The sequence below is a fragment of the Schistocerca piceifrons genome, chromosome 4 (assembly GCF_021461385.2).
Source record: "Schistocerca piceifrons isolate TAMUIC-IGC-003096 chromosome 4, iqSchPice1.1, whole genome shotgun sequence".
In the NCBI taxonomy this organism is placed as follows: Eukaryota; Metazoa; Arthropoda; class Insecta; order Orthoptera; family Acrididae; genus Schistocerca; species Schistocerca piceifrons.
The window spans coordinates 278349834-279503266 of NC_060141.1; the positions used below are offsets into that span (position 1 = coordinate 278349834).

The window sequence follows — 1153433 nt, forward strand, 5'->3', positions numbered from 1 at the left end:
ATGCGACCCGCCACCCCGCCACGAATTCTCCTCCTGTGCTCTCCTTTTCATCTAAGAGTAGCACTTTCAACCTACTTCCTCAATTATTTGCTGGATGTACTCCGATCTATGTCTTCCTATGTAGTTTTTACCCTCTACAGCTCCCTCTAGTAATGTAGAAGCTATTTCTTGTTGTCTTAACAGATGTCGTATCATACTGTCCCTACTTCTCAGTATTTTCCTCGCAGATTCTTCGGAGAACCTCCTCATTTCTTACCTCATCAGTCACCTTATTTTCAACATTCTTCTGCATCACCACATCTCAAATGCTTAGAGTCTCTTCCGTTCCGGTTGCCCGACAGTCCATGTTTCGCTAACACAAAATGCTGTGCTTCAAATGTACACTCTAAGCCATTTCGGTTCTCAAATTAAGGCCAATGATTGATAATAGTAGACTTATCTTAGCCAGAGATGCTCTTCTTGCTAGCGCTAGTTCGCTTTTTATGTCCTTGTTCCAGCCGTCACGGGTTTTGTTGCCCAGATGGCAGAATTTCTTAACTTCATCTAGTTTCCGATCATCATATTTGATATGAAGTTTCTCGGTTTTCTTATTTCCACTAGTTCCCATTACCATAACATTTATTCGATTTTCTCTCAATCCATATTCTGTACTCATTACACTGTTCATTCAAGAGATCGTGTAATTCTTCATCACATACACTGAGGATACATATCCATTCACTCGGAATTTTAATCTCACTCTTGATATTTTCTTTTACTTCCGTCATCGCTTGTTTGATGTATAGACTGAACAGTACGGCGGAAAGGCTATATCCTTGCCTTACACCACTTGTACATACTGTGTATCACCCATGTTTCGCTATAGCTTACGCTAAGTTTGCTAAATCGTCTCGCATCCTTTAACATTGTCTAAAGCTTTTTCCAGGTCGAACACTTTGCTCTGAAAGTCTCGCCGACTGAATGATCTGAGGAGAGCTTCGATGTTGTTAGGGGTTTAAAGAAGATTAATATGAAATTCAGAAACACAGGTGAGCTTATTGTATCACCAGGAAGAGGAAGGCATCCTATTCCTGCGAAAGTAATTGGCTCTGAGCACTAAGCGACTTAACTTCTGAGGTCATCAGTCGCCTAGAACTTGGAACTAATTAAACCTAACTAACCTAAGGACGTCACACACATCCATGCCCGAGGCAGGATTCGAACCTGCGACCGTAGCGGTCGCTCGGTTCCAGACTGTAGCGCCTAGAACCGCACAGCCACACCGGCCGGCGAAAGTAATTGATGAGGTTGGTGTTGCTGATGGCTGACTACACAGTACGTGCCGCAGGTAGTGCTAGTGGTCGTGCAGTGTCACGATAATTGTATATCCCACAATCAACAGTAAGGTAAGTGTTGAGATCTGTTTTACACTGGGACTCCTACAAGATCCAGACGTGCAGCAGCTGGAGCCTCATTATCCGCAGCATCTTTCTGAATATGCATTTCGGTTTCTGGCATGGATCGAAGTTGACCCGTGGCCGGCCAACATTCTATGGAGTAACGAGTCACGCTGAATACACTCGAATTGCCGAATTTGCGGTACCGTTAAACCACTTGTTGTGCACCCAGAGACACTGCACTCGCCGTGTAGGACAGTGTGCTGTTAATTCACAGGCACCTTTACTCTCAGTCCGTTCTTCTTTGAAGAGAATACACCCAGAAGATCCGTGAAGTGTACCGTGACGTCTGCACCTTTAATTATAACCACCCGCTATAAGAATGTTAATGAAATCTAGACGAAAACGTTTTGTACACATTAAACGGAATAATATGAAGGAGAAACGGAGTTTTGTAATGTACGTACATGTACAATCATACAGCTCCTTCTCAATACTTCTAAATGTTCTTGCTGCAGCAACGGTTTTCAGTGCTACCGTAGCTGCGCGTGACTTCGTGTGTGAATCTGCGTGCGTACATCAGGGAGACGAACCCGGCTTAGGTAGAATGAGGTGCGCCAGTGAGACAGCACGGCTCAATAATGCAAGATTTCATAAGTCTACGTTGCTGATTCAATGTACGATCGCTTTCAATAGACACATGGTGTCCTTAACCCCGATTAAAAATTTCAGAACATACTTGTTCAACCAGTATTCTGAACCAACCGCCAAATCAAGATCTCTAGTGTGCAGCGGACAAAATCATATCGATAGGACAGTATCATAAATTGAGGAATTTGACATTACTGAAACGATTTCAGTTACTTTATGACTCGCTGTCTCTCTTTCAAAATCGAAAGGTTTGTGATTCAATCCTCACTCAGTTCCTGGGTATAGTCTGTCCCTTATTCATTCTTTCATCTCTGGCAATTATTTCACTCTATGAAATATGGAGAAGTAGCAACACGGTCCTCATTCTTTGTTGAATAATATTTCCACTATTTAACAGGCTAGTTAAATTTAAGTAGAAGAGTGGAGAAAGGCTATTACATACCACGTCCAAAACATCAGTGGATACTATATCACAGTAGTGATAAAAGCAGCGTCTAGATTTTGATAGTAAGAAAGGTTGAGCGGAAACGACAACAAATTGTTTTCTATAAAATATAGAATCTAAAAGCAAGGATAGTAAAATTAAGAATGCAATAAGAATTCAACTGTTAAATACAGAGGTGAGAGCAGATAGGAAGAAAATGTACACTGAAAGCCACTACGAAGGGGAAGATTTGTCTAATGTTGTGAACAAGGTAGAACAGGAATCGATATAGAAGCGGAAGGGGATCCAGTACCAGATTCAAAATTAAAAAGAGATTTGGAAAACTTAAGATCGAATAATGCGGAAGGAAATGATAACATTTCAGCAGAATTTATAAATTCAGTAGGGAAGTGGCAGCAAAACACTACGAGTCTGGCGATACACCATTTGACTTCCGGAAAACGTCGTCAACACAATATCAAAGATTGCAGGAGCCACAAGTGCGAGAATTATCGCACATTAGCTTAACTACTTATTCATCCAGTTTGCTGACAAGAGTAATATACAGAAGAATGGAAAAGAAAAATGAAGATATGTTAGATAATAACCACTCTAGCCACAGTGAAGGCACCAGAGCGGCAGTTATGACTTTCTTGTTGATAATGGAAGCAAGACTAAAGAAAAATCAAGAGACGTTCATGGGATTTGTCGACCTGGAAAAAGTTTTCGTCAGCGTAAAATTTTACAGTCTGCCTTAAATTGCCCATAAGGTTTAACTCCACGTTGTTCTGAATCTCACACTAGATCTGTTAGCGGTTTAGAACTAACTGATGAGACTATTCTGTTACGAGTGTTGAAGTATGCCAGTTCTTTTCTTAAGTTCGTAAAGAATCTTCTGAGTTTGTGACAGTTGTGAGGGAGACCCTTGTGCAGAGATGGAATGTGTTGACATTTCTTCGGAGTCCGAAACACTTCAGATTGTGGACCTCAGAACAGGCTGTTCCAGGGGTAGGACACACGGATCTGTTCGCTACCTGCGACGCACTACTGGAAAAAGGCCACTTCGGGCAGACAGTTTCGACAGTTGTTTATACATCAAGCCGATCTTCGAAGTTCCTCGGAGGAAACAAACACTATTCCTGCTGTCTACACTTTGCTATGGAACAAAAAACGAGAGACATATGATAGTTTCGTAAAGCATTAAAACCAACGTTCGTGGATGGATACCCGTGTCTTTCACGGTGAACTTCGAAATTGCTATCGTTCATAAGCTAGATTTTTGTTTTCTGAGAGAGAGATTTTGGGTTATAATTATTTTAGTGGATCTTTTAGGAAACAAGTAGGTTTTTGCACTCCTGTTTCTTCCAATAAGGAAAATGAAGAAATACGCTGTCACATAAGATTGTGCACTACCATATTATCCCCTGGAAGTGTTTTATGATAGCTGACTGTGTATTCAGGAGAGCATGCTGTGGCTCGATAACGAGCTTGTGCCAAAACATACGTGGAATTGCAGTGGAAGGCGCTATCGTGACAACGCCGTCTCTGAAGGATAGAACCCAAGGATAATATAATATCAGAAGTTCATCCAAATGTCGGGTCATTAGTAAAAAAAAAAACCTTAGAGAAGACGTAAAGTGTTACGGCGACCAGTTTTACCGATTGTCTTTAAATTTCGATGAGAAAAGAAAAAAGAGCCAGTAATTAAGGCTGAGGAGACTATTGAAAAGGCTTGAAAAAGACTCCAAACTGACGACAGCTTAAAATAATTTCTAAATTATGCGGCCTACGCATAGAAATTACAACGTTTGGAGATTATGTACATACTGAAAAGAAGTTTAAATGCAAACTCATTGTCAAATATTGTAAATACGTTAAATGGTGACAAATAGAGACTACTTCCTCGTCGCCTTTCTTGGAAACGACATGAAATCGGCTATTTTTTTTCATTATTTGTAAAATATTCACTAACGAAGACCGTCAGGGTTACCTCAATACATGCCTTTTCTAGACAGTCATTATAGTATTCCCCTAGATATTCTTAGGATTAAAGTATGTCTGGGGGTGGGGACATAGAACATAAAATCGTTTCAATCGGAACGCAAGCAGTGACATGCAACTAAGCCTGCATCAGTTAGTGCTCCCTCTCATAGAGACATCTAGTCTTAACATATGAAAAACGCACATTAAACATTACTGTATCTATGTTGGATGTTTGACCTCCATGTCTGCCAATGTAATGACTGACTGAAAAATCTACCCGTAACTTCTCTATCTGTTCTTCAGTTGTTGTTGTTGTTGTTGTGGTCTTCAGTCCTGAGACTGGTTTTATGCAGCTCTCCATGCTACTCTATCCTGTGGAAGCTTCTTCATCTCCCAGTACCTACTGCAACCTACTTCCTTCTGAATCTGCTTAGTGTATTCATCTCTTGGTCTCCCTCTACGATTTTTACCCTCCATGCTGCCCTCCAACGCCAAATTTGTGATCCCTTGATGCCTCAAAACATGTCCTACCAACCGATCCCGTCTTCTAGTCAAGTTGTGCCACAAACTCCTCTCCTCCCCAATCCTGTTCAATACCTCCTCATTAGTTATGTGATCTACCCATCTAATCTTCAGCATTCTTCTGTAGCACCACATTTCGAAAGCTTCTATTCACTTCTTGTCCAAACTATTTATCGTCCATGTTTCACTTCCATACATAACTACACTCCATACAAATACTTTCAGAAACGACTTCCTGACAAATCTATACTCGATGTTAACAAATTTCTCTTCTTCAGAAACGCTTTCCTTGCTATTGCAAGTCTACATTTTACATCCTCTCTACTTCGACCATCATCAGTTATATTACTCCCTAAATAGCAAAACTCCTTTACTACTTTAAGTGTCTCATTTTCTAATCTAATTCCCTCAGCATCACCGGACTTAATTCGACTACATTCCATTATCCTCGTTTTGATTTTGATGACGTTCATCTTACATCCTCCTTTCAAGACACTGTCCGTTCCGTTCAACTGCTATTCCAAGTCCTTTGCTGTCTCTGACAGAATTACAGCCGGCCGAAGTGGCCGTGCGGTTAAAGGCGCTGCAGTCTGGAACCGCAAGACCGCTACGGTCGCAGGTTCGAATCCTGCCTCGGGCATGGATGTTTGTGATGTCCTTAGGTTAGTTAGGTTTAACTAGTTCTAAGTTCTAGGGGACTAATGACCTCAGCAGTTGAGTCCCATAGTGCTCAGAGCCATTTGAACCATTTTGAACAGAATTACAATGTCATCGGCGAACCTCAAAGTTTTTATTTCTTCTCCATGTATTTTAATACCTACTCTGAATTTTTCTTTTGTTTCCTTTGCTGCCTGCTCAATATACAGATTGAATAACATCGGGGAGAGGCTACAACCCTGCCTCACTCCCTTCCAAACCACTGCTTCCCTTTCATGCCCCTCGACTCTTATAAATTCCATCTGGTTTCTGTACAAATTGTAAATAGCCTTTCGCTCCCTGTATTTTACTCCTGCCACCTTCAGAATTTGAAAGAGACTATTCCAGTTAACATTGTAAAAGCTTTCTCTAAGTCTACAAATTCTTCTAAGATAAGTCGTAAGGTTAGTATTGCCACACGTGTTCCAACATTTCTACGGAATCCAAACTGATCTTCCCCGAGGTCCGCTTCTACCAGTTTTTCCATTCGTCTGTAAAGAATTCGTGTTATTATTTTGCAGCTGTGACTAATTAAACTGATAGTTCGGTAATTTTCTCATCTGTCAACACCTGCTTTCTTTGGGATTGGAATTATTATATTCTTCTTGAAGTCTGAGGGTATTTCGCCTGTGGCATACATCTTGCTCACCAGATGGTAGAGTTTTGTCAGGACCAACTCTCCCAAGGCCGTTAGTAGTTCTAATGGAATGTTGTCTACTCCCGGGGCCTTGTTTCGACTCAGGTCTTTCAGTGCTCTGTCAAACTCTTCACGCAGTATGATTTCGTCTTCATCTACATCCTCTTCCATTTCCATAATATTATCCTCAAGTACATCGCCCTTGTATAAACCCTCTTTATACTCCTTCCACCTTTCTGCCTTCCTTTCTTTGCTTAGAACTGGGTTTCCATCCGAGCTCTTGATGTTCATACAAGTAGTTCTCTTCTCTCCAAAGGTCTCTTTAGTTTCCTGTAGGCAGTATCTATGTTACCCCTAGTAAGATAAGCCTCTACATCCTTACATTTGTCCTCTAGCCATCCCTGCTTAGCCATTTTGCGCTTCCTGTCGATCTCACTTTTGAGACGTTTGTATTTCTTTTTGCCTGCTTCATTTACTGCATTTTTATATTTTCTCCTTTCATCAATTAAATTCAATATTTCTTCTGCTACCCAAGGATTTCTATTAGCCCTCGTCTTTCTACCTACTTGATCGTCTGCTGCCTTCGCTACTTCATCCCTCAGAGCTACCCATTCTTCTTCTACTGTATTTCTTTCCCCCATTCCTGTCAATTGTTCCCTTGTTTTTCAGTTACCGTTATGAGTATCGTTGCTACATCCTGGGAACATCAATGTCCGCAAAAATGATGTCCTTAGAACTGCACATATGTAATCCCATCTAGAAGTGTGTAAACGAGCCTGAAACTGGTAAAGACATAATATCCTAATAAAGCGACTGATCGAAGCTTTTTCAAAGTTTCAACATACATTAAACTAATTGCAAGTAAATCAGGTCGTAGATTACAATATGCTGTGATGCACTGCTAAAGAAGACACAAATTCTTAGTGTGTCTGTCTGCTAGTTGTGAAAAGTCGTTTATCCCACCATTGCCTCTGCCTCTACACAGAAGTGTCATTCCTCACAAGTGTTCCAACCACGAGTGTTTCCATCATTGAAGCTGATGAATCTAGAGGTAAACGTCAGACTTCACGAGACCAACTCTCAGAACACTTGAAGTTGATTCCTCGTGATCACTTCCTACAAGTCATTGACTTCTAAATAAATAATCCGCTTCATTTTATAACATTAACACAGTTGCAATTAGGAGCAGCGTACATAATCTTCGAGCTATCCTCACGTACGTTTGCTCTCGGATGCTCACTTTTTGAACTTTCTGATCTGGTTACTGCTATGCAAATTCCATTACAGTCCGAAATTCTGTCATCTGGGAGGAAACTTCATTACTAGAGTATTCCATTATCACGTAAGATACAGTCTGAAGTTTGTTATTTCATTATTCAGTTCATTTCAAGATCTCGTTATTTAATCTCGTTCTTCGTTCACCTGATTGAATCAACTGCGTGTTTACAAATTCAGGAAGCTGAAGACATCAAGGAAGACTCTGCTCAAATTATGAGCGAAAAGTTCAATACTGTCTATGTTCTGTAGTATTAGTTTGTTATGTTAACCGGTTCTTGGTTTATGTGGCCATCTTCAGACTGCTCTAAGTGAACGGTAATCGAATTTTTTTTGTGAGATTTAATTGTCTTATCCCGCGTTGTCTCGTGTGTATTCATCTATTCTTATTTCTGTAACTGATGTAACACTCCATGTTAAATTACGTAATGTTTAACCTAAAGATAGAGCCAAAGAGCTGCTCAAACCATAACAGCATCTGTAGTTTCAAACCACACGTCATTCAGTATATCTAAAGCGCGTGTATCGACAGTAGCTGAATGGAACACCGCCTCAGGCTTTCTCTCATCCCCCTACCCTCCTCAAAACACGGGAGACTGCAAGCCTGAGTCTCGGTCGTGAGTCATTGCAGCTGCTTTGGCACAGCAGCGTCAACCGACTGGCGTTTCCGGCGACCCTTCGGCACTTCTGCTTCCTGCAGCCTGTTGTTACGTCAGCTACCTGTTTGGAACACTTCAGCGCACAGGGCGTGCAAAGCTGTTGAGCGACGTGATTGCCAAACACTGCGTCCGGGAAGTTGACTTTCACATCCTCTCAGGCACCAAATGCTACAAGCAACAGTACTTATCCGCCAGTACACTTGTTTCACGTTGGATGCTGAAGAAGTTCTAGGTTTATTTCGCAAGACCGTAAACAGACATAAAACGTTGTGCACATTGTTCCTATCTATCATCAGGACTAGCGGGCGGGTTAGATGTACGTTCATTTGAATGTGATACCTTGCGAATTTCTTATTAATAAGACACTGCCACCAACGACAAATCTCTCTGCTATAGAATCTGAGAGCTGTTTAATGCAGAGAGTAACACATACGTGTTTGATTAAAAATTTATGGTAAGAAGGTTCTCGAGGTGAAAACACTCCCGATTAGCTATTTTATTTTGGTCTACTTAAAGCCCTTACACGCAAATCGTGATTCAAATAGCTCTGAGCACTATGGGACTTAACATCTGAAGTCCTCAGTCCCCTAGAACTTAGAACTACTTAAACCTAACTAACCTAAGGACATCACACACATCCATGCCCGAGGCAGGATTCGAACCTGCGACCGTAGCGGTCGCGCGGTTCTAGAGTGAAGCGCCTAGAACCGCTCGGCCACACCGGATGGCCGCAAATCATGGGGACGAGATGACTATTAGTGAGCGTAGCAATTCTATTACTAATTAATTGTTCCATAAATGTGTGACATTCAGTTCACCTTCATTGCGACATTACCGTGGTTTGGCAGAAATTTCTTGTATTCAGGCACCGGTCGCAGGTTCGAATCCTGCCTCGGGCATGGATGTGTGTGATGTCCTTAGGTTAGTTACGTTTAAGTAGTTCTAAGTTCTAGGGGACTGATGACCACGGATGTTGAGTCCCATCGTGCTCAGAGCCTTTTGAACCATTTTATTCAGGCACCAACGCCTCAAAACGACAATGAGCCGTTTGTTCGGACAACCACGCCGACTGCTCATGTTTTTTCCATCCTAATTCACCCTCGTAATGGAAGGGAGAGATAGAATTTAATCTTCTCGTAGGCAGTAGTACCTCACTTCTATAAGAACGATGCAGAGTAAAGAAAGTAACAGTATTAGCTGGATTCGATTTAGGGACTACCCAATTCAGCCATGTTTCACGAACATCGAGATTCTCCTTTATGAGATACCCTGGTGCAATTACCTGCTGATTTTCATAGGGGTATATATCTGTGAGTGGATGCAACGTATACTTCAAGGTCTCTGTTTTGTGTACTCTCCAAAATAAGCGTAAGTATATTGAAAGTAGTAGTTTATGTAATTCGTGATGACTGACTGGTCTTTGTGGGGGACCACTTAATTAATCAGCAACATCACATGTGATGCGTAGTGGTCCAGCTGGTATGCTCTGAAGTGCTTCTTTAGACCACGTCACATATAATGTAGTTATGTTAGTGTATATGACTCATGGTGACGAAATACTTCGAAACAGGCAATAGAATGCAAGTGAAATGCTGTAATTTATTTAAATCAAAATTAATTAATACTGCCACATGAAAACTTTAATTATTCCATCAACATTCACCGCAGAAATACCTTGGCATCAGACACATTCATTACACACGTAAATCAAGTTAATGAATTTGGGAGGAATATAGGTGCTTCTAATTATGAATGTTACCTATATAGTATTAATATTTCACCGCCAAATCAATAAAGTAATTACAATTCGTGCCTGCATACCAAAAGAACAGACATTTTGCGATTTACACAATTTACAGTTGTATTTATTAATGTCTGAGTACCACCTTCAGCCGACAAGAAAATTACCGAAGATGTTTAAACTCGTGCGTTCAAACTTAGTGGTATTTTGAAGTAGAATCTCTGTTAACAGATGGTTTTGGGGTTTATACTTGAAGATGCTCACAGTCACGGTCTTTAATACTACCCTGATCGTATTGAGCTTGTGGCCTCTCTCCCGTAACGCACAGCTGGAATCACACATTCTCAGGAACTGGTGTCGAATTTCTTCCATTAAATGTGGATTTTAGTATTTATTAATGATGAAAATGTCATATCCTTTATTGCAGTGTCTTTTGTCACTGGACGTTTTAATTTAATAAAATTGCACAGCTTGAGGAAGTAGGTTATGACTGTTGATTCTGTTTACACTACCTGATCAAAAGTATCCAGACAGCCCTGTGTAGTGTGAAACTGACGACTGTTTGTAACGAGAAACGGGCCCGCCATTATACGAAAACGCGGGGAGCGTTGTGTTGACAGCAGAGAAGCAGTTAACAGCAGAATGGGTCCGTCAGAAGACTACTGTGACGACGAACGTGGACTATTCATTAGATGTCAACTGAGTAACAGATCCGTCAGACATTTCAACGCCTGTAAGGCTGCCCAAGTGAACAGTTGGTGAAGTGATTATGAAATGGGAAAATGAAGTTCCAATCACAGCTAAATCAAGGACAAACCTCATGTACTGACAGACAGGGACTGCCAAGAATTACAGGGGGTAAATGTATAAAATTGCATGAAATCGGTATCGGAATGTGCTACCAGCGACCCAGCTAATGCAATGACTGTGCGTAGGGAGCTAAAATTGGGTATTGTTGTCGAGCAACTCATCACAAGCCTCACACATCTGCAGCCAATGCCAAGCGGTGCTTGAGAAGGTGTAAGGGGAAACACCACTAGACGTAGGATGACTGGAAACAAGCTATATGGATTGAAGAACGACGCTCTATCCTTTGGCAGTCTGACAGAAGAGCTTGGATGTGGCAAATCCTTACCTGCCATCATGTTTAGTGCCAACAGTAAAGTACGGTAGAGAGTGTGTTGCGGCATGGCAGTCGTTTTCGTGGTTATAGTGCGGTTCCCTCATTGCGCTTCAGAAAACATCATGTTGGGAAGGATATGAACACACTTATAGAGTTGTGTAATATGCACAGTAGAGGAACAGTTCGGAGTCGATGACTGTACCAGCATAACAATGCACCCTGTCACAAAGAAAGATGTGTGAGACAATGATTTGTGGACGACAACATTCCCGAAACATACTGGACTGCCAGAGCCCCGACCTGATGTCAGTGGAACACTTTTGGGACGAGTTAAAGTATCGATTTCGCTACTGTTCCCAGCATCATATATTACTATCTTATATAGTTTTAGCTTTTCAAGAAGGGCTGACTGCCGTTCTTCGACAGATATTCAGACACATTGATTGCGTCCCCGGCAGAATTTAAAAAAATGGTTAAAATGGCTCTGAGCACTATGGGACATAAATTCTGAGGTCATCAGTCCCCTAGAACGTATAACTACTTAACCCTAACTAATCTAAGGACATCACACACATCCATGCCTGAGGCAGGATTCGAACCTATGATCGTAGGGGTCGCGCGGCTCCAGATTGTAGCGCCTAGAACCGCTCGGCCACCCCTGCCGGCAGCAGAATTTAAACTGTCATGAAGGCAAAATGTGGACACGTCCCATATCAGTGAGCAGTAATCCTTGCCTAGATATTTTTGATCAAGCAGGTGTAATTTATATATCTTAGATAAACATAAGATACGGCTGTATTATACAAATAGACTTACTTGCAAGCTTATTATATCACAAGCTTAACGATTCGGGAAACAAACAATGCACTATTCAACAACATCTACATCTACATCTACATGATTACTCTGCAATTCACATTTAAGTGCTTGGCAGAGGGTTCATCGAACCACAATCATACTATCTCTCTACCATTCAACTCCCGAACAGTGCGCGGGGAAAAACGAACACCTAAACCTTTGTGTTCGAGCTCTTATTTCTCTTATTTTATTTTGATGATCATTCATACCTATGTAGGTTGGGCTCAACTAAATATTTTCGCATTCGGAAGAGAAAGTTGGTGACTGAAATTTGGTAAATAGATCTCACCGCGACGAAAAACGTCTTTGCTTTAATGACTTCCATCCCAACTCGTGTATCATATCTGCCACATTCTCTCCCCAATTACGTAATAATACAAAATGAGCTGCCCTTTTTTCCACCCTTTCGATGTCCTCCTTCAATCCCACCTGGTAAGGATCCCACACCGCGCAGCAATATTCTAACAGAGGACGAACGAGTATAGTGTAAGCTGTCTCTTTAGTGGACTTGTTGCATCTTCTAAGTATACTGCCAATGAAACGCAACCTTTGGCTCGCCTTCCCCACAATATTATCTATTGCTCTTTACAACTAAAGTTGGTCGTAATTTTAACACCCAGGTACTTAGTTGAATTGACAGCCTTGAGAATTGTACTATTTATCGAGTAATCAAATTCCAACGGATTTCTTTTGGAACTCACATGGGTCACCTCACACTTTTCGTTATTTAGCGTCAACTGCCACCTGCCACACCACACAGCAATCTTTTCTAAATCACTTTGCAACTGATACTGGTCTTCGGATGACCTTACTAGACGGTGAATTGCAACATCATCTGCGAACAACCTAAGAGAACTGCTCAGATTGTCACCCATGTCATTTATATAGATCAGGAACAGCAGAGGTCCCGGGACGCTTCCATGGGAAACACCTGATATCACTTCACTTTTACTCGATGATTTGCCATCTATTATTACGATCTGCGACCTTCCTGACAGGATATCACGAATCCAGTCGTACAAATGAGACGATACCCCATAGGCCCACAGCTTGATTAGAAGTCGCTTGTGAGGAACGGTGTCAAAATCTAGAAATACGGAATCAACTTGAGATCCCCTATCGATAGCGGCCATTACTTCGTGTGAATAAAGAGCTAGCTGCGTTGCACAAGAAAATACGTCTTCCTGTTGTTCTGGTCTTCAGTCCTGAGACTGGTTTGATGCAGCTCTCCACGATACTCTATCCTTGCAAGCTTCTTCATCTCCCAGTACCTGCTGCAACCTACATCCTCCTGAATCTGTTTAGTGTATTTATCTCTGGGGTCTCACTCTACGATTTTTACCCTCCACGCTGCCCTCCAGTACCAAATTGGTGATCGCTTGATCCCTGAGAATATGCCCTACCAACCAATCCCTTCTTCTAGTCAAGTTGTGCCACAAATTTCTCTTCTCTACAGTTCTATTCAATACCTCCTCATTAGTTATGTGAACTACCCATCTAATCTTCAGCACTCTTCTGTAGCACCACATTTCGAAAGCTTCTATTCTCTTCTTGTCCAAACTATTTATCATCCACGTTTCACTTCCATACATTCCTACAACTCCATACAAATACTTTCAGCAATGATTTCTTGGCACTTAAATCTATGCTCGATGTTAACGTATAAAACAGGGTACTAGCACAAACAGGCAGCCAGGGTGGCTGACTAGAGGGATAAGAATACCTTGTAGAACAAAGTGGCAATTATATCAAAACGTTAGAAACAGTCAAAATCTAAATGCAGCAGCCCATTACAAACAGTATTGTAAGGTGCTTAAAAATGTTATTAGGAAGGCAAAAAGTATGTGGTATGCAGATAGAATAGCTAAGTCTTAGGATAAAATTAAAACCATATGGTCAGTCGTAAAGGAAGTTGCTGGTCTGCAGAGACAGGTCGAGGATATAGAATCAGTGCGTAGTGGGAGTGTCCGTGTTACTGATAAGTCGCATATATGTACAGTACTTAATAATCACTTTCTGAATATAGCAGGTGAACTAAATAGAAACCTAGTCCCAACAGGGAATCATATAGTGCTCTTAGAAAAAAGTGTTCCGAGACTGTTACCTGAAATGCTCCTCCACGATACTGACAAGTGGGAGATTGAGTTAATAATTAAATCACTAAAGACCAAGAACTGTCATGGATATGACGGGGTATCTAGCAGAAGACTGAAGTATTGTTCTATGTATGTTAGCCCAGTTCTCAGCCATATCTGTAACTTTTCCTTTAGGAGTGGTCGGTTTCCTGACCGATTAAAGTACTCGGTAGTGAAGCCACTTTATAAAAAGGGAGACATTGATAATGTTGACAATTTTAGACCTATTTCTATGCCATCAGTGTTTGCTAAAGTTATCGAGAAGGTTGTATATACAAGGTTACTGGAGCATTTAAATTCACATAATTTGCTGTCAAATGTTCAGTTTGGTTTTAGAAATGGTTTAACAACTGAAAATGCTATATTCTCTTTTCTCTGTGAGGTTTTGGACGGATTAAATGAAACGTTGCGAACGCTAGGTGTTTTCTTTGATTTAACGAAGGCTTTTGACTGTGTTGACCACAAAATATTACTGCAGAAGTTGGACCATTATGGAGTAAGGGGAGTAGCTTACAATTGGTTCGCCTCTTACTTTAAGAACAGAAAGCAGAGGGTAATTCTCCGCAATATCGAGAGTGGCAGTAATGTTCAGTCCCAATGGGACACTGTTAAGTGGGGCGTTCCCCTAAGGGTCGGTGCTGGGGCCACTGCTGTTTCTTATTTATATAAATGATATGCCTTCTAGTATTACAGTTGATTCAAAAATATTTCTGTTTGCTGATGACACCAGCCTGATAGTGAAGGATCTTGTGTGTAATATTGAAACAGTAACAAATAATGTAGTTCATGAAATAAGTTCGTGGCTTGTGGGAAATAATTTGATGCTAAATCAGAGTAAGACTCAGTTTTTACGGTTTCTTACTCACAGTTCAACAAGAACCGATATTTTGATCAGACAGAATAGGCATATTGTAAGCGAGACGGAACAGTTCCAGTTCCTAGGCGTTCGGATAGATAGTAAGCTGTTGTGGAAAGCCCATGTCCAGGATCTTGTTCAGAAGCTAAATGCTGCTTTATTTACCATTAGAACAGTATCTGAAATAAGTGACACTTCAACACGAAAAGTAGTCCACTTCGCATATTTTCATACGCTTATGTCGTATGGTATTATTTTTTGGGGTAATTCTTCTGATTAAAAAAGGGTATTTTTGGCTCAAAAACGGGCTGTTCGACCTATATGTGGTGTAAGTTCGAGAACCTCTTGTCGACCCCTATTCAAAAATCTGGGAATTCCGACATTGCCCTCACAGTATATATTTTCTTTAATGTCGTTTGTTGTTAGCAATATTAGCCTATTCCCAAGAGTTAGCAGCTTTCACTCAGTTAATACTAGGCAGAAATCAAATCTGCATGTAGAATGCACTTCCTTGACTCTTGTGCAGAAAGGAGTGCAGTATTCTGCTGCATCCATTTTCAATAAGCTACCACAAGAACTCAAAAATCTTGGTTGTAGCCCAAACACTTTTAAGTCTAAACTGAAGAGTTTCCTCATGGCTCACTCCTTCTATTCTGTCAAGGAGCTCCTGAAAGAGCTAAAAAATTAAGCAAATTCCAGTGGTACATTGTTGATTTTCTTCATTTAAACTTACGACTTGTCACCTGAATACGTTTTTTTATATTTCATTTTATCTGTTTCTAATATCGTGTTATAATTTCATGTATTGACTCGTTCCATGACCATGGAGACTTATCCTTAATTTGGTCCCACGGAACAATAAATAAATAAATAAATAAAAAATAAAAATAAAACAAATATCTCTTCTTAAGAATCGTTTTCCTTGCCATTGCAAGTCTACATTTTATATCCCCTCTATTTCGACCATCCTCACTTATTTTGCTCCCCAAATAGCAAAACTCATTTACTACTTTAAGCCTCTCATTTCTTAATCTGTTTCTCGCAGCATCACCCGATTTAATTCGACTACATTCCATAATCCTCGTTTTGCTTCTATTGATGTTCATCTTATGTCCTCCTTTCAAGACACTGTCCATTCCGTTCAGCTGCTCTTCCAGATCCTTCGTTGTCTCTGACAGAATTACAATGTCATCGGTAAACCACAAAATTTTTAATTCTTCTCCATGGATTTTAATTCCTACTCGGAATTTTTGTTTTGTTTCCTTTACTGCTTGCTCAATATACAGATTGAATAACATCGGTGATAGGCTACAACCCTGTTGTGGGGCGGCAGATGGAAAATTCTTGTTTGTCACTTTTATGTTGTTTATATAAATGTTTGGTTTGTAGAAGGTGAAACCAGTTCTTATTATTTAGAATGTTATTTATGCTGTCTTTCGCCGTTCTCAACACTGGCTCTATAACTACAATATTGGCAACCAGAAAGTGATTAGCAAAACGTGAAGCCTGTAATTAGAATTCCTAGTGCCCACTTCATCTGAGAATACACTTATAGTTACAGCTTATAGCTCTGAGGAATTAGGAGATTGTCTGGGATTTTTAATTAAAAACGGTCGTGAAAAAAAAAAAAACGTTCTGTATTCTGAAAGTCACAGATGAAAACAAAAGAATCCACACAATCTAACAAACAGAGCAGTTCAGAGTCTAATGCGCTGATGCTACTAAAACTGTCCAAATTAAATATGTAAATGAATGCTCGCCATAATTTGATGCATATGCTCATCAAACGCCACGCTAAATAATGGTAGAATGTTTGTCCCGCGGCGGCACGTGAAAATACGACAATACGCAAACTGAAGATCGATAATTAAAGTCATCCCAGAATTAACACTTCACTCGAAAATGATTTCATGGTTACGCGTATCCCGAGTAACTTAATACGACATCCGATGCTGTTAGTAGCAATGATAGCGACGCGACGCGACTACCGACACAAATGGCGTGCTATTCAGCGTCTGGAGAGAACTGGGGCCTTTCTTCCTTGGCAGCGTTCTCATATATAATGCCGCGGTGCGGACGGCTGCTGCTCTCATCTGTTGCTTTCCCCTCTTTGGGGAAGTGCTGAGGGGGAGTCTGTAGCCTTTCGGCTTTTATTCCGCTGTGAACGTGTGTGTGTGTGATCTTTCTATAGTTTTTGGTGTCTGTGATTTGTGATGATTGTTGTGAGTGTGTCTGGTACTTGCCTGAGGTAGGCGAGAAGTTTGGTGTTATATGGGAAGGAACAGGATGATGGATTGGGTGTTGGGATTTTCTCTTCGACTTAGTCGTCGAAGATCGTCATAGGGCGCTTGTGCTTATCGCGGGACATGTCATACCGACCTAGGGAGTGGATGAGCGCGTTTCCGGATCTGGAAGAACCCTCATAGAAGGCCCCTGCCAGATCCTGGAAACGCTCTCTCAGGAGTGGGATTTCGGCTGCGGCGTGCAAGTCGTCTGTAGGGAATCCAAGAGGTAAGTGCAGTGCCCTTCTGAGGGCGCGGTTCTGCAGCCTCTGGAGTTTGTCCAGGTGCTGCTTTGCCGCGTATCCCCAGACAGAGCACGCATACTCCATTACTGGCCGGATCAGGGCCTGGTACACATTTACTGCTACTGGGCAGGGTAGGGAGCTGGTTGTGTTCAGGATGGGATATAGGATGGACATTCTGGCGCAGGCCTTCCTGTGGACCTCGTCTATGTGGGGTTTCCACGTAAGACGAGAGTCCAAGGTTACGCCAAGGTACTTGGCGGTTCTGCGCCAGGGGAGTTGGGTTCCATTTAGGTGAAGGTGGTGGGGGGGACGTTGAGGAGGATCGCGCCTTCCGAGCCTGCGGGTAATCAGCATTGCCTGCGTCTTTTCAGAGTTGATGATGACGCGCCAGCGACGGGCCCAAGTTTCTGTGTCATCTAAAACCTTTTGTAGCCTACGGATGACCAGGTCCTTGTTCGCGTTTCTCGTGTAGAAGGCTGTATTGTCAGCGTACTGTGCGGTGTGCACCAGGGGGGCCGTTGGAGTGTCCGCAGTGTACAAACTGTACAATACAGGCCCCAGGACCGATCCCTGTGGCACCCCAGCACGAATACGCTTCTTGGTGGAGGTAGCAGTTTCTACTTTGACGGAGAAAGTCCTATTCATGAGATAGCTCTTGATCAGCTGAACTATGCTCCCGGGAAACCCTTGTGTGTACAACTTGTAGAGTAGCCCTCTATGCCATACTGAATCAAAGGCTTTGGCTACGTCTAGTAGCACTATCCCGCAGTAGCCTCTGTGGTTGAAGCTCTCTGTGGCTGCTTCAACCATTCTCATGACATGTTGTGGGGCAGAGTGGTTCTGTCGGAAGCCAAATTGGAAATCCGGCAGAATTTGCTCTCTGGTAATATGTTCTTGTATGGGTCTTAGCAGGAGGCGCTCATAGATCTTGCTGAGAGTTGGCAAGAGGCTAATCGGCCTGTAGTGCTGCGGGAATAGAGGGTTTGTGTATCGCGACCACTTCCGCATGTTTCCAGCAAGCTGGGAAAACACGGGATCGAGTAATCTCGTTGAGGACGTTCGCGAGGTGTGTGATCGCTGTGGGTGGGAGTTTTTTGACTAACTGGTTTGTGACAATGTCGTGCCCTGGCGCCTTTTTTGTAGGGAGGGACCTGATTACTCTTGCCACGTCCTCGGGGGCAAAAAGTATGGGTTCGTCCTCTGGGTCCTCCTCGGCGTTGAGGAAGACGGCCAGTTGACGACTGACTACCTCTTCATGCTCTTCATCCTGGAGTTCTGCCGCTTGGAACTGCTTCTCGAAGGAGTCGGCGCGGGCGTTGGCCTTTCCAGCATGGCTGTAGACCAGTCCCCGCTCGCCATGCAGTGGCGGCATCCTAGCGCGTCGTTTTGTAAACTGTTTTATCGCTTGCCATAGTGTATGATCGTCTACTTTGAGAGCTGTGAGGCGGTTTTGCCATTGCTGGTTTCTGTGCTCATTGAGCGCTACCTTCAGTTCTCTCTGTAGACGATTGAGCAGCCTCCTGGTGGCCTGATTTCTGGTGATCTTCCACTCTTTTGCTACTCTGTTCTTATGTCGAATTTGAGCTAGCAAGTGTTCCGGGAGCTGTATTTGCGGCGGTGGGCCATCCCTTTGTGGAGGGGTGGCTTCTTCCGCTGCCTGCAAGATGGTGCCTGTTAGGTCTTGTAGCGCTTGTTCTACTGTGTCGGCAGTAGGTGGCGGAGCGCGAGCGATATCAGAGGCGACAGTTTCTTGGTATCGCTCCCAGTCTGTACGTTTGTACGACGTCTGGTACCGTGGGAGTGCTACCCATTCTCCCACATCGACCTCCAGAATCACTGGGTTGTGGTCGGAGGACATTCTGTTAATTGTCCTTGCGTTCACAAACCCTGCGATCCTCCTAGTGAGAGCTATATCTATCACGTCGGGCCTGCCACCATTTTTTGGAAAATGTGTGGGCTCGACTGGACCCCATGTTTCGAAGTGGTGGGCGCGCGCTAGTTGTTGCAGTTTGGCGCCTGTTCTGGAGGTTACTCTAGAATTGCAATCAGGATGTTTGGCATTGAAGTCTCCCCCTATTATGAGTTTGCCTTCAATTTGCTCTAGAGCAGCTATGTCTCCCTCATCTATCTGGCCATGTGGGGGTCGGTAGACTGCAACAATTGTTAGGGGTCCAGTGGCAGTGGTTACTTCCACCGCCACTGCTTCGATTTTGTTGGTAGCTGGTAAGAATATCTGGTGGTGGGGGATCCCTCTTTTTACATATATGGCCACTCCTCCGCCTTGGGTTGGCCTGTCTTTACGGTAGCTAACGTAGTTGGGAACTGTCGCTTTTACTCCCGGTTTTAGGTGGGTTTCCCCCATCATGCATATGTCGATGGAGAACTCCTTCATGAGTTCTCGGAACTCGATCTCTTGATTAACAATGCCGTCTGCGTTAAAGACGCACATTGTCAGGCCTGGAATATTCGGTCGTCTATTCATGATGGTGTTTTGATACTACGGAGGAAGTCGCAGAGGGGAGCAACTGCTGGACTGTTGCCTGAAGGGCGACGAGGATCTGTGTGTTCTGCTTCTGGGCTTCCCTGAATTCCTTCATCATTTCCATGATTAGGTTCATGGTCTGCACCATTACGCCTAGCAGCTGATCCATGGGGGGTGTGTGTGTGTGGGATTCCCTAGAGCTTCCTCCGTCATGGAGGACCTGGTCATTGTTGCTGTGTATTTCCCGGTGTTGTTCTCATGATAGAGTCTGGTGTTGTGATGATTGGGCCACGCTTTCATGGTTCCTCGGAGGAGAAACCACTTCCGCATAAGTCGCCCTTGGTGTGTCCGGCCTTGGTTTTACCCAGGCCTTGTCTGTGTGTGTTGTTGTATTTTGTTTTCTTGTGTGGCTCGTTGGGTTTGTCGTGTTTTGTTTACGTGTGTGGGGGGCGGCCCTTGCGCCCTTTGCCTGCTGTGAGTGTCTTCTGTGGACCTCACACCCTTCGTAACCCGCTGTGTGGTTTTTGCCACACAGCGCGCACCTTATTTTTGGGTCCGTGTGCTTGAGTGTGCATGTCCTGGTGTTGTGGGCCTCGGCGCATTTCCTGCATCTCACTGGCATGTTGCAGTGCGCAGCGATGTGGTTCAGGCCCTGACACCTGAAGCACTGCACCATCTTGTTTTTACGGCGCAGCGGCTCCGTGGTGACAGGCACTGCCAGGACCATCTTAATCTCCCTCTTGTTTTGGGGTATGTCAGGGAGTGTTACCTGGTACAGCGGCCACTTACTGTCTATGCTGCCCATTTGCTGTACTACCTTGACGACGTACCCCCAGGCAGTCAAGTCTGTTTTGATTGCCTGGGGGGACACTCGTCTTGGTAGGTCTCTTATAACTATGTTCCTGTTTCTTGTCTACTTGTGGGGAACGTGTAGTGAGGTATGTTTTTGGTGTTGAATAGTGTTTTGACTGTGTTGTAGTGTTCGAGTGTGTGTACTGTCACTTTTATTTTGTCTCCACCAGCGGGTTTTGCCTGGAAACTGCCTCCCCCGATTTCTGTCTTGAGCAACTCGAAGAGCTCCTCATAGTTTTGAGGAAACTCTGCGACAATCGGGGGGAGGTGGTGGGCGACTTGGTTCTGTGTTTGTGTTGTGTTTTCAGTCTCAGGCTCGTCAGCAACCGCCTGAAATCTGTTCGGGGTGGGTTCCACTCCCCTGGCTGGCGGAAGCTTCGGCTGGCGAAAAGATTTCTTCGCCAGCACGAAACCATCCGAGTCCTGCCCGGTTATGTGGTTCCCGTCCAGTGTCGGTGTTTCCTGGTCCCCTCCCAGTGCGACGACAGGTGCTGTCGGGGGCGCTGGCTCCTCAGAGGGTGTGGAAGTGGTTGGGGTGGGAGTGGTGGAGTGCTTTTTCCCCTTGGAGAGCTTCTCCTTTTCGTCTTTCCTTATACGCCGTTGCTTTGATGTGGTGGACTTGAGTGCGGGGGGGGGGGGGGGAGGGATTTAAGGTGTTTGGAGCGGGTGGAAGACTGAGACGAGGAGGTGGGTTTGGGGAGGATTTTGGTTGGCAGACGGGGCATCTGCTTGCCATTCTTCATGGACGTAAGATATTCGGGAAGTGTGCTGGTGGCGTGGGCAAGCAGGAGCGGAGATAGGACGAGGTTAGGAGGGGCAGGATTGCAAGTACTGACTATATATTTCAATGTCGGTGTGTTGTATATGACTGCATTGTTTGCTGTGTTTCTCGCCATGTCCGGAGCGGGAAGTGGGGCTGCTGCCAAGGGGGTGCCAGTTACAGCCATCGTTGACACCGTTAGGTGGGCCGGCTGCGTTGCTGGCCCTACTTTCCTAGTGGACGCGGAGGTCTGATCGGCGGCGGCGGAAACCTTCTCTGCGGTTCCGCGGCCGGCTGCCAGGTCCTGGCCCACGTTTTCCCTAACCTTGGGGGGGGGGGGGGGAGGAGGGCAGAGCATGGCTCTGCGGCAGCTGGGGCGCTCGACGGCCGGAGACGCGGCCCGCGGCAACAACAAGACGCGCCTTTTGTCGACAGCGGAAGACCGCTTTGACCCCAAGGCATTACCAGCACAAGACATTTCCGCAGCGGCGAAAATCACGACAAAGCTGCTCTAATTACTTCCTGAGGTTGCTTTGCCCTCAGATGATGCTGAGCGCCAAACTGTGTTTTAACAAAAACTCTGTTGGCCACTCCTGCGTCCTTGGTATGCGTAAGTTTCAAAGCTTTACGCACCCTCGAGACGTAACCCACAAGCAGGTCCCTATGGCTCGGTGTAGTATCGTATGCGCTCCTGCAGCTCCGCACGCGATCACTGCACAGTACGACTGTCACCGAGCGACTGGTGCGGATGGCTAAGGGAACGCCTGATCAAATCGGCTCTCCCGACTAGCCTCTGGGCTAGTAATGCAACACATTAATTTATTGAATAAATCATAGCTTCTATTACTGATGGCCGATGAAGCTCTCAGTTTAAATGTGCATTCAGCACCCAGGTAAGTAATCATAATAAAAGTTTGACGTGGCTAAGTAAAATGTTTTGGGCGAGAGAATTAATTTGATTACACTATACGCAGTAGACGAGCTCTGAACCTGCCCTTTGGAGATACGCTATCGCTATAGTTTTATAGTCATTTAAATGAAACTTCTCACATCTTTATGGTTATAGCGGATCTCCATTCTACTTAAATATAAACATCCTAGCCTTATTTATTAGCCTACTTAATCTATCTTGCTTCCTTAATTTTTAAGACAAAAACCAGAAAATCATGAATTTCAACTAAAATCTTAATTTGTGAGATCCAGAAGACTGTTTCTATTAAATATTTATGAAAAAGGAATCTAATTATAAATTTTGAAGTCTCTAGCTCTTTTCTGTTGCGCCAATGATTTTCACAGAAAAACGTCCAAATTTCGAAAATGGCTAAAGTTATCGAACTGTTATTCAACACATATTAATTTAGTATTACTCCTGACATGCTAGAAACATTTTAGGTTATTTACTTGATTTTTAAAGTATTGCGCAACATTTATGACGTCAGAGCTAGTTACAGCGGACTTGCTGGCACACAATGGAAAGACTGATGTGCATTTATTACGGCGTGAGTAGGCTGCTTCCCTACACTGTCTCACTCCCTACCCAAACACATTTGGTTAATTTTAGCACGAAATGTTGCAATAACCAGTCCGAGTTAAGTATGAGTATGGTCGCCTGGAATAACCATAATAATAATTGCGAAACAATGTATCACGACAAAATACCATCAACTTTTCGTTCCTGCACGAACACTGAAGAAGAAATTTTCTACAAGATAACGTAGTAGTTTTTGAAGAAAAGACAGTACAACATTTTGTACTGACTAAAAATAAGATAAATTTTTTCTACCAGTTATTTTTCTGGCAATTTTCGCGATAGTTGAATTTTCTGGCTGATTTTGGCAAGCGAGTTTTCAGTTTAATCGGAAGACTGCATTTTTTATTCAGTGATCCAAATCACATAAAACTAATTTTACATTCTACATTTAATTAAATTTATTTTAAAGCGCTGGATCTCGACAGCGCATATAGATTATTGGATAAAAAACTTCTTTTTTTACTTCAACTGTTTAACTGCCTTCGTGCAAAGTTTTAACTGATCCGTACAAGTTCAACGTATATAAGTGGCACGTTTCAGAAACGTTCCAGAAAGGCGTGTTTCTTTGCACGTAAAATCCAAACGAAGCAAGATTTTTTTCAATCGCTTAAAACTTTTCTTTGACCAAGTTCCATTACACCGGTTGGACCAAATTTAAACCATTAGCTCGCTCCATTCCGGGGCTATTTAAGGCTAACTGCTTTTTTTCACATAAAATCTGATCGTTGGACATACAAATGATGCCATTATCTGAGCATTAATTTCGACCTAATTAGAATCTTTTGCAAAAGGAATTGATCGACTCGCAAAATCTGTCTGGACGCCAGCTCCGGTTCGTCGTTCAAACCTTGCTTAATATAATGTTACACAGGCACAGTAAGACAAATGTTCGAATGGCGATAGAAATGTCCTCTGGACCGGGTAAAACCAAAACGTGCTATCCCTTATTCCCAATGCAAGCAGGCGCAGAGCACCAAGACTGTCCAAATCGCTATTCCACGCGCAGCCTGTTCACACTTTTTTGCTGCAGTGCTTTCACTCTGTAACGATTTATATGCGTATTTAAGGCTAGTTAACTGAACAACACAACAAATCCATGTAATTTGGCATTTTACTACGTTGTACGTATTCGCCATTAATGAATACAGGTACCTCCGGGATTTGTTCCTTTACATGTTAGAATTGTGCATATGTAATGAAAAGAATTAAAACCTTATTCCAGTCGCACGATTAGCCAGCGGCAGTCAAAAACACTTTTCAGAAAAATAAATACTAGAACAAATGCATTTAACGCTGATGAGAGGGAGTTTTCACACAATACGCAAAATGGCCTTGAACATTTTCCTTAAGTAGGTCATAAAACAATACGTTTATTTGACAGTTTGAACAGATTATGGAAACTAAAGGCTTCTTAGTGAATCAGTTTAGGTACTAAAGTCTCTCGTCTTTGGGAATCCGTTAAAATGTCACAATGAAAGGCGTACATACCGAAGGTGACTCTGATGGATGCCTACGCCACTCCGAACAGGATTAGTAATCCCAGGTCTCATTCGATGTTTTGCAAAAACATGTATCTCAGTCACGCGAGTTAAAAAACTCTCTGTCAGTTTTCACTCTCGTTAGCTTCCGTTAATGAGTCAGTTTTTCAGATTTAAATGTAGAACGCGCCTTCCCAGACTTTGATAATGTTAACAAAGTGCTGTCTAATCAACACTTCCTCCGATATCGCTTTTCAGAGAAAGTAATAGATTTTCTGTCAGTATAATCGATTTCACCAGCCGTTACAGTTGTTGACACTTGACCATGACTATTTCCTTTCCATCTTGAAAACGCTTTAACCAATAATCATTACCTTTATCCACGGAAGGTTTTTATTCATGATACTTCCATCAACAACACATACATATCGTCAGATGTTTTTCATGACTTGTAAAAGGACCTGCTCCAAAGTTCTTTGTCACGAATTTTCAAGCCCACTTTGTTTGACGAACTGCGGGAGACGGATCTGGTTAAATTCTAGGCGGTGCTAGCTAACGTGTCTGTTTGTCCAGGCATGTTTTTACCATATACACTGATGAGTTAAAACATTATGACCACAGTCCACAGCGACGTTGGATGCCGCCTGGTGACGCTGCGGGCATGCAACGAGCTATGAAAAATATGTAAGCGTAGCAGAGACGGATGGGAGGGGGGGTTGGGGGGGGGGGGGGGACCGTAGCAGAGATATGATCTGCAAATGGGAAAATTCAATGAGATAAGCGACTCTGTCAAAGGACATATTTTTATTATGTAGAGACTGTGAAGGAGGATCTCGAAAACGGCGAATCCGGTCGAATGTTTACTTACTACCGTCGTGAGCATCTGCAGAACGAGGTAGAAGGACATTGAAACTACTACAAGGGGCTAAATCACTGGACGTCCACGAGTCCTCACAGAACGTGGGGTTCGGAAGCTTGTCTACTCTGTAAAGTAGGATACATGTTGATCTGCGGCGCCTGTGTCGGAAGAGCACAATGCTGGAGCACGCACAAGTGTTCCGGCGCACACGATTCATTGTACACCGTTGAACCCTGAGCGCCGCAGAGGACCGCAAATATGTGTTCACATGCTGATACAACGACGCCATCAGTTGCGACTGCAGTGGGCATGGGACCATCGGGATTCGACGATCCATCAACGGAAACATATCGGCTCTTCAGGGGAATCACGTTTTTGCTACACTAGGTCAATGGTCGTCTCCACAAACGCCATCATCGAGGTGAACGGCGGCTCGAAATGTAATGCGCGCCACGGACGCAGGTTGGTGGGAGCAGTATTATGCTATTGGAGACATTCACCTGCGTTTTCTTTGGCCCTGTGGCAGTAATCGAAGACACAATGAAGGCTGCGAACCCTTTGCCTCCCTTCATGCTTGGTATGTTCCCCGTCGCCGATGTCATTTTTCAGCGGTATATTTGTCCGTGTCTCGGGGCCAGGACTGTTCTACAATGGTTTCAGGGGCGTTACAGTGAACTTGGTCGCCAAGATACCAACATAATTCGTCTGATTTAGATGTAATGGAACCCATCTGCGTCTCTATCGGGGGCCATCCCGGCGTTAGCAGGTCAGAGGCCCGTTACTTATACTTCAATGACCTACGCGTAGGCATCTAATGCCACATACCGCTACAAACCTAGCAACAAACTGTCGGATCCGTGGTACGCAGAATGAGTGGTGTATTTCGTTCCAAGGACGGAAAAACGAGCTATAGCAAGTGGTGATAATGTTTTGCACGTCACTGTACACACGTACAAGCACAGAATATTTATACGTACAATCTGCGTAGCAAGGGGTAACAATCTGGTTCAACGCTACGTGGCGCGGAACTGACATATCTGCATAAAACCTGAGTACTTGCGCAACCATGCAGGCACTTTACACATTCGGTTAATCCACAAAATTTTTACACATAGATTCTATGTATGACCAGGTCGAATGTAGAGAGGGTGCCAAACGTGTGAACCCAACCTGCAGTGGTATTTTTCTTAAGAGAAACGTACATCAAAAACACTCACTATTTAAAAGATGCAACAAAACCACAATTTAGAAAATACGTGAATGAAATTTTGCACCATGGTTTAAACGAAATTATCACATTCACTGTTAAGTTGTTTGGATCATATGTATTTAACTCTTTTTTCGGATTAAAAAAATTTAAATGATCTTTAATTGAAACCCTCAGATGCCGACAGGTGTTGTTAATATACAGCTGAAAATGTGAGCCCCGACAGGTGTTGTTAATATACAGCTGAAAATGTGAGCCCCGACCGGGACACGAACCCGGGATCTCCTGCTTACATAGCAGACGCTCTATCCGTCTTTTTTTCCCGATATAATTCGATGTATTTGGTTTGGGCGGACGTCACAGTACATCCGCTCAAGTTGATCGTTGATTCCTTAACCCAGTTTTTTTTATTACACAGAGCACGCAGCCCTCTGACCGAACACGCTGAGCTACTGTGCCGGCAGTTAATCTGCGCCACCGAGGACACAGATGAATAGCGCGACTGCAGGAACTTATCCCTTGCACGCTTCCCGTGTGACCCACTTTCCCAACTGTCCACAATCTACATACCTAATGTACCTAATAGATATTTGCCCATCCACTCATTACTCGCGCACACTAAGGTGACCATTCCCGTAAGAGTTCCGGCAACCTGTGCACATTCGCACAGACGAAGGTAAATGGCTGGGTAGCCTTTAACTATATGTGAAGATAGTAACTGTTCTCGAAAGAACAGATACCACTCATGACCGTGCAGCTTCTCTGGAATTAATGGTAATTAATTGAAACCCTCAGCTGCCGACAGGTGTTGTTGATATACCTCGATGGAGACAGCTGAAAATGTGGGTGGGCAAATATCTATTAGGTACATTACGTATGTAGACAGTTTGGAATGTGGGTCTCACGGGAAGCGTGCAAGGGATAAGTCCCTTCAGTCGCGCTATTCATCTGTGTCCTCGGTGCCTCAGGTGGATAGAGCGTCTGCCATGTAAGCAGGAAATCCCGGGTTCGAGTAACCGTCAGGGCACACATTTTCAGTTGTCCCCATCGAGATATATCAACAACACCAGCCGGCAGCTGAGGGTTTCAATTAATTATCATTTATTCTAGAGAAGCTGCACGGTCATCAATGGTATCTGTTCTTTCGAGAACAGTTAATATCTTCATATATATTTAAAAAAAATTAATTTTATAAAATAATATATGTACCTTTTTCTCAGAAACTATTCATGAGACTTCTACAAAATTTTCTCTTTTTAATAGCTTTCCATACAGTCAGCTTCTCCCACGAGGATTCGTGAATATCTCGAGTAAGAGATTTTTAACAATTTTTAAATTATAATACTGTAAGCATAATATAAAATTCATGCAAAATTCCAACAACTTTACCCCATATGTCAGCTTACACTCAGAATTTCAGAGTTTACTCTTGAGAAAACATTTATTGCGTTTATAGAAATTTTTTAATCATAATACTGTAAGCATAATATAAAATTCATGCAAAATTCCAACAACTTTACCCCATATGTCAGCTTACACTCAGATTTTCAGAATTTACTCTTGAGAAAACATTTACTGTATTTATAGAAATTAGTGTACAAAATTTCATAGTTCTAGTCTTCATAGACTCTGAGGAAAAGGAACATAAACTTTAAAAACATTATTTTCAGGAGATGTAATTTAAACTTCAACATTTTTCGTATGTCATCTCTTCAGAAAGGCCGATATTCCTACTCAGGGTCAACATTCCCTGCAAGACTCCTATTCTGGTTTCTTGTTTTCTGCCTCGTTTCCCTTTAACTGAATTTTCAACTACAGAGAGGCGCTGTAAATTTAGTCATCTGGACTCAGAAGTTTGCCATGAACACACTACTTTAGAAGTTCAGAGTCGCCCAGAAACATTTAAGAGGGCTTGTCAATACGCAGGCTGCAATGTGGAAGCCTCTCTTCGTGAATGCAGGGGTTGTTACGCTCTGAGCCTGCAGACACTAACACGAGTTAATGTGGCACAGATGATGAACGCAGATTTTTTGTTGTTTCTTATGTCTTACATTCACAAACCTCTGCAATCGCAATTAATCCTGTTTTTTGTACACTCATTGTGACCGTGCCATTATTGACGGACGAGAGAATCGAACCCTTGCGTAAATTTCCGCCAGTAGCTCAAAGCAAAACAGGACCTGCTTCTTCATAAACAAAGCAGCTGATTTGTTATTGTTTCTAAGTCGCAGATGACGTGCAAAACTAAAGAGTATGTATCACCGCCTTCTGGATTTATCCCGCGCAAATTTACTGAAAGTAATCCACGGAATCGCTGCTCACCGAGCTAGTATTGAGGTGTTGCGTCAAAAAGTGGCCGTGCAGAAAGGCCGCGTCACACATTTAATTGTTTTTGAGGCATTTCGGATGTGATTTGACCGTTGAAACTTTGCGAACTTATTCTCTCCATGAATTCTGCTGAAAAATAAAAAATAAACAGCAAATTGACATTTTCTGTCAATTTCATGAATGTGAACCCTTAATGACAACAATCACTGAAAGCATAAGAATTGATCAGAACTTAAATACCGATTTGATAGAAGATGAAAACACGATATGCAAATCACTGTGCCACATGTTCAGCCATTGATCCCTGTGTTTGACATGAAACTATTCTGGACTGGCAGTGAGAGGAATCACGCTAGAGAGAGTGCCATCTTCCGCAGCAAGAGCGAGTTGTGGCGATTGATGTTGTAGCAGAGCGCCACGCACTAATTGACCGTTATCTGCGGGCGACGGTTCGGAATGAATGCGCACGCCCTCCCCCATAAACGATATCTCCGCGGAACTGCCGTGGCAAGCAGCGTCTGCCGCCGGATGAAACGTAATCCCAGGAGCGAAGCCTGACAAGCAGGCGGCGGTTTGTGGGGGTTGCGGGGTCGGCTCGAGTTCTGGTGTTGGCAGCAACGTTTACACAGGAAGCCGGGCCCGACTTCTGTCTGAGAAACGGACGCCGCGAGGTAGGGCAGCCATCCGCGCGCCTGCTACGCCCACGCCACGCTGCAGCAGGATGGGCCGTCTCGCTTCAGCAGTGGGCGGGCGCTCTGTTTCTTGCTCCCATCAGTAAGCGATGATACCTTCATCCAGCTTCCTTCCAAAGCTATTCTAATCTAACCGCTTTTCCCAAATACTGTACAACAAAACTTGGCACTGTCCAAATATATTTGTTTTACAAATTTTCTGTTAGAAATGAAAAACAAGAATGAACTCAGTTTGTAGTGAATTATCGAAAAAATTTAATTTCCATATATTTGTGAAAACACCTTCAAAATTACGGAACAACCGTGCAAAGGTACGAGGGTGAGTCAAATGAAAACCTATAATTTTTTTTGATATTATTTATTGTCCAGAAGTGGTACAGAACTGTATCACTTTTCAACATAATCTCCCCAACGCTCAATGCAAGTCCTAAATGGGTTAAAAAGTGCATAGATTCCTTTAGAAAAAAATTCTGTTGGTAGTCCGCGCAACCACTCATCCACCGCGTGGCGTACCTCTTCATCAGAACGGTACATCTTTCATTCCATTGCGTCTTTGAGTGATCCAAATATATGGAAATCACTTGGGCCAAGGTCTGGTGAGTATGGTGGATGAGGAAGACACTCAAAATGCTGGTCTGTGATTGTTGCAACTGTTGTACGGGCAGTGCGGTGCCTTGCATTGTCATATTCCAAAAGGACACCTGCTGGCAGCAATCCTCGTCGCTTTGATTTGATTGCAGGTCGCAGATGGTTCAAATGGCTCTGAGCACTATGGGACTTAACATCTGAGGTCATCAGTCCCCTAGAACTTAGAACTACGTTAACCTAACTAACCTAAGGACATCACACACATCCATGCCCGAGGCAGGATTCGAACCTGCGACCGTAGCAGTTGCGCGGTTGCAGACTGTAGCGCATAGAACCGCTCGGCCACCACGGCCGGCAGGCCGCAGATGATTTTTTAGGAGATCTGTGTATGATGCACTAGTGACAGTGGTCCCTCTAGGCATGAATGCTCCAAAATGACGCCATTTCTTCCCAAAAGAGAGTCAGCATAACCTTCCCTGCTAAGGTTCTGTTCGAAACTTCTTTGGTTTTGGTGATGAGGAATAGCGCCATTCCTTGCTCGCTCTCTTCGTTTCCGGTTGGTGGAAGTGAACCCAGGCTTCGTCCCCAGTAACGATTCTTGCAAGGAAGCCATCACCTTCACGTTCAAAGCGCCGTAGCAGTCCTTCACAAGCATCAACACGTCGTTCTCTCATTTCAGGAGTCACCTGCCGTGGCACCCCTTCTTGCAGACACTTTTTGAAACTGCATCATGCACAATGTGCTGTGCTGACCCATGACTAAATTGTAAACACGCTGCAATGTCATTCACTGTCACTCGGCGGTTTTTCTTCACTATGGCTTCAACTGTTGCAATGTTCTGTGGAGTCGCAACTCGTTGTGCCTGACCTGGACGAGGAGCGTCTTCCACTGAAGTCACACCATTTGCGAACTTCCTACTCCATTCGTAGACTTTCAGCCGTACTGAAGCTTCATTCGTCGATGAATTTCAATAGGTTTCACACCTTAGCTAAGCAAAAACCGAATAACAGAACGCTGCTCTTCCCTGGTGCAAGTCGCTAGTGGGGCGACCATCTTTATACTGATCTGCGACGGTGTGTGTACATCTGATCTACGCTGCAACCTAGAGGCCATTCTGCACGCTGTTTGAAGCACGCTTACCAACTTACAGGATAACAGCGCGAAATTCCGATTTATTATTACAAGGCTATTAAGGTTTCCATTTGACTCACTCTCGTATATGCATAATGAACAAATTAGCAATAAACAAATGTGTAAGTCCAGTATCCAAATTAAGAAACATGACCCCGAAAGTTTCGGTAAGTTGGGTGCAGCTGCTTCGCGTGATTTCGTGAACGACTCTATGGTAATGCCTCTTCATTGCTTTATAGATGGCTATCGTTTTCGCCTAAAGCAGTTTTCATTTCGCAGTTGAAAGCTGTCAAAAGTGCTGTCAGATATTAGGAATTTTCTTCACTCAACTGTAATAGTGACTTACTAAAATTAAAACTTCACGCATGATGCTGCAGTTTATCACATATCTCGTTGTTTTTGATGTCGTGTCTCCCGGCCTACGTGTCGCATAAACGTATATATGTGTACGTACATTTAGCAGCATATGTGGATACCGTCAACGAAGTATGCTGTGATAGCGTTAGGAGCAAATAAGTAATAAATTTAAACATCATGCACGACCCGGCAGTTTTTCACGCATCTCAGAGTTTATCACATCATATCTATGTGTGGTGCCTTGAATACTTTTTGTAGGTGCATTTATCGGCATACATAGATTAACTCCTCCTGAATTGGCCATGAAGGCCCAACGGTACTGACCGGCCGCCGTGTCATCCTCAACCCATAGGCGTCACTGGACGCGAATATGAAGGGGCATGTGATCAGCACACCGCTCTCCCGGCCGTATATCAGTTTCCGAGACCGCAGCCGATACTTCTCATCAAGTAGCTCCTCAGTTTACCTCACAAGGGCTGAGTGCATCCCGCTTGCCGACTTCGCTCGGCAGACCTGATGGTCACCCATCCAAATGCTAGCCCAGCCAGACAGCGCTTAACCTCAGTGATATGATGGGAACCGGTGTTACCACTGCGGCAAGGCCGTTGGCGGCATATATAGACGCTCCGTGCGAAATATGTTGCTAAAGCAATGTGTGGTACTCATGTAACATATTTGCAAGTCATGTAAGATGCGGTAGTTTTTCTCGATTCCCATTTTTATGACGTCATATCTCCTGAACTATGGTAGATAGGTTGTTATTATACCCACAGCGATTGTAAGAGACATGTGCACCAAGTTTGGTTTAAATCGGTACAGTGATTTTGGAGGAGATGTGGAATACACATACATGCATTTTTATAATGTGAGTGGATTTTTTTTTTCGTTATCAATCTTTTCACTGTATCATAAGGCAGAAAAAAAGAAAAGATGAATCACATATAATTAGGATATCGTGGAAACAATGGCATGGCAGATACATCACTCAAACAGAGCCGTTGGTACAAAGGCCTCCTCTGCGTTACCATTCTGTTGGGTACAAAAGACGGAGTCTAAACACATAAGTGCACAACTCTTTAGGAGTAAGGAACGTCAGTGTAATCAGACAGTAAGTGTAAGCCAATATTTGCTTTTTTGTGGTGCATACTTCGTGGGAAAGACATTCAGCTAATTACAATACGAGACCTTACACGATTGCTGCCCGTCCAAGAAGTCTGTATCCGACGGGAACGTAACCAAAATGAATAGAAGGATCGCCTGGAGAAGTGCTTGCACGTACCCAATTTTGCGACAAATTTATGAAAATAACACTCCATTATTTTGTAAATGGATATATGTTTATTCTTCTGTAAAGGAACAATATTGTTACTATTGTGTGAGTATCTCATAGCGGACAAATCGCTAATATGTGTATTTGGATAGCTGTATGAACATGAAATCAAAATCCCATAATAATATTAATTAGTCATAAATACCTGCTTCCTCTGACGTCCCTGATAAAGAGCGTATAACAAAATCGGCACCAGTGGTCTGACTGGCCGGCGTAACCGAGCGGTTCTAGGGGCTACAGTCTGGAACCGCGCGACCGCTACGGTCGCAGGTTCGAATACTGCCTCGGGTATGGATGTGTGTGATGTCCTTAGATTAGTTAGGCTTAAGTAGTTTTAAGTTCTAGGGGACTGATGACCTTAGATGTTAAGTCCCACAGTGCTCAGAGCCATTTGAACCATTTTAGTGGTCTGCCCCCTCGCCTGAGCGTTAAGAGAGTCAAATTGCCACGCAGAAGACACGGGCTTCACTCCATGTGTTACCTATAAGTGAAGGCCACTTACTCTGACGTTTGAATAGCTACTTGAATCAGTTGCAGTAGCTCAAACATTGACATTACATTATTACGTCACGAAAAGTATTTCATAAACTATATGTTCCTCTTATGCCGCTCGATAATGATGCCTTGCACACATATTGAAATAAGGTTTGCTCAACATTCATACAATTTTTCCATAGCGAAGCTAAGCACGCATGCATCATTTATCAGATGACCTACTATACTGTCCCTTCCTCTATCCACTTTTAACGTCCTTCATAAGAACCACTTTTCAAATAGTCTACTTTCTTTCCTCTTCTTTTCCCTCGCCCACCATTTAACTTGCAAGAAATACTGTGACATATGCAAACTGTTTCACTAACATATTTGTATTTCTACAATTCGTGATAGTAGTGGCCAATTCTTAAGAAAAAATTTTTCACTCTGTCATACCTTGTTCAAATGTTAATTATATCAATAGCAATGATTAAGACTCTTTTCAATGTGATAAAATAGCAAAACTTTTTATTTTCTCTCCAGAACAGCTTCCAAGGAGAAAGATCCGGAAAAAGTGTGGATGTAAAGTATCACAGATTCATTCGTTACTAGCTTCACTGAATTGTTTCAAGTGGCAACGATTATAAAGGTGGTAATGCAGTTCAGCTCCCACTGGATTAAGAAGCCGCATTTGGCATTCTATATTTTTTCGGTCATCAATCTTCTGACTAGTTTGATGTGGCCCAACACGAATTCCTCTCCTATGCCAACCATTTCATCTCAGAGTAACAATGAGTAGCAATCGCACCCTAAATCTTTAGTTATCTGCTGGATACATTAAAATTGCTGTTTTCCTCTACAATTTTTACCCTTTATAGCTCCCTCCAGTATCACGAGGGATATCCCCTAGCTTTAGCAGATGTTCTCATTATGTTCATTTCCTCGACGATTTTGCGGAGAACGGCCTCATTTCTTGCCTTATCAGTCCATCTAACTTTCAACATTCTTCTGTAGCACCATATCTCAGAGGTTTCGCTTCCCTTCTGTTCTGGTTTCAACCACTAACCGTATCTCACTCCCATACAATGCTGTGCACCAAATGCATTCTCAGAAGATTCTTCCTCGGTTAAGAGCTATGTCTGATACTAGCAGAGTGCATACAATGTGTGAGTAGGCTGTTTAGGTTTTTTATTGGTAACGCCACGTAACGCTCTGCATGAAAATCACTGGCTGTGCTGTGTGCAGTCTGTGGCTGGTTTGCATTGTTGTTGCGCAGTTGGAGGTGAGCCGCCAGCAGTGGTGGATGTGGGGAGAAAAATGGCGGAGTTTTGAGAGCGGATGATCTGGACGTGTGTCCATCAGAGACATTAGTAAGACTGGATATCATGAACTGCTATATATATTATGACTTTTGAACACTATTAAGGTAAATACATTGTTTGTTCTCTATCAAAATCTTTCATTTGCTAACTATGCCTATCAGTAGTTAGTGCCTTCAGTAGTTTGAATCTTTTATTTAGCTGGCAGTAGTGGCGCTCGCTGTATTGCAGTAGTTCGAGTAACGAAGATTTTTGTGAGGTAAGTGATTTGTGAAAGGTATAGGTTAGTGTTAGTCAGTGCCATTCTTTTGTAGGGATTATTGAAAGTCAGATCGCGTTGCGCTAAAAAGTATTGTGTGTCAGTTTAGTGTTGATCAGAATAGGTAAAGAGCGAAATGTCTGAGTATGCTCAGTTCTGTTCAGCCGTTTGAAAATCAAGTAATGTAAGAGGTTTATCAGCACAGTAATTCATTAATTTTTCTAAGAGGACGTTTCAAATGTTGTGCTGGAAACGTACATTCTCAGAAATTTCGTCCGAAGTTAAGAGCTATGTCTGGTATTAGCAGACTTCCTTTGGCCAGGAACGCATTTTTTCGCTGGTGCTAGTCTGCTTTTTGTGTCCTTCTTGCTCCGTCCGTCATAGATTATTTTCCTGCCTAGGTATCAGAGTTCCTTAACTCGTCTACTTCGGGATCCCGAATTGTAATGTCAAGTTTCTCAGTGATATCATTTCTGCTACATCTCGTTACTTTGGTCTTTCTGCGAATTACTCCTAATCCAAATTCTGTACTGATTAGACATCTACATCTACATGGATACTCTGCAAATCACATTTAAGTGCCTGGCAGGGGGTTCATTGAACAACCTTCACAATAATTCCCTATTATTCCAATCTTGTATAGCGCGCGGTAAAAACGAACACTTATATCGTTCGGTGCGAGCTTTGATTTCCTTTATTTCATTATGATGATCGTTTCTCCCTATGTAGATTGGCTTCAACAAATATTTTCACATTCGAAGGAGATTATACATCCTGAAATTCTTCTTCACATTCACTGAGGATACCAATGTCTACAGTGAATCTTAACTATGATATCCTTTCACCCTGAATTTTAAGCCCGCTCTAGAACCCTTCTTTTATTTCCCTCATTGCTTCTTTGATGTATAGATTGAACAGAAGGGGCGAAAGACTACATCCCTGTTATACACTCTTTTCTTAAACAAGCATTTCGTACTTGGTCTTCCAGTCTTACTCTTCCCTCTTGCTTCTTGTACATATTGTAAGAGGGTCGCACATTAAGTAACGTCCAACTTTTTTTTTTCTCGGAACATATTTATTGTTAAGAGTCAGAATTCGGTGACAATATACGTCAACATGTCTTGTCAATGTCCTGCTTTTCTACGTAGTCTCCGTCACGTTCTATGGCCGTATGCCAACGTTGTGGAAAAGCATGTATCCCCTGCTGGTAAAAGCTCTTGCCCTGTAGGTGTAGCTATGTTTTCAATGCATGACTGACACTCTCGTCATCTTCAAAGTGTGTTCCCCGTAGAGGATCTTTAAGCGGTTCAAAGAGATGGAAGTCCGAGGGTGCCAGGTCTGGACCGTAGGGTGGATGGTGCAAATGATGTCCAACCCATTTTGTTGATGTGTTTCCGGGTTCTCAGATTTGTGTGTGGGCGTGCATTATCGTGTTCGAGCAAGATCTCTGCTGTTTTCTGACTTGATGGTTGACCCTCTTTGCATCACATCCACGAGAATGACACCATCACAATCCCAGAAGATTGACACCATGACTTTTCCGGCAGAGGTGGTTGTCTTCATTTTCTTCTTTTGTGGTGAATGAGGATGATGCCACTCCATGAACTGCCTGTTTGTTTCCGGCGCAAAGTGGTGCACCCGGCTTCCGCCCCCCTTAACGATCCTTGACAGAAAGGTCTCTCCGTCGGTCTCAAAAAGCTCCAAAATTCAGATGAAATTGCCTCTCTTTGAAACTAGTGGTCCGCTGCCAGCTTTGTGGAACCTATCGCGAGCATCTCTTTGAATATCCGAGAGTTTCAAACATTGCAGACGCACTTCCAATGCTGACCGACAACTGTAGAGCCAATTGTCGAGTTGTGATGCACGGTCGGCACGAATAATGGCATCTGCACGATTCAGCATGTCTGGAGCAGTGGCTGTGACAGGACGTCCCGAGCGTAATTGATCATAGAGCTCTGTTTCTACATTTCCTGAGACTGTAACTTTCTTTACCGATCGCCTAACTGTACTCCTATCAACTGCAGCATCGCCATACACTGCCCACAAACGTTTAAGAATGTTACCACGGTTTCTTTTCTGCACACAAGGATCCAATAATAGCCCGCTGCTCGTAACGTGAGTCGTATGTAGACGCCACTTTGTACTACGGCTCTGCCATCTGGCAGAACGGTTCGAAACTTCACTGGCGCACAAAACAAACATCAAATGTAAAGCACCAACAAGGACGTTTGTCTGTGTATATAAATGGCTTTTTTTTAAAAAAACGTGTGACATTGTTTATTGAACGACCCTCGTATTTTATCTGCCTTTCCCTATAGCTTACCCCTATTTTTCTCACAATTTCGAACATCTAGCACATTCTTACATTGTCGAATTCTAGGAACGTGTCTCGATTTTTCTTCCGTCTTGCTTCCATTGGTAACTGCAACGTCAGAACTACCTTTCCTCAAGCCAAACTGTTCATCATTTAATAGATCCTTAATTTTCTTTTTCATTCTTTTGCGTATTATTCTCGTCAGCTACTTACATGCATGAGCTGTTAAGTTGATTGCGCGGTAATTCTCACATTTGTCGACTCTTGCCGTCTTCGGAATTTTGTGATGTTTTTCCTAAAGTTTGGAGGTATATCACCAGTCTCATACATTCCACACACCAACATGAATAGTCGTTTTGTTGCCACTTCCATCAATGATTTGAAATTCTGATGGAATGTTATCTATGCCTTCCTTCTTATTTTATCTTAAGTCTCCCAAAACTCTTTTAAATTCTGATTCTAATACTGGATCTCCTATCTCTTCCCTGTACACTCCTGATTCTTCTTCTAATAGTTCATCACGCGAGTCTTCTCCTCATAGAGGCCTTCAGTGTACTCTATCTACCTATCTGCTCTCTCCAATGCATTTAACAGTGGAATTCCTGTTGCATCCTTGACATTGTAATACTTGCTTTTATTTGCACCAAAGGTTGTATCGCCTTTTCTATATGCTGAATTCATCCTTCCGACAATCATTTATTTTTAGATATCTTCACATTTTTCAAGCAGCCATTTCATCTTAGCTTCACTGAAACTAACAGGTATTTCATTTCTCAGCGACTTGTACTTTAGTATTACTGAATTTCCCGTAACATCTTTCTACTTCCTTCTTTTATCAATCACATGAAGTATTTCATCTGTCATCCATGGTATCTTCGCAGTTGCCTTTCTTGTACCTACAATTTTCTTCCCAAATTCTGTGACGATCCTTTTAAGAGAGGTTCATTCCTCTTCAAATGAACTGCCTAATTCATTATCACAGGGTCTCTAGCCTCGGAGAATTTCAAGCATATCTCGTCATTCCTTTTTGTATCCCACTTCCTTGCGCACTGACTTTTCCTGACTAGTCAAACTTCAGCTTACTCTTCATCATTCCTAAATTGTGAGCCGTATCTGCTCCACTGTATGCCCTCCAATCCAGTGGATGGTTTCGGAATCTCTGCCTGACCACGATGTAACCCGACTGAAATCTTCCCGTACCTCCCGGCCTTTTCCACATACTCCACCTCCTCCTCCTCCTGTAATTCTTGAACACAATGCACACTATTACTAGTTGCGATGTATTGCAGAACACAGTTAGTCTTTCCCCTCTCTCATACCTAGTACCAAGCCAACATTCTCCCGTAACACTTTCTTCTACTAACCTCTCTCCCCCCCCCCCCCCCCACCCCCCAAACAACCGTATTCAAATCCCCCAAAAGGATGGGGCCCCTCCACGCCCACACCAACGTGGTGACCAAACCAAAAGTTCTACTGTCACCTCCGTAAACATGTTAGTTTTAGAATCAGGCGTCACAGGATGCGGGCTGTGATGTTATCCATGCGTCTGGGTAAGACTACTCATTAACGTGGTCCATCCGGAGATAGAAGTGGTCGAAAACGATCGAAGGGCAGCGATTGTAAGGGCAGAGTAAAAAAAAGTGCCAAGGGAAAAAAACCTCTGCGACAGTAGGACGGGTAGTAAGGGCAGTAGCGGCTTGCTAGCTGCGTCAGAGCATGCAAGATGAGGTAAGGTTAGCGTGAGGTATCGTGCATCGTTACCTATGTGCTGCGTATTCGTTAGCTGGGTCCGTCCGGGTGCTGCGGCTGGGCTCGCTTGTAGTCTCCTGGGCCGGCCGCAGTGGCTCCCTCCCTGTAACATAAGGGTTCGGCGCGGCAACTCATGCGTTGCTGTTAGGCCCTCTGCTGCGCCTTGTCGTCGGTGACTTTGTGCAGCTTCATCAGGCTGGGGCAGAACGGCAGCGACCGGCTACCGTTCAGCGTCCTCCTCTACTGCACGCCGCAGCCTTTTCGTAATGTAGCTTCCATGAGCTCCGCTTGTTCGGAGAGCTGCGCCAGTTCAGCGTCGGAGGAAGTATTACCGTTCGCTCGTGCTTGTGCGATAAAGGCTGCCCTTTTAGCTTCTCGATCCCTTGCGGGGCCCGCTCCCGCAGCAGTTGGCGTTGCCACCGGTTCAGCTGGGGCGGCGGTTTTCTTCTTTGCACCTTTCACCTGCGGTGCTGCTGGGGCAACCGCTGGGACAGGCGCGCGAACGTCCTTCTGCGAGGTCGCAGGAGTGTTCGCAGGTGCTACTGCGCTGGGGCCTTGGGCGAAGACTGCTCGCAGTTGCCTCAAGGCCTCTTCCTTCTCTGCAGCTACGGCGGCTGCGAAGGCAGCCCTCTCTGCCGCAATGACGGCTTTGAGGGCTGCAGTGGCCTCCTTCACGGTGGTACCGAGTTCGAGGTCACATATCTTCTCGGGAGTGCGGGCTGCGTCCTGGCTGCCCGTTTCCGAGCGGTCGTCCCTGCCCCTGGCAGGTGGAGCTGCTGCTGCGCCGTCCCTCTGCTGCGCCGGGCTGTTCTGCGCCCTACGCCGTTTCCGACGTCGTCTTCGCTTCTGCCGCTGCGTCGGTGCGGCCGCGGCCGCCTCGCCGCCCCCGGCACGGCTGCGGCTTGAGAAAGCTTCACAACCGCGCCAACTGGCGACGTGCGAGCCGCCACACCGGACACAAGTCGGCAGAACGTTGCTGCCGCCGTCGAAGGCGCGGCTGTCTTGCTCCCCTGAGCACTTCGCAACATGGCCCTCGCCCTGGCACCTGAAGCACTGGGGCTGGGGGTCCATGGCGGTCGGGAGAGCCTCTGTCGTCACCGGGAAGCCCAGCAGCTTCCGCAAGTCGTCGCTCCCGCCGTCGACCGTTTGCACGGTCACGGCATAGAGCGACGCCCTCTTCCTGTTGGTCCGGTTGTGCAACCTTGCGGTTCCATTACCAAACCCGGCTCGCAGCAGCCCTTCCCGGACCGCTGCCTCATCACAGCACCAAGGTAGCCCCCTGAGGAGTGCCTTGGTCGTCTTCATCCTTCCTACGGAAGGTGCCTTCTCAAACGCCGGCGGCGCGACGACGATGTGGTCGGCCACTGCGACCTTGATCGCCCTGTGGTCGGCCACGTTTGTGGCTCGAACGCAGATCAGCGAGTCTGTGTCGACAGACTCGTAGACCACCTCGTTCCGAGCGCAATTCGTGATGGTGTCGAACAGCGCTGTCCACCCGCCTTTCCACTTGACGAACACAGGGGGGACAGGCCGCGACTCGTCTTCTCGGGAGTTCCTTGCATGGTCTGCAGACTCAGTGAGTTGCACAACCGAAGCACCCTTCGTAGCGGCAGGTTTCCTCTGCGCACCCTTCTTTCCCATGCTGCGAGGCGCGGAACACGACAATCTACACGCGTTTTGAGAACAACGCACGACAATTTGCTCTCCGCGGCGCCCACAGCACAGAAACCTCTTCACGAGCTCTCAACGGCCGAGTTAGCATAGCGCGCAACGGCAGCGATGCGCTCGCCTCGCCAGCTCAGGCCGCTCTTCAAATCCCCCATGATTATTAGATTTTTATCTCACTTTACTTACTGAATTACCCATTCAATATTCTCATATATTTTCTATATTTCTTCATCTTCAACTTGTGACGTCTATATGTATACCTGAACTATAATTATCGGTGTTGGTCTGCTGTCGATTCTGATGGGAACACCCTATCACCTGCCTTCCTATGTCGGCGTCATAACATTTTGTCTTTTCAGATTTTATAGCGTCCCTACTACGTTCAAACTTCTGGTATTCCACGCCATAGTCATAGAATGTTATCCTTTCATTGGTTATTCTATCTTTTTCTCATGTTCTCCTCTCTCTTTTTAGTCTCCTCCTGGAGATCAGAACGGGTGACTATTTCGCCGTCTTTTGCTAATGGAGAGATCATCATGACACTGTTTCAATTACAGGCCACCTATAGTGTGGATACAAATGCTGTGGTTTCTATTGCGTTCTGCACCCTCACGCCTTTGATCACTGCTCATTCTTCTGAATTTTTGTGAAGTTTTCCACCCCAAGGGCAAGTGAGCGCTTTGAACCCCTTCCTCTTTGGCAATGCAGTTTACTTGAATGTGGCTTCTTATGCCGAAAGGCTATGGTCGCCAATAGTGATCATTTTTATTCAAAATTTAGACGGTGGCGGGATTCGAACCCGGGACCGAGAACGCTTTGATTTCTAATTACAGTCGCTACCCCTCCCCTTTTATTGACGCTACCCCTACCCCATCCCAGTTTTTCCCCGGACTTCTTCCACTTCAGGCGTTGGCCCCTAACACCCCTATTACCCCCAAAAATCTATCTATTCTACAAACAGAAACAATAGTTAGTGCTACCGCCACTTTCACCCTAAAAGGCGGCAAAAAAATTCCCGCTGATCGGTTTGTCAAAAAATTAAAAAATAAAGAAAACAATAAAAGAAGAGGTACAATAACTTTATTACTTGTCATTTGTTTCATTTTTGGCTTTTGTTATTTTTTTATTTTAATCTTCTCCCGATGGTGTCCACAGCAGTCAGACGGTGTGGTTTCCAGACCGTCTTCTCGTTCAACGAGAGTTTAACATCCTATAACTACCGTTGATATCAGTCCACAATGTGCTATATCGTCAATCTCTTCGCACGCCCAGTACACCCCAACGATCTAGAGTGTGCGTAAACAACGAACCCTGGTGATTCTCGAAGAGCGAACCGTAAGACGCCTTGCGCCGTAAGACCGTGCACTTGCTCGTTAAATAGTGCCAAAAATCAAACAACTCTGCAACGCCCTAACTAAAGAAGTAAGACAAGGCCCTAACTTTAACCCAAACCGTGGCGTTGTGACGAGTAGCAGGGTCGGGATGGATCAGTTCGGTGGGCCTACGGACTGAGGCGTCCGTCGCAGCGACAGTGCCAACATGAGCTGTGTGAGGAGTCAGCAGTCGGCAGCCGCATCACAAACTAAAAGGTGTATGTCGATCGAGACAGCGTTGTCGGATGGGGAATTTTTCATTCGTTATCACATAACACAGAGCCCGCATCGCGGTGGGAAGGCAATGCAAGTGCATTTTACTCCAAACCCGCTTTCTAGTCAACCGCTGGTTGTCGACGTTTAGTCACTTTAGCAGGCAGCGTCCGTTGGAAGTAGCAGTTGAAGTCCTCAGATATGGGAGCCCGAGTGGCTGGTAAGGCATCCAACAGATAACTCATGCCGACCAGACAGGTGCGAATGTGACACAGTGTTGGCGCGTTATGTCCAACAGGAATCGGAGGCCGGGCGGATTGAGGCGCCACCTCCTCGATCAGTGTACCAGTGAGCACGTCCATGTCCGAAGTACATAGGCGATGCATCATCCGAAGAAAGAGAGAGCGAACACTAATTTGCATGTTTAACATTCCAATGCCGTTCGAATGCATGGATAACGTTAGTGTCTCGTACAGGGTCTTGGTCACCCTACCATTGCTGATGAAATGGCCAAAGGACGCCTGGAACTGGGCAGCCACCGTAGCGGGCATTGGGAGAACATGTGTATGTGTGTGTGTGTGTGTGTGTGTGTGTGTGTGTGTGTGTGTGTGTGAGTGTGTGTAATGATTAAGTTTTGGGACGAGGTAAACGTTCACAAAATGAACCTGCATGATCAAGTAAAGTTAGAAAGGTATGTAGACGATCCTGCATGCGGATCACATTAAGCAGTCTGTGATACGTAGCCGCTGCTGAACGCCGCACGTTCTAGTGGAAGATCACTCCCAAACATTTCATCACCGGGATCTTGGTAATGGGCACTAGCGTACTGATATTCAGTCCTCCGCCCACATCCATGTAGTGTGACTTTTGCAGGTTTATACAGCCGCAACGGCGAAGACACGCGATCTTCTTACAGGTATCTTCTGCCGATCTCGCCAAGAAAACTACATCGTCACCGTAAGCAAAACATTTAAAACGCACATTGTAGAGGATAATGCTCCCGAAAGCTGCCGAAATCGAAGGTGACGGCGAAGAGTAAGGCTAACACATGGGAGCTTTGTCGTGCTGAGCGCACAGTAGTAGCGATGGCGAGCGGTAGCCATTTACCAGGACAGTGGAAGGGGCTCCATGGATGAGACGGAGAACCACACTTGCCGATATTGGGAACCGATTCATCTTCTCTAAGACAATCTGCAGGAAATCTTTCTCAAATCGGTCAAGTGTGTGGTCTATGTTAACCGCCACGGGGGCGCCTTGTAAGCAACATGCCGACATGAGCTGTCTATATGTTACTGCAACCTTCCTGACGTGTTTGGTTGGCGCCATTGGCATCTTTGACGGTAGTGAGGAGGCGAACACGATGTACCCGTGCGAACAGCTTGTATTCCGAATTCACGAATGTCAACGGCCGAAAGTCTTACGCTGTGCACCCCGCCCCCTCCTCCCACCGTTTGGTTTTGGCACAGGGATTACCATGCCCTCCAAAAAATCGCGAGGCAGTTCATCGGCCGACAAACTTTCCCCATCAGATCAGAAAATATGCTGTAGAAAAGCAGAAGTCCATCAGGACCAAGGGATTTATTTCTCGCGCCCCATGACAGGGTCATGCGTGATTCTTCCAGCGTGATGGACTCCAAGAATATGGCGTCTCCCTGCGCCCTATGCGAGTGTGGCAGTTCGTGCAGGACGTCCTCTACCCCTCATTGTCAGGCAGTTGACCTAGCAGGTAGAGTGTGCGGTAATAATCTGTGAGGACACGGGAGGTGGCATTGTGTGTCTCTGCACGTTGCCCGTCCGCCACAATTACAGTCGTGATGAGTCGCCTCTTACGACGTCTCCGTTCACTGACGATGTGGTAAAGAGAAGCACGTTCTTCTGGGATGAAACCTCGCAGTTTCGTCGAACACGGGTGCCTCCAATCCTGCAGCCATGATCTGCAAAAGTCTTGCCTGTGTCTGGTGGACGGCTGTTTGGCGCTCTGGCGAAGGTTGTTGCGACACTAGTTCCCTCAAGAAAGTTTAGTGAAGCTCTGAGGTGGATGGTTGCCAAAGAGCCCTGTCTCGTCCATACGCCATAAACGTGCAGTGCGTAGCTGGTTCACAATCATAGCGTCCGCGAAAAAAAAAGCCTTTTTTATATGCAGAAAAAATTTCATTAAATACGAATAACTGTTAATGAAAATAATGATGAGTTTCAAAAATAAATCACTCTCAAAACGGTGTTTTACAGGCACTTATATCACTGGAACAATCAATGCCATCTGGGAAGATCAAATATTGCATCTGTTTACCGTTAGTTATATTCTCACGCAGTTGCTTAGACAGCCAGCTCGTGGAACGGCACAATAATAAAAATAAGAATAATCTTTGAACAATTAACCCATTCAGGTCATTAGATACAAGTAAGATATTTATATTAGTTCTTTTATCTTAGTGTTATAAAAACCCTTTCGCATAGTAATACATGAATCTCTACGTTCCTGAACGTTTTATACCCCTCCAATATGTTATGCATGCCACCAGTATTCAATATTAACAGTTGAAAATTGTGTTCTGCTTGTATCATTGCTGAGAGTGGAAAGAGTGAAGATGGAAGACTAAACACACGCACATCCGCAATACACAAATGATATACGAAATTCAATCAGCAACTTAAAATTAAAAGCTATAGCACCTTCTATGCTTCAAAAACTAATTAATTAATAAAGTAGAGTAAAATATTAAATTATTATTTGATACTACAATAGATACTGACAGTACACAAGGTAAGGACTGCTTCTTATCCGATTTTGAGCTTTACTTTAATGTCTCAAAGAACATATTGAGAATAAAAAGCGAAATATGGAGCTTATGCTGTGCTTGCACCGATCAAATTTAGTATAAAATCGGATACAAGCATAGGCAACAGAGGACAATTAAGCAAAGAAAAAAAATTGCCTTTGATGCAGATTTTATGTCTCACACATGTCCCATAAATACAAACAAAGCTTTATTTGATCCATTTTGTTTGAATAACACCGAAGCTGTTTTAAGAAATTACACTGTAGGAAATACTGCAACTAGCCAGAAGTTTTCTTGAAATGATTTTATTGTACCATTACTAGTTTCGGGCCTGAGCCCATCGTCAATTGACTTCTTTGCAAGTTTACATCTGTGTCTTGCTGAAAAGCTCTCCTTTACGTATTATAGAACAAATTTCTGTCTTTTCAGGAAGATACAAATTTAAATTTGCAAAGAAGTCAACGCTGCCGTCTGACAATGGGCTCAGACCCGAAACTAGTAATGGTGTAATAAAATTATTTCAAGAAAACTTGTGGCTGATTGCAGCATTTCGCACAGTTTAATTAACAATAAAAAATGTTTCTGTAGCGAAAATTCACGTCTAACCGATGAAAAAAGTTATACACTATCTAAAAATGTCCCACGAACATTAGAAAAAGTGTTTTGGTACCAAAAGGTTATGTCTATGCGAAACATTTTCTTTTGTAGATGTTCACCGGTAAATTAATTTCTCTGTCATGCAACTGTGGCTACAGCTCTCGTGAGAAGACGTTCACAAGGAACCACAGTTGCTGTACAATGTAGATGAAATCTTGCCTGTGTGTGCCATCCAGGAAAAAATGTTCTCCCACTCTTCTACAGAGCTCACTTAGTTCACCAACCTTTTGTGTCATCAAAAATCAAATGTCTGTACAGCAACTTCTTCCGCAGATCCTCCAGAAAAGCTGTCTCCAGACGACTTTTCGATGTGCTAAGTCCTGTGGCTGCGTGTGCGTGCTTGTGAAGAAGAGAATTTCCTGAAGCTGCTGCACATCGAAAGCGGATTCTCTGATCCCCAGTCGATAATTAACTCAGAACAGGTAAAAGCTTTTGACACAGGCGATTGCGACGAATTATTGGCTCTGAGCACCATGGGACTTAACTTCTAAGGTCATCAGTCCCCTAAAACTTAGAACTACTTAAACCTAACTAACCTAAGGACATCACACACATCCATGCCCGAGGCAGGATCCGAAACTGCGACCGTAGCGGTCACGTGGTTCCAGACTGAAGCGCCTAGAACCGCACGGCCACACCGACCGGCGACAAATTGTTAACGCTAACTTTTATCTTCATTTAATTCATGTGTATAACAATTCTCGAACCGCGTTCCCAATGTAATGAGTACATGCTTAATATTATTGGCAGAAGTGTGTTGCTGACATACATATAATCATTATAGACTGCCATTGGTATATACCTGTAACAACAGCACTTGCGTCTCTTTTGTGATAATTACATACATATTGTATACGTTTTAATTATGATTACACCAGTAGCGAAAAATTATTAATTTTTATCCTGACGTTTCCATCAATAGTAACACTCGGAATTTCTTAAGGTATTCGTAAGTATTCGAATACTAATACCATTGGTATAGAAGACCTAAGTAAGTTTCCTAATTGGCCGACTCGCTTACTAATAGGAAAGCCGCACATCTTCCGTATTCAAGATGCACGGCAGGATCGTGTGTGACAACTGGTGAAAATATGTCGCCCACCACCGCCGTAGTGGGACCGATGACCATCGCAGTATGGTTCCTTCAATCTCACAAACCAACCAACCAACCGCCGTAGTTGACACGATTCGCCGTCCCAGAGCGGTCGTCGCGTGCCGCCTGGCCAGCTGGTGCTGGGGTCGGATGACCGGCGCACTGTGCACCAGGTGTGCCAACCGTGCCTTCCAGTTTCGTACAATCTGTCGCCCGCAACCTCTGTGGCTTCCGTCACGCCCCGTGCCCAAGTCAACGATCCATATCGACTGCATACTCCTCCGTTTTCTGACGGAAGTGAATGATTTCGATGCTGAAGTGGGAACAAGGTAAACATTCTTGGTTTGCTGAGAATAGCCTAGTAACTAAGTTTTCAGTAAATGGCGTAATACGTGTGAGCTCTTTTATCGATTGTGTGTTGGTAATACGACATGACAATCAGCACTATCTGTTGTTCCTAAGGCGCTGCAGTCATGGACTGTGCCGCTGGTCCCGGCGGAGGTTCGAGTCCTCCCTCGGGCATGGGTGTGTGTGTTTATCCTTAGTATAATTTAGGTTAAGTAGTGTGTAAGCTTAGGGATTGATGACCTTAGCTGTTAAGTCCTATAAGATTTCACACACATTTGAACATTTGAACTATCTGTTGTTCGTGCTGTACCGACATGTATTCAAGTTATTCTTCCATTTTCCGCAATGTAAAGGATGACCTTTTGATGAGGTTACAAACTTTCTGGGATTATGGAGGAGGATAAATGTATAAGTTTGAGGCAAAGGATCCTGGTCTGGAAACGGTTGAGTCGAAAGCTGTCAGTGAAAATCGTTCTGATACCTCTAACAGTGGACCTCTTCCTCTGGTAGCTCTTTGCTAACCACATTTTTGGAGCAGGTTCTATGGACAAAACATGAGCTCTAAGGTGCATACATTTCTTTCTACTTTTGGTTCATACTATCTCCTCCCAAAGTATGGAAATCAAAGTGATTGCAATAGAAGACGTCCACTGTCAGAGGTATCAGAAAGATTTTCGCTTATAATTTTCGACTCGATCGTTTCTGGAGCAGAGCCTCTCACATCAAATTGACACATTTGCCCTCTCTATCATCCGTAAAAAATGTATGACAGAACACTGAATCACCCTTTATATCTGGTAGTGATAGTTGACTAAAACAGTAACAAGTAAAAACTCTATGTTAGCTAGATTGTAATTTTTCATTATTTTTTTTTTTTTTTTGAGAATAGAATTTCCAGTTTCACTTCTTTTTAGCCGGTACTTTACCGACTGTCTGTGTGGTCAAAATTCTTTCTCGCCAGATGGCAAGTATGTAGAGAAACGCTCTTTGGCGCAGCAGAAATAGCGTTTATTTGCATTTATTCGTAGAGAAAATATAGTATTCGGAAATTTCTAAATAATTCATGATTACGCTAGATAGGGAAACGAAATTTAATCTCAGTGGAAAGCCGGATGATGTACTGAAATCGATTCCTAGTCAGGCAGCGCATTTGGAGAGCCGCAGCGGAATTTTAAAACGATGTAGCGGAAGGTATTTCGAAATTTTTAACTCCATTCGTAGCTGATCAAAATGGACAGCTGGAAATTCACTATCTATGAATGCAGGAATCCTGATTAAACGGCGAGAGTGGTACGTCACCATATCTCGTCAGAAAGATACGCTGGTTTATAAAGATTTATTAGACTTTGAGACTGAATGTACATTGGGGGCTTGGTATTTAATAATCAAAGTTATGGGAGACCCTTGTGCACTGGTCAAATAATAAATATTTTGTAGCCATGCTGCTCAGCAGTCCGATTTACCCACAGATAACACAGTTGCAGCTTCTTTTTTCTTTTTTTTTAGGATTTAGTGGAAAGCTGTATATACGATGTTTTTATCAACGATCTGATGGATGTTATTATCAGCTGTAATAGAGACTGAAATGTTGAATGACTATACTGTAGTAATGTAGGTGAGTATCTGAAGGGTACGATCAGGTTTAGGTTCTCCCATCAGTTTCTTTTATTCTTTAGATAGCGTTTACTTTTCTTTACGAAACTTTTCTTGGTAGTCTGTTCTTCCAAACTATTTCACTGTTGTTGATCATTAAAATATATAAATTGGTTTACTGGAGCGGCGGTCAGTGCCAAGTAGTCACGAATGTGTAGTCGAGTTCATTCAATAGCCTGTTATTATGAAGTCATAATAACCTTTACTGCCTGAACTTTAACGTAGTTAGTTTCTGCAGTGGTATTCCCCTCAGTTGTGTTTATCACAGACCTCGCGGATGATACCGAGCGAGATGCCACAATGTTTAGCAATCTGGACTCAAAGACGACAGAACGGCGGCTTAGACCCCGGCCTGTCATCCAGGTTTGTGTTTTGCATGGTTTCTCTGACGTGGTTCCTTTCGCAAAGGGCACGGTGATATCCTTCTTCATCTTACTTCCACCCCAAACATCGGTTCCATTCAAAACTATCTCATCGTCGACAGGACGTTAAAACCCGCGCTTGTTGAAAACGTGGTTGACTGCTGATGGGACATTTTATTTGTTTCTCGAACCAAAAACGTACATCTTATAAATAGTTATGACTATATTACTGTTACCCAAAACTTAGTCACAATGCCTCTTCTGTTCCTTAATAAAGTTCATCTGCTGTGCAGGAGGCACTTAAGTATTTGATGAACAGTATGGTCATCTCCACTGTCACACTGAATGTCATCTTGATCAGTGTAGCCCTATCTTGCCAAAGAAACCTTTCATCTGCCAACTAGAGATCTCAGTCTATTCAGGGACTTCGACGTCGTCCATTCCTCATCATAGCCAAGAGGTAAAGTTTCATTAACTCTTTTCACGCCAGGGGGAAGGAAGGTCGTAGTCTCCCATAGTAGTAACCTAGCAGTGGCTCTGAATGCTACTGATATTCTAAGGAAACTCCTCGACGACTTTAGCCGTTGTGGGCGAAGTTCGTGTCCATACAGAGGATGGGCTCTCCCCTGCCCCACTGTCTTTCTTTCCTCATTAGCAGCTATTTCTCTTCGAACAGGGAGCGCAACTATTCCTGAGAGGTGGTAAAGCTATTCGACTGGAGTGGATCTCAAACAACCTGTTATGATTCTAATAATTTTTGTAGGTGACTTTTAACAGCCATCAAGCAATTCATGAAATGCGTATTTGACCATTTGCTGGTTTTATTGAAAACATTAAGCATCAATCGGTTTCGGTCCTAGACCATCATGAATGGATATCTACCCAAAAGTACAAGCGTAGACATATACACTCCTGGAAATGGAAAAAAGAACACATTGACACCGGTATGTCAGACCCACCATACTTGCTCCGGACACTGCGAGATGGCTGTACAAGCAATGATCACACGCACGGCGCAGCGGACACACCAGGAACCGCGGTGTTGGCCGTCGAATGGCGCTAGCTGCGCAGCATTTGTGCACCGCCGCCGTCAGTGTCAGCCAGTTTGCCGTGGCATACGGAGCTCCATCGCAGTCTTTAACACTGGTAGCATGCCGCGACAGCGTCGACGTGAACCGTATGTGCAGTTGACGGACTTTGAGCGAGGGCGTATAGTGGGCATGCGGGAGGCCGTGTGGACGTACCGCCGAATTGCTCAACACGTGGGGCGTGAGGTCTCCACAGTACATCGATGTTGTCGCCAGTGGTCGGCGGAAGGTGCACGTGCCCGTCGACCTGGCACCGGACCGCAGCGACGCACGGATGCACGCCAAGACCGTAGGATCCTACGCAGTGCCGTAGGGGACCGCACCGCCACTTCCCAGCAAATTAGGGACACTGTTGCTCCTGGGGTATCGGCGAGGACCATTCGCAACCGTCTCCATGAAGCTGGACTACGGTCCCGCACACCGTTAGGCCGTCTTCCGCTCACGCCCCAACATCGTGCAGCCCACCTCCAGTGGTGTCGCGACAGGCGTGAATGGAGGGACGAATGGAGACGTGTCGTCTTCAGCGATGAGAGTCGCTTCTGCCTTGGTGCCAATGATGGTCGTATGCGTGTTTGGCGCCGTGCAGGTGAGCGCCACAATCAGGACTGCATACGACCGAGGCACACAGGGCCAACACCCGGCATCATGGTGTGGGGAGCGATCTCCTACACTGGCCGTACACCACTGGTGATCGTCGAGGGGACACTGAATAGTGCACGGTACATCCAAACCGTCATCGAAGCCATCGTTCTACCATTCCTAGACCGGCAAGGGAACTTGCTGTTCCAACAGGACAATGCACGTCCGCATGTATCCCGTGCCACCCAACGTGCTCTAGAAGGTGTAAGTCAACTACCCTGGCCAGCAAGATCTCCGGATCTGCCCCCCATTGAGCATGTTTGGGACTGGATGAAGCGTCGTCTCACGCGGTCTGCACGTCCAGCACGAACGCTGGTCCAACTGAGGCGCCAGGTGGAAATGGCATGGCAAGCAGTTCCACAGGACTACATCCAGCATCTCTACGATCGTCTCCATGGGAGAATAGCAGCCTGCATTGCTGCGAAAGGTGGATATACACTGTACTAGTGCCGACATTGTGCATGCTCTGTTGCCTGCGTCTATGTGCCTGTGGTTCCGTCAGTGTGATCATGTGATGTATCTGACCCCAGGAATGTGTCAATAAAGTTTCCCCTTCCTGGGACAATGAATTCACGGTGTTCTTATTTCAATTTCCAGGAGTGTACAATGCACAGATATATTTTAACAAATTATAAAGCGGTACAAAAGGAAGTTGAATACTTACAAGGTTAAAAACAGTTAAAGTAAATGCATCTCTCGTGCCATTACTTGACAATGAATACATCTCATGTGCTATAATATGTAATATATTCCGGTATAGTAAGTTCTACACAGCACACTTAGCGTGCACTCTGCAGTGATATCAGGTAAAAGAATGATATGTACAATAATCAAAAGCAAGAGATGCAACTGCTGCCATGGTACAAATACTGAAGATTTGGTCAGAGATCTTCACTGATGCTTTTCATCATATGACAGAAAGTACATCGATTATTAGTTTACTGCTGATTGCAGGAGACTAGATTAACTTTGGTGAAGTTCTTTGGTAATTTCTTATGTAGAAAGATACTACCAAAGAAGTTCGCCAAAGATAATATGGTCTCTTAGAATGAGCAGTGAAAATACTTTCACTATATGATACAATGTATATGGATCGTGAGTTAACTGCTGGTTGCAGTTGCCCTGGTAACTGCATTCACTACTAAATGTACTGTATAAAAATTACTATAATAGAATTTATTACATATTATATAGCGCATGAGATACATCCACTGTCAAGTAACGACATGAGAGATGTATTTACTTGGACCGTTTTAAACCTTGTAAGTATTCAAGTTCCTTTCGTACCTCTTTGTAATTTCTTAACATATTTCTATGCACTGTATTTATCTACGTTTGTATCTTTGGATGAACTCCGTTGATGCTTAAGTTTTTCAAGAAAACAGTTGATGGTCAAATATGCGTATGATATGTTATGGATCTGCAGGTGTCACTGAGAGCTAATTCCACCTGCCTGGCGTGTTTTGAATAATACCTGACAGGACACGCGCAATCTACCGCAGAATGGCATAGTGGCATTGCAGAAGTTGGTGAAGCTTCAGGATGGTTACCACCCCCCACATACACCCCCCATCCCAAATACACACCCATACACACCAGCGTCCGTAGATTTTTCCTGGTGGAAACTTTTGCCTTGCAGTTCGTGGGGTGCTTCTTGAAAATAAGAGAACTATCAGATATCAGTCTTTGATATTTTGGCGTCTCACACTGCTCCAGCTTGACGCCTGACCATACTGTCTTTAATTTGCCACAATCTTCACTGTTTCTAACACTAAAAGCACAGATTTGTGTCTTAGGTTGACGAACAGCCTTTTTCCAGTGCGAAATTGGTGGGTGCATTAGTGGCTATCTCATGTAGATTTGTAATGGGCGTCAGAATTCTGTTAATGGGTAACCTCTAATAAATATAATTTTTTGCTTCCTATTTCTCCGTGATCTGTTTAAATCACATTCTTCTTGATGCTAGGAAGACATGACGTGCGTCAAGGATTGAAAAAAGTGGCAGCAGCAGTCATGAGAAGACTAATATCATAAATAAATAAGGTTCGATAATCGCGCTTTTTTCAGATACGGGATGTCGTCAGTTAATTAAACACCGTGTGCCCATTATTTACTACCACGACCCTCCACCTTCCCGTTGATAGTAAGTCTTGTTAGGAACCGGAAAGCACACCTGCTGGTTGTCGGCGGAGCCCCATCTGCTGCTTCAAGTGTCCGGCAAACTTGTTCATTGCCGTCAGCATGAGGTCCTCCAGTTCCGATGCTGTAAAGGGAAGAAAGAGGAGTGTGAAGGAGGGAAAGGGGAGGGGGAGGACGGCGAGCGGTCAACCGAACGTGTGAACAGAACAGGTCGGTCTCCGGCCATCCGATACGAGGCGGCCGGAGAAATTATGTCTGTACACGGGAGTGGCCCGGTACCCTCAAGGGACCGATGGGGAGCAAAACAAAGAAAAAGAGAGGCACGCCGAGGGCCGCTGAGGGTGATAAACATAAAAGGAGAAGGAGCGGCGACCGGCCGAAACACTCGAGTGCTTGCTCACTTCAGCATGTGTAATTAAATGCTATAGAGCGCAGCCGAGCGGCCGGCCACCGGCCAGGGAACGGGTTTGAGCCGGGCTACTGAGGGCCGCCGCCTCCTCCTCCGCCTCCACGGCTCGCCACTGCCCCTCCACTCTGCCCCCCCCCCCTCATCCCCTCCCCCCGCCACCAGCGCGGCGACACTCTCCGTGCTCTTTAGCAAACTCAATTAGCCTTTGGAAATTGGGAGTGCCGCTCTCTACAGCCAGCGCGCCTCCTTTTCGGGGGCAAAACGCGTTCGTTTGCACTTGTAATTAAGATCGCTGCCCCCGTCCACTTGTCAACAAGGTCGGATTAAAAAAAAAAAGGGGGGGCCTTGGAAAGTCGCGGTCACTACAGTGTTTTCAGGGCGTTAGCTGGGACTTAAAGTTGATCCCTACGGAAACAGGCCCTCACAGTCATCAGCTGATGCTGAATATTTTTCAGTTTTTTGGACACCACCGCGCACAAGAGTAAATAAAGCCAACGTATTCTCTTCTTCAGGAATGTTTGTGTTCATCACGAAGTCAATTCCTTTTGCAATTGAAATCTCTAAAAACAGGATGAGCTAGGAGAAAGAAAGCATCGAAGGGCGAACCCTGAATACCAGAGTTAATTTGTCGTTTGAATGGTTACATTTATTTAAGCACCACGTAATAACATGACTAAATAAACACAAGAATCACAAATAATTATGAACGACAGGGTAAGATTAATAAGTTGCTTGCAGCAAATATCGTCTTTAACAAATGATTTTACCTCACCAGTATACAAAACACAGAGCCAGTTGTTGTTGTGGTCTTCAGTCCTGAGACTGGCCTGATGCATTTCTCCATGCTATTCTATCCTGTGCAAGCTTCTTCATCTCCCAATACTTACTGCAACCTACATCCTTCTGAATCTGCTTAGTGTCCACGTTTCACTTCCATACATCGCTACACTACATACAAATACTTTCAGAGATGACTTCCTAACACTTAAATCTATACTCAATGTTAACAGATTTCTCTTCCTCAGAAACGCGTTCCTTGCCATTCCGGTCTACATTTTATATCTTCTCTACTTCTACTTATTTTGCTCCCCAAATAGCAAAAACTCCTTTACTACTTTAAGTGTCTCATTTCCTAATCTAATTCCCTCAGCATCACCAGGCTTAATTCGACTACATTCCATTATCCTCATTTTGCTTTTGTTGATGTTCATCTTATATCCTCCTTTCAAGACACTGTCCATTCCGTTCAACAGCTCTTCCAAGTCCTTTGCTGTCTCTGACATAATTACAATGTCATCGGCGAACCTCAAAGTTTTTGTATATTCTCGATGGATTTTGATACCTACTCCGAATTTTTCTTTTGTTTCCTTTACTGCTTGCTCAATATACAGATTGAATAACATCGGGGAGAGGCTACAACCCTGTCTCACTTCCTTCTCAACCACTGCTTCCCTTTCATGCCCCTCGACTATTATAACTGCCATCTGGTTTCTGTACAAATTGTAAATAACCTTTCGCTCCCTGTATTTTACCACTGCCACCTTTAGAATTTGAAAGATAGTATTCGAGTCAACATTGTCAAAAGTTTTCTCTAAGTCTACAAATGCTTGAAACGTAGGTTTGCCTTTCCTTAGTCTTTCTTCTAAGATAAGTCGTAGGGTCAGTATTGCCTCACGTGTTCCAACATTTCTACGGAATCCAAACTGATCTGCCCCGAGGTCGGCTTCTACCAGTTTTTCCATTCGTCTGTAAAGAGTCGCGTTAGTATTTTGCAGCCAGAATTAATATAAAACAGGTTTTTTTCTTCTTTTGTGACGTCAAGCTGTCCTGGCGAATATGTTGTATATAGTCTTCACGGATCTGCCGCCGGATGACGTCGTGCAAATTACACAATATTCCCTCAGAGCAACTGTTCGACATCTTTATGTGGTTGAACCTTGCTGGCGGCTAAGTACGACTGACGGTATCCGCACGTCGACCCCCCGCACGTAGAACACACGCGCGAAGAATGCGTAGGCGCGGAAATCACGCATGCACGATGATTTGCAGACAGATGGTGCCCTCTGCCGAAAATCGCAGAGCGACCATCCTGCGCGTGTGCTGGAGGCTAGGCATTACTCACTAAAAATCCGTACTAGACCAATGTTATGACGGGTCTGTTATCGAAAAATCTTGATTTTCTCGTCGTGATTTTTTTTTTTTAGAAAAAGTCTTCTTTTTCGTGTCAAACAGAAGCTGCTCAAAGGTCAACAGCGAAGATATTTTAAGGCAATTTAATGAAAAAACGTCGTTTAAGACCTTCAAACGATTTTTGAAACACTAATTAAGTATCTTCCTTTTTAAATTAAACAGTGCCTTAACACACAAGAGAGCAAATACTCTGCTAAATCAGCACAAAATCTACTGAAAATTTTATCAGGTACCAAAACGGCAAAATAGATAAATATTGTCCACGTTTAAGACAAGTACAATCCTAATTTAGGTTCAAACCGGTAATTATGATTAAATGATTTGGAAATATTCACGTACCTTGTGCTTAAGCAAGTTTAGAAGAAATTTAGCAATCCGAAATTCAAAACGCGAGCAATCCAAGCATATTCCAAAGGAGATGTATTTTTGAAACACTAATTAAGTATCTTTCTTTTTAAATTAAACAGTGCCTTAACACACAAGAGAGCAAATACTCTGCTAAATCAGCACAAAATCTACTGAAAATTTTATCAGGTACCAAAACGGCAAAATAGATAAATATTGTCCACGGGTAAGACAAGTACAATCCTAATTTAGGTTCAAACCGGTAATTATGATTAAATGATTTGGAAATATTCACGTACCTTGTGCTTAAGCAAGTTTAGAAGAAATTTAGCAATCCGAAATTCAAAACGCGAGCAATCCAAGCATATTCCAAAGGAGATGTACAACTTTAAGCAAAACTTTAAATAAGGTTTCATAGATCAGAAGATTACGTAATATAGCTACTACTCAACTCAAAATTTATTAGCAGGCAGCGCGAACCCGCGCACTAACGCAGTCGCGTACGTTCCTCAAAGGCAGTGCGTAACAGCAGCAAGCCCTCGTGGCCACCAGCCACTGAAAAACTGGCCGCAAAGCCCAAAAGACTACGTAGTGCTGTTAACAAACACCATAGGCCAAACGAACAGGTTAAGCAAAAACTAATGGCCAACTTCTCGAGAAATGGTCAGCCAAAGGCCTTTTAATATGCTACCAAGTCCCATAAATTTATCTTTAACCACATTTACAAAATATCAAGAATGCCTAGTAGTGGCGAGGGTAATGTCTCTTAAACCATTCAGCTGAATAAAATTTCATACAGGAAGACTTAATAAACGCCCAGAGAACAGCAATTTAGCCAAATCACAAGGCAAGAACCCTTGCGTGAACCAATCAGTTACGTAATGAAAATAACAAGCTTACCTTTGTGAGGCGAAAATTAATAATTAGATCTTACAAGCAGTAGTTCCTTCTATGGTATTTCGACACGGAAATCTACAACACAATTTTAACACATATACTATATAACATATATATAAGACATACATAACAAAATATAAAACAAAAAATTAAATGCAAATCCTTAAAAACACTTATGATCACAATGCAACCTGCAAAAACTTTTTGCCACAGCTTATTCACAAAACAGCTTCCCATAATACTACTGCACAAAAAGGCGTCGTCTATACCAATGGTAAAATCTAGCATTAAGGTTAACCACTGAATTTAGTCTTTCACACTGCGTGTAGACAACACAGACACACCACAGCGAAGCGCTCAGTGGTACAGAGAAATCCCGAACGAATATTTCAGTAAGCCATCAAGTACAGGCAGCAGAGTGTGAGAAATACTGACCATAAACGCATGATGTGGCAAATATTTGATAATCCTGGAAATATCCAGTGCGGCTTCCAATACCTAGTCCCACACAGCACGGAATATCAAAGCCGCACAAATCAACAGGCTCACACATAAAGAAGCTGTACTCGGCACGGTGTCATAACTCTGATTTCACCGGTTACACCAGGCCCTGACATAAACTGAGCTAACGGCTGACTCACCCTTTACGTTCGTAACTCAGTCCGTGATGCCCTCTAGTCTGCTGTCATTAGCTGTCCGCTCTTACTGCGCCACCAACGCTGCACAGGGCCTATTTTAGAACTGGCTCTGCCAGAGATAATCATCGGCAACCTACAACGATTCGCGCTGCCGATAGTACTGCCAGTGAGTAATACCGGAGATCGTTGTTGTTGTTGTGGTCTTCAGTCCTGAGACTGGTTTGATGCAGCTCTCCATGCTACTCTATCCTGTGCAAGCTTTTTCATCTCCTAGTACCTACTGCAACCTACATCCTTCTGAATCTGCTTAGTGTATTCATCTCTTGGTCTCCCTCTACGATTTTTACCCTCCACGCTGCCCTCCAATACTAAATTGGTGATCCCTTGATGCCTCAGAACATGTCCTACCAACCGATCCCTTCTTCTGGTCAAGTTGTGCCACAAACTTCTCTCCTCCCCAATCCTATTCAATACCTCCTCATTAGTTATGTGATCTACCCATCTAATCTTCAGCATTCTTCTGTAGCACCACATTTCGAAAGCTTCTATTCTCTTCTTGTCCAAACTATTTATCGTCCATGTTTCACTTCCATACATGGCTACACTCCATACGAATACTTTCAGAAATGACTTCCTGACACTTAAATCAATACTGGATGTTAACAAATTTCTCTTCTTCAGAAACGCTTTCCTGGCCATTGCCAGCCTACATTTTATATCCTCTCTACTTCGACCATCATCAGTTATTTTGCTCCCCAAATAGCAAAACTCCTTTACTACTTTAAGTGCCTCATTTCCTAATCTAATTCCCTCAGCATCACCGGACTTAATTAGACTACATTCCATACCGGAGATCAAGACATGCGAAATCGATTGCAAGCCCCCCGTGGCCGCGTATTAATTTACTAAATCATTTGTGGTGCAGACAGAATTCTCTGTCACAAATTCGTAAATTATTTTGAAATTTATCAACAACAAAAAACACAAATATTTATGTTCCACATTATTAATGTATTTCGTAAACCGGTTTTCGGCTTACAAGACCATCTCCACCTCTTAAATGACTACCGTCTTCAAATATGTTTCAATAATGGCCCACGAAATAAATGAAGGCTGCAGAATTTCCACAACTTGTACCTTTCATTGATAAAAAATACCCGTGATCTACTATGGTGAAACAGATTCACAACTGTTAAGCTGCTGGGGGTAATGGGTGTTTACACTGTAAGAAGGAAGCAACTCTAGATAAATCTTTGAAAACACACACACAGACACACACACACACACACACACACACACACACACACACACGCACACACACACAGAAAAAGAGAGAGAGAGAGAGAGAGATACAGACAGACAGAGAGACACTCTTCACACTCTCGCATGCATCACTGTTGCAGCCTTTTTCCTTTCATTATAAACCAAAGTTCGCATTGGTTTCAGGTTTGTGTAGGGTTCTCACAGTACATCAGAAGAATACCACCACCAAAACAACTGCTGACATCAAAAACTAAATGCTGATTAATATTTCACTTATGGAAAAGCAATGATTTACAGAGGTTGAATAAATTTTACGTCACACTGTGAAAAAGAAAATTTTACTGAAGCTACTGTGCCGTTGTGCAGAGAAGGAAAAGTCCATTGTTTCAGTAATAAATCAACGGATAAGTTTCCAATAGTATTATTTTAGATTACGTGAAACATAGTGACAACAAATAAAACCTTTTCCACACAAATAGCAGTCAAAATGTCTGAACATGGATGCAGTGATATAAAGTAGCAAAATAACGTATTTTTAATTAGAGTGTAATTTCATGATAGTGATGACAATTTTCAAAGAAGAAACTAAACTTCTTAATACACACTGGAAACTTCAGAACAAAAGCATACAGAAATATCAGGTCAACGAATTAATAGACGTTTCAGTGTTTATATTAGAGCAACATATTTCTAACGTTTCGAATATATTTACCAGTTTATGAAAGTAATGTAGATGCCTTAATTTGAGGCTCTGAATCCTCAGTTACGAAATACTATAAATAGTTTGGCAACTCCTGTAGTACGGTTGGAAATAGGTAAATTGGCAATGGAGTGTGGAAGGAAATTATTTTTCCACTTGAATACACAATCATTGTAACAGGAAATCTAGGAGTCTATAGGCAGAGAATTTTATCACTGTTGAACCTAAAATTGACGGCGAAGGTAAACTAAGTGGCTGCTGCCTCGTAGGGGGAGAGATAAGAGAGATACGTTCAATATCGCAATGCAAACGCCTCACTCTGTGATACCGGCGAGGAGAACACGACAAATGCCATAACCCAATTTCTCAGAAACTACGCTCAACGAAAGAAGACTAAAAATAAGTGAGCATGTGTCTTGGATTATCTGTAGATACTTGACCGTTTCTGAGAAAACGACAGTCAAAGTTTTCGACTAAATTTAGAAGCCTCTTGGCGTGTAATAATGTCAACTGAAATGGTGGCGCAGTAAGCTGCCTAGCGCCCCTCATATTTGTATCCCGTGTTCGAAACCCAGTATTTGTTTTTATTTATTTTATTTTAGGCTACTACACGAATGTTTCGAATCAAGTTAGGGGATACAAGGATATACCAGTTATAAAATTACGACTGGGTTTCACAATAAGTGACATACATTTATTATATATATTTTCGGCTTAGATTCTTTCGACATTTTCGGATTGTCAGTCCACAAGTGATCTTGGAATTTTCAACAGATGTGCCTGCAGACAAGCTTCAGGCTCTGTGTAACAAATTTAGTGAACTTTTTGTCGATGGTCTCGGCTGTGCGAACAATTTTATAGCTCATGTGTCACTCGAGGGCACTGCACAACCAAACATTTGTCGAGCAAGGCAAATGCTCATTCTCATTAGGGTACAGGTCGCTGAACAATTACGGCAATGGAAAGCTGATGGGGTCATCAAGCCAATCAGTGAATGTTAGTGGTCTTCCCCATTAGCCATCCACCTCAAACCTTCAGGAACTCACAGACAAAAAAAAAAAAAAAAAAGTTCAAATCGCTCTAAGCACAATGGGACAACATATGACGTCATCAGTCCCCTAGACTTAGAACTACTTAAACCTAAATAACCTAAGGACATGACATACATTCATGACCGAGGCAGGATTCGAACCTGTGACCGTAGCAGCAGCGCGGTTCCGGACTGTGGCCCCTAGAACCGCTCGGCCACAGCAGCCGAAACTCTCAGACAGCTATAGACATGTACCCCTTTCCCCGCCCGGAGGAACTGATGGAGAGGGTTATTTGAATTTCAAGTCCTGCCTTTTGGTAGTGCCTCAACACCGGCGATTTTTCAATGCTTTTTAGAAAAAGTGACTGTCAAGGTGACTTCTTGCTCAGATTTCCTGGATGACATTTTCGTGTCTGGATATTCTGTAGAACAACATTTAGACAATCCCTAGTGCCTTTTTCAAGTACTGTTATCGGCAGGCCTCAAGTGCCACAATATGCTCTTTTTTTTACAGATGGAAACAGAATATCTGGGACATGCCATTAATGGGCATGGTATTCACCATACTCAGACTCATTTGCGAGCCATCAAAGATTTGCTGGCTTCCAAAAATCTAAAGGAACTGCAAGCAACGTTAGGGGAACTGAACTACCACTTCAAATTTATTCCTCACGCCTCTCAGATTGCAGCTATGCTTCACAAGTTACAGCGTAAGGATGTTCCGTGTGCATGGACCAAGGAATGTTAGCTAGCTTTTGATCAACTGGAGCGGCCGCTACCTAGTAACACGTGTCTCATAGATTTTGATCCGGCTAAACCAGTGGTGTTAGCGGGCGATGCTTCTTCTGTTGGCCTAGGTGCTATTCTGTAGTATCGTCTTGGTGCAATGGATCGACTAATAGCATTTGTTCAAAACTTCTAAGACTCAGGACTGAAACAAAAGTATTCGCGGTCATTTATGGTGCAACCAAGTTTCATCATTACCTCTACAGAAGGAAATTCTACTTGGTTACGGACCATAAGCAACTCACTTCACTATTCCACCCAACCAGTTCTGTTCTGCCACACACGGCACAGAAATTGCAACGATGGGCTTCATTGGACTATCAAATCCTGTACTGCCCTACGGCTCAACATTCCGACGTCACTGTGGTGTCAAGGTTACCAGCGGACATGGATGAGCAGTTTGACTCCTCTGAAGCATCGTGTTGTCAGGCAGATGCACCGGACACTTCCACAGTTCACAATTTTCCCATGGGCTTTCGATACATAGCACAAGAAGGAACAGCGAATGCAAATTTAAGCATTGTGTTGAATTACATGCGCTCATGGTAGCCAAGGAGAGTGAAGATATTTTTCGGCAGGAAGTACGTCGATACCTTGTCCACCGTCTAGCCTCATCAGTACAGCGCGGTGTTTTACAGTTACACACTGAGAATGATCAGGCTTTGATCATCATCCCATGCGCCCTTCAACAGAAAGTTTTAAGGTTGTTGCCTCAGGGACACAGAGTCATTGTGAGGACAAAGCAGCTTGCTCGACGCCATTGTTCTTAGCCCATGCAAGACTATACTGGTCATGTACTTTGACATGAAAGATTACAGGCAACTGCGCGTTTACACCCTGACAGCAATCACTATAACTTGTAAGACTTCCTCTGTTCTACCTGGCAATGTGTCTGCGAAATCGATTCCGCCTTCTGAAAGTGGTTGTTGTTCCTAGCCTGCATTGTATGTTACCACTTTTATTAGAATCTTAAATAAAACTTGAATGCTGAAATGATTAATGATGTTGTGACCATGTCATTATTGTAGTCAATTACTGATGGGTGATTAATATATCAACATAGGATTAATCTTTTACAATAAATGGTAAAAGTTTATTGATAATAAAATAGGGCAAACAAATAAACCATGAACTGTTGATAACAGTTGGTGCATCTGGGAGCAAGTGGCGAGACTGTGATTCTGTTTGCCCTAACAAGCCGGAACAGCGATATTAGACACCTTCCTCGGTGCGTAGCACTGTGTCAGGTGACAGCCGTGGTGCAGCATCTGCAGAGTAGTGATGTGCAGCGCCTGCAATTCGTTATTGCGGGCACGAAATGTGCGAAGTCGTAGGTAGGCAGATTCAAGCATATCACACTCCCATTCGCCGGTCAGTCCATGGACCAATTTCACTCACTTATACAGCAGGGCGCTCAAAGAGATGAAACATCAAGCCAGCAGACATGACATGAATAAGATCGTTATTGGAATAGTAGGTCACTGCAGGCGACTGAGGTCTAAATTGTCGATACAGCTAAGACTTCGCCAAAGACTCCCCAGTCAAGACCAGTGCCAGTGCAAAGTCACACTCAGGACGAGTGTGCAACCCACTCAAGATTCAAGACCACAATATCCTCTCCAGACTAGAGTCTGAATCACAAGCCCCATCTTTCCGCTTGTCCCGTTACATCAAACGTCAGTAAAATGCCCCTGCTGGAGAAGCAGCCAGTCCCTAATTCGTAAATTTCCGCGAAGGGAGAAGATGTTATGCTACCGAATTGCTTTTCCCATGGCCACTTTAGGCGGCATGTTTTGAATTTTCGTTTGGGCCTAAAGTGAACTACACATTTATCACAGAGATCAGATCATTACCTTGACTCTCGAACGCTACAACATGTCCAACCAACATGTCAAAGGCCTGAGGGTTCTCAAAATACTTGACAGGCAACAGGACGATATCACCTGATGGCCCCACTGACAGCGTCCAGTCCGAGGTGGACACGGAAATCCGTGAATTTTTATGGACGCCAGCGCTTTACACAATTGGCTTTTACAACAGCGTCGAAACACTTTGGCTGGATGATCCACTTGTGTCCTGTGCCTGCTCTGGCCAGGAACGCCTAACAGGTAGATCCAGGTATGCAGTTCTTCGCCTCTTCAGCTGAAAGCAGTATCTATACACTGTTCCAAGAAATTCTTGGGACCAGCGTTCTGTCCCTGGTAAGTGCTTTTAGATGTTCCTCTCCCTAAGAGCTGCACATGGCTTCCATCCTCCAAATGTCCACTGCAAGACTCACTGTTAAATAACCAAACTGCCTGTTTATTCTCGCTCCAGACAATACTATTCAAAACAGAACTACCATAAAGTTTCGACACGCATTACCAACGTACATGCTCCTATCAACGACTACTCAAGTTGATAACTTCCTGTCATCTCACAAAAATGATGTTTCTGAATGGATTACTTCGTTATAATCAGAAAATTCTGAGTTCGACATCCCCGCAAGGTCAGATTCCTCAGATTCGGCTGAGACTTCTCAGTAACTTTCTCTTGATCAAAACTACCGGTCCGCCGCTGATCCATCTGTGACGAGACTTGTACATTCTCTCTACTCTGGAGCAAATGTGCCTTGCTTCTAATAAGCATGCACAAGACTTCCATTAGTCCACTTGACCATGTGTCTGCTTAATCTATTCTGCCATCTGACAGTGATTGTTGTTGCTAGCCGGTGTTGAATCAGAGCGTTAGTTAAAACTTGAATGCTGAAATGATTTAATGTAATTTTTGTAAGTCATTATTGTTCCTAATTGTTCATGGATGATTAATATGTCAACAAGGGATTATTTTTTTATAAAATTTGGCAAAAGTTTTTTAATCATAAAATAAGGCAATAACACAAGTTATGGGAAATGACAACTAAACCATAAACTGTTGACAACACAAATAGAAGCAACAGATAATTAGCACCCCACTTGGTGGTAATTATCTAACACTGAACAGACTTCGATGGATTTATTCTGCACACAAGTTATCAAACGATGATGCAGCTGGGAAGAAGTGGCGAGACTGGAATTCTGTTTGCCCTGACAAGCCAGAGCAGCGATGTTACACCCCTTACTCGATGCTTAGCACTGTCTCAGGTGACAGTCGTGGTGCATCCGTCTGCAGAGTAGCAATGTGTAGTGCCTGTAATTCACTATCGCGGCCACAAAATATGCAAAGTCGGGGGTTGGTGATCTGTTAGACGGATCGCAATTACTCTCTCATAGAGCACTGAAAATTCGGCAGATTAAAGCTTATGACTCTCGTGTTCGCCGGCCATTCCATGGACTAATTTTACTCACTTATACCGTAATGTTCAGAAGGAGATACGATAAGACTGTTATTTGCACAGTGAGTTGTTGAAGATGACTGAGGTCTAAATTGTTGGAAGAGCTGAGACTGCACCACAGGCTCCCCGGAAAGGACCAGGGCCAGTAGGATGTCACACTCAGGACAACCAGCCCGCATCTCGTGGTCGTGCGGTAGCGTTCTCGCTTCCCACGCCCGGGTTCCCGGGTTCGATTCCCGGCAGGGTCAGGGATTTTCTCTGCCTCGTGATGGCTGGGTGTTGTGTGCTGTCCTTAGGTTAGTTAGGTTTAAGTAGTTCTAAGTTCTAGGGGACTGATGACCATAGATGTTAAGTCCCATAGTGCTCAGAGCCAGGACAACCAGCTCTTAACAAGAGACCAGAATCTCATCTCCAGACTAGAGGCTGCTTCAAATGCAGCACCCACCAGTCAGTGAAAGGATTCTCATTTTCAGATCCAGGACGCAGTACTCTTCAGCATCTTCCGACCCAGACAGCGATGGCAACAGGGGAGCATTTCGTGTTTCCTTGGTCACAACGTGTCCTTGGTTTCTTCCCCTGCAGACTCGCTGCTCAAAAGCACAGAAACTAGCTTAGCCCTCTGACACTATGTGATTATATCGCCGCATTCCGTTTTACAGATTCAGCACGCAGCCAGGGGCCTGGGTCAATGCTGTCTACCGCAGTTTAGATCGCATCTCAACCTGAGCCGCTTCCCATGCTTCAAATGGACGCGCCTTCATCACAGTTGCCCATGCCCTGCATGCAGGCGAGTGCTGTCTCTGCAGTTTGCCAAGCATTCCCATGGGGGCTCCAGACGAATCCTAGAGCACGGACGGGAGCCTGTCGCCATCCCATGTGCTGTGCCTGCACCCAGACCTCCCACTCGCCGTTGTTTCGCACTGCAATCATACGTGACCACAGCCATGATATCAGGGGGAGGGGAGGGGGAGCGTGGGGGGGGGGGGCAGCGTGGTCTCGTAGGTATAGCAGGCACCACCAGGTAGCACCACAGGCGTCGACAGGTCGACATCCCACTCCATAGATGGCATATAGCCAGCAATTGCTGTGCCCAAAAGCCGCAGCGGTGGGCGTCACCACAGAAGTGGCTCGCGCGGGCGCAACAATAGAGCAGGCAGTTCCAAGTCAGCTCCACAATCCAGAAGACCGCCTTCTATTTCTGTACTTCGCTATCGAGTCCATTCAGTGAACATCCTAGAGGGAGAATAACTGTTTATTATCCAGTCTCAGCTTCTGAAATCGTTGTTGAACTTCAGAGTCGGCTGCCTGAAGCGAATTTTACATAGCTGAGTATACGTCAAAAAATGTGTGTGTTCTTGTCACTAATCATTATCAATGTTTCAGTTTCTTCTCGTTCTCCTCTCGTAGTGTTTCCATCAGGACGCTATAAATTTTTGAGGTTGGAGACAAGTAAATACCCTTCTGTGGTTGTATCAGAAGTATGACACAACGCCATCCGCTACTGGCAACGAAGTTACCCACAGATGGCAGTACCAAAGTTATCAAGAACTACCATGATTAAGAAAATGACATAAAAGGACTAAGTCCCTTTAACTAATATCATTTATACTTTTGATAACAGACATTTATTTTACAAACTAACAACAGGTCCCCATTAAGAAAAACAGATAGGAAATTTTCAAGATAATTTGCCATGATAAATTTACGCACCTGAAAAAATTCAAAATGCTGGATAATACAGTTACTGAATTACAATAATACCCTCTTAAGCGCCTTAAGCAGTATACAAGAACATAGGACGTAAACAATATTAGCCTTTAAAAAATTTAATTAAAAAAATTGAATGAACCAGTAAAATATTAACACTGAGCTGTAGATAAATTTCTGCAAGCGAACTCAAGACCAGGACATTAAGCAACCAAGCCGCCCCCTCCCCCCCCCCCCCCCCTCGCAAAAAAACAGACAAACATTATATACTTAACATGATATAACAGTTTGCTTTTACAGCTAACCGAAAGGGTTTACATGAAGTAATTTAAAATAAAATTTAGACCAAAACTGCAATATATATTAAACAGAACAATTACACTAAAGGGAAAATTTTCTGAATGACCGAATTAAAGGCTTCTTGACCGATAGCAAAATTTCATTTACTGTGCTAAGGCATTCAACTTCAGGGCAGACAGTCAGGACACATGACTGCAAAAAAAAAATAACAAGCCACGCTAGGAAATGCTCCAGAGCCATCACATGGTCGCAAGCAAGCCAGGCCCATGTGGCAAGAAGGCACAGACATGGAATGCTATCCCAGTAACTTAGTTCGTGCTGTCAACAAACAATGATATAAATGTCTCACAGAACTACACTACAACTGAAAGTTATTGTTTAACCACGGTTGCACTTACCAAACCTTTCCAATAAGGTCATACGCTCTAGGAATTAAGCCTCATTAAAAATGTTAAGGGTAAAAGAGAACTACTGAAAGAGAGTTGTAAATTCATCCAGGAAGGGATATAAATAACAACTTGGTAAGGTCTTGCCATTAGCTGGAGGTGGTAATACACAAAACTTAAGTGGCTGGGTAATAATAATATTACCAGAGAGCACACCAGCTTCCAAAACATACTGGAAACCGATAATAAAATTCAGAAAGAGTTTATTCTCTCGCATAAAATAACTTAAAAAGAAAACGCAAAACTTAAAAAAAAACAAATAATTCATAGGATACTGATATAATTTTTCATGAAAGCGGGGTACACTATATAATAACACAAACCGCCATAATAACCAAATATGATGCTAGGCACCAAATTTCGTACGCCACAAATGAACAGCCATGACATTGAGTAGGCGTGACCACCAAATACAGATCGGGGATAAACCCTACAGCCTAAGGCCGGACTGAATGTGGTAAATACACATTACATAAACATGTCATTGCTAGAACAATTAATCACAGAAAATTTTTAGAAAGACGCTGCCCAACGGATTGACACAAATCTCTTCAAAAAACACACATAAACAGGTTGTTTGTTGTTGTCTTCAGTCCTGAGACTGGTTTGATGCAGCTCTCCATGCTACTCTATCCTGTGCAAGCTTCTTCATCTCCCAGTACTTACTTCAACCTACATCCATCTGAATCTGCTGAGTGTATTCATCTCTTGGTCTCCCTCTACGATTTTTACTCTCCACGCTGCCCTCCAATGCTATATTTGTGATCCCTTGATGCCTCAGAACATGTTCTACCAACCGGTCCCTTCTTCTTGTCAAGTTGTCCCACAAACTCTTCTCCCCAGTTCTGTTCAATACCTCCTCATTAGTTATGTGATCTACCCATTTAATCTTCAGCATTCTTCTGTAGCACCACATTTCGAAAGCTTCAATTCGCTTCTTGTCCAAACTATTTATCGTCCATGTTTCACTTCCATACATGGCTACACTCCATATAAATACTTTCAGAAAGGACTTCCTGACATTTAAATCTATACTCGATGTTAACAAATTTCTCTTCTTCAGAAACGCTTTCCTTGCCATTGCCAGTCTATATTTTATATACTCTCTACTTGGACCTGCCAGCCGGAGTGGCCGTGCTGTTCTAGGCGCTACAGTTTGGAACCGCGTGACCGCTACGGTCGCAGGTTCGAATCCTGCCTTGGGCATGGATGTGTGTGATGTCCTTAGGTTAGTTAGGTTTAAGTAGTTCTAAGTTCTGGTAGATGTATCCATCCAGACAGATCCGTGTGAAAGGGAAGCAATCGCTCTCCCCTCCCCCCGGAACTCGAGACCGCCAGAAGATCGGGCACCCACAGTCAGGCGTCCTGCAATAGCGGGCCAAACTAAAAGTAACCTCACATCTGTAGGACCAGTCCAAGTCAATGCAATTAGTAGTACAGTAGTTACCCATACCTGTGACCAACCGTTAGTTAAACGTTTAGAGGTGGACCCCATCAGGATCTACCCAAATTTAGAACACGCTTTGCAACTTTCGCGTCTGGAGGAGCCGGCTGTCCTGACCACAGCATTAAGGCATATAGTGAGGGTGGGACACCTGTATGGACGTAAAGTCACCTTCTCGGCCATGGAGGCTGTTGATAGGATACAGTTAAAGACCATGAATCTCCCCACTGACTTCGGCGCCCTGCGTGACCTTGTTCAGAAGGTTTTCCAAAGGAGGAACGAAAAATTCGATTTAGATGAAATTTATAAGCAGGCTGTTCTAGCCAATGGAAGGATAGCTTTTGACTGGAGAAAGACCTTTCCAGAACAATACGTACACACGTACTTCCCATGATGATTAAATTACAAATAGGACAACTTAATGCACATAACAGCCGATTGGTCATGCAGGAGCTACGGAGGGTGGTGGAGGAGATGAGTCTTGACGTACTCTGTCTGCAGGAGCCATACTCTCTTGCGGGGAACATAGCTTTCGCCAGTGTCAGCTGGCAAATAGTATCTTTTGGAGATGATCCTAAAGCCACCACTATAGTTTTAAATAAAGCCATACGAGTCACAGTTTTGGCTCATTTCTCAAACGAACACTGTATTGTGACTGAACTCCAGACTCCAGTCGGGGTCATTCACTTAGTCAATATGTACTTCCAATATGGCGAGGACATCGAGGCCTATTTAGACCATCTATCAAGAGTAACAGCAGCGTTAAGAGGTAGAAAGATAGTGGTGGTGGCAGATGTCAATGCGAAATCCCCCCTGTGGTACAGTGGCACCCGGGACGGCAGAGGGGAGAAGATGGAGGAGACAATAATGTCACTACAATACTTGGTCGCTAATAGAGCCGGGAATCCCCCCACCTACACAGGCGGTGGAGGAGGAGGAACCAACATAGACATAACATTAGTATCACCTAACTTTGCTGGGCATTTGAATAATTGGAAAGTAAGAGACCAAATAACAACGAGTGACCATAATTTAATAACGTTTGAGCTTACAGATAGGGAATGCCACTGGGACATAGGGTGGGAGTTTCAGCTAAACTATAATAAAACTGATTGGGAGCGCCTTGCAAGAGAGTTTGTTCTACCGATATGGCCGGAGGGTGATGAAGACGTCGACAGGCATGCTGTGGAGCTGGTTAGTGCCATCACAAGAGCGGTAAAGGCTGCAGTACCAACTAGGAGGAGGGCTGTCGCGGCCTCCCCGGCACCATGGTCAGCTGAACTAGGGCAGTTGCGTCAGTCGGTTAGGAGGGCGAGGAGGTACTATCAGCGAAGTGTCGTCTGGGAAGAAAAACAGAGATGGCTGGGAGTCTATAGGAATGCCAAGGAGGAGTTCCAGAGGGAGCTCAAAAGGGTAAGGCTGGTAAGTTGGGAGAAGTACGTCCAAAGCCAATTGGCTATAGATCCCTGGGGTATTCCATATAAAATAGTCAGGGAAAAAATTAGGTCACCTATGGTACTATCTACCGTCCGGGATGGGAATCGGATGACTGGGACATGGCAGGAAACTGCTGAAGTCCTTCTCCGGTCCCTACTTCCGGATGACGTGGAAAATGAGGACACAGAAGAACAAGGCCTAATTAGGCAAGCCCAGGTAGAAGAGTACCAAAACAACACCTTGGTGTACCCTTTTTCGGAGAACGAGGTGGCGGAGCACATTAAAGCACTTAAGAGAGGAAAGGCCCCAGGACCAGACGGCATTATAGCGGAGGTGGTACAATACCTCGCTCCTCAACTGGTAGCACCTCTGGCAAGAATCTACAATGAGGCCCTAAGCCTCAAAAGGTTTCCTACCATCTGGAAACAAGCAAATGTAGTAATTATAAAAAAGGGACTGGATAAGGACCCAAAGGAGGTCAAGTCCTACAGACCCATTTGTCTGTTGGATCTGTTGGGAAAATTGCTAGAGAGGCTACTGGCTGACAGGCTGATGGCACACCGAGTGCTTTGTGGAATGAGCAGCAGGCAGTTCGGCTTTAGGCCGGGGCGTTCTGCGTCTGACGCAATCGCCATGGCGGCTGAGGTCTGCGGGTCATCCACACATAAGTATATAGTTGGCATCATGGTGGACATCAGTGGCGCCTTTGACAACCTGTGGTGGCCTTCGCTTTTCTCCCGCTTGCGAGAGAAGGAGTGCCCAGGGCCGCTATATGGCTGTCTTAGGAGCTATTGTGAGGACAGGGAGGTCTGGCTATCATCCCCTAGCGGTAGAGTGGGCAAAAAGATAACAAAGGGGTGTCCACAGGGCTCTGTCCTGGGGCCACTCTTTTGGGATGTCAATATGGAGCCTCTTCTTGAGACCCTGGAGAGCTGTGCAGATGTGCTAGAGGTGATAGCTTACGCGGATGACCTCCTCCTGTTGGTTGGCGGCCAGAGCCGAGAGGAACTAGAACCAAAGATAGAGAGAACCATGACACAACTCTCACAATGGTGCCACAAAACGAAGCAAAAAATAGCACCAAACAAATCGACTTATCTACTCTTAAAGGGCCAATTGGTCAGAAACCCTACAGTTAGGATGGATGGCACGCCAGTTATACGTCGTCGAGAAGCTAGATACTTAGGGCTAATATTAGATGAAAAATGGAGTTTCGGCAGGCATATCGAGGCAACTACACACAGGGCTTTAGAGGTGCTAAATAATCTCATCAACATTGGCCATAGACGTTTTCATCTTCCACCAAGTCTCATCAAATTGTATCATAACACCATCCTGGTTTCCATCGTGGGCTACGGGTCCGGGGTCTGGGCCCACAGGCTCACGAGGGTCGTTCCTGCCATGGCCGTGCGGAGGGTGCAGCGAAACATGATACTTCGTTCAGTGGGGGCATATAGAACATCTCCAGGGGGAGCATTACTAGTACTCATGGGCCTATGCCCCCTTGATGTAAAAATCAGGGAGCAGGCTGCATGGTATTGGGTAAAAAAGGGGAGAATAGAAAAAACAATGGATATAATGGGAGTCAGAGTGGGGGACAAAATTACAATTAGAAGAAGGGGAATGGAACTTTGGCAGGAAATTTGGGATGGGGAAGAGACCGGAAGAAGAACATACCAACTATTACCAAATGTACAGGAAAGACTACAGATGAAACACTTCCAGCCAAGTAAGGGACTGCTGCACTTCCTCACTGGGCATGGCCCGTACCCGGCATATCTTTGCCGGTTCGGGAAAAGAGCGACACCATCGTGTGACTGTGGTGCTGAGCTGGGCACACCGGACCATGTGGTCTATGAGTGTCCGCTTTTCGACGACGTAGCACGGGATTTACGAAATTCACTACCTAATACAGACACCTTCCATCTCATTAGGGACGCTACCACCTTCACTATAATTGATAAACTGGCTAGCGAGGTTTCCGCCAAGGTCCTAAGGGAATACAGAAGGGAAATTGAGTAGGTAGGATCACAAATTCTCTAGACACAACGCATCATCCCATTCCGCCGGGGTGCGTACTGGCCGATCGTTAACAACGATCGGGATCCGACGCATCCAGGATTAGGGGGAGGGTGTGACCATACCGACTAGACTATAGCACACTAACTACGACAAATAATAACAATATATACTATGGTTGTAGGAGTAGAGTGTAGGAAATTTTGTTTCTGTTTTTGACCTGCAGCGATTGTCGGAAGGCCAGCCCGGTGCCAGGGGCACGCCCACTGGGGTTAGCTCGGTGGGCACGGCCATAAAATAGTAGGTTTATATTATATACTGGCACACCTGTAACGCTGCAGGATGTAGATACCAGTAGCAAAGTAGCTTAGAGTTGATAGCCTAACAGTAATCCACATAGATACCTGTAGATAATGTAGTTACCTGTAGATTGAACTAACTTCCTGTAGCTAATAATAGTAATAGAATATAATAGATAAAGGTATATGCTGCTGAAATGTAATTCATAGCAAAATTCGACCCACTAATGTTTTTTAGGTGGTGGGTTTTTTAGGTGGTGGGTTAATTATGTATGATATTGGGATTTTAAATAAAGAATTTTTTTTTTTTTTTTTTTTTTTTAAAAAAAAAAAAAAAAAAAAAAAAAAAAAAAAAGTTCTAGGGGACTGATGACCACAGCAGTTAAGTCCCATAGTGCTCAGAACCATTTGAACCATCTACTTCGACCATCATCAGTTATTTTGTTCCCCAAATAGCAAAGCTCCTTTACTACTTTAAGTGTCTAATTTCCTAATGTAATTCCTTCAGCATCACCCGACTTAATTCGACTACATTCCATTATCCTCGTTTTGCTTTTGTTGATGTTCATCTTATATCCTCCTTTCAAGACACTGTCCATTCCGTTCAACAGCTCTTCCAAGTCCTTTGCTGTCTCTGACAGAATTACAATGTCATCGGCGAACCTCAAAGTTTTTGTATATTCTCCATGGGTTTTAATATCTACTCCGAATTTTTCTTTTGTTTCCTTTACTGCTTGCTCAATATACAGATTGAATAACATCGGGGACAGGCTACAACCCTGTCTCACTCCCTTCCCAACCACTGCTTCCCTTTCATGTTACTCATAAACAGGTAGCGCAACAATATTGTCCTAGAATCACACAGAGTCAAATAACACAGGCGTGCATGACGATTCAGTGAATATAAATTCGCAACATCAGCTCAAACAGCTTGCGGAGCTGTATGTTGGGGCACAGAGCTGAACTACCAGATACCGACAGCATAGGCGAACCAAACTTTTACCTTCTAGCCATTCCAGGCAAAAAGAGTGAACGACGAACCGGAAAAGACGTAGTGCGAATTCACATCACGTGACAGTTACTCCAAGCACTGCCACTAGCCCCAGTTCTACACTGCACGAAGACTACACGTAAACTGCCTGAAGTGCATTGTCGAAGGCCTCTTTCGACGCCGCTCTAGCGGCCGCCTTTGAAGCCTAACAGGGACAGCGATAACCGCACAAGGGAGTAATACTCGCTACCCGGGGAAACGCCAGAAAAAAAAAGGTTCAAATGGCTCTGAGCACTGTGGGACTTAACTTCTGAGGTCATCAGTCCCCTAGAACTTAGGACTACTTAAAGCTAACTAACCTAAGGACATCACACATATCCATGCCCAAGGCAGGATTCGAACTTGCGACCGTAGCGGTCGCGCGGTTCCCGACTGTAGCGCCTAGAACCGCTCGACCACTTCGGCGGCCGGCGACGCTAGCTAGGAACTATCGATAGTGGGAAGGTGGAATGAGCCGCCGCGGCTCATCTACGTGATGTGAGGCAGAAAGAATGCAGTAAAGGAATTATTTTACTAGACAGTCTCTCTATTCCCCTTAGCCAGTCGGTCTAATCTATAGTGCACTTCACGACTGGAGTCGTCGCATCTCTCGGAAATCCCTGAGTCCTGGCTTTCAATCGAAACATATTTTTATTCTGTACGCCGTACTCTCCTCGGAGATCTTGTTCGTTCTCACAACTGGCTAGCTGCCTCAAGTTGCAAAAGAACACTACAAAGAACAGTCACGGAAATCATGCTTCTTAGATTTGTTAGATTTGGGATAATTGGTATTACATTTTGCTGTGTGCATACTTTCAGGCAGCATTAATAATTTAAATGGGTTGGATATCCGCAACGGAATAATGATATGTTAATCATGTTACGGAGCAATTTTGGAAAATCTATGCCGTAATGTACACTAACGCACTGGTAGCTCACACCTGCCGTCAAAAATACAAGTCCACTCTTACTTTGTATACATGAATACACCAGTACAAACGATATAAATTGAGGTAACTGGGTCGCAAGATACACTAAAATACGCATACGTTATCGTATGGAAACATCTGTTAGACAAACACTAAAGACGTCAGTATTTGGTCAACTGCTCTCGAAAATATCCATATCACTTGCAAGGTCTACAATATCACATTTTTAGTTAATTCAGCTGCACGGTAGTATAATGAATTTCATAAAGGTCGGTAACGTCCAACACATTAGTGGCTCTGTCATAAAACATAGAGCATCGAATAATGTCGACCGACCTCTCCTTCATTCTCTACCTTAATATCAGTTGGATTCATCAAAGATATTCGTCGGCCAGCGTTAAATTCGGCCTTTGACATTCTATAACAAACACATTATCAGTTACCTCCTAAGTTCCCTTCATGAAGCGTAGTTGATGCCTTTGAATTTATCCCACCAAAATGATATTTGCGACTGAACCTTGGATGGAACACATTGTCTCTAGGCACCAGCTACATAGATGAATACATGAATACTTCATATTAGAAAATCTTAACTAACTTGCGACTTTTAGGCTGTACAAAGGAACAGCCTTGCTTCATGAAATATTTTATTTCATCGCTGGGATTTCGAACACTAATAAATTACATTGTTCACAGCTACGATACATTCGTCTAGCAAATGGAAACTGTTGCAAAATTACTGAACACTCTTCATACTTACGCATTTTGAGCTTTGTCGAGAAGGAAGATCTTTGAAAAAAATCAATACGCATTCCACAGACAGAGATCTTCTGACACTCATCCTGCTCTGTTCCTCCTTGAGACTGCATCCAAGCTGATGCCATTTCCCTTCACTTCCAGAAAGTTCAAAAAATTCAAATGGCTGTGAGAAGTATGGGGCTTAACATCTGAGGTCATCAGTCCCTAGAACATAGAACTACTTAAACCTAACCAACTTAAGGGCATCACACACAACCATGCCCGAGGAAGGATTCGAACCTGCGGCCATAGCGGTCGCGCGGTTCCAGACTGAAGCTCCTACAATCGCTCAGCCACAGCGGTCAGATCTTCCAGAAGGCATTCGGCATAGTCCCACATAATGATTTAGTGCATAAAATGCTAGCTTACCTTGTATCAGAACAGATTTGTTACCGGTTTCATGTCTTCCGGGCAGACAGAGCTCAAATAGTCATACTTAATGTAATGAAACTGAGAAAACTCACAAGCAAGTGGTTTGAGGCCATTACTGTCACAGTGTATAGAAAAGATAATGTGGACTGTCTCCGTGAGACTGTTCATGAACGATGCCATTCTGTATAGAATAGTTGCAACGGCACAACGCTACCCAAATGCAACCATAAGGAAATGTGAATTATCATGATGAAAAGCCGAAGAGATCTGATACTGTTCGATTACACTATTAGTGATGAATCACTGGAAACACTGACAGCTATTCAGCAGAAGCCTGCAGAAAAAATTAGTACACCTTTTAGATGTTTCCATGTCATTCAAGATTTATTGTTACAACAGGGCATATAGAATACTTGAAATGATTACTTTTACAAATAAATTCCACAAGCGGTTCTGAGGTACCAGTTATCGACTCAAGCTGAAACACTCATGTCAGCACGTGGTGTAGTCTCCACGGGCGGCAATGCCGGCGCTGACTCTATCATCCAGTCGATCGAACAGATGTCGAGCACTCTCCTGGGATACATTATCCCACGATTGCGTAACCTCTTAACGTAGTCCTATAACAGTTGTTTGACGAGTCGCACGACTCACTTCTCGCTCCATCATATGCCACACGTGCTCGATTGGAGACAAGTCCAGAGATCGTGCTGGCCGAGGAAGTTGCTGCACGTCTTGTAAAGCACTTTAAGTTTCACAGACAGTATTACTGTTGGAACAAGACTTCAGCTTCCTGTTGCAAGAACGGCAAAAGAACGATTCTGACAACTTTAAGCACGTCTGAGCGCTAGTTAGATTTCCCTCCAGAAACAAAAGGTGAACGAATGGTGTAGCTTATCGCACCCCAAACCATAATGGGATGAGACCAGTGTGATTTGGATGAATACAGGCAAAGAGACAGCGCTCATCGAATCTACATCGTACTCGCAAATGACAAAAATGTTCAAATGGGTCTGAACACTAAGGGACTTAACATCTGAGGTCACGAGTCCCCTAGAACTTAGAACTACTTAAACCTAACTAACCTAAGGACATCACACACATCCATGCCCGAGGCAGGATTCGAACCTGCGACAGTAGCGGCTGCGAGGTTCCAGACTGAAGCGCCTAGAACCGCTCGTCCACAACGGCCGGCCGCAAATGACACTCACTCTCTGGTAGGCAGAATGTGCTTTCATCGCTGAAGACCACTGCTCGCCATTCCGTCTTCCAAGCGATCCTCTGATGGCACCAATCGAGCAGTGCAGTAGATGCTGTGGCGTGCTTGGAACAAAGGGTAGAGGTGTGCGTGTCCATAGACCCACTGCTAATAGCCGGTTCGCGACAGTTCGTGTTGACACATCTGGGTTCACAAGCCAGAGTGGCACTGGCTAAAAGGGTATTCCTGTCCAAGAGAAGTCTACTAGTATCAAACATAGGCATTAATTTGAGGAATAAATTTCTGAGAATATGCATTTGAAGCACAGTATCGTATGGTAGTGAAACAGGGTCTCTGGGAAAACCGGAACAGAAGAGAGTCGAAGCATTTGGGATGTGGTGCTACAGACGAATGTTGAAGATTAGGTAGACTGATAAGGTAAGAAATGAGGAGGCTCTGCGCAGAATCGGAGAGGCAGCGAACACATGGAAAACACTCACAAGGAGAAGGGACAGGATGATAGGACATCTATTAAGATATCAGGAACTGACTTCCGTGGTACTAGAGGGAACCATAGAGGGCAAAAACTGTAGAGGAAGACAGAGGTTGGAATACATCCGGCATATAACTGAGGACATAGGATGCAAACTCTGAAATGAAGTCGTGGGCACAGGAGAGAAATTCGTGGCGGGCGGCATCAAACCGGTCAGAAGACCAATAACTCAAAAAAAAAAAAAAAAAAGTGCGATGTTCCATGGGCCTCGTTGATACTCTACATGATTGCATTACTGCCAAGTATTATGTGACGATTTCCGGTGATCAGGTCCATTCCATTATACGATATTCGTTGCCCAGTGGTGGCGCTGTGTTCTAAGGCGAGAGGGCCCCTGTTCACACCGTTCGCATCGTAAAGCACTGGTTTTGTGAGCACGAGGGTGAATTTTCACACCTTCCATGGCCACACACTCACCAAATCTCTCGCTATTACTAAGTCTTTGTGGCCTAATTTAGAGAGAAGTTTGCATGATTGATATGCATCTGCATCACTATTTTACACTATTTTGCAAGAATGGTGTCAGTGTAAGATTCTCTTGAAAACTTTCTCTGCCTCGTGATGACGTGTTGTGTAACGTCCTTAGGTTAGTTAGGTTTAAGTAGTTCTAAGTTCTAGGGGACTGATGACCATAGCTGTTAAGTCCCATAGTGCTCAGAGCCATTTTTTTCTCTTGAAAACTAACAGGACCTCTAGTTATCCCTTTCTGAGATGACTGGAAGCTGTTTTGAATACTAATGGTTTTCATACACTGAACTCGGTATGGTAATGTGTTTGTGTTGTTTCCATATTTTTGTTGAACTCCTGTAATTAAATATTAGACCGCAGGAAAAAATGCATTTTATTAATGAAACGAAATGAGCTGTTGTTTACTTTTTACGTTTTATTCCATTTACATTGTTGTTATCGCAAATTCTGGTTGTCCCCTGACGCTTACTTGAAGCAGATCCACTGGAATCGCAGATAAAAACTGCAGCCGCTTGCGCTATTGCGGAGGTCTAGGTCTAGCTAATTTTCTGCCATAACATTCAAGACACAAAATAATTTCCGCCACACAAACACATGTAAATACCTCTTACGTCTGGTAAGTTGTTCTTCCGCTTCCCTTCTAGTACGGAGACCACAACCAGCAGAGAGCATTCATTATCTCGCAGGAAATCTGTGTTGTTAACGGGTGCTCATTAAATGCAGAAGACGAAGGCAAACACAATACCCATGACACCACTAATGAGCGGCTACTTGTTGCTCACGAACGCCATTACGGTATGGAAATACGAAACGCCCCCTTAGAAAGATTATAAATTACTGTGCTGGTAAACTTCTACGTTATTTGATACAAAGACAGCTGAGTAAAACTGAACGTACTCAGACTTTTCTCTCTTTACTTATTCTGATCATCAATAAACTGACACACAATATTTTTAGCGCAACGCAATCTGAATTTCAATAATCCCTACAAAAGAATGGCCCTGACTAATAATAACCTATACCTTTCATGAATCACTCAGCTCACAAAAATCTTCTTTACCTGAACGACTGCAATACAGCGAGCGCCAATACTGCCTGCTAAATAAAAGATTACAACTACGGAAGGCACTAACTACTGGTAGGCGTAGTTAGCAAATGAAAGATTTTGATAGAGAACAATGTATTTACCTTAATAATGTGTGTGTGTGTGAAATCTTATGGGACTTAACTGCTAAGGTCATCAGTCGCTAAGCTTACACCCTTACACACTACTTAACCTAAATGGTCCTAAGGACAAACACATACACCTATGCCCGAGGGAGGACTCGAACCTCCGCCGGGACCAGCCGCATAGTCCATGACTGCAACGCCTCAGACCGCTCGGCTAATTCCTCGCGGCCCTTAATAATGTTCAAAAGTCACACCGGGTGGTCCTTTGATAGTGGCCGGGCCAAATATCTCACGCACTAAGCATCAAACGAAAAAACTACAAAGAACGAAACTTGTCAAGCTTGAAGGGGAAAACGAGATGGCGCTGTGGTTGGCCCGCTAGATAGCGCTGCCATAGGTCAAACGTATATCAACTGCGTTTTTTTAAATAGGAACCCCCATTTTTAATTACTTATTCGTGTTGTACGTAAAGAAATATGAATGTTTTAGTTGGACCACTTTTTTCGCTTTGTGATGGTTGGCGCTGTAATAGTCACAGACCTATAAGTACGTGGTATCACGTAACATTCCGCCAATGCGGGCGGTATTTGCTTCGTGATACATTACCCGTCTTAAAATGGACCGTTTACCAATCGCGTAAAAGGTCGATATCGTGTTGATGTATGGCTATTGTGATCAAAATGCCCAACGGGCGTGTGCTATGTATGCTGCTCGGTATCCTGGACGACATCATCCAAGTGTCCGGACCGTTCGCCGGATAGTTACGTTATTTAAGGAAACAGGAAGTGTTCAGCCACATGTGAAACGTCAACCACCAACTGCAACAAACGATGGTGCCCAAGTAGGTGTTTTAGCTGTCCACACATCAGTAGCAGACAAATTATGCGAGAATCGGGAATCTCAAAAACGTCGGTGTTGACAATGCTACATGAACACCTGTACCACATTTCTATGCACCAGGAATTGCATGGCGACGACTTTGAACGTCGTGTACAGTTCTGCCACTGGGTACAAGAGAAATTACGGGACGATGACAGATTTTTTGCACGCGTTCTATTTAGTGGTAACGGAAACCGGCATAATATGCACTATTGGACAACGGAAAATCCACGATGGCTGCGACAAGTGGAACATCAGCGACGTAGGCGGGTTAGTGTATGGTGCGGCATTATGGGAGGAAGGATAATTGGCCTCCATTTTATCGATGGCAATCTAAATGATGCAATGTATGCTGATTTCCTACGTAATGTTCTACCGATGTTGCTACAAGATGTTTCACTGCATGACAGAATGGCGATGTACTTCCAACATGATGGATGTCCGGCACATAGCTCGCGTGTGGTTGAAGCGGTATTGAATACCATATTTCATGACAGGTGGATTGGCCTTCGAAGCACCATACCGCGGCCCGCACGCTCACCGGACCTGACGTCCCCAGATTTCTTTCTGTGGGGAAAGTAGGAAGATATTTGCTATCGTGATCCACCGACAACGCCTGATAACATGCGTCAGCGCATTATCAATGCATGTGCGAACATTACGGAAGGCGAGCTACACGCTGTTGAGAGGAATGTCGTTACACGTAAAGCAAAATGCATTGAGGGTGACGGACATCATTTTGAGCATTTATTGCATTAATGTGGTATTTACACTGTAACAGCATGCGTTCTCAGAAATGATAAGTTCACCAAGGTACATGTATCACATCGGAATAATCGAAATAAAATGTTGAAACGTACCTACGTTCTTAGATTTTTCTTTTGACGCTTATTTTTTGAGATACTTGGCCTGGTCACGATCAATGGACCACCCTATATATATATATATATATATATATATATATATATATATATATATATATATATATATATATATATATATATATGAGGACTTTGATATCCAGTCTTACAAATTTCCTCTTTCTGGCGGACACAGGTCCAGATCGTCCGCTCTCAAAACTCTGGCATCTCTGTCCCCACATCCACCACTGCTGGCGGCTCACCTCCAACTGCGCAACGCTACGCGCTGTTCACATCCAACTGCCCAACACACTACACAAGCTAGTGTTCCAACTTTGAGTCCAACCAGCCACAGACTGCGCACAGCACAGTCAGTGATTTTACGTGGCGTTACCAAGATAAAAACCTAAACAGCCTACTTACAAATATATCTCTGCACAGATGTCTCCTTGAACGACTGGCTTCCAGTAAGAAGGTATTGAGGTAAAATGTGGAAAAAAGCGCTGTAACATCATTTTTGTTGTATTTCTGGTTCAGCATACCTGCATTTTATTTAACTCAGTTCATAGTTACGCTTTATATACTACTCAATCATTTTCATTTTAACCACGTTTTGATGAAAATATAATATGTTTCTCTAATATTTGAGTGTTTTTTTCCTTTGTATGCCTTGTTTTAGACTCTTATACACATACAAAAAGGTAATTTTTTACGGCAGGACACCACATATTACAGAAATTAATTCAGTAGCGGCATTGCGTCTGATAAAGATAACTCCTGAGAAAGAAGGCGTTATTTCCTGATTAAAGGTGTAGTTTTGAAACAAGAATTTGTCGACAGCATTTCCTTCAACACTCGAATTCCCTTATGGACTAAAAAGAAGTAGCAGCCCCTGTAAAAAAAATTTCATGTTTTGGAAAACCATGTAACACTTCATAATTGTTGGTAGTTTCTTGCCGTTTGTCGTCAAACTCCGTTTGAAGTACTAAGCCTTTTTAACGGGCAACTTTGACATTGATGTGAGTATTGCTGTAGTTACGAACAGAACTTTTGATTCTGTGCATTATAGTTACCAGGATATAATGTGATACATACTTCTTAAATGGCCGCAAGTGACCAGTTCATGTAATTCATACTGGAACTAAAACTGATTTTACACAGACAAAGCAGACAGTGAAGTCATTAGAAAACCATTGTGGCACACACTGATATTTCAAAATAATCGTATTTAAGTTCCCAAGAATGGATTAATTCAAGTATCATGTTTATGTCTCTGTGCAGTTTCCTGGCGATGAGAAGGATTACAAGGTTATTAAAACCACAGCACCGAGTTGTGAAATTGGTTCTCTTTCTAATGGATGTTTGTTCCTTTGCCAAAGATTGGATGTATATGATGATACTACTGAAGCAGAGCCACGAGTGACGCTGCGAAGTCATAGCATCGCTAAATGTGCGGTCAGCCTTCGTCGGTTGCGGTTTGCTACTGCATGTGGTAAGCGGCATTCGGAACGCGGGATGAATTGATTAGCCGCGACCGTACACCGTATGATTATTCCCGGCAATTTAATTGATGATATAGTTGATAAATGATAGCGACAATGGACGCAGAAAAGGAAGCATCAAGAGGATTTTTACATCGGTATGCCGCTTATCACCGGTGACAGGCCTTGATTGTAATGTAAAAGTGCCTCGTGTTCTGGCATTGTGAAGCAGAAGTGTACATTCAGTATTTCTAGGAATTGTATAACACTAACTGTGCCTCATATATAACTATTAACAAGGAAAACACGTCAGGTGCCATCCCCAATTTCCCAGGAAGTTCGCTAAGTGGAAAAGGGGTCAAAATGAGCGAATACGTATCCCGGCTTATCCTTAGGTATTCGCCCGTTTCTGAAAAAACGGGGATCAAAGTTATCAAGGTACCCTATGAGCTTTTTGGCGAGTAAGCAGTTCAACCGAAGATGATATGTGGTGGGTAGAATCGTGGATTCACACATTTGTGCACTCTGTTGAAAACCCGATTGATGTTTTTAATTTTGTTTCTTATTTATCTACCAACGTCCGTAGGATACTACAATACGAATGTTTTCCTACGTATACTGAAATAAAGTTGTCTCTGTTCGTCTAGTAGCTGTATTGCTGGTGAATGACTTTTAAAAATTAAAAGAAGATAAGAAATGATTTCTTGAAATCCTTTTCAGTGACATTACTGTAGTGTATCTTTATTCAAAATCAATTTCAAGAGTCAGTTTTCGGTAAAGTGATCCGTTATGCGTGGTTCAAAGTGAAATTATTTCCGTCGTGTGAAATCATCAGCAATGTTAACGACGTTTATTTCCCGAGTGAAATTTATAAAAAGAATGTCATGTTGCAAACCTGCCTTCACGCGATCTCGTGGTTTTCGGAACTTCGATGCATCCTAAATTTCTACGACCGGCTTCATCCAAGAGAATTCACGAACCCACCTGAAAAATGAACATAATAATAAAACATAGGAATTAATATAATAATTCCTTCTTCCTTGGCAAAAAGAAAAAGAAAAATAGAGGCTATGTAGTCATATCCGATAAGGCATGGCTGAAAACGGCACTTGCGGGATCGAAATTGAAAGAATTACTGCAGCACCACACTCCTGCTGACTTCGCTCTTCCCGGTTTATGGAAGTACAGGTTGTTGTAGTTGATTTCTTTACCCGCTAGGAGATCAATCACGCCAACGCCCTCGCTTGCGACTGCCACACTGTCAGACACAGCAATTTGGGAAGTCTCTGTTTCCACAATTAATGAACCGGCATCTTCTTCTGCATGTAGCACTGTGACACCTCCATCCTCAAATTTCCTCATGAGCATAAAAATCAAGTGGTTCTGATCGCTCTTATTTATGAGAAATTTATGTGCGACTGCATCCCTTGTATCTTCACGGAAAATGATATGTGATGAAGAACCCGGTGTCTTTCAACGACGAAATCTTTCAGAAGACGTCCCCCTATGCGAAGCATCAATTGGGTAGACAAAAATTCAGATCTTGAACGTCTTCTTTCCCGATCAGTGTTCTTGTCGGAGACCATAGCTGTGCATGGAGAGATTGCCATGATTCCTCCCATGGAATGGAAAGTATGCAGTCCGTCAGTCGTGCAGATGTTAAAATCTGCGGTATCAGAGATGAGGTGGGCGAATCTTTCACTGGTTGTGTTAGAACGCTGAGGTCGTACAGTCGAGGAGGTCTCAAGCAGGGAAGCTTCCATATATGGAGCTCCGAATTCAGTTGCACTACGAGCGTCGACAGTAAGTCTTGATCCGAATCTTCTGTCATGAATGTACTGAGTCCAGTCAATAGTGAAGAAAAAAAATCACTGCTTGTGACAAGGCAACACACCTTTTTCCATTTATCTAGAGTTCATTTTGACTTACAAAACAACTACAAAATAGAATTTCTTTGACCTTGAAGTGTATTAAAGCTTAATAGTGCCTGAAATTGAAAAACTAGATGCTTTTGTAAAATGAAATTTCACGCTCTGCAACTCTGATAACTAGGCATGTTTCATTTGGAGCAGCCGTTTTTGGGTAACAAACGTTGGAGACGACTTTTTAGCCAAGTTGATAAAAATGAACGATCTTTGATAACTGATTACAGTCAAACGGCTGCACCGATTTTGACATTTAAATAGGACATTCGACGAAAAATTTGAAGTTTTTTTCATTTGGAACGGGAAACATTTTCAGTAGGGTGCATAGATTTCGAGTAATAGGCGAGAGCCTGCAAGAAGTCCGAAAATTTCTTGGTTGTTTAGTAACGAAAAGTTGCCCTAAGGTTTCTGGAGGGCCAAAGTTCGGATTTAACATACTATATACACAAGGTAAAAAAATATAGCAGAGAGAGAGAGAGAGAGAGGGACAGAAACTGTAACATCACGTGAAATGTACTAACATTAAATTGTTTAATGCATTCTTAGATGATAAGATGCTGAACCATATTTAATCGGCTCAATTATGTATTTCGGCGTAAATGTGGGGATACGTCATTGAATGATCACATAGCTTCGATTGCAGGCAAAGCAGACACCAGAATTCGGTTTATTAGCAATATGCTTAGAAAACGTTATCAGGCTGCGAGGGTGTGTGCTTACAAAACACTTGTCCGTCCCGTCTTAGAATATAGTCCAAGGATAGTGAGACCCATAGCGAGCAGGACAAACAGAGGGAAAACTGAATACAGGGTGTCCACAATGCGACTCCAACATTTTAATATCCTATATCTTTCTCATTTCAGATGGTGGACCTGTGAATTCTGAAGGGGCAGACAGAGCAACTCAACAAGTTTGTGGTGTGCAAATTTGATACGCCAAGTGGCCGTAGTGGAGCTGCAATCGATTGTTTTAGCAAAATGGAGGATATGAAGGAGCGTGCACAAGTGGTCTGGTGGTATGCACAGACAAAATCGGCGACCCACGTGCAAAGAAACTTTCGTCGAGTTTACAACAAAGCGCCCCCGTCGTTCAAGACTATAAAGAAGTAGTGTGATCAGTTTCTGGCTACTGGGATTGTTGCGAAAGGGCATGGTGGTGGCAAGCCTGGGATCAGCGAACATCATGTGGAACAAGTGCGGCGGTCATTCGAACAAAGTCCACAGAAGTCAGTGCGACAGGCAGCACGAGAACTTCGTATGAAACGTTCAACAGCGCACAAAGCGCTTCATCAGCGATTACGTTTGTACGCACATAAAGTGCAGATTGTGCAAGAAATCAAGCCTGATGATCGACCAAAGCGAGAAGAATTTGCATGTGTCATGTTAGATCGCATTGCCGCGGACGAGACATTTTACCACGCGTGATGTTTACTGACGAGGCAACCTTTCACGTGTCCCGGGCTCTCAATCGTCACAATGTGCACATCTGGGGGTCCGAAAATCCATATGCACCTAGGGAACACATGCGCGACAGTCCGAAAGTTAATATGTGGTGTGGTTTGATGATAAATCGCATTGATGGGCCGTTTTTCTTTCAGGAGCCGACTGTGGATGGAGCCATCTACCTGGACATGTTGGAACAATTTTCCGTGCCACAGATAACAGACCTGCAGCCAAATGTGATGTTTCAATAGGACGTGCACCACCCCATTGGAGCCTTGATGTCAGAAAATTTTTAAATGACACATTCCCGCAACGATGGATTGGCCGTGGAGGTCCAATTCCTTGGCCGCCACGTTCGCCCGACATAAACCCCCTCGATTTTTTCTTGTGGGGTTATGTGAAAGACCGGGTATACGCTACACCAGTAAAGGACCTGCAAGACTTGAAACAGCGCATAAGAATTGTCACCAACTCTGTCACAGAAGAGATGCTTCGCAACACATGGCATGAAATCGATTATAGACTTGATATTCTCCGCGCTACCCGTGGCGCCCATGTTCAAGTGTACTGAACCGTTCACCTGTGTATGAAAACTTGATGAGCTGCTGTATGTTTTCCCTGTATTTTTTCGTCAATAAATTGTTTTTCCTCTCAGATTTTATGAGTTCAAATGTTGGAGTCTCATTGTGGACATCCTGTACTTTCAAATAAGGGTGTAACGAATGTTCGCGTGTTTGTCTGACTCACCGAAGAATGTCACGGAGAAACCGTAACTGACAGCTCATAAACATCAGTTATCCCGTGAAAGAATACTTATATAATTTCAAAAACAATATTATTTAAAATGTCGAGGAATATACTGCGGCCCCCTACGTATGACTATCGCAGTGGTCATAGAAGAAATATAATTACAGAGCGCACAGGAACATTCACGTCACTGGAAGGGGAAGAAATCCTAAAATGTGAAAGAATACCCTATGCAATGTACTTCACAATCATTTGCCGAGTACGTATGTGGGTGTAGATGGTAAGGAAGACCGTGATTAGAAGGATGGACTAATACGCATAAAATGTCTGTTCAGTAGAAATAAACCACTTGAAAAAAGGTAAAGTTCATGTCTGGTAGCATGTGGGCGCGCTACTGACCTGACTGCAAATAGAATGCATCTTTTTTCGCCCCATCAGTCGTGAGGGTAGGTGGGCAGTTCATAGCCCCACCAGCCATTTTCACCCATGGAAGATTTCCGGCACTCATTTGATAGCAGGATGAGTGAACCTGGGTCCGTCACTTACAACAGCTGAGCATGCAGACTGTCGAGGTCGTCTCCTCGTACGGTGAAGAGTCCTGTACCCTTTGTACAAAGGTTGAGATCAGTCGTGAACAGTGGACCATCGTTCTCAATCTCTTCTCGCACCTGGAACACCCCAGCTGGCCGGAGTGTCTATGGAGAAAGAAACCCAGATAATTGGCAAAGTAGGACTGGTAATTAGCAGGGCATTGCAATTCCGTGTGTTTGTCCAGCAAGAAGGACCAATAAGCTAATACTTCTTTGACACCATCGCGGAAGAAGTAGTGCAGCTCAGTTTCTTTAAACCAATTGACTTCATTTCTCTAAGCGGGTGGAAAGTAGGCGGTATTCAAGTGCAGTAGATAGCCAGAAACAATGGACGCGGTTGGCCATCGTAAGAATAGGGTTAACAACCGTTCTGTGAGTAGCCGAAATGAACCCGCCATACCACACGTCAACCGATGTACGCAGGTATATATCTGCGGTCATGGCACCAGTGAAATCCCCGTTCCACGCTACTAACACTATGCTGGACGAGCTTAAACAAAATGGCGCTTAGTCCATCTCCGCTGTATCTATGCGCCGCACCACCATTTCCGGCTCTTCTAGCGCAGTATTACGACAACGCGGCGGGAAATTTCATTGTGCGCCATGTCATTAGACACGTAACTACATACAAACAAAAAATTAATTACTTAACTTTATTTTTTCGAGGTTATAATGACAACCTAATTCATACCCGTAGTATAGTCCTTTTATTATATAAAGTTACGTAGGTCGCTGTTAGCCAAGATGTGTCAGTTTCACTTATATTCAATGCATCAGTTTAGTACGCTAGTTTCTGATGAATTTTTTCAATCAGAAAATTTCTGCGTGTCCTTTGACATGCTTCCTTTGATGAAGTTTGTACGGAATCATTGTCTGCTTCGGGAAATACAACCCGCCTGTGCGGTGCTGGGGGCAGCTGAGAGGAGCTTCATTACGCCGTCCCATGGCCATAATTCCTCCATAATTTCAATGAGAATTAAACGCTGAGCTTAATAGGCTAATCGAGCTTCTCGTGCACATCAGCCGAGATAATGTATCGCAATTACTGCATCGGCACAGCAATCTGTCAATAGACACGCTACATCCACTATTACCAATTATCATAACACACAGCAGTCATAAATTAATTGAAATTAATGTGTGATACGCAGTTTTGCGTAATATACTACGCTATTAAGACAAACAGTTCTCGCTTCCTCTTGCTACATTCGAGCTGCCCTAATACCATATTTATTGTAGGTTGCGTACCACCTTGGAAATATAACTTTCTCTCTACGTGTTCTGCTTAGCAATACTGAAGAAAATCGGTAGAATACTTCGCAAAATGGTAGAACGACAGCGAAACAGCAATTATTCTGTCTGCCATAAGAAATGTCATGACGTAAAATTGTCATGTGAGACGGTCGCTATTGTAGAGCTAAGATGTGTGTATTTTAGTTTGATTTGCAAGGTTGATTTATTTAATTTCCCAATAAAAAAAGGCAATGTTTTATCACATTATAGACGGTAAAATAATTAACGACATTTAAAGTAACCGTTAAAAGTGTACAGAAGAAATGCTGTCTATTTATGTAAAAAACAGCGTTTGTCATTAACTGTCTTGGTCCGGTAAAATGTTTACAATGATATTCGAAGGGCCTATAAAAAATTGAAAGAGAGTTTAACGTCCCATCGATGATGAGGTTGTTAAGGACTGAGCCCAAGATCTCACAGTGTAAGGAACCACTGTGGTATGGTCCTTCGGCGATTTATGCAAACCACGGAAAACCTAAATCTGGAATATCGCTCGAGGATCTGTACGCTGCTCCTCCCGAATGCGGACTCAGTGACCCGAAAATTGCGTGACTTCACATCAAGAATCAGAGTAATAGATGTTTTCTTACCAGTATTGATCATTCTAGTTCGCTAGAAAATACACGTCGTTGCATAAATCACGCACAGTTTTTTGGTTTCTGACTCACTATCTAAGGATTGATTGAACGAGACAGCTGCGTCTGACGAGATTACATCTCCCCTAGGGAAATAGGATTGTACTTAGTTAGTTTTTCGTGAAAACTTCAAGTGTAGGAAGTCTACAAGTGGCAGAAAAGTCACATATTTGGTACAGATCAATTAAAATGTCATTACGATCTTGATCTCGAGAAGCACCCACGAGCTACATTTCTGAAGATCAATGCATGGAATCAAAGACCTTCATGTAGTTTTTATAACAGGACACAGATCATTTGCTCTGATTTTTGGAGAATCGTGACGAAGTTTCCTTCTAGGACATGTTCGACTGGTCAATTGACGGCTAGGGAAGACACAGCGTGCGTCTTTCTGGCACGAATGCATGTGAGTTCATCGGCATATGGCTGGCATCGTTCTGTCGAAACAACACTTCTTGTCGGAAAAATACAGAATTATGCGTAAGTAATTATGTGAGGATTTTTCTTTGAAATATGGACTCCCCTCCCTCCCCTAATACAGGATTATGCGTAAGTAATTATGTGAGGATTTTTCTTTGAAATATGGACTCCCCTCCCTCCCCTGGTGGGCTTTGGTGAGACGTGATACTTTCCCTCCCTCCCGCGCCCCTCAACCCTTCATGTGAGGTTCAACCCGTAGTCGGGTGAATACATATGTAGAACGATGTTTTTAATTTGTTTTAAATATTGGTTATAACACGTTAATGAAATCATGTTTTGTTGACAAAGCGCGTTGAAAAGTGTTTTTGACACATGATTAAAAATACTTTATTTAAAAAAAAACAACTCTGAGTAGTATTCGGGTGGACAGACAGAGACAGACATACGGACAAAAAGACACCACGAGAATAGTATCAACCATCTTGACGCGTCCCTAAGACACTGACGTTTTATTGGTATGTAATATACATTAAAGGTCAATGAACCCTCAACTTGATTTGCAGATGAAAGACAACATTGTAATACCGCAGATTTTCCCGGCATGTTATATGATTATGTTCTTCACGGGTATGCTGCCGGATATAATCTTCTTCAATACACGATATTTCGGCAGTAAATCTGGCCGCCATCTTCAGGTGCGATCGCTGAGACACAATCACGCCGGAACTGTTGTGGAGCGATTGTGTCTCAGCGATCGCACCTGAAGATGGTGGCCAGATGGATCGCCGAAATATCGTGTATTGAAGAAGATTATATCCAGCAGCATACCCGTTTAGAAAGTAATCGAAAGACAACAATGTCTGTACATTCCTTTGAACCATATGATTACGTAGCGTTCCATTCTCTTGATTTATCTGACCACTAAGGAAATTCTGTAAGTGATCTTAGCTTAGCTTCCTTCCACAAACGATTAACTTCGTATCAGGTATAACTCAGTAGGGAAACAGTTGTGCACAGCGACTATACTCATGTCAAGCAGGAAAGGGCACAACAATCAGTCGCAGATGATGTTTATCGCGTATCTAGATTTGATCGCTGTATGATCATATTTAGTGTAGTAAATTTAAGTTAAAACACTTGTATATGCACGCAGTTCCAAACGGACTGTTCATGTCAGAGGTTGAGTTCGCACTGTATGAGCGAATGTAGGAGTGCCTTGGAAGAAGAAGATATGACTTGTAGTATACCGATTTCTCTGAAATTACGAGATTTTTAACTTTCAGACTTCTCTGTCACAAATTGCTTCAGACAAGAGTTGATACGCAGCATGGACGACTGGTTTGCAGAATTGAAGTACTCTTAATATATAGCTGCTACCTCGAAGATCTCCATATTCATTACACTTGCATCCCTCAGAGAATTTATGTTGCCCGGAGGCGGAGAGGTATAATCGACATGACGTCTGTGTTTTGGGTGCCACAGACTGACAGAACTCAGATGTTTGTTGATGACTTGCCTCCTGACTGCTATCGTTGACTTGTGCTCTTCCTTCATTAGACGGTTTTCTAAAGATTTTGCTGACTGGGACGGATACAATCATATTGTTAGTTTATCATGTCGCCTCAAACTGATGCTAAGCAACGATGTGGGTCGCTGCAGGAAGCCATCCATTGCTGACAACTGCGGCAAGTTGAGGTTCGTTCTTTGCTGTTACCGGACAAGAGTAAAACAATCACTGCATAATTAACTATCCGAGGGTAACAGCAGGAGCTGGCAGCCCCGAGACCCCTGAGGACAAAGCGAACGACGAAATAAAAGAAAATTTTAAATGGAATGGGAAAGTGGAAAATTAACAAGGTCGATCAGTAAAGTGAACTGTCTCATTTTGTTCAAATAATCAGAGGTGGTTCTGGAAATCCTTCATAGGTAAAGATAAGCGAATTATTTACGTCCTTCACCTATGAACAATCTATAGCAAGACTAGAACATCAGTTAATATAGAGAACGAAAGAGCCTAGATGTTGCGACCAAGACAATGGCGAGGCAATGGCAGCAAAAAGAAATGTGGTCACAACTTAAATTTAGTTTCTAAAACACTGTAGTTATTATTCAAGAAACAATTCTGTATTTTGGAATAGTTGACATCAACGTATGTTCTGGCTTCAAAGCGTCAATGTGGTAGACTTAAAAATTTGCTTCGAGAGTATTTGTAAGAAAAAGCTAGAGACACTACAAACTTATTTTCTGATTTTTTTGTTTCTTCTCGATAGAACAATTCCATATTGAAGGATGAATAACAATGACACCGTTTTTGTTCTGCTGATTTTTGTTCATTTCAGACTAGTTTTCGGCTTATTAAATCATCTTTAGAAAACGACCTGAAGATTTCCCAATAAGCCGAAAACCAGTGTGAAACAAACAAAAATCAGTAGAACAAAAACAATGTACTTGCTATTCAACCTTAGATTCTACACTCCTGGACATTGAAATAAGAACACCGTGAATTCATTGTCCCAGGAAGGGGAAACTTTATTGACACATTCCTGGGGTCAGATACATCACATGATCACACTGACAGAACCACAGGCACATAGACACAGGCAACAGAGCATGCACAATGTCGGCACTAGTACAGTGTATATCCACCTTTCGCAGCAATGCAGGCTGCTATTCTCCCATGGAGACGATCGTAGAGATGCTGGATGTAGTCCTGTGGAACGGCTTGCCATGCCATTTCCACCTGGCGCCTCAGTTGGACCAGCGTTCGTGCTGGACGTGCAGACCGCGTGAGACGACGCTTCATCCAGTCCCAAACATGCTCAATGGGGGACAGATCCGGAGATCTTGCTGGCCAGGGTAGTTGACTTACACCTTCTAGAGCACGTTGGGTGGCACGGGATACATGCGGACGTGCATTGTCCTGTTGGAACAGCAAGTTCCCTTGCCGGTCTAGGAATGGTAGAACGATGGGTTCGATGACGGTTTGGATGTACCGTGCACTATTCAGTGTCCCCTCGACGATCACCAGTGGTGTACGGCCAGTGTAGGAGATCGCTCCCCACACCATGATGCCGGGTGTTGGCCCTGTGTGCCTCGGTCGTATGCAGTCCTGATTGTGGCGCTCACCTGCACGGCGCCAAATACGCATACGACCATCATTGGCACCAAGGCAGAAGCGACTCTCATCGCTGAAGACGACACGTCTCCATTCGTCCCTCCATTCACGCCTGTCGCGACACCACTGGAGGCGGGCTGTACGATGTTGGGGCGTGAGCGGAAGACGGCCTAACGGTGTGCGGGACCGTAGCCCAGCTTCATGGAGACGGTTGCGAATGGTCCTCGCCGATACCCCAGGAGCAACAGTGTCCCTAATTTGCTGGGAAGTGGCGGTGCGGTCCCCTACGGCACTGCGTAGGATCCTACGGTCTTGGCGTGCATCCGTGCGTCGCTGCGGTCCGGTGCCAGGTCGACGGGCACGTGCACCTTCCGCCGACCACTGGCGACAACATCGATGTACTGTGGAGACCTCACGCCCCACGTGTTGAGCAATTCGGCGGTACGTCCACCCGGCCTCCCGCATGCCCACTGTACGCCCTCGCTCAAAGTCCGTCAACTGCACATACGGTTCACGTCCACGGTGTCGCGTCATGCTACCAGTGTTAAAGACTGCGATGGAGCTCCGTATGCCACGGCAAACTGGCTGACACTGACGGCGGCGGTGCACAAATGCTGCGCAGCTAGCGCCATTCGACGGCCAACACCGCGGTTCCTGGTGTGTCCGCTGTGCCGTGCGTGTGATCATTGCTTGTACAGCCCTCTCGCAGTGTCCGGAGCAAGTATGGTGGGTCTGACACACCGGTGTCAATGTGTTCTTTTTTCCATTTCCAGGAGTGTATAACTATTGCTTCGGTCTGGCATGTAGGCCTACTGGGGCAACTGAATACATATAGAGGTATTCATTTGCATAATGTTTTACGAGTGTCTTAAAACATAATTGAGTCCCACAGCTTTCTTTATACTGAACAGTACTAGAAAGAATCAACATTAATACTTACAGGGCATTGTCATCTGAGAGTGTGGAGGGTTGCCGCTGCATATGACTTATTCCGAACTGTCAGAATGGATTATTTGACAAACTGCTTTGTGAGACCTTCAGAATCCCTGAAAGCCGAAGCACTGAGAGTAGTTGCTCTACGAAATTAATTACAACAATAAATAAGGTTGACAAAACGCTTAGTTAAACTTTGAATGACGTTTTATTTACCCAATAAACGCAACTCAATACATGGGTTGAGTTATGATGTTAGCTACGGATGCATGCAGTGCAGCGATGATGATACGAACTTCATTCAAAGTGTTCTGTGTGCAAGAGCTGATATCGGGCTACACCGACGTATGCACGACCGTGATGATTTGTCTAACAGATCTTGTAACTGCTGCAAAACTGACCTTTTTTTCAAAGTAGAAAATTTTAAAAAGTACAGACGCTATACACTGAGTCAGAAATCGTTGTTTGGATTAACAGTGCTGCCGTTAGGAGAAGGGCAGTGTGTATAGTCACAAGAATATCTGACTGGTGAGAGAGTGCAGCAGAAATTTGAGAAACATTAACAGGCAGAATTCGTAGATATGCGCCGTACATGTCATAAGAAGGTACTTCTAAAATTCCGAAGCCCGTCTTTCGGCGCAGAAGCTATGAACATTCTCTAGCCACCTACGTATCAATCTCGCTGAGATCTTTCAGATAAAACTAGACACAAAATATCTCACACAGAGGCTACAACTAATCATTGAACCCACGCTCCTTTTTTCACGGAAAAGGGCAGGCTTTAATGAGGGATTCAATAAAAAGTATCCCCTGCTGTTCACTTTACAATGACTGGCAGAGTACAGATGAAAGTGTGGATATACACACAAAAAAATGTAAGAGCACGAAATATTTGTTTAAAAAGAAAAGGAAGGGTGGGCGTAGAGTCTATGTACAGTTCTCATTACTTACGTTAGAATAGCTATAGAACTTAGAAATTTGTGGTTTGTGACAAGTGAAAGAATTAATCGCCAAGCTTTTGTTATTATGTCAATAAGCCTTGCCCCTCCCTCTAGAAGTTCATCCTCTCTCGGGCAAGGGTGTGTGTGTTGTTCTTAGCGTAAGTTTCTTTAAGTAGTGTGTAAGTCTCGGAACAGATGACCTCAGCAGTTTGGCCCCGTAGGAATTTACGCACATTTGAACATTTGAACATCAGTAAGACTTGCTCGAAAAATGTCTAATCTGTGCAGTCCTAAAGCATCGAGTGCACACCGACCAGAGCAGCGTCATGAAACCGCATCAACAAGGCACTGACCCGTACGTCCATGGAAAGAGAAGGCAGCGCCACACCTGCCAGAAGACAGAGTTCGGTCGCAGACTTCGAGAGCATTAGTATTATTAGGAAGACGATACTTGGACTGTGTTCAGCGAGTAGTAACAACGACTAAATTACTTGCAGTTAGGAGGGGCAGGAAGCCACTTCATAAAGGGAGGTTACATTTCTTTTCTTTCTACAAATAAAGTGTTATTTAATCTACAAATGTTATGTACAGATAATTATGGATTCCTGCCACCGGCCATCGTAATTTCTCTCCTTCCTTTCTTGAGTTCGAGCTGACTTCCGCAGTAGCCGACACAGCATAATCTACACTCCTGGAAATGGAAAAAAGAACACATTGACACCGGTGTGTCAGACCCACCATACTTGCTCCGGACACTGCGAGAGGGCTGTACGAGCAATGGTCACACGCTCGGCACAGCGGACACACCAGGAACCGCGGTGTTGGCCGTCGAATGGCGCTAGCTGCGCAGCATTTGTGCACCGCCGCCGTCAGTGTCAGCCAGTTTGCCGTGGTATACGGAGCTCCATCGCAGTCTTTAACACTGGTAGCATGCCGCGACAGCGTCGACGTGAACCGTATGTGCAGTTGACGGACTTTGAGCGAGGGCGTATAGTGGGCATGCGGGAGGCCGGGTGGACGTACCGCCGAATTGCTCAACACGTGGGGCGTGAGGTCTCCACAGTACATCGATGTTGTCGCCAGTGGTCGGCGGAAGGTGCACGTGCCCGTCGACCTGGCACCGGACCGCAGCGACGCACGGATGCACTCCAAGACCGTAGGATCCTACGCAGTGCCGTAGGGGACCGCACCGCCACTTCCCAGCAAATTAGGGACACTGTTGCTCCTGGGGTATCGGCGAGGACCATTCGCAACCGTCTCCATGTAGCTGGGCTACGGTCCCGCACACCGTTAGGCCGTCTTCCGCTCACGCCCCAACATCGTGCAGCCCGCCTCCAGTGGTGTCGCGACAGGCGTGAATGGAGGGACGAATGGAGACGTGTCGTCTTCAGCGATGAGAGTCGCTTCTGCCTTGGTGCCAATGATGGTCGTATGCGTATTTGGCGCCGTGCAGGTGAGCGCCACAATCAGGACTGCATACGACCGAGGCACACAGGGCCAACACCCGGCATCATGGTGTGGGGAGCGATCTCCTACACTGGCCGTACACCACTGGTGATCGTCGAGGGGACACTGAATAGTGCACGGTACATCCAAACCGTCATCGAACCCATCGTTCTACCATTCCTAGACCGGCAAGGGAACTTGCTGTTCCAACAGGACAATGCACGTCCGCATGTATCCCGTGCCACCCAACGTGCTCTAGAAGGTGTAAGTCAACTACCCTGGCCAGCAAGATCTCCGAATCTGTCCCCCATTGAGCATGTTTGGGACTGGATGAAGCGTCGTCTCACGCGGTCTGGACGTCCAGCACGAACGCTGGTCCAACTGAGGCGCCAGGTGGAAATGGCATGGCAAGCCGTTCCACAGGACTACATCCAGCATCTCTACGATCGTCTCCATGGGAGAATAGCAGCCTGCATTGCTGCGAAAGGTGGATATACACTGTACTAGTGCCGACATTGTGCATGCTCTGTTGCCTGTGTCTATGTGCCTGTGGTTCTGTCAGTGTGATCATGTGATGTATCTGACCCCAGGAATGTGTCAATAAAGTTTCCCCTTCCTGGAACAATGAATTCACGGTGTTCTTATTTCAATTTCCAGGAGTGTATATTCGATTTCACGACATACGTTTGACAACATTCCGCGTGGAACACCAGCAACACCATCTTTTATTCTTCTTTTTAACGTACCCTGGTAGGTACTTGTGTAGCGAAAGCTTTGTCCTTTATTTAGCCCCACGAAACGAAATATTAAGGCGTTATGTCTGGTGACCCTGCAGACTGCGCAGTGGAATCATAGCACGCAGTACACCTGTGAGCAAATGTTTCATTAAGAAAATAACAAACACGCAATCCCCTGTGCGGTGGTGCACCATCTCGTTGGAAAATCACATAAAAATTTTTTAAAAAAAAGTGGTTCACATGTATCTGAGCGGTTCCAGCTGTAGCGCCTAGAACCGCTCGGTCACACCGGCCAGCGAAAATCACATCAGGCTGCAAGCCTCTCAGCTGCGGTTCTGTAGACTGTTCTAGCAATCCTGACAGATGTTAGCTGTGCATGATTTTTCGACGAAAGGGAAGGACCCACGATTCTGTTATGCGCTGAACTACACCACACATTCATTTTAGAGAAATCCTTAAACATGATCTACGGCAATATGTGGACATCCGTAACCCTATATCCTTACATTTTGGTTGTTAACTTTACCTGATATGTGGAAAGTATCCTCATTTGAAAAAGAAATTCATTGAATACAGTCTTTGCTAGCATCGATTCGATTCAATACCTCAGTCACAAAAGCTGGTGGACAAGGTTCCATTAACTGGTTCTAGCGAGTGTCTCATTTGGATCTTATACGCATGCGGTGCAATATGTTAGACAGAATTATTCGCACTGTGGTCCTAGCAATCCCTAATCCATAAGATGCGCGTCAAGTAGATTTCGAAGGGCTTCATAAGAACACGTGGTGCATAGCTGGAACACTTCGTTCACTGACCGAAGTCGCCCCGTTCGCGGAAGATCCTACACATAGCCGGTCTGTTTGAACTTCATGTATCAAGCAACAATACTCCTACTGCCGGATGCTTCTCTTCAGTATTGTCTTCGAAAATCACACTGCATAGTGGCTGAAGCTTGTGTCTCATGACACAACAGGAGATACTGCGGCTTTTCCTCGCGTGACGTCATTTTATAAAATGGTTCAAATGGCTCTGAGCACTATAGTACTTAACATCGGAGCTCATCAGTCCCCTAGACCTTAGAACTACTTAAACCTGGCTAACCTAAGGACATAACACAGATGCATGCCCAAGGCAAGATTTGAACCTGCGACCGTAGCAGTCGAGTGGTTCCGAACTGAAGCGCCTAGAACCGCTCGGCCACCTCAGCTGGCAAGAAAGTAACTCCCATTGAATTCTGCACTACATTTAGAAGTAACACAGATAAATGGTAGTATTTTACAATTTACTCACAAAATCTCTGTAAAGAACGGTCGAGACGTTCTGCCAGTTGTTCAGTTCCTCTACAATAGAAGTATGCTCATTGTTCACTGAACCATTCGAGGTCCGCTGTAAGACCATCCTCGTCGTTGGAAAATCCCTCTCCTCCCATACGTTCTATTAGGTTGCTGAAACGATGGAAATCGTATAGCGCACTGAACTCCTCGATTGACAGCAGTCACGGTGGCGTTGGTCGAAGTGTTGGCACCATTTCACTACCGTGAACTCGAGGTTGTATTTGGTCCATACATTGGCAGAATTTCACGGTAAATCTGTGTGTCTAAATTTAGACGTTTTGCCGACGAGAATCACAACGTTTCGCGTATTTTATCTTTCAAGTACGTTCCTAATTGCCTTGGCACACTGTATTGCACATGTTATCCCCACAGCAGTAGATTGCGTCTGCAGGAAACCCGGAACATGTACTATCTTTCGCCAACGCACCGCTGTTTTTGTACAGTGGTCTTAGCGCGATATGAAGTGTCTAAATTATTTTCTGATGTCCATACGTAGTATGTGAGTTGCGGTAAAAACGTAGCAGAAATAGTAGGATATTCTTGTCTATGAAGGACGTGTTTTATGGTAGATTCACGATTTAATTGTTGCTTAATTTCGACATAAAAATTTTCTGGTTGTGGTACCGCGTCATATTGTAAAAAACTACTGCTGGTGGAAAAAACCGTTTCGGCCATGGTTGCAGCGGTCTTGGTCTGGGTCTATTGATGACCCAGAAGAAGGCCGCTGCAACCGTGACCGAAACGTTGGGTTTTCTCCAGCAGCAATAGTTTTTTACATTAAGACGCGGCACCACAACCAGAGAACTTTTATGTCGACTGACTTTGGTTGCGGAAGCCTACGCAATTACAGTAGCTTAATTTCTTTGGCTGGATCTTTCTATGTTATAAACAACGTACTAAATTATTTATGACTGCCTTTTAAAACACTAAATTAGACTAAACATTTATTTTTATTAACTCCAAATGATTGCCGTTTCTGGGACTTTGTTCTACCATTTGCTTTTGAAGACGTGCGACCGGTTTGGTGCGGTCCTCCATCTGTTCCTATGTCGTGATAACCTTTATTACCACTTCGTCATTACAACACGCAACGTCATTCACACTAATCTGTTTACCATTTTTAGACTTTGGCAGGTCTTACTGTTTTTCCTGCTCCTCCCGCTGTTGAGTGCTGGATACCCTAACAGATTTCCGTCTGGTCTATCCCATCTTCTACAAATTAGTTCTACTAAAGGCTACGTGGCACTGAAAGGAAACCACTTTCTTGCAAACTGATTACACCATGTCCGCGGCGCGTGGTCTTGCGGCAGCGTTCTCGCTTCCCGCGCCCGGGGTCCCGGGTTCGATTCCCGGCGGGGGTAGGGACTTTCTCTGCCTCGACTGAGTGTTGTGTGTCTTTCATCATCGTTTCATCCTCATTCACTCGCAAGTCGCCGTAGTGGCGTTAGAGAATTTGTGGAGCGGCGGCCGAACCGCCCCGCGAGGGGTCTCCCGCCCACCAATGCCATACACTCATCATTATTATTATTCATTATTACTGCACCGTGCAAGACAGCGAGCATGAAGTTCGCATGTCGGAATGACTGTGGCTAACAAGTTCCTGGCCGCCTCGCTGGCTGTACGTCGTGCAGCTGACAGCCGCTTTAAGCGGGCCGCCCCGCCGTGTCACGTCCTTTATGTGGTAGCCAGGTGTCCGGAGTGAAGTGTCCCCGATAATAAAGACATCTGGGTCGTACTTTACGATTACTGTTGTTTCCAGTGTTTTAGGGCCCCATTCCTTACGGCTGAGTGGAGGCGCGAGGTTAGAGGGAGGAATGAAGGAGGAAATATCCGACTCACTTACAGGAGAAGGAGCGGAACGATTACGGGGTCGGCCGTATAATTGTAGCCCATACGTAAACGTCGACTGTATCCATCGTGCCGGCGCGTTTTTGTGCGACATGGCGGCGACTGGAATTTCTTGTTTTTGAAGCGGCGGCGCGGGAGACGATTAAAGGAAGGCGGCCCATTCATCGGGACAGCCGTGGTAAGGGGTGGGGGAGCGTGGTACTATAGAAACAGTGACAGCGAAACCAGGTGCTGAGTAAGGGATACAGGCTTCGATTTCTACGCCAGTAACATAATTCCTTTGGCCCCAGTAAAATACTTTTAATACAAAAGCGAATCACCAGATTAATATACACTGACGAAAAAAGAATCGCAGCACCAAGAAGGAGTTGTGCGACACTAGCGAAAATTGGTAGGCGTCTTTTAGCATCTGAACGATGAATTATGTTCAAATTTCGTACCAGTCGCAAACGAGTGGCGTAGTAGTAGAGAATGCAAATCAGGATTGCTTTATACACATGATGTAACGTTTGTGTGTTAGTTACGCCTGATACTGAACATGGTGAGTTGATGTTAGCCAAGATTCCCTTTAAGATGACAAAGAGGTCGTGTAAAGGGGCTAGTATAAGCTGGATGTGAGTTTTGCGACATTGCAGGAGGACTTGGCAGGAATGTAGCCACTTTACATGATTGATGGCAGCGGCGGTTACGAGAGTGTACGGCTGCAAGAATACCAGCGAAAAGAAGGACCATCGTTTTCGATGTAGGGCATCGTACTGCATCTGCAGCAGCAATTTGAGCAGTTACCATCACAGTGACGCAAAGAACTGTTACAAATCTTGAAGGACAGCTTCGAGTAAAACGCCAAGTAGCGTGCATTTCATTGACTCCAAAACCACATGCATTTGTCTTTAGTGATATCGAGCGAGAGGTCACTGCAAGGCAGAAATGAAGTCTATTGTGTTTTCCCGTGGAAGCTAGTCCAGCATCGGTGGCAGTGACGGCCGTTTGTTGGTTATAAGGAGGTCAGCTGAGGACCTGCACCCAATCTCTCTGACCTCTCTGTGTGCTAGACACACTAGAGCTAACGCTGGAGTTACCGCCTGGGTTGCGATTTCATTTGAAAGCAGAAGCAGTCTCGTTGTTATCCCAAAAACACTGACTGCAAAACTGTACATCTATGAGGTGATTCGATCTGTTTTGCTGCCGTTCATGACCAGTTTTCCTATAGGAAAACACCCCTTCGATGCACACATACCGCTGTTGTAACCCAATATGCTCCACAGAGTGGCAACATGTTCTCTTGGCCTGTTCGATCACCAGACCTGTCTCCAATCGAGCAAATATGGAACATCGTCGGATGTCAACTCCAACGTCTTCCACAAACATCGTTAACCGTCCCTCTACTGACCGACCAATGTAACAGGCATGGAACTCTATCCGACAAACTGACATCCGGCACCTGTACATGCAGGCTTTTATGCTTGCATTCAACATTCCGGCTACTACACCCGTTATTAATGTATGAGCATTTCATATGTGCAATGGCTAATCTCGCTCTTGCATTAGTATGTGAGCTTGCAATATCTCGCGCTTACATTAACTTGTGAGCTTGTGATGTTAATCGTTTAAATAAGTTACCTGGATGAATGTATTCCCAAAATGTCATTACTCTATGTTTATTATATTTTGGTGTTTCGTCTTTTTACATCTACATCTACATCTATACTCCGCGAGCCACCTTACGGTGTGTGGCGGAGGGTACTTATTGTACCACTATCTGATCCCCCCTTCCCTGTTCCATTCACGAATTGTGCGTGGGAAGAACGACTGCTTGTAAGTCTCCGTATTTGCTCTAATTTCTCGGATCTTTTCGTTGTGATCATTACGCGAGATATATGTGGGCGGTAGTAATATGTTGCCCATCTCTTCCCGGAATGTGCTCTCTCGTAATTTCGATAATAAACCTCTCCGTATTGCGTAACGCCTTTCTTGAAGTGTCCGCCACTGGAGCTTGTTCAGCATCTCCGTAACGCTCTCGCGCTGACTAAATGTCCCCATGACGAATCGCGCTGCTTTTCGCTGGATCATGTCTATCTCTTCTATTAATCCAACCTGGTAAGGGTCCCATACTGATGAGCAGTACTCAAGAATCGGACGAACAAGCGTTTTGTAAGCTACTTCTTTCGTCGATGAGTCACATTTTCTTAGAATTCTTCCTATGAATCTCAACCTGGCGCCTGCTTTTCCCACTATTTGTTTTATGTGATCATTCCACTTCAGATCGCTCCGGATAGTAACTCCTAAGTATTTTACGGTCGTTACCGCTTCCAATGATTTACCACCTATGGCATAATCGTACTTGTCGGCGGCAGATGTGGTCATTTCGACGTCTTCAATTGTTTTATATATAGTTTTATATATAGTCCATCATGAATCGGTTCTAAAGTCACAATGAACGTCAGTCGGAAATTATTCTTTAGTATTTCCATGCCTGTTGAAAGGCCTGAAAATGATCGGATCATTGGCATGAGGGGTATGGCAGCAGTACCATCAGATCACTCAAAAAGTTGGTTGCAGTGCAGCGACTGAAGAATGAGTGATGGCGCGACGTGGCAAGACGAGTAGAAAATGAAACATCATCAGTGGTCTTTAATGAAAGATATTTACAATTAGGATTGTCTCCTAGATTGAAATACAGTTCGTAAAAGAATTTTGCGTAGGGTATTTTATGGTCCGTTTTCGCGCACATTGGGAAACGCCGTCTGCTTGCGTGCGTTTGAAGTATTCTTTCGTTTGTACTGCTGTTTCTAGCTTAATCCCGTATTGATTTGGAGAACTACATATACGAGGGCAGTTCAATAAGTAATGCAACACATTTTTTTTCTCGGCCAATTTTGATTGAAAAAACCGGAAATTTCTTGTGGAATATTTTCAAACATTCCCGCTTCGTCTCGTATAGTTTCATTGACTTCCGACAGGTGGAAGCGCTGTACGGAGCTGTTAAAATGGTGATCTGATCTACGGTGATCTGGCAGTGTACAAAAGCACGGTGAGTCGTTGGGCAAAGCGTGTGTCATCATCGCCGCAAGGTCAAGCAAGACTGTCTGATCTCCCGCGTGCGGGCCGGCCGTGCACAGCTGTGACTCCTGCAATGGCGGAGCGTGCGAACACACTTGTTCGAGATGATCGACGGATCACCATCAAACAACTCAGTGCTCAACTTGACATCTCTGTTGGTAGTGCTGTCACCAGTTGGGATATTCAAAGGTTTGTTCCCGCTGGGTCCCTCGTTGTCTAACCGAACACCATAAAGAGCAAAGGAGAACCATCTGTGCGGAATTGCTTGCTCGTCATGTGGCTGAGGGTGACAATTGCTTGTCAAAGATTGTTACAGGCGATGAAACATGGGTTCATCACTTCGAACCTGAAACGAAACGGCAATCAATGGAGTGGCGCCACACCTACTCCCCTACCAAGAAAAAGTTTAAAGCCATACCCTCAGCCGGTAAAGTCATGGTTACAGTCTTCTGGGACGCTGAAGAGGTTATTCTGTTCGATGTCCTTTCCCATGGTCAAACGATCAACTCTGAAGTGTATTGTGCTACTCTTCAGAAATTGAAGAAACGACTTCAGCGTGTTCGTAAGCACAAAAATCTGAACGAACTTCTCCTTCTTCATGACAACGCAAGACCTCACGCAAGTCTTCGCACCCGAGAGGAGCTCACAAAACTTCAGTGGACTTTTTTTCCTCATGCATCCTACAGCCCCGATCTCGCACCGTCGGATTTCCATATGTTTGGCTCAATGAAGGACGCAATCCGTGGGAGGCACTACGCGGATGATGAAGAAGTTATTGATGCAGTACGACGTTGGCTCCGACATCGACCAGTGGAATGGTACCGTGCAGGCATACAGGCCCTCATTTCAAGGTGGCGTAAGGCCGTAGCATTGAATGGAGATTACGTTGAAAAATAGTGTTGTGTAGCTGAGAGATTGGGGAATAACATGGTGTATTTCAATGCTGAATAAAACAACCCCTGTTTCAGAAAAAAAATGTGTTGCATTACTTATTGAACTGCCCTCGTATCTTCAAGTGATAGACACTAGTACTATTTTTTATATATTTATGTGTAAATAACTCTTCTGTGTTTCCTATAATGATACTAACATTACCATTGGTTTTTCCATTGATCTAAAAATTTTATCTTTCTCATTTAACGTGTATTTTATGTATTTTAATTGTGTTACTATGTATTTATTTAAATTCCACGAGATATAAAGCTTTAGTGGAGGAACAGAGAAGCTAAATGACGAGTACGTGATGGTGGTTTAGAGGAGGGGGGGGGGGGCTGGGGGGAGAGCAAAAATGAGTAAACAGCAATGCAACGTAGAGGAATTAAGCGTGTGTTAGAGGTAAAAGGATGGGAAGCAAGAGGTGAATTGAAAGGTGCGGGAGGGTATAGAGGGAGAGAGTGAAGGACAGGACAGGAAAAGATTCTTTCTTTCATTACGTGTTTCTTCAGTTATTTAACATAGCGTCAGGATTTCAGTATTTTAATTGGTCACTGGGTAACTGTTGAATACGTGTTAATGCGTTGTGTATAAGGACATTTTCTTGAAAAGGGCGGAAGTGTCTGTCTCTACTGAGTTTTACGATGTTCATATCTTTTTCCATTGCGTTTGACCTGTGGTATTACTGTTTAAGGACGTCTGCAAATGCTGAGTGAATTCTACTGTTTTTCTGTGCCCAGATGTGCTCTTCATATCTTGTGTTAAATATCCTGGAGTGATAAGTAGATTGTTTCGCATTGCCTGCAATTTAACTAGGGCAAGATGCCAGACTATTGGCATTTGTGTAGTTTCGGTTTTAGTTCAGGGTTTTGTCTCTCTGTTCTACTCAGGCGTCGATCGCTATGTCTTCATCATTTCACATTCGACCTCCTGCACTGATATACATCTCTGTGCAGCTGGTCCAAACCTGGCAAAAGCCTCACCATTCAAGTGACTGCTCATAAATTAAATTTGCTGTTGGATGTTTCAGTAACTTGGTAGACTAGATTTAAACTAGGCTAACCAAGTTTTAATGTGGAACCTCCCATTCACAATAAACATTAAGAACTTTCTTGATGAAAGGTAATGCTTGTCGTCGAAACACTCTCTGTTCTGGTTGTTGATGCGGAAGCCACAAATTCCTCTCTCGTTATATTTTGTGGAAATAATACAACTGAACTGTAGATTAACTGGATTAATTATGATTTCTGTTCCTACTCTCTACTAGCACTAAGTGCAGTACCGTCACTTGCGTTCGCCTTACTTCTTTCGTTAATGCCGTCATGTCTCGTTTAAGTAAGACAGAAAGGGGCACTGCCTGAATCGTCTCAAACCGGACGCTTGTCTAAATTTTTCATTCCCTCCTCAAGGTCTAAGTGAGAATTCTGCGTTTTTGTGACTTTGCATGCAAGAGAAGTGTGACCATCCCCCTTCCTTTACTTTCATTTCGGCCTGGCAAAGACTATCCACTCCGCTCTGAACTGTTTTGCAAACATTACGGTGCTTTTATCTACAGCTTCGAATTTCTAATCTATCACTGCTATCTTGACTGAAAATTACTTCCTATCTTTCTTCATTTCTGCCCTGTCCTCGTTTACCTCCTTCCTCTCGATGTCTATTCTTTCAGACCTTATTTTCATGTCGGTTTCTCCTCTTCCAAACATTATCTTAACCCAAGGCGGCATATCTCCCATATCTCCCACTGTAGACTTATTGGACACCACGCTATTTTCACTTTCGTTTGTCTGTCCGTCACTAATACCTTCGCTACCCATAACGCCTTCCTGCGTTTCGAATACCGTTTCCTTTTCTTATTAATTCCTGTATTGAAGACTGAGACAACTAAGTTTTAAAATCTGCAGAATTTTCTACCTTCCAGGTTTTTTTCGCTCCGAGAGATCGGGTTCTATATGCGCCATCCATGGGTCATAGAACAGGTAACGAAACAAGAAAGACGGAAAACTGACCGATTACTTTTTAAATATTATAGAGCAAACACTGATTCAGAAACAAATTCCCTATTAAAAACTTAATAGATTTCATACTCTAAATATTTTTTCATCACACGTTAGGTGAAACTACCATTGTAAGAACACCCTCATAAAAACATACCTAAGACATTTATAATTAATAATGAAAAAGCTGCTGCTGCTGAAAAGTAATTAATTAAGTAAAGCGGTAGGCGATAGGTAGTCACCACAACTCGGATCTGCAAGCGAAAATGAGTGCCACTGTGCCATTCTGATTGAATTTCAAAAGACTAACCAAAGGGAAGTATTCTGGATCGAAGTCGACGTGATACATTGCGGCTATCGGTGCTGTTGTACGTGCGTGTGCGAGTCGATCGGGGTTCAGCAGTCATTAATGCAAGCTCCCTGCCACACTTGTTAGCTCAACACTTAAAAGACCATACAATTGATTCCATGCTCAAACACATTTCAACGCACTTGCACATCCTTTAAAGTGATAATAATTCAAACTGCATGTACTGATGCAGCTGAAATTTCATTATCAACGAAAAAATTAATTAAAGGCATATAATTAAAAATGACCCAGATAATTTTCAAGGTTAAAGAAAAACATATTTTCTCGTTAAGGCACCTCTATAACATTGGGAACACCGTTACAGTGAGACTACAGTTTAGTGAGTAAGAATCCACTGATGATATTTATTTTTTAAGCACTACCTCATCATTATCTCGTGGGAGAAAATGATGGAGTGAGAAAAGTTATTTTATAATACACTAATTTGCTTAGTCTCAATCACTATGATTTAAATTGAGGTTCTATTTGCTCACAGCTAACTTTAATGAAAATAGTAAGCAACAATGTGCTAAAAATTCATAGGTCTCTTTCGACCACCAAAATTATAATATTCAAATCAGTGAAAAAACTATCTGTGCAGAGCCTGAAGTCTAGTAACTCACAAAATGCACATATACTGGATAAAATCACTCTAGATCCAAATACAGTAAAGCAATAACGAGAAAATGCAATCACAAGTTATGGAACAGACCAAAAATGCAATCACAAGTTGTGAAACAGATCCGCAAATTGTGACTTATGCAAAGTAAGGAGAAATGCAAACGCTAAACACGACTCTTACTAGAAAACAACTAAAGCAGTTCTCCGAACAGCAATGAACTAGACTCGTGAAGCCACCGTGCACTCGCCCGGAAATCAACACCTCCACACTCCAAATGAAGCCGACTAGACTGTCCCTCTCAACTTACCAGAGTAGGGTAGGAAATTACAAGTTTTACCACAGCGGCAACAGAAAATCTTCCTCTCTCTTGTTGCGTACAGGAAAAGACTGCAGAATTTCCTTATGTATTATTTCTTGTCTTCTCTGTTAACTAGCTGATGTTGGCAGAATACCGCCTCTCACCTTATGATTGGGGGAATTATACCTGGGCACATAAATGAAGCTCGCTTCCAATACTTTTAACGTGAACATAGCAGTGGCCTTGCTTTCCTGCTTCGGTCTTCCGGACCACCTAAGGGGTTTGTTCAAATATGTCAGGACCTCTCGTAGCCAGCGTGGCTCTGAAAGGCACTTTTATACCGTTCTGGCGCACTCATACTGGCTTATTCGTGTGACTGCTGCCGGTAACATCTTCTATTGGGAAACCTCTCAGGATTACACCAGTGTCAAGCCACTGCCGAAAACTTGCAATTGCCAAGCTTTATCACATTCCACAAACTGAGGAAAACATGAGCTAATGTGCCAGACGTCATAGGTCCTACTTTCCCATTCAGAAAGTTCACGATAGTACAACATAAAATGATTAAATGTATTGTCAATTAGTGAGATGTGACAAACCAGTGTCATTACTGGAATTATACAGGTCGAACCAAATCTCACACACTCGAACACCATAAAGCGATTCTTTGCATACTAAAAGTACAAAAATGACTAAAAATATTGTCTATCACATATTTTCGGTAGAAAATATACATACAAAAAGATAACACCGTAATCACATCTACGACAGGTATCATTGTTCAGTATTACGAGCATGTAACTGTGGTGCTTGGTTAGTGCAGTGCGTGGAGTTTTGCTTTACAATACGGGAGTTCGAGACTTCTAGTCCGGGTCCTGATAAATTTTATGTTATAATTTTGGAGTGTGTTGTATAGTATATAGATTTTTAATCGTTATGTAGCAACTACAGTAGGTCTTATATGAAAAATATGCAGTTATTCAAGAGACATGATACTGGTAACCATGATAGTTGGTACTAATCGTCAGGAGCAAAAACAGGAGCTTATACTCGAAACTGAGTTAGAATGTAGTTGAACTAGTGCGAAACAGTTAAATTAGATGAGGTGGCTATGTTATTTGAACAACTGCAGTGTGATTTCCCAGGATAAAAGAGGCAGAGATAGACCAAGGAGGAGGAAGATGGAGATTTCTTTTGTTTCCCCCTCAGGCGAAGGGAAATATTTGTGGAAGAAGGAGGCAGTGCTGACAATGAACGCGATAGCAAGGAGCAGTGTAGAACATGGAAGTGTAAACAAAAGATGTGTCTTTTAACGATGATAGAAACGATCGTAGACTTCGTGATGATACTGAAGAATTGCAAATGTTGTGTATGATTCGCCAATGAAGAAGCCAAGTATTATATCACGCAGTCTAAAATCTAGAACCATTATCGAAGCCTCGAGCTCTAGCATTGCAATGCAAAACTCTACCCACAACACTAATTGGGCAAGACCATTTCATAGTACTGGATGGTTATGCTTATGGTATATGCCAAGAGTGTTTACCTCTTCAAAACAATTATCACTAGTTGCTGTATCATCCTGCCACGATTGGACCAAGATCTGCAGCAGTTAGTTTCTTTGTGGGGTCCAGATTTTATTCAACTATTGTACTAGGCAGTGACAAAAAATGTGGAAGTTGCTTTGATCCGTAGATTTTGGACACCAGTGCATACATAACAGGGATTATTAGACTATGTGGAACAGGGCGTAGTTCGCTACTTGCATCTGGCTTACAGCTGGTAGCAGTGGAAATCCGAGGCAAGTTGTAAAATTCCTCTGCGCTGTGGATCTGTCTATAATTCAGGTTCTCGGAAGTTTTGGACTTTTAGCTGTAGTCGGAATGAAGGGGCTGAAGAGGGAACACGGGGCTGAGCGCCGTATATCAAAACAAACGCCGACAGTAAGTTGCGCTCGAAGGAACAGGGGCACGGCCATTTTCATTAGAAACATCTGCGGCTACAAGGTCATTGATTTCTAGCGCTGCGCATTTTAGGCGGTAAAGAAAATTTATAATGCCATTTTATACCTTCTGTGGCTGCCCTCGCGAGCAGAGTTTCCCAACTGTTGCCAAGTGTAACAAATGGCGGGGGAGGTTTTGGAAATACCCTAGTCTCCTCCGCCGGCCGCCTCTGTAGGCACGCTACGACGCTTCGCGCTGCTGCGCCCACAAAAAAGCTCCTTTTGTGGTGGGCGGCGTGACTTGACAGCGCCGGAACCGCCTCCCATTGATTGCCGGGGATGGGTGGCCCTGCGGAACATCTCCGTCCGACCGTACGCCCGTCTGAGTTGCTGCTTTACCAAACAACGGCAGCGAATCGGTCCACGGCCGTGAAATAATTGGAAACTGTTTTCTGTGAAATTTTTCAGCCCTGCTTCCAGTTAGTCGAGCTGTGCTCGTTTGGTCATTTTCATTGTTTCGATGTGGATTCGAAATATTTTCCTTTACACATCAAATATAGATGTGAACGACATAATTCCGCTTCAGGCTATTAATAAAATGGCACGGCCTCCTCGTGAAATAAATATTGCTGCACTTCTCGTTAATTTGATAAAACATGACGTCACTAAATAAATGTGGGTATACTGGCCATGAAACAGAGCGCGGTGAAGTTTTTCTCGTGTGAACATTTATTTTTTCCTGTTTCTGTTCCACTAGTATATGCTCAGAAGCAAATAAACAGCATATCAGCTTTAGTATGTACGAAGGTGTTTGCTAGTTCATGAGCCACAATCCTGAACTGAATGTGTATTGAACCTAACAATATGTTCCTAGAACGCTTCATGACGTACAGTGGTTTCCTGATAGTATACAACGGCACATTCGTGCAATCCAAACAAAACCACTACGTGCTTGTTTTAGAATTTCCCTTGCGATACCCGCGTGTGTGAACTTAGAAATCGTTAATGGAGCCAGAAAACAGACTCCGAAACACTCCTTAAGATCCACTGTTGATATACTTAACACAATGGGACTACGCTACCTGAAGTTTGACCCTAACATGAGATCCAAAGCTGTTGTCACAAAATCTATTAATAACCATATTTTAAATACAATTGGTAATAAATATGAGATGAAGGGAACAGTACCTACTATAAATGAAATTCAAATTCAAATAAAGTTGCTTTGCTAAATCGTTTCACTTCGCACAAGAAAACTAACATGTTGACTATACGAATATAACATGATAAAAAATCTAACATGATAAACAATTATGAGAATAGGTACGATGTGCAAGGAAGGATAATGGATTCAATGATGTGAATAAACACCACGAATCTGAGTTTGGGTACGCAGTGGTTGATTTCCGAACTAAACTGAAAAGAACCTATCTTCTTAACTGATATCTAATGACACTGTGGCGCCGGTGTATTCTAACAAAAAAGATAAAGCCCAATCTAGCGAACCGGAGCTGTACAATATGCTCCCCGATCTCTTGTCTTCTCGATGGACGCGAGGACGCGGGTCAGCACGCGATCTGCGGTCGTGTCCCACTGACGTGTCCTGAGAGGGAGTGGAAGGACTGCGTTGGTGCGCGTCAGAGAACTTACTTGGCATGAGGTCTCGGTGGTGTGGGCGGCCAACTCCTCACTGCTCCGTTGTAGAGAAGGCTGCAAGGTGAGCTAGAGTACGGAACTCGGATAGGATCTTAGGGAAGCTTTCATGTATGAAAACTCGATGCATAGAACGATTATACTGGAAGTACCCCTGGCACTTTTGATTTAAATAAGTTTCTATATACAGTCTCCAATGATTGTCTATCTGGCTATGCAGTTGCCATCCCTAACTTCCCAAACCTAACTCCTACTACAACAGAGGCGAGCGCACCAGACTAAGTGTCAGCTGTGTCGATTCAGCCTAAGTCCCTACTTGTTGCTATGCTCAATACTCTCCTGCAACTCTTGCAGCATCCCGACGCAGACTAACGTGGACCGGCGTCCTAAGTACCTCATTCCATCACTGTCCTTCGATTTAGCGGCTATCCGCTTTTATAGGGGGTAGTGCACCCGGCACTACTTGTTCTAGAAGGTTCTAGCACCCCCGAACTTTGAGCCCTGAGTAGGCTAGTCACGCGGCAGCATGTGATGCCTACGTGATGAACTAGCCATTCTCCACTGTTTGCTGTGTCCAAGGGTTGCCACTAACTGTGCTTGAGCCTCGTGATACTTCATACTCCGCTCTTGTTAGTCGAGTACACATTACACATGAGATAGTCTGGTCACGTCCGCCTCGCTTTATCTGCAGCAATAATATTCCAGCCTACAGCCTACATGATTTTAATTCTATCTTCTACTATTCGCGACACTGCATCAGCCCGGAATCTGCAGATCGCGCTCAGTCGTCGGCACGACGTCCACGCGCAGAACACCAGAATGGTGGCTCCCTCAGTGATCAAGGACGTGAAGCCGCCTCTAAGACGACCGAACCCGGTGTACCCAGTTTGCACCAGTGCGACAGCAAACACCAATCACGCAAGTTGTTAGTTACGTCTGCCCAATAGCGTGAAACTGAAGTGTTAAATAATGTTCAATTAGAGGAACAATTAGGGCACACTCTCCTCTGAAAGTCTGTGGCGGTAATTCTCGTCTGAACTAAAGAGGCGATGGACGAATCAGAGAGTTGTTTACACAACTCAGAATTTTCTACATGCCATGCGAACGCAACGGGAACTCCACTAGTTCCTGTCCCCACAGCAGCAAGCCTGGCCTCTTCAAGAACACTGAGATTTCTCCATGTGATATCAGGTTGCGGCCCAGTCTTTTAGACCCACAAACCGCTAGCCGGCACCGGTCAGTACCGTACATCATAACACTGAGAATTCCATCCTTCTTTGAGTGACACGAGTGTCTCACAGGGTTAACTCGAGTAGCTCTACCACCTACTTAAGCCAGGAACTTAATCCTCTGAGTGGCGAGTGGTCTGCCCCGTTATTCCCAGTGTTGGGTACCTCGGCCGTTCCCCAGCTTCTGGGGAAATGAACTACAAGGTTCCCACAAAGTCCCTTGGCTGAAGCGACATAAGTTTCGACAGACAACCTCTGCAATTTTTTATCCAGTATGGTTCTTAGAATCAAGTACGCTAATCAAAGTGAAATAAAGTGATGGTAATTATGTGTCCTGCATATCTCCAGTCACGGTAGGGACCAAATAGAGTCCGCTTATTCATGGAAGGGTGCAGGCCAAAGGGCTTGTAAGCTCTCACCCTTCTTCAGTATTCTGCACAAATCCAGGACGTTAGGAGTTTCCACTATTGACTGGATGATAATTTAAAAAACACGTCTTGACATCTTACCAGAAGTACAGACATCTCAAATAGCACTGGACTAACGAATTTTCTGTGGAAACGATCCTCTAATGGCCACTATTACTGCATCACCAAGAAGGATAGAAAATAATGAAATTCCAATTAAGTTCAATGCCACGTGTAGTAGAACAATACATTATTCAATTTTTACGTGATTTGCGCTGTATGCAGCGTTCCAAACATAGTCCACGGCTCTAATCTGACGGCACATCATACCGAACTCAATTTAAATAAAAATTACGGGGCACTATTTCATCCTGCTTCAGATCTATGTCAGAGCTCATCAAACGAAACGAATGGTGAAAGGTGGGTTACCAGTCTGGCCATTGGGTGAGAGAGATTTGGACGTCGTGCTGGCCTGACCCGTAGTCGGACACCCTCTGTGTCGAAGTAGGTCAGGACAGCAGGCACAGCATTATGTATTTCGTGTTTTGTTGAAAGATGACGTCAAAGAGACCTCAAGGATAAAGACAGCCACCAACATTACCATACCAAAGTTACCGACTACGCCAACCAGAGATGATGAAGTACCACATGTCAGGTCGCGTGACAGCATAACGACGACGAAATCAATCTACCATTATTCTTTCTCCCAGGAGGCTCCACACTTTCATTATGATGCTGTAATCTAAACTGGGACTCCTCTGTGCCACTTCAGGGTCCAGTGCCGCCGGTAGATGCATCGCTGTCGGCCTCGTCGAGGGTGGCCGCAACAATGGTCTTCGTTCTGACATTCCGTGCTGCACCAAGCGCTCTCGTACGGTTCACTTGGGTAGTTCATTTGCTGCAGACAAGTGCAGCCCCGTATTCAAAGTACGTGACTTGGATGTACTATCTTGCACGGTCCAGTGGACTATATGTCAGTCCTCTCGGTCGCTAGGCACATGAGGCCGCTGAGACTTTGCATAGCGTTGAGTATGTTACTTCTGAACCTATCAGCACCATTTTCCCAGGAGAGTCGTGATCTCAGACCAACGCGAGCAGCAATGTTGCGGAACAGCAAATCATTGCCTCTTTAGACCATGTTAAATTGCGACGTGTTACAGAAATGTGACCTTCTTGCACGTGTCATGACACTATCTTCTTACAAACAAATCAACATCCAAACGATTTTTGTAAGAGAAACAGGCACCACAATCTTTCCTCATGTACAGAATGTAGATGGAGTAACTCTCACCTGCTATTATGGTTCTGCTGAAATGCTGAATGCATCGTATGTCACGTACTGGGTCTTCCAATATTAGTGACCAGCAATGTGTAACGTTGCCGACATTATTGACAGCATATCCCATTTTATTCATTTCGAATCATTAGTGGCAGATATTTGACCACCTTACATTAATGATTCAGCAACTCGACGTGAATTTGGATCTACGTTGATACTTGTTAAAAAAGAGACACAAGTCTTAGTTGTTTCATCCTGCGTGCTTAAGCTGTTCTTGACTTCCCAATATCTCTATCTAATACAAAAACGTGTCTTATAGCTTCTCCTGTCTGTGTTCAATTACTGAATTTATGCAAACAAAAATACTTCATTTATAGGTCCCTCACATTGACAGAGGCACATTCATGTTTCCCCATCAGTCTTCTGACTGGTTTGATGCGGCGTCCCAAGAATTCATCTCTTGTACCAACCTTTCCACCTCAGAGTAGCACTTCCACCCAAAGTCCTGGATGATACGTTGTGTACATTCTTCGTCTTAAGTTTAAACATCCACAGCTAACTTTAGTATCATGGATTTATTCCCTGATGTGTTTACTCATATACCGGTACCGTGTTATCACGTGTTCTTTCTTTTTGTTAGTATTTTCCGTGTGTTCCTTTCTTCATTCTTTCTGAGGAGAATTTCCTCATTCCTGGCATTCCTTTAAGCACTACATCTCAATCGTCTCGATTCTCGTTTTCTACGGTTCCCCACAATCCGTAACTCACTTCTATACTGTACTGTGATTAAGAATACATTCTGCGAAATTTCTTCCCCAAATTATACTGGTGGACTTCTTTTGACGGAGGAGAACTTGTTTAAAAGTGCTAGTCTGCTTTTGATATCCATGATTCGTGCATCAAGTCTTCATTTGCTTCCCAGACAGCAAAATTTCCTCATTTCGACTAGTCTGTGATCACCAATTTTGATGTCTAACTTACCTCTAATTTTATTTCTGCTGCTCCTCATTCCTTTCGTCCTTCATCAATATACTCCTAACCCATTGTGTGTACTGATTAGACTCTTCATTCCATTCAACAAGTCTTGCAATTCTTCTTCACTTTCACTGAGGGCAGCAACGTCTTCAGTGAATCTTATCATTGATATCCTTTCACCAAGTATTAGCACCCCTCCCCCTCTTGAACCGTTCTTTTATTTCCTTCAGTGTTTCATCGACGTGTAGAGTTAACACAGGGATGAAAGACTGCACCTCTTATTCCGTTCCCCTTTGGTTCTTGTGTACACTCCTGGAAATGGAAAAAAGAACACATTGACACCGGTGTGTCAGACCCACCATACTTGCTCCGGACACTGCGAGAGGGCTGTACAAGCAATGATCACACGCACGGCACAGCGGACACACCAGGAACCGCGGTGTTGGCCGTCGAATGGCGCTAGCTGCGCAGCATTTGTGCACCGCCGCCGTCAGTGTCAGCCAGTTTGCCGTGGCATACGGAGCTCCATCGCAGTCTTTAACACTGGTAGCATGCCGCGACAGCGTGGACGTGAACCGTATGTGCAGTTGACGGACTTTGAGCGAGGGCGTACAGTGGGCATGCGGGAGGCCGGGTGGACGTACCGCCGAATTGAGGTCTCCACAGTACATCGATGTTGTCGCCAGTGGTCGGCGGAAGGTGCACGTGCCCGTCGACCTGGGACCGGACCGCAGCGACGCACGGATGCACGCCAAGACCGTAGGATCCTACGCAGTGCCGTAGGGGACCGCACCGCCACTTCCCAGCAAATTAGGGACACTGTTGCTCCTGGGGTATCGGCGAGGACCATTCGCAACCGTCTCCATGAAGCTGGGCTACGGTCCCGCACACCGTTAGGCCGTCTTCCGCTCACGCCCCAACATCGTGCAGCCCGCCTCCAGTGGTGTCGCGACAGGCGTGAATGGAGGGACGAATGGAGACGTGTCGTCCTCAGCGATGAGAGTCGCTTCTGCCTTGGTGCCAATGATGGTCGTATGCGTGTTTGGCGCCGTGCAGGTTAGCGCCACAATCAGGACTGCATACGACCGAGGCACACAGGGCCAACACCCGGCATCATGGTGTGGGGAGCGATCTCCTACACTGGCCGTACACCACTGGTGATCGTCGAGGGGACACTGAATAGTGCACGGTACATCCAAACCGTCATCGAACCCATCGTTCTACCATTCCTAGACCGGCAAGGGAACTTGCTGTTCCAACAGGACAATGCACGTCCGCATGTATCCCGTGCCACCCAACGTGCTCTAGAAGGTGTAAGTCAACTACCCTGACCAGCAAGATCTCCGGATCTGTCCCCCATTGAGCATGTTTGGGACTGGATGAAGCGTCGTCTCACGCGGTCTGCACGTCCAGCACGAACGCTGGTCCAACTGAGGCGCCAGGTGGAAATGGCATGGCAAGCCGTTCCACAGGACTACATCCAGCATCTCTACGATCGTCTCCATGGGAGAATAGCAGCCTGCATTGCTGCGAAAGGTGGATATACACTGTACTAGTGCCGACATTGTGCATGCTCTGTTGCCTGTGTCTATGTGCCTGTGGTTCTGTCAGTGTGATCATGTGATGTATATGACTCCAGGAATGTGTCAATAAAATTTCCCCCTTCCTGGGACAATGAATTCACGGTGTTCTTATTTCAATTTCCAGGAGTGTATGTTGTCCTCTTTGTCTATATCTTACCCCTATTCCTCTCAGAATATCGAACAATTTCCGCAATTTTACACTGTCGATGTTTTTTACAGGTCGGCAAATTCTTTGAAAGTATTTTGATTTTTCTTAAGTCTTGCTTCCTGTATTAACCGCAACACTAGAACTGCCTCTCTACTTCTGCGCACTATTCTTGTCATGAACTTCGATGTATGAACTATTAAACTAATTGTTCTATAGTTCTCTTACTTACCTGCCCGTACTATCTCCGGGATTGTGTGGGAGACATTTTTCCGACAGTCTGATGGTATATTCCACCAATAATTTAAATAGTATTTTGGTTGCCACTTCCCTTAACGATTTTAGAAATTTCGAAGGAATGTTAACTGTCTCTTCTGCCGTATCTGAATGCAAGTCTTTCAAAGCGCTCTTAGAGCTGTGGCTCTAATACTGGATCCCTACGTCTTCCACATCTGCTCCCATTTATTCTTCTCTCACGTCATCAGACAAATCCTGCCTCTGGTAATCAAAGATTTCTTCCTCGCGTTAAGGCTTATGTTTGATATTCTAAGACTAGTTTTAGAGAGGAAACTCTTCTTAGCCCCTGTTAACGTACTCTTTATACCCTACTTGTTGTTTTGCTTCCAAGACAGCAGTATTCTTTCACCTAGTCTTGACCCTCACCTTCAGTATTAACTTCAGAACTAATCTCACTTATTCTACATCTTCCTGATTTCGACTCCCTTGCTTCATTGTCAGTCCATACACATTCAACAAATCTTGTTAATCTCCCTCGAGTTTGTCGATCGCCAATATAAAATCGGACAACATGTTCGAAATTCTGTAGGCTGTAGGCTGTAGGGTGAGACGGGTAATAGAGTGAGACGGGTACTATACAACACAAGGGGTGACAAAAGTCATGGGACACCTTCTAATACCGTGTGGGACCTCCTTTGCCCGGCGTATCGCAGTGGCTCGACGTGACACGAACTCCATAAGTCGTTAGAAGCCTCTTGTAGAAGTTTTGAGCCATACTGCCAAGCTGTCTCTATAGCAGTTCATACTTGCGAAAGTGTTGCTGGTGTAGGATTTTGTCCCCCAACTGACCTCTCGATTCTGCCTCTTAAATATTCGATGGGATTCATGTCGGGCGATCTATGTGGCCAAATCATTCGCTCGAATTGTCCAGAAAGTTCTTCAAACGAATCGAGAACAACTGTGGCCCGGTGACAAGGCGCATCGTCATCAGTAAAATTTCCATTGTTGTTTGGAAACATGAAGTCCGTGAATGGCTGCAAACGGTCTCCAAGTAGCCGAACATAAGCATTTCCAGTCAATGATCGGTTCAGTTGGACCAGAGGACCCAGTCCATTCCATGTAAACACAGCCCATACCATTTGGAACCACCACCAGCTTGTACAGTGCCATGAAGATAACTTGGGTCCAGGGGTTCGTGGGGTCTGCGCCACACTTGAACACCATCGTCAGTTCTTACCAACTGAAATCGGCACTCATCTGACCCAGGCCACGGTTTCCAGTCTTATAGGGTCCTGCCGAAATGGTCACGATCCCAGGAGAGGCGCTGCAGGTGATGTCGTGCCGTTATAAAAGGCACTGGCACCACTCCTCTGCTGCCAAAGCCCATTAACGTCACATTTTGCCGCAGTGTCCTAAAGGATTCCTTCGCCGTACGCCCCACATTGTTTTCAGAAGTTATTTCACTCAAACTCTAAGCAATTGCTGCTGCTCTCATTCGTTAAGTGAAGGCCGTCGGCCACTGCGTTGTCCATGGTGAGAGGCGATGCCTGAAACTGGGTATTCTCGGCACACTTTGACACTGTGGATCTCGGAATATTGAATTCCCTAATCATTTCCGAAATGGGACGTCCCATTCATCTAGGTTCAGTTACCATTCAGAATCTGTTAATTCCCGTCGTGCGGTCATAATCACATCGGACAACTTCCACATTATTTACCTAAGTACAAATTACAGCTCCTCTCTCGCAGACAGAGGGGCCCCTTGTTCGATGGAGTACAAGCGAGAGAGCTATGCCTCTCAGGTGGCGAGTGTTCGTACGTTGTCCTGACTTCATGATGATGTCCTTGCAATCGTCTGGGACGGTGTCTTCTTGACGCATTTGCGACTTATTGGTAGCGAAGCAGGTCGGGCCATCTGGTTGCGTTAAGTCGCTGCCCCCGGTGACCCAGTGCTCGGAGGAGCGGATTTCTGGACTGAGCGGACTTTTCATAGAAGAGCCGTGCAGCCTGGCGGAACCTATCACGTTCTGTTGGTATGTATGAGACACGGTTGAGGTCGGCTAACGGGAAGTCTCGAGGCAAGCGAAGTGCGGGCCGCAGGATCCGGTTCTGTAGCCGTTTTAGTCAAAATGGCTCTGAGCACTATGGGACTTAACTTCTGTGGTCATCAGTCCCTTAGAACTGAGAACTACTTAAACCTAACTAACCTAAGGACATCACACACATCCATGCCCGAGGCAGGATTCGAACCTGCGACCGTAGCGGTCGCGCGGTCCCAGACTGTAGCGCCTTTAACCGCGTGGCCACACCGGCCGGCCAGATATAATCTCTCCAAGACCTTGCTGACCGCTGGCAGCAAACTGATGGGTCTGTAGCTACTGGGCAGATGGAGGTCCAACCCAGGCTTCTGGATGGGGGCGACCTCGGCGTGTTTCCACTCCTGAGGATAGTGCCCTGTGCTGAGGATGGCATTGAAGAGCCGAGCGAGCTGTTCAGTGGCCGCCGGCGGCATCTGTCTAAGCATTTCGTTGGTAAGCTGGTCAGGGCATCCAGCCTTGCGTTTGTTTAGCCGTCGAAGTCGATGAGAGACTTCAGCAGCATCTACTTCTTCGATGTTTTCGTCACCCACAGGAGCATTTAAAAACACTGGGAGACGTTGGGCAACTAGACGGACTAGACGGATCTGGATCCATGGGGTCCACAATGGGCCGTAAATTTTGCTCGAAAACGTCAGAAATGGCATTGGCTCTGTCCACAGGGCTGCTGGCGATGGTGTGACCAACTTGTAGCGGAGGTATCCTCTGTCTTCGACAGAGAGCTGTGTGGCTTTCCAGGCAGTATCATCATCAGTCAGAAGAGTGGTCAGGTGGTTTGACCAATCCTGATGGTGGTGGTCGGCAGTGGCAACCTTTATCTCCCACCTCATCTGGTTGAGTGCCCTCTTCGTCGCTGCATTTCTCGTCAGCTGCCACTCACGAAATAAGCGGTTTTTGGGCGTTGTCGCCTCCAAGATATATGGTGGAAGTTGGCTGGATCGGTCAGGTGGTTCATACAACGGTCGCGGAGTGTCCCGGTGCACCGCCTGCAAAGCACTGTCGTGAAGGAATCGGGCGAAGCCATTAACGCCCACATCGTCTGCAGCTGGTCTTCTTCTTCTTCCGTATCCGGATGCACCAATTATATCTTACCTTCCAGTAATTAGCAACGTAGGTTGCTTTGTCATTGACTTTCAAAAGATCGTCTTTAGTGCATGTTATAAACATATCTGGGCAAATCAATAGGTGGTCCAAGTCCTGTATTGCTCCGCATTCACACCTATCGCTATCACTGTAGCCCCATTTGAATAGGTTTGATTTGCACCCAGTTACTCCAGTGCGCAACCGGTTTAATGACCTCCAAGTTGTAAAAGGTAGTTGAAATCCTGCAGATCCCTCCTCAAGTAGTTCCATAGTGGGGTGCGGCACCATTTCTTCCCAAGAGATAGCCACCTTGCGACGGGATTTCAGCCGGAAACGTTTTCGGTGCATATGCATCGGGTGTCGAGGATCATTCTTTTGTTTTGATCTTTCGATCTCGGCTGCTACTTGTCTGCGGATAGTGGGTGGTGCTATGCCTATGTTTTGGATAAATTTTGTCTTTGGGAGTTGGTTTTAGGCATCCTCTGGCAATACGTACAGTTTCGTTTACGGCGACGTCAACATGCTTAGTGTGAGCAGAGTTCCTCCAAACTGGCGCCGTGTATTACCTTGCTGAGATACTCAGCGCCTGACCCATGGTGCGCAAAACGTGTGGTTGAGCTCCCCATGATGAACCTGTTAGCTTCCGCAGTATGTTGTTCCTGGCACAGACCTTTTTTTTAGTGTCGTGACCTGCTTAAAAGTAAGTACTCTGTCCAATGTTACTCCCAGATATTTTGGGCTATTTGTATGCTTCAGCTCTTCCCCTTGCCACATGACTCGGAGTTTCCGTTTGGTTTGTTTGTTCCTAAGATGGAAGGCGGATACTTGAGATTTACTAGGGTTTGATTTGAGATTATTGCCTGCGTAATAGGTAGCAAGTTCTGTTAAGGCTCTTGTGAGATTCTCCTCCACTTGTTCAAAGGTTTTATCCTGTGTGGCCACTGCTGCACCATCGGCACAAATGAGCATTCGTGTCTGGTGGCCGATGGGAAGGTCATTCGCATAGATGTTAAACAATATTGGAGCCAAGACACTACCCTGTGCAAGTCCATCTTTCTGTGTCCTCCATCGGCTGTTTTTAGATTGTAAGGTTACATAGTAGCGTCTGTTCTGTAGCATGCATTGCTCGAACATAGAAAGGGTGTCGTCCTTAATGACATTATACTCGTTCTGGGTAAGCAACTTATGGTTAACTGTGTCATACGCGGCACTGAGATCCAGGAATGCGACCCCAGTTACTTCTCCTCTCTGATATCCGTCTTCAATGTACATTGTGCGATTAAGGATTTGGCCACAGCATGATTTTCCTGGTCGAAATCCAGCTTGTTCCTTATTGAGGGCTTTGTCCACATAATCAGCTATGCGTCTGAGGATCATTCGCTCCAGCACTTTAAATAGATGACAAAGCAGTGAGACAGACCGGAAATTTTTAGCTTCATCTGGGTCTTTCCCTGGATTTAGTAACGGGACAACCCGAGCTTTCCTCCACAGTTTAGGGATTTGCACTGTTATAATACAGTTATTCATTAGCTCTAGGACCCATGCTTGTACTCTCGGTCCAAAATGTTTAGCTTGCTTAGATCTCAGTTCGTCGAGGCCAGCGGCCTTATTGTTTTTCAAATCGTTGATGGCGTCTTGTAGCTCCTGAATGAAGAACGGGCGAGCTAGGAAGCTAATCTCTTCGTTCAATTTTCTTTTGATTTTGCCATTCCTGATCTTTCTTTTAGTTTTTCCGTTCATGAGCAGTTGGTGAGCTATCTGATCAGGTATAACTTCACTGTAATTTAGTTGTGGTTCTGTTGGGTCGTTGCTGAGACTTTTGAGCAGTTTCCATGCCTTCCTACTGCTGTGCTTCATGTCCATCTCTTGTAGGAGGTTGCACCACTTTTCCTTTCTCGCTTCGGAGATACCTCACCTGCCTGGATCGTTTTTTCCTCTGTGATGAGTGCCCAATGAGCTTTTTTTAAGCTGAAGCATCTCTTGAAGGGCGTTACATCTGATTTGATTACTGCCGTAATGCAGCAAGTTATTGCTCTGTGTTGCGATCTTGGAATTGGGTCCTCGATTTGCTTTACAGTTTGTAGGGATACCTTCCCGGAGACAAAGCTGGTGCATCACGGAGACTCTCTTCTAACAGCTCCTGATATCGGATCCAGTAGGTGTTCCTGGTGTGGATTCCTCTTTGCTTCACTGGCTGTGCATCGACGTCAGTGTCAAAGATAACTGGAACATGGTCCGAGGACAACACATTTCGCGTGCTGGCGGAGATAAGCACCCCTATAACCACCGCAATGTCAAGCAAATCTGGAGGCCCACCATTGTTGGGAAAGTGGGTGGGGTCATGAAGTCCGAGGATGAGGGCTTTCCACCTTTGGGCTGCCTGGAAGAGTTTTCTCCCATGGTTGTTGGTAACACGGGAATGCCAGAATGTTTGGCATGAAAGTCACCGCCAGCAAAAACCTTTCCAGGTAGAGCCAGTAGCACTTCAAAGTCCTGGAGGAGTAGCAGTCGGCGGGGCGGATGGTAGACCGGCACGAACGTGATACGCCCATCCGACGTGTCGACAGCTACATTAGTGGCCTCCAGCGCTTGTAGGGACGGGAGTGGAACTTGATGGTGCACCAGCGAAGATCTCCTTACCACCGCCAAGGATGGGTCTGTCAGTCCTGTAATCACACGTAATTCGCAGCTCGAACGTGAACACCAGGCTTGAGAAATGTCTCGGAAACCAGGCAAACAACGACGACTTCATCTCGTAGCAGCTGCCGAAATTCACCATCTTGGGTGCGGATGCCCTGGGCATTCCACACGCGTACTGTGACTCCTCATTGACCACGGGCCATGTCGGGTGGGCAGTGGTCCAGTGGAGATAGCCTGAACAGCTGCAGTGACAGCGGCGATGAATTGTCGCGGGATATCCTTAAGAAGTTCCAGAAGTTCTTGTAGGAGAAGCTTCATTTCGTCCATACTGGAATCGGCCGCCTGGGAGGGTGTAGTGGCAGCGCGTGGGCCTTGAGCCGTTGTATTCACGATGTCGTTCTGACGTCCCTGGTTGGTGCGGTCGTTTTTTCCTTGGTCTTCACCCTACTGCTGACCGGAGGCGCGCCGTGCTGGTAGTGGTCCCGCGGACGACGGTCTTTCTTGGTATTGGTTGCTGCGGTAGCGGCGACTGGGGCTGCCGCAGGTACGGGGACCTGCGGAGGGGAGCCACTGGCTGCACTGTCAGCAAAACTGACTCCAGGTCGGACTGGCGCAGGACGCTTGAGAGAACCAGGGCGTTGGCCACGGCTCTGAGCCGCAGCCCATTAGAAGCTGGAACAGCCGCGGTAAGAAAACACATGTTCCCCACCACAGCCAGCGCATTTGGGTGACCCATCTCTTCTCTTCCTGGTGCAGTCCCGACTGGTGTGCTCCTTTGCACACATGGCACAGCTTGGGGGTAATGTACAAAACCGTGCTACATGCCCCACAATTTGGCAGTTGTAGCATTGTGATTCACCTTTCTTCGAGCGGAGTTTTTCCGTGGTGACAGGTGTCGCCGCGATCTTCTGACATAGCCCACGGTTGTGTGGGATATGACAAGTAACCACTAACGCCAACGGTGTCTAACGGTGTCTTCGTTCTGGTTCGACGAGAAGGCAGACGGGGTATCGATCTAGGTCCAAACCCGTAGCCCATATCCTTAAGTTGCCGTCGTATGTGGTCCAGGCTGTAGTTGCGAGGAATCCCACGGAAATGTATCTTCTGTATCTTTTCCGTCGCAGACGGATAAGTGTAGGTTGACTGCCGTCGTTCGCCAAAAGCAGCTGTGACCTTTCTGTAGTCTTCTGCCGTTTTCAGAGTAACCTTATAGAGATTGGCGCCAGCGTGCTTGATAATGACCTTGTCTTGGCCGACAAGTCGAAGTAGCAACCTGTAGAGGCCGTCTCGGACTGAGCCAAACCAATGTCGTTCGGACATGGAGGAGATACAGAGATACAGGAACTGTCGATGACATGCCTCGCTCAGGCCGCCCAACGGCTACTACTGCAGTGGATGACCGCTACATATGGATTATGGTTCGGAGGAACGCTGACAGCAACGCCTTCATGTTCAATAATGATTTTCGTGGAACCACAGGACATCGTGTTACGACTCAAACTGTGCGAAGTAGGCTCCATGACGTGCAACGTCAATCCCAACGTCCATGGCGAGGTCCATTTTTGCAACTACGAAATCCATGCAGTGCGGTACAAATGGGTTCCGACGTCCAACACCTATGAGGAGCACGCTGAAGGAGTGGAGGTTTCTGCCCAGAAGCGGGAGCCGAAATCACCGCCAATTGTGGTACAACACACAGTATCAAACACTGGCCTTAATTTCAAGATGAAATTTCTGAGATTGGAGCCTGAGACCACAGCATTGTACGGGGATGATGAAGAGGAGAACTGAAGGGTTCCGATGCAGTGGTTTTTAAAGTTGTTGTAAATTAGATGGGCTGAAAAGGCAAGGAATCAGGAGGTTCTCCGCAATATAGACGGGGTGACGAAAATTTTCAAAACACTGACAAGAAGAGGGGACAGGATTTTGCGGAAACTGTTTGGCCTTCGCAGAATAACTTCTGTGGTAGTAGAGGGAGCTGTAAATGGTAGAAACTGTAGGGGAAAACAGAGAGTGTGATACACCCAGGTGAATAATTGAGAACGTTTGGTGCATGTGCTACCCTGAGAGGAAAAGGGTTTCGTGGCGATCCACATTAAACGAGTCAGAACACTGTGACCGCAAAAAAGAGACCTTTTTACCTAGATTTGTAATTTCCGAAAGTCCCTTACCTTCTTTTCGTAACCTAGCCATAATGACAGTGACTAAGCTACGGCCCAAGGATAATTACTTAATTATGATTGTTAGTACGAGTAGACAGGACAGGGCAAGTAGTCATTTTGGCAAGATCATACGATGCGGGGCTAATTTTATTGTCTGACTAATTGAGCTACAGAAAAGTGACAGAGAGATGGTAATTCAGCGTTCCATCGACAGCGTGGACCCAAGATACGGTGAGCAAGCTAAAATTACGAAGTGATGGGGAAGGAAATCGGCCGTGTCGTCATCTAAGAAACCATCCTGATATTGGCCTGGAGTGAGCTAGAGAAACCATAGAAAATCTAAATCTCGTAGAATAATCTATTTGAACCGTTACCCTCCCGAAAGTGCGTCATGCACGCTGACGTCTGAGCCAGCCCGTTCGGTATTTAACTACTGTACCACATCTTGGCTCCTTTTCTCGCTGGTACGCTGTGGAGAGCCACGAACACCTTTCTGTATTTGCTGCAGCGGTGATATGAGGTAACGAAAACCCCTGCAACTGCTGTATTACCATTCTATGATAGTTGTGGTATAATTACGCGTTTCCTTTCTTTCTGGTACAGAAAAATGTATAGAGTTGTTCCCTGCAGGCGTTATCTCATCTGCTAGTCACTTCTCTGCGAGCTAGGTGTCACCAGACAAGGCCCCCGAGTGTATACGTGTCCTGGCGGCAGCTAGAATGCATCGTCTCGAAGGAGCACGGACAGAGTGCAGAGAAGGAACGAGGCGAACACATCACGCCGGTTTCTTCGGGACCTCTCGGTAGCCCCGAAAGCCGCCTCGGGGCGGCACTCGTTCGGGCCAGATCGGCAGCACTCGTCAGCACTCGTGCAGTGGCGGCGCGTCCGAGCTACCGAATCCGGCGAGCCCCGCCAGTAACCGCATCGCCTCCGCACCGAGAGGTGCGCGCGTCGAGTGGATTCGTTGGTGCGACGCCGCTGTGCAATAGACAGAGAGGGAGCAACTGCAGTCCCGCAACGCACCCAGACATTCGTACAATATGTGTGAGCCCCAGGGCGGTAACTGTGGAACCGGCAGCAGTGCTCTGACCGATAATGACAAGTTGTCACGAAAATTAGGAACACTTTCCTCTCAAATACACATGGTGATTGACAACGTGATGTGCATCATTCCCAAAGAAAAACGTTCCCTACATTTCCATCCCAATCCTACGATCACTTACATAGATAACAGTATCTGAATACAGACAATAATATCACTTCGCACGTTTCGTTTGACATCAACAACTGATGGGTTTTGACCTAGTGTGCAATGCATGAAATGACACACTTTCATCCGTATCATGTTCGGGTAAATCTTTCCCATCGTACAATTATCAAAATAGCTGTGTTATTTCAAAATAAAAACAAATGATATGCTGTCTATGAGTGCCGTAAATTTGGACTGATTTTGCTGGTGATGAAAAAATACGCAATGAGGTTGTTAGCTACCGACCGTCACGCAAGAATGAGATGGCGGTGGGTCTTCAGCATCGGTTTGCTGTTTTGCTGCAGTGCTGCTGCGTCGAGGGTTACGGAAGAGGAGACCGGTGAGTGATTTATAGCGACCACGAGGTTGCTGCAGATTTTATCTTCGCAAACTCTGTTTCCGTGCCCACTGCTTGTTATGTTAACAGAAGGTTGCACTGTGCCACTAATATAAACAATTTTTCCTTCAGAGACATCATGTTTCATCGTGTACTTTGTGGTTGTACACCTTTCCAGACTGCAACACACAAAAATTCATAACTGCCAGTGACTGGAACAGCTTTCAACACGTAATACGAGCAGTTATGACAGACCTTTATTGTTGTTTATTGTGCTACGTCCTGATGTTATTTACCCAACAGATTCTGCAACAAGTAAACTAATACGGACTCAGATTCCTGAGTACATGTCCGTGCTGTATATTATTTCTGAAACCTTTGACATGTGACCTTATTATATTGTCATATTCAGACACGTTTGGTAACGACTTTAGCTAAATCGTATATAGCACTACAGTGTCCATTTGGATGCGGAAATAGTATTACTTATATCATTCACACGAAAGCGGAACTTGTTCTCCCCAGATTCTATTTTTCTAATATGCCTCAGTTTCGGTCGGATACCAGTATTTTGTTCAATGAAATTAAAGTACGAAATTCACTGGACGAGCCATCATGTAATAACACATACTGCCCGCTACCGTAAAACTGTTCACCACTTTATTACATTTCAGCTGCCTCAATGCGACTCCATAACGATGACAGCAATAATGATTGCTTTCATACTGGCGTCCTGGTTTCATTAGATTTTGCGAACCAGTAAATACTGAAACATGGCCATGTAATGAAATCCGAATTACTCTGTAAAGGTCATCTGCTGGTACGCGTAACCAGCAATTAATTATAAATGACGCTGGCAGACAGTATTCGCTTCTGAAATGTTATCCTTTGACCAAAACGATCCTCGGACTGAAAATATTGAACACATGTCACGTACTAGCTCGTCATCGAATACTCGTCATTTAGTTGCGTTTGCCGTTGATGACCTTCTTTTTTCGACATTAATTTTTTATTTTTCTGTATGAAACTGAAGACTTATTACTTTTTATATCATTCAGTTGAGCTACGGCAGTGACTTTTGGTATCTATAGAAAAATAAAACATCTATAGAAAAATAAAACATTATCACATATAAACAAAAGCCCCTATGAGAGTGTACTGACAACATTTTCGATCTATAATAGCTTTCGATCTAGAAAGAGAGAGAAAGAGGAAGAGAACGAGGGGGTGAGATGAGGGCAGAGGGGGGGGGGGTGAGGTGGAGGGGGATACAATAAATGTCATAGGTTGATGATGTTTTTCCAGATACCACAGACACCAAAACTGGCAAAAATATCGTAGTCTTGTTTTCCTTGAAAAATATTTACACGTTTGTGCGTAGCCATTAAGTGATTAAGTGCAGTTTTGTCTGCCATTAGGTACTAAAAGACCGATGCACTAATGATACGTAAACACAACCGATGTCCGTGACAGGATGTTGCGAGAAAGGAGAGGAGAGATGAAAAAGGGTTCCGGGCTCTTTGAGAGATGTCCTAATTAAAAGAGGACCCTCTCATTCTGTTTGATCCAAAAAGCTCATTTTCCTTTCGGGTCGAAATTTGTCACAGGCTGGACACCGTTAATTAGGGACTGGAGTTCAATCTAACAGCGGTGCCTGCGACATCTGAGGATTTGTAGCATGCTTGTGTGCGTGAGTGTGTGTGTGTGTGTGTGTGTGTGTGTGAGTGAGTGAGTGCGTACGCTGTCTGGCCGCTAGCGGACGGCGCCACCTGGGCCGGATAACCTACCTAAATATTTGCCTTCGTACCGCTGTGTCTGCACCTTTGTGGGAGTCTGGGTCTGCGACAAGTGCTTGTCCCTCCGGTGGTGAGGTCCCCTTTCAACTACCGAAAACAATTCCAGGTCCCATGGGGACGACTAATTCTGGATTTCTGGTCTTGATGTTCCTTCCTACCACTTTCAGGATTCGGTGTTATCCCCGCAACTTTAAATCAAATACCTTTAATTACAAAAAGAAAGCCTGTTTCGCAGTGGTGACTTACAACGACGATGTTTCAGATGAAACTGCGTGATACTTGCTATTTACTGAAAAGTCAAGGCATAATCTTCAATGTTATGTTCTAACCACGTAATTAAGTTTCAACTGAACAGAACTCGTAATCTCCAACTTTCATTTGGGAATGATAACAAGCAGGTGAGCCGCAATATCCAGTTTATCAAACGATAGCACGTACAGAATGCTCAGTTACCCGGAAGATTTCACTTTCGAGTGAGCATTCCATCCCTTCCCCTAGCCTCCATTCCCTCTCTCCCACCATCCTCGCCCTCCCCATTCCCCTCCTACTTCCCCCTCCTGTCACCGCGAGGCACCTGCAACACAAAACAGAAACATATTAGCTAGCAGCTGTTCAGTGATAGTTATTATATATAAGGCATGTTAGAAATAATTTTGCTACTCATCTACATAAATTTATTTAAGTAGATCCCTTAGATTCTTTCTTTCGTTGCATTTTTTTTTAATTTTGTAAAAGTTGCATTTGACGAAAAATGCTTCTTCTTATAGTATCATATGGAAATGAATCCGTCAGAGCGGCGTTGATTCCTCCGTAATGCAAATTCCTGTTTGAAAAAGAGTGGGCGTGGTAGGGGCAGGGGGAGGGGTGGAAAGTCATGTGAAAGTAATAGCTGATTCTCTTCCTTTGGAAGAGAATGCATCTGAAACTATTGTTCACTGAACATGAAGTTCATTTCTCCACGAATCAGGCCAGTGCAATTGAGTTCTTTGAGGTCCCATATCAGAATGCCTTATGGGCACTCCCAAGGTTCCATTCTGACACAGCTTCTCGCCTTCCTTTTCCGAATTCTGTCGATAATGCTTTAGGCGTGTATTACGCTGTAAAAGAGAACTGTCGAAAATACCTTTAATAAAAGATCTTTTATAAAATCTTTGACGGTGTATTGGGGGTACTTTTATTGTACTATAGCGTGGAGAAAGACTTGTCAGAGAACTCTGACAGTGCAACACGGGCATATGACGCCAATCTGATATGAGAACTGACCAAAAAGGCGGATAGGTTGAGACTCTGATCCGGCAGTCTGGTAACCTTTCGGAACCGGGAACATTCAATTAACTCCAAATGTTACGAGGCAATCTCCGGCTCCGAAGGAACATATACGTACAAGAGTTTAGTTGTCAAACGTGAATTCCGATTAAGAAGAAATGTGTTTCTAGCCTACAGTGTTGGTGTAATTTATGATCCAATAAATGAAATGAAAGAACTGCGATCAATGGAATCACTGAGGAATCCTGTGAGATAAAGGTCATGAGTAACTGTAATGAAATCATGTTCTATCTGAATAAGCTACAACGCAGGTACTGTTTTTGAACAACGTCACCATCAACTTTTTCTTCTTCTTCAGTTTTCCTTCAGTAAAAGCAATATTAAATACTGTTTTACATTTTTCTCTTCATTATAATGTCATTTATATAGCGTGCTTGTTAATACATAATTTATCATGATATGATGGTTTATTTATATGTCAACGACACACGCAAGTAGACCTCACAGTATCGTTGTTACCTACCCACGTACAAATGATGTCGCACTTATATAAACGTGTTGCAGCACTACAGATCTAAAAAAATTCTTGACGACGTATTCCATTGTATACCCGAAAGTCTTATATTACACTGCGTGCTTTGCCAATGCGATGATGTGATCATATTTTCAGAGGATGCCGCTGACCGACTTTGTTTGGAAACACGCACCCTCAGTGCTTTGAAAAATTCACGTGTTTAGAAACTGAATTAACGTTTAACAAGCGTGCTCAAAACCCAATATCGGTTCCGAACATGGATTATCCATAGTAATTAGTTTACGCAAAATTGAAGCTATTATTGATAATTAGACAAAGAGTTCATTATATTCTGTGACATTAACGAAAATCTAATTACCTCTGAAGGGCTTGCTGATGACACTGTCGAGCGTTTCCAGTCGCAAACAAAGCTAACGGGTAGGTTAAGCGACGTGAAGCGTTGCCCGTCGCCAGGTGTTATTATCACACTTGCTTTAAATGCAGTTTTTTTTGTGTTTCACCGTCTGCTTAGCACTAATGCGGCGAAACGTAAACTAAAACCAAGGAACCGAAAAACAGATATTTGCTGCAGTTATTGTAGTGCATTTACCAGCTGACTTCATCTGGAATGCCATGTAAATTTCGATCTTACTATCTCTGTCGTTGTCACTTTCGCGGCAATGTACATAGCTGCATTAGGACTGTCTGTTGTAAGCCGGTACATCTGTAGCAGCTCTACAAGGAACATTTTCAGCTGGTTGCACGCCTTGGTACGCGTTTCTATGTTAGTCGTGCATCCAACTATTTTCACATCATTATAATGATCACAGGATAAATGAAGAATAAAGGCAAAGTGAAAAGTTCATTTTTTCACTTCTGTGACTGAACCCTAGACAGTGAAGTGGGTACTCAGAGAACCGATTCGTGTCCATCCCTACAGACAGCCCCTTCATGAAAGTTATAACTTTATGGTAAACCGGATAAGTGTGAAAAATGTTACTGTCGTTAAAAGTTTAGATAAAGTTTTATTTCTGCCTTTAGATTTAATTATCTTTTGTTTATTTGTAGTAATTTGTTCAAATACTTGACTATAAATGTTTTATGATCAAATGTTGTAGATGGAAAGACAGTTTCCGTGTTTTTATGGCATTTATCTATTTACCACCGCAGAAAATCTATCTTTCATGCGTTGTTGTCGTTTCCTTCTCTCGGAAGACTAGTTTGGTGCGCCATTCTGGGCTGGTCTATCCTATGCTAGCATCATGATCTTTTCATAGCTACTGCAACCTACATCCAGTTAAACCTGTTAATTGCAGTCAGTTCCTGGTCTCCCTCTACAATTTCTACCTCCGCCCCTCCCTCCCTGCTCCTCCCCCCCCCCCCCCCACACACACACACTCACACTCATTACCACGTACAACTGAAATGCCTGTTGCTTGGTGCCTCAGGATGTGTCCACTCAGCGGGTCTCTTCTTTTAGTCGCATTGTGTCATATTTTTTCCCCAGTACGGTGTCGTTCCCCTTCATCACTTTCCGATCTACCCATCTAATATTCAGCACTAAACTATAGTACCACATTCCAAAAGTTTCTATACTTGTCTTTGTACTGTAATTTGTGCAAGTTTCTTTTCGTACAAGGCTAAGCATCAGATAAATACATTTGTAAAATACTTGCTAACACTTAATCTTACGTTAAATGTTAAAATATTGGTGTTCTAAGAGAAGTCGTATGGTCATTTTTTCTCACGTGTTTTTACTTATCTCTGGAAATCAAACTGATCTTACCCGAGGTCGGTTTATACCAGTCTTCCTACTCTTCTCTAAGTAATTCTTGTTTATGTTTTGACCCTTAATTTATTAAACTGCTGGGTCGGAAACATTCGCACCTGTTAGCACGTGCGTTCTTTGAAATTGTGTTTATTACATTATTCTCAAGGTTTAGGGCATTTTACGCGTCTCCTACATCTTACATACCAGGTGGAAAAGTGTTGTCATGATTCGCTCTCTGAAGGACCTCTATAATTCTGATGGAATATCATCTACTCATGAAACCATATTTCGGCTTAGATCTTTCAGTGTTCTATCAGACTCCTCTGGCAGTAGTGTATCTTCTGTCTCGTCTTCATCTGCCTCCTCTTCTGTTTCCATAATCGTGTCTTGACGTTTTTCGCCTTTATATTGACCCTCCACCTATTCCTTTCACTTTCTTTGTTCACTAAGTGCTTACCATCTGAGATCTTGATATTCACATAGCTGTTCCTTTTATTTCTATTAAACGTTTAAATTTTTCCTCAAAAAATAAACATCTGTTGGAGCACGCATGAATACTATGCCACTTCGTCATCAGTTCCTTTGCTACCTCTGAAAAAAATTGGCCGTGTCAAAGGAACAATCCCCGTATATGACTTAGGGATATCACGAAATACCTACAGCTGGATGGCATGACGGGAATATGAATCACCCTCCTCTCGAATATGAAGCAGTCCTATGTCTTACAACTGCTGTCCTTCGTTCGTTGCTTCTTTATTGTTTCGGCTTCGTCTTCATTATGTCGTTGTTATATGACAGCTGATATTACACTGGACCCCATGGGGATCGTTGTCAGGAAAATATTACCTGCTACCCACGTTTCATTATACCCTAATGATAAATTGTCAGTTTTTATATTACAAATTTCAGTGCTTACCACTTTCTGGTCGTGCAGGTTTGTGAAATTAGAGTTTAATTTTATTACGTTATGTTTAATATATCATTCTTACACACTTCGTGTCGTAGTAAAACCAAATTTTACACTTTATTAGAGATTAATGTGTTGACTCATACAGAGTGTGTTTGTGTGTGTGCCAATGCGCGGTGAGAGGAGGGTGGGTGATGGGGGAGTGGAGACTGTTCAAGATGACTTTAGACACAGATTGTAACTTAGTACATGTCCTTTTTGACCTAATTCTGTCCGAATGGGACTGACGGGGCGCAGTGGTTACCGTTTCGTACGTTGTGAATCAACACGGATACTGTATAGGTCGACACAAGGGCAATGTGTAGCGGCTTCCAGGGCGAGACACCTTTTTAAATCGGTTTGCAGTATTATTGAGTTACGTATGTACTGAAAAACTTGTCGAGTGTTAAAATCAACAGTAATGAGAGATAATTTGGCAACTACATTAAAATCCGGATCTTCCTTTCCAACGTTACTGAAAATAGAATCTTAACAAATCTTTTTCTTTCAATGTTCCATCAATATGTTTGTTAGAATTTAAATGAGAAGTGTTTCACCCGACTGTTACAATACGCACTTTGTTCGCCATATTGAAATTTTGTCTACTCTTGCAGCCAAAGTAACCGTTTTCAGTTCAAGCTAATAATCAATTTGCAGGAATTCTGAATACGTCGTCATCGTATGACTGCTTAGTAAGACGTAATTTTTACATGTCATTAATAAAGGCCAGATTGAAACAGAAGACATAATCAATCTCCCTAATTTGTAAATTACCTTCTCAAGGACTGAATTCTCCCACTTAAGAGTGCTACACGATTACTGAATACACGTTTACGTAATCCAATTTACTCCCTATAATATTACAAGTTCTTTAAATACCAAGTGTTTCTCGTGATTTAACAATCCATTGTTTTCCTATATCCTCATCGCTATGAAAGTTTCTTGTATTTTCAGTAAATCTCCAGCCCAATTCATGGTAAACTTTTGAAACCAACACGACGAATATCATTTTTGCAGAGTGAGGGAATACCAAACACTTCACTGTGAAAGCAATATTTGTATCCTCTCTTACAAAAATAAACGCACAGCTACGTGAGCATCGGATCGTAAGATGAACGAATGGTTTTCGAACGTCGTGATGAAACGAGTTTGGAGACTGCGAACTGGAACTGGATTCCGAATAAAATACGACGACTGCTGGAATTCTGTAATTGGCAAAGGATTGCAACTCGCGATACTGGGACCATAATTTATCGGACATCGAACGCACATTGGCAATCAGCTAGAAGGGACGAAAGGCACTTAAACCTCATCCAACGTTCAGCAGCTCTTTCGCCTACAGCTGCCCACAGTGACTAACCAAATGCCTCGTTCTGCGTCGACCACCTCGACAAACGAAAAATCAAAACTGCAAGACGCTTTACATTCAAAGTGTTTCATTTAAAAGAAATAGAGGATTACACGGCTTTCCTTTATAACAGACTATGTTACTCTTTTCTTTTCTTTTTTTCTAAACATTTCCTTTTGATATTACATATCACGACAAAAATAAGTTAATTTTTAACGTTCCCCTTTCTTTTTGTTCATCCGCTCAGCTTTAGTTATTCATTTCACATTTATACGCTGTCGATTTCAGAGCGAAGTGGCTCAGTATTCAGCTCGACTTACAAGGACAGATCACAAAGGACTGAGGCTGTGGTCCAAATTAAAACGTTAGAACTGCAGTCTTTCCAGGCTTGTGTTTACTTCTCTGGTGACATCTGCATTCTGGGATTTGGTTACACTGTTTAGCCTATTTGTACAAGTAAAACACTGAATACATTCGTCCATGTTGCAGTACATGTCTGAAAATTTGATGATTGAACGCGATGATGCTCCACACAACGGGAAATGAAACGTGACAGAAAAATACGCCTATGGCCAAAGACTAAGGCACAAAACTAGACGTCACGTAAGATATAGATACTAGATCATACATAATCTACGCAAAAATGACTACCAACTCCTATTTCATCTCTTTAATTACTGCAATTCTATCGTACATTTCCTGAACAAATACAACCATTCTATTAGGCGCCACATAAATTAAAATTTTTTGGGAATCTATTAATATTACTGTCGAAAAAGTTTATTGATTTACTTCTGTTATTGGACTTTTTCATAGGCACGATGCAAACTCATTGATAAACTCTAAACTTGGAAGCACCAAGAGAAGAAGCTGTGCAGAGCGAGCACATCAGTCACCGGCACTTTGCAATATCATACTTCTCCTACATATACTACTTCCTCAAATTCGTTGCAGGCCAACTACGGACCATGTCAGTATAAATGTTTATTTTTCTTATCATTCATCTTTCCCCAAAACTCTTTCATGTTCTCAGAATGTGCGCTTATCCTCTCATATGACCATCAGAGAATAGGTTTTTCTGTTTTAGTTACCTGAAAGCCTTTGAATGTCTTCAGTCCTAGTCTCAGTTTGTCTTTCCTGAGTGTGGTCTTCTGTTCGATCCGCATTTCTTCTAAGTCATTCTTTGTCTTGCCTCCCTACACACTTTCTTTGTCTGTTTTCTTGTTTTGGAAGAACGTGTCGATCTCCTTTGTTAATCTGTCTTCCATCTCTCCCTCTAGACATCCATAGATGATTGTAGCATGTCTTTACCTGATCGCTTCTATTATTTTAGTCTAGTATTCTGTTATAATTATACTGTTCTATTATTTTATGGTGGAATGAGCATATTTGAATATTTTGTCTCTAAACCAAATTTCCGTCTGTTTTTCTTGAGTGGTCCTACTATTTTTCACAGGAGTGTTCTCTCTATCATTTCCAAATATTCTAACGCCCTTTTGAGTCCGGATAAAAGCAGTACTTCCATTTCTTAACGGACGTCTGGTTTCACAACTGCATTATAAAGGGTTGAGAGCAACCTGGGTATTTAACAGAAAACAACCAGCGCGCGATATTGGGTTTTATGAGCTTTTTGAATTTTTTATTTTCGTATTGATGGTTGAATAGTTCAGTTTAAATCCCTATGATTGATTTATTCAGAACACTAACCCTTTGTTACAACTACGTTCTTAGTGCATCGTTTCTTGCCTTGCATACATTGATAGAATCTCCTCCACCCACTGGCCTGTTTGGCCAAAATGAAGAAATAATTCAGGAGAGAAAAGACCCTAGAAATTAGTCCAGATCTATATTAGTCCAGATCTATTCCTTTCTGCATGCTTTCAAAAAGTAATAAATTGTACTTTACAGTCATTGCGATTCTACTTCACGTTAATTTTTTCTTTTTGTGGAAGTGTTAAAGTTATTTTGCTGTATTTCTTACATTGCAAGAAACGGGAAAACACAAGATTAATTCTTGTGACAATAAATATTTTCCGTCGATAAATATAATGACTCTTTTTCATTTGTGTAAGGCTAACTATGTATACTTTGGATGTTAATCAAATTTTAGTAATTTAATTTAGTTGGGTTTTATTGGTTTTTGATGAGTTTTTAAATGGTTTCCTTTTAAACCCATGTGGGTGTTTTTTAGTAGATTTAAATTACAACAACCATTATTTAACACCTTTAGAGAAATATTTTTTTAGATTTCTCGTTTTCATATATAGGTCTACTCTTTTCATTCCTTCGTTCCTGGTTTTAATTGTTTCGTACTTTAATTTGCTTATTACGTCTATATTTTCACCCAGATTCTGAGGGTGGCTGGGGTAAAATACAGGGAGCGAAAGGCTATTTACAATTTGTAAAGAAACCAAATGGCAGTTATAAGAGTCAAGGGGCATGAAAGGGAAGCAGTGGTTGGGAAGGGACTGAGACAGGGTTGTAGCCTCTTCAATCTGTATATTGAGCAAGCAGTGAAGGAAACAAAAGAAAATTTCGGAGTAGGTATCAAAATCCAAGGAGAAGAAATAAAAACCTTGAGGTTTGCTGATGACGTTGTAATTTTGTCAGAGACAGCAAGGGACTTGGAAGAGCAGTTGAACGGAATGATGAACATCAACAAAAGCAAAACGAGGGTAATGGAATGTAGTCGAATTAAGTCGGGAGATGCTGAGGGTATTAGATAAGGAAATGAGACACTTAAAGTAGTAAAGGAGGTTTGCTATCTGGGGAGCAAAATAACTGATGATGGTCGAAGTAGAGAAGATATAAAATGTAGACTGGCAATGGCAAGGAAAGCGTTTCTGAAGAAGAGAAATTTGTTAACATCGAGTATAGATTTAAGTGTCAGGAAGTCGTTTCTGAAAGTGTTTGTATGGAGTGTAGCCATGTATGGAAGTGAAACATGGACGATAAATAGCTTAGACAAGAAGAGAATAGAAGCTTTCGAAATGTGGTGCTACAGAAGAATGCTGAAGATTAGATTGGTAGATCACATAACTAATGAGGAGGTATTGAATAGAATTGGGGAGAAGAGAAGTTTGTGGCACAACTTGACTAGAAGAAGGCATCGATTGGTAGGACATGTTCTGAGGCATCAAGGGATCACAAATTTAGCATTGGAGGGCAGCGTGGAGGGTAAAAATCGTAGAGGGAGACAAAGAGGTGAATACACCAAGCAGATTCAGAAGAATGTAGGTTGCAGTAGGTACTGGGAGATGAATAAGCTTGCACAGGATAGAGTAGCATGGAGATCTGCATCAAACCAGTCTCAGGACTGAAGACCACAACAACAACACTATAAGTTTCTATCTTGTTAATGCTGCTGTACTTGATTTTTTAAATTCTTAATGAGATACTTTCATAGATCACGTATCCTGTCGTTTCAAATGATATCTATAGACCCGGATTCTCAGCTGTTTCCTTCAGAGTTCAGAACTTTTTCTTTGCAGACTCTGATGTTCCTTCTATTGTTAAGAGATCGTCTGCAAAGGTCAAACAAATTACTGCTTCTTCCGATTTACACAGCTTTATGTAGTTATTAACTTTTTGTTTTCCCTCCTAAATAATAAAGGTGACAAAATCACCCCCTAATCTGACTCCTAATACAATTTGGAAGGGACTAGAAGTTGTTCCAAGAAATTTATGTTTAGATACTGTCTTCTTAGGCGTTTATTTAGCTAGTTCCAGAGTTTTCGTACGTATTGCAAATTCCATTTGGATTTTGCGAAGGAATTCTCTGCCTGTTGAATCATATGCCTTTTAAAACTCAACGAATATTAACGCTACCTTTTAATTTGATAGTTTAATATACTTCATTATTTGTTTACGGCTTACAATTTGTTCTGGACAGGATCTGTTATTCTTAATTCCAGCTTTAGTCACTCCAATTTGTTTATCTAATTGAAGAGATAATGTGCCTAGAAAAGATTTTGTGTTCTAATGATAGTAATGAAGTTCCTCTGTAATCATGGGTATATCTTTTGTGCCCTTTCTTCTGGAGTGTGTGAATGAGGGAGACCTGTCACATTCTGAAACTCAGTGTCCCAGTTATTATATAGCATTTCTTTTATTAGTGTGACACCTAGACCTCCACTAGGTTTTAGAATTTTTCCTATGAGCCCATCTTCATTGGGACTTCGCTGTGTTTTAATTGTTTATGTAAGTTTTAATCATGTCGATGCTTGGTGGTTTTGAATTTTCATTTGGAATATTATCATGGAATTTCAGTTGTGTGGCCGATGTTTCTCAGTTCAATAGCTTTTCGAAATAAGCCGCCAATAACTTAGTTTCCTTCATTGTTAAGTGCATGTTTTGCACTTTTTTTCTTGAAGCATAGCAATTGTATGTTTTGTAAAAATCTCTTATGTTTTATAAAGTGTCCTCTATACTTTTAAACTGCCCCTTTTCAAAGAACTTCTTTTGTGCCCTAATAATTATCTGCACGCTTCTTCTCAAACAGACACATTTTTAAATTACTGTTTGTTTTTCTGCTACACCAGCTGTTCCAAGCTTTCTTTTTTGTCTAAGTGCCTCTTCACATTTACTATTCCACAACCTGTGCGTACTTTACTACTTCAGATGCAATATGTTTATCTGTTTCTGTGAAGTTTTTGGCATCAGTATTCATCTCCTTCAGCATCTTATGAAAATCGTATTCCTCTTCTTTCAGGGTTTCGTTATACATTTTCTTAGTCGTACTGATTTTTCTATAACTTTATGTTTTGTAATAAATCCCACGTGGATGTCAGATGGGCTGTGACCGTAATCAACTCCCATTCCTCTCTTGATTCTTCCGTTCTTCTTCCTTTTGTTATAACTTTTAATAATAATATTTTAAGAAGATTAAGAAAAATAATTTCCAGGTTTTAGTTACGCATCCTTACATGATTCGTGACATATTTCCACATCTGTATCAATATCTATACTCTGACAGCTTACGATGTATAGCAGAAAGTACTTCCGATACCTCTCTCTTTATATCCCTATCCTCTTAACATTCGTGAAGGATACACGGGAAGAACGATAAAAGTTACATGAGCTCTAATTTCCGTAATTTTCTCGACGTGGTAATTTCTCGAGGCATATATGGGAGAAAGTAATATGATACCCGAATCTTCTCTCGAAGCGTCCACCACTGGAATTTGTTGAGCATTGTAACGCTCTCGCACCTACTGAATCATTCCACTACAAAACGCAATGCACTTCGTTGGATCTTATCTCTTCCCTTAATCCAAAGTGGTAAAGACTATATATGGATGACCAATACTCATGAACAGATCGAACATGAGTTTTGTAAGGCAGTGCTTTCACGGATGAGTTAGATTTATATAGGTGAATAATCAGTGTTTAGCTAACCGGTAATAGCAGAAACTCCTGAAGAAGATCCCAGCACAAGGCTCGAAACGACTGTGTAGAGGAAACTGAACAGGAAAATGACGCGGCTTAACAGTCCAGAATATTTGATCTTGTTGAGCTTTACCTGCTGGTACGATACTCAATTACCTCATATTCTATCCAATAACGACAGGATGTCGTAGAGGAATGGTAAGTCTTCAGGGATATGACAGGACCGCTCGTTTGAGGCAAAAAACTTCGTATGCACCACGGTTTCTTAGATAGAACACATTTAGTGCATTTGATGCTTGACTTTACACACGACTGGTTTGAATCATCCTTAACAAAGATAATGCAAAAAGTTGTGCCGAATAATTCAAATGACGTTGAGGAGGTAGGAAGTTTTAGTGACTGGGTAGAAACCACGAAGTGAATCCAACAGGGTTCAATTTTTGACGCACTCCTACTCGTATGGCAGAAAGGTATTCCGAGCAAAGCGGCTGAGAGCAACGAGGTAGATTGGGCTGGACTAAAACGTGAAACTGGTTGGGTCGGTAAGACAAACACGTGCGTGCCATCATTTGGAATAGAGCGTATGTCCATTCGAAGTTTTTTACTTCGAATGAGGGTGCCTGTCATATCACTGGATATTAATGATTCCTCCTGAAACACCCAGTGTGGAATGCAATACGATAATAAAGGAATAGAGTTTCTTCTAAGATGGCGCTTTGTCAGAGTGAACTGTGTTCCGATACAACGTCAGTTTTTGTAAATAAGAGTTTCGTTGTCGAACTCATTATAACGCGCACTATAAAGCAGGTTCCGCACTTTTACAATAAACTGACGATAGTTTTATAGGCGTGCAACTATGGGTATTCTTCCGACGATCTTTCTTGAAGACGCGACCGACGTTCGCTTCTTACCTTCGCTGCACCAGCGACCTACGATAATATGGTGATAGAAGTGGAGTAAGTTTTTCTGCATAATCACTATACAGTCGAAAAGGTATCTCATCCAGTCCGAATGCCTTTCCATTGCTGGGTGATAGTAATTGAATTTATATGTTACGACTACTAGGCTGTCTAGAAGCCACGACGGTTATGACAGCACATACATGTAAATAACAACCAAACATAGGAATTTAACCAAGGTACGAGCGGTGTTACGAGACAACCTTCAGTACAGAGCCTGTTTGCTGATAGCGATTTGCATCCGCGCCCAAGCAGCGTCGGCAGGCGACCTTGAGCGGGGCAGGGGAGCAGCGCCCTCTCCTGCCAAGGCCCCGGGCAATCTCCAGACGCTCCGAAATTGAGCAATATCTCTTGCGGTCCCGGTGGAAAAATCACTCGTTTCCGCTTATACATTCCGGACCAGTTACGGCCAGACACGTGGAGAGAGAAAGGAGGGCATGCGGCCTCCTGATGTATAATGCACGTGACTCTTACTTGAGGCCGCTCCGAGATGCTCTGCTGTCGATCTACACGAACAGCATCCATGTTGATGCGCATCGTACGAGTAAGGGAAATTCGTTTACTAAGAATGTGCCACCGTTGTCTAAGTAAAGGATAGCAATCCTTTATCTCCCTCTCTCTCTCTCTCTCTGTCTCTCACACACACACACACACACACACACACACACACACACACACACAAATCAATCACAGGCCCACACTATTATATCTTCCAGGAAAGATCAAAGAACTGGCAGTAAAATAAACACTTTCTTACCGCGAGCAATCTGAGGTGATTACATAAGCAGTGCCCAACGATTAAAAAGACCGGTAATGTTTTCAGTGTATTCAAATGTCCTATCAAATAGACTGTCAGCGATCTTCCTTATACACTATCTGATCAGATGTATCCGGACAAGGTGGAAATTTTAAATTTAGCATTTGAGAAATCTTTCACGCAGGAGAATCATACAAACATACCGCCGTTTGAGTCTCGTACAGATTCCCCTATGGAGGACTTAGACATCCCTGGAGTTGTGAAGCAGCTGAATGGGTTGTAAATAAATAAATCGCCAGGTCCTGAAGAGATTCCAATTCGGTTTTACAGAGAGTACTCTACTGCATTGGCTCCTTACTTAGCTTGCATTTATCGCGAATCCCTTGCCCAACGTAAAGTCCCAAGCGACTGGAAAAAAAAGCGCAGGTGACGCCTGTACATAAGAAGGGTAGAAGGACGGATCCTCAAAATTACAGACCAATATCCTTAACATCGGTTTGTTGCAGGATTCTCGAACATATTCTCTGTTCGAATATAATGAATTTCCTTGAGACAGAGAAGTTGCTGTCCATGCATCAGCACGGGTTTAGAAAGCATCGCTCCTGCGAAACGCAACTCGCGCTTTTTTCGCGTGATATCTTGCGAACCATGGATGAAGGATGTCACACGGGTGCCATATTCCTTGACTTCCGGAAAGCCTTTGACTCGATGCCCCACTGCAGACTCCTAACTAAGGTACGAGCATATGGGATTGGTTCCCAAGTATGTGAGTAGCTCGAAGACTTCTTAAGTAATAGAACCCAGTATGTTGTCCTCGATGGTGAGTGTTCAACGGAGGTGAGGGTATCATCTGGAGTGCCCCAGGGAAGTGTGATAGGTCCGCTGTTGTTTTCTATCTACATAAATGATCTTTTGGATAGGGTGGATAGCAACGTGCAGCTGTTTGCTGGTAATGCTGTGGTGTACGGGAAGGTGTCGTCGTTGAGTGACTGTAGGAAGATACAAGATGACTTGGACAGGATTTGTGATTGGTGTAAAGAATGGCAGCTAACTCTAAATATAGATAAATGTAAATTAATGCAGATGAATAGCAAAAAGAATCCTGTAATATTTGAATACTCCATTAGTAGTGTAGCGCTTGACACAGTCACGTCGATTAAATATTTGGGCGTAACATTGCAGAGCGATATGAAGTGGGAGAAGCATGTAATGGCAGTTGTGGGGAAGGTGGGTAATCGTCTTCGGTTCATTGGTAGAATTTTGAGAAGATGTGGTTCATCTGTAAAGGAGACCGCTTATAAATACTAATACGACCTATTCTTGAGTACTGCTCGAGCGTTTGGGATACGTTTCAGATCGGATTGAGGGAGGACATAGAAACAATTCAGAGGCTGGCTGCTAGATTTGATACTGGTGGGTTTGATCACCACGCGAGTGTTACGGAAATGCTTCAGGAACTCGGGTGGGAGTCTCTGGGGGAAAGGAGGCGTTCTTTTCGTGAATCGCTACTGAGGAAATTTAGAGAACCAGCATTTGAGGCTGACTGCAGTACAATTTTACTGACGCCAACTTATATTTCGCGGAAAGACCACAAAGATAAGACAAGAGAGATTAGGGCTCGTACAGAGGCATACAGGCAGTCATTTTTCCCTCGTTCTGTTTGGGAGTGGAACAGGGAGAGAAGATGCTGGTTGTGGTACGAGGTACCCTCAGCCACGCACCGTATGGTGGATTGCGAGTATGTATGTAGATGTAGATGTAGACATTTCAACCATTCCCAAACTGCCCAAGTCGACTGTTGGCATCTTAACTGTGAAGTGGAAACGGGAATTGACGACCGCAGCTAAACCATGACTAGGCAGATATAATGAACAGGGACCGTCGAACAGCGTGGCGGGTGGGTTAGGAGTGTGTCGTAAAAAAATCGTTTCAAATCAGTGGAAGGAATCACTCGTGAGTTCCAAAGTGCTACAAGTAGACCAGCTAGCTCAATAACCTTGTGTGGGGAGGGGGGAAAAAAGAATGGCCTATAATGGATGAACAGGTCCTCATAAGCCACTCGTGTGTGAAGCCATTGTTAACAGGAGTTAAAAATGGTAACAGTAGATGGCTGGAGATAACTGTTTTGTTTTCATGGATCAAGCTATAACCTGTACCAGACCGACGAAAGGATTCTAGGTTGGTAAACGCTGGAGAACGTTATCTGGTGTCACGTGAAATACAGAGGAGGTCCTGTTACGGTATGGATGTGATTTTCGTGCTTAGGGTGTGCTCCCCTTATTTCGTTTATGAAAACGCTAAACTCAGAAGCCTGTTAACACATTTACACATCATTGTGTAATGCGTACAGTGGAGGAACAGTCGGAGACAAGGACTGTATCAGCTTTGCATTGCACCACGTCAAAAAGTAGCTTGTAGACAATGTCGTTGTGGTCTTCATTCCAGACTGCTTTTAGGCAGCTGTCCATGTTACTCTATCCTGTGCAAGCCTCTTTATCTAATCATAACTACTGCAACCTACAGCCGTGTGAATCTGTATACTGCATTAATCTCTTGGTCTCCCTCTACCATTGCATCACCCCTCGCACCCCCAACCCCCACACACATATATACACAATCCCTCCAGTACTAAACTGGTGGTCCCTTGTCTCTCGATGTCTCAGAATGTGTCCTGCCAACCGACCCCTTCTTTTAGTCAAGTTGTGCCACAAATTTCTTGACTCCCCAATTCTATTCAGTACCTCCCACATTTAATTTTCAGCATTCTTCTGTAACACCATATTTCAAAAGCTTCTATTCTCTTCTTATCTAAACTCTTTAGTGTCCATATTTCGCTTTCATAGATGGCTGCGCTCCACAAAAATACCTTCAGAAAAGACTTTCTAACACTTAGTTCTATATTCGACGTTAACAAATTTCTGTTCTTCAGAAATGCTTTTCTTACTATTGCCGGTCTACATTATATATCATCTCTACTTCGGCCATCACCAGTTATTTTTTCGACAAAATAATGAAACGTATTTATTACTTTAAGTGTCTGGTTTCCCAACCTAATACCCTCAGCATCGCCTGAGTTAATTCGACTACATTCCATTATCCTTGCCTTGCTTCTGTTGACTTTCATCTTATATTCTCCTTTCAAGACAATTCCGTTCAGTTTTCTAAATATTTAGCTGTCTCTGACAGAATTGCAGTGTCATTGGCAAACCACATTGTTTTTAATCTTTCCCCTTAACTTTAATTCCGACTCCAAATTTTAATTTGTTTCCTTTAATGCTTTCTCAATGTATAGACTGAATAATAACGAGGATATGCTGCAAACCTGTCTCCAGCCCTTCTCAACCACTACTTCACTTTCATGCACATCGACTCTTATAATTGGCGTATGGTTTCTATACTAATTGTAAATAGCCTTCTCCTCTATTTTACCATTACTACCTTTAGAATTTCGAAGACAGTATTGCAGTCAACATCATCAAAAGCTTTCTCTAACAGTCGTTGTAAACATAGGTTTGCTTTTCCAATATTGCCTCGCGTGTTCCTACATTTCCTCTAAATTCAAACTGATCATCGCCGAAGTCGGCTTCTACCAGTTTTTTCAGGCCTTTGTACAGAATTAGTGTTCGCATTTAGCTACCATAACTTATTAAACTTATAGTTCGGTAATTTTCACACTTGTCAACAGCTATTTTCTTTGAAATTGGAATTATTACATTTTCTTTTTTGGACAATACCGTTTGTGAAATTGATTGTCCTGATCAGTGTCCCGTCCGGAATCCAATCGAACACGGTTGAGGTGGATGAGCTGGAACGTCTAGCAAGTTTCACACCCGGTTTTCGTCTCCCGTTCTGAATCTAATCGAAGATGGCTGAGGTGGATGAGATAGAGTGTCTACCTCGTTCCAGACCCGACTTTGGACTCCTAGGAAAGAACGGGTTGCTATTCCTCCACAGCGTTTCAGACACGTAATTGAAAGAGTCCCAAGAATGTTCAATCCGTCATAATGGCGATCGGTGGACGCACACTATAAAACTGTCCACTGATAGGTGTCCGGATACTTTTGATCGGATTGTGATATAGGATAACTGTAGCATACTGCTGGATGGCCCGAACGAAGTTTCAGCTGACACCTTATACCTGAAGTAGTAAACTTGAAGATCGCACTGTAAAATAGGATATTTAGTCAAATGTTTCAACACCAACTCACATCTGGATAAATGATAAACCTAAATTCGTTGTGAAAATCCATAGAATCATGCTGTATTTGCAAAAGAAAACGCATAAGACTCCTGTACAACCCACAAATTTGTTCTGCAGCAGTGTCTGGAATCCTCGTCAAGCCTGTTTGAAGGAAGAGGTTCAAAGTTTGCAAATAATGTTATGGTTGTAAAGCTAATTAAACCTATTTAAAAGCCACACGAAGATGATCAAGAATTTTAAATGAGGATCAAGGCAGAATACATGAAAATTATTAATCGCAATAAGGTAAAACGAGAGGTAACATTTCAAACCCCAGTACAACCTACTGTAGTAAATTCTCCCCTAATTCATTTCCCCCCCCCCCTCCCCATGGTGGGGAGGCTTGCGTGCCTCAGCGATACAGATGGCCGTACCGTAGGTGCAACCACAACGGAGGGGTATCTGTTGAGAGGCCAGACAAACGTATGGTTCCTGAAGAGGGGCAGCAGCCTTTTCAGTAGTTGCAGGGGCAACAGTCTGGATGATTGACTGATCTGGCCTTGTAACAATAACCAAAACGGCCTTGCTGTGCTGGTACTGCGAACGGCTGAAAGCAAGGGGAAACTACGGCCGTAATTTTTCCAGAGGGCATGCAGCTTTACTGTATGGTTAAATGATGATGGCGTCCTCTTGGGTAAAATATTCCGGAGGTAAATTAGTCCCCCATTCGGATCTCCTGGCGGGGGCTACTCAAGAGGACGTTGTTATCAGGAGAAAGAAAACTGGCGTTCTACGGATCGGAGCGTGGAATGTCAGATCCCTTAATCGAGCAGGTAGGTTAGAAAATTTAAAAAGGGAAATGGATAGGTTAAAGTTAGATATAGTGGGAATTAGTGAAGTTCGGTGGCAGGAGGAACAAGACTTTTGGTCTGGTGAATACAGGGTTACAAATACAAAACCAAATAGATGTATGCAGGAGTAGGTTTAATAATGAATAAAAAATAGGAGTGCGGGTAAGCTACTACAAACAGTATAGTGAACGCATTATTGTGGCCAGGATAGACACGAAGCCCACGCCTACTACAGTAGTACAAGTTTATATGCCAACTAGCTCTGCAGATGATGAAGAAATTGATGAAATGTATGATGAGATAAAAGAAATTATTCAGATAGTGAAGGGAGACGAAAATTTAATAGTCATGGGTGACTGGAATTCGAGTGTAGGAAAAGAGAGAGAAGGAAACATAGTAGGTGAATATGGACTGGGGCTAAGAAATGAAAGAGGAAGCCGTCTGGTAGAATTTTACACAGAGCATAACTTAATCATAGCTAACACTTGGTTCAAGAATTATAAAAGAAGGTTGTATACATGGAAGAATCCCTGAGATACTAAAAGGTATCAGATAGATTATATAATGGTAAGACAGAGATTTAGGAACCAGGTTTTAAATTGTAAGACATTTCCAGGGGCAGATGTGGACTCTGACCACAATCTATTGGTTATGAACTGCAGACTAAAATTGAAGAAACTGCAAAAAGGTGGGAATTTAAGGAGATGGAACCTGGATAAGCTGACCAAACCAGAGGTTGTACAGAGTTTCAGGGAGAGCATAAGGGAACAATTGACAGCAGTGGGGGAAAGAAGTACAGTAGAAGAAGAATGGGTAGCTCTGAGGGATGAAGTAGTGAAGGCAGCAGAGGATCAAGTAGGTAAAAAGACGAGGGCTAGTAGATATCCTTGGGTAACAGAAGAAATATTGAATTTAATTGATGAAAGGAGAAAGTATAAAAATGCAGTAAATGAAGCAGGCAAAAAGGAATACAAACGTCTCAAAAATGAGATCGACAGGAAGTGCAAGATGGCTAAGCAGGGATGGCTAAAGGACAAATGTAAGGATGTAGAGGCTTATCTCATTAGGGGTAAGATAGATAATGCCTACAGGAAAATTAAAGAGACCTTTGGAGAAAAGAGAACCACTTGTATGAATATCAAGAGCCCAGAGGGAAACCCAGTTCTAAGCAAAGAAGGGAAAGCAGAAAGGTGGAAGGAGTATATAGAGGGTCTATACATGAGCGATGTACTTGAGGACAATATTATAGAAATGGAAGAGAATGTAGATGAAGGTGAAATGATGCGATTTTGCGTGAAGAGTTTGACAGAGCACTGAAAGACCTGAGCCGAAACAAGGCCCCGGGAGTAGACAACATGCCAATAGAACTACTGACGGCCTTGGGAGAGCCAGTCCTGACGAAACTCTACCACCTGGTGAGCAAGATGTATGAGACAGGCGAAGTACCCTCAGACTTCAAGAAGAATATAGTAATTCCAATCCCAAAGATGTGAAAATTACCGAACTGTAAGTTTAATAAGTCACAGCTGCAAAATACTAACGCGAATTCTGTACAGACGAATGGAAAAACTGGTTGAAGCGGACCTCGGGGAAGATCAGTTTGGATTCCGTAGAAATGTTGGAATACGTGAGGCAATACTGACTTTACGACTTATCTTAGAAGAAAGATTAAGGAAAGGCAAACCTACGTTTCTAGCATTTGTAGACTTACAGAAAGCTTTTGACAATGTTGACTGGAGTACTCTCTTCCAAATTCTGAAGGTGGCAGGAGTAAAATACAGGGAGCGAAAGGCTATTTACAATTTGTACAGAAACCAGATTTCAGTTAAAAGAGTCGAGGGACACGGAAGGGAAGCAGTGGTTGGGAATGGAGTGAGACAGGGTTGTAGCCTCTCCCCGATGTTATTCAATCTGTATATTGAGCAAGCAGTAAAGGAAACAAACGAAAAATTCGGAGTAGGTATTAAAATCCTTGGAGAAGAAATAAAAACTTTGAGGTTCGCCGATGATATTGTAATTCCGTCAGAGACAGCAAAGGACTTGGAAGAGAAGTTGAACGGAATGGACATTGTATTGAAAGAAGGATGTAAGATGAACGTCAACAAAAGCAAAACGAGGATAATGGAATGTAGCCGAATTAAGTCGGGTGATGCTGAGGGAATTAGATTAGGAAACGAGACACTTAAAGTAGTAAAGGAGTTTTGCTATTCGGGGAGAAAAATAACTGATGATGGTCGAAGTAGAGAAGATATAAAATGTAGACTGGCAATGGCAAGGAAAGCGTTTCTGAAGAAGAGAAATTTGTTAACATCGAGTATAGATTTAAGTGTCAGGAAGTCGTTTCTGGAAGTATTTGTATGGAGTGTAGCCATGTATGGAAGTGAAGCATGGACGATAAATAGCTTAGACAAGAAGAGAATAGAAGCTTTCGAAATGTGGTGCTACAGAAAAATGCTGAAGATTAGATGGGAAGATCACATAACTAATGAGGAGGTATTGAATAAAATTGGGGAGAAGAGGAGTTTGTGGCACAACTTGACGAGAAGAAGGGATCGATTGATAGAACATGTTCTGAGGCATCAAGGGATCACAAATTTAGCATTGGAGGGCAGCGTGGAGGGTAAAAATCGTAGAGGGAGACCAAGAGATGAATACACTAAGCAGATTCAGAAGGATGTAGGTTGCAGTAGGTACTGGGAGATGAAGAAACTTGCACTGGTTAGGGTAGCATGGAGATCTGCATCAAACCAGTCTCAGGACTGAAGACCACAACAACAACAACAACAATTCCTCTACCGAATTCAGCATGTTATCCGGTACTGATTTGTGAATTGTGAACTAATCACCAGCATCCTGGATTTTAGAGAGTTAATAAGTGGCAAGTTAGAAGATATGACATGAAGTGTTTCTCAAACCTGTGTAATACGAGACTGATCAAGTGGCAATATCCATTTCATTACTATGAAATGCTGAATACGGGAACGATACAACATCATCTACCCTCTAAGTGCTGATAGCCTATCAATAATGGAAGCTCCTTCCCAGACCAGATACCCGTGGATAAAGCACCAATGTTCTATCATGCGATATTGATCTCGTCTGCAAATGTCAGAATTCCAGCACGTTATCTGGAGTTGATTTGTGAGCTATGAACCGACCAACAGCACGCGGTGTTTCAGAATGTTGATAAACGTCTAATCAGGGCCGATGACATTTATTCATCCATATTTTTCTGAAACTTGCGTAATAAGAGACTGATCAAGTAGCATTACCCATTACGTTACGGATCAAGTGGAATGATCGATTACGTCACTGATCAAATGGGATTATCCATAACGTTCCGGAAAAACACTAAAAGTAAGAGAGAAGACACCAACCAAAAAGAGATGTTAATGGTAAGTAGTAATATTACAACCACTGGGCAAGCACCAGCACGTGCAGATACACATATGGTTGGGAAGAGGATTAAATCTGACGTACCGTCGGCGATGACGCAATTAGAAGTAGAGCAGAAGCTCTGTCAGGATGATGTATGAGAAGGAAATCGGTTGTTTACTTTGCAAACCAACTAAATCATTTCTTTATAGCGTTACGTACGCGAAACAGGAAGTTTTCAATAATTTATTTTTTTCACAAAGCGTTAGTGTAATTGTGGTACATGTGTGCCATCTAGCACATGCTTGATGAGTTTTGTATAATAAGTTAATTTTGACTGCTTTCTCTGAAGTTAAACTTCGTGTTAGTGCACGCAACATTGGGAAGAAATGGGTTAATTTATGTTCGGAAATTACAAAAACCTTTACTCTGGATGGTCGGACAGGAATCTGTACTTCCAGAAGGTGACTCCAGTGCTTTCACTGGACTAAAGAGTATCATAAGGCAACCATCAACGTGAAGTTAACAGGAAGCACTAATTGTGTGACCGGCCGACTCGTTTCAATTGTTTGTGTACTCACTGCTGTCGTAACAGACGGAGCTGTTCGCCACGCATACAGGACGGGTCAGCGACTGTGAAGTGAAGCACATCTGCAACCGTATGGGATGAACAAAGTGCTCCGAAATATTTGCGGGTTTTCTAGCATCGTTCTCTGCTCTCGCTCTCGCCTTATACTGCAGCTTGTTATAATTTAGAGAGAACGAAATTTTTTTTTATGTAAGTAACAGACGCATTACTCTACCAACCTTTGCCTCACATTCATATACTTCCGATACATTCGAACAAGCGACCAGCGTCGACATCTCTGCAACACTTATTCTAAGCCGACAGGAAATAGTAAAATATCCGGAATCAAAATCGCTTTCACGAGTAGCTTCCCTTGCTTGCTGTGCACAGATTCCTCCAAGTGTTTCCTTTCGTCACAGCTGTTACATGCCTTGCGTACGCGTTACGTGACTTGAAAGAGTTGTTATGGTATGGTTGCGTCGGTTTCCTGCATTTACATTATTGTAGGTTATGAATGCTAACAGCACTTTTAATAGTAAAATGTTCAACATTTGATTGGTCCATAAGATAATGGTACGGATATTCCAGTGTCACTTTTCACTGTCTTTCCATTGCAGTTACCATCGGAAGCCACCGTTCATCTGAGGAGTGAAATACTATATTGTGAGTATTAATCTGCATTGGGAGAACAGTAATGCACTCTCACGTAGATAACTTACCCATAAAATCTGGAGTCACATGACTGAGGACGATATGTGAGATGTAAAACAAAGAGGTTCTCCATGAAAAAGAGTAAAACAAGGTAGAAAAACGCTCTAGTAAATTGTAGCTCGTTTACCAGCACCGCAATTTTATGGTGATAGAGAGAGGAGGTGGGAGTACAATAATTAAATTGGGTTTAATACGACCCACCATTATTCTTGGGTTGCAGGTTTTGTGTAATCGGCAACAAAAAAAATTACATCTATTGTGCGAGTAAGAAGCAGAGCCACTATAACGTTTCAACGAGAATAAAGTGTCTAATTAAGAACATAACGTAACGTTTGGCCGCAAATTGCAACAGGAGTCGTTTCTGAAAACAGTAGCTCAAGGGATGGCAGAACTAAAGAAACGTATAGGCACGTCTGGATATGAGCACATGAGGCACGTCCTCGATGATATGGGATGGAGCAGCTACGCTAAAATGAAGACCTGAATCAGACAATCATACGTCTACATATGGGGACGCGTCATTAGTTACCGGATACAAAATAAATGTAACGTATTATTCAACCTTAGGGAGCAATGGAAAATCTTTCGCACCGAACACAGAACATAAGGCAAAGTACAGACTGCGTGCAATATGTTTTCGTTTAACCCCTCCAATATAGCTAAGATCACTCAGATTATTTATCGTTTGTGTAGACTTTTATATTCATTACGATTTACCAAGGTTGTCTGAGATACTACCTTGGCCAACAATCTTCTCCAGTAGGCTTTCTAACAGGCCAGATTTAGGCACAGACCATGTAGGCCCATGCCTAGGGCACCGACAAGAAATGATACGCCGATACATCTCGATCAGCCTTTAGATTTTCGGTGCACTTCATCACAGAAGCAGAGAGAGAGAGAGAGAGAGAGAGAGAGAGAGAGAGAGACAGAGAGAGAGAGAGAGGGAAAGAGAGAGATAGAAGATGGAAAAGCAGTGCAGTATCACTGCATCTAATATATAGTTTGGTTTGTTACGGCGTTCAATTGGAGGGCAAGTGTTATTGTAGCAAAGGTAGTAAGACAGATATTATTAATTACCGACCAGCCTCCCTACATACCTCTTTTTGAAAGATACTGCTAAAAATGTCGTATGTAAGAAGCATAACACAGCTCACATAACACAGCTCTCTCAAAATAAGATACACATTCTCAATTTTGATTTCAAAAGGTTTTCAACATAATACGCTATTTTCCAACTTACAGTCACATTATACAAAATTTAAAGGACAAAATACGGCTTAATGTCAGAAGCATTTCATCGTGCAGTTCACAGGCTTCTCCTACGGAAGCTATAATATCATGCTATCAGTGGTCCCGATGATAACTTGTTTTCATCCAGTATAGCTGAAAGGATACAAATTGTTACGTTATGAAACCCAGGGAGTGTGTGCAACGAAACAGTAGCTTCATAAAAGAGAGTAATCACTGCAGGTGTATCACAGTGACCGATACTGCGTCCACACTTGTTATACATAAAAGATCTTTCATTACATATCTAAGAAGAAGCAATGCTTCTCTTTGCTGACGATGCAAATGTTATAACTGAACTCAATAAAATCAACAACTGAAAAGGCAAACAATATTCTCAGATTTTCTGATTCTCCGCAAGCAGCTGTTGTGACACTGTTAGATAGGTAAGCCCACCCACCATGACAGTATCCTAGTACATCAGACGCTAAAAATTGGTTTTAATTGTTCTTAGGCCAAAAAGCGCATTAAATGAAAAATGACAACGGTTTTTAAATGTCTGTGGCCAAAAACCGGATGAAAAGCAAGGTGACATCGGTTTTTTAATTGTGATGAGGCCAAAAACCGCAGAAAAAAGAACAAAATAAAATAGGTTTTTAATTGGCGTGAGACTGGCGCAAGACGTGTCAATATACCGTCCGCCCTTTTTGCCACAAGCTGAGATCGAGAAACAACATTTCCATAACAGATCGGCCGGCCGGTTTGGAACCGTGTGACCGCTACGGTCGCAGGTTCGAATCCTGCCTCGGGCATTGATGTGTGTGATGTCCTTAGGTTAGTTAGGTTTAAGTAGTTCTAAGTTCTAGGGGACTGATGACCTCAGAAGTTAAGTCCCATAGTGCTCAGAGCCGTTTGAACCATAACAGATCACAGCATCTCGAGACTCACGTTCAAAATGCTTTGCGCAATACATGCCTTCAGTTTAGCTACATTCGTAATTGCAGTACTGAACACCACATCTTATCACCCCACAGCCAGAAGCCAAATGAATTATATGAGGTAATGTGGACGACCAGGCTATAGGGAAACGACAGCTGATAATTCTAGCATTTCCGCAATGCCTCCGCATCAGCTTCTTCACTGACTGTACAACGGTGGGAGTAGCGCCATCTTCCACAAAATGATTCTACCGACACATCCAAGCTGTTTAAGTGTAGGAATGACGGCGCGCGAAAGACTCTCATAGCGTTTACCAGTGATGGTACGGATAATAGGACTCAAAGGACTCATCTCTTCGAAAAAATACTGCCCTACGATAAGCGACGTCGCCCATATCCTCAAATTCTGCGTATTGACATGTCCTTGAAGGTGGAAATGTCCATTTATCGTCTACTTCCATAAGAGCAAGATATTCCAGAGCGAATGTCTTTACGGCGGGTCAACAGGAAGCAACTCCCGAACGTGGGTGATTCTTCATCGATATCAATGCAGGATGTTTCGTAGCACTTTATACACCATGCACGCAGGCATTTCCAATGTTCGGGCATTCCCCGTGCACTGCATGCTTGCAGTCCCTCGTGCAATGCTGTGCCCACATCTTCAACAGACGTCGAATCATCTACTTTCCTCCCTTTGCCACACTGCACTTCAAAGAACTTGTTTTTTCGATTTTTGTAATCATTTTCTCCAGTTCAATAGCAGACGTCAGACGAATGCCGTTTTTCAAACCCTTGAGCCTATCGAACCTTAGCTGAGCTACTGGCGCACAATCATAGTTCTTATGAAAGAGCTTTGCCAACAGCGTGCGACTTTCCATGGTTAGGTAGGGCCTCTCGGACGCAAACTAAGATAAGGGCCGTGTACCACGCCTCCCTTGCTGTGCGTATTCTAACGCTTACAGAGCCACGTACTGGTCAAATTTTCGTTAAATTCGTGAACTGAAACGTTCGACATCATAGCGAGAGTTGCATTACACATCGATTCGTGTGCAGATTTATATTTTTGTTTGTCAGTTGTCATCATCGTCCTGATGTGGGATACAGTAGTTACGTTGAACTGAAGAGAGTAGCTGGGAAGCGACGAGAATGGATACCAGGTCAAACCATCCTTCGAGTTGACGATCAAAAAGTAGCGCATCTTCTTCCTCCTCAGTAACTCGCTAAAAATGGCGCGCCGAAGCTAAGTGACCAACAATAAATGTGCAGTTTAATACAGTGTATATGTAGCCAACTCTGTCTACCACTGTAATCAAGATATAGTTGCATAGCGCATTACATTAGTGGCCATTTCCAGACGTTTTGCTTTGTCGTAATTAAGAAACGGCCACCACCATACTCGTATTCGAATGAGATTTGTAACAGCTGCTTCGCGGAGCGGACGCAGCTGCTGTGAAGTTGAGTTTCCTCATTATGATTACCTGAACAAAGCGCTCTGGCCTTTTGTTCCGCCTCTACGATTGCGTATAGCAGACTTTAACGTGAGGACTTCCGGAAATTAAGTTGAGAGCGAGCCGATACGGAGAACAGTCTGCGAGATAATCTTGACGTGTGTACTCGCAGTTGTGCAGCGCGCCCGCCCGCCACTGTGCGTGCCGCTCGCAGCCTCCGGGGGCAGAGCGGAGACTGCGCTCAATGGCAGAAGCGTGAATGAGCCGGCCCGCGGCTCTTCCGCCCTCATCGCGCGTCCAGAATACCCTCCGCCACCCACCTCCCCCCTCCCCACTCGCGCTGCAGTAAGCACCGGACGCGCCTCGCAGCACTTTTGCGCGTTTCCTGCTGCCCCGCCAGTACTCTACCTGTCTGGCCCTCCGGAGCCTATTACGGCGAGCGCGGAAAGGAAAAGCCCTTCTTAGTGGGCCCTTCCGCAGAGACCCTCTCCTCTGCTCACAACGCGACCGCCGCCAGCTGCAAGAAATACCTCATTCGCGCGCACCTCGTTAAACTTCAGTGCCTGAATTATCCTCTGCAACCTTTCAAATTCGTTTGGTCGCTCGTGCTCTTCTGAACACTCGGCTGCACAGCTAATTTTACAGATTCTTCTCCATAAGGACGCAGCTTATTCCAGTGAATTACGACGAATCGGAGTCGCGCCTGCAAACACACTGTATGAAATCGGATTTTCCGATTTTAAGTTTTAGTGGTGTGTTGTGAAAGAAAGTAAACTAGAGTGAAGATATCAGTTCATAAAATAAGTACACATAAGGTGGTAAAAATTTTCGACAAATGCACTTGTGTACATTCCAAAGATGCCAAACTATAACTATTAGCAGTGCGCCTATTTGTTGCTGCTAGACCGTATCATTTAGATCTGATCCATCGTAACGAAAATTATGCCATTAATTATGAAACTTGGTAAGCAGCTGACGCAGCGCCTGACAATGAATCATATTGCCACTGACGTCTTCTGCGTGGTACAACAGAAGTGCTCTGCAGCTGTCAACCACACTAGACTTGTAGTTAGTTCAGTAAACTAATTTGGCGGTATCTGTCAGATGATTGCTTTGATCGACCAGACCGACGATTTACCGTCATACTTCCCTTGCGTTCCCAATTCAGTGAAAAATTCCCTAACAGGTGCATTTAATTCACGTAAAACTTCTCTGAGGAAACAACCAAACTGTTTCCTTTTTTTTAAATTAGATACACCCAACGTCCTCGTTTTCTTGCTGGATTCATTTTAATCATTGGTTTGATCTGCAAAGCACAAGTCCATTATCTTGTCACTTCTCAACAATCAAGCTTTTCCACATATTCCTTTCCCCGTTGATTCGGCAGACGACTCTTCCATTTCTTGTCAGTCCACATAATTTTCAGAACACCACATCTCAAACGCTTCGATTCTCTTCTCATCAGGTTTACCCCACAGTCCATAGTTCATTTCCATCAAGTGTACACTCCCAGAAATTTCTTCCTCAATTTAAAGCGTATCTTCGGTACCAGAAGCTAGTCCGCTTCTTAAATTCACCTTGGTTCATCTCTAATGTTTTAAGTTCTTCTTTGCTTTCATATAATTCCTTCATCCATATAATTCCTTCATCTAATACGTGACCCCATTTTCTTGTTAAGTTTATGGCTAATTTCATTCCAGCTGTTCCTGATTACTTTCGTCTGTCTTTCAGTATACTCTTAATCCATTGTGCGTGCTTCCTACGCTGTGCATTCAATTCAACAGGTCCTATACTTCTTCCTCACTTTTGATGAGGATAACAGCGTCATCTGCGAAATTCGTTATTAATATCCTTTCACTCTTAGCTTTAATCTTACTTATTGTTCCTTCTACTATTTTCATCATTATTCTTCATCGGACATGTTAAACGGGAGAGTCGAAATCCTCAATCTTTGTCTTTCTTAATGCGAACATTTCTCTCTTGATATTGCAGTGTTATTCTTCGCGCTTGTTTCTTGTTCATATTGTATACCGTTCGCTTTCCTTATAGCTTAGTTCTGAGAGAATTTAAAAGATCTTGTCCCATTTTACATTGTCAAAGGCTTTTCCAAACTCTACAAATTCTGAGATCAAGGTTTACTGTAATTAACCCTCCAGTTGCCACTTACGATGTAATCTTGTTTACTCGTCTGCTTTCGACTCTATTACAATTCATTCTAAAGTGTGTTAAGTGGTTACGCCGAGGACAGTACAGACACGTAATGAAATGCATAAAACTGGACGACATGTGTCGTTACCTGTTGGAAAAAAAATTTACTTAAGTATTAATTTAGTCCATACAGTTTACCCAAAATCTACCGCACCAGAATTGTAAACTGGGACGTCTGATTTCAGCAAGCATGAAGTCAATAACTGCAGATTAACTCCGGCATTCGAAGAGTGACAGCTCAACCACGCCGTCACGAGGGAGAGAACAGCATGGAACTTATAGGCCTGTACAATCACAAGCCATCTAAACCATTTCTGTCCTTTCACTTATTCTAATAGAAAATTTTTGTGAGAAAGGCATCTATGATACATACGATGGTGCACAGACAGCAGATTTAATTAAGTGACCGAAAAAAATTGTCAACGTATTAGTAGTGGTCATCAGAACTGAACGGCAACCTAAATTATTAATAGAGTTACAATAGCGAGAACTGTATTTATTATTGCTTGTTGTGATTATTCCTCTTAAACTGTGGTGTTAGTCCCAACGACACAATTTTCTCGTATCTTCTTCCGTACTTTCTATTCCCTATCTATATCTGACGGATATTATGAAGACGTTCTCAGGTGAACCTCTTTCAGACCAAAAGGCACTTGCAAGCCTTATCACGAATATGAAACACGTGAAAATTAATGTATGTTCTGTGCAACTCATGACACATCGTGCAATTCAGAGATTTTATATCTCTTCGAGAGTGTCTTCTCTCGAATTCCGTAGTGTCTGATTTTCTTAGAACCTTGTTCATTTATTTATATGTAGTAACAACATACTACTAGTGATGTGAAGAAAAGCAGATGAACTTCTGCATAATTATGCAAAAGGATTAGCAGGGAATGGCTAAATTAGCAGGGTACCGCCAATTATGCAGCATAGTCGATGATCAGGTGATTATATACGTAACACGAATTCAAAAGTTATATACTTCCTGCAGCACACTATCACAATTAGTGAGTATTATTTTATCAAAGAAACTGAGTTCTGCAGTCCATTTCATTTTATTCCAAATACCGGTATTTAAAATAACGATCTCCTCGTCCATGCCATGAAGGCCCAAGTGATGTCGACAGATCACCGTGTGATGCTCTGCCATGCAGCGTCATTTGGACGCAGTGTGGAGGGGTATGCGGTCACCACGCCACGCTTCCAGCCGTTTTGCTGGTTTTCCGATCTTGCAGCAGTTATTCTCAATCAAGTAGCTCCTCAGTTGGCCTCCAGAGGGTGAGTGCATCCCAAATCAGTCCTCCTCAGTGGTATTGGTAATTGAACTCGACTCCTCGCTCCGCCTGGCAGACGTCTATGCTAACCACCCAGCGGCGGAGGCAGTCCAAATATGCGGGGTGTTAGGGCTACAGGTGCAGCTATTGTGAGAGTTGGTAGCTTAATATGTACCCATTACAATGCGTTAGTAGTTTTTTCTCTGCATCTAACAGTCTTCCCACATACACATCACGCAACTTGCTATCTGATGTTATCTACATGGTCGTGACTTTAGCATGAAATGGGCTACACCAGTCAGTACGGACTATCCGTTTGTGTTCGTGTGTGTACACTCCAACACGTGACCTGCTGCCCAGGGAAAATAAACCTTAATGGCTTGCTTGTATTACGCGTAGGGGAAACCGGGGCTAGTTGGCATAGTTCATACTTTACGATTTTTCTATTTTCTCCTTATATGATCGATGCTGCAAATAGTGGTATCCCTTGGCTATTAATTAATGATGAAAATATCACTTAGAATTGCATGCTAAATTCTTAAAAAAAATGTTCACTAAGACGTTACATCTATGCCAATTTACCCCATACATGGGGCAAGTTGGCTGGACTAGGATGGCATGGTTAACAGATTCTGAAGAATAAACACAGGTTAGTGAATAAGACACTTTTACTTCAGAACAATATGAAGAACAAATGGTGTTGACATTTTCTGACTTTTAGATCTTTTAATTACCAGTACATTTTGTATAAGTGTCTGTCAAAAAGGCAACAATATTAAAATATTATTAAGTCAGTAAATGAACATGATAATAAAATAAAAAATGACAACGAAATTATAGAATCACAGCTTCAGGTCCACGAAGAAAGTAGCACGATTGCTCCTTGAACAGGTGGGTTTAGTTTTCGCACAGTCTGTTACTTCCAAGTGTTTCGATTCGCTTTTTCTTAATAACGTTGCTCTACTTTACGTATAGTTATGAATGATACTGAAGAGCAATGTCCTCGGCGTACCTCAAGTCTTCTTAGTCTATGCCGGTACCAAATGGACATCATTCGAAAAACTACGCATGTAATATGTAATATTTTAAAGTTTTTCAACAGATTTGCTCCTGATGAATATTCTAGACGAGACACAAAAAGCACAAAAACTACGGCAGAAACATATGTGTTCCCAGAAAAAAACAATTAAACATGTTAATGCCATCGTAACTGTTGAAAACCTGTAGTGTGATTTTCTGTTCGTCACGAAATGGATATAAACGTGAAAGGATATTTACCAAAATGAACGTTTTTAATAAAGAAGTGGTCAGCAGGACTTAGTTAAAATAATACAACGGTCGGTAAAGTACGTGCCTAACTGTGACACAAAACTGAATGTGACGGCTTGGAATCATCCGTTAATCGCCTTTCAGGAGCTGTTATGAATTTAGGAATTGTATCGGTGAACACACATATTTTATGGGACGAAGGGATACTGATAAGTCGAGAGCTTCAGTTTTGCGGGCTATGCGTTTACAGTATACGGAGGGAAATAGGCCCGTCGTTTATCTGGAGGAAACTGGCCTGAAAGAACCAAGAGGCACTTTTGTATAGCGAATAACGGTGTGTCCGTGATGGCTGCAATGATGAAGAGTCTGCAACAGCTGCAGGTATAATCTCTTGGAGAGGGAGGGACTATTCTCGGCCCTATTAAAGAGAGCCGTCGGAACAAGAATCCTGGTGGCTGCATGTAAGTCTTGCGCTGTCGAGCACGGAGCTCCTCGAAAATAAATCGCATTCGTAAGAGACACGATACAACAATAATGTCTCGTATATGTTACCAAAATTAATTTTATAGTTTTCTTGACAACCATATCGTTGTTAGTCCCTAAGAGGTCTAACAGAGAGTCGTTTATCAGCGACGATATATTTCGCTACAAGGCCGAAACAGTTTCGTATCTCTTATGGTATTTAATTTTTATTTCTGGTCTCGGAATAGTTCTACGTTGTAACTACAAAATTTGTGTCGCATACATCTGTAATGATTGATAATGTACATTAAGTTTTTCAGTTCTAATATGTTACTTCTTCTGGGCTTTTCTATACGTTGAAACAAAAAATAAATGTCTTGAAAATTTCTTGTAACGTTAGTCTTTACTTTTTTCCTAACGACTGCAACAATTCTCTATCTGAAAGCACCCATCGTATTTTATTTGGCTACAAATAATAATAATATTTTCATTCGGAATTTTTACTTACTTTTGAGATTACCACTCACTGCTAATGTTGTAAGTAAGACAGATACTCTCAACCCGCCTATTTTCGTGACGACGACTGTAGGAAATGCAACATTGTCCATCTAAATTATGGTAGTGACGTTTCGTCGGCGTCCCACTTTCCCGTTATCGTTATCAACAGAATCACCAACCCACTGCATTCCACGTAGTTATTGAAGTCATTTTCCATTTGAAAATTAATATTTATATTATTTGCACCAAAGATCGCTGCTGGGAAGGCTCCTTCGAAAAGTGTTACTCTGAAAAGGGCACGCCCGAGTTCCATCCCAATCCTTTAGTAATCCGAGCTTGTGCTTTGTTTAGAACGACTGCGCTGCCGATAGGACTATAAACTCTAATCTTCCTTCCAAGATCACAGTCTCCCAAATGGCAGCCAGTACATACCCTCATAGATAACACGATCCCCTCTCACATCTCATGCTGCTTAATTAAATTTCTGTTCATAAACCTGGAATTGTTTGGAAGTGTCGTTCCAACCTTGTACGCTTCCCTGTACCATGACGCTGTTTGTCAGTATGCTTAACTGTTTAAAGAGCCGTCTACAACTGATCAGTTGGTTCTAGAGTGTACATTACACATTATTTGTATTGCACGTTTCTGTAGTACAATCATTGACTTCAACAAACCCACGAAATCATTCGTATTGACGAATGAAAGTTAAGGAGAGAGAGTGAGAGAGTGACAGAGAGAGAAATGGAGACAGAAAGAGAGACGTTGTTGTTTCTTCGCATGTTTTCATTTCCAGAAAAGGTTGTCCTATTTCAGCTAACCGCAACGTCGACGACGGCAGAAGTCAATTTAAGCGCGGTCTTGATAGTGTCTTGAAACAGTGTCCGAGAGTCGTCGTTGCCTTCCGTGCAGAGTGTCTTGCGGCAGAATTTAGGTTTACACCGCAGGACGGCAGTAAACCTCAGAGGCGGTCGTATCTGAGGCGGTCCTCGAGCTGCGCTTGCGGGAGCACCTTGTTACGGTGGCCAATGGGAGGAGAGGGAGCGGGCGCGCCCCGCTGCCGGCATGCACTTGTTATCTGCGGCTCCCCTGCCAGGCAGTCGCGGTTTCACGGCGGCCGCCCCCTGCGCAAATATTAGCTCGCCAAATGGGCAACGCCTGTGTACATTAATGCAGGAAAATATACGCGGCTATTTCCACTTCGCCACGCGGACCATATTTCAAAAGAAGGGACGTGAAGCTTGTTAGGCGATAGAAGCAGTTTTCTCCAGCATGTTGGCGCCCCACTTCATTAACAGAGTGGCACAATCCTTCTTAAATGTACAGGGCAATCTGAAAATAATGAGAAAGGTAAAAGTGTAGTACTCCAAAAGGGTCGTAGTTCGCTCTACTTTGTCACAAATTCATAATAACTTTAGTGATTATTTTACTCTGAAGTGGACGTTAATACGGGGTGTGAGCACCTTTCGACTTTATGATGGCTTGAGCTCTGCTGCGAACACTTTCACTGAGATGTCTGAATCTCTGTGGAGAAATTACAGCTCATTATTCCTCATGAGCCAAACCAGAGAAATTTCATATCAAAACATCTTCAGCCGTCTGAATTTCCAGTTTTATTTTATTAGCGCTACCAGATTCAGCGTTACATTACGCCATCTTCAGGAACCGTGACCGACGTGTAGCACGAATCCTATTTCTTGTGCAATCGAAATGGGGACAGATTTCTTCATAACATAGCGAATCCCTTTGATCATAACCTGGAGTCTGCAAGTCTACGGATATCAGCTGCCCCTCATTCTATTGTCCATGAAGTGGGATTCGTCCTACACGTCGATCGGGGCCCTGAAGATGGCGTGATGTAACGCTGGATTTAGAACAAAATAAAATAAATCTGGTAGTTTCGGCTGCTGAGGATGTTTTGATTTGACATTTTATATTTAACAGCCGGAGGTCCCGCGACCATCTTGTATAAAGATGGACTTACAGAAACCAGGAGATAGTGTGGTTGAACGCTGGGGTCTGTACCGAAGTCGACATTCTAATTAATCACAAAAGTGTTCCATTGGGTTCAGGTCTGTCCATTTCAGGACTGTCACTGTGTCACACATGCTACTTAATGACAAAGGGCTCTGTCATGTTGATATAAACGATCGCATTCTCCGAAGTATTCCTCTGCTGTATATGGTACAAAACGCCGTAAAGTGCGTTCATATCCTTCTACATTTAGCGTTTTCTTAAACACGATAAGGGGACGAAACCCAATCCACGAAAAACGGTCCCAGACTGTAGCGTCATCTCCTTTGTACTCCGCACAATACATGGTGGCATCTAACGTTCAGCAGGCATTCCCTACACCCAAACCCTCACATGGGCTGGTACAGTATATAAAGAGATTCATCGCTATAAACACTTATTCCCAGCCACCCGCGGTCCAGTAACGTCAATGTTCACACCACCTTACTCAACTACTTCACCCCATTCTTTTTAACTACCTACGCACACTGTTCTGGTTGAACTCCGTCCGCTCATTTCATGCGATTTTTTACAAACACTTTTCGCAGTGTTCGATGCTCGACGTTCCCTGTCCGTCTGGACGTGATGTCTATCTGACCTTCGCTAGCAGTGGTTGTTGCTTCGCGTTTCCACATCACAAGCATAACACCAACAGACGAATTGGGCCTCTTTGGAAGGGTAGAAATTTCCTTGATTTATGAGGGTCTGCCTCATTACTTTTTATGTGAAAAATCTTAAGACTTTTTAAATAAAACAAACGTTAAGAACATTCTTCAGATCTACATATTTATTTCTCAATAATGTCACCCTAGCGACGAACTCTCTTCTCGCAAAGAGACACCAGTTTGTTGATACAGTCACTGCAGCATGTCTGACTTAGTTGACGAGCCGCAACCTCACCTCTAATAGCATCGCTTCATCACTATCAAAGTGACGTTCTCAAAGATTTTTTCTGAGTTTTGCAAATAAATGAAAATCGAATGGGACCAAGTCGGGTCTGTATGGAGGATAATCGAAGACAGTGAACCCAGGATGTCGTATAGGTGCAGATATAGCAGCACTTGGCATGCCGAAGGAGCGAGTGCCCCACGTGTGGACGGACTCTCCGAATTCGAAACTCGATTGCAGCACGCTCTTTCTCTCGCGCTGACATAATTACGTTACACACCTCTGTGTCACACGCTACAGCTGGCAGCCCTCTAGTGGCAGAGGACTGCAAATACGTACGTAGGCATTAGATGTAAAAATATAGAATGTTAATAACATTTTGTTTTACTTAAAGTGCTTTAAGAGTTTTCACATTAGTTTTAGGCACGCCATCGTATTTGGAACTCATTTGATATCCAATAACTGAGCCACTTTCGAAGTGACTACACTCTCTTGATCTACCGACCCAGTCCGATGATGATTTTCGTTTGCTGGGCGCTCGACAGCGTAGTTATCGGCGGGCCTAAAAATTCCCAATCTTTTCACTTTCCAGCCTTTCCAATTGCTGTGTGATGATGAAACGACAGAGTGTGGAGCCCAGATACTCGAGCAGTACTCAAGAATAGGTCGCACTGTTCACCTTCCCTGCCGCAATCCTCACAAGCTCGTTCAATTTCATGTCACTTTGTAGTGTCACGCAAAAACGCAGCCTCCGGGCGGAGAAAATCCCTGACCAGGCAGGGAATCGAAGCCGGGACCCTGTGATCCCGAGGAAGCAGAACTAACTACTAGCTGCAGACCAGGCCCAGTCTGCTGTAACTGCTTCCCTACTAACAATACAGTACTTCCCGCCCTCTTTTATGCTCTCAGACCCGTCACTCGTGAGATCTAGTTGTGTATTACGCATTACATAGGTGTGTCTGGACACTATTCATCAGGTAATGTATGTTACAACCTTTTATCGGAGGACTAACAACTGACGCAAACACTTACGGTTATTTCGGGCAGGACAATGCCAGATCACACACCGCCAATGTGTCTACTACAGTATTACCAGGACTTCTTGACTGTCGATTTTATTGTCTTTATTTCGAAGACCGGCTTGATACAGCTCTGCGCGCTAGTCAGTCTTGTGCAATACTCTCTGTGTAACTACCACAAACTATATCCATTTGAACCTACTTGCTGTAATCAAGTCTTTGTCTCTGTCTACAATCTTTACCCCTCAAACTTCCTTTCACTATCAAACTGACAGTTCATTAGTGCCTCAGGACCTGTCCTATCAACCGATCCCTTCTTCTGCTAAAGATAAGCCACAAAATTCCTTTTCCCCAATTCTGTTCAATACTCCCTCGGTACCTATTCGCTCTATCTAATTTATAACTTAGTTCTGTAGCATCACATTTCAAATGTTTCATTTCCCTTCATGTCTGAACTGCTCGTCGTCCACGCTTCACTTCCGTATAAGGTACACTCCTAACAAATAGCCTACCTTCAGAAAACACTTCCAAACCCTTAATTAATATTCTTTATTGATATATATTATCTGTTTGGAAAGGCATATCTTGCTATTGCCTGTCTGCATTTCAGATTCTCTTTGCCTACGCTATCTTCAATTATTTTGCGGCCAAAACAGTAAAAACTCACAGCTACTTTTCCAGTCTAATTCCCTCAGCATCACCGGATTTAATATGAATAAATTCCATAGCCCTTGTTATACTTTCCTTGGTATTCATCTTTCAGCTTTTTTTCTTTTTTCAGGATACAATCCGTTTCGTTCAGCAGCTCTGGCAAGTCATTTGCCATTGCCAGAAGAATTGTAATATCATTGGCAAATTTATTTCTTATCTCAGAACTTTAATTTCTTTCCTAAAGTTATCGTCGGTTTCCACTACTGCATTTTGAAAGTGTAGGGAGACGATAAAACCGTGTCTTACTTTTTTCTCAACTACCGCTTTAGTTCCATACCCTTCGACTCCTGTAATCTCAGTCTGGTTTCTGCACAAGCTGTAGATAACTTTTCGCTCCTAGGATTACGCGCTTGGTATTTTCAGAACTGCAAATATTACGTTCCAGACAACGTTTCTCTAAGTCTACAAAAGTTATAAAGACAGCTTTTCCTTTCTGTAACCCATATGCTAACATGCGCCGTAGAGCCAGTATGGCCTTGTGTTCGTACATCTCTCTATCTCTGATTTTTCGCGTATCGGTTTCCACCAATTTATCCAGTCTTCCATAAATAACTCGTGTCAATATTTTTTAACCATTGCTTGGTTCAGTAATATTCATAAGTTTCAGTACCTGCATTATTTGGAATAGGAATTATTACATTCTTATTGACACCTGAGGCTGTTTCACTTGATCTATCTTGCATACACTGTAGATTTGTTTTGTCGTGGCTGGCTACCGCAAGGGTCTCAATAATTTTGAAGGAACGTCGCCTACTGCAGGGGACTTGTTTCGAGGAAGGTCTTTGAGCTAAGTGAAATTTTTCTCAGAGTATTATATCTCCCAGCTCATCTCCATTTATTTTCTCTTTCAGATTTCGCTTCTGTGCTTAGTACTCGCATCTCGTTAGCGTGCTTTATATTCATGTAACTGATTCTCATTTCTCCAAAGGCCCAGTATCTCTATAGACGTAAATTGCCTTTCCCCTAGTTGTGCATGCTTCTATAGCTTTTCATTTCTCGTCTAGGCACTTCTGCTTTGCCATTTTGCACTCTCTGATAATATATATATGTTAGACGTCTGTATTACTTTTTGTGTGCTCCTGCGGTTTTATATTATCATCTTCCGCCAGTTAGATTCAGCCCCTCTTGCATTGTGTATGGATTTCTCCTGGACCTTGTCCTATTGCATTCAGTACTTCATTACTTAAGGCTACTCAATTTTCGATAGAGTTCCTTAGCCCTGATTCAGTCAACCGTTACCTAATGTTCCCTTTGGAAATCTCAATAGTCTCTCGTTCTTTCAAGTTTACCGGGTCTCGTCTCCTTAAACTACTACTTTTCTGCTAGATTTTTTTTTTCATTTACTCAAGGAACCTACAACTCAAATTGAATCAAAACCACAAAAGACATCAAAAACAAGCTTACTATACTGTGACTTGTGAAGAGCGTTTCCCTCTTCTTGGAATCTACTGGGATACTAAATTTACACTGGGCAGACAGTATGTGAAACCGCAGCTCTACTTCCGCTGCAGCACCGAAAGCAATCCCAGACAGCTTAGCAGTGGCTGTTGAGCGAGATAACGAGGTCAAACAGAACCTCTCTGCGACTCCCCAGTAGAATTGCCCGCAGTGCGCCTGAGAGGTATGCAAACCGCCACTCGTGGCTGTTGTGCACTGCAGCGTGAACATATTGGGTCTAGCAGGGTACACCAAGTAACAGGCTCTTCTAACAACGTAGCCTTGATACAGAAGAAAGAAAGTATCAATTTAGTCAGCTATCATATTTCCGAACGCTGTTAAATCTTTTATTAACATCATATGATAGCGGTAATATAACCCACTAGTAGAATTGTCTGAAAAGGGGTAACATCAAATTAAGAAATACATTACGTGGACTTTACTTTTATTTATATCTTTGAAGTTTTCGTAATAGTTAAATGAGAAAAATGTGTTGAATAATAGCGCAGTCATGTAAAATCAAACATTTCATTAAAATAATGATAAATAAGTAGAGCTGTAATCAAATGGAAAATTGGATTGAACACACTGGTTCACTAGGCATGGTCCTATTGGTGGTATGCTGCACGTTTCTCCGACCTTTAAAATTACTTCCGTAGTGAAGCATCAAGTAAATATTAAATCGGGAGCTGAAGCAATGAGAATCGGTGAGATCGATAACTTCCCAAGAGTTTTAAAGTCTCTGTCGACCGTCTGCCTTCTTGCGTCTTTAACGAACATTATAAAATTATCCATAATTTTTCGAGTATCACTCATTCTCACTGTGTCTCGCAATCGCGGTAGTACAAAAGTCGATGACTGTATTTGCAGGAGCATTACTGCCAGTTTTTCTTGCGTTTTAATTTGTTAAATAATGTGGTTGACTCCATTCTCATTTGACTTCAGAGTTATTAAGCACTGCCCCTAATACGAGCTTTGAAGTTTTTCTTTTGAGAAATTAAATTTCCATTATATGTTTTAGAGAATCAGCAACGTATAGGATGTGTTCAGATGAAAACCAACTACAGTTAAATGTAAGGAAATGTTTATACCAGGCCGGCAGGGGTGGCCGCGCGGTTCTAGGCGCTACAGTTTGGAACCGCGCGACCGCTACGGTCACAGGTTCGAATCCTGCCTCGGGCATGGATGTGTGTGATGTCCTTAGGTTAGTTAGGTTCAAGTAGTTCTAAGTTCTAGGGGACTGATGACCTCAGAAATTAAGTCCCATAGTGCTCAGAGCCAGTTTGTTTATTACGCCCGCATCTCGTGGTCGTGCGGTAGCGTTCTCGCTTCCCACGCTCGGGTTCCCGGGTTCGATTCCCGGCGGGGTCAGGGATTTTCTCTGCCTCGTGATGGCTGGGTGTTGTGTGTTGTCCGTAGGTTAGTTAGGTTTAAGTAGTTCTAAGTTCTAGGGGACTGATGACCATAGATGTTAAGTCCCATAGTGCTCAGAGCCATTTGAACCAGTTTGTTTATACCAGTGCAACAATTACAGTTCATGTGGAAGAGTGCACCTACATCTACACCTAAAAACATACCCCGCAACCCACCGTATGGTGCGGGGCGGAGGGTAGCCTGTACCACTACTAAGTATTTCCTTCTCTGTTCGAAAAGCAAACAGAACGAGGGAAAAACGTCTCTCTGAATGCCCCGTATGAGCCCTAATTCCTTGTATCTTCATGATCCTTACGCGGGAAGTATGTTGCTGACAGTAGAATCAAGCTGCAGTCAGCATCATATTCCGGTTCTCCAAATTTTCCCAATTAATGTTTCAAATGGCTCTGAGCACTAGGGGACTTAACATCTATGGTCATCAGTCCCCTAGAACTTAGAACTACTTAAACCTAACTAACATAAGGACATCACACAACACCCAGACATCACGAGGCAGAGAAAATCCCTGACCCCGCCGGGAATCGAACCCGGGAACCCGGGTGCGGGAAGCGAGAACGCTACCGCACGATCACGAGCTGCGGACTTTTCCCAATAGTGTTCTTCGAAAAGAAAGTCGCCTTCCCTGCAGGGATTCCCATTTGAATTCCCGAGGCATCTCCGTAATACCTGCGTGTTGCTCGAACTTACCAGTAACAAAACTAGCAGCCCGCCTCTGAACTGCTTCGATGTCTTCCTTTAAACCGACATAGTGTGGAGCCCAGATACTCGAGCAGTACTCAAGAATAGGTCGCACTGTTCACCTTCCCTGCCGCAATCCTCACAAGCTCGTTCAATTTCATGTCGCTTTGTAGCGTTACGCCCAGAGATTCAAAATACGTGACTGTGTCAAGCAGGACTCTACAAATGCTCTATCTGAATATTATGTTTTCTTCTCTACTCAACCGAATTAACTTACATTCTTTTATATTTAAGGCCAGCTGCTATTCAACATCAGTACCACTATATTGTTACTGCCACTGACATTGATATACCTATTCCAGCGCGTAGCAAGGCAGTGGATGGCTCTGTTGTAGAAACTCGTGGGTTGCTGATGGATCTAGCTTCCCGTGGTCCCCTTCACTTCCTTGTCACAAGTGTGCTGATGACTCTTCAGAGACTGTCTTAAGGGGCCGAAGAAATACGAACCAGCTGGAGAAATATCGGGGTTGTAAGGTGGGTGTTCCAAGACCTCCCCCCGGAATTTCTGAAGTGGCTCTAGGGTCTTTTTAACCACAAATACTGCCTCATAACGCTGACACTACTTGAATATTGTGCATCGTCTCCGTACGCCTCTTTCGTCTTGCGATAGTGAAGCTTGCTCCCTTTATGCGGGAAGAAATTGGATAATCGCTCTTTCTGCTAATCGGAAGGAATGTATCATACAACCAGCCGCAGTAACAATTTTCCAGAAATGAGAAAAATTGCTTCTAGGCCATTAACAAGGAAAACACACACAACGGTCTTATTTGTGGGAGCGAGAAACCACATACCTATAGTAGAGCACGAAAGTGACCTTTCAAAATTGAACGTTTTCTCTGAGGTGTAGTGCCAGTAAACGACAGCCCATTTTTCTTCGAAAGATTTTGCAATTGGACCGTGCTCCACCCAGTTTTCACTGGAATGTACGTGAGCTTCTTAATTGTCCCACATGCTGCGACATAGTCGTGAACTGAACGTGACAATTGAACGTGACCCGAATACAGGATAAATTTCCTTTACTTTACGTCTATGGTCACAAATTTTTTGTCATCAGACTACCGGTTTCGTTCTGTAACGACCGTCTTGAGATTCTCTTTTATAAAAACATGTCTCAATCGTGTTATTCGCCAACGCTGGATTAGTCGCGCTACAACACCAGACAACATCTTTCTCCCCTGGCCACCCCGTTCGCCGGATTTAACACCCCGCGATTATATCTGTGGAGGTTTCTGAAAGACTCAGTGCCAATGCCCGTGTTCCTTGAGGAAGTGTGTTATCGGATAAAGCATGCTCTGCAGACCGCATGGAGGACTTGCTACACAGAGTTAGGGGAAAAATTTAATTGCAGTGTAGATGTGTGTCGTGTGACCAAGGGAGCACATATTGAATGACTGTGATTAATGCATCGAAAACTTGGACAGTTGCCGCTGCTTCCCTGTAATGCTTGCCCATATAAAGTAATATCGATTTATTATTAATTTTAAGACCACACCACTCATTTCTAAAAAAAAAAAAAAAAATGTTCAAATGTGTGTGAAATCTTATGGGACTTAACTGCTAAGGTCATCAGTCCCTAAGCTTACACACTACTTAACCTAAATTATCCTAAGGACAAAGACACACACCCATGCCCGAGGGAGGACTCGAACCTCCACCGGGACCAGCCGCACAGTCCATGACTGCAGCGCGTCAGACCGCTCGGCTAATCCCGCGCGGCACTCATTTATAAACGGCCTGTATTATTATATTAAATTATTCAAGCCATTTACAGGAAGGACATACAGTCTGACGCGGTCCTCGAAACACGAATTGTTAAAATGACCCTGCTGTATTTTTTGCCCAGACTGCAGTAGCCTACAGAAACAAAATTTAAAAATATAAAATTACAAGTGCATAATTTGAGTAAAATCAGTTTGGGTATTGGGCCACTCATTATGAAACATTAAAACAACTAAAATACCGACGTTTCGCGTGACATTGCAGCGGTTCTCCTCAGAGTGACTCTTCAGTTACTTGATGTTTTCGTTCAGACTGACACTGGCCATGGTACCTAGGAAGTTACAAAGGTTGTAATCCAATAAAGTTGACATCGGAAGTTAGGATCTTCTGGATGAAGAGAGGATGCTACTGGACAGTACAATTATGAGCCAAAATAATATGATCATAGATTACCGGAAGAGTGAATGCCACCTGGTGACGTAGCGGGTACTTGACGCGGTGAGGAACGTATGTAAGTGGTCTCTCTCACTCTCTCGCTCTCTCTCTCTCTCTCTCAGTCGGCTTCTCATTTGTACGCACCACTCTAGGATGTGATCAGGCCGCCTCTAAATCTGTGCACAGCCGTAACGGTACAACGACCCCGCATTTGGATGCGCGCTTACGTGTGCGAACCCAGCGAAACGATGGAAGTAATATTGACGGAGTATCAGTTACGTATTTTGTGGTTCAAAAACACCAACAGGCTCATCTCTGTACACCGGCTCTCGGACGGTGACGAATCGGCGAACGAGAGGACGTGTTCGCCGCTTCGCGTGTCCCGCGCTGCCCCCGGCTGGTGCGGGCTGGCGGGCGCGTGCAGCGGGTCGAGTGCGCTTTTGTGTGTGGCGCGCTATTGCAAGCCTGCGCCACTGCACGCCGCGCCGCACCGCCGCCTTTGTGCCGAGTGCGCCGGCAAAGCGTCGGTGGCCCTTATTCTTTCCAGCGCGCACACCGCTGCTCCGCTGAAGAGCTGGCGAAGGCAACGCCGGAATATTGCTTTCGGTGCTCCTGTGTTTTCTGTGTTGCTCGTTTTACTACGGTTGACAAAACCCCTGCGCGAGAGCATCTCTTGTTATCGTAGAGCGGCAAAGCAGCGCCGCTGTCAAACCGCGCCGAGTGTCCCTCGGATCAGATCCTGCGTACCTCTTAGGCAGCGCTGGCGCATATTACCAGGACTTTTTTCTGTCGTGAACTCGAAACATATTACAATACATGCAATACAGACTAGACTTCAATATTCACCATTGCGTCTGATGCGCTATGTAGCAATGTTGGTTGAGTTAAGCCGGATTTCCACTTTCTAAATACGATAAGTCGAAACATCGCCATTCTGTTGTTGTTGATGTTGTGATCTTCAATCTGTTTTCCGTATAACTAGCCACCATTCTTTATGATTCTACAGTATCTATTCGAAAGCATCTGGGCACCTATTACTGGACATTAATATGAGGTTGTCCACCCTTCGTGATTTGCCTAAATGGCTCAGGTAAATGCCGGGATGGTTCCTTTGAAAGCGCGCAGCCGGTTTCCTTCCCCATCTTTCCCTAGTCTGAGCTTGTGCTCCGTCTCTAATGCCCTCGACTTGACGTTAAACACTAATCTCCTCCTGCTCTATGTCCACACTTCGCCTCTGTGACGACTTGAACTCCGCTGCGGATACTTTCAGTGAGCTGTCTATATGTTTGTAGAGGCCGGAAGAAGACAGGGCAGTAATGTTGGACGCTGAGGTCTGCAGCGAAGTCGACACTAAAGTTACGTGCGACTTGCTGCTGCTCTACAGTTTCTATTTCTAACGGTCGCTGTTCCCCTGCAGGCGATGCCTATGCTCCACAAACATCGGTTTTTCTGAAACTTCATGGCAGATTAAAACTGTGTGCCGGACCGAGACTAGAACTCGGGACCTGGCAGAAGTAATGCTCTGAGGACTGGCGGTGAGTCGTGCTTGAGTAGCTCAGTTGGTAGACCACTTGCCCGCGAAAGGCAAAGGTCCCGAGTTCGAGTCTCGGTCCGGCACACAGTTTTAATCTGCCAGGAAGTTTCATGTCAGCGCACACTCCGCTGCAGAGTGAAAATCTCATATCGGTTTTTCTTTCTGTAACCTACCTCCTAAGATACGTTGTATGCTAAGTATTTTCTCGCGTGATCCAATATTCCTTTGGAACCCATACTGATTTTCCCTAAGGTCGGCTTCTACCTGTCTTTCCATTCTTCTGTAAATAATTCGTGGCAGTATCTAGCAACCATGTCAGCACCTTCCTTCTTTGCAATGGGGATTATTGCATCTTCTTCAAGTCTGACGGTATTTCTCCTGCCTCATATTTCTTGCAGAACAGCTGGAATATTATTTTCTTGAGAATCTCAAAAATTTTGATGTAATGTCGACTACATCTTGGGTCTTGCATTCTCTCAAATCTCCTGCCGGCCGCGGTGGCTGAGCGGTTCTAGGCGCTTCAGTCCGGAACCGCGCGACTGCTGCGGTCGCAGGTTCGTGTCCTGCCTCGGGCATGGATGCGTGTGATGTTTTTAGGTTAGTTAGGTTTAAGTAGTTCTAAGATCTGGGGGACTGATGACCTCAGTTGTTAAGTCCCATTGTGCTCAGAGCTATTTGAACTCATTCTCTCAGATCCTTCAGTGTTCTAATTCTTTCCCATGTCACCTTCGTATGTTACCTCTTTTTCTATAACATTGCTTTCAGATTTGTTTCCCTTACGTAAAACTTCTGCATTTTCCTTCCATCTGTCAACATTCCTTTCCTTGATAACTATCGACCTGCCACCTAAGCTCTTAATATTCATACAGAAGCATAACTTTCCTCTTCAGTTTTCCTATAGGCGGTGTCAAATGCTTTGCATTTCTGTAACCATGCTTGTTTTCCCATTTTAGACTTCCCGTCAATCTAATTTTTAGACGTCTCTGTTTCCTTTTGCGTGCTCAATTTGATGCATTTATATATTTGCACCTTAAGTCAGTAAAATTCAGTACCTCATATGCTATGTAAGGACTTTTACGGGACCTTCCTTTTTGCTTTTGGGGTCCTCCTGTAACTACACTAAAGCTAAGCAATCGTCTTCTTTTGCATTTTTCCCCTGTTGGTTTGGCTAATGCTCCCTTTACACCTCCCGGCACTACCTGATATTTTCTCCTTAATTTCCCAGCCTTCTGTGCTTTTACGTACTGGGTGCTGGCTGTTGTCTCGGCATCTTCGGTCGACGTGTTTCATGACTTTTCTGGTTTTTCCCCAGCACTAGTTGCTTTCATTGTCCAAAATTCACTCTCCATTGCCGGCTGTGCACTGGAGTCGAAACTGACGCTGGACAGCATGCTTTTCTTTCGTGCCAACTTCTCAGTGTCGTTACCCTGTCACCTGCAACGTGTGTTTATCACAGAACAGAATTCAGAATCCGTTTATCTTGAAGGTTTCTTCCTTTTTGCTACAACTATTGCCGTGTTTGTGAATTTCTAGGGCTTCCCTGAACAAGCGAGCCTGGTAACTGTATTCACAGCGTGAAACTGCATACCGGCGAATTTTATTATGCGGCCGGTCTCACAGAGCATGTGCTCTGCCACGGTCGATGTCTTCATCCGACCCAACCTGCAATAGAGGAATTGGTACAAATACGGAATACCATTCATAAATTTCTCAGTTTCACATAAAGCAAACAAAATGTCTGTAGCACATACTCTAGGAAGTATTTTAAAGCTTCCGATACTTCGAATACATACTACACTCTAGGAACATATCTAAACTAGGTTTAACACAAAATTTGACATTTTTGGCGCTTCAAATTATGAGGTACATACGTGGAATAGTCCATTGGTTCCAAGGTTATTAAAGCTATAGCAAATAATGAAAAATCAAATAAATAATTCATTGTCAAAGAAAACAGTACACAACAGAATACCACACAAAACAGACCATTTTCAGTTACTACATTCATTACTCTAAGTAATTTCACTTGCGGAAGTCATACACATGTCGTACTTAATCGTAACCTGCACATTCAGTTTACGCCCACATTTCGCACCTTAGACACATTACTCTCTCTTCCACTTTCTCATCCTGCGAAAATTTACCTGAGCAAAAGAGACAATCGGTGTCTTCATTAGTGGGCACACTGTTGTCCGAAACGCTGCTCAGGGTGGACGTAACACCTCTCGAACTAGAAACATCAACCTCAGAATCAGATCATTCCTAGTTCCTAGGCTTCGATGGTCTCTAGTTCCTTGCTCCAGTTTATTTGTTGCTGTTGCCGATTCTTCAAGAGATCTGTCGTATGCTGGCATATTTTGGACTGGTGAAGAACCTACCTTTCTTTCGCTGGTGCCTGGCATCTTGTTTATTTGTGGAACGGATGAGATTTGCCGAGGTGTAATTTCGGATGTGACGAGAGATGTTCCTGCCTAGACTTCAACATTAGCCTTTACGTTTTCTGAAGCCACAGCTGCTGCAGATGGTTCATTGACTGCGTATCACTGTGTAAAACCTCAATTATTCCTTCATTGTTGGAAAATCTGTATCACGAGATATACGAAGGTTAACAGGTATATCCGTCTCATCCTTATCTTATTTACTGCTATCTCCTGTGTCTGTCATTTGAGATAGGCCTTCCCAAACAGTTCAATGACATCCGAGTTTGTTACTGGAGGTACATTTTCCCTCATGCATAAGCATATCATTCCGGCGTAACAGGCTTCCAAAGGACTCATGCAAGTTTCATTCAGTGGTTGCACGTAGGGGGAGGCATGAGGAGATAGACACAAGATGGTGACATGCGAGGTTTGTAACACCAAGATTTCAGGTGTGTCTGTAATCCCCATCCATATTCAGAAGCACCGGTGATTCTGTTGATGGCTTCATCTTTCTCTGGAAATATTAAAACCATTCAGTGAACAGCTAGCTCTGAATCCATCTAGAGGGATGGCATGCAAGAATGGTCCCATGTGGTGCACCTCTCACTGATGTGGTTCTTATGAAGGAATGTCATCATGGGCGCGACAAAATTTCGGGTAGCATTCTTACATGTGACAACGGTCACCAGTGATCCACGCTCTGCAGATGAGATGGATGCTGCTTGTTGCTTTCCCTTTCTTACAACAACAGGGGGAACTTTCTCTGCAGAATGCTTGGACCAGTCACCTCGACATTATATACTGTGTCCAGTGAAAAGCTTCTTTTCTACATCTCTTGTGAAAACAATGAAAATATTGCCATATTTTCTCTTGTGGGATCTAGACGTCTGTTAAAAGAGGTTGCTGTTGGTTCTCGAAATATCCTTTTTGTGCCCCTTCAAGAAAATGCGTAATCACCCTCTTCTAGCCCGTTCACTCAAAAATGTTTTCTGGATATTAAAGGTTTTGGCAAACTAAAAAGCCATCTGTTGTAGATCCTTTCAGGAAAATCCAAAAGATTTACTTTCCATTGCCGTGCGATAATTTATCAGCTGTTTGTTTGCAGTTAAATAAGCTGGTAAATCTGATTTTACTAGCCTAAATATAGTGGCCGTAGAAACATGGGAAGTTGCCACCTTCAGAAAGCTTATCTTCTCTTCTCTAACAATTTTAAATGCTGTTTGCAAGCAAAATCATCCCACTGGTTTCCAGCTCCTGAAGTCTTTCCTGAAGCAAACTTTACATAAAACAGGTGTGAAAGCACAGTACAAATATGGAAAACTGCTGTCAAATATGAAATACTGGTATTCCATGTTAGTGATACATCAATCTAGAACTCTAGAATCGAAAATTAAATTTAAATAGGCCACAAGCACGCCATTTTCAAGATCACTCTATTAGCTAAACGTCTGTTTACAAAATGTATCAATAATTTATGTACACCCTGGAAATTGATATAAGAACACCGTGAATTCATTGTCCCAGGAAGGGGAAACTTTATTGACACATTCCTGGGGTCAGATACATCACATGATCACACTGACAGAACCACAGGCACATAGACACAGGCAACAGAGCATGCACAATGTCGGCACTAGTACAGTGTATATCCACCTTTCGCAGCAATGCAGGCTGCTATTCTCCCATGGAGACGATCGTAGAGATGCTGGATGTAGTCCTGTGGAACGGCTTGCCATGCCATTTCCACCTGGCGCCTCAGTTGGACCAGCGTTCGTGCTGGACGTGCAGACCGCGTGAGACGACGCTTCATCCAGTCCCAAACATGCTCAATGGGGGACAGATCCGGAGATCTTGCTGGCCAGGGTAGTTGACTTACACCTTCTAGAGCACGTTGGGTGGCACGGGATACATGCGGATGTGCATTGTCCTGTTGGAACAGCAAGTTCCCTTGCCGGTCTAGGAATGGTAGAACGATGGGTTCGATGACGGTTTGGATGTACCGTGCACTATTCAGTGTCCCCTCGACGATCACCAGTGGTGTACGGCCAGTGTAGGAGATCGCTCCCCACACCATGATGCCGGGTGTTGGCCCTGTGTGCCTCGGTCGTATGCAGTCCTGATTGTGGCGCTCACCTGCACGGCGCCAAACACGCATACGACCATCATTGGCACCAAGGCAGAAGCGACTCTCATCGCTGAAGACGACACGTCTCCATTCGTCCCTCCATTCACGCCTGTCGCGACACCACTGGAGGCGGGCTGCACGATGTTGGGGCGTGAGCGGAAGACGGCCTAACGGTGTGCGGGACCGTAGCCCAGCTTCATGGAGACGGTTGCGAATGGTCCTCGCCGATACCCCAGGAGCAACAGTGTCCCTAATTTGCTGGGAAGTGGCGGTGCGGTCCCCTACGGCACTGCGTAGGATCCTACGGTCTTGGCGTGCATCCGTGCGTCGCTGCGGTCCGGTCCCAGGTCGACGGGCACGTGCACCTTCCGTCGACCACTGGCGACAACATTGATGTGCTGTGGAGACCTCACGCACCACGTGTTGAGCAATTCGGCGGTATGTCCACCCGGCCTCCCGCATGCCCACTATACGCCCTCGCTCAAAGTCCGTCAACTGCACATACGGTTCACGTCCACGCTGTCGTGGCATGCTACCAGTGTTAAAGACTGCGATGGAGCTCCGTATGCCACGGCAAACTGGCTGACACTGACGGCGGCGGTGCACAAATGCTGCGCAGCTAGCGCCATTCGACGGGCAACACCGCGGTTCCTGGTGTGTCCGCTGTGCCGTGCGTGTGATCATTGCTTGTACAGCCCTCTCGCAGTGTCCGGAGCAAGTATGGTGGGTCTGACACACCGGTGTCAATGTGTTCTTTTTTCCATTTCCAGGAGTGTATTACGACAAGACTGAAAATGGAAACCACCAACCTGCAACAATTATGCCTCCTAGTGAATTCGTTAAAACAACTTCACTCACTCGTAATGTCTGTCAGCTGCAATATGAATGCATCTCAAACCAGTCTACAGTTGCTGAACGTGGTTCTCAAGCAGCTCACCAGAGTACAGCACTTAGAAGGCAAGAACAATAATAAGAAATACTAGTTTCATGTTACTAACCGTATTCCACACTTGTACCTCTTCCTGTACTACACACATCAAAAATGTTTTGTATCACCTTGGTTCCGAGAGTTCCGGAACTTGTACAGATAATTGGAATAGAGATCAACATAAACATCATCTTCACCTTTTTTATTGCTCATAAAAACCACGTACTGCATGTTGTACTACCAAACAGCGAGACTTACAGAGGTGGTGGTCCACATTACTGTGCACACCGGTACCTCTAATACCCAGAAGCCCGTCCTCTTGCATTGATGCATGCCTGTATTCGTCGTGGCATCCACAAGTTCGTCAAGACACTTTTGGTCCACGATTGTCCCACTCTTCAATGACGATTCGGTGTAGATCACTCAGAGTGGTTGGTGGGTCACGTCGTCCATAAACAGCCCTTTTCAATCTATTCCAGGCATGTCGATAGGGTTCATGTTTGGAGAACATGCTGGCCACTCTAGACGAGCGATGTCGTTATCCTTAAGGCAGTCATTCACAAGATGCGCACGATGGGGGCGCGAATTGCCGTCCATGAACACGATTGCCTCGCCAATATGCTACCGATATGGTTGCACTATCGGCCGAAGAATGGCATTCACTTATCGTACAGCCGTTACGGCGCCTTCCATGACCACCAGCGACGAACGTCCGCCCCACACAAGGCCACCCCAAAACAGCAGGGAACCTCCATCCTGCTTCACTCGCTGGGCAGTGCGTCTAAAGCGTTCAGACTGACCACACACGTCTCCCACGATTGTCTGGTTGATGTCATATGCGACACTCATCGGTGAAGAGAACTTGTTGCCACTCCTGAGCGGTCCACTCAGCATGTTGTTGGGCCCATCTGTACCGTGATGCATGGTGTCGTAGTTGCAGAGATGGACCTCGCCATGGACGTCGGGAGTGACGTTGCGCATCATGCAGCCTACTGCGCACAGTTTGAGTCGTAACACCACGTGCTGTGCCTGCACTCCGAGACGCCTGGACGCTTCCCTTGCCGGCCGGAGTGGCCGTGCGGTTTAGGCGCTACAGTCTGGAACCGGGCGACCGCTACGGTCGCAGGTTCGAATCCCGCCTCGGGCATGGATGTGTGTGATGTCCTTAGGTTAGTTAGGTTTAATTAGTTCTAAGTTCTAGGCGACTCATGACCTCAGAAGTTAAGTCGCATAGTGCTAAGAGCCATTTGAACCATTTGACGCTTCCCTTGTTGAGGGCCCTTCCTGGCACAAAGTAAGAATGTGGACGCGAACGAACCGCGGTATTGACCGTCTAGGTATGGTTGAACTGCAGACAACACGACCCTTGTACCCTCTTCCTAGTGGAATGATTGGAACTGATCGGCTGTCCGACCCCTCCGTCTAATAGGCGCTGCTTATGCATGGTTGCTTAAATCTTTGGGCAAGTTTAGTGACATTTGTGGACAATCAAAAGGGAGTGCGTCTGTGATACAATATGCACAGTCAACGTCTGTCTTCAGGAGTTCTGGGATCTGGGGTGATGCAAAACTTTTTTGATTTGTGTATTCACATTCGGTATTGATGGATCATCCAGTCATTTCAGCACAGACGTCTCACACGAGCGCGGTATACATTATATTTCCGATATTGCGAAGGGATTCCTTTTGTCATTTGCCGATCTGAGACACTTTGATTTTTTCGGGTGTTCTTACAAATAGTCTTTACTCGATGTTTGTGCGATATATGGGAGGAGCACTTGTGCGTCACGTCCGCCATGATTAATGAAAAGTTGGCCGAAGATCCCGAGACGAAAGCCAACACATTAAGAAGTGCAATGAAAGCATCAACAACTTTTCTTCTGCAATTTATTCAGTTTTAATCAATGTTTGATAACCAATAAAAAATGGTTCAAATGGCTCTAAGCACTCTGGGACTTAATTTCTGAGGTCATCAGTCCCCTAGAACTTAGAGCTACTTAAACCTAACTAACCTAAGGACACTACACGCATCCATGCCCGAGGCAGGATTCGAACCTGCGACCGTAGCGGTCGCGTTTTTCCAGACTGAAGTGCCTAGAACCGCTCGGCTACTCTGGCCGGTATGACCAATAAATTATGATCAAAGTCCCCATGTTCCCCTGGAAATATTGTGCCGAGAATTATTTAGTATCGAAATCTCTGTTATGCCATTACATAAGCTGAAAGCTTCCGGCGTCTCCAAGTTCCTTCGCATATACAATGTGTGTGATGTGAGAGGAAATTTATGTAGATGCCCTTAAGGAGTGACAATGCGCAAGATTGTAGGAGACTAAGGGGTCCGGCGACGGCTTAAGAACGGTTTCGTGTCACACGGAAAGTCCACGTTTACCGGATATAATACTGGTGTGCCCCTTGTTGGGAAGACGATCCCTGCCCACGGTGTCAGAGGATGCCAACCCGAGGTGGCAGGGCAGCTATTACCGACACGACTGGCGTTGGCGCCAGCACGCAGTGGGCCGCGCGCGCCTGTGTTTTGCCCGGACCGCGTAATAATAACAGCCCTGGCCGCCCGGTACTCGCTACCCCTTGAGGCCGTGCCGAGACGGGGCGGTGCGTTTTTGTCGGCACTCGCCGCCGCCGCCTCCGCCACAGCATCAACAAGTCGCCAGCCCAGCCAGGCCGCTTCCAGTAAACAGGGCCACCGCTCGAGGCAGCGGCAGCCCGCCATTATATCGCCATCATCTAAACGCGGCGTGGCACACACCGCCTCCTACCCTTCCCACCGCCTCCTCACTCCCCACCCTCTATACTGTTCGATTTTTCCTTGCCCGGCACTGCTGTTGGTTTTGTGCGCTCTGATGACTAGCATCTCCGAAATTTCCAAGCAGAGTTGATTCGTGTTCCCTTGTTGACACAGCGAGGAAAACGCCGAAGCATGGAATGTGAATCAACATGTACGTGAAAAAGCGTTTTCTGCACACTGTTCAAAGTAAAAGTAACGGGATGGAGTTTCGAAATCCATTCAGTGATCAGTAATCTCAATGCACTGGTGCCCAAATAAATAAATAAAATAAAAAAAATTAACAAATTTCATCGCCGGCCGCGGTGGTCTAGCGGTTCTGGCGCTGCAGTCCGGAACCGCGGGACTGCTACGGTCGCAGGTTCGAATCCTGCCTCGGGCATGGGTGTGTGTGATGTCCTAAGGTTAGTTAGGTTTAAGTAGTTCTAAGTTCTATGGGACTTATGACCTAAGATGTTGAGTCCCATAGTGCTCAGAGCCATTTTTTGAACAAATTTCATCGAGAGAAAGCGTCCGAGGCATTGGTGTTGATCTTAAACCGAAATATAGTGATTACAAACACACTGACCAGTCCACGTTTTGCAGCACGGACGTCTGCGAGACATGCAGAATGAGAGTCAATGAGGTTCTACAAGGTACCGACAGGAATAAGCAGCCACGCCCACTCCAGTGCCGCGGTCAGATGCGCTAGGTTTTTCGGCTGAGTATCCATGGCGCGAACAGCCCGATCAAAGCGGTGCTACATATTCTCGATTTGGTTTAACTCCGGGGAGTTTGGTGGCCAGGGGGTACGGTAAACTCGTGCTAGTCCTCTTCGAACCAGGCACGTACAATGGGAGCTGTGTGACACGGTGCATTAGCCTGCTGGTAGATGACACCGTGCCGAGGAAAAACAAACTGTTTGTAGGGATGGACATGACTCTGTTGATCCATTTTACCTTCCAGAGAATGCCACGAAAACATTCCCTGCACCATAACGCTTCTACAACTACATCTACATCTACACTCGGCAAGCCACCTGACGGTGTGTGGTGGAGGATACCTTGAGTACCTCTATCGGTTCTCCCTTATATTCCAGTCTCGTATTGTTCGTGGAAAGAAGGTTTGTCGGTATGCCTCTGTGTGGGCTCTAACCTCTCTAATTTTATCCTCATGGTCTCTTCATCAGATATACGTAGGAGGGAGCGATATACTGCTTGACTCCTCGGTGAAGGTATGTTCTCGAAACTTCAACAAAAGCCCGTACCGAGCTACTGAGCGTCTCTCCTGCAGAGTCTTCCACTGGAGTTTATCTATCATCTCCGTAACGCTTTCGCGATTAATAAATGATCCTGTGACGAAGCGCGCTTCTCTCCGTTGGATCTTCTCTATCTCTTCTAACAACCCTATCTGGTAAGGATCCCACACTGCTGAGCAGTATTCAAGCAGTGGGCGAACAAGCATACTGTAACCTACTTCCTTTGTTTTCGGATTCCATTTCCATAGGATTCTTCCAATGAATCTCAGTCTGGCATCTGCTTTACCGACGATCAAATTTATATGATCATTCCATTTTAAATCACTCCTAATGCGTACTCCCAGATAATTTGTGGAATTAACTGCTTCCAGTTGCTGACCTGCTATATTGTAGCTAAAAGATAAGGGATCTTTCTTTCTATGTATTTGCAGCTCATTACACTTGTCTACATTGAGGTTCAATTGCCATTCCCTGCACCATGCGTCAATTTACTGCAGATCCCCCTGCATTTCAGTACAATTTTCCATTGTTATAACCTCTCGATATACCACAGCATCATCCGCAAAAAGCCTCAGTGCACTTCCGATGTCATCCACAAGGTCATTTATGTATATTGTGAATAGCAACAGTCCTACGACACTCCCCTGCGGCACACCTGAAATCACTCTTACTTCGGAAGACTTCTCTCCATTGAGAATGACATGCTTCCGTCTGGAACCGCACCACCGCTACGGTCGCAGGTTCGAATCTTACCTCGGGCTTGGATGTGTGTGATGTCCTTAGGTTAGTTAGGTTTAAGTAGTTCTAAGTTCTAGGGTACTGATGACCTCAGATGTTAAGTTCCATAGTGGAGCCATAACGCTTCCTTCTCCGACCAGGACGTTTCGACGATTGCTGGAAGGGCGTACACCCCAACAGCTATCTGTCCGATATAGAACGCGGTTCATATGAAAAGGCCACCTGTCCCACTGACTGGACGTCCAGTTGCAGTATTGGCGTGAAAGTAGCAGCACCGCTAGTCCATGAATAGCAGTTAGCGTGGATGCGCGAACCGGGCACTTGCTCGGAGGCTTTTAGGCACCAACGTCCGCTGAGCGATGGCTGAGGAGACATTGTTGGTAGACCCTTTCTTCATCTGGGTGCTCAGCTGCTCAACAGGTGCTTTTATATTCTCCCGTACACATCTCCCCAGCCGTCGTTCCCCCCTGTCATTTATGGTCCATGGTACGCCACAATTGCCTCGGCGCGGGTAAGCGAACAATTTAAAAACATAACCCTTCCTGAAATATTTCCACCCGCGGACCGTCAGATAAATTTTTGCGTTTCCCCATTACGGCAACGAACGCATGGTTTCCCGCGTCCCCCTGATCGTGCAACGAAACTTTGTAGGGCGTCTTCGTCTATTTACGTGAGAATCAGTTGGTATTATTTACACCAAACATAGATAAATTAACGTCCTCCTTAACTATTTTAGCCGGTCCGTGTGGCCGAGCGGTTCTAGGCGCTTCAGTCTGGAACGGCGCGACTGGTACGGTCGCAGGTTCGAATCCTGCCTCGGACATGGATGTGTGTGATGTCCTTAGGTTAGTTATGTTTAAGTAGTTCTAAGTCCTAGGGGACTGATGACCTCAGCTGTTAACTCCCATAGTGCTGAGAGCTATTTGAACCATTTTTAACTCTCTTAACAACGTGACCTCCTGTCAATTACTGAACTACTTGCCCAGAGCCTCAAATTGCTGAATGTTTACAGTCGTGTATAGTGAACAGTAAGATCCTACTATACTTCTTTGAGGAGATGCCCCAAAAATTGTTGATCACATTCACACATAGCAGTTTTGTGTTGTCCCAAATTTGTCCTATTCTCTAACAACTAAACCTGCTATGTTATCACGAATCAGATCAGATTTCACAAAGTAGTTCTTCGTAAGCTCTAGCAATGTGAGATATGTGTGTGTATGGACGTCTAATATAGTCCCCCAAAGGCCACGAATCTAGAAGATGTTTCTAGTTCATATTTTTGCCTAAAGAGGACCGCAGTGATATCAGTCGCGTCGTATAGGTCCCGATACGGTAGCTCAGTATGTTCGGTCAGAAGTTTAGCTGCCCACTGTAATAAAAAAAAAAAAAAACTGAGTTAATGGATGAACGATGAACCCCGACAAGCATCATGAAATGTCCGCCCCGAACAAATACAACGAGCACTAACGAATAAAAGGGGTAGCTTTTTTGAATAGTAATCAAAACTTCCTCGATGCCAGGTTCGAATCCCGCCACTGCTTAAATTTTGGTTAACAATCAGCATTGGCTGCCGAAGACATCCGGCATAAGAAGTCACCCTCGTACTGCCAACGGCCTTGTCAAAGAGGGCGGAGGAGCGGACAGAGGTTTAGGGCACTCTCTTGTCCTAGGGGTGGGAAACTGCCCCTAAAGGCGGAAGATTGAGCAGTGATCGACGGTATGAGGATGCAGAAGGTAGTGCATAAAAGACAAGTAACTTGTATCCACAGGACATGTGGCCTGTAATTCAAAAGTGTCATGATGATCTCTCCACTGGTAAAAGATTCCAGAATAGTCCCCCATTCGGATCTTCGGGAGAGGACTGCCTAGGGGGAGGGGACGGTGAACAAATGACTGAATTATCAACGAAAGGATAACTTTCTACTAATCGGGGCGTGGAATGTCAGAAGCTTGAACGTGGCAGGGAATCTAGAAAATCTTGAAAGGGAAGTGCAAAGGCTCAATCTAGATATAGTGGGGGGTCACTAAAATTTAAAGCAGACAAGGATTTCTGGTCAGATGAATGTAGGATAATATCAAAAGCAGCAGAAAATGGTATGACGAGGTATGATTCGTTATGGAGAGGAAGGTAATGAAGAGAGTGTGTTACTGTGAACAGTTCAGTGATAGGGTTGTTCTTATCAGAATCGACAGCAAACCAACACCGACAACGATAGTTCAGGTATATATGCCGACGTCGCCAGCTGAAGATGAAGAGATAGAGAAAGTATATGAGGATACTGAAAGGGTAATACAGTACGTAAAGGGAGATGAAAATCTAATAGTCATGGGAGACTGGAATGCAGTTATAGGGGAAGGAGTAGAAGAAAAGGTTACAGGAGAATATGCGCTTGGGACAAGGAATGAGAGAGAGGAGAATGACTAATTGTTTTCTGTAACATGTTTCAGCTAGTAATAGCGAATACTCCGTCCAAGAATCACAAGAGGAGGGCGTATACTTGGAAGAGGCCGGGTGATACGGAATGATTTCAGATAGATTACATCATGGTACAGGATTGTAAGGCGTACCCAGGAGCAGATATAGACGCAGATCACAATGTAGTAGTGATGAAGAGTAGGCTGAAGTTCAGGACATTAGTCAGAAATAATCAATACGCAAAGAAGTGGAAGTACTAAGGAAAGACGAGATACGTTTAAAGTTCTCAAAGGCAATAGATATAGCAGTAAGGAATAGCACAGTAGGCAGAACAGTTGAATAGGAATGGACACGTCTAAAAAGGGTCATCACAGATGTGGGAAAGAAAAACATAGGTACAATGAAGGTAACTGCCTAGAAACCATGGGTAACAGAAGAAATGCTTCCATTTGATCGTTGAATGGATGAAGTACAAAAATGTTCCAGGAAACTCGTGAATACAGAAATACAAGTCGCTGGGGAATGAAATAAATAGGAAGTGCAGGGAAGCTAAGACTAAATTGCTTCATGATAAATGTGAAGCAATCGAAAAACAAATGACTGTCGGAAGGACAGATTCAGCATACAAGAAAGTCAAAACAGCTTTCGGTTACGTTAAAAGCAAGAGTGGTAACATTAAGAGTGCAACGGGAATTCCACTGCTAAATAAAGAGGAGAGAGCAGATACGTGGAAAGAATACATGGAAAGCCTCTATGAGGGAAAAAAATTGTGTCATGTGACAGAAGAGGAAAAGGGAGTTGATTTAACGGAGATAGGGAGAATTGAAAAGAACTTCGGAGGACTTAAGACAAATAAGGCAGAAGGGATAGATAACATTCCATCAGAGTTTTTAAAGTCAAGGGGGGAGTGGCACCAAAACGATTATTTTCCTTGTTGTATAGAACGTATCAGTCTGGCGACATAGCATCTGACTTTCGGAAAATTATCATCCACACAATTCCGAAGACTGCAAGGGCTGACAAGTGGGAGAATTATCGCACAATCAGCTTTACAGCTCATGCATCCAAGTTGCTGACATGAATAATGTATAGAAGAATGGAAAAGAAAATTTAGGATGCGCTAGAAGACGATCAGTATGGCTTTAGAGAAGGTAAAGGAAGCAAGACTAAAGAAAAATCAAGACACGCTCATAGGATTGTCGACCTGTAAAAAGCCTTGGACAATGTAAAATGGTGCAAGATGTTCGAAATTCTGAGAAAAATAGGGGTAAGCTGCAGGGAGAGATGGGTAATATATAATATGTACAAGAGACCAAAGGGATTAATAAGAGTGGACGGCCAAGAACGAAGTGCTCTGGGCACTATGGGACTCAACATCTGAGGTTATCAGTCCCCTAGAACTTAGAACTACTTGAACCTAACTAACCTAAGGACATCACACACATCCATGCCCGAGGCACGATTCGAACCTGCGGCCGTAGCGGTCGCGCTGTTCCAGACTGAAGCGCCAAGAACCGCTCGGCCACATCGGCCCGCTGAACGGATTAAAAAGGGTTTAAGACAGGGATGTAGTCTTTCACCCCTACTGCTCAATCTGTACATCGAAGAATCAGTGATGGAAATAAAAGAAAGGTTCAGGAATGGAACTAAAATTAAAGGTGAAAGGATATCAATGATACGATTCGCTGATGATATTGGTATCCTGAGTGAAAGTGAAGAGGACTTACATGATCAGCTGAATGAAATGGACAAACTAATGAGTACAGATTATGGATTGAGAGCAAATCGAAGAAAGACGAAAGTAATGAGAAGTAGCAGAAATGAGGAGAGCGAGAAACTTAACATTAGGATTGAGGGTCACGAAGTAGATGAAGTTAAGAAATTCAGATACCTATGCAGTAAAATAACCAATGACGGACGGAGCAAGGAAGACATCAAAAGCACACTAGCAATGGCAAAAAGGGGTTTCCTGTTCAAGGGAAGTCTACTAATATCAAACGTAAGTCTTAATTTGAAGAATAAATTTCTGAGAACGTACGTCTGGAGTACAGCATTGTATGGTAGTGAAACATGGACTGTGGGGAAACCGGAACGGAAGAGAATAGAAGCAACTGAGATGTGGTGCTGCAGACAAAAAAAATGGTTCAAATGGCTCTGAGCACTATGGAACTTAACTTCTTAGGTCATCAGTCCCCTAGAACTTAGAACTACTTAATCCTAACTAACCTAAGGACATTACACACATCCATGCCCGAGGCAGGATTCGAACCTGCGACCGTAGCGGTCTCGCGGTTCCAGACTGTAGCGCCTATAACCGCTCGATCACCCCGGCCGGCGCTGCAGACAAATGTTGAAAATTAGGAAGACTAATAAGGTAAGGAATGAGGAGGTTCTGCGCAGAATCGGAGAGCAAAGGAATATGTGGAAAACACTGATAAGGAGAAGGGACAGGATTATAGGACATATTTTAAGACATGAGGGAATGACTTCCATGGTACTAGAGGAAACCGTAGAGGGCAAAACCTATAGTGGAAAACAGAGATTGGAATACATCCAGCAAATAATTGAGGACGTAGATTGTGAGTGTTACTCTGAGATGCAGAGGTTGGCACACAAGAGGAATGCGCGGTGGGCCGCATCAAGCCAGTCAGAAGACTGCCTGCCCCTCCCCCTCCCCCCCCCCCCCCCCCCGCTAACGTGTAACTTGTCAGACTACACGTACCCCTTTACTTCTGTCCTTAGAATACCGGTTGCCTAGTGCTTAGTTTATATCAAGCGCATCAGGAGTAAGTAATAAATGAAAAGAGAAGGAATTTCGCTCCGTACTTAGCACATAAATGACAGGAATTACAGTTTTCAATCGTAGCAGTTGTCTCTTTAAAACATGTATCCCGTAGACCTCAGGCTTTCGGATGTAAGGTGTTTGAAACAACTGTTTCGGTATCAAGTTAGCTGCATTTCTGTGCTGTTACATAAATTGAATTTCGGTTTATTATAAACGCACTAATAACCTATTGTGGTCCCTAGCAAGAAGGATCTGTGAAAAGCCCAGCATATAAACTTTTACTCCAGACCGCTGTCTTTTGTATTCACACAGGACCGGTCGATGAAGTGGTTTGTGAGAACCTTTGTAAGCAACTGATGTTTCCCAACTTTCCTTTCCTGAAGACTTTTTAGTTTCTTCTATGGAAATTCGGTACCTCCAACTTCTCCTTCCTTTTTCGCTTTTGTACTTCACCTGTTTCGTTTCTCGCCTAATTTCATTGTGTAACGCGAACTGTTTTAGAGTGCCTTTGTAATGTGTTATCTCATTATTCTATTTGTGACCTAATTCCTTATAACACCCTTCGTTATCACTTCAAGCATAATTTTAAGTTTTTTAAACTGTGAATTGTCACCAACTAGTCTTTCTTGTCAGCTCCCTCAGTTTTCGGAATCTTGAATAATGATTTGCAACATAGCGCAAATATTTCACAAGGATATGTGACACTGTCAGCGAAATTATTACAGGTACTTGCGGTTGTGTATGCTTGTATCATTGTTAGACAAATTCCAGGCGGTAATTATTATCTAAAACTAACCATCTGTTAATGCGCAGTAGGTCCTTTTCAAAATTCACAGGGTAAGACACTCGGTGAATGGTTTTGTAGCAGCAGATGTTATATAATAATCAGAATGTTACCAATTAAGCTTCATCACTGAGCAGTAGATCATAAAAATCAAAAGTGTTTTCCACATTTTGTGATAAAAGGTAACGTGAGCTTTCCAAACGTTTGCTACAGCATGGATATTTGAAGGGACTCGAGGGACAGCATTTGCGACAGGAACCCTTGCAGTTTTTGCTGTGGTATCTAGCGTGCTTGGCAAAGCTTCGGTCTCTGAGCTCTCTACACAATTGCTTTGCGTTTCTCGTTTGTAAAGTTTTCTTATTTCACTTTCAATTCATGTGGTGATAAGAATACCATTCAGCTTCTAAGGAAATATTTTCCCGTCCTACGAATATTTCTTTTTCATTATGTAGACATTTTCCCTGCACAAGACACACACATTGCAGGTGATGCAGCTTTGGAGTGTTTTTTTTTTTCTGAATGTCAGTAAATGACCAACTGATAGTCCTTTTCTTACAAATGTACGAAGAAACAAGCTCCTTCACTGTACCAATAGTACCTACTGTAGCTTTACAAACCAAGATGGCGTTTGGTGCTTATTTCTTTACAATTCTTATAGTTATTGATCTACTGTTCAACTTACAACAGGGTCCTCACAGCATATATCAATTTTTTTAAAGATGACAATCTGTCGCTGTGGCTTTCAGTGAATGGAGTGACCCATCCTTCTATTTTGTAATCACCACTAATGACCAGTTTCGATCTTCGCAGAGCCACTTTCAAATACTATTGTAGTAGAATCCATTAAATGCTCGTTCACGGACTGTGGTCAAAGTGTTCATACAATGGAAAAACCAGTATAACATGAGGAAACGCTGTTCAATCGAAGCCTTACAACAGTTCAGCCTCAGATGAGCAGTTACAACACAGTGAGTCCATTTGTTACAGTTTTACCCCCAAAGTAGAAAACCAATAAGTAGAAGTGCAAATGAGACCTGCGGAAATGTAGAAATATGAACAGATAAAAAAAATAAGGAAGTAAACATTGTGTATTGCAGAGGGCTTAGTTTCTCTAAAAGCTAAATATCTGAGAAGAGTCAGCGCCAATCTATATGTGATGTGAAAACTTTTGAGATCGTCTTGACCGCTTTGTTAGTAGGGCCATGTCTCACTGTTGTAGTCGTGAATATGTTACGTACTGTGCAGAATTTTCGTAGCTATATTAATTAATTGATGTTTAAATTAACAATTTTCCAGTAATGTATAACGCTCATTATTAAAGCGGGCACCATACACTGGTATGTTGAAAACCATTTGAAGTGAGTAGGCCTACATTCCGAGGATCGTGAAGTATGTATTTACGTCCCTGGTTACAGCATTAACTACGACATTTTGAAATGTGTTGGCCTAAAGACAGAGACAAGTAAATTTGTTGAACGTGGACATTGGATGTGAGAGATAAATGGCAGGTTTCTCACAGTGTTTACGACATAACGGGAGGTGAGGTGGTAGAGCAGGCGTAAGGGGATAGCTCCTTCTCCGAGACCGCAGCGATGCTATCTCGACAGCCGGGGGCTGCGGACCAAGTGGCCAGGCTGAGTGAGACGTTCAAGGGGCAGTCCGGGCCCGTCTGTGGCTGCGAGGAGAAGGGGGGGGGGGGGGGGCTCTGACTGGACCCGGTCGCTAACGAGAGGCGAGGCGTGCTGCGTGGGTCTGATAGCGGCGCCTGCTGTCGCCGCCTGTCGGCTCCACTTCACCGCTGCTCACACTGCTGCGCTCAACACGGTTATGCGTTGAGAAGAGGAATGGCCTTCTCAGCTTATAACATCTGCCACGCAATTCCGATTAATCTTCCTTATTCTGAGGACAGCTTTGTTAACACAACGAGCGCTGGCACGATGAGCAAGCGCCGGGGAGGCGGAGCTTACATTCCATCCTGCTTATCCTGATTTACTTTTCGTGTGTTTTCCTTGTTGTTCTTCTGCTATATCTATATCATTCTGTAATTACTGATGTGAATAGTTTTAAGGTGGTATCATGCAGGGCAATTCCCAAGCAACTATCTGATATTTGCTTATCTCCTTTTTTATTTACTGGAATTGAAACATTTTCTTCCTCTTGGTGTCCTACCTTCCCTCATAACACTGTTAAATAGGGTACCAATATGTTTATATTTACACTATTATCCTATTAATTCATTAAATATGCCATCTGCCCTTACAGATTTTCTGTCTTTAAGTCTTTTTATTACAGTGCATATTTCCTCCACTGAAAAGACAATTTGCTTCCCATTTTATGTGCTTTTGTGCCTTTTCAGTTTCCATTCGTTATGTCTTTATACTATACTTTAAAATAATTTTCCCATTCAGTTCTGTTTACATTTTGCTTCTTAGTGATTTTAAAGCATACAGAACACTTTCTTTTATGTTCCATAAAGATGTCATTCCCTATCTTTCTACATCGCTACCAACATTCCTCTTTTTATTTCTCGGGTATCCGAGTTCACCCTACTACGAATGATCTTATACCCCCCTGTAATCGTTTTCACTTTGCTTTGTTGTTATTTGACACTGTGAAATACGGAGACGAGCGATCTGTCATGTTAAAATGTATGGATTAAAAAAAGTACCTCAATATTGCAAAAATATCTTTATCGATAAAAATGGCTCTGAGCACTATGGGACTTAACTTCTGAGGTCATCAGTCCCCTAGAAATTGTTGTTGTTGTTCTTGTCTTCAGTTCTGAGACTGGTTTGATGCAGCTCTCCATGCTACTCTATCCTGTGCAAGCTTCTTCATCTCCCAGTACTTACTGCAACTTACATCCTTCTGAATCTGCTTAGTGTATTCATCTCTTGGTCTCCCTCTACGATTTTTACCCTCCACGCTGCCCTACAATGCAACAGTGGTGATCCCTTGATGCCTCAGAACATGTCCTACCAACCGGTCCCTTCTTCTTGTCAAGTTGTGCCACAAACTCCTCTTCTCCCCTATTCCATTCAGTACCTCCTCATTAGTTATGTGATCTACCCATCTAATCTTCAGCATTCTTCTGTAGCAACACATTTCGAAAGCTTCTATTCTCTTCTTGTCTAAACTGTTTATCGTCCATGTTTCACTTCCATACATGGCTACACTCCATACAAATACTTTCAGAAACGACTTCCTGACACTTAAATCAATACTTGATGTTAACAAATTTCTCTTCTTCAGAAACGCTTTCCTTGCCATTGCCAGTCTACATTTTATATCCTCTCTACTTCGACCATCATCAGTTATTTTGCTCCCCAAATAGCAAAACTCCTTGACTACTTTAAGTGTCTCATTTCCTAATCTAATTCCCTCAGCATCACCCGACTTAATTCGGCTACATTCCATTATCCTCGTTTTGCTTTTGTTGACGTTCATCTTATATCCTCCTTTCAAGACAATGCCCATTCCGTTCAGCTGCTCTTCCAAGTCCTTTTGCTGTCTCTGAGAGAATTACAATGTCATCGGCGAACCTCCAAGTTTTTATTTCTTCTCCATGGATTTTAATACCTACTCCGAATTTTTCTTTTGTTTCCTTTACTGCTTGTTGGATATACAGATTGAATAACATCGGGTAGAGGCTACAAACCCTGTCTCACTCCCTTCCCAACCGTTGATTCCCTTTCATGTCCCTCGACTCTTATAACTGCCATCTGGTTTCTGTACAAATTGTAAATAGCCTTCCGCTCCCTGTATTTTGCCCCTGCCACCTTTAGAATTTGAAAGAGAGTATTCCAGTCAACATTGTCAAAAGCTTTCTGTAAGTCTACCAATGCTAGAAATGTGGGTTTGCCTTTCCTTAATCTTTCTTCTAAGATAAGTCGTAAGGTCATTATTGCCTCACGTGTTCCAATATTTCTACGGAATCCAAACAGATCTTCCCCAAGGTCGGCGTCTACTAGTTTTTCCATTCGTCTGCAAAGAATTCGCGTTAGTATTTTGCTTATTAAAGTGATTGTTCGGTAATTTTCACATCTGTCAACACCTGCTTTCTTTGGGATTGGAATTATTATATTCTTCTTGAAGTCTGAGGGTACTTCGCCTGTCTCATACATCTTGCTCACCAGATGGTAGAGTTTTGTCAGGACTGGCTCTCCCAAGGCCGTCAGTAGTTCTAATGAAATGTTGTCTACTCCCGGGGCCTTGTTTCGACTCAGGTCTTTGAGTGCTCTGTCAAACTCTTCACGCAGTATCGTATCTCCGATTTCATCTTCATCTACATCCTCTTCCATTTCCATAATATTGTCCTCAAGTGCATTGCCCTTGTATAGACTCTCTATATACTCCTTCCATCTTTCTGCTTTCCCTTCTTTGCTTAGAACTGGGTTTCCATCTGAGCTCTTGATATTCATACAAGTGGTTCTCTTTTCTCCAAAGGTCTCTTTAATTTTCCTGTAGGCAGTATCTATCTTACCCCTAGTGACATAAGCCTCTACATCCTTACATTTGTCCTCTAGCCATCCCTGCTTAGCCATTTGGCACTTCCTGTCGATCTCATTTTTGAGACGTTTGTATTCCTTTTTGCCTGCTTCATTTACTGCATTTTTATATTTTCTCCTTTCATCAATTAAATTCAATATTTCTTCTGTTACCCAAGGATTTCTACAAGCCCTCGTCTTTTTACCTACTTGATCCTCTGCTGCCTTCACTACTTCATCCCTCAGAGCTACCCATTCTTCTTCTACTGTATTTCTTTCCCCCATTTGTGACAATTGTTCCCTTATGCTCTCCCTGAAACTCTGTACAACCTCTGGTTTAATCAGTTTGTCCAGGTAGCATCTCCTTAAATTCCCACCTTTTTGCAGTTTCTGGAACTTAGGACTACTTAAACCTAACTAACCTAGGGACCTCACACACATCCATGCTCGATGCAGGATTGGAGCCTGCGACCGTAGCGGTCGCGGGGTTCCAGACTGTAGTGCCTAGAACCGCTCGGCCACTCCGGCCGGCTATCTTTGACATAGAGTGGCTTTATATTTAATGAATACTTTCTGCTTCTGAACAGCTAACTCTTTAACATCTTTGTTGAACCATAGTGTAGTACTGCCTCGTAGTATATTTACACTTTCGTACCTAAAACAAGGACTTAGAAAAAAAGAATCATAATATATGCTGTTTTCGCACTAAGGCATACTATTGAGAAAACCATGCAGTTTAATAACCCAGCCTACCTGTGTTTTGTTGACTTGCCAAAAGCTTTTCATAAGATTAAGAAAAACCTTAATTCAAACCTTAATCGACGAGAATGTCAGTGGATATATTAAAACATCATAGACAGTATACATACAGTTAATAAAATAAAAATTAACATACACGAAGGATTGGGAGATGACATTACGAGATAGAAATTAGACAAGGAGAGTCATTCAGACATTTAATAATGAACCAATTCACTGATGCTACAAGAAAAATGCTACTTTGTAAAATTGGAAATAAAGTGGTGAATATTATACGCTATGCTGATGATGCTGTACTGACAGCAGATAATGAGGAAAATTTAGAAGGATTACGTCACAAATATAATAAAACAACTCAACCATATAACTTGAAAATCTCATCTAAAACATCAGAGAGTATGGAAATATCAAAAAGACCTGTTAGATGTAATTTAGAAGTAGATGGTGTATCAATTGAACAAATGATGAGCTTTAATTATTTAGAAACCTTTATCACAGCTATAATGGCTGAACCATGGAAGTGAAAAACCAAGTGATAAAAGCAGTAAGGTTTGCCACATGCCTGCAGAATATTTTATTCAGAACTGAGGGGAAAGTGAAAATATAGAAGACCTGGAGCAGAAACTAGGTTGAAACGAAAAAGACAAAACAAAAGCTAACTGCAATGGAAATGAAAGTACTAAGACGTATCCAGGAAATGACCATGTGGGACAAGAGAACAAATGATCCGCGTACAATACAAAAATGGTTTCCAGAAGACTAGTTAACAATTGTAAACATGGACAATCACAGGGAAAACGAGTGCCCAGACGACCACACAAAGAGAATGCGACAACAGTTGGTCCAGTGCAACCACTAAATGAGTCCGACAAACAGGGGAGACCCTAGTCTCCCCACAACTATTTCAAGTCATTGTCGATCCTTTCGCCAACAATCTTGCCGCAGTGGTAACACCAGTCCCCGTCAGATCTCCGAAGTTAAGCACTGTCGGGCTTGGGTAGCAGTTGAATGGGTCATCGTCCAGTCTGTCGAGTTCTGTTGGCAAGAATGGAGCACTCAGCCCTTGTGAAGCAAACTGAGGATCTGCTTGACTGAGAAGTAGAGGCTCCGATCACGAAAACTGACAATGGCCGGCAGAGCGATGTGCTGACACAAGCCGCTCCATATCCGTCTCCAGTGACGCCTGGGGGCTGAGGAAGACACGGCAGTTTGTAAGTACCGTTGGGTCTTCCGCGACCTGTTCGGACGGATTTAGAGGCGATCCTGTCAGACATCTACGGTCAACTGAGAAAATGATCCGTCTCCAACGAACCCGTTGACTACGAGACTTTATATTATTACTTGGAGCTCTGTCTCAGGCACGTTAAATTGACACGGTCCCCCCCCCCCCCCTGCAGACTGTTAACGAAGGCCGGAGTTTATGGGATAGGTTCTTATACATGCGAATGACACTAAGGCTTTTTAAGGAATAGACCCAGTACATTATTCTCGACTGGGAGTACTCACCGCAGACGTAGGTATCGTCAGGAGCGCCCCAGGAAAGAGCGATGTAACCACTCTTCTTCTCTAGACACATAAAACGTCAGTGACTGTTAGCTGCTGACGCTGTAATGTGCGAAACAGTTTTATCTTTGAGTGACTGTAGGAGGAAAAAGGAAGACGTTGACAAAATTTCTATTTGATGTGATGAACATGGAAAAATTTAAGTTAATGCGGTTGAGAAACAAAACTAATCTTGAGCCGCTAGTGTTCTGTAAGCGTGTTCAATGATGACTATATACTGTGTATCCATTACGATCTGAAGATGCTGCATAGCGAAACGTGTCAGGACTAAAAAATATTGTGGTGACTACGAAAAAAGAAAATTATTTAAGCCAAACTTGGTCACAGATCCATTGAAGGATTTCGTGTCCACAGTAATGAGAAACTATCTTAAAATGTTCGACTACGGTGTTAGTGGGGTACTACTGGCAGAGTCACGTCTATTAGTTATCTAGGAGAAACGATGCATACTGACATGAAATGGAAAAAGCACGTAAGGTCGGTTGTAGGGCAAGCAATTTGTCGATTGCGAATCATTGGGAGAATTTTAGAAAAGTGTAGCTCTTACCTAATGTGATTCTTGAGTTTCTCCCGGTGTATTTGATAATCAAAATATCCACGGGTGTACTGCCGGTCTACAGTGTCCAACCGGCACAGTATTTCGGCGACCATACATGTCGCCATCATCAGGTGAACTGACGGACTGAGCTCCTGTGAACGTGCCGGTACAGAGATGCTCAGGGGGAATTGGGTTCGGTCGCGGCGGCGGCCGATTTAAATACCCTCCGCCCGCGGCGCACTCCCTCCACCGTCCGCGCCCCGCGCCACGGTCACAGCGTCGAACAGATTGCGACGGCGTCTGAGATGACGTCTGTGTGATGGCTCTGTCCGCCGTGGTCGTGATAACTATACGTTTGCTCGATTTACTCTTGATTAGCCCAATCGCTGGTTCCCAAACCTTACTAAGATTATAGCCACAGTCACGGTTTATGAGGTCGTCATTGGTGCGAATTTCGATGTCCTCTCTAACAACGCTGTCCCAGTATCTCGACGTCCGTACCAGAATCCTCGTGCGTTCATACTCCATAGCGTGATTTTCCGACAAACAATGTTCAGCGACCGCCGACTTGCTCGGATACATCAGTCGAGTGTGCCTCTGGTGTTCACGGCATCAATCCTCGACGGTACGCATCGTCTGATCAATATACGACTTGCCACATTGACACGGAATCTGGTACACGCCGGCCTTCCTCAAACCGAGGTCATCTTTGGCGCTCCCCACCAGTGCACGAGTTTTATTCGGAGGACAAAACACAGTTCCGACCCGGTGTTTCTTCAAAACGCGGGCGATTTTCCCCGAGAGTGAGCCTGTAAATGGAATAAACGCAGTGCCTACCTCCTCCCTCATGTTTTCATCCATCTCCACAGGTTGTGCTGTAGTGGTTGGGCGGAGAACACGTTGAATCTGCCACTCTGAGTACCCGTTTTTTCGAAATACAGGTCTCAGATGTTCCAATTCCTGGGGTAGACTCTCTGCGTCAGAGATAGTGCGCGCCCTATGTACTAGACTTTTAAGTACCCCATTCCTCTGTGAAGGGTGGTGGCAGCTGTCTGTGTGCAAATACAGATCAGTGTGCGTTGTCTTCCGATACACCCCATGGCCTAGGGTGCCGTCAGCCCTTCTCTTGACCAAGACGTCGAGGAAAGGTAATTTACCGTCCGTTTCAGTCTCCATAGTGAATTTGATGTTGGGGTGTGTATCCAGTTCCCCCTGAGCAGCCATAGCGGACGGATCTCCGTACCGGCACGTTCACAGGAGCTCAGTCCGTCAGTTCACCTGATGATGGCGACATCTATGATCGCTGAAATATTGTGCCCGTTGGACACTGTAGGCCCGCAGCACACCCGTGAATATTTTGATCAATTACCTAATATTGAGCAACAGGCTTGTGAGTACTGCTTGGGTGTTTGGAGCCCACCCTATCGGACTAACCGAAGAAACCGAAGCATCTAAGAGGTACATGTTCTCTTAACACACAAGTACTACGGAAATGCTACGTGAAATCAAACGGAACTTACTGGAGGAAACATGACTTCTTTTCGCTAAGCACTATTCACAAGCTTAGAGAAGCGACCGACTGCAGAACGAAGCTGCTGCAGAACGATGCCGCTACCTCATAATACATCTCGCTTATTGACGACGAAGATAAGATAATAAGAGAAGAGAAATCAGAGGTCGTACGGAAGCATACAGATAGTCGTTCTCCCCTTTGTCCCATTTGCGAGTGGAACAGGAAACGGAACATCTAGCAGTGGTACAAGGAACCCTCTGCCATGCACAGTATGCAAGTTTGCGGAGTATGTACAGGGTGACTCAAAAGTCCGTTAACATTTGGAACTTCAACACTTCACGGAATAATGTAGATAGAGAGATAAAAATTGACATACTTGCTTGAAATGAAAGGCTGTTTCATTGAAACCAAAAGAAAAGTGCACAAAATGACCAACAGATGGGGCTTCATATTGTACAAAAGCAGTAATTGACATAAAAACTGGTTTCTAGTTAATACTTCTTTATAACAAAGGCTCAGCGTGGCGGCTGTCATTCATTAGGAATACCTGTAGTGAGGGACAATGTTGTGAACAGCACTGTGCACGTTATCGGTAGGTATGGTGAAGAACTGACGTCGGATATTGTCTTTTAGCAACCCTAATGAGGTAGGACGATCACGGTAGAGTTCTGGTATCTCCCTAGTCTATAATCACTCGGTCTGAGGCCTGGGGATCTGGGTGGCCAAGCACGACCGAAGTGGTGGCTCAGCACATGATACTCACCAAATTATGTGCCCAAGAGATCTTTTACAAGTATAGCAATATGGGATGCGCGCCATTCTGCGGAAAGGTAGAACCTTCCATCAAGCGCTTATCAGCCAGATCAGGGATGATGCGGTTCTGTCACATATCAGCATACCTCGTGCCCGTCACTCTGACAGTGTGGAAAGCAGCAACCCGCGTATCCTCGAAGGAAAAGTGTCCGTTCATGATTGATGTGGCACCTCCATATCACGCCAAGATTTCCTCGCCACGCTAAGTAGTTTCCATGAGAGTTCTCGGATTTTCGGTTTCCCAGATTCTGCAATTGTGGATGTTGACAGACCCATGGACTGTGAAATGGCCTTTGTTTTTTCACAACACGTTAGACAACCAACCATCGTCTTCCCGCAATTTTTGAAGCGCCCACACCGCAACAGCTCTCCCCATCACAAAATCGGTGTCTAAGAGTTCATAATGAGCAGGATTCTGTACGGATAACATTGGAGGGTGCGCCTTAGTGCTCTCCAAACAACAAAGAATGGAATGCCGATGCGACTGCGCGAGCGCTGTTTTCACCAAAGGGCTTCCAGTAGAAGAGACGTGTTTCAGAGTATCAAAAATGGACAAGTGCTCACAGTTCTTAAGGTATACTTTTTAGAGCCCACATTTAGCTGTCAATTTTTCCGTCCATACTACCACAACTTACGGCTGTAAAATAGTACCAGCATATGTGTTCCCGTATCAAAGGTACCAGAACGATTTTCGCTCGCAACTACGAGGTGCATTCAAGTTCTAAGGCCTCCGATTTTTTTTCTAATTAACTACTCACCCGAAATCGATGAAACTGGCGCTACTTCTCGACGTAATCGCCCTGCAGACGTACACATTTTTCACAACGCTGATGCCATCATTCCATGGCAGCGGCGAAGGCTTCTTTAGGAGTCTGTTTTGACCACTGGAAAATCGCTGAGGCAATAGCAGCACGGCTGGTGAATGTGCGGCCATGGAGAGTGTCTCTCATTGTTGGAAAAAGCCAAAAGTCACTAGCAGCCAGGTCAGGTAAGTTGGGAGCATGAGGAATCACTTCAGAGTTGTTATCACGAAGAAACTGTTGCGTAACGTTAGCTCGATGTGCGGGTGCGTTGTCTTGGTGAAACAGCACACGCGCAGCCCTTCCCGGACGTTTTTGTTGCTGTGCGGGAAAGAATTTGTTCTTCAAAACATTTTCGTAGGATGCACCTGTTACCGTAGTGCCCTTTGGAACGCAATAGGTAAGGATTACGCCCTTGCTGTCCCAGAACATGGACACCATAATTTTTTCAGCACTGGCGGTTACCCGAAATTGTTTTGGTGGCGGTGAATCTGTGTGCTTCCATTGAGCTGACTGGCGCTTTGTTTCTGAATTGAAAAATGGCATCCACGTCTCATCCATTGTCACAACCGACGAAAAGAAAGTCCCATTCATGCTGTCGTTGCGTGTCAACATTGCTTGGCAACATGCCACACGGGCAGCCATGTGGTCGTCCGTCAGCATTCGTGGCACCCACCTGGATGACACTTTTCGCATTTTCAGGTCGTCATGCAGGATTGTGTGCACAGAACCCACAGAAATGCCAACTCTGGAGGCGATCTGTTGAACAGTCATTCGGCGATCCCCCAAAACAATTCTCTCCACTTTCTCGATCATGTCGTCAGACCGGCTTGTGCGAGCCCGAGGTTGTTTCGGTTTGTTGTCACACGATGTTCTGCCTTCATTAAACTGTCGCACCCATGAACGCATTTTCGACATATCCATAACTCCATCACCACATGTCTCCTTCAACTGTCGATGAATTTCAATTGGTTTCACACCACGCAAATTCAGAAAACGAATGATTGCACGCTGTTCAAGTAAGGAAAACGTCGCCATTTTAAGTATTTAAAACAGTTCTCATTCTCGCCATTGCCGGTAAAATTCCATCTGCCGTACGGTGCTGCCATCTCTGGGACGTATTTACAATGAACGCGGCCTCATTTTAAAACAATGCGCATGTTTCTATCTCTTTCCAGTCCGGAGAAAAAAAATCGGAGGCCTTAGAACTTGAATGCACCTCGTATTGACTCGGTCGTTTCCGGACCAGATTACCTTACTTAAAACTCATACGTTTACTCTTCTCCATCACTCATGTAAGTTTGTAAGGTTATCAGGGGATCACCCTGTATATGCAGATGTAGACTTTTATGACCCTCGATCTCATAGACTATTAAAGAATGGACCTTATACCATATAACGTGGAGAGAAACAACCTGGTAGTAGGGTCAGAGCACTTCGGGGACGTCGAAATAAGCGACATTTTCCAAATAACGGTAGTTCGCAACTGTACCGTTGTGGAGCTACGGCTTTAAAATGGCAGGCAACCAGCGATGAGCGTGTGAAAGTATATCCGGTGAGCGGAAGTGTCTGGATGTGTCTCAACAGTGCAATTCTGTCCCACTACGCTGCTGCATTTACTATAAAAAAGAAATTTGAGGGAAATTTTGTGTTTAAAATGTAATATATGTTTCCTTTTTCATCGTTGTCTTAGTTCTCGGTTACTGATATACTGTACTTGTTAGCATAAAAGTTCATTCATTCTCTGCATTCATTAACAAAAACTGGAAAACTTAGGCTTCACATTTCATTATTAACAACATCGCGCCTAACAGTATCGGATGTCGACTACCTTACTGTACTGCTGTCGCTGTTATTGTCTAAAGAAATTAATGACGTTCCAATATTTTTATCGTAGTTCATTCCTGAGGCTGGCTTTCCCCAGGAAAAATCACAGAGAATGCGAGACTAAGATCACAAGCTATAGTCAGTAATTTAGAGCTTGCCTACCTTTGCCTGTTCCTCTGAGACTTTTATCTTCAGATGATTTAATTACTGACTGCGCTGTTTAGCAGAAGTATTAGTTGGCGCTCGCCGCTGACGGACTAGATATTATTTTCCCCCCCACAACGTGCGTTTCCGACCAACGGTCATCCGGATGCTCGATACGATACCTGCTATCCTGCTCTGACTTTATTATCAATGAGGCTGTTTAATGTACATCTACATTCACATCTTGTCGAGGCGTCCAAGTTAACCGGAAAAATCCGGGTTCGAGTCCCAGTCCGGCAAAAATTTTCAATTTTTCCCACTGATGAATATCAACGTCCACTGACAGTTAATGTCATTATTTCACTTGGACAGTAATTCCACTTCGTTTCGCCGACAGTGCATTCATCGCGGAGGTCCTGTTCCATGGACAGACTTCTTCTTCTGGGGACATGTGAAGAGACTAAGCTACGAGACAACGGTCGATACTGACATGGACTTTATGCTAACACTGTCTCAGACCTCGGAGTAGTACGCCAAACTTCTGCGATCCTCGGGGGTGTGAGATGGTGCTTCCGAGATCGTCGTGGTAGACAATTTGGTCAGTACCTGTAGGGGAACGTTTCTAGATTTGCACGTACTGTATTGTACAGTGACAAAACAGATCGAAAACTCTGTGATAAAGGAGTATGTGTTTGGCCCGATGCTTGTTTTCTATAGCGCGCCGCTGATGAGCATGTGACCCAACTATTTGTTTGGCATTATAAATGTTTTTTCGTATGAATCCTATGCAGCTGATAGCAACTTTTAGTCATAAAATTGAAAATCTTGAGATTCGTGAGAGCTGTAGACCGTTCTTTTTATAAAATATTTAGGAAGTTCATGTTTCATTTTTATAGCTGTAATGTTATTGTCCCGCACAATATTTCAGTCACACATGCGCAGTAATCAGTCAAAATAATATTGGATACGATTCGAGAATAATGGAAGCAAATCTAAAAACAATTTACCAAGGGGTTTTTAATTGGCTATTTGCAGAAATTTTACTAAAGATTGTTATGGCTAGTGACTGCAAAGCATGCTCCCACAGGGGAAACAAGTGTACTGAAGACCGAGGTGGACGAATTTTGTTGATTTATCCACCCTGATCTTTACCGTTGCCAGATTTATAACTTTTGACCTGACTGATAATTTAAAACTTGTGCTATAGTGATAAATAAAAACTATTACTATTTCTTTCGATTCAGAATGTTTGCTCAAAACGTCAGTAGCATCGTCCGAGTCGACACTGCGATCATTACTTCACGAGCGAAATGCAGTGACATCGCGAGGACGTAGTAATTTATACGCGGCGTGACAAGTTCGTTTATGAGTGTTGGGCACCCTGAATTAGCTAAATGCAGTCGGTCTTTCAGAAGCCGCTTACTGCGTTTTAATACGCCGGCATCATTAGCCCCATGCCTCGGCCGATTACTGAGGCTGGGATGCAGGCGTTTATACAGGGGTACAGTTCTCCACAAAGGAAACGACTCCTCCCCAAGTTTGTTTAATGAGGTTAATTGCATGTCATTTATGGAGTGGCAACAAGGGTTAATTTTTACTGCAGTTCATTATCTCGCTTCGGCGTTTATTGTTATTGCCCTACCCGTGAAATTCTCGGAAACATAGAGGGAGCGTGACAGACGTAAAACACCTGGCGTCCAGAGAATTGCCCTGGGCTTAATGTGAGGGGCTGTTGCTGTCTGAAGGTAGAGGGAGATCTCACCGTAACTGCCATTATCACGGCACGAACAGTTCGTGAGAAATTTCCGCTGAAAATAGCTGAGGTCGTATTAAGCATAATAGCAGAAATTTCGTTACGACAATATTGTCGAATGGCAACACCCAAAGTTTTTGGCTTCCTCTTTCAAAAATACTGAAACACAGTTTGTTCATAGCGTCTGAGATTCCCGTTACTTTGGGATGGAAATGAATTATTCTCTGATATTCAGCTGGACGTATTTACATATTCCTCCATAATTAATAATCTGAACTGTTTTTCTTTTTCAGGAATTCCACTTGCTCAAATGAAATATGTTTTCTATTCCTACAACTCAACGGCATCTGTCGTAGCTAACTGGAAAAAATAGCGAAGAAAATGTGTCGCCTCGACAGCAGATGGCGACGATTATCCCTCCCAGCTTATCATTCACATCATCATACAACCGTGGCGCCACCGTTTATAATCTACAAGTAACGGGTCAGTTAATATCCAGCCAATATCGACCGTAACATGAGTAACCGTTGTTTTCCCTGTCAGTGCGGAGGAATGAGAAACCGCATTTCAGCTACTGTTTTCCCTTGAAGACACTGCTGAAAGAGTGGCATCACCGACTACTCAACGCCTGAGATTTCATAAGGTTTCTGTGCCTGCTGATAGGCAAGTGAATCACAACTCGTCACAGTAAAGCGATTTTGCAGTGGGCGCGTTTAGAGTGAACTTCATATCAGTGTGAAATCTTTCACTTCAGAAGTGAATCTTAGTTCAGCTTGCAAATGAAAGGAACAGATTTTTCGATCAAACAAACACACAACAGGACATCTCATTTCAAGGCAATATACAGGGCGTTTGATAGATCCACACGGTTTTGCCAGACTAGACCATCCACACTAATGAGCCAAAATATTACAACCACCTCCTTAAAAGGGTGTTTGTGCACCTCTGGAACGCAATACAGCAGTGATTCAGCGTGCCATGGATTCGACAAGTACTTGATAGGTTTTCTGGGGTTTGTGGCACAGGTCACACAGTTTCCATAATTTACAAGCGGATGGTTTGTGGGAGCGGAGCTGGCGCCATATAGCGTCCCAGTTGTGTTTCATCGGTTTCAGATCAGCCGAAATGATGGCCAAGAGATAAGTGAGTTCGCTATCGTGCTTCTCAAACCATTGCAACACGATTCTGGCCTTATGACACGGATAGTTATTCGGCTGGAAGATATCATCGCATTGAGGAAGACATCAAGCATAAGGGGGTGACAGGTGGTCCCTAACAATTTTCACGTCGTTCACAGCTGCCTGGCGCCTTCGATTATTACCGCAGGTCCCATGGAAGCCTAGGCGAATGTTCCCCGTAACATAGTACGCTCCCACCGGCCTCCGTCAGTGGCGCGCTGCATGTTTCTAGCAGCCGTTCGCCTGGAGGACGGCGTATATGGACAAAACCATCGAAATGGTTTAACAGTAAACGGAATTCATCCGACCAGGCGACATGAATCCACTGATCCGCGATCCAATCTAGATGCCGCCATGCCCACTGTAATCATAACTGCCGATGTTGTTAAATCAACGTGGGAACACGTAGGGGTCTTCTGCTGAGAAACACGAAGTTCAATACTGTGAGGTGAACAGTGTCCGCCAAAACACTTCCGCCTGCGCCAGCAGTGTATTAAACAATCAGATCTGCCACAGATCGCCGCCTATCCTACTCTAGACAACGGGCAAGCCTCCGACCCCATGTTCTTCTTGTCTACACGTGGCTTGAGCATTCCTCAATCACTTTGCGCGGATACTCAAGACAGCCGTTTCCGAGATGCTCGCTCCCAGTAACTGGGCCACAACAATCTGGCTTTTGTCAAAGCCGCTTTAATTAGGTGGATTTGCGCCACTTATCGTAGTTGGAATGGTTCCCCATTCGTCTCTGTTCCGCTCACATACATCTCTTACAGCGTCACATTCCGTCAGCGCTACCAGGCAACATACAACCTCGAGACAGGCAGTGGTTATGATGTTTTGGTTCATAGGTGTACATGAATATGAAATCTTGGCGTGCTTACGCATCGAAACCAAAAGTTAACTTGAGCCGTTTCTCAGTATGTGGTTCATCTGGTGGCCAGCAGAGATTTCCCTGAAGCTTACTCCGACCATTATCCAACGAGCGTCAAGTCGAGATGGCGACTACAGAGCAACAAAAGTTTTTTGTTTACCGTTTCAGTAGGTGCAGCTCAGTTATCACTGTGCTGTCAGATTTTAGTGTAGGGTATGGCAATGTAACTCCTAAAAATCGCTACGACGGATCACCCGTGAGGATCATATGGATGTACATTGCATCACTGGCCTCCAAAGTCGCTACATCTCATGGTAATTGGTATTTCTTTGCGGAGATTTGTGACTGATTCCATCCTAAGACACTCTTCCCCTTCTAACAACTTTGGGTAAAATATGATACCCCATAACAGCTGTATATTTGAATGCTTGTCGTGCGTCCGGTAGAGGCATGTTGAATATTTGTGATTATGAAGAATGACCATGCTTCAGATCCAAATGGATTGCCCATAGAATTGTTCAAAAGCAGATCAGGTAAATTTCTCAGACTGATGGTTGTTTTTCCTCTACGTGAAACAGTCTAGCTATAAACACATCACATAATTTACTACCTGATCTTTGATGCACGGCTAAGTGGACTACGTCCGAAGAATAGAGTAGCCATTTTTCGTCCATGCGTCCACACTTCAAAATCTCATGTGCTGCCCAGGGTATAATTAGCATTTGTGGTTTGATCTCGCCAAATGTACTTGGAGGTGCTAATCAACCTAAAAATTAGCATTTTTGGCTTGATCTCGCCAAATGTACATTTGCAGACTAACAATTATATCTGAGTAGAGGTGCTAACCAACCCAGTAGTTCCTGCATGTAAACGGTGATAGAAAAAAAAATTCAAACTATAGAGGACTATGAGTAGAGAATTCGGTCCCTAGATTATATGGGAAAGTTACGAATACGAGAATCTAATAACAGATTGTGGACGAAGAAGAACAGAATGAGTTCGGTGCATGAAGACCATGGACATACGGTATCTTTTGCCTAGGACATATCGTGAAGAAAAGACTGCCCAGGAATTTCGAAATCCAAATGGTTTTCATTGATCTTGAGAAAGCATATGATAGCATTCCCCCTGTAAATTGTGGACTGCAATATTAGAGAACAGAGCGTGTCCTTTATGTGTTAAAGCAATTATAGTTTTACATAGTGCTACAACTTGTCTAATTAAAGTAAGTACAATAACATCTAGATAGATTCAGCGACCAAAGAGTTGCGACAAAGATGTGTGATAGGACCTATATTATTTAAAATATACTTGATTTCTGCTTTAACGTTATGGAAACGTTCCAGGCATAGCGTGGGAGTGTCATGATAAACTCTTTGCTTTGCATTTTGATGTGACCAGTATCAGAAATGAGGTTCCACCATCAGTTTAGAGAAAATGGAATGTTTGGCTACTAAAGGAGTGTGTCAAGACCTAAGTTACATTTTGATGCAGTAAGGTCTACGACCTCTTATAAATATTTGACAGTCATCATTAACAAAAATGGAAGCAGTAAAAGCTAAATTAATAACTGCATTGCCCAGCGTAGGCAAACAACCGAACAACTAAATGGCATTTCATTGAGCACACATATTATATCAGATTTGGATGTTTAAAACTATTGTAAAATGTATAGCAACGCATGGAACACAAACAGGGGAAATTCATAAAAGAATTGAGAGGAACTAATTGTCAGTGTAGATGGCATTTGGAGATGTTGCTGCAGGTTGACACTGTAATGGATACAATCGAAGAAAAACAATTCAATGGATTCCAACTTGTAGTAGAAGAAGAGGTCACACAGTAACAACTTCTGAAGAGGGGGTCAGAAGAACTGTGTCACAGAGATATTTGCTGGCGATGACTCGAAAGAGAGGAGGCTTTTGAAACTAGAGCGTGAGAAACGAGTGTAATGTTGTATAAAATCGCCATAAAGAATCCTAAGCGAGTGTTATGTGTATCCATGTAAAAGATATACATTTATTTTGAAAATAAAATCCTTTGCTGTCCAATCCACAACTTAAAATTCTCTCCAAGTCTCTACCTTGATTTGCGTAGAGGATATAGTTTTGTGAAATGGGATGAATCTTTTTAGCTCCCTCTGTTATATGGTGTTTCACATGATTATGTGGTTGACATACGTTCAGGCTTTTCAGCGTGGGACTGGGAGTGCGTGGGTTTACTGAGATGAAATCTCTTGACACATGTATATTTCCCATTACTGGTCGGACAAAAAACGATTTTTGCCTGCGCAACGTAAGCATGTTTAGAATGCTGTCGCGTGACGTACAGTAGTTTGCAGCTCACCTCTCCGAATCAATGCCGTGCAGATAGTAGCTTTGCGATAGGAGTGGCATTAAATTGCTTTGAGGTCTATATACTTAATGGTACCACGCACTGTTGTATTTGCTGTGTGTTGCTGATCAAGGCATTCACAATCTGCGTTGACCGAAATTGACATATCCATTTTCTACACGATTTTTTTCCCTTTCGGTTCGACTATGTACTTGATACTTATCAGTTTGCTTGGAGTGTACAGTATTTCCTTTCCATTTTTTTCGGTGTCACGAAGGACTGATCGCTGCCGCTATCCGTACGGTGAAGACGATGATCAACACGCACGATTTCACTAGACGATGCATTTACGCTGCCTACTGTGAGTTAACGAGTGTTATCGGGACATGGATCAACCACCTATACTCCACAATTTGCATTACTTTTTGCGTGAAGATCGTCAGTCACGATTTGACCCACACGTCGAGTAACATCAGACTCCGCTTCATTGTCACTGCTCGGTTGCAACGTGAAAGCATTTTTGCTTCCAGTTCGACCACTATACCCAAAATAATAGTCATGAAAGGGATGAGATCAGTATTAATGGTCTAGCTGATGACGAGACTATACAAGAGAAATCACGTTTGACAATAATTGGGATGGACATAGGCTGTGTCGATTTGAAGGTACAGTCCCACCATTTACTTTAAGCGGTTCAAGAAAAAAAAAATCACAGAAGAGCTAAATATCTCGGTGACGATTCCAGGCATTTTGCACGAGGTATAGGTGCCGTGAGCAGTTCTGTGAAAGTCCTTACATGAAAACATCACTATACAGTTTGGGCAGGTGCTGAGGGATGTTCATGCTTTTCTTCAGTCTGGTTTAGGTTTTCATATATTTCTTCTAAGCTCTTCTAAGAAAGAGAAACATTTATGTTTGCCAGACAAACGTGTGGTTCCTGAAGAGGGGCAGCAGCCTTTTCAGTATTTGCAGGGGCAACACTCTGGATAATTGACTGATCTGGCCTTGTAACACTAACCAAAACGGCCGTGCAGTGCTGGTACTGCGAACGGCTGAAAGCAAGGGGAAACTACAGCCGCAATTTTTCCCGAGGGCATGCAGCTTTACTGTATGGTTAGGATAGAGTAGCATGTGTACTGTAACAGACGACAAGTGGTCTTTTGCATGAGCCATCTATTTAAATCATCTAATTAAATCATAAAATTGAGTTGCGGTTTAGGATTTGTTATTTATGTGCATAAATACTGCCGAAGTATTTGGTTTTTATATGTGTAGATAATTCAAACACCGAGCCAGCAACCGCCGCGGACTTTCGTTGACGCGGCAAGTAGCGAGACGCCATGGAGCAAACACAGTGAGGCTGATGACGTCGCTCCATGGAGGTCCAGAGTCGCGGCGGCGAGATACTCCGAGGCGGTTGTTGGACTTTGGAGGAAAGAAAACGAAGAATGTATGAAGAGAAACTTTATGTATAACAACGAAAGTAGGAAGAAGCAATTTAACGGCCGGTAACGCAATAGGCGGTACCTCAAGAGCCGACTGTACATAGGTATCAGAAATAAATCGCTGTAACTATTGTAAAAAAGGAGTTCTGAATAAGAGTTATGACGAGAAGCAGTCAGACAGCGTCAGTTACTGGTGAATGATCGCCATAGGCGACATTTTCTTCATCAGCTGCGCCGTCCCCTCTTTCACTCGACGAATTCGGTCAACATTAAGACAGAGCCGAACTACGCAAATAATAAAAGTCATGAGTGGGGCGGGGACAGCGCACATGGACAGCTGCATCAAACCAGTCTCTGGACTGAAGACCACAACAACAACGTATTTCTTCTAAGCTCTTCCAAGAAAGAGAATCATTTATGTTTGCCTGAAACTGTCAGAATTTCCTATTAATATAGGATTGGAGCCCAACCCACCCAAAACACAAGTGCTTCTCGTTTTTCAATTTGAGGGCCAAACTGAAAAACGAGAAGTACTTTAGTCTTAGGTGGATTGGGCTCCAATCACATATTCGGTATCCTTTTTGCCCACAGGCCAAGATATAAATCCTCCTCGTGTTAAATCATTTTGCACTTCAACATCACTGGAGGTCATCTGAGTCGCGTTCGGCCCAATCGTCTAATAGATGGTGCCTAGGAAGCTGTTTTCTCGGATAGCTGGACAATAATTCAAGCAAATCTTATTAATGGAGTTTATTACAGGAAATTAAAAAGACAATAACTTGCGTATTTACAAAGATGGGTCGCAAGCAAATGGCGATATGCAAATAATCAATATCCGAGATATACAATATTCTCACGACTCGTCTTCTAGTACGGCCGCGGCTGGGCGGAGCGGTGCTTACATTCTCTTCGTAGAGGAGCCGCTCCTGTCGTGGTGTCGTTCTAGCCAGCGTACTGTTGGCTGTGACCTCACAGCCTTCTCTGCTGTGACGTTCCAGGTCGACGTGCCGGCGCTTGATCTTGCGCTGGAACAATCTGTATGCATGACGTATTCCTAGTGTGACACAGCCAATGATTCGTCATTGGCGTACAATGAGCAAATTATCGGACCTATTGACGACCACTGCGAGTCGTTTGCTAGCAGTTGCTTCTATGGCGCCCTTGCGGTCCCAGAAATGATATATTTTTAACGAGATCTCAGTTCGAGCGAAACAGTATTTCCTTTCCATTTTTTTCGGTGTCACGAAGTACTGATCGCTGCCGCTATCCGTACGGTCAAGAAAAAAGTTAGATTACTGATTCATATTAATTACAATATTTTGTTGTGAAAAGTTCATTTTACGCCTTGGGAAACCAACTGATGTCCAACTGAGCTTATAAATTCTATTTTCAACACCGAGATAGCATAAAGGGTCTTCCCAGCTTCATGTGTCTAAGGCAAAGACAGTCGTATGTGAAATGAAAGTACTGATACATACTGATGGATGGGTGTCCCACATTATACTGAACCTCTGCTGATTGTCTTAGATTAAAGAAAATTTCACTGATGCTGCGTTGCCTCTCAAAGTGTTATAACCAAGCATGCAAGCACACCGGAAAAAAAAACCAGACAAATACTCCCAAACCCTCCCCCTCGCTCCCCAGGATTTATCACGGTAATTTTGCGTAATACAGCCTCTACCCTTGATATTTACCTCAACAAAGATACGAAGACACTTCACACCATTCTTCAAGTACACCTCATCTAGCTGACGCCAGTAGAGCTACCAAACTGAAATGGTGTTGATTGCTCCCTTTGATCCACTGTATCCAAACAGTCCGTATTATTTTCTTTTGGAATTAAGGTCAGGTGATTTATTGTCTCAGCTGGGGTACGATAGGGCGCCTGAGTGTTCGTCAAACCAGGAACTGACCTGTGAGCATGGCTATCGTCATATTGCAAGAAGGGAAAGTTTCCGGCACACTCATCAAGAAGACGTAGGAGAAAGGATAACACTTGGTCAGCGAAAACGTTGAAATAAACACCCTGGTGTCATGGCGAAAAAAAAAACACCTACAACATCTCACATCACAGCCTCTTGTCTGAAATGCACTCTTCATGCACCCCGGCTTAAACGTGGGAATTGGGCCGAGGGTGCAGTCGGCGTTGTGCACTATTTGAAAAGAGGCAACTTCGCGATTTATCACACCACTTTTTCTCTTTCAGATGATGTGGTTTCATTTGAAGCCATGTAGGATTTTCTCATTTCGTGGCATATGTACAACAGCTACACCTATAGCCACTCTATACGTCTCCCGTAGATACTGCCCTGCAGCGGCTGCAACTTGAACAACTTCATATGCTTCGAGTTTCAGCAGCTACAGGAGCAAATGCAGGGGCCATTTTTTGTCTGCAGTACACGATTCTCTTTATTTGTAAATTGTGATTGAATTTATATCTATAAGGCATATTTTACCCATGGATTAGGTAGAGAAAACTGTCCTGTTCAAATTTATACTGTGTTTACTGCGATAGTAATTAAATTTATCCACTTATTTTCGTAATTATTGCGGTAGTTCCCTTTGATTGGCTGAAGACAGTGATCTCGATTTTCGAATGAAGGAATCGGTGTTGTCTTCTATTTTTTCACAGTGTGAGAGCTAAGAGCTATCAGTAAAAAAATCTGAAAATGTTGTTTCAGTTGAAAAACCTGCACCAGAGGCGAAGTATCTACCAATAAATGACACCTCAACGTACTTGGTACACTATAGCACAAAGATGGAACATCACAGAAGCAGAAGTGTGCTCTCTGTCAAGTAGCCCTATGACTAAGTGCAGAAGAAAGGAAGTGTATTTTACCCTATTATAAAAAATAACATTTCATGCACAGTGGCTCCGTATATGTTTAAGTAATGTATGCAACATTTTCACCTTATTCTGTCACTATGTATATCTAATAATTCAACAAAAGCAAGAAAATTAAAAAAAAACTAATTTTTAAGATGTCGAGTGTGAAAAGGTTACACGTCTCCAGTGAGCTAGTATCCGGTTTCTGTGCTGTTTGCTCCATTTAAAACAATGGCTTTTTTATATGTGTTGCGTGTAAGGCCTAATTCCCTCCGCAATTTTCGCTCGGAAACGACATGGGACGTATCTGCTTTCGTGGATAGCAGCGATACCTCTCGCGCTTGAGATCGCTTGTCCTTGAGATGGTACGTCCTTAGTCTTTGTTGCGTGTCAGGATATTTTACGACCATATCTCTTACAGTATTTCACATGGATACGAATGCGCTTTCCATTGTAGAGGCATTGGTCAGTCTGCGACTATGCGTCAACAAATCGGGCAACTTCAATCCCGGTGTAATCATTCGCAAGTCATTTCTGTGTTTCTGTCACGTCTACACGTTGACCCATCTTACTGTGATGACTCCATACAACTCTCATATTGTGATCAGGAGTACATGGACACTGCTCTGTAATGCGTAACTGACCACTTGATGTGAAGACAGGCGGACAGCCAGTATAAAAGAAAGTAGGGAACATTGTGGTGTCAGTAGCGAAACAGTAACAGAGGAACTGGTCGGTCAGGAGAGTTCAATGATTTCGAACGTGGGCTAATCACTGGATGTCACCTGAGTAACAAATCTATCGCGGACAATTCAACCCTTCTAAATTTTCCCAAGTCTACTGTTGGAGATATTGTGTAAAGTGTGAAAGATCGACCCCACCTAATTCAAGATCAAGGAGATCTCATGTACTGACAGGCTCCGTCGAGCGTTGGTATGCTGATTATAAGAAAATGCATGGATTCAGTAGAACAAATCACACGTGAATTCCATAGTACTGCAGCAATCCCCCTAGCACAATAAATATAATTAGAGAGTTAAAAAGAATAAGGTACAATTGTCGAGCAGCTCCTCATAAGTCACACATTTCTGCAGTCAAAGTTAAATGACACATGAGATGGTGTAAAGAGTGACGTCACTAGACGCTGCATAGAAACTAGCGTGACTTGGAGTGATGGATCATGCTGTATCACGTGACAGTTCGACGGAAGTGTTTGGATTTGTTTACTATCACAAACAGTCTTGATCAAAATTTATTTATTATGGTGACCGGTTTCGACCACTTCTGTGGTCATCTTCAGACTAATGAGTAAGGACCTCCTTCTGATTCTCCAGCAGAAGGAGGTCCTTACTCATTGGTCAGAAGATGACCACAGTAGTGGTCGAAACCGGTCATCGTAATAAATAAATTGTGATCAAGACTGTTTTTGATAGTAAATATTTGTAACACTTCGATCACTGTTCACTCCCTCAATGTATTCAAAAGTAATTTGTTTGTATTTGGCTATTGCCTGGGGAGTGCCAACAGAGAAATGTGGAGGATGTGATTCTACGGAATGAGTGTGTTTTTCGTTGTTAGGGTGTAGTTCAATTACCGCTGGTAAGAAAATGCTAAACGCTTAAGGACATGTGCACTTTTACATCATTGCGTACTACAGACAGATACGGCAATTATATCATCATGACAATGCACCCTGTCATAAACCATCATCTCTGAGGTACTAGTCTGCGAACAGCAATCATCCTGAAACGGACTGACTGCCCCGTGTCCCGAACATTTTGGGATGTAGAATAAAGAGCGCTCATACCCAGGGACAAGGAGGCCGTTCCCCTTTGGCTCTCAGGGAAAGGAAAATAATTCAGTGCAATTTGGCTGTTTTTCTTTAAAGGAAATAATTTAAAATTCGGTATTACGCAAATTTTTAAAAGGTCGGAACTAGAATTTTTTGACGGCTACTCAAAAGTCGCAACTCGTCTTCCAAAATATTGAAAATGCTCCCACAAATGGGTGCCCTCGGTTAGAATGTTGGATTTCCTGCAGACCCAAGCGTCCAACATCATCACCTTTTCTGGGTCTGGTTCTTGAGGAAGAATGGGCTGCCATTCTTCCATAGACGTTCAGATGTTCCAGTGAATGCGCCCCCAGCAGAATACAAGCCTCACGAGGGTATGGTTGGGCACGCCCCACATTAATGTGTGTCCGCATACTTTTGATCAGATATTGTACGCTCCATTTCACGGCTATGAATTTTGTCAGTGGTAGAGTGTCACATGACCTCCTAGTACCAATTCAACATCAACTACAGCACCTCAGAAGTGACTCATTTTCTTTTTTTTTTTTTTTTTCCTACCAATCTTATTTAATCTAGTTCTCACTTAAAATACGTTGCGAATACAACACTGTGATGCAATCCCATACACACGCGGTAGTGACATGCTACGACTGTAGCTGTCACAGCTGGACAAGTCAAGCGATTCTCGTGCAGAAGGAAGCTGGGCCTCCTCCCTACCGCCATGCCGACCGCGAGGTGGCCAGATGCGCGCCGCGCTCTCGGCCGGCGCCCCGAATGAAGTAATTGCCGACAACCGGGTAAGTGGCCTTCAACGGTTGTGCGCACGGGGCCGGACGGGCCCCGCCTCATCATCCTATTCACTCCCAATCACGCGTGCCCACCAGGACGTGCGTGCGTCGAATGAGGAGGGCGGCCGCCGGCGACCCTCAAAACTGCACGCACACGCACACGCCACGACTTCACACTGTGCATTGTTAGATACCCCATTCTTAGCTTTTCTTTTATGCGAAACACAAAATCGCTTCTACAGCATTATGAGTGTATACAGAAAGAGAAAAGGAGGCAAAGAGGGAGATAAACCTTCTCGGCTACCCAGGTATTTCAGTTTCGAAACTTGTTTAAGATAAGAATCGTTGCGCTAACGAACCATTGGCAACAAAATTTAGATACTGCAAAATCTGTCGCCCATCTGAAACACACACACAACAAAAATAAAATTTCACTCGTTGTCACATTATAATAGCCCTTTGGTGAGGTTCAAGAAGTAGGTGGTTACATAGGCGTTTTTCTTTTATACAATGAACAGCCAAAGAAAGCGGTACACATGTCTAATATCGTGTAGCACCCCCGCGAGCACGCAGAAGTGCCCGAACACAATGTGGCATGGACTCAACCAACATCTGAAGTAATGGTGGAGGGAATTAACACCAGGAATCCTGCAGGGCTGTCCATAAATCCGTAAGTGTACGAGGGGGTGGAGAACTCTCCTGAACAGGACGTTGCAAGACATCCCAGATATGATCATAATATTGATGTCTGTGGAGTTTGGTGGCCAGAGGAAGTGTTTAAACACAGGAGAGTGTTCTTGGAACCACTCTTTAGCAATTTTGGACGTGTGGGGTCTCGCATTGCGCAAGTCCGTAGGAATGCACATTGGACATGAATGGATGCAGGTGATCAGAGAGGATGATTACGTACGTGTGACCTATCAGAGTCGTATTTAGACGTATCAGGGCTCTCACTTCACTCCAACTGCACGCGCCCCACACAATTACAGAGACTCCACCAGCCTGAACAGTCATTCAGGGTCCATGTATTCATGACGTTATCTCCATACCAGTACGCACCCATCTGCTCTATACAATTTGAAACGAGATTCGGCAGACCAGGCAACATGTCTCCAGTCATCAAAAAATGGTTCAAATGGCTCTGAGCACTATGCGACTTAACAGCTGTGGTCATCAGTCCCCAAGAACTTAGAACAACCTAAACCTAACTAACCTAAGGACATCACACACATCCATGCCCGAGGCAGGATTCGAACCTGCGACCGTAGCAGTAGCGCGGTTCCGAACTGAGAACCGCTCAGCCATTGCGGCCGGCTCCAGTCATCAAGAGTCCAATGCCGGTGCTGATGGGCGCAGGCGAGGCGTAAAGCTTAGTGTCGTGCAGTCATCAAGGGCACACGAGTGAGACTTCGGCTCCGAAAGTCCATATCGATGACGTTTCGTTGAATGGTTGATACGTTGACACTTGTTGATGGCCCAGCATTGACGTCTGCAGCCATCTGAGAAAGGGTTGCAATTCGTCACGTTGAAAGAATCCGTTCTTGCAGGATTTTTTTTCTAGCCGCAGCGGTGTAGGAGGTTTCTATGTTTTACCGGATTCCTGTGATTCACGCAACACTCGTGAAATCCTCATATGGGAAAATCACCACCTCATCGCTGCCTCTCTGATGTTTTGTTACACCGCTCGTGCGCCAACTATAACACCACCTTCAGTCTCACTTAAATCTTGATAACCTGCCGTTGTACCAGCAGTAACCGATCCAACAACTTCGCCAGACACTTATTGTCTTATATAGGCTTTGCCGACTGCAGCGCCGTATTCTCCCTGTTTACATATCTCTGTATTTCAATACGCATGCTTATATCAGTTTCTTTGGTGCTTCAGTGTATACGCCAGTGAGTTTATTTTTCTGTTCCCGTTTGAATCGCATGCATTTGTGAACTTCAAAAAGCTTTCTGGGTCGCAGGTGTTTCGACACGGAGACAAATTACTGCGCGGAAATTTTCTAGGTCCGTCATCAACTCCGCACTGCGACTGACTGAGTTACCATTTGACTGTTCTGGAGCAATGCTATTGTGTTCGTGTTGACTCGACATCGTTACTATAGGTGTTCTACGCGGTGGCTTTCTATTTGTAAAGCTATTGATAATGTGTCACTGGCTACATCTTCTAAAGTTGGAGCACAGGTTATTTTGCAGAGACCGTCATTTTTTGTTGTTCGTGACTTGAACTTCAGTATGACTAAGGGTGGTGAAGAGCAACATGGTGATGATTGGATAACTGCTGCTGTAGTTCATTGTTCTGATCCCAAAAAGATTCTTGGTCTAGAGAGCTTCGACAGTCGTGATATGACTTCGTGTAGTACGTTTCACATTGGCGAGGTATTAACAAAGATATGGGTCGTTTCTAGTATGCCTTTGGTTTTGAGTACTAGGAATCGTCGTAAGATAAATGAGTCTGATGGAGTTTCCGATTGGTTTAAGGGTGATTTAAATTATAAAGTATTATTATTATTCACTGTAACGCAGTGACCACTAATGAAAAATAGGCATAGAAAAATGTAAATCTGGCGTAAATTCAATAATAGAAACACTGCCTTGAACCGAATTTCTCGTTTCCCCTCGTAACAATCACACACGACAGTGGAAAGCAAATTTAAGCTGATACATTAATAAACCCGGAAACCACATAATTACTTTCAGCATCCGATTACATGTTACACTTAATGCTTATTTGGTCGGAAAATACAAATAGTCTTCTCACAGAGACGATGCAAGGTCATTTATATCTTGAAAGGGGGTGTCGTATGATCATTTTTATTACTATGGTTTGCCATTAAACTTACTCACGCTCGCTGAACAAGTACACGGCCTGATATACGCAATGGGTAATGCTAACGCATTACAACAAGATTTCACTATAGTGAATCACCAGTGTTTGCTAATGTTCAGTGTTCTCAACCATGGGGAAAGGAAGTTTCAAATGAAAGAGACAACTCCTAACAAAAAAAGAAATCAGTTGAAGCATGTATTCTGTAGACACACTAAGACACAGTTACTAAAAGCAGAAGCAGTTGCATTGATGCTTGAAGGGGGAGGCGGGGGGGTTTCACATGAAGAACATACTACACTGTAAACAGTCCACGCAATGCGCCAAAGTGGCTCAACAAGTGTAAATGTCGCACATTAATTCTTACGTGAGAATGGAGAGAGAAACCGGCTTAAAGTCGGTCTGATCAGAGAAGACGAACAAAAGAACACGTGGGCGGAAAACTAACCCCACGAATGATGATAGTCGATAATTAATAACCGAATGAGAAGTGTAAAACAGCCACATAACCAACATTCAAGCGGAAGCTTTTGTTTACTGGACGAACCAAAGAACGCTCACAGGCACCGTAACGCAATCAGTATACCTCTTCCACAGACGGCGCTTTTCCAGAACCTCTGGTATGGTCGGGAAACAGCGGCAAAGTGCCTTTCAGCCAGTCTTTTGCAGCTAACGGAACTTTAAGGGTGCCAGTTATTTGATCGTTCTATCAAATCCCTAAACTGCTATTTCGCTGTTGCATAGCGAAAATATATCGCAGGCTAGGTGCACCAGGTCATGAAATATTCTGGCTAGCATTCCGCGCATGGATTCAGCTTCTCGATATCCATTCCACATAATTCCAATGCGTAAAACCCTGTAAGGTCTCCAAATGCAGTATGATCATCGAACTCAAAAAACTTCTAGAAGTGAACGCTGCTGGAGACTTAAATTCATTCTACTTTGTGGGTGTTATATGGAACGTCCCTAACAGACTTGTATCAACAGTTCTGCCACATTGATATGTTTGTATTTCGGAAAAGAATGTTCAGCAACTCGCTAATTTAGAGACGAATGTTCCGACTAAATCTCTGACCCAGAAGGAAATCAAATCTGAGTTACTATATTCCATAATACTTTTCCCAAAAGTAACTTCTTCTTGAAGTCAGCAGACTTGCGATCGGTCTGATGCACACCTCCACATTTTTCTGTGCTATATACATTTTTTGTGATAGCCAAGACCTTTATTCTAATTACTAGTTTCGACAGAATCGTGCTATCATCTTCTGATTGACATTACACTTTGCGTATATATTCGCATACATTTTGTAACCTCCCCACAAAAATACAAGATAATACTCAAATGCAAATGGAGCTAAACCTTAGTGTAACCTCCCCACAGTAAATTTGAACGTCAATATTAAAAAATGTTAACGGGAATACAACCTAATGTAACCTCCCAGCAAATAAATTTAAACACAATGCCAATTAAATGATAACTAGCTATCTGACCCAAATGTAAGCTACCACAAAAATGTAAGTCAATTCAATGATAATGTAATCTCAGTCACAATGAAAATGGAAATAGACCGAAATGTCGATCTTAGGCCCTGATTAAGCGCAAATTCTTACCTCAGTAAAACTGCATCTGCTCTTATTTTTCGCCATAGCTTAGAGCAAATTCATTGCAATAATTTTGAATTTAAGGGAAACTTTTCTCTAAGGAAATAGAAGGCAAATATTCTTTCAAAAAAGGATTCTTTGTTAAAAAATTGCTTTGAAAACAAAATTATTATTGGGGCGATTCTTGAACAAATTAGTTACAGTTAATTTACATTATTAGCTGAACGCAATGCTGCTTCATTACCTTATTTAAAAAATAATATACCTCGTCCTGAATCTTGACCAGAGTGCCATGTCGACGCCCGCCGACTCCTCACACACAACTGCGACTATCTCTCGCGCGCTACTACATGCTCTCGCGACTCGCTACGTACAACTGAACTCTCTCGCAACTCGACCGCAACTGCAACTGCCGACTCCCTACTTGCAACTGAACTCTCGCGCGGTCAAGCGCAGACTAGGAACGACAAATAGCTCTCTGGTCAGAGACTCTGCAATGCCTCGCCATCGCCGCCACACAGTACATACGTGTTTCAATTTGCAGTCAACATTTTGAGAACAAAATGTAAATACATTAAAAAACTCTACATGGTTTGTCGTTTATAAAACAGAGTGCTATCAGATGGGTTTTGTCACATGAATGATAGGTAAAAGCACAACATATATAGCAGCAACAGAGTTAAAACAACTCGTCATGTCGACTCCACGAGGGGTCGTCGACAAGAAAGGTATGCAAGACCTTTGTTCCGCAAAATTTGCATAAGACTGTTGAGTTAGGTAAGGCTTACGATACCCATTCCACATAATTCCAATGCATACAACCCTGTAAGATCTCCAAATGCAGTATGATTATCGAACTCAAACAGCTATTAAAAATCCTTGCCCAGCAAAAGAAAAATGGAAAAATGTTAATGTATTCAAAGGACGAAAGTCCGTGACCCATATACTCCATACTGTACTTCAGCTAAAACACCGGTCATGTTTATCAGCTGCAAAACAGAAAGACCCGTAGCCTTTGTTGTCATTTCTTCCTCAGTAGAAGAATGAGTTTTATTGTAAAATTGGTAACATCTGGTCCAAAGAATAGAACTGTGTAAGAAAAAGGAGTCAGTTTTGAGTTCATCTGTATGACTGGCACTAGGAACGAAAACATTCTTATTTGCACTTAGAATCTGTCAGTTTCCTGGTACGGCTCTTAGAACGTTCTTAAGAAATTATTTATTTTCTAATTAGTCTCGTTCTTTTTTTGTGTAATGATCAGGTGGGCAGCCTAAGTATCAGAATATCTTCTCAAACTTTTAAATATAAATAAGTTATTTACGAACAGAAACATTGTTTCATGATTTCCCTGAAAAATGCCAGAGTTGGTATTTAGAACGTTTTCCACTTTCGCTCTTATCTGTACATTCAGCAGATCTTCCTGTTTTCATATGAGAACTTTGTTTATATGCATTATAAACTACCACTGTTTTGATGAATAACTGCATGTCATATTAAAGCTGTTGTTCCATCAAGGAAATAATAATTTCGTCACCCCTTAAACACTTTTTAGAAACATTACTGGTGCAACTAATAACTTATCTGTTCCAATATATACGGTATCACGAATATTAGTGATGCAACTAATTACTTCCTTCTTTGTGTACTGTTACCTTTACGAAACTGACCTAGCGTGTTCGACCCTTTTTGACCATTTATAACTGTGGAGAGCGTCTGTCTTTTATTGTATTGTACTGTATGGAACTGGGGAACTAGAAACGACGGAGAGGATTCGTCCCCGCCGTAGGCCTCAGAGGTTCACTCACATCAGACGAGTGTAATTACAATATTTGCGTGGTAGAGTAATTATTGTGTACGCGTTCGTGGAGAAAGTGTTTGCGCAGCAATCGCCGACACAGTGTAACTGAAGCGGAATAAGGGGAACCAGCTCGCATTCGTCGAGGCAGATGGAAAACAACCTTAAAAACCATCCACAGACTAGCCGGCACACCGGACCTCGACATTAATCCACCGGGCGGATTCGTCCCGTTGACCGGCACGCCTTCCTGCCCTGAAAGCAGTGCGTTAGACTGCACGGCTAACGGGAGGCAATAACTATCTACTCAACATAATTCCGTCGATAGATCAGATTCAGTGATCGAATAGCCATCTCCGCCGTGATTCTGGCGCAGTAATTAATATACACTGTATGCGCACTAAGGACATGGGCCCAGTATTGTTCAGCAGATAATCTTGGGGAACGCTAGGATGTCTCCTTAAAACCTGATTCATTCTCCACTATTCTGCTGTTGGTTACTCTTATAATTATTCAGCAGCGAGAGAAGTGAGAAACGGTGTATATATCAGCATCCAGATTCAGTGTTTAAATAGTTTCCCGTCAAAGACTGGGGTGATTTCTTTCCCCTTCCTTGTTCTATTCCAGCTTGTGCTCGGTGTCTGCTGGCCTCGTCATCGGCGGAACGTAAAGCCTTCATCTTCAGCTCTTATTTTTAATACACGAGACGACGACAAGACGAAGGTAACAGCTCTTATTTGTAATACACGAGACGACGACAAGACGAAGGTATTTAAACAGAGAGGGAGGCTGTGGTATGACTGATTCTACTAATCTGGAAACGAAAGGATTTAGGGAAACATCGATCTTTTGACAGATACTTGGTTACTACTGAGTGTTGGACTATAAATTCATAGGATTCCATAGGGAGCATCAATTTGAATAAAATGATTTTGGGTGTTAGTCCACGTCACTATGTAAAACAACTAAACCGCCGACGTGTGCTTGCTCGGTAGCCGTGGATGCAGCAACGAAAAATAGGAGAGGCTATCGAAATAATTTAACGACCCAACAGCAAGGGACAAAGAACATGAATACAAGTTATCGATGGCCCGGCTGCTAGCGATCCCAGTCCCATGGGCAACGGGTGATCGCTGCCGACCAGCACCTCCTCATGACCAAATTTCAGTTGTATAAAGAAGGAGGCAGGAAACACTACCCCAGCGTACAAGCTGCCGATTTGCTGTTGTCTACCACTTACCCGCCAGAGTGGCGCGGGCAATAGCTTACTGTAAAGCCGAACATTACACAGGAAATATAACCTGACCATGGCAATGGCATTCCAGAAAGAGACCTGACAGGAGAAATATGACAGTATACATGGAACACCATCCCCAGAATCTAGAAAGTGATCACTCTGAACAGGGATGCCACAAAACCGGTCGAAACGTTGGTAGATTATTTGTTTTAGTGTTTTATAATGACGGGGCGTAATGATATTAATCAAAGAATATTGTATGCGTTAGTAAGCTTATGAAACCACGATTGTGACTATGAAAGAGGAGACAATTGCAAAGACTAAAAGGCGCCAATGTGTTTATTGTTAACTCTATTTTGAAAAAGTGCTCATATACAGGGAATCAAATAAAAACGTGAAAGCAGGTATACGACGGACAGTTCTCGTCCCCATTCACTCTTTTTTTCTCTTAAAGGAAAAATACTTCGTCTTCTGCATTGATCCACCAGGGAACTCACAAACAATGACAGCAGTTCGCACATTGCGGTCTTGTGATTTCATTATACTTCTGTAATAATCACGTGGGAAAAAAACTAATACAGAGCATTATGTCTCATCCCTACTCCATCTTCACGAACCCTGCATTAACTTTTGGTGGTAAATGTTACTATATTTACTACAGTATATTTCATTATACGTAAAGAAAATATTCTGTTTCCAAAGCTAAATCGCGGACAAACTCTTAGAAGCAGCAGATCAACTGTCAACTAATTTCGCGCTGCATTTCATCTGCATTACTTGATCTGTTTTTGAGATTACAATTATTTTATATATAGTTGGCACTATCTGAGTTGGCTTACATAAGGTAATAAAACGAACATTCTTATTTTGAGACAAGAATTACTGATGCTCCCAAACTGATACTGATCTGCATTATTTATTTATGAATTTGTTTTCGAGGTCAGGATTATTTTATTGATTGTTGGCTCTCTACGAGTTGGCTTACGTAAGGTAATGAAATGTAAATTTTTTTCTTTGAACAAGAATCGTTGGTGCTCCCAAACTGATATCGATCTGCATCATTAACCTAAGAAACTGACAACAAGATGGAATAAATCAGTTGTTTGGGGAAATCGAGAGCGGAAACTTGGTTGTCTGGAGTTACTCTGCGATTTAACATACCAATTATCACCGAAGCTACGTCTAAAATAGTGCTTTTACACACAGCTTCTCCAAAAATGGATTAAATTGCACCAGTTTCATTCAACGCTTTCATTTGCTGACACCTTGTACTCACAGTCTACGCACACAGTGCGTTGTTTGGCTTCAAAATCGCCATCCGGATGCACGCATTTCTCTATTCAATGGTGTGTTATTACTATACCTTCTGCAATATTCTGTAGAATGAAGGTATGTGTCTCTCTCTATCACAGAAGGACAGGAGTCTTGGGTCAGTAATGCAGCGTAAATTAGGAGCTCAAAAGGTGAAGACCTTTTCCGATAGAGAATTTCATGGCTACAGTGTCCCGTATAAGAATTTGTATGGGTGTGTGTTATGACTTTTTCACGAGTAGTTTGTAAGGTCAGTTTCTATTTTATACTCACTAGATTTTTTAAAAAAAATTACTTATTTTAATAGAATGTTGCAAAGCACGACCCATATTTTGTCAATATATTGTTATACGAAGATGCCATATTGTCCATATGCTGCCCTTTTAAATACTGATGTGTACATAATGTACATAAAATCTTACTACAGATTACATTTCTATAGAGCAGTGGCAAATATTAGTACGTTTGCACGCAGCACCCACATTACTCATAGTAGCAATAGAAACGTGAACTGTGGTTTATTATGTTTGTTATAATGCAGTTACTTATTAAAGTTTTATATTTCCTGTAACTGATCCGAATACGGCTGATGTCGAAGCCCGTACTCATAATAAGGTGCATAGGCGATCGATGACTGAAAATAATTACAGTAAAAGTGCCTCGACGAACATGGGTCCATGTTTGATACTATTAGACTTCATTTGGCCAGGAATACTGAATTTGCATCTTATACTGTGCTTCTTATATCTTCCTTTATTCATCCGTAACATTATTTTGCTTCCAAGGTTTCATGGTCTCCCATATATATATATATATATATATATATATATATATATATATATATATATATATATATATATATATATATTGCACACCAGGATTGTTGCCGGCCGAAGTGGCCGTGCGGTTAAAGGCGCTGCAGTCTGGAACCGCAAGACCGCTACGGTCGCCGGTTCGAATCCTGCCTCGGGCATGGATGTTTGTGATGTCCTTAGGTTAGTTAGGTTTAACTAGTTCTAAGTTCTAGGGGACCAATGACCTCAGCAGTTGAGTCCCATAGTGCTCAGAGCCATTTGAACCATTTGAACCAGGATTGTTTTGTCAGGAACAGACACATTAGCAGCTTTCAGAAGAACTGTTACCCTCGGAAAAATAAGATGCAAGCGTGTTCACCGAAAACTGCATTGTTAGGCTTTGAAATGGTTACAGTTACAGCCATGAAAACAGTGTTCCCCGAAATATCCACTTACGGTTGCAATATCACTTCAACCAACGTCTATGTAAGAAAATACAGGAGCTGGTATCAACGAAGGAACGAAGGCGTAGAGAATAATAATTAAAGATAAAACATTTAAACATGCGTAGGATTTATGTGCTTAGTTAGTCGTAAGCTTGGCTTATCGTTATTACAAAACGGTAGGCGGAACCTTCCACTGTTGCGGCTCCGTTTGATGGTCGGAAAACCTACTTCTAAAATACTTGTCGGAATACAACGGTGAGATCAGGGGTCGCAGAGCCCACGGCGGGGAAGCCCACGACACGACGGAGGCGATGCGACTGCGGCGACCTTGGCGGCTGCTCCGCATACTAGGAGCGTGGCCAACGCACGGGTCCCGGCGCTCCATTGTGTCGGCACCTTTTTGTGGGACAGGTAGGCGCTGCGCTTCACGGCACCCCCGGCTTAACCCTGTCGGGCGCGGCTGTTCTCCTTTGAGGCGTAATCTGGCGCAGCCTTACGGCGGGCACGCGCGCCCGTGTTCGCCAGCCTGCCGGCGTGCAGGCCCGGCCCGTGGCTAGTGGGTGAGCTAGAGCTTATACGTACCGTGTTAAGCCTCCGGGGCTTGTCGTCGCCTGCGCCTCCTCTGGTCTCCCTGACCTGCTGCGTTGCAACGGAGAGCAGCAGATAATACTTCTATATGACCTACACAATCTACATCTTCTTTCTGCTGTCATGCCTTAGACCTTGATCGGTCTGTTCCAGTGACATTTCATCTTTCCATCTTATTGCTGTTCTTCCAGTAGTGTTGGTAGTCTTGACTCCTCTGTCCGCGACATTTGGGGTATTTATTTTTAGCCCTTCTTCTTCAACCTTTCCATTTATACCAAATGTTTAAAATTCCTTCTTAATATCTATAATTATTTCACAATATACGTTCCCGAGGAATTTCATTCCATTGGCTTTTAATATTACTTTATCTCTCGTATTTTCATCATCCAAGATTCGCTCCTAATCTGGCGGTACGTCACATAGCGTGAAAAAAATAATATAGAAGAACAACAAAACTGACGTCGTAACAAAATAAATGTTATCGTAGAAAAATCACAAAGACTATGTAATCAACTAATACGATCTGCGAATGTTATTGTAATCTCTGTTCCTTTTGAAAAAGGATCGTACTTGCTTCCCTTTTGTTTCTTGGTAGTGTAAGAAGCTATTTTATGACGAGGCACAAAAACGTGTAAGTTTCATGTAATATTTAATCTAAATATAATCAAATGGTACTTAACAGTGGTGGTAACGTTTTACTGTAATAGAACTATATTCATGAAGTGAATGACTTAAATGACTTAACGTCAAACAAATGTTTAACATTAATGAACTGTGGTAATAATTGCAACTCAACATAACCTAAATAAGGCGCGACTATGGTGACTTAATATAAAAACAACGTGTCGGGCAAAGTAGCTGCGAGAAGTACCACAACTCAGTCACTGGCTTTAATAATTTTCCAGTTGTGAAGCAGGCAGAATAATACTAAGTCCAACCCGTCATAACATATAAAAACCAACACATAAAATAAAGAACCACCACACCATAGAACAGCTTGGTAAAATTAAAGGTAAGTTCCTATTCTTAATTTCTAATGGTACCGCTAACGTAACTGAACTTATCAATTCTGCCTCCTCTGTATGTTAGCATAGTCCATAAAAATTGATATCTGCTTGCTCTGCGTCCTTATTTTCTATTACTATTTCAGACACCTCTCTGCAGTCCATCTTCACTGTTCAAGATGAAAAGCTGATCATCTGCTTATACTCCCTAACACAATAAATAAATAAATAAAGTAAAAAAAAAAACAACCCCCCTCGAAAGAATTATCCGAATGCAAAGGAAATCAGTAGATGTCATGCACATCTATAGAAAAACAAATGATTACAATTTTAGAAAAATTGGATGATTCGTTTCACAAATTCAGCCAGTCAGTAACGCATTGGTCCTCCTGTGGCCCTTAAACAAGCAGTTCTTCCACATAGCATTGATAGATAGAGTTGTTGGGTTTCCTTCTGAGGGGTATCGTGCCAACTTATAACCAACTGGCACGTTAGATCGTCAAAATCCCAAGATGGCTGGAGAGCCGTGTCCATAACGCTCCAAACTTCTGAATGGGGTAAAGATACGGCAACCTTGCTGCCCAAGGTAGCATTTGGAAAGCGCATAGACAAGCAGGAGAAATTATCGCCGTGTGCGGGCGGACGTTATCTTGCTGAAATTTAAGCCCACGATGGCTAACACTGAAGGGCAACAAAACGTGGAGTAGAACATCATCGACGTCCTACTGTGAAGTAAGCGCGCCGCGGATGGCAACCAAAGGAGTCCTACTATGAAATGAAATGGTACCCTAGATCGTGACTACTGGTTGTCGGACCGTATGACGGGTCACAGACTGGTATCCCATCTCTGTCTGGGGCGTTTCCAGACATGCCTCCGCTGGTCATCGCGGCAAAATTCGATGCGGAACCCATCACTGAAAACAATTCTGCTTCAGTCATTGACATTCCAGGCCGAAGTCATATCTGGAGACGCTTCAGACAGCGGTGGGATGCCAACCTGACTGTCGCCTGTATACGGTTCCACTACCAGGACAGGTGATCTGGATGCCTTTTTCACAGCACCCCTTTGGTTGTCATCCGTGGTACCCTTACTGCACAGCGGTACGTCGACGATATTTTACGTCCCTTTTTGTCCCTGGGCTTACATTTCAGGAAGATAATGCCCGCCCGCACACGGCGAGAGTTTCTACGCATGTCTATGCGCTTGCCAAACCCTTCCTTGGCCGGCAAGAAGCCGGATCTCATCCCAATTGAAGCTTGGAGCATTATATGAAGGGTCCTCCAAGTAGCTCTGGTTTTTGATGACCTAACGCGCCAATTGGAAAGAATTGGGTACGATATCCTTCAGGAGGACATCCAACAGCTCTGTCAATCAATGCCAAGTCGAATAACTGCTTGTATAAGAGCCAGAGGTGGACCCCCATTTTATTGACTTGCTCAATTTGTGCAGCTGTTTCTTTTGAATAAATTATCTAGTTTTTCTGAAACTGTTGTCATTTGTTTGACCATACATGTACATCATATCTACCTACTTCCGTCCCATTCGGATAATTTCTTCACGCTGCAGTTTTTTTTAATAGAATGTAACTTGGTCATTATATAATCGTCTTGGTTAAACTCTATTATTCTTTAGTTCCTTACATGAAATTACAATCAGTGACCCAGACATGGAAAGCATAAGGATAAACAACAACAAAGCCGGCCTCGGTGGCCGAGCGGTTCTAGGCGCTTCAGTCCGGAACCGCGCGACTGCTACGGTCGCAAGTTCGAATCCTGCCTCGGGCATGGATGTGTGTGATGTCCTTAGGTTTACGTAGTTCTAAGTCTAGGGGACTGATGACCTCAGATGTTAAGTCCCATAGTGCTCAAAACCATGTCAACCAGTTGAACAACAACAAAAAACTCCTCCTTAGCTTACAGGAAAACTACCACATCCAAAAAACCATAACAGAAAGGAAACAACTCATAAATCATCAGATCAGCTTGGCAAACCATACACTCTTCAAACTGATTGTCCATTAAAAGTACAAATATAACCACAGGCTCTATTTACCACTACCATTTCCTCCCAGATGTTATAATCACTGTCCAGGCGATCCCTGTCGCCTGTCGTTCCTTCCCCCCCCCCCCCCCCCTTCCACTCCTTGAGGAAGGAAAAAAATCGTTTCATAGGTTGGCAACACTCACAACGCGAACAGAAACAAACAAACAGGCATCAACACTGTGGCAGTGATGAATGAAAAACAGTTAAGAAAGCCAATCATAAATAGTCCAGCGCTGGAAGTAGCGTAAAAAGCCAAAAACTGCAGATGTGAAATGAAGCCTGTCGACACCAACCACTGCTAGGAAGAGGGGAAGGTGCAGACTATGTAAAGAAACACCGTAAGTAGCTTGTAGACTAACTTCATAAAGAAAACGCTGTTTTTAACATAAAAGAATAAAAAATAAATATACAAAGGTGTGTATCCAGTTTACAGAATACCACAGAAGATGCTTTGAAAATTAAAAGCGAAACGCGGTATAGTGGCAGCACTCAGATAGGTGTAGCATGATGAATCCAAACGTCACGACAGTCCTTTTCTAACTCCTTAAGGTTCAAATGGTACAGAATGACACACTCGCGTACGAGGACTTTCCGGATGTAGGACCTATACTACTCATGAAAGTCTTCTCGTTTTGCAGTTTATTCGCAGGGAAACCACGACTAAATCCGTAAGGGGTAACTGTAACGTATTTCTTTTTGCGCCCTTGTGCTTCTCCCTCACAATTCATCATCATTCTTTCTCCTCCCATAATCAGCCCCCCCACCCCCACAGATAACCTATAATAACAGATGTTAACTGCTACTGCGGAAGACGGCCACAGAAAGAAACGTATTATTTCTGAACGGTATTTTCTTGATCGGATTGGTAGAGATAAATCTAACAAAATGTGAAAATGATTGATTATAACTCGCAAAATATCGAGAGAAATCAAGTGTGTTATAAACCATTTAATAGATCGATTTCTTAGTTAATCAATGGTATTTATAATGTCATGTCATCTATTAAAAGAGAGGCCGAGGACTGTTTGCACGTCGGGTGGACTCAGCTCTTGTGACGCTAATTGAGGAGCTATCTGATTGAGCAGTAGCGGCTTCGTCTACGAAAAACTGACAACGGCCGAGAGAACGGTGTGCTGGCCACATGCCCCTCGGAATCTTCATTCAGTGACGCCTTTCGGCTGATGATGACAAGGCGGTCGGTCGGCATCGTTCGGCCTCCCGAGGCCTTTTCGGACGGAGTTGTATATAAGTAAGCTATGAAAGGAACAAGCTTCTTTGTTGTATTCCTTGTGTTTCACCGTAATTTGTTCTTGCTTAAATTTCTTGTCTGTACAACTTCTTCCTTTTCTGAATCCGTTTTAGTTTTTCCTTTAAAAGAATGCTCTCGATTTGGGTTTCTGTGTTTTGGTTATTATTTTTGTATGCGTGTTATACGTTGAGTTCAACAAGGACATCCTTCTATAATTTTTGGGATTTGACCTTCACCCTTCTGGAATACTGGTCTTATAAGCGATATCTTCCGTTCTTTCGGTACTTCCTTCCTTCTCCAGTAAAGATCCGGATATCGAAGAACCTCGGTTTCAATACCACTGAAGAGGATTTTATCAGTTCCTATTTACACCGTCAGTTCCTACTGCCCTTCAATCTTTCCGTATCTGATGACATGCTCTACTTGTTGGTATTCAGTGTCATCTGGATTTCATTCCAAAGCTTCTTGATTTTGTATATTCATTTCATTAGTCCAGATTTAAGAGTAATAATGCAGCTAGTCTTTCTTCTTCATTATGAAACAGTGTGCCGAAGGTATTAAAAATAAGCGAGTAAAATTTTATGTGAGCGGTTAGTAATAGTATAACGCAGCTTTACATTAAGTTTTCGAAATTTTTCTTCGAGTTTAGAAAATAATATAGAAATACCAATTTTAATGCATATACAGTTTTTAATAATCCTTTTCCTCGTAAGCTATTAAACCTATCACTGCCATACTTAAACTGAATTATGTCTACATCCATATAATTGCAATTTTGAATATATTTGACAAAAAAGACTTTATAACGTTGTACATCTTTTGTATAGGAATCGGTATAGGAATTTCTGCTCCTTTGTCTATATATATCTCATCTTAAGCAAAACATTTGAAAATTTAACTGTGTTTTTTTAATGCGCTGTGAGAAGTATTTGGGCCAAATATCAAGGCATTATATCTCAGATATCCTGAGAAAATATACGTAAGTGACAGAAAATGCAGTTTCCGGGAAAATGAAGTTAAAAATTAAATTTATATTTTCTTGAATTATAGCTTCTCAGAATCTTCCAGAATTGTAATCAGGATTTTTTTGTCTTAAAAACTTGTCTTATAACTTCTTTTATCTCGACTTGTTTTTCTTTACTACGTTCTCCATAGGCGTTTCTTCGCTATATACTAGATGACTGTTAGATCCGTTAGAATGAAAGCCCCAGGCCTTATGCTCAAATACTGTTAACACTTCCACTCCCCTTGTCTTTCAACGATTAAAAACAATTACAGCATCGTATCTTCCAAGTTTTACAACAGTAGATGATGAAAATATTGTCCTGGGGCAACATTTCCAGAGAATCACGTTCAGAGACTAATTTTTAATATTCTGAATTTCGTCTGGACATACTTCCCTACTAGAAAAGGAATCTGAATGCGGACTTGATTTCATTCGTTACATGTTCAGGAACTCATTTCTTGGCGGTGCAGAAACTGTTATTCCGCGGGGTAAGGGAACGTGGACAGAAAATATCGAACAAATTTAATGGATGCCCGGACTCATACCTATATTTTAAGAAGCTTATTAATCACCTATTTTTCATAGTACTTATTAAATAGATAATTTGTATCCAGCGTTGCCACAGTTAATAACCATGACCACAGCGGTAGTCTGTTGTCTCTGTCCTTCGTACAAGCTAACTTTTATAAACGATTATACTTTCCGAAATGACAAACATATCTGTCTTTATCGGCTTGAATTGTGATTTACCTTTTGCTACTACGGCGTAACGTGCGTACTGTAACTGACAGTCCCTGATCTCTGCCCGTCATACAAGCCGGGATAACCAATCTGAATGCAAAACATATTTTTGGACACATGGAAATATATATACACAAGGATGTGTCATAAGTTATTACTTCACGTCGTTCAGTACGTTTTTGAAGATGTTTTATTTTCATTCCCACAACTACCCTTATCTCCACGACCACACGTATTCCGAATACTGTCATTATTTAAAACTATAGAAGTGCGAAAGTTTCACACGGGGCACCTTATAAATTTTTCTACTGAATGGAAAAACAAAATACAAAAATGAAAATTTTGGTCACATTCCGCATCAGCCGCTTCTGAAATTATGTCAGTGACATTCTTGAGATTGTGTGACCGATTCGTTATTTGATTAAGCTCCCGAGGTTTCAGCTGCTATCGCAGGAGCCCATCCGGGTGATTACATGTGTGTTAAAAATTGCTGATTTTATCAAATCATGATGCGGTCACACACACAAAAGAATTTCATCGAACGTCCGCGAAAGCCTAGGATCATATACACCGTGCACCCGAACTTTGAGTTTGTTGACAGATATAATCTAAGCATCGAAACGTGCCTTTTGTTCGTGACTGGGAGCTAGCGTAGCGTCGCGCGAGGTCACTTTCGGTGGCAGCAGAGATAGTCCACACATCTTTTACGAAATGTGGGGCACGAGAAAAAAGTACGTGACGTATTGCTCGACATATTTAAGCGGCAATGTCTCTGATCTGCTACACACGTAAAAGCGCTCTAAATAAAGGTCGGCTGCCTCACTTTGACTGTTAGACAGCATTTAACTTTTCATTGCTCTGAAGTCAATAACTAAGAGCCCTGTAGCTGTATAAATATTCTCAAGAAGATTCGGAGATCTGGTCACAGGACTGCAATTCTTACAAAGCTTACTGTGCGTACACCGCCTCCAGCTGACTAACGACTTCCTCTAATAACCTCGTCACAACACAACAAGAATATACACGGTTCCAGTCACGTTAACGTGACCACCGCCTATGTTCGACGTTAATGTGTAATAACCACTCAAAGACGGAGGATGGCAGCACTAGAGTGGAGGATAAGTAAAGCGCGTGGGGGGAGGGGTAGACACAGTCGTCGTGGTAACACGGAAACAGAGCGATTTTTCCGACGTCCAGAAAGGCATGATCAACAGTTTTCGAGCCAAATCTGGAAGCAATTCCGAAACTGCAAAGCTTTTAGTCTGTGCTGCATGGTTGAAGTATTCCGTGCACAGCAAAATAACGCTATCCAAAAACGGCGTCAAGGTAACTGTGGTGCACCATGGTTCAAAGATGACAATGGTGAACGACAACTCCAGATAAGTGTAACAGCGAGTAGACGTACAACTGTTGAGGAAATGAGCTCCTAGATGAAACAAGGGGCTACCAACACTGTCGCCTAAACGAGCGTTCAGCGAATGTTGCTGCGTATGGGCTTCCGCCAAATGTGTACAAATTCCCCTTGCAGCCTTTTTGCCCCAACCTTCACCGCAACCATTAAAGCAGCTCAACCTGGGCAACGGAAAGCCAAGTGGTTAAAGCACAGTGGTTGAAGCACAGGTTGTGTTTTCATTCCAAGGTGACTAGCCGGGTATATGTTTCCGTCGGTAGTTTCACTGAATCTCGTTTATTAAAACGATGGCAGCAGCAGAATGAATAAACCAAACTTAAAGGCGATGAGGAGAAATTAAAAATTTGGTAACACATACCAGTCAGGGAAAAGAGCTCAAGTCCAGCAGGGGAAGCGTTTTCATGAGTTTATGAGGCAGCTTCAAGTATATCGGTAGGTATGCCGCAATAAAAATTGTGTAAAAACATACTAAACACTCATTCGAGTATGTTACCGTATTGTTAAAATCATTCAAAAGTCAATATCGCACAAAATATTCTTCTTTTTTATTCAAAGCAACAGGTTTCAACAGTCTTAGCTGTCTTCTTCAGGTCTGCAACTGATTACAGGACGTTGCGCTGAGTCGACGTGGCACATTAAATAAAGAGAAGTAGACAACATAGGATTCCAATGAATGACACAGAACACTTTAGTACATGCGATACCTCCGAGTATTAGGCCGCTGTCATCGTGAAAATTATCCTGATACCAATTTAATTGGACAGTTTTTAAATAATGCAGTTGCATGCAGTGAACAGGAGCCAGCATGCTTGGGGAGGGCTCCCTCTGACTATCCTCTATGTGTCTAATGACCCGAAACGGTATGGGGCTGTGCTCGATGCGTCACTATTGTTTTGCTGGTAGTGGGAAGAATTACTGCTATAGCTTAATTGTCTCGAGCAGCCGGGCCAACTGGCAGCACTGCTGACACGAGGAGGTTATGTGGTGGTAGCACTGCAGAAAATGGTTCTGTACATGTGAAGTGGGATGGTTCCCGAAGGTTTTTATAGCAATATGGCGGGGATGAAAACTTTAGGAATGCCATCAACTCTCATGTAACTGCGACTTAGAACGAAGGAAGTTTAGGGTTTAACGTCCCGTAGGCAACGAGGTCATTAGAGTTGGAGCTCACGCTCCGAGTGTTTCAAGGATGCGGAAGGAAATGGGTCGTGTCTCTTCAAAAATCCATCTCGTCATTTGCCTGGAGCGATTTAGAGAAATCACTAGAAACAAAAATCTGGATGACCGAACCCGGATTTGATCCGTCGTCCGCCCCAACGCAAGTGCAGTGCACTTACCGTTGAGCCATCTCGCTCTCAATTTGTTGGAGACAGAAGTAAAGTTTAATTTGAGTAACAGCACTGCCTCTGTTCCTAAGACAGGTGGTGTGTTTGACCTGTCAGGTACGCATTTTGTGGATGATGACTCCACTGACACTAGAAAACAACGTGTTCTACAACCAAACATATTATGACAGATCATAAAACTGACTTCCAGGAACGGTGCCTCGCAAGAGTAAGTGTCGTCTGGCTCTCAGCCACAAAACTATTTTTTAATTGGAAGAGACAGTTAACTGAGTTCAACCCCATTGTTCAGTAAGTGACTAAGAGAACATACAGATGTAAGGAAACATTTCTTCCACATGAAAGATGCAGGAACGGGCGACTAAAAGTTCATGACAGGTCTTAATGTTTTCCAGCACGTTCTGTTTATATTCATTTACCTTTTAGCTTTTCTGTTTCCATCTATGATAAAACTGTATTATGAAAATTTACTTGAACTCCGTTTCTACATCAGACCATATATGCGTCACAATCTTTTTAAAGTTGTTCACCAGCTTTGTATCCTCTTCGATGACGATAGACGTTGTGTTAAACGGCCTTGTAATAGCAAAAATCTGTTCACTGAACAAATATTGCATAAGATTCACAGTTTTGTTTTCCATTTACATTTTTTCCTTTAATGAACAAGTAAAATACTCGTACATTCCTGGGCCGAGCGTGTATAACCATTAGCAACATTATTATTTCTGTTAATGAAACTGTCTGAACTACACTTCCCCTGTGAGACTGAGCTTAAAGGTAGTAGTTATGTTCTAGGGAGAAAACCTGATCACACTGAAATATCTGCTGGGAGACATAAAGCACACCACATAATATGTTGATTGATAAAAGCGAGAAACAAGATACATTAATCGAAGTAGCTGATACTGAACGCAGGCAGTGCCCCTGTTCAACAGCAATATACACTGATCAAAAATTTTAAGGTGTTAAAAGACGTTAGTCGTCCTTTACTGCAGTCGTGGATTGTGCGGCTGGTCCCGGCGGAGGTTCGAGTCCTCCCTCGGGCATGGGTGTGTGTGTTTGTCCTTAGGATAATTTAGGTTAAGTAGTGCGTAAGCTTAGGGACTGGTGACCTTAGCAGTTAAGTCCTATAAGATTTCACACACACACACTCGTCCTTTAAATAACGTGTGTCTTTAAAGGAGCAAAATTGGGGGGGGGGGGGATGGTGGTTAGGGAGAGCAGAAAGAATGTTGATGACTTGAGAGGGAGAAGCACAAGGGCGCAAAATGAAATACGTTACATTTACCACTTATGGAATTAGTAGTGGTTTCCCTGAGAATAAATTGCCGAACGGGATGACTTTCATGAGTAGTATAGGTCCTACAACCGTGAAGTCCTCGTACGCGAGTGTGTCTTTGTGTAGCATTTGGATCTTAAGGAGTTAGAAAAGGACTGTCGTGACGTTTGGACTCATCAGGCTACGCCTATCTGAGTGTTGCCGCTATACCGCGTAGCACGAATATTCCCATCTCTGGTGGAAACGTTGTTGCAGCGTCTTGACTCAGAAATATAAATCCTTGGTGGGCTTTCTTGTTGTAGTAATATTCCAGACTGTCGAATTCTGTTATTGGAAGAAGTCTGCGCGTTTCACGAAGCAAGACAAAAAGGGAGAACAGAGACTGAGATGGAGAAGTTGGCATCCGGTTGGCTTTTAGCGCCGTTACTTCGACTATCAAAAAATAAAAGCAAAGAGGCGACGAGCGTCGGAAGTGTATTTCTGGCTGCCTCCTACTTGGCGGCTGCTGAATATTCACTAAGAAAATTGCTCGAGAGAAGAGCACCGTTATAGCGCAAAGTGTTCTCGGATGATGTTGTCGAAGCCTCTTACACCTAGCGATGTGCATTAGCGCCTGTCTCTTCTCAGTTGTTTCCTCTAGGGAAAATGGATGCCACATGTGGACTGTTGTGAAGTCATTTCAGTCTTTCAGTTTAATTAAAGAAGTACGGTTCTGTCACTATATTCTATTTTATTAAATCGTACGCGTTATTTTCTCTAACCTAAGCGTATGAAATAAACAAATTACCTTCTAGCAGTACATATACATAACATATAGCTGCTTCTAGAACCATGATTAGCGTAATTCTCCCTGAGAATACGACGATATAAAAAGTTATTGTGATCACAAGTACCAAAAATTGCCTAAAGGACGAACTGTTCCACTGGCGAGTAAGTTAGACATTTCTGATCACAGTATAGGTTCGGTAGCAATAAATAACTATGATGGAGTGATACACACCGACCAAATAACGTATTAACTATCGATATTATCATGATTCACCTTCAGCACATTTTTTTTTCCCCCAAGCAATATTTAGGGAGTAAAATAACTGATGATGGTAGAAGTAGAGAGGATATAAAATGTAGACTGGCAATGGCAAGGAAATCGTTTCTGAAGAAGAGAAATTTGTTAACATCGAGTATAGATTTAAGTCTCAGGAAGTCGTTTCTGAAAGTATTTGTATGGAGTGTAGCCATGTATGGAAGTGAAACATGGACGATAACCAGTTTGGATAAGAAGAGAATAGAAGCTTTCGAAATGTGGTGCTACAGGAGAATGCTGAAGATAAGGTGGGTAGATCACGTAACTAATGAGGAGGTATTGAATAGGATTGGGGAGAAGAGAAGTTTGTGGCACAACTTGACTAGAAGAAGGGATTGGTTGGTAGGACATGTTTTGAGGCATCAAGGGATCACAAATTTAGCATTGGAAGGCAGCGTGGAGGGTAAAAATCGTAGAGGGAGACCAAGAGATCAATACACTAAGCAGATTCAGAAGGATGTAGGATGCAGTAGGTACTGGGAGATGAAGAAGCTTGCACAGGATAGAGTAGCATGGAGAGCTGCATCAAACCAGTCTCAGGACTGAAGACCACAACAACAACAAGTAATATTGAAATCCTCGAAGCGGAAGCACATATTTGTACGTCTGTTCCGAAATCATATACCATATGTCGTTAAGGTCAGAAAGAAGGCAATTGGTAGGAGTGCATTGTTGCGACGATGATCGCATGACTGTTGACATGTCTCAATAAATGGTACGGCACTTATATATCGAAATAAGAAAAATGAAAAGAAAAGCCTATGTCATTCGCTTTTAATTACTAATGACTACCAGTTCACCACAGAAAGAGATCTATTACAGAGAATACTTGAAAATGAAGTTAACAATGGTAGAAGTTTCTAAAAGCACACTAGGAGGTAACTCATTACTTGGGAATACAGTACAATCTTTTGCAATTACCGCAGGTATTTTCCATTGTTACTCACCAAAATTGTTTATTGAGGTACAAGTGAAAGCCTCTAAAGTCACTTGATTTGGTCAAACTTGTTTCCCTTCGTTCAGCCGAATGGATTAAATATTTCATAATATATGTTTTAAAGGAAATCCCTATACTGATCCCTCCGATTTCTTGAAAAATATAAATTTGTGAACCCATTAGGTATCTCTGCACGTGATATTTGCATCAGATTTTGAATTTCTTAAAGGAAATGGTTTATTAATTAGTATTTTATTTGTGTGTGAGTCGAAGTATATTCCACTAATTTAAAAAAGGTTTGATTATAGTTTTCTGATCGGAAATCGAAATCTGACCACTGCTCCTGCCTTTAAGCATCAAAGAATTACCTTTAAAGGCTACAAGAGTAATACTCACCAGTCTTTTGACTAGTATGATGCTGTTCGCCACCAGTTCTTCTCACAATCAGGGGAGCAGTTGCACCTAACGTCTTCAGTTATTTGTTGCATACGTTCCGGCGTCTGTCTCCCCCAACAGTTTTTACCGTACGGTACAATTGAAGATATTTCTTGATGTCGTTGCACATATCCTATCACTCGGTCAAGTTTTCCACGTGTTCCTCTCCTCACAGACTCTGCGAAAATTCCTTATTTCACTCAACATAATTTTCAATATCCTTCCACAGCATCACATCTCAAATGCCTCGATTATCTTCTTTTCTTGTTTCCCCACAATCCATGATTCACGTCCATACAATGCTACCGAACGAGTGTACGCAGTGATCAGCACACTTGACTCACATTCTGGAGGACGACAGTTCAAATATGCGTCCAACCATCAAGATTTAGGTTTTCCATGATTTCCGTAAATCGCAACAGACATATGCCGAGATGCTTCCTATGAAAGGACACCGCCAATTTTCTTCTCATCGTTGAATTATTCCGAGCTTGTGCTCCGTATGTAGTGACCTTGTTGTCTATGTGACCTTAAACCCCAATTTTCCTTCCTTTCTATTTACAATTACGTGTTCCACACGTAGATTCTCGGTAATTTCTTCCTGTATTTAAGTCCTTTCAGCGGGAATTCCCTCTTCGCATGTTTTGAGTATTTTAGTCTGCTTCTTGTATCGTCTTTGCTTCGTCGGGCATGTATTATTTGTCCTCCAACGCAGCAGAATTCCTTCACTTTATCTACTTTGTGGTCCTCAATTTAATTCTTATTGTATCGCTAGTTTCATCTCTGCTGCTCCCAATTACTTTCGTCTTCCTTCGGTTTACTCTCAATCCATATTTTGTGCTCGTTAGACAGTTTATTCCATTCGCTGAGGATCGCGATACCATCAACGAATGTAATCATTGATACCCTGTCATCCTTAAATTTGATACCCCTGCTACACCTTACTTTTATTTCTGTCATTACTTCTTCGGTGCATAGACACAACTACATTTTCATAAGTTAAACTTATGGTCACTTAACAAATCCTCAAATGTCTCTTCTTTTCTTCTGTGTATTATATTTCTCAGCGACTTGGACACGCTAGCTGATAAGGTGATTGTGCTATGATTCACACCCTTATCTGCCCTTGATGTCTCTGGAATTGTGTGGATGTTACTGCTCTGGAGGTCTGATGTTATGTCAACAAAGTCATAGATTCTGCAAACCAACAGTCGTTTGGTTGACACTTTTCACAGAGATTTTACTAATTATTCCGAAGGAAAGTAGTCTGTGCTTGCCGCTATATTTGATCACTAGTCTTTCAAATCTCTGTTGAGTTCTGACTCTGGTACTGAATTACCTGTATCTTCCATACAGACTTCTTTTTCTTATCTACACACATCAAAAAAAGTTATCCATCACCTCCGAAACCTGTACAGAAAATTGGAATAGAGATCGACATAAACATCATATCCGCCCTTTTTATTGTTCACGAAAACCACACACTGCGTGTTGTACTACCATACAGCGACAACGTCAGAGGTGGTTGTCCAGATTGCTGTACACACCGGTACCTGTAATACCCAGTAGCACGACCTCTTGCATTGATGCATGCCTGTATTCGTCGTGGTATACTATCCACAAGTTCATCAAGGCACTGTTGGTCCATATTGTCCCACTCCTCAACGGCGATTCGGCGTAGATCCCTCAGAGTGATTGGTGGGTCACTTCGTCCATGAACGGCCCTTTTTCAATCAATCCCCGGCGTGTTCGATAGGGATCATGTCTGGAGAACATGCTGGCACTCTAGTCGAGCGATGTCGTTATCCTGAAGGACGTCATTCACAAGATGTGCACAATGGGTGCGTGAATTCTCGTCCACGAAGGCGAATGCCTTGCCAATATGCTGCCGATACGTTTCCACTATCGGTCGGAGGATGACACTCACGTATCGTACAGCCATTACGGCGCCTTCGATGACCACCAGCGGCGCACGCCGGCCCCACATAGTCCCAACCCAAAACAGCAGGGAACATCCACCTTGCTGCACTCGCTGGACGGTGTGTCTAAGGCGTTCAGCCTGACCGGGTTGCCTCCAAACATGTCTCTGGCGATTGTCTGGTTGAAGGCATATGCGACATTCATCGGTGAAGAGAACGTGATGCCAATCCTGAGCAGTCCATTCGACATGTTGTTGGGCCCATCTGTACCGTGCTACATGGTGCCGTGGTTGCAAAGTTGGGCCTATCGCGCACAGTTTGAATCGTAATACGACGTCCTGTGGCTGCACGAAAAGGATTATTCAACATGGTGGCGTTGCAGTCAGGGTTCCTCTGAGCCGTAATCCTTAGGTAGCGGTCATCCACGGCAGTAGTAGCCCTTGGGCGGCCTGAGCGAGGCATGTCATCGACAGTTCCTGTCTCTCTGCATCTCTTCCACATCCGAACAATACCGCTTTGGTTCACTCCGCGACGCCTGGAACCTTTCCTTGTTGAGAATCCATCCTGGAACAAAGTACCAATGTGGACACGATCGAGCCGCGGTATTGCCCGTCTAGGCATGGTTGAACTACACACAACACGAGACGTGTATCTCCTCCCTGGTGGAATGACTGGAACTGATCGGCTGTCGGACCCCCTCCGTCTAACAGGCGCAGCTCATGAGTAGTTGTTTACATCTTTGGGAGGGTGTAGTGGCATCTCTGAACAGTGAACGTACTGTGTGTGTGATACAATATCCACAGTCAACGTCTATCTTCAAGAATTCTGGGAACCGGAGTGATGTAAGACTTTTTTGATATGTGTGTGACGTCAGTGGACAGTTTCTCACCTTTGCATGCCTTCACGATATACTTTCCAGCTAGCTGCTCTCTCTCCTCTGCTTTCAAATGTGGATTCATTTTGTCCTCTTAATGCTTTTGCTTTTAATTTCACCGAAGGTTATTTTGACTTTTCTATATGTGGAATCACTTCTTTCTCCGACCATTTGTTCTTTGGTATCTTCGCTTTTCTCCTGGAGCCATTTCGCCTTGGCTTACTTGCATTCCCTAGTTATTTCACTCCGGAATTACACATTGCCGCGTTCCTCCGTGGATCAATTGAAGAAAGTCATCGTTGCCGTACGTTTCTTCACTGATACCTTCTTTGTACCTATGTTTGCTGGTCCAATTTCTTTCCGTTATAGCCCTTTTTAGAGACATCTTCTACTCTTCAACTGAACTGCTTACTGTAGTACTCATATCGCAGTGATCTATGTCTACTTCTGGGTACGGCATACAATGATTTCGGGATTTCCTTCTGACCATGAGTAACCCATCTTTATCACGTGTACCTGTCGCTCTTGTGAATTTTGGATAGTAAATTTGCTTACTATCTGAGATTTATTGTGGAACACGGTTAGTCGTTCTCCACTCTCACTCTTTCTGCTGCATTCTATACCATTACTTCACCTGCTATAGGGTTTCAATCAGCCATGTCCCTATACAAACTTAATTACATTTTGATTATCCTCACATACTTTCTTTACGTTTTCTGTTTGTGACGTCGATAAGTGCCCCTGTTGTGTCCTTGTTGGCGTCGTTCTGCTCTCGATTCTGAGGAGATTAATCCTATCGCTGAAGAGTTCAGATTAATTCACTCCCTGCTCTGCCTTCCAATTCATTATGAATCCCGTTCAATCTTTTTCTACTTCTGTTAATATTACCTTATTGTCATGTGATCGGAAATTCTCATCTTCTTATCATTTCATTTCATTGCCTTCCATAGTATCTAGACTGAACTTTTACATTTCCCGTTTCAGATTATCTAGTTTCGCTGCCACTCTCCGACTTCTGACGTCCCACGCTCCAATCAGCAGAATGTTACCGTACCGTTGAATAGTCCGTATTTTTATCTGGTCACCTGCCAATTAGAGGCCCTCTCCAGGAGGGGAACTATCAAGAACATCTTGTCACTGTAGAGATTTCATGATAGTTTTTGAGCAACAGTTCACAGAAACAGTTCACATGCCCTGCACACACACGTTATGTCTTTAATGCATAGATTATATTGCCTTCTGCATTTTCGTGCAGTTGATTACTGCTGATTCTTCCGCCTTCTGAGGACAGTTTCACACCCAAGGGCAAGATGGTACCCCGAATGTATGTCTTTTCCTGCGCCCTCTTTATCTGGGTCGTCATATGCTATAAACACACAATTGTGATGTTTCATTTTATTTCTTACCCTCGCGGCGCAGAACTTTGCAATATTTACCTGTCACTTCCGTGGAATATCTACTTGTAGGTCGTTAGAACTAAAGGGAAATGAAATGAGTAAGGATTGAATGTTCTTTCTAAGTGTGTTACAGTCTCATGATTGCATTTTTCTAGTGATTAAAAAGATGCTCATGCCGTATTGAATCTGTAAGTAGTGGAACAAAGATTTTACCACCCCACGTTGCATTGTTGCCAAATTTATTCAATGTAGCGGATCCAAGATGGCGGGGGTAGAAGTAGCAATGTAGCAATGACTTCATGGTGGGAATTTCCAATTTTGACAGGCAAATAGGTCAATTAGCTACCTCCCCAACCCACTCCCCTCCCCCAGAAAATGGCAGGAAGTTCAAATTCCATCACGACAATGCAACACACCACGGCTACCTCCACTAACCTAAGAAAATGGCGGGAAAATAGGTCACTTGGGCTATCTCCTCTAACCTGAGTCATCCGACAGCCACCTCTTCCTTGGAACTGGCGGGAAAAGGACTGAGTCTGTGCTGGGTTGCTGGATAGGATGGGCGTAAGTCCCTATTTTGCAGGTAGTCTTTATTTAAACAATTAGAGACAAAGCTCCATCCAGTGTCTTGACCATGAGGTCCGGAGTCCAACTGACCTGGTACACAGTACTACCACCAGTGTGTGCTTTCATTCCATGGTGGTCTGTACGATAAATGGAGGGAAAATGACTCAGCCTATGCTGGGATGCTGGGTAGAGGAAGGAGTGTACTTTATTTATTTTGGAATAATTTATTTAGGGACAGATTTCAAGTAGTTTATTTATTACACTGATACAGGACACACACTCTGACGTGTTTGGGGTCACAATTCACAGCCTCTAGACCTGCAAACTACCCATAAATCACCGAAATAATGCAGTACACTGATGTACAGACATGCAAACTACTCGTCAAAATAATTCTTGTACAATGCTCTGCAAACACTCTTACTAATTGTAAACTATCAAAATAATGCATTGAACAGCATACAGAACTGCAAACTACTCGACAATCACCGAAATAATGCGGTTCACTGATGTGCAGACACGCTCTAGAAATAATGCATACAATTTATTTAGGGGCGGATTTCACCTACTTTGTTTATTACACTGATACAAAACACTCACACTGGAGTGCTTGAGGTCGCAGTAAATAGTCTACAGTAGTCTACAGACCACCAAAATAATGCAGTATATTGATGTGCAGAAACGCAAACAACTCGTAAATTAACAAAATAATGCATGTAAAGGACTTGCATACACGCTTGCTAATTGTCAACTGTCAAAATCATGCATGCCACAGCCTACAGACCTGTTCACAAAATAATGCGACCGACACGAAGACAACTCGTAAATCTCCGAAATAATGCATATATAACACTCTGCCATCAGGCTCACAACGATTAAACAGCCTGAGCCGTAACGGGACTGGCGCCAGTAGTATCTCTGACATGAGTACGATCGACTTGCAAGTGCAGAGGTTTGTCTTTGAGCTTGGGTCGGCTCGAGATATAAGGGTGTGCCTTGAGTTTGCAACATTTCAGAAATAATTTCAATAAGGGCGCATCTAAAGTGGATCAATAAATTAACTCTATAAAATCATGGCTAAACAAAACTAATTTCACTCGCAAGTCCTTCAAGTAAAAGTACTTGATAAACAAACACTAAGAGTGGGAAATGAACTGGCTCACTAGAACCGACACTGAATAGAACTTAAGCACACACATCTGCAAATACATCGATATTATGCGGAAGCAGAGCACACGCTTAGTAAGAGGCCTCAAGTGAAATCAAGCAAACATAACATCACACGTCTTGCAATGTCTTACTGTACCAAGAGCAATCAAAAGGACAGTTAACTAATCGTTCTTAGTGAATAGCGTACTTGGTGTCTTGATGCTGGAGGGATTTTGCGAAGATGTCAAACCATCGCTTAACAAGACCATAACAGCGTGTCCCTACAAGGAAGCTGGCACATCCACAGCTCACGAGGTTTCCGGAGAATGCACAGGGCCGGCCAACTCCCTCCGACTCTAGTACAACCACGTGACAACCACCGCCCGGCCTCAGGCACGCCGTCTTCGCTTCCGTCCGCCAGCCAATCACTGACTCGAGCACCGCGGTGTAACATTCTCAAAGCGTTGTGTCCTCTCCCCTACCCACGGTCGGCACACCCTTACATCTCGAGCCGGCCCAAACCCAAAGACAAACCTCTGCACTAGGAAATCGATCGTACTCATTTCAGAGATACCACTGGCGCCAATCCCGCCACGGCTCACAGCCGAAAATAATGCACTGCATAAACACTCAGTGCCCATAAAAAACGCTTTCGAACTGTAATCAACCGCGACACTCCCCTACAGAACTCCAAGGCGCGCACGCCGTTCCCATACGCGAGACCCCTCTGGACACGCATGTTTACCGTGATCCCTTCCTCTACCTGCAGTCCAGCAAAGATCTAATTGCCTAGCGACTCACCCTTGCAGACGCTGCAGAAATCCGTTCCATTGCTTCCTAGAATACCACAGGCTGCATTGTCCCTAGCGATCTTAATGGGACATGCGAGCTGCGTCTAGCCATGACCACGTTTACCAGCCAAGCATGGCTGACACGTTGCCATGAAATGCTCGCAAAGCTACACAGTATCGCAGGCGCTTCTCGAAGGTTCTCCGTATTATACTGATGTCACATGGCTATATAAAATAAGTGCCAAGTCGACCTCAAGGAAATTGTATAGTGTCTCATAAATAGTTAACGGTCGCTTTTGTAGGAGCTTTTATGATGTCTCAGCTTGTCTGCGTGGAAATTCTTGCCCTAACAGAACCTGTTTATGAAAATAACACCGAATGCCTTCCTCCTGATGGTCCTAACGTGGCACCCCATCCATCACATGTTACCCTTTCTGGAAATCGTTAAGTCCTGGTTTCAACAAACATCTGTGAGACGCAAACGTTCCCACAACTATGTAGAAGCTCCTACATCCTGGCACAAAGAAAGTCTTGTGAATGAATGGCGCATTATAATTAATTCTAATTGAATTTACCCATCGAATTACCGGTGCCGCCGGTGTGGAGGCACAGTCCACCTTTTCTTTTTTCTTTCTGCAGATGAGACTTCCAGCGGCAAAACACTGTTTGTACAGATCACCATACTGCAACGACAATTAATCCCTGCAAAGTGACCTACAAATCCTCAAATATGGCCGGCCGCTGTGGCTGAGCAGTTCTAGGCGCTTCAGTCTGGAACGCGAGACCGCTACGGTCGCAGGTTCGAATCCTGCCTCGTGCATGTATGTGTGTGATGTCCTTAGGTTCGTTATGTTTAAGTAGTTCAAAGTTCTAGGGGACTGATGACCTCAGATGTTAAGTCCCGTAGTGCTCAGAGCCATTTTTGAACCGCCAAATATGGAAAGACTCTTACTGAATTACACTACTCTGCCACTGAGGACAGGAGCTTGAATATTACTGTGTGAAACGGATCTCCAACCCGGAAATTTATCACTGTCTACCATGTCGATGTAGTAAACATCCAATTCGTATCCTGCAACATACAAAATCGCCCCTTTTACATCATTCGTATAGCTATCGACCGCCGGACACTTGCACATATACCGCGAAGCCAGATAACATAAACACATGCATCGTAGGTATACTTCTCGGTGCACTAGATATTTCCCGCGAGATCGGGCAGTCATCCACCCCCAACGTGTGATCAGAGCGCCCTCAGTGGACCGAAGTCACTCTCAGAACCGTTCTGCAAATTCGGGGTCGGCTCCCCTCGGCACAAACCCCTTTACTGTTTCTGGTTCCGACCTGCTAGCTTGCTTGCTTTTTATACACCCATCTCCGGTCTCTGAGATTACAAGGACATATGTAACTTTGCCTTGTTTGCCGGAATATCATACCTTTTTCGCGATACTTCTCAATATCAAGCACATAGCAATATCGCATGCACGCAGTGTCGCTCCCGCAACATAATTCCGAAGATACAGCCTGGAAATCATTTCTCTAGAAACCTGGAACCTTAGCGATGTGTAACAATGAGTAACTGCAAACTTATCCTGTCTGTGAATACCTTTACATGGAAACTCGAAGAAAAAAAAAATGAGGATCCTGATATTTCCACTCTCGAATACCGATGTTGGTGATGCAACAGAATCCAAATCATTCCTATAATTTTCAAAGTCAACTAAGATGTTTGTCATGTCTACTTCAGTCTGGAACCGCGTGACCGCTATGGTCGCCGGTTCGAATCCTACCTCGGGCATGGATGTGTGTGATGTCTTAGATTAGTTAGGTTTAAGTAGTTCTAAGTTCTAGGGGACTGATGACCACAGATGTTAAGTCCCATAGTGCTCAGAGCCATTTTCTCATGTCTAGAGAACCAGCAAGTGTCTTTCACCTGCTAGATGCACACACCACAATCGCTGTTCCCTCGACTAAATAAAGGTGCGAAATATGCATAAGCAGTCAACTGGACAATTTACATGGGAAGGGATAATGGTCCAGCGCCAACACATATCCATACTCAATCTTCTTCAATTTTTACGTGATCACGAAAGCTGTCCAACACATACTAAGTATAAGTTCGCTACAGCCGTCCAGAGAGCGACACAGTTAAGTCAGCTACATTCCTGCGCCCCCAACAGGCCTTTCCATTCGGACGCTCCTACCATTAACGGGATATGTGAATCATTCCCGACACAGGCCACTAGCACTTCACACCAACCACACATAGGCAGAATCATAATCCTAGGAAATCAGTCACATATATATTTGATTGCTATACTTGCAGTCACAGTTGAACAACATTCGACAATCACCGAAGTATCAGAAATACATCCTGCTGATTGCTGTGGCTCTGGAAATAGAAATATCTGTACCATTCTTGGCTCTGAGCACTATGGGACTGAACATCTATGGTCATCAGTCCCCTAGAACTTGGAACTACTTAAACCTAACTAACCTAAGGACATCACACAACACCCAGTCATCACGAGGCAGAGAAAATCCCTGACCCCGCCGGAAATCGAACCCGGGAACCCGGGCGCGGGAAGCGAGAATGCTACCGCACGACCACGAGCTGCGGACGTACAATTCTCATGACTTGACATACTTTACCCCTCGCTATCACAGTATTCCACGTCAAATCCATACCTTCCTTACGACTTGACATAGTCATTTTCTTTGCACATGTCGAACACAAACACACACTTATAGGCCTGATGCTCAAGGCGAACCAACACACATCCCCTATACTAAGTAGAATACCCTGCCAATAACTGATTGCTGGCGATACGAAATAATACTGAGAGAAAATCAGCGATGGGTGGACATGTCCCACAAGTTTTTCTTGAGAGTGCTACCACTGCGTCTTAGAAAGAGAGGCATAATTATCTCACAAACCGCTATATGTTAAACAAAAAACATGCCCATATTACTATCACAATCGATCTTGGTGCCACAGGTGCACAGACGTATTCATGTTAAAAGCTATACTAGCTTTATAATCGAGGTATGGCGTTACCTGCAGACAAATACCGAGTCACTGAATATAGATGGTGATCGCCGGAGTGTATAGTATCAGACCAACGCTGCGGTTACACATCGCAGGCGGTTCAACCTCGTAATAAAATTACCGAATTTTGAAAGTCATTCAGCTAAGGAACGTGGTATGAAACTGGTATTTGCAACTCCCTCACGCCGCCGTCGCTAGGTATGTCTCCAGTATTTGCAACACATTATGTCTCGATGAGGTTCGGTGATATATTGACTGGGTTATAGGCAATGGTAGATTGAGAAGGATCACAAACAGTAGTAGATGGTATGCTGACTGAGGTCGCAAGAAATGTACACTAGCTCTTCAGATCTCTAGTGTTATGCTATCCGCTAGGAATGCTGTCTGGGATTTGGAATCAAGTCTCTCCATTCAACCACATACCTGCATTATATCCAATGGAGAAGTCCTTTAATGTTTACAGCCACTAGTGAATCATATTTCTGGCACTCTCATATCTCGAAACGAATCACCTCTTTCGAACCTATCAGCCACAGTAATATTTTAGATAATCCCTATGCCTCCTGCAACTGCCGCCATTTCTGCAGCTTTGCGCATGTCTTAGTTCCAATTTAAGTAGGAACTGACCAGAAGTCAGAGAGAGCTGTTTCTACCACCTTCTAATCTGCGTAGAAACAGAGTGACCTGAGTTAGTGTGACAGGACCGTGTTTTGACCATTCGGTGGAAATAGCAATATGTTGTCGTAACTCTGCCAACATTGTACGATCAGCACCAAACGAAGCCTGCTCCTGCAACATGAGGTAGTACAAAAGACAATATGGGAACTGGGAGGGAGGACGAGGAGTTTCCTACTGTATTGTGGTCCGCCCTAAACGACATACAAGTGCTCAGGGCCCATTCACAAATGTCACCCCAAAATTCTACTATCGTTATTCTGTACCATCCACCAGAGAAAAATTACGGATTATAAAAGCTCCACTAACTTTATCCGACAGAGAACCCTATAAGATTAGATTAAAAACAGCCGACCAGTTGCAAAGGATAAAGTAATCTTTACCTTGGTTTCGATAGGTTTAAACCTATCTTCTTCAGAAGTCGGCAGTATTACATTAACATGGAGTGATACGTCATTGCCATTTTTACAAACATCTCCATAGCTCCATTAGTCAAAATAAAATATAGCCCTAAGAGTAGGGTTTGTCAGATAAATAAAATTAAGTACATGGAAGTTGGAGAGCGCATAAGCATTTTGACTAATGGAGCTATGGAGATGTTTGTAAAAATGGCAATGACGTATCACTCCATGTTAATGTAATACTGCCGACTTCTGAAGAAGATAGGTTTAAACCTATAAAACCTAGGTAAAGATTACTTTATCCTTTGCAACTGGTCGGCTGTTTTTAATCTATTACGTGGAACCGTTGCTGTTACGCAGCTATGTTTAAAATAACCCTATAAGACATTTACCGCATCTCTCCTCCCATATACCAAAAACAAATACCGTCTGTGTGCCGGCATTACCGGCCGGAGTGGTCGAGCGGTTCTAGGCGCTTCAATGGGGACCCGCGCGACTGCTGCGGTCGCAGGTTCGAATCCTGCCTCGCACATGGATGAGGGTGATGTCCTTTGGTTAGTTAGGTTTAAGTACTCTAAGTTCTAGTGGACTGATAACCTAAGACGTTAAGTCCCATAGTCCTCAGAGCCATTTGAACCTTTTTGTGCCGGTATCAAGCACATGTAACGATCCTATTAATATACAGCTATTGATCGATTGCACGGACCAGTGTAAAACTGCATCGCCTGTACTGTAGGAGGATGACAGCAGTTTGGAGACTCCCCACAACGCCGACAAACTATTCCAGTTTCCTTATGTTGTAACTGCCTTTTACTTAAAATCATCTTGTGTGTGTAGTGTGTTAGGGTAGCAGTGGTAACAACATGACTTACACCGTGGAACGTCTAGTTTTCTATGAGAGGCAATGGACCAGATCGTGTTAATTTCAGTTTAGAAAGTAACACAAACTTCGAAGTCGTAGCGGAAAAACAAAATTTATGGCAGTGTACAAAGCGTGTTACCCAATATATATATCAAACAACGACTCAGGGTCTCTTCGACTTATAGCATAGTTTGTGGGCTACAGTCATCCTCTTCAGCCCATGTAGGTTCCATTATGGTTGCAAATACCGGTATACTTTCTTGTGTTTTCTTTTTGAGAAAAGTAGAAATCAGTTTTGCATTTAGTGAAAACCTGTATTCAAGCTGTGTCTTTTGCTTCAGCTCGCAACCACAAACCAACTTGCAGACAAAGACATTTGAAGAGCTTGGTAACTTCCAGCCCTACACATTTCTTTGTAGTGTTCTACCAATACAAAAAAGTAACATTTACCAAGTCTTTACAATTTTGAACTTGGCTGTTACTCAGCAACCGTATACTAATTTCAACATAGGATTCAACAGCCAACCTGCTGCACGCAAACGGTAGGTACGTTGATCTCGGTTTCGACACATACTAGGGGTGTCTTCATCGGAATAAAATGTTGCTAAATCGTACAATTACATTGCAAAAAGGCAATAGTCAGCATTTGGAGCAGCTATGCTCAAGTCAAAAGCAAAATAAGACGTTCTAGACTTTGCCACATGCGCTCAGCTGGGAAAAACATCAGACTTAAAATAAACGATTTCCGAGGTTCTCTCTCGAGCAAATGATGATTTCATTTTTCTGCACGTTATTTCGACGAGTGCCCCAGTCGTCTCCGCTAGGTGCAGGCAATGGTAGTCTCATGAAGGAAGAAGTGCTAGCATATCACACTCGATCCAGACGCTTCAGAGATGCAGGTGGTTCCCAACATGATGTTCAGACATGGTCTCATACTTCGCTGCGTTATTCTCTTTGGTGGTTGCCACTAGCCTGGTTGACAACACACCTGCAAATGACAGTCGCTGCCACAAAGGTACAGTATCTAATTGGCTGCGCTCTAGTCCAGTTTCATCAGTCAGAACTTATGAAGCGGCCTCCTTGTGGTATGTAATGGCTATTTGTAAGATACGGCTGTCCATGCCCGAATCTGTTGCTTCCGTCCAGAAAAAAGATGGCGAGTATCTTTGTGCCTCTAGGCCACTGACGCTATAACTGATACACAGCTAACAATTTACGGGCAGCCTGTAGGAACATATTTTCAAAAGGACCTGAAACGCAAGACCGTAGCAAACCACCGCAGAAGTTTGGTTTATTGGATGGAGTGTGGTGGTCTATGTTGTTCTGACACGACTACAAGACTTCCTATCCCTCTACAATCCTCAACAGAAGAAGCAAATGATGTATTTAAACATATAAAGACCTTTATTAAGCGATCTCTGACTTTGTATTGTAAAGGTACGGATATCGATCCGGCATTCGACGGATCGAATCTGCCCGTTACGCTTCTTTGCTGCTGTACAGTGCGCCTCTCTGCAACGGTATCGCTAAGAGGGATGCCCCGTAGTTCTGGAAGATGTGAATCGGGGCTTTAGAGACGGTTGGCGGGAGACAGTGAGTCAGTCGGACTGGAACCATACCCAGAGCTTTCACGTGAGCAAGCCACGTATAATGTACGGTATGGGAGCGCGATCGCAGGTTTTGTGTTAAAAATATCAATTTCTCGACTATGAAGCGTTTAATACTGCAAAGGTGACCGTACACAAAAAGAGTGGCAGCGGCTAGTCATATTATATCGTGAATGATGAATATATCCAAGTGAAGTGGGAGTGCGATTAGAAGCCGTCTTAATGTGATTTGAAATCAAGGAAAGAATAAACTCGAGTGTTACAAGTGCGTTAGCTAATTTATAAACCAAATCATTTTGATAACTTTTAGATGGAATTGTTTGTGTTAGAGTTAACGGAGTAGAGAGGACGTGTCGTAGGCTACACGGTTCAGACTCTTAACTAACGACGGTAGTACAAGTTTTCCCCTCAAGAAACTGGCTAATCAAGATGTGTTTAAAAATATCGAAAGTCAGACTGTAGCTGCAGATGGAATAATTGCAGGTCAGCAACTTTTGTCAATCGGTGCAATAAAAAACCTGACGAAGTGGCAAATTTCAGTTTTTTGTATTTACTCGATGACTAGTTTCGGGTCGGGACCTATCATCAAATCATCGTCCCTGATAGTCAAAACGATGTTTCCAAAAGTACAAAAACGATGTCAAAAATATATACGAAGTGCAAATGAACTACTGGCCATTAAAATTGCTACACCACGAAGATGACGTGCTACAGACGCGAAATTTAACCGACAGGAAGAAGATGCTGTGATACGCAAATGATTAGCTTTTCAGAGCATTCACACAAGGATGGCGCCGGTGGCGACATCTACAACGTGCTGACATGAGGAAAGTTTCCAACCGATTTCTCATACACAAACAGCAGTTGACCGGCGTTGCCTGGTGAAACGTTGTTGTGATGCCTCGTGTAAGGAGAGAAAATGCGTACCATCACGTTTCCGACTTTGATAAAGGTCGGATGATAGCCTATCGCGATTACGGTTTATCGTATCGCGACATTGCTGCTCGCGTTGGTCGAGATCGAATGAGTGTTAGCAGAATATGGAATCGGTGGGTTCAGGAGGGTAATATGGAACGCCGTGCTGGATGCCAACGGTCTCGTATCACTAGGAGTCGAGATGACAGGCATCTTATCCGCATGGCTGTAACGGATCGTGCAGCCACGTCTAGATCCCTGAGTCAACAGATGGGGACGTTTGCAAGACAACAACCATCTGCACGTTCGACGATATTTGCAGCAGCATGGACTATCAGCTCGGAGACCATGGCTGCAGTTACCCTTGACGCTGCGTCACAGACAGGAGCTCCTGCGATGGTGTACTAACGACGAACCTGGGTGCACGAATGGAAAAACGTCATTTTTTCGGATGAATCCAGGTTCTGTTTACAGGATCATGATGATCACATCCGTGTTAGGCGACATCGCGGTGAACGCACATTGGGAGCGTGTATTCATCATCGCCATACTGGCATATTACCCGACGCGATGGTATGGTGTGCCGTTGGTTACACATCTCGGTCACGTCTTGTTCGCATTGACGGCACTTTGAACAGTGGACGTTACATTTCAGATGTGTTACGACCCGTGGCTCTATCCTTCATTCGATCCCTGCGAAACCCTACATTTCAGCAGGCTAATGCACGACTGCATGTTGCAGGTACTGTACGGGTCTTTCTGGATACAGAAAATTTTCGACTGCTGCCCAGACCAGCACATTCTCCAGATCTCTCACCAACTGAAAACGTCTGGTCAATAGTGACCGAGCAACTGGCTCGTCACAATACGCCAGTCACCACTCTTGATGAACTGTGGTATCGTGTTGAAGCTGCATGGGCAGCTGTACCTCTACACGCCATCTAAGCTCTGGATGACCCAATGCCCAGGCGTATCAAGGCCGTTATTACGGCCAGAGGTGGTTGTTCTGGGTACTGATTTCTCAGGATCTATGCACCCAAACTGCGTGAAAATGTAATCACATGTCAGTTCTACTATAATATATTTTTCCAATGAATACCCGTTTAACATCTACAATTTTTTTTTTTTTGGTGTAGCATTTTTAATGGCCAGTAGTGTATTTTGACTATCTGGGACTATGATTTGAATATGGGTCCTGAGCCAAAACGAATACCAGAGTAAGTCAAGGAAAGTGAAATTGGGAACTTGGGCTGGTTATTCGTTGTACTGAAACGTTTCCAGCAACTGATATATAAAAATGGAGATCGCTACACGATTCCAGTGAAGCTCACACCTCTGCCCTTGAATGCTCTAGAGGTAATGGAAAAGGTGTGGAGTGGGGGGAGGAGGGATGACGCTTGTGACCTCAGTGAAACCCTGCTACCCTTCCCGTGAACTAATGGGAGTTGGTAGAATAAAACTCTGGTGATAAAACTACATGTAAAGGTGACAAATTATGACCAACAGTAAGTAGATAAGTTTGCGACTTTGCCTAAAACTCCAACGTTGACTGAGCATGCTCGCGTTATTCATTGTCGAGTGAAATTAATCTTCTGCATGTAATCACTGCTACGTAGTACACACAGCTGCAAGAGATAACTGCGACGGGCGAAACGGCGCGGCTCACTTAGGCGTGCGTGTAAAAGCGTCACGGCGGCGTGGCGTTTCCCCCGCTAACGAGCCGTGTGCGTGCCGCGCGGCCTGCGGGCCGGCGGGCGGCACGCGAACCCGACGCGCCTGCCTGATGCTGATCGCCCCGCCAGGTAGCGATTACGGGCTCCGGGCCGCCGCGCCAGATCTGCAGCTATCGCCGCAGAGCGGGGCCGGGCGGCCTGAGCGACACGGCGACAATGCCGCGCAGTTTTACAGCCGGGCTACATTTGTAACACAGCTGTGACAAATATCCGCCTGACTCAGTGATACTTGTTACTGTTTATGATGGCGCGATACATCACCGCGATACTAAATTGAGTATTTCCGTGCAGGTAGCAAGGACAGATAAATGTATCTGAAAAATATATTTTTCGCCTTTGAAATTTACTGGGACTGTTTCCATTGCTGTAAAAACGTGCTCCATGCTTGTTTCGTCTGTAGATGATGCACTAAACACGTATGCGTTTGGTGATCAACCACACTGATGAATAGGAGACAGCAAAGTCAATACAAAGCAGTTGGATGGGCATAGGGCAGCACTTCTTCTTAGTCGTCTACAAGATTAATTTATGCATAAAAAAGAATTTAGTCAAAGAGAGCTCACAAACTAGCAACTCAATCGACTTTTCTCTTTTATTTTATACGCCAAGGGTTAACCAGAACACCACCGAAAAAATTTCAGAAACTGTTCAATGATTTGGGAGCACTGTAGTACAAGGGACACAAGACCTCTGTTGTTTTCTAAGGAATAATAATTGAAGTGTGATTTTTTCGATATTTTTACCACAATCACCCTTCTCCTGTAACGCTAGTGAAAATGCATTACTTCTCAAGTAATAGAACCCAGTACGTTGTACTCGATGATGAGTGTTCATCGGAGGTGAGGGTATCATCTGGAGTGCCCCATGGAAGTGTGGTAAGTCCACTGTTGTTTTCTATCTACATAAATGATCTTTTGGATAGGGTGTATAGCAACGTGCGGCTGTTTACTGATGATGCTGTGGTGTACGGGAAGATGTGACTGTAGGAGGATACAAGATGACTTGGACAGGATTTGTGATTGGTATAAAGAATGACAGCTAACTCTATATATAGATAAATGGAAATTAATGCAGATGAATAGGAAAAAGAATCCTGTAATATTTGAATACTCCATTAGTAGTGTAGCGCTTGACACAGACACGTCTATTAAATATTTGGGCATAACATTGCAGAGCAATATGAAGTGGGACTAGCATGTAATCGCAGTTGTGTGGAAGACGGATAGTCGTCTTCGGTTCATTGGTAGAATTTTGGGAAGATGTGGTTCATCTGTAAAGGAGACCGCTTAAAAACACTAATACGACCTATTCTTGAGTACTGTTCGAGCGTTTGGGATCCCTATCAGGTCGGATTGAGGCAGGACGTAGAAGCAATTCAGAGCCGGTCGCTACATTTGTTACTGGTAGATTTGATCATCATGCAAGTGTTACGGAATGCTTCAGGAACTCGGGTGGGAGTCTCTAGAGGAAAGGAGGCGTTCTTTTCGTTAATCGCTACTGAGGACATTTAGAGAACCAGCATTTGAGGCTGACTGCAGTACAATTTTACTGCCTCCAACTTATATTTCGCGGAAAGACCACAAAGATAAGAGAGATTAGGGCTCGTACAGAGGCATATAGGCAGTCATTTTTGCCTCGTTCTGTTTGGGAGTGGAACAGGGAGAGAAGATGCTAGTTGTGGTATGAGGTACCCTCCGCCACGTACCGTATGGTGGATTGCGGAGTATGTATTTAGATGTAGATGAATGTGCAATCAACAACACGTACCTCACAAAATGCTAAGTAATGCAATGAGCCTCGCGCGCAAAACTTATGTGATATTTTTGCTACCGCTGTAGGGTAATCCCTCGGGTGCCTTGTTTTGCCGCTCATCTGTTGTATTCAGTGAATCCACAGACGACTTGCATGTCGGCCAAATTTTCAGTATTAAACCTGCCTACACTGCTGCTTTTCACTGTTAACGTACAACTAAAATTACCAGAATAACATACCCGAGACAGGACCGAGCAGTATTGAATGCAAGCCTCAGGGTGAAGAGTAAATGTGGGAGTTACTTTTCGCGATATCAAGCAACGCGAGGGAGTGGAACAATTCTTTCTTTTTTAACCCCAAACGACATACAGCGTATAGTGTTGAAATTTGTAATGTTGCACAGAATTTTCACTTCAGAACGAATACAACATAAATATGAGTAAGAACTCAAACTAGAAACGATTACCCAGTAACTGGATCATGGTTACCTTATGACGAAATACCCTGAAAATGTCATTAATGGCTTCAAAACATTTTGTCGGTGGAGTTCGGTGTCGCCCTAAGAAACTGGTGAGTTACGATTTTTATTATAGTTGTGGCTATTTGAAAGCATATTACTTCACAAAATAATGACGGCACAATTAAAATGATTTGTGTAAAATAACACTAATTAACAAATTTAAACTTTTTTTCCGCATCTGGTTTGTAAATGGGTGGATTTACCTAATTTTGGGGTGCTGAATGCACTGGTATAATTAGTTTTTCTCTATGACGTCACACTTCCTAGATACACAGCAGTATAAAAAAATGTTAATAGCGAAAATTGACCCAATTAAGTCAAACAAAAATACTCATTAAGAACGTTTGAAATCAGTACTATTTTGTATGTATATATGGGCATGATGCTAAATAAAAAGTTCAAATTAGTTCAGAAAAGATATTTTCGCCTTTAATCGTCTTTGGTTTTTGAAAAATGGAACGACGGAGCTCTTGTTTTGTTCGCCGTGTCATCACTCTCCTTAACAAGACCCCAGTAGTAGTCACCCATCATCGAAGGGTTCCAATGGCCTTGGTAACGGTGTTACACGGTAAGAATGTCTTGGTGAAAGCTTTCACCATGCTCATAGCTTACGACTCTCAAATTTTCCGGGAAGAAATCAAGGTGAGAAAGTAAAAAGTGAATTTTAACCGACATTCTACACCCCATGTTCTTATAGTTGTCCAACAGACCATTCACAGTGGTTACATAGTTTTTGTCTTTTCCGTTACCCAAAAAGCCCTCAAAAAGCCCTTCGCAATTGCTTTAAAAGGAAACCAAGCAGCTAATTGGATATCTGTAAGTTTGGTATCAAAGGTTGGAACTTTCAGCAATTTTCTTATTTGTGGTCCAACAAATATACCCTCTTTCAGTTTTGCCTCACTTAAGGTGGGAAACTTTTCTTTTAAGTGAAATGAAAATCAAATGTCGTGTGGCTAGGGCCTCCCGTCGGGTAGACCGTTCGCCTGGTGCAGGTCTTTCGATTTGACACCACGTCGGCGACCTGCGCGTCGATGGGGATGAAATGATGATGATTAGGACAACACAACACCCAGTCCCTAAGCGGAGAAAATCTCCGACTGCCGGGAATCGAACCCGGGCCCTTAGGAATGACAGTCCGTCACGCTAACCACTCAGCTACCGGGGACGGACTTTTCTTCTAAGTGATTGAAGGCCTTACATTCTTCATTCAGAGCTTTTACAAAGTTAATGATAACGCCCAATTTTATATGAAGGGGAGGCAAAATGACTTTATCGTGGTCAATCAATGGGGTATTGCTCACATTTATGTTTCCAGGAACATATGACTTCCTTATACGCCATTCCTTGACTGTGTAGTGGTTCTTGGTGTCACGGCTATCCGAAAGGCACAAAAAGCAGCAATATTTCGTGAATCCAGTCTGTAAACATGTAAGGAGTACAAAAACTTTTAAATCCAGTGAAGCTGCCGTTCATGATACTTATATTTCATTGCCCCTAGCAGCAAAGCCATGGTTTCATAAATTTCTTTCATGTACACTGCGTAAGCCAGAAGGTACCGATGGAAATGCATTGCCGTTATGCAGTAGTACCGCTTTCAAGCTAGTTTTGCTGGAGTCAATAAATAGTCGCCACTCTTGTGAATTATGTTGTACACCTAGCTGCATCATCAGACCATTGACATCCCTACATACACACATTGAATTCTGCAAATCGAAATAATGAGCGAAGGAAGCACCTTTTGATCTGAAACAGGAAATTTTTGTCCCCGGAGCTAAAAGGTTCCGTTGTTGCAGTCTCGACCCCAAGAGTTCAGCTTGCTGTTACGAAAGTTTTAGATCGCGAACCAAATCGTTCAGTTTATTTTGATTAAAGAGCTGAGGCCAAGTTTCATGAGACTGAGGGCAGTACCCTTCCATATGTTCAATACTTTCTGATTCACTTGACATCGTGTCTTTCAAGTTACAAACAGGAACAGGCAACCCCTCATCATGGGGCACAGGCAAATGCAATGGAGATACATTTGGATACTTTATTTTATGTCTAGTTTTGCTTGAATGTCCCAAAATATTTGTAAGTAACAGTCTGAATAATGGTCATTAGGCTCACACCACACCACCAGAACAGCGAATGGCAAGGCTCGGCGTATTCCTTTCAAACACTCGATTATGATTGTAGTAAAGGTTATGCAGGCAATATGAGGTGCAAAATTTTTATCTTGATCGCCAACAGGACAGTCGAAATACAATTTAGTTGCCTTCTTAACCAAATCAGAGATTGGTTTTCTTTGGGCTTTTGGAGTTGATTTCCCACACATGTAACAATAGTTGTCGGGGTGGCTTGGACAGCAACGAGAATTACTAGTTGACATTTTTGTTAGTGCAAGTTTACACTATCTTTCACAGGAGACAGTCACTGAGGATATCTATCACACCACTGGATAACCACGCCAACCATTTACTGACGATTTGCAGATCTTCTAACTCTCCGCTGCAAATCAAAGACAAACAACTGAACATCAAAACAGAACAACAAAAATCGAAATATTGAATACATAAAATAAAAACCTTTAAAAACTAAAAAATGCTGCTTGCTAGAACATTTTGAAAGGCATATTCGAATTCTACACACCAAAATACAAAGTAGTTGATGTATCACATCCCAGACGGCTTTTGACTAGTGTAAGTGGTAAAACAACTGATGAAGTATAGAAACTTGATAGTTTTGGTAAAGTGGAATCCTACAGTAGCAGACAGGAGACATCAACGTCTTCAAATAGAGGTAATCCCCTGCTGGAAAACCAAAAAGTGTTTCAGTGACAGTGAAGATAAAGGGAAGGAAAAATGAAAAGGAGGTATGAATTACACCACATAACACATTAAGACGATTTAGCCACCAGATATTGGCCGGAAAAGGGTACTCGATGCGGGTAAATATTTCGAACGTTGCCTCGCTATTAAGAAGTCTAAGGAACGAAAAACAGACGGAGGTGAATGGGAAACTGCTGACGGGAAGCTCAATGCATTAAGGGCAGTTCAGACGAAGAGCTATGGAATATAATAAGGAACGAACTAATTAATTAGAGAGACCGTCTGAGGTACTGGGAAGAGAGGTCACCATCATAAATAGCACTTAACCTTCTCCATCAAAGTAAGAAATACTAGAACGCGATATACTTTGTCTGTCTCAAACATTTTTTGAAATCCACTTTGAAAACAAGTACAGTGTTTCTTTTCGAAGTTGTCCTCTTTAGAGTCTGTATATGGAGTGCAACGAATTTATTTCTCTACGATTGGCTTGTTCTCTGAGGTTTAGTCGGTGTTCCTTCAGTATCTTTCTCTCTGTCTTTCCTTATCTCATCTATCAGAGAACTGTTATTGTTCCTGGTTGAGCAGTAATTCAGTATGGCAACAATAATTAACAACAAAAGTACATAGTAACAAACAAACAATGGCCAACAAAAGAACCCATTCCGATGTATATGACGACTATTTGAATATTCATTACGATTACACAAAATATTAACGAAAATCGTAAACTATACACTGAGGTGGAAAAAGGGTGGCGGAATAGCGAAGTGCAGGTATACAGATCTTGTACACAAGGCACAAAAGGGCAGTGCTTTGGCGGAGCTATCATTTGTATTCAGGTGATTCGTGTGAAAAGTTTTCCGACGTGATTATAGCCGCCCGGTAGGAATTAACAAACTTTGAACGCGGAATGGTAATTGGAGCTAGGTGCACGGGACATACAACTGCGAAAATAGTTAGGGAATTCAATATTACGACATCTACAGAAAATACAACTTTCAGGCATTACCTTTCACCAACACAATGGCCGACGGTCTTCATTTAAGATCGAGAGCAGTTGCGTTTGTGTACAGCTGTTAGCACTAAAAGACAGGCAACACTGCGTGAAATAACTGCAGAATCAATGTAGGACGATCGACGAACGCATCCATTAGGACAGTGCGGCGAATTCGGCGTTAATTAGCTATTGCAGATGAGAACGACGCAAGTGCCTTTGTTAACAGCACAACACCGCCTGCAGCGCCTCTCTGGGATCGTGTCCATATCGGTTGGACCCTAGACGACTGGAAAACCATGACCTGGTCGGAGGAGCCCCAATGTCAGTTGTTAAGAGCTGATGGCAGGATTCGAGTATGGCGCAGACCTCACAAAGCCACTGACCCAAGTTGTCGACAAGGCATATGTAAATTGGTGGTGGCCCCCCAATTGTGTGGGCTGTGTTTAGATGGGATGGACTGGGTCTTCTGGTCCAACTGCACCGATCCTTAACTGGAAACAGTTATTTTCTACTACGTGAACACAACTTGCAGGAATTCATGAACTTCATATGCCTAAACAACGATGGATTTTTTTATGGATGACAATGCGGTATGTCACGAGGCCACCATTCTTCGCAGTTGGTTTGAAGAACAATTGGACAGTTCAAGCGAATTACTGAGCCATCCATGTGGCCCAACTTCATCGAACATTTATAGGATATAATCGAGAGGCCAGTTTGCCCCGGCAAATCTATCGCTAACTTAGCTGCTAACTGTTCAGTTTTCAGTCTGACGAGTCATTTATTTTGCTCCAAACGACACAAGTATTTCACAATTCATTGTATGGTTTATATATTGGAACGAGGTTTGTCTGCATGATTTCTGTTGAGATTACGTCTGCGTATTTTACAACAGGATACCATCGTCTTCAGGCTAGTTTGTTGACCCGAATGCTAGCTCGGGTCCTATTAAACTGTTATTTGCGTGTCTGCAGCGAAACAGTTGATTTGAAAGAAAAGTCTGTAAGACGATTCACAGTTTGTTATTTACATGTCGTATAGATCACATGTGGAATATAATCTACGATACAAAATGTGAAGTTTAGACGGTGGTTTAACTTCAGATGTTTGGCATTTACAGATATCTAACAGGCATATTATTTAAAACAGAAAATTCTTCTATCGTACACAAGGAAATTCACCCAGAAATAACTGTAACCTGCGCATACGAATCCCTTAGGTCTCTGTCAGCACTTTGTATTACTGTGGGTAGATTTTTAAGTAGCTTCATTCTTTTCTTTCTGGAACTAAGGTATGCAGATCGCGATTCCTTCAAATGTTCTATTTGCGAATGTCACTATTATTCTCACAACGGAATGGGTGTTGACAACATGTTTCTACAGTGACTAAATACTCTGTATTACTCCGTATTGATCAAATTGTTGCTTCCGCGTAATAGCTATCCTAAGAATGGTATCGCTGTTGGTTTTTTCCCCATAGGGCTATAAAACTGAGCTTCGACCATGTTGTGCCCTACATAGGCATGGCCTTAAGGGAGTTTCCTTGGCCCGAGGTATCGAGCATGTCGAAAACCACAATTCCAAACAACGGAAAAAAGCAACTAGGTCAGTGGTACATACAGCGTTAACTTTTCAAGCATGTTGCTGTGTGAAGCAACGTAACAAGTGTGGTTTGTAGCTTTCTTTAAAACCATACAAAGCAGGTTGACAGGTTGAAAGGGAGCTCTGTTTCAAATTTCGTAAAAGTTGAAGCTAATTCTGAACGACGCATGCGGGCAAGTGTCACACGAGAAGAATAAAACTGGAAGAGCAAGAACTAAAAGGGACAAATTCCTAGCTAGAATTAATTTCCACGTGAGTAGAACTTTATGAAAAGGGAAGCTGTCTTCGCAGCAGCAGATGTGCAACCCACAATAGCGCGCGGAAAACGCCCACGACCAAAGGCCGCGTGTAAATGAATACGAGCGCCATTGTCTCAGCGGCGGCCGTGACACCCGTATGGGCATATAACCTCATTCTGCTGTCATACGTCAGGCCGGAGCATATGCCGGAGGGGAGAAAGGGGGCTCACGGCGATGTTCTCGTGTACTGCGACCCTCGCTGGGCCAACTCCCATCCCTTCAGGAGCGTCTCACCCCTCTTCGCCACACCACACACACACACACACACACACACACACACACACACACACAAGCCCGCACACGCGCGCGCGTGTTTACATAAGTACATATAGACACACTGCCACTGCGTTGCGATAATCTGCTTCTATATAGATCTTAAGGGACATCAAGTATGTTGCTCAACATGTAACTTGATTTCGTGTAATGCAGAAGATATAAAGGGATCCTAACTGGCTCTCTCCGACAGATAATTTGAGACTATCAAATGGCTTAAAAACTTAGAAAGTCGGATAACCAAACAAATTACCTGCTGCAGTGAACCATTTTAAATACGTAATGGCATTTTTCTTTTGCCCGGACGTGGCAGGGATTCAACAACTCATTGGGCGTCCCCGGCAGAAATACTGAGCCATGCTGCCTGTGTAGTAGTCCATAATTCTGGAAGAGTTGCGGGGCAGAATTTTGTGCTTGAACTGATCCCTCGATTTTGTCGCATAAATGATCTCTGGTAATCTCGGTGGTGGAATCATTCGCTCAAATTTTCCAGAATATTTCTCAAACAAATCACGAACAACTGTGACCCGTTGGCGTGGCGTATTGTCATCCGTAACATGATCTCTAACATAACCATCTTGCGTTGGCCTGTCGTATATGCAAAGCGTAAACATTTTATTTCACATAATATTTATCAGGATAAGACATGACAAGAGCGGACCAGTCCCTTCTGAGAAAAATTACAGATTCTAAGTTGCTCCACTATGTAATGACACGGGTAGCAGGGGTTATGTGGCGTGGGCTGGGCGGTTTTATAGGTTAGATGGCCTTGGGCAAGTACAGAAAGGGCAACAGCCTCAACGGGTGCGGGGCAAAGTCAGGACATGCGGGGACCAAGCAGCAATCGGTATTGTAATTGTCAACTGTCGAAGCTGCATTGGTAAAGTACCAGAACTTCAAGCGCTGATAGAAAGCACCGAAGCTGAAATCGTTATAGGCACAGAAAGCTGGCTTAAGCCAGAGATAAATTCTGCCGAAATTTTTACAAAGGTACAGACGGTGTTTAGAAATGATAGATTGCATGCAACCGGTGGTGGAGTGTTCGTCGCTGTTAGTAGTAGTTTGTCCTGTAGTGAAGTAGAAGTGGATAGTTCCTGTGAATTATTATGGGTGGAGGTTACACTCAACAACCGAACCAGGTTAATAATTGGCTCCTTTTACCGACCTCCCGACTCAGCAGCATTAGTGCCAGAACAACTGAGAAAAAATTTGGAATACATTTCACATAAATTTTCTCAGCATGTTATAGTCTTAAGTGGAGATTTCAATTTACCAGATATAGACTGGGACACTCAGATGTTTAGGACGGGTGGTAGGGACAGAGCATCGAGTGACATTATACTGGGTGCACTATCCGAAAATTACCTCGAGCAATTAAACAGAGAACCGACTCGTGGAGATAACATCTTGGACCTACTGATAACAAACAGACCCGAACTTTTCGACTCTGTATGTACAGAACAGGGAATCAGTGATCATAAGGCCGTTGCAGCATCCCTGAATATGGAAGTTAATAGGAATATAAAAAAAGGGAGGAAGGTTTATCCGTTTAGCAAGAGTAATAGAAGGCAGATTTCAGACTACCTAACAGATCAAAACGAAAATTTCTGTTCCGACACTGACAATGTTGAGTGTTTATGGAAAAAGTTCAAGGCAATCGTAAAATGCGTTTTAGACAGGTACGTGCCGAGTAAAACTGTGAGGAACGGGAAAAACCCACCGTGGTACAACAACAAAGTTAGGAAACTACTGCGAAAGCAAAGAGAGCTCCACTCCAAGTTTAAACGCAGCCAAAACCTCTCAGACAAACAGAAGCTAAACGATGTCAAAGTTAGCGTAAGGAGGGCTATGCGTGAAGCGTTCAGTGAATTCGAAAGTAAAATTCTATGTACCGACTTGACAGAAAATCCTAGGAAGTTCTGGTCTTACGTTAAATCAGTAAGTGGCTCGAAACAGCATATCCAAACACTACGGGATGATGATGGCATTGAAACAGAAGATGACACGCGTAAAGCTGAAATACTAAACACCTTTTTCCAAAGCTGTTTCACAGAGGAAGACCGCACTGCAGTTCCTTCTCTAAATCCTCGCACAAACGAAAAAATGTCTGACATCGAAATAAGTGTCCAAGGAATAGAAAAGCAACTGGAATCACTCAATAGAGGAAAGTCCACTGGACCTGACGGGATACCAATTCGATTCTACACAGAGTACACAAAAGAACTTGCCCCCCTTCTAACAGCCGTGTACCGCAAGTCTCTAGAGGAACGGAGGGTTCCAAATGATTGGAAAAGAGCACAGATAGTCCCAGTCTTCAAGAAGGGTCGTCGAGCAGATGCGCAAAACTATAGACCTATATCTCTGACGTCGATCTGTTGTAGAATTTTAGAACATGTTTTTTGCTCGAGTATCATGTCGTTTTTGGAAACCCGGAATCTACTATGTAGGAATCAACATGGATTCCGGAAACAGCGATCGTGTGAGACCCAATTCGCTTTATTTGTTCATGAGACCCAGAAAATATTAGATACAGGCCCCCAGGTAGATGCTATTTTTCTTGACTTCCGGAAGGCGTTCGATACAGTTCCGCACTGTCGCCTGATAAACAAAGTAAGAGCCTACGGAATATCAGACCAGCTGTGTGGCTGGATTGAAGAGTTTTTAGCAAACAGAACACAGCATGTTGTTATCAATGGAGAGACGTCTACAGACGTTAAAGTAACCTCTGGCGTGCCACAGGGGAGTGTTATGGGACCATTGCTTTTCACAATATATATAAATGCCCTAGTAGATAGTGTCGGAAGTTCCATGCGGCTTTTCGCGGATGATGCTGTAGTATACAGAGAAGTTGCAGCATTAGAAAATTGTAGCGAAATGCAGGAAGATCTGCAGCGGACAGGCACTTGGTGCAGGGAGTGGCAACTGACCCTTAACATAGACAAATGTAATGTATTGCGAATACATAGAAAGAAGGATCCTTTATTGTATGATTATATGATAGTATGCGTGCGGAACGATTTGAAGTGGAATGATCATATAAAATTAATTGTTGGTAAGGCGGGTGAGTGCTTAGAAAATGTAGTCCATCAACAAAGGAGGTGGCTTACAAAACACTCGTTCGACCTATACTTGAGTATTGCTCATCAGTGCGGGATCCGTACCAGATCGGTCTGACGGAGGAGATAGAGAAGATACAAAGAAGAGCGGCGCGTTTCGTCACAGGGTTATTTGGTAACCGTGATAGTGTTACGGAGATGTTTAATAAACTCAAGTGGCAGACTCTGCAAGAGAGGCGCTCTGCATCGCGGTGTAGCTTGCTCGCCAGGTTTCGAGAGGGTGCGTTTCTGGATGAGGTATCGAATATATTGCTTCCCCCTACTTATACCTCCCGAGGAGATCACGAATGTAATATTAGAGAGATTAGAGCGCGCACGGTGGCTTTCAGACAGTCGTTCTTCCCGCGAACCATACGCGACTGGAACAGGAAAGGGAGGTAATGACAGTGGCACGTAAAGTGCCCTCCGCCACACACCGTTGGGTGGCTTGCGGAGTATAAATGTAGATGTAGACGTAGATGTAGATGTAGATACGATCTCTCGTTTATGCCATCGATTTCCTTGTTACACATACTTGGCCGTTGCGTTGTGGCTGCAGTCGTGGAGGAGGCAGTCTGTTTCCTACTAGCGCTGTTTTCGCAGCAGATATTAACCGCAACGAATCATTCAGTCAACGCTAACTGGCCCATATGGCTGAGGCAGACAAGGGCTCTATAATAGCAATCCATGCTGCGGGATGTTCAAATGGCTATGGGTCTTCAGTCGACCTTAGCCAGGTGGATTAGACGAAAGGAAGAGGGTGGTAACCTGAATCGAAGGCCTCATTGCCGTCGCTGCAAAACAACAGCAGATCAGGATCGGCAGATACGCCGTTTCAGTGAGAACCAACCATTTGTCAACGCACGACAAATTCAGCAGATTTTGGGTCTCATTGTTAGCAATAAGACCCTCACTCGTCGTCTAAGGGAAGGTGGACTGAGAGCAAGAAGCGCTGCTGTGAAAGAGACATGGACTGTTTCCCACAGAGAAGCCCGTCTTGCTTTTGCTGCTGAAAATGTCGGCAAACCTCTCCAGTATTGGAGGCGAGTGATTTTCAAGGACGAAAAAGTTTTCTGTACGCGATCAACTAGAAAAGTACTTGTTTACCCGCCAAAAGGTGGTAGGTATAATCCAAAATATATTTTCAGTTGCCGAAGGAGTGGCAGGGAGTCGGTAACGGTATGCGCATGGATATCGGCCGAAGGGTGTGGGCTCCTTTGGGAAGTGGAAGGAAGGCTCGATGCGCGCAGTTACATATAAATTCTGGAGAACGTGATGTTGCCTTCTGTGACAGCAAGAATTGTCGATGATCAGATCATGTTCGAACAAGATCGCTCTCCTATTCATATGGCACGTGTGGTTAAAAGGTCGTTCGACGACCATAGTAATAGTACTGTAATGGAATGGCCACCTAAAGGAGCTGACGTGAATCCCATTGAGAATATTTGGATAGAAATGGTGAGAGTAATACAGGAAAAGGGACAGTCACCGTCGACTCGCCGGTATCTCTTATATTTACGTGTTGTGTTTAACACACTAATCAGCATCAATATAGTCTTACACATTATCGAAAACAGTCCACAAATTTCTAATAGTTTTTCAGTTTCACGCCTGTGCATAGTATGTTGGTAGCACTTCGTCGCCTTGCCTGTTATGCTGTGTAGCAGACTTTAAAGCTGTGCGGACCAGCATAACGAAAAGGCGAGGGGTCTCGCTCGTTTTGTCCACGAATGTACACTGCCTTGTTGACAACTTGGGTGCATACCGTTGTGCGATCTGCGCCATATTCAAACCGTTCCAACTCTTAACAGTAATTCATCTGACCTGGCCGCTCTTCTTCCAGTCGTCTAGGGTCCAGCTGACATAACACGAATCCAGGACAGGCGATACCGTGCTGTTACCAAAGACGCTCACGTAAGTCATCGGCTACAACAGCCCATTAACGCCAAATTTCAGTGCAATGTCGTCGCACTTCCCACATTGACTTCTGCGGGTATTTCGTGCAGTCCTGCTTTTCTATTAGCACTAACAACTCTACGCAGACTCCGCTGCTCCCAGTCATTAAGTGAAAGCCGTCGGCCACTGCATTGTCCGTGGTGAGAGGTAATGCCTGAAATATAGTAATCTAGGCGCAGTCTTGGCACTGTGGACCTCGGAATATTGATTTTCCTAACGATTTACGATATGGAATGGCCCCATCGTCTAGCTCCTGTTGTGTGGCCATAATTGCGTCGGAAATCTTTTCACATAAATCAACTTAGTGGAAATGACAGTTTCGTCAATGCACTGCCCTTTTATACCTTGTGTGTGCGACACTATCGCCATCTGTATACGCGCATATCGCTATCCCATGACTTTTGTCACCCCAGTGTAAATGCCACCATACTTTACCCTGGTTTCCATAAATTTGTTTTAAAAAATGGCGCTAACTCAGGAATATGTGACGTAAAATGAAAGTAAGTTGTAAGGACAGAAGTGTTACACAGAACTAACGTTGTCAAGTATTTACGTGCATCTTATCTTCGTTCCGCGTGGACAGCCGTGCGTTTTAAAGCGACAGCTCCGGGACGGTGTAGTGCGCCGGCCGCGGATCGAATGCGCATGGCGGATTAATGATGAGGGTCGCTGTCTCGGACGGCCTGAGCGTGGTTTTTAGGCCGTTTCCTACACCCAACATGTGAATATGTACTGGCGACCAACTCCTGCCTCAGTTACACAATTCGCTAACATTTCGAAACTTTCGCATGAATAACACTGCACGCACACTGTTGCGGAACGTACTGCAGCTTCTGTGACTGAACTGCAAAGGGTGATGATAGTTCTCGACGTGGATCCATCTTGCTTAAGCTTGGAAAGTGAAACCGTGTGTGTGCTACATTTTCGCCTGATTTTAGTATGTTACTGTTGGTCAAATGCTTGTGAAAGGAATACCAACGATGATGACAGCGTCTATGTTATGGGTCATATACATCTTTAGGTGAATATGTAAACAGTGTCCATGGAAACACTGCAACAAATTCGGCAGCGTCATTGGTTGACGTGATGAAGGCGCCGTTTCGATCCCAACAACCGCTATTTATAGTAATTACCGTTCCTGGGAATTTCTCCAAATTCGTGATATGTATTCGCAATTACGAATATGGAATGCCATCAGCTGTATAATGGAATGACGACAACGACAACTTGTGCCGGACCTGGCGTCGAATCCGGATTTCCCACTTATCGCGAGCGGTCCCTCACGATGTGGCTACGCGAACACGACTCACGACCAGACCAAAAGTTCCATGAGTCACCAACCATGTGTCTACAACGTATACCCCCGTACATCCATTATGTGTATTTCCATACAGGGGAGACATTTTACTTGAAAGTCGCTTTCCCGATGTCGGCGGATAAAATGAAGTTGTGCTATTCCGAATTACGATGCAAAATTCCTTCAGACATGCATGCACTGGAGCGTTGGCTAATATTATGGATTAATCTGAAACTATGTGTGCAATGTCACATGTAATGAAACCATTGATGGTGGTAAATATGAGCTCGGCTATCAACTTGCATATCGACAATGCAACTTCTCGCTTTAATACAAAAAATGAGTTACCACCGATTCGAAGTTATTTGTTTATAACACCATTTTTAAAGTACTTGTAATCCATTCTCTTTAAGATTTGGCTAAAGCGATAATAAGTGCTCTCGATTTCTGTGGCGCAAATTATACTATTATACTAACCAACCTCTTTTATGCATTTACTAAGTTTCCACATCATTGCTGAGTCGTGGTTCAGCCAATGTAAAAGTCTCCTATAAAGATATTTACCCAGATATCCTCTACAGAACCCTCTGAGACCACTATTCGGACGGACACATAATACCCGTATTTCTATTCCACAATCTAAACTTCACTTGGCTCTTTTTGAGTAACAGAGCGAGGTAGAACAGGGGTTCTCGACACTGAATTCACATTCAAGAAAAACGGGACACAAAATCTTATCCGGCCACCTGTAATTAGATTCCTGGTACCTCGGATAAATGGTGACACATGAAGATCATCCAACGACAATACTTTCGTAATACTGCGGCCGTACACATATCGCCTCCCCGAAATTATTGCGACGTTTCTTGTCAGATGATTTATATCAGTATAGGTATATTTCTTAAGTACCTAGAGGCGTGTCGTGTGTCATTAAAGGTCGCGTGTTATTAAAAGATCACGAACGGAACATTGCAGTCGTAGTTCACTGTATACAGAACATCATCCCCCACTGCAGCGTTCAGCTAGGAAGAAATATGTGATCGAAGCCCGCAAGCTGGATTGTGGTATGATCACGGAAGTGTGAGAACTAAAGCTACGAATGATTATTGTTAAATACGAAGGAAGAGCGAAGCGAAGAAGAGGGATCATAGGAAAAATCCTAGTAATCTGACACCACTTATAGGTAACAGTCTCCTTAGATTATTGAACTTTCGAATTCCAATGGTAGCCAAGTGTTGGTAAACATATGATTGCCCATTATTAGTATTCTGAGTACCAAATAAGGTCAGTTTGTTTCAAGCTGGAAGTTCTATATCTCTGTGGTCATTATCACACAGATTGTAAAGAATCAGAAACAATATAATGTGAGATAAAACATCAATCGACAGTTGGCTGGAATTCACTCACAAATGTACGTAACGTGACTGTAAAACCACGTAATGGTAAAAAAACTACTGTTATTGCTTACGCTAATAGCCGGTATTTCCACCTTTGGCATGGATAACTGCGGCCTTGGTAGGTAGCTGGAGGGAACTGGCATCACATCTGCACACGCAACTCACCTAATACCCGTAAATTCCGGCGATGGGGGCGATGAACTCTGATGCCATGTTCAGTCACATCCCAAATGTGTTCTTCCCACGCCCGGGTTCCCGGGTTCGATTCCCGGCGGGATCAGGGATTTTCTCTACCTCTTGATGACTGGGTGTTGTGTGATGTCCTTAGGTTAGTTAGGTTTAAGTAGTTCTAAGTTCTAGGGGACTGATGACCATAGATGTTAAGTCCCATAGTGCTCAGAGCCATTTGAACCATTTGAACCAAATGTGTTCGATCGAGTTCAGATCTGGCGAGTTGAAAGGGCCATCACGTCAATTGCAACTCGCCACTGTGTTCCTCGAACCACTCCACAGCAATCCTGGCCTTATGACATGCCGCATAATCTCACTGAAAAGTGATCGTCATGAAGTGGTTTACGTGGCCTGAAAGTAGTGTACGATACCTCTTGGCGGTCACGGGGCTTTCCACAAGCTCGACTGGACCCATGGATGCTCACGTGAATGTTCTGGAGAGCTTAACGGAGCCGCCGCCAACTTGTCTTCCTCCCGCAGTGTAAATGTCAAGGAGCTGCTCCCCTCGAAGAAGACGGAATGGCGCCATCCCAACGGCATGATGAAGAACGTATTGGGATCAATGCTCGGTCACTGCGCTAAAGTCCGGTGACGATCGTCACGTGCCCATTTCGGTCGCAGTTGCCGATGTCTTTATGTTAACATTGGCATATGTATGGGTCGTCGGTTGTGGAGGTCTATCGTTAGGAGTGTTGGGTGCACCGTGTGTTCAGACACACTTGTACTCAGCCCAGCATTAAAGTCTGATGTTCGTTCCGCCACAGTTCGATGCCTTTCCTGTTTGACCAGTCTACAACGCCCGACATCTGTAATGAGGGATGGCAACCCGACCCCACGACGTCTGGATGCCGTTTCACCTTGGCATCGACTGGTGTTGAATACACTCAACATAGCGCACCTTTGGTTTCTCAGGAAGGGGTGCTGACCAGCCCTCGGTACATGCAGAATGTTATTAGACCTGTTCTTTCGCCGTCGTTACTACAGGAAGGTAGGGTGTTGCTCCAACAGGATAATGCTTGCCCATAGATGTCCGTGAAGCACAACGTGCTCCGCAAAACGCTGTAATGAAAGTGGTCTGACTACATCATGCCCTATGTACCATGTGTAATTTTCTATAAAAGGTGTTTTATCACTCACTCTGCGATGCCCTTTTTTCTCATAGCTTTCGTAAATATTTCATATTAAAAAAATGATGATGATGTTTAGTTGGTGGGGCGCTCAACTGCGCGATTATCAGCCACCATACAAATTCCCAATCTTTACTCACTTCAATCCCGCAACTTTCATGAATGATGATGAAATGATGAAGACAACACAAACAACCTATTTTGATGAATGTAATAAATGTCAGAGAGGTACGTAAGCATGGAGAAATTTAGAAATCTTTGACCAATGTTTTGTTATCTTTGTATCTGCAGGCTATCACTGGGTAAAGTAATTGAGTAGTTGTAATGTAGTTTGTAGAGAGAGCTTGTGTATGGCAGTATGCCGTCAAAGTGGGCGAGTGTTGTTGATTATATCTAAATAAAAATGCTAAAAAGTATCTTTTAAAATGGTGAAGTACAAAGGAAATGTGTTATTTAAAATTTGTGAAATGAATTTAAGAACATATCAACAAAGTGAAAACTGAAAAGTGTTCTTATTTCTCATTAGAGTTGATGCAACAAGATGAAACACGTGAACTCCTGCAAACCCAAATATTTCGCGAATATTCTACAGGAAAGCGAGAAAGGAGGCCCCTAGATGTGAACTACGAGTAACAGCGAAGAATAATTGTGCCAGCTAACTACCAATTATTTTGATCAATCAACATTTCTGAGCTTTCCATCCTGTTTACGATGTGTGCTGTTATAACTGACGAAGTATATGTCCTGAAATCAACAGAGACAGAATCTAAATCGTTAATGAATTATTATAGGGTAGGGGCCAGGACGTACAGCAACTTCCCTGGCCGGCACAATCGAGCACGTGTCTGACATGAGAGGACGAGAAGAGACTTGCGTGACTCGTCAACCAACAACTCTTACAAAACTACGTGAACAGATCGAGCAGGCGCGGAATAACGATCGACTGGATGCCAGATTCAGCACCTGCATTGCCCTCCGTGGTGCCTACATCACGTATGAATATTGTTGTTTCAGAATGAGTCGAAACGTCGTACATCAGAACCGCCTCTGCTACTGACCTGTAAATGTAATCATTGGATATACTCCATATGCACTGTTGCAACAATAAATCTTAAGTGAATTGGAAACAAGGGCGTACTAATTTCTTTCCGGCAGTGTGTGTTACCTATGGCTGTCCGAAATTTTATTAGGTTACCGTGTAAATGTCTGAAATAAATTGATTAAAAACTTCAGGAGATTTTAGCCAAAAAAGTTTCCCCTTTAACTAATATATGTGTATTTACACACCACACATATTACAAAACATGTTGCCTATGTCCGTCCGAACGTTTATTAGAGTATCGTGCAGTAATGTGAAGCAAACTGTTGAAGTACATGTCGAGGTTTATGGCAACAAATTTAAACAACGACGTCTTTATATGGTACCATATACACAGATAAATATTTCAACAGCATTCAAAATTTGTGACGTACGCATGTGTAATAAAGCCAATGGAAGTTCTGCATATACTATCAGGTTCATTCGTCAATATATTTACAAACTGGAAATAATTTCAAGTAATTCGTGTCTTGATAGTGCAGTTTCCGAAATCTGTGAATACGCCAGACGCCTGTTACTTTGGTTTAGGGGGAGATTTCAGATTTCATGTCAGTGGCGTGTTTACAGGAGGGTGGCAGATTAGAGGTACGATAGGTCTGGGACCTCATGTATCCGGATCCTAACGCGCACACTAATTGGTGGTTTGTGTAACGATGCGCTGAACGGCGCTTTAACTCAGTGAGCGGGCAGGACGCCAGCTGGCGTTGGCGGCGTTTGCCGTGTGTCAGTCCGCTTTTTATTTCGGGAGTTCGAGGGCGTAACTTCATCAGCGCGGTCTCACTGACCCTAACTCATTACTGAGCGGCAGGACGGCTCAGGCAAGAAGTGTGTCCTACACGGTACTGAGGTTTTGCCACGGCGTCAGGGAAGTCTGCGGAACTCTATGATAACCACCTCGTATCTGTCGCGAGTTGATTCAGAGTGTGGGTGGGGCGTAGAATTACGTTTTGATCAGTAGTATGAAAAGGGGGCATTTCAGAGTTTCGACCTCTACTCACGAAAGAAGAGATAGGGCGCTGGTAACTACAGCCCCTATGACTGATACCTGCATTTCAATTGCTGTCGGAACAGCAATGCACACTAAAGTTAGTTTCCTGTTTCTCTAAACACAATGTATTGGCTGCTTCACAGTAAAGTCGTGGTCCTCAATGATATAGCTGCTTACCAACTCTTTTTGTGCACAACGAAATTTGGAAGCGCTTTGCTGTACTGTAGCCAGTCCACACGACAACTGAGTCCGCAATAGCCGACAGTAACCTCTACCATTAACATGGGTTTCCCCTATCATCAGATTCTAGCCGCCACTGTTCTCCGCTTGTCGAGGCAATCTCAGTACATCCTTTATGCAGTGTACCGTGAAAAGCCTACTGACTACAAGACCTCAGAGGTGAGAGTATGCTACTCGTTGGCCATCGCATATCATAACACGGCCAACTGCTCTGATGTAGTGCGTCTTCACCCTGCATTGGACTGCTAAGCCGACGGCTGGTACATTTACCACGTCCCAGTCACGTGACATGCCAAATTATTCCACACTCTGTGGCGATAAGAGTTCAGACATCTTGAATTCATTTGCTCGTCGGTGTAATTTTGGTTACAAAATACAAGATGCTCTCTCGTTCTCTATAATGTAAATATTCACGTCGTGTTTGAGATTACAGCTGCTAACTGATCTCTCCTTCTTAAGGCTTTAATCACTAATAATTGGTATAATAGTAAGCATTTTTCATGTAATACTGAGAAAGTATAATTTTGTCTTTCTCAACATTTGCAAATAATAAATTCGTTATTACGCCTCGCACCTCAAGATTGTTTTAATGCACTGCTCGTCCGGTTTCCAAGTGAGATTTAGAGTATGTCTCGATTCCTCGAATATTTAAACTCGAAGAAACTAACGGTATCAATATCGATATACACAGTTTTCCATCAAAGTGTTTCATTAATAATTTCGTACACCAAAGCACGTTTTTGAAAAACGGTAGAATGCAAAAAGGCGAATTGGTTGCTGCATGGTTAATATTTCTGATGTTTACATTTAGCAAAAGCTGTGAGGGTGTGCTCTCTTAAAATGAAGTTCTACTTTTACTACCGACGTTTTGTATCTGATGGAGAGAATGGAACTGTTGTATAACTGATTTAATATTTGGGTAACAATTCACAAATGTAGCCTGGAAATTTATAAAAAATGAAAAATTTGATTGCTCCGCCCAAGTTTCATTTACGTTGTTAAGTAAACATACGATAACGCGAGTGAAAGTGCCTTGCAGCTCTGACTTTCGCATTGCATTTCTCACATTTCCCAGTTCTTTTAGCGAAATCGCTCACTGCTGATATCAACATGAGTTACATCACTACATTCTTTTTCAAAATTTTGAAACTTTTTTTGATAAACACGCAGATGTAAGTTGGAAGTGTTGCACCATGAAGCGCCACTCGGATATTGACCAAACGTTATGAAAATATTTATTACATGACGTACCAAATGATGACATCCCATCCCTCCCCCTCCACCCCCCCTCCCCCGCGACACAGGTATGACTGGCTCTGAGCACTATAGGACTTAACATCTGAGGTCATCAGTCCCCTAGAACTTAGAACTACTTAATCCTAACTAACCTAAGTACATCACACACGTCCATGCCCGAGGCGGGATTGAAACACGCGACCGTAGCGGTCGCGCGGTTCCAGACTGAAGCGCCTAGAACCGCTCGGCTACACCGGACGACTAGGCACAGGTATACTCTTGTATTAGCATGGGATCACATAGTCTCTGAATGTCACTGAAACGTTGCACGATCGACAGGTCGTGCCACGTTTCGTAAAACAAGATCATTGGCGTTAAGGGGGCGTGGCATGTTTGCCGCGACTGACTTGAGACCGTTTTCCGGGAGAGGCATTGAGTGAAGCAGCACGGAGAGCGCAGGTCTGTGGGGCAACGGGCTGGCTGTTTGTTCTACTGCCTATGTGACTGTCAAGTTTGTCTGGATGACTATCTTCCGGACGCGAGGGACGTGCACCTGAATAGGGACCTATTATTCCTTTGGCCGACCAGATTTGGAGGCGAGAGGCGGGTCGTCGTCATCCACGCATCTCCTGGCGATTCCAAGGTTTTCCGATGTTCGCCGCCGCACAGCGCCTTTGGATGCTCGGCGAGCTACTTTCAGTTCGATACTTTGGCGCCGAGACTACGCAGCATTCGTAATGATTGATCCTGCTCCCCGCTTTGAGGATGATAATTGTGACTGGCTCGCTTCTAGGCGTGTTTGTGCATTGCTGCTTCTATACCGAAGTCGGTTTAGCCTCCTATTGTTGTTGTTGCCTGTTCCTGTGTCTGGTCAGACGCTTCGAGGAGCGTGTTGCCGAATAAAAACGTAATAAGAGTTGTGATTTGATTCATTTTTTAAATTATTGAGGTTTTGTAATTTTTTTTATTATGGTCAGTGTGTCAGTGTTCGTAACGTTCAAAAGTTTGTTTCCTGGTACATTGTGTACTAAATTATCAAGTCGTTTTCTTTGGATATTTGGAGCCCACAAGCTCGTACGTATTACGGGGGCAAATCTTGCTGCAGGTATTTCGGTGGGTTATACTTACAAGCCAAGCTCGCGTTTAACGTAGGTGAGGATCATCAGCCAACCGTTGGGCTCTTCCTTCCACCAAAGCTTTCCGTCCCGCTCGGCGGTTAAGTATTTACTGTTTCCACCGTGATTTGAAGCTGAACCTCGTGTGGCCACTGAACTTCTTTACAATCAGGTTTAAGTCGAGGTATTGGCTTGGTCACTTACTTTACTGCCTATGCACGACTTATCACAATTATTTTCTCTGCGCTGTAAGGTTGTAGTATAATAACTTAAGTTTTTACCTATCTTACTTAGAAGTTACTTCTCTGTTCATGTTTGTCCCTTGGGGTGTGTACCCACTGGTTGCTTATAAAAAGGGAAGTGCAGTGAGTAGCATATGTAGAGGCCGTTCTTGCGGACCACATTTCCCGATGCTTGGTGGATCAATATAAAAAAGCTTTGATTTTCTTTATTTTAATGTACCTTTTAACTAAAAGTGAATTACAGGTTTTACTTTAGTCAAACATATTCTAGAGACGTTTACTCCCAGCCTGTTTTGGAGACTGTTTTCCTATTTGGAAATTTGTGGTAAGATGTTATGGAACCAAACTGCTAATGTCATCGGCCCCTAAGCATACACACTACTTAATCTAACATAAACTAACTTATGGACAACACACTCACCCACGCACGAGTGAGGACTCAATCTCCAAAAGGGGTTGGGGGGTGGGGATGGGGGGTGGTGAACTGTTGCAAGCCACCCTAGACCACGCGGATACCCCACGTGGCTGTTGGCTGTTCTTCTGTCATGTTATACTTACTTAAAACAGGATAATTTCGAGCATTCTGCTGCAAGTGCTAATCGCAGGGATCGTTTTGTCAAAAATAAGTCTATGGATACCAGTGACTGTATGCTGGCCCTTATTTCGATTGTACATGAGGTGGGATTCTTACAACACATCGGTCAGGGAACCTGAAGATCGCATAGTTAATGCTGAAACTGTTAGCAAAAATAAAGTAAAACTGAAGACAGACAGCAGAAAGTGTATTGATTTGATATTTTTTGCTGAAGAGTCGAGGTCCCGCAACCATCCTATATAAAGTCAGACTTACAGAGATTTGTGGTCATCTTTAGAGAACGTTTATCTGGTGCAGGCTCTAACTCAGCTCTGGGTACGTATTTTACTGAGGCGAGTCCCCCTATTACCAGTATTTCATCCAACCATTCAGCATTTCATAGGGAACGTAGGGGCAAAATTCTTGATGTTCTCGAAGAACTAGAAATTTACCGTGCCTTAAAGCATCCTCTTAGTCATTCTCTCAACACCCAACCTGGATTGAAACATAAATCGGTCTTAGCTAATATTTAATTAAACGTAAATCTGTTTGTCCTTATTCTGATTCTTTGTCTCTGCCTCTCTACCCCATTCTCCATTTTTGAGTCTTTTGACGGTTCGATACTTTGTGGGTCCCTCTCCATTTAGTTTTTTCAAAGAGTTTCAAGATTTCCTATCATTTTTCTCACTCTCAGTCCACCATAGCTCTTCGGCGCATGCGTCACCTTTCTTGTGGAGGCGCGCCAGGAGGTGCGCTGGCTCCGAGGCGAGCTCTCTTAGCGGGAGCGCGCACCGCCAGCGGGCAGCTGGTGACGTGTGTGACCCTCTTCTCTCGAAAGAAGAATCCACCACCGTCCAGGGCCGCTCTGCTGCCCGGGATCCGTGATCCGCTCTCGACTGCTGGCGAGCGTACCGCCCGAGTGCAATGAATAGGTTTGGCCGGGCCGTGCGCACGAGATCGGTCGGACGGAGTCAGCTGGCCGTCTCCAGTGCAGACAGTCTCTGCCCGATCTCTATCGCGGTCAGCACATCGGTATCCGGAAGACATCATTTCGGCTACTTTCCGTCTGTCCGGCAGTCGACAGGAGACCGTGTGAGCAGCGACTCACGGGAGAGAGAGCCGTCCGCCACGAGATGACTACCTCAACACCTAAGCTAGCCTACTAAAGTGCGCGCAAAATGCCATGGTAGCTAGATGTGTAGTCGGCTGGAGAAGAGTAGGGGGAGCGGGAGTGGTGGGAGGTCGCCCAGAGCGCTGTAGGGGAATGCCGAGCGCTGGAGGGGAAGTCTATGTTCGCATTCCTTGTAAATATTAAGTGGGGTCCCTCCATGCCCACTCTTGCATGGTGACCATTCAAAAAGATCCACTGTCACCTCCGCTTTCGTTAGTATCTAAAAAGTATTCCGCCGAAGATGAAGCGATTTATTTTCGCCTGGCTTGCTAACCACTTCCAACTTTCAGTGAGGTGTCATTAGCGGCGAATTTCAAGTAAAACCTATTCATTTTTCAGGTTGCCATGTCAAGTTTTTTTTTCCAGAAGACCGCCGAGCTTACACTGTCTCATCTTACTAACGTGGTGTACAGACACAGTTGCGTGATACTTTTGAAACAGTAGTTTATTAATTTTATCACTTGAGGAACTGAGGACTGAGGAAAAGAGAAGTCAGTAGCTTATGAAAAAGCACATCCTCGGTACAAAAAACGTGTAATGTCTTCACATACGTTGTTCGAAAACCCATAGCATTTCTCGTTTCATCAGCTATCACTGGCATTTACAAATTACATTCTTTCGCCGAAAAAGTCTGTACTTATTGGAATAACACTGTAGATAATGAAGCATTACATAATAACGATATGAAAGAAGAATCCACCACCGTCCAGGGCCGCTCTGCTGCCAGGGATCCGGGATTCGCTGTCGACTGCTGGCGAGCGTACCGCCCGAGAGCAAAGAATGGGTTTGGCCGGGCCGAGCGTACGAGACCGGTCGGACGGAGTTAGCTGTCCATCTCCAGTGCAGACAGTCTCTGCACTGTGCTATCATTAGCCAAGTGTGAGTGCTATCATTAGCCAAAATCTTCTTTTGATAACTGAAACCGTTTACGAAAAATGAGGAATGTAGTGGCTATTTCACTCTGTTTTTATCACTGGCGCGGCGCGATCGTAAATGAGTATGCTTATTATTGGTGACAGATAGATACCTCTAACCAAGTCTAAACAAAAATCTGTACCTTAGCTAAGTGTCATAATCAACAACATATTATGTAATATGCACCAAACGCAAAATCATAGCGACCTCTGTTTTTCATTACACAGTTTTCCGAATTTCGCGCAGTGTCTTACTTTCATGTAAATATTACTAAATGATGTGCACATCACCATGCATCTGACATGTAAAGCTATAAGTAAAGAAAAAATAAATTTTTTACCGAATAGTTTCTGTAAAATCGTTTGAGACAGATTGCAGTGTCCGCTCCTCGATTCTGTCATCGCTGGCCGCCCGAAAGGTGGAAAATACGTTTCAGCCTCCACTTCCAAACAAATGTATGTACTCGAGCAGCGCTTTGTACGAAAAGTGGTTACTGCGCATCGGCCACAGTATCCTGCACGAGCTGTAACTGCCGACAGAGCCCCGCCAAGGAACTAAACCGAGCGAACCTGTTTCAAATTGGTTAATTGTGAACATATTGTCACATTGTGGCACTCGCTTTGGAGTTATTATACTCCGATCCTAGTGGCGCGGACATGTGCATGAGTAACATTTGTTGATGTCCTCCTTCACGTACCGTTCCAGCGGTGTTTGGTTCAGTCGGAAATTTTGAAAGGTTCGACAGGGACAGATTTAACTCCCTGATACTGTTCAGTCCTTTGTTCTGGGTATGTACCAGTACATTTATTATTTTTCGTGAATTTAATAACCAGCGGATCCTTGCGAAACTTCCACACTTTTATAGTTTTAGATAATGACAGTATTTAGAATAAATGCAATCGTTGCTATAAAGTACTTGTGAGAATCAGCACAAAACATCGATGAAAATATACCGAACGACTTGAAATAATAATCATGAATTTCTGATACATCTTTACATATACATTTCCACATCCCCAAAAATGTGTTTTGCCTTCGGAAAGTTTGTCCCGCCTTGTACGACGAGCAGAGACAAGGGACTGTAAGTGGGCCATATAACCTGTAGGATTAACTCGACAAACATATTTAGTTACAGTAAGCACTTTACAGCGTAGTAGCAATAGGTAAACCACAATTGAAGGCGACAATGACAAATACGGTTGTAGTTTCGGAAACATATTCATTTAGAAAAGTCAACTTGTACGACGGGCAGAGATAATGGACCACCGCAGTGGTCACGGTTATTATTTATGACACTGTTGTGTAAAATTTATCTAGTTAATAAGTACATTAAACAAAAAAATGGTATTTGTAATAAGATAATATTGAAAGATAGTGTCTTATTTCTGATTAGTAAGTTAGCTTCGTAAAATATAGGTATGAAGCTGGGCATCCAAGATGCCCTTTTACGTTTCTAGTTAAAATTTTCCAAAAATAGAGTTTTAGTGCAGAATCAATTTTCAGTGTCAGAAGCCGATTGTAAACCTTTCTAGCGATATCTCATTCATCCCTATACGATTAGTATGTGTCGAGAAAACGAGATGTTGACTTGAGAAATAATATGTATTACGAGCTTTTTTGTATTATGAACTTTTGAGGGTCACGTAATTTGTGTCATCACTTGCGAATTTTCTGCCAGTCAAGATTGCCTTCAATGGGGTCTTTGTTTCTGGAAACACCTATGAAACGTCCCATTTTTAGAACAATTATACCAGACTGTGCTTAAACTGATACACAATATTTTTTAGCGCAACGCAATCTGACTTTCAAAAAAATCCCTACAAAAGAATGGCCCTGACTAACATTAACCTATACGTTTCACAAATCACTTACCTCACAAAAATCATCGTTACTCGAACTACTGCAGTACAGCGAGCGCCACTACTGCCAGCTAAATAAAAGATTCAAACTACGGAAGGCACTAACTACTGATAGGCATAGTTAGCAAATGAAAGATTTTAATAGAGAACAAACAATGTATTTACCTTAATAGTCATAATATATATAGCAGTTCATGACAAATTACAAAACTCCGCCATCTCTCTCCCCACATCCACCACTGCTGGCGGCTCACCTCCAACTGCGCAACGCTACGCGCTGTTCACAGCCAGCTGCCTAACACTACAATGGCGAGTATTACAACAATGCAAAGCAGCCACAGACTGCACACAGCACAGCCAGTGATTTTCATACAGAGGTGGCGGTACCAATAAAAAAACCTAAACAGCCTAATTACATAGCCCCCATGCTCCCCACAAAAAATTTTACAAATTGTTTTGGGCAGCGGCCAATAATGATTTGATAAAATTTTTCATAATTACAATAACAAAGATATCAAATGTACACACTTATTGATACAATGTTGGTCAAAAGCTAAAATTGTCTCACAGTCCACGAAGATAATCCTGATCATTCATCATAATAGTAATTACAGTTTTTTTTCACAAAGTCTCATTAGTAAAAGAAATTGAACACAGAAGTAGTGGATTTCCATGCAGTCTTGAAGAAGTAGTGTTGTCCTTCCAACGGAAAGACAGTGCTGACTCTTGACATGCTGACAGGTAATGGGCCACAACAGAGCAAACCCACAGCAGAGTCATTCGACGTTTTGAAGAATATTGGTAGGTAGGTCATCACAGAGCAGACCCACTATAGTCTTGGTAGAGAGTATGGTACAGGTGGGCCACCGGAGGAGCAGACCCACTGAAGTCCTTGTAGAAATAATGGTATTGGTGAGTCAGCAAAGACGCAGACCCACTGTAGTCCTTGTAGAGACGGCCAGCAGCCATCTGTTGCAAATGTGCAGGTGCACAATCACCATCGAAGAGTCTTGCGGACAATATAGCAAGTCCATAAACCACCACTTGTGCACTCACAAAGTTTCTGGAATTGTCCTTAGAACCAGCACTGCTGTTATCCAGTCCCTTGCTGAATCATTAACACACGTGCAAACACTATCAGTCCCTACTTCTCACATATTGTCCATATACGATGACCAACAGAAACGTGTGCAGTGAAATGGAACTTACAAGTTAATAATATGATGAACTGGTGTCAATTACAATTTTATAACTTAAGAATACAATTACAAAGGTACAAAATACATCATTAAAGAACATAACAATACAGATAACATTTGTAGTAAAACAGGCTTTACAAAAGAATAGAAATAAACATGTACATCAGTGTTACAGGAATTATGACATAAGTACATACATAAAGATCAGAATAACTTTTGAAACATCACCTTCACGTATGAGCAACAAAACAGAACAGATAAATAATGTCTAAGCATCTTTACAAGATAAATAACATAGTATTTGAAAAATTCTACAACATAAATCTTATTAGCTAAACACATAAAGACAGGAAAAAGACAAATACACAAGAGTACACAAACACATAGTGGGATAACACAAGGAAAGGACAGGGTTTGATTTACTGCAGTATTTTGCTAACAAAACTTTCTTTACTTCTCGGAGATCTCCCTTCGTTCTTCATTATTTCCAAAAAGTTCTATGTATACCTGCTTTCTGTACTTTTCTCGTATAACCTCTCAGTGCATTTCTTCAAATTCATCGCAGTTCATTCTCTTATAGGCTACCCCCTCTTAAGTTAACTTAAATCTACTGAGCTCAGATGCTAAACTAAGGGACGAGGCAATGTAACAGCACAAAACAATTAACACAAATAGCAATGAAAAAAATGGAAATTGTCAAAGCAAGCAGCAATATTACAACTAATATAAGGCAATGAGCAGCAAACAAGAAAAATAAATCAGTAGTAAAACTGGCTTAACAGAGCAATGTATAGTGAAATTAGTAGCACTATGCCTGGCAGACAATAGCAGAAAATGAAATAACTTATACCTAAACATGACAAAGCTTAAGCAGAAAAAATAGTACACTAAAGATAACAATGCAGATAAGGGAAATGTATAATCACATCTTAATGTCTAAGTAATTAAAATGGTGCACCACAACTATTTCTACAAAAGAAATTACCAAGTACTTGAAAAGAAAATTATATATGCAGTTACTGTTATTAGTGCTTTCTTATTGTTCTTTCCATTCCAAGAGCTCCTTTTTCGAAGAATGTGGGTCATAAAATAATTATTTAATAGATTTGTTGACAGAAAGTTTTCACATTAGCAAATGCATTTAAGTTTATTTTATAAAACCAATGCTGCAACACAGCTGGAAAACAGATAGCAAATGAAATAAGCAATTACGCAAACCAAAGCATAAAAACATCATTCAATAGCTATGTGGCATTTCGTAAGTCAGTAGCTCTCAACTCTCGTAGAAAGACACTTGTCATTATCAGGTTTGCAGATGTAAGAGTATTTCCCATCAATTCATAAGCATTTCAGTAAGTAGCACAAAGTACGATATGTTTCCAAGTAATGAGCGTGTCGTATTTGCGATGCTTTCTACAAAGGAATGTCAATATCGAGGATGATGGCCCTTTTTTTTCTCTCCACCTAATGGCTTTCTTTTGTCAGATGACTACCTCTCAGCTGGGCGCCCAAAAACGCATTACGTCAAGGTCACTTACCTTTCTTAACGAAATATTTATGACAGCAGTTTCCACTACAGTGAAAGTCTCATATAAAAATATCATAGGTCAATAATTTGCATTACAAATGTAGAAACAAAATCCTGTAAATATAACAGTGTCCAAAAAAATTTCGCCAGCATTGTGATACATTCACGCATTTACACACATTTCATAACTCTTAAAGTACGATTCTCGGGTTCCAACAACCTTTTTCACAAACCAGAGTCCCTAACCACTACTCATTATTCCTAACCTTATTCGTCGACACTTCTTCAATATTTCATGATAACAGATACATAGCATACTCAAATAACTCATATAGCATCAGCTTATTGATCATAAACATACCTCAACAGCATAATACACATCGTCGTCGTAAAAATAACATCATAATACCTCATTCAAATCTCAAAAACGTCGTAGCTTTCTCCAGTAGTTTCAAAACCTAAAAAAAATTCTCTGCTCATGTCAGTAGTGTCATTTACCTCAAACTTACTTTAAAAAACATGCTCCCTTACCAAATACATCATTCAAAGCTCTCATAGTATCACAATGGTTCTGGAAAAATATGAGCATTTCACAAAGTACAGACAGAATACAATTTCATAAGTGTGAAGTTATCCAACTGTGTAATTACGTAAACATCTGTCACTGATGTGGTAAAAAAAAAGTTTGTCTCTCAGTTAAATGATCAGATAGCTGTGTAATTTATGTGTTAGAGAAATATGGTACCGATGTGTAAAATTGTGTAAGCAAATACCATATTAGCTAGGGCTCCTTGTGCTTGCCATACACATGGTACACAAAGTAGGCGTGTACCCCCCTGAGGATTAATGTAATTATACACTCAGGTGTTACAGATTACAGCAACGGAATGAAATGTATCATGGAAAACCTTTGTATCATTGTCCTTCAAATATCTTTAAAAATAAATGTTTTAAGTACAAAATTAATCACTCAAATAGGTGTACTGTAGCGCTAAATGTGCGTCTTGCTGTAAGATAATCTCTGTGGAAGTGTCGTAGTTATCGTCCTCCGAAAGCTAATTTCCGCAAAAGTCAATGTACTTACTTCATGATAAACAAAAGCGAAATGCTTTGCGTATAGATATCTTAGTTATTACGCTTAATACCGTGATGAAGAAAGTACTGTGCTGTAACGTATTGTTGTGCTACAGAAAAGGCTGTCTCCTTGTAGCTATACCACAAAAGTTACTACTAAAACATGTTTTACTTTCCAGAAGAATTCAGAAAAATTGTGCAGATATAAAACAGATACACCGCAAAAGCAACATTGTAAATTGTCACTCATTAGTAGCGTCGTGATAAAATCGTGTAGCTGTCACAGAAACCAAATACTAAGTCATCTTTAATCTCACACAAACTACTTCAAATAAGGAATGTCTTTTCAAGTAAACCTAAATGTTGCATTAAAATCTCATTAGAAGTATATGTTCTAAGTATGTAAGCCTTATAGTCGTTACGTAATCGAGTAACTAACAAGCAAGAATGTACACACACAATAACACTGTGTCGTCTGTTCACAATAACAATGAATTCGTAATTTCTGTTTAAAAAAGTTCCCTAGGTTCTAGACTGGATAGTTATCTTCAGAACATTGTTGCATGTTAACAGTTTCTAAGTCTGACAAAGCATACTATTAACGTGAAGTGAAAAATTTTATGGCAAAGACTAAGTTATAAAGCAGATTATCTTTCAATAAACGGTTTTACACGTGAAATGTGGTGCAATCCTTTGATCTTCCTAGTATGCAGAGGTTCAACTTGAACGGAATTATCATGCGGTATACGTCGGTAAGGAATACTGGAATTTTTCTCAAGGTTAGCGTCTATGTCATTTTTCTCTGAGCCAGCCGGCGCAAGCGGCTGCCTGCGGTGCGAGTCATTGTCTGTCCCTTTGTTGGCGCGCGTTGTTATTGGGATTAGGAGACCTAACTTCTACAAATTCGCCTTGGCGAGAGGGCCCAGACCTGTTTGAAGCTCGCCAGTTCTGATGAAATTCAGGTCTGTCGTTATGATTATCTTGTCTTTCGTCATGTCGGTAGATTTCATAATTTCTTTCTTGTCGGTCATGTGGTGGAGAATTTCTTCCTGAATCGTAACTGTGCGCCGAACTGTTGCGTCTGAAGTTATTCTGCCTCCCTTGATAATAATTGTTTTGGTTCCCATATTGTCTGTTTCTCTGATTGTCTCTGTGATAGTCATTACTACGGAAATGCGATCTTTCTCTGTAACTATTATTACTCTGCCAGTGGTTGTCATATGGGTGGTGTCTGTTTTCGTCACGATTTGCGTTGTAAGAATAGACTTGTCGTGTTCAGTTATTGTTTCTGTCGTCACGGAATTGTGACGGATGTGACCTGTAGTGATTGTTTTCCGTTTTCGCATCCCGCGACTGTCTGTGTCAATTTATAATTCTTGTAACAGTCCCTGAAAAGCTTCAATGTCGTCTTTGCAACGTCCTGCCAAAATAATATGTCGTAAATGTTCAGGTAATTTGATTAAGCAAATGCGGATGAGTTCTGAGGGGCTGTATGGGTTTGTCAGGTACTGATTCTTGTGCAACATGTCTTCAAAATATTTCACAAGACTGGAAAATTCAGATTGTTCGAAATGTTTCATCATTATGATGCTATGTTTTACTCAGTCTTGTGTAGCTTGAGACCAATATGCTGAGAGGAAGGCATGGTAAAATTCTACTTCACTGTGACAATCGTGAAAGACCGATCGCATTCTTACAGCTGGTTCATTCTCTAAGTAGCCACACATAAATTCTAATCTGTGTTCTAACGACCAGTTGGGAGGAAAACAATGAGAGAATTGATGGAGCCATGCTTGAGGATGAATGTCGTTGCCCGAATTCTTAAATGTTTTGAATTTACGTGTAGTAATGAACAGCTTATAGTCAAAGTCATCATGTCGGCGAGTCGCATATCGGTCATTGTTACGTCGTGTCGGCGGTTCCATCTCAAAATTCGGTGCACCTTGCCAATTTCTTTCATAATTTCCGAAATGCCCTGTGTTATTATTTTGTGGCTTTTCCGTATTTCTAAGTTCCTCTTCCCGTCTTGGAGCGCGAGTGTCCTCTGAAATATGAAATTTTTGTATTACTTGTGCCGACTGATCTTGTACTTCCCGGATTTCTCTTTTATATTGCGTATTAATTTGATTCTGATTTTGTTTGAATTTCTTGATTTGTTCATACTCTTCTGTGTCAGTGATGGCTACAGGTCTTGTGTCATTCAGATTATCATCTACCTTCATAGATAAATTATTTAGCTGATCCGAAAGTTCAACTACTTTCTCTGATAATGTACTAATTTCCCCCATGTGTCTTTCTACTGTGTCCTTTAAGTTTTCCTGAGTTTTTGCAAGTTGCGTAACCGAATCGGTAGACGCAACTGAGTCAATTTTAGCTTGCAAGGTCTCATGATTTTCATGAACAACAGTTTGCAGTTCTTTTATGGCTGCTTCGTGATTCTGTAATGTATTTTCATGCCGCGAAAAAATAGGTTGAAAATGCTCACAAATTCGAGTTTTTACGTCATTACAGACTTTTTGACATTTCGATTCAATGTTATGTAACTCAGTAGTTAAATCTTCACGTGTTTGTTCAAGCGTGGTGTGAAGATTTTGTTCCATTGCGTCTAACTGTTGCTGTGTTTGTCTCTGGTGTTGTTCCATTGTGTTTAACTTTTGAAGATTTTGTTCCATTGTGTCTAACTGTTGCTGTGTTTGTCTCTGGTGTTGTTCCATTGTGTCTAGCTTTTGAAGATTTTGTTCCATTCTGTCTAACTTTTGTAGCTTTTGCTGTGTTTGTCTCTGATTTTGTTCCATTGTGTCTAACTTTTCAAGCTTTTGTCCCATTTGTTGCATTAATTGTAATAACAATGTACTGGTGTCTGAAACATGTTCCTCAGTGCTTTTCGGCAGTGAAGTTGCACCGGCAACATTCACATTTTGACAAGCGGCAAATGTGTCTTGACTCATTTGAGAAAACGGTGAGAACACAAAACCTGAGTCTACAGTATTTCCAATATTGTGTTCTGTCATTCCCGATTCCTGAGGCGAGCTGTTGCCGACGGATCGATCGATAACGCTTCCCTGTTCACTACCTGTTTCACTGTCTACATCATTATTTGACGCCCGCTCCATTTTCCTATGCACAGTTACCAAATTAGTACTTTGAATGTCTGTTAATTCATTACACAGCGGTGCTGATAAGCTACGCTCGTCGTCACTATTATTTCTCAGTTTACTTTGGAGCCTAGTGTTACGTTTTTCACACGCCATTATTGTCACAATATTTCACACGACAACACAGAAAAGCACAATTTGGAGAGCAAAAATAAGAGAACACATTAACATAGCACTGAAAATAATATGTAGTTAATTGCAAGCGCAGCTGCGAAATACTTGGTGCAAATCTACATGCATGCCACAAATGTTTTACTGTACAACAATGAAAAACTACAACTACAATGTAAATTCTCTCTATAATTACGCGCTGGCAATAAACAAAAGCTACACTAATTACACAAACTACAAGAAAAAATCAGAAGATTCCAGTGAGGTATCCTCGGCTAAGGGTCGACATATGAAACGTCCCCTTTTTAGAACAATTATACCAGACTGTGCTTAAACTGATACACAATATTTTTTAGCGCAACGCAATCTGACTTTCAAAAAATCCCTACAAAAGAATGGCCCTGACTAACATTAACCTATACGTTTCACAAATCACTTACCTCACAAAAATCTTCGTTACTCGAACTACTGCAGTACAGCGAGCGCCACTACTGCCAGCTAAATGAAAGATTCAAACTACGGAAGGCACTAACTACTGATAGGCATAGTTAGCAAATGAAAGATTTTAATAGAGAAAACAATGTATTTACCTTAATAGTCATAATATATATAGCAGTTCATGACAAATTACAAAACTCCGCCATCTCTCTCCCCACATCCACCACTGCTGGCGGCTCACCTCCAACTGCGCAACGCTACGCGCTATTCACAGCCAGCTGCCTAACACTACATTGGCGAGTATTACAACAATGCAAAGCAGCCACAGACTGCACACAGCACAGCCAGTGATTTTCATACAGAGGTGGCGTTACCAATAAAAAAACCTAAACAGCCTACTTACACACCTTGTGTATTTGCGTCACTGGACCAGTGTGTTTTCAAGCATGTCCTGACTACTGGGAGTAATCACAGTTTAAGTCCTGTCTGTCGAGCTACAGAGGATCCTCTTGATTGTTTGTAGCTCGATCATTTGCATTGCACCTTGCTGCTGTATTGTTAAAGTTGCTCTGATTTTACACCACACCGGGAGGTAAAGCAGATTCTGTTTTGTGAATGATGTTCAATTCACACTGCCGAGTCCTTCGACTTCCCAAGTAACTACTGATGGCCTGGCTGTGTATCACAAACAAAATGCAATTAGTCTTATTGAGCAATCAGACAACATTGTTCCCTCACATTAATAATACTAATATATTTGGAAAGCATCTCCGAACACCTCTAAAATTTTATATGTCTTGACATGGTCAATTATTTGGAACAGTTATCTTAATTCTTAGTGTCACCTTCATTTGTCTACATCGCGAGTTATAAATTAACATGAGAGCTTTCGATTGTGCTAGCAATCATCTTCATAAAATATTGTTCCAGTATAAACACGTCACCCGTGTGCAATCAAGTACTAAGTCATTAGAGCCTCAAGGAGGGGTTCTGGTTCACACCGTTTATGAAAAAATTGTAGTTATAAAACATTTACTAGAAAGCAAGAGGAACGATCAATTTGGATTTTGTGGCAACGCTTCATGTTACTGTGTACTCTATTACAAATATGGCGGACTCTCATATCACATAATTTTCATCTTTACTTACATTTGGTTAGGAGATCTCTCATCGTAATTATCTTCGAGAAACACCTTTTTACTTCACTGGCACGATGAGATCGGTAACTGACAATGATGTAGCACCTACAATGGCCTGCATTACTTCTGCTTCGATACGTACAGGGTCAGGCAGGCAAATGTTACGTTTTCGAGACCGCCATAACTTAAGTGGCGGGGAAAGCAGCCCATGCGCAATGTTTGAGACACATTCGTTATTCGTTGCCATTTCATTAACATGGAGTGTATTTGTCTATAACACGTATGTTTTAACCGGTCATTTGGTAGTACATTACGCAAAGAAGACTTCGCAATCAATGCAGTGTTGGTCGACACGGTGCTGTCCCAAGTCGCCCTACAGTAATAAAAGTCGTTCAGAAACTTCAGAACAGGAAGAGCAGAGAGACTTGAAACACTTCTGACAGTTATCACAGCAGAAAACGTCAAGGAAGTTCGACAAGCTGTGGAGGACAATTCTCGGCGTTAAGCAGAACGACATGGTCGCACTTTGCGCATTTCAGACAGATTATTTCGCCACTTTCTGCAGTTACACCTCCACTTTAATCCATTTGAAATCATGATGGTTCAACAAATGAAGCAGAATGACGGAGGAATATGTTTGCAGCAAGGATGCTTTAAATCTTGGAAAATGACGTTATTCTGACAATGTACCCCACGGACGATGGAACTCGCCGTCGGTGGGGTGGCTTGCGTGCCTCAGCGACATAGATAGCCGTACCGTGGGTGCAATCACAACAGAGGAGTACCTACTGAGAGGCCGGACAGACGTGTGGTTCCTGAAGAAGGGCAGCAGCCTTTCCAATACTTGCAGGGTCGACGGCCTCGATGATTGACTGATCTGGCCTTGTAACAGCAGCCAAAACGTGCTTGCTGTGCTGGTACTGCGAACGCCTGAAAGCAAGGGGAAATGCAGCACTACTGCACGGTTAAACGGTATGTTGTCTCCTAGGTTAAAATATGACGGAGATAAAATAGTCCTCCATTCGCATATCCGGGCGGTGTCTACTCAGGAGGATGCAATCATCAGGAGAAATAAAACTGGCGTTCTACGGATCAGAGCGTGGAATGTTAGATCCCTTAAATGGCATGTAGGTTAGGAAATTCAGAAAGGGAAATGGATAAGTTGCTGTTAGATAAGACTTCTGGTCAGATGAATACAGGGCTATAAAACAGCATAGTAAACGCATTATCGTAGCCAAGAAGCCACGAAGTCCGTGCCTACCACAGTAGTACACATTTATATGCCAACTATCCCCGCAGATCCTGAAGAGACTCTAGAAATGTATGATGATGTAAAAGAAATTATTCAGATACCTAAAAATTTTATTCTCACATGGGACTAGAGTTCGATAGTAGGAAAATGAGGAGAAGAATAATTTGTAGATGAATGTGGGCTCGGGGAAAGGAATGGAAGAACAATTGTAGAATTTTGCACAGAGCGTAATTTAATCATCCCCAACACTTGGCTGAAGAATCATAAATAAAAGGTTGTATACTTGAAAGATACCTGGAGACACTGGAAGGTTTGAGACTAGTTATATCGTGGTAACACAAAGGTTTCCGAACCAGACTTTAAACTGTAAGACATTTCCAGGGGCAGATGTGGACTGTGACGTCAGTTTACTGGTTATGAACTGTAGATGAAAACGAAAATTGGATAAAGTTCGAAATTAAGGAGATGGTATCTGGATAAGTTGAAAGAACCATAGGCTGCTGGAAGTTTCACAGGGAGCAATAGGCAACAGTTGACTAAAACAGGGGAAGGAATACAGTAGAAGACGAAGTGGTAGCTTTAAGAGACGGAATAGTGAAGGTAGCAGGGGATAGAATATGTAAAACGATAAGGCCTAGGAGAAATCCTTGGATAACGCAAGAGACACTGATTTTAACAAATGAAAGGAGAAAAAATAAAAATTTAGCTAATGAATCAGGCGAAAGGGAATACAAACGTTTAAGAAATGAAATTGACAGCAAGTGCAAAATGGCTATGCAGGAATGGCTGGAGGAAAAATGTAACTATTTAGAAGCATATTTCAGTACTGGAAAGATGTATACTGCCTACAGGAAAATGAAAGAAGCCTTTGGGAGAAAGAGAATCAGCTGTATGAATGTCAAGACTTCAGATGGAAAATTATTCCTAAACAAAGAAGGGAAACTGAAAGGTCGAAGGAAAATCGAGAGGACTATACAAGGGAGATGTACTTCAGGGCAACATTATAAAAGTGGAAGAGGACTGAGATGAAGATGACAAGGGAGATGTGATACTGCGTGGAGAATTTGACAGAGTACTGAATGATCTTAGTCGAAACAAACCCTCGAGATTACATGACATCCCGTCAGAACTGCTGATAGCCTTGGAAGAGCCAGCCGTGGCAAAACTTCTATCTGGTGTGCAAGATGTATGAGACAGGTGAAGTACCTTCACACTTCTAAAAAAAAAAAAGCAATAATTCCAAAGCTAAAGGAAGCAGGTGCTGACAGTGTGACCATTACCGAACTGTCAGTTTAATAAGTCGTGGTTGCAAAACACTAACACGAATCCTGTACAGAAGAACGGAAAAAATGGTAGAAACCGACCTCGAGGAAGATCAGTTTGGATTCCGAAGAAATGTAGGAACACGCAAGGCAATATTGACCCTACCACTTACACTCGAGATAGGTTAATGAAAGACAAATCTACGTTTATGGCATTTGTAGGGGTAGAGAAAGGCTTTGACCATGTTGACTGGAATATTTTCCTTAAAACTCTGAAGGTAGCAGGGATAAGATATACGGGGCGAAAGGTATTTACAACTTGTACGGAAATCAAATGGCAGTTATAAGAATATAGGGGCATGAATGGGAAGCAGTGGTTGAGAAGGGAGTCAGACAAGGCTGTAGCCTATCCACGATGTTATTCAATCTGAACGTTGAACAAGCAGTAGAGGAAACAAAAGAAAAATTAAGATCAGGAATTGAAGTTTATGGAAAAGAAATAAAAAAAACTTTGAGGTTTGCCAATGAAATTGCAGTTCTGTCAAAAAGAGCAAAGAGCTTGGAAGAGCAGCTGAACAGAATGGACATTGTCCTGAAAGGAAGCATATAAATTAACGTCAACAAAAGCAAAAAAGGAAAATGGGATACTGTCGAATCAAATAAGGTGATGCAAGTGATGTAGATTATGATAGGAGACACTTACAGCATTAGATGAATTTAGACATTTGGGCAGAAAAATAACTTATGATGACCAGAACAGAAAGGATAAAAAACATAGACTAGAAATGGCCAGAAAAGCATTTATGAGAAAGAGAATTTTGTTAACACCGAAAATACAATTAAGCGCTAGGAAGTTTTTCTGAAAGTAGTTGTCTGGAGTGTAGCCATGTATGGAAGTGACACTCGTACGATAAACTATTTAGACAAGAAGAGAACGGAAGCTTTTGAAATGTGGTGTTATAGGAGAATGTTTAAGATTAGTTGCGTATATCACGCAGCTAATGAGGAGGTACTCAACAGAACGGGAAGAGACAAGAAATTTGTGGCACTCTTTGACCAAAAGAAGGTATTGGTTTATATGACACATTCTGAGACATCAAAAGATCACCAATTTAGTACTGGAGGGAATGGTGGAGGAGTAAGAATCTTAAGAGGAAGACCAAGAGATGAATACTGTAAGCATATTCAGAAGGATGTAGGTTGCAGTGGATATTGGGAATGAAGGCCGCAACAACAAACAGCGCCGGCCGGAGTGGCCGAGCGGTTCTAGGCGCTACAGTCTGGAACCGCGCAACCGCTATGGTCGCAGGTTCGAATCCTGCCTCGGGCATGGATATGTGTGTGATGTCCTTAGGTTAATTAGGTTTAAGTAGTTCTAAGTTCTAGGGGACTGATGACCTCAGAAGCTGAATCCCATAGTGCTCAGAGCAATTTGAACCATTTTTGAACAAACAGCGCGTGATGAGGCTCATTTTCACTTATCGGATGCTGTGAACAAACGAAGTTACCGGTACTGGCAGGAAAATAATTCGCGCAAACTCCACGACAGGCCCAATTTTCCATCATTGGGCCCTACTTTTTCCGAGAAAATTGTCGCATTGTGACTGTGAACTCACAATGTTACCTTACGATGTTGCGATAATTTTTTATGTCAGAATTGAGAAGATATCACATTTACTTTGCTTATGTTTGCTTTCAGCAGGACGGGGCTACTTCCCATACCTCGAAACCACCCATGGCTTTTCTAAAGAAACATCTTCCAGATCGCTTTATTTCTTTGCATGGGCACATGGAATGGCCTCCTTGATCTCCGGATTTTTCTCCGCGCCATCATTTCTTATTGAGCTACCTGAAATCTCTGGTTTGCTTTGGAAAACTACCGACTCCTGAAGATCTTTAAGACGTCATTCGTCGAGAAATTCCCCTTGCTATATTCGAAAGGTGTAAGGACAATTTTTTCACTCGCCTTAACAATGTCTGTATAAGAACAGCTGCCACTTTAATTCTCGCTCCTGAATTGCAACGCATTCTTGTTTATGCTTTATGTTTATTGAACTGCGTTGTATTTGTAATCTTTGAGAAATATTGCAAGGTAACCTCCCAGTACTGGTGGTGGTAAAAGTCCACCTAGTAGGTAGATAACCGTCGCTTGACATGTCCTACCGCTCCTGCAAGCTACTGCCTGTAGTAAATGGTCTCTTACGTTCGTGTGGTCCACGAAATAACTGGCCCCTGCGAGTTATTTCTGGGTATTAATAATTTCTAGCGGAAGGTTTTAACGAACCGGTAGAAATTTGAACGCAACGGATAACGCATTTTTTTGGACAACTACAGAAGGCATCTATACAGGGCTTAATAGGCATTATATAGCTTTTATTTGCTTTCATGATCCAGAATTCGACTGTGGTACTGACTGCCACCTATTCTTTATGATGGAAGGAGTAAATAATCAGTAGAGCGTAGAGATTAATTGATATTTATTCAGTACCGATGGTATTTCAACAACTAGTCGTGTTTCTCTTGCAATGTACATCATCAAAACAGGTTTCTAGTTAACATGGTTTAGTTTCGCCACGTAATTATGGAATGGGACAGAGGAGCGCAGACCTGGCTTCAATGTAATTCTATACAACCGCACAATTATACCTAAACCCTCAGTTATTACATTCAGCTACTATAGATTACTCAGAACAAGTTCCGCAAAGACAATACAAGCAAAACTAGGTCAGGGTGGAAGAATATTACGCAAATCTTTATCAAATCAGTGGGCATTAAAACCCTATACTTTTCCTAGTGGCACGAGTATTTTACTTAACGCACAACATCGCCAACAAATCAACTCGTTATTGGTGTGCACAAGAAACATCACTTCAATGCTGTTCAGCCCACATGGCCAAGTTTCAGTTGTCAACAGAAACCCAGAAAAATATGGACACACGATTATTCCTTCCCTATTTTACACTCGCTCACTATTGTATGATTATTCATCGTGTACAATATATTTTCAGACCGAAACTACAATTTATCAATGCGGCGGTTGCTCCAATCGACCACGTGGCGCGAAAGCAAGTTCACAAAGAAAACATGTGGAAAATAAATAAAAAACCCCAAAATATTACTGTAAATGGAAGAGCAGATTAAAATACATTGAATGAGTGAATTTCCGTTAAGCACAGAGCAATAATGTCACCGTGAGCTTAAGGCACATGAAACTACAATTTATCAATGCGGCGGTTGCTCCAACCGACCACGTGAAGCGAAAGCAAGTTCACAAAGAAAACATATGGAAAATAAATAAAAACCCCCAAAATATTACTGTAAATGGAAGAGCAGATTAAAATACATTGAATGAGTGAATTTCAGCTAAGCACGGAGCAATAACGTGACCATGAGCTTAAGGCACATGGTGCGTTGCCTGAACAAGGCACTAACGCAAGGTCTACTGAAACTCGAGTAAATTAAGAAAATCAATCCCTTATGGGGTTCAGTGGTAATTTCGTGCCTGATTTAACATCTGGACTTCATGACAGAGCAGATTTCAGGCAATCTAATACCTATGTTAAAATTACCAAAACGAGAGCTGCGTCTCCATGTCTGTCCAGCACCATGACCCAGGAACAAGTGCCCTTCCAACCGAATTCGCCTAACCGTTCCGCTTACAAACGTGGTGAGGGTGGCGCGCCAACCTGACAGAGCCAATACGCGCGCTTCGTGTCATCTTTGCCCTGACCTGCAAACTTGGTCTCTGCTAAACTTGTTCACGCTTGGGGGTTGGTACTACCCTACCCCAGAACGACAATTCATGTAGTGTTACAATCTGTGCCTAAAGCTTTCTGCTATATCACACACTCACTCATTTATACCGTCGAGGCTGCACAATGGGAAGGAAAATGGGAAACGTGGTACACAACAGAAAAAAATTCAATAAATAACCCTGTTTAGTCCATTCTCTCCTTTTGGACACCAGCTGAGGTATTACCTGCAAGAGAAGAAACTCTTGCTAATAATCTCTGTATGCTAGCAATTTAATAAAACATTGGAACGGTACAACAAGTTCCGTTTCAATATAAAAACTAAAATTAATTTTAAAAAATAAATTTGTTAAAGTGTTATCCTGCAGCCGGATCCTGCACTTTGCTGTTGTCAGGAAACAGTGGATATGTTATGATGCAACTGAAAATGAGAATCCCACACACCACAATAATAAAGGAGGTAGTACGAGAAACAAATAATGCTCTCCTGCTAGTTTAGTAAACAAGAAGTAACGAAATCCCTGCTTCTTCTGCATCTGACGTGGGCTAGTGGATGAGGCTACCGTTAGGGGAGCCGCGCTTACCCCTTTTACGAGGAACACGATACCGTGCTACTAATTTGGGCAGCGCTCTAAGTCAGGCCGGGAGAAGTCCGTAGCTGGGGAATGCCGGCCGGCACGGAACGGAGCGTGCAACGCGATACCTTTCCACTCTGGACATGCCGGTCGTAGCGTCCGGGTTACAGCGGCTCTGCAGCGGATGTACCGGAATAGGGCCTTCTGTTTCCATTTGCCGCGGGCACCGCTGGAGAGAAGACGAGCCGCAGGGCTGGCGTGGGAAGGAGACGGCAAACGGGTCCGGGCTCTGCCGCTATGCTGGTGGTTTCGTTCCTGGAAGCCGCGGCTATTTCCGCAGAGGGCGGCTGCGGCGGCGGCGGCGGCGGCGGTGGCGGCGGCGGCGGCGGCGTTGGCGTTGGGCAAGCGGCTTGTTTGTGACATCATTGAGCCGAGCGGATACGCCAGTTAAAAAGTTCCCGTCCGCCAAGCCGTGGTCAGTTTGTGGTGGACCTCCGCGCGGCCGCGTGCTCGCAACGACCGCTCCAGCGCTTGCCTGTCCCAGCGCGATGACGTCATGGGGTGGTTCATGCCACCGTACAAACGGCTGCCCACCCCCTGGACAGAGGACGAAGGTTTGTGTGCAACACAGCTGATTTTCACCTCTCGGCTCAGCTTTTATTGCTTATGTTATTTGCTTGTGCCTCTAAGTACGAAACTGCTAATATCCACTCAATTTTCTAAAGAAAAAAAAGTCATATTTCCTGTTTTTTCTTATTAAACTGTCCGCTGCTCGTGGTCTTGCTGTAGCGTTCTCGCTTCCCAAGCACAAGGTCCCGGGTTCGATTCCCGGCGGGGTCAGGGATTTTCCCTGCCTCGTGATGACTGGGTGCTGTTTTGTCGTCTTCATCATCATTATCATCATTCATCCCCATTACGGTCGGAGGAAGGCAATGGCAAACCAACTCCACTAGGACCTTGCCTAGTACGGCGGTACGTTTCACCTGCATTGTTCCCCTACGCTCTGTCATGGAGTATGGGACTTTATCATCTTTTTAAACTGACATCCATGTTACAGTGTATTTACAATAGTTGGACGAAAATACGGAAACACCGTGAGAAACTCATGCCTATATAAATCCAGGTACTATCCAAGCCTGCAGGTAGTGCATTCTGTTTGGCCATGAACGGCGTGTGTGCATTCTTTTCAATACGTTGCAAGTGTCAGTCTTGGCAGAACAGTGATCTTTGTGGTTGTCAGTGCACTACCGCGGTCCTAAGTGAATTCTAACGTCGGCAAATTGTTGTTCCTCGCATGGTGGGTGCTTCCGTAATAGGTGGTGGTGGTTAGTGTTTAACGTCCCGTCGACAACGAGGTCATTAGAGACGGAGCGCAAGCTCGGGTTAGGGAAGGATTGGGAAGGAAATCGGTCGTGCCCTTTCAAAGGAACCATCTCGGCATTCGCCTGAAACGATTTAGGGAAATCACGGAAAACCTAAATCAGGATGGCCGGAGACGGGATTGAACCGTCGTCCTCCCGAATGCGAGTCCAGTGTGCTAACCACTGCGCCACCTCGCTCGGTGCTTCCGTAATAACGGGAACCGGAATGCTTGTTTTTGAAATAACACCCCGCCATTTGACTGATTTGCTGTTTATTTAAGTACATCCCAGGATACGGCCTTTATGCCATTTGTAAGTGTTTGGTTTTATGTCTTTAACAGGCATTGCAGGAAACGGGTTGTACTTAAATAAACAGTAAAACAGGCAAATGGCGGAGTGTTCCATTAAAAAATACTGCATGACTGTTGCTCAGCAACATCGAAAACTGATGTTTCCATCCGGCCGGAGTGGCCAAGCGGTTCTAGGCGCTACAGTCCGGAACCGCGCGACCGCTACGGTCGCAGGTTCGAATCCTGCCTCGGGCATGGATGTGTGTGATGTCCTTAGATTAGTTAGGTTTAAGTAGTTCTAAGTTCTAGGGGACTGATGACCACAGCAGTTAAGTCCCATAGTGCTCAGAGCCATTTGAACCATTTTTTTGATGTTTCCAGAGGCATTGTATCGAAGACTTACATCGGCTACAGGAACGGCGGGAAAATACCATCCGTTAAGTCACAAAGCGGACGAAAGTGATCATGACGGACGGCCATTTAAGGGGTGTGTGACGAAAATGAATATGACGACAACTGCGGAAGTCACTGCAGAAATGAATGTCACTATCGACAACCCGGTCAGCACAAAAACAACATGAAGGTAGCTCTATAAGCTGGAAATTATACAGCGAGCAGCAATTCCAAAACTACACATCAGTGATGCAAATTCGCGTTATGCGATAAAGCGGTACCGAAGCCATAAAACCTGAACTATAGACCGTCATTTATGGCCTACTTTACGTCTTAAGAGCGATATATGGCAGTGGTTTGGTGATGATTTGAACAGCCGTATCATGGTATCCATTGACCCTACGGCTGCTCTTCAAGGCCGCATTACTGCCAAGGATTATGTGACTATTTTGGCTGATCACACACATTCCAAAATACAGTGTTTGTTCCTGAAAGCTGAGGCTGTGTTCCAAGACGACAGGGCCCTGTTCACACGTCTCGCATCGTCCAGGACTGGTACTGTGAGCACGAGAATGAATGGTCGCATTTTCTGTGGCCACCACAATCACGCGATCTCAATATTACTGAGCCTTTACCGTCCACATGAGAAAGTAGCGTGGGTGATCGCTATCCATCTCCGTCATCGTTATCTGAAGCTGCCACTATTTTGCACCATATTAAGCGTGGTTCAAAAATGGTTCAAATGGCTCTGAGCACTATGGTACTTAACTTCTGAGGTCATCAGTCCCCTAGAACTTAGAACTACTTAAACCTAACTAACCGAAGGACATCACACACATCCATGCCCGAGGCAGAATTCGAACCTGCGACCGTAGCGGTCACGCGGTTCCAGACTGTAGCGCCTAGAACCGCTCGGCCACTCCGGCCGGTAAGCATGGTAATGTGTAGTGTTTATGGTGTTTCTCTCATATTGTCGTCCACTCCGAGTATGATGATTAAGATTACACGTCAGAATTTGTGGCAAAATTGTGTGCTGGACATGGACGCGAACCAGGATAATTGGCATTTGTACAGAGCGCAGTTCCTAATGTTCAATCCTACTCCATTTCTTGGACAGACTCAAAGCTTCGGCTTACTATTAAAAACTTTTCACCTCTTCGAAACTACCTAGCAACGGGTTTACACAGGGAGTTAAAAAAAGGTATTCCATTGGAGAGGTGGTAGGCATAATACGGACCAAAGCGAGAAAAACAGTCAAGTAAACACGGGTCTAAAACGCGTAGCTTAAGAGCTATAAGCACGTGTTGCTCTTTACTACTGTGAAACACGTTTCTTCCGCTGTAAATTCTTTGCTAATACGAACGACCTACTGATTGCAGTAAACCAATGGGGACGCATTACTCTGTTTTTGTCCATAAATATTATAAAATAAGGAAACATACAGCTGTAAACCGTGTTCACAGTTTTGGTTAAGTGCAGCGTATACCGTAGTTCCAATCGAGCCAGTTTTTGTCTCGATAAATTTGTAAAATGCTTTTATATTTTATTTTTATCTTTGCACTTACCAGCATAAAGTCAGACTATATTCCACATGGTAAACGGCAAAATGGCAAATTCGGTCTGACGAATGCAAGCATCCGTCGAGCTCGTGTCCTGTATGCTGAAAAAATCCAGAGTGCACGATACCATCTGCACAATTATTGCTCTTTTTTGTTAGTTCATTTGTTTACTGCATCCTGTAGATCTATCGTAATAGCAAAGAGGTTGCAGTAGAAGAGATCAGTTTCACAGTAAGATGGAAGTGCTCAAAGCTCTTAAGACATGTATTTTAGAGTTCAGTTTATTCGTCATTTTTTTCTTGTTGGTTCCATACTACCACCGTTCGAAATAAGGAATACTTCTTATTACATCTTGCATAAGAAGTTATTATGTCAACATCGCCTAAATCCTACAACCATCAGTTTTAGCAATTCATTGCTATCTTCAGATATCATAATTAATCCTCACACAGCTTCAGCCTCCTTAATCATATGACGACATAATTTGTAGCAATTCGTGATGTTTTGAATGTGTATAACTTGAGTTTTATATATCATGGCAAGCTGTTATTTGATTAATTATTACATCTGACGATGGCAATAAGATGCCGAAATCGGTAATGTGAATGTAGTAGTCATTAGGCAATTTTGACGTAGTAAATTACTGTAGGAACGTTTATAACGTCGCATGCTCCTGTTTGACAATATGTCAAATGTTCAAACAAATTTCGGGTTTGCAGCCGGTCATCGTTCAATACTTCGCACGATATATATTTTAAAATTCACAATATGTCAAATTCTTAGCAACAGTTTGAAGCTATGAGTCGGTCCATGAGAGCTATCGGATAGCTCAGTTGCCAGCGTATTGCCCGACAAGAGGCACATCAGATACCTATCCAGCCATCCAGAATTAGGTTTTGTTGTTTCCCTGTACCGCTTGACGCAAATGCCGGAACGGTTCCTCGCAAAAGTACACGGTCTATTTCCTTTCCCACTCGTACCTGTGCGAGATCGAAGTTCGCTTCCAATTACCTTCTCGTCCTCGGAGCTAAATCTCCAGCTTCCATCTTTACGAAAAGCAGACGACTTGTTTCGGGTCCCGGTTCGGCACACAAATTTTAACTGCAGCTTATATGCCATTAATGTGAATGTCACTTCTGCCATTCAACGTTATTAGAGGCAAAGTTACGAAGAACGAAACGCAGTATTTCGCACACGCAAGTGTGCTTCTTAGTCGAAGATTGTTGAGCTTAGTATTCAGAATGTGCAACCATTAAAATTCTAGTTACGTATTTCTTTCATACACATTTTAAAATAATATTTGATAAATCATGACGGCAGCACACTCTAAGGACAAAATAGATGGTTTCAGCGTCCATCCTGTTTCGGAACGACCAAGTTTGGTCCCAAGCAAAATAATCGAACACGTGGTTAATAAATTTCATAACAGCGTTTTGAAAACGTGGGTAGGCTATCACGGTAAAATGCGCTCCCGGTTACCAAATACCTTTTTGTCCTAAACTACAGAGTAACAAACAAGGTAAAGACAACTATGCAGAATGAAAGAACATTAGAGATTCACATGTATGAACTCAATGTGAGTGAAACATAAAACTGGGAAAAACTATAGAATCCTATAAACCAGCGTCAAAGATCATCTTCTACGGTAAAGCTAAAGGCTAAAAATGACAGTCATTCAGACGTTATTGCCGCCATGCCTTATTAACTTCGTAGAGCGCAGCATTATGATGATGTTTGGATTGTGGGGCGCTCAACCGCGCGGTTATCAGCGCCCGTATAAATTCCGAACCTTTGCTCAGCTCAATCTCGCCACTTTCATGATGATGATGAAATGATGAGGACAACACAAACATCCAATCATCTCGAGGGAGTTGAAAATCCATGACCCCGCCGGGAATCGAACCCGGGACCCCGTGTTCGGGAAGCGAGAACGTGACCGCGAGGAGCGCAGCATTAGTCTCTCTGTGTGTTCTGTAGGGCTGCGACTTGTGACACTGCGAGAGACCTCAAGTGTTTTGTTTACAGTGATGCCGAAAGCGCTTCCTGACAGGCTCGCCTATTTACTGCTGGTATTTCCCAGAACAAAGATGCACTCAGTGGCAAACACGTTCTGCAACACACGAGAAACACGTGATTCCTAAGCAAAGCTATCGGCTAATGTTCATGTAAGCCCATTGCGAACGACAGGGAATCCGTAAAACTGCTAAAATCAATATTCACACGTACTGACTGCAACAAACTCTGAAATGAACTCAGAACAGCTGAGTCGCTCACGCGGTATTTTCATCCATTTGACTCCACGAGAACTTTCCAGTGTTTTTGAGATAGCTTTGTTTACTGATGAGGCCAGATTTATTCTAGATGGTCAATAAAATTCATATTACTTCAGTGAAATAAACTGATGAAAGTAAATTATCATACAAATGTACATCGTTGTGCACCCTGTGATGGAAAACTCAACAGGAACTGTATATTTATTTATTTATTTACTTTTTGGGCCATTCAGTTTTCTGACTGATTTGTTGCGGCCCGACACGATTTCCTCTCCCGCTCTTCGTCTCAGTGTAGCACTTGTCCTCAATTATGTACTGTATGTACCTCAGTCTCTGTCTTCCCCTACAATATTCACTCTCTAAGGATCCCTCTAGTACCATGGAAGTTATACCTCAATTTCTTAACATATATCATATTATCCTGTCCCTTTCCACATATTCCTTTCCTCTCCGATCCTGCGCAGAACGTCCTTATTCCTTACTTTACCTGTCAACATAATTTTCAACATTCGCCTGTAGCATTACATCTCAAACTCTTCGATTCTCTTCTGTTCCGTTTTTCCCACAGTCCACGTTTCACTACCATACAATTCTGTGCTCCAAACGTACATTCTCAGAAATTTCTCCCTCAAATTAAGCCCCATCCTTGATACCAGTAGACTTCTCTTGCCCAGAAATTCCCTTCTTGCAGTGATAATCTGCTTCCAATTTATCTTCAGATGACCATCGAAGCTCGCATGAATATGACTGGCAGACGTCTAGTCGACATATCATGGTATGAAATAAACGACGAGCGTATGCCAGCCAGAAATTTGTTTCAACATTCAGTTTAATGGGAAAGTGTTAATGTTCATTTAACAATGAAATAAATATAAATATTTAAGAAGTGGAGGCCTACATGTATTTAAACTATCTGCGAAGATTCTTGTTGCGGTTTACGATTGGATAATGAAGTTGAACTAAAAAGAAAGATCACCAATATGGTACTAGAAAGTAATCTCAAAGACCAAAGCACTCTGCTTTTCAACGAACGGTAGAGTTATTGGAAGTTAAATTCCTAATTTGTGTGGCGATAGTGTAGGTGATTTACAGTTATTAATCTTATTAATGCATAGACGACTTTTAAATGCCTTTAATACTCAGAAATTATGAAAGTACATACTTTTCAAGTGTAAAAGTATCCATAGTGTTCCATATTTATGGTTTCTCATTCGGATATAGTTTCGCGCTGTAGTCTACAGGCACTTTGAAGAGTTGCGTGGAGAAGAGGCGGGTGTTTAAGTTTTCTGGTGGTGGCTAGTTATCTTTGCTCGTTTCTCTACGATTGTCTGGGATCGAATTTACATTCGTCTATATTACGTTCATACCCTTGCATGTCCATCACAATGTTATTACGACTGATCTAGCCCATTAATTAAAGTAACTTATTATTTTTATGCGTGATGATAACTAGGATGATACTTGTTTATAATCTACAGCCATCGGAGGGGAGGAGTGGGAGAGAAGGAGGCACCATGTATCGTATATCATTTTTAAGTTCGTTAAATTCCTCCCTGATCACGATTCCTTCTGGAGAAGTATCTTAGAATTTAAGATACACATATAGACCTCATGGGTATGAACACAGCACCGATTGGAAAGTGGGACTGTGCAACGGGCGGGTGCGTTAGAGTAAAAATATATTTATTAATCACAACGCAAATTAATTAAGCAATAATAAGGACTCGTGTCGATAAACAGTCAAAAGAACACTTCTCTACACATTGCCATACACTTATAAGGACAAGATGTGCACATAGTTAAACAAACACAAGAATCCTGTGACAAAGTATTCTTTAAGTGGTCCCTTAATACATATTTACATAAGGGAAATCAGAAATATACAATAAAACATGATCACACACGCAGCCCGATTCCAGGAGGTGAGAGGCCTAGGGCAAGGGGAACAGAGAACGCTCAATTCACTTGCATGTGGATGCATTGAGGAACCCAACAACTTTTGCGAGAGTACCAGTACAAGACACGCTGTATCTTTTGGCCCAACAGTTTATAGCTAGAATCGTCTAGTTTTTTCGTCATGTTCTAGCGACAACGTGATTCTTGTACCGCGATGAATGTTACAGCAATGGGCTCACCACTGTCTCGTGCAGTCGCGAATTTTTTCTTGGAGCACCATAAACAAATTGTTCAAATGGCTCTAAGCACTATGGGACTTAACATCCGAGGTCATAAGTCCCCTAGACTCAGAACTACTTAAACCTAACTAACCTAAGGACATTACTCACGTCCATGCCCCAGGCAGGATTCGAACGTGCGACCGTAGCAGCAGCAGCGCGGTTCAGGACTAAAGCGCCTAGAACCGCTGGGCCACAGCGGCCGGTGGAGCACCTTGAGGAGCAGGCTCTGAACTCTGCGGTGTTGCGTCCGACTTGTTTTCTAAGGTACGTCGATGACACCTTCCTGATATGGCGTCGCGGTGATAGTACACTTCAATAGTTCGTGGATCCCAACATGAAATTTACCATCGAGATGGAGAAGGATGACAAGCCGGCGGCTTTCCTGCCATACTGTTGGGCAAGTTAGGACGCGTACGGCAGAGACATGGATTGAGACCATATCAACAGAGACCACGTGTGCACACTGCAGTCGTGGGGGCGGGCTCTGGATGTCGCAAGGATGCAACGACGGATGCTTAACGCCTGTAGGGAAGCGGGAGCGACAGTTTCAAACGTGGCGCCCACTCGCGCCACATGACGCCAGCGGGCCTTAGCTGCTAAGAGCTGCCCAACTCAACTTCCGCGTACGCGTCGTCTCGGCCCTCTGTGATTGGTGCCGGAGGACGAAACCGTAGGTATGTAACCGAGAAATCGTGCCAATCACGGCAGTCAGTAGTTTTACTCCTGACGACGATGGCGGACAATTTTATTCTAATTGACGATTTTGAAGGTTTTATTCAGAATTGCAGTTGTTTGTGACACGTGGCAATGCGACCGAAGTTCATTAATGTTCTTCGTGATTATTGTTGTCCCCATACCGGGTAGGCTATATAAGGGGCGTGAACAGTGTCAGATGTTGAGTGTGAAGGACTCGGAGATACGGCATAGTCATGTGGAGAGCGTCAGAAGCAACTGAAGTAGTGACCTTTTGGTTCAAAATGGATCTGAGCACTATGGGACTTAACTCTGAGGTCATCAGTTCCCTAGAACTTAGAACTACTTAAACCTAACTAACCTAAGGACATCACACACATCCATCCCCGACGCAGGATTCGAACCTGCGACCATAGCGGTCGCGCAGTTCCAGGTTGAAGCGCCTAGAACCGCTCGGTCATCGCGGCCGGCGACCTTTTGGTCTGCAATATCTAAACCTGTGGGGCATTCGGAGTACCAGTGCATATCTAAACCTGCCCTGTTGTTGCAGCGCATGGAAATGTGAGGGCAGGCATATTCTTCATCAAGTTTTTGGTCTACCAAGTCTGGCCACCACGAGAGTGGGTCACAGTATTGTGTACCAACCACATTGAAACCTATTCACATCGGTGCCTGCCATCCTAGAACAAATAGTGGATTCACTACAACATTCTGACATACCGTACCGCTGGTTGGAGACTAGCTGCATCCGGGCCGGGGTTTTACCAGCCCAAGGATAGGCTTCCGTGACGGCTGACCGGAGAGCGTGGCTTACTATTGAATAGCATGGCGTTCAGTTTAATGAAGAATCGTTTTCTGCACCTCCCCGGATGAACACCGTCAGTGGGTGAGGCGGCGACCGGGTACTTCGTTTTTTTGGCCAGGCAGTATATTTACAGTCGCATAATATTCTCTAGTTGTGGACCTTAAAACTAGTATTGAGATTACATGCTACTTTCCATGGAATAACACCTTAGCTTCGAACAAAACTGGGGATGCTGCCTTAAACCCAGACAGATCCGTGTTCGCTCGTGACAGCCTAAACAGAAAGATATAGAGGGCTTGTCAGTGCATTTTCAAGCGCCCGAGAAAGAAAATGTGCCCACCAGAAACCAAACGTTGATCTGCGCACTGTCATCAATCAATAAGAAGCTGAACAGTCTACGAACAGCTTCTTTCCTGTCCTCCCCCTTTCGTCATTCTAGAGCCAAAAATGTTTCACGAGTGTGACTCGTTGACACCGATCGTGTGCAATAAGCAGAGGCTCCTTCCCTCCACCAAAACCAGTCTTGACCTGAGGAAGGTCGTTTTAATACGGTCGAAACATCGGTTCTACAGTCTTTAATCAAAGTATTTTATACAACAACGCGGTACAACTGTAATTATCAAGGCATCGACCTCGGAAGCCCGTGTAGTACAGTTTGTACAGGTTTTGTAAGTGTCTAACCAGCGCCGATCTAAGCGAGGTCGCTCCCTCGCTACCACTGGCGCACAGTGCTCCAGCGCCCCGCGGCCACGCACCATTTCCCTCGTGTCCCCTGCCAGTGGGCGCACGGCTGGCGTCGGCCACGCGCTGCGGCGACCCGCATTGTGCTCACAAAGGCGGCTCGCTGCAGCAGGAAGCGGCGCCAGATGGCCGCGGCGCAGCCCTTGTCTGCGCGCAGCCGCCGGGAGGCGCGCTAGTGCGCACTGTGCGCCTCCGCCGCCGCCGGCACCTTCTGGTAGAGACCAGAAATGTACTCCGTGTACTCGCTTTAACCATTTCAGTACCAACGTGACGTGTGTGTCTCACCATAAGTCATGATAGAGGCGTATAAAATTTGTTACATGTTACTGCTATGTATCAGTGTCCCACTGGTAAGGGAAGCCTGCTAATGGTTACCAGAATTCTTATAATTAGTTACTGCACCTGTAGGTTGTGCTGTCCTCTAGTTTCATCGTTAACTCTCATCTCTGTATTGTCACATCTAAATAGTACGTACCTGTAGATAGGCAACCCTGCCTTCGCGCCTTTCCGAGCACATCGTGTCACCGACTTCTATCCACGGTGACCCTTTGCCACTTCAAAAATGAAGCCCATATTGAGCAGCTGTAGTGTGCGCTACATATTTGGAGAAATACTCTGCCCACTGATGTGTGTCTGTTTTCAATCTGACTTTTAGTTTTTGCGGAGTCGTCTTCTGAATCCCTGGAAGTACTTACGAACAATCCTGTATGTGAAACTTCCTGGTAGATTAAAACTGTGTGCCGGACCGAGAATCGAACTCGGGACCTTTGCCTTTCGCGGGAAAGTGCTCTAACAACTGAGTTATCCAAGCACGATTCACGCCCCGTCCTCACAGCTTTACTTCATCCAGTACCTCGTTTCCTATCTTCCAAACTTTACAGAAGCTCTCCTGCGAACCTTACAGAACTAGCACTCCCGAAAGAAAGCAGACGGGGACTGAGTCGTGCTTGGGTAGCTCTGTTGGTAGAGCACTTGCCTGCGTAAGGCAAAGGTCCCGAGTTCGAGTCTCGGTCCGGCACACAGTTTTAATCTGCCAAGTAGTTTCATATTAGCGCACACTCCGCTGCAGAGTGAATATCTCATTCTGGAATCCCGTATGTCCTATCCCAAATCCCAACCCCCTTGGAAAAAGAAATTGCAAGAAGTATATTGCTTCTAACTAGGACTTTAATTTAAATAACCGTACATTAATGTTTTCGAAATTAAATTGGTAGCAAAGGGTTAAACTTGCCAGTGAGACCTGTGGCGTCATCTTCAAGCTCACCGTCCGTCTCCGCCGCAGTCCAATTCTCACCTGAGGCTGCTGTTGGGTACAAGTGGACTCGGTTCGCTCAGAAAGGAGTACCCGAGCTCGCAGGTATATTCCCCCTACGTACACCACCGGGTTGAAAGAAATTTCGGCCATTAAACGGTAAATTACTATTTCTTTTTTCCACACAATCACGATTTCTGCCGTTCTCAAGAGCAACGTCAACTCTCACAAAACGTCCGACCAGTCTACAGGACAGAAGCAACCATTGGGCATGACGTTTGTTATATAGGGTGAATCACCTATAACTTTCAACGGATATATTACGTAAATGGAAAGTGGCATTGATGTGCGGTTTTTACAGAACAGATTGATAGTCAAGGGGCTCAGACTGTAATAGCACTTAGAAATTCCATTTTTGTACGACAATACACCTTTTTAAAAGTAACAATGCCTGTTGAAATACGATGTCTCGTAAACGACTCGCACTTCAATACCACGAAAAAATCCACTGACATTCTAATTTACCCTACTTTTAATCTGCTAGTGTCAATAGGCATTGTACTGTTTACAAAAAGTGTGTGTTTGCACAAAAAGTACACTTTCTAAGTATTAGTACAATCTGTTGATTGGCTAACAATACGAGCCCCCTGACTGAGTCCTTTGTGTGAAACACGTACATCGATACCACTTCCGATTTCCGCAATATTAGCAGTGCAAGTTTTGGGTGATTCACCCTGTATACCAATATAACGACTGATCAGTTAGCAGTGAATATTGTTCTATTTATACGTGCATTTATATATATAAAACTGTTTCGAAGAGTCCCGTTAATACCTATTCAGAGAATTTCTGTTAACATATACAGACTTTCGAGGCGTTACCAGTCTGCGACGGCGGTACCAGAAAACATGAGATAGGGGTGTAATCTCAAAATGGTGATTAATTATTAAAATAAATCAAAGAAATGAGTGCTAAGCGACACAAGTTACTGTTAGCCCATAAACGCAAGCTGCCGGGACCAAATGAATACAGAAATAGTGAGCTTTCGTTGAGACAGTGACGTTGCAATGAGCCCAGATTCCGTTTGACGTAGAACATATGTTTTCTCGTGGTGGTGCTGGAATAAACAAGAATAAAACCTTTGCACCAATCACTTTGTAAGGGTGTACATAAAGCCAGGGAACACTTTCAATTATTTATTGCACAAAAACTAAACATTGTACAGATGTCATACGTATTGCATTTTGAAGAGAAACTCTGAAAGTTTTTTTACAAACATTCTATAAGCGGACCATGAGTCACCCGGCAGACGTCAATACGGTAATCGAATTCTTGCCATACCCGTCCCAGCATGGCATGGTCGACTGTGGCAGTCGCTTCCCGTATTCTCTCCCGGAGCTCTGCTACATCACATGGTAGAGGCGGCACATATACCAGATCTTTAATGTGTCCCCACAGAAAAAAGTCACACAAAGTGAGATCTGGTGATCGGGAAGGCCATTTCATGAAACAGATGTCCCCTTCTGTAGCACGGCAGATCCATCGATGCTGCAACTCCGTGTTCAAGTACCCATGAACTTCACGATGAAAATGGAATGGAGCCCCATCCTGCTGAACGATGAACGGAAAGTCCGATTGCATTTGAGGCATCAGACTTTTTTTTTCTTTATTGTAATTTTAATCACCTCATACAGGTGGGCTGTCAGCAGCATATTACGCTGCTCTTCAGCCTTAAGTGGTACAATAATATGACATATAGGTGACACAGACAATACAATAAAAACGCCGGGCAAAAAATTTAGATACAAAAAACAATAAACATGAAGCCATTCACGCTGGACGAGAGAAACACTAACACTTGTTGACACGGCACACATAACACGGATGACTACGACGGCACACGTGAACAGTGGAGGCGTGACGGCGAAAGGACAATAAACACAAAACGAAGGCACGCACACGAGACACTGATGGCGATGATCTCCGGCGCGCGAAAGTCCACTGAGCGTGTACGAGTCCGGGGACCTGCCAAGAGAGGAGGCGGGGGGGTGGTGGGAGAGGGAGAGGGGAGAGCAGAGATGCCATGGGCAGAGGAGATAGGGGGAAGAGAGGAAGGGGGAGGGGAAGCCTGGGGGTAGAGGGGTGGAGGAAGGGGGATGGGGGGAAAAGGAAAGAGAAGGGAGGGGAAGGGAGGGAGGGTGCCTAAAGGAAAGGACACAGGAAGTGGGGGGGAGGATCAAAGTTGATAGGAGGGGTAGATGGAGGGAAGGAGGACATCATCAGGGAGGGGGAGCTGGCGGAAGCCACCTTGGGAGAGGGTAAGGAGGGTGGAGAGATGGAGACCAGGTGGGACGTGAGAATACAAGTGTGGCAGCGGGTGCAGGCGGGAGAGGATGGGCGAGACAAGCGGGTGAGGAGGATCGAGTTTGCGGGAGGTGTACAGGATCCGTATCCCTTCAAGGAAAAGGAGGAAGTGGGGGAACAGAATGAGATCGTACAGGATCCGCGTGGGGGAGGGGAGACGGATGCGATAGGTGAGGCGGTGAGCATGGCATTCAAGGATTTGAAGGGATTTATAAAAGGTAGGGGGGGGGGCGGAGATTCAGGCCAGATGGGCGTAACAAAGGATAGGGCGGATGAGGGATTTATAGGTGTGGAGTATGCTGGAGAGGTCCAGAACCCACGTACGGCCGGAAAGGAGCTTGAGGAGACGGAGTCGGGAGCGTGCCATAGCTTGGATTGTCCGGAGATGGGGGGTCGAGGAGAGTCGACGGTCGAGGGTGACGCCAAGGTACTTAAGGGTGGGGGTGAGGGCGATAGCACGGCCATAGATGGTGAGATAGAAATCAAGGAGGCGGAAGGAGGAGGTGGTTTTGCCTACAATGATCACCTGGGTTTTGGAGGCATCAGACATTGCTGCAACATGCCTAAGTAGGAATGTCTCTCGTACGCGCTCCACATTCACGTCACTCACACTGGGACATCTACTTCTCTTCACCAGGCAAAAGCAACCCGTTGTAACGAATTTCTTGTGCCAGTAGTAAATGGTCTTCCTTGTTGGTGGCTTCTTGCCGTACTTAGTTGTAAATATCGGTTGAACAGCTGTAGCACACTTGTTTTTGTCGAACTGCAACACACAGAAATCTCGCTCCGCAACTAAACTCGCCTTGTCTGCGACTAGCGCTGACTATCGGCAAATTACGGAACTACGCTGTGGCGGTATACATGGGGAAAAAAAAAAAGAAAACTTTCAGGGATTCTCTTCAAAACGACATATATATGATATCTGTACAATGTTTGGTTCTTGTGCAATAAATAATTGAAAATGTTCCTGGTCAGTGCATTTGCACACCAGGCTCGAACTTTTCACGGCAACCGACGACATGCCGCTAGTAATGAGGGTAATGCTCAAGGGAGATTATATTAGTAGCGTGTGGATGTTGAGAATTATGGTCTGACACAAAATGCGCGGTTGTAATGACCACTGTAACCAGTGGTCAGCACATTTGCCAGCTACGCGGAAGACCCGCGGTCGAAATACGGTCCGGCACAAATTTTCAACTTTCCCTATTGACTCAAATCAATGTCCACTAACAGCCAATGTCTGTAATTCCTTTGTGTCTCAAGTAATTTGCGTTTAAGCCCTCCGCAGTCTCTTAAAACACAGCTTCGTTAACGGCCATCTGAACCTGTGAGTCGGTCATTTCGACTTGTCAGTACTCCTTTACAGCAGCAAGATCGTATGCTCGTCATCCGTACAAATAGTAGGCCACCGTTAGGCTTACACACCTGCTTGCTTAAGAAGAGAGAACAAGTATGAAGCGACCGCAGGGCCACAGTTGTGTGACACATATTCGTGGAACTATAGCAGGAACGAAGGAAGACCATCAGCGGCGCCTTGATTTGTGAAGTATGCAGGCCGAACATCAGACCCGCACTCGGTCCGTTTCGGATCTCTACTTCCTGGTCTGTCTGCCCCTCCATAGGTCCAAACAGGACCTAACTCTATCAGTTTGTCGACTCAGTAGGCTATGGCTTCGGTAACAGTGGCACGGATATCGGTAGCTTCCGCCAACAATCGGCGTCAGCCGAAGACCGCCGACCTTTTCAAACCAGTACGCCAGCACCTGCGGGGGGCACAGTGCAGCCTGTCTCATTGGCCGAACATACAGACTTCGGACGACAGCCAGCAAAATTAAAATTAGGTCTTTTTCCGGTCGAATCGGCCGACGTTCTCAAACACGAAATAAGGACTACGAGAAAATGGTGAGTTTAATCAAAGGAAGGAGGAGTTTGTGGCATCCTGAGGATAAAAGATGTCTTAATCTGGATGTAGATCGGGATCCATTGTTTTATTGGAAACCACAAGTAGGAAAAACATACGGCGTAAATTATAAGCCTAAAAGAAAATCTGTTCAAGTGAGAAGGCTGGCGTATCTTACGCTTACGCTTACAGTTACATGAATGATTCACTTTTGACTTGTGTTAGGTGAGTATTAGGTGCCTACAGATTATTATTACTGCTGATTACTGGTTTTTTTATGCCACTAGTGTGGCGATTCTGTTATACGAAATGGTTTCTAATTTGGTGTAGGTGTTATCCACTTTTCAGTGCCTTAGATCCTCAGAGTATTTTAATCTAAAATTAATGTTTGTCTTTCACACGTATGCTGAATGACACTCCCTGAAGGTTAATTGAAATATGTCGTTTTGTTGGATTTACTTGAAGATGTGCACAGTGTTTGTAATCTTGCATTGCAATGTCACCATGAATTATCTCTAATATGCAATAGAATGTTTCCCTCGTCCCCACATATATTTGTAAAACTTGTATGGCTATTCCAGTGACTGAGGAAAGGGTGCACAGTACTCACCACCTTCTTTGGGAGACAGATGTCGTTCATTCGCATGCATTTGGTGTATTTTTAATAGCAAAAACTGCAATGCAGCAGGTCCTCTCCAAACACAGAGGTGTCGAGGTGTCCATTTCGCCCAAGATGGTTACAGTAGTTCATTACCTCGTTCATAGAATATATCAACCTAACTTCTTTTATCCCGCCAAAAACTGACGGAGATCGGACCTATAGCAGCCAATTAGTCGCCCTAAGTTATCGACGGCCTTTGGCGATTGTGACTAAGTTTCATCTGACAAGGGAAGCATGTACATAACTGGGCATCGATTCCTCTCATCTTTCGCAGGGTTCTCCTTCTTATGTTCGCGGAAGGGGGGGGGGGGGAGGGGAGAGCTCTTTTACCTCCAGAATATGTTACCTAAGCGGTGGCCATTATCCTTTTACAGTAAAGAGACGTACCCTCGGCAAAATAACGGCTGTCAGTCGTTTAAGGAACCAATACAGCTAGTCAATACTGCTTATGTTGCAAGACCAGATCAGTCATTCAGACTGTTATCCTTGCAACCGTTGCAGAGACTGCTGGCCCTCTTCAAGAACCAAATATTAGTCCGGGCTCTTCAAAGATATCCTTGCAATCTAGAGGAAGTGGCAAAATAGTAACACCAAAAACACAACACATTACTTTGCCTCATATAATACAGAAAAATAGTTGGCATTCAAAACAGCTTACAGTCGTTTAGCAATGGATAAATACAGGTCCTGTGTGGTTTTCAAGTGAATCATACCACCCTGCACATGGAGAGAGACCACGCGCTCTTCTCCACAGAGTAGACCACGAAGGCTCGATAACGTTGAGTTAAATAATACTGGCGACCTGTGGAGATGCGACAATTCTTCCTCGTGTTCACAAATCCAGTCGTGGACGATGTGAGGTGTGTGAACAGGGTCCTTATCGATTTCTAATACCGCATCGCCATTGGAGAATAAACATTGGATGGACCTAATCAGCGAATGCAAGGTAAAATATAAGATAAAAAGTTAAAAGATGTGCGTTGTTGTTCATTTATAAGTCAGGGGCATTAATACCGGACTCATAATATGTTACGCACTCAAAGGTTATAGTTAAAATGTAGTAACTTCTTTCAAGGTTCAGCGTCCAGTCAAGACAATAAGTTCGGACGGAAGAAGGATGTCAAAGGAAATCAGTCGCGTCTTTTTCAAATGTCTGTCCGAGTATTTGTCTTAGGCAATTTAACGAAACCATTCAAAACCTAAATTTTTATGGCTGGACGGGGATCTGAACACATGCCCTTCCGAATGAGAATCCACTGTGTTAACTGTTTCGTCACCTCTGCTTCTACATGTGCTTTACTCAGCACTTTGCTTCCTAGCGATTACATTTTGTTCCCAAACTATGAAGGATAAGGGTTCATGCCAAACTTTGAGGTTAGAGTTGGAATAGGTGCCTATTTTTAAAATTTGTACGATTGTTACTTTTATGCCCTTCTTAAATAATTGGAAAGTCGTTGGAATGAAAGGTAGTGTGTTGAAGGAAAACAAGCCCTTGTCACGTCTCGTGTTTCGCAAAGGTCATTTTGGACGCTTCTCGTGGTTCAAAAGGCTATGGTACTAGTGGCATGGACTTCGAAACGCAGTAACTACACACTGACTCGACTAAGGATAGTTTGTCTTACGTCGTTTACTTTCGTTAAATCTTACCTGAAGGACAATGCAGCATGTTCACCCTAAAGCGGGTGTTATACAGCTGTGGCCACTACCACCACCACACATTCCAATTTTTAAGATCGAACTTTAGGGAGCTGAAGTCTGCAGACTAAACTGTTGCTATTCAATCCGCAACCTGCGAGGAGTTTAAAGGATCTGATGCAGTTCTGGAGCCACCCATTGATTCGCTTCAGTATGCACTGACAGTGAGACCCGTGTGCCGAGTCAGTAATTCCCACGTGCTGCCCTACCCGACAGGAAACGTCGCCACGCTGTAAGTTGTGACCCTGCATCGTCACGCAGTGAAGTGTGCTGCCGATTGAAACTATGTTAATACAGCGGGGAAGTAGTACTGTGACATGGGTGTGCAGCAGAAATCACCGGAAGGGCTTGTACGCATGGAAAGAATCGTGTGTTGTGTGTGGAACATGTACACGTATTTGAAATGTAAATCTCACCATGTGAGCGCATACAGTGAGTAAGCCAGGCGGAACTTGGGAATCTTCCCTGTGCTGATAATAGCTATGTCGAACTTTGCTTCTATGCCCTTCAAACTCCAGGTTTTTTTTTGTTCCCTTTTTTTTGGAACTGAAGGCCTATTGTTTATTTATTATAAGAATTATTTCGGTCTATATTGGAACAATCTTCGGATAACTATTAAACTGTGCATCCTTTACATCGTTTTAAATGTTCCGTTGCAGGCAAAAAATCTAATTCAGATGTTCAAATGCGTGTGAATTCCTAAGGGACCAAACTGCTGAGGTCGTCGGTCCTTAGACTTACACGCTACTTAAACTATCTTATGCTAAGAACAACACACACACACCCATGCCCGAGGGAGGACTCGAACTTCCGGCGGGGTGGGCCGCGCAATCCGTGACATGTTTCCTTAAACCGCGCGGCTAAAAATCTAATTATATGTACCAATCTTCTCAAATAAGTCTGCCAAGTGAGTGAAACTAAACCATGTGACCTGTCGATTATTTGTTAGTACTTGTTTTTCAGTATTTTGTGATTTGTGTTTGACTATCATCAGTCTTCTGTAGTACTTTACTTATCTCACATTAGTCAATCCCATTTTCCTAATTGCGTAATATAGATCTGACTCATTTCACTTTCATGGTAAGAGTCTGATTATTTTGTTAATGTTCATATTAATGCAAAACCGTTGTCACGGTGCTTGTGTACTTCCTGATTAATCATATTTCTTTGTCTGCTGTTGTGCTGCTTATTCGTGGCACGAGACTTCAAACACGCTAAGTACGTTGCGCCGGCGCGGTGGCCAAGCGGTTCTAGGCGCTTCAGTCCAGAACCACGCGACCGCTACGGTCGCGGGTTCGAATCCTGCCTCGGGCATGGATATGTGTCGTGTCCTTAGGTTAGTTAGGTTTAAGTAGTTCTGTTCTAGGGGACTGATGACCTCAGATGTTAAGTCCCATAGTGCTCACAGCCATTTGCACAATTTGAACTACGTTGCCGAAATTTTTTTCCATTACCCATTGTATATACACAGAGGCGACAGAAGTCATGGGATAGCGATATGCACATATACACATGGTGTATCGCATACAGAAGGTATTAAAAGGGCAGTGCATTGGCGGAGCCGTCAGTTGAACTCAGGTGATTCATGGGAAAAGGCTTCCGACGTGATGATGACCGCACGCAGGGAATTTAACGTGGAGTGGGAGTTGGAGCTAGACACTTGGGCAGTTCCATTTCGAATATTGTTAGGAAATTCAATATTCCGAGGTCCACAGTGCCAAGAGCGTGCCGAGAATACCAAATTTCAGGCATTATTTCTCACGACGGACACTTAATGACTAAGTGCAGCGGCCATTACGTTGAGCTGTCAGTGCGAACAGACAAGCAACACTGTGTGAAATAAGCACAGAAATCAATGTGGGGTGTACGACGACCATATCCACTAGGATAGTGCGGCGAAATTTGGCGTTAATAGGATATGGCAGAAGATCACCGACGCGAGTGCCTTTGTTAATAGCACAACATCGCCTGCTGTGTCTCTCCTGAGCTCGTGACCACATCGATTGCATCTTAGACGACTGGAAAACCGTTGCTTGGTTAGATGAATCCCCATTTCAGCTGGTAAGAACTGATAGCAAGGTTCGATTTAGGCTCACTCCTTGAAGCCATAGACCCAACGTGTCAACAAGGCATTCTGCAAGCTGATGGTGGTTTCTTAAAGGTGTTGAGTAAATACTCATGTCAAACAGAACTGATCATTGACTGGAAATCGTTACGTTCGGGTACTTGGAGACAATTTGCAGCCATTCATCGACTTCATGTTCCCAAACAACGATACAATTTTTGTGGCTGACAATGCGCCATGAAAACCGGCCACAAGTTTTCGCGGCTGCGTAGAAGAACATTCTGGACATTTCAAGCGAATTATTTACCCACTCAGATCGTCCGATATGAATCCCATCGAACATTTATGGCACATAATCGAGAGATCAGTTCGTGCAAAAAAACCTGCACTGTCGATTCTTTCGTAATCATGGACGGATGTAGAGGCAGCATGGCTCGGTACTTCTGCAAGGGACTTATAACGACTCGCTGAATTCATGCCATGTCGAACTGCTGCAGTACGCACGACAAAAGGAGATCCGGCACGCTATTGGTAGGTATCTCGTGACTTTTGGCACAACAGTGTATTAAACTATAAATTACCACTTTGCAAGTATTCGCTATCAAGATATAATACAGAACACCTAAGCACGATAATTCGATTGTCGATAAGTATGTTCTAACATTATGACTGCTCGTCTCTGGTTTGCGTGGCACAGGGCAGGTACCACTCCAGCACATGTCCGATACCGTTCCAGAGTAATAACTCCTAACATAACTTTTTAAGTACCATAAAGTTCTCGATTTATCAAAGTGTTTCAGTTGGTTATGTTTGCAGTAATGTCCTATTATTTGGGGTACTTCATCATTATACACTTCCTTGGTTAATTATTGTTGTACGTCCCATTATCTTAAGAATAACTGTGTGTACCTTGTACAGTGAAACACTTCCACAGTGGAGTCCACTTTTAAGAAAAGCACCAAATACGAGATCGTATGTGGATATACGCACCCGTGGTCTAGGGGTCGCCGGCACGGTAGCTCAGCGTGTTCGGTCAGCGCCGGCACGGTAGGTCAGCTTGTTCGGCCAGAGGGTTAGCTGCCCTCTGTAATAAAAAAACTGAGTTAATCAATCAACAACGAACTTAAATGGATGTCTTACGACGTCCGCCCCGAGCAGATGCAACGAACGAAACCGAACAAAATGAGATTAAAAAAAAAAAAAGAGGGTTTAGCTACCCTCTGTAACAAAAAAAACTGAGTGAACGAACCAACGATCAACCTGAACAGGCGTCGTCGGACGTCCGCCACGAACAAATTCAACGAACAATCCAGAACAAATTGAGATTTAAAAAAAAAAAAGGGTTAGCGTCTTTGATTCATAATCAAAACGTCTTCGGTCCCGGGTTCGATCCCCGCCACTGCCTAAATTTTAATAAATAATCAGCATTGGCGGCCGAAGACTTCCGGCATAAGAAGTCAGCCTCATTCTGCCAACGGCCTTGTCAAAGAGGGCGGAAGAGCGGATAGAGGTTCAGGGCACTTTCTTGTCCTAGGGGTGGGAAATTGCCCCTAAAGGCGGAAGAATCAGCAATGATCAACGACATGAGGATGCAGAAGGCAATGGAAACCACTGCATTAAAGACACGTAACGTGTATCCACAGGACATGTGGCCTGTAATTGAAGAAGTGTCATGATGATCTCTCCATTGGCAAAAGATTCCGGAATAGTCCCCCATTCGGATCTCCGGGAGGGGCTGCCAAGTGGGAGGTTACCATGAGAAAAAGATTGAATAATCTACGAAAGGATAACATTCTACGAGTCGGGGCGTGGAATGTCAGAAGCTTGAACGTGGTAGGGAAACTAGAAAATCTGAAAAGGGAAATGCAAAGGCTCAATCTAGATATAGTAGGGATCAGTGAAGTGGAAGGAAGCCAAGGATTTCTGGTCAGATGAGTATCGGGTAATATCAACAGCAGCAGAAAATGGTATAACAGGCGTAGGATTCGTTATGAATTGGAAGGTGGGGCAGAGGGTGTGTTACTGTGAACAGTTCAGTGACCGGGTTGTTCTAATCAGAATCGACAGCAGACCAACACCAACAACGACAGTTCAGGTATACATGCCGACGTCGCAAGCTGAAGATGAACAGATAGAGAACGTGTATGAGAATATTGAAAGGGTAATGCAGTATGTGAAGGGGGACGAAAATCTAATAGTCATGGGCTACTGGAATGCAGTTGTAGGGGAACGAGTAGAAGAAAAGGTTACAGGAGAATATGGGCTTGGAACAAGGAATGAAAGAGGAGAAAGACTAATTGAGTTCTGTAACAAGTTTCAGCTAGTAATAGCGAATACCCTGTTCAAGAACCACAAGAGGAGGAGGTATACTTGGAAAAGGCCGGGAGATACGGGAAGATTTCAATTAGATTACATCATGGTCAGACAGAGATTCCGAAATCAGATACTGGATTGTAAGGCGTACCCAGGAGCAGATATAGACTCAGATCACAATATAGTAGTGATGAAGAGTAGGTTGAAGTTCAAGAGATTAGTCAGGAAGAATCAATACGCAAAGAAGTGGGATACGGAAGTACTAAGGAATGACGAGATACGTTTGAAGTTCTCTAACGCTATAGATACAGCAATAAGGAATAGAGCAGTAGGCAGTACAGTTGAAGAGGAATGGACATCTCTAAAATGGGCTATCACAGAAGTTGGGAAGGAAAACATAGGTACAAAGAAGGTAGCTGCGAAGAAACCATGGGTAACAGAAGAAATACTTCAGTTGATTGATGAAAGGAGGAAGTACAAACATGTTCCGGGAAAATCAGGAATACAGAAATACAAGTCGCTGAGGAATGAAATAAATAGAAAGTGCAGGGAAGCTAAGACGAAATGGCTGCAGCAAAAATGTGGAGACATCGAAAAAGATAAGATTGTCGGAAGGACAGACTCAGCATACAGGAAAGTCAAAACAACCTTTGGTGTCATTAAAAGCAACGGTGGTAACATTAAGAGTGCAACGGGAATTCCACTGTTAAATGCAGAGGAGAGAGCAGATAGGTGTAAAGAATACATTGAAAGCCTCTATGAGGGTGAAGATTTGTCTGATGTGATAGAAAAAGAAACAGGAGTCGATTTAGAAGAGATAGGGGGTCCAGTATTAGAATCGGAATTTAAAAGAGCTTTGGAGGACTTACGGTCAAATAAGGCAGAAGGGATAGATAACATTCCATCAGAATTTCTAAAATCATTGGGCGAAGTAGCAACAAAACGACTATTCACGTTGGTGTGCAGAATATATGAGTCTGGCGATATACCATCCGGGTTTCGGAAAAGCGTCATCCACACAATTCCGAAGACGGCAAGAGCTGACAAGTGCGATAAATATCGCACAATCAGCTTATCAGCTCATGCATCGAAGCTGCTTACAAGAATAATATACAGAAGAATGGAAAAGAAAATTGAGAATGCGCTAGGTGACGATCAGTTTGGCTTTAGGAAAAGTAAAGGGACGACAGAGGCAATTCTGACGTTACGGTTAATAATGGAAGCAAGGCTGAAGAAAAATCAAGACACTTTCGTAGGATTTGTCGACCTGGAAAAAGCGTTCGACAATATAAAATGGTGCAGGCTGTTTGAGATTCTGAAAAAAGTAGGGGTAAGCTATAGGGAGAGACGGGTCATATACAATATGTACAACAACCAAGAGGGAATAATAAGAGTGGACGATCAAGAACGAAGTGCTCGTATTAAGAAGGGTGTAAGACAAGGCTGTAGCCTTTCGCCCCTACTCTTCAATCTGTACATCGAGGAAGCAATGATGGAAATAAAAGAAAGGTTCATTAGTGGAATTAAAATACAAGGTGAAAGGATAGCAATGATACGATTCGCTGATGACATTGCTATCCTGAGTCAAAGTAAAGAAGAATTAAATGATCTGCTGAACGGAATGAAGAGTCTAATGAGTACACAGTATGGTTTGAGAATAAATCGGAGAAAGACGAAGGTAATGAGAAGTAGTAGAAATGAGAACATCGAGAAACTTAACATCAGGATTGATGGTCAGGAAGTCCATGAAGTTAAGGAATTCGGCTACCTAGGCATTACCAATGACGGACGGTGCAAGGAGGACATCAAAAGCAGACTCGCTATGGCAAAAAAGGCATTTCTCGCCAAGAGAAGTCTACTAATATCAAATACCAGCCTTAATTTGAGGAAGAAATTTCTGAGGATGTACGTCTGGAGTACAGCATTGTATGGTAGTGAAACATGGACTGTGGGAAAACCGTAACAGAAGAGAATCGAAGCATTTGAGATGTGGTGCTATAGACGAATGTTGAAAATTAGGTGGAATGATAAGGTAAGGAATGAGGAGGTTCTATGCAGAATCGGAGAGGAAAGGAATACGTGGAAAACACTGATAAGGAGAAGGGACAGGATGATAGGACATCTGCTAAGACATGACTTCCATGGTACTAGGGGGAGCTGTAGAGGGCAAAAACGGTAGAGGAAGACAGAGATTGGAATACGTCAAGCAAATAATTGAGGACGTAGGTTGCAAGTGCTACTCTGAGATGAAGAGGTTAGCACAGGAAAGGAATTTGTGGCGGGCCGCATCAAACCAGTCAGTAGACTGATGACCAAAAAAAAAAAAAAAAAAAAAAAAAAAAAAGTGGATATAATTCAAAGGAAAATAAATTGGCCACTTTTATTCATAACTCCCTGTCATGTACACGAGCGCTCATGTGTTAGTTTATAACTTGGCGAAAGAGTTATGTTCCCATGAATGAAATAGGAGGTGAGTGAGGGAGGTAGTCGAGGTCGAGAGACAGCTAGAAAGTAAATTAGAAGAGATGGAGGAACTGTGACTGTGGCGAAAAGCTACTGCAAATAAAGTTCACAGAAATCTTTCCCTTCGTTTCGGAAACCTACAATGTTCACCGAACATTGTGGTTAATTTTCTTAATCTCCGTTATTTCAGTAAAATGTCAGTTTGAAAAAGGCGCACTAAGCATGTGCCATTCCTCAATAACTTTTCCCATACTAGTTCGATTGTTCTCTGAAGTGCACCTGTTGGAAAAACATTGGCTATGCAGTCTAACCGCTGAAATACAAGATTTTCTACTACAGCTGAAACTCAAAACAAAATATGATGACAGATAGCTTCTCTGGAACAAATCTCAGGAGACGTACTTTAAGGCACATAAACATTTAAATCTTTGCTGACTGCATTACTTGAGACAGTGAGTGCGGTGCGGGAACTTCCTTATTCGAAAGGCGCGCTACACAGCGGCTGTTACTCATTGTTGGATGGATTTTCTTTTAAAGTTAGTTCAATAGTGATCATACAGTAGACGAGAGAGGAGCTGTTGTTCGCCTAGGCGGCTTACTTTCCCAACGGCTTTCGGTCATCGCAGCCTAGCGTGCATTCAAGGAACAGTTTAATACTATGCATCCAGGTCACGTTCCTGATCGAAAATCGATTGTTATGTGGGTGGACAAGTTTCTAGATACTGGTAGTGTGCAGAAAAAGAAACCAAGGACCTTCAAGATCCACCAGGACAGGGCACGAACGCCTGAGAACTACACGATGAATCCCTGATACAGATCGTGTGAATGTTTGGTTTCCATTTTACAGAACTGGAGTTATTGTCCCACGGTTTCTCAAAGTGAATGGTACCGCGGTTACGATCACTACTAAGCATTATGTCCAGATGACCAAGAAGTTTCATCTTCCCGATCTGGAAGATATCGATGTAGGGTTATCTGGTTTCTAACAAGAAGGCGCCACAGCTCAAACGGCGCGAATGTCGCTGACTCTCTGGCGTGAACACTTCCCCGACCATCTTATCTCCTTCAGGGGCGATCTTCAGCGGCCAGGCGTTCGCCAGATTTAACCCGCCTGCGATTTTTTATATGGGTCTAACTTAAGTCCTTGGTGCATACCGCCAATTCACAGACACCGGGTGAGCTGCGGAACAATATTCGTACTGATCTTGCCAACATAGACGGGGACATGCTGGACGAAGTGGAACGTAACTTTCGATTTCGACTCTCCAAATGGATTGAGCGGAATGGAAGCCATCTTCGAGATGTCATCCTGAAAACCTAATGAAATAGAGCTTTAAACGTACCTCTATGTAAAGAAAAGATAATTAAACTGATATATCCAATACTCTCTGTTCTATGATTCTTTAAAATAAAGAAATTCCCACGCCGCTCCTTGTACGTATGACCTGCTATTATGAAATGAAACTAATCAGTTTAGAATAACTGATACGAACATTGAACCACCATCATACTGTTTAACAAGAGTGGACCCATCGTCAACGTGGACACATGTTTCAGCGCAACAGATCCATACCAACATTTTCCTTCCGAATCAAGCATAACCTTCTGCCTCCCTTAGATATTCACATGTTGACACTTCTTAGAACAGATTCACCTAAAAACAAAACCATTCACAGATCATTTGTTGGCCCTTGGATGTACTTCATGCAGAGTGTATAATGCATACTTCTGTTCTATAGCCTCTTCTCATTTTTTTGATAGAAACATTGAAATTACAAATACCCACTTTTTTAAATTTTTACCAAATATTTACGGCAACGTGAATAGCTTAACATCGGAATTTCGTTGCTGAAGACCTTATAGTTCGGATTGATATTCAGATCACTAATAGTATAGTGTGTCGTAGTAAAAGTGCCCTTACTTTCCAAAATTATTGGTGTTCATGTTTTTTGAATCTATTCATTATGCATGAACATCTTCAGTTTTCCATAGCTTTCTGTTTACATGTAATGGGAATTTATTTAATGTCATGTATCACTTATGTTTTTTGTCCTTTGCTCTTTGTCTATTGTACCAGCACTTTGTATTCATACTTTCCGGATACTTCGGATGCTGTGGCCTGCCACTGCACTTACTATAGGACCTATGTATGCTACTGAATACTTCTACACTATCAAGCAAGTAACCCTTAATCAAGTAAGCACGTGACATATTACGAAACCATTTAGTTTATGAGGCATAAACGACACGAGTAAGACTTGAGCTCTGAGCATCTAATTTTGGAAAATTGGTATTAGAAAAAACTGTGACTAGTCTTTGAAAGACCGATACTCCATAACTTCTCTGTACCGTTTTAGTGTGAGAAAGTTTGTGCGAGAAAGAGTTTTGAATCCGGAAAAATGTAAGTGTAAGTGTAATCGAAATTTCAGTCTCTGGAAACATTAAGATGAACAGGATTTATTTTGTTTTCTCTTATCATTTGTCTCACTGAGCATAAGAATACAAAAGTCTCTTGAAATTCACGGTTGTGGCCACAGATGTACGAAAAAACCTGCTGTTACATCATTTTCCGGTTAAAGGCGCTGCAGTCTGGAACCGCAAGACCGCTACAGTCGCAGGTTCGAATCCTGCCTCGGGCATGGATGTTTGTGATGTCCTTAGGTTAGTTAGGTTTAACTAGTTCTAAGTTCTAGGGGACTAATGACCTCAGCAGTTGAGTCCCATAGTGCTCAGAGCAATTTGAACCATTTGAACATCATTTTCATTCTGTCTGAAGCATCTGACTCAAAGCAGAAAAATTATAAAGAGTTGTTAAAGAAATTTTTTAAGGTAAACACTCTTAATGCCTAGAGCACAATTTTTCTATCACAATTAAAGTTCGCTTATTAGTTTCGGTTGCAGATAGCATCTTCAGATCTGTAAGACGTGTAGGAAACGTACTCTAAGAAAATTATGTACAATCAATTACAATACAAAAACATTGTACAATACCTGAGAAAAAGTTATAGGCATTACCATAGTTTATACTACACTGCTAAGTTGCTTTGTCAAATGTTTACTTTTACATCTAGAATTGTGTCCACATCATTTTTGCTCAGATGTTGTGAATGTTTTTTTTCTTTTTTTTTTTGTATTCTACTTGATCGTACATAATAATTGTGATAGAAAAGCTGCAGTCCAGGCATTAAAAGCATTTACTTTTTTAAAAAATTTTATTTAATAATCCACATTAAGACCGCCGCCGCTCCTCTCCCCGCCCCCCTACCCCCTCTTCCTACCGATCATGTCAGGCTTCACTGCCAAATTATAAGAATTATAAAGAGCCAGAAACAGAGGTCGTTTCGACCAACTATCCGCCTCTGATAACCTCGAAAGTTCCGTGATTTTAGATTGAGTTGTGGAGCAGAAGAACACGTTAACGGTATAGTTACTAGAAAAAATCTTCTTCTTATTTCAATGATGTTATTCATATCAACTGTTCCTATTTTTGCTATAGGACTATGGGAATAAAACAGCTTGTAAGTTTGGTTCCTTCCAACAAGCTAATCTAGCACTTAAAATAACTGATGAGTGCTTTACATAGAAACTACCATAACACATCCTCTAACGACAATGAAGCTAAAATTACAGAAAACCAGTTTGACACGAACGCTTACTGTTATCACAAGCGTTGCTAGGGAACATACATGAAAGGAGCACGTAACGTATTTGCTTATGGTACAAGGTCTTAGAAATAATGAGCCAGTTGTCTGTTCTGACGATTTTTATACCTACTGTTCCAAAGTGACGCCGTTGTCTACAAGAAGATAGCACCGCCAGAAGACTGTAGGGAATTGCAGGAAGACCTGCAGAGGATAGGTGAATGGTACGGACTGGCAGTTGACCCTGATTATGCATAAATGTAACGTTTTGCGCATACGTTCAAGAAGATGTCGGCTTCTGTTGATTTCACTACTAGCTTCAAATCACTGTAAACTTTAACTGCCGTATAACACGTATAACGGGTTCGGTGGAAGAGGACCAGTGGCGGTTTCAGGGGCCTTGGCGCGGCTGTTTACCGCCTTTACTGTCACATAACACGATTGTGTATGCTCTTATACAGGAATACTTTTAAAAAAATGAAAAAGCACTGTGCCAAAGACGGTACGATTTTGGTTTGGTAACAAGTTTGGTACCGCTCTCATTCATTGAGTCACTGGGTAGAGGTGGTGATTGCTTCCTCTGGCAGAGCCGATTTCGGACGGTGGAAGGGAGACTTCGCTGTGATCCGAATGGAGTGATGCGAGAGACAACTTGAGTCAACAGTGGGGGGAACCCCATGTCCTAACGCCCGAGGTACTGCACCAACTCGGCGTTTGGAATTCGTGGCTAGCTGGTGTTGTGTACGATTGATGCTATAATTTCTGACATATTCGATAAGCTATCTTACAGCGAGTATCGCAAGTAAATGCGGTTACCCTGTGTCTAGAGAGCAATGCTTCGATCAGATACTGTAAGTTTACTTTTCAATACCTTTCTATCGTTTCGCTGCACTGATTGCTCTTTCGGTTCTATGGGAACTTGTGTAACGTCTTGCTGCTGTACTGGCCAGGATATATACGGCACGCTGCCTTGTATATTCAGTGGATGTAATCCTTTAGAATCAGATACTAGTTAAATCTATTAAAACTGACGATGCAACGTGTTCTTGTGTCGTGTAGCTAATGAATTGTTCAGATGAACATTTTAGTGGTTCGTTACGAACTGAAGTACATATCCCAATGAAGACTGGTTGTTTACCACTCCACGCGGCAATGGAACCAGGCGGACGTCAATAGCAGCCAGGGTTTCAGCAACGCTGTCCATGAACCAAACCTGGAGAAAGACAAGTTCATTGTAAAGGAAAGGTTTTAAATGTTCGATTTTTAAAATTGTGAATTCCTGAAAAATACGGTTTTACTGACATTGAGTAATATTTAAAAAAATACTCTGTTAAGCATTCCATTGGCAGGTGCTACAGGAGATTTGTTGTGCATCGCTGAGAAGTGTACTACGGAAATTACGAGAGAGTACGTTCCGGTCGAGAACAACACATTTATTTCGCCTGAATACTTCTCGGGAAATGGGCACAATGGAAACATTACAGCAATTAGACCTGTTACGAAGGTTCGCCGACAGTCATTTGTCTCACGCGCCATTCCTTAATGAAAGAGGAAAAAAGGTTAGCAGGTACTGGCACCGTAAGTACCTTCCACCACACACGGTAAGCTAGACTGCCGTGTGTAGATGTAGATGTAGAAACAATGAAGATCAAAACTAAAAGTAAGTGAAGGAGTTCATATTTTGGAAAAGCACGCAGTTAACAAAGACAGAATATTATGTGCGATTCATAAAATGTTTGCAATAACGGGAAATGAAGGAAATTTGTTGCATGATTATGTAGTAATTCAATACAAATATTTCTTATTTCGAGACAGTGACATTCTTTTACATTAACTTGCTGCACCAAAGCCTGTGTGCTCTTTGTGAATATCGGAACTTCAGGAAACTATTTGACGTCAAACTTTCTGGGGCAAGACATTTTACCTGTAACTAACTTCAACTGACATAAGCAAATACACTACTGGCCATTAAAATTGCTACACCAAGAAGAAATGCAGATGATAAACGGATATTCATTGCACAAAAAATATTATACTAGAACTGACATGTGATTACATTTTCACGCAATTTGGGTGCATAGATCCTCAGAAATCAGTACCCAGAACGACCACCTCTGGCCGCAATAACGGCCTTGATACGCCTGGGCATTGAGTCAGAGCTTGGATCGCGTGTACAGGTACAGCTGCACATGCAGCTTCTACACGATACCACAGCTTATCGAGAGTACTGACTGGGGTATTGTGATGGGCCAGTTGCTCGGCCACCATTGACCAGACGTTTTTAATTGGTGAGTGATCTGGAGAATGTGCTGGTCAGGGCAGCAGTCGAACAATTTCTGTATCCAGAAAGACCCGTACAGTACCTGCAACATGCGGTCGTGCATTATCCTGCTGAAATGTAGGGTTTCGCAGGGATCGAATGAAGGGTAGAGCCACGGGTCGTAACACATCTGAAATGTAACGTCCACTGTTCAAAGTGAAGTCAATGCGAACAAGAGGTGACCGAGACGTGTAACCAATGGCACCCCATACCATCACGCCGCGTGATAGGCCTGTATGGCGATGACGAATACACGCTTCCAATGTGCGTGCACCGCGATGTCGCCAAACTCGGATGCGACCATCATGACGCTGTAAACAGAACCTGGATTCATCCGATAAAATGACGTTTTGCCATTTGTGCACCCAGGTTCGTCGTTGAGTGCACCATCGCAGGCGCTCCTGTCGGTTACGCAGCGTCAAGGGTAGCCGCAGCCATGGTCTCCGAGCTGTTAGTCCATGCTGCTGCAAACGTAGTCAAACTGTTTGTGCAGATGGTTGTTGTCTTGCAAACGTCCCCATCTGTTGACTCAGGGATCGAGACGTGGCTGCACGATCCGTTACAGCCATGCGGATAAGATGCCTGTCGTCTCGAGTGCTAGTGATACGAGGCCGTTGGGATCCAGCACGGCGTTCCGTTTTACACTCCTGAACCCACCGAATCGATTTTCTGCTAACAGTCATTGGATCTCGTCCAACGAGAGCAGAAATGTCGCGATACGATAAACCGCAATCGCAATAGGCTACAATCCGACCTTTATCAAAGTCGGAAACGTGATGGTTCGCATTTCTTCTCCCTAGACGGGGCATCACAACCACGTTTGACCAGGCAACGCCGGTCAACTGCTGACTGTGTATGAGAACTCGGTTGGAAACTTTCCTCATGTCAGCACGTTGTAGGTGTCGCCACCGGCGCCAACCTTGTGTGAATGCTCTAAAAAGCTAATCATTTGCATATCACAGCATCTTCTTCCTGTCGGTTAAATTTCGCGTCTGTAGCAAGTCATCTTCGTGGTGTAGCAATTTTAATGGCCAGTAGTGTATTATCACACTTTTAATTATCATATTGTAGAGGGCATCCATATATCCACGTACGTCCTACCGTTTCTACTGGCATTAACTTACTACGCGCACCTCGGGGCCCAAACTGGCGCTCCGCCGGCGCCGCTGGAGAGTGCAGGAAGCCGTTCCTCGGCGCCTTTGTTGACAGTGGTGGTGTTGTAAAAGCCCGCACTGTGCTCGCCAGAGCGCCTGCCTCGGGAGGTTAATGCGGAAAACTTCCTCTTGAGCTACTCTCATCTCTCTTCGTAGCTCGCGTTAAAATTTCATCGAATTTTCCCAGCAGCCTCACAAGTGGGAGAGCGGTGCGCGCCTGCAGGCAAGCTGCACCGGGCTGCGCCGCACCGCGTTCTTTCGCGGACACTTGGCGCCCGCCGTCGTCTTTTTCTCCCCTTTCTAGCTCCACGCGGCGGTTTCGGTTCACTCAGGAACCCTGCTTAGAGCGCACTTTATCGCCAGGCGCTATACACCTATAACTTGCTTCCAGGGCAGACTCGTCTAAATAGCACTCTCTGGACAACTCCTTGCCTTACAGCGAGTGGAGCCTAGATTGTCAATGACTGCCACAAACTAACACGAATTTTTATACTTGTATAATATCTGATTTTCTTCTGCGTTTTCTCTGTGATTGGGCAGAAGAAGCTAAAGTTCCTGTCATTCTTCTAAAATATTGGGACTACGGGAAGGAAGTTAAACTATTGCGCAAGAAGCACGTAAGACAAAAAATTGCCTCTCCTACCGCGCCAGCACCGACTCCAGCCTTCGAAATGGCCTCAGTTCGCCGACTAATAGAGTCATCAAGTTTCTTCAGTTATGCCCTATTCAGTAGAACCAACACATTCATGATTATTTCCGTTGGAGATACCGAACTACGAGATATTGATAACTACGATCCACCCTCTGTTCCTAATACTCCCAGGTACTTTTATGTACCGTTTTAGCGTGACAGGAGAAGTTCTATAAAATGAGTGTACGTCAAACGAGGAAAGTGTGAGTGTAGCCCTGTGTTCACAGCTTTTCTTGCCTTGCTACACATACGTGTTCACAGTGTATCCATTATGTAGGTACAGGAGAAAAGGTAACCCTCAGTCAACGACAACGTTGAAATGAAGGTCCTACTTCATGTTCATGGCAACCTGACAGGAAGAAACACCACAGTAACAGTTTTTGCTTAATGTGATGCAGTGGGTAGCACTCTGGACTCGTATGCGAGTGGAAGACGGTTCAAATCCCCGTGTGGCCTTTTATATTTTTCGTGATTTTCCTGACACGCTCCATTCAAATGCTGGGACGGTTCCTTTCCCGTCCATACGTGATCCGAGCTTGTGTTCCGAGTGTGATTACGGCGCTATCGAAGGGGCGTTAATCTTCGTTCTTTTTTTACCTCTTGTCTGAACCTAGAACCCTCTTGACACTGTATTTTAAATTCACTGTTGTGCCATGGGTGCACTCACTGCTGAGCGTCATTCTGAAACAAACAAAATCGCCACTCCTCCCACCAAGTAATGTCTAATTTCTCTGTAGTAAGGGCTATCGAAGACATGTAGCTTTATATAAGGCTTTGGAAAATTGCCTTTTGCGAAGTATAAGACTCCAAATGTCCTTTATAAGCTGTTCCTTTCGCTATGTCCTCTCCGAAATGGATCTGCATTCATTAACAGCAACAACTCCTGTTCGGTTTAGAGCCGATTGTCATTAATAAAGCGCGAAACTCGCACCGTCGGTCAATATCTTTTTACGGCCACTACATCCCGTGTTTCATGACAGGCATCTGGTACTCCGTTTCTTCTAAGCGTCTTGGACGTTCCGCGGTCATAAAAAGAAAAACAAAAAGTCTGGAACAACATTCACGACGTGTTCATGAGCACAGTAGGTCCCTTCTACCACTCTGTCTCTTTACCATATCTTCACCACCCTGATTTCATACAACCCATTGGCTCATACTGAGTGCAGGTATTCCTATTGGTGACTGACAACCGTATACTGGAAAACATGACATCAGTATTTACATCATTTGCAGACTAATAATTATAGGCATTAAAAGTCGTATGTTTCTAGGTCGGTAAGTCCTCGGGCGTCTGTTTGTAAACAGAGGCCGGCCGGTGTGTCTGAACGGTTCTAGGCGCTTCAGTCTGGAACCGCGCCACCGCTACGGTCACAGGTTCGAATCCTGCCTCGGCCATGGATGTGTGTGTTTTCCTTGGGTTAGTTAGGTTTAAGTAGTTCTAAGTTCTAGGGGACTGATGACCTTAGATGTTAAGTCCCATAGTGCTCAGAGCCAATTTTTTTTTTTTTTTGTGTGTAAACAGAGAGCGATAAGCGGATACGTCATAAGATAGGCCCAGACAGAGTGTATCCCAGAGTGCCCCAGAGAGCTACAACGCCAAGAAAAATCGCTTCTCGACTTTTGGCAAGATCAGTGTGTAGTTCTTTTTTTTAGGTAGCGATAAGTTATAAGGAAGACTTCATTTAAATTCTTTAATGATTGAGATTGCTTACAATTTTTATTTTTTTACAGTTGTCAACACCTTTGACCTATACTGACACCCATGTTGCAAGAGTAAGAGCTTATTCTCCCCTGGGCAGCAGGTCAGATGCTTAAGTGTGGAAGGCGTGGATGCAAAACTATACTGGCAGACTTAATCCACGTAGTGGTGTAGTGCGACTGTGCAGAAAATATCAGGTCATGAAGTTCATGATATGTTTGCGGGAAGACTATTCGAGGCAGGGAAGAAACGTTGATGTAGCTACATATTAAGGCACTACGTATACAAATATTTGCACTTATATCTGTTACCTCTTTGTAGACACACAACAATTTATTACTATGACTTAACTGAACGGTGCAAGGTACCATGACCTTCCGGTACCAGTTTCGCACCATCTGCAACACTACAATGTGACTACTGTACACCTTCACGGGAATGACGAACATTTAGGACGGTGAACTGAAGTAGATGTATGAGCATGCATCTGAAAATCCATTATGTTCTTCCTGATCCTTATTTTTTATTTCACAATTCAGTCATTCAGGCATTTTACCGTCACAGTCTTACGCCGTACATAAAATACGTTTCTTTCTTTGAAAGGGGGGTAGGCGAGAGGGTGTCATCGTGAATAAGGTGTATATTTACTTAATAGAATTTACTGACACGGAGGGTTCGATTTACGACAGTCACCCGGAATTAGTATGTCGTGAGACGGTCTGATACGGTGTGGATTCAGCCTCGTAAGGCTCGTAAGAAAAGATTTTCTCTGTCTCTCTCTCTCTCCCTCATGTCTTAAATGAAGAACTGCAGATTTTCGGCAGCCTCAAAATTATCTGCAGGCATCGTTAATCACTTTCGTTCAGGTGCGTCCATCAGTAATTCAGCACAAATTGTGTAGAAAATACAGTCTTAGCTCCTCGGCAGAAAAAAAATTCTTGGCTATCAAAGGATGATAGTAGTAGTAGGATTGTAGTCATTTATGAGATCCTTGCTCAAGTGGTATTTCATATGCCTCGCTTGTGAAGAGGACTTAAGCCTAGAAACTAACACGTCCTAGCACATATGAGTTAAAATCCATCGTAATTTGTAAAAGAAAGGAATACTTAGAAAGACATTAAACGAATTTCACGAGGCAATAAGTACCGGAAAAACTCTGCTAAATATGAATTAAGGACAGAACTATCAAAGACGAGATTCCCGAGAAATACTTCAGTGATCTTGTTGACAGCAAAACATTCAGCGAAAACTCAGGGTCTGCTACATAAATGATAACATTCCGCAGAACAGAGAATAGTGGAAACACCACATTCACAGAATACAGGCCCAGATGTAACCAAAGTAAGTAATACTGCTACTTAAGCCTGCCAGGAAGAGTCTTCAGGGATTCGCGGAGACATACTGTTACGATCAGTATCCGGAATATCACACGGAGCCGCAACAGGAGTTTTGTCTTAATTCTGTCAGCAACGGCTACTAGCGATCCCCTTCATAAAGAGCAGCAGCTTCGCGGTAGCGAAAATATCAACAACTGGAGTAATATTAATTTTCCCTGAGGTATGTCTATCAATAGTTCAAGTCTAAAACACCGGTACCAAAGGAAATTCCTGGGATGGGCGGCAGTGTGAACATAAGTGCTACCTGCTGCTTCACACGTCGCTGTGTGCCGTACGCAGCTTTCCGTATCGTTCCTTGGGGATGGCCGTGTTCTGCTTCGCTGCTGTTTCTGCTGACGTCATACTCGACATGTCCGACGCCGCCACTGACGCAGCGCTTTCAGGCGACAGACGATGTTTTACATATAGATAACTCGCGCGCCTTCAATACGCTCCGCGATAAATATTAATGTCAGGGTTTTGTTACCGAAAAAGGCAGCCCATATAAAGCTTCATGCGACGTCCTATGTTTCGGGATTAAGCGAGCGAGGTAGACTGGCGCACTGAGAAGAACCATCAAATTACACATCTTGAAACACAAGGCATCAGGCGGAAAGATTACCACTTCATCCACACTGTTGCTGAGTGAATTACAAGAGAGGGAGATAGAGAGATATCAGTAATCGGAAATGTGAACTCCACAGGCAATAATGGTGAAAAGACTTTTAACTTTTATTTTATACGCAAAGGGTAAACCAGAACGCCATCGACAAAATTTTGGAAGCTGTTCAAAGGTTAGAGAGCACTGTAGTATAAGGGACACCAGGCCTCTGTTGGCTTCTAAAGAATAGTATTTTAAGTGTGATTTATTCAGTTTTTTACCGCAGTGACCTCTGTTCCTGTAACAATAATCTTACCAATAGTGAAAAAGCATACAATACGCAATCACCAACACGTACCACACAAAATACAGAGTAAGGCAGCAAGCCTCGTGTACAAAACTACTGTGATATTTTTGCCGCCGCTGCAGGATAATCTTTGCATTGCCTCGTTATGCCGCTCTTCTGTTGTATTCAGTAAATCCATACGCGAGGTGCAGAACGACCACATTTTCAGCAATAAACCTGTTCGTACTGCTGCTTTTTACTGTTAACGTACTACTAAAATTACCAGAATAACATACCTGAGACAGGACCAATCAGTACTGAATGCACCCTGAAGGTGAAGAATTTTACCATTGTCAACAGCAAGTAGCGTGAGTGAATGGAATATTTCTTTTTTTTTTCTTTTCTTTTGGCCCAAAACGACGTACAACAAATATCGTTGACATTTTCACTGTTGCACAGATATTTTCACTTCAGTGCGAAAACAAAATAAAAAGGGATAACAACTCAAACAAAATGCGTGTACTCAATAACGAGCCACTGAGGTCAAGGTTACCTCATGACAAAACACACTGAAAATTTTGCTTAATAATCGCCAGACATTTTGTCCGTGAAGTTCGGTATCGTCCCAAGAAACTGTGATTCACAATATTTATTGTAGATGTGAAAGTTATTTGAAAGCATATTACTTCACCATATTACGACGGCGAAATTAAAGTGGCTTGTGAATAATAATTCGAAAACAAGTGAGAAACTATAAAAACTTGATAATGAAGTAGAATCCTACAGTAGCAGACAGAAGACAGAGAAGTCTTCAAGTAGAGGTAACAACAATGTAGGAAGAGATAGAGTGCTGCTTACCGCAAAGAAAATACATTAAGTTGCAGACAGGCACAACTGAAAGATATATAAAGCTTTCGGCCTCAGCCTTCATCAGCAAAAATAGAAACCATACCATTCATACACACAATCAAAGCACACGTGTTGCACACATGATCACCAACTCCATCATCTCGGATCGGAGAGCCCTATTTGTCTATTGCAATGTGCTTCTGGAGGTCCAAAAAGTGTTTTATTCACAGTAAAGATAAATGGAAGAAAAAATGGAAAGGAGGCATGAATTACACGATATAACACATAATGACTGTTCAGCCACAAAATATTGATCAGGAAAGGGTACCCGATGTGGGTAAGTATTCTGAAAGTTGCCTCGCAGTTCAAGGAACGGAAAGCAGACTGTGGGGAATGGAAAACTGCTAACGGGAAGCTCAGTGCATTAAAGGTAGTTCAGACGAAGAGTTTTAGAACATAATAAAGAAATAATTAATTAGAAAAACCATCAGAATACTGGGAAGGGAGATCGTAGTCACAAGCATGTACTTAAAAGCTTCTCCATCGTATGAAATGCTACAACTCGATATCTGTCTATAAGACATCAAGAATGAATGTAGAAAAATCCTTTTTGTGAAATCATCTTGGAAAACAAGTATTATTTTTCGAAGTTCTCCTCTTTAGAGTCCATCGATGCAACTCAAAGAATTTGTTTCTCTACGACGGACTCCATTCTGAGGTTTAGACAGTGTTCCTTCAGTATATTTCTCTCTGTCTTCCCCTTCCCTTGCATCAGCGAATTCTTACAGTTCCTGGTAGGACAGTGATTAAGTACGATAACAATCATTAAGATACCGTGCTATTCCTAAAGTAAGTAGTAACATAAAAACAAAGGTCAATATAAAGAACCGATTCTGATGGGTATGATTTAATTAGACGAGTATCTGAATGTGCAATATGTTGTTGTTGTTGTGGTCTTCAGTCCTGAGACTGGTTTGATGCAGCTCTCCATGCTACTCTATCCTGTGCAAGCTTCTTCATCTCCCAGTACCTGCTGCAGCCTACATCCTTCTGAATCTGCTTAGTGTATTCATCTCTTGGTCTCCCTCTACGATTTTTCCCCTTCACGCTGCCCTCCAGTACTAAATTGGTGATCCCCTGATGCCTCAGAAGATGTCCTACCAATCTATCCCTTCTTCTGGTCAAGTTGTGCCACAAACTCCTCTTCTCCCTAATTCTATTCAATACCTCCTCATTAGTTACGTGATCTACCCACCTTATCTTCAGCATTCTTCTGTAGCACCACATTTCGAAACCTTCTATTCTCTTCTTGTCCAAACTGGTTATCGTCCATGTTTCACTTCCATACATGGCTACACTCCATACAAATACTTTCAGAAACGACTTCCTGACACTTAAATCTATACTCGATGTTAACAAATTTCTCTTCTTCAGAAACGCTTTCCTTGCCATTGCCACTCTACATTTTATATCTTCTCTACTTCGACCATCATCAGTTATTTTGCTCCCCAAATAGCAAAACTCCTTTACTACTTTAAGTGTCTCGTTTCCTAATCTAATTCCCTCAGCATCACCCGACTTAATTCGACTACATTCCATTATCCTTGTTTTGCTTTTGTTGATGTTCATCTTATACCCTCCTTTCAAGACACTGTCCATTCCGTTCAACTGCTCTTCCAAGTCCTTTGCTGTCTCTGACAGAATTACAATGTCATCGGCGAACCTCAGAGTTTTTATTTCCTCTCCGAACTTTTCTTTTGTTTTCTTTACTGCTTGCTCAATATACAGATTGATCAGTATCGGGGAGAGGCTACAACACTGTCTCACTCCCTTCCCAACCACTGCTTCCCTTTCATGTCCCTCGACTGTTATAACTGCCATCTGGTTTCTGTACAAATTGTAAATAGCCTTTCGCTCCCTGTATTTTACCCCTGCCAGCTTCAGTAAGAATACACAAAATACTGACGAAAATAGTAAACTATACACTCAGGTAATAAAAGGCATGAGATAGCGATACGAACATATACAGATGGCGGTAGAATCGTGTACACAAGGTATAAAAGAGCAGTTCATTGGAGGAGCTGTCATTTGTACTGTGGTGATTTGTGTGAAGAGGTTTTCGACGTGTTTATGGCGCACGAAGTGAGTTAACAGACTTTGACCACCGAATAGTACTTGTAGCTAGGTGCACGGAACATTTCATTCCGGGAATCGTTATGGAATTCAGTATTCCGAGATCCACAGTGTCAAGGGTGTGCCGAGAACCAAATTTCATGCATTGCTTCTCATCACGGACAACGCAGTGGCTGACGGTCTTCACTTAACGATCGATAGCACCAGCACTTGCGTAGAGTAGTGAAATAACAGCAGAAATCAATGAGGGACATATGACGAACGTATCCATTAAGACAATAAGGTGAAATTAGGAGTTTTTTGTGCTGTGGCAGCAGACGACCGACGCGAGTGCCTTTGCTAACAGCCTGCAGCTCCGCTCCTGGGCTCGTGACCGTATCGGTTGGTCCCTACATGACTAGAAACCCATGGGCTGGTCAAATGAGTCCAAATTTCAGTTGGTAAGAGATCATGGGAGGGTCCGAGTGTGGCGTAGGCCCCACAGATCCATGTACCCAAGTTGTCAACAATGCACTGTACAAGCTAATGGTGGCTCTGTAATGATGTTGGTCTTTTGGTCTAAGGGAACAAAAATGGTTCAAATGGCTCTGAGCACTATGGGACTTAACAGCTGAGGTCATCAGTCCCCTACAACTTAGAACTACTTAAACCTAACTAACCTAAGGACTTCACACACATCCATGCCCGAGGCAGGATTCGAACCTGCGACCGTAGCTGTCGCGCAGTTCCAGACTGAAGCGCCTAGAACCGCATGGCTACACCGGCCGGCTCTAACGGAACAGATCTTTGACTAGAAATGGTTATGTTCGGCTATTTGGAGCCCATTTGGAGCCGTTCATGAACTGCGTATTCCCAGATTACGATGGAACATTTACAGATGAAAATGAGCCATGTCACTGGGCCACAATTGTTCTCCGTTAGTTTGAAGAACATATTGGACAAGTGTTGCCAAACATGAATCTGTCAAACATATATGGCTCATAATCGACAGGTCAGTTTGTGGACAAAATCCTGCACCGGCAACACTTTTGCTAATATGAACGGGTATAGAGGCAAGCTCAATATTTCTGCAGGCGACTTCGAACGACTTATTAAGTCTTTACCACATCGAGATGCTGCACTACGCCGGGCAAAACGAGGTCCATCACGGCACTAAGGGATATCTCATGACTTCTGTCACCTCAGCCTAGGGGCTTTCTGGTAAAATCAATGTTTCTCGGTTGATTCCTCACCCAATGTGAGCGGAAAATCGATGTAGGATCTATTAAAATGGGAAAAAATTCTTTGAGATATCGACCAAATATAGACTGGCAATGGAAAAGAAAGCGTTTCTGAAGAAGAGAAATTTGTTAACATTGAGTATAGATTTATGTGTCAGGAAGTCGTTTCTGAAAGTGTTTATATGGAGTGTAGCCACCTATAGAAGTGAAAGATGGACGATAAATAGTTTGGACAAGAAGAGAATAGAAACATTCGAAATGTGGTGCTACAGAAGAATGCTGAACATTAGATGGGTAGATTACATACCTAATCAGGAGGTACTGAACAGAATTGGGGAGAAGAAGAGTTTGTGGCACAACTTGACTAGAAGAAGGGATCGGTTGGTAGGACATGTTCTGAGGCGTCAAGGGATCACCGATTTAGTTCAAAATGGTTAAATAGCTCTGAGCACTCTTAGAACTACTTAAACCTAACTAACCTAAGGACATCACACACATCAATGGCCAAGGCAGGATTCGAACCTGCGACCGTAGCGGTCACGCGGTTCCAGACTGAAGCGCCTAGAACCGTACGGCCACGCCGGCAGGCACCAATTTAGTATTGGAGGGCAGTGTGGAGGGTAAAACTGGTAAGGGAGACCAAGAGATGAATACACTAAGCACATTCAAAAGGATGTAGGTTACAGTAGGTACTGGGAGATGAAGAAGCTTCACAGGATAGAGTAGCATGGAGAGCTGCATCAAACCAGTCTCAGGACTAAAGACCACAATAACAACAACATCGACCAACAGCTTCTGATGTTCACTGTATGTGTTAATCTGTTGACGTAGGAGGTCATTTAAATTATCGTCGAGTAGATTAAACCTGGTCACGATTTCGCTCTTCTGCGATAAGAGTTCCAAGACGCCAAACACGGAGTATGTAGGGCCCTGCACTTCCAGGACACGGAAAAAACGTATAAACAGCTCTGTCTCACTCTCTTAAACGACAGTGATTGCCGATGTGCGCATTTAACTCTCCAAATCAGAGGGTGACAGAAACCACTGTGTGGATGAATTCCAGGCTCACCTTTTATGGCCTCAATCTCATGTAACGTTACGTGTTCTCATGCGAGATGCTGTCAGGGAGCAAATGTACCGCCGGTCACTGGTCCCCTGTAACATAGGAGTCCCACATAAAGGCGTTTGCGGAGAGAATTCTCGGATACAGACCGGCCACATTGCCTGCACTCTGTTTCTTTGATGTGGCGCGCCTGTTGCTTCAAGCAGTCGTGCAACATGTGTCTCCCTCAACCACTGGCTGTTATCAAGCGCAGCTAGCTTTACTGTTGTCACAGTAGATCTGTCGCGTTGGATGGAATTCGTTGCAACCAGCCAAAGAACAAAATTTCATAGGCTCTCCGTTTGCTAATTATTTAATCGGAAAATAGAAACTTTCGTCATATTTCAGTTAGTTTTCATATACGAAAGGCCCGAAGAAGCAGTATGTTCCGTCACAATAAGTATACGTTTGTGTAACCTTCACTATCTTAACATGTCTGTTGGGGAAACTCTGTCAGAAAAATATCACATGACTACGCTACTCAATAATTTGTAGTAATAACATCTCTATTTTTCTTCCGAATAATCACAAGTTCAATCAAACCTTTTGTTTCCAAAGGCGTGAATCATTCATCGCACTAAATTAACATTGCAGATCTCGTTCTCGTACTGAACGTTAGTCGATCAGCTCGACTATTCTGACAGAAGTCTTGTAGCATATCATTTTCTGGCCTCCCGTATTACTGCAGTGGTGCCGGCTAATTTCCGCTTGCAAGGGGAAGATATCTTTATGCGGCCTCAAGTCGACGAGCCAGGCTTTTCCTAATCCTCCTAAGTGGGTGGTGCTCGAAGCTAACAAGGCTGACCTTAAGGACGAGTGAATTCTCCATGGCGGCCGGTGTTTTCGGAAGCGCTTGAAAGAAAAGTTTTAAAAATTCGTGCTGGGATGCAGCATCCCACAAAGGCTCTATTATCGTGAGCAGGAAATTATGAGTGAAAATGCCTACATCTTTATCCTGGATGAAATTTTCACTCTGTAGCGGAGTGTGCGCTGATGTGAAACTTCCTGGCAGATTAAAACTGTGTGTCGGACCGAGAGACGAATTTTGGGACATCTGCCTTACGCAAGAGAGCTTTTGTGGAGTTTGGACGGTAGACGATGAGGTACTGGCGTATGTAAAGTTATGAGGACTGGTTGCGATTTGGGTAGCTTAGTCAGTAAAGCACTTGCCCGTGGAAAGCAAGGTCCCGAATTCTAGTCTCGTTCCGGTACATAGTTTTAATCTACCAGGAAGTTTCATTTCGATCCCGACTCTGATTGAATGGAAGGCCAAAATTTTAAATAATTCCGTGGAGCTGTTAGGAGTTCGTGTAATGGAAATTCTGCCAGCAGCCCTCGTGGAGCCATCTGGGCGGAGTTTGTATTTTAAAGTCGTTACTGTTCCGAAATACTAGAATTACAGATCCTTAATGAACAACTAAGTTACTTTTCCGGTATGGGAATACTGGAAATCATTCGAAAGTACATTCCCGTGCACGGGTGCAGAATTCTGCACAGGTGCTTTCTTGTTTTTCTTGGCCACTGTTGTCGATCAGTGAGCGTATGCTTGCAAAAAAAAAAAAAAAAAAAAAAAAAGAGACCAAGAGCAGAGCGTAGTGCATATTAGCTCGCCGGATGTGCGGCTGGCTACAGGTGACGGTCTTGGCTATGGTCTATTTAGGTGAATAAATTTGATTTGTCTCTGTACAAAACTGAGAGTGGTGTTTTTGTGTGACTCTTTCCCTACCGACTTTCTGCTGTTTTACTCTTTCGAAGTTTAGAATATCGACGAAAGTTGCTAGATATTTGGGTTTGTGTATGAACTGTTAGTGAGTGGTAAACATAATCCACTCCATTAGTGACGTTTTGGACTGTTTCCTGAAAGTAGATAGCTTCAGGGCTTGTAGTTGATTCTGGAATTGCGAGAAGTTTAACCCTGTCTCGTGGGTTAAAGCGAGCGTGCCGACTTTTATTTAGAATGACTGGTAGTGTAGCAGAGCAGAGGATTAAGTCGTTTTCAATTTAACCTATCATGCACTACATCGCGTAATTTGTCCGTACATCGCTAAGAGCAACTGATTCTCGCCCCGGTGCGGTTGTAATTTTGCGCGACGCGACGGAATCTGCAAGGCACGGAATTCCGGGACGCTTCAGTGTCAGCTGACCTGAGTGTGGCATTTTTAACGCTTGTAGCACTACTGTTGATGAAATTTCCTGATTGTCTGAAAATGTACGTGAACCGGAGCCAGATTCTCGAGTAATGCTGCTACCAACCGAGTTACTCAAACACGACGCACAAACATCCCATAGCTTACATACCTGTCAGTTATTCTTAACTCCTAATTTATCATCTCAAATGCGTATCAAGTTCGCTCAGCGCTTATGCTGAGCAGGATATTACAGAGTGACTTGTTCATAGCTAATGGTTTGTTTCCATAATGATCATATCACTCCACGGAAGAGTGAATGCGGTTATTAAACTTTCTGACACTCGAATACAGAATGAACCGAACTCTTCATTGTGCAGAAGTCACTCCCCAGAATACTCTCTCTTCCACAAATGGGGTGGCGGGTACTAGTCCAGTGACGTAAGCAGAGCAGATTCTTAGGAGTTTATAAGTTAATGAGGAAATACCGACTAATGGAAAACGGATAATGGATCGTGGGTCGATTTATATGTCCATCGCCTAGGACACAGAATTTACACAGGTCTTGGATGAATCTTGAACACATGATCATCCAGTCGGGCTTGAATGAAGGATGTCACCAACTGAGAGAGGCAGCGATGCAAGGAAGCATATCCTACAAACCCTTAGCTAAAAGTGAAATCAGCTGCTGTTAAAACTAAACAAAACAACACCAACAAATGAAAACTCATTTACAAAGTTAATTAACCCTCGAGAAACGCCGAACTTTTCAATCTACTCAGAAAAACAAGGTGTCGTACATATTTATTTGCATAAAATATGTCCGTATACGCCGGGGAGGTCAGCTGAAAGTGGAGTTGTGAATAAACCCACACAAGAAACATAAAAAAACTGAAATTTTGAGTCTAGGAAAGAGATGTTACCCTCTAAACATTAAACGCTATACGATGATGGGAAGCTACAACATAAGCAAAACCGATTAAGACAGTTTTGTTAAGTGATGGTTAAAAGACTGGAATTATGTTTGTTCTTATCACGAGTAATTATTTAGTCCTTTTTTGACATTGTGTTCTTAACCCATAAAAAAGAACGTATCTCATTCTCAACTGCATTTTCCGTGAAAACCAAAGTTTTGTGTTCGGGTTCCGGCCCGATATACAGTTTCAATCCACCAGGAAATTCCACAACATTGTGAATTCAATCAGGTATATGATGTGTTCCTACACAGTAGCAGCGCGGGATTAGCCAAGCGGTCTGGGCGCTGCAATCATGGACTGTACGGCTGATCCCGGTGGAGGTTCGAGTCCTCCCTCGGGCATGGGTGTGTGCGTTTGACCTTAGGATAATTTAGATTAAGTAGTGTGTAAGCTTAGGAACTGATGACCTTAGCAGTTAAGTCCCGTAAGATATTACACACGTTTTAACATCCTACACAGTAGAAGGTATAAATGGTTTCAACTCGTTAATGTGGAAAATTCGGTGTATTCAGATTTTCGTTAGCCTTTTTAGTTCAACTAATACATCTGGTCCAGGGTGGTCGCGACTGGTAATGTAGAAAGGTGTAGCAAATGGCGAGTTTTCACCGTGAGTCCATATGAACTGGAGCACAATTTTGAAAATTCTGTCGTCCCTCTCAGTGGCGTTATTCTGTCTGCGCACTCGACCTTAGACAACTTCTACAAAATCAGCTATCGTGCAGCAAAGTAACTGAGTTCGATTATGTTAATATTTACTATGAAGGACCTACCATTGTTCTTTTTTCTTCCAAAACTGCTTATGTATTCTGAAAAAGAAAAAAAAGAAGCTGAAGTTTTACCTAAACCAAAAAATACTTGCTTTTCGCCGTAACTATGTAGTCGCATCTGACACTAAGTACCAGCATAAACCGAGTACAGCTGCCGAGAGATGGCGTGCACATTTGCCCAGTTGCTAATTCTTCTGCATGACTGGGAAAGTCAGTAATACATCAGTCTCAGAGGGTGAAAAGCTGTAAAACGTAGCCTAACATGAACGGTTAGCGCTTTCATTCTTCGTAGACGCTTAAGTGCACAATAACAGCTTGTGAAAATGTGACATGTTGTTACGACAGCAATAATGGCGTAGAGCTAGCGGATAGAGGACGCCTGTTACCTACGCAGAAATAAACATGTGTTGAATTGTCCATTGAGACTACTGCACGAGAACCCAACGTTGAAGCAGTGAAACTGGTGTGAACCTGTTCACGTCGACAGCTCCAGACCGTCCCCTCCGTGCTACACTGGTACTGCGCATGCCATTTCATCAGTTTTGGTTGTCTTTAAAAGTCAACCATTTTCGCCAATTTTCTAAGTGGTTCGGGACACCACAGAACACATCCCATTTCTACTCCTAAATACTGAAAGTGTTAGAACACTGTATCAGACAATATTTCCTGACAATTGATGAACCAACATCCCAACTTGACTAACATTTTGCCCGTACGCGCAATACCTAGAGCTACTAGTATGCGCGTACGGGATAACGGGCAAAATCGAAAAATCAAAATATCAATATAAGACAGTACCATTACAACTCTTGAGCACCCCGCAGTTGACATACCAAATATTATCATATTTGATCAACTATTGACCAACTTATTAAACACTGATCAAAAATTGCACTAAGTCCCATACGGAACTACATGTTGACGGACTTTAACTTTCGTCGCGTAATCGAAACGCAACTATTCTAAGTCCGAAAAGCGTCAAAAATCAAAATTTTCAAATTCATTAAATGATTGTACCATATGATGTACCCTTGTCCAGACATGATAAATGTCACGTACTAACATCATTGATCAATCCATTGATCTGTAGCGTAGTGGCCACCACTTGCGAAAAGGAGACTGCAAGTGTTCTTCGGGGAAAAACTGGTACAGCTGCTTTCTTCGCCTGGAAGATCCACCGACCTGTTGCTCATTGAACGTGAACCGGATATGTTCGGTCTGCAAGTTGCCTGTCACAAGTCATCCAAAAATTGTAATAGATACAGCAACCGATTGTTGCATGTGTTGACTCTGGTACAAGCATTATCTCTGTAGTTACTCTCAGTAGGAAGTTACCTGTTTTCTCTCCCCAGTTGAGAACTTTGGAGCATTAGTGGCAAGTGTCATCCAATCAGATCGAGATTTTGATGATCTAACGGTTTATTTGGAACTTAATTTGGCATGATATTCCTCCGGAGGACATCCAACAAATCAATCGATGCATGCCGAATAAATGCTTGCATAAGAGCCCCAGCTGGACCAACGCTATGAAGCTCTTTTTCTTGAACAAATCATCCAAATTTTCTGAAATTGTAATCATTTGTTTGTCTGCATATGCACATCAGGTCTACAGATGTCCGTCGCATTCGGATGATTCCTTCGTGGTGTGCAGTTTTTTTTTATGTTTAATAAACCAGTGACCTGGTCTCGTATGTTAGAAGTAATCATGGACTACGCAGGCATAAGCTTGTAGTGTATAGCCCTGCTAGACGTACTCCGTATACTGGGTGGTCAGAAACAGTCTGCAAAGTTTGTAAAGTTGTTGCAGAGTAGACTGTGCTGTATTATCACTGTTAAGTAATAATTCGATACGTTGCGCTGTTTCCAAGTTAATAAGCATTGAAGTGACCCCATCAGGATGTTGCGCGCGCAAATTCAAGCGGCCCGCCTCAGACACGATTAGTGTCAGTTGTCCTCATAACGTAGATGATAGCGGAGGAGACAGCATCTATCCTTACTACTGGGGCTCTATCCTTACTACTGTCTCAAATGCCATTTTTGTACCGCGCTCCCGTTCTGTTTCAGGAAACCAAATGAAGAAAACGTTTGGCGGCACCGTGTCTGGTGGGTCGATTAGATTTGCGAGCGCAACGGCTTGATTAAAGCACTCCGTCTTCAGGCCACAAGTGGCCCACCGGTATCATCCGACCGCCGTGTCATCCTCAGTTGAGGATGCGGATAGGGGAGGCGTGTGGTCAGCACACCGCTCTCCCGGTCGTTATGATGGTTTTCTTTGACCGGAGCCGCTACTATTCGGTCGAGTAGATCCTCAATTGGCATCACGAGGCTGAGTGCACCCCGAAAAATGGCAACAGCACAAGGCTACATTAAGTTTCATGGACTCATCTTAATTTTCTCGAGGTGATAATCGAAATTTTTGTTAATACCCATCGTAGATTAGTCCGTGTACAGCGAGATGCCCAGATAGTAGGTAGCCGACCCAGAACACCGGATGAGCCTCCGCGGCCCTAATCAGCCGCCCGAGCTCTCCTCATCTTGGGCCCTCCCGTTAATGTGTGGATCGTGCCTCTCCCTCCTCGTATCGGCAAGACCTTGACGGACAAGGTGGGAACGCCCTGGAGGGCTTCGTGCAGGGTGCGCGGGGATTTCCCGGCAGAGGTGATAATAACGGCGATGAAAGGGGGCGTGGCCGACGCATTCCACCCCAGAGCGCCAGGGGGCAAGCAGCAGCGTGAGCGCTGACGGCTGGCACGGCACGGAGGCGCGTAGGATCTGCTGGCAGCAGACCACCGCCACATCAAACGTCAGCCCCGGGCGCTCCCTTCCCGCCTGATTGCTGCGCCCTGTCTAACTCGCCTCACGACAGCTGCTGCATGCTAGAGCATCTGACTGACAACGTACTGGTTTGCTGGAATGAATTCGCGCAGTACATACACCCACCCAAGACGGAGAACATGTTTCCAGGAAACTTCCCCGACATTTTTCCACCGTAACCACGAGAGTAAGAAGGTCAGATTTACGAAGTGCTCAACTGTCTGCTCTCTTTATGTAAACTGAAGGTGAAGGGAGGCAAAAGGAAGGAAATCATAATGTCAACTGCATCGGTACTTGACGGGGAGTGAGCGGCGCCGAGTGAAACTGTGTGCCGGACCAGAATTTGAACCCGTCTCCTCCTGCTTACTAGCCAGCTGCGTTAACCACTGCGCCACCCGGACACGGTGTTTATCGCAATTGCGCGGACTGTCTCGGTACGCTCCTTGGTCGACCCATATTCCCACCTAGAGCCACCTATCCTCAATCTCTGTCCATGTCGTCGCTATTTTGAGATCCCCGCTGAAGGTCGAACGTGATTGTACATTCTCACTGAAGGTCTTGGGTTTATAGCTCATCGAGGAGACTCAGTTTTATGAATATGTGGTGTCTGTTCTTTCAGACATGTCCGAAAGAACAAACAACACGCTTTCATTTAATACCAGTACTCTTCTTCGTCACACTTCTCCACGCTATTCATGAGGGGTTGAGGTCTTTTTGCCTTCAGCAGCATGTGTGCGACAGTGGTCACATCTTTTACGTGGGGCATTCTGTAAGGACAGTCGACGATAGATACGAGGAATATCAGATGCACGCCCTACTAAAACAGAGAAATCAGCTGTCGCTGAGCACAGCCTCGAATATAATCATGAAATGAAATCCGATGAAATGAAAATAGTGGTGCAAACACCAATTTCCTAGGGCAGCGTAGCTGTAGGTGGAAATCAAACACAAAGGTTTCAGATAACCTAATAAACTAGAACTGCTAGAACTAGAACTGATACTGCACTTTAAACGAGGCTGGGCGTCCGGATTCAGTTTATTGAGGTGTCTGTGGACATCACATCCTTCAGAGCTGTGAAACGCTCAGAGAATGTGCATCACATGGAATTTCAGCGTGGGCTCCGAAAAAACTGAAGAGCATCAGAAGGCGTAGTGGGCGTCGAGAGTGAAACTCTGCTATAAATAAAGTCGCGAGACCAGCAAAAGTTCATAGTCAGTTTGGAGTCCAGCTGGCGAGTACACGTAAAAGACTGATGGGTCGGTTGTCGAAATATTGTGCATAAAATGAATGTTTCCGAAGAGCCGGAGGCACACCATTAATCATTCACGCCGAGAGAACCTGACGTTGCTTCACTGATGGTTACAATGTGCGTGTTTATAACTGGCTGTATCTTCACACTGCAATTTTCTTTAGACACCATACATGTCTGAAGAACATTGTAAAGTGAAAATACAGGCACTGTATAAAAACAGACATTGTAACCATCAGTCATATATCCATGCCTGAACGGGCAAGAATGAAGATAAAATATTTGTCTCTAGCTGTGCAAGAATCACGAAATGTGGGAGCGCAAGGGTTCGTGGGCGGGTCATGATACACGAAAATTTGGGTCGGTCCTGGATGCGTGATCGGATATCCGAAGTGGTTAAGGCGACCGCTCGCAATATGTGAGAAGTCCAGCTTCGAGTACCGGTCCGTCACAATTACCAAGTGTTACAAACAGATGACGTCAATATACATTCGCAAAATGCGAATCCATTTCGTAATATTTGCAATGCTGCCGGAAACGAGTCATCGCGCGGTGCTCCACTTTACAGCGGGCTGCGTCATTCTGTTTTTGATCATCTGTTTATTTGTTTAAGCTGATCTGATTAGGGCCATCAGGCCCTTTCTTACATCGGATCAGGGTTTCACAAAGACATTACCTTTCTTACATCATAGTTTCCTAAGATATAACAATTTTAAAATGAAAAATAGGATTAAAGTGAATTGAGTGTCTGTAGTGGCTATGTGAGTAAATAATACTATGAAGTAATAAAGTTACACAGGCAGTACTTGTACTGCTGCAGCTTCTGCCACTGACAGTACTTCTACTACTACTACTAATAATAGTAATAATAGTGGCAAATATAAAAAGTGTTTTCTGTACAACGAGTTCTGGAGAAAGCAGACTTAAGGAGACTGCACCAGCTAAGAATACTGGGAAATGAGGTAGATTTGGTCAGAAAGTAGGATGCACACGAGTAACGAGTGCGTACAGGGACAACGGTAATCCTTATTCTTGCTTTAGTAGCTATGTCATTAACTGTCTTCTGAAGCTGGAGATGTTATTCAGCTCCCTAATATAATGCAGAAGCTTTTCCAGAGCCGTGTCGCTACTTCAGAGAACTTCGAGAATGCGGCTGAACATTGTGGGACACAAAATTTTTTTTTTTTCTGACGGGAACGGGTGTTTCTGCCATGTCGTTTGGCTAAGAGCTTTAATCTCGAGGAGAGTTGTGAGAGACTATATACATTGATAAGACAGTAGAAAGACAGCGGGTATGGAAATCTCTGCATTTGTCTGCAGTCAGCCAGGATAGTTGTGCAAATGATGGTGAAATATGATCAAGAGTGGAACAGCACAGATGTAACCAACACAAGCATTTATAGACAGTTCCAGGCGCCGTGAGCGTTCCTGAGAAAGACCCTGCAGGATAATACCGCTGTAATCAGTAACTGGAAGTATAAATACTTGAACAGGTTCCTTTTTCAGGTCAACAGCGAACAGCTTTCTATATTTTTGTAGCGCATGGAGAGATGCTGATGCTTTTTGCATATGGCAGTTCATCAGTCCAGTTCATGTTTTCTTCTGTTGTTACTCACAGGCTATTTGCTGAAGGAGAGAAGTTCACGATCGTCCCATAAAGGGTTAAAGATGATAGAGATTCCCGATATTTCGAGCTAATGAGACTAGAATTACCAACCAGTATCGCTTGGGTATTGCATGGGTTGAGCTTTAACGATTTATGCTGCGCCCAGTTGGATAGTGGCCTGTTACTACCTATCTCCATTGCGATTTACGGTGCCGGATATGACACAGTGTTATGAGAGAAACCATTGCACTGCACTTAGCGAAAAATTTAGGCTACTAAGTTTGGTAGGTAAAATGTCGAAATCGACAGCTGAAATTTGAGAAGCACATTATAGTTGCCGTTTTTGCAGCCATGGTAATCTGCTACCTTTATTAAGGAAGATAAGGGCTACGATGTTTACGGATCCCTGATTGCTATTCGTCTGGTAGGTTGTTCGTAGTTTGGTAGTTTGTTAACTGGTCGTTGCCTATATATTCAAAGGCCCTGGACAGTTCAGGAAGAGTGCAAATAGGTCGGTAATCAGAGGGTGCTGCAGCAACGTCCTTTTAAGGTAGTGGCTTAATTAGTTCCTGTTTCTAGGCCTCAGGGAAAACGTTTAGGGTTAAGGAATGATTGAAGAGATCCGTTTTAGTGGGCAGTAGTGTGTCAGTAATAAGCTTCTATCATTCGGACTGTGATGCCATCATGTCCAGTACAACCTGATCTGATACACATGATAGCTTCTTGACGGTATTTGAAGTAACGTGTTTTAGATGGAATGTTTCGTGGTTACAGTCGTTTACCTCCATGAAGTTTCGTTTGTGGTTCAATTGTGGTTGTAGGTAATGTGAAGTAGTGGTTCGGTTCATTGGCTGGGCCTTGGCATCAGTTGGAGCCTTTACCTTGCCTATGCCACATGACAATTGGTCTGTTTCTGTTGTCGATCAATGTATAGACATGTCTGAGTTTTGCATCTGTCACACCTTCATTGATTCTGTTCCGCTTCTGCTTATAAGCAATACGATTTTCGGGCGTGGAGGCGTCTCTGCGATTCATAAACCGTTTTAGTTCCTCAGTTAGCCAAGGTGCAGATTTCCTTCTTACTTTTCCGGTCTTTAGGGGAGCGTATTTGTCATATACACTCCTGGAAATGGAAAAAAGGACACATTGACACCGGTGTGTCAGACCCACCATACTTGCTCCGGACACTGCGAGAGGGCTGTACAAGCAATGATCACACGCACGGCACAGCGGACACACCAGGAACCGCGGTGTTGGCCGTCGAATGGCGCTAGCTGCGCAGCATTTGTGCACCGCCGCCGTCAGTGTCAGCCAGTTTGCCGTGGCATACGGAGCTCCATCGCAGTCTTTAACACTGGTAGCATGCCGCGACAGCGTGGACGTGAACCGTATGTGCAGTTGACGGACTTTGAGCGAGGGCGTATAGTGGGCATGCGGGAGGCCGGGTGGACGTACCGCCGAATTGCTCAACACGTGGGGCGTGAGGTTTCCACAGTACATCGATGTTGTCGCCAGTGGTCGGCGGAAGGTGCACGTGCCCGTCGACCTGGGACCGGACCGCAGCGATGCACGGATGCACGCCAAGACCGTAGGATCCTACGCAGTGCCGTAGGGGACCGCACCGCCACTTCCCAGCAAATTAGGGACACTGTTGCTCCTGGGGTATCGGCGAGGACCATTCGCAACCGTCTCCATGAAGCTGGGCTACGGTCCCGCACACCGTTAGGCCGTCTTCCGCTCACGCCCCAACATCGTGCAGCCCGCCTCCAGTGGTGTCGCGACAGGCGTGAATGGAGGGACGAATGGAGACGTGTCGTCTTCATCGATGAGAGTCGCTTCTGCCTTGGTGCCAATGATGGTCGTATGCGTGTTTGGCGCCGTGCAGGTGAGCGCCACAATCAGGATTGCATACGACCGAGGCACACAGGGCCAACACCCGGCATCATGGTGTGGGGAGCGATCTCCTACACTGGCCGTACACCACTGGTGATCGTCGAGGGGACACTGAATAGTGCACGGTACATCCAAACCGTCATCGAACCCATCGTTCTACCATTCCTAGACCGGCAAGGGAACTTGCTGTTCCAACAGGACAATGCACGTCCGCATGTATCCCGTGCCACCCAACGTGCTCTAGAAGGTGTAAGTCAACTACCCTGGCCAGCAATATCTCCGGATCTGTCCCCCATTGAGCATGTTTGGGACTGGATGAAGCGTCGTCTCACGCAGTCTGCACGTCCAGCACGAACGCTGGTCCTACTGAGGCGCCAGGTGGAAATGGCATGGCAAGCCGTTCCACAGGACTACATCCAGCATCTCTACGATCGTCTCCATGGGAGAATAGCAGCCTGCATTGCTGCGAAAGGTGGATATACACTGTACTAGTGCCGACATTGTGCATGCTCTGTTGCCTGTGTCTATGTGCCTGTGGTTCTGTCAGTCTGATCATGTGATGTATCTGACCCCTGGAATGTGTCAATAAAGTTTCCCCTTCCTGGGACAATGAATTCACGGTGTTCTTATTTCAATTTCCAGGAGTGTAGTTGAATAAGTTTGTTAGTAAATCCATGAAGTTTCTCGCTTATGTCCGAGGAGGGAATAGAGGACGTCCCCAAAATTGCCCCTAGCTCCTAAGTTGAAAGTTCAAATAAACTAATACTTTCGAAGACAGGTATGTAGTCAGCTGCAGTTTCTTTCTGGGACATTCTAGCGAGCACGTCACGAAATTTCTGTCATGGGTAGACATTCCAAGTGCAGATATTTGAGAGCTACGAATTGTTCTGTTTGGGTATTTCGTTGCAAGTATGTCTATGAGAGTGTGACTATTGCTTATATGATGGGTAGCAGCAAGCTGAAGTGGCAACATGTATTGCGTGCTGGGTACTGCGAAGTGGTTACGTAGGGCCTACACCAGGACTGCACATCCGTATGGACTTGAAACGAAAAAGATAACTACACAGCTTTAACTTCCGAGGTAATGATTAAAACTTAATGATTGCCCTTGTATATGGTATCTATGCGGCAGTAATAAAAATGGGAAATTATAATAATTTTGTTATGTATGTGAGATAATTATTTAATTTCCCAAATAAAGACGCACTGAATGAAATGACTGAATCTGCGGACTGAAAATTAGTGAAAAAGCGACGTAGCTATAACAGTTCTGCCGGCCGGAGTGGCCGAGCGGTTCTAGGCGCTTCAGTCTGGAACCGCGCGACCGCTACGGTCACAGGTTCGAAACCTGCCTCGGGCATGGATGTGTGTGCTGTCCTTAGGTTACTTAGGTTTAAGTAGTTCTAAGTTCTAGGGGACTGATGACCTCAGCTGTTAAGTCCCATAGTGCTCAGAGCCGTTTGAACCATATAACACTTCAAATGTGGCAGGACTAGATGGAGACTTCAAAGAATTACAAATTGGACCGAACAGGTTATTTAGAACAGGATTCGGCGTGATAAAATAATAATAAACATGAAATTGATTAAGACTAGTACGAAGAAGAAGCGCCAGATATTAAATACTGCATTACTCAGCAATCATTATTACAATAACTTTCTAATTACGAAGCAAGTTCGTGTATGTTCAGAGCTCCACTATTTTCAAAGTACGACATGAGTTATAAGAAGATATGTATGATAAAACGACTGGGACAATGCATTTCACTGAAGCGAATGGATACGTGTAAAGACCGAAGAACTGAACTATGGGATGTCCTTGAGAAGAAAGATCGCTCGCCCGCGGCTCGTGGTCTAGTGGCAGTGCGGCTCTCGCAGCCGAGCGAAGCAGACGTGCGGTGTGTGCTCTCCGCTGTCAGAGAGGGCCCGCGCGCCTTGTTTACTTTCCTCGGCCGACACTAACGTGACGCCGTAGCGCTACTAGACCATGGCAAACCAATACAGAAGATCAACCTTGAAATTCACATTTCGGAACGACTTTACCCGACCAAAGGCGCTCGAAGTCGAACGCTTTTTAAAAGAGGAAGCCAAGATCCCGGCTGCCGACGTTGTCGGCATTCACTTTTCGATCGTCAGTAGCACGGTCTATGTAAAGCTCATAAACGAAACTACATGCAACAAGGTGCTTCGTGAGATGAAACAAGAACTCCGCTTCTGCCACGCAGATGGCAATGTTGGCAACGTCGAGGTCGGCCGTGCCGCAATGGGACTGCGGACTATACGCATATTCGAACTTCCATTTGAACTCCCGGCGGCAGAAGTTGTAGCGGCGCTCCGCCCCTACGGCATGGTACACGAACACGTGGCTGAAAAATGGACCCAGTTTAAGACGTATCCAGTACTCAATGGAGTACGCCAAGTGCGCATAGATCTCCAATGACACGTACCATCCTATCTACAGAAAGGAGGATGCCGGGCCATAGTTATTTATGACGGCCAGCCGAAGACGTGTTCCGGATGCGGCAAGGAAGGTCACCTTCGTTCCGAGTGCCTCCAGCGTCGGAACACACAACTCCCACCGAAGGACGCTGCACCACCAGCGACGAAGACTATTCTACCCGTGACTTACGCGGCGGCGCTCATGACGTTCTCCACACAACAGACACAGCCGACCGTTTCAGCGGTACAGGAATCACTTTCCACGGACAAAAACCTAGATGATCCGCCGACCTGGCCAGTGGCGGAACATAGTACTACGACTCTGGAGCTACCGAACGCGACAGACATTGACGACAGCAAGATGGCAATTGATTCCCTTATTGTACCGACCGAAGCGTTTGTTCCGGCGGTGCGTGAGTCAGTGCCGTCTTCGGACAATGAAGGCCATGTACGGAAACAGCGATCACCGAAACGCCGAAAGCGCCGTCGTCGGACCGTGTCGGAACACAGCGGTTCGCATTCAGCCGGGGAAGAACAACTGACCACTCAAGAAGCCAGCCGCGAAGCTGAGGCTGTTTCCACTGACTCCAACCTTGCAGAACAGACAGAACAACATGCAGCTTTCGACCATCTGCCCATTGACAGAAACAGTGAGCAGCGGGAAGGTACCAGTGCAGGCAGCGAAGTCGCCCGGTCCCTTACTATCAAACATTCCGAGGCTATGGAACATGAACAGACATCCGCGCCCGCTTCGTGGGCCGAGGACGTCGAGACACAAGATCCCGATCCACGGCCAGCTGAGGCGCCGCCGGATCATGCAGCATAAGCAGCACAAGGAGGACCGCGTTCGGCGGGGGGTGACATCACTTCCGATGTTCGCTTCTCTCCAACTTCAAAATGGATAACCTCGCCCAAACAACGCGTTGCCAGGCTTACCGCCTGGCGACAATGAATATCAACATGATCAGTTCTCCTGTCAAGATCCAACTTTTGAAAGAAACCATACGAGCCATGCGAGTTGACTTTGCTTTCCTACAAGAAGTGAAAACGACTGCACTCCCGCACTTTTACGGTTACGCCACACATGTGACGCCCGGTAGCTCTGCAGACACTGGAGTGGCAATATTAGTGCGTGAAGGTATTGAAGTTACCTACGTCACGTTTCTTCCCTCCGCGCGAGGAATTGCATTTACGGCACTCAACGCCCGATTCATTAATGTTTACGCGCCGTCGGGTACCACAAGACGTCACGACCGCGCCAGATTCTACTCCACAGATGTCGCTCCCCTTTTCCTTGGACGATACGACCACAGCGTCTTCGCCGGCGATTTTAATTGCGTACTTCACCCCAAGGACCAAATCCCACATTACATGCCTTGTCCGGAACTGGGTGCGGTGATCCAAGAACTTCACTTGTGCGACACGTGGGAAAAAGTCCACGGTAACCGCTCTGGCAACACTCATCTTACCATTCGGCCAGCCGACTTGACCGCATATATGTGTCACAAGATCTCACACAAAGTGTGGTGGACGCCGAACTATGGCCTCAAGCCTATTCCGATCTCAGTGCCTATATCTGCACTATACACCTACGCCCCCAACAAGTCTGGCGCAGCAATGGCTTTTGGAAGCTCAACATAACTCATCTCCAGGACCTGTATTGCCGTCGGCAAGTTGCAGCAACGTGGACTGACTGTGAACGCCGCCACCCACGATACACCTCGACCCTGGAGTGGTGGCTCCTCTGTGCCAAACCAGCAATTCGTAGGACACTTATGCAATATGGCAAGGACGTGACTGCGTGGCATCGACAGACCCTCGATTTTTACTACGCGTTACTCAGAGACCTCGACGCCTTACCCCCTTCCGCGGAGAGACAACATGACCAAAGCAGAATCAAGGCTCACATACTATCATTGACGAAGCGCCGACTAGAAGGTGCAGTAGTCCGCTCGCGACGGCACGACCGAACGGTTGCAGAGGAAACCACTATGCACCACGTTGTGGCGGATAAGTGCCGACAACGCCAACATTTAATCACACAACTCAGGACACACGACGGTCGCTTATGTACGACCCAAGCAGCCATAGTAAAGGCGGTGGAGGATCATTTTCGTCATATTTACAAGGAAAGAACCGTCGATGACGAGGCCACTACTGAAGTGTTACACCAGGTAACACGTACTATCGACGAGGCTACCGTGAATGCACTAACAGAGGAAATGTCACTCGAAGAAGTCGAAGACGCACTGGACAAAGGTGCGGCCAATAAGTCTCCAGGACCTGATGGATTGCCCATCGAATTCTACCGGACTTTCCGTGACATCATGATGCCTCGCTGGGTTATAATGTTCCGCGAACTTATGTCTCCAGAATGTGTTGTGCCGCCAGCGTTTGTAGAAGGTCTTCTCATACCGGTACACAAGCCAGGTGGAGGGCTATCGATTAACGACTATCGGCCGCTTACAATGCTGAACGCCGATTACAAGATTTTCAGCAGGATTATGGCGAGCCGTATTGACTTTGCCGATGATCCTCGCTCCAGAACAGACGTCGCAGGGGGGAGGAGCCAACATACACGTGGCCACCGGTTACTGCAGGGACTTAATAGCGATCGCTTCTGCGTGCCGTCTGAGAGCGGCGATCGTCTCCGTCGATTTCAACCGCGCCTTTGATAGAGTGCACCACAACTTCCTCCTACGAGTGATGGGCTGTATGGGATTCTCCCCGGGCCTCATCGACACCCTACGGCGTCTTTGGACGGCAGTCAGCTCACACGTTCAGGTCAATGGAAGGACGATAGGACCAGTACCCATTAAGAGGTCTCTACGACAGGGTTGTCCCCTACCTACCTTTATGCAATCGCACTCGAGCCACTCCTAGGGGGCCTTAACCACCGCCTATCTGGCATCACGCTGCGGGACGTCACCGTTCGCTATAGGACATACGCTGATGACCTGCTACTGCTGGTTCGTTCCAATGACGAAGTTCAAAGCGTACTAATCTGGATTGAGCGATACGGACAGGCCGCAGGCAGTCTTCTGAACATCAACAAGTCGGCGGCGTTGGATATTGGACGTGGTATCGGACCGGAAGCCCTCGCTCCCCTCCCACAAGTTTCTGATCTGCGATATTTGGGAATCACGTTCAAGAAAGATGTACGTAAAACAGCTGCAGCAAACTACCGACGGTTATTACAGATCATACGCGCAATGGTGCGACAGAACCTGCTCCGGGACTTGAATCAGTTACAACGTGTTGAATACCTGAACCTCTATGTGGCATCAAAACTCAACCACGTGGCACAGGTCCTCCCACTACCGCTGCAGATAGGTCGCTGGCTTCAGGCGGCCTTCAGTTACTACGTTTCCGCGGGTCATATCTTTAAAGTACGATACGACACTCTTACCCTCCCAGTGCACAAAGGAGGGCTGGGATTGGTCAACGTCAGGGCGAGAGCAGCTGCCCTTTACGTGAGTAACATGAGGAAACGATGGAAAAGTCAATATACCTCTCTCACGGGTCGTTTACTACAGGTTCTGATGCCAGTCTCTAACGTCCCGCCGGTGTCGGTAGCGCACGTCACACCACAGCTCTCCCATGTGTCGACCTCCATTCTTGATTACAGCTATGTCAGCTCGAACCTCTCCGCCACACGTCCACCAAAGGCGAAGGATTTTTATACCAACCTGCGGGCTGTTCCCCATAACGTGGTGGAAAACAAGTACCCTACGGTTCACTGGCCACGAGTGTGGAAAACGATACACCACAACTTTCTGTCATCCACGGTGCGTTCGAAGTGGTATCAGATCGCCAACAAAAAGTATGCCACACGACAGCGACTTCGCACTATTGGACTGGCAGACTCCCCTTATTGCCCAGATTGTCACCTTTTGGATACCGATGAACACCGTTTTACTTGCGCATCATCGTCCGGAGTTTGGCGACTAACACAGAAGATATTGGCTTGGTACCTCCGGGTCACACCTGATATGATTGACCGTCAGACCCTACTCTGTCCCGATGAAACTTACTTTCCGGCTGCAAAATATCATGCGCTTACATGGTTCAAACGACTTACCGTCGCCTACATCTTTAGCGACGGAGAGAAAGAGCAGCTTGATTACTGGTGGTTCCTACAAAATGCTCACAATGCCCTCGAACGCACACCGAAATACCGTACGCTCTTCGCAAATTATTTACGCAGCGTTTTCGTTAACCCCCCACTCAGCTGGGGAGTGCCAAGCTGCGGTTAATGTTCCGTGCCGCATCACACTCAAGGCTGAACGTTCTGCCTTGTCAGCGATGAAAGAAGGAAGAGACAAGCTGCTGCAAGGATGCTGTTTTGCTGGAGGCACTAGCGAAGCAGAATGCCTCCGTTGCAGATGCCCTTCAGAGGCGCTATTGGAAATATCAGAAACGATGGCGAGGCTCCAAGTGGAACCAGTTACATTATTGAAGAGCCTTTTAGTTGGAATTACATCAGTGATTTATATTTTTATTTTTTGTTTACTCTTTTATGCCACCTTTGTTGTTGTCACACTTACTTGTAATATTTAGTTACTAGAATTCTCATTCGTACACGTTCCCTAAATGTAATCATGTAAAAAAAAAAAAAAAAAAAGTGCCACAGGATAGCCCTAACCTTGATTTCCCATATTTCTCCTGGTATACAGGCAGCTCTCTGGGGTGGGTTTACTCAGGAGCCAACGCCTGAAGTGGATCATATTTTTTTGTTATAGGATGAAAAGTGGCGGTTGCACTTTGGTGTTTTTTTAGTTCAATTTTCCTAAGGGGCTTAAAAAAATAAATAAAAATAAAAAAATGAGAAAAAGAAAAAAACAAAAAAAGAAATAAAAAAACGAAAAAAAGAAAGAAAAAAAGTGGCTAGCGTTGCTACCTCTGGATCACAGGGTTCCGGGCTCGATTCCAGGCCCGGTTCGGGCTTTTTCCTGGTCGGATACTGTGTATTTGTGTTGTCCTCATCATTCCATCATCATCATCATCATTTATGACAGTGGACCGTGTAAAATATTGGACTGTGTGAAAATTGAGACGTCGTACGGGTGCTGATGACCGCGCAGTTGAGCGCCCCACAAACCAAACATCATCATCAAGAAAGATTGCTCTTATAAACCATCAATGAAGGCACATGATATAAGAGAACAGAAAAAAGGCTAAATAAATCATTTATCGGCGGAAGGACATCTGCTAACGCCAACAGAAATAGCGAGCTCGGCGTTAATCAGAGAAACATAGTGATTTCAGAATCAGCCAGAGTATATAGTATCTATGCGGCAGTAATAAAAATGGGAAATTATAATTATTTTGTTAAGTATATGAGATAATGATTTAATTTGCCAAATGAAGACGCACTGAATGAAATGACTGACTCTGCTATTTTTGTCTGATTAGCAGCTGAAACATGAAACCTACATGTCAACATATTTCAACGGTGTAATTGGCTGCAATCTTCTCACGAGACGCTGCTACTGAATCTTGTCGAACTAATTCGAAACCAGAGATGGCTCCCTACACTGGAAGCAAAAAGGGCTTGGCGCGTAAGCTAGAAGCAGAGTAGCGGCTGATACATGTATACACGGCGCGGATATTGATACGAAAACGGTATGCTGACCTAGAAAGAAGCACTGTAACTTAAATAAGGTTAAAAAGGGGTCCGCGACTTGCTTACAGGGGAGCTTTTTCATACTGTGCAGCGCATGTGCCTGATAGGCTACAACCGCAGTAAAAATTAGTTGTGTCACCGTTAAGTCGTTGTGCACACACATCCATCCCCCCCTCACCCATTCACATACACACCCACACCCACACCCACCCACACACACACACACACACACACACACACACACACACGCCCACACACACACACACACACACACACACACACACATAATCAGCGGACACAGTTGCTGTCGGATCCTGTGGACCTGTTTTTAAGGATAACAAAGAAAAGTTTATGTGGCGTTTATCCTTCTGGGTGCGATGCTACTTTAGAAATAATACTTTGCTTCATGCTGCTACATCTGTACTCTTAACAGATACATACAAATTTAAAGGTATCACGAAATTACAGACATTCTGGGGATAAAACTGAATCCTGCAAATGTTACTCCCTGCCCATTCCCTAAAATTATGTATATGGTTTAGTTTTTAAAACTAGGCAAGATTTAAAGTTGATTTTTAATCAGTCAGCATATGGTAGAATTCTCAATAGGGAAAGAAAGACATATCTGCCGTAATGGAGACCACTGTGTGATTTATACAATTACGTTTCAAAATTGTTTATTTACTGACAGAAGTTCACAGTACTTCTCCAATAATTACAGGCATTCGTACATATCAGCCATCTCCAGACCGTATATTAAAATTCACATCATTCATAAAACCACGTAAGAAATTTCGTTGTTAATTGACTATGTCATCTTTAGTGATTTCTTGAGTACGTGTGTGATCTGAGGATGGTCGATGCCGGCTTACACCATGTTGTCTATTGAAATGATATGTGATTTCACCATAGTGCACGACGACCAACTGTAGAACGAAGAGCAAAGTACGTATCCAATATGAGAGCGTGGACATGTTATTCTAATTTGCTTGAAGTTATGATGGCAAATCTTTTTTGCACATTATACACTGTGGTGATAAAACTCGTGGGATACCTCCTTATATCGTGTCGGACCTCACTTTGCCTGTCGTAGTTCAGCAATTCGACGTGGTATGGACTCAAAAAGTCGTTCGCAGTCCTCTTCATATATATTGAACCATACTGCGTCTACAGCCGTTCATCACTGCGAAAGTGTTGACAGTGCAGGATTTTGTGCACGATCTGACCGTCTCATAAATGTTAGATGGGATTTACGTCGTGTGATCTGGGTGGCCAGACCAGACGATCGAATTGTCCTTCATGTTATTCAAACCAATTGCGAATAGTTGTGCCCCGGTGACATGGCACACTATCATCCATAAAAGTTCCAACCTTGTTTGGGAACATGAAGTCCATGAATGGCTGCAAATCGTCTCCAGGTAGCCGAACATAATCATTTCCATTCAATGTTCGGTACAATGGGACCAGAGGAGTCAGTCAATTCCATATAAACACAGTCCACAACATTATGGAACCAATACCAGCTTGTAGAGTGCCTTATTTACAACTTGGGTACATGGCTTCGTGAGGTCTGCGCCACACTCGATCCCTACCACCAGCTCTTACCAAATGCAATCGGGGCACATCTGACCACGTCACGATTTTCTAGTCGTCTAGGATCCGATCAATATGCTCACGAGCCTAGGAGCGGCGCTGCAGGCGATGTGCCGTTAGCAAAGACACTCGCGCCAGTCGTCTGCTGTTAACGTCAAATTTCACCGCAGTGTCCTGACGGATACGCTTGTCGTACGTCCCGCATTGATTGTGGTTAATTCAAGGAGTGTTGTTTGTCTGTTAGCATTGACCAGCCACGCAAACGCCGGTGCTCTCGAGAGTTAAGGCCATCGGATATTGCATTGTCCATGGTGAGACATAATAAGCGGCTGCAACTCGGGATGACATTTAAGGCCAGAATCTATAGACTTGTTGGCGAAACGCTATTCACCACCGCTAAAGTATCGGTAAAGGTCAGTTCGTCACTTTATAATTGACGGCTCACTTCCAGTGTTTCGAAATGAACGTAACCGTAGACGTTAACAATGTTGTGACAACGCCTTGTCTGCGCTTGTACATACAGTACATCGTATCACGGAAACCATTGGTTATCAGACTTTTGATTATTTCCTTAGTCAATTGTCCTCCTGTTGCCCCTTTCGTTTGCACCCATAATAGTCAGACACTTTGTATAGTTTCGAAAGTCTGTTTCAGTATATTTAGTAAGTTACCATTTACGAATAAAATGTACTTTGATGAATTTCATTTATTCCTCGTCTCGCAAGATTTTATACAGAGTGGTCCGTTGATAGTGACCGGGCCAAATGTCTCACGAAATAAGCGTCAAACGAAAAAAACTACAAAGAACAAAACTCGTCTAGCTTGAAGGGGGAAACCAGATGGCGCTATGGTTGGTCCTCTAGATGGCGCTGCCATAGGTCAAACGGACATTTTCTAAATAGGAACCCCCATTTTTTATTACATAATCGTGTAGCACGTAAAGAAATATGAATGTTTTAGTTGGACCACTTTTCTCGCTTTGTGATAGATGGCGCTGTAATAGTTACAAACATATGGCTCACAATTTTAGACGAACAGTTGGTAACAGGTAGGATTTTTAAATTAAAATACAGAACGTAGGTACGTTTGGACATTTTTTTTCGGTTGTTCCAATGTGATACATGTATCTTTGCGAACTTATCATTTCTGACAACGCATGCTGTTACAGCGTGATTACCTGTAAATACCACATTAATGCAATAAATGCTCCAATTGATGTCCGTCAACCTCAATGCATTTGGCAATACGTGTAACGACTTTCCTCTCAACAGCGAGTAGTTCGCCTTCCGCAATGTTTGCACATGCATTGACAATGCGCTGACGCATGTTGTCAGGCGTTGTCGGTGGATCACGATAGCAAATATCCTTCAACTTTCCCCACAGAAAAAGGCCGCGGACGTCAGATCCGGTGAACGTGCGGACCATGGTATGGTGCTTCGACGACCAACCCACGTGTCATGAAATATGCTATTCAATACTGCTTCAACCCTACGCGAGCTATGAGCCGGACATCCATCATGTTGGAAGTATATGGCCATTCTGTCATGCAGTGAAACATCTTGTAGTAACATCGGTAGACATTACGTAGGAAATCAGCATACATTGCACCATTTAGATTGCCATCGATAAAAGGGGGGCCAATTATCCTTCCTCCCAAAATGCTGATGTTCCACTTGTCGTAGCCATCGTGGATTTTCAGTTGCCCAATAGTGAATGTTATGCTGGTTTACGTTTCCGCTGTTGGTGAATGATGCTTTGTCGCTAAATAGAATGCGTGCAAAAAATCTGTCATCGTCCCGTAATTTCTCTTGTGCCCAGTGGCAGTACTGTACACGACGTTCAGTCGTCGGCATGCAACTTCTGGTGCATATAAATTTGGTACGGGTGTAATCGATGTTGATGTAGCATTCTCAACACCGACATGATTGAGATTCCCGGTTCTCGAGCAATTTGTCTGCTAGTGATGTGCGGATTAGCCGCGACAGCAGCTAAAACACCTGCTTGGGCATCATCATTTGTTACAGGACGTGGTTGGCGTTTCACATGTGGCTGAACACTTCCTGTTTCCTTAAATAACGTAACTATCCGGCGAACGGTCTGGACACATGGAGCAGCCCGTTGGGCGTCTTGATCACAGTACCCATACATCAATACGATATCGACCTTTTCGGCGATTGGTAAACTGTCCGTTTTGACACCGGTAATGTATCACGAAGCAAACACCGTCCGCACTGGCGGAATGTTACGTGATACCACGTACTTATACGTTTGTGACTATTACACGGCCATCTATTACAAAGCATAAGAAATGGTTCAAATAAAACATTCATATTTCTTTATGTACTACACGAATATGTAATAAAAATTGGGGGTTCCTATTTTAAAAAACGCAGTTGATATCAGTTTGACCTATGGCAGCGCCATCTAGCGGGCCAACCATAGCGCTATCTGGTTTCCCCCTTCAAGCTAGAAAAGTTTCGTTCCTTGTAGTTTTTTCATTTGACGCTTATTTCGTGAGATATTTGGCTCGGTCACTATCAATGGACCACCCTGTATATATCCGGCTAGTTTCGCCAGAAAATGGTGGTGACGCGAGGAACAGCAGTGGTGTCCGCCAATCATATGAGTCAACTAAAGAGAAAAACACTATAAGTGAAAGAACTGCTCGACTATTTAGAAAGGAAAAGCTGTTTTCGATGGAGAGTATTGAAGAGTCCCTACTCTGTCCGTGTCAGCGACTGCGGCTGGGTTTAAGGGACAAAACTGGCCATAACCGGAGCGCTCTAACGGCACAGTACTCTCCCACTGCACCTTCTCCACCAACGCTTACTTTTTTTTTTCTTTTTTTAATTCCACTGACCGTGCATCCAGATCGGACAGTGACGGCTGAGCGCGCCCTCCTCTCGCCGCCAAACAACAGCCCTAGCGCCGGCGCCGTCCACTTACCGGCGCTGATCCCAAACTCTTGGCCTCTGTTTTTATTTCGCCACTCCGGGGTACTTTCCTATTTCCACGCGCCCGCTGGTGCGCGACAGCGGGCGCTCTGCGCCAGGCGAGGCGAGGCGAGGCGAGGTGCGCGTCACGTGGCCGGCTGCAGCGTGCGGGGGCGGAAATAACGGGGGCGGATTAACGCCCGGCCGCCTGCGCGTCCCGATAAATCTGACGCCGCCACTACGTGCCGGGCCGACACGTCGCGTCGCTCTGTGGCACTCGCCGGCATTACTGACTCTGTCCGAGGGATTCGCGCCCCAACTGCTGCCGCCAGACACGTGCAAATTTCATTTCTGGTGTCGTTCCGAAGGCACGTCTCCACTTCCGAAATCACGGACCGGTTGACAAACTGACTTTAAACTCTCAAGACACGTCATCCACGTCGTCCTTCTCAATTCAATGACCATAATCCCGTATTCGTGGCATCACGCTAAGCTGTTACGATAATAACTCACCACGTCGAAAAAGAGGTACCTTTTCCCAAACCGCTATACAAATGGACGCATCGAATTAATTGTTGCACTAAAGAGATACAAAATTGTGGTAGGACAAAAGATTTAAAAAAAAATATTGTGTTGACAATCGCAATCGCAGAAGGATTTGCCATGCGGTAATTCTTTTCAATTATCCAGTGGTCATCACGAATATGAAATCATATGGTGCCGACTGTGATATAAGGTTTCCTTCGCTTTCTTAATATTAGTATCAAGTACCGAAATGTCTTTTGATACTCATCAGAAACGTTACATCATCGCTATCAAAACGTGATTTCAGTTTCGTTACGACCACTTGCTGGTCTAAGGCAGGCCTTGTTTTGCGAAATTCGTTCCTGATTCTTTTCACAACGAAACGGGAGAAGATATCCGTGGCCTAGTAGTTCAATGTCACGAAGTGCTTTCTTCTTATAAAGTGTTTTTTTATTGTTGAATTTTTGACAAGTTCTCTTTTTTTATGGTGCAATCATAACGCATGAACAGCTTCTGAGGATGGCCTTTGGACAGCGAAACCGTTTATGACTGTATTATAAAATAGTGATTGTGTCAGAAATAAAAAATAGTACCCTATATTAAGTCAGTCACCATCTAAGCAAACGGACTGTCGTTTAGTCCATAGCTTTATCTTTACTGAAGATCAGGTAATGCTACATGAGGTGGCCTACAACGAACTACCAAAATGGCTCTGAGCACTATGAGACTTAACATCTGGGGTCATTAGTCCCCTATAACTGGGAGTTACTTAAACCTAACTAACCTAAGGACATCACACACACCCATGCCCGAGGCAGGATTCGAACCTGCGACCGTAGCAGTCGAGCGGTTCCGGAATTAAGCGCCTAGAACCGCTCGGCCACCGCGGCCGGCTACAACGAACTACCCATCAGCTACATTGGACATGTGACGTAACCCAAATATTTCAGTGGGAAGATGCGTAGAAATGCCTCTTGGCCATGCCTCACACGTAAAATACGAGGACTGAATGAAAAGAGCTCCGCCTTCGTTAATTAGGTTTGGGTGCGAATATTTTAATAAATCAAACGCAGAAATAATCCTTAGAATGTGATCTTTAATTACCAATATTGACTTATCCACATATTGTTCAAATGGCTCTGAGCGCTATGAGACTTAACATCTGAGGTCATCAGTCCCCTAGAACTTAGAACTACTTATACCTGACTAACCTAAGGACATCACACACATCCATGCCCGAGGCAGGATTCGAACCTGCGACCGTAGCAGTGGCGCAGGTCCGGACTGCAGCGCCTAGAACCGCTTGGCCACCACGGTTGGCCTTGTCCACATAATCACCCGCCAACTGGATACATTTCTGCCAACGATGAACAATTTTTCTGATGCCGTCGCGGAAGAAGTTGACACTCTGTTTCCTCAACCACAGTCTCACAGTTCTCTCAACGTCTTCATCAGAAGCATAATGATATCGCTGCTGATCGTCTTTCAGTATCGGCAACAGATGGAAGTCACACGGTGCTAAATTTTGACTGTATAGAGGATGCTCTATGGTGGTGAGATTCACTCTCTGTAGTTAAGCTGTGGTGGCACGTGAAGTGTGTCGTTTGGCGTTGTCATGCTGCAGGAAAACATTTCCTTTTTCCTTTCGGACCCTTGTTAGCCGTCGTTTCAGAGTTCATAGCGTTGCGATGTAACGCTCTGAATTCATTGTTGTCCTACGATCAATGAAATCAACATGGATAACACCATCTGCGTCCCAGAACACTGTATTCATGATTATTCCAGCTGAGGGCTGCGTCTCGAATTTCTTTTTCTGGGGCCAGTCTTTGTGTCGATATTCCACAGACTGATGTTTCGTCTCCGGGTCGTAATGGTGTACCCATGTTCCGTCTCCTCTCACAACTGAATGGAGAAGGGCGTCATCTTCATTCTCGTAACGCAAGAAGAGTTGCTGGCCAATTTTTAAGTCTGTGCGCTTTCATTTCAGGAGTCAGCAACCGGGGCTACTGTCGTGCACAGATCTTTCGATAGCCAAGCAAAGCAATAATGTGACCCACACGTTTTTGTGAAATGCCGACTCGCTTGCAGTTTCTCTCTGAATGATACGGCGATCGTCCTGAATCCATCTGTCAACATTTTGCTTGTGAAGCTCGGTGGTTGCTGTCACAAGCCGTCCAACTCTTTGTTTGTGACGCAGGTCAGATGTTCCCACCTCAACATCTTTAAACTTAGTCGGCCAACGACGCACAGTTCTCACATCAGCACAGTCACTATAAACAGCTTTCATTCTTTGATGAATCTCCTTTGGGGTGACACCTTCTGCCGTCAAGAATTCAATGACTGCACGTTGCTTAAATCGCATTGACCGATTGTTTGCGCAGGGTTACATACTTTCCACTGTAACAACACAACTGTTCAATGCTACAGCTTCCCGCCAACTGGAGCTGTAGAGAAGTGGCTACGGAACAAGCCTGTACCTGCCACATACCAATGTTTCCAACTCTTGAAGGGTTAGGAAGGTGGAGGCATTACCTCACCAATAACCCTCGTATTTCAATTCATAATGTTTTGGTTGTTGTTGTCTTCACTCCGAAGACGGCCTTGATGCAGTTCTCTATGCTATTGTGTCCTGTACAAGCCTCTTCATCTCTGTGTAACACCTGCAGCCCATATCCTTTCGAACCTTGTTACTGGACTCTACGACTTTTACCTCTCCCTGTCCTCTCCACCAATTTTTCACAGTTACCAAACTGACAATTCCTTGATGGCTCAGGAATGTGCATATCAACCGATTCCTTCTTTTAGTCAAGTTATGCCACAATTTTCTTTTTTCCTCAGTTCGATTTGGCACCGCTTCATCTGTAGCATCTTCTTCTTGTGTCTATTAACTTTCACTTTCACTGCAGGCTGCACTCCAAATACCTGCCAAATGCCTGAAAATAAGACTTGCTACCACTGAAACTTCTGTGTTCAGAAATGTATTTCTTACTATCAACAGACTACGTTTTATTACTTCCTTACTTTGACCATCGTCAGTGATTTTCCTGCCCAGAAAAACTCGTCTAATGCTTTTAGTGCCTCCTTTCCTAATCTAATTCCCGCAGCACGGCCCAGTTTAATACGCAAGCCATTCAACTGCTCTTCCTAGTCCTTAGCCCCATCTGATAGAATTGCAATGTCATCGGTAAACCAGGATATTTTTATTTTTTCTTCATGAACTTTCCGAATTTCTTCTTGGTTTCCTTCACAGTTTGCTCAACGTACAAACTGAATAACATCGGTGTTAGGCAACAATCCAGTCTCATTCCTTTCTGACCATGCCTTCCCTTTCATATGCTTCGACTCTTATAATTGCAGTCCTGTTCCTGTACAAGTTATACATAATTTTCGATCCCCGTATTTTATCCATGCTACCTTCAAAATTTCAAAGAATATAGCCCCGATCAAGGTGTTATCAGACCAATAAGAAAACGATTAACGGTAAAACATGTGAAGTAACTAAATCTGCCCCCTATCTGAGGGTTCGTTTGAGCTTCAAAATGTGTTTTATTTTATTGCTTATGATTAAACAATATATCAGCACCAATAGTCATTTCTGTATTATTTTCTCCTTCTTTGCATAAATAAATAGATATTAATTTCGTTCTGTCTTCAGTTTCCTTCTTACAAGAACAGTCAATGGCGCGTCTGCTGTAATTACTCCCTGTATCATTATATTTGACAAAACGTCTTGCAGCGGATCTGCGGCCATATTTGGCTGAATTCTTTAAACAAAAAAGGAATATAGCGACTAAGACAAAAGTATTTCTCCGTACGGCGCTTCGTGAAATAGTCGTCAAGGAGGTGGCATGCCCTTGCCTTCCTCCTACCTTTGAACTGAATTCCTCAGCCGTTTATAAGGGGCCCTGTTGGTTAACATGGATTGCAAGTCACCCATAAAAACCATTGACACAGATGGGAAAACTGATACATGATGGAAAAAGAATGCTCAGACCATCTGATGATGGAAACTTTGGTAGTTAACCTCTTAGCAATATTTTTACAGAAGATCTGACTGCTCCTTTCAGACATTGTCTTACTTCCAGGCAGTTCCAGTGGAATAATGAATTTTATGAGCAACTTAATGGCGTAGCAATGGGTAACCCATTGAGTCCTGCAGTAGCTAATTTCTACATGGAGAAATTCGAACAGTCAGCCTTGGAAAAAGCAGATAAGAAACTATCTCGCTGGTATCGGTATGTAGACGATACATTTGTGGTATGGCCACATGGTAGAGAAGCCTTCGACAAATTTTTTGATTACCTTAATAATATAAATCCAAGAATCCAGTTTACCATGGAGAGAGAAAATGATAACAAAATACCGTTTTTGGATGTTTTAGTTATGAGACAGACAGATGGAAGATTGAAACAACAGATTTTTAGAAAAATAACGCACACAGACAGAATCTTACATAAAAATTCTAACCACCATACACAACAAAAGAGAGGTGTGATTAAAAGTCTCGTTGACAGAGCCAGACGGATTTGCACGCCGGAGTATCTAGACGTCGAATTAAAACATCTGAAGCACGCTTTTGAGAAAAATGGCTACTCAAAGAAAGAAGTAAGCAGAATTCTGCATCCAAACAACAAAAAGCGTAAGGACAAGCCCGAAAAATGATGGAAGAATACAGTCTCTCTCCCTTTCATAAAGAAAGTAACGGATCAGATTGGAGAGATTTTAAGTAAACATGATATTAGACCTGTTTTTAGACCAACAAAGAAAATTTGTCATGTTCTCCGGTCTGTAAAAGATAAACGCGCTGCTCTATCAGCCAGTGGCGTATATAAAATTCCGTGTGCATGTGGAAAAGTTTATATTGGAACAACAAAAAGAAGCGTAAATACACGGTTAAAAGAACACAAAAGTCTTTGCCGATTAGGAAAAACAGATAAATTGGCTGTAGCAGAACACGCTTTTCAGTCAGGAAATCATCAAGTGAGGTTTTCCGAAACAAAATTTTTATCTACGACGACGAACTATTACCCACAGCTTTGTAGAGAAGCAATTGAAATATATAAACATAGGGATAATTTTAATCGGAAAGAAGAGACCATGAAACTTAGTGATATTTGGACAGTAGCACTACAGAATTGCTATACAGTTTTATCCGTGACGAGATTACGATCGATAGTTAAGTTTTATCTTCGACAAAAATTATCTCTGCATATCACGTGTAACTCTGGTCACGCCCACTTTCTACGATATATAAGTCGCTCTCAGACGTCCGACCCGTCAGTCGGCAAGACTCACCGGAGGAGAAACACCCCTCTGAAGATGTCCAGCGCAGCTCTGGACGAAACGTTAGGAGCTGAAGAGTTTCATGGACCACGACCTTACATGCCGGAAGGTTTACCAGAAAACTAGACATAATAATGTGCATGATCACCACGGGCAGCAATGCATGTTCTGCAGTGTGCTCCCACGCTGGCCACTATATCGGTTGACCAGGAGTTCTTCTGGTAGGTCATTGCATTCCGCCACCAGCCTGTTGACACCAACTAGCTGTCACTGGTGCACGTGTACCTTTTGCAATACGTCTGCCCAACGCATCCCACAGATACTCGATGGGATTTTAGTCTGGGAACCGGCAGACTAGTCCAGTTGCCTAACTTCCTCTCGTTCCAAGAGCTATACCGTCACGCATTGCCAGCCATAAAATTCTTGAGCAGACATCGTCGCTACTGTCGTGGAGGCCGAGTTGCCACTGTTGTTACAGTAGGCCGAATTTGTGAGTTCGTGAAACGGCTAGGGTGCAGTACGCCACAAAGACAATTTCTCTCTGCCACTAATACACAGCTATGCCCCAAGGTGAGGTAACAGGATAGGCGAGCAAAGGTTCTACAAGACTACAACAAATTAGTAACAAAGTCATATAAATGAGTTAAAAAGGTTTACTTATCTATGTGACTTGTAGAATAATCAAGTCTGCAACACTGCAAGTAATATAACACAAAAAAGTTCCACAATGGCTAAGTGCAAATAATCGTAGATAAACGTCACAGTACACAGCAAATCCAATTTGCAACAAATGTCTGTTCACTAAACGACTTTCCCCATCTAAGGCAGCCCTGGACGACGATTTATAACCAAGTAGGCGAGAGCTGCTCTTCCATCTTCTGAGTAGGCTTTTGTCCGTTGTTGTCCAGTCATTGACGAATTGTACTCGGCCCGCAATTGGCCGAGGCGAAGTCGTTATCTTCATCCTCAGCGCCGCCCGCGGCGCTGGTGGAACTTGCACAAGTGGCGAATCTCTATGGCACTGGCGCCAGCTCGCATGCTTGCGCCTGTGCTGCTCATGCCGTGGCCGTGTCTTGTTCGGGTAGGACACAGCGAAAATGAAGCGAGGCCCGAATGCACCATCGAAAAGATGCGCATGATTAAGTAGTTCAGCGACAGAGTGAGTGTACCGTATTCAGGGGTTTGGAGGTCAGTACGGCTATACCTCTACACTACATAACTCATGGACCACCATACCGATCATGTGCTGATATGACCAACAAGCTTTGTCGGATGCAGTCCAGCGTCTTAGCCGTGTGTCGTCTCATTCGGTTAAAAATTAATTGCAAAGACGTCCCAGAAATTTAGAGAACTTGTCTTCCTGTAATTGCATGAAAAATTGGAAATTTGTGCTAAGGAATTATGGGACCAAACTGCTGAAGTCATCGGTCCCTAAGCTTACACACTATTTAATCTACGAGGGTAATCTCAAAAGTAAGGTCTCCTATTTTTTATATGTACAGAACTCTGTGTGGCAGTTGGTCACACTGTTCTGAATAGTGTTTCACGCGCTGTGTGTAAACATGCGCACGCCGCGCTGAGGCGCTCAGTCTTGGCTTGGCAGCCGTTGAGAATGGAGCTCCCGTTGGATGTTACCGCCAAGTGCGAATTGCACGCAGTTATTCGGTTTATGAACGCAAAGGGCACTGAACCGATTGAAATCCATCGCCAGTTGACAGAAGTGTATGGTGAGTCGTGCATGGATGTCAAAATGTTCGTAAGTGGTGTAGGCAGTTTGCAACTGGTCGAACCGAAGTTCACGACGGACGAAGGAGCGGGAGACGGTTAATTTCTGAGGAGACGTGTTGTAGGTTGAGCAAACCATGCTTGAAGATCGGCGGATCACCCTGGATGATCTCTGCAGTTCCTGAGGTTTCTCGAAGCACCACTCACAGAATTTTAACGGAAACATTGTACTACCGGAAGGAGTCCGCAATGGGTGCCACGCATGCTGACTGAGTACCACATGCGGCAAAGAGTTGATGCTTCCCGCGCATTCCTTCAGCGCCTTGCAGCCGAACAGGATAACTTTATGGACTAAATTGTCACGGGTGACGAAACCTGGGTATACCACTTTACACCTGAGACCAAGCAACAATCACGCCAGCATGGTGGTGAGCTGGTATGACATGGGGATACAAAAACTGCCACAGCGTCTACAAAAATGCATCGACAGAAATGGTGATTATGTCGAAAGATAGCTAAATGTTCAAGCTGTAAACTAGTGTAAACCATTGTAGAAATAAACAGGTCCATGTACTTATAAAAAAATAGGAGAACTTAGTTTTGGGATTACCCTCGTGACTTAAACTAACTTACGCTAACGACGACACACGCACCCATGCCCGAGGGAGGACTCGAACCGCCGACGGGGGAGCCGCGCGGACCGTGACAAGACTGCCCACACCGCGCGGCTACCCCGCGCGGCAATTGCATGATTCATGTGTTAACTACCTGATGTAGCGTTCTGACGTACGGAGCATTATCCTTGCATAGTTTTGTAGATAGCAGTAGTGGGATGTGAAACGGCCAAATCTTGAAACGCTGCCTTCATCTTAAATCAGATTCCCTCCCGTGTTACAAGCAGTTATCGCCAAGGAAAGTCTTCTTTCCACAACAGTTTACGAACAACAATTTGCTCCATCCGCGTCATTTCGCACAAAACTTCCGACGGTAGAGGCAATTGTTAGTTTTCTTTATCGCCTTGCCGTTTCAGAGAACTTGTCGCTTGAAGCAATGTCATAAAAACAGAAGGCCGTTAATGTTGCTGTAAAATTTTCACTAGCGTATCAAAGAGTTTTATGACCACAGTTGTTTCCTCTTCAAAAAAGTTGCACAAACAGAGCAATCCTCCATGCAGCAATAAACTCCTGGATTATCTTAAATCAAGAAACATCTTCATACTGAAACAGCGTAATAGAGTCATACTTAAAATTGATAAATGTTGTAGAAAAGTTCTCAAATAATCCTAGGCATTTATCACACGAAGGCATTGATTCTTTTACAATGTTGTCGACTGCGTGTGAAAACTGTGTGATTCATTACTAGTTATACATTCTGCATATTGCTCGGTAGATAACTGCGATTTCTGAAACCACCTTTTCAAGTAAACTATTAAATAATACGATGAAAAACGTTAAGTATATAGCTTGATAAGAAGCATTCGATAATCGGCAAACAAATCGGCATTTGAAAGGCAACAAGGAAAAGTGACTACCATAGTTTTTTTAATAATGGACGTATCATAATATGTCAATAAACGTTTAAAACGTGTAAGGAGTGTGCACACATTATCTCAAATCTTCGGTTTTCTACAGTTGCTTTCTCCTGCTATAAAAAAGAAATTTTCTGTCGAAAGTATAGTTAAACTGTACTTTTTACCGCTCTAACCCACTCATTCTGGTATTATACCTTTCCATCATAATCATTTCGTTTAAAAGAAATCCAAGGCTGCCCGTTGAATGTTTGTAAGTTCTTAGATTTTATTGTTTGGGCAGTCAACCGACGTTTTTCTATTAATATACGGGCTTTCACCTCTTTGATGAATCTTCGATCGTCTCTAGAGCCTTAAATATTTCGTGTTCTATTACATACCGATCTTTTTAATTAAATAATTGTTCACTGTCGTGCATAATTTTTTCACTTCATCTTATTGATTTCTAATTTGTCAAATATCCTACAGCCTTAAATGCTCCTTTTCTATATCACATCTCCCAATTGTAAGGCTGAGACTTGTCTCTGTATCCATTCTTTGCTGTGTTTTGCGATTAGTAAATTATTTCCGAATATTTGATTGAGGCAGTCACATACCTATGTGCGATGTGTGATTATTTTTCTGTTTATTTCTTGACAACTCAAGAAGAAGACTTCTCGTAATCTTGTTAGGGAGGGGCGGGTCCAGATTTTCGTAATGTGACCTGACTTGACCGCAGACCAGTGACAGTGGCTTTAGAGAAGGGACCCCCAAGGGGCTGCAGTTTGCGAAACTCAGATGCGCTAAGCCTCTGCTTCACGCTTTGTAGGCAAATGCCAGCGATTTTCTCTTTGGAGGCAGAGTGCCGCGAAGGGACGCAGAACCCAATCTTCCCACAGTCAGACAAATTGGACCCTTGCCTCTCGGATCTTAAAATTATCGCCTGGGGCACAGAACCCAAGTCACCCGCGCTCATAGAAGGATCCCAGTCCTCTGGGTCAAAGAGGGTAGTTACATACGTATTTGTAGTCCAGGCCGTAAAACATTTTTTATGTGTAAGTAACAACCGAAAACGCCCTGATTATCTTCCTACTGCATAAATGTGAATTAGTGATTTTTGTACCGTTTCACTTAGCCTTAACCAGGGTGCACTGCTAGAAGGTGAACTGTCTCAGCTTTACTTTATGGGAAACTTATTTCAAACATTGCATTCCTGTAACTTGTCCATCTTTGAAATTGCCACCTGTTCCTTCATGAAATTTAAATCCAGACAAGAACTTTACTTCTTCCTGTTTCTTGAGGAATTTGTTGTACTTTTGATGTTGAGTTGAATTTGTTTCATTACCGCTCTATCTACCTGGGCTGCAGGAGCACTGTACTATTGTATTAGCTGTGGAAACTTTCGCAAGCGTCGGTAGATTCTGCCTGTTACAATTTAATTCTTGACACACGGACGGATGGAAGGGCGTGTTTTGTCTACATTAGCATCTGCTAAGTGGTCGCAGGACGTTTGTAGTTTTTTACACACAGGCATCACCGACATTAATTAAAATAGTCACCAGTCATATCAGGACCCAGCTCTGGCAAACCAAATATGTAAGACAGAAAATTCCCGATTTCATTTCTAGAACAGAAGTGAAGTGCAAGTCCCAAAGTTTGTATCTTTCGCCATCTGCTCTGTGCTAGATGAAATTTACAGCCTTGGATACTTACTCACTTCCACCTTTCATCACACTTCCTTCACACTCGGAGTACATTCTTGAAGAATTCACACTCGGAGTACATTCTTGAAGAAGACAATGTCAGACATAGATTATCACATTTATCAACGACTGTTGGAACGACGCACTAATAAGGGGAAGTTTTCTTATCGTTCAACAAAGAAAAAGCCATTGGAATATAATGTCCATCAGCAGTCCGTAAACAGCTGACAAAAACCTTTGGCAATATTTGAAAATTCCATCAACATACATTGTGTAATATTGACTAAGTATCTTATGGTTTTTAGCTTCACAAAATATTACGTTGTTCTTGTCAGCGTCAATATCCAACAACAAAGCAGCTCAACCTGTAGTTTATACACTTAATGTGTTCATAACAGCATGAACCTCCCGAATACTTGTAGGAACTTTCGCTAGAAATTTCCACTTTGCTTTGTAAATGGATTTACGAAAGATGTCGACATACTTAATGGGTATCTCTTCCGTGTGTTCTCCCCGGTTGTTTAAACACTGCCGTTTGTGCAAAGTGCAACACCGAGAAGGAATTACCCGAATAGCGGGTGTGCAAACAATACGTGATACTTTTTGTAGCGAAATGGGGCACACGTAGGCTGAGCAGAACCCTCTCGTGTCGGTCCGACAGGGTCGGTGTTGCGCCTAGTGTAGTCGGTGCAGAGCTGTCACACAAGGTGGAAACAATACAGTGAGTGCCAGTATGCATCGTCGACGTCAAAGGGCGGCATGTGAGCGAGTTAGAACTCGGCAGAATGATCGATCCCCGGGAAACGGGGTTGTCATACCGTGACATTTCGGCTCGCACAGGGCATGCAGCTACGATAATGATGCGTGTGGGAAACAATGGATGGAGGAAAGTCGTACGCAGCGACGAGCGGGAAATGGACTACGGAAGACGTCCACAGCACGGGATGACCGTCATCTTCTACGCATGGCCATTAAGGACCGTACAGCGTCGTCCACAGTGTTGGCTCGTCGCTGGAACATTGCAACAGGCGTGACCCTGTCTGCATCGACGGGTCATGGCCGTCTGCTGCAGGTTGGATTCGTTACACGCATGTCATTACGTCGACTTCCATTGTCCAGAAACCACAAGCTCCTCCGACTGTAATGGGCACGTGATCACCGTCACTTGGGTTCTGAGTGGCAACAAGTTATCTTCTCGGATGAATCCCGCTTCAACGCGTCCTACAGTGATGACCGCATACGCGTCCGGCGGTACCGTAGTGAGCGCAACCTGGAGGGCTGAATTGTGGAGAGACATAGATGACAAACACCAGGTGTGATGGTTTGGTAAGCCATTGGTTACAGCAACCGATCTAGCCTCGTACGTATTGCGAGCTTGCGGGCACTTTGAACAGCAACCGGTACCTAACGGAGATTGTGGAGCCTGAGGTACTCCTCCTGCTTCAGACATCTGCACAGGCCACATTTCAACAGGACAATACCCGGCCACATATTGCAGGAATGTACAGGTCTTGTTCGAAAAACAACGAGTACCATTGCTACAATGGCCTGCACGTTCGCCAGACATGTCGCCCATGGAACATGTTTGGGATATGGTTAGTCGGCACCTGGTGCGTAACGATCCTCCAGTAACTGGTGACACGGATTTGTTGGCTCGGATAAAAACTGCATGGAGGGAAATCCCTCAGGAACGTATTCAGAACCTTGTCGATTCAATGCCACGGTGTATAGCAGCTCTAATTGCAGCGCATGGTGGCCACACGACATACTGAAAAGAAGGGCTCAAAGGACATGTACAGATTTGAAAAGGTAATCATTTGTTACTTGTCATGTATATAACCTGTGGTATTAAATTAATTGAATTCATGTGTTTCCTTCTTGGTGCTGCAATTTCCACAAAAGATGGTGTATGTAGGTTCTAAAGGTGTCTCGCATTTACACTGATGATCCAAAACATTATTAGCACCTGCTTAATAACTTGTTTGACGGTCTTTGGAACAAAGTAAATCACTTATTCTGCGAATTAGGGATCGGACAGTTCGTTGGTAGGTTTGTGGTGGTATGTGGTAGTAGATGCCTACGCACAGGTCATGCAATTCGCGTAATTGACGTGCCACTGATTTCTGTACGCGGTGACGGCGCCCGATAGCGACCCAGATGGGTTCCATAGGAACTTGACGCCGAGACGTCAACGCGAGTTCACTAAAATGCTCCTCAAACCATCACAGCACGGTTCTGGCTCCGACACACAGTTATATTGCTAGAAGCTGACATCGCCGAGGAGAGAGACATAAAGCATGAAGGGATGCTGGTGGTTTGCAGCTGTCAGCGTATCTACGCTTGCTACCATATGTCCCACGCAAGCGCAGGAGAATAACATCCATAGAATAACACTGCTCCAATCAGCCTGCGTCCGTGGCGCGCTGCACGTTTCGAGCCGTAGTTCAACACGACGACGGCGTTTGTGGAGACGACCTCGACCTAGTGCACCAAAAATGTGATTCACCCGAGTAGATGACACGTTTCCATTGATCGACGGTCGAATTCCGATTGTGCCGCGCCCACTAGAATCGCAACGACGATGACGCTGGGTCATCATGTGAGCACGCAGAGGTAGTCTGCTGCAGAGCTCCGTGTTAAAATACGTACGATGAACGGTGAGCTCCAAAACACTTGAGCATGCACCAGCACTGTGCTTTTTCGGCAATTATGCCACAGATCACCAATTACTCTGTTATCATTTTACAGAGCAGACAATCCTCCGAATTCCAGATCTGTGAAGTGTTTTGGACATCCAACCATTTAGCGCCTAGTGGTAGTTTTACTGCCCTACTTTTTCCCGAAGATGCTCACGACAGCAGCACGTGATCGTTCTACCAGCCTCGCCGTTTTACAGACACTCGTTCACAGGCTCTGCGTAATAATAATTGCCCTTTGTCAAACTCACCTATTTCAACGGATTTCTTTCATTTGCAGCCCAGATCTTCACTAGGGTGACCCCCGTCCGTGTCTGCTACGCTTACATGCTTTTGTTAGCGCGTCACGTGCCCTCAACGTCACCAGGCGCCTCCAGTGCCGCGGTATGCTGTGGTCATAATTTTGTGGCGTATCAGTGTATATTATACATAGCCTCCATCTTCAAATCACGATTTTCTGCCTCTGATTTTTATCATCATCTGTTTCTGCGTGGTTGTGGCCGTCTTGACTCTCGAACACATCGGTCTCTTCAGCTGTGGCAGTTTTAGTAAGACTCGCAATTCTTAATGCTGCACGACCATCGCACTACACCACATTTTTTGGAATTTTTGGAACTGTAAAGAGTAACCTTTCTGAAGTAGCATTTTCTTTCTCGTTCTACTCACAGTAACTGCAACAGCGTTGGATCACATATTTACTATGAAGCGATCTGATGTAGACAGTAAACAGCTCACAAACTATCACCCTGAGAGGGCACGGTGGGCGCCTTGCGGGAGGCTCGCGTCCTGCGCCCCAGCGGTCACCTGCAAGATCCTAGTATATCACTGAGTGTGACGAATTCACCTCACTGCACGCGCATCTAAGAACGGACCGCAGCTGCTCTGCTCGACCGCCCTCAGAGATTCGCTGTCTCTCACTCCAGATTTCGTTATCCAGTGAAGTGGGTCTTGCCTACAACTGTTGATCAGCGAAAAAGGTCGGCCGATAAATGGAAAACCCCTCTTGCATGTTGAGATGCGCTCTGGATGGCGAGAATGGGAAATATCTGCAGGGTTTCCCTGTATTCACATAAATAAAGCGAAAGTCTCGCTGGTCACTTTCGAAATGCCAGGGAGCCTTCCCTCCACGTATTTTCGAAAGGCGTGGACTTGTATTTGATAAGGGAAAGTTGGAGAGAATTGTGGTGGTGATGCAATCTGGTGCACTCGTGGTCCTTAGATGGTCGGGGGCGGACGTTTTCTGCTGCCGTTTCGGCCGTTCTTATCCGGTGGTGATAAGTGTACACACGTCAGAGCCAATATCTGTTAAATTAAATAAATCAAATTACTATCAAATCCACCTTCATCAACAGTATATCACCATCAAATCCATTATAAACAAAAATCCGCGCTGATCGACGCATGCTTGCTGAGTTTTAAGAGTTGTAAGTGGCGCTCCTTCACATGGAGGCGTAATCAACTTTCTGAGCATCTTACACCTTCAAAGATTTTACTTATACCACTTGTGTTGCTTGATTAGTTGTATTTTTCTTTGAGTCTTGTAACGGTTGAAATTGCATTTGCAAGCTCCACAGTTTAGGAAAGCTTGTTGCATTTTCCCCTGCAGTCTTCCAAGTAACTTGGTATCTCCACACAGTGTTAAGGAGATTCTGTAATTCCAGTTGAGATTCTAGAGAGCCTTCCACTCCTACATTCCATATGTCTTGATACTCATTCACGTTGTAGAAAATTGTCTTTCATTAATTGCGATACCTCATTAAGTGTAGTATCTCATTTTTGAAATACAATGACATGCTGAATTTGGTTCGATCATGAGTGACTGTAGAGTATGTAAATTATTTTCCAGTGTTATTTGAATCAAAATAAATGCTTAGGTCACACAAGCAATTAATGTTGCATGAAACAAATGAAGATAAAACAATATTCACTAATTAGATAAAAAGAATTCATTTAGTTTCATACAGTAAAAAAATATAGCGACATCATTAAATTAACCATACTGAAAGAAGTCAATAAGCTTTAGGAAATGCTAGTCATAATCAAAATATGTAGCTTTTTATTTTTTAGTGACGTGTTCCTTTCCTTATGAGTTTTTATTTTTTTATGTTGTACTAGGTTAGCTGTTTGTATTGTAATTATTGCTGATTGATCTTCTAATTATTTACTAGGCACTTTACGTTACATAACAGGTTTTGGTGTTTTTATTTAGTCAAAAAGTATCATCGTACATATGTTGTGATTCACATATGTTTGCAATGTTAGTTTATAATCAGACTACTAGGAATAACAGCCACACTCTCTGGAAAATGTTTATTATACGAAGATGTATATCAACTCATTGTATATTTGCGTACGATATTTTTTCAACGGAGTAATTAGACTAGTTGTTAGATTAATATGCCTGTTGTGAAAATTACTTGTTTCATACCTCAATGCTAATCAACAACATCAACAAAAAATGTGTCACTACTATGCCATCAGCACAACTGAATTTCTTCGCGTTTCTCTGCTGCAGGAACAACACGTGCAGCTCCTATTTTCTTATTCTGCCTCAAACGTCTGCAGCGTAGACTGTAGCTCTGTTCCGGCAGACAAATACTGCGTTTGTTTGATGTGGCAGTTCTTTTCTCTGCTCGCTCTTGCGCGCTTACTTTGTACAGGCGTCCTTAGCGACGTATTTGCTGTGAAATGCTGTTGGAAAATGCGCTAACGTCACAGGCTCGACTTAACTTTTAAAGTGGCCTCCTTTGTGGAACGGCTTTACGATTCTCTTTGTAATCGCCCAAGTGATTTGGAACGTTTTTCTTTTGATAACATGACAAGCGCTTAGCCTTTCGTTGCGAAAGGCTTAAATTTTTACCTTTCGTCGGATTTGATGTGATTCTAAGGTTATGAGGCCTTTTTAGAAGGCTAACAGAAATCTTCTGAGGTTTACATGTTTACGTAATATCCTGCGTTTCTATGCGCTGCTTGCCAAGTACATACTATTTTTCATCTGCCATACCACTCCCACAAGTTTGATATTCACAGAACTGTTGCATCATATATCTTTTTTCACAATTTCTTATATTTTTAAGTGGAATTTGTGTATCGAAGAAACTGTATTTCGGTGTCGTATAACTGTATGGACTAAATTCCAGACTATATCTCCCAGGAAAAATCTACGTTCGTCACCAGCAATCGAACGAACTACGCCAGGAACAAAAAGGGCCAAATGGCTCTGAGCACTATGGGACTTAACATCTGAGATCATGAGTCCCCTAGAACTTAGAACTACTTAAACCTAACTAACCTAAGGACGTCACACACATCCATGCCCGAGGCAGAATTCGAACCTGCGACCGTTGCGGTCGCGCGGTTCCAGACTGAAGCGCCTAGAAGCCAGGAACATTAGCTTTTACACCATGGACTTTATCACATTCAAACTAGAACTAGTACCTGAGTCATAATTCATTCAGAAAATACCAACAGAGCTGGACAAGTGAAGGGCAGTCTGGAAGCTGTAACTCGTGGACAACGGATTTTTTTTTTCATATATGAAGTAGCAGGACCGTTTTTTTAACTTTCTGACCAGATATCTTTTATTTTCACCTGTACAGTTAAGCAGCCGACCCGTCACTGAGTGAGGTGATGCAGTGGTTTCAAATTGGACCAGTTCAGAAGCTGAGTTTAGCCATTGTGTCATCATATCTCCATAATTTGTTTATTGCATGTAAAGTGATATTACGGGCTCATAGTTCGTTTCAAGAGAAATTTCAGTTAAGTGAAATCATATTCAACTTTCTCTACTGTCATTATTAATTCAAACGTGTCCATAATATTTTTTTAATCACATTCCCATGTCTCTCTTGATATTTTGTGGAGGTACCTACAATATTTAAGGAATCAGAACCACGCATGTTACTCTGCTTTCAAACAACAAATATTTTTGGGGTTCGGCACACCCTGTACTCAACAATTTTAAATGTATTTCGGTTATATTGCGCTATAGATCAGCGTTTATGTCAGACGATCCAGAGTGTAAATAGACGCAATTTTTTCGACAAAGTGACACTCAACAACCTACACCCACCTCCTAAATCTCGGTTGAAAGTGGGCTGACAAAGACGATCATCCAACGCCTTCAGAGTGACATACGAGCATCTGTTCACTGTAACAAACACTCCGTTTCCTACGGAGCACCATCGACTAAGCCCGAAAGAAGAAACGAAAATGTGATGCTGCTGCTATCATTGTCTAAAAACTGTAGTAAGGTTACTATCTTCGTGTCCATTCAATAAGTTTTTTTGGGGCTCAAATAATTCTGTATAAAATGTAGCTAAAACACCTTGTTCCTCCAGGAATAAGTAAAATTAAATTACAACGTGCCACCCCTCAGATGACACTATATCACACCCATTCCCATACTTATCGTCAATCAATAAATTTCACAATTATCCAGGTAATTCACTACAATTTACTGAGACTCAGATAATTCTGTGGAAAATGTACTTACATCATAGTTAGTGAGCGTAAAACAGTAAATCGATGCCACCCGTCATATCGATATAACACTTTCATTCTTATATTTATTATGCATCACTAGATGGCCTCTACTTCACCTGTACATCTCTTTTCAACTGCTGATATAAGTAAATCACGTCATTACGTCCTCGTACTCTAGGACACTATTGAGAACGTTTTCCGATTGGCAAACTATGGGGCAACATCTCCCAATGGCCCCAACAAATTCATCAGAAGTGTTTCACTTCATTATACAACACACGGGAGCTAGGCACCAACCATGGATAAATTTCTTCATCTGTGATGTTCTCCGTTTTGTCCCTCCATCCGCACGTTCCCTGCGTTTGTAGCTTCGGCTTGTGTCATATATCCCCCTACGAGTTGGAAAGCGATTACCGTTTGACGCATAACAGCACAGAGCAGAACATCTGCGCAATGGTGTCATTGTCAATAGCGACAAGACACACGGAGGTGAAAAGACGCTTGTGTACGTCCTATTTTAAACCTCCAACTATCTACCGTATTAGTCTTATAAAAAATGGCAGCACTATGGGACTTAATATCTGAGGTCATCAGTCCCCTAGAACTTAGAACTATTTAAACCTAACTAACCTAAGGACATCACACACATCCATGCCCCAGGCAGGATTCGAACCTACGACCGTAGCAGTCGCGGGGTTCCGGACTGAAGCGCCTAGAACCGCACGGCCACCGCGGCCGGCTATGTCTTCAAATGACTAGACAGAGTGCCAATCAGGGTAGTTTTTAGGGCACGTTGTATAACGAACTCTCGACATCTCACTAATGGATGGAGCGTGCGATGGCTTCCATGCATCCATGCATTTGTGTAAACCGCAACTAGTCTTTATCTTTACTTTCTCACGGGGGTGACTACAGCATACTTACAAATTTCTTCAGAAAACGAGCGGAACTGTTTTCCAAGTCGGTATTCATGGGATATTGTGCGTGTTTTCTAGACTACTTCAAAGTGAGATGTTGAAGGATTTGCTTCACACTTGTGCGCCAGTCGAAAGTGCTATACCGTTGTCGTATTTAAACGTTGTAGCTACATCAAGAAGGATCAGGATCGCCATTTGAGCCTTTGATTCTAGAAACTGCAACAGCGGTCAATTCTATTGTTGTATAGACTGTAATTAGTATGGAACATTAATAGTTGACACAACAAACGTGCTTGCACGTGATAGAAAAGTTTCTGTTCAAATGCCATGCAAGATGGGTATTGATATTATTTTAGTTAGCTCGATCGGCTATAAAACATGCAATAATTTGTGTTAGCGAACGGCAATTCCGCAGTGTTACCACTGGTTCGCATCCGGTCGCCGAAGCAACGCAATGCCGCGCTTCGATAGCACTTCGATGAGTTACTGTCCGGGTCTGCTGAGCGCTGTTGGCAAGTGGGGTGCATTTAGACCTTCTGAGGTGAATCGAGGAGCTACTCGACTGAGAATCAGCGGCTCCAGTCATGAAAACTGGCAAACGGCCGGGAGACCGGTGTGCTGACCACATGCTCCTCCATATCTGCATCCACTGACTCTTGTCATCCGGCTATGACACCTTGGTCGTTTGGTACCGTTGGGCTCTTCGTGGCCTGTGGCCCTTCGTGGCCTGTTTAACGGGATTTAGCTCTAATGAGAGTTTCATAATATTTCATGGAATTTCTTCTACACTCATGCTCATAAATTAAGGATAATTGCAGAATGTGGTGCCACACAACGTGGTACTACACAAAACTGGCGCTATTAGCACAGGCACATAGGGAACACACACGACACAGATCTGTACGTCCACGGTATTGGTGATAAGTTGAGAAAACCGTCCCTAAACACATGTGCTACAAAACGCCACTGCTTCCGGCACATGTACGCCGACGTCAATATGGGATATCATCACCATGCACACATACACAGGCCGCACAACGGGTTGGCATACCCTGGATCAGATGGTCGAGCAGCTGCTGGGGTATAGCCTCCCATTCTTGCTCCTGAGGTGTCCTACGGGTTTGAAGACGTGCAGCGATACGTCGACCGAGAGCATCCCAGGCGTGCTCGATGGGGCTTAGGTCTGGAGAACAGCCAGGCCACTCCATTCGCCTGATATCTTCTGTTTCAAGGTACTCCTCCACGATGGCAGCTCGGTGGGGCCGTGAGTTATCATCCATCAGGAGGAAGGTGGGACCCACTTCACCCCCGAAAAGGCTGACATATTGGTGCAAAACGACGTCCCGATACATCTGATCTGTTACAGTTCCCCTGCCAAAGACATGCAGGTGTGTACGTGCACCAATATTAATCCCAACCCACTCCATAAAATCACGACCTCCATATAGGTCCCTTTCAAGGACATTAAGGGTTTGGTATCTGGTTCCTGGTTCACGCCAGATGAAAACCCGGAGAGAATCACTGTTCAGACTGTACCTGGACTCGTCAGTGATCATAACCTTGGACCAATGTTCCAATGACCATGTACTATGTTTTTGACACCAGGCTTTACGGGCTATCCTGTGACCAGGGGTCAGTGGAATGCACCTTGCAGATCTCCGGGGGAATAAACCACATCTTTTCAATCGTCTGTAGACTGTGTATGTGGAGACAGTTGTTCCAGTGGCTGCGGTAAGATCCTGAGCAAGGCTACCTGCAGTAATCCGTGGCCGCCAGTGAGCACTGATGGTGAGATACCGGTCTTCTTGTGGTGTTGTACACTGTGGACGTCCCATATCACACTTTGTGGCACACGGAGGGCCCGTGCTACGACCTGCTGTGTTTGACCAGCCTCCAGACGCCCTAGTATTCTACCCCTCATAACGTCATCAATACGTGTTCTTTGAGCAATTTTCAACACCCGGTCACCATTAGCACGTCTGAAAACGTCTGCACACTTAACTCGCTGCACCGTACGCTGACATGCACCAACACATCTCTACGTATGTGGACTGCTGCCAGTGTCACCGCGACGACCGCAGGTCAAATGCAGCGCATGGCCATACCCCGAGGTGATTTAAACCCGCAAACCGACCACCAGCGCGTTGTTTCACCATGTATCAGCATTATCCTTAATTTATGAGCATGAGTGTACTTATTGAACTGAATTTCTGCATGGTGCTTAATAATTACAGAAAAATACACGGAAACTCTTCGGGATACAACTGACTATGCACTTATCAGTCTATGCAAAAAAAGCGAGGAAGGGAAAAGTTATGTCAAATTCAATTTTCTGGGAAGAAAACAAAAGGATATTGTTTTTGTTATGTCCATGCATATGTGCTCTTGTAACATTACATGTGGTGCATCAAAATATCTGAAGCATTTATTAAATTATAAGAGGAGAACATGCCACTAAACAATAAAGGCATCTGTAACAAATGGCGTCACTAATCCGAACTCAGCGTATGATTTCCATAGATTCTCTTTTAGCTATACAGTCAAGGAGGTAAACGCACAGGAATACACGACCACGTAGCTCTTTATTCCCTGACCACACATTTCGAAAGTAACCTTCTGAAACCTGAAAGTGGCTTCATCAGTGGAAAGAGAAGTGTCAAACTAAATCTGCAGATTAGTATAGAATGCATCCTTTCACAGTTGTTACTCTGTGTAAAATAAAAACTTTTGCCTGCTATATTTCATCTGAGTTAATGTTTATATATTCGCGTTTGTAGCGTCTACGCAACTCTTTCAGAGAGACCAGACAACGCACATAGAGTTCACCGCATTCAGCGATTCATTAAGCCTGAAGGAACCGTATTTGTATGGCATTGTTTTATGTTACTACATTACTGTCGTCGCATTTAGCAGGGTTTCTCGGATAAGAGATTCAAATCGCGCACATTGAATCACTGGTACAAGAGCTGCAGAATTCAGCGAAACTTCAGTTCGGGGAACGAACAATCGCTCACTGGTGTGTTGTAATGAATCTGAGGGATGTTAGCGTCACGAAATTCCTCCGCATAATTTGAGGTAGCTTACTTTTTATGTTCTTCAGAAAAAAAAGGAGAAGGTCCTTGCTTTGAGCTGCGGCGTTTAACTCTTCCCTCTCCTTTTTTTCCCCCCAGGTCTTTCTCCTCTTCTCTGTCTGCCTTTCCATTTTTTTTAATATGAAATTTTTCCCATGTCCGCGTCCCAGAAATGGCGCTTTGTTACTCCGAGGCCAGGCGGAATGGTCTCCCGAACAGAGAGGACAGGGAGCAGTCGCGAGGAGGAGGAAGGGGGGAGGGAACGCGATGAAAAATGGCGGCGTGGACGTTCAGAGTTACAAGGAACATCCGCGTATTTTCATATTCGCTCCTGCAGGCACGTACAAAGCTCTGGCCGCCGGCTTCGCCCCAGGCCAGCCCTTCCGGGAGCCTTCCTGTGCCGTCCGCCGTTCCGTCCCGCGCTGTCCGCGGCCGCCCGCGCATGCGCGCAGCGGCGGTCCTTGTTTGTAACGTACGAGTGCCACAGAACAATATAGCACTCGCTGGAATAATTTTCGCCGCTGCGGACTCACAGACGTACGTACGTCCCTCCGCTGCGCTGAATTATGCGGCCGCTCCGCGTTTTCTGCTGCGACGATTTACGGTGGCTCCGCTTGCCGGCACAGCGGGCCGCGGGAATATAATTTTATTCTCCGAAATGTTCGACGCCACGTGCCGGCCGCTGCTGGCAGCGCGGAACCACCGCGCTGATGGAAGTCAGCGCCTGTGAACGCGCATCTGCGATTGACGGCGGACAACGGATGGTCCAGTTGAGGAAATACCGACAGCGGCGGACAGAGTTTGATGGAAAATTGGAATGTTGTCGATTTTTTCCCCATAACACGAGTTTCTGCAAACAGTTCAAGCAAGAGCTGTCCCATTCTTTCCGTTTTATTCAGAAGGAAAACAGTATGCATCACAAAGACCAGTAACCGCTCCAGTTGTTAAAATGTTCCTTTTTTTAGTCAACGACTGTATTTGCCTATTACATTCAGGCAATTTTTAGTGGTTCTCAAACTGATGTTGTATATGCATGATCTATTGATATTTAATTGAATTACAAAGCAGTACATGAAAAACTTTATGTTTACACATGCGCAGTACAAGTACAAAAAAATGAAGGAAGAGAAGAAAACAATTTGCATTGTGCTTTGTTGAGGCAACGTCATATGATTGCGATACTAAATGTCAGGTGGGTTTAAAAGTCATGCACCCAAAAATACTTTAGGAAACATGGACGCTTTATAATCATATAAATTATGTATTTTGATAAGTTAGAACACTGGTATGCTTTAGCATTAAAAGAGTTAATATTTTGACGCGGTTGAAACTTTAAATTGCATACTTTGCCAATGAATAGTAGTTATTTAGATTAAGTAAAATTTCAAAGTAAAGTACGTCACATGACGTTAACGCAACGTAAGTCTTAGGCTCAGTACCAAAATTTGCTGCTCTGACTGTAATGCGACCAACACTGGATAAATCACAAATCTTCACTACCCTTTTTATTGCACGATATTTACATTATGGTTATTTATAAATTCTGAACATAGTAAGGGAGTGGCAGCGCCATCCAAACGTGGAGAAGCTAACAACCTGTTGTGCTACTCAGCTACACACCACGACCCTTTCCGCAATATCTATCTTCCATTACCAGTTATTTGTTTTACTATATTTAGAAAGGAGTAAAATAAATGCATATTATCAGTCAGTCTTAATGCATGAGAAAGAAGTATTATTTTACGATGGAGTGTGTGTACCGAAGTCTGAAGTGATAAACAGGAGATATAAAAATTCCCGTCAAACTATCACAAAGTAAAATGTATAAGGTACTTAAAACGTTTGGTGACAGAAAATGGAAGCTCTGTAGAAGAAATAAGAAGAATATCTCTCTCAAAAAGAAGAAAAAGCCTTATATTTGTGTTTAGCATTGAATGGTGGCGATCAGCGATTCGAGGACACTCATTCCAAACCTATCCAGTTGTTTTTCCTCTTTGTTCCTGTGATTGTGGACAAAATTAAATTGGATCAAAGTGGAATTAATATTTAGCATCACAGTACTCCGTGTAGAGATGAAATTCGATCAATACGCGTCATACAACTATGTCCAGCGACATCATTTTGTGCAAGTAGAGGTATCGATCACAGCATAATTTTGAATGATGACACCAATACTAGAAAAGAGTATGATGTTTATCTCTTCCGATTCTAGTCAGTAGTCTAATGTTCGCTATGGCGCTATTTCGTTATAACGCGCTCAAAACTCATATAAAGTTCTTTTCAGTCTTTGATCCTTACTTGTATGTAAACTGAAGGTGGATGGGGGGAAAAGAAAAAGAAAAGGAAGGAACTATCGATGTCAGTTGCATCGGGAATTTACGCGGAATCAACGGCGACGAACGAAAATGCATCCACACCGGGACTCGAACCTGTGACTTCCTCCTTACTAGGCAGTTGCGCTAAACACTGCGCCACCGGGACACACTTTTTATGGCATTTGCGCCGACTATCCCGGCACGCCTCTCGGTCGACACACACTCCCGTGTGGCGCCATCTATCAACAGTCCCTGTCGATGTCCCCCGTGCTCACTACTTTCAGATTCCACAGGAGGTCCGACGTAATTGTGCCTCCACACTGAAGAAGGTGGATCCGTGGCCCATAGAGGCGAATTAATTACATGAACTCAATGTGTTTATTCTTTTGGACATGTCCGAAAAAACAGACACCAAGCATATTTACTTCTAATGACTTTTATTGACATCTTTTAGTAGACTGTTTAATCAAAAGTATCCGGACATCCCTATTTAATGCGGAAATATAATACGTGGTGTACTGTGTTGCCAGTGGGCACGAAGCTTAGTCCTGTCGTCAGGTAGGCTGAGGTGTTTGCGGTACTCGACTCTCATCCCAACATCGAAATCCTCTGGGCCCGTTGAATCTTTAATGATGCCGGGCGGACTTATCCGGATATTCACCGAATCCTCCTCCTCCATTGACTGCCTCCCTTATATACAGTCGCCATTGACTGCCTCCCTTGTATACAGTCGCCATCATAAAGTGGACTCTTCCCGTTCCCCAGTCCAATCCTACCGCTGCCAACGTTGCCTCAAGTACAATGACCACGTTACCTCCACCTGCAAGAGCCCCCCTACCTGTCCCCACTGCAAAGCTTCGCATTTCTTAAGGAACTGCCCCAACCCCACCTCTCCCCCCTCCTGCAACACCTGTAATGAGCCCCATCCTACCTTCTCCTCAAAGTGTAAAGCGAAACCTCCTCCTGTCACCCCTGAGCTCACTGTCCCTGTCCATCCCATTGATGACCCCATCCACCCCAACAACTCACTCCGCTCTCCCCATACTGCAGAGGACATCATCCGTTTCATCACCATTGTGCTCCAAAACATCCACCCCTTCCAACGCTCCCACACCCTTTCCCAAATCGCCCTCACTTTCCTTTCTATCTTTCATCTTACCAACTATACCACCTATTCCCACAACCAGGCCCACTTCACCTTCACCTCCCTCACCACCCTTGTCTAAATCTCCCCTCCCATGGTGCGACAACATTACAGTATCCTGTACCATAATATCCGCTCCCTGCTCACCCACAAACTCCTATTCCTCCACACCCTTCATCAGCACCACATGGACGCCTTCATCAATGAAACCTTCCTTCAACCCCATATCATCATCTCCACAGCTCCTTATACCCTTCACTACACCAATAACCCGTACACTCTGGTGCATGGCAGGGTTACTATCGGCCACCTCAAGCACCTCCCCGTTTGGCCCCAACCTCTCCTCAACAATCCTGCCGAGCATGTCACCCTCAGCCTCTTCTTCCACAACCTTACCATTACCTGTGCCACCATTTATGTCGGCCCTCATACCTCATCACATACGATTTCCTGGCCCACATTGACTACACCTTCTCCACATACATGATTGCCGCTGACCTCAGTATCCACAGCCGTGCTCCTGCCGAACGCCAGCAGTGGCACTGGTTTCTCACTGCCCTCCGGGGAGACCTGGATCCCCCTCCCCCAGCACCCCTGACCTGAATCCAACACTACTTCCGACCTGATCCTCTTCCAACCTCCGTGGGCGCATCACTGTGAATGTCCTTCACCTCACTGGCAGTGACCATGCCCCTGTTCTCCTACCTAGCTCTAATGGTCACCATTCCCGCCCTGCTCCTTACCCTAACATCCCTCCTAAACTTTTTCATGATTCCTCCTGTGTCAACTGGGATGCCTACTGGGACTCCATTCTCACGCAGGTCGAGCGCCACGACCTTACCCTGCAATCTCCTGATGACATATCTCACACCACTGCCTTCCTGCACCAGACCTTGTTTGACGCCATCACCATCCATGTCCCTACCAAAGGCATCCAACCTCAGCGCCCAGCCCTGCCCCCACAGGCCCTCCTTCTCCTTCAAGAATCCCGCTGCCTCTACCGCTCTTTTCTCCGAACTTGGGACCGGGACACTGTCACCCACCACCGGCAATGACAATGACACATCTGCACCATGTTTACTGTGAAGAAACGCCACTCTTGGTGACAGACATGTACAAAACAAAACACCATGCTCCCATAAACTCTTCCAAGTATTGGTCTGCTTTCCACTGCTTCCTGGGACCTGCCCTACCTCCCAGTACCCTCTCCTCCTTGGGAACCATCCATTTCCTGACAACCTAAATAAGGCCTACCACTTTGCCTCTCACCTATCTGATGTTTCTTCCATCCCAGATGATCCCCAATTTGATTATTCCCTCTTCCCTGACGTTCATACCCCATTTATAGAGGTATCAATCCTCTCCTTTTTAATGCCCAACAACTCTAAAAACTTCTCTTCCTATCAACATTAATTATAGGAACGATCCTGTCCATTTCATCAAATTCCTGATTTGGGGTTTGAATGGGACTTGAGATCAACTTACTTTCATTTATTCCACTTCAAACAAGAAATAAAAATATAATGATAAATGAATCATCAATTAAATATTTTATTGTCTGTTCCACTCCTTGCTCCTAGCTTCCAGTACTTGGGCCACACACCACCATCTGAAATTAACACTCACATCACTACACACATATCAGCCTCACACTACACACCAAACACAAAACTGCTCCCGGCCACGACCACATTGCCTACTGCCACCTCAAACACTGCCCTGCCTGCTTCCTTGCAGTCCTTGCCCCCCTCTACAATGAAATCCCTGCCACTGGCTTCTGACCCGACCTGTGGAAAACCTCCTGTATCCTGATGTTCTCCAAACCCAACAAGCCTCCATCTGATGCCTCTTTCTATCACCCTATATGTTTTATCTTGGTGTTCAGCAACCTCTGGAATCCATCCTTACCCAGTGCATTCATCACCACCTCCACCAACACCATCTCCTCCCCTACACCCAATCTGGCTTTCGACTTTCCATCTCTGCTGGTGATCAACTCATAAACCTCCCTCATCTCCTCTTCCTCCAGCTTAACTCCTATCGCTCCACTATCTTTGTCTCCCTCGACCTAAAAAATGCCTACAACCGTGTCTGGTATCCCAGTCTATTGTTTAAACTCCCGACCTATGCCCTTCCTATCAACTATGTCCGTATGATTGCCTCCTTCCTCTCCCACCGCCCCTCTTATGTTACCATCCATAACACTGATTCCCACACCTTCTATGCCTTCGCGGGCATGCCCCAGGGCTCTGTCCTCTCCCTTCTACCTCCTGTACACAGCAGATATGCCCCAATACCCTCCCCTCCAGTACACCTCCTGCAGTCCGCCGATGACACCGCCTTCCTTGCCCTCGCACCTACCCTTCAACGGTCCCAACGCCTTCTCCAGAATCTCCTTCACCTTTTTGCTGCATGGTACAAACAGTGGTTCCTGAAAATCAATCCTTCCAAGACCCAGGCAATCATCATAGTTTGTACCACTCGCTCCTTCCAGCTCCTTGATTTCTCCCTTACCATCTGCACCCATCCTGTCTGCCTCTCCCCCACTCTCACCTACCTTGACCTCACCATTGACTGTCACCTCACCTGGCTCCCTCATCTCCGCTCTATCCAATCAAAGCCCACAACTGCCTCTGACTCCTCAAACTCCTCTCTGGCTGGACATGGGGGTCCATCTACAAATCCTTAATCTGTCCCATCCTCTGTTATGCCAGTCCTGCCTGGATATCCACCCCACCCCCAAATTCTATAAGTCCCTCTAGATCCTTGAGTGCCATGCCCTCCGCCTCGCCTTCTGTATAAGACTCCCATCCCCCACGCAGATCCTCTACGATTTGATTCCTTTCCCCATCTGCTCTTCTTCCTTGACCATACCTGCAACCTCTACACCTCCAGCTGCCTTGACCCCTCTCATCCGCTCCTCTCCTCACCAACCCCTTCCCTCTGCTACACCTTCACCATTGTGCCCCCAGCCACCGCCCATCAACTCTACATCATCTCCTTTCCCAAAGTGGCATCATCGCCCCCCCCCCCCTCCGGGATGATGCCCTCTCTCTCTCTCTCTCTCTCTCTCTCTCTCTCTCTCTCTCTCTCTCTCCATTTATCCCTCCTATCAACTCTGATCCTCACCTCCTCCTCCTCCATTCCTCTGTCTTTCCCTGGGCTCCCTCTTCTACCCCCCTTCCATCCTGTTTTTCCCCACCTATCTTCTCTCTGATTCCCTTCTCTCCACCAAGTCCTCCTTGCTCTCCCATCACTGCTTTCCCCCTCTTTCTCGGGTTCGCCCACCCCCTTTTCCTATGTCCCCTCCCTCCAATGGCTCCCATTTTTTTCTTTTTCCACTCCTCCTCCCACTTTTCACTCTCATAGGGACGGCCACTGTGGCCGAGCTGTTCTAGGAGCTTCAATCTGGAACCGCGTGACTTCTCTGGTCGCAGGTTTGAATCCTGTCTCAGCATGGATGTGTGTGATGTCTTTTGGTTAGTTAGGTTTAGGTGGTTCTAAGTTCTAGGGGACTGATGACCCCCAATGTTAAGTCCCATATGCTCAGAGCCATTTGAGCCAACCCCCTCATAGGACTGGATCCCCCCTCCCCCCCATCTGCAGCCGAGTCATCTGTATGGTGTTGTTATAAGTCAGTGCGTTATAAGTGTTGTGCGTCCCCTGTCAGTGTTGTGAAGAGCCACCCTACTGCCGGCCAGAGTGGCGGAACAGTTCTAGGCGCTACAATCTGGAACCGAGCGACTGCTACGGTCGCAGGTTCGAATCCTGCCTCGGGCATGGATGTGTGTGATGTTCTTAGGTTAGTTAGGTTTAAGCAGTTCTAAGTTCTATCGGACTGATGACCTCAGAAGTTAAGTCCCATACTGCTCAGAGCCATTTGAACCACCATACTGTCGCTAGTTGTGCTTTTATCTCGTGCGAACAGAAACCAGACTGTCGCCGTGTTTTTTTAACTGTCCATGTCTCCTTCATGTGTGTCTTCATCCGCATCGTGAACGCCGTGTTTGTATTTTAAGTTCCGCAACTTTCCGCTATTTTACTGTTATTAACAAAGTCACCATTTTATCGCCTTTTTTATATTGTTTGTTCTCTCGTCAGTGTTTTGTTTAACTTTCTCTCGGCTGTAGAGTAGCTTATTAAGCTGCTATCAGCCCGCCCCTCCACAGGTGGGAGGAATCGAAAATGAATAAAGAAAAAAATGCCAGTGGAAAAGGAGTAACAACAGACTGGACCGGTCAGAAAAGCTCAGAGACAACGAATGTGGACAGCACATTAAATGTCATCTGGGTAACATATCCATCATGAAGTATTCAAACCACCTAAAGCTGCCCAAGCCGACTGTTGGTGATGCGACTGTGAAGTGTAAGCGTGAAGGAACAGCCACAGCCAAACCAAAACGGACAGGGACCGTTGAGGAGAGAAGGGGGAAGATATCGCTCGTGAGTTCCAAAATTCATCCTGTTCCCATTTGACGTAAGAGTGACAACGGGAGCACACATAGACAAAATTATAAAAAATATGGTTCAAATGGCTCTGAGCACTATGGGACTTAACAGCTGAGCTCATCAGTCCCATAGAACTTAGAACTACTTAAACCTAACTAACCTAAGGCAATCACACACATCCATGCCCGTGGCAGGATTCGAACCTGCGACCGTAGTGGTCGCGCGGTTCCGGACTGAAGCACCTAGAACCGCTTGGCCACTCCGGCCGGCACAAAATTATCGCTCGTTGATGCTTCTGTGATGAGCATAATTACTCATTATTCGAAAGGGGCTTCTTAGCAGCAACTTTTTTACCGTGAAATACGATGTTAAAGAACAGTTTCAATGATTCCTTCTGAGAATATTACTTTCAGTGATTGGTACTTCCTATTACACCATCTCTCTCTTTAATTTACCGAGCGAGGTGGCGCAGTGGTTAGCACACACAACTCGCATTCGGGAGGACGACGAATCAAATGCACGTCTGACCATCCAGATTTAAGTTTCTGCTAATATTCCGGGATGGGTCCTTTGAAAGGGTACTTTCCTTCCCTCGATACAATGCGATATTGCAACCGGTTTCTAACGATGTCGACGTCGATCGGACTTTAAATCATAATAATTCTTCCAACCTTCTCTTTTTATTTTTCCACCCACGAACATTGATTTACAGTCACAACAGAGAGCAGCCTTCTTTTGTACTAACTCTTTTTGTCTTACCTATATTTATTGAAGTAAATGTCTTTAACAGTGAAACACGACTGGATTTCAGTAAGTAATGCAACACATTTGGTTTTATTCAAGATTATAATATACCATATGATTCCCCACTCTTTTGGCAAGAAAACCCATTTTTCAATATAGTCTCCGATCAATGTGACGGCCTTATGCCACCTTACTGGCAGGGCGTGTATGCCCGTATTGTATCACGAGATGTTTGATTGTTGGTTTTGCGCCAAAAGAACCTTAATGAAAGCTCTCTGTTTGGAGCACACCTCTGTTACAGACGCCATTTTGAAGGCTACGTATAGCGTCACCACCTGTCAGAACTTCATGAAACTGTAGGAGCTGAAGCGGGTGTATTCTACGATGCCTCACAACAAATTCCGCATTTTTTAAATCGACACTGGCCGAGGAAAAAAATGAGTTGCACTGCTTACTGAACGCCCCTCGCATATTCATACTATTTGGCCTCCAGAAGCACTAATCACCGTATCCAGTAATATAAGGCAGTAAAAAAATTATGCTCTAAAAGATAGAGAGGGAACAGCTGGCAATACAGTTAACCGGAACTAAATCGAAACGGAGAAAAAAGACGACCGAAAATTCAGTTTTTAAAATTGTGAATCCCGGACACGCATGCTGCTTATGCACCCAGCACTGGGGCGACCATTGTTCGGGCAATCCATTGCAGGCGGGGTTCTCTTTATGGGCGCGTCATTTCCTATCGCAATAACACTTTTCCCTCGCCGCTTTTGGCGAGGGGCGGGAGCGGGGGCGGGGGTGGGGGCGGGGTTGGCAGAGCTGGCCGGGAGCCAGGGCGTGTGTCGCGCGCCCCGCCGCCAGCCACCGACCGGCCGGCCGGCGGGGAGTTGCCAGAACTGCAACAGGGGCGGGACTCTAATCTGGGACTCTGTGTCGCCGTCGCTATCTGTCTGCCCACGTCCCCATTTTTACGGCTCTTCCAGACCGGCGTCCATCCCCATCTCGGAAACTACGTACAGGGAGTTTCCGTGATGACTACATAATCTTTCATGCATAATGCAGCAGGGAAAAGTATTGATTTGAGGTAGGGTACTCTGCGCCAGGATCGGCCGAGTCGGAAGTTATAAATGAACAAGAGGAATTTGTAGATTGGCTATTGGTCTAATGAATGTAACACGAACCCTAGGCACACATATATTTGTAATAATTAAACTACACAACTTTAGCAGTGTGTTACATAAAGTAGGTGGGGGTAAAGCCCCGTGTGCGTTAAAAGCCCTTACCCGAGATTTTTAACTAACTGCCATCGCTTCAAAGGTGAGAAAGTAACGCAAATCTGTTTTCTACTACTTTTTTCTGAATCATCAGTCTTATGACTTGTTTGATGAGGCCCACCAAGAACTTCTCTTCTGTGCCAGTCTTTTCATCTCAGAGCAGCAGTTTCATCCTACGTCCTCAATTATTTGGTGGATGATGAAGTCGAAAGGAGCTGAACTGTTGATCATCAGCGAGGAGCAGCTAAAGCGATGGAATGAATATTTCAATGAGGTATTCAACATGACCCTGATCCATCAAGAAGAACAAGAGCAGGAGGAACTAGACCAACAGGGAGCGCCTGCACTGCAAATCAGTACTCACCCTCCCAGCAAGAGCGAAATTATCAAGCCACTTAAAAGCTGCACCTGGTGTAGACAGTGTAGTGGCCAAAATGCTTATGGTAGACTATCAAGTAACAGCAGATATGCTACTGCCCCTGTTCCAAGAAATCTGGAATACAGGAACCTTCCCAGTAGAGTGGAGAAAGGGGATCCATATCAAGTTGCCCTGAAAAGGAGATCAGACAAAATAGACCAACTGGTGTGGCATCACACTTTTGTCTGTACCCAGCAAAGTGTTGTCAAGGATTGTCTTAAAACGTCTCAGAGCGCCCATGGATAGTAAGATCAGGAAAGAACAGGCTGGTTTCAGAGAAGGCAGATCATGCACAGACTAAATCAACACCTGGAGGATCATTGTTGAGCAATCCGTAGAATACTGGTCTCTTTTGTATCGGGCTTTTGTTGACTTTGAAAAAGCCTTTGATAGAGTGCAGCTGAAGCCATGTGGAAAACAAAGCAGAATTACGGAGTACTTCCAAAGATCATCAATATCGTGAAGATGATGTACAGAGAATGTACTTGCAAGGTGGAACGTGACGGAAATCTCTCATGACCATTCACTTTAAATTCTGGAGTAAGACAGGGTTGTTTGCTTTCTCCACTACTGTTTTTGATGAGATTAGGTGGTGTCATGAAGTAGGTAACGTGAGAGAAAAAGAGAGGTATACAGTGGACTTTATATGATAGCTTGGGGTACCTGGACTTTGCGGATGACATCTTCCTTCTGTCCCACACATTCATGGATATGAGTGAGAAGCTTAAGGAATTGGAAACAGAAGCTCAGAGAGTTGGAATAAAAATAAACGCGCCTATGACTAAAGAGCTTAGGACGAATCGTAAGAACAAGAGTGCACTAGCCGTGAAAGAAGAGGAGATTGAGCAGGTGGAGAGCTTTTGTTATCTGAGAAGTATTGTTTCCAAAAATGGAGGGGCGACAGAAGACGTCGAAAGTAGTATCAAAAAGGCAAAAGGGGCCTTTGCCCAGCTGCGACCAGTTGGAACATCTCGTGAAATAATGTTGAAGGTAAAGATTAAAATCTTTTACTCAAAACTAAAATCTGTTCTCTTTTACGGGTATGAGACGTGGAAGGTGACAACACAAAATAAAACAAGAGCACAAACCTTCGTCAATAAATGTTTGAGGATTATACTAGGAGTACGATGGCCAAATGTTATCTCAAACCAAGAACTACGGCAACGAACCCAACAACGGAAAGCAAAGATAACCGTAAAAGAAAGGAAATGGAGATAGACTGGACACGCGCTGAGAAGAGGCCCGCAACATATTTCAAAGCAGGTTTTAGAATGGAACCCACAAGAAGCAAGGAGGAGAGGCAGACCGAGGTCGACCTGGCGCAGGACTGTTGAAGCTGAGGTAGCAGCTGTTGGCCACACCTGGAGTAACATCAAGACGATGGTAACGAACAGGGTCAGATGGAGAGCTCTAATATGTGCCCTATGCTCCACATCGGAGTAAAAGGAATTAAGTAAAGTAAGCCACAATAGCCAATAGGGAACAAAAAGTGTGGAAGGTCAAGAGCAGAGCGCTCAGATTAAAAGGGGTGTAAGACAGGGATGTGATCTTTCATTCCTTCCGTTCAATGTATACATAGAAGAAGCAATGACGGAAATAAAAGTAGAGCTCTAGAGTGGAATTAACGTTCGAGGCGAAAGGATATCAATGATATTCTCGCTGATAACATTGCTATCCTCAGAAGAAGTGAAGAAGAATTACAAGATGTGTTGAATGAAATAAACAGTCTAATAAGTACAGATTATGGATTGAGAATAAATCCAGGAAACACGAAAATAATGCGAAGTAGCGGAAATGAGAGCAGAGAGAAAATCAGGATTGCTGATCACGAAGCAGATGAAGTTAAGCAGTTCTACTTCTACTACCTAGTCAGCAAAAGACCCATGACAGACGGAGAAAGAAGGACATAAAAAGTAGACTAACACAGGGAGAGACGGCATTCGTGGCCAACAGAAGCCTACTGTCTTCAAAGATAGGCCTTAATTTGAGGAAGAAATTTTTGAGAATGTACGTTTGGAGCACAGCATTGTATTTCAGTGTCCGCAGCTCGTGGTCGTGCGGTAGCGTTCTCGCTTCCCACGCCCGGGTTCCCGGGTTCGATTCCCGGTGGGGTCAGGGATTTTCTCTGCTCGTGATGACTGGGTGTTGTGTGACGTCCTTAGGTTAGTTGGGTTTAAGTAGTTCTAAGTTCTAGGGGACTGATGACCATAGATGTTAAGTCCCATAGTGTTCAGAGCCATTTGAACCATTGTATGTCAGTGAAACATGGACTGTAGGAAAACCGGAAAAAAAACTCGTAGCATTCGAGATCTCGTGCCACAGAAGAAGGTCGAAAACTGATTGCACTGATGCTGTAAACAATGAGGAGGTTCCGAGGAATCGGGGAAGAATGGAGCATACGAAAAGCATCGACAAGAGGAAGGAGTGGGATGCAAGGACGTGCAGATTTTAAATGCAGTAGTGTCAATGAGGAATTCTTTCATTCATCTTTTCAAACACAACATTATACAATGTTCAAGTAAAACACCAGAAAAGTCACTTGTAAGTAGCAAGTAGCAGTGACAGGATAGGATGCTAGGATATGTTTTAAAACATTACAGAGTAGCTTCCGTGCACTGTAGAGGTAAAAACTGTAGAAGAGATTTAATACATCCAACAAATAATTGAGGACGTAGGTTACAAGTGCTACTCTGAGATGAAGAGGTTGGTACAGGAAAGAAATTCGTGGCATCAAAATAGTCAAAAGAATGATGACTCGAAGAATAAAAACAAGTGAAGAAAACTAAAACCACAGTACATGGACGCAATATCCTCAGACGGACACTCACTGGAAACTAAGAACGGAAAGGTAACAAAAGTAGAAAGTTTTAAATACCTGGGAGAGATTATACACGAAACAGGACTGAACATACAATGGGGAAAGGTTCATAAAACTACAGAAGGTGTACAGTCTTACATGGAACGACTATAACAAAAGAAATACCTCCATCAGTCCCAAATTAAGGTACTTAAAAAAGTCATTTTAGGGATAACGAAGAACAGGAATCGTGACGACAGCGAAAATGAGAGAGACAGAAAAACAAGAGAGGCAAATAGTGAGAAAGATCTACCGGCCAGTGGAGAACTCTACGACGAAAGAACTACACGAACAGACAGAGATGTTTGCAGACAAAATCTACAGACTCACGCACAGGAAGAACGAGGACAGACAGAACAAGAAGAATTTTTAACATAAGTGACGAACTAACCATCTCTGTAAAGGAAGCGATGGAAGACTTTAAGAAAATAAACATATTCACAGAATGCACGACAGACTGGAAAAATTACAAAGAAAAAAATCAGAGAACTGAAATTTGAGAAAACGCACAAAGAGAAAAAAACGCAAAAAAAGTGGATGGAACAGCGGAGGAAGAAACAGAGTGAATATACAAGAGGTTTTTGGGAAGAAACAAGAAAGAGACACAAAAAAATCAACGAAAATTGATTACGTTGTAGCGCTGTCTTTAAGAAGAAATTGTTGATAATATAAGAGGCGGTCAAAATGTTTCCATTCGAATGCCCGGAACTAACTGCTGCACAACACTGTCCGACAGCAATCGTTGATACATCAAGGCCTTTTTCAGGGACCTAAGGCATGATAATCGCATGGGGACAGATCAAGACAACAGGCCGGGTGCTCGAATATCTCCAAATTGAGATTGAGTAAATTCTGCATTACGACGTTTGTGAAACGGTGTCGTGAGTTATCATGAAGCAATAGTAGCCCATGTCGCGCAACCTTTCACAACGGTGGCCTTCGGCAGATTTGCTGCCCCATACACATTCTTCGTTCTCCGACGGGTTTCTATGGATGTTTGTCTTTCGGCAACTGAGAAAAGAATACCGGCACGTTGGTCCTGTTTGGACGTATTTGGTATTGACGTCCCCATAGGTCACGTATCCGCATTTACAGCACTCACGTCGGAAAGATACGAATGCCACACTGAACCGATGCTACAGTATTGTAAATCAGTATGAAGACATGGATAAGTTTGTTGGAATAGTTGCGAGCATTGTATATGCAATAGTATGATACCTAGTATGCTGACAAATGGAGTCAAATGCTGTCGGATTTGATGTCAGAGGTACAGTATATAATCAGACATTAACGATTCAGGTGACAAAGTATGGAATTCGCTATAAAGGCAGTCGCCCCTATGGGATGTTAGTACGGGCCTGTCCTGCAGACACCATTAGTGACAGTGCGTACTGTATACATTAACCATGAATGTGATAAGCTACGTGGAGAACAATTACCATGCGAGGAAGAAGCAAAAGTCATTGCGTTGAAGGAAATGGAGCTCCATAATCGGCAAATCGCCAAGAAGTTGAACCACTCTAGTACAGTGATTTATAACTTCGTCAGATTCGGTGCACGACATCGACAGACGGAAACGGGGGGAAATCAGAAAATTATCTGACACATGAAAACGGATACTTTTGAACAAAGCAAGGGTCACAAACTGTTGTTCCTCTGAACTTGATGCTGATTTATAGTTTCTAGAAAGTACCAGATATCTGCAATACATTTTGTCAAATTGAAACAACTTGCATTCCAGAAACGACTGCAGAAACCTGCTCTGATACCCAAACATAAAACGGGCTGGATTGGAGTTTGCTGTAACACATAGGTAATAAAATTGAGAGTGGCAAAGAAATGATCTTCAGTGATGAGAAAGTTTTTAATGTAGAGAGTCCGAATGGGTGTAAATACGCCTGGCACGGGCTGAGAACACAGCAACAGGTAAGAATGAGCACAAATTTTGGTTGACGAAGTGGTATGTTTTGGACATCGTCCTATTCTAATGGTGTATCACGCATTACTTGGATGAACACTAAAATGAACTATAAAATTTACGCTGAGATTCTAGAGATGGTATGGATTAGAATGTGCGAGGACCTAGGGGACGAAAGTTTAATGTTTCAACAGAATGATGCATCTGTGTAGGTTTCTGCACAACTAAAAAGTTGTTTTAAAACACAGATGTAGATGTCTTGCCCTAGCCTACAAGTAAAACGGATCTGAACCCCGAGGAAAACCTTTGTGAAGTACTTGCAAGGCGTGTTTCTCGCAATGGAAGGCAATTTGAGGCCGTACGTGAGCGAGCGGTACGAGAGGAGTCGGCAACAACTTCGTTGCAAGAACTACAACCATAACAAAGTCAATGCCGATGAAATTTTTGAGGTAATTCGGAAGAACGGAGAATGGATAAAGAACAATGTACACTATTGGCCATTAAAATTGCTACACCAAGAAGAGATACAGATGATAAACGAGTATTCATTGGGCAAATATATTATACTAGAACTGACATGTGATTACATTTTCACGCAGTTTGGATGCATAGATCCTGAGAAGTCAGTAACCAGAACAACCACCTCTGGTCGTAATAACGGCCTTGATACGCCTGGGCATTGAGTCAAACAGAGCTTGGATGGCGTGTACGGGTACAGCTGCCCATGCAGCTTCAACACGATACCACAGTTCATCAAGAGTAGTGACTGGGGTATTGCGACGAGCCAATTGCTCGGCCACCAATGACCTGCCGTTTCCAATTGGTGAGAGATCTGGAGAATGTGCTGGCCAGGGCAGCAGTCGAACATTCTCTGTATCCAGAAAGGCCCGTACAGGACCTGCAACATGCGGTCGTGCATTATCTTGCTGAAATGTAGCGTTTCGCAGGGATCGAATGAAGGGTAGAGCCATGGGTCGTAACACATCTGAAATGTAACGTCCACAGTTCAAAGTGCCGTCAATGCGAAGAAGAGGTAACCGAGACGTGTAACCAATGGCACCCGATACCATCACGCCGCGTGATAAGCCAGTAGGGCGATGACGAACACACGCTTCCAATGTGCGTTCACTCCGATGTCGCCAAACACGGATGCGACCATCATGATGCTGTAAACAGAACCTGGATTCATCCGAAAAAATGAGGTTTTGCCATTCGTAAACCCAAGGTCGTCGTTGAGTACACCATCGCAGGCGCTCCTGTCTGTGATGCAGCGTCAAGGGTAACCGCAGCCCTGGTCTCCGAGCTGATAGTCCATGCTGCTGCAAACGACATCGAACTGTTTGTGCAGATGTTGTCTTGCAAACGTCCCCATCTGTTGACTCAGGGATCGAGACGTGGCTGCACGATCCGTTACAGCCATGTGGATAAGATGCCTGTCGTCTCGACTGCTAGTGATACGAAGCCGTTGGGATCCAGCATGGCGTTTCGTATTAACCTTCTGAACCCTCTGATTCCATATTCTGCTAACAGTCATTGGATCTCGACCAACGCGAGCAGCTATGTCGCGATGGGCTACAATCCGACCTTTATCAAAGTCGGTAACGTGATGGTACGCATTTCTCCTCCTTACACGAGGCATCGCAACAACGTTTCAACAAGCAAACCCGGTCAACTGCTGTTTGTGTATGAGAAATCGGTTGGAAAGTTTCCTCATGTCAGCACGTTGTAAGTGTCGCCACCGGCGCCAACCTTGTGTGAATGCTCTGAAAAGCTAATGATTTGCGTACCACAGCATCTTCTTCCTGTCGGTTAAATTTCTCGTCTGTAGCACGTCTTCTTCGTGGTGTGGCAAATTTAATGGCCAGTAGTGTAATAACACAACATGACAAAAGCACCTTTTACCAATTTCCATCCAGGAGATGCAAAAGTCTTATTTCGTTAATCGTGTTATGAAAGAAACTATGTAAATCCGTCATTGCTGTTAATGTCTACTACTTTCATTGTAAATTCGACACATTTATGCTTCAGAGATTGTGTATTACTTTCATAGGGTTGTGGTTGTTTCGGGGGGAGGAGACCAAACTGCGAGGTCATCAATATCATCGGATAGGGGAGGATGTCGGCCGTACGCTTTCAAAGGAACCATCCCGGCATTTGCTGAGGTGATTTAGGGAAATCACAGAAAACTTAAACCAGGATGGCTGGACGCGGGATTGAGCCGTCGTCCTCGCGAATGGGAGTCCAGTGTGCTAACTACTGCGTCACCTCGCTCGGTTTACTTTCATAGGAACCCTGTCCTTATACTCCTTTCCAATACCGCATACCCACATCGGAGTCGCACTTCATTGCATACACGCTGCAGCAAAGCTGTCAAGCGGAAACTTTTTGATCGCCCCTTATATAATAATATAGTAGATGATTCACAGTGAGTTTTCATTATCACTAAATTCGAAAAAACATTTCGACGAATGTGGTATGCGAGTCAGATGCAACCGCAAAAGATCTAAATTTGAGTTCATACACAGCACTGGTAGCCATTTTCACTGGATTGACAGTTGCCTTTCCCGATATAACGATTCAACATCGGAAAAAAGACTCGCATTACGTCGGAGTGCACATGACGCGGAGTGGGTGCAGAGAGCAGTATTGGATCAAAGTCCGATAATTTGAGCCAGCAGGTCACGCACAGGCCTCTACTCTTTGCGGCGAGCCGCGAGCCGACGGCGCACGAGCGCACGGCCCAGCGGGCAGCGGCGGGCGCTGTGAGGCGAGCGCCCTTTGCCGCGTGCTGCTGCAGGGCTCCGGCGCGTGTGTTGTGGGGCACGCGCGCGTGCGGCCGTGACAGTCCGCCGGCAAGCAGAAAACACGTGCACCAGCAGCAGCCGCTGCTCCCTTCCCGAACTTACAGCGGTCGCCGCAATAAACGTCGCTGTAAATTTCTCTGGCTCCGTAGCAGCTTGAACGAGCAGAGAAAAGTGGCAAAAGTAAACAAAGACGGGAGAATAACGCCCCGGCGGGCAACGATCTGCGTCAGTTTTCCTTCCAGCTGCATATTTACTAATTTCCCGTATTTGATGGAACAATACAGTACAGCAAAACATTTTCTTTAGGTATATCAAATGCACTGCTGGGCTTTAAAATTCCAGCCCTCTGAGTCGACATACAATCGACGTCAAACTGGCACGCAGTGAAATGAATGCTGAAACGTCATTTACGAGAGTGTGCTGAAAAGAAATGCCGTGAAAATTTTTATGTTTTGAACTCTTAACTCCTTTTTAATAAAAGAATGTTATCATTCTACAATTTTATTCTTCATGTTTATATATCTGTAGCCCTCTGCATCTAGAATGTTCCGAATGGTTTGCATGTATTGCGTTGGTGCACAGCTTCGTGGCGTTTTTGCGTAAGTTAAATCAACACAATAGATGGATCAAACGGCTCTAAGCACAATGGGACTTAACATCTGAGGTCATCAGTCCCCTAGACTACTTAAACCTAACTAACTTAGCCGGCCGCGGTGGCCATGCGGTTCTAGGCGCTTCAGTCTGGAACCGCGTGACTGCTACCGTCGCAGGTTCGAATCCTGCCTCGGGCATAGATGTGTGTGATGTCTTTAGGTTAGTTAGGTTTAAGTAGTTCTAAGTTCTAGGGGACTGACGACCTCAGATGTTAAGTCCCATAGTGCTCAAAGCCATTTGAACTATTTTCTAACTAAGCTAAGGACATCACACACATCCATGCCCGAGGGAGGACTCCGAACCAGCGACCGTAGCGGCCGCGTGGTTCCGGACTGAAGCGTCTAGAACCACTCTTCCACAGCGGCCGCACAACACAATAGGCGTACATAACAGAGACTTCAGTCATCAATAACATATTCTCCTTCACTATTTACAACAGTCTACCAACGCTGGAGCAAATTTTCGATTACACGACTACAGAAATCACGTGGTTTTGAGGCCAAGAACTCGTCTAACCCTATTCAGAGCTCATTTTTATCAGGAAACAAAGGTCCTTGAAGATTGTTCGGTAGAGGTCGGAACGATAGTGCTCAGAGCCGTTTGAACCATTTGATAGAGATTGGAAAAGATGAAAATCTGTGGGCGCAACATCACGTGAATGAGGTGGGTGTGGAAAGACTTCCAAACTCAAATCCTGTGCAGCGTTTTCTGACTGTCTAGCAGATGCGAGCGGACGTTATCGTGTAGCAGCATGTCACAGACTGCCTTGTCCTTGTTCTTGGACTGCGCCTGCAAGACGTCTCAGTTGTTGACAGTAAATGTCAGGAGTGATGGTTACACCTCAGGCAAGCAGTTCATAACACACGACACCGTCGCTGTACCACCAGATGCATAAAAATGCCTTTTGTGGATGCGGGCAGATTTTTGTAAGGTGAGTTGCAACTTTGTTCGGCTCTGTCATTCTTTTCTTTTTGGTATGTTAGAACTAAGACATCATTTTTCGTCACCATTGACGCTGAAGGATGTGAATGGTTGGTGCTGTTGACAAGCCAATCGATGCGTTTAAACGATGTTCATCAAACTCCGAATGTCTTCCCAAACGTCACTAATGTCAAAACGATCCCCCCTTAAAATGAGAAAATCAGGCGTGTTCTGTCCAGCTTACATTTTCCTCATACGATGAGTACCAAAAGAAAAAAAAACAAAAATCGGAGTAACATTGCCATGGCCGCAGCTTGTGTAGTACGCATTTCTACCTCTAGGCGTGTATAGCGCAACTCATTTGCCAGTTCAGTTCCGCCTATGTTCTCGACCTGGCGTATTGTGTTCATCTGCCCGTGACTATTTTTGCTAGGGCTGTTTTGTTCTTGTTTAGTTTTTTATGATCACAAGTTCAAGTGAACAACGTGCAGCAGTGAAATTATGTTTTCTACTTGGTAAAAATGCTGCTGAAACTGTTTTAACGTTGAAAACAGTTTACCAAGATGACGCTATGGGAACGCCTCAAGTGTGCGAGTGGTTTGCTCCTTTCAATAATACAACGCAATAAAGTAGACTGTTCATGCTATCCTTACTTGGTTCAAATGGCTCTGAGCACTATGGGACTCAAATGGTTCAAATGGCTCTGAGCACTATGGGACTTAACTTCTGAGGTCATCAGTCCCCTAGAACTTAGAACTACTTAAACCTAACTAACCTAAGGACATCACACACATCCATGCCCGAGGCAGAATTCGAACCGGCGACCGTAGCAGTCATGCGGTTCCGGACTGAAGTGCCTAGAACCGCACGGCCACCGCGGCCGGCTATCCTTACTTATCTGGATAAGTAGGTTGTACGACTGTAGCTCTTGCCAGCACTCGATGAAAACACCTGATAGTCTGTTACCAAGAGACAGACACGACACCACTAGTGAGCCAGTATCACTGATGAATCGTTGTCACAGCTTGGAATGACATACATCTGTCTGTAATCTAAGCTCGTTTCGAATCGATGTCCAGTCTGGTTAGAGTTTCTGTTACTGTCACAGATGACAGGCCTGTGAACTAAATTGCGCACCGTATACACTCCCAAATCATCAAAATGCTTGATCATATTTTCTTCCTACTATGCTATACGAGAACAGTAAGTGAAATTTCGTAATTTCTATCTTTCGTGGTACTGTATTTTTTAATGGGCAGCAATGTACGAGGGGCGTTCAATAAGTAATGAAAAACCTTGTTTCTGAACGCACATTGGGTTTATTCGGGAAACCAATCCACCATTTTATTCCTCACTCCTTTTCGGATACAGAACTATATCTTTCAGCATAATTTCCGTTCAGACAGCCTCACTCTACCTTAGTGGGAGTATCTGTATGCTACCGTGGTACCATTCTACTGGTCGAAGTCGGAGACAAAATCTTTGTGCTTTAGTAATCTCCCTATAACCCACGTACTGCGCCAAATAGATGGAAGTTGGAAATTGCGACATCCGCACTGAAGATTTGCGTCATCCTGTCGAGTTCGCAGACTTGTGTGAGGCCTTTCGTTGTCATAGAGAACTAGAAGTTCGCTTGTGTTTTTGCGGCGACGAACCCGCTGAAGTCGTTTCTTCAGTTTCATGAGGATAGCACAGTACACTTCGGGGATGATCGTTGGATTATGAGGGAGGACATCGAACAGAATAACTCCTTCAGAGAGGCGGAAGACTGTCGCTGAGGATGCGGCTTGAAACTTTTCCTTCGGAGGAGATGAGTGGCGCTACTTCACGGATAGCCGTTTTGTATCGGGCTCGAAGTGATAAATCCGTGTTTCGTCGCCTGTGACGATTCTCAACAAAAAATGTCGTGATCGGCCTCGTATCGCGCAAGCAATTCCACACAGATGGTCCGTCGTCGCTCTTTACTGTCTTCTGTTACGCGGCGTGGAAGCCAGCGGGCGCACATCCTTTGAGTACAGCAACTGATGGGGGCAAGTGTGAAGTAAAGGCAACAGGGACATCCAGTTGTACTGAGAGGTGCGATCCGTCGATCGCCTCGAACTCTGCAAGCGCCTGTGAATGTCCGCGATGCACTGATTTTCCGCAAAAAAAAAAAAAAAAAAAAAAAAAAAACCTCAATAATAGCTTATTATATTTTGGCTAAAGTTCAGTCTTGATCACACCATTTGTAGCTTCTGGTCTGATGATGGTTATGTAAAAAAACCGAAACCGGTTACCTATGTCATTGAAACATAAATGGTGTGATCAAGACTGAACTTTAGTCAAAATATAATAATCTATTGATCACTGTATTCCTAAAATGTTTACCAAAATTGTCAATAACAGCTCTCCGCTTGGAACGCACCTCCGTAACAGATGCTATTGTGAAGGCTACGTATAGTATCACCACCTGTCGGAACTTCATGAAACAATAGGGACTCAAGCGGAACTATTTCATTATGTCCAACAACACATTCATCAGTTTTTCAAGCGAAATTGGCCTAGAAAAAGAGAAGCTACTGCATCACTTATTGAATGCCCCTTCTATCTGTGGGACATGTAAGTAACTCGAGATAATAAATACGCAAGGAAGTAAACCCACTAAAACAAATAACGGAGGCGGACTGGTACACAGAATGCTTGTCATACGTCTCCATACAACAAAACAAACGAAAAAGAACAATACAAGCATTCAGAACTACAGAAAACTAAACAGTGTGAAGAAATTTGGCGAATAGTATTTTACTCACAAATCTCTCAACAGTGCCGGCCGGTGTGGCCGAGCGGTTCTAGGCGCTACATTCTGGAACCGGGCAAACGCTATGGTGGCAGGTTCGAATCCTGCCTCGGGCATGGATGTGTGTGAAGTCCTTAGGTTAGTTAGGTTTAAGTAGTTCTAAGTTCTAGGGGACTGATGACCTCAGATATTAAGTCCCATAGTGCTCAGAGCCATTTTTAAAACCTATAAATTCAAGAAGCAGTGATGTATATAAAAGAAAGATTCAAGAGCGCGATTAAAATTCAAGGTGAAAGACTGTGAGAGTATTCACTGATGGTATTGCTATCCTCAATGAAAGCGAAGTAATATATAGTACGCGTTGAATGGAACGAATAGTTTAATGATTACGATATATGGATTGACTGTAAATCGAAGAAGTAAGGGAGTAATGAGAAGTGGCGGAAATGACAACAGCAAGAAACGTAGCATCATAATTGGTGATCAGCCGGCCGATGTGACCGAACAGTTCTAGGCGCTTCAGTCCGGAACCTTGCTGCTGCTACGGTCGCAGGTTCGAATCCTGCCTCGGGCACGGATGTGTGTGATGTCCTTAGGTTAGTTAGGTTTAAGTAGTTCTAAGGGACTGATGGCCTCAGATGTTAGGTCCCATAGTGCTTAGAGCCATATGAACCATTTAATTGGCGATCACGAAGAAGATGAACTCGAAGAATTCTGCTACCTTGGCAGCAAAATATCCCATGACGGACGGAGCAAGCAGACTAGCACTGGCAAAAAGGGCATTCGTGACCAAGCGAGATCTACCAGTATCAAACACAGGCCTTAATGTGAGAAACAAATTTCTGAGGATGCACGTTTGGAGCACAGCATTGTGTGGAAGTGACGCATAGACTGTTGGAAAACCGGGACGGAAGAGAATCGAAGCATTTGAGATGTGGTACTACAGAAGAATGTTGAAAATTAGGTGAACTGATAAGGTAAGGATTGAGAAGGTTCTAAGCAGAATCAATGAGGAAATTAATATTCGGAAAACACCGACAAGCAGAAGGACAGGATGGTAGGTCATTTGTTAAGAGATTAGAGTATAACTTCCATGGTACTAGAGGGAGCTGTAGATGGTGAAGACTGTAGAGAAAGACAGAGAATGGGTCACATCCACCAGTCAGAGGGCTGATGACAAAAAAAAAGTCTTGACTCGTTCGTTTCTGGACCAGACAACGTTTCACCTGACGTAAATCTTCGTCTCATATTCAATAACATTCTTCCGAGTACGTGGTTTGCATTGTCAATGTGTAAAATTCTCCGACGTTTCAGCTACTGTTGCAAATGGATTTCCTCAGCGTGTTTTTGCTAACTAAAATATGCGGCGGAGACCTATGCTCGTACTTCGTCGCATAGTTAAAAAGAATTGCGTCAGAATAATTTGACAAACTTGAGAAATTAGAGCTCATGCGTATGTTTTTCCAGAGCCACTCCTCTAGGAGCCATTCACGAATGGACCAGGGAGAGTGGGCAAATATCCTCCGCCACAGCCGGCCGCAGTGACCGAGCGGTTCTAGGCTCTTCAGTCCGGAACCACGCGGCTGCTACGGTCTCAGGTTCGAATCTTGCCTGTCGGCACGGTAGCTTAGCGTGTTCGGTCAGAGGGATTAGCTACCCTCTGTAATAAAACAAACTGTGTGAACGTATCAACGAACAACTTCAACGAGTGTCATAGGATGTCCGCCACGAAAAACTTCAACGAACAATATAGACCAAATTAGATCAACGAAAAAAAAATCCTGCCTCGGGCATGGATGTGTGTTATGTCCTTAGGTTAGTTAGGTTTAAGTAGTTCTAAGTTCTAGGGAAGTGATGACCTCAGAAGTTAAGTGCCATAGTGCTCAGAGCCATTTGAACCCTTTTTCTAAGTTTAGGGTACTGATGGTCTCAGATTTTAAAACCCACAGTGCTTAAAGCCATTTGAACGTTTTTCTTTTGTACCTCCACGGCACACTGTAAGGTGGCATGTCTTGCTCTCCCTGGGTCATCTTCAGGTCTATGTGTTACTCTGATATGAGGCTCGGACACAGGCACGATGGGTTGCTGACAAAACTTCATGCTCTGAAAACGATGCAGAGAGACCTAAACATTTAAATATGTTGCGGAATCACCAGTAGTACTAGTAGTATTACTAGTAGTAGCAGTAGTGGCAAACTGCTAAGCAACAGCCACCAGTCACAGGTTGCCGTGACTGCGCCTTTGTCAGCCACTCAAGCCAGGCCGCTTAAAATAATGCTGCCGTCAGCCGCTCGCGAGTGGAAGGGAAGGGAAGGGAAGGGTGGCGCAGTTGACAAGACGCGCCAGTTGACGGCGGGCGGACACGCGAGAATTAGCCTGATTGGGACTAACAACGTGGCGGCGGCTGCTCCGCGTGGCAGGTGTACTGCTGGACTGCCTGTCTCTGCCCACCACCGTGGGACACTAGCCGGCGCTCGGTCCAGCGGCCTATTCCCGCTCCACATGGCGGCAGTCTGGCTCGCCACACGTCAGCAGCCAATCACTTACAAAAACTAACGGCCGGGACGCCTGTCACGCCTCTTCCCTCGCTTCCCGCGAGGAGGAAGTGCATTTGTTTAGGGTAGAGTCGCCAGTTAAACGACTCGACGACAGACGAGAAGCAAAGTATCAAGCGCCACCTCGACTGCAGCTCCAGAAAAGATCTCACGCAGTCCGCGTCTCTCCACTTCACGACCGTCAATCAATCATACCGCATAAGTTGGCCTAGTTAACATCAGAAGCTAAGCTTGCGAATCTTACGTTATACCCTGCCTGATTTAACTGCCACACACGATCTAGATACGACATATCGGGTTGTTGCATAAGTTCATATCATTATTCTATACGTTTAGAGCACGCAACAGATCCACATAACAGACTTTAGTCATCAGTAATATATTCTCTTTCATTATGTACAACAATCTGCCGACGCTGGGGTAATTTTTCGGTTCCGCGAGTGTACAGGTCTCATGGTCTTGCGGGCAAAGGACTCGTTGCGCCATGTTAGGAGCGCATTTTCATCCAGAAAGTAAGTTCCTTGAAGCTTTCGATAGACAGCGGAAAAGGTGAAAATCTGATGACGCAAGATTACATGAATAAGGTGGGTGCGGAATGTGTACAATTTTTGTTAGTGTAGCAGAATGCGGGAGTGCGTTATCGTGCAGTAGCAGCACTTCTCGCAGTCTTCCTGGTCGTTGTTCTTCCACTGCGTCTGCTGGACGTCTCAGTTGTTCACTATAAATGTCAGCGGTGATGGTTACCCCTAGAGAAGCAGTCCATAGTACACCACGTCGTCGGTGTTCCACGAGATGCAGAACAATATCTTTTGTCGATGCGGGTAGGTATTTGTGCTTGGAGTTGCTGCTTTGTTAGAGCACGATTATTCCTTTCTTTTCCTTATGTTAGCGTAAAGACACCATTTCTCGTCGCTAGCAACGATACAGGGCAGGAATAGTCCGTGTCGTTATCAACCCAATTGATGACGAGCAAGCGGAGATGCATACACGGTCACGCGCCAGGCTTAGAGCGTGCGGTACGTAAGCACCCGATTTTTGAACCTTCGCCATTGCATGCAAATGTCGCATGATGGTGGAATGATCACAGTTCATCAGATCTACCGTTGTCGAATACAGTGTCGTGAATCATTGGGGATTAATGCGCTTAAACGATCTTCATCAAACTAGGACTGCTGATATTTTTAAAAATATCGATAATCTTGCATATTGATATTTAAAAGAGTCACTGCAACCGCTTCATATACTGACATAAAGTATCGATATATCGGAGGCAAGTTATCAACTTATTGGCCTATATAAATATCGGCTGCACATTGTAATATACTGCCGGTTTTAGACTTGTATATTTAAGCATTGTATTACAATCTTTTTGTGGTCGGCTGTTGCTTTATTAATTACCAACTGTGTACATGGTGGACTGTCATGCAATATTTCATTCCAGTTAACCTCCGATACCCTGTTTTCTTAATTTGTCATTGGCTGCATGCCGAAAGAAACCTTTCTTCACGCTGATGTTGGAAAATTGCGTGGTGAAGCTAAATGTTGCAGTTTCTGTTGGTAGCGCCGAGCGCCGATACCACCGGCATTTCCCATTACATGTCTCAACCCGCCGAAAATATCGATATTGTCTTTTAGATTTTTGTTCATCGTTTTCAGTAACTGCCTTTGAAGAATGCCGGTGTGAAGAAATAGCAGAGTAGTTGCACTGAAATTATTTTCTAACGCAACCGGTGTGCTATTGATTCACATTGGATTTCTCGTTATTCCATCCCCACAGACACCCACCCACACAGCTCCTCCCCCCAGTGCATCCGAAACACTTCTTTTCTACCACCTGTACTTGCTTCGCACAGTCAAAGACAAAGGCTGGACGTGTTGAAAGTTGAGAATGTAGTAAAACCCCTTCATACAGTGAAAGTAAAATTATGTTCTACTGCAACTTCAAAAAAAAAAAATTTCAATATTTACCGAAAACTACGAAAAAAATATAATATAAAATAAAAATGTCGACACTCGATATTGCACTTTTTATATCGATATAAACGGAAGAATGTATCGACGCCATTCATCGATATTGTCTTGAGGATGTATCGATATTTTGCCAACAGCTCCACATCAAACCCCGAAGGTCTTCCTGAACATGGAGAGTCAGTAACATCAGGACGATCCTCCTTAAAACGAGAAAACAGATTTCTTGTTCTTGCCGTGCTCTGTCCCCATTATGTCCCCATTATCCCCATAGTCGGCGCAAATGTTTATGGCTGCCTACACTGCTGTCACCCCTCTATCGAGGAGAAGCAAAAGAAAATCTCGTAAACGTACCGATTTCTCCATTTGTCAGTCCATTTTCTAGCGTCCACAGCTCCACTCACTAATGACAGAATGACAGTATGTACACTCAGGTAGCAACAGTAAACGACAAATAAAAATGTCAGTCGATTAAGAAACCCATAGTAACCACAATAACAACAAACAAAACAAAAACGCTACGAACATATGCTACATCCTAACAGAATACACTACCTGATCATAAATATCCGGACACGCCTATGTAATGCGGAACTGACCACTAAATGTCACGAGCGGCAGACTCGGCAGTAGAAAACGAAACGGAGAGAAGCAGTAACAGCAGAATTGGTCTGTCAGGAGATCCAGTGACTGCGAGTATACACTAGTGTCAGTGGACGTCACCTGAGTAAAAATCCACCAGAGATATTTAAATCCCTCTAAAGCTGTCCAGTCGTCTGTCGTGATTCTGAAGTCGGGACGCTAAGGAACAACCACTGCTGAAGCAAGACCAGGGAAACCTGATGTACCGACGAACACGGACCGTCAAGCACTGAAGGAGATAGCTATAAAAAAAAAACTCAAAATTAAAAAAATCTAATTATATATGTGCAAGAAATCACTCGGTCTTCCAAAGTGCTATCAGCTGTCCATCATATAGTTTAAAAAAATGGTATACAATGATAGAGAAGCTCCTCACGAGCCACACATTTCCGCAGTCAGTGCTAAGCTCCCCTTGAGACGCCGCTGAACAGTGGATGACAGGAGTTGAGTGATATAGAATGCTGATGTGGCAGTCCTATGGAAGGATTTGCGTTTGTCGAATGCCTGAAGAACGTTACCTGCCGTCATGTGTAGTGCCAACAGTGAAGCACGGAGGAAGTCCTTTTACGGAATGGGGGTAGTTTTCGGGAATTAAGGTGGGGACCGTTTACTGGGCGTAAGTAAACGCCAAATGCGGTACGATATGAACACATTTCGCATAATTTTCTCTGCGTTCAGTAAAGGAACATTTCGGAGCTGATGATTGTATCAACGTGTCAATGCATCCTGACATAAAGCAGAGTCTGTGAGGTAATGGTTTGAGGCCAAAAATAGAGTAATCTGACGAGAGTCCCCGTCTGAACCCAGTGGACAGCTTAGGGATGGTCTACGCTCTTGAGGCAGGATGTGCTGGCATTCCTCCAGACATTCTGACACCTACTGAAAGTCTCCAAACCGGATTTCAAGCCGTCACAAAGTAAAAATGGTAGACACGTACCAAATTAATCTCCAGTAATAGATGAGGTATTTTTGATCATGTAGCGCACTTTCTTCTTGTACCCTGTTTCAATTTCTACGGTATTTCGGCACCTCTACAGCATTTGTATTCGAGGGGGGAAAGTGAAACATCCAGAATGGTCCAACATTATCCTTACGTTGTAAATCACGAACGAAAAATATCTGGACTTCTTTATAGTTGAGAGCAAAGGCATACGAAATTATTAGTTGCCCGCGCAGTTACTACATTGATTAAAACTGGGTGTCATACCATTTTCTCCTACCTGTGAAAATTCACTTTAAGTGCGACTAATCACAGATTTCAGGAGGGGACTGATGACCTTAGAAGTTAAGTCCCATAGTGCTCAGAGCGAATTTGAACAGATTTCAGGAGACTATGAGGCAGACTTGACAGATGATAGACTTACTGTGAAAGTGCAGCACCGGATCAACTTGTTTCGTGGCATTGGCGGCAGATAGTTTTCTGACCGTGCGTTCTCCGTTCCTTGTACTTAATTTGTTGTTAAGCCACAATATGTGAATACGGTCCTTGGCGAGATCTAAGCTTAGAAGAAATTTCCTTCATACCGGAGTGCGTATGGTACATGAATAAAACTTCAGCAAACATGCCGTATGACTTACGATCCATTGCAAAACGCCTCCGACTAGTTCAGCTGGGAAGCTGTGGGTCGTTGGAGCCAAGTCAGATGACCAGACAGATGGTAAATTGTTTTTGTTGGTGTCTTAAAAAAACCTTGGGTCCAGCAGTAAAACACGAGACGATCGAATTTTGCTGTACAAGGTGTGTTAAAATGATAACTGGCTGTCTTTTTAGAAACATACTTCGGAATAGCTTTTAGACCTCTCAGCGATATGTTTTTAATCTAGTGTGCGTGTTCCATCTGAGAAATAGGTTAAAGACAGACTGGTCATGGGTTAAACTGGAACGCTGTGACACTCCAAAATACCAAGGAAAACACCTGACCGTTCTCTAACGTTCAAAAAACACTGCATGAGTCTCAGATCAAAAGTCTCCACCACGGAAAACCTACTGAGAAGGATGGCCGCAACACAGTGCGGCAGTCAAGCTGAAACCATCCTCAATTTGCAATGGCATTATGCTACTCCGCTGCAGAGTACGCCTGACCCCCTGGTCATGATGAGAATTGGCCAGCCTGGAAGTCCTTGACTAGGCTGTGAAAATGGGGTACATTGAAGAAAACAAAACCCAATTAACAGCGGGGAAGAACAGACTGTTCAACATATGCTTCAGTTCGTGTGTCCAACTACGTGCTCAGAAGGTGACCATCACCAGGCAACGGAAAACATATTGGAAGTGGCCAAATTTTGGTCAAATATTATACAAACTGTTTTGATCTCTCAACAACTGCATAAACTATGTTTTATGTATATTTCTGACACGAGAATAATAATAATCTTTTGTATGGCCGTTATGCGAAAGCAAATATGTAAGGAGGGGGGGGGGGGGCATTATTGGAATATTGCTTTTGGCCAAGAATTCACAAACGAGGAACGAAGCCAGAGAGAAAAGTCATCACTTGCTGCGTCACAAATCCGGGAGGTTTTTTTTTTTCGGATTGCTCCACGCAAACGGCGTTGTTGTTGTAACTAATACTCCTTATTTAACATATGAATTTGTGGCAAGAGCTTATGATGTACAAAATCCAAGCATACAGTGAGCATAATCTTTACATCTGACGGAAATTGTTGAATTTTTTTTCTCTACTGCAACGATTGAGTCGTAGTTCTGAAGTTATATCCGTAAATCCAGTATTTCGTCACCTATTAAAACATGTTTTAGTAATTCAACATCGTTGTTGGCTTCAACTGGCGGCTCCGAGAAACGTGCGTATGCCGCAGTTTTCATTGAAAATTGAGCAATTTTGGAAAAACTTCGTCACATATTTCACGAGAGAAACCTCCGAAAAGAAAAATGGTATGAGCCGGGTGATGGGCCAATATGATTAGTGAATTCTGTGAATGAGATTCGACAATCGTTCATAACTATTCCTTTCACTTTTGCCATGATTTCATGGGTTGTTGATGTGCTGAGGCGTACATGGCGCTCATCATTTTCAAGGTGTTCATGGCCTGTTCCGGAACACTTATCCGCGCGTAAACCCTTCTTTTAGTCTTAACAGACTCAGCAAATGCGTTAATTAATGTTTCTAAAACTGTGGTACAGTTAATCCGTTTTTATAGCAAATTTTAATGTCAGTTCTCTTAATGTCCGATAAGGGTAGAATTATACAGGTACTTGTCAGCCATGGTTACCAACATAGCTACGAAAAAGCGTGCAAATCCGGCTAACATAAGATACAAGATTTTAAAATTCCTGTTACATTTTGAGCATGTCTAGTATTCTGTAAAACTAACTTATAATGACGTCACCAGGTTCCCATAATTAGTATCTCTCTGCTGGGGAACCAACGCGTGCAGAAAGAAAAGACCTGCATTTCACAAAAGCATATCCGTTATGATCATCTTCCACATTAGAGAAAATTGATGTTTCTTAAATGGTAGCGTTTTACTGCCTGGCAACAGACGTTATTAACCGGGATGACGGCTACAAACCGAATAAGGCGATTTCGGACCTGGTGGTGTACCGCTAAAGCGCAGGCTTGGAAACCTTGATCGAATCCTGATCAGTCCTCAGAAAATCTCAGTTTGACTTTGATCTAACCTTCACCTCTCAAGGATGTGAGAAGCCACCAGGAACAACACGTGGTTCCCGTTTCACGTTACGCTGTACGTCCCCTTTCCCCGGCTGTGTAACTGGGGTATGTTAATGGACACGCAAGTCACCGAAATGGCATCCAATTGAAATAGTTACACCCTGCTACTGAGCCACAAGAAATTGTCACAATTAGATAAGGTCAAAGAGAAAATTATACGGTCTACTGCCACGTCCAGAGACAATTGATCATTTCTGTTTGACTACGGCGTTTAAAACCGCGGATGCGGAATCGGACATAAGATATGCTTGACGCAGCACTGTCATGCATGTGCCAGCGCATCAAATTTCAACACATTTAGGCAGAGGGCTCTAAGTTCAGCAAAGGGTGGTAAGGCTGACAAGGCAGAGATTCCTTGTACAAACGTGGAGACTCTCTCTAGAGTTCTCCGGCAATAAAATTCACCTGAAGATGGCTCTCTAGTTGTCAACCTAAACAGCGAGGCAAGAAGTCAACATAATTTAAGTGCAATCCAGAATTCTCGCGGAGTATTCATTACTCCGCAAAAATGTCATGATGCGCGACTAGTAATTCTGTATCTTAAGTCCCTGGCATAACTGTGCTCTTTTGGAACGACTTGCGAGTTACTTTCTATATGTTTAATTATTTTCTCTCTGTAATACATATGCAGTGTTTAATTGCTAGTAGTGAAGAGACAATACAACGTTCAATCTTAACATACGTGCTGACACAGTTATGCCTCAAAACGGCCTTGAAAAACTGAGAGACGAATACTAGCATCATGAAATTCTGGGCAGAAGTTTTGGCTGAAAAAGAGCACAGTTGTACAACAGCCAGCTCTGCGCTCATCGGTGCACAAAGAGAAAATAAATCGCCTGCGTCCAGTCAGTAACCGAACGAAAGAAACCGAACCAGAATAAGAAGCAATGTAGATAAAGAAATGTGTGTTTTTATTGTTATAATGCTCCGTGTAGTCCCGTTGTGATGGCTTTGCGTAATGCCAGAGTGCTTTTGAAGACAGATCCGCCGATGAGTCAACATGAAGTACGGCCAAAAGAAAAGAAAATATCAATTTCTGAATCTCTCAGGAAAAATTGGAAATTTGTGGTAAGGTCTTGTGGGACCAAACTGAGGAGGTCATCGGTCCCTAAGCTTACGCACTATCTAATGTAACTCAAACCAGCTTGCGCTAAGGACAACACACACACACACATCCACCCATACATGAGGGAGGCTCGAACCTCCGACGGGGGCAGCCGCACGGACCGTGACAAGGCGTCTCAGACCGGCGGCTACCCCGCGCGGCAATCTCTCAGGAAGCTTTTGGAGAACTAAGTATTATGAAAATTAAGAATCTCGGATATTAGATTGGATTAGATGAATTATTGGCTCCAATAGATCAGTGAGAAGGTTCTGCAGGATATAGAACATGTCAGACAAACTAGAATACCCAATAAACGTTTATAAAGATAAACAAATATCCCAGTGTACCTTCCACAGATCCCAAATGCAATGGTCCTCATGAATGTGGAATGAGTCAAAAGGTCGTAAGCATTTTTTTCTTTTAAATGGTAATAAATAACGTGTCACAAATTAAATAAATGTTCAGTACACTGAGGTGCGTATAATAAATCTTACGCTACGTGGTAATGAATCATCAAATAGAATTATCATTTTACAACACTTATTTACAATGATCTCGTTACTACACTGAATTTGTACAGAATCCAGACTGTGCTAATGCATTATTTTATATTAAATGTAACAAAAACACGTCAATTAGTTCTACTTAAAAATACGTCAGTGGAGTAGAAGATCTGCATCAGCAAAAAAATCTTTAAGCTCCTCTTAAACGGAGCTGAAACGGCAAGGATTCAAGAAAATGCTTGCCTGATGGCATATACACGTGTTTGGACTTCCGACCTGCCCTGCTGAAGAAACCATCGCAGCTGGGAAGAGGTAACCTTTGCAGGCTAACCGTACCTGCCGCCAAAATAAAATCAGACACAGCTCGTTAGTCCAAGGTAGATCTGGTAAACTACGGGAAGTCAAGGAAAGACAGAAAAACAATACTGCTCAGTTATAAAAGATAGCAAAAAGACTGGCTTTCCCTTTCGTGTCCGGACCATTGACGCATCAATGCTCACATAGCTACACTTTGCAGAGAAGGTGATAAAATATTGATATCGGTAAGTGTCCGTATGGGTTTCATCTCCTGTAAATTACGACGTACCAGAAGCTCTGGGAGTCTGTTGTTCATGTAGTTCTTAAATCAATTGCATGGCACGTGGAAATTTAAATTTTTCGGACAAATGTTTTTCAAATTCTGTATTTCTCCAAATTACAATTTCCTGGTAGTTATGTTAAAGTGGATATACCAAGCACTGATTTAAAGAAATTACTACTGTTATACTACAACAGAAGATCCAGGTCACCTACTTATATGCCTTCTAGTGGTATAAACATTCACAACACACTACTTGATCGAGGCAAATAACTGACCAACCAAAGCGTCTATGTTCTCGAAATATTGATGAGATATTGAAATGAAATGAATGGTTCTTATTATCGTGTTAGAACAGGCATCGGAAACATCTGATGATCCATCGCCTGGACTCAGATACACTATGTGCTCAAAAGTATCCGGACGCCTGGCTGAAAATGACTTACCAGTTCGTGGCGCCCTCCATTGGTAATGCTGGAATTCAGTATCTTGGTGGTCCAGCTTTAGCCTTAATGATAGCTTCCACTCTCGCAGGCGTACGTTCAATCAGGTGCTGGAAGGTTTCTTGGGGGGATAGCAGCCCAATCTACACGGTGTGCTGCACTAAGGACAGGTATCGATGTCGGTCGGTGAGGCCTGGCACGAACTCGGCGTTCCAAAACATCTCGAAGGTGTTCTATAGGATTCAGGTCAGGACTGTGTAGAGGCCAGTCCATTTCAGGGATGTTATTGTCATGCAACCACTCCGCCACAGGCCGTGCATTGTGAACAGGTGCTTGATCGTGTTGAAAGATGCAAACGCCATCCCCGAGTTGCTCTTTAACCGTGGGAAGCAAAAAGGTGCTTAAAACATCCATGGAGGCCTGTGCTGTGATAATGCCTCGCAAAACAGCAAGTGGTGCAAGCTACCTCCACGTAACACACCGCCTCCGAATTTTACTGTTGTCACTACACACGCAGGCCGATGACGTTCACCGGGCATTCGCCGTACCCACACCCTGCCGTCGTATCACAGTGATTCGTCACTCCACATAACATTTTTCCACTGTTCAATAGTCCAATGTTTACGCTCCTTACACCAAGCGAGGCGTCGTTTTGCATTTACTGCCGTGAAGTGTGGCTTACGAGCACGCGCTCGACCTTGAAATCCAAGTATTCTCAACTCCCGCCTAACTGTCATAGTACTTGTAGTGGATCCTGACGCAGTTTGGAATTCCTGTGTGATGGTCTGGATAGACGTCTGCTTATTACACATAACGACCCTCTTCAATTGTCGGCAGTCTCTGTCAGTCAATAGACGAGGTCGACCTGTACGCCTTTTTGCAGTACGTGTCCCATCACGTTACCACTTCACTATCACATCGGAAACAGTGGACCTAGACATGTTTAGGAGTGTGGAAATCTCGCGTACAGACGTGACACAAGTTACACCCAATCACCTGACCATGTTCGAAGTCCGTGCGTTCCCTGGTGCGCCCCATTTGCTCTCTCAAAAATGTTCAAATGTGTGTGAAATCTTATGGGACTTAACTGCTAAGGTCATCAGTCCCTAAGCTTACACACTACTTAACCTAAATTATCCTAAGGACAAACACACACAGCCATGCCCGAGGGAGGACTCGAACCTCCGCCGGGACCAGCCGCACAGTCCATGACTGTAGCGCCGCAGACCGCTCGGCTAATCCCGCGCGGCTCTGTTCTCTCACGATGTCTAATGACTGCTGAGGTCGGTGATATGGAGTACTTGGCAGTAGGTGGCAGCACAATGCACCTAATATGAAAAACGTATGTTTTGGGGGGTGTCAGGAAACTTTTGATCACATAGCGTACATACCTAACCTCAACGGCTGCCTAGGCATGTGATGCGACAGCAGCGCTCCTAGTGCACAAAGTCAAAACTGTTACGCCCGTGGCGTTTAATGTTTATAGAATAACGCACCGACATAAATGTAACACCTTTCCCGACAATCCACGCCAACAAATTATGCCTCAAACATGCGATTTTGAGAGTACATTAATTTTGAGTTCACACTATTTTCTGCTGCTTACATTTAAATTTGTTTACGCGTCGTGAACCCTGTTCCTTCGCTTACGACATTTTACAGTAGCTATCTTAAAAATTTCTGTTGCAAAATTCTGCAACGCCATTGGTAAAAAGACTGTGTTCACAACAGGCAAATAAATGCAAACAACTGAAGTGGGAGGCTAGAAATCTTGAAATGCCGACATAGAAAACTATACTCGTACTAAAGCAAGTGGTTTAGCTAACTCATTATAAATTGCGTGTAGTTTCAGCAACTGCATTGTTCTAATAGATCCACAACGTACAAGAGTTATTTACTAATGCTAATACGAAAAAGAGCAGAAAAACGTAATCCGGCAGTGAGATACGGCAATCCCAGTCGACAAGCAATAAGAAGTACTTTGCGATTTTGGGTCACAGATAGGTCATTTAAGTGTGTCAACATCAGCAAACATTACTTGCAAGCATTTTTTAAACCTTTGAAAAAAAATACTTTTGATGACTGACCGCATAGACATGGGTTGCTTTTCTAACACAAAATTAATGAAGCCACATTTCTTTTTTCATTTCAAAAGCTTAAAAGTTCTAATCACTGGAACTGAGCTTGTAAGTTGTCGGCTGTATTATACAGAAGATAACCTGGAAGAATACGAAAAACGGGAGGGCAAGTTTTCAAACCGATAGTAATTGCCCTCACACGCTCGATATGTATTGGTAATACTGAGAATACTACCGCTAATAGAGAGAATATTTTGGTCGCCATCAGTACCGATTGTCAACATCTCTAGTACTGACAACACGACAATACCTCGCCGTCAGACTTTCGTTACGTCGACTAGCTGACTACAATACTGAACGTGCGAAAGTCCGCAACTCGCTTGCTCTCTCTCTCCCACTATTTTCTATTTTCTTCTTCTTCTGATTCCAGTTGCGGGCACAATCCGACCTGCGGGCCACTGGCTGCCCATCCAATATATTATATACGGGGTGAGCCATAAATCCAACAACAATATGTTGTTCAGGGATACCTGCTGAGTATTTTCGCACGAGGGACCGACAGTCTCTTGCGGTTCGTAACAGAGTTACTGCATCTATTTTGATTTTTTGCCCCAGTTAGCTTTGAATCAATCAGTGCTAATATTGATAGTGTTAGTGGACCACCGTATTATTGCACGTGGGAGAGAGGGCGCTCCAATCACTTCTCGTGTTAATCGTGATGCAGTGGTGAAAATTTATATTGGTTATTTGTGGAGAAAAACATGTTTATTACCATATTTGATATTGCAGCCATTTTCCCGTACAATTTACAACAAAGCAAAACAAAATACATTTTCGTTTCACCATCAGAATTAGACCGAGTACTTAAAAATTTTAAAAAAACCTGGAATTTGCGATTGTGATAACGCCCCGTGAAAAGCCTCTGTCGGATGAGGAAAAAAGTAAATATTAAGGAGTACCAAAAAATGGAATTGTATTATTGACAGTTTTGTCAGACTGGGTGAGCAGTATGGCAAAGTGTCAAATATGGCCGGACATGAAAACTGTTAGCATCAAATTTGCGTTTGATTCTACGTAAAGCAAACGTCAATGGTTTGTGTACCTCTCAAATCGTAGCTGATTTGCTGTTATCAGTCACTTCCAGACGCGTTAGAGAAATCCTGGCTGAAGACACGAGTCGGGCGTTCTAGAAACATCTCCTTAAAGCCACCTTTAAAAAATACATAAAGGGAGTTCGACTGAAGTTTGCGGAGAGACGTATGTTGTGGGCCATAGAATGGAACAAAGGGATTTTAAGTGATGAGAAGAATAATTTGGATGGATCAGATGGGTTTTAGTATTACTAGCGTTATCTCCGTCCGGAAGAATATGTTGGGTGAGTAGAAACTTTGGTGGAGCCAGCGTTTTGATCTCGGCAGCATTTCTTGTTAAGGGCACGTCCAACACAGCATGCATGCACCGGACAACGAAGTCCACAGATTATACAGGAATGCTGGAAATTAAATTGGTTCATATGCGTAAGATACTTCACGATGATAATTTACTATTACAAGACGTCGCTGGGATCCACGGTTCTGGCAAAACAAAGTAGTGGTTTCAAGATAAAGGGATTCCATTTCTGAGCTGTCCACCGAGATGTACGAATTTAAATCCCATGGAGAATCTATCGGGCATACTAGCACGACGTGTTCAGTACAATGGACGACAGTTTAAGACTCTGACCTAGCTGAAAACTTCAATTCGATTGGAGTTGACATCAATCTCCGAAAGAAACTTCACTTCCCTTATACAATCAATGCCTAAGAGGATTTTCGCGGCTTCTAAGAACAACGGAATTTCGACTAAATACTAGGTTAAAGTTGTGATATATTTATTGTATACGTTAGATTATTGTGACAACGTTTCGTAAGTGGCTTTATATCACTTTCCACCCCCAAGGTTGCCTTATTTCTTTAAATTTCTTAAGTACCAATGCTAATGGGAAAATGAGAATGTGTTTTGTTTTGCTTGTTGTAAACTATAAGGGACTAAGTGCAACACCAAATACGTAAACAAATTTTTTTTATACAAATGCGTTTATAATAATTTCCACCATTGTATTTCATGACGACACACTGAAACACTTGATACTATTATGCACAACTGTTTTGAAATCATTGACTGCGCGATGCATTATCCTTAGCCACCACTGTACTCGTTTACTGTATCGTCACTACGTGTTTCTGATACTGGCTATTGGAGGACAAGTGCAATAATATGATGGTCAAGTAGTAAGCACTGTATGTCTTCCATTCATTTACGGTACCAGCTGTTGACAGTAGTAATGCCCTCTGCAACTCGTTGCCATCAAATCCGTATTCAGTACTGCTCGGTTCTGTTTAGAGGTTTGTTTTTCGGCAGAGTTAGTTGAGCGTTAACAGTGTTACACAGCAGAACTGTTAATAGGTTTAGTGATGAATGCCACCGGCCTTGCCGCAGTCGTAACAGCAATTCCCGTCAGATCACAGAAATCAAGCGCTGGCGGGCTTGTCTAACACTTGGACGGGTGACCATCCGGTCTGCCGAGCGCTGTTAGCAACCGGGGTGCACTCAGCCCTCGTGAGGCAAATTGAGGACCTACTTGATTGCGAAGTTGTGGCTCGGGTCACGGCTGGGAGAGCGGTGTGCTGACCACCGGCCCCACCTTACTTCCATCCAGTGGCGCCTCTTGACTGAGGATGACACGGAGGTCGGTGACTACTGTTTGACCTTTCCGAGATCTGTTCGGACGGGGCTAAGTTTAGCTTTTTAAAGAGTTTCTTGATGAAGAGTTGACCAGTATGCAGCCCGTCTGAAAGCAGTGGAAGAGCAGCATTACAGTGCAATGCTGAGCTCTCCGCCCTGACGGCAAACATATTGTGGGGCGGCGGATAAGTTGTAAAAATAAAATGATTGCTGTATAAATGCTTGCATGTAGAATCAGTCTCTGGCTTTTAGAATGTTGTTAATGCTGTCTTTCGCCGTTCTCAACACTGGCTCTCTATTTACTTTTTAGCACCCAGAAAGCGATTTAACAAAACGTGGAGCCAGTAATTAGAGATCCTAGTGCCCACTTTATTGAGAATACCATTATAGCTGCAGCTTATAGCTCTGAGGAATTAGGAGATTGTCCGGGATTTCTAATCAAAAACGGTTTTCCAAAATAGTTGAGTATATTCTGAAATTCACTGATAAAAAACACAAGTATCCCTACAACCTAACTAACAGAGCAGTTCAGAGTCTAATGCGCTGATGCAACTATAAATGTCCGAATTAAATGTTAAAAAGAATGCTCGCCATAATTTGATGAAAATATTTCATCAAACGCTACACTAAATATTTGGTAGAATGTCTGTCCCACGAAGGCACGTGAAAATACGACAATACGCAAACTGAAGCTCGATAATGAAAATAATCCCAGAATTAACACTTCACTTGGAATATTTTCATGGTTCCGCGTATCTCTAGTAACTTAATACGGCCCCCGAGGCTGTTTGTAGCAGTGACACTCATGGGACGCGACTCCCGACACAGATGGCGTGTCATTCAGTGTCTGGAGAGAACTGGGGCCTAGCTTCCTCGCGCAGCGTTCTTATATATAAAGCCGCGGTGCGGACGACTAAGGGAACGCCCGATCAAATCGGCTCTCCCGACTAGCCGCTGGGCTAGTAACGCACCACTTCAAGTTACATAATAATTTATAGCTTCTTTGGCTGATGGCCGACGAAGCTTTTAATTTAAACGTGCATTCAGCACGCAGGTAAGTATTGATAATAAAATTTTCACGTGGCTAAGTTAAATATTTTGGGCGAGAGAATTAATTAAATTACACTTCACGCAGTAGATGAGCTCTGAACTGGCCCTTTTGAGATCCGCTATCGCTATAATTTTATAGGTATTCAAAAGAAACTTTTCACATCTTCATAGTCATAGCGGACCTCCAACCTATTTAAATCTAAACATCCTAGCCTTATTTATTAGCCTACTTAATCTATCTTGCTTCCTTCAGTTTTGAGATGAAAACCAGAAAATCATGAATTTCCACTAAAATCTTAATTTGTGAAATCCAAAGTACTGTTTTTATTAAATCATTATGAAAGATGAATCTAAATATAAATTTTGAAGTCTCTAGCTCATTTCTGTTGCGCCAATGATTTTTTTAGAAAAACGTCCAAATCTCGAAAACGGCTAAAGTTATCGAACTGATATTTAACACACATTAATTTAGTATTACTTCTGACATGCCAGAAAAGTTTTAGGTTATTTGCTTGATTTTTAAAGTATTGCGCAACATTTATGACGTCAGAGCTAGTTACAGCAGACTGGCTGGCACACAATGGAAACTGATGTGAATTTACTACAGCGTGAGTAGGCTGCTTCCCTACAATATGACAGCACTTTGGTAACTGAAGGTTATTGCACGTCTCTCTGTTTTGTCTTGTACCTTTTTATTATTATCTGTTACAAGGTTCTTGGATTGTTACCGTAGTCTAACAAAACAGTCGCGACACTCCGTTTGTTTCTGTAACCCATTGCGAGAGCAGCGCACGAAGCAGCCAGCAATCTACGCTACTGAATATGATTTCGGATGAGGGCGAATGATATGGTTTATACAGATTTGTAACTAGTTTTTGCAATATAGAGCGTATGTAGTGTTGTAAAAACCGACAAAAAAGAAAAATGACACCTCATTTGCCTTCCTTTAGTTCCCAGAGGACTCTGAGATTCGGCTCTTTTTACATTTATTTCACCGACAATTCATATCTCTTGGTAATTTAAAAGGCATGGAATGCACAAATATAATCACTGTTTCGTTAATGAAGTAGAAAAATACATAAAGAGAAACGTTATCCTATGGAAGCATGTGTGCTTTCTCAAAACTTGGAGCATTAGTGTGGCTCGCAGCAGAGAGTTTGTTTCGCATCAGACTGTTATTACTCTGTAACGATCCGCCAGAGACCTTGGCTCCTTTATATCAAAATAGTCTAAAGATATCCGAGGACATCCTCTGAAAGTTTGTCGGTAGACTTCTGGTTCTCCTTGTATTACATTATTATTATTATTATCATTATTAAAATCATAGACGTCTGTGGAGTATTAGAGCGAGGATGACCGCATTTGCATGTCTGGAGCTTTAGGTTTAAATAAAACTCACATGTGTTCATGAAGAGACTCTATGACTCCAGAGAAATATTCTCATATTGCTTGAAACAGTTATAAGTTTAATAAACGCAATATTCATTGGAATTGTGAAATTACTCTTCCATGTAAACACTGGATGTAATAGCTACACGATGTACAAATTACACGGTGCTCCATTCTCTGCAAACAAACATAAATTTCAATTGGAAGAGGGTGAGCGCACAAATAAAAGTATGAACCGTTCCGTAAATTATCGCATCACGGATTGAATTTCTCCATCAGCAGAGCAAATAGTTGTATAACTCATTTCGGGCTCGGGTGGGAAGGTGTTAATAAACAGTACATTCAGATAGAGTGGGCGCCGTATAATACCGGAGCGCATCGCCGCAGACTGTTAAATTAGCGATTGTACGGGCTAAACACTCTCATCGACATACAAATGTGGGTGATAGCCGGGCTGTGGCGGCCCTCGCAGGATAATGGCGCAATTTCCGGTCCGCCCAGCATGTCTGGCGCGCCCGCCGTACCTGCGCGCCTGCTTGTTGTGACGTCACACTCACCGTGCAGTTGTCCGCCAGGGCGCAGCACGGTACTCCGCATGGATAGCTCTGGTCGTAACAGTTATTGAGTTAAATGGGAGTTACCTCGACAGTGTTACCAAATCGCATAACTCTTTAAAGCTGTTTATGCCATGCAGTTTATTCTGTTTAAGCCAGTCACACTTACACATTGCCTTTTATCGTCGATTTCTGAGTCAAGTCACCCAACCGCCAGAACAACTTTTTTGAAAAACATCTTCACCATTGGCTGCATGTATTTATTAAATATCCCAAAGCTGCTGTTTCTAATTTAAGTCATCGTCAGGTGGATTAGATATTAAAATACAGCAACTGTCAACACTGGTAAGGTAAATAAAATGTGTGTTAGCATTTACGACTCTTGTCAGCGTTTCTTGTACACACCGTCGACACGTAACAGATCGAAATGATTTTCGAGGTTCATAGTGTCTACATATGTCAATATGGTACACCATACGATAACGGAAGCTGAGAAGACTCATATATATCCGCCTCCATTTATTTCTGTTACCTATGTTGACAGTCACGGTGTTTCAGCATTTGTCACATATTTTAAATATTTTCGCTGGTGTAGAATACGCAGAAAAACATGATACCATTCTAATTACATGGTTGTTCAAGCCCTTCTGGTATTCCACCGCAATACTTTTCTTTGCTTTCATCGAAAGACCACATCATTTAGGGAGATCATGACAGATCTACATATTATGTAATCAGAAACACAAGCCCAACTCTTAAATTAATTCAGGCAGGACTGCAACTCCAACAAATATTTTTCTCCGTTCTATGCAATCTTATGGATACATCACACAAAAAGTATCAATAGAATTAAGGAGATATGTAGGATAAGTTACATATAAAAGTATATTTTATATGGAGTAAGGGACATTTCAACTGAGATGGTTCAACATTCACATTAGCGAGTAGTATATCGAAAAGGTGTTGTTGTTGTGGTCTTCAATCCAGAGACTGGTTTGATGCAGCTCTTCATGCGACTCTAACCCTTTCACATCTCTTCACTTCCGAGTAACTGCAGCAACCTACATCCTTCTGAATCTGGTTAGTGTACTCATCTCTCGGTCTCCCTCTACGATTTTTACCCTCCACGCTTCCCTCCAATACTAAACTGGTTATCCCTTCATGCCTCATAACGTGTTCTACCAACCGATCCCTTCTTCTAGTCAAGTTATGGCACAAATTCCTCTTCTCCCTAATTATATTCAGTACCTCCTCATTAGTTACGTGACCTACCCATCAATCTTTAGCATTCTTCTGTAGCACCACATTTCGAAAGCTACTATTCTCTTCCTGTCAAAACTAGTTATTGTCTCTGTTTCACTTCCATACGTGGCTACACTCCACACAAATTCTTCAGAAAAGACTTTCTGACACTTGAATCTATACTCGATGTTAACAAATTTCTCTTCTTCAGGTCGCTTCCCTCGTCATCGCCGGTCTACATTTTATATCATCCCTACTTCGACAGACATCAGTTATTTTGCTTCCCAAATTGCACGTGACGAATAAAAATTTAACGTGTGAACAAATTTAACATGGCAACAAATAGCAATATCAATAGTAAAGATACAGAATTTTAATTATACAGTAAGCATCATCTGAAAGTGAAGAAGAATTGAGAACACTCTTACTGAAGGTGAAAGACGAAAGTGAAAAGGCCGGTCTTATGCTGAATGTGAAGAAAACGAAAATTATGGCAACTACACCTACCAATTCGTGGGATATAGCAGGAGAAACCGTGAAGGTAGTGACCACATTCAGTTATCTCGGTTCCCAGATCTCTGCTGACGGCGACTGCAGCCATGAAATCCGGAGACGCCTGTTGCTCGGTAAACAGGCGATGTCAAACCTTGACAAGGTTATAAGGTCCAGAGATATAACGCTAGCAACAAAGGTCCGGATTGTGAGGGCTATGGTCTTTCCAGTTGTGATGTATGGATGTGAGACCTGGACCATTAGAAAGGCTGAACGGCGAAGAATTGACTCCTTCGAATTGTGGTGTTGGAGGAAACTTCTTAGAGTTCCATGGACTGCAAAGAGAACCAACAGATCAATATTGGAGCAAATTAAACCAGATTTCTCCCTGGAAGGTCTAATGTTAAAACCAAAGCTGACCTACTTTGGACACACAATGCGAAGGCATGCCTCGCTGGAATAAACATTAATGCTGGGGAAGATTGAAGGAACTAGAAGAAGAGGACGTCAGAGGATGAAATGGATCGATGGCATCACAGAAGCAGTGTGTTCGAACCTGGAAGGTCTACGGGAGAAAGTGCAAGACAGGAAAAAGTGGCGTGATTTGGTTCATGGGGTCACGAAGAGTCGGAACCGACTAAACGAATAGAGAGAGAGAGAAGCATTATCTGGTATTCCTGTCAGTCGTAGTAATTGAAAGCGCGAAAGTAAAAGAAATAAACGAATTAATGGAGTCAAGTAGGACCAGAAGCAGCGTTCTGTTGTGAAGTGAGCTATCGGAACACTGATTTCTATTTGCCTTAGATACCAGAGGCGTCGAGATTTTCACAACAGGCAGTGCTGAAACGTGCATATTGTTGAAACAGTCCTATGACTGATATATGTAGGTTCTCTGCAGAGTAAGAAACGTTGTGGTCCTGATGTGTCTACTTTTTTCTTTATTTTAGTCTTAATCTATTTATATTCTACTGAATTCGAGTGTGGTGAAGATGCTTGACATGTGAGAACGTTTAGACTAGCTCATTCACGAAATTCATAGTGTCATTACGGACTGAAAACTACAATCACCTAGAAACATGACAATGAGACGTAGCCACAGAAATACAAACAAAACGCATTATGTGGTTGGTCGTGCAGGTCAGACACAGGCAACTTTCACTGTCATGGATTTTTTTCTGCCTTAGCAGATCTTTGAAATCGGCTTTCAAAAAGCAGAGCTGATACTTCTCCTTCTAGTAGCTCCGCAAATTTTCTTTGCTGATAGAAAACATTCTGCTCCTCGAGCCAGCTTCGAAGGTCGAGTGCCGTTCCGTCGTCTGAGACTCTGACACGCTGATGACGTGGCCAAGAAAGCATTCTCACTAATGTGTGTTACACCGAAAACGGTAATTGACGAGTTGCCATGTTAAAATTGTTCACATGTTAAATTTTTATTCATCACTAATTTTCAACATGTGTTATCCATATAAATAAAATGTAAATGTCTGTTTGTTCAGAATCGTGATCTCCAAAGCTCTTGACTGATTGCTTTGAAATTTTGACGCAACGTTCAATTCTAACACAATCGTGTTTTCAGGTATCCATTTCTTTAATATATATGATATATTATAAGCCGTCCAGATTCCTTTTCCCTCCATGCGCAGCTGCTTGCAGTTTGGCGTCGGCAGCCAGAGACAGTGGTCATGTGTACACATATGCTTTGCATGAGTGTATGTGTGTGTATGTTGTATAATTCGGAGGAAGGCCTTTTGTCCGAAAGCTTACTTGTTTGACGTCTTCTTGTTGTGCCTATCTGCGACTCAACATCTGCGCTGAATGATGAGTGGCAGTCTACACTTTTCATATTTTTGCGATGATAATGATGATGATGATGATGATGATGATGATGTGTGTGTGTGTGCAACTTTCTGAAATTTTTTGTAACGGAGTTTCCTTATTAATAAATAGATAAAAAATTATATATTATATTTGTTAAAAACAGGTATAAAAAGCACATGTGTATTCCATTACAGCATTGCGTCTAAATTTTAAAGAATGCGGTCAAAAACTTTGGGAGATGAGTAACCAGGAACACAAACATTTTCTACTTAAGTGCAAACGTATATGTTCGTTCCTTCAAAATCTTCTTCAACGTCTGCTTTGAAATACTGACACAACATTGCGTTCGAATACTAAGTGCTTTTATATACCAACTGGAAAGCCATCTGGCATATTTGAAATATATGTCAGTAGTACTAGGGGAAACGTTATACACATATGAATGTTGGTTTCTTCGAAATCGCTAATCTCCGAAAGTTCTTGACCGATTGCATTGAAATTTTGACACAACGTTCCATTTCTATAAGCGCATGTTTTCATTTACCTATTTTAAGTACATTAATACATACATTTATATAAATTTAATAATGCGAAGCGTTACGAAATATAAAATAGCGAAACACTGTTAGCAAACAGGAAAGTTGAATTTATGGATTATTGGGTTTTGATGAGATTACTACTGCAGAATCTGAATTTGCAATAGCTATAAACACGGCTCAAAGCCAGAGAGAGGGTGGGGGGGGGGGGGGTGGGAAGAGGAGATGGCACATGGATGGAAGGAAATGGACATAGAATATAAGAAGAAGAAGATGGACAGAGGCAAGGGCAGGAGGAGACAGAGGAGAAAAGGGGTAAGAAGTGATGGACTGAGAGAGGGGCGACAGATTGGATAGGAGGAGATGAGGAGAGAGGGGGCAGGAGAAGGTGGACAGAGGGATGGAGAGGAGGGGATGGACAGAGAGAGAGAGGGAAGGAGGAGGAAATGGATAAAGAAGGGGGAGGAGGAAATGGACAGAGACATGGGAGAGAAGGAGATGAAGAAGTGTATCCAATTCCTAAACATATTAGAAACGTGTGCTTTCTCTTTTCTTTCGTTTCCATTAAGCTGAATGAGCCACAGCAAGGCGTCGCTGGGTACTTCTAATAAATAATATAAACTTCAGTTCCTGGTTTCACATTATAGTGTCATGAAATTCCAGCAATGATTTGATATCGCATTTCTACTACCTGACAACATTACAGTGTAACGTATAATTCCTCGTCTCACTGGGAGTCGTCCAACTGATTGTTGGGTTACCGAACGGTTTGTGGTATTATGGCGAAACGGGGTATTTTCCAATCATAAGATTATGTGTTGGTCTTCCTGTAATTTCTTTATGTGGTTTGTAGTTGTATCGTAAAATAGTGGCTTAAGAGCACGTGAGGTAGGTGTTTTCAGCACCTGTCAGAAGGAGACTTACAAAAAGTCCTGGCAGGAGAGAACGTCTTGAAGAAAAGCTAAAGAGTCTGCCGGCAACCCTCAGAAGGTCAGAGGTCATGTTCAAGAGTGTATAACAATTCTGCAGTTGTTCGGTAGTAATCACTAACGGCCAACAGAGGGATTTTTACATCATGGAAAATCTATGAAATTACATAAAAGCCTGTAAGTTGGCAGGTTGGAATACTTATTAATCTTTTTCTTGTTATCTATGAGGGCGTGCTAAGAAGTAATGCCCCTGAATTTTTATTTGAAAACTCTTAAATCATTTTAAAGAAAATACATCATTAACATTCTACATCTTTGTTCTTCATGTCTGTACATCTGTAGCCCTCTGCCGTTAGAGGTCTACGAATTGTAGTGAATAACATATTACAAGTATGTCAGTGCCTGAGAAACAGCGGCCTATATTGGCGTTTCGATTCGAAGAGTTCATCCACACACCGAGCACCTACTCCTTGAGCGACACAGTGCCGGATCACACACTACCGCTGCGACATCTGCAACAATCCGTCGCCCTGGACTCACTGTCATCGACCATCCTTCATACAGTCCCGACTTGGCACCATCTGAATGTCATCTGTTTCCCCAAATTTAAGGGACACCTTTGAGGACCCCTCCTCAACAGTGATGTGGAGGTGAAAATAGACGTGAGGTTATGGTTCAAATGGTTCCAATGGTTCTAAGCACTATGGAACTTAACATCTGACGTCGTCAGTCCCCTAGACTTAGAACTACTTGAACCTAACTAACCTAAGGATATCACACACATCCATGCCCGTGGCAGGATTCGAACCTGCGACCGTCGCAGCAGCGCGGTTCCCGACCAAGTCCAACGTGCTACAGACGTGAAATTTAACCGACAGATAGAAGATGCTGTGATATGCAAATGATTAGGTTTTCAGAGCATTCACACAAGGTTGGCGCCGGTGGCGACACCTACAACGCGTTGACATGAGGAAAGTTTCCAACCGATTTCTCATGCACAAAAAGCAGTTGACCCGCGCTGAATGATGAAACGTTGTTGTGATGCGTCGTGTAAGGTCGGATTAAAGCCTATCGCGATTGCGGTTTATCGTATCGCGACATTGCTGCTCGCGTTGGTCGATATCGAATGACTGTTAGGAGAATATGGAATCGGTGGGTTCAGGAGGGTAATACGGAACGCCGTGCTGGATCCCAACGTCCTTGTATCACTAGCAGTCAGATGACAGGCATCTTATCGGTATGGCTGTAACGGATCGTGCAGCCACGTCTCGACCCCTGAGTCAACAAAATGGGGACGTTTGCAAGACAGCAACCATCTGCACGAACAGTTCGACGACGTTTGCAGCAGCATGGACTATCAGCTCGGAGACCATGGCTGTTGTTACCCTTGACGCTGCAACACAGACAGGAGCGCCTGGGTGCACGAATGGCAAAACGTCATTTTTTTTCGGATGAATCCAGGTTCTGTTTACGGCATCATGATGGTCGCATCCGTGTTTGACGACATCGCGGTGAATGCACATTGGAAGCGTGTTTTTGTCATCACCCGGCGTGATGGTATGGAGTGATATTGGTTAAACGTCTCGGTCACCTCTTGCTCGCCCTGACGGCACTTTGAACAGTGGACGTTACTCTTCAGATGTGTTACGACCCGTGGCTCTAACCTTTATTCGATCCCTACGAAACCCTATATTTCAGCAGGATAATGCACGACCGCATGTTGCAGGTCCTGTACGGGCCCCCAACACATTCACCAGATCTATCATCGATTGAAAACGTCTGTTCAATGGTAGCCGAGCAACTGGCTCGTCACAATACGCCAATCACTACTCGTGATGAACCGTGCTATCGTGTTGGATCTGCATGGGCAGCTGTACCTGTACACGCCATCCAAGCTCTGTTTGACTCAATGTCCAGGCGATTTAAGGCCGTTATTACTTCCAGAGGTGGTTGTTTCGGGTACTGATTTCTCAGGTCTATGCACCCAAATTGCGTGAAAATGTAATCACATGTCAGTTCTAGTATAATATATCTGTCCAATGAATACCCATTTAGGATCTGCATTTCTTCTTGGTGTATCAATTTTAATGGCGAGTAGTGTATGTTGAGAAATAAATATGTAGACATGAAGAATGAAGAAGTAGAAAATAATCTTTGTTTCATTGAAAAAAAAAGCATTAAGAGTTTTCACATAAGAAATTTGCAGGCATTACTTTCCAGCACGCTCTCGTAAACGCGTGTTAAGCTTTAGTGTGTGCACACATTCTCGGTAGGAAGAGGTCTCCTACTGGAGACTGCGACCATTGGTTAATAGGAGCTGGTGTTTAATAAAAGGGCAGGATTTGTACCTGTAAAACTGAAGCCCCAAATGATAGTGGTTTCGGTGCAAATTTAGCTTGTGACTTCTGACCTATCGACGAACAGTTATCCTATAGCTGCTGCTCCTGTGTGGCAGGTGCGCTCCAACCCACAGAGGGGCTCCTATTGTTTACTTTGGAGCGGTTGCTGCAAGCACAGCCGCAGGCAGTGTACTGATTGTTAACGGCTCAAATTCTGACAATTTGCAGTCGAGTGGTTGACTCTCGGAATATCGCTGAAATAAGTTAAATAGCTGAAAGACATTAACCTCTGGTTTTGGACAACTCCAGTTAATCCTTTCCGCTCGTCAAAGAGACGCTGGTGATCTGATTTAAGATGGTTTTCTAGAATACAGAAGTGAGGTGAACTAATCCGGGGATCGCCAACAAAAGGGTCCGAGCAAATGCGAATCCATTGCGTCAACTGCCTCGTGAGTCATCAGACATGAGCGTGTAGAGTGCAGCCACGGCTGCGAGCTTATAAGGATTATAATTAAATATAAAGGAGCTACAAAATAACACAGATATAGGAACTAGTATCTTTCATTTATTTTCCTACATATGGTGTGCATGACAAATTTCTATAACATACAGCTCGTCATTGCAACAGCTAAAGTTTTACTAAGAAGTGACCTGTCTAGAAACATAACGTACTACCTATACGTAGTGAATAATGCATTCCTCACAGAAAATAAGCTGGTTCAGTACACATTCAAAATTAAGGGCGCTCTTGAGAAAACTAGTCTCTGTAAATCGTGACTGAGCTTGTTATTTTCCTGTTTTGGACCCTTCCCGTAGCTTCGACAGCTGCGACGAGCCTCGCAGGTTGCTGGCAGACGTATGAAATGCGACGGAGGCGCCCAGGTGAAGCTGACAACGCTCGGGAAACTTTATTGCATTTTGGAATCCGATTTCGAGACGCGACGTCGTACCTATAACGTTCCGAGGATCCCTCTAAATTTGAGACGAAGGCGTGCTCTTCAAAACAGCACACTTGGGTGCACTTTCCCATGCATCTTGGCTTTGAAAACACACACACACACACACACACACACACACACACACACACACACACACACACAGAGAGAGAGAGAGAGAGAGAGAGAGAGAGAGAGAGAGAGAGAGAGAGAGAGAAAGGGAGACAGAGAGAGAGAGAGAGAGAGAGAGAGAGAGAGAGAGAGAGAGAGTGAATATTTGTCACATTGTTTGCGTATGTTTGCCGTTTTGCGGAGGCCGTGTGACTACGAACAGCCTTACAAAAGTAGTAGTAACACAAAAAGCCAGTATGTCTTCTTTATATTAGATAACTGCTCTTTCAATCAGACTGAAACCGTGTCACACCAGTATTCACAGTCATTTATATCTTTGAATGGAAACATTTCCCGCTGTAGAATGTAATTATATGCAACTTCACTTACGAATTAAGAAATTTAGAGTGTGTATTGGGAAATATTTTCATTCAATCATTTCAAGTTGTGTAATTGTCAGGGAAGAAAATATTTTTATCCTAGTTTCTCTTTCCCGTATAGTTCTAACTTAGGTTCAAATGGTTCAAATGGCTCTGAGCACTATGGGACTTAACTTCTAAGGTCATCAGTCCCCTAGAACTTAGAACTACTTAAACCTAGATAACCTAAGGACATCACACACATCCATGCCCGAGGCGGGATTCGAACCTGCGACCGTAGCGGTCTCGCGATTCCAGACTGTAGCGCCTACAACCGGCTTCTAACTTAGGAATACGTCGTTTCATACCACACAAGGTCACTACGTACAATGATTCCGTAGCGTCTTAGCTTCGCAGTCTCAAGATATTCCTCTCACACATTATATCGATGCCGATGCTTTACTTGAGATGCTACCCTATTATGCTCGAGAAATCTGGAGCTGCTTTTGTTGATGTCATCATCAAATTCGTGAGTTAGAGCTGCTGAATAAATGAACGGAGTGAACTTTATTCCGATATTGCCAATCAGCAGCATAAGGTTGATTTAACTTAAGGAGTAAATTTAAACAAATGAAGAAACCTCTAAACAAAGTAGTTAAGGATACGGATGGGAAAAACCGACAGGTTAAAGTGATACCAGGAATATTCAGTATTTTTCGGTATTTGTTAGGTTTTGGTTGTAACAGGTTTATTTTTTATTTTTTACTACTAACTGGGTAAAAAACCCGGCATATCAATGTTTCATACTAGCAGTGGTAAAATATTTTGTTTTCATGTAGGACTCTTTTTAATAACAATTAATGTTTATTCGTAAAATCTCCAGTGCTTTTAAATATTGGGCTATTAAGAAATTGGGAAAAGCAATCAACTCTATTTTAATAATAACGCTTACAGTTAGAAACTAGCAACGAACACATGACATAAGAATGGGTACAGCATTTCACAGGCAATAATGTGCCTGCTCCGTGTGGCGTGGCCTATTAGACCGAAAGTGTGTACGTGCATAGTTGCCTCCACCTGGTATGTAAGATAATCTCTCGCTGTCGTCATAGATCTTCACTTGTAGTGCAGTATGGTTCCACTCCTAGTTTGGAAGTATTTTACGAAGTGAGATTGCTGTGAAGTACAATGCTCCCCATTTACTTTGAAAGATGAAAACTCGGAGGATTCACTACAAACTTGCGACATCATATAAGGAGAAAATATAGGCGGTTTTCCTTGGAAGTGAACGTTAATTTAATTTATGTACCTATAATTTTATTAACATCCTATGAACGTGGGTTAATAACCGAACCCTTAATTTGGTGGTTGCCTCAGGGTGAAAAAGGGTCAAGAGTGACGATGTAGCGAAGTCGTCAGTTTGTCAGTTTTAGCTCTTGCTGTCACCTCTACTTTAGCTACCTTTGCTGGAGATAATGAGACCGATTTCTGCCACAGCCACAAACCTGTATTGGTAGTGATCTACTACTCCTTCACATTATAGGTTTTCACTCTTTTTCGAAGTCTTTGTTTATTACTGGGAGTTATAACAATGAAAAACAAAATCATTTATTGCAGAAACCAGTTATTTCGAGTAGTTTTAATAGAAGGTGAAATTGGAGAAGAAAAGAACCGATGTCACCGAAAACCGATTGTTTCGGCAGTAACCGCCATTCCTATTTCTGGATAAGTAACAAATGACCAGAAAAGGATACTTAGTTTTTGATGACACTAACAACTTACATTAATCCCAAAAACTTAAGCTCATAACAGATGTATGAAAGGATTTTTCCACTTAATAAATATATCTTTATCCCCAATTACAGATATAAAAGAAGAGAAATTTCTGTGTGAAAACGGTACTACCGTTGCGCTGCCACAGGCATCTCTTTCTACTGACACCGGCGTCACTCTTGGATCCATATCAGCGCTCCGGGCCATAATGTGATTCTGGTATGCAGCTTCACGCGACGCGTGCCGGACACTGGTCATTACGGCTAGGAGGGCGAGCGAGCAGCTAATTAACGGTAACGAGCGGCTGGCGGCCACGGTCGACACTCTTCCGGGGTGTCCTTCAGTGGGCTCTCCTCTGGAGCAACCAGCGCGCACGCACACACACGCACACAGGTACGCACGCAATGAGAGGTGACTGGAAAGTCAACGTCTCAAGACTGTGGATTGCTTCTCTTTGTGAAAAATCAAGGAGAACTACTCTGTTTGCTCTTAATCTCTTGAATTTTGTATCAGGAATCTCGTGCCAATTGAGAAAGACATAAAGAATCTAGACGTGGCAAGAGAAGCTGAGAGAGTATACTACTTTTTTTAATCGTTGACTGTACTGAGACTGAATGACCAAGAGATGTTAGGGGAAGAGGAAGAACTACAATTTACATTCAAGGGGTTCGTAAAAATAGAAATAGAGCATGCAATGACGATAAATGTAGGAAAGGTCAAAGTGATGAGAATTGGTAAATGTAAAGGTTTTAAAATTTGTCGATAAAAATCCTAGGTCGATATCGGTAAAATTCCTTTATTTGGTAACTAGTTGCAGCCCATTGACGAGGCGTCTTCAGATTAATAAAACTGTTATCACTTGATTCCGCGTGCCGGCAGCGGTGATGTAGCGGTTCTAGGCGCTCAGTCCGGAACCGCGCGACTGCTGCGGTCGCAGGTTCAAATCCTGCCTCGGGCGTGGATGTGTGTGATGTCCTCAGGTTAGTTGGGTTTAAGTAGTTCTAAGTTCTAGGTGACTGATGACCACAGATGTTAAGTCCCATAGTGCTCAGAGCCATTTGAGCCATTCCTTGTATACCAGCCACCAGGCAATACACATCGTCATAATCCGTCCAGGTGCATGACACTTATTGTCATGTACAAACTAAAGTAGGTCGTCATGTTTATATACAGTCTACTTGGTATACACGGAATCAACTAATAAAAATTTTATTGATCTGAAGATGACTCGTCGATGAGCTGATAGTTATTATTACATAAAGGAATTTTAGCTATCTTGACCTAAGTTTTTTTATGCAGATATTTTAACGCAACAGATAGTATGTCTTCTCATTTGACAATGCCAAGAAACAACGATGAATGTTTCGCCAAAATGTCCACGGATGGAGAAAAAGTCTTTTAGGTACTCAGGGTGCTTGTTGAGAAAAAGTGGAAGCTGTGTTGATAAAATGAGGAGTAGTATATCTATGGGTAATACAGCTTTTGAAGAGGTGAAAAGCATATTGAAATCAGAAAGTCTTTCAGTAGAATTTAGAAAGTGTTTCATCAGAAGTTCACTATCGTAAAGTATGTAAACACTACTCATGCATTAGGCCTTGGACCTGTTTCGACTCGCCGGCTGCTGCCTATAAGGCGATCCATCAACATGTGCCATGTCATCAGCATGTGGGCAATCCCTCAGGATGTCGAGTGGACACCGTATGAGACCCCCCTGCTTCAGAAAAATCCGAGGAGGTACTGGGAGTCGAACCCGAATCCTTCCGCAATGAATGCAGCGACGCCGACCTTTCGGCTTTGGAAGCGGTCGAGTATCCTACGACACCGAATCGTGGAAGCACAAAGCTGAAAATAGTTGTATAGTTTTGAAATGTTATTTTGGAGAAATATTTTGAAAGTGAGGTGCACAACAAGTTGATCTGTTATCTTTGTTGTCGTTGACACACCGTCTTGGGGTATTTGTGTGCCCATAGGCCATTACCCCAACAAGATTACTTACGAGGGAAATACGTACTCTCACTGTGCATTTAAGTCATATTCTGCAAGGGCGCTGATGAGCATGTCATTGAGTGACGTTAAACAGTGATCACTATAATAATCATCACCATCGGCTGACAGAATGACGAATGGAGAATTGCTTCTAAGAATAGGAGAGGAAAGAAACTAGAGGTAATGGTAACAATGAGGAGGCAGAGCCATTTACTGCTAATACATTGCCTGCAACGAGGAATTTTTACACAGGAGATTATAGAAAGAGACGGAGAAGATGGAATAGTGGATAACATTAAAAATGACGAAATAACCAGCAAATGAATCAAGATGTGCAGGACAGAGGAAAGTGGAGGGAATCCTGTCGATATCTGTCATACGACATATATGGCAAGGAAAGGTTTTGGGAGAAGAGGCTAGCGAAGACACCGTCTACCTTCAGCTAAGAGCAGAGAGCTATGCACTTCAAAACATTTTTTTCTAGAGCAGAACTGAAACTTCTAACAAAATGTTGCATTCTAAGGAAAAAATGGCCATAGTTTCCGCACTCGTTCAACAATTATTAAAAAATAACACCCAAAATAGGTAATACATTCAAAACACGGGACATAAACTTTGGCTGCAGAACGAATACTGCAATACAAAAACAGGAATAAAAGTAGAGAGACACAAATAGTTTGTTATCCACCAGCTCAGTTGCAGAGACTGTGATAAAATCTGTTTCGGAGTGACTGATAGGACGTTTGACACAAAATATAAAGAACACACCAGGATATGGAAATACAGCAGAAACCATTCAACATTCGCGATCCATTTAAAACGCAATATGTAAATCGTTATGTAATGACCAAACACTCTACCTCTCGCGTACATTTCACTATTATGGCTTGCCCTTCCCCGCCCTGCCCTCCCCCAGCATCTACATATTTCATAATGATCTGGTTTTAGATATAAAAACCAAACTGTAAGTTTTATATAAATAAAACGAAATGTTTATGAAAGAATAAACACTTTTTAACGGATTTAAAGCACTTTTAAAAAGTATTATGTTGGTCTGCCAAACAGAGATAGAAGAACTATTTAGTTTTAAGATCAAAATTATACAGGTGGTGGAGGATCCTAAACACAGTACTTTGGGATAAGAAACAAAGGTTCAGAAAGGAACATTTAGTTTTTTGTTGACATTAACAACTTAAACCTATCACAAAAGCGTAAGTTCCTAGTGACTGTTCAAAGTGAAAACCGCCAGTTTTATCTCATGCACTGCAAAATAGTTATCTGAAAATATTGAATTCTGGATTCATAATGAATTGTCCCACTGCATATTCGTGTTTATTTACGGCAGGAGCATAATTACCGCTGCATACCATATTTTTCGAAGTGCACTCTTCAACTGTTAGTCGACGGCTGGTCATCTACGAACATTCCTGCTCACCATAGAACACATTGCCCCAAAATTGTACTGGGTGAATTGCTTTTCTCGAGAGTCTTGGTGTTACTCATCCAGATTCTCAAAACTTTTTACCTGCAACTAATAATATCTTCCTATTAACATGATGCCCATTTCTAAACTATTACCTGCATATTTTTTTGGCTTTTCAGGCCGTACATTAAGCTATTCCAAAAATAAAGGGAAGTCTGTGAGTTATTGTAACGAGTAATGCTATATATTCGACAACCGCTCATGACCTATAGTCAGTGGTAATATTCACCTTGGGCACATCAGAGACGATTATTAGTTAAGGCACGGGACCAGTGTCGATGTGGAAGTGGTGGTTTATTACGAAATACAGGGTGGGGAAAAGAAAACATGCCCGGGAAATATTTCAAGCACCTTAAGCTAGACAACCCACCGTCTGCCCTAGGTAAGGAAGACGTAGTTCGGTTGCCTGTCTTAAAGTGCATGAAATATTTTCATCTACGTTGTACATTACTTTTCCAAACATCTGTGTCACGCACATATCTCGTTAAAGGCTATGTATCTCAAAATTCTTAATTCTGAATCCCTTACTATCTCAAGAATTTATCCTAAGGGTATGGGACAGTTCGTACGGCAGTCAAGACTAATAACAGATACATGTGACAGTTTAAAACTGTGTGCTAAACAGCAACTTTTCACATACTCGGCACAAAGAAATTTCTTTCTCAAGGTAGTTACAAAACTGTGAAAGAGATATCAGGAGGAATTGCGCATTAGAACTATATCACAACAATATCCATAACAGAAACGTAGGGAAATTCTGATATTCAGTATTTTACATGGTTATTTGTGATTTAGAGCCAAGAAACTAAACGGTGAAAAAGCAAATGAAACATCTAAAAATTTTTGGTAAGTGGCGATGAGCGTTTCATTTGCTTAAAGAGAAGCAAACACTGTACTGTAGGGTGAACCATTTATTTACAGGAAAGGCATCGATATGCCGTCGCTCTTTGTAAAACCGAAGTACAGGCACAATGGAACCCAGCCATTCTTACCATTTATTTATTTAGAGGAAAGCAGAAATGTTCCTAAATGGTTCGTAACCAAATCATAAAAGAATCCCCTACGCACATTTTTCAGCTTCAAGCTTTTTCAGTTTTACAGATTTCTGTTATTCCGTTTATCTGTCAGGTAACGATTTGCAGAATTATGTTGCCCGATAGTGTGGCATTCACTGAAAATATTCATGCGATGCAATTTAGTAACAAATCTCCTTTTCCCAAGAATATGTTTTCTTTGCAATAATACGAAAACTTCTTCTGACGGAAGAATTGTCTTATTCAGAAAGAGATCTGTATTCATTTCATGCGAATTTGTCTGCCGAGTGGAACCACTTCAAGAGTAGAAATGAAGAACGCACTTCATACGCCACGACCGCAGTGCAGAAACCTTAATTGCTCCATGATGACCGGTTTCAGCAGTCTCATGCTGTCATCACCTGATCTTATGGAACTTGTTACAGAAATTTCATGCTACATTAAATGAAGTCAAAGCATGTAACGAAGCATTTTTATAACTAGTTCCATAAGATTAGATGATAACAGGATAAGTCTGTTGAAATCGGTCATCTTGGTACAATAAAAATTTCAATACTGCTATCGCGGCGTACGAAGCGTGTTCTTCATTTCCAGACCACGTTTCACCCGAATACTTATGATGCGCAATAGATTACGAGTTCTGTCGAGCCACTGACGATTCGGAAACTGAAATGACAGAGAATGAGAGCCTCAAAAAGATAGCCCTTTTGCCCTGTATGAGGCAATTTCAACTAAAATCCATCAAGTTTTAAGGAAAAACGGTGTAAAATAAGCTTCTCAGACTTCGTCGAAACGGGTCCCTACTAGGTTACGGCTGCTGTTGGTTTTCACAAAGGTTAAATTTTCTTGTTTGGGCAATTTCAGATTCATCCAAGCAGTTGAAAGCACCAGAACTGTAGTCGATCGGTGTAGGAAACATAAGCAACACATCCTGATTTATGTTTTCCGTGATTTCCCTAAATCGCTCCAGGCAAATGCCGGGATGGTTCCTTTCAAAAGGCACGGCCGACTTCCTTCCCCGTCCTTCCCTAATCCGATGAGACCGATGACCTGGCTGTCTGGTCTCCTTCCCCGAAACAACAAACCAACCGTAAGCAACATACTCCTTTACAACAAGCGAACAAATCTGCAATTGCAGACTATTGCGTCACTGTTATGGTCATCGCACGGATTACTCAGATACAGAAACATTGAGCTTAGTTTCAAGCTACCAACTCAGTATAAATAACGAATCTATTTACATTTGATTACAAAAACGCCTTGCAAGGGGCAGAGGACACTGTTTAAATTCTGCATGGGTCTGTGTTAAGACAATGTAAGGGTCAAGAAAACATTTCAGTACAATGGCCTCGATCGTTGGATGATGTCTATCAGGCTTATTTCGTGTTGTCGTTTGCTTTTTTCCACAGTCTGCACCAGTGTAGTTCCACCCACAGTAAATTTAAATCGCGGCACATCAGGCTTTTCCCTTACACTTCGTGCTTTGAAAATGAGTGGGTGTTTTTTCCATCAGAAGTCATGACCGTCTCAGACGTTTTCATCTGGTTGCATTCCTGCAATCTTTTCAAGGAGTAGATGTGCTGATAGTGATTTAAGTATTATATTGTCTAGGATATAACTGCCGTACAAACTGAAAGATTATAACAGCCTAGTAAGAAACAGTATATGTTGTAAGAACCACTAGCAAGTTGGAGTCAAAATGTTCAGTCTAGCACACAGTTTTATTCTGACGAAAAGTGTGAAACTGGGCTTAGCAGAATAACTAGTTAACAATCACCCAAAATTTGGATCCCTGCCCAAGGTAAAATTAAGAATATATTCCAGTTAAAGGTACGTTGTGATGGAACTCTGAGAGCTCCACAAAAGGACACCTTATAGAGTAGTGGTTTTATCGACGCATAATTCTTCAGGACTTCTGAAGTCTAATGTACATCAGAAGTGATTAGACTATGGAGTTTATTTTTATATAGACCCAGATACGACAATTTCAACAATCTACAGTATCCAGAATCAGATTTTCACTCTGCAGCGGAGTGTGCACTGATATGAAACTTGCTGGCAGATTAAAATTGTGTGCCCGGCCGAGACTCGAACTCGGGACCTTTGCCTTTCGCGGGCAAGTGCTCTACCATCGGAGCTACCGAAGCACGACTCACGCCGGGTCCTCAAGACGAGACACTGGCAGAAGTAAAGCTGTGAGGACCGGGCGTGAATCGTGCTTCGGTAGCTCAGATGGTAGAGCACTTGCCCGCGAGAGGCAAAGGTCCAGAGTTCGACTCTCGGTCGGGTACACAGTTTTAATCTGCCAGGAAGTTTCAATCTACAGTATATCTGCGTATGGTGATTTATCTGTTCTTGTTGGAATTCTTGTATGTATTGTTTCATAAAGTGTTGCGTGTTCTTCATTGTAAGTATAACGAAAACTGGGTTAATCAGAAGGAAAGGTTTGGTCACGGTCAAATCTTATATAGGATGTAAAAACGTCAAGAGGTGCTCCCTCTTCTATCACGAAAGTACTGCGTGTACGCTACCGGAGAAAGGTTTCTGTGATGGATTAGAGTTTTCCTCAGACTGAAATTCTTTCGCTATCGACGTTCCTGCTGCACACACTGTTTGATTTCCCAAGGGGTATCTAGATACGTGGACGACTGGTGTATCGTCCGTACCAACTTAAATTGGCCGTTCACTTCTAAATTCCTTATTTGATTCCTACCCACTTACCTTTTCATATGTTGTACCTAAATTTTTTTCTGCACTGAAATTGGTTGCTGATGGTACTATTGGGAAAAAAAAACGATATGACACATTTTTCTGTTACAGTCACACTAAGTATCTGTGTCAGAAAGTGGTCGACCAGTGACCACATCGTCTCCTGTAATACCTCAAGTAAAATTTTTCCTTTGTACACGTTACGATAGCATAGATGTCATGGACTTGATATTCGCAGATGCATATTTATTTTATTTTTCTGCATTATGTCTTTGTAGCGCCGTCACATCTGCATGTGTCACACTGAATCTTTCTAGGAGATTAAGTCTGTGTGCAGGACTGAGACTCGAACCCGGAATCTTCCCATTCGCGAGTAATACTCTACCGTCTGAGCTATCCAGGCTCGAGTCGAAACTCGTCTTCATTGCTTCAGTCCTCATCTTTCAAACGCTACAGAACCTGTGCTATATACCTAGAGGCACTTCCGTTCTCGGAAGAATACATAATGCGGGGAAATGGCATAGCTGCTGTCTAGAGGGTTATTTCAATAGTTTTCATTCTCCAGTAAATGTCAACCTAGCGTTACGATTCGAGCTAATGTCTCACATCCGTCATTTCCTGAAGGTATCTATTTAGAAGATTTCTTGTGTGTCGTGTGAAAACAAGGTGTTCAGCTAAGTGGGTCCTTTTGTTCTGAACTGAAGTCTACCACATTATAGCAGTAAAATCCCTTGTACTGCCTGTTTTTCTGTATCGTAGTGTTTCCTCACGTTGTATTTCCTCATGGGAAGGTGTCATCTCACAAGTTCAGTAGAAGTGAGAATCATGTACAGCTTCTGTTTAAGACTTCTTCCATAACCAACAACTCCCTGTGAAGTACGCGACACTATCTCATTCTGAGCACCTGAAAAATAAATACGAAAGCCTAGTCCTGCTTATCTAGATTATAATTGTGAATCCTCCGTTGATAACATACTTACCGGTATTACCGAAGTGACGTGGCTCGTAAACTGAGGAAATTTTAATGGTAGTTACCCATGACTGCACTTGTGTTCAGTAGCCGAAACATGGATTGTTTAACAGGGTCGAACGGCTTGTCCATCTCAAATGACGTACCCTTAGCTGGTAAGTTTCAAGTTCCTGTCATGTCAAATGCGGCCGTGTCTACAATTGTGTCATTAACTCGTTTCAGGAGAGGGACGGAACAAATCCGTCATCAAGGCCACAACCGATTCTGTCACCCGTCTCTTTACATACCTAACTACTGATCCGTCAAATGTTCAAATGTGTGTGAAATCTTATGGGACTTAACTGCTAAGGTCATCAATCCCTAAGCTTACGCACTACTTAACCTAAGGACAAACACACACACCCATGCTCGAGGGAGGACTCGAACCTCCGCCGGGATCAGCTGCACAGTCCATGCAGCGCCGTAGACCGCTCGGCTAATCCCGCGTAACACTGGTCCGTCACTAAAGACGTGTTAAAGTCCCTCCTTCGATCCTGTATCGGCACTTTTTGCACGCAACTGCTATAACTAAAAATACAACTTCTGATCTCTTTTACACGTTTTGCTACTTTCAGTTCGCATCCATTAAAAAAGTATGGCAATTATATGAATAATTTACACAGAAATATAAATGAAGCATATATAAACGACTGCTTCAATCATTTCCACAGTGATTAGCTGCAACGTCAAAACGTTGTACGTAACAATCAGACATGATTTAACCCAGACATTAAAAGCAGCATCGCCAAGAAAATAAACAAAAGTATTTTATTCGCTGATGTATTAGAACTCATCTACAATGGAGAGTTTTCATCAGCCTCATACAGGGATACAATGAAATAGGAATTCAGTTTGCTAATAATAATAGGTATTCTTGTTCGGCAGTGAACTCACAAGATCGAGGGCTTGAGATTAACATCGCTATATGGGCCCGGGCCAGGAGGGACTGGTAGCGTTATAGACCCGCCAATAAACTCAGTTAATATGGGCGCTATCCCCCGGGCGTCCACGACAACTTAACTCATAACGAAGTTTCCTACCGATGGTGGTCACTCCGGGCAGTTAGGCCCTGCTATCCCATGGCCACAAGAGCCGGGGAACCCACAAAGCGCCATCGGATCCAATGCCCGATCTCAGATGGCGCTTTCAGCGTTAGGCTTGCACACACACACACACACACACACACACCACGCATCGTATATTCATATACACTGTTTTGAAGTGAACTGCTATAGAAAAAAAATCATCGGACTACCCTGTCACTTAACACCTCCTGCACCTCCTAAAGCAAGCTCCGTGTGCACGCTGAATGTATATGTGCTAGGCAAACAGCATAATTTCTTACCAAAGGAAGTCTTATAGATACGAATGACTTTAGTTACGAATATACTACCGGTCTAAGGTTTTTGACTATCTACCACTACTATGGATCTGTTGTTCAAACAGTGATTTCTTTTTGGTGACTCTATCATACCCTCGTTCTGGTAATAAAACAAGTACAAACATGTAAAGACTAAGCGCCTCTGTTGGGTATTTGACTAGCTGTTTACGTATAACATATAGAGTATCAACTAATACAGTTCCAGTCGAATAGATCGTACTCCTTCAGCTGCCTGTGTAGCAATCAGTTCGCATTAGTTTACGGTACACTATGTGCATCTAGCAGTGTGTTTGCATACCTGTACCATATTACCTCGTAATGGGTCGTAAGCAAGAGACAGGATTTGAAAAATGTGCCGTAATTGTAGCTCTTCACCGGGAAAGCTATTCTAGAGAGTGTACAGAGTAAACGTCAGACAACTCGTACTGCACCTGAAATTCGCGAAGAAGTAAATAGTGTGTAAGCTGCTCGTATCTCTGTCTCAGCAGTGCAACGCCGCCTTCGTGAACGGGCTTTTAAGAGATGCATAACGGCCAAAAGACCATTATTACGCAACCAAAATAAGGTGAAAATATTGCAGTGAGCACAGCAACATCAAAGCAGGAGCGAAAAGTAATGATCCAAGTTGTTATTCACGGACGAATCTAAGTTTGTTAATCGACTTCATGGAGAACGTGGGAAGGGTTAGTGTGCGACGCCAGAGGTGAAGCATGGTAGAGGGTCCACGATGGTGAAGGGACGTTTTACGGGTGATAAAATTAGTAGTATAGTAAGAATTAACAGAACATTGGAGAAGGAAAGATATCACAGGATGTTTGTTGATCAACAGTGCAGTTCCGTCTGGAAAGAGACATTTTGGTCTTGGGTTTGTTACGCGGCAGGACACCGATTCCGAACATGCTTCTGACTTGGGCAGAGGAGATGTCAGCAGAAAATAGAAATGTGGGGAAATTAAGAACTTGATTTGGGAAATTCAGTCACCTGACTTAAATGCCATTGACCTTACGGGTTGAACTTGACAGAGAGAGCAGGAAACTAAGGTCGTCTAAAGGTGAAAATCTACGGAATAATTTACAGTTGGGTTGGACTGCAGAAACGAAACAGTATATTATCTCCACAACGCCAAAAGTTTGTGCAGCTGTTCTGAGGGCAAAGGATGCATACTTCGAAGAGCCTAAAATCTAAACCATATTGTACTGCACTCAATGATAGAGTAAATATATATTTTGTTGGTCTATTTAGTTTGTGCGACATGTTTGTACATTCAAAGAAAGTATATGGTTTTTATCATGGGTGATCGAAAACTTTTGATCGATATTGTATAGGTCTACTGAACGGGGCTATTCTGAAGGTTTTGAGAATCAAATTTGTACTAATTTATTGACGTCTTCACAAATATTGCTGCGTATGTCGCTACATCATCCAAAAACTGTTCACGAATTGTCAACGACGTGTCTACTTGGGAATGTTACTCAAGAAGTAGTTGTATATGTACACAACTGCTATTCGTAACACAAACTGAAAAAAATTTAAGGTTGGAGATTAACGGTTCATTTTATGCAGGTCATTAAAAGCAATGGCATTTGCTCTGTCGCAAAGGAAGCAATAGGACAGCATTATTTTACTTGCAGGGATATGGGAGGGATGATGCTGGCCGCAGATCTTTTAAAGGAACCAACCCAGTTTGCACCAAAAATGAATTAGGGAAACAACAAAAGTCGTTTCTTAAATGGTTCAAGTGGGTCCAGAACTCCTCCCGAACGTGCGCCACTGAAATCGGAGTACCGTTATTGGAATGATGTGTCAGTTAATAGTATTTCTAGTTCTTGCGTGATCAACAGCTCTCAAGTATGTGGTTTGATAACGATTAGAACCGTACTGTATTTCACTGAAGGACGAAAAGCTTGTTAATTTGCTGTCATGTTCTACGCCAACAGCCAGCATCACGCACCAATTGATCTCATTCAGCCGGCCGTTGTGGCCGAGCGGTTCTAGGCGCTTCAGGCCTGAATAGTGCCGCTGCTACGGTCGTAGGTTCGAATCCTGCCTCGGGCATGGATGTGTGTGATGTCCTTAGGTTAGTTAGGTTTAAGTAGATCTAAGTCTAGGGGATTGATAACCTCACATGTTAAGTCCCATAGTACTGAGAGCCACCTGATCTCACTCAAAATTCCGAATATTGTGATCTGAACTCAATTACTGTGGCACCCACCGACTGCAGAACATCTTATTATGAAGGCATTGGTCTCGTAGAGGTAACGGATGGTCCACTCTCAATACTAAGGAGAATGTACCGATACGAGAGGCCCCTCAATGATTTTCTGTAACTGTAACGCATTCGTTCTGTACCACTGTTGCAGTGCTTCAAGATATTCCGTGACTGAGTTCGTTGCAACAACGAAATATCACTCGTGAAAAAGCATATTTCCTATCACAGTCTCTCACTGTAGTCAATTTAGAAACAGTAAATTATTGTCGTTCAAAAAAATCTTGAGAAATCCTCCAGTGACAAATAGTGAATACCATGTACAGTTATAAGCACTACAATGATAAACTTCCACGGCAAGTGTTTACATAGTTGAAACTTTGGCGAACACATTAATTAAGAGCAGTTATCATATCAGTTTCGTAGAAACTCAACAGTAGTATATCTTCAATTATTCAGAAAATTTGAACAACTTCGGGTTTTATCCTCACGACTGAACCGAATGGAAAATGAAGCTATGTATGTCCCGATGCCTATCCTATTATGAGTTATTACCTCAGCCTACGAACAAAGGAGGAGCTGTTAGAATTTTCAGGGTGTACACCTCTTTTTGTTGTGTACGTGTCTCCAGTATGTCTATGACCCTTCGTTGCAGTTGGTCGAAGCTGGCCATCTCAGTTGTCTTCTCTCAATCTCAGAGTGGTAAGTCTTCCTGAAATCTGGAGAAAAACGCAGATTGCCAACATGCCACTAAGTACAGAGGTGAAGTTTCGCTGTTCTACTTTTCTGAGCAGGGGTGAGGAATTATGTGGCAGCCCGTGTGACCTCCGGATACGCTGCCAGTGGTTTCCGCAGGCGACCTGTCGGCTGCGGACGTTGCAGCTCTAAAGCCGGAGGCCAGTGACGTCATCGCCGGACGCGCCGCAGAGAACCGCCCACCTGCCGACTGGACCTCCTTCCTGTCCAGGTTTCCTGCACAGCCTCCGGCAGCAGCAAAAACCACAGCGCAAGGCGGTCAGCGGATGCTGGTGACGGCAGTCAAGGCTCCAGAGACGTCCGCCTTAATTTTAGCTGTGACCTCAACATCTACGTCATTCTCACATTAGAAACGATACTGAAGTTCGCAAGCTCTGAATGATGTCTGACTTCATTTCGAGTAAGAGACAAGCAATAACAACAGAAATATGCACTCGCGGTTGCATAAGTCTGTGTAACCTCCAGATGGACATAGAACAGTAGCGTATATGTGTGAAGTGTAAATTTTCGCACGTGTAACTCTTCTATGAAAAGCAAAACATGTTCATTTCTGCCAGCGTTAAGGAACGACCACCGCGATATTTACTGCTGGCCTTTAAAGGTGCAGCATAGCAAGAATCGATAATAACAAAATGTTACTTATTATCTGTGTATTCCGAATAGTAGGAGACATACTTGTCAAATGTGTGTGAAATCGTATGGGACGTAACTGCTAAGGTCATCAGTCCCTAAGCTTACACGCTACTTAACCTAAATTATCATAAGGACAAACGCACACACCCATGCCCGATGGAGGACTCGAACCTCCGCCGGGACCAGCCACACAGTCCACGACTGCAGCGCCTTAGACCGCTCGGCTAATCCCGCGCTGCGGAGACATACTTGATTAAGTTTGTATTTGATTTGGGGACATAAAGGATGAAATGTAGTGGACTTACCTGCCACCGCCGGCAAAAGCAACGGCTCAAATCTGGATGAGCATCCATTCGAATCGGTCTTGGATGGCAGATACGTGTACGACGTTCCATAGATCTTCAACTTTATGCCAGATTTGATGCATCATAGTGGCTGGCAGCCTGTGGAATGCCGGTCCCTAGGCAACCCATGAACAGACATTTTCAGTGGGTGACAAACATAGAGTCTAGCGAACCTGTTCACGTGGGCAACAGTTAACACCCTCTGCACCGGGGCATGTCAGGACAGCAAAGGCAATATGCTGTCTCATTTGTTGAAAGAATACGGCACAGACTTTAGAAAAGTGGTGCCTACCGTCTCAATTTCCCCTTGAGCGAATCAAAGACGACGGTGTTGTCGTCGTACTCAATAGCAACCCGCAATATCATTCGGGATGTTGCCCCCATATGAAGATGGCAATCTGGCAACGGTCGTTCTCCTCGAAGTTTCCACACACGGTTACAACTGTACGCAGAAATGGATTCATCTGAAAACAAGACGTGGAGCCACTGCTACGTCCAGAGTTTACGCACCACTTTCTGCTCGTGTATCTGTTACCGCGTCAGGGAAAGCCGCGACATTCCTCACCATCCCTGGTGCTCCAGAGTAAGTGAGTTATTGTCTTGCTGCAAACAAGCAGATTCCCTGGCACCAGGTCGCTGATATGGTTGTACGATCCCGCAAGGTCGAGCGTTTGTGATCATTGAGATCCTGCATAGCGTTATGTATGGCCCTCCTGATCCAACCAATTATATATTCGCATCACGTACGTCGGGCTCCAACCAAGATCAGCAATACAGTGGTGGGATGCCGATCGACTATAGTCTTGGCACTGCCAGTTTCGGCATGCCCTGGTAAATTGTTTTGTAGACGACGCCTCACACGACCTTCTCATAAACAAACAACGTTCTTAGTAAATTTATGAATGAGATGGCATATCTCTATTTACTTTATGTAGCAGCGCGATAGCACCAATTATTTGAATATCGAAACGTGTAGAACTATACATGACAGTTTGTTGGTTGATGTATGCCGCTTTCATAGTGCTGTAGTTTCAATAGTCAGCAGTATGCAGTTAAAGTACTCGGATTTGAAGGTTTGGGTTCTGAAGAGCAGGTGGCACATGAAACGCGAAATATGCATTACCGCTGAATTATATCAAGGAAACTTAAGTAGCGGAGTGGGAGCTCTTTCGAGATTCTTTCGTTGTATTGTGATGATGGAGGTCTGTGCTGAGTAGGGTACGCTCTTAACCCAGGCATCTGATAATCATCGAGTGATCATCATACCGATTTGTCAACAATTAGATGGGTAGCTCTGTGAACGATACGACGTCAGCGAAATAACATTAAGAATATGATCATATCTCTTAAGATACAATTACAGAATTTACCGTAGCATATACATCTCGATAGCTGACAATCAATCAGTTTATCTCAAATGACAAGTCTTTGCGCACAGCGGAAAATCTGTCGAGCATTATTATGGTTTGCCACACTTCGCCCCATCGGCGTAAGATCGATGTTTAGCAAAAGGATAATTGTGGGTTTCTAGAGGTGCCTTTACCGTACACAAACGAAACGTAAACTCTGCGAATGGCCCGAACTATTGGTCAGCTTCCGCAGTTTACATTTCAGTCGATTACTTGAATGCGTCCTTAGTACAGCCCTGAAGAACAAATCACAGGACTTTTGCGAACAGGTCGACGCATGATGTTTTGTTTGGTAGCTGTAGTTTAGTTTGATAACACCACCGAATGTCTGACATTACTTAATTCAAAATGACATAGGATAAAATTATGGAAAATACAGAAACAAAAACGAGATTGTCAAAAATTAATGGACGGTAATACGTTGTTATTCTGTCTCCGTTTGCGAATGTACGTACTACCAATCTAGTATTTTTAACTGAGGAGTGAAGTCTACGCCAACTAACTTGTTCTTGTAAAAATAATGTATCACACAGAACGGTATCCAAGCGAATGTCAGAAATTTTGTTTTTCCCCACTAAATACATTTTCTAACAAAACCCTGGATTCACTTCATATCTGACAGGGCAAGTGTGGACAACCTTTGATGACCCACGGGTCTGATTCACATACTTACTTAAGCTCGCGGGCCACTCTCGGCAGATGACGCTACACCAGCGCTCCTAGCGCATGAAATCTAAACACCAGCGTCCATGCGTTTATGGGGTGAGCACGCATTTTATCGGCACGACACGCCAAAAAACTATGCCTCAAAATATATGTTTTTGAGATGTTTACATTAATTTGCGCGTCATAAACGCCGTTTCCTTTCTTATGACGTTTCAGATTGCTACCTTAAAAACTTCCGTTGCGTAATTCTGCAACACCGCTCTCTCCATTTCACGAATTTCTTCCGCAGGCCGGATTACAACCAATTGTTCGATACTCTACAACACGTCAAAAGTCTCAACAGTCACAGGCGGATGCTAGGATAGGAGTTTGACGTCAAATTGTTGGGGCAATACACAGTTAATATAGTCGCTCCTTCCGGGTTTATTTCATCAGAGCGGGTACATTTATTTTACCGTACACAAACGAAACGTAAACTCTGCGAATGGCCCGAACTATTGATCAGCTTCCGCAGTTTACATTTCAGTCGATTACTTGAATGCGTCCTTAGTACAGCCCTGAAGAACAAATCACAGCCGGCCAGTCTGGCGAGCGGTTCTAGGCGCTTCAGTCTGGAACCGCGCGACCGCTACGGTCGCAGATTCGAATCCTGCCACGGGCATGGATGTGTGTGATGTCTTTAGGTTAGTTAGGTTTAAGTAGTTCTAAGTTCTAGGGCAGCGATGAATTCAGATGTTAAGTCCCATAGTGCTCAGAGCCATTTCAACCATTTTTTGAACAAACAAATCACAGTTGATAGGCTGCTGCATCTAATTAAAACAGTTTATACATCTTATCAGAAATTCTCACTCACTTCTCACAAATTCAAATCTGCGAGCGTATGTGTTAATAATATTCACGGTTAAGACAGAAATTACCTCCAAACTCTTAATAATGTGGGGTGAAAAAGTAGTAATCCACAGCCTGCACGTCTTTATCACAGAGTCAAGAACATCCAAAAGTTCTCTGCGGAACCCGTTCCTAACCCAGGGCTGCCCACAGCGCGCTGAACTTGACGCCTGTCACTCGGCTTTGCTCGGACCTTCTCGGAGGAACCCAGAACAGCGCGGTCATTTCATGTAGCATTGCGGTGCGGCATTTTCGGTCGGCGTAACTGTCTTGAGTTCGACAGAGTCGTAGTGTCAGCGATGTTTACTATTCGCTGTTTGTAGTGGTATGAAGGACGTTCACATTCAGTGGTTGTTTCCCCAAAAAGAAGCAGAAGAATTGGCAAGTAATTTATTGTACTGCTGTGGTGATTGTACCTCATGTGACGTACTCAACGTGGCCTTTTCACCACGTAAGGCCATTGGGTGTGGATTGCATATTTGCGTGTAATGCTTGAAATGAAATTAAAAATAAGAAATCTGTTGTAATATGAATCGCTCACAGCGAAAGTTCCTGTGTCTGCACTGTTTAGCAATGCTTCAGATGCAAATGATGTGACCACTAATCAATACATTAAAGTCTCGTGTTTTGTTTATTCTGTGTGCATCAAATATCCACAAGACATGTTATGAGAGCATCATGGCCACGTTATAACTGTCACCTAGGTGACAGACGTGCTAACTCTTCGACATGGCAGCTCCCTCACTAGTAGTTAGTGGTGTAGCTAGCAATGCTAAATGCCCTGTCAAAGTTCAGATGTGAACTGCGGGAAATGAATTCAGCCAAAAAATGATGACAGTTCATTATATCAATGTAAACAGAGATAGGTCAGTTAAGGGTTAGTTGAAGTCATCTTCCACGTTGCTGATATGTCTATGTACTTGTACTGTGTAGCAACAAAGCAAGGACACTACTATCGTTTTGATAGCTGGGCACTACCCGACTCCGAAAACACAGCAATTTGTTACAGCTTGTCATTCTGGGACTCACAGGAAGTAGACCTGTAGGACACCATAGATAAAATTCAAAGAGATACTGCAAAAGAGTCATCGAGCATCGTGGAGAGCTTAACTTCTAAGTGTATGTTCCCATAGAATCAAGTTACAGACTATGTATTCCCAGATAAAGGGACTGTAATGTGGAAATTAGAGTTAATATAGAAGTTTATGACGCTTAATCCGTATCTCTCGCAGCCATTCGCTAATGGAAGAAGAAAAGGAAAGACAGAAAGAGAGGGAGAAAGTGTGTGTGTGTGAGAGATAGAGAGAGAGAGAGACAGGGTGCATGAAACAGAGCGTGAGAGGGGAAGTGGGGCGGTGATGGAGGTAGAGGTACCTACGACACAGAAGATAATTCTGCCATCGGCATTTTGATATAGACATTATAGTGTTTTCAACACAATGCCAACCTTGCTGACTCAAGGTACGCTGCTTCAAAATGGTTGGTACGCAACTGTATAATGTTGTTGTTGTGGTCTTCATTCCAGAGACTGGTTTGATGCAGCTCTTCATGCTACTCTATCCTGTACAAGCTCCTTCAACTCCCAGTACCTACTGCAACCTACATCCTTCTGAATCTGCTTAGTGTATCCATCTCTTGGTCTCCTGCCACGATTTTTACCCTCTACGCTGCACTCCAATTCTAAATTGGTGATCACTTGATGCCTCAGAACATGTCCTACCAACCGATCCCTTCTTTTAGTCAAGTTGTGCCATAACAATTCTGTTCAATACATCATCATTAGTTATTTGATCTACCCATCTCAGCTCAACTGTATAGTAACTTTTACAATTTTTCTTTACTTTTTTATTTCATTGTGTCGTTCAGGTGAAACAGTAGACACATAAGCTGGTATATTAAGGAGCATATTTGTTGCTCACAATTTGGATTTCCTTCATAGCTGTCCGTGTCTTTTGGTGCCATGTCGTGTCAATAGTTACGGTTAATAACAAGGTGTGTCACTTGAGAAAGGGCGAGTCAACCCGTAGCACGTAACCACTGCAGCAACATCTGTATATTCATGCAACTGAGACAGATAAAATAAAAAAAAATTATCCAATTTTCCTCACAATGATCTCTGCCAAACAGCTAAAATTGAGATGAGTGTGTGCGTGTGCGTGTGTGTGTGTGTGTGTGTGTGTGTGTGTGTGGATTTGTGGTGCTCTACGGCGTGGTTATTAGCGCTGAAGTAAAGGAACTACGCTCTTACGACAGTAGATGACACAAGAATTCACATAATTTATATATTAAAAAGATTGATGAGGTATATTGTCTCATTTTTCATACAGCGTATTCTTTGATACTGACATACCATTAGATTTCCAACAAACCTCAATTGACGGGTATTTGTTGCGTGAACTCACAACTTGTATTCTAGGCAAGAGGAGTATTGATAAGTGAAAGTGTGCCTCAGCAGATATTACGTACTCAGAATCTGAAAGTCGTGTCTCTGATTAATGTTTCAGCCTATACAAACATATTTCATATATAAATAAAAGTACAATCCACCAGTTTTCCGTCATCTTTGATTAAATAATTCTGATACTCTTTTTCTCCTATGTACATGCCACCAGCCTTCAATAGACGTAATACGGTGCAGGTCCTACACTTTTGCCTCAAAGGATTGCAGACAAAAATATGTTTGAAAATAATTGTAACACTCTAGATCGCAAGGCAAATTTATTGAAAGGTGACTAGTTCCGATCATCACACGATCATCTTCACACCTACAGCAGTTTTGATGGACAATGGACGCGTTCCGTCTTCAGCAGTTGGCTATCGTCATTCAGCTGTTCCTGCTCCAAACACAGCCATTGTCCATCAAAATGGCTATAAGTCTAAAGATGACATTGCTATGATCAAAACCGGTCACCATTTAATACATGTGCCCTGCGATCTAGACTGTTGTGATTATTTTTAAAGACTGTGTTTGGATCGTTGATGTTTCCCGTAATATTTTTAAAAATAAAAAATAGTCACTTAAATTGGGAAAGAATCACTGCGTTCGTACTAGTTACTGGTACTGGAATTCATCAGTACTTGCTCATACTTCTCGTTTCAATCCTCTGAAGAAGATGAAGCCAAAGAAAAGTGTTTGTGTTCCATCTGAGACTTCCACACTTGTCCCCGGAGCTAAAACAAGTGGCGTAAACATCCCGAACACTCCAGCTGCTCGCTCTGTTTCCTGAACTCCTTCTGGGAACATTTACGCTACTGCTTGCTGCTGTCGGGAGACAAGAGCCACGGGCGCGTTGGGCGATGGTGGTAAATGGAAAAAATGGTTACTGATTTTGAGGAAATTGTAAGATTGCGGGATGATATTTTTTTATTTCTCACATTTACCTGTAAAGTTTTTAGAATTATTATATCACAAATGTTTTACTGCCTTCCTGATAAATGAAACAGGTGCCACAATGTTATTCACCATAGATTTATAAGTTCTGAGGCGCAAGTGCTGAAATCTGAAATAATTCGAAGTTCTTATTAACGAAGTTTATCACGAGGCTTACACCCTAAATATTGTCATTTTGATAATGAGTGTTTATATATTGATTCTTCACTCATATTGGCACATAATTTCAGCTCGTGAACTGAACTGAACTATAGCGTTTCACAAGTTCATCTTGCTTTGCAGTATAGAAGCATTGTTTACCAACTTGATAGAGTACTTTCATGTATACGCTGCCTATGAACATATTCGTTCTACAACTTTTCGATTGGAATCCTGAATCGTTGATTAAAGTCAATGCATTTGTTACTTTAGAGTTATGAGAGACGTTTGGTGATACGAACATTAGGCCGCGGTCGGTGTCTGTGCCTAGTGTTTCTTATTATAATGCTGGAGACGTCCTCAGAAGCTGCAATTACTTCGTTAGTTGACATTAAAATTCATACGACCTCAGAAAGGTGAAGCGCTTATTTTTAAGATAGTATGAGTTCGAAAATCAACCAACGAAGACGTTATAGCCTCTGAGGATGTTTCCTGCATTAGGAGACGAAACCTTACGTACAGACATATACACCATCGGTCATGCTCTGTGTCCATATAACTAAAATCAGCAAGAACGTAAACATCGGTCGTGAAAACCTGCGTAGTATGATTCTGGGAGATTATTATGAAAGCACAGTGGCGGAACACTTTGAATCGTATCCCTAAAAAGAGACTTTAATGCTTCGTCGCTTTTGTTTTAACTATTTGTTTCAGTAAATTTTTTGCTCGTTGGTGCTTATTTCCGCCGGGCTGAAGTCCTGGATTTCTCTTGCTTTTAACGTTTTCATCGCCTACGACTGTTTTTGTGTTTTCTTTTCACACGGTTTTCATAACTGTTTGTCTCAGAGTTTGCTAGAAATTCGGCGGAGACACTATCACCACTGTCTTGTCGACTTTCCATCAGTCTAACGGACATTTATTCAAACTACGGCCTTGTACCTTTTCTCCAGTCATTTTATTCTTCTGTAGTGTTGTCATACCAAAACGGCTCTGCCTACGTGACAAGCCATGTATCCACTGCAGATGACCGGCCGAAACTTTATAATAGTTAGCTTCTGTTCCCATTCTTTTGTTTATGCTCAAACTTCTCTTTCCTAATTGACATCTATCTTTCCACAATACTGCATTCATTAACGTCTAAAACTCAAAGAATCAGGAATGTAAAACAGCGTCCGCCCTCCGCACTTCACCCGCCCTATTACAGTATCTGAGTTAACTTTGTCCAAAATTGTGTTTGGATCTTGCAGCGAGTGGAAAGATATGCCTTAAAGGAAGTCTTCGCCGATTATTCTCATTTCCTTGCGCCATTTACGCAGTAGTTTATCTCTGTCGACGATACTTTATACTCTAATTTTCCTTGTTCTTCCTGTCTCCTGCCCTGTATACTAGTGAATTACTTTTTATGTCACATAGAACAAGAAAGTGTCACCGGCATAGTGAGACGTAAACACTATTCATGAAGGTGAGACTGGTAGTAAGACCGTAATTTATTATTTATAATTTATTAAATTCCAGGAAATTGTCGATACAGGCTGATGAATAGACAAACGTATTTCTGTGTAAATAGTAGCTACGCAGAATATTGCGTTTTGTCCGTGTATAGTAGATAACCAATGCCTAATAACAATGTGAGATTGGCATTCTTTGCATACTGTGTTGCTTAAGATCAATGAGTAGCCTCGTCGATGGGAATTAAGATACATCACTTATATTAGACTGCGGCCCGCTCTACTTGAAAGGGGAGATTGATTTCTCAATTGTCGGATTCTTCATTTCAGTATTTTCAGCAAAGTTGTAATATTTAATGTTTACTTTCTCTCAGAAGTTGATCACTGTGGTTCTGTCCACATGTAAATTTAGTCATATACGGTACTGAGGGGCGACACACAGCAGCCACTTTACAGATCTATCTATTTTGACGTTCGCGCTGAAGTTTTATCGTTAGTAGTATGAAATAACGCCGGGCGGCCTTTTTGTAGTCGCGACGAAGCAATATTCAATTTGCATACTGATGAAGCGGCAGAAACAAAACTGTGAAGGGAAGAGAATGAGATCGAAGGTATCAGAGGAAACTGCAGGTACGTAAACGAGTTCGTTAGAGAAAAAAAAATTAACAAGTGAATGAAAGGAAGTTTTTGGTTGTGCAGGGAATCGAAAGGCAATTAAAAAAGAGGAAACAAGTTATTGCTAATCGAGCCAGACGTAACTGCGTCAACAAACTGCATTAAACGGCTATCACAGGAGAAACCTGAATTAATTTTTTTGTGAGAACAGCGTGATTTTTCGAGAACAACAATGTTTCACAGGCACTTTGAATACTGAAATAAGACGAGATAAAATGGAAATGAGCTTATGGAATTGTAGGCCAGGAGGCCCCGTCCAGGGAAGTTCGGCCGCTAAGTGCAAGTCTTATTTCAGTTGATGCCACATTGGGCGACTTGCGCGCCGGTGATGAGGATGAAATGATGATGAGGACAACACAACACCCAGTCCGTGAGCGGAGGAAATCTCCAACCGGGTCGGGAATCGAACCTGGGCTCGTTGCACGTTAGGCAAGTACGTTATCATACAGCTCACCAGGCAGACTAAAATTAAGTCATTACAAGTAGACCTACATTATTACTCAAACTTTAGACTGTGGGAATGGCAAGAATTGCAACTTTTGTTTCAACACTGACTTTACATTTAACGTATGCATACTGTGAAAGTCACTGTGTATAGTTATTTACGCAGACAGTGGTGCTGTTTCAGTCAGTTAACTACTCACAACTTACATCTCACTGTTAAATCCTGCCTGGTCGTCAGTATGGGGTGTCTAGGGAACCTGCTTCCTCTGACCGCTAAACAACATTCAAACACATCATATTAATGAGTTTTATTACAAAATGAGATATTACAATACTTAACTTTGTTTTACTCAGATGTGTCGCAAGCAAAGGGTGACATACGAAGTAATTAAGTTTCTTCAGTATAACAATTCCAAAGTCTGATATATAGAGGGTTCAAGCGAAGTAATGAGGTTTGACGCTTCTATGCAAGTCGCTAGTCTTGAGGCTGCTGTTCGACTCGGGCGCGATAAGTCGGGCGCGGCGCTTGTGTTCTCTTCACATAGGGTCCGCTGCAGTCGCGTTGTCGTCCTGGAGAGGGATCGGTCGGTGTGCAATTGGCTGACGTCTTTTCAAAGCCATCTCTTCTCTCTCGTTCCCAACTGGCGTTCTGGTGCTTGACTTTATGCCTTAACATTTACAGTATACACTACTCAGTAACCCATGTCTACATTTGATAATACTGTAACATCTTACGTTGCGAAGTACTTACGAGATTTCAAAGAACTGAATAATGACATTGTACTATGATTTGTTTCTAGGTATTTCAGTGTCTTTGAGTTAGTGTAAGATTTTTACTTATTTGCTTGGGGTAGGGTCTTGGTGGTACGCAATTAAATAGGTGCTGCAACAGTGTGATGTTTTAATGCTAGCAAAAATAACTTTTTCCCTTCTAAAATCTGTAATAAAGCTTCCTGCGTCAGTTCAGCTGCTTATAAAATTGACACCTCAACTTGCATAACTTGTTAGGCTTTCAGACTTTAATTGAAAGTTATGACCGTGAATCAACTGTAAACTAACTGCCTTAGCAATGTATTATTCCACTTGAGGGTATAGGTTTCGTACACCGAACTGAACGAAGTGCATTAGCCAGGAAGAATTCATATCATGTTATTAACCTTCTAACCTCCGATACAAACAGATGGGTGTTACAAGTTTAACATGTGTATCTGAACATATCTGTAGCTCAACCACATGGGTGTTACAAGCTTAACTTTTGTATCTGCGTGTCTGTCTCTAGCACAGCAGGTAGCAAACGACAGGCGCGATTTTAATGGAGTTTTTTTTTTCTTTTTAATTTGAAAGCTGATCTAATCCGTATTGTTCTCAGCTATGCTCCACAAAAGTCTGTTCAGCCGTTTAAATTTTGTGAGCTAAACTAAGTAAAAATATTTTCCGCCAGTGCGCTCTCTTGATATACACTGCGTAATACTGTGTGCTGCATCTAGTTACGTAGCACCAAATTGTAGAACTCAAAAAGATCAAAATAAAAGTGCACAAGAACATTAGTTTATCTTTTACAGTTGATGAAGTATGATGACTTTTGTCTTGTGAAGTCGCTCGTTTCTGCTCCTGCTAATTAGAAAAAGACTGATTGTGACTCAAGAACAAGAGATAAACGTACGCTCTCACAGACTTTTTTCTAGTTCTTTTGGGGTCTGTAATTCAGTACTAAATCAGATGATTTTTGTCCTAGCAGTTTAGGCAGCCTATTGTAAGAGAGTGCATCCCACTGTCTTCAACTTGATTTAGAACTATCGCCACTGTTTATTGCCTATGTTACCTAAATTAGCTAAATATGTACTAAAACACAGTCAATGAATTGCTGTGTGTATTAAAAAAATAATAAATCGCGTAAGTGAAAAGTTCTCGGGACGCAATTTCGAGTTTCGTCACGGGAAACATTTGCGTGAATGTGGGGTTAGAGTGCCGATCTCACCGAGTCTACTAGTCAAAGATTAGGTTTAAATAGCATGAAATCAAACTTAAATTAAAAATTTAAAAATCTGACACGACGCCCTTCCTCACGCGTCTCCCCGTTAGGATCGCATCATATTGTCACTCTCCGGAAGACACATACTGCGCACCCTGCGACTTGCATTTGCGGTTTAATGAAGCTTGAGTTAAAACGCTTCAACCCACTGCAGGACATGGGTCTCGTAAGGCAGAACAATGCATAAAACTAAGTCTGTATGGAATTATTTAAAAATATAAATAGGTAAGTCTATTCTTTAACAGCGTTATGCTAATTAAAGACTAATTGGTCTCATATTTTGTAAAATAAGTAATTATAACTTCACTACGTATTCTGAGGTGTGGATGCGGGACGCGTAGGACTGGAAGAAATGACACCAAACAGAAGAGGCTTATAATCAGCAATAAAGAAAGCATGCTGTTCTAGAAAGGGTAGCTGATTCTTATTTGTTTTTTTTTAATTTTTTTTAATTACAAGTCTTCCCACTCGACGACGCTTGGATCAAAATATTAATACTTGTATTAAAATCAAAGGCGCAATACGTATGATTTCTTTTAATTTTAAAGGTTTTAATGTCGGTCTTTTAGAATTTTTAATTTAAGTTTCATCATAAAACATTTCAGAGGAATGCTGCTAATATCCATACATTAATGAACCGCAGCTTGCATTTGTAGTTTATAGCTACAGTCGATCCAACAGTTTCGATGTTTAACACATACACCTTTTAAAAAGAAATAATCCGCAATGGCTGTAGAAACTTCTAATTAAAAGACACGACCGATTTCGGAACACTAGAAAACACATCCTCAGGTGATAAAATCGCAGAAAGGTAACTGCCTTAGAAGCACTCTCCGTCATCCACGCCATGTTGTAAACAAACAGCACGCTAAAAGCGGTAGCCCTTATTTAAAACGAAGGGGATAGAAGAACCGCGCCACCATCAGGTAGGTGGTTGAGCGGCAGGGTAGACAGCACGGAATCTATGCATTGCCTGCTGTCCTTCAACCACCTTGCTGCTTGTGATGCGGTTCTGCTATTGCCTTCGTTTTAAATATGGACTGCCGCCTTTAGCGTGCAATTTGTTTACAACATGGCATGGATGACGGGGACAGCCTCTACGGTAGTTACCTTTCGGCGATGGCCTGTTAAAAAGAATTTTTATCAGCTGAGGTTATGGCCGAGCGGTTCTAGGCACTTCGGTCCGGAACCGCGCTACTGTTACGGCCGCAGGTTCGTATCCTTTCTCGGGCATGGATGTGTGTGATGTCCTTGGGTTAGTTAAGTTTAAGTAGTTCTAAGTCCTAGGGGACTGATGACCTCAGATGTTTAGTCCCACAGTTCTCAGAGCCATTTGAACCATTTTCACCTTAGGGCGCGTCTTCTAGTGGCCGAAACCGATTGTGAATTTTAATAAATAGTATTCTACGGCCAGTGTGGATTGTTTCTTCCAAAATGTAGAAGTTTGCTTGCGGTTGCCCTTAATTTAAGTTGAAATCCACTTGTCCCCTAGAAATAGATTATTTCTTGCTCTTAGATACGGTTAAATAATTTTATACACCATTATTGAGTTTAGTTATCATTTTGGTCTATCTGGGGGAATACAACTGTGACTCCATTCCAATATTAATCCCTTTACTTCCTCCTCTCCAACCCTTCTGGAGTCACGGATTGTTTACCTGTGTTTGTTCTCTTATGGCATGTCATGGTTTTGGCGTCTCCAGACAAAATTCGACCAGACCACTGTGATGTCTTTAATTAGGATACTATATTTACATTCATCAGACATTAGCGCGATTCGTCGTTATAGTTGGCTGTTTTCCTGCAGTTTGCACGCATCGAAGCAATCTTTGTCATTGACCTAGGAGGTAAACAATAAATAGCTTACTGGTCATTGTATGATATCGAGAGTTGTGTGACTCTTGAAACGCAGCACGGAAGACACGGGTCAGTACACCATACACGACGAGATTATCAGGGATGAAGCATGACATGATAGGGCAAAGGTGGGGAAGGAAATTAGCGGTGTCCTTTACGAAGGAAACGACCTAGCATAAGTCATAGCTGATTTAGAAAAACGTCTGATAACATAAACCTGGGAGACCGAAGAGGGATGTGAACCTAGCACTTCCGGAACAGAAGGACGTGTACGCTAATACCAGCGGCATCTCTCTACACTCAGCACACCACAAAAATTATTCGGTAGTGGTAACACAAATAGTAAAGTGTATAGCTTAACAAATATTATTCCAACGTTCACGATGTCTGGTAGGCGACAGAGGAGAACCATCTTCATTGGAAATCCATGTCAGGGTGAGTTCTCCACATTGCTCCCACATGCCAGAAAATGAAGGAAGTTTGCCAGAGTTCTTATGCACTGTAACACCGAATGCAAAACTGAAATAATTAAGGCAGTACTTCTGTTCTGTGTCAAAAATTTTCAGGTATAGACGTTTCATTTTGTCACGCGATCGTACTGAAGAATTAGCCAAGATTCTAGAGTTTACTTTCTGCGAACTTCGGTCCCTGTTAACGTATTATTATAGGGGCCTCGGAGGCATCTACTTGCTACCAGCACTACCCTTTAAAATTTCACACATACAAATTCTTATTCTTCTCTATCTCTATTCTCTTCATTACAGTTTTGATCAATTTAATACTGTTGCTTTTAAGTTGGATATAAAACACGATGAATGAGAAACGGTAAACGTTTCGGAATGTTGATGGAAAATTGTTAACTTCTGCATTGAATATGAAAGGCGGAGGTGTTTAGCGGTTTTACTACCAGCAGTGCTAGTAAAAGATACGTAGTATGGGCCCTACATTGGAAGAAGCTTCAAATAACAATAAGTTTGCGGCAACATTTCGTTATATGAGTTTGACTCTCTCGGTTCACGTTTGTTTTGTTGCCAACATAATTCCATAATATGTAAATGATAGCTGTCAGACTCGGCACTGCCTGTGTATTCATTACGCCATATTTGTATTATAAATGAAACCAAAAAAATGGACTGTGTATCGAAAAAGTTTCATTTCCTTGTATTCGTGAAAACAGCTTTGAAATTATGAAAGTCATACTAAGAAATATGTATAATGTACAAAAGTATAAGTACGGTATTCAAGTCAAAGAACATGATCCCGGACAGTTTCTGCAGGTGGGCGCAACTGCTTCGGGTGCCTACAACGCGATTTTGTAAGTGTCTTTATGGCTACATCTCTTCATGGCTCTATAGACGGCTGCTGTTCTCGCCAACAGCTGTTAGCGCTTCGCAGTTGAAAGTTGTCAAAACCGGTGCGAGGTGTAAGGGATTTCCTTAATTTGGCTCAACTGTACGAGAATCATAGCGGGAAGAATAAACGTATGAAAACTTCATGCAAGATACGACAATTTTTCACGCAATTCGTGTTTATGACGTTATATCTCTTGACCTATGTGTCGTGCACTGATGTATTTGTGTAGGTACATTCAACGCCATGTGTGAATACTGTCTGCGAAATATGTCGTGAATAGAATTAGTTACAAAGAAAAAACTGAATTTAAACACCATGCATGATGCGGCAGTTTTTAAAGCGTCTCAGTGTTTACGAAGTCATGTTTCCTGATCTATGTTTCATACAATGATATAATTTTGTAGATACATTCAGCCGCGTACGGGGATACTGTCTTGTAAAATATGTTGGGAATAGAGTTAGAAGAAAAGTAATAAATTTCAACGTCATGCACACTGTGGAAGTTCTTCACGCATCTCAGTGTTATGACGTCATATTTCCTTAACTATGTGTGGTACAATGATATATTTTTGTAGGTGCATTTAGCGGCATATGTGGATACTGTATGCGAATTTCTTGGGAATACAGTTAGTAGCACAGAAGTAATACCTTTGAAGGACACGCATGATGTGGCAGTTTTTCAAGCATCTCATGGTTTATGCAATCATATTTCCGAACTATGTTAGGAGGTGCTTCTTAACCGCACAGGAATTGTTGCGTGGCGGCAAAGAATATTTGTGCCAAGTTTGGTTGCAATCGCTCCAGTGGTTTAAGAGGAGGTGTGGATCACAAACACGCACACACACACACACACACACACACACACACACACATATACGTATACACATACACACCTGCACGCACGCGAGGCACACCCAGAAACATACATACAAACATTTTTATAACATTTATGGAAAACAGACATTCGAGTGGATGTTAAAAGCTTTTTAACATTATCTTCTCTGTCAGCTGACAACTTACACTAGATATTCAGTATGGATGCGTTGCCGAGAATTACGTCGAATTGTTTCCAACAGGCTTGGAACGTGAGGCCGTGTGGCCGGTATCGGAGCGTCCGCTACGTCGCTCCGCCCCTGGAGCGATGCCTCGGTCGAGCACTTGTTAAGTGTTTGTAAATGTCGGCGTCTTACTGGAATTAGCGCTGACTTTAACTTGGCTATTAACGCTGGAGTGTCGAGTGGCTCGAGAGACGGAGCGGGATGGGCGAAGAGAAGAGAACAGACGAATCAGGGGCAACGAATGGAATGGGGATGTAAGAAGGCGGTGAAGAAATCCCCGGAACATTTTTGGCCCGCCGCTGTCTTTCGCCAGCTACTCCCCGGCCCTGCCCCCCCCCCCCCCCCCCCCCTTTGCTCCGAAGGCTTTTGTCGCCTGACGACGAGGGAGGTCGCACTGGAGAGGCGCTCCAGCCTCCTGGAGTGCATACGCGTGCTACAGGGGTGCGCGCGGCGCTACTTTCTGGGCTATCTCATCGCAAATCTTGAACTCTGTGCGAGCCGCTGTGGTCGCCTCGTAAGTTCTTTCCTATATTATACGTATTAAAACACGTTCAGGATAGCTAAGGACCGTAGTAAGAGACAGGGATCCTCCAAGTGAATGACAAGCATGTTTCATCCAGAATTTGATAAACGAATGAGTAAATGAATGTGCTACATTCTATTCTTGTCGAATTTGAAGTGTTTAGCGCAGAAACCACATTCTGTGAGTTGCAAAAAATTATATTTTGACTTGCTGTTTGTTGCCTGTTGTTTTGAGTGTCTTCACCGATGACTGCTTCCCGACGTTTCACCACCACGGAAGACTATTACTGTCACAGATTCACTGCAAGCAGAAGAAGCTGAGCAGCAAGAGATCGTTCAAAAATCTTTTTTGTTGGACCTTATCATATGCAGTCAGTTCCACAAGAAAGTGTTCGCCGTAATTTTAAATATACGAGTAATATCCGAAGTAACATCTCCGGCAGTGGTCTAGAATCCGTAATAAATGTGTATTTGCACACTGTATAGATAAACAACGTGAGAGTGGAATGTTTTGTTTTGTCGGTTGGAGTTCAAAATAAGTGCAAAATATCTGAAGAGTCACGAGGCAGTGTTCCATGTAAATCATCGAAAGGGACCAAAGTTTTCATATGGAGCTCCTGCTAAAATTGTGAAGAAGTCAAACATTCGCTGCGAAGTGGGTCAAACGATATTTAGAGGTTAGAAACGTGGATAATTTACCAGAGAGAGCGTTAACGTGACAAGCCAACATCGATAACGGCGGAGATTTGAATAACTATTAGGTAATTGTACATTTAGTAATAATACGTATTTTCATATAAACATATATAATAGTGTCTTTTATTTCGTACAGATAACGGTGTACATTTTCTTGTGGAATTGACTGTATGACGCTTACTTTCTTACCTGTTTGAAATAATATAAGTAGGGCACCGACTCGATGTAAAGCTTTTTCGTGCTTCCTACTCATCACTTTATGTATAAAACGTTGATAGCAGTCGTTCAAAGGTACTATTATCCAGAGCATAAATCGAGAAGAGTAACACAAGTGGCGCAAAACTCTTTGTGGAGTTTCTATAAAATCAAATATGGAATTCTATATAACTCCAAGCATAATAAATGTCTGTTTATCTAAACGACTACTTCGCATATTTTTTTATATAATCTTAGGTTGTGTATGCGCGTTAGGAGATTAATGACATTCTTTCTTGTTAACTGATTCTGTAGTCTGTATTTGCTTTCTCCAGTTTAGTCGCTGTTGGGTCTAACGTCTGGACAGTTCTTGCCCTGTAACTGACTCTAACTGTTACTATTTCTAAGTTCGTTCATCAGTAGATACCACGACGCACAGCCAACTATATAAATTGATACGGCAACAGCTGAAACTTTTGTAGCCTGGTTTTCAGCAAATCTGAGCACTTCTACTAGGCTTCCGTTAGTTACGCTTTGTTATTGTGCCTGTAATTATAAATAAGGCAACAAAGTACGTATCTCAAAGCTATTAATCTTCTTGAATTGGAGTTTACCTTTGGCACACAGGTTGACCAATGACAGTCTTTAGCAGGTAACGTCATATGAAGTTTGTTCGAAGGTTTTCGAAGTCACAACCAGTTTGTACTAAATTTCGCTGCATCACTCTGTAAAATGATGAATAATCGGTTGGTCTGCTATTAAATTTTGTAGTATGGTGCAGTTGACATTCCAGAAGATTCAATTGGCTCTGAGCACTATGGGACTTAACATCTGAGGTCATCAGTCCCCTAGAACTCAGAACTACTTAAACCTAACTAACCTTAGGACAACACACACACACATCCATGCCCGAGGCAGGATTCGAACCTACGACCGTAGCGGCCGTGCGGTTCCAGAACCGGTCGGCCACACTGGCCGGCCATTCCAGAAGAATTTTATGGAATATGCCATCACCTGTTGTCAGTAGCCCTTGTTTTCTCATGTACACATAGATGATTCGTCAACACGAGCAGTTTCTTGATGTCTTTTCTAAGAACATAGTTGCTGCCTTTCTCTGCGAGAAGAATCTCTGTTGTACGATTTAATAGTTGTGTTACACTATCACTTACACAGAAAAAAGTTATCTGGCGTAACCGAAGAGAACGTCTAGGTGCTTCTGCGGTTGGGGAAGTACCGCACGTCATGCTATGTACGACACATTTGTGCGCTAATAGTCAGCAATATTGGTATGTAGGTGCAGGCTCTAATAGCAAGGCCACATATGCACAGACAGTTCTATCCCACAGGGCTCTCATAAAAACGAATAAGGGATATCAATTACGGCACTTCAAATGAAAGTCGGTAAATAAAAGGTAAGACCCTTTTATATTTTCTTATTTCATTTACAGATTACATAAGCACTTCTTGAGATCGTGGGAAAACTTTCTACAGATAGATGAATTTCATAGCAATTATACGTCCACTTTTTAGTAAGCTAACAAGAAATATTCATATCAATATCTCTTCTTTCTCGGTGCGACCAAATTTGACAAGACAATTGAACGCTAGCAGCGTCGCAGGTACAGTATCCGCTCTTTGCTTTACACTCTTCACTGGATCGGTTGATAAACATGCAGTCTGACTAAGCCAAACACATAATTAATATAAACAGACATTATAATATCCTGGGTGTTGATAAGACATTTAGTGATTTTTAAAAGTTGTAAGAGGTTCGTTTCAGAGTCTACTCTGGTTAATTCGTAACTAGCGATGCATGTCTATCAACTGAATAAATAAATACAAGTATTGTCACAAGCTGCGGGCGTACTGCTAAGCTGTACGTGTGTGAAACGACTTGTCACTGCGTATGTGAACTGTCTCTTTATTGCGTCCGCCAAAGGAGCTAAACTCATAACAGGGAAATCGCAAGTTCGTGGCATGACGCAACCTTAGTATGGATAATTATATCTGAACTAAACCTATTTTTGTTGCTACGAAAAAAAAAAAAACAACAGAAATAAAAATCATAAAAGCTCTCTGAGGGCTCGGAATAATTCTCCATCGATACCAGTGCCCCTGGCGGCTAACACAGAAAACCGACTGACAGCGGCGCCGTAACGATACGTAAGACGTCGGCACACGGATCGTGCTGTCGAACGTACACGTTGAGTGTGCCGAGTTCAACATGCTGCAAACGTTCAGAAACGACGCAATTTGTGCATACTGTACGTGGGCCCCAACTTGATATATGCGATATCAACGCACCTCAGCGGCAATTGTCGGCGGTATCGGGCTCGTAAACCACACTGTTTATGTAATGAACTGGCGTGAAATTCCTGTAATAGTTTTATTAAAACGTACTCTCCTCCTTTGTCCACATGCTAGTCGGGTTGTTCTGTCTGAGTATACATGTAAACTACAATATCTATAGAAGCATGTTAAGTCAAAAAGGAAATTACCATGTCCAGCCAATAAGTACATCGTCTTACAAATGTTTCATTACAATTAGTGTGACACAAATTTATAGTAGGTATCTAGATAAAACGAAAATTATTTCATCATGCTCACGTTTTAGTAAAAACTTAAGGTCATTCTTACTTGATCATTGTTCCTACTGCGTAGCAGAATCTGTATAACAAGTCTACTACAAAAGTTAAAGAAGAAAAAGGGCAAATTATCTTACTGCTAGTAATGCAAGGTGTCCTGTAGATTAAGCCGATCGAACAAACTTACTCCTCAAAAGGAGCTCACTTACATTTACGTAACATCGAATATTGTAGTGTATACTTATACTAAACAAATAAGAACGTATTAGAACCTACTACAAAAGCGAAGGCTAGAAAAAAAATAGGAATTCAGTGGGGCACAAACCGCCAACATTTAATTACTGTCATCACATACTAATGACGTTATCTAGTGCTCTACAGCTACAACCGATTCTGGTTGATCATATCTGGCTTATTACCATGTCTTGAAAGTTTTAATCGTAGCTGTACTACTAACTGAAATTTAGCTATAACAAATTGTACAAGGTACAAAACGTTTTTAATGAATCCTCAACATACCGTTGCCTTCAAATGGCATACTCTCATAACATGCAAGTTATAACAACTCTTTTACCACGATTATGATGTTACTCGTAATTTTATTACAACGAATCATATAATTAACGGGGGCTTTCGAGAGCTCCTCAGTTTGCAGGACCTTAAAAACGGCATATATACATACGGACTTCAGCTGAAAGCCAAACTGACGCTTTACAACTCTGCACCGGCGGGAGATGGCTTGCTTGTCAAGTAGGTGACGTTGTGGCATCTCATTCGTCAACGCTCAAAATATCTGAAATGTTCGATATCGATCTGCACGTTCGGAAAGACTCGCCGAAGTGCTATTCCACGGTGTGACGTCAGAAGCGCAGCACGCTCAACGTACAACGTTCGGACGCATGGCCCTTGTGCCGACTTCGCAATCACACCACACAGCTCTGCACTGCACTACACTGCAAGACAACTGAAGTTCGGATGCTACAAAGCTTTTCAAGTTGGTGCCGTTTTGGAGGCTGGTGTGCTAGTTTCGCTATTCGATGAAGCGTCTTCTCATTCTGCTTCACGACAAGAAAGTCTCAAGAAATCAAACCCGAAAACTCAAAGTCAGTAGCCAGATTCTCTTAACAGTCCATCTGATTTTCAGCATTCTTCTACGGTACCACATCTCAAACTTTTCGACTTACTTCTGTTCCGGTTACTCCATGCAATGTAGTGCTCCAGACGTATATTCTCATAAGGTTCGTCCTCAAATTAAGGTTAGTAAAATTTTTCGGCCACGCACGCCGTCTTTGCTGTGTTAGTATTTTTTTTTATGTCCTCCTTGATTCGTCCGCCTCGTATTTGTCAGCTTCCAAGATGGAGAAATTCCTTGCTTCGTCTACTCCGTTGGACCTTATTTTGTTAAGTTTATCGCTAATCTCATTTCTACTACTGCGCATTACTTTCGTTTTACTTTCATTTATTCTGTTCTCATTGGGCTATTCATTCAGTTCAAGAGCTCCTTTGATTGTTCCTCATTTTCATTGCGGATAGTAATTTCATCAACGAATGTTATCATCGATTCCCTTCTACTACGAAATTTTATTCCATTCCCGAGCCTTGGTTGCTTCTTCGTGTATAAAATGAACACTAGGTCAAAAAACTACATCCCTGGCTTACACTGTTTTTAATCCGAGAACTTGGTCTACCATTCTTATTGTACCTTCTTGGTTCATGTACGTACTGTATATTACCAGGCATTCCCCATAGTTTACATTTCATTTTCTGAAAATTTGGAACACTTCGCACTATTTTACATTGTCGAACGCATTTCTCAAGTCAACAAAATAACGTATCTTAATTTCAAGCGGATCATTACGATCTTTCCGTGAACTTGTAACGTTTTACATAGTTCACAGTGTGTTCTTCACGGACTTTCACCACAGTTTCCCGGGCGATCGGGAGTTGATATCTCGACTTAACTGTCGGATGCCGCAGCCTGCGCTAGTCGGATCAGTGATCGATCGGTCGCAGCGAAGCGCAAATTAGGTGGTGCTCCCTGCGAATGGCTTCTTCCGCGCTCTCAGCCCAGGGCTCTCCGGCGAGTAATGTGCATCCCGCAGAGATAGCGAATCGGGATTCCCATCAGTGATGCTGACTGGCGAATATTGAATAATGCGCGCCGACTCATTTGGAAGGCAGATTCAATGTTTGCCGGAGGACGGCGGGCACTCGCTGTGACAAACTGCATAAAACTTTGAAATGGCCCGCTCGTGTATTATGATATCTGCGCATTAGGGATTCCTGCGCTGTTAACTCCGATTTGCAAGTACAAAAAAAAAAGGGGGGGGCAGGAAGTGAGGCTACTATTTTTTCAGCCAAAGGAAACAGCGTGCAATGTTTCTAGTGACACATCTTAAGTATTCAGAACCGCCGTGCTTAAATAATGTTCTCTCGCATGAAGAACATGAGCATTCTGCTCGTGATGGATCAACGAGCAACAAAAATACCACAACGTTGACTGCTTACCTACCATTTGCTTTCAGCAGAGATACAGTGAAAATGGTTCAAATGGCTCTGACAAGGGAACCTCCCCATCGCACCCCCCTCAGATTTAGTTATAAGTTGGCACAGTGGATAGGCCTTGAAAAACTGAAAACAGATCAATTGAGAAAACAGGAAGAAGTTGTGTGGAACTGTGAAAAAATAAGCAAAATATACAAACTGAGTAGTTCATGGGAACATAAGCAACGTCTGGGACGCTGGGAGTGCATGTGCGCCGAGGTCTCGTGGTAACGTGAGCAGCTGCAGAATGAAAGGTCCTCGGTTCAAATCTTCCTTCGAGTGAAAAGTTTAATTTTTTATTTTCAGTTTATGTGAAAAACTCTTAATGTTTTCATCACTTTTTTGGGAGTGATTATCACATCCACAAGAAAACCTAAGTCGGGCAAGGTAGAAGAATCTTTTTACCCCTTCGCCAAGTGTACAAGTTAGGTGGGTCGACAACATATTCCTGTCATGCGACGCACATGCCGTCACCAGTGTCGTATAGAATATATCAGATATGTTTTCCTGTGGAAGAATCGGTTGACCTATGACCTTGCGATCAAATGATTTCGGTTCCCATTGGAGAGGCACGTCCTTTCGTCTACTAATCGCACGGTTTTGCGATGCGGTCGCAAAACACAGACACTAAACATATTACAGTGAACAAAGACGTGAATGAACGAACGGACAGATAATAACTATGCAAAAATAAAAAAAATAAAGTTTTCACTCGAGGGAAGACTTCAACCAAGTACCTCTCGTTCCACTGCTGCTCACGCTACCACGGGACCACGACGCTCCTTCGTTGATATCGACCATGATGTTGCCTATACTACCCGTGGACTACTCAGTTTGTATATTTTGCTTATTTTTTCACAGTTCCACACAACTTCTTCCTGTTTTCTCAGTTGATCTGTGTTCAGTTTATCAAGACCTATCCACTGTGCCAACTTATAACTAAATCTGAGGGGGGTGCGATGGGGAGGTTTCCTTGTGAGCACTATGGGACTTAACATCTGAGGTCATCAGCCCCTAGAACTTAGAACTACTTAAACCTAACTAACCTAATGACATCACACACATCCATGCCCGAGGCAGGATTCGAACATGCGACCGTAGCGGTCGCGCGGTTCCACACTGAAGCACCTAGAACCGCTGGGCCACCAGCGGCAGGCAGATACAGTGACATGAAGAACGTACTCGACTGCTTTGTTCAGTGCATCCTTTATTCACATTCGTCCAAAATCTTTTCTTACGACGCAGATTATGTAACAAAAATACTCGTTTGCACACAGCTACAGTAAAATATAGCACTATATCACGGAGTCCTAAATCACGATCTCCTTTTCGGATGCTTCAGAGGTATTATTTTGATATATATATATATATATATATCAAAATAATACCTCTGAAGTATATATATATATATATAATACCGAACCGTGGGAAGATGCCATAGGTCACGCGGTCTCCCCCGCGCTGCTTCAATGGACATTTTTTTCTTCTTGTTTTGGTCCATACTGCCTCCTTCACAACATGCAAAGCAGAGAGCTTCTAGTAGAGGACGTCCACTGTCAGAAGGTCTGAAGCATCCGAACGATTTTCCTTTGTAACATTCGACTTAGTCTTTCCCAGACCAAGGTCCCTTTCCTCAAATTGATCTCCACCATGCTTGGAAGCTTGTAAAATCATCACGTAATCACCCCGTATAGTAAGGCTATAATATGATCATTTTTCCGAAAATCATTAATTGGAAAAAATGTATTTGTCGGTGTGATTATAAGTGGGAAGAATCTATATATAGGGTGAGTCACCTAACGTTACCGCTGGATATATTTCGTAAACCACATCAAATACTGACGAACCGATTCCACAGACCGAACGTGAGGAGAGGGGCTAGTGTAATTGTTTAATACAAACCATACAAAAATGCACGGAAGTATGTTTTTTAACACAAACCTACGTTTTTTTAAATGGAACCACGTTAGTTTTGTTAGCACATCTCAACATATAAACATATACGTAATCAGTGCCGTTTGTTGCATTGTAAAATGTTAATTACATCCGGAGATATTGTAACCTAAAGTTGACGCTTGAAACCTCCGACGTTCAATTGCGTGTTGTAACAAACACGGGCCACGGTCGGCGAACAGCATCTGCAGGGACATGTTTACGATGACGACCGTGTTTACGAGTGTGGCTGTAGTGTACTGTTGTGGTTTGGTCTAGCTGTCGCAGTGTCCGCATTTAGCGCTTGATGCTATTGTTATTCTGCATTCGTCTCTGCACGCAGACCAACTGTAGTACACCGTGTTACCAGACGTCTGTGATAGTGTAGTGTTGTAGAAACTGTGACCATGGTGTATTCGAACTCTGAAAAGGCGGAGATGATACTCATCTATGGCGAGTGTCGACGAAATGCAGCTGAAGCCTGCAGGGTGTATGCAGAACGGCACCCGGACAGAGAGCATCCAAAGTGCCGCACATTGCAAAACATCTACCGCCAACTGTATGCAACAGGTATGGTCGTATCACGCACACGGGTCCGTAACAGGCCCGTCACAGGAGAAGCGGGTGCAGTTGGTGTGTTAGCTGCTGTTTCCATGAACCCACACATGAGTACACGGGACATTGCGAGAGCCGGTGGACTGAGTCAAAGTAGTGTCATGTGCATACTGCATCGTCACTGCTTTCACCCGTTTCATGTGTCGCTACATCAGCAATTACAAGGTGATGACTTTAATCATCGAGTGCAATTCTGTCAATGGGCATTAACAGAGAATGCGTTGCAGTTCTACTTGTTTACCGATGAAGCGGGTTTCACAAACGACAGGGCAGTGAATCTACGGAACATGCATTACTGGTCCGTGGACAATCCTCGCTGGCTCAGACAGGTAGAGCGACAGCGACCGTATGGTGCGGAATCATCAGCGACCACGTCATTAGTCCTCACTTCATTGCAGGGGCCCAAACAGCTGCAACATACATCGCGTTTCTACAGAATGATCTGCCAACGTTGCTCGAAAATGTTCCACTGGAAACGCGTCGACGTATGTAGTATCAGCATGATGGTGCACCTGCACATTCCGCAATTAACACTAGGCTGAACCTTGACAGGATGTTCGACGGGAGTTTCATAGGACGTGGAGGACGCATAAATTGGCCAGCCCGTTCTCCTGATCTTACGCCTCAGGACTTCTTTCTGTGGGGTACGTTAAATGGGAATGTGTACCGTGATGTGCCTACAACCCCAGAGGATATGAAACAACGTATTGTGGCAGCCTGCGGCGACATTACACCAGATGTACTGCGTCGTGTACGACATTCATTACGCCAGAGATTGCAATTGTGTGCAGCAAATGATGGCCACCACATTGAACATCTATTGGCCTGACATGTCGGGACACACTCTATTCCGCTCCGTAATTGAAAACGGAAACCACGTGTGTATGTGTACCTCACCCCTCATGGTAATGTGCGTCAGTGAAAAAGACCAATAAAAAGGTGATAGCATGTGGACGTAATGTGCTGTTCCAGTCTCTTCTGTACCTAAGGTCCATCACCGTTCCCTTTGGATCCCTACGTAATTCGGTGCTCTCCGATACACACGATCGAACAGCGGAGGAGTGGTACTCAGCGTCAACTTTAGGTTACAATATCTTCGGATGTAATTAACATTTTACAATTCAAAAAAATGGCTCTGAGCACTATGGGACTCAACTGCTGTGGTCATCAGTCCCCTAGAACTTAGAACTACTTAAACCTAACTAACCTAAGGACATCACACACATCCATGCCCGAGGCAGGATTCGAACCTGCGACCGTAGCAGTCGCACGGTTCCGGACTGCGCGCCTAGAACCGCGAGACCACCGCGGCCGGCTTTTACAATGCAACAAACGGCACTGATTACGTATTTGTTTATATGTTCGGAAGTGCTATCAAAACTAACGGGGTTTCATTTAAAAAATGTAGGTTTGTGTTAAAAAACATACTACCGTGCATTTTTTCATGGTTTGTATTAACGAATTACACTAGCCCCTCTCCTCACGTTCTGTCTGTGGAATCGATTCGTCAGTATTTGATGTGGTTTACGAAATATATCCAGCGGTAATGGTAGGTGACTCACCCAATATATATATATATATATATATATATATATATATATATATATAGCCGTGTGGTCTATGGCGCCTTGCCGCGGTTCGCGCGGCTCCTCCCGTCAGAGGTTCGAGTCCTTCCTCGGGCATGTGTGTGTGTGTGTGTGTGTGTGTGTGTGTGTGTGTGTGTGTGTGTTGCACTTAGCGTAAGTTAGTTTAAGTTAGATTAAGTAGTGTGTAAGCCTAGAGACCGATGACCTCTGCAGTTTTGTCCCATAGGAATTTATCACATATCTAGTCTAGTAAACACGGGCTCTAAAACGCCTACCTTAAGAGCTATGAGCACTTGTTCACTAGAAGAGATGTGTTTCACAGCAGCAAAGATGAATAAGTGCTCGTAGGTCCTAAGATATGCACTTTTTGAGTCCACGACGTTTCAGGACAAGAGTCCCTTATCTCAAATTGATAGATGTACTCATTACCGTTAAAAGTTTGTGACATCATCACGGAATCACCCAGAGTAATTACTTCAGCTCTTTACAATCTTCGTATTTTTAATCTCTCTTATCGTCTCCTCATTTCCTTCACCTCCACTATATTATAGTGTACATCATCAATACAGCAACTGCGAAAACTGAGGTGGGTGGAAGTATGAGGTAACGAAGCGAAGACGTTCCAGTAAACATGGATCCGCAAACTAACTGTCTGAAAGTTGATTGTGAACCTATGGTTATCAGCCACTCTAACTGCGCTGTGAAATAATGTCCTACTTGGTAAAAACGCAGCCATGCCCTACGGTTCCGCTATACCGGTGCCGGCCACGGCGTGCCAAACTTCACGCACGCAGTGTATGCCGGCCGAGGCCCTGTCTGTCTGTCTGTCGCTCAGCTTCGCTGGACTCTTCTCGGAAGTAGCCGGGGCAGACGACATTTCATTCAAGAGAGCGGTGGGCATTTTTCAGTCAGCGCAACTTCCTGAGTTCGGATAAATCGTGGTGTCATTGCAGTTTACCCTTTTCTACTTGCTCAGGTCCTGTCGCTGTGTGCACACAAAGAAGATGTCTAATGATCTGTCGCTGCAATCCCTTACAATAAATGGGAATGATAGAAGAGAGCAATGAGAATTCTGAAATTACTGTGAAACGACATTACGATACGATGCAGAAAGTATTTAAAGATTTAGTTCAAAATGAAAGCGCAAAAAATTACGACGATCTACAGGCAGGATTCACTGTTCTGTACATGGAGATACATTTTTTGCTAAATTTGCAGGCGTGGAGCACGTGAAGAAGGTAATGGTACGAATAGTAATATTTCTGAAGTCGCATGCATTATTCCATTGTCAGTTGAAAGTCTGCAACAGAACTGAACATAGTATGGAGACCCCATGTATTACTGCAAAGTAGGTTGGTTAAGTCAAGGGACATGCCTGGAAGAGTTTTTCGATTTGAAACCCGCTATTGTTGAATTTATGAAGAAGAAAGGAGTGCAGGGACGAAAATTAGAAGATCCGTAATAGATACCAGACACTGCATTTTAGTTGGACTTGATTGCATACTGCCACAGTAAGACATTGCAATGTAATTTCTTTCTGATTTCGTGGGGATGAATTTTAAAAGGAAGTCTCGCTATAGGAGGGAGACGTTCTGATAAAAACAGTCCACTTCCCCAAGCTCACTGGGGTTAAAGAAAAGGGAGGTCTGAAAAATGATTGTTACCTTGAAAGAATTACAAGGATAGGTTAATGAAGTTTTTTACGACACTGTCAATCTTACATCTGTTTTAGAGACCGTTTGCCATTTCAGTTGAAAGAGCCCCTGTGCCTGTGCAGATATATTTGATTGATCTGCAAGGTAATTTCAGTTTTAATGACAAACCTTTTTACGCTGAAATTGTGCAGGATGTCTACACTGCTTTCCTCAGGTAGAGTGTCCAACTGTCCATAATGAGGTTCAGAAAGTCCTACAATATTTCGATCAACATACGTTTCTGAAAGAAATTTTTTCTATTAAGAAACTTAATAAATCACGATTATGTAGCAAATTTAGTAGGAAACTTTGTGAAATGGTCCACATCTGTCCATATGTCAATAGCTTGTAGGCCCTGCGAGATAATAATTGTATTACGTATTCAACACGCCAAATATAATTAAGCAACACTAATATCTGCTCTGTTTGTGATCTGTGATGTTGAGAAATGTGAAATATAAAATCAAGTCATCTGCCGTGCGACTGCACTGCCATGTAAATGTAGCGCGTTCACAGTATTCCTCTCTTCCCCCTCCTTGCACTCAGACTGCGTGGCATGGCGGTGGGGTAAACGTGCAGCGAGGCTGAGCGCTTTGGCGCTCTGGCCCTGGCACGGCGTGTGAGCTGAAATCTTGGCAGACCCTGTACTATATGGTAGATGCATGGTGGTGCCCCAGCACCTATTGATGCTAATGTAAGACGACATTCAAAGGGTCAGTTAGATTCAAAATGGACGACCCGAAAAGCGCAGCATGTCCTCCGAAATCACCTGGCATCCAAGACCACCTCACCTCAATCTTCAAGATTTGTGTTTCAGGGATCTTCTCAGAATTTAAGTGAACAGCACTCACTTTAACACGGAAGGTAATTGTCTAGTCAAGATTTACAAGACGAATTGGAAGTGTTTGAGGCCAGAGCAGCATTGCATCCAGATGCGAGGACGACACGTGGAGTGCCTTCTTAACAGAAACGAGTGTACAGTAAATTGTAACAAGTAATATGGTATATTAGTATCACGTTTCTTGTTAAGGTAGGCTATGAGTCAAATATGAACGCAGATAAATAGGAAATACTGGAATGGTTTGAGTTCAAGCACGAGGGTGAGCTGAAAAGTAGTGGCGAAGCGACGAACTAATTTCTATCAGAGACCAGTTTGTTGATACCATCGCTGTAGAATGTTTGTCGACAGAGCCAAAACCTCACTTCTACTTGCACTGCTTCATCACTATCAAAGTGAAGGTCTCAAACGTATTCTTCAAGTTCTGGAAGCAGGTGAAAATCGGATGGGGCCGTGTTAGGAGACGATGGAGGGTGATCGATGACAGTGAAACCAAGGCGTCAGACTATTGCAGAGGACGCAGCTCTCATCTACTTTGGCGTTGTCATGCTGAAAGAGAGGGTCCTCCATGTTTAGAAGAATTCTGTTTTGGTTAGAAATTGCATTAAAACACGCTGTTTCTCACGTACCTACATACACAACACACGGCCACGGTACACGCTACAATTAGGAGCCCTCTAAGGGCAGATGGATGCAACTTGCGTAAGTGGAGCGGAAAGTTGGACAAGTAATATGCTTTGAAGAAATTAATATTTTACTGTACATTTACGGATTTGAAAAAGGGCGAAATTTTCTATGATTTATCAAACCACACGTCTGTTCTAGCTACGCTGATCTATTCGAATATACAGCGGCGAAACTTTCTGCGGTTTATCAAACTACGTCTAGATACGTTCATCTATTCGAAAATAACGATCAGCTGCGAAGAGTGGGAAAAAGTTACGTTCAGAGATATGTTAAAGGCGTGTCTCCGACCGATTGTACTATATACGTTGGTGAGTATTGAAGGCACAATTAAAAATTTCATTAAATCTTATAGCAATAACAAGGTCCTTTGTAAAATATGTTTCTACCGAACCATCTTTTCGTCTTACCTTTCGTAGGACATTAGTTTATGATCGTCCGATAGTATCTGTTCATGCTGAAACAGACAACTGCTTATGTAAGAGCGACAATATCTTCACTTTAAACTGCATTTAGGTTCTCCTCTTCTGTTTATTGCTTCTTCGTGAATAAAGCTATCAAATCCAGTAACTACAACATGATTAGTCGAAATTATCTTTTTCAAGACGAGAAACTAATTTTTTTGTGAGAAAGAAACAAGATCACAACATCAATTTAGGTATTTAGAATGGCAGGTTGTTGTATGGGTTTACAAATATATGGGACGAATTATCCTTGGAAAACTGACTGTGGTGGAGGCCAATTTGTTGGCTGTTTCATTTAATCGCTTGGCCTCAAATCACAGAACATTACATTCTTTTGAAACCAATGCCAGCGGACAAAGTCTAAGATCATTTATCCTTTTTTAAGCTCCACGTGGAAGGGAAGTTGAAACATCAGTACTCTTACAGTTAAGTTGTACAACAGGGATTAAATATATCTTTCCACTAGATAGAGTCAAAAGGGCAGTGAAATGTATGTAGTATAAAATGCTTATGTCCATGTAGTTTCTCCCCGTTATAAAAACTACATAAGGTGGAACAGGTCTGATGATGTTGGACGTTCCTCGGAAGAGGTCCTCTTTGAGTGTAATCTGACGTTAGGCGTACTCATTTCGTTCCGTTCTAAGGCATTGTTTTTTAGACAGAGAAAAATGATTGCAGATACCAAAGCCTAGGTTCATAACAAACATGCATTACGAAAAGAAAGAAACGCCAACAGTCAGTGTCCTGTAATCACTGTCCCAATGGGTCCTCCTCTAGCTAGGGACCAGCACTGCCATTTAATAACACTGTTTGATGGGCCTTTCTTCAGGAAAGTAGCTTTCCTAGAGAGCTACGATGCCTTACCGATTTGTTATCATGGCCGATGTCATTACTCTTGTTAAGAGTGTGACGCTTAACCCGTAAATAGCATGCTTCATTCGTGAGTCTCACCAATGCTTTGGTTGAATTTTCTCATTTTCAGAGAACTTAAGGGACATCTGTTTAATTGTTAAAAACCATTCGACATCCAAGATTACATAAAATATTTATTTATCGAAGGTTTTTAATCACTAAAATATTTAAAAACATAATCCGCCTTGTGCGACAAGCTGTGTCCATACACAAGGTGTTCACAGGTACCTGATGCGACAAGCAACTATGAGCAATATGTATATGGACATACCCTGTTGCACAAGGTTCTTTATGTTTTTAAATATTTTAGTGACGACAAACCTTTTATAATGTGATATTTTTATCTAGTCTTCTTCTGAAGAAGGCTCAAAACAATGATACAAAGAACAATACTTCTGATGCAATAAATAGGATTATTTCTCATCGGCACTTGTCATCTTGTGCGTAAGGTCAGTGTAAAATGAACGTGTTTTAAAACATCAGATTTTGAGACCTACAAATGACAGAGTAGTCTGTTGAAACTGGCTGTCTTAATTTAAAAAAAATATATTTTATGCGATCGTGGCTGTTGAATGGATTTTAACAATGCTTTGGTCATCAATCTAGGTAGATTCGTCTACTCACACCAGTGATCGGAACATCTACTAATGTGTGTTATTACATTTCAAACACCTCGTGTCCTAAGGAGAGATGTGAGATAACGTTGATAGTGATCCATCCGTCTGATTTTCGTATTGCCTTACAGAAAAGTGTTACGGCCCAGTGTTGAGGTTCTTCGTTTTTTCTAGACATTTCATGTACTCAGAATAATATTTTAAAAATAACACCACAATGGGCATCCATCACCTATTGTAATTTAGTTTCGTACATTATCCATTGACTGATGGAAGACAAATGCCAAAACGCTCACATATGACCTTGTTATGAGAGCATCTTTCTCATCGTCAAACAAAGTGTTCCTGTAACGGTTGGATTCAGTTTTGAATACCTGAAGCTTTCCCGTTACTGCAGCAAATGTTGAAGTCTAATATTAATTTAGAAATTTTGAGTAATTAGCTGACGCTTGGAAGGAAGTGCTGGCACAGAAACTGTCAAATCATTATATACTTCTCATAGTGCACTCCAAAACGCAAAATATGAATTGAAGAAAAACTTTTGACTGCTTAAGTGTCTACGAGTCTTTCAATTCGAACGTCTAATTCAGAACGGATATTCACATTATTTGCTCCGTTGCTTGGTTTTAATCTCTTTCACGTTGGTTAAAATTTTTTAATTAAAATCTCGCGGGTGGCCTCGTTATGTTTTTGTTTCCATTATCTGTGCTCTCTAAATTTACTTACCAGAGAATTAATGAAAAAAATCAGTCTTTTCGACTTTCAAACATGCAAATTGGTTCGTACTGCAACTGTCAGCGAACAATACATTTCTACAAACTCAATTCAGTTTTAATAAATTACAGCACCGCTGTAGGTCCATCTTTCATTAATTCGTTATAGAAGCCGTCTCAGAACAACTTGGCTTAAGAACAGAAATGGTTGTGTGTAGTACATGTTTTACCGCTACGTAGCAGGTAGCTTAAACGACTCACAACACGCACAATATGTTACTTGATTACAAAACTTCTTCTTTCCATTGTAGTCCATGTATATTTACGTTTAAATCAACGAACTATCTCCTTCAATGCAAAATAAATGTGGTAGCGTAAGGAATGAACCCATAAAACATGTGCTTCAGTTATCAGGTGGTGAAATATTTGAGGCTGGTACTTTCTTACTAGTACTAGTGATCCAATTGAGACATCCAGTAACATCTGCCGAATTTCATGACATAGTAAAACAGTTTGAGGGACCGGAATTCAGGCCGGCGGCTGTGGCAGAGTGGTTCTAGGCGCTTCAGACCGGAACCGTGCTGCTGCTACGGTCGCAGGTTCGAATCCTGCCTCGGGCATGGATGTGTGTGATGTCCTTAAGTTAGTTAGGTTTCAGTAGTTCTAAGCTCTAGGGGACTGTTGACCTCACATGTTAAGTCTGATAGTTCTCAGAGCCATTTCAACCATTTTTGAAACGGAATTCAGTTGACGCGCGGATTACGGGCAAACGCACAGGTACGACCTGCTAGTATGCCGTTCCTTCCTTTTCGCAAGCAAAGAAGCCATATTCGTTTTTACGGTATCATGGTTATAAGAGCGGAGGGGACAACATTTACATGGTGGATACGGAAAGTGGATGTAATGTTATTGTAGGAATCTCACCGATATTCACCCCAAGTGATTCTGCCACGCCTCGTATGTTCATCCGCCTGTATCTATCTGCATATGAGGAAGCACCAAGTCTCATGCAAATATTATTCTTTCTTTCTTATGCTATGTAGTGTGATACGAAATGTGTTGATGTAACTCAGTTACACGTTAAGAAATACTGGTATCCGTGGAAACATTAATTCATCGAGTAAGATAGGCATGGTGTTAGAGAAGGCAAATTATTCCTTGCACAACTCCGGTGTACTGGATACAGAAGGACAGCAATCCATTTTTAAGTAGTAATGTAAAAAGAGACAGCCAGAATAGCAACTAAAATGGATGTTTATTTAGTAGCTAACTGGTTTCGGGCTACGCCCATTCTCAAACCAAGCTTTGCACAAAAGTCTAAATTACAGTACATCCAAACACATGTTCACATTAAGCACGAGTGCAAAGCTTAAATGGGCAGCATATCACAGCCAGCACATACCAACGTTTGCCAAGCAACATGCCCATACAAAATAGCAGTAAACAAAGTGCGTACATACGTGTAAGATCCCAAATAACGGTAGTTTCCCAAAAATTATTTTATGTATATTTACGGCAAATATTTATTGTAATGCACAGCTTATATTTTCTGTACTTTCTGTTCATCATTGGTTTGTACATTTTAGAATAAGCAATACAGCTTACTTTGCTGGAATTCTCAAATTTAGACACCCAGTGCCACCTTTTGCCCCCTCCTTAGCGCCCCTCTCCTCCTGGGTTTTCCCACCCCTTTCTGATCCTTTCATCCCATCTATCTCATCCACTTCCTTTTTCGTACTGCTTTGGTTTCCCCCTCTCCCTTTCATTTCCCCTCGCCCTACCCCCTTCCCACCCAGCCTTCCACAGGTTCTTTCCTAGTAATTGTATTGATGGTTAAGATATTATTGTTTATATAATTACTGTTTGTTTTATTTAATTACTTCTGCAAGTGATCCTACTGTTGTACATCTCTTTATATACATCGTAGACTAGTCTACTTCTTAATACAAAAGTGTAAAAGTAACTAGGCTTATGGATATCATTTAATGACATGTTTCTCAAAGTTCTTTTAAACATTTGTTTGCGATTTATGCTCGTGTCTGGCGTCGTTGCCCCAATAGTGGTTCCGGCCGTTGTGGCCGAGCGGTTCTAGGCGCTTCAGTCCGGAACCGCGCGACTACTACGGTCGCAGGTTCGAATCCTTCCTCGGGTATGGATGTGTGCGATGTCCTTAGGTTAGTTAGGTTTAAGTAGTTCTAAGTTCTAGGGCACTGATGACCTCATAAGTTAAGTCCCATAGTACTCAGAGCCACTTCAACCAATCAGTGGAAAACTGGAAAGTTTGTTAAGTGGTTTTAATAAACCTTCCAATTTGCAACTGCTGGGCTGTTCAATATTCCTACAAGAAGATTTCATTCTACGGTTACTGCTCTAGCCATGTACAAAATCTTAAAACTTTAGTATTACATTGTATTTTATGTTTGTAGATTAGCAAGCTTACAAAACATATGTATGTGCCACATATGTTATGTAATCGCCTTGTGCACTGTTTGTTTTTTTAAAATTGTGAACTGCTGTGGAAACAACGTTTCCCAAAATAAAAGAATCACGGCTCGAAGAGGGCAACATCTCTCCTAGGTTTTCTAGTAGCTTCCAGGTTGACCAGTATTATTCGTTAACGAGCATAAGTTGGGACAAATGTACGCACTTCGTTTACTGCTATTTTGAACGAGCACTTTACTTGGCAAACAGTGGTATGTACTGATTGTGATACGCCGTCCATTTATGCTTTGCACTTGTATTTAATGTAAATATGTGTTTTCATATATTGTAACTTTAATTTTTGTGCATAGGTTGGTCTGCGAATGGTCACTGGGTAAACAAACGTCCATCTTAGTTGTAACTCTGGCTATCTGTTTTTGCATCGTAAATGACCCCTGTTTATTATTTTTCTAATTTACTTAATATTATGATTATTTGACGTGTAAGGAGAGAGTTTCTTTAGGTCATCATGGCGTGGAAATCTTCCAAGCAAAAAGAGCACAATGCAGGGAGAGTTAAGTTTTCAATAATATCTACAACAATCAATAAGAAAATAGTCAAGCGAAGAATGAAGTAATGTCCAGCGTAAGACCTTTACAAGCCTGTGGTTATCGATTCCTTTACACACACGTTGTGGGGCGGCGTGTGGAATTATGTCAATTTTATGTTGTTTATATAAATGTTAGGTTTGTAGAAAGTTAAACCAGTTCCTATTATTTAGAATGTTATTTATGCTGTCTTTCGCCGTTCTCAACACTGGCTCTCTAACTACAATATTGGCAACCAGAAAGTGATTAGCAAAACGTGAAGCCTGTAATTAGAATTCCTAGTGCCCACTTCATCTGAGAATACACTTATAGTTACAGCTTATAGCTCTGATGAATTAGGAGATTGTCTGGGATTTATAATCAAAAACGGTCGTGAAAAAACGTTCTGTATTCTGAAAGTCACAGATGAAAACAAAAGAACCCACACAATCTAACTAACAGAGCAGTTCAGAGTCTAATGCGCTGATGCAACTATAAATGTCCGAATTAAATGTTTAAATGAATGCTCGCCATAATTTGATGATTAGGTTCATCAAACGCCACGCTAAAGAATGGTAGAAAGTTTGTCCCGCGGCGGCACGTGAAAATACGACAATACGCAAACTGAAGATCGATAATTAAAGTCATCCCAGAATTAACACTTCACTCGAAAATGATTTCATGGTTACGCGTATCCAGAGTAACTTAATACGGCATCCGAGGCTGTTTGTAGCAATGATACCGACGCGACGCGACTACCGACACAGATGGCGTACTATTCAGCGTCTGGAGAGAACTGGGGCCTTGCTTCCTCGCGCAGCGTTCTTATATATAAAGCCGCGGTGCGGACGACTAAGGGAACGCCTGATCAAATCGGCTCTCCCAACTAGCCGCTGGGCTAGTAATGCACCACATTAAGTTACCGAATAAATCTTAGCTTCTTTTGCTGATGGCCGATGAAGCTCTTAATTTAGCACACAGGTAAGTAATCATAATAAAAGTTTGACGTGGCTAAGTTAAATATTTTGGGCGAGAGAATTAATTTAATTGCACTGCACGCAGTCGACGAGCTCTGAACTTGCCCTTTAGAGATACGCTATCGCTATAGTTTTATAGTTATTTAAATGAAACTTCTCACATCTTTATGATTATAGCGGATCTCCATTCTACTTAAATATAAGCATCCTAGCCTTATTTATTAGCCTACTTAATCAATCTTGCTTCCTTAATTTTTAAGACAAAACCCAGAAAATATTGAATTTCCACTAAAATCTTAATTTGTGAGATCCAAAGTACTGTTTCTATTAAATTATTATTGAAAAGGAATCTAAGTACAAATTTTTAAATCTCTAGCTCTTTTCTGTTGCGCCAATGATTTTTACAGAAAAACGTCCAAATTTCGAAAATGGTTAAAGGTATTGAACTGACATTCAACACATGTTGATTTAGTATTACTCCTGACATGCTAGAAACATTTTAGGTTATTTACTTGATTTTTAAAGTATTGCGCAACATTTATGACGTCAGAGCTAGTTACAGCGGACTGGCTGGCACCCAATAGAAAGATTGATGTGAATATACTACGGCGTGAATAGGCTGCTTCCCTACAACGTCGAAGAATGTAAAGAGGAAATAAATAAAATATCTATTGAGGAATAGAAGTACAACAGGCATTCGTGCTAAGGTTTACAGATTATGCAGTTTTTTCCGAAAGTAACGAAAATGGAGCAGACAGCTTGAGTACCACAGCATGTGATTTAGCTTTGGAACAATACCAAGTAGTAATGTTTGAAGAGCAATTGGAAACTGAAGAGCAGATTTAAGAACACAGGGGGAGACAAAGTAGAAAAAGGAAGGGAGAGTACTGGGTCGAGGAAAAGAAACACGTACCTTCGAAAATGAACTGGAGAAGTTAGAAACGAACTTCGGATAATGGAAAATGTTTACATTAACCAAAGTGATTAATGAAGTACCAGATATGGTACTGAAGTTGAGGAGGTCGTTAGCCAAAATGTATGTCTCACAGACTGTGGAAAACCAATGAAAAATTAAGTAAAACTGGAGAATATTAAAAACGTAGTACATAGGTAAACTACGAAACGTACCGGTTATACAAAGAACAGGTTTCACAATAAAGGGAGTAGGTTTCAAGACAGCGAGACTAGTGATACTGTTTACGGAATATTTAACGTGATAGCCTAAAGAGTTTTATGATCATGAAAAAAAGGAAGAATAACTGGAGTTTAGATGAAGTGTAGATGACATGTCAAGTAAATTAGAAGTAGTAGGTGTAGAGCGTAACAAAGGATAAGATGATGACAGTAGAAGAGGTTATGAAAGCGTTATCCATGAAGAAAAAGAAAGCGACAATAGAAATTTTAAAGTCCGGGTGACATCAAGACCGTCGGTGATGCTCAGGTTGCCAACGGACGAGGATGGCGGGAAAAAGAAGCAGTGGCCTTGTGGAAGACATCATTCCAACATCAGAAAGAACGCGTCGCCTTCGAAAAGGATCGTCAGCTGGCAATAAGAAGAGGAATGCGAGATCATTGTCTTATGTCTCTCTGTCTCTAACCTGGTACATTCACTTCCTATGGAAATTACTTAGCCTACTCTGAAATCTACGTCTACATTACACTTAACACACCGGCTTATGATGTGGGGTGGAGGGAACTTCGAGTACAACTGTGTAAAATGGTTCAAACGGCTCTGAGCACTATGGGACTTAACTTCTGAGGTCATCAGCCCCCTAGAACTTAGAACTACTTAAACCTAACTAACCTAAGGAGATCACACACATCTATGCCCGAGGCAGGATTCGAACCCGCGACCGTAGCGTTCGCGCGGTTCCAGACTGTAGCGCCTAGAACTGCTCGGCCACTCCGGCCTGCTTGTAAGTGTTGTCTCCTTCGCCCCTCCTCCCCCCCGCCCCCACAAGTACCACCAACACCACCACCACCACCACAATTCGCTGCTCTCCAGGAGTGATTGACATCTTCTGTGTGACAGTTGGCGTTCATCAAAGCTTAGCTCTACCGCTGCTGGTCTTTGTTATCCGTTTCAGTTATCAGCAACGAATCAAGCACAGAAATAACGATTGTTGGCAATCCTCCGTGCGATTATCTCATGGTCTTTTCGCGGGATATAAGTAGGATGGTACGCTCTCGGAGTTTTAACAGTAAACTACAGTGCACTGTGATGCACTACACTTCACATTTCCTCCCCTAAGATTTGGATGAGCTTCACCGTGATTCTTTAACATTTATCAAACAAACCTGTTACGAAACGCGCTAAATTTCTTTTCAGCCTGTTAGACCCTCTGGCTACAATTGTGCACATTAACTTTTACTGTGTATTAGCTGCAACCGAAGTATTTTTTCCCAATGGAAACCTGAGGTACACATTTGTCAGTGTTCCACCTTTCCATTACGCACAAGTGTTGCCAACTCTTGGACATCACTGTGAAAATTTCCACTAGAAAATGTAGCAGAGCACAGCTGGCTCGTGACCACCGGAATTTGCGGGTGTGGTTGGTTCGCTATATTCCACTGTATCACTGAATGTTGCTATTTTGCATGGTAATTATTGTATGATCATTTTACCGTTTATTACAACAGACAATATTTCGTTATTAGTTATTTTAGTCCATAAAATGAAGCCAAATTTAGAAAGTATGTTTTGAAAACGGGTACATATTTTTGTATAAATAAAAAAATCATTAAAAATTGAAACGTCCCCTTTGAACAATTATACATGACTGTCCTTAAACTGACACACAATATTTTTTTTTAGCGCAACGCAATCTGACTTTCAAAAATCCCTACAAAAGAATGGCCCTGACTAACATTAACCTATACGTTTCACAAATCACTTACCTCACCAAAAATCTTCGTTAGTCGAACTACTGCAATACAGCAAGAGCCACTACTGCCAGCTAAATAAAAGATTCAAACTACGGAAGGCACTAACTACTGATAGGCATAGTTAGCAAATGAAAGATTTTAATAGAGAACAAACAATGTATTTACCTTAATAGTCATAATATATACAGCAGTTCATGACATCCAGTCTTAAAAATTTCAAAACTTCGCCATCTTTCTCCCCACGTCCACCACTGCTGGCGGCTCACATCCAACTACGCAACACTACGCGCTGTTAACATCCAGCTGCCGCTGCTCCACACTACAATGTCAGACAACAATGCAAACTAGCCACAGACTGCACACAGCACAGTCAGTGATTTTCATACAGAGCGCTACGTAACGTTGCCAATAAGAAAACATAAACAGCCTACTTCCAAAATATCCTAAGGGCATTACCATATAAAGAAAATTTTGTTTAGTCCACAAAAAATTCTTGTCTGAAAGGGTTAATTGTCTCTAATTCCTCTAGCAATCCTATCTGCTAATTTTGCCAGAATGGAGAACAGTATTCAAGCATGTTTCGAACTAGGTTGCATTACACTTACCCTCTCTATGAACTGAATTTGCTCCTGTTGCGAAATCTGAAGGAGGCGATCTGTTTTACTTGGAAAGATTTTAGAAAGCCAAGATCAAATAAATATTTCAATACCTGCAGCAACCGGTTTCAACAGACTTTGCTGTCATCCTGAGAACTTGAAAAATTTTTATGATAAAACGTGTTCATTTTGAGTTGGAACCTCACGCCAAGTTGTCATGTTAGTAACTAAAATGTGGTTCATTATATAAATGCTTGCCATAAATATAACATTTAAAATCAAAAAGCACCTTGTGCACATGGCGCTGTCCATGTACGTAGCGCTCACAGATGATTGTTACGGCGTAGAAATCAACTTCAACATCGTCAAGGTTCAAGGTGGACCTTCGATTATTAGAATATCTCCAGCTAACGTAAACAGATGTGTTACTATAGATTCTAAGGTGTTCTGTGATTTTTATGCCTTAAAAATCATCTGTGAACGCTACATACATGGACATGGCCACATGCACCAGATGCTTTTTGATTTCAAATGTTCTATTTATGACAAACGTTTCTGTGGTGTCACCGCCAGACACCACACTTGCTAGGTGGTAGCCTTTAAATCGGCCGCGGTCCGGTAGTATACGTCGGACCCGCGTGTCGCCACTATCAGTGATTGCAGACCGAGCGCCGCCACACGGCAGGTCTAGAGAGACTTCCTAGCACTCGCCCCAGTAGTACAGCCGACTTTGCTAGCGATGGTTCACTGACAAATTACGCTCTCATTTGCCGAGACGATAGTTAGCATAGCCTTCAGCTACGTCATTTGCTACGACCTAGCAAGGCGCCATTATCATTTGCTATTTATCTTGTGATGCATGTACCGTCAGACCGATGTTCACCAATTATGGATTAAAGTTAAGTATTCCAGCAGCTACGTACTTTTTTTACTAGACTAAACCCCTTTAACTGTTCCAGACCTCACGCCAGCCTGCGTGAGCTTAAACGCGTGCTTTTCGGCTTCCTCTCATAGTGGCTTGGCTGTCTAGCCAAGTCACAACAGTTTCTATAATGTGCTACATTTTAGTCATGAACATGACAACTTGACGTGAGGTTCCAACTCCAAATGAATACGTTTTACAACAAAAATGTTTGAAGACGACAGCAAAGATTCTCGAAGTGGGTTTTTGTAAATTAACGAATGCTTCTGCGATCTTCGCCTTATGAAGCTTTTACTGTCAGTGAACCTCAGTCTGGCATCTGGCTTTCCTATGATTAGTTTTATATGGTCGTTCTACTTTAAATCGCCCATAAGCTTCCTCAGGGATATTTAGTGGAAGTGGATGCTTTCAGTGATGGCTCGAAAATAGTGCAGTCATAATAGGACTTCAAGCCTATGTGAGTGAATGGATGGTAAATTCCATGCCCACGAAGAGAAAACGTCATTGACGAGAGCTCGAGAAGGACAGTGACACGAGTTTGGATATCAGCCAATTGGAATCGCGGCGCAATCTCCACGCGAACAGCCGGCGTACACGAGAGGCCGCGGTAAGTATGCGCACTCCGCGCCGCTCACGGCCGCATCGATACCCCGCGGCCCACCCTGGGCTGAATATTTCACGGAAACGCCGGCTGCCGTCGTGGAAGCCATCGATTGGTGCGTCGCGAACCGCCGCGGCCTGATAGCCTCGCTTCCAGCAGTGCCTCCGCCCCCGCCGCCTCCGTCTCCAGGGCAGTAGCCCCGGCGGCGGCCGCTGTAAATTTCCTAACGGGTCGCGACAAAAACCGGCGCGGGACGGAAGCCGCCACTCCGCCGCCCGGTAGGGGCCGCATCGCCTCGTTACGGCCAGCCTGCCAGCTCCGGCGGCGGCTCGCACTTGACAGTAATGAGCTCCAGCCCAAAGTCAAGTCCAATTTCGGCTGCGTTTCGACGAGTCGCAGTGCTGCTGCGCTACGATTGCCTGTCAAAACAAAACTTTCTCTTAGTTAATCTTTTGGTCTCCTAATGTCTCCTCTCCCACAGCGGAGGTCTTTAACACACTTTTAGTTTTTCGACGATCGATAAGACGACAGCCCGCTAGCAGACACGATTCCACGACGGAAGTGGTCGTGAAGGTCACGACCTTCTACTCTCCTCCAAAAAATTCTCAGTAGAAGTATTATGAATCAGTATTCAGTAAAGGATTTACAAGTGATCTTGGCGTACCTGATATTCCAGAATAATAGAGAAATCTTGAGTTCCAGCCTTGGTACAGAGTAGAGGCTATTGGTTTCTGGTTTTCAGGCAGAGCAGATGGCCCCGTGCCGCGTGCTTTCGTCTCTACCCCCTCCGATGGTCACTTTCCGTATTTCACTCGCCGTCGTCCCTAAAATTCAACCCGGAAAGATCCTTCTGTATTTCGTAATTTTCATAATACACCACGAGTCTCTTTTAATTCTCTCGTTTCATTTCGAATCGGCCTCCGTTAAATACCTCTCCCATCCTTGAAGCAGGCCACCTCCATTCCCCCAGATTCCAACCCTGACGGGTCCTTCTGTATTGCGTAATTTTCGTAATGCACCAAGAGTCTCCTTTAATTCTCTCGTAGCATTTCGAATCGGCCTCTGTTAAATTCCTCTACCATTAATGAAATAGGCCACTTCCGTTCCAGATACGGTCTAACGTCTATAAATGATATTAGGTACTGACAATTTAACCATGCCTTTCGGGTCACAGCGAAACAGGTCATCCGTATTTAGAGTTATTTATTGGTGTAGCAATGCAGAATATTAGTCCGTGTCCGATAATATAAGGTTGCGATTAAATCTGTGGCGTAGTAAGTCGCGAAATTTATGTTGCACGTCACAGTTGCATACGAGTCTGTGGACACCGGCCGCTACCGCGATTGGAACTGTGCGCGCCGTTGCGGAAGCTACGAGTGTGAGACGAAAGGAGCGTTTCAACACGAACTGGAATAATTCTTCTCTGATCTGATGTAATAATTCAAATGTCGGCTATCAGGATCGTGTGCAGGGTGCCACGCCATGGGGCACACGGACGTGGCGGTCGGGGTGTTTTATAGTGACCTTGCGACAAAAATGTGAGGAACAGCTTTATAGTTGGTCATGTTTCGTTGTTAGGCCGAGACGCCATCATCAGGTGCCCCTATCGCGTAGTACTGGCTTCTCTGTCTGATAACCAAACATCAAGCCTTTTGGAATGTTACATCCGACGAGATATAAAAAAAGAGTATATCATCTCGCGCAGACTGCTAGAAATAAACCGCACTGCGTTGGTGACGTAGCAGCAGACGACCAATACTCTGCACTTCTGTAGTCTGATAGCTTTGCACTGACGGGCAATCGCACGATGCGGACGCCAGGGAGCCAAGTGCGTGTTGTTTTCGTCGTCAGAGAAGCATGTTCTGCTGCACTGCGCTACGGGCGAGCGGCGCGGAGGGGCTGTTTCATTAGGAGCGGCGGCGGGCCTGGAAATTGACTTAATTGCTACAGACCTCCGCGCGTGAGTCACCGAGCCACGAGCACTGGCTGCGGGGAGGGGAGCCTCTACCCCTCTCTGCTCGCGCGTCCCTTCTAGAGCTCCCGGGCGCGCTTTATTGGCGTTTGCAGAGGGGGACGAAAAGTGGGCAAAGGCTGGTAAAATATTTATCGCCCCTCTGGCGGGATGTGCCGGGGGGACTGCCGTCAACCAGATGCTGGCTCAGCAGCGCTGGCTGGTTAGTGCTGCGGTGTCCGACGCATGATGGCCGCACTCCACCGGAATGGCTGGCCACCATCTCTGTGAGGCACTTCAGGTACGCTTGGCAAAAAAATTTTAAACAGCTGTGCTACGAGCAAACTCTCATCTTGTTGCAAAAATAGGAGATTCAGCTAACACAAGCTTGTTGCGGAGAATTATTTTATTTTATTTTTCGTTCAGTCCTCTGATTGGTTTGATGCGGCCTGCCACGAATTCATTTCCTGTGCCAAGCTTTTCGTCTTAGACTGTCAACTGCAACCTACGTCCTCAGTTATCTGATGGATGTATTCATATCACTATCTTCCTCTAAAGTTTTCACCCTCTACAGCTCATCCTAGGCAATGGAAGTTACGAGGGTGGTTCAATAAGTAATGCCCCACATTCCTTTTAAAAAGCCATTACTATGCATAGACAAACGTCCTTGTTGATTCTTCACATTTGATGTTTGTACAGTGCACCGGCGAAGTTTCGAATCGTTCTGCCAGATGGCTGAGTCATAGTACAGCATCAAAATGGTGTCTACGTACGACTCTTCTTACAAGCAGAGTGCTGTTATTGAATTCTTGTGTGCAGAAAAAGGAACTGTAGTGAACATCCATAAACGTTTGTGTGCAGAGTATGGCCATACTGCAGTTGACAGAAGTGCAGTTGGGAGATGGATAAATAAAGTTACAGCCTGAGAAAATGCAGAAAAAGAGCTCTGCGACCGGCCACGCTCGGGACGTCCCTCAAAGCCACTGCTCCAGACATGCTACACGGTGCGGATGCCATTATTCGTGCCGACCGGCGCATCACAACTCGACAATTAGCTCTACAGTTGTCGGTCAAGATTGGAAATACGTCTGCAATGATCGAGACTCTCGGATATTCAAAGAGCTGCCTACGATGGGTTCCACCAATGCTCACAGCGGACCACAAGGTTCAAAGAAATCTGAATTGTTGGAGCGTTTTGAGATCGACGGAGAGACCTTTCTGTCAGGGATCGTTACGGGGGACGAAAGCTGGGAGTACCACTTTGTGCCGGAACCAAAAATTCAGCCCTTGGAGTAGCATCATCCTCATTCACCATAAAACAAGAAATTCGAGACAACCCCCTCTGCCGGAAAAGTCATGGTGTCAGTCTTCTAGGATTTTGATGGCGTCATTCTCGTGAATGTCATGCCAAGAGGGTCAATCATCAATCCAGAGGCATACGCGAAGACTGAATAAACTCAAGAACTGTTTCCGACGTGTTCGATCGGACAAGACTCAAGCAGAAATCTTGCTCCAACACGATAATGCACGCTCACACACAAGTCTGAGAACCCGGAAACACATCGCAAAATAGTCCGCCCCTCGTAGCTGAGTGGTCAGCGCGACGGACTGTCATATCTAACGGCCCAGTTCGATTCCCGGCTGAGTCGGAGATTTTCTCCGCTCAGGGACTGGGTGTTGTGTTGTCCTTATCATCATCATTTCATCTCCATCGATATGCAAGTCGCCGAAGTGGCGTCAACTCGAAAGACATGCACCAGGCGAACGGTCTATCCGACGGGAGGCCCTAGCCATACGGCATTAGCACGGCATCGCCAAATTGGGTTAGACATCATTTCCTCATCCGCCCCAAAGTCCAGATCTGCCACACTCGGACTTCTATTTCTTTGGACCGTTTAAAGATTCTCCACGGGGAACACTTTGAAGATGACGAGAGAGTCAGTCATGCAGTGAAAACATGGCTACGCCTACAGGACAAGAGCTTTTACAGCAGAGAATACATGCTCTTCCACAACGTTGGTGTACGGCCATAGAACGTGATGGAGACCACGTAAAAAAATAGGACAAGGACAAGACATGTTGATGTATATTGTCACCAGAGTCTGACTCTTAACAATAATTATGTCCTGAGAACAAAAATGTGGGGCGTTACTTGCTGAACGAGCCTCGTATTGTCTGATGCCTTAACAGGTGCCCTATCATCTTCTCAACACTGTTTTCTATCAATTCCTTTCCTCGCCGATTTTGCGGAGAATATCCCCATTCCATACCCTGTCCATCCACCTAATATTCAACGTTCTTCTGTAGCACCACAACTCAGATCCTTTTATTCTCTTCTTTACCACCTTTTTCACAGTCCATGTTTCAATACAATACAATATTGGGCTACAAACGTACATTCTCAGAAATTTCTTCCTCAAATTAAGGCCTATAAGTGATACTGGCAGACTTCTCTTGGCCAGGAATGCCCTGTTTGCCATTGCTGGTCTGCTTTTGAAGTCCTCCCTGCTCCGTCCGTCATTGCCTATTTTGCTTCCTAGGTAGTACAACATTTTAACTTCATCTACTTCGTGACCATCAATCCTGATGTTAAGTTTCTCTGTGTCATTTCTGCTACTTCTCATTACTTTAATCTTTCTTTGATTTACTCTCACTCCATATTCTGTACTCATTAGACTTTTCATTCCATTCAGCACATCCTGTAATTCATCTTCACTTGCACTGAGGACTGCATGTCATCAGCGAATCATATCATTGATATCCTTTCACCTTGAATTTTAATTCCACTCCTGAACGTTTCTTTTATTTCCATCATTGCATCTTCAATGTAAAGGTTGAACAGTAGGGGGGAAAGACTGCATCCCTGTCTTACACCCTTTTTAATCTGTGCACTTCGTTTTTGGTATCCTACTCTTATTATTCCCTCTTAGTTCAGGTACATAGAGGCCTTCAATGTACTCTTTCCACTTATCCGCTCTCTCCTCTGCATTTAATCGTGGAGTTCCCATTGCGTTCTTGCATTCTTGAGCTATTTCTTATCTGTATAATGAGATCAACTTCACACAGCTGCCTTTAATGTTGTTTCTTAATCGCTACAGATTTCAAAGTGTCCAGTGCTTCATCATCTATCACATGTGATGACCATAAGGGTACTGTGCAACCACAAAATAAATTATCGTTCGTTTAATGATTTTTCTGATGTTACGTCAGCACGAACGGCTGGCATTGTGAAAGTAATCCTCCGGTAGCAGCCGCTTTATTTAATCAATAATAAGGGGCCTTGCCACGGCTGTCTTCTTCTTCAGGTCCTCTAGATCGCGGGTTTCTCGCAATGGCATGAAATGTCACTTGCAACCATATCCAGGCTATTTGTCCTAACGTTTAAGATATCTTTACTCGTCAAGTCGCTGCTCAATCATGGGTAGAATACCAGCGAGTCTTGCACCCGAAATTATCCATGACTGCCTGGAGACGTGGTCACAACAGGAACTACCTGCAGAAAATACTCGTTTTATCACGTTTCCTCATCTCATTGATCATTTCTCCAACCCCCCCCCCCACCCTTCTCCTAAGGAATTTAAGAGGCTTTAAGTACTTCTTCTTTATAGCAAAATCAGGTTTTATAATGATATGAGTTCATTCTCTTGTCTGACTACTCCACGTTAGCAGAAACAAAATAAAATGGAGACGATATATAAAAAATAGGGCATCCAATACTAGACACAGAATTTAAAAGAATTCGGAAACTGGCGACGTACCACCAAGCTATCGGGAAAATATCATCCACGTAATTCCGAAGATAGCAAGGGCAGATAAGTGCGTTAACTATTGCACGATCAATCTAACAGCTCATGCATCCAAGCTGCTCACCAGAGTAATATACAGACAAACGGAAAAGAAAACTGAGAATTTGTCAGAAGATCGGTTCGGCTTTATGAATGGTAAAAGTACCACAGAAGTAATTCTGACATTGTGCTTGATCATGGAAACAAGGCTGAAGAGAAATTAAGAGACACTCAAAGGCTACGTCGACAAATAAAAACTGTTAGACAGTATAAAATGATGCACGATGCCCAAAATTCTGTGAAAAATGGGAGAAAGCTACGGGGAAAGACGGATAATACACACTATTTATAAATCTTAAATACGGCTGTAAATTCATCAATTGTAAGGTAGTAAACTTAGAGAGGTTGAAAAAAGTCAACCAACCAATTCAAATAAAGGTTTGTCTATACGCATTTCTTATGCGCCCACATTTAGCGACGTCTGCTTGTGGCAGTCCTTAGCGTAAGAGTGTGTGCATTTGGCTATTTAACTTTTGCTATTTTTTCATATGCCTAATGTTACATTCTACATGCCATCATTGTGTTTCGTTGTACACATATGCAGCTTTTCCGTAGGCAAGAGTCTTACTTTAATGGGCCACTACAAACGACATTTAATCTTCACACCTGAAAAACTATGTTGCTGCAGTCTTAAGTCGTGGATTGTTATTACAGTTCTCAAGATGAATGTTGCTTATGGCAAGTGCCGTCTGCCTTTCTTCAGTGTACTTTATCAACACGTGCTGTAACAAGTGAGTTAGTTTATCTTACAAGTGTTTGTCTACAATTATTACTTCCTTGTCTTGTTGAAAAGAAGTACTGAAATGTTGTTGTATTATTTTATTCTGCAAGCGGTGCTGCTATTCAAGACCATAAAAGTGGGTTAAAAGCTGTGAGCTGTCTGGGGAAGTTAACCTTGCATTACTGCGCAACTGTTTCACCAGGTATCCAGTCTAGCTTACCAAATTCCTAACCAGACTAACATTATTTATAATCTTTTAATAGTCATACGACAACGGGTGATATATATATAAAAGAGAATTTAAATAAAAAGAAATAAATCAGTTTATATTTGGAAATTTAGTTTAACATTGATCATTGATATTTCAGCACATTAAACTTGATTAATAACTAAACTAGTGCCTTATTTAGGATTGTGAAAATGTGAGTTTGTAATCTTACAGAACACATCAAATATGGAGCCAAGATTGGGAGACTGCATACAACACTGCATTCATAAAATAACACACAAAGAACGTTGAAACATATGCAAGAGGAAATTAACCACAACCAACCGATTCAATTTTCACCCAAAGAAGTTACGTTCGTAGCGCAATCCTGTCCGTCATGTAATTACCACACACTGGTATACTAAATTCATACTAACTCTCTGTGAAATCTTCCCGAAAAGAATAGCTGAGGGCTACTTTGATTATTACACAACATGCTTCGCGTGGTCAACTTGGTTTACACAAAGAGTGTAACTCCACAATAATTTTGATAATTAAAATAAATTACATCGAAACGCAATGTACTAAAGAAAAACCTCGAACTGGTTACTATCGTCTTATTATTAACCTGATGCGTCAAACAATTGTATAAGAACGTGGTACTGGTCTCACAAAGTACACCCCACGTGGGTTGAACATAAAGAAAAGTTGCTATATTGAATAATATTGTCAAGACGAGACGTTATAATCTCACGCACATTCGCATTTAAGATTGATGATCTTAGTTAGAGTTACTGATTAACGCGTGGTTCCATTTTACTCACAAAGTAGTGACAAAGCAACTACTGGAAGATATTCTGAACTTCACACTCGAAATACACTGCGTTGCAATTTAAGATTTTTGTGGCGGTGTTCGTAGCGACAAACAATTCGCGGTAGAAACGGCTTACGAAGTCACCGCCACACTTTTAATAGCGGGCCGACCGGTCCGCTGGAACAGTGAACAGAAAGATGAAAACCCAAACACTCTGATTAAATAAAAGTCGGTACTTATCTTTATTACGAAGATACAGAAACACAATAGTGAACTCCGTGTCTACAGAGATCTGTCTAGTTCGAGTCGGAGCGGATAGGTCAGCGTCGGCTGACTACAAACAACAACTCTGCTGCGATGAACACACAACTGACTAGCAAGTACACAATTCGGTGGCGAGTATACAACTGAGCGGCGAATACAGAACTGTCCTAGCGCTCGCGACTCCAGCGCTTAAGAAGCCAGAAGCCAGCGGTGGCGCGCGCAGACTTGCGGCGATTTGCTGTCTCGCTGGCGCTGCTTATGCGGACGGCGTCCGGACTTTGATGCTGCCAACCTTTTGGCAGCGGGCTCGGGTGGCATTACTGGCTAGGATATAACACTCCTCCCCCCCAAAATCGCCGCACCGTCGTTGAATAATGACGTGGCGAGCGTCGACGGCGGGGGAGGGGTCGGGCCGCAGGCGTAGCAGAAGAGACCGGGGCGGAGACTGTTGTCGGTGGCAGTCCCCGGTCCGCACCCCAGCATTGGCTGCGCGGGGCCTCGGGAAACACCGACAGAAAACCGAGGTCAGGGTGCACGCCTGTGACCACGGGCGCAGCTTCTGGTACTGGATGCGACGGGGCGTCGGGACCCACGAAGAGAGGCAGCGTCTCCTGACGCTGCGTCGACGGCTGCTGAATGGACGCCGGACAAGGCGCTGCGGTGTCAGACTCCTTGGGGGTGCCCAAGGAAAGCGGCTGCAGGACAGGCTGCACAGACACCGCTTGGGAAGGCGGCCCGGCTGAGGGGTCGACGTCCATCTGCTCCGAAGGCGGTGGCGACTGAAGAGGGACCGCAGGCGCCGGAGCGACCACCTGGGGCGCTCCCGGATGAAGCTGCGCGGGAGGCATCAACGGGACGGGCTGTCGGCGTGGTAGCGGCGACGGCTGCTGCTGCTGCCCTGGAGGCGGCAGCGAAGTCGGAAGGCGCGGCTGGAACCCGCCGCGGACCAAATCTGTGGACAAAGAACGAGCGGCAGAATCCGGGCGGCCAGCGCGGCGCAACTGGTTCTGACGCCATCTGTGCACCCCAGCAGCACCTTGAACGGTATAAATACCGCGACCCTGGACACTTATCACGGTGCCTCGTTCCCAACGACGGCGACCGTGATAAACTCTGAAAAAAACGGCGTCGTTGCACTGAAAACGCGTGCGATGCTCAGAAGCGGCGGGTCGATCCGGGGGGTGCAACAACCGTAGTAGGGTGCGATGACGACGGCGTGGAGAAGCTCCGCAGGCGAAGGGCCGTCGCGTGACGTGGTCCGGTACGACGACAGGAACGTGATGAGGGCCTGCTGACGAGAGTGCGTAGCACGAAGGCGGTCCATATGATCCTTGAATGTGCGTACAAAACGTTCCGCTGCACCATTCGATTGAGGGTGGAGCGGCGGAGTAAGAACATGGCGAATGCCATTGGCAGAACAAAAACTTTCAAATTCAGCAGAGGTAAATTGTGGACCATTGTCAGACACTAAAACTTCTGGAAGACCCTCAATACAAAAAATTGAAGTCAACGCCTGTATAGTTTGTGCAGACGTTGTAGACTGCATGGGCACAACAAACGGAAAATTACTAAATGCATCTATCACGATGAGCCAACGAGAATTCCAATATGGACCAGCGAAATCAATATGTACTCGCTGCCAGGGACCGGCAGGGCGTGCCCACTCAAAATAGCGTTGAGGCGGAGCAGCTTGGTGTTCGGCACACGTCGAACAATCTGTAGACATCTGCGCAATCTGCTTATCAATGCCGATCCATGTACAATGACGGCGGGCAAGCTGCTTGGTGCGGACCACTCCCCAATGACCTTGATGCAACAAGTCGAGGACCTTGGATTGGAGCACTTGGGGAACCACTACACGAAGTTGGTCATTCTCGGTGCGTAACAGCAAAACTCCGTGCGAAACAGACAACAGATGACGTTGCGGATAATAGCGACGAACCACAGGATCCGATATGTCCTTTGCCTTGGACGGCCAACCACGTTGAACAAAACGTAATAGTAAACTCAGATGAGGATCCGTAGCTGTCTCACGTGCCACCTGACGATAATCAATCGGAAAATCCCGGAGGGATTGATGCTCATCGGCGTCAATCTGATGGCAAGAGTCGCCAGAGGAATCGAAGACATCATCCGCAGCAATCGGCAATCTAGAAAGCGCGTCAGCGTTTGCATGCTGAGCTGTATGGCGATACAGCATCTCATACTGGTATTGTGATAACAAAAGAGCCCAACGTTGTAGTCTCTGAGCTGTCCGCTGAGGAACTGGTTTAGACGGATGAAACAGTGACGTCAGGGGCTTGTGATCTGTTACTAAATAGAATGGTCTACCGTAGAGGTAGTGATGGAATTTTGTGACACCGAACACAATAGCCAACGCTTCCTTATCCAATTGGCTATAATTACACTGAGCTTTGTTTAGCAATTTAGATGCGAACGCAATAGGACGATCGGTGTTACCGACTCGGTGAGACAACACAGCACCGAGGCCGAAAGAAGAGGCATCACAAGCTAACACCAGAGGCTTGTTAGGGTCGTAATGGACCAGACAACGATCATTCAATAAAGCCTCTTTAAGCTGCAGAAAGACTGATTGGCAATCAGCTGACCACACAAACGGAACATTCTTACGGCGGAGACGATGCAACGGTGCAGCAATCTGTGATGCATTAGGTATAAACCTAATATAATACGTCAATTTGCCAAGAACTGCTTGCAATTCATGCAGATTGCGAGGGGCGGGCAAATCACGAATAGCTGCTAAATGTGACTGGGAGGGATGAATGCCTTGAGCATTAATAACATGTCCCAGATACTCCATCTCCATAAGGAAAAATGAACATTTATCGATGTTGCAACGTAGGCCTGCCTGAGACAACACTTTAAACAAACACTCCAAATTACGGAAATGTTCAGCAGGCGTCCGACCGGACACAACAATATCGTCTAAATAGTTGCAACACGATGGCACATTAGCCAGAAGTTGTGACAAAAAACGCTGAAAAACAGCTGGAGCTGACGCACAACCAAAAGGCAAACGCAGAAAACGGAACAACCCCAACGACGTGTTTATGACAAAATACTGTTGTGATTGCTCGTCGAGGGGCAATTGCAAATATGCTTCACGGAGATCAATTTTGGAAAAGAAACGAGCTTCCCCTAACTTGTCCATCAGCTCGTCCGGTCTGGGCAAAGGAAAAGAATCAATGACAGTCTGAGGATTAACTGTCGATTTAAAATCAGCACACAAACGTAACTTGCCAGACGGTTTCTTTATAATAACTAAGGGAGAAGCCCACTGGCTCGCTGAAACGGGTTGAATAACACCGTTGTTTTGCCAACGACGAAGTTCATCTTCTACAGGTGCCCGGAGGGCGTGAGGCACTGGACGAGCACGAACAAATCGAGGCTGAGCATTATCTTTTAACGTAATATGAGCGGCAAAGTTCGCAGCACAACCTAGTTCGTCTTTAAATATGTCACTGCATTGTTTACACAAATCGGTTATGCTGTCTTGAGGAACAACAACAGAATTAATTTGCAACACATTGTCTTGGATAGACAGGCCAAACAAGTCAAAACAGTCTAATCCGAAAATGTTTACACTGTCTGTAGCGCGGAGCACTGTGAATGAAACTGTTTTTGTATTGCCACGGAATGTGGCTGGCACGCTACATACACCTAACACAGGAATTTGTTCTCCACTATAAGTAGCCAAAAATGTTTTGCCGCTGAAAGTTTAGGGCGGCCGATAGCCGCATACGTAGCACTATTTATGAGAGTCACAGACGCACCAGTGTCTAATTGAAAATTGAAGGTCTTATCCTAGATGCGTAGCTTCACAAATAGTTTATTACACTGTCTCTGGATCGGTGCAGTGGAGGCGGAAGACACAAAATCAGCGCGTTTAGCGCGTGTTCGCTGCTTACGACAACTCGTGGGTTGGGCGGGTGGAACAACAACTCCCGCTTCACTTGCAGTCTGTACCTTACTTTTTACAGCGTTTGACTTACGCTTGGGTCGCATAGCAGAGGGCTGGGTGGGTGGCGTATTGCGAACAAGTTTATTACCCACACGAACCGTGGAAGAGTCTTTAAACGCGACCTTCTAAACGGGCTGGCTTTGAAGAACATGAATATCCATGGGCTGGGCAGCACTAGAATTGTTTTTGCGTTTACGCAAACAAACAGTCTGGATGTGTCCTTTCCTTTGACAAAAGTGACAAACCGCGTTTCTTAACGGGCAACGTTCACGAGGATGAGCAAGAACACACTTACGGCAAGACTTAACTCTATCATTTTGCACACGCGGCTGACGAATGTGTTTAACATGACGCGGCCGGCTAGTGTTTACAGTCTGACTCTGCCGGTGGGGCCGCGGGCGTGACATAACTTGCTTAGCACAGGCAATTTGAGAAATACATGGCTGATCTAACTCACACTCAGCATAGTCAAAAGTATCTTGGGCTTCAATGATGTTCATCACAGTCTATAATGACGGGTCAGGCAACTTTAAGATAGCAGCACGAATACGAGAATCTGCAATGTTTTGAGTAATAGCGTCTCGTAACATGACATCACTGTAGGAAGCTCCACACACACAATTAAATCGGCACTGACGGGTGAGGCCCCGTAAATCTGTTAACCACTGTTTATTAGATTGATGTGGCAGTTTCTTTAATCTGAAGAACTTGAATCTGGCTGCTGCCACATGAACTCGCGACTCGAAATACTCAGCAAGCTTGTTAACAACAACGTCATAGTCTAAAGCTTCTGGCTGGGATTCCGAGAACAACTTACAAAGTAGTCGATAGACTTTCACGCCTGCAGTGGAAATTAAATAAAGCTGCCGCTCAGTACCTGTGATTTCGTAGACTGTCATGTGCGCCTGCAACTGCGCGAAATATTCTCGCCATTCTTCTCTGGATGCATCAAAAGCACGGAAATGTGGTGCTGCCTGTGCTTGTTCCTTTTGTGTTGGAGGATTAGCCGCTTGTTTGGCGATTGCTTCCACCAGACTTTGTATTTGCTGACTCTGTAACAAGATCAACTGTTGTAATTCGGCAGACATAGTGAACACAAATTAAACCAGCCCCCAAAAGTTTATCGCTATAATTAGTATAACCAGAAACAAGTTGAACCAGTCCTGCACACGAGTTCGGCAGTCCTCGTCGCCAGTTTTGTGGCGGTGTTCGTAGCGACAAACAATTCGCGGTAGAAACGGCTTACGAAGTCACCGCCACACTTTTAATAGCGGGCTGACCGGTCCGCTGGAACAGTGAACAGAAAGATGAAAACCCAAACACTCTGATTAAATAAAAGTCGGTACTTATCTTTATTACGAAGATACAGAAACACAATAGTTAACTCCGTGTCTACAGAGATCTGACTAGTTCGAGTCGGAGCGGATAGGTCAGCGTCGGCTGACTACAAACAACAACTCTGCTGCGATGAACACACAACTGACTAGCAAGTACACAATTCGGTGGCGAGTATACAACTGAGCGGCGAATACAGAACTGTCCTAGCGCTCGCGACTCCAGCGCTTAAGAAGCCAGAAGCCAGCGGTGGCGCGCGCAGACTTGCGGCGATTTGCTGTCTCGCTGGCGCTGCTTATGCGGACGGCGTCCGGACTTTGATGCTGCCAACCTTTTGACAGCGGACTCGGGTGGCATTACTGGCTAGGATATAACAAAGATAACATTAGATAATTAGAGCTAAACCTGAAATAAAGGTGATTAAATTATCAGTTAGGCTGAACTTAAGAAATCCATTGTCCTACGGACTTAGCAGAGACGCGCTTAGCCGGAGACCTTAGCACTTCAGACGCTCTCCCCGGACAGACTGACCTGGGCTCCTACCGACCGTGCTTCCCAAATACAAACGGAAGTGACCAGAGAGGCAGCTCCCTATACCAACATGACAAGGGATGGACAGGACCATACCAAGAATAGAAACCTCTCTGCTTTTAGAAAGCGTAGCTACCTGTTCTGACGTTGGTCCTACTGTTCTCTAGCAGACAGGCTTGTCAGCTACCATCCAGCATGCAACTACAAATACATTTGCTCATTCATCCTCTCACACAGAAGGGAAGGGGGATGACTGTATCTTATCATATACAGTATATAAAAGAAAGTGGATGTAGGTTCCGTATGAGACTGTGTGACATGAATTACATATATGAATTACATATGAACTGTTCTTTAAAGTGTAGTAGTGTGACAGATCGTTCTTGTTCATTTTGTAAAAGTAACATGTTCCACTGCTCAGTCTCCTCCCAGATCGTCAGAAACACCACAGTAAATTTAGAAGAGGAATTTATGCCGTAAATGACAACATATTTAAGAAATTAACATGAAAGGAATCCAACAGAGACCTTTCATAACCCCAACGCTCCGGGAAAAGACTGTGCAGGGAATTTTCTGGCCATGCTAGGACATTCCCAGGCAGGCTTCTCACACCCCACTTACACCAAAAATTTAAAGAAAAGGCAAAAGGTCACCAGCTACTTGCTAAAACACAAAAATTTCAACACATCTTTAGAATCTACCAACTTCAAGGAGAAAAAAACAATCTGTGACACCTATTTAGAAGATAGTGTAGACCTAATTCGGTCAGCAAGTAAAAACAATGGTTCCTGTGTCATTAATATGAAAACAATTCCTGGTTGTTACCCTTATGGAGTTCACCAGTATTTTCTCATTGCAACATCCAACTGATCACAGGAAAATTTATGAGTGTTTATTAACAAGTAAAATTTATGAAAATAGCAAAGGTGCCACAGCAATTAAAAAAGAACATGAAAATGATCAGAGAAAAAACATGTTTTAGAAAGTGGTTATCGCAAAAAAATTCTATATCTTATAAAACTAATAATTTGTAGAATTAAAAAAACCTTGTGGCACTAATTTATTCACTCTACTATCTTTCAGTTAGTTAGCAAACAATGATCACTCTGTCATTATACTGAAACTACAATTAATTATGTGATTGTTACCCTTAAGGGGTTCCTCACTATAAATATGCCCCATGCAAAGGCTAATCGATCACAGTCCAATGAGCATGAATAGCTAGCTGACTGATAAACGAAGCAATGCCACAGGAATGAATTTATGAAACAAAATATCACAAATCTAATACAACACACACAAACAAACATTGAGAAATAAAACAGCTCTGAAAGTACAGTAGTCAACGTCTAAAAAAAAAAAACACCAATAAATAAAACACCTGCAAAATACAAGAGTCAAGTCTAAAAAGACAATAAATAGAACACCTGCAAAATACAAGAGTCAGTCTAATAAACACCAATAAATCGAACCCCTGCAAAACACACGAGTCAAAGTTTCTCTGACAGAAACACACGTATATGCATTGGACTAAGAACTGTATAATCACTGCTCACTGACACACTTAGTAGTTCCACCGTTTCGAGGCACAATATATGGGGAGGGGGGGGGGGGGGGGTTCGTCGCCCCAGCTGTCCATCCGTTGTGTGCAATCCCGCCGTCTCTGCCCTCTCATGAAGTTTCTCTTGGTGGCCCGTGTCACGACATCTCGATTTGGTTCCATGTTTGTGTTGTCAAATTCGTGCGGTACCCTCGTTTGACACGCCATGTTGATATTCGTGGGCAAGGTTGACACTTAATGGCTCTTCTTTGTGCCACCCTTAGCTACCAGAGAACATCGAAATATGATTTACTGTCGCTTGACAGTGGGCATCCGTCAGGAAATGTTGAGAGGCGTTGTTGAAGTCTGCCAGTTTCTCTGGACAGTATGTGTCAAAAGGATCCAAGCCCCTTGTGTTGTTAAATTCTTGAGTTCTCCTCAATTGGCTCGCCGGTTTGATATTCCTGGGCAAGGATGACACTTAGTGGCTCTTCTTTGTGCCACCCTAGCAACCAGAGAACACCGAACCATGATTTACTGTCGCTTGACAAATGGACTTCCGCCAGGAAATGTTGATAGGCGTCGTTGACAGTACCTGTGAAAAGGCTCCACGCCCCTTTATCCCCTGTCTTCTGTCGTTTCACCGCGGCCATCTCGTCACAGTCGCGTGCGCGTGGTGCGTTGCCAGCAGATGGATTTCCGCGCGGTGGACCTCTCGGCCATCTCAGGTCATCGCCTCCACGAAGGGTCGCACTGGTGCGGCCGGCCATTAGCTCCAGGTGTAAGGGAAAGTGATTGCCCTGCAGCCCTTCTTTTGTTGTCTACCGCGTTCCCGAAGTGGCCCGGTTGACACTGTGTCCTGCTGGGAAACCCGCCTGTTAACACCTAGTCCTCCTCCTCGCTGCTCCCACTGTCTCGTAAGAGTTTAGCCGGTTCGATTTCACGTTCTCAGCTGCATTCACAGAAATTGTTCATCATAAGTATGCGATTACAAAATGTCATACATAATACCGCTTAGTATTGTCTTTCACAATTTTTAAGAACAAAAGTGAGACTTAATTTTTTTAAATAAAAAGGTTAGATGAATAGACAATATAAAAATAAAAGTTAAATGACTTGACAATATAAAAAATAAAAGTGAAATGACTTGACGGTATAAAAATAAAAATTAAATGAACTGACAATATAATATCTATATCCACATCACTAATGTGGTTCACTTGCGTTTTAATGAATCAAATGGTACTTATTAATTCACTAAAATGAATAGGATTATGCCTTGTGGAAGTATAGGTCAGGACAGCATAGGGTTTACATGTTATTTACACATACACACACACACACACACACACACACACACACACACACACATACACACATATGCACACCTGTTGTCTATACTACAAACTAACTACCCAATTCTACTTCAATCCACTACTAGTTAATCCAACAAGCTACTTCAATGCTACTTCAACACAGTGTTTATACCACTACAACATTGTTCCAATTCGTCCTCTTCCTGACGCTCGTGGCATATGTCTTGTCACATGATAAATATGGAGAAACTTTCCTTAAACATACACAGTAAAAAGAACAATGGTTATTTACACGCCAAAACATTTATACCAGTTGACACACCTGATAAGAGACTCGCAGTTATACATTTATCATACTCATATGTTTACACATAAAACAGTAAGACAATTTAATCTAAAATTACGTTATCAGAAGAATTAATGACACAGATGACTCTGAGAAGGGTAAAAATATTTTCATTATACAGATTATGCTACATTTTCTTACCCATTTTGCTCCCATTTCGTTCATTCTTTAAGTTACCTTTCGCTTCCAAATCAGTTATTTCGCCTGTGGTGATCATTCAAGAATCATTTCTCATGAATGGCAAAATTGTGGTCACCTCTATTCTGTAAAACAGTTTCATCTTAACATATTGAACTTACAACAGACACAAAAGATCCGAATCCTCCTGTAGTTTAAATGACAAATGTTTTGCTTCATCCTTATTACATTAAACCAAGCTTTCCTTCGGTCCCATAATCAATATTATTTAATCTTCCTCTACCTTCAAGAGGGACATTTCTTCAGTTCAACTCATATAGGCTGCAGTGCATCCCGCACCAGCGAAAACAGTAAGCTGTAATGCTCACAGCACCAGCAAAACAAATAAACGTCGCTTTTCTAGGACAAGTATTAACGCAGAATAATTTTTCAGGCTCTGGCTCAACATCAGTCAAGACTACAAAAATGATCCATGTTTCCGTTCCAGTCTCCATTTGCTGGAAAACTGCTCGTCATTTGACTGCCATAATACTATTTCAGGGCCACGTAAATTACACAAACCACAACTCTTCTTTCACCTTGAAGGGAATCAATCTACTTACGAAATCCACTGGCAGCACTTTACGTACTCAGCTATAGACATATATCATCAATATTAACATGTTAGCGTATATTGGGAAGCCATTGGTTAAACAATCGTATTATCGCATCCCGTTTTCAAGATTCCAAACTTACTCATTCCTTTCTCAGAGTTCTCCTATCTTAAAATATTCATGCAGCACGCATACTATAGTAGAGATCCTCATTTATACCGACAGATATAGAATAGTATTAGATAGATAGTAGCACTGAAAGCAGAAAATCGGAAACAAGGCTACTGACAGCTGGGGACGACCTGGGTTTGCCAGACCCATAATACCCACAGATCGGATATTCCCCTGAGTTTCGCATTAATTCAACACAGATCTTGCTTCCCTCAGGAGCGACTCTTATCAACTTACCCAAAAAAAGCCATAAACGTCACTTCAATCAATCACATAGAAACATCTTTATCATTATTTTTACCAACATGTTATTCAAAATTCATTTACCACAAATGTAAACTAATCAATTGTTTATCTTCACCGTCCTCTCTACTCCTCACTGTCCTTTCTACTCAATGTATGGTTTTACGTTTGACACATGGTGTAGCCCTTTTGATTTCTTCGATCGAAGAGTTTCAACTTCTATGGCGTTTTCATGGGCAATCTTCCTTATCCGATACGGGCCGTTAAAGAGATTAAAAAAATTCTTGCAGACACCTGACCGTTTGTTAGACAGCTTGTGTGATCTGATAAGAACTTTTTGTCCTACATGAAACACTGTTTTTCTCACGTTTTTCTTATACGCCTTGACTCTGGATTCTGCTGCACGCTTGATGTTGCGTAAAGCTAAGTCAACAATTGCGTAGTCTCGGCTCTAGTGGCCAAGGCGCCACCTCTTTGATTTTGCTCGGAGGCTCCTTGTTTTTTAGCACAGTGATTGGCGGAAGCTTTGTTGACGTATTAGGCAACTCATTAATTATGTTCTGAATTCCTTTTAGTGTTATGTCCCCCGATCGGTGATCACGACTGCAGTATAACCTACATAATTTTCCTAATTCACACATAATACGCACACTGGGGTTCGAGCTGGGGTGAAATAGAGAGATATATTTAGGTTTAATTCTTCTCTTTAGAAGCATCCGCTGCCAGTTTTGCGATCTAAATTGTGGTCCATTACCCGAGATAACCCTTTTCACACGCCAAACTTCATGCAGAAACTTCTTTGCAAATGCATTTGCCACTGCCCTTCCTGTGGCTCGCCTCAACTGTGTCAGACACACAAACTTGGAGGTTAGCTCCACCGCTACGAAAACATACGCAAATCCTGCTTTAGATCGTATTAGTGGCCCAAATAGATCCACGGCCGCGAGTTCACAAAGTTTGCTTGGTATTATCGGGTGCAATGATGCAGCATACGTCACTGTGGCCGCCTTTCCTCGCTGACAAGGTCCGCATACTCTAAGTACACAACGAATACGCTGTAGCATGTTATTAAAATATCATGTCTCCTTTAGTTTTTCACAACATTTCTGTGCTCCGAAGTGACCATAACTCAATTGTATGTACCATATAATTTTGTTTACGAGTTCCTCCGGAATCACCAACACCCATCTGGAGTCGTCCGGGGCTTGTTTCTTGAATAGTATTCTATTGCGCACTAAGTAGTACTGGCGTATTACTACATTCTCCTTGTCCTCCCACTTCTTCTTTATATCTTTCAATACTGCGTCCTTATCCTGTTCGTCCGCTATACTCCCTAAAGAGGTGGCAACAAAGTTCTCGAACGCAACATTCTGTAAGTTGAAACGTCCCCTTTGAACAATTCTACACGAGACTGTGCTTAACCTGACACACAATACTTTGTTAGCGCAACGCAATCTGACTTTCAAAATTCCCTACAAAAGAATGGCCCTGACTAACATTAAACTATACCTTTCACAAATCACTTACCTCACAAAAATCTTCGCTGCTCAAGCTACTGCAATACAGCAAGCGCCACTACTGCCAGCTAAATAAAAGATTCAAACTACTGAAGGCACTAACTACTGATAGGGGTAGTTAGCAAATGAAAGATATTAATAGAGAACAAACAACGTATTTACCTTGATATCATCATATATAAATATAGCAGTTCATGAAAAATTACAAACCTCCGCCATCTCTCTCCCCACATCCACCACTGCTGGCGGCTCACCTCCAACTGCGCAACGCTACGCGCTGTTCACATCCAGCTGCCGCTGCCCAACACTACAATGGCGAGTATTACAACAATGCAAAGCAGACACAGACTGCCCACAGCACAGCCAGTGATTTTCATACAGAGGTGGCGTTACCAATAAAAAAACCTAAACAGCCTACTTACATAGCCCCCATGCTCCCCACAAAAATTTTACAAAATTTTTTTGGGCAGTGGCCAATAATGATTTGATAAAATTTTTCATAATTACAATAACAAAGAAATCAAATGCACACACTTATTGATACAATGTTGGTCAAAAGCTAAAATTTTCTCACAGTCCATAAAGACAGTCCTAATCGTACATAACAGGAGAATAGCAGTGTTTTTCTCAAAGTCAGAGCAGTAAAAGAAAATGCACACGGAAGTAGTGGATTTCCATGCAGTCTTGAAGAAGTAGTGTTGTCCTTCCAATGGAAAGACAGTGCTGACTCTCGACATGCAGACAAGTATTGGGTCACAACAGAGCAAACCCACTGCAGAGTCAGTCGAAGTTTTGATGAATATTGGTAGGTAGGTCATCACAGAGCAGACCCACTGGAGTCCTGGTAGAGATTGTGGTATTGGTGGGCCACCAGAGGTGCAGACCCACTGTAGTCCTTGTAGAGATAATGATAATGGTGGGCCATCAAAGATGCAGACCCACTGTAGTCCTTGTAGAGATGGCCAGCAGCCATCTGTTGTGACTGTGCAGTTGCACAATCACCATCGAAGATTCTTGCGGAGAATATAGCAAGTCCATAACCACCACTTGTGCACTCACAAAGTTTTCGGAACTGTCCTTAGAACCAGCAATGCTGTTATCCAGTCCCTTGCTGAATCATTAACACACGTGCAAACACTAACAGTCCCTACGTCTCACATATTGTCCATATACTATGACCAACAGAAACGTGTGCAGTGAAATGTAACTAACAAGTTAATAATATCATGAACTGGTGACAATTACAATTTTATAACATAAGAATACAATAACAAAGGTACAAAACACATCATTAAAAACATAATAATACAGATAACATTTGTAGTACAGGCTTTACAAAAGAATCGAAATAACATATACATCAGTGTTACAGGAATTATGAGATAAGTAGATACATAAAAGATCACAATAACTTTTGAAACGTCAACTTCACACATGAGCATTAAACAGAACGGAATTAATAATGCCTAACATCTTTACAAAGTAAATAACATATTATTAATGCCAATTATATTCGAGGATAACATTATTCCTCATCATAGTGAATGTAGCTTAATATTAAAAGAAAAAAAAATTCTATGAAACTACACAGAGACAGGAAGAAAACAAATACACAAGGGTACACAAACACATAGTGGGATAACACCAATAGGAAAGGACAGAGTTCGTTTTCAGTGTCACATTTGGTACTGCAGTCCAACCCAAAACTTCATATATCTTTCCTCTTATTTCATCCTTTGTTTCCACCAAAAAAATTCTATCTAAGCATGCTTTCTGTATTTATATGTTCACACATTTCTCACCTCAACATTTATTTCCAAGAAAATCCTACCTAAACCTGTTTTCTGTATTCTAACCATATTTCTTTCAAAAGAAATATGGCTCATTGTGCAATACTCATTTAGGCCCAAATCGTTTTCATATAACTTTCAAAGCATTCTTTCCCTATTCTCCATAGTTAGGTTCTTATATAGTCTACCCCCTCTTAAGCTAACTTAAATCTACTGAGCTCAGATACTAAACTAAGAAACGAGGCAATGCAGCAGCACATAAAACAATTAATATAAACAGCAATAAAAAAAATGGAAAATCGCAAAGCAAGCTACAGTAAATCTAAATTACCAAGCAATTCAACATTACAACTAATATGAGGCAATGCAGCAAACAAAAAATAATTCTGGCTTAGCAGAGTAACACAAATTAAAGTTCAGTAGCACTATGCCTGGCAAACAGCAGCTTATATCTAAACATGACATAGCTCAAGCAGAAAAAAATAGTACACTAAAGATAACAATGCAGATAAGGGAAATGTATATTCACATCTTAATGTCTAACTAATTAAAGTGGTGCACCACAACAACTTATTGTAAAAAAAAATATTACCATGTACTTGAAAAGAAAATTATGTGTTACTGTTACTAGTTCCTTCTTATTGTTCTTTCCTTTCCAAGTGCTCCTTTTTTAAAGAATGTGGATCATAAAATAATTATTTAATAGATCTGTTGACAGAAAGTGTTCACATTAGCAAATGCATTTCATTTTATAAAAGCAATGCTGCAACACAGCTGGAAAACAGGTATCAAATGAAATAAGCAATTATGTACAAAGCATAAAAATATCGTTCAATAGCTATGTGGCATTTCGTAAGTCAGTAGCTCTCAATTCTCGTAGAAAGACACTTGTCATTATCAGGTTTGCAGATGTAAGAATGTTTCCAAGTTATTATTAGCGTGTCGTATTTGCGATGTTTTCTACAAAGGAATGTCAGAAGCGAGGTTAATGGCCTCTTTTTTTTTTTTTCTCCACCTAATGGCTTTTTCTCCGGGCGGCTGGCCCAGCTGGGCGCCACAACGCATTACGTGCAGGTGGTCACTTAACTTTCGTACGGAAATATTTACGACAGCAGTTTCTGCTACCGTTGCAGTCTCATATAAAAATATTTCACAGGTCAAGAATTAGCGTTGCAAATCTGTAGAAACAAAATCCTATAAATATAAGTGTCCAAAAAAAAATTTTCGCCGGCATTGTGATACAGTCACGCATTTACACACACATTTCATAACTCTTAAAAGTACGATTCTCGGTTTCCAACATCCTTTTTCACAAGTCAGCGTCCCTAACCACTATTCATTACTCCTTACCTTATTCGTCGACACTTCTTCAATATTGCATCATAACAGAAAAGTATCATAATCAAATAACTCATATAGCATCAGCCTATTAATCATAAACATACCTCAGCAGCATAATACACATCGTCGTCGTAAAAATAACATCATAACACCTCAGTCAAATCTCAAAATCGTCGTAGCTTCCTCCAATAATTAAAAAAATTCTCTGCTCATGTCAAAAGTGTCATCTGCCTCAAACGTACTTTAAAAATCATGAATCCATACCAAATATATCATTCAAAGCTCTCATAGTATCACAATGGTTCCGAAAAAATATGAGCATTTCACAAAGTACAGACAAAATACAATTTCATTAGTGTGAAGTTATCCAACTGTGTAACTGCGTAAACATCTGTCACTGATGTAATAAAAAAAAGTTTAGATAGCTGTGTAATTTGTGTGTTAGAGAAATATGGTACCGATGTGTAAAGCTGTATAAGCAAATACCATATTAGCTAGGGTTCCTTGTGGTTGCCACACACATGGTACACAAAGTAAGTGTGTACCCCCCTGAGGATTAATGTAATTGTACCCTCAGGTGTTACAGATTACAGCAATGGAATGAAATGTATCATGGAAAAACTTCGTATCATTGTACTTCAAATATCTTAAAAAATAAATTTTTAAAGTACAAAATTAATCACTCAAATGCGTGTCCTGTAGCCCTAAATGTGCGTCTCGTTGCAACATAATCTCTGTGGAAGTGTCGTAGTTATCGTCCTCCGAAAGCTAAGTTCTGCAGAAGTCAATGTACTTACCTCATAATACACAAAAGTGGAATGCTTTGCGTATAAATGTCTTAGTTATTACGCTTATTGCCGTGATGAAGAAAGTACTGTACTGTAACGTAATGTTGTGCCACGAAAAGGGTTGTCTCATTGTTGCTATACCACAAAAGTTACTACTAAAACATGTTTTTCTTTCCAGAAGAATTCAGAAAACTGTGCAGATATAAAACAGATACACCGCAAAAGCAACATTGTAAATTGTCACTCATTAGTAGCGTCGTGATAAAAATCGTGTAGCTGTCACGTAAACTAACCTCTGTGTCATCTGGTATCTCTCAGAAAGCACTTTAAATTCAGAATGTATTTTCAAATAAACCAAAATGTTGCATTAAAATCTCATTAGCAGTACTGGTAAATGTTCTAAGTATGTGAGCCTTATAGTCGTTACGTAATCGTGCAACAAACAAGCAAGAATGTACACACACAATAACACTGTGACGTCTGTTCACTATAACAATGCATTCGTCATTTCTGTTTAAATAAGTTCTCTTGGCTCTTGACTGGATATTTAACTTCAAAGATTGTTGCATGGTAACAGTTTCTAAAGCATACTAGTGACGTGAAGTGAAACGTTTTATGGCAAAGACAAAGTTAAAAAGCAGATTATCTTTCAATAAACGGTTTTACATGTGAAATGTGGTGTAAACCTTTACTCTTCCTAGTACGTAGAGTTTCAACTTCAACGCAATTATCATGTGGTATACGTCGGATTCTGTAAGGTCCATTGTAAACTAGAAAGAATTTGTGACTCAAGTGTTTCTTCTTATGTGACAATGAATGAGCTTTAATGAGAACTTTCTGACCAATATACAACTTCTTTGCATTTGCTTTACCGTGTAGTTTTCTCCTTTTGTCTGCTGCAGATTTTATATTTTTAAGAGCCAAATCAATTATGTCTTTGTGTCGAAGTTTACGTGTATTCGGGAAAGGTACAAGCTCTCTGATTCTGTTCGGTGGTTCTTCATTCTTCAGTACAAGAGTAGGTGGTAAAGCAGTGGAATCATGAGGCATTTCATTCAGCACGTTTTGAAATAAGTGTAAATATCTGTCCCAATGCTGATGCTTTCTGTGACAATAAAGTCTGCAAAGCTTATTGATTTCTTTCATAATCTGTTCAGACGGGTTACAATGTGGTGAGTACAATGAAATAAAAACAGGTTTGATTTTATGGTTGCGAAGCATGCGTGACCAAACAGCAGATCTGAATTGCGGTCCGTTATCTGAAATGACTTTACTAACGTGTCCAACTTCACGTAAGAAATTTTTAACAAAGGCGTTGGATACAGACCGTCCAGTGGCTTTACGTAACGGTGTGAAAGAAACAAATTTTGAAGTAAGTTCAACAGCGACTAGAACGTACGAAAATCCATTAGATGTTCTGACAAGTGGTCCCAAGAGATCAACAGCAGCAAATTCTTTTAATTTAGAAGGAATGATAGGAAACAGCGGAGCACTATGGGAGATAGTAGATGGTTTCGCCTTTTGACAAAGTTTACAAATAGACAAGACTCTTCGAATTCTCTTTTCCATATTGTTAAAATAACAAGTCGTTCGAAGAATATGATAACATTTTCTTGGGCCAAAATGTGCATAGCTGAAATGAATGTACCAAATGAGCTTATTAACAAAATCGTCAGGAATGCAAAGTACCCATAGCTTGTCATCAACAGTGCAGCGTTTGAAGAGTATGTTGTTTCTAACCAGGTAATAATGCCGAATCTGTGTGTGTGTCTTTTCATGCCATTTGCTCTTGATGTCTTTCCAAATCGGATCTTTATCTTGTTCACGAGCAATGTCCTTTAAGGATGTGGTGATGAAGTTTTCAAAGGCGACTTTCTGAATGTAAAGAATACTGAAATTTTTCTCGAGGTTGCCTTCTGTGGTACTTTTCTCAAGCCCAGCCGGTGCGTGTGACAGTGCGTCCGCAACAATGTTCTCCTTGCCGGGAATGTAGACTATTGTGAAACGGAATTCTTGCAGAAACAATGCCCAACGTTTTAACCTGTCATGATTTAATTTTGAAGACATAAGAAATTGTAATGCACGATGATCACTGTATACTTTTACGTGCTTACCAGAAAGAAAGAAACGGAATTTGTTAAATGCCCAAACGATTGCTAAAGCTTCTAATTCAGTAACGGAATAATTTTTTTCAGATTTTGTTAGCACTCGGCTAGCAAAAGCAATGGTTTTCTGAACAGTAATGTCATTTTCTATGGCTTCTTGAAATAAATGGGCACCAAGACCGACTTTAGAAGAATCCGTGCTAAGGCAGAAATCTTGTGATAGATCTGGATGAGCTAATATTGGCGCATGAAGTAACGCTTCTTTTAAAGAATCGAATTCCAACTGTGCTTGTTCGTCCCAGTTCCAAATAGTATTTTTTCCAGTGAGAGAACAAAGTTCTGGTGTAACAAGAATTTGCATATTCAGAAAACGACGGTAAAAATTTACGAGACCTAGAAAACTGCGAACTTGTCTTTTTGTGGATGGAACTGGAATGGCTCTGATTGCTTCTAACTTTTCAGGATCCGGCTGAATGCCTTCAGAAGAAATAATATGTCCCAAAAACCTCACCTTTGATCTACCGAATTCAGACTTTTCCAAGTTAACTGTAATTCTAGATTCTGCAAAAATATGTAACAAACTGTTGAGAATGCGATTATGTTGTTCCCATGAAGCTTCTGCTATCAGAATATCGTCCACATATAAGGTGATGTGACGTTTTAAGAACTCAGGTAATATGGAATTTAACCCACGAATGAATGCTGCCGAAGAAATGTTCAAACCAAAGGGAAGTTTCCGAAACTGATAACAAACGCCGAAACAAAGGAAAGCTGTGTATTTTCTACATTCTGGATGAAGTTCGATCTGATAAAAGCTGGATCTGAGATCAATGGGAGACAACACTTTTACACCATTAAAATTTTGAAGAAGTTCTTCCAACGTTTGCGGCCTGTCTGTTTCAGGAATAATGATCGTATTGATTTGTCTCGAATCTAAGACAAGCCTGATCGATCCATTTTTCTTCTCAACAACATGTAACGGATTGTTGTATGAGCTTACTGCAGGCTCAATAATGCCCTCGTCAAGCATAGATTGTATTTCTGTTCTAACACGGTCCCTATAATGCGCCGGAATTACGTATGGTCTAACACAAAATTTAGTATGCTCACGAACACGAAATTGGTATTGAAATCCCTTGATTGTTCCTGTTTTGTGAGTAAAAACTGTGGAATGTGCTTGTAAAATTTCAAAAAGGTCCTGCCTATCAGTGTCATTACAATTCTCAATTGCTTGAATTTTATTCTGAATTAACTCATTAATTTCAAATATGCCGTCGATGTCATCCCTGTCAGTACTTGCAGAGTGATTGTTAGTGTCAAGTTCCGTCGAAAATTCCGAACTGTTGTCTAACAGAAGGTAAAGCCGATTAATTTCCTCGTCATGGTTTGAGAGCCAATCTTCAAATTTCAAAGCTACTGACTTACCTTCTTTTTCTAAACTTATTTCAGCATCGTGAAAGTTTAAGATTGCTTTGTATTCATTCAAAAAGTCTACTCCCAGTATAATTTCCGTCGACAATAATGGAACAATAAGAAAGCTCATAGAGGAGCTGTGGCTTTGACAAAAGAATTCTAAGTTGGTTTGTTGGCGTACATCTACACTTTTTCCAAAGATTGCACCTTGTAATTTAATCTTACGTAACGGAAGTGTGGGGCAATCGTTCGATTTGTTGCATTTGCTAAAGGCTGTTTCACTGATTACTGAAATGGGACTGCCAGAGTCAAGTACTGCCGTAAATTTTACGTCATTTACTGTAATGCAAATCACAGGATATGCAACGTTGTTATGTTTTACGTCGTGTTCTTGGAGTAAGATGTGCCTAATATCTTCCATTTTTACGTAATTACTAGCTACGGCAGCTGCGTCGTTAGTGTCATAAGAACGTTTTGTGGCTGCCAGCGGTGTGAGTCATTGCCTATTGTCTCTTTGTTGGCGCGCGTCGTTATTGGGATTTGGAGACCTAACTTCTACAAATTCACCGTGACGAGAGGGCCCTGCTCTGTTTGAATCCCGCCAGTTCTGATGCAATTCAGGTCTGTCGTTACGATCACATCGTCTGTCGTCATGTCGGTAGTTCCTGTAGTTTCTTTCTTGTCGGTTAAGTGGTGGAGAATTTCTCCCTGAATCGTAACTGCGCGCTGGACCGTTGCGTCTGAAGTTATTCTGTCTCCCGTAATAATAATTCTTTTGGTTCCCATATTGTCTGTTTCTCTGATTGTCTCTGTAATAGTCATTACTGCGGAGAGGTGATCTTTCCCTGTAGTTATTACTACTCTGCCAACGGTTGTCATACGGGTGGTGTCTGTTTTGGTCACGATATGTGTTGTGAGAATAGCCTTGTCGTGTCCAGTTATTACTTCTTTCATCGTGGAATTGTGACAGATGTGACCTGTAATTGTTGTGCTCCTGTTTCCGCGTTCCCCGATTGTCAGTGTCAATTTCCAGTTCTTGTAACAGTCCCTGAAAGGCTTCAATGTCGTCTTTGCAACGTCCTGCTAAAATAATATGCCGTAAATGTTCAGGCAATTTGAGTAAGCAAATGCGGATGAGTTCTGAGGGGCTGTATGGGTTTGAAAGATACTGATTCTTATGCAACATGTCTTCAAAATATTTGGCAAGACTGGAAAATTCAGATTGTTCAAAGTGTTTCATCATCATGATGCTATGTTTTACACGGTCTTGTGTGGCTTGAGACCAATATGCTGAGACGAAGGCATGGTAAAATTCTCCCTCACTGTGACAATCGTGAATGACCGATCGCATTCTTACAGCTGGTTCATTCTCTCAGTAGCCACACATAAATTCTAATCTGTGTTCCAACGACCAGTTGGGAGGAAAACAATGAGAGAATTGATGGAGCCATGCTTGTGGATGAATGTCGTTGCCAGAATTCTTAAATGTTTTGAATTTACGTGTAGTAATGAACAGCTTATAGTCAAAATCATCATGTCGGCAAGTCGCATGTCGGTCATTGTTACGTCGTTTCGGCGGTTCCATCTCAAAATTCGGCGTACCTTGCCAACTTCTTTCACAATTTCCGAAGTGCCCTGTGTTGTTATTTTGTGTCTGTTCCGTATTTGTATGTCCCTCTTCCCGTATTGGGGCGCGAGTGTCCTCTGAAATACGTAATTCTTGTATTACCTGTGTCAGCTGATCTTGTACTTCCCGGATTTCTCTTTGGTGTTGCGTATTAATTTGATTCTGATTTTGTTTGAATTTCCTAATTTGTTCATACTCTTCTGTGTCAGTGAAGGCTACAGGTGTTGTGTCATTCAGATCATCATCTACCTTTGTAGATAAGTTAGTGAACTGATCTGAAAGTTCGGCTACTTTATCCGATAGTGTACTTATTTCCTCAGTGTGTTTTTCTGAACCAAGTTTCAGAGTATCTACTGTGTCCTTTAAGTTTTCCTGAGTTTTTGCAAGTTGCGTAACCGAATCGGTAGATGCAACTGAGTCAAATTTAGCTTGCAAGGTCTCATGATTTTCATGAACAATAGTTTGCAGTTCTTTTATGGCTGCTTCGTGATTCCGTAATGCATTTTCATGCCGCGAAAAAATAGGTTGAAAATGCTCACAAATTTGAGTTTTTACGTCATTACAGACCTTTTGACATTTCGATTCGATGTTATGTAACTCAGTAGTTAAATCTTCACGCGTTTGTTCAAGTGTAGTGTCTATCTTTTGAAGATTTTGTCCCATTGCGTCTAACTGTTGCTGTGTTTGTCTCTGGTGTTGTTCCATTGTGTCTAACTTTTGAAGATTTTGTTCCATTGTGTCTAACTTTTCAAGCTTTTGTCCCATTTGTTGCATTAACTGTAATAACAATGCACTGGTGTCTGAAACATGTTCCTCAGTGCTTTTCGGCAGTGAATTTGCACCGGCAACATTCACATTTTGACAAGCGGAAAATGTGTCTTGACTCATTTGAGAAAACGGTGAGGACGCATAACCTGAATCTACAGTATTTGCAAAATTGTGTCCTGTCATTTCGGATTCCTGAGGCGAGCTGTTGCCGACCGATCGATCGATAATGCTTCCCTCTTCACTAATTGTTTCACTGTCCGTGCCATTGTTTGCCGCCCGCTCCATTTCCCTATGCACGATTACCAAATTACTACTTTGAACATCAGTTAATTCATTACTCGGTGGCGCTAACACACTGCTTTCATTTTCACTGTCATTTCTCAGTTTACTTTGGAGCCTAGTATTACGTTTTTCACACGCCATTTTTGTCACAGTATTTCACATGACAACACAGAAAAACACAATTTGAAGATCAAAAATAAGAGAACACATTAACATAACACTGCAAATAATATCTAGTTAATTGCAGCTGCGAAATACTTAGTGCAAATCTACATGCATGCCACAACTGTTTTACTATACAACAATGAAAGACTGCAACTACAAAGGAAATTCTCTCTATAATTACGCGCTAGCAATAAACAAAATCTACACTAATTACACAAACTACAAGAAAAAATCAGAAGATTCCAGTGAGGTATCCTAGGCTAAGGGTCGACATATGAAACGTCCCCTTTGAACAATTCTACACGAGACTGTGCTTAACCTGACACACAATACTTTGTTAGCGCAACGCAATCTGACTTTCAAAATTCCCTACAAAAGAATGGCCCTGACTAACATTAAACTATACCTTTCACAAATCACTTACCTCACAAAAATCTTCGCTGCTCAAGCTACTGCAATACAGCAAGCGCCACTACTGCCAGCTAAATAAAAGATTCAAACTACTGAAGGCACTAACTACTGATAGGGGTAGTTAGCAAATGAAAGATATTAATAGAGAACAAACAACGTATTTACCTTGATATCATCAGATATAAATATAGCAGTTCATGAAAAATTACAAACCTCCGCCATCTCTCTCCCCACATCCACCACTGCTGGCGGCTCACCTCCAACTGCGCAACGCTACGCGCTGTTCACATCCAGCTGCCGCTGCCCAACACTACAATGGCGAGTATTACAACAATGCAAAGCAGACACAGACTGCCCACAGCACAGCCAGTGATTTTCATACAGAGGTGGCGTTACCAATAAAAAAACCTAAACAGCCTACTTACAAAGTATAGGATGCTAAAATTATTTTCACCGAGTTCCCCTTCTTCTGTGTGAACCAAACGTACAGGAATGCGCGATAAAGCGTCAGCAATTACATTTTTCTGTCCCGGAATGTATTCTACAGTGAAATTATATCCCTGTAGGTATAGTGCCCAGCGTCCTAGTCTCCCATGCGTGATTTTTGTGCTCATAAGAAATTGGAGTGCACGATGGTCAGTGTATACCCTGGTCGTCCTCCCAAATAAGAAATACCTAAATTTTGAGAATGCCCAAACTATCGCGAGTGCTTCGAGTTCTGTCACTGAATAATTTTTTTCACATCGAGAGAGCACCCTGCTCCCAAACGAGATTGTTTTCCAAGTTTTAATATCATCATTTCCTTCCGTTTGAAACAGTACCGCACCTAATCCTGACAAGGAACTGTCCGTCATTAAACAGAATTCTTGTGTCAGGTCGGGATGTACGAGGATGGGAGCCTCTACCAAAGCCTTTTTCAGTTTATAAAATTCATCCTGTGCCTCTTGATCCCAGACTCACAAAGCGTTCTTCCCTGTTAGTCCACATAGACGGGGTGTACCAAGTACACTAAAATTTATAAATCGCTTATAAAAATTACACAGGCCTAAGAATGCTCGCCACTGTTTTTTATTTGTCGGCACTGCACACTCCGCTATCGCCGCGATTTTCTCCGGGTCAGGTTGTATTCCATTTGCTGAGACAATATGGCCTAAGAATTTTATGTTCTCTCGTCCGAACTGTGACTTATCTAAGTTGACTGTTACACCTGCCTTCTCAAAAACATCCAGTAGTCTGTTCAGAACGTCATTATGATCCTCCCACGACTTTTCCGCAATTAATATGTCATCCACGTAAATTGTCACTCGCTGTTTCAAATCATTAGGCAAAATGCTATTTAATGCCCTTATAAAAGCAGCTGACGAGACGTTTAGTCCGAACGGGAGACGCCGGAATTGGAAACAATTTCCATAACACAGGAACGCTGTATATAATCTGCAAGATGGGTGTAGCACGATTTGCCAAAAACTCGAACGGAGGACGACAGATGATAGTACCTTTACTCCGTGGAAACGTTCTAAGAGTTCCTCAAGGCTCTCAGGCCTGTCCGTTTCCGACATAATATTTGTGTTTATCTGTCTCGAGTCTAGTACCAAACAAACCGAGTTGTCGCGTTTTGGTACGACAAGCTAGGGTGTTGTGCGAGCTTACTGCCCGCTCAATTATTCCTTGTTCTAACATCTTGTTTATTTCCTTCTCCACCTGGGCTTTAAACGCCACGGGAATAGGGTATGGTATAACAGAAAACTTCTGATGGTCACGTACTCTGAATTGGTAAGTAAAACCCTTAATCACCCCCGGAGTCTCAGAAAATACCCGTTCATGATTCCTAAGTAGGCAATACAATTTCTCCTTTTCCCTGTCCGTGGTTCTGACACCCGCGATGCTCTTTCTCAGTGCATCAGCAAAAACAACATCTTTCCCCTGTTCACAAGACGTAGAGCACGACTCACTTACATAGTTCACGAGTAGCTCCAGTCTGGGTTGCGACTCGGTTTGAGCTTGAAATTTTAGGCAACTAATTTCTGACTCGGCACGTAATATGCATTCATCAAATATTAAATTCATTGTCTGATCCCCAACTTGAACTGTCATTACTACTCCACCCATGTCAATTACTGCATGGTGGGCATTCATGAAGCCATTTCCTAAAATCATTGCCACATTCAGCATTGGGAGCACAAAGAAGTTCTACTCAAACTCTCTTCCCTGGCAGGTAAAATTAAGCCGTGTCTGCTTCCGGATTTCTACGCTCTTACCCCTTCACCTTTATTCCTCGCACTTGAAGAACGGGCCACGTCCCAGTCCCTTCGAATTTTTGAAATGCTGCCTCGCTCACTTTGGAGAAAGGGCTTCCAGTGTCAGTGATACACTTAAAACATATTTCGTTTACTGCAACTGTCACGACTGGATTTATTCCCGAAATTTTAGCACTCGTAGTTTCTTGCAACAAATCCTCTCTAATATCTTCCTTCTCTATATACCCTATGCACTCATTTTCCATGTCGCTCATTTGTTCCGATAGGGCGCCTTCTGCGCTGATCGTTTGTCATTGTCGGTTTTGTTCATTTCCATTTGCTGGATTATGTCTAGGGTTAGCCGGCCGAATTTCAACATCATGAGGTGCTCCGCCTACAGTCCTATTCCCACCGTGTTCACCTTAGTATCGATTCTGGTTGCCGTAACTGTTGCGTTCACGATCCTGTCCACGTCCTCGATCATTTCCGTTGTTCCACCTGTGTTCGCGACTGTTACCCCAGTTTCTATACGGCCGGTCCCGATTATTGTTCCGTTCACGTCGCGACGACCAGTCACGCCGTTGATTAGTACTGCGGCCAGGACTGCGATCGCGCTGCTGTGAGCAGTAATAACTTCGTGCCTGATTAGGCGGGCATTCTGCTGTATTATATTCCAACTCTTGGAGAAGTGTCTTAAACGTTTCCTCGTCCTCTTTGCATCGCCCCGCAAGAATGACGTGGCGCAAGTGCATCGGCAATTTGGTGATGCATATCCTAATTAGTTCCGCAGGTCCGTATGGATGGTGTAGAAATTGATTCGCCTGCAGCATGTGGTCGAATAGGCGTGCTGGGCTGCCGAAACCAGACTGGTTCAAATTTGCCAGCATAATTATGCCATGCTTGACCCTATCTTGTGCCGCTTCCGACCAATAGGCGGAGAGAAAGGCTTGCAGTGACGCGCTGCCGACCTCGTGCGAATCGCCGGTTCGCCTTCCAAATAGCCACACATATATTCTATCTTATGTGAACTTGCCCAGTCGGGGGAAGACAGAACTCAAATTGCTCGAGCCATGCTCGTGGATGTATTCCTTTTTGCAAATTTCTAAATATCTATCTCACCGTAAGGAAATGTTTGAAATCAAATCCCCGCATTTCCTCCCGGCGAGGCCCTTGAATGTTTCTATTTTTCTCATGTCTGCTCCTCAAAATACATTCTTCCCTGTCGTCAAAATCTCCCTCGTGGCTGGAGTCCCTCTCTGCACCGTGCGTACAGCTATTTTGAGTGCTATTGGCGAGTTCGGAATCACACCCAATGAGGCTCTCCAGATGCGCCACGCGTTCTTGTAATTCGCCTGTTACAGCGTTGTGCCGCCTGTTCACTTCGAACTGTCCCTTCTGAAATCTAAGAAGCGAATGCATTTCTTCGGTCTCTGCGACCGCTACCTGTGTAGTATTGTTATTGCTCTCCGGCACCTTCATCGTGCCTACGATGTCCGCTAATGCCGCAATCTTATTATGTATTTGTCTGTTGTCCTCCGCACCAGTCTGCTTCAATTGTTCTACTTGCTGTTAGAGTGCGTGAATCGCATGACTGTTGTCCGCTACTGTGTAGCTAACGGACGCGGGACAATGCGTTTCTGCCTCCTGGACCCTCGAGGGTACCTGTTGGTGTTCCCTTTGGCATTCTTCTCTCAGCGCTTGGAACTTCCTAAGTAGCTGTTCTTCGCTCTCTTTCGATTACGCATCGCGACTCCGCTTGCCCTGTTCTAGGGCTTGCAGACTGTCATCGATTTGTTCAAATGTACTGCCTAATTCTTTCATAATATCACTTTTTATTTCACTTGCCAGATTGTTTATTCTTTGTGAGATATCATCGGACACTCTCTGCATCGACTTGTCGACTTTATTTGTCTGCTGGATTAGTTTTTCGTCTATTTGATCGCCTAGCTCGCGGATCGATTTTATAGATTTCTGTGTCATTAGTTCGCCTAGCTGTCGTGTCGACTTTTCAGATTTCTGCGTCATTTGTTCGCCTAGCTCACGGATCGATTTTTCAGATTTCTCTGCCATTTGTTCGCCTAGCTCTCGAATCGATTTTTCAGATTTCTGCGTCATTTGTTCGCCTAGCTCTGGGATCGATTTTTCACATGATTCTTTTTGTTCTCGGAACGATTTTTCTGCTTTCTCTGCGTTTTCTTTATTTTGTTGCAATAAGGCTTTCATGAGTTCTGCCAAATCAATTTGGTTAGTAGGAGGAAAATTAATTTCTAGTTCTGCTGTGAGCCCGTTTGCCCTGTTTTGCATTTCGTCTGAAGTCTTCCCCATTGTATTTTCGGAACCGCCCGACGCGTTAATATTCGAAATCAAATTATCCCCTTGGTCCATGTTGCTTAAGTTGTTGGACCGGCTACCTTTAGCTTGGTTACGTGTCTACATTAGTTCAATTTATACCCGGTACGCAATACACTAAACAGAATGTATCCCCCAAAAATTACGACAGTCACACTAAGGGTACCCAACCTAGTACGCACTTTTTCACATGCAAAACAAATTTATATCTTTGATCGAAGTCAGTGCAATTTACAAGCGAGAAAAAAGCACATACATATAAAACACACAAATATAGAAAACAAAATAAGACAAACAACACAACGCCGCTCAACAACGCCGTGAATCTTTTGAAAGTCTGCTCAGAAACAACGCAGAAGTTGTTTGAGCGCTGCAGGGAAAAAAAATTAAGATTATACAACGCTCAAAATCTAACATTTAAGAGATTCCAGAGTCTAGCGGAATCACAGAACAGGGTCGCCTTGTGTAATGTTGTTGTATTATTTTATTCTGCAAGCGGTGCTGCTATTCAAGACCATAAAAGTGGGTTAAAAGCTGTGAGCTGTCTGGGGAAGTTAACCTTGCATTGCTGCACAACTGTTTCACCAGGTATCCAGTCTAGCTTACCAAATTCCTAACGAGACTAACATTAATTATAATCTTTTAATAGTCATACGACAATCGGTGATATATATATATAAAAGAGAATTTAAATAAAAAGAACTAAATCAGTTTATATTTGGAAATTTATTTTAACATTGATCATTGAAATTTCAGCATATTAAACTTGATTAATAACTAAACTGGTGCCTTATTTAGGATTGTGAAAATGTGAGTTTGTAATCTTACAGAACACATCAAATATGGAGCCAAGATTGGGAGACTGCATACAACACTGCATTCATAAAATAACACACAAAGAACGTTGAAACATATGCAAGAGGAAATTAACCACAACCAACCAATTCAATTTTCACCCAAAGAAGTTACGTTCGTAGCGCAATCCTGTCCGTCATGTAATTACCACACACTGGTATACTAAATTCATACTAACTCTCTGTGAAATCTTCCCGAAAAGAATAGCTGAGGGCTACTTTGATTATTACATCACATGCTTCGCGTGGTCAACTTGGTTTACACAAAGAGTCTAACTCCACAATAATTTTTATAATTAAAATAAATTACATCGAAACGCAATTTACTAAAGAAAAAGCTCGAACTGGTTACTATCTTCTTATTATTAACCTGATGAGTCAAACAACTGTATAAGAACGTGGTACTGGTCACACAAAGTACACCCCACGTGGGTTGAACATAAAGAAAAGTTGCTGTATTGAAAAATATTGTCAAGACGAGACATTATAATCTCACGCACATTCGCATTTAAGACTGATGATCTTAGTTAGACTTACTGATTAACACGTGGTTCCACTTTACTCACAAAGTAGTGACAAAGCAACTACTGGAAGATATTCTGAACTTCACACTCGAAATACACTGCGTTGCAATTTAAGATAACATTAGATAATTAGAGCTAAACCTGAAATAAAGGTGATTAAATTTTCAGTTAGGCTGAACTTAAGAAATCCATTGTCCTACGGACTTAGCAGAGACGCGCTTAGCCGGAGACCTTACCACTTCAGACGCTCGCCACGGACAGACTGACCTGGGCTCCTACCGAGCGTGCTTCCCAAATACAAACGGAAATGACCAGAGAGGCAGCTCCCTATACCAACATGACAAGGGACGGACAGGACCATACTAAGAATAGAAACCTCTCTGCTTTTAGAAAGCGTAGCTACCTGTTCCGACGTTGGTCCTACTGTTATCTAGCAGACAGGCTTGTCTGCTACCATCCAGCATGCAACTACAAATACATTTGCTCATTCATCCTCTCACACAGAAGGGAAGGGGGATGACAGTATCTTATCATATACAGTATATAAAAGAAAGTGGATGTAGGTTCCGTATGAGGCTGTGTGACATGAATTACATATATACTATGTTTTAAAGTGTAGTAGTGTGACAGATCGTTCTTGTTTATTTTGTAAAAGTAACACGTTCCACTGCTCAGTCTCCTCCCAGATCGTCAGAAATACCACAGTAAATTTAGAAGAGGAATTTATGCCGTAAATGACAACATATTTAAGAAATTAACATGAAAGGAATCCAACAGAGACCTTTCAGTACGAATGTAATTTTTATGGTCCACTCCATAAAATTCGCGTTGAAAGGATATCAATGATACGATTCCCTGGTAACAGTGATACCCACACTGAAGAGGTACAAGAATCACAGGAAATGTTGAGTGGACTGTACAGTCTAATGAGTACGGAATATGGATTGGGAGTAAACCAGAGAAAGGCGAAAATAATGAGAAGCAGTTTAAATGAGAATAGCGTGAAGCTTAACATCAGGATTGGTGCTAAAAGAGCAGAGAAAGTTAAGGAAATCTGCTACTTTGGAACCAAAGTAGGGCATAATAGGCTAAGCAAGAAGGGCATAGAAAAGGGGACTAGCGCAGACAAAGAGAGCATTCCTTGCCAAGAGATGTCTCCTTGTATCAAACGTAGATGTTAATTTGAGAAAGAAATTTCTGACAATATACATTTGGAGCACAGTGTTGTATGGCTGTGAATCATGGACTGTGGCTGAAAAGGAACAGAAGAAAACCAAAGCATTTGAGATGTAGTGCTACAGAAGAATGTTGATAATTGGAGGAACTGATAAGATAATGAATGAGGACATTCTCCGCACTATCGGCGAAGAAAGGAACATACGGATAAAACTGACAAGGACGTTACGATATGAGAATACGGTACTGGAAGGAGTTGCAGATGGTAAAAACTGTAGGGGAAGACAGAGATTGGAGTACATCCAACAAATGATTGACGACGTAGAGCACAAGTGATCATCTGAGGTGAAGAGGTTAGCGCTGTAAAGGATTTCTTCAAGGGTCGCAGCAAGTCACTCAGAGGATTGCTGCCCCCCCCCCCCCCCCCGGGCCCGCCCCCACCCCTTCCCCTCAAAGAAAAAGGAAAACAGTTACCAGAGATTCCCTTGTGGGATAATATCATCAACATAAACTTATGATGTAGTTGATCTATTCTAAATACCATGAAACTTCTCTGAGGTGCTTTCGATGATTGTCTTTCATGCAAGAAGAGAGATTTCACCATGAAAGGGCGTTCGGTTGCTTTAGTCGTCTTAATACTGTAGAATTATGCATTTTTCTATAGAACTGGGCACTGATGGTTTACGAATTGCGTTTTACAATGTAAGAAGTAAGTTCGTTTTACTTTGAAAATACTAATGAAGTTTCTATTCGTAGAAGTTGTAGTAGAGACACAAAATAAATAAACGTTGTAGAATCAATTTTCGCTGTGTAGTGGCGTTTGCGTCAACTTGAAACTTTCTAATGTATTCAAACCTTGCATCTATCCGGGACCTTTGCCTTCTCCAGACAAGTGGTCTACAAACTGACCTATCCAGGCTCAACTCTCGATCTGCCCTTACAGCTTCGCTTCCACCAGTACCTCACCCACACCCCGAGCTTCACAGAAGTTCTTCTGCGTATCTTACGAGATTAGTACTCCTGGGAGAAAAGATATAGCTAACAAATGATTACCCACAGCCTAGAAGATTGTTTCAAGAATGAATATTCACTCTAAGCGGAAGTACGCTGATTTCTAACTTCCTAGTAGATAGCTCAGTCGATAAATCACTTTTCCGCGATAGGCAGACGTTCCAGGTTTGATATGTGATCCAGCACACGGGTTTACTCTATGTAGAGGTAAATAAACTGTCAACAATATGTCTAACAATTTTTCGCTTAAATGATGTCACAGTATTGGTGGTATATCCGAAACTCTGAACAATGGTAAGTGTATCATAGGAATCATATTAAGTGTACTAAATGGGGATTAATCACTGCAAGGGCGAAGCACGCAAAACTGTTTGCAGTTATACTGCAATTTTTCTTCGTTATTCACTATACTACTGCTATGCTCTGTCAGCAGAAATATTATGGTTCTTCACGTGTTCAAATTAAATTACTGACAGAATATGTTAAAACCATTATTAATGTGGAATAAATTAATTTAAAAATATAAATCACTTACACGTTCAGATAGCAGTAATCGTCGCTGGTAATGGTTGTTTCGAACGGGGTTGCGGGTAGTGTGTGAAGGACGCAAAATTTACTGACGTGACGCCACAAGATTTAAGCCTTGAGGTACGGACAGAATCAGGGAGATGTGAGCTGGTTGGAGAGTCTTGACTTTGTATCTAACAAACGATTCTATCATTCTGTGTACTACTACTCACAGCTACGCTGCAATGACATATCGTACAGTGACCAAGTTGCATGTACAATGGTTTCTAACGATATAAACAAATAATATACATAAATTCATCGTGGTGCAGATAGAAACAATAATCTGTACTGCTGTCATTCGAATGCGACACAGCACACGTCTATGGGCTCACTATCCAAGAAACGGGTGGAGCGCAACACAAAGTCAGTCTGCGTTCTTCCGTCGGCTTGAGAAGGAAGTCTGGATTTTCCATGGTTGGTACACTATTATGTCATTTCTCTGTCTACATAATGCTTTTTCAGAAAGCTTTTTGTAATGTATGCAGGTAACATAGTATGTTTAATGCGAAACTGGCCGCATATACACACTCGCTCACATACATAAAATCCGAGAGCTCACGTGTAATATAAATGTTTGCAAACAGAGTGAGTACAGCAGCAGCGTATTGGTGTTGTTAAAAGAGAGTAGCCGAAGAACATATTTACTTCGATTAAGCGGTGATTGGATTCTGCAAATATGCTAATGCGATAGATACATATTGCCCACATCTGAATGAAAGTGATTTAAACGAGCGAGCGAGTTACGGCGTGGGCATAATAAATTTGTTCATGTTTTATCCGTAATCGATAAACACAGGGTGTTCGAAAATTATCATAGCATATATTGCTACTCTCTCATCATAACGCTAGCACTCTAAATATTCACATTGATCAGCGCCAATTAGCTGTAAAATGCGGGATTCGGAAGATACGCCTTTTCCTGTGTTTATAAGGAAGTCGTTCGAGTTCCTTACTTTGATGAAGTCGAATGAACAAGCGTCATATGAGAACTGCACAAGAGAGCATAAACGTAAGTTTTACTATCTTTCTTTGCGTGATCTGTGTAACGTAAATACTTTTTTTACTTTTTTTCAAATACTGTTTTTAGCATTCTGTGCTTCCACTTGATGATCTATCTTACGAAGAAACCTATTAGTCCAGGTATTTTCATAAAATTGTTGTAAGTATTAGGTAATACTGTAAAATCATCAACCAGGTTTGTGCACATTGAAAGTGGCGTTCAGTGAGATATGTAACATTGCTGACGATACACGGTATGAATACCATGACTTCTCTGCAAGCCCGCAAGAGAAGCGTAATCAACATACGTCGCATGATGAATTTTTAGAGGTAGGTTAATCGAGGGTATTTGAGACGGGTTTGTTGCTTATAACTTGTGTTACTGGCGCTTAACTGGCAGACCTTGACGGAGAATCATCTGTTGCGTGATGCTGTTCTCGCGGAGTCCGATGGCGATTAGGGTGGGTCGCAGGACAGTTTGCGTTATACAAAATTGTGAATGGCAGAGCGTGGGTTGACACCCTCGTGAGCGGAGTCTCTCTTCACTCCGGCTTCTGCTGGGAACTTTGATACAATTTCTTTATCGATATCCAATATCGAAGTAAAGTCGATCACGACACCTGACAACAAACCGTTTGAACCTAACCAAATTTTATCAAGTGAATTCCCATTTTCTTCTTGTGCGTAAGACATATTTATGAAGTTAGCAGAAAACATATGATCTCACTGAAACTGTAATTTATGATTACTACAACAAATCCGTATTTTGTATGTTGAAAGCAATTTAATACGTTATCCAATTTTTCTCTACCGTGATTTGAGGAACTAAAGACCATAGCAGGATAAAATATTACATTACGAACCTACTCATTTAGTTAATGTCAAAACTGTAACACATATTTACAAAGGAATATTAAGATTGAATTTTGTTTTTGGTCATGAGCTGACTTGATGCAGCCCGGAAAGAATTCCTTTCCTGCACCAACCTCTTCATTTCGGAGTAGCATATACAGTTTACGTCCCAAATTATGTACTGGATCTAACTTAATCTCCGTTTTACTCTACATTTTTTACCCTCTCTGGTAACTCGAAGAAATATCATGATGTTTTAACACATGTCCCGCCACACTGTCCCTTCCTCTTGACTGTGTTTTCCATATATTTCTTTTCTCGTTGGTTCTGTGCAAAACCTCCTTGTTTCTTACATTATCAGTCCACATAATTCTAAACATCTGAAATGCTTCAATTCTCTTCTGTTCCGATTTCCAGTGTTTCAGTACCATACAATGCTGTGCTCCAAATATACTTTCTCAGAAACTTCTTCCTCAAATTAAGACCTATTTTTGATACTAGAAGACGTATCTTGGCCAGCAACGCCCTCTTTGCAGTGCTAGTCTGCTTTCTATGGTCTCCTTGCTCCGTCCACCACGGGTTATTTTGCTGCCTAGTTAGTGTTCTGATGTTAAGTTTCTCGCTGTTCTCATTCCTGCTACTTCTCACTACTTTCGTCTTTCTTCAGTTTACTCTCAGTGGATATTCTGTACTCGTTCGAGGTAAATTCTTCTTCCTTTTCATTGAGAATAATCAGTAGGGTATCTCATCACTGATATCCTTTGAGCTTGAGTGTTAATCCCGCTCTTTAACCTTTGTTTTCTTTCCGTCATTGCTTCTCCGATGTACAGATTGAACATTAGGAGGGAAAGACTACTTCGTTGTTGGTCATCAGGATCAATAAAAGACCCTTTTTAATAGCAACAATTTATCAGAAGATGCTGATAATAAAAGATCATATTTTACATAAATAATTTTAATCCAAACGCAACACCTGAATTAGCAATGCCAAAATATAAATTATAATATTAAATTCACCATAACATCGGAAGTATTACTTACTGACAGAATGTAAGACCAGTTCCGAAATCAGTCCAAAACTTCCTTTCAGATGAGTTATTTTAAATATTTTGTTTTAAATTTTATAAAAATTTCACTAGTTTTATTTTGTTAAGATGGCAGACATGTCTGTGGAAATAACAGTCTACTCAAGTACGACTGCTGCTACACTAATATACACTGAAATAAATTTAACGTGTTACAGAAAACTTTTTTAAGTTAATACTAACACAAAAATACCACAAGCCTTCAGGCAGCTTGATTCTATTACGTGAAACTTGTTTACGCTTCGTTTTGTGACATCACATCCCTTAAAATGACGGGGAGACTGATATTTTTAAACACATTTTAGAAAGACGCTAAGCGTCACTTGAGAGTAGATTGCTGTAGGGATACGGCACGTAGATATGCAATAGTTTCAGTTTTTATGAGTGGCAGCTAATTATAGGTTGAAAACAGTGTATGAACGTCTTGGATGTCAACTGTGACTTTGAGCCTCTTTGTGAGTTGTTTACGAAAAAAATAATGAGCTACGAAGACATGTTTTCGATTTATCAGTACCTACGTTGCACATAGTTACAAAAGCCTAACATTAAAAGTGAACATTGGGATCGTCGACCTAGAATCGATTTCATCTTTGCCATAATCACTGGGGTCCAGACTTCATCTTTATCAACCCCAAGCATAGGTTACGTTAGGTAACGAAGACTATAGAAGCTTGTGACCACCGTCGCAGATCGTGTTGGCTGGACGTTAGGCTATCTAGATCACTTTTCACATCTTTCTGTTGAAGATAAGACACTGTCAAGTTAGTATGCGAGCCATCTTCAACTGAATGTATTTACCACAGTCAGTTTATCACGGCCGATTATTGTCTGAAACTTATGACGATCGTTATTACGCTCGGATAGGTCGCTTAGTCTCTGTGATATAATCTAACCCGCACTCTGTTGGCATTATAGACAATAAGTGCTTGAAGTCTATCGATAAACATCACTGATGTATGCCAGAAAATGTGTAATTTTATTTCTGCTAGGATATATTGGGTTAATGCAGACATGGCAAAGAATTTTTCTACGCCGAACTGGTTAGCCCGTCCATGTACGGTACAATAGCTTTGAATGGTTGGTTAATTTTCTCGTCCTTCACGCTTGTTTTGCTTGTAGACATGATTCTCTTAGTGATTCTCCCCCGTAACACTTACCGCTGAAATGCTCCTACAAATACGTCTTCAAACTGCCAGCATGACAGATCCGGTCACGGTATTCTCCAATGAGTGGAAGTGGGACAAGGCTGCAGGCATCTATTGGCATCCAAAATTTTATTTCTCTCTCATTATTCACTTTTTTACTGTGGATAGTATCTGTTCTGCCCTTTAAAGTTCTTCTGTTTGTCAAAGGTGGTCATATATGGAAATAATATCGTATCAAATTTATTTTGGAGTTTTAGTGGTCATCGTCTTATTTCTTAGACCAATATACGAGTAGATACACGAATGCTTCCCAGTATGTGTAAACAGATATATTAATTTTAAGACTGTGTTTTAATTTACATTTTAAAAAAATTCAATCAATTGGGCTTAGCGTAAGCGATGTTCATACCATAACCTTATTGTCAATTTAGCACCGTTGTGGGCAGAGCTCTAGCTCAGTTAGGTAAAGTTAGCGCAGAAAATAGGTTGTGGCCTTCAAGGATGAGTCACCTCGTCGTTCTCCATCACTGATTTAAGGAAGCCATTAAAAATTTAAATTGGAATTTACGTAATGTTTTACGGGTCACATTGAAGTTAGCCGAGATATTCGACTGCAGATGCAATCGTATACGACCGAAACAAATAATGATGATCTCAGTTAATAAAACTGTTTTCAAATAAAATTAATTACAATTTCTTAAGCGGCTGCTTAGCAGCATTATACACAAGTGATGCCTATTATTTCGCTCATCGTTATGAACGTAGAACAGACTTCGTCGTGAAATGTGTCTACAACCACACTCTGAAAGACACCTACAGTGTGTGCCGAAGTGTACCTCCGCTACCACTATTATTTCTCTCTTTACCTGCACAATCTGCAAACGACGCGTGCAAGGTACTATGGTCGATGACAAGCGTAAGTCACTAATAGAAATATCTATGCTTACGCTTGTCACACTCTGAATAAGAGCATTCATAAAGTTTATCTCTTGGAAAAAATATAAAATTACCTAATTTAAGCCAGCCGGAGTGGCCGAGTGGTTCTAGGCGCTACAGTCTTGAACCGCGCGCCCGCTACGGTCGCAGGTTCGAATCCTGCCTCGGGCATGGTTGTGTGTGATGTTCTTAGGTTGGTTAGGTTTAAGTAGTTTTAAGTTCTATGGGACTGATGACCTCAGCAATTAAGTCCCATAGTGCTCAGGGCCATTTGAACCATTTGAACCTAATTTATTTTCTGTTTGTTAGTTCATACACATCCGCAGTCCTGGTTCACACTGAAATCACCACACCACAGTAAAATAGCACGCCGCTAGAGGAGATAAAAGCAAATATTACAGCCCACCTTCATTTCATCATTAGGGTGCAATATTTGGTTTTGGTTTATCTAGCTGCCTGCTACAGTACTGTGGGGAGGGGATTTTAATGTGTACCAGGACTGCAGACGCGTAAGAGCAAACAAACAGAAAATTAATTACGTAACTTTATTTTTTGAGGTGATAATTAAAACTTTATCACCACCCCTCCTATGTTTACACTGGTTTAAGAGCTGCTTCTCAGTTCTTAATTTTAATTCATTATCAGTCACTGCGGTGTGTTAGTGAGCTGGTAATTCTGTATCAAACAACAGACACAGAAAGTTATTCACACTCAGAATACACGAACCAACGATTCTGTAAGGGTTTTTTTGAGAACTCAGCACCTTTAAACGGGAATTAAAAGCAATAAAAAAAGCCTACAGTATTTAGCAGCCTAAGCAAGCAGAAACGCGAGGGAAAAAAAAGGTTCCAAATATTTTAGTAAAGCGCAAGGACAGCGTGTAATTTATAGGCAATTTCCGCTCGCAATTATACGGGAGTGTTAGCGAGCTCTCTGGCAGCGCCGTGTATGCAATAAGAGCAACACATTCTCAACTGCGCGCCGCCGGGCCGCCTGGAATTAGGCTATAAATTGCGGTGCGCGACTCGTGTGGGGCAGATCTCGCGCAGACTCCGTGTTAAGAGCCGCCGTGCTGCGGCCACACACCTCCTCCACTTCCGGCTCGCCGTAGCAGGTGACGCTCTATCGCCGTAGCGCCCCGTGATTTCCTTGCTGGAGAGTCGCCAGCCGCTGCGGCCATAGCACATGCCTCTGTGTTTCACGCTACGGCCGATGCCATGTGCGCTATGATTTCATTTGTACGTGCGTTTTAGAGTTAATCCACTTAATACCTGTGGATTCGCGCAGGTCTTTGTAGAGTGAGTTGCTGCTTTGTTTGGGCTCAATCATTCCTTTCTTTTCCTTCTGTTAGCACAAAGACGCCATTTCTCGTCATTAGTAATGATACAGGATTGAATGGTCGGTGTAGTTCACGATCCAGTTGATGACGAGCAAGCAGCGCTGCACATAGGGCCATTCACTGATTTCTATGATTTTCGCTCAGAGCATGCGATACCCATACACACGATTTTTGAACCTTCCCTACTGCATTCAAATGTTGCACGATGATGGAATGATCACAGTTCATCCAATTTGCAAGTTCTCAATTACAAAGACGTGGATTATTGCAGATTAATGCGTTTAAACGATCTTCATCAGACCCCGATGGTCTTCCAGAAAGCGGGGAGTCACTAATCACAACGAATCTCCTTAAAACGAGAAAACCATTTTATTTCCGTGCTCTGTCCAATGACAGTATCGTCGTACATGGCACAAATGTTTCTGGTTGCTGTCGCCCCTCTATTGAACTGAAACAGAAGAATAAGTCGGAAATATACAGATTTTTTTCCATTTGGCACTCCATTTTCTAGCGTCCGCAGCTCCACTCACTGTCATCAAATGACAAAATGACAATACGTAAACCCAGACAGCAACAGCAAACTGCAAATAGAATATGGAAGTCAGTACATAAACTCAAAGCAATCTGATTACCAAATGCAAAATAAAAACGGTAGAACTATATCATGTAACACCTATATGGATCAAATGATACGAGAATGGAAAAGCTTTCATTCGGAAGTGATTACTCCGAAAGCCGCTAATGACATAGTGATCACCCGAAAAAGTGAACATAGACCGTAAAATTCAATCTTTACTTGATACAAAGTTTGGATGTACGCCGAAATAAAGTACTGAACAAAAAGACAAATATTTTTGCTTCCGAAGTAGTAAAACCATCAAACGATAAACTGCAGTTAATGGTCAGATTTCAAATATCTCGTATGTGATATCAGCTGCCAATGTAGGGAAGACTTAAGCCAAAAAGTTAATAGTCTCAGCATGTACTTGGGACTAGCCAACATCATATGAAAAATTAAAGCCGCAGACAGACAAAAATCAAATTTTACAACGTAATGGCAGTCTTTTTCCTATTCAACGTACGTGAGAGTTGTACCCTTACACAGAAAGCTTAGTTAAGAATATAGTCATCCAAGATGAGTGTGTCGAACAGGAATATATCAGACAGAAAAAGAATATAGTCATCCAAGATGAGTGTGTCGAACGGGAATATATCAGACAGGAAGATAGTCGACGGGTACAAAATGCGTGTTTTATAAATCAGAACATCTCTAAGTACCTAATGAATACACCACATTGACAGAATTGAGGCTCTGAGTTGCCCCAAGTAAATGATGCTTCACTAGACTGCCGGAAAGGGATGAGGCCCCCTGAAATGGTGGAGTTATCAATAACTGGTATAAATTTCCTTGAGTTCACGTCTATGGTCACAAATTTTTTTGTCGTCAGACTAACAGTTTCGGACTATAATGACCGTCTTCAGATCTGTTTTATAAAAGCATCTCCTGATGTTTAGCGCTGATTTTATGTTTAGCATTAGACGATGTCACTAAGGCTCCAGTATATTAGGATATGTCTTTATGAAACAGATCTGAAGATGGTCATTATAGACCGGTAGCCTGACGACAAAAAATTTGTGACCATAGACGTGAACTGAAGGAAATTTATTCTCCATTCGGGTCTCTGTTCAATTCGCGACCATGTCGCAGGTCGTGAAAATAACGAGTATGTCACTTGAATCCAGAACAAGCATTTTCATAGTCGTATAAGAAAGAATATTCCTTCTACGGACAGTAAAAATGACAAAATTAGCGCTGTTTATGCGCACACGCGGAACCCTATGTAGACAGGAGGCACTTACGCCTCATTTGTAAGTTGAGTAGTGTGTATGATGGGTGAAAAAATATTCGTTTTGAACTGTTCTGTCTCTACCGTTTCAAGTTACTAAAGCAACAACCCAACCACAGTGAAAAAAGTGTTAGTAAATAGAACTTGCTAGACCACTAGAGATGAGGCAAAAATTATACTTTGAGAAGCAACTTCGGTTTGTTAGCTAGCTGTGGATGAATGTTTAGTATTTATGAGACCTCTTAGATAAGTGGACAGAACAACAATTACTTGCACAGTCGTCTACTTTTGGGTCCATGGATACTTACGTGCCCGCATCTCGTGGTCGTGCGATAGCGTTCTCGCTTCCCACGCCCGGGTTTCCGGGTTCGATTCCCGGCGGGGTCAGGGATTTTCTCTGTCTCGTGATGGCTGGGTGTTGTGTGCTGTCCTTAGGTTAGTTAGGTTTAATTAGTTCTAAGTTCTAGGCGACTGATGACCTCAGCAGTTGAGTCGCATAGTGCTCAGAGCCATTTTGATACTTACGTAAACTTTGGTGCTGCTGCAGGTAATGACAGAATATTAATGATATCCACTTTTGAAGCTTTCATTTCGTCTCCTTGAATTTTTAGTTTCTTTTTAGATATAAGCCTTAGTTTCCTACACTACATGCTCTTGCTACAGACACAGTTACATGAGACGGAGGCTACAACAGTACCTCATTTCGATATCAACCATTTGCCAACTTTCCTGTCGTTCGCCTGTTATATGTCGATATATTTTGAGAAATATGACGTTCAGTATGCTCTGTGAAACCGTGTGTTGTGCAATATCAGTGTAGTTATTTAACTAGGTTTGCAAGGAGTACTGTGCTTCCCAGTCATGTGGTGAGTAACGCGCGTCCTTTCTGTGTTGCAGTGGTGGTGACGGATACACAGGCCGTCCAGGGAGGAGTGGCCAAGCTTCCGTGCGATATCGTCCCACCCATCGCCAACGATACGGTCCACCTCGTCATCTGGTACAAAGATGGGCTCAACTCGCCCATTTACAGGTGAGTCAACATCAGACAAAAAGCGAACAACTTGGCCGTCAGCGTCTACGTCACAGGGAAATCCATCCCAGAGCAGTTACGCATGACATTACCCAGCTCCAACAGTGTCTTTTCATACAGGCTAGGCCTTTCAATCATTTCCTTGACACTGAATGTCGCCGTAGGAAACGTAATGTTTTCGGACCATTGTCTCTAAAATTTACTATCACCGTTCCCTAGGATACTACGCCCAATTCCACACATTCCGCTGTTTTAAGGTTCACTCATTACCTAATACACATTTTGCGAGGAGCATAGTAAGGGACGATGAAGCACACAGCGTGTCATCCCTATAACGTCATCGATGATGTCATCGGAGATACGCTCTGTGCTTCAGTGTCCCTTAATACACCACTTATGTGGTCCCAGGTCTCAGGGTTCCATAATGGCATCAGTTAGGAAATATGCACACAACAAAGATATTTAGTTGTTCAAGTGACACAAGAGTGTATGAGAGCCACAGAGACTTAACCCAGAGAAACTTGCTGCAACTAATCATTTCGGTAAGTGCCCAAACACGTTTCGTCACATTCAGTGCGCTGCAGTTGCACCTACTCACAATAACGGAGAAGTTTTTGCGAAGTGGAAACGTTAGCAAACAAGTAAAGAACATCATCTCTCCGGAATGCTTGAGAAATTTATTGACAAATAGCACAATTATACATCGATCTATGTAAACCATTGGTCAAACATTCCGGTCAGTTCTTACGGATGTCTTGCTTTGCTGCTCAGGTGCAGATTTCTAGGCCAGTATGATCCGTTTGGCCCTAAGAGGTCTTTGTTTTCACTGTTTCCTGGCTGTTTGGAGAGCGAGACTGACCTGTGCGATAGCGAAATCCCTTTGAAGTGGTACAGTAACCAGTAGTTTTCGTTTACCGTTTCGCATCGGGCCATTAGGTTTGGGTGATGACCGGAAATGTTTAGGAAAACATTTTAGATAACAGCTTACTTCCCACCTGTCTACTGTTTGATATCGTATCGATTATATGTCAGTGTGCTAATTTTTGTAATCACAGAAAAAGGAGAACTGGCACTTTATGGGTCTTAGCTACACGGACAATGTATCTGAAACAAACAGCAACAAATTCCGGATGGTCGTCTTGGATGTTAGGTATACTCATATGTAATAACGCACACATTATGAAATCATTGACGTAAGGATGGCAGTTAAGGAATATGTGACCCTTACTGCTAGTCCACTTACCGTAACGGAATAACACTAGAAAGATAACACATCTGCAGTGGGGAAGCGACATACTGCAACTCAGTGAGCGCAGTTAACCTTGCAGTATGATTAAAAGCGCCAACCAACTGGCTAGTACGTTTTTGAAGAAACTCATTTAGTTATGATTACTTTAAAGAGATGAATCTTTATTACTTATTAAAATCTACGGAAGTTAGAAATTTGTGGACACCACTTTATGCTTCCTTCAGCTGAACGTTTATTTCGTTCTATATTTTCTGTGACTGATTTTATTCATAGGTTGATGTCAAATACAACACGTCGTCTCCCAAACATAGATATTTTGCCTAGATTGTAAACGGTATTCAGTCTCAACATCGGGAGAAAACATTACAATAATTAATGTTGATGTACGTCAATGAAAAGCAGGTGGCGATTTCGTTAAGACACTTCATTCACACTCGGGAGGAGCGGTGTTGAAACCCTTGTCAGTTCATACGAATCCAGGTTTTCTATTATTTCCCTGAATAGACTGAGGTTGACACTTGAGTGGTTCCTTTGTGAAAGTGTCAGCTGAGTTGGCGCTCCATCTTTGTTGACTCCATCATAGATAGGGTATTAAACCTGAATCTGCCTTTCTTCTTTTTTTCGAGTGTCTGGTATCGTCCACGCTTGGCAGAACAATTATAAACGCCCTTTTAGCTGCCTGTTAGTTCGTTAATTTTGAACGATTTGTCGATGTCAGTATATTTTGTAGAATGAAATTTTCACTCTACAGCGGAGTGTGCGCTGATATGAAACTTCCTGGCAGATTAAAACTGTGTGCCGGGCCGAGACTCGAACTCGGGCCTTTGCCTTTCGCGGGCAAGTGCTCAAACCAACTGAGCTACCCAAGCACGGCTCACGCCCCCTCCTCACCGCTTTAATTCCGCCAGTACCTCGTCTCCTACCTTCCAAACTTCACAGAAGCTCTCCGAGTTTCGTTCCGGCACACAGTTTTAATCTGCCGGGAAGTTTCATATCAGCGCACACTCCGCTGTAGAGTGAAAATTTCATTCTAGAATATCCCCTGGGCTGTGGCTAAGCTATGTCTCCGCAATATCCTTTCTTCCAGGAGTCTAGTTCTGCAAGGTCCGCAGGAGAGCTTCTGTGAAGTTTGGAGGGCAGGAGACGAGGTATTGGCGGAATTAAAGCTGTGAGGACGGGGCGTGAGTCGTGCTTGGGTAGCTCAGTTGGTAGAGCACTTGCCCGCGAAAGGCAAAGGTCCCGAGTTCGAATCTCGGTCCGGCACACAGGTTTAATCTGCCAGGAAGTTTCAGTATATTTTGTGTCAGAAGCTCATTGGGAATAATCATTTTGGTATGTTTTGTTAACTCTAAATCGTGTTTCACAGCTGTAGCGATAAACATACTTTTTCGCGGTTACGAATATGAAACAATGGTTTTCAGTCCTATTTTATAGGAATTGGGAATTCTGCTGTAAGTTATTGTCTCTGACTTATCCCTCATATTCTCTGCACTATACAAACTTTGTGAAACACAAATGGGAAAAAAATGAAACCGTTATTCATGGCAGAAAAGTGACTCTATTAGTCATCCTCTTCTAAAATCTCGAGAACTTTTGTTGAGGACTGATTTTCTATTCAAATTCACACAAGATACCGTTTCTATTGAATGGAAGAATGGAAGGTTGTGTGTCATAAAAACGAAGATATCTATAGGAGCTAATTGTTCAAAAGTACAAAATATTTAACAATATTTTTTGTAAGTACTATGCCTTCAAAAGTTACGATTTGGGTTAGCTGTGAGGTGAATCTGGAGAAGAAAATTAACTTCTTTCTATGTTTTAATGTAGGAATGTTCAAATGACTTCTGTTTCCTATGTATTGCCTTCTTTACACTTGAGGGCTGATTGATCTGGTTTAATGCTGTAGATTGCCTCCTCGTATAAACGGGCACTAGCCATACGAATGATCTTACGAATAATTTTTGCAACCTCAGTGAAGGCGGGATAACAGCTTAGTGGAAACGTTTTTTATAACGTGTAACAACTCGGTATGGTAAATTATGTACACTCTTTGTCGAAAAATGGGCTAAATGCATTGAATCGTCGAATCAGGTGTAACGTCTCGTTATGAAATAATTTATAGAACCAACGCTTTCTTTGAACTCGCTCCTGTTTTAAAGTTTGATGCAACCGTGAATATCCTTGCAATATTTAGATTGTAGTTACACACATGATATTTATCCGGACCGAAAAATTCTGGTAAAGCACATTATTAGGCAGTGAAACAAGAAGAAGTGGCTTACAGAGTGATTAGTATTCAGTAAGCATCTAGATAACTTTCATTAATCACTTCCGAAGCAATGCCGGTTGATAGGATAGCTCGTACCGCAGGTTAGCACCCATTGTCAGCGTAATTAAAGCGAGGCACTGATAGTATCTGTTCAGTTAAAGTGGAAGGACTGACAAAGCATTCTCCTTAGTCCTTGCTGTAAGTGAAATTTCATTTACAAACATTAATCAACTTTGCTGCACGTTTATCTCGTCCCTAGAGCTTTCTGTAGCTTTAGCTGCGAGCTGTGTAGCAACATGAACGGTGTATATCTGAAAACTTCGTCATATATTCCTATCTGCTTTTCCAACTCAGATTCAAAGGAAAATAATTTCTTTGTATCACGGTGCTTTGCTGATATTCACATACTTGTGGAGTAAATTGTCGCATGATATCACTGATTATAAGAAATCACCGATCCAGGTAAGTACATAAAACAAAATTTAAAAAAAGAGACGTCAATGGGAGATTGGAGTGTAATGGAATAAATTACAGCTATGTATATAGGTTCCGTTTTTAACAAAGAGCTCAATCTCCTATACTGTAGCTGAAAACGTCAATAGAAAAAGTAGTGCAAAAGATTTTCAACAAGATTCTTTTCATTAATTTCATGCAATCACTAATGTCGTTAATATTCTAATATTAAATTTTTATCGCATTAGTGAATTTCTGTAACTTTTCGGAAACGTTTTCTTGCAATATTCAATCCTCGCTTGTCGTATATGAAATACCATTTTTTATGTTTTTGTACAGATAATATCGAAACAGGGGGGATATGAAATGGTGAAAGTTTAGGAATGGTATTGCTATGTAGTGTGGAACTGTCCACAGTGCCAAACACGTCGGTTAACAGACATAGAAAACCGACACAGAAAACTACAGATATGACCTGCAGACTACAAAGAGTAACCACAGCTGTCACATCTCGTGTTAATAATGGCGTTCCTCTTAACAGAAGCAAAATGACGTATTTGAGATTTATGTTAGATGTTACTGGGATCTGTGAAGTTAAATGCAAAGATGAGTAAGCCTTCTGCTCAGCAAAAACATGTGTCATAATGTGAATAGGTGTTATATTAAACAGAAAAGTGATAAACGAAACGACTGAGTTCGGAAAAATCTGTCGTATGTAAATTCCTGATGTAGCATTTACTGGTAATGATTAAGGCTGCTTATATGGAGAGAGGTGAGATATTTAGAAGTGACATGTAAATTCGAATCCCTGTGTGAGTAAATATGAAAATACTGAGGTCAAGTTATTCAAGAAGGAATGAAAGTTACTAAAAAACAGAAATAAACAGAGTTCTAAAACAAAGGTAGTAGCGATAGAATTTCATTTTTCTCTATTGCCGCCGTCCACGTGACACCTTCACCACTAACAAAACCAGCCTGCAATTAGTAAACATTATTTTTAACATGCAAATTGTACTTGAAGCAGTTTACTCTGGTAAATTACTGTCATTGGTACGAGAAGAAAGGGTTAATCATCTTCGGAGCCGTGACAGTTTTTGTGGCAGGCATATGGATTTGTTTTCGATAAGAAATTCCTCCTACTGTGTATTAGTCAGCTGAACAATTTTTCCTACTTCTGAAAATCGTAAATTAAATGGTCTTGAAAACCACTAGTAAATTAACCGCTTGTTGCAGAGACCTCTTCAAGCAAATTGAAATTATGTGATCATATGAGAGAGTTTGTGAGTACACGCATCGATTTATGTGAAAACCCTCATATCAGCAGTACACAGTGGCTCCAGTAGCTGGTGGAAGTTTTCATTTGATGCAGGAACGCCTAATGTGAAGCAAATAAGGGCTTCCCATTCTTGCATTTTTACCTGATGTGCATTTCAGGTCCTGGGCATCAATTTCGAGTGAAATAGCGTCCGGTAGTGTTGAAATCAATCAGAATAAAAGGAAGAAGAAATGCAAAGCGTTACAAACCAATGGGTACGAGTAAAAGAAAGTAGAATTAAAACCACAGGATATGTTAACTATAGAGTTGAAACAGTTACGCCTAAAAAAAAAGGGTTTAGATTGCAGGTAAGCAGTTTGCATTAACAATGCCTGTGAAACTACTATTATTGTTTGGTTTCTTTGTTACCGTTTTTCATCTTACGAATGCACTGATCTGTTATTACGGGTGCAAGTGAAAATGCATGCCTATTAAAATTACTGTAGTACAGTATGATGAACTTATATTCAAAGTTCTCAAGTTTCGATACTAAAAATGAGCAAGAAGTTTACTTACAGAGTCCAATATAAGTATATGACATTGTAAGGAAATGTCCAACGTTGGCAGACGGTAGCAGGCTACCTGTCAAGTACAAACTCAATGGTCAAGTACAAATATTGGCTCTCTTCCTCTGGTGGCCGTGTTCAAGTCTGCAAGTCCGCATTTTTATCCATATTTGGAGATTTTAATGACAGATTGTGGAGATTAAAAGATTTACTAATCTCTGGTAAGTCCCCCCAAAGACATGCGGCGAAAACAACGGTCAGCAAATGCATATACAGCTGACATAACATTGTTAGTTGAGAACCACATAAATAACTATCCAATTCATGAATAAAATTACACAAACAGAGACTACAAATACCTGGCTGTAGATCATAGCGTGAAGAAAATTTCAGTTTGAACTTTGGTCAACCGCAGGTTGATACATTTTGTGTCTTCGAAGAATTAAGTGTGAATATAAAAAGTCCCACCTTAAATGACAATGCAGATCGTTTGCCCGCAGTCGTACTATTAATTCATGAACGAAAATCTGAAAAGTTCCACAGGAGAATTCATGGTGTGCTGAATATGTGCAGAGATTCTGAAGATGTTGCCGGCATTTGCGTTGATAAGACGCAAATTCTGATGCTTCCAGTTATCCCATTTCAAGATACATTCGATTTGCTTCTGCTTACTTAAAATGTCTTCAATATATACTATTTAAATTCTGAGATGTCTGTATTCTACACATATGATGAAACAACAGCTAAAAAGAACCCCAATGAAGCTTGCTGCTTTATGTTAAATTACGTAAATGAATGCGTTGCCAAAAATGTCCTGCATTTTCCGTATTTTCTCTGACGGACGCGCTGACCAAAACAAAAATCATCATGTAATCCGACTCATGCTAACATTGATAGCCAAAGAAAGACTTGATTCAGTCCGTCAATATTTCCCCATCGGAGGGTACAACTACTTGCCTCGTGATAGGCGCTTCAGTATTGTGAAGGGAAACGTGAGAAAGACTGATAGAGTTAACGTGCCAGCGGAGTATACAAAATTAATCATCTCTTCTAGTTCTAAGAGATATTTCACGGTGCACATAGCGAATAAAGAACAAATTCGTGCCTTAAAACCAAGGTGGCCAGCGTATTACAAGAAGAATGTGGTATCTGTGAAATCACAGGGAAGGAAAATTCCTCGAGAAAGGAAGCAGCATTGCTCAGTTTCAGACTTCATGGAGTTTTCCTGCAGCAAACTTACTCCTGATGTGGTGAAAACTCGAATTTCATTGGTCGGATACAGGAACATACCTCCAGACTTTCAGATGAGGAGCAAATTCCAGATATTCCATCACAATCACTTTCCCATCTGAAGCGTCAGCGATTATTGACAAAAAATGGCAGATTAAAAAAAAAATCAAACCTTACCTACCTCATTCCGAAGAAATTAAGCGATTCTACAATAATTTACACTCCCAATTCACGTATGTGGATGAAGAAAAGTTACTAATGCAATACTGTGGTGAAATATTTACTGTTAGTAATGGTTTTACATGAAATTGTTTAATTCACTGGGGATCAAGATGAACAGTTTTCGTAGAGCACAAAAACCGATGACAGTATCGCAAAGGCATTTTCGACGACTCTTCGGGCTCTACAGAGTCTGTAATTATATACTTTTTCTTTGCTGCCTTTTTTATGATTACCTGGAAAGGGTCTCACTATGTTTTCGTATACTGCAAACACGTTGTCAGCAACAATTACGTAGGTGGTGGACACTTCTCTTCCAGAGAAAGGATCTGGTTCAGCCTGAAGGGCTTTGTTAAAATATGTTCGGTTAAATACACCTCCGTCCGAAATACGTTCTTGCACTCCCACATCTGCATAAAGAAATTGGTAATTGGCATCCACTAATGCCATTAACACAATGCTGAAAGTGTTTTTATAGTTGTAATAAGTGCTTCCAGCATGAGCAGGGTTAACAATTCGTACATGTTTTCCATCTAAAGCCCCTATGCAGTGAGGGAAATTCCACCGTAACTCAAATTCTCGTGCAGTTTGATTCCGTTGTGCTTCAGTTTGCAGTGCCTGAAAAAGTAAACAAAGATTCTGAACATTTTTTCCATTTTTTTAGGGCACATCAGAAGAAGTAAGAGGTGACGATGACTCAACCGGAAGAAATACTAAGTATGAGTACTGCAAGTACTTGTAGTACTTCTAGTACACATTTGGTGCCAACCCAAATTCCACCGCCGAAGAAAGCGAAAATGATTCAAAATAATTTCTCATGCCGATGCTGCACTTGAAGTTTTAAAGAGGAAAAGCGAGCACCTCCTCACGAAAAAAGTAGATAAATTGACATCATTTTCAAAACATATTGAATGTGAACTACGAGAATTTCGTAATAAGAAACGTCTTACCATTCTACAGAAGAAAACACAGGACTTAATTTTTGAGGCAAAACTCGACGAACTAGAAGAATTTGAACAGAGTAAAATTACGGAAATAAACTTAATGCCAATAGACGTTCATGAGGGGAACCAAACGGAAACAGAAAACGTTTTTATTTTAAGAGAAAACAGTTAAATTTCTACATCTGTGTGTTAATTTATTTATTTAATTTATTTATTTATTGTTCCGTGGGACCAAATTAAGGAGAAGTCTCCATGGTCATGGAACGAGTCAATACATGAAATTATAACACGATATTAGAAACGGATAAAATGAAATATAAAAAAACATTCAGGTGACAAGTCGTAAGTTTAAATGAAGAAAATCAACAATGTAGCTCTGGAATTTGCTTGATATTTTAGCTCTTCCAGGAGCTCCTCGACAGAATAGAAGGAGTGAGCCATGAGGAAACTTTTCAGTTTAGACTTAAAAGAGTTTGGGCTACTGCTAAGATTTTTGAGTTCTTGTGGTAGCTTATTGAAAATGGATGCAGCAGAATACTGCACTCCTTTCTGCACAAGAGTCAAGGAAGTGCATTCTACATGCAGATTTGATTTCTGCTTAGTATTAACTGAGTGAAAGCTGCTAACTCTTGGAAGTAGGCTAATATTGCTAACAACAAACGACATTAAAGAAAATATATACTGTGAGGGCAATGTCAGAATTCCCAGAATTTTGAATAGGGGTCGACAAGAGGTTCTCGAACTTACACCACATATAGCTCGAACAGCCCGTTTTTGAGCCAAAAATACCCTTTTTGAATCAGAAGAATTACCCCAAAAAATAGTACCATACGACATAAGCGTATGAAAATATGCGAAGTAGACTACGTTCCGTATTAAAGTGTCACTTATTTCAGATACTGTTCTAATGGTAAATAAAGCAGCATTTAGCTTCTGAACAAGATCATGGACATGGGCTTTCCACAACAGCTTACTATCTATCCGAACGCCTAGGAACTTGAACTGTTCCGTCTCGCTTATAATATGCCTATTCTGTCTGATCAAAATATCGGTTCTTGTTGAATTGTGAGTTAGAAACTGTAAAAACTGAGTCTTACTGTGATTTAGCATCAAATTATTTTCCACAAGCCACGAACTTATTTCATGAACTACATTATTTGTTACTGTTTCAATATTACACACAAGATCCTTCACTATCAAGCTGGTGTCAAAAAATTGCTCTGAGCACTATGGGACTTAACATCCATGGTCATCAGTCCCCTAGAACTTAGAACTACTTAAACCTAACTAACCTAAGGACATCACACAACACCCAGTCATCACGAGGCAAGCTGGTGTCATCAACAAACAGAAATATTTTTGAACCACCTGTAATACTAGAAGGCATATCATTTATATAAATAAGAAACAGCAGTGGCCCCAGCACTGACCCTTGGGGAACGCCCCACTTAACAGTGCCCCAATGGGACTGAACATCACTACCACTCTCAATATTGCGGAGAATTACCCTCTGCTTTCTGTTCTTAAAGTAAAAGGCGAACCAATTGTAAGCTACTCCCCTTACTCCATAATGGTCCAACTTCTGCAGTAATATTTTGTGGTCAACACAGTCAAAAGCCTTCGTTAAATCAAATAAAACACCTAGCGTTCGCAACCTTTTATTTAATCCGTCCAAAACCTCACAGAGAAAAGAGAATATAGCATTTTCAGTTGTTAAACCAATTCTAAAACCAAACTGAACATTTGACAGCAAATTATGTGAATTTAAATGCTCCAGTAACCTTGTATATACAGCCTTCTCGATAACTTTAGCAAACACCGATGGCATGAGAAAAGTCTTGAGAAAAACATTATATTTATCGTCTACTGTATCAGCGCTATAAACATCGTGCCACTCTTGTTCCTTGATAAGGTTTACAAAGGTCTCTACAGCAACTGGATCAGCTTTCCTGAACAGTTGATGACTGTATTTAACACGTGTAGCAGCACAAAAATCTTTTAAAGTTAAAATTTGTGCATCATGATCTGAAAGGCCATTCACCTTTTTGCTAACAGAATGCCCTTCTAGTAATGAGGAATGAACAAAAATGTTGTCTGTGGTTGTTGTACTGTTCCCTTGCACTCTCGTTGGAAAGAATACGGTTTGCATAAGATTATATGAATCAAAGAGGTCTACCAGCATCCTCTTCCTTGCACAATCACTTATACAATTAATATTGAAGTCACCACATATAACTAACTTTTTGTATTTCCTATAAAGTGAACCAAGAACCTCCTCTAGCTTTAGCAAAAATGTTGTGAAACCGGAGTCTGGGGATGTATAAATAACAATAGTTAGAAGTTTAGCTCCGTTAAATTTAACCACACCTGCACAACATTCAAACACCTTTTCAGTGCAGTACTTTGAAACATCAATTGACTCAAATGGGATGCCGTTTTTCACATACATGGCTACTCCCCCACACCGCAAAGAGCTACTCGAAAAGATGCCAGCCAACCTGTATCCTGGTAAAGGAAGCCTCTGAATTATCTCCTTATTTAAGAAGTGTTCAGATATACCAATAATTTCAGAGTCAACATCGATAAGCAGTTCACTAACTTTAATACCTTGTATATTTTGATGAAATATACTAATTCCCTCATTACTCGGATACCTAAGCTTTGTCAAAAGTGATTCCCTTGTTAGAGAGACTTCCCTTAAGCAGGAATACCTATCAGCTGACTTCATTCTAAAAAAGGTGCAGCTCAACACCCACTACTGCAGGAATTTTCCCATGAGTGATCCCACCAAACCCACCTATGCTGTCACCTATAAGCTTTGTCAACCTCCCCTTCCCATACCTGTTGAGGTGCAGGCCATGTCTAGTGAAACCCGTCCTGCTGATAGACTCCACTGACATCACTGAAATGTGACCCATGCTTCCTGTCATCAGCGCACCCCTAAGTCTCATGTTATTACGCCTGACGGCTGTATTAAGATGAGGCCGATCGTGACGCTGAAACAGTTCCACGAAATGCACATTCGTGTTGCCAGTCTGAGTGACTATCTTTTCCAGGTCACCATCTATGTTATACTCCCCATCCCTATCAATACTATTACCAGCCCCACCCACAATCACTACCTGATCCTCTTTAGTAAAATCCCTGCATAACCCCAATATGTTAACAGTCACCTGAGCCAACCCTGCATTAGGCTTCACAATGCTGGTGACCTGGTACTCACTCCCCAGCACTTCCTGCAACTGCTGGCCTACACCTCTGCCATGAGAACTACCTAACAGCAGAACCTTCTTCTTCCTCTTCGACTTTGCAACTGTTCTAGGCACAGTAACTACTGAGGTCTGCTGCATACTTCCTACATCTACAGCTACTAGAGATTCCTCTCCACTAGACTCTGGCAGTTGGTCATATCTATTGTAAACACCAATAGTAAAACTATCTGAAAATCTTCTTCTCCTAGCAGATCTCTTGCCAACAGCCAGCTCCCATTCCCCAACCCCCTCCTCCCTCCTCATCCTATCTAGCTCTTCCTGTGCGTTTTTCAACTGCACCTGAAGGGCACAGATCTTAGCTCCTGCTTCTCTATCAACTTACTCTTGCTACATAACCTGCAGTTCCAGGAGAGGATCTCACCAGAATGCCCACTGGCTTCTCCACTTCATTCCCCCCAGTGAAAATAGTTCGAACAAGTCTCACACCGCAATCCACTACTCACGAACCTACGGCAAAGCCCACACTTCTCACTCATGGTAAAATTTTAATTTTTCTAAGTTCCGCTACTACAATAAGAAGATGTTAAAAACCTGACTACAATAATCACAAACCTACTCTACAAGGGAAGTAACTACTGTAATCAACAGTATTAATAAACAACAAATGTGAATATAACGAAAGACTAATACAGAAAGAGAATCAAACGTCTAATGACACACTAACGAAGATGAAAAGTTCCCGAAGGTTCTTCTGAAATTATTTCACCAGAGAACACCAAGAACACCGGTTGAAGACTACTAAAGTTCCTAAATAAACCAATATACACAAACAATTAATTAGTACTTAGCTTTCGATGCGCCGCTACAGCTGCAACTGGTCAGCGCGGAATGTAAACACAGGCAAGAGGTTAAGTTACTCGATACGAAACACTCACAAATATCAGGTCACAACACAAGAAAGGCAGAGGTGAATAAAGAAACCACTAATACGTCACTGTTATAGTAAATATTATCACAAAACCCGTTAAAATATGTAGCTGAAACCTAAAAATATATGCAAATTTAGAGAGCCATCTCACACGCAGTCACTCGCTTATGATGTCACACCAAAGATCCCAAAGATACCAAATTCAGTGGTATTTTGTTCTACGTAATCAATAAAAATAAGTTCTTACCTCAGTTTCTCTTTGGAGTGCCTTTATAATAGCCTGACACACTTTTGGTAATAATTCACTGATTTTGGATTTGGAAATCCAATGCATGTACATTAAGGAGCTGTACGAATCTCCAGTAGCTAAAAAGTTGTTCAGCAGGGATTACAGCCTCTAGGAAATTTGTATCCTTCATTGTCTAGTACTGTACCGTCATATTTGGTAATACTTCAAAGTCCGTCGTAGACACAAGAACAAAATTTTTGAAGCCCTGTCTGTCTGGAAGTTTAAGGTTACGCATCACAGAAGTGTAAACTCAATGACTACCCCGTTTATTGAGAACGTTATGCACCCACCACCTACGTTCCTTTCTCCGCTTATTCTCCGTATTCACTGCAATAATCACAGCGCTACCGCAAAAAAATAGAAGTTCTGCTTCGGATGCCATGTTCCGTGAAACTGACTGCCTACATGTCGCAAGTGAGAACGCTCACGTTTGTTGCTTGTGCCAGGCACTTGTCCTTGAACCAAGTCGCGAGATACATGTGACGAGAAACTTTTCTCCTCGACTTGTGCCGGGAACGAATCTCCGCGACAAATGCCTCAGTGTGAACGTAGCTTTAATCTGCCAGGAAGCTTCAGTGTTAAAGACACTCTCCAATGGACCTGCTGACGATGGCGTTGTTTATAGGAAATTATCGACGCTGGATGATAGTAACAAAATGCATCATGACTTTGGTAGTCTGTCCCCCAAGTAGACTGAATGACACTAAAAACAAAACTCCGCCCGAACAGGGCATAAAGGTCCAACGGTACCGATCGGCAGCCATGGCGTCCTCAGCCCACAGGCGTCATTGGATGCGGATATGGAGATGCATATGATCAGCACATCGCTCTCCCGGCCGTATGTCGTTTACGAGACCGGAGTCGCTACTTCTCTGTCAAGTAGCTCCTCAGTTTGCCTCACAAGGACTGAACGCACCCTGCTTGCCAACAGCGCTTAACTTCGGCGATCTGACGAGAACCGGTGTTAGTACTGCTGCAAGGCCGTTAGCTGACTGAATGACAGCTCCCTTCAGATATGAAGACACGCTAAATAATTCTGATAAACATGTGAAAGGATCCGACAGCATCCAACTACAAGTGGACGGGAACCACTCGTTAAATACCTGTGGACAGTAATGAGAAATGATATAAAATATAACTAAGATGTGATGCATCTAAACTGGTCTGCAGCGCCTATATGAAACTGCATGGAGTATCGTCAAAAGACACCCGACTCTGTCTTCACGAAGCTTTGTTGGGCCAATTTAAGGAACTGGTTTTCGTCATATAGAGTGCTACAGTCCTATTGTGCCCATCAGATATCTCCCATAGGATCATGACTACAGGAACAGGGTAATTAGGAGCACAGGCATGTAAATATACATTTTTCTCGTGACTGTAACGAGAACGAAGGATACTGAAATTAGCAAGCATGATGCACAGTGTTATATAGTCAATGTTTACTTGTAAACTAACGTCAAAAAAAAAAAAAAATGGTTCAAATGGCTTTGAGCACTATGGGACTTAACATCTGTGGTCATCAGTCCCCTAGAACTTAGAACTACTTAAACCTAACTAACCTAAGGACATCACACACATCCATGCCCGAGGCAGGATTCGAACCTGCGACCGTAGTAGTCGCGCGGTTCCGGACTGAGCGTCTAGAACCGCTAGACCACCGCGGCCGGCAAACTAACGTCGAATGTCCACGAAAATACTACGAAATATTGTTAAAGTTCCTTGCCCCGTGTAACATACGGTGCCATGCCGATGTGATGAATTAAGAATTGGCTTCAAAAATATCAGAAGTCGTCTACTGCAAAAGCGTAGTTACTTTTATAAGAATTTCACGATATACTCTACTTCTGGTTTAGTGCCAGAGACAAACGTCCCGATGTATAATAAATTAATGTTACGGTTGCGGCCGAAAGTCTTGCTTGTGTAGCATAAGCCCCAGCGCTATAGTTTGCTAGACAACGCGTTGACCAAGTCTCGGATCAATGCTGCGCAACGGTTTAAAGGCCGTGATACGGTATAGTGGCCAGGCTGAGTGGGGATTTTAGGCGATTTCCCACGCTTGTTGGAGAAAATGCTGGGCTGGTCCCCAAGTTCTCTGAGAATACGATGCATAACTTGTTAAAATACGGGAATACACAGAACGAAGTTTCACAGAGAGATGCCGCGCGCAACTTCCCTTCCTTAGATTACCTTGACGACTGTGGAGCCAAGAAAGGCATCCGATCACAAAGTTAGATACGAAAATGAAATTTGCCATATCCTACCATTCACGGGATAAACTCTAGAAAAGAGAAATAAAGAAGAATAACTGCGACCGAAAGATGATATTACGGAAATTACATGGCAAAAAGCATCTCCCTTGGGAGATAACTATTCCTTCAATATGTGTGTACCTGGAAATTATTTCGTGTTACACGCAGATATTTTTGTGGGTTATATGAAGTTAATTTCGCTCGCACCGATAAAGGCTAGCGAGGAAAATTATTAAGCACACGTATTCCACACAGGTTAGGCTAGCTCTTGTTCCGTTAATTATTTTGTCGACATTTTGGACTAACGATAGGTTAATCTGTTATTGAACTAAATTTTTTGTAATTGAAATATATTGTTAGTGAACATCTTAGCTTCTTAACTTCTAATTTTACCTGTAAGTATTGAGGACCTTATCAATTATTATAACTTTGCTATGACCTATGTTTTATAATTAGAAATCAGCGAATTATTTCGGTCTTTTAGACACTTTTGACACGGTTATAAGTACTGACTGATAAACTAGGAGAATCACAAAGGTAGGCTGAATATGACTATTTTGCCATTGACGCTGCCTTAAATTTACCATCAAGGACAGTCTTACCCGCTGCCCTTCTGTGGACATACCAGTTGGAACCAAATAGTCCTTTCGGTAGTTATGTAGCACGATAAGGCTACTGACGCCAGTGATAACCAGACATCGACTACGAATTGTGTTCCAAGCATATGTGCAGCAGAGTTGCATGGAGCGGACCTCTGCTTAATCCACGCCATAGAGTTATCAACTTCCTCAGGACAAGAGGCATGAATTGCAACTTTTGTTGCATTTATCTTCACAACTTCCTAAGACGAAATCGAGAACCTCGCCTTATTTATTCACCACTAGGCAGTTTAGATTCTGAAAACCTAGAAACAGGGACTGTAGGACCTGGGCGATGGAGAGACCATCCACTACTTATATCGCTATCAGGAATCGGCAGAAATGTTTCCGAAGACGCAAAGTAGGTGAAAAATGAGTTTGCAGCATATTTTGTCACCACTGAAGGACAAGTGGAGTGGCAACATTTGTTTGCTTAGTGTCGAAGATAGTTCAGTGATTCTTCATCGAAAATACTTTTTTTCAGGCACTACAGCAAAGAACACATTTACATTCATCAGTGTTGCGTAAATAAAAATTTGTGATAAAAGTCATGAGAAGTAAATATGGTCTTACTTATGTCAAACGTGGATAAACTCCTTCTTGGTGTGTTTGTGCCCTTCATGAATAGTACTGAATTGCAGGCATACCTTTTTTTTTTTTTTTTTTTTTTTTTGTTGGTCGTTGTGTTTGGTCGTTGTGTTTGGTCGTTGCGGACGTCACATGACATCCGTTCAAGTTCGTTTGTTGATTCTTCCGCTCTTTTTTATTACAGAGGCCAACCAGCTCTCTGACCGAACACGCCAACTACTGTGCCGGCATGTAGATATGTAAACACCTTCTCTGACCGATCTTGATGGCTTTGTCGTTCATTTATTATATTCCCGGAGGAATTGAGATCTTAAATTATGGAGTTTACGGTCCACTTCTTCCTCAGAAACGCCAAATAAACACGGTAAATGATGAATTTAGTCCTGTTTGGCGTTGCGATTTTTGTAATCTTGGGATGATGGATCCCACAAAGAGCGCCTTTCACGAAATTCTTCAATTAGTTTCATTGTGCTGTTCTTCGTCCACTCTATCTTCGCAAACGAAAGCAAAATTGGACGATATTGCAGGCTATAACACTAACTGCTACGTAACGTACACAGCTGATCACGTGTACCCAACATGCAACACCACGCGTCTGCCTGTGAAATGCGCACGTGCAGTAGAAAATGTATCTACGATTTGTGCCGTGTTATCGCTCGGCGTACGGAGACAGGAACATGTGTCGGAACAGAGTATTTATCGGAATTCTAGCATCGATGTTGCAGGTACAAGTCGCAGGAACTTGCGACTCGTGCCACACCTCATCAGCTACATGTGCCGGGCACGACAAATCCCTCAGTGTGAACGTAGCTTAACACTGTGTGCCGGATCGTGACTCGAACTCGGAATCTCTGCCTTTCACGACCAGGTGCTCTACCATCTGAGCTACCCAAGCACGATGCGACCTTTCCTGACAGGTTTACTTCCGCTAGTACAGGTCGTTAGACATACTTGGGTAGTTCAGTTGATGTCCGGAGTGCTTTCCGCAACACCCCAAGCGGCTGAATCGTCCACGTTAGTAGCAATTGACATACGTTCCATTCCACCATTTTACACATTCGATCCCTCAACGGTTATTCATACACACCCGCAAGAAGACGTGCGTCGGAAAGCGAATGCCACTCTTTGCGAAGACGTGCTAGTTCGACAGAGATGGATTAATAGTAATAAAATAAAAATAAAATAAAAATAAAACAAAAATAAAAATAATTTTAAAAAAGATAGAGAATTTCCTTGCATCCTTCTATCCCTTTTAGTAGACGTTTTTGCGGGTATTTATTGACTAGGGCCAACGGCTGATATGATAGACCTATTTTTGGGAGGCTTCTTCTTAAGTTTAGAGTGAAAATGGCGGTGCCACTAACTTAACCTGTTTTTTCATGGGCTTTGGTATATTCAGGAACGTGGAAAAAAAAGAAAAGAAAAAAGCAATAAAGACCCAAAAAATTGGTAGGGTACATGCCCGTGAATGGTGAAGGTCACGATTCTCAAGTTTTGGTCCGGCGCACGATTTTAATCTGCCAGGAAGTTTAATATCAGCACACAGTCCGCTGCAGAATGAAAGTCTCATTCTAGTCTTAATACTATATGATAAATCTTCTATGCATGTTATTAATATGTCCCAATCATCATTTGCAATTCGGGCTAGATGTATTTCTCTGTTGCGAAACATAACAATTGAAATTTGATCGCACTATTTGCTCCAAGTCGTTCTATCCTTATTTTACCCTTGAGTCGTTCCCGCGGTTTCCGGGTTTCTATCCATACGCAATAGATGGTCGTGCAGTTCTTTTCTAAACTATTGGATCTTTTCTGCTATTCCCGAAACATGGAGCTCCTCTCTTACCTTATTGTTTCTATTCTGATTTCTGACCAACCAAAGGTCTCAGACGTCTCATTCCGCTGCTTCAATTATCTTCAAGTGTTTGGTCGATGCACAGACAAGTAAAAGTACAGTCATAGTAGTGCGGAAGTTAAGTACAGTCTCTTTCCTGAGTTTTTCAGAAACCCTCTAAATATTTGTTAGTCCATATTACAAGGGACATCAAATGAAAACGAACCATACAGAAAAAATTAGTAAACTGTTTATTATTTTAAAAATCAATCGCTATAAGTGTTCATACATTTATCTCACTGTGAGACAAGACGGTCTTTGCTCTTATGGAGAAATATTCTCGGATGCCTACGGAACCATCACTGTGTCCGAAACAAATCAACGGATGCGAATGTTTCTTTTCACGGCTCCGAAAATATGGACATCTCATGGGGAAAGACCGGGACTGTATAGAGGATACGTAGAGGCTTCCCAGCGAAACTTTCGCAGCGTAGTCGAGAAAACCTCGGCAACACTTGGGCGGGCATTGTCATGCAACAGGATTATGCCGTCCGACAACATTCCTGGACGTATGGACTTGAAGGCGCGCTTCAGTTTTGGCAAAGTGTCCAGGTACTGCTCTGCGTTAATTGTGGCGCCGTGGTCCAGAAAGTCAACGCACAGCTGGCCCTTGCAGTCATAGAAAAATGTCGCAATGACTTTCACGGAGCTGGCGTGCATGGCTTTGTATTTTTTTTCTGGGGTTAAACCCGTGAGCTGGCATTGGTGGCTCTGACACTCTCCAGCTCAAAATGATGATGCCCTGTTTTATGTCACGCGACAATACGGGATAGTAAGCGATATTCTTCGTTGTGATACCGTTCCAGGTGCTGCAGTGTTGTCGACATCCTGGTCACCTTCTGCCTTTTGGTGAGGTTTGGGGATTCCACTACGCACAGGTCTTCTGGAGCTTCAAATACTGCGTCATGATGGCTTGAGTAGTCCCGTTGCTGATGCGTAACATGAGCCGAATATCTTTCACCATCCATCGTCGCTCAGCATCCACCACAGGAATGACAGAAGGAGTGATGACCTGATGAGCCTGTTTTGACCGACTGCTGTCTTCAAGTCACCCGGCCTTCTTGAAATCGTTTATTCCACGCAAACATATACGCGCTCGACGGACTGTATTCGCCATAGACAGCAGACATTCAGGCATGAATATCACTTCCTGACATTCCTTCCACAGTCAAAAACCACACTAGACTCGGTGTTTCTCTTTCCCAGGGTCGACTGTGAGGTCGAGCACGTCTAACAAAGTAATTTTGGAAATTTGTGATAAGGTTCTATGGGACCAAATTGCTGATGTCATCGGTTCCACGCTTACACATTAACTAACGTAACTTAAACTAACTTACGCTGAGGACAACACACACACACCAATGCCCGAAGAAGGACTCCAACCTCCGACGGGGGAGCCGTGCGAACCGTGAAAGGCGCGGTAGACCGCGCGGCTACTCCGCGTGGCTAACCACGTATAGCACAGCGGTGAACGTTCGCAGTGTTTCTTACTGATTCCCAACAGAGGGCACTCGTAAAACCCACACCTACCTAACTTACCGACATCAGCGGTCTTATATGGTTTGCCTCGTTTCATCTGACTGTTCCTTACACTAAGTGACTATATCAGAATCCAGCAGTCGGAAAGTGGTATCCATTATCAGTTCAAGGGTGTCTATCTACAGGCTTCCAGAGGCAAGGGAAATTAGACTACCTATATTTCTTCTCATTAAGAGGTATATTCTTATGTTAAAACTTTAACACAACAAGATAAGCATGACAGAAAATCTATGTCTGTCGTGTTGTAGCGTAGCTGACAGTGCGAAAATAACCCGAATTTATTCATCCTATGTTTGAGTGTGAAAGCACTTAGCAACTTGCAACCAACTTTACACAAATTTCAAGTCTTTACGAAACTTGTTCTCGCTGACACTCCGTTCAAAATGATGAAGGGAAAAAAGTGTATCTGTTTTGTTGTTCATGAAGTATAACTTCACCAATAGACACGCGAAACACAGTTTGTACACAGTATCTAGACACACCACTGACTGTGTCTGCAAAATTATATCATTGTGCGACACATATTTCAGGACACATGTCGTCGCAAACATCGAGTTGGGTGGAAAAGTTGCTTTCGCTTAAAATGGTGCCCAAGTTATCTAGAATATATTTAACTAGCGTTTCATAATAAGAGCCGAGCGTCTTCCAACAAACTGTAAACATAATTTCAAACCTTTTCTGAACTTTCTTCGATTAAACGCTTAACGCCAAATATTTAAAGATTAACTCATCTGTAAAGTAATCAGACCTTTCAAGGTGTTTTACAAAACGGAGATTTCAAGGGTTTATTGGTATATCCCATTGCACACAGTTGTGTAGAGTGGATGTAACTTCGTTCTGTTAAACACTCCTCGCCAAGTATTGAGTCGTATCAGTCAAAAATTCTTAGAGCCAATCGTATCTTGAGTAGAGATAGTGTGCTCGTACAGTATATTATACATTAATGTAACTACAGAAATAAGTCAACAGCTCATCTGAAGGTTTGTCATTAATTTAAAAAAAATTAAATTTAAATATAAAGAGCCTAGTCATACAGACAGCTGTATGTCATTGTTAGTACAATAACACTGTATCATAGATTCTTGGGCGTTCATGTTAATGCCAATCATGATTAAAATATTTGCTATAAACAGTCTGTACAATACGTTAATATACAAACAGAAATAAGATATCAGGTCACCAGAAGTTTGTTTTTGAAGTAATTTATTTATATATTTATTTTATTTTGTGCTCTCATGTTATCGCCAGTATGATTAAAATATTTGCCCTTATATCGACTTTAATACATGTAAAAAAGAACAAATTACATCTCTGTGCAAAGTAGGCCTGTGCCATATCATTTTGTCAAGAACTTTGTTACAAGCAACAGTTGTAAAGCGCATGCTGAATGCTGGAAAAGTCTCGCTGTCAGAGTGTAAATTAATATAGTTTGTGTGGAACTGTATGTAGTGATATAACAACTGGACATCAAAATGGACGCAGACAGATGGACACTAACCGAAAAAAGCAGCCTATACTGTCGCAGTAAGTGTAAAACTAAATTTACTTCCATATCGACAGATAAGCAATAGTCATGGCGATACATTAAAGCGTGTTACATATTTTTGTCATAGAGCCAGCACCCAACATGAGGCTAGCAGTAATGATGTAGCTTCCTCAAACCCTCTGATGATGAACCTGAAAAGGTTCGAAAACCGGTTCATGCAATAAGACATAATTATTCAAAAAAGTTACTTTTTGAGGTTTTGTATAACTTAAAGTCACGGTTCTAAAATGTCCGTAATGGATAAGCATAATCTAGTATCTTCACTATCGGCATACAGTGTGGTGCATTGTCAAGCCCGCAGGGGAAATATGTTGTTGTTGTTGTGGTCTTCAGTCCTGAGACTGGTTTGATGCATCTCTCCATGCTACTCTATCCGGTGCTAGCTTCTTCATCTCCCAGTACCTACTGCACCCTACATCCTTCTGAGTCTGCTTAGTGTATTCATCTGTTGGTCTCCCTCTACAATTTTTACCCTCCACGCTGCCCTCCAGTACTAAATTGGTGATCCCTTGATGCCTCATAACATGTCCTACCAACCGATCCCTTCTTCTAGTCAAGTTGTGTCACAAACTCCTCTTTTCCCCAATTCTATTCAACACCTCCTCATTAGTTATGTGATCTACCCATCTAATCTTCAGCATTCTTCTGTAGCGCCACATTTCGAAAGCTTCAATTCTCTTCTTGTCTAAACTATTTATCGTCCACGTTTCACTTCCATACATGGCTACACTCCATACAAATACTTTCAGAAACGACTTCCTGACACTTAAATCAATACTCGATGTTAACAAATTTCTCTTCATCAGAAAGAGCTTTCCTTGCCATTGACAGTCTACATTTTATATCCTCTCTACTTCGACCATCATCATTTACTTTACTCCCCAAATAGCAAAACCCATTTACTACTTTAAGCGTCTCATTTCCTAATCTAATACCCTCAGCATCACCCGATTTAATTCGACTACATTCCATTATCCTCGTTTTGCTTTTGTTGATGTTCATCTTATACCCTCCTTTCAAGACACTGTCCATTCCGTTCAACTGCTCTTCCAAGTCCTTTGCTGTCTCTGACAGAATTACAATATTATCGGCGAACCTCAAAGTTTTTTTATTTTCTTCTCCGTGGATTTTAATGCCTACTCCGAACTTTTCTTTTGTTTCCTTTACTGCTTGCTCAATATACAGATTGAATAGCATCGAGGAGAGGCTACAAACCTGTCTCACTTCCTTCCCAACCACTGCTTCCCTTTCATGTCCCTCGCCTCTTATAACTGCCATCTGGTTTCTGTATAGCAACACACAAATGTGTCTATTACCCAGAATGGTTTTTGTTTCACGTGAATGACGTTGCCTTAATTCATATTGACTCTTTGCTGTTAGGGGCATAGACTTGTAATTCTATTTGGTTGTTCTTTCATCCTGCTTATAGTCGAGAGCAACCAGTACTCCACATGCAGTTGCTATCTGCCCATCTCGTTCCAGGCCACAGAAGGAGCCTGCAATTACAATTAGCTTCGACACCCCAGGTGACCAATGTTTCGCCCAACGATCTTTCCAAGATAGGGTTGTAAACTGACATTGCTGTTAGGAAGCGCAATAATTTCACGGTCAGTGGCTCAAAGAGAGAACATCTGTTGTATCGTAAGGGTTGCCGCCTGCGTGGAACAAAAGAATTATATTTTCGAGACGATGTAGCAGGACGGCGCGCGTCGGTGTGAATGAACAACAGGTCATTACACGCTTGGGGAGCCACGGAGCGTCGCCTGCCTTGATCCGTCGCCAGCCGCCTGGCGCCAGCCATTGTGAGCCGCTGATAAGTTGGACGCGGGGAGCCGCCCCACGCCGGTTCATCATTCCGCGACACCCCTCCCTGCTCCCGGCCTCATTCCTCCAGGGAGGGCGCGTTAATCCGGATTTGCACACAGCGTGCCGCGTCACGTATCTTCCAGTAGCGAGACTATCGAACACAGAAACGGACGAACGAGGAGCCCTCATCGAAGTTCCTGTTAGATCCTTTCTACCATTTTACTTCAGTTCTTCCGTCCACTTCGATCTCGGCTGGATGACAAATTGTTACCTTCGTTTCTACAGTTTAACAATGCCAGTGAACTTTTGTCTTCGCTTACGTTCAAAAACCGAGTACAATCCTTGCCTCAGACAGTGGTGAAGACATTGTCTTCTAGTTCTTACCATTTGCACAGCATTGAGAGTCACGACCAAAAAATCAGGTCAGCCGAGACATATGGGTGCAGATTCCGGATAATATATTTTTCAGCTACGGATTTTAAGGAACAACGTGACTGTTTCCTGTTACATGATGACAAAATTTCTGGATCGTGAAGAAATTTCTTTTTTTAAAGAACACCGCTGATGATCACGGAAACTTGTTTGAAGATAGCGTACAAAGAGATTACCTCAAGACAGATTACCATATCTAATATTCAAGTGAATCTATATGGTTCTAGAGGCCTTTTCAAGTCTCAAACATCTGCGTTGCGTGTATGGAGACTGAAGCGATGAACGAAAATTGATAAAAATGGTTCAAATGGCTCTGAGCACTATGGACCTAACATCTGAGGTCAACAGTCCCCTATAACTTAGAACTACTTAAACCTAACTTACCTAATGACATCACACACATCCATGCCCGAGGCAGGATTCGAACCTGCGTGGTTGCGCGGTTCCTGACCGAAGCGCCTAGAACCGCTCGGCCACACCGGCCGGCTGAAAATTGGTACCAAGACCGGGATTGTCGCCCAGGTCCACAAGATAGATGCGCTAAATACTACGTAACACTGGTACAGTGGTTTTACACACTTGCATGGCCTACCCTAGTATGCCTGGCTCCTCAGTCCAAATATCCATTTACACCTCAGCCCACATGGTATTTTCCCCAACCGAATCAGCATTGCAGAGGCTCTCAAACTGTATTGCAATAGCGAGAGATCATACCTGGCACAGTCATAGGTGCTTTCATCAAATGAAACTATATGGTTCCGGAGACCTTTCCAAGTCCAGAACATCTGTGATGTATGTATGTACACAGAAGCAACGAATGAAAATTTATACCAAGGCTGGGATTATAAACCGGGTGTCATTGGGTATTCAGACTGAGGAAAGAAGACTGCTAGGATAGTCCGTACAGCTTTGTAAATTCACTGTGCCAGGGTGGTGGAGTGGTTAGCGCTTCTGCCTGGTGAGCGGGAGACCCGGTTTTGAATCTGGACCATGGTACAATTTATCATTCGTCGCTTCAGTCTGCATATATAAGTCCGATACTGACTCGTTGCAAATGCAGACCAGTCATGTGAAGAACTTAACTGTGCAATGGCTGTTACAGAGAAACTCATATATTTCACAAATTTTCTGATAAGTATATGAAATGATCTACGCAGAACATAATTTGACACATATAAAATAAACCATGCAATTGCCGTGGGGTAAGAGCAGCGGAAACGTCAAAGGCTTGAAAAAAAGGAAGATTTTGGTCAATCGTCCAGTCCATGTAGAGCTCATAGGAAATGGAGTATAAGCTCGGATTCTTTTAAGGACAGGAAGGAAATAGGCCGTGCCCTGCCGTAGGAATCATCCCAGCATTTGCCTGGAGCGATTTAGGGAAATCACGGGAAACCTAAATCTTGGTGGCTGGACGCGGATTTGAACCGTCGCCCTCCTGAATATGCGTCCAGTTTGCTAACTATTGTGCCACCTTGAAATACCACACAGCTTTTGAATCAGTTATAAGAGTTTCTCGAGTAAATAATCACCAACTTTGTGAAACTGAAATGCTTTCCCTCCCGTGCTGTCAGACCTTAACGTAATATTGTATTGTAACTTTATGAAATACATACGTGCTGAAAATTTATATTCTCAAGAAAACTATACTTTCATTGCGACCTTGAATTGCTCACATGTACTTAGGCTATATGGCTGAAGAGTTCGACTTCGTCTAGTGTTAGAGTAGAGTAATAACATAATTCCTGTTGGTTATACAGTAGTTAGAACAGAGTCATGTAACTAAACACAAAGTATTTTCAGTAGTGTGAAAGCACACACAATTATAATAAGATTGGGGAAAGTAATAACGAGGAGAACAAAAAATGTTAGGCGTAGAAAAGGACCATCCGCGTCCCACAAACGTCATATTTCACTGTAGGAAGGTAATTTCCACTAGATCTGCTCTGTGTGACGTGTTCTAATCATGTTTACTGTCGAATAGACAAACCTGCGGACCAATGTGGGAACTGGGACAGCTGCTTGGAATGTGATAGCTGAACCAAGTGAACGACGACTGTCAACACGTACAGCGCAAAAAGGTGCAACATGAAGATGGCTTAGGAAATCAATTGTGGAAAAGTGGCAAGGATTATCACCCAGGACAGCAGAGCAAGACTCGGCAACACCGAGAAGCCCGAGAAAGGGCCCACTAATCCCCCTACTTCCCTTTGAGATAAAGGAGTGCGATTCCCGGCAAACAGGTGTGTCCGGCAACGTCACTTCATGCAGTTGGTTGGAGACGTAGATGAAAACAGGGGTGTTGAAACTAGTTCCGAAAAAGAAAGTTACTGATAAGTTCTGTTAGACATGTGGGATAACGAAAATGAAAATCAAGAATAATGTGCAGTACAAGGAGCCAGAAATTCCTCCATATCGAAAAAAAAAAAATTAAATAGGAAGTGACGTTTGGACTGAATCATTCCAAAATTTGGGAATAGTACAACATAACTATTACAATATGCTAAATAATGTCGCCCTTGGTTCAGTACCACAAACCTAAAAGAAAACTAATGATATACGAGTATTAATCCGGACCAACATTGTGCAGTGGCAACATTGGCAGAATGTACTGTCTGAAACGTGTTTCGCATGAAGCTTAAATATAAACATTTTTTGTCATACTGCCTGTGGGCTTCTGTCTCAGGTACTCCGGCAGAAGTCTGTTTGATGATTTTTTTGACGTTTCGACAGCACGAGTAGCTCGCACTGTCAAAGCTTTTTTCTCCGTTGGTGGTGGTGGACTGTGATCGAGCTCGCGGCCACAGATTACATGTAAGCCCTTGGACGTTGGCGTGCCAAGTATTTAGAATCTGATGCCGCGAGATCGACTCCTGTCCGCCACCAGCGATTGACAATTGTTCAAATGGCTCTGAGCACTATGGGACTTAACTTCTAAGGTCATCATTCCCCTAGATCTTAGAACTACTTAAACCTAACCAACCTAAGGACATCGCACACATCCATGCCCGAGGCAGGATTCGTACCTGTGACCGTAGCGGTCGCGCGGTTCCAGACTGTAGCGCCTAGAACCGCTTGGCCACCCCGACCGGCAGCTTTGACACTGCCAGCCACTCGTGCTGCCGAAATGTCGGCAGAAGAATCCGAGACAGTTAACAATTTTGTATTTTTCGTTATCAGTTATGACACATAAGATAATAATTTACGTCTACATAAATTTTGTAATAAACATTTGTTACAAATTTACCATTAGGTTAGAACTTTTTTCCTTATACAATTCGGTTTACAGACTGGTTTCGGAGAGTAGTCGATTGCAAATATCGTCTGCTCCTTCTTGCGGGGTTCGTGCATCGACGATAAGGGCAAGCTTGGACAGTTACGTACTTCTTGTGTCGAGCAGACAAAATTTGCGTAGTTAATGTGTGCTGACAGAGCACTTGCGGAGGGTTAGTCAACCACTTTCTACATAAGCAAATTCAAATTCGAGTACCACAATTTCAAATGTCTTGGCTGGGTGGGAATCTTCAAACTTCGTACCGGGATAGAATAATGACTATTTTACATGAATAAGACCCTCAAATTAGTTCCAACAATATCTGACAATAAGGAATAATTTGGTTTTATTGCTCAGGGAATGCTGAGTGAATTAGATTAGGAAATGAGACACTTAAAGTAGTAGATGAGGTTTGCTATTTGGGGAGCAAAATAACTGATGATGGTCGAAGTAGAGAAGATATAAAATGTAGAATGCCAACGGCAAGGAACGCGTTTCTGAAGAAGAGAAATTTCGTAACATCGAGTATAGATTTAAGTGTCAGGAAGTCGTTTCTGAAAGTATTTGTATGGAGTGTAGCCATGTATGGAAGTGAAACGTGGACGATAAATAGTTTAGACAAGTAGAGAATAGAAGCTTTCGAAATGTGGCGCTACAGAAGAATGCTGAAGATTAGATGGGTAGATCACATAACTAATGAGGAAGTATTGAATAGAATTGGGGAAAAGAGGAGTTTGTGACACAACTTGACTAGAAGAAGGGATCGGTTGGTAGGACATGTTCTGAGGCATCAAGGGATCACCAATTTAGTATTGGAGGGCAGCGTGGAGGGTAAAAATCGTAGAGGGAGACCAAGAGATGAATACACTAAGCAGATTCAGAAGGATATAGGTTGTAGTAAGTACTGGGAGATGAAGAAGATTGCACAGAATAGGGTAGATGGAGAGGTGCATCAAACCAGTCTCAAGACTGAAGACCACAACAACAACATTGCTCATATGAGATACCAAGTTTGGGGCTGACAGCCTTGGCCTTGAGCCTCTGAGAAATGTCGGATCGTCAGATCCTAGATAGAGACACCAACAAAATGACACATCGTTTCTAACACTTCCCTCTCACCATTAAATACGCACTCCTTAGCCACATTGTCTATTTATAGGTTTTTATCACTATAAGGAAATAATTAATGCATTAGCTCTCAAGGTACAGGAACTCATACGGTTCTACGAGAGAATTCCTAAACTTCAATTATTCGTACTGAAATTACACGGACAAAAAGTGCTCTCCGAGAATTTTGGAAATGATTGTAGTTTCACTGCATATCTTAATCTTGAATTATACGTTTAATTGCTGAATTCTAGTTACGGAATTACAAAGGTACTTCGTACAATGTTAATTCTTCTGACACTCCTTCAGTGCATTCGTTATTTCTGAATCGTTATTTCTGAAGCTCACGTTTCAAATAAATGGGCAGCGGTATGGTATAAGACAGTCAGTTTAATGATGGGATGTTAAAAGTATTCATCAACCCGGGAAAGCGCGCTGGAGCCCTTGAAGCGGGTCATTAGAGTCTGTGACTCATTCGATGTGCTCGCACGTCCCCTTGGAGACCTTTCCCCTTTGCTATCACCACAGAGACCCCCCGGAATTATTCCTCCCGTTCCTTCTGGTGCAATTACGACCCCTGCTGTGAATTTTTCTTCACCCTGTCGACAGCCATCCTGCTGCGTAGCCATCATTTCGGCCCACGGAATTCATCTTCCAGGAGAGTCTCGCAAATAACGGTTCTGCTGCAGTATCAGCAGATGTATAGCCCCACGTCCTCTGCACTATGCCCGCTATAAATGCTGGAAAATGTCAGATATAGACTAGAAACATTAGAAGAAGTCGTTCAAAGTTCAAAGCCAACAATGCTGATCCACCATGCCCTCATAATTCAGTAAGAGTCCACCTCATTTTGTTTTTGATTTCACTTTAACGTACCAGCACTGTATTTGTCCTAAAACTTAAATTTCGTGACATTTATAAGCCACGAAAAAGTCATATTTAATTTTTTCATCAAATAAGAAAATCTGTTCGATAGCCTGAATTTTCACTCATTTAAGTCCGATATAGACTATTGTCAAGGGACGTTCAGTAAGTAAAGCACCACATATTTTTTTCACCTAATTTCGGTTGCAAAAATCCGGAATTTTTTTTTTTGGGACATTGCCCTTCGGCCCTTATAGGTTCATTAAGTTTCGATAGATGGCGGCGCTGTACACAGCCTTCAAAAATGGCGTCTGTAGCAGATGTGCGTTCCAAGAAGAGAGCTGTCATTGAGTTTCTTTTCGCAGAAAACCAGACCATCGCTGATTTTCGCAGACGCTCGCAGAATGTTACGGAGACCCTGCAGTGAACAAAAGCACGATGGGTCGTTTGGCGAGGGCATCTGTTATCGTCGCAACAAGGTCGTGCAAACCATTTCGATCACCCGCGGGCCGGCTGGCCGCACAAAGATGTGTTCTTCCTCATCTCCCACCATTCGACTTCCATCGGTTTGGTCCAGTGAAGGATGCTCTCCACGGGAAGCAGCACGGCATGTTGACCTTCCAGTAAGATGTAGTAAGGCTATCGTATTAAACGGTGGTTTTGTTGAAAAATAGAGTTTTGTCACCATAACAATGAGAAATAATATTATGTATTTGAATCCTGAATAAAACAAACCTGTTTTCAGAAAAAGTAATGTGGCGCATTATTTACTGAAATACCATCGTACTTTCCAAACCCTACTATAAACACTGTCGTTCAAAACTTAAGCACGAAAGTAAATTTCGCATGATGTGTCACTGCTACTTAACATAGCTCCATGAAACTTGAAACACACATGCGAACAGCTAGTACAGTATGGTACAGAAAGGAACGGTAAGAAATACGCAATGAGACCAACAGCAATGACACTTTTATTTAAAGACAGTAATTACACTGAAGTCACCGCGATTTTTATCGTCCCCTTGGCATTACAAAACGTGGGACATGATTATTAATAAAGTCTGTGACATCTCGGATGGCAAAGCATGCTTTGCAACATGTTGCCATGCTGTCCACAGGTCCGGTAAGACATTTTTTCGTCAGGGCGTTCAGTTCCTTAACCAGTGCGTTTGAAAACTGTTGGAGGGTCGTTTGTGCGTGTCGACATGGTTCAGAACGACTTCACAACGCATTTCATACGTGTGCGATGGGCCTTAAGTCAGGAGACGGGGTCCATTCGTCGAATACCCTCTCGTTCCAAGAGCTGCTCCGCCAGCAGTGTTCGGTGCGGTCGCGCATTGTCATCCTTAAAAATGAAGTCAGGCCTAGTGCAACCTTCAAAAGACGCACATTGGCAACGACTACAGTGTCGCAATAACGTTGTTCAATGAGTATGCCGTGTTCAAAGAGATCAGTGCGGCATGCAACATTAATAGGTCCCACGCATCATGACACTTGGACAACCAAAACGATAATATTCGACATCGTTCCTGGGGACACTGTTCCTACTTTTCGCCTGTGAGGGTACGCAATGCTCGACTGGACCAGCGGCCCAGATGGAGACCACAATGACACCCCATTCAAAGTCCCTAAGGTGCTGAAAGTGCTGCCTCTCACGAATACGCTGCCTTCAGTGATCAGTCAACACCTGCCCCTGTTCAGCCTCTCTACCGTGTCTGGTAACAACACAAAACACGAACAACACTAACATACGCTGGTGGCCGTTCTACCTGTCACAAAGAATGGCTACTCTAATTATTTTCATAGCCGCCGAGGGTATTACGTGTCTTCTAGGTGCTTAATTTATTTGTCGGGTAGTGTAAGTTTAATAATTAACTCAGATTTTCACTGACTGGACGAAAGTAATGGGAAGGCACTTGATGTGACTTTGGTTACCATCTGCAGAAGCTAATGCGGCGCATTTTTCTCCGTACATTCATGGTATAAAAGAGTTTCTGACTCCCACATTCCAACTGGAGGCAATGACGATTTACAGGGGACTGTCGATCTGTGTGCATACTGCACTGCGGAGGTAACTTATTTCCGTTCGTCAGACGCTTTTGGTCGACCTTGTGGCTGATTACACGTGTTCCAACACCGTCTATGTGAAAATGAAAATCAATCGTATGCACTGATGACCACGGGCACCCGAAGTCTTATGTAATCTACGATGTACTGTGACCCATGCATCTTGTAACGATTATCATCCCACGTGCAATGTCGGTTGTCTTCCGACGTCCTGCCATGATAATAACTGTAGCTACCTGTCTGTGACAGGTTGCCCAGATATCGTATCACCATTCACGTCATTCACCGCATCTGGCCGCAGCGCCATACACAGCACGTCTTCAAATGGGGCGACCATTCCCGTGACTTGGGTTTATTATAGTTTACGGTCAACTGAAAAATATGCTATGGTATCAGTAGTAAGGTCGTGTTGTCCTAGCGCATGTGATGTACGCCACCTGTGAAAACCAGCGACCGACCGCGGTGGCGCAGTGGTTAGCACACTGGACTCGCATTCGGGAGGACGACGGTTCAATCCCACGTCCGGCCATCCTGATTTAGGTTTTCCGTGATTTCCCTAAATCGCTCCAGGCCAATGCCGGGATGGTTCCTTTGAAAGGGCACGGCCGACTTCCTTCCCCGTCCTTCCCTAATCCGATGAGACAAATGACCTCGCTGTTTGGTCTCTTCCCCCAAAAACAACCCAACAACCCAACCCAAGACCAGCGAACTACAATATGCTTTGTACTGTTCAAACACAGCTGACCCTCACAGCTTCTTTCTTTATTTGCCGACACATCTGTGAAGGTAACTAGTTTCGACCGTCTCGAGCAGTCCTCCTATGCGGCATCTGGATTTGAAAACGGCACTTTGTTAAAATGATACGGTCGAAAAAGGTCATCTGTAAATATTAATGTGATTGTGTCGGATAAGGAAATATTTTAACTATTTTAGCAGTCACAGTCGTCACCAGACGACATAAAAATGGTGATGTGCCTTATCCATACCTCTCCTTTGTGACATGTCGCACAGCGGACACATCCGCCACACCGAATAGAGCAAGTGAAACAAAATCAGCCTAATAAAACGTCAAGAACCCCATCAGGTTTCCAATCCGAAAAAAACAAACCTAAGTCAAGAGATTATTCTGGGAAAATTCCCACAGGCTGTTGGTAGCCATGTCTCCCCAGTTTCTTTACTTGCTGAAGTGAGAGTCTCACAACGTACTGAGGAGAACTCCTGTAAAGTTCGTAGGGTAGGAGATCAGATATCGGTACTGGCAGAAGTATAGCAGTGAGGCGTGAGTCTTGGGTCGTCGCTGGACATGTCTGTCGGTAAAGCACTAGCCCGCGAAAAGCAAACGTCTCTGTTTTGAGTACCGGCCCGGCACACACTTTTAATGCCAGAAAAGTTTCAACATTGCCATTATTAAAGCTATCAAAAACAAATGAAGATAAATATCCACAGTAAACTTTGATGAGACACTATTCCTATCCTAATCTACCCTAAAACGTAAAAGCCTCGAATTGTTTCCTAACTAGCAAAGAAGGTAAATCGTACACAATTTCTTAATAATTTTGTATAATTCGAAACCTGTCCTGCGTCTGCTGGCCGAGCGTCCTCTGCTTCCACCGGCTGCGAATCCTAAAGGACAAGTGTCACGTGGCCAGCTCGAACACTGAATGTTTATGTCAACCAATCAGCGCCGTTGCCTCCCCTCACGTGACTTTTGCTTTTAATGCAAGTTCTGTGTGGCATATAAAAGTCGGTAAAGTTTCCTAGATGATCTGACGAGACACCGACTGTCTTCGCGTATTTGTCTTGAATTCAGGAAACACTTTTCCATAAATAGGCGATTTACAATTTGAATGCAGCGTTGTGGTTCCTTGACTCAGTTTTTGGCGGACTCTTTGTGTTTTTAGGTGCACGGGGCCTTTTGGACCGTTGGTAGTCACGGCAGGGCGGCCAACTATTTGGTATGCCACCAGCCCATCGGCACCACCCCCATCCCCCATTTCAAATCCTGGCCTACACGTGGATACAATTTTTGAGTTAGTTACAGAACGCGACATTTATCTCTCTTTACCTTATTTACGAGTTTCGTTCGATTACAAGTGACATTTTACGATGGTTGTCTAGAAATTAAGCTCTTGCTGAGGCATCGTTTGGTGTTCGTTTTGCTTTGGTGCAATAGAACAGACAGAAACGTTTTTGTTCACTATTTGGTAAATTTTGCTGCATATTTAGTTTTTTGACCTCTGGCAAAGCATCCATAAAAAGATTTTAAGGTTTTAAAACGTGAAGTGCGGTGGAAACTTACGTTCTGCATGATCCTATGCAACGAAATCGCTCTGTGTTTTTGCTATGGATTTTAAAATCAACATATTTGTGAACGTGCACTATGTAAGTGCTGTTCCAAGCTTTAGAAAATACTTTACAGAAAACCATTCCCTGTTTAATGGTAACACGATAAAAATTTACAAACCGTGGCCAGGCTTCATATGAGTAACATAAACAGTATTTTCATAGATGCTGCATTGGTAAAGATGTTAGGTTACTGATACTGTGAGAGTGTATGGCAGTGGTAAAATACGTCTTAGTTAGTGCAATGGAATTACTTCTTTGCTAATGCAATGGAATTCATTTGAAAACTACATGACAAGTTAACTTATTTACAATAAATTCTAATATGCTGAATGGCTAGGATTACACTCAAAAAGGTTATATATAAGCTGTGTGCAGCATCTGCATCAAACTATGAGTACGCCGGCCGGTGTGGCAGAGCGGTTCTGGGCTCTTCGATCTGGAACCGCGCGACCGCTACAGTCGCAGGTTCGAATCCTGCCTCGGGCATGGATGTGTGTGATGTCCGTAGGTTAGTTAGGTTTAAGTAGTTCTAAGTTCCAGGGAGGAAGGTTTATCTGTTTAGCAAGAGTAATAGAAGGCAGATTTCAGACTACCTAACAGATCAAAATGAAAATTTCTGTTCCGACACTGACAATGTTGAGTGTTTATGGACAAAGTTCAAGGCAATCGTAAAATGCGTTTTAGACAGGTACCTGCCGAGTAAAACTGTGAGGGACGGGAAATACCCACCGTGGTTCAACAAAAAAGTTAGGAAACTACTGCGAAAGCAAAGAGAGCTTCATTCCAAGTTTAAACGCAGCCAAAACCTCTCAGACAAACAGAAGCTAAACGATGTCAAAGTTGGCGTAAGGAGTGCTATGCGTGAAGTGTTCAGTGAATTCGAAAGTAAAATTCTTTGTACCGACTTGACAGAAAATCCTAGGAAGTTCTTTTCTTACGTTAAATCAGTAAGTGGCTCGAAACAGAATATCCAGACACTCCGGGATGATGATGGCATTGAAACAGAGGATGACACGCGTAAAGCTGTTTCATAGAGGAAGACCGCACTGCAGTTCCTTCTCTAAATCCTCGCACAAACGAAAAAATGGCTGACATCGAAATAAGTGTCCAAGGAATAGAAAAGCAACTAGAATCACTCAACAGAGGAAAGTCCACTGGACCTGACGGGATACCAATTCGATTCTACACAGAGTACACGAAAGAACTTGCCCCCCTTCTAACAGCCGTGTACCGCAAGTCTCTAGAGGAACGGAAGGTTCCAAATGATTGGAAAAGAGCACAGGTAGTCCCAGTCTTCAAGAAGGGTCGTCGAGCAGATGCGCAAAACTATAGACCTATATCTCTGACGTCGATCTGTTATATAGTTATAGGACATGTTTTTTGCCAGCGTATCATGTTGTTTTTGGAAACCCAGAATTTACTCTGTAGGAATCAACATGGATTCCGGAAACAGTGATCGTGTGAGACCCAACGCGCTTTATTTGTTCATGAGACCCAAAAAATATTAGATACAGGCTCCCAGGTAGATGCTATTTTCCTTGACTTCCGGAAGGCGTTGGATACAGTTCCGCACTGTCGCCTGATAAAAAAAGTAAGAGCCTAGGAAATATCAGACCAGCTGTGTGGCTGGATAGAAGAGTTTTTAGCAAACAGAACACAGCATGTTGTTATCAATGGAGATACGTCTACAGACGTTAAAGTAACCTCTGGCGTGCCACAGGGGAGTGTTATGGGACCATTGCTTTTCACAATAATATAAGTGACCTAGTAGATAGTGTCGGAAGTTCCATGCGGCATTTCGCGGATAATGCTGTAGTATACAGAGAAGTTGCAGCATTAGAAAATTGTAGCAAAATGCAGGAAGATCTCCAGCGGATAGGCACTTGGAACAGGGAGTGGCAACTGACCCTTAACATAGACAAATGTAATGTATTGCGAATACATAGAAAGAAGGATCCTTTATTGTATGATTACATGATAGAGGAACAAACACTAGTAGCAGTTACTTCTGTAAAATATCTGGGAGTATGCGTGAGGAACGATTTGAAGTGGAACGATTGTATAAAATTAATTGTTGGTAAGGCGGGTACCAGGTTGAGATTCATTGAGAGAGTCCATAGAAAATGTAGTCCATCAACAAAGGAGGTGTCTTACAAAACACTCGTTCGACCTATACTTGAGTATTGCTCATCAGTGTGGGATCCGTATCAGGTCTGATTGACAGAGGAGATAGAGAAGATCCAAAGAAGATCGGCGCGCTTCGTAACAGGGTTATTTGGTAAGCGTGATTGCGTTACGCAGATGTTTAGCAAACTCAAGTGGCAGACTCTGCAAGAGAGGCGCTCTGCATCGCGGTGTAGCTTGCTGTCCAGGTTTCGAGAGGGTACGTTTCTGGATGAGGTATCGAATATATTGCTTCCCCCTACTTACACCTCCCGAGGAGATCACGAATGTAAAATGAGAGAGATTCGAGCGCGCACAGAGGCTTTCCGGCAGTCGCTCTTCCCGCGAACCATACCCGACTGGAACAGGAAAGGAAGGTACTGACAGTGGCACGTAAAGTGCCCTCCGCCAAACACCGTTGGGTGGCTTGCGGAGTACAAATGTAGATGTAGATCTGGTATGGCAGTGCATTATAAAGAGCCGCCGCTCCACGATTATGGATCTCAGCAGGCATTTTCCGCGAATATCCACACCCTTGCTTTATGCAACTAATACTAAGCACTCGGCGTCTAAGAAAGTGTATGTCAGTTGGGTACTGAAACACCTGTCTTACGAATGCAGTATGAATCATTTACGGGCAGCACTGACATTTCTGCAGCGGTACAATGACGGAGTTAGTTCGCTCAAATGGCTCTGAGCACTATGGGACTTAACATCGGAGGCTATCAGTTCCCTAGAACTTAGAACTATTTAAACATAACTAACCTAAGGACATCACACACATCCATGCCCGAGGCAGGATTCGAACCTGCGAACTTAGCGGTCGCACGGTTCCAGACTGAAGCGCCTAGAACCGCTCGGCCACATCTGCCGGCACGGAGTTGGTTCCTGGATGTGATTGTCACAAGCGAATGGACATTGGTTGCTCTCTGTGCCCACAAACCAAGCAGCAGTCGTTACATTTTTACAAAGAGAAAGCGCTAAAGACGACTGCCACACCCTAGTTCCAGTCCGAGGCAGCATACTTCTGTAGTACAGTAATAAAAAGGTATCCCACGCTACGGCACATGTCTCAGTTCTGGCAGTATATACTCTGAGTTGACTAAAGTCGTGGGACAGTGATGTGCACATATACAGATGGCGGCAGTATCGCGTACACAAGATATAAAAGGGCAATGCATGGGCGAGGCTGTCTTTTGAGCTCATCTGATCCATGACGTGATTAGGGCCGCATGATGTGAATTAACAGACTTTGAACGCGGAATGGTAGTCTCAGCTAGACGCATGGGACTCTTCGTTTCGGAAATCATTAGGGAATTCAGTATCCCGAGATCCACAGAGTCAAGAGTGTTCCGAGACTACCAAATTTCAGGCATTACTTCTCACCACGGACAACGCAGTGGCCGACGGCCTTCACTTAACGACTGAGAGAGCGGCGTTTGTTCGAGTTGTTAATACTAACAGATCAACACCGAAATCAATGTGGGAGGTATGACGAACGTATCCGTTGGGACACTGCGGTGCAATTCGGCGTGCATGGGCTATGGCAACTGAAGAGCGACGCGAGAGTCTTTGCTAACAGCAAGTCATCGCCTTCAGCGCCTCTCCTAGGCCAACGACCATATCGGTTGGACCCAAGACGACAGGAAGACCGTGGCCTCGTCAGATGAGTCCCGATTTTAGTTGGTAAGAGCTGGTGGTAGGCTTGGAGTGTGTTCCCGAACCCACGAAGCGATGAACCTAAGTTGTCAAAAGGCACTGTGCTAGCTGGTGATGGCTTGGCAATGGTGTGGGCTGTCTTTACATGGAATGGACTGGGTTCTCCGGTCCAGGTGAACCGATCACTGACTGGAAGTCGTCATGCCGGGCACATGGAGACCTAGTTCCCAAACAAAAATGGAATTTTTAAGGGTGACAAAGTGCCATGTCACCGTACCACAGTTGTTCGTGATTGCTCTGAAGAAGTTTCTGGATAAATTCGAACGAATTGGCCATCCAGATGGCCAGGCATGAGTCTCATAGAATATTTTTGGGATATAATTGGGAGGTCAGTTCGAACACAAAATCCTGCACAGGCAACAATTCCGCAATCATGGACGTATTTGTGGCAGCGTGGCTCAATATTTCTGCAGGTTATTTCCAACGACTTGGTAAGTCCATGCCATGCCGGGTGAGAGAAGATCCGACTTCGATATTAGGAAGTGTATCACGACTCTTGTCACGTCAGTGTATGTCAAAACGTAGCTCAAACATTGCTAATGTGTTGCCATTACAGTATGTCATGTAACTACGTCTTATTTTTTAAACAGGGTAACATAATTTCTGGATTGTAGTTGTAATTCTGGAGATAAAGCACACATGTACGTCAGCAGATGAGCGACATCGCGGCTTTGGTCTTGTGCCGGCAGCTTCGACGCGCGCGGGAAGAAGAGCCTGGAGCAGGGCAAGCACTGGACGGACGCGCAGGCGCTGGGTGGCCGCGCCAAGTTCCAGCCGCGCGATTCGCCTGCCAAGCTGGCCGTGGAGAACGTACGGGACGCGGACGCCGGGGTCTACCGCTGCCGCGTCGACTTCCGCAAGTCCCCCACCCGCAACTCCAAGGTCAACCTCGACATCATCAGTGAGTAGACACACACTGCCTTCGGACTCAGTCCTGCCGCTCTCTGCCGTGCATCCGCTCAGCAGAAACATTTTCTTTTGTCGTAAAGAGTGAGGCGATGTTCGACGCAGTAAATGTGTTGCCACTGTTACAAATTACGAAAGTCGGTAATGTCAAAAGACCTTTGCATAGAAGGGGGAAACTTCTTTTTGTCATCATTCTTCTGGGTGGTCTTATGTGACCCGCTAGGACGCCCTCTTCTGTGCCATCTACTACATCTCAGGTCAGCAGTTACACTAACGTCCACGATTATTTGTTAGATATATTCGCATATCTCTGTTCCCGTATAGATTTTACCATCTACAGCTTCCTCTAGAATAACGTATGCCAATCTTTGATGTCTTAATACATGTCGTATGATTCTTTCTCTTCCTCATGCCAGTATCTTCCACATATTCATTTCCTCGCCGATTCTCAGGAGAACCTGCATTTATCTGCCTTTATCATCTCCCCCCCCCCCCGTGCCATTAGCCGAGCGGTCTATGGCGCTGCAGTCATAAAGTGTGCGGCTGGTCCCGGCGGAGGTTCGAGTCCTCCCTCGGGCATGGGTGTGTGTGTTTGTCCTTAGGATAATTTAGGTTAAGTAGTGTATTAGCTTAGGGACTGATGACCTTAGCAGTTAAGTCCCATAAGGTTTCACACACATTTGAACATTTTTAACAACACCCCCCCCCCCCCCACTCTTTCACTAATATTCAACATTCTGCCACTGCCATAGCATCACATCTGAAACGCATCTAATATCTCTTCCAGTGAGATCATGCAGTGCGTAGTACGCTGTACGCACATTCGAGAGGATGAAGGTTCACACCCGCGTCCGGTCACCCAGGTTTAGATTTCCCGTGATTTTCCAAAATCGCCGTAGGTAAATTCCGGGGTGGTTCCTTTGAGTGGGCACGGCCGATTTCCTTCCACATCCTCGACACAATCCGAGCTCGTGCTCCGTCTCTAATGACCTCGATGTCGATGGGACGTTACACGCAATCGTCCTTCCGTCCATTATCTCCTTTTTCGGTTTACACATATTTCATGACACGCTTCGATACAATGATGTACTTCAACGAACTGCTTGTTATCAGAAATCTCTTCTTCAAATTAAGACGCTTTCCAATACTAGTGGACTTCTGTTGGCCATGAATGCCCTCTTTGCCTTAGTCAGCTTTTTATGTCCTCCTACCTTCATTCGTCATGTGCTATTTTCCTTTCGAGATAGAATTCCTTCACATCGTCCAGTTGTGGTCCCCAGTTTTCATGTCAAGTCCAGCGATAATATCATTCCAAATAATTCTCATTAAAACTAAAACAGTCATCAATCTGAAGACGGTTTCGAACAAAGTGCCTTACTAGGCTTGATCCTTTAGGAGGTGGTGTGCCATTCCTTCCTCTGACCTTTGAACTAACTAACCTAATCAGTTATTGCGGGACCAACGATCTGAGTTGCACTCCGGACCATGGAACAAAACAGCGTGTTTCAAATCAAAGAAGATTGCTAGAAGTGAAAGAATTAGTAAATGACAGATAAATCTATCGGGGATCGAGCTGGAGGCCTCTGAATTTGTAGTCTGGCCCTTTACCACCGAGACACATTAATCCACACTTTTTCTGCCTTTGTCCTACTTACTCTTAGATCATAGTATGTGCTCATTACACTGTTCATTCTGCTCAGCAAGTCCGGGGAAACTTTCTTACCTTAAGTAAGGACAGCAGCTGGGAACTGTTTACTGAGCAATATTACATGAGTATTTACGTCATTTCCAGACCACTGTTAGGAGTAGAAAATGTTTTGGCTGGTTACTACTACTTCCAAGTAAAGACGGCAGGAGCATTTAATGGTTGATTTCCCCTTGACAGCATATAAGGTGCTGAAGTATGAACACATGGAGATGAAAAACGGTTAGTCTGTACTGATCTGTAATAAAAAACAGGGGTTTCCATTGAAGATTTCAAAGCTGCCTCTTGTCATCCACGTAAGAGGTGCTTACTAGTGCTATTACGACCGTGCAGAAAACAGCTGTAGTAATGCATATGACGTTTTTATGAGAAGCCTTTTGAGCGTTGAGAAAGAACAACTAACACTCTGAGGTTTTGTACATATTAAGGTACTCATAAAAAATTTCTATTCACACCTGGTACACCTTTTGTATGTACACTCTAAGGCAAAAAAAGACACACACCCAAGACTTATCTCAATGGGACGGAAATCGGTAGATGTGATGTGTATGTAAAGACAAGTAAGTGATGGAACTTCGGAAAAATTGGTCGACTTATTCAAAAGAAAGAGGCTTCACAAATTGAGCAAGTAAATAACACGTTGTTCCCCCTCGGCCTGGAATTACTTCGTGGTGCGTCATTTAACTGAACACAATAAAACATCTCGAAAACTACACATCGAATGAAAAGAAAGTTATAATTTCAATTTGATCTTCTTGGAGGGGAACATCCAATGATACCACACTCGAGACGCCAACCCACCCCGTACGTGGGTGGCGAGGGGAAACTTTGAAATCTTCAATGGGAACGCCCGTTTTTTTTATCGCAGACTGTGATTCTACGGCAAAATCTACATACGTTTTGTCTGAAGCGTTTTCTTCGTTTCGTCAAACCAATAGAAACGAGAACACAATAGTAATTTACAACACGCTACTTAATCGCCCTTGAATATACAGTGGCACGTGAGACTCCATCGCTATGCTGCGAGGGTAGGACAGGCCAGTATTTCACAACTTCTAATTGGAAACGCCAATCGCAACGTTGCATCCCTCCGAGATATCGAACAGGGGCTACTCGAAGCGCTACCGTGGTCGTGTAGCGAACTACGACGTGTCATAATAGGCAGGAGACTGCGACCGGAGCTCACGTATCGAGCAAATATAGAACAGACAGTTGCTCTAAACATTACAGTACTTGCGAACTGTTTATTGCCTGCACACCTGTCTAAAATTTGGAGAACAGACTTGCAACTGGACGATGAATGTTGCAACCACTGAAGAAACAGGTGAAATGATCGTGATTTACGGAGAATGTTCGAGAAATGATGAGGCTGTCGTTGCGTTGCGTATCGATCGTTTTTCAAAGAAATTTCGCTGTCGTTCGTCCTTTTACAAGACTGTGAACACCGTTATATCTGGCGGCAACAGACCGGCGAGAGAAAACAAAACAGACCAGTTACTGGAGAAGCTAATGAAAATCGACACCAGCGGCAGTGCATCACAACCCATGGATAAATGCCTGCCAATTCCTCAGCGGTTCTGGTATGCCCGTAGGTCGTACTGTCACAATACTGCATCATTATAAGTACCATCCATATCACGTGTCACTGCTTCAAGAACTTCATAGCGCCGATTTCCATAACCGGATAGTGTTTTGCGAATGCGCATGTCAACAAATGCAAAAGACCCCAGTATGCTATGTCCAGATACTATTTTCTGATGAGTCTACATTCACAAACCACGGTGGCGTTAACGGGAATAACACGCATTACTGCAGTCTATAAAATCCCCACTGGTTACGGCAAGTTGACCATCAATGTCCTTGGTCTGTTAAAGCAAGGTGAGACAGCATGGGAAACAAACTCACTGGTTTGTATTTTATCGACGGCAAGTTTAATGGACGCAAATATCGAACGTTTTTGGAACAGGAACTATCGGTACTACTGCAGGAGATTGCCCTGGACGTCCGACATCGTAAGTGGTTTCAGCATGACCATTGCCCTGCGCGTTACGCAATTGAAACACGGGAGACCGTATTTACACTGGTTGGTGGATCGGCACAGGTGGCCCTATTAATTATCCCGCTAGGTCGCCGGATTTGACGTCGCCAGATTTCTTTCTGTGCCGATATTTAAAAGATAAGGTGTACCAGCAAGTGGCAACAGACTATGAAGAGGTGGTTGATAGCATGAGAAACGCCTGAGCTGACATTCCCGCAGATATGCTTCTGCCCCGTGTATGGTCATTTGAAAAGCGGATCACTAATAGTATTGAAGTTGCCGGTACTAAATTTAAAAACTTACTGTAACTGGAAAGGTAGAGAAGCGTTCACCTCGAGCCACGGCCACAGTGTCGCTTCGAGTAGTCCCCTTTTTGATATGTCGGAGGAATATAACGCTACGAAAGGGGTTTCCAATTAAAAGTTATGAAATACTGGCCCGTCCTACCCCCTCAGCATGCAGATGGGATCCCACATGCCATTGGATATTCAAGGACCATTGAATAGCATGTCGTAAATTATTATTGTGTACCCATTCCTATGCCTCCGATTACAGTGCCATCTTTGGCGAAACGAAGAAAGTGATTCAGATACAACGTATGTAGATTTTGCCGTAGAACTGCAATCTGCGATAAAAAACGGGGGTTCCCTTTGCAGATTTCGAAGTGGACCCTTGCCACTTACGCATGGGGTGGAGTGACGGGTCGAATGTGGTGTCATTGGATGTTCCCCTTCGAGATAAACAAGTTAGAATTATATTTTTGTTTCATCCGATGTGTAGTTTTCAAGATATTTCAGTGTCTTCTATTAAAATGAACACCTTTTATAAGTAAGTGTTTCAGAGTTCATTAATTCATGTTACACACTTCTAGAGGCTGTAGAGTGTACTTAGTAGATGAAGTTTTAAATAGGAACCCATATCCGGAAACATCATCGAACAATGCTACAGAGCGTTAAAGTTGTAGGCGCCAGCGCCTGTAAATGTGTGTATATACAGGGTTATTCCGTGGTGATGTTACAAACTTTCAAGGATGATGGAGACTGATAAATCTATCACTCTGAGGCCAGATTCCCTGATTAGGAAACGAACGTGTCGAAAGATACGAGCCAAAATCTTTCTGATACCTCTTATAGAGGAATACATGTGTCGGTACTCTTGTAGGTAATAATATAGTGCATCCAACTTTCGGTGGTGGCACTATGAACCAAGGCAAGAAAAAAAAAGTCTAGTGAACATTGACTCCAAAATGCATGCCTGAGGATGAGTACTTGTTCATCTTCGTTTGTGTGAATCATCTCGTTTATTCAACAAGTGCCGGCCGGGGTGGCCGAGCGGTTCTAGGCGCTACAGTCTGGAACCGCGCGACCGCTACGGTCACAGGTTCGAATCCTAACCTCGGGCATGGATGTGTGTGATGTCCTTAGTTTAGTTAGGTTTAAGTAGTTCTAAGTTCTAGGGGACTGATGACCTCAGAAGTTAAGTCCCATAGTCCTTAGAGCCATTTGAACCATATTCAACAAATAAAGTAAGCATTTCAGAGCCTGTGTTTATCGAACATTTTCTTGTTTTGGTAGATGCTAGCACCTCTGGAAGTTAGCTACCCTACAATCTTAGCAACAACAGCACCGGTACATATCTTCCACTGTCAGAGGTAACATACCAGAAATGATTTTCGCTTGTAAATTTCGACTCATTGTTTTTCAGTACAGGGACCATTACCTCAAATTGATACATTTCTTCTTCTCCATCATCCTGGAAAGTTTGTAACATCATAATGGAATCACCCAATATATACATACACTTACAAGCGCTGGCGCCTTTAAGTTACACGCTCCGTAGTGTCATTGGGTGACGTTTCTGGATATGGTTTATTACGTAAAATTCAATCCACTAACTCTCCTCTAAAACCTCTAGACGCGTGTGACATGAATTGTGAAGCATCCTGTATAATATATCTTTAACCGTAGACATCAAATATTTTCTGTAATTGGCTGCGTTACAGAAACAGTGGTGAGAAGTGCATGCCATGCTGAATAGAATTCTAATGCTAGACAGAAAAATTAGTTCACTAACAGAACATCAACGGCACATGTGCAACATCTCCAACTCAGCAACAGATGCCGCAAGTAATAGAAACTGTGTACTGAACTAGAAGGTGCCACGTCCAGAACGGTGGGCTTAGGTTAAAAGAGTTACATAGGTTAAATCTGCTACTTTTATACGAAAATGTGTGCGTATCTCGGACCACGAAAAGTTCTTCAATAAATTGACGCGACACGCCGGAGGTAATGACGTAAATTTCATTTATAGGCTGTGAAAACTTACCTTCAAAAGTTTTGTTATTGCAAAGCCTCTTAAAAATTCATTATCTATAGGCATAATACTATTAGATCTAATTTTGGAAGCTACCTCTTTCTGCTCGTTGTGATCGTTAAGGAGCAAGTTATTTGTTTATTAACAGCCCGAAAAGCAAAATGACAGCTTTGCCTCTCGTTAAGACTGGAAACAGGGTACGCCATGCATAACGCTTATTGCAATTGTCTACATTTAGAGCGAGCAGTCTAGAGGGAGGTCGAAGTTTTTGGATGCCCCCATCTGCATCATTCCTTAATGAACTATTTTAACTTAGATTTCAAATTTCTCTATGACTTGACATCTCATTTATGCCACTCTCAGAAGGTATCTTTTAGGTAAAGGTTGGGCTTAATTTAAACTTAAGACCACTAGGGGAGATTAGGATACAATTACAATTTATTTGCTATCTCAGAAACATTTCTTGAATTCGATTCGCTTTCTATACTTGCTAAATTAGTCCTTAATGACTATAGATCTATTGTCAGTGAGTCTCTTAATCCCTAATTAAGGGCATCACACAGAAAAGGAATCAAGGGGAGCATTTTATCATGTGAAAGATACAGTTTCGGACTCAACATCCAGGCATGTACACCGCACGGTACTGCGCGAACTGCGGGAATACGGGACTTGTCGGGTGTTCGACGAGTGCTGTGGTGTCTTCAACACACGGTGAAACCAAGGGGAAACCACGTCCAGACGTCGTGGGGTTGGGTGGCTACCCCTCATTACAGCCTTCGGACGTCGCAGGCTGAGCAGACTGGCAAAACGAGACAGGCGGCGAACTACGGCGGAACTAACACCAGACTTTGATGCTGGGAGGAATACAAGTGTGTCTGAACACACAGATTCACTGCACACCCCTAACGATGAACCCCACGGCCGACGACCCTTGCGATGTGACAATGTTAACACCACGCCATCGGTAACTGCGACTGAAAATGGCACGTGACCATCGCCACTGGACGTTGGCGCAGTGGCAGAGTGTTGCACGGTCTGATGAAACCCGATACCTTCTTCATCAAACCGATGGGAGCGTGCAAATGCGCCGTCTTCCAGGGGAACAGCTGTAATGCGAGACGGAGATACGTGGCGGCGGCTTTATTTTGCTCTGGGGAAATTCATGTGGGCGTATATGGGTCCAGTGGAACTCGTGCAACGCACCATGACGGCAGGGAGTATTGTACACCGATTGCCTACCACATACACCCCTTCATGACGATCATGTTCCCTGCAGGCAGTGGCATTTTTTAACAAGATAATGTGCCATGTCACCAAGACCAGGGGTGTGATGTAGTGGATCGAGGAAGACATTGACGATTTCCAATCGATCTGCTGGCCCCAACTCCCCAGATATGAACCCCACCGAATACATCTGTGATCTGATTGAACGTGGCGTCGGAGCCCATCGACCCCACTCCGCGGCATTTACGAGAATTAGGTACTTATGTGTGCAGACGTGGTTCCAACTCCTTCCAGCGACCTACCAAGGCCTCATTGCTTCCATGTCATGACGCGTTACCGCTGTTATCTTTGGCAAATATGGACATGATAGCAATAACGTAGCACGACAGATCTCAGTTATGTCAATGTAATGGAAAGAAACTTTTATTATCCTATGGTTTGCATCTGATTGGTTATGCTATCATCTGGAACGCCACCACGCACGATAAATAATCGTGGATTGAAAATTATTCTTAGATGCATCTACATCTACATCTACACCTACATTTATACTCTGCAAATCACATGAAAGTGCCTGGCAGAGGGTTCATAGAACCACCTTCACAATTCTCTATTATTCCAATCTTGTATAGCGCTGAAAGAATGAACACCTATATCTTTTCGTACGAGCTCCGATTTCCCTTATTTTATCATGGTGATCGTTCCTCCCTATGTAGGTCCGTGTCAACAAAATATTTTCGCATTCGGAGGAGAAAGTTGGCGATTGGAATTTCGTGAGAAGATTCTGTCGCAACGAAAAACGCCTTTCTTGTAATGATTTCCAGCCCATATCCTGCATCATTTCTGTGACACTCTCTCCCATATTTCGCGGTACTACAAAACGTGCTGCCTTTCTTTGAACTTTTTCGATGTACTCCGTCAGTTCTATCTCGTAAGGATCCCATACCGCGCAGCAGTATTCTAAAAGAGGACGGACAAGCGTAGTGTAGGCAGTCTCCTTAGTGGGTCTGTTACATTTTCTAAGTGTCTTGCCAATAAAACGCAGTCTTTCGTTAACCTTCCCCACAACATTTTCTACGTGTTCCCTCCAATTTAAGTTGTTCGCAATTGTAATACCTAGGTATTTAATTGAATTTACGGCTTTTAGATTAGACTGATTTATAGTGTAACCGAAATTTAACGAGTTCCTTTTAGCACTCATGAGGATGATCTCACACTTTTCGTTATTTAGGGTCAATTGCCACTTTTCGCACAATTCAGATATATTTTCTAAATCGTTTTGCAGTTTGTTTTGATCTTCTGATGACTTTATTAGTCGATAAACAACAGCGTCATCTGCAAACAACCGAATATGGCTGCTCAGATTGTCTCCCAAATCATTTATATAGATAAGGAACAGCAAAGGGCCTGTAACACTACCTTGGGGAAAGCCAGAAATCACTTCTGCAACAGGCATTATTATTATTCTGAAACACTGAAACTACTGGGAGTATTATATGCGTCTGGTGTCCATGAGAACAGACTGACACAAGTGCTCAAAACCTGCCTATGAATTTTACACACGACAAAAATAGCATCACCACATCGATTGATTTTCTCTATTATGTTCTCATAGCTAAAGCCTTTGCTCAGAAAGCGAAAGTGATTTAAACAAACTGACTGGGCTGTAACTATCTTTAAACAGTTTCAAAACTTACATTAATAGACACACTGGAGGATATGAGCAAACTCAAAATAGGTAACGGATGTGGCGCGAAGTGCGCTTGCATAAGTTAAGTACATAGAAAATCCTACATCAAGTTGAGCTTGAATTCACAGCTATTTCTGCTGACTGCTCAGCTAATCAGCACCCAGGACACAGAAATTCTCCAGAAATTTCAAATCTGCTGCTTTAAACCAACGATAATTCCTTTTCTCAAACATTTAAAACCTTTCTAGTGCAGAACAGTTAAAGAAACTTTAGAATTTCCGTGGCTTAAGGCTCTTGTCCGTTTTCGTGCCAGTTGTTCTCCCTGCTATGATACAAAGAAAGATATGTAAAATTATCATTAAATCATTACAAAACGCGGCACGAGATAGCGCCACTTCAATTGTTCTATGCATTGAAAGACCTTTAGTTATTAATTGACTTACCCGAGTACCAAGTTGGTAGGCGGTACTCCATCTCAACCACCATATTACCATCAATTAATTAGCCCAAAATTGCCAAAATAATCACATTATCACGTGTTTCTTCATTGACACTGACTACAAAGCACACGCTATTCGCGAGATTAACGATTCTTTGGTTCACTGCCGAAAATGGCGAACCCCGCGGCCAACGTTCTCTGCTCCTTGGCAGAGCCAGCTGACTCCCTCTCTATCTACCGAGACTCGATACCCTTAAAGTCTGCGAGTTTCTTTGCCCAGTCTTCCCTAAATTTTCATCTTTCCAAACCAGCACCCTCACTGTCTCTGGTTAGTCTTTCTGCTACTCGTACAAACACACCGTCTTTTATACTTTCACGTGGTAGGAAGGACAAAAGGGACAAGTAAGTGTGACCATTGAAATAAAACAACACTCTTTGCCTCTCCACTTGCTCATGGGGCTGGAATGTGAGAATCTTTACGTGTAGCTACACATTCTGCCATTAGGAAATTATTTCCACACAGTGTAATTTAACTTCATAGCCTCACGGGATTTAATAGAACGAAACATGCAATTACGTTTCATCTGAACACAGAAATAATCTAAACGTCATTAATATAAAACTGATATCAGCCGAGGAATCGAAAAACTTCATTAAATATTTCTCTTACAGTTATTTGTTTAGAACGTTAGCCATGTTGGAATTTTTTGTCACGACCCACAAAATTGATAGCAGACCTTAAAAGCAACGTTTCAATGTTCATCACGTTGTAACTGCGGTCTACTTCAAAATCTGTCAATTCTGAATCAGGGCTGCAGAATTTCCTTGAAACCACAACAGTTTCACATTATTCCGTTTTCGCAGCGGCACCCTCTGTATGAGGACCAGTCAATAGTTTTAACAATAACAACAACAAAAAATAAAATAGGATAGTTAATTTTTTGATTATTTTCTGGTACGTATCTACATTCCCGGTCGCACTAAAATATGAGTGTCACATTACAGTAGCTCACCGCCACACGAACCAATGCAGTATCTGTGAGCAGCGTGCTACGGCACTGTAGCTGTAGGATTTCAATGTGTGTCGTGTACCTGAAAATCAGCAAAAAATAAATAAAGACGTAATTTTATTTTTTCGAAATAATAACTAACACGTAATTAATAGTCCTCGTGGTTTGACTGTGAAAGGAACCCCAAAAGATTTAACCAAAGCACGTCCGAGTACTCTTGTCTTGTTTCTGGCCGCCTATAGCATTCAGAAAACACTGAATCCCTCAATCCACAATAGTGGGACGAAAATACATCTAAATTTTTTCGCATACATCAGATGCTTAACTCTGTGTGCACTTTCTGGGTTCGCGTAAGCGCTGCTGTATATTCTGGTGCCGTGCATCATTCTGTAAAGTATTACCTTCACGTCATTCTCATTTACACTCTCCGACTGTTTATTCCCACTGTTTTCAAAAAAGAAAGTGAGAAAAATCCTCCTTCGTGTAGTTTTTATTAGATTTCTGCAGATACAGCATTAGAGGGGAAACCGCATACACTATTCTCTAAATTATAAATGTAGCCGAAAACATAGTGACTCTTGCGGGCACCAACCGATGATCCGATTAGCGGCTTTGTATGGCGCAGTGAGTTCCAGCAAGCGGATTCTATATTGACGGTGAAAACTAGTGCACAAACTGTTTGTAAAACGTGACACTTCATTGTTGTCGCAGGGTCAAACTGAGTAATGTTTTTTGGAATACCTCACCAGCAGTCAGCAGTAAATTTTCATATAGCTGGTTCTGTTATGTCAGTTGCAATGTCAACAGAATGTTGTTCTGAAAGCCTTCTCAGCAGTTTTGTACCACTCCTATAATGTTTCATCCTTGTAATTGCTGAGGCGCGCATGTGTTATTAAATGCATCATATTAAAATCCAGCGATGTTTTTCCTTAAATTAAAAACGGTTTCTCTCTTTTTATTCTGATACAACACGCTATTATTTTAACATTTGACCCCTTGATTTTAAATTACGGTCTCTCGGAATGAGAACCAATCGGAAACATATCATTGTATTTTTCCTCCCAGACGGGTAGCGATATTGCAGTACTGAAACATGGTTACTTTGCTGTTCACTGTTAAAAGCATCGTTCACGAAATGTAAAAAAAAGTGTTTTGCAGCTGAAGTCATTCTTGATCATGGCTTCTGCTGTTTTACAGCTCGTGTGGCTACAAAACAAAACCCAGTGACATTTACGCAAATGCTCAATGCTGGAACGTTATGAAAATATCAACGTAAATACAGTCACATTTTCTGCTCGTCATTAGGAGATTGAATTCAATGAAGGACAAGGTCAGAGTACATACAACAGAGATATATTTTTATAGATCCGGTATGTTGCAGAACATTAACCCATTACTGGCCTTTTTGCAAACTTTTGTACATAAATTCGTTACATTGAGTGATTAACTGAATAAAAAGTTGTTTTGAAAATTTTCAGTTTGTTAGATCAAAAACTACAGACCGTTCCATTCTTGCTATCCAAATTCACAACCTTGTTCTCCATGCATAATATTGTAAGAAACAACACAAACAATAAATAAAGAATGTTTTAATATTATTGAATGTCTATTCAGTATGAAATGAATCAAAACACTTGTCGTGTGCACCAACATTGCACCTATCACAATTTTTTTTTCCTTGCAGTAAGTACATCTCTTCTGTGTTTTACTCTCTTCTGTGTTTTACTTGATACAATGAAATGATTTCCTGGATCTAGTCGTACATCTGCGCTCACCCGTCCTCCCATCAATTTGCTTCCTTGTGGTCCTCTGCGTTTTGGTACTGATCCTGTTTTCTTTGATAGGTAAAGCATCACTATTCTCTGTCGGACATCCAAAAGTGACAGCTTCTCTCAAAAGTGCCGGCTACATTTTGTACAACAGACTCATTGTTCAATAAATTTTTGTCAATGTCTTCTTCATCTGCTATTACATCTGCATCGGGTTGAATAATCGCCAATTCTACGTCATCATCTTCATCGTCACTCTCTTGATGGTTCGCTAGATCTGCTAGAATTTCTTCAAGTGTAAGTCATGTTTTTATCCTGTTGGAATCTTAAAATTCGAATAGAACATGAAAAAAAGCAGATATAAGAAACGTAAAATGCAATTCTTCTCTGTATAATACGTGTATACAAGAATAGGGCACATCAACAATAAATGATAGTGTGACATGCCATTGTCCCATTATTGGGATGCATAAAATATATCGATATTGCACTTACTTGAAAAAATCTGAAGTATACTTAATCTTACATGAACATCCATATGTTCATAACAATCACGCCCAGACAACTAAATCACAGCTCATTGTCGTCCAGGAACTACCAGCAGACATACAGTGCTGCCAAGTGCGAGAACAAAAAATCGGCAAGTTTATAATTTTCCTGACGTGAAGTACTTAGAAAAAAGTTATTTATTTTACATTTACAGGCATTACAGCAGTTAATTGAACCTACAGGTGCAACAATAAAGGCTAAAAGCTCCATTGCTTACGTAGAAGTAAGTAAAATATACGAATCCCAGAAAAGGGACAATGGCCAGTAATGGGTTAATGAAGCTCCCAAGCACTTGGCCAAAAGTCGGAGAGCAGCCTACACTTGACCCATTTGTTTAGCCATCAATGTAACCCGTGTTACAGGATGTACTAATTTTCAAGCTATGCATGAGGCTGGTAGGATTCATAATAGTGAGATATACTTGTATGTTCGGAAGAAATAACAGCAACGCTAATAGGAACGATGACTGTGGACATCAGATGAAGCGGCCGCAAAGTTTTTGAAGGAGCTATTGAGGCTGTGTCATGAGCTATTTAAAGAATATATAATGCCACGTTTTAACCTCAATTGAAACCCATATTTTTCTGTCCAAGAGACCAGTCAGATAGGAGTAAATTTCCTGAGATTTGAAACATCTTGTCCATTAAAGTAATTTAAAGCGTTAATCATAGCATGGAACAAGAAAATACCCAAAGTCCTGTAAAAAAAATTCTGCCTCCTTAGCTGGGTGGTAACGTGCTTGCCTCCCATGCAAGCGTCCCCTGGTTCGATTACCGGCCGTGTTGGAGATTTTTTCCGCTCGTGGATTGGGTGTTCTGTTGTTCTCATCATCATTTCATCCCCATCACCGGCACGCAAGTCGCCCAATGTGACGTCGACTGAAATAAAACTTGCACTCGGCGCCCGAACTTCTCCGGATGGGGCCTCCCGGCATGCCACACTGTCATTTTATTTCTGTAAAACAGTTACAAGTTTCACTTTACCTTGACGAAACTGAACAATTAGTAATATAGAAGGATTCGTTGCCGAACATTTTACACATAATTACTCTCAATTCGACTCGTTACCTCTTTGTGACTGTTCTCTCAACGTGAATGAAGGTAAAGATATAATCTGTTTCACCAAGTAGAGTAAAAAACCATGCCAGAAAAAATTAAACTATATCTTCATATTTATTTACAATTTCCCGGAGTATTCGTGAAAGTTAACTACTGGGCTAGATCCTTCCGCGTAAACAAGCTGAAACTAGCCTTATAGACTATTACTATTACTTCTTGTGCTATAATATTAGGTTAGTGCATAACTTCATAGCGTTTTCGTTGTGTATGTTCGTAATAGGATTGCTAATGGATTTCTTAATCGATTTTCATTTTTTACTTGTAGTTCACTATTGCCATATGAGTTTACATGTAGTCATTTTGTCATTTGGAGATAGTGTGTGGCGCTGTCGACGCTAGAACATGGATTGTCCAGTGGAGAAATCGGAGCATTTCTGACACTTTCTCAAATGGTTCAAATGGCTCTGAGCACTATGAGACTTAACTGCTGTGGTCATCAGTCCCCTAGAACTTAGAACTACTTAAACCTAACTAACCTAAGGACATCACACACATCCATGCCCGAGGCAGGATTCGAACCTACGACCGTAGCGGTCACGCGGTTCCAGACAGTAGCGCCTAGAACCGTCACTCCGTCCGGCGACACTTTCTCCTATTTGTGTTCAATAGATGGGTGACAACAGCGGAGACAGGCAGAAACACTCACCCAGTCTATGGGGATAATGCCTTTGAACAGAGCATGGCAAGGAAATAGTTTTGTCGTTTCCACAACGATCGTTTTGTCATTAGTGACTCTCCAGGTTCAGGAAGACATTCTGGATTTGATGAAGATCGTTTAAGCGCATTAATCCATGATGTTGATATTCAGTGTATTCGAGAACTGGCAAACGTAATGAACTTTGAACATTCCTCCATCGTGCGACATTTCCTTGCAATAGGGAAGTTCCAATAATCTAGTGTATGGGTACCGCATGACCTAAGCCAAAATCACAAAAATTTGCGCGTGGCCATACATGCACCTCTGCTTCTTCGTCATCATCTGGCTCGTGAACAACGTCAACCACTCCTATCCTGTATCGTTACTAGTGACGAGAAATGGTGTTTTAATGCTAACATAAGTAAGTTAAAGGAATGGCTGAGCCCAACAAAGCAGCAACTCCCCGTATAAAGACCTGCACGCATCCACAAAAGATTTTGTCAATAACTGAGACGTCTTGCAGACGCAATCCAAGAACAACAAGCAGCAAGAATGCGTGAAGTGATGCTATTCCGCGACAACATCCGCTAGCATTCTGCAAAAAACACTATACAGCGATTGGGTTGAGAAGTCATTCCGCACCCACCCAATTCACCTGATCTTGCGCTCTCAGATTTTTACCTTTTCCTCTCCCTGTCGAACAGCCTGCAAGGAACTTTATTTTTCGGATGAAAATGTGCTGGGAACTTCATTCGACGAGTTCTTCGCCTCAGAACCACGTGATTTATACATTCGTGAAGTCGAAAAGTTACCCCATTGTTGGAATATTGTTTTAAATAGTAAAGGGTTATTGTAAATGATGGGCCTATTTTTCAAAATTCGTATGTATTCAAATACAAATCCAAAACGAACAAACTTTATATCAACGAAAAGACGAAGTTTCAATGTCTTTGGCAGGCGGCGGCGGTGATCGTTTCAGAAGCAGCCGGTAGAGTTCTCGCTGCAATAGGGCCGTCATTCTGTTTCACTGTGCGTTGTGAGACGGCGAATGTGGAGTGCAAGGTTTTCTGCGTTCTTGAATTTCCGAAAATTGAGTCGCAAATTACAGTTCAGCGGGCATTTCGTACCAAATTCGGTATTCAACCAACAACTCGCAAAAGCCTTAGCCGTTGGTTTAAGCAATTTAAACAGACTGGGAGTGTGTGCAAAGGAAAAAGCACAGGCCGACCGCGTGTGTCAGAGAATGATGTCCGATGGATCCAAGAAAATTTTGTGCGCAGTCCCAGGAAGTCAACCAATAGAGCCAGTCGAGAACTTGGAATACGCCAACCAACTGTATGGAATGTTCTGAGACGGCGTTTGCTGTACAGGCCCTACCGATTACAACTTGTGCAGGCTCTTAACCCCAATTACAAAGACAAGCGTCTCTCATTTTGTGGTTATGTGCTAGCAAAGATGGAGGATGACGTATTTCTACAGCATATAATTTCTAGCGATAAAATGACATTCCACCTTAATGGAATAGTCAACAGACACAATGTTCTGATATGGTGTTTGGGAAATCCACATTCACCATCGTAACACGAAGGAGACTGACCGAAGATCATTTACGGACCATTTTTCTTTGCGGAAAGAACTGTAATGGCAATAACGTACTTGGACATGTTGGAACAGTGACTGTTCCCTCAACTTATGGGAGATTCCCAGGACTTCATTTTCCCAACAGGATGGAGATCCACCCCATTGGCACTGTGGTGTACGAGGCTTTTTGAATGACTCCCTTCCTCGGCGCTGTATCGGGCGCAGGGGAGCTGAGGACCTGGCTCTGCACTTCTGACCACCGATATCTCCTGATCTCACACCCCGCAACTATTTCTTATAGGTTATGTTAAGGAAACTCTATAGGTCCCGCTCTACCAACGACTCTGAACGATCTGCGGAACCGGATCACAGCTACCGTGCACTCAGTAACAGAAGATACGCTTTCGCGTGTGTGGAACGAGTTTGGCTACCGCATCGATGTTTTACGTGCAGCCAGCAGTGGCCATATTGAACATTTATAAGATTTATCACATTTCTAATAACTAAATAATTATTAAAAACCAATTTCTTACAAATTATTAAATTGATATCAAACATTATGAGCCGGCCTCGGTGGACGAGTGGTTCTAGGCGCTTCCGTCCGGAACCGTGCGACTGCTACGGTCGCAGGTTCGAATCATGCCTTGGGCATGGCTGTGTGTGATGTCCTTAGGTGAGTTAGGTTTAAGTAATTCTAAGTCTAGGGGACTGATGACCTCAGATGTTAAGTCTCATAGTGCTCAGAGCCATTTGAACCATCTGAAACATTATGAAACAAAACTTTCACACTTCGTCTTTGCATCCGTTTACAGCGTGTTCATTTTGGATTTTTTCTTAAATAAACACGAATTTTTAAAAATGGGACAATCATTTAGAATAACCCTGTATTACTGACGACTGAAGTCGCTGTTACGTGTATGTGTTATGGAAAAACGCTACGAATTTATGCAGCAATCCAGTATTCTATTAGTAGGCTCTAACAACCGGTGGTGACGATTGGTGTTATGCCACGACACCTTTTTTCCCTTTTTTCATATTTGCCTGGTATAGTACCGTGGAGAGCAGACAACATGCATGCAGACAACCTCAACCTTACACAATCTGACAATCGAGGTTCAATTAGTACTATACCAATAAACCCCCACCACTGATTCTTTAAAGATGCGAACACCTACGTATAAAAAAGCTACTAACGTCTGGTTACTTTAGAAATGAGTTAATGTATTTAATATTTGACGTTAATAATATAAGAGAAAAAAACTTATAAAATATTTGAAACTATGTTTAAAGTTTGTTGGAAGTTTTTCAGTGCTTTCATAATGAAACACTGGATGAGTAAAGTCTGGGTAATTTGCGCACAGTTTTAAGCAAAAGCTAGGTTTTCTTGTATAGCACTGTTTATGATGTCATATCTCCTGAACTATGTATCGTAGAGTTGTATAATTTTGCAGGTACATTCAGTGACAAATGTACATACCTATTGGAAAATGTGTCTTGAATATATTTAGAAGTAAATAAGTTATCAGTTAACACATCATGTCTGAGGCTTATGTTTATATGTATGAACAGCGAAAATGTAGTACAGTAAGTGATAACCTTCCCTTTCATCTTTTTGTGCTGAGATAGGGGCGGGGGTGGGGGGAGGGAAGGGGAGAAGGTCGCTGTCAGTGAGAAAACATTTCTTAAGGGTTTTGAAACTGTGTGTAAATTTTGTTGGAAGTTCCGTTACATGTTCCCATCCTCAAACAGTGGTTGAATATATTCTCGGTAATTTGGAGACCTTGAGTTGCGCTCCCCCCAGACGTACGCTAAACACAACTTTTAACAATAATGCTTTTTCCTACTTTGTTAAACCTTCAACATAAAATTATACCTCCGAATGAGAAAATTACGATAACATCTTAAATTTTAAAGTTCGGTCAACGATTATACGAAATATTGGTAATCAATTTTTTTTTTTGCTACTGGAAGTCGTTAGACGGGCAGCCTGCAACTGGACTGGTGCCCTGGATTAGCCATTTAGTAAGCCTGGTTAAACATTCGTAGTCGAAAAAAATATGTAACTTCCCGTTTGCTACTGGCCACATTAGACAGACAGTTCGTGACCTCCGTTTAGATGTCTAGCGTCCTGTCTAGCGAGTGCGAGAAGAATCACCAGGTTTCACCTCCAGTCACAATTATTTTCAGATATTCATCTGCCTCTTCTGCAGTTCTGAGATTGCTCGTCATCGAGACACACATAGGCTACTGCAGGGAGATTGTAGCATTTCCAGAACAACGTGCAAAAAAATTTAAAACATAGTCAGAAATTGTCATGAGATTCGGTAACATCAAAGTTGTCGACCGTATTTTTAATAGAGTGCTTAATTGAGTTTCGTAGCTGGTGGGAGCGCGCAGGTGAGGAGATGTCAGTATCACGTGCATTTCGAATACATGTAATTAAATCACAGTCTTACTACCATGAGTGGCTCTTAGTACCTACTGCTGTCTCATATGATGATATCGCCAGTAACACACATATCCAGTTGTTCACTCTCTGTTGATTAGATGGCGTTTATAGTATTGGACGAGTTGCGAGCACTTCGGTTACGAGTTATTTCCACTATGACAGCGGCTTGGTATTCTCCGCCAGTATAACGTACTCTCTGCCCGTGATAACTGTAGTTAATTTACTATCTGTGTGCCTCATCGCTTGGTGCATGTCTTTGTACTGCCTTTGACAGTTACCGTGTCAGTGGTTCATGTGTTAAGTATCGGCGCCCATCATGAGTGAGAGGAGAATGACGTGGTGAGTTTGCGCTGTTGATAATGAGAAAGGTCACTCCTTTTTAATATTGCTGAGTTTAAAGAGTCCTTTGTGGTGGTCTGATACTTGCCTTCGGTCCATGAGAGATCGTGGAGAGGACGAAACTTAATATTGAATATTAGAAGGAAATCCGGTGCTCTGGAATGTTACGCCACCATAATTGCTCCCTTCGTCTTTCAACGAAAATTTTATTGCTACCAGGCAATTGTAATGGGGTACCATTACTCAGAATACTACCGCACAAGGATGCGTTAGCATCCCGGTATGTGCCGGTGAATTTCTGAGAGTAGTATCAAACTTCGAAATGGGAATTTTCCGTCTACCACATCCCGACACTATTAGTATACTGAGTGTAGTCTTTCACTCCACTGCTTAGATGTCTGGAATTAATTGAAATTATAGTAGAAGTTCTCTGCTTTTTAAAAATATTTTGTACCTCTGTGGGCAACTATCTGTAGATCTGTAATCAGTTTCTATGTCTTAGCGGGTGTAGTAGTCAGATTAGGTGGTTTAGCAGGAAGAATTACTATATAAAGATCAAAACTATTTAATAGGAAATGAGGTAACTTTAGTCCCATCTTTTAGCTCCAACGGTCGGACAGAATTGAGAAAAAAAATTTAACAAGCTTTACAAGTGAGAGAGTTCCTTCTCACATGTGGAGTGTACGCGGCATCGTACTCAGAGTAAAACTACAACCACTTCTAAATAAAATCTCGCATCAGTACGCAGCCACAGCAGACTGCTTGCTGCACTTGATGAGAAGTTGTTTTTAAATTGATGTACGTAACAAAAGAAGAAATATTATATTATTCTCCTGAAATGGTGATGTTCTCGGAAAAAATTGGTTTCTTCTCTTTACTGTCGGAGATATTTTGAGATAGTGCCTAGTCATCATTCTCACATGGTGGTAAGAATGAAGATAGGAAGAAATGTGTAGTAGCACGTTACAACATACATTTGTGCTTTAGTACGCTCACTGGTTCAGTAAGCAGTTTGCCATATATGACAGTAAATTTCATTTCGAAAATTCTCTATGTTTGTGGCCTAAGATGACAAGAGTGAAACGTACAAGGCTGAATAACACAGTAAAAATTCCTGTGCCATTAGGACAGAATTACTCAAAAAGAAATAAAATTATTTGTTGATTAAACACTTTTCTGATACTGTATTTATTTTCACCTTCAGAGTCACTTTCACCTCGAGAAAGCCTTTTCTGTTCTTTCCGCACTTGAAAACACCATGTTAGTATGATTTTTAAGATACAACGACATACAGCAAGCAGTAAAGGAAACAAAAGAAAAAATTGGAGTAGGAATTAAAGTCCATGGAGAGGAAATAAAGACATTGAGGTCTGCCGATGAAATTGTAATTCTAGCAGAGACAGCAAGGGACTTGGAAGAGCAATTGAACGGGATGGACTGTATCCTGATAGGGGGCTATCAGATGAATGTGAACAAAAGCAAAATGAGGATAATGGAATGTATTCGAATTAAATCAGGTGACGGTGGGGGAATTAGATTAGGAAATGAGACATTTAAAGTAGTAGATGAGTTTTGGTGTTTGGGAAGCAAAATAACTGATAATGCTCGAAGTAGGGAGGACACAAAATGTAGACTGGCAATGGCAAGTAAAGCTTTTTTGAAGACGAGAAATTTGTTAACATCGAGTACAGGTTTAAAAGTCAGCAAGTCTATTCTGAAAGTATTTGTATGGAGTGTAGCCACATATGGAAGTGAAACATGGACGATAAACAGTTTACAGAAGAAGAGAATAGAAGCTTTTGAAATGTGGTGCTACAGAAGAATGCTGAAGATTAGTTGGGTAGATCACGTAACTAATGAGGAGGTAGTGAATAGAACTGGGGAGAAGAGTAATTTGTGACATAACCGGACTAGAAGAAGGGATCGGTTGGTAGGACACATTATGAGGCGCCATGTGATCACCAGTTTAGTACTAAAGGGAAGCGTCAGAGATAAAATTAGCAGAGAGGGAACAAGAGATGAATACAGTAAGCAGATTCAGAAGTATGTATGCTGCAGTAGTTATTCGGAGAGGAAGAGGCTTGCACAAGACAGAGTAACATGGAGAGCTGCATCAAACCAGTTTTTGGACTGAAGACCACAACAACAACAACAACAACAGCAACTCATTTATAAAACAGCGGAAATAAAAGATGCGTTGTATACTACAGAAACATTACCAATCAAAAGTAGTAGTGTTCAGACATACCTTCGGGATGAGGAGTTGTTCATCTTTATTAAGAGTATCAAAAATAACAGTACTGATACGTCTAAGAAAAATACCAAGGAAGCAATGGATGTGCGTCGTTATTCCAGTGCATCGCGTCGGTCGTTGACTTAACGAATTGTCTTGAATTATTCAGCTGCTGGAAGACTCTACCTTGCCAAAGTACTCAAATTTCACCACGAAGTTCGCCACATAGCGTCACTTTCTAGGAGGACATGCACTAATAATAAACAGATTGTTGTTGTTTACAAGCTACAGTATTTCGTCGATATCACAACTTTAGGAGGTTCGCCAGTCGGAGAAATTTCGGCTTAATTTCAAACGCCGTGTTATTAATTCGGAACGCACTGACATTACCGGCCGTAGTCAACCGTAATTTGCGTCTGCTGACAACATGTTGCACGTTTAATTGACCATTAATTCGGGCGTTGATGTACTACTGTAATTTAGGCTTCGATGTTACTTCAAAATTACAACCTCGGTGCGCACCCGCTGTTAATGACAGTGACTTACGTTATCAGATTCGATAAAACGATATTACACGTGAGGCATTCTGCTGACACCTAACACGCGTGAGGTGTAAATGAGGTAAAGTTCACTACGGCACAGACTGTGACGTACGCATCTTCCGGAGCAGTTGGTCGAAATTGCCTGGTGTATCCCAAACACTGCTTAAACTGAACTCTCCGACGTGGCATTTGCTACCCACTTCTTACTTCGATAGACAGTAATACTGTCGGAGGGAGTTAGAGCCTTCACTCCGATACAAGTCTTGACGTATTTTGTTACTACATTATATTTCAAACAGTGGTTGGCTGTATCGTAACAGTTCTGCGGAAGCCTGTTCTAGCGCAGGTGAGGTAATAAACTTTCATAAGCAGAATATGGCCGAGAAGAGATGACGAAGTGGTCTACACTTGACGGACACAGTACTGTATGCGAATGTCGTAGTAATATCCTCGATCTCTCTGCAGTATATTGTGAAGTATCGTTGGTAGAATGAATTCCGTCTGGCAACACAGCCTGGAAAATTGAAGGCAAACTAAATCGATTTCCTCTCGGTCGTCCGCATGGAACAGCTGCTCTTTTCCACACTACTAATCTGTCTTGACTCCTGGCTATCAAGTTGATGTTAACTTTTCCTATTTTAGCTGTAATGATCGTGTACATACGAATGCTTTACTCACTTACGTGCCGAGGTTCTGTATACCTGTTGTTAGGTACCCAGTTTTCTCTCAAACTGTCACCCAACATATTCCCAAATATTTTTATGTTCATTTCTCTTGATCAATTAGTCGATCGCTGACACTACATAATAACGCAGTCGAGTTTGAGTACCTCCAGTGAATGTTCCTTTTTATTGCTTTCTTCTCTTTTTTCGTACTGTGAAGCTGACTAGCAAAAGATAAGAATTCTTTTAACAGGAGCTGGCTGCGATAAGCTTCCCTTCTCTGCAGGTCACTAAACACAGGACAGTAGCACCATCGCGTTACGCGAAGCAACACAACAGACTCCCCACATTGTGAATGAACTCACGGTACTCGATCTTCTATTAGGATGTGATCTCTCAGATTTTCTGAGCCTGACAGATTAATGGTGTGCTTCCGAGTAACCTCGGCAGTCTCCTGGGAGCACTTCCACTGGGATGTTATTTTAGATGTCTGCGCATTATAAGAATTCATCTACATCGATTACTTCCTTAATGACCAAATTTCGACACCCATTAGTAATACAGAATAAAGCTTTTATTCCTAATAAACAGACAGAATGAAAACTGTTATAGCTTTCACTGCCTATTTTGGTGCCATTCGGTGCGAGCAGCGTGTATAACAGCACACATGTACTCTTCTTCCTTTCTTTCATTTGCATCGACTAATATGTAACACAAACCAAAACTACATCGCACGCAAATAATACCATCATACATGTTCCTCTGGCTCGAGGAAAACAGCTGTACATTCACATCAAATGACGTTTGTCATTAACAGTTAAGAATTTACAAAACAAGGCACTAAACTGCTTCTTTAGCCTTCGTCGATACTGTGCTTTTCTGGTATTTTTGTAGTCTCCAAACTAATGTCAACTAGATAACTATCCACTACGCTGTCAGACACACGAGTAAATACATCCTTGCACCGAGCGAGGTGGCGCAGTGGCTAGCACACTGGACTCGCATTCGGGAGGACGACGGCTCAATCCCGCGTCCGGCCATCCTGATTTAGGTTTTCCGTGATTTCCCTAAATCGCTCCTGGCAAATGCTGGGATGTTTCCTTTGAAAGGGCACGGCCGACTTCCTTCCCTAATCCGATGAGACCGATGACCTCACTGTCTGGTCTCCATCCCCAAACAACCTAACCCAAATATATCCTTATTGTAAGGAATCTATGCCTATTTTGGTGAATTATTGTGTGTTCTTTGTTACGTTTTCTAACAATGTTAACCTTTATTACGATTTAAGTTTTGCTCTCTTACATTGAAGATCGCCAGTTTTCTTCCAGTTTCATTACTCACTTTCGTCCTTGTAGTGGGTACTTTTATAATGATGTTGCTGAACAAAGTGCTTAAACAAGCGAGCAGTCAGGATGGCATGAAACGATACCAATTTAATGATTTAGAGATGAATTACAGACCACAACCGGTGTTAGACGCGCAAGATTGGCTAGGAATTATTCATCGAAACGAGTGAAGTAGCTGTAGGAATGTGAAAACAGCTGTTGTTTTGTAACTATGTAAGAGAGTGATGGCGGCTAGAATGTTTTTGCAAATTTTTTACATAAATTTCAGGCAGTTCTGAAGCAGTGCATCATTTAATAAAAACCGGAACCATCGTTACCAAATATCATGAAAATTATAAAAATTTTGAATTTCATGCCACGGTTTGAACTAGAAGTTCAGTGAGTTATGAACCTCCACTAACGTTGTGTGAGACGTGGAGCCGTCACAGTGTTACGACGATGATCTTACAACATTCAAGATAAATTACATGTAAATCGCTGAGGGTTATACTCCTGAGTTATTAATTAATCTCGACGCAAATTAACACAACACCAAAGTAAAATTTACAAATCCTGTGAACAAAATAGTATAATAGTTTGGGTACATGGTCCATATCTACAGCTATTTCTTCGAGCAAATATTCTATGCAAAGTAACTGGTATCCCGACTGTCGGGACCACTTACTTGGCCACTCATACGTTTCCCGTGGTTCATGAACTAGGACATGACAACAGGAACCCACACCATGAACCGCAAAAAGACAACTGTGGTTCATGGTGTGGGTTCCTATTGTCATGTCCTAGTTCATGAACCACGGGCAACGTATGAGTGGCCAAGTAAGTGGTCCCGACAGTCGGGATACCAGTTACTTTGGAATAAGGCTGGGCATCTCGGACATATTCTGAGTCGTGGTCACCTTTGTGCTCATACGGCAAAGACTACCAAATCCACCGGTTAGTCCCTCAACCGTTAGGGGTAAAACTCAATGGGACTCGGGGCAAGTAAAGCTAGCAACCTACTTCCCTGGTACTTTAAATATGATGCTGGCAACAATCAGAGCAAAATGCCTCGGACCTTTGGAGGTGACGGAGTCCCACATCTAACTGACAAACCAGGAACTCCTAAGATACGACTTGGCAAACAAATGGTAATGAGGTGGGGAGCTATTAATATCAAAGGGGGCTTCTCTGGGAAAAAGGTAGAGTTGGCGGAGGCTGCAAGTAAGATGGCGCTGGACGTTTTAACTGTTAGTGACATTCGGGTAAGGGGCGAGAAAGAAGAGGAAGTGGGAGAATACAAGGTCTACCTGTCAGGAGTCGAAGCAGGAATAGCGCAGTGGGGTGTAGGGCTGTACAGCAGGAAAGAAATGGAACCCAGCGTAGTTGCAGTAAGGTATGTAAACGAACGACTGATGTGGATAGATTTGACAGTGTCTAGCAAGAAAATTAGGATTGTGTCAGTATATTCGCATTGTAAAGGGACAGATCAAGATAAGATGGATAGTTTTTATGATGCACTTAGTGATGTAGTTGTTAGAGTAAAGGACAAGGACAGTGTTCTGCTCATGGGTGATTTTAATGCCAGGATTGGAAATCAAACAAAAGGATATGAAAAGGTTATGGGTAAGTTTGGAGAGGATATGGAGGCCAACAGGAACGGGCAACAACTCTTGGATTCCTGTGCCAGTATGGGCTTAGTAATCACAAACTCCTTTTTTAAACATAAGAACAATCACCAGTATACTTGAGAAGGCAGGGGAACCAGATCTGTCATCGACTGTATAATAACAGATCAGGAATTCAGGAAGGCTGTGAGGGACACACGTGTATTCAGGGGATTCTTTGATGACACTGATCATTATTTAATCGGCAGTGAAATTGGTATTGTGAGGCCGAAAGTGCAGGAGGTCAGGTCCATATGTAGGAGTATAAGAGTGGAGAAACTTCAGGATAAGGAAATCAGGCATAAGTACATAACAGTGATCTCAGAAAGGTACCAGTTAGTTGAATGTAGTCAATTACAGTCATTGGAAAAGGAATGTACAAGGTACAGGGACACAGTACTAGAAGTGGCGGAAGAATGTCTTGGAACAGTACTGTGTAAAGGTAGAATGAAGCAAACAGCTTGGTGGAATGACACAGTCAAGGCAGCCTGTAAAAGGAAAAAGAAGGCGTATCAAAAATGGCTACATACTAGAACTCAGGTAGACAGAGAAAGTTATGTTGAAGAAAGAAACAAAGCCAAACAGATAATTGCAGCATCCCAGAAGAAATCTTGGGAAGACTTTGGAAACAGGTTAAAGACTTTGGGTCAAGCTGCTGGAAAACCATTCTGGAGTGTAATTAACAGTCTTCGAAAGGGAGGTAAGAAGGAAATGACAAGTATTTTGGACAGGTCAGGAAAACTGCTGGTGAATCCTGTGAATTCCTTGGTCAGATGGAGGGAATATTTTGAAGAGTTGCTCAATGTAGGTGAAAATACGATCAGCAATGTTTCAGATTTCGTTGTTCAATGGGATAGGAATGATGATGGAAACAGGATCACATTTGAGGAAGTGGAGAAAATGGTCAATAGATTGCAGTGCAATAAAGCAGCTGGGGTGGATGAAATTAAGTCGGAACTCATCAAATACAGTGGAATGTTAGGTCTTAAATGGCTACACAGGATAATTGAAATGGCCTGGGAGTCGGGACAGGTTCCATCAGACTGGACAAAAGCAGTAATCACACCAATCTTTAAACATGGAAACAGAAAAGATTGTAACAACTACAGAGGTGTCTCTTTAATCAGCGTTGTGGGTAAAATCTTCTCAGGTATTGTTGAAAGGAAAGTGCGAGTATTAGTTGAGGACCAATTGGATGAAAATCAGTGTGGGTTTAGGCCTTTTGGATGTTGTCAGGACCAGATCTTTAGCTTACGGCAAATAATGGAGAAGTGTTATGAGTGGAACAGGGAATTGTATCTATGCTTTATAAATCTAGAAAAGGCGTATGACCGGGTTCCTAGGAGGAAGTTATTGTCTGTTCTACGAGATTATGGAATAGGAGGCAAATTTTTGCAAGCAATTAAAAGTCTTTACATGGACAGTCAGGCAGCAGTTAGAGTTGACGGTAAATTGAGTTCATGGTTCAGAGTAGTTTCAGGGGTAAGACAAGCCTGCAACCTGTCTCCACTGTTGTTCATATTATTTATGGATCATATGTTGAAAACAATAGACTGGCTGGGTGAGATTAAGATATGTGAACACAAAATAAGCAGTTTTGCATATCCGGATTACTTAGTTGTGATGGCAGATTCGATTGAAAGTTTGCAAAGTAATATTTCAGAGCTAGATCAGAAATGTAAGGACTATGGTATGAAGATTAGCATCTCCAAAACGAAAGTAATGCCAGTGGTAAAGAGATATAAACGGATTGAGTGCCAAATAGGAGGAACAAAGATAGAACCGGTGGACGGTTTTAAGTACTTAGGATGCATATTCTCACCGGATGGCAACATAGTGAAAGAACTGTAAGCGAGGTGTAGCAAAGCTAATGCAGTGAGCGCTCAGCTACGATCTACTCTCTTCTGGAAGAAACGAGTCAGTACCAAGACTAAGTTATCTGTGCACCATTCAATCTTTCGACCAACTATGTTGTATGACAGCGAAAGCTGGGTCGATTCAGGTTACCTTATCAATAAGGTTGAGGTTACGGATATGAAAGTAGCTAGGATGATTGCAGGTACTAGTAGATGGGAACAATGGCAGGAGGGTGTCCACAATGAGGAAATCAAAAAAAAACTGGGAATGATCTATATAGATGCAGCAGTCAGGACGAACAGGCTTAGATGGTGGGGTCATGTTACACGTATGGCAGAAGCCAGGATACCCAAGAGACTCATGGGTTCAGCAGTAGAGGGTAGGAGGAATCGGGGCACACCAAGGAGAAGGTACCTGGATTCGGTTAAGAATGTTTTTGAAGTAATAGGCTTAACATCAGAAGAGGCACCAATGTTAGCACTGAATAGGGGATCATGGAGGAATTTTATAAGGGGGACTATGCTCCAGACTGAACCCTGAAAGGCATAATCAGTCTTAAATGATGATGATGATGATGATGATGGTGATGAAAAGACAACTGGATCTTGATACGACTTCGAAACTGAAGCTCCAAACTAAATATTTAACGGTACTACGTTATCAGAGACTGTAGCATATTATCTTGTAACAAAGTGCCAAGTAATAGAGTGAAGAATGAAACAAACAATATTTTCTCAAAGTCTACAAACTGCCAAGTTCAGAAGTGTTGTTTGGATGCGTTTCCGCGTTAGAACTGACGCTACCAGAAGTGACTTCATCCGCAGTCGCCGGGCTCTGCTTTCAAGTCTGTCGGAGCCATTCAGCTGAATGCTCGCCGCAAGCACGTGTACTTTCTTTCGAAGGTACTCCCAGTTCTCGCTTCGATGCCCCCGAGAGAAAGTGGAGTGCGGCAGAGCGCTACCTTTCTGCCTGGTCCCTACCCAGACCGCCGGCCAGGAAGGTAATCTTGGAAGACGTAATATCCGGCCGGCCTTATCTGGGCAGTTGGAACTCTAGACGCCGACCACCGGCCAGCCGATAGGGGCGAGGACGTGACCCGCGGGGGCGGCCGCCCCTGCCCGCCGTCCCGGCGCCGCGGCCACTGCCGCCGCCAAGGACGAGAGGTTCTCTTGCTATCTTGCCGCGCCGACCAGTTGCTGGTCAACTGCGGCATCACAAGTAGTTTGCTTATCATAATGTTCATTATTATTTTATCGTACGAAATTTTACGGGATTAAGGCCAATAGCACTGTTGCCCCCCTAACTTCGCCTGAATCAGTACTACTTTATAAAGACAAATTAATAATTTGAACACACAGTATTAATATTCCGTAATAATAAGTATTTCATACTTCGTTATGAACCGGTTTTCGGATTTTTAAGCCATCGTTAGATAACTTAATATTATACAAATAGTCCATACAACTGCAACGAGAAATCGTAATTGTACAAAGATTGTTGAACAAACCTACCTTCAGCAGCAGCAGTCAGTTGTTATTTCTCGCACCATTAGGTAATAAACTGTCCACACCCATATCCCATAGACTTCTCTTTCTCTCCCCCCCCCCCCCCCCCCCACTGCCCATCCCGTCTTTTTCTGCTCATCACATTCACCAGTCTGGCCATATGGTTCAAAATGGTTCAAATGGCTCTGAGCACTATGCAACTTAACTTCTGAGGTCATCAGTCGCCTAGAACATAGAACTAATTAAACCTAACTAACCTAAGGACATCACACACATCCATGCCCTGGCCATATGGCATGACAACCTGTGCCATTACTCACTTGCACAAAATTTTTGGCTTATGCATACATATAATTTTAAAATCCGAACATACTGTAATATACGATTTATTTTTTCAGAGTCTCTTTAGATATTAAACAATCCTTGTGTTTTGTATCGATGCACCCATTAAATGCCCCACATCTTTGTACAACAATCTCTGTACAGTTACGAAATCTCGCTGAAATTGTGTGGATTATCCTTTCAGTATTAAATTACCTGACGATGGCCTAAGAAATCAAAAACGGTTCATAACGAACTGTTAAATAAATATTATTGTGTAACATTAATACTGTGTATTCAAGTTATTAACATGTCTATGTTCCTTGAAGAACCTACGGAATGTTCCATAGATATTTAAGACAAATTGTAGTTAAACGTGGTTACCAAAAATTTCGAAAACTGCTTATCGATTTGCTTCACATTTTTTCACGATGCTCTGACGTACATTCAGTCGGACACAGGCTACACAATTTTAATGTATATGGTATATAAATATTTATATATTACGTAAAAAGGAAATGGTGTTAGCAAAAAATCTCGAAAAATTCTTGACCAGTTTAATTAAAATGCTTACATGATACTCTAATATGAATTCGGCTGGACACAGACTATATACTTATTTCATGTATGTGGTATATGAATGTAAAATAGTACATAAAGGGGAAATCTTGTAAACAAAAAGCTCAAAAAGTTCTTGAGCAATTTACTTCAGATTTTTATACGATGGTGTTACAAAAGTTTGGAGACAAAGGCTACTTATTTTTTAAACATGTATGGTAAATAAATAAATACGTAACACACAAACGGAAATGCTGTCAGCAAAAGTCTCGAACCGTTCGTGACCAATTTATTTCACACTTTTGTACGATGCTCTAATAAGCACTAGGACAGATACTGACTATATATTTTTTTAAATATAGGCATTTATAATATACCAGGTGAACGTTAATAAAACTCCAGAGTTGGATTCCGGAGTGAAAATGTAAGAAAAAAAAAGATCCGACACGAATGTGTTTCAGGAAGACCCGCCAGGATAGCCGAGAGCGCTACCGCCCTGCTTCCTGGACTCGAGTAGACGCGCCGGCCCCGGATCGAATCCGCCCGGCGGATTAACGACGACAGCCGGTGTGCTGGCGAGCCTGGATGTGGTTTTTAGGCGGTTTTCCACATCCTACTGGGTGAATACCCGGTTGACCCCCACGTCCCGCCTCAATTATACCACTCACAGACATTTGAAACACATTCACACTATTTTACGATTTACACTCGACGCAGCCGGCCGGAGTGCCCGTGCGGTTCTAGGCGCTACAGTCTGGAGCCGAGCGACCGCTACGGCCGCAGGTTCGAATCCTGCCTCGGGCATGGATGTGTGTGATGTCATAAGGTTAGTTAGGTTTAATTAGTTCTAGGCGACTGATGACCTCAGAACTTAAGTCGCATAGTACTCAGAGCCATTTGAACCATTTTGAACACTCGACGCAGACAGCTGGGATACACGAATTCCGTCCTGGGGGGTACGGGGTGGCCGGCCGAAGTGGCCGTGCGGTTAAAGGCGCTGCAGTCTGTTACCGCAAGACCGCTACGGTCGCAGGTTCGAACCCTGCCTCGGGCATGGATGTTTGTGATGTCCTTAGGTTAGTTAGGTTTAACTAGTTCTAAGTTCTAGGGGACTAATGACCTCAGCAGTTGAGTCCCATAGTGCTCAGAGCCATGTGAACCATTTTGGTACGGGGTGGCGGCAGGAAGGGCATCCGGCCACCCCTTAAAATTAACATGCCAAATCCGTTTAACCATGGCTGACCCTGCGATACCGCGGGACAAGGCGCAAGCAATAGATATAGAATATGTTTCCGGAAATGGACGGTGTGCGTGAAACAACAGTAGACCGTCCCGGAACACAGTACAGAGGTGCATCGCGTCCACGTTACAACAGATGTTGAAATTGGCCTGAGTGCAATGCAATTCACCCGTTCACACGTTGCATCATGGATTGCCGCACTCTTTCGTACTTTCCGGCCTATCCCCGAATAGTGTCACAGGCGTCGTAAATACGCTATGAAAGGTGTGCACTTCAGGAAATAGGTCAGTATACTTAACGCTTTCATATACTCCCTGAGGTAAAAATCGTGGCCATGCTACAGGATCCCCGTGCTGTGTCCCCTGTCCAACGCCCAGGAAAGACGTTATGGCGGTGTGAGCGAACTGTAATGCGGAAGTGGGGTGGTGCTCCGTCATGCAGAAACCACATAACCTGTCGTACTGCCAAAGGCACATTCTCATGTAGGCCAGGCAGAGTATCCCCCAGGAACTCTAGGTACGTTCCTCCACCGAGGCATTGTATAATAACAACAGATCCAAGTGTGCAGTGGCCAAGAAGGATTTTCCCACACATTAATGCTGAACTGGTGGTAATGAGACCCCTCAACCATTCCCCAAAGACAGTCTGTCGCCCAGAGATGACGATTGTGCAGATTGATGATGCCAGTTCTGGTAAACGTTTCTTCGTCGGTATAGAAGAAATTCCATAATTGTGATGGTCTGGTGCAAAAACGATCGATAAAATTCTGTCCATAGAAGGAAATCCGTCTCTGATAATCCTTCAACTCATTGCAGGCGACAAGGATAGTAGCGTTTGTCATGCAGGGTACAAATAATCTTATTTTGGCTTACACCATGTAGGCGATCAATTTGCCTTGAGCTTGTTCTAGAGTTCGTCTCAATATCGTGTAGAACCCGGTCCTCCAAATCTGGTGTACGCCGCCTAACTGCATGTTCTTCTGAAAGGATCCATGATCACACAAACGTCCAAAAAGGGCTTGATATCTTACGTGATGTTCTTGGTGTCTTGTTCTCAACTTGAATACCGGACCATTAAGCTGCTTACAGCACGCTGCGTCAATCACACAACCTGCAACACACAAGGACACACACGGCACGTGGTCAGAGAAACTTTCATTAATCAGCGCCATCTAACGTTGCTACGATGCATTTCTGGATACACATTCATGGGACCTTTTTTCCTCTTTTTTCATTCAGTAATCAGAACTTGCAGTTTGACTGATTTATTAATGTTCACTCCATGTAAATATATATTATTTACTATATAGCAAATACTTGTTATATCGGAAAAATTTAGAAAAAGTTCTTGAACGTTTTACTTCAAATTGTTACATAATGTTCCACTAACATTCAGGACATTGGCAATGTGTTATTTTAAACAACAATGTATATGTTTTCTGTTAAAAACGACCGTGAGAAAGGAAATGCTGTGCTGCAAAATTCTGTAGTTTCGTTTCCTTTCTCGCAGTTAGTTTTAAAATAGCTTTCAGGGAATTTAAACCATTAGACAAACTGTTTTTCCCCATATATTCTTCCTCCTTATATGTAATTTTAAACAAAAACTGTATACACAACAGCGTGCTGTTTTATTTTCTTCGACACAGTCAGTTGTAAGAGGAAAACTGTATCCATGGCTTACCAACTTATGATTGGAATACTATGTGGAATGTGAATCATCCCAAGCTTTGCAGTCCTACCCGTTCATAAATTAAAACTATTAGAATTTCTGTCACTGAACCTTCTATCCCCACAGATCCAGCAGCTGGCGATGCCTCACTTGTACCTTTTATTTTAAGGATTCTAACTGATTTTGCCATTCATTTTAAGTGACTTAATTTCTTCATTTCCCAATTGTGATTTTGTTTGCAAAAACGGTAAACAAGGCTCGAGATAAGAGAGTCAGAGAGAGGAAAAGGAGTTGGACAGAGAGGGGGAAGGGGAGAAAATGGACAGAGAGAAGAGAAGGGAGGGGATGGACCGAGAGTGAGATTAGGAGGAGATGGAGAGAGATTGGAGGGGGAGGGAGAAGGAGATTGACGATGAGAGGGGGGACAAGGAGGGTATGGGCAAAGAGAAGGAAAACGTGGACAGAGAGAGATGGAACAAACACACTAGGGCTTCTAAACAATTTCTGTACATATGGGTCCTCAAGTCTTTTGGAAAACAATAAAGACAGATTCAACTAAACTCATAACACTAATTTTAGCTACGAGAAGTGTTATGATTACCGAAGACCAAAGTGACTGCTTTGATGAATACGTTAGCTGCAGCTAGTTCTTCGATCTTCTGTAGTTTTCCTTTTTATCATGAATGAAATCTCATAATCACTGTAGCCACTGCAATCGGGGGTAATCTATTGCTCTGATCTCTGAGATGTTTTTTCTCTGGGAAACAACAGGCATCCATTTTATGTTGGACCTGCTAAAGAAACTGCTTATGATTTAAGTGTGAGTCCATACCATGAATGCAAGGTAGATTAATCTACCTTAAAAAACTAAATAATATGGTTTTCTATGGTTTTCATCGACTCTCTCCTTTATCAGTTGATAAATTTTGGGCCACAGTTTCATAATGTTTCACAAGTGAACGTCTCCCGCCGGAGGTTCGAATCCTCCCTCGGGCATGGGTGTGTGTGTGTTGCTCTTAACATTAGTTAGTTTAAGTAGTGTGTAAGTCTAGGGACCGACGACTTCAGCAGTTTGGTCCCTTAGGGATTCACACACATTTGAACATTTTGAACCAGTGAACAAATTCTCCTCCACTTAAGTACTCCTATACAGTAAACAGTTAATATACAATGTTATCAGTTTCTGAAATATTATATTAATCTATTCCAAAGATTTTTGAATCTGTATCGATGTAAGATTACTCTGTGATAGTAATTGACATCTAAGGATGGATCTTGCTGATTAAGAAATAGTTTGATTAAATAGACAACTATTTTACATACATATTTGAAAGTAGTATAAACCAGTGACAGTCTTTTGATGTATTGTAGTAGAAGCGCCTTAGAGTATGATGTTAAACTAACCTCGTTAATGGCGAAAATAGTATTAGAGAGGCGTTCTTCTTAAATAACTCGGTCCACAGGAAATCTAGGGTACTCCCAGGGGCCACTAAGCGTAACGATTCCATCTGGCAACCTGATGACTTCCTACTGAATGACAAGTACTCACTCCATGAGACTGCTTATCTACAAAACACTGAATATTTGAAAATAAATTACATTTTCAAGCCAGTGCATTGCTTTCCGCGCTTGAATATTTCTTATCTCCTCTTTGAATGACAGTTATTTCCTTATCTCTGACCATTCTGAAAATCCCTTTTGCATGATGTTGAAGTTCTTCATATGTCCCAGTAATGACGTTAATGAAAAGTGGGTCAAGAGTCTGACCCTCATGAACCAAGAAACTTCATGCGTCGTATTATCCCATTTCCCATTAAATTAATAATGTTAGCTGCAACTTTCCTTCATGCTTCATATGATATTACAGGCGTAATCCTACAAAGCTAAGAGCTCTGGGCTTGTCTTAACAAGGAATGCGTTGCAAATCTCGGTTGCGAAGTGAAAATCACTACTTCGCCCCCTTTCCCTATTCAATTTCTGGTGAATTGTGGAATAAATAGTGCACAACGTTGTCGGACGATACCCTGCGCCTCCCTCTTCCTTTTCAAAGCGTGTGCACTGACTTGGTAGTCAACAGAACATTAAGTAACTTTCTTCTGTAGGTTATGTCAAACATTTATCGCGACCACTAGATACCTGTTCACTTTTCTAACATTACGTTCTAGAAAAAGAAGAACTGTAAGGTGAGGACTCATATTTGCTTCGTATAATGTAAATTACCAGTAAAACAAAACCACAAATCAAGTGAAGACATGAAGTCTTTATATGAGTCCACGATCATTTTGTTTTTAGCAATTTTATTTTCACAAATCCGTCTTCATCACATACATTTCTTTACACTTTGTATCAGAATATTTTAACGATTTGAAGATGGCGAAAGGCCGAAACCGGTCATAAAGTGTAAAGAAGTCTTTGTGATGAAGACGGACTAATAAAAGTGCTAAAAACGACAGATAATTATTCACTTTCTCTAGAACTACAGTCTTCTGAATAGATAGGTAAGTTAACAGTAGATAAAAATATTTTAAATCATAGCGTGCCCACAACGCTGAATGAAGAGCAGCAATTAGTTCGACCTTTTTAAGAAGCATTTTTTGATAAACTCAGCAACTGAACATTTTTAAAACCATATACGAATATACACTTATGTGGTGGAACTCATGGAATAGCGAAATGCATAAACGCAGATGGCCGTAGTATGGCGTACACAAGGTACAAAAGGGCAGTGTATTGACAGAGCTGTCATTTGTGATCAGATGATTCATGTGAAAAGGTTTCCAATGTGATTATGGAAGCACAACGTAATTTAAAAGACATTGAACGGGGAATGGTAGTTGGAGCTAGACGCATGGAACATTTCATTTCGGATATCATTAGGGAATTCAATATTCCGAGAACTACAGCGTCAAGAGTGGGCCGAGAACACCAAATTTCAGACATTACCTATCACCACGGACAACGCAGTAGCCGACTGCCTTCACTTAACGACCGAGAGCAGCAGCGTTTTCGTAGGTTTGTCAGTGCTACCAATCAAGCAACAATGCGTGAAACAAACGCAAAAAAACATGGTGGGAGGTACGGAGAACGTATCCTTTGGGACAGTATGGCTTTAATGGGCTATGGCAGCAGACAACCGACACGAGTGTCCTTGCTAACAGCACAACTTCGCCTACAGGGCCTTTCCTGGGGTAGTGACCATATCGGTTGGTCCCTAGACGACTGGAAAACAGTGGCCTGGTCAGATGAATTTCAATTTCAGTTGGTAGGAGCTGATGATCGTTTCGAGTGTGGAGCAGACTCACGAAGCTAAGGACCCAAGTTGCCAACAACGCAGTGTGCAAGCTAATGGTGGCTACGTAATGGTTTGGGCTGTATTTGCATGGGTTGTACTGGGTCATCTTGTTCAACGGAATCCATCACTGACGCGAAATGTTCGCCTACTTGGGGACCGTTTGCAGCCATTCATAGAATTCATGTTCCCAAACAAAGATACAATTTTTATGGATGACAATGTACCGTGTCACGGGGCCCAGTTGTTCGAGATTGCTTTGAGAAACATTTTGGACAGTTCTAGCGAATAGTTTGGCCACCCGGATCATCCGACATGAATCCCATCGAACATTTATGGGTCATAATCCAGAGGTCAGTTCGTGTATAAAACCCTGCACCGGTTACACTTTCGCAGTCATCGACTGCACAGCTCAGTATTCCTCTACAGGACTTCCAATGACTTGTTGAGTGCAAGCCACGTCGAGCTGTTGTACTGAGCCGCGGAAAGAGAAATTCCACACGATATTAGGAGGTATCGCATTACTTTTGTCGCGTCAGTGTATTTAAGCGGAACTTTGGCAGTGAAGCCCAACACCACCGTCACAATCACTGGCAGCAGGAAACTTCATAGAAATTATCTGTTTTTTTGAGAACGTTTCTGCCTGCATCGTCAGTGGTCTTATTTTTATAATCTGCAAGTTTTCGATTAACGCGACTCTGATGGTTATTTGTCTTCATTTGATTAATGCTGGTGTTGTGCGTCTCACTTTGTAGCTCTGGTACTTTTTTGTAGTTAGATACGCTGTTGAACGCATTTTGCCTTTAATCCCTCACACGTCTTTAGGGTCTCCATTAATAGACGGTCTTCGTGTGCAGTTTAGTTTCCGGGTAAGTTAATACAGAAGGCAGTACAGAATGTGACAGAGATTTCTCATTTCAGTAACCCTATTACAGAAGCAGAAGCACCGAAATCAATCAAAGCGAATGTCTGACGTGGCGACATGGTTTAAATTTGGAGTAATTAAGAATGGATGAGGTTTCGTAACCTCTTCAATCGATATAACCAAGCCTTTTCACTCCTTTGTTTCTCTATCGACAAAATGCCTAATTCTACAGTACATTCTCCCTAAATATTCCGCTGACCATTTCACTGTTTACTTCACTCTCTCTCTCTCTCTCTCTCTCTCTCTCTCTCTGTCTCTCTCTCCCTCTCCCTCTAACTTATTGACTAACACACGCGCTTGCGCGCGCGCGCGCGCACACACACACACGCACGCACACACACACACACACACACACACACACAGAATATTTCAGGGTACTACACAGAACATTCCAGGGTACTAATTCCCCCTAAGAAAGCTATTACATCTATTTAAGAATCAAAGGAATAAACGTGCAACATAGCTTTTCATGTTACACATATTACGCTGAAAAAAATCACGACCGACGACATCCTGACACTTCGCCTGAAGATAATGGATTCGCATTCCATTGAAACGCTGTTACGATACGACGACGACGCTACTCAGCTGACAACCCGTGAAGACGTCATATATGAAATTCGCCGAGAAAGCCTGCACTCACATACAATATATGCAGTCTCCCACGCTCCTTCATTAGGTGTTCACAAGGGTTTGAAGCTGTATGATGCAAAGACAAGACAAGTTTAATTTTCCAGTGGCGTAATGTACGCAACCAATGCTGTAACCAGAACTGATGTTCATTATCAGGTATTACTTTCTCTATGTGACCAACTTCCTTCACAATGTGTTTAACAAATGTGGCGGATAGAAATTTTGCTGTTGCTCTTTGTAGTGGGGTAAATGACACATTTCGATTCACTGCCACAAAAACAAAAGAGCAACCCTAGTTTGTTCTGGGAAGGGGTCCAAATAAGTCGACAGCCGTGAGCTATGTTAATTTAGTGGGGATTAAGGGAAACAGTGGATCAGAGTGGGATATAGTAGGAGGTTTTGTCTTCTGATCCTGTCTACAGTTTGAATGCGCCGAACAAATTCTTTTCTCCATATTATGAAAAAAACCATGTGTCACAAAAATTGTAAAAACGTTTTCTGGCCCCAAAACGAGCGTAACCTAGGGGTATATACCACACATGTTTGTTAGCCGAGTCATCAGGGATATATACCACCCATAATACACTATTAGGAGTCAGCCGGAGTGGCCAGGCGGTTCTAGGTGCTACAGTCTGGAGCTGCGCGACCGGCGCGGTCGCAGGTTCGAATCCTGCCTTGGGCATGGGTGTGAGTGATGTCCTTAGGTTAGTTAGGTTTAGGTAGTTCTAAGACCTAGGGGACTCATGACCTAAGATGTTAAGTCCCATAGTGCTCAGAGCCATTTTTTGAACACTATTAGGACTCCTATGTTTGAAAAGAATATTGTTCTGCATCAGATAAAATTGTCTCACAGTTACACTGTCCATGTCATTCCATTTCTCTTTGATTTCCCTCCATACAGGATCCTTACCTTGTTGCTTAGAGAGGTCAGCAAGTCTAAGTTGATTGTATTTCTCAAATGAAACCTTCTGAATGTATTAGATACTAAAGTCATTATCCTGACAGTCTTATTCAGTTGCTTTGAGTAGATCAAGAGGTCAACGAGACAAAGTGTCAACAACTGTGTTTTGTGTTCCCAGATTGTAAACAATGGTAAACTGGAACTCATGCAAAGTTAAGACCCAATAATTAAGACGATCATGATTAGACTCAGACGTCATCAAAACTGGAGGGCACAGTGATCAGATTATGCCTTGGCATGCTTGCGAAAGAGGAAGAAGCGAAATTTATCAACTTCCCAAACCACATCCAATGACTCCATTTTGGTGACTGAGTAACCTTGTCCCAATGCCTCACAATATTCTTACCGGTCAACTCATACAACATAGGAGCGGTCAAGTATATCAAGTTAATGAAGTGAGGGTAGAAATTAATGGGCACTGAAAACGCTCTGAGTTGACGTGTAGTTGTAGGTAATTTTTGCGATAGCTTCCAACCTTCATGAATCAGGTTGAATTCCTTCTTTAGATATTATATGACCAAGAAATTTAATACATGTAGCAGTGAACTGAGATGACTGTTATGTTCTAACCATGAATTTTCTGCAACGAGAATATCATGAACATAAGTGGTATTTCTATTCTTCAAGTGTTCAGGAAGAACTGAGTTTAATCCACGAATAAAGGCAGAAGATCAATTGTTAAGGCCAAAGGCCAATTTATAAAACTGGTAACAGGTGCCAAAGCAAAGAAAAGCTGTACATTTCCTACAAGCAGGGTAAAGTTGTACTTGCCGAAATCTAGATCTTATATCGGAAGCAGCTAACACCTTTACATCATGAAATTTGTGTAATAATTCCTAAAGTGTCTGAGGACGATCTGTTTCAGGAAGAAAAATGATACTGATTTGTCTGGAATCTAACACCAAATGTATTGACCCATCTCTATTTTCAACAACATGAAGTGGACTGTTGTAAAAGCTCATGGTGACACCTTGAGCTAACATGGGCTGGCTCTAATTCTTTACTCTTTCCCAGGATACGAATGGAAGAGCACAAGGAGGAACAAGAAACTTCGTATGGTTCAAAAATGGTTCAAATGGCTCTGAGCACTATGGGACTTAACTGCTGTGGTCATCAGTCTCCTAGAACTTAGAACTACTTAAACCTAACTAACCTAAGGACATCACAGACATCCATGCCCCAGGCAGGATTCGAACCTACGACCGTAGCGGTCACGCGGTTCCAGACTGTAGCGCCTAGAACCACACGGCCATTGCGGCCGGCAAAACTTCGTATGTTCCTTGACATTAAATTCATACAGAAAATTTTGTATGGTACAAGTTTGTTGATAAAGGCTTTAAAATGTGACTAATATCGAATGACTCATGCCTATATATTTGAGAAGCATCGTCTACACTATCTGCTTTATCAAGTATAATTTCAGAGATATCAAAAGACAGTTCCGTTTCCTAAGAAGTACTCGATTTATGACGAATAGCATCACTGGAAGGTTATGATTTTGGCGAAAATGAAAATTTAAAACAATTCATGTCTTCTTTATGTTTTGTTATCCAATCCTCGAATTGGAAACACATAAACTTGCCATCGACTACAGATTTCGCCTGAGAAATGTTAAATTTCAAAATGGCTTTGCATTCAGCCAAGAAATTGACACCCAGTGTCATTTGTGTAGTAAGAAGTAGCACAATTAAGAAGTTAGCAGATAACTGATGACCTTGGCAAATGAAATTCAAACGTATTTGGTTCATAACTTCTACAGTTTTACCAGTTTACCTTAAGTTCTGTTCAATGCAATGGAAATGTTGGAAAAAAAGTTTTCTCCTGACATTTACTGAAACCTGCCTCACTGTTAACTGCAATAGGACTATCCGAGTCTAATACCGCTGATAGGGAAACCTGTACAACATAAACTGCTACTCTCTAACTTACCCTGACAAAGGAAAGTTAACCACCCTGAACAACACCTTTGGTCTCAAATACTGCCTTACTAAGATTATGGGTATATCGATATTACAAAGGTTGAGTTCATTTATCACATTCGCCAATTCATTCGCAATTATGGCCGAAACTTCCTGAAAACCGTCATCGCAAATAGAACAGCCGCCTTTCATCTTTCCAGTCGAAAACGTTATTAGTACTAATCACATATGGCTCACTTTCTTACTGAATGAGTGCACTGACAAACTGATAAACCGGAGAGTTGTTTAACATTTTTACATGTTAAAGACCTGCTCCACTCATTTTCGACTTTCACTACTGATTCTAATATTTGATTCAGAATTTTTCTTTTGGTATATCCTTTAGTTGTTTATTACGCAAGAAAAACTGGAGGCACATAGGTTAAGTTATTAAAGCTGGTACATCGACTGTATTTTGAAAGTTGAAGAACGACTACTATTTTTGGTACCGTGTATTAAGATATTTGTCTACCTCCTCATATGTGAAAATCGCTTTCGTATATTAAGATATTTTTCCACTTCCATATGTTGAGATGAGTCTCTTCTGCATGAGTGTACAATTACTGGACCAAGCTACCAATTACATCAATCATACAATACATCCCGCAACCAACTACATTGCTAAAGAGGGGCAAGACATAAAAAAGGAAACCCAATAGTGAGACAACGTGTAAAACTGAAAGCAAACTCTTTCTGTAGGTACTGGAAAATGGGGACCATTGGTAAGTTGTGTAAAGAAATTTCCAACTTCTGAACTTAAACGGCTATGACGCAAGTGATTAATTCAATCCGTGGTAACAATAGTTAATTGCTGTCACCACTTTAAGCAAAATTATGCATGTGTACGTGCATTTCGGTGTGTACCCATGAAGACGAGCAAATCACTTATTTGTTACATTTTAATTGTATAATCATGTTATCCAGATGAGCATGTGAATGCAACAACATACTGAGTACGTCGCAGGTATTACGCGAAAACTGACAAATAGAAGAGAAAAGAGTTGTACATCAAACCTGCCGAGACATCTCTGGACGGAGATTTCAACAACTCTTTCTGTGTGAAAAGTGGTATCAACAGGACGACTAATAATTTTAATACCTTAGGACCATAGCTCAGTCGGGCAACTGCTTTCTCTTGGCTAAGCCAGAAACGACTTTTAAATTCACCTCTCACAATTTTTGAGGGAATTGTTTTACATGATTCTGAAACGTTAATAACATTAAAGGAGCCTACATAGAACAGTTATCAGATGCAAGTGATAAGAAAATGTGAACTGATTTGCAGTATAAAATAAAGACATGTGTTCGAGGCAGAAAAAAACCTGAAATCAGTTAACGATTTTGAAAAATCTGAGGCAAGTGGACACGAAATGACTATTTTGATATGAAAATCTCGTAAGTCAGCAGAACCTAGCTTATGTAATATATTAAATGGGTGCTCCCTAGATAATGACTAAGAAGAAGCACGGAATATCATGTTAAAGTATGTATAGGTAACAGAAAGGTAGGCAACACAAATTGCTGGGGTACTGTAAGTAGAGGGGTACTGAAGGATCCAAACCTAGCCATAACAAATGATAGTAATGACAACAAACCCTCTATTCTGCTTTAAATAAAACTCGACACGGTAATTTTTCTCGTGTATCGATAAAGACCAATAAGTAAAACATCTGAAGCCATCTCAAGTACGATGATTATACAGGCTTTCGCAGCGGAGTACGCAGTTAAAATTTCGGTTACGCTCTGTGAAGAGAAAGAAGTAACAACAGATGTTGGCGAAGACGTTGAGAAATCTTAGAACCTTGGGTTCTTTACATGTTTCATGCTGCGTAGTAGCTGAGCAGTTGTTACTCATTTACGTACATTATTTATCGTATTAATAATGCAGCATCCCTAACGTTTTAGAGTAATATGGAGTATTTGACTGTTAGAGGGGTAACTTTGCTGTTGAGGTCTTTTTGTCGTAACGAGATAGCAACCGACTGAATGCACTAGTATATGCCTCGGTACACGGAAATGAGTCAGCACTACCTTCATGCCATTCATTTTGAAAGGGATCCGTAGTTCGCGTACCACCTTCATAATTTTATCTTTCTATGAGTTGCTATTGTATTATTTAATATTTCTGTCAGGCTCATACATTTTTGTCAGATGCCGAACCTTGGAGGAGGAATCCTTCCTGACATTTAAGTTTATTTTATTTTTCATTTACTTACTGGGATCAGCAGCCTTATTCCTTTACATATACTAACTCCCAGACCAGTCAGATGCAACGATGAGAACATGGCACCGTAGCTTCAAATTCTAGGCAGTTCCTTTATTGTTCTGGGATGGAATATGTAAGTAAGATGTTAGGTCTGGTTGAGATCTGTATGTCAGGTCACATTTAAATCTATTCGTGACCGAACCACCAGAAGTATGAAGCGATTGACATTATATGCATTAACTTTTGTGTGAAGTTTAATAATTTTATGAGGAACTTAAGATCAATCATTCACAGCGTTGCTTCGGCCTGTAACCGTTCGCATATTTGCACAACGAAATCCGTGATTAGTTTAGCGTTAATTCTGTCCCTGAGACCATCAGAAGTATCTAATTGGAAGATAAATTAATTCCCTTTGCTCTAGTGACAGTGTTGGGTAAACATGTGCTTTCTCTTAACATGATGTGGGACGCCTTGTGGTCATAGACCACTCCAACTTTATCCACTTAGCTGGAGAGAACTCAGGCCCGTGAGCCTAACGACTAACAACACTCGCTGTGTTATATGAATAAATTGCGGCTCTCTAGATTTTTTCGTGATCTGTAATGACGGGGCCTCCTCTTCCTAATTTTTGTCCGTTGATTTACATGTGTGTGTGCATGTTGGTATATCCATTCTCAAGCATATCCTTATTCCAAGTGTATGAGCAGTCTGAATCCCTATCTAAATTGATGATCTCCACTCCTCTATTATGTGCACGTGGTGGAATAAAGTTATATAAGACTTTTATGTTTTGCATGTGATTAATATGATATTAAGTTTGTAATAAATCATCATATTTCTGGAAACAGATTAATTGTCATTCAAGGTTATTTCAGCTCCCTTCTAAGATGCAACTAATCTACCAAAGAAAATGAACACACTAAATGAAAGCAAATGGATTCGACACTGGATAGTCGTGCCGGATCTTTGCGTATCGGTTTCGTTAGTTTTTTATTTGTCAGATCAGTGAGAAAATGTAGGGCTGAAATGTTTTCCTTTAGTGAGTACGACCCGTGCATTTACAGAACACGATTTATCCGACCGCGATGCGAACTGCGGTGAGTGAAATCTTTCCCTGTGTGTTAACTTAAAACAGAACTTCGCTCCCCTCCCGCTTTCATGAAAACTACGGTTGCTAATGAGCAGTTAATAAAAGAATATGGTACAATTAGGACAAAACCCTTTGTATGCGGCTACAGCTAATTAGGCTTACTTTATTATCAATGATTGCTAATGAATAAATCAAGATACCCCTCTCTGTCACGTAGCCACCAGGTTTAGCAATAATTTATGTGATAAAAAGGCGTGCCTTACGTCAAATTAAGATACCCCCTTGGAATTTAACCAATGACGGGGGTTGCTAGTAAATCAATCAGATCAATGGACTTAATTCTTTTGTAACAATGAATCTCTTCAAATAAGTAACTGAATAAATGTAAAATGCACTGAAAATATGAGCATTTAACCAAACCGGTATTTTAAATAGTAAATAAATACTCAAAACTTTTTTAAAATATAGGTTGTGAGCTGTACGTGGTTTCCGATACTTAGAGCAGGTAGCAGATTGTGTAACGTCTCGTAGACTTTAGCAATGGAGCTTTGGACACGGGTACAAGGATGAGAAAGAAGAAAACAACCGTGACCAGTTTCAGAAACCATCCCAGCATTCTGCTGCCGTAGTTTAGAGAAAGCACGGAAAATATGAACGAGGAAGAACAGATGGTGACTCTAATTAAACAGCTCTAAATACCAGTCCAGTATCTCAACCAATTGGCAAACTTTGTTATTTATTTGCAACATGTTAAAGTCATTTGCTGAGTCAGGACACGAACACGTACTCTAACTTTGCAAGGGTACTTGACCACAATCAAGCTTTTCAACATAGCGCTTAAGCCATAAGGAGCACTGTAATTCGATATTGCCTCGTTTCGTGAGCTTGAGACACTCCCAAAAACGTAAAGAAAAAGCGACGACCAATTTCCTCTTCCATAATTTATCTGCCCAAGCTTTGTGCTTAGTTTCTAATGACGTTTTTCGGTGAAACTTTGACCTGCAGCCATCAGTGGTTCACAAGATATGATATTGAAAAACGCATCTATTCAACGAAAACGGTATTAATAATGTTTTTCTAACGTAGGATATTAACATTCGTATAGGAGCACAGAGGTACAACACCATTACTGACATGTAATTGGTTTTAAAATAAACTAAGCTATACGATGAGGTGTCAAAAGACATTTGATAAAGACGTGCACATATCCATATGGCGGTAGTATCACGTACACAAGACATAAAAGTGCAGTGCATTGGCGGTGATGTCTTTTCTACCCAGGTGATTCATGTGAAAAGACCTCCAAGTGATGACGGCAGCACGACGGAAATTAACAGACTTTGAACGCGAAAGGGTAGTTGAAGTTAGACGCTTAGGATATTCAGTTTCGGAAAATGTTAGGGGATTCACCATTCTGGGATCCACAGTGACAAGAGTGCGCCGAGAATACCAAATTTCAGACATTACCTCGCAGTTGCCGACGGTCTTCGCTTGACGATCGAAAGCAGAGGCATTTGCGTAGAGCTGTCAGTCATAAGAGACAAGGAACACTTCTTGAAACTGATAACTGTGGGACCTGCGACAAATGTATCCGTTAGGACAGTGCGGCCAAATGTAGCATTAATGGGCTATGGCAGCTGACGACCGGCGCGAGTGTCTTTGCTAACATGACGTCAACGCCTGCAGCGCCTCTCCTGGGCTAGTGACCACATCAGTGGACCCTAGACGACTCGAAAACCGTAGCCTGTTCGAATGAATCTCGATTTCAGTTGGTAGGAGCTGATGATCGGTTCGAGTGTGACGCAATCTCACGAAGCTAAGGACCCAAGTTGTTAACAATGCAGTGTGCAAGCTAGTGGTGGCTCGATAATGGTTTGGGGGGTGTTTGCATGGATTGGACTGGGTCCCCCTGTTTAACGGAAGATCATTGACTGTAAATGGTTACGATCGACTACTTGGAGACCATTCGCAGTCGTTCATGGACTTTATGTTCCTAAGCAACTATAGAGTGTTTATTGATGACAATGCGCTATTTCATGTGGCCAAAGTTGTTCGTGATTGGTTTCAAGAAAATTCTGGACAGTTCGAGCGAATGGTTTGGCCACCCAGATCGCCAGCCATGAATCCCATCGAACATTTATCGGAGATGATCGCGAGGTCAGTTCGTGCACAAAATCCTGCACTGTCAACATGGATCAATACATCTGCAGGTGACCACCAACGACTTGTTGAGTCCGACCCACGTCGAGATGCTGCACCATGCCGGGAAAACGGTGGTCCGACACGATATTAGGAGGTAACCTGTATGGTAAATGAAAGTAAATATCAAAGCATTACATTGGTATTTAGTTGTTTCCTCGCTGGTTCTATTTGCACCTGATTTAAGTTTATACCAATTTTCCAGTGTGTTGATGTTTGTCACTCACATTCCATTTCACTGATTTGTCTAATTATGTTTTAGCTGCACCTGTAAGTAGTGCCACAATGAAGTTTTCTTCCTTCCTTCGGAGAGTAAATAGTTCCTTTTACAAAGATTTGTCAGTGCACATACAGGATAGTAAAACAAGTATTCAGCTCGATGCAAACGGAATACGTCCGCCACTCGGCGTCAGCAGACGGGGAATACCCTGCAGGCAACGCAATCAGTGGCGGCTTCCCACAGTCTTCGCCTCCCTGCGTAACAATGGCACCAAGGAGCGCAAGCCGGGAGCGGAATCCTAACTACCTGTTTTCCATTCCCCGTAAACGTCTACGCCGTTATCTAACTTAATTCCAGCCGAGGACATTAGAACGAATGTCGAGGCGAGGCCTAGCGCGGTGTTCTTCACAAACTTGGCTCCCTCCTCGGAGTCTCGCCGGTTGCCACCAAGTCCGCGATAAGCCTCTTGGAGACGAGAACTTGTAAATAATAGTGCAACGTCGGCTGCGAAGGTGTTGCGCAAAGTTGCCCAAAGTTGCCCTCACACTATTACTTGTGCTGAGGGCGGGAACGTACCCAAGCGAGGCCTCAGAACATCTACAAGAGTTTGTACACTGGTCCAGACATGGATTGCGTCGTTTTGCTCAGTAATGGGAAACCTACACTTTTGTCCCCCCCCCCCCCCCCCCACGGGAGGCCAAACAGTTTCGAGACTTGATTAATAAAACAACCTAGAAATGCTGGTAGTATGGTTTTAATGCTTCACAGGTTTTACGTAGCCTTCTCCCCCCCACCCTCCCCCTCACTTTGTTACGGTGCGGAGAACTTTCACATAACCATGTTAAAATGTCATGAAAGTTCTTCTTTGACATGCTCTTGAACTAGCACTGGGATACGTATGGGATACGTCGTCAAAGCGTTGAATCTCCACATGAAGCTTTGCACTTGTTTTTGGTAGATTCTTATTGATAACGCCAGTTTTCGTTACTCATAATGATTTTTCCCGGAAATGAATGATCCGCGTTTTGCATTTCAATGAAGCGGTGGTAGGCGTCCACGCGCCGTTGTTCTTGTTTAGAGTCAAGGTGTACGGGACAGAATTTGCACAGGTACTTCTGGAGAATGTCTCGAACACTTGATTTAGAGGCGTTGTCTCATTGTGATATACCACACAACAATGTTGACACACTGCGGCCTCACTTACACTACTGATACTCCTCACAAGTACACTCCTGGAAATTGAAATAAGAACACCGTGAATTCATTGTCCCAGGAAGGGGAAACTTTATTGACACATTCCTGGGGTCAGATACATCACATGATCACACTGACAGAACCACAGGCACGTAGACACAGGCAACAGAGCATGCACAATGTCGGCACTAGTACAGTGTATATCCACCTTTCGCAGCAATGCAGGCTGCTATTCTCTCATGGAGACGATCGTAGAGATGCTGGATGTAGTCCTGTGGAACGGCTTGCCATGCCATTTCCACCTGGCGCCTCAGTTGGACCAGCGTTCGTGCTGGACGTGCAGACCGCGTGAGACGACGCTTCATCCAGTCCCAAACATGCTCAATGGGGGACAGATCCGGAGATCTTGCTGGCCAGGGTAGTTGACTTACACCTTCTAGAGCACGTTGGGTGGCACGGGATACATGTGGACGTGCATTGTCCTGTTGGAACAGCAAGTTCCCTTGCCGGTCTAGGAATGGTAGAACGATGGGTTCGATGACGGTTTGGATGTACCGTGCACTATTCAGTGTCCCCTCGACGATCACCAGTGGTGTACGGCCAGTGTAGGAGATCGCTCCCCACACCATGATGCCGGGTGTTGGCCCTGTGTGCCTCGGTCGTATGCAGTCCTGATTGTGGCGCTCACCTGCACGGCGCCAAACACGCATACGACCATCATTGGCACCTAGGCAGAAGCGACTCTCATCGCTGAAGACGACACGTCTCCATTCGTCCCTCCATTCACGCCTGTCGCGACACCACTGGAGGCGGGCTGCACGATGTTGGGGCGTGAGCGGAAGACGGCCTAACGGTGTGCGGGACCGTAGCCCAGCTTCATGGAGACGGTTGCGAATGGTCCTCGCCGATACCCCAGGAGCAACAGTGTCCCTAATTTGCTGGGAAGTGGCGGTGCGATCCCCTACGGCACTGCGTAGGATCCTACGGTCTTGGCGTGCATCCGTGCGTCGCTGCGGTCCGGTCCCAGGTCGACGGGCACGTGCACCTTCCGCCGACCACTGGCGACAACATCGATGTACTGTGGAGACCTCACGCCCCACGTGTTGAGCAATTCGGCGGTACGTCCACCCGGCCTCCCGCATGCCCACTATACGCCCTCGCTCAAAGTCCGTCAACTGCACATACGGTTCACGTCCACGCTGTCGCGGCATGCTACCAGTGTTAAAGACTGCGATGAAGCTCCGTATGCCACGGCAAACTGGCTGACACTGACGGCGGCGGTGCACAAATGCTGCGCAGCTAGCGCCATTCGACGGCCAACACCGCGGTTCCTGGTGTGTCCGCTGTGCCGTGCGTGTGATCATTGCTTGTACAGCCCTCTCGCAGTGTCCGGAGCAAGTATGGTGGGTCTGACACACCGGTGTCAATGTGTTCTTTTTTCCATTTCCAGGAGTGTAAATAATCAACTAACAGAATAGTCGAATGCACATCAGTTGCTTACAGTTGTTAGTTCAAGCTGCCACCGTAACTTCTGCGGTGTCGTCGCTTATACGCCAGGAATAAAATGAGTCTAGAATTTTTTTGGACGAATCGTGTGTTAATAATAGGCAGTTAATAATAAGTTTCGCAGATGACGTTGCCGTTTTCAGTAAAAATGAAGACGAGTTACAGGATCTATTGAATGCGATGAACGGTCTAATCAGTACATATTGTGGACTCAGAGTAAACCGGAAAAGGACAAAGGTTATGAGACGTAGCAGAAATCAGGATAGCGAGAAACTCTACATGAAAATTGTAGATCACGAAATAAACGAAGTTAAGGAATTTTTCTACCTATGTAAGCCATTATGGACGGAGCACAGAGGACATAAAAAAGAAGAAGACTGGCACTGGAAAAACGGGTATTCCTGACCAAGAAAAGTCTACCAGTACCAAACATAGGCCTTAATTTGAAGAAACAATTTCTGGGAATGTATGTTTGGAACACAGCATTATATGGTAGTGAAACATGAACTGTGGGTAAATCGGAACAGAAGAGAATTGAAGCATTGCACATGTGGTGCTGCAGAGGAATGTTTAAAATTAGGTGGACTGACAACGTAAGAAATGAGGAGGTACTCCGCAGAATCGGCGAGGAAAGGTATGTACGGAAAACACTGACAACAAAAGGGGCAGAATGATAGAACATCTGTTATGATTTCAGGGAATAACCTCATCTATAGTAGAGGGAGCTTTAGAGAGTAAAAACTGTAGAGGAAGGCAGAGATTGGAATATATCCAGAAAATAGTTTAGGACGTAGCCTGTAGGCTGCAGGTGCCACTGGATGGTAGAGGAGTGGAATTCGGCGTGGCGGTCAGCTTCAAACCAGTCAGAAGAACGATGACTAAATGACTAAAAAAAAAAAAAAAAACAATCAGCCTGTATTTCTACTTTATACTGACCTACAGGCTCCACGTTCGGAGCCGGCCGAAGTGGCCGTGCGGTTCTTGGCGCTACAGTCTGGAGCCGAGCGACCGCTACGGTCGCAGGTTCGAATCCTGCCTCGGGCATGGATGTGTGTGATGTCCTTAGGTTATTTAGGTTTATTTAGTTCTAAGTTCTAGGTGACTGATGACGTCAGAAGTTAAGTCGCATAGTGCTCAGAGCCATTTGAACCATCCACGTTCGGAAATGACAGGTTTCACTGGGGATCTTCAACATCGTCTGGCGGACTAGCCGCTCCGAAGACAGGTAGTACTGGCAAAAAGGGGAAATGGATCTTCGTGCCAAGGCGAAACGAATTGAAGTGCTGTCAAAGACCAGTATTTTACCAAAATCTGCTTAACAATTCGTATATGATGCTTCATCAACAGCACAGACATGTCATCACAACAAACTCATGCACGGAGATTTGGTATCTAGCAATTACGAGACTGCCTCATACAAATTGAGAACAGCGACCTCTTCATCAGCCAAGGTTTCCTTCAAGTTTTGAGGTGAATGTTAATGTTACTTTTGCTCAGTAATATTGGCGGTCAACCAAACTGGCCGTTACGTTCGTACTACGCCATCAGAGTTGCGGTTGATAACTATTTCACCATCTTTTTACAGGCGTATGTAGCGAGATTATGCGAGGTTGGCAAGGTAATGCTTTCAGCGTTGTAGTATTTTCAAGCGCTATTACTCAAACATAATTCATCATGTTCTTTTATTTTAGTGTCTGATTGCTGATGGGGCTGAACAAATAGATCTTCTGATGAGAGCCGTATACTTTTTGCGCAACATGTGTCTTAGTGTTAACCATATCTTCCAGAAAGTTAGTTTTGAATTGCTAGATCAAATATTACGTATTGCCTGTTATCTCTTTTGGTCTCTAAAAAATCGTTACGAGTGAGAAAACTTTTATCAAATGAAGAGATCGTGATGGAGATGAATACGTTCCATAAACTGAAGGAACAATGGGGTGATTAGTACAAACATCTGTCAATACGTGAATCAACAAATTTCCTGATCGGAAGAGCTTGGTAGATTTATTACGTACTCTTCTGATTTTATTTATTCGTTTATGTTTTGTTATATTATGCTTTGTTAATGACTTAATTAGATGTTCAGGTCTGATGCAGAGATGGAGAGAAAATCAAAGGAATTTCCGCTCTAAATTGCTGATGTGTCCCTGGCTCATACAGGGACATTACGGATAGTGGCATAACAAAGAAAAAAACAATCAAAAGAACGTACGTTTTAGGGGTTACGGGGATAATGTAAACAGAATAGGATAATGTAAACAGAACAACATCTTAAAGTATTGAGTAAATGTTTTAGTAAATACAAGAGCCAAAATAACGAGTTATCCTTTGGACAGTATAGTGATTCCAGTACTGTGAAGTGCATTTTCTGTAATGGTACACAAATGTTCTGTTATCGCATCGGTATCAGGACTTGTCTATCTAAACGTGTGGACTCACAACCAGTGAGCAACGACAGATGAAAACAAAAGGTTATAAGACAACTGTTGCTTACAACCTCAGGCATGGAAGCGTTAAGAGAACTGCAATTATTTGTTAAAACCTTGTGAAATCTTATGTTAATCATATTACAACAAACTGCCACTTTAGCACTACTAACTAAGCTGCCCTCTATCGCTACAAGTTATATTGTTTACTTTTTCTGCAGAGTAGCTAATCCTCCAGTAAGGTATCTTCATTAATAAAGCGCTCCATATCTTTAGAAGCAGAGTAGAAGTTAAAGTCAAGCAGGCAAAGAAGAAGTTGAGATGAAAGTGCCTCCGGGCATTAGAAAATCTGATATTGAAATTCCCGAGGATGCTGGAATGTGTAACGAAGTTCCAACACTACAGAAAATTGATTTTCATGTGTGAAATATGCCGGGAATACAGTTCACAAAATTCAGTCTTTATCCACTTGGATTTCACTTCGTAACACTGTGTATGCAATACACAGATACATTAAGGATTCTATGAACATTTCTAATTGTGTATCCGTCAAGGTCACTACAGAGACAACAGTTTCTCTATCCACATCGTTATTTTGGAACCTAGTAACCATACTTTGTCATATTAAGAACAGTCACAACATAAATCAGAGAATATTAAACTTTCGTCCCGTTTAAACCTTACAGACGATAAAATGGTTGCGTTCAAAGTGAAAGCAGGAGATATGGGCATAGTTGTGTGGTGTCAGCGCTGAGGCCCACCAGCATATATGTTTGCTTCAAAAACTACTCCGATTTCTTTCTTTTTTTGGGGGGGACGGGACACCCGATAAAGCCTCAGGGATCCATTCAGAGCTTCTGTGAAACGTTTAGTAATGTCTCCTTTGTCCCGGCAACACGTTCGCACAATACAGGACGCATACTAATTCATCACAAATTATTCGAGATGCCGATTAAGAAGAACTGCTACTCCAACATTATTTTGACTTGGATCTAGATGCTACAATATACTTACTGCTTGACCGAACATTGCTACTCCAACATTATTTTGACTTGGATCTAGATGCCACAATATACTTACTGCTAAACCGAACAGTTCGTGACGCTCATAGTACTATTTGAAGGCCATGGTACTAGACTATCGGAGTTACACAAAAAAAAAACACAAAAAACTATGAGTTGAGAAATTTTAAAGGAAACATTGATGTTGAAGAACTAGGAAGCAGTACTTGGACAGTACTGCTACCTACTTCGTCGCGCTTTAGTTATGTTTAGTAAGTTGTATTTAAATTTGTCTTGTTATAGACAGGAAAAATGTTGGTCTGCTGGCAGTGAAATGAATACTGATTACGCATGTTTATCGTTTCGAGAAAGTAACAAAACTGTTTATCTGAATATAGCTTTCACAAAGATTAGTGTCATCGATTCAAATTTTACGAGAATGTCGAAGGTCAAACGGTAGCATTACTGCACGGAGAAAGAAAGCTTCAACATTACACTACCAGAAAACGTATTTGTAGCTCAATCTTCGTATAGTCCAATAAAATATTCCAAATGTATTCATTTCTTAAAGTAGCCATTATTACAACGAAATGTATATAATTACCTCTCCTTTAACAGCATCAGTAAAATATCATAGCATTGAAAATGTTCTCTCAACAGCCGTGGGTTAGTGGTGCAAAGCAAACTGCTTCTATGAGCGAACGGAATGAGGTATTTTGAAACAGCAGTGAAAAATAGTCCATTCTGCTCTCCTTTGTCGTTCTGAACGACTAAAAATATCGCTTTCCTTACTCTTAATCTCTATTATGGGATGTAAACCATAATGTTTTCTTTACACCTACAGTCACCGTGACATTTCATTTAATACTGAAATACATCATAAGCATACTTATATCCTTCAATTCCTTGTCCTCCAATTACCACGTACCTCAAATGGAGCTATTCTTCCGCATATACTTCTATTACGTTTGTACAACTTATTCTTCGCCTCTTCTAACTTGAAAAGCAGCTATCTGAAATGAAAAATGCAGCTGTTGAAACAACGCTTTGAACCTTATTTCATAAATACGAGGATCATTTTAAAAGTAAGAACCGATTTGTAATGGAGTAAGAGAAACTTTATTTATGTATTTCAGTTGTATCACAAACTACAATATAGACATTTTTCACTTTTCAGTATAGTCTCCATGAACATTTAAACATTTGTCAAGTCGTGGCTCTGGCTTTTTCATCCTAGCATCAAAGAAGTCTGGTGCCTGACCGTCAAACTACCTACTAACAGTTTCTTTCAACATGTCATCTTTTTCTAAGGGTTTTCCACCAAGAAATTCCTTCAGTTTTGGAAATAGATGGAAGTCTGACGGTGTTAAGTCAGGGCTGTATGGTGGATGATCCAGTAACTCCCAGTGAAACTTGTCCAGCTGCGGCTTTGTTCTTGCCATAGCGTGAGGCCGAGCATTGTTGTGAGGCAGAACGACGCCGCTAGAGAGCAGTCTCCGTCGGCGATTTTGAATAGCGCCCCCCTAAACTTTAACAATGATTCACAGCACCACTCGGCTTTTATTATCTCTCCTCTTGGCAGAAAGTCTAACGGAAGAACGCCTTTCCGGTCCAAAAAAAAAAAAAAAAAAAAAAAAAAAAGCGGCCATGATTTTCCGTGTTGAAGGTTCTTGTTTGGATGTTCGTGATTTCGTCGGGGAGTCTGAATGATGCCATTCACTAGATTTGATGTTTTTTCTCTGGACTGTAGGCTGCAATCCACGATTCATCACCGGCCACATTGTGGCTCACGAACTCGTCACCATCCTTGTAATTGCGCTCCGAAACGTAGAAAGAATGTGCCATTCGCTTTGTTCTGCGTTCTTCTGTCAACAATTTCGGTGCCCATTTTGCTGCAGTGAAGTTTGTCACTAAAAATATGATAAACTGCCGATCTTGAAACTTGTGGAAATTTCTGATGCAGCTCGTTAATATTGAAGCACCTGTTTTGGACAATTGCCTCACCAACTTTTTGTATCAAGTCTTCATTCATGACAGTAGGCCGACCAAATCTTTTTCCATCATGAACATTTTTCCTGTCTTCATCAAACAGCTTACACCATTTACGCTCATTTCAATCGTTCATTACACTTGCACCATAACCTTTAACAATCTTCAGGTCTATTTCAGCAGGACGGACTTGTTATGCATTTAAGAACCGAGTAACCGAGCGCATTTCACAATCGGAGAGATTACTGGACTGACTTGGATACAAACGAAACAATGTAACCATATACCCAACACCGGCACAGACGTGAAACGTTTTGGTGGCCTAGTGAGAGACAGGCCAAGAATGGCCGACCTTGAACGAACGGCACATGACAGGACGCGCGGACACGATATGCTATTGCTGTTTTCTTTAAAAATGACCATCCTGTATTGCCCAGAGATAATTATTTTAGCATTGGGCTTATACCTAATATGCGTACGGTGTACAACGTTAACTGGCCCTCGGGGGGGGAGGGGGGGGGGAGGGGGGGTGACTACGAAATCTACAGCTAAAAAAAAATTAATAACTTTCACAAAGCACAATTTCACGTCATACAGGAAATGATAAATGATATTGTTCAGGACTTCACCTTTTGGCAGCTTCAGTCATTACATTAGTTAATGTTTTCAAGGTGTATGCAGCTAGTTGCGGAAAACGAAAAATCAGTCATGGAATCGGACCGCTTCCGTATCCAAATAATTAGCGTCGATTCCTATGATAAGGAAGGATCCGTGTTCGTCTCCGGATACCTCTTAAGATTCTTCTGATTTAAGGAGGTCAGGAGGGGGTCCACTCTGCCTTAAGAAGTCAATTGAGGAGCTGCTTGAATAAAGAAGCAGCGGCGCCTATCATGATTCATATACTGGCACTAGCGGCTGGAGAGATTGGTGACATATACTCCATGATCACCGATCACTCATCGTACAGCCTTGTAGACAGCAGTCGACCTGTCGGAACAGGCCGAAGGCCTTAATCCATGAGTGGTTTTGTGCTCACTATTGAAATCACATTTCGCTTTATTGCGCTGCTGGATATTTCACTCTGCCCCCTGCAGCGAGACAACCGAGCATTCTGTCTTCGTCATTTTGATACCCGTACTGCCTTCACCATGGTCACAATGTCGCACAAAACACAATAATTTTACGCAATGTTTTAATTGCTAAATTAAGTTTCTTCTTAATTAAATACGATTATTCTTTTCTGCTCACGAGAGAAAATTCCCCCAATTTGTGGCACAAGAATTCAAACCATGCACAGCACATGTAACAGTCAGAAAACTTCCGGTGAAGGTAACTGGATTCGCGACGGTAACATCTCGGTATCTGCGGCAGACTAGCAGGACCAGAAAGTATATTTCTTCGCTAAGCTCAGGACAAGAGAGAGACGTCTGCGGAGGTGTAACATTAGACTCTGGATATAGCAAGTGGAGGTGACGCTATAGGCTTACACTGTACTTTGCTTTGAAGTCAGCGCCGCCTAGATAGATGACCCAAACATTAGCTTGTTCTTGTTCTTAATATCTGTGGTGTGCACGTAATATTTGTTTTAAACAGAAAACGTTACAGTGTTTTCGTGAATAACACAGTGTCACTGAGGCATTTTGAGACGTTTTTCTGGTCTTAAGTGCATATTTGATCCAATAATGCAATCCATCTTGTCTTGTTAAAGCAAGTTTCTTTTCGTTATACGTTTCAAATAACGAAAGAGAAGCATGTGATACATAATGGCTGCTTTCGTAAAGATAGCATTTTCCTTAAAACGGACTGACGAAACTGTGTTGCGTTTATGTCCTCTTCCTGAAACATGCTGAGAACATATCACACCCCGCCAGGAACAGAGTCACACTTCAAAATGTAATACTTGAGAGAACTCGATTTAAAGAATTAATTCTATAAAACTTATACTGATATAGTAGAAGCTTCTTTTAAATTTCTAGTACCAGTAAATTCCATTATGTTTTTCGTGCACGTTGGAACAACTCAGACGTTTTTTTCAGTGACGTTCACTAAAGATGACGTTTTCCAGTTTCTGTCATCTTCTTTTCGGGGTGAAACATTTTCTTATGTCTAGTCTGTTTCCAAGCTTTCTTTCTCACAGCTTTCACACAAAGAGTTTTTCGAGTCAGACTGACAGAAAATCTAAAGTTAAATTACGGGACTGAAACCACTACAGTATACGTAAACGCTCAATCAAAATCAGTGTATATCAAAGAAGATATCGCTTGAACGACTCCACTTACGAATGAAATGTGATTCCTTTACAATGTAGGCTATAATCAGAATGGTGAGCACACCCGTCAACGGCACTACCTGGCAGTTTTGATGAAAAAGCTTCTGGCGGGAGCTAAATATGCATTCTCATTCGAATGAATTATTTTCCCTTTATGAAACACAATGTACAGTTGTAAATGTTACTAACATTGTGGACGTCAGCTTCAACATTGAATACGTCAGCTTCAAGTTTCTGGCGTAATGACAGTTCCCCCTTATAACACCTCAAGGGCAGCGTCTATCCAAAGCTAGCCTAAGTCTACCTGAAGCAATGGCTTTGAACGTTACGTGTATATTGACATGTGAAGTAATAAGCAGATGTGACAGTCACGTGGAAGTCAGGCAAAAACAAAATACGAGTGTCTTTGTCCGGCACACTAAAAAAACTTGCGTTCGACACCCTGTATTATTCGCTAGGAACGTAATATCTTGCGGAAAAGTTGTAGTTATCACTGTAATTACGAAATCTATACAGAATTTGAATACATAGTGAAGAGTTTTGTTTGTGCTACTGAAAGCAGATTTGCGGTGTCTCTCTTGTAGATAGCAAATTGAAGATCTACAGATGATGCAGTGCATCTGAAAGTCCTGAAAGACGACATGCCCCAAAGAAAAATTAAAAAGTGTTGCTCAGTTTAGACAAAAAAAATTATAAAGGTGAATATCATACGTAGAGCTTATTGCTGAGTGTCCTAATTTCTATTACTCTGCGACCTTATTATTTGGCCTTGGCTTCTTAGATCGCGTAATATTTATTGTTTGTTTTTTGATATCGATAAAATGATCGACTGTGCCGTTCTGAACTGTTTACAAATTTATATTGTGCTTTATAAAAGAAAACATTTCATTCAAATCAGAATGCGTGTATTAATTTTTCATTTGGCCTCGCGTGATATCCGCGTCGTAGCTAACAAACGCTGTCGCAGCATTGTGTACATGGATCACCATTTATTTATTTTAGATCTTTATTGATTCACATTGTTTCTTTTGTAATCGAGTTTAAAAAAAGTACAGAAATAAGTCCTCATTGCAATAGTGACATAAATATTATCCGTATTTTTGCGAATGGAAAAGCTACGTGTTGTTTTACTACAGGTAGCTTATATTCCTGTTACAAAACAGAGACGGAAAGGCAGAAATAGAACAGTTTCACAATCGCGTGAATCGAATCCCCACGACATGCAATCTGTCGCTACACGAGCAGTTGCTGGGAGAGGACGAAGCCTGTGACGCTGAGCGTGGGAGGAAGGGGGGGAGTGAGGGACGCAGACACAGTTAATCAGAGGACTGTGTGCGGGGCGTGTGCGATATCGCTGATATTGCAAATGTAAACATAATCCAGCGAGCACGCGCGGCGTATGTTAAACCGAGCTCTCTCTCTCTCTCTCTCTCTCTCTCTCTCCCTTCCTCTCCAGTGAGATCTGCAGGGTTAGCAACTGTGTTGATGTAGGACTTCCAGGTACCGAACTTCATCAGCGTTTTGGTTAGGACGCAACTGTTACTTGCGTCCATTCTAAATACAGTCAAAATTTAAGGGTGCTGTACATGAAATTGGCTTGCAGAAAGTGTGTATTCAAATTGCAGGCGCCTCTTCCTATTCGGCTCCTAACTAACGTTTACCTGCAGAGCCCTTACCTCAAACTTTATCATTAGAAAAGCTTTGGTTTAGTATTTGGAAGAATGAGAATTCCATCCTACGTTTGACTGTCCCAATGTGCCGAAGTTTTCCTTATCTCTTTAGACAGATAATCAATGTCGATCTCTTTCTCTTTCCACGCACAACTAAGTACACCCTCTGCGACTTATCCAACATCAGTCCTAAGTCGAGTAAGAAATTTCTGATAATTTACGTTTGGAGCGAATCACGGGCTGTCGGAAAATCGAAAAGTAAGAGAATCGAAGGACGAAGGGTTTGAATGTGGGAATCTAGTTACCCAGTTGTAATGTGTTTCGTGTTTCTTAAATTATTTCAAGCGAATGTAAGTGTGGTTCTTTCGACAATTACAGTTCTTAACATTTTCCTTATTCTTGTCAGATCGTCAGAGTCATGGGAACTAAAACATTAAACCTAAGTACTTCTCATCTCTGTTACTGGCGACGCCAAAACAAAGGTTAAATCTGTAGAAACAAGCGAATGGAGTGTGGAGAGCAAGGGTAAGTACAGCTTTAAAGTGACGAAGAGCAACTTTTAAGGTTTTTTGTACTACGTGGTTTGCGATGAACATGTCTGTACTCTCTACGAATCCAAACTGCTTTCCCAGGCGCATATTGCTCGCAATGTCTACTACACTCTTAAATTTACTACGGCTTTCATGTAGTACGCAAGTATGTCAGAACTACACATGTTCGGTAGATTTTATTTTAACGTTAGCACCACAGCACATCCTAATCATCAGAATATATCTCTGGAATGTTCATAGTTGATTTTAAAATCATGAACTGCGCCCATCAACTAGAAAGGTACTGCTCATCTCCGTTCATGGAATGATATGCATCGGAGTTTCAATCAGTACAGCACACTAACGCGTCATGCCTCCATAGGTAGCGGTTTTGACGTCTGCCTGTGTATCAAAATACTCATGCTAAAGTGTGTCACGTTGGTTTTCCATTATTTCATTATAATGGATAATTCGCACATGGGAAGGTACAAGAAAGCGAAGGAGAAATCATAGGAGAAGGTAAAAACGCATTTTCTGTATGTAACATAGCTCGATTAATTCAGCGAAACGTGAGACTATGTTATACAGGTATGTTTGGCATACCAGTGAAAATGTACAGCTAATTTTTTGATAACTTCATTGTTCTTTATATATTTTTGTTCTACCTCGTAATTGGAAAGGATTTGCTTCCTCGCACAAAGTCACACATTCACTTAGGTGACGGTGGTAAGTCTACGTAGATTTCAGCGTCATAGAGATAAAAAGGCGTGGGTGAAAGCCATTGCCGGCGCGTAGTAATATGCGATGGACAGGTAATCATCAACGGAGATGTCCTCACTCCGTGAGGCACTACGTAGAGGTAGTGAATCTAACTCAGGACATTCGCGCAACCTCATATTAGCACCAACTGTACAGAAACCATCTCTTCTCTTTTTGATGTCCAAGTATTGGTTATGAGAATTTCTTCACCAACAAGAATCGAGCCATGTGAATATATAATACTTGAGGGCTAACGCACTATCGTGCATTAGCGTCTTCAACTACGAAGAAGTCAGATATGTATAACATATGAAAGACATTCGTGCAGGCAGCGAAATGTACTATCTATAACTCGCATTCCGAGACCAAGGCTAGTTAAGCTTTTAGTTTTTTAAATCACTTTTTGCTAGCGACTTAGTGATGAGAGCTGAGGAAAGGCGAAAGGGAAATTCCGTTAAAATCGCCTGCATCATAGTAAATTATTAGTGCCAATTGTCTGTTTTCTTTACACACCATATATCGGGCCTAACACAGCACCTGATGTCGCCGAATTTAATGATTTCCATTGACGACCTGTACTGTAAATATGGCCCTTAGGCCATTGACGTGGGGGACGATGAAAGTGCCCTTTTCTTTCTCTTTTTCACTCCGGTTCTCTCTTCTACCTAAATCAACAAATCAGACTAAGAGCAGCCGACCAGTTGCAAAGGATAAAGTAATCTTTACCTAGGTTTCAATAGATATAAATCTATCTTCTTCAGAAGGCGGCCTGGGGACAATGAACATCGTAACATATATTAAGGTATGAAACATGAGTCAAGAATGAAGTTTAACATATATTAGGAAAATATTGTATTACAAGATGTGAGAAAGCTTCTTAGTACTTACAATATTATAACATGAAGTGATATGTCCTTATCGTTTAGGCAAACATCTGCATAGTTACATTAATCATATAAAATATAGCCCTGAAAACAGGGTTTGTCGAACAAATAAAATAGGTACATGGAAGTTGCAGAGCGCCTAAGCGACTGAGTAAAATCGGCCAGCGTAGTAGCACAGCGGCCAGGGCAGGTGGCGCTCATGTCGCGAACTATGTGCTGATAGGCGTACTGAAGTAACATTTGAAACATCAATATTAAATGCGTTCTTAAATAGAGTGATAATAAATAAAATGGCAAGCATTTAACACTCCCATTATGACATTGTGGGAGGTATACGAACAATAACGTAAATACATACATCAAAAAGACAGGTGGCGCTTCCGCCGTGAGTTACATGCAGTGGTCTATATAGCCAAAATATAAAAGTTATATTACCATATTAGTGAAGCCCATAGAACGTATATAAGTCACAACATCAAAAACAATCAGTAATGGCTCTTAAGAAAATTACGAGACCTGGTCCATAATCCAGTTACTACGTAAAATAGAATAATAGAAAATTACATGAGGGCCGCTGTAGTGGCAGCCATAGATCGTGAGAAGAACACATTATATAAACGGTAGTAAGCTGAAAGATTTGAAAGTGCATTATAGCTTCCTGAGGAAATAGACCACTGAGGTTACTAGCATTAATGTTATATATTAAACAGTACGGGTTTAAAGCCTTCGAAAAATTGTTTACAGGCAAGGTTCAACTGATCATTCAGTATATTGCCGTCTTTGAGCTCTAGATGTTTAAAAATAAATAGCTCTTCCCACAGATCTAGTCTCCGTCCTTTGACCTGTCTATGTAGGATAACCGTGTCTTCTAACTGTTTAGGCGTATGGCCGGTTATCAGGAGGTGTTCAGCAAAGGTAGAGTTGCGAATATTCGTTCCTTTTTTTCCTAAAAGATGTTCTTTATATCGTGTTTTCACAGCTCTGCCGGTTTGACCAATATAATAAGAGGGGCAGTTATTACAGGTTAGCTTGTAAATACCTGAATTAGAAAACCAATCGCTGGCAATCTCTACTGACTGTACAAGATTTCTTTTTAAACTGTTATCTGTAGAAAAGGAGACGTTACAGCTATATTTTTTATTTAGAAGACGTTTAATCCTATACGATAAGTTACCCAGGAAAGGGATGGAAATAAATTTTTTAGTTTCCGTGGTATCCGTGGGGAGATTGTTTCTCAAAGTCGAACATTTTTGGGAGATTTTCTTATTGAGCAGGTAATCGATCATATTCTGGTTATACCCATTGTTAACCGCAATCGCTTTGATGACATTCAATTCCTTTTTTTGATCCGCAGGTGATAAAGGAGTGGTTACCATTCGGTGAATGGCGGAATGAAAAAATGCCAATTTATGAGCTTTAGGATGGGTTGAGTCAGCAGGAATGACAATATCTGAATATGTTTCCTTGCGGAAGATATTAAAATGGAAAGAATTATCTTCTATAGAAATTGTTAAATCGAGAAAATTAAGTTCACGTTTATCATTTTGAAGTTCTTTTGTGAAGGAAATTTTTTCATGTAAACCGTTGAAAGTGTTAAAGAGATGCTCTAACTCATGATCAGTGCCATCAAAAGCAATGAAAATGTCATCAACATACCGTGCATAATAGCGGATTTTGTGGCGTAATTCTGAATTTGAATTGAAGAACGTTGTTTCCAGGGCGTTAATGAAAACCTCTGCTAGAATACCGGCGAGGGGGCTACCCATTGCTAGACCATCTGGCTGTACATACATTTTCCCGTTAAATGTGAAATAATTGTATTTTAAAACGACCTTAAGCAAACCAATGAGTTCGGCAATCTGAGTTTCACTTAATTTTTTATGTTTAAGAAGATTCTCTTTTACAAGGTCTATGGTTTCATCAACCGGAACATTTGTGTAAAGGCTGACGATGTCAAAGGACACCAGTCTAGTGTCAGGTGTACAACTTATAGATTGGATATTGTTAATTAATTCCTTACTGTTTTTTACAGAAAAATTATTTTCAAATGTGAAAGCATCTTTAATTTTAAAATGGAGGTGCCTAGCAAGTGTGTGATGTGGACTGCCTATACCATTCACTATAGGGCGGATCGGGTGATTTTGTTTATGCAGTTTAAACTGACTTCTGAGCACTGGTGGCTTAGGGTTCATATTTATAAGCCCTTTCTTTTGGAACTTATTGAACAAGCTGACGGAATTAGTTAAAGTACGCCGGATTTCATTTTGCAGTTCAGTAACCTCAGTGATGTCGTTTTCCTCAAAAAACTTTACAGTCTTCTCTATATATTCATTTTTATAAGCCACGACAACGGTGTTCCCTTTGTCACTCTTAGTGACTAAGGCGTCGTGCTCTCTAAGTTTATGATTAATGCTTTTTATTATACTATATTCGCCCGATTGCTTATTAGGAGATAATTTAATTTCTTTTTCTATTATGTTGTTACATTCGTAGGCACATTTGACTTGCTCCGTTTTCTCTAATTTCAGAGATTCTAAACCGATTTTTAGATCTACAATGAGATTGCAAATAACTGGATATTTATCGAGTTTAGCAGGCAAGTTATATTTAAGGCCTTTACACAACAAGTCATTTTCGGCCTGCGTAAAAGAAATATTGGTTTTATTTAGTACTCTATCGTAAAATAGGTGCTTAACACTATTGTCTGCTGTATTATCACTTTTACTTGTGGTCCTATTACTAAACTTTAAAAGCTTTCTTTCATGTCTGGCCTTGATTATTTCTTTACGATTAGAGAGCCATTCATTAATACTATTCCACAGGTGGTCAATTTGAAAATTACAAAGATCTTTTAAGGCTTTAGTTAAAAATAGGTGTATACAGTAGGCTTCACTATTAAGGACATCTTTTTTCTTATACAAATTTACTGTACTCTCAGAAATGACTAAATGCACTAGCTTCTTTTTAATAGAAGGCACTCTGTTACACTGTTTAAAATTTACGTACGCCTTCACATAATCAGGGATAATGTCTTTCTCTAGGCACTGGTTATTAAAGTCAATAGCCATACCTGCTTTCACAATTTTTAATTTGATGTCCATATACCTGGATGCAGCTTTTGATACCTCGGCAGGCAAGAATTTCAGTACTTTAAACATAGCTGCGCTACAGCAACGGTTCCACGTAAATCAGACTAAGAGCAGCCGACCAGTTGCAAAGGATAAAGTAATCTTTACCTAGGTTTCAATAGATATAAATCTATCTTCTTCAGAAGGCGGCCTGGGGACAATGAACATCGTAACATATATTAAGGTATGAAACATGAGTCAAGTTTTTTTTTTTTTTTTTTTTTTTTTTTACTTTATTGTTATTTTAAAACCTGTACAACTCAGGTAGGCTGGCAGCGGCACACTACGCCGCTCTTCAGCCATAGCGTTTTACAAGAGTATAAAACATGGTGAATGACAAGGAACAAAGTGACGGGCAAAAGAGAGAGGTCACACAGACATAAAAAAACACGGAGTCGTTCACATGTGACGATAACAACACTGAAAACACGTCGGCACGGCGCACAAAACACTGATGAGTCCGACGGCACAAGTGAACGTAGGAGTGGGACGGCGGACACCAAAAACACTATACGACGGCACACACACGAGACACAAAAGGCGACGATCTCCGGCGCGCGAATGTTCACTATACGTGTGCGAGTCCGGGGACCTGCCAAGAGAGGAGGAGGAGGAAGGGGAGTGGGAGAGCGAGAGGGGAGAGCAGAGATGCCACGGGCAGGGGAGATAGGGGGGAGGGAGGAAGGGGGAGAGGAAGCCCGGGGGAAGAGGGGGAAGGGAGGGGACAGGGAGATGGAAAAAGAAGGGAAGAGAAGAGAAGGGAGGGAGGGTGCCGAAAGGAAAGGACACGGGAAGTGGGGGGCGGGGCAGGGTCAAAGTTGATAGGAGGGGTAGATGGAGGGGACGAGGACATCATCAGGGAGAGGGAGCTGGCGGAAGCCACCTTGGGAGAGGGTATGGAGGGTGGAGAGATGGAGACCGGGTGGGACGTGAGAATACAGGCGCGGCAGCGGGCGGGGGTGGGAGAGGATCGGGGAAATGAGCGGGTGAGGAGGATCAAGTTTACGTGAGGTGTACAGGATACGTATCCTTTCAAGGAAAAGGAGGAGGTGGGGGAAGGGGATGAGATCATACAGGATCCGCGTGGGGGAGGGGAGACGGATGCGATAGGCAAGGCGGAGAGCATGGCGTTCAAGGATTTGGAGGGATTTATAGAAGGTAGGGGGGGCAGAGATCCAGGCTGGATGGGCGTAACAAAGGATAGGGCGGATGAGGGATTTATAGGTGTGGAGGATTGTGGAGGGGTCCAGACCCCACGTGCGGCCGGAAAGGAGCTTGAGGAGACGGAGTCGGGAACGGGCCTTGGCTTGGATTGTCTGGAGATGGGGAGTCCAGGAGAGGCGACGGTCGAGGGTGACGCCAAGGTACTTAAGGGTGGGAGTGAGGGCGATAGGACGGCCATAGATGGTGAGATAGAAATCAAGGAGGCGGAAGGAAGGGGTGGTTTTGCCTACAATGATCGCCTGGGTTTTGGAGGGATTGACCTTGAGCAACCACTGGTTGCACCAAGCGGTGAACCGGTCAAGATGGGATTGGAGAAGGCGTTGGGAGCGTTGCAGGGTGGGGGCAAGGGCGAGGAAGGCGGTGTCATCGGCAAACTGGAGGAGGTGGACGGGGGGCGACGGCGGCGGCATGTCCGCCGTGTACAAAACGTACAGAAGGGGGGAGAGGACGGAGCCTTGGGGCACACCGGCGGAGGGGAAAAAGGTGTAGGAATCGGTGTTATGGATGGTGACATAGGAAGGACGGCGGGAGAGAAAGGAACCGATCAGACGGACGTAGTTAATGGGAAGGGCAAAGGTTTGGAGCTTGAAGAGGAGACCGGAATGCCAGATGCGGTCATAAGCGCGTTCAAGGTCAAGTGAGAGGAAGATGGCGGAGCGACGGGAATTAAGCTGTTCGGAAAGGAGATGAGTGAGGTGAAGGAGAAGATCGTCGGAAGAGAAAGATGGCCGAAAGCCACACTGGGTGACGGGAAGGAGGCGGTGCTGGCGGAGATGCTGGTGGATGCGGTGGGTGAGGATAGATTCTAGGACCTTGCTGAAGACCGAGGTAAGGCTGATGGGACGGTAGGAGGAGACGGCGGACGGCGGTTTGCCAGGTTTAAGGAACATGAGGATACGGGAGGTTTTCCACAGGTCGGGGTAGTAACCGGTGGACAGGACTACATTGTAGAGCCTGGCCAGGGTGGAGAGGAAAGAGACAGGAGCTTCACGAAGGTGACGGTAGGTGGCACGATCGTGACCAGGAGCGGTGTTGCGTTTTGTGCGGAGTGTATCAATGAGATCCTTTGTAGTGATAGGGGCATTGAGTTCCGTGTGTGTAATGTTGTCCAAGTACTGGAAGCCAGGAGCGAGGGGAGGGGAAGAGGTGTCAGTTCGATCGCGGATATCTGGGAAGAGGGAGGAATCGAACTGGGGATCATCAGGGACGGAAAATACATCGGAGAGGTAGGAGGCAAAGTGATTGGCCTTACTAAGGGAGTCAGGGAAAGGGTGATCATCATGGAGAAGAGGATAATAGAGGGAGGGTTTAGTTCCGGTAAGGCGACGGAAGGCCGACCAGAACTTGGACGAGTTGATTGGTAGGGTTGCATTTAAACGGGTGCATGTCTGTCGCCAGTCCCGGCGTTTCTTAGCCGCGAGCAAATTACGAACGTGTCGCTGGAGTTGCCGGTGGCGTCGTAGTGTGTCCGGGTCACGCGTGCGGAGGAAGGCACGGTAGAGACGACGGGATTCACGGAGGAGGAGAACGGCCTGTGGGGGTAAGGTAGGACGGTGGGGGTGGATGGCGACAGTAGGAACGTGGGCCTCCACGGCCTCAGACAAGGTCCGCTGGAGAAAGGAGGCGGCATGGGTGACATCGTCAGGGTGGTGGTAGGTGAGAGGGTGGCTATCGACCTGGGTGGAAAGGGTATCCCGGTAGGCATTCCAGTCGGCTCGGGAATAGTCGTGGACATACTTAGGGGGAGGGTCAGTACGAGAGTCGGGGCGAGGGCGACGACCGTCTGAAATGGTGAGGAGGACAGGGAGATGGTCACTACCAATAGGCTCCAGGACATCCACCGTTATGCGGCCAAGGAGGTTGGGGGAGGAGAGGATAACATCAGGAGTGGAGTTGGATTCAGGACGGGTATGCCGGGGGATGGGGACGAGGTCACCTTGAAGGGTGGAGAGGAACCGATGCCATCGCCGTAACTGGGCAGCGGAACGACTATGGATGTTGAGGTCGGCGGCGATCACGTAGGAGGAAAAGGTACGATCGACGTGGGAGAGGAAGTCGAAGGGAATAGGAGCGTTGGGGCGGACATAGAGGGTGGCGCAGGTAACGGTAAGGCCGGGGAAGAAGAGACTAAGGATCAGGTGTTCGGTGGGGTCGGGAAGGAGAGGTTGGAGCCGAACGGGGATCTGGCGGTGGTGACCAATGGCAACTCCGCCACGCGCAATCGGGAGGGGATTATCGGAGCGGTGGAGGAGGTAGGGCGAAGTGTGGACTGTGTGGTGGGGTTGCAGGAAGGTTTCATTGAGGAGGAAGGCATCCACGCGGTGGGTGGCAAGGGTGTGCAGGAACAGGTTTTTGTTGGCGGGAAGGGAGCGTATGTTGTTGAAAAGGATACGTTGCTGTCGCGCCATGACTGGGATTTAAACGAGGGTGTCAAGACGGGAGAAGGTGAAATGGGCCTGGTTGTTGGAGTAGGTGGCGTACATCTTGAGTTGGAAGATGGAACGGGCAGCAAGGGAGATCTGCTGGAGGGTGTGAGGGCGCTGAAAGGGATGAACATTCTGGAGGACAGGTACGGTGAGTTCAGGAGTGGTTGGAGGGGGTCGGGCTTTACACTTTTGGGAGTAGGTGGGATGAGGGAGATTGCAGGTATTACAGGAGAGAGGGGATTGGAGGTTAGGACACTGCCGGAGGAAGTGCGCCTGCCGACAATGCGGGCAGGTGGGGGCCTCGCGGCACTCAGCTGTGGGGTGCGCATTATAGCGCAGACACCTCTGGCAGCACAGGGATTGAGGAGGGGAACGGGAAGGGTCGACCTTGTACCGCTGGTGGAAGAGGAGGGCACCCTCCTTCAGGAGACGGTCAATGGAGGGGGCGTCCTCAGAGAAAACCCGCATAAGGCGGGTGGGGCCGGCCGAGTTGAAAATGCGGCGCACCTCCAGCGTGGGATGGGCCTGGAGCTCCGCCAACACCTCCTCCTCCGCGATCGACGGACTGAGCCGCGTGATCACAGCGGTGAGGGTCGGCGGGCGACGCGGGGGTTGGGGTTGGCGGGTAGGAGATGGAGAAGGAGCAGGGGTAAGGGAGGCGTTGGGACCGAAACGGGTGATGGGGAGACGGGAGAGGATGTCAGTATGGAGGGTTGGGCTGGGGGAGGAGATGAGAACAGAATCTCGGCGAGGAGTGAGGAGGGAGATGGGGGCACCAGGACAATGCTGGCGAAGGAAGAGGGTGAGGTTCCGGGCTTCAAGGAGAGAGGATCAGGACGGGAGAGGAGGTAGCGGTAGGAGGAAGGGGGAGAGGAGGAGGATGAGGGGGCAGGGACAGGCGGGGAGACTTCCATGGCATCATGGGTGGGGGAAGGAGGACGAGGCGCAGCCTTTTTGGAAGCAGAGGAAGTAGGGGTGCCACCGGGGCGCTTGACGGCGGTGGAGGAGGTGTGGGGGATGGGAACAACGGGAATGTGGCGGGGAGGGGCAGGTCCCGGGGCCGGAGTCGGCGCCGGAGATGGTGACGGTGACGGTGAAGGCGACGGCGACGATGACGATGACGGTGGCAGTGGCGGCGGTGATGGCGAAGGTGACGGGGAGAGCTGGGCGTGGGCAGTGGCCCGACGGGCCACCACCCGAGCTGGAGCTGCAGTGACAGGCTGGGGGAGTGGGGGGAAGGGATCAGAACGAGAGGAGCGGGAGGAAGAAGCGGGAGAGGGGGCGACAAAGATAGAGCGTGAAGGGAGAGTGAGGAGAGGTGGAATGGAAGGAGGGGGGTGGGACTGGGCACACCAAGTTATAGCGGTGGAGGCGGCGGAAGGGGAGGTATAGACAATGGTGGTGGTGGTAGTAGTGACAGTGGTGGTGGGGGCGGACATGACGGGAGAGAGAAACAAGAACGAACAGAACGAAGAGGAGAGGACAGAAACTGGGGACAGACAAAGACGAAGACGGATGAAGACGAAGACGGCCGTAGACCAGGGTCAGGACGGCGGCACCGGACGGCGGTGGCGGCGGCGGCGGCGGCGGGCACCGCCGGCGGCGAGCCCCGGCAGGCGGCGGCGGCGGCGGCGGCGAGCACCGGCAGGCGGCGACACGGCGGGGGCGGCGAGCCCCGGCAGGCGGCGACGGCGGTGGCGGCTGCAAGGACCGGAAGGCGGCGACCAAGCGGCGGCGGCGGCGGTGACGGCAAGCAGACGACACGGCAGGGATCTTCCACGTCGAAGGCGCACCCTGAGAGTAGCCCAGGCAGTGAAACTCTTCGATGAAGAAGAGAGGGAATCCAACCCTCGAATGCATGAGTCAAGAATGAAGTTTCACATATATTAGGAAAATATTGTATTACAAGATGTGAGAAAGCTTCTTAGTACTTACAATATTATAACATGAAGTGATATGTCCTTATCGTTTAGGCAAACACCTGCATAGTTACATTAATCATATAAAATATAGCCCTGAAAACAGGGTTTGTCGAACAAATAAAATAGGTACATGGAAGTTGCAGAGCGCCTAAGCGACTGAGTAAAATCGGCCAGCGTAGTAGCACAGCGGCCAGGGCAGGTGGCGCTCATGTCGCGAACTATGTGCCGATAGGCGTACTGAAGTAACATTTGAAACATCAATATTAAATGCGTTCTTAAATAGAGTGATAATAAATAAAATGGCAAGCATTTAACACTCCCATTATGACATTGTGGGAGGTATAGGAACAATAACGTAAATACATACATCAAAAAGACAGGTGGCGCTTCCGCCGTGAGTTACATGCTGGCCGATTTTACTCAGTCGCTTAGGCGCTCTGCAACTTCCATGTACCTATTTTATTTGTTCGACAAACCCTGTTTTCAGGGCTATATTTTATATGATTAATGTAACTATGCAGATGTTTGCCTAAACGATAAGGACATATCACTTCATGTTTTAATATTGTAAGTACTAAGAAGCTTTCTCACATCTTGTAATACAATATTTTCCTAATATATGTTAAACTTCAGTCTTGACTCATGTTTCATACCTTAATATATGTTACGATGTTCATTGTCCCCAGGCCGCCTTCTGAAGAAGATAGATTTATATCTATTGAAACCTAGGTAAAGATTACTTTATCCTTTGCAACTGGTCGGCTGCTCTTAGTCTGATTTACGTGGAACCGTTGCTGTAGCGCAGCTATGTTTAAAGTACTAAATCAACAAATGTACCTGTCGCAATAGACCATTTACAAATTTCTTCTTGCTCTTCTTTATGGACAATGCAATAACGCTGTCAACGTGGAAGAAGGGAGACATATAAGTTTTTAGAATATTGTACAACAGGACCGTTTGGACACGAATCTCTGTGTACAACTGTCTCTTATTACAGTCGTAATTTCGGACTAGCTGTCCATGAACTGTCTACCTTTCAGTACAGACCCAACGTCGACGCGCAGTTTGCCGAGCGCTAGCTGACAGTACCAGTTTCGGTTGCCACAGGGCAGCAAAACCGCAGACCTAAACAAACAATAAAAAGGTGAAGTCAGCGCTGTAGTTTTTTTACTGTTGGAAGAAACAAGAGGCTGCCAGAGCAGTTCGTATATTAATGGCGGTTCTTTTGTAGCACCTACGAGCACATAATTGGCAGGAAACGCTCTACAGAATCAGACAGCCAGGTAGTAACTTTTCTGCTTGGATTTTTTTACCTATCCCTGTACCAGTTCTAAGTGATTTAATGTCAAGGTACTGAATAACCATTATTTGTTGTAAATCACATTAATTCAGCCATTTTCTCTTGTCGGTACCGAATGCTAACGTCTTTCGTAGGTATTTAAGATTCACATTTTCCAGTTTATTCTCCATAATTTAAGGGAAAATGAACAGTAAATGCTTCTCAAGGCATGCCAAGGTTCCTTGTTATTATTTCGGTAAAAAAGTTTGAGTAGAACTTTCTGTAGCTAAAATATAGAAAGATAATTTCAGGAACCCTATTTAACCATGAGAAGAACAGTTTTACGCACCAGTTACTAGGAAATGAAGTCACAAAACGTATTCATGACGAACAGGTTCGCGAAATTATAACATACATCTTGAGTGTAAGTAATTGCCCATGACAGCCGCATCTGGTTCCATTACTCTTCCCGCTTAGGTATGTCAAAGATAACACCTTCACAAGTATTATATATTCACTGTTGTTTCTCGTACACAGCTTGCGAGTTACAGGGCGTTTTATCTATGATGCAAGTGCTGTCCCCGGCGTTGAGCGTGAACCAGTACCCTCGCAGATAAGGCTGCCATCACTGAATCATGCTTCGTCCCATTGCTAGTACAGCGTGCAAGGTGTCACGTTTATTCTCGCTTAAAACCGAGAAACCGAGTAAGCAGTGTTTTTGAAAAGAAATCGTTGTGCAACTTAACACTTCAGGCTGGTACGTAGGCAGAGCCTGTTCACAAAACCACGCTCACAAAGTGACGGCAACGCCTAATAAAGGGGCTACACTACTTTTCATGGATACCTTACGGGTTGGTTTTACTAGATTGTCAGGGAGAGATAATGCATAATAAACTTAAAGTTTCATAGTGGGTAACAGGGGTCTAAGACCACTGTTTTGTCTCCTCGGTTAAATGAAATCATGTTACTGTGTTTCGATGTCGTTTCTACAACCGGCTGTTGTTGTAGCTTCTGCATCGTGGAGAGGTTGATCCTGAGATTGTTTCTTTTCTGATGAAGCATGGTTACCCTAATCGAGATACGTAAACTAACAGAACAAATGAGATGGAGTTCTGAAAGCCCTTTGCACATACACCATGAGCCTCAGCTTGATGTGAAAACAGGACTGGCATCTGCAATTATTGCAACACAAATTGTGGGACAGATCTTTAACCCTCCAAACCATAGCTTCTAATAGACATTTGAACACCAATTTGCTCGTTTACTTTTTTCCCAGAGAAGTAACAGAATCTGAGAAGGCCTTACGGTATCTCACGTAGGGCAGTGTAAGAGCGCACACCGTCTATGCTTCATTGGCAGTATTACGATAAGTTTTTGGTGATAGAGATTACCCTCTATCGCACAGATCCTCGTGACGTAACTTATATGGATTTTCATTACTGCAACGACGATCGTACTGCAAGTTCTCGAACGTTACCTGGTGAAAGGTATCCGGACACATATCAGTGCACAATATTATGAGGCTTTCCACATGGCCTGCATTCTGCTAGGACATGTATGGGGTGTCTCGATGTCTGAAAAGGAATGATAGTGCAGTCTTCCTCAAGGGCTGATATCTGATAAGTTCGTCGCTGGGGTCTAGTGCGAAATCGACATTCTAACTCATCCCAAGGATGTTCCATCACATTCTGGTCGGTACTCTGGGCAGACGAGTCCACTTCGTGAATGTTGTTGGTGACGAAACATAGTCTCACAAATGCTACTTGATATCAGGGTGCATTGTCACGCTGATGCAAACAATGGTGATATCCGAAATGTTCCTCTACTGTGTGAAATACACAATGCTATAAATTGTGTTCACTTCCTTCCACATTCAGCATGTTCTCACGGGATCACAGCCTAACCTCGAAAAACTCCGCCACACAGCTATACCACCTCCTTCATACTTGGCAATTGCCACTACAAATGATTGTAGGAAACTTTCTGTAGGCATTCCCCAAAAGCAAACCTGGTGCAACGTATAGTGCGATTTGATCTCTCCAAATCATTCGTTTCCAGTGAGTGACATCGCACTTTACTGCACCTCGAGGGTCGCGCAGCACTGACTCCATATATAAGTAACTTACGACGAGTTACTCGACAGTTGTACTCCAAAATTCTAAGCACAGTCATTGTGCTAGTGGAGAGCTGGCAGCACATTCGAGCTCACATTTGAGTCCTTCAGCTGATTTCATTGCGATTTTCTACAACCACCCTACGCATTGCCCAAGGTTGATGATGAGTTGGGTTGAGGGGGCCCACAACATCACGGTCATCAGCGCCCTGACAAAAAGTCAACATGAAATCTCATGCGTGGGTACAAAGGCTGTCCCCCAATGCAAAATAGTTTATAACGTACTAATGTCTGCCGCTCTTCCTCACCAGTTCAGGGATGAGGCCTGATAGTTCACAAAATTTCACCACTCTTTTAACACTGGTATCGGTATCTGCGAGGACGGTGGGCAGATCTCCAGTGAGATCGAGGGCTGCCCTAATATATTATACAGGACACACGTAGCCACAATATGCTGAACTGAAAGCGGCACGCCACAAACTTCACAGAAAGGTGGATCTTTCCCCCGGAGCAGGAGCCATGTGTGAAAGGGCTATGCCCGATGCGCAATCTGGTAAGCAAAACCTCCTTCCAACGACGAGGCTGACACGAAATCCGCCAAGCTTTTGTGGTCGGTTTGAGCGACCGCAGTTTGTTGTCTGACACCTGGAACCATTCACTCTCCCACTGACGAATGATACATCTGTCAGAAAATGAGATAATGGCGTGCAACGGGATGGGACATTGATGGACAGCACCATCCCAACATGCTTCCTTGGCAGCTTTATCTGCCATGTCGTTACCCTGTATCCCAGTGTGGCCAGGTACCCAGCAAAAGATCACCTCCTTGCCAAGGCATTGGAGCAGCTACAACCAGTCATGGATGAGCTGAATCAGCGGGTATACCGGCTACATTTGGTGAAGCGCTTGCAGTGCACTAAGAGAGTCGGAACAGACAAGAAAACTCGTCTGGTGATGTCTGTTAACCCTCTCCAGTGCCATTACAATGCCATATAACTCCACATCATAATTTGTAAATTGTTCTGGAAGACGCACTTTAAAAATCCTATTAGCCCTGTTCTCCAGTGGACGAGATATGCCTTGTCTTCGTTTAGGTGTGGTTGTTGCTGCGTGTTTCCACTTCACAGTCATATCACCAACAGACGACTTTGGAAGCTCTGGAAAGGTTGAAAGCTCCCTGATGGCTGGCCGGAGTGGCCGAGCGGTTCTAGGCGCAACACTCTGGAACCGAGCGACTGCTACGGTCGCAGGTTCGAATCCTGCCTGGGGCATGGATGTGTGTGATGTACTTAGGTTAGTTAGGTTTAATTAGTTCTTCTAAGTTCTAGGCGACTGATGACCTCAGAAGTTAAGTCGCATAGAGCTCAGAGCCATTTGAACCATTTTTTTCTCCCTGATGGGTTTGTTACTCAGGTGACACCTAATCACTAGTCCACGTTCGAGGTCAGTCAGCTCTCCTGGCCGACACAGTCTGTTGTCTTTGCTTCTCTACTCACACGACAGTATTCCCCGCTTTCTTTTACAGTGGCGGTCCACCTCTAGTAACTTCTAGTAGTCAGTTCCGCGTTGCAGTCTGCCCACACACTTTTAATCAGCAATGTAAATGCAGCAACGCTTTACACAAAAAAAAACGCATTTTTGGCTCAGCTTCTCCATCTGCAGAGGCTACTGCAGCGACCTAGGCTGACGAATCTCTACGGGTCAGGGAGCCGAGCGGTTGTGTGGGACTGTTCGGGAGCTACGCCTGGAGGAGTCACAATTCAATGACATCTGGAACGAAATTTTATTGTCAGAATGAATACACAGAGTAAAGTAGCTCCTTCAAAGCGTTATGCAGCATGTAGGTCTGAAGGGCGCACTAGGGAAACAGCTGATGCGCCTGGTCAGCGAATCGTCATGCTGTTGTGGCTGGTCTGTGAGTAGCAGCCAGGAGTTGTCGTGTGGGCTGCTGCGGAGGAAATGAGTAGGCATAGTCCCTTATCGGTCATGTTCTCAGCACAGTGCAGCTCTAAACCTCAGCACTCTCCTGGGCTTCTCGTAGTGCTGAGTGTAGCGGACAGCACGGTCCAGTTGATGTTTGTCGTGAAGGATGGACTTGGTCTCATACCATGTGAGGACCAAGACTGCAGCAGGTGCTCACGGAACGGCCAAGGGGGGAGGGGGGGCGTGGAAGTGCTACCCCGTGTGGAGATGACATCTTGCAGACTATCCATGTGCGACCCTCATGGGCTGACAGCACACCAGTCTACTCCTCATCCGTGATGGCCAAGGAGGCAGCAGCGACAGATCATGGCTGTGGCTTGCATCGGAGTGGCTGCGTCTTGGCAATGAAGTCAGCAAGCAGGAAGCAGGCAGACCATACTTGATCAGATTGTAGTGGTTTCAGTGAAACTCAAGAGCTGCTCCTATGACACAGTGACTCTAAGTGGATGAGACAATTTCCCTGGTCTACTGGACTTCATGGTGGTGCTTGTCTCTATCCTTAGTTGTCCAGCTCAGGCCTTTCTGAAATGTCTGACTATTTTTGCCACGTTTTCTTTTCTGTCTGTTCTATAAAAACTTTTCAGCTGATTTGAAACCGAGTTCCCGGTGAGCTACAGACATCAAATTTTAAACATAACTAAAAACCGGATGACAGTGCTGTATTAATTCTCCCCTCTCGGACATGTAGCAAAGGTTACTTTTACTACCACTGTCATTTACCAGTGAGCTAAAGACTTGAAACTTGTAACACACCTCAGAACTTTTAACAAGGAAAATCGCCGAACGGCCGTTAAATTTGAGACGTTGTTTTATTTTATTTTGACAACCAGTTTCGGAAACTCACTATGGTATCTCCAGGTCCCATATACACTTCATGTTTAGACACTGAAAGGTATCGATGTTAGCATACTAAAGTCGTCAGTGCCGGCCGGTGTGGCCTTGCAGTTCTAGGCGCTTCAGTCTGGATCCGCGTGACCGCTACGGTCGCAGGTTCGAATCCTGCCTCGGGCATGGATGTGTGTGATGTCCTTAGGTTAGTTAGGTTTAAGTAGTTCTAAGTTCTATGGGACTGATGACCACAGATGTTAAGCCCCATAGTGCTCAGGGCCATTTGAACCATTTGAGGTCGTCAGTATCTGGATACAATTTATTCGTATTTCAAGTGTTTCCTTCGAAGACTTCACAACAGAAGCTCGGAACTGCATGACAATGCAATATTATCTCACTTTCTTGTCTGATGTGTTCCTGTTCAAGTTGCGAATGGTTCGCGGGAAGGATGATTACTTGTGATTCTTAGTGTGAACTCGAATCTCTTTAATTTATCCTTTCACGGTCTTTTCGAAAGTTACACTTAAGAGGGAGCAAAATATAGGTAGGTTAGGTTGAAAAATTGAAACAAAGCTGAGACTTATCACATCTCTGTTGTAATCTTGTCAAAATGTTTGAAGATGATTGAAAAGTTTCGTACATGCAAGACTAAAAACCAGAAAATAATTATGAATAAGAGTGGATCTTCAATATATCACTTTTTTAAATCCGACTAAAAAGTATAAATAATTTTTCCTAGCACCATACAGATTCATAATCCCATACAGAGAGTCTTGAAAATTTGTGACTGAGAATTTTTAATGTCTGTGAAAAACGAAACACGTGGGGCACATTCAATACATAACTGACGTATGAATAGTTCACTCCGTTACTATTACAGTACCCAATAAGAGATGTAAGAGTAGTTCACCTCCTTACTCTTATCTACTACACACGCCCCACGCTTTTCATTTTAAATTGTTTTTCACAGTTATTAAAAATTCATAATCACACTATTTCACGACTATTTTTGCGGTTTTAAGAATCTGTCTGGGGTTACGAGAAATTTCTTATTCATTTTAGTCCGATCTAAATCGCTGTACACAGTGTGTCCCAGTTGCGTTAGGACTGCTTGCCTCTAACTCCTAACTGCATTGCTATCCCGTGGCGAGTTGCGGCGTCACGATTCTTAAAGTTTCAAAATTAGCTATATGGAAAGTCAAAGCGCTAGCACTGCTGCATCAGGCATCCCAGCTGCGGGTTTAACAGTAAATACTATGTGATCAGAAGTATCCGGACACCCCGAAAAACAGACATTTTAGGTGCATTGTGCTGCCACCTACTCCCAGGTACTCCATATCAGCGACCTCAGTAGTAATTAGACATCGTGAGAGAGCAGAATGGGGCACTCCGCGGAAATCACTTCTTCGAACGTGGTCAGGTGATTCGGTGTCACTTGTGTCACACTTCTCTACCCGAAATTTCCACACAACATCCCTGGGTCCACTGTTTCCGATGTGATAGTGAAGTGGAAACGTGAAGGGACACATACAGCACAAAAGCGTACAGGTCGACCTCGTCTGTTGACTGACAGAGGCCGTCGATAGTTGAAGAGGGTCGTAATGTGTAATAGGCAGATATCTGTCAAGACCATCACACGGGAATTCCAAAATGCATCAGGACCCACAACAAGTACTATGACAGTTAGGTGGGAGGTGAATAAAACTTGGATTTGATGGTCAAGCGGCTGCTCATAAGCCACGCATCACGCCGGTAAATGCCAAACGACGCCTCGCTTGGTGTAAGGAGCGTAAACATTGGACGATTGAACAATGGAAAAATGTTGTTTGGAGTGATGAATCACGGTAAACAATGCAACGATCCGATGGCAGGGTGTGGGTATGGCGAATGCCCGGTGAACGTCATTTGCCAGCATGTGTAGTGCCAACAGTAAAATTCGGAGGTGGAGGTGTTATGGTATGGTCGTAATTTTTTCATGGAGGAAGCTTGCACTCCTTGTTGTTTGGCGTGGCACTATCACAACACAGGCCTACACTGATGTTTTAAGCACCTGCTTGCATCCCACTGTTGAAAAGCAATTCGGGGAGGGCGATTGCATCTTTCAACACAGAGTCCTGATGTTAATGCTATAAAACACCTTTGGGATGTTTTGGAACGCCACTCCTCGTCGACCGACATCCATACCTCTCGTCAGTGCAGCACTCCGTGAAGAATGGTCTTCCACCTTCCAGCACCTGTCTAAACATATGCCTGCGAGACTGGAAGCTTAGGGTGGGCCAACACTATATCGAATTCCAGCATTACCGATGGAGTGCGCCACCAACTTGTAAGTCACTTTCAGCCAGGTGTCCGGGCACTTTGGATCACCTAGTGTATATCAGACAATCGCCGTAAAATCATAGTGGAGCAGTGAGACATCATCAAGGTTTTTGTGTCCTCCAGCATTTGTGGGCGAGAATTCGATGCGAGTACTCAAAGGCAAGTTCCTGATTATTCCGCCATGACGACATACCAGCCCACAAATCGAAGATTATGCACGAGTTTATGGACAGTAAATGGATCACAGTCCTGGATTACCCACCGTATTCACCGAATTCAGACGATTTCAGGTTGTTCCCCATACTGAAGCTGGCAATGAAAGTACATCGTTACTAAACATTTAAGGACATCCAAGAAAACTATACCGCATTACCATGTGCGACGCCAAAAAAAGACTGCAGTGACACTTTCAAAACACTTGATTTCAGCCGTGTTTTGATTCAGGGTGAGATTATTTTGAATACATACCACTGATATTGTGAACATGATGCATAATTTTTATTTTTGATAGCCACAAATCTAACATAAAAGGGACTCACTGTACATTTCATTTTTATTTAAATAGTTATTTTAAGTTGTTTCCATGGAGAACGTGAGAGTAAGACAACGTTGTTCCTTATTCAAAAAAATTCATAGGCAGCGATTACGTAGTAACGTTTTGCTTCAGCTCACTGATCAGTGTTATATTTTAGGACTGACAAAGACCGCGACCAAGTGTGCCGTCGGATCGCTCTTTTGTACTCGCCGCAGGACGAAGCAACACATAATAACGCTCACTTACCACTCGAGACCAAATTACGAGCTAGGCAGGGCGACACGAGACAAGAAATACGCGCGCGCGGCCGCGATTCCCTCTACCGCAGGCACGGGCTTCCGCACACGAGCGCATACGCGCTCTGCGCAACTAACACGCTTCGCCCACAGCGGTAGGGGCGTTTGCGCACGCCGCGCGTGGTCCGGGCACGGTGTTTGCACTGTTTGGGGCGGCGTGCGGCGCGAATTTAATATTTCGGGCGGTAAACTGTCGCGGCGCGCCGGCGAGTGTCCGTCGGCGCCGGCCGGTGTAAATAATTGAATGGCGGCAGAGCGCGCGCACACAGCGCACAGTGGTGCACGGCGGGGCGCGGCCGCCTCTATCGACTGCACACTGTGCTTGTCACGCACCCGCCGTGTTCAATACATCATAACCCAATTCACACGCACAAAAGGCTCGCCGGCCGCCGCCAACGTGCGCGCCTCCACCGATATATTGCACTGTTAATTTATATCCCCTGGCCGTCACCGCGCGCCGGCCCGTCCACACCCGAACCATCACGTATCTCTTCCCTCCTCCCCTCACCCCATTTCCATACAACCCCCTCTGGCCCCTTCCCTCTACCTGCCCCAACCCTCTACCGTTCCACAGTGTACACCATAGTCCTTCGTCCACCGAGCGGTGCTTTGTCGCGCTGCTAAAAATAAAAGAGGGCTCGAGCCAAAAGCGTCCACGCGCGCGAAATTATAAATCGATGAGCGGATTGTTTTTGATGTGGGTGAGAGCCGCCGCCGTCGCAGGCGCGTCGCGTTTGAGGGACGCCCCGCCAGCAGCAGCAGCAGCAGCAGCGTGGGCGAACGTCCGCAGTTTGCCAAAGCCGGCGTTCTTTCACACGAGCAGCCGGCGGGAGGCTGTCACTTTTGAGACGCGAGCGCCCGACGTCATGCACTGTGGTTGTCAGGCGGATTATTGATAAACTGCGCTCGTAGGTCAGTCCTGTTTTTGATAGGTTAATTTCGCCTCAACGCAGGACATATTTTAACAATAGCCGTCCCACTCATTTCGTTTCACATCCACCACTTCAACTCCCCCCACCTCTCTTAGCCCATTGTACGACCCCTTTCGTTGCGCCTTCACAGTCAATAGCCGTCGATGGCTAATGGAACGGAGTTAAAACATTCACAGGCTAGGCGTACAGCTTTTGTGAAACATGGGGATCGCCTTGTAAATTTATTTTACTACTAGTAGGCTGGCGCACGAGAAACCGTCCCCGAGTAGTAGACTGCTCATTGTCGCCTGTCAGTTGTCGTCTATTGTTTCGAAGCTGTTGCGACTACGTTTTATACCGGCAGTACGAAATCCGCTGCAATTTGCTTAACACGTGTGACGTAAATATCTCAGCGAGATACATCCTCTTTAAGGAATAATAGCAATAGTGAAAGCATACGTGACAAGTGGTTCATTTGCCGGTCTTTGTGACCGAGCGGTTCTAGGCGCTTCAGTCCGGAACCGCGCTTCTGCTACGGTCGCAGGTTCGAACCCTGCCTCGAGCATGGATGTGTGTGATGTCCTTCGGTCAGTTAGGGTTAAGTAGTTCTAAGTCTAGTGGACTGATGACCTCATATGAAAAGTCCCATAGTGCTTAGAGCCATTTGAACCATTTGAACCGGTTCATTTATGGAAACGCGGAAGCCGGCCGAAGTGACCGAGCGGTTCTAGGCGCTACAGTCTGGAACCGCGCGACCGTAACGGTCGCAGGTTCGAATCCTACCTCGGGCATGGTTGTGTGTGATGTCCTTAGGTTAGTTTGGTTTAAGTAGTTCTAAGTTCTAGGGGACTGATGACCTCAGAAGTTTAAGTCCTATAGTGTCAGAGCCACTTTTGGAAACGCGGGACATTTTTGTAAAAAAGTCTCATGGTGTTTCCATAACGGCAAAGAATAGTATATAGGCTTTAGTGACAAAGCAACGTACTACATGCTGAGCTGTAAACGAAAATAAATAAATAAAATAAAATAAAAGTAAATTGTGCCTCCTCCGTTCCTACAACTGCTGTGATAGCGGATATTTTAGCACTAATGATCCAAAGAATAATAATCAATTAAGTTCCCCAACAGCCCTGTAATTGAGATGTTATTTTTTTTTTTACTTTGGCTACCACTTTAGGCATTCCACTACGCCATCTTAAGGCCCCACATGCATCTCTCGAAAATAAGCGATATTGTCACACAATGCCTGGATGTCCTGAATCATAACTGTATCCCAAGTGCTTCATTCGAAGACTTGATTGAATTTAAGCGCAGTTGATTCCCGTGATCATAAGTATGCTGTCTTTCAATAGCATGGGTTGACCTGTCACACTTAACGCAAGTTACTCTAGCGAATTCGTGAAAGATTCGCAGAAGAAAAGGACTGCGACCACCGCGCTCGCTGGACCTAACCACTACTGACTCTTATTTGTGGGGCATTATAAGGTATACACAAATAATACAGTAACTTCAGAAGACTCGAAGGACGATATTCGTAATGGAATTTTGAGAACTGGTGCGGAAGGGTTGCACGAAGTGTATGTTAACATGCTAGGGCACGCGCAAAAATGCATCGAAGCACAAGGAGGTCATTTTCAGCACCTAATATAACGTAATGTGAAGGACAAGATCAATTCAGTAAATACAGACATTGGCATTAGCTTATTTGTTATTCCTTTACTATATAGTTACAACATGTTTATCAATTACTCTTCAGTTATAAAAGGCACGGGGAGGTGCTCCACAATGTAATCATTTATGCGCTGAGGTTGTTGGAACTGAGGGCTTCAGCTGACAACTGAGTAATACTATATTTATAAAACTTATATCGCAAATACAAAACTGTCGTAATCAATTTATACTTGCGCTAGTTTTTTATGACAAAAATATGTAAACCACGACAGTATTACAGTTTTGTTCGTCAAGTCTGGCCGGTGATCGTCGAGGAGTGAAGATTGACATACTGTTCACTTGAGTTTGCAACTGAGTACTTGCTAGCTATTATATAACCGCACATAAGAGAATGAATATTTTTATACATCTATTTCACCTCTGTTTGACATGCATTTTACTCATCACAAAGTAACAGCTTCTGTTAAACAGTAATTGTTCCTCAATATCGATAAATACCGTAAAGCGCAGTGTGACGTTTAGATCCTATCTTTGTTGATCCATTGTGGACGTCGGACATCGGCTGGTCAACTATTTAACAATGAAATTCGCAACGACCTTGCTGGGGAGATGTTATTTTATTTTATTTCATGATTAAGTTGCAATCAAATCTTCGAAGGAAGCACAATGGATATGGTTTAGAGTTCACGACACCTAGGAGCATATAGCCCAGTATGATTAATTTTTGATATTTGCATAGGGTGTCTGAAGACGGTAAAGTGGTATGCCGAAACCGGTAGTAAAAATAAAATATAAAAACGTCTCAACTGCAAGGCTGTTGGTGAATTTCATTGTTAAATTTACAGCCTGTTGTTAGTAACGACGGCATGTAGTGACTCCCGGAACACGACATGTAATTCTAAACAAACGAGAGTAAGGGATAAATCATGCATTCTAAATTGTCCTGTTTCTGCATCAAACTGAGTGGACGCTTTTCCATGGTTAATGAAACACTGCTTGTCGCGTGGTTTTGTTTCCATACTAGTGATTCCTTTGGTAAAGGTTCGTTCCTCTAACGGGTTCCTTTTCCATTGGATACCGACGTAAAACATGCTTCGGCGGTCAAGAGAACGATGTGTGGACCGTTCAGTGATTACCGTAGTAGAAAATTCTCAAAAGATCTTTCACAAACCCCTAAGAAATTCTGATCGTATGTAAAAGCTGTTAGTAGCTGTTAGTGTCCACTCACTTACGGACAACACTGAAATTGAGAGTAGAAATGCAAAAGCAGAAATATTGAAATTCGTTTTCAAATTTTTGTTTACAAAATGAAAACCCATGAGTATTGCCCTGAAAAGAGGAGTGTAATAGGTAGCTGTGTCAGTGAGGCCGAGATTCAGCTGAAATCGTTAAAACCGAACAAAGCCCCAGGGCTGATGGAATACCTATCAGAGTCTCTAAGCAATTTGCGACTGGGTCAGCCCATCTGTTAACTGTAATTAATCTGTCGCAGATTCCTCGAAAAAAAAATAAACAGTGCCCAGTAGCTGGCGGAAAGCGTAGGTTACACCTCTCCACAAGGAGGCTAGCAGAAATGGCCCACAAAGCTACCGTTGAATGTCCTTGACATCCATTTTCTGCATAAACATAAAGATATTCTGAGCTCAAACATAATGAGGCATCTCGAACAGAACGACCTCCTCCATGCCATACAGCATGAATTTGGAAACCATGGATCGTGTGAAACCCAGCACCCACTTTCCTCACATGAAATCCTGAAAGCCATGAATCGAGGTAGTCAGCTGGACGCAGCATTTCTCGATTTCCGCAAAGCATATGACTCGGTACCACAAAAAATTGCTTCAAATGGCTCTGAGCACTATGCGACTTTACTTCTGAAGTCATTAGTCGCCTAGAACTTAGAACTAATTAAACCTAACTAACCTAAGGACATCACACACTTCCATGCCCGAGGCAGGATTCGAACCTGCGACCGTAGCGGTCGCTCGGCTCCAGATTGTAGTGCCTAGAACCGCATGGCCACTCCGGGCGGCTCGGTACCACATCTATACTTGCTATCAAAGATATGGATCGTGTGAGGTATAAGGCGAAATTTGTGAATGGCTTGAGGATCTCTTGGGAGGGAAGACGCAGCAGGTTATCTTGGAGGGAGACCCATCGACAGATGTACATATAACTTCCGGTGTACCCCAGGGAAGTGTGTTGCATCTCTTTCTATTCATGTTGTAGAGCAATGTCCTCCCCGGCAATATTAATAGTAACCTCACACTTTTCGCAGATGTACAGTCTGAATGAAGTTGCACAAATATTCAGTCACACCTTGATAAGATTTCAGAGACGAGCAAAAACTGGATAGCTGCTTTAAATGTTCGAAATGTAAACTTATGAATGTAATATCAGTGAGTCACAGATAGGCTCGAATGGTTCAAATTCCTCTAAGCACTATGAGCCTTAACATCTGAGGTCATCAGACCCCAAGACTTAGAACTACTTAAACCTAACTAACCTAAGGACATCACACACATCCATGCCCGATGTCGGATTCGAAGCTGTGACTGTAGAAGCAGCGCGGTACAGGACTGAAGCGCCTAGAACCGCTCGGCCACAGTGGCGGCCCAGATAGGCTCGGCAGAGCGATCAAATACCTCATTGTAACATTTAGTAGGAAAATAAAATGTAACGGTCACATTGGCCAGGAGTGTGAAAAGCAGGTAGCAGATGGGTGGTTTGTTGGTGTAATACTAGGGCAACGCTTTGAGGCTGCATAGAAGATTACTTGCAAATCACTCGTGCGATAGTGCCGCGCGGGATTAGCCGAGCGGTCTCAGGCGCTGCATTCATGGACTGTGCGACTGGTCCCGGCGGAGGTTCGTGTCCACCCTCGGGCATGAGTGTGTGTGCTTGTCCTTAGGATAGTTTAGATTACGTTGTGTGTAAGCGTAGGGACTGATGACCTTAGCAGTTAAGTCCCATAAGATTTCACACACACACACTCGTGCGATCCATCCTAGAATGTTGCTCAAGTGTGTGGGACCCGTTCGAAAATTGGACTAGCGGGAAATATTGAACGTATGTAGAGAAGGGTAGCACGAAAAGCGTTTGTTTGACCCGCGGATAAGTGTCACGGAGATGTTGAAAGAATTGAACTGGCGGACTCTTGAAGACAGACGGAAATTATCCTGTGAACGTCGACTTTAAATGATGACTCGAGGAACATACTAAAACCCCTGCATATTGCTCCCATAGGGACTCTGACGTCGAGATTAGAATAATTACAGCACACACAGAGGCATTTAAACAATCATTTTTCCCGCAGTGCATACGTGAACACAACGAAGAAAAACCCTAACAACTGGTACAGTGGGACCCACCCTCTGCCATTAACTACACATTGGTTCGCATGGTATAGATGCAGATACAGATCTCGACGAGGAAACTACTGCTTTGGAGTTATTTATTAAGTCGTCTCTAGGATTTTCAGCATTGCAAAGATCCCTTACTGTTTCTTGCAGGTCCAAAACCAACCGCAGAATCTTAAAGCACATCACCAGTAAAGTCACTGTAAGCGAGTTATTGTGTTGAGCTGTCATCAAGCACATTATTAACAGAATCACAGAGGCCCTAGGTCCGGGATGAACACGTGCATTTTCTGCATCTTTATCAGCCACTCCCTCAGAAGCATCTAAATCAAAATATGAACAGACGTTTTCAGAATCTGCAACATCTCCGCTTCACTGTGTCGCACTGCAGTCATTTCGCTACGAAAGAAATGAAGCTAATGTAACCCATTATCGAAACAAAATGCCATAAAAATGAATAAACGCTCGTTTATTGCATGTCCGTTTTTAAAGACAATCGTTCGGACCACGACATCAAGCGAAAGCGAATGACGGTGTGTATCCGACTACATAACGCAACAGAAAATATATGTATTTTACTTGAACCTAATATCTCAGCGCACATGTTCCTGGCTATGTATTATGCATGTCATACTATCTGAACATTTTACATATGAAAACTCATGTAAATCAACGACGACAGCACCTTATGGCAGCGTACATTGTAAAGCCAATAGCTCTGTATTCTCGAAGAGCGACAATAATGTGGTGCTTGAGAACAGCCTAAAAGGAACGCGTTTGTATCATGCTCATCATATTCTGATTTCAAAACTACGCTTACACATTTGCAATGAGAGCCCCTTATGTTTTTTTCTCTCTATAATACCATTTTCATTCTGTACGAACAACTTAGCAGACAATCGTTAGTACACTGTACTGTCTCAAACGCAGTTGCACTAATTTTTGTCATGAGGAAGTTTCCTGCTCTTCTTTGCAATGATACATATATCTTATGACTTTCCTCAATAATACTATACGCCGATGGGATAAAGCTCTGCACTATCATTACAGCTACACAGAAGTTATATCTTGTAGTAGGCGTAGTTGAATCGATTGAAGTTTCCTGTATGGACTGTTTGCACACACAAACTTAGTTGTATGAAGTGCAACACAAATTGGAATTATGTCAAGAACTAGAGACCATTATTGGAAAGAATATTTATAGAAAAAGTTTGGGCTAGTGACCTCTAGGAAGTGGACGAATAGTAGGACGTTACAGCACTCTGCCGAAGGGCAACATAGACCTAATCGTGTGAGCAATGGGAGTCACTAAAATCCCCCCTTGGACAAGCAACACCTGTTGCTGTGGTTTGTTACTCATTAGGGCAAAACATACTCTTGCTGGCAACTGCATGCGTATAAAATGAAGCAGGAATTTATCGGGGTTGCAAGGAATTTGCTACTGCAAATCCAATAGCCTTTATCAAATTACCTGTTTGCCTCTGCCAGTATTTTACATTGTTTCGGCGGAAGTGGATTTCACGTCAGAATAGCTGGCTCGCTTGTTTACTGATGCAGTACTACAACGATTATTGAGGGAGTTTGAAAACAAGTAGCTTTATCTTAACCTACAATTCTCTTCAATATATTGTTCATAACTATAATTTGGTCACTCCGAAGTGTGGATAGTGCTTAGAGGTAAGATAATCATTTTTAAGATTTTGATGATAAGTCACAATAGAAATAAAATATTACATTGTAACGTCGAATTAGTACAAATAATCGGCGGGGTGCACTTTTCTTCTTCTAGATGCGCCGCCACCTTTTATTAGTAGTACATCAGTCATGTGATTCGTATTCGCTGTCGCAGAATCAGCAAAAACATGCAAGTCGTGTTGAACCAGAAAGATTTAAGTAAGCCTCCAACTCATCTCACGTTTCCAATTTTGCTATCGGCAATATTTGATTATACTCACTTTCAACGTTTCTTTTGATGACGGTTTGTCTCTGTAGTTCCTCACTTGATGGAAACCTTAACGAAGAGGGTGCATAGATTCATCGTTAGGAAACAACGTACTGCTATATATAGCGCTTTCCAGACTTTGTCTCTTCGACCCCGTTAAAAGGGCTGACGAGGAAAACACGCCAGTCACAACGGGATAATTTAGAAATTTAGTCACTCTCAAACAGTTCAGTAGTCAGTCGCGTTTCTGCTCTCTACTTTTTTCAGGCAGCATGCAGCTTACCTCCTAAAGCCAATGAGATGTGATCATGACGGCCTGCACGTTCCTTGCGCTACTCTACTATCGAATCTACACTGGTACTAAAGAAGGCTTGTGGCTCATTCTTTTACCAGATGGCAGATTTCGAGAGTTAGATAGGAATGAAATTTTAATTCCATGTTTCTGAAATGAAATGTTGAATCAGAAAGCCTAGTTTCTTCATTGCACTAAAATTTTAATTTTAGTGCAAGTACACCTACGGGAAAAAATCGCAACGCCAAAAAGGAGTTGTGCGACATAAACGAAAATTGGAAAGCGTGTTTCTATATCTGAAAGTTGGTTTAGTTCAAATTTCGCGCCAGTCGTGTAGGAGTGGTGCTAGTACCGCCACTACGAGGTGGCAGAAGAGGTTTGCTTTAAATAGACTCTGTAACGGCGGTGAGCGTTAATTACCTTTTAGATGGGACGTGGTGAGTTGATGTTAGTCAAGAATGCCTTTAAGGTGACAAAGACACCATTATCAACACCTCTCTGAGTTGGAACGAGGTCGTGTATAGGCCTACGAGAAGCTGGATGTGCCTTTCGCGATAGTGCCGAAAGGCTTGACAGTAATGTAACCAGTGTACACCACTGCTGGCAGCCGTGGTCATGAGATTTTACTGTCGCAAGTAGATCGGGCTCAAGATGGTCACGTGGCACTACGGAGAGGAAAGACCATCGTGTTCGGTGTATGGATCTGGCACATCGTACCGCATCTGCGGTTGGCGCCACAGTAACTCAACAACCTGTTACAAATCGCCTACTTCAAGAACAGCTGCGAGCAAGACGCCCTGTATTCCACTGATCCCAAACCACCTCCATTTACATCTTCAGTGGTGTCAAGCGAGAGCTCATAGGAGGGTAGGGTGGAGGTCTGTTGTGTTTTATGATTAAAGCTGGTTTTGCCACGGTGCTTGCGATGGCATCAGTTGAAGACGTGCAACCAACCTGTCTGCATGTTAGACACACTGGACCACAGCTGGAATAGCTGCCTCTGGTGAGATTTCCTATGACAGCAAAAGCAATCTCGTGGTTATCCCACGTACCCTGATTACAAATTTGTGCATCTATCTGGTGACCTGTTGTACTACTATTCATGAATAGCATTACAGGAGTGTTTTCCGACAAGATAACGTTTGCCCACCTACCGCTCTTGTAACCCAACATACTCTACAGAGTACCGACATGTTGCCTTAGCCTGCTCAACCACTAAATCTGTCTCCAATTGAGGACGTATGGGACATCATCGACATGCAAGTTTGCAGACTTGCATTTAACACTCTGGCGTTATACCAGTTATCAATCTACCAGCATTTTACATTTGCAGTGGCTCATCTCGCGCTTACATTAACGTGCGACCTCGGAATTTTATCACTTAAATATGTTACCTAGACAAATGTATTTCCAAAATTTCAATCCTCTACATTAATCATTTTTTGGTGTTGCGAATTTTTTCCAGTCAGTGTAGTTCTAAATTCCTAACCCGCTATTCAAGTGAATTACTTCCCGTAATAATCGTTGTTGGGAATGTTCAAATAAACAAGTTTCGAAAACATTTCGATACTGATCCACATGTACCCAAATAGAATAAAATCCTATCAAGTTGGCTTCCATATGCCGGATTAAATAGACATCATCAGTATTCTGTTCCGTATGTGTACAGTGTCGTTTACATTTTTCCAATGTCCTTATCTTGCAGCATTAATATCAAGGGTGTCCACTGAAATTTTACCGAGAAAGGAGTAAGACTACGAAACTGCAATTTTGGAAGTAAATGACTTGATCATTTTCTAGATGTGTCATGCCGCAAGATCTAAATTTTGTAGCTAATACAAAATGAATTTACAAGAAGTTTAGCGGAATCACGAGAAATCACTTCGAGAAGTGTACGAGAATTCAGTACTGAATAAAAACTCTGTACTTCAGATTCCAAGAGGTGGGGAGATGGTAGAAAGGACAACTATGAGTAATACCACTGTATTCGCCCTTTACTGTGGCCTTAGTTATGAGGTGTCATCATTTCGGCTTTTGAGACTACAGAGTGTGAAACTAAATTGTCAAATCAGTAGCCGAACTGAGAGACAGTGGCATCTTATGACCTATGGCAAACATTGTGAGTTAGGGAGGTACTCTATAAAGGTACACTGTTGCACATCGGAGAAAAACATACAAAAACAACAAGCAATACAACGTAGTCCTGAAAGTGAAGCAAAGTGTGTCAGTTCAACCTTTGATACTTATTCTGAATTGTAGACTATTTACTTGCTATCGATATTTTTTTAAGTATGTTCTAGTGCCATATTCTGGGTTAAGGTATTTTATTTGACATTTCGGAATTATTCTCCTTTCAGACATGTAGAGCAAATATTTTTTATTTGCAGAAGGAAGTCGCTTCTTTTGATTTTGAGGTGTCTTTACGACAGAGAATACATTTAGTTGTCGCACTAATGAACATGGGCACACATCTGTCCTCGTGAGGCAGGAGTGGCAAGATCCTATTGGAACTATACCGATCACTAAGATAGTTGTATAATCGAATCCTAGTTTTACGTCGGCTTCTGGGCTATACAACAACTGGCAAATACACAGACAGTGGGGACAGTAGTTGGTATCCTTACGATACTTACTGCAAAGTAAAGTTGGGCCTACAACTTGTTAAGATCGGTGTTATGTTTCGCTGCTGTTGAAATATGTCAATAGAAAATCAACCAGGCCAAAACATAAGTAAATCAAAGTAATAAACTGATGAAAAATAGTCATAACCTAAGAAATATGTAAATAACGATACAGGCTCGCACGTTAAAGCTCAGATTTGGTACTAAGTGTTTCTTTCGCGTTACTTCACATATGACACTGTAATTATGCAACGCTTTTTGTTCTAAAAAGCGTTTGTGACAGACAGTAAAAAGTTAGTTCCCTACGACATTTTCAGACTAAACACATTATGGACACTTCATTGCTACAGAGGTCATCAAGAAAGCATGCCACTTTCAGTGTACATGTTTCTACCAGAGTTAAAGTGCTCTTGTTGGGTCTCAATTCGGGTCTCATAACCAAGTAATAAAATTTCACCCTTTTTGGCCCAAGGACAGTAGGAGCTCATAAACTTTCCATGCGACGTATAATTTTCAAGGGATATTATTGTGTGTCGCAAAACTCCTTCTTGGTGTTGCTATTTTTTTCTGTCAGTGTATTTTCTGCTCCGAGAAAACAGTTGTGGAGGAATTTGGGTCAGTTTTCTGATGATGGCGTTATTCGTAGATAAAAAGATAGCCTGTTGACTCTGAATCGGATAGAAAGCGGGCAGATTATATTTTGGAGGCGACACTACGAATTTGTTATGTCACTGAAACGATACTACTATCGACTGAGCGAATCTGCTTAGTCAAGCGACAAGAGTCTGATAGGCGTCTGGATTTTATCATATTTTCTTTCGCAACTGTAAATGCCAGCGAAAACTAATAACAGAGGTTCGATGCGGGAAATTAAATCCATCATTTGCTGAAGGCGAGGAAAGTGTGTCAGCGCCGTCGTCGCGCCTGCTGTGACGAGAGAGGAATGGCAGACGCTACGCTGTTTACGGCTGTTTGGCGGTAAGTGTCAGATTTCCATAGCAAACGGGTACTACGAGCTGGTGATCATCGCCCTTTGCCCGTCCCCTAATTGCAGGGTCTGCACTTTCTCGTTAGCTTGCTAATTAGCTGAAAGCTCCGCAGGCGGATGTTCCACAACGTTCTCGTTTATGGAGGTATTAACGCTTCCGCTCCACTACTCGTGCTCGAATGTCGAACCACTTCGATAGCAGAATAAACTGAAACGTGTTGCTTCGAAGCGGATGTACGTCGTCTCTGCAGCCTGTCGCCTTAATTTGCGTTAAAGCAAACACGTCAACAATTATTACTAACATAATAGAGAAACATAATATAAGAAAAACGAAGTTGTACAGAATCATAAGAAATGTGGAAACAAAATCCTACCAAGTAGCAGAAATAATAACAGAGAACAGCAGAGAAGGACAAGTACTATTTTAAGATCTATATAATGAGAGCTCCCAGCTTATCGCTACTGCTGCTTTATTGCAGGGGGCGTTCAATAAGTAACGCAAAACACGCTTTTATGAAAACAGGTTGCTTTTATTCAGAATTCCAGTACACGATATTACTCCCCACTCTTTCGGCTACAGAACTCTGTTTTCTTTTGTTTTTTTTGTTTTTTTCAAAATAATCTTCGTTCAATGCGACGGCCTTACGCCACCTTACTGGGAGGATCTTTAGGTCCGCATTGTTCCACTCTACTAGTCGACGCCGGAGCCAACGTCTTGTGGCGTGAATTACCTCCCCGTCATCCACGTACTGCTTACTGCGGAGAGCATCCTTCATTGAGGCGAACAGATGGAAGTGGAAGGTGCGAAGTCTAGGTTATAGGGTTGATGAGACAGAAGAGTCCAACGAAGTTTTGTGCCATTATCTCGGGTGCGCAGATTTGTGTGAAGTCTTTTGTTGGCAAGGAGAAGGAGAATTTCGTTTCCGTTTTTGTAGCGACGAACTCGCTGAAGTAGTTTTTTCAGTTTCCTGTGTATGTGTGTGTGTGTGTGTGTGTGTGTGTGTGTGTGTGTGTGTGTGTGTGTGTATGTGTGTGTCTGTGAGTGGGGGAGGGGGGGGGGGAGCACGAGGGAGATCTGACAGGTTTGCGCCACCTTGTTGCGATGGTTACAGAAGACTTGCGCAACAACTTACTGTGCTTTTATTCACTGTCAGATCTCCGTAAACATTCTGCAAGCGCCTATGAATATCTGCAATGCTCTCGTTTTCCGTCAAAAGAAACTCGTGACAGCTCTCTGCTTGTAACACACCTCCGCTACGTACGTCAGTTTGAAGATTAAGTATACTGTCGCCACCGATCGGAACTTCATGAAACTATAGGGGCTGCAGTGTGAATATTTCACGATGCCACGCAACACATTCTGCATTTTTTCCAACCGAAACTGGCCGAGTTAAAAGGTATTGCATTACGTATTGAACGAAACTTGTAGAATACCGAAGAAATTATGGAAAGAATAAATGTAAAAATCGGTAAAATTGTAAGGTGAATACGTACCAACATTACGAGTCACAGAAGTAAAAACATCTATATAACGTTAGCGGGAATGAACATTGCCCCCACCCTCAAGTAACTTGGTGTGACCCTAGACTGCCACCTTTCCAGGATCCCCCATCTCCAGACAGTCCAAGCCAAGGCTCGTACCCGCCTCTGTCTACTTAAACTCCTTTCTGGCCAAACGCGGGGTTTGGACCTCTCTGCTGTCCTCTGCACTTATCAATTCCTCATCCACCCCATCCTCTGCTATGCCTATCCCGCCGGGATTTCCGCCCCTCCCACCTACTATAAGTCCATCCAAATCCTGGAACGCCACGTGCTCCGCCTCGCCTATCGCATCCGCCTCCCATCCCCCACATGGATCCTTTACAACTTGATTCCCTTCCCGCCCCTTCTCCTTTTCCTCAAATGGATATGGATCTTTTGCATCTCCTGCAAGCTCGATTCTCCACTCCCACTTTTCTCTCCCATCCTTGCCCATCCCGGCCCATTACAGTGCTTGTATTCTTGCATCCTGCCTGCTCTCCATCTTCACAATCTCCATACCCTTGCTCAAGGTGACTTCTGCCAACTTCCCCTCCCCAATGATGTCCTTTTTCCCTCCATTTACCCCTCCTAACTAATCTAACCCCCCTCCCTCTGCCCCCTTTTCCTCCTGGGGTCATTCTCTTCCCCCCCACATTCCTTTATCCCCCCTCCTCTCTTCCTTGTTTCTCTCTTCCTACCTCCCCCTCCCCAGGCTTCCACCCCTCCATTCTCCCCTCCCCTCTCATTTTTCTCCCACTGGCTCCTTCCCCCCTTCCTTCGCCCCTTGCCTTTCCCCTACACCCAGTGGCAGCCTCCCCCTCCCCCCTTCATCGGTGTGTTGGTGTCTGTTTCGTCGATGATCGCCACCACAGTGGTTCTGTGTGCCAGTGTTTCTTCGCTTTGTGCAACAGTGTTTTCATCGGTGTCCTTCTACGTTTGGGTATCCAACTAGATATCTACGTTTATTTTTAATTGTTGACCTCCTTTGTCTACCCAGTGCCTTCAGTCGAGCGGCTTCTTATCTATGATGTTATGTTTATCATCATGTTTCACCATGCATTTTTTTCTGTTCTTTGTCTTCTACTATATCTAACATTGTACATATTGGGCAAAGAGCGGCGTATGTAGGCTGCTGCCGGCCCGCCTCGTATGAGGAATGAATTCACACTACAGGAAAAAAGAACATTATCCATAGCACAGAATCTGAGTAAATAGGTGAAGTAAGAAGAACAGCAACGAAGGGTAGTAGCAACGAGACATCATAAATAAGAATAATACAATACAACAAGTGAAATAATTGAGCACTTTAGATGCAGGAGTACACAAACAAGCTGAAATGGCAGGAACATCAGAAGTAGACTGAAATATCAGCAGAAAGCTATCTTTATCACATTAAACTCTACTGGTCTGAAATATTTCGAGGAAATTCAGAGAGGGTTTTGAAAGGCCGATATTCTGCCCATGGAGAAAAGTGCCTGAAACTTTTTATACAGTATTTTAAAATCTTTTAGACAGCAATACCACAAAAAGTCTTTAATTTTGAAGGGATTGTCTATCTATTAAAATCATAAATCTTAAGTCGCATAAGGTGAATATGATGTACACGACTTTCTTAAGTCGCAGATGGTGAATGTGATGTACACGACGCATATCGAGTACTTCAAAGATGTTTTGAGTGAAAGTTAATGAGACGACCGGTAGAAGTAAATGGCCAAAGGACTATCTCGTTAGCATGTTTCAGTGTTTTCTTTGTGTGATGGGGTTTAATTAACTCTTTCGAATTTCTACGATAGAACATTCCCAGGGTAGAAGTGTATAGTTTAACACGTTTTTCTGGTAGATGACTTGCTATATCGTCGGTATTAACCATTTGTACCGAAGCGTGGAATATCTTATGAGCTTAAGAGACATTTGAAAAACAAAATACAGTCCTGTATCCAAGCACATGCACTGACAGAATAGAATGAAGGTGGAGATTAGTGTTTAACGTCCCGTCGACCACGAGGCTATCAGAGGCAGCACAAGCTTGGAATAGAGAAGGATGTGGAAGGAAATCGGCGGTACCTTTTGAAAGGAACCATCCGGGCACTTGCCTGAAGCGATTCAGGGAAATCACGGAAAAGCTAAATCTGGATGGCCGGACGCGATTTGAAACGTCGTCCTCCCGAATGCAAGTCCAGCGTGCTAACCGTTGCGCCATCTCGCTCAGTACAGAATTGAATATTTCTGTCAGGAATGTCACAAACTGTGCTCTGCCATAAGAGCAAATAACTGATCCTTATTCCGCCATATAACAGTTGCACCGAGATCGTCATAAGCCAACTCTTGGATAGTTTCACATATGTTACATTATTTGGCTATATGCTCCTGGTTAAAAAGGAGGTGGAGGGGAGAGGGGGCGAAAACTGACGTTCTTAGTTTCGCCAATTGTGACATATTTTCACCTTGTGTTATGTGCTTGGAACGATTTATGTGACACTTTCGATCTTACCGTGTTTTACGAGAAACTTTCTGTCGGATTAATACTGTGCGCCGAGCTGGGTTTCGGACCTGGGACCTACCGGCTGAGCTACCCAGGTTCATCTGCGGAACTTGCATGAACAGCTCCTGTATTCGAGTCCCGGCAAGCAATTTTACTCTCCCAGATGGTTCACATCAACGTACACTTCGCTGCAGAGTGAAAAATCTTGTCCCGGAATTTTTCTCTAGTCTATGGCTAAGCCATGTCTCTGGAATATCATTTGATCCTGGAGCGCTAGTCGCGCAAGTTTCGCAGGAGAAATTCTGTGAAATTTGGAAGGTAGAAAATGAGCCACTGGCGGAAGTGAACTCTGAGAAAGGATCGTAAGTAGTGCTTCGATAGCTCAGTAGGTACAGCACTTGCCCAGAAGGGCGAAGGTCCCAGGTTTAGGTCCCAGCAGGGCACACAGTTTTAATCTGCCAGAAAGTGTCTTGTCAGCACAAACTTTGTTCTAGATGAAAAAATTCATTATGTGTCCTACATTACAAGCCCCCACAGGCCCTACCCCCACCTCACTCACCCCTCACCATGTAATATCGTTTTAAACTAAAGTCCACAGGCATTTATAGCACTTAAAGGATACATCTTTTACATACGTACGAAACTGCTACAATGAGACTTTTTTCAGTTGACACTGAATAGCCGTGAACCTGAAACCTCGTCGAATGCTCTTACAGATTTTATTTCCTTTTTCCCTGGCAATGCTTGTGTTCCGTGAATCTGCTAATAAAAACTCTGCTCGTCTGTTTAGTGCCGACTTAGCTACAGGCAGCAGAGTCAATACCACCTTCGTGACTCTACGTTCCAATGGAGTTCTTCTGCGTATCTTACTGGCTTAGCATTCCATGGAGAAGGAAAAAATTAAGGGAAGTCTAAGGCACATTGTAAGGATTGATTCCAGAATGGGTCTTGCAGTGCGCAATGGAGTGAGTGCATTCTTTTTAACCGGTACTCGAGTCCAGACGCTAGCATTTGTGTTATGGTAAGATTTTCTGGAGGTGTAGAAAACATAATCGTTTAAATAAAGGGTTCTGTGGATATTTTCCTTTTATACATTTCGTCCAAAACACCGACAACCATTTATCGCTTTCAACTAAGCAATAATACTGTGCTGAGTGTGTTGCGTTATTTCCTATGAATTATAGGTGACTTATATTTTCTTCAATTAGTATTCATTGTGTTCTTGTGTGTTGTTGCAGTACCACCTGAGAAGCTTGTTATCATGGAAGAGAGAGGTTCTAACATCCCTCACTACATCCTAGGGCCGTACAACGAGGGGTCCAGCGTGAACATCACGTGTATTGCCACCGGAGGTAAGTACCGTGTCAAAGTTTGTGCTTGATTCCGTAGTGATTGTGGTGTCACTCGCTTTCGGTTACAAATGTACTCGTTAGTGGATAATTTTATCTGCATACTCTCGCTGCCTTTTACTTTTTATGGACTCACATCTGTGCACTAACTTTCTTCATGGAAGTTTCTCAAAATTATCCTCACAGTTACAGTCTAATCAACATTTTCTTCGACGTTGACGCGACATACTTTACTTACTTTTGAGGGAAAAATGGTGTATAAACCTTTTTAAATGCTTCGAATAAAGAGACGGAATAGTTCGTTAGAAGCTTTACTTATGATTTACTCTCTACCCTCCATCGCTCCTTTAATGTACGAGTCAGTCTGTTTGGTCCCGGCAATTAGTCAGATACTAACAGAATATTAGAAAAAGTATGGCCTGTCCTGCTAGTTACCAGAGCATGTCAAAAAGCCTACTCATTTCGTAGACCTTTACTCCCATACTCCATTAATAGTGTCACGGAATGAAACATGTTTTACAGAATTTCTCATGAAGGATGTCCACAAAGAGCAGGTTTTGTTGGGTATGGTTTGGCAATTATGTTTTTGACGCAGCACCATATGCTCGAAAAAGCTGTTAGAAGTTTCATTTTCTGTTACTGTGATATTTTACTTTCTATGCAAGGAACAGGCTAAATGAAAATCAGTTCGGAAGTTTAAGGATCTTAAACAACTTAAGCGATTATAAAAAGAGAAAAAATAAACACCTAATTGTTCGATTGAATTTTCTCATTTTGCAGTCTGTCTAATAGTTAAAAACCATATATGGACATAGCCTGTGACACAGTGTAGTTTATGTTTTAAATATTTTAGCAATGACAAACCTTTTATAATGTGCTATTTTTATCCACTTAAATTATTGTGCCTGCGGTCAACATAAAATTTTTTACAACAAAAGATTTTAAGACCTGAAACCGGTTGTCTTAAATAAAGAAATATTTCACGCAATCTAGGCTACTGGACAGCTTTTAACACTTCCTTATTATTCAGGTTGAGTAGTGGATCCTGATCCATGTTTCTGTCATAAATTTAGAAGACTGTAAACGAGCTTTCAGCGTGCATACCAAATTGTGACAAGGCAGATATAGCTGGTATAGAGCCACGAAGCGCCAAGTTTAGAGAATCGTTTGAGCCTAGCAGTAATGGCTCAGAAAGAGATATTCGTTTTGTTAAAAGTATATTCAAGCAGAAAATGCTCTGGGATAGAGTAAATATATGCTTCCAGGTGTAAAACCTCTTTCTCTGGCGCCAAAGCGTGTGACGTTTGGAACTAATAGCGACGATGCACTGACATTGTGAACCTTTGAATAACGTAGCTCTGAAAGGCAGGTAATTAAGTCAGTGTGACCCACATTTAAAACTTGAGAAAAAGCTGCATCGCCGTTAACATGGTCGTGTAACAGTCCAGTAACGGCATCACAACAAAGGCCCTATGCTTGAAAAAAAAAAAAAAAAAAAAACCGAGGTTGAAGACTTTTTTTGTGTATCTGGTTGAGAGTATGCTGAATCCAGATTTTCAACCTCCAAAACCCTCTTTTTGTGGCCAAAAAATCAAGACATTTTCGCACTTTTTTCAGGTTTTCGTCTATTACTCGAAAACCATACATCCTAATGAAAATGTTACCCGTGCCACAACGAAAGAGCACTAAATTTTGCGTCGCATAATTTATTTAAACTTAAAAATTGGTGCAGCCGTTTGGCTGTAATCAATTGTCGAAGTTGGTTCAATTTTAACGATTTGTCTAAAAAGTCGGCTCTATCGCCTGTAACTCAAAAACGGTTACTCCAAATGAAAAATGTCAAGTTATCAAACTTGTAGAGCATGAAATTTTATGTTACAAAAGCTAGTACTTTTTCACTTTTAGGCACTACTAAGCGTTCATACACTCGAAAGCCAAAGTTATTCCTTTTGTTGTCCTTCTTTTAAGTCAAAGATAGTCAATGAAACGAAATTTCCACTTGGAAGACTGCTCTCTAATGAGAACATATGTATTCTCTACGTATATCGATCTAAATTTCTTCATTCATGTGCGTTTTTAATCGTTTTCATCGTTGTCTTAAATGGTAAGAGTGGGTTGCTAAAATGAAAAGCAAGTAAATGGTAACGGCCAATATATATTTACGTAATAGTAATATAAAATTTGTACAAACGATCAGTTAAAAGGGCATCAACATTAAAAAACAATTTAAATATCAGAGATTCACATTTTATTAAATTTCAGTTCCATCGAGGTCGTTTGCGAGACTGCGGCAGGTCCCGATCCAGCATTCGCTCTTGAGGATCCATAGCGGCACCTTCAACAACTTCTTTCTCCTGGAACGTACCTTCTATCTCTTCCTCATCCTTGTCGATTCCAGTTTCTGGAGCGTTCTCGCAAGATAAGACACGTCGAGGAGCAAGTCAGTCCAGATTTGCGACATCCACATACTGTTGTGCATCCTGTTTTGAACGCGTATGAAATCATTTTCACTAGCTTGTGTGGTGCCTCATCTTTCGTTATTGTCACGGGAAACAAATCTGTTAAGTTCTTCTTCCAGCCCCAGTGGCATGGATCAGTTTTCTGACGCAGCCAAGAATGCACTTGGTGGTGGGATAGCAATGGGTGCCACCTTGCTGCTTCGGATGATGGCGGTAGTCTTTCATGTTTGAAAGATTTTCTCGGGGCAGACTTTACGATAAGCTCGTACCTGATCTCATCCAAAGACGAGCAGTTGGAATTCCCATGCAGTGCTAACATCGGCTGTTTCCCTGCCTGTGCTATTGAGAGACTGAGGTTTCAACAAATTCAGCAGCTTCCACTTTGAGGTGTGGCTGTTGGTCCGTAAGGTTTATTAATTTTCTTTTTCCTTGGCCAAGAAAAGAGGACGTGGTATCACATCCAGTGAAGGTATGGTTGAAAAGGACATACGCAGAATCGAAATTGAATGAACTGCTGGGGTACCACAGTCCCGCTGATTTCCCTCTTCCCGGTTTATGGAAGTACAGGTTGTTGTAGTAGTTTCCTCGACCCGTTAGGTGAATAGCCTCACCTATATCCTCGCTTACGATTGCCACACTGCCAGACTCAGCAACTTGGAAATAACTGTTTCCATAATTAATGAATCGACATCTTCTTTTGCTGTAGCACTTGAATATGTCCATCCTCAAATTTTCTCAAGAGCGTGAGAATCAAGTGGTTCTTGCTGCACTCATTTACGAGAAACTTTCCCTTTGCGATTGCTGCATTGGAATCTTCATCGAAAATGATGTGTGACGAATAATGTAGTGTCTTTAAACAACGAGATCATTCAGGCTTTGGTCTCCTTTGAGAAGCATCACTTCGGTAGGTAAAAATTCAAAAGTGGAACGTCTTCTTTCCCAACCAATGTACTTGTCAGACACCATAAATGTGTATGGGCAGATTGCCATGATTTCTTCCATGACAAGTATTCAACCCGTCAGTCGTGAAAAAGTTGAAATCGGCTTTATCAGAGATGAGCCGAATGAATCTTTCACTAGTTATGTTGGGATGCTCAGGTTGTACAGCCGAAGACGTCTCCAACAGAGAAGCTTCCATACACGGAGCTGCGATCCCATTTGCAGTAAGAGCGTCAACAATAAGTCTTGATCCGAATCTTTTGTACATGAATGTACCGAGCCCAATCGATAGTGAAGAGAGAGGTGACCGTGCCCCTACTGCAGGATGGAAGATTGGTGAACAGAACAAAGGGAAAAAAGAAGGAAAGACAGATAGCCGTTCCATCCGAATGTTTATTGCTTCTCGTCAGCGATAAACGTAGATTTAGGGAAGCAATGGTCTTAGCCAAGCGGACTGGAGTCTCAGATCCTAATGGCTTAGACGGTACAGATCCCGAATATTAAAATCAACGTGGAACTCCGCAACAGGTGTGACATCTCCTTAGTTCGCAGCCGTACACTGCACGAGTTTGTTATTTCAGCTAATTTTCACTTTATATTAGACGACAAAAGTGAATGAGAGATCTTGATTAGGCACGGAGCAAAATGAATTCTACCGAAGTGAGTTCTGCTCTGTTGTAACCGACCAACATGTATGCTTAGGTCTGGTGAAACGACATGGCTTTTACAGTCAGCCTCGGCCGTTCAGAATTGAGTGTACTCTTAACATCGACCGTTACGTCAAATGCGACGAAATTAAAAAATAGTCTAATAATAATCCGTCTCGAATGGAAGAAGACATTAAAGACAGTCACTAATGACGGAAGAACATGCTCGGATTGGTTGTTAAATCCCGAAAAACATAAAACATATGAAAAGAAGCCATATTTCAGTTTTTAAATGAAGTATAAAATTGAAATACTAAAAAAAAAGGTCACTCCTCGTCGAAATGTCGGCAACGTTGGATATAGTGTTTTCGATACCGCGTTTCTGGATACTTGTGAGTGAATTACTGATTTGCGTAAATGGAGCGTTATTTAAGGATCGGTGTATGTTCTCTTAAACAGCTTAATCTTCTGCTGTTAATACTTTTGTATTACGGTAACAACTAAGATTTTCCGTTTATAATGGCCTTGAGTTGATAAAAAAGTTATAGTCTGACATCAAGAAGTATAACCAGACGTGGTTTATTTCAAAAGAAGTGTTAGAACTAGAAACTGAGGTACATTTGAGTCCGAACAACAAGTTTACTCTCGCAGATGCGTCATCTTCCACGAAGTTTCTTTCATACGATAGCGATGAAAGCACTTCAAGACGATATTTCAAGATAATCCGTTCGGCATCTATTATGATGCGTGTGACCGTTGGCGTTTAAAATTATTTGAATTCGGTGACTAGCAATGTCACTGCGTTCTTTCCATTCGTGTATACGCTGGCATGAAGTATTAAACCTGCTGCGACCTCTGGATGAGGACTGCGCCATTAACATTAACTGATAGAAGAACACAATACGAATATGTAGCTCTCTGTGGCAACATTATCAAGACGTAAATCTGAAAGTGGCCATTGTACTCGATACAGCTCACAACAGCTTTATTTGCAACATTCTACGCTATAAGACAGCAGCAGCATCCCTACCACAGCCTGTAAGGTTTCGTATCCTTCTTACGTAACCGCAGCTCACAAATATTTAGTATAATTCATATGGTCAGGAAGGTTCAAATGGCTCTGAGCACTATGGGACTCAAATGCTGAGGTCATTAGTCCCCTAGAACTTAGAACTAGTTAAACCTAACTAACCTAAGGACATCACAAACATCCATGCCCGAGGCAGGATTCGAACCTGCGACCGTAGCGGTCTTGCGGTTCCAGACTGCAGCGCCTTTAACCGCACGGCCACTTCGGCCGGCTGGTCAGGAAGAATATGGTGCTGAAATGAAGTACTGTTCTTTTCAGACACAGTTATTGCAAATCCAATACTTGAATTCCCAGACTTAGTATACAGATAAAAAAAAACTAAATAAAACAGACAGTGACAGATGATGCTGATGGCTGGCAAAGTTATTAAAGTGGGAGGGGGTCATACTAGAATGATGCCTCCATCAAGGTAACAGCAACAACGCTTTCTGATTATATGTGAGGAATAGACCGAGATTGTGAATCGCTAGTTGAACGTCAGTATGACAGGTTGGTTGAAACGCAGGGCTTCAGGTCAGATGTACTCGCTGCAATGAGACTGAGACCTCGGACAAAGATTGCTGATACTCCCAGGCTGCCGCTATGCTCATCACTGGACTGCCCAATGGGTGATGTGGAGATCGGCCGTAGGTAACGAACTACAAAGACCACGGCCGGCGTGCTCTCGCGCCGAGATGTGCAGAGAATCACAGCTGGCGGGCCGAAAAATACCAAGACTGTGAAACGTCCCCTTTCAACAATTATACATGACTGTGCTTAAACTGACACACAGTATTTTGTTAGCGCAACGCAATCTGACTTTCAAAATTCCCTACAAAAGAATGGCCCTGACTAACATTAAACTATACCTTTCACAAATCACTTACCTCACAAAAATCTTCACTGCTCAAGCTACTGCAATACAGCGAGCGCCACTACTGCCAGCTAAATAAAAGGTTCAAACTATGGAAGGCACTAACTACTGATAGGGATAGTTAGCAAATGAAAGATATTAATAGAGAACAAACAATGTATTTACCTTGATATCATCATATATAAATATAGCAGTTCATGACAAATTACAAAACTCCGCCATCTCTCTCCCCACATCCACCACTGCTGGCGGCTCACCTCCAACTGCACAACGCTACGCGCTGTTCACAGCCAGCTGGCTAACACTAAAATGGCGAGTATTACAACAATGCAAAGCAGCCACAGACTGCACACAGCACAGCCAGTGATTTTCATACAGAGGTGGCGTTACCAATAAAAAAACCTAAACAGCCTATTTACATAGCCCCCATGCTCCCCACAAAAAATTTTACAAATTGTATTGGGCAGTGGCCAATACAGATTTGAAAAAATTTTTTCATAATTACAATAACAAAGAAATCAAATGCACACACTTATTGATACAATGTTGGTGAAAAGCTAAAATTTTCTCACAGTCCATAAAGACAGTCCTCATCATTCGTCACAGTAAAATTGCAGTGTTTTTCTCAAAGTCTGAGCAGTAAAGGAAAATGCACACAGAAGTAGTGGATTTCCATGCAATCTTGAAGAAGTAGTGTTGTCCTTCCAACGGAACGACAGTGCTGACTCTTGACATGCATACAGGTAATGGGCCACAACAGAGCAAACCCACAGCAGAGTCAGTCGAAATTTTGAAGAGTATTGGTAGGTAGGTCATCACAGAGCAGACCCACTGTAGTCCTGGTAGAGATTACGGTATTGGTGGGCCACCAGAGGTGCAGACCCACTGCAGTCCTTGTAGAAATAATGGTATTGATGGATCATCAAAGATGTAGACCCACTGTAGTCCTTGTAGAGATAATGGTACTGGTGGGTCATCAAAGATGCAGACCCACTGTAGTCCTTGTAGAGATAGCCAGCAGCCATCTGTTGTGACTGTGCAGGTGCACAATCACCATTGAAGAGTCTTGCGGATAATATAGCAAATCCATAAACCACCACTTGTGCACTCACAAAGTTTTTGAAATTGTCCTTAGAACCAGCAATGCGTTATCCAGTTCCTTGCTGAGTTATTAACACACGTGCAAACACTAACAGTCCCTACTTCTCACATATTGTCCATATACTATGACCAACAGAAATGTGTGCAGTGAAATGTAACTAACAAGTTAATAATATCATGAACTGGTGACAATTACAATTTAATAACATAAGAATACAATTACAAAGGTACAAATACATCATTAAAGAACAAAATAGTACAGATAACATTTGTAGTAATATGGGCTTTACAAAAGAATCGAAATAACATATACATCAGTGTTACAGGAATTATGACATGAGAACATACATAAAAGATCAGAGTAACTTTCGAAACATCAACTTCACACATGAGCATTAAACAGAACAGAATTAATAATATCTAACATCTTTACAAAGTAAATAACATATTATTAATGCCAATTATATTCGAGGATAACAGTATTCCTCATCATAGTGAATGTAGCTTAATATGAAAAGAAGAAAAAAATTCTATGAAATTACACAGAGACAGGAAGAAAACTAATACACAAGGGTACACAAACACATAGTGGGATAACACCAGTAGGAAAGGACAGGGTTCGTTTTCAGTGTAACATGTGGTACTGCAGTCCAACCCAAAACTTCATATATCTTTCCTCTTATTTCATCCTTTGTTTCCACCAAAAAAAAATTCTATCTAAGCATGCTTTCTGTATTTATATGTTCACACATTTCTTACCTCAACATTTATTTCCAAGAAAATCCTACCTAAACCTGTTTTCTGTACTTTTTTCGTATAACTTCTCAATGCATTTCTTCCAATTCATCGAAACTCATTCTCTTAGAGGCTACCCCCTCTTAAGCTAACTTAAATCTACTGAGCTCAGATGCTAAACTAAGGAACGAGGCAATGCAGCAGCATAAAATAAGTAACACAAACAACAATGACCAAAAAAATGGAAAATTGCAAAGCAAGCTACAGTAAATCACCGAGCAATGCAACATTACAACTAATATGAGCCAATGTGCAGCAACAAGAAAAATAAATGAGTAGTAAAATTGGCTTAGCAGAGTAACACAAAGTCAAATTCAGTAACACTACGCCTGGCAAACAGCAGTAACTTATACCTAAACATGACATAGCTCAAGCAGAAAAAATATTACAGTAAAAACAACAATGCAGATAAGGGAAATGTATATTCACATCTTAATATCTATGTAATTAAAGTGGTGCACCACAACAACTGATTGTAAAAAGAAATATTACCATGTATTGAAAAGAAAATTATGTGTTACTGTTACTAGTTCCTTCTTATTGTTCTTTCCTTTCCAAGTGCTCCTTTTTTAAAGAATGTGGATCATAAAATAATTATTTAATAGATCTGTTGACAGAAAGTGTACACATTAGCAAATGCATTTCATTTTATAAAAGCAATGCTGCAACACAGCTGGAAACCAGATATCAAATGAAATAAGCAACTATGAATAGCAAAGCATAAAAATATCATTCAGTAGTCATGTGACATTTCATAAGTTAGTAGAAATTCTCTCAACTCTCATAGAAAGACGCTTGTCATAATCAGGTGTGCAGATGTAAAAATATTTCTTGTCATTTTGTTAGGCATTTCAGTAAATATCATAAATTACGAGCTCCACAGTATGCTTTCAACAAGGAAATGTCAGTAGCACGGACAATGGCGTCCCCTTTTTTTTCCCTACCTGTGCCGCTGAAAGGCTAATGGCTTTTTTTTTTTTTTTTTCGGGCGGCTGTCGCCCAGGTGGGTGCCCGCGACGCATTATGTGCAGGTGGTCACTTAACTTTCTTACGGAAATATTTACGACAGCAGTTTCCGCTACAGTGACAGTCTCACATAAAAATATTTCACAGGTCAAGAATTAGCGTTGCAAATCTGTAGAAACAAAATCCTATAAATATAAGTGTCCAAAAAAATTTTCGCTGGCATTGTGATACATTCATGCATTTACACACATTTCATAACTCTTAAAGTACGATTCTTGGTTTCCAACATCCTGTTTCACAAGTCAAGAGTCCATACCCACTATTCATTACTCCTTACCTTATTACACATATACGTATCCATCGACACTCGTCAATATCTCGTCATTATAAATATGAAGCATAATCAAATAACTCATATAGCCTCAGCTTATTAATCATAAACATACCTCAGCAGCATAATACACATCGTCGTCGTAAAAATAACGTCATAACACCTCAGTCAAATCTCAAAATCGTCGTAGCTTCCTCCAATAATTAAAAAAATTCTCTGCTCATGTCAAAAGTGTCATCTGCCTCAAACGTACTTTAAAAATCATCAATCCATACCAAATACATCATTCAAAGCTCTCATAGTATCACAATGGTTCCGAAAAAATATGAAGAGTTCACACAGTACAGACAAAATACAATTTCGTAAGTGTGAAGTTATCCAACGGTGTAATTACGTAAACATGTGTCACTGACGTAGTAAAAAACATGTTTATCTCTCAGTTAAATGATCAGATAGCTGTGTAATTTGTGTGTTAGAGAAATATGGTACCGATGTGTAAAGTTGTATAAGCAAATACCATATTAGCTAGGGTTCCTTGTGGTTGCCACACACATGGTACACAAAGTAAGCATGTACCCCCCTGAGGATAAATGTAATTATACTCCCAGGTGTTACAAATTACAGCAATGGAATGAAATGTATCACGGAAATTTTCTTTGTAATTAGAAAAATCTTTAAAAATAAGTGTTTTAAGTATAAGATTAATCACTCAAATGCGTGTACTGTAGCGCTAAACTGTGCATCTTGTTGCAACATAATCTCTGTGGAAGTGTCGTAGTTATCGTCCTCCGAAAGCTAAGTTCTGCAGAAGTCAATGTACTTACCACATGATAAACAAAAGTGAAATGCTTTGCGTATAGATATCGTAGTTATTATGCTTATTGGCGTGATGAAGAAAGTACTGTACAGTAACGTATTGCTATGCCACGAAAAAGGCTGTCTCATTGTTGCTATACCACAAAAGTTACTATTAAAACATGTTTTTCTTCCTAGAAGAATTCAGAAAACTGTGCAGATATAAAACAGATACACTGCAAAAGCAACATTGTAAATTGTCACTCATTAGCAGCGTCGTGATAACATCGTGTAGCTGTCACATAAACTAACCACTGTGTCCTCTGGTATCTCACAGAAAGTACTTTAAACCCAGGCTGTATTTTCAAGTAAACCAAAATGTTGCATTAAAATCTCATTAGCAGTACCAGTATGTGTCCTAAGTATGTAAGCCTGATAGTCGTTACGTAATCGTGCAACTAACAAGCAAGAATGTACAACTAACAACACTGTGTCGTCTGTTCATTATAACAATGCATTCGTAATTTCTGTTTAAATAAGTTCTCTTGGTTCTTGACTGGATATTTCACTTCAAACATTGTTACATGTTAACAGATTCTAAATCTGACAAAGCATACTAGAAATGTGAAGTGAAAAGTTTTATGGCAAAGACAAAGTTAAAAAGCAGATTATCTTTCAATAAACGGTTTTACATGTGAAATGTGGTGTAAACCTTTACTCTTCCTAGTACGCAGAGTTTCAACTTCAACGCAATTATCATGTGGTATACGTCGGATTCTGTAAGGTCCATTGTAAACTAGAAAGAATTTGTGACTCAAGTGTTTCTTCTTATGTGACAATGAATGAGCTTTAATGAGAACCTTCTGACCAATATACAATTTCTTTGCATTTGCTTTACCGTGTAGTTTTCTCCTTTTGTCTGCTGCAGATTTTATATTTTTAAGAGCCAAATCAATTATGTCTTTGTGTCGAAGTTTACGTGTATTTGGGAAAGGTACAAGCTCTCTGATTCTGTTCGGTGGTTCTTCATTCTTTAGTACAAGAGTAGGTGGTAAAGCAGTAGAATCATGAGGCATTTCATTCAGCACATTTTGAAATAAGTGTAAATATCTGTCCCAATGCTGATGCTTTCTGTGACAATAAAGTCTGCAAAGCTTATTGATTTCTTTCATAATCCGTTCAGACGGGTTACAATGTGGTGAGTACAATGAAATAAAAACAGGTTTGATTTTATGGTTGCGAAGCATGCGTGACCAAACAGCAGATCTGAATTGCGGTCCGTTATCTGAAATGACTTTACTAACGTGTCCAACTTCACGTAAGAAATTTTTAACAAAGGCGTTGGATACAGACCGTCCAGTGGCTTTACGTAACGGTGTGAAAGAAACAAATTTTGAAGTAAGTTCAACAGCGACTAGAACGTACGAAAATCCATTAGATGTTCTGACAAGCGGTCCCAAGAGATCAACAGCAGCAAATTCTTTTAATTTAGAAGGAATGATAGGAAACAGCGGAGCACTATGGGAGATAGTAGATGGTTTCGCCTTTTGACAAAGATTACAAATAGACAAGACTCTTCGAATTCTCTTTTCCATATTGTTAAAATAACAAGTCGTTCGAAGAATATGATAACATTTTCGTGGGCCAAAATGTGTGTAGCTGAAATGAATGTACCAAATGAGCTTATTAACAAAATCGTCTGGAATGCAAAGTACCCTTAGCTTGTCATCAACAGTGCAGCGTTTGAAGAGTATGTTGTTTCTAACCAGGTAATAATGCCAAATCTGAGTGTGTGTCTTTTCATGCCATTTACTTTTGATGTCTTTCCAAATCGGATCTTTATCTTGTTCATGAGCAATGTCTTTTAAAGATGTGGTGATGAAGTTTTCAAAGGCGACTTTCTGAATGTAAAGAATACTGAAATTTTTCTCGAGGTTGCCTTCTGTGGTACTTTTCTCAAGCCCAGCCGGTGCGCGTGACAGTGTGTCCGCAACAATGTTCTCCTTGCCGGGAATGTAGACTATTGTGAAGCGGAATTCTTGCAGAAACAATGCCCAACGTTTTAACCTGTCATGATTTAATTTTGAAGACATAAGAAATTGTAATGCACGATGATCACTGTATACTTTTACGTGCTTACCAGAAAGAAAGAAACGGAATTTGTTAAAGGCCCAAACGATAGCTAAAGCTGCTAATTCAGTAACGGAATAATTTTTTTCAGATTTTGTTAGCACTCGGCTAGCAAAAGCAATGGTTTTCTGAACGGTAGTGTCATTTTCTATGGCTTCTTGAAATAAATGGGCACCAAGACCGACTTTAGAAGAATCCGTGCTAAGACAGAATTCTTGTGACAGATCTGGATGAGCTAGTATTGGCGCGTTAAGTAGCGATTCTTTCAAAGAATTGAATTCCAACTGTGCTTGTTCGTCCCAGTTCCAAATAGTATTTTTTCCAGTGAGAGAACAAAGTTTTGGTGTAACAAGAATTTGCATATTCAGAAAACGACGGTAAAAATTTACGAGACCTAGAAAACTGCGGACTTGTCTTTTTGTAGATGGAACTGGAATGGCTCTGATTGCTTCTAACTTTTCAGGATCCGGCTGAATGCCTTCAGAAGAAATAATATGTCCCAAAAACCTCACCTTTGACCTACCGAATTCAGACTTTTCCAAGTTAACTGTAATTCCAGATTCTGCAAAAATATGTAACGCGCTGTTGAGGATGCGATTGTGTTGTTCCCATGAGGCTTCTGCTATCAGAATATCGTCTACATATAAGGCGATGTGACGTTTTAAGAATTCAGGTAATATGGAATTTAGCCCGCGAATGAATGCTGCTGAAGAAATGTTCAAACCAAAAGGAAGTTTTCGAAACTGGTAACAAACGCCGAAACAAAGGAAAGCTGTGTATTTTCTACATTCTGGATGAAGTTCGATCTGATAAAAGCTGGATCTGAGATCAATGGAAGACAACACTTTTACACCATTAAAATTTTGAAGAAGTTCTTCCATCGTCTGCGGCCTGTCTGTTTCAGGAATAATGATATTATTGATTTGTCTCGAATCTAAGACAAGCCTGATCGATCCATTTTTCTTCTCATCAACATGTAACGGATTGTTGTATGAGCTTACTGCAGGCTCAATAATGCCCTCGTCAAGCATAGATTGTATTTCTGTTCTAACACGGTCCCTATAATGCGCCGGAATTACGTATAGTCTAACACAACATTTAGTATGCTCACGAACACGAAATTGGTATTGAAATCCCTTGATTGTTCCTGTTTTGTGAGTAAAAACTGTGAAATGTGCTTGTAAAATCTCAAAAAGGTCTTGCCTATCATTGTCATTACAATTCTCAATTGTTTGAATTTTATTCTGAATTAACTCATTAGTATCAAATGCGCCGTCGATATCACCCCTGTCAGTACTTGCAGAGTGATTGTTAGTGTCAAGTTCCGTCGAAGATTCCGAACTGTTGTCTAACAGGAGGTAAAGCCGATTAATTTCTTCGTCATGGTTTGAGAGCCAATCTTCAAATTTCAAAGCTACTGACTTACCTTCTTTTTCTAAAGTTATTTCAGCATCATGAAAGTTTAAGATTGCTTTGTATTCATTCAAAAAGTCTACTCCCAGTATAATTTCCGTCGACAATAATGGAACAATAAGAAAGTTCATAGAGAAGCTGTGGCTTTGACAAAAGAATTCTAAGTTGGTTTGTTGGCGTACATCTACACTTTTTCCAAAGATTGCACCTTGTAATTTAATCTTACGTAACGGAAGTGTGGGGCAATCGTTCGATTTGTTGTATTTGCTAAAGGCTGTTTCACTGATTACTGAAATGGGACTGCCAGAGTCAAGTACTGCCGTAAATTTTACGTCATTTACTGTAATGTGAATCACAGGATATGCAATGTTGTTATGTTTTACGTCGTGTTCTTGGAGTAAGATGTCCCTAATGTCTTCCATTTTTACGTAATTACTAGCTACGGCAGCTGCGTCGTTAGTTTCATACGTGCGTTTTGTGGCTGCCAGCGGTATGAGTCATTGCCTATTGTCTCTTTGTTGGCGCGCGTCGTTATTGGGATTTGGAGACCTAACTTCTACAAATTCACCGTGACGAGAGGGCCCTGCCCTGTTTAAATCCCACCAGTTCTGATTCAATTCAGGTCTGTCGTTACTATCACATCGTCTGTCGTCATGTTGGTAGTTCCTGCAGTTTCTTTCTTGTCGGTTAAGTGGTGGAGAATTTCTCCCTGAATCGTAACTGTGCGCTGGACCGTTGCGTCTGAAGTTATTCTGTCTCCTGTAGTAATAATTATTTTGGTTCCCATATTGTCTGTTTCTCTGATTGTCTCTGTAATAGTCATTACCGCGGAGAGGTGATCTAACCCTGTAATTATTACTACTCTGCCAACGGTTGTCATACGGGTGGTGTCTGTTTTGGTCACGATTTACGTTATAAGAATAGCCTTGTCGTGTATTATTTCTGTCATCGCGGAATTGTGACAGATGTGACCTGTAATTGTTGTGCTCCTGTTCCCGCGTTCCCCGATTGTCAGTGTCAATTTCCAGTTCTTGTAACAGTCCCTGAAAAGCCTCAATGTCTTCTTTGCAACGTCCTGCTAAAATAATATGTCGTAAATGTTCAGGTAATTTGATTAAGCAAATGCGGATGAGTTCTGAGGGGCTGTATGGGTTTGACAGGTACTGATTCTTGTGCAACATGTCTTCAAAATATTTCACAAGACTGGAGAATTCAGATTGTTCGAAATGTTTCATCATTATGATGCCATGTTTTACTCGGTCTTGTGTGGCTTGAGACCAATATGCTGAGAGGAAGGCATGGTAAAATTCTCCTTCACTGTGGCAATCGTGAATGACCGATCGCATTCTTACAGCTGGTTCATTCTCTAAATAGCCACACATGAATTCTAATCTGTGTTCTAACGACCAGTTGGGAGGAAAACAATGAGAGAATTGATGGAGCCATGCTTGTGGATGAATGTCATTGCCAGAATTCTTAAAGGTTTTGAATTTACGTGTAGTAATGAACAGCTTATAGTCAAAATCATCATGTCGGCAAGTCGCATGTCGGTCATTGTTACGTCGTTTCGGCGGTTCCATCTCAAAATTCGGCGTACCTTGCCAACTTCTTTCACAATTTCCGAAGTGCCCTGTGTTGTTATTTTGTGTCTGTTCCGTATTTCTATGTCCCTCTTCCCGTATTGGGGCACGAGTGTCCTCTGAAACACGCAATTCTTGTACTACTTGTGCCAACTGATCTTGCACTTCCCGGATTTCTCTTTTGTACTGTGTATTGATTTGATTTTGATTTTGTTTGAATTTTCTAATTTGTTCATACTCTTCAGTGTCCGTGAAGGCTACAGGTGTTGTGTCATTCAGATCATCATCTACCTTTGTAGATAAATTAGTGAACTGAACCGAAAGTTCGGCTACTTTCTCCGATAGTGTACTTATTTCCTCAGTGTGTTTTTCTGAACCAAGTTTCAGAGTATCTACTGTGTCCTTTAAGTTTTCCTGAGTTTTTGTAAGTTGCGTAACCGAATCGATAGATGCAACTGAGTCAAATTTTGCTTGCAAGGTCTCATGATTTTCATGAACAATAGTTTGCAGTTTTTTTATGGCTGCTTCGTGATTCTGTAATGCATTTTCATGCCGCGAAAAAATAGGTTGAAAATGCTCACAAATTTGTGTTTTTACGTCATTACAGACTTTTTGACATTTCGATTCAATGTTATGTAACTCAGTAGTTAAATCTTCACGTGTTTGTTCAAGAGTTTGTTCCAATGAGTCTAACTTTTTAAGATTTTGTTCCATTGTGTCTAACTTTTGAAGCTTTTGCTGTGTTTGTCCCATTTGTTGTATTAATTGTAATAACAATGCATTGGTGTCTGAAACATGTTCCTCAGTGCTTTTCGGCAGTGAATTTGCACCGGAAACATTCACATTTTGACAAGCAGAAAATGTGTCTTGACTTATTTGAGAAAACGGTGAGGATCCAAAACCTGAATCTACAGTATTTGCGAGATCGTGTCGTGTCATTTCGGCTTCCTGAGGCGAGCTATTGCCGACCGATCGATCGATAATGCTTCCCTCTTCACTAATTGTTTCACTGTCCACGCCATTGTTTGACGCCCGCTCCATTTCCCTGTGCACAGTTACCTAATTACTACTTTGAACCTCAGTTAATTCATTACTTGGTGGCGCTAACACACTGCTTTCGTTTTCACTGTCATTTCTCAGTTTACATTGGAGCCTAGTGTTACGTTTTTCACACGCCATTATTGTCACAGTATTTCACACGACAACACAGAAAAACACAATTTGAAGAGCTAAAATAAGAGAACACATTACCATAACACTGAAAATAATATCTAGTTAATTGCAAGCGTAGCTGCGAAATACTTGGTGCAAATCTATATGCATGCCACAACTGTTTTACTGTACAACAATGAAAGGCTACAACTACAAAGGAGATTCTCTCTACAATTACGCGCTAGCAATAAACAAAAGCTACTCTAAATACACAAACCACAAGAAAAAATCAGAAGATTCCAGTGAGGTGTCCTAGGCTAAGGGTCGACATATGAAACGTCCCCTTTCAACAATTATACATGACTGTGCTTAAACTGACACACAATATTTTGTTAGCGCAACGCAATCTGACTTTCAAAATTCCCTACAAAAGAATGGCCCTGACTAACATTAAACTATACCTTTCACAAATCACTTACTTCACAAAAATCTTAACTGCTCAAGCTACTGCAATACAGCGGGCGCCACTACTGCCAGCTAAATAAAAGATTCAAACTATGGAAGGCACTAACTACTGATAGGGATAGTTAGCAAATGAAAGATATTAATAGAGAACAAACAATGTATTTACCTTGATATCATCATATATAAATATAGCAGTTCATGACAAATTACAAAACTCCGCCATCTCTCTCCCCACATCCACCACTGCTGGCGGCTCACCTCCAACTGCGCAACGCTACGCGCTGTTCACAGCCAGCTGCCTAACAGTACAATGGCGAGTATTACAACAATGCAAAGCAGCCACAGACTGCACACAGCACGGCCAGTGATTTTCATACAGAGGTGGCGTTACCAATAAAAAAACCTAAACAGCCTACTTACAACTGTCCTCTCCGGTGGCTCTCCGCCGACTTTTCGTGCGGACAGGGTACCTCGGCCGAACTGCCTAGACTGCCTTTACGATGGACATGCACCAAATGCCTCCAAAAACTCTCCACTCTTCCCACCTCGACACGAAATCCTTGTGGAGTCCCCTAAAACTGTCCCCTCCAATGTCCAAGCTGCCCACTCAAATTGTGCCAATGCCGTACTTACAACACCGTGCCACAACTCCCGGCTAGACGCAGCATAGCGGTATTCCTCCGATGAGAAAGTTTGCTGCCAAAAATATATGCTCTCCGCCGCTGAACTTCGCGCCAGAGAAACGTGCATGCGATCCACTCCTGTGGCAGACAATGCAGTCATTCCTGGAACAAATCATAAAGCTTAGCGCCCGTCTGTCGGTCTCACGCTTGAGGTGGAGAACACGCCTGCGGAATGCAGGTTGCTGACCATTGTCCCGCTGAAAACTGGGCCGCCCCCTTGGGCGGACTCCATAGCGAGATGTCACCGCCTGCGCTCAGAAGCAAAGTGGTCACACTTTTGTAGAAACCCGGATGATTTCCTGGAAGAAAAGAAATGTGTTCAAATGTATGTGAAATCTTACGGGACTTAACTGCTAAGGTCATCAGTCCATAAGCTTACACACTACTTAACCTAAATTATCCTAAGGACAAACACACACACCCATGCCCAAGGGAGGACTCGAACCTCCGCCAGGATCAGCCGCACAGTCCACGACTACAGCGCCTAGACCGCTCGGCTAATCCCGCACGGCTTACCTGGAAGAGCCTGCAGCTGTTTCTTTGATTTCTGCCGCCCTGGTCCGTCTTGTCAACGTTCTAATTCTTCCTCTCATGCTTCAGTGCGTGGTTACCGACTAAGATGGATGTATCAAGTTCCCTGGGTTGACTGCCCTGGGGCTACATAATTGCAGTACCCATTTGTATATAAGCTGACGATTTTCTCAGCATGGCTCCCCCCCACCCCCACTTCTTTTATTTCTGAAACTCATAGAGCTAATTTAACCAGATGCTTGATTTGTCTAATTAATTAAGGTAAAATATAGTGATCAGAGGGGTTTTCATTTGTGCAATACAGTAAATGCTCCTCCTTCCAGGGGAACCAGCCGGCCGAAGTGGCCGTGCGGTTAAAGGCGCTGCAGTCTGGAACCGCAAGACCTCTCCGGTCGCAAGTTCGAATCCTGCCTCGGGCATGGATGTTTGTGATGTCCTTAGGTTAGTTAGGTTTAACTAGTTCTAAGTTCTAGGGGACTAATGTCCTCAGCAGTTGAGTCCCATAGTGCTCAGAGCGATTTGAACCATTTGAACCAGGGGAACCAATCGTCGTATTTCTCATCTTGGTCGACCTATTTTTCTTCGTCCTTTGTTTCGTAGAGTGAGAACTAATGGCGGCTGCACTCAGTATGCGATAAACGGTGCCTATAGGGAGAGAGAGAGAGAGAGAGAGAGAGAGAGAGAGGGAGAGAGAGAGAGCGACAGTGCATGGGGTGTTCACAGATCTCTCGCACATCAACAAAATCGGGGTCATAACATTGTCCTTGGGGGGACCAAACTCTTTAGGCTCACCTCGACTAATACGTGCTCCCATGGTGCGGACACATCACAGCTACCAAGTGGGGGTTAAGAAAAACCAGAGGCACACTTCTTTAATGGCGTCTCCACTTACATTGCCACGAAACAAAATACCAACCGTGCTATCAGCGAAAACGACGAAGTCTAGCCCTTTGGGCTCATCTTGAATAATATGCGCAATCCCTGGCGCAGACACAACTGAAGACACCCACGAAAATTACAGAACAACGCCTCAGTGGCGTGTCAAACGCAACAACACTACGCTGTTAGCGGGAAGACCACCAAGTCGTGGAACATAAACAGTTTGGAACGCGGGATATGGATCAGGGCAACGAATTCCATCACATAACACGCAACATGGTTCAATTCACTTTCTGAATCATCTCTCCAAAAAAGTAACAACTATGACGTCTGGTTCTGATCGCTGCAACCCTTTTTTTTCTCTATACAATGGACAACCTAGTTAGCCACAATTCAGAACTACAGCGCTGAATTTTGTGCATTGGACAATTATACGATTTATTGATGACACAATTACACACTATCATTCATAATGCTGTTCTAAGGAGAAACCTAAAAAAACAAGATTTTTTATCCCATACAAGCTTATTGAACAATAATGTACGCTACAACATTTTTCAAACAATATGTCGACCAGAACAGCAAAAACTTCCATCTTTCACTTTCTCCCTTATTCTGTAAAATGGTTTGTGTGGCTAACATAGTGGACGTCGTTCGACATCCTAGATTTTAATGTTTGAAGTTCAATAGCTCCATGGTGGGCAATTCTTTTGATGCGTACTGGTCCACTGTAGATAGTAAAGTATTTGTGACACAGGTGCTTTAGTTCGTTCGAGAGTCGAAACGCTTAAAGCAAAACTTTTGTCCAGTGAAAAGTTCTCACTCTCGGGCTTTCCTGACAGAGTGTTCCTTCCTTCTCCTTCCTGCTACCAGTAGTTTGCACAGTGCGTCCCTACTATCTTCTTGGGCTGTTCTCGGGTTCTTGGGGAAGCCAATGATTTCTTGTTGCAGGTCCTTGGGCTGACGATTCTTAAGTACACTAACAAGGGACATCATCGTGGTTCCAAGGGGTACCTCGTTAATAATATCTTGAAAATATTTAAGGAAGATAACCCACATTGCATGCTGTTTTGCGCAACATGTCCGACATAGATTGCCCAATTTCTTCATTACGTGTTCCGCCGGGTCTGAGCTCAGCTGATGTGATGATACGTACGTAGATCGGCTCGATCCGATGTCTCTTAAGCATCGCCTGCCACGTTTTCGATCGATATTGTGGCCCGTTGTCGGAAATTTTTCTGTCACTTGCCCTACCTGAGGCAGGGTACCTTTTCTTAAAGCCCTTGCCACCGGCAGTCCCGTTGCCCTTTTCAGAGGAGTCAGTGTGACATGCTTCGATGTCAGTACGACGGCTACCGTAGTGTAGCATAATTACCGTCCTGGCTAACAGTTTCAATTATTTTGGCATTATCATATACAACACGGATCGCAACCTCACCGTAGTGGGCGTTGTCGTCTAACAAGACTTACACATTGACAATATCTTTCTTAACCTTGTTTCTGTGCTGTTAAGGCAGCTTAGAGTCCGCAGATCTAGGTAACACTTTCTTGGTCCGAAATGGCCGTAGCTGAGACGCGTAGGCCGAATAAAGTTGTTTATTAGCTCCTCTAGTATACATAGTCGCCAAACCGATAGTTCAGTGTTGCTGCGCTGGAACAAAACTCCCTTCCTCAAATGGTAAAACCTCCGGACAGCGGCTTGACTTTTGTCCTTCCACTTTCGTTTCAATGCAAGTAACGCAGGGTCTGTGTCTTTGATATCTTTCATGCTATTGCAAACATAGTTCTCAAATGCAACGTTCCGCAAATAGTGTATAAGAAAATGGTTCCTTTTGGGTCACCACTGCAATTTTCAAAAATGCCAATAGGCGAGCTTCTCACTGAGAAATTAACCCACGGAAGGTTGGCCAGGTGGATTCTCGTCCTCCAGGATTCTACTTGCTGATCATGCACGTACTGGCCGAAAGCAACTTAATTCCGGGTGCACTATTTCCATGCACCAATTGCCTCCATTCTAGCAACACGAGCGTCCCTTTTTGCTTCCATTGTGGTATCTTCTACTTCTTCTGCTTGCGTCTTGCTCATATTACTTCTCCTAACACACCCTTGATACTTTGTGCTAACCGACCTTTGAATTCTGCAATCGCTTTGTTTCTTCCACTTCTCTGCGCCTCTCTTCTGCTTATCTTCTCAAATGATAGAAAATGCTGTTCGTTGCAATGCTGCTATCAGAGATCGGACAGCACTTCTTTTGTCAGCCACTGACGGGTTTCTACTGCGAACTACTACACCGTCGAGAAATGTCATCCTCACGTACTTCCTGTTGGCGTCTGAGTCCCATAAACCCGATACGGAACCGTGCCTATTAGCAGCCTCTGAATTTGATTGTTCCTTGGAAAAAGCTACCACCTCGTCTCCTGATTCATGCCGATCTATACTCTGTTCTCCACGTTAAGAGAGCACGCTACTTCGTGCTTTGCATTAACGACCCTCGCCCTGCTCCTAGTTCAAATTCATATGTCAAAAAAAGCATCTCAAAACACGAATGTACGGTGAACATATTTTCTCTAAATACCTTCGCTATTCAAATGCACAAGCACATCAGGAAAATAGCCTTCCAAAAATTCACAACGCCATTGTAAAATCCATTATTCAAAGAACACAAGTGGTGTAGAAACCACGAAACATAAACGTAAGAAACACAATAAATTGTACTCCTGGAAAGAGAGTGCAAATATTAGTACGTACCGCACCAGCAACTTAAGACAATCACGTGTCTTATTCATTCACAATGTCTTTCTCAAATAAAATGTTAAAAAGCAAGTGCTTCATACTTGACTGTATATCATTACATTCTAACGGTAAGATACTGGCAGACGTCGCCAATTTGTGAGGTTGCCTACCCTTATTACGTACCCACGCGTCACAAAAATTGATTGTAATTCAAATGGTCAGGATGTATAGGGCACTGAAACGAAATACTGATCTTTTCAGACATAGCTTATTACAAATCCAACACTTGCATTCCCAGAATTAGCAAACAGATCAAATTACAGAAGACTACGAAATAAAATACACAGTGACAGATGGTGTTGATGGCTGGCAAAGTGAACAAAGGGGAGTGGCTCAAGCTACAATGATGCCTCCCTCAAGGTAATAGCAACAACGCTTTTTGACTATATGTGAGGCAGTGACTGAGATTATCAATCGGTAACTGAAAGTCAGTACGACATTGGTTGTTTGAAGTACAGGGCTGTAGGTCAGATGTACTCACTGCAGTGAAGACTAAGTCCTCAGACAAAGATTGCTAACAAGCTCAGGCTGCAGATACGATCACCACCTAACTGTTCAGGGGCCATGTGGAGACTGGTCGTAGGTGTGCTAGTAAAAAGGTCGCGACTAGCGTACGCTCACGCCGAGATGCGCTGAGAATCACAGCTCGTGCGCCGGAAATCCCAAGACTGTCTTCTGTGGCAGCTCTCCGTCAGTTGGTCGAGCATTCAGCTTATCTCGGCCGAACTGCCCTCTATGGTGGACATCCACCAAATGCCAAGAAAATCTTTCCTCTCTTCCCTTCTCGACACTAGATCCACGTGGTGTCACCAAAAATTGTCCACTCCAATGGCCAAGCTGCCCACGCAAATTGCGCCAATAGTGTACTTATAACAAGGTGACAGAACTCCCGCCTTGATACGGTATTGCGGTATTCCTCCAATGAGAAAGTCTGCCGTCAAAATCTATGCTCTCCCTCGCTGAACTTCGCGCTAGAGGAACACGCATGCATTCCGCGCTTGTTGCAGACGAAGCACTCAAATTACAAGGCTCAGGGCCCGTTTGTGGGTCACACACCTGTCCTGCTGAGGCCAGGCCGCCCTCCTGAGCCAACTTTATGGTCAGATGCTACCGCCTCCACTTACAAGCAAAGCGGTCACACTTTCGTAGAAGCCTAGATGCTTTCCTGGAAGAGCCTGTAGCTGTTTCTTTGACTTCTGCCGTCCTGGCCATGCTCGCTGCTTTCCTCGATGATAGAGAAAAAAATCTAGTGCCACGACCATTATTGTTGACAGCAAACAAACTGAGATATTCCCCCTCATACATACAATTACTCATCCTGATGGATTGCTACTTAGCTCCGATGCTTGCAGTGCCTCTGCAGGGGCTACGTAATTAACTAGGGATGAAAGGTGGTGTGCCCAAAGAGTCGCCAAACTTCAAGCCCACCTTCCCCTTCATTAATCGCCGCAGACATAAAGAAATAGAGAAACTGGCACTAGCTGTTAAGCAGAGAGTGCATGTACCATATTCGATGACCAACCTATTTGGTCCCTTCCCTCCCTTTAAACCAACGAACCACTCTATCGTATGGTATTCAACAGCGAAGTATCTATTGCACTAACAAAACAATTGGCACATTTTTACGTGTTCTTAGAAACCATTTCTTTTTCTAAGGTATTATTTTTTCATTTTGGCTCAATAACTTTTTATATGACACAATCATACCAGCGTTCGGCCTTCAAAATCCATATTCAGAGAGAACAAAACAGATCAAATTAAGATCTGAAAGAAATGCAATTATTTTCAGTAGGTCTACCTGTTAGCTTAGAGTGCAGTTGGTCCGTAACTATGAGAGTATTTGATGAACAAGAGTTTACGCATTATTAACTAAACATAAAATCGGACACACTAGTTCATCAAATGCCCCTCATAGGTATGAGCCATATACATTGTAATGCCGCAGAATTTAACTGTACGTCGTACGCTACTCCGAAGTTCATCTTTGTCGACCAAGTTCACGGGAACACTGTGTTGTTACCTACAGTACCGGTCATTGTCCTTTATGATGAACAGAGATGTCGAATTTTAACTCAGGCTAACAAAATGTCACGTTAAAAAAAGAATAAAAAATGAACGGAAATCGAAAAGCGAAAGCTGACAGCATAATGAGTGGCTGGATGGCAGCTTCAAATTTGTAAAACGTCTATGAACATCACGGAGAGAGAGGAAGATAAAAGTTAATGCAAAATATTTTTTGACCATGTCATTGTGATTAGCACCAGAAATACAAATAACGGTAATGCGGAATGTTTATGGTGTTTTGTGACTTCAGTCCAAACACAGGTCTGATGCAGTTCTACACTCTAGTCTATCCAGTGAATCTTCGAATAATTACGGCATCCTGCACGCATTTGAACCTGTTTACTTTATTCCGCCCTTAATCACACTCCACAGCTTTAAACCCCCACATTTCCCGTCATCACCAAACTAACGATTCCTCCATACTTTAAGAAGTGTCTTATCAACTAATCCCTTATTTTAGTCATGTTATGCCATAATTTGTTGTTTCAAAAAAATGGTTCAAATGGCTCTGAGCACTATGGGACTTAACTGCTGAGGTCATCAGTCCCAAAGAACTTAGAACTACTTAAACCTAACTAATCCAAGGACACCACACACATCCATGCCCAAGGCAGGATTCGAACCTGCGACCGTAGCGGTCACGCGGTTCCAGACTGTAGCGCCTAGAACCGCTCGGCCACCTCGGCCGGCTACTGTTTCCCTCAGTTCGGTTCAGTATCGCTTCATTAGTTACTCGATCTACCCACCTAATCGTCATAATTTCTCTGAAGCACCACATTTCAAAACCTTCCATTCTCTTCTTGACGGACTGCTTATCGTTCATGTTTCGCTGCCCCACTAGCCTATATAGCAGACAAGTACGTTCGGCAAAGATATCCTTACACTTAAGTTTATATTAGATGTTAACAAATTCCTCCTTCTCAGATATACTTTTCTGCTTATAGCTATTCTCCATTTTATACTTCTCTACTCAATCATCATCAGTTACTTTACTTACCAAATATCAAAACTGATCTACTATTTTTAGTGTCTCATTCTGTAGTCTAATTCCCTCAGCATCGTCTGACTTAATTCGGCTGCATCCTATCATCCTTGTTTTACTTGTGTTTACATCCATCTTACATCCTATTTTTCAAGACACTCTCCATTCGGTTCGGCTAAACGCTAATTGCGTCTCTGGCAGAATTACCATATCGTCCACACACCTTAATGAATTTGTTTATTGTCTCTGAACTTTAGTCCCCTTCTAAAATTTTCCTTCGTTTCCTTTACTACTTGCTAATTGTGAATAACATGAGGATGGGTTACAACCCTTTCTCACTCCCTTCTCAACTACTTCTCATGTTCTTAAGCTCTTATAACTGCTGTCTAGTTTTTGTTCAAATGAGCTTGCGTTTCCCGTATTTTATTCTTGATACTTTCATAATTTTAAAGAGTGTATGCTGGCGAACATTGTCAAAAATTTTCTCTGAATCTAAAAATTCTGTAAACAAGTATTTACTTTCTTTAACCTATATTCTAAAGGAAGTCGAATAGTCAGTAGACCTATCGCCTCCTACATTTATCCGGAACCAAAACTTATCTTCCCTAAGGTCAACTTCAGCTACTTCCTCCATTGTTTTGTAAATAAACCATATACATATTTTGCAAAAACTCGATGCTATTCACACCTGACATCACCACCTTTCTCTGGAATTATTACAGAATCTGAGGGCATTTCATGTGTTTAATATACAGGGAGATTATAATTAAAGTTAAACTTTCAAAACACTGTACAAATAGCACCTCTGGGCAGAACGACGACAAATTAGAACGGAATATTATCGGAGAAGGGGGAAAATGTATGTAACAAGAAAAATAAATAGTTACTAAATGTAGCATTAGATGCCACTGTATGCATCATAATTTAATAGTGGGCGACGACAAGTGACAAATGAATCATACAACAATGCGTAAGGTTTACGTCTGACGTTAAACAAAGTGTACTACTCAGTGTGCATGAGTGTACAGGTATGATACTGTTGGATACGTAACGCCATCCACCACATATCACATCAGATGAGAAAAATCGGTTTTTAGTTGTCCTGAGGCCAAAAATCGCATAAAAGGCATCAATCAAAATCAAATCGGATTATTAATTTCCGCGTGACTGGCGCAAAACATGCTCACTATGCTGTCCACCGTTTTCTGCAACAAGTTAGTCTGGCCTACCCATAGATACATCTCCGTTGTGATTGTACGAACGATACTACTTTTTGTATCGCTGAAGCATGCATGCCACCTCATCTTGGCAAGCGCCGTCAAGTGAATAATTTATCTGTCGTGTTATTATGTGTTCATTCATTTGGTACTGTTCTGTATTGTATAGAAACGTAATGTCATTATAAATTAGGATTATTTTCGTATAGCAGTAGCCGGCCCGAGTGGCCGTGCGGTTCTGGGCGCTACAGTCTGGAACCGAGCGACCGCTATGGTCGCAGGTTCGAATCCTACTTCGGGTACTGGTGTGTGCGATGTCCTTAGGTTAGTTAGGTTTAATTAGTTCTAAGTTCTAGGCGACTGATGACCTCAGCAGTTATGTCGCATAGTGCTCAGAGCCATTTGACCCATTTTCGTACAGCAGCCACTGTTGACACTACAGTTTATCTCTGTAGCTTCCATTATTACACCTCTTTACAGATCCCATCGTCAATAACGAAACTTATCGATTTCCTTATAGACACGCAAAAGGCAAATATTGAAAGCAGACAATAAAAAAAACCTGTTACATCTTCGTTTCTAAATGCAAGTTAAGTAAGAAGTGGTTTGTGAAATACTTAATAAGGTCTGCGTTTTGCAGAGCCACGGCGATTACAACCAATTTTGGCCTTTGCAATTCCTACATGCAATAATTTTTGATTCAACCAACAGATGACATTACTATCAAATGGAGGCAGTTGCACAGGAGCTATGGACGGTCTTGTTAACAAAAAAAATGTCAGTAATAAAAGCTCTCCATGCAGTTTCTTAAACTAAAATTCGGTAATAAAAGTATAGTGATTACATCTTTGTATTTCAGATAGTAGCTAATGGGAAACTTTTTCTGTAATATATAAACAGTCTTACTGTATCTTACAGTGTCTCGGTGATTGCAGGCTAACTTATTTCTGCCGGGAAAGTTATTAGTTTTTAGGAGGTCTCTACCATTTCTGTAACCGTTATGAATTTAAAGTGCACACTCAATTATGTTAATTTCTACACTAGATGAAACTGTGTCACTCCAGGAAGTCTAATCGTATCTCTTGACAGCACAAGAAGTGGTAGAGTTTTGAAGAAACTGAATTCATATTCGGCAGGACTTCAGTTCAGACCTACGAGCGACCAGTGAGATTAAGTTTTCCATGGTTTTTAGAAACCGATTAAGACAAGTGTCGCAGTTGTTCATTTTAAAAGACCAGTCCCATTTCCTACCCTGTCTATCCCAAATCTGAGTACGTGCTCCGTCTCTGATAACTTCCTTGTCGAAGGGCTGGATGTTTAGCTAGAGTCCTCCATGAAACTTCCTGCCAGATTGAAACTTTATGCCAAATCGAGATTCGAGCTTACAACCGTGCTTTTGTGGCCAATGACCTTATCGGCTGAGTTCTCCATGTAGACTCACGACTTGCCTCCACAGCTTTACTCTCGCTAATAGCATTCTCCTAGCTTCCAAACTTTCCAGAAGTTCTCCTGCACGCTTGTGGTACTGACATTCCCGAATGAGACGATATAGAAATGACTTGGACACAACCAGGGTACTGTTTCGAGAATGAGTCATTATGTTATCAAGACAGCTTAGTGTATTTTTGCTAGAATGCTACATTATGATTAGCCATAGCCTGATGGATTGGTTCTATAATAATCGACACCGGAAAGAATCTTCGTTGTGGCCAACTCATTTCTTCGATTATCGTTTCTTCCAAGGGTGCTAGTCTCGCAAGATTCAAACTGTGAAGATTGGATGGTAGGAGAGATACTGGCGAAAATGAAGCTGTGAGGGCGAATCGCCAGTCGTGACTGGATGACTCTGTCGGTACGAGCATTGCCTGTGAAAAACAAGGTTCCGGGTTCGAGTCCCTTCCGGTACACAAATCTACTAGGGAGATGAAAACAGCACACACTGCAGTGTTGAGAGAATGATTCATTCTTAAATCTCCCTTTCTACGTTCCTTCATCTATGTCCTTACCTCTGATTTTCCCGAACGTTCGTTAAGCGAAGCGCTCAGTTAGCACTACATAACTCTGCCAAACGGCTTCGAGATTTGAAATTTTTGCTGGCAGTTTAGCCGCCCGGGAGAACAGCGAGATAAGTCGCATGGCTCACCTGCTAGAGAAAGGGAACGTCGATTTCAGTTGACCGAAGCTGGAGCTACGCATCACAAACTAAACAGTTATTTGTAGAGGTAGTGCACACAAGGTATGTGAGAAGAAGGATGAAACTTTTTCTATCTGCCAAAGTTTTTTCCAGGTAACGTATTGTCCCCTTAAAAGTAGTTCCCTTCAGCAGTTATACACTAGCGGAGCCGTTGTTCCTAGTCTTGAAAGCAGCTCTGAAAGGCTTCAACTGTTAGAGCCTTTTATGTGTCTGTCACATTGTGTTGAATGTTCTCCAGAGTCCAAAGCGACGTTTTTAAGACATTTTTCAATTTCGGGAAAATGAGGTAGAAACGACTCATATCAGGTGAACAGGGGGCTGTGCAACAACAGAAATGCCTTTCGAGTTCAAAAATTCTGGTTTGAAAATGTCCGTATGACTTGGGGCGTGGTGATGATGCCGCATTCACTTGTCTGCAACGTCCGATCTCACTCGATTCACCTCTTTTGATTTGTGATTTGCTCATTCGAACTTTCTTCGGTCGGAGAGATGTCTCAGTGTGCCACTGCTCACTTTGGCACATTCCCTCGGAATCGAATTCAGAAATCCAAGATTCATCACCTGTATTACACAACTGAAACACTGATGGTCATTGGCAATCCTCTCAAGAAGATCGACGCATACATCTTTTCGACTGTCCTTCTGCTCAATAGTGAAGTTTTTCGGCACTGTTCTGGCAGAAACCTTTCGCACGTGCAAAACTTTGGTCAGTACTTGATGTATGGTGAAAGTGTTTAACAGGTCACCCATCATCCTTGTTATTAAACGTCGGTCTGATCTCACAAGAGCAAGCACAAGTGCGAGGTTATCGTCTGTTTTTGAAACTGAAGGTCTTCTTAAGCGATGGTCTTCTTCAACAAGTTCTCGGCCTTCCGAAAATGAGTTGCGCCAGTAAAAAATTTGGTGCTCTCAAAAGTCACGTGATGGCTGTGCGGAGCTGAAACTCGGACAGAGCAACTGGAAGGGATGAACACAGCGGTCTATAAAAGCAGAACGGCGCAGCGTTGCTAATCGCTCACAGTGTTGTCAGTATATGAAGAAAATTAAATTTAGAAGTGTGGAAAGCAACGTTTTATTCCCAGAACAGATTCAAGATTAAAACATATGTGAGTTACTAGCAAAACCTTAGAATAATTCCATTATGGCTATTGTGTATTCGAAATTATCTCCTGCATTAATCAATGAGCTAGTTAAATTGCAATGATTAGCCCAATAATAATTACTGAACCAAAATTCTGTTTAATCGGGTACTGGGATTTAGTAATTGTCAGACACGTAATTGGCGATTACGTTGAATAAATCAGCCCTTTTGATCCTGACTACTCTTCTTTCAGGTACCCGTTGACCAACTGAATATGATAATTGACCAACACATGATATTAGAGAACTTCCTATACTGAGATACGTCTCCGTATCAGGAAGGCCGGTCTTTAGAAAGATGCTTGCAACGTTACTACAAGAAGGATTCGAAAGTATTCCCATAATTGCGAGAAAAATCGAAGGTCTATCGGACTATCATATTGGAAAATGATTAGGTTCCCTCTTCATAGCTGAAGCAGTACTATGAGCTGTTGTCACCTGCAGATGATAGGATATTTGGGCGACAATAAATGCGTTTTCCTGGTAAATCCCGTCTTTCCACGTGTACTTAACAGCACGGGCCACGCCTGTGGCTCGCATACATTTTTTCTGAATGTAATGGTTACTTGTCACAAAACTCCTATTGCAAATGATACCAGCGGAAGCGACAGTTACTAACAGCTTCCAATAAAATGCTCACCTGCTGCACAATAATTGTCTCAATCTCAGCGTACAGTGGCGTGTGTGCGTCGACATTTGTTGAAGTAAATTATAGAGGGGTCACTAAAAGGAAAGCACTACACAAACCAATACGCGGAATGTATATCTCGAAGTTTCACATGCAAGAAGCACTCTTGTCTCAAATAAGCAATAAGATAGACTATCGTGTCATCGCTTCAGCGAGTCACGATGACGATCCACGATGAAAAGAGATGAACGCTATGATAAAGAAGAGTTAGGGCGCCCACTATTAAACGTTACTGGATAGAATGTCATTGTTGTTGACCTGGGTGAGTCATAGCGTCCTACTAGTGAGTGAATTGTGGAGGGTAGAATGGGGGAGGGGAGGTATCAGTCGAGCATGCACGATTCATTTAACAGGATCGAGTCCAGTGAACAAATTTACTAAGCTACAAAACTAAATATATTTACCCGAAAACGACGAAAATGGGAAGTGTTTCACCATGAGGTAACAGTATTGTATAAGTCAATCATTGTGGAAATGTCATTTCATAAGAAATACAAAATTATTGAACTCTCATTTCCTTCTGAACTGATGACCATTATCAACATCAGCATGAAGTGTGACACACACGAGCAAGAATATACTTTTGTACTCATTGTCGGAGAGCACAAATGGCCTTCAAATGTCAATTTGAGAATATCATACCCTCCCTAAAATGTATCGTCGGTTTATGAAGATTGCTGGCTGATGTGAAAGTATACATCTTCCCACTGCACACCAGACATATTGCGTGGCTAACGAATCAAGCGGATCAAGAATCCATACATTCCTCAAAACACTTGTGTTGTGACTGTTTTACAGCGTGGTCACGAAAAGTACGACATCAATGTTTAACATCCTTGCAAAAGTAGCCGAGCGTTCTGCCTCCCATCAACAGTTACGAAATACGTCCTGCTGCCATCTTCTCAAACATCTCCCTGCATTATTATACCAGGAGTTGGAGACACGTATCTCGAGATCGCTGATTTCCATTATCTTTCACCACGTCGTCTATAGCGATGTGAGCGTTGATCTGAGAGCTACAAACACAAGCGAGATTCTCGCTGAACATCATAGAATGACAGTGTCCCCAGTTCACTCTTGTACCCTAGCACTTCAGAAGGCTGACAGTGGAAGGCCACACACAGTCTGCATGCCTGACATGGAGGAGGAAAAAACCTGGGACGCATTTGCGACGATTAGTAGCAGCGGAAGGCGTGTCTCACTTATCTTGGGGGTTACTTCGTCAACAGTTTCTGTACCCATATCATCTACAGCATGTTCAGGCCCTAAGGCCTCAGGATCGACATGGCAGACTGCAGTTCCGTCAGTGGCTGTTGCAGAAGTAAGCCACAGAACCAATGTTCACATCCAAGATTTTATGTATTGATGAGGCAGGGTTCTCAAGAGATGGTATTACGGATTTCCGTAAGGAACATGTATAAGCAGATGTATACCGGATTTCCATACGGAGCATGTATAAGCAGATGTAAACCCCAAGCAATTCAGTAAACAGGGCATCAACATGAGTTCTCAGTAAATGTATAGGCAGGCGTACTTGGTGACAGAGTAACAGGCCATAAATGCTACCACAAAGGTTAACTGGGGTGCGTTATCTGGGCTTTCTCTTTAATGTATAGCCACCCTTGCTGGAGGGTGTGCCATTGCAGAAAAAAATAGAAATGTGGTTCACGCATGATGTGGCACCAGCACACGTTCATCACAATGTCTCCGAAAATCTCACACAGACATTTCAGGACCCTTGGATTGGTCGCGAAGCGGGGGGAGGGGTGGGGCGGCGCACATCTCGGCCTGCTCCTGCACCAGACGTCCATCCTGTAGACTTCTGGTTATGGGGACATTTGAAGGAACTGGTCTACGCCACGGCAATTAGCAATGTGTGGGAACTATAGGGTCGTGTCCTCAATATATGTCAGCAGGTACGGGTATAACAGCAACCAGGTATACTTCAAAGAGTGCATCGTTCCTTATGCTGGAGAGCAGATGGATGCATTATCTTGAATGGACGCCATGTTGAACACCTGTAAACAGGCGTTTATCGCTTAAAGTGTGCATTTCTGTACCCATTCTAACTGGACTTAGAAACTATGCATTTCCCGGCCCATGTTTATTGTACTTATTTTTCTTGTTTGTAGTCGACACTTGTTTTGGACACCCTGTATATTGTCGAGACAAGAGTGGGTCACCTCACAGCTCATCAAGCCGTTTCTTGGAAAAGGGGGGGGGGGGGTAGGCGTACAGTGGTCAGTGGAATTATGAGCAGACAAACACTTGAACTAAAATTTGAATCCAGGAAAAACTTAGAAAAATGACTAAGAAAATGTGCATTTGGCCCCGCAGTGCAACTGCACACATTCAGGTCGCCAGCTTGGACATGTGGGTAACCGCACTGTTCCACAATGATCCTACACATGTCAAGAAAGCAGCAGGTTAGGAACTCGCCAACTATTGAGCTGGGGGGGGGGGAGGGGAGGGGGTGAATGCTTATCACACTGTGCAGATACTTGGCAGAGGTACGACGACATGTAGGCGAATGTTTGGGCGTACTGTGAGCTTCCAGTATATGGCACCAAATTCAAGTATGGTTTGTAGGTGATCACGGAAAAGATACGCGACAGCCTGGCATATGAACCACGTGATAGCATAGTGTTTAGCTGGGGGAAATGAGACGTGTGTGGGGGGAAGTAAGAGATCGGGTTGGACTACTGCTTGGGGGGTGTGGAGATAGCAGGGCAATTTACATTGTGTGAGGAACCAGTCGCTGCTTTTCGTAGTGGATTAAGGCAGTGATCGTTGGTGTCTTTACATAGACAACTTACGCAAATTGACGATGTAGCCGGACTGATACGGTGTAGTTGGTGAGAAATATACATTGTGTGAAGAATCAGACTTTGTGTTTCGTAGTGGATGTAAAGCGGTGATCGTTAGTGTTTTTGCATAGACAACTTATGCAAAGTGGCGATACAGCTAGGCTGATACGGTGTAGTCTTGTGTTGTTGGAAACTTGTCCACTCAGATACGGATGCTGACGTTTGAAGTGAGTCGCCGTGTTTCTGTGGTGCCTATAACCGAGCAGTAGTCAGTAGACAGTGTGTCAACACTGTAACTCCAGCTGACTGACGTCAAATGTCAAGTAATTTTTAATCGGACTATAGCACTACTGGATATCTGATGTCGCAGTTTTCCAGACGTATTCTCGTGCTCGCAGGTCGCCCTCCGCCGCGGGTGACGTGGTGGCAGGACAACGCGCTGCTGGACGACCAATGGGAGGCGCTGCCAGGCCGGCGCGTGCGCAACACCCTGCATCTGCGCAAGCTGGCGCGCCACCAGCTGCATGCCGTGCTCACGTGCCAGGCAGCCTCCAGCCCGCTGGCAGCGCCCTTGTCTGGAGCCGTCACTCTGGACCTTAACCGTGAGTACCTTCGTCCACAGCTTGTCATACTAAGTTCATTTTATTAGGAAACTAAGCAGTTTATTAAAATAAAAACACCCTCGCTCACGATTTTCTGTGTGTCGCCGAGACGAAAAAGCGGATATCGCTTAGCATTATACACACTGTAAGGGTGTACATTTGTACTACGTTAATTTAGGTCAACACCGTTCAGACTGCAGTTATTGGTGGCCACCAGTTGGCTTTGACTGTCAGAGCAGCTCCTCGGTTTGGAGAAGGACGCCAGGAGAGCAGGGACACATTTCTAGGAGGTAGCTGGCGGTTAGGAACACTCCGGTAATGACAAGCTATTAGACGTAGAGAGTTCCCTCAGAAATCGCTGATAAGACAGGCAAAAGTTTTGCAGGAATGTCCGTTTTGGGTGACAACGGAAGATATACTTTCAGAAAAAAAAGACTCATCATGAAGAAATTATCCGAACGGGACGGAAATCGTTAGATGTGATGTAGCTGTACAGACAATGATTACAATTTCAGAAAAAGCGAACGATTTATGCAAGAGAAATATCTTCACAACCTGAGTGATCCAATAGCGCATTTGTTCATCACTGGCCCTTACGCAAGCTATTATTCGGCTTAGCTCTGGCAGTGTTGCTTGATGGCCTCCTGAGAGTATCGTGCAAAATTCTGTTCAACTGGCGCTTAAGATCGTCAAAATCCAGGTTGGTAGGAGGTCCTTCCCATAACGCCCTCCAACGATCTCAGTTAGGTAGAGATCCGACGACCTTGTTGTCCACGGTAGGATTTGACAAGCACGTAGACAAGCAGTAGAAACTCTCACCTTATATGGGCGGCCATTGCCTTGTTGATACGTAAGATGGCTTTCCATGAAGGGCAACAAAGCGTACCACTGTGCTGTAAGGCTGCCGCCCATGTCAACCAAAGGGGCTCTGCTGTGAAAGGAAACGGTATCCCACTTTTAGGACCATATGACAGGCGACAGCCAGGTTGGTATCTGATCACTTCTGGGGCGTCGCCAGAAATGTCTTCGGCCTGATATCCCATTGATATCAGCTTCTAAATGAGCTCCAATGACCATCGAAGTGGCATTTGGAGACACCCCAGATAACGGAGGGATCCCAAACCGACTGTCACACGCCATAGGGAGCGATGGTTTGGCGAGCCATTTCATTTCGTAACAGGACCCGTTTGGCTGTCTTCCGTGCCATCCTCAACACGCAGCTGTACATCGACGATATTCTACACATCGTCTTCTTGTTCTCTATAGCAAGCCATCCTCTACTTACGTTTTAGCAAGATAATGACCGCTCGCACACTGCGAGAATGTCTACCTTGGCCAGCAAGTTCTTGAGATCTCTCCCCATTTGAGAATGTATGGAGCATTATGGACAGTATCCTCCAACCACCTAGGGATTACCACGATGTAATGCTCCAATTGGACAGAATTCGTCCCAATATGCGTCAGAAGGACATCCAACAACTCTGTCAATCAATGTCAAGCCGAATATCTGCATGCATAAGGATCAGAGGTGGACCATTGCGCTTTAGACTTGGCTGAATTGGTGAATCTCTCCTGTGTAAATATTCAAATTTTTCTGGAATTCTAATAAGTTTTGGTTCGTACTTGTACGTCGCATTTGCCGATTCCGTTTTCATTCCGACAAATTCTTCGTGGTGCGTCTTTTTTTTGTTTTGAAGTGTAGTACCTACCTTGACAGTCCGCTGCTTTTTTGCTAGGACAGGGTTTCTAGGTAGCTTGGTTACTCAGCATCACTTTTGTCGATGTACTGGCGCAGGCAACATGCAGCGTCTGTGTCCATCACATGGGTACAGCTATGAAATGGACAGGCTCGCCAGACCGTCACTCAGTATGGAGGGCGGCAGTCGGGTTGTCATCCCTCCGTTGTCTGGGGCGTCTCCAAACGTCTTCGATGGTCATCGGAGCTCATTTCGAAGCGAGGCTTATGACTGACTATACGTTATGCTTGCAGTTTGAGGGAAACTTGCTCACATGGTGGGTAAGAATCGAAATGATACAGAGATCAGACTTATGGGACAAAATTATTTTTATCGACAATGTTAGGAACTACTTCGAAAGAACTTGATCACTGTCCAAAGGGTCGGCTGCCATTCTTTGAAAATGCGCTACATGTCACATGCTGATGGCTGGTACCAATACTATACAGTTGGGGCCAGAATGATCCACTGGTTTGATTTAATCGAATATCTCTTCCAGTCTTGTGCTGATCCTTTTGTCTCCCCTGTATGTTATATCTGCTCTAACCCGCAATCCACGCTGTAGTGTAGTCTTCTCGAGCAGTATAGTTCCTCGACTGTCCATTATTTTTCTACGTCAAAATATTAAACTTTGGAAATTATCCCACTAAGTCATCCTTTCTCCTAACACTCAGTTACTTGGTGTACCTATTACTTCTTTATTATGTCACTATATGTCAATTTATTGTTTAATTTGTTTATGTTGAACTATATTTTAAACACACAGAGCGACCAAAATTCATCGGAAGTTACTGTGAAACGAGTCGGTCTTCGGTTACTGAAGCCTAATCGGTATATTTATGTTGTGTACATAGTTCCGCGTAGTCAACGCGTACACAACTTTCCCATTAGAGCGCGCCCCGCTAAGCACAACAGCGCAGGCGCAGCGCTCGTCCGTCTCCACACTAAGAGATGGCACACCCATAGAGACGGACCAAATTCTGCTTCCGCCGATCCGCGCATTAATATGTAACGCAACCAATGAGATTGCTGCTAACGTAGAACCTTTTCTCCTCGCGGATCACACTCGCGCAGTGATACACGAACGCGCGAGGTATTATAACGAGTGTACAGACCTGTTAGTTAGTCTGCATCAGTCTGTACCAGTCTGCATTAGTCTCTACCAGTCTGTACGAGTTCTACATTTGTCTGTACCAGACTTTAGTCAAGTTTCAGTCTGCGCCTAATAAGATTACCATATTTCTGTACATAGTCATGAAGATAAATGTATAGACACCTTTGTCAAGTATCAGAGGTATATGTGAGAATAAGATTAACGCACCAATACCAAAGGAGCCTCAGATTGTCAATTGTAAATAGCATCCAGAACCAAGTTAAGTAATTTTTATGCTCGTTATTATTTTAATAAATGTGTGTGAAAATTAATCAAGTTCTGTTTAATGTTGGTCACCGTCAATCTGCTACTCTAAGCGTGCAAGTGGCGATTCTATCGTTTGACCTAACGGCAGAAGATAAACACGCCACGATAAGACCACGAGACATATTTCTGACACTCGCCTACTTCGTTAAAGCGACAAGTCAAATAATCTGTCCTCGTAGCCGGCCGGGATGGCCGAGCGGTTCTAGCCGCTACAGTCTGGAACCGCGCGACCGCTACGGACGCAGGTTCGAATCCTGCCTCGGGCATGGATGTGTGTGACGCCCTTAGGGTAGTTAGGTTTAAGTAGTTTTAAGTTCTATGGGACTGATGACCTCAGAGCCATTTGAACCGTATGTCCCGGTAGAAACAGCTTCGTGACACTCTTGCAGTCATCCTGTGTGGTAGTTTATGCGTGTCATATCTAAGATCGAGTCTACATGCTGTTGGCCACTGAATCATGAATCATTACGTAGTCTCCGACAGGCTAGCATCGAAGCGCCTTGTACAGATTGCCATTCCTCGTCCGAAGTCGGTTAACTTGACACAGGTTGCCATGTTCACTAGACACCTGTCTGCAATTGACTGCTCACGTTTCGCTATAAACCACATCTAGCCACAATATTCGGGCGGCGTGAAGGGTACATCCTCATAAGGCATAACACTTGCCGTAGCGTTTGACCGCCCATTTTGTCTGCATTTTGTTTCTGTCTATTCTCCCACTGCTCATTTACTGGTATCACATAGTGCTGTAGCCCTAACGTAAAAGTTGCAGCAACGTATTTCCCTGTTGCATATGATATCAGATAACAGTAGATTTTACCAGTCGAAATAAATTGTAATCCAATTTGGCCGTTATGCACCTGATTTCTCTCTTGCCCCATTCCTGTGGCATTATTCCTTAAATTAAGCGATGTTCTGTTTCTCAGTTGACAGTACTGATAAAGCACATCTTTTAGTGTGCTTTATTTTCCCAAGCAAGCAGTGTTTTCTTTCTGTCGAACATAATATTGGCATATATGAGTCTTCAGCCACTTTCAGTGAACTCGAAAATATTTTGAAGTGAAAGAGACGAAAAATAAATGCATTTGTTCACATACTGCTTTCTAAACATTGTTAGTTTTACGTGTAATGTGTAAATTAAACTCGTGTTGCACTCTCTATTTTCACTTTTATTATTGAAATTTGTATTTTTATTCTGCCATTTGAACATTGTATCGATATTAACTGTTAAATGGTTTTCATGACGAACTGACTTCACAGGGCCATTATACGTGACAATGCTATCTACATCTACATCTACATTTATACTCCGCAAGACACCCAACGGTGTGTAGCGGAGGACACTTTACGTACCACTGTCATTACCTCCCTTTCCTGTTCAGTCGCGTATGGTTCGCGGGAAGAGCGACTGCCGAAAACCCTCCTTGCGCGCTCGAATCTCTCTGATTTTACATTCGGGATCTCCTTGGGAGGCATAAGTAAGGGGAAGCAATATATTCGATACCTCATCCACTATCGCAAAGGATAGTCTACAAAGAGGTCGGCGATTATTCCTGGTACTGAGACACAGAGTTGTTTAGATGGCATACATTTATGTCGTTATTATGGCGCATTTTACCGTCAGCCATTATCAAACCTACTCTTGTTATTTTCATTTGGTATGCCTTAAATATTATCATGATTACCAGCTTCTACGATATTTTACTTAGAGTGCTCCGTATACAGGGTAGTCCATTGATAGTGACCGGGCCAAACATCTCACGAAATAAGCATCAAACGAAAAAACTACAAAGAACGAAAATCGTCTAGCTTGAAGGGGGAAACCAGATGGCGCTATGGTTGGCCCGCTAGAAAGCGTTGCCATAGGTCAAGCGGTTATCAACTGCGATTTTTTAAATAGGAACCCCCAATTTTTATTACATTTTCGTGTAGTACGTACAGAAATGTGAATGTTTTAGTTGGACCACTTTCTTCGCTTTGTGATAGATGGCGCTGTAATAGTCACAAACGTTTAAGTACGTGGTATTAAGTAACATTCCGCCAGTGCGGTCGGTATTTGCTTCGTGATACGTTATCATTGTTAAAATGGACCGTTTATCAATTGAGGAAAAGGTTGATATCGTCTTGCTGTATGGCTATTGTGATCAAAATGCCCAACGGGCGTGTGCTATGTATGCTGCTCGGTATCCTGGACGACATCATCCAAGTGTCCGGACCGATCGGCGGATAGTTACGTTATTTAAGGAAACAGGAAGTGTTCAGCCACATGTGAAACGTCATCCACGACCTGCAACAAATGATGATGCCAAAGTAGGTGTTTTAGTTGCTGTCGCGGCTAATCCGCACATCAATAGCAGACAAACTGCGCGAGAATCGGGAATCTCAAAAACGTCGGTGTTGAGAATGCTACATCAAAATCAACTGCACCCATACCATATTTCTTGCACCCGGAATTGTATGGCGACGACTTAGAACGTCGTGTACAGTTCTACCACTGAGTACAAGAGAAATTATGGGATGCTGACAGATTTTCTGCACGCGTTCTATTTAGCGACGAAGCGTCATTAACCAGCAGAGGTAACATAAACCGGCATAATATGAATTATTGGCAACGGAAAATTCACGATGGCTGCGACAAGAGGAACATCAGCGACCTTGGCAGGTTAATGTATGGTGCAGCATTATGGGAGGAAGGATAATTGGCCCCCATTTTATCGATGGCAATCTAAATGGTGCAATGTTTGCTGATTTCCTACGTAATGTTCTACCGATGTTACTCCAAGATGTTTCACTGCATGACAGAATGGCGATGTACTTCCAACATATTGGATGTCCGGCACATAGCTCGCGTGCGGTTAAAGCGGTATTGAATAGTATATTTCAGGACAGGTGGATTGGTCGTCGAAGCACCATACCATGGCTCGCACTGTCACCGGATCTGACGTCCCCGGATTTCTTTCTGTGAGGAGAGTTGAAGGATATTTGCTATCGTGAGCCACCGACAACGCCTGACAAAATGCGTCAGCACATTGTCAATGCATGTGCGAACATTACGGAAGGCGAGCTACTCGCTGTTGAGAGGAATGTCGCTACACGTATTGCTAAATGCACTGAGGTTGACGGAAATCATTTTGAGCATTTATTGCATTAATGTGGTATTCACAGGTAATCACGCTGTAACAGCATGCGTTCTCAGAAACGATTAGTTCACAAAGGTACATGTATCACGTTGGATCAACCGAAATAAAATGTTCAAACGTCCCTACGCTCTCTATTTTAATTTAAAAAAACCTACGTGTTACCAACTGTTCGTCTAAAATAGTGAACCATATGTTTGTGACTATTACAGCGCCATCTATCACAAAGCGAAGAAAGTGGTCCAACTAAAATCTTCATATTTCTTTACGTACCACAGGAATATGTCATAAAAATGGTGGTTCCTGTTTAAAGAAACGCAGTTGATATCCGTTTGACCTATCGCAGCGCCATCTAGCGGGCCAACCATAGCGCTATCTGGTATCCCCCTTCAAGCTAGACAAGTTTCGTTCTTTGTAGTTTTTTCGTTTGGCGTTTATTTCGTGAAATGTTGGGCCCAGTACGGTCGCAGGTTCGAATCCTGCCTCGGGCATGGATGTGTGTGATGTCCTTAGGTTAGTTAGGTTTAAGTAGTTCTAAGTTCTAGGAGACTGATGACCTCACCATTTAAGTCCCATAGTGCTCAGAGCCATTTGAACCAGTTTTGAACGTTTCATATTAAGGATGCTGCCTGAGGGAAGAACTGAAGGACCCACTCTCGGAGGAAGAAACAAAATGAAACTTCCGTGATTAGAATATCGAGTTAAATTTACAAAGAGAGTGGCAGTATGAGCCGACTTGTCACTAGGAGTTGCACCCTCTCTGGCTTCGATACTTGCACTTATCCGGTTGGGAAGGCTGTCATAAAGCCATCGTATACTCTCCTGAGGCAAATTGATCCACAAGTATTGAATCTGGTCCTTGGTATCCTGAGTAACAGCACTGGGGCGTTGCTCACCTCTGAGCTGGCCCCTCATAATTATCTTTTATCCGGGAGGGATCTTGCTGGTCGCGGGAATATGTCATCACAGTTCACAACGACACGTCCCATGTCTGAACGAGCATTGTCCTGTTGGAAAACTGCTCCACGACACTGTAGCATGAGGAGTCACGGTGTAAATGACAAATCATTGTGCCGTCAGAGTGCAGCCAATCACTGCCAGCCGTGATCTGGAGTTACATCCGATGGCTTCCCACACCACGAAGCTTGGAGCAACACCGCTGTGCTTCTCCAAAACATTGGAAGAATGAGACCTCTCGCGAGGTCGCCGCCATACCTGCCGCCAATGTCCATTCGGAGTAGTGCAGAACCACGATTCATCGCTTAACACAATGCGACGCCATTCAGCAACAGTCCATAGTTTGTGATGATGGCACCTCTCCAAACGCATCCATTTGGCCCGCAGTGTTAACACCAGCCTACGCGTAGATGATAATTCCCTATACCGATTGCGACTATTGTCAGACCAATGGTGGAGAGGAATGCGACAGAATGTTGCAGGTAGGTTACTTGTTTTCGAATGGGATGTCTGGTGCGGAGGTGAAAGCGTTACGACGTGCTTGGTGCAAAGTACGGCGACGACGAGTACGCTTGCACCTCATGTTCCCATATAGTACAGAATAGGCCACTGTTACATCCGAATGCCCCACAAATCTGCATGGAGATCGACAACGGGGGCACCTTTCATACTATGTTAGCTGCTGACAAGGCTCTCACATGAGATCGTGGCATCTCTACATCCTTCCATCTGAGGCTGCTCACGTTCCTGATATAACCTACCAGGCCTGGTAAAACATTAGACTAACAACACTAGCGTTCTCTGGTGGCCGTTGTGTCTGTCACTGATAATTGCAGCTCTAATCATTAATTTTTCTTCCCATAGCGTGTACATGTACCAAATTACGTTGACATCCGACCATTTCTTCTGAGTACTTAATTTTTTTGTTACGCAGTATAAGCAACGTACACTCTGATAAGTAGCCAATATGAAGTATGAAGTAAAAATATTGTATATACAAGGGTCATTGCAAATGTTTTGCACAATAAGATAAAACTGAAGAAAGTAAATTATTTTACAAAATACCTTTACAGGTCTTCATTATTATCTTCACTCTTGCTCATGGCAGCTTCCGAAACTTCTGGCAAATTCTGCGTTCCGGATATAGCACCTTAATTGCTGAGCTGTCTGATTAGTCGTGTCACCTCACTGGAAGCTTCGTAAACTGTATACGTTTCCCATAGAAATGTTATTTCAGTTTGGGAAGCAAATCAAAGTAAGATGGGTTCATATCAGAACCAGGTGGTGGAAGGAGAGGTATTTGACATACATATTTGTCGGGCGTTTCTATCACTGGTGGGACAGTATGCGATCTTATATTCTCGTGAAAAATGAGGACACCAGCTGGAAACAAGTGAGGTCTACTTTGACGAATTTTCGGGCGCAAAATGTTTTGCAGAAACAGTTTGTAGTAAGCGTCTGTTACAGATCTCCTCTGGCGCACTCCATTTGCATCTATGACTCCATTCATGTCATACGCAATAATCATCGTCAGTTTCACTTTTGAATGTTGGTGGTAGAATGTTTTCGGCCGTGGAGGGTCCTAACCTATCCATTGTGATGACTGAGACTTCAGTTCTGACTGAGAAACTCATATCGAGGCTTCATCAAGTGCAACAATCCTGTTCAGAAACTGTAGTCCTTCTGCTCGAAAACGTCGTAGCAATTTTTCTGCGACGCCTTTCTGACTCGTTTTTGCTCTCCACTCAGTTCATGCGGAACACATGTGACAGCATTTCTCATCTTCAACTTTTTAGTTATGATATTGTAAACTGAAATGACAGACATTGTTGTATCATGTGCTATCTCCTCATATGTTTTTCGTCGATCCTCTCTCAAAAAGTCATTAACAATAAACTGAGAGTTCTAGTCTGTTGCAATTAATGGCATTCCACTTACCGGGCTGTCTTCAATGCTTACTCAACCTCCACGGAAACGAGCACACAACCTCGGTACTGTGCTACGATCCATTACAGTCTTCACACACAACTCTCTCAAAAACTGTAAATTTCCGTTGCGTTCTTTCCACGTATAAATTCGATTTTGATGTGGGAACGGCGGTCATTAAGTGTAATCCGACCTGACACGATTTCAGCTTACATTTTAAAACTAAATTCTCCACGAAACAACCACGCGAAGAAGCAAACACGTATAGGAGAGTCACACGTAATTCCTGCTCACAACTGACATGAATTGGAACTTTATCACGCCACCGTAACGGTCCTGCATGCGGTGTGCAGGACTTTCGAAGTGAACCTTGTAGGATTTACTACGTGTGCTTTCGTAACTGAGGATCGCAAATTAAAGTGCTACCTAGAATGAAGGAAAAAAGGGCGGCATAAAGAAAAGTTGGTAGTCGTCTTTCTACATCTGAAAGATGTTGTCTATTGAAAGTCCGCCTCAGTCGCAAAACAGTGGCGCTAGTAACGCTGCTATGAGAATGCAAATCAGGTTGGTTTTAGATACTGGCAGTAACTGTCTTGAGCGTTAGTTACGTTTGAGACTGGGAATAACGGGTTGTTGTTTTCAGGACGCCATTATAAATACTTCACTTAGTTTAAACGAGGTACTGTAATAGGGCTAAGGAAAGCTGGAAGTTCCTCCAGCGATATTGCAGAAAGATTTGGTAGGAATGTAGCCACTGTACATTCTTACCGTTAGTGATATTCACGAGAATGTATGGTCGCAAGAAGAACGGGCTCCGGACGGTGAAGTGGTGCTACCAAGGGGGAAGACCACTGCGTTCGGCGTATGGCACTGGCGCATCGTGCTGCGTCTGCAACACCAATTTGGGCAGCAGTTGGCACCATAGTGACGCATTGAACTGTTGCAGATTGGTTACTTCTAGGGCAGCTCAGAGCTAGACGCCCTTTAGCGAGCATTCCACAGAACCCAGACCACTGCTTATCGCGACTTCAGTGGTTTCAACCGAGAGTTCATTGGAGGCCAGGATGGAGGAATGTTGTGTTTTGTGATGGAAGCTGGTTCTGCCGCGGTGTCAGTGATGACCGTGTGTTGGTTAAGACGCCATTTGATGGCCTGCAACCAGCCTGTCTGCGTGCTAGACACTCTGGACCTACACCTGGAGCTATAGTCTGAGGTGCGATTTCGTACGACAGCAGGATCATTCTCGTGGTTATTCCGAGCACCCTTACTGCAAAATTGTACGGCAATCTGGTGATTCAACCTGTAGCGCTACAGCAGTCCTAGAGGAGTTTTCCAATAGGACAACGCTCGCATGCACTTCGCTGCTGTAATACAACTATCTCCGCAGAGTGTATAAACGTTCCCTTGGCCTGCCAGATCAGCAGGTGTGCCACCAGTTGAGCACATTTGGAGCATCGCCGAATGATACTTCCAGCGTCGTCTTCAAGCAGCATTAACCGTCCAAATGTAGCAGGGATGGAATTCCTTCCCACAAACTGACATCTGGCACTTGTACAACACAGTGCATGCACGTTTTTTATGCTTGCATCCAACATTCTGGTGGCTACACCGGCTATTAATGTACCAGTATTTCACATTTGCAATGACGTATCTCGCACCTACATTAAACTGTGAACCTGCAACGTTAATCACTTAAATGCATTCCCGAAATTTCATAACTCAACATTAATTATTCTGTGATGTAGCGATTTTTTCCGTCAGTGTATTTCCAAAACTCTAGCTTCTAGCCGGTTAATAAACGGAAAAGGGAGAGCGACAGGAGCACGCTGGAGAAAATTTTAAATAGCAGGGCAGTGGCTCGTGGACCGAACGGAAATTACCCGCGGGCTGGTGGCCATAAATCAGCGGTGGCTGTCTTGCGCCATGGCGAGAGCAGAGTTGGTCACAGTGGCACGGCCGGGCCGCGCCATGGCTGCGCGCCTTTAATACGCGGCCGGCGGTAAACCGGGTAATTTATTACCTCCGGTCGGCGCAATTTCGATGCTTACTTGGCGAAACCTGTTAATGAATAGATAATACGGCGTTCAGCGGACAGTGCATCGACTGCTCGTTGTATCATAACCGCGTTGTAGCTTGCTGTGTGCCCTTAGGTGCTTCGGAGTAGCGTAAAAAGTTTCTCGCCGTTTAAAGTCAACAGCAGATATACACGTCCTGTGCTTTGTGATCACTTCTGTCGACCGTCATCGTCCTGGCTGTCATCTATCAAGTGGTGTTCTTCCGGAGATTGCGTTCTTGCGCAGGTTTGTGTATTTGATATGGATTACAAATCTAAATGTCAGAGTAATTTTTATTATGTGAATTGAAGGTGCAGGGGGAAAATGAAAAGGCACTTATGATATCAGCTGCATCTGGACTTTATACAGAATCAGCGGCGTCTAGTGGAAATGTGTAATGGACGGGGAATCGAACCCGGCACCTCCTGCTTGGTAGGCAACTGCGTTAACCACTGCGCCACACAGACATAGTGTTTATCGCAAAAGCGCGGACTGTCTCGGTATGCTCCTCAGCCAACTCCCACTCCCACGCAGCGCAACCAATGCGTAATCCGCAGCCATGTCCACCATTCTCGCTACTTTGAGATTCCCTCTGGAGGTCGAAAGCAAATCAGCATCGGCGATGAAGTTTATGCTTTCATTGCTCCTCGAGGTGAATCAGTTGTATGATTGTGTGGTGTCTGTTCTTTTGGACATGTCAGACTTTATGTGGACTGCGTTTGGTGGTAATGGGTATGGGTGTGAAGTCAGTCGGGGAGCATGCTGACATACTCCGGTGATAAAGAGCAGAAACCACGCGTTTGTATAAATTTACTTTTGTTACTAGCTGACAAACCAGGCATTCCCCAGGTATTCATTTTACCAGTTTTTTTAATCAGAAACGTAAACAAAAACAAAATTGAACTGTGTTTACAGTATCATATCGCGGACCGTTTCCGTGCGCTGGGCGCACCTGTGTCGCATGTCTACAATATCATTTTCAAGCGACTCTATGGGAACGCCTCTTCATAGCTCCATAGGCGACGGTTGTTTTTGTCTACCGCCTTTTTCCTGCCAGGAGTCAGTAATATCATTAAGTTAACTCGACTGTAGGAGAGTCAGGGTTTACGAGTCATATCTCTTAAACTACGTGTCGTATAACGATACTTGTGTAGGTACATTCAGCGGCGTATTTAGATATTGTCTGCAAAATATACCTCGAATAGAGCTAGTAGCAATGAAGTAATAAATTTAGTCCCCATGCACAATTCCAAGGTGGCCGAGCGGCTCTAGGCGCTACAGTCTGGAACCGCGCGACCGCTACGGTCGCAGGTTCGAATCCTGCCTCGGGCATGGATGTGTGTGATGTCCTTAGGTTAGTTAGGTTTAAGTAGTTCTAAGTTCTAGGGGACTGATGACCTCAGAAGTTAAGTCCCATAGTGCTCAGAGCCATTTTTGAGCCACAATTCCAATTTTTTCATGCATGCCAGTGTTTATGATGTCATATCTCCTGAATTACGTGTAGCACCGTGATACAATTTTGTAGACACATTTAACGGGAGCACTTAACGGAATATGTGGATAGTGTCTGCAAAAATTTATTGCGAATAGAGTTACTAGAGCAAAAGTAGTAAATTTAAATGTCTTGCATGATGCGGTAGCTTATCTTGCATGTCGTTGTTTGCAACGTGTAGTGTTTTTGGAGATGTGGAACGCACGCCCACACACACACACACACACACACACACATACATACACACACACACACACATACATACACAAACGAAAGCTTTAATAAGCATCTCATTTCAGCGAGGGAGAGAGTCCAAAAAATTTTACAGGTGTACTGAATCCAGTAGAAGTCACTCATTGATGATTATATCCCGCAGAGCTACCAGATTGCGGCGATGTTGACTGATATGTTTCACTCGCTGTTTCAGACTGTCTCAGGTACTTTGAATGGAAATAAGACCGGATGATTCGGCTAGGCAGTCGGGGTGCAGTAGCGCGCCAAGATGTTCATCAAACCACGGATTTTCGCGTACAGCTCTGTAAACACTACTGTTGTCGTCTTGGAACACTGTGCCCAACTTCATGCCCATATTTTACGAAGCTAACTTATTATTCACGAGTAAGAGACTTCCTTTTCATATTATCTCAGTGCAAATACCATATTATTTGCTTTGCAGTACTTCTGAACTGGATACTTTGCATATAGCATCTTGCTAGGCCATTATCTGTGCCCATCGTACAAGATGGCTTTTCTAAACGAATATACACTCCTGGAAATGGAAAAAAGAACACATTGACACCGGTGTGTCAGACCCACCATACTTGCTCCGGACACTGCGAGAGGGCTGTACAAACAATGATCACACGCACGGCACAGCGGACACACCAGGAACCGCGGTGTTGGCCGTCGAATGGCGCTAGCTACGCAGCATTTGTGCACCGCCGCCGTCAGTGTCAGCCAGTTTGCCGTGGCATACGGAGCTCCATCGCAGTCTTTAACACTGGTAGCATGCCGCGACAGCGTGGACGTGAACCGTATGTGCAGTTGACGGACTTTGAGCGAGGGCGTATAGTGGGCATGCGGGAGGCCGGGTGGACGTACTGCCGAATTGCTCAACACGTGGGGCGTGAGGTCTCCACAGTACATCGATGTTGTCGCCAGTGGTCGGCGGAAGGTGCACGTGCCCGTCGACCTGGGACCGGACCACAGCGACGCACGGATGCACGCCAAGACCGTAGGATCCTACGCAGTGCCGTAGGGGACCGCACCGCCACTTCCCAGCAAATTAGGGACACTGTTGCTCCTGGGGTATCGGCGAGGACCATTCGCAACCGTCTCCATGAAGCTGGGCTACGGTCCCGCACACCGTTAGGCCGTCTTCCGCTCACGCTCCAACATCGTGCAGCCCGCCTCCAGTGGTGTCGCGACGGGCGTGAATGGAGGGACGAATGGAGACGTGTCGTCTTCAGCGACGAGAGTCGCTTCTGCCTTGGTGCCAATGATGGTCGTATGCGTGTTTGGCGCCGTGCAGGTGAGCGTCACAATCAGGACTGCATACGACCGAGGCACATAGGGCCAACACCCGGCATCATAGTGTGGGGAGCGATCTCCTACACTGGCCGTACACCACTGGTGATCGTCGAGGGGACACTGAATAGTGCACGGTACATCCAAACCGTCATCGAACCCATCGTTCTACCATTCCTAGACCGGCAAGGGAACTTGCTGTTCCAACAGGACAATGCACGTCCGCATGTATCCCGTGCCACCCAACGTGCTCTAGAAGGTGTAAGTCAACTACCCTGGCCAGCAAGATCTCCGGATCTGTCCCCCATTGAGCATGTTTGGGACTGGATGAAGCGTCGTCTCACGCGATCTGCACGTCCAGCACGAACGCTGGTCCAACTGAGGCGCCAGGTGGAAATGGCATGGCAAGCCGTTCCACAGGACTACATCCAGCATCTCTACGATCGTCTCCATGGGAGAATAGCAGCCTGCATTGCTGCGAAAGGTGGATATACACTGTACTAGTGCCGACATTGTGCATGCTCTGTTGCCTGTGTCTATGTGCCTGTGGTTCTGTCAGTGTGATCATGTGATGTATCTGACCCCAGGAATGTGTCAACAAAGTTTCCCCTTCCTGGGACAATGAATTCACGGTGTTCTTATTTCAATTTCCAGGAGTGTACTCTCAGAAACGAGAAATATATCTGAATTGTAATTTACCTATTCCTGCTATGGCTTAAATTGCTTCCATAACTGAAAATGTGTGTCGAGATAAAGTTACACGTTCTGTGGCCTAACTGACAGTCCCTAATTTCTGCCCGTCGTACAAGCCGCGAAGATTCGGAATTCAAAAACACGTATAAGGATAAACTCATGACTGTTATTTTATCTGAGTTCATTTTGAAAGATGTTATCTCTTCATTCCCGTAACTACTCGTACTCCAAACACTGTCATTATTTAAAATTATAAAAATTCGGAAGTTTTGCACCGGTCCCTAGTAATAAAAGTAATTATAAAGAGTTTGGGCGAGTCGTTAGTCATATAAGTAAGATAGTACTAAAATGGCAACGAAACAAAATGACGACTATCATCAACTATAATTGTTTTAAGTAGTACGGGAAAATAAAGGAAATTCAAATTACAATGACTAGAATGGTAACTTTCATGAGTCTTTGCCACGTATGTAACAATTGTAAAATTCTTTTCATATCATAACACTCACAGTTAATTGCTCTTTGGATAACTGTGCGAAGAGAGGAAGGAACTAAGTCCATTTTAATACTTTGTCGTAACAGCGTGACAGAAAGAATCACATGTTTACCAACTCGTTTAACTCGTTTAACGAAGGATTCTCGTATAGTTTTCTCTTGCATCTGTAGCATTTCAGTGATTCATGTGGTATGACTCTGTTACTGCAAACACTGTACTCCTTATTCAAGATGCCTGGTGGAAGAAGAAAAATATTAGGACGGGGATACCAGACAAACACCCTCAAAACAAAGATATATTTGAAAAACAACGCACACAAATTATTCCAGAAAAATGCAACGATTATATACATATAATTCTGAATCCATATAGCTCAACTGAAGACAGCGATACCAGACTTTCCCCTCCCCCTCCCCCGCCCCAAAAAAGCCTCATAAGCGAAACACTGCGCACTGGAATTCATCTAAAATAAACCGAACAGAAAATGGAAAACATACAACTGCCATCGAATATTTAATTTGATCTCTGTATCATAAACGAAATAACACAAAAATTCCTCCGGAATAAACCGAAGGAAAATATGAAAAAAAATACACAAGTGCAATCGCATTGTAATCCGACCTACATATCTCAAACGAACAGATACCAAACACTCCAAAAAGACAACCACATAATCGATAATTAGCAGACACGAATTTCTCTAAAATGAAGCAAACATAGCATACAAAAAGCAGATAGTTGGAATCGAATATTTCAATTAATTTTGTAATGTAAACGCCGACAGGTTTTTCCGACACAGCCCACTAAATAACGATTTAATAAAAAGAAAACACAAATTCCTTCAGAATAAACCGAAAGAAAATGCATAGTGATAATGCAATCCCACTACAAATAAAAATTAACAGGTCAAAAACCGAAAGCAAATAAATAACCAATAAATACCATAGACATCAACTGAACCATTACTACAAATCTCAAGGAAAAACACACATTCGTCACAAGAGGGAGCTACTGGTAACAAGAAGGGGACACCTATAAGAACAATAGATTTCATATACGTGGCACCTCCACGATGTTACACTAACAAAACGAAAAGAGCACTTGAAAAAAAAAAACAGCCAAATGTTTGTGAGAGCCATAGTTACAAATAACATAACTACTCGTTTCACTCACGAGCTGCTGAGTTAAGCATTTGGATTCCTGTTCAACTCCGCCCTCTACAAACTTGTCACAACGCAGAAAAGAAAATACACGGTAATTATAATCAATAATAATTTCACTCACAACAATTTAATTTCTTGTATAAACTAGATAGTGCCAAAAGCAGGAAGAAACAGCCAAATATCTGTAAGAAAAAAATAAAAATGTCAGCGCAAATAATTTCTCTATCAACTATTTAAGCTATTTTCTTAGGTACCCCCACACACCCTCGTACACTCGTGATATCTGAAATAAACAGCATAGTTTACCAACATCATAGATTACACTAATTGTTAGGAAAATCAGAATAACATTTAATAAGAAGCCACTTACATCTCTAGCAACATAAACTCACGACGTCACGTAGGACGTCAGGGTCAAAGCAAGCGAATGGAATAGGATCGTGCACTTGACCCGAAATATGTTTGCACAATAAATACAAACCCATCACGTATGTAACAAATGTTGTTTATCAGTTAAGGAGACTAGACTCTTTCTTTTAAATTCACACGCTGTTACACAAAATGAGCAGCTTGGTACAGTAATAAACCAAAGTAAGAGCATTCTTAAAGAAAATAGTTCAGGCACTATGGTGTGCGTCGGAGTAAGGTCGTCCTAAAGGATTATAAAAGGATTGTCGGTCCAAGGATTTCACCGTAATTAATTCTGATTTCCTCCATTTGCGTCATCCAGTTAAAGCGGGGTTTAGTTTTTAATAATATCTCTAACATGGCGATTAGTTCCAACATAAATAAAGTTATTAATAGAACGACAACAATGAGAAATCATAAAGATGGCACAAGGAGGGTGTGAAAATATTTTACAATGGTACATTATACTAGTAAGTTCCAATTTTTGGGAGGTATTTCATGGCAACTACTAAGAAAGTATAAATCGGAAAGCGAAAAGAGCACAAGTTCATTGATTACATGGTTTTCTTCCTGCCAGATAATTATTATCAATTTCGTTCCTTATGTGCCACTTGTTGAACTGTCAAAGTATGTGGCCAAAAGATTCAAAAGAAACGAATGAACTTCATCGACGTGACATCAGGATGTATTTTCACAGGTGTTAATTAAAAACATAAAGCTCCATATGAAAAAGTTCCAAATAATCTTTATTCCCACAGTCTTTAGTTACAACAAAAGGTTAGGTAGAGTCACTATGTAGGTCAAACTGGTTCTTGCCAGGGAAGATCGTAATCATCAGTATACAACATGTTCCGAAGAGATACCGATGAACTCTGAGTAGCACATCCAAATCTCTCGGAAGTTTGAGTAGTAAATCCCGGTCGAAGATGAAAATGTACTCCTAGATGTTGCAAAGCATTCCAAATGTTCGTGGCATGTCAGGGAGAAAATCAGCGCAGTTCACCAGACGAAGATCCGCCTTGGCTGGCCACTGCATCCACTGAACAGTGAGGAGGGCAGGCCAATGCGACTGTCAAGTGGACGAGATACTCAGTCAATTAGCCGACACTTGGATACCCCGAAAAACGAGCATTCGCTGATGATATTGCTATCGTGAGTGAAAGTGAGGAAGAATTACATGATCTGCTGAATGGAATGAACAGTCTAATGAGTACAGTATAAGGATTGAGAGTAAATCGAAGAAAGACGAAAGTAATGAGAAGTAGCAGGAATGAGAATAGCGAGAAACTTAACATCAAGATTGATGATCACGCAGTAGATGAAGTTAAGGAATCGTACTACCTAGACAACAAAATAACCTATGGCGGATAGAGCAAGGAGGACATAAAAAGAAGACTATCACCGGCACAAACGGCTATTTTGGCTAAGATAAGTCTACTAGTATTAAAAATAGGCCTTAATTTGAGAAAGAAATTTCTGAGTATATAGATTTGGAGCAGATCATCGTATGGTAGTGAAATATGGACTGTGGGAAAACCGGAACAGAAGAGAACCGAAGCATTTGTGGTGTCGTGTTACTGACTAATGTTGAAAATAAGGTGGGCTGATAAGGGAATGGATGAGAATATTCTCCCCAGAATCAAAGAAGAAAGGAACATATGGAAAACAGTGACGAGAAGCAGGGACGGGATGATTCGACATCCGTTAAAACATCAGGGAATGACTTCCATGGTACAAGGGGAAGCTATAAAGGGCAAACCTGTAGAGCAAGACCGAGAATGGAACGCATCCGACAAATAATAGAGAACATACTTCTACAATAAAATTCTTCAGGGTATCAGACCGCATCGTCATAATTTAAAATGCGCCAGTGTACAGGAAACCAACCAATACGGACAGGTACCTTCACGCCTCCTCCCACCATCACCCCACGCAGAAGAAGTCCGCCCTGCACACGCTAACGAAGAGAGCGTACAGGATAAGCGACGAAGAACATCTGAAGACAGAACTTGAACGCCTCAGGTCCATCTTCGGAACTAATGGCTATGGGAAGCAGATGATAGACAGCACCATGTCGACAAGGGAGAAGACTAATAGGGAAGAGGAGAAGGAGGCACAGAGCATTGCTGTGTTACCATATGTACAAGGGGTCACCGAACGTATTGGAAAAATTCTACGAAAAGCCGACATCAAACCAATTTTCCGAAGCAGAAACAGAATATCAGACATGCTCGGTTCTACCAAGGATGCAGTTGACAAACTACACACAGCTAGCGTGTATGAAATTGGTTGTGCGTGTAGATTAGTCTACATAGTTGAGACGGGACGTCCGATTAGCACAAGGCTCTCGGAACATGAAGGATATATCCGCCTGAAACAACACACTAAGTCAGCAGTGGCGGAACACCGAGACGAGTGCGGGAAACCAATATTTTTTCAAGAAGCCCGCGTCCTGGCGAAACAGCCTCTCACTTTCAAAAGAAAGATTAGAGAGGCGATAGAAATAGCCAAAAGACCCGCCAACAAGAACAGAGAGGACGGGTACAAGCTTCCGAGGTCTTGGCTGCCCGCAATAGCAGGGCTACGGAGCGGCGGCAGAGCCGTGGCGGCCCATGCAGACACGCGGAGAGCCGCGGTAGTGGTCGCGAGCATACAAAACAATGGCACGCCGCAGCCGGCTTCTGGACAGCATGGAAACAGTGTGACGTCACAGCCATCACCTGTTCGCTATTAGTCCGTCTCCTCCAATGGGGTGGATTAATATAAAGACCAATAGAAAACAGCTATTTCAGCCAATGACAGATAATAAAGTAAACACCAATAAAGCATCCCTTTCACCCCTCCTCCTCCTCCTTTTACAGCCAATCAAGTAACGACACGGTTTTCTCGTGCAGCTATTTAAGGAACCAAGTGTGTTCATTTAGCAGTTAACGTAAGGCCCTGATGAAGGCTAGCTGCAACGCTGGCCGAAACGTTGACGCATTTTAAATTATGACGATGCGGTCTGATACCCTGAAGAATTTTTTTGTAGAGGACAACGGCCGCTGAAGCCTACGCTTACAATAGAGAACGTAGGTTGCAAGTGCTTCTCTGAGATGAAGAGACGCACAGGAGAGGAATCCGTGGCGGGCCGCATCAAACCAGTCGGAAGACTGATAACTGAAAAAAAAAAGAAAAAATCTCTCTCTACTACTAGTAGGAACAGGTAACAGTACTAATTATAAGGGCAGACTATTTTTTGTGTATCATAGACGGACAGAAAATGTAAGATGAAAGCCATCTGCAATATGTCTTTTGCGTCCACTGATTTCAGTAAGAAAATTGTGCCAAACACCTTGAGTATCTTCTATAATTACAACTGAAAGAATTGCGATAATAGAGACACCGATGTTTGTTGGAAGAATACCGGTAACGAAAGTATTAACGTTAACATATTCGATGTTTGTTGTGAATCACTGGAAGCCTGGAACTGGCCAGGACAGACGATCACTTCTTTATTACAACAATACGAGAGCATACAGACAGTAGAAACCAGTTTGGCAGTTGATGTAGTCTGGGTTAACAACCAGAATGGTACAATCAATAATTAGATGACTGAGCAGCTGGCGAATTTGGAAGTTTCTAGTGAGGCGTGTCTTGGTATACTGCACGAACATCGTATTAGATCTGCCCACCATCGAAAATCGCCACCGAATGGAAAGAACAATGAAACACGCTGCAACTCGTTCGAGGTAGGCACAACGCGGAAGTACAACCTACCATACAGCCCAAGATCTGTTTACAGATCGCAGTTTGTCAAGATGAACCATCATCGTGATTTCCAGGATAAGGTTTGGACATTGATGTTTCCCATATCACCTGTACAGTCTCAACATTAATACACCGCCTCCTTGTGACCGTGACAATGAGTCAGTCGGGGATTTAATAACATCTGTTGTCCTGTTGCGGTAAGTATGAAGTTTCGAGAAAAATTGTGTGAACAACTGAGTTTATCATATGTCCAGTTTTACTTTTTACAGAAATCTAATTTCAGCAACCAAGCAAGATGGCTTTATGAAGTTATGAATCAAATACCAATCAACTGAGCAAGAAAAATGTGCGCTGTCATCATTACTTGAAGGATAAGAGCAACTCAGTGCTCTCCAACAATCATCATACACTCCTGGAAATGGAAAAAAGAACACATTGACGCCGGTGTGTCAGACCCACCATACTTGCTCCGGACACTGCGAGAGGGCTGTACAAGCAATGATCACACGCACGGCACAGCGGACACACCAGGAACCGCGGTGTTGGCCGTCGAATGGAGCTAGCTGCGCAGCATTTGTGCACCGCCGCCGTCAGTGTCAGCCAGTTTGCCGTGGCATACGGAGCTCCATCGCAGTCTTTAACACTGGTAGCATGCCGCGACAGCGTGGACGTGAACCGTATGTGCAGTTGACGGACTTTGAGCGAGGGCGTATAGTGGGCATGCGGGAGGCCGGGTGGACGTACCGCCGAATTGCTCAACACGTGGGGTGTGAGGTCTCCACAGTACATCGATGTTGTCGCCAGTGGTCGGCGGAAGGTGCACGTGCCCGTCGACCTGGCACCGGACCGCAGCGACGCACGGATGCACGCCAAGACCGTAGGATCCTACGCAGTGCCGTAGGGGACCGCACCGCCACTTCCCAGCAAATTAGGGACACTGTTGCTCCTGGGGTATCGGCGAGGACCATTCGCAACGGTCTCCATGAAGCTGGGCTACGGTCCCGCACACCGTTAGGCCGTCTTCCGCTCACGCTCCAACATCGTGCAGCCCGCCTCCAGTGGTGTCGCGACGGGCGTGAATGGAGGGACGAATGGAGACGTGTCGTCTTCAGCGATGAGAGTCGCTTCTGCCCTTGGTGCCAGTGATGGTCGTATGCGTGTTTTGCGCCGTGCGGGTGAGCGCCACAATCAGGACTGCATACGGCCGAGGCACACAGGGCCAACACCCGGCATCATGGTGTGGGGAGCGATCTCCTACACTGGCCGTACACCACTGGTGATCGTCGTGGGGACACTGAATAGTGCACGGTACATCCAAACCGTCATCGAACCCACCGTTCTACCATTCCTAGACCGGCAAGGGAACTTGCTGTTCCAACAGGACAATGCACGTCCGCATGTATCCCGTGCCACCCAACGTGCTCTAGAAGGTGTAAGTCAACTACCCTGGCCAGCAAGATCTCCGGATCTGTCCCCCATTGAGCATGTTTGGGACTGGATGAAGCGTCGTCTCACGCGGTCTGCACGTCCAGCACGAACGCTAGTCCAACTGAGGCGGCAGGTGGAAATGGCATGGCAAGCCGTTCCACAGGACTACATCCAGCATCTCTACGATCGTCTCCATGGGAGAATAGCACCCTGCATTGCTGCGAAAGGTGGATATACACTGTACTAGTGCCGACATTGTGCATGCTCTGTTGCCTGTGTCTATGTGCCTGTGGTTCTGTCAGTGTGATCATGAGATGTATCTGACCCCAGGAATGTGTCAATAAAATTTCCCCTTCCTGGGACAATGAATTCACGGTGTTCTTTTTTCAATTTCCAGGAGTGTATTAAGTATCGAAAACCGATGACAATACACTATCGCACATACGTAACGAAAGCTTCTAGTTACGGTCACATTATTTTACAAGTCTACTTATTTTGTGCACAATTGTGAAAAACGTGAGGGGTGATAAAAATGGTTCAAATGGCTCTGAGCACTATGGGACTTAACAGCTGTGGTCATCAGTCCCCTAGAACTTAGAACTACTTAAACCTAACTAACCTAAGGACATCACACACATCCATGCCCGAGGCAGGATTCGAACCTGCGACCGTAGCAGTCGCGCGGATCCGGACTGCGCGCCTAGATCCGCGAGACCACCGCGGCCGGCGTGAGGGGTGAGGGCGTACAGATAATAGAAAAGTCTCTGTCACTGTATCAGAGGTTTTCACGTATGGGAGATTGCAGTGGAAATAGTTTCATTTCCTCCTCGCAAACTGTAGGCAGGCCATATATAGTTAACTGTTATAAAATGCTCCAGCAAAATCCTTTTGATTATGGGAGTTATCAGTGGAAATCGGTAACGTTTCTGTTATTGTAAAACAGATTACCATCACAAAATGGTGGCAGTTAATCGCTACCACATTATAGTGTCACCCAAAAGTCTGTTGATATTTGAAAATGCAACAGTTAATTGAAATGTGTAGATAGAATGATAAAATTTGACACACGTGCCTGAAATGAAATGAGGTATTATTGAATCGAAAGCTAATGCAAAATGTGCCAACTGATGACGCTGGACAGGAGCACATCAGTGAGGCTGCATGAGAATCGTATATAAAATATGCTGTAGTAAAACAGGCAATCATATTATCCCTAGCCTGGCTGATAAACATCTGCTGGAAAGTAAGACTTTTATGCTGGGTGGCGTTCCACACCATATAGCTATATGTGTGAAAGACTGCTTGCACACATCGTTTGTTGAGGATTGCGTGCTGAGCCTTCACGTCCGTAATGCTTGACCTCCCAGGTCCCCTGACCTCAATCCGTGTGATTGTTGGTTGTGTGGTTAGCTGAAGCTGTAAGTCTACAGCGATCGTCTGACCTAATTACGGATTCCAAAAGACATCCTATGCCAATTTATCACTTTACCTACTGATGAGCTGTACATTGCTCTTCACAACATTGTACCTCGACTGGAATTCTTGTTGATGAATGACTGCCGACATGTTGAGCATTTTTTATACAGAACATCGTCTTTACTAACATGTGTATCTATGTCTACATGCTTACTCTAAATTCATAAATATGTGCCTGGTACAGGTTCATCGAATCACCTTCAAGTTATTTCTCTATCTTTCCACTCTCGAATGGCGTGAAAAAATCAAGCACTTAAATCATTCTGTGCAAGCTCTGCTTTCTCTTATATTATCATAAGTTTCTTCGTATGTAGATGGGCGCTATCGATGGTGAAAGTTGGTAATTGTGATTGTTATCCCAATTCACGTGTCATGTCTGTGGTAGTATCCCCCCTATTTCGCGATAATTCAAAATGAGCTACCCTTCTTTGAATCTTTTCGATCTCCTCCGTCAGTCCCATCTGATGCGGATCCCACATCGCACAGCAATACTTCAGAAGAGGGTGTAGAGGCGTGATGTAAATAGTCTCTTTCACAGATGTGCTGCGTTTTCTAAGCGTTCTGCCAATAAACCGCAGTCTTTGTTTTTTTTTCTCCACAACGTTATCTATACGATCGTTCCAGTGCAAGTTCATCTTAATCTATAAGTATTTAGTTGAATTTAAAGTCTTTAGATTTGTGTGATTTATCGTGTAACCGAGACATAACGGATTCTTTTACTACTGTGAATGACTTCATACTTTTCATTATTTAGAATCAATTCCCGCTCTGTCGCACCATACAGACATCTTGCCTAAATCATACTGCAATTGGTTTGATAATCTGATGACTTTACAATATGGCAAATGACAGCATCATCTGCAAGTAGTCTATGAGGGCTGTCCAAATAATCTACAACTTCATTTACGTAGATCAGGAACAGCAGATGACAGCATTATCTGCAAATAGTCTATGAGGGCTGTCCAGATAATTTACTATGTCATTTATGTAGATCAGGAACAGCAGATGGTCTATAACACTTCCATGGGGAACGCCAGATATCACTTCTTTTTTACCGGATGACTTCCCACCGATTACTACGAACTTTGACCTTTCCGACAGGAGCTCACGAATCCAGTCGCACTTCTAAGACATTACTCCGTTAGGCACGGAATTTAATTAGAACTCTCTTGTGAGCAACAGTGTCAAAAGCTTTCAGGAAATCTAAAAATATGAAATCACTTTCACTCCGCTGCCGAAAGAACTCATTACTTCATGAGAGTTGTGTTTCACAATCGATACTTTCTCAATCCGTGCTGACTATTTGTCAGTGAATCATTTTCTTCGAGGTAACTAATAATGTGCGAACACAATATATTCCAAAATCCTGCTGCAAGTCGACGTTACTGATATGGGTATGTAATTCAGCGGTTTACTAATATTTCCTTTCTTTTGTGCTGTTGTGATTTGAGCAATTATCCACTCTGTAGATACGGATCATTCGACGAGTGAAAGATACCTGACTGGTACACAATCTGGACCGGTTGCCTTGTCTTTGTCTACGCCGAGGATATCTACTTCCAAGTTGCTGATGTCGGCAGCTGTTTATGATTTGAACTCTGGAATATTTACTTCGCCTTCTTCGCTAAAAATCAATTGGTATGCTAATTATTGCTTTTGTATCATATCAAGCGCCACCTGTGGGTCATTTTGTTCACCTTTTTTGCTTCAATAAAAACCCAGTGTAATTTCAAGCGTTTGTCTCAATATTTACATCTATACCTACATTTTTCCGAGAAGTACTGAATTTTCATTTTTTAGCGGACTTTTGGGTCACCCTGTACAATTATGATAAAAAAATAACTTTTAAAGTGATTTTGTTCCACTGAACAGTTCAATACATTTCAACAGCTGCGGGTTCATTCAGTATCTACATCGTCTACGACTGACGATTATTTTGTTTCGTCACTGAAGACCGAAATATCTTTTTAGTGGTATTGAGCTATCTGATGATTTGAGTATACACGATACCACAATGTGCAGCAGAGAAAATGGTCTTGTTGCAGATGCAATGGAATGCGTATTATAAGAAATAAAGAGAAGACATGGAAGTTAACCTGTGGTGTGTCCTATTTAGGGCTGACTGATGTATCTGTCAATATGAAAAGGGAAAATCTTTCATAGCACCATACTCAACCGGATGCACGCTGATAGTGTGGAGCAAGGATTACCGAACGCCAGTTTACTTCGGCCCTCGTACTTATACCAATGAGGTGGCTAACTTCTTATAAGTACAATTCCTACAGAAATTATGTGATAACTCCTCCAAAACATGGAGCTGCGGAAGGAAGTTAATTTATAACCAAGAAGCTAATATGCCAAGCTGTAACAACAGATTTATTTGTGTAAGGACCAAATTAAAAGTTGGATCTTGACACAATATTAGATGGCAGATTGTATAAAAATCACAAACATGAGAAGGAATTGCTGCTGGTTTGCTAACAATATACACCTGTAATCCTAGTTTGACTACAGAAAACGTGCTGTGGACTCCATCGTGAGTGGAGAATCGTTAATACTAATTCAGAATATGCCTAACTTAAAACTGTGATTGACCACTAATAGAAAAGACGTGGCTTTGCATGCAAACAGATACGTGCTGACTGCGGCAACTGCAGATGGCAAAAAGTGGCGGCAGTGTAGCTTATAATTCGCTATTAGCAGTTGCTGCGACACTATACCAAAACTGTGGTAGTATGACGTGAAGTCTACGGGTATATGGTGACGATGTCTTAGCTGCAAGAGTCGTCATGTCTAAGCTGCAAGAGTCGTCAACTGCCCAGCGTCCCTTCTGGCGTCCTCCAGAGGGGAGCACGATTAATTCGCGGCCGCGCGAAAAGTTAATTATCGAACGGGTGTACGGAAGAGCACCGCTATATGCAATCTCTCTGTGGATATGGAAAATGTTAAACGACTTCGCCTTACTACCCTCCAGAAGCGAGTGCCCGATTTTCCATTTTCACGCCATAACATCAGCAAATTGCTCTCGAAAATTGCCAGTCCTGGCATAGGAACCAAACCCGTCATCAATCATGAGCCCGAAACAGACGCTCTCTGCTCACGCCACATAAACAGAAAAACACCGTGTGTCTATCTGAAGGCGTCCCGCCAGATCTAAAAGGCGGCTTGAACGTAGTCCTCCCACCAATCACAGGCCCCGCCAAGTCATCATACGGGACAACTCAAGCGTTGAGTGCAGCGCATTTACCGAACATCTAAATTAGCTCATCTATGTGTGGTACCATAAGGTGGTCATCCTGCAGAACTAGAGGACAGTTCACGCGAATTCTAACACACCAAGCAGTGCGGTTACCACCGTTCGACGAATGGAAACAAAATAAGGCTTCCACGAACACATAGACCGAGATGTATAACGATTTAGCCGTTGCCGAGCCGCGGCGGTGCGGTGGCAACTTGAAAGACCAGATGTGATTGTGAGGTCCTTCGCCGCTTTCACTTATTGCCTCGCTTCCTTCCGGAAACCTCTCCGACTCGCCACACTCACTGGTACTGCCTTGGCCGAGTGCAGCCACGGCTTACAGCGAGCGAAACATAGTGTTGAGAAAAGAGACCCATCCCTTCACCGATAAAATTCACCAGACGTGCACTTATTGTGAACTAAATCACCGATTAAAGCCTTGTATTACATAACAGAAATAAAATGACAACAAGTAAATTATGACCTATTTGTATGCCAAATTACAAAAAGAAAAAAAAAAGGATAGCAAATGGCCTGATGGGCCTTCCAACGAGAGTGTGTGGGGCAGAGGGGGCCTGTCACCTTTAATACGTTAGTAAGATAGAAATATATATAGGAACCAGAGAGAAACATATTCCTCGTTTTCGAAAATACACTTTAATTCCTGTGCGATCGTCCACTTATAACGCTAAAACACCGCTTAACCTTACAGTTAAATTCATAAATCTCGTGGAGGTGTGCGCTAGATTTTAATTCAGGAGGTATACTGTAGAAGTTTGATCAATTTCTGTGTTCAGCTACCAACGTATTCAAGATTGCTGCATCAGCTCTGTACTGACGTTCCCTTCAGTAGCCCAACGCTCACTGGATCTAAAAATACCAAGCGAACCTTCCGCTGGATACCGCATTCATGGATAAAACATTTAACGGGATGTCTCAGTATATTTCCCTGGACCTGCCTAAACTGTCGTGAGTTGTCCCTCACATAGAGGTTAAATTGTACAAGTCGAAGCAGAAATTATTGTTCTAAAATTTTACATCATTCATGAGCGATCTCGATTACTAATGTTTTATCTACGCTACATTAACAGTTGCTCACCGCTGAAAAATTCACGTGTCGAATTCAGTTTACATACTGTGACTCTCGCGACGCAAGGTGCTGTTCGATCGGAAAATATCGTCTGTCGTAATTATCAGCAATGTAATCTCACCTTATAAATCATGGACGGAGCAATATTCCGCACATGGTCTCGTGCTACGTGGTACACTTCATGCAATACGCCGTTCGTCCAAGAAGTGGCTAGTTTTATTCCTGGATTTCAAGAGATGTCAGCGCTGTAACTATGATAACAACTTGAACTAGAAGCTTGAACAATAGACGTGCAGTCGACCAGTCAGCTGTTACCATGCTGTGTTAAATAGTGGACGTGTGGCAGTAGTGTGTCAAAGTTGTTGTGTCACAAATCGCAGTGAAGCAATATCTCTAAATCAGGTGTTTAAGGCATTGTATAGAAAGTCTCGTGGAAGAGAAAAGTATGATAAAAGTTTGTCCCGCACGCAATGCCTCCCGAAAACAACCAACGACGTGTGGACGCCTACCACGACTTGACTGAAATACCGAGCGCGGACAATTCTATTCCGGAAAAAATTATCACGGATGACGAGACTTGGTGTTGTCAATACGAAACTACCACAAAACGACGAAGTGCAGGAAGTCACAAGAGGTGTCAGTGCCTTGAACACATAACCGAGATTCGAAACAAAAGTGACGCGCGGGTTAAACACCGTACCGGAGACGGAGTTTTCTTCCAGTTGCACATTCTTACATGAGCGGTCTGTGCGTTTTACTCAATTGAGGGGAGACAATGTAGAAAACTAGAAACATTAAAACTACCCTCTCAGCATTTCTCTTTTCTTTTTCGAAATTGAGTATCTCTTTTTGTATTGACTGAGTGTAGTTGTACGCCTCCTGTTTTCAAACCGAGAAACTATACCATTAGCCTCGCTTCTCCAGACAGCATAACTACAGTTATGATTTTGATAGTGCATTTGGGAACAGAGATGACGCAGACAAAAATGTTACTGGCACAATTTGTCAGCAGAATAAAAGTGTTCTCTGGTGAAGCGTCTTGTCACAGCTGAAATGTATCAACCTAATTTTTTACCAACTATGCCGATTTTATTCACTATCAAATAATTCATCTACAAATCTTTAGCGAGCAAAAGTTAATATCTTGCTTCTCATGGCGAGACGAAACTACACTTGTCTGGCCACAACTGTGGGTTCTTTGTTGCTCTGGGAGATGACTCATTGGAAGCTCAACAAATGAAATATTAGTTATACATGTGTGAATAAAATGCATACATTTAAATCTGTTCTCTTGAAATAAAACGTTCAATAATTACAAAAGTCCCATTTTCGTCTGAGACATGAATAACTATTTATTCTTACTCGATCATGCTGACTGCTTCATCTGAGGTCACGAGCTCAGCTTATCTCTTTCATTCTCGGTTCTACACTGACCTCCATGCGAGAGTACTGATGTGCTGAGAGAAAGGGCATGTCTCCTTCAGCTTCTCCCACTCATCGTCAAGCATAACCTTAAGTGTAAAGTAACACATTTCCATAGTTTTTTTCTTTTGGTGGTATTTTAGGATTCTTGCTAACCACGATATTTGGATGGATCTTCGTTGTTAGAACCACGCCACATGACCTACATAATTGACTTACAAACGTATGAGAGGCACTCAATAAGTAATGCAGCAAATATTTTATTTCTGAAAGCACGTTAGTTCTATTCAGGATTCCAGTACTCCATATTATTCCCCCCTCCTTTGGCTACAAAACCCTATTTTTCAACATAATCTCCGTTACACCTTACTGGGGAGGCCCATATGCCTGTAGGCCGCTCTAGTAGTCGATCTCGGAGCCAACGTCTTGCTACATCAATAACGTGCCAATCATCGACGTACTGCTTCCTCTGGAGTACATCCTTCATTAGGTCAAATAGATGGAAGTCGGAAGGTGCTTGATTCGGTCTGTGGGGTGAACAAAGAAGGACAGTCCAATGAAGTTTTTTGAGCTCCTCTGGTGGACACAGACTTGTGTAAGGTCTCTCATTGTCTTGGAGAAGGAGAAATTAGTTAGCATTTTTGTGGGGACGAGGACGCTGAAGTCGTTTCTTGAATTTCCTGACGATAGTACTACACACATCAGAGTTGATCGTTGCACCATGAGGGACGATATCAAACACAATATCCCTTCAGAGTCCCAGAAGACCATCGTCATGAACTCACCAGCCATGGGTGCAGAGGAATGGTGGTGTGGTGCCACTCCAAGGACTGTCATTTTGTTTGCGTTTCGAAGTGATGAACCTGTCTTTCATCGCCTCTGACGACGTTGGAAAAAAAAAAATTTGCAGAATCAGCCTCGTAAAGCCCAAGCAGTTCCGCGCACGCGGTCCTTCGTTGCTCCTTATGGTCCTCTGTTAGTGGACGAATGTGGTGGACGTGTGTCAGCAATATGAACTGAGACATCCAGTCGCGCAGCGAGTAGTTTGATTGTGACCTGTCGATCACCTCGAATGAGACTGTCCGCACGTTCCAAAACTGCAGGAGTTACAGCTGTGTGCGACCAGCTGGCCGCGGGAGATCGGACAGGTTTGCGCGACCTTGTTGCGATGATGGGTCGCTCAACGACTCACCATGCTTCTGTTCACTGCCAGGCCTCCGTAGACATTCTGAAAGTGGCTATGAATATCTGCGATGCTCTGATTTCCGGCCAAAAGAAGCTTACTAACAGCTGAAGCTTATGTATAGGGCCGCTACCTATAGGAACTTCATGAAACTGTAGCGGCTGAAGCATGAGTATTCCACGATGCCCCACAACAAATTCCGCATTTTTTTCGGCCGAAACTGTCCGAGAGAAAAAAAAAAATATGTTGCAGTACTTATTGAAGGCAGTTTGGAAAAGATTTTACGATATCATGTAGTGCGAGAACAGTAGAAAGCGAAATTTTGTCGAAGCTGAGCCCCTCGACGCGTTTCACCAGCACTGGAATACAGAGTGCAGGACAGTAGACAGATGAAGACGGAAAACGGCAAAGAAGGAACAGCCAGCTGCTCTGGCCTTTCTCTCTCACTTACTCCTGTTTTTCCGGTGGCCTGTGGGCGAGAAGTGGGCAGCAAAGAGAAAGATAGGTTAGCCCGAGAAAAGCTAGAGACCGTTTCGTTTGTAAATGCAAGGAAGTTTAGGTTACTGGCAGCGAGACGGTTTTACCCGCGATTTAGCGGCCGCGAGAGGGAATAATGCGAGTTTTATGTCGGTGAGGAAGGACGGTAACGGGATAGCTGTAGGTGCTCCATCTCCGTTACGGGTGGGGAGTGCTGCAGTTAATCTGCATTAGGCGCCGGGAACGGACGGCGCGTCCCCTCAAAAACGTTCGCCGGGCCCCTGTAGCCTGGCCACCGCCGTCGCGCTGCCGGCCGTCTCCCCCTCCCGCCCCCGAAAATGGGCCGCCGGCCATTAAGTTAAAGGCGTCGCAAATATGCAGCAGCACTGGCAGTAGCGGCGGCGGTAAAGGCGACGGGCGCGAGAGGACGCCGCCGCGCGTGAAAAACTGTAACGGCGCGGCCGGGCGTCGCATCGGCCGCTCTGGCCGGCCGCCGTCCTCGAGAACGGCCCGCCGGCGCCTGCCAGCGGCGCCGAAACACCGGCCGCTGCGTCCACTCGGCGCCTTCGTATCTGGCGCACGCTGCCCTGCCTGTCTCAGTCGTCAAGACCGTTAAAGCCCTTGTGGAATTGTGAGGGGACCGTTCGGAAAGTCCATTGGCTGCAGTCGTAACTCCACACGTTTAATACGTGAGGGTCATTCTGCGGCGATGTTCACCAAGAACGTTACTAGAAGATATGAGAAGTAATGAAAATATCGTCAACCCTGTGTCTGTACCGGTTTTTTCAAAAGCGACCGATTTTGGTGGTCCACTCCGTCGCCCGTCGTGAGTCTCCTACGTACAGGGTGGGCGAGAACTTCCCGTACCCCCTAGTATCGCATGCTAATTGTTTTAATTTGTTTCAGTACAACTACTTACTTAAATAGTATGTGTCCCAAAGGCGGTTCCTCTACACGTTTGCAGGTTTATGTTACCCCCGGGAGTTTTGTTAAACTGTTTTTGCGTTCTGAGATTTATATAAAACTGAAGACGTAGAGCGCCATCTATCGCTTTTGCAATGCCCAGGCTTTGAGCACTGAACGCAGCCGATTGGGAAGAAAACGAGCCTGCAGACGCGAACCTTTGTATCTCAGTGGGTGTGCAAGCTACGGAGGCAAAGCTTGGCAAATTAGTTCTCGCATACGACCCTTGTGCATGTCAAGACTCCCAGCGTCCCAACCGGGCGTGGAAGGGGAAGCCGGGAGCGATCTGAGCAGCATTTGACCCCGACAGGTGGACGGGGCAACAAGTCCTCGCCACTCTGCGGGGACGACTGGACGGTCGGACGCGAGCTGTATAATCACATTCAGGCGGGAGAATCAGCAGTGGTTCAAATGGCTCTCAGTACCACGGGACTTAACATCTGAGGTCATCAGTCTCCTAGAACTTAGAACTACATAAACCTAACTAACCTAAGGACATCACACACATCGATGCCCGAGGCAGGATTCGAAACTGCAACCAGTCAGCAGTGATCAACGGCGTGAGGATGCAGAAGGCAGTGGAAACCACTGCATTAAAGACAGGTAACGTGTATCCACAGGAACCCGTAATTGAGAAACTACCGTGATGATAACTTCATCGGCAAAAGATTCCGCGATAATGTCCCATTTGTATGTCCGGGGGCACTGTCATAGGGAGGTGAACATGAGGAAAAGACTGAATGACCAACGAAAGGATAACGTTCTACAAGTCTGGGAGTGTAATGTCAAAGCTTGAACGTGGTACGGAAGATAGATAATCTGAAAAGGAAGATGAAAAGGCTCAATTTCGATACAGTAGGGGTCAGCGAAATGAAATGGAAAGAAGACATGCACTTCTGGTCAAAGGGGTATAGTGTAATATCAATAGCAGCAGAAAACGTCATAAAGTGAGTTTCATTCGTTATGAATAGGAAGGTAGGACACAAAGTGTGTTACAGTGAACAGTTCAGTGATAGGGTTGTTCTTATCAGAATCGACAGCAAACCATCACCGACAACGATTATTCAGGTGTCTGTGCCGACGTCGTAAGCTGAAGATGAAGAGATAGAGAAAGTACATGAGCATACTGAAAGGGTGAAGTGAGATGAAAATCTAATAGTATTGGGGGACTGGAATGTGGATGTAGGGGAAGGAGAAGAAGAAAAGGTTACTGGAGAATATGACCTTCCTGTAAGGAATGAGAGACGAGAAAGACTAACTGAGATCTGTAATAAATTTCAGCTAGCAATAACGAATACTCTGTTCAAGATTAACAATAGGAGGAGGTATAATTGGAAACGACAGGGTTTTGTGAGAAGATTTCAGTTAGATTACATCATGGCTAAAGAGAGAATCCGAAATCTGATACTGGTCTGTAAGGCGTGCTCAAGAGCAGACACAGACTCAGGTCACAGTGGAGTAGTTGTGAAGAGTAGGTTGAAGTTTAAGAGATTAGTCAGGAAGAATCAAACCGGAAGGAGTGAGATACGGAAGTACTAAAGAATGAGATACCCTTGAAGTTATCTAAGGCTATAGACAAAACAATAAAGAATACCTCAGTAGGCAGTACAGTTGAAGAGGAATGGCTATCTATTGAAAAAAAGGTATAAAGAAGGTAACTGTGAATAAATCATGGGTAACAGAAGAAGTACTTCAGTTGATCGATGACAGAAGGAAGTACAGAGACGTAAAGGGAAATTCAGGAATACACTAATACAAATAACTGAGGAATGAAATAAGTAGTATGTTCTGGCAAGCTAAGACGAAACGGCTGCACGATAAATGTCAGCATATAGGAAAGTAAAAAAAAAACAACCTTCGGCGATATAAAAACAAGGGTGGTAACGAGAATTTCACTATTAAATGCACAAGAGAGAATACACTGAAGGCCTCTATGGTGGGAGGTATGGGGGGGGGGGAGGGAAGATTTGCCTGATGCGATAGAAGAAGAAACACGAGTCGATTTAGAACAGATATGGGATCAGTGTTAGAAACAGAATTTGATATAGCTTTGGAGGACTTACGATCAAATAAGCAGAAGGGATAGTTAACACTCCATCAGAATTTCAAAAGTCATTGGGAGAGGTGTCAACAAAACTACTATTCACGTGGGTATGTACAATGTGTGAGTCCGGCGACGTATTATCTGACTTTCGGAAAAATATCTTCCACATAATTCCGAAGACGGCAAGACCTGACAAGTGCTTAACATCTAATGCGTCAAAGTTGCTGACACGAATGACATACAGAAGAACAGAAAAGAAAATTGAGGATGTATTAAATGACGACCAGTTTGGCTTTAGGAAAAGTATAGGCGCCAGAGAGGCAATTCTGATGTTGCGGCTGATAATGGAAGCAAGACGAAAGAAAAGTCAGTACACATCGGATTTGTCGACTTGGAAAAAGCATTAGACAATGTAAATGGTACAAGAAGTTCGAAATTTGGAGCAAAATGGGGGTTAACTAGAGAGAGAGAGACGTGTAATATACAATATGTACAAGACCCAGGAGGAAATAATAAGAGTGGACGACCAAGAACGAAGTGCTCGGATTAAAAAGGATGTAAGACAGGATGGTTGTATTTCGCTCCTACCCTTCAATCTGTGCATCTAAGAAGCAATAACGAAATTAAAAGAAAGATTCTGGAATGGAATTAAAATTCAAGGTGAAAGGATATCAGTGATATGATTCGCTGATGACATTGCTATCCTGAGTGAAAGTGAAGAAGAATTACATGATGTGCTGAATGGAGTAAACCGTCTCATGAGTACTGAATACGTATTGAGAGTAAATCGAAGAAAGTTGAAAGTCATTTGAAGCAGCAAAATGAGAACAGTGAGAAACTTGGCATCATGACTGATGGTCATGCTGTAGATCAAGTTAAGAGATTCTACTACCCAGGCAGCAAAATAACCAATGACGGACGGATCGAGGAGGACATCAGAAGCAGACTAGCACTGGCAAAAATGGCATTCCTATCCTAGAGAAGTCTACTAGTATCAGACATAGGCCTTGATTCGAGGAAGAAATTTCTGAGAATATTGTATGGTAGTGAAACGTAGACTACGGGAAAAACGTAGCGGAAGACAATCGAAGCATTTAAGACGTGGTTCTTTAGAGACGTTGTTCTTTAGACGACTGTTGAAAATTAGATATACTTGTAAGGAAAGCGATGAGGAATTTCTGCGTGAATCGGAGAGGAAAGAAATATGTGGAAATTACTGACAAGGAGAAGGTACAGGATAATAGGGCATCTGTTAGGACATCAGGGAATGACTTCCATGGTATTAGAGGAGCTGTAGAAGGCAAGAACTGTAGGGGAAGAGAGAGATTGTAATACATCCAAATAATTGAGGACGTAGGTTGCAAGTGCTACTCTGAAATGAAGAAGTTGACACAGGAGAGAAATTCTTGGCGGGCCGCATCTAACCAACCAGAAGACTGTTGACTTGAAAAAAAAAAAAAAAGCGCGCGCACACACACACACACACACACACACACACACACACACACACACACCATAACGTATAAGGTAGCTAGAACCTTAGGCCCTGTAAAGCGGAGGTTCTCAGCAAGCTCTGTAAAGCGGAGGTTCTCAGTGGCCTGCCGGCCTCCCTCCTACCAGAGAGAACCGAATTTGTCAGATCTTCGAAATAAGCGGGGTTCTCGAGCCTCATTATAAGTTCACGTGCAGCTGCGGGCGAAGTAATTATTTCGCATGCATTTTGTCCTCTGTTTTAGCGTGTGCTACAGAGAGTTTTGGGACAGCAAGTAAACGTCTCAAACAATGAATCAGATAATTTCCTTGCTCTATCAACCCATCAAATTAAGTGAGTTCGAGGAAAAATTATATATCCAGAAGTTACGTAGGCCGACTCGTACTTTATTAATTTCGCAGACGGTTATAAAGAAAAGTCGTCAGTTCGATAGAAAATTTAACTCTTTCGAGGAGAGCTTTCGTGGACTGAACAGGGAGTCAGTGACATTTCACGCACCCTTCCTGTCATTTTTCGTTCATTGATAAGTTTTAGTGCAGAATTAGATTTGGTACCATTATTAAAATCGCATTTATAAAAAGAAACAGCTTTCAGAGGCACCTCCAAAGCTATCCAGAATGAGCACTTTTAAAGCGTACTTCAAGCCTCCCAGGGGGAAATCAGGAAGGATATTAAGTGTATGGAGTTTCTGGCTGTAATGCTTGGTGGTTATTGTGTATACGTACATCTTTAATGGAAGAAGAGTTGATTTCAGGACATCATAGGGCCAGAAAGCATGGTGCCCAGATTTTGGCAACGTACGTCATAGAACAGATAAATCACCACTTGAACAATTGTCTACACAAACTAATAGCGTAAATATATGATGATGTCACAGTTATGAGTGGTTCGTCACACGGTATGCAAGCTCGTGTTACAGAAAGGTTTAGTAATTCGCCTTACATTCATTACTGTGTCTATAAGTTTAATCTGATTATTCTTGGAACCGTTTCGATTATTAACAATGGGTGAATATTTTCACCAAAATTCAGGGACTTTGTAATTTCTTTTCAGCAATCCCACAAAGAACAGCAATTTTCGACGAAATAGAACGAAAACGGCTCTCACGTTGAGGTCCGTTCGTTGGAATTTTCAATCAAGGGGCGTCAACACCACTCTCTAATATAGGGAAGATACCATCAAGTGCATGAATAATAGGACGAACGGGGGAAAACTGTGTAATGTAAGTACCATCGTATAAGCCTATGGCTTAGCAATGATTTCGAAGAACAATAGTTTATTTTCTGTCTCTCGTTTTTTCATAAAATTGTGATCCATGTACTTATTTTACATACAGGCTATGGAAAAAGGAATTTCACCCAAGTTACGCACAATATCAGCTCATAGCTTTTGAGCATAAAATTACAAACAGTAGGAAATGCGTGACTGAAAATTCAACAGTTTTGCGCAAGGATCTCATACAAGAGCGGAAACTGAAGATGTGTAATCTAGTGCAGGAGGCAAAAGTAATATGGATGTCATAAATTACGAGGCGAAAGGAAGATTTGAATTTACTGTCCACCTAGTCGCAGCTTCTCTCTTTCTAACAGAGGAATTCACCACTTACTCTCCCAGTTTTCCAGAAACTTCTTTCGGAGCTGTTGTTCAACGCTATTCTCTTTTGGAAGCAAATACGCATCGAACGAAACTCTCTGTTTTGTATGGAAGAGTGGAGTATAAATGTATGTCTAGAGTTTTGAGCTTCATCGGTTATGTTGCTCTCTATGGGAAGAGAGTTCATTTTTGTAAATCGTGAGATCAAAAAATGATTGAAAAGTTGGTATACATAAAGGAAAGAATTATAGAATTCCTATGCAAGTTATAACCACAACATCAAACGGCAGAGACAGAATCGAATGGCTATAACGTCAATCCTGCAGAAAGAGAGGTTAGTAAGGCCGGCCTACTAGTTTTTACATTCATAGAGAGGCAGTTAATCTTAATTTCTTGTATTCTTCAAAGTAATATTTTGTATTGTGTATACGTTCTGGTGTTATTGCGAGTAGATGCTGTAGTGACATGAGCGAACCATCTCCTTCACATCGTGAATTATGCCTACCAAAAAATGAGAAGTATACTCACATTCTGTCCTTCGTTAATTGTTTTCTTGGTGAGCATAGTACACATCCATCATTTCTGGTCACGAGCCGTCACTTGAGTGTCCAATATATCGGTATGTTCCTCTTCATGCTGTGAACACATATCCATACACTTCCATGTCCTGCTTGACATATTTTTGAGCATGGTCAGAGCTATAGTGCGAAATACATCCTCAACAGCACTGCGCAGGTCTTGGTTTGTATCATAACGATGTGCAGATACACACGCCTTAATAATTCCGATAACGAGTTGTCAGGTGTGGTGAGGTTAAGACTTTTTGGTGGCCATTTCAAGGGCGTTGGTGTTGATGATGAACCACGACCTACTCACCGTCCTGGGAAGTGTGTATTTACGAACTCGCACACTGCAAAAGTATAGTGGAAAGGTGTTCCGTCTTGCCGCAACCAAATGCGATCTCTGAGGCTCCTTTCCTGAAGCTGAGGTATTAACAACGTCTGTAACGTATCCCTTCAAAAAAGTACGTTCAAACCAGATGTTGTGATGTCATTGCTGCCCAAATCACTACGTTAGGCAGGTTCCTTTCTAACTCGACTGTGTAGTGAGGACTATTTTTAGCCCAAACGACAATATTTATTGGCACGTGAGTTGCGATAATGGCAATTCATCTGAAAAAATAAATATTACCTTGGCATGACTCACTGCATTTGGAAATTGACTTAAGAAAGCACGACACGCTAAGACGCGCTTATTCCGATCTGTATGTGATAACTCGTTTACAAACGCCGGTTTCTAAAGTCTGAACTTAAGGTTGTATTTCATGGGATTTCTCATTATTGTCTTCGATATACCGAGTTCCGGAGCACGTTTACATGTCGAGTTCAGAGGAGGTGGTTTAATAGACACAGAGTCTCTGGCACATGTTTCTCCTCGCGTCTTCTTTCTTCCACTCCATGGCCTGACTTTAACACTGCCAAAAGCAAAAGCACGTCTTTCCCAGTGCAGAAGTATTGCCTTTCGCGACAGAGCCTTAGTAAATCTTTTCTGAAATGCTCCCATAATCAGTCTCAATATCTGCCCTGTGTGCTGTGGGTCGCGCACCCACACACTCGTCACTAAGCGCTCCTCAGCAGTGTAACTATGACCGGTCACATCTGTCGTGGCTACAAATTAAAACTCGGCTGTGACTGCGAAAACCTTTAAATATGAATTCCAACAACTGATAAGGAATAACGTAGCTATTAAACTGCAGAATAACATCTGATACCAAATAGTTGTAGCAGCGCTACAGGGACTTCTCGCCCACCCTATTCAAATTAGACAATAACATGACATCCAACAAGAAAAGATCATAGTAACTGTTACTAAACGGTTTAACAAACCTAACCACTTACAACATTTGACGTTACCAGTGAGAGATCATGAAACCATAAAGTAACCATAATTAGTTGTCTTCTGCAATAATATATTTACTGTTGAGCCCCCAAAAGGCTACAACAAATGCGTTGCTCCGTAGGGGTACCCAATCGTGTATAATTAGTGTAACAATTGAAGAGGTATCATAACTTAGAGGAACTGTATCTCTCAGTAGACACATCCATATTAATTCAAGCTTACATTTATTGTGTGCGAAGGTTCACTCACCTGCGTCTGTTATAAATAAACTATGAATAAAAATTAAGTTTTTCGCCGGACAACAAATGTAAGAGCTGCAGCATCAAAAACTAATAGGTTACACTAAACTTGTTAAAACCCTGCCCCATGGCTCATGACAAATACATAAGTAGTCTCTGACCAAACTAGTAAAAACCTGCAGTCAACGTAAAATAGAACCAAAAAGAATAAAACTAATCCATGAAACATCCTTAAACCTTCAAGTGCTATTTACGGCAAATAACAAAAGTAAATTCGGATCAAGACCCAAACCCTCGTGTTACCACAGTAGCTATGGCATCACTAACAGCCAGATAAACTGCAGTCACAATGAACCTATAGATAGCCATATACGCGACAACTGCAAGAAAAAAAAGAAAAAAAATGCTTAAAATCGCTTTCTGCTGCATATTTGAAGTCACATACTATAAGGGCATATGCAGTCCCGAGCAAATCTCAATATGAGAAGCTGGGCGTCCCAAGGTGATCGAGCGAAAACATCGCCATAGCGTCCTTAGGCGACACAGAACAATAGAAACTATTTCGGCATTAGAAAAATAGCAAATACTATGTGTAACAAGATCCCAACAAACTATGAATACAGCTCCGTGGTGAAAACTGTTGTTATGAACAATTTGTAAAACAATAGGTCTCATGTGATTAATTCCGCCATCCCTCGCGTACATTAAAACAAGAATACCTATACACGACATGCCTCATCATAAAATAGGACGTTACTGTCCTAAGACGCTCTAGTGGCAATCTTACGCAGGTCTTCGGCTGTTAGTGCAACATATTCAGTAATATAACGTCTGTAGCTATACGATAAATAACTCCTAAGTGCTTAGATAGGAAGTAAGTAGACAGAAATAGCTAAAATAAGCAAACATGCAATATTGTTTCGGTAGATTTATGACGCACATCGTCGCCATACAGAGTGCTGGGACAACTCGGAGAAACATGTCTACATGGAACAGAGATACATCCAATTACAACGCAGTACGTATTTCATGTACATTCCTAACGATTATCTGTATGTAAATAGCGAGAAAAATGTGAGAGAGAAGTAGCTGACAAGAAGTTGTGGCACAGGTAGCACACAGAATAATTCCAGAAAACAAAGCAAAGGCTAAAACAAGCACAATGCACACCTGGTCAAGGTAGAAGCTCCTGTGAATGCAGAGGGAAGAACTGAAAACCACGAACAACAAGGAAGTTTTCTCGAAAGTAGAGTTCCAACCTGACGCTATTGAACGGTTTTTTGAGGGTCGAGGCTGGATTATAAAACGACATTTTATCAGTTCGAAGCATACACATGGACATGAATGAACAAAATCTGACGGATAATGCAATACAGTTGGAGCACTGAATATTACTGTCATGTTTTCACTTAAAGCCAAACATTAAGGCACACACAGGCTTTACGAACCTGTAAATTAAATATCTAAATGTAAAAAAAAAAGATGCCACCAGCCTAAAGTCGAAAAAAATTGCATTCGTATAGTGGGAACATATCGCTGTAAAAGTCACTACTTGGTTCAGCTGAATCAACGAAGACCGGACGAAGGCCTTGACCCCTGACATAATGATGTTTCGGAGTGACTTGATACGCGCGCAGATAGAGAATGGAAACTGACGTTACTGTATTTTTTTGACACCTCTGTTATTTTTCGGAACGCATGTTGAAGTGGGTGACTATTCTGTAGCGTAGGCGGAGGTGTAGGTTATGTGAATGGTGATAATTTGATCGTGAGTTGGATAAGCTCGCAAATTTCAGCATCTGTAATGTAGCCCGAGGTATAGGTCACCTTGAAAAGTGACTTCATGAGTCGGTGAAGCTGTATCGAAGACCTCAGCTACACTCACTTTCTTATTTACACTAGTTTACCAGTCAAAAGAAATACGAATATTTTTTTAAAGTGTATCCTTCCATCAAGAGTAGTTTGGATGCAAATCCAAGCGGTTTTGTTTAACTGCTGTTATAAGAAATCGTCGGCACAGGGCGACTTGATAAACATGTTTGGTATCAGAAGGAGTACTCTGTAGTTCTGTTTTTGACAAGAAGATAGTCTCAATGAACAAAGCTGCTGGTAAAATAAATTAATTCTTTTTGCTGCTGTTGGTAAAGTTCGCACAGCACGTGAAAAAGTAAAAATTCTCGATTACGTCAGGCAAGTGGTGCATATTTAAAAGCACGCACACTGTTTAACATGAGATGTTTAACAATGAATGAAACAAAAATTAGTCACAGATAAATAAATAAAATGTGAGTAATAGAAGGGGGCGGGTTTAGTAGAGCACCTGTATCAATAGTTGAACTAGGAAAGAAGCACTCAGCAGCCCGAAATATTCGACGTCTCCAGCGATGCGCACAAATTCCCTCCGCCGCGCACTAGTTGCTTTTAGTGGGAGCAGCGCGCTGGCTTTTGAGTGCCGTGAGTAATCTCGCTCTTTCAACTGTGTGACGAGCCCCTCCATGCTCTTCCATCGCCGGCCTCTTCCCTCGCGTTGCGAATACTGACAAGATCGGCCCGCTATGAATGACTAAATGGCGGCGTAAATCGGAATCCATCCACCCTCTCAGAGAACGGCTATAGATGCGCGGCGAATGAAAAATGAGATCGTTAGGGACAGAGCGCGGCTTGGAGGCAGCTGATGGAGGGTGCGTGAGGGGAGGGGGATGGGCTATCTGTTTTTACGCCCACCCCTCTTCTTTTCCCTTAAATCTGTAAGCAGCTCTCCGATACCGGATCGATCCGACCGAGTTAGAAACAATTCTCGGAAATGGTTATGTACATTACCGTTTTGTATCGATTCTTTACGGCAGCTTTATACCATGCGCGTTCTCGTCGCCGCAGTTTAATTTGCCGTTACGCAGAAAGACGGAGAGGCGTTCCCTGTCACTGCCCACCGGGAAGGACTTCTCTTATTTTTATCCTCCGGTCCATCTCGAAAGCTGAGTAGTCAGCTCGAGACTGTCAAGCCCAAGGGCTCGGGTTCGATTCCCGGCTGGGTCGGATTTTTTTCTCCGCTCAGGGACTGGGTACTGCGCTGTCTTCATCATCTCATCCCCATCGACGCGCAAGTGGCTAATGTGGCGTGAACATAAAAGACTTGCACCAGACGATCGGTCTGCCCGACGGTAGGCGCTAGCCACACGACATTAGATTTCATCTTTTTTGTCCTTCGAATAATAAGAAAGAAACATTCTGCCACATTGCGTCATTTTAGACTTTTGTTGTCAGAAAGTAAATATCACATCTTGCTTACAGTATACAAATCCTTTGTTTTATATTCCCCAGCTGCATTGTGGAACAGAACTGCCTCACAAATGTCGGCGAAGTGAGTTATTTTCCGAATGTGTTAGTGCGTTTGTACGAACATGGATCACTGTACACAGTTTGTCAACATTCTGAACAAGTATAACTCCCTATAGTTAAAGCTGTGTGATGGAACATGATTCGAATCCGTGAACCTGCCTTTCCCCGACGGTATACTAACAAGTGTGATACCAGGGCATCCCCACCCCCTCCCCCCCTCCCCCCAATTCTCCCTGGCCTCATTAACTACCGAGGACCGACACAAAGCCACGGCTGAGAGGGAAAAGTTTCGCCCCAGTAACTACACAGACTCTGAGGAAAAGCCATACACAACATCAGATCTAATCTCTTGCACTTGCTAATCCCACAGCAGGGTCCTTGCAGAATCTGAAAGAAACAGGCCGGAAGCTTACGATAAACAGAGGCCTTAGATTAGTTGGGTTGATCTGATGGAAGAAACCAAACGGTGATGTCATCGGTCTCATCGAATTTGGGAAGGACGTCGACCATGCCCTTTCAAAGGAATCATCCCGGCATTTGCATGAAGCGATTTAGGCAAATCACGGGAAACCTAAATCAGTATGGCCGGACGCGGGATTGAACCGTCGTCCTCCCGAATTCGAGTCCAGTGTGCTAACCACTGCTTAGATTAGAATTATATATTAATTCCTTCAGCTGCTGACGGGCGTTGCCATATATCAACGGGGACAGGTGATAATATGTGTCCCGATCGGGACTCGACCCGGGATCTCCTGCTTACATGGCAGACGCTCTATCTATCTGAGCCAACCAGGGCACAAAGGATAGTGCAACAGCAGGGACTATCTCGCACGCACCTCCCGTGAGACCCACATTCTCACTATGTATGTCCACACACTACATTCGTAGTGTCCCTACCCAACACACTCATTACTCGTGGAAGATATTCTTACCAAGTCCCGTAAGAGTTCGGGTAATATGTGTGCTTCCGCACAGAATAGAAAGGTCATGGCCGGTATTGCCTGGACTATGTACTTATATAGATACAGTGTCTGTTCTTTCGGACATGCTCGAAAGAACAGACACCATATGCATATATGTATACTGCTAAGATTAGTTTGTCAGATATTATCGGGTGTCGACAGCGCATTGTCCCTCATTCCTTAAAGGTAGGTCTGTAGCTTTAAGTTTCCTCCTGCCGGACGTATTTTTCTTACCTATCACAGTGCTAACAACGCAAAAGATAGGCAAAGTTCCATCTGAATCAGCTGTGTGACTGACTGAAGAAATTCCGAAAACACTACGTCTTGAGCACTGCATTGTGTGGAAAAGATGCGTGGACATCTAACTAGTCGAAACACTATTGACTTACAAAACGTCGTCTGTATTCGGATGTATCGCCAGAATGACGAAACCTTTTTGGTAGACAATACTTCAACTTTCGTAATAGACTTCTTTAATACTGATCTAAAGTATCAATTGAAGATGGTTGAAACGGCTCTGAGCACTATGGGACTTAACATCTGAGGTCACCAGCCCCCTAGAACTTGGAACTCCTTAAACATAACTAACCTAAGGACATCACACACATCCATGCCCGAAGCAGGATTCGAACCTGCGACCGTAGCGGTCGCCCGGTTCCAGACTGTAGCGCCTAGAACCGCACGGTCACTCCGGCCGTCGACTCACGGCCAAACCCAAACTTCCACATGGTGTCAACCAGATGTCTACAACGTGTACTCATACATCAATCATGTACCGTATGTTCCTGTAAGGGCGAGATATTTTACATGAAAGTCGCTTGTGCGGTGTCGGCGGGTAAATGCGATATGGCACATGCCTGTGCAAAGCAGTGGGATGTCCCTTCACATATTCATGCACGCAATTCGTAATAACACGGGCACTACAATATCGCAAAAATGTTTGGGGTACCTTTCTCTTTGGTTAGTGTACTGCCCACTGGCTTCAAGTTAACTTGTAACTCTGAATAAATAACAAATTAAGAGGTTAATTCAAAAGAATCAAGTGATCCCATTCGAACAAACCGTCTCATACGAATGTCTTTCTGAATTCATCGCGTTGTTCAAATTTCTAAAAACCCTACACATATAAATATTCACTTATTCCAAAATCGTACTGTAAACTAGCAAAGCTTCATATACGTCGATAAATGTTGGTGTGATATTGAATAGTATCACTGCTATCAAATGGTTCAAATGGCTCTGAGCACTATGCTACTTAACTTCTGAGGTCATCAGTCGCCTAGAACTCAGAACTAATTAAACCTAACTAACCTAAGGACATCACACACATCCATGCCCGAGGCAGGATTCGAACCTGCGACCGTAGCGGTCCCTCGGCTCCAGACTGTAGCGCCTAGAACCGCACGGCCACTCCGGCTCACTACTATCGGATACAGCTGACACTTTCTGTGCGTCAACTGAAAAGGGTCGTGTACGTGGCCCTGACTGCTTTACACGTTCGGGTTCAGATCGTTTGGATATGTTTCGGGTCGAGATTTCCATTTTGTGTCTTTCTACTGCACGACTATTTACAGAATATACACTGATAAACCAAATCATGATGACCACCTGCTTAATAGCTTGTTTGTTTGTCTCTGCAACGAAATAGATCACTGATTCTGGCATCACGGATCCCGCAGTTTGTTCGTAGATTTGTGGGGTACGTACAATTACTACGCGTAGGTCATGTAATTCGCGTAAATAATGGGCCGTGATTAGCGTACGCAAATTTTATCTGTGCGTAGACTTGTTCGTAGACATAGTTTCGGTTCGCATTAATAACGGGCCACTGATTTGCCTTCGCGATGTTGGCGCCCCATAGCGACCCAGATAGTTTCCATAGCGCTTACATTAGGCGAATTTGGTCGCTGAGACATAAACGTCAGTTCACTACAATTCTTCTCAAACAACGTAGCAGGGTGCTGGTTCCGAGACACTGACAGTTACACTGGTGAAAGATGACAACGCCGTCTGGGAAGGCATCAAGCATGAAGTCATGCAGGTGGCTGCCAGCTGTCAGCGTGTCTTCGATTAGTAGGAGGTCCGACACTAGCGCACGAGAATGTCTCTCATAGCATAATACTGCTCCCACCATCTTGCGTCCGTGGCGCGGTGCAAGTTTCGATTCGCCGTTCACCTCGGTGACGGCATTTGTGGAGAAGACTGTCGAACTAGTGTAGCAAAAATGTGATTCACCCGATAAGCCGACACGTTTCCATCGATCGACGGTGGAATCCCGAAGGTCTCGTACCAACTGGAATCCTAATTGACGATGCCGTTGGATCAAAATGTTTACACATGGGGATGGTCTGCTGCGCGGTTCCACGTTCAACAATGGACGACGAACGGTGCACTTTGAAACACTCGTGTATGCACCAGCATTGTGCCATTTCAGCAGAGATGCTACAGATAACGATCTATCCTGCTTTTTTAGAGCAGAAAAGCCTTCGTTGCCACGTTGTGTGAAGCGTCGTGGACAACCATCTATTTAGCGCCTAATGGTAGTTTCACTGTCCTATCTCTTTCCGTAGATGCTCACGACCGTAGCATTCGACGAGCTTTGCCGTTTTCGAGATACTCGTCCACATGTTCAGCTTAATAATAATCTGCTATTTTCGAAGACCCTTATCTCAATGGATTTCCCCGTTTGGAGCCCATATCTTCGCTAGGGTGATCCCACATCCGTGTCTGCTCCGCTTACAAACTTTTGTTACCCCGTCACGTGCCCGCAACGCCACCGGGCGAAATCCTACGTCGCCGTGGGCAGTGGTCACGTTTTGGCTTTCAGTATATGTAAACTTCACTTGGTTGATATTTTCAAAGGCATCTCTATAAAGAGAGAATCCTAGCTCCACCGACAAGATACCATACGTATTCAGTTAAGCTGTAATCAATTTCGTTTGGAGAAGAAAACAGAAAATGTAAGTCTGGGTATTATGTACTACTCTTATGTTGTCCATCAGTGTAAGGTGCCAGGTGGCTTCTCTTTATCAAAAATGGCAGCGAGTTGTATTTAATTGCTTTACTCTGGGCCTTACTTAAGCGGCTGTTTTGATTCTGTTTTGAGAATGAGGAATGAGTAAATAGTGTTATATTTAGCAAGCTTTGTGGTAACCGTGGTTGATTTTAGTGAGCCTTTTCGGGTTGCTGGCGTCGTCTTTCGAATTCGTGGCGCCACTAGCTCAATATATCATGTCATGTTCCTCTGGTTTGAGGCCACTAAGATCTTTGCTCGCCGGCCGTTGTGACCGAACGGCTCTATGCGCAACAGTGCGGACCCGCGCGACCGCTACTGTTGCAGGTTCGAATCCTGCCTCGGCCATGGATGTGTGTGATGTCTTTAGGTTAGTTAGGTTTAAGTAGTTCTAAGTTCTAGGGGACTGATGACCTCAGCACTTAAGTCCCATAGTGCTCAGAGCAATTTGAACCATTTTTTGATCTTTGCTCGAGCTTGTTGATGGTGATACAGTGTGTAGTTAGTGGGCAGGGGGGAGGGAGGGGTCGAGTGGGGGAGTCGTAACGGAGCAAGGAGGACGGTGTGAGAGGCCGGCCCGGCGTGTAGGGCGAGCACTCGCGCAGACGTCTCGGGCAAGGCGCCCAGCGACTGGTTGGTGGGCATATTTGTGGTCCGATTTGAATCCGTGGCTGACTTCGAGTGCAGTCTTCGTGCGTAGCCTGGCCAGTCAGCCGTGGGACGTGACACCGATAGAGAGCTGAAGCCAGTCTCGCTGTGCTGAATTCTGGGCCACCTTTGGACCCGCAAACTTCAGCTTCGATTTTTGAATATCAGTTAAGTTTTTGATTTTGAGGTTTTAATTGTTATTTTCTTATTAATACCCATAGGTCTGTTGGGATCATTGCGATTTCTTAGCTAACCTATTTCACCAACAGTTGATTCCTTGAATTGTGGCTGTCGTTTGCTTTTCGAGGATCTATACTGGCCTTGGTTGTTTGTTAACATGATATCCTAAACGGTGTGAGCTGATGGTGTTTTCTGAACCGAAGCAATAACGTGCTGTGGCTGGACCTCCACCTCGACTCCCCACGTCACGCAGTACCTACATACACTCCTGGAAATGGAAAAAAGATCACATTGACACCGGTGTGTCAGACCCACCATACTTGCTCCGGACACTGCGAGAGGGCTGTACAAGCAATGATCACACGCACGGCACAGCGGACACACCAGGAACCGCGGTGTTGGCCGTCGAATGGCGCTAGCTGCGCAGCATTTGTGCACCGCCGCCGTCAGTGTCAGCCAGTTTGCCGTGGCATACGGAGCTCCATCGCAGTCTTTAACACTGGTAGCATGCCGCGACAGCGTGGACGTGAACCGTATGTGCAGTTGACGGACTTTGAGCGAGGGCGTATAGTGGGCATGCGGGAGGCCGGGTGGACGTACCGCCGAATTGCTCAACACGTGGGGCGTGAGGTCTCCACAGTACATCGATGTTGTCGCCAGTGGTCGGCGGAAGGTGCACGTGCCCGTCGACCTGGGACCGGACCGCAGCGACGCACGGATGCACGCCAAGACCGTAGGATCCTACGCAGTGCCGTAGGGGACCGCACCGCCACTTCCCAGCAAATTAGGGACACTGTTGCTCCTGGGGTATCGGCGAGGACCATTCTCCATGAAGCTGGGCTATGGTCCCGCACACCGTTAGGCCGTCTTCCGCTCACGCCCCAACATCGTGCAGCCCGCCTCCAGTGGTGTCGCGACAGGCGTGAATGGACGGACGAATGGAGACGTGTCGTCTTCAGCGATGAGAGTCGCTTCTGCCTTGGTGCCAATGATGGTCGTATGCGTGTTTGGCGCCGTGCAGGTGAGCGCCACAATCAGGACTGCATACGACCGAGGCATACAGGGCCAACACCCGGCATCATGGTGTGGGGAGCGATCTCCTACACTGGCCGTACACCACTGGTGATCGTCGAGGGGACACTGAATATTGCACGGTACATCCAAACCGTCATCGAACCCATCGTTCTACCATTCCTAGACCGGCAAGGGAACTTGCTGTTCCAACAGGACAATGTACGTCCGCATGTATCCCGTGCCACCCAACGTGCTCTAGAAGGTGTAAGTCAACTACCCTGGCCAGCAAGATCTCCGGATCTGTCCCCCATTGAGCATGTTTGGGACTGGATGAAGCGTCGTCTCACGCGGTCTGCACGTCCAGCACGAACGCTGGACCAACTGAGGCGCCAGGTGGAAATGGCATGGCAAGCCGTTCCACAGGACTACATCCAGCATCTCTAAGATCGTCTCCATGGGAGAATAGCAGCCTGCATTGCTGCGAAAGGTGGATATACACTGTACTAGTGCCGACATTGTGCATGCTCTGTTGCCTGTGTCTATGTGCCTGTGGTTCTGTCAGTGTAATCATGTGATGTATCTGACCCCAGGAATGTGTCAATAAAGTTTCCCCTTCCGGGGACAATGAATTCACGGTGTTCTTATTTCAATTTCCAGGAGTGTAGTTGGGTGTTAGCCGACATCCCTGTCAAACATATTCGAACACCACATAAGTACCTCTCTCTCGTAATACGGCCGGGCGCCAGTTTCGAGACACCGGGAATTGTAGACGTCATCGCTCTGTTCATTATATTGGTTTAGATAGTGCCTAGATCTCAAAATTTGCAATTGCTGAGGTTGTGTAATTGCGTTTGCCGGCCTAGTTTTCTTTCGGGCGTTTGCCGTTGTTGTAGAGACGGTATCTTGCAGTAACGCGGGTGTATCTTATGGCTAGTTATTGTTGCTTTCAAGTAATTAACCTTGCTGAGTTAATATTTGTTTTGCCGGTATTTACTCTACGAAAAGGGCGTTGGAAGGCCGATTAGCTCGTTGTAACCTTTCGTGGATTTCGTATTTGACGTATCCTGTGCTTCTTGCGATAAGCCTTCTGGTGCATCGCTTCTGATGAGGAAATTCAAACTGTTGGTTCCTTAACTGAAGCAGTTATTCATGAAGACCCACCTGTTTTCAGCTTGGTAGTCTTATTTAACTGAAGCTGTTATTAAAGAAGGCTGCCTATTTTCTATATGGTAATTTCACTTAACTGATGCTCTTATCATTGGAGGCATGCCTGTTTTCTATTTGGTAATTTTATTTAACTGAAGCTGTTATGATTGAAGGCCCGCCTGTTTTCCATTTGGCAGTTCTACTTAACTCGTGCTGTTATCATTGAATTCCTGCTTGTTTTCTGTTTGATAATTTTACATAACTTAAGCTGTTATTATGGGAGGCCTGTTAAGCTGTTGTTATTAAAGGCTTGCCTTTTCCCTCTTAATAAAATAAAGAACTATTTCGTAATCTGGGTTTGCTGAAACTCTTGTTAATCGTGGCCTACTTGTTTTTATTGATCTGTTCTGGTATCTTACTAAGTTTGTGTTGTAATTAACAGAAATTGTGACTGCCAGGGACCTACCTGTTACAGAGATATTTATGTCAATTTCGGAGTAACAAAGATGACCCATGATGGTACATGGTGCCCTAACCTTCGCCTTACGTTCCTTTACCTATTATTGTTGTTGAGGTGTAGGGTTATCACCAGACCTGTTAGAATACATATTGAATTGCAACAGTGTAGATGATGAGTGACCACTGCGAAGCACACATGGCTAAGGGGCATGTACATGTGGAACCTTGTTGTCAGCGATTGTTACACTTTGAAAGGGGCCTGATTGTTGCTTTCTGTTTGGCTGCCTGGTCGAATCGTGCAATATCTACATCTATGGGGCATTCGGGTACGACAATAGCCAGCGGTGGAACTGCATGTGAACATGTGGATCAGCATACTCATCGCCAAGATTCCAGACGACCAGGCCTGACCACCACAAAACAGGATCGCCGTATTGAGCACCAAGCATATCGTAACCGGGAACCATGATACGCTGATGCATGGCGTCGGACTGTGTACAGCGGTGAATCAGAGGTCTGTACTACCAGGGATGATCCATTCGACAACGCCTGATGATCACAATGGAGAATCGTCCTAAGGAGCACCAAGTATATCGTAACTGAGAACCATGGATGAATGGTATCGGATTCAGTGATGAATCGCAGTTCTGCACTGCTCTGCGGCAACCTGGGAAGACGACCTATACTTGCAGTGTTTTGGAGAAGCATGACAGAATTTCTCCTGGTGTGGGAAGTCGTCGTGTACGACTTCAGATCATAGCTTGCTGTGAGTGAGGGAACTCTGACGGCACAACGGTATTTCACGGACATCGTGCGTCCTCGTGCGTTACCTCTCATGTGACAGCATCGTGGTGCCATTTTCAACAGGACAATGCTCGTCCACAATTGGCACGTGTCTGTATGAACTATCTGTATAATGTTTAAGTTAACACTGTCAAGTACTTCGTAATTTTTATTCGATTTTTTTAATCACTGGAATAATATTACGCATTCTCTCAACCCGTGAAGTTTCATTTCGTTTCGTCATCCCTTTCTGGGTGCTTTACTCTTTTCGGCACGCAGTGTACTCGTTTACGCACGTTACAAGGCGCGGACTGCACAGGCGCCACTGTTCTGTGCTGTTGTGTACATGCTTTGCGATGTTGCTCTGAGAATAACACTAGCGGCCCGTTGCCTGTTGCAGTGCGTCCGCTGTGGGTGCAGCTGACGAGCCAGAGGCGGCCGCTGTCGGCGGACAACACGTACGAGATCAGCTGTGAGGTGGTGGGCACGAGGCCGCCGCCCGTCGTCACCTGGTGGAAGGGAGGCGTGCCGCTGCGGAACACCCGCGAGATGGTGAGTCCGGCGCCGCATCGCGCACCACTTACAGGGCAGAGCGAAACTACGAATCTTGATTAACAGGCTGCAACATTCCAGGTCCCACCAGGCGACAGGTTCCAGAAGCCTACGGTAGGTTCCATGTAGGCAGTGACGTACAACGAAGAATCTCCTAAATATAGGACATCCAGCCGCGTAAATATTACTTCTTCCACTGCTATTTCAGCCACGTATCGTTCGGCCAAGTTTAGACTGACTAGAAAGACTGTCGACAAGGTAAGGTCCCAAGCGCGGCTTTGTATACTCCATCGCGGCGGTACTGCGCATTCGGGGCACAGATACTGGTAGGCGGCAAAGAGGTATATTAACACAAGCGTCACCTGTGGTGAAAGTGTTCAGACATTTGATTGCTTATCGATGTATATTCGGCAGCAGTAACAGCTTCACTGCTTCTCGGCAGTTTCATTACACCAAGAGCAAGATTCCATGCCTTGTTGTTGTTCTGGTCTTCAGTCCAGAGACTGGTTTGATGCAGCTCTTCATGCTACTCTATCTTGTGCATGCTTCTTCATCTCCGAGTAACTACTGCAACCTAAGTCCTTCTGAATCTATTTAGAGTATTCATACCTTGGTCTCCCTCTACAGTTTTTACCCTCCGTACTTCCTTCCAGTACTAAAATGATGACCTCTTGATGCCTCAGTGTCCTACCAACCGACCCCTTCTTCTCTTCAAGTTCTGCCACAAATTCCTCTTCTCCTCAATTCTATTCAGTACCTCTTCATTAGTTACGTGATCCACCCATATAATGTTCAGCAGACTTCTATAGCACCACATTTCAAAAGCTTCTATTGTCTTCTTGTCTAAACTATTTATCGTCCATGTTCCACTTCCATACATGGCTGTACTCCATACAAATACTTTCAGAAAAGACTTCTTGACACTTAAATCTACACTCTACGTTAACAAATTTCTCTTCTTCAGATACGCTTTTCTTGCTATCGCCAGTCTCTACTTCGACCATTATCAGTTATTTTGCTCCTCAAATAGATAAAACATATCTACTACTTTAAGTGTCTCATTTGCTAATCTAATTCCCTCAGCATCACCTGATTTAATTCGATTACATTCCATTAGCCTAGTTTTGCTTCTGTTGATGTTTATTTTATATCCTCCTTTCAAGACACTGTCTATTCCGTTCAACTGCTCTTCCAAGACCTTTGCAGTCTCTGACAGACTTACAATGTCGTCGACAAACCTCAAAGTTCTTATTTCTTCTCAATGGATTTTAATTCCTACTTTGAATTTTTCTTTTGTTTCCTTTACTGCTTGCTCAGTATACAGATTGAATAACATCGGAGATAGGCTACAACCCTGTTTCATTCCTTTCTCAATCACTGCTTCCCTTTCGTGACCCTCGACTCCCATAACTGCCATTTGGTTTCTGTGCAAACTGTAAATATCCTTTCGCTCCCTGTATTTGATCCCTGCCACCTTCAGAATCTGAAAGAGAGTATTCCAGTCAACACTGTCAAAATCTTTCTGTAAATCTACAAATGCCAGAAATGAAGGTTTGCCTTTCCTTAATCTATCTTAGGGTCAGTATTGGTTTACGTGTTTCAACATTTCTGCGGAATCCAAACCGATCTTCCCCTAGGTCGGCTTATAACAGTTTTTCCATTCGTCTGTAAAGAATTCTTGTTAGTATTTTGCAGCCGTGACTTATTAAACAGATAGTTTAGTAATTTTCGCACCCGTCAACACTTGCTTTCTTTGAGATTGGAATTCACATATTTTTCTTGAAAGCTGAGTGTATTTCGCCTGTCTCATACATCTTGCTCATCAGATAGTAGAGTTTTGTCAGGACTGGGTCTCCCAAGGGTATCAGCTGCTCTAATGGAATGTTCTCTACTCCCAGGGCCTTGTTTCGACTTAGGTCTCTCAGTGCTCTGTCAAATTCTTCACGCAGTATTCACATCTCATCGTCGTATACGTCCTCTTCCATTTTAATAATATTGCCCTCAAGTACATCGCCCTTGTATAGACCCTCTATATACTCATTCCACCTTTCTGCCCTCTTATTTGCTTACAACTTACAACCGATTTTCCATTTGAGCCCTTGATATTCAGAGAAGTGGTTCTCTTTTTGTCCGTAAGTCTCTGTAATTCTCCTGTAAGCAGTATCTATCTCACCCCTAGTGATATGTGCCTCTGCATTCTTACATTTGTCCTGTAGCCATTGCTGCTTAACTGTTCTGCTCTTCCCGTCGATCTCATTTTTGAGACCTTTGTATTCCTTTTTGCCTGCTTCATTTACTGCATTTTTATATTTTCTCCTTTCATCAGTTAAATTCAATATCCCTTCGGTTATCCAAGGATTTCTATTAGCCCTCGTCTTTTTACCTGCTTGATCCTCTGCTCTCTTCGCTATTTCATCTCTCAAAGCTACCGATTCTTCTTCTACTGTATTTCTTTCCCCCGTTCTTATCAATCGTTCCCTAATGCTTTCTCTGAAACTCTCTATAACCTCTGTTCTTTCAGTTTATCCAGGTTCCATCTCCTTAAATTTTGACCGTTTTGCAGTTTGTTCATTTTTAATCTACATGCCTTATCCAAATTAAAACCATTAGTTCTGTTTATGAAGTTACTGGTTAATCTAATTCCTATGAATTCCTTGAAAACAGAATCCCAAAAGGAGGAGGTGGGTGTTAAAATCTACACGTTAGTTAATCGAATGACCCGTATCTGTACAATGCTCTACCACAACTGAATTATTTGTCTGTAGTAAGCGTGTGTATCTTCTTTGTTCCACACACGTCTTACGAACGGTGCGTGTTGTCTGATCTGTATAAGACTTATTAAATTTTCCACAAGGAAACTGATGCACACCCGCGTTACAAAGAAATCAGTCATCCTGTTTTGAAAATGACTGCCTTTCAGCAACGGTTTGTAAATTTCAGTGGAGAAATAACACAGGCAACCGGTTGCAAATATAATTTAATACATTTACTTAGGTTTCATCTCCTCTAAGTTGAAGCGGTTAGTAATACCCAAGACGACGTCTACGGATGTATTCATCAGAATGAAAATGTAGAAGCCATGAAGTTACATGGCGAGAAGGCAATAGTCAAAGTTTATTTGGTAATCTTTCTTAATTGAAGATTTTATCAATGAAGGCCTGATAGTTTTCTATTTGGTAACAAGGGGACATGCTCATGAAAATGACCAAAAATTTGAGAAAAAGTTTCTTAGACTGTAGAAAAGAGCATCTCATGCTGATTTCCAAAATGTGTAGTTTATGGGCATTATCATTTTTCGTTCGTTCTAAAATTGAAGTTGAACGTAATGTTGCACAGGGGCCACGCCCATCTGTCAGTTTGAAGTGCGTCAGAATACGTGATACATTAACTTGTTCTTTCTTTTCTTCCGTCGTTAGTTACGGATCGTTAACACAGGTGTATTCTAGAAGGCACTGACTCCCAGAACCGAAGTACAGGCAAGTCTAGAAGGATTTGGTTCGAATGTAAACTAACATCTGAGACCAAATGATTTCGGTGTTTCCTGTGCTGCAATGTCGATAATAAAGAAATTTACCTCCAAACGGAAGTTTCGCGGCAACCAGTTCAAACAGAACTGAATAACACACATCTGTTGCTTCAAAAGTAGCCCGCAGAAACTGTGTCTGCAGGCCGTAGTGGCCTTTCGGTTCTCGGCGCTACAGTCCTGAGCCGAGCGACCGCTACGGTCGCAGGTTCGAATCCTGCCTCGGGCATGGAGGTGTGTGATGTCCTTAGGTTAGTTAGGTTTAATTAGTTCTAAGTTCTAGGCGACTGATGACCTCAGAAGTTAAGTTGCATAGTGCTCAGAGACAGAAACTGTATCTACAGGCAATGGCTCTAGACGTAAACTTTCGCTTTCTGAATGTAATAAGAACAAGCCTAGTAGTATTGTGAGCACCAATAACGACGGAAGCGCTATTGTGAACCTAAATATGCTGCCAAGACTTTTGAAGGGTGCTATGAAATGTAAGTACTGCAATTGTGAAGAGAGTATTGACGTTTCTGAGGACATTTCAGCAAGGAAGGGTTTTTCAAGTCGGTTAGTGATTGCCTGTAACTCGTGTAAGATGAACAGTGATACTATACGATCGCCAGTAACTGCTAGTTGACATTACAGTGTAAGTATTCAGCTTGCTAATGCAATACGAGGTATTGGAAGGGGAAGGGGAGCTGTCCAGACTTTTTGTGTAGTGATGGATTTGCCTCCACCTCCACTGAGGTTTGACAGATACAATAAATTAATACAAAAAGCTTTATGCGGAGTAAGTGAACATTCAACGAAAACAAACAGCAGAAGAAGCAGTAGCCTTGTCTGAGAATAAGGACATTGTAGCAGCATTTGACGGATCTTGGCAGAAGAGAGGTCATACTTCTCTGAATGGGGTTATAACTGCCACATTTATGGAAACTGATAAAGTAGTAGATTGTGAATGTCTAACAATGCACTTACAGGGTTGTTTAAGTAAATTTATTATCACCCATGTTTTTGTAACGAAATTTGATGGCCCAAGTGGAAACATACAAACTGAAGGACTTCTAAACATTTTTAGAAGATCAGAGGTTAGTCGTGGTGTGAGGTATGTAGGCTACCTTGGGGATGGAGACTGTAAAGGACATACCACTATTGTTAATGGCAGACCATATTGGGTCACTCTGATAGAAAATCTTGAATGTGTTCGGCATGTACAGAAAAGAATTGGAGCTCGGCTGAGAAATTTGTGTAAGGACATCAGTGGAAAACACTGTCAGACGGAAAACACATAGGTGGTCCACGTCGTCTTACAAAAAGTGAAATTGATTCTTTGACTCAGTATTATGGATTAGCAATAAGGAGAAATGTAGGAGATTTGGAGATCATGAGACGAGCTGTTTGGGCAACACATAGTGTCAACAGATGAAACCCCACAGCATGCTTTGTGTCCAAAAGGGGAAGATTCGTGGTGCAACTACTTGTTGAGCACTGCTACAGGTATACAGTATACCCAAAAGGATTCCTTACCACTTGCTGTAATGGAGGCAATTAGGCCTATATATAGGGATCTGGCAAATAAAAAATCTACTTAGGAAATGTATGCTTGGTCTCTCTCAGAATGCAAATGAATGCTTCAACAGCTGTATATGGGAGAGAACACCCAAAGCTGTATTTGTTGGGCTGACAATGCTGAAGATGGTGTAATGGATGCAGTAATAACATTCAATGATGGTGCACTTTCATGGACCAACGTTATGAAGAATATGAACATCCTGACTGGAAGGAATATGGCTTCAGCTCATACTGCTATTGACAAGCGGCGGGTAACCGAAGCAGAGACAGCTGCAGAAGCCGCTACCAAGGAGTCAGGGATAAAGAAAAGAATGAAGAGAAAGAGTATGGAGGATAAGGAAACAGGAGGACAACTGGAGTATGCCCCTGGAATGTTCTTAACGAGCATAGTGGTAAGTTAATAAATCTGTAGACCTTCTTTTGCGATTTACCGAAAACTTGAATTTTCATCATTCAGGTAAACTTTTCTCCTAAATGACTAAAGTTAAAATCACAAATACTGGTACAGATATTTAAAATGACCTCCTCTATCTCTCTTGCCTACGATTTCCTAAGAAATTTATAACGTGATGATGATGTCAGAGAGGTACATTTTTAATTATTTTTGTCGTAGTAAAATAAATTACTGGTCTTTTTCATAGATCAGATCTTGGAAGGAAATAGAAGGCATAAAACACTTATCTGAATGTTGTCTGTACTCTGACTCTTTTCCAATCCCTACAGTCAGTGGTTCCAAGAGGAAATGGTACTGCAGAGAAATAGTGTTCCGTTTTTTATACTATCATAAATATTGTTGTCAGTACCAAAAGATAATAAATATCTCAATGAGTTTTTGGGAAATGCTTTGAATAATGACCCTAATTGTGTGTAAGAATTTCGAGCTACCTCTCATTTATAGATAAGTTGCACTACGAGGCTGAAGATAATGCTAAAAATACAGCCCGTTCAGGGGTACGTCCTCTTAACTGAGGCTGTCATTAAAGAAGGCTGCCTGTGTTCTATTTAGTTATTTCACTTAGCTGATGCTGTTATCTTTGGAGTCATACCTGTTTTCTATTTGATAATCTTATTTAACTGAAGCTGTTATCAGTGAATGCCTGCCTGTTTTCCATTTGGCGGTTCTACTTAACTCAAGAAATGGGTGTAATTCAACCTTCCCGTGAGGCCAGATTACATATGTGTCGTCCACATACCTCTAGAAGACCGTTGGTTTAAAACTTTCGCAATCGAGTGCTTTGTCTTCGACATCTCCCGTAAATAAATTAGCCACCGGAGGAGAGCGTGGAGTCTCCATAGTAAACCTATAAATCTGCTCAGAAACTGCATCACAATGAAGCAGATCAATTGTTTCGTTTTACTGAAACATTCTGTCTCTCAAATGATAAACCTAATGTTGTATTCAGTCGCTCCAGATATTTCCTCAAGGTTCCTCACATCTGACTGGTACATAATCTTTCTACTTCTCCATGACCAGAAACACCGTATTGGATCACTTTGCTACTTTAGACTCTTATAAAAATATCCCCATAAATAACTACACTTCGATCTTTTATTCATTGCTAACAGCCACACACAGTTACAACAAAACTGAAAGAAAAATTTTCGTACTTCAGTTTCCTGTAGTGTATCTCACTTGTGTAATATACGAGTAACAGACTTCACAGTTCCGAAGTTACGAAGGCCAGAAACTGCGAGAATTTGTGCAGAATCACCCTAATATCTTATTCATTCATGTTACTGACCATATTAAAAAACAGAGCATCTCTTACGTGACGATCTATTTGGCTTTAGGACAGGTAAAGACGACAGAGAGGTGGTTCTGACCTTGCGTTTGATGGAAACAAGACTTAAGAAAATTAGGACAGCGTCATACGATTTTTCAACCTAGAAAAAGCGTGCAACAACTTAAAAATGGTGCAAGATGTTCGAAATTCTCGGAGATATGGGTATAGGCTACAGGGAGGATGGATGATATACAATAGGTATAGGAACCAAGAGGAAATAAAAGAATGACAGATCAAGTATGAAGTGTTGGAATTAAAACGTGTGTTGGTTTAGAAATTAGTTACGCAAAAGTAACCTTTAATTGTGAAAAGGGTAGATAACTTACAGCACTTAATCCAGTACATCTTCAAGCTTTACTCCTGCCTAACACCGATACTTCCCAACGTTCCTGCCAGGTGGAACTCGCGATTGAGATAGTCCAAAAGTCATCATGGGGTCATATGACGATGAAGAGCATGGTCAGTGTTGTTTATAGTTTAATGAATCCAAATCCGCTACTACAGTTCAGAGACAATCCACGAGTAAATATTGCAAGTCAGCACCTCAAAGAAAAACTGTTAATAATAGGTAGAATCGTTTCACCGAAACTGGCTGCGTATCACAAAGAACGCAATGTCAGGGTCGGCCAGCAGTCTTTTCTGGTGCAGCAATTGAACAAGTTCGACAGCCTTACATTCATAGTACAGGTAATCCAGCGAATGTGCCAGCTTAGAATTGAATACGCCTAGTGTTACAGTATGGACGGTATTACGGAAACGCCTTTCATTCAAAGGCACTGTTGGAAACCTTAAGAGAAACTGAGAAAGAAAAACGAGCCGAGTTTTTTGTGTAAATGTTTAACAGAATGCATACTGAAGGTGATTTTCTCAATAAAATATTTTTCAGTGACGAAGCGACCTTCCGTACCAGTGGTCGCTCCTTTTTTTGCCGAGTCAGCTGTAACTGGCATATCGTAACTGGATATGCTTGAACATTATCTAGTGCCTCAGTTGCATTAGGACATTGACACAGAATTTATTTTCCAGCGAGATGGTGCACCACCAAATCTTCATCGTGAAGTTGTCGCGCATCTGCGAGTGTGCTGATTTGCATTGGACTTGATGGTACAGCGTCGTGGCAACCACGGTCACCTGGTTTAACCCCAACGGACTTGTGTTATATGGGGTCGCATTAAAGACCAAGTGTTTGTTCCTCCGCTTCCTGGAAACCTCGACGCGCTGCAACAACGGATGGCACGTGCAGTTGCCACCATACATCAAGACTTGCTTCGCAGGATTTGGCAGGGAACTAATAACAGATGCGATCTGTCGTGTTACAAAATGTAGTAACATTGAACATTTGTAAATAAAACTTGAAGCTATACTGCATACAATGCTGCATGAAATATTTCTGTAAGTTTGTTACAATTTCCACAATTGAAGGTAATTTTTGTATAATGAATTGATAATCACCCTGTATATATAAGGTGGCTTGCTTATTTGTTTTATTCTGGACCCATATCAGGAAATATGCTAATCTTTAGCGATTGTTTAATTTATTGCTCTGCCTATATAGAATTTCCGTAGAAATTTTTGAAGTGTTTAATTTTTCAGCAGGTTTTCAGCCTGTGTTTCTGTAGCACGCTGCCTCGTATATAATATTAAGTGATGAAAATTAGTTTAAAAATTGTGCGATGGATACGGAAGAAACATGTGACAATCTGTCTCGAACAATGGTTCTCAAAATCTATGCAATAGCGATTGCGAGAATGACATCTCCTTACTTTTCAAACCTTTACATTTCTGATTTCTAAGAACGTTTTTAAGATTTGGTGACTACTATACCGACACCTAACGATCCCTAAAGCTCATGTGAATTACTTCGGTGCCCGCTGCCTAGTTTATTCCAAATATTACAGAAATAATTTAGATTTAGTCATACTTTTGTGTTGTATGCGATTAAATACAGGGTCGCACTTCACATTCCCAGAAACCTCCCAATAAAATCTGAATTTTCCACTGAGTTCTGCTGCTACTGATTTCGCATTGTCGTCAACCAGAATCTACCTGCATATCGTTTCTCCAGGCACTTAAATAATTACCAAACGTTTACCATAATCTTACAATCGGATAAAATCGGACTCTGCATTTGTACGCATTATGCATGTGTACATACCAGATTCTTCCTCGTGTTTATGAAAGTTATCATTGATTACATACATTTAAAGCTAATCTTTCATTCAGTGCGCTAACTGGATATACTGTCTAACCCGTTCTAGATTTTCTTAGTCACTCACCAATGACACTTTTATGAGTACATCAGTTTGTATAATGGTTGATATCAACACGTTCTGTCTTGTGAATCTGCCATGAATCTGTATTAATTCGAATTCATACTGACAACCTTGACGTCGTTCATAGGAGCATAATGCTCTGAAGTTTCTCTTTATCTTGATATCTGATGATTTCTAGACACAACTTGAGTTATTACATACCACGAAACAAACCACGGAAGATTTCTGAATGAGGTCATGCTACTGCAGCGTGAAGTATAGAAATTACTGAGTAATGGCTTTCATTTATTTATTTCATGCGCCACTTTGTAAGGCTAGCAATAATGGAAAACACATAAAATGATTCATGCGAAGGATGGCAATGCGACGAAGAAGTAACGGCGGCACGATATACGATGGCTATTCGGAAAGTAAGGTCCGATCAGGTGCGAAATGAAAACTACAACGAAATTCCGAAGAATCTTTGCACAGATGTGTTGAGAAGGGTCTCTAGCATGCCTGTCGATTGAGTCAATCATTCATTTCATTGTTGCCCGCACAGTGAGTATGCAGGGATGCCTAGAAAATGGCGTCCCCCGCCAACTACGAGGGCCTGGAGAGAGGTTTCGCCTGAAGTCACGCAACCTCACAGAACTTAACTGTCGTGCGTTTCCTTATACATGACAACTCTTGACCGCACACTGCAGCGTTTCCGATGGGAAGTGTTCGATCACCCACCACACAGCCCGTCATTGACTCCAACCGAGATTCATCTCTCTTCTCACGGACCGCTGGTTGTGAAGACAATACCTTCACACAGACTACCAGCATAGAGGATTGACGGAAAGTACAGGCGACTGCCTTCTGTGACAAGGATATCTGAAAGTTGGTACAACGCTACGACAGATGACTCATTTGAAGCGGTGACTATGTAGATAAGTAGCTGGAAGGTGTAGGTAACAGTTGCAAATAAACCTTTTTGATTTTCACTGAGGTTTCCATTTCGCGACTGATCAGACCTTACTTCCCGAGTAGTCCTCGTAGAAACATCTAAGGTACATTGCACTTCAATACTAGATGTCTTATCGTCTTCAACAGTCCATTTAAACAAAGGTTTTAGTAGTCGTAGGCTCAAATAGTGTATGCGTATGTCCACATAGCGTAGTCCAAAGTCATTCACTGTGTCTTCTGGTTCTCTACGAAACAAGATACGCAGCGAATGCCTTGAGACTGCTTCATGTTGACATATATTGCAGTATGTGATCAGAAGTATCCGGCCACCTATTATGTTACTGGACATCACTATCGGTTGTGTCCAACCTGCGCCTTTATCGTGGCTTGAACTATCTCTGGCACACTTTCAATGAGGTGTTTGAATGTCTGTTGAGGGAATAACAGCCCGTTCTTCCTCAGGAGCTTAGAAATAAGACATGGACGCTTGAATCTGAAGTCGACGTTCTAACTAATCCCAAAGGTGCTTCATTGATCCATGTCATGACTCTGGACCTGACAGTAAATTTCAGGAATATTATTATCTACCTATCGTTGCCTCACAGATGCTGCCTTATGACCGAGTCCACAATCATACTGAAATACACAATCATCGTCTCCATATTATTCCTTTACTGTACGAGTACTGATTGTTGTGAATTGCGTTCATATCCTTTCGCATGTAGCGCTTACTTAAGCACAATAATAGGACCACACGCTAACCAGGAAAAATACCCCAGTATGTGCTCTGCACTTTGCTGTTGTTCAAAAATGGTTCAAATGGCTCTGAGCACTATGGGACTTAACATCTGAGGTCATCAGTCCCCTATGACTTAGAACTACTTAAACCTAACTAACCTAAGGACATCACACACATCCATGCCCGAGGCGGGATTCGAACCTGCGACCGTAGCAGTCGCGCGGTTCCAGACTGAAGCGCCTAGAAACCCGTTCGCTGTTGTCATTACACATGATGGCAGATAAAGTTCTCCAGATATTCGCAAAACCCAAATCTTCCCATCCGATTTGCAACGGGGTATAGCGTGATTCGTCACCCAAATCACCCATTTCCAGTGTTCCACTACCCAGTGGCATCGATCCTTGGCCCACTTCAAAAGTCACTGAGCACTGACTATAGAAATAATTGGCTTATCAGGACCGCTCGACCACTGAACTCTGGCCTTTTTAACTGCCAGCGCATAGTTGTTGTGATAGCTGGAGCACTCACTAGTGATTGCATCGTCTGATCCCAAGTAGTCTTTAACATAAGTCCTCCGCAATGCTAAAGGACCTCTGTCCGTCAGTACGTGGGTCTACCGGTTCTTGGTTTAGCTGAGATTGTTCGTTCGCGTTTGCACTTCACGATCACTTCACAAACAACCGACTAGGGCAGCTTTAAAAGGGTTCGCCGCCCGAGGTAGCCGCGCAGTCAGAGGCGTCGTTTCACGGTCCGCGCGGGTCCCTCCGCCGGACGTTCGAGTTCTCCCTCGGGCATGGGTGTGTGCGTCTCGTTATTAGCGTAAATTAGCTTAAGTTAGATTAAGTAGTGTGTAAACTTAGGGACTGATGACCTCAGCAGTTTGGTTCCATAGGACTTTACCACCAATTCACAAATTTCCAGTTTAAAAGGCTTCAAATGGTCCAGATGGATTTGTCACTCAGGTAGCATCCTACGATTACTGCATGTTCGAAGCCACTGCTCTCTCCAGCCGATTCATTCTGCTGTTTATTACTGCTTCTGTACTGGCAACACCGTCCTCTCCTCCTCACATTATCTGGCGGGTCCGTCTTTCGTGACATCTAGTGGTCCGTTCCGTATCACAAAGGGATGTCTGAGCAGTTTTAAGCAGATAATGTATAATGAAGGAAGCGGAACATCGAACATTCTGAGATACGCTACTGACCTTTTAAATATCATTCCGCGTAAAGATTGTATTTGAGACTGCGTGAACCATATATTTGCTGCAGCTACTTATCTACCTGAACGTTCCTGTGCAAATAATGTTTGCACGAGGGTAAGTCAATTATTACCCTCAAAGTTGCTATACTATTTTATTGTAATCAAATAGGAAACTTACAATAACATCATTTTTCGACGTAGTCTCCTTGCGTTTCAACGCACTTGGTCCATCGCTGAACAAGCTTCCTGATGCCCTCATAAAAGCAGATTCTGGGTTGAGCTGCGAGCCAGGAAAACACCGCTTCTTTCACTGCTTTGTCCGAGGCAAATCGACGGCCCCTTAAGGACTGTTGGAGTGGATCATACAACTGATAGTCAGAAGTGGCAAGATCGGGACTATATGGCGGATGATCCAGTACTTCAAATTTGAGTTTCTGGAGAGTTTCAGCAGTTTGGGCAACAGTATGCGGACGGGCATTGTTGTGCAACACCACAACACCTTTTGACAGAAATCCTCGGCGTTGGTTCAAATGGCACAAATGGCTCTTAGCACTATGGGGCTTAACATCTGTGGTCATCAGTCCTCTAGAACGTAGAACTACTTAAACCTAACTAACCTAAGGACATCACACACATCCATGCCCGAGGCAAGATTCGAACCTGCGACCGTAGCAGTCGCGCGGTTCCGGACTGAGCGCCTAGAACCGCTAGACCACAGCGGCCGGCCTCGGCGTTGGCTTCGAATTGCAGGCTTTAGCCTGGCAGTAAGCATTTCACTGTAACGTACACTGTTTACTGTTGTGCCCCTTTCCCCATAAAGCTCCAGTACTGGACCTTGTGCGTCCCAAAAAACCGTAAGCGTCAGTTTTCCTGCGGGTGGTTTGGTCTTGAACTGTTTGTTGCCCGACGAATTTGGATGTTTCCATTCCATACTGTGCCGTTTACTCTCTGGCTCGTAATGGTGGATCCATGTTTCGTCACCAGAAATTGTCTCCATCGTTGCCATAACGATCGAAATGTTTTTTGCAGCTGTCCAAGCGCGTTTGTTAACGCAACTGTGTGAGTTGTTTTGAGATCCATCTTGCACAAACTTTATGAAACCCAAGTCTGTTGTGGATGATTTCGTAGGCAGAATCGTGACTAATTTGCAGACGATGTGCCACTTCTTCAATAGTTAATCGTCTGCCTAAGAGTTTCATTTGACGTGAACGCTCAATGGTTTCTTCATTTGTGGCGGTAAACGATCGCCCGGATCCTTCATCGTACGTAACACTTGTGCGACCATTTCGGAATTTTTTAGTCCATTCTTAGACACTCCGTTGTGGCGAAACACTGTTCCCCGTACTGTACCGAAAGTCTTCCATGAATTTCGGCCCCTGATACGCCTTCCGATCACAAAAAACAGATCAATGAACGTTGCTCTTGTTTGGTGGAAATGGACAGCGGACCAGCCATGCTTAACACCACGGCAGCGATAACGAAACTAACCTAGTAGCTTGAAAATTGCAAAGACATAACAACAAATAAACAAAGCATGCGTCATCAACTTAAAACGACAATACTACCAAAATAAACAAAAATATGACTAAATTGCGGATACTAATTAACTCACCCCCGCATATACAAAGTGTTTCACTAAATGTGTTTGCCTCTGAAGTTACGAAGTAATTGGCAACAGAAACATTTATTGTGGTAGGTCACCATAAGAAGCGTTACACTGTCTGTGGAAAGAGTTACAGCAAAAATACACAATTTTTACATGGAACAATAGTTGTTTCTATCATGCACTGGAATCAGTAACACCATCTGTGTATACATCAATTTAAATTACATTCATATCACTTTTTGTTTGGGAGCTACAACCTTTAAAAGTTTCAGGGGCAGATACCACACATGCTGCGCATAACGCTATGCTCCTTCTAAATGTGGTGCGGACGAGTAGTAACTTTGCCGATGTCACGGAGCGAGAAGCTTCGTCGATGCGCTGTTAGACTGCCGACAGTTCGAGCCACACAATCAAACGGGACTCAGTGTACCACAGTTACTGACATCGGATGAAGATGGCATACATGAACAACGAGTACGTTGACATGTTGCTGATGCTGGGCTAGTGCCGACATAGTTTATTGAGTTATTATCGATGCCACTGACGCAGACATAGCGTACGCCGTGAGATATCCTAGGCGAAGAGCTCTAGCAGCCATTACGTTCTTACGGGGCGAACAACGACTTCGGGAAACAGGCAGCTTGGTAATGCGCCGCAGTAACAGACGAAGAACTGCAAGAAGTGAGGAGATGGAGGTGTTTGTTTTAGCTGCAGCACACCACGACCTCATGTCAGCTTACGAGCCGTTGCTGCACCCGCTGGTGCCAGTCACACATCTGTGTGGCATATAGTACACAGCCACAGGTTTCACCCGAACCGCCTCTCACTGACACAGGAGCTGCATGGGAACGATTTCCGTAACAGTCTGTGAATGTGCCATGCGTAATTCCACGCTGGAGTCTTTACAAGGTGTTATGTTCTCTGATGAGTCCACGTTCACAAATTATGGTGCAGTGAATCGCCATAATACGCACTACTGGGCCGCAGGCAATCTTCGTTGGGTACGACCAGTCGAGCGTCAACGTAGATGGTCTATTAATGTATGGTGTGGAATCCTTGGGGATGAAATCATCGGTCCACACTACTTCCCAGATAAAAAATGGTTCAAATGGCTCTGAGCATTATGGGACTTAACATCTGAGGTCATCAGTCCCCTAGAAATTAGAACTACTTAAACCTAAGTAACCTAAGAACATCACACTCATCCATGCCTGAGGCAGGATTCGAACCTGCGACCGTAGCGGTCTCGCAGTTCCGGATTGTAGCGTCTACAACCGCTCGGCCACCAGCGGCCGGCTAATTTGGGTGGTCTCCTTGAACATATGTGTCTGCACACGAGAGTCCATATGTGGATGCAGCACCATGGTTACCCAGCCCACTCTGCGCGTGCTGTTGTGGAAGAGCTAAACAACAGGTTTGCAGGAAGGTGGTTGGGGCGACATGGTCCTCATTCATGGCCCGCAAGGTCGCCCGACTTTACACCATTAGATTTCTTTTTGTGGGATATCAAAAGGATCGTGTTTATTTCGCTGAGCCCACATCTCCAGATGATCTAAAACGGCGCATCGAGGACGCATGTTGCTCCGTGACACCGGCGATGTTGCATGTCATCCGCAGATCCTTTAGAAAGCGCATTGCATTGTTCATTCACGAACATGGACACACATTTGAACATCTAATGACAGAAACAACTATTGTTCGACTTAAAAAAATTGTATCTTTTTGCTGTAACTCTTTGTATAATACCACAATAAACTATGCTCATAGCTCAGCAGACAGCGTAACGGTTCTTATGGTGACCTACCGCAATAAATATTTCTGTCGCCTATTACTTCGTAACTTACAGAGGCTAACACGTTTAGAGAAACACCCTGTATGTATGTGTGTGTGTATGTGTGTGTATATATATGTAAGTGTGTATTTGTGGGTGGAGGTTGGGGGAGGGACATTCGATGAGGATACATTGCGAGAAGGTTATTATAGCGAGACTGTCAAAGCCAACTTTGCATCAGCTACACATCCGGCAGTGGCCAGAGAGTGCACAGCTCTCTGACCGGAAGCCGCGCGGCAGGCGGCATTATTAACTGGCGCGGCGTGCCACTGCTTCCGGTTCATTCGGCGCGGCACCTGTCACCTGTCAGCGCGAGACCGCCCGCCGGCCCCGTAATTAGCGGTTATAATGTGCGCCAGGCTGAAAACTGTTTGCGCGCACTTGCCGCCGCCACGACCCATTAATTATTAGAGCGCGCGCTACCGGGATTAGGCGGGTACCCGTGGCGTCGGATTACGTCGCTGCTAGCGGTCCAATCATAGCGGCGGCTGCGGATTTCCGCAGTCACATGAGCAGACATGCACTGCTGCGGGCGGCTCAACCTGCCCTTGTGACTGCAGCCTCTCACGGTGCGCGTGCCTCGCCGATCCTCTCATTCGTTTCATTAACCGCAGCAGAACGAGGTACCCCAGATTTCAATCCAATTATGATTCTGTTTCTTCTTATGCACAAAAAACGCCGTGACGCTATGCACTTTCTTTCTTCACACGTTTGGTTTATTGTCAGATATGGAAACCATTACTTTACTCCATCGTCACTGATGAATCTACATCTACATTTACATTTATACTCCGCAAGCCATCCAACGGTGTGTGGCGGAGGGCACTTTACGTGCCACTGTCATTACGTCCCTTTCCTGTTCCAATCGCGTATGGTTCGAGGGAAGAACTGTCGGAAAGCCTTCGAGTTCGCTCGAATCTCTCTAATTCTACATTCGTGATCTCCTCGGGAGGTATAAGTAGGGGAAAGTAATATATTCGATACCTCATCTAGAAACGCACGCTGTCGAAACCTGGACAGCAAGCTACACCGCGATGCCGAGAGCCTCTCTTGCAGAGTCTGCCACTTGAGTTTGCTAAACATCTCCGTAACGCTATCACGCTTACCAAATAACCCTGTGACGAGACGGGCCGCTCTTCTTTGGATCTTCTCTATCTCCTCTGTCAACGCGACCTGGTACCAATCCCAGACAGATGAGCAATACCCAAGCATGGGTCGAACGAGTGTTTTGTAAGCCACCTCCTTTGTTGATGGACTACATTTTCTAAGGACTCTCCCAATGAATCTCAACCTGGCACCCGCCTTACCAACAATTAATTTTATATGATCATTCCGCTTCAAATCGTTCCGTACGCATACTCCCACATATTTTACAGAAGTAACTGCTACCAGTATTTGTTCCGCAACATATAATCATACAATAAAGGATCCTTCTTTCTATGTATATGCAAAAGAAAAAAATGGTTCAAATGGCTCTGAGCACTATGGGAATTAACGTCTATGGTCATCAGTCCCCTAGAACTTTTAACTACTTAAACCTAACTAACCTAAGGACATCACACAACACCCAGTCATCACAAGGCAGAGAAAATCCGTGACTCCGCCGGGAATCGAACCCGGGAACCCGGGCGTGGGAAGCGAGAACGCTACCGCACGACCACGAGCTGCGGACTATGTGTTTGCAATACATTACATTTGTCTATTTTAAGGGTCAGTTGCCATTCCCTGCACCAGGTGCCTATCCGTTGCAGATCTTCCTGCATTTCGCTGCAATTTTATAATGCGGCAACTTCTCTCTATACTACATCATCATCCGCGAAAAGCCGCATGGAACTTCCGACACTATCTACTAGGTCATTTATATATATGAAGGGCTCGGAGAGATATAGTCATAAGCCACAACTTTCACGAAATTGAATTATTCATCTTGCGGCATTCTTAACAATGTCTTCTTCACAATGTGTTGAAAAAGTTCCATGTTACTGCAACAGATGGCAGGCTATGATGGAGTGCAGTTCTATGCTGTGCCATCTGGTGGTAGTTTCAGAAGATACATAGTCACAAGCCACGACAAAATGGCAGGTGGGTCAGGGACGTCTGAAGCGTCTTTGGGTCTTCAACACATATTTGACACAGACAGTAGTGGAAGTGAAGAGCTTGACCCTTTGGATCCTGACAGTGATGAATCTTGGCATCCATCGACCAGCAGTTCCAGCTCAGATGATGTTTCAGTAAGTATATAAAACGGTTTATTTCTGGTGATTAATTTCCTGTGGCTTGTGACTTTGTTTCTCTCAACATTGCCAACGCATTTGACAGCCATCCTGTGTGTTAATGATGAAACTTTATGGGCACATTTATATTACTACTTAATGGTGCAATAATGTAGTTTCAAAGGTAAAAGACGTGTAAAAAATATTTTCTCATTAATGTGGTTTTAGCGAAATTTTATGTTTTGTGTGGCTTATGACTATATCTCACGGAAATTCTTAGACTATTTTGCACTTCATGTTATAGCTTGAAATAAGTAGAATAAATGAAGAATCACCCGAAAAACCAAAGCCTTCACGGAAAAGAAAGCGAAATATCGATCAGTGGAAGAAAAATAAAGCAAAACGTCGACGAAATGCTGGTCAGCAGTATAAGTCTTTAAAAACCCACAAGACTGTTCAGGCTGCTACTATAGGAAGTCCCTGTACTTGTTTAAATAAATGCTTCACAAAACTGCTTGGAGAGAAAGAAAACATTTTTCATTCATTTTGGGACATAGGAAACTTTAATTCCCAGAATACTTACCTGATGAGCTGTATGAAAATGGAACCAAAAAAGCGGAGGTTTGTTCACTATTTAAATAAAAAGGGTTTAATATTTTGTATATTTATTTCATTTTGTTACATTTGTCATAATTTCTTTCAAAGCTATCCAAAAAAGACTTCCAAGAAAATATCATCCAGGGATGTTACATTTTCTTATAATGTGAGGATATGCGGAATACAAGTAATGATCTGCAAGGAAGCTTTCCTAAGGGTTCATGGCTTACAGATACATGCACGAAGAGTGAGGAATTTGCAACATCAAATGAAGCAGGGATTTGCAGTGCCAAAAGAAGATGGAAGAGGTTTGTATGTTACTCTGTGCTATAAGTTAGGGATGTACTCAAACTGAGTACTATACAAACATTTCTATTAGTCAGAGGATATAAGCTCATCCTTTTTTTTCTTTCAGGAAAACATGGAAACTAACCACATAAATTTCAAGACGAAGCTGTACAAAGTGTTAGAGAATTTCTCAACGCCATACCGAAATATAACAGTCATTACAGTAGGCAACAGAACCCCAATAGAGTGTGTTTGGATTGTGATCTAACAACTGCTTCCTTATTTCGAAATAAATACTCTGAATACTGCAAGGAAAAGCAGGTTCCTGCAGTATCTGAAAGCAAATTCAGAGAAATTTTCGTATCTGAATTTAACATAGGCTTCAAACTACCAAAAAGTGACACCTGTTCAAAATGTGATGGGTTTCTAATTGCAATAAATAACCCAAAATTATGTGCAGAAAAAGTCACACAAAAGAAACAACAATATGAACTGCGTCTCAAAAAGGCTGACAGAGGACAAAATATGATTGCGTCTTTAACTGCTCTGGCTAAAGAAAATTCGAAAGAGCATCATGTGATAGCAATGGATATGCAGCAAACGTTCCCCACACCTAAACTAACAGTTGGTCCAGCATTTTACAAGAGGAAAATATGGACATACAACTATGGTATCCATGACTGTGGATCAAATAAGGGTTATATGTTTCTGTGGAGCGAGAAAGATGGAGGACAGGGTGCAGATGAGGTTGGGAGCTGCTTATTGAAGTACTTGGAGATAATAAATCCTCAGACAAAACATCTCCACATAATCACAGACAACTGTAAGGGTCAGGCAAAGAACTGGACTATTTTTGCTTTGGAAAGGTCCCTTGTTGCTACCAAAAGATTTGATTCTGTCCAGTATTACTTCCCTGTGGTAGGTCACACCATGCTACCTTGCGATCGTGATTTTGGTCGCATTGAACGGTATGCAAGAAACAGACGTCCAATAGTGTACATTCCAGATGAATCGGCAGAAGTAATAAAATGTGCGAGTCCAAAACATTTCATCGTAACTAAAATGGAAAGAGAAGACTTCAGAAGTTTTGAAAGTCTGAAGACATTGATCTCAAAACGTACAGAATCCACGTCTGGAGATCCCCTCCATTTCAGTGAAGCTACTCAATTTAAGTTTGAGTCTGAAGATCCCTTCAAGCTATGTGTAAAGCACTCTTATTCAGACATAGGAGCTTTCACGTCAGTGGATATTCGTGTCAAAAAGAAAGGAAGGCTAGTCGAACCAAATCCATATCAGCTGCGAATAAAGTACAGAAAGCCACTACCAATTAACCAGAAAAAATTGATGATGTACTGTCTCTTATGCCGTACATACCTGCAGCAAGTCAAGATTTCTTTCGGTCATGTACTGGAAATAACGTGTGCAATGATGAGGTAGAGGAACTTCCTTGATGTAACTGTAACAATGAAAAACTAATTTATACGTCTCAGATACCTGATATGTATATATTAATGTGTAAAAATTATACATTCTGCTTGCTGTGTAAGAGTAGTTAAAATAAATCCTTACAAATTCATACTTTATGTTTTAAACAATTTTTTGGGAGATATAGTCATAAGCCACCATTGACTACATCTTAATTAGAATCATTCTAAAATTAATATTTTATAGCATGCAGAAAGTTGACTATTTAACAACATGCTTTGCAAGTATTAAGCAACTGTTTGCAGTAGAAATAAAGTTTCTATTTTCTATTAAACATTTTCAGACCTCCGTGGAACTTTAAACTCGCTGTATCTCAAAACTAGTTCGATGTGGCTTATGACTATATCTCTCCGACCCCTTCATATTGTGAAAAGAAATGGTCCCATAACACTCCCCTGTGGCACGCGAGATGTTACTTTAACGTCTATAGACGTCTCTCCATTGAGAACAACAAGCTGTGTTCTGATATTCCGTAGGCTCTTACTTTGTTTATCAGGCGACAGTGCGGAACTGTATCGAATACTAGTGTTATGCCGCTTATTCCAAAAATATCTTGTTGAAATCGGATGAATTACTGTCTTCAGTATTTAGCATGGACGGGGGGATCATAGAACAGAGCAATTCAAATGGTTCAAATGGCTCTGAGCACTATGCGACTTAACTTCTGAGGTCATCAGTCGCCTAGAACGTAGAACTAATTAAACCTAACAAACCTAAGGACATCACACACATCCATGCCCGAGGCAGGATTCGAACCTCCGTCCGTAGCGGTCGCTCGGTTCCAGACTGTAGCGCCTAGAACCGCACGGCCACCCCGGCCGGCGAACAAGTTCAAATTATTTATCATCACAAATAATGAAGATATAAGAGCCCTATTTGATGATAATGTTCTTCCCTCTCTATACATTCACTTGTTATGGTATGGGAACAGACAAGATCCCAGTGCACTATTCAGGTCGTGGGCTGCAACAACCGCCGCAGAGTTGCACCATACTGACATCAGAAAGCTGCAAGTCATTTTGCATGCCCTTTCATCTAACCGGAGGATTACCCAGTAATTCGAGGGTAATAACGATGCAGAACACTATCGAAATGTTTTATTAGAAGAAATTAGATTTCAGTGACTGTACGTATTCAGCTCTTGCTAACTTCATGTCATTACCTTTAACTGGGTGAAGATCATCCTTGTCTTGTCTATGCTTTCTGTGAGTGTTTGGGAATGTGAAGCACGCTGAATCTGGAACAGTGAGATCAGTGAACGCAACGAAAAAAGAAGTCCTCTGACATCAACCCGGGTGGGCAGTGTCTGGTGTTGTCTCCATGAAAATTAACAAGCTGAGGCCAGGCGTGGGGGGGGGGGGGGGGTTGTGGGAGGGTGGGGGGGGGGGAAGTGCCAGCCATTGTGCGTTTTACATCTGAGGCCTCCCTTGTGCCCGAGCTGCAGCCAGGGAAGGGTCACTGTCAACAGATGATTAGCTTTCTCGTATTCCGAAGAGTACTTTCACGAAATAACGGTCTCACACATTTTAAAAAGAAGCATGGCTTGTAAAAATATAATGGTCTATCCTCGGACACAGCTGTTTTTACTTTCAGCGAACCTCTGATGCGAGGCTAGTGGCTGGGTGCGAAAACGCGTGATTGGTGAAAATCTTTGTGACGTTTCGGAGACGTATCAGAAGCGACAGTTTGCTGATAGTAGGGTGAATCGAAATATCATTGGGTTACATCATCACACGTTATCATGGCGGGAAATTTGTGCTTGAAGGATCCTCACCATTGGCCGGACGAGTGTTCGTATTCTACTACTGGTGGGCATATCCTTTTTGGCGGAAAGAAATAGCAGTTCATGCATTTCAGCTAGGAAAATTGAAATTCGTTCGGAGATGAGGAAAATGTGCTCATCTGTAGCACATCAAAAGTGGTGGTTTGCGCATCTTATGCACATCAGCAGCGTTCGTTTGGAGAGAGAGTGCACCTCAGCACATGAGATGAGCATGGTCCAGGATTGGTGCTGCCGGAAGCGCGGCTCTTGTCTCTGTATCAGAGCCCCACACCGGACTGCAGCATTCTGCATGTCTGTTGGTAAATAATTATGATGAGCGCAATTACCAGCATCGGCATCATAGAGGATCTCTTAGTCTACGTTTTCTCAAGTCACTGCGATCATCTGTCTCAAGTCCAGCATTGCTTAAGTAGATGTATAAGTTTCTCAATATGACTACGACGACAACAGTCACTGTATTCCTTTAGTTAAGAGTTTGAAGCATAATTTGCAGAGTGACATCAGTTTCAAAGGGGTATGTTTCTTGGTGGTTCAAGGAACTCCGAAAACCGATAAATCTACTGCTTAGAATTCACACACAGAGACTGTAACTAAGTGAGTACTCTTCATGTTCTTATCGGTTTAAGATTTATTTAATTGAATAAATTGCCGGGTTTCTCAAAAGCTTGTTTCTGCTAACAGCTTCCATTCACATCCGTTATATTTCTTTTTAATTCTCCGCTTTAGGAAGCATAGCTAGGACCATAAATAATAATAATAATAATTATTATTATTGGGTACACTAATTATATCTCGGGTCTTAAATGTGTGTCCAACCCTTAATTAATTTTCTAAGACAAGGTAATCATTTTTATATCCACGTAGTTATCCACAGCTTCTCCAGTAGCGAAGTAGTTGTCCAGGCAGGGACCAGCCTCCAGGAAGTTAGATGGCAATGAAGTACGAGCCTGTACTTGTTTTCCACTTAATAAGGCTCCTTTGACTACTTATACGCCCAGGGAAAGGCGAACATGTGATCGACACGCTAGATTATGGGTCAACGACTGCCGCGTGTCATACTCCGGCGTGAGGTCGCCGACCCTCTTCTGAAGCAGCTATCATCGACGCAGCCAGGCGGCGAACCAATGACCCCTGACTTTAGCCATCAAGTCGCTTTCTCTCTGCGACGTCCTCATGAGGCCACCTGGTGCGGATCCTGTTACTACTTCATGGTCCGAAGGACGAAGAGAGGCGCTCCCAGCTCAGCACCGCTGGGGTCTGACGCTGCTGGCCGCTGTGGCCCAGTCATTAGTGTGGTCCACCATTCGGATGTCGCTGCCGTCTGTCGCTAGGCTGGCCAGCGGCGTGCTTCGCTCCGGCAAGCGAGCCGTGACGCTGTCACGCCATCTTGAATCAGCAACAGCCGGCTGCTTCGAGTGCACCGGCAGTCAAGGCCTTTCACTACCAGGGAGCCTCTTTGAGAAGGGCTCACAGTGGAGCGTCCCTCAAGCACGCCGGAGTGAAGGGTTCAGAGCGCATCGTCTTCATTCTGCACATTACAGCGGTGCTGCACTATGCTTATTTTTTGACAAGAATGAACCGCCTTTATTGTCTGCGCCCCCATCCACTTCCCGCTCAAAAACTCTCACCCACAACACTATTATGCACTCTTCAATGCGACACATTTTTCCCAGCGATAGATGGCTACGCAGGAAACGTTCCACCACGAAAAATCTACCCAACGGGATCGTTAGTTAAATTCAAAATACACTGGAACTGAAAAAATTCTTTAACAAAATGGTTCAAATGGCTCTGAGCACTATGGGACTTAACATCTGTGGTCATCAGTCCCCTAGAACTTAGAACTACTTAAACCTAACTAACCTAAGGACATCACACACATCCATGCCCGAGGCAGGATTCGAATCTGCGACCGTAGCAGTCGTGTGGTTCCGGACTGAGCGCCTAGAACCGCTAGACCACCGCGGCCGGCATTCTTTAACAATTTAAGAACAAGCCCATAGCGTACTTAAATAAAAATTGAACAAGAAATAACGGAATATACTCTAGTTTTAGTTTTACGCATATACGGAAAAAAACTATAAATGCCAACATGCATTGTAATTTTTCTGATAAAAAAAGGACTACCTTGCCTTTTAGAATCATATACCATAATTCAAATGTTCAAACGGGAAATCGACTTATATGAAACCAAGATTATAATGGGCAATAAGGACAATTACTTATAAATGTATCCCATTAATACACTTCCTCTACTGGTAAAAGCCCCTTTAATTAGAACAAATTGGCCACTGCTAGATAATAAAACCTTTAAAAAATTTAACAATTTGAAGAAAAGGCCGATTAAGGCTGTTCAAAAATTTAAACTAGGCGAGCGCTATATAATAAAATTTAAGGAAATTTAACAACGTGGACAACGGCCGTCCACAGCTCTGCGAAGCTTTATCCCAAGCGAATTGAGCTCTTAAACTCACATTAATGACAACACGAAATAAGATAATATCTCTTCTATAGATGGAAAGTGAAACAAAAATACTATTATTATTGCTGCAGAAGCCCATAACAAGGTCGCGTAACTTAATTATCTGTGGCTTGAGGTGATCTAGGAGGCGGCAAACTCGGCGAAGACGATGTCGGCAGCCGATGCACGCAGGTTGCCAGTCCACAGGAGAGCTATGGGGCCCTCAGCGTGTTTCACAACAGCCATAAGACTGAAACAAACTAAGGGGGCATCTAATTAAAAAAAATTTTTCAAAGGGCTCTGAGCACTATGGGACTTAACATCTGCGGTCATCAATCCCCTGGAACGTAGAACTACTTAATCCTAACTAACCTAAGGACATCACACCCATCCATGCCCGAGGCAAGATTCGAACCTGCGACCGTAGCGGTCGCGCGGTTCCAGACTGGAGCGCCTAGAACCGCTCGGTCACAAGGCCGGCTTGGGGACCTAATTCGCGGAACCACTAGCCCCTTCTACAATCTCGTAATTGAGTGTCGAGTCAGGAAAGGATTCCCTTAGCAGGCACTGCTGACAATTCTCCGCACAAGGAGCCTCCAATCATTTACGCAATTTTAAATATTGTTACCCTCTCAAGTTTACTGAAAAGAACCAACAGTACAATTACGAAGTATTGCAGCCCTTGATTCTGCCTAGCACGGCGAGGCAAGATAACGGAACCGGAAGCAAACGCAGACACCACCACCATTGGGTCGACGGATAGCACGGTAGTACCATAATCCAAAGGCCAAGCACCTAATGATTCATAGTCTCCAAAACTGCAGACTCTCCGTACATCCCCAAATTAAAGGAAAATGACTCCAATGTACAAATGAAATAAATTTTAGCGCTCAAGGAACACACAGGGTCAGCGTAGAATAAAGCGCACTCTGGAGTAATGTCGGAGAACCGCCACGTCAACAGACCTCGTGTCAAATACGAAAGGCGAGCGTGACCAAAACGGCGCCCCACACAGCGCATCACTCCCAGCCGAGCCGAGTCCAACTTGAGGCCGCTAACGACTCTGCGCTAACAGCTATCGCCGGCCCCTCACGGCGGCACGGCTACGCCCCATACTAGGAAAGCTCTCTCTGTGGCGAGGAATCACTAGTTCTCTGGTCCGCACGACGAGAGATTTGAAGAAGGCTCACTCGTTCTTCGTCATTCAGAATGCACTACCTAACATATGTCATATGATGGTTCATCGTTGCCGTACACTTCCAACAACCCAGAATGTTATTTTTGCTGGGCGCTTCCCCTTCGCATGCAGGACACAGTTACTGCACTATATTCCACTTTATCGATATCCTGCGCCGTTTCGACCACAGTTCGCGGCACTCTGCGTTTCCGTGGAGCGGATATTTCTGTCTCCCTCTCTCTTTCATTCTCTGTTCGTTGAGTCGATTCCGACTCTCCGCGTCTCTATGAACTAAAGCACGCCAATTTCTTCTTTTCTGCAGTTTCTTCTGCAGACGTTCCCGGTAGGAGTCCATTACTTCTGTGATGCAATCGATCCACTTCATCTTTTACCTCGCTCTTCTCATTGTGTCTCCGATCTTCCCCAGCGCTAACACCTCTTCCAGTGAATCATGTCTCCTTATAATTTCCCCAAAGTAGTTTAGTTATTGTTCCATTATCAGATCTCTCCAGGAGCAATCTGGTTTGATTCGCTATAATACTAAAGTATACATAATTTTGTTGTCCATAGAACTTTAAAGAATGTCCTCCTACACCATATTTTACAGGGCATTTATTCTACGCTGTTCTGTCTTTCTTATGGTCCAGGTCTCACGTCCGTACATCACAACTGTAAAGTCCATAGCCCTTACTATATAGATCATTGTTGTTAAAATTATGTCGCTACTCCTTAAAACATTGTCAACGTTGCACTTTGCCTAATGCCAAGTAAGAAGCATCTCTTGATCTCGTGGCTGTAGTCAGCATCAGCAGAAATCTGGGAGCCGACACAAATCATAGGAGCTGCCTCCATTGCTTCGCTTCCTATATGCCATGGAGTGATACGTATGGCTCCCATAATTTTCTTTTTATTGACATTCAGCATAAGCCAGTCTACGCACTTTCTTCTTTCACTTTCACTAGATAGTCTTTAGAGCTTCCTCACATTTTTGGCGTCAGTATTGTATCATCCGCATATTCAACGTTATCTATAAGTACCCCAGCTATTTTAATAATGTGCTCTGCTTACAGATTGAATAAACAAGGTGACAATACTCAGTCTTGCAGAATCTTGACCCATTTATTTGACCCATATATGATTCCCACTTTCAGTATACACCAGGTCAAAAAGAAAGTGGTATTTTTATTTTTTGGAGGTGATAATTAAATCTTAACGTCTAATGCACGTGGAGCTGTCAACTACTAGACTGTACATCGTATCGCTAATTTAAATTATTTCCTTCTTTTGTATCTCAAAAAGTGGGAGACGTTGGGGGTGGGAGGATGCCCTATTTCACCTTCTAACGATCTGTTATCTGCATAAGGATGGAAGTCTTAGAGATGTTTTAATATCGTTCAAGAAGGCAGAACTACCTGCTGGCCTTGGACCGCCACCTCCTATTATAACAAAGTCAGCCTTAATAATAAATAATAACATTAAGCTTTCAATGTGTTTTAGAGCTAGCTACGGGGATTTGGCAGGGACGGGGTGTTCGTTAGGGAGTCTGTTATAATCCCGACCATGTGCCTTTTAACCGATGTCATTAATTAAAGGTAAAATGTGCACTACTTCACCAAACTCTTCCTTCGCTTCCAAACAAGTGGCGTAAAGATTTCCGAATACCCTTTCTAACGTATCCTCTTCGGTTAATACACGATTAATCTGAGCCATTTACCGCCCTTTGAGGTACTATTCAAAGTACACCCATCCCTTTTTACCGTTAGAAATTTAATGTGGTGAAATCCAATAAGGATAATATGACTCCATTAAAAATGTAAGATGGGTCAAGCAACTGTTAAAGATTCAGCAAACACAACAAATACAATCAGCAACGAAATTATACAGGATGTTGCAAAAATGTATGGTTAAACTTTCAGGGAACATTCCTCACACATAGAAGAATAAAATATGTTTTATAAACATGGGTCCGGGAACGCTTTGTTTCCATGTCAGAGCTAATTTTCTACTTCTCGTCGTCACCATTTTAATCATGAGAACCACGCATAAAAAGAACTTACCAGCGTTACATGATACATTTTCTTATATGAAATGTTCAAAATACCCTTTTGGTTACAATATGAAAACGTCGTCAAATGAAATGTTCAAACCACCCTCCGTTAGTAAGGAGAGCTGCATCAACCCGCTGTCGCACTGAATCCGTGATGCGCTGATTTATCGATGGAGAACCACGTCATCAACAAAGATTTTCTGTCAACGTTGGTGCCGGCTCTGTTGGCGACTGTATGTTAGGGCCTCACGTTCTTCCACCCTGGGTCAACGGAGAAACTTACGATGCTTTCTGAGAGAGTACTTCACCTGTTCTGCTTCATGCATGACGGAGCTCTCCTGGTTTCAGTCTTAATCTTCGTAGATTCGGTGAGAGATGGATAGGGAGAGGTTCCCAGTCCCTATTGTGAGAGCATAGGAAAGCTCTGGTGTACATGACCCCGGTATGAGATGTTTTGTTGAAGGCTGTGAAACAGTACGCTATCAGCCTTTGAGTGTTTTAATGCAACTTTTACTACCTAAAAGATGTAGGTCATACAGATAGGTATAATCCACTGCTTTTCATGAACAGAGACATACATAAATAAAAAATACATTTTTAGCTTGTGCTTAACATTAGAATAAACTTTCTGTTACATGGATCAGATATGGGAACTCTGATTTACGAATCAAGGACATTGCCAAGTCAAGTATGTAACTTAGTTGTTGGCTGGTCCTATGTTTACGAAATTAATATCTGAGATACGACCTAGTTAAAACGTTACTTTTTTTATTAATTCATTTTTTGCTGAATTATTTTCACTCTGCTCATTATTCAGACGTGAACTTTGCAAAATATTCACCGTTATACAGTGGGATTCCAAAATTTCATATCATACATTTACGCTTTGCAATATGCAAAAGACTCCGCTTAAGCTTTCAAATTATGGTTTAAAACTAGTAATGTTATGTTCACAGAAAACTGTCTTTCTGCCTGTAATCCACATTTTCTAATGTGAAAGTGTCTTCATGTGATCTACATAAACAGATATTGAGCAATGTGTATTGCAACTGTAAAAAATAGAACATGTGCTTTAGAATATTTAGTTTACTTAGTTATGGGTCCATGGTGCGAACAGCCCGGCCGACATGGTCTCACAGATTCTCTTAAACCCAGGGATTTTGATGGCCAGGGAAGTACGGAAAACTCATCCTGGTGCTCTTAAAACCACCCACGTACGTTGCCAACTGTGTGACAGATTGCATTGTTCTGCTGGTAGATACCATCTGGGCGAGTAAAATGAAACAGCGTGTGTGTGTGTGTGTGTGGGGGGGGGGGGAGATACGTTCCCTAAGGACTGATGCACACTTTTGATCCATTTTGCCGTCTAGTATGACGAGATCAAGCAGGGAATGCCACGAAAACATCCCTCAGATCATAACGTTCCCTCCTATTTGTAGGACGTTTGTTTTCAGACGTCTCACGCCGTATGCACCAAAGGACGGAGAATAAAACGTGCTTCATCTGCAAAGACCAGCTGTCGCCACTTACTGGAAGTCCAGTTGCTCTACTGGAGAGCAAATTCCACCCTTCGTCGCCGATGAACAGCGGTTAGCATGAGTACACGAACGAGGCACCTACTGCGGAAGTCCGTTCGTAGCAACGTTCGCTGAACAGTCGTTGATACACATCGCTGGTAGCCCTTTGTTTTATCTGGGTGGTCAGTTGCGCAAGAGATGTACGCATGTTCTCCCGTACACGTCTAAGAAGCCGTCGTTCACCAATGTCACCTGAGGCTCGTGTTGTGGTGTACCACTGTTGCCTCTGCGCTGGTTTTCAATTTTCGATAGCAACATTTTGCCAGGCACGGTATACTTTAAATACGACTGCACGCGAATATCTTACAAATCTAGCTGTTTCGAAAATGCTTGCACCCCTCGCCCGAAAGCCTATGATCATGCCCTTTTGAACATCCATTTTCCCTCCCCCCCTCCTTCTCCCCATACACCAATATTCCATCCAATTTACAAGCTGAACACTGCGTTGCATTTTGAAAAGCAACTAAGCAACTATCATATTGGAGATTTGAGCTTACTTCCCGTGCTTGCAGAAAATAATAATGAATTAAGGATGTGTCCCCCTCTATGTAAGTACATAAATTTTTGTTTTGCTTTAACACCCAAACATGTTTTACTACATTTGTGGCTTCCTAAGTGTTTTTTTTTTTTTTATTTCACTTGTATTTCACATTGTGTGTGTCCTGTGGCTTCCAGACGAAATTAGCGACATATATAACTTAGTGCACCATGTCATCACTGTATTATTTGGCTAGTCCTCAGCTGTGATAAGTTTGTTTTTGTGTGCCAAAGGTATTTTCGTTGTTTTTGTGTAGGTGGAGGGACATTTTCTCCCACTCAGTTTGTGAATACTGCGTCTTGCTACGTTGCAGTGACATTCACAGCAAAAAATGGCTCTGAGCACTATGGGACTTCTGAGGTCATCAGTCCCCTAGAACTTAGAACAACTTGAACCTAACTAACCTAAGGACATCACACACATCCATGCCCGAGGCAGGATTCGAACCTGCGACCGTAGCGGTCACGCGGTTCCGGACAGAAGCGCCTAGAAACGCTCGGCCACTTCGGCCGGCCATTGACAGCACAAAGTAATGTTTCACGTTTGGAACACGAAACAAACCTTTCACAGCTCAGGATTAGCAAAGTACTACAGTGGTGACATGATGCACTGTTTTGGACCTGTGGGTGATTTCGTTTGCCAGATACAGGACCCACACATGTAAAATAAAATAAAAATACGTGAACAAACTTACTGAGGATGCCGCAACTGTGATGAAACGTATTTGCATATTAAAGCAAAACAACAGTTTATGTACTTGAAAATTATTAATTATTAAATCCAACAATTCTGTATCTTACAAAACCAAAAAGTCCAACTCTCTCTGTCTTTCAGAGTATCTGCAGAACGATGGACGATTTTTGTACGTAATATGACAGCCAATAGTACGTCTTTAAATACCAGCCCAGTCAGCTATGTATTATGTGTGGTTACAATGATTATGGTTGTCATATTTTGGATAAATCTTAAGTCCAATATTTTGTTCGTTATAATAATGCTTGCCATATTCTACTGCTGACATATTTCAGTAGATAGTATCTTTCTCCGGATCATTTCACTTACCGACTCCATTTGAGTGACGTGCAGTTTCTTTCACTATATGGGGTCGTCTGAATGGTCGAGACATACTCCAAAATTACTTCCAGTTCACACGTCTACTTACAAAAGTAGACGTTACAAAACGTTGCTGTAATATCAGTTATTTAGTCATCGACATACACGAAACAATAAACAATGAAATTTAATATTTCGAAACAGGTGATGTGAAAAAGATTTCGTGATAGTATCTGGTGGAGAGATTATAACTCTCTTCCTAAAAATTGAGTTTCCTTCAGTTGGCAACTAAAAATTGAAAGATCGCTGAGTGAAGGTTAGAAACCTTTTTATGGTGAGGCAGAGGGGAGGTGATGCGAACGATTCGCGACGGCGGGTTGTCTGCATGTTGTTAACCGGTAACAGCGGTCTCTGCTCCTAATCTAACCTTATCACATGTCTGCCCGCTCCTGCATTGCTCTGACTTTTAGTACAGACGCTGACATAATGGAACTGTGTGACTTAGCCGTTAGGTCCGACTCCCTCAATCAAGCGTACCGCAGCACCCCCCGGTCAGAAAGCCAGCGCAAGCTTACTGATGGTCCGGTTTGCACGGTTAACGCCCACCGGCCGCCGGCTCGCGGAATGGGGTGCGGCTGCGCGCCGCCGGGGACATGCAGCCTTTCCTTCGGCTAACCCCTCTCCATCCCCAACCAACAGACCGGGATTTATGGCTCAATTACCAGCGGGATTATCTTGGCGTGGGATCACACTCCCCGCCTCATTTATTTTCCCGCAACTGATATCACTGGCAAAATATACCACTGCCATTTAGGAGGAAAATAAATTGCACATTATATCTTTGATCGTGGTGACAAATCAAAATGTAATAACGGTTTTTCTCTCCCTTTCCGAATTTAAAGAAATAATCTAAACTCTCTTTTTTTGACGTGCTGGCGGATTACTCCCGAATCCAAAACGGTGCTGAATAAAGTAAGATTTAAAGTAACCTACGACGTGCATTTTACTGCGTGCAGATTACGGGCGTGGAATTCGCTTAGGGGCCCGACCTGGAAAATTGGACTGAAATTTAAAGCGTTGAATTTAATCTCGCAACTGAGATTAATGACGCGGCGTGAAATCTCAGCTGCTTCGGCGTGTCCTCGTAGAAACACCTGATGAAAAATTAATGCACTGCTTTCGGACCAAGTTACGAAACAACCACAGAAGCTCTGTATATATATTTTGGCGTATATACATTAATTGTAAATATTACGATTTTCGGTAAGGCGACATTTTTGATATACAGAAATAAGTGTACTTTGATTCTATGTGTCGTGTAGGAAGAAGAGTATGTTTTATAAATTAGCTGGGAATTTGTTGGATTATAACTCACTCAGATGGTACGTTGACTAAAATTGACATTTCTATTGAATAATGTTGTGTTTTGCTTATTGTTTTATGTAAATCAATTCTGATTCTGCAATTTCCTTGTAATTTAGCACTGAAGTTGGCAATTTATAGCCTAAATTTGGACTTACAGGAATAATAAAAAAACTCAATGGGAATGCGACTGATTGCAGTGTTCCTATCCTTCCGCATAATTCTGCAGAACTATGTTCATCGCGAGGACGTTCACGGTCAGAGAAACTATAGGATGTCAAATTGCTCAAATTTACAAACATATTTACATTTAACGACAATTGATCCGTTTGTTCCTCCATGCGGTGTGGTATCTCAGCCACCTTGAGGCTAGGTACATAGACTAAAGCTTGGCCGTTTATTGCTTAACAACTCCGAATTTTCGGGAAGCATATAAATGCCATATTTCCTGCTGTGCAAACTCTCAAATTGCTCTACAGGCTCTCTGTTGCTAGACCACTCTGAACGGAAGCAGATCAGCAAGCAGTGCCAACATGTCTCACAGTTCTTGAACTGCCTGCGTTGCAGACTAGCCCCGACGGTAACACGACGACCAGCACGTTGACGTTCGTGCCGTCCATGGAGGACAGCGGGAAGCTGCTGACGTGCCGCGCCAGCACGCCTCTCATCCCGGACAGCACTCTGGAGGACTCCTGGAAGCTCGACATCTACCGTGAGTCCGCCTATTTTCCTTTGAAAGAACAAGAATTTTCAGTATTCAACATTAAAATCTTAGACGTGAAGCTACTTCCAGAATAAATTTTTCGCTCTGCAGCGTTGTGTTCGTTGATTTGAAACTTCCTGACATGTTAAAACTGCGTGCCAGACCGGGACTCGAACCTGGAACCTCACTTTTCTCGGGCAATGTTCTTTCCTCCTGCGTTGTTTTGGCACACTCACCACCCGCCTCACAATGCTCTGAGAGCGTTGTCCCCGAAATGGAAGGTTCTGGATTCTGTCTACGGTCCGGCACCAGTGTTGCCACAAGTTTCCCCAAGTGATATACCCTGATATATCCCTGATTTCCAGACACGTTTTAGCATTTTTTCCTGAAAAATTCTGAGAGAGCAGCCGTAAGTTAAGACGTAAGTTGACAATCTCTCTTTACAGCTACGGTATAAGAAACTATAGGGAAAAAAAAACAAAAAAAAAAAAAACTTGCAAGCAGATGACGTTTCCCGAAGTGACCAACAATCTTAAGTACTAACATCGACATCTTTTGTAATGAACTGTTTTTAGATGGAGAAAGCGAGCCAAATGGTTTATGTCTTTCATTAACACTGCTGATCGTCATTTCAATAAAACCAAATAGATCTGGTGACAAAGATACGCATTTGTTAGGAGTCGCAAGACAGATTTAAAATACCTTCACTGATTTCAGAAATAACCTCAGAAAAAAAGCAGGCCTCTTGAAAGGAGTGTATAAGGCGGGGAAGAATTGTGTAAATTAACACTGTAGATGAACGCCAATAAAATGTTTGTTCTCCTATGTTCTCCTATCGTCCGTTATTACCCACTGTGTTGTATCTATTACTTTACATGTATTATGCGATGTTTCTTTTGCAGAATATATGAGTACATTGCGTACAAACCGCCATCAACTGACATAATTTCCTTCTTCTTATCGCCCATACCATAAACTACTCTTGAAGTGCCAAATAAAATGTCTATAAAATGCCACACTGTACAACGTAAGTGCGGCGAGACAGCTAATTGCTGAAATGTATCTGACATGGCCTCTCATCTGCTGAGGAGCACTGCAGTCCTGGGTCCATGGATAAACCATGAAAATCCGCTGCATTACGCGACATACAAACAGACCCGGCCTTCGGGCAGATCAACGAGACGAGATCCGACGAGCAGGGCCTGCACATTAGTGGCAACCCAATGGCTTCGGATCTACAGGCCTGAAACATTACAGATACCTGCACAAATGGTCTGCGTTTTTGGCACGTCGCGGAAATCCGCTCATGTTGCCAGCTATTCACGAGCCACAGACAGCATGTTGACGAAAGGAGGCCACGGTGAACAATCCATGCAACAGATAACTTGTTCAAATACTCTGAGAATCTATAATAATGAGAATGGGTAGCGACTCACCGTAAAGATAATTGCTGAGCCGCAGACAGGCACGTAAAAAAGACACTCAAACTCTCACAACTAAATTTTCCGCCATAGCTTTTGGCAGAAAACGCGAGTACACAAACATTTACACAATCACTCAGATACAACGTATGCGCACATGACAACCGTCTCTGGCCGCAGCATCTATAGTCTCAGAGAATCAGATCCAAACAAACCATTCTTCATAACTACCTGCCTCTCATCTCCAGCTGCTAGGCTAGTGGCAAGAAGTGAAGGTAGTATTGCCTACAAGCTGAAGGGCCCGCTAGAAAGGGGAGAAGCAGTAGGAATGAGCGAGTAGGAAAGTGGCACACGTACTCAGCTGCGCCCACCCAGTGACGATGCATATCACCACAGTAAACAAATCATTTCACCTACTGACACAAAAACGAGATTTTTCGAGTGTTGTTTTCAAATTTCCCTGAAAATCCCTGATTTCCAGAACCTGTGGCAACCCTGAGTACTCCGATATAATCAGCTACAAAAATTTCCTAAGGGTATCGCTCCATTGACAGAGTTATTATTGCGTAACTTGATCGCGACCCTAGCCTCTGTCTGTAATGCACAATGTTTCCGCCACAATGTGGTGGCGATGTGTGTGTGTGTGTGTGTGTGTGTGTGTGTGTGTGTGTGTGTGAGTCGTTGTCTGTGATACGTAAATATGACCCATAATAAGAAGCAATACGGTATTATGTTCTTTAAAAAGGCAACATATTCCTTAAGTGAGTAATCAGTGATAATGAATAAAGGTATCTAGATAGTTTAATATACAGATATGTCCTATGCATACACTGTTTGATCAAGAGAATGCAAATAGGAATTGACCACTTACGAGGGGCGGACCCGACACTGTGAAATGAAGTGCAGAGTACTGTGTTGTCTGGAGAGAAGCAGTAATAACAAAATGGGTTGGAGTACTTCCTGAGTTAGAAAGTGAACTAGCTATTGGATGCGACCTGAGTATCAAATCCACAGGGTGTGTAAATAAACTTACAAAACTGGTCTCAGAATACAAAATTTATTGAATACTTTCATACATGGGACTAAAATTCTTCAAAATAGGGCCATTAAGAATCCACACACCACTGACAACGAGATTTCTACTGCTGGTGAGCTCCCTGGAACTCCTTAACCGGAATGCTGTTCAGAACCCTCGTCGGAGCCTTTTGGAGCGCTGCGACACTGTCAAACGGCTTCCCTTTTAGGTCACTCTTCATCCGGGGAACAAAAAGAAGTCACTGGGGACGAGGTCGGAGCTATAGGGTGGCTGCGGCAGCGTTGCTACATTGAACCGGGTCAAAACTTCACTGACGGTGAAGCAGGTGTGAACGGTGGCATTTCATGGTAGAGCACGCAGTCGTCTTTCTTCTCCGGGTGGACTCCATCCCTTACACAGTGGACCACTCCAGTATAATACTGACCATAGACAGTCTGTCCAGCAGGCACAAACTCTTTGCGGATCATTCCTTTTGCGTCAATGAAAGCAATGAGCATGCTTTTCACACGTGACTTGCTCATGCTCATGCGGGCTTTCTTCGACTTTGGTGATGCGAAGGTGTGCCACTCAAGCTTTGCCTCTTCGACTCTGGATCGTATTCGAAGACCCAGGTCTCATCACCAGTGACCACTTTGTCCAAACAATCAGGTACGGTTTGTAAACATTCAAGCATTTCCTGCGAAACAGCCAGGGGCCGCTCCTTCTGTTCATCGGAGCGGGACAAGTTTCGCGCAGACTTTTCACATAATTAGATCTTCAGTCAGTAGCTGAAACACACTTTGGTGATTCAAACCATCATCTGCAATCATTCTGATGCTGAGACGTCGATCACTGTTTAAAACTTGATGCACTTTGCCCAGATTTTCGTCAGTTCTGCTCGCTGAAGGTCTTCCAGAGCAGTCATCGTTCTCCAAGTCTTCGCGGCCATCTTTGAACTTCTTGTGCAACGTGAAAACCATGGCACGTGACGTAGCGTATTCTTTATAGGCCTCTTGAATCATTTGGAACGTTTCCGTACCAGTCTTGTTCAGTTTTACACAAAATTTGGTCGAACGCTCCAAGAGGCGCTGCGTTTCGGACACTCTTATTTCTTGACGACGTTCCGAAACAGACACACCCTGCACTCGCGTTGTTTTCACCACAGTGTTTCGCCGGCGAATACCGATGCGTGGCTCGCCTAACGGACAACCCGCACCCCTGGCGCAGGTGGTGAGACCGATCTGTGCGCGCACCGCTACTCGAGAAAAAGTCAGTCTTGAAACTTTATTTTCACACCCTGTATCATGGATATTCCAACACTTCTGGAAACACGAAAGAACAGTTACATCGAAGCCAAGACCTAGTGAACTGATAGACAGGAACTGCCTATCACTGCAGAGTGTGCCTGTAAGAATTCGCATGAAACCAGCAGAAGGAATGACTCGTGAATTCCAAAGCGCTATCAGCTAGCACAGTTACTGTGCGTAGGGAGTTAAAAACAATGGGGTACAATGCTCGAGCAGCTCCACATAAGTACACGTTTCTGTAGTCAATGCTAAGCGACGTTTGAGTTGGTTTTCACAGCACTGTGTGCTGTGTATACCAGATTAATTCTAGACGTTGATTGTATTTGCATGACAAAGCACACTGTCATTAAGCAGAATTTGTGTAATAATGGTTTGTGGACAGTAACTTTCCTGAACTGGACTGGTCTACCAGAGTCCCGACATGAACCCAGTGCAACACGTTTGGTGTGAGTTAGAACCTTGACTTCGCTCCAGACTCTAGCATTCGACATCACCAACTACTCCGGTTTCATGTTTTTAGAAAAAATGGGTTGTTTCCATTCCTTCACAGACATTCAGACACATCATTGAAACTAGCCGTCCCCCTTTACTCCCCCCCCCCCCCCAAACAAAGTTGAAGATGTCGTAAAGGCGAAGGATGGACACCCACCCCCAGTACATTTGATCATAGAATGTACATTACCGGTTGATAAAAGTAAAAAACTCATGCAGAACAAAATTCATTGTCAACTGCAATAAATCTTAAGCATAAGCGGGGCTAGAGCTGGCTTTAAGCTTAGTTTTTGTTTTCCAAGATTTAGTGGACGAGGTTTTTACTTTTGTTGACTAGTAATGTATCTACGGATGTTCCCATCTTACTTTAATCGTAATTACAGGGATGGTGATTCAGTTAAGAGAAAGGCGACTGTAGCAATATTGGAGATTAATACTCTAGGGGAACGGCACGTTCCTCTGCATTTAGGGTAACCTTTGCTGAATGGCGTAGCAAAAGACTTTTCTTTTTTAAGTGTTATGTCCGATGTCCAGTTTAGACTCAGCGGTAACAGTGGACAGCAGCTACGAAAGATTTACAAGAATGTAGAAATCGCAGATTAACGCCTTTGTTTCTCCCCTGTGTGTATTACATAAAGGGAGAATCCTTCAGAGCAACCTGAATTATTGTAAGGTTTTTGAAAAGGATTGGTTTCCTCGAAACTAAATACAAGCTCACATACGCTTCCATAAGCAGAAGGTTCTAGCTCTCCACTGCAAAACACTCGTGGACACGTAGCAACTTTATTTAATACTGTGGATCTTGTTAACCATTAGAGCTCCAGTATAAAATCATGTTAGCCAGGGAAAGTAGCGTACATTATTGAACAGTGTGTTAAACGTGTGGTGAACATTAAACAGTGTCGGAATGCATATTCGTAGATCTCATTCAGAGAAAGCTATCAATAAAATGTTTCACGATGCTTGGGCGGTGGAAATACAGATTTTTTTATTTTTGTCAAGGTAGTGGTTCCTCTGACACGAGAGAGGAAACTATAGACATTCTACATTGTATGACAACGCAGCGGTTTCGTCATGGTATTCCATAAGAAATTGTGAGAGCAGCGTCCAGAGTTCGGAAGGAACACAGAGCTGAGAAATGACTCCTTCTGCACCACGGTACAGGAATTGTCGTTTCTCCAACACATTTTTCATGTTTTATTAGGTACAAATATTTACAATTCCTTGTCCATCATGTGGAGGATTTTGGTACGGGTTCTACAATTGCAGCATTTGTTCTGAATAGAATGTCAGCACCAATTCCACTTGAAAAAGCAAAAAGAAAAGTGCAACTGGTGCTGATATTGTTTTCAAAATATTTACGTGTCTTATTAGTAATGAACAACATAGATCAGAGGTGTTCAAGGTAGTTTGTGGACGAAATCTTAAATATTATTTAACTATTATCAATGGTTTTACTCTGTTATTACACACTAAACTTAGTTTTATCACACGCACATACTAATACCTACCAAAGAAACAATTTGTCATTAATGCAACGTAATTTTTAGATGTTCCCATCGTGACTCTAGAGCTGGGAAGCAACTTGAACGCCACCAACATCAAGGAGGGATCGGATGTTTATTTCGAGTGCAACATCAAGTCTAACCCATGGGTCTACCGAATAAGTTGGCGACATAACGTAAGTATGACAAGCTCCACTTCTTTTCCGACAAAATGGTATGTTTTCATATAACGAGTCTTCTGAAATCAGCCGTCATATGTACAATGCGCGGCTACTACCAGTAAATGTTGTAGTGAACTGTTCTGTAGTGTACGCACATAGCTAAGTGTTGATCAAAATGTATATCCAAAACCATTTTAAGCTCGTACATTGATTGATATCCATACGATATTAATAGGCCAGTAGAGAGTGAGTAGAAACAATATCAACAACGCATAGATCAATAACGTGTTTATCTAAGAGGAAATCTATGTATTAGTTCTATGATATTCTCGCTGCTGGTTGGCGTATTTTCAAAGTGCACGTATTTGACTTCCGGCTATATAGTTATGCAACCAGTTATCAGGTACAGCGGACTGACGAACTGCTTCATAACTATCCTGTGTACGTCTTGCAGTCAGCTATAGTCTACAGTTCGCAATAAATTGGGTGGTATGTGATGCGAACCAGTTCTGTAACGATATTGACGTTATGATGCGTTGGTAATAACGTCGGAGTTTCTGCACGACTGTGCGTGTGTAAAGAATGTCCAACAGGAGTTATGCGCGCCTTTAGAATTTAACAGCCACTCAGAGGTTGCTAAGAGAAACAAGAAAGGACCACGCACGTACCCTGTATTTCTGTTGGATATTACAGAAGTAAAGCATTGTTTTGTCACAATATACTGTACTTCCGTTAGAGTTACGTGTTTCGGAGAGCCTACCGTACATATAGTACGCCTCCTTTATGCTCTGTCAATTATCGTGTAAGTTAATTGTAAGCGGTGTCACATGTCAAATACTGATACAGGCCGTCGGCTCTCGCTTCGAAAAACTTGCCTTTGAATAGGTCTTACCGAGAACCGTTCACAGGCTTTTGCCATGTGACGAAAACCATGATAAAGTCTGGAGCTGCCCCCATTACCAGTAACTGCATCCCTACCATTCCACAGAGATGCTGGGTAAAACAAGTGGACAACTTCCCATGGTCAGTAAAATTTGCGAACTGTATCTTCAGCCCTGAATGCTCTGTCACATTTCCCAATTTTGGTGCTATCGCTGAATATACATTTTTTCTCATATATGTTCTTCAAATTAGAGCGGGTAGGTTCCAATGTGGGCTTGACACGTAATGATGCTGCAGAATGCAAAAGAATGGATATTAAAATCATTTTGATGCGAATGCGAGGCATCGTCTGGAAGCCACTGACATTGATGAACCTTTACCATGATCTCTGGGCTGTCTCCTATGACATACTTTGAAGATCAATGTGCATGTTATTATTGAAACATGAGACGAGGACCACATCGAGCTAGTCGACACTGCGATTGAAATAACCTACAACAGCGCTTACATTCATAACCTAAAATAGCGTGAGCACTTCCCACCGCTAGAATGAGTGCCACCTAGTGGTGCTGTAGGCACCTGATGTTATAAGGAAATAATATAAGGGGAGCAGAGATGAATGCCCGTTCAAATGAAATGACAGATTGCTATGACCTGCCGCATGGGAACGAGTATCTGGGGTACGACGAAGCTGGTCGGCTGTTGGCGTACTACTACTGTGAGCATCTGCAGGAAACCTTGAGTACGAGAAAAATTGTTGAACGTGCACGCCTGACGAGAGAAGTTGGACGTCGCAGGCTTGCCCATTCTGTAAAGCAGGGTAAGCAGCGGTCTGTGGCAGATCTAATGGCAGAGTACAATAAACAGTTTTTTATGTTGCTGAGCAACAGCCACACAATAATTTTTAAATGAACAAACCACCATTTGACTATATTGTTGTTTATTTAATTACGAGCCAGTTTTCCGCCCTTTATGCCTTTTCAAGTGACTGAGTTTATGTCAATATATGTTAATGACATAAACTCAATCACTTGAAAATGGCATAAAAGGCCGAAACCTGGGTCGTAATTAAATAAACAACAACATCGTCATTTAAAAACAGAGTACAACGCATGTGCAGGCTCACTGTTAGGCACACTTTGCTCAACGTGGGACTCAAGAGAAGGCGACCTCTACGAGCACCCGTGCTGACTTAAAGACATCGTCAGTTGTCATTTGCTGTGGTCCCAATATCATCGAGTTGCGACGTAGGTCAATCAAACGTGTTGCCTCGTCGGTGAGCCACGTTTCCTGTTGTACAAAGTCGATGGTCAGGTGAAAGGCTATTCGAAACGCAGAGCGTCACGGACGTGAGCCAATGGGGACAAAACTATGTTGTGGGTGTAATTCAGCTACGCTTCCACTGAACCTGTGGTAACAGTCGAAGGAAAAATGGCAGCTATGCGCTAACCTCCTGTGTTCCTTCGTGTCTGGCATCTTCCCCAACGGCTAGGGTTTCTCAGCAGGATAACAGTCCGTACCACAAGGTCATGATTATGCTACAGTAGTTTGAGGTGCATGATAGCGAACTCCGGTTGATGTTCTAGCCACTAAATTCGCTTGCCTGACCCCGACGGAATACATCCAGCGGCCGCTAACTGTCGCCAGCTGCGCGTCCAGCATCCATCATTACCGAGAACTGTGTGACCTGTGCGTAGACATCTGGTGCACTATCCACTGTGTGATCAAAAGTATCCGGATACCTGGCTGAAAATGACTCACAAGTTCGTGGTGATATCCATCGGTAATGCTTGAGTTTAATATGGTTTTGGCCCATCCTTAACCTTGATGACTACTTCCTCTTTCGCAGGCATACGTTCAGTCAGGTGCTGGGAGGTTTCTTGGGGAATGGCAGCCCATCTTTCACGGAGTGCTGCACTGAGGAGAGGTATCGATGTCGGTCGGTGAGACCTGGCACGAAGTCGGCGTTCCAAAACATCCCAAAGGTGTTCTATAGGGTTCATGTCAGGACTCTGTGCAGGACAGTCCATTACAGGGATGTTATTGTCGCGTAACCACTCCGCCACAGGCCGTGCATTATGAACAGGCGCTCGATCGTGTTGAAAGATGCAGTCGCCATCCCCGAATTACTCTTCAACAGTGGGAAGCAAGAAGGTGCTTAAAACATCAATGTAGGCCTGTGGTGGGATAATGCAACGCAAAACAACAATGGGTGCAAGTCCCCCCCATGAAAAACATGGCCACACTGTAACACCACTGCCTCCGAAATTTACCGTTGCCACACACGCTGCAGGTGACGTTCACGAGTCATTCGCCATAACCACGCCCTGCCATGGGATCGCAACATTGTGTACCGTGATTCGTCACTCTATACAACGTTCTTCCATTGTTCAGTCGTTCAATGTTTACGCTACTTACACCAAGCGAGGCGTCGCTTGGCATTTACCGGCGTGATATGTGGCTTATGACCAGCCGCTCGACCATGAAATCAAAGTTTTCTCACCTCCGGCCTACCAGTCATAGTGGATCCTGATGCAGTTTGGAATACCTGTGTGATGTCTGGATAGATGCTGCCTATTACACAGTACGATCCTCTTCAAGTGTTGGCGGTCTCTGTCAGTCAACAGACGAGATCGGCTGTACGCTTTTTTGCTGTATGTGTCCCTTCATGTTTCCACTTCACTACCACATTGGAAAAATTGGACCTAGGGATGTTTAGGAGTGTGGAAATCTCGCACAACGACCTACGACACAAGTGACACCCAATCACCTGACCATGGTCGAAATTTGGGAGTTCCGCGGAGCGCCCCATTCTGCTCTCTCACGATGTCTAATGACCACTGATGTCGCTGATATGGAGTACCTGGCCGTAAGTGGCAGCACAAAGCACCTAACATGAAAAACGTTTGTTTTTTGGGGTGTCCGGATACTTTTCATCACATAGTGTATCTCCGGATTTGTCCAAACCATAGGACGCAGTATCGCTGCTGTACTACTTCCGCAATGTGGACCAAAACCCTGCTGAACAGGTGTAGTCATAATGTTTCGGATTAACAGTGTTTATAATTACTGAACCCACTCTCAGATGAACCCACATACGGTCCTTAGTGGCACAAGGCGACGAAATCTTGAATCCATTTTACAATTTTCTGGATGACGTGATGCCTTAATTGGGTTTCAATCCGTGCAAAATTCACACATTTTCGTACACGGATTGTTGTCACACTTCAGCTTTTCGCATCAGCTAATCTATGAATTTCCGAATTTGGTTTCCGACATGAGAAATGATTACGGTTCTGACGAACTTAGAGCGCGGTAGGTATTATTTCTACACAGCCTGTAGGATAGTAATTAACTTTCGATGCTGTTAAAAGGCCAATTGTGAAATAAAACTCTTAACTGACTTTTACAGGGCCAGCCGCTTTACAATAACGCGACGGCGGGCACAATAGTGAGCAACCAGAGCCTGGTGCTTCAGGCCGTCACGAGGGAGCGAGACGGCTTCTACACGTGTGTCGGCAGCAACCAGGAGGGCGACGGCGAGAGCAACCCCGTCCACCTGGACGTCAAGTGTAAGTGCAGGGCTGCAAAGTCCTCATCGCTTGCCTTTTACAATGCCTACCCTTCACGATCAATATACGACTGCTGCTAATCACATTTCCAAAACCTGAAGTCGAGAGTTCTAAGGACACCATCATCAGCAGAAGGAGAAGACAGTCTAATGACGTCCAGTAATTCTAGATTTGCACTTGCGTACCTCGCACCAGCTCCCACTCTCCTTCCTTTCACGTGACTGTAACTACTGTTAAACAAGAGCGCTATTATACAGAAGAAACAAATCCAGCCCAGCAGTAAGTCAGCACCATACGATGAATATGGTCCATACTTGCGAACACTGACGTTTCTATTCAAATATTAGGGGGTTTGAATACCGGGTGGACGTTAATGTCACTGAATTATTTGGGGACATGTCTGATGTCTTGTCTGCTTGCAGCTGTCGTGCTATTCGTCGACGTTGCACATATACAAATTTTGCTAGTTATTTATACGGAGAGCCTATCCGTTCCTGTAAAACAATTTTACAGCTGTTGACTAACAATGACCCCGTTTTAGCCATAGTCCTCTAAATCACGACGTTCCTCATCCTCTGTAGATTCGACCTCATGCTTTCAATGTGGTTCAAACACTTGTTGTCTGTATTACTTGCAGTTCTCGCCATGGAGCGTGTTTTCGGAAGCAGGACATTTTGCTCCATTTCACTAGGAGCCTCCGACCAGAAAGCACGGTTGAAACTGGTGGATCGAACTGACTGCATTCTGTTTTCATCAGTAGGTCTTGTTTCATCTGATGCAAAGAATCTTCAGAAATTATCGCTTTCTGTGTGTGTGCTTCTGAACGATCAGAACGCACAGAAGATGAAAAGTGTCAGAAATCTGTGAGAGTCTACTGAAAACACACGAATCAAACTATGAAATTCATAACGTTTTGAATAAAATTAGTATCGTGCTTAGTAGAATATAAGCAAATGTTCTTTTCGAAAAAGATTGAACTGTTAGAAAGAAACGGGACCGTTTGAAGATTGTAATGAATGTTAAGGATGGTATAAGTTTAGACATATGAAGCGGGAAAAATAAATTATGAAAATGTGAACAATTAAACAGATAATTGTCTATGTAACAAGAAAATAAAATCGCCTCTACCGAATTACACTGGAAAACAGAAGAAACTGGTAAACCTAATACCGTGTAGGGCCCCCGAGAGCACGCAGAAGTGCCGCTACACGACGTGGCAGAATGTCTGAAAGAATGTTGGAGGGTATTCACACCATGAGTCCTGCAGGGCTGCCCATAAATTCGTAAGAGTACGAGGGGGAGGAGATCTATTCTGAACAGGCATCCAAGATATACTCAATAATGTTCACGTCTGGGGAGTTTGGTGGCCAGCGGAAGTGTTTAAACTCATAAGAGTATTCCTGGAGACACTCTGTAGCAATTCTGGACGTTTAGGGTGTCGCATAGTCTTGCTGGAATTGCCCAAATCCGTCGGAATGCATAATGGACATGAAGGGATGCAGATGACCAGACAGGATGTGTACTTACGTGTTACCTGTCAGTCATATCAGGCGTATCAAGAGTCCCATATCACTCCAATTGCGAACGCCCCACACCAATACAGAGCCTCCACCAGCTTGAATACTTCCCCGCTGACATGCAGGGTCCATGAATTAGTGAGGTTAACTCCATACCCGTACAGTTCCATCCGTTCGATACAATTTTAAACGAGACTCGTCCGACCAGGCAACATGTTTCAGGTGATCAACAGTCCAGTGTCGGTGTTGGCGGGCCCGGGCGGGGCGTGAAGCTTTGTTTCGTGCAGTCATTAAGGGTACACGAGTGGGCCTTCGATGATGTTTCGTTGAATGGTTGGCGTGCTGAAACTTGTTGATGGCTCAGCACTGAAATCTGCAGCAGTTTGCGGAAGAGTTGCACTTCGGTCACGTTGAACGGATCTCTTACGACGTCGTTGGTGCGGTTCTTGCTGCATATTTTTCCGGTCGCAGCGATGTCGGAGATTTGATGTTTAACTATATGAAGGTAGTATCGGTTTCCGAAAGAACGGATACCATTGATGACGGTGCAGCTTTTCTAGAAAGAAGTGATAATTAAATCGACACCCTAGCTGCAAACAGGCGTTGATATACATGATTATGGAGATGTTGAAAATGTGTGCCCCGACCGGGACTCGAACCCGAGAACTCCTGCTTACATGGCAGACACTCTATCCATCTGAGACACCGAGGGCGCAGAGGATAGTGCGCCTGCAGGGACTTATCCCTTGCACGCTCCCCGTGAGACCCACATTCCCACCATGTCCACACCACTACGTTCGTCGTGCGCCTAATAGATGTTTGCCCATCACACTCATTATTTCAACATGTCCCCAATGATGTATATCAATGCCTGTTTGCAGCTAGGGAGTTGATGTAATTATCATTTCATTCTAGAGAAGCTGCACGGTCGTCAATGGTATCTATTCTTTCGGAAACAGATACTACCTTCATACAGTTAAAATATGGCTTCCCAGCCATTGACCTTTCTGTGCAAACGCACACGCTATGCCCCAACTCGTACAGGCCTTGGTAGATTAATCTGCCTGGAGTAATGAGTGTGATGGGCAAACATCTATTACGCGCACTACAAATGTAGTGGTGTGGACATATTAGGAATGTGGGTCTCACGAGGAGCGTGCAAGGGATAAGTGCCTGCAGGCGCACTATCCTCTGCGCCCTCGGTGACTCAGATGGATGGAGCGTCTGCCATGTAAGCAGGAGATCTCAGGTTCGAGTCCCGGTCGGGGCACACATTTTCAACATGTCCCCAGTGATGTATATCAACGCCTGTTTGTAGCTAGGGTGTCGATTTAATTATCATTTGATCTGATGTTTTACCGGTTTCCTGCCGGTACACTCGTGAAATGGTCGTACCGGAAAATCTCCACTTCATCGCTACCTCGGAGATACTGTGTCCCATCGCTCGTGCGTCGATTATAACACCACATTCAAACTCACGTAAATCTTGATACCCTGCCATTCATTGTAGCAGCAGTAACCGATCTAACAACTATACCAGACACTTGTTGTCTTATACAGGCGTTTCCGACCGTAGCGCCCTCTTCTGCCTGTTTACGTGTCTCTGTATTTGAAATGCATGCCTGTACGATTTTCTCTGGCGTTTCAGTGTATGTTAAGAAAAGGTTTTACTAACATTACACTTACATTGCCTTCGAAATAATAATCGTTTCCGTACAGGAAGAAAAACACATATGACCGCATCGGTTGTTGTTGTTGTGGTCTTCAGTCCTGAGACTGGTTTGATGCAGTTCTCCATGCTACTCTATCCTGTGCAAGTTTTTTCATCTCCCAGTACCTACTGCAACCTACATCCTTCTGAATCTGCTTAGTGTATTCATCTCTTGGTCTCCCTATACGATTTTTACCCTCCACGCTGCCCTCCAATACTAAATTGGTGATCCCTTGATGCCTCAGAACGTGTCCTACCAACCGATCCCTTCTTCTAGTCAAGTTGTGTCACAAACTCCTCTTTTCCCCAATTCTATTCAATACTTCCTCATTAGTTATGTGATCTACCCATCTAATCTTCAGCATTCTTCTGTAGCGCCACATTTCGAAAGCTTCTATTCTCTACTTGTCTAAACTATTTATCGTCCACGTTTCACTTCCATACATGGCTACACTCCATACAAATACTTTCAGAAACGACTTCCTGACACTTAAATCTATACTCGATGTTACGAAATTTCTCTTCTTCAGAAACGCGTTCCTTGCCGTTGGCATTCTACATTTTATATCTTCTCTACTTCGACCATCATCAGTTATTTTGCTCCCCAAATAGCAAACCTCATCTACTACTTTAAGTGTCTCATTTCCTAATCTAATTCCCTCAGCATCACCCGACTTAATTAGACTACATTCCATTATCCTTGTTTTGCTTTTGTTGATGTTCATCTTATATCCTCCTTTCAAGACACTGTCCATTCCATTCAACTGCTCTTCCAAGTCCTTTGCTGTCTCTGACAGAATTACAATGTCATCAGCGAACCTCAAAGTTTTTATTTCTTCTCCATGAATTTTAATACCTACTCCGAATTTTTCTTTTGTTTCCTTTACTGCTTGCTCAATATACAGATTGAACAACATCGGGGAGAGGCTACAACCCTGTCTTACTCCCTTCCCAACCACTGCTTCCCTTTCATGTCCCTCGACTCTTATAACTGCCATCTGGTTTCTGTACAAATTGTAAATAGCCTTTCGCTCCCTGTATTTTACCCCTGCCACCTTTAGAATTTGAAAGAGTGTATTCCAGTCAACATTGTCAAAAGCTTTCTCTAAGTCTACAAATGCTAGAAACGTAGGTTTGCCTTTCCTTAATCTTTCTTCTAAGATAAGTCGTAAGGTCAGTATTGCCTCACGTGTTCCAGTGTTTCTACGGAATCCAAACTGATCTTCCCCGAGGTTGGCTTCTACTAGTTGTTCCATTCGTCTGTAAAGAATTCGTGTTAGTATTTTGCAGCTGTGACTTATTAAGCTGATAGTTCGGTAATTTTCACATCTGTCAACACCTGCTTTCTTTGGGATAGGAATTATTATATTCTTCTTGAAGTCTGAGGGTATTTCGCCTGTTTCATACATCTTGCTCACCAGATGGCAGAGTTTTGTCAGGACTGGCTCTCCCACGGCCGTCAGTAGTTCCAATGGAATATTGTCTACTCCGGGGGCCTTGTTTCGACTCAGGTCTTTCAGTGCTCTGTCAAACTCTTCACGCAGTATCATATCTCCCATTTCATCTTCATCTACATTCTCTTCCATTTCCACAATATTGTCCTCAAGTACACCGCCCTTGTATAGACCCTCTATATACTCCTTCCACCTTTCTGCTTTCCCTTCTTTGCTTAGAACTGGGTTTCCATCTGAGCTCTTGATATTCATACAAGTCGTTCTCTTATCTCCAAAGGTCTCTTTAATTTTCCTGTAGGCGGTATCTATCTTACCCCTAGTGAGATAGGCCTCTACATCCTTACATTTGTCCTCTAGCCATCCCTGCTTAGCCATTTTGCACTTCCTGTCGATCTCATTTTTGAGACGTTTGTATTCCTTTTTGCCTGTTTCACTTACTGCATTTTTATATTTTCTCCTTTCATCAATTAAATTCAATATTTCTTCTGTTACCCAAGGATTTCTACTAGCCCTCGTCTTTTTACCTACTTGATCCTCTGCTGCCTTCACTACTTCATCCCTCAAAGGTACCCATTCTTCTTCTACTGTATTTATTTCCCCCATTCCTGTCAATTGCTCCCTTATGCTCTCCCTGAATCTCTGTACAACCTCTGGTTCTTTTAGTTTATCCAGTTCCCATCTCCTTAAATTCCCACCTTTTTGCAGTTTCTTCAGTTTTAATCTACAGGTCATAACCAATAGATTGTGGTCAGAGTCCACATCTGCCCCTGGAAATGTCTTACAATTTAAAACCTGGTTCCTAAATCTCTGTCTTACCATTATATAATCTATCTGATACCTTTTAGTATCTCCAGGGTTCTTCCATGTATACAACCTTCTTTCATGATTCTTAAACCAAGTGTTAGTTATGATTATGTGGTGCTCTGTGCAAAATTCTACCAGGCGGCTTCCTCTTTCATTTCTGTCCCCCAATCCATATTCACCTACTATGTTTCCTTCTCTCCCTTTTCCTACATTCGAATTCCAGTCACCCATGACTATTAAATTTTCGTCTCCCTTCACAATCTGAATAATTTCTTTTATTTCATCATACGTTTCTTCAATTTCTTCATCATCTGCAGAGCTAGTTGGCATATAAACTTGTACTACTGTAGTAGGTGTGGGCTTCGTATCTATCTTGGCCGCAATAATGCGTTCACTATGCTGTTTGTAGTAGCTTACCCGCATTCCTATTTTCCTATTCATTATTAAACCTACTCCTGCATTACCCCTATTTGATTTTGTGTTTATAACCCTGTAGTCACCTGACCAGAAGTCTTGTTCCTCCTGCCACCGAACTTCACTAATTCCCACTATATCTAACTTCAACCTATCCATTTCCCTATTTAAATTTTCTAACCTACCTGCCCAATTAAGGGATCTGACATTCCACGCTCCGATCCGTAGAACGCCAGTTTTCTTTCTCCTGATAACGACATCCTCTTGAGTAGTCCCCGCCCGGAGATCCGAATGGGGGACTATTTTACCTCCGGAATATTTTACCCAAGAGGACGCCATCATCATGTAATCATACAGTAAAGCTGCATGCCCTCGGGAAAAATTACGGCTGTAGTTTCCCCTTGCTTTCAGCCGTTCGCAGTACCAGCACAGCAAGGCCGTTTTGGTTATTGTTACAAGGCCAGATCAGTCAATCATCCAGACTGTTGCCCTTGCAACTACTGAAAAGGCTGCTGCCCCTCTTCAGGAACCACACGTTTGTCTGGCCTCTCAACATATACCCCTCCGTTGTGGTTGCACCTACGGTACGGCTATCTGTATCGCTGAGGCACGCAAGCCTCCCCACCAACGGCAATGTCCATGGTTCACGGGGGGGGACCGCATCGGTATTACAACAAATGCTACACATTTCATTATCTTTTCTTGCATGGGGCTCAGAGGCATATCAAATTCGTTTGCCATTTCGCCCATCGGTGATTGTGGACTGTGAAAATTCTGCGGTATAGATTGTATTAAAATTTAAAACAAATAGGCATCATATACAAGTCATCGTCACATGGTCACTCCCCGATACCACTGTATACCATGTTTTCGGCTTTCCCTGCCCAAATAACTGCGAGCCACTGTACATATTTAGTCTTCGAGAGCGACGTATTGGCGATGCTGGCCTGCTTTTCTTCCGTGTTGGAATCGCATACTTTAAGTGAGTCGGTATTGTTCCTTCTAATAGTGAACGGTTGGCGACAGAGATCCGATGTATAGCTAGTTCGAAATGAAAAACAGAGGGGGGTGCTGCGTCGAATAACGACTGCGTAGTCAGGGTACGTTCGTGCCTCTCACTGGCGGCGGTTTCGTGCCCGCAGTTCGGCCGGTGTGCGCCTCCGGCCAGACGCAGATGTACGGCGTGGCGCGCCAGGAGACGGCGCGCGTGTCCTGCGAGGTGGAGTCGAACCCCGGCGACGGGCTGAGCTTCAGCTGGCGCTTCAACAACTCGGCCGACTCGACCGACATCGCGGCGGCGTTGGTGGTGGTGGACCGCTCGCGCAGCGTCGCCCTCTACACGCCGCACACCGAGTTCGACTACGGCACCCTGCTCTGCTGGGCCAAGAACGACGTCGGCGAACAGAAGGCGCCCTGCGTCTTCACCCTCTTCCCGGCCGGTGAGTAATCTCAATCACCTCAGGTATACACGCCGATGGATATGTATATATACAGTGGAGGAACGTACCATCTAAACCAGTGGTTCCCTACTTGTGAGTAGCTACCCCCTGGAAGGTAAAATGAAATTTTGTGAGGGGTAAAAACTAGACTATTCGATTCTATTTCCGATACAAAACTAAATTATTTTCAAAAGATCATTACTAGTACCACAATTTTGTAAGAGTCTAATAATGAAGTTTGATTACTTTTTCACAAGTAGTAGCATTAATGCCATGGACGTCACAAGTTCCTCGTATAGTCCACCCAGTAAACACATATGCTGTGCTTTGTCCCGTACATATCCGATGATAAAAGTGAAACATTTGCGTAACAAATGCTAAATATCATCTCCAAATTGTAGATAATACCTGCAGTAATCCATAAATTGCTTCATTACTGTCTTCGAAACAGATAAACAAATTAATTGATAGTGCGACACAGGCGTTACTACGTAAGGGCTACTACAGTACCCTGTACTATTGTTATTATTACTGTTAGTGGCTGTGGTCAGACTCGAAGCATTAACAGCCTGAAGCTCCAATTTCTGCCACTTCAGAGGTAAAGAGAGCAGCAATCACGTGATTTAGCAACAATAAGTATAGTGCAAGCATTTTAACTTGGATGATTTTTAATGGGGTTGCAGTGTGCAGGTCAAGCAAGTGCCACAGTGGAAAAGAATAATGCAGGGGAAATATGTTTTGTAAGAGGTGTCTACCCTAAGTGTGGATAGTTACGTTTATGAGAAGAAGTTGTGAGTAGCACTTGCGGTGCTCCACGTATTCCTTCGTTATTCGTTCTAAAACACACACACACACACACACACAAACTAAATATCATTCATCTTTCATCATTTTAAAAATAAATATGTTCCAAGAAAGGTCTTTCGTTCTACAGCTTATTTAGGTGCTAAAGGTGGTTGCGGCGCCCCATTGTATGTTCTCTAAAACTTAGAGCCGCGCTCCTTGGACTATCAGTGTGAACTTACTTGAATGCCGGATACAGGCTCAGCTTCCCCGCAGCTTCAGTGTCTTCTGCTTGCATCAAACTATTCTCCGAAGATTCTATATTTTGAAGAAGGTGAAAATTCATATACTATTCCAAAATCCTATTATCTAGTCCAAATAAAGACTCTCCCAAAATTCAGTTGCTGTTAACATATTCTATATTCAAAATTCTGTGGTGCCACCGCCAGACACCACACTTGCTAGGTAGTAGCCTTTAAATCGGCCGCGGTCCGTTAGTATACGTCGGACCCGCGTGTCGCCACTGTCAGTGATTGCAGACCGAGCGCCGCCACACGGCAGGTCTAGAGAGACTTCCTAGCACTCGCCCAGTTGTACAACCGACTTTGCTAGCGATGGTTCACTGACAATATACGCTCTCATTTGCCTAGATAATAGTTAGCATAGCCTTCAGCTACGTCTTTTGCTACGACCTAGCAAGGCGCCAGTACCAGTTACTATTGATATTGTAATAATGTACCGTCCAGACCGACGTTCACCATTAATGGATTAAAGTTAAGTATTTCACCAGCTACGTCCGTTTTTCTAAATTCTAATTTCCTTGTCCTGTTCCAGACCTCACACCAGCCTGCGTGAGCTAAAACGCGTGCCTTTCGGCTTCCTCTAGTAACCCGGTGTTGGCTCTTCTGCCAACCCACAACAAATTCAATACACCGTTTCACTGCCACATTAAACGGTAAGCCCACTCTTTCTTAGGGCATTCGCACACGACTGAATTCAACCAAATTAAATAACATTTTTTCTCAACGATACAATACTAACATACATGTCCGTCTGCTCGAGACCAAGTCACTATTATTAATAATCATATTTTTTCTTCCGTTGTCTCTCCACAATACACAACAATCACCAATGTTTTTCATGTATGAAATTCGTCCACGGAGTTCTGGGCTGGAATTTTTTCTTTTCTCTTTGCTGCAACCGAGCGCGTCACTTGTTGGCCCGGTTTTGCTCTTCTTTCTCGGTTAGCCTGCAGAAATAACGTTCTGCGGCAGTGTGTATCCGTTTATGCTACAACCCACTGCAAAATAATGTGTGTTCGAAGAGGCTGAAACACTAGTGACTCCCGTTTTTCGTAAAATTATAGGGATACTACATGGTAACAATGTGGTCGAGAGGAGGGCAACAGACGGTGGGGGTGGGGTTGCTAGCTAATGTCTAATGTAATGGTCTAAAAAAGGATGGAAACCTCTGTCCCGAACCATTGAATACAAACTTATTCGTAAGCGTAAATACCTGACTCAGTTGTAATCCTCAGATCTGCAAGCTCACAAACACTACAGAAATATTTAGACTGCTGTGTCTGTAGTCATAAATAAAATATTTCATGTAAGTTCTTTTTGACGTACCCACAGTGTACAGGTTATGAAATCATGCGGTGCCATAAATCGTACTTTTGTTTCCGTATCATCTAAATGGACTCAGAATTTAAAATAGAACAACGTTACCTTTACATAGGTTATTATAGTAAATATACAAATTCCGATATGTGCATAAGATAACATTATCACATAATAAAAAGAAAGAAGAATATTACAAATATAACTGTCCCATATGGCAAGATGGAAAAGTTGAAGTGAGGCACACCTATAAGCGCCGCATTTGTCAGGGTTGACTGCCGGCAACATGCCGCCGGATGCCACTAAGGCTAACAGAATAATACAGAAAAGTACCACCAGATAGCAGTCTCATGAACTGCTGTGATCGGATGTGGGCTGAGTTGGCATCCCTTTGCTCCCAGCTTCAGGCAGTGTTGGCTTCGGTCACACAGCTTGAGGCTGTTGCCAATGGGCATAACTGTGGGGGTCCGGATGGGGGTTTGTCGGGGACAGCCAGTTCGTCCCACGCATCCCCCGATCGGACTACGGCTGTGGCTGCCCGAGATACTGCCCACATTGAGGCTAACCCCTCACCCGTGGTAGAGTGGCAGGTCGTCTCGAGGTGTGGCAGGGGCCGAAAGACATTCCGGAGGGCTGATCGGAAGGCCTCTCCAGTTTCTCTGACGAACCGGTTTCAGAATCTGTCTCCAGCTGATTCTGATCTGCGGCCGGACATGGCTGCTTGTCCTGTTCCAGAAGTTGCCCCTCAGTCTGCAATATCCGGGCGGTCGCAGAGGGTGGGCTTATTGGTAGTTGGGAGCTCCAACGTCAGGGGCGTAATGGGGCCCGTTATGGATATGGCAGCAAGAGAGGGGAAGAAAACCAATGTGCACTCCGTGTGCATACCGGGGGGAGTCATTCCAGATGTTGGCTCAAATGGCTCTGAGCACTATGGGACTTAACATCTGTGGTCATCAGTCCCCTAGAACTTAGAACTACTTAAACCTAACTAACCTAAGGACATCACACACATCCATGCCCGAGGCAGGATTCGAACCTGCGACCGTAGCAGTCGCGCGGTTCCGGACTGCGCGCCTAGAACCGCTAGACCACCGCGGCCGGCTCCAGATGTTGAAAAGGTCATTCCGGATGCCATGAAGGGTACAGGGTGCACCCAACTGCAGGTGGTCGCTCATGTCGGCATCAGTGATGTGTGTCGCTATGGATCGGAGGAAATCCTCTCTGGCTACCGGCGGCTATCTGATTTGGTGATGACTGCCAGTCTCGCTAGCGGGATGAAAGCAGAGCTCACCATCTGCAGCATCGTCGACAGGACTGACTGCGGACCTTTGGTACAGAGCCGAGTGGAGGATCTAAATCAGAGGCTGAGACGGTTGTGCGACCATGTGGGCTACGGATTTCTCGACTTGGGCCATAGCGTGGTGGGGTTTAGTGTTCCACTGAACAGGTCAGGAGTCCACTACCCACAGCAGGCGGCTACACGGGTAGCAGGGGTTGTGTGGCGGGGACTGGGCGGTTTTTTTGGTTAGATGGCCTCGGGCAAGTACAGAAAGGGCAACAGCCTCAAAGGGTGCGGGGCAAAATCAGGACATGCGGGGTCCAAGCAGCTGTCGGTATGGTAATTGTAAACTGTCGAAGCTGCGTTGGGAAAGTACCGGAACTTCAAGCGCTGATAGAAGGCACCGAAGCTGAAATCGTTACGGGTACGGAAAGCTTACTGAAGCCAGATATTAATTCTGCTGAAATTTTTACAAAGGCAGAGATGGTGTTTAGAAAGGATAGATTGCATGCAACCCGTGGTGGCGTGTTTGTCGTTGTTAGTAGTAGTTTATCCCGTAGTGAAGTAGAAGTGGATAGTTCCTGTGAATTATTATGGGATGAAGTTTCACTCAACAGCTGAGCCAGGTTAATAAAGTGCTCCTTTTACCGACCCTGCAACTCAGCAGCATTACTGGCAGAACAACTGAGAGATCATCTGGAATGCATTTCACTTAAATTTCCTCAGCATGTTATAGTCTTAGGTGGAGATTTCAGTTTACCAGATACAGACTGTGACACTCAGATGTTTAGGACGGGTGGTAGGGACAGCATCGAGTGACATTATACTGAGTGCACTATCACAAAATTACCTCGAGCAATTAAGCGGAGAACCGACTCGTGGAGACAACATCTTGGACCTACTGATAACAAACAGACCCGAACTTTTAGACTCCGTAAGTGCAGATCAGGGAATCAGTGATCATAAGGCCGTTGCAGCATCCCTGAATATCAAAGTAAGTAGGAATATAAAAAATGGAGGAAGGTTTATCTGTTTAGCAAGAGTAATAGAAGGCAGATTTCAGAGTATCTAACAGATCAAAACGAAAATTTCTGTTCCGACACTGACAATGTTGAGTGTTTACGTAAAAAATTCAAGACAACCGTAAAATGCGTTTTAGACAGGTACTTGCCGAGTAAAACTGCGAGGGACTGGAAAAACGCACCGTGGTTCAACAACAAAGATAGGAAACTACTGCGAAAGCAAAGTGGACTTCACTGCAAGTTTAAACGCAGCCACAACCTCTCAGACAAAGAGAAGCTAAACGATGTCAAAGTTAGCGTAAGGAGGGTTATGTGTGAATCGTTAAGTGAATTCGAAAGTAAAATTCTGTGTACCGACTTTACAGAAAACCCTAGGAAGTTCTGGTCTTACGTTAAATCAGTAAAGTGGCTCGAAACAGCATATCAATACATTCTGGGATGATGATGGCATTGAAAAAGAGGATGATACGCGTGAAGCTGAAATATTACCACCTTTTTCCAAAGCTGTTTCACAGAGTAAGACCGCACTGCAGTTCCTTCTCAAAATCCTCGCACAAACGAAAAAACGGCTGACATCGAATTAAGTGTCCAAGGAATAGCAAAGCAACTGAAATCACTCAACAGAGGAAAGTCCACTGGGCCTAACGGGAGACCAATTCGATTCTACACAGAGTACGCGAAAGAACTTGCCCCCCTTCTAACAGCCGTGTACCGCAAGTCTCTAGAGGGACGGAAGGTTCCAAATGATTGGAAAAGAGCACATGTAGTCCCAGTCTTTAAGAAGTGTCGTCGAGCAGATGCGCAAAACTACATACCTATATCTCTGACATCGATCTGTTGTAGAATTTTAGAACATGTTTTTTGCTCGCGTATATTGTCATTTCTGGAAACCCAGATTCTACTATGTAGGAATCAACATGGATTCCGGAAACAGCGATCGTGTGTGACCCAACTCGCTTTATTTGTTCATGAGACCCAGAAAATATTAGATACAGGCTCCCAGGTAGGTGCCATTTTCCTTGACTTCCGGAACGCGTTCGATACAGTTTCGCACTGTCGCCTGATACACAAAGTAAGAGACTACGGAATATCAGACCAGCTGTGTGGCTGGATTGAAGAGTTTTTCGCAAACAGAACAAGCATGTTGTTCTCAATGAAAAGACGTCTACAGACGTTAAAGTGACCTCTGGTGTGCCACAGGGGAGTGTTATGGGACCATTGCGTTTCACAAAATATATAAATGACCTAGTAGATAGTGTCGGAAGTTCCATGCGGCTTTCCGCGAATGATGCTGTAGTATACAGAGAAGTTGCAGCATTAGAAAATTGTAGCGAAATGCAGGAAGATCTGCAGCAGATAGGCACTTGATGCAGGGAGTGGCAACTGACCCTTAACATAGACAAATGTAATGTATTGCGAATGCATAGAAAGAAGGATCCTTTATTGTATGATTATATGATAGCTGAACAAACACTGGTAGCAGTTATTTCTCTAAAATATCTGGGAGTATGCGTGCGGAACGATTTGAAGTGGAATGATCATATAAAATTAATTGTTGGTAAGGCGTGTACCAGGTTGAGATTCATTGGGTGAGTCTTTAGAAAATGTAGTCCATCAACAAAGGAGGTGGCTTACGAAACACTCGTTCGGCCTATACTTGAGTATTGCTCATCAGTGTGGGATCCGTACCAGGTCTGATTGACAGAGGAGATAGAGAAGTTCCAAAGAAGAGCGGCGCGTTTCGTCACTGGGTTATTTGGTTAGCGTGATAGCGTTACGGAGATGTTTAGCAAACTCAAGTGGCAGACTCTGCAAGAGAGGCGCTCTGCATCGCATTGTAGCTTGCTGTCCAGGTTTGGAGAAGGTGCGTTTCTGGATGAGGTATCGAATATATTGCTTCCCCCTACTTATACCTCCCAAGGAGATCACGAATGTATAATTAGAGAGATTCGAGCGCGCACGGAGGCTTTCCGGCAGTCGTTCTTACCGCGAACCATACGCGACTGGAACAGAAAACGGAAGTAATGACAGTGGCACGTAAAGTGCCCTCCGCCACACACCGTTGGGTGGCTTGCGGAGTATAAATGTAGATGTAGATGTAGACTAGTAATATGTGTTTCCTAGGTTAATTTTTTATAAACCTGCATGTGACAGTACACGATAGAGTGAAATGTGAAATATGTAACATGGAAAACAGTAAAATTTCAGTTATATAAAATAGAAAGTACACTAGGTGAAAATACTTCGTCAATTTATAAGATCCATAAACTATTTCCATGAAGTCAGTTAATATTAAACATTTTCTACAAGCTAAAGCTAAGACGTAAATGAGACACAAAGTAGATAAGAATAAGAGGATTTTTAAATTTTTGTATTTGTGGGGATCAATAGCCTCCAGTCTCCAGATGCTTAATATTCGTAGACATGGTCCGTAGTACGCTCTAACGCGATGTTCATTTAATCGTGTGAGTAGATAATTTCGACTAAGCTTCATTGTCAAGCAGATTTGCAACAACTGTATATCATATCATTTTCAAATAACTCTTAACTGCAAGTAAAAAGTAGCTGTGTTCCGTCATTTTACCAAAGGATGCACACAACAGTGACACTTTTTAAGATAGTATTCTGAACTATGCTCTATGTACAACATGTTGTACATGCAGCAAGGTTCACTTATTATGCTTCAATAACAAACCGTCCTCGAAAATTCGACTTGTTGCGTACGCCATTCAGCGTCCAAGGCCGGTATTTTATAACTTTCTTCTATATTAAATTTAAGACAGTAAGACTGTGTTTATAAAAACAAAAAAATGGCTCTGAGCACTATGGGATTTAACTTCTGAGGTCATCAGTTCCCTAGAACTTAGAGCTACTTAAACCTAACTAACCTAAGGACATCACACACATCCATGCCCGGGGCAGGATTCGAACCTGCGACCGTAGCGGTCGCGCGGATCCAGACTGTAGCGCCTAGAACCGCTCGGCCACTTCGGCCGGCTTGTAAAAACAAAATACCCATAATTTCCATTTTAGCTTCCACATATAACGTTTGTCAATGACAATGTTTAAGTTCACACTTGTGGTACTTTCTAAGAATAGCTAAAAATAAAATTTCAAAATGAAATTAAATGAATTTACCAATTCAGGCACCTGCAATATATGCTTGTTTTTCTTTTTAATTGGAATAGAGTGTCATTAGACACATTTATGTATCTTCATTTTAAAAAATCACTATAATTTTTATCCATTAATCTAAAATGTGCCCGCTTCAGGGCATGAGCCTATCATAATGGGACAAGGATAAAGGACGAACTGAGCGCGCAACACGTACCTTGACCCAGACATATCAGTCTACTAAGTATGAAGTAAGGGAGAACATGTAACGGATACTGACAAACAGCAAGTGTACCCATAATCTTCCTTAGCGGTTCTCAGAAGTACTTCACCGTTCACTGTGAAAATAATGTGAGTGGAAGCGAGAGAACCTCACACATCTGTATCTAATATAAAATTTTCGCAGGAAAATATAAACGAACTGCGAGCATACAATAGAACACACTACATTTCAAATTCATATCCCGCATCTCGTGGTCGTGCGGTAGCGTTCTCGCTTCCCGCGCCCGGGTTCCCGGGTTCGATTCCCGGCGGGGTCAGGGATTTTCTCTGCCTCGTGATGGCTGGGTGTTGTGTGCTGTCCTTAGGTTAGTTAGGTTTAAGTAGTTCTAAGTTCTAGGGGACTGATGACCATAGACGTTAAGTCCCATAGTGGTCAGAGCCATTTGAACCATTTTTTTATCACTGAGAAGACACTGACAGTTTTACCTTCCTGTGCTTGCAGGTCGTCCCGACCCGCCGCACAACTGCAGCATCGTGAACCAGACGGCGGACTCGCTGCACGTCGAGTGCTCGGAGGGCTTCGACGGCGGGCTGCCGCAGGAGTTCGTGATGGAGGTGTACGACGCGGCGTCGCAGGCGCTCGTCGGCAACGTGAGCTCTCGCGCGCCCGCCTTCACCGTCAGCGGCCTGCAGCCGGGGCTCGGCTTCGACGTGGCGCTGCTCGCCGCCAACAGCAAGGGCCGCAGCCGCGCCGTCACCCTGCACGCCTACACGCTGCAGCCCGCAGAGCGGCGAGCAGGTACTGCAGTCCCCGAGCTCTCCCCAGCACGCTTGTTGCTGAATGACTTTCCACTCACACGGTTAATTTTCATTATCAAATCCGTCTTTACACATTAGTCGCAGCGGAACAAACGTATCATCCCTGGTCACATCTTTGGGTTCATGTTTTGGCTACTGCATACACAAGAGCTGGTTTTCTGTGTCTGGAAGAAGGTTACTTTGCTCAGCCTCGAGATGTTGGGTCAAGATTTTCGCAATCCTTCTACATGGATGTCTTTCGGTGTATTAGGGAGGTTAAGGACCTGTGACTATCCATTAAGCCCGGTGTTTTCCATCACACTTCGCCGGAATCTTCTGAAAAGTTCTGGCAGGAGGCAGCACGTTCCAGAGAAGTCTTACTAGTGATAGCAGAGATTATCCAACAGAAATGTCAGCATTTTGCTGGAGAGTCTTATTTGCTGAACGATCGATATGTTAAAACCATTTTTAATCTCTGTGAAATCTGGAGTTAGTGAGCAGCTCTCTGGGGTGCAAGAAGGAAAGATTCATCCTCCTTATAGTGCAGAAGTGGTGTTTTGCATGTTGTGTCTATCAAGTTGGGAGTGAGTAATGCTCAGCGGTCATACATTTATTCTGCCTGTGATGGAAGCTTTGAAAGATTTTGGAAGTGGGTTCCCGAGCGCAGGAGTGGAATTCGGCTTCGTCATTTGCTGGTTTTCTAGGTAACTTTGGTGAGCGTGTGTCTACTCGGTAGAAAGAGGTCGCAGCAGAACGTTGGGCACATAGACAGCTGAAGTTGTTGTTCCATGAAATACGCGACCTTGTTGAGGACCAGTAGAAGATAATAAATTCCACTTCTTTAATGGAAACTTAATTTGTGATGTTTTTGTTTGTCTCCGTCTCCTGTTCGACTTCAGACCTTTATCCTGTTTTGCTTCCGCTGCTGAATATCGGCGTAAAATGTTAGAAACCAATTGGACATGCTGTAGGGACCGTTTTCAGTTCTCGTTATTCAATCTACGGTTCGGATCTGAGAGTCTTTTAACAGTTACTGGATAACTTCAGGACAAATGTCATGCTGTCTCGAACTCAACGCGAGGCTGATGACCCTTATTTACACTGATTTAGAAACATAGCAACGCTGACGATTAGTCCGTGTCCCCCAGTAAACGTTTATGAGTAAACCTGCGTAACATTACGTCGCCCTGTTCGTCTCGAGCGCCTGCCGGTAGTAAGTGTGTGAAGATTCTGGACGAGAATGGGACGCAAGCTCCCAGGACGAAACTGAAGGTACGTTACAAGCCGTTGTCTAATTCCCAGTGTTGACATTAGGGCATCAAATAGAACGGACTTGTATGTCCTATTGGCACCTGGCTTATTGTCAGACAGCCGTCTTCGAAAATTTCTGAATAGTAACGGAGCGTAATATGGAAGTGCAAGTGAGTTGAGTAACTAATATCGATAATGAGTTTGTTAAATTCCGTTACGCATACACTTTCAGAAACTTAATAGAGGATAGCTTTGCTATTCCGTACTGTTTGTTATCACTAACATGATATGCTCAAAATATTTGACATTTACTTATTTCACTATTAGTGTGGACGTTTTTCATGGTAAACGACGCATTGTAGGAGGCCGTTCTGTTGAGCGCCTTTTATTTATAAATGTTGACCGAATGCAACTGGAGAACATCAATTTTCTCCGGTATATGTAGGAGATCTACAATCTTGAAATCCACGTTCAAGTCCCATAAGTCACGTGCAATTCCAATATGCAGAGAAAAATTCTTAGTATCCTTACATTTTGCCCGCCCGGTTAGCCGATCGGTCTAACGCACGGCGTTTCTGTGTGGCAGGGAGCGCCTGATCCCCGGCACGAATCAGCCCGGTGGACTTGTGTCGAGGTCCGGTGAGCCGGCCAGTCTGTGGATGGTTTTTAGGCGGTTTTCCATCTGCCTCGGAGAATGAGGGCTGGTTCCCCTTATTCCGCTTCAGCTACAACATGTCGGCGTTTGCTGCGCAAATAAGTTTTCCACGTACCGCGTACACCACCATTACTCTACCATGCAAACATAGGGGTTACACTCCTCTGGTGTGAGACGTTCCCTGGAGCGGTCCGCCGGGAGCCGAACCGCACAATAACCCTGGGTTCGGTGTGGGCGGGCGGAGGGGTGAAGTGGACTGTGGTAGTCGTCGTGGGGTTGTGGACCACTGCGGCTGAGGTGGGGACGGAGCCTCTCCGTCGTTTCTAGGTCCCCGGTTAACATACAATACAATACAATCCTTACATTTTTATAAGCTGTATTGGATAAACTGATTATGTATCTAAACTGATATTTGTGCGTATTCGCATAATTCATATAGCTTGGTTTCTCAGCTTTCCTTCACGTCGATCACACACTATACTAGCATTCTATTAATAAATATTTCAGATTTCCATCAATACTATTTGCCCAATATCGTTACGCATACTGCTTCTGTCGTTTCAACTATATTATCACCACTAGAATCTATAAATCGAAGCATTTACCTGGTAGTGCAACCTTTAATATCGCATTTAAGGCTGTCTCACAAAGCGTGAGATTTAACTGGGGAGTAACAGTTAAAAAACAGAACGTAATTTTTAAAATAACATAAATCCGAAACTTTAAGGTTTCAGTTTGTTTTCTGAAAATGTATATCTGCAGTACAGGACGATTAGACACACAGACTAAATGTTTTGGAATAATTTATGTAATTTCTTAGGTAATTAATTTAATTTCTCATAACCAAATTGTGGTAAAGTTAATTAGCCCTTAGTTTTCATTATTGTGCAACAGATTCTCATATCGACCGATTAGTCGATTTTCTTGTCAACAGAGTGCCGTTTTATAATGTGTAGTAACAGTTAACATTCTGATTGTAGAATAATGTTGTTTTTAATAGAATTACAGCTTATTGTGTTACTCTAATTATGTAATTTATACTCCATCATAGAAGCTAAAATATGTAAGTACTTATTGCGTCCGTATTCGTGGAAGTGTTTCTTCTAAATACGTTCTTTGGCTAAACTTCTTCTAGAATAATGTACATTCTAGTCAGTTCTATTTTTATAAACGGAATAAGTAATATAATTAAGAACTTGGTTTTTAAATACAAATAATATTATAAATAACATGAAAATTACCTTGACGTTTAATCATTCGTATTTGCACATATCTGACAGTAATCAATTAATTGGTGCAAATTTACAGATTGCCGAGCGATAAAACGTATTTCAAGTAAATCTAGTTTGCATAAGATCCTGTAAGTCGCTAGGAGTTCTAGTTCAAGAAAGGACTCGTCCATCTATGAGAATAAAGATTAGCGCTAAAATGGTTCTGAAACACGTCACACAAGTTCCTTAATAAATGACAGTGAATGATATCGTAGGATGATCAGCGCTTACTCACGTGATTTATTCCCGCAGCGGCAACGACGCACGTTCTGGAGATCACACCCATCCTCGGGATCTTGATTGGAGTCGTTTCGGCGTTGGTGCTAGTCGCAGTCGTCATAGTCATCGTGATGCGGGTTCGTGGACGCAGCGGCGCGGAAGGCGAGAAGTCGCAGAGCGTGACGAGTGGCGGCGACAACGACGACGACGACGAGGACTTCGGACTGAAGAGCCGCAACGGCGAGATTAAAGCCGTGAAAGCGACCAGCGGCACTGCGGTCGCGCGCGACGGAGGCGTCGGGAACGGCGACGGCGGCGTCGTCAGCGGAGGCGGCACGCAGAAGGACGCTGAGGGCAGCGCCGAGGGCAAGGACGAGAGGGACCCCGACATCATTCCACAGAGCAGCGGTAAGGGCGACCCCCACAGCTAGCGCGTCACCGTTAAGACGCGTAAGTCCAAAAATATACAGATGAGAAGTGTTGGGCCATGAACACCTTGACCGGACGCTTTCAAATTTTGTCGATTGAATTTTCAATTTTATTCGAGACTATTTTCAGTATTTTCTAAACAAAGAAACGCCATTCCTATAGGTGTACTTGATTTCATTGCGTGTATCTAACGTTAAACGTATACCATTAATTGGAAGGCTGTGTAAAAAAAAAAAAAGGGAAAAAAAGGTCCTGGCGGGGTCAGCTAAATTAAAGGTTACTGCCAATTGTGAATTGTGCGATCCTGGGAGAGGGAAACAAATAAAAGGCTACTACTTTGCATAAAATGTGTTCTTAGAAGATCACCCAAAAAATTTGTTTATTCTGTGACAGTTTTGGCATCCTGGGGAGGGAAGCCCAATACAAATGTTACCATTATAGGAAAAGACTATAATTACGGCATGAGTCGTGTAATGAATATGTTAACATTGAGGCATCGCAATAAGCCAAACTGCTTCTTTAATTTATTCACTCTTTTTGGTTCGATAAATGACTTTGTAGCCCAGTGGCTCTTGAGAAATTTTACAGATAACTTAATTTCACTTACATGTAATGTATTAGTATTTTCCAATATGGTTAACGATCAGATGTATAGCGGAATGACTACAATGAAAATGTGTACCGGACCGCGAATCAACCCGTATTTCCCGCTTATCGCGAATGGTCACCCTTACCATTGGCCTACCCGAGCATACTTCACGACCAGATCCAAACTTCCATATGTCGTCAGCCATGTATCTACAGCCTGCACTCGTAAATCCATTACATATATTCCCGTACAGGAAAGACATTTTAAATGAGAATCGCTTGCCTGGTGTCGGCAGATGTAAATGATATAGTAGTTTGTTCAGAAGTGCGATAAATGTTGCTTTGGACACGCATACAAGAGTGCATGTCCGAAGGTACATTGCATCGAACTTCTGAACAACAAAGGCACTACAGTTCGGTATTGTATTATCTCACTTGATTCCAACAGCCAAAGAAACAGAATCTTGTATCTAATTAAAGTAGAGAAAGACCTTATCCTATTCCTCCAAGACTCTTTAAGGATTAAAGAATTAACGAGGACGAATAAATTAATCTTACAATTTTGTTTATTTAGACGCTGCAAAGTTAAAGTCTTTCGCGACGATATTCTTGCCAAATATCTTTTCATATAAAAGCAACCTTTTATGTGGCTCTCCTTTCCAGGATGCAAAAATTCTCTGAGTACATACACGTTTTATTTAGCTGACCCGATAACAAAATATTATTTTACGCACAGTAATAGCCTTTTATTTGGCTTCCCTTCCTAAGATCGTTCAATTCACAAATGGCAATAATCTTTTATTTGGTCACCCAGTCTAGGACACAAGCCTTTTAATGTTACTGGAAATTTTCAGGAGGACACTGCTAAATATGATGTCCTGCAGCTTACTGTCACTTTTAGGACGTTGAGAAAAGTCGAGTCATTGACAGCATCATACCAACAGACTGCACTGACTGATGATTTTACTGCAACGACTCCAACACAGGTGATGACGACATACGTGTAGAGTGAGAACAACAGCATGGCAGGAACAGTCCTTACAAAAGTGCTACGCCATTCACTGATCACACAGTTGTTTGACTGGCCATGATGAATAGGCAGATGACAGAAACTGAAATCTGGACATAGTTATCGACAGTGATAGCGAATTGTCGGGTACAGATTATTGATAACTCGACTGAGATCTCGAGCTGCCATGTGTCCTTTACCGCTGTAATCATACCACTGACCACAGAGAAATGCATGATGTAGAGCAGGAGCCTACTGGCACACTGACTGATGGTCTATGGCTGTGGTTCCCAACAAGTGGTCCGCGGACCCACAGGGGTCCGCGAGCTATGAAAGAGGGGTCCGCAAGATGCTATTAGAATAAAAAGTATATTAAGTATATTCCGTGTGATAACAGATTTTTTGTTTTGGCCGATTCCTGCATTAGAAGAGCTTTAGCGAACGCTAACTTCTTCGTCTAGCGTCTTCCTAGAGCCAACTGACACTAGCTCACTCAAGCGCAAAACTAGAATTACATAGAGGGAAATAGTTCTACTGTATGCCGTTAGACTGCGCGCGCTGCCTCTTTGCAGCTGACAACTGACAACCACTGGCTTTTTTAGGTACTTGATACTGTGATATGACGTACCAATCATGCTTGATGAGGGGGTCCTCGAGAAAATTTTGTTGGGAAGCCCTGGTCTATGGGATTCATCGATCTGCCTCATCCCTGTTTGTGATGTTGCCAATGTAGACCACAGAAAACAGTAATTCTCCAGACTCATATTTCTCAGTCCCTTGGAATCGTCGTATGGGTAGCTATTGGACCTACTAACAGGACTGATTTGGTAGTGTCTCAAAGAAGGCAGAATGCTCACTAGTGTGTCAAAGGAATGGTGAGCACCTGTTGTCATGTCATTCATGACCAGGGCGCCAAACAGCATACTCGTATTACAAAAGCACAGTGCGAGACCCTGCACTTTAGTTCACACCAAAAATGCCTTGAGTTCCCTACGGATCTTTGACTGACCTGGCGGGTACCCTGATTTGTCACACTCAGAGTATGAGTAGGGTGCGATGGGAAGACGTACACATTCATACCATCTTGCAGCCGGAAATCTTCACGAACTTCAGGAACTAACACAGCAGGTGTTCCAGGCATCGCTAGAAATCATATGAATGCGTGGTGGCTGCTCGTTCGGAGACGTCCAAAAGAACAGACACCGCGCTAAATCCGAAATAGTGGTAGATATCATGTAAATTGAAGGTGGAGGCGAGGAGGAGGGAGGGGGGAGAAGGAGGAAAGGGACGGAACTAATGAAATGAGCTGCATGTCTGAAAGAATAGACACCACAAGAATTACACAGCTGTGTTACACATTATGTAAATTGAAAGTAGAGCTGGGAGAAAGGAAAGGAACTAATAATATCGACTGTATCGGGACTTCAGGTGGAATTAGCGGCGACGAGTGAAAACATGTGCCGGACTGTGACTCTAAACTAGGATCTCCTGATACTAGGAAGTTGCGTTAACTACTGCACCATCAGGACACGGTGTTTATCGCAAATTCGCGGACTATCTCGGCGCGCCTCCCTGCCGACCCACACGTCCACCGTGCGCTACCTATCCGCTGTACCCGTCCATGTCCTCGCTGCTCGCCAATGGTAGACTCGCGCTTGAGGTCGAAAGTAAATGAGTATCCGTATTGAAGGTTATACATTCATCACCCATCGAGGCAGTTCGATTGTATAAATGCCTGGTATCTCATCTTTCAGACAAGCTTCTGGTTTCATTACCTTCTTCCCATTCCTTTCACTTCTACCACCTCCACCTTCAATGTACGTAATATGTATCGCAGCTGCGGATTTTGAGTGGCGTTTGTTCCTTCTGACATGTCAGAAAGAACAGATACCACGCATTCATACATTTCATTCACCTCGATGGGTAGTGAACCCTCAACCTTCAGTGCAAATGCGCATTTACGTTCCATCGCAGTGGGAACCTGAGATTAGCGAACGTGGAGTATATGGACGGAGACTGCAGATAGATGGAATTAGGCGGAAATGTGAGTCGGCTGGAGAGCGTGTCGGGATAGCGCATTTGCGATAAAAATCTGTGTCCAGGTGGAGCAGAGATTCACGGAAATGCCTAGTACGGAGGACATCCTGGTTTCGAGTGCTGATCCAGCGCACATTCCCAGTCGTCGTCGTTTATTCCGCATAAACTTACGATGAAGATGATATCATTAGTTGCTTCCCTATCCTTTCCTTTTCCCCTTTCCACCTTCAACTTACGTATTCACAAGCACTTCCACAAGACGATATTGCTTTCACATTACTACGAATACATTACTGTTTTGGTGTCTGTGGGGGTCACACCTCATAGTGATGTTCATGATGGATATCATTCCTGAATGGAATAAGCGTCGTATCATTTAATATCCATTATGTGATAATATCGTAACGAAATTTTATAATTATCGGATAATTGTTTCATGGTGTAACTCTTTCCATTTATGTGAGTGTACGTGATTGACGTAAATAATTTTTAACTTATAGATTGCAGTGCTTTTAAAAAGCAATTTTGCTTTACACATTCATTCCCATCTGTTTGAAGCCGATTCGCCCATAACTGCTCATCTGATGATCATACAAACTGTACCATCTTTTGTGTGATTAATTCAGCGTTATCATAATGGAAAATCTGCGCATACGAAAGGTGTTACAAAATGTTATTTATTGTATTTGGAGATATTCAGTCATGGTCGTCTCCAGTCAGAGCCAAATGTGAACAGATAGGAAATAAATGTGTCTGCCTGTAAAAGTATTAACACATTTCACCTTCAAAGATACGTCGGTCTTTGCACGAGCCAACACGTTATGAGATCGTTAATGTAGGTCCAAAATGTCAAGAATGTCCTAGTCGTGACAGAATCGCTCATTATGCAGGACGTGTCTGCAAAGGCTGACGGTGTTGGTACTGTTGTCGTGCTTTAGGAAAATACTTCGATTCTCGTATAATACTGAATCGCACCAGTAAATATCTGCAAATTAGTTGCTTCAAAATTGTTGCTAGCACTAGTTCTGAACGGCTTCACTGTGTCTTATCTACAAAAACCGTACAACTGAATAATGGTAACTTGTTTAGTTAAGATCCTCAAAGTAGGCAAACTATTCATGAATGGGTTAAGTGTTTTGTCGTGACCGATTGTTGTAAGTGCATTCTAACACTTTCTCGCGGCTCCGATACAGTCAAATGGTTCTATGCGCGAGGTCAAGCTTGGTGTGCGATCCACCATACAGCCTTAGAGCAGCGGGTTCCAAGCGTAACTCATTAAACGATAAAACGCTTGCATCTTGTGCAAGAACTAAAAGACGAGTCGTATTTTACTGAAACGTAAAATAGGCTGGATGAAGTTAAAGACTCTACAGGAAACAACAATCTTGGGCGAAGGGTAAACCTTATGCTTTGTTGGTATAGTGGAAACATATAACAGACGGACGTAAACGAATGACATTCAAAAGTTGCACATTCGTCACAGCCGAGAACTAAACCTCCTGTAAGTTTCAGGAAAGAGCAATGTTTACATTCATTTTTTTTTTTTTAAAAAAGCAACAGTTTATATTTCCACGAATCAAAACTGTTTAATCTGACATTCTGATGAGGACAATTCACAAAGCTTTATACAGTTTCCACAACCTTCCACTGACCTGACAGCCTGAAACAATGGCCGGGTTTCTGAGGTCTGTGTATAGCTCGATCTGCAATTAAAGTACAGGCACTTCGCTTGCAGGATCTCTGCTTCCACGTATCATTCAAAGGGAGAACTTTTCCATTTTTTCGCTGAGCTCGGAGCTTAAATCTGCAACTGAAGAAGTTTGATCAGTCACGCAAACGTGTATAACAGGGGGTGGAGAGGAAAACCCGAAATCGTTGTATGTAGCTCAGTCGATGCATGCTATTTATTGTGACCATTCTTGTGATGTATAGTTGTTAATGTGCTAGATGTTCTGAATTATTGTTCGGGAATTTGTGGTGCTTACTAACTGGCCTCGAGGAAAGATTCAAATGGCTCTGAGCACTATGGGACTTAACTGCTGTGGTCATCAGTCCCCTAGAACTTAGAACTACTTAAACCTAACTAACCGAAGGACATCACACACATCCATGCCCGAGGTAGGATTCGAACCTGCGACCGCAGCGGTCGCGAGGTTCCAGACTGTAGCGCCTAGAACCGCTCGGCCACTGCAGCCGGCCGCGATGAAAGACGTCGAACGTAGTGAGAGTCGATCTGCTGGATTTGTGTCCGACCTGTTCTATCTGAACTAGGTTGTTATAGAGATTCGAAATAAAAAAAAATTGAGGAACTGTTCGCGAAATGCTGCTGTGTAAGGTTAGAATCAATATTCGAAAATGACTGTCAAACGGTCATATAGAGTATACCTTCAGGAAGAGCGATAAACCAAGTTTACGATATTGAATATTTCTGCATTTCGTCCTCGAGTGAAGTACAAATAGAACAAGGAAATCATTTCAAATATCTGTTATGTATACGACAATACATTTATTTCTCTTTAATAAATTTGTTTTATTTTCAGATAAAGAGTCGAACGAAGATCCGAACAAAGCACTGGGAAACATGAGGGAAATTCAGAGGCAGATATATGACAATAAGATACCTAACAGGATGTACTCGCCGCAGTTTCGAAATCTAGCTAATCTACCTGCTAACGTAAGTACGACTGTTATGTAAATAACTAATTTCAATAATTTTTAAATTAGTATGTCTTATGAATGTTTTAAAATCCTCTTGCAAACGTCAAGCTACGTGGCAGGTAGTCAATATTGGAGGAAAAAAAAGCCATGTATATCACCTTCACAGTTTTTTTTCGTAAAGGTCCAATTATAATTAAAAACTTTCCACCAGTTTCCCGACAAGTGATTGACGTATACGCTGCGTACGTTCTGTTACCTCGCTGAGGGGGACAGGTGAGACGCTTGAAAGCTTATTAATTTCCATTTTTCAGCCAGACGAAATTTCTTTACTCAAAACCTTTTGTTTTCAAAAGTGACAGTTACTGACAATATTTAGTGTTTCGTGTCACATTGTTCATCATGCACTTCTCTGAAACAACCGTGGCGTTTGCTCTTGAGGACATGAAAATGTGAATTGATCTGTTCAGTAATTTTAATAGCTCTTTATTATAATGCACAATCACGACTGAAGTTATGTTGATTAACAACCCTTAATTACAACTGGTTTCGGTCTTAGAGCATCATCAGATTTAGTATTATTTTTCGAGACTGTCTATGGTCAAGCGTCATACTAAAAGGCAAAAAGTTTCCGTTTTTCCTCTTCGAAAATTTATGGCCATTGGATCTCGCATTTAGAGTGCGAGTGTATGCGATATATCGTCATGACGAATTGATCAGAATTCAGATAATCGAGTGCCACTCATTGTATAAGGTCGATGGAAGTGACGTCATCTACATCTACGTCTACATGGTTAGTCGGCAAATTACACTTGAGCGCCTGGCAGGGGGTTCATCCACCCACCTTCACATTAATTATTTATCATTTCATTCTCGAACAGCACGAGGAAAAAATAAATTACTGTATCTTTCCGCACGAGTTCTGATTTCCCTTATTTTATTATGATAATCTTTTCTCTCTATGTAGGTCGGATTCAACAAACTATTTTTATATTCTGAGGAGAAAGTTGGTGATTGCAATTTTGTGAGAAGAATCCACCACAACGAAATGCATCTTCGTTTTAACGATTTCCACCAGAAACACTGTAACATCTCCATGTCGCTGTCTCTCCTGTTTCTCGACAATACAAAACGTGTTGCACATCTTTGAACTTTTTTGACGTACTCAATTAATTCTGTCAGTACGGATCCCATACCGCGCAGCAGTACCCAAAAAGTGGACGGAAAAGCGCAATGTAGGCAGTCTCTTCAGTAGATCTATTGGATTTTCTTAGTGTTCTGCCAATAAAACTCAGTCTTTGGTTCGATTTCCCCATATTTTTTCAATGTGTTCCTTCCAAGTTAAGTTGTTTGCAATTGTAACTACTAGGTATTTAGTTGAATTTAGGGCTTTTAGATTTGGGTGATTTATCGTGTAATGAACTTCAAGGGATTCCTTTTAGGACTCACGTGGATGACCTCACATTTTCCATTATTTAAGGTCAATTGCCAATTTTTGCGCCATACAAATATCTTATTTAAATTTTTTTGCAATAAATTTTTGTCTTCTGATGAGGATAAACAGCAGCATCATCTGCAGACAAGCTAATACGACTTCCCAGATCGACTTATAAATCATCTCTGTAGATAAGGAACAGCAGATGGCCTATAATACTACCTTTGGGAACGCTAGAAATCACTTCTGCTTTACTCGTTGACTTTCCGTCAGTTACTACGAACTGTGACCTTTCTGACAGGACATCACGAACACAGTCGCATAACTGAGATGATATTCCATAAGCACTAATTCTAATACAAGCCGCTGGTGAGGTATGGTGTCAAAAGCCTTCTGGAAATCTAGAAATACTTGAAATAGTTTGTCGATCGCACTCAACACGGTGTAAGTAAAGAGCTTTTAATGTTTCACAAGAACGATGTTTTCTAAAACCGTATTTACATGTGTCAATAGATCATTCTCTTCGATGTGATTCATGAAGCTCGAACATTGTATTTAGTCCAAAATCCTGCTACATATTGACGTTAATGACTGGGGTGTAATTTAGTGGATTACCCCTGTCGCCTTTTTTGAATATTGCTGTAACCAGTGAAACTTTCTAGTCTTTGGGTGCGGATCTTTCACCGAGAGAGCGGTTGTATATGATTGTTAAGAATGGAGCTATTGCATCAGCATATTCTGAAATGAATCTATACAATCTAGACCGGAAGACTAGTTTTCATTAAGTGATTTAAGTTGCTTCACTACTCCGAGGATATCTTTTAGCCGTGCGGAGTGGTCGTGTGGTTAGAGGCGCCATGTCACGGACTGCGCGGCCCTTTCCACCGGACGTTACAGTCCTATTTTGGACATGGGTGTGTGTGTTGTTCCTAGTTTAAGTTAGTTTACGTAGTGTGAAAGTCTAGGGACCGATGGGCCAGCAGTTTGGTCCCTTAGGAATTCACACATATTTGAACATTTGATATCTATTTCTAAATTATTCATGTAGGCAGCTGTTCTTAATTCACATTCTAGAATATGAACTTCGTCCTCTTTGGTGAATAAACTTTTGGAAGGCTGTGTTTAGTAACTCTATTTCTATCCCTATCGCGCAGAGAAGTACTTCACACACGTCCAGAATCTCTTTGGATTTGGTGCCAGGTGTCGAGATAATGTTTCATAATGGAAACTATTATAAGCACCCCGCATTGATCTCTGAGATAAATTTTGAGCTTCTATAAAAGATTGTCAGTCTTGGAGATTTTGCGTTCGTTTAAATTTGTCATGCGTTTCTCGTTGTTTCTGCAACAGTGTTCTGACATGTTTTGTGCTATGTCTTTTGTAAGTTATTTGGTATAGATCTCTCAATTGCTGCTGATGCTATTTCATTGAATTCGGGCCACATCTGCTCTACTCCTCCGTTAGATTGGAGACTGTCTTCCAGGAAGGCGTCAAGTGATTTTTCTTTTGCTGTTTTGAACAGATATATTTTCCGCTTATATTTGGTGGATTTGGGAGTTACCGTATTCAGTCTCGCTAGGACAACCCTGAGATAACTAATCTCTGAATCCGTTTTGAGACCCGTTATTAGCTCAGGATTATATGTTGCTGAGAGGTCAGGCGCGTTTTTATAACCGTTAAGTTTTAGAGTGGGCTCATGAACTAACTGCTCGAAATAATTTTCATGGAATGCGTCTAGCATAATTTCACACTGTTTTTTATGCGTACCTCCCGATACGAACATTATTCTCGCCAACATATCGAGAGTAAATTGCAGTCGTATTGTATGACTTGGGCACTTGCTTGAAAATAGACTCAAGTTTTCTTTGAACTTTTCAGCAGTTATATCACTTGAGCTGGGAGCTCGGTAAAAGAATCCAATTATTATTTTTTTCTGGTCAAGAATGACCTCTACACTTACTAAGTCACAGAAACTATCTACTTCAGTTTTGCTAGAAGATCAACTACATTTGACAGCAACAAATACGCCACCGCCAACTGTTTTCAGCCTATCGTTACTGAATACCGCTGGGTCTTTCGCAAAAATTTCAGCTGAACTTATCTCCGGCTTTTGGGGCTCCCAACTATCACTAAAGATCTGAGCATCAGTGCTTTCTATTAGTGCTTGGAGCTCTGGTACTTCTCCAACACAGTTACGACAATTGACAATTCCTATACCGATGGTTCCTAGTTCTACGTATCCTTTGAGATTGAAGCTCTTTTTGTGTTTCCTCGAGACCTTCTGAACTAAAACCGCCCAGTCCACGCTTCACAGTCCCCGCTACTCTTATAGCCTCCTTCTGCGTGTAACGGACTCCTGACCTGTTTACTTATTTAGCGTAACCCGAAACCCCACTGCCGTATGGCCCAAGTCGAAAAATCTGCAGCCTACACGGTAGTAGAATCGTCTGACCCTCTGATTCAGGCCTTCCATTCGGCTATGTACCAGAGGTCTGCAATCGTTCCTGTCGACTGCTGCAAATGCTGAACTCTGCTTTCATCTCGCAAGCACGACTGGCAGCCTTTACCACTTCAGACAACCGCTCGAAACTAGAGAGGATGTCTTCCGATCCAAAGCGAGACACATCATCAGTATCAGCATGAGCAACCACTTGCAGTTGGCTGCACCCTGAGCGCTTCAAGGGATCCGGAAGGTTCCGTTCCACGTCTAGAATGACTCTGTCAGTAAGCAAACAGAGTGCACACTGGCTTTCTTCTCCTCCTTAGCAGCCATGTACCTACGGGGCCTCCTAATTCGCCTAACATTCGAGCTCCCAACTACCAATAATCCCACATTCTGTGACTGTTAGGATGCTCCATCTGAGAGGTTTCCTCTGAAACAGGACGAGCGACTGCATCTGACAGAGGGGACACTGTCACCCACAGATGGCACCTGGAAGTTGTTTGTCCGGTTAACCAGCGAGGCCTTGCGTTCGGGCGCTCGGGAAGTCTTTCGTGGCCTGCCACGGTCCGGACCGATGTGCGGATTCTTGGGCTGTTCCCCCGCTGTATCCCTACGACCAGTCCACAACAGTGCAGCCCGTCTATTGCAGCCTCTAGCTGGTACGCGAAGTCAACACAGCCTACAGCTGCGAGTGAAATGTCGCCAACTCATCTCGGATGCACACACAGCAGTCGCAGTCCCTGTCCATACTAAAGATGGTGAAAAACTACACTACACAGGCAAACAGACCACTATCGACTGGAGCTACGAAATTCTACTGCAGACACTGACGTAAACGCAAGAACTGTGTCTGCCAAACTAGATAGATACGCAGAAATTGAAAAACTAAATTACTTTGGTGAATACATAATTCGCTCCTGGTTAGTAACTTTTAGAGGCTCACACAATCGGTTACTTTCCGACATAAACTAAAATGCGTGAATTGTGTCTAGTAAATATTAAATTAACACGCAAAAATTCAAAAAGTAAACTAATGTTGCACCCAAATGAGTCTCATAGTTCGCTTCTGGTTAAGAACTTGTAAAATGTCACAAAATCGGTTACTATCCTGGTATTGCTCGATCGGCGGCTGCTTCCTGACTGACATTGCCACAGAAACTAAATGTTACCAGTAGTGGTCACGCGCAGGTGTAGGAAACTTGCATTAATGCTTGGGACTCAAAGCTATGAGATTGTCCAAAGACAAGGTATTTCAGTAATGAAAACTGGAGCTGATCTAATGGTAATAAAGTAGTGGAGAAGTTAACACACGGCACATAAATGGTTGGTGCCTGTGAAAAATAACTGGGATGGATCGTGCGTGGTTTGTTAAAACAGAAATTGACACAAGTAAAGACAAAGAAAACAGTGCTAACACAGCAACATGAAAGTCTGGTATGCTATTAAAGATTAAATGAGGATATTCTATTTATTTATACAAGACGTACGTTGAATAGTGTACAAGGTATAACAGCAAGCGAAAGCTGTTGACTCCCTGAACATAAAATCGAAAGCAAGCGCAACGAAGAGAAAACAGATACTCTAAAACAGAGACGCGAAGATACTTACAAAGCGATTATCTTTTTTATACGATGGAAATTCCATAGGAGCCATAATTGCTCAAATGTTTAAGTAGTTTTTCTGCTTTAGTTCAAATGGCTCTGAGCACTATGGGACTTAACATCTATGGTCATCAGTCCCCTAGAACTTAGAACTACTTAAACCTAACTAACCTAAAGACATCACACAACACCCAGCCATCACGAGGCAGAGAAAATCCCTGACCCCACCGGGAATCGAACCCGGGAACCCGGGCGTGGGAAGCGAGAACGCTACCGCACGACCACGAGATGCGGGCTCTGCTTTAGTCGCTTTTACTTACCAATATGTATTAGCACGAGGCGTTTCGGCAGAATGCCGTCATTATCAGTTTCATTACCGTTAAATGTACATTTATTTGTAATTACAGATTCCTTTGAAATGTGATGAGGTCTATTTGCTTGTAGTTTCATTGAAGTTGTGCACCGAAATTTATCCCAGTCCACAAAGAATAATTTATTTCACAGTGCACTTAATGTATGTTGCGTAATCTCAGACACATATTTATTCACATTGCTAAATATATTCTCGTCTGGCAAACAGAGAATGGAAATAAACACAATTAAATAACGTCCAAAACATGTGATATAGAGCTACGTACACAAAATTTTAGGATTCGAACGAATCGTAAAGAAACGCTTTTTTACGTGACAAAAACATCACAGTGGCACCGTTTCACTGACGGGGTTCCATGAAGGCTTTGACGCTAGTGATGTTCAGAGACGGTGCCCAAACTGCCCTGTGATGAATACTGTTTTAGAATTGTTACTGAAAACGTTGTCCGTTTACATCAGTGCACAACCACCACCTGCATGCTAAAGGTTGCCCAACACGTTCAAAACAACAAGATGTTTCACAAATAGCCACAGCAGCTTCAGCCAAACGTGGAGTCAGTTCTTCTGGAGACACTTGTTAGCATACAAACACAACGGACGACATTTTCGGCACCATCTCTCGACATGTTCATCACACGGTGGTTTGAACACGATCTCTGAACATCACTGTCGCCAAAACCTTCATGTATCTCTGCAGGCAAAGAATTCACCAGCAGTATTCCTGTTATATAAAAAAGTGTTTCCTTTTATGTCCTCTAAACACTTTCAAATTTTATACACGTAGTTCCTTTAAGGCCCATATAGTTGGGGTATGCTGCATTATTTACCTTTGCTATTATTATCTTAACTCTGTGAAATTAATGGCACAATTATTCTTCATTGGAGAAATGCAGTAACTGCTATTTAATTCAGCACTTCCAAACTTTCTCTCCAGTTTTATGCTGCAGTTTCAGTTCGTTCGTCAGGTCATTTATCTTGGATAGGCTTCCATTGGTAGTGTTGTTTTTCCCCTAAGAGGAAATATGCTGGGCGAGCGCTTCTTTTCATTTTGGACGACGGATCTGGAACTTGTGATAGTTTAAACATTTACGTGAACAGTTTGTAAGCTAACGATCGAGTACTTAGCGAAGGTATCGTTTTTAGAATCCAATCAGTGTTTTCCGCCAACATTAATAACAATAAATAAGTAACGCCGAGTAATACATAATACGTGCCGCTCACTCCGAAGTAACGACTAACCTTAGTGTCTCAGACTGAATATAACGAATTGTACGTTATGGAATACAAACATGAATTAACGATGACCTTATCATAGAACACAAGTCAGTACTCGACACCGATTGTAATAAGCAAGTTTAGACTATTGGCGGATTGTTTTAGGAAAGAAATACCAGTATGGTATAGTAGAGAAATATTTGTACCTCAGTCATGTAAGATATTCCAGGCTCACTTCACTCGGCTATAGCAGTGCACTCGTTCATGGAAACATTCGACGAGAGTAACCTCCTCTACGTCGCAGCTTTTACAGTGCCCGCATTATACGTATGAAACATTTATTAATTTTGAAGATGGGTCCCACGATCTACAGCTATCATCTTACGAAAGTGAAACATAGGCCTAAAAACAAGAAACTTGGAACACAATAAAGCCCAAAACTAGTAACTAAAAAAGTGTTGGAACCGAAGAAATATCCAGAAATAAGGGCAAGATCAAGAATTTACTTTCAGCAAGACAACGTAAAAAGGCCTGACACAGCGTTGTAATATTAATTAACACTGGCAAGAGGTACTGCAATCACAAATATCACTTATCATGTACCTCTTTACATACGAAGACTATCTTGAACTTAATAAAAATGTGCAAAGCAATGCTCATAACCCCACAGGACTAATGCCAACATGGTTGGAACCTCATGGATCTAAGGAGCTGATCTTCATTATCTCAGAATCATATACCCATACGAATTAACTAGTACTCCTTTACCATAGAAGAGATGTTCAGTTGACAGTCTCTCGATCTTTTACAAATTTTATTTCAGAAGTATACAAATTAAGAGTATTGTTATTGTCAGTACATTCCTACACCAGTGTGATGCACTTGTCTCAACTCCGCTGCTATTCCTGAAAGACGTGGCGGACGCTGTTCTTTGAGACGCACTTCAAAATCGCCTCTAAGCTTCCAATGCCAGGATTTAATTCTCAAAATGACGCCCTATAAGGTAGGTTTTGGCAGAGGGTTGGAGGAAAAAGTCACAAGGTGGCAGCTCTGGACTTAAAAGGTAAGAGGTACCGTATAAATGCCATTATGTTGAGTAAGTCTATCGCAGTTTAGTTAACATGAAGAATAGCATTATCCTAATAAAGCCTCCTCCGTCTTCTTTGGAATGTGGTTCTTCATCAGCTGGCCCAGTATTAGTGTGCATCACTCTGCAGTGACTTCAGTAACTCTTGGAAAGGTATGAATGTAAGCCATATCTTTGAAACCGAAGAAAGGAATGACTACGACCTTATTCGCAGACTTGTGTACACATGTAGTTTTTGGGGGGTAGCTGGGTACATAGCACCCGCTAAGCGCCACTCCGTTTCATTTCTGAGTCATGTCGGTATACCCCCATTTTATCTCCTGTGATGACGTTTTAACTCCGTGCACAACCCTCAGGTATCTTCAACTTTCTGTGATTATTTCCATCAAACATCAAGAGGATTATTCTTTTTCTCCACAGAAAGCAATCGCAGTATCCAAAGGTACCTTTAAAACAGCATGAACAGTTGCACATCTCAAAAATTCGAAATAATTGTATGTGAACTGCGAATAATGGTCGGGCTCTGTGCCATGTCCGTAACAAGAACGCCTTACCCCCCTTGAAGTCTGCAAATTCACCAGCCATCTTGAAATGTCTTGAATATTTTTTTCCTCTACTGCTATTTTATCCCCCGCGCCATATGGGCTGGGCATTATCAGCGTGAGCGAAGAGCACTTTTTAAAAATATAAAAAGAAGAGAAGAACTGTTACTGAAGAACAAACGTTGCAAATGGTTCGAAAACAATGAGTAGGACGATTTGTGGTGGCGACTGCTTAAAAAGAACATTAGGACCGATTTCTTTTTTTAATTAAAAATCAAAGTATCGACAAATACAAAAAGAAAATTTGCACATCACAGAACGATGAAATCTAGGAATAGGCAGCGCTCTCTCACTACTGTACTGGGAGGGTAGTATTTCCGGAGAGGAGAATATGTTCGATAGCTTATCCACACAATTCTGAAGATTGCAAAAGCCGAGAAGTGAGGGAGTTATCGCACACTCGGCTAAACAGCTCATGCATCCAAGTTGTTGACAAGAATAGTATACAGGAGAGTCGGAAAAATTGCGGACGTGTTAGATGACTATCAGTTCTGCTTTATGAAAAGTAAAGATGTTAGAGAGGCAGTTCTGACATTGCGGTTGATAGTGGAAGCAAGGCTAAAGAGAAACCGAGACACGTTCGTAGGATTTATCGACCTGGAAAAAGGATTCGACAACGTAAAATGCTGCAAGATGTTCGAAATTCTGAGAAAAATAGGGGTAAGCTATAGGGAAAGGTGGATAACATGCAATATGTACAGAATTCAAGACGAAACAATAAGAAAGGAAGACAAAGAGATAAGTGCTCGGATTAAAAATGGTGTGAGGTAGGGATGTAGTCTTTCGCCACTACTGTCCAGTCTGTACACTGAAGAAACAATGCCGGAAATAAAAGAAAGGTTCCTTGATAAGTTCGCCGGTGACACTGCTATTCCTAGTGCAAGTGAAGAAGAATTACAAGATGTGTTCAATGGAATGAACAGTCTCATGGACACAAAATATGGATTGAGAGTAAACCGAAGAAAAACGCAAGTAGGGTGAAATAGCAGAAATGAGAACAGAGACAAATTTAACATCACTATTGGCGATCAGAAAGTAGATGAAGTTAACCAATTCTCATACCTAGGCGGCAATATAACCCATGATGCGTGCAGCAAGAAGAACATAAAATGTAAACTAGCACTGGTAAAAAGGGCATTCCTGACCAATAAAAGTCTAATAGTTAACAAAATGGATCTTAATTTGAGGAAGATATTTCTGAGAGTGGATGTTGTGCTACAGAAGAACGTCGAAAATTAGGTGGACTGTTGGCGTAATCAATGGGAAGGGTTCCCACAGAAACGGCGAGGAAAAGAATGTATAGAAAACTCTGACAAGAAGAAGGGACAGAATGGTAAGCCACTTGTTATGAGATCGGGAAACAACTTCCGTGGTACTACAGCGAACTGTAGAAGGTGAAAGCTGTAGAGGAAGGCAGAGATTAGAATACATCCAATAACTGACGAAGTAAGTTGCAAGTGCTACTCTAAGATGAAGATGTTGGCACAGGACAGGAATTCGTGGCGGGCCGTAACAAAAGAGTCGGAAAACTGATGATTCAAATAAAAGAAAGTTTTTACGGATGTGAGTAGAAAAGGTAGGGGTCAGTTAGGTAGGAAAGTATGGAGACGAGGGTAGATGCTGTAGTTATTTGTGGGAAGACAGTAGTTGGGAAAGACAAAGGGTGAGGAGAAATTTGCTGTATGGGTAGGGCAGTGACATCTAGGAGAAAAGGATGGAGAGGGATGTAGGGGGAAAAGTAGAGAGGAGTCCTCACGGGGAGGGGGTAGGTGGGGAATAGTTAAGTGGTTATTGGAATCTAGTTTTCAGATAGTACAGGAAACGCAGAGGTGTTCGATGTGGTTGAGGAGAAATGGGGATTTCATGAGATGGTAGAAGATTTATGTGCGAAAAAGTAAAGGATGCGGAAAACGAGACGATGTGCATGGCGTTCGAGAATTTGGAGGGACATATGGAGTGCGCCAATGAAATCAAGCTTGACGGAACATAAGAGTCTTAAAAGGCTATCCTGTGTACATCACAGCCACAGAAGAGTTCCGGTTTAGACACAAATTTTTTATCACATAATGCTGCTCACGAAAATAAGATATGTTGAAGTTTTTGTGGCAGTGAAAATGCGCTGTCGCTACTTCACTGCAGCAACTACTGACACAGAAGTAAATTCAACACAGAGGGTATCTGCAGAGTCTAACATGTAGATTTCTAAGTCAGCAATAGATAGCTCCTCTCTTCACTGGTCACTATTCAGAGAATTAACGACAGTCTTTATTTAACATCTGTGGCACATTTAGCATAGATGAGCTGTGTAGGGATAACTTGGCATGTACATTGGAGGCTCATGTCTTCTTCATGAGTTTTGCTCGTTCTCCGATTACGCTTAACTGTAGGACCGTATTACACCTAAAAGAATTTTGTGGAAGATCCTTTAGAAAAGATTTTTTATAAAATTTTAGGTTTTAAGCTTGGTAATTTTTACAAAATCTTTTATAAACGTTGGAGCTTGGAGTTAACTTTTATAAAAGATTAGTTAAAGACGTTGGACAGCATAATAAAGTCTTTTCTGGGTCTGGATGGTTATTGTAAAATACAAAGCAAAAACTTCGTTGGACTGGACCCATTTTTACTTTTTGTATTAAGATCAATGAGCAAAATATTAGTCACCCATACGGAATACCACACTGTTCGTTTCGAAGGGCTGTAGGCGTCAGCTTTGAATATGCCCATGACTTCACCGTGAACGAACTTCCTCAGTTTATTTGTATACATAAGCAGGCTTTCAAAATAGTCTTCAAGGATCGGTGTACCATTTGCAGCAATGCAACAGGGAGTATGAACAGTGGTTATAGGAAGATCCTAACCTACATGGAACAGAGACAAGTGTAAAACCTGAGTTGCCACCACAAAACCCACCTGTGTGGCAGGTAGGTCGTTCTTACCGCCACAGTACAGTAGTTCATGATACTTGTAAGAATTCCGGTTGAAATCAGTGACAGTCAGTTTTATACTCGACAGGAAATTTTGCTGTCAGTGAATGTCGGTCCAGCTCAGCCATTTCCTTAGGGAACACTGTGAAGGGTACTTCATCCAATGGACATGCAAAGCAGGAATTTGCAAACGGAAATTTCTCACATTGACACATAAATCTACACATCTTCAGTGAATCTAACGGCACGTAAATTGGAAATAGCTGATTTGAGGCGCCTCGTGTGCTCTCAAGAACTGCAGTTTCCCCTGTTTTCAAATTTTGGAAGGCTTCCAGTGCACAGACGGTCCAATGCGGTGTTTAACTCGCACTTTATGGAGGGTGAAGCTCAGCCCGATGTCTTCTGTGATGTTTCGGCTGTGTTTTTTGTAACGTGAATTGGGTACCTTGGTTCAGGCTACCGTGAACATGAGCAGAGCTTTTATTTGAAAATTCTCGACGACCAAGTGTTGCCTTATCTCCTATATTTTCTATATGACTATGCTGTGGACACTCCTACCTTCCAAGAAAACATCTATTACATTCACAAGCCTACACGATTACGTTCCTCGTTCAATGAACACCCATGCATTAAATCGCAGCTCAACTGGCCATTAAATTAGCATACCTTAATGTTACAGAAAATGTCTGGGACTGTCTGTAGCAGCGGGTGAAACATAACAGTTAGAATCAGCTCTACGGGGTCTAGAAATAAACATTAATACGGGTAAGTCATAAACAGGCTGGAAAATGGAAAATAGGTATAATGAAAATGTTAAATATCTGAGCACGTGGTTGAATACGAATAATAAAGTAAGACAGGAAACTGATCAATGTATTGTCAGTTTATCTAAAACTTATTTCAGTCTTGTGCAGATAAAGTCATCAAAAAAGTGTGATTTCTGACCAAACTTAATGCCTATAATGCAGTTATAGGGCCGGTGTTTTTATACGGGACAGACACCTTAACCCCACAAAGAAGTATGAAGAGAATCTGAACGGAAGATCATGAAGATCATGAGAATGGTACTAGTACCAATTCGCGAAGGGAACATCTGGAGACATAGAAAGGACCAGAAACTGTTCGACTTGATTAACATAGCGAACATCGTGCAGGAAAACAAAGCCCGGAGAATAAGCCTGGCAGGGCACGTTGTTAGGAGGCCAGACAAGTGCCTGGCCAGAGTTGTGCAACCGGAAAAATCTGATGGAATTCATTTGAAAGGCCCCGTGAACGGGTGATGAACTGCAGCTGTGTGTCAATAACAGCAAGATCAGAAGTGTACATGATCTCCTTCTATGGAGGAACATCGTAAGGTCGGCACATGATCTACAGAATCCGTGGTCGCTGATAAGTATGTATGCAAGTATGGGATCTAGTCATCAATAAATAGCCTAGCTGGATGTGTATTATCTGAAAAGTGTGTGCAGTCTTCTCCTGGTCAAGTTGAGGTTGTTACCAAGGCTAGAACGGATATTTTACGCCCTGATAGGCATACGTCACAGTTACCTCTTCTCTCTCTCTCTCTCTCTCTCTCTCTCTCTCACACACACACACACACACACACACACACACAAAATATACACTGATGAGCCAAAACATTATGACCACCTGCTTAATAATTTGTTTGTCCGTCTTTGGAACAAAATACATCACTGATTCTGCTTATCAGGGATCCGACAGTGTGTTTGTAGGTTCGTGGTGGTATGTAGTATCAGATGTCAATCCACAGTCGTGTAATAGCCTGCGTGTAAATAACGGGCCGCTGACTAGCGTATGCGGTGATGGCGCCCGATAGCGACCTAGATGGGTTCCGTGGAATTTACATCAGGCGGATTTGGTCGCTGAGACAAACTTGATTCACTGTAGCGCTCTCAAACCACTATAATATGGTTTTGGTTCCGTGAGATGGGCAATTATACTGCTGAAAGATGACGTCGCCGTCTGGAAAGACATCAAGCATGAAGGGATGCAGGTGTATCGCTGCTGTCATCATGTCTTCGATTGCTACACTACTGGCCATTAAAATTGCTTCACCAAGAAGAAATGCAGATGATAATCTGGTATTCATTGGACAAATGTATTACACTTAAACTGACATGTGATTACATTTTCACGCTGTTTGGGTGCATAGATCCTGAGAAATCAGTACCCAGAACAACGACCTCTGGCCGTAATAACGGCCTTGATACGCCTGTACTTTGAGTCAAAGAGAGCTTGGATGTGTGTACAGGTACAGCTGCCCACGTAGCTTCAACACGATACCACAGTTCATCAAGAGTAGTGACTGGCGTGTTGTAACGAGCCAATTGCTCGGCCACCATTGACCAGACGTTTTCAGTCGGTTAGAGATCTGGAGAATATACTGGCCAGGGTACTAGTCGAACATTTTCTTTATCCAGAAAGACCCGTACAGGACCTGCAACATGCGGCCGTGCATTATCCTGCTGAAATGTAGGGTTTCGCAGGGATCGAATGAAAGGTAGAGCCCCGGGTCGTAACACATCTGAAATGTAACGCCCACTGTTCAAAGAGTCGTCAATGCGAACAAGAGCTGACCGAGACGTGTAACCAATCGCACCCCGTACCATCACGCCGGGTGATACGCCAGTATGGCGATGACGAATACACGCTTCCAATGTGCGTTCACCGCGATGTCGCCAAACACGGATGTGACCATCATGATGCTGTAAACAGAACCTGGATTCATCCGAAAAAATTACGTTTTGCCATTCGTGCACCCAGGTTCGCCATTGAGTACACCATCGCAGGCGCTCCTGTCTTTGATGCAGCTTTAAGGGTAACCGCAGCCATGGTCTCCGAGCTGATAGTCCATGGTGTTGCAAACGTCGTCGAACTGTTCGTGCAGATGGTTGTTGTCTTGCAAACGTCCCCATCTGTTGACTCAGGGATCGAGACGTGGTCGCACGATCCGTTACAGCCATGATACTGCTAGTGATACAAGGCCGTTGGGATACAGCACGGGGTTCCGTATCACACTCCTGAACCCGCCGATTCCATATTCTGCTAACAGTCATTGGATCTCGACCAACGCGGGCAGCAATGTTGCGATACGATAAACCGCAATCGCGATAGTCTACAATCCGACCTTTATCAAAGTCGGAAACGTGATGGTACGCATTTCTCCTCCTTACACGAGGCATCACAACAACGTTTCACCAGGCAACGCCGGTCAACTGCTGTGTGTGTATGAGAAATGGGTTGGAAACATTCCTCATGTCAGCACGTTGTAGGTGTCGCCACCGGCGCCAACCTTGTGCGAATGCTCTGAAAAGCTAATCATTTGCATATCACAGCATCTTCTTCCTGTCGGTTAAATTTCGCGTCTGTAGCACGTCATCTTTGTGGTGTAGCAATTTTTATGGCCAGTAGTGTACAAATCATACAAATTATATATGCTCACAATTTGGTAGAAATTTCTGGAGATGTTCCGTATCTGTGCTTTCATGTCATGACTTTCCCACTTCCACCCTTCACCTCAATGGGTAGTTCTTACCTTCATAGTAAGCTAGTAGAATCAATCTTATGGTTTTAGAGGAGATGTGGAACGACCACACGTACATAAAATGATTTGTATGATTTTATAGATTACCGTGAGAACTAACTATCACTCCAGTGTGTTTATGAGCAGTATGTTGGTTAACGGGACCTCGTGTGTCCGCAGCGTGTCGTGGGGGAGGTGACGTATGCGGAGCTGGCACTGTGCGGGGCCGGCGCGACGCTGCCGCGGCCGGTGGAGCGCATGGCGCGGCCGGAGCCTACGGTGTACGCCCAGCTGGACGTGGTGCGCCAGCAGCTGCTGCAGCAGCACCAACAGCACCAGCAACACCCACAGCACCAGCAGCTGCAGCAGCACCAGGCGCTGGCCCAGGCCCGCAGGAGCCCCGCCGTCCAGCTGCGAGACCTCTGCCTGCAGCAGCCGCCCACGCCTTCCCTCTTCCTGCACCCCGCCTCACCCCTCCGTCAGGACGACGAGCAGTTCGTCAGCGCAGCGACGCCGCTCATCGCTCAGCAGCACGCGCACCCGGACAGCAAGGTAAACAGCGTCTGCTCCCGTCATCAGTAAATTACCTAGATAACATCCATCACCATCATCATCATCTTCACTCTTAGTGGTTGGGCATGATGTCTGTTCAATCTTCGTGAGCTACTCTTATTCATGCCACGTTTTCTTAGGTCTACCTAGAGTTTTTGCTTCTTGTGGTTCATATTTCCCAGGAAACATGATGAGAAATTTAACTTCGTGCCAGACCTACCTCCATCTGTACGTTAACTGATGACCATATGCAAATTTTTTTCATATTTTGTCCAGGACTTACCATGACATGGACTTTCATCAAAGTTCATGTGATAATCTCGCAGTATGACTCCAAAAACTTGAGCTTGAGCTCAGATGTCGTAGGTCTTCCTCGATTTCATCCACACTTGCCTCACATTGTTCAAGCAGAGCTGTTCCCTCAGATTTTCCTACCATCAAAATTGTGGCTTGAAGATGACAAGCAATGCAAGCCACATTGATTGCTGATTTAAATCTTCCCGCTTTCATTTTTTGGGCATTATTAGTGCCATCCTTTAAAGTTACCTGTTTTGATTTTTTTTCCAGCCATCCACATTTACCATTAGACCAAAACCTTTCTTGGAAACCTACCTGTTCCGAGGACGCCTTTGACTTAGCTTATTTACCAGCCTTTACAAAGGCTTGACAGTAGATGCTGCTGCCTCCCCGACTCGTCTGTTTCTCTGTTTGGTATTCTCCCTTAGAATGACCTTCTTCTCCCGTGTGCTTCACTCCGAATTAACTGTATTGCCTGGCGTCTTTTTGGCTTTCGCTTTCGCAAAATGAAGATTTCATTACAGAATTGCTGGGAGAGCGCAGCAACAAACCTACCATTCATGGATTAGGACACTTGCGATGGAGCCATCTTTAAAATGATACCGCAGTTCCACCAAAAAGCAAACAATAAAATAAACGCAGTCCAGTATACGACAATAGATAGAACACTGACATGCAAAACTCACATAGAAACTATACTGAATTTCTGTGGAACAATGTCAGTAGTTAAGATTACACACTCATTTGAATCGTGGTGTGGAGAAGAAAGAAAGGAACAAAACTAGAAGTTTTTGAAACGCAAACACTAAGTCCTGTCGTGGGTAGTCGGAGATGAAACGATATTAGAAATCACGATATTCGCAAGGACTCAAATGTTGCTACGTTGATCAGTATAGCAGAACAGCTCAGGTAAATGACGCCCTTATCTACAACGAAGAAGCCTAAAATTTTTGAACAGTAAAAACCAAGTGTCAAAAGATATATGCGTCCACTAAGGAAGCGATGGACATTGGAACATACAACATTGCCTAGCCTATGACTGCAACTTAATTATAATAATAAATACTGGTCACACGCCTTTCTTAGCTCTACCTACAGCTGTTATCGCATTATACGCCATTATTTATTTCTGCTGCGAATATAGCATTAAGTGGTAATCTGTCTCAAACGGTAGTTCTGGCCACCTAATAATCAGTTGTTCGTTTTCTAGCATACTGTTAGACCAAGTCGTCCAGCTACCTAAATGTTGTGTGGCATAAATTGTACTGTAGATGTACTCTGACCTGGATATATGACTAATAACCTCTCTTCAGCCGTTGAGATTCTGAAGTGAGTTTTATTGTCCTCCAGAAAGCTTCAGTCTATGATGACTGTCACGTAGGTACTGTTTTGTCCAGACCATCATGAGATAACTACTGTTTCGGCTGTAGAATATCCGTCGCAATGACTTGCTCAGCGTCCACTGTGAAAAACAAGGTAAGAACACAAAGTCATGTCGTGACAGGGTGTTGCTAGTTCGTCTTCATTCTCAAGTCGTAAGCCCAAAGAGAGATAAAATATGAAATGTAACTGCTAGCTAGCCCTGCGTGGATGTCACACTTCTTTAACGCTAGGCTGCATCTGAAAAATGCCTATAAAAGACCTGAGGCTCTTACTTGAAGGCAGATATTCGTCCACCTGCAGAGAATAGTGATCAGATTTCCATACCGCTGTGAGTTATGATGACAGGCGATGGTATCACTGTTTGGAATAGTTCCGTAGTGGGATGACAGTTAATGAACGAGACAAGCCTTCGCCTGTCACAGATTAATGGTAATAAATATTTGCTCTCAACTATTGCTATTTGCTGCGCATATAGTGACAGCATCATCAAGCTAGTCCATCCGGACTGTAAGGCTCAGAAACTGCGAAAACCTCTCTGATGAGAGGGAAGCTGTGCTCAGGTCACGAGTTCTCTATTGGAGGATATGAACAGCTGTAAGTAAATCTTACATAAAGAACGGAGTATTAAAGCTGAATGCCACACACACAAATTTTTAGTTTTTGTTGTGGTCACCGACAATTTTTCTCTGCAGAGGGATACTTATTCCATATGTACAAAGCCTAAGTGGCGCGAATATGGATTGTGACCCCATTCAGAATATACACCATGGTCCCAATAAGAGACTGAAAACGTTGTGAGCAAAGTTTTCGTTAGATTTTCTTTTTCTGCTTCTGAGGAGATAAGGCAGAAGTCTTCCCAATTGGCAACGAAAGAGGTGTGGCTGGGTGAATGGTGGAGCGGCGGCGGAGGGGGAGGGGGTGTTTGAGGGGGAAAGAATTTGCCAGTTCCGGAATTAGCCTCGTAATTAACGGCAACTTTTTTCCCTTCTAGTGTAGCGATGAGCATTGACTCAGGAAAACATCCAACATTTTAGTGTGTGTGTGTGTGCGTGTGTGTGTGTGTGTGTGTGTGTGTGTGTGTGTGTGTGCGTGTATGTGTGTGTGTGTGTGTGTGTGTGTGTGAGAGAGAGCGAGAGAGAGAGAGAGAGAGAGAGAGAGAGAGAGAGAGAGGGGAGAGAGAGAGAGAGAGAGAGAGAGAGAGAGAGAGTGTATGTGAGTGTATGTGTTGTGTGAGAGAGAGAGAGAGAGAGAGAGTATGCGAGTGTATGTGTGTATGTCTGAGACAGAAAGTTTTTAGTGACGTATTCAGAGTATTTTCTTTTTAACACTTTTCATTCCCTATTCCGTACTGGAAAGATCTACGGGGGCTTTTGAAGAATGGTCTTTTCAGCCAAATGTCACAGAAGATTGATAATGGAGCCGAGAGGGTTCCAAATACTTAGTATTTTGGAGGATATTTCAAGTCCTGGTGTTCGCATGCTATTGACCAATGGTATCTCTGGTCGAAATCAGGCATTGGAACTACTGTTAAATTAGTTCCGGAGTATGGATGTCCACTGTCTCAGCAAAAAGTTAAAATTGTGTGTATGAGTTAAGTGTGACTGATATTTTTTACGACATTCATTGCTTACTCTTAAGTAGCGAGTTCTACAGGTTCACAATAGGGTCAATGTTGTTGCCCATTGCCTCAACTGGTAATTAAAATGAATTTTACGTAATAAACAGAATATAAAGGGCAGTGTTAGAATATCGCACTTTCGTTTCTCGATGTCTTACACAAAAGGCGAGCTAGTTAGTAGTCTGCCCTAAATAACTCTTAGAGATGCAACTAACGCTTGACGCTGTCAACGTAGATGCAACCAGCAACATTTGTGTGGTCTCTGATTCTCATTCATCATTAATTTCTGGACGTACCCCAACGTAAAAGGCGTAACTGGTGTAAAAAGTAGCAACTGCCACAAAGAACTCGATTTGCGACCCCATTGCGGACTGTATAGCTGTTTCAGGAGAGCGTTCGCTGATGGCTGAGACAACATAAAGCGTTCTTTATTAAAATGGTATAAAATTATATGGAGCCTAGACTTAAAACGAATACTGTAGTTCGTTCTGATTAAAAAGGTCAAACAGGATAAAAATAAATAAAATGCTTAATTTAAAATTGCAGAACTTCCTCTGCATGACATCAACCTGTATGATTGAATACAGCAGTATTTTCGTTTAGGAATCGACATATCCAACTGGGGAAAAATATTTAGGGCTTCTCCAGTGACATTTACGACTAGAAAATGTAAGCCTCTGGGCTGTTGGAGCACTGCTCTCTGCGATAAGATAATCGCTTCAGCATTTGGTTCCTGGTGAGGGAATGGAGTTCCGATCAAGATGAAAATGATATCTTATTGGTGGTCTTCGAAATAGTTGAAAATAATATCTAATGCTTTGATGCCATTTAAAATCTCAAATATCAATGAGAAATAGAGAATTTTTCGATATCTTTGTATCATTTCTCTCTTGGTAAGAATTATGGAAAATTTGTCTTCTTAGTGTTGGAATGAGACCTACACCTGGAAAAATAATTGAAAAATATCAGGTGGGAAAAATGGGACACAGTGCACGAAACTGCAATTGCGTTGCTCTTGGATCGTCAGTTTTATGCTTCTTAGAAGGAATGATAATGTTCCATAACTAATTTCGGTAGCTAATACGTGAGAATTTTCTGAGGCATAATTAAATCAATAAGTGGGACGAGGGTTTCCTACGTACTTAAACAGATTGTATACACTGTAACTTAATGGCCATCCTTTTCAAAGTATCAGCTTTTTTGGTTGTCGCATTCTGTGTTACGAATATGAAAACAAGCAGTCCATACTAATGACCTGATCTGAACTTTAAATTTTCAGGTAATGCTGCAGTCCGTATCTGACAAAGCAAGAGGGAGCGCCATCAAGACTCCACGCGTCACAGCAACGAGATTTTGACGTGAGCATCCAGAAACGCTGCCTGTGGACTGCGCCGCAGAGGATATACCTGCTGCAAAGACTTTCGTCCGAAGTTACGGCTGAAGACTGACAAAGTCCTCTTGTGAATACTGCAGTTCGAGTGGGCACTCTTACGGCTGTGCTGTCAGTGTGGAGAGAACGAGGCTATTGTGGTGTAGCGACTACACAGTGACTGTGCGAAAGCGACAATGCACACGGTTCGCAAATGTTCTTGTGTAAATTATCAGTATTAATTATTTGCGAATAAATGAGTGTTTTGCGTGTATTGGAGAACGTGACGAACATTTCTTGCAACTTTATGAAGGAAACGGCACGGTTTTCATTAATTTGGTCTCTATACAACACATAACTTGTGTCATATTTAAGATTCTACAGATAGGTGTACGCAAAGTGCCCGCATTTGAATCGGACGACGGCTTGGTTGCGAACTTCATCGGGAGAGTGGAATTTCTGAAGCTAACTTTAGAGAGAATAATTAAGCAAACAATGTGCCTAGCAGTAAATTTCAAGACTCCAAAGTGCAAACTACAGTCGTTGTGAAAGAAATATATGTCTACGTGCAAGCGGAAAGTACTACTTGTGGTTAATAGTTCGTGACAATAATGAGCAGAGCATCAAGAGAGACTGTAATGTTCTGATACGATGAATCAGGGAAAACACAGCACTGTCCAAAATCATCAAAGACAACTGGCTTATTATAAATATCGCCAACTTGCAAGTGTTCGCTCGGTGGTGAATCGTTTCGTGACAGTGGGAAATATGCACACTTACGTGACAGAATACTACTGTGCCTGTGAAATTTTATCCAAAACTGCAGTACGAAAGTGTAAGTATAGAGCTTATCTTAAAAGTAAAACAAGACGTCAAGAAGTCCTCAAGAGTTCCAGGAAACTAGTTGTTCCTTGCAGATTCAGTTACCGCTCGGTTAAAATAGAATAACTGCTGTTAATTTGAACGTGCCTTTTGTACATGCGTATTTCATAATCCGAATCCTCAAGTAACAGTAAATGTCAGAGCATTAGTACTACTAAAAAGTTTTGTATGAATTTTGAAAGGAATTGCCAGAGCATAGTCGGTAGAATATCCGGTCTTTTGAAACAAAATTTGGCACAGGGTTTAAACGAAAGAAAGTAAGCGACTTTACTAAATATTGACACATTAGTAATGTGTCAGAAATTTTCCAAAATTAGCAGTTTGTAAGCAGCAACCACGCAACATCTGGTCAATACAATTCCGTCCTGCGTAAAATTAAATTTAATTAACGTGATCTGACTTGGTCGGTCCAGCAAAAGGAACGTTCTGGTGCAAGCATTCATTATGTTCAGGTGTTTTGTATAACATTCCACAACCTGTAAAACTTTTCTATTAGTGTGCGGCTAGCATATAACTGTTTCCAATGGTACTGTACATTTACTCGGCGAGAAACTACGGACTGCTAATTTTCATCGACAAAGATTTTTGTTTCAAATAAAATTTTAATTACCTTATGACCAGAGAAATAAAGAAAAGCGGTATTTACATGACGATAATGTTTTGTCACATGTTAAAGTAAATAGATTTCGAACGTGACGCAAAACTTAATTAAGAGGATGAATTTTTGGGTCGTTAATGGAAATCTCCAGTCCTGTAGCTGTGCTTCATATTGTTCATTGATACTAAATATAACCCGACGTAATTGAAACTCTACAAAAATTGTGTATGATATACTAGTTTTATACAAATATTTTGTCAGTTATTGTGAATAAACATCTTTGACATTTGATGCTGTGTTGATACCTCGTTTGATGTGGTCAACGCTGTGTTGCTTATGTTAGTAACGTTCAGTAAATAATCACTGGCCAAATTTTACGGTACGGCGTGGAAAGAAATCTTAATTATCTCCAATTTCTAACAAATATTTGGTCCGGAAATATCTGATATGTAAGACAATTGTTGAGGTAAGTCGAATTGCGCAAGAGCTTACAGCAAAGAAGTACTGTGGACTATAAAACTTAGTTTCAATAATGATCTGAATGTTGTGATGCTAGATTCTCACGGCTCAGTAGTGCAAAAACTTCCGGCAGAGGTTCAACTGACATACATTTGGCCTACGTCTGCAAAATTTTGTGGCGTGACCGTAAGACACTTCCAGAGAGACCCATCACATGCCACATGGACTTTTGTGGATGCAGTGAGGAGATGCAGGGCCATTTATTTCATTTCAGAATCGAGTACCGCCATCAGGCCAATGCAACAAAATATGCAAATCATCACCACGTTACTGCTCTCCGCGATGAAGGGCTGCACTGCCATTTCGTAAATCGAATTTCGCAGCTTTCTGGTATCGAACGTGTCTCGACGTTTATGTATGTGTGTGTGCGTGTGCATGCGCGCGCACGCGCGCGCTGTGTGTGTGTGTGTGTGTGTGTGTGTGTGTGTATGTATATGAGGTGCAATAGAGCATCTGAACAACGGTGAAAGAGTTTCTAGGACTACTCTTCTTTCCAAGTGTGGTGGTGGTCAGTATCAACGATTGAAAGCGTACCATGTTTTTTTTTAATTTAATCTATGACTGCTTAAGAGACTTTGAGCGTTTTTTGCCCTGAAATGTAAACACTTTATACAAATCTGACTCGTATTTGAACAAACTCTGACTAGCTTTAAATTTTGTAGTGGCAACAAGATCTTTCAAAAAGTGCAATGTAATAATTAAAGGGAGGTTTGACAAGAGCTAACCAATACGAGACTTATACTATGAAACAACACAGACCTCATGCAACTGCTATCAGTTCATGTGAAACATCCTCATCTGATGGCTACGCGCTAAGCAAATGTTTTTGCTTCCTGTGTCCTTCACCATCTCATTTGAGAAACACTCAGCTATTGTGGTAACAGGAATGTTCTAGCTGTCTCCGTCTCCTCTGGCTCGTGCCTCGAGGTTCGGCACCGTCGTTAACTTACCTGTGTGGCTGAAAACTTTAAGTAATAGAACAGTAATCTCCGCTTAAGCCAAGTTATTCCTTCGCGGTTAACATGGTCAGAAGACTGTAGCACATTTCGAAAATGAGTTCTTGAGTAAACACATGGTGAGGGATGGAAGATGAGAAGGGTTAACCTGAATAAACACCAGGGGAAATGAATATAAGCTCACACTTAATATAATTTCTGTGATTCAATACGACATATATTTCATATACAGACTCAGTTCAGCGGACCATGTGTCTTTTTATATTACAATTCGGTTGCAACAAAGAAACAAAAATTATCACGTATTAGCAATAACTCCCGAAATGTTGTTTGATGAGTGTAAGGGTAATGAAATAACCTACTTGGAAACAAAGATCAATGAAATAAAATTAGATATTTGTCAAAAAAATGTACAAATGTGTATGAAATCTTATAGGACTTAACTGCTAAGGTCATCAGTCCCTAAGCTTACACGCTACTTAACCTAAATTATCCTAAGGACTAACACGCACCCACGCCCGAGGGAGGACACGAATCTCCGCCGGGACCAGCCTCACAGTCCATGACTGCAGCGCCTAGACCTCTCGGCTAATTCCGCTTCGCAGATAGTTGTACCACGAATTCTGATAAGACAAGGACGTTATATACGACTGCAAAATGGGTTGCAGCAAGAAATGTAATGCTCTACAATCTGGAAATCCACGTAATGCACAATTACGTAAGAAAATTCGAAACATAAAGGCCAACAATCAACTCACCATAGTTCAGAACTCAGTCAGTTCAATACGCCCGGTTCCCCTCCACTAGACACAGCGCCCATGCTACGAGGTAGGATCAGCACGTCGACATCACGGCAGCTAGCGGAAGGCAGCTGCAATTCTCTGCTGTTCCTATTCGTCAGTACATGTGGTCTGTCTGGTTTTGGGTTAGCTGTGATTGTTCACTCTCGTTCCCACTTACAGTCACATTAAGAATAGTCGACCTCGGCGGCTTTAAAAGAGATATATTGTCAATCGTGGACACTCTCAATGATGAGGTGTCTGTCGGCACGAAGGTAGACACATAAAGTGGCGGCGGAGGTACGAAATTAAGACTAACGGTAGCACATACAGGCCAAATCAAAAGGCTTATTGCGCGAGTAGACAGGTCTCATAGGCCATGGTGAAGGCAAACTATCTATGTGAAGGACACTAAAATAAAACTTCCTTGTCATCGTGGCTGAAGGTTACACAATGGACTGGTACGTCGCTTACGTAAAACAGTGAAACACCTTTTTAAGCACAAGACATGCGACTCCTATGCGCACAAGTCTTTCCTCATGGTTTCACTATATTTAGTAACCGAGCATTCATTGACTGAATGCTAGAAGCCCTAAGGAATGTCATCCATGCATCAACCATACCTTTGCTACGACATCTAGATTGGTCTGCCTGGTTCCCTCAACGAACAACAATAGGAGGAGAAGGAGGAGGGTAAGGAGGGGTTTAGTGTTTGACGTCCCGTCGACAACGAGGTCATTAGAGACGGAGCACATGCTCGGATTAGGGAAGGATTGTGAAGGAAAGTGGCCATTCCATTTCGAAGGATCCATTCGCCTTAAGCGATTTAGGGAAATCACCGAAAACATTAATCAGGATAGCCAGATGCGGGTTTGAGCAGCGATATTCCCAAATGCGAGTCCAATGTGCGATAAACTGGGCCACCCCGCTCGGTACGAACAGCCGTATGCATCCGTTTAACCTTGATTACGTTTCTGAATCCTCGACTAGTGCAACACGATTTTTTGTACTACGTGCCTATTACTTGGTCCTCTGTCAGTATATGATTAAATTACATTTCTTGGGACAATGACTCGCTTTGCAGCGCGTCTTCTTGTTGTGGATGCACATTATTCCGCATGAAATTTTATGTTCCTTGTTGCGTTAAAGTATGGTGTGTTGTGTTTGTAGCGTATTGCTACATTACACTAACGTTCCGAGCCCTCACAATGTCTTTTCCATCTCTTTCCGTGAGACGGTTATTTATGCTTGCATTTTAAGAATGTCTGTTGTGTTATTCATACTGTTTGTACTCTCTCGCATCCTCTATAACATCACATTAGTGTAGACCCGTTTATTCTCCCACATGGATCCCACTTGCCGCAGAGTAACTAGATAAGTTGTTAGGTCAAGTCTGTGTAATTTACCTGCTCATATTTCGAGTTAATTGCACTAATTCCGTTTCTATGCCGCCCGTGTGTGCCTGCTCAGTACTATCGCATCCTGAACGCTTCACATTATTTAAGATGTATGGAACATACTTCTTTCATTTAACCCTTTGTGTCCCAACAGCACAAAAAGATTAATTTTAGAAGTGTTCATGATGTTAACCTTGATGGTGACAGTATGCAAAGACTACAAGAAGGAACGGACTGAAAGTAAGGAATCAATTGTTTTAAGGTTTCAATTTGGAACCAGTGGAAAATACAGTATTGAACCACCCATCATTTCATGAGACATTTTTGAAAGCAATTTCTAATTTTTCCTAGACATAATCCCACATTCCGAAAAGTCCATAAATTCAAAATGTCTAAAAACTTATAGTCCTAAATAAAAGGCAACTACGGGCCTAAAATTTAGTAAATTTATGTAACAAGTGCTTACTTCAGTGGTTGGATTTCGAAACGGCAGTAGTAGTAAGTATAGCCTCAAATTTATGTTACCCAGCTTTCCATTTCGTTGTCAATGATCTCATTATAATCCATGTAATAAAAGCCACACGTCACAATCTCGTAGCACAATCTCCGCGCCTACTATTCTTCTGAACACTACCAGTAACTGTTGAGATGCGCTACATTCTTAGATGTACCTCAGTGTACTCCTAGATGTCTCAGTCCTCCAACAACATCGCTAGTTTAATGCGTAAGGCACTGGTACTTAAAATTAATAAAATAGTAGTGTCAGGCAGAAAACACTGGTTAAGGTTGTATGTCGACATGTAATTCCGTTCCGTAGACAACAAAACGTTTGATGAATGAAAGAGAAAAAAAGTACGGCATAAAAGCAGCAACATCAAACAATATAACAGCTCCGCCTATTGGCGCTGGCAGGCCGCCATGTCTTCTAGCAATGGAGGACTTCAGTCGGACGCGGTATGAAGTGAAAGGTGAAAGGATATCACTGATAAGAATCACTGATGACATTGCTATCCTCAGTGAAAGTGAAAAAGGATTACAGGATCTGTTCAGTGCAATGTAACAGTTTAATGACAACGTCGTATGGACTGTGAGTAAATCGAAGAAAGACGAAACCAATCACAAGTAGCAAAAAATGAGAACAGCGAGAAACTTAATATCAGAACTGGTGAGCAGGGTAGATTGAGGGAAGGAACTTTTCTATTTAGGCAGCAGAATAACAGACGACGGACGGAGCAAGCAGAACATAACCAGATTGGCACTGCCTAAATAGACATTCCAGACAAAGAAAGTATACTAGTATCAAAGAAAGGCCTAAGTTTGAGGAAGAAATTTCTGAGAATATACGTCTGGAGCACTGCATTGTTCGATAATCAGACATGTACTGCGGGAAAGCCGCTATAGGAGGGAACATAAACATCGGAGGTATGATGTTACAAATCAGTTCCCGATATTGACAAATGTCTTAAAAGGGTGTCGTTCTAGGAACATGGAGAGCATTCAGAAGATCGTGTTCGACATGTTAAAGGCCCTACCAGTTGTACGCTGCTGTCATGGCTGGGAACAACTCCACCGGCGTATGGATGCCGAAGGGAATTGATTTGTTGTTTGATAAAAATAAACACTTTGGCAGAAAAAATCCGTCTCATTACTTTACTCACAAATTTCGTATACTATGCATTTAGACTTTGTTTGAACAGTACTCGTTTTCTTGCAATATGATAGTGTTATGTGTGAAGAATGATCTGAAAATAAAAAGGGTTCATATCAAGGATCCAAAAGCAAGCTGCAATTAAATCAGAGAAATGTTCATCGACCCTATTTAATTTCATCGAAGTTGTCAAATGGAACATACTCTTGGACAATGACGCCAACCTCCTTTTAAGTAACAATATACTGTCTTTTCTTTGAACTACATCGCATATATTGCAGAATTAGTGTGTAACACAAAATTGAAATATGACCTTAACATGAACACGAATTAGCTCTGAGTGATTTTATAGGTGCCATGACCAGTAGAATTTGAAGAGGTCTGTGGAGACCGTAACTGGTTGTGATTCGGTCACAGAATGTGAACTTAAATAAACAGATGTTTGTTATAAGTCGTCACTGAATTCCTTCAATTAAATGTCATTTTTATAGAGAGCTGTATTCGTAGAAACGCGAAAGATGCTTTGAATAAACTCAACCACCACATTTAATAGCAAACATATCGGAATGTCTACACAGGATTCGTGGGCGTAGTAGCAACGGATGCTGGAGAGCAGAGGCGTATTCTCGACTACAGGGAAGCTGCGGCAAGAATGTTTTTTGTCCGCCCGAGCCCTTCAGTTGGGGACGGAGGCGGGGTTTATTATGGCAAATCGGCAGAAGGCGGACAGGCCGTTGCCGTCGGTACAAAGCGAACGCTCTGCTGGCGGGTTGCCGGCCTGCAGGCGCGGCACTCTGCCATTCAGCCTGGTGGCGTACGCCCTCGCTGGGTGTCGCAAGCGCACGGCCCAGAGGTGTGTGGCTGCTGATTGGGTGACGCCTGTCCGCTGCGCCAAACTCGCGACAGTTCCGTGCAAAGAGGTAGATCTTAAACCCTGTATTTGAGTAACAATTGGAGGATTCAGAATGAAAGTGAACTGTGTACATCAAACTCAGTTTTGAGAGTAAGGCTGCTACATGCAGACGTGAGCCTCGATCTAACCTGTCGATTTAATGTCTGATGCAGGTTGGACTTACCTGCAGTCATACCACTCCGCATACATTTAGGTAAGTAATTTAAATTTCACTCAATAGATTAAAAGGAGGCGGCTGTTGCGGCCGAGCGGTTCTAGGCGCTTCAGTCTGGGCCAGCGAGACCGCTATGGTTGCAGGTTCGAATCCTGCCTCGGACACGGATGTTTGTGATGTCCTTAGGCTAGTTACGTTTAAGTAGTTCTAAGTTCTAGGGGACTGATGACCTTAGAAGTTAAGTCTCATAGTGCTCAGAACCATTTGAACCATTTTTGATTAAAAGGAAATGACTCTCGAAATGAACGTGAGGTGCCAACCTTGCAAAATGTTAAGCCTTTCACGACTACAGACGTGCCCTTTGGATTCCATGCTGAGGCGGCTTTTGTTACGGCTATGTTGCTCGCCAAATTCTGGTGTCCTGTGCAGAGAAACGGCGTTCTGGCCGATATGAAATACCTTTCATCTGATATTGTGAAAACTAATAGCTGACAGAAATGGTTTCTTGCGCATCTTACAGTCTGATACCTGTACTCGATAGAGAACTGAATTTCTTTTCGTTATCTGTCATACTTACTGCATCACATTAAGTAGTTTAATGCACTATATTTTAAGGAGTTCGTAGAGGAAAAACGTAAGGTGTAAAGGTTATATATGATTAATTTTAACTCATACAGTACAATGAATGAAATGTAGATGTTGTTGTTGTTGTTGTGGTCTTCAGTCCTGAGAGTGGTATGATGCAGCTCTCCATGCTACCCTATCCTGTGCAAGCTTCTTCATCTCCCAGTACGTACTGCAACGTACATCCTTCTGAATCTGCTTAGTGTATTCATCTCTTGGTCTCCCTGTACGATTTTTACCCTCCACGCTGCCCTCCAATGCTAAATTTGTGACCCTTGATGCCTCAGAACACGTCCTACTTTCCGGTCCCTTCTTTTTGTCAAGTTGTGCCACATACTCCTCTTCTCCCCAATTCTATTCAATACTTCATCATTAGTTATGTGATCTACCAATCTAATCTTCAGCATTCTTCTGTAGCACCACATTTCAAAAGTTTCTATTCTCTTCTTATCCAAACTATTTAACGTCCATGTTTCACTTCCGTACATGGCTACATTCCATACAAATACTTTCAGAAACGACTTCTTGACACTTAAATCTATACTCGATGTTAACAAATTTCTCCTCTTCAGAAACGCTTTCCTTGCCATTGCCAGTCTACATTTTATATCTTCTCTACTTCGACCATCATCAGTTATTTTGCTCCCCAAATAGCAAAACTCCTTTTCTACATCAAGTGTCTCATTTCCTAATCTAATTCCCTCTGCATCACCTGACTTAATTCGACTACATTCCATTATCCTCGTTTTGCTTTTGTTGATGTTCATCTTATATCCTCCTTTCAAGACTCTGTCCATTCCGTTCAACTGCTCTTCCAAGTCCTTTGCTGTCTCTGACAGAATTACAATGTCATCGGCGAACCTCAAAGTTTTTATTTCTTCTTCATGGATTTTAGTACCTACTCCGAATTTTTCTTTTGTTTCCTTTACTGCTTGCTCAATATACAGATTGAATAATATCGGGGAGAGGCTACAACCCGGTCTCACTCCCTTCCCAACCACTGCTTCCCTTTCATGCCCCTCGACTCTTATAACTGCCATCTGGTTTATGTACAAATTGTAAATAGCCTTTCGCTCCCTGTATTTTACACCTGCCACCTTTAGAATTTGAAAGATAGTATTCCAGTCAACATTGTGAAAAGCTTTCTCTAAGTCTACAAATGCTAGAAACGTAGGTTTGCCTTTCCTTAATCTTTCTTCTAACATAAGTCGTAAGGTCAGTATTGCCTCACGTGTTCCAATATTTCCACGGAATCCAAACTGATCTTCCCCGAGGTCGGCTTCTACCAGTTTTTCCATTCGTCTGTAAATAATTCGTGTTAGTATTTTGCAGCCGGGACTTATTAAACTGATGGTTTGGTAATTTTCAAATCTGTCAACACCTGCTTTCTTTGGGAATGGAATTATTATATTCTTCTTGAAGTCTGAGGGTAATTCGCCTGTCTCGTACATCTTGCTAACCAGATGGTAGAGTTTTGTCAGGACTGGCTCTCCCAAGGCCATCAGTAGTTCTAATGGAACGTTGTCTACTCCCGGAGCCTTGTTTCGACTCAGGTCTTTCAGTGCTCTGTCGAACTCTTCACGCAGTATCGTATCTCCCATTTCATCTTCATCTACATCCTTTTCCATTTCCATAATATTGTCCTCAAGTACATCGCCCTTGTATAGACCCTCCATATATTCTTTCCACCTTTCTGCTTTCCCTTCTTTTCTTAGAACTGGGTTTCCATCTGAGCTCTTGATATTCATACAAGTGGTTCTCTTTTCTCCAAAGGTCTCTTTAATTTTCCTGTAGGCAGTATCTATCTTACCTCTAGTGAGATAAGCCTCTACAACCTTACATTTGTCCTCTACCCATCCCTGCTTAGCGATTTTGCACTTCCTGTCGATCTCATTTTTGAGACGTCTGTATTCCTTTTTGCCTGCTTCATTTACTGCATTTTTATATTTTCTCCTTTCGTCAGTTAAGTTCAATATTTCTTCTGTTACCCAAGGGTTTCTACTAACCCTCGTCTTTTTACCTATTTGATCCTCTGCTGCCTTCACTATTGCATCCCTCAGAACTACCCATTCTTCTTCTACTGTACTTCTTTCTGGCATTCCTGTTAATTGTTCCCTTATGCTCTCCCTGAAACTCTGCAAAACCTTTTGTTTAGTCAGTTTATTCAGGTCCCATCTCCTTAAATTCCCACCTTTTTGCAGTTTCTTCAGTTTTAATCTACAGTTCATAACCAATAGATTGTGGTCACAGTCCACATCTTCCTCTTGAAATGTTTTACAATTTAAAACCTGGTTCCTAAATCTCTGTCTTACCATTATATAATCTATCTGATACCTTCTAGTATCTCCAGGATTCTTCCATGTCTACAACCATCTTTCATGATTCTTGAACCAAGTGTTAGCTATGATTAAGTTATGCTCTGTGCAAAACTCTACCAGGCGGCTTTCTCTTTCATTTCTTAGCCCCAATCCATATTCACCTACTATGTTTCCTTCTCTACCTTTTCCTACTCTCGAATTCCAGTCACCCATGACTATTAAATTTTCGTCTCCCTTCACTACCTGAATAATTTCTTTTATGAAATGTAGATAACATACAGAAATTTTATTTAAAATTGAGAACGGAGCTATATCTCATTTCGTTCTCGAGTTGTTGGGTTGTATATCCGAAGGACGCTAGTGTTAGACACACCCAATTCCATCCATGTGATCTTCGGGCTGCTATGAAACACTTTTCACTTGTTTTAAAGAAAACTATTAGGTGCAAAACTTGGATTTTTGCACATCTTACAGTCTGGTATCTTCTCCCGACAAAAGGACGCATTGAGTTTCGTTATAACCCGTAGTTCCTGTGCAACATAAAATTAAATAAAAGAAAGCGCGAAATTTTAAAGAGGTAAAAACGTATTACGTAGACTTTGCATAGGGTTGATTTTAGTTCATACATTTTAGTGAATGATATGTCGATAGGATGTCGAGATTTTATGTACAATTGACAGAGAAAGGATATCTCATTTCATTCTCGATTTGTTGGGTTTTAATTCGAAGAACGGTTGCGCGACATGCCCATTCACGTTACTTTGCATAGCGAATCGTTTGGTCTTAACAAACGTCATAGCTCATAAAAGATTCTAGATATCGAAACGAGGTCATTTGTAAATGATAGCACACAAATGGTTCAAATGGCTCGGAGCACTATGGGACTCAACTGCTGAGGTCATTAGTCCCCTAGAACTTAGAACTAGTTAAACCTAACTAACCTAAGGACATCACAAACATCCATGCCCGAGGCAGGATTCGAACCTGCGACCGTAGCGGTCTTGCGGTTCCAGACTGCAGCGCCTTTAACCGCACGGCCACTTCGGCCGGCGATAGCACTCAATGAGACACGTTTGCTGCATCACAAATACTCGAAACCCTTTTATTAGACCCTTTTATTCACCGATATATGGCAGTAACTTGTCCACAACAAGTGGAGTTTGGTGGCACAGGACACATTCTAATTTCCATAGCACTGCAGGAAACCCAAGCGGCACGCCTATGCACGTCCACATTACCTGGAGAACGGGGTAGGAGGAGAAGCCCACAGCAGCGAAGGGGCTGAATAACAGAGGAAGGTAACGATTAGCTGCAGCATTAATAAAAAGAGTCCACTCATTGCCAGGTTTATCAACGCTAAACACACTCACATGGAAAACTGGATATAGGGAATATTTAGATACCCCTAAAAGCATCCCACAGTATACATGGGAAACAATTAACTTATTCTTATCATACTTTCGACACTTGTGAGTAGGATGCAATGTATGAGAGGAACAAAACGAAAATTCCTGTCTCCAGAAACCGTATTCTAATCTAAATTCACTTATACTACGGAAATAAAAGCATTGACTTCCCTGTGTTTTGCTAACCAGGTATGTAAAGGAATTAACGATACACATTTGGCACTGTAATGAGAATCATGGGTACATATGTACACAAGTGTTCATTAAAATAAAGTTCATTCGTGAAACAACAGTAAGGAAATTGTTAAAGCAGTAGTAAAGAAATCAAAAGCCGCCATGAGGACACTAAACAAAACCGATGCTTGACAAAAAGGTACTGAAACGCGCCAGGCTGGTGCCAGCTGGCCGTTGAACTTTGATTACCATTAATTATTCTTCCGTCACGTGACAGACATACCTCTTTCCATTAGTCCACACTTTGACATCAGAATGGGTGACACTGATGACTGCAACTTCTGACAAATTCGTTTACATGTAGTACTGGGCTGTAGAACTTGGCTATTATGGGGAGCTGTACAGCTAGAAGCCATGTGTTAGCTAAGGGCCAGCGAGGAGCGCCATGGAATATCTAAAGACCCTCACTGCAGGTTGCAGGGCAACGCTCTGTAGGAGCCATTCACGAAGGCAGGCAGTCACTATACCTTTGCTACTACGTGTTTGGCAGTATTGGGGCACAGGCACTGTGGCCCCGAAGTACCATTATCCAAGATGGCGGCAATGACGTCACCCAAGATTGAGGCAGTGACGTCATTCAAAATGGCGGATTTTGGCGGCAAGTTTGAATTTTGGCGGTAAAGTGCCATGCACCCCACCTCCAGCAAAATGCCGGGAAGTTCAAATTCCAACTGGACAATGCATTACAACTCTATTAAGCAAAGAAAATCGCGGAAAGATAGGCCACTTGGGTTACCTCCACAAACCTAAATCACCCGACCGCCACTTCCTCCTATGAAGTGGCGCCATGTTTGAATTTTGACGGTAAACAAATGTCACTTGCGGTTTCTCTGCTGAGGTGAGAAAATGGCGTGAAAGAAAGGGCACTCGTACTAACCTCAGTCGCCCGACCGCCACCTCCTCCTAAGGATTCGTCGGAAAAAAGGGCTTTGAGGTAAGTCTTTATTATATAAACAACTTCATGCAAATGTGCTTGCCACGCGGTCCAGAGCCCACCTGCCTTAGTAGACATTGCCACCACCAGAGGGTGCTCTTATCTGTGATGTAATGCAAGATGGTGACACCCAGTGTGTTCACCATGAGGTCCAGAGCCCAACTGACTTAGTTTATTTTGTCACCGCCAGAGGGTGCCACCATGACGGTGGGTGATGACGCAAGTACCGTTATTCGAGATGGGTGGATACATTTTGTTCGGCATGTGCTCTAGAACACAGTCACTGCAGAATCCCATTACATAATGCAAGACCATCTGCTTTCTCTGTCACCTGTTTATAACGGGATACGCGGCACGTGTACGGCCAGTGAGCGAGTGACTACTGACGTCACAGCCTCTAGCCCACACGTTCGTGTGCGCGCCACAGATAGTCTTCCGGAAATATGCTAATGAATGTAACTGAACACATGTGACACACACATCGCGCATCTAACATATGAATTACTTAAGTACTTAATTCCAATACAATCTTAATTACATTCAGTAACTGAAAATACCATTTTGATATTCAATGATCAAATGAGATTTTCCCACTAGCAGCACAGTATTCATTCATTCATGACGTAGCACCCCCCACCCCTAGAAAGTTGAACTCCTATTGGCTACTACAGTAGTTACGTGATTCGGCATCACAGAACCTATATAAACCAAACCACAACCCAACTCGCCCTCACTCTGCTTCTGTACTTGCTTCAGTGAATTTAACGTTACCATACTTTCTGTTTCACCATGACGCGACCAGGATCCATCAGCAGCAGCGACAATGGCAGCAGCAGCAAATGCTGCTGAGTAGGTGAAGTTCAATTACCTGGTAAATACATTTTCAGTTGTCAAATATCTGTTTTAGCCACAGTCCACTGACTGCTGCCACCTTTAACTGATTTTATCCTGGACCTCATGGTGTCACCATCTTGGATTACGTCACAGATGAGAGCGCCCTCTGGTGGTGGCGGTGTGTACTAAGGCAGATTTGTTCTGTACCTCGTGGCGATCACATTTGCATGAAAATGTTTAAATAATACAGACTCATCTCAAAGTCCTTTTTTCCCTCAAATCCTTGGGAGGAGATGGCGGTTGGGTGACTGAGGTTAGTACAAGTGTCCTTTCTTTCGCTCCATCTTCTTACCTTAGTAGCGAAACCCTAATTGACATCTGTTTACTGCCAAAATTCAAACTTGGCACCAGTTCATTGGAGGAAATGGCCGTCGGGTGATTTAGGTTAGTGGAGGTAGCCCAAGTGACCTATCTTCCAGCGATTTTCTTTACTTAGTAGAGGTGTAATGCATTTCCAGTTGGAATTTGAACTTCCCACCATTTTTTCTGCGTCACGGAGGGGGGGGGGAGACATGGCACTAACCCACCAAAATTAAAACTTACCACCAGTGTCCGCCATCTTGAATGACGTCACAGCCGCCATCTTGGATAATGGTACTGTGGAGCCACAGCGCCCTTGTCGCAATACTTTCGGCGCGAGGGTGGTATTTCACGGCGGCGTTTTGGAGAAGCTGCTGAGGTGGATGGCAGCCAGGCATCCCCAAATAGCCATTAGCAGTGGATAATAATGAGAAAGCTGAGATAGTACGGGAGCTGTGTGGCGTCCTACTCAGCTAAAATGGTATCACGCAGTGCTTGCCGTTTGCAGGCATGATACTGGTTATAAGAGGACAGTATGAAGATGGTCACAAACATAGATAAGATCTTATTCGCCTTGTGAGAAAACAGAAGTCATATTTGAGAACTGAATGTTGGCCACTTTCGAATGAGCCGTTACGCACCCCATTCCGGTGTCAGGGAGAGCTTTCAACCGAATTCTTCAGAAAATCGTGAGAAGAAAGACGATCAGACAGTGCCAAAAAAGTGCAACTTGGGGATCATTTTCCGAGGAAAAACAGAAGAGTTGCTGCTCGCAGTGTGTTTGGCCAACACGTATTTCAACAGTGGGAGATTTTGGTAAATTGATAATTCTTTGCCATCTTGGAAAAACATTAGTTTCGATAGCTTTATAGCAGGTGAGAGCGTAAGTTTTGTTATGAGTTATCCCATTGGGAGATCGACTCAAGGGTGTTTTCACGTGGTTTCTGTGAAGAATTTGGAGCAGAGAAGATTTTTCAGACGTTTAGCCTTTGGATTTTAGAAGATGAAATATCAGGACAAACGATAAAAGCACTTTACTTTGCGCTTTTAAAAGAGTGAGTAGCGAAACGGTTGACAGAGACTTCAGTTTCACTTCGCTCTTAGATTTTGGATTAATAATTATAGGAATGGTGGAGGGGAACACATTTGAGGACTGCAATCTAAAACGCAGGTATGAGAGGCAAGGCACCATATGCAGTCCACATCACAGCAAAGGGGATATACGGTAAGATCTCGCTGCCAAGGCGACGTGGAGATGAGAGCGTTAGGAATATATAGACACATTTTTGTAACGTAGTGGGATCTTGTTTCAGAATTTTACTGAGTATTTGGAGGATCACTAGCGATTTAGGCACACTAGTATGCTTTACCCAGCAGCCAATCGAAGCGATCCGCATGTCTCCATCAGAATCGTCTATTGTGAGTTGTGAATTAATAATGTGATTCCCTTCTTTATGTAACCCCCGTGGGCTTTGTTGTACTACAGGCACTTCTGGCATAACTTGTTTAGCAATTTTGTGTTTCAATTTCCTTCTATTTCTAGTCATTCGGAGTTGACTCTGTCCTATTATCAAACCATCTTTTTGCCCTTGATTGAACCTATGTTTATAATACATTTTGGGAACTTTGGACCTCACTTTAATTGCAGTAGCTAAACGAACACCCAAAAATACCCTTCTTCATATTGATTTTTGTAAACATCATATTCTGGACTCATAGATATTAACGTTCTATGCTTTCCACTCCATGACAGCTTTTCATCTAACATCGGAGTCTGTCGGGAGCTATTAGAACCTCAGTAGGGTAAAACTGATGTATGTCAGAATGGCAGCTACTAGAAGTCCACGAGCTCGGTGGGATATAACACCAGACTGGCGGACTGTGTCAGGATTCATTTCCATTAAGTAATCTTTTGATCGAATTCTCAAACTGCCTATTTTGGAATTTCTTTCCTTTAGCAAGATGATTATCTCCTCTGTTTCGATTCTGGTTGTTGTAATAACATTAGAACTTTACAGTTCTTGGGAAATCTGAAATTTTGTTTTATAAAATATATTTAGCATCAGTTTGTCATAGAATTAGTGGAAAGATTAACTGCACATTGTTCAGGACAAATGGAGAAATTTTAAAAATGATTTCGAGGAAACTCGTAAAAGTGGGAGAAATAGTTCAAATTGATAGTACAGTTTATGTAATTTATTTTTATTTGTTTGATGTTTGTGTGTGTTTGGTCCATTTCCTAGACGTGATCAGTGTTGACATTTTGTTGCTATTTTGGAAAGGTTTCTTTTAATGGGTTTTGTGTGTGATTGCAGATGTGATTAGGACACTTGTTAGATTAGGGCAGTTGTAGCGAATGTCATTCTCCTTTTCATTAAATTAGTATCGAATGTGAATGCAGAGCCATTCTGGGAAAAGAGGGGCATGAAAAGGAAAAGACATAGTGACAATCATGGAGGAAACATGCAGAGGAAGGAGAGCTGCAGAGGTACGCAAGCCGGTAACTTTCATCTCTGCTGGGAGAAAACGTAGGGATGGTTGGATGATGTAGTGATTTTAGTGTCCAGATTAGAGACAAAAATGCGGACAGCACAAATGGTGGGAACGTGATTGAGAATAAAGTGGGGCTCCAAAATTCGGATGCGAGCGTGTCTTCAGCAGATTTTGGTATGGGAGGCACTGCTGGTCCAAATTCTGCCAAAAATAATGACACTCATTTGGGCCAACCAGCACAAGATCACAAAGGCAACTGAAGAACACGAGAAGGGCCCTGCATTCGAATTTCTGAAGGAACTGGGATAGAGATCAGGAATCGAAAAGAGATATAAAGGAAATCTGGTGTCACCGCCAGACACCACACTTGCTAGGTGGTAGCCTTTAAATCGGCGACCCGCGTGTCGCCACTATCAGTGATTGCAGACCGAGCGCCGCCACACCGCAGGTCTAGTCTAGAGAGACTCCCTAGCAATCGACCCAACTGTACAGCCGACTTTGCTAGCGATGGTTCACTGACTACATACGCTCTCATTTGCAGAGACGACAGTTTAGCATAGCCTTCAGCTACGTCATTTGCTACGACCTAACAAGGCAACATATTCTTCAAGAATGTATTCTGAACTGATAATATTGTGAATCATGTATCGTCATGAGCGACGTTCATCATTAATGGATTAAAGTTAAGTATCAAACTAATTACCTCCGCTTTCTGATTTCTAATTTCTTGTCACGTTCCAGACCTCACGTCAGTATAGTTCTTCCCTCCTCACGCCAGCCTGCGTGAACTAAAACGCGTACACTTCGGCCTCCACAGGAAATATTGAGATGATGATGGGGTCCCATCCTCCGAGGAGCGTAAGGGACGATTCGGGGAGATCAACACCGCCGTACTAGGCAAGGTCCTAGCGGAGGTGGTTTGCCATTGTCTTCCTCCGACCGTGTTGGGGATGAATGATGATGATGATGATGAAAACGACACAAAAACATCCAGTAATCTCGAGGCAGGGAAAATCTCTGACCCTGCCGGGAATCGCACCCGGCACCCCGGGCGCGGAAAGCGAGAAAGCAAAACCACGAGCGGCGGTAGAGCCCGTGCTACCGAAAGAGATGTCGGGAAAGCAGGTGGAAGAGGCAGCAGGAATAGGACTGCAACTGGAGCAAATTCCACGGATGTAAGGAACTAGTCAGTGATGTGGAGCATTGTCAAGATGATCAGGAACACCATACTGAATAGAATGAAATTTTCACTCTACAGCGGACTGTGCGCGGATATGAATCTTCCTGGCAGATTAAAACTGTGTGCCGGACCGAGACTCGAACTCGGGACTTTTGCCTTTCGCGGTCAAGTGCTCTACCAAGTGAGCCACCCAAGCACGACTCACGCAGGAGTGCTTCTGTGAAGTTTGGAAGGTAGTAGGCGAGGTACTGGCAGAATTAAAGCTGTGAGGAAGGGACATGAGTCGTGCTTGGGTAGCTTAGTTGGTAGAGCACTTGCCCGCGAAAGGCAAAGGTCCCGAGTTCGACTCTCGGTCTGGCACACAGTTTTAATCTGACAGGAAGTTTCACCATACTGAATGTGTTGGGAGAATGCGCAAGTGTTTCAGAACAAAAAATAAAATAGACGCCAGGAGAAATCAATCACCACTTGTGTGAAGCCACAGATAGGCTTAATATTATCAGGATGACATGTGGATCACATATGTGGAATTGGACAGTACATGTCCGTTATCAGTTGGTCAAATGTCAGAAGTTCAGTTACATCTTGCGTTACAAGAGCACAAAAAATTCTTAATAAACAGCAAAAAAGGAAAGCTGGGTACTTAACAAACGATTATAGACGTTTTGAAGTGAAGGTAGTGGAAGAGTTAGGCTGGCGTGGAGATGCCAACAGCATGAGAAACTGCATGCCACTGTGCAGATATGGTGGACGTGGGATCAGATGAGGTATCCTGGATCCAAGTGATGAGATTTAAGATTCTTCTCTTTGATCAAGAATTGGAGAAAATCAATACCTGGGCGCTTATGGTCAGATTATGACAGCAGAGACTGAACACTTTGATTTCAAACACTACCTATCAGTAGACATGGTTCGTATGTTTAGGGGTAATGACAACAATCAGCACCCGAAGGCTTCGATGGAACAATTTCTTAGGTCCAGAGTGAGATTTTCACTCTGCAGCGGAGTGTGCGCTGATATGAAACTTCCTGGCAGATCAAAATTGTGTGCCGGACCGAGACTCGAACTCGGGACCTTTGCCTTTCGCGTTCAAGTGCGCTGCCAAATGAGTTACCCAAGCACGACTCACACCCCGACCTCAAAGGTAGGAGACGAGATACTGACAGAAGTAAAGCGGTGAGGACGAGACGTGAGTAGTGCTTGGGTAGCTCATTGGGTAGAGCACTTGCCCGCGAAAGGTAAGGAAAACCGAGTTCGAGTCTCGGTCCGGTACACAGTTTTAATCTGTTAGGAAGTTTCAATTTCTTAGGTGTTTGCCGCCTTATTGAAAATTAATTCACAATCTTGAATTCATCTGTGGATGTCTCGAAGGCTCACCTACTGAGAGGATGCATCCAATTGTGATACAATGTACAACATACTTCTTGGATAACGTCTGGCCAAAGACCGTTTAGGAGAGAGCAAAGGCAGATATAATTATGGGACGTGACCGGCATTTTTAGGAAGAATCAATTTCTGGATATGCCGTATAGTCCTTCCAAGATCGTTGTTTTGGTGTCAGAAGTTATGTCTGGATTACTAACAGGTTCTTGCTGGAGGTTGTGGTGAAGGTATTGAAAAATTTCCCTCTTACTGCAAGAGCTGGAATTCGTCTAAAGACGAGACTACAGTTGGAAGAGACAGTACGAACTGGGGGAACACAGTGACCTCATGATGAATGACAGAATAACCATTGACAAGTGTGCACAGAAGGACAGATCTGGCTGTACCATCTGTACCATGACGGATGGTTCAACTTGTTCTGAGCACTATGGGACTTAACTTCTGAGGTCACCAGTCCCCTAGAACTTAGAACTACTTAAACCTAACTAACCTAAGGACATCACACACATCCATGCCCGAGGTAGGATTCGAACCTGCGATCGTAGCGGTCGCACGATTCCAAAATGTAGCGTCTAGAACCGCTCGGCCACTCCGGCCGGCTATGGAGGATGCAACAGTTACCTGCTTAACAGGAATCCTAGATTCAGACAGAGTGTGATTGAACAGGAGCTATTCAGGCAATGGTGGAGATTATTTAAATTCCGTCCCCAGATTCTTGATCAAACCAGAATGCTGGTCCCTCTGTCACTACAGTGACAAGGAGACAGCACAGGACCTATTATCAAAGAAATATTTCATTGAGGTTGGAACGGAAGGAATAAATATGATAGACTATGAAGACATAAAATAAATTTTATTAGAAGAAGAGGGGAGGGCAACCACGAAAAATCTACGCAGAATAGTTACGATATTAGAACGAAGGTTAGAGGAGCAGTCGCAGGAAAGAGCATGAATACGCACCAGGTAGTGCTGTTGTAGTTTTGTAGCAAGGAAATAGACTGGAATGGATCCAAAGCTGTCAGTCTCACAGATTTTTGGGCTGAACTGACTGAGAGACAATCTGACTGTCTTAGGTCTAAGGAATGGAGAAATAATATTGCGGAGGATTACGCAGGTACAGATACGTTTTGAAGAACAAGTGACTCATGAAGACTTACTAGACAATTGTTTAAAACTGTTCCTTGAACAGACTAGTTTGATACGGGAACAGGAGGTCGATAAGAAGATAGAGGGAGGCGTTTTTCAAGTGATCGGTCGCTAATTGAAGACGAGATGAAACAGAGAATTCAGGAGAACATACACGTAATTAGAGATGTTGGTACAGAGGAAAGGAGGAGTTAACAGAAATTCTCACTAACAATACGTCTGTTTTTCGACAGAGTTAAATTCTATAAAGAATTTCCACAATAAATTTACTGTGAGGAAGCACACACAGTTTTTGTGTGACTGTGTTCCATTCTCTGGTGTACAAGCAGGTGTTTGAAGAAATGTGGGCAACACTTTGGCAGGTGGTGATTGAGCCTGTAAATCAGCCTCCTGCTGGTCATGAAAGGATAAGCATGGTACAATTCGTCTGAAACTGGAGACACAATGAATGAACACCATCGCTCCACCTGAGCCTGATAGGCCACAAAACTTCTAAGAAATATATCAGAGAGTCCATAAGATATAGGTTTTCTAGTCATTGGACCTCCGTTCAGCCTACTGGCGGATCGAGATGCAGCGTTTTCTAGGCTGTAGACAGACTTTCTGGTCTTTGGCCAATGCCAACCTTTCTGACAGAACATTCTGTCTGCCACATTTATCCTCAAGCATGTCAATGTGCTAGACAGGTCGTTGCGCTGCCAAGTGACACAATATGTAGTTGAGATCATAACTGTACAAAACTCATGGGAGATAAGCCGGCCCGGCGGGGTCAGGGATTTTCTCTGCCTCGTGATGGCTGGGTGTTGGGTGCTGTCCTTAGGTTAGTTAGGTTTAAGTAGTTCTAAGTTCTAGGGTACTGATGACCATAGATGTTAAGTCCCATAGAGCCAGCCAGATAAGCCGGGCCAACTCGCATGAGTTGCTGGTGCCACACGTGGGTTATGGCCAGCGATGTCCGGCAGCTATCGATAACTTCAGCCCGAAACGATGGTTTATGACGGAGCGTTTGGCGCGCGTTTTTGGATTTGAAAATACCCGGCCCAAAAGTGCGATGGGCATTTGACCAGTGGGGCAGTTCGAGGCAGTGGTTCCGAGGAGTGGAACGTGGTCGACGTGTGTGAGCTAGCAGAGAGAAGACGGAAACAGGTTGTCGATATGTTTTGCACGGGGCTGGAGGCTGATTACGCAATTACTACAGTGACACAGAAAATTGCTCTGGGAAGTAAGTGCACCTTTTCTGATCTAAACTACTGGATGGTGGGAGAGACATCTGTGACACGGTCGTTTGATGAAGGAAACTGAAAGTGTAACTCTGGGTACCGTGTAGTACTCATGTGCTGTTGATCAGTGTAGGGTGCCAGGTGGCTTCCGTTCATCGAAAATGCAAGGCAGTTGATTTAACTGTTTTAATCCACCACCTTGTTCAAGCGGGTCTCGAGTTTAAATTTTCAGACTGGGGAATGTGTAAATACTGGTTAATTTGCGAAATTTGTGACAGCTGTCATTGTGCTTAAAAGAGAGCACCTTAAAGACGGTTCTGTTCAGTAGAATCTACCCGTATCTGAAACCTATTGAGAGATTAACTGAAAAAGAAACCGTAAGTACTCTACATGATTCGCTTAAGGACTTGGCAGGCTGGGTATATCCGTATTAATACCTGGGCATTAGTGCGCAAGGTTAATCATTTATATTCTTAAAAATGGTGCCTTATTCAGGGTTGTGTTGCAATAATTATTGGACTATTTGTTAAAGTATCTTGTGTCATAAATGAAGTACCGTCTGTTTTTTTTTTAAATGACCGCCATATTCACGTTACAGTTTGTCAGTCGTGAACACTGTTGTTTTAAAGTTGGGTGATAAATTCTCAAATGATTTCTAGTGAAGGTAATATTTCATCTGATGCAAGCTGTAAAAAATACACCATACAGAAACGGTGGTCTAAAACTAAAAATTAAATCACTTTCGCCATATTGCTTTGGCGGATAAAAAGTAAGACACGGTCGACAGCCCGCGCATCATTTGCTAAAACGAGCGAGATCTCAGATGGCAAAACCAAATGGGAACGTAAAAGGTTAAAAAATGGACATTCCATCAGGGGCCCACAAGAGTGAAATAATATCTCACCGTCAACAAGGCAGTTCGAGAAGCAGTTCCATTCCGACTGATGTCAGCACCCAGGCCACGGCTCGAAAGCAGGATCGGGAAGTGCAAGCCTCTCTCCGTGGAGAGACATGTGAAATATCCGACATGTTAGCTTCCTGATCTACATCAACTTGACCTACTGAGAGGCAGATGGTTCCTTGAAATCCAAGTGCTTAGTGAAGTTATACAATGTAATTTCATTTAAAGCAGTTTTTAATGACAAGGTGCCCTCGCAATGAATTTGAAGTATGGACATTTCCACAATAATAATACTGAATAATTTCATGTGAGGAATCTACAGTTCAAGAAATGAAATGCATGGTCCAGGTAAGCCCCAATTTTATTATAAGTTAATCTGTGTGTACAGATTAATGGAGAATAATACAACATTTCGTTACACACACGTCAAGAATATTCAACTCAGACATGAATTCAATGGCAAAACGAAGTACAGTAAGGGCCTGGGAAGGTTATCTAATAAGAATGCGCCCGACAATGATAAACCAATTCCTAAAAGATCCATTAAACGAAATGGAATAGCATAAATACATTGACTGCATGTTTGAGAAAAAGGATGTTTCTTCCTTCTTCGCAATCATGCACTATCGCTACGAATTCAGTTATGGTGAGCCTGCGTGAATTTGCTTGGGACTAGCACCGTCATAACTCTGTTGAGATCTAATCTGCTCAAGTTGCTGTGCTGGTTTCCCATAGCAGTAAACAGATGAGATGGCTGTAAACGTGCTGGTGGAGGTCAGCAGAATTCTGACTGCTACGAATCTAGCCATAGATATTTCCTTGGCCTCTCTCCATCTCAGTGAATATGACAGTCCACACTCCAAGTGTCTCAAGTGACGTGAAGCGCAATCTGCAGAAGAATCTGCAAGCATCTGTCTGCAAAGTGATCTTGCTGAGACGTCGTCTGGCTAACAATTCGTCTGTCCGGTAAGTGAAGACGCGGCACTCGCGGTGTCTGCTCTGTGCGTGGCTTTGTGCTACAAAACTTTTCCCGCCAGTGACAAGATTTCTTCTAGCTTCCGCTAATAGTATTTGTAGTTTCACTCCCACCATGAACTGCAAAAAAACCATAGCTTACGGAGTCTATCGGCCTGCTCTGTACTGCGAATTGTAGGCCTTGGGTCTCCGTCAGGAATGTATGATTTTAGTCAGTCAATGACCAGTTATTTCGCATGGAAAAATACTGAAACGGCACGTTGTTTTTTCACAAGTTTTCTGCATACACCTCTGTGACAGTGGGAGGTAAAGTTTCTCCCATCCCGATGTCGTGGCGTCCGCTAGTCGCTCCTGCCCCTGCTGGTAGAAAACGACACAGAGGATGTATTTCTAACGTTTTATTCGATTTCAGACCAGGTGAAAATACAGACATCCACTGAAATGTGGCCGCTCAGTTCTGTTTTCTGCGACTTTGGTGGACGTCTAACCGTGCTTCAAAAACAGACCATGTTTTCACAGGAACGCTGTACAGTAGAAGCAGGTCTCTCTTTAGCTGGGAAGATTCGCTACAGTGTATGCTTAGTAGCAGGAAAGTCTGCCAGTTTTGTCCCTTAGCTGGAGAAAGTGCGGCATTACGTCACACGTGAATGCATTCTGTTGAAGACAAAGCTGAGACAGTCCGGGACTTGGGAATTTTATTTGCATGATGCATTTTCCAGCTATAACGATACGATACGGCGCTCGCTGCCCACATGCAGGATATTGCTCGTAAAAGAATAGTGTGGTGGTTGACGGAGAAGTAGATATAAACGTATTTGGCCCCTGAGTGGGAAAAACTCTCGTTTGAGAATGCAACGGAGCCAGTGTGCCGTCGCACCGTAGCGAGGCCATGGTGTTTGTTGGTCTGAGCACTGCAGAAAGCGGTTGGAAGAATTATGATCGGACAATGGTCAAAAGGGAGCTGGAGAAGGGAGGGGGGGATTGGACGCCGTTTTCCGAGAAAAGTCAGAGCAGCTGCTGCTCGCACTGGCTACTGCAGAATATTTCTCAAGATTGGGAGTTTCTTTTAAGTTACTAATGCTTTGACAGCTTGGATAAATAAGAGACTGGCCAGAATTTTCGGTGGTGAGAAGGCACGAGGCATCCCATTTAGGGACCTGTTTACAAACTTCGTGACAGGAATGCGAATCTGTTTCGGCGTGGTTTCTGTGAGAAGCTGGGAGTAGGGAGGATTTTTCAGACACTTAGCCTTCGGCGTTTAGATGAGAAAGTATCAGGACAGTTTCAGAGACACTTCGCTTGCAGCTTTTACACGAGAAAGTGGCGAGATGTTGGAGAAAGACTTCAATTTCATTTGTCTCTTAGCTTTTGGACGAAGACGTATCGGAACTTTGCAGAGAGGCTCATTCGGATACTGCAACCTTCAGATGGTGCCCATATCCTTCACGTTTTCAGTGGTACGGTGGCGTAAGCAATCCACTGCACAACGAGCAGGGAAGATGGTAAGATTCGTTTGTTGGTTGATTTGGGAGGGTGTTCGAACAGAGAGATCACCGGCCCCATTGGATGAGCGACGGATGGGAAAGGAAAGTGGCTGTGTCGTTTCAAACGGACCGTGCCGTCATTTGCCTGATGCGATTTCGGGAAACCACGGAGAAACTAAGTCGTGATGGCCGGAAGCGGGTTTGAACTATCGTCCTTGCGAATGCGAGTCCAGTGTGCTAAACACTGCGCCACTTCGCTCTGTGAGATGGTAAAACATTGTGGCCGAAACATGGGGAGATGTTGACGGTTAAGAATACAGAGAGACAATAATTTAATTGGATCTTCATTCAGAATTTCGGTAAGTAATTGGTGGCTCACTGATAATTCAGGCACTTCGTTCCCCTCTACCAGATGGCAGATCAAAGCAATCTTCATATCCTCATCAGAACTGCATATCTAGGCAGGATTCTAACCTGCGACCGTAGCGGTTGCGCGAGAGACACTTTACGTTTCAATCTCGTTTTATTTTCAGTCATCCAGAAATTACGCTGTTCTTTATCAAACCATCCTTTTCTTTTTCATTGAATTTAAGAGTATTACTAGTTTTGTTTCTTTGGATTACTCTTTAATTTCAATAGTGAGAGAAAACCCACAGGCCCTCTTCTTAGTACTCTGTTTTTAAATGGTCAAATGTTTGTGAATTCCTGAGGGACCAAACTGCTGAGGTCATCGGTCCCTAGACTTACACACTACTTCAACTAACTTAAACTAAATTACGCTAAGGAGACCACACACATCCGTGCCCGAGGGAGGACTCGAACCTCCGGCGGGAGGAGCCGCGCAATTCGTGACATGGCGCCTCTAACAGCGCGGCACTCTGTTTTTTATTCAGTTCAACGGCACAAGCAAAGAAACACTTACCAAACCGAAGTCCAAACACAGAGACCGTGCTAGAGTGACTAAAAACTACGCTTCTTTCACCTCCTGTCATTCACGCGAAGAAGAGTGCACATAGGCCAGCACTTGCCAGACAATGACACGGGAGTAGATCGCTGTCGCAGTTTCCCCTTCTAAGAGGAAATTTCGAAGTAACCAACCAGAACGCCACAAAAGAAAATCCAGGGTTGCTTATAATTGAGAGCCGATTTACTGAACTGTTGGAAAGCCCCAAACATAACGGAAAGTCACGTGCATGAAAGAAAAATAATACGCCTTAAATGAGTAACGGCCAGCCGAGATGTTGGAACGCAACCACCCGTGGCGTGAGCGTGACTGCACTCAGGAGTTTTTCACAACAGAAAATTTGAAACGGCACTGACTAGGCGCCGTCGCTCAAGGCAAGAGGTAACCTACTGGCAACGGCCAGGCGAGGCTCTGGACTGTCACCAGCCCATGGCATGAGAGGTGATTGCCGCCTAGCGTCAGTGGCCATGCTAGGGGTGGATCCGTTGCCACTTTATGGCAAGAAAGGCTACTGCATTCAGGGGTCTCACTCACCAGAAAATTTTTCTCTACAGCGGAACTTATTACTTAGGTAAAATTAAAAACTGCTCACACACTGCCTCTACAGCCAGTCTATGTGATTACTATATGAAGACGGGATCTGGGATGTGCTGGCTACCTGTCTTTCGCAATCTTTTATGTTACTGTGGAAGTTACTACTCTTTCTTTTCATCAGCGGAAAATAGTACCTCATGAAACGAGTCCGTCAGACAGCTGGCAGACGGGGTTAAGTGGCTGAAAAGATAAACCACTTTAATTACTTAGTTTACTGGAGAATATGGGTTTGGTACTACGAATGAGAGAGGAGAAAGAGTGAGTTCTGTAATAAACTTCAGCTGCGGTAATGGCGAATGTTGAAGAATCACAAGAGGAGCAGATATACTCGGAAAAGCCCGGAGATACGGGAAGATTGCGGTTAGATTACACCATGGTCAGGCAGAGGTTCTTAAATCAGGCACTGGATTGTAAGGTGTACCCAGGAAGAGATATAGACTTAGGTTACAACTTACAAGGGGAAGGCCTCAGACACGGCCAACCGATTCGGCTCAAATTTGGCAGGTCGCTTGTGTACAACCTAAAACGAAAGACTCTAAGATATTTTGGGTCAACACCCCCGCGATTTTGAGAAAATCGCTCCTGAAGGTTACGACGATCAATCGACTCAAAATTGGAGGGATCGATAGATAATTGTAAATAGAGCATTTTTCATCGTCAGGTATGGGGTCCGCAAAAGCAAACTTTTCCAGAAATCGAGCAAAGAAACATTTACAACAGCCACTTCTGTAGCCACACGGGGAATGCTCTTCGCTGACAGCGCCGATAGCGCAACGGCCAAAGTAAAGCCGGCACGGTAGCTCAGTGTGTTCGGTCAGAGAGCTGGTTGGCCTCTGTAATAAAAAAAACTGAGTGAAAGGATCAACAAATGAACCTGAACGGATGTCATGCGACTTCCGCAACGACCAAACCCAACGATCAACAACGAACAAAATGAAAAAAAAGAAAAAGAAAAAAAAGTAACTGTCTCGGAATCGAAAGACCTGGGTTCGAATCTCGAAGAAACCTAGCAGATGTTATTCTTTTAGATTGTGTTTTTCCGTATCTCAATTGATAGGGATGGGAGGGTTATTTGCCTACCTTATTATTATCATTCCTTATTGATTTACTTACCTTATTAACCCTCCTATACCTATCAGTTGAGATATGGAAAAATACAAACGAAGAAAAGAACATCCCCTAGGTTTCTTCGAGATTCGGACCCAGGTTCTCCGATTCCCACCCACTTACCTAGGCCGTAGCGCTATCGGTGCTGCCGGCGAAAAGCGTTTACCATGTGGGTACAGAAGGGTAGGTTCTGAAAGCTCGGTAGGCATATCAGTTCAAGATGAATGGACATCTCTGAAAAGGACACTCGCAGGGACGGAAAAGGAAAACATAGCCGCAAAGAGGATAGCTGCGAAGTAGCCTAGATTAACAGAAGAGATTCTTGAGCTGACAGACGAAAGAAGGAAGTTCTAGAACGTTCAGGGAAATTCAGAAATACAGAAACACAAATCATTTTGGAATGAGATAAATAGGAAGTGAAGGAAAGCTAATGCGAAATGGCTGCATGAAAAACGTAAAAAACTGAAAAAGAAGTGGTTGTTGGTAGGACTGACACAGCATATAGAAAAGCCGAAGCAATCCTCGGTGTAATTAAAAGTGATGGTGGTAACATTAAGAGTGCAATTGGAATCGCATTGTTAAATGCTGAGGAGACAGCGGATAATTGATAAGAGTACATTGGAAGCCTCTATATGGGCGAAGACTTCTGATAACGAGATAGGCGAAGAAACAGGAGCCGATATAGAAGAGATAGGGATCAAGTATTAAAATCAGAATTGAAAAGCGTTTTGTATGACTTAAGGTTGAATAAGGCAAAAGATATATAACATTCCTTCGAAATTTCTAAAATCATTAGGAGAAAGTTGCAACAAAACAATTATTGACTTTCGTCTGTAGAATCTAAGACTCTGGTGATATACCATCTGACGTTAGAAAGAACGCCATCCCAACAATTCAGAAGATTGCCAGAGCAGATCAGTGCGAGAATTATCACACAGTCAGCTTAACAGCTGATGTATCCAAATTGCTGACATGAATAATATACAGAAGAATGCAAAAGAAGATTGGGGAAGTGTCAGACGACGGTCCTCAGTGACAGCGAAGAAGAAATATAGGATCTGCTGAATGGAATGATCAGTCTAATATGTATAGACCATGGAATACGAATAAATCGAAGAAAGATGAAAGTAATGGAACGTTGCAGAAATGAGGGAAACTTAACATAAGGATTGATGCTCTCCAAGTAGATGAAATTAAAGAATTCAGCAAAATAACCCATCACACGAAACGGGGAAGACATTAGAAGGAGACTACCACTGGCAACAAAGTATTCCTGGCCAAGGGAAGTCTACTAGTATCAAATTAATTTGAGGAAGTAATTTCTGAGAATGTACATTTGGAGCCCATCGCTGTGTGACACTAAAACATGGACTGTGGGAAACAGGAAAAGAAGAGAATAAAAGCATTTAGGATGTTGTGCTACAGATGTGTTTTGAAAATTATGTGTACTCACGGGGTAAAGAATGAGGAAGCTCTGCGCAGAATCGGAAAGGAAGGGGATATATGGAAAACACTGACGAGAAGAAGGATGATATGCCATCTGTTAAGACTGCACGGAATAACTTCTATGTTACTATAGGGGCTGCAGAGGGTAAAAGCTTTAGAGGAAGAACAGGATTGGAATACATTCAACAAATAACTGAGGATTTATACTTGAAAAAGGTTTTTAAAACTTAAAAAATATTTGACTATTACCTTATGTGTTTCTGTTGTCGGCAGGTCAAGTACAGGATATTCCACCTACTCCTCCACAGTTTCTCAAGCAAAAGTTGCAGGTTCCGGCCTTTTCAATAATCAGATATGAGGCCACTCGATTGGAAAAAACGCAGTAGCCCAGACCGAGATGATGTAGCCTGCAGAGTAAAGATGCTCCTATACGAGTATTGCTGTCTTAGATGCTGAATGTCGCAAAATGCAATAGGCCCTGTGTGTGGAACGAATTAATAGTAAAGGAGAATTTTGTTCCTTGGTACACGTTTCATACTTTTGCCTCTCTATAACCAAAGTTTAATATACTGTCTTGTTAGACTCTTAAATGACAGAATTCACCTTTTATGTGCCACAGCCTTTTCCGGAAATTACAAAAATCCCTCCGCAAAATTAAGATTTTTAAATTTGTAATAACGTGTTCTAGGGTACAATGTGGTCACGTAATTCGAACAAATATTCTATTGAAATTAAAATGCTGTCCAATAGATCAAATCTTTTCAGTACTGTATCTTCTAGCTGTTACTTTATTACTCTATTAAAAATCGATAAACAGAGAAATTAAATTAACCACTAGCATTAACAAAAACCAGCCCAAGTTACGTTCATTTTGAAATACACTATGCGAGGAAAAGTATCCGGAGACACCCAAAAGCCGGCCACTGTGGCCAGCGGTTCTAGACGCTTCAGTCCGGAATCGCGCTGCTGCTACGGTCGCAGGTTCGAATCCTGCCTTGGGCATGGATGTATGTGATGTCCTTGGGTTAGGCAGGTTTAAGTAATTCTAAGTCTAGGGGTATGATGACCTCAGATGTTAAGTGCCATAGTGCTTAGGGCCATTTGAACCATTTGAACACGCCCAAAAACATACTTTTTTCATCTTAAGTGCATTGTGCTGCCACCTACTGCCAGATACTCCATATCAGAAACATCAGTTGTCATTAGACATCGTGAGAGAACAGAATGGGGCGGTCCGCGAAATTCACGGACTTCGAACATGGTCAGGTGATTGGCTGTCACTTGTGTAATACTTCTGTACGCGAGATTTCCATACTCCTAAACATCTCTAGGTCCACTGTTTCTGATGTAATAATGAAGAGGAAAGGTGAAGGAACACGTACAACAAAAAAGCGTTCAGCCGACCTCGTCTGTAGACTGACAGAGACAGCCGACAGTTGAAGAGGGTCGTAATGTGTATTACGTAGGTATCTATCCAGACCATCACACAGGAATTCTAAACTGCATCAGGATCCACTGCAAGTACTATGACAGTCAGGTGGGAGGTGAGGAAACTTGGATTTCATGGTCGAGCTCCCAAGCCTCAAATCACGTCGGTAAATGCCAAACGGCGCCTCGATTGGTGTAAGGAGCGTAAACGTTGAACGATTGAACAGTGGAAAAACATGTGGAGTGACGAATCACGGTACACAATGTAGCGATTCGATGGCAGGGTATGGGTATGGCGAATTCCCGGTGAACGTCATCTTCCGGTGTGTGTATTACCAACAGTAAAACTCGGAGGCGGTTGTGTAATGATGTGTCTTGTTTTTCATGGAGGGGCTTGCACCCCGTGTTGTTTTGAGTGAGACTATCACAGCACAGGCCTACATTGATGTTTTAAGCAACTTCTTGCTCCCCACTCTTGAGGAGCAATACGGGGATGGTGATTGCATCTTTCAATACAATCGAGCACCTGCTCATAATGCACGGCCTGTGGCGGAGTGGTTGCACGACAGTAACATCACTGTAATGGACTAGCCTGCACAGAGTCCTGACTTGAATCCTATAGAATACCTTTGGGGGATGTTTTGGAACGCAGACTTCGTGCCAGGCCTCACCGACCTCTACTCAGTACAGCGCTCCGTGAAGAATTAACTGCCATTTCCCCAAAAACCTTCCAGTAATTAATTGAATGTATGCCTGCGAGAATGTGAGCTGTCTTCAACGCTAAGGGTGGGCGAACACCATACTGAATTGCAACGTTACCGATGGAGGACGCCAAGAACTTGTGAGTCATTTTCAGCTAGGTGTCCGGATACTTTTGATCGCATAGTGTTGTATCTGTTGGCAGTTTGCGCGAATTTCCATTTTCTAGACATGTAAAAGTGTTAAGACATTGAAGAAACGCAGTTTATTTTCAGGTATCAGATGTTTCATGACAGAAGACCTTTTCTGCTCCAAGATAAATATGGTTGACGACTGAGGATGTATGGCTCTAGTTCACATTTTGTGCAGATAATAGTAATAATACATAGCCTTTTACTTACGAAAAACTCTGTTTTTTGGGAGTCAATGATATATTGCAAATAAATTTAATATGTAATACAGCACATAAATGTGTAGAACGTGGAACACTTACAAATGCGGCACAGATTACAACATCATGTCTAACAATGACAAAAGCTGCAGAAATCCCCTTACGTCGGTGTCTAGTTGAGCATTCCTTTATGTGATTCCACAATCAATCACTAGGCTGACGTACCGACCAAAAAATATCATGTGTTGTTAGGCAGACTATCCTCTTAGTACAACACTCCCAGCATCGAATAATGGGTACTTCATTTGTTGCAGTTTCACTCTAAATATTTTCCTATATTCGTCACGAATTTAATTTTGTTCAACACTTAATTTCTGTAGTTAAACCAGCTAAAAAATTTGAACAATAATATTCACATCAAATACAGTAAATTAAATTCTCGTGACGTTTCAGTGTGTGATCAATAGCAATATAGTATCAAAAAATCATGACATATAATATTTCAGTACATACAGCAATATTCAGCAACGAACATCTGAACAATGTACCTTGGAACCAGACGATAATACAGAATTATAAATATTCATAAATGCGTTTTCTCCTTCGCATTCAATGTTAGCCAGGCTGCTTAAACACTGCCGTCGATGCCTATTCGTACCCTTAGAGTCTGAAGCTATTTTTGCACAGTTGTAATATAAAATGCAGCGCTTTTCCCATTCGCCTGCGACTTTTGCATCCCGCATGAGAGAAGAGAGATGCGGGATGCCTTCATCATAGCGAGCGAAACTAAAGTAGATGTTTACGGTACCCCCGAAGCCGCTGCCGGACAAAAAAAAACGGCTCTTGTTTCAGCCAACGGCCGCCAGGGTCGAGATCCGCGGTTCGACAGTAACACCAAAGTCACGATCAACAAGCGGACTATTTTCCTAAGCCATTCACGTGATCGGAAACAGTCGCAGAAAATCCATCCGCCAACAGACCTTTTAAGCCGCATACGTCGCCCGGATTTGTAGGAACCTACCACTCCGGCCACAACATCCACGTGTCACGTCTGCTGATAGTCCCGGATCGTCAGGTGTAGAAGCGTCGGATTGAAGCTCAAGAGTGTCGTATAACGGTGGACTTGCTTCCCTGGACAGTTTTCTGCTATTAGTTGTTTCCGTCTTCTCTTTGGTAGATTTTCTCGAGCAAGAGACCTGTGAGGAAAACATTTTATCTCGTTATTCTTCCATTATAAGCTCCTAAGTGTGATTTATACTTAATTTCTTGCTTAAATTGTGTTTTATTTCGACTACTTTGTCGACATCAGCATTTTTCGTGTTTATTGGTTTATCCTAGTAAAAACAGATCTAGGAATATCGTTCGCGTTTTGTCTGTGCTACCGCAGATACAGCGTAAAACATAAACAGTATACTCCGCAAACTACTTTACACTGTGTGGCGAACGGTATTTGTGTTTGCACTCGTGTATTGAGCGATAGGAAAATGTATGTTTATCAGCCTAATCTCTTATCATATTCTCATTGTCCCTGCGATGGTTGGAGAGGTAGAATTATTGCACGGTTTTCCTCAAATGTGTATTATTTACATTTATCCACTTGGGTTCCGAAGGATTCCACTATCGTTCCCCGACCATCTTCGTTAGATCTGTATATAAACTATATTAGTTAGATAGGTTGGATAATGAAGATGTACTGGATAGAGAGAAGAGATTTATGGCACAAGTTGACTAAAAGAAGAGCTATTTCTACAAGACACATTCTGAAATATATAGGAATAGTTAATTTTGTACTGACGGAATACTGAGGGCTTATCGATAGTGAGTAGGTGTAAATGGATGTGGAGAACAGCACAGGCTAGACTATAGATCGTGTGTGGACCGCTACATCAATTTTGCACTGAAGGTATAAGGTTCAGTTTCCCCTAAGGTGAGGCAAAATGCAATACTACATATTGTAACGAAGGTCGCGCTAGGTGACGCTTACCTGTGCGACACTCCTGTTCTGACTGCAGCGAAACGACGAGCAACGAGACAGCACCAATAACTTTTCCACGTCAGCTGCAATCATGAACTCTTCTGATATGGATGTTATTGTGGCTGATGATTATTTACAGCTCAGAAAACTGAAAATGAAGTCCATACTGTGCTACAAATATCAATCATAATCCGGCGGTGATTTCTCTTGAGCTCTCTCAAAACGAACACAAATTCCAGGAAGTTTGCCGAATGAGTCCAAACGGTTTCCATGTTTTGAACCAACTATTATCAGCCACTCTGACAAATCAGGACACAAACTTTCAATTTACCATTTCTTTTGCAGAGAAGTTACTCTTTGCAATAAGGTATGTTGGTGCAAGTGTCTGGGTGATTTTCGAAACTTTACACACAGAAAAGTTTATCTTTAGTAAGATCACTTCGTATGACGCTTCATTTAATGTAGTACATACAAAAAAAGGTTACAGGTTAATAAAGATAGGATAGTAGTTCTAAACTGCTCAGTGTCACAAATATGGAGGTATATTCGAAATAAATTACCCTGGATTTGAAGTGAGATCAGTTCCAATCGGTGATTTAGCAGCGGGTGATGAACTCTGTTAGCATTAGGGCTTTATACCAACCACAATCAGAAGCAGAATGTGGACAATTGCATTGGACATTTTCTGCTTCCACTAACAGTGCATTCCTAACGTGCTGCTCCTTGGCAAGATTTCTGGGGTTGTTTATGTGACGGAAACTGGAAATCGCCGACCGTCGTGGTGAAACTACTCGCCGTTGCAATCATCCTAGCAGGCTCAGATGGATTAGACCAGCACATCATCGTCAGAGCGAACAAAATTCCCTTCCTACTGCAATCATAAAATAGCCGAGGCGACCTCAATAGCCACTAGAACTCATGGGCAGCCTGGAAATAATATGTCAGACACTTTGGTGTCTTGCCTTATTAACACATCGACCAATATGCTCGTTTCTCTATCAACGATGACTGAATTGCAGTCCTAAGAAATGTTAGAACCTTTACCATTTCATGAGTATAGTATTCCAGCATCTGAATCGTGCAGCGATGAGTTGTTGCTGCTGATGGTATGTGTGTGTGGATATGTGAATTCCTAAAAGACCAAACTGCTGAGGTCATCCGTCCCTAGACTCACACAATACGTAAACTAACCTAACGTAACTTATGCTGAGAACAACACACACACCCATGCCCGAGGGAGAACTCGAACCTCCGGCTGGAGGGGCCACGCAGTCCGTGACATGGCACCTCTCACCGCGCGGCAAACTGATACTATCACATTGTATTGGCAGTGTCGAGCCCCCACTGTCTCACGAATACCTTGATGTACAGTGTTTGAGATGTAACGTAAAGCACGTGAGATGGTGGCAGTTTGGCGTCAGTTGGGCTCTGTTCTGGAGGGAGGTGAGCTGATAGCCCGCAGCTGACAGTCGGCGGCCAGCGTGACACTGATGGAGCGGCGCCTTTCAGACGCGGCCGGCGCGCGGTCGGCTCCCGCTGGGTGCCTCCATGGAGAACCCCCTGCCTTACAGCTCCTCCCGCCCCCTCCCGAAAGATCCAACCGCTTTTCACGGCCACCCTCGTGGGGGCTGCACCAGCTGTCCCCCGCTACAATCACTTGGCTCTGTTCGAAAGCCCAACAGCCGGGAATAGTCAGAGGGAGCTTACACTTGACCATAGAGAATATAGTGATTACTAGTTTTTCGGATATCATTCAGCGGTTGCTGTATTTTTCCAGTAATAATTAGGTAGCGCTCATGTACTTTCACTGTACGTCTCAAAATATAATGACACATTTCGAGGGACACCTCTCCTCATCAGGTTGTCAGCACTCAAGTCATATGGCTAACAGATTTTAATATTACAACGATCTACATCTACATCTGCTTGATTACTCTGCAGTTCACAATTAAGTGCCGGGCAGAAAGTTCATCGAACCACCTTTAAGTTACTTCTCTACAGTTCTACTCTCGAACAACGAATGGGGAAAACGAACAAGAGCGAGTTCTGATTTCTCTTATTTTATAAGGAGGGTCATTTCCCCCTATGCGGCTGAGCGCAAACAAAATATTTTCACGCTTTTAGGAGATAGCTGGTTACTGAAATTTCATGAGACGGTCGTGCTGCAATGAAGAACGTCGTTGTTTTAATGACTGCTATCCCAGTTTATGTACCAGATCCGTGGCACTCTCTCCCTTTTTTCATGACAATACGAAACGATCTGCCCTTGTTTGACATTTTTTAATGTTCTCTGGCAATCCTATCTTATGTGGATCACGCACACCACAGCAGTACTCCAGAAAAGGGGTAGAAGCGTAGTGATCGCAATCTCCTTAACACATCTGTTAATTTTCTAAACGTTCTGCCAATAAATCACAATCTTTGGTTTGCTTTCCCCACAACATTATCAATGTCATTGTTCCAACTTAAGTTGTTCGAAATTGTAATGCCTAAGTATTTAGTTGAGTTTACAGACTATACATTTGTTTGATTTGTGGAGTAACGGAAATTTGGGAGACTGAGTTTAGTGCTCATATGGATGAGTTTTTTTTTTCATAATTTAGAGTAAACTACCACTTTTTGCAACATGTGAATTACAACGCAGTAATTAAATCAGATGCCTAATTTGGAACACGAAAATGGACACTGAAAATACTGAGAAATATGAACGCAAAATCGTAAGAAAAATTCTGGGCCCAGAGTGTGTACATGAATAATACCGACACAGAAGAAATCAGATCAAGCAATACAGAAAATAGAGAAATTAGATAAAGCGAGTTAAGATTCTATGTACATGTTAAAAGAACGAACACAAATAGACCTACAAAACAGTTGAATTTTTGACACCAGGAGAAAAGCCAAATGGCCGAGCGGTTCTAGGCACTTCAGTCTTGAACTGCGCGACCGCCACGGTCGCAGGTTTGAATCCTGCCTCGGGCATGGATGTGTGTGATGTCCTTAGGTTAGTTAGGTTTAAGGAATTCTAAGTTCAAGGGGACTGATAACCTCAGATTTTAAGGCACATAGTGCTCAGAGCCATTTGAACCATTTGAAGAAAGCCAAAACAGCCACTATGTGCAGGGCAGGCGAGATCAGAACTGATCTGAAAACGGCAGGAATTACTCCAGAAGATGTCCAAACTGCGAAATTTTCAGGCCCAAAATTCACAAATGGCGAGTAGACGAATAGAAACAGCCGCAGCAGAAAAGTGGGACAACATGGTGTCAAGAGAGTCAGGAAGCCCACAGGAAGAGAATGAAGAAATATGGACACAAAGAAAGCCATATCCTCATCTCAAAGTGCTCTGCGCAATTCTAGTCGGCCTATTCGCAAATAATAATAACATACTCGTATGAACTGAGTGTTAACCTTACGATGAGAACAGTGTCTCTCGAAATGAGTCCTTGTATGTTATGAAGTACATGAAAGTCGTTGGTTATAACATCGTTATTACTGACTAAATACCAAAGTACCCACACAGAAAGACGAAACCTGTTTTCAAAGCTCTCTTTGTTTACAGCCCTGGAACAGAAATATTGTATTTTGTATTTAAAAATGTGTATTCCATTTAATGATGTCTATGAAGTACCGAAACAGTCAACCAAATTATTGTTTCGATCCATTTTATAAAAACAACATCGGTTATCAAAACACATGGTACGCCGATTTACGTGTTTACAGCTCTGGGATGAACAGATATTTAAGGGTTTTGCCAATGATGGTGGAAATCGAACTGACGCTACGAGATCCATGTTAGAGTGCAACTATATCGATGGACTACTTGGAACATTAGATTCAAAGAGTTTCTTCAGAGAATAACTTTCACGTTGCTCTTGATGCTGGCACAGCTGCAAACATTCATGGTTATCTCCGTTTGTCGAACGAAAACCCTGGTTATCGAGACGATCCAACTAAATGTAAACAAACACGAAGTACTTACAAGATTTTCGGCAACCCAAAGGTTTGAATATCACACGAACTTGCTAGGCATGGCGCTATTTGAGTTGGTATGCACTTCTGATCTTCTGATCTTTCACCTGGCTGAACAATCAAGTTTTTGAAGACCTTCAGCTTAACATGGATAGTGAACCACAATATAACTAGCTTGTTTTCCACATTAACTAATGTTGCTGGAACTGAAACACGTGATAAGTGACGGATAAAAATCTTACGACCAATCAGCGATCGAGACCCACACCTTTGGATGCAGAGGTATATTAGCTCAGAGATAAGGAGATTTTGTGATATACCACAAAATGGTAGCACTTGAAGGAGAGGAGGCGTACATTACCGTTAAATTGAATTCAGTGGAGTATTTCAGAAAAAAAACAGTATTTTCGACAAAAAGAGATTTACAGCATTGCTACATTTCTTTGCAGCATTACAGTATAATATAAATTAGTGCATTTTAAGATCGCAAGTATAGACACATCTGTCATCTGAATGGCGCTGGCAACAGTACATTAGAAAAGTATTGTGTACTTAGTTGTATGTCTCATTTAATTCGGTATAGATTTCAGTATTGTAGACTTAGCATTTCAACTTATGGCTGTATGTAGAAGCTTAATTTACAATGTAGTGTGGAGCCCGCTTTGCGTACAATTTCTTTAAAAGAAAAAAGAGCGGCATATGACAGTTCATTGAGAATATGGGCCGGCCGCAGTGGTCCAGCGGTTCTGGCGCTGCAGTCTGCTACGGTCGCAGGTTCGAATCCTGCCTCGGGCATGGGTGTGTGTGCTGTCCTTAGGTTAGTTAGGTTTAAGTAGTTCTAAGTTATAGGGGACTTATGACTTACGATGTTGAGTCCCATAGTGCTCAGAGCCATTTTTTGAGAATATGGTTTTTCTGGACACTATACACTCTAAGACAAAAAAAAAAAAAAGACACACCACGAAGGAATTATCCGAATGGGACGGAAATGGGTAGATATGACGTACATGTACACAGAAACAAATGATTGCAATTTCAGAAACACTGGGTAATTTATTCAAGAAAAGTTCGCATCTGACAGAACACAGTCATACTGTAATTAGGGCAACACTTCAAATATTCTGTAGGAAGTGAAAATTCTACATTCCCTGAAAAAGTTTACTGAACGTAATCTTAATGGTCACCTTTTAATGCCTAGTTCTCTTATGTTTTTTATTACCTTGTCTCTCCATCTTTTACTGATTCGCACTTTAAGGAAGAATTGGTTCATATGCTTTCATTTAAATCCTCCTACATGGCCTGAACTCCGTCAGTTCGTGTACAGTAAGCAGTTTGGCCAGGTTTGGTTTTGGTGCTATCTTTAAAAATTTTTTTGAAGTACCTAATCTAGATTTCGTTCCTTTGTAGTATTTTAAATCGAACACGACTTCTATAAAGCGCATGACGGTAGTGTAGATCCTGATTACCATTAATCTTTTTATAAGTTACCATTGCATGTCATAGTTCAGGACTTTTAATAGCTGCTATCTTGAATTCACTCCGTAACTATAAACGCGCTGCTTTTCAGTGGACAACATTGGCACTAATAGTAGTTTTTACGAATTTACGTTGGTTTTAACACATCGTACGATTTTACCCAGCCTTTTCAGCAGCTGAGCTATTATTCTGTTTCTCTAGTTACCCGCGAACGTGCATGTGCGTTCCACAAGGCCCCTGTCTCGATGTCGCTATCTAGCGTTTCCCCATTTAACTTCTTCTTCTTCTTCCGTATCCGGATGCACCAATTATATCTTCCCTTCCCAGTTGGTTGTGGTGTTCCGGTGTTTGCAGGATTGGCCGACTAAGTCGTTTCCAGGGGACACCCGATTACTTGTTGTTCGAGTGGTGAACGCAATCTTCATGGAGGCTTCTGCAGTGTCCCCCCCCCCCCCCCCATTTAACTAAAACTTGAGACAGAATAACTGGATCTTTACCAGCATGTTTCTCTTAGGCATAAGAGGGACAGTTAGCTGCTCGAATTTCACATTGGTGATCATATACGATCTGTATTCTGATTATTATTTTGGTATATAGGGATCCCACTACTTCACCAGATAGTTACTGGCTGAGAGGAATTTATTAATATTTTTTCTGCCTGATAGTCTCTTGCTAGGAGTTTTTTTATTAGCTTTGTTCCTTTCTCAGCATCACGGGAGCGTCCTTTATGTATACTACTTCGCAAAAAATTGCTGGTAATGAAATCTGGCCCATCCCTCTCATTTTTCACCATATGAACGTGCCTCGATTTTGTGAGAATGTTCATCGTGTATAAAGTTTCTATCTTAGTTACGTTTTCTTGCCGTACATGAGTGTTCGTCTACTTTTTCGTACAGACTGCACCTAATGATGTAGTTAAAATGCTGCGAAACCGATTATTCTTATAAATAAGGAACTTGCACCTGAAGCAGTCTTATCATTTCAAAATTACTGAAGAAAGCTATCGTCACAATCTGAAAATGATTGATCGAATGCGATCATCCATGTACGTTACCACCTCAAGTCTTACAAAGATGGAGTATCATAATTATACACGAAATCTCAATAAATGTATGAGAACTTCTAGCCCCCTTTTTCTATGTGAAAATTAAGAAACTCATAATTATAAGCTCTCGGAGACGGAGGGATCTAAAAAAAAAAAAGAAAAACTGCGAACTGCTTCCATGGACTCTCTGTAATTTCCAGTCCCGTATTGTAACAAACCACATGACTGCCAGGATCGCAATGATACTGTCACAGCACGAAGATAAAACTGTCACTCGCCTCTTTGGTGCAATTCTACCGTAGCTGGGGAGTCAAAGAGTCGCTTGCCCTTTGTGTCGCTGTCTGCCTAATGTAGCGTGTACGGCATATGCCCATGTCGTTATTAAAATAGTTACGATGAAACAGTCAAGTTTCAGTGGCAACGGAACATCATTTTGTGTGTTTGTTCATTTCTTCCACAGATTTCATTGATTCCCTCAATTAGTTAGTTGGTAAGACACAGGAGTTACGTCACAAGAACATTAAATTTAGGTTTCTATGGGGGATTGAGTTGGAGTGAATATTGTGAAGTTACTAATCTGTGTATTTGGAGTTAATTGACAGGTGGCAGATGTATCTTCTTCGTAAGTTCTTTGTGTACCGAGAGGAAGTGTGATCCATGATTACGGTTCTGTTCGAGTTGCGTTAGGCACGATACCCACTGAGGCTATGTGATATATGATACAACAGTGCAATGAATGTCACGTACGTATCCGTGTGCCACTTGTGCTCCCAGTGGAGTGATACAGGATGCTACAAGACACAGCAAGTGGCAACAGAGTGTGGTGCCACACTACCAACCTCGCTGTGAGCACTATGGACAACCTACAATATCACCTGTTTACTCATTCCTAGAGGTATGGCTATGCTTCCAGAGTTAAAAACAAATTTAATATGTTAGTCAGATTTAGTCTGCAGCAACGTGTGACCTGAAATGCACCGGACATAAACTGGCCAGTGACTATATATTTCACTGCAAAATCTTCAAAACATGTGGGTATTTTACTTCAGGGTGGTAGGACGTCAAACGGGACGACTTGGAGCAGGAGAGACACCACAGGAATTTTTAATTTCCACTGTCTATACTCTTAAAAATAAATTCATAAAACTTTGTCAGAATGACCAGAAAGGATTCAGGATTTACACTTATAGCGGTGGAAGTTCAAAAATATAAGAAAATAATTTACTTTTTACATTTGTATTTCACCTTTTTTTCACTTAACATTGGCTGCACTTGTTGCTATAGGTACACTTTTCTTCATACGTAAGGGAGATTCTTCAATGAATTTTGCACAGCACACAAACCATACTTACAGGTCTATGATTTTCCAAATCTATTAAAACTGTGGTAAAAAGTGAGAAAATTAACTATAAAATTTGAGTTTTTTCTAAACATGAAATTTAAAATGTAACAGCACATTCATTTTTTTATAAATTAAATAATTGCTAGAGTTTCATACACCTATAAGTATGGTTTGTATTCTGAGCAAAATTCATCGAAGAATCTCTCTTACTTATGAAGAAACGTGTACCTATAGTAACAAACGCAGCCAATAGAAGTGAAAAAATTATGAACTTTCGCATGTAAAAAAATTATTTTGCTATTTTTTTGAGCTTCCACTGCTATGATTGTGAATCCTGAATCCTTCCTGGTCATGCTGACAAAGGTTTTATCAAAATAACTATGGAAAACGGTGGAAAGGAAACCACTTCGTTATCACGATGTGACGTGAGAGGGTAATGTGCGAGAATTTTTTTTTTTTTTTTTACCTAATAGTTTCGTTGGAGTAGAGCGAAGAAGACTGCAATGTGAAGAACATATGCGAACCTAAAACCCGTAGTAAACAGATATTTATATGAAAACCATCTGTTGAGGGTAGGTTTCACACTTCTGTAGGTATAAACTTTCATTGAGTTCTGTAGTATAAAAGATAGCTGTCAAAATTGTTTCCATGCCATCCAGACGTAGTGAGGTGTGGCCTGTTAGTATGTCCTTTCGTTAAGCATAATTTCACACCTGGAGAGTGAGTTTACACTTATGTAGGTACACATTTACTTGATTTCGATACTATGTTACACTGAAGGGTCAAAGAAACTGTTACACCTGTCTCATATCGTGTAGGGCCCCGTGAGGTCGCAGAATTGACGCAACACGACGTGGCATGGACTCAACTGATGGCTGAAGTAGTACTGCAGAGAATTGACACCAAGAATCCTACTGGGCTGTCGATAAATCTGTAAACATAGGAGGGGTTGGATACCTCTTCTGAGCAGCACGTTGCAGGACATCAGAGATATGCTCAATAATGTTCATGTCTAGGGAGTTTGAATGCTAGCGGATGTGTTTAAACTCAGAAGAGGTTTCCTGGAGTCATTCTGTAGCAATTATGGATGTGTGGGATGTCGAATTCTCCTGCTGGAATCGCCCAAGTTCGTCGGAATGCACAATGGACATGAACGGATCCAGATGAACAGACAGGATGCTTACGTACGTGTCACCTGTCAGAGTCGTATCTAGACGTATCAGGGGTCCCATATGACTCCATCTGCACACGATGCACAGTTGCAGAGCCTCCACCAGTTTGAACAGTCCTGTGCTGACATGCAGGTCCATGGGTTCATGAAGTTGCCTCCATACACGTACACGTTCATCCTCTCAATACAATTTGAAATGAGACTCGTCCGAACAGGCAACATGTTTCCAGCCATCAACAGTCCAACGTCGGTGTTGACGTGCGCAGGCGAAACGTAAAGCTTTTTGTCGTGCAGTCATCAAGAGTACACGAGTGGGCCTTTGGCTCCGAAAGCCCATATCGATGATATTTCGTTGAATTGTTCGCATGCTCATACTTGTTGATGGCCCGGAATTTGAAATCTGCAGCAGTCTCCGGAGGGGTTGCATGTCTGTCACGTTGAACGATTCTCTTGAGTCGTCGATGGTCTCGTTCTTTCAGTATCTTTTTCCAGTGGCAGCGATGTCGGAGATCTGATGTTTTACCAGATTCCTACACAAGTGATATGGTCGTACATGAAAAACTCCACTTCATCGACGTTTTGGAGATGATGTGTCCCATCGCTCGTGCGCCGACTCTGTGGGGTGGCGAGTATGTTACTTTCCTGGTTTAAAGTTTTGATGCCGTCTTTAATCACGTGAGCATGGCAACTAATTTGGTGGTCAGCCAGAAAGCGAAGGGAAACATACTGACCTTAGTTTCCAGTCTGCACGGCCACATTCCGGTCGAGCCCACTGAAAGAAAGTGTCTAATTTCTTTGCGGGATCAGGACTATGACTTCAGTAAAAGTTTAAAGTTTCAATCAAGATTTAATTTAATAAAAGTTTCTCACAAACAACACTCAAAATTGCATGTTCAACTGAAAACAAGTCTTTCTAATCTAACAACAGCTTTAGCAGTTCAGAGGCGACCTCTACGGTAACTTCCTACCAGATTGTTTTTCGCCCTGACTAACATCACTCAACTGAAAGTTCGCAATAAATGTTCAAAAATTAATGCTCGCCATAAAAGTGGAAATAAATTCACCACTTGCCACGCGGAATTGAATTTCACACGGACGGCACACTAACAGTTATTTTACCGAATTCTAAACGATCTAGGACGGTGTACAGTCCTCGCGAGTTCATTATCCGTTTTCACTACCAAATACGCGCTTGTCACAGCTCGGCTCTGACGTCATCCGAGGCAGAGCGCGACCAGACGTTTAACTGTCGTGGACCTCACAGTGTCTGAGAGCGAAGTGCACCTTCGTACTGCTTCAGGGGCTGTATTTATAAGGTGCCGGTGCGGACTGCCGAGAAAACATCTGTTGTCTCTGTCTGTTTGCATACGACGGCAGTCTACAAACGACCGCTATCTCGGGCACATAATCTTTAATAATATAGTTACCAATTACTTCAGAAACTTCTTAATTTTTACTGGTATGTAGATAAGCTGCTTGAAAGCACGTAGAAAGTTTCAGCTCGCTAGAATGAAAACTTTGCTTAATAGAATTTATTTAGTGGAACTAACGGTAGATGTTACCTCTGAAACATACCTTTGCTAAGACTTATATCAGTTGCTATTTATGTTACAACTCTGAAACTTGGTGTAGCTCTATTATTGGATATATTTGATCATCTGGTTCAACCAAAATCCTCTATCATTAAAATTTCAAGTACTTAATCTACAACACTTAGGTACATTTTAGTTACAAAATTAGTTTTTATTTAATTACTCAATAACTATAAGAGGTAGGTTAACTTGGACTCTCTGTTATTATTTTTGGGGTGTACTGAAGCATAAAACAAATTTTCAAGTTTCTAAGTCAATTATTTAGCGCCTCTGATTTTTCCGAAAAACGTGGATTCTGGCGTTAATTTTTGTTTTATGGTTTTGGAAACCAGCACCACTTATTTATAACTTCTAACTGCACCTTATGACCAAATTCTGGCTTCCTAGCGTCATTATTTAGCGACTCTGATTTTTCTCTTAAAACGGCATTTTTCCGTAAACTATTAAGTTTAGAACATCTAGACTTGGTATTTGGAACATTATTACACTAAACTATAATTTAACAAAGTTTTAAACATAAATTTTGATTTTTAATTTCATACTAAATTGTAGTGCGATACTTGTGCGCTACATGCAGCGCGTTAAGGTGACGTGGCGCTGCTAGCAGTGAACCGGGGTTAGTCCCGGCGGACTCGCTCGCCTCTGTATCTCACACATGATACAGCGCTTGGTTTGCTTCAACTATAACACAACGTTCAAACTCACTTAAATCTTGATAACCTGCCATTGTAACAGCGGATGCACTGTGTGTGGTGCTCGGAATATGCCCCATAGATAACACGATCAAATACAGAGATGCAAGGTACTGGTTAAAGGTGGGGAGACTAGATAAGGTACACACAATAACCGGTGTGCCCATAGAGACGATACGTCACCTTAAAAGTTGGCGTTTGGATACATGGCAAGGTGAGTGGGATGTAAGTGATAAGGGACGTAGGCTGCACGACTTCCTCCCTTACATAAGGGAGCGGTTGAGAATGAGACATATCGATCCCAGCCGCGGTATGGTACATTTCTTAACCGGGCACGGACCTTATCCAACGCACTTAAACCGCGTGAGTCTGAGGCAGACACCTACATGCACATGCGGGGAAGAAGGTTCCCCAGAATACACTGTCTTTTTCTGCGGGCAATACGCAAACAATAGACATACACTACACTTAGATTACACAGATACAGACATAGATATATACACAGCAATAAGAGACGAAGAAAAATGGGCACAATTAAACGCACTGACAAACAGTATTTCAAAAACAATACATGAAGAGTATATGGGGACACGACATCACAGACATGCATATGTGCAGCGTAACAGGAATGTCCAGAGGATGGACAGCGATACCCACAGTGACAGCGAAAATAGTGACAATGAGGAGGAACAGGAGGATGAAGCTGAATTGTGACAATAAATAAGCAAATTGCTGGCAATCTAGCCAAGAAAACACCAAATGCTGTACATGGATGCGCACCTGAAGTAGTTAATACATAGGATTAGTAACAAATAGGATAAGCAACATTATTTCTCTGCTAATAACCATTTGTGTCTGTGTGTGTGTGTGTGACTGGCGGTAAACGGCTCGATGAAACCATTCTGAGGTATTCACCGTCAGTCACACTCGGTGATGGTACTAACAAATCTCTCATCTATCCTATCTTCTTTTTTTATTCTTCTTAAAGAACAACAAAATTTTATTTATATTTCAACCTTAAATTATTGTTAATTTGAAAAGTATCACTCTTTGTAAATGTTGTAGATAAAACAAAAGGAAAGAAAACTGTAAAAAGATGAAAAACGAAAATTGTGAGATGTACGACCTGTTTTAAACATCAGGTAACAGGTCTATAATTTGGCAATAAATAAATAAATAAATAAATAATTGTAACAGCACCAACCGATCTAACAACTGCGCCACAAACTTGTTGTCTTACATAGGCGGTTTTGACCGTAGCGCCGTATTCTGCCTGTTATCTCTGTATTTGTACTCGTATATGCCTGCCTATACCAGATTCTTTGGACCTTCTGTGTAGCTATCTGCAACGCCAAAGTTTAGTGTTGCCGGTACAATATTCGTTTGGAAAGCGTAAAACCACTCTTTCAGAGCGACTTTAGGTGGAATTTTCATTGATTTCGGTACATTATTCATTGATTTGATCATAGAATTGATGTGAAACTCCAATGACATTTAGAAATAGTGTGGAGACGACTGAGTTTAAGAACGCAGCGTAAAAGATACTTAGAAGTGAAAGTTCCGAGTGATGATGGAAAATTAGTTTGGCTGTGGACAGCTAGATTAGAGGCCTGCTCGTGGCGTAACGCTGCCGGCAGCCACTGGCAGCTGACTGCCGGCCGTCTGCTCTACGTACTGTAGTGTGTGACAGATACAGCTACAGTCTGGTTCTGGAAACACGATGCTTTTGCTCATACTGAGGCAGCATGCTAGGGGACTCTTGCGTACGTATTACGACTCCTTGACAGCGACGGATTAGGCTGCACATGACATTTCAGTTCTTCCATGTGAAGTGTGCTGTAGAAGCATTTTATTGACCAGTTTTATCGTAGAAAATATCATAGGTTCCTGGCATATGTATGCGCCGTATTTCGATGGGTACGAATCAGCTTGTAAATAAGTGTAAGCGCGTTTCGACTTGTATATATATGTCAGCGTGTTTAATTCTGAAATGTTGCTGATCCTGGTACATGTAGGTCTGCATATTTGACGACTCTGTGTTATCTGCCATCATCCATTGATTGCAGAATTTATTTTTTGTCAAGTTAACAAGTTTAGCATCTCAACATAATTCTTTTGGCTTGAAAGCCTTCTTACAAGTTTCCACCACCGGGGGACGAATGTGCATCTGCAAACTCTTCAGTTTCCCTGAAGAATGTGTGTATGGGTTATAGGTTATTTTCGATCTCCCTCTATTTTTCATGTTTCCTGTCATTTTATTTCGAGTCACGTAAGTTGTGGCTGCAGAACTGCCACAACAGCACGCTAGCGTTGAGAATCGTAACTTCTACTGTCGATTTCACCCTATGTTATTGAATCGGTAGTATTCTGTTTATGAAGGAGGATAAATTATCAGTTATTTCCTGACATAAAAGAAAGATCAAGATGTCGTACTTACTTCCAACCAAGAGAACTATACACTACCCGTCGGAACATGGTCTATATCCCAACTACTTATTGAAAATACGACAACGCACCACGGACATTTGTGAATGTTGAACCATCGCCATCCCAGACCATATCTTCTGAGCATGTGCCACTAGACAAAAAGTTGCAGACCAGAATAGTAACGTCTTTTGTATTACAACAGTCTATAAAATAATATGGAATGAAGAGTTGTGACAGAAGCTGAAAACGCTGACAACCAATACGTTAGCTTACAAACTGGAAGCCTACATGGTTAAGAGACAACCAAGAAGAGGCCACACATCATGCTAATGAGACGCACCAGGGCGGAATATCCACTTTGTACAACCTTCCGAAAGCACTGAGAAGGTGAGCTTGGAAGAGGACAATGAAGGATTTCTTGAGCTTCTGACAGCATCACCTAATCTCTACACTTTGGTGGCACGATGGCACTAAACCTGTAAATCCTGAGCTGTGCTCAGAGCGCCAGAGGCTAATTATCCAGTGAAAATGAAGAAATTTGGTTTCGTTCTAATGCCAAGTACAGTACGACAGTGTAGTGCAGTATTGTGCAGTGTTGAATAGTACACTGTAGTCTAGAATTAAAAATCAGAAAATTAGTGATGTAGTAGGTAACGTAGAACAGTAATTATGTGCCTTCTAGATTGCACAAGAAAATAAATGTGCACCAGATGATCAAATTTTAGTAAGTGATTTTTAAAATTTTATACCGCCCAAAGATGTAAACAACCATGCATGAACAGAGCCTATTAGACGGAGGGGGTCCAGCAGCGTTAAGTTCCAGTCGTTCCATCACGAAGGAGGTACACAGCTCGTGTTGTTTGTAGTTCAACCATGCCTAGATGGTCAATACCGCGGTTCGATGGCGTCCGCATTGTTACTTTGTGCCAGGAAGGGCTCTCAATAAAGGAAGCTTCAAGGCGTCTTTGAGTGAGCGAAAGCGATGTTGTTCGCACGTGGAGGAGATACAGAGAGACAGGAACTGTCGATAACATGCCTCGCTCAGGCCATCCAAGGGCTATTACTGCAGGGAATGACCGCTACCTACAGATTATGGCTCGGAGGAACCCTGACAGCAACGCCACGATGTTGAATAATGCTTTTCGTGCAGCCACAGGACGTCGTGTTACAACTCAAACTGTACGCAATCGGCAGCATGATGCTCAACTTCACTCCCAACGTCGATAGCGAGGTCCATCTTTGCAACCACGACACCACGCATCGCGGTACAGATGTGCCCATCAGCATGCACAATGGACCGCTCAAGATTGGCATCACGTTCTCTACACCGATAAGTGTCGCATATGCCTTCAACCATACAATGGTCAGAGACGTTTTTCGAGGCAACCTGGTCAGGCTGTACGCCTTAGACACATTGTCAAGCGAGTGCAGCAAGGTGGAGGCTCCCTGCTGTTTTGGTGTGGTATTATGTGGGGCCGACATACGCCGCTGGTGGACATGGAATGCGCAGTAACAGATGTACGATACCTAAATGCCATCCTCCGACCGATAGTGCAACCATATCGCCGCCCCCATCGTGCACATCTTGTGAATGACTTCCTTCAGGCTAACGACATCGTTCGACTAGAGTGGCCAGCATGTTCTCCAGACATGAACCCTATCAAACATGCCTGAGATAGATCATACCATTATCGCCACAAAAGGGGCCCCGTATGGCGCCCATCAGTGTCCAGAAGAATCTGAAAGCGCAGGATTGCTTTCTACACAGCAGAACGAAGCATGTCCGTAGGTGTGCTGGCTACCTCTCTTGATATTCTGTGCTTCAGAACAACATAAGTGCGAATGTTGCTTCAGTAAACCCTGTCCTTCAATTAGCCACATAACCAGAAATCACAGGGAGTGAGATCAGGTGATTGTGCCGGCCAAGCATTTGGAAACGATCGGCTAATAATTAGCCCGTTTCCAAATGTGTATCGGAGAAGCAGGTGGACTTCACGACCCATGTGCGGTGGGGCCCCATCTTGCATGAAAACTGTTGATTTCAATGGGTGTCTCTCCTGTAGGCAGGGTATGACATGCTGGGGAAGCGCATCGCAGTGACACTGGCCAGTCACACTGCACGTCATTGGTCATTGAGTCCCAACCTGTTCAAAAACGAATGAGCCAACAATGAACGTAGCCGTGAAGCCAAATCATACAGTGACACGATAACCATAGAGACGAACTTCATGCACAATAGGTGGAGGTGAAGATTCTCATTCGTCAAATTCCGTGTGTTCGCCTCACCCGTCAGAGAAATATGAGCTCCGTCTGTCCATAAGATGGTCCAGGGCCAGGTCTCATCAACTTCATTGCGTCGTTGTGCGTCTTGTGGTGCAAGCTGCTGTACGATACGCATCTTATACGGATACCATCTGAGAACGGTTTGAAACACCTACTGTACAGTGGACCACTCGACGTTCAACTATCCTGACAGAGCACGCGCATTGCCTTGCGATCGGGAACTGCGCGCAGCGTTGTCTACATAGCAACACCGATTTCATCAACCACCTGTGGTGCCACCACTCGTCCTCCTCTTCCTGGAGCGACGCCCAATTCACTAGGTAATTCCAATTTCTTCGTCATGCTCCGCACAGAAGGTGGGGAAAGGGGACCCCTTCAGTAATCCTTTCAGCCGGCGTTATAATCGAAGTGCAGCTGCAACATTACTGCTGTTTTGATAATAGAGTTTCACCAGTGATGCCCTGGTCCCTTTGTCCTAGCTCATGTCGACACATCAACAAGTTCTCTGTGACTGGTCATGTCTGTGAGACTTTGAATCACGGTGACTGATCACGACACCTGCTGGCCATGGTTGGAACTGGACAGTGGCGCTGTGACGCATGGAAATCATCCAGCCCATACTCTGAAAATTGATGCTATCAAGACTGTTACTAGTGCGGTAATTAGTTTCAGTGTTATAACATGTTAAATAGAGAAAGTTTAATTATAACCACCCGGTAGGTATTCTCAGTAGATTCTTTCCCTTAAACGCCGTAACTCTTCGTTGCGCTAACTCATTTGAAATCATTTTAAAATATTCATACATCAATTCGTGTGCAACACTTGATCTATCTTTGTATAAATGTAACATACTAAAAGAAAATATCAAACATGTCAACAAGTAAATGATGTATGCGTCTCACCGTGTCCATTCCTCTTGAATATGTCCTTAATGTGGTTGCGCTCCCTTGGTAGGCTTTCTTTGCCTGATATTACACGGGGTCTGTGCACTATTGTACGAAGGACACTGTCACACTGTGGAAGATGATGGCAGATGGAGGCGTGCAGATACAAATCAGCCGGCGCGGCTTTCCTGTACAAACAGTGTCGCAAAGTGTCGTCCACTTTGCACTTGACTACGGCGTCAAAAACGAGTTCGCCATTCTCTTCTACATCAATGGTGAAGTTGATGGTGGGGTGCTGAGAGTTCAGATGTTGTAATTCATGGAGCTTTTCACGTCTGTGGGGTTACACAACAAATGAGTCATCAGATCAACGTATCTAAAGAAGCTTGTGGGTTTCAGTAAAGTTTTCTCCATAGCTTTCTCAACGAAGTCCTACGTGAATAAGTTTGTCACAAGAGGTAACAGAGGGCATCCCAAGCGACACCATCTGTTATTTCGTACGAGTTGTCATTGAAAAGAAAGAAGATAGGTGTGTGGATGAATTCAAATAGGTTGGTCCTTGAGGACGTAAACAACATCCTGATCAGCTCAAAGGAATCAGAAAGCGACACTATTCTGACGAGAGAGGTCACATGAAAGGTCCTCGTTATTAAACTTCTGAATGAATCGTCAATTGGCGGCCGTTGTGACCGAGCGGTTCTAGGCGCTACAGTCTGGAACAGCGTGACAGCTATGGTCGCAGGTTCGAATCCTGCCTCGGGCATGGATGTGTGTGATGTCCTTCGGTTGGTTAGTTTTAAGAAGTTCTAAGTTCTAGGAGACTGATGACCTCAGATGTTAAGTCCCATAGTGCTCAGAGCCATTTGAACCATTTGAATCGTCAATTACGTAATGTGGTCCTGACATTTGCCGACGTAGTGGCTCATTACTGCTGTTAGATATTTGACCAGGTGCTAATAGTTACGCATGTATTGCTTGCAATATGCTGTAGAGGAATGTCTTGTCTGTGAAACTGTAGTAAGGAGTGTTGGTGGTGAAGTAGCGCATAGTGTAGCTTCTTCATGAATTTCTTCGGCAGGTACTGGCATAAAAGTTCGATGTAATTGATTTTTTCTCCGATGATTGGGCGTCCTTTCGATTTCCACTTTGCACGATTCTCGAGAAAGACGTACATTTTGTGACTGTGTTATGACAGCGGAAGTAATACAGCGACATTTCCTTTGTCCGCAGTTAAATGACTATCTGTGCCGCATTCCGTAGTTCGCGAAAATCAGTGCGTCTCTAATGATCCTAGTGTTGACAGGAACGGAACGTTAAACCCCAATCTACCTTTCTTCGAATGTCAGCTTTTTCCGTTTTCGGAATATTCGTATTCGAGGGAACAAGTTTGACGAGCGCGAGGCACGTTTCCCAATTATCACGATATCGTCGACAGGTGTAGTAATCGGTGTTGGTGCACAGTTCAGTCTCTAACCCAGAACTGATTTCCCTGCGTCGTCGATTTCTTTTCCTGTGAGACTAATTATAGTTCATCATTGCTCTTCTTTTGACTGTCGTTCTATTGACGACAGACGTTCCAGCTTGGAAACTCGTAGAACTGCTTTGAGATTTGTACAGCTGAGATGAAGAAGCAGCGCCAAACTACTCCATAGAGTCAAGCGAGAGTGAGAATGTCATCTCTAAAAGGACCATGAGCAATCTCGCAAGTGCTGTGCCCGGTCGCCGACCTTTGTATTGGATCCTCTCTCTTACAAGGCAAGATGTGCTCTTCTTGTGATCGGGCTGGCGGCCGCAGTTCTAATATGAATTCTGGGGTCACAGCACCTCATCAAGAAGGCGAGGAAGTTGAGGAGATGCTCTTTGCTGTCGTGAAACACATCTAGCTTCTTAGGATCACCCATCTTTATGCAGTGGCTGATACACGAAAACCTCAAGGAGGGGACGCTAAAGATATCTTGAGCTATCTTTAATTTTACCGTAATAAAAAGTAATAAAGTCAGATGCAAAGCTTAAGAAAGTTTTATTTAAACTGATTATACACATATGCTAGACATTGCCAGCTTATAACTCATAAAAATTACAATTCTATGCGCCTATTCTTCCTGGCAAATTGGCTAATTACATAGTGAACAGGACAGTCAATGTCAGGGTGAGTGTTCAAGAGAGGTAAGCCATGAAGTCGATCCTCCTTCATTGTCGACCTCAGTCATGTGTTTCTACACTGCAATGGTGAAAAACGTCTGTAGCAATAGATAAAGGTAGACAAGCAAATATTTTGTACAGCGTGTGCAAAGTAGGATAGTCAAATCTAGTACAAACGGACAACGCTTGCATGACAGGACCACGATCATTTAGGACGTTTATGCTCGTTTGCTTGTATTGCAAAATCTCTCACATTAGTCTCTTTTTAATCACAAAGTCGACTGACGAGAGAAACGAATGAATAGCCTGCGAGCGACAGGCGGGGGCGGCGTGGGTGGTAAGCGGGCCCCGCAACTGTTTTTATTAAGATCGATTCGTTACCGACGAAATTTTCAGGCATTTCGGGAACTGAATCTTGTCAAAGCAGAATCGTTGAGAACCTTTCATAAGAATCGTGAAGCATACTTTCTTTCAGATGACTGATCATCTGTCGCTCAGATATTCGATTTTTACACTAACTTTTGTATTGCTTAGGTGACGTCTACGGTGTTCCGTTAAGACCAAGGCCGTGCAGAGTGGCCGCAGGGTTAGAGGCGCCATGTCACGGATTACGCGGCCCCTCCAGCCGGAGGTTCGAGTCCTCCCTCGGGCATTAGTGTGTATGTTGTTCTTGACATAAGTTAGTTTAAGTAGTGTGTAAGTCTAGGGACCGTTGTCTTCAACAGTTTGGTCCCTTAGGAATTCACGCATTTGAACATTCTTTTGTTGAGACCAAGAAATGTTTCCTTCGAAGTTTGCGAGTAATCTTAATAAGTTCATTTCCGACTAACGGAATGACAATATTACTTCTGAGGTGCTGTATATTTTATCTCATTTTCAGTGGTCATGCCCGTAGGTAGCTCGATAATCGTCTGGAAGCTGTTTGTTCTACTGTATCCCAATCCAACCTCCAATTTTAGCACACTGTCTCCGACTATTGACGTTAAAGAACTAATGGGGGACAATACTGTCTCCATTGTCATAACGACTCTTGCTCAAGATCAGGAGCAACGTTTTGCTAAGCAATGGTCATCCAACGTGTCAAACAGGTTTTATTTATTTATTTATTGTTTTTTTGTATAACCTGACCAGTAAATGTAGTTTCCTTTTCCCTGTCGGCAAAGAATTTGAGTTTTCGTTTACGTCTCCTCGTACCGTCCACATTCGACAGTGGTGATTACAGCTTCCTCTAGATATCCTGCGTTTGGTATTTTCCAAGTTATTGTTTCATTGGATACCATGCACAGTCTTGGATAGGGATTATCATTTGACATGAGTTAATCACTTACAGTAATGTCTCCCTCCAGAAACTGTATGCGGCAAACAAGATGTCATTCTCGCTCATTCGTGGTATAAGTCCAACATTCCTGTGCGCCTCGGGTTGCTCGCTACTGTAAACGCAAACAAGTGTACGCAGCAAACATACCTGTTTGTCAGGCGCCGAAACATGTGCTGCATGGGGCAGCTAAACGTTACGGCTGGGTAGTCACTGTGAGTATACAGCAATGAAAATGTATTTTGCGTCAAAAAGTCTTTAGATAATACTATGGCAAAATAATTTTATAACAATGACGAAAAAAATGAAAAAGATAGAACTAGTGTGACATCTGCTGAAACATACGTGAGACCAATGTTTCAAAGACAAAATACTTGGAAAAAAGAGGCATAGATAGGAAAAAGATCTTCGAACAACTAAGTATTGAGAAACCACAACTATAAATAGTAAATTGGAGGGTGGAAAAAGCGAGAGCTCCGCATCATCCCGGTGACTGTTATGGACTAAAAGTTCTTTCTACTTTTTCAGAGGAATGTCTGTGTAATCTCCTTAATTTTTCTTATTACATGGTCTCTTCTTGAGGTAACGGAATCGTTGGCCAGTCGTCTTCGAATATCAGATCACTGAAATTACTAAGCTGGATTTTGCCTACGCAAAGCCGCCTTTCTTACAAAGTTTCACATTTTACTTATTGAACATTTCTATTAGACACTTAAGACTCGAAGAAACGGGTACCCTTGCCCAATATTGTGTAGGGCCTCCGTGAGCACGCAGAAGTGCCGCAACACGACGTGGCATGGACTCGACTAATGTTTAAACTAATGCTGGAGGAACTGACACCACGAATCCTGCAGGGCTGTCCATAAATAATTAACAGTACAAGGGGGTGGAGATCCATTCTGAACAGCACCTTGAAAGGCATCCCAGAAATGCTCAGTAATGTTCATTTCTGGCGTGTTTGGTCACCAGTGGAAGTGGTTAATCTCAAAGAGTTTTCCTGGAGACACTCTGTAGCATTTCTGGACGTGAAGGGTGTCGCATTGTTCTTTCAGAATTGTGCAAGTCCGTCAGAATGCACAATGGACATGAATGGATGCAGGTGATCAAACAGGATGCTTACATGCGTGTCATCTATCAGAGAGTCGCATCTAGACGTATGAGGGCCCACTATCTCACCAACTACACATGCCCCACGAGATTACAAAGCTTCCTCCAGCTTCAACAGTCTCCTGCTGACATGCAGGGCCATGCATTCATGAGGTTGTCTCCACACCTGTACAAGTCCATCCACTCAATACAATTTGAAACGATCCGCGTGGAGTGGCCACGATGTTGGAGGCGCCATGTCACGGATGGGCAACCCCTCCCGCCGGATGTTCGAGCCCTTCCTCGGGCATGGTTGTGCGTGTTTTTCTTTGCATAAGAGTTTAAGAAGTGTGTAAGGCTAGGGACCGATGACCTCAGCAGTTCGGTCACATACACACACACACACACACACACACACACACACACACACACACACACACAAACACACACACACAACTAGAAACGAGACTCGTCCGACCAGGCAACATGTTTCCAGTCATCAACAGTCCAGTCCAATATCGGTGTTGACGGGCCCAGGCGAGGCGTAAAGCTTTGTGTCATGCGATCATCAAGGGTACACGAGTGGATCTTTTGCTCCGAACGCCCACATCGATGATATTTCGTTGAATGGTTCGCACGCTGACGCTTGTCGATGGACCAGCATCGAAATTAGCAGCAATCTGCGGAAGGGTGTCCCTTCTTTCACGTTGACCGGTTCTCTTCAGTCGACGTTGGTTCTGCTCTTGTAACTTCTTTTCCGGCCCCAGCGATGTCGGAGATTATGGTGTTTTACCGATTCCGGATATCCACGATACACTCATGAAATGGTTGTACGGGAAAATCCCTACTTTATAGCTACCTCGGAGCCTCTGTGTCCCATTGCTTGTGCGCCGACTAGAACACAACGTTCAAACTCACTCACATCTTGATTACATGCCATTGTAGCAGCTGTAACCGATCTAAAAACTACCCCAGACACTTGTCTTACATAAGCGTTGGCGCCCGCAGTGCCTCCTTCTGCCTGTTTACATATCTCTGTAATTGAACACTCATGCCTATACCAGTTTCTTTGGCGATTCAGTGTACTTTCATATGGGCTACATTTGCCTATAGTGATTCCTGCAGCGCAACCGCGAATTTGTTCAATTTTTACTATAATAACTATTTGATAAGAAGGTCAAACGCAGCAGAAGTCCTCTAAAATGGATGACTCCGGTGTTTCGTATGCATATTCCCTTAATCATCGCAGCCTCTCCAATTCCTATATTCACCTTGACCCGAGGTATAACTTCAATTTTTCATTTGTCGTTAGTATTACCCCTGGTGTTTAACTCTTTGAGCCATTTCTGTCTCAAAGCGTCATTTTTTTTCAAGTACCAGGGTCTTTCCAGTGAAACAACGGATGTCGTTGCACTCCGTGCGTTATACAGAAGTGCTTTGACGAATGCAGTGCAATGCAACAGTCGCTTTCAGGTTTCAAAGCAACATTCGGCTCGGAGTGTTTGCTACGTGATTTTAGGACATCTCTATCTGCAAATTTTTGCTGCACAGCTTATTGGAGTATTGGTTTTGCATGTTCATCAGACTGAAGAGATCACTGACAGTGAAAATAAAAATATCTAACATTACTGTAACGTATATTTGAGTTTGTACTGCAGATTTTGAGTGGTTTCGACAGGAAAGTATTGGGGCTGTATGTACTTCTGTAATGAATTTCTTAATTGGATGTAAAATGTAAAATTATTAATTTTATGCTTGTTTTTTGTGTGTTATTTAGGACTATAATTTTTTTAGTCGTTATGATTTCATGGAAGTTTCGAAACATCGTCACCCGTGACCTAAACGGCCGTCATTTAGAAGAAGAAATTTCGAGTGATTTTAATTCGAAGACAGAGGCAGAAAGTGACCCTGAGGATGCTTCTGTAAATGTTCTCTTTCAGGCAAGTGCATCAGGTACTTCGGCTCCCTTGCCGTGTCCTGTAGTACTACTCATTGAAAAGGCATTTCATGACGATGTTGCGGACAACAGCGAAGATGAGCCTCCCACGACAAACGTACGAATAGGAGTAAGACGGTTCACAATGTATAAATTAGCAGCTGCGCATAGCTTCTCTGAAGACGTCAGACCAAATGTTGAGGTAACTGTGAATGTCCTGTGAAAGCATATCTGACGTTGTTTCCACAGGAAATGATTAGAGGTTGAGAACCGTATGTCCCGGAGGCTTCAAAGTGAAACCACCACCATAAAGTAGTCGGTTGTTTAGTTTTTGACAAGTTCTTGTTGTATTCGTTGCTTACGATGACAAAAATATTTTAATTTTGTGAAAATTTTAAAATTGTATAATTTTTCGTATTGTTGGGGCTCAAAGGGTTAAGCAATGGCACAGCTTCTTAAGATTATCACTACCGCTGTAGTCGGGTGCTACTGTTTGTTTGAGAGTTAAAAATAGCTGTAATTCAGTAGTCCACATGGTAATTCATGTATTGCCTTACAATCGCCAAGTGATGAATTTCCTTGTAGGCAACAGCATAGACCTCCCTAAGAGGCTCAAACCTCTTACTTTAAGTCTTTTGCGAGTATGTGCATAACGAGCATGGTGGGCCAAGACATTTCCGCACTTATTCCCTTCGTGTGCCGTCCTTTTACTCTCTGACTACATCTTTTGTCAGACTTATTCTGTGGGACGAAGATCCTTATTGACCACCTAAGTAGGTGGCCGTAGATTGTGGCTTTCCTTATTTTTCCTAAATTTTGAACCACACATTTCGATTAACTTAGGTTTGATCCACACACCTAGGTTTGACGTCCACCTATTCAGTATTTCAAACGGAAGTGCGGATCATGCGGGGAAGGTCGCCCAGTACCCCTCGTAGTATCCACTCCATGTGTGATGTGGCGAGGACGGAAATTTGGCAGTCGTTAACTACACGTACGGTGGTTGCCTCCTGTTCATGCAAAGACCGTACTATTCATGCCCGAGCTGTCACTCCATGACGAAGAGAAGGTGTCTGCCACTTTGGGCACTTAGGGATGACAGACACCGGCCATCACAACACGTGATCTTTGTTCTGGCAGTGTCGTGTGCGTGGGGAGAACACTTGTTCGGAGAGGCCGGCATCATGGCGCATATCTGGCGTCATTAAAAGACCCAATTTATCTGTCGATGGCGGCGAGGGTGACAATTTTTCATACTGCAATTCGGTGGAGATCTTCGCAACCCTACGCACATTCCTTCCTTGACCACGTCAAGAAGAAGACCAAAACTAAAAACTGGCAGTTCTTCACTGCCCTCTGTTCCTGCTTTGCATCCGAGGAGACGGAGAGGCGTTTCTCCCTAGTAAGCCAGTGTTCTTTTTGAAGAATATTGAAAAGGTATTTAACAAACTCTCTTCACTGATAAAACAGCGAAGTGGTTCCATCTTAAGACGGTAAATCCTCCTCATTTCCGCGCGTAACTCTCTTCTAAAACGCTAGGTGATCTACCTATAGCCACAAAACCCCACAAAAACCTGACATGATACAGGGTTTATTTTTCACCAGTACGTAACGCTGCATACGGATTTAGTAAGAACACTTAGAGAGTGAACATTTAGAGATGCGTAGGATCCACTCACTACACCATCTACTTCGAGGTCCTCCAGCCAACAAGGCTGACAGCGGAGCATTCATCCTCGCTTTTCATGGGCTTTTACTTTTACAGGAGATCAAAATCATGGTATACTCCTGCGACGTAATAATGTATTTTCCACCTCTAATACGGAGCTTTAAATGTCAGCGCTTCGATTATATGCCTGCTGGGGTACATACAACCTGATTTGTGTATACTGTGGTCCGCCACTTCACAAAAGCTCACCACGTGCGCAGCCACCTGGCTTTGTCAATTGTGGGAACAAACACTCTTCTTGATTAACAAAGTAAATCCCTAACTAATTGACTTTTGCCACTACTGTGACCAGGTCGTCTCCAGTACCTGGCGTATTTACTCTCTCGACATCGACCTCCGATAGGCGCACGAATGAACTTGGTTATGACAGTCATATCCCCTCAACTCTCGTAATTTCTGCAGCACCCACACCCGGCTAGGGAATGAGCATCCTCCTGCGCCGACTACCGGCGACTCTCCAGAAAGCTACAGAGAGTAGTCACGAACTGTCTGTCGCAGGGCTGCCAGTTCCTCTTCCGCCTACGCTCTAAGCTGGTAAGCTATTACAAGGTTCTCGACAGCCAAAACCACTGAAACGGAATAAGAAGAAACTTTGTAAGAGGGCTACTCTGATGGTCCCGGAAATGCTACATTCCCCCACGGCGTCGAACATCATGATCTTGTTCCAATTCCACAGACAGTGATCTGGGGCGTGACTTGTCCTCCTGCTCCATCCATGCCTAAGCAGGGTATCCATAACGTAGCGATTCAATGGAACTGCAATAGATGTTACTGACAACTGCCAGAAATGCAACTAATTTCCTCTCGACAGCAATTTAGGTTACTCCCCCAACCCCCCCCCCCAAAAAAAAAAAAAAAAACTGACAATCATTCACCAACTCACTGAGGTTACTGTCCATTTTTTGGGAACTGTATAGGCCTAGAGAGATAATTTGGTGGTATCTGTACACTGGCTCGTACAGATGTCGTAACTGAGTGGATTTCAATTTTTTCTAAATTGGAATCAATAGCAGTGCGAGTGCGAAAGACCCAGGTGAAGAGCATTTTTAGCGTTCATTTACCCCTGGGAAGTACAAATACGTACCCTGAGATGACCACCATAATCACACAACTCTGGTCCCTCATCCTTTCTTCCTGTCTGGTAGTGCTTTCCAATTGTCCAGTTTCTTTCCAGTCTTGATCTGCCTCCTCAAAGACTGTACTCCGGTCCGCTTCAACGGTAACTTTCTGGATTGCTACAAGAGTAACGCTACGTCTGCACGTCTACAGTGACAATTTTTCGTAGTTTCTGTCACTTTTTTGTCATAGACCGAAGTACCAGTTAGTATCTCAGCCCGTTCTAAGAGCCAAATGCAGGTGTGTATCTCGGCTGTCACTTTTGTTTCCTCGTTGTAAGACTGCTTCGTCAAGGTTATAGGACACATATCCGACACGAACACCTGTGTCGTTGGAACTGTTATTCCTCTTTCTAAAGGCCTCCTCTATCGCTGGCCGGTGCCATGCTGGACCACAGACGCATACTACTTGATGGGAGGGTACCCCGATTATTGAGCTGGGTTACCGTATTTTGGGGCCCTTTGTTCCCCTATCAATGTGGTTCCCTGGAGGGGCGATCAACAACTGACCATCGAGTTAGGCTGGAAACAACAACCCAATCCGATAGGCTTCTCCTAAATACGAATATGTAAAACTTTTTGCCTTACTTGCGTACGACACCATTTGGGGCGATCACATTTTACTGCACTATAGCAGCATTTCCAGCACAGGGAGAGAAATTTGATAATAGTCATGGCCTTATTGTAGTATGATATACCGCGATATCCTTTAGGCACGCTTGAAAAAGTAAAAAACAATGGTGAGTGGTCTTGTATCTGGTACTATTAATACTATGATAAGCTGTAAGACTTGTAAAGAAAAAATTATTATTTTTTTGAGTCATTAACCTTCTGATTGGTTTGATGTGACCTACCATGACTTCCTCTCCTGCGCCAACTCTTTCATCTCAGAGTAACATCTGCAACATACGTCCTCAATTGTTTCCAGTCTCTGTCTTTCTCTACAGTTTTTCCCTCTACGGTTCCATCTAGTACCGTGGAAGTTATTCCCTCATGCATTAACATATGTCCTATTATCCTATCCCATCTTCCTGTCAGTGTTTTCCACATATTCCTTTCTTCGCCGATTCTGCGGAGAACATCCTCTTTGCTTACCTTATCAGTCCATCTAATTTTCAAAATTCTTCTGTGGACCCACAGCTCAAGTGCTTCAATTCTCTTCTGTTCCAGTATTCCCACAGACGTGTTCCTCTACCATACGTTGTTATACTACAAACATACATTCTCAGAAATTTCTTCCTTAAATTAAGGGCTATATTTGGTACTAGTAGACTTCTGGGGCTACGTCCCTTACACCGTTTTTAATGTGAGCACTTCGTCCTTGGTATTCCAGTCTTCTTGTTCCCTCTTTGTTTCTTGTATGTATTACTTACCCCTCCTTATATCAGAATTTCGAACAACTTGCACAATTTTACTTCGTTGAACGTTTTTTACAGATCGACAAACCCACGAACGAGTCTTGATTTTTCATCAGTCTTGCATCCCTTGTCAATCGAAATGTCAGAACTGCTCTCTGGTGTCTTTACCTTTGCTATAGCCAATGTGAATTTTTTTCCAGTCATCTGTATATTATTCTTGACAGCAACTTGAATGTGTGAGCTGTGGATTAATCCTGGCTCTTGTGAGCTCTTACAATCTTGGGAATTGTGAGGATGATAAGGTTCTGAAAGTGTGATGGTACATCGCAATATTCATACGAGGGGTGATAAAAAAACGGAGACGGATTTTTTGTTATCGCTGCTACAAAATGTGCAAATCGCGGCCTGCAATCTGTTAGGCGGATCGCAGTTACTCTCTAATAGAGCCCTGAAATCTTGACAGATTCCTGTGTGTGACACTCCCGCTCGTCGTTCTTAAGATTGCCCTCGCTGCAGTTGTTTTTCGAGATGACTGAGCTCTAAACTGTCGGTACACCTTAAGTCCACACCACAGGCTCCTCAGTGAAAACCAAAGCCAGTTCAAAGTTACACTCAGGACTAGTGTTTCAAGTGCAACCCACTGATAACAAGAATTAAGTCCAGAATCCTCTTCAGATTGGTGGATGCATCAGAAGACCAAGGTTCTCCACTCCTCCCTTTCTATCTAACCTCGGTAAACTTCCCAAAAGCACTCACGCAACTTCCCCCACAATGTTTTCGTGCCAGTCACATGACAGCATTTCTCCCCTCTAACTTGTGTGCTGTATCCATCAGCCAATCCTAATCAAAGTTAATAATATTATTCTCTTTTCTGGAGACCCAGCCATTTCCTGCGCAGAGATGAGAAGACATTGCACTCCTGACTTGTTTTTTTCTCATGATCTCTTTAGGACCTGCATTTTAAGTTTCTGTCTAGCCCTAAAGTAAACAACGGATTTTTCACAGACCGTTATCTGGACGGGTCGAAGGTTACAGTCTGTCTGACCAGGTGCCTCGGCTAAATTAAGGGAAGTGTCGTGTCCCAACATAAACCATTTTAGAGCCGACATAAATGCTGTTTTCCATTGTAAAATTGTTTTGAAGGCCTGAGGCATCCCAAAAGACTTGGCAGGCAGGGGGATAACTCCATCTGATGGCTCCCTCAACAGCGCCCTAACCAAGGTGAACGTGGAATCCGCGAACTTTTATGGAGTCATCCCTGTTCGCAAACGGCGTTTATGACACTGTCAAAACGCCTTGGCCATGCGATCCACATTTCTCTTGCATCCTTGCTCCTGCCGTTGCTAGAGGTGCCTAACAGATCGATCCACGTAGCCAGTTTTCTGGTCTCTTTGACCAAACTAATATCTGCACACCACTGTGAGAAATTCTTCTGTCCCCGGTAAGTGCTCCGATATGTTCCTTTCCTGAATAGCTGCAAGTGGATTTCAAGCCCCAAACGTCCAATTCAAGATTAACTGTTCAATGACCAAACTTCCTGCTTGTTCTCAACACCAGAAAGTACTAATCAAAGAAGAGATACATGAGGTTCCCACAAGCGTTAGCTGTAAATGCTCCCATGAATGCCTCCTCATGTCGGTAACTTCCTGTTGTCTCACAAAAACGATGTCTTTGACGTAAAAACAACCTATAAGTGTAACCTTTAAAATGAAAAATAGCGACAGAGTTTGAGAAAAGCAAGTTTTTATTTATAATGACCATAGCAGGCAGCATTCTTATATCGGTAGCTTTGTAGCACAGCTCGATTTCGTAGAAGATCTTTGAATTTAGTGTTCGAATCCTGCCTCATTTTTGGAACACGACCTACGACCAGCTTGGAGACAGAAGTGATGACAATTTATGCAGGACCTGACCATCATTATGCAGGGCAATGCTCAAGCACGTACAGTGCAAGCTCTTACTGATTTGTTTGACTGATGGGGCTGCTAAGTGCTATACCACCTACTGTACTCTCCTGACTTAAGCCCTCGTGAGTTCAACTCGATTTCTAAACTTCACGGCATTCGCTTCAGAACTGCTACAAATTCGTCGGCCAGTAGACCGCGCCGCTCGAACTGTCAAAACAACTGGCACTGCTAAGAGTATCCTACGACTTCCACATCGCTGGCAACGAGTTATACACAATGCTGTTGACAACTTTGAAGGTCAGTAAAACTTTGGAACACGTATCTATTTTGTACGAGCTGTAAATAAACAGTTGCTACTATTAAAGTTCCAACCCTCGTACGTAAGGTTTGGTCGGGGCTTGGATCAACGCTCCCGTTGAGCTTCTGTCTCGCTCTCAGCATTTAATAACTATTGTGCATGATTTATACGTTTGCTTGTTTTCTCTCGGCCCTCCGAGCTGTTTGTAGCGTTTGGAGGCGCTGCCCAGGGTCTTACTTGTTACTCGACGGTCCCCCGGGCATAGCCTGTTCGTGTCGGCTTCCCGTCACACGTAGCCTCTGAGACATTATGGCCTCCTAGTTTGCTTCGGCATCCTTATAACTTGAGTTTCTATCTCATAGCAATTGGACGTTAATCTACCCGGTAGTTCGCGTTATTTTTCCATCTTATTCTGACCTGCTCTGCTGCACCTTCCCCTTCAGTGGTTTCCCTGTCTCAGGTTGCTTTTTTAACGCAATACTTTTAATATTGATTTAACGCTCAGTTGTTAAGTGGTATTTTATTATTTTTCCACGCCAGTATCTTGAATATGTCAAAGAGTCTTCCCTGATTGATTAAGCATATTTTCAAAATTATTTGATTCACTTTTTGCAGGGTTATAATCAATTTATCTTGAACCTATTGTTTGTTGTTTATCTGTAGATCTGAATTGATCAGTTTCCATTTTGAATGTATGTTGCAGGAATCCTCTTTATTTATGTTGGTATGACAGAGTAAAGAAATTCAGAAAAACGTGTTCTGCCAGGTACCTTCTTTTATCGATCAAATATATTTTCAGAATTGTGATTTAGCTTTGACCAGTGTTATAAATAATTCGTTTATTTATTTATATTGAACCTACTGGTGTTCAGTTTTCGTGTAAGTCTAATCGGATGGTTCAAATGGCTCTGAGCACTATGGGAATTAACATCTGAGGTCATGAATTCCCTGGAACTTAGAACTACTTAAACCTAACCAACCTAAGGACATCACACACATCAATGCCCGAGGCAGGGTTCGAACCAGCGACCGGAGCGGTTGCGCGGTTCCAGACCGAAGCACTCGGCCACACCGGCCGGCTAAATCCAATCCAATTGGTTCCATTTTTAATGTATGTTTCAACAATGCTCTATATTGATGGTGTTAAGAGGTTTCAGTGGGAATGTGTTTTGTCAAGCAGCTGAATTATAAGATTTATCTGTGGAATAAAATATTGTTGAACTTCTGTGAAGGAAACGAATGACTTGTGATATACGGCCTGCACATTCGTTTGCCGGTTTAGTTGTTCCGTTATTCTGAGGCGTCCACTGATATTTCAGAAGTCTTCCAGAGAGAGCGCATCAGTTTGTAAGATACATAAACGTAGACTTCTGTAAGCATTAGAAAAAACATTATTAGATGAAAACCGAGCCCTTTATTGCAAATCTGAAATTATATTTGCATTTAGTAGCGAATTATTCTCCCAGAAATCGTGTATAAAGTCTTTGTAATAGAAATAAGGTTTTTTGTTTACCTGTATAGTTACGGAGAAATTATTCAATCTGCAGATCTAACTATAAAATACAGGAGGACACCTGGTGCAAGTCATAATGATGTAACGACCACGATAATTAGAGAGAAATCAAAACACTGATATCAGGAGTGTCATATTCATAACATTATAAAACACTATCATTTTTCTCCTGTGACACAATGACGCCTTTCTGTTTTAGCATTTGTCACTGTTGTAGTGAGAGCACAGAGAAATACGTTTATTATTTTCTTTCCATTTATTTTTATAGCTGCCACATAGAGAACGCCCAGTGTGTGGGATCAGCACTGTCGAAATGGGGGACATTACCTTTTGTATATGCGATTGTATCTCCGACAGACAGAACATGGTCCGTCGACATCACAGAAACATGTTGCATAGTTTCTTATGCTACTGGCAGTGATTTGAAAGTGATAAAAATTGCTGGTTTCACCGTGGTCCTGACTCGATATTAAACTGTAAGTCCCTGTAAATAGTTGGATGGTTCGTATCATAGGCTTGAGGAAATGGAGGCTATACGGACTGGAGTAAATTAATACACTGTATGTTTGCGTTCAAACAGCTTTCGGGTTAAGGACGCTGCAATTATAATAAAAGCAGCTGGAATTTGATTACACCAAGTAGTTGCAATAAAGAGGAAGCAAACTTTCTTAGCAGAGCATGAGGGGGGAGTTCGACGGCCGAGAAAAAACAAAAGAACGATTGCCAACGACTGCAAGGAGGCGGGACGACTGCTGCGGCCGCTCGCGCTACTTCACGTTCAGCGGTAATGAGAGGGGCCGAACGCTGCCTGATCCATCTTCCTACAGGCCTGTTTCTTGCGCACCTTCCGGTAGTTCCTGGACCCTGTTGCTTCACTTGAGAAGGAAGACACCATGCAACTCAAGTACTCAGTAATTCCGAAAGTGATGGTGGTACTAGCAACGGAATTTTATTCCATTTTATGGGAGAGTGTACAATCTTCTCACCTGATAAGAATGTTTATAATCGATAGTTAAAATATTAAGTGTGCTTTGAAAGCAAAGTGGTAACAAATGCTGACAGTGAGAAATCATACTAATGATATACAATGATTATTGCGCACCCAGTTAGTTTTGTCTAACAAACCATTTCATTTAAATAACCAGAACCAAGTGACTGTAGACTAGTAACTTAAAACGAAGAAAGAGATTTCGTATGTTTATTCAAATGGCCAGGTTTTTGAAATAAAAAATACTTGTAACTGATTATAAAACAATGTTTGTGAAAAGGAAACGTAGCTTCTTACAGCAGAACTGAAATATTTTAGAACAGCATGGAGTATGGGAAAAGAAAAGAAATAACTGTACCTAAAGGTACCACACAAGGGATAAGAGAACACCTACATGGCTATATAACAAAGTGGATACATCGCTTAAAATGACCAATTATCCTTCCAAATAGATATTTTCCTGTCAGTTAAGTCGAAAGATCATTTGGACGAACATGAACACCAATATTGAAAGTAAGAGGTACGTACAGTATTAACTTCGCTGATCAGCACATGACGTTAATAAAATAACCACAGAAATTGAATAAATACCATTTTACACGTACACCCATTTACCATTTCACTTAATTTCAGTCGACGCAGATATAGTTAGATTCTTGGTACAGTGGATAGTTCTTCCCGACAGAAAGAGTACTGAGAATGGTCAAAGAGTTGATGAAACTCTGCTGTAAGTTATCACCCTCAAGACGTTGAACGGGAACACCTTCAGTAATTTCAGAAGGAGAAACAAATATCACGAATAATATTCCGACCTCTGACAATTTTCTCCAGTCGTTATCCCCAAACTGCATTTTCTGACTTTATCTGGATTCACAATTTCGTCTCTATGGACTCCCCCCCCCCCAACCGTTTACCTTGAATGCCACAGTGCACCCCACACATTGCCTGAAAACTGAGTTCTACGCACTACGCTTTACCGTCGGCAATAAGTTAATTAGCCTCGCTGATTCATAATGCTATCAACGTTAATCGTTTTTGCGGTACGCGGTAAAAATTACATTAAGCTAGTGCCTACAGCTTTTCCATGATTTATTTTAACCATTTAGTCATTTGAATGTAATTTGGCTGACTGAACTTTCCAGAGTTTTAACAGCACCATCATAATGGTCATCATGCCTTTACCATATATCCATATCTCATTCTATTGTTCCTTGCCAGGTTTGAATGCAGTTAGCCGCTGTCGGAAATTTGATAACTGCTGACAATCGTAGAGAATGGAAATTGACACTTCTGCATTCACATTGAAGTTATGGCTCATTTTTTATCCGTGCTTGCTTACAAATAAATATGTTTTGTAAAATGGCTGTGCCTTAAGCAATCGCTATTGCTTATAATGATCCGTGCGTCATTTATTCATTATTAAATTTTATTGGTTTCAGGCAAAGTCCGTTTCATCGGATATTTGATATACACTCCTGGAAATGGAAAAAAGAACACATTGACACCGGTGTGTGAGACCCACCATACTTGCTCCGGACACTGCGAGAGGGCTGTACAAGCAATGATCACACGCACGGCACAGCGGACACACCAGGAACCGCGGTGTTGGCCGTCGAATGGCGCTAGCTGCGCAGCATTTGTGCACCGCCGCCGTCAGTGTCAGCCAGTTTTCCGTGGCATTCGGAGCTTCATCGCTGTCTTTAACACTGGTAGCATACCGCGACAGCGTGGACTGGAACCGTATGTGCAGTTGACGGACTTTGAGCGAGGGCGTATAGTGGGCATGCGGGAGGCCGGGTGGACGTACCGCCGAATTGCTCAACACGTGGGGCGTGAGGTCTCCACAGTACATCGATGTTGTCGCCAGTGGTCGGTGGAAGGTGCACGTGCCCGTCGACCTGGGACCGGACCGCAGCGACGCACGGATGCACGCCAAGACCGTAGGATCCTGCAGTGCCGTAGGGGACCGCACCGCCACTTCCCAGCAAATTAGGGACACTGTTGCTCCTGGGGTATCGGCGAGGACCATTCGCAACTGTCTCCATGAAGCTGGGCTACGGTCCCGCACACTGTTAGGCCGTCTTCCGCTCACGCCCCAACATCGTGCAGCCCGCCTCCAGTGGTGTCGCGACAGGCGTGAATGGAGGGACGAATGGAGACGTGTCGTCTTCAGCGATGAGAGTCGCTTCTGCCTTGGTGCCAATGATGGTCGTATGCGCGTTTGGCGCCGTGCAGGTGAGCGCCGTGATTTCCCTAAATCACTCCAGGCAAATGCCGGGATGGTTCCTCTAAAAGGGCACGGCCGACTCCTTCCCCATCCTTACCTAATCCGATGAGACCGATGACCACGCTGTCTGGTCTCCTTCCATAAAACCAACCAACCAACCAACCAGGTGAGCGCCACAATCAGGACTGCATACGATCGAGGCACACAGGGCCGACACCCGGCATCATGGTGTGGGGAGCGATCTCCTACACTGGCCGTACACCACTGGTGATCGTCGAGGAGACACTGAATTTTGCAAGGTACATCCAAACCGTCATCGAACCCATCGTTCTACCATTCCTAGACCGGCAAGGGAACTTGCTGTTCCAACAGGAGAATGCACGTCCGCATGTATCCCGTGCCACCCAACGTGCTCTAGAAGGTGTAAGTCAACTACCCTGGCTAGCAAGATCTCCGGATCTGTCCCCCATTGAGCATGTTTGGGACTGGATGAAGCGTCGTGTCACGCGGTCTGCACGTCCAGCACGAACGCTGGTCCAACTGAGGCGCCAGGTGGAAATGGCATGGCAAGCCGTTCCACAGGACTACATCCAGCATCTCTAAGATCGTCTCCATGGGAGAATAGCAGCCTGCATTGCTGCGAAAGGTGGATATACACTGTACTAATGCCGACATTGTGCATGCTCTGTTGCCTGTGTCTATGTGCCTGTGGTTCTGTCAGTGTGATCATGTGATGTATCTGACCCCAGGAATGTGTCAATAAAGTTCCCCCTTCCTGGGACAATGAATTCACGGTGTTCTTATTTCAATTTCCAGGAGTGTAGTTGATATGGTTATAAAATATATAACAAATTTGCGAGGTAATCAGTCTACAAAGCGCATTAGACTGACTGCACCACTACAATAAAAAGTCATTACAGTAAAAGGCACAAATTTATAACATAAAATCCAGTTACTTATACATAATGAAACATTGAAACGGCAAATTAATTTCTGAACCGACATATCCATGGAACTAACAGCTGCTCTGAGAGGAAAATAAGCCTTTATTCTTGCAATGCTGTAGAGTCAAACTGTTCTTGAATGACCGAAATTATCTCCTTGAGATAGTATACGTACAGTGTCCTCTTCAGTGACGTAGGGAACGCAACTTGGAGAGTGTATTAAATTTTAAGAAATCTATTGTTTTAACACTATTCATGTAACCTCCTCATAGTCGGTTAATACTAACAACTTCTATTCTCGTGAGCGCCGGATTGAGAAGCCAATTACGATACGTAACCTTTTGCTGAATCACCCAATACCACGTACCTTTTATGTTACAGTTCACGTCCAGTAACATCGTCCATTTCGTTTTAAATGATTGACGAGTTTAGTGTGAAAATACGGAGACGTCAAAGGGAAATAGATTCTGCGCTATTACCGTAAGTTGGTCTGTACGTTCGTTGCCCTTAATAAAAATTAGATTCTATTCTCTATCGAATAACAGGTAAAAATTTGCGTTACACATATGCAGTTTTACAATTGTGGGCATTATATTCGAAACATTTTAACGCACCATGTACCTTAATACTACATAGTGACGTCTATGTAGCTGTTTGTCGTGTGCAAAATAGCTCATATTTTCGTAAAATTTGTTATCTGCAATTACTAAGGATATCTTGATAGTGCATTCCTTCTGCTGAACCAAAATGAAATTATTGAAATTTTGGGTTATTTTTGTCCTATAAGCGATGACATCCAGGCTGTTAAAACTTTCTAGCCCTGGAACTTTGTCGACTGTTCGTCGACGGACTAGGGCCACGGTTAACCAGCCATTGCAGGTTATCAGTGTTGCTAATGGTACAGTTAATAACTCCACCACAGAAAACTGTTGGACCATGCAGAACGACTTGTGCACCTACGTAGTTACAGGTATTAATAGCAAATGGTTCAAATGGCTCTGAGCACTATGGGACTTAACATCTGAGGTCATCAGTCCCCTAGAACTTAGAACTACTTAAACCTAACTAACCTAAGGGCATCACACACATTCATTCCCGAGGCAGGATTCGAACCTGCGACCGTAGCGGTCACGCGGTTATGGACTGTAGTGCAAGGAACCGTTCGGCCACTCCGGCTGGCTATTAATGGCAATATTGCTTTATAGACTGTAAGGCGCGTACGCCTTGTCCTCCTGTAATTCAGGACCGCATTGGACCGCTCACACAGAAGATGCCACGATATTACAGGAGGACAAGGCCTACGCGCCTTACAGTCTATAAAGCAACAAACAATATTGCTATTAGCACAGAGAATTATGTTGGAGCACAAGTCGTCCTGCACGGCCCAACAGTTTTCTGTGGTGGAGTTCTCAACTTTACCATTAGCAACAATGATAACCTGCAGCAAGATAACGGCTGGTTAACCGTGGCCCTCGTCCGGGGACCAAAAGTCGATAAAGTTCCAGGGCTAGAAAGTTTTAACAGCCTGGACCTCATCGCTTATCGGAAATTTCATATTTCAGAGGTCTAGAATAAAGACATGGGTAAATCATATTATCTGCCGTCAATGTCGTTCGTTCTGAAGACCAGAAATCATCGTAAAATAAATGAATCTGGATCTGTGTCAGTGTGGGTTAAAGGTTCTGACGATTGTAAAAAAATTAAACTTGTTGGTGATCTCACCCATTATTATAGAAACTAAATGAAATCTTTCCCTTTCCTATTCCTTCCCAAAAACATTATTTGTTACAATATTGCATCAGTCACATGCGAGATACTCTGTGTGAGCGATGACCTTTGTTGTTACGCAACCGCAATTATAATTATTGCAACTATTATCATTATCATTGTAATTTTAATTGTTTACTTACAGTTCCTGCTATTCACATTATTAAGTCCGTTACCTTTTAAAGTTATTTTGGTAGGTTATTGTTGTTGTTTCCAAAAACATTCCTCCTCGTAGATTCGTGAACATGGGGGAGTGCTGTAATTTGTTTTTCCTTTGTTAATTGTCCACTTTGACGTGACTATGAAACAGTATACGCAAACACACACTGTGCTTCTGTTTAATAGGGAGAGAAACGGATAGCTTTAGTTTTATTTTGTAATGAATGTGTCTGGATCTTCTTATAATACTTGTTTGTAGCTTTGCATCTACTATCGCTTTCTGCTTGTGGTAATTTGCTTCAGTTATTATTTTCTGCGGATAGCTGTTAGCGTATTTAAGAATTCTGGCTCAGAGTTAATGTCAGATGGCTTGTGTTCCATTTCCCTAAGGTGTTCTGCAAATGTAGAATGACTTCTGTTACTACATTACGGTGTCCACGCGATACGAAATACGGGATGTTACTATTCAATTCCGTGTCGTAATCTTGGTGATCAAAAACAGCCAGGCACAGTTGTATAAGGGGTGAAGGAAATTTCAGCAAAATTTGTTTAATTCGCCTTAGCTGGCTTGGGGCGTAGAGCGATAAATGTATTTCAGTTTCATCTCTAGACACAGCGAGTTAACCTCACTTGGCACTAGAATTAGTATCATCGGCGAAAAATTATAAAAAAATCTAAAATTATTCTCATGCACATCTGAACGTAGCAACAGTTATTTTGGAGTTAGAAGAGAAGAAAAGTACTCACAAACAACCCGCGTTCATGTATAGTTATCTAAACATTCAGAACTTCCAGGTATGTACTTACTAGCGAATTAAACACAGTGTCTTTCTAATGTTTAATAAAGGGATTGTTAAGTCTCTGTCACCGGTATACAACTTTCGACAACAGTTATCAGCAGTTCCAATACCGGAGAGAATATTGCTTTCGTTTAACGAAAACCAGATGGGCGGCTCAGCTACTCTGTCTAACTCAAGAGGGGCAGAGTGATTTATTTCGGGGCACGAAGTTTTCCCCACCCTTTATAACACAGATGTATTAAATACATTAATAATGTGTGTGAAATCTTACGGGAATTAACTGCTAAGGTCATCAGTCCCTAAGATTACACACTACTTAACCTAAATTATCATAAGGACAAACACACACACCCATGCCCGAGGGAGGACTCGAACCTCCTCCGGGACCTGCCGCACAGTCCATGACTGCAGCGCCCTAGAACGCTCGGCCAGTCCCGCGCGGCCAATACATTAATATACAGACTGTTCAGAGTATAAGTACAGTTATTGTGATCATAGGTACCTTAATATGTACTCACTGCACTGTGATCGTTGTTCTTTCTCTGGGTTTAAGTCTTCCCACAAACACACCACATAATTTATTAACTACTGTTTTCTGTATGGTCTTAACTACGAATGGCTTGCTCTTGCCACAAGTAGTTCGGTGATACTAACCAACCTAAAATGTACTCATTATAGCTGTAATAATTACTCTGTAAGCGAAGTAAATACTGATGTAATGTTGTTCAGTACACTGTATTCAGTCACGAATAAAAATATATGCAGTCCTACGCCAAATACTCTATGTATTTACGCAGGTGTTTGTGACAAGTAGCACCTGGAATCCGAGATTAATTATCTTAATTATGCTTTCCGAAGAATGTCTTCTGTTGGCCTTGAGATGCAAAGTTAGCGCTCTCGAACAAACGAAAACGTCTAAGAATCACGTGATGATTTACCTATTGCATTTCCTTCTACGTTGCTACATCTAGCAAATTAGGTAGGATCTTGGGGAAAAAAAGGCATGACACATACTTTCCGACTGAACAAGAATATAAAGGGATGCTGTGCTCAGTTATGGAAAGTTTCGGTCTCAGGATTCCTTCTTGGGAGTGCTGAAGCAACTTCATTCGTCATTCTATCCCTACCGTTATCAATAGCTATACAGATCACCAAGGACATATTGAAAATCGAGAATTTGAGAAATCAGCGCTTGCTGAACTCAATCTCACAACTAAACACACAGTAACGATTCGTGAAACTGTACTGTTTTCCCATAGTACATAGTTGGAATTCATTATTAAAGACGCAGTAGAAAACATAATGCGTGAGGAGGGCTTCAGCAGCGGCTGTAATGTCAAGCGAGCTCTTGATGCTGAGAGGACCCATAGACTGCGCTACATTGTTCACGTTACACGAGAGCTCTGGCACCACCGGTGCAGACATTAACAGAATCTCTCGCAGCGTGACATAATTATGACTAACGCCTACCAAGTGCAAGTCGTCTGAGGGCTATAAATGACTGTTGTAACAGCAGCCACGGCTGTATTTACCTGACGAAGATGGAGGATTTCATCGAAATCTCGAAACTGTACCGTACCCAGTTTTGAGGCAACAAGTAAACCGAGACGCACTATTCAGCACTGCATTTTAAGCTCCCTGCCTCCGCATCTGGACATTGCATTCGTATGAGCCATTTGCAACAAAATATAACATAACACGCAGATCCGCTACTGCGAGCTAAATGCGAATAACACCGACGTATTCAAAGAGAAAGCTGGTAAAGGACTACTTCAGTGCTACGGACGACTGTTACGCGAAAATTGAAATGTTTCAAGAAGAAGTCTTCATTACTAAAGGGCGCACAGACGGCTCGCTGAATCGTTATCAACGTTTTCATGAAAGACTACTAACAATTCGCTCTGTGATACATTACATTCTAAAAGAAAGACTATGTCGTAGCTGTTGGAAAGCGGCTGCTGTTTAATGAACACTTGCGAGTGTCTCTTCCAGGCTTGACACTGCCTCCTGCAGAATATAAGACTTCGTAAAAAATATTAAACGATGTATCACATTGCACAATAATTACTGGAAGTATTAAAGTGAAGGATAAGTGACAGTTATTTAGTAAGTAGTCAATTGTGTGATTAGTGATCGACTCTGTAGTTGTAGGACTTGTAGTCTTTGGACGTCGGTGAGGCACAGCATTGTCTCCGTGACGGAGTAAAAAAAGTAAAAGAGCTGCCCTTAGTATTGTTGATGTGATCTTGAGTTAGAACACTGGTTTGATGCAGCTCTCCATGCCACTCCATCCAGTGCGAGCCTCTTCATCTCCAAATAACTACTGCTACCTTCATCCTTCTGAATCCGCTTGCTGTATTCATCTCTTGATCTCGCTCTACGATTTTCATCCCGCATACTTCCTTCCAGCACTAAATTGGCGATCCCTTGATGTATCAGAACTGTCCTATCAACCTAACCCTTCTTTTGGTCAAGTTGTGCCGGAAATTTCTTGTCTCTCCAGTCTTCATTAGTTACGAGATCTACCCATTTTATCGTCAACATTGTTCTGTAGCACCACATTTCAAAAGCTTACAATCTCTTCCTGTCTAAATTGTTTATCGTCCATTTTTCACTTCCGTACATGGATGCACCCCATACAAATACTTTCAGAAAAGACTTCCTGACAATTAAATCTATACTCGATGTTAACAAATTTCTCTTCTTCAGAAACGCTATCCTTGAAACTGCCAGTCTACATTATGTATCCTCTCTACTTCGACCATCATCAGTTATTTTGCTCCCAAAATAGCAAAACTCAATTAGTACTTTCTCATTTCCTAATGTAATTCCCTCAGCATCACCCAACTTAATTCAACTACATTCCAGTATCCTCGTTTTGCTTTTGTTGATTTTCATCTTATATCCTCCTTTCAAGACACTGTCCATTTCGTTCAACAAATCTTCCTGGTCATTTGCTGTCTCTGACAGAATTGCAATGTCGTCGGAAGACCTCAAAGTTTTTATTTCTTCTCCATGGATCTTAATCCCTACTCCAAATTTTTCTTTTGTTTCCTTTACTGCTTGCACAATATGCAGATTGAATAACCTTGGACATAGGCTGCAATCCTGTCTCACTCCCTTCTCAACCACTGCTTCCTTTTCGTGCCCCTCGACTCTTGTAACTGCCATCTGGTTTCTCTACAAATTTTAAATAGCCTATCGATCATTTTATTTTTCCCCTGCTGCGTTCAGAGAGTATTCCAGTCCACATTTTCAAAAGCCTTCTCCAAGTCTGCAGATGCTATAAACGTAGGTTTGCGTTTCTTCAATCTATCTTATAGGTCCTAGGGTTAGTATTGCCGAGAGTGGTCCCATATTTCCCCTGGAATTCAGCGTTCCACGTTCTGAATGGCGCCTACATATTGCTTTAACCTCAGTATATAAGGGATACACCCTCGGTGTTAATGTCCTGGAATATTTTTTTATTACAAACTTGGCCCAAAAATATACAGGAACGCCATCTGACTCCAGCTCATGAATATCAGGTAGGAACCAGGATTTCACAGCGCAACGATCTATATGAAGTGGCCTCTAACATGTGTTAACACAGTGTAAAAATATAACGAAAATGTGGAGTTATTGTAGTGTAACGTCTAAGTGTGGATGATCTCTCAAAGAGAAAACTCATGCTATGTGGACGTAAACCACGCCTTGTATTACCTAACACTTGATAAGAGACTGCACGAGTCTCAAAGTAACTAATCTCTTTGTGTTGAGAGCTGCACGACGTGTCTCAAATTACTCAGCACCTGATAACTACTTTATACTGGTTGCAGTATGCATGCAAGGAAACAAAGATTTTACCTGCCAATGGCGCTTTATCTTGATAGAACTTTCGCTGATGACTGAGTCTATTTGTGGATTTTACTCGCTTCAACTGCGAATTGATACAAAGAATAAGATAGCACAAGGGAAATGAGTGCGAATATCACAGAATTTTATACGATTAAATTACTATACGATGAAATAACTGTCTCAAACACAGAAATGTGTTTGGTTCAGTAAGTAAGCACCAAAATTCGCTAACAATGTAGGATATGTCCTACGGATGGAGGTCCTCCCTCTGTCTAATAGCTGATTCTGTAACCTAGCAACAAGTACTATAGCGTCCCGTCAGAGTGCACAGAGTGCCCCTTGTGATAGCTTTTAAAGTGATGTTGGCACAGTTTTGTGATCAGTTTGTGTTCCTCTTTAATCAGCTTCGCGTCTGTTAGCGCTGCAGCTGACCAGTGGAGACGGCCTGACGGTGAGCTCCTGTGGTGGTCTGGCAGTCACGCTGTGAATACCAGTCCATTGGAGCAGACGCGCACGCTTCACTGTATGCTTTGGAGACATGCTGTGGTGCGAATGGTTGAGCTAGTGACATACCGAGGCCATCTGAATCTAACGAAGTAGCTGCTGGTGACGTCGTCCAATGCACCACCAGCAGACGACTGAAGACAATGTGGTGAGAGTAGTCTTAATGTACTCGCGTTTGGCTATTTAGTATCCCACAGACAGTGACTGGTGCTTTGGCAGAAGATAAATCTTAGCCAAATTTATTTAAGTTGACAAGATTCGTTTGCTCCTTCTGTGTCATGGCACTATGGTCTAGCTCCAGCTGCTTTCTTAATATAATCTGCACAGTTGAAAATCACTACCAGTGGGTTTGATGTATGTACACCCAGCCTAGGGTATGTGTTATCTTACGTTCTGGCTTCTCAACAGAACATTCCCTGTTCTACAGTTTTCAATCTTAATAGCTTTTGGTTTTTTTTTTCATCAAGAACAGCGTGCTCTAAAACCGTAATAATGAGCTCGAAGGTAGGGTGGAAGGGCAGAATCGGTCGTATACTTTAATTTGTTTATTGTAGATCGATTTCAGCTACTGTGTAGCTACCTTCAGTGCGACATGAATAAAAGAACATAATGAGAATCAGACATTTAACTATAAATTAAAACTGGACCACAACTACATCAGCTTGTAAAACATACATTTAGACCCCAGTCATATCCAAGTCTTGATGACACATGGTACCACGTTGCCAATATAGATAACAAACAGGTAAGCTGAGCTTGCTGCTTACTTGCTGCTTATTTCCATGCAGCTAAATTCGGTATGTGATGTGGGTAGTAACTAGCACCCACTTTACTACTGTCATTTTTACAATACATTTAAAAAATTAAATATGTATCAACTTTATATAAAATTAAAGTGGTACCCTTAAATACTAAAATGCATTCGATAATTCTGTTAAAACGAGAAGGAAGATCCAAAAATAGGTGGAGCAAATTGAAGTAATGACAACATTTGTTTTTACTTTAAACTTAAAGTCAGAACAAATATTAAAAAAAAACAAGTTGTATGTTATGGATATATATCGCACACTGAATGCATAATTATCTCTTGCAACGTGGCATAAATTACGAAAAGCAGCTTATATTGTGATCAAGTGGGAGTAAAATTTTCAAATTAACTTACCACACTTTAGTGAAGAAACATGTGTAACTCGGTTTGGTGTTAATATAGATGCATGCACTGTCAGTTGTTACTGGAGACATGGCTTGGTTCGTGACCTCTGAATTTTGTTCTCACTTGATGAGCCATCGCACAACACTTCCTGTGCTAACGACGTGTTGCATGTCATTCTTTGGACCACTGGAAGTCCCTTATTTTTGCCAACGAGGTGGCTTTCGAAGAGCTCCCAAACTGGGTGCTTTTCATTGCTACCTGCCCATTGAGCAAGACTGAATGGGGAGATCTTTGAGAGCAGAATATCTCCATTTCCTCGTGGAGATCCAAGAATCTACCTTTTTTCTCTCTTGTATCAGCTTCAGTTGCGAGGTGAGATGAGGAGAACCATCCTGCTTTCCAACGCCATATGCACACGATATCTAATCTCAAGCATTCTCTCAGTTTCCCCTACGTAACAGGTTTTGCAATGTAATTTGTATACTCCTGAATCATGGAGAAAATTAGTTTTATATGTATTATTAGCTAACACACGACCAAGTCTACTTTCATTTGAAAAAGAAACGAAAAAATGTTTCTTAAAAATGTATGCTATCCTTGCACTCATAGTGCTGTAACACTGCAACGTAATTAACATCTTATTGCCATTATTTGTTGTTTCCCGTTCTCTCGCCTTTCCTATTTTATTTCAAATGTTCTTCACGTAATCGACAGCATAGTTGTTCGTTTCCGCAATGTATTAATTATCTGAAGTTCAGTTCTGTGCTCAGAATGTAGGTCAGAATGACTTGGATAAAACTGTTACGAAAAACTATCTTTTACAAGATGATGTATTTGTGATATGGTTTTAATTTATATTTAATTCATGATTCTCGTTATGTTCTTTTATTCACGTATCACTGAAGATAGCCGGCCGGTGTGGCCGAGCGGTTCTGGGCGCTACAGACTGGAACCGCGCGACCGCTACGGTCGCAGGTTCGAATCCTGCCTCGGGCATGGATGTGTGTGATGTCCTTAGGTTAGTTAGGTTTAAGTAGTTATAAGTTCTAGGGGACTGATGACCACAGATGTTAAGTCCCATAGTGCTCAGAGCCATTTGAACCATCACTGAAGATAGCTACACATTAGCTGACATCGCTCTGCAATAAACAGATAGAAAATTTACGGCCAATGCTGCGTTATCTCTCGTGTTGGATCTTAATACATTTTATTCAACAATTACAGATTTTCGGAAAAAATTATTCAGAGCTCAGAAATTTCTGTCGTTTTACATGATCCGTATGTAACCTTAAGTTTTATGTGTTTATGTTTTTATTAGTGCGCACTTTTTTCATTTCTATGTTTAGTCAGAACTGTCATTTCAGTATTATAGATAGCGTGTATCGCCAGCTAACTGTGTGAAACTGTCTAGTGTGCAAGGCAGGGTCCTCGTGACAGGTCAGTACCTAACTGAATATTGCCAGCTCTAAAGCACTCGTTACACGTTATTTTGTTCATTTTGGTTTGAGAGCACAGCAGCTGTTTTCGTAAATTACGCGTTAGGAAATAGTATAGCCAGCCGCAAGATTTTTAGATTTTGTTTTATTGCACTATTACTAGTTTCGGGCCTGAGCCCACCGTCAAACGGTAGCTATGATTTCTTAGCGAGTTTTACTTGCATGTTCTAAAATGCAACAAGCTCTTTGTGATAATATAGTTTTATAAAAGGTTGTACATACAATATACTATATACTGTACTTAAATCACTTACTTATACACTGCACTTCTTGAAAACCTCTCCGTTATGGATTATAAGTGAGAGGTATGATTTTCTTTATAGTTCCATGCAGATCCCTGAACGAAACTAAATACAACGTGGCAGATAAATTTGTTCACATCGGCTGCTGATTTGATGTGCTGAAGAATATAATGTATGTACAGTTATGGCACACTTCTTCATAGTACAGATTGTTTTATAGGGTCATATAATCAGTTATTTAAGTTTGAAAGCTACTGATAATTGCCAAAGAAGAACATTTACTCTGACAATTATTATTTGCGTCATTTCAAATTATATTGATAAGCCTCGGGGCAATTACAATGTCCAGTTTTATTCTTTAGGCGCAGCACTCCCTTCAGGAAATAAAATAGTTAGTTTTGTTGGTATAAATATTTTCCTGGCCTGGCAACTTTCATTTGCATCTCTTCGCTCTCAACCTTTCGTCCTCCAAGAGACCATGTGGAATACAGTATCGCGTATTACCAAAAAGGAAAAAAAAAAACTCCATATGTTCTTAAATCCCACCGTTATTATTAAATGATTGGGAAAATATCGCAAACTGTGGCTTGTACCCACGGATGAGTTAGTGAAAGATCCTGTTGAGCCATGTACAATGAACACAGGCTCGATCCAAACAACAGATCTAACATTGGTAAAATTTACACATTTTCAGAGCTGAAAAATCTGTAACAGAATATTACGCAAAAGCACGCTAGCAAGCAACGCAAACGCCTTGAATTCCTGAATCTTGTAGCTGTGGTCACCTCCGCAATACTCAACACAGAAATGTATGAACTCTGAAAATAGAACCACGTTAGCTGGGAGGGGCGGCCACAATAAGAAGATTCTTAGAGCCAGACACAGTGAAAGCGGAAGAGTAATTTCGTGTCCATCTACATGGCGAAGCAAACTCAAACTATAACGGCTTTGTTAGGTGGTTGTTCATCTGTGTTTTACCTTCAAAGTATACCGTGCTGATATGGTAGTACTATGTAGCCAAAGATGTTACTTCCCTAGCAGACGAGAAAAGTACATAGTAAGTCTTTGTAACATGTTAGAGTAACACAAAACACACAGCGATTCTCACTGTGAAAGGCGTCTTTTATCAGACAGATTTCATTTCAAACGACTATTTTGGGTCATCTGTCATACGCTCCACCGCAATTCCTATAAAAGTAGTTTCATGGAAGTAATTCCTCGAAGCCTTAGTAAGTATACTATCACTCTTTCTCTTATTATGGTTAATATTTTCCCCAAATTCCTTTCCTTGCCAGTTCTGCAGACAGCCTCCTCCATTCTTATCAGTACTATCACTTTTCAGCATTCTTCTACAACAACACATCTCAAATGCTTCGATTATCTTCTTCTCCAGTATTCTTACATTCCGTGATTCTCTTCCACACAATGTTGCGCTTTAAATGTACATCATAAGAAATTTATTTCTCAAGATAAAGGCTGTTTCATTTCTCACGTATTTCTCACTTCATCTGTCGTGCATTATTTTGCTTCCAAGTTATCAAATTCGTTCACTTCATCTACTATGTGGTCCTAAACATCCCTTTTTTCGAAAATATCAATTTGCTACACAATTCTTTCTTTTTTAATTTACTCTCCGTTCACGTTCTATTCTACGTAAACAGCTTGTTCAATGCAGCAGGTTCTGTCATTTCTCCTCCCATTTACTGAGGATAGTGAAAGAATGACTGATCTGCTAATTATGTTACTGATATCCATTCACTCTGAATTTTAATCACATTTTGTTTAATAATTAGCTTCTCCGATATGCAGGTTGTATAGAGCAGGAGACAGACCGCATACTTGCCTTATTCTCAAAGGCGCTTGCCCCCTTCTGAAATTTGTGGTGGACATTTTATTATTCTCAGAATTGTTCTCTAGAGGTGATTCTCATATTCTACTCAACTGAACGCAGGGGATAATTCAGTAGCTTTAGTAAATACTGAATTGTTTGCCGATTTTAATAGAACGTTGCCGAAGGTGTGTGCGTCTGAACACAAGCACCAGTCACTGTCAGATGTAATTATGTGCAAGCCCTGATATTACAGTGTTATGCAAAAAGAAAATTATAATGACAATGAAAAATTATTGACGCTACCTGACTCGTAAATCTGTTTCAAATGTAGTTACACAGCACATACTTCCATGTACCTAAGCGCAATGGATAACAAGGGACGTGCTCGTCTCAGTATATTATGGAATACGCAAGTTAACAGATCCATGAAAGCAACAGGTACTTCTAGCCTGTGTTTAGCTTCACGCTTGGAACAATCTGTTGTGCAATGGGGTATTTTCGGGGTTATGTACCAATTTACTCGCAGTAAATGCAATAGGCAACCATTTGAATAAGAACCATTCCAAAGCACTTCAAGATATGTAAAAGGAATATAATTCCGTAATGCCGTGTTTCCACACATAGCAGCCATAGCTTCACCAACAACAACTCACGTCGCGGTATCTTATTCGATTGCTGAAAATAACTATCACGCACAGATAATGCTCAAAAATCTATCCTCAATTCCATCTTGAATCCGTGGTACATAACAGAATGACTTTCTTCCCCGCCACTTTGGTCTAACCTTAGTTCGACAAGATGGCGGCACCCTGTGTTCAGTGTATTTAAACACGATATGAATAAAGGACGTAATCTGTCTAGAAATGATTGTGCAACACGTACTGTTAAGAACGATTACATTGTTCTTCAAAAACACAGACACAAATTACAAGTTTAGGATTAGAATCGTGCGCGGCATTCACTCTCACAAAATAAGCTCACATCGTCGAAAGAACAATGCAATATCACCTAGCAAACAGACCTATTTTTTACAAAATTTAGGATTTGAAGAGTTACATACAAAATAGAATGAAATTAAGTGAGAAATAATGCAGCAACCAACTTCAGAATACTTCATAAATTCAAACCCTCTCTCAGCCTACACCACTGCATATGAATATGCATGAGTGAAAAACTATTGCGCAGAGGAACACAACGTAACTCACCTCAGACGGTACCACACAAGGCCGTAGCCAAAGCGCGTGAGGGGGGAGGTCACCTAAATGAAATTACACAAGTTCTTGTGTAGTGAAATTCGAAAATATAAGTTGCTGCGGGGTATATGCATCGAAGCGCGACTCTGGTGCGTGTACACTTATAAGTACCGACTTGTAGGTAAGGGTTAGTGTGCCATTCGCTTCTTTCCGACATGCGTGCGGTAAATGCGGAAACGTAAACTATAGCAATGTAGTTATTAAATGCGTCTTGTTTGGAAAAGTACTGTTATTTTCTTGGCTGCCGAATTACAGACATACATCGGAGAATAAACAATGTGCATGAGGCTGCATGTCTGTCGTAAATCACTATTGTGAAATGAAGGGACAAGGAGTGCTGCTGCTTCATGATAACCCACGTTCCCGAATCGCAAATTTTAAAATAGCGCAGAAGTTACGACACCTCACGTGAGACACTCGAAGCAACCTACCTACAGTTGTTATCTCTCTCCATCAATTACCACGTCTTCGGACGTCTTCGTGTCAGACGAGGGTGTGTAGCAGGGAGTTATGGACTTCTTTACGACCCAGGTCACAGCCTTTTACAAACAGGTATCTTAAACCTGCATCGTCGATGAGGTGATTGATTCAATGTCCACGGAGATTTTGCCCGAATAGCAGTCAGATTCTGGACTATATCGCCTTCGAAAGGAAACTTTTTGATCGCCAATCATATTTTGATTTTCGGTCATACGAAGAAAAAGGGACACGCACCATCGCCACTCAACAGATTTTAAAGATCGATATATCATTAGCACTATCGGCTATCTCCTGCATCTACTTTAGCCAAAAACAATTACTACACGATTTTGGCATTACTTCAGTTCATTTGTTGTTTTGTTAATCATTTCAGTTCTTATTTGCAGTTGAATTAATGTACGTGCTACCGTTTATTGTTTTTGAGCTGCGTGTTGTTCTGGTAGTTCTAATTATAGATAACTTTGTAACAAGAATGAACAGGAAACCTGATTTTTATTCGTCCTCTAGCCCTGTAGGTTAAAATCAAGTACGTACTACTGTAATAGACTAATTATATTTCTATAACAGTTTAATATTAGCACTGGAGCCGTTATATGAAAACTAGCAGAATACTGTGGTTTCACTATTTCATAAGGTAGCGGAGAGGTAAACATCATTAAAAATAACATTCAATTAAAATCAATGCATAAAATTATACAGGAATTTGCTTGTGTGGCCCAAGAATTGCGCTGATCGACAAAAATGTCGCCAAAGCGGCGAAGGTTGCATTTCTTCAAAAAATTTTGTTCATAATTCTATCATTATTAGCCCAAACGGTAAAGTACTGCCCAATCTTGTTACCCTGGCGGTATTTAATTACAAAAAGAACTTCCGATACGAAATAAGTCGAGAAAAACGAAACTTCCTGGCAGATTAAACTGTGTGCAGGACAGAGGGACCGAGACTCGTACTAGGGACCTTTGCCTTTCGCGGGAAAGTGCTTTTTTAAAAATCTCGTTTTGTTCTATATTGCGAAATAAAGTACCCACTGTCCGTAAAATATACGTACTTAAGCAACAATGCGCAAAGCAGGATAGACCGCATATATCTCGCTTCAAATTTACATCTACTTCCACATGGGTACTCTGGAAATCATATTTAAGTGCCTTCACAATTTTCTATTATTCCAATATCGTACAGCGTGCGGAAAGAATGAACACCTATATCTTTTCGTACGAGCTCTGATTTCCCTTATTTTATCGTGGTGATCGTTCCTACCTATGGTGGTCGATGTCAAAAAAGTATTATCGCATTCGGAGTAGAAAGTTAGTCATTCGAATTTCGTGACAAGACTCCGTCGCAACTAAAAACGCCTTTCTTTTGATGATGTCCAGGCCAAATCCTGTATCATTTCTGTGACACTCACTCCCATATTTCGCGATAGTACAAAACGTGCTGCCTTTCTTTGAACTTTTTCGATGTACTCCGTCAGACCTATCTGGTAAGGATCCCACACCGCGCAGCAGTATTCTAAAAAGAGGACGGACAAGCGTAATATAGGCAGTCTTCTTAGTAGGTCTGTTACATTTTCTAAGTGTCCTGACAATAAAACACAGTCTTTGATTACCTTTTCCCACAACATTTTCTATGTGTTCCTTCCAATTTAAGTTGTTCGTAATTGTAATACCTAGGCATTTAGTTAAATTTACCGCTTTTAGATTTGAGTGATTTATCGTGTAACCGAAACTTGAGTTCTCTTTAGCACACATGTGGTCGACCTAACACTTTTCGTAATGTATGGTCAACTGTCACTTTTCGCACCATTCAGATATCTTTTCTAAATCGTTTTATAGTTTTTTTATCTTCTGATGACTTTATTAGTCGATAAACGACAGTGTCATCTGCAAACAAACGAAGATGGCTACTCGGATCGTCTCCCAAATCGTTTAAATAGATAAGGAACAGCAAATGGCCTATAACACTACCCTGGGGAATGCCATAAATCACTTCTGTTTAACTCGATGACTTTCCGTCAGCTACTACGAACTGTGACCTCTCTGGCAGGAAATCACAAATCCATTTACATAACTGTGTCGATATTCCATAAGCACGCCGTTTCACTACAAGCCGCTTGTGTGGTACAGTGTCAAAAGCCGTCCGGAAATCCAGAAATACGGAATCTGAAATCCCTTGTCAATAGCACTTAACACTTCATGTGAATAAAGAGTTAGTTGTGTTTCACAGGAACGAAGTTTTCTAAACCCATGTTGACTGTGTGTCAACAGACAGTTTTCTTCGAGGTAATTCATAATTTTTGAATACAATATATGTTCCAAAATCCTGCTGCATATCGACGTTAACTATATGGGCCTGTAAATTAGTGGATTACTCCTACTACCTTTCTTGAGTATTGGTGTGACCTGTGCAGCTTTCCAGTCTTTGGGTACGTATCTTTCGTCGAGCGAACGGTTGTATAAGATTGGTAAGTATGGAGCATACTCCGAAAGGAACATAATTGATATGCAGTCTGTACCACAATTCTTGCCTCTTGTTTAGTGGTTTATTTTGCTTCACCACTCCGAGAATCTTTACTTCTACGTTACTCATGTTGGCAGCCGTTCTCGATTCGAGTTCTGGAGTATTTACTTCGTCATCTTGGGCAGCACTGTCTTCGATAGTATCTCCATTGCTATCGCGCAGAGAAGGCATTGATTGTTTCTTGCCGCTAACATACTTCGCATACGACCAGAATCTCTTTGGATTTTCTGCCAGGTTTCGAGACAAAGTTTCGTTGTGAAAACTGTTATGAGCATCTCGCTTTGAAGTCCGCTCTAAATTTCGAGCTTTCGTAAAAGATCGCCAATCTTGGGGATTTTGCGTCTGTTCAAATTTGGCATGTTGGTTTCGTGGTTCCTGCAACAGTGTTCTAACCCGTTTTGTGTACCAAGGAGGATCAGCTCCGTCGTTTGTTAATTTATTTGGTATAAATCTCTCAATTGCTACCGATACTATTTCTTTGAATTCAAGCCACATCTGGTCTACACTTATATTATTAATTTGGAAGTGGAGTGGAGATTGTCTCTCTGGAAGGCGTCAAGTGAATTTTCATCTGCCTTTTTGAATAGGTATGTTTTTCGCTTATTTTTCGAGGATTTGGGGATTACAATATTCAATCTCGCTACGACAACCCTGTGTTCACTAATCCCTGAATCGGTTTTCATGCTCGTTATTAACTCTGGATTATTTATTGCTTAGAGATCGTGTTTTCACAACCGTTTACTATTCGCGTGGGCTCATGAACTAACGGCTCGAAACAATTTTCAGAGAATGCGTTTAGCACAATTTCGGATGATATTTTATGCGTACCTCCGGAATTAAACATGTATTTTCGCCAGTATATCGAGGGTAAGTTAAAGCCACCACCAAGTATTATCGTATGAGTCAGGTACGTGTTTGAAATAAAACTCAAGTTTTCTTTTAACCTTTCAGCAACTGTATCATGTGAATTGGTAGGTCGGTAAAAGGATCCAATTATTATTTTATTACTAGCTCACAGGAAGTATATACTTCCATTTCGCGACAAGTTAAACTACTTCTAGCAGCAACAAACAAGCCACCGCCAACCGTGTATAGCGCACCTTTCCGAACACCGTTACGTTCTTCGCAAAAATTTCAGCTTAGCTTATATTCGCATTTACCCAGCTTTCAGTGCCAATAACGATTTGAGCATCAGTGCTTTCTATTAGCGCTTGGAGCTCTGGTACTTTCCCAACACAGCTATGACAGTTTACAACTGTTATACCAATGGTTCATTGATCTACGTTCTTCCTGTGTTCAACCTGTACCTTTTGTGACTGAAGCCCTTCTTGTGTTTTACTGAGACCCTCTAACGTAAGAAATCACCCAGTGCACGACACACAGCCCCTGCTAGCCTTGTAGCCGCCTCCTGGGTATAGTGGACGCCTGACCTATACAGCGGAACCCGAAACCCTACCACCCTTTGGCGCAAATCGAAGAATCTGCAGCCTACGCGGTCTCAGAATCGTCCGAGCCTCTTATTCAGACCATGCACTCGGCTCTGTACCAGAGGTACGCAATCGGTCCCGTCGACTATGCTACAAATGGCTAGTCGTGCGGGATTAGCTAAGCGGCCTAAGGCGCTGCAGTAATGGATTGTGCGGCTGGTCCTGGCGGAGGTTCGAGTCCTTCCTCGGGCATGGGTGTGTGTGTTTGTACTTAGGATAATTTAGGTTAAATAGTGTGTAAGCTTATGGACTGATGACCTTAGTAGTTAAGTCCCATAAGATTTCACACACATTTGAACATTTTTACAAATAGTTAGCTCTGCTTTCATCTTGCAAGCAAGACTGGCAGCATTTATCACTTCTGTTAGCCGCTCGAAACCAGAGAGAACCTCTTCTGAACCAAAGTGACACACATCATTGGTACTGACGAGAGCACCCAGCTGCAGGTAGCTGCACCCTGTGCTCTTCGTGGCATCCGAAAGGACTCTTTCCACTTCTGGACTGACTCCACCCGGTATCCACACGGAGTGCACATAACGTGGCAAACCAGAAGAACAAAGACCATATTGGTTGAGTCCTAGCATGTTAAGAGTTGGTTCTACCGACCAATTTGATGGTAGTTTTTGAAGGTTTCCCTCGTCCAGATTCTTTTTAATATTATAAAAAGATGTACTTTGAGTATGCTAATGAAATCCTCCAACTTTTAGGTTACAGCTGTAATCTTCCTTCAGATATACTGACCGGATAATCATCAAACATTACGATACAATATTTGCGTATTTCTTTGCAAATTCATTTCTTGCGGTGCAATATTTTCTCAATCTCAGCTGAAAAGTTGTATCAAAAATAAAATTTTTGAAATCTTTCCCCCTTTCGGATAAATTTCTGCTGATGCCCACATCTACTTTAACAACATAACCGTTTATCAGTCGTCTGAGATACAATAAGTTTTGTTTGCATTGTATCGAATTTACTTTTTTGGACACAGTAAGCACTCAGACTCACAGAACAAGTGATATCAAAACTGGCAATCTCCGAATCTCGACCACTTGGAAGAATTTCTACATGTGTCCGTGTCTGCACTCTTTTTACTTAGTGCACTTCTCTCTCGATTTCCATTATTGTCGGTCCATGTTGCTCCTGTATGTATTATACGTTACCCGAAAGTCTATATAACCTCTGCTTGCTTTCCTGAAGATTTCAAATATCTTCAACCATTCTACGATGTCGAACGCTTTTCTTAGTTCCACAACTCCTGTGCAGGCTTGACAATTTATTTCGTGTCTTAACAACAGGCGTAGCATCAGAACTAATGTTCTGAAGCTTTATCTTTCCTGAATCGAAACTAAACATTATCTACGACAACCTCTTCCTTCTGTATAGGTTTCTGATCAGCAACTAGGATACACGAATTTGGCTGACTGCATGACGGTTCTCGTATTTATCCGCCTCTTCTGTCTTCAAAGTTATGAGAATGAGATTGTTCCAGAAACCCAGTGGCACGTCTCAAATTCTTCATGGTTTTAGAAATTTCTACAGATTTATACGTTTTATATTCTTTGGTCGTTGGCCCTCTGAAGGTCTTGTACTCGAACCTCGATGTCCTTTTGTAACCTCCCCACAAAAATAATAATAAGTCAATGTTAAAGAAAATTAGCCAAATGTTGATTCCCTACAAAAATGAATAATAAAAATGAACCAACCGTAACCTGCTTGCAAAATTAAGAATAATAATGGCCCAAATGTAAACTCCCCACAAACATTAACTAATGAAGACTGCTCATGAAACCCACAATAAAATTAATTAAATAATGAAGCACAAACTATGTATAACATCTGAACACAAATAATTAAACCTGACAAATTTTATAAGGGCAGCGGCGCTGACCTTCGGCTCTGTGCAATAATTAAACCTGAATACAAAATCCAAAATTCTTTCATCAGTAAACTCCATCAATATCTGCTCTTATTTTTCGGCACAGCTCCGTGCAATGCTGGCTCATGTTTAATTTTTAATTCTTGGAGGGAATGCATAGGAAGTATTACTTGACTTGAATATTTTTGTTTAAAACAGTTACTTTATAAGAAAATTGTGATTGGGGCAATTCTTGAACAAATTAATTAGAATTAACATATGTTATTAGCTAAGCGTAATGCTGCTTCATTACCTTCTAAAACAATATACCTCGTCCCGAACCGTGACCAGAGATGCAAGGAGAGCACAGCGCCGACGCATGCCGACGCCCGCTCAGTACAACCGTCCACTCGCAACAACTACTGCCGACAGAGTGCCACTCGCAACTGACTACTCCCTCTGCCGACTCCACACACACTACTACCGTCGTCTCGCGCGGTCAAGCGCAGACTAGCAACGATAAATAACTCTGGTCAGAGATTCTGTCATGCCTCGCCATCGCTGGTAATGAATACATATGAAATGTACGCCTTTAACTTTAAATGGACACCCACTTCCTTTCTTTCGAGTTAGCAGGCAATTCCTTTCACTCGTAGAGGCCTTACACCTTTCCGATCATTTCTCTGCCATTAAAATTTGACACTTTTTGTCTGAAATTGTAGCGTTATTCTCTGAATAAAAGTTCTTTCAAATACGACACACTGAAATACTTTCTTCGCGACAGTTGAGACTAGTGTAATCGTACAATGCGGGGACTGGAAGTACAGCCGAATGTTCATAAAGGTACGTGTCAACTCCAAGTGATTCGTAAAGGACGAAATGATTGTTCTTATGAAGTTCGTTACGAAATTTATTCTGTTTCAGCCATAATTACTAAAACCAGCCGCTCAATGCTATGGTGTCGTAACCAGTTTCTTATGGTTACCGCGACTGATATGAGCGCAAAGTTTCTAAAGATCTATATTTGTCATGTAAGCTATTTCCAGAATGAATATTTCACTCTGCAGCGGTGTTTGTGCTGATATGATAACTCGTAGTAGATTAAAACTGAGTCGGACCATAAATCGAACCCGGGATCGTTGCCTTTAGCGGATTCGAGTCCTGGTGCGGCACACACTTTAAATCTGCCTGGAAATTTTAAGTAAGCTGATACCTGTGTTGAATGATTCAATATCTGTAGGGCATTAATATAATCTCATAAATTTAGAGACTAACAGCTACATCAAACTACGTATTAAAGAGCTAGGAAAAAAGGCACCGCTTGGATATCTGACGAAGTTGCTCTAAAGAGTTTCATAAAATTCGTTGTGACATGGGCCGACCAAGAGGGAGAAATTAGCCACAGTTTCTTTGTGCTTTTAAATGAAAGATCTCCTTTATAAAGCTAACCTCTGTGACTACTTTTTCGCTTGGTGAGAAAGTTAATTAGATAAAACGTAAAAATGATATCTCGGTGGGCTGTAATGCGGCTACCTTCTGGAAGGTGTATATAGAAATAGCGGTAAATCCAGTGAAGATTAAGAGGAGACATAACTATATAATCAACAATCTGCGTGCGCAGGACACTGCAAACAGGTCAGGAACTCATGGCTGCAAACGCAAATAGATAGTATAGATTCTCGACTCTCTCACTATAGTCCGCCTAATACATGCTTCATTTCTGTGAATGTAGTAGAGACTCTGCTGGTATTCTGGTTTTCCATCATGTAAAAGCGTCACTATGTCACGCTGTCTGATATATGTATATGTCTTAGTTCCAGTCTAATCTAACCAGCTCTAATATATTTCGCGTAACCAACTGCTTTAAAAATTCAAATATTTGATTACTACTGGAATATGCACTTAAGCGTCAAAGAAAGTAGTATAGGCAAGCGTATTTAGTTACAGAGGCATATAAACAGGGAGAATACTGCGCTGCGGTCGGCAACGGCTATGTAAGACAAGTGTCTGCCGCAGTTGTTAGATCGGTTACTGCTGCTACAATGCCAGGTTACCAAGATCTGAGTGAGTTTGAACGTGGTGTTAAGCTCAGCGCACAAGCAATGGACCCCAGCATCTCCGAAGTAGCGATGAAGAGGGGATTTTCCCGTGAGACCATTGCACGAGTGTACCGTGAATATCAGGAATCCGGTAAAATATTAAATCTCCGACATCGCTGCGGCTGGAGAAAGATTCTGCATGAACGGGACCAATGGAGACTGAAGAGAATCGTTCAACGTGACGGAAGTGCATTCATTCTGCAAATTGCTGGAGATTTCAATGCTAGGCCATCAACAAGTGTCAGCGTGCGAAACATTCAACGAGGTATCATCGATATGGGCTTTAGGAGTCGAAGGCCCATTCGTATACCCTTAATGACCCCACGACACAAAGCTTTACGCCTAGCCAGGGCCCTTCAACATCGACATTGAACTGTTGACGACAGGAAACATGTAGCCTGGTCGGACGAGTCTCGTTTCAAATTATATCGAGCGGGTGGAGGCATACAGGTATGGAGACAACCAGCATGTCACCTGTTCTAGCTGGTCGAGTCTCTGTAATGGTGTGAGACGTGTGCAGTTGGAGTGATATGGGATCCCTGATACGTGCAGGTACGACTCTGACAGGTGAAACGTACTTAAGCATCCTGCCTCATCACAAGCATCCATTCATGTCCATTGTGCGTTCCGACGGACTTGAGCAATTCCACTGGGACAATGCAACACCGCACACTTCCAGAATTGCTGCAGAGTGGCTCCGGGAACACTCCAATGAGTTTAAACACTTCCGCTGGCTGCCAGACTCCCCAGACATGAACAGTACACAGGTCTGGGACTAAAAAACTTCACACGATTTTTTAAAATTGGCTTATAGATTTTGACCTCCCAAAAACAGGAAAAATATTCAAAAGATTCTGTCACATAGGTTTTTATCTATATTGCAGTATTTATGTTCATTAGTAATAAACCTATGTGGTTTTTTAATTTAATAGTTATTAAAATTATATTTATTGGTAAAACAAACTTAAATTTAAAACAAATTAATATGTTAACTGTTCTTTGTTATCACTTACAGGTTTTACAGTGAACTTCTGGGCGCCAGAAGCTAACACAAACAGTCTTTTTGTTCAGTTGTATCGTGTCGCGACAAGTCAAATGACGATTTGTATCTCGTATGAAATGAAGAGAAACTCTCAGTAGATATATTGCTATTCAGTTAACAGTGCTGTGCTTTCTGTTTAGTCATGGCTACAAGAGGTTGTGTTATTTCTCGAAACAGTTTCTGTTATGTCTGTGGTGAATACACTAGTAAAAGTCAACAGTGAAACATAAGTGATTTTGTGAGGAAAGATTATTTTGCTTACTTTAAGTTAAAACTTGGTGATCAAGATAAACCATGGGCCCCGCATAAGGTGTGTAGAAGATGTGAAGAAGATCTTCGTTTGTGGTTTGAGGGTAAGAAAACTGCATTTAGGTTTGGAATTCCTGTGATATGGCGTGTGCAGAAAAACCATACCACTGTTTGCTACTTCTGTTCAGTTGACGTAAAGGGGTACAATTCAAAAAACATAAGAAGCATATATTATCCTGATCCCATAGTACCGAAATACCTATCCCACACCTACCTTCCAGTTTGCATGAATACCTGCGTGAGTTGGAGGACGAAGTTACATTACCTCCTCAGGGTTAATCAAGCTTATATCTTTCTTCAGATGAAGACAAAGGCCTCAACTATTTTCTCAAAGTGAGCTCAACGATCTATTAAGAGATTTAGGTCTTTCAAAAGATGCAGCCAGACTGTTGGGTTCCAGATTAAAAAATAAAAACCTTTTATCATCTGGCACCTCATTTCATGCTACAGGCACTGAGAAAAAGAAATTACCGAGTTTTTCTCAAAAGAAGGAAATTTAGATTTAGCAATGATGTGGACGGACTAATGTATTGCTTTGATATGCAATCTTACTGAATGGCGCCTATTCACTGATTCTTCCATAACTAGTCTTAAAGTAGTATTATTGGACAATGGAAGTAAATTTGCATCGCTTCCGATGGGAATTCTGTGCATATGGACGAAAACTTCAACGATTCGGCCATTATCCTGCAACAGATCAACTATTAGGACCATCAATGGATGGTTTCTGGGGACTTCAAAATATTTACGATGCTTTTGGGTCAGCAGGCAGGCTGTACTAAATATCCATGCTTCTTGTGCTTGTGGGATAGTAGAACCAGAGAACTGCACTGGACTAAAAGTGGTTGACCATCCTCAGAAACTTTAAAACCTGGAGAGAAAATGTTATCAGTACTACTTTGGTACCACCAGCAAAGGTTTTATTGCCCCGTCTCCATATCAAATTAGGGTTGATGAAACAATTTGTAAAATCGCTGCAAAAGGATGGCGACTGTTTTAAATATCTATGTACAAAATTCTCGAATCTGTCAGAAGCAAAGTTGAAAGAGGAATTTTTAATTGGCCCCGACATAAGGAAACTTTTAACCGACACACTGTTTGTGGAAAGTATGAATGAGATGGAAAAAGAAGTTTGGGTATCGTTCAAGGATGTTGCGCTAAAAGTTTTGGAAAAACTAAGGATCGTGACTAAAGAACAATTGTTGAACTGATGCTAGCAGCATACGAAGCTCAAGGCTGAAAGATGAGCTTGAAGGTCCATTTTTTTACACTCGCACATAGACAGTTTTCCTGAAAACCTGGGAGCTTACAGAGTGACGAACAAGGGGAGCGGTTTCACCAGGATGTCCATGATATCGAGAGACGGTACCAAGGAGGATGGGATGTCACTATGCTTGTTGAAAACTGTTGGATTCTTAAGCGGGAAACTAAAGATGGAAATCGGAAAAGGGCTCAGCGAAGTATCAAGAAAAAGAAAAGGTTTAATAAAAAACATGAGTAAGTATATGTTGTTTACTACATGTCTCAAAATAATGTTTATTGGTTGTAAAAAATATTATGTTTGATAATTCTGAAAAAAACTAGTGCTTTTACCAACTCTTTGTGTTTGAATTTGCAAAAAAATCTTATTTGATGGAAAAGAATGTACATCACTTCTGAAATCTGCCCATTCTAAAACATATAATTCAGAAAATATATCTCATGCAGCATCTTTTTGTTTTTTTTGTTCTTGTAGACATGTGTTATTGAGCATGTCAGAGATACCTTGAAAAGTGCTGTTCAGAGGATATCTCCACCCACTCGCACTCTTATGGATGTATGGATAGCCCTACAGGATTCATGGCTTCAGTTTCCTCCAGCACTACCTCAGCCATCACTTGAGTCCATGCCACGTCGTGTTGCGGCACTTCTGAGTGCTCGCGGGGGCCTTACACGACATTAGCAAGTGAACTCGTCTTTTTTTTTTCTTTTTGGCTCTTCAGAGTAGTTTCTGCTTATTAATGTGATTTCAGGATGCATTACAACATATACGGAGTATTAAACATCTGAAATATCCTTCCTACCTTTTGCCAAGTTCTGTTCTGCTCTTTGTTAGGGGCGGCGTTTCGCAAATCTTTGCTTATGCCGCTCCAATAGCTGTTGTTTTCATAATTGTTATTTATGCGTTGGTGTTCATTCCCGTTACTATACTCTTGTTTATTACGGTCGGGACCTCGTGAATTATTAAAAAAATTGTTTAAATGGCTTTGAGCACTATGGGACTTAACATCTGAGTTCATAAGTCCCCTAGAACTTAGAACTACTTAACCCTAACTAACCTTAGGACATCACACACATCCATGCCCGAGACAGGATTGGAACCTGCGACCGTAGCAGTCGCGCGGTTCTGGACTGAAGTGCCCAAAACCGCTCGGCCACCGCGGCCGGTGCCTGTCTACAATTTAAGATAAAAAGAAACTACGCGCCACGAAGAAATTATCTCAATGTGATATAGATTTACAAAGAAAGAAATGATTACAATTTCAGAAAAAACTGGTTGATTTATTCAAGATAAACAGCTTCATCAGCTGAGCAAGGGATTAAAGCGTCGGTCCACCTTTGGGCCCTCATGCAAAGTGTTATTCGGTTCGGCATTAACTGACAGAATTGCTGCATGTCCAGCTGAGGGATATATTGCCGAATTCTGCCTAATTGGTGAGTTAGAGCATGAAAACCCCGAGTTGGTAGTTGGGCCCAGCTCTATAATACTCCAAACTTTCTCAACTGGGGAGAGGTCTAGCGACCTTTCTGGACGAGATAGGGTTCAGCAAGCACGAACACAAACAGTAGAAACTCTAGCCATGTGGAGTTTGGTATTATCGTGCTGAATTGTAAGCTGAGGATGGTTTGTGATGAAAGTCAGCAGATCAGGGCGTAAAACATTGCTGACGTGATGACAACCAAAGGGGCCCTCCTATAAAAAGAAATGACTCCTCAGACGATCATTCCTGGCTGTTGGGGGTACGGCGGGCGACAGTCAGGTTGGTATCTGGAGCGTCTCCTATACGTCTTCGGCCTGAAATCTCACTGACTTGAATAGAACTGTCTTCGGTAGTGAGTCTGGCTTCAAATTGAGCCCCGATGACTAGTGAAGACGTGTCTGGAGACAACCCAGACAGCCATGGAATACCAACCTGACGCCATGTAGCCCGACAACCAGGAGTAATGGTCTGGGGCGCCATTTATCTCCACAGCAGGACTCCTTTGCTTGTCATCCGCGGCTCCCTTAGAGCACAGTGGTACGACGACGATATTTTAAGCGATGTTTTGTTGCCCTTCGTGGCAAGCCATCCTCGGCTTAAATTTCAGCAAGGTAATGTCCGTTCACATATTGCAAGAGTTTCAATTATTTGTACTTGCCTTGGCCAGCAAGGTCGCTGAGAACTTTTGAAGCATTTTGGGCAGCACCCTCTAACTGGACCGGAATTTTGACCATGTAACACGCCAGTTGGCGAGATTTTGTCATCCAACAAGTCTATCAATCAATGCTAAGCCGAAAGGGCCCTACGCGTAATTGACTTCCCCCATTTGTGAAGCTCTTCCTCTCCAATAAATTATCCAGTTTATTTCTGAAATTGTAATCATCTGGTTGGCTGTACATGTATATCACATCTACCGATTCCCATCCCACTGGGATGATTCCTTCGTGGTGCGTCGCTTTACTACAAGTTCATTTCCCTTGTAAAACCCCTTATATATTCCTTCTACTTTTCAGGTTTCTTTTCCTTGCTTATTAATGACTTGTCAACTGAACCCTTCATTTTCATAAAGTTGTTTCCCTTTTCTCGACCCTCCACGGTAGGCTCAAATACAATCTTACCACTCCGATCAGGATGTCACTGCCATCCATCAGACGATGAAAAAGGTACATTCCTCCTTAGTGCCCACCCGCACTCTTTTTCTCACCTTTGATAGAGTGGTGCTCCCGTCCAAGATCAAAGCAGGCTATGAAATTATCGCAGTCCGACTGTACATTCTGAAAGCGATGCGCTGCTACTAGTGTCATCGTTTCAACCACACTAGAATGTCTTGACGACACCTAGGCAAATGTGTAACCTGTGGTAGGGATGCACACAAGGGCGATTGTCCGCCTCCTTCTCCACGCTCTATCAACTGAAAAGGCGGCCATGCCGTCTCCTCTCGGGATTGTATCATGTATCCTGATGAGCGGGCTGTGCAGGAGATCCGGGTAAAGCCTTTCCCAGTCGCTCGCAAGTTATTGGCACGTATAGCTCTGTTCTTGTTACCCATCGCTCCATGAAGGACATGTCCACGCAGACGTGCCACCTCAAATTCAGCTCTGAGGTTGTAAAATCTCCCAGTATCAAGGCAACATCACCATCCCCCCGTCCAGCTGTGCAACAAGCCATCAAACTCTCGGCTAAAGAGGCGAAACCACCAGCTACACAACTGGTAGGCCAGAAAGGACGGAAGGAGTACTCCCATGAAGACTTCCTACTTCTCTCCAGCCAAACAACACCTGAGTCTTCTTCTGCTCGAAGAAGTCCCCTAAAGGCAAACGATCTTCTGCTTCGCCGGCTCGAAGATTCTCTTCGACGGTGTTGCCGGCCAAACCCCGTGTCACCGGTGCCAATGGAACATTCGCAGCCTTCGGTCCCACAAAGAGGACTTGTGGCTGCTTTCAGCATATCGGGGTCCCCTTGCACTCTGCCTTCAGGAAACGAAATTGCGTCCTCACCGCTGCTTTCAGCTTTCACATTTCTTCCCAGTTCAGGTTTATCTTCCCCTGAGGCCGGCATTAATCCTCATGGGGGTGTCATGCTAATCATACCGGATGATGTTCATAATGAACCCATCTTCTTGATCACTCATCTTCAAGCTGTTGCATTTTCTCTTCCTTCCCGACCTTACACTTTCCCTCTCTACCATTTATGTCCCTCCGTTATTTGATGTCACCAGGCAGACTTCCTTCAGGTTATTTGGCAGTTAGCTCCCTCATTTTTGCTACTCGGTGACCTTGATGTGCATTATTCCCTTTGGGGTTCTCCCAGGACCTGTCAGAGAGGTGTCCTCTTGGCTGATCTTCTTAACCAAGTTAACCTCTTCTGCCTTTCGACTCCTTACACACCTATTCCAATTTGGACCTATCCTTCTGCACTACGCAGCTTGCCCATCGTCGTCAGTGGTCCGTTCTTTCTGACACCTACTCGAGCGACCATTTCCCGTATGCTATCTGTTTGCTGACTCCTACCCCACCAGCGTGCACACCCATATGGCAGCTTATTAAGGCTGACTGGCAGCTTTACTCCTCCCTGGCAACCTTCAAAGAACAAAATTTCCCCAACAGTGATGACCAGGTGGAATATCTCACAAACGTTTCCTCACTGCTGCAGAACGTTCCATTCCTCGCACTTCCTCTGTATCATATCGTGTGCCAGTCCCTTGATGGACTGAGGCATGCCACGACGCAATTGGAGCACACTAAGATGGCAAACTGCATTCATTATAAACAGATGTGAGGAAAGTGTCGTTGAGTTCTTCAGGACAGCAAAAGAGCTAGCTGGATTTCATTCGCTAGTTCTATTAACCCATCCCTTGCTCGGTCTTGTGGGCCAACCCCCGATCGTTCTCTGGGACCAAGATCCCTTCCCCAATTTCTGGCTTGACAGTAGCAGACTATGTCATCTTGGACCCTACTGCTATCTCCAACACATTGGGCTGCCATTTTGCTGACATTTCGAGCTCTTCCTACTATCACCCTGCCATCCTCCATCGAAACGAGTGGAGTTGGATCGAGCGATACCCCTCGCTTCTCCAAATAATGAGTGCTACAATGCCCCCTTTACTATGAGGGAGCTAGATCATGCTATCAGTTCATCCCAATCCTTTGCCCCAGGGCCAGACGCCATCCACATTCAGATGTTGCAGCCCCTTCCTCTGGGGCGTCTGAACAGAGGATACATTTCCTAGACATTGGCGTGAAGCCACCGTCGTACCCATACCTAACCCCATTAAGTACAAAATCCTTCAAAATCCTTCCTTATGGCAACCCCCCCCCCCCCCCCCCATCGCCCTCACCAGCTGCATTTGCAAGGTGATGGAACATATGATTCATGCCCAGCTGGTATGGTGGCTCAAGTCTCGCAATTTCCTGACGAATACACAGTGAGGATTTCAAGTGCGGCGTTCTGCAGATGACCATCTCGTTACTTTGCCCATCTACTTCATGAATGGTTATCTAGACTGTGGCCGTGTTTTTCGATTTGGAGGCCTATGACACCTGCTGTACAATGGGTATCAAATGGTTCAAATGGCTCTGAGCACTATGGGACTCAACTGCTGAGGTCATAAGTCCCCTAGAACTTAGAACTACTTAAACCTAACTAACCTAAGAACATCACACACATCCATGCCCGAGGCAGGATTCGAACCAGCGACCGTAGCGGTCGCGCGGTTCCAGACTGTAGCGCCTAGAACCGCTCGGCCACTCTGGCCGGCGAACGGGTATCCTCCATACTCTTTACACATGGGGCTTCCGTGTCCGCCTGCCCTGTTTTCTTCAGGAATGTTTAAAACATCGTATTTCCAAGGTGCGTGTGGGTTCTGCCTTGTTGGGCACCTTTATCCAGGAAAACTGTGTGCCTCAGAGTTCCGTAGTGAGCATCGTCCTCTTCGCTATCGCCATTAACTCTATAATGGCCTGTCTCTCGCCGGGCATCTCCGTTTCCCTTTTTTTTTTTGACGATTTTTTCATCTATTGCAGTTCTCCACGGACCTATATCACTGAGCGGCATCTTCAGCGATGTCTTGATCGTCTCTACTCCTGGACATCGACAATGGCGATCTCTTTTGCACTGAAAAGACCGTCTGTATGCATTTATGGCGGCGCAGTTGGTTCCTCCCACCATCTTTACATCTTGGGCCTGTTGCCCTTCCGTTCGTTGAAACTACGAAATTCCTGGGGCTCATGTTCGATAGGAAACCCTGTTGGTCCTCGAATGTGTCTTACCTGGCAGTCCACTGTACGCAGTTCCTGAACGGCCTACGTGTCCTCAGAGATACTTCCTGGGGTTCCGTTCGAACCACCCTCCTCCATTTGTACTGGTCCCTTGTCTATTCGAAACTCGAGTATGGTTGCTTTGTTTATGTCTCTGCACGTCCATCCTTCTTACGCTGTCTCAACACTATCCACCATCGTGGCATCTGTTTGGCCACCAGAGCCTTCTACACTAGCTCAGTTGAGAGTCTGTATGCTGAAGCTGCTGACCTACCACTGTCCTACCGCAGTAACTTTCTCCTCAGCAGGTATGCATGTCGTTTGTCTGCCATGCGTGGCCACCCATCCGATGACTCCTTCTTCGATGATTCCTATGATCGCCAGTGTGGGGCGTGCCCCTCTTTCCTGTTACCTCTTGGATTCCACTTTCGGCACTTGCTACGATGGCTTAACTTCACACTATCTGCTGCTTTCCTGGTGGGTGTGAACCCTTCTCACCTTGGGTTCATGAAACGGCCCATGTTACCCTTGGCCTTCATTCGCTTCCCAAGGACACTACTCCAGCCTCGCTCTCTCACGTTCAGTTTCACGACCTTCGCATGGAACTTCGCGGCAGCGCCTTTGTTTTCACTGATGCTCTCGGATTGAGCATGGGGTCGGTCGTGTCTTAGTCATTGGCATCCGTGTCTTTTGGTTCAAATGGCTCTGAGCACTATGGGACTTAACACTGAGGTCATCAGTCCCCTATAACTTAGAACTACTCAAACCTAACTGACCTAAGGACATCACACACATCCATGCCCGGGGCAGGATTCGAACCTGCGGTCGTAGCGGTCGCGCGGTTCTTGACTGAAGCGCCTAGAACCGCTCGTCCACTGCGGCCGGCCATGCCTTTTGATATGGGCTTCTGGCACATTGCTCAGTATTTACAGCCGAGGCCACGGAGTACATCTGACGACACAGACTTTTCAAATATGTCCTCTGCTCAGAATCACTTAGCGCACTTCAAAGTCTATGTGCACTGTACACCGCGCATCCATTAGTGCAGTGGGTCCAGGAAGACTGCCACTTGCTAACTCTTGGTGGAGCTAGTGTGACGTTTATGTTGGTTCCTACTCATGTCGGTCTGCCAGGAAACGAGACTGCTGGCACTCTTGCCGAGGCTGCTGTCCTCGTACCTCAGCCCCCTAGTTCCTATATTCCCTCCGATGATCTCAGTATTGCTGAGTGTCAGGAGACTGTGTCCCTTTGGCATTCTGAATGGTCTTCCCTTCACAGGAACAAGCTCCGGCTTATTAAACCTCACCCAGTGGCTTGGACGACCTTCCCTCAGCCCTCCCGCCGGAGGTGGGAGGGGGGAGGGATAGGGGGGGGGGGAGTTATTTTAACTAGGCTGCGTGTTGGGCACTGCCTTTTTAGCTATTGTCTTTGAAACACGTATGTAACGTAGCAGCGATGGTGAAGCATGATAAAATCTTTGACCAGAGAGCCTAGTCTGCGCCTGACCGCGCGAGAGGGCAGTTCTGTGGCAGTCGAGTTACGAGAGAGTACAGTGGCAGTCGAGTTACGAGACAGTTCAGTTGCGGGTTAGCAGTTGTATGTGAGCAGTCGGCGGGCGTCGACATGGCATTCTGGTCAAGATTCAGGACGAGGTATATTATTTTTAAATAAGGTAATGAAGCAGCATTGCGCTCAGATAATGATGTAAATTAACTGTAACTAATTTGTCCAAGAATCGCCCCAATAATAATTTTGTTTTCAAAGCAATTTTTAACAAAGAATCCTTTAATGAAAGAAATATTTCCCTTGCTATTCCTTAAAGAAAAGTTTCCCTTAAATTCAAAATTTTTGCAATGAATTTCCTCCAAGCTATGGGGAAAAATAAGAGCAGATGCAGTTTTACTAAGGTAAGAATTACAGTTCAATTAGTGAACAGGGCCCAAGATCGACATTTCGGTCTATTTGTGTTTTCATTGCCACTGAGATTTTTTTTTATCACTGAATTGACTTTCATTTTTTTTGTGAGGAACTTATACTTGGGTCAGATAGCTGGTTTTCTTTTAATTGTCATTGTCTTTAAATTTATTTGCTGGGAGGTTACATTAAGTTGTATTCTAGTTAACATTCAATTATTGTGTTCAAAATTTCTCTGGGAGGTTACACTTAGCTCAATGTCCATTTGCATTTAAAAATATTTTCTTATAAATTATTTGTGGGGAGGTTACACTTGGCGACCCTGCCAGGATCGTATTTCGTTGAGAATCTTCTGAAACGTAGCCAGATATTTGCTCTTATTTGTTTAAATATAATTAGCATTTGGCGCAACGCTTTTACTAATTTTGTGACTTTCTTTCCTCAGATCATTGGCAATTCGTTGCTCTGTTGTATTTGTGTTTGTTGCCTTTTGTATTTGTGTTTATTTCTTTTGAGAATAATTGTGACTATTGTAAAAATGCCGCAAAAGACTGTGAATAGTGTATCGCGAGGTATTATGAATGAAATTACCGACTTAAACAACGTAACCGATAGTAATTGTGACACGCAGTGTAATGATGACAATCCTGCATTCACCGACAATCAGTGCGTTCCAACAACTAATGATGACTATTATCTTAATGATGAACAAACGAACTCGGTTATGTCCACTGTTGATTTGACGACAATCGATGACGCAGGGCACCCTATTGAAATGAGCGCTGCCTAGCTTAACACACCCGGTTTGGAAAATTCAAATAACGTACAGACAAATTTTTCTAATGAAAACGGACAGTGTACTGAAAGTACGACGGATCGATTTAATTCCGGAATAGTGACTGACAGTGTACATCCGACTGATAAACCTTTTTGTAAATTACAGAATGGCCAAATGGTCACACTAAACGCGACAATTGCAAATACACCGTCAAACAGTACAGTGAATGGAGTAGATAATGTTACATTGGGTCAAATTATGGCAATATTGCTACAAAATAAGGAAGAGTCCAAACAACAGAGCGAAAATCTCAAACAACAACTTAGTGAACAGAACGAACAGTTAAATGAAAAATTAGACAACAATTCCAGGCAGCTTAGTGAACAAATTAGAGCCGTTGCCGCGCAGTGTCATGATACTAAGGTACAGTTACGCGAGGAAATTGAGGCCTGTTCAAGAAAAAGTAGCGAAGAAATTAGATCGGTTGCTCAAGAATTAAGGGATATGCAAACAGCTACAACAGAAACACTTAGAGAGGAAATTTGTACAGTCGCTGAACAATGCTCTGAAAAAGCTACACAATTACCGGACGAGTTTAAAGCAATGACGGTAGAACTTTCGCGCACAATGGACGCAAAGATAGACGCGAAATTCGAACAACAGAACACTCAGATTGACGAACGCTTTAATCTCCACATACAAAACAGTGATACGCGTTTCCGCAAATTTATTGAGGATCAAAATAAAGTAAAACGTCAAGTAATGGAAACAATCACTGCTCAGAGACAGGAAGACAAACGTAAAATGTTTGCGAAGGCAAAAACATATGTAGACAATAATATTGCCACAGTGTCCGATGAAATCAATCCCATCAAACGGTCGAACACAGAATTACGTGACGAAATTTCGGATCTTAAATCGAAAACAGACACATACACAACCGATTTTCAAACGATGACCGATAGACTCGAACAATTAGAACTAACACAGGATTCCGATGTCGTCAAAGCTGATGTTAACAAACTGAACGAAACTACACGTAAGTTGCAAAAACAGATTAATGCCACTGACACTAAAACCGATGATCAGGCAAAAATACTGACTGAAAATTGGCCAGTCGTATTGATGCTATCGAAAGTACTAATGACAATAAATCAGACGATACTTCACCGGTTTCATTTAATCAAACACCTGAATTTCAAAATTTACAGCAGACAATTAATGAGATCGATTCGTCTAATAACACCTTGCATAGAAAATTGTCAAGTTCACAGCAAGAGGTAGCAGAGATAAAAAGTATTTCAGTTAATAACACATCACAGCAGACGCCACTTTGCGAACATTTGTCAGACTCACGCAGCGCGTATAATTTGAGTAATCTACAGAGAGTACGGGACTTAGATACCGAACAACCACAGTTCAATAGATTCTCTTACAATCCTGAACCTGTTCCATCACACAGAGATGATAATTTTGATTACAAACATTTTTTGTCAGTGAGAAAGTTTAAAGTGTTTAAAAATGATAGAACACAGATTCACCCACTACATTGGATTCAACAATTTAGCTTTGCTTTTCCACCGACTTGGCCCGTTACGCATAAACTTGAATTTATTTGCAGTTTTTTGGAAGGCGAACCGGCAACTCGTATGAGGCCGATCGCGAGACAATGTTATTCAGTAGAAGAATTTCAGAATGCTTTTCTATCAGCGTATTGGTCGAAGACGACACAGCGCGGAATTAAAGATCAATTAATTAGTTTACCAAATTATGAGAACTCCAATTTTCCCAGTGTCACGCAATTTTTTGAGCACATGGTGCAACAAAACCAGTACCTAAGTGAACCGTAGAGTGAATATGCACTCATTCAATTATGTATCTCTAAGTTACCACGGTCATTAAGAGTTTCACTTCTAACCGGTCAGCAAAAAGAAAATATTTCAGCATTCAGAGATCTGTTACAGCTCTTGGAAGAACAACAATCTGATTATTCTTTTGTAAATAAAAATTTTTCTTATAATAACCAAGGTGAACAAACATACAGCAATTATGATCAGGCACGTAATTTAAATAGTAAAAGTAACATACGTTTTAGGAATGACAACCACCAAAACTTTAATAACAGACAAAATTCCAATTCTCAATACCGTCAAAATTATCGGCAGCAGGAACCATATTTTAGTAACAATAGACGTTTTCCACCACAACAGCATGAAAGTCAACCGGTTAACATACCTAACCAACAATGTAATGCACAAGGTCAACCAGGCTTTAATGTTTCGCCGCGTGAACGTATAGTCCCTGGTACAACAAATAGTAACGCACGGCAGCAAAGGAACAACTACGTACAGAAAACACAGTATTTCTATTCCTATCGCAGTGCACCGTATAGGAATGACTATCACGACAGACGTAAAAACGATGAGCACAATTATCAGCGTACATATAATAACAGTCGGTCTTACCAACAGCAAAGTCATCCGCAAGAACATATTCTCATGAATGAACCCGACAGTAGGTACCATCCAGAACGTAATACGTCTGGAAGAAGTAATAGAACTGTTCAAATTGTAGAAGTGCCACAGCATCCTCCTGAAAATAGTAACACGTCAGATAGAATTTGACTAGACACAGTAAAGATCGCATCTGCCAGTAACACAAGCACTACTTCAGACACGCAAAATGTTGATCATGAAAATGTTATTACTTTCGACGACATCCGAGACGCTCTTTTACAAGAAAGACCAGTTGTTCAGAAAACTACTTCACATCCTGTCATCGAAATTAAAATAGGTTCATCAAAATTTTCAGCAGTAATCGATTCTGGCTCACCTATGTCAATTATTAATGAAGAAACTTTCAACAAGTGCAATAAAGAGAATAACTATCCTACATTACCATTAGGCAAAACGAAAGTGAAAGGAGCAGTATCGAGTAAAGGAGTAGACGTTAAATTACACACGCATTTATCATTTTGTATTGCAGGTCATACATTTCACTCAAATTTTTGGATTGTTCCTTTATTGACAACAGACGTTATTTTAGGTACTAATTTTCTCGTACAACACGACGCAGTGGTTGATTTTCAGAATTCCTATTTAATGTTGAAGGATGAAAATGTGCAATTGGCTTTAGAATTTCAGCACTCATTATCGGCAGAAGAGGAAACAATTAATTGTACGCAGGTCATTTCCGTGTTACGTAACATAGACTGTAGTTCCGCATTGTTCACAGACACATACGTACATAACTATAATACTCCAGACGAAGCTGACTACGACGTAATGCAGATGATATCCGGTAAGGTTAAACAAAGCAGTGCAAATACAGACGACGAACGCACGCAACTACGCAAAATTCTTTTACAGCAAGCTCCAGTTTTCGACAACATTCCTGGTACTATGTCCGGATTTATGTATGAATTTCAAGTCAATCGGCATGACACATTTAAAGCAAAGCATTATCCCATTCCATATATCCACCGAGAACAGGTTAAGAAAGAATTGCAGGATATGCTCGATCAAGGAATTATAGAACCAGCAGTTAGTCCGTACATAAACCCGCTACATATTGTTAAGAAAAAAGATGGCTCACTTCGCCTCGTACTTGATTCACGTCACATCAATGACATAATTATTAATGAAACAGATCGACCACAGACATTAGAAGAACTATTGCAGAAATTTCACGGTACAGGTATCTATTCCACATTAGATTTGAAATCGGGATTTTGGCAAATTCAGCTTCATCCGAATTGCAGAAAATATACAGCTTTTCTCTGTTTTGGTGACTGTTATCAATTTTGTAAATTACCGTTCGACTTAACTATTTCTTCTGCAGCTTTTATTCGCGGTTTGAACACAATACTTCCGACAGAACTTAAAGACAGAATTACGACGTACGTAGACGACATTCTTATCGCAGAAGCTAACTGGTGTGAACACAATCTGATTTTAGAACGACTATTGCAAACTTTTCATGCACAAGGACTCACAGTTAACCTCAGTGAATCGCATTTTGGTAAAACTTCTATAAAATTTCTTGGACACGTAATTTCAGCAGAAGGCATAGCGCCTGATCCGGAAAAACTTCAAACTCTACGTGACATTACTGTTCCTACAACGAAGAAGCAATTACGCAGTTTTTTGGGCTTAATTAACTTTTTTCGTAAATTTATTCATCATTCTGCTTTAGACACACCTAGATTATGCCAATTAACAGGTAAAAACACTATTTGGTCATGGGATAAGCTAGCACATTCTGAATTTGTGATCCTGAAACATGCTTTGTTGAATGCTCCACTTTTATCGCACCCAGATCTTACCAGAAATTTTTCCATTGCCACCGACAGTTCCAACACCGCTTTAGGGGTACATATTTTTCAGGAAATTGAAGAAGATGGTTGTACAGTAATTAAAAACATCGCATTTGCAAGCCGCATTTTGTCGCCTGCTGAACGAAATTATTCCGTTACAGAACTGGAAACGTTATGTGTTGTATGGGCTTTTACGAGATTTCGGCACTTTCTTTATGGAAACATACCACCGTTTACACGGATCACAGAGCGATACAATTTTTACTTTCAGCTAAATTTACTCACGACAGGTTAAGTAGATGGAAACTTTATTTACAAGAATTTAATTTTACAATAGTTCACATTCCCGGCACACAAAATGTTATAGCAGACGCACTATCGCGTGCTCTCAGCAACAATCAGCAAGATGTAGCAACCAACTTCTGCAAAGCAAATATCAGTGTCATGTACATTCAGCAAGTTGCATTTGAAAATTTTATTTCATCGTCATTACAGCACATAGCAAAAGAGCAAAGTAAAGACAATGTGTGGAAAGAAATTAAACACCTCTGGCAAGATAAGAATAATGTTACGATTAGAAACCACTACACTGTACGCAATGACATTCTGTTTCGCCGCTCTCATCCAAACAGCAACAATTGGTTATTATGCATTCCTGACGAACTGGTTAACAAATTAATCTGGTATACTCATTTAAGTTACGCACATTACGGAGCCAGAAAATGTTTTCTTATACTGAGACAGAACTGTTATTTTGCCAATATGGAAAAACGTATACGACGAGTTTTAGCGTCATGTAAAATTTGCCAGAAAGCTAAGTCAGAGACGACTTCACGTACTCCTCCATTATATCCCATTATATCTGTTAAATTAAGACATATGGCCACAGTAGACATTTTTGGTCCAATTCCGAGAACTAATAGAGGTTATTGCTACATCTTTGTCGCTGTTGAACTCACTTCAAAATTTGTTACTTTCACTCCGTTACGCAAAGCTACTGCTAAAACTGTTTCGAAAGCATTTATAAAACATTTTCTATTTCATGTAGGGCATGTGATGAGAGTAATTTCCGATAATGGATCACAATTTCGATCTGCTATATGGACGCGCATGTTACGAGCTAGAAACATTTCTCCGAGCTATATATCCAAGTAGCATGCTTCGTCGAACCCCTGTGAACGATTAATGAAAGAAATTGGTAAACTGTGCAGAATATACTGCCACAAAAAACATATTGATTGGGACACACACATATTCTCATTCCAAGATGTAATTAATTCCATTCCAAATGAATCCACTATGCTATCTCCGTCTGTTATACTGAAAAACGTTGAACCACAAACAAAATTAAAGAATTAGTAAACTTCCCTACTTGTCGTCGACTAAGACACCACGAAATAATTGACATTGCGCTGAACAACATCAAACGTGCCGCAGAGCGCCGGAGAAGACAGCAAAAACAGGTTTGTACACGCCGAGACTTTCACGTTGGACAGAAGATATTAGTACGAACACACTATTTATCCAGCAAATTAAAGGGTAAGTGCAGTAAATTTGAACTTCTATACACAGGTCCATATCGGATTCGCAGCATTCATCACCCCAATGTTGTACACGTCGAAACTTTGAGAACCAAAAAATCGAAAGGCAATCACCATATCTCCAATGTTAAACCGTTTATTGAATGAACATACTTTAGGATTTATCACACTGTAATACATTTTCCAGATATTTACGTGAACAATTATTGATGATTATCGTATTTTTTCTTGGCAAGTGCCCGGCAAGGTAAGGTTAGCAGGTCGCTCTTCTTGTCGTTACACATCAGACCGTGCATGTTTTCTAGATGAACTTACGCATTTTGTGAATAATTATGCAATTCTATGTAGTGACGTATTAATTTTATCAAATTCTCTCTCCATTAAAGTCGTTAATTCTCGCCTCTATTAACTACACTACATACAAGCTGAACACAACGAACGTCACATTTTGTCTTTTTAATGTCCGATTGTTTTCATGTTTTGTTTGTATGCACTGTGAAATAGTTAAGGTACAACACACCAGTTGACTTTGACATTTTTTGCCCTGTGATATCTTAACATCGTGACTGTTTTACATTTTTTTTACTGCTGCATTGTGATATTCTCAGTACATTTTTTGCCTTTGAACACTGTCAATGCTTTTGACATATTACGTTTTCTGTCATGTTATGCTGTATGCTTAATTGTGTCACCATTAACCAGTCATTATTTAGTGGGTATATGATTCAAATGCGAGACATTAATCTTTGTTCATCATTTTCGGAAAGAAATAACGTGTAAAGGAAATAAAGTAAACAGAAATGGGAATTTCACCTACGGAATAAACGAAAGAAGATGCAATAACTTTATGAGGAAGAGTAAATGGATCAGGATTAACAAGCATTAACAAGAATATACTATACTCATCGTAGAATAGCAGTATTAACTAATTTTTTCTTTCAGAATACAAGGCGATTGATGCGAGCTGTCAGACAGAACTACACATCTTAGTTTTCGTGATGAAATATGCTAGAGATAAGGAATAGTTGTATAATGAGTAAGGAAGTGAATTTTTTTTTTGCAGATGATAATGAATGCTGATGAAGAGTAATGATGAAGAATATACTACTATGAATAATGATGTTTTTCTTTACAGGTGATGATAACAATGAAGTTAAGATAATATGGATAATGAAGTTTTTCTTTACAGATGAGGATGATGTTGAACTTTATGTATTTATGCTATGTAGTTATTTAAGTATTTGTTGCAGTTTGTTTTGACAGTATGTTTTATATTGTATGGTATGATGACTGAAGGTTTTAGAAAGGACAGCTATGGAACACAATTTTATACACATTTCACTACCTGTTAATTCGAAGTTAACTACTTTTCAGCATAGTATGCGTTTCTTCTTTCAGCCCAATAATCCATTTTGTATTTTTTCCAGGAGAAGCCTTTCATGATAGTTACTAAACTTGTTACTTATTAAGCCTATACTAGTACATGCATTTTTTTCACCCACTTGTGTCACAACCTTGCTACAGCTGACTCATGACGAATGACGTTACACATTTTTCATTTATAGGAACAACCCAGAAGCAATTTTTTTACTTTTTTTCTTCTTGCTTTCCCTTATAATTACCCAAAGCAATGCACTGCTAACTATCTAGCACCGAAACAAAAAAATGTATTACCAGTCCCAAATAATGTTACTAGTTTAAGAGAATTCTGAATAATACTGATCAGCTCTGAATAGTATGTCACTTCAGTAATGACTTCTTAATGATACAAAAATATATATATATATATATATATATATATATATATATATATATATATATATAATAATGCTTTGTAACTGGCTAATAACTGCCACTGTTTATTGCAATGAGACTACTTATAATGCCCATGATTACTAATGCTATGATTGTAATTAACTGATTTTTAATAATGACTTCTTAATGATTTGAATAATGCTGAATCATGAACAATGTTCTATACTATTCAATACTTGCTGGCCACCAAGTGCCAATAATTAATATAACTAAATGAATTATCACTTTTCATATTTTGGTAATTGGCCACTGAGTGCCAATAATTAATGTCACTAAATGAATTATGTTATTAATTATGCCATTAATTAGCACCTGTTTTCAATGATGACTTTTCATGTTCTATAACTAGCCACTGAGTGCCAATAATTAAGGTAACTAAATGAATTATGACTAATGATGTTATTAATTATGCCATTAATTAGCTCCTGTTTTCAATTACGACTTTTCATGTTCAATAACTGGCCACTGAGTGCCAATAATTAATGTCACTAAATGAATTATGTTATTAATTATGCCATTAATTAGCTCCTGTTTTCAATTAAGACTTTTCATGTTCTATAACTGGCCGCTGAGTGCCAATAATTAAGGTAACTAAATGAATTATGACTAATGATGTTATTAATTATGCCATTAATTAGCTCCTGTTTTCAATTATGACTTTTCATGTTTTGGTAACTGGCCATTAAGTGCCGATAATTAATGTCACTAAATGAATTATGTTATTAATTATGCCATTAATTAGCTCCTGTTTTCAATTATGACTTTTCATGTTCAATAACTGGCCACTGAGTGCCAATAATTAATGTCACTAAATGAATTATGTTATTAATTATGCCATTAATTAGCTCCTGTTTTCAATTAAGATTTTTTATGTTCTATAACTGGCCACTGAGAGCCAATAATTAATGTCACTAAATGAATTATGTTATTAATTAAGCCATTAATTAGCTCCTGTTTTCAATTATGACTTTTCATGTTCTATAACTGGCCACTGAGTGCCAATAATTAATGTCACTAAATGAATTATGTTAATAATTAAGCCATTAATTAGCTCTTGTTTTCAATGAGGACTTTTCATGTTTTGGTAACTGGCCAATGAGTGCCAATAATTTGTATAACTCAATGTATTATGTTAATGCTAGGGCAATAATTGACTTCTTTTTTTTCAATGAAGACTTCTGATGAACATTATTCTGTCATACTAAATATGTTTTGTAACTGGCCAAGGACTGCCACTGTTTATTGTAATACGATTACCCATGATGCCAATAATTTAATTTTATGACCATTATTCTGTAATATTACGTACGTGGTACAGAAATGTTCAATAACTGGGGTATGAATGCCGCAAACTACTAATGTAATTGCTAATCAAGACTAGTCTGTGACTTAATGTCCTTCACCTTCTGACCTAACTACCTGGAATTACTGTAATATCCATTTGTCTTGTCCATCCTCATGATCATGGAGCACTATATTTGGTTTTTGCACTAATTCTACGTTGGTGTGCCTTGTCAGAGCGTGGTGTTGACAGGGCATGCTGTCCATCACCGGGAGCGATGAAGACTTTATTATGGTCCCACTGGTTGGTGTACCTGATGTACTGCCAAAATGATAACATGGAATATTACTACGACATTTCAGTGTCTTGGCTACGCTGATAAACACTTATGGGAAAAGAACTGCAAATTGTCTCACTTGGTGTTGTACTTCTGTGGAAAGATATGGACTTTCAGTGCAGCTGCGTGCAACCTAAGTGCTACAACCATGATGCAATCCTTCCCTTTCCTATCCTAATTCTTCTAACTTAGTAAAAAAAAAAATCATTTTTTGCTAACATGATTTGTATTGATGACCTATACATTTTTTTTTTGATTTGATGATATGTTCTAAACTACAGTGCATGTGCACTCATGTCACTTGTCAACATGATTTTTTGCCATTCTGTTTATTTGTTCTGAAAATGCTAAAGAATTTTCAGTGCGTGTGCACTTTGTTATCTATCAAATAATTAGTATATACATTTTTCTGATTTGCTGATATGTTTTGTACTCATTTTGTCTTTGTCTGATATATTTTGTACTCGGTGCGTGTGCACCACATTTAATTTATGTGCTACATTTGAATATTCTGTAAATTGTAAAAATTGATTAATTAAAGAAAAAATTTCTTGCGATGGCAAGTCCAAATGACTCACCATCGCTGCCAAATTTTTGCCCCCTCAGTGGAGGGTTATGACACACGTATGTAACGTAGCAGCGATGGTGAGGCATGATAAAATCTTTGACCAGAGAGCCTAGTCTGCGCTTGACTGCGCGAGAGGGCAGTTCTGTTGCAGTCGAGTTACGAGAGAGTACAGTGGCAGTCGAGTTACGAGACAGTTCAGGTGCGGGTTAGCAGTTGTGTGTGAGCAGTCGGCGGGCGTCGACATGGCTTTCTGGTCAAGATTCAGGACGAGGTATATTATTTTTAAATAAGGTAATGAAGCAGCATTGCGCTCAGATAATGATGTAAATTAACTGTAACTAATTTGTCCAAGAATCGCCCCAATAATAATTTTGTTTTCAAAGCAATTTTTTAACAAAGAATCCTTTAATGAAAGAAATATTTCCCTTGCTATTCCTTAAAGAAAAGTTTCAATTAAATTCAAAATTTTTGCAATGAATTTCCTATAAGCTATGGGGAAAAATAAGAGCAGATGCAGTTTTACTAAGGTAAGAATTACAGTTTAATTAGTGAACAGGGCCTAAGATCGACATTTCGGTCTATTTGTGTTTTCATTGTCATTGAGATTTTTTTTTATCACTGAATTGACTTTCATTTTTTTTGTGAGGAACTTATACTTGTTTCAGATAGCTAGTTTTCATTTAATTATCATTGTCTTTAAATTTATTTGCTGGGAGGTTACATTAAGTTGTATTCTAGTTAACATTCAATTATTGTGTTCAAAATTTCTCTGGGAGGTTACACTTAGCTCAATGTCCATTTGCATTTAAAAATATTTTCTTATAAATTATTTGTGGGGAGGTTACATCTTCTGATAACGGGCGCTACCCCATCACTCTGTACACATTGCGCCCAAGTATTAACTGTCCGCCACTTCCTGACGGAATGCCCATTTTTTAACCGTTTACGTTCCCTCTTGGGTTTGCCGTCTGAGTTACCGGTCGTTTTCGCAAAGAACGTGGGGGCTTTCGACCGCGTTTTTCTTTTTATCCGCCAATGCAATATAACGAAGGGCATTTAATTTTTAGTTTTGGACCTCAGTTTCTGTATGGTGTCTTTTTTAGCCCTTTCTCCATGTGCCTGTTTCTTACCTGTCTTCTCTTATGTCAGTTGGCACTGACGTATTGTCGTGTTTTATCTCCTCTCTGTTTTCGTGTTCTATAGTTTTGAGTTGGGCGCTTATATTCCCAGTTGTTTCTAGCGCCCTAAAGCAAAACAAAACCAAACCTCTGTTCTCGAATGATTTCCTTAATCGTCCTTTGTGTGGTATCTAACTTTCCGTTAGTTATACATGCTTTTATTTCATTTGTCCTCAAACCAATCCTGCTAAGTTATTTTACTCTTTATACCAATCTCAGTTTCAGACGTCTTTATTTCCTTTGACACGCTTTAGTTGCAGCGTTTTTACATTTTTCCTTCCGTCAAGTTCAGTTTTTCCTGTGTTATCACAAATATCATACTTGATATTGCTTTTTTATCTAATTCAGCATCTGCTGCCCTCACTAATTCATCTCTCAAAGCTGAGTGAATATTCGTCTTCTACTGTGTTCCCTTCACCTGTTTCGGTCAATAGTTGCCTAACGCTCTTAATAATCTTTAGTCTTTCAACTTATCCGGGTACCATCTCCTTAATTTCCTAAATTTTATCAATTTCTTCAAGTTTCAATCCATGTTCCATAACTAAATAGCAGTCAGAGTCCATATCTAACCCTGGAAAATTCCTGCTGTTTGAAATTTAGTTTTGAAATACCTGTTTTTCCATTACATAATCAGCCTGAAAACGTCCAGGGTCTCCATACCTCTTCCACTTAAACAACCTTCTTAAACTGAATAACGCTCTACGCAGATTTCTATCTGCGGAGGCGGAGGGGCGGTGGGGTAAGTAGGAGAGTCCGCCTTTCATTCCATTCCCCATTTCATATTTTCGTACCAATTTTCCTTCTCGTCTCTTTCCTACTATCGAATACCGATCTCCTGCACAGTTAAATTTTTCTCTGCGGTAACTGTATGAATTGTTAGCTTTGTCTCATAATGCGTTCTTTCAAACTCTTCATTATCTTCGGAGTTTATAGGCATATATACTTGTAGTACTGTGTTGGGTGTTGGCTTCATGTTTGTCTTGACCATGTTGTTGTTGTTGTGGTCTTCAGTCCTGAGACTGGTTTGATGCAGCTCTCCATGCTACTCTATCCTGTGCAAGCTTTTTCATCTCCCAGTACCTACTGCAACCTACATCCTTCTGAATCTGCTTAGTGTATTCATCTCTTGGTCTCCCTCTACGATTTTTACCCTCCACACTGCCCTCCAATACTAAATTGGTGATCCCTTGATGCCTCAGAACATGTCCTACCAACCGATCCCTTCTTCTGGTCAAGTTGTGCCACAAACTTCTCTTCTCCCCAATCCTATTCAATACTTCCTCATTAGTTATGTGATCTACCCATCTAATCTTCAGCATTCTTCTGTAGCACCACATTTCGAAAGCTTCTATTCTCTTCTTGTCCAAACTATTTATCGTCCATGTTTCACTTCCATACATGGCTACACTCCATACGAATACTTTCAGAAATGACTTCCTGACACTTAAATCAATACTGGATGTTAACAAATTTCTCTTCTTCAGAAACGCTTTCCTTGCCATTGCCAGCCTACATTTTATATCCTCTCTACTTCGACCATCATCAGTTATTTTGCTCCCCAAATAGCAAAACTCCTTTACTACTTTAAGTGCCTCATTTCCTAATCTAATTCCCTCAGCATCACCCGACTTAATTCGGCTACATTGCATTATCCTTGCTTTCTTTTGTTGATGTTCATCTTATATCTTCCTTTCAAGACACTATCCATTCCTTTCAACTGCTGTTCCAAGTCCTTTGCTGTCTCTGACAGAATTACAATTACATCGGCGAACCTTAAGGTTTTTATTTCTTCTCCATGGATTTTAATACCTACTCCGAATTTTTTTTTCCTTTACTGCTTGCTCAATATACAGATTGAACAACATCGGGGAGAGGCTACAACCCTGTCTTACTCCCTTCCCAACCACTGCTTTCCTTTCATGTTCCTCGACTCTTATAACTGCCATCTGGTTTCTGTACAAATTGTAAATAGCCTTTCGCTCCCTGTATTTTACCCCTGCCACCTTTAGAATTTGAAAGAGAGTATTCCAGTCAACATTGTCAAAAGCTTTCTCTAAGTCTACAAATGCTAGAAACGTAGGTTTGCCTTTCCTTAATCTTTCTTCTAAGATAAGTCGTAAGGTCAGTATTGCCTCACGTGTTCCAGTGTTTCTACGGAATCCAAACTGATCTTCCCCGAGGTTGGCTTCTACTAGTTTTTCCATTCGTCTGTAAAGAATTCGTGTTAGTATTTTGCAGCTGTGACTTATTAAGCTGATAGTTCGGTAATTTTCACATCTGTCAACACCTGCTTTCTTTGGGATTGGAATTATTATATTCTTCTTGAAGTCTGAGGGTATTTCGCCTGTTTCATACATCTTGCTCACCAGATGGTAGAGTTTTGTCAGGACTGGCTCTTCCACGGCCATCAGTAGTTCCAATGGAATATTGTCTACTCCGGGGGCCTTGTTTCGACTCAGGTCTTTCAGTGCTCTGTCAAACTCTTCACGCAGTATCATATCTCCTATTTCATCTTCATCTACATCCTCTTCCATTTCCATAATATTGTCCTCAAGTACATCGCCCTTGTATAGACCCTCTATATACTCCTTCCACCTTTCTGCTTTCCCTTCTTTGCTTAGAACTGCGTTTCCATCTGAGCTCTTGATATTCATACAAGTCGTTCTCTTATCTCCAAAGGTCTCTTTAATTTTCCTGTAGGCGGTATCTATCTTACCCCTAGTGAGATAGGCCTCTACATCCTTACATTTGTCCTCTAGCCATTCCTGCTTAGCCATTTTGCACTTCCTGTCGATCTCATTTTTGATACGTTTGTATTCCTTTTTGCCTGTTTCACTTACTGCATTTTTATATTTTCTCCTTTCATCAATTAAATTCAATATTTCTTCTGTTACCCAAGGATTTCTACTAGCCCTCGTCTTTTTACCTACTTGATCCTCTGCTGCCTTCACTACTTCATCCCTCAAAGCTACCCATTCTTCTTCTACTGTATTTATTTCCCCCATTCCTGTCAATTGCTCCCTTATGCTCTCCCTGAATCTCTGTACAATCTCTGGTTCTTTCAGTTTATCCAGGTCCCATCTCCTTAAATTCCCACCTTTTTGCAGTTTCTTCAGTTTTAATCTACAGGTCATAACCAATAGATTGTGGTCAGAGTCCATATCTGCCCCTGGAAATGTCTTACAACTTAAAACCTGGTTCCTAAATCTCTGTCTTACCATTATATAATCTATCTGATACCTTTTAGTATCTCCAGGGTTCTTCCATGTATACAACCTTCTTTCATGATTCTTAAACCAAGTGTTAGTTATGATTATGTTGTGCTCTGTGCAAAATTCTACCAGGCGGCTTCCTCTTTCATTTCTGTCCCCCAATCCATATTCACCTACTATGTTTCCTTCTCTCCCTTTTCCTACACTCGAATTCCAGTCACCCATGACTATTAAATTTTCGTCTCCCTTCACAATCTGAATAATTTCTTTTATTTCATCATACATTTCTTCAATTTCTTCGTCATCTGCAGAGCTAGTTGGCATATAAACTTGTACTACTGTAGTAGGTGTGGGCTTCGTATCTATCTTGGCCACAATAATGCGTTCACTATGCTGTCTGTAGTAGCTTACCCGCATTCCTATTTTCCTATTCATTATTAAACCTACTCCTGCATTACCCCTATTTGATTTTGTGTTTATAACCCTGTAGTCACCTGACCAGAAGTCTTGTTCCTCCTGCCACCGAACTTCACTAATTCCCACTATATCTAACTTCAACCTATCCATTTCCCTTTTTAAATTTTCTAACCTACCTGCCCAATTAAGGGATCTGACATTCCACGCTCCGATCCGTAGAACGCCAGTTTTCTTTCTCCTGATAACGATATCCTCTTGAGTAGTCCCCGCCCGGAGATCCGAATGGGGGACTATTTTACCTCCGGAATATTTTACCCAAGAGGACGCCATCATCATGTAATCATACAGTAAAGCTGCATGCCCTCGGGAAAAATTACGGCTGTAGTTTCCCCTTGCTTTCAGCCGTTCGCAGTACCAGCACAGCAAGGCCGTTTTGGTTATTGTTACAAGGTCAGATCAGTCAATCATCCAGACTGTTGCCCTTGCAACTACTGAAAAGGCTGCTGCCCCTCTTCAGGAACCACACGTTTGTCTGGCCTCTCAACAGATACCCCTCCGTTGTGGTTGCACCTACGGTACGGCTATCTGTATCGCTGAGGCACGCAAGCCTCCCCACCAACGGCAAGGTCCATGGTTCATGGGGGGGGGGGGGGGTCTTGACCATGCTCTGCCTAAAAGATTACCCGTGGTCTTATATTCTAATTTAATATTAGACATACTACTGCGTAGTTCTGTTTAATTTGTATTTATAACCATATACTCACCTACCAAAAGCCTTGTTCTTCCTGCCACCACACTTCATTAATTTCCGCTATATTAACTTTACCCTATCAATTTCTCTTTTTATTTTCTCTAGGCTCTCTACACCCATTCAACTACCTAACGTTCTATGCTTCGACCAGTAGAAGGCCGTTTTTGATTTTCTAAGGGTGTCAGTCAACCTCTTCAATATATTACGCAATTTGATGCCACCATCATTCAATCACGAAAAAGAACTACATGCTCTCGGGATGAATAGTCACCCGAACATCCCAAAGCCATAGTGTCTTGGGGGAGAGCAACGAAGAAGGGTTGTGATATCTTTGACGTGTTGTCAATCTGCTGATCGGTAACATAACGTAGTGAGCGATGTTATTGTAAACAGGCTTTCAGAAGTGTCGTTTCCTTAAAGTAATTTTTGATTTGGTGCTCCACCAAAATAGGAAGCCTAGGGATCTAAATTTAGTGATCGGTTTATTTCTCCTGCCGCCATTAACTGCTACTAAATATGCAAGGAAAATTTTTATGTCTGACGAGAACTGATAAGTCTAAAAACAAATGAAGAAACTAGTGACAACCTTATTATTTCTGTCTGTCAGAAAATTCAACAAATCTTTGCTTACATCTAGGTCAAGGAAGGACCATATGTTCCACTGGACATGGTTCGGAAAGATTTCGGTAGAAGGGGTTTTACCGCTATAACACAGGTAGCACTATAGTCACAATGCCGTTTACCACTGTTTTGCGGGGCTCGGGAGGCGGGTGACTTGGTCGATTGTATTGGGTTTGTTTGTAAGTTCGCAGCGTTTTTTCATAAGTTTAATGAACACAACAGATACATATAAAAGGTACTTTAGTCATCTATGATTCTTAACGGTCTGCCAGCGCTGGTTAGCTTTTCGCTTCCTCGACTGTAGAAATCACGTAGTTTTTAGGGGAGGAATTCGTTGAACCATGTTCGGAGCGCACATTCATCCGGAAGGGAAGTAGCTTGATGACTGTTTGGTAGAGAGTGGGAGAGTTGAAAATACGACGGCGCAAGGTCAGCCGAATAAGGTGGGTGCGGAATGACTTCCCAAACCAACGCCTGTGTAAAGTTTTTTACCAGTCTAGCAGAATGCGGGTGGACGTTATTGTGGACTAATATCACTTCACACGGTCTTCCTGGTCATTGTTCTTGGATTGCATTAGCGGGACGTCTCAGCTGCTGACAATAAATTTCAGTTGTGATGGTAACGCCTCGGGGAAGCAATTCGTAGAGCACCACACAATCACTGTTCCACCAGATGCATAATAATATCTTCTGTGGATGCGCAATGGACTGTGTACTGGGAGTTGCTGCTGTGTTTGTTCTCCGCCATTTCTTTCATTTCCTTATGTTAGCATAAAGACACCATTTCTCCACGCTAGTAACGACAGAAGACGGGAATGGTCGGCACTGTTCACGAGCCATTTGATGTCCGACAGGGAGAGGTGTACTCATGGCCACTCGCTGATTTCTATGATTTAGACTTAGAGCATGCGGTACGAATATACCCGATTTTTCAACCTTCTCCATTACATGCAAATGTCGTATAATGGTGGAATGATGACAGTTCATCACAACTGCCAGTTATCGGGTGACACATCAAACCCCGAAAGTCTTCCTGAACATGGTGAGTCACTAATGTCAAAATGATCCTCCTTAAAACGAGAAAACCATTTTCTTGTCATGATTTGTGCAAGGCAATTATCGACATATACTCAAACAGAAGAATATATCGGAAACCTTCCGATTTATTCTGTCCTTATTAGTATCCGGTTTCACAATGTAACATTTTACAGTTTCTCGTATCCCAAGATTACACGTCAAATTTGATTTTCATTCACCATTTTTGTCTATCGGTCCATACATTACCTTCATTATTTCTTCTTCTGATAAAGGTCTGAATTCCTTAAATCTGTGTGATCGGCGGTCTCTCTCTTTTCTTTCTTCCTAGTGACTCCCATTTCATAACTCTTTGTGGTAATCTCTCCTTTGACGTCCTTTTTGTATGTCCATACCATCACAGTGTTTTCGTCTATAAAATCTGCAGCTGAATTTGTAACGTCCATTTGCTTCTTAATTACTTCATTTCTGTTTATTTCTCGCTTAGATAACCCTGCGGACCGCCTCCACAAGTCCATCTCAGTTACCATCAACCATTTTACTATTTGCGATTCAACTGTTTATACTTCTGATTCAAATGTCGTTATATTTCTGATAATTGTGTTCGGGACTTTTTTTGTTTCCTTTTCAATCTATTTGTCCCATAAAATACCATTTACTGTTTCCAGAATTTACACCTGAATTAATTTCCTTGTCTTGTTTTCCATCTTGTGTGATATTGACTCCTAGATATTTGTACTCTTCAGTGTGTTTAACAGTTCCCATCCCTTCTTCCTGTGTCAAATATTGATCTGTGTCTCCCACTACCATATATTTTGTTTTATTCCTGTTGACCTGAAGTTCCAATTTTTTATACTCCTCTATTAGTTTCCTGGTAATGTACTCTATGTCTTCTTTATATTATGCCAAAAGTAATTGGTCGTCAGAAAATTGTAATGAATATATCGTAGTATTATTTACTGGGATCCCCATGTTTTTACATCTTCTTTTCCAGATTTACAATTCTTTTTCTGTTTATATTTCGTAAAGTGTAGGTGAAACACTGCATTCTTAACGTAAGCGTCTTTTAATTTCAAAACCGGGTGAGAGCTAATTTTGTACTGTTATTCTTGCATTAATTATTATGGAACTAATGTTAAACGCTTTTAAAGCTTTCCACAAGTTACTTATGGGCATTTTATCAAACGCTTTTTCTGTGTCTACAAATACTAAATGATGGGATTGATTTCTAACATTTTTCTTTTCAATTATTTGTTGCCGGCCGGAGTGGCGGAGCGGTCCTAGGACCCACAGCCTGGAACCGCGCAACCGCAACAGTCACAGGTTCGAATCCTGCCTCGGGCATGGATGTGTGCGATGTCCTTAGGTTAGTTGGGTTTAAGTAGATCTAAGTTCTAGGGGACTGATGACCTAAGAAGTTAAGTCCCATAGTGCTCAGCGCCATTTGAACCATTTTTTGAATTATTAGTTGCCAACAAAATATATGATCTATAGGTGATGACCCAACTCTGAAGTCAGCCTGTTCCCCACCCCCTATTTCCTTAAATTCTGCTTCCAAAATATGTTTAATAATCATTCCCTAGTGTGAGCCAAATACATTAGTTACATTAATTCCTCTGTAGTTCTCGCACTCATCTTTTCTTCCTTTGTTGATATAAATCCTACTTTTCAGTCTTATGCTATGGCCTAGCCACTTAATCATTGTTCAAAACGGCATCTCAAAAGTTCGTGTGATTTATCTGTACCATATTTCACTAGTTCAGTTGGTACTCCTCCAATTCCAGTACAACTTCCTTTTATAAAAGTTTTAGTTAATTTTTTTAATACTTCTGTGTCCAGTGAAATGCTATTTCTTATATATCATTGTTGATTGTATCCAAAAATTCTCCTCTGTTTTCAGTCAATGGTTCTTTGAAGTATTTCTCTCAAATCTGGATACTAATGCAGTTAATATGTTGAGTTTCTTTAGAGTTTCTCCTCAGTTTTTCAATATCTTCCATATGAAACTTCCTGGCAGATTAAAACTGCTTGTCGGACCGAGACTCGAACTCGGGACCTTTGCCTTTCGCGGTGAAGAGCTATACCATCTGAGCTATCCAAGCACGACTCCTTTCTTTCAGGAGAGCTAGTTCTGCAAGATTCTCAGGAGAGTTTCTGTAAAGTTTGGGAGGTAGGAGGCGAGGTACTAGCAGAAGTAAAGCTGTGAGGACGCGGCGTGAGTCGTGCTTGGGTAGTTATGTTGGTAGAGCACTTGCCCGCGAAAGTCAAAGGTCCCGAGTTCGAGTCTCGGTCTGGCACACAGTTTTAATCTGCCAGGAAGTTTCACATCAGCGCACACTCCGCTGCAGAGTGAAAGTCTCATTCTGGAATATCTTCCATACTTCTGAACTTCTCTTACCTCCAGTTAGATTATCCACTTTATTACATGTGTTATCACAATTCTTATTTTTTGCTTCTCTCACCATTTTCACAATTTTTCTTGTCGTGCTCTTAATTTATCTTGACCTGAATGTTTTGTGTCTTTAACCATTTCAAGTATTTTTATTTCTTTATTGTACCTCTTTCTATATTTCTGTATCAAAACAGTATAAAGATTTTTTCCTCATACTTAATTTCTTCCCCCAGGGCTTCTTTGCCAGCCTCACGTATGAGCATTAACGTTATATTTTTACTGTATATCTGTATTGACAAATTATGTTTCAGTTAACTTCTAATCTTGACTTTTTTGGAATAGAGACACCATACTTTCATCTTTTTAGGCGATGTACATTACACTTTGTGATTTTTATTTACGTTTCAAAATATTCCTCCTCATTAACAATTTCTTCTTTACCTTTTACGTGCACATATGGAAACATTTTACGTTAACCAAATTATGGTCACACTGGGTTACTCCTCTGTACTCTCTGACGTCATGTGTTTTTAAAACTGTTTTTTGCCTAATTATTATGTAATCAATTACTGATTTTAACTGAAGTGTTTCCTGATGCCATGTATATTTATGATTTTCTTTATGTGGATAGAAACCATTCAAAATTTGTTGCGAACTTGTTCACATATGTTAATTAATCTTACCACAATCTTATTTACTATATTTTCTCCATGTCGTCCTACTATTTTTTCCCTATTTTTCGCCATGTTCTACTATTGAAATCTCCAGCAATTATTATCCCTCTTGTATTTCCTATCTCTCCTGCATTTAATTTAATGAAGAATGTTTCTATCGCACGATCTGGTTACTCCTCACTTACTGCACATACTCCTATTATAGTAGTTTTATGTCCATATAAATATCATGTTTACTTTAATCAGATTTTCATAAATAGGTTCCCAACTAGGAAATTGTTTCTATATTTTTTTCTTTATCAGTATTGACACCCCTCAATTTACCCTTTGATGTTTTTGCAACCCGCTGTATAAGTGTATATTAGATTCTTTATTACCTATGCCACATCCCTTCTTTATTGTTTCCGATAACACAATTCTGTTCTCTTTTCTGTTTTCTAACTCTCTAAATATTTCCCCGTCTTCATTCCCTAGTCCTACAATATTCCATGACTACTAAATATAGGGCTATTCTATCAGTATACTCTGAAAGGGGTGTAAATGATATGCTATCTAGACCGGAAGACCTGTCTTCATTGAGTGCTTTAAGCTGCTTCACTACACGGAGAATATCTGCTTCTACGTTACTAATTTTAGTTGTTGCTGTTTACTCATATTCTGGAATATTTACTTCGTTTTCATTGATGAAGGAATTGCGGAAACTGTCTTTAGTAACTCACCTTTTGTGACGCTGTCGTAGGTAATATTACCATTGATATTGCGCAGTGAGGGTACTGATTATTTTTCATCACTGATACTGATGTACTTTACATACTACCGGAATAGTTTCAGATTTTTGTCACGTTTCGAGACAGAGTTTCCTTGCGGAAGCTATTAAAAGCATTTCGCGCCAAGATTCGAGTGTCTGTAAAACATCGCCAAATTTAGAGACTCTGCGTTCTTTCATATTTCATATGGCTTTTTGTTGGTTCTGCAATAGTGTTCTGGCCTGTTCTGTGTGCCATGGGGTGTCAGTAGCATCTTCCGTTAATTTATTCAGTATGAATCTCTCGACTGTTTCAGATACTATTTCTTTGAATTAAAACCACATCTCGTCTAGTCTTATACCGTTAGTTGGGACGCAGCGGAGACTGTTCGTTAGGAAGCCCTTCGAAGCCTGCCACGGCTTGAAACTACCACCCACTCGACCACAGGTAAGGGGACGTCCTCAGTGCAAGCCGTAATCGGGGGCAAACATAGCAGTGGACCCATCGGGGGACACGTGAGACATGCTGGACGTATCTATCCACATTAAATACGGCAGGGATTAATTAAAACGGGTATCTGTGGCTAGCAGAAACACAAATGCGCATGAAATTTAAGGATTCAAACTGAAACACACACAATAAATAAAAATGTAACAGGTTACTAGTTATTAGATGCTCATTAAAACTCACAAATGAGTTGCTTATTTCTGTTGTGATTTGATGTGCTGCTGCCTAGACAAGGCTGCTGCTCAACTAAAGAGTTTTGCAGCTGTGCTTGACAACTGACACGAAAAAAAACGGAGGAAATATACATTACACAGTAACTAAAACGTGTAATTGTGGTTATATACACGCAAATACGTAAGAAATTTAAGAATTTGGACTAAAATTCTACACTACAGGAAAGACGACTACCCCCACCATGAATCGTGGCAGCTTGCTGCTGTGTATTACTGACAGTATCTTTTGATGTCATGTAAGTGTGTTGTAGTCACTTGGTGGTGAATTGCAGAGTGGGCTGCGCTGAGTGGCGTCACTTATCACACATCCACAGCATATCTTCCAGTGTAGGTGTCAACATGTCTGATGGAATGGCACTTGCCATGTTCAAGTCTAGAATAGTAATACGCTGTAATGCATTGCTAGACTTGAGTTGATATATCTGAAGTTCTGTTACACTTGAGAGATTTATACCACATAAATTAAGAAACGGCAGAGCTTATCCCTCATGCCAATAAAACGGCTCAGAACACTGCTACAGAAACAAATAAAAAATCATGCGAGATTCAAAGAACGCAAAATCCCTAGGATTATCGATCTTCTACAGAAGCTCGAAATTTAGCGCGGACTTCAATGCAAGATCCTTGTAATAGTTTTCACAACTAAACTTTATCTCGAAACCTGGCAAAAAAACCAAAGAGACTCTGGCAGTATGTGAAGTATGCTCGCGGCAAGAGACAATCATTGCCTTCTCTATGCAATAGTAACGGAATTACTATCGGTGGCATTGGTACTAAAGCAGAATTACTAACACAGCCCTTCGGAATTCCTTCCCCAAACAAGACGAAATAATTATTCCAGATTTCGTATGAAGACGAGCTGCCAACTTCAGTAAATTAGAAACAGATATCATCATAGTATTAAAGAAACTTAAAACACTTAATAAAAGGGAGTCTTCCGGTCGAGACTGTCTACCAGCTAAGTCCTTTCAGAGTGTGCTTATGCAATACCTCCATACTTAACAACCACATAAAACCACTCACTCTATGAGAGGTCCGTACACAAAGACTGAAGAGTTGCACAAATCACTCCAATATTCAAGAAAGGCCATAGGATAATCCACTAAATTACAGGCCCATATCATTAACGTCGATATGCGGCCCGATTTTGGCATGTATATTGTGTTCGAGCATTATGAATCACTTCGAAGAGAGCAGTGTTTTCACAGACAGACAACACGAATTTAGAAAACATCGTTGTTGTGAAGCACAGCTAGTTACTTACTCACACGAAGTATTGACTGCTGTCGACAAGGCACTTCAAATTGATTCCGAATTTCTACATTTCCAGAATGCTTTTTGATACTGAACTTCACAAGTGGCTTGTAATGAAATTGCGCCTTTATGAAATATCGTCTCAGCTATACGACTGGATTCGTGATTTCTGTCACAGGGGTCATAGTTCGTAGTAAATGACGGAAAGTCTTCAAGTAAAACAGGCGTGATTTCTGCCGTTCCCCAAGGTAGTGTTATAAGCCATCTGTCGTCCCTTATCTGTATAAACGTTTTATAAGACTATCTGAGCAGCCGTCTTAGGTTGTTTGCAGATGACGCTGTCGTTTATCGTCTAGTAAAGTCATCAGAAGATCAAAAAAATCGCAAAACTATTTAGAACAGATATCTGTATGCTGCGAAAATTGGAAATTTGACCTTAAATATTGTAAAATGTGAGGTCATCCATATGAGTGCTAACAGGAACTTCGATTATAAGATAAATCAACTATATTTGATGGCCATAAACTCAACTAAGTACTTTGGAATTATAATTACGAACAACTGAAACTGGAAAAAAACATATAGATAACGTTGTGAGGAAGGAGAACCAAAGACTGCGTTTTATCTGGGGACACTTAGAAGATGCAACAGATCTACTGAAGAGACTGCCCACTCTATGCTTACCCGTCTTGTTTTGGAGTACGGCTGTGCGATGTGGGACATTACCAGACAGAATTAACGAAGTACATCGAGAAAGATCAAAGAAGGACAAAAAGTTCTGTATTATCGAGAAATAGGGGAGAGAAGTGACGGACGTGATAAAGGATTTGGGTGGACATCATTAAAGGAAAGGCGTTTCTCATTGCAGCGGGATGTTCTCACGAAATTTCAATCCCCAACGTTCTCCTCCGAATGCGAAAATATTTTATTGACGCCGACCTAATAGGGAGGAACAATCATCAAAATAAAATAAGGGAAATCAGAGCTCGCACAGAAAGATGCAAGTTTGGTTTTTTCCCACGCGCAGTTAGAGACTGCAATAATAGAGAATTATTGTGAAGGTGGTACCACGAACCCTATGAAGACAGGCACTGAAATATGATTAGCACCATGTACACGTAGATGCAGATGAACACCTAGGTTACCTACAGCTATTCCAGGCGATGAAACAAGCCTCTGGCCCTCTTCAGACGTTGGGAGAGATGAGGCTGGTTAAAATGGCTCTAAACACTATAGGACTTAACATCTGAGGCCATCAGTCCCCTAGACTTACTTAACTACTTGAACCTAACTAACGTAAGGACATCACACACATCCATGCCTGAGGCAGGATTCGAACCGGCAACCGTAGCAGCAGCGCGGTTCCGGAGTGAACCGCCAAGAACCGCTCAGCCACAGCGGCCGGCTGACGAGCCTGGGATGATGCATTTTTAGTGGCCTGGATTGAGTTTTCTACTGATGACGGGAGTGTTGAATATGGTGGAACAAGCCAGTCGGCGCGCTGGTCACAAATGACAAAACATTAGCGGAACAATGCTTTATTCATTACAGTTTACAATCGCATAGTCTCCTCTGTGTTGGCGCGCAGGTCAGCCTCGGTGCAGCGTCGCGGCCTCGAAAGTTACTGATGGTATCTCAGCGGACTTAGTTGGTAGGCCTCGGATGTGAACGGAATAGACCGTACGACTTGCTAGGTTGACGACGATGTAGGCTGCGAATTATCGTAGCACTTTCATTGACGTGGAAAGAGCTGTGCTCAACGACCTAACTTCCCTCACACTTCTACCCTCCACCCCTCCCCTCCAACCCGTCACAACCCAGATCGCAATTTATCCAAGAAATTGTTGTATGCTTGGAACTGTAATAATTGTTACCGACTGTTGTTGTCGATTCACTGAGCCGTGGGATGGGGCATTACCTTGCAAAATTGGCACCCGCCTATCATTTTAATTCTGTTTGTGTTATTTCAAGAAAGATGTTTTTGATTTTGTTCCGTGTCGTCGTCATAATACTGGATATTTAAAAGAGATACCACTTGATCTGCAGGCAACTCTTTTACGTTTCTAAATTGTTTGGTTCATTAACAGTGTGAGTTGACCCCAGTATTTGCATTTTTTATTTGTTTTAAGATATTTTTGTGTATGTGGTCTAGAAGTGCCCAGTATGTATTGCTACGCATCCGGACTGGTCGGCGACGCTGGGCTTTGAGTCCTGTTGAAGGGTATTTCTAAGTGAAGGATCATGTTGGAGATCGGTGATCGTGATGGTGACCATAAAAATGAGGTATCTATTAACATGGAAAGAGGGAAGACTGTTTCTGGATGTAAATGAAAGAAAAATATTTGTTTAGATGAACTGAGTTGCCGGATAAGTACATGTAAGATACTTGAGTAAATACTAAATAAGTAAGTTGGCTATATTCATCTGTTGCACAACGGATAGCAGTATGACGTAAAATGGAAGTTTGCGACGGAATACGTAAGTACGTGCTCCGGTAAAAATGTCACCTTTATCGGAGACACACCTGAACAGACTAATAAGCTAAACCACTAATAAATGAATGATGGTTGCTGTTCTTCATAACACTCTAGGCTAAGTTACAAAATTACATTTACAACTGCCTCTCCGTCACCCCAGCACGATTTGTCTTTCATTATTAATTATGGAAGGGTCAGAGGAATCTTTCAATAGCGACATTCACGCACATATACACATAACAGAGATTCACGACAAACATAAGAATAAAGAAAAACTTCGCCAGTATGCACGTGGTTGGCAAACAGACGTTCCCTTGGCTTGAGTGCACGAAGCAAGTGAACAAGAATTCATCGCTAAGAATAAACTGTTAGTAGTCGCACAATAGAAGAATTTCTGAAACTAATTCGGAAGTTTTACCCTGAGAATCAATAGCTGTGACATGTAAAGATTCTCGCAATCCGCGAGCACGTGGTCATCACAAACAAAAACTCTGCGTAAAACGAGTAGTAAAATTCAAAATAGCTAAGCAAAGTGGACTGGATTTGTTTATGTGAGATAAAACCTGCGAACTTAAGGCTCACAGGTCTCTACTTAACACATGCTGAGACGACAAAGAAACGTGGAAATTAGATTACGAATTGAAATCTAAATAAGTGAAGTTGCAGACAGAACTAGGAAGATATGTCACGCATTAACATGGTTGAACAAGGGTAGAGCAAAACAATAGGTTCATGCATGGCTAAGTGAACAAGGGTGGAACAGAAAAATAGCTTGCATGCTTGGCTAAGTGCAACTGCTCATAACGTTCCGAAATTAGCAAGAAAAATTCCGTACACCGCTCAACGAGCAATGAGCGATGAGAGCAAGACGCTAATTTAGACTGGACGTGAAATGTACAAAAGTGAAATAATGAGTTAACTATGAATAGGCACCTTCTACACTGTTCAAATGTGTGTGGAATCTTATGGGACTTAACTGCTAAGGTCATCAGTCCCTAAGCTTACACACTACTTAACCTAAATTATCCTAAGAACAAACACACACATCCATGCCCGAGGGAGGACTCGAACCTCCGCCGGGACCAACCGCACAGTCCCTGTCTGCAGCACTCTAGACCGCTCGGCTAATCCCGCGCGGCTTCTACACTGTCATTCACGCTTTTCATTCATTAGGTGCGAGGAGGTAAGGATGTATGTGCTGACATATTGCACATAGATGTACTGAATATGCGTGTGCGGCTCCGATAATCACCAAAAATCTTCGTAAAATATGAAGTGAAATAAAGACAATATACCATGTGGCCACTACAGACACACTCAGCTGCTCAGACTCTTTTATGTAGTTTAAAGTTGGCGCCCAGAATTGAAGTGCCTGAGGTGGGTACATTACGTTACAAGTTACGCAAAATGATGAAGAGGGTGTGTAGGGACTCTTCACTGTCTCCTCATGTGTCACTGGCGAGCGAGCTGTGCTCTCTAAAGCAGCTGATATTAACTATCGCATTATTAAAATTTTCATCTTGTTTGCCTATTTAACACAGAACTGGGAGGTGCAATAAACTGTGTATTTTCTACGAATGATGTTCAGTTTCCCATTGTCTGGTCCTACCATTCCCCAAGCAGCCACTGACGACTAACCTGTAACACACGATTTTTGCCCTTATTCGGCCCTTTTTGGCTTAGTTGACTGGGCTATATGGTCTACTGTGTTATAACACACTTGTGCCACAACAATTTCAGTCTGAATTGTTAACTAACCTAGCCAGATAACGTTTGTTGTTATATCCTCGTATCTAACGAGAAAAGTCTTTCAGCGAAACTGTCGGACAATTGGAATATGCGCAGTGAATGACGATTGTTCATTTGATATTTGGGTTAGTGACGATTTATTTCATTTTGTGCTGTTTTTTCTGTCATGAATTGCGTCTCTTTCAATACTTTTGAAACCATGCTCATTGTGTCCTTACAAGTTCCAGTTATTTCCGTAGCGTTCCCATGCAGGCTGTAATTATTAATCCATTCACTTCTGACAGCGTTCTCATTCTCTCTCATTCTAAATTTCAGTGTTAGGGTTCCATTTTCCATCAGTAAGCAGAAAGCATATTAGAATTTTGTAGCCGGTGTGTCGCCATTGTTTAGTGTGTGACATCGAACTGGGAATGCGACTCGAAATTTTGTTCTAATTTATAGATGTATGATAAGATCCATTTTATTTTTTTAACGGGGATTGTAATCTTTACAACCGCTTCAGAGATAGCCTATATAATTAAGCACCTGCAACGACGAGATACTGTCAGTTCCGTTTGCCGGTAATAAGAGCGACTGTAAAACATGTGGAATAGTGACACTGCACCCTCTTCGTGAAAATATGAATAAGAACACCTTGATCACGTTGTCAGCTTAAGTGAACACATGGCCTCAGCGTTTTAAAAATTTTGTTTTGATATTGTGACAGACAGGTCTCTTACTTGTAAAAAAATTATCTGTGACCATTATTTTTAATGTCCTGAGTAATGCTCTTTATATTATTCTGATAAGGGTGCAGAAACACTGCTCATATCATCCTTTGGAACTTAAATTATTGACATAAAAATTTCGTTACATTACCTCAGCATATTGCAAGGAAGAAACGTATGTTACTGAAGTTAGTACCATTTTAAAGTAAAATAAAAATGGAGAAAACATTACATTAAGTTTAATTTTATGTGAAAGCGTGGACCTTAATCTTGCACTGAACAAAATATGCATCTATACTATTACAAGGTATCGCTTCATCAGCTTCTGAAATTCATCCTCATATATATCTGCCGGCTGATTTTTTTTACCCAGTCCTCCCCTGACCTTTGGACATCGTCATCTTCCTCGTATCGCTGACCGGAAAGATGTCCAAGAGCAAATAACGGTCTCTAGATTGGGTCAGAGTCGTGGGAAGGGTGATCAAATAGACCCAACTGTATGATGCGATGAGGCATGGAGTGCAATGAGACGTGGGGACGCGTATTAATGTGCAACAAAACGATGCCTTTGTTTCGATTTGAATGGCGCAGTTTCCTTAAGATGTCAGTCTGCATTGACTGTGGTAAACAGAGCCAAAAAAACCGACACACGAAACACCAAGACTATCCCAAAACATAGTACACATTGTTTTTCCCGCTAAAATTCTTTGCTGAAACATCGCTTTCTTGGGGAGTGTTGAATGCCTCAATTCCAAGAACTCTTGTTTTTTAAAACACTAAGCCGTCATTTTACTGTGTATTACTATATTTATCTTTTATACTATACAGATTTCGGCTTTTTGTTATTCTCAAGTACAGTTCGAAAGATTGTATCATTAACTCAAATTTGTTAATGCAGCCCGAAGCAGGTAAACAAGGCTAACACATGTCTTAAGGATGTAACTGTCAAAGATGTAACTGATTCTTTGACAGTTAAATTTTAGACATGTTTAGTCTTTTCTTTCCTGCTTTGGCCTGCCTTAACAAATATGACTTAATAATGGTCTATCAACCTTTACCATTGTACTTGATAATGACATAAAAGTCGAAATCTGGATAGTTCAAAAGAGAAATATAATAATACAAAGTCGAATGGCGGTTTACTCTTCTAAAGGGTATCGCTTGAGTGTGGTTCAGTGCCGTCGAAAACTGTGGTTATTGTTCCGCTGTAATGTGGTCGTTGTCCTCATCGTCATCAGTGACAATTCGACTCAAATAGTTCTTCCTTTTTGCGTAGTGACTTTGGAGGAAAGTCATTGCACAGCGTAAATGAATAGGTTTGTGCAACTTAGGCGTAATTGCTGCAAGCCAGCGAGCGCAAGACGTCCGATACTTAATAGTTCCGTTACAGTTTCGTGCAGAAAATTTCTTGAAATGTGAAGAAAGGCATGAGATAGAAATGCAATCGTGTAACGTGTGTGTTCTCGAACTTATTTTTCGACTTTCTGCCACAGGTCGTCAGTAATGATGGACGATCACCTACATCATTTCTCATCGTGAGAATCTGTCGATGAGTATCGGCAGCTTTGGCGTAACTCGTATTTAAGAAACGAATAACAGATACTGTATTTCCCAATCGGCGGAATTTTCAACTGGCTGAGCAATTTTAAGCATGTTTAAACAGGAGTCCATACAAGCGAAAGCTACTGTAATATCGATTGTCGATTGCCAACAGTTGAGGGTACTTCGCGATCATGCGCTCTGCGGCGATCTCAAAATTCCGACCACATTTTTCAAACCATTACGCTCCTCGTTAGACATTTAAATAAAATGTGAGCATATAATGATAGGGCGCTCGCCGTTCATGAGTGCTACAGCCCACGCGACTTAAAGCCGGTCCTGGATTTCAACTTTCGATTTCCTGAAGAAATCGACATGGTGATTGTCTTAAATGGTCCAGGAAAAGAATTAGGGTGGATGTAAATGACGTTGCCTTGTCTGGGATTTGTTCTCGCTGCTCTCGGATATGAGTCCAATGTGTTCATCACTTTGACATCTCAAGCAGTCTCATTATTAAAGGCAAATATTTTGTTCAATTGTCTACCACGTGTGGCTATAATAATTACCTTCCTTCTCATCATTAATGTAATGAGCGTGAAAGTGATCAGTGTTACTGATGAAGGCTTAACGGTATTAACGGTCAGATTTCATTGTTGAAAGAGTCTTCCTGTGTCAGGCTGATGATATTTTGTTTCGTGTGTTTCACTAACAACACAACAGTACAATATTGTTCGTCACGTAACAGGCTAACTTTCTCGCTTTTCACCTTCAAATGCTTAAGGAATGTCAGCATCCACCCTGTACTTTCTTCAGCTGCAACCTACTCTTCGTCTATTCCCTTGGAATACACGTCACAATACAGTGCTACCGGGACTGTAGGTGCTTCACTGGTGGGACGTAAACTGCACACGACTTTACGATTTCGACCTTTCGAGCTCTGACTGGTACGGGCAATGTGTTTATTCACTGAGCTTTCCGAAGTATAACTGCACTTTGTTTTCCACTGTCGAGAACGAACAGACGAGTTCTTCCAGCTTCATTCGGCCTCTTCTGGCTGTTTTACTGCCGCAGTCAGAAACGCCAGAGCTGTGAATAAATTGTGAATGCGAACGACTCAGACCGCCAGAGGGGAAGAGCAGACGAATTGGTCTAACTCATAAAAGTAAAAGACAGAGAAAGCAATCAGGCTAAGTGCGCAAGGGTTAAGGAACGTCTGCCCCACCCTGAAGACTGTCGGGATTCTGAAAGCGGTACAATGTTTACTCAGCTGCGGAGCCTACGGCGGCCAACGGAGCGCTACGAAACACAATATTCAGTTTTCTGAGCGGCAGGCTCTTGAGCCCCGCCATTAGCGCGTCGATGAGGGTCGATTCGAGATGCTGCACAGCCTCGAAACTGATATCCTCGGCAAGAGGTTCATAATAGAGCGTAAACGGTAACTGGAATTTCTTAACGCTAAGGAGAACCTCAAAAGGGATCGGTACCTCAACCGGGTCGATTGGCCGATTTGAGAGGGCCGGAAAGTTAGAAATTGGGAGTATCGCCTCTTTTACTTGTCTACTAAGAGCCACTTTTTGTAGCACTTTGAAGAATGCGTGATGAGAAGGGAAAGATGTCACACACTCGTGTTGTTTTCTGTAAGTGAATCTGAATTTTATATCAGGTATGATGCTTCGACTGGTACTAGAATATATGCATACATACCATCGCTCGATGAAGCAATTGTTCGTCTGCTAATTTCATAACAATCGTTTGTGTATTTCTTAACACTCAACCTGAGCGTCGGGTTTTGCAGATTGGAAACAAGATCATGAAGTAAAAAGATCAGAATGACTTCCAATTTTTCAACGTAAATCCAGCGATAACCTGCTGATACAAGCTTCTATATACAGCGTGTTCTAGCACAACTAACAGGCAACAAGATTCGAACAAAGATAGGAAAATAAAAACCTGTTTTACATATAAGATACATGGACGAGCAGATTCAGTATATGAAGGTAACTCATTTCAGGTTCATCATGCAACCATTTATCGTAAAGTTCATAAACATATAATAGTTATACAAGCTGAACATCGTAAGCAGCACAACTGGGATTGACGAGGCTAAATTGGTAATAAGAATAAAACGTTAAAAATACCTTTTTAAGGCAAAGAGTAATCGAGCTTTACATATAGCACGATTAGTTTCTGCACCCAAAATACATCGATCATTTATGAACATTGAGAATTGGTGACAAATTTCGCACATAAAACATTAATAAACAAGAATAAGATCGTCTCCGGTAAAATTAAGGTAAAATTAGGAGGACGTACAGCCGACGAAAACTGAAATTACAGGAGCTCTATCGAGCCACATAAAAATTCGCATATACCATCAAGATGGTTGGTTGTTTGGGGAAGGAGACCAGACAGCGAGGTCATCGGTCTCATCGGATTAAGGAAGGACGGGGAGGGAAGTCGGCCGTGTCCTTCAACAGGAACCATCCCGGCATTTGCCTGGAGTGATTTAGGGAAATCACGGAAAACCTAAATCAGGATGGTCGGACGCGGGATTGAACCATCGTCCTCCCGAATGCGAGTCCAGTGTGCTAGCCGCTGCGCCACCTCGCTTGGTATACCATCAAGAAATGACAGTTTCATGACCCTTACATGAAATGGAGAACAGTGAGAACATGAACGCAAAAACACTTCTTACTTAGAAATAGTACATGAAAGTACTTTATGTGTGCATTTATTTGGAGATGTCACCATGATACTATGTCCGTTGGTATCGTGGCAGCCCATTGTGTTAAGATAAAAACAGACGTTCTGCTTGATATTGTTCTTCAGTGATGAAACTATTGGTTATCGAAGATAATTTACACGATACGTAATGAGCTAACTCCGTTACCTCATGGTAACTAAAGTCATATTCTAAAACGTCGATGGTGCGACCAGAATCAGAATCGGGTAATTGCTGGTGGTTAACGTTGCCTAATTGTCAGTTGATTTCCTAACGCCCAGGACAACATTCGTTAGCGGACAATCTTCAAAGACAGATGGACGTTCGACCATAGCTGTTGGCGCATCTGCTGCCCTTGTGACATACTCTTCCGAGTGTACTGGAATCAACGTCGACAGTATGTTGGGGTGCGTCATGATCTCTGAGTTTTCGAAATTGTTCATCCAGTTGGTGGACGTACAGTTTATGTGGGATCCGAAGACGGACGCATGTTTCTTGCCTTTACAAATTCCTGAAGCATAGAGAGAGGTAGAGTAAGGAAAAACCAATATGATTGTTCATCACTGAATGTCTGTATTCTTAGTTTCTTCTAGTGAGAATCAACAACCACTTTAAACTGTAGGCTCCTATAATTCTTCTTAGGGTAAATTAAAGATTGGAGGAAGGCAACGGCGTACCACTTCCAATGGGAATATTAGTAGAGGACAGATGTGGAGTTCAATCAATTTTTGGTTAGCACCTGCTTTCTTTACTCTTAAACACTCTTCTGGCCGCATTGTCTTTGCTCATTTCGTGCATACATAACAGCGTGAGTCCTTCCCTAATCCGTACGTCACACAGATAAAATATTTCTCTTAAACTAAACAGATTTCCGTTTTGCTTCCTGATTAACTGGATGCTTGAAATTATAAATGAATTACAGGTCGCAAGCAAATGAAAAGCGCAATGCGGAAATACCATGAATTACACATAAAAATGTTTGGGAAAACAATGACAATCCTCCACCTTATTATACAAGCACAAGAAATTCACGCGTCACCACAAACTGTAATGAAATAGCGTATTCTTTGCAGGATTTATCTATCAAATTAAAATTAAACTTATCAGGGTAGCAGGTGATTCAGAGGCCCTATCGAACATTCTTAAATGATTTTGAGGTGGAGAACATGCACTAGCCAATAGCTGAAGAGATAAACAAGATGTAGATGCTCAATAAAGTAGCTGCATTCCTGAAGACGAAATTCTTTGAATAGTTATATGACCTTTCACATAGTTACGACTTTTTTTCAGGATCGTTAATGCGTCTGATTCGCCTAGTGATCACGTCGCAGTAAAGCAACCACTCCACCCTGTCCACGGTAGAAAAATCCACGTCAGCCACAGCGCTACCAGTGGCTGACGCCTGGATCATTAATCATAGTCAACAACGAGAGCCTTACTTTTATACTCACTCTTTTCAAGTTGTGAGAGCCAGGACGATTTATGTGCATCTGGTGTGAGGTGTAATTAATGGAACTGAGCTGCGCCCGTCGGCGGGTCAGCAAGGAGGAACACACACGACGTCCCGGCGGCTCAGCAACGCCGACCACTGGACCTTGCTGGTCTGCGGCCCTGACTCTCAGTAGTCACACAACTTGTGGATGCATGGCGAAATACAGTCGGCGTCCAGTTCACACATGCAAATTGAGGCTATCTTCAGAGTTTAAGTCGGTTGAATTTACATCTTCACAGGGGTGAGACGTGAAGGGTCGTTGGGCTTATTAATGATAAGGGCTAGCTAATGCTAAAATACCTTTAGTTATGGGCGAATATATTAGGCTTTATTTATGTCAACTGAAGCCATTACGCTTCGTAAAAGAGCACGAAGAGGCAAAAATGCATAGACGCAGTATTATTGTCATACGAATGGTCAAGCTGTTGCAGAAAGTTCATAAAGCTTGCCGTGCTTTTACCTCAAAAATAAACACCTAGTTAAGTTAAATAAGACGTTAACCAGACGACCGGAATGATATATAAAGATGAAACTCACAACAATTTGTTATTATCGCCTAGTGGCAGTGTAGTCACACTTCCCTTCCCTTACCTTACATTCTGGTCAAACCCTCTAGAAAATAAGATGATAACATATGGGGAAATAAATACGGCAACAAATAATATTGATGAAACCAGTCGTCTCCCTACCTTACTCATTCTTATCGGTTTTCACATATCCGCCAAATTATGAAAGCAAACGCCAGTCTGGAATGGCCCACGAAATAGGAAATACTAACGACATCCTTCAAACCACCATATGTGCAGTTTTTCTGGGTTGTACTTTATCCGGATCTGTGAGAAAGCCTCCAGAGGTAGAAGTAGAATTTTGTAAGTGCCACACTTCATTTAAAATTAATTCACCGTAATTAATATTTTACCATGTCCAATACAATACCTTGAAGACCACTAACATTAGCAAGACCTACGAGATGTACCAGAAAATAAAAAATAATGAGGGAAATTAAATAAAATTGTTGCTGTTGAAAAAAATGATTAAGGGACGGTACTATCGGTAGCAAAAAAATATCAGATTATACAATACCATGCTATGCTAGATAAAAACTATAGCTGTTAGGTCGTAAAACCGGAAACAAGAAAAATAGACAATCCAAATTACACGTAGATAAAAGAGGATGACTGTTCAACAAGTATGCTACAAGAAGCAATAAAAATTAGTAAGTAATCAATATTTATTATATAAATTTACAATATGCGTGCCACTAAAACTCAGAAACGAGTCCAACTACGATCAAGGGAGTTGTATGGTGTGGTAGCCCACTATCGCCCATCCATGAAGAAGGTTCCCCTTTTTACCTGCAGGGTATACTTTTGGAGACATAAGGGCTGGGAAGTTCCACCCTCTAGAAATTTTTTGAAAATTTAAGAACATTCGAGAGTATTTGAAAACATTCCAGAATATTCGAATGTATTCGAGAGCATTCCTCAACATCTTTGAATGTTCCAGAATGTCCCACAGTAATCCAGGATGTTCTGGAATGTTCAGGGAACAATCTGGAACATTTGGAAAAATTTCAGAATGTTAGGGAACATCCCGGAACATACCAGGTCTTTTTGGAACATTCCAGAGCACACTAGAATATCGTGGAATGTTGTGGGACATTGTGGATCATTCGAAGCCATTTTCCTATGTTCCCGAATTCGCTACTGGTAGTATAGCCACTGGTAGGGATATATAAAGCAAGACCCGTCGTAGGTTCGAACGTCAATTTCTTATCAGTGACGAGGGAGGAACCGACAAACTAGTGCAATGAATGATTAAAAACAGTGAAGCGTGATTAGTCATAGTGGTACATTGTTTGAATATAAATCGAAAATAAAGTGCGAGAAACATGTACTTAGTGTATTTGTTAATAAAATGTTGATCTGATTTGTATTTTAGACAGTTCCTAAACGTAAAAGAGGAGGAGATCTTGGCAGTTGTGAAGAAAAACGATGAAAGCGAAAAGAACAGCGAGAAAACTAAACAAACGAAGACCAGGAAGCACGGTTGGGTTCCATAGGAACGACAAGAAGAGGAGTGAGAAGCAGAGAAATCGAACAACGAAATGAACTGACTGAAGAATCAAGAATTGCGACACAGTCTTGTAATAGAAGATTGTGTACTCAAGCTAGCCATGAAAATATCACCCTACGACAACAGTGGACGGGACGAGTAAACAGTACAACCTACCAGACGAAGCATTCCACTACGACGCCAATTCTGCAAAGCGAAAAAATTCATGATTCTGTTGCACGAATGGAATAATTAAATTACCATCGCAGGAATTTTGACAATACATGGCCGGGAAAACTCCAGAATCAAAACACTTTCTTCGAAATATAAAAGCGTACAAAATCTGCTTCCAAATGATTCTTTCGGTGTCACATCGATCAACACTAACAGAGATGAAATCGATTACATTTTTTCCATGCAAGGACAAATCTATCACAGCATGCGATCATTGCTACCACTACCCAACGAAGACCATAAATTTCTGCAAGTATATTTCAACGAAAATGAAGAAAAAGATATTGATCGACGATGCACAAATATCAGTGGATTGGGACGATGTACAGAAGATCTTACACAAGTACAATTAGCTGATTCACATACACAAAACAGCACTAGATCGAAAGATTTCTGATTACTAGAAAGTTATAATTCGAGCCGACAAAAGACCACCTGGCGAATACGAACGTTGATTTAATACACCTCAGAGAGACGAAGTCATTATCGTAATTGTGAATAGTGATAACACATGCTGTGATGTAATTGTACAACTAAGAAAGGGACTACAACGCATCGCAGAGACACACCGCTCCCATGATTCCCTCCACTGCACAGAGAGGACGGATATCATTTTAATGTGAAACAAATCCAACTTGAAACAGGCGTAGAAATAAAGAGAAAACTCAGTTTCAAGGAGTTCTATGCTTACCGCTTAGTGATCAGCAACAATGAAACATAAAATCACATACTCTACGGAACAGATGCTTGACATAAGACTGAATCAGAAGAAATTACGCGCGTAAGAGTACATTCGCCTTTGCGAAGTAATCATAAACGACGGAAACATTGGCGACATTGGAAAAATGGTAATCTTACCTTCATCATATATAGAAAGACCGAGACACTTGCACGAATACACTCAAGATCCCATGATCTTCATAAGAAAATGTGGACGACCTGACTTCATAACATTCATATGCTACCCGTCGAGGCCAGAGATCAAAGAACAACTAAGGTACGGACAAGTCCTCATACATTGGCACAACAGAATGATCAGCCCGCATCTCGTGGTCGTGCGGTAGCTTTCTCGCTTCCCACGCCCGGGTTCCCAGGTTCGATTCCCGGTGGGGTCAGGGATTTTATCTGACTCCTGATGGCTAGGTGTTGTGTGCTGTCCTTAGGTTAGTTAGGTTTAAGTAGTTCTAAGTTCTAGGGGACTGATGACCATAGATGTTAAGTCCCATAGTGCTCAGAGCCATTTTTGAACAGAATGATCAGAGTTTTCCGACATAAACAAATGAGATTTATTGAAGTCATCACAAAATTCCACATCTTAGGAACAGTTAGATGCTGGTTGTACACAGTCGAATGGCAAAAGCGAGGACTGCCTCACACACACTATCTTATATGACAACAAGACAGAATTCATCCCAAGGATATCGACAACCACACGAAGACGCGGAACTGTACGATATAGTAGTGAAAAACATGATTCACGGACCATTCCGGCCATTTCTCCCCAATTCACCACATATGAGTGATGGAAAATGAACAAAAATTACCAAGAACCATACTTGTACGACACGTAAATCGCAGTTGAGTGCTATCCCAAGTACAGAAGACGATCACCCAAGAACGGTAGCTCCACAGCAAAAATACGAATACGAGGTAGCGACGAAATGGAAATACTCGATGAGTTGTACTATGTAACACGCAACTTTCCAAAATGTTTCGAGCACACATAAACGTAAATTATATGAAGTTAATGAAATGCATAAAATATGATGGTAGGTATGTGAAACGGCAGTATTTCAAATAGCCAAAGACAGTGAACAACAAAACAGAGACGACGAGATCCTCACGTAACAAATGGAAAGATACATTAACAGTAACGAAGCAGGGTGTTGGATCTGCAGTTTTCCCATACACGAACGCGAACCAGCTGTGCAATGTCTGGCGCTACATTTGGGGAATGGACAGAAAGTTTACTTCACAAAAGACACCGCCAGAAAATTTTCAAGTGAACCACCTCAGAACACAACAATGAAAGCTTTTCCCAACTGTGTCCAACGGATCCAATTCCGAAAACATTACTATAGGTCGACGCCCATACCTATTATACGTGGAACTCAAGAAAAATCCTTCAGCGACGAAAACAAAAAATTCTAGTAGATCATCAAGGAATCATGAAAACTGGATCATTAGGCCGAGTATATACCGTACATTCGAACAGCGCCGAATGTTTGTATCTCCGGATGTTGCTGCATAAAACATGAGCACCAACAAGTTTCACCTATCTCAAGACTGTAGACGGTTACCAATGCCAAACGTACAAAGAAGCATTCCAATGATTAAGACTATTGGGAAACGACAACCATTTGGAATTAACACTACAAGAAGCCTCACTCCCAGCATCAGAGAAATAAATGAGAGACTTATTCTCCATAATTCTAACAACAAGTAACCCATCGAATCCAAAACAGCTATCGGACTCCATCAAAGAGAGTATACGTGATAACATAATGCATCAAATCCGACAATCTCATCCTGAACTGACAATAGAATTCAACAACAGTATGTTTAATGAAACACTTATTCGCCTAGAAGATAAATGTTTAGCAACATACGACCAGACCTTAGTACAACTTGGGATGAAAGCACCAAGAAAAGACGCTACCAGTGTGCTAAATTTATAAATTACAAAGGAAAAAAGTTAAAACATCAGCAAACTACATCGATACATTGCTCACAACCAACCAGTTCTCATTGAAAATCAAAAGGAAATTTAGAACGTTACCATGGGTCGGATCGACAAAAATACTGGCCGAGCTATTTACTTGGACGCACCAGGCGGCAACGGGAAAACGTTTCTAATAAATATATTACTGGCGGAAATACGTAACAAACAGCATATCGCACTTGCACTGGCATCATCCGGCATTGCCGCCCACTTACGGAAGGAGGACGAACTGCCCATTCCGCCCTATAACTATCGTGAATATAACCGAAAAACAAAACCTGGTATGTAAAATCTAAAGAGCATCCCGTCGGAGTGAACTAAAGCAAACAAAAATTATCTTCTGGGACGAATGCACAATGACACATAAAAATGGCCACGGACAGAACAATAAAAGACTTGCCAGGAATCTCTGAACTGTTGGGAGGAGTTGTACTCATACTCTCAAGAGATTTTCGACAAACACTTCAGTTACCTCAAAGTCAACACCAGTAAACGAGACCAGTGCATGCTAAAAAGAAATCATATCTGTAGTCACACATAAGAAAAAAAATACTGAGACTAAATACTGGGATCTGAACTATTGAAAGACAAAATAACAGAACATCTTGCTCATCAACTTCTACAAAAAGGCGAAGGCATATACCGCACTGAACAGACGACCGGCCTTATTAAACTCAACATATCACTCCTGAAAACTATCTTATCGACCACATTTATCCAAACATTGTTTGCAACTATACCATTCCGCACTGGCAATTTGAAAGGGAAATTTTGACAACTAAAAATAATATTGTCAATTGTGAAGACAGAATATACAAATCGATCAACACGATGGTAAATATTGTCAGTGTGTGGGTGTTACGTTGACAAGTTGCGCAACAGTTTGATCTGGCAAGTACCCTTTGGTTCCTGCAAGAAGCAATTTCCACCCCACACTACTACAGAAGTCAGACAGACGCTCCTAACGTTCCCAAAAGTAAATGCCTGGAAAACTTTCAGCAATAAATATCTTCTGGAGTCGTCCACTGTAAGGAAAAGACACAAAAATATTCTATTTTCTTACGTAACTAATGGGATACTTGGGTACTGGAGTATTGCTAGTCAGTGTAAGAAAAACATTAAACGAACGGAAAACATTATTTAATGCAAAATTTAAGAAAATCGCGTGAAATTTTATTTATAAACTGACACACAAATTTCCAGGTTCTTTTCGGAATAAAGGGTTACCTCTTATGGATAGGAATTCTGTTAATGACATTTACATACAATATGTGGGAAAGCTCTTTTGTCCCTTTTCTTTAAGAATGTTATGTACTCGGCAGAATGGCTGAGAGCCACGCCTACTCAACTTGAATAACTATCCGGCTGAAGTTTTCTAAGTACGGTCGGGCTGTCGCGTGAGAAATGTAATCGAGTGACGTGTATGAAATATGTTACTTCTAATGGAGGAAAGATTGGATCACCTACGTTGCAGCGCACAATACCCTGAGCTGAGACGACTGTTGCCTGCGTCGCTCGTCGCTGAAAAATAACAAAACTATCTCATTCTATCTGAATTGAGCTTCGTCAATGGAACTCTCACTACGCCTTGATGAAGTCAAGGACTCCTATCTGCCCCTAGTCTAACTATTGGCATGGTACACCGCTCAGATAACCAGTCCACTGCGATGCCGCTCAACGTTCACTCACAGGCGCTAACCAATACTCTGTATGTATACACACTACACTTTAAGTGTCGTGGCCAACACAGTAAACAAACACTTAATCGCGAGTGACTCAGTATAGAGTGTCACTCCAGTTCACTAGTGACAGAGGTGCTCTCTCAGTGCAGTACTGAGTAAAGGCTTTGTTCCTCGCTCTCTGCGTACGCGCACGAACGCACTTGCTCCTGCTACATGTTCCCACTACAAGAGCATCACTGGAACTCTTACAAACCAGAGAATGGCTTAGCCGACCAATCCAGAAATATATAGCATCTGCATTAGGCGTTTACTGTCCACTTGTGAGAACTCTGAAACTGCACACTAGGTCCGTCAAAAAATGCATACCCTAATGCTCTCCCAAACAACACTGCAGGTTTTGGTTTAAGGTGAACACGCAGGCCACTATCCATTTTCTCTGGCAAAAACTATTTTAGTCTGTGGGCAGTCAGTCGGTCAGCCCAGCTGTGTGCTAACTCACCCTCCTACGGACTTTCCAGTGGGCTGGTTGCCTCCACCGAACAAAAACTCCTGTGGCCATCGTGTCTTGAATGTTTGTGTATGCCAGCCTAGACTTTTTAATCTCTGTGTGCAATTGTGATTTATTTATTGGATTTGCATAACGATTCAATGGACATGTGTAAAATTGACTCTACCCTATCGAGTTTGGGCTCGAATGATACGTCTTGATACGCAGAATACGATGGTGAGGTCGTAATATGTAAGAAATAAAGGTCAGGAGACCACACATCCTTACAACACTGAAGAAAGGATGAGCTTCCTTACAGAATTTCCGAACTCTTTGCAAATACCAGGAATGCAGTTACACTGACTTCAACCTGAAATTGGATCCAAGATCATACTACCGAGAAATCTCGACTCACCAAAATTATGTAATGGTACAAGGATGGTCGTCAAACAGCTACTGAGTAACATCATCGAATCCGAACTTATGACTGGAAAGTACAAAGGACATATACTATAACGGGCCTTCAAAAAGAAACGAGCCAGTGGGATAATTTCAGAAACCAGTTTCTGTCTGTTAAAAGTATTGACCCTGGCTGTTGAGACACTTGTCCCAATGTGGCACAATACTCTGAATGGCTGTCTCATAAAATTCCCAGGGCAACGAGATCCACACATACAGATGGACGTCGTCGTTCGAGGTGAATCGTTTGCCCCTCACAGCCTTTTTCAGGGGACCAAAAGAGGCGTAATTACAGGGAGAGAGGTCTGGACTATATGAAGGGTGGCAGAAAACTTCCCATGTGAATTTCTTCAGGAGTGCTGCGATTGTGTTGGTCATATGAAGCTTTGCGTTGTCGTGAAGCAGAATGAACCCACAGGTGAGATTACCTGATCGTTTATTTATTTATTTATTTATTTTTCCGTGGGACCAAATTAAGGAGAAGTCTCCATGGTCATGGAACGAGTCAATACATGAAATTATAACATGATATTAGAAACAAATAAAATGAAATATAAAAAAAACATATTCAGGTGACAAGTCGTAAGTTTAAATGAAGAAAATCAACAATGTAACACTGGAATTTGCTTAATTTTTTAGCTCTTCCAGGAGCTCCTCGACAGAGTAGAAGGAGTGAGTCATGAGGAAACTCTTAAGTTTAGACTTAAAAGAGTTTGGGCTACAGCTAAGATTTTTGAGTTCTTGTACCTTATTGAAAATGGATGCAGCAGAATACTGCACTCCTTTCTGCACAAGAGTCAAGGAAGTGCATTCTACACGCAGATTTCATTTCTGCCTAGTATTAACTGAGTGAAAGCTGCTGACTCGTGGGAATAGGCTAATATTGCTAACAACAAACGACGTTAAAGAAAATATATACTGTGAGGGCAATGTCAGAATTCCCAGATTTTTGAATAGAGGTCGACAAGAGGTTCTCGAACTGACACAACATATAGCTCGAACAGCCCGTTTTTGAGCCATAAACACCCAGTGTCACCGGTATATGACGATTAAGACGCAGATACCGTACCACGCAGACTACATACAGCAAAGCAAAACAAATAACTCTCCACCGAGAATCGGCCCCTTGCCCCCTGCATGCTAACCAAAAACACTATCCACTGGACCAAATACACAGCAGAAGCACGGTATTCTATCAGAGTTAATTACTGTAAATGTGATTACAGTGTTAGACTGCAAACCTTTAAAACCCATTTACTGCCCGAAATGTGCGCAGGATGGAATTTTTTGGTAGGCATTTTTGTATCGCTAGTACATGAGGAATCGCTCTGGGAAGTCCGAGTGCGAGAATTTTTCTTCACCCAGTAAAAGTATAGAAACAACCTACTGTGGATTTGAGACCAAAGGTGGGAACATTAAGACATAAATGTGAAATTCGTGGCAACGCAAAGGACAGGGCGAATAGATAGGAAGAATACAGAGCGAATAGATAGGAAGAGTACGCTGTTGGCCTTTTCGGGGGAGGAGTTGGAGGCTGTGTGATGACGTGATTCAGGAATAAATCAGAGTCGACTTAGAAAACATATGGTATTCCGTATTACAGTCTGAGTTTGACTGAGCTTTCGAAGATGTGATTACAAAGGCGAAATGTGTAGGAAACATTCCTTCGGAATTTCTTGTATCGTTAGGGAAATAGCAATCAAACGACTACTCAGTTCAGAGTGTAGAGACTGGAGACTTTCCATCCGAATTGCGGAGAAAAATCATCCACACTATTCCAAAGACAGCATGAGCAAACAAAAGATAGAAATTCGCACAATCAGCTTAAAACTAATATATCTAAGTCTCTTAGAAGAACAATATACAAAAGAATGGGAAAAAATAGATGATCTGTTATATGATCATCAGTTCGGCTATTACAAGAGGAAGTACTGACAGTGAAAGCAAGAGTCAAAATAATATCAAAACACGTTCACTGGATATATTCCCCCGATTTAAAATAGTGCAAAGTGCTCAAAAGTCCGAGGCAAATAGCGGTATACTATATGGAAAGAGGATTAATATACAACATCAACAACAACCAAGAGGGAACAATAACAATGGGAGACCAAAACCGAAGTGCTCAGGTTATAAAAAACGTATAAGATAGGAATGTAGTTCTTCGTCCCCTTCAGACAAATCAATACATCCTAGAAGCAATGACAGAAGAAAAAATAAAGTTTCAGGAGTAGTATTGAAATTCTTGGTAAAATGATATCAGTGATAACACTGACTAATGGTTTTGCTACCCACGGTGAAACCAATGAAGAGCTGCGGGACATGCTCAATCTAATGAACACAGAACATGGATTGAGAGTAAACTGAAGCAAGACGGAACTAATGAGGCGAAGCAGAAATAACTGCAGATGTACGATGCAAGTGTTACACTGACAGTAAGAGGGTGGCCCAACAGAGGAATCCGCAGAGGGTCGCATCAAAACAGTAAGAAGACTAATGACATCCCTTCTTTGTCAGAGCTGTCGAATCCAGAATATTTTGAAGTGATGGAACCATACTGTGCCATGGTGATTGTGGTCCACGTTTTCAGAACACATGCACAGTAAGATATTGTGTTCAGTTTGGTGTTTCCAAGATAACATCACAAGTGTGCAGGGTCATTGTATCCTTGCAATGGTAGCTTAATTCTACATATAAGGGGTGTTAAAAAAAGAGCCAGACGCATAATTAGAGAAACCATTACCTGTGTAATTGTTGACCCTGTCTGTTCAGACACTGGTCCCACTGTGGCACAGGGTGGTGAACAGCTGTCTCATAAAATTGCCAGGATTGCGATGTTAACCAGTTCTGCACGTAAAGCTCGACATTGTCATCCGAGGTGAAGTTCTTCTTTGACCAAGATGGCCCCCTTCTGATTCACTTCCTGCAGCATGGGACAACATTGAATGCCCAGCGTTACGCGCTAACCTTGTCCACCCTTCGCCAAGTGATCATCTATATGCAGAATATAGCAGGTGAACTAAATAGAAACCTAGTCCCAACAGGGAATCATATAGCGCTGTGGCATTTGAAGTTTCATAATAAAACTAAGAAATGGAATTACAATCGTTTTCTTTGTTGTGCTTTCAAAGAAGCATTTTGCATGTCGTGGACACAAATTCTTTCGCACCACTGCATCTACTAGATTCCTAACTTATTTTGTGTGTACCCTTCACTAATGGTTCCATTGGTTAATACCGACTATTATACTTGCCACGCTCCGGTCCACAAAATTTTGTTTTGGCCCTGTGTCACAAATAGGGTGGCCAGTGCTTTGCCAAACATTTCGATTACCATTGAGGGACGCTACACACAAAACAAGTTGGGAATCTACTAGATACAGTAGAGCAAAACCATCGCGTCAATGACGAGCAAAAGGTTTCTTCAAAAGCTGAGCAATGAAAATAACTGTACAGTATCGCTCTACATGCTGATGGAGGTAGCCACCGGACATGTGATTACTGTGTTACCAGATTGCCAATCTTTAACGTTCGTTTACTGCCTGAGGTGTGCCCAGGACAAAATTTTGTAAGAGACATTTTTGTATTGCTAGTATGTGAGGACTCGCCCTGCGAAGTCAGAGTGCGCGAAATTTTCTTCAACTTGTATATGCTAGATCTGTTCTTCCGACGACCAATTCTTTTTCGCTTTCTTCACATTTATACTGCAGCTATTTTGCCCTAACTTACTACAAGTCCCATGTGCGTCATTCCTAAGAAACTTAAATTCCTGTATTCCTGAATTTCCTAGAATATTTATGTATTTCTTTCCCTCGTATATCGATTGAAGCATTTTTTTCTGTTAACCAAGGCATTTTCACAGTTACGTCCTCGTATCTACATTAGTCTATCCAACTTCGGTTATTATTCTTTTTAGAAAATTCCATTTGTCTTCAACTGAATTACCTTCTGTTGTTTTCGTTATCCCAGTATTTGTAGCCTCGGAGAACTTCTAATGCATCTCATAATTTCTTACTACATCAGCATACTATTACTTGTCGCAGGATCTACAGATTCAGAGAACTTCAAGCGTATGACTTCATTCTTAGTATTTCCGTATCCCACTTCTTAGCACACTGATTCTTCCAGACGGTTGTGTTAAACGTCAGCCTGCTCTTCACCATTACCAAAGGGCTATTCGAGTGTATATCTTCTCCTGGACTTTAGAACCAATACCTGATTTCAGAATCTCCAGTCCTTTTCTGAAATACACGTTCTTCCCTTGTAATTTATGAACAGTGTATTCGTCATTTCTACCGGAAATTTACTGCAGAACTCGTCTTTCTCTGGTCTCATTCCTACTGACAAGTGTAAAGAAACTTAATAATTATTTCTTATTGATAAATTTATTGATAATCATTCGACTCTCATACCAAAGATTCATTTGAAAAGTATTTAACACTGACGGACAAAGGAAGAATTACGCTCTTCGTTTATTAGTAACAGTTACCTTTCGTTGTTCTCATCTTCTGGTGATAAGACGTATAAACGAAGTGCTGCGTAATTTCAGGCGAAATTGTGCTAAATAATGAAAGCAACTTCTGAAACAATACCATTTTCTCATTTACGATACCATGGATCCCAGCTCCTGTAAGTCTGGATGATTGTTATTATTTTAATTTTGTATGGAGAATTTAGATGAAGGCGACGATCTTCACGACGGCGCTGCTCAAGAATAATTCACCTCTTTCCCTTCGTGGCCACCAATGTCAGTTTCAATATTTAGGTCATATTTGCCGCGATATTCAGAACTTGCAATCTTTCTTTTCATTTAATTACGAAGTCCGATTATTCTCTTTCTCAGATGAATAACTGCATTTTAACCGAAATGCAATGACAGTACTTAAAGTATGTGCCTCTATCCCGATCGTACGTTCGCATACAACTGAGTGTGTACCGCCGTAACTATACTTATAACCCATTTTCATTACAGTATTAATGCTTATTTTGTACCACTCACTTGCGAATGTACGTAACATTTTATTTTGTGTAGTCCTTAGTAACGTTACTCTTAACATCCAGTGGCTTAGTTTCCACAGTTGACCTTTGCCTATGTCGCAACGGCGCTCCACGCGAAATATTCACTACGCAACATTCATACTAACTCTCATTTCTAAATTACGACACCGGCTGACTGAGTTTCTAACAATTGAACAGGGTGATTACACAAACCAATATTCTCCAATACCTTTCTACCGAGCGAGGTGGCGCAGTGGTTAGCACACTGGACTCGCATTCGGGAGGACGACGGTTCACTCCCGGGTCCGGCCATCCTGATTTAGGTTTTCCGTGATTTCCCTAAATCGCTTCAGGCAAATGCCGGGATGGTTCCTTAGAAAGGGCTCGGCCGATTTCCTTCCCCATCCTTCCCTAATCCGAGCTTGTGCTCCGTCTCTAATGACCTCGTTGTCGACGGGACGTTAAACAGTACTCTCCTCCTCCTCCTCCAATACCTTTCTCTTCTAATCCTTCCTCCACTATCGCGTTTCAATCATCCATGCTTATTAGATTTGCATCTACCTCTCTATACCGAATTAACCTTTCACTACCTTCACATTCATCCTCTGCCTCGTCATCTTCTGCTATCGATGTCGGCATGTACACTTGAAGTCTACAGGCGTCAGTCTGCATCTACTCTGATGAGAACATCCTGGTCACTGAACTGTACGCAGTTGTCCAGATTTTGGCATTATGATTTATTTCGGAAGGCCGGCCTTTGCCTAGCGTGAGGAGTGAGTCTGCCCCTGTTGGCACTTTTATTTCTTTCACAAGGTTTTTATTCGCTTGAGTGTGGGGGTGAGAGTTGTCTCTGCCAGGTGTACGTATGTACAGCCTGTGAGAAAACCAACGGAGGGTTGCAAATTGACGGTCAGCTTGTGATCATTGTGGAGTTGGAAATCGTTTCTGCAACGTGGGCAGTAGAGCAAAAATTTGAATGCTCGCCTGGTTGTTGTCTGCTTCCCTCTTGTGAAGCGACGTTAGCATTCGTGACGCTTAGCCTATAATGCAGACACCACCTTACAAGGATCCTCGCAACATCCTGTTTGAGTGTATGAACAAGGAAGGTTGTGAGACTCCAACTTCAGTTCCGTTCCTGCAGCACCATAGCAGAGTACGAGGTGCATTCAAGTTCTAAGGCCTCCGATTTCTTTTCTAATTAACTACTCACCCGAAATCGATGAAACTGGCGTTACTTCTCGACGTAATCGCCCTGCAGACGTACACATTTTGCACAACGCTGACGCTATGATTCCATGGCAGCGGCGAACGCTTCTTTAGGAGTCTGTTTTGACCACTGGAAAATCGCTGAGGCAATAGCAGCACGGCTCGTGAATGTGCGGCCACGGAGAGTGTCTTTCATTGTTGGAAAAAGCCAAAAGTCACTAGGAGCCAGATCAGGTGTGTAGGGAGCATGAGGGATCACTTCAAAGTTGTTATCACGAGGAAACTGTTGCGTAACGTTAGCTCGATGTGCGGGTGCGTTGTCTTGGTGAAACAGCACACGCGCAGCCCTTCCCGGACGTTTTTGTTGCAGTGCAGGAAGGAATTTGTTCTTCAAAACATTTTCGTAGGATGCACCTGTTGCCGTAGTGCCCTTTGGAACGCAATGGGTAAGGATGACGCCCTCGCTGTCCCAGAACATGGACACCATCATTTTTTCAGCACTGGCAGTTACCCGAAATTTTTTTGGTGGCGGTGAATCTGTGTGCTTCCATTGAGCTGACTGGCGCTTCTGGATTGAAAAATGGCATCCACGTCTCATCCATTGTCACAACCGACGGAAAGAAAGTCCCATTCATGCTGTCGTTGCGCGTCAACATTGCTTGGCAACATGCCACACGGGCAGCCATGTGGTCGTCCGTCAGCATTCGTGGCACCCACCTGGATGACACTTTTCGCAGTTTCAGGTCGTCATGCAGGATTGTGTGCACAGAGCCCACAGAAATGCTAACTCTGGAGGCGATCTGTTCAACAGTCATTCGGCGATACCCCAAAACAATTCTCTCCGCTTTCTCGATCATGTCGTCAGACCGGCCTGTGCGAGCTCGAGGTTGTTTTGGTTTGTTGTCACACGATGTTCTGCCTTCATGAAACTGTCGCACCCACGAACACACATTCGACACATCCATAACTCCATCACCACATGTTTCCTTCAACTGTCGATGAATTTCAGTTGGTTTCACACCACGCAAATTCAGAAAACGAATGATTGCACGCTGTTCAAGTAAGGAAAAGTCACCATTTTTAGTATTTAAAACAGTTTTCATTCTCGCCGCTGGCGGTAAAATTCCATCTGCCGTACGGTGCTGCCATCTCTGGGACGTATTGACAATGAATGTGGCCTCATTTTAAAACAATGCGCATGTTTCTATCTCTTTCCAGTCCGGAGAAAAAAAATCGGAGGCCTTAGAACTTGAATGCACCTCGTACATAATTCATTTGTGAATTATTGCTGGCCGGAGTGGCCGTGCGGTTCTAGGCGCTACAGTCTGGAGCCGAGCGACCGCTACGGTTGCAGGTTCGAATCCTGCCTCGGGCATGGCTGTGTGTGATGCCCTTAGGTTAGTTAGGTTTAATTAGTTCTAAGTTCTAGGCGACTGATGACCTCAGAAGTTAAGTCGCAAAGTGCTCAGAGCCATTTGAACCATATTTTTGTGAATTATTATAGGAGCTTCTAACTAGAAGTTACCTATTTTCATTTATAGTACTAGTTAAATTCTTAAGTTTATTGCGTGTTTATTTATTTGCTAGGCACAGCCTCCGTTTTAATAACTGTCAAGTGGAGAGTTCTACCATCTTCAATATGGGTAGGTACTTCAATTCTTCTGTTCGGATGCGATCTGTCACAGCAGCTGCCAATGGGCATCACTGCTGGGGTGCAGGGGTGAAGACCAAAGGGACATCTAACACGTCCCATGCGTCCCTCAGTTCGTCTATTACTGTGCGCACTGAGGCTGACAACGAGAGATCATTCCAATGTATGATGGGCAGCAAAAGGTTTCCTTGGGGGCCGATCGAAAGGTCTACAAAGGTAGACTAACAAAATAATTGCGGTGCTATCTGTAGCAGATAAAGATCCTGAGCCAGATGTAGTCGCTTCTACTGTTTCAGACGAAGCCTCTCAGCCTGCAAGATTCCCAGAAGGGGGGTTACAATGTTAGGCCTTTGGGATGTTGCTTGCAAGAAGGCGACGAAGTCCATTCTGATCTGTGCATGCGTACCGGGAGTGAGTCATTCCAGATGTAGAACGGGTTCGTACGGATGCTATGAAGAGCTGATGGTGCCTGATTTGGGTCTAATGATATGTGTCGCTTTGGATCGGGAGAGATTCTCTTTTAGTGTATTCATAATCTATGGTTTCCGGTGGCATCTGAAGTAGTAAAAACTGCCAGTCTTTTTTTGCGAGATGAAGGCAGAGCTCATCATTGGCAACGTAGTCGACAGGACCGACTGCGGACCTTCGGTACAGAGCCGAGTGCAGGGTCTGAATCAGAGGCCAGGGGGCTCTGCTGCTGGTTCCTCGACTTGCGCAGTGAGGTGGTGGTATTGCGGATTCCACTTAATAGGTGAGGGAGGTGGCTATGTGGGTATCAGGGACTGGGAGGAGTGCTCTGGGGTGAGTTTTTCATGAGAGGGTCTCGGGAAAGAACAAAGAGGGCTTCAGTCTCAAAGTGAACGTGTCAAACACAGGGCAAGGGTAGATATAGAAACCACAGATATTGTAGTCGGAAATTTGTCGTAACTGTGTTATGACAGAACCAGACCTCCAAGCTCTAGTAGAACGCATTAAAACTCAAGTTGTTATACTGTTGTATGTCTATCTTTTTGACTGGAAGTCTTTGCGACAAAAGGGCGTTCACTATTGTAAGAAAATAAAATGTCTGCAGCCGTCCTTATCATTTTGTTTATTGTTTAGCTACCAGTTTCGGCGTTTCAACTAAGGTCTGAAGATGGCAGATGGAAGTGCCGAAACTGGTAGCTACACAGCAAATAAGACCATAAAGACGGTTGCAGGCGTTTCATTGCCATACAAATTTTTATAGGTCTGTAAGCTGGCTAAAATCAGAGATAAGTTCAGCCGAAATTTTTCCAAAGTACTTAACTGTACTCAGAAAGGATAGATTAAAATCAGTCGGTGGTGGTACGTTTATCGCTATTGAAAGTAGTCTATCTTGTAGTGAAATTGGCGTAGATAGTTTCTGCGAGTTAGCATGTTTAGAGGCTATGCTTGACAACCCCCAATCATTTGATTGGTTACTTTTACCGAACACCTGGCTCTGATGATACAGTTTCTGAAAGACTCAAAGAAAATTTCAGTATCATCTCAAATAGGTATCCTCGAAATGTTGACGTAAATAAGTACTGAAAGTCTATGGTAGGCATAATCGTACCAAATGGCATCTCCGAAAATTATTTTGAGCAGTTGGCTCAGTAGCTGACTCTGAATGTAATTGGTTACGAAATTATACTTGACCTCTTAGTAACAAATAATCCCGAGCAAATAGGGAGAACGATGGCGGAATCAAGGATTAGTGGGGACATGAGACAGACGTGTAAGTTCAACACTACATTTGCGTCACCTTTAGCTCCTGCTGTTACCCTAATAAGTACCTCCAGTCACTCGTTCACGTATCATGGACCCATACAATAAATAGATGCCATGGTCAACTAGTCATCAGAAATTAATATTAAAAACTTGTTGACCTCTACAATTTTAGGTGCCTTAATACTGCATGGGCGTACTGAACTCCAGAGCTCTGATCACGGTACACTTATCCGTCAACGTTATTGTGACACTGTATTCCTTCCCCATTCGACATCGACTTTATTTTTTCGATGACAACGCGCGACCGCATTAACGGCGCTGGTGGAGCAGCTTACGGAACGTGTGGATTGCTACATCTACTTCTAAGTCTACATGACTGCTCAGCAGTTCACACTTAAGTGAGTAGCAGAGGGTTCTTCGAACCACTTTCAGACTATTTCTCTATCATTTAACTCTCTAACAGCACACGAGAAAAGTGAACACTAAATATTTCTGTACGAGTTCTAATTTATCTTATTTTATTACGACGATAGTTTCTCCCTACATAGGCTGGCGACAATGATCTCAGATGTTGTTTCTTCAAAATTAAGCCACATCTCACCTAAGCTTACACAGTCAATTGAGAAGGGGTGGAAGCTGTCTCATAGAAGGCTTCAACCAATTTTTAAGTGGATATATTTTGCGTTTGCTTCAGTTGGATGTGGATGCTGCGGTGGTCAGTCTCACTACAACGATTTTGTTGAAACTAAACCCTGCATCCATCACGATTCTCCCGAGTTGATCATCATTATCTGTTACTAAGAGGTCAAGCATGTTTTCAAAACCATTTATACTTCGAGTGGGCTTCGGAGAAAACATGCAGTGCAATTTCGGACGATGTCGTATACATAACACCGGCTTTGAATACGTATTTTCGCCATAAAGTCAAGGGTAGAGTGAAATCACTACCAACTATCATTGTATGGCAGGGCTATTCATTTGTGACGAGACTCCAGTTTTATTTGAACAGTCCAGCAGAGGTTCCTGAGTCAGGAGTTCTTAAAAGGAACCAATTATTTCTTTATTACAGTTGTTAAGTATACATCAGTTTCTCTAAAAGATAAACTACTTCAAACAGCGACGAAGACACAAACACCAACTTAAAAAAAATTCTTGGAATGGACTGGCCCGCCCACCCTCCCGACTTAAATCTGACCGAAAAAAGTATAGGTTGCTTTGGGGAGACTTAATGCAATACGTCCACATGCACTAACGACCATCCAGCGACTCTCAGCCGCTCTGGTGGAGGAAAAGATCGCTCTACTAAAATAACTCTTTACCAACCTTTTGGCCAACATGGGAGCACGTTGGAGAATATACATTGTCGTCTGTGGTAATATCGCAACGAATTTTGATGTCCAGGAGATCATCATGAACCTCAGTGACTTCATTGCAATTATCTTTGAATAAAAGTGGCATTTCAGTTCGTATCACTGCGCATTTCATTTCTTTCAGGAACTTCCTGTACTATGCTGTAGCTCTTCTTTGTAGGTAAGGTCCAACATCCATGGAGATTTGTTACTGGCAGAGGCACAGTATGCGGAAGTTGCATTCATTCTAACGTTCTGCGTAAGGATCGTGAAGATAAGAGAGATCAGGGCTTATGCACAGTCATTTCTCCCTAGCTCTGTTTGCGAATCTTACTGAAAAGGAAGTGACTAGTATCCGTACAGGGAACAGCTACCACGCACCATTCGGTGGCTTGTATGTAGATGCAGATATAGATAGGATGGTGGACATGTGTTGAGACATCAGGGAATAACTTTCCTGGCACCAGAGGGAGCTATAATCGTGAAAAAAGCTCTAGGAACAAATAGGGCTTGAAATATGTCTTGCAAATTTTTGAAGCTATTAGATGTAAGTGCTGCTCTGAAATGTGTTTGGAAAATGAAGTGAAGTCGGGCTGTGTGTAACCAGTCTAGAGACTACATCCGAAACACAAAGCCCTGTAGTTACAAATATGTACTAAGTATTTGGGACGGGGGGCAGAAACGGCGCGCTCAGCATTTACACAGTTTCATGGGCAGTACGACGCAGTTGGCGGACCACCCAATGTGTGTCGCCTCTGGCATGAAGGCCAAAGTACGTTCCATTTTAACTGACTGTATGTTACATTCACGTTGGTTTGCCCGGTAATCTGTCTACTATTTTAAACCGTCAATCAGACTCACGTGGAATTTTCAAAAAACGTCTGACTCTCTGCCAGATCAATTGGAGAGAAGGTTTTAATTTATTACCATGATGGCTGGCTCTCCTTGGTATTTTGTTAGTGAGATCACAGCCACACTTCCCTGTTTTTCACCAGCTTCGATTCCATCAGGAACCGTTGTGCACAGCAGTCGCAAACTATTATCTGGAAGGACAGGAACACAGAAATCAATCGAAATCCCATTAGTTTTTTTTATTATTCTTGCTTATCTAGATTTCAACTGTAAATAGCCATCTTCAATAGGTACGACTGAGTTATAATCCAAAAAACCCGCAGCTGTACGTGTCACCATATGACTTTACTGCTGTAGAGGGAGAACCTGAAATCTGGGTATGCAAGAGTAATAAAAAAACTAATGAAATGGCGACTGATTGCTGCTTTCCTACTGTTCCTGTTTTTCTTTCTTAAACATTTTTCAAATTTTGTAGTTCACTTAGGATTTTTATAAAACATTTTGACGAAGGAACATACGCAAATTTTACGTTCTTCCTCGTTAGGTATGACTGACAAGATGAATGTGATTCAAAATGAGAGAGAAGGGTTTAAACTCTAAGTAACATTAGACGAAGTTCGTTCAATAAGTAACACAAAACAGTTTTTCTGAAAGTAGGTTGCTTTTATTCAGGATTCCAATAAACCATATTATTAACCGCTCTTTTGCATAAGAAACCCTAGTTTTCATTACAATCTCCGTTCAATAAAACGGCCTTACGCCACCTTACTGGGGGCATGGTACCACTCTACTGGTCGACGTCGGCTCCAACATCTTGTGTTGCTGCCGCATCTTTCCACCATCCACGTACTGCTTCCAGCGGAGTGTTTTCTTCATCGGGCCAAGCGGGAAGCAGGAAGTTCGAGACCCGGGCTTCAAGGCGGACGTGGAGGAACAGTTCATCTAAGTTTTGTGAGCTTCCCTCCAGTGCGCAGACTTGAGCGAGGTCTTGTCATGGAGAAGGAGAACTTCGACTGCATTTTTGTGGCGACGAACAGGGTGATTCCGTTTCCTCAGCTTCTGAAGATAAGCACAAAACACTGTGAGGGACGACATCAGACAGAGTCACAGAGGACAGTCGTCCTGAGTTTAACGTCTTAGGTTGGGGATGTGATGAGTTTCTCCTGAGGAGAGGTTGTGTGGCATCATTCCGTAAACAGTCGGTTAGTGCCCACAGCATTTTTACGACGGTGACAGTCGCCTCCCCTAACGACTTATCTTGCATTTGTTCACTTTCAGGTCTCCGTGCCTATGAATATGTGTGATGCTCCGGTCTCCCGCCGAAAGAAAGTCATTAACAGGTCTCTGCTCGGAGCGCACCTCCGTTACAGACGCCATTTTGAAGGCCACATGCAACGCGGACACCCGACCGAATTTATAGAAACTATAGGGGGTGAAGCGGGAATATTTCACGATGTCTCACAACAAATACCTCATTTTTTCAACTGAAATTCGACGAGAAAAAGAAGTGTGGCATTACTTATTGAACGCCCCTTGTACCTTAGGCGCATTTAGTTTTTATTTTTTCAACGACATTCGTCCCGAAATGCCGCTAATAAACTCCTGTCGAGCGCCTTGACTCCACACACACACACACACACACACACATACGCACACACGAACACTTATCAGCCACTCCCGCTGCGCCTTCTGCATTTCAACCGCCGCCCGCTGTCTCTGGCGACTCGGCAGCGCATCTTGCGTCGAGTGAGGACACAATAACGTCGCGCAGCTCCGTCCCGGTGCTGCATAAAACAAAGCACGCCAGAGGCTGCAGAACATGCAAAAACTTTCAGAGCGAGTGCGGCCTGCGGCCCGCTTCATACCCGCGTCACGTCGCGCTCCCGGCCGAGTGGCAAGTCGTAAGGGCGGAGGAACCGCGACCGCGCCCTCTGGCCACTGTGGTACTGCACCTGCTGGCTGATGAGTCGCCAAACACTGAATGCGGATGCAGTCGGCAGCGCAGGTCTGAGGAAGCACCATCCTGCTCGCATGTTTCTTCAAGAGACCGCTTTTCCTGGAACAGTACTGTGTTTGCCTGGGAAGCTGAGTCATCCAGCGTAGTCACCGCAACCATCTGTAACCAAATCTTGTACGTACAGTGTTGTTGCGGGTAACTCTGGAGGCACTGGGATACTGCTGCAGAAAATGAGGCTTCGGTAATAGCCAAGTAAAGCATGGATTCTGAAAAAATAGATCTTGCGAAACTTATTCTTGTTGTGTTCGTTCATGAGACCCAGGGACAATTATTACTGGTCCTTGGCTTATATCGTTTCTCTTCACTTTGTAGCTGATGCAGTTCCGTAATGCCGCTTAGGGACCGAATTACTAGCTAACGGGATATGGGACTGGGTCTAAAATTTTGTAGCAATAGGTAATCTACATGCCCACTTTAACTGGACGGAATCGTTAGACGTAAATGGAATTTAGATAGTGCCGTAACGAACGTAACTGTTCACAACATTTACTAACGAGCTAATTTACAACTCCTAGAGCTTCTGGAGGCTTTTCATAGTTGATCCTCCTTCATGTGGCAGTTTCAAAGACAGAAAACTGCAGTGAACTGCAGAAGATTGTGCATAGACTGGAAGCCTGGCGCAGAAACTAACAATCCCCGTTTAGCGTTAATAAAAGTAATGTACTGCGGTAAAGAGCAGGAGTAGGGGGACAGAACCCAGTTAGGGTACACTACTAGCAACCCAAAACTGAAAAAGTAAGAGTATATAATTTAGGAGCATCCGATCAACGTCTAGGGCGAGCTGAGGTGGAATGACGACGTAAACTAATTGCAGTACAATCAGATTCCAGCTCGAGATTCATTGGAGGAATATTTGGGAACAATATGCCAACCACAAATGACGTTGCTTACTAGCTGTGGCTATAAAATGGAGAGATTGGTACTGTCACAGAGTAAGTACGACCAACAGCTTTGAAAGCGTGCAGGTTTCTGAGCCGTATGCGAAACCTCTAGTGTCTGCAGACAAATCAATGTGGCGTGACCTTCGTTTATGTAAGAGTTGGTATTTGCTTTGCTGGAAAAATAGTAAGTATAATAATAGAGCAACGAACTGTCGAGAAGTTTCACATGAAACTTGTTACACACTATACTGGAACCCATATTTTATAAAAAGAAGTATATGGCAAAGACTGCTTATCACGTAAACGAATATTTGAGTGTCTCAACCGTTTCCAAGATGGTCGAGATGGCGTTGAAGATTACTCACGCCCGGGACGCCCTTCAACATCAAAAACAAATAAAAATATCGAAAAGTACGTACCTTGATTCGACTTGACTGTCAGTTCAGTATTCGATAGATTGCTGAAATCGTGGGAATTGACAAAGAATGCGCAAGGAAAATTTTACATGACTAGTTTAACTTCAGAACAGTGTGTGCGAAACTCACACCTAAAATTCTCACGATTGAACAGAAAGAAGCTCGTGAAAATTTTGGTACTGACACTCCGAGCACCACTGAAATAGATTCTGATTTCTTGGAATCATGATTTTTCACCTTTGATCCAGAAACTAAACGCCAGTCCAACTTCACCGAAATCGGGAAAACACGAATGAGCAAATCAAGATTAAAAGCGACGACTTTCTTTTTCTTCTTCGATATTCATTTAATTATGTATCTTCACTGCATTCGTGAAGGTTAATCGACGTTGGGCTACTTGCACAACTCCGAGGGAAAATAAGAAACTGCCCGAATTGTGGGAGAAGAGTTCAGGGGTTCTGTATCAAGGCTACTCACTGGCTCATACCTCACTGTCTGTTAATAGGCTCTAGCGGAGTACTGCATGCCAGTGTTAGACCATACACCTTATTCACCTGAGGTAGCACCATGTTACTTTTATTTATTCCCGAACGTCACATCTGCATTAAAATGAAGACTATGTCAGTCCGCTGGAACAGTGAACGAAAAAGTGGCACTCGTCGCCGAGGAACTCACAGAGAAGGACGTCCAGCACTGTTTCTGTCAACGGAAAATTCGTATGTAGGATTTCAGGGGTAGAGGAGAAGAATATATTAAGGACGAGAATAACTAAATACACTGATGGAAAAAATAGCAGTAAATATTATTAATGGAGAGTAATGAAATGTCGAGAATACATCAGTCTGGCAAACATATTTAAGCGATTAATATAGCAAGACCACAGGTTAACGTAAATGCTAGATAAGCCATTGCAAAAGTGAGATGGTGGTATAGTGATAACCAGTGTAACGTCAGACTGTTGAACACAAGCACGCGAACGTACATGCATTGTGCTGTACAGGTGTCGGATGTCAGTTTTTGCCTTTTGCACTTGGTCGATCAGTACAGCGATAGTTAATGCTCTTTGTGTATGACGTTGCATTTGTCGTCCAATGATTTCCCATATGTACTCGACTGGAGACAGATCTGCCGATCGAGCACGCCCAGGCAATATTGCAAGCTTCTGGCTTCTATCAATTGGAAGAATCTGTCAGTAGTTCCCAATTGTAAGATGGTGGTTGTTTTCATAACGCTTGCAAGTTGTTGATTGGTGTGTGAAAGAAAAGGATCTGACTAACAGGGTGCCGTTGAAAATTAATACCTCGGAAAATATAAATTCTTGCACATTAATCAAAATACGAGGGTTGGAACTTTAATTGTGGCAACTATTTATTTACAACTCGTACAAAATAGATACGTGTTCCAAAGTTTTACTGACCTTTAAAGTAGTCACCAGCATGTTGTATAACCTGGTGCTAGCGACGTGGAAGTCGTAGGATTCTCTTAGCAGTGCCAGTTGTGTTGACAGTTCGAGCGGCGCGGTCTGTTGCCCTAGCAATTTGTAGCAGTTCTGAAGCGAATGCCGTGAAGTGTTTCCTTCAGTTTATAAATCGAGTTGAGCTCACGAGGGCTTAAGTCAGGGGAGTGCAGTAGGTGGTATAGCACTTAGCAGCCCCATCAGTCAAGCAAATCAGTAACATCTTGGCCTGTACGCTCTTGAGCATTATTCTGCAAAATGATAGTCAGGTCCTGCAGAAAGTGCCATCACTTCTGTCTCTATGCTGTTCATTTTTGGAACACAACCTACGACCAGCTTAGAGGCAGAAGTGACGACACTTTCTGCAGGACCTGAATATCATTTTGAAGGACAATGCTCAAGCACGTATAGGGCAAGCTGTTACTGATTTCTTTGACTGATGTGGCTGCTAAGTGCTTATACTACCTACTGCGCTCCCCTGACTTAAGTCCTCGTGAGCTCAACTCGATTTCTAAACTAAAGGAAACACTTCACGGCATTCGCTTCATAATTGCTACAAATTCTTCGGGCAGTAGATCGCGGTACTCGCTCTTTCAACACAACTGGCACTGCTAGGAGTATCCTACGACTTCCACATTGCTGGCAACAGGTTATACAACAAGTTAATGACAACTTTAAAGGTCAGCAAAACTTTGAAACACATATCTATTTTGTAAGAGCTGTAACTAAATAGTTGCCGCAAATAAAGTTCTAACCCTCGTATAGAAAAAAATGTTAATGAGTATATTCAGTCTCATTATGATTGAACCATTATTTTGGACAAGTCCACGGCTTTAATAAAATGGCAAATATAATGTAAATCAGAACACTAGGAGGAGTTGGGGCCCAAATAATAACTGATTTATCCTTTCTTAATATAAACGGACAAATGGTGGCTACAGAAATGCCACATAAATGTTTTATTTGACAATCGTTCTCAATAATATGAGGTCTATGGTTAAAAAAGTGATCATCTGGGGATCAATGCACCCGCAGTAACCAGAACTAATCGCTTTCTCTGACTTCATAAAAGTGAATCTGTAGTACGGCCCAAAAACTACACTACTATCGAGCTTCTATACTCAACTATTCCATAAAGAAAAATATGGTTCCAAAGAATAGGGTTCTGAGAAGCATATATTGGAGCCCTACGCCGTAGCAGTGAATGCTTTACTCTTCTGCAGGTGAGGGCGGCACAGCACGACGCGCTCTCCGAGAGCGATCTCGGACAGCCGCAATCTGTTGTTAACGGTGAGCGCCCGGAAATACGCAAGTACGCGGTCTTGCGTTCGTCTGATTCGGAACGCAGATACTTCACTAAGAGCCACTGAAATCCCGCTGGATTGCAGTGTGCAAGTGGACCCGTATGATGGTCTGCCAAACCAATTTTACTCCGTAACACGACTACGCGTGACGGTATATGTCATACGTTTAGACAGCTGAATCAAAACAAATAAGTACACCCACGCACAACTCGTTGTGTGCGTGATACAAGAAGCAGTACCTCCGACGGTTCAGATGGTGACTGGCACGGGCTATAAGTGGCACACTAGCAAAGGACACAAGTCTTACCGTCTAAGTACAGACCTGCCATTCTTTACTACCGAAGCGCCAGTACAAGAGTGATTTCTATTGACCACAGCTTTCTTTCGCAGCTCGGTATCGTGGCACATTTGCATGCTTAGACAACACCCACTTTAGCACAAGCCAATCACGAGCTAGAGCTCGGCATTCAAAGTTGGGAGACCTCCCACCCCGTGCTCTGCATACACAGATTTGATCAATTAGCGACTTTAAAAATTAATTGTGAGGAAAGGAAAAAAAATTCAGCTCTGCGCCTCTTTCCCACGCGTTTACACCATGTCTCTGCTAAAAGCATGACTTGGATGGAACCAGAGCCCTCCATAAAAAGATCGTTATCTTCCTTGTTGCATCCATTTCAGACTTTCTAAAGAATGGCAATAAACTCGCTAGAAGCCTCGTGCCTTCACAAATATGTTTTGTAGCAGAGTCTGGATGCTTAGGCGCCAATGCCCTGTCTCATGGAATTTGCAAAATCTCTCAGTCATCTCATCCATTTTCTACCCAACAAGTGCCCATACTCTGCTTTATTGCCGGCCATTAGGTCATAAAATATGCAGGTCAAAGCTGCAGTGACTCCTCGGCCATAGTCACCCTACCCGAACGCGCCGCTGACTGACCAAGCGCCAACCCCTGTGTCTGCCCAATGAGACAGGGAGACGTGGCTGTCGGCAAACGTTTTCCCCCAGTGCCACAGAAAAAAGCTCACATCGGCTCTCAGCCGCTGTACACTTTTACTGCTGTCAACTAACTCGGCAACCTCTTCCCTCAAACACATGTAAATCCTACCGCTATGCCTTCTCTAGAGTACACAAGCAAGAGCGTTAACCACTGCCAAGCATTTTATCGTATGAATGAAGTCAGATCATATCAAATGTAGAAACCAAGTAATGAAGACCACCTTCCCTACGAACCTTAAGCAGCATAACACAGTACCTAAAGTGAGAGTGCCTTGTCATCTCTCAATATGTCGACACTCTGTAGAGCATGTTGGGTTACAACAACAGAATGTGGGTGAGCGTTATCTTGTTGCAAAACACTGCACGAAATGCTGTTCATTAATGGCACCACAACAGATCGAACCATCAGACTGACGTACAAATTTACATTCATGGTGCGTGGGATAACCACGAGAGTGCTCCCATCGTCATACGAAATCGCACACCAGACCACAACTCCAAATGCAGATCGAGCGTTTCTAGCTCACAGGGAGGTTGGTTGCAGGCATTCAACTGGCCTTCTGATAACCAATGCATGACTATCACTGGCACCGAGCCATAACCAGATTTCATCAGAAAACATAACAGATCTATACCCTGTCTTCTAGTTAGCTCTCGCTTGACACCACAGAAGTCGCAATTGACAATGATTTGGGTGTCAGTGGAATGCACGCCACCAGGCTTCTTGCTCGGAGCTGTCCTTGAACTAGCCAACTGGTAACAGTAATTGTGGTGCCAACTGCTGCTACAGATGAAGTACGATGAGGCAGAGCTATACGCTTAAAATAACTTTCTTCCCTCTTGATAGTTCCACGTGGCCGTCAAGAAGGAACGAGCGAATGAAGGAACAGTAGGTTTAACGTCCTGTCGACATCAAGGTCACTAGAGACAGAGCAGAGCTCGGATTGTGCCAAGGATGGGGAAGGAAACTGGCTATGTCCTTTCAAAGGAACCATACTGGCATTTGTCCGGGTAATTTAGGAAAATCACGGAACACATAAATCTGGATAACCGGCCGCGTGTTTGAACCCACTCCTTCTCGATGTGTTTTATTTTCCGTGAGTATAGTAGCCATTCTATTTCCCTGTAGTTTTAGTTGAATTCTATCAACTGTTACAGATTTTTATTGTGTAGGAGAGTTAATGATCTGAAACACATCTTGATATTAATAATCAAGAATAACTTGGTCTAGGTTTCACATGTCAGAAGAATACATTCTTCCATTACATTCTGGTGTTAAACGTAAGAGAGTTTTCTGTCCATTCAAAAATAATGGTTCTACACTTTTATGGACGTTTCATACGAACCTTTTGAGATAAATTAAAGCGGTGCAGTTTCTTTAGACCATCTGAATCTAACTACTCTATGTTTAGTAGCGAAATTTCGTGATATCTCACTTCAAACATATATTTGACATTCGCGGAAATAACTAAGAAGTCTTCTGAGGAAATGTTGTGGGCAAATGTTGTTCCACAAAATACAACAAATTACTCTTATCTCTGAAAGCTTGTTTGGTAATTGCAAATCTTCTTTTAATGTGAATTATACTTCTCTTTTCGTGTGTTATTTTACCTAACAGTAACAAATTTCATTTACTTGCGATAATGGTGCATTCTTTATCTAAATGTTTGCCCTCAGTAGTTCCACTAATATGTTATCATTGTGTTGGTCTTGTTTGCATCTATTTTCAAACTGTGATTGTCAAAGACATTAGATATAATTTTTAACTTATAATTATAATCTGTTACGTTCACTGCATCAACAGCAGTCATCAGTTTCATTAATTTAGAGACCTTTGACGTCGCATCAACAAATTGAACAATCGAGGAGAGAGATGACATTTATATCTGTATCTTTGCTCTGATATGTATGGACAGAGAATTAATATTTCATCTCTTCAGTCTATTCTACTTTTATTCACGTCTCCCAAAATTTTCTTCCAGTCCTCTCTATGAACAACTTCTTCTAAGTCAAAGAATACGGCGCTGTTCATCTCAGTTCATCTTTCTTTAATCGTTTGTACTGCCATTATAGCTTCCCTGATTTCTTTTCCCATTTAATATGCCCTTTATTTTATTTGTAATTTCATTAATCTTTAGTACGGTTCCTAGATTTTGTAAAATAAGGGAGTGACGACTCGTTATTTGTTTTTAACTACATTTTCAGACTTAAAAACACATATTACGTCAAACAAAAAAATTGCCCTTCCACATATTTCATAGAGTGCACAGAATATTGTGTACATCTGAAGAACACATTTTCATGGGCAAGTGAATCACATTCTAACTGCATTTCACTTAACTTTTGGCATTTTTTAGTAACAGAAAATCTCTTTGCATCTTTAAAAACATTCTGAACTGGGCAGGCTTTCGTCATTCACTGTCACCTGGAGTTCTTTCTTAACTAAATTTGTTAGACACGTGTTTATTGTGTCACGTCCCTTATACTTCACGAATAAAAACATTCGCTCCACACATGTATTGGGATACTGAACAAGAACCCTACCACTTTGTACATATTTGGCACACGTTGCTCAGGTACTGAAGAAAAGAATTTACGCCAGTCGGCAAACAATCACAGTTTTCGTTCATACTGATGGTAAGGTAATCTCAATGACTGCTTAACTCCTCATACACGTCATACGTGCAAATTTTTCACAGTTGTACAGACTTTTCAAAATCATTGAATTCAATCCCTTCCTTAGAAAAAAAATGCTGCAAAGGATATGTAAGGGCTGCCATCTATCATATTATACAGATTTGCAGATACTTTGTGACAAAAGAAGAAGTTAAGGAAGGAATATTCAGTCATATGCTGGGAAACGACCATGTAGCGCCCCTGAAAAAAGCCAAATCATTCATCTACCAAAACTTTTGCCGACCATGGGGATTCTTAATTCCAAATCCACATTTCCTTTCCCAAATGGCACAACGCATGTACCCTACATCCCAAATAAAAACAAATGTGTTATTCTAATAACAGGAAACATGAATTATTTGAAACTACACCCCTACAGAAGGTGCTGTGGATACACTAGACAAAATGGGGGTGACTTACACAGTAAAGAGGGAGACAAACACATGGCCTATTGCGGTGTTCTCAGATATCATCAGTATATCTGCACGTACCTGTTAAGTGTTGTTCTGGCAACTTACCCCAATGGAGAGCAAGCACACAACGGCGAAGATGTCTGTTCCTAGAAACCCTTGCCGAGCAGCTGATTGACGGAGAAGTGGAGAAACGAGGACGTCTTCCAAGCGGACTCGCTATAAGAGATGCTGCTGACTGAAGAACATCGTTGCAATCTGCACTCTGCGTCAGTAGAAGAGGTTTTAGAAGTAAGAAGAATGATAAAAAAAGTTCATTGAAGTGTGCTAAGTGTAAAAAATGCATTTGCAAATATATATAAAAACTTTTAGCAAAAGTTAGGAGTAGGACAATAAAATCAACTGTCACAATATTATAATGTTCGATTATTGTATTGTTGTACTGTTTTATTATGCAGTTTCAGTGACTGATACATTAAACTATCTGATTAATAACTTTCTTTATGATGTCAATACACAAAAATGTGAAAGTACACCTTCTGGAATTAGAAAAGAAACTGAACCCTTTTTTTTGTTTTGACCAAAACATCCTGAGTGGATGAGCAAAATAAACACCGCAGTAGTGTTAAATTAGACTGGAGACACTGGAAAAAGTAGTATAAATAAGTATCTTTGGTTGTTGTTTCGTTACGGAAGCTCAAGCGTCGCCAGCTTCCACGAGTGGAAGGAACTATATCGAAGTCATTTTACTAGAAGTTAATTTTTAAGATTATATTTATTCCATGAAATGTAATTCGTAGCAAACTTAAACACAGATACGGAGAATTACCCACTCCAGGCAAAAAAAAATTAATGGAGGAGGAAAATTTGTGCAAAAAGACGGATGACTGTTAACAAGCTGGTAACCACAATCATGAGTATAGTAGAGTTGGTGCAACAGTCACAGTCAACGAAAGAAAGAGGAATACCCTAACAAGAGTAAGAAATAATTGCCACATTTAACCGCTTTTATAAACTTTCATCTACACTTTAATATTCTGTTTCCCGGTGACACATAAGTGAATTAAAGACAATTTACATAAAGTGTTCTTGCATAATATCACAGTATTAAAATCCCATTACCCGGTGTCGTGCAAGAGAGAGAATGCTGCAATTATCCGAGAACAATCAAAGTCTTATCTCTTGATGAACTCCGGTAAAAAGACTGAAGCAAGGGACAGGAAGAGAGAAACTATACAACTGTCTTTAGCCCTTATGCAGAAGTTTCTGAGTCGTAAAGTGCTCCGCTGAGCAGAAATAATTGTTCAGAAAGTTTTTGACTTCCCTATCTGCTGAGATTCGAGAGGATTTAACCTGCCAAGATTTTCTGCTGTTTGGGACGCTGAAGTTCAAGATGCTAAAAACTATTTTTCAGTTTTGCTAAGGAAGTAATTTTTGTTTACATAGTTTACATGAGTTGTCTGTTGGTTAGAAAACGGTTTCAAAGTAAAAAGGAACTTGCTGCAGAAAGTGATAGATTAAGTATTTCGTAAATTAGTTGGAAGTGGTTTAACGGAATTCTTCACCAGAGATGAGTGAGAGTTGAGAGGCAGTAATACTATGCTGTCTTAGGCAACCAGACATTTTAGCATGCTATGGTGATTAATTCACGTAGTTAAGTGTTAATTTTAGTAATTTCTCTGATATTTAGTAGCATAAAATTCATTTTATCAATCAAGCAAGAAAAACTGAAAAAAAATAAATCAAGATTTTGAGAAATTTGTAAACAAACGAAGCCTTTGTTAATCATCTTGTAACAAAATTCCGTCCTGAGCTAAAATTTCAATTCCTTACACGACGTATTGCGCTTACACCCATTTCATAACAAATAGTAAGTTTTAAAATTTTGAGCCTGGCTGGAGCAGAAGTCGTAGGCTGAAATATTTTAGAAGAAATAACAAATACCTAATTAGGTTTATAAAAACGTTTTCTTCAGAAGGAAGTAGTGAGTACTGGTTTACGTGTTGTGGCAGAGTTATGCCATAATGTAGCCGAAAGAGGCCAGTAAAATTTAAAATTTCTTCTCTATAACAATCAGAACAGGCACACTGTCGTGGTTGTAATTTAGTATTGCCTCACAAATGTACAGCTAACGCACTATCCTTTTTTAAATACAATGGTCATCTCTCTGGTAACTAATTAGGTTTATTTAAAACCCTTTACCATGGCTTTAACGTTTATAAAAACGTTTTCTTCAGAAGGAAGTAGTGAGTACTGGTATACTGTACGTGTTGTGGCAGAGTTATGCCATAAAGTAGCCGAAAGAGGCCAGTAGAATTTAAAATTTCTTCTCTATAACAATCAAAACATGCACAATGTCGTGGTTGTAATTTAGTATTGCCTCACAAATGTACAGCTAACGCACTATCATTTTTTAAATACAATGGTCATCTCTCTGGTAACTAATGCTTCAACTTCTTATAAGAACGATGGAAGGAATATTGAAGTTTAACACACCGATAGCAACCGTATCATTAGAGATGCGGCATAAGCTCTTACTGCATCAGGGAGGAACGGATATCAGCTATGGCCTTGTCGAATGACTCAGCTCTACTTTCGCCTGAATGACTGTGGGAAACCACACGAACCAAATTCTGGACAACTGGACAAGGATTATAAACCCTTTCGACGGAAAACATCGATCTGTGCTTCAGATACAATTAATTGAGCGTATGCAGCACACATAATGCAGTGGTAAGTTTACAACAGGTATAAAGCAACAACGACATCGTTATTAGCAATTACATAAGGACGCTGATGCATAAAACTTGACAACCGTTTGCGATTTCGAATGAAAAGAACTAACAGCTACCAGAAGCAGAAATCAATCGGAGAATACTGGATTAGGCTCTACATGTTATGTTCCTTGACAATCCTGCTGGTATCGTAACGAAATTTTAACCTGTGTACCTGTGATTGTAGAAATCCTCCTTGCAAGAACACAATTTTTGGTTTTGTTTAACCAGGGAGAAGATGACACCCAAAGACAACGAACTGAAGTCATACAAGGCAATGATAACAAAAGCAGACAATGGGAGAAAATTGGTCACCTTGTGCAAGGGTCACTGTGCTGAGAAAACAATGAGGTTCATTACAGAGATCCAAATAATAAGAACGAAATGTTATTTCGAAGAAACAAACAAAAACTGAAAAAAAACATTAAATGTGTCATCTCACGGAGCCAAATAAAAAGAACAAGAATTAGTGGCCCAGAGCATCCACACTCAGAAGTTTACCAGAAACTCACAGGCTTGGGCGTCAAATGACCAGCGATAAATTTGGAAACTGCACCATCTTATCTTTTAGCCAAACACCTATAAACTTTTCTACAAGAACACCACACATATACAAACAATAGATGCTTACAGAACGATGTTGACCTAATTCAGAAACTGAAAGAAATGAGTCGAAATCATTAATACACCACAGATATAACATCCCACAGCACATAAACAACATGGCCGCAAGTACCTTCTGCAGCATCTGAATCGATTTAGAGTGGATAAAGATAGCTACAAACAAGAATTAAACCTAGGCAAACAGACTGCCACAGAATATCTTGGCGTACTAAACATAATAAAAATATTGAACCCTAAAATAAAACACAACTGATATAAAACATACATAACAGTATTGTAGCACAAAATACAGCAGAGATCCCACAAAGCACACAAGATAAAGAAACCACGAACATCAGGGAAACATTATGCACACTGACACTTGACAACAAAGCAACCCACAGAACAGGAGATAACATGAAAGAACAAAGAATACAGTTAGCGTACAATATAAAAGAGCGATTCATAACAGAACAGATAAAAGCAGACGAACTATTACAGATAAATTTACAAAAGGAGGTATATACTAGTTAATCTGTATATGTGGCACAGACATGTAGAAATTTCCAAAGAAAATATGCTGAACATATAAAAGTAAACTATGAAACAACACACAATATTCTCTCTCTCTCTCTCTCTCTCTCTCATATACACACACACACACACACACACACACACACATACACACACACACACACACACACACAATTAAAACATATCTGACCCACTGGAACTTTGCTGCCGCTACCATTAAAAAACCAGTGAAAAGAGTTAATGAAACGTAAATGTCCCTTCAAAAGTATGTCTGAGAAACAGCATTATAGTTAATATCCGAATGGGCAGAAGAAAGCGTGAGTAAATGCTGTTATAAACTCGCAGCACAATCTATAAGTAGTGAACTACTCCAAATAGTTTTCCAAACCTCACAAAATTTTTCCAGTGCCCACACGCCACATTAAAAATATAATGATGTTGTTATGTGGTCCGAAGACTGGTCTGATGCAACGCTCCATACCATTCTATCCTGTGCTAGCTTCAGCTCCGAAAACGTATTGCAACCAGGATCCCTCTGAATCTGCTTACTGTATTCACCTCTTGGTCTCCCTCTACGATTTTTTACCCCTCCCCTCCCATGCTTCCCTCTAATACTGAATTGGTGATCTCTTGGTATATCAAATGTGTCCTGTCAACTGAGTCCATCTTTTGGTCAAGTCGTGCCACAAATTTCTTGTTTCCCCAATTCTATTCAATACCTCCTCATTAGTTACGAGATCTACCCACCTAAACTTCAACATTGTTCTGCAGCACCACATTTCGAAAGCTTCTATTCTCTTTTTGTTTAAACTGTGTGTCGTCCATGTTTCACTTCCATACATGTCTGCACCCCAGACAAATACATTCAGAAAAGAGTTCCAACTACTTAAATCAATCCAGAATAAAATTTTCACCTTACAGCGGACTGCATGCTGATATGAAACTTCCTGGCAGATTAAAACTGTGTGCAGAACCGGGACTCACTTTCACGGGTAAGTGCTCTAGCAACTGAGCTATCGAGGCACAACCCATGACCTGTCCTCATGGTTTTACTTTCTGCGAGTTCGAGTCTCTGTCTGGCGCACAGTTTTAATGTGCCAGGAAGTTGACTTAAATCTATATTAGATGTTAACAAATTTCTCTTATTCAGAAATACTTTTCTTACCGTTGCCACTCTACATTTTATATCCTCTTTACTTTGGACATCGTCAGTCATTTTGCTGCCCAAACAGCAAAACTCATCTACTACTTTGTGTCTCTTTCCCAATTTAGTTCTCTTAGCATCACCTAATGTAATTCGATTGCATTCCATTATCCTTGTTTTTCTTTTTTTGATGTTCATCTTATATCCTCCTTTCAAGGCACTGCCCATTCCATTCAACTATTCTTACAAGTCCTTTGCTGTCTCTGACAGAATTAAAATTTCATGAGAAAACCTCGAAGTTCTTATTTCCCCTCCCTGAACTTAAATTCCTACGACGAAATTTTCTTTCGTTCTGTTTACTGCTTGTCCAATGTACAGATTGAATAACTATAGGGATAGTCTTAAACACTGTCTCACTTCCTTTTCAGCCACTGCTTTCCTTCCATGGCCCTCGACTCTTATAATTGCTGTCTGGTTTCTGTACAAGTCGTAAATAGCCTTTCACTACCCGCTCCCTCTATATTACCCTGCTACAATCAGAATTTCAAAGAGAGTATTCCAGTCAACTACGTCAAACGTTTTCTCTAAGTCTGCAAACGCTTTAAAAGTAGATTAGACTTTCCTTAACCTACCTCCTAATGTATATTATTGGGTCCGTATTGCCTCATGTGGGTGGATGTTTCGGAGGAAGAGACTAAACATCTAGGTCATCAGTCTCATCGGATTAGGGAAGGACGAGGAAGGAAGTCGGCCGTGCCCTTTCAGAGGAACCATCCCGGCATTGACCTGGATCGGTTTAGGGAAATCACGGAAAACCTAAATCAGGATGGCCGAACGCGGGATTGAACCGTCGTCCTCCCGAATGCGAGTCCAGTGATTGCCTCAAGTGTTCCTACATTTCTCCGGAATGGAAACTGATCTCGGTTGGCTTTTACCAGTTTTTCCATTCTTATGTAAAGAAGGAATTTAGCGGACAAATAATAATGAAGAACAGGTCAGAACAGGTCAACTATAGCAATGGTAAGCATGAAAAAGGAGCATATGCCTCTAATTTAATGGAATATATAGTTCAGAGGTTATGTTATACATGAAAAGTGAATACAGATATTGCTGGAACATCCCAGTGCTACAGATGAGATAACATATGAACATTGATTTGGGGCTGATATCTGTTGGCAGCCACAGGGAGCGCACAATGTTTAAAAAAAAGGAGAAGTTCATATGAAATTTAAATAATAATAAAATCAGGTATCAACATATTCCCTAACTACATCGAATTTGTTGTATATGTTTTAGAAACAATAAAGGAAGAAATGCACTGCAGATGCCACAACTGCGTTGAAACATGTTTGCGGGTTCACCAAACAAAAAGGAAGAAGGCAGACACTATTTAAATCATTGTTAATCTTGATATAACATAAACTAAGGTGTCACCAGCGTTTGAATAAGATAAGCCAAAAACCCAGTTCTGTGTGCTTTGTACATATAAATCTCTCTCATTGTGTTAACCAGCAGAGGGGATTATTAGCTTCTGTCACATATTTTCACTCATAATCTTCTGAAGGAATGCAGCTAAGATACAAAATTTGTAAGATTCAGAAGCGTACAGTAAGGATGTTGTGTAATGTTGAACATCTTGCAAAAGCCGATTCATGGACTTTGTGATTACTATGCTTACATGCTACTGAAACAGAATGCGTGAGAATACACTGCGAGCCAAGATTTGATTGGATTGGATTGTTTGGGGGAAGAGACCAACGAGGTTGGTTCAAATGGCTCTGAGCACTATGGGACTTAACTTTTGAGGTCATCAGTCCCCTAAAACTTAGATCTACTTAAACCTAACTAACCTAAGGATATCACACACAACCACGCCCGAGGTAGGATTCGAACCTGCGACCTTAGCGGTCTCGCGGTTCCAGACTGTAGCGCCTAGAACCGCTCGGCCACTCCGTCCGGCAACAGCGAGGTCATCGGTCTCATTGGATTAGATAAGAACGAGGAAGGAAGTCGGCCGTGCCCTTTCAAAGGAACCATCCCGGAATTTGAATGGAGCGATTTAGGGAAACCACGGAAAACCTAAATCAGGATGGCCGGACGCGGGATTGAACCGTCGTCCTCCCGAATGCGAGTCCTGTGTGCTGACCACACGATCGAAGAGAGCACAATAACTTCAACTGTGTTTTATCACAAGGATAAGAAAACTTCTGTATTTTGAAACTGAAGTTTATTCGTGAGTGCCAGATAAGTCTCGTTTATTCACGTCAGGCATCTTCAGTGGTATTCATTTTTGTGCATTGCTCATGGCGCCATTTGTTGTTCTATATGTGCTAAATGCATAAAGTACACGTTTATTCCAGTAAATATTTCTTTCCACTTAACCTATACTGCAGATAACGGCTCATACTTGCCCTGCTCTGACTGCAGTCGAATAGTTCAAATGGCTCTGAGCACTATGGGACTTAACATCTGAGGTCATCAGTCCCCTAGAACTTAGAACTACTTAAACCTAAGTAACCTAAGGACATGACACACATCCATGCCCAAGGGAGGATTCGAACCTGCGACCGTAGTGGTCGCGTGGTTGCAGACTGCAGCGCCTAGAACCGCTTGGCCACACCGGCCGGCGACTGCAGTCAGCTCTAAATCGTTATCAAGAGCAGTCGAGGCATGTGTAGATTTGTGCAGTGTACTCAAGAATAAATTTCAGTTGCAGAAGACGAGGGTTTTCTTATATTTATGGTACAACATAACTGAAGTTATTAGTTATAACTGTGGACATTGGCTGCAAATATTAATAAGACTAAAATAAATATACTTCAAGAAACTTTAGTGAAGAGCTAATACCACAAACAATCTGTACAAAAATAAGAGTTTTCACCACAACATTAGTTAAACGGAGGTTACCGGAGGTAGAGAAATCAATGAGGTTCGCTGGTGTAGAGGGTTGAACACGAACGTGACACTACCAGAAAGGCAGCCGATGAAAGACGGGGCGGCTGATTGCTTTCTCTGCTGAGAAAAGGCGACTTCGGGGAGCGCCCGACACATTTCAATGCGCTTGCAGCCTCTCTTTGACGGTCCCAGGCGCCGGCGGCAATAGTTCCTCTGGTCGATCACTTTGTTGTCCTTGGGAAGTTTTCGGACTGTCGCAGGCGGAAACTTCGTGAATTAAATTCCCCGGGCTCCGTTTAAGTCGCTCCCGGGAGACAGAGGGAAACGAAAGACGAGTAGCAGCAGCACTCCAGCGCTCGCTCTCTGTCGGCATCCCACTCTGTAGGAGGAGGTGGGGGGGGGGGGGGGGGAGGATGTCCAGAGGAGCCGGCAGCCACACAGGCAGACCGCCTGCCGGACAGAAGAGGCGCCGCGCCAGACGCCGTCTGCGGCGCTGTGAGGACCGGCCGCCAGAGCAGAGAGGAGAGCAGTCTCTGCCAGGCACAGTCGGCGCCGCAGAAACTGCGAGTGACGCACCGCGTCGGGCCGCGACTCCTGCCGGCCGCCGGCCGTGAATAATGTATGGGTCAGCGGGCCAGGGGTCGCCTGCTCCCAGCCGCCCGGGCGCCGCTTTGTTCTCAGCGCCGACCGAGCCAAATCTCCAGCCTCCGGCCTCTCTGCCGAAATCTCGGCCGGAACCGCCCAGAGTGCAGTAAGGAAACGGCCAGGTGCCGCCCATCTCTCAGAGTCCCTAGGCTTGTGGTAGTCAGACTGATCGTGCGGCCCGTCGTTTCCCTCTCACGTGCAGGGAAAACAATCAACACGACTCGGTATACCACGGTATACACGCGGGAGTACCCCAGCGAAGCATCCTAGGGCCCCTACTGTTTAACCTCCACATAAATAATCTCCCACCGGCCGGTTTGGCCGAGCGGTTCTAGGCGCTTCAGTCTGGAATCCTGCCTCGGGCATGGATGTTTGTGATTTCCTTAGGTTAGTTAGGTTTAAGTAGTTCTAAGTTCTAAGTTCTGATGACCTCAGATGTTAAGTCCCATAGTGCTCAGAGCCATTCAACGATCTCCCAACCACACACAACACGATGGCAAGCTACGCGGATGACACAGCCATCCTCGAGCAAGATTGGAAACCATCAAACATTACGTCAAGCTTACAGCCTGAGCCTTGGTTGGAGAAATGGTGTGTTAGAGTAAACGTCGACAAGTGCGAAGCCGTTCTGTTCACTAGAAGACCGAAGCAACTGCGCAAACACCGACACTGCAGACCAATAACTCTACATGCACGCCCAATACGTTTCCGTGAGAAAGTCAGATACCTCGGTGTCTTGCTGGACCGGAAATTACTCTGGGGGGACCACATACAACACATGACCAACCGAGCTAGCGCGAGGCTCAAACAGCTCTACCCTACACTCAACAGGCGTAGCACACTGAACAGAAGGGTGTCGAAGTCCATGTTCATGACACTTATTCGACCCCTGATGACGTACGCAGCTCTCGGGATACGCTGCGCCTACGCACCTGCGCCGTCTGCAGCTCATACAAAACAAAGCACTCAAAATCATAAGCAATGCTCCACGATACACACGCATCGCGGACCTTCACCGAGAATACCGACTTGAGACTCTCACGGAGGTAATCCACAAACTCACCACAAGACTATACAGAAAATCCAGACATTCGCAGAATCCGTTTATTCTGAATCTGGGGAACTACGACCACAGCCATAGATGGAAACATAAAAGACCAAAAGACATACTTATAATGACCTAACATTTATGGCCAAGCACACGCAAACACAACGGTACAGGTGAGCCCCTGTTAATCAGACGCCATTACTGGATAACAAGCTGAAATACACTGCCGAATAACTAGCACCACGCAGGGAGGGCGTACCGTACACTGCATGCAGACAAGCTCCACACATCCCCCACTCAGTGAGTATGATCTATGGCCGATCTCCCACTACTATATAACGATCTTGATTGTTCCAGGAATGTAGCGGCTACAGCAACTGGGATATATCGCCATCGCTTGCCACGGTGATGATGCATGATACCCATACTAACAAATCCAACCTTGCATGAACTATCGCAGCTAGTAAGCCACTACCGCTCTTACTACCCATCCCACTGTCGCAGAGGTTTTTTTCCCACGGCAGGAGCCTTGGCACTTTATCCCTCGGCTCTTCAACTCGCTACCCTCACTCGCGTTTCGTCCACTATCTATCACCTGATGGACCGTGTTAATGCGTAGTCTTACCCAGACGCACGGATAACATGACAACCCAGCATCCTGTGATCCACTTACTAGATAACTAACATGTTGACGGAAATGACAGTAGAACTTTTGGTTTGGTCACCACGTTGGTGCGGGCGTGGAGGGGTCCCATCTCTTTATCTCACATTTTATAATAATATGCAGTAAGCGACTAACAGAATCATCCAAAATGTCAACTAACTTCAGATATTTTTTGAGCGTTCTTTTTATGTTCAGTAAAAAACAAAACTACAGAGACACAAATATTGCAAGACTGATATTGGTTCATTTGGCCATGGGCCGAGTAACACACTCGGCGCTTACCTCCGGGTTGTGAGAGGGGGACTTCCAATGTAAGCTTTCTATAAGAAAAGAAAACGTGTCTGTATGTCAGAAAACCGAATACATAATTTCAACAACTTTCTCATGATGCAACGTGACCTTTAGATATCTTATTCAACTGCTGAGGAATACTGATTGTAAGTCGGCCTTGTGTTGCACATGTTAACAGTGTCACGACAAAAAAGAAAGGCTTTAACTTCATGAAACGCAAAATTTGAAGTAAAGTAAATGAATCTAACCAAAACGCCAAAATAAAAACTAATTGTGTGCTCAACGAAAACTGTATAACTAAAACTCAGTACTTTATGAGCAGTCCGCAGCTCGTGGTCTCGCGGTAGTGTTCTCGCTTCCCGAGCACGGAGTCACGGGTTCGATTCCCGGTGGAATCAGAGATTTTCACGTGCCCAGAGACGACTCGGCGTTGCAGTGTTGCCTTCATTCTAATCCTTCATTCTCATTACGGTCGGAGAAAGGCAACGGCAAACCACCTCCATTAGGACGCTCTGTCAAGAAGGGGACTTCATTCCCACCTTATGAATGTACTCCTGATATGTAGTGCAATATTTGACTTAGAATGTCTACAAAACCAGACTACTCCTCTACTCGGAACAAAACTGTTTCAAATTGCCAATACCGTCCAATGAAAATTAATCTGCATGTTAACATGACACTGACTACTCGTTCTTTGCTCAAGAATGCAAGGTGAAATCTGTCATGAAATAAAAGCGACTTACCTCTTGCTCAGAATGCTTCGTTATACCTAATGTACAGACGTTCTCCAAACCAAACACAAATCAGAAGGTACAAGAACTGAAGGAACAATCTGTGACTTAGTGTGGCGTAAAGTGCAATGCACAAACGACACAATATTCAAAACTTCACGAAGAATCGTGGAGGTGGGTTTCACAATGAAGAAAGTCATTCCTGAAAAATTAAACTCTTATTATGGACAAAAGGTCTGTGTAACAAAAGAACACACTAACAATAGCGAAATTCTCTCATTACAAAAATTACGAACAACTCTTAGCAATTCCTTATTTGTGACATAATGAAAACGAAATGATCCAATTAACACTAATCATAACTGTTATAAGTTATCTGAGGGACATAACATTCCTTCAATTAGTAGTTCTGAGGAACAAACCTTTCATCTCGTGCATGCCTTCGCTATCTTCGAAATCCCTACAAAATCTTCTCTATAATTTCATCTCCATAATAGAGCTTTACAGATGCACAATAAAAGAATGCCAAGAAGAAACGCCGACACCTGCAACTAATAGTGTACATTCAGTTAAGAAGAGAACAGGATATAATGAATAGAACACACCAACTCATGTTACTGGATACTGAGTAGACCTCTTATTAATCAGAACAGCAAATCAGTGAACGCCAGCTGTAAGGGCAGATGAAACGTATACTGGATACAATGAAATACAGTCTCAAGATTTAAAACACTAGTCCCTACAGCAACCTTGGCCTATTTGCAGTGTGATCTCTTGCAGAATTGAAACTGACCAAGGAAGACACAGTCGTCGACACTAAACAGAGATGCAATGAACACAACCACCACTTCTCCGTTGACACCGTGGCCGAACACATACGCCAGAGCTAATAACAATTTGTATCCTGGCAGTGCTGCATTCCCTGGAACCACTAAGCTAAGCACTGCCCGTTAATTCAGACTGGAAATGATGTCCCGTGTTAGCAGCAAGCCACTACGAACCGAAATTGTCAACTCTGCCATGCCACATCATCGCTTTGCTGCACTCATTTTCTGTTCTGTCTCATTCAGCTGGCAACTATCTCAAGAACTTGATAGCGTTTTTTCTTTCGTGGTAGCCAACTTGAAACTAAAAAATCGATCCTGCGGCTCCCTCTGATGACGAGAGCGGCTCCTTCATCCTCCAGCTTCCCCGTGCCAATATCACTGATCAACTCATGCCAGGATAGTAACAAGACCAGTTGGAACGCCGACCGCTGTGGCCGAGCGGTTCTAGGCGCTTCAGTCTGGAACCATGCTGCTGCTACGGTTGCAGGTTCGAATCCCGCCTTGGGCATGGATGTGTGTGTGTGATGTCCTTAGGTTAGTTAGGTTTAAGTAGTTCTAAGTTCTAGGGGACTGATAACCCCAGCAGTTAAGTCCCATGGTGCTTGGAGCCATTTTAACCAGTCGGAACGCCATGCGGGTCCCGGTGCTGTCTGTGAAGTCTTGTCTGCCGCTGATCATGGCCTCTGAAATGGGCTCCGAGTTGATACGACTTCCTTCACTCAGCTGCGACTAGCTCCTTGCTGTCAGTGTGCGTATGTGTTCCTTGAACTAGCTCGGAACGGACGACAACCGTTGGTACTAAGTGCTAGGCAGGGCAGGAATTCAGCTGTTCTAATTCATCACTCACACAATTCCAAAGACTGCGCGAGCAGATAAATGTGAGAAATATCATACAAGCAGCTTAACAGTCCATGCACCCAATTCACTCATAATATACTGAAGAACGGAAAAGAGAAAAGAAGATACGTCAGATGAAGACCACTTTGGATTTTGGCTTTTGGCTTCTGAGGTTATTTTCAGTGACGGAAGTAAAATTTAAGAAAAATCAAGACACGTTCGTAGCATTAGTTGATTCAGAAAAAGCGTTCGACATTGCAAAATGGAGCAACATGTTCGAAATGCTGACAGAGGTAAGAGTAAGCTGTAGGGAATACGGGTAATGAACACTAAATACAAGGGGCAAAAAGGAACAATAAGAAAGGGAGAACAAGTACGAAGTCCTCGGATTAAGCAGAGTGAAAGATGAGGGATGCAGGCTTTCACCCCTTCGCCCCTATCGTTCAGTCTATGAATCAAAGAAGTAACGGCAGAAATAAAGGAAACGTGTGCGAGTGAGAAAAAAATTCAACGTGAAAGAATATCAACGAAATGATTCGCTGATGATATTACTACAACTGTGAAATTGAGGAATAAATGCAAAACATTTGGAATGGAATGAACTTCTTAATAAGCACGCAATATCGATTAAGCTTAAACGGAAGAAAGACGAAAGTTGAGTTGTGGCGGATTCCTTGCCTTGTACAAATTGCCCGCCTCGTGCGCCTGAGTTTGCAGCCGCAGTACAGAGCGCACTGTTTATCTAAGGGGCGTGGTGGTTTCACGATCGGGGAAGCGAGGTGTTGCCGCAGGAAGTAGTGAGCTAGGACCGCTGATGCTCGGGCGGCGACTTACTCCTCTCTTGGTGTCAAGAGGTTAAAGGGCTCGAATTTGTGGCGAGGTCTACTGACTTTGGACATTGGGAAGTATGTACGTGTGAACAACGGCTGTCTTAGTGTAGAATTCACTCAAGTCCTTCAGGACTGATTAATGTACCACGTGGTAATCTAGTTGCGTTTGATAGCTAATTCGTGGCCACAGATCAGGCCCCCTTGCTGCTTGTTCGCTCCTAGAAACATATGAAATTGTAGATCTAACTAGATCTAATTTGAGAAACCAACTTCTTCTGTGAAATGGTAGATCTAACATTTACAAGTGAGCGTGATCGTTCCGGACGAGTAACAGTCCCACTTCCCTGATTGTCTCGTTGCCGGTGCCGTGTAAATCGCAGAGGAACCGAGTAGACCTGCCATTTCTAGCAGTTCAGGATTCTTAGTCGATGCTCGTCAGTACTTCGGAATTATTTTCTTATTCTAACGTCTTTGGTGATACCCACAATGCTACGGCCGTGTTGAGCGTGCAGTGGTGGCCTGGACTTAAGACTCGCCTTTACTCTGTTTCAGCGTCACAGACTCTGCGGTATGCAGCCTTATGGGACTCTTGGGTCGTAGTGCCTCTTCTTCTACACGCCACGCCGCCCTGCGCCGTCTTCGCCGCGGAGGTCGCCGCTCGTCAAGTTACGTAATTGTAATGTTTTAACGGTTTCATGTAACTACGGTTAACCTAAGCGGTCACTAGAGGTAAACACTCGCTATCTTTTGCAATTGTAATCTAGTAGCTGTTTTGTGTCACTACTATTTTTCTCATTTTAAAGGCCTTAGCGGCCAGTTATTGTATGCCTGCTTGTTACCGTTGATTTAATAGTGTAATATACACTCCTGGAAATGGAAAAAAAACACATTGACACCGGTGTGTCAGACCCACCATACTTGCTCCGGACACTGCGAGAGGGCTGTACAAGCAATGATCACACGCACGGCACAGCGCACACACCAGGAACCGCGGTGTTGGCCGTCGAATGGCGCTAGCTGCGCTGCATTTGTGCACCGCCGCCGTCAGTGTCAGCCAGTTTGCCGTGGCATACGGAGCTCCATCGCAGTCTTTAACACTGGTAGCATGCCGCGACAGCGTGGACGTGAACCGTATGTGCAGTTGACGGACTTTGAGCGAGGGCGTATAGTGGGCATGCGGGAGGCCGGGTGGACGTACCGCCGAATTGCTCAACACGTGGGGCGTGAGGTCTCCACAGTACATCGATGTTGTCGCCAGTGGTCGGCGGAAGGTGCACGTGCCCGTCGACCTGGGACCGGACCGCAGCGACGCACGGATGCACGCCAAGACCGTAGGATCCTACGCAGTGCCGTAGGGGACCGCACCGCCACTTCCCAGCAAATTAGGGACACTGTTGCTCCCGGGGTATCGGCGAGGACCATACGCAACCGTCTCCATGAAGCTGGGCTAGGGTCCCGCACACCGTTAGGCCGTCTTCCGCTCACGCCCCAACATCGTGCAGCCCGCCTCCAGTGGTGTCGCGACAGGCGTGAATGGAGGGACGAATGGAGACGTGTCGTCTTCAGCGATGAGAGTCGTTTCTGCCTTGGTGCCAATGATGGTCGTATGCGTGTTTGGCGCCGTGCAGGTGAGCACCACAATCAGGACTGCATACGACCGAGGCACACAGGGCCAACACCCGGCATCATGGTGTGGGGAGCGATCTCCTACACTGGCCGTACACCACTGGTGATCGTCGAGGGGACACTGAATAGTGCACGGTACATCCAAACCGTCATCGAACCCATCGTTCTACCATTCCTAGACCGGCAAGGGAACTTGCTGTTCCAACAGGACAATGCACGTCCGCATGTATCCCGTGCCACCCAACGTGCTCTAGAAGGTGTAAGTCAACTACCCTGGCCAGCAAGATCTCCAGATCTGTCCCCCATTGAGCATGTTTGGGACTGGATGAAGCGTCGTCTCACGCGGTCTGCACGTCCAGCACGAACGCTGGTCCAAATGAGGCGCCAGGTGGAAATGGCATGGCAAGCCGTTCCACAGGACTACATCCAGCATCTCTACGATCGTCTCCATGGGAGAATAGCAGCCTGCATTGCTGCGAAAGGTGGATATACACTGTACTAGTGCCGACATTGTGCATGCTCTGTTGCCTGTGTCTATGTGCCTGTGGTTCTGTCAGTGTGATCATGTGATGTATCTGACCCCAGGAATGTGTCAATAAAGTTTCCCCTTTCTGGGACAATGAATTCACGGTGTTCTTATTTCAATTTCCAGGAGTGTATTTAAAATTGGACAAGTTTTCTTTAATTACTGTCACAAGCTACTCCTGTTGTAAACCGTACATTCTTTTGACTTAGTAGAAGTAGATTTAACGTGGCAGGTCCCCTCCCCCCTTTCGCCAAATGTCGGGGGCTGTCACGGCACGGCTTTACGGACCTCGCGCTTCGTTTGTCCATTGTTGACTGTTTTCGTTGGCTATGCAGACAAACTGTTTTTAGTTTTTCCTTGTTGACAGTCATGTCATGACGCTGTTGGGTTCTATTCATTGAGTTCCGTTTTAGGAGTCAGTCATGTAAAAGGCAAAGCATATAATCTGCATTGCGTGCCTTACGCCTCGTGTTTACGGGATTTATCACTGCCTAATATTTTGGCCAAGCGTTGTTAACTGTGACTGAGCTTGTATGGGGTAAAAAGAAAGGTCACAGCGCCAAATACGAAATTTGTTTTATCAATCATTGAATTTCTAAAGTTAGCTACGGCAGCGGAATTTTTTTCTCGCTGCAGACGTAGGGACAGCGTCTAGTTATAAAATAAATAAAATAAAATAAAATATTAATTATTTTATCTGTATGATAGTGATTGGTTGTAATTAATATTTGCTTATCTGGAACGTGGACGTTTAATTATTTGGTATCAGACGCTTGACAATGGCTTTTTCGTAAATGCAATGTTATTCGTAGTTGACCGTGAAATAAGACTCAAATAATCGGACTTCGTATTTAAATCGTTTCCAAAGACTGCTGCGGTAGGTGCAGACTCAAATCTAAATTCTCAATATTAGAGTAATTTTGCCAGCCATGTCAATACGTCGTACAGAGGTGACTGTCTACTAAACATAAAAAGTTTACACAGTTAGTTAAATCAGATATATTCAACCAATAAGCCTACAGTTAAATAATTCTACTTACTTTCACAAATATAAATTCTTTACAGAATCGAGTGCCTAGTAAGATTGCAACTCGCAGTGTTCTTATATAACATCAAATATGGCGGTGTGCCAGTCAATGAAATATACGTGCTTCCCGCACCACTTATCCAAGACCTCTCCCTTCTTAATGAAACATAAGAGTATCGTAATTGTGTTTTTTGTTTTATCAGCGACATAGCGCTGCAGTTCTGTGCCATAGCCTTTCTTTATTTGTCAGAGATTAATTATTTAATTAAGATTTCGCGTTTTAGAGGAAACTCACGCACGACATGCAAATGTGCCTTTATATTGCCACCTGAATTGCGAGGCGAAAGGACACACCTGCAGGCGAGCAATTCACCTAAAGGCACAAGAAAATCTAAGTTATCTACGACTATTTACATGACTTACATTATACTGTATATTATATACAAAATTTTAAAGACGTGCGTGCGCCGTAAAAGTTCTTATGTTGGCAAAATAGAGGGCGCGCATCCGCAGAAGCGTCAGTATGACTCCGGCACTGCCGTTATGTCGTAAATTTAGATCACGCGGCACAGTATTGCAGTTCATATTGTTCGTGTGCGCGCGCATTTCTTAGTCGTTGCACAAAGAAAATATTCCACCAAGATTACATATGAAGACTACATTCTATGACAGGTAACTTAGTTTTAAAAGTACAATATTTGTTATAATACAATACAACTTTAGATTGTTGAATGTTCTTAGTTACATAGTATTGCAATGAAATGTTTCAAAGAAAAATGTCTTTTTGTTTCAGGTGCGTAGACCTATACACATCGTGTCGTTATTACAGTTTATATTCATCTGCTGCACAATAATTTTTCACAGGTTAGTGTCGTCGTGGTAAAGTTTTTTTTTTTTTTTTTTTTTTTTTTTTTTTTTTTTTTTTATCACAGTAACATCGCTGTATAACAACGTGACTGATACATAAGCATGTCCATTTCCTATTTCCATTATAGTCGTTGTGATGCAGTTCGTTGTGACAAAAAGCATTGTTTATTACAGATCAGACGTGACCCGTCGAGTAATTGGCCCATATGCAGTTTGTTTTCGATATTTCGTGGAAGCTTGGTTGCAGAACCTCGGACGGCACATAGCTGGCGTCGATCCTTGGACAGTCCAGGTAAGTGTGTCCGTCACATTTCGAGAACATTCCATTCCCTGAAGTTCCAACCAAAATTCTTCCACTCGTCGTGTTGTTTTCTGGACAGGCACGTTGTGACCATTTAATCCAGTTAACATCTTGAAGTTAGATACTGTAGTAATGTCACTAGACGATGCACCAATTACACACTTCACATTTTCAGTTTTTTATTTTTTAAATATAGCTCACCTAAATGTTCGTAGTTACTTATCGAAGAAATCGTTCATCGCGTTTACAAAGGTACGATGCATCATGAATGTCATTAACAGTTTCTTTCACATAGGTTTCTGCGTAGTTGCAGACTTAGTAATGTACGTCAATGTCCGTGAACAGTGGTTCACTACGCATTTTTTTTAAGTTTCTTTTTTTTTTTTTTTACATTTTGGCACTCGTTATTGTTCAAATTTTCACATAGTAACAGTTACATTATACATCAGTTAAAAAAAACATAAGTAATCATACATATACACGTCACATATTTTCTTAGCATAAACATAATACAGTTACACATAAACATGTTTACATCATCATTACATAGCTATAAATTATTACATTGTGTCACATTTGATTACATGAATTGCAGATATTTACGTCCTCTTTAACGGTTTTGCTGGGATTTTATCGATGTTCTTTTTTTTTATGTCATCTGAAATTAAGATAGGTTAGACACAACATTCACTACATCAGTAGGCAAGACCAGGCGTTTTCACTACTCAATAAATATTCAAAATAATAAGAGACGGAAAACTGTTCGATTCCTCGCGTTTTGTGCGTGTGTGTATAGTGTCTGTGTGGCCTTGGCTACTGGTAGATGCTTTTCTTGCTGAGAGATGTGCGTCTAATCTATTTCTCGAAGTAAAAGATCGCTTCACAGATGATGTCTGTCGGTTCGTCAGGTGTCATACCAAGTCAGTGGTACCTACAGTCACAAATGTTCCGTGAAAAATTAATATATCATTCACTGCTACGTAATCATAAATTTTACTTTAATATTCAGTCTTCTCGGTGGTGCCGCGGCGTAGAAAGAAAAGTTCTTCTGTCTTCAACTGCGTCACTGGAACCGCTGAAATGAAAATTTTCTATACTACTTATTATCTGTGTTGTAGCAAACAGAGTTTTGCAAGTTGCTTAGCAATGTTTTCATGGGTATGACTTTGACATTATTTAGCATGAAATGCTCTAAGATCTCGGTGTGCGTATAGCCCAATAATTTTGTTAGTTCCAGGATGTTGTAACAGATACGCAACAGGATGCGGTATGTTAACAATTATATAAGGTCCTTCATATAGCAGACGCCACTTAGCATTGCGTCGTTTGAGTGCTACAGATTTATGATGAGTACGAAGTAGTACAAGCATTCCCACCTTGAATTTTTGTTTTCTTTTTATTATGTTTGTGTGATGTTTGTTTCGTATCTGTGCGTGATGTGCCAGTGTAGTCAATACTTCTTTTATTTTCTGTTCAGGTGTGATTTCCTTGTCTGACAACTTAGGTAATGGTTCTATCCATTGATCGTTCTGTTTGCAACTGAACATGATCTCGTTAGGTGTGTAATTTGTATTGTAAATATTTAAGTTATTGTGTACGTCTTCGAAAAGACTTAGGTAGGACACCCAATTAGTATGTTTTGATGAAATATAGGTCCTCATGAATCGGTTTAGTTCTCGGAAAAGTCTTTCAGTCGCGTTACATTGTGGACTAAACTTTGAAATAAATATACTTTTAATGTTATTGTCCTTCAAGAAATTTCACCATTTGTACCCAGAGTAGTATGCTGCATTATCTGGCAGAATTGCTTTAGGTTTTCCCACGTGCGTCAGGTAATCACTTGAGAATCTTCGTATTATAGCATTTGCAGTGGCGGATTTTAAAGCACAAAGTTTTACATGTTTAGAAAATATATCGTAAAAAGCTAAGATATATTTGACACCTCCAGAGCTTGCTGGATGCGGTCCCCTGATGTCAGTACATAGAATTTGCAGGGGTTTACTCGGTAAAATAGAATGTAAATCTGTTTTTGTGGATAAATTCTGAGGTTTTGATTTTTGACATATGACATGTTTTCAGTTCTCTGTAAATTTTTCTTCTCATATTGCTAAAATAACAGTATGTGCTGAGCTTTGCCAAACACTTTTTCGTCCCATAATGACCCCAAACTAAGTGTGTGTGCCAAATCAGATTACGTTCAGACTCTTTGGGAATGCATACACACCAGTTAGTAGCATTTGGACGTCGGCGATAAAATAACACATCATTGTGTAACTTGTAATACCTAGTCAAAGGATGATTGTGTTTTTCTACCAGTAATGTTATTATCTTATACCAGTGAGGATCAGATTTTTGTAATTTAGCCATGTTTCAGCACATATCAATATAATATTGGTGATACTGCTTGTCTTGCATTAAGAGAATCCTGTAGTCATTTATATTTTCTAAGTCACTGTTGGTTTCATTCATACCTTGTGGAAGTCTAGACAAGGCGTCGGCAATGGTGTTGTCCTTACCTTTTATGTACCTAATTTCAAAAGAGTAGTTCTGAAGTGTAACTGCCCATCGTGATAGTCTAGGATGTACAAGTTTACAAGTTAACAAAAATGTCAGGGCCTGGTGATCGGTATAAATTACTGTGTGTTTTCCAAATAAATAATAATTGAATTTCTTGAATGCCCAGACTATGGAAAGTGTTTCTAACTCAGTAGTGGAGTATGTACGCTCACATTCAGTTAGAGTACGACTTGCAAACCCAATAATTCTTTTCTGTTCCTTTTCTTTATTCTTTACAACTTGAAATAAGCAACAGCCCAAGCCAGTACGTGAAGCGTCACAAGTCATACAAAAATCTAAATTGAAATCTGGATGGCTCAATATGTTTGCATTCACTAAAGCATGTTTAATTGTATTAAAGTCACTCTGGCACTGTTCCGACCAGATCCAAACTTGATTCCTTATGAGTAGATGTAGAAGATGTTTACTGTTCAAAAGTGGTTGTGGTAAAAAACGTCTGAAAAATGAACATAGCCCAAGGAATGATTTTAACTGCTTTTTAGTTCGAGGGCTAGGAAAGTTTCTGATAGCATCTAATTTACTGGGATCATGACGTATGCCCTGTGAATTAATGATATATCCTAAATATTTTATCTCACTGCAACCAAATTTTGATTTTCTAAGATTGGCTGTGACTCCAGCTTGTGCAAATTTTTCTAAAATTCTTTGAAGTGTGTCAACGTGTTCATTCCAAGACTGTGTAGCTATCAGTATATCATCTACATAGTGTGTGACTGTCTCAACTAAATCATCGCCAAGCATGGTATCCAGGGCTGTAATGAATACCCCAGAACTGACATTCAATCCGAAGGGTAGAACACAAAACTGTAGGTTCGCCCCCCGAACATAAATGCAGTATATTTCCGAGAATCAGGAGTGATACCTACTTGCCAAAATGAATTAGCGAGATCTATTGTGGAAAAATATTTTGCATCTAGAAATTTCTGTAATTGCTCTTCTAAATTTTCGGGTTTTGTGTGAACCGGTAAAATTATTTCATTAATTTCTCGTGCGTCTAACACTAGCCTAATGCTACCATTTGATTTTTTGACAACAAGTAGAGGACTACAGTAAGGTGAGGTGAATGGTTCAATGACCTTCCAGTCTAACATTTGTTTTAATTCTTGCCACACAGCAAGTCGTTGAGATAACGGTACGTTATATGTCTTGTGGTAGAAGATCTTGTGAGGCTTAACTTCAATCTTGTACACATACGTGTTGATAACACCTAATCGTTTGGTAAAAACTTGTAAATATTTGGATAACACTTCCCGTAATTCTATACGTTCATGTACACTGAGAGCTGTAGCTTCATTTATCTTATGATCAAGCAATGTTTTCAAGTCCATTAGCTCTGTGTCAGATGAGTGTGTGTGCGTGTCTTGAATGTCATTGTCAAGTACTAACTGAACCTTGTACCCTTTACAGTGTTTGTCATGCTTTAGAGTTCTCCTGTCCAAATCAATAATAATTACACTGCCTTTATCATTTAAAATGCATTTACCTTTGGAGAAGTCTATAATGCAGTCCTTCTCGTTCATAATATCTATTCCTAATATGCAATTTGTCACAAGGTTTTGTACAACCAGGAATGGCCATTGTACGGTTCCATTCCCTATTTTAATGTTTACGAAAACTTGCTTCGTAACCCTACATGACTTATTACCTAGAGCAGTAGTTATTTTACAGTTTTGGGCAGGAAACTCAGGCACAGGCTCCAATTCACACATCTTTTTATAGAAATTAAAAGACAAAACGCTCACAGCTGCACCTGTATCTAAGATAATAGTAGTTGGAATCCCACCTACTACACCAGTAGTAGATGCTAAAACAATTTCATTTGTGTTTGAACGACATTGTGTACTGTCTTGCAAAAGTTCATCTGATATATTGTCGTTGTGGTTATATCTTATACATAAAACAGGTAGTTTTTGTTTAGAATTATTAGGCATATCAATATTTTGTTGTTCAATTGTGGTGTCAAATAACTGATTAACATTGAAGTCGCCCCCCAAGAATTCTTCAGCCACGACCCGGGGCATAGAAGTGACTGTTTCTAGTTTGTTGGATTAGCATTTGTATTAGGTACTGACACAGACTGAGGCTGTGTATCAGGTGTCATTTCTATTATATTCACATTCGGATATTGCCTGTTGTGATCTCCAAACTTTTGCGGTTGTTGTTGCTGTTGCGCATTATAACTTACCTGTCGGTCGTAAGGTATGCTCCAATTTTGTCCTGGTGGCTGCTGTGGTAAAGCAGTGTTTGAATGAAAGTATTGATCGCTACGAGTCCAGCCTTGATGCTGTCTTGGCTCGTAGTTATTATTATTTCTATTTCTGTTCGTGTTTTTGTTGTTACATTTGTATCCGTTGTTACCGTTGTTGTTATTACCGCGGTGCCTTTTGTATGGATTGCCGCATGGAGTGTTATTACTGTTGTAACTGTTGTTCGTATTGGAATACGCGTGTTGATTTTGATTTCCGTATTGAGACGGCATGTGAGTTTGCTGTTTTTGCTGTACCGCGTATCCAACTGTTGGCGCGCCAGAATTGAGTTGGCAAGCCTGCATGTTTTGCATACCACTAGTATAAACATTGTGGCTGCTGTTTTGCCGCGCGAAGCGCTGATCTTCTAGTAACATGTCGACCGAATCTAAAGCTGTTAAAAAATAATCTGGATCGTCATCCGGAATATGTAAGAGATTTTTCTTTAATGTTGAAAGGCAATTTGGCCTTCAACGCACGGAGTATATCACGTGTTGCGACTGGTTCGTCTAAAAAATGTCCCATGTCCAAGTATTTTTCAAAATATCTGCGTAAGTTACCATTTTTACTGTTAAAAGTTTCAGGTTCTAAAATTTGTCTCCTGAGTCGCTCCTGGACGGATTGCGACCAGAATTTGTTCAGAAAGGCACGCTCAAACTCACTGTACGTGGTACATACGTCAGCTTGACTGTATGCCCAGACAGCTGCATCGCCTTGGATGTAACCGATATTATATGAAATCTTTTTCCGGTCACTCCAAGTGCGTGGAAATTCGTTACTAAAAGATTTAAGAAAAATCACCGGATGAATGGTTCGTTTTTCTGGGATAAAAGCCTGAAATTGCCTGTGTTTTATTAAGCTTTCTTCTTCCTTTGCATTATGATATGGATTTCTTCCACTGTAATTACTGCATTGTTCAGCTGGCGAGTAATTACGATAATGTTGCTGTGGTTTACCATGATAATAGCTTGTGTTTGTGGTTGCACGTCGTGGTATGTGTTGTAGTCGTGGTGTGTTTTGTTCTTGTGTGTTTGTCGTGTGCGGTATGTGTGCGTCATACTCGAATGTATATTGGTTTCTGAACTGTACATTTTGACTGATATCTTCGTTACTTTCAGACTGTGGTTCATCGGTGAATTGTCTCATGGATGCAGTGACGGATTGTACTGCGTCACTAATCAGCTGTTTGTTATTAGTGATGTATTCCGCTACGGAGTCGTGCACAATTGTTGGTAAATTTTCACGTATGCATCTATCAAAATGTTTGTCTTTGTTCTCTACCCAATCATGAAATTCTTTATTAATATTTTGAAAATGAGCTGTGGCGTCAGATTGTAAGATGTCAGTCAGGTGTTGTTCAACATCGTCAAATTTATTCTGCACGTCAGTAATTCGTTTTTCAAGGTTGTCGTGTACTGAAGGATATGTTTGAATTTGTTCAGTAAGAGCTTCACACGTGACATTAAGGTTTTTTAATTGTGTCTGTAAAAGTGCTACGTCATTTGTAGTCTTTTCTTGTATCGTATTAAGCTTGGAAAATTTCGTACTGAGCTCAGTCATCTGTTTGGTCAGTGTGGCGCCTATAAGTTCTACACGTTTACATAAAGTGTCATTACCTGTCTTGATTGCTATGAGATCAGATTTAATTTCGTCATTTTGTGTCTTTAACTGTGTCTTTAAGGTTGCCATGTTTTCCGCGTTCTGTTTCATGAGCATTTGTAACATGTTGGCAATGTTTACTGTTTGCAAGGTCTCTGCCCCCGCCGCGTCATTAGACGTGACGTCATGTATTAACATGGGCTCTGACTGAGACTTTTAAATTTTTGTGGTGGACGGCCTATTGTCAAAATTTCCGTTAACACTTGCGTCAATATTTGATGAATCGTCACTAACGGTTGCTGTCGTAAAGTCATTTTCTAACACTTGTCTCTCGTCCGAGTCGGATTGCGTCTGAATAGTATGTCTTTCCTGTTCCATCTCTGCGTATTGTTTTCTAGTTATGACCATGCCACACGTGATATATGTTTCAAGAAAATAATGTTTGACACTGGTTTTAAAATAAAATGCAGTTGAGCATGAATCACTCGTAGCAACAATGGCTGTTTGTTAATTTAGAAATGTAAACTGAATATGGGATTATTGTTAATGGCTGCTGTCCGTGTTACAACGTATCGTACAGAAGTCGGCCATATTGTACACTCGTGTATTGGTATTGTTGCAGAAGTTATTGTTTAAGGAAAAGTACTGAGAATGAAATTTATCACTGAAAACTGCTATGCGCGAAAGAAATACTACAGAATCTACTGAAGAGCTAATACACTGAATTATGCGTCTGGTCAAGCCTGCCAATGCAAAGATGCTGCGTCTTACCTTATTTTGCTGGAAGCTTCATTGCGTCTTCCCGCAAAATTTTATAATTGGCAAATATCTTCAGATTTTTGTTATTTCTCATACATTGACGTCCAGGTCCAGAAAGTTGATTTTTCACATGAAACAAAGAGAACAATGTAACAAATGACAAAATAACAAGTCCGACACGCAGTCGCCAATATAAAATAAATAAAATAAAATAAAATATTAATTATTTTATCTGTATGATAGTGATTGGTTGTAGTTAATATTTGCTTATCTGGAACGTGGACGTTTAATTATTTGGTATCAGACGCTTGACAATGGCTTTTTCGTAAATGCAATGTTATCCGTAGTTGACCGTGAAATAAGACTCAAATAATCGGACTTCGTATTTAAATCGTTTCCAAAGACTGCTGCGGTAGGTGCAGACTCAAATCTAAATTCTCAATATTAGAGTAATTTTGCCAGCCATGTCAATACGTCGTACAGAGGTGACTGTCTACTAAACATAAAAAGTTTACACAGTTAGTTAAATCAGATATATTCAACCAATAAGCCTACAGTTAAATAATTCTACTTACTTTCATAAATATAAATTCTTTACAGAATCGAGTGCCTAGTAAGATTGCAACTCGCAGTGTTCTTATATAACATCAAATATGGCGGTGTGCCAGTCAATGAAATATACGTGCTTCCCGCACCACTTATCCAAGACCTCTCCCTTCTTAATGAAACATAAGAGTATCGTAATTGTGTTTTTTGTTTTATCAGCGACATAGCGCTGCAGTTCTGTGCCATAGCCTTTCTTTATTTGTCAGAGATTAATTATTTAATTAAGATTTCGCGTTTTAGAGGAAACTCACGCACGACATGCAAATGTGCCTTTACATAGTCCTGACATTTCATATTTGCTATTTTTTTTAATTTTAAAATTCAGGCCTTTGCCATTAGCTTCATGGTTTTTTTTAAATGTTGAGTCATCCCACTGGTGCTAGTTTGTTACATTCTTGTCAACAAAAGTTAAGGAAATTTGTATTATACATATTTGCTCCCTTTACTGTTTTCCCAGGTTGTACCCTTTGTTAAAAATATACAGTATGTGATTGAAATGATAACAAAAATTTTGCCGTGATTTGACATTAAAGATTTTCAGTTGGTGAAGTCGTCTATAGAAGGTTACAATCTGACAAAAGGCCTCGTTTCATTTTAAAACTGTTGTTGGCATCAAGAATGTTGTTACCTTTTTAACAAATCTTTAAAGTGAATGTTTCTGATCTCAGGAATTCTTTGTCTTCGTATATACTATGTGTTTGTTTAATGGTAATAAAGTTTATCAAATGGTGAATGATGTGTACTTAAAACCTCGGCTCAGTCGTATTTTGGTTACGCCGCACTCTGCAAGGTCGCATTTCAATGCCGGTCATAGCGTAGTTTTCTCCGTTAAGGCAGAGAATTTTCCCAATTGCACGGAAAATTTGGAAATTTGTGGTAAGGACTTATGGGACCATTACATTGTGATTCACATATTACCTACTTGCATTGCTTAAGAAAAGACGCAGATACACTGTGCTGAAACAGTGTGTTCACTCGCAACAGCCAATGCAAAAATGTTAGTACTCCATGAGAAGTATGCATCTCTTGGCGCCTCAATATATATGATATTTTAAGACTAGAAATAATCAATTGTCAGCTGCACCACTATTTTTAAAATAAACTCCTTGACTAGTTTCGGCAAATTAATTTACCATCCTCAGAGGATCATGCAATTAAACTTGCATAGCAAAGCAATTGTGAAGCAAACTCTGGACCAAACTGCAGAGGTCATCGGTCCCTAGGCTTACACACTACTTAATCTAACTTTAACTTACGCTAAGGACAACACACACACCCATGCCCGAGGGAGGACTCGAACCTCCGACGGGGGAGCTGCGCGAGTCGTAGCAAGGCGCCCAAGACCGCACGACTACCCCGCGCAGTCCAAATGCAACAGACGCACAAATTTATCCGAACCGGATATTGAGTGAACGGAACGGACACACACATATTCAGGCTAAACGCACATTAGACAAATATCATTCATAGGTATCAACCATAAAACAATACTTATAGAAATTTATACAAACGAATAGTGTGTTATGTACAGACTTGACTACAAGAATCCCAAACGTGTACACTGGTCTCGGCAGTTTACATAAAAGTCTCAGTATCTTAGACTAAAAAGTCATTCTTTCGAACGACTACGAAGATTTGCGTACTAACTTGAACACACAGTTTCAGATGCCACCAATGAATTAGATACAAAATTTAGTAATACGTACAATCAGCTAGACAAAAAAACGATCTAGTATGAGTGAAGATCAATGTTAAGGTGCACGTCAAGTTGAGGAACTTGCAACAGCGCACGGTTGTTCACAAAGCGCACGTGAAAGCTTAGATCAAGGGGTAACAACAGTTCAAACACACATATCTGAAATGAAGTCTGCTTGCGAACATATGTCGGATGACGTACAAGAACTGACGCAAGACGCATGATTTCTGACTTAAGGGCAAACCATTTTAAAAATAGAATACGACTCCAACAATATGGATGTAAAAAGATTAAATGAAAGAGCTGAGGCCGGCGCGTTTAAAAGTGATTCTGCTCTAACTGAAAGCCGGCCGGAGAGGCCGTGCGGTTCTGGGCGCTACAGTCTGGAACCGAGCGACCGCTACGGTCGCAGGTTCGAATCCTCCCTCGGGCATGAATGTGTGTGAAGTCCTTAGGTTAGTTGGGTTTAATTAGTAATAAGTTCTAGGCGACTGATGACCTCAGAAGTTAAGTCGCATAGTGCTCAGAACTGAAAAGTGCGTCCAGTAACGAAGGACTTACATTGGGATTGAGATCATAAGCGAAAGAGAATATAGAATGCTCGCTAAAATGGATAGCGATATGAAAGCAATAGAATATAAGATTCGTTCCGAACTTATCAGTGAAAGACATAGTTCGAACGAACCGCCTTCCCCACCTAATCAAAATAAGAAAGCAGTACGAGACAGTAGCCACGAGGATATTGTTTCACCAAAGCCAGATTGTGACAAATGCGAAGGTGAACAGTTTGCAAAAAATCAAACGTATGTGCCGATGATACCAAACGCAGCACTGCCGCTCCGAAAAAGCGTAGGATAGCGCCGCAATCTGATTTCGTACTTCCTGGCTATCGTCAGTCATAATAGAGGAGGGTCTAACTAAACATAGAAAATTCCCAGTCTTCTCATAAGAATCCAAGAAAATACATCCCGTTGTCTTTGTGACGACACTGGCTAGAAGTTTTGTGGGGGTGTTCGCAGCTACAAGCAATTCGCTGTAGAACGGCTTACGAAGTCACCGCCACACTTTTAATAGCGGGCCGACCGGTCCGCTGGAACAGTGAACAGAAAGATGAAAGCCCAAACACTCATATTAAATAAAAGTCGGTACTTATCTTTATTAATGAAGATACAGTAACACAGTAGTGAACTCGGTGTCTACAGAAATCTGTCTAGTTCGAGTCGGAGCGGCTAGGTCAGCGTCGGCTGACGACAAACAACAACTCTGCTGCGATGAACACACAACTGACTAGCAAGTACACAATTCGGTGGCGAGTATACAACTGAGCAGCGAATACAGAACTGTCCTAGCGCTCGCGACTCCAGCGCTTACGAAGCCAGAAGCCAGCGGTGGCGCGCGCAGACTTGCGGCGATTTCCTGTATCGCTGGCGCTGCTTATGCGGACGGCGTCCGGACTTTGATGCTGCCAACCTTTTGGCCGCGGGCTCGGTTGGCATTACTGGCTAGGATATAACAAGAAGTGCAAAAGATTCAGTTCGTTGTTGGTTTCATACAAAATGATGCCCGGTAGTGGGCAGCCGAAGAGACAGATCATTGTCAAACCTATTAAAAACCTGAACAGGCTTTTATAGAGAAATATTGGTCACCGGGAATTGAAGAAAGCCGACCGGAGTGGCCGTGCGGTTCTAGGCGCTACGGTCTGGAGCCGAGCGACCGCTACGGTCGCAGGTTCGAGTCCTGCCTCGGGAATGGATGTGTGTGCTGTCCTTAAGTTAGTTAGGTTTAATTAGTTCTAAGTTCTAGGCGACTGATGACCTCAGAAGTTAAGTCGCATAGTGCTCAGAGCCATTTGAGCCAGTTCAAGAAAGACTATGAATGGAAGTTTTGGAGCCAAAGGCATTCAATGTTGAACATGGCGGTCTGCGCCGGTATTTCGAAAGGTATTTGAGCAAGACGAGATACTGGAGCAATCAGATATCACATGTCGATGTTTTGAGAATATTAAAGAGTCGTTTGCCGAATAACATTCGTGAGAAACTATGCCAACTAATAACCTGGAATACTTTCTCACGGTCGTGGATTCGTTTGATCTCATTTATGAGAGTAATCAAAACATATGAGTGTAGCAGAAACAAGTCGGGTCCAACGAAAGATGAAGGATTAAATAATTGTGGGAACTGTTAACAACAACAACAACGGCTATAATAGAAGAAATGGCAAGACGCAGTGCGGTTGGCATCCACATGCGCCTCCGCAGAGATATAACGGTACTGGAGGATTCGAAAATCGTCAAAAGTAACGGTTTCCAAGAAATAACCGGAATGACTGGAATGATTATCACGGTCCCGACCATAATAAACAAGAGTATAGCAACGGGAATGGAACACCAATGCATAAATATCAATTATGAAAACAATAGCTATGGGAGCGGCATAAAAAAAAAGATCTGCGTAACGTCGACATATAGGCACTAAAATGTGAAAATGTGTAAAAGTGTGAGTCAGCTTCAAGAGGATGATACTCGATGGACGTTGCACAATGAGAACACGTTATAAGTTCCATAATGGTGTTGGGTTTTATCGTCGAACGATTCAGTCTGGTGTTTGTATAACGAAGCATATATACACATTTTTATCAGGCATACATATAACTTGTGGGTTACTATGATGTAGCCAAGAGTTCTCAGAAAATAATGTCCTATTGCTATTCCCCTAACAATAGACGTGAAGTACAGCAGGTCATCAAGAAATCTGTAATCTGTCAAAAGACCAAACTCTTAAACACATGGCTCTGAGCACTATGCGACTTAACATCTATGGTCATCAGTCCCCTAGAACTTAGAACTACTTAAACCTAACTAACCTACAGACATCACACAACACACAGTCATCACGAGGCAGAGAAAATCTCTGACCCCGCCGGGAATCGAACCCGGGAACCCGGGCGTGGGAAGCGAGAATGCTACCGCACGACCACGAGCTGCGGACTCTTAAACACATCACGATCGAATGAATTACATCATATTACACCAGTAAAGTCACTTAACTTCGTATCAGTTTATGCCACAGGACCTTATCCGACGGCAAAAGGAATAGTGAAATATGCCACAGCCCTGTAGGACGTTTTTTCTAAATATCTGTAGATGTATGCCACTAATGCTCCAATTGCTCGACCTGTAATGAAGTGAATAGCGGGAGAGTAATTTGCGAGAGCAGGTAAACCAAAAGCAATTCTGACTGATAAGGAAACGAACTACACAAGCGCGAACTGGAAGGAATATGTCAAGTCAGATAACATAAAACTTATGTATGTACCCAAATTTCTTCACGAAGCTAGGCCAACAGGAGGGGTATTCCGTGAGTTCAACAAGTTTATCAGAACGTATACACCACACAGAAACACTAAGTGAATTGGAAAGGTGACGCCTTTTCAGGAAATAATAAGTAATTTACCACAGTCATCAACACGTTTTACACCAATCGAACTAATGTACGAGACGTAAATTAGACGACTGGGTTCAACTCTTGCCTAAATTTTCTGGAAAAGAGATACCGTTAGAAGGAAAGATTAGACAAGCCTTAATAACGCTGGAATCAAAGGCATTATCTAGGAGAAAGCTGTATGGTAAAATAACAGACGGCATAATTACATTTCACGCTGGGTAAGAGGTACTATGGCGCACACAACCTCAATCTGCCAAACACGAAAACCTTAGTAATAATTGCCAGTAGTGCACAGGAAAATGATACATTACACAGAAATACCACACCCTGGACGTTATTTGCTGAGCAACCGAAAAACAGATATAAACGAATTGGTACGCTATACATAAGAAGTCAACACCTACAGCCGTAAAGAAAAATTCAACTGCCTACAATCCTTATAGAAACACGGAAAGTTTATCCGATAGTAAAAAAATGAAAACACTTCTAGGATGTGACACAACATAACTTTTCGCTTAACTACATGCAACGCATCCATATTACTTTTGAAACACATACTACTTTTGAAACGAAATGGAGAATCTCATAATAAACGTTAGGCTACGTATAATCCAAGGTAAGTAAGAAGATTCTTTGTAATCTCGTATGAAAATTTTGTTATGGTATTCATAGCGAAATTACAATATATAAACTGTACTTTAAACACATTTTTGGAAACAGTGAATATGAACGACATCAATTCAGTCTGGCGGCCAGTGCTTGGCTAAGCGCGAGGCTAGAAGTTAGCTGACATGCAGTTGGTAAACATTCCACCCCCTCTCCTTGGGGTAGACTGCATGGCCATATCCGTGCATGCCCGCTATACCCAACGTGAGAGGTGATTGAATATATGACACACAGCACGTCGTTCGAACATTAAGTAGTGAAAATGACAAAATAAGACTTAATTGCGCAAAGTAAATACTATGAACACATACATAAGACCAAATTATACGAAATTCGAACAAGTGAAGTAGCATTTTCTCCATGTTAACGTATACAACTAATTATAGAATCAAAGAGTACACCTGACAGCCCGTATCGCTGACCAGTGTTTTAAGCCTAAGAATGCCCCCGGTAGCTGAGTGTTCAGCGTGACGGAATGTCAGTCTTAAGGGCCCGGGTTCGATTCCCGTGTCGGAGATTTTTCTCCGCTCAGGGACTGGGTGTTCTGTTGTCCTAATCATCATCATTTCATCCCCATCGACGAGCAAGTCGCCGAAGTGGCGTGAAATCGAAAGACTTGCACAAGGCGAACGGTCTACGCGACGGGAGGCCCTCGTCACACGACATTTAAATTTATTTACCCTAAGAATAAACATGTGTAGCGAGTATTATCACTGCACGCTTTGTGTTTTCTACACAGATTTTGCTAGTATAAAATACTTCACCTACTGACAAGTTTATTTTACCACGTCATTATGTGACAAACTTCAAAACGAACTTCACACATACGACCGTACGTAGATCTAGCAATATGAACAAGAACAAAGGAACATCAGATAGATGGATGGATGGATGGAGAGGGTTTTAAGGGCGCACGATGGCAGCGCCCGCTCAGTAAAGATTGAGACGGGTGTCAAGAAAAGACTCAGAACAATAAGATAAAACAGAACGTAAGACACAGGAAACAAGCTTGGAAAAATATGTGCCTACCCACACCGAAGCATGGGACGAAGCATGCCGTCACAGTAAAACATGGACAACCCAGAAAGAAAGTGGTAGAGGGAGGTAAAAAAATGTTGCAGATGGAAGTGGGTGGCTGACCGCAACAAAAAAAGGGAGGAGCCAGCCACTCTGCAATACACTAAAACCTCCAGCCTAAAAGTTTAGGCCAGAGTCCAGACACATCACAAAACTTTAAAACCCTAGACGCACACGTCTCATCATTAGCTAAAACACAGGGCAGATCCCCATCAACGTGTGCCTCTGCCATTGCATCACGATATAAAATGCAGTTCGTTAAAATGTGACGGGCAGAGATGTGCACACCACAAGCATCAGAAAACGGGGGATCCTCCCGCCGTAATAGAAAGATAAGTGTGAGAGGACAGTGGCCAATCCGAAGACGCGTGAGGGTCACTCCTTCCCGCCTGAGCACCTGGCAGAAGGTAATCAGAGTAAGAAGCTATACACAAAAGAAATTATTTACACAGAAAGAGGTATGGTCGCGAGCGAGAAAAGAACTATTTACAGAAAAATTACGATTATAGTAAAGTAATGAAACAAATGTTAACGAGTAAGTGACGAAGAGGAACAGGCTAGTGAACATAGCAACGGCATAAAAATTATGTGCTATATATATTACACTATATGCAGCCACTTACAACAAGAAAGAACTAAGCTCTTTCTATGAAACGACAACCGATTAAGTTATGACGATTATACAATACTTTACCTTATTCTTTTGAAAACTATCTCTACATTAAAATGAATGCGATAAATTAATGTACTGTATACAAAAAATAAATTAGGTACACTTGACTATGCATAGCTAGCAACTCCAATCCTCAAGGAAAGTTAAGGTTCATTACGGGTAATGAACGTTATTTACAAAAACGCAGCGCATAAGGCAGTAGGAAATATTCATAATCATATAAGACTACTGTAAAAGGTTTAAAGTCGAATCATCATTAGCAAAAATATTAAATGCACTGAGCTGTACTTTGTGTGTGAATGAATACACTGACTGATGTACGGATAGTTACGTATGATTATGAAGTAATGTAGTAGTACGAATTTTATATGAATCATCCAAAGTTGCACATTCCGCTAAGAGAAAGTATTGAATTGGAGGTGAAATGTACAAAATAAAAGGGCCCCCCCTATTATTAGTTTACACGTTACGTGTAATTGTGACCGTGAGAGTTGAGTGGAAGGAGGATAAGTGGGTACATTTACATTCAATACGTTGAGACAGCTAAATATGTGTGTAGCTCTGTCTGCTGAAGAGTGATAACAGGTACAGTGGATCTCACATTAACTTTGCCTATGTCCTAAGCGATTACGTAGACCTTTGAGAGCCATGTCCACTGAAATAGATACATAGTTATGCAAGCAACATCTGAGGGTAAATTATAGGTAATGTTCACGTTGTACAACGAGTAATACAGAACTAGCGTTGTAGAAAAAAACTGAACGCTATACTCAAACGCAGAGTCACCAGTGAACCTGAATATTAAATGCAATGAAAACATGTGTAAATATATTTCGGTTTGTGGCATGAAAATACTTTTTCAACAGCCAACAGCTGAGTGAAAAATAATAATACTGAACAAAGAATCTTGAGACGTAGATAGGAATGTAAGAAGCACTTTACTGTGAGCAGAACATGGATTTACAGCCATTATTTCACCTGTCCTGCTAGCAAGTAGCGTACATGTTCGTGAAAATAATACTAGTGCAAGAAGATGTAAAATGTTTATCTTAAACAGAAGTTGCTTGATGTAATTGGTGTGCCTTTCCGTTCTCGTGTAATAGTCAGATTGCTCTTAATTGTTTGGAAATTTGGACTAAGTTCCTGTGGGACCAAACTGCTAATTTCATCGGTCCCTAGGCTTACACACTACTTAATCTAACTTAAAACTAACTTAAGCTGAGGACAGCAGACACACCTATGTCCGAGGGAGGACTCGAACCTCCAGCGGGCGATGCCGCGCGAACCGTGGCAAGGCCCCCCCCCCCCCCCCCCCCCCGATAGCGCGGCTCTCTTGATTGTGTTGATGGTAATATCAGTTTTCAGGTTGTACGGGAGATGTAGAGACTTTAAAAAGTAAGTTCTTCACTCACTGACAGAAATAAAAAGGGGAAAATTTTCTTGGAGCTATAAATAAAGGTGTCAGCAAAAATTAATTATGAGGAACCCACAGTTAGAATGTAGACAACATTTTCTTATAACTGTGCTTGTATGACTTTTATTTGTTCCCTGTCTTTGTAAATATGTTCCTGTATATTTTGTAAACCTGCGAAAACCAGTCTTAGGCGACATCAGACGCATTAAAAAGTACAAATACGTGTGGAGGAGTGCTACCTAAGTAGTGCAACGTACCTTGACTATGTGAAGATGCCATTCAGTGGTTACAAAATTATGCTGATCGATGATTAAAGTTTATAATCGCCGGGTGATTCATCATCTGCAATGCAGAAAGTTCAAGGAATCTACAGTGGCGACTGAATAAGCGGGGCAGTGCCATGTGTGTGCTAATGGGAAGGTGAACACTCACCAAAATGCCGACGAAGATTTTCATCCAGACTTTGCTGGTTCAGAAGGATCCTTCTGCCTCACGATTCAGTGAAGACTGTCGTAGCTTACAGAATCCGTAGGCAGGAGTAAATAGTTATCCTGAGTGGACAGTACGAACTCTTCAGACTCCATCACGCGAACAAATGGTGGTGCGGAAAACAGTAGCCGTGAGGAACTCCAAACAATGCTGCCAGCTCACGTCGACGACTCAACGACAAAAGAAAACCAAAGGACAGAGAAGACGTATATTTTTTTAGCAAACTAAAGTAGAGACACGCAGTTGCCATACCTGTAAATAAAGAAAGATGAGTATTATGTGAAACAAAATTTGTAAAATATTTCTTATTTTTATGTGAAGTAATAGATTTAAACATAATTTCAACATAGTGTAAGAAAATTTTTGGTGAAATATATGACATATAAAGAACGTGAGGGAAACGAGTTTCCCCTATTGAGAAATATGCCAGTAGTTGAACAGCCGAAGTAAAGGTTTCTGAAACCCTGAAAGCAGATGATTAAACCTTGTCCCTCTGGGTAAAAAACTTAAAATGTATAAATTTGTATAGGAAAAGATGCTCCGAAGAGGTATACGTAAGATAAAAAAGGAGGCGATGCACTGCAGCAGAGATGCTGTTAGATGAGAGAGATATGGCTGTAAACTTTCTTTTAATTCGGCAAAAAGAGAGAAGTCTGTGATGTGTCTTCATGAAGTAAGGTCATTTTTATCGCTTTTCCTCGTGTTGTAACAGTTTTGTTAATAATATTGGATTTTGGGTTAATATAAATGACGTGAAGTAAATTACAGTGCTGTCTATCTATTTGACAACACTTCATCTCACTGCAACGACATATGTGTTTCTTTCATTAGTCGACGTGGCAACAATTAGTAGTTTCTACGGCGGCTGTATGCAAGACGACTGATGTAGCGGAAAGAAGGGGTAAAGTTTCCCCACTGAGAAGAAAATAAACCTAAGAACATTTACTATTGATTTTCTAGAAAGATTATTTCAGGTATGATTGATGGCGACCTTTCGGCAGCTGACCATAAAAGCATTCCATTAACATCCATTTATGACTTCACAGTAAAAAGGCAGAAAACGTTTCCAATTCATAAACTCTAATTCACTATTCAACCAGCATAAAAAAAGAAGCAAGCATTTCTTGTGTTACTATTTTAAGTCATTGCTGTTTCGTTCCTAGCACGGCGCCGCGCTGCTGTCCTGGTTTCCTTTCTTAAGATAGGTCATTTGGCCTATAAGGGCTTGGGTACGACAACTCCTCTATGATGAACGTTTCCCTGAGTAGGTGGCTCATTTGCGTACTGCCTTGGGCAGCCCGTTACGCCTCATCGTTGACGCCAAAGGAGAGGCAGCTGTCGCATTAGCAGACTGCGCGGCTGCCGTATCGGCCTTACGCCAAGATTGAGGCTTTTTAGAAATTAGTCAGCCCTCAAGATGTTAGATCAACTAATTCCCTGGGACAATCGTTTACGTTCAGCAGTATAAACTTAGTACCGAACAGGGTTAACACGTCCATGATTTTCATGTACAAGTGTGCGAGTTAAAACTAGTGCAATCAGCTTTGTTTTAGAAGACTTGGGAGCGGTGAGTGGAAAGCGGGAACTGCATACGGCCTGTGAGTGAAGGCTTCATAAAGTGAAACAGCTGTGACTTGCGGCACCGACGACTTTGTTATGCATAGTGGAAGACAATTTCTGCCTACTGAAGTTGCTTATGGTGGTTGCGTCAACCAACCGAGTGCCTCAAAGACCATAAAATAAAAATGAATACACGGGGTTTGTCAAAAGGAATCATTAGATTCAGAACATCTATATTTCTGAAACTAATAAACATATACAACACATTTATTTTTTTGATTAACGGGAAGCTGAAAAAGTATTTTCTCGTACATCTTCACATGTGTTCAATATGCCCACTTGTGATGCACGGCGTATGTCAATGCGGTATTCAAATTGTTCCCGCACTGCAGCGAGCACGTCTTGAATTACAGCTTCCAAAGCTACTGTAAAGCGATATCTCAAGTCATTCGTTGTTGTTCATAACGGAGGCACAGAAACAGAGTCTTTTATAAACCGCCTTAGAAGTAATCACATACAGTCGAGTCCGGTGACCTTGGAGGCCAGTAATGTAAGGCTGAATCATTTGGCCCAGTGCGACCGATCCATCGTTCAGTAATCCTTTGATTTAAAAATTACCAAACTCCCAGATGCCAGTGTGGCGGTGTCCTATCCTGTTGGTCATTCGAATCAGTCTCCTCCAACTGCGGCAAAAGAAAGTTCTCAAGCATAGCGAGGTATGTGCTTTCTGTAACAGTGTTGCCGGAAAAGAAAAATTGACCGTACGCCTTTTCCCGTGAAACTGCGCAAAACACATTAAAATGCGGAGAGTCCCTCTTATGCTGTGCGGTTCTTCCGCACCACATATTCTCACTTTATGACGATTCACCTTCCCATTTAAATGAAATGTTGCCTCGTCACTAAACGCTAAACGTGGAAGAAAAGTGTCATCTCCCATCTTGCCAAGAAAGAAATTACAGAACTCCACACGTTGTCGTTTGTCACCTCAACGAAGAGCTTGCAGTACTTGTAGCCCAATTTTGTATGGTTTCAAGTGTATACGTCCACGCAATACACGCCAGAGAGACATCAGGAGCATGCGAGCTGTCGAGCTCTACGGCGAACAGATTTCGGCGAACTCCTTGTGAAACTATGGCAGACACTCGGTGGCCCCGGCGATTTGCCTTTACACAAACAACCTGTTTCTTGAAATTGTTCATGCCATCGTCTAATGCTCTGTGCTGTAGGAGGATCCACACTATACCTAGTACGAGGGTCACGCTGAACAGTTATTACTGACCCACACTGCCGAAAACGTAGAGCGTAAAACGCTTTCTGTTGTTCCGACACCATTTTTACTAGAACTGAAGTGGGTACACACTGTTGCTACCTAGCAGGAATCGTTAAACACTCGAGAATTTGCTCATTCCAACAGTAAGTTGTTCACGCACATATTTCAAACAACATAACAGTTACGATTTTCGTGAAATCGGAAGATTCTTTTGGATACACCCTGTATTTAAGAAAAAATATTCAGTAGATTATTTCGAAGTTACGTAAGCAAAGAACAGTAGAAGAAATTGGGGAAAGGAATGACGTAGATTATGGGTTACAAAAAAATGTTCACAACTATAAAGATATACTACTTCGGATATCATTTAAACTAGATGCGTATTTGTGGTTCTTTTTCTAACTGGCTTTACGTGACCCGCCACGAATACCACTCCTGTGCCAACATTTTCATCTCAGAGTTTCGAACCTACTTCCTCTGTTACTTAGCCTGTTTCTGTTCCAATCTCAGCTTCCTCTACAGTTTTTACCTCCACAACTCAGTCCATTACCTTGGAAGTCAGTCCTAAGGTCTTGACAAATGAACTGTCGTCCTGTTTGTTTTTCTTGTCTGTGTTTTCCATATATTCCTTTCCTCACTCATTCTCCGGAGAACATCCTCGTCCCTTATCTTATCACTCCACCTAGTTTTTAACTTTCTTCTGTAATGCTACATCTCAAATGCTTCGATTCTCATCCGTTCCAGTTTTTCAACAGTCCATGTTTTAATACCATACAATATTGTGTTCTAAACTTACAATCTCAGAAATTTCTTATTCAGATTAACGCCTATGTTTGATACTACCTGACTTCCGTTGGACAGGGATACCATTTTTGAGTGTGCTACTCTGCTTTTTATATCTTCCTTGCTCTGTTCATCACTGGTTAGTTCGCTACCTGGGTAGCATCTGTTTCATCCACTTTGTGATTTTCGATCCTCATTTCTGCTATTTCTGATCGCCTTCGATTTCGTTCGATAAAACGTCAATCCATATTCAGTTCTCATCAAAAGCATCTTATAATGCTTCTTCACTTCAACTGAGGATAGCATTGTCATCAGAAAACGTTACCGTTGACGCCCTTTCAAGTTGAATTTTAATCCAAGTCTTTAATCTTCGTATTATTTCCGTCATTGCTTCTCCAATGTAGAGATGAACAGTAGGGATGAAAGAAAACATCCTTGTCTTACACCCCTTGTAATCCGAACATTACATTCTTCGGCTTTCCTTATTGTTCCCATTTGGTTCTCCAACATACTGAATGTCTAAAGCTTACCCCAATTTTTCTCAGAATTTCTAACTTATAGCACCCTTTTACATTGTCGAGAGATTCTTGCAGGTCGACAAATCCTACCGACGTATCTCGATTTTTCTTCAGTTCTTCTTTCCATTATCAATCCCTACGTTGGAACTGCTTCTCTGGTGACTTTACCTTTCTAAAGCCAAACTGAATGTCATCTAACAAATCGTCAATTTTCTTTTTCATTCTTATTATTCTTGTCGGCAATTAGGCTGCATAAGCTTTCAAAAGCTATGTGCAATAATTGCCGCACTTCGGGGCACTTGTAATATTCGGAATTGTGTGGATGATGTTTCTCCGAAAGGAAAGTCTGATAGCATATCTCCTATCTACACATTCTACACACCATCACGAATACCCTTTTGGTTACCACTTCCCCAATAATTTTGGAATTTTATCTATCGCTCCAGTATTGATTTGATCTTAAGTCATCCAAAGTTCTTTTAAAGTCTGATTCTATTTCTGGATTCCCTATTTCTTCCCTGTTGATTCCGGTTTCTTTTTCTATCACTTCATCAGACAAGTCGTTCTCCTCACAGAGACCTACAGTGTCCTCGTTGTTCCCATCCTCTTTCTCCTAGGCGTTTAACATTGGAAGATCCATTGCACTCGTAGTGGTACCTCTCTTGCTTTTAATTGTAGAGAATGTTGTTTTTACTTTCTGTACGTTGAGTCAGCCCTTCTAATAATCATTTCTTTTACTGTTTCTTCACATTTTTCATGTAGTTATTTCACGTTAGCTTCCCTGAATTTCTTATTGATTTCATTTCCAAGTTACTTGTATTTCTATGTTCCCGAATTTCCCTTGAAAATTTTGGTATTTCCTTCCGTTGTTGATCAACTGAAATATTTCTTGTGCGCTGATATGAAACTTTCAGGCAGATTAAAACTGTGTGTTGGACCAAGACTCGAACTCGGGACCTTCGCCTTTCGCCGGCAAGTGCTCTACCATCCGAGCCACCCAAGCACGACTCATCCCCCGTCCTCACGGCTGTGACACACACTTTTAATCTGCCGGAAAGTTTCATATCAGCGCACACTCCTCTGTAGAGTGAAAATCTCATTCAGGACAACCTAAACTGTTTTCTACGCCGCAAGTGACAATATTTTTTGCATTTCAGTGTGGTTGATTTAGCCATATCTTACGACTGAATGGTAATTTTATTACGTAGGTTTACTAGGGAATATGATAATTGGATATGGTACCTATTACATTAAAATGTCGTCAGTGCACGTAAGAATTTTGTTGTTGTTGTAGAATGTTGGTTGATGAAGAAATTTCTGAAAATATGCCTTTCGAAAGGAACAATATATGATAGTGAAACCGGAACAGAAGATACTCCGAGCATATGAGGTGTGGTGGCACAGAAGAAAACGGAAATTTATTTGGACTGATAAGGTAAGAAATGAGGAGGTTCTCCACAGTATCGGTGAGGAAAGGAATATGTGGAAAACACTGAAAAAAAGAAGGGGCAGGATGGTAGAATATCTGCCAAGACGTCAGGGAATAAAAACGTTCTAATGTGTGTGAGTTCCTGAGAGACCAAACTGCTTATGGCATCGGTCCCTGGACTTACACACTACTTAAACTAACTTATACTAAGAACAACACACACACCCATGCCCGAGGGAGGACTCGAACCTCTGGCGTGAGGGGCTGTGCAGTCCGTGACAAGACGCCTCAAACAGCGAGCCCACTCCTCGCGGCAATCAGGGAATAGCTTCCATGGTAATAGAGGAAGATTTAGAGGATAAAAACTGTACACGAAGACAGATATTGGAGTACACACAGCAAATAAATCAGGACGGAGGTGGAGAGCGGTACTATGAGATGGAAAGTTTGTCACAGGAGAGGTATTCATGGCGGTTCGCATCAACCAGTCAGATAATTGACGACTAAAAAAGAAAAAAATAGAGCACTGGTAGAAGAAGTTTACTCACGAAAGGTGCGACATATTGTTAGCCTCCCATATTTGTTTCCAACAACAAACAAATTTTCGTCGTGTAATGTGGGTTCTTAGATCCAACAGAAAGTTAGTTGCAATCTCATTTCCGATGTCTTTGGACACGTTGGTACCACGCCCAAACTAACAGGAAGAATGTGCAACGTCAACGACTCAGGTCTGCCACTCCACCTGCTGAAAGATGTTAACATATCCCAGAACTTCTGCGCTCCCTACTCTTGTCTTTTTCTTTCTCTCAGCATCTCCAATACAAAAGATTACAAATTCTGGTTCACATAAGGAACGTATTGCTGAGATGGATAAGGTCCTGGTCACTGTTATAATTCGGACGGTATAACAGCATTGCAAATCAATTTGTTACGTTCACAGTTTTCAAGTATATAACGGGTTTAGTATAGCTTTCATTTTGTTCTCGACTTCTGAGTGAAGGTGCATGAAATTGGATACATACATAATGTAATAATACACTTATCAAAAAAAAGTTTTTCATCACTCCGGTTCCCAGAACCCCTGGAGATAGACGTTGACTGTGGGTACTGTATCACAGACACACTCCCTTTGACTGTTCAGAGATGTCTCTAAACCCACCCAAAGATGTAAACAACGATGCATGAGCAGCGCCTATTAGACGGAGGGAGTCCGACAGCCGATCAGTTCTAGTCATTCCACCAGGAAGGAGGTACACGGCTCGAGTTTTCTGTAGTTCAACCACGCCTAGACGGTCAATATCTCTCAACAAGGGAAGTATCCAGGTGTCTCGGAGTGAACCAAAGAGATATTGTTCGGACATGGATGAGATACAGAGAGAGACAGATACTGTCGATAACACCGTGCGGTTCTAGGCGCTTCAGTCTGGAACCGCGTGACCGCTACGGTCGCAGGTTCGAATCCTGCCTCGGGCATGGATGTGTCCTTAGGTTAGTTGGGTTTAAGTAGTTGTAAGTTCTTGGGGACCGATGACCACAGATGTTAAGTCCCATAGTGCTCAGAGCCATTTGAACCATTTTCTTTTTTTTTCGATGACATGCCTCGCTCAGGCCGCCCAAGGGCTACTATTGCAGTGGCTGACCGCTCCCTACGGATTATGGCTCGGATCAACCCTAACAGCAACACCACCATGTTGAATAATGCTTTTCGTGCAGCCACAGGACGTCGTGTTACGACTCAATCTGTGTGTAAAAGGATGCGTGATGCGCAGCTTCACTTCTGACGTCCATGGGGAAGTCCATATTCGCAACCACGACACCATGCAGCACGGTACAGATGGGCCCAACAACATGCCGAATGGACCGCTCAGAATTGGCTTCACGTTCTCTTCACTGATGAGTGTCGCATATGCCTAGTCGTGGAAGATGCCGTAATGGCTGTGCGATATGTGAATGCCATCCTCCGACCCGTGGTGCAACCGTATCAGTAGCATATTGGGGAAGCATTCGTCTTCATGGACGGCAGTTCGCGCCTCCATCGTGCACATCTTGTGAATGACTTCCTTCAGGGTCACTAGAGTGATCAGCATGTTCTCCAGGCATTCGTCTTCATGGACGGCAGTTCGCGCCTCCATCGTGCACATCTTGTGAATGGCTTCCTTCAGGGTCACTAGAGTGATCAGCATGTTCTCCAGGCATTCGTCTTCATGGACGGCAGTTCGCGCCTCCATCGTGCACATCTTGTGAATGACTTCCTTCAGGGTCACTAGAGTGATCAGCATGTTCTCCAGACATGAACCCTATCGAATATGCCTCGGATAGATTGAAAAGGGCTGTTTATTGACGACGTGACCCACCAAGCACTCTAAGGGATTTACGCTGAATCGCTGTTGAAGAGTGGGACAATCTGTATCAAAAGAGCCGTTATGAACTTGTGGATAGTATGCCACGGCGAATATAGGCATGCATCAGTACAAGAAAACGTGCTATTGGGTATTAGAGGTACCGGTGTGTACAGCAATCTGGACCACCGCATCTGAAGGTCTCGCTGTATGGTAGTACAACATGCAATGTGTGGTTTTCATGTGCAATAAAAATGACGGAAATAACGTTTATATTAATCTCTATTTCAAATTTCTGTACAGGTTCTGGAATTCTCGGAACCGTGGTGATGCAAAACTTTTTGATGTGTGTATCTGTTGGCTAGCGAGTGAGAATAATCTTGTTTTGTTGCAAATTATTTTGAAATGTAGCTTAAAACTCTCCTCTAGAGTGTCAGCTGAAATCAGAATTTTGTCATTATCTAATGAGAGATGTTCTTCCTCTCTTTCATATGCAAGATTCTACAGCCCAGTTAATTACTACATAGTGCTTAATTTTATTATGCAGCGTATAGACATATCTCTTCACTCACGTATGTTGATTTACGCTATTTTTTCTGCGTTTTCCTTGTCCAATATATATATATATATATATATATATATATATATATATATATATATATATATATATGAATTCAACTCTGTATAGGCCTGTTTAGGAACATAATTCGATCTTGCCTTATGGAGAAACCTATGGTTTCAGAAAGGGTGTAGGACGAGTATGCAGTCTCGTTCCCTTCAGTGAACATAATGAACAGTCTACCCATGTTATGAGTAGAGTGAAGCTCGAAGAATGAACTACATATACAGGGTGTTACAAAAAGGTACGGCCAAACTTTCAGGAAACATTCCTCACACACAAATAAAGAAGAGATGTTATGTGGACATGTGTCCGGAAACGCTTAATTTCCATGTTAGAGCTCATTTTAGTTTCTTCCACCTACGCTCAATAGAGCATGTTATCACGATTTCATACGGGATACTCTACCTGTGCTGCTAGAACATGTGCCTTTACAAGTACGACACAACATGTGGTTCATGCACGATGGAGCTCCTGCACATTTCAGTGGAAGTGTTCGTACGCTTCTCAACAACAGATTCGGTGACCGATGGATTGGTAGAGGCGGACCAATTCCATTGCCTCCACGCTCTCCTGACCTCAACCCTCTTGACTTTCATTTATGGGGGCATTTGAAAGCTCTTGTCTACGCAACCCCGGTACCAAATGTAGAGACTCTTCGTGCTCGTTTTGTTGACGGCTGTGACACAATACGCCATTCTCCAGAGCTGCATCAGCGCGTCAGGGATTCCATGCGACGGAGGGTGGATGCATGTATCCTCGCTAACGGAGGACATTTTGAACATTTCCTGTAACAAAGTGTTTGAAGTCACGCTGGTACGTTCTGTTGCTGTGTGTTTCCATTCCATGATTAATGTGATTTGAAGAGAAGTAATAAAATGAACTCTAACATGGAAAGTAAGCGTTTCCGGACACATGTCCACATAACATATTTTCTTTCTTTGTGTGTGAGGAATGTTTCCTGGAAGTTTGGCCGTACCTTTTTGTAACACCCGGTATATTCACTTAACAGATCTAAATGGACTTCTGACACAAGAACAAGTTCTATACGGAAAATAGTCCGTATCGCAGTCACATTAGAGTTATCGTCTGTAGGGTAGCTGACTGAGTATGCTGCATCAGACTCTATCGCATATCGAGAAAGCTTCGTAAACATATATCGCCGGATACATCTGGATGGACAACTAGTCTTTGTATTACACGTAAAAACAAGTTCTCAGAATATGGAAAATGAAGAATGTATCAGCAGTTTGTAAAATTGTAATGCGTAAGTTCCTAACGTTGAGCAATATTTACTTTGTCGTTCTGGGCCAGCATAAAGACGCCACAAGTGTTGCCACGAGCAGTACAAGGCCATCTGGCGCCGATGCTACAGCCTAAACTTCCAAAATAGACGCAACAAGCACGCTACCAATTTAAGACAGATTTTTATGCACAGAATATGTCACTCCTGTTGCGCATGTCCGCACGACAACATAATTTACGTTGCTACTCTTCCCTCTGACAGTGGACTTATCGTAGCGCTACCATAGTATTAGTATGCCCGGAAGACATTACAGTGCGACACTAGGCGCCATCCTGATGTTACGAGTAGGCATTATCACCAAAGGTCGGTACAGATTATTAGTTTCTCAGGAACTTTCATTTACCGCTCGTGGTTGCACGCATGGGTGCGAAATGTTGTGTTAAGATTACATTGTGATTCACATATTACCTACTTGCATTGCTTAAGAAAAGACGCAGATACACTGTGCTGAAACAATGTGTTCACTCACAATAGCTAATGCAAAAATGTTAGTACTCCATAAGAAGTATGCATCTCTTGGCGCCTCAATATATATGATATTTTAAGAATAGAAATAATCAATTGTCAGCTGCACCACTTTTTTTAAAATAAACTCCTTGACTAGTTTCGGCAAATTAATTTACCATCCTCAGAGGTTCACGCAATTAAGCTTGCATAGGAAAGCAATTGTGAAGCAAACTCTGGACGATAGAGTCCTATACAAAACGGGCATATAATGAGAAATTGGTGATTACCATGTCTGGATCACAATTAGCAGCAGATTAATAACAATAGATGTACAGCAATAAACAGATTATAAATGTACTTTCGTTAAAATTTTATATAGTCAAGCATTTAAAAAGTAACCTACATCTGCGAAGATATGGTGACCAAAATAACTTCGCATCACTAAAATATTAAAAAACCACGAGACATGTGGATGATTAGCACCAACAGACTGGTAGTTTGGCTATAAAAGATTTCATTAAAATCAGAAGCAACGAGTGCTGGTGTGCCTAAAGGCTTACGAAAAATAAGCACAATGAGGGCGCTTGTATGTGTAAGTCAAACGGAATCGAACATCGATCTTAAAGAAATGAAACACCATTAAGACCTTACGTTCGAGCTAACCAAGAGTATAAAGTTTTTACACAAAAAAGACATAGCTTGTATTACGGCTGAACAATGGTTACAATGACAACTTTATTTAATAATCAGGTGATGGTGGCCCCGTGGGCCGATGGAGAAGAGGCGCTTCATTGTACTTTTCAGCATCTGGAAGTCGTTAAGAACGACCATTTGCATCTGTTGTATGCTCGTTTTTTCCTCAGCTTTGTTGCATGTTACACCACAGAAGTTCAGAGAGTAAACACTATGGCCTTTCATTATCAGTACTATTGCCGTAGCAAGAGGCATTCCAAGGGAAGCTATTGAGTGGGTCGGATGCCGGTTATGCTACTGACTGACTACTTGCAGAACACATAAATACAGAGAAGAATGAATTGTGAATTATGATTTAGTAAAGATTAATTCTCTATCACGTTCAAACTTCTGACGTACCATACCCCGACAAGTAGAACGTTACCCTTTAGCTGAATGGTAGTTATTCTTCGCCTTTAGGAGCAGTTTGCCACCCCAACGCTGAGAGGATGCCCTGAACGTCTGTCCGCTTCTCCGCCGTCATTGACAAGGCCGTTGGCAGAATGAGGGTGACTTCTGCAGCCAATGACGACGGTTTCTATTCAACTTTCAGGCGGTGGCGAGGTTCGAACCAGAGACCGAGAGAGTTGTTTTACTGATCATGAGGCAACCCCTAGCTCACCCATTCTTTTTGCAATTCTGCGATAGGGACGTTGTCATCAGTTTCGGTAGCAAACCAACACCAACAAAGATGGTTCAACTTTACATGCAGACATCTCATGCTGAAGATGAAGATACAGAGAAAGTTTATAGGATATCGAGAGGGTAATTCAGTATGTAGAGGGAGCCGAAAATTTAATAATCATAGGAGACTGGAATGCGGTTTTACGGGAAGGAGTAGAAGAAAAGGTCACGGGCGAGTATGGACTTGTTATTAGTAATGAGCGAGGGGAAAGACTAATTACGTTCTGCAATAAATTTCAATTAGTAATATCGGATACCTTGTTCAAGAATCACAGGAGGAGGAGATATACCTGGAAAAGGCCGGGAGCTACGGTATGATTTCAGTAAGATTAAATCATAGACCAGCAGAGATTCCGAAAACAGATATTAGGTCGTCAGGGTTATCCAGGAGCAGACTCAAACTCACATAAAATTTAGTAGTGATAAAGAGTAAGCTGAAGATTAAGAACTAGGTTAAGAAGAAACATTACACAAGAAAGTGGGAGAAGGGAGTACAGAGGAATGAAGAGAAACGCTTGTAGTTCTCTAAGGATATTGTTACTGCTTTTGTGAATAGCCCACTAGCCACGCAGTTCATTTCACAACGAATGGAAATCTTTGAAAGGGCAATCAGAAAAGTTGTAAAGAAAAAAAAATGTACGTATACAGAACGCAACTGCGAAGAATCCACGGGTAACGGAAGAAATACTTCAGTTTAGCAATGAATGAACGAAGTACAAAACCGTTCACGGAGTGCAGGAATACCGAAATACGAGTCGCTGAGGAACGAAATAAACGGAAATTGGAGGGAAGCTATGATAAACTGCTGCATGAAAAATGTGAAGAAATTCGAAAAAGAAATCTTTGTTGGAAGGACAGACTCAACATAGAGAAACGTCAAAACAGCCGTTGGTGAAATCTACAGCAAGAGTGGTAACATTAGAGTGCAATGGGAATTCCACTGTTAAATACAGAGGAGAAAGAGGATACGTGGAAAGGGTACATCGATGGCCTCTATGAGGAGAACGACTTTACTGATGACGTGATAGAGAAAGAAACAGGAGTCGACAAAGAGGAAATACGAGTTCAGTTGCTAGTCTCCTACCAGGCGCCTCCCCAGGTGGCGGATAGGGGAATGCTCACCAGATATGGTGGGTACCGGGGAAATAAAATACCCGGGGTGGACCAAAACTAGCAAACTAGGGCACGACGGTTCCACATGTCAGTGGCGGTTTCCCGACAGCGTCTGTTCCACATGTTAGTGGCGGCTGATTTGTGTTTCAAGGCTCCACAACCTTGATCCTACCAACTGGCACATGTCAGACCAAAATACAATTACAAGTAAAATCATGGTTCGTGTATGTAATAACAAAAGTACCCCAGGTGGTGAAATCCACCCACCTAGCAGAAAGGTGGCAACCGGTCTATCGGATTCTGGGGAGACCGGATCTACACGACTTGTGAGTGGATCGGAGCACTCTGGAAAACTTCCCAAAAATGAAGATAACATTGGAACAGTACACATACGGACACTAATACAAACCGGAAAATTATACACATTAACAGAAGAATTAAAGAAGCTCAAAATCCAAATCCTAGCAGTACAAGAGACCAGATTTCCTGATAATCAAATCACTGACTACAATGGCTTCAGAATTTTCAAAAGTGGAACGGACAGAAAAAATGGTAAAGGAGCAAACATGCTTGGTATGGCCTTTATGGTCGAAAAATCCTCAGTTAAATTAGTAAAATCTGTAAAAACTATTAGCAGTAGACTAATGTTTCTTAGGTTGAAACACAAGAATAAATATTACACCCTAATTAATGTTCACGCACCCTGCAACGTTGACAATAGAAAGGACCTAGACAATGTGGATAAATTTTGGGAACGATTTGAACTTGAAATGTCAAAGATACCGAGGAATGATGTCAAAATACTTCTTGGAGATTTCAATGCACAGATTGGCAGAGAAAAGAAATACAGGAAGACGGTTGGGCTATACCCAGCACACAAATTGACCAACTAAAATGGCATGCGACTAATCCAACTTTGTCAACAATTCAACATGAAAATCAGCTCAACGTCGTTCAATAAGAAACCAAGAAAACAGAAGACCTGGAGATCCCCTATAAGCCAATTGGGAGAATTTCAAATTGACCATGTGGCCATCTCATATAACTTCCAAAAAGAGATCAGAGATATCCAGGTTAGGAGAGGTGCAAATATTGACTCAGATCATTATCTCACAAGAGTTCGGGTCCATTTCACCTCAAGAAGGAAAACACCAAGAATTCCACCAGCAATCCCAAAATTTGACCTAAAAGAACTAACAGAATCAGAAACAATTAAAAAATAGGAAAATTCTCCCGCAAACAACTGGGAAACATTCAAGGAAAAAATCACAAAAATAGCGAAGGAGCAAATACCACTGAAGAAGAAGCACAAACATCCATGGTGGAATATGGAATGCGAAAAGGCAATTCAAGTTCGTACAGAAGCCTTTGCGAAGTACAGTTCAAATAAAAATGAGAAAACTCTTCAAAACTTTTTAGAAACACGGAAACTTTCAAATAAACTTATTAGACAAGAGAAGAGAAAGTATGTAACTCAGCAACTGGAATCAATAGAAGCAGATTTTAAAAATTATAATACGCATGGATTCTACAAAACTTTTGCAAACCAAATTAAAGGGTATATCCCTCAAAATGTCTGTTTTCGGAAATCAGATGGGAATCTGGCACTAAGCGACGGAGATTACTGTGAAGAATTAGCCAAATATTTTGAAACGCTACTAAATTGTCCAGAATCAACAGAAGCTCTTCCAATATCCAGCACTAAAGCCCTACAACAGCAAGACTCTGTACCGCCAACTGAAGAAGAAATTATCAAACACATAAACAAACTCAAAAATAACAAAGCATCAGGAGAAGATGGAATTGTAGCCGAATTTCTCAAAAGTCTAGGGTCTAACTCAAGAAATGAGCTAGTTAAAATTATTCAAAACATATGGGTTACTGAAGAAATACCAGAAGATTGGAAATGTGCCCTAATACATCCGTTACATAAAAAAGGGGATAAATCGGATGTGAACAACTATAGAGGAATCTCCTTACTTGCCGTCACATACAAGATATTATCAGCTTGTCTTCTTGAAAGAACACAAAAACTGCTAGAACCCAAAATCTCAGATTTCCAAGCTGGTTTCAGACCAAACAGATCATGTCCAGAACAAATTTAAAACTTGAAATTGATTACAAGGATGAGACAAATGCGAAGGAAGCCTACAGTATATGTCTTTGTCGACTTTAAAAAGGCATATAATTCAATTCACAGACCCACACTATTTAAAATTCTTGAAGAACAAGGACTTGATAAGAAGACACGGAACATCATAGAGCAGACATTAACAAATACAAAATGCAAAGTGAAATTCATGGGAAAACTTTCAAAACCATTTGAGATAAAAACTGGGGTTAGACAAGGTGATGGATTATCACCTCTGTTATTTAACTTAGTTCTGGATAGAGTCATGGCAGAATGGGAAAAAGAACTCATAAAAGAAAAGTACTGGAAACCAATATCACTGGGAACCAAAAAAGATGACCTACAAATCCCCTACTTAGCCTACGCAGACGATCTTGCAATAATGGCAGATTCTAGTGAAATGGCAGTCAAACAGATAGAAACCTTAAAAGAGTGTGCAGGAAAAGTTGGCCTACAAATATCTTTTGAGAAAACGGTGTTTACAACAACAAATCTAGAAATTTCTAAGTTACAAACCAAATATGGAGAAATTAAGAGGGTACCATACTTTAAATATTTAGGAGAGATAATTTCTGAAAAATACTCACAACAAGAACGAATATTAAAAGCTCGTAGGGGTCTAGGGCTGGTCCAAAACATTTACAATAAAAAATGTCTATCTATAAATACAAAAATTAAACATTATAAGTCGGTAATTAAACCAATAATGCTATATGCCAGCGAAACCTTGACACTTAAAAGGAAAACAGATATGGAAAACCTGAAGAAAGAGGAAAGGAAAATCATTAGGAAAATTCTGGGACCAAGATGGACCAAAGAGGGGTATAGATTACAGAAAAATTCTAAAATTGAAGGATATTCTAACATAGAGATAGACATGAGGAAGAGGCGTCTAAAATTCTATGGCCACATAATGAGACTTCCCGATCACAGACTTACAAAAAAAATAGTAAGATACGTAGCATCCCTTGTTAATGGAGGAGAATGGATCAAAAATGTAAAGAAAGATCTGGAATTAGCCAACATTACTACTGAAGACATGAACAAAAGAAACAATTTCAAACTTAAAGTTGACAAATGGGAGGTCAAACCAGAGACAAAAGCGCCGAGAACTGGAACAAAATGGAGCGAAGAAAGAAAAGCTGAATTCTCGCAAAGAATGAAGACCTGGTGGGCAAACAAGAAGAATAAGAAGCCCCAGAAGTGAACCATCTTTACTTAGTGTCTTCCATGTTGGGAGCTTTACGACTAATAATAATAATAATAACAAAAATTTAAAAGAGCTTTGGATGATTGAACATCAAAGAAGACAGAAGAGATAGACAAAATTCCATCCGAATTTCTGGGATCATTTGGAAGTCGCAACAAAGCATTATTCGCGTTCGTGTGTATAACGTTTGTGTCTGGCAATATAGCATCTGGCTTTCGGAAGAATATCATCCTCACAATTACGAAGACTGCAAGAGCTCACAAGTGCGAGAATTACCTCACAATCAGCCTGAAAGCTCATGCTCCCAGTTTCTGACAAGAATAATATACAGAAGACTGGAAAAGAAAATTGAAAATGTGTTAGATGATAATGAGTTTCACTTTAGGGAAGGTAGAGTCAGCAGAGAGGCAGTTTTGCCGTTGCGGCTGATAACGGAAGCAAGACTAAAGAAACACCAAGTCGCCTTCATAGTATATGTGGAAAGAAGCGTTCGACACTGTAAAGTGGTGTAATATGTTAGAAATTCTGAGGAACAGACAGATGAACTGTTGGAAAAGATCTGTAATATACAACACGTACAAGAACCAAGAGGGAATGATGAGAGTGGAAGACCAACAACGAGATGCTCGGATTATAATGGTTGTAAGACAGGGATGTAGTCTTTCGACCTTAATGTTCAAGCTATACATCGAAGAAGCAGTCGTGGAAATGAAACAGAGTTTAATGAGAGGAATTAAAACGCAAGGTGAAAGGATACATCTGATGATGCCATTACCATCCTACACTAAAGAGCCAAAGAAACTGCTACACCTGCGTAATATCGTGTAGGGATCCCGCGAGTACGCAGAAGTGCCGCAACACTACATGGTATGGACTCGAATAATGTCTGAAGTAGTGCTGGAGGGAACTGACACCATGAAGAGAGTAGAGATTTCTTCCGAGCAGCACGTTGAAAGGCATCCCAGATATGCTCAATAATGTTCATGTCTGGGGAGTTTGGTGGCCAGCGGAAGTATTTACACTGAGAACATTGTTCCAGAAGCCACTCTGTAGTAATTCCGGACCTGTGGGGTGTCGCAGTGTACTGCTGGAATGATGATGATGGTGATAAGACAGAATGCTTTCTTACGTGTCTCCTGTTAGAGTCGTATCTGGACGTCCAATATCACTCTAACTGCACACGCTCAGTTACAGAGCCCTCACCAGCTTGAACAGTCCCCTGCCGACATACAGGATCCATGGATTCATGAGGTTGTCTCCATACCCGTACACGTCTATCGGTTCGACACAATTTGAAAGGAGGCTCGTCCGACCAGGCAGTATGTTTCCAGTCGTGAACAGTCCAGTGTTGGTGTTGACGAGCAGTCATCAAGGGTACACGAATGGGCCTACTGCTCCGAAAGTCTATATCGATGATATTTCGTTGAATTTTTCGCACGCTCAGAGTTGTTGTAGGCCCAGCATTGAAATCTGCAGCAGTTTCCGGGAGCGTTGCACTTCTATCACTTAGAACGATTCTCTTCAGTCGTCGTTTGTCCCGTTCTTGCAGGATCTTTTCCCGGTCGCAGTGATGTCAGAGATTTGATGTTCTGCCGGATTTCTGATATTCGCAGTACACTCGTGAAGTGGTCGTACAGGAAAATCCCCTCTTCATTTCTACGTCGGAAATGCTGTGTCCCATCGCTCGTGCACCGACTACAACACCACACTCAAACTCACTTAAATCTTGATAACCTACTATTGTTGCTTCAGTAACCGATCTAACAACTGCACCAGTCATATTTGTCTTATATAGGCGTTGTCGACGGCAGTGCCGTATTATGCCTGTTTACGTATGTCTGTATTTGAATACCAGTTTCTCTGGCGCGTCATTGTAAGTGAAAGTGAACAAGATTACAGGATCTGCAGCCAGCCACGATGGTCGAGCGGTTCTAGGCGCTTCAGTCCGGAACCGCGCGACTGCTACGGTCGCAGGATCGAATCCTGCCTCGGGCGTGGATGTGTGTGATGTCCTTAAGTTAGTTAGGTTTATGGAGTTCTAAGTTCTAGGCGACTGATGACAACAGATGTTAAATCACACAGTGCTCAGAGCCATTTAAAGCATTTGAACAGGATCTGCTGAATGGGATAAACAGTCTTACGAGTACACAGTATGGATTCAGAGTAAATCCAGTAAAGACGAAAGTAATATATCAGGAAGGAGAACAGCGATTAACTTAACATCAAGTTTGATGGTCACGAAGTGGGTGAAGCTAAGAAATTCTACTACTTAGGCAGCAAAGTAACCCTAGATGGACAGAGCGAGGAAGACATCAAATACAGACTAGCGCTGGCAAAAAGGGCATTTTTGGCCAAGAACAGTCTTCTGGTATCAAACATAGGCCTTAATTTGAGAAAGAAATTTCTGAGAATGTATATTTGGAACACGCCATTGTATGGCAATGAAACATAAACTGTGGGAAAACCGGAACAGAAGAGAATCGAAGTATCTGAGACGTGGTGCTACAGACAAATGTTGAAAATTAGTTGGACTGATAAGAAATGAGGAGGTGTTGCGCAAAATCAAAGAGGAACGGAATATACGGAAAACACTGTGAAGAAGAAGGGACGGCATTATAGGACATTTGTCAAGACATCAGGGATTAACTTCCGGGTGCTAGAGGGTAGCTGTAGAGGGTAAAAAACTGTACAGGAAGACACAGATTAGAATACATCCAGCAAATAACTGCCGACATAGGTTGCAAACGTTACTCTGAGATGGAAAGGTTGACTCAGGAGAGGAAAAAGGTTTTATTGGACAAGGTACAGTAGTTGCTGCATTGCTTGCTTCCTTGTAACTGTGCTCTGTTCGAAAAACGGGAAGTTATACTGGAATTCTTTCGTTTGTTTGGGTTACTTAGGTCAGTGTTCACACGAGGCTAAGTAAAATAATCATTTCACATGGCTTGCACTCAGAGGTTATAAATTTTACCATTGATTTACCATTTTCAGTAATTAATTTTATGGCGGGGAAATTTTTCTCATAAAAGCTAATTTTTGTAAAGATCATTGTCATTGTTGAGGAATGATTATCAGTTTTCTTGAAACTGATTTTTAAATGATAAATCACTTTCAATTATTTAGTATCTTCAAATTCTACCATCGTGTCCTCAGGAAACAACGTCAGTTTTCTGATTATGCGTGTCGCCGCGTGGCACAGGCCCGAACACAGTTGCTTAAAAGGTGAAGAGTATTCTAGTTAAATTAGCTGCAAGTCCTTGCATTGCATTGCGCTAGGTTTTTCTTTCCTCTTAGCTTGCCAGCTGCTGCACTGCATATTGTATGTTTATCGCTTCGAGGTGTACACAGTTTCCGTTGCAACAGGTAAATCATGAAAGATTTTAGGGCTAATTTCAGCACATAGTGAAACCATTTACAGTTTACTTGGTTTTTCAAAATTTATTTCCTGGTTATTTTAAGCGAAGATCATTCCAGGTATCATTTCATATGCAACAGGTATTTTCACTGTGCAGTGTTACATTTGTGGGTCTATTAATCTGTGTATGTTCAGTCGCATTATACACGTAAATTCTCGGCCGTTGTTATAGAAACATTTTGGCGATTCATTTTTTTCTGAAGTTGATTAGTAATTCTGTGTAACAATTTTATTGTGTTAGCTTGTGTGTGCAAGTCACGCATTGTGACGTCACGCATTTTAGCACTGGTCACTGTATCGCACAGTACAGTTTCACAGGACAGCTGATATAGTTTACAGTTCTGGCTTTCTAATTAATTTGGACGAGGTTAAGCAAAATACCAGTTAACAGTTTCAGTTTTGCCGACACATTTATCAGATAACGTTTCCTTAATTACGCAACTTGCATTGTTCAGTCTTACAAGACAAATACGGGACTATTCATTTAGTTTGCTCCAGTTTTATTTCACAGGATTAAACGTGCAATAGTTACAAACAGCATATTTTAGTAACCACGGCGCCCTTCAAGCGATGGAAAAACTTCGCGGGAACAAGTAGCTGCAGCCCCTGGCAATACACTCTGGCAGCGGGCTCATAAGCCGTCGGTTGACTGGCGCCAGTCGACTGGCTATAGCAGCGGCTCGGAAGCTAGGCAGCCACATCCTGCCGGAAGTGGGCGGCGCCGGCCACGCGCCAGCGGCAGGTGCGCCAGGAGGTGTCCGGTGTCGCCCCGGCCTGCGAGCGGACTACTAACACCTGACCCGCAATCTGGCCAACATATGTGTGAGGCACGTCTGTCGACCCATGACGGAGCGAAGTCCACCAACTTGCGTGGTCAGCTTGATATCGGTTTACGTTAAGACAGAGAGAGAGAGAGAGAGAGAGAGAGAGAGAGAGAGAGAGAGAGGAGAGACAGGGTAGAAATATGAAATCACGAAATTTCGATACTTGGACAAGTTCTTCCAGATTCTACCGGAGGCTGTAAACTCATTTGAATCTTCTTTTCATCTTGGCCCGTAGCATAGAATACGTCAAAATATGACACTTCATAATGAATTATTCTAGGAAATCCACAAATAGTTTAATTAGTAGTGCTTCTTCGTCACTACAAGCTTGCTTCAGATTTTAAAGATATCCAAACTGATGCGTACATAACTCAAGAAAAAGACTCAGAAAATGATGGAATAGCTCCATTCTCAAATAAATCTGTAGCTGATGAGTCTCCTTACGATTATAAAAGTTCTACATAATGGACAGTTTACATATACACGGAGTCCCATTTTAATCTTTACCGGCCGAGCGGCACAATTCTGCAAAAATAGTCTGTAGTTGAAGTTATAAGGTTTGAAGGAGTTCATGGAGTGGTTACCTCGAAATGACCATGAACTCCGTTTTCAAGGTCATACCAAGCTCAAGTTCATTTTTGCAAACGGCACAACATATCGAATTTTTTTCTCAGCAATTATTTCTCAGCACAGCCTATCCTGCGACACCCTTGCAAGAGTTTTAAACGGTTTCTGAATATCCTGTACACCGGCAATAAATAAATACATTTAATACGAAAGAGAAACAGCACAACCCGAAAATATTCTGTGTTTTACCATTAACGAAACAGTCTAAGGATAATAATTGAGCGACATAGAATAAAACCCACTACTTCGACAGTCAGAAACTTAGGAAACAGAACGAAACTCTAGATCACTTACAGTAGTGAAAAATCGATGTGTCATTTTTCATGCAGGTAATCCTCTTGAGAGAATTCTGCTCTTACGCTATACGCAGCACTTACACTGTTCCACTGAAGTGCTGATGATGTTTTGGTTTGGGCGCACGACATCTGGGAATAAACTACCTGTAGCAGAAGTATTTAAGAGACGAATGTGGTCATAGGAAATCTACGTTTACACAAGTACATTAAACACAGCAGTTGCATAAAGACTAAAATCACATGCACTCACGCGCGCACGCACGCACGCACACACACACACACACACACACCACACACACACATACACACACACACACACACACACACACACACACACATACACACACACAATATTACAGTAGGAAACGTCGCTGGCTGACAACTGGAATAATAAACGATGAGTGAGGAACACATTAAAATTTCCAACGTAAGAGTTTGAGCTGCACTCTAGGTCATTCACACTATTTTAAAACACGTAGCTTGCCAAACTCGTTGTCTGTCAGAATAAATGAGAGGTCTGTGCTTATTAAAAGAGCGCAGGAAAATGGTAAAACATAGATGATTTGGCTATCAGACCGGAGTAGTTTCACCTCAGTTGCCATATAAATATTACATAACAGAATACAAATTTACCTGCAGCGACATGCTAAACCATCACACACATATTGTGCACTTTTCGCTAGTATTGACTAATTCCGGGATAAATTCGAAAACCGCAATGCCACTCAATTTCCGTTTTCAACAGCTAGAAAACTAACAAATGGTTCAAATGGCTCTGAGCACTATGGGACTCAACTGCTGTGGTCATAAGTCCCCTAGAACTTAGAACTACTTAAACCTAACTAACCTAAGGACAGCACACAACACCCAGCCATCACGAGGCAGAGAGAAAACTAACAAATAATTTCATAAGTTTCAAAGAAATTAAGGTTGCTTCCTTAGCAAATTGTGCTAGTATTAACCATAATGCAAATAAAATACTACCAGACTTGCGTACTATGTTCATTGAATACCTGTGTTCGATGTCACCCTTTATTATATCTCATTGTGGGTGGAGACAAGTATTTGATAATTATAGTGGAGGTCATTTTGGCTAGCAGATAAAAATTTCTATGCCTCAATCGAAAATAGTGGAAAGAAGCGCCAGCATTATACGTAAAGGCCACTAAGTACGACTCACCAGTAACCAGTGTTGCAAATATTGCCACGGTATTCTGAAACTGTGTGAATCATCCTGCCGTTCACACAAAATTTTTTTGCCATTTCTGCATGGTAAATTAAATGTCTCACAACTAAGTCATTTGATACAAAACACCAAATTATGATTTTTCTCTTTCATCAGAAAATACCATGGACTTTAAAATATTTAATTTCTGATATACCGTAAATTTAAATATGGCAATAATATTTTCTAAAGACTGTTGCTGTAACAAAAGGAACTTGTATCTAAGTGAATGATTGTGTGATTTCGTCCAGTGAATAAACACGAAAAAGGGACATAAAAAGTAACATAAAGAAAGGAAAACAATATCGTGCTTTACAAACACACAGAAGCATACCCCGTCACAATATAGCAGCAAAGATCGTTCTGCCTCTTTCTAACTTCTTCAAATGTATATACTGCGCTCCTTGACGTGCATGAGACACAGTAGCTTGTTTCCATATATCCACTTCATTATACGGCGGTTCGTTTATTGTTTTGCACACAACACTGATCATTCCTGATGTGCAGGAGTTTGCACTGCTGGGATAGTTTCTGCAATTTCCGCCTAGTATTACAGGTACATTCTTCAGCACATTATTACACATCTTCGGGTGACTGAATTAATTCTGGTCTCCCGTACTGTCTGCTTAAATTTTGACCATAATTAGTGTACCTGATCTCGCAGATACAAAATTCTCTCCTTAACCTGTTACGCAAAGGAAGATATTGGATTCAAATGGTTCAAATGGCTCTGAGCACTATGGGACTCAACTGCTGTGGTCGCAAGTCCCCTAGAACTTAGAACTACTTAAACCTAACTAACTTAAGGACATCACACACAGCCATGCCCGAGGCAGGATTCGAACCTGCGACCGTAGCGGTCGTGCAGTTCCAGACTGTAGCGCCTTTAACCGCTCGGCCACTCCGGCCGGCATTGGATTCAAGTTTCTGCAGTTTTGTTAACTGCGGAAGAAGTGTTCGGAAGAATTCTCTACAGAAGCTTAAAGTGGTAAGAAGGCTTTGTGAAGACAACGATAGTTCCAGTCCCCAAAAATTCGAATACCCAGAAACGAACAGAACACAGAACAGTAAGTTGATGACTCATGCGTCTGAAATAACGTTGAGGGTATGCAATCACAGATTCGAACAGGCAATGGAAGAGAACGTGGGGAAAGAGTAGTCTGGTTATTTGTGGCCATGCCGGCTAAGATAAGGAACCATGACTGTGTAGAATACTTACTTCTTTTCTGAGAAGTCACATTCATTTATTTTAATTTAACACATTACAACGAGTTTCAAATGTGTTTTACCATTTATCTGGCCGAAGGGGCGTGGGGCGGTTTCGGCTAGTGGCGAAGGGCTAGATATCGATGTCCAGTTTTATTTTCCGCTGTCGCAGAGCTGCGCCTATTTGTTGTAATTGTGATATCTCAGCCTGTGTGGTATGCAGATAGTTTTGCATGACTTGTTACGGCCTGATAATCATCTGATATAGCTTTCATATGTCAGTTGCTCACTTACGATTTTGACGTCCCAAAGCTTCATCTTCATCGTACGTACACTGGAGGAGCAGTTGTTCGACATTACGTTATTGCACTGCTTAACATAACACTGTTAGTGACGTACTTTCACTGCACAAACTATTCTCCATGGATTTGAAGAATATAAATACCTTAAATAAAATATAGCGCCTTGTAGAGAGTGGATGAGTGTCGACTATTGTTTCATCCTAGCAGTATTCGCGATACTAACAGTATGGTAGTTATTTTCTTCGTATTGGCACATCGTATATCTATTACATTTGTAGTGGTTTAAGGCTGCTAAAGAACTTTGAAATTCTGAACTCAGTTATCTCACTATGAATTCTATCATAAATTTACATTTCCAAATAATTAAATAATTTGGTTTCAGGAAAGGGAGAGGTGCAAGAGCGGCTACCGGAATAATTACATTGACCAGAGCAACATGTACAGAAAGAGGAAAATAATGTGTTTGTGCTTCATAGATCTAGAAACGGTATTTGAGGTAGCGAAATGGGCAAAAGATGGAATTCCTAAAATTGGAAAGACAGGAGTCTAATTAGGAAGTTATAAACATGTAGTGCGACTCTGACACATAGAGGCTGAGACAAGAGAGTTATTCGTAGTAGGCCTCATCGAACCAGTCAGAAGATTAATGTGTAAAAAGAAAAATTAAATAAATGCAAAAAAACGCCGAAAACTGTCATGAAGGTAAGAAATTATGTGACTGACTGGTTTAAAAGCGGAAGAAGAGCAAGGCAGAGTTGTTGTCTTTCACCAACACTCTTTATTATGTACAAAGTGAACGTTAATAAAACCGAAAAACTGCAGGGACGTGTTCCTGACTGGAAACAGAGGGAAAAAAGGTCCTATAAACATGTGTCCGGAAATGCATCTTTGCCACGGTAGATGGCGCCGACGAATGAAATTTCCTTTGAGCACCCGCAGGGTGTCCCTTGTGTGAAGTAAGCTGTGTGACTGACGCAGTGCAGTTACTGTAAACAGCCACGTGATTCGGTATTGATGTCGGAAACAAGCAGAGATGGTGTTAGTGCACGGCCAAGCAGATGGAAACGGTCGACAGGCAGCACGGCTCTACAACTAATACCGTCACAGATGCCAACCAAATCACATAACTTTTCAAGCCCTTTTTGGGCATTTGTATGATCACGAGTCCTTTCAGACAGACGAACATGTAGGGAGCTGGCGGACTGTACGTACATCAGATTTGGAGAATAGCGTTCCACAGGATATTGAGACGCGTCCGAGTACAAGCTTCGGCAAACGGCTAACCAATATGGTGCAAGCCAAAATACAAGTATGTATGTATTGCATGACAACCGCTACTGTCACCATCCCCTGCAACGAGTGCAAGGAGTTGGGCTGCAGGTTTCCCTCTATGGGACGCATTTCGTCGATGGTTTTGCAGCAGACCAACACCATATGTGATTTTTGTCATTAATGCTCTTTACTGACGAAGCCACCTTTACCAGAAATGGCCTCATCTCTCTACATAATCGTCATCTGTTCGCTACAGACACTCCTCGGGGAATGGTTGAGGTGTCTCATCAGCATCGTTTCAGCATCAGTGTGTGAACAGGGACAGCCGGCCGGTGTGGCCGAGTGGTTCTAGGCGCTACAGTCTGGAACCGCGCGACCACTACGGTCGTAGGTTCGAATCCTGCCTCGGGCATGGATGTGTGTGATGTCCTTAGGTTAGTTAGCTTTAAGTAGTTCTAAGTTCTAGGGGACTGATGACCTCAGGTGTTGAGTCCCACAGTGCTCAGAGCCATTTGAACCATTTGAATTTGACCAGGGACTCTTGGCGACCACATACTTTGACTGGTTATTTTTCCACAACGTCTCGACGGAGGAACGTACCTGGACTTCCTGCGGAATGCTCTCGCTGCGCTGCTTGAGAATGTGCCTCTGGTAATACGACAGGTTACGTGGTTTGTACATTACGGAGCACCACTCCACTTCCGCACTACAGTTCGTCGACACCTTCGCCGATCCTTGGATGAGACGCAGAGGCCCTGTAGCATGCAGGGACGTGTTCCTGACTGGAAACAGAGGGAAAAAAGGTCCTATAAACATGTGTCCGGAAATGCATCTTTGCCACGGTAGATGGCGCCGACTCAAACCAACTTAATTTCTACCTGTGGGGGCATCTGAAAAGTGTTGTGTATGCTAAACCAGTTCCCGATCTGCAGACCCTTCAACAGCATTTTCACGACACTTGTGACGCTATTCTGAAAGTGGCTGGAACGTGCGAAAGAGTGCGGCAGTCCATAAATCTAATTCACTTAAAAAACGTATTCTGTAGTGAAGAAGGACTGCAAGAGTGTGGAATGAAAAAAAAGGCGGAGAAAACAAAGATGATTAGATTACATGACAAAGAGGATATGAAAGTGAAAACAACACAAGGTCAAATTGAAGAAGTTGACAATACAGATATTTGTAGAGCATGTTATCTGATAAATGGATGAAGGAAAAAGAAATATCAAGAAGTGTAGTGGCAACCAAGCTTTCCAGGAAAATAAACGCTTATTATGCAGCAGACTGGGGTTGGAATTAAAAAGGTTAGATTCTTCTGTGCTGCCATGAAAGCTGGACTTCGAAGAAGAGAGAAAGGGACCATATTGATGCCTCCGAAAGGTGACTTTAGAGGAGTATGGAGGAAATAGAACAGGTGAGTTAAGAATAGTGAAGTGGTGGAAAGGGTGCAGGAACAAAGAACTCTCCTAAACCAGGGTAATGAAAGGAAAGCAGACTGGATGGAACATACATTGCAAAGAAATGGAATTTGAACTGCAGCTAACGACGGTAAATTGCAAGGACAGAACAAAATAAGAAGGGGAAATATCAGTGTGCTGGACGAAGTGAAAACAGCAAGAAACCTGAGTATGAAGCAGGTAGCCTGGGACAAGATCAGATGGACATCAGGGATAATGTGATTAAATATCGTGATCCCGTTTCAAAAGGACAAAACTGTTCCACTTTAAGTTAAACGTGGAAATACGATTAAGCGTCGTAGGCCTAATTATTTCTGTCGTTGTATGCACATAAAAAAAAGTTTTGCATCACCTCGGTTCCGAGAGATCCGGAATCTGTACAGAAAACTGGAACAGAGATCAACATAAACATCATTCCCGCCCTTTTCATTGCTCATGAAAACCACACATTGCATGCTGTACCACCATACAGTGAGACTTTCAGAGGTGGTGGTCCAGACTGCTGTACACACCGGCACCTCTAATACCCAGTAGCACGTCCCCTTGCAGTGATGCATGCCTGTATTCATCGTGGCATACTGTCCACAAGTTCACCAAGGCACTGTTGGTACCGATTGTCCCACTCCTCAAAGGCGATTCGGCGTAGATCCTTCAGACTGGTTGGTGGGTCACATCGACCATAAACAGCCCTTTTCAATCTATCCAAGGCATGTTCAATAAGGTTTGTGTCTGGAGAACATGCTGGTCGTTCTAGTCGAGTAATATCGTTACCCTGAAGGAAATCATTCACAAGATGTGCACGATGGACGTGCGGACTGTCGTCTATGAGGACAAATGCCTCGCCAGTATGCTGCCGATACGGTTGCACTATGGTTCGGAGTATGGCTTTCATGTATCGTACAGCCGTTGCGGCGCCTACCATGACCACCAGCGGAGTACGTCCACCCTACATAATATCGCCCCAAAATAGCAGGGAACCTCCACCTTGCTGCACCCTCTGGGCAGTGTATCGATGGCGATCACCCTCACCAGGTTGCCTCCAAACACGTCTCCAACGATTGTCTGGCTGAAGGCATATGCGACACTCATCGGTGAAGAGAACGTGATGCCAATTCTGAGCGGTCCATTCGGCATGTTGTTGGGCCAACCTGTACAGCGTTGCATGGTGTCATGGTTGCAAAGATGGACTTCGCCATGGCCTTCCGGCGTGAAGTTGCGCATCATGTAGCCTATTGCGCACAGTTCGACTCGTAACACGACGTCCTGTGACAGCACGAAAAGCAACGTAGTGCCGTTGCTATCAGGGTTCCTCCGAGCCATAATCCATAGGTAGAGGTCATCCACTGCAATAGCAATCCTTGCGCGGCCTGAGCGAGGCATGTCATAGACAGTTCTTGCGTTATGTATCTCCTCCATGTCCGAACAACATCGCTTTGGTTCACTCCGAGACGCCTAGACACTTCCCTTGTTGAGAGCCCTTGCTGGCACAAAGTAACAATGCGGCTGCAATCGAAATGTGGTGTTGACCTGCTAGACATGGCTGAACTACAGACAACACGAGCCGTGTACCTCCTTCCTGGTGGAATGACTGGAACTGATCGGCTGTCGGACCCCCTCCGTCCAAACGGCGCTGTTCATTCATGGTTGTGTTCATCTTTGGGTGGGTTTAGTGACATCTGTGAACAATCAAAGGGACTGTGTTTGTGATACAATATCCACGATGAACGTCTGTCTTCAGGAGTTCTCGGAACAGGGATGATGCAAAACTTTTTTTGATATGCGTATAATCCCCGGGTCAGCTCTACGTGCCGGCCGCGGTGGTCTAGCGGTTCTAGGCGCGCACTGCGGAACCGCGCGACTGCTGCGGTCGCAGGTTCGAATCCTGCCTCGGGCATGGATGTGTGTGATGTCCTTAGGTTAGTTAGGTTTAAGTAGTTCTAAGTTCTAGGGTACTGATGACCTCAGATGTTAAGTCCCATAGTGCTCAGAGCCATTTGAACCAACCATTCAGCTCTACGTACATCGTGTTTTGCTTCTCTAGATACCGATATTCCTGAGTGCTAAAGAGTTTGAGAAAATGGACAACAAGGTTACAATTACGGTATATTAATAATTTTTACTTATGGACCGTCTTACAGCAACTGAATAAAACACAATTTTAGTGCCATACGCGTTTCGCCTTTATTTTCTGCAAGGCATCATCAGTGGCAGGTTGCGAGGACAATTTCCTACATATTACACTCCTGTTGCATTTTTGGTGTTGTTCTTCTTCTTATGAATGCCAATTTGCGGTTGTTTTCCCCATTCCACAACACTATGCACTGAACGCTTGTTTTAAAGCAATGTTTTGGTTTCTGTTGCCGAAATTGTCCACGCAACCTGCCACTGATGATGCCTTGCAGAAAATAAAGGCGAAACGCGTATGGCACTGTAATTGTGTTTTATTCAGTTGCTGTCAGACGGTCCATAAGTAAAAAGTTATTAACATACCGTAATATTACACGCAACTGAGGAAGACAGGACTATAAAAGTCGAAGGTTACAATTCTCTATTGAGAAATGTGAAACACGAATACGACTTGGTATTCGGCACCACCTGAAACGAGCTGACGCGATTTCGCTTTTCTGTTTCACGCATACGACAGGAATGTCATATATAGTTGTCCTTATGACAGGCTTTACGTTAGCTGCATAATAAGGAATTCCACATTAAATGCAGCCAATCTCGTTCGCGGTGGGCAATGCAGACGGAGGTCTGGTTTCCCCCAGGGTGAAATTTAATTTACTCGCAACCACAGACGGAGAGCAGCGCCACCTCCCTCGTGTGCCATACGGATGACAGATACGCATATATCCACTCAGGCACAACACAATCACCATCAAACAAGCACGTTTCATAAAGCAAAACAATATTCCTCTGCGACGGGTCTTTAAATATATTCCCGTACCGCATGTCCAGCTGAAACAATGTCACAACATTATTGTCCTTTCGCTTAGACGGTACTAAAAGATAAATCTTCCTGCGTTTGAAAGTTCTTGTTTTTCCTTAACTACAAAAAAACGATTCATTACAATGTAGATCAGAAACAGGAACAATACACTCTGTCTGGGGAGAGTTGTTAGTGTTATTGGATGTGTGCAGGTGAGTAATTATTTGGAAGGAAGCTTCCTTATCGATAAGAATAAGAACTTCGAATCGCATACAATGAGGAACTGATGTATTTTACACTTTCCGTATGGTAATTCACTCTGCTAGATTTCAGGGACGCAATTGCACGTACTGCCAGAAGTTCGCTTTTCTGAACTTTTCTCAGTTTAATAACTTACTCCAATGTTTCAGGTTTGCTTTCGTCTGACAACAGCATTAAATGAGCAGAGGGTTCTTCCAAAATGAAACTTATTTGTCAACACAAAGGTATAATAAATATTCTGTACCCGTGTTAAGCGAGCGTTTGTCAGCTACATAGCTACACTAATAGCCTTATTCAGGTGGCGACTTTGTGTCATCAATTGGTAATGTAAATCTTGACACATGAACGCACAGTCGTAGAAGGACTATTCCTGCCTTCTCCATCTACATCCACACTCCTCAAGCCACTGTGTGTCGTGCAGGTTACTTGGTAAATTGAGTGGAAAAGATATCTGTATGGAGTGAAACTAGGCAATTGACAGTTGATCACAAGAAGAAAAGAAAAGAACGAAGGACTATTAACGGTTTAACGTCCTATCAATGACGAGGTGATTTGAGAGGATACATGTCCTTGGACTGCGGAAAAATGAGGAAGAAAGTCAGCTGCTCCCTTTCAAATGAACTATCCCCGCAAACGCCTTAAGTGATTAAGCGAAATCACGGAAAACAGAAATCTGACTTTACGCTTGGGGATTTGAACCATACAGTAGAAGGAAGTATTAGTGAAAAACGTAAATAATTGTTAATATTATTGGAACGAGACGTTTAAGGCTTAGAAAAGCATGGTGATACCAGGAGTAACCGTTACGTAGAGTTGTTAACATTCAGGCTATCAGGGATATACTTGCTGATATTGTAATCGTTGGTACCTAAATATGTATAGACTACAATGTTTTAGTTGCTTTTTCTCTCTGTATAACAGCCTTCCCACAAACGTGTAACTTAATTTACTACTTGATGTTTTCTGCTCGATCGTAACGCCTACCAGTAAAGACGATCAATTTTGCATCCACACGTCCAAAGAGAAAATAAATATTAGTGGCTTTCTTATGCCACGAGTACTAGGAGACACTAACCAACCTAAAAAGATATTATTCGTAGTAGTAGCCACAGTTATTAACCCGCAAATAAAATATATAGCCATACGATATTTTCATTGCATTGTCCTCGGACATCAGTAGAAATATCAGCACTTATAACACCCTGTACCCTGTATAATTTGGACAAAGACGAATGGTAGTCAGAAGAGGTAGGTGGCAGAAAGTTTGGACTCAGAACTTCGTAATGGTTAAATGGGAAGGTAGTGCGAACAATGACGTATTGATAGTCGCGCGAGGTGGGATCTACATGTGCAAGCAGATAACATATACCGTTGAGATGTGGCTTGTGAACATGCTTTGCTGCTCCTCGTCTGCGCAGAATTATGTTATTGGTTAAGAAAATAAAAATCCAAATAGATTTGCAGAAACTTTAATAAAAGAGAAGAGCTACAAAAAGGCTTCCGTACATAAATATCTTGTAAGTCCCTAATTCCATGCAACCACACCAATGTTTGTTAGGGAATGAATGATAGCCTTTAACTCAAATCAAGAAGGTAATTTTCGGGCAGGATGCTTGGATTAAATCAAAAAGCATACAAATTGTGTTACCTGTTTTTGTGTTCCATAACCCGTTCCGGTTCCATATGTCTCTCCTTCAGAAGGAGATGTTAGTTAGAGCTGTACAGAACTTTTCGGTATATGAAATATGCCATTTACCGTCTAAATATGTGTTGAATCCACTGAAATTAAAAATAGGTAGTGCTCTGTAATTTTAGGATATACAGTAGAAAGATAAGTACAAGATTACTCAATCGAACAAATACAACGAAACATTCCGTAGTTATAAACACGAAATTAAAGTTCTGTGAGATGTGGATCGTCTAATGTAAATAAATGAAAGGCAAGCCGAAACCTCCTGGAAGATTAAAACTGTGTGGCAGAGGGAGACGCCGGTCGGGGTGGTCGAGCGGTTGTAGGCGCTTCAGTCTGGAACCGAGCGACCGCAACGGTCGCTGATTCGAATCCTTCCTTGGGCATGGATGTGTGTGATGTCCTTAGGTTAGTTAGGTTTAAGTAGTTCTAAGTTCTAGGGGACTGATGAGCTCAGAAGTTCAGTCCCATTGTGCTCAGAGCCATTTTTGCAGAGCGAGACTCGAACTTGAGCCCTTTACCCTTCACGGGTAAGTGCTTTACCGACTGAGCTGCCCAAACACGATTCAGTACCACTAATCACAGCTGTTATTCAGACAGTACCCCATCTTCTACATTTCAGACTTCGCAAAATTCTCCTGCAAAACTCACAAGACCAGACGTTTGAAGGTAGGAGATTCACTCGTGAAGGACGGGCCGTGAGTCGTACTTCGGTACCTCACTCAGTACAGTACTTTGCCGTGGAAGGCAAATGCCCTCAGTTCGAGTTTCGGTCCGGCACATGGTTTTAATCTTCCAGCAGGTTTCATATCAACCCACACTCCGCTTTATTCAGGAAATAATACGGCTTATACTCAGCCATACGTTTTTCGGTTGTTTTGATTTGTGAAGCACCTTCAATGGCTAGTAACACATGTTTGTTTTTGTATCTAATAACTGGTTATACAGTAATTACAGACTTGTTACTACATTACCGGTTTTTATTATTCTCTTATATGAGGTGATAAACAGCAATTTGTAGCACCGTGATGTTAAATTACCATTTGTTTCTGCTTACTACTTGTGATCTCATTTTCTGAAATGTGCCACCCTGGAGTTGTACTTAATTAGTCTGCGTACTCAAGATATAGGACGTTGGGCGTTTTACGAACACGTTTCGACTTAACACCATGTTTCCACAGTTCAATATGCTTTGGTTTCGTGCTTTTACGATTTATAGTGTTACTAGCTGTCACTCTGTGTTTTTCGTTCATCTTTTGTTTGTGTAGTGGTGTCAAGGACGCAGCCAAAGGGGATCGCGGGGGCTCTGGACACCCGTATCATCTAAATGATGTTACGTATGATCTAGCTGTCGTGTAGTGTAACTGAAATATATTTTGATTTTCAATCCTATGACGAAAAAGGGATACGCACAAATAATGGTTAACAAGACCAGCGATACATTTAAACTTTGTACATATCGATAGCACTACCGGCTATCGCCCATCCCTAATTTTGGCAAGAACAACTACTATACATTGTTCGCCCTACTTCAGCTGATTTGTTGTTTTGCTAATCAGTTCCGTTCTTACTTGCAGCTGAATTTAATGTCAGTACGGCCATTTACTGTTTCTATCGGTGTGTGCTTTTGAGATACTTTCTAATTATAGATAAGTTTGTAACAAAAAAAGAAGCTGAAAACCGATTGTGATTCGTCCACTTGCGTTACGATAAGTGAAGAATATATACACACTACTATAATAGCCCATTTACCTTTCTATAGCTGTTTAATATTAGCACTGGAGTCGTTATTTGGCAAATGGTATTACTTTGGGTTTTTAAAAATTCAGTATTTTGTAAAACAGCGAAGCGGTGAACAACATTACAAATAAGGTTATGTTAAAACCAGTGCATAAAAACAGTAGGATTTGCTTGTTTCCCCCAAATATCACGTTAATCAACAAAAATATCACCAAACACCAATGGTTGCATTTCTTTAAAAATTTGCTCCAACATCTATCATTAGTACCGCAAATGCCAAAATGTCTCCTAATCTGCTCCAGCAGTTCCGATACGGAACGCTGGGGAGGGGTTTATGTAAGGTGGAGGGAGTATGTGATGATAGTACAACCGTTTGTTTCTAAAAGATTTTTTCAGAGGGCTGTTTCAACTCGTCCGGGCCAACTGCTTCCTGTATCTCCGCCCCCTCCTTCGTCGCCCCCTTTCGTCCAAAATCTACTTAGGTCTAGTAATGATATAATAACTGAAGCCAGGAATTCCATTACATTAAATCCTGCAATAAGCAAGCATTCGTACACTATCAAGTGACCAGACTCACATTTAAAGGCAAATACGCAATATCAGAATTCTTTATTTTGTTGCGATTTGTTTTCATTTCATTTTAAAACAATATGCGGCAACCAGTTTTTCCACATTCTCCAACGATTGCGATAGATCTGCAGGTTGGGCCATTATGCTAGCATCCCCGGATTCGGTAGTGAGGTTGTTCGAATCCATCCGCCGACAACCTTGACAATAAGTTTCTGTGGTTTCATCATTTTCCCGAGCGGTTCTAGGCGCTTCAGTCTTGAACCGCGAGACCGTTACGGTCGCAGGTTCGAATCCTGCCTCGGGCATGGATGTGTGTGATGTCCATAGGTTAGTTAGGTTTAAGTAGTTCTAAGTTCTAGGGGACTGATGACCTTAGATGTTAAGTCCCATAGTGCTCAGAGCCATTTTCATCATTTTCAATTCAGGCAAATGTCTTCGTCCCTTGCTATAGACCTCAGCCAATCCCTTCCAAAATCCTTTCCTTCCTGACAGATTCAATTTCTCATAAAGATGAAGCTTCTCTGTAAAAATGGATAGAGCTGCATCGAATGCGAACAGAACATCTATAGGGAGAAACCCAGCACTAAAATCCGCATAATAAATCAGTACGCATGCGACAGCATGCACTACCTGATATGTTACAAAATTCCGCACATAAAAACGGTGCTCCTCCGTGGCTCATACCTCGCTGTCTGTTGGTGTGCACGGAGCGACAGTTGTACGGAGACGGCATGTATTGACATTTGTACGGAGCCAAGGTCACTGTAATAGTGGACAGGGCGTTCCAGAAGCAGGATACACTGGCCTGCCCGCCGCTACCTGCAACGTATTCTGGATAAGGCCAAAACCCGTTTCCTGCCCAAGTTCGCTGTCCGTGGGACTGTCCATAATGTGTGTAGCTTTCTCTCAGAGTTCAGTACTTCAGTTGACTTCTGAGTGACAAGTAGTGTTCCGGGCTTTAGTGCTGAGACCACCAAAGGGAAGACCTTTTCAATGGTCCTCAATGCATAGTGGACTACACCAGCAAACAAGAAATGACTTATTGGCGTTAGGTAAACTTTAAAAAGAATAAGTGCCAAAGAAGACCATCCACAAAAAGAACCAAGTTCTAGGCAAAGGTAGCCATCATGTTTGTATTCTAGATGAATCAGCAACTGAAGTGCGAAAAGAAGTGGAGGAAAAAAAAAAAAAAACAGTCGCTACAGTTTCTTCACTTTACTGTGAAGAAGTAAAGTAGGGCAGCTCTGCAATTGAGGCTATGACTTACTAGCATGGTTACCATCACCCAGAAGTACGAAACAATCGTTACATCGCATTAGGGGAAAATATATGGGAACTACACAAGATTCCATCGACTTTGGAGAAACAGTCTTCCTAGAAAATAATTTACAGAAGATTGATGGTAGTAAGATTTTAACTGCAGATAGCAACATGGGACCGAGTGACAGAGCACTAGTGTATGCCAGCGAAAATGGAAAACATCAGACTGCGAATCATTCTTTGGGGATGGAACGTCAAAGAGTTCGAGCAAGCAGTTTGGACAGTTGTTTATACTGCACGCCGACCTTAATAGTTCTTTGGAGGAAACCAACAACATCCCACTTCTTTACGCTTTGCTGCGAAATAAGAATTGAGAAACATATAAACGCTTTCTTTTTAAAGCTATGAAAACTAACGTGCCTTGGTGAAACCCTGCGTCTCTGATGATGGACTTCGAAACTGCCATCGTCCATGCAGCTACCACTTTGTTTCCTGAAAGAGAGAGTACTAGTTACAGTTATCATTTTAATCAATGTTTGTGGAAACAAGTTCAGTGTTGCGACCGTGTTATAGCGTATAAGGAAAACGAAGAAATACGCTATCACATCAGACTGTGTTCTGCTCTAGCACTTCTAACCCAGGCAGTGAAGAATGATAATTGTCTACGTATTCACGTATTCAAGAGAAAAAAGCTAAGAGAGATGTGAAACTGCACTGGAACGAGCCATCGTACTAATAACATATCAGAAGGATGGAATCGAAGAATAAATTCGTTAATAAAATTAATCCGAATATTTTCTCGTTACTATAAAATCTTCGAGCAAATGCAGAGTACGGACGAATAGTAAACTTTGACGGAAAAGGAAAAAAAGTTAGCAATGAGAAGTGACAGAACCACTGCAAAGGCTGTAAAGTAACTCCAAACAGAAGTTACAATGACGAGGAAAACGTCACAATCATTGAAATATTTGTAAATATTGAAAAGTAGTTTATTGCATTCATTAGCAATCTGGTAAATATTATAAATAAATGTATTGTTGGACGAGAAGAGACTGCCTCCTCGTTGTGTTCCATGGAAACAACACAAAATCGACTAAATGTCTCTTGAAATTTGTAAAATTTTCCCAAATGAAGAGCGAGAAGACCATCTCAAAGGCCAAGCCTTTTCTAGGAAACAATCGCAGCAACCGCCTGGAGAGGTTCTTGGAACTAAAATCCTTGTGGGTGGACACCGAACACAAAATCTTTGAAGCGGAAACGCAGGCAAATGAAATGCAATGAAATTCATACATTCTCCCTTCGTTAGAACATGAACAAACTAGCCTGAAACTGGTAAACACAAAATAAATTATCATAAATAAATGCTCGCAGTTATTCAACTTTTCAACATATGTTAAAATAAATTTCTAGTACCACATGTCTTAGACTACAGTAGGCCTGTTGAGGATGCTCCTAGGCTCGCAAAAGCGCTTACGCTAGCTCGCAGCCTGGGCTGTGAGCGTCTGCAAGACGTCGTCACGTAGCGCAGCATGGCCGACTGGTAGCGCAAGAGAAGTGCAATGTGCTGCCTTCAGAGGAGTGACCATTATGATGTCAGTGTAGCCGTAGATACCAAGGCTTGTAGTGCCTTTGAAATTAGTTGTGACTTCTGGCGTTTGTGTCATCGGAGGTGACATGACGCCATCGCCCAGGTAACACCAATAGCGAGCCGGCCTTCCCAGCCACTCCGCCAGCAATTCGGTTTGTAAAGCGCCTGTTTTTCACGCAGTGGATAAATAGTACCATGTAGTGTAGCGCATTAGAGGCACCGACGTTCATTAGCTCACGTTGTAAAGTGACATTTTCTGGTGGTGAAAGTGTTCTACAGTCGTCAGGTATTCGTTTTGGCGCTGCATTAATAATAACAGTGCACCATGTCTAAACACGATATTGACGATATCAGTGGGCTTCAAAGAACACGTTCATCGGCTGTGAAGTTAATGTTCCGCTGAAAAATATTCCTCCGAATTTGACAATAGTAATGGAAAATGCGCAGTCCTACTCAGCTGTCATGGATAAAGCCGAAGTTAACAGAATTCGTAGTACTGTACAAGCTAAAAACTCCACGCTATCGGGTCATCGAAATGACTAACCCTAAAGAGTGTAGTCCAAACATTCCTCCGCATCATGCTTCTTTAAATCCGACTGAGAATATATGGCATAGGTGAAAAGTAAAGTGGCAGAAACCAACAAGAAATTTACGCACAGCGACGTTGAAACGCTGACAAAAGAAGTCATTGCAAATGTTACATCACAGGACTGGTCTCAAGTTGTCAGCCATACTATGAATGTAGTTGAGGAGACATGGATGCATAAAGAACTGTGTCGAGCTTTGAGTAATACGATAATTTTCCTTCTGCTGGCTTAGCATTTCCTTGCCTAAACACAGTAGAGTTTACAGGTATACGTATCACTAACATTCTAATGCAGTTGTAATTGGTGCAGAATCCTAAGACAGTGTATTATACACTGCTGGCCAAAAAAATGTTAAATGTTTGTTAAATCTTATGGGACTTAACCGCTAAGGTCATCAGTCCCTAAGCTTACACACTACTTAACCTAAATTATCCTAAGGACAAACACACACACCCATGCCCGAGGGAGGCCTCGAACCTCCGACGGAACCAGCCGCACAGTCCATGACTGCAGCGTCTTAGACCGCTCGGCTAATCCCGCGCGGCGCTGGCAATTAAAATTGCTACACCAAGAAGAAATGCAGATGATAAACGGGTATTCATTGGACAAACATACTAGAACTGACATGTGATTACATTTTCACGTAATTTGGGTGCATAGATCATGAGATATCAGTACCCAGAACAACCATCTCTGGCCGTAATAACGGCCTTCATACGTCTGGGCATTGAGTCAAACGGAGCTTGGATGGCGTGTAAAGGTACAGCTGCCCATGCAGCTTCAACACGATACCACAGGTCCTCAAGAGTAGTGACTGGCGTGTTGTGACGAGCCAGTTGCTCGGCAACATTGATGAGAGATCTGGAGAATGTGCTGGCCAGGGAGGCAGTCGAACATTTTCTGTATCCTAAAGGGCCCGTACAGGACCTGCAACATGCGGTCGTGCATTATCCCGCTGAAATGTAGGGTTTCGCAGGGATCGAATGAGGGGTAGAGCCGCGGGTCGTAACACATCTGAAATGTAGCGTCCACTGTACAACGTGCCGTCAATGCGAAAAAGAGGTGACCGAGACGTGTAACCAATGGCACCCCATACCATCACGTCGGGTGATCCGCCAGTTTGGCGATGACGAATACAGTCTTACAATGTGCGTTCACCGCGATGTCGCCGAACACGGATGCGACCATCATGATGCTGTAAACAGAACCTGGATTCATCCGAAAAAGTTACGTTTTGCCATTCGTGCACCCGGGTTCGTCGTTGGGTACACCATCGCAGGAGCTCCTGTCTGTGATGCAGCGTCAAGGGTAACCACAGCCATGGTCTCCGAGCTGATAGTCCGTGCTGCTGCAAACTTCGTCGAACTGTTAGTGCAGATGGTTGTTGTCTTGCAAACGTCCCCATCTGTTGACTCAGGTATCGAGACGTGGCTGCACGATAGGCTATAATCCGACCTTTATCAAAGTCGGAAACGTGATGGTACGCATTTCTCCACCTTACACGAGGCATCACAACAACGTTTCACCAGGCAACGCCGGTCGATTGCTGTTTGTGTATGAGAAATCGGTTTGAAACTTTCCTCATGTCAGCACATTGTAGGTGTCGCCACCGGCGCCAACCTTGTGTGAATGCTCTGAAAAGCTAATCACTTGCATATTACAGCATCTTCTTCCTGTCGGATAAATTTCGCGTCTGTAGCACGTGATCTTCGTGGTGTAGCAATTTTAATGGCCAGTAGTGTATAACTAGTACCTGAGGGCGAGACTTACCAATAGATAAGAGCAAGTTCACTCTCAGCATAAAAATAAATGTGCAACAATATAAAGGAAACCCACAACAATTCTCGTTTCACAGTGTACTGATGATCTTTAGAGATTACATTATTTCATTTAAAAAATATGTAGTTGCTTAATATCGCGGTAAATATGGAAGTTTCGCATATTAACCACGTGGCAAAATACACGTCTCTTTGCGTATTGTTATTTTCCTAAATCTTGTTTAGGTATCTCATACCGTTTGTGAGATACGACGGATTCAGGAATATTTCATTCTGGCTTTTTCACTAGCGAGTGCGTTGGTGAGGGAGCCCTTTATACATATGCCATTTTCTCGACATTGGAGATAGATAGCGATATCCTTCGAAGTTCAAAGAACATTTTTATATGTTATCTATATTTCATATGCGGCAACGTATGACCTAACATACGCCAAACGCAAATCCATAGCGACCCCTATTTTTCACTGCAAACCTTAAAGAATTTCTCGCAGTAGTTTAGCTAGCACCGAAATATCACGATAACTAAGGTAATTCATCATGAAACTGACAAATGGAGCTATAAGCTATGCGTGACTCAGAGTTTATTACGGTAAAGATTTTTTAATCGTTAGAGAAAAACTGTAGATCAACCAGCTTGCGCGGCTGACAGGTCATTCGAGGAGCAGACCTGGCGATGTCGTCTCCTGCCAACGCGTTCAACACACGCTGGCAACTATGCTTCCACTCCATTCGCGTCTAACTGAACTGTTAAAAGTCGCTATTTACTCGTATTTTAAATACACTATAGATAGGAACATACGGTATATACGGCGCAGTGGTGAAGGGGAGACTCAACCCAGAAATTTAACTTTTCTTCTACTTTAACAATAGCAACCACATTTTAAACAATCGTGTCTGTTATGTAAATATGTAGCAATACTCAAATTTTGAAGTCCATAACTTCATTCGTATGCAGTTTCTGAACTTTTGATTTTATTTTAATGGTATTCTTGGAAGCCAAGTATTGATACACACAGCACAGTTTTCACATGCTTGATTTTGTAAGTACATTCACAAGCCAAGTTTCATCGGTTTTGTGAATTCATTTTATGAGAAATATGAATAATCACTGTTCTATGTTTATGTAAAATTTCAAGCTTAAATTTTCTTGAACTGGTTGTCGTTACTGTTGCGGTCCTCAGTCTGTAGACTGGTTTGACGCAGCTCTAAATGCTGCTCTATCCTGTGCGAGCCTCATCATCTGCGAATAAATACTGCAACCTACATTACTCTGTTTCTGCTGACTGATTTCATCTCTTGTTTTTCCTCTGATACTTCCCCCCCCCCCCTCCAAACCTACACTTTCCTCCAATACTAAATCGGTGTTCACTTGGTGGTCAAAATGTGCCACAAATTTCTTGTCTTTCCAATTCTATTTAGTACTTCCTCATTAGTTACGTGATCGACCCAACTAATCTTCAGCATTCTTTTGCAGCACCACATTTCGAAAGTTTCTGTTCTCTTTTTGTCTAGACTGTTTATCTCCATCTTTCACTTCCACACATGGCCACACTGCAGACAAATACCTTCAGAAAAGACTTCATAACATTTAAATCTGTATTTGATGTTAACAAATTTCTCTTTTTAAGAAATGCTTTCCCTGCCATTGTCTGTCTACATTTTATATCCTCTCTACTTTGTCCATCATCATTTATTTACCTGCTTAGATAACAAACCTCATCTACTACTTTAAGTGTCTCGTTTTCTATTCTGATTTCCTTAGCGTCATTTGATTTAATTCGACTATATTCTATTATCCTTATTTTGTTTTTGTTGATGTTCATCTTACATCCTCCTTTCAAGACAATGTCTGTTCCTTTCAACAAACCTTCCAAATCCTTTGCTGTCTCTGACACAATTACAGTGTCATCGTCTAACCTCGAAGTTTTTATTTCTTCTCCTGGAACGTTAATTCGAACTCCATATTGGTCTTTGGACCCGTTTATTGCTTGTTAAATTTCTATATTCAATAACATCGGGGATAAGCTACCACCCTGCCTCACTACCTTTTCAACCACTCCTTCCCTTCCATACCTGTCGACTATTATAAATGCGTCTGGTTTCTCTACAAGTAGTAAATAGCCTTTCGTTCCCCGTATTGTACCCTGCCACTTTCAGAATTTCGAAGAGAGTATTCCAGTCAACATTGACAAAAGTCCTCTCTAAGTCTACAAATGCTGTAAATGTAGGTTTGCCTTTCCTTTTCTTAACCTATCCTGTATGACAAGACGTAGGGCCGGTATTGGCTCGCAAGTTCCTACATTTCTACGGAACCAAACTAATCTTCTCCGAAGTCTGATTCTACGAGTTTTTCCATCCTTGTGTAAATAATTCGTGTTAGTATTGTGCAACCGATTTTATTAAACTGATAGTTCGGTAGTTTTCACTCCTGTCAGCAACAGCTTTCTTTGGAACTGGAATTACTAGACTATATTATTTTTGCAGTCCGAGGGTACTGCGCCTGTCTCATACATTTTGCACACCAGAGAGTTTTGTCATGGTTGTTTCGACTTAGATCTTCTCGCAGTTTCATTTCTCCCATCACATCTTCATCTAATTGCACTTCCCTTTCCATAATATTGCGTATAGACGCTCTACATATTTCTTCCACCGCCCAGGTTTCTCTCCTTTGGCTCGGACTGTCTTACGATCAGGGCTCTTCATATTCGTACAGTTCCTTCCCTCTTCCACACAGGCCCATTTAATATTCCTGTAGGCGTTATCTATCTTCCCCCTCGTGAAATGTGCTTCTAAATCCTTACATTTGTCCTCTAGCGATTTTTTAATTTTAGCAATTTTGCGCTTCGTGTCAATCTTCTTTTGTAAATGTTTGTACCCCCTTTCACCTGCTTCATTATTAAAGTTTCTTATTTCATGAATTAATTTCAACAATGAAGGATTTCTACTAGGCCTTGTCTTTTTACCTGTTTGATACTCTGCCGCCTGCACCATTTCATCTCCGAAAGCTAACCTTTCGTCTTATATTAGTTTCCCTTGCCCTAGCCAACCGTTGCGTAATGCTCCCTCCGAAGCTCTCAACAACAACTGATTCTTTGAACTTATCCAGGTGCCATCTCCTTCATTTCCTACCTTTCTCCAGTTTCTTAAACTATAAGTTGTGGTCAGAGTCCACATTTGCTTTGTAAATGTCTTACAACTTAAAATCTGGTTCCTAAATCTGTGTTTAACCATTATATAATCAATCTGTAACTTTCTAATGTCCCCATTTGCCTCCCACCTACACGGTATTCTTTTGTGTTTATTACACCAAGTGTTAGCTATCATTAGATTATGCTCAGCGAATAGTTCTACCAGGCGGCTTCCTCCTTCATTGCTATACCCCAGTCCATATTCATCTACTATTTTTCCTTCTCTTCCTTTTCCTACTATAGGATCCAGACCCCAATCAAAATTAAATTTTCGTTCATTTAACTACCAGAATGGATTACTGTATCTCATTAAACATTTCTTCAGTCTCTTTACCAACAGCAGAGCTCTTTGGCATGTAGACTTGTACTGTGGTAGGTGTGGGCTTTGTGTCTGTCTTGGCTACAATAGTGCTTTCGCTATGCTTTTGATAGTAGTTTGCCCGGATTCCTGTTTCCTTATTCATTATTAACCGAATCCTGCATTACTCCAATATAACTTTGTATTTATAGCCCTGTATCCACCTGATTAGCGTACCTATTCCTACTGCCACCGAACTTCACTAATTACCTCTGTATCTAACTTCAGCTTATCCACTCCCCTTTTTAAATGTTCAGGCCTACCGGCCCGCTTAAGGGATCCAACATTCCACACTCCGATCCGTAGAACGTCAGTTTTGTTTCTCCTGATAACAACGTCCGCCTGAGCAGTCCCGACCTGGAGATCCAAATGGGGGACTATTTTACCTCTGGAATACTTCACCCAAGAGATGCTGTCATCATTTAACCATACAGTATAGCTCAGCACAGCCGTTCTGGTTTATGTGGTTGATGTCACAAGGCCATATCAGTTGAACATCCAGACTGTTGCCCCTGCAACTACTCTTCAGAAACAACGTGATTGTCTGACCTCTCAACAGATAGACGTCCGTTGTGGTTGTATTTACCGTATGGATCTGTCTAACGCATGAGGCACGCAAGCCATCCCACCGACAGCAGGGTCCATGATTCATGTGGGTTTCTTAAATTATTGGTTCACAAATGTTATGATCACATAGACAAATTACAGTTTTTATAAAGTGATACACAGAAGTATGCAAACACATCAAGATTACTTCTTGCAAAAATTTCATTCAGACTGGTTGATATTTATGGCAAAAAGTTGCCAATAAGCTTAGAAAAACAGACTTATGGTGAAACAGTTCCAACATTATGACAAAAACTGAATGATACCACATGGCACAATAGAATCATTAAAATTCTCTTTCCGATTATATGAGGGTTCTTTTTATAATTTCTAGATCAGGGTAGACCTTTTATAGAATTTTCGTAATATAATGCTACTCATATCCTTCTTCAGGAGGTGCAGTAGTAGGGATATCTGACGGTAAGCCAACGTCTATTTTCATGGAGCTTGTTGATTGCACAGGATAGGATTTCATTGTAATCTCTAAATTTATGTTTACTCAGTCCACAGGCAAAATCATTGATTTCCAACGACTGGCTACCAATTGTTTCCTTTCATATTGTCTGAAAATCTTGCAACTTTTTTCCCAGTTTCAGTTTATGCTAAGTTCGGAGTAAAGATGGTTCTGTTTGATGGTGAGAGAAATCGCAAATTACCTTTCGCATATTTCAGTGTGTCGCAGCCTCTTACGCAGTCCGTATGTTAAACATTTCTTAGATGTACTTGTAGTTCTAATATAGCGTAATCGTAACACTTCATAGATTCATAGATGTGAAATAGCCCTTTTTGAAGTCTGGAGTTTTAGGGTGGACTTCCGCTGGTGAAATGGAGAGTACTTGTTCTTAAAGGGATGAGGAGTAGCATCATGGTCGGGTTAGGAACTTCAGAGCGTTGAGACATATCAACGTATCAGAGAAGGATGTCTAGTCTATAATTAGTTGTATGCGATGGTGTCTTGATACCCTTAGTGTTCTAATAACATGCTTAAAAACGTTGAACACAACGAAAAAATTCAGTTTACAACAACATCGCCGGAGATTCCACACAAAAGATTATGGGGACTTGGAAGGCGAACAGCAGGAAGCCGACGAGCAAAAATTAAAAAAATATCTCTTTTAAGCGATATGAATGGAAAAAGTATTCGTCAAAAGGGAAGCGAGAAATAATATTCTCAATAAGTTTCCTAACACTTTCACTATAAAAATACATTTCTTTTTCAGGAGGAACACTCAACGAACGAATATACTGTTCGATCAAATTACGATATTGTTTTTCAATTTGCAACGGGTTGCGCAGTTTCACCGATTTTCGGGTTATGTTGACACTGTGGAATGTCGGCTACAGCTAGAAGTTATACACCTACGGTGTGACGTTTGCGTGATTAGTTTCACAGCAAAATTAATCTCGTAAACTTCTGCTTTCTCAATGTAAATTTTCACCATTTTGTAACTGTGCAGCTACGATTATGTTGATGTTTAGAATTACATGTACATTCTGTTTGTTTACACAATGAAGAGAACGAAATCCACCCACAGAATCTCATTGGTAGACTTCAGCTTAAGAGCTCACCTTCGCATTATCGTACTCGAAAAGTGGCACCAGACATTGATCCTTTACTGAAAAGCAAAATAAGTAATATTCATTGAAATTTTGTGTTTTTATGTTGAACGTTTGAATAAGATGGTACCTAAATACAAATTTGTCAACACAAGTTTCGTCCTGAAACGGCAGTCATCGTAAGACGGAAGTCGTAAGAAACACCATATTTTTAACTTAGCTGCCACCCGTCCTTTGCATCATCACAACATTAAAAGAGATGTTGAATTTCACTTTTAGTTCTCATTAATGAATTTAATTGTCAGTTGTCATTAATACAACAGTCTTAAAAACAATTTGCCACGAAACGGGTCAATGAGATACCCTAAAGCAATACATGGTTGCTCCCTGCTGCGAGCCAGCTAGCACGAGCAGCTGTGCCAAACAGCTTGACTTCTTAGTGTGCTTGAATCTGTGAAAAGCCAATTAGGCTAGCAAGAGCCCCAGGCTCTGTACATGTTTCACTCCGTGCAAATGTTACTCTGTGCAGATGCGCCAACTTCGTTTTGTACAGCCCGTCGGCGAGAGACCATTTGCATACACAGTAGAAGGATTGACTTAGTGTTACTATCCTTCAGTACAGGATCAGTATTTGAATATTACTCTGCTTAGGCAAATGGAACACATCGGTTGGTTCTTTTTGTATTTGATGTGGTGTACGCTGGCCTTAAGGCCCGATGGGGGCACCGTTGGTCATGAGCGGTTCCTTAGAAATCCATAGAGAAGGGTTTTTACAATATTTTCGTACCAAAACCGAAACGCAGTTTCGAAGAGGGCTATGCACGGCAAACGGCTGAAATTTTTTCGATATATTCGTAAGATCCCGATTCCCGAACTACCTTCAAAATTTTCTCGATATCTTTATCCGTTTTCGCGTTGGAGAGTTTCGAATTTACCGTATTTGTGCCCGTTAAATACACACGCAAAATCTGGTGTGAGGCGGAAACGTAGTTTATAAAGTGACGTAGAACGGAGAAATATGCTGTTAAGCGTCTCCGTTATCATAAGAGTTCTGGAACCCTATGTTTTAGTGCTGAAGCACAAGCAAAATTTTTGAGCACATAAAATCCGATATATGGTGCCAAATTAGTTTATCGTTATTTCGATTCCACGTAAGTAAACTAAAAAAAAAATTCGCATTGACGGAACAGTGCCAGAAAAAGCTTGAAGGAGATAGTGTCAGTGGGAGAGGAATAAAATGACACAGAAAGTGGAAGTGAGTGAGTAAGAGTGATAATGAGAGACAGAGTGCATGATAACAACAATGAGGAAGAGAAGATTGTGACTGTGAGAAGAGACACCAGGAATGACCCAGACAATGGCAGTGAGAGAATATGAGGGAGACAGTTTTGGCGAGAGGAGACAATAGTAATAGAGCAGCCTCTGACACTGGAAACAATGGCAGTGCGACACAGTGAGATAAAGACACTGAGTTGGTTTGAATGAGTGAGTGAGAAAGGGTGACTGGGAGTGGCTGGGTATGAGCGTCGTTGAGCTATGGACTATTGTGTGTGAGCGAGTTACGGTTAGGGAAGATCGTGAGAGTCAGTTGAATGTTAAAAAGAGCGCAAATACGTTGTGAGAGATCCACTTGTACTTGAGCCCGATTTTCTAACATATTTCATGAAAAATGACATGAACTGCTTATCACATGTAGAACAGATTGTATCTTTGACACAACTGAACCAAAGATATTGTCTGAGTGGCAAATCGACTACAAGTAGGGGCACGCAGAGCCCATCAGCTGTTGCCGTTGCAATCTGTTAAAGGTAGAATGTAAGATTTTAAGTTAGTGGCTAGCTGCGAGAATTTAGCTGTTGGCCTATGGACGCAGCATAGTACAATTTAGTAAGATAATGAAACTTTGTATATTTAGTTTTAAGTGTGCGGCAACGCAATGTGGAGTTTGCTAATTCTAACAGTACCGATCTTTGAATGTAGGAAACAATAGGTTGATTAGGTATACCCGATTTGTAACACTTTGTGTACTATATACACCTCATACAAGGAACTTAAATTTTAGAAGCTATTTCGTTAAGAGATTTTAGATGTTTGTCATGTAACAATCCAAGCGTGTTTAATTACGTCAGTTACTGAGAATTGTAGAACAATTAAGAACTTCACTGATTTTGAAGTTACTGTAAAATGTTTGGTATCAGATTTTGTGAAGGATAAACTTTATTTTGAATACAATTTTTGATCCACAGAATTCGGTCTTAGCATACCCCGTTATCAGTACCTCATCCTCTTCCGTGTCGTGTTTCTTTAAATCCAATGAGTATTTTTTAAAATAAATGATTTTTGAATAAGAGGCAGAAAAATATTAATGTGCCTGACTCAGAAAAATATTGATGTCTGTAGCGGTTTCACTGCGGCAGCATTGCACAGCGCTGAGCCAATATCCAAATTATCACAGATCATTTGCAAGGTTATTCATTTATCAACTAATCTACTGACATTATTTGTATGAAGCTACTTTACGGCGACAACTTTGCTGAGCCAAGGTTGAATATTTTGTATGGCTACTGTTCATAGAACAGAATACCAACATTATATCTGGTGCGACTCAGGTGCTAAGAAAAATGTATTTCTTTGTTTATTCGCATAGAGAACTTTATTAGTTTATTGCACAGGGCCATAGAACTCGGGGCTCACGAGACTGAGTAAACTTGAGAGGGATTGATTTCATTATAGGCAATACATACTGGTTTTCCAGATTAAGTTGTTTAATTTCTCTTTGGATTTCAGTAAATCTCATTAAGCACACCATTTGTTCAACAACACATTACACAGTAAATGTCCGTAAGACAAACATTACACATTGCATATCCATTATCAAACACAAATATTTTTAAAGAACGGGACAAGGTTCGCATGCCAAAATGGCTGGGAAAAATTTAAACGTGCAGAGCAATGTATAATGAGGCAGCTGGTACCTCACTTTTCGGTCAGAGACTCTTAAACACGAACGTATTTGCTTTTATTTATGTTCCGATAGGAGAATTTTTCCGCTGGTAAACGCGATTATCTGCAAAAAAAGTTCTTTTCCATGGGAAGAAGTAACAGATGCATATTTGAGTGAGGTAATTTGGGGAAGTGTAAGGCTGAATATTTCCAGGTCCGTTGCATTTCCACCATCAGACACTGTTGTAGCTTCTCCGTCTAATACAACAATATAAAATCTGTTTATTCCAAGAAACCTGTTGGTAATATTCATGGTGTCCGAAAAAATTCACGTTCGTTAATTCCCGATCACTTCCTCAGCAGAAGGAAAGTGTGAAATAACTTTTGAGGGTGAAGGGCGATTAGAGCATGACTGCTTCTCAGTTGTTTGTCAAAATCCAGTACTCGTAAGGAACGATATTTTATCTTCACTTGATCAAAACTCCGAGATCATAGTGGAAGAAAATGGTTTATGGATTTTTTGGAAATTCCACGCTTTATAGAACAAAACTGAGAAAACGCACTGTTATGCACTATAGTGTAATATTATGCGCTAAAGGTAGGAAAAACTCATTAATATGCAGGATTAAAGCGTAAAATACTCGTATGTCATATTAAGTATAAAACGAATCACAATATGCAATATGCGTAAATTTACATTACATCCTACAAGGTCAAAATATGTGAACATGTACGAGAAAACCCCGAGGATGGTTTTCAGTTATATGGTACGATTGGTAACAACTTGTTTAAAATGACTGAAGTTTTACCTGACCTACATGGGCAGCTTCACCCGTTAGAACGCCGCTCCCGGGATTCTGGGAGATGATAATCAACCTTGTATTAGAAGGGTGCGCTGGGTTTTGATAGAAAACAGGCGATACATTATATTAAAATTGTGATTCATTTGGCAGTAGAATAAGTTACCATATTGCCAAATAAAGAAATATTACATTGTGCATACTGTTCGGAGTACATGATATATTTTTTTAAGAACAGACTTTGTTCCCCAAAGGAAATATTTACTCTACAACGGAGTGTGCGCTCATATGAAACTTCATGGGAGATTAAAACTGTGTGCCAGACCGAGACTAGAACCTTTCACCTTCCACAGACAAGTGGCCTAAGAACTGCGCTACACAAGCACGACTCACGACTCCTCCCAACAGCTTTACTTCCTCCAGTACCTCATCCCTTACCTTCCAAACTCCATAAAAGCTCTCCTGGCAGAGCACCTGTCAGTGAGAGGCAAAGGTCCCGAGTTCGAGTCTCGGTCTGGCACATTGTTTTAATCTGCCAGGAAGCATCATAGGTTTTGTTGCTTTATTTTATCGGCCAAATACTATTTGTATGAAGGTCTCCTGAAAGCAAATTATGCACAAAAAAACAAATTAACATTTTTTCTGAGCCAGTGAACATGAGCCCTTTTAAAGTCATCCTCAACAAATCGGGCCGCCTCCTGCCTCACTCCCCCCTCCTTCAACAAAATTATGGCTTCGTCCTATGTGGTGTGTGTATGGAGCTCAATTTTATTTCTTTGTTTCTCACCTAAAAACAACTGTTGTGTTAAGTAGAATGTGTTAGTAAAACACCAAAAATCGCTCATCCTGTGTACGCAGACCAACTAAGTACAACTTTAGGACGACACATATGCACCATCACACCTAACAAGAAGAGAATAGCAAAGAACTGTAATGTAGTAACAAGCCTGTAACTCTTACGTAACGCAGTAATTGTAGATAAAAACACGTACCTGTCACAGGCCACTGAAGGTGCTTCATATATAAAAACAAGCGAAGCGCATATTGCACAATGCCAACAGCCTTTCATTTATTCGCGTTAGACGAATTATATCTCCAAGTTTATAGAAACAACTAAGGAACGGCTGGAAACATAAAAAATGCTAAACTTTAAAATGTTGCGTAATGATTCTGTGCAGCAGCCATTGGAAAGTTTCACAGATACACGTAATAGTAATTCATGTACACCTAAAGATTTAAAATCGATTTTGTTTTGTCTAGCAATGCACAAAACATTTGGAGTATGTGCTTATACTACGGAGCAAAGAACTGTGAATGGGAACACCCAAAGAAGCTGCAGCGAGAAATATTGATGCCCAAGTATATCGTAGTCACTTACGTACGGATTGGGCAAAATGTTTATAATCAGTATTACACTGTACTACAAATACAATCAGAAGGAAAATCGCACTGATCGTACAGCACACTAGCACCTATTATTTCATCCAGGGAAGGGGCTATGGGAGAACAAAATATCGTTGTCATATACTATTTAAGCACTTATCGAAAGCTATTCAGACAAATCAAAAACTAATACGAACCTATTACATTTAATATAACAGTAGAGCACCACACTGTTGCAGCGAAGTCACATGACGTTCCATTCACAACGGAAAGAAATAATTCTCAGAATGGAAATGCATTTGACAATCACTCACCAACAGAGAAGGAGCGTTTCTAAGTATTACGATTTCTTACATTCCAATATAACTGTTCACGTATGAACAAAAATATCCTTCTAGATATGAGATACATTGAGATGCCTTTGACCGGCCATATGTACAGAGTGTAAATTTTATGTTGACAAACTAGAATAACTTGAAAAATAAGCTTCACACGATAAAATGTGTGGAATCCAAAGTTGGTTAGTTTCAAGGGGGACATCCGCTGGTGCTAAAAACCATGTCCTCATTTTTGCATGAAAAATGGCTTCGGATGAATAAAAAATACTTAATTACTTCGTAAATTTAGGTTCGTCAAAACTAAAACTCTCCCTTTCTCCCCATAGGGTGAGGTTTGAGAGAGAGGAATTAGAGGTTTACAAATGTTACTCAAATATCAATTTTTTTCGCAGATTCGGTTGAGTTTTCTTTGTTTCGTGGTCATGAGGCCACACAACTTTTAATTTTCAAACAAATCATCTGACTATCTAACTAACTAACCAAATATCCTACTTACTAACGGGTGAACTCATTAACTAAGAAACTAACTGACTCACGAACCTAATGAGAACATGGATTTTGTTGAATTACAGCGTCAACTACCAAGAATCAAATCAAATGTTTAAGACAAAATGTACGTGGTTTTTATGTAGAATCTGATTCTGCAATAGAAAATGGGGGTTTCCTTTGAAATTATAAAGTTGCCTTCAGTCCACCGCCAGGGGGCTGGGGTGGCGGCCTAATTTTAGCACCAGCATTGGTCCCCATCGAATATAATCAACTTTGGATTCTACACATTTTTTCGTGTGAAGTTTAATTTTAGAGTTATTCTGGTTTCTCAACTTAAAATTTGCACCCTATATCCGTTATCTCCATTTAGTTGTAACAAACATTCTTTGTCATTAGTCTAGCTTGTCAGAATAATGTACAGGTCTTAACATGTTATCAAAGGAGGCAGAAAGATGAACATTCTTTTGGGCATCCAAGTTTTTATTGATTGAACACAATGTTTAGTAACTTACAAACCATAACTAAGAAACGCTGTTTTTACAATGTCACAAATACTTCTACAGATGAAGACAATGAAAAAAAGTGTTAAGAGAAATGCAGAGCTGTAGGAAAGTGTATTACTACGGGAAAGAAATATGTGTTTGGAGAAAAGAAAACCAGCTTTATGAATACGAAGGGTTCAGAAACTAATCCAGTACCAAACAAAACAGCGAAGGCTGAAAATGTTGGAAGGAATATCTGTAAGAACCACATAAAGAGAGAAATTTGAAGAAATAATTAGGGAAAGAGAAGAAGAAGTAGATGAAAATGAAAGGGAAGTATGATATTACGAGAAGAACAGGACAGTGCACTGGAAGATCTAAGCTGAAATGAATCTGGAATTACGTCATTCCCCGACACTTCTTTAGGATAATAAACCATGACATAGTCGTTCCAGTGTGGGTCAAATAAAAGTGGCCCGGATGGATAGATAAGATTGAACGTGAAAGTATGCTTATAACCATATCCTATGACCAGTACACCACGTGTACGCCCGGCACGGATGCGTACCTGTTCAGAGCGTAGAATGGGCTGTGCCAGTGTGAGTGGATGGTACTCACAGTGGAGCAGTGGATGTTCGTTGTGGAAAGTTACGTGACAATAAAGTCGTGGAAACAGTGTGATCAGTAATTTTCTGGGCAGTTCGGTGGTGTCAAAACGCCACCAAAGAGTGCCATCGAACGCTTAGTCCGAACATGGCGTCAGAGAAGATCTAATTTGAACAAGTCAAAAAACATTCGCAAACGTGCCAGCACACCAGAAAATGTGGCTGCAGTTCACCAGAAAATGCTTTAGTGTCCTAGCAAATCAACACGACGCCTGTCACAAGAGACATACATATCACGTACATCATATAGATGAATACTCCACCTGAACCTGTACATGCATCCCTGCCGAATGTCTGTTGCTCATATATTAAAACAAGCTGATGATCCTCAGCGCCTCCAGTTTTGGGAGGCCGGCCGTTGGTGGCCGAGCGTTTCTAGGCGCTTCAGTCTCGAACCGCGCGATCGCTACGGTCGCAGGTTCGAATCCTGCCTCGGGCATGGATGTGTGTGACGTCCTTAGGTTAGTTAGGTTTAAGAAGTTCTAAGTTCTACGAGACTGATGACGTGAGATGTTAAGTCCCATTGTGCTCAGAGCCATTTGAACCAAGTTTTGTGAGTGGCTGCTCACTGAGACAGCAATGAATGTCTTGGACATGGATATGTTCTTTATATCTGGTGAAGCCTGTTTCACCTGAGAGGTCACGTCAACTCACAGAATCGGAGATCTCAGCAGCGGAGAATCCGCATAACTTTCACGAAGCTTCATTACATGATCAGAAGAGTGCGGTTTGGAGTGCAGTGTCTGCACGCTGCACTATTGGTCCCATCTACTTTCATCAGACACTGATTTCGGAGCGTTACATAGCCAGCATTTTGTAACATTTGTAGTCGTTAATGAAGGAGGAAAAGACCTACAGCTACTTCCAATAGGATGTAGCAACTGGCCATACAGCCAGCGAAACCTTGGAGCACGTTTATACTCCCTTCGTACGGGACAGAGTTGTTAGCAGAGATCAGTGTGGTCGCGGCTCTGGACTTTGTGTGGGGAGCCGTCAAGTTTAAGGTGTTATCGCAACAATCCTCATGGTCTTCAGGAACTGCAGCAGAATACTTCGGATGAGACTGCAGCAATTCTATTAGCCCAGCTTTGATCCGCCTTCAGCTGCCGTGTTTCCTTGTACCCAGGGTCTCTGTTCTCCGAAAGTCGTTTATTTGCCCCATCCTGTATAAGATTCATCAGTTTTATGAATAATGTAATAACGACCTTTGAAAGGAAAGATGGCGTTGACAGTTAGGAATATTACCGAACCATCAGTTCAATAAGTTACGGTTGGAAATTACTAAACTGAAGTATTTAGGTAACAGTGGAGGAATATTAGTATTCGTTCCGTAGAAAATTATAAAGAACAGTCAAATGAAAACAACACAGATGGAAAACAGTAAATAAACCGTTTATTGTTTAAAAAGTAATAGCCATAACTGTCAGTACATTTATATCACTGTGATACAAGACGATCAATGCCTTCATCGAAAAAGTTTGCGGTTGCCTTTAGAAACATGATTGTACGCAGGCGTACTCTTCTTCAGAAGCAGATCGACCGCCACGAATGTCTTTCTTCGGGGCTCTAAAAATATGGAAATCGCATGGGCAGATATCGGTACTGAATCAAAGAAGTGGGCTTCCCAGTGAAACTTCTGCAGCATACTTGAAACCACCTTGTCAACATGTCGTGTGGCTAGGGCCTCCCGTCGGGTAGACCGTTCGCCTGGTGCAGGTCTTTCGATTTGACGCCACTTCGGCGACCTGCGCGTCGATGGGGATGAAATGATGATGATTAGGACAACACAACACCTAGTCCCTGAGCGGAGAAAATCTCCGACCCAGTCGGGAATCGAACCCGGGCCCTTAGGATTGACAGTCTGTCACGCTGACCACTCATCTACCGGGGCGGACTTTGTCAACATGTGGGCAGGCATTACTCTGCAAACATTTTTCCATTCAGGCATGAAACATCTTGTCTCACAGTGGGATAAATGTATTAACAGTTATGGCAATTAGTTTTTAAGCAATAAAACAGCTTATTTACTTTTTCCATCTACCTAATTTTTATTTGACTGCCCCTTATAATAACACATGAAGAAATATTGAACCTACGACTTACTTTAGGATACAGATATGAAAGAGGTACGCCTTCTTTTATGGAATTGGTTGATCTAGAGAATGTTTTTGTCAGTGTTGACGAGAATATTGTTTTTAACGCTTTGATATGATTGAGGATATAACACAGGGAGCGAAATGTTATTTACAGCTTAAACTGAAAGTGGATCGAAGTTATAAAAACCGTGGAACATGAGTTGTTTCTTCTTACATAAAATAAGAAAAAGAAATATTACAGACTCCTTGAACGGTAGTAATCAGATGGCGTACTGCAATGGATATTTTGTTTGTAGTTAGAATCATAACTTCGGCGAAAAGTTTCTCATTAAAACAAGCGAGAACTTTGCAAGCCGACAGAAAGTTCTCGAGGTATGCCATTATTAGCAATTTGCAGCAGTGTAAAAAGTTTGTCGACAGAATCGCATAATAAGATATAAAATTTTAACCCAGTGAGGAAACATTTTTAATTCTTTCAACTAATTACTGCTTTCGCAATAGGATATTGGGCAAGATATTGTAAGAGGGACTGTTAACAGTAGCTGTAATGTAGTGACTTTTCTGAATTCTTGTATCCGTGTAATATGTTTGACAGACATAGGGACAAATAGAAAATGTATGAGACTGTTAGTTGGGTTACTAAAAGCCAGAATCAAAGTCGTATCTTATTCGTACAGACTGGACACTTCTCCCCTAATCAGGTATGAAACAGATTCTTTTTGTGGCTGTTCAGGGCAGGTGGTTGGGAAACCTTTTCGAATGTTCAGAGGGTAGCCATGAGGTGACCTCTATGAAAGTTCCACTGACAGTGGCACAATAACACAGAAAATGCACACAAACGGTGCTCAAATTTCAGATCCCCGGTACTAGTGCGAACACTGGTTTCCGTCTGTCGTGTCAGTAAGACCGCAAAGAATGACCGATTTCTGCTACCACTTTTGAAGATAAATGGCGTGTTACATATAATTGTTGACCAGAACAGGTTCGATCCCCAAAGACATTTTGTAATGTAAAGTAATGCAGTTAGATTAATGACATCTGAATGTAAGTGACTTCACTACCGCAAGAAATACGCTAATGATTACACAGTGTATAAGCTGAAATTAAAATTAAGAGGTGTTTGTTTGCAGTTTGTGAAAGAACAGCTTCGTTCTCATTGATACACACAGAAACAGGAGTACCGTGCCACTGCGCCAGCTGCCATTAATCATTCTGCTGGCCGTTTGCAGCAGGATAATGACTTCCCGCAACAGCAGAACGAGATTCTGTCATTAACGTCGTTGCTAGCATGCGTAACTGGTGCTGAAGTGCTTATCAATTATTGGATCACGCAATTTCCTATGTTATCGGCATTATGAAATAATTATCGACAAGTAATCTCTGTATTTCGTCTGGATTTGCATCGGAGTTGCACATCATCATTTGTTATCTATCAATTTTGGATTTTGAGACTTCAGTGATCAATAGCGTTCAGTGACAGTTACAAACGTTGTCACGTAATTCTGGGTTCGGGGAAGATCGTTTTTCATTTTGCTTCTACTGACGTCGCCACGTAATTTTGCTTTCGAACGAGATCATTTTTCATTTTGTCACTGACAATAATTTTGTGTGTACGTACTGTCCCCCATTTATTTTCAGCTGTACAAAACAGTAAGTTTGGAGTAGTACGGGAATTTAATGTATATCTAGTCTACACTTTTTAGCAGGTATATTTTTATCCTATTTGTCGCTGGCGTTTTTATGCTATTTCAATTAAATCTGAGCTTACTGCTTTCAGATAAAGACAGATTCAGCTGCCTCTACCTATGAATTTAATGCAGTTCTCAACATCTTCAAACACCACACATCACACATGGGACTTCCATATTCTCACGCTCACTACACACAAACTATTAGTCTTACTGAAAAAAATCAATGGGACCTTTATGTAGGAAAGGGGGAAATAAGCATATAGCATCGTCAATTTCATTTAATTAAAATTTTTACCGGAAAAAGTTTTGGCTAAAGGCCTAGTTTCGGAAAAAGAAGAAGGAAAAAATCTTACAAAAGCGACCATGAAACACTTTTCTCTTGAATAGCTCGAAATCCGTGGCCCTAGCGAAAATGTATCCAAGTACAAAATTTAACATATGAAAATTTCCTACAAAAAGTTCCTATTCATCTTTTCTGTAAGACTAATAGTTTGCATGTAGCGAGCGAGAGAATATCAAAATATCTTGCATGGTTTTCGAAGGTGCTGCAAGTCACATAAAAGCCATAGGTAGGGGTACTGAATCACCCAGAATGCAGAAATAAAATATTGAACTGTGCATCAAGAATTGTCGTTGGATATCTGCTTTCTTACCACTTCCCACATGAGTTTAGAGAGTCGTGTGCCTATTAATTTCTAAAAGATACTTATACTCGTTGACCCTTCGTGTATGCAATGTTCTTAGGTTACAATTAATTCCATGTAGATTATATCCACGGCGAGATTTTTGGCTGAGTCTCTGCTTAATAACATTGCTTCCTCAACGTTTGTGGAATCAAGGATGAGAGATAATGATTGGTGATTGCGGAATATATCGGTGATCATCTTCTTCGAATCCAGTCTAGTACTGAACTTCCATTACTAATATAGGTAATAACAGCCACATAATAGCGCTCAAAATAAATAAGGTTTGCTTGATGTAAAAGTACCCACGCTTATCGAAATCCTGGAACCGAGGTACAGTCACTACCCGGCGATGGCACAGATTTTGAGTTGTCACATTAGATAAAGAGCTTCTTACGTTTAGCGTTGAACGTTATCAACATCAAATGTGCCTTGACTGGTATTGTGTAGAAGCATGGATGGTGTAATTTGTATTCACGCTCATAAGATTATTTTTTGAAAAGAATTCGTCCATATGGTGTCAGTTAAGAACTTCACAGTGTATGTTTTAGTATGTGCTCTTGATGTCTAAAGGAACAAAATATAAATTTTTCCCAACGTTAAATCAGGCACGAATTAACACTGACGACTCCTTGAAGGTTTTCAGGAGATTTAAAGAAGCTCTTCAGCCATACTACACTATATATTGTTTACTATGGGTGGCAAAGCTTCTGGATTTTCAGGCAGAGGATCAAGGACTTCAGTCTATATGTCAAGATGCGGGTGTACCAACACGCAGCATCGAAGAGAGCTCATAGTGCTTGGGATGTAGGTTACTTCGTAGAACAAGACGTGAATATGTCAAGATGTTGTGATTTAAATGTCCCTGAAGTTGCCAAATAAGTCGATAACCTTCCTTTACATCCTTGACTCTGCCAAGGATATATTCGCCATTTTTGAGCTATGATAGGAGCATTTTTCATTCTGGTTAATAGCTTTACTCTCCTCTAACTTCGACATTAGACCGCCATTGCACGGAAGCCTATGTAAATTTTTGTTGACGCGGGCGACGACTTACCCGGTACAGGTGTTTTATTGTCTTTTGAACCATGTTGCTTATATCGCGGCAACGGAGAATGTTTTCACAAAACCACAGGACGACCCTTAATTACATGTAATTGTCTACCTTCATACAAAATTGGAACCGATTCGCAAAAATCTGAGACATAGAATTGGCGCAAGTAAAAAAAAACTCATAAAAATGTTTTCTTTCACGTAAAATGCGAATGGTGCTACCTTTTAGAAGGAGAGTTTTCAGTTTTATCGTAAGAGCGATTTTTTTTTCATTGATTCACTTTAAACCATCCTTTGCTTTCAGTTCAGAATTTTACGTGTTTCGTTCAACTCGACTACAAAGCATCGTGTCTCGACGACGGATAAAGATTATTTGATAAAAGCTTTCTTTTTTAACTTTATCCATCTATCTACCCCCGTGAGAATATCTACCGATTCGTACAAGTTTAGAGAAGTGGCGTACTTCATAACTCTCCCAGAAGAAACGTGCTTTTTGCACTTAAAATCAAAACGAAACAATTTTTTTTCAAAAGATTAAAACTTATCTTAGAGTAGAGCTCGACACACCGGCGTGCACAATCAAGTGGCGCCATTAACTGAGCATTAACTTCAGCCTATTAAAACCTTATGCAAGATGAATTAATCGATTCACACAATCTATCTGGGCGCCAGCGTCGGTTCGTCATTCAAACCTTTCTTTATATGATGTAACGTAGCTATAGAGAGACAGATGTTCGAGCGATTGTAAAAACTGCCGGAGGTACGGGCTAAACCAAAATATTTTCACCCTCTGTCGCCCCCCCCCCTTCCCACCTCATCAGCCACCTAGCACCCACCCCACCAGGATTCTGTGGGTGATCTCCTCATACGTATTTGATAAATTCATTGTTACTGATGAGAAACTTTCAACGAATTCTTGCTATATAGCCTTAGACGGCATTTAACTGGCTAAAGAAACCTGTTTTGAAAATATCTCCCGTTGAATTTATCATTTTTACTAAAGTTATAAGGTTCCTACTCGAATTATCTAATCGAAAATAAACACCGATCTGACTTAGATGGAGATGTTAGGAGTGTGTATCACTGACATGTCACACGTTTACGACCACCTTACACGTCTGACAGCCAGATGGTTCCAGAGTTCACTGGTAGGGTGTCAGGAAGCTCCTTGTTCTCCTTTAGTCGAGGCCACGGCGTTGTCAAATGCTGAATGGTCGTGTGGTGTACGTCAAAGGGTTGCTGTTGACCTGTCAGCTCCGCGATTTATAGCTGGTGGGCATTATATGGTGAGGGCCGGGAGACGGATATCCACAGTGCTTCAGCCTCTCTCAATTTAAGCAGATCTGTGGCATTGTTCGTTGTTCACAGGAACCACAGACCGCACTATGCAGTTATGACAATAACTACGAGCTGTTGAAATCGTGCTACAATTGTCTAGTCGTGTCATGAATAGTGGAGAAAAGAACTGCAAAACATAAACTTCTCTACATTCCATTATACCTCTCTTTATTTGGGAGGGAATATCTACACAGAGTGATCAAAAACAGACTGGAAAGCTTGTAAGGGTGTTGCAGGGTAGGTTTGGATGATAAATAATTGTTCAGGAAAAAACTGTAAACGTGGCGCCGTTTCTGAGTTAATAAGCATTTAAATCAGGCAGTCAGGCTTGCAAATTCAGACGGTTAGTGTCAGCTGTTCTCATAGCGCAGATTACAGCGCACGGGACTTTTCAGAGTTAAACTTGGGTTCGATCCACACTACAGTCACATGTCCAATTTTTATACCTCTCTGGATTCGGTTTTAAGAAACCAAATGAAGAACACGTTTGGCAGCACGATCTCGGGCAAGCTTCTTGAATTTGCAATCGCAACGGCCCGACCGGCTGACGTCAATGGTGATTAGCTTATAAACTGCTCAACGAATCGAATTTTTTTCTTAACGATTATTTCTCAGCACACCTAACCCTGCAAACCTGTACAAGATTTCTCAGGTTGTTTCTGACCATCCTGGATATGGAGCTCCTAGGAATCATGGTAACGATGGCATAAAATTCAATGGACGTTTCGCGAGACATATATTCTTACTGTCACATAACAATTTCACTCCGTGATCAAATAAGGAAATTTGATATCACTTTCCATGTTTGTAATTGCGCAAGAAACGTCATGAGATTGAATTCGTCGGATGAAGGTATCCAGTAACGACCACATATATATATATATATGTCTACATTACCATGGAGATTATGACGCCCCAGTAGACTAAACATGGGACTTATTTAATTTAAAAACACATGTTTAAGAAAGACATTATCTTTTCATGAAGGTCTGTAAATAAGAAAAATGAATAATTATTTCACCTTATTTCATATACTAACCTATATACTCGTATAATAGATATCTGTCTATTTCGTCACTATAGTATTACACACATTAAAAGTATTTTGCCATTAGGCACAAACAAAAATACGTAAGCTGCAAAAATATATTATGAAACAAGGCTCCCCATTTTCATTTACCATCGTACAACTTTAGTATTTACTGGTGGTGCTTAAAACTATGGGAGACAAAAAAAAAATGGCTCTTAGCACTATGGGACTTAACATCTGAGGTCATCAGTCCCCTACTACTTAGAAATACTTAAACCTAACTAACCTAAGGACATCACACACATCCATGCCCGAGGCAGGATTCGAACCTGCAACCGTAGCGGTCGCGCAGTTCCAGACTGAAGCGCCTAGAACCGCTGGGCCACACCGGCGGGCTATGGGAGACATCTGTTCTCTAACAGAAGTTCACCATTATTCACCTACCAGAGATTGTAACACCCTGTTCCGTAGCCTATACATCAATACAAACCAACGAAACAGTTTTCGACTCAAGGACCTTTGAACATGTGTGTACTTGTGTTGTGGAGTCGACAGTTGTATCGAGAGAACGTCTTAGAGTCTACAGCTAGATTGTTGGTCGTATGTAGTTTCCTTCACTGATACACAGTACATTTACAGAATGCTTCCAACGAATTTGATTCCTCCATTCGCATTCCCTGACATTCATTTCAAGAAATCGTCCGACATAATATCGCTTCCTGGTACTGTCTATAATTGGTTATATGGCTAAAGATGCCTGAAATATTCATCACTTGTCAGGTACTCGGATTGTTTTGCTTTGGTATAGGGATTATCTTGCATTTATTCAGATTAAAAGGGACCTCTAATTTAATACAACAAATACAACAATTGTTCAACCCTTTCTGCATTTCAGTATGGTCATTCAACGACGACACTTATCGCTAAACATATAATTTCCCTGACATTTATTTGACTAGGGTTCAAATGCCTCTGAGCACTATGGGACTCAACTTTTGAGGTCATCAGTCCCCTAGAACCTAGAACTACTTAAACCTAACTAACCTACTGACATCACACACATCCATGCCCGAGGCAGGATTCGAACCTGCGACGTCAACTATTTCAACTCATTTAGATACATCCAACAGCCAGAAGAACTATAACGATACTTCCACGGCACAAGACGTGTGTTCTACAGTTTTCATCGTTGAGGCTACTTTTATACGTACTTATGTCGGCATCTGTGCATCGTGTTTCGCCTAACGTTTACAAAGAAAATGGATCGTCAGTATTACGTTCGAATTACTTTCCACCGATTGATTTAAGCAACAGGGAGCGGATTATTGCGCCGACTGCTTACGATACTAAAGATTTAAAGGAAATTTTTAAACCGTCTGGGAAAGGGATTGCACTACCTGCAGATATCAATATATTTAAATTTGAAATAAAGACAGTGAATACAACGATTGACTTTAACCAGAAACGTTCAGCACGACGGCTACTGGGCTTCACAAAAGGACAGGTTTTGAAGAAGGATCCTAATAAATTTTACAGATCCTATGTCCCCTCTTCTATTGGTTAGAAAAGCAAATATGGATGAACCTAGGCGTCTCCAGTTGAGCAAAAGTTTTAATAGAGGGATAAACTTTCTTTCAGAGCAATCCGTGTCGAGTGTAACATTGCAACAAACTCTTATCTCAACAGTGTATTGATCCATACCATTAACAAGGTATAAGACTATTAAGACCCTACCAACGCTATTTACCTCCCAGCAACAATTCAGGCTTTGATCTATCTGGAGCTACGTATTATGGAGCGGCGAGCTTCAGTCAGTCAGGGATCGCAGCAATCCCATATTGCCAACAGAGACAGGATGGGAGTAATTTATAAAACCAAAGCTTACCACGTAGCGCAGCACTTAGAAACAGAACAGCAATGTGATAATGCATGCAAACTACTGTTTCTTAAATCAGTTGGCCTGAAGCAGCACAATGACGTCGTTTGATATAAGTAGCCCTGTGGAGTACGGAGAGTGTATTATACGCCAGGAATAGTTCTCATATACAACTTACGTATCAACCACATTTAACAAGAATGATGTAAGTGGGAATGTCATCCAACACTAACACACTTTAACCATCCTGTGAAAGAGTTTCATATATCTTGATTGTTAATTCAGGAAAACAGGCGGTACTGCTACTGTGGCATCAAACCTTACAAGTATTGCTTCAGCATTTCTGTTTCTTGAGACACTATATGAACTTTACGGGGTCGTGATTGACCATACACGCAATCTAGGAATATCATCAAGTCTTAAAGCGTATGTCACTGCTTCTCCCCCACATTTGAATGATTTAGAAAATGCTGGTTGGTTCACAGAGGAGCTGTTTTATAGGGCAGTGGAAGAGTAGACGAGATTTATTGCATGTATACCTATAAAATTGCTTATGGGACACTTTTAGGACCTGCGGTGAATTGTTAACAGTGCTAAACATGAAGCTTTTCTGGTACAGAGTGCAACAGGTAACAATGTATCCATTCACGGAGCTGAAGAGCAGAAAGAGATCACCATCAATAAAATCATGTGGAAAATGCCACATATGACTACATCACATGAGAAAAGTTAGAAGCTTTTAAAAGTTCTGAATGCCAGTGTATTTCTGCCATTATCTTTCTTTTCATGGGAGGTTTTAGAGAACTCAGTGCTACCTACTGCAAACAGACAAATGTGGTCTATTAAAATATCTGATCATCTGGGGACGCCCAGGTTAATCCATATTTGCTTTTCAGACCAATAGAAGAGGGAACACAACAAACGATCTATTCCATACCGTAGCATCACAGTCTCGAAATACCTGTGATAAAACTCTCCACCATGATCAGTTTGGAGGTTGTCAGGGCATCGAGTCGTCCCTGTCTGCACTGACACTCAAGCATGTTCACGACATTTCTCCCTGTTTTTGTTTTAGGAGGTAATGCCCAGGCAAATTTGGAGTATGTATCAATAACCATTAAAGTTTATTTGAAGACATTATTCTCATATAAATATTCCCTCACATTTACAAGATCAGCCTGCCATAAATCATTCAAACTATTAGTCACAACATGCCTAAGAAGCTATATTTCATGTACTCGTTCGTGAAGTTCTTAAGCTACCATTTCCTACTCATGTGATTATAGTTCTATCTCTAATTTCCGAAATTACTGAGACAACCTCACTCGAATGAGCAGCATTGAGAAATCAGCTGATGCCATTAGCAACATATTGTCGTTGTTGTGGTCATCAGTCCAGAGACTGGTTTGATGCAGCTCTCCATGCTACTCTATTCTGTTCAAGCTTCTTCACCTTCGAGTAACTAATGAGGCCTAAATCCTTCTGAATGTGCTTAGTACACTACTGGCCATTATAATTTCTACACCACCAAGAAATGCAGATGATAAAGAGGTATTCATTGGACAAACATATTATACTAGAACTGGCACGTGATTACATTTTCACGCAATTTGGGTGCACAGATCCTGAGAAATCAGTACCCAGAACAACCACATCTGGGCGTAATAACGGCCTTCATACGCCTGGGTATTGAGTCAAACAGAGCTTGGATGGCGTGTACAGGTACAGCAGCCCAAGCAGCTTCAACACGATATTACAGTTCATCAAGAGTAGTGACTGGCGTGTTGTGACGAGCCAGTTGCTCGGCCTCCATTGACCAGACGTTTTCAATTGGTGAGATATCTGGAGAATGTGCTGGCCAGGGCAGCAGTCGAACATTTTCTGCATCCAGAAAAGCCCGTACAGGACCTCCAACATACGGTCGTGCGTTACCCTGCCGAAATGTAGGGTTCCGCAGGGATCGAATGAAAGGTAGAGCCACGGGTCGTAACATATCTGCATTGTAACGTGCACTGTTCAAAGTGCGGTCAATGCAAACAAGAGGTGACCAGACGTGTAACCAATGGCACCCCATACCATCACGCCGGGTGATACGCCAGTATAGCGATGACCAGTACACACTTCCAATGTGCGTTCACAGCGATGTCGCCAAACACAGATGCAACCATCATGATGCTGTAAACAGAACCTGGATTCATCCGAAAAAATGACGTTTTTCCATTCGTGCACCCAGGTTCGTCGTTGAGTACACCATTGCAGGCGCTCCTGTCCGTGATGCAGCGTCAAGGGTAACCGCAGCCAAGGTCTCCAAGCTGATAGTCTATGCTGCTGCAAACGTCGTCGAACTTTTCGTGCAGATGGTTGTTGTCTTGCAAACGTCCCCATCTCTTGACTCAGAGATCAAGACGTGGCTGCACGATCCATTACAGCCATACGGATAAGATGCCTGTCATCTCGACTGCTAGTGATACGAGGCCGTTGGGATCCAGCACGGCGTTCGATATTCTGCTAACAGTCATTGGATCTCGACCAACGCGAGCAGCAATGTCGCGATACGATAAACCACAACCGCGATAGGGTACAATCCGACCTCTATCAAAGTCGGAAACGTGATGGTACGCATTTCTCCTCCTTACACGAGGCATCACATCAACGTTTCACCAGGTAACACCGGTCAGCTTCTGTTTGTGTATGACAAATCGGTTGGAAACATTCCTCATGTCAGCACGTTCTAGGTGCTCATGTAACACCGGCGCCAACCTTATGTGAATGCTCTGAAAAGCTAATCATTTGCATATCACAGCATCTTCTTCCTGTCGGTTAAATTTCGCGTCTATGGGACATCATATTCGTGGTGTATTAATTTTAATGGCCAGTAGTGTATATTCATCTCTTGGTCTCCCTCTACGATTTTTACCCTCCACGCTTCCCTTTAGTACTCATTCGGTGATCCCTTGATGCCTCAGAACGTGTCCTATCAGCCGACAGCTTCTTCTAGTCAAGTTGTGCCACAAATTCCTTTTCTCCCCAATTCTACTTAGTACCACATCGTTAGTTACGTGATCAACCCATCTAATCTTCAGCATTCTTCTGTAGCATACTCCATACAAATATTCTCAGAAACGACTTCCTGACACTTAAATCTATACTCGACGTTAACAAATTTCTCTTCTTCAGAAACGCTTTCCTTGCCATTGCCAGTCTACATTTTATATCCTCTCTACTTCGACCATCAAGTTTTTTGCTCCCCAAATAATAAAACTCATGTACTACTTTAAGTGTCTCATTTTCTAGTCTAATTTCATCTGCATCGCCTGATTTAATTCGACTATATTCCATTATCCTCATTTCAATCTTGTTGATGTTCATCTTACATCCTTCTTTCAAGACATTGTCCATTCCATTCAACTGCTCTTCGAAGCCCTTTGCTGTCACTGAGAGAATTAGAATGTCGTCGGCAAATCTGAAAGTTTTTATTTCTTCTCCCTGGGTTTTACTTCCTAGTCCAGATTTTTCTTTTGTTTCCTTTACTGCTTGCTCAATATGCAGATTGAATAAGATTGGGGAGAGGCTACAACCCTGTCTCACTCCCTTCGGAACATCTGCTTCTCTCTGATGCCCCTCAACTCTTGTAACTTCCATCTGGTTTTTGTACAAATTGTAAATAGCCCCTCACTCCCTATATTTTTTCCCCTACCACCTTCAGAATTTGAAATAGAATATTCCACTCAACATTGTCAAAAGCTTTCTCTAAGTCTACAAATGCTAGAAACGTAGGTTTGCCGTTCCTTAATCTATGTTCAAAGAAAAGTCGGAGGGTCAGTATTGCCTCAAGTGTTCCACCATTTCTACGGAATCCAAACTGATCTTCCCAAGGTCGGCTTCTACCAGTATTTCCTTTCGTCTGTAAAGAATTCGTGTTAGTATTTTGCAGTCATAGTAGCTCTATTATCTTATTAGGGTTATCGTAGTACGTAAGCTGATGGGGCTGACTACTGACTCTTTTATGCTGAATGTCAATACCATCACCAATGCTATACCGACTGTCTAATAATAATAGTTTTATAGTGTCTCTGTATTTTGCACTGTAGTGGTTTCCTGCTTTGCTGTGTACAATGGTCAACTGTATTATTTTGCCACACATCTCCAGATCTTTTGGTGAAAATGGTGCTGTTTTTGACTATTTTACGACATGACGTTCAGTAGACCTTGTTTCTTTGAAATTCTGTATACCCTGTCTGTATTGTTGTTTTCATTTAAAGTTACAGGCTACTTGCCCAACATGTAAGGTTTTTCGCCACTGACAATATGTTTTGTCTATCCTTGCGTCACTGTGACACTTAATGAACGTGAAAAGAGCATCATCGTCGTTTCTGTGTAATTTCGCTGTGAGTCCATCGAGAGTGTCAGTAACCGTTTCAAAGGTTCCTTTCAGTGTCTGCACTCAGTCCAAATATCCTAACCTGAGTATGCAGTGATGGCCTTATGCCTAGTCGGTGTCTTGTTATATACTAAACAGGCAGCCATACAGGCCACACCTTGTATACACTTTGCTCGATCTTTACTGTTAAGTTTTTTTTTTTCATATTCCATCAGTCTTTATTGCTAAGTCATCTCGTTTCTTTCTCAGAATGATGCTGGTGTATTTCGCTAGATCCTTAACCCTAGCATCAAATTTATTGATCAGTCTCAGAATGGTCTGGGCATATGTCTCTAGCTCCCTAACTTCACGTTCCAGAGACTAAAATTTTCCATCCATGTACAAACGCATTCCCTGTCTGCGAACACCTATCCTCTCTGGCTCAGTGTCTGACATACGCGTGAACTTGTTCATGGTGTAGTTTATTGTAAAATACACATCACATTTTTCGTAGCTCTGTATACAGCATATACATAGAAACCCCTTGAATGCAAATTAACGTAGTGTTCTGCAGTTAACCTGCTGTTCTGCTCTATGTCACTCACACACACACACACACACACACACACACACACTCCCATTAACTATTGTACCACAAACACCACGTTGATATAAAACATTTATGCACTTAAATTAAATCGATTTTCTTCGTACATATTGGGTAATGCTTCTTTTAATTCACGGCATCCTATGGGTTGGTCAAATCGATGGAATATAGTTTAAACAAAAGATGGCTAGTAAAAAGAAAAGGCTCCAATGCCCTCACACACCACCCTCTCCCCCTGTCCACTTGACTGACTGCACAGGACCCGACTGCGCGCGCTCCCAGAAGTCGGGATGCACCAGCAGTCTCCACAGAGCTGTGATGTGACCATCAGCTGCCAAGCCACACACCCTGCCCATTCGCGTCCCGCAGGTATGAGTCGGCGACATCCTTTTCCCTGAGAAATTCCTGTCGAAATATGTGTTCACCTAGGTACCATTGCTGGCGTGATAACACATAGCTGCGGTGTGGGTCCAGTGCCGAGAGAGATGTTCCTACGCTTCCCAGAATAGCACAGGGTGCATTATTTCTCGCAATCCACACGGGACAGCCTATTTATCTCTGAATTTACCCATCAAACTGCTGCTGCTGCCAATGTGGGAGCACCAACCACCATTATTTTCTGCAGACGAGAAGTGTATTGCCCTTCCTGTTTGTACAAAATAGCAGGCCCACTTGAACACTTGCATTGCTATATTATGCAGCTGTTTATGAAATGTATCTATCACCACTTATATGTGAATGTGCCTCAAAGTGCATTGAAATCACAAATCACCATGTCCAATCTATCATTCCATTATGATTAGACAAATGTAACCTTTTTTGTTTTTACATGAATAGTAGTTTGACTATGTGGCGTATGTTGGAACATAAGCCACAGTACCTTCAAGTTCAAGCAGCAGCATAACATTTCTGACTGTCAGTTATAGGTATATAAAAAAATTATTATACATCCACTAGCTGGGTGTCGTTATCATACTGCCAAAAGGTCTCGTGACATTAGTATTTGTCGATGAATAAAGGATGTAATTACAATTCAAAACGCCTTGGAGTCTTACCGAGCGATGTGATGCAGTGGCTAGCACACAGGCCTCGCATTCGGGAGGACGACGGTTCAATCCCGCATCCGGCCATCCTGATTAGGTTATTCGTGATTTCCCTAAATCGCTCCAGGTAAATTTCGGGATGGTTCCTTTGAAAGGGCATGGCAGAATTCCTTCCCCGTCCTTCCCTAATCCCATGAGACCGATGACCTCGCTCTTTGGTCTCTTCCCCCAAACAACCCAACCCAAACTTAGAGTCTTTTATGTTAATCGATTTCACCAGTTTCACGCAACCTTTTGGTATTTTCAATACTTGTAAGTCCAGCCAACGCAAAGTGGCATCTTTTATATATATTCAGACAGCCAAGTGGAGGTTTGTGTCAGTGCATTCCATGAACAGCTTCCACCACACACAATTTTCCCTGACTAAGAAATCATTCTGAGTGCAAAATATACTAGAGTACGTTCATTCGGAGATAATTTTCAAGCATGGAGCAGGAAGGGTGGAGAGATCGAAAATTGCTGTAGTCCAAGCGCATTTTTTAAGTTCATGTTGCTAAGCACTGTACCTGTTTAACACTGGAGCAGGAGGAGGAGCACCGCAAAACGGATCTCTGGTTTCAACTGGCAATATTGAGGTTGTTGCGAAAAACAAAAGATCCTGTTAGAGTACCATACAAGGATTTTGTGTGTTGCATGTGCGAGAAACGGTGACTTAGTGATACAGCCCTGTTTAGATGCTATAAAGTGTGAGTAAGAGGCCGATTTTCAAAAAGGACAATCATGTTATGCAGGGACCTCCTACAGGCCTAAATGCAAAGAAGACTTTATTACAAGCATGCAATATACTTTTGTTTGTGTCTGTCAGTGCACTAGTTTTATGTAACTGAATAATCACTATGATTCCATTGTCATTCAGTTATTCAACTTCAAGTGTGTCCTTGATGTCTGTGAATAAGTTAGTGAGTGTGGTGTGCAAAGTATGGTCATGCTTTAGTTATCCCTATTAAAGGGGGATTGTGACTGCCTGTGTTAAGTGCGGAACGTTGTAGCCTTACGAGTGCCTGTGTTCATGTTCTGTCTTACCAAAACCTTCCAGGTACTGATACTAGAATCTAGAACAATACTTTATAGTTGATAATGTAATTGATTTGCTTAAAATACTTCGAACTTCATCTGTTGGAGCTCCTACATGCATAAAAATCACCCGTATCATGTTCTTCTTAACCATCTGCTATTACATCACAACACTTTCAAATCTGTTACAATACTCGAATAAGGGGGTGCTAACCTCCTCAACATGGGTGCATCTGGAGAAATCTTGTGTACTTGGATGGGCAAGGACTCAGGTTGCTCCATTCATTCACGAGATATGTAATGTAGAGGTCTACATCTGGTCGGCTGCGGATTAAATCGGTAATGGTGCTGCAGGGCAGGTTGGCCAACGGCAGTGTGAGAGGGTCTTGCAGTCTCTAATTTTACCCTAAGACTGCCAGAATGCTCTGTGACCCCATCAGCACAGAGATAAATCGTAAATTAAGCACTATGTTCGAGGTGTTAGAAACATGTAGAGCGCTGTCTGGCATACTTTGATCATGTATGTGTTCGACATTAACTATGAATGTGCAAACTGCACTGTCTTCTATCTACATTCGCAGTGATACTCACAAAGAAGAGAGGGGGCAGTTTAGCTACGATACCGAAACTGGGACACGCGTGGCCGCAGCATTGCACGGTGGTTAAATTACTGTAAAATTGCTAAAATCGTTCTCACTATCAACTGTGATGCTTATTATTAGAGTACATCGATGGTGTCTTTTCCACAACATCCTTCCACTGGTACGCCGTTGGTTACCACATAATGATTGACTGACATCGCTTGTTTGAGTTGGAGAAAGAGTTTTGGTGGTGGGATAGCACCTTCTGGGGATGGCTAGCACCGGAACAGTGATCGCGTACATGACTGCAATACGAGAAATCGCTCAAAATGAAACACAGACCCATCAGATATTCCGCCACTGTGACAGATGAGATTAAATGTAGAGCTCGTGAATCTCCTTGCGACTGTGGTTTGTAAACTCTCCTCAATGCTGCCAAACTCTTCCAGTTTTCTTAGGTTGAAACTGACTTTCATTTAAAATAATCCTGTGTGTGTGGTGTATTATGATAGCAGCAATAACATGATTTGCTCCGTGTGACATCTAGATTTCTATGAGAGGTAATGTATCAGAACGTGTTAATGTCAGTTTAAAACCTGACACAGACCTCAAAGTCGTTGCGGGAAAACGAAATGTTTGGCAGTGTACAAAGTGTGTTACAGCAGAAAAAACAATGTTTCAAACAACGACACAGGGTAACATGGAGCGACTCTTGCGACTTACAGTATAGTCTGAGGGATACGGTCATCCTCCTACACTACAGGTGATGAAACTTTAAAGTGGTCTGTGCAGTGGATCAATACCTGTGTATTTCATAGGATCATCACATGTGCTCGATGCTGCTGGCATGCATGCGGTATTTGTTTTCGATATATGGGAGGAGAGAGATGCGGTAAAAATCTTATTTATTTCTCTACCATATGAAGTTAGTGGAGCTTTTATAGTTAGTAATTTTTCTCTGGTGGATGGAACAGAATGACGATGATAGAATGTTGGGGTGATAGACGTGAATGAGTCCTGAGTAATGCGGATCTGTAGTAACTGCTTGTTGTTTGGAGAAGCGCCACAATGCAGCAGAAAAATCCACGTCCTTCCCCTAGTTCCTGTACTGTCTTTTATACTATCCCTCGTTGCAGAGGCAGGAGTCGTTTCCATCGAATGGTCAAAACACAGTTCTGTCGCAGTAACTCAGCTTCGCCTGTTTCTACACGGGTTGCAGAAGGTGGTATATATAGCTTTCTCAAATTTCTACTCAGTTCCGACTTACATTGGAGCAATCACATGTGCAAAGTTGCAGGGACGGTAATCCAGAGTCTGAGGGGTAGTTGCCAGATGCATAGGGGCTACCTAAAACCAAGTTGAAATTTTGCTGTAGCAGATTGGTTCGAGAAAGGTGGCTCGTTCCGAGACATGGGAGTGCCAGAAATATGATTAACTAGCGGCCGTACCCGTGGTCTAGGGGAAGCGCCTTTGATTCATAATCAAAACGTCTTCGGTCCCGGGTTCGATCCCGCCACTGCCTAAATTTTGATAAATAATCAGCATTGGCGGCCGAAGACTTCCGGCATAAGTAGTCAGCCTCATTCTGCCAACGGTCTTGCCAAAGAGGGCGGAGAGAGGATAGAGGTTCAGGGCACTCTCTTGACCTAGGGGTGGGAAATTGCCCCTAAAGGCGGAAGAATCAGCAATGATCAACGACATGAGGATGCAGAAGGCAATGGAAACCACTGCATTAAAGACACGTAACGTGTATCCACAGGACATGTGGCCTGTAATTGAAGAAGTGTCATGATGATCCCTCCATTGGCAAAAGATTCCGGAATAGTCCCCATTCGGATCTCCGGGAGGGGACTGCAGTATGTAAAGGGGGACGAAAATCTAATAGTCATGGGCGACTGGAATGCAGTTGTAGGGGAAGGAGTAGAAGAAAAGGTTACAGAAGAATATGGGCTTGGGACAAGGAATGAAAGAGGAGAAAGACTAATTGAGTTCTGTAACAAGTTTCAGCTAGTAATACCGAATACCCCGTTCAAGAATCACAAGAGGAGGAGGTATACTTGGAAAAGGCCGGGAGATACGGGAAGATTTCAATTAGATTACATCATGGTCAGACAGAGATTCCGAAATCAGATACTGGATTGTAAGGCGTACCCAGGAGCAGATATAGACTCAGATCACAATATAGTAGTGATGAAGAGTAGGCTGAAGTTCAAGAGATTAGTCAGAAAGAATCAATACGCAAAGAAGTGGGATACGGAAGTACTAAGGAATGACGAGATACGTTTGAAGTTCTCTAAGGCTATAGATACAGCAATAAGGAATAGCTCAGTAGGCAGTACAGTTGAAGAGGAATGGGCATCTCTAAAAAGGGCCATTACAGAAGTTGGGAAGGAAAACATAGGTACAAAGAAGGTAGCTGCGAAGAAACCATGGGTAACAGAAGAAATACTTCAGTTGATTGATGAAAGGAGGAAGTACAAACATGTTCCGGGAAAATCAGGAATACAGATATACAAGTCGCTGAGGAATGAAATAAATAGGAAGTGCAGGGAAGCTAAGACGAAATGGCTGCAGGAAAAATGTGAAGACATCGAAAAAGAAATGATTGTCGGAAGGACAGACTCAGCATACAGGAAAGACAAAACAACCTTTGGTGACATTAAAAGCAACGGTGGTAACATTAAAAGTGCAACGGGAATTCCACTGTTAAATGCAGAGGAGAGAGCAGATAGGTGGAAAGAATACATTCAAAGCCTCTATGAGGGTGAAGATTTGTCTGATGTGATGGAAGAAGAAACAGGAGTCGATTTAGAAGAGATAGGGGATCCAGTATTAGAATCGGAATTTAAAAGAGCTTTGGAGGACTTACGGTCAAATAAGGCAGAAGGGACAGACAACATTCCATCAAAATTTCTAAAATCATTGGGGGAAGTGGCAACAAAACGACTATTCACGTTGGTGTGTAGAATATATGAGTCTGGTGATATACCATCTGACTTTCGGAAAAGCATCATCCACACAATTGCGAAGACGGCAAGAGCTGACAAGTGCGAGAATTACTGCACAATCAGCTTAACAGCTCATGCATCGAAGCTGCTTACAAGAATAATATACAGAAGAACGGAAAAGAAAATTGAGAATGCGCTAGGTGACGATCAGTTTGGCTTTAGGAAAAGCAAAGGGACGAGAGAGGCAATTCTGACGTTACGGCTAATAATGGAAGCAAGGCTAAAGAAAAATCAAGACACTTTCATAGGATTTGTCGACCTGGAAAAAGCGTTCGACAATATAAAATGGTGCAAGCTGTTCGAGATTCTGAAAAAAGTAGGGGTAAGCTGTAGGGAGAGACGGGTCATATACAATATGTACAACAACCAAGAGGGAATAATAAGAGTGGACGATCAAGAACGAAGTGCTCGTATTAAGAAGGGTGTAAGACAAGGCTGTAGCCTTTCGCCCCTACTCTTCAATCTGTACATTGAGGAAGCAATGATGGAAATAAAAGAAAGGTTCAGGAGTGGAATTAAAATACAAGGTGAAAGGATATCAATGATACGTTTCGCTGATGACATTGCTATCCTGAGTGAAAGTGAAGAAGAATTAAATGATCTGCTGAACGGAATGAACAGTCTAATGAGTACACAGTATGGTTTGAGAGTAAATCGGAGAAAGACGAAGGTAATGAGAAGTAGTAGAAATGAGAACAGCGAGAAACTTAACGGCAGGATTGATGGGCACGAAGTAAATGAAGTTAAGGAATTCTGCTACCTATGCAGTAAAATAACCAATGACGGACGGAGCAAGGAGGACATCAAAAGCAGACTCGCTATGCCAAAAAAGACATTTCTGGCCAAGAGAAGTTTACTAATACAAATACCGGCCTTAATTTGAGGAAGAAATTTCTGAGGATGCACGTCTGGAGTACAGCATTGTATGGTAGTGAAACATGGACTGTGGGAAAACCGGAACAGAAGAGAATCGAAGCATTTGAGATGTGGTGCTATAGACGAATGTTGAAAATTAGGTGGACTGATAAGGTAAGGAATGAGGAGGTTCTACGCGGAATCGGAGAGGAAAGGAATATGTGGAAAACACTGATAAGGAGAAGGGACAGGATGATAGGACATCTGCTCAGACATGAGGGAATGACTTCCATGGTACTAGAGGGAGCTGTAGAGGGCAAAAACTGTAGAGGAAGACAGAGATAGGAATACGTCAAGCAAATAATTGAGAACGTAGGTTGCAAGTGCTACTCTGAGATGAAGAGGTTAGCACAGGAAAGGAATTCGTGGCGGGCCGCATCAAACCAGTCAGTAGATTGTTGACAAAAAAAAAAAAAAAAAGTGGCTGTAATCATATAGGTAAGAAAAGTGTTCGATACGCGTTCAACTACCTAGTTTCAACTACTTTTCAAGATCAGCCAACCACTCCACTCACTTCCACATTTGCTACATCCATCGACCTATGTGCCTGTATTTCGGATGTGGGAGTGCGTGGTTGAATGACCATGAAAAGCAGTTGAAACTAGGTAGTTGAAAGCATAGCGAACGTCTTTCATTACCTATATGAAGAAAACCACAGACATAACATGTGGTTAAAAAAACTGTTCATTATCAGAGTGAGAACAGGGTTGAAAAAAAGAACACAGAAGTTCAGAGGTAAAAATTCATTTATTTTTCAAAGTAATTCTACATTTTCATTAGCAGACACAATAACACTATTTTCACACATCTTCTTCTTCTTCTTGAGTCAATGGAGGGAAGGACACCCATAGAATAACAGGTTTTGAATAGCGGGAAACATAAAGATTCCAACCCAGCCGGGAATCGAACTTGGGTCCTTAGAACTGACATTCTGTTACACTGACCACTGAGCTACCAGGGGCGGACAATTCCAAGGTAGAAATGTGTTAACCACTTTGCACTCTTCCGTGCCTTAGCACAATTCATGTCCTTGTAAGACCATTGTGATGCAATGTTTCCTTAGAATGTCTCTATCATTCGTGAATCTTCTGTGTACTCTACATCTTTAAATTTTATCTGTCTATGCTCATCGTCACAGAATCCATGAAGTAAAGAAATGGGTCATTAAAAAGTAATAGCATCTTACTTGGCTACAGAACATACATTATTATTATTGATCTTTTCAGCTGTACACCCAATACAACAAATTTATTTGATGGTGACTCATCAATGTGGTACTGCGGTACCGAGTCGTAGTGCTTAAAACGTTGCTCATACGTTGATATGCGTCAGGTGGCAAGTAAAATATCTATTTTGTAATAGTGGTACAAGTTGTGTAGGGAACATGTAATAATCAAAAGCATTCATATAAATATCCACGAGCATATTACACGGATTTCTTGATTTCACCAGCTACAACACGCTGTAAGCAGTAACATTCTCTTTTCCCTTGAATCCATAGTTCTCAAGGTTAACTGCAATAATATTAAGGAAGTAAGAGCTATGAAATAGTTTTTCTAACGTGTGGCTACTGCTCTGTTGTTAAACAAGAAGAGTCACGCAGTCACAATCCCCCATCAATAGCGATAACTAAAGCCTGACCATGTTTTGCGCACCACACTCAATAAAGCCGGTCAGAACTAACACATTGCCTTATTCACAGAAATCTAGGATACACTTGAAGTTGAATAACTGAATGACGATGGATTCAAAGTAATTATTTAGTTACATAAAGCTAGTGCCCTGAAAGAGACAAACAAAAGTCTGATGCATGCTTGTAATAAAGCATTATTTGCATTCAGGCCGATAGGCGGTTTCTACATAACACGATTGTACTTTTAGAAACTTCATGTCCCACATTCACTTTATAGGATCACTAAGTCACCTTTTCTCACACATGTAACAAACAAAATTTTTGTATGATGCTCTAACAGGCTCTTCTTCTTTTCGTAACAAGCTCAATTTTGCCAATTCGAACAACTGATTCGTCTCGCGGTGATCCACCTCCAGCTCCAGTGTTAAACAGGTATGGTGCTTAGCAACATGAACTTAAAAATGCGCTTAGACTACAGCAGTTTTGCGGTTACTCCATCCACCTGCTCTGCCCGTGAAAATTAACTCCGAATGAATGTACTCTAGTATATTTTGCACTCACAAGGTTTTTTTAGTCAGGGCAAAGTTGAGTGTGGTGAAAGCTATGGATGGAACGCATTGAAAAAAATCCTCGAATTGACTGTCTGAATATATATAAAAGATGCCACTTTGTGTTGGCTGGATTTACAAGTACCGAAAATACCAAAAGGTTTCGTGTAAGTGGTGAAATCGGTAAACAGAAAAGACTAAGGCTTTTTAAATTGTAATTACATCCTTTATTCATCGTCAAATACGTAATGGCAGGAGACGTTTTGAAGTGCGAATACGACACCCAGCTGGTGCAAGTTTGGACGTATAATAATTTTTTTATATACCTATAACTGATAGTCAGAAATGTTATGCTGCTGCTTGAACGTGAAGATACTGTGAATTATGTCCCAACATACATTTGTGGGAAGTAATCAAACTACTATTCACGTAAAAAAAAAAAAAAAAAAGATTGCGTATGTCTAGTCGTAATGGAAGGATGGATTGGACATGGCGATTTGTGATTTCAATGCACTGAGAAGTATATCCACACTTAAGTGATGACAGATTTATTTCGTAAGTAGTTGCACAGTATTGCAATAGTGTACTAACAGGACAGGCAATACGGCTGTAACATACGTCCCCTCATAGGCTCCCATAAGCGTACCCTTGCGTTTCCCTTGTTGTTCTATCGATAGTGATGTTGACTACAGTACACCAACACACGTCGGTGATGTCTTTCCAGGCATTACGTCCACGGGTGCGGTGTTCATTATCACACATGCTGCTGGATGCCTGTCCTTTATAACACTTGTGTGAGAGACTCTTTGCAGCATGCAGCACCTTCCAGAAGCGCGAATTCGAAGACTTTGACAGATGATTGCCTAGGACTGAGGAGAATCGATGCATATAGCCGGTGTGATTGTTGGTAGACCATAATGTTTTTGGTCGCTGTACAGAGATAAAAGATAACTGTACTGTTTGTGTAAGATGTGTATATATTGCAGTGTGAAGTTAATGTGATTTATGTTGTGGCATGAAAAGAGAAGACTAGTGTGTGTCTTATCGTGAGGGACGAACAGATTCAGCACATCGACAACCACAAGGGTATGAGAGAGATTTTTTACGTGGTAAATTATGTGCATTATAGATACCGAGATTCATTACAGAACCACAGCCATCAAGAAGAGTCATTACCTGTACATCAATTGGTGTCAGACTGCAGCAGCAATCTTAATATTTAATTATAGTTACACTGGTAAAAATGTTCCTTGCTCCCAATATTCTTGTGAGTCTTGTATGTATTTGATGATCTGTAGACAAATTTTTCGGGGTTGAACTTTCAGTGCCATTTAGCGATTTGTGCAAAATAATTTTGCTGCTGAAAGTTTCGTCTGCAGAAAATAATGGTGGGAGGTGCCCCCACACCAGCAGCAGCACCAGTTTTATTGGTAAATTCAGTGATGAATGGGCTTTCCCATTAGGATCTCTAGCAACAATGAACCCTGTACTATAGTAGAAAGCATTGGAACATCTCTCGCGGTACTGGACCCATACTACATCTATGTTTCAACACGCCAGCAATGGTGCCTGGGTGAACACATATTTCGACAGGAATTTCTCAGGTGTAAAGTATGAAAGGGATGTCACCGCCTCTTGCTGAATGGGCACCGTGCATGGGTTGGCAGCTGATGGTCGCATCATAGCTGTGCGGAGGCTGCCAGTGGATCCTGGCTTGTGGGAGCGTGTGCGGTTGCGTCCTGTGTTGTCCAGTGGACAGGGAGCAGAGGGCAGTGTGTGTGCGCATTGGAGCCCTTTTTTTTTATTAGCGAGCTCTTGTTTATACTATATTCCACCGATTTGACTGACCCACAGGATGCCAAGAATTAAAAAAAAAAAGAAAGTGCCCAATACATATGAAGAATATCGATTGAATTAATTTGCATAAATGTTTTATATCAGTGTGGTGTTAGTGGTACAGTTGATAATGGCTGGATGTACATGAGTTCGTGAGATGGAGCAGAACAGCAGGTTAAGTGCAGAACACTGCGCTAATTTGCATACGTTTTAGGTAAAATGCTGTACAACGGTTTAAGGGAGTGGGTGACAGAGAAGAATGGGAAAGAAACCGTGTTCAGAAGCATGTGAAATTCGAGAAGTGTACCAGAAAATGGTGGGAGACATAACTGATTATTAATTTGGTATCAAAGGCGAAACAATAGTTTAAGGAAATGGGGGTGTCATGGAAAACCACCTAACAGGTCAATACATTAAGTGCCAGCAAAACTCAAAAATTAGGTTAAGACACCCAAGGTACAGTGCCAAACATTGGGTTATGCAGCATGTTTGCGCCATGTTCTGTTATGATACCCTTCCTCTCCACCATTTTCCGTATATTCCATAAACTGCCTTGAATCCTCTAAATTTTTTAAATAACAATATTCCACACACAGCAACCGATTTCCCTCAAAATGACCGCTCAACTTTTTCCCGCCAATTTCCGGGAGGGAGGGTGGGATGGAAGAGCAGTTTACCAGAGGAGGTGAGGTTACTTGATTGATCAGTTTTATTAAGTAGTCAATCAAACTAAAAGGAGTGAGAGGGGGGGGGGGCATTCCAATAACTCAGACCTGAAAGTGTTCCTGTAGCAGAGAGGGGGGAGGAGCATTGGGGGGGAGGGGGAGAAGGCAGGGGCCTGTCATTCAAACGAAGGATCCTTTTAGCAGAACATTAGGTTAAGTATCTGTCAATCAAAGGAGAACAATAGGTTGAGTACCTGTCAATCAAAGGATAACAATAGGTTTGCCCCTGAGTGCATTCCTGTCCCTGATGTAGGCAACCCACACTAACAAAATGCACTGGTGCTCCCCCTGTCTCCGTATTGCCATAGGGGTATACGCTGCTACCGTTATCTATCAACTTTTAACGTCATATGCAATAGTACAGTTTGTAATTTTTGCTAAATCTATTCTCAATTTTTTAACGCTGTATGTAGTAGCACTGTCCGTAATTTATGATACATCTTTTCTCTATCTATTTATAAGCCCATACATAATAGTACTGTTTGTAACTTTGATGTTTCTACCCTCGAAGGGCCAAAAATTCTTAATAAGGCATTAACATAAGCCGAATCCGGTAAATAATAAATATTATTGCGATCTCGACTGTTGGTTTTAACCTAAATGAAGAGCAATGACCATATCTAGATAGAACAGTCATAGAAGTTAGAAAAAAGACACGTAGGGGAAAAGAAGGAACCTGCAGATAAACCATGGTTAACAGAAGAAATACTTCGTTTAATCTATGAAACAAGGACGTGCAAAAATGTTCAGGCAAATTCAGTAATACAAAGACATAAGTCACATTGGAATGAAATAAACAGGAAATGAAGGGAAGCTAAGACTAAATGTCTGTATGAAAAATGTATATAAATCTAAAGACAAAAGTTTGTCGGAAGGACTGACTTGGCATATGGAAAACTCAAAACATCCTTCTGGTAAAATTTAAAACAAGGGCCGTAGCATTATGAGTGCAATGGAAATTCCATTGTTAAATGCAGAGAAAACAGCGGAGAGGTGTAAACAGTACGTTGATGGCCTCTCTAGAGAGAAGACCTGTCTGACGTGATTAAAGAAACAGGAGTCGATGTAGAAGAAGTAGGCGATCTGGTATTAGAATCAGAATTTGAAACAGCTTTGGAAGGCTTAAAATCAGATAAGGCAGAAGCGATAGATATCGTTCCACCAGAATTGCTAAATTAATTGGGGGTGGCGGAAGCAAAACTACTATTAACATTGGCGTGCAGAAAATGTGAGTCTGGCAATATACCATATGACAGCTGACAAGTATGAGAATTATAGCACAATCATCTTAACAGCTCGTGCATTCCGAGTGCTGATAAGAATAATATATAGAAGAATGGAAAAGAAAATGGAGAATGTGTTGGATGACGCCATGTTTGGCTTTTGCAAAGGCAACGGCACCAGTTCGACTGTTCCGACAGTGCAACTGACTGATAATGAAACCAGACTAAAGAAAAACGAAGACACGTTTATAGCATTTATCGACCTAGAACAAGCGTAAACGACTGATCAAGGTTAAGTGGATTAGTATTAATGAGCTTGCTGCTACTCTAATACAGGTATCACACAAGTGACTTTATGATTTCATTTCCATGAACTCATGCATATAACTTGCTGTTTTTTTGTATATAACTACATGTTACTGTGTGATATGGTTTTGGCTGGCTTTTATTGTGTGGACTTATAAATTAATTATTTGCCCAGGGAAAGAATGGTTTTGGCTATAAATTAAATGGCGAGTGGTGCAAGTTTACTAGCACCAGACGTAATACAATGAAGAATAAATGTAAAATGATATACTCTGTATATTCGTAGGATCATTTTTGCTGAAATAAGTTCAATAAACAAAGAGTCCAAAAAAGTTTGCAGAAGTTCAACCAAAGCAAACCAAGTTGGATCACGTGTTGCCAGAAGGAAATTTCATTGAAGATGTAGTTTCGTGAAAAACGTAGCTTAATATGATACTGAAATATAAAATAAAAATGTGTATAATATGAAATATATGTGTCATTTCTCTGAAAAAAAATAAAAGTTTTTCTGCTATTAAATTTTTTTCCCCTGCGTCCACTTCTTTTTTCAGGTAGTGAAATCTTGAGAAGTATTTGCAACTAGGCTCGCCACCCCTCTTCACTGTGCAGTTCTTGAACCCATGTCGACAACTACTTAATGGGTAATTTGTTTCTTCATTTGCCACCTCCAAGATACCTCTGTTGGCGTTACATAGAATCACATTTACCTGGTTACAAGCAGCGCTTACGGTCATTCTACGTAGTGCGGAGACAGCAGTGGGAATGTACGAAACCCGCAGATTGGCAGGCATCAGTCAGCTGAGACAGCCCCCCTTTGGCAAAAAAGTATGGATTCGCCCTGCTCCCAAGTCGGCAATGCCGTACTCCACAGGAGCCAAATTATCTTGAGTGAGCCGTAGGACAGGTTAGCATACAGCCTCATGAGTACTGTTGCGATACATACGATTTTGGGAGCAATGTAGAGTTACAGACTTGGTAAAATTTGACTTTCTTAATGACAGGCTGAGAAACAGCTTGGCTATGAACTTCAGTTACGAATTGTAATAGGACAGTATTTGGATGCTCACTTACTGGCTGCAAGTTATGATTACGTAAGTTCTTTATTTGCCACAAATTTATGAATGTTATAATAATAACCAATTATACCTGGAACATAACCATGATTTAATGTAATAATCATTCAAACCCACTCCCACTATAGTTAATTACTTTTATGCAGTTTGTATTCTGTTATGTACGTTATACGCATCATATTGTGTTGGAAGAACGTTATGGGGATATATAACCACGCCAGGACTAAATAACGGGCCAAGGATTTACAAAAATCGATCGTGCGTCAGTTCCACACCCTCAATTTCAGAAGCAAGCTACAGTTTATTTCCAAAATAGGGTATCGGGTTACCACATTTGATGGAAAATCTGAGGCAGGCCTTCACGAGCAAAAAGTGCAAAGTGAGTTTGCGGCTCCACTGTGTATTAACTACATACTAGCAAGTGAATATCACGCAACAATATGTGGAACATTTCTTTCAAATCACAATGTGCACTAATGCATTTAAGTTATGAATCTCGTACACAGTGTCAGCAACTACTAAATCGACGTGTACTAGCAGCTTCTCCTAAGTTCTCGGTATTCTGTGAGAAGTTACCGTGTAAGAGATTAGCATACATTTCAGATCGAACTTAAACGTTTCTGCACCAAAGTGTGTTGACTCTAAATGAGTTGCTTGTCTTTTTCCATTACAAGTGGAACGTCGAGTACTCACGGTGGAAACATTGTGAATAATAGCTATCTGAGCAACTGTTTGCAACTTCTGACTGGTACTTTGCCGGCCGCGGTGGTCGAGCGGTTCTAGGCGCTTCAGTCCGCAACCGCGCGACTGTTATGGTCGCAGGTTCGAATCCTGCCTCGGGCATGGATGTGTGTGATATCCTTAGGTTAGTTAGTTTTAAGTAGTTCTAAGTTCTAGGGGACTGATGACCTCAGATGTTAAGTTCCATAGTGCTCAGAGCCATTTGAACCATTTGACCGGTCCTTTTTGGTATCTACAGCAGCTTCATGTACCGCCTCCACACGTCACTAAGACGTTTGTGATTCATGAAATGTATTCGTAGTTGCGAGTTATCTGCTGTATAATGGAATGACGACAACGAAACTTTGTGCTGGACTGGGACTCGAACCCAGATTCCCCGCTTACTGCAAGCGGTTGCCTTACCCTTACGCTATCCGAGCACAACCAGACCCAAACTTCCACCCAGTGACGTGGCACATTGGTTAGCACACTAGCTATCCTGATTTAAGATTTTCCGTGATTTCCCTAAGTCGCTTCAGGGTAATGCTGGGATGGTTCCCCTGGAAGGACAGGGCCCAGTCTCTTCCCCCATTCCCTAATCCAAGCTTGTGCTCCGTCTCCAATGACCTTGCTATCGATGAACATTGAAAATTAATCTTCTCCTCCAAACTTCCATAATGTTGTCAACAATGTGACTACCACGTGCACTTGTACATCCGTTATATGTACTTCCGTACAGGGGAAACATTTTAATTGAAAGACACTTGCTCACTGATGGCGAATACATATGATTTTCCAGTGTCTCTACTGTTAAAAAGAACAATGCATCGAATCTTGACACGCGCAAGGAACATTGTATCGTGTTTCTGAACAAAAGAAGCGCTGCAGTATAGTATTAGTGGTCCGAAGATGGTCATGTTTGTCTTAAAAAGGTTACCATATTAAATAATTATTAGCTGCGATTTAGACCAACCTTGTTACAAAGCTTAAGAAGGTGGCTGCCGTTCCTACATGACTTAATAATTATTGGACTTTCGGAATTGTCGTTTAAGAAAGTCGAATGTTGGAAGCCAGCTGCCTGCCCGTCATAGATCGCTTTGGAGCGCCGTCTTGTCACATGAAATACCAGACTTCGCCTTGTCAAGTGTGACGGGCTGAACAGCGGCAACCAACTACTCTCATATATGTAAGCTGATTTCTTCGAGCTGTAGGGAACCACAGGATCACCAAACCCGAAATCGGCTAAAAGCTGTATTCCCTCAGTTGTTCGTCTTTCAGTACCACCCACGGCATCTGCAATGGTGCTCCAACTCATAGCTCTGTGTACTTGTTATTTATCAACAAATAATGCATACTGAAAAAAGTGTAATGCCACGGTATCGGTTGTATACAGACTCAAACCGAATCCCCATCACAAAATTTTGGAGGGATACATAGTCTCCAGTAGCTCGTTACAGAGTAAATAAATTTCGTCTCATTTCCAACCGTCACTGCATTGAAAATCTCTACATAACAGTGTATAGGTTGATGGTATTCACCTTATGTCTTGTTGTTGGGTGATCAATAAATGAAAATCTGAAATGTTGAGTTTAAATCTTTCAGTGAAAGACTCTTTTGCTTAACCATTATCTGAAACACGACATAACCCCAGGTGTAGACGGCTTCACAACAGGAATTTTAAATGTAGTAGAGATCTAGCTGTCACAAGTATAAAAGAAAAATTATGTCAGCCCAGGGACACTGAAACAATTCCCGAAAACTAGAGGGTAGTATTAATACACCCACTTCATTGCAAAAGGAAACAAAACTGATTCCAATAAATACAGAGGAACTTCAGTATTATCCTCAGAATACAATACCCTATCGAAAGCTCTTATGGACATCTTAAACTGTTAATTAAATAAGGAAACTGGAGATTGTGAATCTGTATTTAGAAGTGACAGATAATGTACGAGCAAATTCTGAACTGTAAGTAAATAATTGAGTACATGATTTTAGAGAGGCATATGATTTAATAGACAGAGCTCTGCTCTAAAAATCCTGAACTAATTTGCAGCAGGTAAGAAAACTCGGGAAATGACTAAACCTCTGATACAAATATGGCATCTATAGTTAAATTTCTTGGAATTCTTTCTAATCCTTTCCAAATTTTATAGGTCAGATAAAGAGACGGTTTGTCAATATTGTTATTTAACAGTGTGCTGGAAGAAGTTATAAGAGAATTAAAAACAGAAGAAGAAAAAAGTTAATAAAAACATAAATTCGTGTAGTACGAAAGAAGCAATAAACTGTTAGGCTTGTTAGACGATCTTGGTATCTCGGAGAATTCAAAGAAAAGATTAAAACTTCTAAAGGAATGGACTCAGAAAGCAGGTCTACAGTTATCGTTTGAAGAGGCGGAACTGTGTCCAATTAAAGTAACTTGGTAAGACTTTAGAAAACAAAGTAACCAACATCAGTAAAACGGGTAACTGTAAATATCTGTATGAAAATACGAACATAGTAAGTCAATTGGAAACAGTTAAAATCAGGACTGGTGAAATGAAAAGACATCCATTGAAGACGTTAAATGAAGGCATTATAATACAGCGGTAAGGCCAGAAGTCATCTAGTGGTCGGAAACGCTCTTTTATCACCATGCAAAAGGGCATAAAAAGATTTGGAAAAGAAAAAAAGAAGAGCACTGCAAAAAAGAAAAATAGATCCAATCACGAACAAGGATGGAAATTGGGTTTTGAGACGAACTGAGGAAATGTACTCAATCTGCCCTATGATAGTGGGTGAGACCAGGACAAGACGTGTTGCACTATATGGACATCTACAGACAATGACGGAAGACAGATTAACAAAGAAGATCCACACATTCTTCGAAAACATGAATATAGACAAGGAAATTGGGTCGAGAGGCAAAACAAATAAGGTCTTATAAGAAATGTGGACTACATAGGAGGTCATACTCAACACGGACAAATTCAGACTAGGAGTCAAGAAAAAGAAATGTTCGCAGGAAGTTAAAACAAACAGAAAAGAAACTAGTGTGAAATTGTCAGATAGGGGAAATGAAATCTGAAGGAAGATGAAGGAAAAGAGAAATAAATAGTTACCTTGACGTGGTCCTTAGGTGACCTGTAACGATATAAAAAGCAATTAATTGGTTTGTAACGAGCCACTGGAAAATAAGTGTCCCTTATATCAAAATATTTAGAAAATATCCGTGGACAGTCAGAGGAATTTTTTCGATGAGAGTTTACCCCGTATAAACTGAACCATCCCTATAAGATTTATCAAAAAAGGACTCAACTGACATATTTTCCCTCTCAGCACGCTGTAACGTCTCAGTATAGTACTTGGCATTAGCTGATTCCGGGCAATAAATGATGACGCTATATGATTGCCATCCACCAAGCCTGCGCCGGAAAATGTCGAATGATCGATGCAGGCAGGCCCGCGCGCGATACCGAAGACAAAGGCTGAGTACAATTTGTTACAGCTACGCGGAAAATTTGGCTGTCATGCCAGATTGTGATTATTACGAACTCTAGAACCTATTCACGGCTATGTACGGTTTCTCACACGCAACACTTCTGTACCAGCGATGAAACATGGTATGGCAATCCAGTTCTTAGGCTTAGTGCCTCATTTAAAGTGACTCACTTGCTAGTACAATAATGTTTGACGTCGATCCATACTAATATGTGATTTTACTTTTTCACTTTCAGATCGAGTGTAGTGTAACAGCGACCTCTGCCACCCAGCAAATGATCATGCGTACGCTGTGTCTTAGACATGTTAACCACACGCTTCCATTCAAGCTAATCTTCATAGTCACTGTAGTTTTCATAAATATTGCTGTACGTAAAAGATAGAGCGACGATTAGAATGTGAGTATGAGTTAAAAAGACGATTTTCGCTGAAGCTATTAGTACATCGAGAAGAAAAGTTGTAACAAGGAACGCAATGTACTTTAATTTTGTGTTGATTATGACAAGTGAGCTGATGTATCCTGGTGCGCTCACCAACCCTGAACTGTTTCCAGTCGTAAGTCACGGAAATTTCTTTCACCACCATACTTCAGATCAGTAACGCCCAGCTGAATGTCCCAGTACCAGCGTGATTTAGCGAACTCGGGAGGTAAACAGGAACATATAGTGCAACTCGCTCATATATGATGGAGGTCAGCAGTTGCGTCATCCTGTTGTTGACACATCCGTACACCAATGTCAGTGCCCTGTTCTATTGACAGGTTGCAGTCAGCGGAAATCCAATATCAACGTAGCCAGGCAATATAACAATGAGCACACACAATACATTTGCCCAAGCTCCTGCTGGAGGATTTCATGTAACTTATATTCGACGTCTTATGTAGACAGGAGTGATAAATTGTGGCTGAGTACTATAACTGCTTCAAGTTTCACAACCAAAACTACACAGCAACACAAAATAGAATAAATTCTAACGTAAAAGCAGTTCCCGCATGTCGTCTTGATACAAACTTTTCGTGGGCGTTCCGAATAAAGTTTTAGTGTAAGGAAAGAAATGCCCTAACAGAAAACAATGATCGCCACTACTCAGACTGATATTGCCTGTGACCAAAAAAAATAAATTTGTGATGTTTAGTATTAAACTCTGAATAACTGAAATAATCAGAGAAAGCGAAAGCAAGAACTAGTAAGCGTTATCCTGAGCGTCGGCAAGTGGAGTAACAGATGAGATTTGACGCTCCAACGGAAATTATAATCACTCGCAGAACGAAACAGAAAAAAGCTGGCAAGCATTCAGCACTGTGGAAACAAGTTCAATGAACCCTACATCCATGTACATTTCCTTTCGATTTCTAACTCAATAGAGAAGCCACAAAAACTCACTTCTACTAGCATGAAACAAGAGGGAAGAAACGGCAGTAGAAACGAAAAATCACCGGATACAACTACCTTAGCGGCATCAGTTGCTCATAAATAGAGAAAATTACGGGTGTATTAATGGCAGAGTTAATTATCATTGAAATAAAAAGCCAGAGAGTAGTACCATGAAAGAGGTCTTAGTCCCCGAAGAAGGAAAAAAGGATGACAACCATTTGCAGAAGAGGAAACATTAAAGTGGCATGTGGTGTGTGCACTTCTGTCTTGGGTATGCTGCTGGAAGCAGTTTCACTTGACGCTGATAAAAATTGCTGACGTAATACTTGGAAAAGGAAGGTGACTAAAATTAAAAGCAGTAGAGAGGTGAGTGCTGAATTTCAGGATGGTGTGCGTAGGAGCACATGATGTTTCCTAGCCGGTTTCTCAACGTAGAGACCGAATCTAGAATCTCATCAAGAAATGCACACAAGAGGACGCCAAAGCCAGATTCCCGCACTTACCACTGTTTTTGTTGGTGTTAGACACAAAGGTGTATATCATACAGGATATTTAAATATTTCGAGATCTACACATCTGAAATCTGTAGAATATGCTACAGACATTTGGAAGATATTGTTAATTCTTCACTTACAGATTATTGTGGAAGGAAATATTTTATACAGTTTGTAAAGGGTATAAGTGCAGATATTTCTGATGGTGACTGAAGACGGAATACTGAACATTACGTCACTATATAGGTCATCTGCAGACTAATAATTATGGTCATTACAGGTGTGTTTTAGGTTGGCTAGCACCTGCAACTACATGTGTCAAGAGCAGCCATTAATGTTTATTTTTCCCTCGGCAGCGTGTCAGGTGCTGAAGTGTGAACACGTGGACTCAAAACCGTTAATCTATACTGACATTCGTAGACCACTTAATGGTGTAGTACGACAGTGTAAAAACCAGCAGATCGTAACGTTTGTGACGGTTTTGGGGGAAGACTGGTCGACTCAAAGAAAAATGGATCTACACACTGATATGTGTTCATATTAAGAAACCACATATAAACATATTTGCACTTATGTCCGTTACAACATGTAGATTATTAAAACTGATTATAAAACATTTAGACAGTTAGATATAAATTTGAAACTAATGTCTTTAATTATTTTTATCATTTAAAACACTAAACTACAGAATTTTTCCTAACAAAAAAAACTCAAACTTAACCTATTAAATTACTCACAATATACAAGCCCAACGCAATCTGACTGCTATACGGTGGCAACATAACTTCTAATAATTAGAACAAAAGAATAGCCCTGAATAGCATGAAATCGTAACAGTAGCCCATACTTTTTCATAAGCACTTACCTCACAGAAAACCTTCATAATACGTACTGCAGCAAGCAGTAACTACACCCAGCTAAATAAAAAATTTCTAATTACCATAGATTAACTGCTAGGAGGCATACGCTTAGCAAAAGAAAGATTTTGTTGAGGAGCAAACAACGTACTTATAAGGTTTTATCTTATTCATGTGACATCCAGTTTCTAAAATTATATAGTTGTCAATAATTCCACTAACCAAACGTTACCAACTACATCCATCCTCATTTTACACTGCATGTCCTACCAACACTGAGTCTCCAGTAAGAAAATCACGCCCAAATATTTCTCTATCCACTCTCTAACTGCTAGTCCGTTCAGGCACAGTATTTCTTGCCGAGGGTGCAGAGCGTTCTCACCGATATTAATACAGTTTATTGCACTGCCAACATACAAACAGGCTACTTACAATTATTCTTCGTAATCTCGCACCTTGAAGCAGAAAAAGGTTTGTGGCTGTCTGCCTGTAGGGAGAAGTACACCGACTTTTCTTACAAGGTCCGTCTCACTCCGCATCTTCCCTATCCTTGACGCACAAGGAATATTAAGACCAGTCCAGGACAGATCAGCTGAAACAGGGGCTAAAGTAAGTCCCCATGGAATGCGCAATCGTAAATTATGTTGATGGCCCTGACTAATGACTAATAATATTTTTTCATCTGTCTGTGTAAATTGTATTTCGCCCTACACATAGATGTGAAAGTGGAAATTTTCTAAGAATAATTATTAATTCCAAAGAGTAACTGTCATGCATTGTAAGTGATTACTTTTGAGTAAAATCAACAGCTTTGGAGACTATTAATCCACGAAGTCACAGTTCTGATTCAACACAAAATAACTTCAAGTTACGTACGCAGTGAAACCTATAAACTGCTGTAATACATATCCAACATGTTGTCCAGAAAAAAATACATATCCTACGCCCGGTATGCCTCTAGGTACCTTATACGTAATTCAAGTATTTCAAATCAAATATCGGTTCAATCAAAATTGGCCAGACGCAAAGTAAATTATGCACGTCAGTCCATCACGAATGTTCGTAACGTGTTTGTTTTTTAGTTTTTTGCTCAGCAGCAGTGACGTCCCAACCCTCTTTGGCAGCGGGTATTGTCGTCCTGCTGTGATGTGACACACAGCTGGGTGCCAGTTAATTTCATCTTTCCCAGATTCACTGCATACTGCTTGGTTCGTCACAATAAATAGTTTTCTGCAGCAGTTTTTCAGCAAGATTAGCGCAAATACACGCCCCTACTTGCAGTTCAAAAAATGGTTCAAATGGCTCTGAGAACTATGGGACTTAACATCTATGGTCATCAGTCCCTAGAACTTAGAACTACTTAAACCTAACTAACCTAAGGACATCACTCACATCCATGCCCGAGGCAGGATTCGAACCTGCGACCGTAGCGGTAGCGCGGTTCCAGACTGATGTACCTAGAACCTCTCGGCCACATCGACCGGCACTTGCAGTTCGCCTGGCCACTCAGCACTATTCATTGACGAAATTTCTCACAGTTTTGATGAACACAAGGTTTAAATTACGGTACTCACGGTCGTCCTATGCTAATTGAGACGGGCGTTCCCTCATGGAATAAGGGATATTTGCAAATGAACGAAGTTTCTTTGCTTTATTAACAATTTAACCAACCTTGAAACGGGAAATTTGTTTTAGTTAGCAATGGCTTCTATTTCAAAATGTTTCCCCGTTGTATAATTGTTTTTGGTAATAGTTCTTCTTAATTTAGTTTCAGTTACTGATTACTGGTATGTAGCACATTAGCAACGTAACGGGTTGAGTACCTGTAAGTACTTAAAATATTTTCCCACATGCAATGTCTTTAAATTTCAGTAGAATATGTGAACTATGGGCCATGCCGTTGGTGGGGAGGCTTGCTAGCGTCAGCGATACAGATAGCTGTACAGCAGGTGCAACCACAACGGAGGGGTATCTGTAGAGAGGGAAGACAAACATGTGGTTCCTGAAGAGGGGCAGCAGCCTTTTCAGTAGTTTCAGGTTCAACATTGTGGATGATTCACTGATCTGGCCTTGTAACATCAACCAAAACGGCCGTGCTGTGCAGGTACTGAGAACAGCTGAAAGCACGCGAAAACTACAGGCGTAATTTTTCTCGGGAACGTGCAGCATTACTATGTGGATAAATGATGACGGCGTTCTCGTGGATAAAATATTCCGAAGGTAAAATAGTCCCCCATTCGGATCTCCAGAGCGAGACTACTCAAGAGGACGTCGTTATCAGCAGAAACAAAGCTGGCGTTCTACGGATCGGATCGTGAAATGTGAGATCGTTTAATCAGGCAGGTAAGTTAGAAAATGGGGAAATGGATCGGTTAGAGTTACATATTGGAAATTAGTGAATTTCGGTAGCAGGAGGAACAAGACGTCTGGTCAGGTGAATACAGGGTTATAAATACCAAATCAAATAAGGGCAATGGGGCAGTAGGTTTAAAATAAATAAAAAAGTAGGAACACAGATAAGCTCCTACGAACAGCATAGTAAACGCATTATTGTACCCAAGATAGTCACGAAGCCCACACCTACTACAGTAGTACAAGTTTATATGCGAACTAGTTCCGCAGATGAAGAGATTGAAGAAACGTATGATGCGATAAAAGAAATTATTCAGTTAGTTAAGGGAGACAAAATTTTAATAGTCATGTGGGACTGGAATTCGACAGCAGGGAAAGGAAGAGAAGGAAAAGTAGTAGGTGAATATGGAGTAGGGGTAAAGAATGAAAGAGGAAGCCGACTGGTAGAATTTTGCACGGAACATAACTTAATCGTAGCGAACGATTAAGAATCATGAAAGAAGGTTGTATACGTGGAAGAGGCCTGGAGACACTGCAAGGTTCCCAGTAGGTTACATAATTGAAAGGCAGAGATTTAAGAACGAGGTTTTAAATTGTAAGACATTTCCAGGGGCATATGTGGACTCTGACCACAATCTATTTGTTATGAACTGTGGAATAAAACTGAAGAAACTGCAAAAAGATGCAAATTTAAAGAGATTGGTCCTGGATAAACTGAAAGAACCAGAGTTTGTGGAGTGTTTCAGAGAGAGCATTAGGCAGCGGCTGGCAAGAACAGGGGAAAGAAATACAGTAGAAGAAGAATGGGGAGCTTTGAGAGATAAAATAGTGAAGGCAGCAAAGGATGAAGTAGGTAAAAAGACGAGGGCCAGTAGAAGTAATTGGGTAACAGAAGAAATATTGAATTTAATCGATGAAAGGAGAAAATATAAAAGCAAAGTAAATGAAGCAGGTGAAAAGGAATACAAACATCTCAGAAATATGATCGACAGGAAGTACAAAATGGCTAAGCAGGGATGGTTAGAGGACAGATGTAAGAATGTAGAAGCATCTGTGACTATGTGTACAATAGATACTGCCTACAGGAAAATCAAAGAGACCTTTGGAAAAGAGAGAACACCCTGTATGAATATCCAGACCTCAGATGGAAAACCAATCCCATGCAAAGAACGGAAACATAAAGGTGGAACGAGTATATAGAGTGACTATACTTGAGGGCAATATTATGGAAATGAAAGCGGACGTAGATGAAGATAAAATGGGAGATATGATAATGCGTGAAGAATTTGACAGAACACTGAAAAACCTAAGCCGAAACAAGGCCCCGGGAGTAGACAACATTCCATTAGAACTGCTGATAGCATTGGGAGAGCATGTAATGATAAAACTCTTCCATGTGGTGAGCAAGATGTATGAGACAAGAGGAATACAATAATTTCAATCCCAAAGAAAGTAGTCATTTACACGTGTGAAAATACCCGAGGTGTCAGGTTAATAAGTCACGGTTGCAAAATACTAACGCGAATACTTCACAGACGAATGTAAAAACTGACAGAAGTCGAGCTCATGGAAGATGAGTTTGGATTCCCTAGAAATGTTGGAACATTCGAGGCAGTACTGATCCTACTACTTAAGGAAGAAGATATGTTAAGGAAAGGCAAATAAACGTTTCTAGGATTTAAAATTTTGAAAAACACAGCCGTCAGTCGCGAACACAATTAATTTGTAACCTAGGTTTCGGTGTCACAAGAGACACCTTCTTCGGACAAAATTAAAACTAAATGTTACAGCATAACGTACCAAAATCTATGAACCATGGACCTTGCCGTTGGTGGGGAGGCTTGCGTGCCTCAGCGATACAGATAGCCGTACCGTAGGTGCAACCACAACGGAGGGGTATCTGTTGAGAGGCCAGACAAACGTGTGGTTCCTGAAGAGGGGAAGCAGCCTTTTCAGTAGTTGCAAGGGCAACAGTCTGGATGATTGACTGATCTGGCCTTGTAACAATAACCAAAACGGCCTTGCTGTGCTGGTACTGCGAACGGCTGAAAGCAAGGGGAAACTACAGCCGTAATTTTTCCCGAGGGCATGCTGTATGATTACATGATGATGGCGTCCTCTTGGGTAAAATATTCCGGAGGTAAAATAGTCCCCCATTCGGATCTCCGGGCGGGGACTACTCAAGAGGATGTCGTTATCAGGAGAAAGAAAACTGGCGTTCTACGGATCGGAGCGTGGAATGTCAGATCCCTTAATCGGGCAGGTAGGTTAGAAAATTTAAAAAGGGAAATGGATAGGTTGAAGTTAGATATAGTGGGAATTAGTGAAGTTCGGTGACAGGAGGAACAAGACTTCTGGTCAGGTGACTACAGGATTATAAACACAAAATCAAATAGGGGTAATGCAGGAGTAGGTTTAATAATGAATAGGAAAATAGGAATGCGGGTAAGCTACTACAAACAGCATAGTGAACGCATTATTGTGGCCAAGATAGATACGAAGCCCACACCTACTACAGTAGTACAAGTTTATATGCCAACTAGCTCTGCAGATGACGAAGAAATTGAAGAAATGTATGATGAAATAAAAGAAATTATTCAGATTGTGAAGGGAGACGAAAATTTAATAGTCATGGGTGACTGTAATTCGAGTGTAGGAAGAGGGAGAGAAGGAAACATAGTAGGTGAATATGGATTGGGGGACAGAAATGAAAGAGGAAGCCGCCTGGTAGAATTTTGCACAGAGCACAACATAATCATAACTAACACTTGGTTTAAGAATCATGAAAGAAGGTTGTATACATGGAAGAACCCTGGAGATACTAAAAGGTATCAGATAGATTATATAATGGTAAGAGAGAGATTTAGGAACCAGGTTTTAAATTGTAAGACATATCCAGGGGCAGATGTGGACTCAGACCACAATCTATTGGTTATGACCTGTAGATTAAAACTGAGAAACTGCAAAAAGGTGGGAATTTAAGGAGATGGGACCTGGATAAACTAAAAGAACCAGAGGTTGTACAGAGATTCAGGGAGAGCATAAGGGAGCAATTGACAGGAATGGGGGAAATAAATACAGTAGAAGAAGAATGGGTAGCTTTGAGGGATGAAGTAGTGAAGGCAGCAGAGGATCAAGTAGGTAAAAAGACGAGGGCTAGTAGAAGTCCTTGGGTAACAGAAGTAATATTGAATTTAATTGATGAAAGGAGAAAATATAAAAATGCAGTAAGTGAAACAGGCAAAAAGGAATACAAACGTCTCAAAAATGAGATCGACAGGAAGTGCAAAATGGCTAAGCAGGGATGGCTAGAGGACAAATGTAAGGATGTAGAGGCCTATCTCACTAGGGGTAAGATAGATACCGCCTACAGGAAAATTAAAGAGACCTTTGGAGATAAGAGAACGACTTGTATGACTATCAAGAGCTTAGATGGAAACCCAGTTCTAAGCAAAGAAGGATAGCAGAAAGGTGGAAGGAGTATATAGAGGGTCTATACAAGGGCAATGTACTTGAGGACAATATTATGGAAATGGAAGAGGATGTAGATGAAGATGAAATGGGAGATTTGATACTGCGTGAAGAGTTTGACAGAGCACTGAAAGACCTGAGTCGAAACAAGGCCCCCGGAGTAGACAATGTTCCATTGGAACTACTGACGGCCGTGGGAGAGCCAGTCCTGACAAAACTCTACCATCTGGTGAGCAAGATGTATGAAACAGGCGAAATACCCTCAAACTTCAAGAAGAATATAATAATTCCAATCCCAAAGAAAGCAGGTGTTGACAGATGTGAAAATTACCGAACTATCAGCTTAATAAGTCACAGCAGCAAAATACTAACACGAATTCTTTACAGACGAATGGAAAAACTAGTAGAAGCCAACCTCGGGGAAGATCAGTTTGGATTCCGTAGAAACACTGGAACCCGTGAGGCAATACTGACCTTACGACTTATCTTAGAAGAAAGATTAAGGAAAGGCAAACCTACGTTTCTAGCATTTGTAGACTTAGAGAAAGCTTTTGACAATGTTGACTGGAATACTCTCTTTCAAATTCTAAAGGTGGCAGGGCTAAAATACAGGGAGCGAAAGGCTATTTACAATTTGTACAGAAACCAGATGGCAGTTATAAGAGTCGAGGGACATGAAAGGGAAGCAGTGGTTGGGAAGGGAGTAAGACAGGGTTGTAGCCTCTCCCCGATGTTGTTCAATCTGTATATTGAGCAAGCAGTAAAGGAAACAAAAGAAAAATTCGGAGTAGGTATTAAAATTCATGGAGAAGAAATAAAAACTTTGAGGTTCGCCGATGACATTGTAATTCTGTCAGAGACAGCAAAGGACTTGGAAGAGCAGTTGAATGGAATGGACAGTGTCTTGAAAGGAGGATATAAGATGAACATCAACAAAAGCAAAACAAGGATAATGGAATGTAGTCTCATTAAGTCGGGTGATGCTGAGGGAATTAGATTAGGAAATGAGGCACTTAAAGTAGTAAAGGAGTTTTGCTATTTGGGGAGCAAAATAACTGATGATGGTCGAAGTAAAAAATGTAGGCTGGCAATGGCAAGGAAAGCGTTTCTGAAGAAGAGAAATTTGTTAACATCCAGTATTGATTTAAGTGTCAGGAAGTCATTTCTGAAAGTATTCGTATGGAGTGTAGCCATGTATGGAAGTGAAACATGGACGATAAATAGTTTGGACAAGAAGAGAATAGAAGCTTTCGAAATGTGGTGCTACAGAAGAATGCTGAAGATTAGATGGGTGGATCACATAACTAATGAGGAGGTATTGAATAGGATTGGGGAGAAGAGAAGTTTGTGGCACAACTTGACCAGAAGAATGGATCGGTTGGTAGGACATGTTCTGAGGCATCAAGGGATCACCAATTTAGTATTGGAGGGCAGCGTGGAGGGTAAAAATCGTAGAGGGAGACCAAGAGATGAATACAGTAAGCAGATTCAGAAGGATGTAGGTTGCAGTAGGTACTGGGAGATGAAAAAGCTTGCACAGGATAGAGTAGCATGGAGAGCTGCATCAAACCAGTCTCAGGACTGAAGACCACAACAACAACAACAACACCTGACAGTGTCAGATAGTCAGAGTTAAAATAAAATGCAACAGAGGTGCAAGCCACTAGGTGTGGCCATGTATCCTTTGCTGCAGTCAACACAAAACTGAAACATCATGTGACTTGAGCGCCACGGCAACTTCAAGACAATACGGCCATCTTGTGGCTAATTGGTAAAACAAGCTATTTTGCAAACATCTCTCGTAACTGCAGAGAGGGAAATAAACAAATACCTGAACGGTGTACATGAAGTAACTACAATAGTGGTACACTTCATGATATAAAATACAACTAATGAATGACTGGCTGCAGTACAAAAATTCCAGAATAAATACATAAAGAAGACATATACGAAATAATCAATTAAATGACATTACTGCCTGCTATAATAGATACATTATAAAAACCAAAAAAGTTTTTTAATTTACGTATATGAGCCGTAAAAAGTAGAAAGAAAAGGTGTCTCTGAATCTGCAGGAAGTAGTTGGTACATCAAAGTGTTAGACCTCGTCAAGCAGCGGCTTTATGCCATTGAAATAACTTCTTCCGCGCAACTGCACCTGCTCGTTGAGAAAAAGTCCGTCATTCGAAAGTAAATGCTTAAAAGCTTCCATCTCCTCCAAAATATCAAGTTTACGCCCTTTTTTTTGCAACATGCAAAATTTCTATCTTCTCAAATCCTTTAGGAGAGTGCCCTGTGATTAACAGGTGATCTGCAAAAAAAGAATTGGGGGCACACGAACCGTTTTCCCTCAGAAAATGTTCTTTACAGCGAATTGGAAAGGCACGTCCTGTTTGACCAATATAATAGGCACCGAAAGTGTCACATGAAATCTTGTGGACACCAGAATTCTGCAGAGGGCTAGTAGTTGACTTTAAATTAAGGATTACACTTTTTACTGAAGATGTTATTTGTAGAAAAGGCTATATTGCATTTGTATTTAATCCGAAGCAATCTTTGAATCTGGTATGACACTGGACCTAAAAATGGAATTGAGAAGAATTTTTTCTCCGATTCTTCTGGGACGCTGATGAAAGAACTAAGTGTAGTACCCTTCCTGCCAATCTTCTTTCTGAGGATATCATCTACCAACCGAGCTTCGTAACCATTATTTACTGCCATATTGCTGATGAAAGAACTAAGTGTAGTACCCTTCCTGCCAATCTTGTTTCTGAGGATATCATCTACCAACCCAGCTTCGTAACCATTATTCACCGCCATAGTTTTAATAAGGTTAATCTCATTATTGAAGTTTTCTTTCGAGAGGTGAATGGAAAGTGCTCTGTGAATAGCCGAGAAAAAAAAGCATTTTTGTGAGAAGCTGGATGCGTAGAAGAAGCTGGAACGATTTGATCAGTTTTAGTCTCTTTGTGGAAAATGTTGAAGGAAATGTTAATGACAACGTAAGATCGAGGAAATTTAATTGACGATTTTCATTTTCTAGTTCACAAGTGAACTTAATATTATCATGAAGATCATTAAGCAGATTGAGAATTTGGTTGATCCCATCAGGAAGAACTTTGTAGCATTTACTTTCGAATGATGGACTTTTTCTCAACGAGCAGGTGCAGTTGCGCGGAAGAAGTTATTTAAATGGCATAAAGCCGCTGCCTGACGAGGTCTAACACTTTGATGTACCAACTACTTCTTGCAGATTCAGAGACACCTTTTCTTTCTACTTATTGCGGCTCATATACGTAAATTAAAAAAAAACTTTTTTGTTTTTTATAACGTATCTATTATAGCAAGCAGTAATGTCATTTAATGGATTATTTCGTATATGTCTTCTTTATGCATTTATTATGGAATTTTTGTACTGCAGCCAGTCATTCATTAGTTGTATTTTATATCATGCAGTATGCCGCTATTGTAATTACTTCATGTACACCGTTCAGGTTGTAACGCGATAGCTCTACTGCTCTACTGATTTATTTTGCCTTTTGTTTTATTTAATGTTATATCGTTGAGTTTCTGTAAATGTTCTTGGATTGAACCCATACCATGAGAGTGCTTATTCTTTTCTCTGTTATAAACTTTGATGTCTTTTAGAATGTGGAAAGTTTGTCCTATGTAGTATGTACGATATGAGCAAATGATATGTTTGTCTTTATAACTTAATGTCTTTTATTATCTTTAAAATTAAATAATTTTATTTAAATGATTTTGTTTAGAAATACCTATATGTGAAAATGATATGTTTTGTTTAAAATGATAGTTTGCTGTTATTTAAACTGCCGACCTTCACCTAGTATTCTTAGTTATTATGTATGGAAAAGGTAGTGTGGTTCCCCTTGGGAACGGAACTTAGTAGCGCGCGCAAATTGTGGTTGGCATACGTCGAAAAGGTGGAACAAAGAGTCAGTCTGGGACGAGCTATCAAACTGTGCACTGCCCTTGTAAAAGTTGTATAATGTGCTGGTTCCGAGAGAGGCTTTTCCTGCCGCTTACCAATGCCTCGGATGGATGGATAAATAGCTGGAACTATACTGGAACTGGTATTTATCGCCGCCACCAAGAAGGGACAGAGTCCAGCAATTCTGCCAGCAAATTCACCTACCAACATGCAGTTGCCAATACATTGCGCAATCACTGTAACGGAATACTATAATAATGTACAGTGAAAGGTCAGCTTATTGGATGTTTTATTGTGCATAAATATAAGATAATTATAACTGAATTAATACACCTACCTTGATTTTTTCCCTATCACAACACCTCTCAGGCTCCTCTCCATTTGAACTATGATTAACGAGTGTCCTAGTTTGTGGGAAAAATTAAAGCTTAAAAGCCAAATAGTTAATTGAATAATGTCGTTTGACCTTTGGTAAGAAGGGAATATTCAGATTTACTGTGGATTTAGTGAAATTGTGAGAGGTAGTAAATGTAGTTTTGTGAAGTTTCAAAGTCACCTATTTAATCATTTACTTGACAGTAGAAGACTGTGGTAATAAAGACAATTTGCTGTTTCTTTTAAAGATTAAAGGTTCTTAAAACTGAGGCTTATAAAGTTTTGCTTAGTTAACGATCATAGTGCTGCCTGTAGTAAATTTTAAAATGTGTGTCAGTTTCTTGCAAACTTGTCAACATCGTGTTTCACTGTGGTGAAAGTGGAAAACTGCAAAAGTGGAAAGTTATATATTCATGTTTGCTAAGTGTTTGTCTCTCTTGTGTGTTGGAAGTGCATATTAATACACTCCTGGAAATGGAAAAAAGAACACATTGACACCGGTGTGTCAGACCCACCATACTTGATCCGGACACTGCGAGAGGGCTGTACAAGCAATGTTCACACGCACGGCACAGCGGACACACCAGGAACCGCGGTGTTGACCGTCGAATGGCGCTAGCTGCGCAGCATTTGTGCACCGCCGCCGTCAGTGTCAGCCAGTTTGCCGTGGCATACGGAGCTCCATCGCAGTCTTTAACACTGGTAGCATGCCGCGACAGCGTGGACGTGAACCGTATGTGCAGTTGACGGACTGAGCGAGGGCGTATAGTGGGCATGCGGGAGGCCGGGTGGACGTACCGTCGAATTGCTCAACACGTGGGGCGTGAGGTCTCCACAGTACATCGATGTTGTCGCCAGTGGTCGGCGGAAGGTGCACGTGCCCGTCGACCTGGGACCGGACCGCATCGACGCACGGATGCACGCCAAGACCGTAGGATCCTACGCAGTGCCGTAGGGGACCGCACCGCCACTTCCCAGCAAATCAGGGACACTGTTGCTCCTGGGGTATCGGCGAGGACCATTCGCAACCGTCTCCATGAAGCTGGGCTACGGTCCCGCACACCGTTAGGCCGTCTTCCGCTCACGCCCCAACATCGTGCAGCCCGCCTCCAGTGGTGTCGCGACAGGCGTGAATGGAGGGACGAATGGAGACGTGTCGTCTTCAGCGATGAGAGTCGCTTCTGCCTTGGTGCCAATGATGGTCGTATGTGTGTTTGGCGCCGTGCAGGTGAGCGCCACAATCAGGACTGCATACGACCGAGGCACACAGGGCCAACACCTGGCATCATGGTGTGGGGAGCGATCTCCTACACTGGCCGTACACCACTGGTGACCGTCGAGGGGACACTGAATAGTGCACGGTACATCCAAACCGTCATCGAACCCATCGTTCTACCATTCCTAGACCGGCAAGGGAACTTGCTGTTCCAACAGGACAATGCACGTCCGCATGTATCCCGTGCCACCCAACGTGCTCTAGAAGGTGTAAGTCAACTACCCTGGCCAGCAAGATCTCCGGATCTGTCCCCCATTGAGCATGTTTGGGACTGGATGAAGCGTCGTCTCACGCGGTCTGCACGTCCAGCACGAACGCTGGTCTAACTGAGGCGCCAGGTGGAAATGGCATGGCAAGCCGTTCCACAGGACTACATCCAGCATCTCTACGATCGTCTCCATGGGAGAATAGCAGCCTGCATTGCTGCGAAAGGTTGATATACACTGTACTAGTGTCGACATTGTGCATGCTGTGTTGCCTGTGTCTATGTGCCTGTGGTTCTGTCAGTGTGATCATGTGATGTATCTGACCCGAGGAATGTGTCAATAAAGTTTCCCCTTCCTGGGACAATGAATTCACGGTGTTCTTATTTCAGTTTCCAGGAGTGTAGTATAACGGGATCAATACTTGGTCTATTGTGCTAATGCTAGGTACCAAGTAACGGGAAGACCACTAATTATGAAAACAATAATTTCTTTATTCAAAAGGCAGTGAGTAGTAACCTGTTAGTGAATTCCTATTAACTTTCACTCTAAATGGAAAAGTATTTAGCTAAGAGAGACTTAATCTGTGACCAGCTCATAATTTTGCAGTGAACTACATTTATAATTTTATGTAAACTAGGAAAGTGTTTGAAAAATAACACTTAACGTATGTCCAATTTATAATTCTTTTGTGAATATTAATAGTAATGTTATAAAACTTATTCGGTTTGGATAAGCCCTGAAAGTAATAGTGTGTTTCGTCATGTGTTGTATTTATGCAAATACTCTGTTCTGCTCTGTCAGCTTCCAACTTTAACCGTGAACATATGCAGGTGTCAGAGTTTATTGCACTTGCGTGTGGCAAAATATAGGTTGTGTTTGTCCGTCAAAGTTACTCATACCTACTTTCTTAAAAAAGAACGTTAATCTTTCTCTTGCCTAATTAGGCTGGCGACCGTTTTCATTATTCTTTAAGCCATGTAGCCAGGTAAAACATTATTTGTTACTGTTTGAATATTTACGTAATTGTGACTTTCACTTCCGATAAGCTACCTCCGTTAGGTACAACACGGTCAATATAACAAGATTCCTCTCAGAGGGTAACACTGCTCTGTTGCGTTATACCATAATTGCTTTAACAAGATAGTTTTATTTCACAACCTGCCTCCATCTTTAAGGTTATGGTACAGCAGTAGCGGACGGTAGGCTAGAATTAGAACAATTTCTGACTGAACGTTACCACGAGACATTAAACTCACAAATCAGTTTTCCAACAGTTCCATGTACTTGTAGGACACGACGTTCAGTAGACTCCTTTACGCTCTCACTTCTCCTATTCGCTTGTCTCCCCATCCTCAGCTGGTTGTTTGGAAACTTTGCCGGTTGCCACAACTTGGTCAGGAAAATTACGAACCATTTTATCGAAATTTTCGGTGAAATGTTACTGAGCTTATGGCAGGTAACCTATTAAACAAGCAGACTACGAAGTTTCAGCCATATGTCAAGAAATTTGAAAACTAGTTCAAGATCAGTATTCGAACCCCGATCTAATACTTAGCAAAGGAGTCACCTCATGCAGATCTCTAATGTTGACTGTTACTGAAGTATTGCTCCTGATACTGTGGAACACTACATCCATAGGTGGTATGTGGAAATAGCCCAGCAGAGTGTAGTGGAGGGATCTGGTTGTAAATTAGGCACAATAGAGAAAGGTCAATGAGATTTTGTCGGTCGCGCAGTTCAGTTACGACGGATAAGAGTAACTGGGAACGTGTTTCTTGGAGTCATTTACTCGTGTACAATCGTAAGTGGCTATGATCTTAAGCGCTTATTTGACAGCAGTATTTCTTCTTCCTAGTAGATTGACGCGATTGACGCGGAATCCAGGAGATACCGGCACTTACCTTTTTCTCCTCCTTTTCTTCCGTCCAATTTCCTGCAGAGTTTGATGTTTTTGTGTCTTGATACACGGCCTATTCTATTACATCTTGAAAGCTGTTCTTTGCCATATTTCGTCCAAGTGGATTCCTAAATTTTTGATACTTCTTCTCACTTATCTCAGCTATGTCAAAGACTTGTTTAGTTATTCAGTCATTATTCATCCTGTCGGTTGGTGCATAGACTTTTGATATCCTTTTTCTCACGAAATATGTCACTGTTCCTGATTTCAGATATCGTACTCTATTAGCTCTTAATCTGTTTCCTGAATCAATGCTGCTTTTAACCGCTAGTATTTTTCGTACGATTCTTCTTTCCATTTTTTCTAATTATTCGATGTATCCCTTCGTAGTCACTTTCACAGTTAGTGCTGCACAGAGATATAGTGTCTCTGGTCTGACCATTGAATTAAAGGCGTTCAAAGCGTGTACACAGGGCATTTGGCCAGTAATCGAAAATGTGTCATGATTCTCTCTGCATTGACGATAGATTATTGTTTAGTCCTCCAATCGGATTTCCGTGAGGGCACTGACGAGTGAGAAGCAACCAAGAGGGAAAAATTGAAACCAAAATGCAACAATCTGCAACTCGCGACTGAACATGATAAGGAAGCTAGAAAATCTTAACAGGGGAATTCAAAGGCTCGATATAGCTATAGAGGGGATCAGTGAAGTTTAGAACTTAGGAAATGAACTACTGACCGAACTATAGGGGCAGATCGCGGCTTTGCGGATAGATCAGCCGGTAAGAGCAATTGTCCTCGAAAACAAGACCTCAGGTTCGAGTCCTGGTCCGGGACACGTTACTAATCTGCCTATACGTCGCAGCACAGTGAAAATTTATTCCTATCAAAGATGTATCAATAGCCTCCTTGATCCTCTCAGCGAGGAATTGTCACGTGATATCTGTTAAAACTGGGGCTCTTTCCTGCTCCACTGTGCTGTTCGAACTGTGCCGTGTTAAACTTCATGGCAGATTAAAACTGTGTGCCGGACCGACACTCGAACTCGGGGCCTTTGCCTTTCGCGGGCAAGTGCTCTACCATCTGAGCTACGCAAGCACTACTCACGCCCCGTCCTCACAGCTTTACTTCAGCCAGTATCTCGTCTCCTACCTTCCACACTTTACAGAAGCTCTCCTGCGAACCTTGCAGAACTAGCACTCCTGAAAGAAAGGATATTGCGGAGACATGGATTAGCCACAGCCTTGGGGATTTTTCCAGAATGAGATTTTACTCTGCAGTGGAGTGTGCGCTGATATGAAGCTTCCTGGCAGATTAAAACTTCTCGTCTCCTACCTTCCAAACTTTGGCAGTTTGGAAGGTAGGAGACGAGATACTGGCAGAAGTAAAGCTGTGAGTACGGGGCCTGAGTCGTGCTTGGGTAGCTCAGATGGTCGCCGGCACAGTAGCTCAGCGTGCTCTCTGTAATAAAAAAAAACTGAGTCAAAGAATCAACGATCAACTTGAACGGATGTCTTGTGACGTCCGCCCAGACCAAACGCAACGAACTATATCGAAAAAAAAAAAAAAATGGAAGAGCACTTGCCCGCGAAAGGCAACGGTCCCGAGTTTGAGTCTCGGTCCAGCACACAGTTTTAATCTGCCAGGAAGTTTCATATCAGCGCACACTCCACTGCCGAGTGAAAATCTCATTCTGTGCCCTATTATGTTTCCCATGGAGCATTTGTTTTTTTTTTTTTACTGTGGTTTCCTCCAATAAAGTTTTTACTGATGTGTATCAAGCGGGGACACTCGAACAACTGAAACTGTGTTAAACGAAGCATAACAGTTCTCGTTGCGTTTAAACCTGATCTATTAATTAATCTAAATTTAATCCGTTATTAATTTAATTAATCTAAAATTATTAGACTAAAATAGATTAATCTAAAATTATTAATCTGAAATTAAGTAATCTAAAATTATTAATCTAAAATTGCGAAACAAATGTAAGGAAAATATATATTGCAAACAGTGTTTTTCCTCGTGCTTCGATCGAGTTACGTTTGCAAGGTAATTAATTTAGTTCGGTTGCTACCAAATGACACTCGCTGTACCGTAGTAACTCGGTAAATTTAATGCTGTATTGATGAAACACAATGTAATACGGGAAGTGTAGGTAAACTTGTCAGTTCAGTAATATCCCGAAAATTTCAAGTTTCTTGTTTTTAGGCGTTCTGCGTTTACTAACATACTTCGTTTGTTAATAAAGTTAGTTGAAGTTACCAAATATCTGGCTGTGATATGGTGTAATTGAAATACTAATGATCTCCGTCGACTGACGCATGACAGTTGTACGTCCACACAAACTCACCGTGAGGTTTGTTTAGTGAATGATGTACTAAAGTAAAAACGTAAAGGAGTATTAATTTTATGTATCTGATGGGCGCATTGATTTCGATGATGTCTTGATTCAAAACATGCGTTCGTGGATTGTGACGCTGGGATGTATGTAATGTAAAATTAATGTTCAATATGCATATATGTAGCCAACTGGTCCTTGGAAAATCAGAGCACATTTATCAAGCCCAAATTCGTTTCGATTTCCTGGTTGTGCTTGATTTACAGGTTCTCAGAAACATTAAACTACTCTTGTGGCGATATCAGTCTCTGATCGCATTTTCGCCAGAGAATGAACTATTTCCTGCATTCTCGCAGCTGTCGTGTTACTAAAAAAAAGCCATTGTACGTGTAACAGACAAAAATTACATGACTTGGGCTGCTTAAACTAAAAAGGACCACGGAGTTACAACTGGATGACAGGTTATCGAAAGAGGTACTGATTAAACCTGAAGATTATCCTCACGCATTTTAAATATGGACTTCTGAACATTTATTCAAAGTGTGCTCATTCAAAGTTTGTTATCCGCTAACGAACGATAACGCTTAGCTGCGGAGTTTATAAGTTAGTGTATTGTAATGTGTCGGACCAAAATGACAGAAGGGCATGTGTCATTCATCCCCTTTCAAGCAAGTTAGACGGATATAGTGAAAGTTCTCAGTCGCGTAAATTTCAAATGGATTTTGTAATACTTCTATGTACAAACACAGGACTATCTAAAAAACATGGCCGATGCTTCAGGATTTAATTCCTTATGTCAAACTGTAAATAATTTATTTCAAAATGGAACCGGAAATGCTTATGCGCCCCTTGCCCTCCTTCCCTCCATCCACCCACCCGCCCACCCCTCGGTTTTATTCAGTTATGTTTGTCGTCTCTAGTTTCAGTAACTACCTTCGATGCCCTGTATTTTATTGGGCAAAAACTTTTTAAAAAGTAAAAACTTGTAATACACAGAGGGGACTTTTCCTATCACGATTAAAATTCTATAACTAGTTTCGGTTGCTATCTGTAGGTATCTTCAGGTCCGTAACACAGGAAATTATGTAAATCAATAATTGATTATTGATCAATTATTGATTGTAGTCTGCACAACACCTCATCAAAAACAATGAGGAGCCAATTCTAAAAGTGAAAGTGAACATTTGACAAAGCTGTTTAACAGTGTAGTGTAAACTATGTTAATACTTATCAGGTAATACACAGTTCCAAGTATGAAAAAGCGGTGAATAAGCATTGGAAGGCACCATTAGCTGTAGTCATGTAGAAACATCCATTCGTAGGTACCAAAACAATATCAGTACTTCGTTGAAAATCTCACGGCGAGGAAGCCAGGTTGTAGACCTATCGAAAGAACCGTAGACCAGAAATCTCAAAAAGGTTACTATACATTCAAATGGATTTTAAAATGTAAAGACAATAAGGGCATAAAGTTAAAATTACAAGGCAGACATCTGTATTATGTCCTAAATTGGCAACATGCCATTTGTAGGAAGCCTATCCTGTGTAATTGGCATTAATTCATGAATAACATCCAAGAAACTCGTGCCACAGTCCAACTAATTTTAAAACCGCAAAAGTAGCGCAGAAATGAAGTTAAAAACTACAAAACAGGATAGCTGAGTTATATAGCTAACTGGCAGCGTGCCATATCTAAAAGACAGATCATATGTGAGGGTCAACTGATAAAAACATCACAGTTCAGAGTAGCACTAAAAATTGATTAACATACAGTAATCTTGCAGTTTGAAGGTCATGTGGGAAAATGTTCCATTACGTGAGTGGAAGCTTGATCAAAAGCTCATTACTAGCAATAGTATAAAAGGTATTATTTTGAGAACAGTATACGCAATGGTTCTAAAAACTGTCAGCTGTCCCGCAACTGTAAACACACAAGCCATACACTTCCTAGTAATTTTGTATTAAAGCACTGTTATCAACAGTCATAAAATGAAAGGGAAATAATGCACCCTTGCTTCACAAGAATGATTGTGCGTGGAGTATAACGTAGTAACCTTTACGAAATATGTTCAAATTGAAGGATAATATGAGAACGCTGCTCACCCATCTTTCACACAAGACACATCAAAACAAACTGAATTATGCAAGGGTTCCTACTGGACGATCGAAATAGCCAACATGGGCGATACGTGACACAGGAGCGCTTGCGTTTACAGAGACTGGCACAATTTTATCTTATGTACAGTGTAAAGGAATATAGTAGAGGCGGTTAAAAAGGATGGTAATGCCTAATATATGTCTAAACTGCTTGTAGTCGTAAGTATCAAAGTAGTTAGAACTATACAAGTACATACTGTGGCACGTGCCCCCGGACGCCAACCGCGTGCTGATGTAGTCGACGCCGTAGAGCTGCTACTGCCACAGCTCTCGCGGCAGAGTAGAGACACGATGCGATACAACGTCAGTCCCCATAGATTAACGGAGAAGAACCTTAAAAACTTCCGAAAAGGCGTTCATCGCGTAGTCGTTGTATCTCAATTACAAGTCCGCAGCGTTTCCACTTATGCCAACTCGTATAATTGTTGCTTTTATTACTAATATTGTATTTTTAATTGCCCGGATTTGCAGTAGTTATAAATTCTTCTCTCGTTCGCATAACACACACCACTGATTGCGACGAAATATTTTAGTTAACAGTTTTTTCTTACGCTGTTGTCTCGTTGCTATTGAATTGCTGTGCTGGTATGCAGCGAGAACCAGAGATACTCTTTAATTCAGTCTTTGTGAGATTGCGTCGTAATACGAAAATATTTTAAAGTTCACTTCTCAACTAATGACGTGAATATTTGCACTTCAATGAAATAGTCTTTCATGAGTAGTCGTTGATTTAGACATTTATCAAACTATTTAATGATGTAGTCCACACCGGGTATTTAACTGGTAACGAACAGTTTATTGTTATTTTATCACTAAATACTTATAACTCCCGCACCACTCGCACACGGAATAGTTTAGTTAAGTCAGTCCGATTGAGTTATAGTTTCATGGCAATTACAACAACTCAGCACTTTAGCGTAATTGTTTTATCCTCATGATGTCGTGTAGTTGGGTCCTACTGAAGACTAATTGCGTGTATTCTTTCATAGAATGTTCACTTCTCCTTAAGGTCCAACTAATTTAATGTCAAGTCCAGTGTTCACTAATGCCGTTATTAGATTTCAATTAACCAGTAGTGCAAGGTTAAATGAGTCTATCTGTTCCTGTCTCAGTTCATAAAATCAGTTTCTTAAGCCGTGAATCCCGTCACGCAACAAGCACTTCTAAACTCGAAAACAATCTCGTCACCATTCGCAATCTCAATAATTCAGATCAGAACTGCTCTCGTACGTCTGCACTGGATGAGTTCTGGCAAGCGACTTCTTCTGTGGAAGAACATTGTAGGCGCATTGAATACCTTCGTTGCGCTTACAACTCTCTTCCATATAAAAGTTATCTCTGATGACATTACTTTGGACATAACTTTTGAGATATTAATTTCACATTTGTCACATGGATATTTGTCCATTGCTGAAATACGACGATTCTCTTTTGCTAGCAAATATGCTCATTGGTGTACAATGTAGCTGTTGACTAAACTCTTTCGTGTTAGTTCATCGGCAAAGATGTCGTAACTGCCAAGATAACTTTCCCTACTTCATGTTCTTTCTTAATTGACTTTAAGGTGGTCGTTGGGGCGTTACAATACGTTGTATGTATTTGTATGATTTCACAAAGTAACGACACATAGTTCATGCAGAAGGTAACGCTTTCACACAACTCACTGACATTTATAGCTGTTATTGTGTAGATTATATAAAACTTATCATGCAGTTACCTCCTTAAGGTATCTCAGAGATTCATGAGAAACATTTTTGTCCTGGCAGCATTCTGCGGCTGAAAGTACGGGAACATGTGACATTCATGGCTCCTCAATATGAGACCTCTTGGCGTAGCTGTAAAAGTTCAATAGAGCAGGGGTATTGCGTGAAATGGTTGTGACGGTGTACTGTTTGTGTTTTTAACATTGTACTGCATTATTTGGGGGGCAGTGTCGTGGCCTGCATTCTCACGACTTCTTTTTTCTACCTCTTACACAGGTCAAGGCTATGCAATAACCTTCATATCTGCAACACACGGATGTTTAAGCCTGTTTGTACTGTATACTTGGTCTCCGACTCCAATTTTATTTTTATTTATTTTATTTACACGTCAAGTTCCGTAGGACCACATAGAGGAGCAAATCTCCAAGGTCATGGAACGTGTCAGTACATGAACTTACAACATAAAAGCAATAACAGATAAAAATAAATGTTCATGAACCTGAAAAAATGTCAGTCCATAAGTTTAGGTAAACGCTATCAGCAATACAATAACAATCAGCTTAATTTTTAAGGAACTCCTCGACAGAATAGAAGGAGTGACCCATGAGGAAACTTTTCTGTTTCGATTTGAAAGCGCATGGATTACTGCTAAGATTTCTGAATTCGAGTGGCAGGTTATTGAAAATGAATGCAGCAGTATGCTCCACATCTTTTTGCACCAGATTTAAGGAAGTCCGATCCAAATGGAGGTTTGATTTCTGCCGAGTATTAACCGATTTAAAGCTGGTTAT

The 1153433-nt window shown here is 42.6% G+C and overlaps 1 protein-coding gene and 1 non-coding gene across 4 annotated transcripts; both read left to right on the top strand.

Annotated features, from left to right (window-relative positions):
* Nucleotides 1-125174: 125174 nt before the first annotated feature.
* On the top strand, nucleotides 125175-846626 carry LOC124795136 (nephrin-like). 3 transcript variants are annotated; one of them, XM_047259013.1, is made up of 15 exons: nucleotides 125175-125829; nucleotides 537130-537262; nucleotides 574795-575006; nucleotides 670235-670348; nucleotides 703438-703641; nucleotides 754889-755040; nucleotides 787635-787779; nucleotides 793556-793686; nucleotides 797966-798125; nucleotides 805168-805464; nucleotides 814006-814302; nucleotides 817731-818105; nucleotides 824301-824434; nucleotides 839819-840216; nucleotides 844768-846626. In XM_047259013.1, the coding sequence occupies exons 1-15, from the start codon at nucleotides 125700-125702 to the stop codon at nucleotides 844769-844771; spliced, it is 2886 nt and encodes a 961-aa protein (XP_047114969.1). In that variant the 5' UTR covers nucleotides 125175-125699; the 3' UTR covers nucleotides 844772-846626. The 3 variants fall into 3 exon arrangements, with proteins under 3 accessions (XP_047114969.1, XP_047114967.1, XP_047114970.1); XM_047259011.1 differs by having other exon boundaries at nucleotides 839819-840190; XM_047259014.1 differs by lacking the exon at nucleotides 125175-125829 and adding an exon at nucleotides 294951-295134 and having other exon boundaries at nucleotides 839819-840190.
* Trnas-cga lies at nucleotides 539701-539775 on the top strand. The gene has a single exon. It is a non-coding gene; the product is annotated as a tRNA-Ser (tRNA).
* Nucleotides 846627-1153433: the final 306807 nt, after the last annotated feature.

Coding starts and splice junctions, on each gene's coding strand:
- LOC124795136 (XM_047259011.1), top strand. CDS start 125,700: ATGAAAAAATACGCAATGAGGTTGTTAGCTACCGACCGTCACGCAAGA. Junction 537,263..574,794: donor CTCAACTCGCCCATTTACAG/GTGAGTCAACAT, acceptor TTGTGCCGGCAG/CTTCGACGCGCGCGGGAAGA. Junction 575,007..670,234: donor GGTCAACCTCGACATCATCA/GTGAGTAGACAC, acceptor GTGTTGTTGCAG/TACCACCTGAGAAGCTTGTT.